The sequence below is a fragment of the Tachypleus tridentatus genome, chromosome 8 (genome assembly GCF_004210375.1).
Source record: "Tachypleus tridentatus isolate NWPU-2018 chromosome 8, ASM421037v1, whole genome shotgun sequence".
NCBI lineage: Eukaryota > Metazoa > Arthropoda > Merostomata > Xiphosura > Limulidae > Tachypleus > Tachypleus tridentatus.
In genome coordinates, this window is record NC_134832.1 from 30,571,914 (window position 1) to 31,724,847 (window position 1,152,934).

General features: G+C 33.9%; 12 protein-coding genes, 7 long non-coding RNA genes and 4 other non-coding genes across 79 annotated transcripts; 7 read left to right on the forward strand and 16 right to left on the reverse strand.

Moving 5' to 3' along the window:
* Positions 1-13,780: 13,780 nt before the first annotated feature.
* On the reverse strand, positions 13,781-63,195 carry LOC143222087 (carboxy-terminal domain RNA polymerase II polypeptide A small phosphatase 1-like). 6 transcript variants are annotated; one of them, XR_013012000.1, is made up of 9 exons: positions 56,298-56,451; positions 46,746-46,873; positions 43,770-43,877; positions 42,590-42,646; positions 41,697-41,789; positions 40,501-40,599; positions 35,262-35,348; positions 24,739-25,012; positions 16,847-19,973 (listed from the first exon to the last, which is right to left on the reverse strand). XR_013012000.1 is itself a non-coding variant. In XM_076448012.1 (8 exons), exons 1-8 carry the CDS (start codon positions 56,374-56,376, stop codon positions 14,422-14,424), a joined length of 699 nt encoding a protein of 232 aa, XP_076304127.1. In that variant the 5' UTR covers positions 56,377-56,450; the 3' UTR covers positions 13,781-14,421. The 6 variants fall into 6 exon arrangements, 4 of the variants coding, with proteins under 4 accessions (XP_076304127.1, XP_076304125.1, XP_076304126.1 ...); XR_013011999.1 differs by lacking the exon at positions 24,739-25,012 and adding an exon at positions 20,713-21,122 and having other exon boundaries at positions 56,298-56,449; XM_076448012.1 differs by lacking the exons at positions 16,847-19,973; positions 24,739-25,012 and adding an exon at positions 13,781-14,469 and having other exon boundaries at positions 56,298-56,450.
* Positions 63,196-71,774: 8,579 nt separating this feature from the next.
* On the forward strand, positions 71,775-160,500 carry LOC143222088 (solute carrier family 15 member 1-like). Of its 5 annotated transcripts, XM_076448014.1 has the most exons (23): positions 71,856-71,874; positions 74,915-74,987; positions 79,675-79,821; positions 82,789-82,814; positions 86,952-87,039; positions 89,734-89,875; positions 92,953-93,036; positions 96,046-96,145; positions 96,753-96,843; positions 99,129-99,209; positions 100,056-100,138; positions 100,873-100,956; positions 103,431-103,520; positions 105,198-105,242; positions 107,313-107,434; positions 108,896-108,977; positions 114,427-114,540; positions 115,733-115,900; positions 116,796-117,010; positions 118,595-118,730; positions 120,120-120,254; positions 135,871-135,978; positions 137,956-141,328. In XM_076448014.1, the coding sequence occupies exons 3-23, from the start codon at positions 79,776-79,778 to the stop codon at positions 138,142-138,144; spliced, it is 2,229 nt and encodes a 742-aa protein (XP_076304129.1). In that variant the 5' UTR covers positions 71,856-71,874; positions 74,915-74,987; positions 79,675-79,775; the 3' UTR covers positions 138,145-141,328. The 5 variants fall into 5 exon arrangements, with proteins under 5 accessions (XP_076304132.1, XP_076304128.1, XP_076304133.1 ...); XM_076448017.1 differs by lacking the exons at positions 74,915-74,987; positions 137,956-141,328 and adding an exon at positions 160,328-160,500 and having other exon boundaries at positions 71,775-71,874; XM_076448013.1 differs by lacking the exon at positions 74,915-74,987 and having other exon boundaries at positions 71,775-71,874.
* Positions 160,501-280,859: 120,359 nt separating this feature from the next.
* LOC143222090 (uncharacterized) lies at positions 280,860-380,816 on the reverse strand. 5 transcript variants are annotated; one of them, XM_076448022.1, is made up of 5 exons: positions 380,669-380,816; positions 372,804-372,894; positions 323,770-324,214; positions 300,491-302,918; positions 280,860-285,945 (listed from the first exon to the last, which is right to left on the reverse strand). In XM_076448022.1, exon 4 carries the CDS (start codon positions 302,685-302,687, stop codon positions 300,510-300,512), a length of 2,178 nt encoding a protein of 725 aa, XP_076304137.1. In that variant the 5' UTR covers positions 302,688-302,918; positions 323,770-324,214; positions 372,804-372,894; positions 380,669-380,816; the 3' UTR covers positions 280,860-285,945; positions 300,491-300,509. The 5 variants fall into 5 exon arrangements, with proteins under 5 accessions (XP_076304137.1, XP_076304134.1, XP_076304135.1 ...); XM_076448019.1 differs by lacking the exon at positions 380,669-380,816 and adding an exon at positions 373,105-373,261; XM_076448020.1 differs by lacking the exon at positions 380,669-380,816 and adding an exon at positions 373,093-373,251.
* TRNAK-UUU (transfer RNA lysine (anticodon UUU)) lies at positions 282,717-282,789 on the reverse strand. Its single transcript has one exon. It is a non-coding gene; the product is annotated as a tRNA-Lys (tRNA).
* Positions 380,817-392,111: 11,295 nt separating the features above from the next.
* Positions 392,112-392,184, forward strand: TRNAR-CCG (transfer RNA arginine (anticodon CCG)). Its single transcript has one exon. It is a non-coding gene; the product is annotated as a tRNA-Arg (tRNA).
* A 28,658-nt stretch (positions 392,185-420,842) lies between these two features.
* LOC143222093 (uncharacterized) lies at positions 420,843-481,403 on the forward strand. 12 transcript variants are annotated; one of them, XR_013012024.1, is made up of 6 exons: positions 420,843-421,184; positions 429,545-430,152; positions 445,585-446,787; positions 447,947-455,547; positions 462,639-478,805; positions 481,065-481,403. XR_013012024.1 is itself a non-coding variant. In XM_076448029.1 (6 exons), the coding sequence occupies exons 4-5, from the start codon at positions 455,526-455,528 to the stop codon at positions 462,866-462,868; spliced, it is 252 nt and encodes an 83-aa protein (XP_076304144.1). In that variant the 5' UTR covers positions 420,843-421,184; positions 429,545-430,152; positions 445,585-446,787; positions 447,947-455,525; the 3' UTR covers positions 462,869-462,915; positions 468,173-471,483. The 12 variants fall into 12 exon arrangements, 2 of the variants coding, with proteins under 2 accessions (XP_076304144.1, XP_076304145.1); XR_013012022.1 differs by having other exon boundaries at positions 462,639-477,057; positions 478,555-481,403; XR_013012019.1 differs by lacking the exon at positions 481,065-481,403 and having other exon boundaries at positions 462,639-468,470; positions 469,328-471,483.
* Positions 481,404-486,034: 4,631 nt separating this feature from the next.
* LOC143222091 (uncharacterized) lies at positions 486,035-587,568 on the reverse strand. 18 transcript variants are annotated; one of them, XM_076448025.1, is made up of 7 exons: positions 587,394-587,568; positions 578,863-579,089; positions 572,954-573,076; positions 566,290-566,320; positions 537,859-537,913; positions 536,977-537,186; positions 524,417-526,380 (listed from the first exon to the last, which is right to left on the reverse strand). In XM_076448025.1, the coding sequence occupies exons 5-7, from the start codon at positions 537,866-537,868 to the stop codon at positions 526,133-526,135; spliced, it is 468 nt and encodes a 155-aa protein (XP_076304140.1). In that variant the 5' UTR covers positions 537,869-537,913; positions 566,290-566,320; positions 572,954-573,076; positions 578,863-579,089; positions 587,394-587,568; the 3' UTR covers positions 524,417-526,132. The 18 variants fall into 18 exon arrangements, 3 of the variants coding, with proteins under 3 accessions (XP_076304142.1, XP_076304141.1, XP_076304140.1); XM_076448027.1 differs by lacking the exons at positions 524,417-526,380; positions 536,977-537,186; positions 537,859-537,913 and adding exons at positions 486,035-490,054; positions 491,302-491,436 and having other exon boundaries at positions 587,394-587,566; XR_013012002.1 differs by lacking the exons at positions 524,417-526,380; positions 536,977-537,186; positions 537,859-537,913; positions 572,954-573,076 and adding exons at positions 550,884-556,438; positions 557,493-557,610; positions 559,903-560,222.
* On the reverse strand, positions 496,783-521,381 carry LOC143222094 (uncharacterized). Its single transcript, XR_013012027.1, has 2 exons — positions 513,908-521,381; positions 496,783-512,274 (listed from the first exon to the last, which is right to left on the reverse strand). It is a non-coding gene; the product is annotated as an uncharacterized LOC143222094 (long non-coding RNA).
* Positions 542,024-548,335, reverse strand: LOC143222092 (uncharacterized). The gene is made up of 2 exons (XR_013012016.1): positions 543,991-548,335; positions 542,024-542,631 (listed from the first exon to the last, which is right to left on the reverse strand). It is a non-coding gene; the product is annotated as an uncharacterized LOC143222092 (long non-coding RNA).
* A 10,743-nt stretch (positions 587,569-598,311) lies between the features above and the next one.
* Positions 598,312-913,210, forward strand: LOC143222095 (tensin-3-like). Of its 10 annotated transcripts, none has more exons than XM_076448032.1 (35): positions 598,313-598,432; positions 731,651-731,762; positions 745,058-745,095; positions 830,721-830,759; positions 848,911-848,952; positions 849,475-849,518; positions 850,220-850,281; positions 851,744-851,841; positions 856,742-856,792; positions 858,264-858,386; positions 863,001-863,065; positions 868,130-868,213; positions 868,745-868,857; positions 869,025-869,085; positions 870,396-870,598; positions 872,601-872,666; positions 873,051-873,161; positions 876,510-876,542; positions 879,616-879,858; positions 881,199-881,751; positions 882,608-882,833; positions 882,997-883,172; positions 883,896-884,308; positions 891,657-891,799; positions 892,969-893,110; positions 894,903-894,954; positions 896,354-896,508; positions 896,997-897,083; positions 897,894-898,019; positions 899,779-899,871; positions 901,527-901,604; positions 904,660-904,737; positions 905,966-906,134; positions 908,232-908,342; positions 909,207-913,210. In XM_076448032.1, exons 1-35 carry the CDS (start codon positions 598,340-598,342, stop codon positions 909,367-909,369), a joined length of 4,446 nt encoding a protein of 1,481 aa, XP_076304147.1. In that variant the 5' UTR covers positions 598,313-598,339; the 3' UTR covers positions 909,370-913,210. The 10 variants fall into 10 exon arrangements, with proteins under 10 accessions (XP_076304150.1, XP_076304147.1, XP_076304148.1 ...); XM_076448033.1 differs by having other exon boundaries at positions 598,314-598,432; positions 879,628-879,858; XM_076448034.1 differs by lacking the exon at positions 598,313-598,432 and adding an exon at positions 638,328-638,402.
* LOC143222097 (uncharacterized) lies at positions 819,945-837,853 on the reverse strand. The gene is made up of 2 exons (XR_013012028.1): positions 831,971-837,853; positions 819,945-822,024 (listed from the first exon to the last, which is right to left on the reverse strand). It is a non-coding gene; the product is annotated as an uncharacterized LOC143222097 (long non-coding RNA).
* Positions 913,211-926,388: 13,178 nt separating the features above from the next.
* On the forward strand, positions 926,389-947,958 carry LOC143222098 (ras-related protein Rab-5C-like). Of its 2 annotated transcripts, none has more exons than XM_076448043.1 (6): positions 926,389-926,739; positions 936,605-936,772; positions 938,110-938,261; positions 940,168-940,290; positions 945,634-945,727; positions 946,996-947,958. In XM_076448043.1, exons 2-6 carry the CDS (start codon positions 936,610-936,612, stop codon positions 947,106-947,108), a joined length of 645 nt encoding a protein of 214 aa, XP_076304158.1. In that variant the 5' UTR covers positions 926,389-926,739; positions 936,605-936,609; the 3' UTR covers positions 947,109-947,958. The 2 variants fall into 2 exon arrangements, with proteins under 2 accessions (XP_076304158.1, XP_076304159.1); XM_076448044.1 differs by lacking the exon at positions 926,389-926,739 and adding an exon at positions 927,044-927,065.
* A 6,206-nt stretch (positions 947,959-954,164) lies between these two features.
* On the reverse strand, positions 954,165-954,235 carry TRNAG-GCC (transfer RNA glycine (anticodon GCC)). The gene has a single exon. It is a non-coding gene; the product is annotated as a tRNA-Gly (tRNA).
* A 701-nt stretch (positions 954,236-954,936) lies between these two features.
* LOC143222101 (uncharacterized) lies at positions 954,937-1,004,069 on the reverse strand. The gene is made up of 2 exons (XR_013012035.1): positions 1,001,959-1,004,069; positions 954,937-955,286 (listed from the first exon to the last, which is right to left on the reverse strand). It is a non-coding gene; the product is annotated as an uncharacterized LOC143222101 (long non-coding RNA).
* Positions 957,016-961,363, reverse strand: LOC143222099 (uncharacterized). 5 transcript variants are annotated; one of them, XR_013012031.1, is made up of 5 exons: positions 961,349-961,363; positions 960,340-960,395; positions 960,198-960,224; positions 957,669-957,751; positions 957,016-957,324 (listed from the first exon to the last, which is right to left on the reverse strand). It is a non-coding gene; the product is annotated as an uncharacterized LOC143222099 (long non-coding RNA). The 5 variants fall into 5 exon arrangements; XR_013012033.1 differs by lacking the exon at positions 961,349-961,363 and adding an exon at positions 960,855-960,869; XR_013012030.1 differs by lacking the exon at positions 961,349-961,363 and adding an exon at positions 960,846-960,860.
* Positions 983,710-994,962, reverse strand: LOC143222100 (uncharacterized). The gene is made up of 2 exons (XR_013012034.1): positions 993,768-994,962; positions 983,710-984,045 (listed from the first exon to the last, which is right to left on the reverse strand). It is a non-coding gene; the product is annotated as an uncharacterized LOC143222100 (long non-coding RNA).
* TRNAG-GCC (transfer RNA glycine (anticodon GCC)) lies at positions 1,000,847-1,000,917 on the reverse strand. Its single transcript has one exon. It is a non-coding gene; the product is annotated as a tRNA-Gly (tRNA).
* A 1,727-nt stretch (positions 1,004,070-1,005,796) lies between the features above and the next one.
* Positions 1,005,797-1,006,441, reverse strand: LOC143223886 (zinc finger protein 862-like). The gene has a single exon (XM_076452361.1). It carries the CDS (start codon positions 1,006,439-1,006,441, stop codon positions 1,005,797-1,005,799), a length of 645 nt encoding a protein of 214 aa, XP_076308476.1.
* Positions 1,006,442-1,009,681: 3,240 nt separating this feature from the next.
* Positions 1,009,682-1,030,644, reverse strand: LOC143222102 (CD151 antigen-like). Its single transcript, XM_076448045.1, has 8 exons — positions 1,030,488-1,030,644; positions 1,024,124-1,024,197; positions 1,022,332-1,022,523; positions 1,021,685-1,021,759; positions 1,018,199-1,018,294; positions 1,016,402-1,016,563; positions 1,015,353-1,015,436; positions 1,009,682-1,013,156 (listed from the first exon to the last, which is right to left on the reverse strand). Exons 2-8 carry the CDS (start codon positions 1,024,187-1,024,189, stop codon positions 1,013,106-1,013,108), a joined length of 726 nt encoding a protein of 241 aa, XP_076304160.1. The 5' UTR covers positions 1,024,190-1,024,197; positions 1,030,488-1,030,644; the 3' UTR covers positions 1,009,682-1,013,105.
* A 38,561-nt stretch (positions 1,030,645-1,069,205) lies between these two features.
* Positions 1,069,206-1,090,759, reverse strand: LOC143223887 (DNA damage-regulated autophagy modulator protein 1-like). Its single transcript, XM_076452363.1, has 6 exons — positions 1,090,392-1,090,759; positions 1,085,038-1,085,105; positions 1,083,314-1,083,456; positions 1,081,729-1,081,923; positions 1,077,241-1,077,354; positions 1,069,206-1,071,610 (listed from the first exon to the last, which is right to left on the reverse strand). The coding sequence occupies exons 1-6, from the start codon at positions 1,090,523-1,090,525 to the stop codon at positions 1,071,413-1,071,415; spliced, it is 852 nt and encodes a 283-aa protein (XP_076308478.1). The 5' UTR covers positions 1,090,526-1,090,759; the 3' UTR covers positions 1,069,206-1,071,412.
* A 20,950-nt stretch (positions 1,090,760-1,111,709) lies between these two features.
* LOC143222104 (zinc finger protein 862-like) lies at positions 1,111,710-1,113,891 on the forward strand. The gene is made up of 2 exons (XM_076448049.1): positions 1,111,710-1,111,993; positions 1,112,210-1,113,891. Exon 2 carries the CDS (start codon positions 1,112,297-1,112,299, stop codon positions 1,113,125-1,113,127), a length of 831 nt encoding a protein of 276 aa, XP_076304164.1. The 5' UTR covers positions 1,111,710-1,111,993; positions 1,112,210-1,112,296; the 3' UTR covers positions 1,113,128-1,113,891.
* Positions 1,113,892-1,120,794: 6,903 nt separating this feature from the next.
* Positions 1,120,795-1,127,977, forward strand: LOC143222103 (uncharacterized). 2 transcript variants are annotated; one of them, XM_076448048.1, is made up of 4 exons: positions 1,120,795-1,122,409; positions 1,125,066-1,125,122; positions 1,125,810-1,125,913; positions 1,127,273-1,127,977. In XM_076448048.1, exons 1-4 carry the CDS (start codon positions 1,121,375-1,121,377, stop codon positions 1,127,298-1,127,300), a joined length of 1,224 nt encoding a protein of 407 aa, XP_076304163.1. In that variant the 5' UTR covers positions 1,120,795-1,121,374; the 3' UTR covers positions 1,127,301-1,127,977. The 2 variants fall into 2 exon arrangements, with proteins under 2 accessions (XP_076304163.1, XP_076304162.1); XM_076448047.1 differs by having other exon boundaries at positions 1,120,801-1,122,409; positions 1,125,810-1,125,899.
* Positions 1,127,978-1,134,536: 6,559 nt separating this feature from the next.
* LOC143224123 (uncharacterized) lies at positions 1,134,537-1,150,008 on the reverse strand. The gene is made up of 3 exons (XR_013013224.1): positions 1,149,078-1,150,008; positions 1,135,850-1,135,939; positions 1,134,537-1,135,088 (listed from the first exon to the last, which is right to left on the reverse strand). It is a non-coding gene; the product is annotated as an uncharacterized LOC143224123 (long non-coding RNA).
* Between the last annotated feature and the right edge of the window lie 2,926 nt (positions 1,150,009-1,152,934).

Consider the following 1,152,934-nt stretch of genomic DNA (forward strand, 5'->3'; position numbering starts at 1 on the left):
TTTCGTACTTGCATTCCTGAACCCTTCGTAATTTGAAAAATAAAATATGATTTTTTTTCAAATTCAAAACATAAATAGATATTTTATTAGTGCACAAAATGAACCATGCATCAGTTGCACACAATATCACTGTGTTCAAAGAAGAAAACAAAAAAACACATTAATTTCACATAAAAACAAAAACATAACTCAATGAATATTTACTGCAAATCAATGTGACTTTTGTTGTTGCCTTTCAGAGACAAGTTCAGAAATGCGTGGCTTCACTTTAGTAAGTGCCACTCTCATATCGTTTTCGCAACAAAGTCTGTTCCTTTTCTTCGTTTTTATGTCTACCATCCTCGAAAAGGATTGCTCGCAAAGAAACGTTGTAACAAACGGCATGAGTATCTCAAGGGCTTTCTCAGCAATAAGAGGGTACGTTACGATTTGGTGACATCAAAACGTTGAGAGCGTTGTTGTTCTGAAAAGTTGCTGTTGAACCTGGCTCTGTTAAAGTTCAATGATTTTGTCGAGGTATTCATCATTGACATCTGTTGTCGCAATACTAAACGTGAACGGCTGTCTCACCCATACTGGATATGGGGAAGTTTTGTTTTATTTTGTTTTTGAATTTCGCACAAAGCTACTCGAGAGCTATCTGTGCTAGCCGTCCCTAAGTTAACAGTGTAAGACTAGAGGGAAGGTAGCTAGTCATCATCACCCACCGCCAACTCTTGGGCTACTCTTTCACCAACGAATAGTGGGATTGATCAACACATTATAACGACCCCACGGCTGAAAGGGCGAGCATGTTTGGCGCAACGGGGATGCAAACCCGCAAGCCTCAGATTACGAGTCGCACGCCTTAACACGCTTGGCCATGCCGGGCCCGATGGGGAAGTATCCGTCGAGAGACTTTGCGAGCTCATCTAAGTGCATAGCAATTGCTTGCTTCAGTTCCCCGGGCACAGAGATGTCTCCGATCTCAGACACATCTTCGATCTTACTTACACAGTCGTCCAGCAGGGGGAAGGTTTGCGAAGTTATCATTCTCTGTTCGTCGTTTCCATGACAGTAGCTTTTTTTGAAAAGCCTTCAGGTTTTCTTTCACTTCGATGATGTTGACTCCACCGCCCTGCATCTGCTGATTGAGAGCATTGAAGATATCGGCTACGTACGCCAAAGTGAGAATGAACTCAGATTTTTCGAAGCAATCTGCATGACAATGTTGGTGCTCTCGTAAAAACAGGGCTAGTTCCACATACATAGCAAAAACACGATTCAGCACCTTTCCCCGGGATAACCAACGAACGTTAGAATGGTACAGAAGTACCTCGAATTCAGAGCCCATTTCATTACACAGCTCTTTGAAGATGCGGTGCTTCAGGGCACTATTTCGCACAAAGTTCACACATTCCACTACAATTTTTAATACTTCTGCCAGTTTTGAAGGCAAGGTTTTTGTTGCCAACGCATGCCTGTGCAGAACACAGTGCGTTACAATGATGTGAGGTACATCGGCTTTCACCAGTGCACCAAAACCAGAGTTTCGTACCAGAATGACTGGAGCTCCGTCCGAACAAACTGCAGAAACCATATCCTACGAAAGATCGTAGTCTCCGAAGAAGACATTCACAAGTTTCTTCACGTCGGCTGCCTTAGTTGTTGTTGTGAGAGGCTTACAAAATAAAAAAATCTTCTTTTATCTCGTCGTTCTTCACATATCGCACGAATAAAATAAGTTGGCTTAAATGGTACAGAAGTACCTCGAATTCAGAGCTCATTTCATTACCATCTGCCTCTGATGGTGTCATTTGAAAGAGGAATTTGGGATAACTTATTTTCAGCAGCTTTTCCCAGCATTATATTCCCCATCTTCAACGCAGCTGGTTTTACGAGTGCTTCACCAATGGTGTGTGGTTTGCCCTGCTTTGCGATCAAGTACGCAACTTCGTACGATGCTGTGAGGATCGGTTTGTCGATGGGTACAAAGCCGAGAACAGGCAAAGTGGCCTTTTCATCGAACCTGGCTCTCTTTACCTTGAATTCAGCAAGCGTTGTGCTCTTGTATTTCCCATCTCCATGCAGCTTTAGGGAGTGTTCTCTTAGTTTTGCCGGTGCTAGACTAGAATTGCTCAACTTTCCATTGCAAATCATGCATTGAGGACGCTGACTCCCATCATTTTCCCTTATACACGTGAATCCATATTCGTCCGACCACTTTCTGTTTTTGCTCGACATAGTTAGTATGAAGGGATTGAAAGATTAGGAAAAAAATCACAAATAACGCACGATTACTTGTTACAAGTCGACAGCTAAGCGCACGAAGTTCCCTGCAGCACAGATATTAAGGCTAAGTGATTTGACGTGATCAGCCGCAGCTAATGATGGCCAAGTGGAGCATGACATCACGAATCATACGAGTAGGGTGAACGGAACGGACACACACACAGTGTGTGTGTCTTGAACTCTGCCGAACTCCTGAGACTGACTCACCGAACCCCTGGGGTTCGACTGAACTCAGGTTAAGAACCACTGGTCTAATGACTTTGTAGCTCACATGGTTAATAAGTCTTGTGCTGGGCAGAGATTTCAAAAGATGTTTGGAAGGACAGGTTTATGCCACACAAAATTTTTACTAAAGTAAGTGTACCTAGATTCGAAAAGGTTGGGAAGCACTGCCCTAATATATTAAATTAGTGCAAAAAATAATAATGCCAAAAATAAAAGGTACATTGTATTTTGGTGTGTTTTTTTGTTACTGGAACAACAGTCTACTTATTAAATATTAAAGTGTTTCAGCAGTACTGTTTCAGTGAAGACTTTAAACTGGGATAAATAATATATTTATACCATAATAACAACTTGTTTTTTTATTTTAATGTACAATATAGTTTAAAATATGTAAAATAGCTCTCGGCTATATGAGCTTAACTGGTCATCATATGCTGGTTGGATGATGCTTGTGTCCCGTCCATCACGGGTATTGAAACTCGATTCTTATCGTTGTAAGCCTGCAGACGTACCGGTGAGCCACTGGTGGGCGTTATCAAATGTTAAGTTTTCATCTAGAAATAGACTGACCGCTATAGTGAAGGTGGACTAAAATTTCTTACATTAATTATTATCTACCAAAATCTGTAAAGTTGTTAATCCGTTGTGCATTAAACTTACATTGTTTTAAAAGTTCTTAATATAAATTTATAAACGAGGCAGGTTACATAAGCTAGCTGTCTCTAATATGTGAAATTCAAAAAAAGAAGGAAATTATCTAGTGAATACCAACAAGGCATTTTAGTATTTGGTAACGCCAGTGAGTTTTATTTTTGCAAGAAGTACACATTTTTGCAGAAGACAGTCCAATACTGGAGATTAAGCCTAGGAATAGTGCACTTTAGAACTGTTTCTCGACAGATACTATGTGCATGATGAACATAGTCCTAAATACCTCTCTCCTATAAATATATATTTAAGAAATATAAATCAAGCTGGCCACCATGCACTAGATGCTTAAAACTAGTTTTATTTTATTGTACCTTTCTTTATTTTTATTTATTTATTTATTTATTTTTATTTTATTTATTTTTTTAATTACAAAAAAGATTATATACAAGTGAAGAAAAAAAACACAAGAAAACGAATAGAAATATTGAAAAAAAACTTTAAATAATACTCTGGCCCAAAGTTCTACCCAATAACACACTCCAAAGAGTAGACGACATTAAAGTTAGGGATGGAGGAAGAGGTCTCGTGCACCTGACCCTCCTGGGTATTCAAAAATTAACATACCCAAATACTAATACAGAAGAAGCGAAGCGATGACAGCCTTAATGACCCTGGCAGTTGACAGGACTAAATCACAACTAACTAACTGGTAGCATTGCAAAACGACCTAATGATCCAGTAGGGTAGGCGATCTAAAAATTCTCTCTCTCAAAAAGGCCAAGCTATTTGTCCACTTTAAGTTAGCGAATTGTTGTTACTTATGTAGCAAATTAACTTTATTTGGTGAACAGAAGTGCATAATAACCGAAAAAGACATATTTATGTGGAATGTAGTTAATCTTATGAAACCCAATAGACGATGGCAGTATATAAGTCCATCACTCAGTCATTTACAATGATAACTAGTTTCCGCCCTTCTTCCAATCCACAGAAATATCCTTATTTTCTATTTCAATATGGTCAGCTCTATTGTTTCATCCAAGAGACCTACAATGGAAATGACCTTTCAATGGATTAGATAAGTGGGCTTGAAATTCAAACCAAAAAATATTTACATATGCATTCATATGGAAACTAGTGTTAAGATATAACTGTTCTCCAACCCTATGATGACTAGCTGCCTTCCCTCTAGTCTTACACTGCTAAATTAGGGACAGCTAGCACAGATAGCCCTCGAGTAGCTTTGTGCGAAATTCCAAAACAAACAAACAAACAAACAAACCCTATGAGTATCACAATGATAATAGACTTGCTTCAACTCTTCATAAGTAAGAGATTTATAGTTTGGTGCTGTACTTAAGAAGTTAATAATTTCTCCTATACTGCTGCATCATTATTTGCTCTAACTAAAGCCAAAATACATTTCAGGTGCATGATAATGGTGACCATGAATTTAAGTCATTCAAGTATTTTTGTTTGGTAGAAGTTTCAGTACTGGCTTATCTGAGAAAAAAAAGACTTCTCTGTTTCTGTTGGATACTGACTTCAGAGATAATCTAATTGATTAAAGTCATGGAGTATAATATTGGGAAATGTTAGAGTCAAATATAATACTGGGAAATGCTAGAGTCAAATATAATACTGGGAAATGCTAGAGTCAAATATAATATTGGGAAATGTTAGAGTTAAACCACGAAGGAGAAAAGTTTATGTAAACTGTTCAAGATTGATTTATTCACCAACTGATCAAGGAACCTACTAGAAATGATGTTATTATAGATACTTATTTTTAACAGAAATGGTTGAGAGGATGGAAGTTGAGGAACACCTAGGTACAACTGATCATTGCTGTGTTAGGTATGATGTTTTGTTGCATATAGAAATCAGGAATAACGACGTTTTTATTACAAATTTTGAAGGAATGCAACAAGAATTATCTGTTATGAACTGGGCAGCTGAGTTATTTAAAAGCACTGAGCAAGTGTGGAAGAAAAAGTTACAAAAACATTTTTCACTATTCAAAACAAATATATTCTGTGCAGAAAAAAAAAGATAGCTCCAAGTAAAAAACATGTTGAGGGTATCGGTATTAGCACTTTAATTAAAGTACAGAACAATGTTTCGACCTTCTTAGGTCATCTTCAAGTTTACAAAGAGACCTGAAAATGAACTAGAAAGATCGAAACGTTATTCTGTACTTTATTTAAATTAAAGTTTAATACCCATATCAGCCGTCTTGAAAATACAGTTTTACTTCAAGTTTTTTGTGTGTTTTTTGTCATCACGGAAAGTTGAACAAGCAATTGCATAAATTCTGAGCTTATCAAAACAAAATTGAGAAGTTTAAAAATGGTAAGGTTCCTGGGCCAGATAAGGCTTCACCGAGTGTTTTAAATAGAGGTCAAGGATTGAATATATGAGCCACTTGCCACAATTTTTTGTAAGTCCTTGAATAGTGGATAAGTACCAACAGATTGGAGATTAGCTAATTTCACTCTTATTTTAAAGGGAGGTAATATAAGTTATTCCAGTAATAATATGTTTATTAGTCTTACATGGGTTATGGGAAATGTTTTGGAAAATCTAATAAAAGATACTTTGCAACGTTATTTAACAAAGTTTAGAATTCTATCGGCTAGTCAACATCGATACAGTAAGGAAAAATTTTATCTTACAAATTTTTTGACATACTTTGAAAAATGTTACTGCATGTGAATATGATGGTGAGGGTATGGATTTGGTATATCTGGATTTTCAGAAAGCATTTGATAAAGTGACACATAAGAGACTTTTAAAGAAACTTATCGCTATAACTGTGGAGGATAAATTAACTAATTGGATAAAAAAGCAGGTTTACGGGAGAAAGCAGAGAGTTGTTATAAATGGAGTTCAATCATACTGGATTAATGTTGCAAGAGGTGTACCTCATGGCCCAGTCTTAGGTCCATAGCTTTTTGTTATCTACATTATTAACATAGATGAAGAAATAGTCAATAAATACTATTTATTTGATAGGGTTTAGATTATTTAGTGATTTGAGAACTAAATGGTAGATAGGTTTTAATTATGATAAATGTAATATATTGCAAGTTGGTTATTATAATTTGAATTATAAGTATAATTTGGTTGGGAATAGCCTTAAGTGTGTCATGAAAGAAATGGATCTTGGTGCAATCGTTAATCTGTTCTTGAAGCCATCCTAGCAGCATGGTGTTGCTAGTAGTAGGGCATATAGGATTTTAGGTTTAATCTACAGAAATACTTAATACAAGTCCAAAGGGGTTATAATTTCATTGTGTAGGCCATTGGTTAGGTTACATTTTGAGTACTGTATTCACTCTTGGGCTCCTTATCTTAGGAAAGACATTGATTTGTTGGAAGTTATTCCGAGAAGGGTTACTGCAGTGATGTCTGGGATGGAAGGTTTGTCATATAAGGAGAAATTAATATCCTAAATTTTTTTCTTAAAAAAAAGAAGAGTTAGAGGGAATCTGATTGAAGCGTTTAAGGTTGTAAAAGAAATTAATAATGTTATGTTTCAACACTTCTTATATTTAAAACGAGAATTATAGAACTATGAGCAGAAATATAGATTTAGACAAACTAGAAACCGTCTTCAGCTAAGAAAACTTTATTTTTCAAACAGGGAGGTTGGCCAATGGAATAGGTTACTTTCGGATGTTGAGGAGGCAATAAATTTGAGTGAGTTTTGAAGAAATCTTGATAGATATATTAATGATAAGGACTGCCTTTAATTTTTTAATAATTATAATCTGGCTTAGAGAATAGGATAGCCGACATGGACCAACAGGTCTCTTGTTGTCTCTAAGTATTATATTATGTTATGGTTCTTTTGAGTGTGTGTGTGTATGTATGTATTTTCTTACAGCAAAGCCACATCGGGCTATCAGCAGAGTCCACCGAGGGGAATCAAACTCCCTGATTTTAGCGTTGTAAATCTGTAGACTTACTGCTATACTAGCAGGGGGCTGTTCTTTTGATCTAGTTACTTATCGATTCATATCCTTCACTTACTGACATGTTGATTATTTACAATATTGGCTGTAATGGCCACATCTCTCACAGTGTCTTATTTCTAGTATTCACGAGGAATAATTCTTATTCTATAAAGGCTTTAATCTACTTTTTTGTAATTTGCCTTTTAAAGTGAAATTTATTGACTTATTTTATTTCCTTTATTATCTATAACTAAATATCTAGCTAGTTCTCTCAATTTTCCTGGACTATCAGAAGAGAGAATTGTGTCTAAATACTACTGCATCAGATGATCCTGTAATTTCCACATGGTACTTTTAGTTATTTATTACTGACTTTAATAGACTCAAGTTCCACTTCGAACTGGAGATCTTCCTTTAAAATGTACTTCTGCTTTACTTCAATCTAATTCTCACATCTTCATCCGTTATACATCTATAAGATGACCACATGCCCATAAAGCCACCAGTTCAGTAGGAGCATCCTCGTAAGATAATTTGGAAAACCTTGAAAGATTTCAAGAAATTCAGTTAATAATTCTTCTTTTTTCTATATCCTAATCCAGAAATTTGCTTTGGGTACTTTCTTTATGTATGCCACTCTGTAACTATAGGATAACAGTTGTTATTGTTATGAGTTATGTCATTAAAGCTGGCCCTTTTAAATGAGCTGCACGATCAATAGCTTGTTGTTCATTATTCCATGTACTCATTTTGAAAATTATTCTGAATTGAGCCTGTAATGTTTTCCATGGTACTTTTCCATCATAGTCCTTGCAGTGTTGTTTACCCGTAGTTTGGAACTGCATTTGGTGGTGACATAGATAGATTAGTCCTGATGAAACAGTTGTCAGTTGGAAATCAAATAAATTACTCTAGTCAATATCTTATAGCAGGTGGTGTTCATATTGGATTTCTTGGGCGTATGCAGAAAGAGGTTGTATGTCTCGTTTAAGGCTTGCATTTAGCAATTTTCCAGTTTTATTCAGTCACTTATGTTCTTTACAGCTTCAGTAATTTCTTTTAGTACTCCTACGAGTTTGTTATTACAGTCTTTCTGTACTTTATTGACATGTCGTTACAGATTTGCAATACTTCTTCCATTTTATTGTGCTAATCTTTTTCTACATCACAAACTGCTTCGTTGTTTTTGTCACCAATCAGATTGTTTTGTTAGTAATTCTTCTTTAAACATCATGTTTCTTTCTTTCAATTCCTGTTTTAAATCCTCGTCTCATCTTTAACTTTTTATAAATTTATTTTGATATTTTATTATTCTTCTGTTTCTTTCTTGATTTGTTTTTACTTTTAAGTAAATTTCTTCTGTCGTTTTTAATATTTTACCACTTTCTTCTTGACCTTTATTTTTAATTCTCTTTCTCATCTTCTAATTTTCGTTTTGTCCCTTTTTATTTTTATTGTAATATTTTTACCCTCTTTTAACTGTGTTAACTGCTTCCGTCTTCTTCGTAATAGAGTTGCCATGCTAAAATTTAACCAAAGTAAACCCCCTTCTAACATAAGTGTTGTGACATTTTTAAACTTTGTTTGTGTTCTTTTGGATTAATTTTTCAAAATAATGCAATTCCAGACTACTCATCAGTCGAATTATTTTTTCTTATATAATGTTTACTACAGTCTATTTTCAATTTAACACAAATTGTAAGCCTACGTTCACAAACAACCTCTCAGCAGAAATGCCTTGCTAATTGTACCTACCCTAATTTACTGAATAAATGATTTTGGTTTGTTTTGAATTTCGCGCAAAGCTACACGAGGGCTATCTGCGCTAGCCGTCCCTAATTTAGCAGTATAAGACTAATAGGGAAGAGGGAAGGCAGCTAGTAATCATCACCCACCGCCAACTCTTGGGCTATTCTTTTACCAACGAATAGTGGGGATTGACTGCAACATTATAACACCCCATGCCTGAAAGGGCGAACATGTTTGGTACGACGGAGATTTGAACCCGCGCCCCTCGGATTACGAGTCGAGTGTTTTAACCACCTGGCCATGGCAGGCCCTCTATAAATGAATGACAGTAAAGTTGTTAATCGTCACTATCTAACAAAGAAATGAAACACTTCCTCCAGCAAATAACTAACTCGTGACATTTAAAACATAGCTTAGAAAAAATATATGTTCTGTAATGACAAGAAATAAGAATATCTTATTTTTCTGTTCAGTGACAGCATTTTTATTACTGTTTAACGAACACTTGGGTTTATAATTAGTAATTCTGTTTCTTAATGGTTAAGAATATTGCATCGACATCATATTTAACAATACAAACAGAGTTTTACTCGTCAACTTTTATTAATTATGGATAATAAAAATACTGACTCCGTGCCTATATTTTTTCTTATTCATAAACAACAAGCAAAGTTTAAATAGAAAAAAATAAAAAATGGATTCTAGACCAACTTTTGGAAACCATATAAAAACTTAAGATAGCAGAAAACATAAGCCAATAATCACTTTCATAATGTACGGACTAATATTTAATCCATACAGATATGTACGTTTCAGTACTACGAGAATTCTTATTAATAATTTTACTAAGTGGTTTTTGTTGTTTTCTTTACTGATAAATCGAAAGTTACATTTGTAATCCAACCATCGTGAATGTCAAAACCCACATTTTTAGCGTGATATGTCCCTAAGTAATATGTATCTTACATTTATTATGGAATTATGAAGGTACGTTAAGTAAGTAATGATTTCATTTAGTTTTTTTAAAGGCTTGAGTGATTTCAGATTCCCAAGTGGGTAAAATATTTATTTAAAACTATGGTCTTTAGGCATAAAATAATTTACATAATAAACACCAACTTAACAAACAAACAAAAAGAGTTTAAACTATTCATTATGTCAGTTAATTGCCAGCTTAGAATATATTCCCTCTTTAAATATATTGTTCAGTAATATTTTTGTCCTAGAGGGTAGACAATTGGAACATCTAAATTCGAAGTTGTTTCTTTTTTTTTTTGCTACCTTCTTAACACCAAAATACTGTAAATGTTCAAAATATGTATTAAAATCTATTGCAAGCCTATGTGGAAAGGTAAAACAAGAACCATACTAATCTTTCTGTGGGAATATATGAATAAATGAATATATATATATTTTTATTTTTGTAGAAGTTTGAAGAAATAAGAGCATTGGTATTAGCTCTAAATACAAATTCTAATGGATGAAGCAAGTGTAATGAAGTAAAACTATAATATTTGTTGTCACAGTTATCGAAACATTTATCTAATTGATTGAAGTTTTACTTACTAATTTTGTGCAGATAGAATATTGTGAATGTTTACGTTAATATTTTTCCAAAGCTATTGCTAAATCAAGCATAATACTGAAACAGCAAATGTAATTTTATTTTTCTAGCAGAGGTTAATAGTCTTTGGAATGGGTTACCTTCATATGTGATGAAAACAGTAAATAGTTTGATGGTACGAGCTGGCTTTCAGTTTATATATATATGTATGTGACTTCATTTTAATATGTATATGTATTAGAATATTCGAATTCTTCCTTTTCTTATCAAACTCTCCTTTATTTAACTGGTTTCGTAGCGTCATTTGCTACTCTTCAATATAAGAACTAGAAAACAACCAGACACTTTTTGACAATTAATAAATTTAAATGAAATATAGAATTTTTAATTTTAGTAAAATCTATTTTTTTTAAAAACTCAGGTTACAGAAAAGTTCTCTTATTACTAACGTTTTAAATCAAAACTTATTTAATAAGTCTTTAAGTTAACAATCGACATTAAAATAGTTTTAACGTTAAATTTAAAAGTACTATAGTACATTATCGAAATTACTGATACTTTTTGATTGATAAAGTTGTAGATAAGTTAAGGAATAGTTCGAAAATTGTAAAATAATTTGGGTGAAACGACGACTTCTAAATTTAAATAAGTTACTAACTTTTAAAAAATCCAAATTAAAGAATGAAAAAGGTACTGTACTATAAAGGTAAAGTGTTTCTTTTTTCTAATTTCGCGAAAAGCTACACGAGGACTGTCTGCCCTAGCGGTCTCTAATTTACTAACGAATAGTGTGATTGACCGTAACTTTATAACGTCCCCACCGCTAAAAGGGCGAGTATGATTGGTGTGACGAGGATTCGAGCCCACGACACTGAGACTACGAGTCAACCAACCCTAATATTGAAGTGGTAGACTACAAGGAAGATAGCAAGTCAACATCACCCACCGCCAACACGTTGGTTGCTATCATCGAATAGTACGAATTCGATTCATTTACCCACCCAAAATGCAGATGGCGAGTGTTTTTATTTTCCCATAAAGAGGAACGAAACAAGATCCTCAGTTCTACACGCTAACCACTAGGATGCACGTAGCCTTTAGCGCAGAGAATTGTACATGAAAAGTTTTTGTTAAATATTGTATATAATCGATAGAAAACAACAGTTTTTAAACATAGTTGACAAACTATAAAACAGAAAGATATAAGACATTTATTAAATTGCTTTTTATCTATATACTACAATCCGAACTTTTTTGTTCGTTTGACAACGTATTGTAAGTTCGTGTATAAATTACGTGTCATCAAGCCACGTACCATACACGGTGGTACTGTTATTATAAGCGCTAAGAACGGTTTTATTCTTTTTGCAAAAGCAATTCTTCAATACATTGTACCTATCGATCTTTTCCGAAACTATATGTAGCCTTAATAGTCTATTTAAAACTTAATAGCATATAAAATAGTGTTGAAATACAATTTCAAAACATTTTATCTTTACACTACAACAGAAAGGCTTTTGTGTAAAAAAAAAAATTAAAAAAATAAGATAATTATTCAGTAGAATCCAAACGCGAACGTTTGGTATTTATATAACATCCATTCTAATGTCAGTCAGTATTTATGACTTTCTATATGCTATTTTATATTTATGTGCGTTTGTTACAACAGAAACATGGTAAAGGACTGTGTTGTCACTTTGGAAAAATACGTTTTTGTGACAACTTGTATTAGCTTGGTTTGCTGAGAAATTGTACTAATGAAAAACATCACGACGGATGTTGTTCTAAACAATGAACTTCAAAAACCTTTTCATGCCGAAGTAAAGACTTCCGTATTCACACCAACAGTTACTGTTATAAAAGTATCTTTGTTTCGTTGAGAAATAGTTTTACAATAATGTAAAGTTTAGAGCCAGACAGATATTCATACAGTTGTGTAGGCTAGCTTCTAAACAACAATGTTTACATAGTCTTAAAGGAGTATCAGGTGATGGTACATAAAAAATTGATGTGTTAATGTTCTAATAAAAGGTTCACTATCTTTTCTGTAGCATAAGAGGCCCGGCGTTGCCAGGTGGTAATTAAATGTTATTATTTAATTTCTATAGTGGTTGTTGGTTTGTAGAAAGCATTGCAATACAAAAAGCAAACGACCTTATAACATCAAATTGTTGTTTTCCTTTAATTGGACTCTTAACGTGTTCTCTTTACAGCTTGTTGAAAAGCGTTACGTAACAGGGTCACTGGTTCCAATCCCCGACCCACAAAATGTGTTCGCCCATTAAAGCATGAGGTGTTATATATGCCAGGGTCAATCCCACTGTTCTTCGGTAAAATATCAACCCACAAGTTGGCAGTGATGACTAGCTGCCTTTTCTCTCTTGTTTTACTAAATTAGGGACAGCTAGCGCAGATAACCCTCGTGTAGCTTTGCGCGAAATTCAAACCAAGGATCATGCAGAAGGATGTTACACTTTAAAATTTAATTCGTAAAACTTTTTCGTGGCCTGGAGACTTTAACATGTTCTTAATCAAGTCGTTTGTTGTTTTTTCAGTAATCAAAGTAAGGTATTCATTTGTTTGTTGATATAAACGTTACTGAATAATGAATTATTAATAATGTAAATGAGATTTTTCATATTCATCTAGATATAGTTTTAGCAATAACTGACAACACTAATATTTTTTTAATCAACTGAACATTATAATCACAAAGTTTTATTTAATTCTCAGACTGGTGACACGGTAAGAAAATACGTCATTGTTAATAAACGTAATACAAATGAGACAGAGCAGTACATGACATAACAGATTTAGCGTACTCAAGTGTGAGAATTTTGAGGTTCGTGGTTTGCATCCTGTTGTCGAGAAAATGCACTCGCACATTGAGGCCAAGGCTGCGTTATAAGGATAATAGTCAAATCAAATTATTTAGCCAGACAAGGTTTGAAGTGAGGGTGGTTGAATCGCTGCTAATTGTTTCAAAATTAAGAACGACTGTGCAGGCAGATATTCATTTTGTAAGTTTGCGTGAAGTGTTTGAAAAAGTGTTTGGATATCTTATTTTCAATGCTCTTTTAAGAACAAGTATACATGATATTCTCTTAACAACTAGGTTAGCTGCATATTTTGATTTCCCTCCTTTCTATTGATTTGTTCACTGCGCCTCAAAATCAGGTGTGTAGAAGCAGCATTTCAAGTCTAGTTTTGTCTCTCTCTCATAAATTGATGCCAAAGAGGATTTTCTGTCAGTGCCATAACTCATCAGGTTGGAAAATGAAAGATGAAGACTCTGTGAAAGTTGTTTGTAACTTTTAATAAAATATTAAGCTGTATATTACAGTTTAAAAACTGAAAGCCAGTGAACTATCGAAAACCAATACTTACAAAAACCTGTCTGCAGGTGATATTTTTCCGCTCAAAATCAGTAATTACAGGATTTTGGTAGTTACTATAGCTGAAACAATTATAAATTGGTAATGTGGTTTGAAGGGTGCTGAAAGCGAACCGTGAATTCACGTGAGGAGCACTTAATTTTTAAATATATTTTAATCGCATTCTTTTTTTTTTTTGTTTTACGAAGTAGGCTTCCTTCCTATAAACCAAATAACAAATCGATCAAAGGATAGTGATAATCAACGGAACACGTTTATGAAGGCTGTTGTGATGAAGTTATATAGTATAATTTATATTCAAGATAACTGACTGGGCAATTCTGTGGCTAATCACAATACCAGCATCTTTTCTCTTTCTTTCTTTACAATAGCAAGAATCAACTAATTTTTTGGATATATTTTATTTATAACAGTACCTTAAGAACACTAAATTTGAAGAACAGAATGAAAACTAAAACTAACACTTTAAACTATTTCAAATCCAATTCAAACCGTGGTAGTAATTCAGGCTTAAAATCTTTCAAGCCTCAAAGAGAGCTTAGGGCCTGAAAAACAGCCTGTGATAATCAGAAACTTTCGTCTCCTCACCTGTACTATTCGCAAACAGTCAATAACTTTTAGAAGTTGATCCAACTTTTCTTGTCATTGTCTGCAACTTTGTGAGAACAAGACATCAGTAAATTAATAACTTCAGACAACATCAGTGCAGTTCTCTGTTTAATGGTTTTTGTTACACTAGTTTTGAGGAAATACTAGAATACACTCCCTTACATAAAGATAGCAATGGTACAAAATTCCTAAAGTTGTATTTCATTTTTATTTTCAAAAATCAAAACAATTTTCAATGAAAATGGAAAGCACGTATCTTACTAGTAGTAATACTGAAAATAACTTCTAAAATTAAGCGGATTCAATCGTTGTTGGTGACAGTACTTCAAAAGATTGATAACTGATTAGGCTTACATTTAGCGTCTAACTAATGCACTTTGTAGATTTCGTCACGACAGTCATTTGAAAAATAGAACGGTTAACTGTTACTTTATGGAAGTGACTGTGCTTGTTATGAGTAATAATTAAATAAAAGATTGTCAGTGTTCCTCTAAGCGTACGTTAAGTATACATTCGATAAAGCCATTTAGGAAAATGTTACAACCTATAGTTACGGTAGAATATCAACTTGACAATGTAACGCTGATGTTGACCAAAACAAGTAAAATCTGATCACATGACAGTACACATTTATAAATATTCAGTAAAATGTAAAGAATGTTACAGTATGAAGCTAATATTTAACAAGAAAATAAAACCTAAAAATGTTTCGTAAAATCGCGATGTTCTGGTTAGTAAATTAAAACCTTCTAGTACTTCCAAAGCTTGTAAAATTTATGCAAGTTTTAAGTTTAAAATGTAATTAGTCCTACGTGAAAGATATGGAATGTTCATGTCATAAACAATGTCTGTGATGTATTCCAACAAAGGTGCTAACAGTATTGAAGAACGAATAATAGCCAAGTATCTTTGAATATTCAAATACAACAAAAGCAACATAAAATTTATACCCATCTCCAGAAATAAACACAAAAATAGCAGAAAAACAAACTAGCGTTCCATGTAATACAAAAAATGTTGACCATTTTCGCACACATGCAGAAATATATATATTTCTTGGAAATAAAATTGAAACCATAAAACTCATGAATAAACCCACACTTCTACCAGTTACAACTGTTCGGTATATTTTGCAAAAAAAACCTATGGACTTTCATAGTTTTGGAAAATATAACTACTGAATAACAAAAAAAAAAAAAAAATTGTAACAGACCGAAACTACTTTAGAATACCTGTTGCACGTAAAAAAAAAAAAATCACGTATCTTTAGATACAGCGATAAGATTCATTTACTCGTTCATTCAGTATGCACAAGATGAAAATCAAAAGATTTTAGTATTTGAAATACTGAATACTTTTCATTATCAGATCTTTAATAAAACACGGAACTATTCTCTAAGGGCAGGAATACGTTTATCGCATAATATTGCAACACTGCACCAGAAAAACTTTGTCCTGTATTTGACTATATTTATATTTGAGCAGAATGCTTTTGATGATATGCAATTGTCAAATATTTAGCAATGAAGAACTTCCATCTAAATGACTTAAATAATTGAACAATTAAACGCCAATAGCGACTACTTAAAATCTTACTGTGAAAAACGTAATTTAAAAAATTGAAATTAACAATATCAAGGCACTGCCCTACAACAAGTATATACATGTTTGATATATCAACTCTTCCCAAGAAAATAATTCAATCCAAATCACTGTCAGTTTACGACTTCTGTTCATTCCCTCTTTTTATGTAATTTTAAGATTAAGGTCTCAAAACTAAACGTGTTTTACTTTATTCCATCAACCCTCACCATACTGCTGTTTTCTTTTACATGTAAAATGTTGATACTCAGCATGAAAAAAGAAAACGTCTTTTTAAGTTCAATGTCTGCCTATAAATATACAAATGTAATACAAAAAACATTCATTTATACTTAAAAATTCCCAATACGTTAGCAACATATTTCAATTTCATAATCAAACCACAAGAAAAAGCAGAACTAGGTGTAAACATCACTTATGTACAATTTCGTGTTTATACAATATTTAAAACAAATATTTTATAGTCCAGTGGGTCATTCTCAGTAGTTTTAATAAAAGTAGAAAGATTCATATAAATGATAAATGAAAAAAAGAAATAATAAAACTAAGGATGGAGAACAAAATTATTTGCATATAAGTTGTGTTTCCTCAAAAACATCCCAGAGCTACAAAGAAGCTGATCAAATTCATATTTGTACTAATTTCAATTCCAACTACAAACATAAATTCAGATCTTATCCAGATAAATTTCATTGTATTCTTTATTCTCCCAGCAATTGTTATTGTTGTCTCAGCTGCACTTTTCTCAAACACCAAAATTCATGTTTCAATTTACTTCCAAAATTTAAAATATTACAATACAATTTCAAATATCATAGCAATTTTATTGTTACATGCAAGGTCTTTATTTTAGATACAGAAGTATATACAAGTACTTTCAACATTAATTTTTTTCATGTATTAAATTTCAATGTAGTATTTCCTAAAACCCAAGTTGTGTCTGTTGAAAAACAAAATTTAACTCAAATCTCTGTATTACAAATACTTTATACAAAATGGTGTGAAATGTTAAGGCATATTTTGAACACACACACATATTTCTAACCATAGAAAAATCCAATCCGTTAAACATTACAACAAACAACACAGATTTAAGTAAGCTTATGAATCATTTTGAATGATTTCTATGTTTTAATATATTATTTACACCTCTGTCCATAGCTTGAAAATGTTCAGTTTGTGGCAAACTGATTGTATCATGTTAAGTCCTGAACAAAAAAATTCAATATAAAAAAACATTAACTGGTGATTGAAGTTTCAAGAGATTGTGAAAGTTTTTGGTTTGTTTTTTTGTAAACAATCTCTTTAAAAATTACTACAATTCCATGATTTTACCAAGTTTAGGAATAATAAATTAAATTATTTTTACCCATTTAACAAAAAAAAACAAACAAACCTGGAATTCCCAACCATTACAAAATAAATTACATATTTAAAATGGTGACACTGATTAGGGTACTTAAATATTAGTCACTATTTATACTTGAAACTCACATGTATAATGTTGAAATTTGGATATGTAAAATGTACAATTTATCTTTGCCATGTTAAAAGATCAGATTTCCAGAAGACTTTATTGTGTGTTTTAAGAATTGATTTTAAAATAAGATTTTTCTTATCAGAATTTAACCTGATTCAATTTATCAAACAATACTGTATATTTACCAACAAAGTAAATGTACCTTGTTTAATGATATACAATGATTTAATGAAGAATACAAACATCCAAGAACATATTTTTACCACTCTAGTGGGTATGAGCTGTAGAAGAAAACTGTAAAAATGTACTTTCAATAAAATTCAAAACAAATATACCTTTAATTATGTAAAGATTACTAATGTATTCATCCACTCATGTTTCTTACAATTTGGGAGTGCCTAATAAAAAGGTTACAATGTTAAACATTAATCCCAATTTAAGTATGACTTTTCTTTAAAGATTTACTTCACAGAAAACAGAAATGATCAACTGTTCATCACAGTCTGTGATGAGAGAGAATTTCTAAGGGTCACTTTTTTGCAAAAATTCTGCCCAAACTCAGGATAGATTTCCATTTAATAGGTGTCAAAAAACTTTTTTCTTAATATAAATGCAAGATATCTCACTTTATAATATATAGAGAAAAAAAATAAGTGTAATTTAATGGTTATTTTAATTTTTAACGGTTTATAATTAAAAAATGTAGAAACTGTCAATTATTAACTTCAAATAAAAGTAACAGAAGACGATGGTACATCTTTATATAAAAATTAATAAGATCTACCAGTAATTCAAATATCTTTAAAAGAAAAACCTTTTTCTTTCACTTAAGAAAATGTCCAGTTTGGTTGGTTGTGGAGAAAATAACAGAAGGCTTTTAATAAAATACAGTACACAAGTTTTATGAGCAATTTCTAAAATAACAAAAGCCCAATAAAATCTATACCATTATAAAGGTTGCTTTGTTATATTTACTACGTAAATAATTAACATGTATCTTTTGACCACAGAACCAAACAATACATCAGAGGATTCTAAATGAATCGTACATCAAAATATCATGACTATGATATGGGGGCAAATCTACAAGTTTTCAAGTTCATGTTGAATTCACAAAAAAATGGAGACTGAAAGAAACAAGTTTATAACAACTTCAAAATTTTAATATAAATTTTCAGCATGTGACTATATTTTCCTGCTATCTTGTATAAAGTAAAACACTTGGTTCTAAAGAACAAGAAAAGGTGGGAGACTGGAGGGTAAATATTTATTTCTAATTTGTTTATGCAACTTATATTGCATTTGCATGTACCATAAAATTAGAGGTTTCCAAGCTATGGCCAGATAAGTAGAAGTTGAATGTGTGTGTGTATATATATATATATACACACACACACACACACACAGATATACAAAATCAACTTTCCCAACACTTAGAGATCTATTAGCATCTCTAGGCAATAAAAATTCTGAAGGCTTTATAGCTTCAAGGTCAAAAACGTTTATAATAACCACACCCTTATTATTTACAAGGTATAAGCAGTTTTAAGATGTACCTTTGTCTCTTGTAGCTTTTTAAGTGATGTACTGGTAAGTTAGGAAAGCTTGGCCTAGTAAAACAGTTATAGTACATGTAAAAAACACATGATGAACTATCTCATGTTTTTCGAGGACCACATTAACTTTTCCACGTCTACACGGTGCAAAAGTTTCCAGATAATCCTGAAAGTTAGAGAACTATGTAATTTTCACTCACTAAAACTTCCACCTTCTACAAATGTTCACACATATATATCCAGCATATTAATTAACATAATAGTTGTTGCTAGGAGACAGAAGTCTAGTAGTAGTCAAACAGTTATTATCTGTTAACCTACATGGGCTCATCAGTGCTCCAGTGAATTCTCTCAATGGTGTTAGCTTTATGATTGTTCTGTTCTTCAAAGTAACAATTTCTACATCATAGAGTAGATCAACGTAGGAACACTCAAAATTCTATAAAGATGGTTCACCTTCCAATAACAGACTGGAGATGGCTCATCTTTGAATGAAACATCAATGGTGAAAAACACTTCCACTGTAAATGACGAACTCTTTCATTTTCATCTTGCAATGCAACTTGGCAATCTTTGCAAAATATGCAACTCTAAAGGGAAGCCTACATGCTGTAAGTAGACAGGATGTTTTTGATATGATCAATAGTTTTAATATTTCTGTTATCTATGATCAAGACCCACAGACTGGTACTTCATTTAACAAATGATACCAAAAATATTTATTTCTGCTCTCACAGATAATTACTGACGAAGAGGAATAAATTTACTCCTCTTTGATATTAAACACAGATACTTATCCAAATAAACAAAAAGAACTCCTTTTAACCTGGCCTTTAGGTGGCTGTATAATTAAACATCCGGTATAGCAGTTAATGTTGTCATTGGCCATCTTTCCATACTTGCAATAAGGTTCTGAAACAGGAAGGCATGTTGGCATGACAAAACATTCAAAAAACACATATGTATGCTATTATTGCACCAGCAAGTAAAGAGAAATTAAAAACGTGTAGATGCTGACAACAGTCACAAGACAGTTACACAAAACCTTAACATCAACATGTTGTAACATCATATTATTGTTTCACATTTCCCTCCAACAAGTCCAGTTACAAGTTAAATAATCATCTCCCTTAACAACATGAGATCTCTTACATCAAGAGACATATAATCAGGTAAAAACAAGTTAAACAAATGTAGCTCATGCTGTCTCTACAAAAGTCATAAATCATGCAATGGTTTGGTATAACAAAATAAAAGACAAATATCTCTCTTGATTCACTGCAGTAAAGCAGTTCATGAAATTATGAATTGTGATTTTAACAAAGTATGACAGAGTTTATATAAAAACAAAATTCTAACATCAAAGATCAACCAATATTTTGTGCATGCACTATCATCTTAATTTGAAAAAGTCAGTGCAATGCCAAAGTTCTTCACAGATTTGTAAGTTATTGAAGAAGGTTAAAATCATAAGCCCAACATCAAGGACATTTGTACTTGACAATCTCTTTCAAACACAATGAAACATCTACCCTTTTAAAAACTTTCTCCCAACCTATATGTATATATAGACAGACACACAAACAGTAAACAGGTTTCAATGCAAACCCCAGTTTAGTCATACTTAATGCACGTAAGTTAAGAAACTTACAAGGTAAAGAAATACAAATTACACGTGGTATTGGCAATACACAGATAGATATTCAGCTGTTGTCATGGCAACATGTCTCCTCGCTCTCTCTCTCTCTCTTACTTTCTGATTTAGCTGCCTGACCTGATCCACAAAACAGTGTTTTCATACTAAATCTGCTAATGTAGACATCAAGAACTTAAAACAAGTGACTTCATCTACTAAGATCGAGCAGTGCCATTGAGCTGTTTCTGAGAATATATGGAAGGTCCATTAAGAATCTGAGAGGATTGTGGATGCATTCCTACTGTGTGGTTCATATTACATTTCAAGGAATACACACTGTCCATTTGACTCAATCGTTCCAGAGTAGGTACCAAGTCACGGAGTTCGGTGTCAGACATATCATCAAACCATGAAGAGATCGGCACCTGGATTACAAATAATTCAGTAACTGTGATAAGTCTGCTTTTATGTTTTTACAATGCTGCATCTGACCTACAATAAAATATCATTGCAAGACTACATAAAACATAATTTTCATATTGTTAAAATTTTTCACCATACCTCCTATTATTTTCCAACTGAACATAATATGGATCAATTTGACTTGGAAAAAAACGAATACAGTATTATACAATGGTCGTATCAAATACTTCTTTTCTCTCATATTGATGTATTTTCCAACCAAAGCTGAACCAATTCAACCATCAGTTTATGCTAATACTTACAACAAAACAGTTATTTTCTGAACATGTGTAATAAGATTTTATGACTGTAACTTGTCACACCCAATAAATACATACAGTATTTTAAATCATAATACTGAAAATGATCAACCGTTTGGAAAGAATCTGATCAGTTTAATTAGTAAATTAAAAAAACATGAGATATGCAAGTTCTTACACAAAATGACAGGAGCAAATGTGCAACACAAAAATGCAGTTGGTTCTAAATGCATAATACATATCGGTAGTTCAATCGTTTTCCTAACAGGCCTTATCAGGGTTGTGGATTTGTGCTATTTTTAGATCATGATGTAATGCAACAGTCTGCATGCACAAATAGAAACTGGAATCAACACTGGCAGAGCTACAAGGAATTTCATTTATAGATGTGCTTTTGGATTGTGATTAGTGAACATTGACTGAATATCAAGATAAACACATTCAGGTAATAAATTGACTCTTCAAAGCAATTTTAATCTTTTTTTTTTTCTTCCCTCCTCTTCCAAATGACATGGGGGAGATACAAAAACACAGTTGGGTTTCATAGTCCCTAATCAAATATTGTCTAAGAAAATTACAGATCAATTTATTGCCCATGTTTCTCTGTCAACTGGCCTTTTATCAATGAGGAATAAGATTTTCCTCATTTACCCTATACTGGGTAGGAATTAAAAGGTGAGTGTAGATGAACTAATGTATTTTTATTGTTCAGTGTTTTATAATATCAAATAACATCACAAGAATTACATTCATTCTTTCAAAAAAGGGGGTTTTGAATATACAATGCATTAGTATGTGAAATAAGTTCCGAAATTAACAGTGAGTTTGGGCCAAAAGGACGAAAATTCTATTATGGAACTGCTACAAATGCAAGCAATCACAATTCCATGTAATTCAGTTAATTATCCCTGTGTAATAAGTCTACAGATCAATTATTACTTGCTATGAGTCGATTTCGTATATGTGGATATATAATCACAATGAAAACAGACTACTTTTTTTCCATTGGGTATACGTTTTTAAAGTTACATAGGATGATGGAAAACTGAAAATAACTTGTGTGAATAAAAAAAAAAAAATTGATAAAGCCACCTTACCTTTCTAACACAATCGCGCAATTTCTTGTGACTGGGAGCCAACAACATTGCAACCAACTTTTCAGCTGAGTATTTGAATGTTGATTTATATTTTCATAACAAAATTTGGCCCTTGGAACATCCTCTTCCAACAATTTCATTCTCAAAAAAGGCCCTGCGTGTGCCATTCTGTCAGCCAAACAGCTGGTTTGTTTGCCCATACATTCTGGATCCACGTGAGCTCATTATAAATAGCACTCGCATCATCGTGCTGTGACGTCAGCAGAACCCTAACCGTGATAAGGCCTATTGCAATGCCCTTTATGTACTTTCTATTGTAACATAATTTTGGTAGCTGCTGACTTAAATTTTCATAGTTTAGAAACATGTCAACCATAAAACCCATCTAAATGTAATACAAGAAAATGGAATAAACACAATAAACAAAAAAAAAAAAAAGATTTTCTTATAATAAACACTTGGCTTCATTTACCAGTAAATTTGTAGTTTTTATTTGAAAATTCATAAAGTGGTAATCATAATACTTAAGAATTGACGTAATACCATCATGAGTTGTAAGTTATTTAAATTTCTATTGCTTTAAATAATAAAATATAGCATTCAATAGGATGTCTGATCACACCCAAATATTGTTTGATGTTTGTTTATTGGTTTGGACAAAATTGTTACCATAAACTTTTAACCCCAAAAGAAATACACGTTCTTTCCATCCCCAAAGTAAAGCTGTAGTTATAAGCTTTGTATATCATGCACAGATGTCTAGAAATGGACAAAACAACATTAGGGAACAGAAACGAACCTTCTGGTCCATCTATGTTGTTGTATTCACAAAATTAAACAAAATCCTTAAAAAAAAACAAAAAACTCATGGCCAGACGTTCTTCCTTAAACTTCCTTAAATTAACTGCATCTACCACATGCAAAGGTAACCTATTCCAGAGACCAACCATCCTGTTATAAAAATAAAGCTGTCTTAGCTGAAGGTTACTTCTTCCCTGCCAAAATTTATATTTGTTTTCCTTAGTCTTATCTTCACCATTAAATATGAAAGAAAAAGATACATCAACACTGTCAATTCCTTTATCAATTTTAAGCACATTGATCACATCCCCTCAAATTCTTCTTTTCTGAAGAGTAAACAAGTACAAGGATAACCTATCCTCATATGATAACCTTTCTATCTCAGGTATCATCACAGCAGTTTTCAATCCTTTCCAATAATGCCCATTCAATGTTCTCTCCGAGATAAGGGAATCAAGACTGAACACAATACTTCAAATGTGGCCTCTTTAGACTTGTATCCAATACTTCTGTAAATTTCTACCCTTCCCTACATCATTAGCTCCTACATGCACTACAAAGAGTATATTACTATTAGATATACATCTTTACTACATCACTTATTCTGTCAGTTATATCCTACATCCCTGATTCTGAATATAATAATCTCTTTTCCTCTATTTGCCAAACAGACTATCTTATCTACTTGTTATACTAAATAATCTCCAATACCAATAACATCCTTAAGTTTCCTGTTCCCATTCTCATCTGTCCCTTTTGTTATCCATTTTTGCTCAAGTTCATCATTTACACAAGTTAAAAGATGAAATATGATCCTCACCAGTCTGATCCTTTATAATTAAATCACTAGCCCTATTATTACTACTTTTGACCTCTTCAAAGTCATCTACAATTTTCAATCTCCTACGTCCTGCTGCAACTTCATACAGATTACCTTTCTTCTCTTCCATCACCTCCACCCATTTAAAACAGCTTTCAATTTCTCTTTCTATCTACAAACTCAATATACAAATTGTACAATCTCCTGAAATGTGCATGTCAGTCCCAAATAAAACCCACATTATCATCATTACTGTACATCCCTAAGAACTTTCCAGTCATATTAAGCCAAATCTGCATAAAAGTTTTATTATTTTCTTTTAATGTACACAAAAGATTACTCCATCATACAATAAGGACACAATAAAAATATGATCAGAAATTGCTACTTAAAACAAGTTCTTCTATGCCATTTTATTAAACTGTTGCACATAGAGCTTTCTTTAATTAAATTCTTTCACAATCAGAAGATAACTCATACCCATTATTAAGAAAGTAAATCTTTACACTTGCCTGCAAAATAATTATTAATTCTAAAATAGCAACATACTAAGTTTTAATCTTACTCCAAGTTACAAAATCAAAGTTAACATTTTTCTTACTTGAACATATATTTCTGATAGATACCTCTGTACACACACAAAGGTTCTTCTCGAGATCAAGAGTTCTGCCATTGAGATTTGCAAGCTACCAGGTTTAAGTAAGCTGATCTAATTTTGGTTGAAAACATGTGAATTTATGCTACTGCATTACAATGTCATCATGCAGTAGATCCCTCCACTAATAAGAGTAAAACACATCTCCATATGCAATGGTTCCCTCTATATTTGTGTTCTTGAATCCCCATTCTGTGATGGGGCAATGAATAAGTGTGTTCTGGAAAAGTGAGAGAACAGATGGGAATATGCACAGTGACTAGCAGAAACATATTTTCAGGTATGGAAAATATTAACTTCAAAAACAAATATTTAACTCTTAACACACAAAGTTAAAATCTCATGTTGAGATGGTGGAAGGACCAGTATGAAAATTACTTAGACTAGATCCCTTTATAAAGCATGTGGGGTATGACATCTCATGGAAGACTGTATCTTGTCTTATCCAGGGTATACTCTTTTATAAAGATGTGGGGTGACTTTCAATACACTCTGATGTCACCTCAGTTCCAATTTTCACCGTAGAGGGACTATTTGTTGTAGTATCAGTAGTTATGTCCCAACTGGTGAGAATTCTTCATGATCCAACAGCTGGGAACTAGCAAAAGGTAAGGGTCTCTCATGTTTCACTCAACAAAAGAAGAGAAATTGTGCAGACGAAACCTGGAGAATACACACAAATCTCCACTGATCTCTCTGTATAGAAAGGTCTCTTAAGAGTGTACAACAGGTGACTGCAAAACCCTATATTTAAAAGCTAGTAAGTGCTTGCTGGAAATGGAGGCAGAGACACTACTTCAGTACTACCTTTTTCAATGATAATCTATGGAACAAGTACAGATATAAAAAACATAACAACCCATCTCACTGTGGGAACTTGTAGAGCCAGGACAGATGATATGAGTACTTTCCCTTAGCCTGGCTCACTGCAGGATTTGTGGCAAATATACCCTGGGAGGCAACCTAGTTGCCTCAGGGAATGCTATAGTAATTGTGAGACAAAAAAATTTTTTTTCACTCACACTCCCATACAAAGAGGGTAGACTGAGAAGGGCCATAAGCAGAAGTCTAAAACCCTACACAGAAAAGAAAGCTAAGTGGAACAGAGTTGGTGACAAAAAAATGAGTTGTAGTCCACAGGCCAGCCTGAAGAAAAGCATCAAAAGTCAGTGAGCTAGAGGACATGGGAGGTGACAAGTCTGATTAAAAGAGGCACTACAGAGCTTACATTCATCCACGTCCAAAATAGTATAGATCAGATGAATGATCAGACAGATTCATCCTGAAGGGTAGAAGCAGAGAAAACCCAAGTATAAGAATGGGCTCTAAGAATGAAAGAATGGTGGTCAGAACCCCTTAAATAGGAATAAATGTGACAAACAATGAACAGCCCGATACCTAAATAAGCATAGAGATGTGATATATAGTAAAAAAAGGATAAGACTGAACAGAATAAAGGACAAAGTTTAGTGTGGTTGATGAGAATTTGGGAGAAAACCATGGTAAGGACATTCAAACAATGCCAACTACAAATAAAGAAGAAATGTGTGACCAGGGAGATGATACATTAAACAAGCTGTTTGAGGTTTAAGAGGGTCCTGGATAAGAGTATGAACTACAGTTAGATTTCAAATAGGCAAAAAGGAGAATGGTGGGTTCTGTTGATCAGAAAGGAACAGGGCATCAGGATAGAAAGAAGGTGGTAAAAGCAGCACTCAGTAATCCAAGATGGAAGAGACAGACAAGCAACATGAAAGAGAGGAGTGAATATATTATAAATCAGATTGATCAGAGGAAAAGTGGTGAAAAAGAGACCAACAGCAATAAGTATGTCATGTACTGTGGTACTCAAAGAGGAAGAAGGTTGACCAGAGTGGAACAATTGGGAGATAAACTACAATACGGAAAGACTCTGAGAGAGATGGACCAGACAAATCCTATAAATGAAGATGAAGGAATGTTTCTCCCTGATGTTGGATTGACATGTGAAATTTGATCAGTAAGGATGGTATATAAGGAAGGGAAAGGGAGAGACTTGGATGAAAGAAGATGGATTGTGGAAACCAAAGTTCAGATCATCAGTGAGAAGTTAAAAATAGGATTCTGCAAGGGGAATTTATATGCAAAAACGGCTCGTTTGGGCTGAGAAAACACTTTACATAGAAGAGCGAACAACGTTTCGACCTTCTTCGGTCATCGTCAGGTTCACAAAGAAAGAGGTAACTGACGGAAGCTGACCACATGTTTGAAAGGGGTTGTGTAACTGTGTGTCGAAATGTAGAGGCGGTATTAGATGTTTGAATATATAATATTTATTATATTAATATAGGTATAAAGGCGTTCCTTTATATTGGTTTATTTTGGGTTTAAGTTGTTGTATAAGTAAGGCTTCTTTAATTTTACGTTTGTTTATGTTTGTTTCTTTATTTAGTATTTGAGTGTTTTCTATGGTTATGTTGTGTTTATTTGACTTGCAGTGTTCGAAAGCGTGTGAAGGTGACTTTTATGTTCTTTGAATCTGGTTTCCATTTTCTACTTGTTTCTCAATATAGAAGTCGTGGCAGTTATCACATTGTATTTTATAAATAATGTTGGTGTGGTGTTTGTCAGTGTAGTTTTACATAGTATAGACCTCAGTTTTGTGCGGGTTTTGAATAAATTTGGTATTAATGGAATGTCATATTTTGTTACTAATTTTGCCAAATGTTGGTTATTTGTTTGCTGATGTCGGAATATATGGTATACAGCAGTATATGGTTTAGTGGTTTTTGATTCTTGAGCTGTATTTACTTTAGTTGGTTGATTTTGCTTTCTGTCTAGGTGTGCGCATTATAATGTTTTCTACGGTTTGTGGAGGAAACTTATTGATGTTGGTGAAGTATTGTTTTATTTTGTCTAATTCATCGTTAATTTTATCTGGTGAGCATAGTTTTATGGCTGTGTTTATTTGGTTTCTTAGTATGTTGAGTTTTTGTTTTATTTCATGTGCTGAGTCCCAAGGAATGTATAGTCCAGTATGGGTGATTTTTCGGTGGATTTCTGTTTGGAATTGTGTATCAGTTCTTGTAATTTTGAGGTTAAGAAATGATATTTGATTGTTTTCTTCCTGTTCACATGTGAAGTTGATGTTGGGATGTATAGAGTTAATGTGATTGAAAAAATTAAGTATGTGTTCTGTAGATTTGAATTCCATAACCGTGTCATCTACATATCTATACCAGTATAGTGGTGGATGTAATGCTGTGTTAATTGCTTGTGTTTCAACTTGTGTCATAAAATATTGGCTAGAACTGGTGATACTGGGTTGCCCATGCTTAGGCCGTTTGTTTGTATATAGTTTTGGTTGTTGAACATGAAGTTTGTCTTTATCGTGGTGAATTCTATGAGGGTTGCTAACTGGTTACTGGGAATTTCTATAGTTGGGTTAGGGTCTCGGATATAGAGTTCTAAGGCTATCTTGCAGGCTTCAGTGGTTGGAACTTCTGTAAAGAGGGATATAACATCGAAACTGGCCATTAAGGCTTTATGATTAAGTTGATTTAGATTAGACTTGAAATTAAAAGAGTCTTTGATAAATGAGCTGGCTGATGTTACATATTTGGAGAATGCCCATGCTATGTATTTACCAAGGTTGTAATTAAACGATTCATATGTGGACATTATTGGTCGTAATGGACAATCTGGTTTATGAGGTTTGGGGATGCGTATATTAGTGGTGTGCGTGAGTCGGTTTTACGTAGGTAGGAATAAAGTGTTTGTGAAATTGTGTTGGCTTTTTTCATTTGTAGTAGTAATTTGTTCAGTTGCGTCTCGTGTGTCTTTGTTGGATTTGTGTGTATTGGTTTAAATTTGTTAGGTGTCTGATAGGATGTTATTCATTTTCTGGATGTATTCATTCGTGTTCATTATGACTATAGCGTTACCTTTATCTGCTTTTAGAATTTTTATGTTTTTGTCTTGTTTTAGGTTGTTTATGCAATTAATGTCTATTTTTGTAAGGTTGTTCTTCAGTTTTCTGTTTTGTGAAATTATGTTGATGGTTTATACAACAACTTGTTTATACAACAACTTAAACCCAAAATAAACCAATATAAAGGAATGCCTTTATACCTATATTAATATAATAAATATTATATATTCAAACATCTAATACCGCCCTCTACATTTCGACACACAGTTACACAACCCCTTTCAAACATGTGGTCAGCTTCCGGTCAGTTACCTCTTTCTTTGTGAACCTGACGATGACCGAAGAAGGTAAACGTTGTTCGCTCTTCTATGTAAAGTGTTTTCTCAGCCCAAACGAGCCGTTTTGCATATAAATTTCTCAACAAGTGGGTTTCTCGTCATCACTGATTATTGTTTCATCAGCGGCGACTGTACGAGAAGTGTAAGTTTTGTGTTTTCTCAGTGTATTTGTACTTACCTGTTACCTGTTACCATTATGTCTGAACTAGCATACCGCATACACCACTATTAACAGTACACGCCACACGATCGTTAAGAAACTAAGGAATTTAAACCAACGAATTATTAATAGAAGAAATGACATTTATTTTATTCAACAATGTAGAAAAGAACAACTAACCCCTAATTTTGTAAAGGTAAAACTTTCAAAAAATTTTAATACATACACAAACATTATACAAAATTTACAGAAAAACTACTGAAAGCCATGTTGAACACAAAATACAAAGAACTACATGACTAACAAAAACAAAAATGAATCTAGACCATCAACTGGCATGCTGCATTAAACCAGAGATTTACGGACTTATACAACGAAACATAAACCAAATCAATACTAAAAACGACAGAGACAAAAAGATCTGCCACAACAAAAAACTAAAAAACTAAGATGCAAACAACAGAAAAGACACCAAAACGACAAACCGTTGACTAACCTCATAATTAACAGATCCGACTGTCAATTAAACACAGACGAGATACATCTACTTAACAAAGGACTCAACTTCGCTATAGCACCTAGGCACATTCCAACCATAGAAATCAAAACATGTTTAGAAGATCTAGCCAGGAGACTTGTGATACTTTCTACAGAGAACAAAAACAAGGAAACAACCAAAAACAACCAACAGAAAGAAGACAACTTAGATAATTTTATTGACATCCAACAGCCAACCTTCCCAGGTAAAATTACAAATTTATATTTTCCAGAAACACCTAAAACAACATCTTAAACGATTTTTTCAAAGAATTTTCTCACAAAACCATCAACATAATTTCACAAAACAGAAAACTGAAAAACAACCTTACAAAAATAGACATTAATTGCATAAAAAACCTAAAACAAGACAAAAACATAAAAATTCTAAAAGCAGATAAAGGTAACGCTATAGTCATAATGAACACGAATGAATACATCCAGAAAATGAATAACATCCTATCAGACACGAACAAATTTAAACCAATACACACAAATCCAACAAAGACACACGAGAGACTTAACTGAACAAATTACTACTACAAATGAAAAAAGCCAACACAATTTCACAAACACTTTATTCCTACCTACGTAAAACCGACTCACGCACACCACAAATATACGGCATCCCCAAACCTCATAAACCAGATTGTCCATTACGACCAATAATGTCCACATATGAATCGTTTAATTACAACCTTGGTAAATACATAGCATGGGCATTCTCCAAATATGTAACATCAGCCAGCTCATTTATCAAAGACTCTTTTAATTTCAAGTCTAATCTAAATCAACTTAATCATAAAGCCTTAATGGCCAGTTTCGATGTTATATCCCTCTTTACAGAAGTTCCAACCACTGAAGCCTGCAAGATAGCCTTAGAACTCTATATCCGAGACCCTAACCCAACTATAGAAATTCCCAGTAACCAGTTAGCAACCCTCATAGAATTCACCACGATAAAGACAAACTTCATGTTCAACAACCAAAACTATATACAAACAAACGGCCTAAGCATGGGCAACCCAGTATCACCAGTTCTAGCCAATATTTTCATGACACAAGTTGAAACACAAGCAATTAACACAGCATTACATCCACCACTATACTGGTATAGATATGTAGATGACACGGTTAGGGATTCAAATCTACAGAACACATACTTAATTTTTCAATCACATTAACTCTATACATCCCAACATCAACTTCACATGTGAACAGGAAGAAAACAATCAAATATAATTTCTTAACCTCAAAATTACAAGAACTGATACACAATTCCAAACAGAAATCCACCGAAAAATCACCCATACTGGACTATACATTCCTTGGGACTCAGCACATGAAATAAAACAAAACTCAACATACTAAGAAACCAAATAAACACAGCCATAAAACTATGCTCACCAGATAAAATTAACGATGAATTAGACAAAATAAAACAATACTTCACCAACATCAATAAGTTTCCTCCACAAACCGTAGAAAACATTATACGCACACACCTAGACAGAAAGCAAAATCAACCAACTAAAGTAAATACAGCTCAAGAATCAAAAAACCACGAAACCATATACTGCTGTATACCATATATTCCGACATCAGCAAACAAATAACCAACATTTGGCAAAAATTAGTAACAAAATATGACATTCCAATTAATACCAAATTTATTCAAAAACCAGGCACAAAACTAAGGTCTATACTGTGTAAAAACTACACTGACAAACACCACACCAACATTATTTATAAAATACAATGTGATAACTGCCACGACTTCTATATTGAGAAACAAGTAGAAAAATGGAAACCAGATTCAAAGAACATAAAAGTCACCTTCACACGTTTTCGAACACTGCAAGTCAAATAAACACAACATAACCATAGAAAACACTCAAATACTAAATAAAGAAACAAACATAAACAAACGTAAAATTAAAGAAGCCTTACTTATACAACAACTTAAACCCAAAATAAACCAATATAAAGGAACGCCTTTATACCTATATTAATATAATAAATATTATATATTCAAACATCTAATACCGCCCTCTACATTTCGACACACAGTTACACAACCCCTTTCAAACATGTGGTCAGCTTCCGGTCAGTTACCTCTTTCTTTGTGAACCTGACGATGACCGAAGAAGGTCGAGACGTTGTTCGCTCTTCTGTGTAAAGTGTTTTCTCAGCCCAAACGAGCCGTTTTTGCATATAAATTTCTCAACAAGTGGGTTTCTCGTCATCACTGATTATTCTGCAAGGGGAGTTCCAAATCCAAGAAATGATAAAAGGAGGACAGGCCTGATGACAAAGATGGCACCAGACCTGACTGAAGACATACATATTCATGGTTCAACGATGAAGTACAGGAAATAAAAGATAAGAAGACTATAATTAATTTGGGAAGGAATAAGTGGGAGTGAATCAATGGAGGGCATGTGCAAGGAGAGACCATTCCATGTGTAAGATATGGTCTTAATGAGAAGATAGCAAGTGACTAGATTAAGTGGACTTGTAACATGCATAATTATGAAACTCACTGAAATGGACACAAAGGAAAAGATCCAAAGCCAGGAAGCATAGAGATCTGAAGTGTGTCCCCCTTGCTGTTGACATGAGACAAGAAAGTGAATAATATGGAACATATTTGATACATAAGGAGGAGAAGGAATTATGAGAATGCTTGATGGATAGCAAGCAAGTGAAAAACATAAGTAGGGAATGCCCTTCCACAGAGAAGCATTTATAATAGGTAAATGTCTGGACTGAGAAAAGGTAAAGTGAACACCAGAATTGGAAGTGAATAGGTCCAGCTACCTATTTTCAAGACACGAAGGAGGGAGGTAGATTTGTCAGGTTGAGGAATCCTGAGAAAGTTCCACTGGTCATGCACTGTAGGTGATGTATTTTTACACAACCAAGTGGAAGGAGAGTTCAGAGAAGCTGTGTACCTCAAATATAGGAAGTAAATGTGAGGTGTGAAATATGGAAACAAGACAATAACCCTCTCTCTAAAGGCATTTTTTTCTGTATGTGTCACAGAGGTTTAAGACGTTACATTCAAAATAAATTAAGGTACCTTATTAACATGATATATAAATAAACATGGTATCAAAATGTGGCTAATAATCTAAATATAAGTTTTAAACTCTTAATTTTGTAAGTTAATATTTTTAAAAATCCCAAATTTTTTCTAGTATGAGAATTGTAACATTTGCTCTCTAGGTGTCCTCTATTTTCTAATTTATTCAGCTCCCCTCCAAAAAGTTTGAAATTCAATTATTACTAATTTTAATTTTGTAATCATTCAGGTAAAGCATAATTTTTCATAGCCTTTTGTCTGTTTTGGTTACAGACTCAAACTAGAAAATCAGATCCCTCCTACCACACCCTTCACATTCAGTTTTTCAATAATTGCTAAGTTCTCACCAGTGTTTAAAACTATATTATTTACAATCAATAGAAAGCCATTAAGTAAAAAACGTACAGTAAGAAGATACTTTAAAAAATTATAACTCAAAACGTAGGTTGAACACCATCCTGATTTTTTTTTGTAGATCATATTCAGAGATGTAAAATATATGGTAAAAATCTGGCCTGAAGTAGGGCTATTTTTAGCTAAATCATAAGTTGCATGCAACTAAATTTTTTTACAGGAGATCTAATAAACTTTTATTTACAACAATTGCTGACTTATCAACTGATATGTTATAGGAAATTTGAAAACAAAATTCAGCTTTGTATCATATTAAGTCTAAGAGCTATAGCTTATTAAATAAACCAATGTTTTTTACGATTTTGGATTTTCAGGTGATTTTACAGCCTCACTATGAAAATCCTAAAAGAGATAAACTTGGTTTGAGACCATTTTTGAATTCTGTGAGATTAATTCAGGCAGTGTAGCAAATTTCAGCCTTCTACCACCATTACTCTTGCAGCTTTAAGCAGCTAAAGTTGCCTGAAAATTAATTTGTCAAAAATAAAAATAAAAAAAATTAAATTTTACAGGGCTGTACATCAGAAACTATTAGAGATATTGATCTAATCTTTGGCAATTTTTCATTATATGGGTAGATGAGCACATGTGAATTTTTTCAAGGCATTCTGAGGGGGTGATCTGGAAAATTTTTCAAAATCTGGATGATTTGACATGGAATGACCCAAGTAGGAGATAACAGAGCTCGAAATATATTTTTAGACCTAATTACAGCTTAGCTATGTGGGATTTATATAGTAATTTATAATTTCTTATTTCAAAATACACATAAAAACCTTAAAAAATTATTTTGTTTTACATCCTTCGTATGTAAAATTTCACAAGGCTTAGCAGCTGATGGCAAGTACAAAGTTCATAAGTAGAAAAGATGATTTTCTACATTTCTTTTTTTACTGTCCTATGTTTAAGAAGAAACAACTGAAATTTAAGAACTTATTTGTAAATAAATAAAAGTAATATATACATACACATGTAATATATTATTACCAAAATATGACTATTTTACAAAATGCTGGTCCTCTAGAACAAAGCTAAGAGGTCACTTACCAAAAGCCAATTTTATATTATCAGATATGGTGTTGAGAATGTATGTGTGTCATATCATTGCAACTTCTTTAATGTTAGTCATAATACACTGGTGAAATGTCATTAATTAAAAATTAATATATACATAGATGTCTAATGTTATGATATTGATGCTTAGACTAAACATTTGTGGTTTCATGTTATAACCTACAATCATTCTAGAATGAAAATATCATAATTTACATCTATTTTCTGATTTTTTTATGGTCATTACCAGTTTGTCAAATCAACCAAACCTACACAGAGATACAACAGTAAAAATAATAGACAGAATACAAAGATTTTATAAAGAAAAACAAAAGTTTAAGAATTATTTTGAGGTTAGATAGATTTTTGCATGTAAATTTTCACTATTTTTTGATGCATAAAAGTTTTTTAATCTCAAAATCCATATCACTTTACACACTGCACAGTTGACATTAAAAAAGAATGAGCAAATCATTGAATAAAACATCCATTTTGTGTGAAATTTACTGATAATCTGTGAAATCTTGTATACATTTTAAAAAGCTACATCATCACTGCTTTATGGTTACTTTGAAGGATACAGGCTGGGTGAATCCACTCACCTGTAGTAAGAGAATTAGTGTTCGGAGGAAAAAAAAAGCTATTTATTCTCTTGTGGAAAGATACTCACTTTGCTCATTACATTATTGTAGGGAGTGCAGGGTAAGATGATAATTAATTACATCAAATTGCTGTGCAATAATGAGACAAATTACTTTATGTAATGTTTCATTACAAAAAGCCCCCCCGCTAGTACAATGGTAAGTCTACAGATTTACAATGCTAAAATAAGGGGTTCGATTCCTCTCAGTGGGCTCAGCAGATAGCCCAATGTGGCTTTGCTATAAAAAAACACACAAATTCATTGCAAAAAAAATAACAATGAAAATTATTTTTGTAACAGTAAAAAAAGTCAGAGAAAGAGAAACTTACTGCATTATCTGGATGGAAAATGTATGAAGCTGGAGAGTTGTCAAGTATAACAACTCTGTGCAGTTCCCTTCCTAATCGTGCCAAGTCCTGAAATAAAAATTACATTGTACATTACAAAATCAGCTACATGCAAAAAAATTTCAAAATTATATATAAAATTACATCATAATACATGTAATATTTATATATAAAATTACATCATAATACATGTAATATTTATATATAAAATTACATCATAATACATGTAATATTTATATATAAAATTACATCATAATACATGTAATATTTATATATAAAATTACATCATAATACATGTAATATTTATATATAAAATTACATCATAATACATGTAATATTTATATATAAAATTACATCATAATACATGTAATATTTATATATAAAATTACATCATAATACATGTAATATTTATATATAAAATTACATCATAATACATGTAATATTTATATATAAAATTACATCATAATACATGTAATATTTATATTCTATACTTATTATTATTATTTTCCTGAATGCCACATACAAAAAACAGAAATGTTTAAGTTTTCAAAAATAAGATAAACCATCAATGAATTTTGTCACACAAACCTTTACTCAAATTTAAAATTTTCTAACGTTAAGTTCCAGGTGAAAAAAACAAAATCCTAGATTGTCTAAGAAACATAACTTTTTATAATAATTATATTACTAGAAATCTAAGTTAAACCTTTATGCACACATGTAAATGAGAAAGTACAATACACTTTTAATTTAAGAAAACACATTAGAAACAAGCATAAAGAATTATTTTGTTGTTTACTATTTCCCATTAAACTCATTTCATTTTAAACATTTATCTATAAAGAATCAAATGATTTTACCCAGTCCTGCAGAAGGCAAACATTTTCTACAATGAATACACCCACATGCGCACATGTAAATGAGAAAGTACAATACACTTTTAATTTAAGAAAACACATTAGAAACAAGCATAAAGAATTATTTTGTTGTTTACTATTTCCCATTAAACTCATTTCATTTTAAACATTTATCTATAAAGAATCAAATGATTTTACCCAGTCCTGCAGAAGGCAAACATTTTCTACAATGAATACACCCACAACAATGTATTCGAGGTGTGTACAAAGTTCATGAAAAAGGTTATTGTTCAATCATTTAATTTTGTTCATGAATTAACACTTACAACAATTACATTAAAAAGTAATAAATTTATACACCTTTGTGTAGAAATATAACATAAGAAATATCAATCATAAAAATCATTAAAAAAGACATCACTTAGTAATGTAAAACACTGAAGCTGATGGAACATTATTTTCATTTAGGTGTCAGGTTTGAAGAAACTTCTAAGTGATTGGAGAATAGCTAATGGTTCTAGTTTTTCATATCAGCTTCAAAGTTATAAACCTTAAAAGTTAAAAATATAAAACCTACATTACACAGCATTAAGTTGGTTTAAAAACTTTACTAAAATTTGTTTTTATTTAGTTTATACTGCACATGTACACAAAAACAATTTTTGCATTAAAAATTATCCTTTTAGTAACATGGTACTTAACCATCAAGCCACTGTTTCATTTCAATCACAATTAATTAGAAAACTCTGGCACAAACATTTAATGAATAAATGTTTTCTCAAAACTGATAATCATCAGGCAGACTCCCACAGTCAAGAAAATTTCATTAATATGCATAATAATTTTTTATCAAAATAATTAAGGAACATAAAACTTTAAAAGAATTACAACACAGATTAACAGTTTGAACAAACAAGAATTAGATAAAACCTAAGTGAAACACTGATTTAAACACAAAACGAAGACAAGACAGAATCCTAAACATTGTTTTATTTTTACAGGAAATGAAGATAACAAACAATAAACAAAGAGGGAATTCTAGACTCAATGCTGCTTTGTCCATGGAAAAAAGTAAATGCTGGTGTGTCTTAATCACTTCTTTCCCTTACTCCCTCAGTATTAAATGTCAGAGTTCTATCCTGGAGGATATTAAAAACAGACCAGAGTAGAGTAGCAATACAGCAAGGTTGCCAACAGCTAACACTTGATTAAACAACTAAATTTGTAAAAGCTATGCCAACATGTCACTGTCAGTCTCCATCACATATAAGTTTGTTGTCACACAAACACAATTAAAATATCAGGACCATGGCAATCTATTAGTTGTTTTTTTTAATTTGTGTTGAACTAACAATATCAAGACACATGATATTGTGTCTTTTAGCCAAGGAAAAATAACCCACAAGACACTTATTAACAGGAGTCCCAGTTTAGCAATTTTCAACCTTCTGTTGTTCAGACTATAGTAATCTTAAATATCGTCTATTTTCAGTGATTGTGTTTCACTGGACTGTAATTTCATATATGAAAATTCAAGACAATCCACTAAAAACATGTGATATACAACATCCCAATAATCACTGATTTTTTTTATTATTCTTTTTTACTTTGTATCAAAAGTATGAAAACTTCATTTGATAGAGAAAAACATACTTTTGAGTTCTTTTTCACATTAGGGAAAATGACAGATCTTTACAACTTACAATAAGGTGTACATATATATATATATATATATATATATATATATATATATCCCATATGCAAAATTATTCAATAAACACTGCTCACATTGAATGACAATTTTTGCATATGTCTACAGAAAAAGATGTGTAAGCTATTGGTGTAATATATTTACAACAACTTTGCCCAAGAGTAAAATTAGACAATTTTCAGTTTTTTGTCATTTCTATCAAAGACAACTGATTTAGAGCACCAAAACTATAGGTGAAATGACATACAAAGACACAAGTATTGGTTGGGCCAAGCAAACTAGATTAGCAGTTTCCAGCTAAATTTCAAAAGAATCATATGAGTGAACAGTTTTTGTTCATTATTTATTGCAAACTTTTCAGCACAAATTTATTAAATTTAACAAAATTACTCTAATTACAGAGCATTTAGTGTCACATAATATTAATTTAAATAATGAAGCTTGATACAGCTGTACCAACTGCATGGGAGTGATGACAAGAAACTGTTAATCTAGATTCAATGGCATTACTACACAAGAAGCTATTAATTCTGTTTTAGAAAAGAAAAACTACCTCACTATATATTATAAAGAATCTGATTAGTTCTGTAAAGTAAAGGTTTGTTCCCATAAAAGGGTTGTGACCCTAAAGTTAATGTTGGTTACTACCAAGTGTTATTTTATTATTTGGTGTGGTTCGTTGGTGTGTAATGACAAAAAAATCTTGATATCTAATCAAAAACACCTTAAGGTGTGAATAAAAAGGTGTGGTAAAAAGAATTCAGTGTACAACTCAAAGGAAAGAAGTCAAAATTATAGTTAGCTATACTGCATACATTTTACTCGCCATCATGTACAGAGTTGATAAAAAAAAGTAAAAAACTGTAAATCTCAATCCAAGTAGATTTTAATATTTAGTAATAAGCATAAAAATCACACTTCTTATCAGCACAACCTTACTCATGTTGGTATTTCCATACATAATCAAGTAAACAACAATTTTTAACATGCTGATATACATAAACTGCAGATATATATATAGAGAGAGATTAACATAAATTACATATGAAGCCACTGGACTAAATTATACTTTGTCTCATCTAGCTACAGTTACTCAATTCTTTATTCAGATCCTTTGAAAACAAATGTACCAATACTGATATGCCAAAATTAACAGCAAAGAGTACATTTCAGAATAGCATTTGTATATAAAATTGTATGTTTTAATAAGATATGCACACACCTCAGTCAAAATTCACAACCTGTTTACATAGTCACATTCAGAATTTATTTAAACAATTTTATTACTAAAGTATGTCAGTAATTTTGGCTATCATAGTTTATAATTCAAGTTTTTAAATTAAGTTTTTATTTCTTAATTTGCAAATGAAAAATTTACATACATTCTCACACTATACCACTCTTTGTGATATAGTTCATTTTTGCTGAGTATTCTATTTTACTGATATTCTTTCTTCTCTTCTATACATTTTAAACTGTCCAACTAATTAAAAACAAAAGTTATAGATAATAACAGAGCAGAGCACAAGATCTAAACCTCCTACCTTCTAGTTTGCTGAGATATGAATAAATTTGTCAAATGTACCAGTGAAGCTCCTTCCACCTTACCGTAGTTTTCAAAGATATTACCTAAACTACAGTCATATTTGATGGGCATACTTATAACCATTAGAAATGATATTTATTCCTTAATACAAATCTTATGACAATTTCTTTATGGTGGTCACAGCAAACAATTGGCTTTAGATTTCTCTGTCTATAAATGTTGTTGTTCAATTCTATGAAGTTAACAATCTCTTAAACTCATTTTTAACTTTGTTAAAAAGTCAGTTAACTGTCACTAATACTCCAGTACTAAGTATTTTTTGTGTTCTGAAATACACAGTTTATAAGAACACAAGTCACACGTGGAGCACTTGCTTCATAAATTACCTAGAGCTGTTTTATATTGCTTTTGAGGGCTGTTTAAAAAAATACAGGAAGTAAAACCATAAAATTAAAATAAAACAGATGTCAAAAGTCCAATATAGTTGAAACAGTGAAGATCAGACTGACTATCTAATATTCACAGAAAAATTTAAAAACAAAAAGTGTGGTTTATTTTATTTCATATTTTCCAACTTTTCCTTTTCAACTGGTGATTTCACTAAAATTAGTGAAAATAAAAGGTAAAGTTTCACTGAAAAAATATGCACTTACAAGGTTCTAAAGGTTACGCAAATGAAATATGAAAATTGCAAGACAAAAAGAAGTATTTTTATTTTTAATATTAAAATCACCAATCACTCAGATGGACACAGTAAGGGCTTCAGAAATTCAAGGGCAAATATTTGGTAGAAATACCATCAAAAATACAATTTTTAGTGCACGGCAGACTTGTAAAGTCTGCCCCAATGGAACAATATCATGTGTAGAGGGTTAAAATGTTTAAAGATTTAACCAACATATTTCTATTTAAATCCATTAGTAATAAAACCATCAAAGCACACTACTTTTTTAAAACATGTAACTATGCATTAAGTTTTCACCTTTGATGAAATCATACCCAACTTTCTGATAAACACTTTTTAAATTCTCTGAGCCAACTACTTCAGTGTATAAGTGATAGCTTTGTGAAAACTAAGCTTTTCATTTACTGCTAGAAAAAACTAACCTTTACATAATTGCTTCTATAGAAGACACAAGATTCCCTGAAAAGTCTTGCTCTGAAAACACCCCACTTATCCAGGAGGTCAGCTACAGGATCAGCATACTAAAAATTAAACATATTTTTAAAAACTGAAAACAAATAATAAACAGAATCTAGGCATACAACACCATCTAAGTAAGACTGCACAACACACCACTACATCACTTTAACAAAACTGAATTAGCTATCCTATATTAATAAGAATATAAAAAATAATTTTAGAAAGCACAATTACTAATAATTTAATATTTAAGAATTTTGTGTCTATTTTTATTGATCATATTTGAAAAGGAAGAATATTAAAAGCTTTGCTAAGTTTTTATTAACAGTTCATTTAGTAACAATCTTTTAGAGTAAAATAACATTTACTGTTAAAATATGTATGAAAAATTGTTCACAATTCATTTCAATGACAATTTCGAAATTTCGATTAAAGTAAAACTAAATGAAGAACAAAATGCACATTAAAAACAAACTACAAAAAATCAATTTGTAAACAATAGTATTATTAACCCTTTCATTGTTTCAAGTATCAAAGTTGATGCTTAGGTGGTTGAACTGAAGCATTTAAGTCTCACATACAATACTCAAAGCCATTATCTTAAAAATGGATTTTATGACATCAAGCATATCCTTTCAACTCTAACTCTTACTGGATGTACACAAAAAGTGTAACTTTCTCTTTTAACTATTATATAGACAAATATCATTCAATTGACAATGATGATGCAGTACTCTATAATATTGAGGAAATATGATAATAAATTATGATACTCTAGATGAAGCAAGAGTTGCAATATTACCTTAATACACTTGAGTGCCACATGTGATACTCGGATGTTGTAAACGTCACAGTCCTAAGTATACTCTAATTAATAAATCTATAAGACATTTTAGTCCAAATGATGTAAATGACATAACAGCACAAAAAGCATCGTAGGTTAGATAATTAATTCATGTCAAACAACTATTTATAGAACTTTACATCTACATTTACGGCATACACGTGGAAAGTGCTTTTTAACTATTAACTCAAATAATTTTGTTGTTTGTATATATGATTTATAAGACAGGTATTCTTTCTTCAATATTTCAGAATGATACACATCTCTCATACTAGAAACAAAGATAAAATTTTTCAAATTTTCTACAAAACCTACTTTGGCAAGACTGGCTGTAAATAAAACACACTCGTATAGTTCACCCATTTTCTTTAAGAATTCGTCAACAAATGGCCTCTTCAGTACATACACCTATACCAGAGAAAGAAAAAAACACTTAGCGAAAGATCTAATTATTTTAATGTGTAACAAATAATAAGAGATTACCAAAAAAACAGGTTAATGTGTTCAGCTTATCTGCATAAATTGAAACAACTAAACTAAATCAAAATGCTTTAAACTTTGTACACACTATAAAACTTCTATATGAAATAAAATGTTTTTAGCAACTGTAATCACTTTTAGCTTCTGAAATTCCTAAAGTTTATTGTTAAACACTGTTCTTAAAAACCAAAAATAAATATATCTCTCATTTACAGCTTTTCTTTTTCATAACTTATGCTAAAAACCCTTTTAAATATATTCACAAATTTATTTTAGAACAAAACCACATCTTTCTGTGTCCACTGTGGTCAACCAAACTTCATGTTTTAAAAGTTGTACTTCTGTAAACTTACTGATAAAACATTTGTTCCCTGGTGGTACTTCTTAATAAAACAGCTTTCATGTGAGTAACATCATAACAATGAAAATAAATGTTGAAAAAAATAAAATGGACAACAAATTTTATTTTAAATATGTAAACAGTTTCAACTTAATCCATATTTTTGCTTTTGTTTTCCCCCATATAACTGCTTTAAAACAAATCTAAATACCTTAATGGTCAATAACGATTTGTACCACAAACACTTTTTGAACCTTTAATCAAGCAACTAGTTAATCCTGCATTATCTTCTTATAGTTTATTATGCAAAAATTCAAAACTGACAAAAATTAATTTTTGTGTCTGTAATGCAATATAGATACTGAACAGTGTTACCAGAAATACTTACCTGGTGTACAATGCCATCTATTTCCACAGGAACTACAAAATCAGCATTACTGATAGGCTGAAAATTCAAGTTAACATTCAGATGTTACTTTCTTTTTTCCTTATTTAAAATAAGATAAATTAATAATATGGTTACAACTAAATTAATATTCATGTGAAGAACCTCTTATGTAAATTAAGGGAGGAAACATCAAGAAAAGACAATATAATATTCTTTGTATTTTACAAACATTTTCTATGGTGCTCACCAGTACAGCAGTTTAGTAAATCTTATCTGCTTGACATCTCACAAGGAGAATACTCAGTTAGAAGAGCAGGTGAATATTATAAACAAAATTATTATTAACCAAGGTCAGTAAAACACAACATAGAATCAACAAAAATCAAAGCTGCAGATGGAAATTGTTAAACAAATTACACAAAAATACTTGAGTCCTTTCCACAGACACATCTTGTAAATAAAACTTCTTACATTCTAAGAATGCACAACTATATGTACTATATATATATATTTTATGTTTAATTAGGTATTTAAAAACAAAATAAATTTGTGAAAGAATCTTCACATGTAATATGTAGCAAATGTAAACTCAAAAATAAAAGGTACCAACTTGATATAATTTTGAATTATAAACATACATTCATGTTTCACGTAATATTCATCAATCTAGAGGCTTTTCTAAATCCTTATAAAACTGTAGTATTTAGTTTTGGCCAATTCTGAGGTACTTAAGAGTAATTACCAAAAACTTATTTAATGTTAATACACAGAGAAATAAGATTTTTTGAAGCTTTACTATAACAAATCTTGTGTAGAATATTAAAACTAGGAGAATGTTTTATAGACTGTATCCTAAACTGCTATACAAACATATACAAAAGTTTAACTTCCCCAATTTAAATTTCCCAAGAAGTTATATCTTTCTACAGTACACTAAGAAACTTAACCTCAGTGACAATATTGAAATATTGAAAAAATAAATAAATAAAAATTATGTCAGAACCACTTGAATTATTTTGGATAAATGGAATAAAAAAGTTCATTGTTAACTCTGATCACTGGCTTCATTTGTCCAGAATTCTAGTTTGGGGAAGAAACTTCAAAATAATAACTGAAAAAAAAATGTTGCACAGAATTAATCTAGACCTGCTTTACCAATATTCACTATTTATACAATTACCTTGAAAGAGCTATGAACAAGGGTTTCATCCAAGTCTATGACCATGCACATCTTTTGAACATCCTGACTTTTTGCTGCAGGGAGGAGATAGGCACCAGGGATCTGAATCTGAAATTTTGAGTTTCAACATACTTTTATTTAACCACTTGTTTAATTATATAAGCAAAACTCCAAAATTCTCAAACACCAAGAAACACAAAAATGTAACTTAATAGAATTTCATCCAAACGTGAATACAACAATCATAATTCTAAAATACTGAGTTTACTGAAAAACAGGTTGCTAAATTTTGTCTTCATGATAAGACTTTTGTCTTCCAAAGGAACAGTTTGTTTCCTTTGCAGATGTTAAACTGGAAGGCCCCAATTTTTCAACAGTAAACTTATGCTGTATTTCTGTCTTTACAGAAACTATGATAGTTAATTTTAGTACCAAGTATTATAATTTCTTCTACGTTTATGAAATGGTTAAAAAAACAAAAACTCATTTTAGTCAATTTAAAAAGGAAAAAAATTTAATTTTAAACCAATCTAAGTTTAAACTTAAACCAGAAGAGAAGACTTCTGCACATTTATTTCAACTATTAGTACCATATTTCAGTCAACAGTAATAACTGACAGAGGGAACACCTAACAAGTTCTCATAAGTTTTTAACCCGTATTAATTGTAAAATAATTACATAAAATATGAAAGCAACCTCATTGCTTATGTATAAATAAGCCAGAATGATTTATAATGTAACAGTCTAATAATTAAGGCTGGGTGATTAACCCAATCAAAGTAATCAATAATCTATGAGAACTGACTACATTGCACTGTGACAGGTAAAATAGCTGATTCAATAAAATTAATGTCACAAAAATTAGCATTTCTCATTATTACTGTTTTTGGTTCTTCCCATTAAACAAGTAATTGAAATATTAGACATTATATTTCCAATGGCACAATTATGAGTGACAGTACAGTTGCATTTTGCTTACATGCAACTGATGAATGCGAGTATGTAGCTTCTTAGCCATTGGTTACATCACTAGCCACAGTGATGTCTGTCATTCGTATTTACTTCGTATGGCTAGCTAACAGTAAGCATGAAGTTAAAACAGGATTTTTTTTAACCTTTTATTTTCTGATTCTTGCACCATAACACCTCCAAAAAAAAAGAAAAGAAAATAACCTCAATGTTTCTGTACTTAACATACATGGTTTAAAAATAACATAATAGAATGCTAGTGCACAATATATATTTTTCAAAATTATTTTTCTTAATTTATTACAACATATTGAGAACCAATCAGTTAAAACATTGTTTATTTCTTAAAAACTATCAAAATAGCCAATGTTACATAGGGCAAGATTGTTTTAATGAAAAATGTTACAATAACTTAATATTCAATATTCTTTACATCCTCAAAACAAACTAGACTGTTGAATAACTAGCTCATTTAACCTTCTTTGTCAGAACTTACTGGGTATTGACTAATGATAACCTAACATTATTTAACATATTATGTTGTTAACCTCTTTTCATGAATAAAACTTTTATTCAGTTACTACTAGTTCAAGCTAGATATGAAACACTCAAAATGGAAAAGCCTGGCTGTCATCACCTGCCACTTAAGCACCACCTAGTTACCCTGGTATAGAAGAGTTCAAGTTGTTTGGTTTATTGATTCCTCATCATGCATGCAGGTTACAAAAAAGATATGGCAATACAAGTATCATATCATGAAGCTGTGATATGATTGTATCAATACATCATCTGATATGATTTACCTATCTTCACAAAATTGAACAGTGTCAGTAAACCTTTTAAATCTATTTGACAGAAAAAAATTAGAATTTCTAATAAAGTATTTTTACTAAAAATTAATGATTCAATACAGGAAAATGAGTATTGTCTACTACATGTTGTCTCTATTTCATCAAAAACATTACATGCAAAATAACATAACAAATTAACAATAACAAAATAGGTATCAACTTCTATTCCTATTTTACTTCTCTTGCCAGCTGCCATTTAGTTGATCAAAGCTAAAATTTGAAAAAGCATTGAAGTGTGAAGTACTTTAAAAAGACAATGTTAGTAATATAGATAATAAATTACACAAAAGACTGTAAAACTTTGTAACAAACAAAACTTCTGATATCTAGGTACGTGTTGTGTCGACTACTGTGATGAGATACACACCCCTAGTTTCTATAATTTCTTCCAGCCTGTACTATAAAGTGCAAAGAAGTTAAGCATTCTAATGTGTTCCTTCTAACTTTCTGTTAGTATTAAGAACTTCTTCCTTAAAAGCTTAGAATGTTTTTGTCATGTTTTTTTTTAAACTTCATAGACATTTGAAATATCTACCTTATGAATCCTTTTAACTTTGCAATAAGAATACCTAGTATTAACAAAAGGTTTCTTGCCAATAAAGTAAACATTACAGTTTCTTATTTTTTCTAAGAGCAATATAAACTTGCTTTAATAAAATTGTATATATCATGCACTGTGACAAAACTTCGGGCTAGGGTTCTTACATGAAATATAAAAATTATTTTAAACAAAGAACAAAATTTTGTCAGATTTAGTAGCATTGTGAAAATGTATAGGCAGAAACCTATACAATGGTATTAATTGTTTTTTCAGCTTGTTATAGGTTTTGTACCTCATAACATGTATGCTACACTTTCACGTGCAACACTTCAGGAGTCAAAAAGTAACCTTATCCTACACTATTGCACATTTATGATATATACCACATTAAATGAAAGGTAAATTAAAATTTTCTTTAAAAAATAGGAATATTAGTCCCACATGAAAATAACTAATTAGTTGAACATAATCAATTAATAAACCTGACAATTAAGCAATTAGCAAATTCCAATACTCATCACCCAACTTTACAAAATGATACAACTAGGAATTTTAATTAAATTCATATATTCTAAAAAACTTTCTTAAAAGTCAAATGAAATTCAAACATTTACCTTTGGAGAATATCTTCCATTTTCTTCGGCATAAATTGGAGGATTAGTCTGACCAGCATTTGCACCGAAACAACATAACAGGGTACTGAGGAAACCTTTATTTCGAGGTTTTTTTATCACAGGATAGGCTATACAAAAATAATATTTCTTTAACATTATAACTTACTAGTTATCACAAAAGCTCTACAAAACCACAACATAACCATAAAAAAAAAGGATACATGAATATATATAATAAAAAAGTAAGTACATGATTAATCACCTACAATTTTTAAAACAAAATATTTAAATAAAATCTTACTCATACATGCATTCAAGGATTAAAACTACTGCAGCAACTAGTTAGTTCCTAAGAGCCGTTTGTTTGTAAGTTACTTAAGTTTCATAACTAACGCATATACTCAAGCCAATTATGTAACGTTAAAAATAACTTAAGACCATATTTACAGAGAAAACAATAAACACAAGTGTTAAACATACAATACTTAGCAGCCGTAAACCTCTGTCTTTTATTTGACTAGTGTTGAAACTAGCTTTATTCCGTTAGCACTCTATAAGACTGAGTGAACATGCTGTTAACCATATTGTATGTTACACATACTCTGATTTATTATGCTACTCGTAATTCTCCAGGTCCTAGAAATAAATTAGTTTGGTTAAATCGTTTACCATGTACATGAACTGAGGAATCACTTTGGGCATAGTTATTAAAAGAAAAGAAAAATGTTTTAACCACACAGCACATATATATTAACAACCAAGACAGCTTGTAGTTTAGCTGTTCATTTGCACTCTAGCAAACAAACCTATACATAACAGGTGAAAGTTTTCACAAACATCTCTCAGCTCCCAAACATATTAAAAATATGACTATTATGTAACAAAACTTCTTTTGCATGAACAAGTTATCTGCCACTGCTTGGTTAAAGAGGAAATACAATACACACTTTAAATAAATGAAACCCCAGACAATTTTTTTGTAGAAATTAAAGCAATAAAATTCATTTTATCTACAAACTCATCTGGATGAAAATTCATTGAAATAGTTAAATTTCAATTCACTCCATAAACAAGTATATTGAGATTTAAGCAGCTTTATAAGTGTAATAAGCTTTAGTCTAATACAGTCAATACTGTAAAATAGTCATTGTTAATATTTAGAGATTTTAATGGTGGTTTTAACCGTGCACTTTTAATGACCACCATTTTGTTTCATCACAATTCCAACTCTTACCTTACATGATGATAACTACACAAACACACACACTGTAATAAACATCTAGACACTTATGTAATGCTAACAAAGTTATTAATTTACTTGCATACTTTTATGTACCAATATACTTCAGCTTTTTATGCAAATGGTGTTTCACTAACATAGTTATCTCATGCATTTCAGGACTACCACGAATATTTTGTTTTGTGTTGCTTATGAAGTAAACAGAATGGACAAGTTAAATCCCCAGCTACCTCTCATTTATTCACTATAAAAAAAAAACCCATAAATATCATTCACAATGTGGATGCACATCACACAAAAATGTTTTGATTCAAGACACCAAAGTTATTAGTTTTATTTTGCACCAAAATAATATCAATTCCACCACCTAACATACTAACATGTAATAAGTGTCGTAATTCAATGTTCCTTGTCACATGGAACTACAGTAAAGGATATAAAATTTTTATAATATACATGTGTTTTTAAATAACATTTCTAAGGCAAAGATGTTTTATTCCAAGAACACAAAAACTAATCTCATACACATAGGTTAATAAAGGAATTATTTATAAACCACAAATACAAATTACAGTTAAGGGCAAAATTCTTTATGCCTAATTCACCAGGATTCAAACAAAATTGTATGTTTAACAGAGCCTTTAAAATATGCATTAAAGAGCAACAACAATAAAGGAAACATAATCCTCCAACCAACAACATAAAGAGGCAAATAAAACATGAGTAAACAACCAGTACTAAGATAACAGAATATAGGTTGAATATGGTTGATTGATTGTTGATTGATTTAGTGTTTTATGGCACAAAGCAGCGAGGCTATCTGCGCCAGACATTCTGTAAAAATGTAAAAAAAAATAAATAAATGTAGTAATAGACATAAATGGAAATGAAGGTAAAACAAAAAAGTATAAAACCAATGTTGACACCTAGTCTACAATGTTAAGATAGAAGGCAGAGTATAAGAAGTTGTAAGGTATTTACTCTAGCAAAAAGGTAATGATCATAACCAGCCAGGAAGATTAACAGGTAAGTTCAAGAACCACCATCAATCACCTGAAGTTGGCCTTTCCAGTCCTGGTTATGTGTCATAGCAGCTATTATCAAAATGTAAAAGAATAAAAGTTTTAAAAGACACTCCGCAAAATCGTAATAATGAGTAGCCAAATGTCCAGTAAAAAGATAAAAGTCAAGTAAATGGAGTAAAATTTGTAAAAGTAATTGAAAATAAAAGCAAAACTGCAATTAAAACAGAAAATGGCGTAAAAACCAATGTTGACATCCAGTCAACAAAGTTGTAAAGAACTACCTGTAGCAGAATGGTAATGATCGTAACCCGCCAGGAAGACTAACAGGTAAGTATAAAAACCACTGCCAGTCACCTGAAGTTGGTCTTTCCAGTCCTGGTTCCGGGTTATGAGTCAATATGGCCAGTACTAAAAAGTTAAGTAGTAAAAGTGTGAAATGATATGCAGCAAAGTATAATAACAACTTCGCCAGGACGACTAACGAGTAGTTCAAGCGGATAGTTCAAACAGTAGCGTTAGTCACCTGAAGTTGGCCTTTCCAGTCCTGGTGTCGAAGTTATTTAATGTTCTGGCCATTGTCCAATGTCAAATTGAAGGAGAGAGATTAAAACTGTAAAAAAGGAACCACAATTAAAAAGGTGTAATGAATAAATATGCAACACTTAAATGAGATTAAAAAGATTAATGGTCATTAAAAAAATTAAAAACATTATCAAGGTGGACAGAGTCACCATCACCAATAACTCTGTCCAATGTTACAGATTGACCCTGGGAAAAAATATGTTTAAAATATTGCCGTCGTTGAGAATTGTAACGATGGCAAGAAAGTAAAATGTGGCTGATAGTGATTTGAGTGTTACACAAACTACACATTGGTGCATCAGTTCCAGATAAAAGAAAATGATGAGTTAAAAAACTGTGACCAATGCATAGCCTAGTGAGAACAACTTCCTCCTTCCGAACTTTACGGAAGCTAGATGGCCAAAGTCCAATTTTGGGTTTGATTTGAAAAAGTTTGTTGTCACGTTGCTCATTCCAAGTGGACTGCCAGCTGGCACGGAGCCGAGCCTTGAAGACAAGACCACAGTCCATGTACGGAATAGGCATAGGAGTGATGGTGCTGAAGCAGACATATTTAGCTGCCATGTCTGCAAGCTCGTTCCCGCGAATACCAACATGGCCTGGTATCCAGAAAAACTGGATTGAAGTAGCTGCTAATGAGAAATGGGCCAGTCGGTTTCGAATATCAGCGAGAATAGGATGTGAGCTAACGTGTAGCGATTCCAAGGCAAGTATAGAACTAAGCGAATCAGTATAAATAGTGCAGTTGGAGTACTGCTCAGCTGCAATATGATCCAGGGCAAGAGATATGGCATACAGTTCAGCAGTGAACACAGAAGCTGTAGAAGGGATTCTGCGCACAACTACTGACACATAGCAAACCATAGCAGAGCCCACTGAATTACCTGATTTGGAACCATCTGTATAAATGGGAACTGAATGATTGTTTGAAAGATATTCATTGAATAAAAGACGGTACTTCCAATCTGGAGTATCTGCCTTTTTTAGGTGACTGAAAGAAAGGTCACATTTAGGGGCTGTAATAAGCCATGGTAGGATGGGCCGACCTGTGGAATCTGCAATGTTATCCAAGGACAGACCCAATTCATCTAATTGCGCCCAGATGCGAAGGCCAAACGGAGCAATGACAGATCGTCTGTTCTGAAAAAGTACTGCCCACCGAGGAAGGAAAACACATTTCCAGGTGGGATGCTTTGGTAAGGAATGAAGTTTCGAAGTATATTGTAAAGATAGTTGCAAACGGCGAAGGTGTAGAGAAGGTTCATGAGATTCAATGAATATACTTTGAACTGGAGAGGTACGGAAAGCCTCAGTGCAGAGTCGAAGTCCTTGGTGATGAACGGGGTCCAGCATCTTTAAGGCAGAGCCATAGACCATTGACCCATAATCGAGTTTCGATCTAATAAGAGCACGATATACCTTTAACATTGAACAGCGATCTGCCCCCCAACTGGTAGAAGAGAGAACACGGAGGATGTTCAGTGCTCTTGTGCATTTGACCCAAGCTGCTTTAAGTGTGGTATAAAGGTCAGTTTACGATCAAAGATAAGCCCCAAGAACTTGGTCTCCGGGACCACTGGCAGCAAAACTTCACCGATATGAAGTTCAGGATCAGGGTGAATACCCCGTTGACGTCAAAAGTGCATGCATACAGTTTTGGACAGAGAGAAATTAAAGCCGTTCGCCAGAGACCACTTCCGTACACAATTGAGGCCGGTTTGTAGTTGCCACTCAATATATCTCATGTTTGATGACTGACATGAGATGTGAAAGTCGTCGACATACAGCCCATTCGCAACAGTGAGAGGGAGTTGTTCAGTGATGGCATTTATCTTTATACTGAAGAGTGTAACACTCAATACACAGCCTTGAGGGACTCCAAGTTCCTGTACAAAAGAACGGGAAAGTGTCGAACCCACATGAACTTGGAATCTCCTGTCCATTAAAAAATATTTAATAAACATGGGTAGATGGCCACGTAACCCATATATATGGAGGTCTCGCAAAACGCCATACCTCCATGTTGTGTCGTAAGCCTTCTCTATGTCAAAGAATATTGATACAAGATGTTGGCGGTTGAGAAAGGCTTCTCTGATAGATGTTTCAAGGCAATTAGGTGGTCTGTGGTGGAGTGCTGTCGACGGAACCCACACTGGGTGGGCGAGAGGAGGTTGTTTGATTCAAGGAACCAAACAAGACGAGCATTAACCATCCTTTCTAATGTCTTACAGAGACAGCTCGTCAAAGCAATTGGACGGTAGTTTGAAGGAATCTTGGGATCTTTCCCTGGCTTAGAGAAAGGTAAAATAATAGTCTGGCGCCAGGCATCAGGAAAAACATTCTCCTGCCAGATCCGGTTGAAAACAATCAGAAGGACATCAAGAGAAGCAGGAGATAGATGGTGCAGCATGTCATAATGAATATCATCAGGTCCAACAGACGTACTGGCAGACCGATGAAGGGCCATTTTTAGTTCCACCAGGGTAAAGGGACAATTATAGTCAAAGAAACAGTCAGTTCGAAAGGAAAGAGGTGATCGCTCTGCCCGAGTTTTGATGGCCAGGAAGGTGGAGGAACAAGCAGAAGTGCTAGATACCCAGCAAAAGCTTTCACCTAGAGTGTTAGCGATGTTCCGAACATCAGTCACCTCCTGACCATCAGAGAGTAAGATCGAGAGGGAGATAGAATTGTAGTGTCCATTAACCTTTCGAATCCTGTCCCATATGATCTTGGAACTGGTGGTAGAAGATATGCTGGTTGTGAACTTAATCCAAGATTCCTTCTGGCTGTGACGTCTTACCCACCTAGCATGTGCAAGGGCCCGTTGGAAAGCAACCCGGTTTGAAAGTGTGGGATATCTATGAAAAGTATCACAGGCCCGCTTTTGAGCCTTCCGTGCTAAGTGGCAAGCAGGATTCCACCATGGACGAGGATATTGTGGAAAACGTGTCAAGGTTTTAGGAATACACTGAGCAGCTGCATGTGTAATACAGTCAGTTACCGCTGCTACACAGTCGTCTATTGATGGCTGATTTACGATGGCAGGATCAAGTTCTGCGAGAGCAGTGAAAGTGGGCCAGTCTGCTTGATCCAGCTTCCACCGGGGCACGCAGGTAGGGTGGCATCTACGACGGCCAGTCTCTCTCAAAAGGATCGGAAAATGATCACTGCCTAGTGGATTACTGTCAACCCTCCATGAAAAATGGAAGAATAATGAAAAGGAGCAAACTGAGAGATCAATAGCGGTAAAGGACTGACTAGGTGCATGAAAGTAAGTGGAAGAACCAGTATTGAAAAGAGAAAGATTGTGATCAGAGAGCATCCGCTCTACAGATCGGCCCCTCCCATCAATAATAGCACTTCCCCAGAGGGGATGATTAAAATCCCCTAGGATTAGAAATGGAGATGGCAATTGTTCAACAAGAGCATCAAGATCTGATTGATCATATGTCTTTCCAGGGGACAGGTACAGAGAACAAACAGTGATGGTATGACCCAAGGAAACACGGATGGCTACAGCCTCCAAGGGTGTGTTGAGTGACGAAGACAGGGTGGGCACGTGTTGATCAACCAACAGTGCCACCCCTCCATGTACTCAACCATCACACAACCTGTCATTTCTGTACAGAGAAAACTGCCAAATGGAGACAGTATCAGCAGTTTTGAGAAATGTTTCTTGTAAAGAAAGACAAACAGGATGGTAGGAAGCAATCAGCGTTTTGATATCATCCAGATTAGAACGTAAACCTTGACAGTTCCATTGTATCAAGGTGGCCATTTTTAAGAACGGGTAGGTGAAGTGGCTGGAGAACCCTTCGGTTTACGACCACGTCTTTTTTCTTTACTGTCTTTAGTCGGAGGAGGTCTATCAACCTCCATGGATCCTGCTCTGGGTCGGGTGGGCAGGTTTTTGTTATTGGAAGGGGAATCCAGTGACTGAGGACGCGAACGAATAATTGTTTTGTCTCTTGTGGTGGGAGAAAAAGATGTATCAGAAGAAATGCCTGTATTTGAAACTGAAGGATGTGGATCTTGAGGTTTGTTGGAAGGTATGGGAGGAACAGAGATGGGTGTGGAAGTTGATTCATCAACCATTTTAACCACGGAGGTCAAAAGGCTTTTCATTTGTTTTGAAAACGATTCTCTTGGAGGCACAGAGAGATCTGTCTGCACTCCCACTGTAGTTGTGGAATGAAGTGCAGCAGCATATGTCCGAGATGGAGTTGTGGACAGCAATTTCCGAGCCTCAGGATAACTAATGTTATGTGTCGTTTTCAAACGCTGCACCTCTTTTTCCTCCAACCATTTTTGGCAAGAATGAAAGTAAGAGGGGTGAGAACCTTTGCAGTTTACGCAATGTGGGTTCATGTCACAGTTATAGGCATCGTGGTCCTTGCCTCCACAACGAGCACATGTCAGGGAACCACGACAGGATGTCTTTGAGTGGCCGAATCTCTGACATTGGAAACATCGAAGAGGGTTTGGTATGTATGGCGAACCCTGCAAATGAGATAACCTGCCTTGATGGTGGCAGGTGCACGTGGTGAAGTAAATGTTAAAACGAGGGTATTTGTTGGCAGTGTAACTCCATCTTTGCAGTGGAGATGCCTCACTGCAGAAACACCTTGAGTGGAGAGACCAGCGAGAATCTCTGACTCTGGAACGTTCTTCAAATCCTTTCAACAATAACTCCTCGTGAAGAATTCAAGGTAGCATGGGGTGTAACCTCAATAGGTATATCCCCAATTGCCTTTGAATTCAAGAGGAGTTCACTGTGTTGAGATGTGGATGTTTCAACCAATATGTCACCAGATCGAAGTTTCTTTACTGATTTTGGAGAGCCAGCAAGTCCCTCTAGTCCCTTTTGAATAAAAAAAGGGGACATTTGCCCTAAAGGTTTTCGAAAGAGAATGTAATATAAGAAAATGAGGTGCGTGTGTTACTGATGTTGAAGATTGCTGTTCTGAGTATTCAAGACGTGGTCGCTACCCATTGACTGTTTTTTTACAATTTTATTTAAATTTTTTAGAGGATCCATAGGAAAAAGAAAAAATTTTGGTACCCACTGACCCCACCCACCATGGAGCCCTACAAGGGGATGCACTACAAAGTCACGCAAGGACAATGCAGTAACGCCAGGGTTTCGTGAGCACTATACCCAAACACCAGCATCAGGCACAATGTCCACAACACCCATTGAGAACTTCCAACACTGGAACTTGGTTGACTCTAGCCCAAGTGGACCAGCCGATTGACCCAAGGGGGGCCACCCAAAGGCCGCCCGTCTACAGGAATTCGAGGCCAAAGTGGTGTGTTAGGGTTGGACCCCTCAACCACCAGGATCCTCTCCTCCCCTTCACGGGTCGCCACGCACGGCAAACACGTGGGTGGATGTTTAGATCCCAGAGAAGGTAACCAGATAGAACAGAACCTTCCCTGGGAGGTCCCCTCACCACGTACAGGAATCCACACCGAGGGGGTTGAATATGGACTTCAGTTCAAGTTTTTACACATAAACTACTTCACTTAATTATGTACATGTTGTAGTCAAGAGCATCAAATGTATATATAGCAGTGTGATTAAAGGTATTAATGATACACGTATTCACACAAGCAGTGCATTCACCTTAAAAATTCTAAAATACCTAACACATCCAAACAATAAGACAGCTTTATGTTACTTAAAGTACATAAATGTTTGAAATTGACACTATACATACTAAACTATTTTCAATGAGGGCCTACTGAAGATTTAATAATTTTTTCTGGATGAGACTCCACCCCCTATAAATTAATCATTTTTAATAATTTTTGCCACAATCTCTTTAGGATAAACTTACTGAGTACACAGAATTTGGTATTTATATTTAAAGGCTGTTTCATTCTGTTTCATTCCTCATTATTTTGTTTTCTCATGTTAACCCTAACTCAAATGATTAACAATCATCCTTTTTCCTTTTTTTACTAACTTAATACTTATTTCAAATCCTCTCCTATTCAAAATAATCTATCTTTTAATTCACTCTTCTTCACCTGTTAAATCTACTGTGTAGAGACAGCCACACTTTTTTTTTCTACGACAGACTGAATGAGCAGTTATACTACTGGTTGGACAAGAATCAATCTAAGAAGACTTTTGAAAAAACAAAAGCTATTATGACATGCACAACTTTTAAGTAAAAGATCCAGGTACAAAAATTCTGATTTTCAATCATGTCTGAGGCAGTTAAGCATCAAATTTTCTAACTATTTGCAGTAAGGTATCAGATAAGACAAAATTTAGAAAGTTAACTACAAACTACCTGAAAAGTAGCAATTAGGGCAAGAATTATCAAATATATACAATAAAAACTTTTACTGAATTGTAAACTGGACTACAATAAAATATTTCAGGGGGATAAAACATGGAACAAAGTGAGTACAATAAATTATTTTTCTAATTTTCATCTTTACTGCTAATGATTACTTTGACTGACTCATCCATTAACCGTTAATTAAATTATCAGAAAAACTCCTAATGTACTCTTAACTAAAAAAACTGATACTTATTACTTGTCTGCAATAACATGGATACCAAACAATAAGTGCATAGTTAAAACCTCTGTGAAAAACAAATTTATTCATTAACAGCAGTTTGTTAACAAAGGACTTTGAAATTATAACATAGTGTGCCACAACAATATACATTTAGGATACCAAACTAACTTGGACAAACTTGTAGGGAAATGGGTATAAAATCAGGGTCCACAGCTATGATGACCTGGTAAGTTCCGTTCCTCATCATATAATTTACTTAGTGTTAAGATAGTCTGTTTAAATTGTGTATACCTCACTGAAGACAGAAGGTGAATCAATATTAACACACAGAGAAGTGTAGACAGTAGTGTAGCACAAGGTTAGGCGTTACCTTACACAAAAGACCAATTGGAAAACTTCCAAAACTTTTTCTAGACATGTGGTTTTTACAGCTCACAACTATATTCTCTTTGTTGAATCTATGTTATAAATAACCACCAGTTTGTCAAAGACATGATTTTTTTTAAAGCTTTCTTATTATTCGAGAGTGAAGAAGAAATAGGCAAAATTTAACAAATGTCATAGTAACTCGCACTCTGTTTTTAATGTATCTTTGATATTATGTACTTGTATATGTAAATAACGAGGGTGTTTGGTGTCAACCCACTCATATTGCTTACCTTATCATGTATTTTCAATTGTTCATTATTATTTTTGACATACTTGTAGACTAGGTTTATAAATGAATTAAACTCAAACTAAAGATGTACAATTTCTGAAAGGCTTAAATTGTTTAACAGGATGACATTAATGTAAATGAATATATCACTATTTTCAATTACTGAGCAGAAACATGTTTTACTAACTAAAAATTATTATTTTGATATTACCACTATATTTGAAAAGCTCACAGTGCAATTGCATCACAGCTAAGTAAGAATTAGACAAGTATCCCAGAGATAAGGAAAGTAGGAAAGATTAAGTTCATTTTTGCCAACAAATAATTTATTTCTTTAAATCTAAAGGGCTTAATGTTTAGAAAATATAATTCATTAGCTGATAATTGTGGAAGAATATTTCTGAAATAAAAATTTAAGGGAATATTTTTTGGTTATTATATGAAAATCTGTTAAATTTCTCTCAAAAACTTTTAATGCACAAAGGCCATTTTTCCCAAAGTAAATAAATGATAAACTTATTTGTAACTTATGGTAATAAGTTCATTTATCCTGATATAATCCACCCTGTTTCTCTTAACTTCATCACTTACATCATCTATAAACACTTAACTAAGGAATCCTAGTCAACTCTACATATACAATATAGAAACTTCACATGCGTAGTGACAACAAAACTGACTGATTCACAGTTTCAGAAATAAAATCACTCAATTTGTCTCAAAGATCTTTTGTTACAAGTTCATTTCCAAAAAAAAAATAAAACAAATTTATTTCATACAATAAATATGCAATATGAACTATATACATCAAGATATTTTTTCAAAATAAATGTTTACATAACTTATAACAAATTTATAACTATTTGTCATGGACCTTGAATATCAGTTGAAAAAAAACTAGCTGTAAATAATCAAAATGAACACCTGTGTGGAAATTACTTAAGTTCCTTTGAAGATAAAGATGAAATGTCCAATAGTAAGTTACAAGATTTATTAATAACTTTTCATAGAAATACCTTGGTAACATGACCATTTTCAACAATTACACTTAACTTACAAGTTTATTTCTAAAACAAGACAAAATGAGGGTGTGTTATCTGTATATGATAACTAGATGTCACATGGCACTGATTCTAAGTACTAAGTTTGTAGGTAGGATGTTAAAAATACACACTTGAAGGTCAGCAAAATACACACACATACACTTCAACATAAAAACAGTTGGCACACCACTACTAAACACCAAGTTAGGGAGGAAATAAGAAAGAGGGTAAAAAATAATTATTCTACATGTAAGGTCACATTTATAAATGGTATTGTGAAGTGTTTATTAAAACCAAAACAATTTGAAAATATAATACAGTACATCTATGTAGATGTTTCTTTTTCACTATATTTCATTAACTTGAATCCTATATTTATTATGATACAGCATATTATATAATAATCACCTATTGAAACTATGGAAACTAACAAAGAACTTAGTTTTATATTTAAAAAACTTAATAATACAGTATTTTAAATATTTAACCATGAATGCATTCAAAAAATGATTGATATATTAATTTCATGTTTTTTTCAAAAAGCAAAATACTGTAAACTGCTCAGTTCTACACACAATGACAACAATTACAAATTTCAGTAGTTGTTTCATCAAATTCCAAGCAAAATGATAGCCACTTGAAAATCCATAACTTCCACAGTGTACATGACTTTAGCACCAATAGCCAAAGTTGAAAAATAAGGTTTTATGTAAGGGATGTGCATTTTTGGAAAAAATTCAAAAGACACAATACTAGAAAAATTCATTCTACACAAACTAAAAAAACTTTTCTTTGACAGTGAACACAATCAATATACCAGTAGCAGCTCAGTTTATGTAAGGGATGTGCATTTTCTATCATTTATTCTGTAAGATTTTGCAGCTAAGTATGCAGAACACCCCACACATAAACTAACAAATAAATCATGGTTTACATTAACGGTTCCATGAAATAAAATGTGTTTAACATCTTTACATATCTATAATGGTGGAAAAATGTATAACAAGCTCTAATCGTTTTGACATCTTTCTTCTGACTGATAGTGAATTTTGAAGCCATAATGAATACACGTGCAAATTTGTTTCTTGGGTGATTCAATACTGTCTAATTATTATATCAGAAGTTTTATAGACTGTCTAGGTATTGCATCACCCATCTTTAGAGGTTTTTACTGAAACTCAAATTAGAATAAATACCAAAAATTCCATTTCAGCCTAGCCACCATGCTAGTCAGATGGTTCCAGCTATTATATATCACTGATAAAGCACTGTCACTAATCTGATATCCACACAGCTAGTAATTTCTAAATGATTGTCCCTCAACTTTTCTGACTTAGAAATAGTAGACTTTATCTGCAGGTATGTACCCTACATTAATATAATCCCGAGCATACCAGACAATTACGACAACCAAAGACTGGTTGACTGTGTTGCATATGCTGACCTTGGAACTCAAACTCACCCTTGTGTGCAGCCTAAAAGCAGTGTCAGTCTTCATACAATGTTTTTTAGAAAAACAATGATCAATTCTTCATCACCAGTGATATTCAGTCCTTGAAATAACTTAACTTATCCACTTCAAAATCCATGCAGTTCACCAGATAATAGAGAAAATTAGGAATACCCTCACCCTTGGATTGGATGTTAGCTTATGTAATTCCTCTTTTCAAAGGTGGTAAAAACTGTCCTAATAATTCTAGATTCACTAGTTTTATTTCATGTAAGGGAAAAGTTTCAGAAAGTCTGTTAAAAGATGCTTTGCAAAGTTATTTTAAAAATTAGAAAATTTATTAGTCAACATGGTTTCAATAAGAGAAAATCTTGCCTTACACATCTTTTGACATTCTTTGAAATGGTTATTGTTTATGTAGATGATAGTAAGGGTGTGGATACATTTCACTAACAATGCAAAACAATATTTATAATAAAAGTAAAATAATACACAATGAATAGAAATAGTACAAAATGAACTGTTAGTGAAAGTTACAAATAAATAATATAGTAAACCTCACTTAGGTAGAGAGAACTATTACTTGTCAACTCAAAATACTGTAACATCACAAATTTGTTTGGAAAATTTGATTTCATTAAACTAAGTATAACATGCCCCTTTTTTTCCCCATTATCCTTAGAAGGGTGTTAAATAGGATGATTTTAATGGTGGATGGTATAAACCAGTCTAGCTCATAAATGGATGTATATACAGCTGCCACCATCATACCATCCACCACCCCTTGGCTATGAAAAAAAAGAAAGGGTTATTATTTTCATGTTCATAATTTTAATGACTTTGAAAATTTGTAAATTCCTTTGGAAAGTCCACATGAGCAGTCACTAGGCAAACTCATGTTGTAACATGAACAACAAATCTAAAACAGCAAAGGCAGAAACAAATATTACCATAGGCTTAGTTTTATCTTTGACTGATCTACCGTTAACAGATAACACTATGTAAAAATTTTTTTTATTTTTTCTTGTTCCTGGACAAAATTATTTCCCAATTGCTTATGCCTGAAGTAAATGGAAAAAACATATTTTACTCTCCAAACTTTGTTTCTGTGACCAGGAAGCATATAATGAAAACATGATGGGAGACTATATTTGGGAGCTGATACCTGAAAGTGATTTACATTACAGTCATAAATCTCAAAAACTACTCACTTCTAAACATTTTCTGTATAACTTTAGTATAAATACATGTAAATCTTGATTCAAATGTTGTTTTATTCAAACCTTATGTAAATGAAAATGTGCAAATTTGCCCATTTTTACATAGAAAATAAGTTACTTTCTCAATTTCATTTTTCAGGTCACAAAAGCAAAGTTTAAAGGAATAATGGCCATTTTCTGTACTTTTACAACATAAGCAATTAAGAAATAACACATACTATCTAGGAACAAAATTTGTGTTACATAGTATAATAGTACAGTGTAATTGATACACATTAGTCACAATGAGATTAAAAATTAATTTTATGCAAAAAAAATCACAATAATATACTTTAATATATCATATACCTACAAAACTTAAATATTTTTACACTCCATATAAAGTTTTACTGGAAAAAAACAAACAACTTTGTATGGCATCTAGAATTTATTTGTTTCATAACTTTTTAGGAAAAATGTTTCTTACAAGGTAATTGCAACATCAATAAAGAAATTTTTCAAACTAACAGTGAACTTTATCTCAGTGATATTTTGTGCTAGTCAGTAGTACCGTGTTTCTCCAATAATAAGCCCTACCCTTAAAATAAGCCCTAGTTAAGAGTGGCAGGAAGAGGAAAGAAATAAAAAAAATTAATTTATTAATTAGTTTAATAGTTAGTTAATTAGTTTGTTTAAGTATTAATCAGTTAGTTTAATAGTTTAATAATAGTTTATTTTAAATGGTTAGTTTAATAGTTTTACTTTGTAACTTCATTTTTTTAATATATCAAAATAAGACATCCCCCGAAAATAAGCCCTAGTGTCATATTTTGGAGTGAAAATTAATATAAGCCCTGTCTTATTTTCGGAGAAACACGGTAGCTCACACTGAATGGAAATGCTGCACAAACAAAACGAGCCTTGTTGGGTGGTCCCACCCACTGTAGATACCACCCTGCTCCTTAGCCCCTCTTCTGATTAAACAAAACTCATGAATCACTCTTACTATCTATTGTCAAAAGCTAGTGATATCTATATTTAACAAATCACTGTTCACATTATTCATAATTTTCCCACAGTACAACTGTAAGTTAATGTTTATGAAGATTAAAAAACTAGTTTAGTTATTCATGAAAATGTAACATTGTTAAATGTAGTATCAAGAAACTAATGCCCTAAACACATGGTATATTTAAGCCCTTCTTTAACTATCTCTTGTAACAAGCACATAGAGCCGGTCATAGAGAAAATAAATACTAAATCTTTTGTAAGAGCCACAAATAAAACGTGATATGTCTCCAGTGTACCTCATTTGTGAGGTAAAATACAACAAGGAAAAACAAACAATTAGTTTGCTATTAGTAGTAATGACGACAGTCTAAGTTATGCCAAATGTAAAACCATAACATGGCCATGAATGATGAACTGGAAACTACTACAGTTGAATAGCTAAATGCACAAACAGAAATCTGTACCTAATTTCACCCATACTAAACGTGTAAAACATGTCTTTAAAACTTTAGATATGAAATGCAATTTCAATGCATCATCTGTTTATCACTGACTGGCATGGTTATGGCAATAACCAATAAAGTGGAAAGTTAGGAAACAGCATATAAGCTTAAACAATACTTTCAAATTTTAAAGCCAAAACAAATTTATAAAACGGATTAAATCAAATTCTGTTGGACTATCTAACAACCAAGACAGTGGGTTGTAAACAAGAACACGGAGCCCCAGTTTATAAATCATGCAAAGAACGTTTAATAGTTCTGTATTGTGGCAAAAATGAAGGCATGCATAGGTTAAAAGCGTGTTGCAAAGCCAAGAAACCACATTCTTTCAACTATGCCAGAGGTTAAATTTGCCTTATTTTCTTCAACTTTTTTTTCTTAGAAAACAATACTTAGGAAGGTGAGTAGATTCCAGGTAAAAATGTTTTGGTTAGTTTCGACTTTTAAATTTTAGTTAGGTTAGTTTAGTTAGTTATCTAGAACCTTAGGTTTAGCCTGACCTAGTTTTGTTTTTACAATTTTGGGTATATTTCATTTTTATTATATTATTCTGTGATTATGTACATTATGCCTACTTTGTCAGAATCTAGTTATAACGATTTAACAAGTGATAATAAAATTATCTGAAAAACAAAGACTTGACAAAACGCAATCGGAGGTTAACCGTCTCTAGGCCTTATTTAAATCAATTTAAACTATACTACATTCTAGATACGCGTTAAGCCTAACTGGTTTAAATTTACTAGATAAACACCTTATTGTAGACAAACTGACCTCTTTCGGGTGGGAAAGTAGCAAGTTGTTCCTCTTCCCGATTAACTTGGGTAATAATGGACGTACTGTCCATTTAGTCTTTCGCTATCTGCGCCGTTGCGATGTATTTTCTAAATATCCAAATGTAAAAATGTAACGTATAAAAACAGTAAACTCGAAATTCCAGATGGACAAACGAACCCTAGATGCAAGTGTCCCATGTTAACAGCCATGCGTCGTACGTGTTAGTATACTAAAGATAATGGATTATACCTTTACCTAAACCGAAATATTTATAAAAAGTCAAAAAGCATAACTTCTTTCAAATTTATTCAAGCATAAAAATATTTTTAAAAAATATAAATACATTGAAGAAAACGATGGATGAATCCTATCTAATAATTACAAAATATAATACACGAGTTAAATAACTATAACTAATAAAAACGCATATGAACTGTAAGTATCTAGAATAACTTCGCAATTTAATAATAACTCCCTCAACCTTCCCTCCTGCCACCTGTGGCACAGCGACATATCAGTGGACTTATAATGCTAGAAACCAGGTTTCGATACCCTAGATATAACTTTTGCTTACCTACAAACAAATCTTTCCCACTAGTACCTCAGCGTAAAGTCTAAATGATTGTTAAAGCGATAAAACTGAGTTTAGATATTCGTGGTGATCACAACACAGATAAGCCTATTGTGTAACTATGAAATTAACACACACACACACACACATATATATATATATTTAGACTCAAAACTCTTATTCTCTAGATATTTAATAAGCCTTCTCTTAAGTTCCCTGCAACACCAATCAAAGAATCATAATCGAAAAAACAAATAATTTTGGGTTGTTTGGTTTGAATTTTATCCAAAGCTTTGTTTGTTTGTTTTTGGAATTTCGCACAAAGCTACTCGAGGGCTATCTGTGCTAGCCGTCCCTAATTTAGCAGTGTAAGACTAGAGGGAAGGCAGCTAGTCATCACCACCCACCGCCAACTCTTGGGCTACTCTTTTACCAACGAAAAGTGGGATTGACCGTAACATTATAACGCCCCCACGGCTGGGAGGGCGAGCATGTTTGGCGCGACTCGGGCGCGAATCCGCCACCCTCAGATTCCGAAGCGCACGCCTTAACGCGCTAGGCCAATTATCGAAAGCTACACCTGGGCTATCTGCGCTAGCTGTCCCTAAGTTAACAGTGTAAGACTAGAGGGAAGACAATTAGTCATAACCGCTCACCGCCAATTCTTGGGATATTCTTTTACCAACAAACAGTGAGATTGATCGTCCCGTTATAACGCCCCTGAAAGGGCGAGCATGTTTGGTGTGACGGGGATTCGAACTCGCGATCCTCGGATTACGAGTCGAGTGCCTTAACCATCTGGTCATGCCAGGCCTATTTTTAGTTGTCTAAGCCCATTTGGTATTGATGAACAGCTCGGCCTTTTCTACTTTTAAACTTTCTTTTATCGTTTGTAAAATTAAGTTATGTTTCCATTTATTAAACTTGTTCTGATTAATTTTAATATATTTTTTTTAATTTTATCAATAGTTTATAACCAATTTATTAAGCTGTGTTATACTGTCTGTTTGTTTGTTTTGAATTTCGCGTAAAGCTACTCGAGGGCTATCTGCGCTAGCCGTCCCTAATTTCGCAGTGTGAGACTAGAGGGAAGGCAGCTAGTCATCACTACCCATCGTCAACTCTGGGGCTACTATTTTACTAAAAAAATTGGGATTGACCGTAATGTTATAACGCCTCCACCGCTGAAAGGACGTGCATGTTTGGTGCGACGGGGATTCGAACCCGCGACCCTTAGATTACGAGTCGAATCCCTTAACCCATCTGGCCATGCTGGGCCGATTATATTGTCATTACTCAGTTATATAATTCTCTTGTTTACATTGTGGTTGCCCCCCTCAGTGACACAGTAGTATACCTGCAGACTCACACCGCTAAAATCGAGTTTCGATACCCGTGGTGGACAGGGCACTGATAGCCCATTGTGTAGCCTCGTGCTTAACTCTAAACAAACAAACAAATGTGTATTTATTTTCTGAAAGTCCTGGAGTAGCTTATCATCAACCAACATGATTTTTTCCGGGTTGAAAAGGATCGTTTGTTTGAAAGGGTCGCCAAAGATATGTATATATATATAAGAATACAGCTTTTATGGTGATTTATTTCCAACAGTCTAATTTACTTATATTACTATCTTCACATCTTTCCTTTTTCCATTTGATAATTTCTTTATGTGTAGTATCTTTAATTGCCAGAACAGTCTTTTTATCGTTTAACCATTGTGTTTCTCAATCGTATGATGTAAGCAGTCCTGGATTACTGAATAAGCAGACTATATCTTTGTTAGACTTCCTTACACTTCACTACATACTTTTTTCTCAATTTTGTTCTCTATTTATTACTTATCCTTACCTGAACCAGGTCTGCATTGATCAATATAAAATTTATTAAGCTGTTAGTCTGTTTTCAACACACGTTGTGTACTGTTCTGTAATTTAGTTATTTTAATTTCAGCATACATGTAAGTTTTGTTTTATCTCGAAAGATAAAAAAATATTTTTTGGTTTACTATTGTTTTTATTTTAAATTACATATATATGTGTGTATATATATATATACCACTTTTAATATCTTTTCAGTGCTTAAGTCCCATAAAGGATTTAATCTGGCCCTGGATGTAAGACAGCATTTCTCAACCCTTTCAATACCAGGGAACAACTTATTATCTCTCAGACCACTAAAATGCGAATACAACACAAAAACGTCACAAATTTCGGTTTTTCTTGATAGACCTACAAGGTGCTTATGACGGACTATCAAACACTGATGCAGGGCATAAAGCAATTTCTTGTTTTTCTTCATGATTACAAATATCCGGGTTTAGGACTAAACCAATATAAGCAAAACACAAAATACATAACGTTTCTTCCTTTTTCGCTGCAAGTCTAAAAGCAGTCTGTGTAGTATTTACCATAGATAAACACCTAAATATCTAAGCATTATTCTTACAATATCCACATACAACTGTTTTATTATTACGTTCGGTATATTGCGACTGAAAGAGTATCGTATTTTAACATTCAATAATTACCTCCAAATACATCTTTAGTGAGACATATTTAGGTAAGCCTTTATAACGTTTTTTAGGGTGTCCTAAATAAAATATGAATTATTGTAAACTGAATATAGAAAGAAATACGCTAATTCTTTGGCTTTGGTAATAGTTGCATATGTTAACGACTAGAAACTCACATCTCTTTAGTTCTGTATGTTCCCTCATGAAAAAGGGCGAACTCTTCTGAAAGGAGAAAACGAAAGCTTGTACAAATTGTCCTGTAATGAGTTTTTACTTCTGTATAAATGTTACTTGGAACAGATAATGACATATGACTGCTGTAAACTTTCGCCTTAAGAATTCACTCTCTAGTAGAACTGTATTAATTATTTATAGAGCTTTATTGATATGTCTCTGATAACTAGATATTTAATCAAAATACTACATACAGAATAATACCAAAACTTTTACTGAGTAGGTAAGTGTTAGTTGAAAAATGCACAATACTCACTATGTAATGGAACAGAAACACAGAGCTAATACCTGATAAAATGTTTTAAATATGTTAGACTGTCACTGTCTCTTCCAAGAGATCTTGAATCAGATCATTTAAAGGAAATCCAAGTTTCAGACTATATTGACAGTTTTATTACCAAGTTCCAGACTGCCCATTTGACTAAAGATAACAGGGGTCATGATGAGATGCATGTAAAGGAGGATCACCATTCTAACTCAACTCCTTATATATGCTTTCCGCTTCTCAGCATAATACCATATTATAATAAAAACTTATGTTTATGATCTGTAGAAGCAATCTAATACAATATTATTATTAACATGCTATAACTGGATCTACTGTAGAAAAGTAAAGGAGATCACATTAATTTATACACCTGTCTTTGCTGATATACAGAGGTAGTATGCATTTTGGTGATGGGTTTCATATTTGTATTTTTTGAATGGATGGTAAACAAAGTTGGAAGATGAAATATTATCAAAAAAAAGGCAGTAGAAAGGAAAACCTTCTTAAAATATGTTTGCTTTTTGCCTTTTTATTCCAGGTACAGTATTACCTATTGTGAAACACAATAGTTATCTTCATCAAGGTGAAAATGTACAACAAAATGTAGCCTGAGTGCTAATTTTTGACACAAGATTTTTCAGTAGTCTTATTTTCAAGAACTTCATAGAAGATTGATTTTCAACATTTTACAGTTGAAAAATAGTCACTTAAGAAAAACTGCCCCCCCCCAAAGTTGCCATTCAACATGAGGATGGATTAAGAATGATTACATAAATCTCACCACTGCTTATGAAATCCACTGATCCAGAGAGAGATCCTCTCCCAGTTGTTGCTACAATTTTACTTCACATCTACATCTCAACTAAAGCTGCTTTTTTTCCACTGTAAGTTTTACATTGTCTCAGAAAGTATCATTTCTTGATCATAAACTATAACATAGTTAAGTTACTCAGAGGGAACAAAGAAACATTAAAAAAACACTCTGCAATAAGATATCTCAGTTATGGCACCAAAATGGCGACTTCATAACATAATCTTTGATACTTGCAAAAAAAACAAATAAAATTGAAACCTATAAACAATCACTAAGTTTCATAACAATGGAAAGTTACAAAAGTTTGGTTTATTGAGAGATAAAAATGAATTAAAACAGTAAACAAAGGAAATAAATGTTCGTGTAAAAGAGAAAAAATCTTTTTTACAAAGAGAAGAAAATAAATGTGCTGAAGTCTTAATTTCTTATTAATCAATCTTAATGTATTTGTTTGTTTGAAGTTAAGCATAAAGCAACACAATGGGCTATCTGTGCTATGCCCACTATGGATATCAAAACCTAGTTTCTAGCATCGTAAATACACAGACGTACTGCTGTCCCACTGAGAGGACATATATGTTAGAATAATTTTATAGGTAGAACAAAGAAAAAGAATCAGACTTTTTTCACATCATTATGATGATCATAATACAGTATTCCACATTCCTTAATTACCTATATATATCTATATCTAATGAAAGATAAACTCTTAGGCCCCTACTAACAATAACTCATACTTCAGAAATGCAATGACAAAAGAGCTTGAAAAGCAAGTACAAGCTTTATGAAATGACCAGTTATACATAACCCTGGACCAAGGTAAGAATTTGTTCAATTTACATACACTTAACATAACTCAGTTATGGAACTGGCTCAGTTGGTTTGTATTACAGACTGTGATAACTGGATTTACTGTAGAAATGCTAAGGAGATCATATTAATTTACACCTGTATGCTTTTTGGTGATGGGTTTCATATTTATTTTTTGAATAGATGGTGAACAAAGATGGAAGCTGAAATATTAACAAAAGAAAGGTAATATAAAGGAAAACCTTCTTAATGTTCGTTTGCTTTTTGCCTTTTTTATTCTAGGAACAATATAACCTATTGTGAAACACAATAGTTATCTTCATCGAGGTGGAAAAGTACGACAAAATGTAATCTGAGTGCTATTCTTTTGGCACAAGGTTTTTCAGAACTTACATTTTTAAGAACTTCATAAATTATACTTATAGGAGAAGATTTTTTCAACATTTTCCAGTTGAAAAATTGACGCTTAAGGAAAGCCTGGCCTTTTAGAAAATCTTTCTCTCCAGTCACAGCAGCTACGATGTATACATATAATCATTTTGTGAACCGGAACACAGCCAATTTGGTAAACTCACAAATCGCATTGTAAATAAATATTGTTTATTTATTCAGTATATTTTGTTTGTTCTTTCTTTTATGTCCATATTTAATTTATTCTTTCCATAACGTTTATGCAATCTGCATTTGATGAATAATTTGAAATTTATTTGATCATATCATTTAATATTTTGATGTGGGTTTCTTTGCATTTTCATTTATACTGTTTTCTTACCGTCTTGTCATAATCACGTGATCCAGAAAACCATGAAAACTGTTCCTTTTAGTTATCTATAGCAGGTATTATTTACTCTGTTATAAAACATGTGTTAATGTCACACATCAGTATCAAAAAGCTGTACGACTGCAACATCCTTCGCTGCTCGAGTGGACGATGTCTGTATATTACAACTGATGCATGCCATTGGAAATTGATCAGTCACGTGGTAACGCTATTGCAAATAGAGTGTACGTAGTTTCTTGCGAAAACAGTCATCTTGAGAGGTGCAAAGCGGATAATTTACTCACTAAATGCGTTTATCTCAGTATGCAAATACAAACATTGTTTTCTTTTTTTTGCAATAAAGATTATTTTTACATTTCGTTAAACATTTTCAGTTTAATTAATTCTCACATAGCTTAAAACTCAGTAGAATTTCAAAATTCATACCACTCTACAACTCTATTTTGACAAAGTAAACTTATCTGATAATTGCGAGGAAATTATTTTATCTGAAAATGACATAATCTGAATTGCAACTTTGCTCTAGACTCTTTTAATGTCGTGCTTCTGTCCTCGTCATAAGATATTAGCCTCTTGTTGTGACACGTATTAACCAAACTATAGATATATTTTAAAGAAAACGTTGTATAATTAACTTTAATGTCGATCTCAAAATTTAGATTTTTGATTATAACGTCCTCAATTAAAATTATTTTACTTCACATCTCATTAAATGACAACAACATGAAATGTTTGGACAAACTTTTATTAACGCCATGTGTACGCTGAATAAGAAATATGAACACTTAAGCTTGGCCTGCTGGTTAAAGTACTCAACTCGCAACTTATGGGTTACAAGTTCGAATCCCATTACCGAACATTCTCACCCTTTCAGCTGTGGGAAGGTTATAATGGTATGATCAGTTCTATTTTTATTTGGTGAAAGAGTCGCCCAAGAGTTCTAAATTAGGAACAACTAGCACAGAAATCCCTTGAGAAGTTTTGTGTAACATTCTACAAAACAACAAAACATTGTATATTTTCATTAAATGGTACTTTAAAAGCATATAAAAGCATAGAGTTGTTTGTTTTGAATTTCGTGCAAAGCTACTCGAGCGATATCTTCGCTGGACGTCACTAATTTTGCAGTGTTAAACTAGAGGGAAGGCAGCTGGTCATCACCACCCACCGCCAACTCTTGAGCTACTCTTTTACCAACGAATTTTAAAACAATTAAGGTAGACATGTACACTTGATTGATTACACTGATAATGAAAGTTTTGTTTTGTTTTTCTCAAAATATTCTGTAACTAATTTTTAGACTTTGAGAAAAATATAGTCACATTATTTCTATCAGTAATCATATGTCACCCACGTCACCCTTGGACAATAAAAAAGTAAGTTAGGGGTGGGGTATCTATCAGGATTACACGATTTACCAATTGTTAATACTGTTGCTAACATCTGTAGTAGCACATACCAACTAAATACATGATTGTGGACAGATCTCTCCAATGCATACAGAAAGGGTATTAATGTATGTCATGCGTAATGCGTGTTCACACATTTTCAATTAGCATAGAACCTTGTTATGCTCTCCTTCTTTCAAATAATTATTACAGGAGATATTACGAAGCACTACTTGATGATTTTATGATCCTTTCCTATATTGTCTACTTTATTCAACCACTAGCTATATCCCTCATGCTCTAGAATAACACACGTAGCAGTTACGTAATTAAAGATAAGTCACTTATAATGTGGTGGGGAGCTAATGTAATTTGAAACAAATGGTAATCTTGTTCTACATATATATTGGAATATTTAAATTGAATTTCAAACAGTGCACTGAATTCGTAGACTATTTGCATAATATTCATCTATCTACCTCAGATGTTCTGACAGCTGTGTATTTCTTCTCACATATGGTGTGGAAAAAGTAAGTGTAGTGGCGTGGCGAGGCTCATCTGCTTCCACTTTGCTAACTCTAATAATGATCATTCCGGTAGGATCCTCAATGTCCATAATTATATGGTAGTACCAGGACTAACTCGAATTTAAAAACTTTATTAGTTGAAATAGCTTAGTCTACTTTTCCTGCATCATAAAATAGTGTGGATTAGCTATCCTAATTCTACATCGTAAAACACTACTTATGTATCTAGAGATAGTGTAAATCCATCTTCCATATATACATTTTTTTGCAAAAACCAACAAACAAAAACTGAAAATTTCGCTAGTAGGTACATCCCCAAAATCTGAATAACAGAATAAACACTAACAACAAATTAACGAGATGTGCCACTCCTTTTATCACCGTTTACTAGGATAAAGTTAGCATCAAATGTCTGTTTTTGTTTTTGAATTTAGCGCAAAGCTACACGAGGGCTATCTGCGCTAGCCGTCCCTAATTTAACAGTTTAAGCAATTAGTCATCACCATCCACCGCCAACTCTTGGTCTACTCTTTTATCAACGAATAGTGGGATTGACCATCACTATATAACGGATGAAAGGGTAAGCATGTTTTGTCTAACGAATATTCTAACCCGCAACTTTCAAATTGCATGTGTGTATGTGTGTTTTCTTATAACAAAACCACATCGGGCTATCTGCTGAGTCCACCGATTGGAATCGAACCCCTGATTTTAGCGTTGTAAATCCGTAGACTTACCACTGTACCAGCGGGGAACCAGATTGCGAGTCAAGCATCCTAAGCGCCTGGTCATGCCGTACCAAAAGTGATCTGTTAACCCACACCTGAAGCAGATGTTCCAGTTTACTTTTCCAAGAGACCTGTGAATGGGCAAGGCTACTTAGTGTTATTCAATTTTATTATATTTATGTATGTAGCATACTTGTGGTTGTGTATAGCGTTTGGTAGAACACAAGCTTTTGTTATGTATTCAACTTAGGACGTTGATCTGGTTACAACCGCTTCACCAAAACCTAAACATGATACAGGAGGATCCTTCTAACGTTTGTTTGAAAATATTACGAAACGTTTTTCCGGTGCTACACGTTTCCTGCCGGAAAAGTATCTGACGCTTGCGCAGTGAAATCCGTTTGCTCATCGACGACCTGTTACACACAATGTCGTCAGTGAAGAGGATAGAGAAAGACCTGCAAGAGTGTAAGTGAAGCATATGTTTCCATATTTATATTTAATTTACCCACATAAAGAGACATAAATATATATATATATCGAATTACGATCTCAAGTCGAAAATTCGGGAACAGATGTCCGTTTGTATCTCAGATCTTATACTTGCTGTAAATACAAGCGAGTACATCGATCGATGTGTTCGATTTCTTGATTCGACTTATGTTTTGTTTTCACTTATGTCGAAAGCAATACGTTTTGTTTGCGAATGTAGCATTACAATGAAAAATTCCAAAATAAAATAACTACTACTGGAAAAAACTGAAAAAAAAGATCGGGCTATTCTATCAGTGACAGCAGTGCTACTATTTTAAGCAGAATACTTTCACCTTAGAATCTGCGTAGCATAAAAAAGTACTTCAAAACACATAACATGCTGTATATGTATCATTGGACATGTTATTAATCATTAACTTTCGTTTTCATGAAAAAACTGTATCGCATTATTTATACAACTTGTGCATTTAACCCAGCTTGTAAAAATACAACGAAAGGTATATCGTGTCAAAGGTGTTTTTTTTTTATGTTTTATGAAGAAGGCATGTTATAAATAATTGTGGTAATAATTGACAGAATATCGATCTGTAACACTGTGGTAATAACAGTGTTAGTAGTGTCATGTGGTAATAACAGTGTTAGTAGTGTTATGTGGTAATAACGGACACGTTACTAGTGTCATATGATAATAACAGAAGCATATTAGTGTCATTTCGTACAGGAAGTAGCAGAAGAAAATCTCATCCATAAATATTTAGTAATCACTCATATGCAGACCAACAGAAGTGATCTGTGCTTATGATTAAATATTTTTACTTTTTTTTTGACGATATATTACAACACACCAATTTTATTATTTTACTTAAAGATGAGAGGTAAAAACGAAAAGGGCCTGGCATGGCCAGGTGGTTAAGGCATTCGAATCATAATTCGAGGGTCGCGTGTTCGAATCCCAATAACACCAAATATGCTCGCCCTTTCAGCCATAGGGGCGTTATAATGTGACGGTCAATTCCCATTATTCGTTGGTAAAAGAGTAGCTCAAGAGTTGGCGGTGGGTGGTGATGACTAGCTGCCTTCTCTCTAGTCTTACACTGCAAAATTAGGGACGGCTAGTAGAGATAGCCCTCGAGTAGCTTTGTGCGAAATTCAAAACAAACTAAACCAAAAATCGAAAAGTGAAAATAATTTGAAAAAGAAAGTTTTCAACATTTGTCTGCAAAACTTATAACAAGTAAATAGACTTAGTATTCCCATAGGCACTACCAGTGAAAGCTGTTTTACAGTACTTATATTTGTATGTAAACGAAAGTGTATGCCTACTTTCCTTATCTGTAAATATACACACACTTCTCTTGATTTTTATTTTTATTTTTTTGCAAACTAATGGTCGTAATGTATGAAAAACTTAGTTTTATTTCAAAATTTGAAAGTATTTATTTATGAACGTATTACTTATTTTCTCATTAATGCCAAAAGTTGTATTTTCGTGTCCTTCTCCGTGTAGTTTCAACAGCTGTAATATTAAATGGTAATGCACAGACCTAACAAAGTAATTTAGAAATATTTCTTTGAATGTTAGAAATTTACTTAGGCCTGTGCTCGCTGTGAACAAACGAGACAGCCTAGAGTGGCTTTGCGTTGAAACAAACAAACGTTTATGCTGAATATGCTTGAATAATTTAGTAATCGCTATTTGAAGATTACCAACATCACAGAAGTTTATTTTTTTAATGATATTTGGTTATTTTATTTTCTCTGATTGAGCTAACGTATTTGTAAATTAGTTTTTAGTAACGTTAATAGAAGAAGATACAATTCCTGGTAATTGGTTAGAAATTTGTAATGAAAGTCAGTATTCAAAAGACGCATCGTCAGAGGTCAATTATGCAACGCAAAACCAGGTTGGTGATAATATTACGTTAAAGGAATGTAGAAACAAGGTAAGATTCTCAGTAGTAAATACACGCATTGGTTGTTAGCTTTATAGAAAGAAAACTGAATGGTTACAATATTGTACATGTGATATTTAGTGTAAGGTCGACAGTTAGAAAAACAGTACTTATTTTATATACAACCTACCAGAGTTAACACTATATGTAGTATATCTATTTATCAATCGAATGTCTGTCGGTGTTTAGGTAAGAAAAGTTCATACACACCAGGTTAACGTAATATTATCACCAACCTGGTTTTACGTTGCATAATTGAACTCTGACGATGCGTGTTTTGAACACTGACTTTCATTACAAATTTATCTATTTATCAGTTAAGCTGTCTAGTCTATTTTAAATTTTGCGCAAAGCTACACGAGGGTTATCTGCCTTAGCCTTTCCTAATTTAGCAGTAACAGATTGCGGGAAGGCAGCCAGTCAAACCACCCGCCGCTTACTTTTGAGCAACTCTTTTTAGTTATGAATAGTGGGATTAATTGTAACATTAAAACGCCCCCACATGTATGTTCGGTGTGACGGAGATTTAAACCCGCTATCCGCAGATTGCAAGTCGAGCACCCTCTCGCCATCAAGCCGCGTTTGATGTTCATTGAATACTTGACCAATAAGACTGTTTATCGTGCTCCTAACTCTTCTGTGAATAGTAAAACATAATTCTAAAACTTTTGAATTACTGATTTCAAATTCCATTTTGTTTTAACAACAATTAAGTTAATTTGTTTGACATTAACTGAACTTAGGTGGTATAAGTTCAAAAAGTTTGAATTTACAATAAACAATCAATAAACCTAACTGATGAACTTACAACCCATGTGTTACAAAACAAATTAGTTCTCTGTGTGTAAAAAAAGTATATTATGAATGGGATTTAAAATTCGTGAAATAAGAATGTTTTAACATGAAAACAAAACTTGAACATTTATTCACCCAAAAATTAAAAACACTATTTATTTATGTCATTAATCAAAAGTATAAAAAGAAACTATTTGCATATGGTAAAATCTCCTCGACGTTTTCCTAATGTCAAAATGAATTGTGTTTTTTTGTATAATATTCAGGTAGTTGTATTGCTTCATGGAGGTTTGCTTCGTGGGTAGGACTAGCAATGATGAAAAACGCAACATTGAAGCAGTAAGTGTAGTGGTAATGTTAGAAAAAAAACACGAAAATAAGTGATAATACAGAAATATAACAACGTTCTGTTTTGGTGACATTGAGATGACTTCTTGTGAATTATTATTATGATATTAAACTATCATTATATATTTAAGTATACCTACTTGTTTAATCGATACAAAGTTCCCAGTTATCCATTTTAAATATTATAAAAGTAAACTGTCACCATACATATTGCAATACAAATTCACGTGTACTTAGTAGCAGCTGTTTTATCACAATGATACATCTTATTCGTACGTCGATAAGCAGATGTATATTGTATCTATTTTTGCAATGCAGGTGTTCTTTTGTGTTTTCTTTTATCAAAGAGAAATTACAGTTGGTTTACTTCATTCTATGAACCACTTCAATATTCTAACTCGAGGAAACTAAGAATTGGATTCTTAGATAACATGGAATTGGATTCGAAAATAATGCTTTCACTTTATGTTAATTTTTGTTAATTTATTAATTATCAATCATTCGTAGATCTTTATCAGAGAACAATAAACTTCAAACTACTTATGTTTTGATGTGATACATTATTTCAAAAACACGTTTTAATAAATTAACATTTTTAAGCATGGTTATTATTACTTACAGTTGTAATTTTATTCCGTGTGAAACTACATAACTTGATAATCTAGCTCCCTAACCTAGTTAGCAAATACGAAAGTTATTCATATAAATCAGCTCTCCATTTGGGTTATCTGTAAGATAAAAGGCTTAAAATGAAATGTTCTAGGTTCGATGTCCGTGCTGGGCACAGTGAACATTGTTCTCTCTGTAATGCTATACATAAATAAATATTTAACCCAAACTACGATATTTGAAATAATTTTACCAAAATACCATGCTTCCTATACTTTTGGTTTTTCTGAACTTCAAAAGTAAACAAAAGCAAGTTTAGTCCTTATCCAGTTCTCAGAGTGCTTTGTAGTAGTAACTTTAGTCCTTATCTAGTCTTCAGAGTGCATTGCAGTACTAACTTTAGTCCTTAAGTTGTCTTCAGAGTTCCTAACAGTGTTTCACAGAAAAGCTCAGTTTTACGTGTGTTATATTTTTCATTTCAAAATAACGGGTGTTTTTGGTTTTAATTTTAGGATTTGAAATTTGTTATTAACCTATACATTATCGACACATCCGTAGAGAAGTTCAACGTATTAAGTAATCTTATATTTCTACTTTTTGCAAAGTTCACTCTCTAGTGAGTTTATCAAACCATTATTTTTCAGCGGTAACTTTACGAGCTCACGAAGCTAAAATCCAGGGTTTAATTCTCCATAGTGAACAGAATGCAGATAGCTTATTACGTAGCTTTGCACTGGAACAAATAAAGAAAGCAAAATATTAAGCGAAATCACTATTTTTTGTTCAAAATACAGAAATAACCTAAAAAGTAAATAGTGAGGTTTATTGGCAAACTGATGGTATTTTTGCTTTTTTTGTGTCAATTGAACTTTATGATAAACATTGTAACAAGCAAAGTAAGAATTAATTAAAGTTATCTTATGGATAAAACAAGTAAAATATTTTCAAAACCTTTTTTAATTTCCAAGAAATACTACATTTTGTTAAATTTACCTTGCATTGTCAAGTGAATAAAATATATTACAACACAGCAACAGATACGTATGAAACAGTTCACTAACAATATATAAAAAAACTGATATGAATCTCGTTGTTAATTATAGTATTAAACTGTGAACTATCTGGAAGATAAAATTTATATGTAAATTCCATAGGCTTATGGCGTGATAAATTTACTTCAATTTTCACGGAAATTACAAAAATAATCTTAATAGAGAATTAAACTAAGTTAAATCAATAGGTAAGTGATACTTTTTTACGTTTTTTACAGTTTTAGTTGATTGAAATGGCAGTGAATCTGAGGGTAAAGCACAGATAGCCAAGTCACTGTACACTCAACAGCATGACACGATATGGCCAGGCGGTTAGGGCGCTCGTAATATGAGTCGCGGGTTCGATTCCCCGTCACACCAAACGTGCTCGCCCTTTCAGCCGTAGGACTGTTATAATGTGACTGTCAATCCCATTATTAAGTGGTAAAAGAGTAGCCCAAGAGTTGGCGGTGGATGGTGATGACTAGCTGCCTTCCCTCTAGTCTTACACTACTAAATTAGGGACGGCTAGCGCAGATAGCCCTCGAGTAGCTTTGCGTGAAATTCTAAAACAAACAAACCCTTAACAAGTATATATCAGTAAAAGTTGAAATTTAATAGTGGAACTGTTTTTGAATTTGTTTAAAATACGTATAGGTTGAATAAACTGAAGTTGGACACATCTCGGAATTCCCACATAATTATCCTTTTAACTACATCAGTTTTATATGAACAGAGCAGTGTGTCTTAAAAATAATAAAAAATATCGTTTGTATAGTCTTAAACACACTATATTTTCACATCACAAATCCGCTAACCCCTTATGATATTGAAAAAAACCGTTAATTATATTACAAACCAATTTCTAGTGAGAATATTTGTATTACATAAAAATTTAATAAAAAGGGAAAATATAACAGAAAATTTACCTTCATTGCCATGTGTAATATTTTTGTCAATGAATACACACAGAAGTCTACGAAATACTGAGTCGTTATTATATCGCGTTGGTACAGTGTTTTCCTGAGGGTGTAATACGTAAGTTTAGCGTTTATCGAGTATTTATTTTTAGAAGATATCAGCATTATGTTTGATTTTCTCATTACAAACCCAGAGATGATCTAATGCGGTTGTTATCAAATTCTAATTTTAATAATAATGAAATTCAACGGGTGAAGCTTTCTTCTCCTTTTACAAACATACTAATTTAACACAACCTGGGATTAAGTACTATTCTACAAGAATAATAATATATTACAAGTGTTGAACTTCGTAAGCTATTTATGAATCGAGTCATGTTGGATATAAAATTCATGGTTTGATAGACACGATAGATTAATGACCCTTTTTTGTTCTCTGAGTTTTTAAATTCTGTATTTTATATTATACATTTGTACTCTACAACCACATTTAGTTCTACCACATTATCACTAGAGGGATCTATTAAAGGATATGACATAACATGCTCATTTTTGTTCCACTCTTTACCAACATTATAACGTTCTCACGTCTGAAAAGGTGAACACGTTTAGTTAAATGACCTGGCATGGCCACGCGTTGAGGCGTGCGACTCGTAATCTGAGGGTCGCGGGTTCGCATCCCCGTCGCGCCAAACATGCTCGCCCTTTCAGCCGTGGGGGCGTTATAAAGTGACGATCAATTCCCACTATTCGTTGGTAAAAGAGCAGCCCAAGAGTTGGCAATGGGTGGTGATGACTAGCTGCCTTCACTCTTGTCTTACACTGCTAAATTAGGGACGGCTAGCACAGATAGCCCTCGAGTAGCTTTGTGCGAAATTCAAAAAAACAAACAAACATTTAGTTAGAAGATTCGATTCTGCGACTTGCAGTTTCAGAGCCGAATGCTCCAACCCTCAGGGCATACGAGGTCCAAATTTCTATTACAAAAATATTTGTGCAATTACAGAAATAGAAATTAATTATATAAAGCAGTTTTGGTTTGGTTTTCGCTGAATTAAAGGGTTCGTAAAGGATATATCTGAAAGGTAAAAACATACATATTATGACATATAATTAACCTTTTATCACACATGGTAAACATCGGGTACCCAAACCAGTGGAAAGAATGAATCGTTGAATCCTATTACAACGCCGTTTGAACTAATAAGAAATATGCATTATGACTAAGAGCATTTAATCTTCATCTTCTGATTATTTTAGATTCATACCAATCTTCTGATTATTTCATATAAAATTGCTTGTTTGTTTTGAATTTCGCGCAAAGCTACACAAGGGCTATCTGCGCTAGCCGTCTCCAATTTAGTAATGTAAAACTAGAAGGAAGGCAACTAGTCATCACCACCCACCGCTAACTATTGGACTACGTTTTACCAACGAATAGTGGAATTGAGCGTCACATTATAATGACCCCACGGCTGAAAGGGCGTTCATGTTTGGCGCAACAGGGATTCGAACCCGCGATCCTCGGATTACAAATCGAGTGCCTTAACCACCTGGCCATGCCGGGCCCACAAGATAAAAACAAACAAAGATTATAACTGGACAGTAAATTTTTATTCTAGTTATCTTGCACTACACGAAGCACAAACATATACTATGAAAAAAAATGTTTATGCAATTATAATCATCGTTTTTCTTTATTGAGCAATAATAAAGGAATATTTGTTTGTCTTACAGTAAACAAGGGTTACAGATACACCATGGATACTTTGGTTTCATGATAATAGATAAGTGCTTTAATCTAATCTGTGTAGCTTAGTATTTGTTTTATGGAATTCAGCTGGGATTTCAGGTAAGCTAAGATTATACTAATAGAAACGCTGATTAAATTACCCAACCTCTACGTTTGCTGTGGATATAAAAAAAAAAAAAACACTCCTGGTGGTAGCAATTGGTATTTGTTTCCATTCGTTCGTAATCAGTTACAGTCGTGTGTTTTCAACTCGAGAAGAGACACTAAATAATGACGTAAATAGTTCTATTTTATGTGTGGTGAGACTGTGCTTTAATGTCATTGTAAGCTAATACGATCTGATTACGTTTTTGTTTTTGTATTAGAACACCACACTTGTTTGTTCTACCAGTTGCAGTTTCCACCGTTCACTGACAAATTGAGCTGTTCTTTGAATAGGATTATTACTCCGGACTCTGAAGTAGAAATGGAGATTTTAAAATCGTCAGGGAACACGGACAATCTCACTGAAGGTATGCTTGTTTCACGTGTTTTCACGTCTCCATGAACAAATTTCCAAGTTCAGGAATTGCTAACCTAAGCTGCTTTTATTTAAAGTTCGTTTTTAGCATTATAAATAAGTTAGCTAACTTATAACTTCGTATTTTTATGAATGTATGTTTATGAAAAACAACTTAGATTAATGCTTATTTACTTTAACAGGTGAATGAGTGATTAAATTAGTTTAAATAATTAAAGTGTTACTAAATATACCCTGCTGGATTGAAATCATAAAACACTCACATTTGATAAACGAACAGTTACTTGAGGTTACATTAAAATAAACAAGGATTCTATTACGAAACTATTTTTGATAACACTAAAGAATTTTGCTTTCAAGTTTATGGACTTCATTCACGTAACATAACTTTCCTTTATTGTTATGCAACAATTGCGGTAACATATATCTTTACAGAGCATGTAATAATCTAGTATTGTTTTCAATTAATGTTTAACAATATAATTTACTTAAATGTTTAGAAGTATTTAACAGTAAGTATTATAAAATGTTACTCAAATTAAACAAATACAGTGATATTAAAGAAGTTTTACATACAGGGGGTGAACAGAAAAGAGCGCCCTCTCTATGAAAATGTTGTTAATTTGTTATATCTTTTATTAGATAACAGAAAAGCATGTTAAACTCTATGTTTTTAGAAGGCACTCGACGAGTTCTGTTCAAACGCAATCTCAAATCCTAATTTTAACATGGTTTTCATAAATACCTGAACGTTTCATGATTTTAGTTACATTTTCTTATAAAATGTGTTGTGAACCTGCTGTAGTTTGTTAGATTTTCTTAATCCGGTTAGCTTACAAAGTGATCAAATAAGTTTCTCTGCAACTAAGTCGTTGAAAGATATCTTAGATATAAGAGAATCAACGTTATGGAATGGCCAGGTCGATCACCTGATATCAATCCGACTGAAAATTTATGGACTGAATTAAACCGATTAACGAAAGATCGCAAGATCGAAAGATGAAATTTTTGAAGTGCTCAAAGCAGAATGGCAGTCAATTACTCAGGAACATCTGTACAAACTCACTGTCACGTCGATACGAAGCAGTACTGATATCCAAGGGTATGCCGACTAAATATTAATTTGCAAAACTGGTTCGTGTTATTTTGAATTTCATTTTTATGTTCGATTACGTTCGAGTATTGAAGCAATTGAGAAATAATTGTGAAGATAATACCGTGTGATCACAATTTTATATTTTTCATTGAATTCGAAAATTATTGAACAAAAGATGAAACACTTAATCTTTCCGAACGTAATCTAAGTGATCCGAGAGAAACGACTATAATTTCCAGTGTCCTTTATTGATGCACAAGTGCTTCTATAGATGATAGCAATATCTTCAACTAAATGTAAAGTTAATGAAAAAACACCGATAACAACTAGATCTATAAAGTTTACCTGTGACTATTAATAATAAAAAAACTAAGTATGTAATAACGTCGATAATAGACAATCGCTGTGTGAAAATATTAGTTATCTTAGTTGGAAAATGATGAGAATGGAAATGTACGGAAATCGCATCCAAATACTGTGAACATCACACTATAATGTTCACACAGTAGAAGAACATAAAATCTGTGCATTGATAAGATTACCTTGTATTTCAAAGTTTTTGAGTAAATTCAAGATGTAAATGTGAAAAGATTCGGAGCTTATTTTCCCTGATAAAGAACGCATCTTTAAGTTAGTAGATCTTAACCGTACTTGTTATTACTGTTGCTTTAAACAATGAAATATTAAGAATAGCTCAATATTAAATAAATAAATCATTACACGCGCAAGTATTTCGGGGAAGAGGACTTAAAACGTCTTAATTGAGTAAATCCTGAGTATATGATTCTGACGTCAAGAAATCTCCTGGAATCCAGCAAGTATTTGATTCGGGTGACACAAATATCCTGGAATTTAGCCAATATTCGATATAGCTAAAGATACAAATATCCTGGGATCCAGCTAATATCCGGTTTAGCTAGAAATACAAATCTTCTTGAATCCAGCCAATATTTGATTTAGCTAGAGATACGATTCTCGTGGTATCCAGTCAGTATCTGATTTGGCTAGAGAAACAAATCTCCTAGAATTCAGTCAGTATCTGATTTAGTTAGAGATACAAATCTCTTGGAATCCAGCCAATATTGAATTCTTATTTTATTTGTATCTATGCATAGATTTTGAAAACATAAAACAGTCCTTGCAGCCAAACTATATGTACAAAACGTTCATTACAAACGTCTTTATATACAGGTTTCTGAACTAAGTTGAAATAAATTAACAATGGTTTAAAGTGATAGTTCAACACTTGAGGTGACCTAGCAACTGAGAATAACGTATCACACGGAGATGTAATTAAAATATATTAAATGCTGTTGGCCAGAAATTTAGATTCCAAGTAAAAACTTAAACGATAAAGTTTTCAGAATGTATTCCAAAATGGTTATATGTTCTTCTTATGTGGACATTACGTTTTGGAACCATTTTGTCTGAAATTTAACGTTTTGGTCAATTACGATTTCTAAATTAAACGTTTACATGAAATCGGTTTTATCATATGATTGTTTTTCATACTACACAGATTATATTTAAAATAAAAACAAATATCGCGTACGTTTGATAAAGTTAGATATCTAGTAAATGACATTCGTCATTACAGTTATTAATACAAACTGAATTTTTTGTTTATTTTTACTTCCAAATGTTTTATTTGTTTCTACATTAGAGCAGAGGGCGTTAGTTACCATCGTTGCTGATGGTGATATGAAATATAGCGTGGATTTAATTAAAAATTATATGTTGCTTTGAAAGATGAGTAATATATCTTTAAAGTATTGGTAGAATGATTGTTCAATGTTTTATGTTACATTTATTTATGATCGTTAAATCACTTAAGTTAAATTAATGATTTATCTACATTTTCAGCTTCGAACCTCATTGATAACAAAGCGGTGAGTCATGTTTTTATAATTCTGTTATTGATTGAACATATTTCATGATAAGCCGTCTTTAATATTAACTTTCTGTTAAAATACTTATAAAACAGTTCAAGAGAAAGTTCGATGCAATAAATTATTTATTGAATTAGTTTTAGTATGTAAGTGTTTATCATATGAATACGGTGGGGATAACTATCTTTTTATTACGTTTTTAGTGGATATGTCTATTTTCATTTTTCAAAGCTTCCATAAGAGGACATGAAATGGGCTTTTAAAGATAAACATGTCCTAAATATCATTTATTGAACCACTTTATTTTTGTATAATAAAAACTACAAGTTCAGATGAACTAAATTTGTAGTCAGGATTTTTTTTTATTTCATGTTTTGTTATCGAGAAAATAACTCGATAACTGAGCACAAAACTTCAAAATAGGCTGTCTATGCTATATCCACCACGGATATCGAAACCCGGATTCTAGCGTCGTAAGTCCACAGACATACTCGTATTGCTCTTCCACTGGGGAGCCAGACGTGCTTTAATCACGTGTTAAAAGAAAATCAGGAGAGGGGTTTATAAGCCCTACTGTAGTGTAAAGTTATGTCAGTGATGCAAAGTATCTTCTATTAGCAGAATCGCCGCCTTACGTCAGTTACGAGAAGTATCTTCTATTAGCAGAAACACCGTCTTACGTCAGTTACGCGAAGTATTTTCTCTTAGCAGAAACGCCGCCGTAAGTCAGCGACATGAAGTATTTTCTATTAGCAGAAACGCAAGATCATGGTGTTTTGTTTTGGTTTTTTCGGTTTTTTCTGGGAGGGTGTTCTCCTAATATCTTTTCATTGGATCTTACCTTTAAACTTGGTAAACATACCGCTGTGCCACTGGGAAGCATTGAATCATTAGAAATATTTAGTTTACCTATTATGTCTACATTTTTAAATTTTTACTTTTTTTAAATAAAAGTTTTTTATACCTCGTTATCTGTCTTTAAAATAACATAAAACTCTATTTAAAAACTCACAACAGTAAAAATTATTATGAGAACCAAATGAGAGAATGAACATTAACCGCTGTTATGTTCAATACATGCTCTTTCTTCATCCAATAACGGAACGCATTTAAGTGGTAGTCGCATTGCTTGTGTAAAGCTTTCGTGAAAACAGAAACATACAGTTTGTGTAGTTTTTTATACTGGTCACTCTTGAAAATGATGCCTAGAAAAACAACACAAATGGAGAGAAATGGTGTAAGGGGCCATCATTTAATAAATAAGTTTCTATAAGAGAAAATTAGAGGAATGTTGAATCGTTTGAGGACTTTTCAACTCCAGTGTTTGTAATCTTGACTGAATAACTTTCCAACTCCAGTGTTTGTAATCTTGACTGAATAACTTTCCAACTCCAGTGTTTATAATCTTGACTGAATAACTTTCCAACTCCAGTGTTTGTAATCTTGACTGAATAACTTTTCAACTCCAGTGTTTGTAATCTTGACTGAATAACTTTCCAACTCCAGTGTTTGTAATCTTGACTGAATAACTTTCCAACTCCAGTGTTTGTAATCTTGACTGAATAACTTTCCAACTCCAGTGTTTATAATCTTGACTGAATAACTTTCCAACTCCAGTGTTTGTAATCTTGACTGAATAACTTTCCAACTCCAGTGTTTGTAATCTTGACTGAATAACTTTCCAACTCCAGTGTTTGTAATCTTGACTGAATAACTTTCCAACTCCAGTGTTTATAATCTTGACTGAATAACTTTCCAACTCCAGTGTTTGTAATCTTGACTGAATAACTTTTCAACTCCAGTGTTTGTAATCTTGACTGAATAACTTTCCAACTCCAGTGTTTGTAATCTTGACTGAATAACTTTTCAACTCCAGTGTTTGTAATCTTGACTGAATAACTTTTCAACTCCAGTGTTTGTAATCTTGACTGAATAACTTTTCAACTCCAGTGTTTGTAATCTTGACTGAATAACTTTTCAACTCCAGTGTTTGTAATCTTGACTGAATAACTTTTCAACTCCAGTGTTTATAATCTTGACTGAATAACTTTCCAACTCCAGTGTTTGTAATCTTGACTGAATAACTTTCCAACTCCAGTGTTTGTAATCTTGACTGAATAACTTTCCAACTCCAGTGTTTGTAATCTTGACTGAATAACTTTTCAACTCCAGTGTTTGTAATCTTGACTGAATAACTTTTCAACTCCAGTGTTTGTAATCTTGACTGAATAACTTTTCAACTCCAGTGTTTGTAATCTTGACTGAATAACTTTTCAACTCCAGTGTTTGTAATCTTGACTGAATAACTTTCCAACTCCAGTGTTTATAATCTTGACTGAATAACTTTCCAACTCCAGTGTTTATAATCTTGACTGAATAACTTTTCAACTCCAGTGTTTGTAATCTTGACTAAATAACTTTCCAACTCCAGTGTTTGTAATCTTGACCGAATAACTTTTCAACTCCAGTGTTTGTAATCTTGACTGAATAACTTTTCAACTCCAGTGTTTGTAATCTTGACTGAATAACTTTCCAACTCCAGTGTTTGTAATCTTGACTGAATAACTTTCCAACTCCAGTGTTTGTAATCTTGACTGAATAACTTTTCAACTCCAGTGTTTATAATCTTGACTGAATAACTTTTCAACTCCAGTGTTTGTAATCTTGACTGAATAACTTTTCAACTCCAGTGTTTGTAATCTTGACTGAATAACTTTCCAACTCCAGTGTTTATAATCTTGACTGAATAACTTTCCAACTCCAGTGTTTGTAATCTTGACTGAATAACTTTTCAACTCCAGTGTTTGTAATCTTGACTGAATAACTTTTCAACTCCAGTGTTTGTAATCTTGACTGAATAACTCCAGTGTTTGTAATCTTGACTGAATAACTTTTCAACTCCAGTGTTTGTAATCTTGACTGAATAACTTTCAACTCAGTGTTTGTAATCTTGACTGAATAACTTTTCAACTCCAGTGTTTGTAATCTTGACTGAATAACTTTTCAACTCCAGTGTTTGTAATCTTGACTGAATAACTTTTCAACTCCAGTGTTTGTAATCTTGACTGAATAACTTTTCAACTCCAGTGTTTGTAATCTTGACTGAATAACTTTTCAACTCCAGTGTTTGTAATCTTGACTGAATAACTTTCCAGTGTTTATAATCTTGACTGAATAACTTTCCAACTCCAGTGTTTGTAATCTTGACTGAATAACTTTTCAACTCCAGTGTTTGTAATCTTGACTGAATAACTTTTCAACTCCAGTGTTTGTAATCTTGTCTAAATAACCTCTTCCTTTTTTTTTTTTTTTCAAGATGATAAAATAATATTGAAACTAGGTAATATATACACATTCTAATCTTTTCTTGTAAAAGCAACTCATATATTGTTATAAGCCCGAAAATTATATGATAAAACAGTCTCGCTAATTTGAAAATATTTTTATGAATGATGAGCGAGGCACAATTTTTCATCTACAAAATCTAATTAATAGCTTGTTATAATCACATCTTCTCAATTGGTTTAATATAACAATTCGAATTAAATGGTGCAAACCAGTGTTTCATGAGCATCGATTGTGTGAAACAAACTACATTAGTTTCACTGATTCTCCTACTGATATCGTACTAGTTTCCTATTAACTGCACTACACTTCTAGATTCTTAACTGTAATAGCATATAAACAGCCAAATTAAAAATTAGAAAAAATATAGCTCACAAAACGATCCCTTTTTGGAGCAGAAAATTTCTTAAACAATCATAACGCACAAATAAAACTGCATTAAATTTTCATTCACTAAACATTTTGTATAGTTTTCTTCTCTAAGGATTATGGTATGCGAAGCTAATGGAAAAATGCGTTATCTGGTTGGATAGAGAATGACCAGATGAATCGACATCGTGAGGTTCCATTCGTTTTTAACATAACGTACTGAAACACTATAATGGAGTCAACATTTCTTAATTGTTTTTCACCTTTTCCATGTGGACGTTTAAACAACCATTAAATTTATCATGCGTTTTTTGTCAGTATCTACAGTATGTTTTAAGAAAACTTTATGATTTTATTTGACAAACATTATCCATATGGTAAAATTTAGAGCCTTAATACATGTTGATTTCTTTTATCAAAAAGGAAGATCAGGAGAAAAAATATCCCAAGTCGGTCGTTTTTATCGTTGGAAACGAGTTCTGTGAGAGATTCTGTTACTATGGAATGAAAGGTAATAATATCATTATATATTAACAAACGTTTATGGAACATTTTGACGTTAACCTACATCCCAGTTCAATAGGCCCGGCATGGCCTAGCGCGTAAGGCGTGCGACTCGTAATTCGAGGGTCGCGGGTTCGCGCCCGCGTCGCGCTAAACATGCTCGCCCTCCCAGCCGTGTGGGTGTATAATGTTACGGTCAATCCCACTATTCGTTGGTAAAGAGTAGCCCAAGAGTTGGCGGTGGGTGGTGATGACTAGCTGCCTTCCCTCTAGTCTTACACTGCTAAATTAGGGACGGCTAGCACAGATAGCCCTCGAGTAGCTTTGTGCGAAATCAACAAACAAACAAACAAAACCCAGTTCAAAAATATTATACACAAATTATGTGCAAAATAGGGTTCGTTTGGTTTGCTTTGAATTTCGCGCAAAGCTACACGAGAGCTATCTGCGTTAGCCGTCCCTAATTGAGCAATGTAGGACTAGAGAGAAGGCAACTAGTCATCACCACTTACCGCCAACACGAATATATATTATAAAGATAAAATATTCAAATCATAAACCAAAATACATTGACATGAATTTTTAATACGCTGCACATTTTTTTTTAAAAAAAAGGGGATCATAGGGTACAAGTTGCAACGTAGGATTATAAAATGTATTCTTGGTTTTGGAGGTGACTGCGGAAATACGACCCACATTGTGGTAGGGATACACTGTCTATCAGTCTTAACCTATAATTCTCTAGTATCACATAAGAAAATTAGAAATTAGGAGAGCAAGATGTGGGTGCTCAAGCCCATAACGTCCCACATCTATATCACTCTTCACTGCCTGCAGACAGTTGTGGTAAGGTGACAGCTCTCCCAAGTTAGAATAAAAAAAAATGAAAAACAAGAGATAAAAATAAATAAATAAAAATGAAAATTAGGTATTACCATATGGGGGAAGTAATATAAAACTCACCTCTTGAAGTTAGCTCCATTGTGGCTTTATACAGTGTTATCTGAGTTTTCACTTTGAAGTACCTCAGAGAAATTGTTTCCAAAGGAAAGGCGTCTGTTGTGGACTGGCTACGAAATTTTTAAAGACTCACAAGGAAAAGTGAATCCGCTTACAAAACAACTGTGCCTATACAAGAACACGTGAATAAGGTGTAATACAAGCACATGACCATTGTATTACACCTTATTCACGTGTTCTTGTATAATTTTTGCGTTAAGAAACAAAACATAGATTTGACAAGATCGTTCTGTATGTCATATTACAGGGAAGGTAGCTAGTAATTACCACTCACCGCCAACTCTTGAGCTACTCTTTTACCAACGAATAATGGGATTGGCCATCACATTATAACGCCCCCACGGCTGAAAGAGTGAGCATGTTTAGTGTGACGAGAATTTAAACCCACGACCCTTGAATTACGAGTCGAGAGCTCTAACTACCTAGGCATGAAAAATTGGTGGATACACAGAACCGCATACATGTGGGATGACAATATTAATGCCACACATATTCTACAACCATTTATGCTTCATTATGAAGTCGCAGTTTGTTCAGTATTAAGCATGATGTGTGATAACATCCGTCTTTACCATGCTAAACTAATTTATGTATTCCTTTAAAAACCAAAAGAAGAGAGTGACCAAACGGAGTGTCCTCCTGCACACTTAGTGAACTTTATTCCCGTCGACTATGTTTTTTTTGTTTTTTTTAAAATTAAACAAGAAACTCCGTACGTTAAAGATACCATAGAAACAGTTTTTATTCAAAGTAGTATTCGAGGGTACAATAGTATTTTATCAACATTAATGTCAAGTTCTTCTTTGTGCTTATGGTAAATATATTACATACTGTAGTGTAATGTGTGTGTGGTAACTATACCAAAGCGAAATGTTTTTATAGTAACTGTACTTCATAGTGAAATGAAATGTATTTATGGTAACTCTATTCCATAATGAAGTGAAAATACACTTATGGTAACTATATTCTACACTGAAATGAAATATGTTTAGGGTAACTAACTCCATACTGAAATGAAATGTATTTATTGTAACTGTATTCCATACTGTAGTGAAACGTGTTTATGGTAACTATGTTTCATACGGAGTGAAATGTGTTTTTATTTTAGCTATATTCTGTATTGAAATAAAATGTGTTTATGGTAACTATGTTTCATACCGAAGTGAAACGTGTTTATGGTAACTATGTTTCATACCGAAGTGAAACGTGTTTATGGTAACTGTGTTTAATACTGAAGTGAAATTCCATGAATTGTATAGATGTAAATTCGTTTCTGACAAATATTTATTTACAATCATAGGCTGAATGACCAATCATTTGTGTCTCAGGTCACTTGATGAACCAGCACGAGCTAGATTTTCGTGAACTTGAAATGAGGGGGTGGAGTGTGTGTTTTCCTTATAGCAAAGCCACATCGGGCTATCTGCTGAGCCCACCGAGGGGAGTCGAACCCCTGATTTTAACGTTGTAAATCCGTAGACTTACCGCTGTACTAGTGGGGGGCGGGGTGGAGTGACCGAGAATGTTTTATAATAGTGGTTTTGTCTTGTCACAGATGCATTATTATAGTGTCCAGTGTGCAATGTATTTCAGTTTTGATGTAGCCACTGCTAGAATAATTTTATATTAGCTTAAGTTGCTGGTAGTCTGTTTTGAACTTGACAACTTACTTTTATTTCAGCTGTGTTAACCTTGTACTTGACAATGGTTCTTCTTTATGACGAAGACACGGCCACCATGATCTACCACACCTTCTCAATGGGTTGTTACTTCACACCTCTCTTCGGTGCCATGTTGGCAGATTCTTTTCTAGGGAAGTTCAAGTGCGTATTTGTGTTGAAACTCAGTTATTAATTACTTCTACATCTGTCATTGAATTAATTAAACATCCTTATAAATTATCTATACACCAAATAGTTTATAAATCCGTATCCTTATTAACTGTATCCCTAATTCCACGAGTCACGCACAAACAAATTAAACAAAACATACGATCAATATTGCAGTCAAACCCCTTAATTATTGCACGTGTTTCCTACGTATTTTTTAAACAAAATGAGTCTCTGTAGTTAATGTGTTTTTGTCATGTTTTGTACACTGAGTAAGAACAAAATGTTATTGAATGTGACACAATATGAGTAAGTCAGGGGTAAGGAACCATGAGTAAACAATTCGCAAGTCAAGGTTGGAAGTATACGATCTAATAACATTCAGAAATATAGAAAATATATTAAAGAATTTAAAATGCTAATAGTCTTTTACACCAGACTTCATATACAATCACATTTTTCTGTCAAACAACAAGATATAATTTTCAGGAAATTTTCAATTCTAGGAATTCGTATGCAGGTGAGGGTTAGGTGTCATAGTTATCTGCCCACAATAAAAAAGCATGCGTTAATTCATCTACGTTTTGTTTGTTCTTATTTGATCAAACCGAACGATCAGTATTGAGTCACAAGACCTTATCGACTTCAAGAAATCAATATTGGTCCCAATTACACCATTTTGTAACCAGCAGACATCATTGGGTCCACAATTCTTGTCTGAAACCGAAAACTTCTATTGGCCAAGGAACTCTTGTCCAACTCATAGAGTCTGTGTTACACAAATATACGTCTTTCGAGATAAGGTCGACGCTCGATCTGTAGTTTATAACCATTTTTGAAGTTTTACACTTGGCTTTTCCAACCGATAAGGCCTAGCAAAAGAAAATCTTTTAATCACGTGCATATGAAACTTCACGTGTATAACTTATTGGTTAACAACGACCTCGTCAAAATACCCTTTGCTATTCTTAGTTACCTGATAGGCCCGAGTTTTGTGATTTTTTTTTCTGTGTCACAATCATTTCTTCTGCCTCGATTTGATATACGCAGTTTATACACAATTAAGAAATATATTTTTGAAAGTGGAATGGAAAAAAAAAATCTTTGTACGTTGTATCGCTGGTGAGAAGTAACTGGAAATTAGGAGAGAAGTTGAATTTGTTTATCTGTCTGCTAGTGCATTCGGCTAGGTAGGTCGATACTCCACCCTGTAATAATCTTAAGTCTCACGTGGTTCATGAAAACTGGAATTTAAATTTTATTTCCTGGTTCTCACGTTATCCTGTCAATAGTATTGTTATGGAAGAAGGTCATCTGCAGAAGAAAGGCAGAGGACTTAAGTAATGAACAAAAGATAACTCTCCGTTAGAGAGTATATGATTTAAATATTTTATTTTTAATAATTCTACTCTCACGTATAAACATTAATTATTGCTAATTATCATTTTCTAAATAAAGAACTCTAAATAATAATCAAAATCTGGCATTTTACCGGAATGTACGAAATATTTTAAATATGATATTTTGAGATATACTGACTTCTCAGAGGTAATGTATTTCCGAGTTTGAGTATTTTGAGTTCTGTATTTTAATAACTGGAGACATTAGATAAAAGAACACAGCAAGGAAATAAAAGGTTTAGTTTTTTACTGAATCTGGACAAGATATGCAACAACACAAACTTGTTTAGAGATGTTGCACTGAACTGAGAACTTTTGGACTTCTTTCTTTATAGAATGTTGAGAAAGATTGTTGAATGAAAAACGTTGCCACTTAATAAAAAGTTTAATTGGGTTAGCTCTTCCAGAGTGTATCAACACCCACCTCATGTGGTCATTTATATTAATAGAAGTATGGAAAACAGAATATTGAATACTTATAGATTTGTCTGAAGTAGCAAGAAAAAATATTAGGTCCTGCTTAAAGTATTTGACTAGTAGCACCAACCATATGATGACCTGTTAATAACAAATGGAATAATATATAACGATGCAACTGGTTCAAGCACGAATCAATCGGCACACTGGAGATTAACACATATGTGAACGCGTGCAAGTGCAAAACAACTCGAACAATTAAACGTTGACAATTCATAGCGAAAACAGCTAGAAATATATCGTTGTTTTCCACGTGAGAACATTAATGATATTCACAGGATAAAATAATTGAGTACTACACCTTCATAAATGAACCTGTAGTTACTTTGTTACATTTTAATATTTCTTTTTTAGAATTATTATTTTACCTTCAAGGTTTTAGCCTTTTCAGGGTGGCTTTTAGGAAGTAACTATACCGAATAAAGTCGAGTTTTTTAATTGTTCTAATTCGTTTCACAAACATTTTAAAGAAAACGTTCAATTTTATTTGTTTTGTTTTGAATTTCTCGCAAAGCTACACGAGAGCTATCTGCGCTAGCCGTCCCTAATTTAGCAGTATAAGACTAAAGGGAAAGCAGCTAGTGACCACCACCCATCACCAACTCTTGGGCTACTTTTTTACCAACGAATAGTGGGGTTGACCGTAACTTTATAACGCCCCCACAGCTGAAAGGGTGAGCATGTTTGGTGACGGGGATTCTCGGATTACAAGTCGAATCGTTCATTTTTGACAGTTTAAAATAAGCAATGGAATAATTAACACCTGCTGTACTAAGGCACTTTTTGTTAACAACTTAGCTTTATATCTTTTAAATAATATATATTCCTATTTTCATGACCCATGAGGTCGTTATAAAGTTACGATAATTTTTTTTATTTTTTGGTAAACGACTAGCCCAAAAGTTGATGATGGATGGTGATGACTAGTTACCTTCCCTCTAGTGTGTCAGTGCTAAATTATGGACTGCTGTCACAGATAGATCTCATGTACCTTTGCGCGAAATTCACATCAAACCAAACTTATTTTCATTGTCGTAATTTTGTTACATTATACCACTTAAACTTGATTTTGAACTATCTTAGAAATTAATAATGTGAAAGAAATATCGATCACCAAGATAACAGTACTAGCTTCAAGAATCGATAATTTTAACCTCTGTTCAAATGTAATCATTCTTTTACATTTTGTTTCAGAACTATCTTTTATGTCTCAATAGTCTACGTAATGGGAAACATCATTCTATCTTCAGCATCTATACCCAACTTCCTTCCAATGACGTAAGTTATTTATCTAGTTACGGATGATTAGGTAGTAATTCTAACACAAATGTTTAATTCAGTTGCCTTACATGCTATAAAGTTCGTAATTCTTCCAGTTATTACAACAGGTTCTCTTCTTCAACCGGAGATGCCTCGGTGGCAGGGATCGAACATAAAAATTCACCACTGGTACATTGAGATGTAACAACTACGGCTTACACTTTCTAAATCAGACAAAAATTGGCCGACTTATGAATGGCCACGTCATCAACAGAAACCTCATAGTTAAGTATAGTCCTTCTTGTCGTGTAACCAACAGCCTGCTACGTGATCCCACTTCCTCTTCTTCGCTCGCCATTGCATCTTCAGCAGGTAGCTAGCTACAAGCCTCGCTGACCATGAGTGGAAATTTGCTACTCTTCGACATAATCAATGTTGATTATTCCCTCGATTATCAGCAGCAATGCAAAATTTCGAGATGTTTGACTTGCAACCTCTACAACCTTTGTGGATACGGTTCAGACGGTGGTCCGACATGGCTAGGTGGTTAGCACACTTCACTCATAATCTGAGGGTCGTGGGTTCGAATCCGCGTCACACAAAACATGGTCACCCTTTTAGTCGTTGGGACGTTATAACGTTACTGTCAATCCTACTATTCGTTGGTAAAAGAGTAGCCAAAGAGTTGGTGCTGGGTGGTGATGAATAGGTGCCTACACTCTAGTCTTACACTGCTAAGTTAGGAACGACTAGCGCAGATAACCCTCGTGCAGCTTTGCGCGAAATTCTAAACAAACAAAATTCTCGAGGTAAACCCATCAATCAAGCCCAAAGGTGAAGTAACGATACTGAAAATTTGGTTTGGTGATACTAAAACAGTAGTGATAGAAATAATAACCTTCTGTCAGATCAAATGATGAAGAAAAAAAGAGGTAATCAATTCATGTGAAGTAACCGCTACTAATGAGGTGCCGTGACCACTCCGAAACCCCATGGCTCTTTAACTGCTAATAACTCCAGAATGAAACAAGTTATCATTATTTGGATTGCATATTTCAATAAAGCAGATTCTGGACTTTTCAATAAGCAATTACCTACATTTATTGTTCTTTTCCCTGCCGCCCAAAACACTGCTTTGTCTCCGATTGAGGAAGGAATCCTGTATTAAAAAGGGTTTTCGAATTATTCTATTTTGTATGATACCAATGATACCTAAAGTAAAGGTTAAATTACTTTATGTTCAATTATATTAACAGCTTCATCAAATAATCATTCACAGAAGATGCCTAACACCAAAAAATAGAACAATGATAACAGACAGTAGTGTTTTCTTAAAATACCGAATTTGTTTTCAATAAATAAAAATGTGAATTTTCTTTTGCAAATATTTAGTCAGTATTTCATTTAATATCATTATTGCACGTGATATTACTTTTTAAAGCCAAAATAGAGTTAACAATGATTAGCTTTAGAGTTCCAGCAGTTGCTGTATATATATATATATACAGAAAAAGTTCTAACTGAAGAAAAAGTTAGGACACCCCCACATTTATTCCCACTTAAAATGGTTCAACTCACACACAGGTGTATCACACCAGGTGCACATGATTAGAAGATCGTTACTCAGCATTTTGAATGGGGCTTGCCCTATTTAAACCTCAGACATTTAGTTTGGTGTGCTCCTGACTGTTGAAGTGAGAGTGAGCACCATGGTGAGAGCAAAAGAGCTGTCTGAGGCCTTCAGAGAAAAAAATTGCAGCAGCTTATGAGTCTGGTAATGGATTTAAAAAGATCCCAAAAGATTTTGAAATCAGCCATTCCACTGTCCGGAAAATAATCAACAAGTGGAGGGCTTTCAAAACAACTGTCAACATGCCCAGGTCTGGTCGTCCAAGCTAGTTCACCCCGAAAGCAGACCGCAAGATGCTAAAAGAGGCCTCCAAATACCCTAACATGTCATCACGGGACCTACAGCAGGCTCTGGCTATTGTTGGTGTGAAAGTGCATGCCTCTACAATCAGAAAGAGACTGCACAAGTTTAACTTGCATAGGAGGTGTGCAAGAAGGAAACCTTTGCTCTCCAAGAGAAACATCAAGGCTGGACTGAAGTTTGTCAGAGAGAATGTAGACAAAGACCAGGACTTCTGAAATAATGTTTTTGGACAGATGAGTCCAAAATTGAATTATTTGGACACCAGAACAGAGGACATGTTTAGCGTAAACCAAATACAGCATTTCAGGAAAAGATCCTCATACCAACTGTGAAGAATGGAGGTGGAAGTGTCATGGTTTGGGGCTGCTTTACTGCAGCAGGACCTGGACAGCTTAAAATCATAGAATCCATCATGAATTCTACTGTGTATCAGAGGGTGCTTGAGGATCACGTGAGACCATCTGTACGAAAATTAAAGCTGAAGCGGAACTGGACCCTGCAACACGACAATGACCCAAAACATACCAGTAAATCTACCAAGGACTGGCTGAAAACTAAGAAATGAAGAGTTCTGGAATGGCCGAGTCAAAGCCCAGATCTTAATCCGATTGAGATGCTGTGGGGTGACTTGAAACAGGCTGTACATGCAAGAAACCCCTCAAACATCTCATAGCTGAAAAAATTTTGCATTGAGGAGTGGGGCAAACTTTCTTCAGACCGATGTCAGAGACTGGTAGATGGCTACAAAAAGCGTCTCACTGCAGTTATTTCAGGGGGTAACACTGGCTATTAGGGGGTAGAGTGTCCTAACTTTTTCCTCAGTTAAAATATGCATTTTTGTTGAATTACATTTACAGAAGATCTTGAAAAGTCTTTTCTTCAGTTTTAATTGTTTAGTTGTATTCCTATAATATCTCAGTATTGTTAAAATTGAGATTTAATATCTATATATCCAAAAATGTTACAAAAATACACAGGCTTTCATAGGGTGTTTTAACTTTTTCACATGACTGTGTGTATATATATACACACACACATAAATCTTAGCTTCGTGTATGTCTCATTCATTTGAGTAATACCACATACGTTTTCAGAGTTATGTCAATGATTGGCCTAACACTTATTGCCATTGGTACTGGTGGTATAAAGCCTTGTGTGTCTGCTTTTGGAGGAGATCAGTTCGGGCCTGGTCAAGTAAGTTTCAAAACTTGGTATAATTCATTAATAAAAAATGTGAAATTATTTGCCTGGTTTTAAAGAGATTTATAAGAGTAGCTTTAGTTAAATGTGCTTAAAGTTAGGGAGAGTTAATTCATAAGTATTACGGATTTTAGTTTTGAAGAAATTAGGAAACTGTGGTTAACTTCATTTGAGTAATGAAATAAAATAAAGCTAATTAAATTACTAATATTTTGTAAACAGTTAAAAGTAACGCTTCTTGTGGTTTTATTAACTAAAGTTCATCGAAATTAATTGATAAATTAGGATAGTATTTAATTATACTAGTCTTTTAATAATTCTTCATTTAGAAATAGTAATGCAATCTCTTTAGAAATACGTGCTTTGACTAACCCAAAAACCATTTATGCAACGTAAACTATGCCAACTTGTTGAACTATAATGTTCATCGCTTTTAATTAAGATATTACTCGTTATTACGTTTTTAGTGTGTATAATATGTCACAAGAATGCTACAATTAAAAACAAATCTGGTTCTATCATGAATTATATTACATGTAGTGTTAGTATTATCAATTAGAAATATACAACTGTGTTTTTGTTTTCATTTTTCTGTAACTAGAAACGACAGTTGCAGAGTTTTTTCTCTCTCTTCTATCTCTCTATAAATGCGGGAAGTCTTCTTTCCACCTTTCTTACCCCTATATTTAGAGGTAAGTAGTACGTAAGCCAGATAAAGCATGAATATATTTTTATGTAATATTTTACACTGTAATTCACAGTATAATGACAACAGCTCCACCTGCTCAAACTACCGTTGTTTTAACTGGATTTTCTATGCGATTTTTCATTACGTTTTTTTCTCGTGTAGTTTAGATGTTATTTAGGTTCTGTAGCTATTTTCTGTGAATCCTAAATTGGAAACTATTTTTAAGATGTTCACTGGTAATTTCTTGAGCAACACCTAACAGAACACGTGAATTAAACGTTCAAATCAGATACCCTTAAAGTTCAAGCGCATTCTTTGCTAACTTAGAAATAGAGGAAGGACAAAGACTTACCAGCAGTACTGGCCACCTATTGTGCAGATACTCTTAACTAAACAGAAGGATTGATTGTCCCAATTATAGCGCTCCCACAGCTGAATGTTTTCAACAGTACATTGTGGCTCAAACCTTGGACCTATCGACTTGCAGCCCAGCACGCGAACCAGTGTTTCATGTCTGGACTTGCATGATGTTAAACTTGATTTACGCCAATTTTCAAGGCCGTGTACCGTACAAGTTATAACTATTAAAGCTAAAATAATGCAATATATTTTACTGGCAAGAGATTTGCTGCCAGACACGACCCATACATTTTATATTAACCTGCAAAATGACGTTAAAGATCTCAAGGCAACCATTAAAAAATAAACAAATTTAACTCTTTCAAATTCCTTTTCTTATGTTATTGTCCGAGTGTGTACGCTAGACTGAAGCAATAAGTACTAAGTATTGAAAGACACTCTACATTAACACTAAGTATTGAAAGACATTCTACATGAGTATTAAGTACTGAAAGACATTCTACATGAATACTTTATCACTGATAAGCGCACTGCATGAAGTACTCCTTAAAAAATAAAATTTTTAGAACCAAAACACTCGTCCTCAAAAGTTCACCTTTATACTAACATGGGAATAACAGTTTAGATGTATGTCGTATTAGAAACAAATTTTAGGCCCGGCATGGCCAGGTGGATAAGGCATTCGACTCGTAATCTGAGGATCGCGGATTCGAATCCCCGCCACACCAAACATGCTCGCCCTTTCAGCTGTTGGGGGCGTTATAATTCCACTATTCGGTAAAAGAATAGCCCAAGTGTTGGCGGTGGGTGGTGATGACTAGCTGCCTTCCTTCTAGTCTTACGCTGTTAAATTAGGGATAGCTAGCCCAGATAGCTTTCGTGTAGCTTTGCGTAAAATTCAAAACAAACCAAATAAGTTTTTAAGAAACAACGTCTTTAAGTAATGCATAGGTAAAATTGTTCTACTATCTTAAACATGTGAACACTTCTTGTTTGTCAAGCAGTTTTTAAACATTTTACATACACGCATATTTTAGCATAGTTATGGATATATTGACAATGAAGAGTTTGGAACGTGGCTAAGCATAGCTAAACATAACTCTGGGCTGTTATCCTTTTGTGTCACATGTGCTTTCTCGTGGGGATTTAAAGTTTCTTGTAACATGCATAGTTAGAATACAACGTCGAGATGTTGACAGCTATCTTCGCCATTGAATACCTTTATTTAAAACATATGTTCTCTCTTTTATTTTTGGAATGATCGATAGCGACTATTTTAACACATATGCAATTATAAAGACGTCCCTATTATATTCAGTATAAAGTACACCGTTTCCTTTAATTCTTTCTCGTTTGATAAGAATGACTTTGTAGTTTTTTTAACTTCGCGCAAAGCTACACTAGCGCTCCTGCGCTAGCAGACTCTGATTTAGTAGAGTTAGACTAGGGGAAGGGAAATAAGTCATTACCACCCACTGTCAACTGTTATTCCACTCTTTTACCAAAATCGAATAATTATATTAACCGTCATGTTATAACGCCCGCACGGCTGAAATGGCGAGCATGTTTGGTGTGTCGGGGATTCGAACTCGCGACCTTGAGAATGCAGCGTTCTAACCATTTGGCTATACGAGACCGTAGTAGTTTTGAAAGAGAGATTAATATCTTAGTCTTCCCATTTGTCAGATATTATATTACACATGTACAAAATGATACAGATAAAGTATTCACACCCTGTATACAACTTATTTCCACGTTGGTGGATTTTTTTATTCAAGGTATCTTTCACCATCACTTATTTTTTGATAATTTCTTTTTCAGAAATTATTCGATTAATGATACCTCTTTTGTATTTCAGGCATGGCACTTTAGTACAATTTTACTGCACACATGCTGGTAAAATTATTATGCATTATTTCTTTCCTTTAGCGGACATACATTGTTTTGGTAACAATACCTGTTATCCACTTGCGTTTGGGGTTCCTTCAATTCTCATGATAATCGCATTAGGTAAGTTGGTTTTAATTTTTACATATTTCCACTATTTGGATGTTATGAGTACAGTAAAGTCTCTAACTGATCAAATATACTTCAGAAACTACGTAATAGAGTATTTACAAGAAGTGGTACTTATATAAATGTCATGCTGGTGTAACTTTATCTTCCAGGAGCTACCATATAGCTCTGTCACTCAAAACTTGATAGAGCTTAATAAACAGTTTTTAATGGACAGCCATTTTTGCCCAATTTTAGATTTAAAAAATTAGTGATTAATAGCTCGTTTACAGAGATTGGTGATTTTGAGCTTCTGATGTATATATAAATATTTTATAAATGTTTTAAATAAAATATGTAACTTTTACAAAATTCTATGTTGAAATAAATCTTGTAATATTATTTTTAGTGAGACATATTTTGTGCGATTTTAAGGGACGTTGAATACGTATGTTTGTAGGATTTTTCAAAACATGATAACCGATGTTATTCTAAAAAAGATATTTTGAATAAACATCTTATGAACAGGCCTTTGGTTGTTATCAGATAAAATTATATTAAATTTAGACAACAAATGGACGTAAATGCTTTGAAAACACTTCGGTGTTGTTAAATAAGGATATTTTTAAATTTTACTAAATAACATCTATAATTGATTTCAATCGTACTGTAATAATTGTTGAACATCCAGCACAAGCTGACCTACAAAAGCGCCATCTACTAATTGGTTTAGTTGTTTTTTTTATCGAAATATTGCTTGGATTTTAACATTTAAAAACATGTATAAAAGTAAAGATTTTGTTTTTATCAAAATGTAAGCATATTACGCTTTACGAGTCTTAATATATATTTCTTTTGTAGCTCTGTTTTTGTGTGGAAAACCATTTTACAACATTATCCCGCCGCAAGGAAACATTGTACTCAGAGTTTTGCAATGTATATTTGTAAGTATAATCTTTGCTTATGCATAGTTTGTGTTGTATACTGTCGCACTGACGAAATGTAGGTTGAGGTATGCATCAGATATTATTGAAGGCACAGATCTACAATAAACTCAACTTAAACAGAAATTCAATAACTTTTCATTTTGTTTAATGTACGTAAGTTCGTTTGTTGTTTTAATTTCGCGCAAAGCTACACGAGGGCCATCTGTTCTAGCCGTCCCTAATTTTGCAGTGTAAGACTAGAAGGAAGGCAGCTAGTCATCACCACCCTCCGCCAACTCTTGTGCTACTTTTTTTACCAAAGAATATTGGGATTGACCGTCACATTATAACGCCACCATGGCTGAAAGGGCGAGCATGTTTGATGTGACGGGGATTTGAACCCGCGTGACCCTCGGGTGTCTTAACCACCTGGCCGTGCCGGGCCGCATGCGTAAGTGACCGCATGAACAATTCTAACAGGAAGCAAAAATTCAAGAAGATTTTTAAGGATTAGCAACAGTTTACAATCGTGTCTTAGATACTAAAATATCTTAAAACACGGGCTTAAGTTTCGTATTCAAACTAAGTATACGTTGAAACATTAAGAAACGTAACCATATAATATGTGTTTCTGTTACAAGTTCTGAACACAGGTGTGCACTTTTGGAATTAAACTAGCTTTTAACTTAAGTATTTAGATTACATAATTGTTCCACGACTGGTATTTTACGCAGTTTTATAATTATTTATAGTACGCACTCAAAAGAAAAGTAAGGATCACGAAGAACGAAAACAGAAGAGAACATTGGTTGGACTATGCTGACGACAAGTATGACGTAAGAATAACAAAAAATACATCCTAATAACTAGATGTACTTCTGCAGTGTCCCCGACAGTGTTCTGTTTGAAGAGTAAATGAAACCAAAATTAAGAGAAATAAATGATTTTAGTCCTTGCTTTTGAAATTCATATGTCATGCTGTGTTTAACCTACAGAGTGCATAATACTTCTCGTGCTTCGTGGCATGCGCACGCTTTACTGACCTCACAAGAGTATAAATTGGAATGTTAAATGTCCATAATGTGATATCATTTTAGTGTCGACTGGCTGACTAACACACAACACATTACCGTATTATGATCAATATAATGAAATATTCAATGAAAATATTGACGTAGAAACGTAAAGTTCTAGTTTGATAAAACGAGATCAGGAAGGACAAGTTTAGTTACAAAACTATCTGAAGTGTCTATACTTATTTAATATATGCATGGGCTTGTTTGTTTTCTGATGATTTAGTAAATACGGGGAAGGTATTAGCATACTAATTAAGTGTTTCTGGTGACTAAGTAAATATATGTTTTACATGTTCATTAAGTATTATTTAGCTGTGCGTTAGATATAAAGAAGGTATGAATTCATAATAAAGTTAATTTGTCAGCGTTAATGTACTTTGACATATCTAGTAGTTGTTATTCAGTTTCTTAAAAGGAATATCGGATATATTTACATAATGATATAACAAACATGTGTAAAAAAGAAAACCATATTTACTGAGTGTCATTTATAGAAAGGTGTTCACGATATATGGTAATGATACGGGAAATGAACGAAAAGATCCTGCAGCTCCTTCGATTGTATTCTGTGTGATGACTTTGCCTCAGGCACTTCTTCCATCATCGATTGTATTCTGTGTGATGGCTTTACCTCAGACACTTCTTCCATCATCGATTGTGTTTTGTGTGATGGCTTTGCCTCAGCAACTTCTTTCACCACCGATTGTGTTTTGTGTGATAGCTTTGCCTCAGCCACTTCTTCCATCATCGATTGTATTTTGTGTGATGGCCTTGTCTCAGCCCCCTTTTCTACCTCCAATTGTGTTTTGTGTGATAATTTTGTCTTAGCCCCTTCTTCCACCATTATGTTTTATGTGATAGTTTTGAACTATTTCTCTGGAGTGCAATTTTCACTGTAAAGGGTTCTCATAAAATACATATTTGTCAAGATTGTTCTACTATTCTTTACGCCCTTCCAAAAAAAACACCAATCACATGTTGATGATAACTTTTGGTGGTTCTGTTGAGTAACTCATCATAATATGACACAGAGGAACAAGTTACATATGTGCACTAAGAAAAACACAATGGCGACACGAAACAGGAGAATGGAAAACTTTACAGTGAAATGGACGACACTAAGTCACTTGTTTATGCTCGATGATACACAAGAACCTACGGATAAGATACATTGATTTTTTTTTCAACAAAAAGCTTACATTTAACTAAAAATATTCGTGTGACTAGAAAGGTACTAAAATAAAACTAATTACAAATTAGAAATTAGTAAGAAAAACTAATGTAACATCACTGCTATTCAATAATATTTATTGACTTGTCCACAGAAGAATGCTTATTAAGAAAACTTAATAACTGCACAGAAGCAGAAGCATTTACTAATATATAATTTACCTGGTAAAATTTAAATTTTATAGTACGTGAGTGAATAGAAGCTAGAGACTCTTAACTAGCTGTCGCCTCGTTATCATAGAAAATCACACGTGCAATAATTCTTCAGCACAATGAAGGTAGCTACTGATTATTTGTACATCTTACAAATTTTTGTTCCATATTCTCCAAAGAGAAAATCGAAAATAGGATATAAGATGTTTTGTTTCAAGGACTATACCCACTGCTGAGTATTTTATTATCGCCTGTTGAAGGTTCCTCAGCACTGAAACGGCAAGTTATAAAAGTAAGGTTAGGCTTCTTATAACGGCGATTTGTAGTTTTTTCAAAGCTCTTTTCAATCACCAATAAAGTAACCTAAACTAATTTAGCTATTTGAATAATGTTAAAGCTCATGCCTAAATCACCATTCGACATTATATATCAGCCCAAGTATTTAATGATTAAATACGTATGTGGCAGGTTTTTCCATATTCATCAAGCGCAGTCTACAGCAATAGGTATGGCCAATCAAAAACATTAGGCTTTCACGTCACAGATTCTCCTTTTGATTTTATGTTTGGTGAAATTGGAAGAAAAATCTGTAAAATTTATATTTAACAATTAAATACTTGGCCTGATATATAATGTCGAATATTGATTGAGGCACGAGTTTTAACATTCTTTAAATACCCAAATTATCTTAAATTGCTTTGAAAAAATTTTTAAACCTCACTCATGTTAAAAAGCCTGTAATAATAATAATAATAAACTTATTCGTTGTTTTACTCCAGATCAAATATAATATTTGGTTTAGAGAAGACAACTGATTACATAAAGTTACTTTGTCATAAATATTTCAACAGTTGAAGCTGATAGAAGAGATAAAAGTTGTGCTCTATATTTTGAGGCTTTATATTCCGCTACCTGTGTTTTGGGCACTTTTTGATCAACAGGTAAGTGCGTGATTAAAACTTATATTTCTTGTTCAATGTTTGCATACTTAATTTAAAAACTTAAGCCTCCTTATGATATTTTTAGCTTATCAATTTTTACGTTCCGTTGTATCATATTAAAGAAAAACAACAAAAATGTTCTTGAACCCATAAGTCTTATTTCTTGAGATTTCTTTTGCTTGACATAGGTATTCAACTTCTCAGATAGGTGTTATCGAAATATTCATAGTTTGTTTTTTTCGCTCTATCTTGACTTAGATTGCCTCTCACCTCTGTGTTATTTAGGCTTACTGATATCCGACAGAGGAATTTAAAAGTATCCGCAAAACTGATTTTTCTTCAGAAATGTTATTAAGAAAATAACTTGAATGCAAACAGCAAAGAAAAAACTCAATAAACTTGACCAAATAGAACGAAATTTTTATAACAACGAGGTAACATCAGGTCATTGTTGTTTTTCCAAATTATTCTTAATTCAATTTCGGCTCAAAATTAAAAGTGTGTAAAAAATAACATTTAAGATTTATATTTTTTCTCACAAAAGTTACTGCCCAATATGTTTTTTGTTCAATATCAGAACTCAAAAGTTGAGCTAGACAGGTAGAAGATTCTATGAAACTCTATTTATATATAGAATATACTTTAAAAGTTACGATTTAAATTCCAAGAAACCATTGATATATTGGAAATTCGTAGGCCTAAAATTTGTTATAAAAACAAGTATTATACTGCAGGTGTTATTTTTCCCTTGACATTGTAAATCTTAATGCTTTAAATACTGCATATATAAATAGCGTTTCGTAGAACATTTGTTTCTCATCACCCACTTCTACTAATGTCTTCTGGTATTGAGGTAAAAGCTTATTAGATAGCAGATCTGAATTACTACTCTTAAGGTTATTTGATATGCATTAATTCGCTGACTTTCGGCGTTTAAGCCGTAACTTTTAAAACAAAGTATTTTTATGGTCATCCTTTTTATTTGCTAACTTACAGTTATGAGTTGACTGCTGGGATTAAAAAGCGTCTTCCTTTAAAAACATCGGCACGAGATAAAAGAAAAATTCTAATTCACATTCGCACAGGAAAAAGAGCAGGATATTTTAATTTGATGCGACAGTTCAGGACAAAACGTTAAACAGGCAGTTAGGCAGAACCCAACGCAACTTACGTCACCGTTTATTCTACGTAATATTCATAAGGAAAAAAATGCCTAATAGAAACCATTTTTTATTAATTATGATCATTTTTATTTTTGGTGATATTTATTCCGTTATTTTTTAATTTTATATTTTACAGTATCAATTTAGTCAGCTAAACTATGAACAAAATAATGTATGCACAAAGTATATCGTTGATAATTAAAAGAAATGCCCTATTATGTAAAATTGAAAACTTGTTCATTGTCGAGTATACAGAGTATTGTACTTATATATCTGACAATAAATAGTTTAAGAAAAAAAAAAAAGAGAAGTGCTTAGTTCGTACTCGATTTTCAAAATTTCTTCTTTTATATATTTAGCAAAAACGAAAAGTTTGATTTACATAATTTTGTTTAAAATTACCCGCAGGACGTAAAATTATATGAATGGTAATAAGGTACAGGTTATTTGAATAATAATTTGTTTATTGTTTATTTATTTAGTATTTGAATACAAATTTGTCATTAACTTTCAGGGCTCAAGGTGGACATTACAAGCTACTCGTATGAATGGTACACTGGTAAGTTCTGTACATAAATGTAAATATACTACTATTAGCAAATTATAAAACCAAAATATCGAGATTAATTTTACCAAGCAAACTCTACATATATATTATTTAGCCTAACTGACCCCTGAAAAGCAGTCCTAAACTTGAGTTTTCCGAGGCAAGTTGGTTAAAATTAACTTCCTAATTCTGTTACGTTTTAATTTCGTTTCTCCATGTTATTCTGCATTTCAATAAGACATTTAAAAGTAATTGTTTTTGTAATTTCGCGCAAAGCTACACGAGGGTTATCTGCGCTCGCCGTCCCTAATTTAGCAGTGTAAGACTAGAGGGAAGGCAGCTAGTCATCACCACCCACCGCCAACTCTTGGGCTACTCTTTTACCAACGAATAATGGGATTGACCGTCATATTATAATGCCCCCACGGCTGAAAGAGCCAGCATGTTTGATGTGACGGGGACTCGAAGCCGCGACCCTCGGATTAGGGGCCGAGTGCCTTATCCACCTGGCCATGCCGGGCACTTAAGAGTAATTACTTATTGTATTTGTGTGCAAGTTAATAGAAAGTTAGTGAATGTAGTGACGAATAACTTAGTGCATAATTTGGTTTGAATAACGAAACAACATTATATCTGTGTGGTCAGAATGATATTTTCTATCATTAACATTTGGTCTTCAAAAGGTTTTTTTTTAGTAAGCATTTGCAATAGTAGGGTATTTGAGGGAGACAATGAATTTTGTGACATCATTGATGACAAGATATCTTTAAAATGGCACTCTTAATTCATTGCAATGATTTTTCAAAGATGATGCAGCATGTTATGCAAACCAGCCAGCTATCTTGATTGACTTCGTGATGGTGCCATCTGTTAGGTACATATATACCAAAACTGACCGTCCCCTAGTGATAGAACAAGTACATACATGGTACAACCAAGTAGAAAATTTAATTAGATTATTCATGATCATAACAAATGAGCGATGTAAAAAGATATTATGACTTGTAACATTCATCACTAACATTTAGTGATTTTTAACTAATAATGTACCAGATATTTTCATTAGCCATATAATTTTCATACATCAAGAAAATAAAAACCCTACTAAGAAAAGAGCTAAAAGAAGTCCATTAATGGTAACTTAAACCATAAACAGCTGTAATAGAATATATTTTGTTGCTTTGACACAATATCATAGTACTTTATAGACAAAACAGTACCCTCTAAAGATAAATCATGAAATAATCAGATTGTCTATGGTCAAGCCAACACTAACTCATTTTATTTCAATACATAATGAGTAAGAAAAACTTTTCCATGGTTGTTTGTTGATTTTATTTTTCAAAGTCACATCTTCACATCAAGGCATCGTCCTTTTATAACGGTCATTCCGTTTTCTTTTGACACATGTCAGTTTCAATAAAAATTACTTTTGACTAACTAAAATATAAAAGAAAAACAAACTGGATTTACAAAGCGTATTTTATCCCACGATAGAGATTCAGTAATCCTAAAGTGTACATGTTTTTGCTTATTAATGGCATCCAAATTTATTAATCAATAAAAATATACATTCATCTTATTTTTGGCCGAGTGACAGTGTGGATAATTTCTAACCAATTTCTAATCCTGTTTGAAGATAGCTTTTTAACTGCAGTGATTATTATTAATCCATGAGACCTAGTTGTTTGGTTGTTATGGTACTGTATTTAAGAAAACCGAAATTTATTCTAAAATACAGTAATTATGTTTGACATTATCACTATGATACCTTAAGCCCATAGAAAGAACATGTGTTACCATAAAAATACATTACAAAAAGTGTGATATAACTCAAATAATCTTGATTATTAGAACATCAACGCCTTTTCTGTTAGAAACATAATTCTAAGTGTGAAGTAACCAGGCCTTTTCGAAACATCAGAAAGCAACAGCTTATTCTAATGAAAAGTATATTTCAAGTGTATTGTTTGTTATTAAGAACAAAGCTATGCAATCGAAACCTGATTTTTTATCATCGTAAGCCTGTAGACAGTACATTTAATAGCTTTATAAATTTGGTTCTTTTGTTTATATTTACAGGGAAATTATTCAATTAAACCTGATCAGATGCAGGTTATTAACCCTCTCCTGATTGTTGTCTTCATTCCTCTGTTCGAGTACATCATTTATCCTATACTGGCAAAATGTAACTGCTTAACTAGGTAAGAACTCACTCTCATTAGCTTTGGTATTTAGCAGTAAGAACCCATAGAACACGTAACAGTAGTCAACTAAAAGTTGTTATTGTCCATAAGCTTATTTATTATTACGCTTAAACTAGAATGAATTATCGGAATATGGGGTTACGGTCTACACTAGTTTTATAAATATTGCAGTATAAGATAATGGAAAAGTCATTCTCGTATTATTAACGTAACCCGTTTTAAAAATGTTCGTGATTAAAGAAACGCATTTGTCACAATTAACCATTAATTTATCAACTCAGGACTCATATCTATAGTTTACTCAGCACTGACGTTATTAAAATTTTGTATTATGGATATTAGTTCTATACTAATTGCTTTTGTCAAATTGTTGTTTGTTTGTTGTTGATAAGCGTAAAGCTACAGATGGGCTATCGTATTTGACTTTTAGCGTTGTAAACCCTCATACTGAACGCTCAGCCAGATGAAGGCTTGTCTACCTAATGGTTGAAATTAGTTATGGTAATCAAAACTGTCGAAAGAGGGCGCTGTATTACTACCTTGAAAACTAGTTTTATAAGATATATATATATATAAAGCAAGTATTTATGTATGAGTGTGTGTGAATGTCATTGATATTTAATTACATTTTCGGAAATTTAAGTTTTTTCATAAGTAACAAAACTTTATGTAATTTCATAGTATTCACATATCAAACCTAGAGCATCCTGTTAAAAAGAAAAGAAAATATGTAGTATTGTACGATAAATTACAATAATATAAGCATTGTTTTAGTATTTCCATTATCGTATTTGTTATGCAATTTTATTTTTTTTATCCTACGTAATAGCGTTAGAGAGAATGAATACTTTAATATGCAGATAAGTTAAATAGTAAATAACTGAGTTAATGGAGAGGAGACAAGTCGAAATATTGTACTTCTGTATTGTTTTATTGTCAAGCGTCGTTTATACCTAGTTATAATATAACCAACTGATAAGTATTTATACCTAGTTATAATATAACCAACTGATAAGTATTTATGGCCAGGTGATTAAGGCGCTCGACCCATAATCCGATAGTCTTGGATTCGAATTCCCGTCATACCAAACATGATCGCCCTTTCAGCCGTGGCAGCGTTATAATATTACGACCAATTCCACTATTCGTTGGTAAAATAGTAGCCCAAGAGTTGGCGGTGGGTGGTGATGACTAGTTGCTTTTCCTCTAGTCTCACACTGCTAAATTAGGAACGTCTAGTTCAGATAGCCCTCGTGTAGCTTTACGCGAAATTTAAAAACAAACATTTAACCACGCTACATTGTAATTGATGGATTAAATCTATAACTACTGTTTTTGGTATGTAGCTTCTAAAATTAACAAAATTCCACATCTGGGCATTAAATATTGTTCATTATTACATGGATATTACTACATGAATTGAACTTGTTTCTGTTTCATTTTTTTTTATAATTCCAGGTCTCTCCAGAGAATCACTGCAGGTGGTCTTCTAGCCGCTTCTTCTTTTTTCATTGCTGGCTTTCTACAAATAAAAATTGAGGTATTGAGTTTAACTTCTCGACTTTTTGTTTTGTTAATTTCTCAAAAACTTTATATATAATAAAGCGAAGGAGCGAACAACGTTTCGACCTTCTTCGGTCATCGTCAGGTTCACGTAGAAGGAAAGAGGTAACTGACCGGAAGCTAACACCACTATTAACAGTACACGCTCATACGATCGTTAAGAAACTGAGAAATTTAAACCAAAGAATTATCAATAGAAGAAATGATATCTATTTCATTCAACAATGTAGAAAGGAACAACTAATCCTCATAAACCAGATTGTCAATTACGACCAATAATGTCTACATATGAATCGTTTAATTACAATCTTGGTAAATACATAGCATGGACATTCTTTAAATAAGTAACATCAGCCAGCTTATTCATCAAGACTCTTTTAATTTCAAGTCTTAATCTTAATCAACTTAATCATAAAGCCGTAATGGCCAGTTTCGATGTTATATCCCTCTTTACAGAAGTTCCAACCGCTGAAGCCTGCAAAATAGCCTTAGAACTCTATATCCGAGACCCTAACCCATCTATAGGCTTTCCCAGCAACCCTCATACAATTCACCACGATGAAGACAAACTTCATGTTCCACAACCGCAACTATATACAAACAAATGGCCTAAGCATGGGCAACCCAGTATCACCAGTTCTAGCCAATATTTTTATGACACAAGTTGAAACACAAGCAATTAACACAGCATTACATCCATCACTATACTGGTACAGATATGTAGACGACACGGTTGCGGAAGTCACATCTACAAAACACACACTTATTTTTTCATTCACATTAACTCTATACATCCCAACATCAACTTCACATGTGAACAAGAAGAAAGCAATCAAATATTATTTCCTTAACCTCAAAATTACAAGAACCGATGCACAATTTAAAACAGAAATCCACCGAAAAATCACCCACACTGGACTATACATTCCTTGGGACTCAGCACATGAAACAAAACAAAAACTCAACATACTAAGAAACCAAATAAACACAGCCATAAAACTATGCTCACTAGATAAAATTAACGATGAATTAGACAAAATAAAACAATACTTCATCAACATCAATAGGTTTCCTCCACAAACCGTAGAAAACATTATACGCACACACCTAGACAGAAAGCAAAATCAACCAACAAAAGTAAATATATCTCATGAATCAAAAAATCACGAAACCATATACTGCTGTATACCGTATATTCCTGACATCAGCAAACAAATAACCAACATTTGGAACAAACTAGTAACAAAATATGACATTCCAGTTAACACCAAATTTATTCAAAAATCAGGCACAAAACTGAGGTCTATACTATGTAAAAACTACACTGACAAACACCACACCAACATTATTTACAAAATACAATGTGATAACAGCCACCACTTCTATATTGGAGAAACAAGTAGAAAAAGGTAAACCAGATTCAAAGAACATAAAAAGTCACCTTCACACGTTTTCGAACACTGCAAGTCAAATAAACACAACATATCCATAGAAAACACTCAAATACTAAATAAAGAAACAAACATAAACAAACGCAAAATTAAAGAAGCCTTACTCATACAACAACTTAAACCCAAAATAAACCAATATAAAGGAATGCCTTTATATCTATATTGAAAATAATATAATAAATAGTAATAAAATAGCTAATATAAAATTATATATTCAAACATCTAAGCACGCCCTCTACATTTCTACACTCAATTACACAACCGCCTTGAAATATGTGGTCAGCTATTGGTTAGTTACCTCTTTCTTTCTTTGTGAACCTGACGATGACCGAAAAAGGTCGAAACGTTGTTCGCTCCTCTACGTAAAAATTTTCTCAACCCAAACAAGCCGTTTTTACATATATATTGTCCTCTAGTGCAGGGGTTCCCAACCTTTTGGCACTTCATCTTGGATATCATCTGGGATGCTGGATGCATCAAGTTCAATACAAAATGGGTTCCTTACCAGGGCCTCCTGTTTCTGTGATAGCTCAGGGAAGTAACGCTCGACTTCCTTTTCTAGAGACTGAAGATGTTCGGTAATCTCATCCTTGAGGAACTGATCCAGTTGGATCTGAGACTCATCCGTCACTCCACAAAGTTTTTCAAACATAGCGATGTTTCCAAGATTGGTTTTCCGACGCCAGTTCTGCAGTTTGGAAACAAAGGCCCGAAGACTATCTTGAAAAAGGAGAACATGTGTTTCCCTTCCTTGAAGCTTCAAATTGAGCTTGTTCAGCTGGTCAAAAATGTCGGCTAGGTACGCAACCCTTTTATTCCATGCTTTATCTTCGAAGTGAGCTACAAGATCTTTCCTTTCTTGAGTCTCCAGGAATAGCTTTATTTCATCTTTCATTTCAAAGACACGATTAATAACGTTTCATTTCGACAACCAACGTACTGCTGTGTAGAAGAGAAGGACTTTGTGGTCAGCATTCATGTCTTTGCATAGTTTTTTGAGTAGGCGAGTGTTGAGTGCTTGAGTCTTCACATAAGTTACAATTTTGATTACAGATTCAAGCACTTCCTGCAGAGAAGCAGGGAGAGTCTTATTGGCGAGAGCATATCGGTGAATCATGCAGTGGATGCCCTTTGCTTGAGGTGCTAGCTTTTCACTCTCGACTGGAATCCTGATTTCGATCCCAGCATAGCCGGTGCCCCATCCGTACAAACCCCACACACGTTTTCCCATTGAAGATCTTCATCTTGAAAAAAAGTTGAAACTTTTTCCATGACATCATCAGCTTTTGTTGTGGTTTCAAGTGCACTGCAGAATAAGAATTCGTCTTTGAATTAATGTATCTCACGAGGACAAGCAACTGAGAACATGAACTTACATCTGTTGACATGTCGAGCTGAAAGGAGAACAAAGGGGAACCCTTGATTTCAGTCGAAACCTGTTCCTTCACATCCATAGACATTTTAGAAATGCGCCTCTGTATAGTATTATTTGACAGGGATACTTGCTGCATCTTTTTTGCACTGGCTTCTCCAAGAATAAGATTTACTGCTTTCATCATGCAAGGTTTAAGAAGTGTTTCTCCAATCGTGTGAGGCTTTTTTTGTTTAGCAATTTCGAATGTAATCTCATATGAAGCTTCCACTACGGCTGCACTCTGCTGCTGAAACGACCCACTTCTATCGATTCTTTGGCTTTTAAGACACCGTTCATGCCGTTTGAAGAAATCCAAACCCTTCTTTGCGTGTTCTGGATGTTTTGTCTCGAGATGGCGCTTGAGTTTTGATGGTTTAATTGACTCTGCACTCAGGACAGCATGGCACAAAACACACTGTGGTTTCTTGATGCCGTCGTTGGCGAGCACAGTGGTAAAGCCAATGTTGAGGTAGCATTCTGAGTATCTGCGCCGTTTAGCCATGGACACAACTCACCTCTACTGCTTAGTTATCTCCTTATTAAAATAAAATAAAAATGTTGAATAATGAACGCTTTGGCAACTGTAGATCTTACACTGACTACTTGTGGGGGGTGCAGGTAGAGTAATGATGGGGTAAGTATTGGGAGGGAAGGGAGCGTGGCCAGTCGCGCGATTCGTCATCCACCAATCAGCAACGGACATGCGACTCACGTGTCGACAGCGAGCACACACACACTTAATCACAGCTAAACAGACACACAAGCATACGTACATGCGCATGCACTCACATACTCGCATGCACTCACATACATACAGTTGCAGACACATACACATTCACAGGCACATTCATCACATACACATATACAATATCACCTAATGACATTGAACTAACGTAGCACACGTTTTGCTTTGCACCGAAAGAAAAAAAATGTAAGAGCATGAAAATGTAATTGATGAAATAAAATTAATGTTATCCCAAGCTACTTCTAACAAGGCTAAGCGACTCCTTGCCAAGGCTTTGTGACCCCTAGGGGGGTCGCGACCCACCGGTTGAGAACCCCTGCTCCAGTGGGTATTTGTAAAAGTAAGAGGCAGTAAACTTTTAGGGAACATCAGGGGTCAAACAAAAGAGTTATGAAGGTTTCTAAGTTATATTTGTTAAAATTAAGCCCTAAGAGCTGAATATAATTGCCTTACAACTTATATTTTAGTAAGATATTTTAGCGGCCTAAAAAGTTATCAGACGGGGACATGAGCGCTCGTGTTTTGCTGAAGGGAGCGCTGCGGGAAAAACTGGTCTAATTTTTGATATTATATTAATATGTTTTTTAGTCTTTAACGCCATGGAACTTGAATAAAGTTGATAATCATGAGTAATTTTTCGACATTTAGTGTTCAATTATTTATTGTCTTTCAAAATAAGTTGCGTGAAACATTAGTTAAAAAGAAAAATCCTTTATGAATGCTAAAACACTATATCGAAAATAAGGCCAATTGTGGAGAAGACAATAAAAACGTGCCCTATTCTATCCGTACACATTATCATGAGAGATAAGCCTACTTTATGAATATTATAAAAATACCGTAGGCTTATATCTCGATATAATTTGCATTTATTGTTCTTTAAGTACAAGTGTTATTTGTGATCATTTGAATTATTTTTCAAATTATATATTGGAACTTTCTCAGTTAAGCGTCAGCTGGTCCACATTTGGTACCGATTAATTGTTACTCCTGGATTTTATAGGAAGTCACTGAGTTTCTATAATAGTCTGGCCTAGTCCAAAAAGAAAGATGTGTTGCATAAACAAGGTTGCAAATATAATATATCTTGAATAACCTGGTAGATCAAATCATTGCAGAGAAGAAGAAAGCTATTGATCAAAATACTTAATGATCTGTGTTGTAGAAAGATGTGCGAAATGTAATATTGTACATTAATGGTAGTGGGTTAAGTGCTATTCGTGGAAGCAAACTTCTTGAACACTTTATGAGTTATGTTGAAATTCTTGGAGGGAAGAGGCTGAAACCCCGTAACACTCCTCTCAGCTACGTTTTTTAAAGGTTCTTAGCCTTTTGAAGAGTTTAGAATGAAATTTTCTTTGAATAGAATACGCAGGAAATCACTTATAAGTAAAAAGGGGACTGTGGACCACAAACGGACTAGTTTAAGACCAATAACTCTCCTCTTTAGTTTTCATCCTTCCCAGATAAAAAACATTTATTCAACAATGATGATATTTGGTTGAAAGGGAAGACACTAAATGAAGAGTTAAAAAAGCGTTGTTTGTATCAACTTGATCCTCCGGTGGTCTGCAGTTAATTGAATGTTGTTTGGTCAACCTAGTGATTGCCGTTTTTTAGATGTAAGCACAAGTTGATCTTTACAAGATGACTGATTTTTAGTTGGAAATTAGGGAAGATTAAAAGAGGAGAGTTACTGGTCTTAAACTGTTCCACACTCAATTCTCGTGTTTTGTTTTCGAAGTAACACTTTTTTTTTACATATAGGTGTTTCTTCCTTGTATTTTCGTAGTAATAATGATGTATTTACCTACAGAGTTCACTTCCTCTAACTCCAGCTGCAGGGTTCAGTCAGTTCGGAGTCATCAATACACTGCCTTGTCATCTTAACCTTATTGGTCCTAGAAATATCACATTGGAGCCTGGTGAGGTAGGATAAAATATTTCTACAATAATGGCTACATTTTAATATGTAGAAATTACTTATTCCATTTTATTGTTTATGTGGAACCTAAACCGTTGAAAATAATGACTGGATTTATGTTTCTTACGTTTTCTACTTTATATCATTATGAAGATGTTCCTCATCACCATAGTTTACGAACAAAGACAAAAAACATTCTCACATATTAACTTATATAGTGTCTGTCTTTGCAGATTTCTTTACGCATGTAATAAGTGTTTATGCTTTTCTTTAAAAGTTAGCTGCTCGTAAAAGTGTTGTGTAAAAACTTCAGATGTGTATTGTATCACTTAAGCTTTAGCGCCACCTACAATAATTTTATGTTATATAATTTAAACATTTATTTCTTCATGACGAAAATCTCAGTATGCACATTCAGTAATTACTTTAGGCAAACTTGACTTTAATAAACTCTGAGTTAAACATGACTGTATTATACCTTAGTTAGGTTTGAATGTAAAAAATTGACGTTTTGACTACTTTCTAATAAAAAATTGAAAATAGACATTTCATATTTCAATTATTTTCTGAACTAAATAAAAACCCTCGAAATTCTAAAATGGAGTTTGTGAAATATTTAGACAAGAACAAGGAACACATGTGTTCGTAATCAAAATATTTGGTCTAATTTAATTAAATAATCTGAAAAATAGTCGAAACCAATTCGTAAAATTATAAAGTGGGAATACTTGTTTTTCTAACACACCCAGGTAACTAGAAAAATCCACAATGAATTATAAATACTGAAATGATAGGTATAACTATCGACTCACATGTGGTCTTACTAACAGCGCGTTCTCATTACAGGTTCATGTTTTACACTTGTGGTCTTACTTACACGTTCTCATTATTGGTTCATGTTTTACACAAGTGATCTTACTGACACACCACGTTCTCGTTACATGAAAATGTTTTACACAAGTGACCTTACTGACACGCCAGATTCTCATTACACATTCACGTTTTACACATGTGGTTTTACTGACACACCATGTTCTCACTACACGCTCATGTTTTACACACGTGGTCTTACTGACATACCACGTTCTCACTACAGGTTAATGTTTTATACATGTGGTCTCATTGATACGATGTGTTCTCGTTACAGGTCTATGTTTTACACATGTGGTCTTACTGACACATCATGTTTTCATTACAGGTTCATGTCTCAGAAAACGTGAAGGCCAACAAAACATACAAAATCTCCTTCGCTGCGGATGGGTGTGATAACTTTACCAGAGCGGAGGATTACAATGTAACATTGGCTAGTGGAAAGATACAAACGATGATGGCCACCTCAAATTCCAAAAATATTGTTCTTAAAAATGTAAGCTGAGACTTTAAGTCTTGAAAAAAAATTATGGCAGTTTTGGTTATATTAGACCTAGAACATTTTTATAATAGAACAAATTCTGATTTTATAACATTGAAAAAGAAATTCTAATTAGAACACACACTTTTCTTCCAGTGGCTTAGCTTATTAGGCTAGACAATGGATATCGATGCTCATGAAGGTCATAGCACAGATAACCCATTGTGTAGCTGTGTGCTTAATAACAAAATAATAACACACTTGAAATATACTTTTCATTAGCATAAGCTATTTCGTTCTAATGTTTAGATAAGGTCTGGTTACGTCATACTTAGAATTCTGTTTGTAACAGAAAAAAGTTTCGATGTTCCAATACTCAAGAATATTTGAGTTATATAACACTTAATGTAATGTATTCTTATGCTAACACATGTTCTTTCTATAAGCCTATGGTATCCTAATGATGATGTCAAACATAATTACTGTATTTTAGTATAAGTTTTGATTCTCTTAAATATATTACCATAACGTTAACGCCAGTCCTGTTTTCTACAGCTTTAATTGTAACATTCCAAAATCTCAGATTATGAATATCATAACGGTTTTTTTTAAGAATGAATTTCGAGTTTTTAAATTATATTCTAAATGTTCATATTGTATCGATCATTTTCAATATTTCCTTGTACATAGTATCTTTGGTTTGGTTTAATTCAAGAGTTTTGTTTCCTGAACTGTGAAGCCAAATGTATTACTGTTTTTTAACTGCTGTTATGAATGATGAATATTTTGAGCAAACTTGTAGATTCTACAGATAATAACAAATGCGCGTTAAGTTTAGTTGTTTCTGCTAAATCTTCATTAAACAAATTCGTTTGTTTAATTTCATAACTATTCTCTAACCTTTCTATAGCTCGAAGATCCCCTGAGAACATCTAAAACTGGCACTGCTAATGTACAGTTTTTCTTGATATTGCACAAAAACCTAAAACAACAACCAAAAGTGAATTTCACTCTAATAATCAAGGGAAAGGAAAACACGTACTTTGTTCCACTTGATTTTGAAAAGTTCTCAACTAAAGGGTTGACCATCGGAAGTATGGCTTCGAAGAATATCATACCCGGAGAGTAAGTATGTAATTAAACACAGAATCTTTATGGGTTTTGGTGAGAGACGTAACAAATCATCTGTGATAAAAAAAATCAAAATATATTCTGATAATTCTCTTTCTAGAGCAGCAACATCAACTTAACAGAACCTGGCCAATGTGTATCAGTTTGTAAGTGTATCACAGTTTATTTTGTTTACCTCGACCACAGGCTTTGACTGCTATTGACACTCTCTGAGCTATAGCCAAATGAGATGAGATTGTCTAATAGTCAATGTACTTCTCGGTTACAAACTCAGCTATAGTGAGTTTCTTGTTTAGGCACTAATCTTGTAGAAATAGCAAGGAAAACGTATAAAGGGGCCTGGAAATCAGGACAGTACTTCATGTCTCACAATACTATTGGTTCCTAAGTATCGGCCATCTTTGAATTTTAAAGCTGTGTTGTTATGGTATAATTCTCCATTGATAAAACTATACAGTGAAACGTAAGTATAACTTTTAAATTTATGTTGTTATATCAAAGCATCATTTAAAAAAAAACAACAACCTCAGCTTTGTTATAGAGTTAAAAGAATAAATTTATTTATAAGTAGGATTTCATTTACTGTACAATAGAAATGTTGTGTATTTTATAAAAATATTTACCTTGTTATACCAATAAAAATATTTACCTTGTAGTACCATTATTATGTCAAATGCGCATCATTTCATTTAAAGAGTAACATATAGTTATCCGTAAGTTTATATTTAACAGTAATTTTGTACTTTCGTTGTAATAAGAATTTGTCTTTGTGAAAGGTTTAAGTTTGACTTACATTAAATGCATTATTTAAGACCGCCCCGACCGCGAAAAACCAACCAGAATTTAGGAGAAAAACTGATTGGTGGTGCCAGACTATGTAACCAGTACTATAATTTTAAAACCTTCTTCTAATGGGAAAAATATACTTATCAGTGACATCCGTAAAACGCCTTACCAGATCATAAACACAGAAAGATGCTGCCAACCTTTGTATTTATGATTGAATAAAGCAAATCATATTAATTGGAAGTGAAGAAATGATGCTGAAAGTGGAGAAGGAAGAGTAACAAGAAGAACATGTGACCTGAGAGGTCAAAATGTAACTAGGTTAGAAGAGGATAAGGTGTGTGATACTGATTTTGAAGAAGATGGAAACGTTGAACGCTCTCCAACCATAACTACTATACGCAGTTGTATCTTTCTTCATATTTCATGGATTTCAAGTCTGAAAAAAGATTATGAATAGTAGAGCCAAGTAGTTTATATATACCAATCAGTGACTCCTGAGACGTATTTCAAAATTTTGGCGCTACGCTTAAAAGGGTTGTTTTTCGTGACCAGTGGTCTTTAAAACATGCATCATGGATATGACACTCAATATCTTTATATAATACTCTACTGCTCTGCAAAAAGGTATAACCTTAATGATCCGATTATATCCACTATTCTTAAGGCTAACTAAATCTTAACTTATTTCCTACTTTTTTCGAAAAAAGTTGTTAATGAAAACTTTTACGACATGTTTTTGGTTTTCTTAGTTTGGAATAACTTTCGGGTTTTTTTTATTACAATGTTTAGATATAACTTGTATCTACCAGTTGCCAATAGCACGTGGAAAGGGAATCTCATCCACCCTGACGCAAAGATTGGAACGTTTTATGTCAGAAATGGGGGGAGTTACATCTTAACACTTGTTCCCATGAACCACACTGAGGTAAGATTTACATCATAGTATCTGTTCCCATGCATGGAACAAAAGTTACATCTTAACACTTGTTCCCATGAACCACACTGAGGTAAGATTTACATCATAGTATCTGTTACATCTTAACACTTGTTCCCATGAACCACACTGAGGTAAGATTTACATCATAGTATCTGTTGCATGGAACAAAAGTTACATCTTAACACTTGTTTCCATGAACCACACTGAGGTAAGATTTACATCATAGTATCTGTTGCATGGAACAAAAGTTACATCTTAACACTTGCTCCCGTCAACCAGAACGAAGTAAAGTTTGTATCACAGCACCTACTATTCAACAAAGAGGTTACATCTTAACACTTTCCCTTACTAACAAAACTGAGTTAAGAATTGCACCATAACACCTGGTGACAATAATATATTTAAATGTTTTTACTTATTTTGGTAAAAGTAAGACATATCACAAATAAACTGAATATGGATACAAGTTAAAGTGATATGGATACAACAAGTTAAACTGAATACAACAAGTTAAGGTGAAACCGCAATAAAAAGTGACAAAGTAATATTTGTTTAATTAGGAAATAAGATGGTACATAGGAAATCATGTATTAACATTATCAGCTACAGTTGCAAAATGCCTTCAAAGAAAGAAAAATATCGCTGGAATGATAAAGATTTTACTTCATTTTGCATAAAACTCACCAACTTTTATTTCATTATGTAAGTGTTTTGTGGATTGATGTACACCATTTTGTACTGAAGGCTTGAAAAAAGCGGTCATTGTAAGCACTTGTAATTCATAACAACGAGCATGCGTTCGTAATCTGTCCTCTATACTCTAATATACACATATAGTGAAATTCGATAATTACTTCCAAATGAAGCTAAATAAATAAACAAAATCATGAGGAAGGACTGCGTTAGAAACAGCAAATCTCAACCTCTGAATAATTATAACTATAAATTTTCAGGTTAATGTGTTTTGTTTATGGTTTGAAAATTTATGGTTATAATATAACATATATATATATATATACTTCATTAACAGAAATTGAGATAAATGTATTTAGATAGATTTGTACATTATTAGATACTGGTACTATTCTGTAGGATTGCTTACCTGTGATTAACCATATTTTCTGTTCATTATAAATGTAGTTATATTCCCTCGTTTCATCCAGACAGATGGTGTTCAAAAATATAACATTCTTGGGCAATAAAAACATTGTGGTTGCGGAATTCTTTTATTGTTATGTTTACATATTTATCTCCTAGGTGGCGATTCAAACTGCACATGCGTAGAAACTTTTATCTAGTTTATTATGCTAAAGAATTGTGTTAAGATTGTTCAAATTAATTTTCTTCTCTTGTTTATTTATTCTTCTTTTAACTTAGAAGCTGGGATTGCATATGTACACCATCATTCAACCTAATGAGATTTCGATGTTTTTGCAAATCCCGCAATACATGGTTATAACAGCAGGAGAAATCATGTTTTCAGTTACTGGTCTTGAATTCTCCTATTCTCAGGTAAGTACCACATTCTTGAAATTCCAAATGGATCAGAACTTTTTATAAAGCAACTGTAGAATTTGACGTTTGAATTGTATCACTAATCGTATATACTTGTATGAGGAACGTCATAAAGGGGGGGTCAGAATTTTCTTTTACAAATATGCCCGGCGTGGTTAGGGCGCTCGACACGTAAGGTCGCGGGTTTGAGTCCCTATCACACCAAAAACGCTTGTCCTTTAGCTGTGGGGTCGTTATAATGTACTATTAGTCCCACTATTCGTTGGCCAGAGAGTTGGTGGTGATGACTAGCTGCCTTCACTCTAATCTTACACTGCTAAATTAGGAACGGCTAGTGCCGATAGCCCTCGTGTAGGTTTGCGCGAAATTAAAAAAACAAACAAACTTTTATAAATTATAATGTTGATACATGCACATATATCCGCTGTTTGAAGATGTCATATTGTGATATTAAAATAGCAGTTTACGTACATCTTGTCGTTAAGCAATAGCAATTTAGAAAGTCGTATATTAAGACCTTTCTTCGACTTACATAGTGCCCTAACCACCAGTTACTGTCACGTTTTTTGTTTTGTTTTCCATTTTCTCCCACAAAGGGTCTGCGTGGTAAACATTCCAAACAACTGATGTTCTTAATGTAACTGTATGCAGTTAGATTTGTAACAACACACCTGAAGCATGAGAAACGATGAAGAAAATGTATCGAAGATTGGGATTATGTTGAGAATCTATTTTGCATTGTCCATATCCTCATTAGGTTCTGGATCTAGTCTAATATGTGTTGTGAGTGTATGTGTGTGAAATTGCGTGACTGAGATGCAAAAATAGCGCTATTAAATCTCTCACCACTTCCTATAAAAGAAAGAAACTAAAAATATCTCCTACGAATTTAATGAAGTAAAAAGAAAGTGACATACAAGCTAAGTTTTGATTTTACAATATACTTATTTTATTTTCTATGTTTGATTCCTGTTCCCTCGTTGACTGGAATCTACAAAGATAGGAGAAAAAACAGCGAACTTCTAATTTAACAACCTCATTACTTAGAAACCAAAACTAGAGCAAAAACCTAATTGAGTTTCAATTAAACTTTATAGAGTTAAAAAATCACGTAAAACCTCAAGCTCCTGGGGTAGGTACGGACTAGATATTCTAATAAACCTCTGAAATGACATACAGAATACCAAAATTTGCATCTGGCCTCACAAAGCAAGTGAGCATGTTATATATTTCTACGGATAGGAAAACGAATTCTATATAATAAAAACGTAAGGCATATCTCACCTTCTCCTTTTAAGATGTAGTATTATAACATATTAAATTTTCAACAATACACTATTAGAAAATAATCCTTTATTTAATGAAAATCAATCCCCTTAGGAGACAGTAATCTAATAAACTACGCAAAAAAATACGATAAAAGCAAACATAAACCTTTAACTGTGAAAAACTACTTTTTACGTTATATTAAGTTGTTTTACAAAGAAACATTAAAAAAATTTAACAATGAATTAGTTTATCCCCTTTAGAAGGGGGTTACACTATGCAGATAAACAGAGAAACCATCGATACAAAATTCTTAAACTCAAATCTTACAGAACTTCAAAAAGATGTATAACTTAGAAGGCAATACGAAGCTACTTGCCTAAATGAGTTCCAAAAACAAGTTCTCTAATATAATTTTGGATTTTCAATGCGCTGTGATTGGAAGACACTCTTTGACTCTCATAAGAGCTTTCCGAGTTCGTACCAGGTTCTCTTGAATGTGACGCAATTCTTTCTCCAAATGCATGTAATGGATCTTTCTGCTCCAACAAATGGTCTCTTTTATGGTTATATAAAGTCCAAGTATCTATTCACAGGGCCATCTCTTTTTAACATCATTATCTTCTAGCGTGAGAGTCATTTTTTAAACCTCAAGGGTTTTATGGGGAGTATTATCTTCTCCACCCTTGTTTCCAAAGGTGCTGAAGAGACTGCTATTAGTAATGTTTAAGTGGTACCCTGGCACATGTGGTGGAGGTCGCTCTTTCTTCATATAATGCGTAGTGATTGTTGAAAGAGAAAAACAAAGAGTATTTTGTACAGTTACTCTTTCAGTCTTGGACAAACGAATTGGAAGAATAGACAAACTTTCCCATTTTGTGAATCATTACTGGTGGTCAAGTTGTAGGAAGGTATCGCTTGGATTCGCAATTAGATTGACTCACCAAAGGAAAGCACACACATCATAAAGACTATTTTTTCAACAAAACATCCTTTTATGGAGCACAGATACATACATCTGTTGCCTTGATGTTGGACTTTTCGAACCTTTTAGGTATAGTCTGCACCTTCACTCCATGGGATTTGCAAACTGTAGATCATGAATTTATCTGAACTCACAATCCCATTTTAGCAGTGATTGTGATATGTCTTTGCAACACAGAAAACACAGGTAACTTCATCTGACAAAGTTAAAGTATGAAGATAGCCAAAAGGGTTAAGAACTTGATCTTAAATAGGGAAGGTCAGAGTTGAAAATTCAAGTTAAAATGAACTCTGATTAGTCATAGTAACCCAGTCTACACGCTTATGAGTGCTCATGTTTACATTGCATCTAGAACATGTTTCTTACTACCCGTGGACCATACTCAATGCAGGCATCCCCTTGACCTAAACCTCAGCTCTAACACTGTAAAGAGCATGACAACAGTCTGCAGCTAGTCTGTAACATTTTCTCCACTTCCATCTTGTTGAACCAACATAATTCAATCCAGCTGGAAAGAAACTGGAGGACAAGAGTGCTCACACTGGTGGTTAATATGGATCAACAACCATTCAAGTGTTGCCTTGATTTCTTCAGCCACAGAAATTCATTAGCACCTACATCTCTCTCCCATGTGACGTTCGTCAACTACAAGTTCAGCACAATGGAAAACAGGTACACTTCACACACAGGTTTAACTTCCAGCACTTCATACGCAATTTGTATTTACATGCATTCTATCTGGCCGTGTTAAGAATATATTTAAAAAACTGTATTCTTTAAAAAAGCTTTAATCTGCATGATAAAAAATATTTCACTTAATAAATAAAACACTGGATACACCAAGTTTATATCTGTTATGTTTAGTGATGCTGTTTATAAATCTTATATTGCACAGATAATTTAACGCCAGTCACACACACTTCATTTTGGCCTGACTGAAATGCTACAAGCCACACTTGTAAAACCCAGACCATACATTTTCCTGCAAGTATGGCATGAGTTACTTTCACCACTCTCTGTAAAAATCCACTACCTGTGCAATGTTTCATCAGCAACAACAAAAGATTCGCGTGCCTGTATTTAAAAACAAAGTTTCGTTATTTCTTCAAATAATGCTTGACAAGCCAGTGGCTACAGTGAACTTCACACCTCAAACTTCATACCTAATCAAATTTTCTTATTCACATTTGGAATCTTACATAGATACATATACATTTCCAATTCCAACATCCACACATAAACATATTCATTTAGTAGTTTTCAAAAAATCATGATGTCAGGCATGTGCATCATCACAATGCAGTCACTGTAAATTTTATAACCTGATCTTGTCATGGTCCTTCTAATGGAAGGCGTTCTGCGATCGATATTGGCTTCTCCAGTCAACAAACTCACTGTTGAGATCAAATTTTAGAGTTTAGCCAAACCAAAAATAGTTCTTGACATGTGGATATAGTGCCGGATACCCTATTGTGCTGATTCACTCTTAAGAAGTAAAACTAATTAAAATGTTTGAAAAATAGGTAGATGATTTTTTTTTGAAACCGTTCAAAGCATTTGCTACTAATATGTTTAGTCGAACATAAACAATATTGGTCATTCCCTTGTACTTAGAGTCCAGTTTACCAAGCATGTCAATAAATTGTTTATTACCAATTAATTACAAAAACGAAATTTTTTCAATCACTTTCTAAATTAACTGATAGATGGCAGGACGCGTAATAAGGGATAATTGTTAACTGTAACGTGTTTTTTTCTATAAAGATGAATTTTTCAAGAATTTCATGTTGAAGTAAATACCATCATATAAAGAGTCAAGTGTCTTTTAAAATAATCCACATATAATTCAGTCTTTGATATACGATTAAATAAAACATAGGTAGTTAGAGTCCAATTTGCCAAGCGTGTCGATAAAGTGTTTATTACTAATTAATTGCAAAAAAATTTGTTCAATTACTTTTCAAATTAACTGATAGACGGCAGGATGTGTGATAAGCAGTACTTGCTAGCTCTAACGTGTGTTTTTTTCTATAAACATGAAATTTTCTAGAATTTCCTGTTGAAGTAAATGTCATTATATAAAGATTCAACTGTCTTTTAAAATAATCCACAGATAATTAATTCCTTGATATAAGATTAAATAAGAATTTTGCAAAGCATTTAAAGTTGTTTGGAATCTATAACTTAAAAGAGAAAGTGATATTTCAATAACTAATACAAATAAAAAGACAGACATTCATGTTTTAATTTTAATCGCATTTGAAAATATAAAACAATTATGTGCAGAATTAAAATAATGCTATTTTATACTTACTATTTGTTTGTTTTGTGCAAAGCTACACAATAGGCTACTTGGATATTTTCGTCAAAAATCTGTAATTCTACCGTTGACTCACCATAGGATTTTTAATGATCAAAGGCATACTGGCCCGGCATGGCACTCGATGGTTAAGGCACTCGACTCACAATCTGAGGGTCGTGTGTTCGAATCTCCGTCACACCAAACATGTTCGTCCTTTCAGCCGTTGGGGTGTTATAATGTTACGATAAATCCCATTATTCGTTGGTAAAATAGTAGCCCAAGAGTTGGCGGTGGGTAGTGACGACTAGCTGCTTCCCTTTAGTCTTACACTGCTAAATCAGGGTTGGCTAGCGCAGATAGCCCTCAAGTAGCTTTGCGCGAAATTCAAACCAAACCAAAGGCATACTCACTTAGTACGCTGTTTCGTCAAAAGAAGATACTGTTCTACATTACTGTTGTCTATTTGATCCTGAAATGATTAGTTATTAACACCTCTAGTATAAACTTAACAACTTAAGAATCCAGCAACTGTTTGTCACCAAGTAAACAGATTAAACTGTCAGCAAAGAAAAAAAAACTTAAGTTACTGAAACATTACTGAAATAATTAAAGATGTGCTCAGTTAATCGAGTAAATATATTTACACAACTTCAGGGATTAGAGATAACAGTTCAGCTTAATTTAGGTTTATAAACATTTTAAGTAGTCGAGACAATAACAGAATGGTGACTACAGATTAGACAAGTTGTATGCAAAGCGTCAAAATCACCTTTAAAAAAGGCATCTCTTTCTTGGATAGATAAAACTCAAAGTGGAAATGACGCCTTGGGCGCTGTAGTCGATTAATATACAATGTTTCATGAAGCAAAACCATTCAGTAGAGAGTAAAGTATTTTTGAAAAAAAGTAGGGAGTTAAACACCAAATTTTTGCGTTGTTAGTCTATAGATTTAATTTTGACCGACCTGGGGAGGAAGGCCTACAGAGTAATAAACAGGCAGTTAGAAGTTCTTGGTTAATATGTCTCAGTTTAAGTATAAACATACCACGATGCTAAAAATGTACTGTTATTTCCCTACACAGATCACTTATGTAAATAGGGTTAAGGAAACATTGGAACCGTTTCAGTAGTGGAGACAGTTCTGCACCAATACAGCTTAAAATTACAAACTTCAAATTGTTCAAAAAATATTAATTTTTTATAAATCTAGCATTTCAGTTTGTATAAGCTCTATATTTAAGAAAATAAATTGAACCAAGAGTTTGTAATAAGATTTTAAACTCGAATCTGAATACGAAAATGGATGCACCACCAGGTACTAACTTCAAAACAAATCTGCATTACTCTACATTCCAAACAACATAAGAAAATTTCAAAGTTACCTGACGCAGTAGAAAACAATTCTAACAGTCTGGAAGCTGCAGCCTTCATTCTGTTTTTGTTTAACGACAACTTAAATTTGATAGTTCTTCCATTGTAACTTACAAAACAAAGGTAAGGATTACACATTAATCAACATCGTTTTTAACAAAATGTTCCGTAGACCTAAATATAGTTTTGTACTTCCTAAACTAAAAACAATAGTAGCAAATAATTTGTTAGGGACAATTATTTGTTTGTTAAACCCGCTTCAACCATTGCACGGAATCAAACCTGAATTATTTCGCTGTAAGTCCAATGAACTACAGGTGTGTGCTGTTAAACTTAAAATTTATGATGTCAAGTCTGACTAATAAATGGATAGTGTTTTCTCTATAGTGGATAACCATCTACACAAGTCTAAATGGTAAAAAAGGTAACATATATAAGTCTGTACATCTAAACTTATCTTATATCAATCACACTATTCGTTGGTAAAAGAGCAGCTCAAGAGTTGGCGGTGGGTGGTGATGACTAGCTGCTTTCCCTCTAGTCTTACACTGCTAAATTAGGGATGGCTAGCGCAGATAGCCCTTGTGTAGCTTTGCGCGAAATTAAAAAAAATCCAAGCATACCATGATAAAATCTTCGCTAGAGTTTTTATTACTTTAAAATTAATAATAAATTGTAAATATGTGCAGAGCAACGTTAATAATCATAAATATTTAGTTTAAGACCACTAGTTTCATTAGAAATGTGCACTAAAATATCCTAAGATTTCATTTAATTGTTAGTTTTATACATCAACTTTCGGACGACTTACACCTCAAAAGGATTAAACTTCTAGGAATCACGTCAACATTTTAAACTAGATATGAATAAAATGAAAAATGTTTTAGCAATCACTTTTATCTTCTTTATGAACTACTAATTGCATTTGGAAAATGTAAATTATATCTTCCATGTTTATGAAAATCGGTATACGCTTCATTATTTAAGGTTCGTAAATAAGCACCATTATCAGAAGAACACATAGATTCAATGAGACTTGATACAAAATGATGAAAACTTGAGCACTTTAGAAAAGTGGGCCTTTTTTCTTCAGGAGTAAACTGGTAATGGTGGTGTAATCGAATGAGCGATATATAAAGTAAGTTGAGTGACATCTTCCGGGAAGTGATTGGTATATTTTTTTTAATTTCCGGTACGATGTAGCCAGCGACGACAGTGCTATATAAAATGGTGTCAGGAATATTTTGCTTTAGAAATGATTAAAACAAAATAAATAAAATTATACTTGAGTATTTAAGTAAAATAAAGGCGACATCTAGAGACTAATTGAAAAAGAGGTGTTAAGATAGTTAATTTATACAAACAGGTGTGAAAAATTAAGAGTTTACACTACATAAAAGAAACGATCAAACAATAAGGATTATTTTTCTGACAGAGATGAAACCAGTTATTTGAGACAACTGGTTCCAAGATCTGGATTGATTCCACAAAGTTGAATAGTGTTTAGTTTAGCGATCCAGTAAGCTTCTTTTATCTTTCTATTAGCATTATTTCGTTATTATTTGGCTTTATGAGCTGAATTTCTATTTTTTTAGATTCAATTATATTTCGTAGTAGAAAGGTTAACATTTTTATAACACAGTAATTTAGTACTTGAAAACCAAACATTTAATTAACTCAAGCATATGCTACCCGTTTCCAGTCAAGCGAATCCATTAATATTGGTTAATTAACTTAAATTTATTGGATTTTCCCTCAATGGTTAGATTCTTAAATATTATATTTAATTAATAAAGTATGGTTGTATTTCCCCTTTCAAAGTTAAAGCAACTCTACACTATCATAGTTTTGGCCAAAATGTTTGCATGCTGTTCTATATTGATGTTACTGTCTACATACATGGAGTAGTTATTGAGTAAATGCCTGAATAGTAACATAGAATGTAGTGTATGATCGAATTGTCTCTCTGGTCTGTATAAACTATTTTGAGAGTCTTCTTGTCAAAACAAACATACACAACTATTTTGTATAAAAGGGTGTGCTTTTAGTATAATCTTTTTCAAAACAGATCAGCACTTTGTTCAAACAGTTTCTTGATACTTGATGCAGTGTTATGCCTCGTCACATGCTAGAAGTCTTAGGATATCAAATTGTTCGTCTGTCCATAAAATTGTATGAAACAGATGCACATTACTAGAATTGTATGGTACCCCCACTGTATTGTATCTAGAATCCTGAAACGTCACCGGACTACAGGAAATTCTGAACAAGGAGTGTCTACTGGCAGTCCCTGAGAAACTGCTGTTTGAGATGACCATGTTTTGATCAGGTTAACACGGCAAGGCCAAAAGAAGTTTTACAACACCTTACAAGAGGAATGGTATGAATACATTCATTTTAGGGTATTCAGTAGAACAATGAACAGAAGACTGACCATAAAGGGTTAGTTATTTTTCAAGACGGACTGTCTACATACTAATATTAACCAAAATTTACCACCGTCACCGTATTATTGAGTCAAGACAACCTTCCAACTTGCAGTTAGAACAATGTTGACATGTCATCTTCTCAGATGAGTCTTGTTTCCAGCTTGTTAGAGCTGATGGTAAAAATTTGTGTTTGTCGTTTGCCTGGAGAACAACTGGGATAATACTGTCTTTTCCCTGAGGTGGGACACAGAAGAGATGTACATATTTGAGCAGCTGTACATCATGGTGGAAGAACTGCTCTTCGTATCCTTCTGGGACACATCAGTGATGCTACCAACGGGCATCACATGAAAATGATATTTCTGCCATATGCTAAGGTAGGGTTTGGTAATTATTCTGTATACCAGAGTGATAATGTCATTGTCAACAGTACAGATATTTTATAAAATATCTCAACCAGAAGGATGAAACAAGATTGTCATGGCCAGAAATGTCTCCAAATCGTAATCTCATTGAGAACTGTTGGACAGAAGTAAGCCAGAAGATTGCTAACCAGGACCTTAAACAAGCTACTGTAGTTGAGTTGCAGGTGAGAAGTTGGGATGAAATCACAATGTATTACATCAATAGCCTTATCGACAACATGCCACGTCGCTTTATGGAGTTTATTAACGTACAAGGAGGACTAACCAAGTACTGAATGTTTAATATGAACTGATATAAGGTTACAGACAATATGTATAATAATTTGATGTTATATTTTGGTATGGTTTTGTTGTAATAGATGAAGTGCTGAATTACACATTTTTCTACAGAGGTCTTATATGAAATTCTTTGCTGCTCTAATAAATCGTTCATATCTATAGGATCTATCTCATTATACAAATGAACACGTTCGACCCGGAATGCCCATCCTTTCTGCGTGGGAGTGGTATAATGTGACCATCAATCCAACTGTTCGTTTGTAAAAGAGAAGCCCAAGAGTCGACTGTAGATGGTTTAGACTATCTACCTTCCCTTTAGTCTATTACTTCAAAATTTGGCGCGGCTAACGCAGATTTCCATAGAGTAGCTTTGCCCAAAATTCAGCACGGAAATGGACAGTGGTGAATTTTATGAATAACATACGCTGTTTTTCTTTTTTTGTTAATATTAGACTTTTGATCTGTTCAAAGAAACTCTTCGTTTGTAAAGAACTGGTTTTAGTATTATAAACAACTGGTTTAGAATAACTAAATAAATAATTTAACTTAACTCTCAAAGTTGTCTTGTAAAAAATACCTTAACAAAGAAAAATCGCATTCGGGCTGCGGACTAGAAGATTGAAAATACGGGCCACGACGCAGCTAAATATAGTCCTTTGTTTGATTCCAAGTTCAAACAATTCCTAGCGTCTATGGATACTGCAGCTCAAAAATAGATATGGCTATGCTTTAACCTTAAAGGTCTTTGACTTTCTTAAATTTTAACACATGGGTTCATAGGCTCATAATGTGTTATTCACGTTCAAAATACCAGTAGCTATTTTATAGATGAAAATAACGTTAATATGATAACTCGATGGACTTGGCATGACGTTTCGATCCTAACGAGAATTCTGAAACCGTACATGTTCCAGTAAGGAAAACATTATAATTCCGTTTATTTTTAGAAACGACTTAAGTTCCACAACAAAACCTTTTACTAAACAACGTTTCCGGTAACATCTTGTCATATAAATGTCCCAAAATAATTTAAGGTAAGGAAAACATAACTCCATTTATACTTAAAATACATATTTTAGTTCCAGAACAAAACCTTTCACTAACCAACCTTTCGGGCTACGTCTCCTAATATAAGTACACCAAAATGTTAAGTCTATCATGATGGTCAATGGTTGCCAGGGTAATCGATTCCTTTCAGCAACTACAGATTTCTTAATTAAATTTTAACTTACGGCATTAGTTTAGTAGCTGTTTAACATGTCAAACAAAGATGCATCATCCGAGTTTAAAATACTATAACAATATAACTTGTGACATAAATGTATGCGTTTTAGGTTGTACGTTTATTTGTTTTGAGTGTGTCTGAGTGTTTTTCTTATAGTAAAGCCACATCGAGCTAACTGCCGTGTCTATAAGAGAAATCAAAACCCCAGTTTTAACGAAGACTTACTGCTGTCCCATCGTGGTACTCAGATATAGATTTACTGTTAGTGACCTTAGATTTTTAGACACAATTTTGTAAAATACTTATACACTAAACTGCATGTGAATCCGCATTACAAAATTTAGTAAAAATCCCATCAATATTGCGATTAATTCCACCAGTTGCTGCTAGGTCTATTGAGAATATAAGTGATTTCACCCGATGTTTTGGCCAGTTCTTTACTGTAAGTGTTGTAACAGACAAAAACATAAGATTGTTTAATACTAGAAAAGATTTGCAAAACATTTCCAGTCAAGTTAGGATCTTTATTGCAACAGTACGTCTTTAAATACACAATTTCTAGAGTAACACAAAAGAATTATAGTTCCAGACACCGAAATCTGAGTTCACTTGTCTTAGGCCAAACTTCAGTTAATCCTACATGAAGTGCAGCCTGTATCCGATAAAGATAAATTAGCACTGTAACAGTACCGAATTTAATATTGTAAATACATAAAATTATAATGTTACAAGTGTCTCCTGAACCGATTATAGTACTGTGGTAACTATTCTAATTAATGAAAGTTGTGTCTGAAGCATTTGTAGACTGTGTATATCTGAAAGAGTGTCGCGCATGTTTTGTTAACATTAAAATACTAAAATTGAAGAATTATCGGTTTGCCTTGCACATGTAAATTAGCTTATTTCATTGCTATTTGTATTTTATATGCGTAAAACGGAGATACCTGTTCTTTGTCCAGGTTATGAACTGAAAAAAATGTTAAGTGAACGTTATGATAAATAACAAAAAGAATTATAACTTTCATACAATTTGCTTATAACACATTATTACAGTATTAATTAGTACCTCATCAAAATGTTTGTATAAGAATTAAGAGCTCAGTATGTATATACTTAAAACATGGTATACATTGTATGATGGTCAGGGTGACTTTGTAAGAAGAGGTAGCGGATCTGTAGTGGAGGTTGATGTGGTTTTTATTACCCGCTTTCAACATTTAGCTGTTAATGTCCTTCCACGCTGTTTCAAGAGGTTAATTAATTGACAGTCATTGGCAGCATAAGTCTCTTATGGGCCGAAGTTGAAAGATTAAGGGACAAAGTAGAAAGTGGATATAATTAAAAAAACGGCTCTTTATATCAGTCTTATTTTAGCCTTTGGAGCTAAAACTACAGCTGAATGTATGTATTATTGCAATAATGGTGACCATTTTTTCATTGTATTCCTTCATAAAAAGTGCTACCATGCTCTCTGAGATACATAAGACATTTCTGTGCCCTCCCCCGCGCGCACACACACACATTGTTTGTATGTTGTATTATAGAAAATTTAATAGTTTTATTTTGCCTTCAGTGTAAGGACGTGGCGTCATTTATATATATAGTTAGTGTTAAATTAGGTCAAACATAGTAACTGCTCAATAACGTCAATGATGGGAACAGAAGGGTTCTGAGCCCATACAAAAACTTTCCTTATTCCAAACTATCATTCCACAAAGATTGGATGAGATTGGCCAAACGACGTAGGAGTAGTTAGATAATGGACAGACAAACAGACAGACTCAAATATATTATTGTTTTGCGTAGGAGTACAATAAAATTTCGTGGTGATAGTTCTCTGAAAGGTTGCAGTTCAAATTTACCATTATCACAACACATTCTATAGACCTTCCAACATCATTTGCATATTTATAACCATGATTTAGATCATAATCATAAGCTGTTTCGAAATACATTCTAGTTTTAGTAGCAGCAACGCTTCTTTGAACTTGCTATTCCTTATCTTGTTTTCCTCTTTGGCTCTTTTTCTTGTCATTCTGCCACGATTTCCTTCTTGTGTGGCAACAATGTCATCAGGTATCTGTTGTGCTCTTCTTTTCGCTGTTATTTCACTATCTCTAGCTTGTCTTGTAGAAGTTTCATCAAGTGTCTCTTGTGTTTTTCTTTTAGCTATCCTTTCACTATCTCTAGCTTGTCTTGTAGAAGTTTCATCAGGTGTCTCTTGTGCTCTTCTTCTAGCTATCCTTTCACTAACTCTAGCTTGTCTTGTAGAAGTTTCTTTTGCCATTTCTCGCGATTTCTTTTATTCCATCATCTGGGCTATTTGTAATTTCCTGAATACAATTACTTCAAAATTCGTTTGGACATCTTGACACATTTAGGTAGGGATGCAGTTTGTGTGTGTATCTTACAAAGTTGACTATTTTGGAAACCAAAAAGTAACGCTACTTATATATACACAGATATATCATTTACCTACATCTAATATAGAGGCGGGAAGCAACGTGCGATATCTTTCAGGTAAGGTTTGTTTGTTTTTTTTTGTGAATTTCGCGCAAAGCTACTCGAGAGCTATCTGTGCTAGCCGTCCCTAATTTTGCAGTGTAAGACTAGAGGGAAGGCAGCTAGTCATCACCACCCACCGCCAACTCTTGGGCTACTCTTTTACCAACGAATAGTAGGATTGACCGTCATATTATAACGCCCCCACGGCTGGGAGGGCGAGCATGTTTGGCGCAACGCGGGCGCAAACCCGCGACCCTCGGATTACGAGTCGCACGCCTTACGCGCTTGGCCATGCCGTGCCTTTCAGGTAAGGATGAAAGACTGTGGAACTAAAGGTATATGTATTCTCAAGACTGCTGGTATGGATATTAAAACTAATTAAAATAAAGTAAATAAAATACAGAACAACGTTTCGACATTCTTAATATTCAGATTAACAAATCGAGTTTGCAGCTGACTGTTGCCGCGCACATGTCTTAGGGACGAGAGTGCAAACGGGTACAGAATTATAAGAGGTGTTGAAGTTAGATGTGAGGATATGAATTAGTATAGGTATAAAGGTATATAGGTTTAATTTTGGTTTGAGCTGTTGTATAAGTCGAGCTTCTTGATTTTGCATTTAATCCGTGATGAGGAGAAAACCCACTTGTAGAGAAAATTATATATGTAAAAATGGCTGGTATGGATAGAGAAAGCACTATGTAAAGGAGCGAACAATGTTTCAACCTTCTTCGGTCATAGTTTATATTTGTTCCCCTACTTAGTACCTTGGTGTGTTCTATGGTTATGTTGTGTTCATTTTATTTGCAGTGTTCTGTACTTTATTTTAATTAAAGTTTTAATAACCATACCAGCCGTCTTGTGAATACATTCTTATTTCAAGTGGGTTTCTTTTCATCTCGAATTAAAGGTATAAAGTCATGTGAAAAAGTTAGGACACCCTATGAAAGCCTGTGTATTTTTGTATCATTTTTGGATATATGGATATTTAATCTCAATTTCAACAATACTGAGAGATTATAGGAATGTAACTAAACAATTAAAACTGAAGAAAAGACTTTTCAAGATCTTCTGTAAATGTAATTTTACAAAAATGCATATTCTAACTGAGGAAAAAGTTAGGACACCACCACATTTATTCCCGCTCAAAATGGTTCAACTCACACACAGGTGTATCACACCAGGTGCACATGGTTAGAAGATCGTTACTCAGCATTTTTAATGGGGCTTGCCCTATTTAAAGTCAGACATTTAGTTTGGTGTGCTCACTTCAAAAGAAGTGAGAGTGAGCACCATGGTGAGAGCAAAAGAGCTGTCTGAGGCCTTCAGAAAGAAAATTGTAGCAGCTTATGAGTCTGCACAATAATGTATGGTGGTGTCACTTAGCTTTAGTAAATACACTAATACTCAAGTGTGGTCATGCATGAGATACTCGTAATCTAACTTGAAATTTACAGAGTTCTCGAAAAGTGTCCTGCAAAACATTTTGTATACATTGTTATTTGTTTATATAATCTGTAACCAAAACATAAAAAGGTTCATCCTATGGAAACGAATAATAAAACACTGGAATATTATACTCCTCTGCATTTTCTTCCTTTTATTAATTTCTTCTATCGGTTTCGTGAGTTCAAAGGTTAATTTTTACGTTACAGTTTTACAGAAACTTTTACTGTCCGTTTTGTAATTCTTGGTAGCAGAGTATACGGTTTCACTATTCCAACTGACTTTATACGACAAAACAAAAACATCGAGTGAACCTTAAAACTAAAGTATTGAGAGTGAGGCTCAAAACTAAAACATCAAAGGGTGAACTTTAAAACTAAAACGTTGAGAATGAAGCTCAAAGCTAAAACTGCCACTCATAGTAAAATTCAAAATTATGAAAAAATATAAATAAAATAAATTCATTATTGTGCTAGTAACACACACACATACACACTAGGTAATAAAACTTAAACATTACAATATTTGTAAAGAAATGGATGATGGATATTAATCTGTGTGGTACTGATGTGCTAATGAATCTATTTCATTCGTATTTGTTTTGATAGATATTGTAATTTTGAATGCTGTTTGAGGGAAAGTTCTAGTTTTGAGCTTTTCTTTTGATATTTTTTGTTTTGTTTTCACCTTTACTCTATGATGCTAAACTTACCACATATATACTTTTGATGTAACTTATAATACTGGGCTTAGAAACGTTTTGTATTAAGTTATCTTTGATAAGAGGAAATGTGAAACTATAAAACTAATTAGCAGTGCATAGGAGTTTGTCAAATCTTTCTAGCCTTGGGGACTTCCGAACTTAACATACATAAACAAATGTTTGATATGCATATACGCAGGGGGAGGTTAAGGGGGATCGGTCGAACATTCTATTTTTGCGATGTAAAAAAAAAAGCTTATGTGATTATATATATATATATATATATATATATATAGCAAAGCTACTTGTCCATAGCCCACATTGTTCTGATGAAGCACCAACATTTTATGGCCTGAAATAGTGGCATTCCCCCTTTCCCAGACCCCAGTAACACTAGCATGCTTTGATCTCACAAACTAGAACCCTACCCCTTCAAACATTCAGGGTACTGGCCTGTTTAAAATGTACTTCGACGATTTGTTGGATGATGCCAAGACATGAATCAAGAACATAAAATGAAGACATTTTAAGATGGAGAACATCTGACATTAGCTATGTGTAACACCAAATGACCCTGAATAACACCCACATGTGTATATGTGAATGCCTTGTTATATTAGTGTTATTATTAGTTGTAATATTTTGACAAAACCAAATTCTCATACTCTCGTTCATAGGCTCCATCATCCATGAAATCTGTGTTACAGGCTGCATGGCTTTTAACCGTGGCTTTTGGAAACCTGATTGTAGTAATCGTTGCTAAACTACAGCTGTTCCACCGACAGGTAAGTTTTGCAGAAATTCCTTTATTTTTTATTATTATTGCCAGTGTTACTATTATGATTTATCTCGGACGAATCACCAATTTATTACGTTATCTACTCCAATGTCAAATAGCCAAGGAGTCAGTTAAATTGTAATTTGTATTTAGAAGTTGGTTAAATGTCTATGTGCATCAAATTTATGATACTTACCAAAAAGATTGATATACACACAATTTTCTTTTTTAACACAAGTACATTTTAATATACAAACAATAATACAATTTACAGTAATGGTTACTACAAATAATAATTTCTATACAAAAGTTTTACAAAATTACGAACGTTATTGAGTCTTCTATGTGGTCCAGAACTTCACTGATATCCTATCAAGGGTTCACAATGATCGGATTAATTACGAGTTAATATATTGGTACACTTTTCTTAAGGGGAGCCAACTAACTCTTCGCTAATCCCATGCGAATTTTTCACAGTTGAAGTTATATAATGCCTTCGTAAAAAACCTAATGTCCGATGATAATCTGCTAAAGTTAAATGGTTTGTAATGCTCGAAATCTAGAAATGCTCCTGGTCAAATACCTGTAATTTCCCTATTAATAACGCTTATCATAGTTATAGCTTCCGAGGTTTATAGTATACCAACTATAGGAAACCAATTATATATACTGTTTCTCGCGTTTTGCAATGACTACTTTTATAATTCTTAGGCGAGATTCTAGAGAACAAAACTGGCAACCACTAATATTTATATAAACACATAATACATTGTTGATTGTTATACTCGAGAATCTTCTACAACTTTAATGAATAGGCGGGACATGGCCAGGTGGTTAAGGCATTCGACTTTAATCTGAGGGTCGCGAGTTCGAATCCCCATCATACCGAACATAGTTGCCCTTTCAGCCATGGGGGTGTTATAATTTAACGGTAAATCCCACTATTCATTAGTAAAAGAGTAGCCCAAGAGTTGGCAATGGGTGGTGATGACTAGCTGCTTTTCCTCTAATCTTACATTGTTAAATTAGGGACGGCTAGCGCAGATATTCCTCATGTAGCTTTTCGCTGAATTCAAAACAAACAAACAAATAATAATTAGGAATTTTCGCAACATGCATTAATACATTTAAGAGTATAAGTTACATGTATTTCTAAATATATATTTAGCTGAAACGAACAAGAATAGTAAACTAAATATACAATTGCAAACCTGTCACGCTAGGTGTTCAATCAGTTTTTTCTAAGTTATTAAATTGTATATACAAGAAAAACATACAATCACAAGTTTTTATATCATTTTGGTAAATTTTCATTACATTAAATGTAATATAATATATCCTTGCTGTTTAATACGTCACAAACTTTTGCACTGTCTAGTTTATGGTTGCGTGCAGAAGAGATGTTAAGCTATCCATTCTGTTAATCAAAGGGTTTGTGATTGACAAGCTGTTAATAGCCTGGCATGGCTAGGTGGTTAAGACACTGGACTCGTAATTCGAGGGTACGAAAATTGTTTAAAAAGACTGACAATCTATTCTATAAAAGATGCTATCATATATAATTTTGGTAGGTTGGTTGGTTGTCTTTAATTTCGCGTAAAGCTATACAAGGGTTATTTATGTTAACCTCCCCTAATTTAGTATAAGACTAGAGGGAAGACAGTTAGTCATCACCACCCACTACCAACTTTTGGACAATACTTTATCAACAAATAGTGGGATTGATCGTGACGTTATAACGACCTCCATGGCTGAAAGAACACGTTTGGTTGGACCATATGTAAGTTAAACGTTTCTTTAGAAAATCTCAACATTATCTGAATATTTAATCACATTGAGTAGTGAAATAAAAACAACATCTTAACTGAGTAGCACAAGATATTAACAACATATTAACTGAGTAGCACAAGATATTACCAACATCTTAACTAAGTGGCACAAGATATTAACAGTGATGCTTAATAAATATTCTCTTTTTTTTCAGTCGCATGAATTTTTAATGTTCGCTAGTTTAATGGTAGCAGTCATGTTGTTATTCGCGGTCATGGCGTATTTCTACAAGTACGTGCATCAGCCACAGAGAGAGATCAACGTTATCGACAAAAGTAACACAGAAATAACATCCAGAGAAAACGTTTTTACAAATGAAGCATTTGGTGACGATAAGTTGTGATGACGTCATTGTTCTCGTGGAAAATACAACAACCTGTATCTTCGAGACATATGCCTAATTATTTCCGTCAGAATCGAACTGTGTATCTGGAATTTATTGGAATGCAAACTAGTACTGTCTACAAAAAAATAATTCCATTTTCTGTTTTTGTTCTTTTTCATAGTACTCGTTTAAATTGTTTTTTCCAAGCGCGTAAAGGCGTGCGACTCGTAATCCGAGGGTCGCGGGTTCGCGCCCGCGTCGCGCTAAATATGCTCGCCCTCTCAGCCGTGGGGGTGTATAATGTGACGGTCAATCCCACTATTCGTTGGTAAAAGAGTAGCCCAAGAGTTGGCGGTGGGTGGTGATGACTAGCTGCCTTCCCTCTAGTCTTACACTGCTAAATTAGGGACGGCTAGCACAGATAGCCCTCGAGTAGCTTTGTGCGAAATTCCAAAACAAACAAACAAAACAAATTGTTTCTTTAAATTTTAGTGAAGCAATGAACTTTCGCGGACATCAATTGTAGCAAAGGAAACGTATTAATGGATGGTTTATATATATATACATATTATTATTTATCTTTTATTGCACAAATACTTGAAATTATCGTAATACTAAAGGTAAGCCTTTTAAAAAACCAGATTAATTCATTAAGTGTTAAAATATCCTTTTGTACGTACATCAATTTAATTGGACACGTGCTTGCAATGGTTGTGTTAAAGGTTGTAAGTTTTGTCGAAACGAAAAGATCTGAACAAATATAAATCTTTTGAAGATACTGAGATGTGAAATAAAAAATATAACGTGTTATTAGCTCTTAGATTGTGATAAGTTATAATTGTAGGTAGTAAAAAAATGGCTACCTTATATAACTTTATCTTTTCTGAGTTCTTTACTATAAGAAATTATATTCGTGACATAAATGAAAATTCCTACTCTTTCTTTAACTTCTATTTGAGAAGCTATAATGTATGCTTTTTTTCTTATAGCCAAGTCACATCTGGCTATCTGCTGTGTCCTCCGAGGGGAATCGAATCCCTGATTTTAGGGTTGTAAATCCACAGACTTACCGCTGTTTCAGCGGGGGCAAGTTATAATGTCAACCATAATTAAGCTACATACTACATAGCAAGGTTGTTTTAAATGTCTAGATATGGGATGAATAATTCATTATCTGGTTGGAAATGTGTGAGACCAAACTTGTAAATTCTGTTGTCTGTGATATATGATTAATGAGCAAAAGATCTAATATTTTCTAGATATTTTTATGTGTGTGTGATTATTTGTGTAAATTTTCTTGCCCTTCTGTGTCTCTTAACGAAGCTAATTCTATATACTTTAGGGCCGAGCTTAGCCCAGTAGTTAGCTTGCTAGAGTGTGAATCTTAGGTTCGTGTTTCGAGTCCCGTTAATAAAGAAAAAATCGAACTTCGCATGTTGGGGCCTTTTTTGCATTAAAACAGTTACTTTCAAAGTCAATTTTTCGTACTGACAAGAATATCCGAGGAGTTTATGCTGGGTAATGTTGAATATATAGCTGCCTTCCCTCTATTTTGTCGCTTCTAAAATTAGGGAGGGCGAATGCAGATAACCTTCCTGTAATTTCTGCGAAACCTAACAAAGAATAGCTATTTACTTCCCTTGAGTATGAATAGTCAGAATCTAAGTAGTGTATCGATAAAAAAATAAACAGGAGGGATACGCGAAATATCTTGACCATACTTTAGCACTTAACACTACTGAAGACGTTTCGTTATAATTATTTTAACAGTGTTTTTTGCAGTTAAGCACAAAGCTACACAATGGGCTGTCTGTGCTCTGCCCACCACGCGTGGTGAAACTCAATTTCTAGAGTTATAAGTCCGTAGAATTACCTCTGACAAATGTAGAATACCTGGGGTGTGCTAAATAAAAGTTGAATATTATACCCATGATTACACACAATAAATAACAAGTGCCATCTGGTAGTACAGGAACAAGATATTTAATTTTAAACCTTCATGCTGAAATTATTTAGTATCTCTTTAGTTGACAAGCTAACCGTTATGCTGCGGAACATTTCAGTACGAAAATATTTAATAAGATAAAAAAAAATACGAACTTATGTGAACTCCAAATTTATCAGCAGTTCGAGCTCAATGATTAGCAAATTATAGAAACAGCATTGTATTTATGCTTTAATGTTTCGAAGTTGTAGAATTAGTACAATCCATACTATAGCCCGAAATTTAACCTTTGTTAAAGAAAAGCGAGTCGGAAAATGTTGTAAATCAAATATGATGACTTAAGAGGCTACATTTATAGATGGCGCCTCTAGTTGGACTCAGACGAATCTTTTGTATTGAATTATTGGTTTCTACTTTTTGTGCGTTTATTCAAGCAGCCAAACGAAGATGTATTTAATTATATAAGTTGTAGAATTAGTACAATCCATACTATAGCCCGAAATTTAACCTTTGTTAAAGAAAAGCGAGTCGGAAAATGTTGTAAATCAAATATGATGACTTAAGAGGCTACATTTATAGATGGCGCTCCCTGACGATCCTTGTATCCTTGAAAATTACTAATTTATCATGTTTGTTTTGTTCGTTTTTTTTTTTCGTAATTATTTTTAAAACAGTTGAAAGATAATATTTTTCTATTTCTAATATAGTGAGGAAACGTATGAAGTAATTTAACATGTATATTTTGGTATTTACCAAAAATAAAAGATAAATATACAACGGAATAGATACGAAATCCTATAACATAGATGTTTTATATGAGCGTTAATAATGAAAATATAAGATTCCACGTACGTTATTAAATGTGGTAAATACATGAAGCGATTATCTTCTGAGTTAAGACAAATAACTGTTTTACCAAATTTTGTATTTTCTGAAATATGTGTTTAAATATTGTCACCAGTTTCCCTTCTGTGAATTTCATTAAAAGCTATATCATTATCACAAAAACAAGATTCCTACATTTCGTGAATAGTCGGGAAATTTCAATAACTGTTCGGAATTTCTATACTTCGTGAACTGTCGGGAAGTTTCGTAACTCTCTGAAAAGGTCTGTAGATTATATATTGCTTAGTTTGGACTCAGACGAATCTTTTGTATTGAATTATTGGTTTCTACTTTTTGTGCGTTTATTCAAGCAGCCAAACTAAGATGTATTTAATTATATCACTGTAAATAAAAAGACAAAGCAAGTAAAAACGAAGTCTTGTGTGTTATAATACATTCCTGTAGAAATAGCTCTTATCCACCCTAAATTGGCGGAATCCTATCTTGTGCAGTTATCCAACGTCATATAAATATAAAATTTAAGCTCTTTCATAACCCACGAGTTAAACGGGTATTGTGTGAATTTCAGTCCATAAATATCATAAAATAATTAATTCACCGAAAACCAAGTGTCATAAATTAATTGTAATTTTTACTAATAGTAGAATATAAAGTAAAAATATACGATTATACATTTCTAAAAACTTGTAAATGGTCCTTCATGAGGTGAAGTCGTGCATCATAGAAATGTCACATTCCTGATTCAGAAATAATTTTGTAAGTTGCTTGGGTTACTAGAAAACTAACAGTGAATGTATAAATAAAAACTAGGCAGTAATGACTGAAAAATAATATAATTAATAAATCAAAGGCAGTTTCTACATATTGGGATCCCTGATAAACCTTCTAGCTCCAAAGAGAACACATCGACTACATTTTGAAATATAAATTAATAAAGGTACTATGTATTTGGCTTAAAATGTTCAAGAACCATTGTTTTGCAACTCATAACTGAACATGCTCGCCCTTTCAGCCGTAAAGAGGGGGACGTTAAGGCACTATAATATGTCGATCAATCCCACTATTCGTTGGTCCCACTAAAGAGTAGCCCAAGAGTTGGCGGTGGGTGATGATGACTAGATGCTTTGTTAGTTTGTTTGTTTTGGAATTTCGCACAAAGCTACTCGAGGGCTATCTGTGCTAGCCGTCCCTAATTTAGCAGTGTAAGACTAGAGGGAAGGCAGCTAGTCATCACCACCCACCGCCAACTCTTGGGCTACTCTTTTACCAACGAATAGTGGGATTGACCGTCACATTATACGCCCCCACGGCTGGGAGGGCGAGCATGTTTAGCGCGACGCGGGCGCGAACCCGCGACCCTCGGATTACGAGTCGCACGCCTTACGCGCTTGGCCATGCCGGGCCGACTAGATGCTTTCTCTCTAGTCTCACACTGCTAAGTTAGGGACGGTTAGCGCAGATAGCCCTAGAGTAGCTTTACGCGAAATTCAAACCAAACAAACTAAGTTTATGAGATTTAAATTCGATACGACTTCAATTCTAAAATAACACACTTCTTCCGATACGTTTCCTGGTGGCTCGGTGGTCAGTGAAGGGCTTATAATGATAAAAGTTGAATTTCGATGGCCGCATGGGCAGAACACAGATAGCCCATCGTATAGCTTTGCGCTTAACAACAAACAAACAAATCTTTCGACACAAATTTTAAATTGATTATAGGTCTTCATAAACTACCATAAATTTTAAGCTATCATACAATAGTTAAAGCAAAGGTTACATCTACCACGCAGCGCACGCTACTTATTGGTGATAAAAAAAATAGCTGAAAACCAGCACTTATCCCAAACTTAAAATTGGAGGGTATAAGCGATTGGGTGGGAGTTGGAGTCAGCTGTTGGACTCCTCCCAAGTCTGCCATACGAATTCCACACCATCAGACTTTGCCCAAAGCATGTTTTCCTGCCTATGCTCTCTGCAAAATGTATGCAAATATTTATAAGTGGTTCCTAAATGTAGTGAACTTTTTAAAAATCGATTGCTGCTGAACAACAAAGTTAGCGACTTTAAATTATCAACCATTAAAATTGTTTCCTACACTGTCTTGAATACAACCGGTCTTGCGTGGATGTTACTGTTCTAAAAAGAGGCTTAATTAAAGATAATTCCTGTCTCTTTGCACAACATACATTTCAAACACGTAGCTGAAATATCCAAACTATTTATATGGTTAGAAAATAGATATTTAAATATCTTCGTTTGTGTATTTTTATTCACGCACACAAAAAAAGAGACAGTTCTCGATATGTCTGGCAATGACTCAATAAAGTAAAAAGATGGTTAATTACATGGATTATTCTGTGGTTATTAACACACTTAGAGAGAAACGACACGGTTCCTGATGTGTGGCAATAACTCAGTAAAATATAACAATGGTTTATTATATAGATTATTTTGTGGTTATTAACACACTTAAGAGAGAAACGACTCAGATCCTGATGTGTGGCAATAACTCGATAAAGTAAAAAGATGGTTAATTACATGGATTATTTTGTGGTTATTAACACACTTAGAGAGAAACGACACGGTTCCTATGTGTGACGATAACTCAGTAAAGATGTTATATATATATATGAACCAATGTGCTCAGAATGGTTATATTTTTTCGTAAAATATTTCGACGTAAAGCGAATAACGTAATGTAGGCAAAGATAAAACGTGATTAGTTCTGCCTGAATATTCATCAAATATTAATCATTCGCATTGACGGAACTCGGAAAAATCTTAAATTTAGAACGTTTAAAATTCACTTTTAAACTACGAATAAACTTCGTATCATTCCATTATTTCAAAATCTTTCTCCAGCAAGTAACATGTTTGAAATTTCTCTAAATGTAAATTGTGTCCAACATTTAATTAACTTGGTCGCATATAAAGAAAACATTATGAGAACGCTAAAAAACAACTTTACTTAGAAGACCGAGAAGCATTTTAAAAAATGAAGAAGTGGCTTGAGGAAGGAAGCGATCACCAAAACTACACAGTCAGCTGTTGTAATGTTTTCCCGCGTTTATCAGCATCAATCATTTTAAGGTAAGTAATCATTTTATTGACGCATGCGTGATTAAGCATACAGAATGTAATTAGATATGTTGCTTAAATATACTTGATATATTTCTTAATTTTTTTAAATATGAGTTGTTTTATAAATAATAATACATGATTAGCTGTACATCTATTCTGCGTGTTGCGCATGCGTGTGTGTGTTGAACAAGTTAAACGAGATATTTTCTTTCCTCGTTTGTTGATTGACAACATAAAACACAAAGGATGTTTCATTAGGAATTACCTCAAGAGAACAGGTACTTACCATCTTACCAAGAAAACATATTCTACATCAAATATTTTGTCTGTTGTCGTCATGTAAATTGCACTGTTCCACATTTGTTTATAAAACTAAGAATGTAGGATACAACTGGTATGTCTAATACAACTAGAATTCATGATACAACTAGAGTTCAGGATAAAGCTCCTGTCAGATAAAACTATAATGTACCACACAACTGTAATTCAGGATATAACTAGACGATACCACTACAATATCATATATAACTAGAGTTTACGATGTAGCTCGAGTTCCTTGGGGTACAGCTAACAGTAAACCAGATCTCCTATTAACATTAGTAAAACAAGGATATTAGTTGGCTAAAGTATGATGTGGATTTTTTTTCTCTTCCGTTAAATACATACATTGTTCTTGTAACAAAAATGTTTCCTTCAATCATAACTAAGACGGCCTAAAAATAGCCGGTATTTAATTATTTCGAATCCCACTAATAAGCATGCTGACCATTCAAGCCGTGGGGACGTTATACGCCATAGTCAATCCCACTATTTTATTACAGTAGCTCAAGAGTTGGCGATGGGTGTCATTGACTAGTTGTTTTTCCTGTAGTTAATTACTGCTAAATTATGGACAGATAGTGGTTTTAGTAATGTTTGAATACGGGGTATAAAACATATCATTTTGGTATAATTGTTATAATGATCTACAAGAGCAGAAATTATGTATAAAAATACTTCTCTATGGCAAAAACAGTAATAAAAATACTCTTTTATTTAATGACGTAATATGAAAATAAGAAATCATTTGATGACTCAAACTAATATGATTTATTAAATTGGTAATATGGTTCAAGATATTCATAAGTTTTTGATATCCTTCAGATCAGAGGTGCCAACATTTTTTTTACCAACTAAAAACAAGTTTTTTCTTATAAGTTTCTTATAAATTATTAACTTTTTGTAATCCATTTCAGCTGTATTGTAAAGCAACAATATACTTCTGTAATTATATTTTAAAATACACAATTATTTTAAACCGTCTCACGGATCAGCTGAAATCTCTATAGACCAGCACTGGCGATTTTGGTTTGTTTTTTACTCAATGTATAATTGACATTTTTATTGCATCGAATATAAGATACCCAATATTTTGTTGAAACCAATGAGTTGAGTACCTAAATAAAGGTTTTATCAGTTTAGGTATTAAGAATAGTTAAATTAAATTGCTAGACTAGTTTTAGTGACGGCATCTATTGGAATGTTGTAAAACTAGTACAAAGGGTCTATGAGTATAGCAGAAATGGCGGATTTTTATCATATGGCTTAACTAGTATTCTTTCTAATTTAGTAGTACTTCCAGGTTGACTTTTTCTTAGTGATCATGTGACTTATAAAATTATTTGATTATATTTCTCCCAAACAGTTCTATGTTTAATTAACACAGTATGTTTATAAGAGAATATTCCATAGAACATTTTTCTACCAGTGAGAATAGAAAATAAAAAGATGAACTTTGTGTAGCATACAAATATTTATAACACAAACAGACTATATATACGCCTTACAACATCATGGAATGATACCTGCAATAAACTCTTACAATATGTTTTCATATTTGCGTAACAGATGGCAGCATGCTTATTTTTTGAAATATTGACAGTATGTACAATTTTCTCTAGGTAGAAAAAACATATTTCCTTAAAGACAAATTGAAGTATTAGATATTATCTCAAATGTAGACTGATTGAGATATACATATATATCATCCGGGGTGCTATTGTCTACGTATGGTGGACAGAGGGCTTGTTTGTTTTTTTAATTCTGCGCAAAACTACACAAGAGCTATCTGGGTCAGTCGTCCCTAATTTTGCAGTGTAAGATTAGAGGTAAGGCAGCTACTCATCACCACTCACCGTTAACTCTGGGGCTACTCTTTTACAAACGAATAGAAGGATTGACCGTCACATTATAACGCCCCCACGGCTGAAAGGATGAGCATGTTTGATATGACGGGGATTTGAACTCACGACCCTCAGGGTAACGAGTCAAGCCCCCTAACCACTTGACCACGTCAGGTCAAGGACAGAAGGCACACAAAACAGTAATATAATATATGACAGTATGATGATATATGTTGTGACTAAACTTTCAAATTACTTGTTAATTTTAGAATTTCGTGTTAAGAAGACTGGGATTCTATTCGTGATCAACGAACTTTAACTTCAAACATGCAGGGAAAAACTTTAGTTCAACAGTTGTTGGAAACAGAAACGTAAAATAATTCGTATTTACCACTTTTTTTTTTAATGCACATTTCTTTCGTCACAAACATTGGTAGCCGTATATTGTTTTACCTAAACAATAGTAATAACAATAATGATTTTTTTCTTCATAAAAATTATTTACTGGCTCGCTCCTTGTGAGAATAATAATTTGGGGCCCACAAGAGTAGACGGCATCACGTGCTAACTAACGGTTTATCAAGCAACGAGACAAGAAAAACGATGGTAGGAAGCGATAAAAACATTCGCGGTATCCTCTAGGCTTGGCTAGTTCATCCGGGCTCTTTGAACTGCCTTAATATTTATCTCGTCAGATTATTTTCTGGGGTCATTCGATTAACTCACGATTAACATATATATATGTATGAACATTGTCAAACTTTAACCATCCACAAGATCGTAACTAACTTCTCAGCATGAGTTAAGATTGGAACATTGTTTTCGAGAAAAATCGAAGTAAAGTTATACACTGATAATACGAAACATTTTTGTTTGACAACACAGGAGCTTGAAAACGTTTATTCAATTAAACCATTGTGATAAAGACGACAGGTTTTACATGCATCTTAAAGTTTGTAAATACGGGCGTGTTATGTAAGATACGTGTGTTTGGAGTTACGTTTCTGCTAGGACAGAGGTCTGCAACCTATGGCTCTTTAACCCTCTAGCTGTCCAACTACTGAAAAAGGGGCTACGTGCATTGCAGCTTTGAATATCTGGGATTTATACCGAATAAGAAAGGAAAAAAAAGAAAGCTGTTATTGTTATTTAAATTGCCGACCACTGCGGTAGGAAAACAAATTTTTTTAAACATGGTTAACATATTTTATCTTTCTTCAATTAGATATCCAACGAGAAATGTACTGTTATCATTAAATACATATATGTATTATATTTAAATAATCGTAGCTTTACCATCATAAACAGTTGGCTGTGGCATAGTTAGGTTTTAGTGCATACAGGCCCGGCATGGCCAGATGAGTTATGGGGTTCAACTCGTAATCCGAGGGTCGCGCGTTCGAATCGTCGCACCACCAAACATGCTCGTCCTTTCAGCTGTGGGGGCGTTATAAAGTCACGGTCAATCCCACTATTCGTTGGTAAAAGAGTAGCCCAAGTGTTGATGGTGGGTGGTGATGACTAGTTTCCTTCCCTCTAGACTTAGAGTGCTAAATTAGGGATGGCTAGCGCAGATAGCCCTCATGTACCTTTGCGCGAAATTCAAAAATAGACATAGTGCATACAAATTATTTCTCTAAATTCAGAATAGCATTTATTGGTAATATCATCGTGGGTAAAATATGTGAAAACAAAAAACACTTGTGCGATGGTGTTTACCTATATCCTGTTCTCTCAATAAATGATAAGAGTTTTATTTTATCCCAAAGAAAAGTATAGTCAAATTTATAATTTTACAGGTACGATTACTGGAAACATTGGCGATTTAAAAAATGGATGCATGCCAATTCAGTATATTTAACTGTAAATCTCGAACCTAACTGAAAAGAAAAATTAATTTTAATGAAAAAATTATTTATGTTTGATAAAGCTATTAAGGTTGTGTGTGTGTGTCTCCGTTCATAATTTTGAACGGCTGACGAGTTTGTTTTTGTTTGTCTTTGAATTTCGCGCAAAGTTACTCAAGGGTTGTCTGCGCTAGCCGTCCTAAATTGAGCGTTGTAAGACTAGAGAGAAGGCAGCTAATCATCACAACTCACCGCCAACTCTTTTACCAACGAATACTGTGATTCACTGACACTTTATAACACCCCCACGGCTGAAAGAGCGATCATGTTTGGTGACGGGGATCCGAACCCACGACCCCCAGATTACGTATGAGTCGAGCACCCTAATCACCAGGTCATGCTAGTACATTCAATAAAGATATAGGCATATTTATGCTATAAAATGTTTCATGATGAGCGTATTTTACGTTATCAATGTAGGTTACGGTTTTATTCTCCCACCCAGATATACGATAGCCATCTGTTTAAAAGTGTTCGCAAAGTGTCAACAGGTAATTTCCTGAGGAACAGTTTAATTCCCTAGAATCACGAATGAAAGCCTATATGACTCTCAACAATTCTTTGAGGATACGTTTCCAATTAGGCTTAACTCAGCAGTATTTGATCACGTCCATCTTAATTAAGGTCCATGATAAATTTGAAAACCATACAAATTGCATCTGGAAAAGTTGATTAATAGCTCGAGACAGGTTTGCATATTGATAAAATATGTCGATAAAGCCATAAAAAAAAACAATCGTAAGACATAAACAATTCAGGGTAAAAATTGTAGAGTTATTACAAAACAATAATTGTGATTTCGCGGACGTTACATTTATTAATTATGCCCCTTTTTTATTATATGTTTCACGGACAGTCTGAATTAATAATCGATTTCATTTGCAGGTGAATTGCCAATTTCACCTGATGAAGATGAACCCTGCTAGAAAAGAAATCCTAATATTACTTTCTAGCACGAATAATGAAACCAAAACTCCAAACGCGTGCAGCAGCATTGTATATTCTGCTACGCAACACCTTTATACAAAGCCTAACTTTTGGCGGGTCACGATTCTTTTAATAACCATCTGCCCAACGTTTTTTATCATCTGATTGAAATAGTTATCGGGCAAACATCCCCCAACCCAAAATCAAGTTTTGTTATTTAACCGTGACTTCAAGTAGCTTCAATTATATGGTTAGAACTACCATTCTATAACAATGCCCACTGCTCAGATTTAGTGAACTACTGCAACATATCTATGAACATAGGTCAACAACACTCCACGAAACAAAGTAACTCCAAAATAAAGATGGCCTTTTTTGTCTGAATACTCACTACTGAGAATTTTGTATTGTTACTTTTCTCTCGTGCAACATATAGCAGTCAAGATTAGACTTCAAACTCGGAAAGTTAAGTGATGTTACTGTGGAAAAAAAATTAAACATGATTTATTATCTCATCGCTTCACATCTTGGTAATACACCTCCTTTCCTTTCGAGAGTACTCCAGCACGATTGTAACCATAATTTATTTGTTATTTATTTAAGCATTGTAATAAAGCTTTAATTGGGTAAATATAAATACATATCTATATTCATACTGATTTATCTCTCTCCACATGTGTACCAATTTAATGGGAACACTTCGAGCACTGAGGTAATAAAAAGTTACAAACTGTCGTGAATACAAGAGATAGAGAGAAATCAGTACAACGGAAACATTTGAAGAGTTTAGATAATACAAGGCTAGAGAATTGGTGTTAACTACAAGAGGAAGAGAGAAATCAGTTTAATGGAAATGTTTGAAGAGTTGAGATAATACAAGGCTAGAGAAATGGTACTACTATAAGAGGTAGGGAGAAATCAGTTTAATGGAAACATTTGAAGAGTTGAGGAAAAACAAGGCTTGAGAATTGGTGTGATTACAAGAGGTAGGGAGAAATCAGTTTACTGGAAACATTTGAAGAGTTGAAATAATACAAGGCTAGATAATTGGTGTGACTGCAAGAGGAAGAGAGAAATCAGTTTAATGGAAACATTTAAATAGTTGACATAACACAAAGCTTGAGAATTGGTGTGATTACAAGAGGTAGGGAGAAATCTGTTTACTGGAAACATTTGAAGAGTTGAGATAATACAAGACTAGATAATTGGTGTGATAACAAGAGGAAGAGAGAAATCAGTTTAATGAAAACATCTGACGAGTTGAGATAATACAAGGCTAGATAATTGGTGTGATTACAAGAGGAAGAGAGAAATAAGTTTAATGAAAACATCTGAAGATTTGAGATAATATAAGGCTAGATAATTGGTGTGAGTACAAGAGTTTAATGTAGTAATGTTTGTATTAATTTTGAAGTCAGATAGAAAGAATATTGTTTGTTTGTTTTTCGCCCTGAAATCTAATAAAAATTACAATTATGTTACTGAATAAAACTCCTGCGGGTTATAACTAAGTAAAGGAATATCAGATTGTGTACTTGGATAAATTGTGTATTATTAATTGAAAGGACTGAGTTTGTGTTTAGAGGCTGAAAGTGAAGAAAACAGACAGCTTTTGAGATTATAATGAGTTAATAATAATTGTGAAAATTACCGAAATGAAAAACAGTAATCATATCTTCTTACTGAAATAAAAATATTCTAAAGTTATAAACACATTTTCTTTTAATATTGACTCGTAAGACTACAGAAGGCCCGACATGGCCAAGTGGTTAGGATACTCGACTCGTAATCTGAGGGCTGCAGGTTCGAATACCCGTTATACAAAACATGATCGGCTTTCCAGCCGTGGGAGCGTTATAATGTTACAATCAATCCCACTATTCGTTAGTAAAAGAGTAGCGCAAGAGTTGGCGGTGGGTGGTGATGACTAGCTACCTTCCCTCTAATCTTACACTGCTAAATTAGGGTCAGCTAGCACAGATAGCTCTCGTGTAGCTTTGCGCGAAATTCAAACAAAATATTATTTTTAAGTAAAGCCAACCCCCTCGCGGCTTGGCTGTAAGCTTGAGTGGTTAAAAAAGTGAAAACCTGTGGTTAACTGGACACGGCACAAATAGCCCATTGCTCAGTTTTTGCACTTTGCAACAAGCCAACAAAATAATCAGTTGAAAAAAAGAAACAAAAGTAATAATGTATTCGTTTTGGTCACAACCTTAGTTAACACGGGTAAAGTGATATAACTTTAGTAAAACAGAAACCTAAACCTAAAAGGTAGTTTATCATTATCCAAAGCTACTGACTTGTTCATTGAACTGTTTATAAAATCCATCAGCAATGACGAATTGACAACTTTCTCGCCAACACCTGTTTGTAATTAAACACCTGCACCCTGCACTTAATTACGGACAGGAATCAGCTCACGCCTATAAAACCTTCACTACAAAATCCTTGAATCACGCATGTTCAATTACTAACGTACATGTTTTCCGACTTTTCACACTGTACAAAATTCTCCCTCCATTCGAAAAAGGGAGAAAAATGCTTTTCTCAGATAACGTTATTATTATTAAGAACATTTTTTTATGGTTTTTGATCAAGTTTTGCATAACATGAAAAGTTTTATTCACTGAGTTTGAAACACTGTCCATAAATCAAAATTATTTTTTCTTTGTTTCTTACTCCCGGAAAAAAATAAGTGAATCTCCAAATTTAATATTTTTAGGTTATTTTATTACTAGTGTTATCACAGTTGCAGGATAGAATAGAACACGTAACAGCATATAGTTGTGTGCGCGTGTTCCTTATAGTAAAGCCACATCAGGCTGTCTACTGAGTCCACCGAAAGGAATCGAACCCCTAATTTTAGCGTTATAAATCCGTAGCGGGGAACGTATAATTGTGTATTTATTGTTTGTCTTATTGTTTTAATTTTGCATAAAACTGTTAGAGGGCATCTGCTATTGCTTTTTATAATTTAAAAGTGGTAGATTAGAAGAAAGGCAGCTAGTCAACACCGTCCACTGACAATACTTGACCAATGAAACTCTGTTTATCGTAATCCACACTAACGCTATCAGTGAGCTATATATAAAAGATATAACGTTGAAAAATCGTTCGTCACTGTCATTCCTCGATCATGCTGATCAAACGTCATTTAAAGCCTGAAGAAGGATAGCCAACTATTCGAAAGTGCTCGAGTTTTGGGACCTTTGAAACATTCCAATTTCTGAAAGTGATCCCGTGTGTTTGCTTCTTAACCAGATATTCTTAATCCTAATATTACAAAAGTTAACATACAATCCTTTTTTACAACTTATCCGTATAATAATTTAAATCAAGTATCAATATTTCAAACTCGATAAACATTAAAATTTCACTATCCCGAATGACACAGCAGTAAGAGACCTCACCATGATAGAAATGTCATATGATGGCATTACATCTAATGGATCTATATTCAATAAACGGTACATAGGTAGTAGGTTGTTTCTTAAAACTCGCAGGACAAAAACTGTGAATTTGTGACATTGTTCTGACACCTTGACATCAGGCCTATGCTATACATCTATAGTTTGTGTAAAATGTAACTCTTACTAACTCTTCTGCTGTTGGAATTTACACTGATAACGCACATTTTGACATTAAGCCTATGCTATACATCTATAGTTTTTGTGAAATGTAAATCTTAGTAATATACCGTATTTACGCCTTGTAAAACGCTACTGCGTAGAAGACGCACCCTAATTTTAGAAAGACAATTCCAAGAAAAAATAATTTGACTCAGTAACTAACACCTTGATGTAACCTTGACTTTTTTCAACCTACTGAGTGAATACAGTCAAATACATTATATTCTTCACGATATATCAACAATATTAGTTAAATTGAATGTTTTATACTATTGAAAATATTTGTAATTGTTTCTTTGTTTTGTCTTGAATTTCGCGCAAAACTACTCGAGGGCTATCTGCGCTAGCTGTCCCTAATTTAGTAGTGTAAGACTAGAGAAAAGGCAGCTAGTCATCAACACCCACCGCTAACTTTTGGGCTAGTCTTTTACCAACGAATAGTGGGATTGACCATCACATTATAACGCCCCCACGGCTGAAAGAGCGAGCATGTTTGGTGTGACGGGAATTCAAACTCGCAACCCTTGGATTACGAGTCAAGTGATTTAACCACCTGGCCATTCCGGGCCTAAACAATAACAAAAAACAAGTGAAATTCATCGTAAATAATACAAGAAATATTGTTGGTTAAACCATTAGTGGATATTGGCTGAAAACCTGAGGCACTCTACAAGCTAAATAAATTCTAATAAACCCACATAATTAACATAATCACGAAATTATCTCACACACAAGTCTCAACCACTGCCAGCATTATCTCAATATAGAAATAAAATGTTAAGGTTTAATGCTCAAGACCATCTTTAAATAAGTGCCACTGCTTACAATGAAACGTTGAATGAGCATGCTTTTCTGTTATACCACCGCAACTGTTACTGCTAAGCCTAACGTTTAAGAACAAATTATATTATTTTTATCACTACTTTGGTTTCCCAATAAAATTATAAACTTTAACTATATAAAAGTTAGAAATAGAACTTTATTAGAAGTGCCAATAATTAGTATTTCATGTAGACGTAGACTGAACAATAGAAGATACTTAGCCTGAGTTATATTATAACCTATCTATAACGATGGGCTAAATTTAAAGCAATGGATCAAAGTGCATGTAAATGTAAAGTTCATCCTTAAGACATGAAAGACAAGAATCAATTTTTAGATTGTATTTATTTAATAAAACAATATATTTAGCCTGTTTTACGATATACATTAGTGTGAAAACTAAATAATGATAAAAACAACTGTTTTTTTTTTAAACATTAGGCTTAACAGTAACAATTACGGAGGTATGATAGAAATGTACCTTTTGATATTCATTTTCTAAGCCTATATCCATACTCTGGCATGCATTGTTTGACATATCGAAAATTTTTTGATATAAAAATACGATACAAAATATGAAGATATCATTTGCATTTGAGATTAACATCTTTTGTTGTTTGATCTGAATTAAACAAATTTTGGAATTTCTAACTGGTTAGAATAATAAAAGAGGTAGAATGAATAACTCACCCTTGAAATGAAACAAAGTAAAATCTTATTGTTACATTATCGTATGGATTTATCTTATATAAAGGCTTGAGTTATGTAGATAAAGTTTAAGAGAAATTAAACCATTGAGACTACATCTTATTTTCAAAAACATCAATATTACGACAGTTTTCTTTATTTGATTGTATTTAAGCACGAAGATACACAATGGGCTATCTGTAATGTCCCCACCACAGGTATCTAAATCCGGTTTTCAGCGTTATAAGTGTACAGATCTACTGCTTTGTCATGGTGGGGCTATTTAAATAACATCAAAAAATCACAACAAATTCTGAAAAGAATACCACAACAAAAATTGTCGGCGCTTTATGACTGTTTATATATATTTCATCAAAATACCTAAATATTGTTACCAAAGTACAGGGTTTTTGTTCACTTTATAGCAAGTTATTTTTTAACGATTTCGAATTTTTTAACACTTTCTTATCTTTATATTTTCAACATCCATGATAAATTCTTATTTATATCAAAGAAATAGTACACATCTTTAATGTTTGTAAAATAGTTAATTATTGATGAACGCAATTAAATTCTATTACCAATCATATTTCAATTTAAATCGATCTCAAGATATGTCTTTTCAAAGTTTGAATACTTCAAATGGACAAACATTCCAAATTCGTTTTTTGTGTCTCGTCGTCCACACCGCAAAGCACAATTCTGCCCTGGGCGAAATATAAACTTGTGAACTCCTTTATTTACCATTGCTTTTAAGACGATGCCATAAAAAAAAACATATTTAAAATAAAAACTCGTTTGTAATAAAGGATAGTAAATTGTACTTCCTTTTATTTCTTAGCATAATAAACATTATAAGTGAAATAAAAATACATAAAGGTACCAATAATGAAAAAAATGACATACTGTTTTCAAAAATTTTATCAATATGCAAAGAAATGGGGTTTGACTTCCCAACCAATTATGACCTTCCTAATGTCATTTTATAACACTGTGTCAAGTTTGGTGCCGAATGGTCGAAAAATGTGGAAATGTATAACGAACAGGTACAAAAAATTAGATATACAACTGTATATTGTTTTCCAGGGCGTTCGTTTTATTTTATACACTCACTTGTAAAGACATGGCGAGGAAGTGGTTAGGGCATTCGACTCGTAATCTAAGGGTTCCGTCACACCAAACATGCTGACCCTTTCAGCCGTGGGGGCGTTACAAAATTACAATCAATCCCACTATTCGTTGGTAAAAGAGTAGCCTAAGAATTGGCAGTGAGTGGTGATGACTAGCTGCCTTCCCTCGAGTCTTACACTGCTACATTAGGGACGGCAAGCGCAGATAGCCCTCGTGTAGCTTTACAGAAAAGTCAACTAGAAAGAAATAAACATATACACTTACTTTACTTTATTTTGCAGGTTTTACTTGCAAAACGTGATGAGCACTAGTCAATTTCCCCTTTTGACCATTAAATAAAACGGCCCACTTTCACCAGATGTCAAGCATTATTTCACAACTTTCTGGAAAGTGTATACAAACTACCATATCTCGCCCAGTGGCACATCGACAAGTCTACTGGTTTACAACGCTATAAATTTTGTGCTTAATTACAGACAAATAAAACTACCACATTTCCAACAGTTTCACACATGCATCCCTCCAATAAATTTGTTTTATTTGTTTGTTTTGAATTTCACGCAAAGCTACTCAAGATCTATTTGCGCTAGCCATCCATAATTTAGTAGTGTAAGACTAGAGGGAAGGCAGCTAGTCATCACCACCCACCGCTAACTCTTGGGCTACTCTTTAACCAACGAATAGTGGGATTGACTGTAACTTTCTAACGCTCCCACGGCTGAATGGGAGAGGATGTTCGGTGCGACGGGGATTCGAACCCGCGACCCTCAGATTAAAAGTCGAACGCCTTAACCCACCTGGCCATGCCGGGCCCTCTCCAATAAATATAAGACGAAATGTATATTAATGGTGAAATATGATAGAAATTCATTCGATATTTATTTCCTCTCTTTAATCCAACTGAATCGACCATATAATGTGATTAGGCTTGAACTGTTGAATTTTGCGCCAAGCTACGCGAGGGTTCTTATGGCTAGCCGTCCCTAATTTAAAAGTGATAGAATATGGAGGGGGGGGAGAGCAACTAGAAAATACGACCAACCAACATATTTTAGACTACACTAATCGAATAGTGAGATTGATGGTTATATTGTAACCTAGCTGTAGGGCTGAAAGGGCGAATATGTTTAGGGGGAAAGGGCTTCGAACCCACGATCCTCAGATGTAGACAAGAATGATCAGATAAAAAGCACTAGATGTAAAAGGTATAATTTTACTGTTTTGGTGCTCAAGCATAAAGCTGCACAAATAGGCTATCCGTGCTGTGCCCGGTGCGGGTAAGGAACCCCGAATTCAAACACTATAAGCCTTCAGAGTTACCGTTAAGACACCCAGTGAAGGGGGTAGTGGGGAGTGTAATGCGCACATTCAGTAATTGCGCATTGAGAACCCTAAAAGTCAGGCTTATGTACGTTGGAGAGAGTTTATGATTATTAATTTAATCGAAATTGCAGTTTTTCACCGATCGTTTAATGGAATTTATTATCCATTATAATAAAATGTGTGTCATTTTATACTATCGCAAGATTAACAAAATCCGTGCAAGAAATTTAGTTGAAAAACGTATTACGTAGTATAAATACCAGTTGTGTGTGCCCAATGAAACTTTACACATATTCTGTATACAAATCTAGCTTTATCCTCTTAAAGATGTTGAATTTTTAAATAAAATTTATTTACGTAAATATACTTCATTATCTTGACGTTTAACCTAAAAAATACAAAGAAACAAGAATGTGTGTGGGTGTAAATGAATGACATATTATTCAAGTGTTAACATTTTCAAAATGTTTTATTCCGTTTTATCATAAATAATTCATTTTGCGTTTTATAACATTTTAACATTTTCTGGTTAGACTAGATACCTTAACTGCTGTAATATAGACTTAAAAATATAATAATTTACAGTATAACCTACTCATTACATTCGCTATATAATTTTTATTCTTCCTGGTCACTGTTCTTCTGTTTTCTCGCAAGCGATAATATGTTATTCCAAATAAGGTCTGTTTTTACCTGGCAACGCCCCCTATACCTTGCAACACCTTAGCAGCTTAACAAATGGAACACTTAAACAAAAACAAGAGGGAGGCAGGTAGACTGTAATAAAGAGTAATAATAGACAATTTTTGACACTTCATTATTGTCAAAATGGATAGGTCTCGGGGGTGGCAGAAACATAGTTATTAAACCTACTCACAATCGCTGACATTCAGCAAGTTTATCTGTTGTGCTTTGTTTGAAAGCCTGTTTCCCAATTTCACCGGGTGTTTAACTGGTGTTTTAACGTAATGTAAGTCTAGTAAAATGAAGATCCTTCTGAAGTTCCAGTTTAAAGTACTGGCGAGATACTGCCATCATTTAATTGCAATTTGTTTCAATGTTCACACAGAAAATAGTTCTGTAATTTAAAAGTTGAATGAATCTAAATTAAAAAAAAATATATATGTTGATTCCACAAAAATAAATAAAAAAATACAGAGACATGTTCGTTACTGATGTACTGTATAAACGTATTAGACCCATATATTCTGGCTGTGTTCCATTAGGTCAATGGTGTCGAACATGGTTCCTTATAACTAGAAACTGGTAGCTTTTTAACTCTGTTTCTTTTAAGAACTTGATAAGAATGGATATACAATTAAAAATGGTTTGGAGTTCTCTAATCTTCCAAACAATTTAACATTTGGTGAATAAGTTTATTGTGTAAGTTTTTTTTGCGAAAGGATAAACAAGTCTGTTTTCATTGAGTTATTAAACTTTGCTATAAGGAAATACTGACAACAATATTTACGATCAAACTGATGTTTCTTGTGGCTCAAAATCAGCACTTTAATTTATTATGGTATCATGAGAAGCACCCCCCGCTAGTACAGCGGTAAGTCTAGGGATTTATAACGCTAAAATCAGGGGTTCGATTCCCCTCGGTGGGCTCAGTAGATAGCCCGATATGGCTTTTCTATACGAACTCCCCCCCCCACACACACACACTATCATGAGAAACAATAGTTAAGTATTTGAACAAAATGTTTCAAACTTGTATTACGTGTGTGGTTGATTTGTGTCATTTTTAGGTTTTGGTTTGTTTTTAATTTCACGTAAAGCTACACGAGGGCGATCTGCGCTAGCCATCCACAATTTAGCAGTGTGAGACTAGAGGGAAGGCAGCTATTCATCACCACTCACCGCCAACTCTTGGGCTACTCTTTTATCAATGAATAGTGGGATTAACCGTCACATTATAACACCCCCCACGGCTGAAGGAGCGAGCATGTTTGATGTGACAGGGATTTGAATCTGCGACTCTCGAATTATAATTCGAGTGACTTAACCACTTGGCCATTCCAGGTCATGGCCATCAGTCATAGATGGGGTGTATTCAGTTTTATCTGTCGATCTTGAAATCAAATAATAACAGGATGGTGGTTTATAAATTGAAGATATTATACATATATATATATCGAGTGTATGTGCATTTGTTATTACAAAGCCATATCGGGCTATCTGTTGTGTCCACAGAGGGGAATCGAACCCCTGATTTTAGCGTATTAAATCCGGAGACTTATCGCTGTCCCAGTAGGGGACATCATATATCCATGAATTTCAGTGTGAAAAAAAATTATAAAGCAACTACATCCCATGAAACTGGTGTTTGTTTGTTTCTTAAATAGAAAATAAGAAAAAACTGCATGAGAATCTTGGTTGTTATTCATGAATCAAAAACACGGTAGGAGTTATGGATTAAAAATCAAAATTCGGTAAAGTATTGGAAACCAATAAGCCTAAATTTTTATAAAAATTAAATTAACCACAGGTGTTTTTTGTTGTTTTTTTTTACATTTGTCTTAATTTAGAAAAAACAACAACAAAATCTACAGTTAACTTTATATGTTTAAGGATTTTCGGCCTTATTGGTTTCCAATGCTTCGTTGGTTCCGGTGTTTAAGCCATAACTTTTAAAGTATTATACTGCATCTATAAATAGTATTTCGTAGGGTTTTTTTTTCTTTCATCTCCTTGCTCAACTGATTACTTCTGATAGCGAATTGAAAACTTCTTGCCAGCAACTTATGGTAGACAAAAGAGAGAGATACCTCAAGTGGTTTTCACACATCTCTGATTTTGAACAGTGGTGAACAAATTGAGAAGAATGTGAAACATGAACATGCCATATACCATCGTATACAGGATTGTATAGTAATCATTACAGTTTTATATTTGTTAAGTATAAAGGCAATTACACAAATATGTTATTTTTGTAATGCCTATCATTTTGCCAGTGACTCTGACTCACTTTTATTTATTGTTATAGAAAACAGAAACCGGGAAAAATGTTTTACGAAGAAATGGTTTTCACCTGTTCCCGCTCTACATCATTTAAAAATGTTTTATAATTTTATGCACACCCCTCCTCAAGTGACGTACGACGTTCCAAAGTTGTCAATCTACAAAAGTCTCTATTCATGAATAAGGATAGCTATGTTTTGAGAACTGTCTTCAATAATATTTAGAAATTAAAGCCAGTGGTTCTTAACCTGGGGGTTGTGACCCCCTGGGAGGTCGTTTGAAGTTTCTAGGGGGATCACGAAAGGTTTGGGAATTATTAGGGAAATCATAGAGCAGTTTGTAGTTTTGTGACAAGTGCTTGTAACTCCCCACCAATGAGAAACACGCTGAAGTGCGGCAGTTGAACCGCGTCGAGATGCTTGTTGCGCAACCACCTGTCTAATTTTAAGTAAAAATGTTCATATATTACAACGTTTTGAATTGCCTAAATTTTTAAACTATATAATATTAATACATCGAACTTAAAATTTAAATATCAAAGTTTCCATCGTATTCAGTATCTTTTCTCATTATATATATATTATATCAACCCTCACACTGAGTGAATAAGCAGGTTTTGTATGATGTTCAGTAATTCCATGGATTTTGAATTTGTTTAGCACTTGCAGCATTTCTCAAGGTCATTTATTTTTAACATTTTCAATAAACTAGGATCTTTATATAGTTTTGTTTTATTCTACCTTTAGGCAAAGTTCACCATTACAAAAATTATTATAGGGGACACGGTGATACTCTGGAGAGTCTCAGGGGGTAAGACGATGAAAAAAGTTAAGAACCACCGAAAACCATCTTCAAATTTCAGTGTATCACTTTAAAGTTTGCAGTTGAGAATGAAAACAAAATGTTTTGATGATAAAGAACAGACTTAATAAACTTCAAGGTTCTTACCATGTTTATCGATATGTTTGCTCTCGTTTGGAGTAGTATATAAAACAACGTCTAACGCCGCCTGTTGGTAAGTCTTTAAACATTTACTGCAATCTCTATCCAAATATGAAATTATATGTATTTCCAACAAGGAGGAAGACGTAAAATCAAAGAAACTTTGGCCATCAAGAAACAAACTAAAACTAAATTATAATTTATCATCAATTGAAATTGTTTTAAAAATTGGTGTTAAAAACGTTATAAACGTAATTGTGATGTGGAAACACATAAATAAGATTCTAAAAATGACAGTTCATCAGTTTAATCTATTTCACACCAAAATAGTTGTTGTTTATAAATATTGGCCCAACAACTACAATGCTTATTGTATCCCAACCGGCCTGATTAGCCCTGGTATTTGGCGAAAGGCCTCGTCGGCACTGAAGATAATATATTTGACATATTGTTATATATATTTTTGGCCTGGAATGGCCAGGTGATTAAGACACTCGACTCATAATCCGCGAGTTCGAATTTCCGTCGTATCAAACATGCTCACCCTTTCACCCGTGGGGAGTTATAATGTAACGGTCAATCCCAACGTTAATTAGTAAAAGAGTAGACCAAGAGTTGGCGGTAAGCGGTAATTACTAGCTGCCTTCCCTCTAGTCTTACATTACTGGATTAGGGACGGTTAGCGCAGATAGCCCTCGTGTAGCTTTGTGCAAAATTCAAAACAAAGAAATTTATATTTTTGTCTTCCTTCACTCATTAGTGCTTCCAATTTATCAATAGCATTTTTATTCAGATAAATGTTAGTTATACTGGTATTTGTTCATAAGTTTAAAATCGTTCATGCCATGAAAAGCACGAACGACGCCTGCAAGAAAAATGGTGGAATAAAATATTCATTTAATCTCTTTGTAATGGCTAATATTTATACCACGGAGCAGTATTTGGCTTTCTATATCCATGATGAGCATAACACAGCGAATTATGTAGCTGTGCGTTCAACTACAAACAGACAGTTACATAATGTAAACGATGCACAGAAAACGAAATATATTTCATTGTCATAAAGATCTACCTCATGAATAACACAATTCTCAAAACCCAGTATAATGTGATATATTATCCCGTTTAGTTAATAAGTAAACACAATATCCTGTAAATAAAACGATTATCAAAAATTCATTGGCTGAAAATGAGTTAAATTTTTAGTTTAAAATACGGAAAAAATAAATGTACTGAAGCCAGATAGAATTTTCAGTGTATCTCCTTGTTTAGGCTTGGCATGGCCAGGTGGGTTAAGACGTTCAGATTACGATCTGAAGGTCGCGGGTTCAAATCCACGTCGCACCAAACATGTTATACCTTTCAGCCGTGGGGGCGTTATAAAGTAATGGTCAATCCCACTATTTGTTGGTAAAAGAGTAGCTCAAGAGTTGGCGGTGGGTGGTGATGACTAGCTGCCTTCCCTCTAGTCGTACACTGCTGAATTAGGGAAGGCTAGTGCAGATAGCCCTCGCGTAGCTTTGCGCGAAATTCAAAGACTAACACACAATCTCCTTGTTGTCTTAGGAACATTGACGCCAGCTCTGTTCCCACTTCTCTAGTTTTTCTCAACTTTGACGTCAGCCAAAAAGCAAAAGAAAAACGTGTACGTCTGTGAAATAAAAGTACGTGGTGTTTTTTTCTTTCTTTCTATTAAAGTTGTATGTATCTGGAATGACTAGGACGTCAGCTGCACATTGTTAAAAAAAAAAGGAGTATAACATTATTTAGTGTTAATATTACTTCTTAAGCTGTTTATCATATATTTGTTTGTTTTTTTTCTTATCACAACTTTGCTTACGTCTGGAGGCTTGTCGGCTAAAATTCTCGTTACGGTATCCGGAGTGCGAAAAGCAAGGATAACCAGTTTTTGTTTTTATCTTTACACTTGTAAATAAACATCACATCTGAAATTCAAAGTCAGGTAATCAGAAGAAAAAACAGCACATAATTTAAAATGTTGCTTGTACAACTTCAAAATGTTTATGTTACATCTGAACTCAAAATACATAAGTCTTCAATTTCAACAATTTCACTTCTCGGTTTACGAGGACAATGCTCTGAATATTTCGAGTTCAGGTTAGGTGGGCGTGATTACATCTCGTCAATGTCATGCTCAAACCTAAGCGTAATGTTAAAATCTAATCCTATTTTTGTTTTCAGCGGTAGAACCTGCGAACACACTAGTTAAGAGTTATACACGATTTGAGCCACTAAGATCACAGCTGTAACTATAGTATAATATGACAAGATCATGTCGCGTGTGTTCTACCAAGTGATTTGTAAAGAATGGCGTAGTTTAACTTGGAAGGTTAGAGCTCACTAGGAGGCTTTCACTTTAGTGTGTTTGTGTGTGTTTTCCTTATAGCAAAGCCACATCGGGCTATCTCCTGAGTCTACCGAGAAGAATCGAACCCCTTATTTTAGCGTTATAAATCCGTAGACTTACCGGTGTACCAGCGGTGGACTTTACAGTTTATAAAAGTAACGAAAAGTAAGGCGATCATAACTAAGCATTCATACAACCACTTTTTGTTGGTAAAAGAGTAACCCAAGAGTTAACTAAATTAGGGACGACTAGTGCAGAAAACCCTCGTGTAGCTTTACGCGAAATTCAAAACTAATAATAAAAAATAACTGTCACGAGTAAGTCATTTCTTCTGGACTTTCATAAATGGTTTCGGATTAATTTGATAATCTACGATTTACTTAAACAAAGCTTTTAAAATTCGGGTACGAAAAAACAACAAAATTATTCTTGCAGTGACAACTTTTCTTTCCAGCGGTGGGGGTTAATTATTTAGCTTTTAGTTTGTTCAACTAGCAATTCAAACAAAATTTACATGAATATTCATTTATCTATCTGTTTATATACAGTTAGTAAAAGTAATTCAATGATCCAAGAAAATAGAAAAGGTTGGTGTACTTACCCGACATGGGCAGGTGGTTAAGACACTTGATTCGTAATCTGAGTGTCGCGGGTTTGTATCCCCGTTATACCAAACATGCTCGCCGTTTCAGCCATAGGGGTGTTATAATGTGACAATCAATCCCACTATTCGTTGGTAAAATAGTAGCCCCTTAATTAGCAGTGTAAGACTAAAGGGAAGGTAGCCAACTCTTGGGCTACCTTCCCTTTAGTCTTACACTGCTAAATTAGGGGACAGCTAACGCAATAGCCCTCGTATAGCTTGGCGCAAAATTCAAAATATAAACAAACAAACAGATGTACAATGGAAGTATTTGTAAGAATGAAGTCAGCGATAAGTCTTTGAATTTACAACGCCAGACTCAGGTGTTCATTTCTCCTCGGTGGACACAGCAGATAGTCTCGAGGTGACTTTTCTATACGATAACACACACATTAAGTCTGCTTCTTTTGTGAAAATCATTTTGAGCGAAATTTGCGTATTTTTTATATTTCTAATTTGTTCTCATCTTCGTCATAACTTGTTCCTTCAATATCCATGTCAGCTTTTCTTTATATTTAACCAATCCTTAATCTGTCAGAAATGTCCCCTAGTGGCTCGGCGGTAACTCTAAGAACTTATGACTCTAGAAATCGAATTTCAATATCCCCTGTTGACAGAGCACAGATAATCCATTATGTTTTGTTTTGGTTTTTGAATTTCTCACAAAGCTACTCGAGGGCTATGTGTGCAAGCCGTCCCTAATTTAGCAGTGTGAGACTAGAGGGAAGGCAGCTAGTCATCACCACCCACCGCCAACTCTTGGGCTACTCTTTACTAACGAATAGTGGGATTGACCATCACACCTTAACCCGGCTAAAAGGACAAGCATGTTTGGTGCGATAGGGAGTCGAGAGTGCCTTAACCATCTAGCTATGCCGGGCTCAGCGTTTAAGTAATCGTCAAAATAAGTGGAAATACAACTCTTAAAAACATGGTATGGTTTGTAAAAAATTAAAAAAGTAAAGAAAGAAGATCGAATAACTAAAAAAAGAAGATGGAAACAAAATGGGTTGAACAGAGGTGGTCATCTGTTTTAAAAACTCGCATAATGTACATTAGTATGTTGTCTGTTAGGCACTAGACAATAAAATGACGTCACATAAGGATGCTCATCCTTAGAATTTGTACTGTCGTAACGTCAGTAAAATATGCACATCATGTGAATCACGAGAAAAATTATACAGTTTTGTTGGTTACAACACGGAATGAGATATGAACTTCAAAAGTAAGAATTAATTTTTTTTTTACTCTTAATTTTAGTTTTAAATTTCTCTTGAAACAAAGTACTTTTGGGGACGATGCGGAAGTACATATAGCCTATAGGTAGCCTAACATATCATACAATAAAAAACAAAAGGTATATAAATCCATTCCAAATATAATAAAAGAGAGAACTTACCATGACTATATTTCCAACAAGATGTTTTTGTGTTACTAAGCGCAAAGCTACATGATGGATTGGGCCCGGCATGGCCAAGCGTGCTAAGGCGTGCGACTCGTAATCTGAGGGTCGTGGGTTCGCATCCCCGTCGCGCCAAACATGCTTGCCCTTTCAGTCGTGGGGGCGTTATAATGTCACGGTCAATCCCACTATTCGTTCGTAAAGAGTAGACCAAAAGTTGGCGGTGGGTTGTGATGACTATTGCCTTCCTTCTAGCCTTACATTGCTAAATTAGAGATGGTTATTGCAGATAGCCCTCATGTAGCTTTGCGCAAAATTAAAAAACAAAAACAAAATGGAATTATGATACTTTTATTTCAAATTATAAAGTTTTAGGTTATTTCTATATCACAAACGTTTTTGTTTTTGAATATCGTTCTAAATTAAATTTTTGTTTGTCTCTTTGTCGTTAAGTACAAACCTAAACAATGATTTAACTATGCTCTGCCAAGAGAGATTTGGGAAATATACCTTCAGCGTTACAAGTTCTTAAACTTGTCGCTGAGCCACCAGGGGGCCTATTAATTGAAAAAGAATCTAAAAACCTTTTTTCAAATACGTCTACATGTAGGGTGTTATTACATGTTTTTTTTTTTGCCTTTAAGGTAGAGAGATTATGACACGCTTTTGAATATATATATATAACACATACCGTAAAATACACGTGTCGATTCTTTGTGCAGGCTGTACAAACACGAGTCAGTGTTTGCCAATAATTTTACTCGAGTGCTTCAATAAAAAAAATAACTTTAATAAATGACAATAATAACAGATATAAGTCACTAAGATATATCAAATTACGCAGTTATTTCGATGATGAGTGTCGCAAAAATTATGCGATATGCGTAACTGTGAAGTTCAAAAGAAGTTACAACAAAACTATATGAACTTAACTGCTATAAACAGATTATTAATGTAACTGTGAAAATATGATTTTTTTATTCACTCTGAGAGGTTACTACAGAGGTCGTTTCATACAACTATCATATGTGTTAGTAAAGTAGGTCTAAACATCAATATGTCCATTATTAAAAAGTAAACTAGTATTACAGTAAAAAATACAAAATAACTATTGCTTTAACGGATATTTGTATTTATAATAAAAATTTTCTTCAAAAATTAATCATTAAACCCGAAAAAGTTATTTTTTTGTAAGTAAAGCCGCATTGTACTGTGTGTTTGCTTTGTAGAATCGACACTCGGATTTTAGCCTTATAGGTCCGTAAACTTACAGCTGTCCCACTGTGAGATCTGGCAGTAAAATAAAAATACAAAACTTTCATTAGTTTGTAAGTTTAGACTTAAAGAAAAAAAGTGGTAATGAAACTATAAAGTTTGATGAAAGTTAAAAATATAAATAAATCATTGCAATAGTATTTCTTTTCATTGTAGTTTATAGATTTAACAAGGTGCTCGTAACCTCAAAATGGACCGAGAATATTAGCAACTGATTTCATTGATCTAGGCTGCTACATGTTACGCTTCGTTGCCGTTTTGATATACGATAGCAGAACTGTAGATCACTATGAACCGATCATAAATGTAAAAAATAATCGAAGTAAAAGGTCGTGTACTTTCGTAAAGTAGTCGCTTCTTCGGCTCATGAGGTCGGTGCTTTTTTAGCACTCTTCAGTATTTGATGTTAAATAAAAATATTACTGATAAGAAAACCAATTTATTGTGACCGTTGATGTTGTTTGTAATTAAACACAATGCTGCACAAAGAGCTATCTTTGCTATACCCACCACGGGTATTGAAACCCAGTTTTTAGCGTTGTAAGTTTACAGACACACTACTGTGGCACTGAAAGGGGGATTATTGTAACCGTTATCATTAGTGAGGAGAACACTGAGCCATAAGTAAGAAAATGACAATTCGAACACAACTGGTATGAATTCGCTGAGAGATCAAATCTCAATTAACTTTGGCTTTTCAACTACGATACTGTCGCACTGATAGCTAGTATTAGAAACGGTTTCGTGACTCAAAAAAATTTAAGATCAGCCACAGGAGATTTCTAAAAAAGTCAACAGTGTGTTAGTGTGAGTCAGTTTACACTATAATGTGAGGAATTTGAAAGGCACGCTATCACCAAACGTGAACTCGTTCTAAACGACGGCAGTACAACAGAAAGTTAGCAATTCTAGCTATGCAAACTTATAACAAGTTTCGTGTTTTAGTGAAAAACACCAAACAAAACAAAATATTCAACAGTATTGTTTAATATTATATATCCCAGAGTTCAAATGTATTAACAATAACAATGCCCCTCACGCGATTCCAGTGCTATGCGATATCCCTGTAGCTTCGTGGTGAATTACAAAGAAAGATAAAATAATCAACACCGTTCCCGATAATGTATAAATTAATGTGCATCTTCAGAAAATTTAGGCTTCGAGTATATTTCTTTCTCTGTATACATTTCCCTTTTACTAAAATATTAGAGCCGCGCGTTATGCACTTTTCGTTATTGTCCAGCCCTACAAAATTCTGTAATATATCTTGCCAGCAACATACTCACACAGAAATAATAATAAAAAATATCGATTCTGACTGCCGCTCAGCCACTTCAAACTAACTGCTCCTACAATCAACCGACTGGTGTATTTCCTGTGATCTAAGAGTGTAACTAGAAGTATGAGATTCGGCATAATATTCTACTTCTATTCATTTATTGATATTAGTCCTTGCTAATAAGGGCGAATAAGGCTATCCATAATTTAGAAAAGTAACTAAAGGGGTGAGAGAGAGCAATTAGTAAGGAGCACTCATCGCTTTAACAGCTACTCCTAGTCATTGGGAAAGGGGGGGAGGTGATGGTTATGGTGTACTCACAGCTAAAAGTGTAGAATTTGTTCGACGGTATATTTCAGTCCGAAGAAGGAGTAAGTTTCGAAACTTGTAAGTTAATTTATGATCCCTCATCCTGCCCAGTATCATTTGGTTTGAATTTCGCGAAAAGCTACACGAGGACTATCTGTACTAGCCCTCCATAATTTAACACTGTAAGACAAGAAGGAAGGCAAGCTAATCATCACCTCTCACCGCCAACTCTTGACCTATTATTTTATCAGCAAATAGTGAGATTTACCGTCACATAGCGCCCCCACAACTGAAAGGGCGAGCATATTTGGTGTGACGGGTTTCAAACCCGCGACCCTCAGATTACGAGTCGAGAATGAAAGTGTAATGTATTCTGACTTTAATTCTTTCCATGTCTTGACAAGATATAATAATATTAATAAGTGAAGAAAACATCAAGCATAGGTGGTTAGGGCGCTCGACTCACAATCTGAGGGTTGCAGGTTTTAAACCCATCACACCAAACATGCTCGCCCTTTCAGTTGTGAGGACGCTATGTGACGGTAAATCTCATTATTTGCTGATAAAATAGTAAGTCAAGAGTTGGCGGTGAGCGGTGATGATTAGCTTGCCTTCCTTCTTGTCTTACATTGTTAAATTAAGGATTGCGAGCGCAGATAGCCCTCGTGTAGCTTTGAGCGAAATTCAGAAAAAAACAAAAACAAAACATTGCAGTAAATAATTAATAACATTAAATGTATCAGCTACAAAGAAGTAGATAAATCATTCACACAGACATTTCCAACCGTAGTATACTTTTTTTTTTTTTTTTTACAAAAAAGGCCTAAAATAGTTAGTGCTGTATTAATTTCAAATAAACACTTTATCATGCTACATGACAGAGTAGGCTCACGTGACGTAATCGAATTTTTTCCAGTTTTAAATTCTCAGTAACTGACAAAAGAGTTCCCGGGATTTTCTTCTTCGGGAAGAACTTAATAACTCTAGATTAGTCATAATGTTTGTCATGCCTCAGTTATGACGAAAGAGTCACGCGTTACGTTCTAATGAATTCTTGGTTTTATGGTTTTTCTACGGCTAAATAAACGAGGCTTTGCGAGACTGAGGGAGAGAATATTTTCCCTAATAAGGCAGTTAAAGTTAAGAGTAACAATTAGCAATACAGAAAGTCAAGTTCCAAAACACGTATATCAATTAAATAATAAAAGTAGATTTGGTTGTACGTACAGTAATGTGCAAAAGTGTTAGGGCAAGAGAATATTTTGCCATTCTATCCGTTTCATGAGGTTAATTCTTCTATGTCATTACAGAATGTAAATTTCAATACAATGGAAATGCTTTTCTGACAGTTGATTGAGCTAGGCTAAGAATACTTATAGTTCTTTAGAATTTCCATACACTTGTACTAAGGGAATGTCATAAAGTTTCTGCTTGAATGCACACACTGATGAAAGTAATGGTTTGAAATAACTGTCATGGTACCTCATGCAGTGCATTAACTATATAGAAATAAACTAGTATATGGTAGCGGTATACGCTCGAAAAAAAAATCAATTTAATAGCACTCCACAAATAAAACTGAAAACAAACAGTGTTTAACACTGTATATTACCACGATAAAAAAAAACGTAGAGAATTATCAGTAGAGCAGAGTGACAGCATTAAAGCTTTACCTGATGTCGGTTGGACTCCAACAAATTGCTGCAGACATGAAATGCTTCCCAAATACAGTCAAGTAGAGCCAGGTAAATTTGAAAATAGGAAAGGAAGATGCAAAATACATAAACTTAATGATACTGATGTTAAGTATCTTCGTTTATGTAGCCTTCAGGACAGAAGGAAAACTGTCACTGATCTCAAGCATAAGATAATGACCATATACCAAATTACAAAAAGTGTCCACACCTACAGTATCAAGAAGACTCAACAAGAATGGAATATTTGGTCGGATAGCAGTTAAAAAAAACAACAAACCTTTATTTCAATCTCCAAATGTTGTCAAGAGACTGAAAGTTTCCAAAAAAAGTACAAAAACTGAACTGTTGATAATTGTAAAAGAGTATTATGGAAGAACGAGACCACATTTGAAATATTTGGTTCAAATCGTAACCTGTACATTCGGCGGAAGAAAGGTAAAAGATATTAACCTTAATACGTATACCTACCATGAAGCATGGGGGAGCAGTGTGATTGTTTGGGAGTGTTTTCTTGTTGAGGAGGCAGGGATATTTGCGAAAAAGATGAAATAATGGACAAGCGCAAGTACCACCAGATACTGATTCGTCATGGTATATCGAGTGGTTTATGTATTATTGGTAAATATGTCTGCTACCAAGATGATAATAACCCCAAAACTCATCCATCCTATGTAAAGTTACATAGCTAAGAAAGAAGTTGCTGGAGTCATTCAAATGATGCAATGGCCTCCACAGAGCCCAAACTCAACCCATTTGAACAGTCTTGGATTTGATACATCAAAAACTTGGTAAATCTAAAGTTGCTTCTAAAGAAACTTTATAGGAGTGTATTATAGACATTTGGAGTAAAATCCCAAAGGACACTTTGATTAAATATGTTATAACGATACATGAAAGACTCTCTGCAGTTATTAAAGCACATTGGGGACACAAAGTATTAACTGCTTGTTAAACTTAAGCACTTCCATATAATCCCGTATTGCAGCTTATACCATATCAGCGTTTTTTGTTTAATTTGTTTTTGATTCGGCTTGTTGTTGAATTAAAACAAACTAATAAGGTAGTTAAGGCATTCGACTCGTAATATGAGGGTTGCAGATTCCATTCCCTGTCACACTAAACATACTCGCCCTTTCAGCCGTGGGGACATTATAATGTAACGGTCAATCCCACTATTCATTGGCAAAAGAGTAGCCCAAGAATTGGCGGTGAATGATGTCTAGTTGCCTTCCATCCAGTCTTACACTACTAAATTATGGACGGCTAGCGCAGAAAGCCCTCGTGTAGCTTTGCGTGAAATTCAAAAAACAAACAAAAGCAAAACAAACAGCTATAACTGATGTTCCTAATTAAACGCGACTTAACTTCAGTTTAGAAAATTGCAAGTACTAAGATAGGTCCAGATAAATGTGTTCGTAATTTAATTTGTTTAAGCTTGTTGAATACTTAAGTAGAAGGTTATTCCAGTGGCTTTGCGGTAAGTCAGTGGAAATATAACGTTAAAATCGGGATTTAATACCGATGTTTGGCACAGCACAAATAGCCCTTTGTGTAGTTTTGTGACCCACAAAATAACAAAATTATGTTAATTAGTACAGGTACTTGACAAAAACGTAGTAATAACTACATAATGGCCCGGCATGGCAAGGTGGTTGGAGCACTCGACTCGTAACCGGAGAGTCGCAGGTTCGAATCCCCGTCCGATCAAACATGCTCCCCTTTCATCCGGGGGGGGTATAATAATGTGTGGTCAATCCAACTATTCGTTAGTAAAAGAGTAAACTAATAGTTGACGGTGGGTGGTGATGACTAATTACCTTCCTTCTAGTGTTCCACTGCTAAATTAGGGACGGCTAGCACAGCTAGCCATCGTGTAACTTTGTGCAAAGTTCAAAACAAAAAACATTTATTAAAAAACGGCTATAGATGGCACTGCCAATTTATACACGTGAACATGAAAGATCCAGATTAAAGTTGAGATATTATAAAACATTGGCCTTGATTAATTTTAATCTTCAAAAGTGGCATTAGAGTTAAACTCTAGTTTTTTTATTATTTGACTTGGATGTTTAGTAATTACTTGTTTTTACTAATCCATAAAACATGACAATCTGAAACTGGGCTGAGCAGAAAAAAAAACTTTCTGCAACTTTTTAAGGTAATAAAACTCTACAGTTGTACGTAAAATGCTAAACTATGGTTCAGTTATACGTTTTTTCATGTTCAGCCAGTCGTAAAAACGTTATTGTTAGCGAAAACCAAGAGAAAGTTCAGGCAATTGTTTGAACTAAAATAACCATGCACCTGAGTTTATAACAATGAAGTATAAATGTTGCGATAACCCTGGTATTCACTGTTGACATAAACGTACTAAAATTTTCTGCTTATAATGTAAGCCTTGCTTCGCCTTTTCTACGTCCTACCGTCTCAGTAATTTCTTTCCACTTTTTTTGTAATGTTTAAAGATGTTTTGTATGCGTGAATACTGTTGGTTAACTTTCCAAAAAAACACAAAGTTTGAACGGAGTTTCTCAATCAGATAGGTAGCTGTTTTTTCTCGAACTTGTTGTCAAGTCTGGCTCCTCTTTATTTTCCGCTATTCTGTTAAATCTTTTGCACTGTCATAAACCGGCTATCAATTTTTTTTTTCTCTTTCCACATCTCCGTTTCCCAATGGGCAATAGAAACGATATATTCGAGGGCGCATTTTTTACTGTAACAGTAATTAACTCAAAGACTTGTAATTAACGCGAATGATTAAATAATGGCCGTGAGAAGTAAACGACCTTATAACACCGAAATGTTGTATTTATCTATTTTGATAAAACGCTTAGATATATATGTAACAAAAATTGTTTTAAAATTTAACCAACGTTTCTCCTTTACAGCTTTATCAGCTTTAATACACATAACTTTCTGTTGTTTTACACTTTTATGTAATTGGATTCTCAACGTTTTACTTAGTTGTGGAGCTTTGTACTCTCACTTTCGGTTTGTGTTTTAGTGAACGTTTATAAAAAAAAAAGGCTATAAATAGCGAAACATTGAGTCTCTGGAAAAATTTTAAAAAACATCATTTTGTTGTTATAAGTTCATTTATTTCTAGTATTAATATGTCTTATATACACGAACATCTATTACAGAAATTAATTAATGTATTTTTAGTATTATTACTTCAACTAAATAATACTTCCAAGAATGTTGACATAAAATGAATTTAGCTGTCACCTAAGGTGAGTCCGTAGTATGTACTTGAGTCGTTCCAAGAACTATGCAGGTTTGTTTTTTTAAATAAAGAAATAATATCGAATATTGTGAACGAACAATAAAAGTATTTTAAAATTAACAATAAAGAGGTATTTGTTAAGAGCAAAAACCCCCAAAACGACGTTTTTTTTGTTACAACGAAAGGTAATATACTTGTAATTGGTTACAGACGGCTAGTTTCGTTAACGGTTGCCATCAACTGATGGTTATTGTGTTAACGAAACTAGTCATTGTAACTAATAATAGATACATTATTTTTTATTGTGCCACGTTCTCATAGTCTTACTAAGGAATTATGAGATGTTTGTTGTTGTCAATGAAAGTGTTTATAAATCCCATTAGAAACGTACAAATAACAATCATAATTTGTGTATTTTGTTCTTTCCAGCGAATGTTTGTTTGTTTATTTGTTTGTTTTTAATATTTTGCACAAAGCTACACGATGGCTATATGCGCAAGCCGTCCCTAATTTAGCAATGTAAGACTATAAGGAAGGCAGCTAGTTATCGCCACTCACCGTCAACTCTTGAGCTACTTTTTTACCAACGAATAACGGGATTGACCGTCATGTTATAATGCTTCCACAGCTGAAAGGCCGATCATATTTGGTGTTACCGTTATAAGTCCACAGGGTAGGATCACAAGTGAAATAAATTGATATCACCCAACTTCATTCTGTGTTTGTATCTTAAAATAGGTTTATTAAGCACAAAGCTACACAACAGGGTAACAATGCTCTGTCCAGCACTGGTATCGAAACCTGGTTTCTAGTGTTTTATGTCCGCAGACATACAGCTGTGCCACTAGAAAAGGGGGTCTTGAAATAGAAATATAACTAAAGGATATTGAAACAGCACTAATTGAAGTTAACAACTGGTAAGACTAAAGCGATTCTTATTGAATTCGTCATGATTTAATGAACATTTTACACTTAAACGTTGTATCTAAGTATATTTGTTATACATATATTGATCAAATAGTTTTGTTTTTATTCAATTTTCTAAACACTTTCTGTTGCGGTTTAAATCCCGAAAGCTATCGAAATACCAGAAAAAACAATAGGCCGAAAAGTCAGCAAAGGTCAACAATGGCGATTTTCAAACAATAATCGATGTTGTGTAATCAGTGTCATCTTAGTGTAAAAGCTCGAAGAATATTAATTCTAAACACGCAACGCTTCTTGGAATCGATGTTTGGAATCGAAACACCCAAAGTTGTAGCACGAAGTGACTTTTATAAGAGCAACGTGTTTTAGTTAGTGACTTCTGCGCTACTGAATTCTATGTTAAAGATCCTGTCACTCTATCACGTTTAATTTAAATGTCAGGTGGCTCTGTGGCTTCCAATCACCTAGTGGACTGATTGCAAAGCGGACTTTAAGTCGCCATCCATAACCCTTGTAACACTTGATAGAATATTGACATTAGAACTTGACATTGTTAGTTTTCACGTCATGGCTTACTGACTTGCAAACTTATTACCTATACAGATGCAGTGTCTATTGATGTACGTAAGGTCATGCTAGCGTAACCGTAATTAAAACTGTAATCTTATCAATAAAAAAAAAACAACAAAAATAAAGGAAATAACTGTATAGAATACTAATGATTCTATTGTACATATTACGTAAATTTAATTACTTTTTACGGGCTTGGTCCAATCGCTTTCACAACATTAGCTGTGTTATGTTGTTTTAGAGTTAATATTGAAATTGTTTCATTTTTTAAAAAGCCACAATTTCCATTATTCGCTTATTATTAAGACTAACACTACTTAAAATTCTTACATTTCAAACATTGCTCTAATTCAAATCTCTATCTCGTATAATATTCTGTAGTATATATGTGTACGCTATAGTCTTATACGATTTTTGAACACAATATACGTTGTGAAAGGGATGGACAATTCACTTCATGAGTTACGTGCCGTGAGTGTTTTAGAAGGCTGACAATCAGTTTCTTTGTTTGTTTATTTAAAATTAACACAAATTTACAGAATGGGCTATCCGTGCTCTGCCCAGCATGGGTATAGGATAGCATTCACGGACAAGCCTCTATTAAAATAACTGTCATAGAAGGAAGAAGAAGTCAAAGTACACTGACCCTCTTGGGTCTAAACATGACCTACATTCCAGTAATGTTGAGGTTTTCAATATCCTCAATGGCCACGTGTTGTATTAGCGCAAAAATTACACAATGGGCTGTCTGCTCTCTGGCGATCGCGAAGAATCAAACACCAGGTTTTAGCTTTGAAAGTCCATAAACTTATCAAGGACTAACTGACTTATAACTCTGAGTCATTAAACTATGACCCTTTTCAAGTGGATCATGTAATCCACTAACTGGATATTTCTAGTTGTAAAATTATAAAATAAACAGTTTACAGCACAACCTTTTACTACATTGACTTTTCAACATTAGGTTATGAAAGTGTGTGCTCAATATCATACGTCCACCCCCCAGTAGCACAGCAGCGGTATGTCTTCGGATTTGCATCGCTAGAAACCGGGTTTTGATACTTGTGGTGATCAGAGCGCAGATAATCCTCTGTGCTGCTTTGTGCTTAACGTAAAACAAACAAACAATATTATATATGTGTTTTTTCAAACGAGATTAAGATATGTGAATGTATTTGGTGCCAATAAATAAGACATAAGTTACCTCCACAGTAACAAACAGGAAGTTAAATTACCTCCACAGTAACAAACAGAACGTTAAGTTACCTCCATAATAACATAATAACTGGAAGATGAAGAAAAAGGACGATGATGGCCGTTTGGAAAATAAATAAATAAACAACAGTTCGAAGATAACAACTCTTTTGTTTTTCTTTTGCAAAAAAGAGGAATAGTGAATAACAAAATCAAATTGGTACAAGGAGTTGTATTAATATTGGACCAAAAAGTACAAATGTTCAATTATAACCAGATTGCTCCATAAGGTTGAAGCTGGACTTTATGTCTGAGTGTCACAAAAATACATTTCATTACATGTACAACTGAATTTATCGGCGTTGTGTTTTCTGGTTGCACAAGTCAGAGAAAAGTTAAAAGTCGTTCTTTACTTTAGTTTTATATGTGAATGTCGAGTCAGCAGTTTCCAAAAGTTCACCAACCTTATCATAAATGCTTGACAGAAATTGGAATTTTCAACCTGGAAGTTACATTATGGACACCTGGGCTAAATGGTTGGGTTAAAGACTCCCAGGATTCAGGCGTATCGATCTGCATCATTTTTTAACTATTGACCAGAGAAAACTGCAATCAACGAAAATTACCCTCCGCCACTAAAGCCTTGCCCGGCCCTATGAACTGAAGAATGGGACTGACAGTAATTGTAATTGGCACTTCTATAACGCGCCCACGACTCAAAGTTCATAATTTATCACAAATTGAACTCCGTATTAATTTATTCAAATCTCACCGACCCGGTCTTGTCAGGTGGCTGAAACGCTCGACTCGCAATCTTCGGGACGCATTTTCAGCTGCGTGGAAATTACAATGTCGCGGTCAATCCACCCATTCGTTGGTAAAAGAGTATCCCAACAGTTGGTGATGACTAGCTGCCTTCCCTCTAACCTTTCACTGCTAACTCAGGGACGGCTAGGGCAGATAGCCTTCATGTAGCTTTGAGCGAAATTTTAAAAAGAAAAAAAAGAAAAACCAAATTTCGTCACTATAACGACTATACCTCGCCGGCTTTATCACTGACAGACCGAAGAAATGACAGATACAATCATATTTTGCGTCAACTAGACGTTTGTAACACACACCTAAGATAATGATTTGATGCGGTTACAAAATGAACTTCAACAATTCTGAGTAGGGGTAGTTGTAGAAGAGTTGTATTGTTTCTTGTTCGGACGATTATCTCATACATATCTGTTAGTTTTTCAAACTCTGAATTAGCTTGCCTATTGGCTGTCGAGAAGTTGCAAATAAAACAGTAGTTTCATAATTTTTCCATTAAGTTTTAAAAATATAGTCTTGCTCGAAACGAAATCTCAAGCTTACCAACTGCGCCACCAGGGGCAGTATCACCTACACCTAATTTGCAAGAAAACGAAAATAAAATACAGATGATTTCGCTTCTATCATTGAAGATAATTTCATCAATTTTATTACTTTCGGAACCATTTAGTATTAGAAAAACCTTTTGACACACTGTGTTTTTCATTCCGTAAATTTTGATTAATAAAAAACAAAACAGATATGGATTTGTCAGTATTTTTTGCTATAATTTTACCCCCTACTAAACGAAAATTAAAATGCATTATATTCATATTAAGGCTTAAAACTATCGACGACTAACATGATAGGTCATACATTAGGACTGGATTTATCTCCTGTGGGAACATACACCTCACATCAACAGATCAGGTTACTTAAGTAATTGAACGTACATAATTATATTAAATGACATCACATTTGTCGACGATAGTTTCATTTGTACTTATTTGTTTTACTCTAATTTAGCTGTTTCAACGTATGTGGCATATGATAAAGATAATTTGGCAGATTTACATACGACACGTAATTAAGAGTTTTCAGGTGTACACATTTAGATTGTATGCATTATTTAATATGTCTAGGCATAAGGCTTATATTTATGTGATATTCTGTTACCTAATGTGTAGTTTTAGTTGACTGATGTGAAATTATAATTATATAATATGCGGTAAAAAACTAGTAATTTTTGTCGTCCTAAAAACAAAAATAAACAAGTTACAATTCTATCAGACTGGCGAGGAAACATGAGCTCTTCACTTAGCTGTAGATGGAGACTCTAATTAAGAACATTATCAGGAGATTTTTAGAATCAATCACAGCATGCAACATATCTCTTACCACATCCCGCTGACATGTTTGCCTAGCCTCTTGCTTGTTTGTGTTGATATGTGCATATAGCAGCCAAATTTCAAATTGTTGATTTTGCAGTCTCAAAGAAATTTAGAATACGCTCCATTAGAGGGCGCAACAACGTTAGGATGTTTTCTTCTTTTTTAAATCTTAAAATAACTCCAGTTTTAAAAAACTTACTGTCAAACATTATCCCATGTTGATTGATGATTATAGTTCTACATACTAATTAAAGCTAGTACAATAAACTATAGTCCAGCTAAGACTAAACAGTACACGGAAGCTAGAATAAAGAATCATTAATTATGTATTCCATTCCTTCAACGTTTTCAGAAAGATTTTTGTTTCTAGAATTCTGAGTTCAAACATCTACAAGCATCCACTGTTGTAAACTCTGATGTTACGTTTGTTTTCCGCCCGAAGGATAGTCGTACAGTCAGCTATATTAAAATCACTTTCAAACTTTAAATTTACTGTATCAAAAATGACGTCATCAAGTGAAAAAACAAACTTAACGAATAGTGCGATTTTCCCATACTAGAATTTAGATTTCCAACAGCTTATACTCCACCCACCTCCCACCCAAGCGGTCCCTCTCGTGACCCATCACAAGCTACCTCATCACTGTAGAGGTATATACCAATCCAGCTGGCCTGCCGGGTTAATAAACTATTGCGAGCCACGATTTGATATCATGACAGTAAAAAGAAGTTGGTGAAATCCCTGTAACCACCGCCCATATGGCCTAGAGGTTTACTCACTCAATGTATTAACCTAATGTTAAGACAAGTTGGAAATTAGTTTTTCTTTTGCTTGAACTTTTATTTGTTAAACATTTTTCACTATCACATTTTTCTTTTTTCTAATGACTCATGAATAAAATAGAAACGAACTTTCTACAAGATATGAGCATACCTTGCTTTTATCGAAAATTCACGGTAACATTCTAATTATGTGAATAGGTGAAATGGGGGATAATATCAAGTCAAACAATTGCACACATACAGCTAATCTGTAAAAACTATAAAATTACCTGAGATAAACGTGTGCAATGAAGGTGCAATCTCTTATTATTGAGAATTAACATACAATTAAAATTCCTATTTTTTTCATTCATAAACTATTTTTCAGTTATACGTTGTTACTATTGAAGAATGAATGTCTTACCGTTCTAGTAATGGTTGTAATATTTGACGAATATTACAACCGCGAGCAGCAAATATCTTTTATTCTGCTGCATCAGAATTCCAGAGCTGTCAAAGTTACGCCCAGCTGTGACTGACAAGACCAATTAATTTATACCATCACTAACATCGATGTCCAAAATGAATGGACTTTCTTACCCAGAATAAATAAGCACTGGATCAACAAACAAACCACACGTTTAGTAGATGAATTGTTTGGTCAGTATGTTCAGTCCATTTAAGACATGTACCAATCTTACTCACAGTAGACATGACATAGTTTTGTTGGAGAAGTTAGCCATAAAGGGTTGATAATTAATATGATGAACTGCTTAGAAAGCTACAGGCTTCTCTTCTAGTTACAAGCTAGGGTTAGTCCTAAGCTAATGCAATGTTTTCAGGTTCTATCAACATTACATTCCAGAAGAATGTGATCAAAGTAACTTAACATGTGTTACTTATAACTCCACACATCCTGGACTTTCCTTTCTAATTCGCTAGAACACCATTTTTGAGCTCTTAGAAACAGACTGAAATATGTAATCAATCACCAAGATATAAAAAAAATACTGTAATATTTTTCTCAGTCTAATTTCTCAATGTAATCCACACTTTAAAATTGAATGACACATTTTGCAGGCTAAATATCTTAATTGAACTCATACAAACCATTTTAAGCTGTAAAGCAGTCTTCGGTTTACTTCTACTGTCCAGTTTGACATGCCAGTAGCAAGAAAGTAGCTTTTATTTTTTGAAAAAAAAAAGACTACCTTTCCAATGGATTCACATATTTATTATCTAAAACAAAGAAAATGCTTTAACAAGTTCGACCATGTGCATCTGCCTAAAATCAAGAGCCAAATGATGTGGTATTTTATCAATCACTATCTCTATTGAAAATCCAGGTGCGACCATATTCTTCCGTCCTGCAACATGTTTTAATATCACCATGGGAAACATCTTTAGCGCACCATGGAAACCTATGTGGTAACTCTTTATTTGGAAGGACATAATTTTTATTTATATAGTGAAAGTAACTGTTGTTTATCTAATTGAGAGATTAATTCTATTGACATATTATAAAATTCCACAAGTTTCTAAGTTCCAATCACTGATATTAATCTAGCTTGTTTACGTAGTTCTTGACCATCGACTTCAAGTGTTATGACAAAATAGTGCATCTCCTCATCTTCGCAGTTCAAATAAAGTAGTACATACTTTACATCTGGTTTCAACAGCTTCTTTACTTTACTGAGAACTATTCTAACAGCAAATAAACAATAAAGAAATAAGCCAGTGTTCAAAACAATAACTCTGCAGTTGACAGTAACTGGATTTCAATCTAAAACAGTGGATTTCATGCGTTGCTTCTATCATTACAGCAACCAGTGGCAGTGCACTACACTGGCTCTATGCAGTGTTACAAAAATCACATGTGCTTACAAAATACTAAAACGTTTACTTACATAAGAGTGAATCTGAATACATGTGCATTAATTTGTTTTTAAACACCAGCATTGGGCTCTAGTAAATAATACTAATAAACACATTCATAAGCAAAGTGAAAATGCCATTAAAGACACAAATTTATCTTAAAACCTGGAGGTCCCTGAATTTGTATAACTATAAGTTTCTCATACTTCTTTTTTTTTTTTTAACAAAACACTGTGTAACAATAATATAATGTCACCTGGAAGCTCTGCTCAGCCTCAAGTGTTTAAACGTACTTTGATTCTTCAATAGTCCATTTTTATACCTATGACAGTTTTAAGCTGTGTCATTGGTCACTGTTTTCTCATTGACATGTCTGCCACTCCATCTGACAATAGCACTCCTTAAGCCATCATCTGGTCATTCGCAACTTCACCCAGTGATGGAGTTTGGGTATGCTAATTGGTTATTACCCTAAAGTCCTTATATAGACTGCATTATTTGGCTTCAAGGTGACTAGATGGTTCTTTACAATAATTATTAAGTCTAATAATCATCTTCTTCCACAAGATTGGACTAAATTTACAAACCTGCTGAAAATTAACCATGAAGGTCGATATCTGTGACTCAACTTCCTTGTCACGAAACTAAATTGAAAACATGGACATACTGCTTTTAACATACAGACCCACTAGAGTGAACAACATCCTCAGTTACTGGTCCCATCTCAGATACTAGTTTCATCTATCCACATTTTCTCCTTCATCATCAAGGAAAAATACTTACTCCATTTTAATTAAATATAGATTGGAGTGATGTGAAAACATTTGGTTCAAGTTCACTTAACCTCTGTATAAACAAATTTTTGATTCCATCACCAAAATGTTTACTTTGTAATTTTTAAGTATACAGATTTCCAACTAGTAATCTGTAACATTCTCATAAACATATATACTGCTGGCCAAAATATTAAGGCCAATGAACACAAAGAAAAAATATGCATTTTGCGTTCTTAGATTCAACCACTTATTTGAGTAGAGCTTCAAAAGATGAAAATAAGACAAGGGAAATTAAAAATAAAAAAACTTTTAGCATTTAATAGGAAAAATGTGAACACTATGAAATTAGCCTAAATACTAGCTGGTCAAAATTTTAAGACCATACTGAAACGAAGCGTTAATCGGTAAACACGTAACGAAATTTAGTCATTTGTGTTCAAGCATTAGCGTTCTCAACATCTCCCACTGACATCTCCTGTGTTACATTGGGTACAAACATGGCAATGGCTAGAAAGTTGACAGAGTTTCAACGTGACAGAATTGTTTAGCTGCAAAAGCAAGGTCTCTCTCAACGTGCCATCGATGATGAGATTGGGCGTAGTAAAACCGTTGTTGGATATTTCTTAAAAGATCCTGAGGGATACGGAACGAGAATTTCAAGTAGTCGACCCAAGAAAATTTCGCCAACGTTGAGCAGGAGGATTCGACGGGTTATCCAGCAGGACACCAGCCTATCATCGAACCAAAGTAAGGCCCTTACGAACGCAGAATGCAGCTCAAGAACAATAAGACGGCATCTACGAGAGAAAGGCTTTAAAAACCGTAAATGTCTTTATAGGCCACGCCTCCTTCCACACCACAAAACAGCTCGGTTAAACTTTGCCGAAAAGCACCAAACATGGAACGTAGAAAAGTGGAGGAAGGTTTTGTTCTCTGATGAGAAAAAATTTAACCTGGATGGTCCAGATGGCTTCCAACGTTACTGGAACGATCAGAATATCCCACCGGAGACATTTTCTACTTGACACAGTGGAGGAGGTTCCATCATTATCTGGGGTGCTTTCTCCTTCCATGGAACAATGGAGCTTCAGGTTATACAGGGGGTTTCAAACAACAGCTGGCTACATTGGCATGTTGGAAAGAGCATCCTTATTGACTGAAGGGCCTCGCTTGTGTGAAAATGACTGAATCTTTCAGCAGGACAACGCTGCAATCCACAATGCCCGCAGGACAAAGGACTTTTTCATGGCGAACAACGTTATTCTTTTGGACCATCCAGTGTGTTCGCCCGAACTGAACCCCATTGAAAATGCTTGGGAGTGGATGGTAAGGGAAGTCTGTAGAAATGGACGTCAATTCCAAACAGTGCATGATCTTCGTGAAGCCATCTTCACCACTTGAAATAACATTCCAGCCAGCCTTCTGCAAACGCTTATATCGACCATGCTAAAAGCAAATGTTTGCAGTTATTCGCAATGACAGCCGTGCAACTCACTACTGAAACTTCTTATTGGGCATTTCCTACCCTGTTTAGGACTTATTTTTGGTATGGTCTTAAACTTTTGACCAGCAAGTATTTAGGTTAATTTCATAACGTTCACATTTTCCCTATTAAATGATAAAAAGTTTTTTATTTTTATTTTCCCTTTTCTTATTTTCATCTTTCAAAGCTGTACTCAAATAAGTGGTTGAGTCTAACAATGCAAAATGGCTTCTATTTGACACTGATGTGTCACATTTTGATTGGTTGTTAATGACCAGTTACAGTGTAAACTATTAAAACAGGGTAACTATGCTCTGTTTGGTTTTTGTACAAGATAAAGGGATGTCCTTTCCATATTATTTGGCTTTTATAACTTTTTTCCTCATTGTTTTACAGTTATTTCTGATATACACTGAGGAAAAAGTTATAAAAGCCAAATAATATGGAAAGGACATCCCTTTATCTTGTACAAAAACCAAACAGAGCATAGTTACCCTGTTTTAATAGTTTACACTGTAACTGGTCATTAACAACCAATCAAAATGTGACACATCAGTGTCAAATAGAAGCCATTTTACTTTGTCTTATAGTTGTTACTATTATCGTAGTTTTGGTCCAGTAATAACTTTTAAGGAAGAAATTTCGCATAACAAACTTGTAGAAATTGAAAGCTTAGCTGATGAAAACTTTACGTACAGCAAGTTAAGGCAGAATTTCGAGGTTTAATTGGTGCTATGTTGAAAACTCGAAAGACGCTATATCAAATAAGTGCTCTTGATGGTAGACGCAGTGAAGGTAAAAAGTTCAAATCTTTCAAAAATGATATTAAGTAATTGAGGGCATCTCTTTACGAGATAGACAATGGTAATGTTTTACAAATGAATTTGCGGTATAAACAGATGTGAGACAAACATTAACATAAAATAATATCAATAAACGTTTAGTTGATGAAATACGTTTACAACTAATGACAGAAATGGACATTGGACTACAAACAGTGGAATAAATAAACTTGTAGACACATGCTTTTTATAGATGAATCCAAGTTCGAATTGTTAAGCAAAATTCAATAATAATTTCTTTGGTATCAGAGAGGTGAATGGTATAACAGTCTACGTACAACACGTACAATTAACCTTAGTTTGTAAATGCATCTCGGACAATAATGTTAATGACTTACACAAAATTAAAGCCAATCTGACTTCTGACAAGTACAAACTGATTCTGATTCATCATTCTATTCTTTCTTGAACACGACATATCTGGCCTGGGATTTATTTACCAGCATAACAATGACCTCAGCAAATGTAAAAGACATTATCAAATATAAAATCGACATAAAAGAGGCTGGTAAAAAGAAACCAAAAAGCTCATAACTGTGGCTTGGTCAACACAAACCCTGATGTAAATGAGCATTATTGAAGTAGTGTGACCTTATGCAAAGGTTGAGGATGTCAAAAGGTGACCAAAATTTGGCCTAATTATAAGGAGTAATATAAATTACTAGGAATATACCACAATGATACATCGAAAAACGGGATGACATAAAAACAAAAGATAACGATATGTACAAAGCAAAGAACTCACCAACAATGAACTACTGTGATGTTCAATGTAACCATTTTGTGTTATGATTTTTCATACCATTACTTATTTTATCAGCTAGTGACTATTTCTCGTCATCACGAGTGATACAGGTTTTTCTGGCGAACATCATCTGAGGTACATATTAAACCTTGTCAGAGCCACTGACGACCAGCACTAGACTTCATTTGGTCTAAATGGCAAACATCGTGCGGCCGACAAAAATGCACTATTAATCTCAGAATGTCCTAATGATTTACTACTCTGGTGATGCATCCTCCTTCCATCATACGATATGTAGAAAATAACTGATAAAGGTTCAGTTGATTTAGAAGTACTGGTTTACTATAACGACTCTAATCTCCTGGTTATAATGTATCATGCAGATTGTTGACGTAATTGTGCACCACTACAGACAAGAATTACTGATCCTGGAATAGCATCCCTCTATACTTGTACACGTTATCAGATCCCAATTCCTCTTCAGTCACATTGTGTGTTCTGCATGTTCTCGGAAATGAATTTTCCGTGAACTGTATGTAACAAGTTTAAACACTAGAGTACAAATAGAACAAGAAAGGATATTTGGTCTAACCTTCTACAATAACAAAATTCATAGTTCAAGATCAAAATATTTTCATAGTTTTAGTGTATCGTGTTCAAGCATACTGATTTTTAACAAGCATTTCACGAAAAGAGGGAAAGTTTTATGGTGAATAAACCAAATTGAAATTAATCATATTAAAACAACTTGTCACATGTTTAACACAACAAGTTCCTTTTGAAACAACAGTAACGTTATGGACTTACAACGCTAAAATTTAGGGTTCGATTCTCCGCAGTAGAAACAGCAGCTAGCTGAGCATAGTTTTGCTCTGAAGGAAACAAACAAATCCATACAATAAGTAGTAAAAAGGTTTAGTTTGCAATTCATTGTCTAAATTATTCACTAATAGTTAACTTCTACCACTTTCATATGTATTGCTGATGGAACGTGAGGAATAATGACTGCAGAGGAATAGGACAAAATTAATATTGTGAAATCTGTGTAGCTCGACATTTGATAAACCTAATTATGCCAGAATCCATACTCATTTCATATCCAATGGAAAGTCACTTTTCTCTTTGGTTTTTCTTTCTAACCAATACAAACGAGCTGTTGAGTTCTCCCTATTGTATTTAACCTGTTTGAATGTATTCTGTTAATAATGTCATGAATTAAATTAAGAAAATGTGTGAAAACATTAAAAACTGTATATTCTAATTGTATAAGTGTAAAATGCAGGTATCTTTTAATTACTACAGTTTAATACTTTAGCCTGTGGCATTCTCACGTAAAGTTAAACTAACAGACTAGTCACTAAGGTCACAAGTACAGATGTGCTGAGAAATTGTACGTATAACACGAATAAACCAAACCTTCGGAATAAAAAAACATATTTGTTAGTTCCAATAATAAAATAGAACTATTAATTGTTTGATTGATTGTTTTGTATTTCGCGCAAAGCTACACGAGGGTTGTCTGCGCTCGCTGTCCTCTAATTCAGCAGTGCAAGACTAGAGGGAACGTAGCTAGTCATAACCACCTACCACCAGCTCTTAATCTACTCTTTTACCGAAGAATAATGGGATTAACCGTCACATTATAACATACCCACAGCTGAAAGGGCGAGCGTGTTTAGTGTGATGGGGATTCGAACCCGGAATTAAAACGAACCAGGAATATCCATACAAGACCATTGATGGACTCTTATGATAATATTGTTTGGGCTGTATGACTATATTTTAGCGCAAATTCTGAATAAGACTAATTTTACTTAGGACTATAGGGAATCCTAAGTCTAAAACTTTACAGAATGCTAAGTCATGCACGTCATTAGATCAGTCTCATTGACAAAAAAGAGAAAGAGCAGACAGAGATAGTCAATGTATCCAAGAACAGCTCAATAACTTCGACCAAAACATAGCCTAGAAGAGAAAAGTACGTATGTTCATGGATTGATCTCCTATAGTTATTACAACTCAAGATTGGACACATTCTGTTTACTTAGAAAGCATAACTAAACCCAGTTATCTGTAATCTTTCACTATATTTTACTTGAATAAAGATATATTTGTTTCATGGAAAGTTTTTAGTTATAACATGTGACTACTTGCTTACTTTCAGATAGAAATAATAGCCAAATAGCACGTAACTATAAATATTTAGCAGATGCACAATGAAAGAATATTACTAGCATAAAGTAGTAGGTTTGTATTCAACCTTATGTTAGTAATGTGATTTCATTGTGCATTTAGTTAAATATATACATAGAGCTATGCAGAGAAACTTATGCCTTAGAAGAATATCTCTTTCACAGGAAAGAAAACTCTGGGAACAAAAACCAAGTCCATAACTTTCTCTGAAGTCGATTTTTTATTTAGTTAAACATTTACGTCGAATTTAAAATAACTTACGTTCTCCCATAAAGGACCACATGGTTAAGAACAAATTGATAAAGCTAACTACAAGTAAAACCGTCGTCTTATGTTGTTTGGTTCATTACAACCGTGACTTCGTGAAACGTTTGCATGACCTTCTCCAAAAACATCAATATACTTCAAAATTATAATATGATCTTATATTTTGTTATTAACCAATAAGGAAATATTTATAACTGAGAAGAAAAGAGAGGACGTAAATCGACTCATTATATGAGGGTTGCAGGTTCGAATCCCCGTCGCACCATACATGCTCGTCCTTTCAGCCGTAGGGCGTTATAATTTGACGGTCAATTCTACTATTCGTTGGCGGTGGGTGGTGATTACCAGCGGCCTTCCCTCTTGTCTTATACTGCTAAATTATGGACGGCTAGCGCAGATAGCTCTTATGCAGCTTTTCGAAAAATTCCAAAAAAATCAAACCTTTTTCAAAAAATCGCCCTCAGCGTTTTAGCAATTAAGTTCAAACTCTATTCTTCAATAGCAGTAGTGCGATAATTGGCAGTGGGTGCTGTTGGCGAGCTAACTTGTCTATCCTTCCAAAATTGTGCAAATTTGCAATAGTATCTCAAACAATATAATACTTTCTTTAGATGCCATTAAGAGGAAGTCTATTTAAATGCTTATCAGATTTATAACAAGACAACTCAAACTACGCACTATTTTTTACTTAACTCATCGAATTCGGTATTAATTATTTATTAAGGAAATAAAAATAAAAATCCATTTAATTGTTTTAAAAAGTAAGCTGAACCTACATTAACTTACGAAAGCGCTGTAATCGCTACTCATTTATATAAACTCTGCAAAAAATAACCCTTCTTACTGTATATAAATAACAGTAAAAAGGTTTGCAGTGTTTTTATTTCGTTATGAAAACGCGTGTGATGAAATTAAGGATTTGTCCTCAATGTTTTTGTTGTTGTTCTTGGTGTGATTTGCTTAGAATTTCGCGTAAAGCTACACGAGAGCTATCTGCTAAAGGGAAGGCAGCTAGTCATCACCACCCACCGCCAACTTTTGGGCTACTCTTTTACCAATGAATAGTGGGATTGATCGTAACATTATAACGCCCCCACGGCTGTAAGGGCGAGCATGTTTGGTGCGACGGAGGATCGAACCCGCGACCATCAGATAACGAGCCGAGTGCCTTAACCACCTGGCCATGCCAGGCCCTCTGATGATATTCTTTAAAGATACGAGCTTTACTGTCGAATATTTAGCAATGTTAAATATGTAAGGGTAGAACAGAATTTTAAGACCATAAAGGGAAGGAGTTGTTATTACAATGAATTATTTCCAGCCAATTTTCTGTAAGTAGTTATACGACGAGAATATAAAACCCATAAATGTTTTTGTTGTATTTCTTGGAAAAATTATTGAGGCCAGCAGGCTTTCCAAGAGGGTGTTAAAATTAAAATAACGACACACTGCAGGAGGTCTATATAACCCTAGACAACGACACACTACAGGAGGTCTATATAACCCTAGACCACCTTGTGAGAAAAATTAATTTTATTGTCCCACCATGAAATATTCCTCCACCACCCACACCCTATGCTTTCGAGATACACTGTAGTGATATGATCAGTTACTCTGTGTTCACTCTACACTATTAAATATAGAACAAGTAGCAGAATTACTGTCTAGTTTTCAAGGGATGATGAACCATACAGTTGGCAATGTAAAAGTCAATCTATTCACGTAACGCTGAACCATACAGTTGGTTGTGTAAAAGACAATCTATTCACGTAGTGCTCTCTTTTAGATAGATGAAACTTTCAGTTGCTTCAAAATTTCTTCTAAACTCGTATTTTTTTTCTTTCTTTCATCTTCCATTCTAGAAAGATTAGATAGAATTGTCTTATATTGCTCACGTGGCGTTCATGAGCACATCCAACTGCTACAAGAAAGAAAACACCAATTTCACAAAAATACTCACTGGGGTAAAACTGACAATAACTATAATATTACTCAAACCATATCAAATTCACGCTCATAAAATTCAGCAAGTAACTAACCCTAAAACACAGCCTGGTAATGAAATAAGGCAACATTGATAAAGCCAGTTAAACTGTTGATAAAGAAAATATCACCAGGAAGAGAATCTAGAGAAAAAAAAATCTTTATACGCCCCACCGCGGCTGAATTTGTTGCATAAGAGAAACTTATGTTTAGCTTCTTAATGAAAAAAAAAAGTATGAAAATAAGTTCTTGATTACATAACCCTGTTTTGTTTTTGCATTACGTCTTATTTGGTTTAACTTTTCAATAATTTCAATGCTGTATTGATGACTCCGTGCGATATTATGAAGTTATATTTCAGTTTTCTTGTATATTGACTTATGTTATTTTATTTTAAAAATAAATAGCTTCTTTAATTTATCGTTTACTTATACTCATAACGTTTGATTTATAGTTTACTTAGAAACTATAAAACATGCCTTCTTTCTATAAAGCACCACTCTTATCATCTAATTGCTCGGACTTTATACATTTATATAATAATCAGATAAGTACGCCACCGAACATTTTACTTAGGTTTGCATTTAAATCTATCAGATTTCAATTGGTTATAAAGATTCTCGTCAATTTCTTAAAACCTTAAATATTCCTTCTACAAGAAGTATCTAGGCGCATTTTCGACTTGCGACATAGCTTACCCCCCTCGCCCTTGACTGTGTGTATAAAAGTACGATACCTATATAAGATTGTAATAACAAGAAAATCACAAATTAATTGACAAATTTACGGTAACGTTTGAGCACTCTGCGTGTAATCCTGTATCGGACAACACATGTGAGGTTTAAGTCACTCGCCGTGAGTTCTTTGAAAGAAGCAAAACACTACAACTCTACTTACCCTCTAAGAAATCTCAGCACCATTTACCTTAGTGTAAGCTACATAGTCAATGAACCTGTTTTTGATTAGTTTGATTTGTTGTGGATTTCGTAGAAAGCTATTCGAGGGCTATCTGCGCTAGCTGTCCTTAATTTGGTAGTGATAGACTAGATGGCTAGTCAACGCCATCCACCGCCAACAATGGGATACTATTTTACCAACAAATAGTGGGATTAACAGATTGTTATAACGACCCCACCGCTTAAAGGGAAAGCACGTTCGGTTACGGCTATTCGAACCCACGATTACCAGATTGGATATCAAAATGTTTTTTGATTAATATTTCTTTTACTTACGTGAATTTTTATAAAAATATCTTGTCATAGCCACTTTCTTATTGCATTAGATTATCTGCTTATGACAGATGTGCCATCTTGTTTTGTGAGTTGAATAATCTAATTAACACAGATACTATTAGCTGTGACAGAAGTGCAAATTTGTTTTGTTGGTTGAACAGTCTAGTTAAGATAAATACTGCTCTGATGTAACAGATGTGATAACTTGTTTTATTGGTTGAACTGTCCAGTTAACACAGATACTGATCGGTTGTGTTTCGTTTCACGTCCCCAGAGTTTATGCAAACAGTGATGTTTAGATTATCGAATTATGCGACGTCTTAGAATTATAAAAAAAAAATGTAAGTCGCTTACAGTTAAAACATTTTATTTTATTACGTCTTTTCAATGGATGTTTTTAAATGCTCAATTTTGTCCTTTCGTGCCTGACCAACAATTTCATCAAACTGGGAGGAGTGCTTAGTTGCGTAATGTCGCTTAATATTGTACTCTTTCATGACTGCAATTGTAGTTTGACAGACGAGGCAGACAACACCTTGATTATGTGGGACAACAAGATATTTTGTGCACCATTCACTGTTGAATAACCTTCCCTCATCATCAATTTTTCGTTTCTTAACTGCTGACATTTTACTAGCCCTGAAATCAAAACAAAAATTATTCTCACGAAAATAGCAAAGTAGAAAAAAACATAGAATTTATTTACACATGGAACCTCTTATGGACAGAAACACGTGTTTCTAAATTGGCATCCCGATCATAGCCTTCCGGTACTTAAATTAATTGAGAATAGCAAAATACAGTGTGACCTCGCCTATTCGCGGTTCGCCATTCGCGGCCCCGCATATTCGCGGGTTATGCGCGAACTGCGTTTTGTAGGTCACAGAGACTGAAAGGGCTTTTCGAGGAGATTTCTGTTGTATTTACTCAATCAAGCCGTTTTTATCAATTGTCGTCTTCACCAAACAAGATTGGACTGCTATTGGCTGACTGCCTCAGCTTCCCTAACAACGCAAACGGCAAAGCACAGCCCGGTAACGCACGGTACAATTTAGTGAAATACATAACAGTATGCAATATTGCTACATTATTACTGCATCAATGAGTATAAGTATCATTAGTGTTTGGGAAGCATTTCATATAGTATATAATCGCATACATATACGTTTTAAAACTGCGTCCAATATTCGCGGTTTTCGCTATTCGCGGAGGGTAAAGAACGTAACCCCGCGAATAACGAGGTCACACTGTACATAGAATCAGATGCATCTGAAAGCAAAAATTTTAATAAATTCAGTAAAGTCACAACAATATGCTAAATAATAATCAATTTACTTTCAATCTCTTGTAGTAACTGTAAAAGGTAATAAAATATTCACCAATAATGAATGACGGACAGCAGAGGTTAGGGAAAATTGTCGCCAGCGGGCGAAGGCGAGGTTCAGGACATGACGTTGAGTCGTAGACAATAGTGCTAGTGCACGTCACCTATTCATGCCCTAAGGAGGCCGACCAATCGAATTCGGCCTGCTCCTCTCTAGCAAAGATAATTTTAGAAGTTTGTCGAGTCGAAGCCTGGGAATCCCGTAGGATCGATGCTTTTAAAAATATTCCATTTGCGTTGGATTACAGATCAGGCCACATGGTTAGATTACAACAACTAGGGCCACACTAAATGGCTTGGCGGGCCGGGTTGTGGCCCGCGGGCCGCCTGTTGCACACCCCTGATTTAAAGTCATTTATTAAAAATAACCTTAGTAAACGCACTAACCAGCAGTCTTGTGTTTGTTTCTTTTAACTATCCTAAATTTAACTCAATTAGAAATTTCTGCTCAGAGGGCATGCTTTTCTTTTAAAGTTATCGGATTTTGCACCTTTTTGGCGTATCCAGGGTCATATAAGTTTGTTTTTTAACTTCTTATAAAGGGTCAGCAACAGAGGCGTCGCTAGATACTTAAAACTTTGGGGTCGGGAATTTTCGGCGTTTCAGTATGACAACGATTAAGATGTTCTATTCTGATTTGTTTCAAACAGAATTGGGACATGAGTCTCGTACTTCAGTGTCTGGCGAAGCTATTGGTCAGCAGTGACCTTATACCACATGGAAAAGGAGAGAATTTATTATCACATAAGGCAGGTAAAACTTCTAAGCCACTTACATGACTTTTGACGGTTAGAAATGTGTAGGAGTATTGTTTTTTGAAAGACAAATATTGCACAAACTATACAAGTAAAGATATAGTTTGAGTCCATTGATTCCACTTTGTGTTCAGATCTTTAAAAGTCAAACCTGTTTTGTATTTGTGGCATAAATTTATTATTTAACTTGTAAATTGTTGGTCCTTCATTAGATTATTTATATAAAAATCCGTGGCCCGGCATGGTCAGGTGATTAGGGAACGCTCGACTCGCAACCTGAGGGTCGCGGGTTCCAATCTCCGTTCCACCAAACATGCTAGCTCGTTCAGCCGTGGGGGTGATATATTGTAGCGGTCAAACCCACTAGTCGTCGGTAAAAGAGTAACCCAAAAGTTGACGGTAGGTAATGATGACTAGCTGCTTTTCCTCTTGTCTTTCTCTGCTAATTGAGGGATGACTAGCACAGATAGAACTCGTGTAGCTTTACGCGAAATTCCACATCAAACAAAAGCAGTCAGAACCCATAGCTGGGATACTGTTGTTCTTGTCCGAGTAACTGAACACCGAATATATTTTGTATAATGCAACAAATAATTTTATATCAAGGAAAAAATAACACAAAATTACCACAGGTAAAAGTATTCTTTACTATACAATTTATGTTGTACGTTAAGTTTTACAAATTTACCAAATAATGTACATCCACACATCAAATTTATCTAGCTTTATAGACTAAGTTTATTATTAACACTACGGAAAAAATAAATTGCAAAATGTATTAGAATGAAAACGAAGTAATGCGAGTTTATTTGATCTTTAAAACACACAACAGTTTCGAAAGGAATATAATATACACAAATTTAAAATTATAAATATGGATAAATGCACATTAAATCCAAAATCATGTTTCTATGAGCTAGATGTTGACTGTTTTCATTTAAGTCAACGGCAATTCCAATTTAGTGCAATCATTCTTTTCTACTCATTAATATTCTAAGAAAAAATGATTTGATCGCTTTATAGATTTAGCGAATAGCTCGGAAGAATTTCATGCCCAAATGTCAAAATAAATATACATAAAAAATATACATTTAAGAAAATAACATTTTCCATATTTTAGGCTAATTTTCCTTTTCCTTAACTAACACTTAAGATAAAATGTAAGTCAGAGCATTTTTTGGAGTGACCATATGCGCAAGAGTATTAGCAACTCCACTAGTGGCAACAGAATAATATGTTTACGGAATTACAACGCTAAAAACAGGGTTCCTATACCCGTAGTGAGAAGAGAAAGGATAGATTTTCGAGTAGTTTTGTGCTTAACTACAAACAAATAAACACATATTTAAGAAACCAGTATTTCAAAAAATAACTGACTGAAACAACAGCAACGGTTAACGTTGTATTCTAAAAATTATTGAAAAAATCAACAATAATCGTTAAATTACCATTTTAAACATTCTTGAATGAAACAACGGTAACGGTTAAAAGTGTATTCTAAAGAACATTCAAAGAAACAAGAATAATGGTTAAACTAGCACTCCAAACAATATTCAAAGAAACAACAGTAATGGTTAAAGATTTATTCTAAAGATTATTGAAAGCAACAACAATAACGATGAAATTAGCATTCTAAACACTGTTCAATGAAACAGCAGTCAAGATTAATGTTGTATTCTAAATATCATTTAAACAAACAACAATAATGGATAAATTAGCACCTAAACATTATTCAATAAAACAAGGGGAGCGGATAAATTACTATTGTAAAGATCATTAAAGGAAACAATAATAATGGTTAAGTTAGCATTCTAAACATTGTTCAATGAAAGAACAGTATCGGTTAAAGTTTTATCCTAAAGATCATTAAAATAAACAACAATAATGGTTAAATTAACATTCTCAACATTTTTTAGTGAAACAACAGTAACGGTTAAAGTTGTAGTTTAAAGATCGTTGAAAGAATCACCTATAACTGTTAAATTAGCATTCTAATCATTGTTCAATGAAAGAACGGTGAAGGTTAAATTGCATCCTAAATATCATTGACAGACAAAAAAATAATGGTTAAAGTAGCATTATGAACAGTATTCAATGAAACAACCGTAAAGATAAAGTTGTATTTCAAAGATCATTAAAAGAAACAACATCAATGGTTAAATTAGCATTCTAAACATTGTTCAATAAAATAAAGTAACGTTTAAAGATGTGTTCTAAAGATCATTAAAAGAAACAAAAATAATAGTGAAATTAGCATTCTTAAGGTTTTTCAATGAAACAACAGTCAAGGTTAAAGTTACCTTCTATATATCATTGAAATAAACAACAATTATAGTTTAATTAGCATTCTAAATATTGTTCTATAAAATAACAGTTTAGGCTATAGTTGTGTCCCAAATATCATTGAAAGAAACAACAATAATCTTTAAATTACCATTCTCAACTTTTCCAATGAAACAACAGTAACGGTTAAAGTTGTAATTTAAAGATTATTTAAAAAATCAACCAAAACGTTAAACTTGATATTCTAAACATTGTTCAATGAAACAACTGTAACTGTTAATGTTGTATCCTAAAGACCGTTGAAAGAAACAACAATAGTAGTTAAATTAGCATTCTAAACATTGTTCAGTGAAAGAACTGTAAAGCTAATGTTTTATTTTAAATATCATTGAAAGAAACAATAATAATGGTTAAATTAGATTTCTAAACATTATTTAGTTTTATTATAACGATCATTGAAAGACACAAAAATAATGATAAAATAGCATACTAAACATTTTTCAAAAGAAACAACAGTCAAGGCTAAAGTTGTATTCTAAATATTATTCAAAGAAACAACAATAATGGATACATTAGCATTCTAAGCATTGTTCAATAACACAACGGAAACGGATAAATTATTATTGTAATGATCAGTGAAAAAAACAACAATAATGGTTAAATTAGCTTTCTAAACATTGTTAAATGACTTACCCAGAAAGAATAAATTTGTATTCTAAAAATCATTGAGAGAAACAACAATAATGGTTATATTAGCCTTCTAATTATTGTTCCATAAAATAGCAGTCGAGGCTAAAGTCGTATTCTAAAGATCGTTGAAAGAAATAACAATAACTGTTAAATTAGCATTCTAAACATTGTTCAATGAAAGGACGGTAATGGATAAAGATGAATCCTAAAGATTTTTGAAATAGACAACAATAATGGTTACATTTGCTTTCCATAAATTGAACAATGAAACAATAGCCAAGGTTAAAGTTGTATACTAAAGATCACTGAAACAACAACAATGGATAAATTAGCATTTAAATTATTGTTCAATAAAACAACAGTCAAAGTTAAAGTAGTATTCTAAAAGTCATTTAAAGAAACAACAACAATGGTTAAATTAGGTTCCTAAACACTGTTTAATGAAACAACAGAAAGAGTTAAAGTAGTATTTTAAGGATTATCGAAAGAAACAACAATAATGGTTAATATAGCACTTTGAACATTTTTCAATGAGACAACAGTAACGGTTAACGTTGTCTAAAGATCATTGAACGAATCACGAATAACGGTAAAATTAGCATTTTAAACATTTTTCAGTGAAACAACTCTTATGTTTAAAACTGTATTCCAAAAATAATTAAAAGAAACAACAATAATGGTTAAGTTAGCATTTTAAACATTGTTCAGTGAAACAACAGTAATGGATAAAGTTTTATTCCAAAGATCATTGAAAGAAACAAAAATAATTATTAAATTACTATTCTAAACATTGTTCAATGAAACATTAGTAAAGGTTAAAGTTGTATACTAAAAATCACTAAGAAAATCAACAATAACGCTTAAATTAGCATTCTGAATATTGTTTACTGAAACATCAGCAGTGGTTAAAGTTCTATCCCAAACATACGTGGAAGAAACTGCAGTAATTGTTAAATTAGCATTACAATCATTTTTCAATAAAGGAATGGTAACGGTAAAAGATGTATCCTAAAGATCACTGAAACAACAAACAATAATGGTTAATTAGCATTCTATACCTTGTTCAATGAAATATCAGTAACTTTAAAGTGATATTCTAAAGATCATTGAAAGACAAAATAATGGTTAAATTAGCATTTTAAACATTGTTCAATGAAACAACAGAATAGTTAAAGTTGTATTCTAAAGATCGTTAAAAGGAAAAACAATAATGGTTACATCAACGTACTAAGCTTTTTTCAATAAAAGAACAGTAACGGATAAAGTTGTCTCCTTAAGATCATTGACAAAAACAACAATAATGGTTAACTAAGCATTCTAAACATTGTTGAATAAAACAACGGTAACGGTAAAAGTTATATTAGGAAGCTCATTGAGAGAAACAACAATAATGAATAAATTAGCATTCCAAACATTGTTCAATCAAACTACCGTAAAGGATAAAGCTTTGTTCTAAAGGACATTGATAAAAAACCAAAATAATGGTTAAATAAGCATTCTAAGCGTTGTTCAATGAAAAAATGGTAACGGTTAAATTTGTTTTCTGAAGACCATTGAAAGAAAAAAGCAATAATGGTGAAATTAGCATTACTAAGATTTTTCAATGAAACAACAGTCAAGGGTGAAGTTATCTTCTTAAGATCATCGATAGAAGCAACAAGAATGGTTAAATTAGCATTCTAAACCTTGTTCAATAAAACAACGGTAACGGTTAAAATTGTTATCTAAAGATCATTGAGAAAATCAACAATAGTGCTTAAATTACATTCTAAATATTGTTTAGTGAAACAACAGCAATGGTTAAAGATGCATTCCAAAGATAAGTGTAGAAAACTACAGTAATTGTTAAATTAGCATTCTAAACATTGTTCAATGAAAGAATGATAATGGTTAAAGTTGTATCCTAAAGATCATTGAAACAAAAAACAATAAAGATTTAATTAGCATTCTAAACATTGTTTAGTGAAGAAACAGTAACGGTTAACGTTCTAGTCTGAGAGTAATTGAAAGAAACAATAATAATGGTTAAATTAGCATTTCAAACATTATTCAATAAAACAACAGTTACAGTTATAATTGTATTCTAAAAATCATTGAAAGAAAATTTAATGATTAAATTGCTATTCTAAAGATTATTGAAAGAAAAACAATAATGGTTAAATTATTATTATAAGTATTCTTCAATGAAACAACAGTAATTGTTACATTTCTATTCTAAAGATCGTAGAAAGAAACAACAATAATGGTTAAATTAGCATTCTAAATGTTGTTTAGTGAAAGAACGACAAGGGTTAAAGTTTTATCCTGAAGATCGTTGAAAGAAACGAAAATAATGCTTAAATTAGCCTTCAGAGCGTTGTTCAACGAAATAACAGTAAATGTTAAATTTGTATTCTAAGGAATTTTGAAAGAAACAATAATAATGGTTAAATTAGCATTCTAAACATTTTTCAATCAAACAACAGAACGGTTAAAGTTGTATTCTAAAGATCACTGAAAGACACAATATTAATGATTAACTTAGCATTCTAAATATTGTTTAGTGAAACAACAGTCAAGATTAAAGTTGTATTTTAAGAATCATTGAAACAAACAACAATAATGAATAAATTAGCATTCTAAACCTTGTTCCCTGAAAGAACAGTAACGGTTAAAGTTTTATTCTAAAGAACATTGAAAGAAACAACAATAATACTTAAATTAGCATTCTAAAATTTTCAAAGAAACAACGATAACAGTTAAATTTCTTTCCTAAAGATCATTGAAAGAAACAACAATAATGGTTAAATCAGCATGATAAGCATTCTTCAATGTAAGAACGGTAACGGATAATGTTGTTTCCTGAAGATAACAGAAAGAAACATCAATAATGGTTACATTAGCATTTTAAACATTGTTCAAAAAGACAATAGTAACGGTTAAAGTTGTACTTTAAAGATCATTGGAAAAACAACAGTAATGGTTAAATAAGCATTCTAATCCGTGATGACGAGAAAATCAACTTGAAGGAAAATATTTATATACACTGCTGGCCAAAATCTTGAGGCCGATAAACATAAGGAAAAAATATGCATTTCGCGTTGTTAGACTCAACTACTTATTTGGGTACAGCTTCGAAAGATGAAAATAAGAAAAGGGAAAATAAAAATTACTTTTTTTAGCATTTGAAAGGGAAAATGTGAACACTATGAAACTAACCTAAATATTTGCTAGTCAAATGTTTAAGACCATATCAAAAAAAAAGTTCTAAACAGGGTATGAAATGCCCAACAAGATATCTAAGTAGTGAGTTATACGCCCGTCATTGCGAATAAAATTCGCTTTGGCATTGTCAATATAAGCGCTTGCAGAAGGCTAGCTAGAATATTATTCCAAGTGGTGAATATGGCTTCACAAAGATCATGCACTGTTTGGAATTGACGTCCATTTCTACAGACTTCCATTGCCATCCTCCACAAACATTTTCAATGGGGTTCAGTTCGGGCGAACACGCTGGATGGTCCAAGAATCACTTTGTTCGCCATGAAAAAGTCCTTTGCCCTGCGGGCATTGTGGATTGCAGCGTTGTCCTGCTGAAAGATCCAGTCATTTCCTCACAAGCAAGGGCCTTCAGGCAATGAGGATGCTTTCTCCAACATGCCAATGTAGCCAACTACTGTCTGTTTAACGCCTCTGTATAACCTGAAGCTCCATTGTTCTATGGATCATGATGGAACCTCATTCACTGTGTCGTGTAGAAAATGTCTCCGGTGGGATATCCTTATCGTGCCAGAAACGCTGGAAGCCATCTGGACCATCCAGGTTACATTTTTTCACATCAGAAAACAAAACCTTCTTCCACTTTTTTACGTCCCATGTTTGGTGCTTCCATGGTGTTCACATTTTCCCTAATACATGCTAAAAAAAGTTTGTTTTTTATATTTTCCATTTTCTTACTTTTATCTTTCGAAGCTCTACTCAAATAAGTGGTTGTGTCTAACAACGCAAAATGCATATTTTTACTTTATGTTCATTGGCCTTAAGATTTATGGCGAGCAGTGTATGTAAAACCGGCTGGTATGAATAGATAAAAGCCATATGTAGAGGAGCGAACAACGTTTCGACCTTCTTCGGTCATCGTCAGGTTCACATAGAAAAAAAGAGGTAACTGACCAATAGCTGACCACATGTTTGAAGGCTGTTGTATAATTGAGCGTATAAATGTAGAGGGCGTGATTAGATGTTTTATTACATATCAATATATGTATAAAGGTGTTCCTTTCTATTGGTTTATTTTGGTTTTGAGTTATTGTATAAGTAAGATGTCTCTAATTTTGTGTTTGGGTGTTTTCTACGGTTATGTTGTGTTTATTTGACTTGCACTGTTCGAAAACATGTGAAGATTACTTTTTGTGTTCTTTGAATCTGGATTCCATTTTTCTACTTGTTTCTCCAATATAGAAGTCGTGGCAGTTATCACATTGTATTTTATAAATGGTGTTATGTTTGTGTAAGGTCTATAGTATAGACCTTAGTTTTGTACCGATTTTTTGAATAAATTTGGTATTAACTGGAATGTCATATTTTGTTACTAATTTTTGCCAAATGTTGGTTATTTGTTTGCTGATGTCAGGAATATATGGTATGCAGCAGTATATGGTTTCGTGATTTTTTTTAAATCGTGAGATATATTTACTTTTGTTAGTTGATTTTTCTTTTTGTCTAGGCATATGCGTATAATGTTTTCTACGGTTTGTGGAGGAAACTTATTGCTGTTGATGAAGTATTACTTTATTTTATCTAATTCATCGTTAATTTTATCTGGTGAGCATAGTTTTATGGCTGTGTTTATTTGGTTTCTTAGTATGTTGAGTTTTTGTTTTGTTTCATGTGTTGATTCCCAAGGAATATATAGTCCAGTACGAGTGTTTCTTCGGTAGATTTCTGTTTTAAATTGTGTATCGATTTTTTGAGGTAAGAAATGATATTTGATTGCTTTCTTCCTGTTCACATGTGAAGTTAATATTGGGATGTATAGCGTTAATGTGATTGAAAAAATTAAGTGTGTGTTCTGTAGATGGGAATCCCGCAACCTTGTCGTCTACATATCTGTACCAGTATAGTGGTGGATGTAATGCTGTGTTAATTGCTTGTGTCATAAAAATATTCGTTAGAACTGGTGATACTGGATTGCCCATGCTTAGGCCATTTGTTTCTATATACAGTCATGTGAAAAAGTTAGAACACCCTATGAAAGCCTGTGTACGTTTGTAACATTTCTGGATATATAAATATTTAATCTCAATTTCAACAATACTGAGAGATTATAGAAATATAACTAAACAAAAGTGTTTTCTTCAGTTTTAATTGTTTAGTTATATTCCTATAATCTCTCAGTATTGTTAAAATTGAGATTAAATATATATATATATCCAAAAATTTTACAAACGTACACAGGCTTTCATAGGGTGTCCTAACTTTTTCACATGACTGTAGTTGTGGTTGTTGAACATGAAGTTTGTCTTCCTCGTGGTGAATTCTATGACGGTTGCTAATTGGTTGTTGGGAATGTCTATTGCTGGGTTAGGGTCTCGGATATAGAGTTATAAAGCTATCTTGTAGGTTTCAGTGGTTGAGACTTCTGTAAAGAGGGATATAACATTAAACTGGCCATTAAGGCTTTATGATTAAATTGATTAAGTATAGATTTGAAATTAAAAGAGTCTTTGATGAATGAGCTGGCTGATGTCACATATTTGTAGAATGCCCAAGCGATGTATTTACCAAGATTGTAATTAAACGATTCATATGTGGATATTATTGGTCGTAGTGAACAATCTGGTTTATGAGGTTTGGGGATGCCGTATATTTGTGGTGTGAGTGAGTCGATCTTGCGTAGGTAGGAATAAAGTGTTTTTGAAATTGTGTTGGCATTTTTTCATTTTTAGTAGTATTTTGTTTAGTTGCATTTCGTGTGTCTTTGTTGGATTTGTGTGTATTGGTTTAAATTTGTTTGTGTTTGATAGGACGTTTTTAATTTTTTGGATGTATTCATTCGTGTTCATTATGAATATTGCTTTTTCTTTATCTGCTTTTAGAATTTTCATGTTTTTGTCTTGTTTTAGGTTTTTAATGGAATTAGATGTCTCTTTTTGTAAGGTTGTTTCTTAGTTTTCTATTTTGTGAAATTATGTTGAAGGTTTTGTGAAAAAATTCTTTGAAAAAATCGTTTAAGATGTTGTGTTTAGGTGTTTCTGAAAATTATACAACAGCCTTCAAACATGTGGTCAGCTATCGGTCAGTTTCCTCTTTCTTTCTTTGTGAACCTGACAATGACCGATGAAGGTCGAAACGTTGTTTGTTCCTCTACATAAAGTTTTCTCTATCCATACCAGCTGTTTTTACATATATATTTTTCTCTGCAAGTGGGTTTTCTGATCATCACGGATTATATTTTCGTCACGGAGATTGTACAAGAAGTGTACGTCTTTGTGTTTTCTTTATGTATTTGTAACTATTATGTCTGAACTAACAAACATTACACCACTATTAACAGTACATGCTCATACGATCGTTAAGAAACTAAGAAATTTAAACCAAAGAATTATCAATAGAAGAAATGACATCTATTTCATTCGATAATGTAGAAAGGAACAACTAATCCCTAATTTTGTAAAGGTAAAACTATAAAAAAAAATTTAATAAATACACAAACATTATCCAAAATTTACAGAAAAAAACTACTTAAAGCCATGTTGAACACGAAATACAAAGAACTACATGATTTACAGAAACAAAAAAGAACCCAGACAATCAACTTGTATGCTGCATTAAACCAGAGATTTACGGACTTATACAACGAAACATAAACCATATCAACACTAGGAATGACAGAGACAAAAAGATCTGCCACAACAAAAAACTGGAAAAACTAAGATGCAAACAACAGGAAAGACATCACGACAAACCGTTGACTAACCTCATAATTAATAGATCCGACCGACAATTAAACACAGACGAGATACATCTACTTAGCACTTAGCAAAAGACTCAACTTCGCAATAGCATCTTAGTACATTCCAACCTTAGAGACTAAAACAAGACTTAACATTAAAACAAGGCTAGAAGACCTAGCCAGAAGACTTGTGATACTTTCCACAGAAAACAAAACAAGAAAACAACCGAAAACAACCAACAGAAAAACAACTTCGACAATTCTATTGATATTCAACAGCCAAACTTTTCAGAAAAAATTAAAAATTTACATTTTCCAGAAACACCTAAAAACAGCATCCTAAACGATTTTTTCCAGGAATTTTTGCACAAAACCATCAACATAATTTCACAAAACAAAAAACTTAAAAACAACCTTATAAAAACAGACATTTAAAACCTGAAACAAGACAAAAACATTAAAATTCTGAAAGCAGATAAAGTAAACAGTGTGTGTGTTTACATTCAGCAAAGCCACCTCGGTCTATCTACTGAATCCATTGAGGGGAATCGAACCGCTAGTGTTAGAGTTGTAAATGCGCAGGCTTACCGTTGTACCAGCGGCGTGCTCCTAAAGCATTGTTTTGTCTTGTTTTTGGAATTTCATGCAAAGCTCCTTGATGGCTATCTGCGATAGCCGTCCATAATTTAGCAGTGTAAGACTAGAGGGAAGGAAGCTAGTCATCACCACCCACCGCCAACTCTTGGGCTACTCTTTTACCAACGAATAGTGGGATTGACCGTCACATTATAACGCCCACACGGCTGAAAGGACGAACATGTGTGATGCGACGGGGATGTGAACCCGCGACCCTGAAATTACGAGTTGCACGCCTCAACCCACCTGGTCATGCCGGACCCCTAAAGAAAACGCTATAGTTATAATGAACATAAATGAACACATCCAAAAAAATGAAGAACATCCTATCACACACAAACAAATTTAAACCAATACACACAAATCCAACAAAGACACAAGAAACGCAACTAAACAAATTACTACTAAAGATGAAAAAAGCCAACACCATTTCAAAAACACTTTATTCCTTCCTACGCAAGACAGACTCACGCACACCACAAATATACGGCATCCCCAAACCTCATAAACCAAATTGTCCATTACGACTAATATTGTGCACATATGAATCGTTTAATTACAATCTTGGTAAATACATAGCATGGGCATTCTCCAAATATGTAAAAACAGCCAGCTCATTCATCAAAGACTCTTTTAATTTCAAATCTAAAGTTAATCAATTTAATCATAAAGCCTTAATGGCCAGTTTCTATGTCATATCCCTCTTTACAGAAGTCCCAACCGCCGAAGCCTGCAAGATAGCCTTAGAACTCCATATCCTAGACCCTAACCCATCAATAGACATTCCCAGCAACCAATTAGCAACCCTCATAGAATTAACCACGATGAAGACAAACTTCATGTTCAACAACCACAACTATATACAAACAAATGATCTAAGCATGGGCAATCCAGTTTCACCAGTTCTTGTCAGTTTTTTTATGACACAAGCAATTAACACAGCATTACATCCACCACAATATTGGTACAGATATGTAGATGACACGATTGCGGAATTCCCATTTACAGAACACATACTTAATTGTTTTAAATCGCATTAACTCTGTACAACTCAACATTAACTTCACATGTGAACAGGAAGAAAGCAATCAAATATCATTTCTTAACCTCAAAATTACAAAAACCGATATGCAATTTAAAACAGAAATCTATCGAAAAATCACACATACTTGACTATACATTCCTTGGGACTTAACACATGAAACAAAACAAAAACTCAACATACTAAGAAACCAAATAAACATAGCCATAAAATTATGTCCACCAGATAAAATTAACGACGAATTAGATAAAATAAAATAATACTTCATCAACATCAATAAGTTTCCTCCACAAAACGTAGAAAACATTATACGCATATGCCTAGACAAAAAGCAAAATCAATTAACAAAAGTAAATATATCTCACGATTTAAAAAAATTACGAAACCATATACTGCTGCATACCATATATTCTCGACATCAGCAGAAAAATAACCAACATTTGGGAAAAACTAGTAACAAAATATGACATTCCAGTTAATACCAAATTTATTCAAAACAAAGGCACAAAACTAAGGTCTATACTATGCAAAACCTACACTGACAAACACCACACAACATTATTTATAAAATACAATGTAATAACTGCCACGACTTCTATATTAGAGAAACAAGTAGACAAATGGAAACCAGATTCAAAGAACATAGAAAGTCACCTTCACACGTTTTCGAACACTGCAAGTCAAATAAACACAACATAACCATAGAAAACACTCAAATACTAAATAAAGAAACAAACATAAACAAACACAAAATTAAAGACACCTTACTTATACAATAACTCATGACCAAAATAAACCAATACAAAGGAACACCTTTATACCTATATTAATATGTAATCAAACATCTAAGCTCGCCCTCTACATTCCTACACTAAATTACACAACCGCCTTCAAACACGTGGTCAGCTATCGGTCAGCTACCTCTTTTTCTCTTTGTGAACCTGACGATGACCGAAGAAGGTCAAAACGTTGTTCGCTCCTCTACATAACGCTTTCTCTATCCATACCAGCCATTTTTAAATAAACAAGCATTCCAAACATTGTCAATAAAACCTAAGTAACGGTTAAAGTTGTATTCTAGAGATCGTAGAAAGAAACAAGAATAATTGGTAAATTAGCATTCTAAACATTGTTCAATGAAACAACACAAATGTTTAAAGTTCTATTCTAAAGATCATTGAAAGAAACAACGATAACAGTTAAATTTGCATTCTCTACTTCGTTGAAAGAAACAACAATAATTTTTAAATCAGCATGCTAAGCATTCTTTAATGTAAGAACAGTAACGGTTATAGTTTCTCTAGAAGATCATTGAATGAAACAGCTATAATGGTTAAATTAACATAATAAATTTTTTCAAAGAAACAACAGTAATAGTTATATTTCTGTTCTAAAGATTATTGAGAGAAACAAGAATAATGGTTAAATCAGCATGCTAAGCATTCTTTAATGTAAGAACAGTAACGGTTAAAGTTGTACTCTAAAGATCATTGAACGAAACAACAGTAATGGTTAAATAAGCATTTTAAATATTGTTTAATGAAACAACAACAATGGTTAAAGTTGCATCCCAAACATAATTGGAAGAAACTACAGTAATTGTAAAATTATCATTCTAAACATTTTTCAATAAAAGAAAGGTAGCGGTTAAGGTTATATTCTAAAAATCATTGAAAGAAACAACAATAAAAGTTAAATTAGCATTTTAAGCATTGTTCCATGAAACAGCAGTAACGGTTAATGTTGTGTTCTAACGACCATTGAAAGAAACAATAATATTGGTTAAATTAGCATTGCTGTTGTTCAAAGCAACAATCTCATTAGTTGCATTTTTATCCTAAAGATGATTAAAAGAAACAACAAAAATGAATACATTAGCATTGCAAACATTGTTCAATAAAACGACCATAAAGGATAAAGTTGTGTTCTAAAGAACTTTGAAAGAAACAACAATAATATTTAAATAAGCATTCTAAAATTTTTCAGAGAAACAACAGTAATAGTTATATTTCTGTTCTAAAGATCATTGAAAGAAACAACGATAATGGTTAAATTAGCATGCCAAGCATTTTTAATGTAAAAACAGTAATGCTTAAAGTTGTACTCTAAAGATCATTGAACAAAACAATAGTAATGTTTATATTAGCATTCTAAACATTGGTGAATGAATTAACAGAAACAGTTAAATTTCTACAGAAAAGATATTTGAAAAAACACAATAATTGTTAAGTTAGTATTCTATATGTTGTTCAATGAAACAACGGTAGTGGTTATGTTGTATTCTAAAGACAGTTTAAAGAAACAACAATAATAGTTAAATTAGCATTCTAAACATTAATCAATGAAAGAACGGCAACGGTTAAAGTTGAAGTCTAAAGATCACTGAGAAAATCAACAATAGTACTTAAATTAACATTTTAAATATTGTTTAATGAAACAAAAGGAATGTTTAAAGTTGTATCCCAAAGACAATTGGAAGAAACTATAGTAATTGTTAAATTAGCATTTTAAACATTGTTCAATGAAAGAATGGTAACGGTTAAATTTGTATTCTCAAGATCGTTGAAAGAAACAGCAACAATGGTTAAATCAATGTGCTAATCATTCTTCACTGAAAAAACAGTAACGGTTAAAGTTGTCTCCTTAAGATCATTGAAAGAAACAATAATAATGATTAAATGAACATTCTTAACATTGTTCAATGACACAACGGTAAGGGTTTAAGTTGTGTTCTAAAATTCATTGAAGAAAATCAACAATAATGGTTAAATTAGTATTCTAAACATTGTTCAATGAAAAAACATTAATGATTAAGTAACATTACTGAGTGAAATTACAGTAACGTTTAAATTCAACTTTAAAAATGATTGAATAAAACAGTGATGATTAATGTAACATCCTTAAGATTATTGAAAGAAACAACAATAATGGTTAAAGTGGTATTCTAAAGATTATTGAATGAAAATACTTTAATGGTCAAAATACTGTTCTATCTAATAGTATCAATTGTATAGCAGTATAAAGAATAGTAACGATTAAGTACCGTTTGAAAGATTGCTCCTTAAGTGGTAATCTAACCGAAGATATGAGTACCTTTGAAGAAGTTGTATTAACTACAATATGTATTGGACCAAAGCAACCAAGACAAGAGAAATGACTAAAGTTCAAGTAAGAGTATGTTTGTTCGAGATATATAAGTAGGGGAGTGAATTTTCGTAAAGTATAAAAATAAGGAACAATTATTGGAGAAAACCGAACCAGGTGAATGACTAAAAGAGGAAGACATAAACAAGGAAGAGATTTGATGTTTAAAGATAGAGAAATATTGAAGGAGAAATATGAATAAGAAGATGAACAAGGGATACAATCAAGGAAAGGGATTGGTAGAACATCTAAATATAGGGAACAACTGAAGGAAGAGCAGCCAAGCAAGAGCAGGAACTGAAGTGTGGAATTCACGTAGAGATCTAAACAATGGGAATGATTAAGGGAGAGAACTCACGTAGAGATCTAAACAAGGGGAATGATTTAAGGAGAGAATCCACGTAGAGGTCTAAACAAGAGGAATGATTTAAGGACAGAATATACGTGGAGCTCTAAGAAAGAGGAATGATTTAAGGACAGAATATACGTAGAGATCTAAGCAAGAGTAATGATTTCAGGAGAGAATTCACGTAGAGATCTAAGCAAGGGAAATGATTTAAGGAGAGAATTCACGTGGAGATCTAAGCAAGAGGAATGATTTAAGGAGATAATTCCCGTAGAGATCTAAAAAAGAGAAATGATTTGAGGAGAGAATTCACGTGGAGATCTAAGCAAGAGGAATGATTTAAAGAGGTATCTAAACACATGATGCAGTGAATCAGAAGGGGTGTTCCGTTGCCTTGTCGTGTGCTGATTTTGCGAGAAAGGTGTCAATCTTACACAAAAAAAATTGGTTTCATCATCTGCTCCCCCTGCTCACGTGCTAAGGTACAGAAGCAGGAGTTACTGAAAACTCTTGTTTTATAACACTGGACAATCCCCATATCAATCACCTAAGAAACTAATTTCATCTGACTCCACAATTACCAGCAAGCAGCTGCTTATAAGAATGTTGTTTGACTGGCTTCGCACGCATCCCAGAAGCTATTTTAAAGCTGTATAATTACCGTGGTGTGACATGGCCAATTACATCCATGTCTACCCGTCATTCGTACGGCTACTGGCATCGTGATTGGCCCAACCCACCGTCCTACGCCCACGTCATTCCTCGTGCTGGCTTCAAACAAACCCGGTCGGTCCTGCGTGGGACCGCACGTAATCATCTGTAATAGGCGTGGATCATCTTCTGGACGGCGCATTGCGTTTTATGCAAGGTATTATCTGTTCACTGCGAAGTCTGCTTGAAAAGTTGTGAGCCTTTTATGCTTAACCTACAGTGACCTGCTTTCATGTCTGAACATTAGAAGAGCCTCGGTAGCATGTTGTTACGGCGACAGCAAGTGTCTATCTAAGCCCTACTCGTTCGTAAGCTAAATGTTTGCGGTGGGTATGATAATTTTACAATTTGTTGGCGAGACGGGTAAGGGGGGCATCCAAAAAGTACACTACAAATTATTCCGCAGAGAATACAACAGTAAACGAAATGTTTTTAAAATTGAATACAACTGTAAGGTTTAAAAACGAAGAATGAATCGTTGGGATAAAGAAATAGATTGTAATCTTAAAATTATATAACATTTCACAAAACATTGGCCTCATGTACGTTTTTTTTGTATCCTTGCAAAATACCCATTTTTTATTGTGTGAAATTTAAAATGTGGGTATTATTATATATGTATTTAAAACTTTGTAAAACGAGAACTGAGGTTGTAATCTCTCCATTATAGTTGTTATTAGGGAAATGATAACACGAGTCTCACATGCAATTTAAATTTCATGTTTTTTTCGATGTTTGATTTATTTGAAAGTTATTGTAAATTTCAACTTCACAAACAAAACTTTAAATTTCTTAAGACCACAAAAAATGCAACTAGTAATTTGTTTTTCTAAGCCATCTACTAAAATGACGTTCCTTACAGTCTCCTTCAGAGACAACGATAAGTCTCCAGATTTACAACTCTAAACTCAATGGGTTCGATTCCCCTCGGTAGAGACAACAGGTAGTCCGATGTGGCTTTGCTATAAAAAACACAAAAAGTTCCTTGCAATATTTCTGTTAAGCAGTTTGTTATACCTTTCGGTGATAAATAAAAGTCATATGCAAAAATGTATCTCAGAATGGCTGTTGGGGGCATTATAATGTGACGGTTAATCCCACTTAGTAGTCTAAGAGTTGGTGGTGGATGATGATGACTAGCTGCCTTTTCTCTTGTCTTACACTGCTAAATTAGCTTTGCGCGAAATAAAAAAAACAACAGACATGAACCTTTCTTATTGTTTTATTACACATTTCATGATACCGTTAAATAGATTAATGTACAATAGAACTTTTATGTTAATGTGTTATGATTATTTCTCATATAGAATTAATAATTCCTTTAACCTATGAAATTTCTCGTCCATACTTAAGTTACATTGTTTTGACATCTTGTTTACACTTCGTGGCTCCTGCTCTACGTATTGTTAAGCGTACAACTGATTTGCCATCTGACTTAAACTTTAAGTAGAGCGGTATATATAAGGAAAACAAATTACAGAAGCAATGTTATTTGCGAAATTGTGACAGTTTTTTGTAATTCATATTTGTTGTCTTTATGTTTGATAAGATAAGCTTAAGTTTTCGTTTCAGAATGTTTTTTTTAAAGATATATTCAAGATAATTATTTGTTTGTGGCAAAGCAATTAAGACTATTTATTATCTTCCATAAATTTAAACTGTCGACTACAAGAAAAATCACTAACTATCAGCACCCTACACCAACTCTTGCGCTACATTCTACCAGAGAATGGTGGAACTGACCATCATATCATTACGCCCCCATGGCTCAAAAAGAGAGAAAATGCTAAGTAACAGGTGTCAATAACCTCTCAAATTGCGAGTCAAGCATCCTAGTCATTAGACAATACCAATTTTATAAAAATATCATATTACAAAATAAAAGTCTCCCTGTGGGACAGCGACAAGTCCCCGAAATTACAGCACTAAACTCCGGGCTCCATTTTCCATGACATAGTTCTAAGCCAACCAAACTATGTCCAAAAAAAGCAAGATAAACTAAACAAAACTAGAAATTGTTGAACAAATAGATTCTAGAACACTTACAGTTACAGGGTAGACACTAGAGGTCTCTGACAAGTTGTACAAAATAATTTAAATAGAGTATATTTTTTATTTCAGTTTAGACAATCCAGGAAGAAAATGGAAAATACAGTCATATTATACGAAATTATTTTTTGCTTTGTTTTGAATTTCGCCTAAAGCCACACGAGAGCTATCTGCACTAGCTGTTCCTAAGTTAGCAGTGTAAGACTAGAGGGAAGGCAGCCATCGCCAACTCCTAGGCTACTCTTTTACCAATGTATAGTGAGACTGAGAGTGACTTTATAACGATCCCACAGTTAAAAGGACGACCATGTTTGATGTGATGGGGATTACAACTCGCGACCCTCAGATTACAAGTAAAGCGCCCTAACCACCTGGCCATGATGAACTTCGAAGTGTTTAATAAGAGCATTTAACTGAAATAAAGTCCCTGCTAGTACAGCGGTCAGGATACGAGTTCACAACACTAAAATCATGGGTTCGATTCCCCTTGGTAGACTCGGCATATAGCCCGATGTGGCTTTGTTATAAGAAAAACACACAAACTGAAATAAAAAGTTTTGTAATAATTAAAAGTAATATTGTATAACACAACATATTTCATCTTAGGAAACAAAAGATCGTTAAATACTATTAATTCATTTTACTGTCTTTTAGGATGATATATTGCATGTTGCTCTCACTTGTAGACAACAAGTAATCATAAATATAAAATGAGATCTGAGAATTTTGGGATTTGTGTAGATGACGTCAAACCCACATAATAGGCGAAATCGTTTATCTGCTGTCTTGGTGTATAACAACTTTTATTAATTCTAAAACACTCGATTTTCTTTATCTTCAAATTGGACTGATTTCTGTTAAAATTAAAATGAGACCGAGGCCGACATTGAGACTCACAGGTATAGTCTATTATAATACGTATGGTAGTACGAATGGTCCATATGTGCAATAACACACTGTTAACAGCATATAAACAAAGCTTTATAAGTACTTTAACGTACACTGTTGAGTAGTAACCAAACTAATTGTAGGGTAACAAGTAATCAAAGCAAGTAAGAAAGTTGGTAGAGTCAAAACTGAAATTTCATAAAACTACAAATTTGTCGTTTTGACTGACTGACTAACGTTGTTTGTTGGAAAGATATAGCTCTTTCTTGTCTTCACCTTATTCAAATCTAAAGGAACATGTCTGAATTATGCTACCTTGGCCAAACGTACTTTTCTTAGTTTTATTTATAGCCTTAGTAATAACATGTGATAACAATAACTATTTTGGAGCGCTACTAAGGAGCTAACAATACACTACCAGTCATGTTCTTTTATGGTGAACACTCTTTGTAAGCTGCAAAGTGATAATCCGCCCTTATATAACTTGCGGATACACGATTGCTTATTCACACGTGCTACATGATCAGTCTGCAGCTGTATCAGCAAGATAAATGGACTATGTTAATTTTCTAGATCTAGGTTCTAACTATGATTTAACATTTGAAAGCTAAGTTTTCAGTTCTATACACCTCATTCCAGGGTTCTGTAGTGGACAAAGTAATTTTATCATTGCATTTAATACTTAAGACATGAGTTTCTCACATGAGGACAAACCCTATCAATGCCAATAACATGGCTATGCTTCAGAGCTCTGGACTGAAAATAAGAATGACAAGTTGTATTATTTATCTTTTGAAAACAAAGTGTGACCAAGTAGCATCTGAGGATGCACGATTTCCAAAACGTACCTTTCAAGAAAACAAAACGAGAAAAAAGGAGAAGGTGTTATGCTGATAACTTTGGAACGTCGTTGTCCCAGTGGAATAGAAATAAGGTTAGAAACAGTAAAGATGAATATGAAAACCAAGACTTAACCGTTAATCCAGCCAAAGAAAAGAATATCATCCTGACTAGATTAAAGAAAAACTATTACAAAGATTTCAGCAAAAGCCAGGAAAAATAGCTCTAAGAAAAGTTACGAAAAAAATAGGCTTAAAAAAGTAAAAAGATAGACCTAGATTCCATAACTCTCAAGACTTAGCACCAAAACAAAGCTATGAGACAAGTTTGAAAAAATTTAAATACAAAATTAGAAAGTGGAATGGGAGCACCAAAAAGTAAGGAAACAAGGTTAGAATGGACGAGATGCAACCTCAAAGAAGTTTGTGTACTCATGATTTCACCCATTCCTACTTCGTGTTTTACTTTCAACTTTGATAGAATTTACAGTCATGTGAAAAAGTTAGAACACCCTATGAAAGCCTATGTATTTTTGTAACATTTTTGGATATATAGATATTTAATCTCAATTTCAACAATACTGAGAGATTATAGGAATATAACTAACAATTAAAACTGAAGAAAAGGCTTTTCAAGAACTTCTGTAAAAGTAATTCTACAAAAATGCATATTCTAACTGAGGAAAAAGTTAGGACACACTACCCCCTAATAGCTAGTGTTACCCCCTTTGGCTGAAATAACTGCAGTGAGACGCTTCTTGTAGCCATCTACCAGTCTCTGACATCGGTCTGAAGAAAGTTTGCCCCACTCCTCAATGCAAAATTTTTTCAGCTATGAGATGTTTGAGGGGTTTCTTGCATGTACAGCCCGTTTCAAGTTACCCCACAACATCTCAATGGGATTAAGATCTGGGCTTTGACTCGGCCATTTCAGGACTCTCCATTTCTTAGTTTTCAGCCAGTCCTTGGTGGATTTACTGGTATGTTTTGGGTCATTGTCGTGTTGCAGGGTCCAGTTCTGCTTCAGCTTTCATTTTCGTACAGATGGTCTCACATGATCCTCAAGCACCCTCTGATACACAGTAGAATTCATGGTGGATTCTATGATTGTGAGCTGTCCAGGTCATGCTGCAGCAAAGCAACCCCAAACCATGACACTTCCACCTCCATGCTTCACATTTGGTATGAGGATCTTTTCCTGGAATGCTGTATTTGGTTTACGCTAAACATGTCTTCTGTTCTGGTGTCCAAATAATTCAATTTTGGGCTCATCTGTCCAAAGAACATTATTCCAGAAGTCCTGGTCTTTGTCTACATTCTCTCTGGCAAGCTTTAGTCTGGCCTTGATGTTTCTCTTAAAAAGCAAAGGTTTCCTCCTTGCACACCTCCGACGCAAGTTAAAACTTGTGCAGTCTCTTTCTGATTGTAGAGGCATGCAATTTCACATCAACAGTAGCCAGAGCCTGCTGTAGGTCCCGTGATTACATGTTAGGGTGCTTGGAGACCTCATTTAGCTTCTTGCGGTCTGCTCTCGGGGTGAACTTCCTTGGACGACCAGACCTGGGCATGTTGGCAGTTGTTTAAAAACCCTCCACTTGTTAACTATTTTCCGGACAGTGGAATGGCTAATTTCCAACTCTTTTGGGATATTTTTCAATCCCTTACCAGACTCATAAGCTGCTACAATTTTCTTTCTGAAGGCCTCAGACAGCTCTTTTGCTCTCACCATGATGCTCACTCTCACTTCAACAGTCAGGAGCACACCAAACTAAATGTCTGAGGTTTAAATAGGGCAAGCCCCATTCAAAATGCTGAGTAACGATCTTCTAATCATGTGCACCTGGTGTGATACACCTGTGTGTGAGTTGAGCCATTTTAAGTGGGAATAAAGGTGGAGGTGTCCTAACTTTTTCCTCAGTTAGAATATGCATTTTTGTAGTTTACATTTACAGAAGATATTGAAAAGTGTTTTTTTCAGTTTTAATTGTTTAGTTATATTCCTATAATATCTCAGTATTGTAAAAATTGAGATTAAATATCTATCTATCCAAAAATGTTACAAAAATACACAGGCTTTCATATGGTGTCCTAACTTTTTCACATGACTGTAGATTTGAAATGAATTTTATCAGTAGCTAATTCTTTCTAAATCATAAAAAATAATATTTGAACAGGTTTTGTCGAGTGCATTCTTAAATCATGTAATTTTATATTTTTTTATGTTATCTAATAAAAATAAAACAAATTGACAGTATATCCAAGGGAGTCAGGTTTATTTCCACTCCATGTATAAATCACAACACACATCAATACAAAGGACATCAATACAAAGTTTGTTTGTTTGTTTGTTTGAAATCAAGCACAAAGCTGCACAATGGGCTAACGTGGTCTGCCCACCACGAATATCGAAACTCGGTTTCTGGCTGTGTAAGTCCGTGGACATTCCGCTGTGTCATTTGGGAAAAGGCATGACCGAAGTAACACGAATTTCGATTAAGCATGAAATTGTACAAAAAATATTTGCAATTTGTTTTTTATACATAAAAGCAAGAAAAAATAAGTTTCTTTAACTGTAAACATTTTTAAATGTCTTGTTTGTTACGTTTTGATTACTCCCAGCGTTGAATGTATGCTGTATCTTTTCTATATTGATTTTTTTCAGGTAAAGATGGAAACGTTATAATTAATTTTGAGACCGATTCACTGATTTTACACTGATATGTGATTTACATATTCTACTCTTCCTCCAGTTTCATTTCAGCAGGAGGTCAGGTATCTTTTTTTTCCTCTTATAAATTAAGTACTGATTATTACTGTAAACATTTCCACTTTGTTAGCTGAATTTAAATTAATAAAAAGGATTGTTTTAATTTTTAGTCCTAGTGTCGTATTCCATAGTTACAAGTTATCTTCCCTAGTGAAGCTAACGCCATGCCAGGGTTCGACATAATGAACAAAACTATGCCTGCAGAAGCCAAAGTTATCATATAATATAGGATCATCAATGTTTTCCCCAGTAGCACAGTGGTATGTCTGCTGACGTACAACCCTCGAAACTGAGCTTCGATACTTGTGGTGATCAGAGCACAAATAGCCCATTGTGTAGCTTTGCGTTTAGCTTCAAACAAACAAGTATGATTAATTGTTCTTCAAACTGTGTTTTTCTCACATGGTGTATTTTCTTATTCTGACTTTTTGTTTATTTGAATACCAAACGACTAATTTGGAAATAATGAGAGCCTAGAACTAAAGATAAATGAGTATGATTGTTCTACATGATGGTTAGAGACAAGAAATTAATTACTTTGAAAAATTCTTAGAAAAATTAAATATATTTAAATGTTTCCCGGTCGCTGTATGGTCATGCTTTTTGACTGCCCCTCTTATTGAGACACATCTTACTCTTTGCCCCCCTCCCTTCTCTGTGGTAACAGCAATTCTGCAGACTTGTAACGTTAAAATCTGTCTTTGGATATCCGTGGTGAGCACAACACAGATAGCTCACTGTATAGCTTTATGCTTAACTACAAATAAACAAACTAAATAAAAACAAATATTTCTCTTCCCATATTTACGTCTGTGCCTTATTTTTAAATGTTTGTTTTTTATGTTTTCATTTTCATCCTAATAAAAGTATCTTCAAAATGTAATCAAAGATGAAAAGATGGTGTAATTATATCCTCTTTCTAGAATGAATTAGTATTTAACAAATGACGGGTTATTTTTATGAGTAGAAACAAGACAAACAGTCTCTTATGTTGTACAACATGATACGACATTTAAATAAAACTGTTTCTTTATTTACTTTTTTTTTTTAATGGGCCCTTACAAATTCTTTTGGACGGCGTTCCAAATTGCTAAGATAGATCCTCATCCCATACAATTCAATGGCAATTTGTGTATTAGGATCACAACCCTCAGAAACCCTTTCAAGATCCACTTGACTGAATTTTGTAGGTGAAATATTGTCAGAACGCGACCATAATTGAAAGCTACACCAAAAGTGACAAAGAATCGCTGTGCAGTTAACTATGTAATCTGATGGTCGTGAGTTCGAATCCCCGATCCACTCGTGGAAGCGTTGTAAAGTTACAATCAATCCCACTTTTCGTTGGTAAAAGGAGTAGCCCAAGAGTTGGTTGTGATGACTAGCTGCCTTCTGTTATAGCCTTTCACTGCTGAATGAGAGACGGCTAGCGTATATAGCCCTCGTATAGCTTTGTGCGAAATTCAAGACAAATCAAACTCGTTAACCATGAATTACGAACCGATGTCTTCTTTTGTCATATAGTAGATAATTAGCCCTAATTTTCTTTGTCTTGAAACTTTCATGCTTAGTTTGTAATTCCAGTGTTATACTGTTTTATGTCAATAAATTTTAGGATTAAAGAAAACTCAAACTAATTATATAACTTTGTCTTATTTGTTTGTTTTAGAACAAAGCCCCACTGAGTTATCTGCTTTGTTCACAGCAGAGAATCAAATACCAATTTAAGCGATGTAAAACCGCGCTGTCCCGTTGGGTGACATAATAGGGCAAAAGATTATGAATTTCTGTTAAGCCTAAAACTATTTGTTAGGCTTAATACGATTAATGATACTAGTGTTTCTAAACACTTAAGAAGAATAAAACAAGATAAAAAGACAATACGGACCAACCTCCATTAATAGTTATAACTTGAACTTTTTTCCAAAGTTTTACAATTCAAAATCTGAAGTGGATTTGTTTTTCAGATGCCGAAACAAGTGCAGTCATAATAGTGAAGAATAATAGTGTGTTTATTAAAATAAGATATCAGTTAAAACATCAGTGGGCTATCTATGCACTGCCAACCACCGATATCGAAAGTCGATTTTTTTTACGTTATAAGTCCACACATGGGCTTGCCACAGTCAATGGGAAGTTGACACATCGAACTACATGGCCAGTGGAAATTTTCACCAAGAATACCGTGTTCGATGCAAAATTAAAGTTTATTTTGGATGAAAATTTAAACTGTAGTATATACATCAGAAAACATAAATGAAGACTTGATATTTTAAATAAGAAGTAAAAATCTGAAAGGATTGTAGGCAAAATAACTTATAAATTTACTACTTTTACAGAAATACTTTTGACAAAGAAAGATACAGCGAAGCGTTAGACTAAAAATGGGCTCACTATTAAATATTTGTATATCTTAACATTTGAGGGTGTTATAAGCAAGAGTTACAAATGCCAAGATTTGGGATGTACGATGCATAAGTTTCAGAAAGTGTGTGTAGATTTCCAAGAGATCACAAACAATGTGTATTAATTGTGGAGATAGTTTCAGCAAGAATTATAACTTATGTCAGATTTAAATTTGTTCTTCTGTTTCAGAGCACTATGGGAATCGAACTCCGAATTTTGGCATTGTGAGTTTGTAAACCTATTGCTTTTCATTGGGAAACATTCAATATAAAAAGGAAAAAGCCAAATTGAGAGGCCCGTCAACGATCAGGGATAATTTAATGGTAAGGAACCCACTTTTCCAAAAATAAAGTTTGAAGACGGCTTGAATGGATAATGAAAGGAGTTATATTATAAAAGTATAATTATAATAAAGTTTCTTCCACTTTTCATTCTTATGCTTAAGTGTTACCCCAGCCAAAAGATACTTTAAAATATATTGTTTTATAGACTTCAAATGACTTAAAATAGCATAAACTTATATTTATTATCTATAAACGCTGATTAAATTACGAGATACGAAATCAAAGAAAGTGATATTATGAAATTTTTTTGCGACTCAGATTGTGATTAAATTACATCATCAATTAACATATCAAAAAGTCATAAAATGTGAATAAATTATTTAGAAAAAAAACAGTCAGAATTTTTACAGGATGTGTAAGTTCTGTATGTTGGCAAGCTGGTTTATTAGACTAAATGACGAATTAAAGTATTATACCAATAACGATAAATCTCATTTAATTTAGTTAGTAAAAAAGACAATTTTCGAGTCAACAGTTAACTCTATACAGGAATGATGGAGGTTGTGCGTGTGTTTTTTTTATAGCAAAGCCATATCAGGCTATCTGCTGAGTCCACTGATGATGGAGATTATCGAAAACATGCATTAGGTTTAGCAACATTCATTAAATATGACATTAATACTAATTCGCTAATTATTTTTTAATACTACTGAAATAATTGACACTGATATTTATTTCAATTATACCCTACAAATTACAATAAAGTTTACCGAAAAGGTCGTCCTGATTAAATTAAAGTTATTTTCCACAAAATCCATATATTAAACATACGGCCTTTGGCTGAATGAAAACTCATGTGAATCGCGTTAGTTTGTCGAACATAATTGAAAAATATAATATAATTATTTGGAGTCACAAATAGATAAATTTTAAGAAAAACTTATACATTTTTTTTATATTACAGTTTAAATCTGGATATTTTCCTGTTTGTCGTACAACAACTTTAGTCGTCATAATTCAAAAACCTAATGAAGGTTAAATTATTGACCTCTGGTAAGCACAAGATGTTTAACTAACACTTTTGAAGAAAGTATTATTAATTGTTATAAAGACAATAACACGTTGAATAATTATCATAAACATTTTACAGGTGCGTTTGTTTTTAAATAGTGAAACAAAGGTGGCATAATAGAATAATATATATTAATTTATTCACGGCATTTAATTACTACAGAATTTAATCAGATAAATAAATAACTTTATTCTATAGAGGTTTGGTTTTGAATTTCTCGCAAACCTACACGATGGCTATCTGCGTTAGCCGTCCCTAATTTAGCACTGTAAAATGAGAGGGAAGGCAGCTAGTCATCACCACCACCCACTGCCAACTTTTGGGCTACCAATGAATAGTGGGATTGACCATCATATTATAATGCCCCACGGTTGAAAGAGCGAGCATGTTTGGTGTGAGGGGGATTCGAACACGCGACCCTCAAATTTCAAGTTGAGTGCCTTAACCACTTGGCCATGCCGGGCCTTTCAAGAGTGGAAGAACAAGCTTCTATATCCTTGGAGTTAAGATTTCCTCGGGGCACTGTTTGTTTTTATTCTATTTGCTAATGGTATTCCATGAGCAATGTTAAACATGTTAATACATTCCAATAATCACATTGAACTGCATATTATACTTCAGTATTTGTTCATGTTATGATCAATAACATCAAGTAATTTTCATATATTTACAAATATGCAAGTTATTCTTAACCCTAAAAAAATTTGCTGTTTATCATATAAATTTTTTGTTTTGTACTTAAGCACCAACCTAAGAGAGGGTTATTTGTACTCTGCCCACCAGGGGTATCGAAACCCAGCTCTTAAGAGTGTAAGTCCGCAGACATTTCACTTTGCCATTGGTAGGAGAGGATTCGTAGAAATAACGTTATAAAAAGATAAAATATTGACATTAAAACAGTTAATTCTGTTACATATTCAGAACTTTGACTGAAAATTAAACAAGCGAGAATTCTTTAATCTACATGAAAAATAGATAAATTAGAAAAAAATTATTAAAGTATCTCAAAACGTAAATATTATAGTAGCGAAAGAATATTAAAGATATAAGAAGTACAATGGAATATCTTATTCTGAAGACGTATATAGTCGTTCTAGTGGCACAGAGGAATGTCAGCGGACTCACACCGTTAAAACCGGGTTTCGATACCGGTGGTGGGCGATCACAGTTAGCCCGTTGTGTAGCTTTGTACTTAATTCTAAACAAACAAACGTATATAGTCCCTCATTTAGGTGTGTGGTTTTACAACAAAGCCATATCGGGCTATCTGTTTGGTTCACCGAGTGAAATCGAACCCCTGTTTTTAGCATTGTAAATCCGAAGACTTACCGCTGTCCCATCGGCGGACAGCGCTTCTTTCATGTATCAACTTTCTAACGGTACTATTCACTATCTAATAGAGATTTGATGATCTGTAGTTTCAAAACATGACACGTTTCCCAATTTACTTTTTGAATAAACTTTTATCTGTTCTTACTGAGACAGCCATCACTATCTTTATTAACGCGAGATGGATAGTTTGGCATCATTGGTTATTGTCTATATGGAATATACTGTAAACTTTGAAAGGTGTTTGTTAACTGTGGTTATTTATCTCTTTAACTATGAGAAATTTACTCCAGATGTTCAAAGCTCCCTGAAAATGATTTATAGCGAACTTGTCTACTCTGCCTTTCAAAATGAGAAGTAATTTTACTGAAAGTTTATAACGTTGGGCATGACACATTGGACCGTCCCAGATGCCTCTGCGTTATTTCAATAGTTTTTTTTTCGCTGTCTCTTTAAGTCACGTTCTTCATGAAGTTGACGTTAAGTCATTACCACAAAATAGGGTTCGCAGGTATTTTTTAATTGCTAGTTATTTTTACTACATTGTTACGTTTCTAGCCAAGAATTGACTCAGAGAGTGTGTGTGTTTTTTCTACTGTTAATTTTTAAAAGCCCCTTCCTAATCTGCATTCAAACTCAGTGCAGAAACAGTGTTATCTATATTGTGGGATTCAACTTAACTCGATTTCGCTTTCGGTACCACAGAAGTTTCAATTGATAGGGCGTTCCTTTTCGGCGACAAATTAAATTTCTAGTGACTTGCGATACAGTAGATTTATTTCGTTTTTCTAAACATATGAAACACTCTATTTTCCATACTAATTGGATTGGTTTTCTCTATCTCTTTTTTTTTTTCAGTATAGCTTATTTTGATATTGGAAAGTACTTAGCATTATTTGATCATTTGATGGCATATTATGTTCGTAACTAATATTCAAATAAAGGTGCTAGACCATAGGCAAAATAGATAAATGTTGAACAATTTAAAATTTTCCATACGAATTATATAGATAATAATACTCAATGTCACAAATTAACCAGTTTTCAAAAGTGTAAAAATTGTTTTTGCGTACTATTAAAAGCTATGATAATTATATATATATGTTTTTTTTTTTTTACTGTGTAAGTGTTTTTTCTCATAGCAAAGCCTCATCAGGCTATCTGCTGAGTCCACCGAGGGGAATCACAGCCCTGATTTTAGCATTGTAAATCTGAAGACTTACCGCTATCCCAGAGGGTGACATATTTTTATTGTCTAAAAACGTAAAGGTTAGGTTTCTATATATGAAATTAAATACGACGATAATTCTGTTTATGTCATCAAAACGCCTATAACTTTGTTTATTTTTTTATTCTTAGATTCATCGAGTAGATTTATTCATCAAAAGTAACAGTCAAGTTCATATTTCGTTACTTCAGTATGAAGAACAAGTTTTTACTGAACAAATATTCAGATGATTTTCAAAGCCCAGTACAATTACTGAAATAGTTTTTGTAAAAAGATGTTTGATTTGTATCAAGAATTTAACTAATTTTATGTTTATGTTTCCTAAATACATCTTTTTTTTATACCCACACAACTATTACTGTTAAGCCTAACAGTTAAGGACCAGTTATAATATTTATTTATCACTAGTTTGTTTTTACACAGAACTAAATGTTAAAACAGGTTAAGTGCATTGTTTTATTAAACAAATACAATCTAAATATAATTTATTGTTTCTACTTGTTTTAAGAGTTAACTTAGTTAAATTAGTTTAATTTCAGCCTATAACGCTATGTAACAACATTTTTACTTTTTCTTGTTCCTGGGAAGAAAGTGTTATTTCCCAATTGCTTACGCCTAAAGTATATGGAAAAAAACTATTTTTCTCTAAGAACTTTGCTTTTGTGACCTGGGTAATGAAATTTTCAAATTTATCCATTTTCCAGAACATTCCAAGTAGATTCAGTGCTGAGTAGCTGATAGAAAATTTTCTCAAACTTACGAGAATTTTCTAGAATGTTATAGAACTCATCAAGATGGACTCTACTTCTGCCACAATGTTTCCGATCTGTGCGAGGCAATTGGAATTATCTGTAACCCGAACGAGTGGCGCCTCTTTATTGATAGCTCATCCAAAAGCCTCAAAGCCGTGCTGCTCCATAACGGGAATAAGTATCCGTCTCTTCCCCTGGCTCATTCGGTGCACCTCAGAAAGGAATACAACGACGTCAAGACCTTGCTAGAAGCCTTGAAGTATGATGAGAATGGTTGAGAGGTTATCGGAAGCTTCAAAATGGTGGCATTCCTGATGGGTCTCCAAGGAAGCTTTACCAAATTTCCCTGTAATCTTTGCCTTTGAGACAGCAGGGACACCGCAGCGCACTAAAACAGGAAGCACTGGACACAATGGACCGAGTTCTCTGTGAAGAGGCACAATGTAAAGTGTGAGCCATTAGCGGACCTCCAGAAGGTGTTGTTCCCACCATTGCACATAAAATTGGGTCTTATGAAACAAATTGTCACAGCTCTTGATAAGACGTCTGCAGCCTTCAAGTAACTTCGAGACTTCTTCTCTAAGCTGTCTGGGGCAAAGGTCAAAGCTGGTGTCTTCGTTGGACCACAAATAAAGAAGATCCTGGAGTGCACAGAATTCCCCAGCAAGCTCAGTATGAAGGAAAAAAGCTTTGGACAGCTTTGTCGCAGTGGTTCGGCTTCTTGGGCAATCAGAAGGCCAAAAGTTATGTGGAACTTGTTATGGCTTTGGTGTAGAACTATGGCAAAATAAGCTGCAGGATGTTCCTGAAAATCCACATCCTTAACACTCATCTTGATAAATTTAGCGAGAACATGGGAGCATACTCAGAGAAGTAAGACAAGCGCTTCCACCAAGATTTACTGAACTTTGGAAGCTGCTACCCAGAAATGTATAGTGAAAACATTACGAAAGACTATATTTGGGGCCTGATATGTGAAAGTGATTTACATTACCGTCGCAAATCTCAAAAAACTACTCACTTCTAAACATTTTTGTATACCTTTAGTATAAATACATGTAAATCTTGATTCATATGTTGTTTTATTCAGACCTTATGTAAATCAAAATGTGCAAATTTGCCTGTGTTTAGTAGAAAATAGGTTAATTTCATTATCCAGGTCACAAAAGCAAAGTTTGAAGGGAATAATGGCCATTTTCTGTACTTTTACAACATAACCAATTAAGAAGTAACATATACTATCCAGGAACAAAATTTGTGTTACATATTATAATCATAGGTAGATTACAATAGAAATCAGTCTAGATACATTGTATTATTAACATTACATATACTTCTAGAACTGGTTATTGTCGCTTCTTGTAAAGATTTATATAATTAGAGATAGGCTTTGTTATTTTATCGTAAAGACAAACTAGTGATAAAAATACAACGACTAACACAACCGGTTCTTAAACATTAGGCTTAAGAGTAACATTTGCGAGGATGTAAGGGAAAAATAACAAAATAACAAATCTTTTACAAATTATCTTAAGAATATGAGTCAATTTTTGCCAAAACTAAAACAACATCCAAAAACACCCCCTCTCGTCTCTTGGCTTTATTCACAAAGTAACTGAGCAAACTTGTCTTTTTAAATTTATCTCCAGACAAATATAATAATAGTTCTGTATTATCACTTGAATGATTTAGCACTATTTAGATTGCGCATTGATAATAAAAGAAAATTATTTATGTAAATCAGAAATAGACGTATATATCTAATAATGAGCATGAGTTATTCTAAATAATGTTAAAACCATTTTACTTATTATAATCCAACTATATTGCTTATAACGGTTGTTTTGGTTGGTTTGGGGCTTTATGGCGCAAAGCAAATAGCTTGTCTGCCCCAACAATCTTTAAAACGGCATAAACAAGTACAATTTTAGAAAAAGTGAAACAATGTCCATGAAGCAGTTGAAATATTAAGTAAAATTAAAAAGGTCAATAGCCAGCGAAAAGCTACAAAAACAATCAAGTTGGATGGTGTCATAATCGCCAATAACACCGTCCAACGCTGGCTCGGCATGGCCAAGCATGTTAAGGCGTGCGACTCGTGATCTGAGGGTCGCGGGTTCGCGCCCGAGTCGCGCCAAACATGCTCGCCCTCACAGCCGTGTGGGCGTTATAATGTGACGGTCAATCCCACTTTTCGTTTGTAAAAGAGTAGCCCAAGAGTTGGCGGTGGGTGGTGATGACTAGCTGCCTTCCCTCTAATCTTACATTGTTAAATTAGGGACGGCTAGCACAGATAGCCCTCGAGTAGCTTTGTGCGAAATTCCAAAACAAACAAACTTAAATCAAACGAAAAGGGGGCTTGATTACGTTATTCAATTGGTAATCATATACCCTAATTTGTGAAGAACTGTATATCGTGGAGGAATCAAAATATTAATGTTCTTTGAAAATCTGTTTGATTTACGTAAGGATCTTTTAAATAGATTAATATCCCATAATCTAGTGTATATCCTAAAATAAAAATTAAAAACCTCCACACACACACTGATACTGCTCGATTGTTTGTTTGTTTTTTTTAATTTCGCGCAAAGCTACTGAAGGGCTATCTGCGCTAGTCGTCCCTAATTTAGCAGCGTTAGACAAGAGGGAAGGCAGCTAGTCATCACCACCCACCGCCAACTCTTGGCCTACTCTTTTACCAACGAATAGTGGGAATGACCGTAACATTATAATGCTCCTACGGCTGAAAGGGCAAGCATGTTTGGTGGGACCGGGAATACTGCTGGAACATGTTCTATTGTTGCGTTTTTTATTTTTACAATACTTGGTGAAACTAATACGAAGTACAGTCAATGTACCATTACAAGTTAATTAATTTCTTCAATAACGTTTCTTACAGCCTACGTTCACCAGTAGACCTAACTTCATAAATAATGTTTCAATGGAAAAATTTAAACTAAATTATTAATAAACGTAGGATTTCTTCCCTATTCATTCAGGAACATGCCCACTGACTGATTCACTTTTTAACTGAATATATTTAATTCACTGATAGATATTGTGCTGAGCTCATTAAATGAATGACTGACTCACTATGTCTGGCATTTATATACAATCTAATTTTCTATATAATACAAGGAGCTTGAAAATTCTAGAAGACCTAATTTTCATGAAAGTTCTAGGTGTTTTATCATAATCATGTTATGTGTTTGTGTGTGTTTTTCTTATAGCAAAGCCACATAGGGCTATCTGCTCAGCCCACCGGGGAATCGAACCCCTGATTTTAGCGTTGTAAATCCGGAGACATACCGCTATACTAGCGGGGGGCGTCATGTTATGACAAGCTCGCTCTAGCAAATAAACATCTAAATTAAAAAATTAGGATACACGGTAAAACCACCTATCTATTGATAAAAGCTCCACTTCTGAACAACAACAATTAAAAAGGAAAACGATAAAAATCATACTTAAATTGAAATTAAATTATAAACATTAAAATAATATAATCAAAATTAATGTTACTTTAAAATATTCTAAAAGTATTACCTATTAATTAACACCAAGTTCATAATTACACTGATATGTTGGAAAGCCCAAAGACGGCCCGGCATGGCCAGGTGGTTAGGGCGCTAGACTCGTAATCGGAGGGTCAGTAGTTCGAATCCCCGTCATTACACCACGTTATAACGTGATAATCAATCCCACTATTCGTTCGTAAAAGAATAACCAAAGAGTCGGTGGTGGGTGGTGACAACTAGCTACCTTCTGTCTAATTTGACACTACTAAATTAGGGACGGCTAGTGCAGATAACCCTCGAGTAGCTTTGCTCGAAATTCAAAAACAAACAAAGCGCATATCTTTCAATTGACGTAGAACTATGTATGGCCAGGTAAGTAATCACGTAATTTTTTAAAATCTAAATACTTTAAAATAAGTTTTTGCTTCATTTAAAACTTTCACTTTTAAAAAGCAGTGATATTGCTGACATCTGTTACTTTATTCTAGAATTAAGATTAATTCCTAATTGATAATCAACATAAATTCGACTAAATAGAGTAAAATTCTCATTACATTCCAAGACATGTCTAATTTTAATGGTCTGGAATATCGCCGTTTTATGCAAATGCTTACGGTGGGGCTTTAGATGCTTTAGTTGGTTTTTACAAATATTGATAGCAGAGTAAGGTAGTTCGGCTTGCAAGCTGAGTGTCGTGGGTTCGAATCTCCTTCAAACCAAACATAATTCAGTGGTATTCGGTTGGTTTGTTTTGAATTTCGCGCAAAGCTGCACGAGGACTATCTGTGCTAGCCGTCCCTAATTTAGCAGTGTAACACTAGAGGGAAGGTAGCTACTCATCACCACCCACCGTCAACTGTTTGGCATCACTTTTGCCAACGAATAGTGGGATTGACCGTAACTTTACAATGCCCCCACAGCTGAAACGACGAGCATATTTGGTGTGGCGGGGATGCGAAACCAGGATCCTCGGATTAGGAGTCGAGTGCCTTATCCACTTGGCCATGCTGGGCTAATTCAGTGGTAAATTAGATTTATGAAAAATAATTGTTAATGGTAAGAAATAATATATTATAGGCCTATATATTTAATAATGTTTTTGAGGTCACTCAATGCTGTTTTCAAGGTTACGTCTTTCACCAACTTCGTAAATAAGTATCATAAACCCAGAAAGGCTAATTGGAAAAAGCTTAGCCAATAATAGATGAAACACATTAAAACAAAAATTATCACAGTCATGTAGTATATATAATAGCTACAGAAAAAAATGCATCTTTTCCATACATATGGAGATGTGCTATACAAGATAGAAATCCGACCGTAGTAAAGATTATTACACAAACCATGGTTTGTGGTGTGTGGTTAGAAACTTTCATAAGCTTATAATTTCCTCTTGAATCCCTAAACTCTTAAAAAGGTATCAAAATACAAGTACCCTACATGAAATATCACACAGCAATAATGCTTTAGCTAATTCCAAATGATCTAACTAAACACACACCATTCAGTTGGATAACAGTTTAACGTGGTTCTAATTAATGGATAATCTCCTTAAAATGACTAGACTGCTGTCACATTGTAAGCAGAACGATTTTTAGATGAATGTCATCTTTCACATCAGATTATTGGAAATGTATGTCAGCGGCTGCGTACTACAGACTCATTTATGAATAAACTTCAGAAAAGTTGTTCACGAGGAGCAACCATTGTTGACAATGAAGCCAACTTACTCTAATTTGTCACATTTCGGTAGTACTTTGAATACAGCTATTAGCTGTTTATCACCATTTATTAATACTATTAACTACTACATCACCTGCATTTATGCCTATAACAATTATTGTTACAGAGCAGTTTTAGTAGTTTTTGATATGAGATGTTTTCTCCGCTGTTATCCATGTAAATGAAATGTTTGGATCTATTGTACATGATAACAGAAATTTCGTAAAACATGACCCCGAAGTTGTCATTGCATGACCTAAATGGTGAGATCACAGGATACAATTACTTACTCATTACTACTAACAATTGTTTTCTATAGCTCTCCTTATCTGAATTACTTATGTATCATTAGACTTGTAAGTCCTGTCTGGTACACATTTCGTATTCTGAAACAAAACACATTTATTTGACATTTTCATGAGTTGCCTTTTCATGCACACATATTCCCCACCACATATATGGATAAGTCATCACCCTAACTCCGTTCAGTGCAGTAATTCAAAGTCCTTTCTTTATTTTACAGTGTTGCTACTGTTAATTTTTGATAGGAGGGAAATAGGCATTACTAGTACTGGCATCTGATTAATGACCGAAGTTCTGTCTTGTTTCAAAATGACTTATAATATCTAGCAATCATACTAGTGAATCTCTGTCTTAATTCAGAATCGCTTGTAATAATCAACGTAATTTCTTAGAATATAGATATTTCGATAGGAAAATTATCTATCATAAAGTAAGCGTGGCTATCTATCCAGCCTGAAACATTAGAAGACACTTTTACCTGTCTCAATATGTTAAAATAAACGATCGATTAGATGGAAGTGAATTATTTTATAAAGTTATTGATCATTGCGAGAATAATTAAAAATGTGAACATGTGCATCTACTTTAGGAGGTCTATTACCCCTTGGGACAGCAGCAAGTTTAAAGACGTACAATTGACTTTCGATCCTCCGCAGTGGTCCCAGCAGACAACTTAATATGGCTTCTTTCTAAAACAAACACACAAACAAATCCTATATGAAGTATCCATCTTGCTATGTGTTTTATTTTGTATCTAATCGAACTGACATCAAACATCCTGGAAGTTTTCTAACAAAGGTCTTCAGAAAAACTCTTGGTGTTCAAATGCAAAACAAAATGACACTATCTAATGGACAGATTAAACTGTTTGAAGTAAAACAGTCTTATCTAACATGGGCAAGGGAGTACAGACCGAAAAATATGATCAAAGGGTTCGTTATTTTACAGATCTAATTTGAAATTCCGTCGTTGATTTTACTTTGATCGTGGGCGATCTTTTCGTCCAGTTGGTGGCACCTTAAGTGCATTTAAAAATCTCCCTAGTAATCATTATTTGGGCGTTTCTCAAGGTGATACTACATAACTACTACATATAATACATACATACGCATCATTTACAATTTCAGTTGCGACTGTAATTGAGCCCTCTGGAAGCATTTTATTCTGTTTTTAAAACAAAAAAACATTTTTAACTTCCGCGACGAAAGTTATAAGTGTTGCAACAATCAGATATAATCAAATAAAAATATTTTATTTTGATATTGCATGTTTCATCCATGTATTACTAGTCGTATTTATGTTGTTTGTCATCGTTCGTGTATTTCGGTTGTATTCTCAGTGGTTTGGTCATTGCGAAGCTGAAAGATCTCTAAGGTTTGCAAAGCTACACAATGGGTGACCTATGATGTATCTGCCACTAACATCGAAATCCTATTGTCAACTTTGTAAGCCTTTCGACTTACAGTTGAGTTTGTATGCCTGTGTGTGTGTGAGGGGGGACGACCTCTGATTATTAGATAAGTTTTCTGTGATTTACGATATTTTATTTTAAATTACGACACTCGACTCTTAATCTGAGGGTCGCGGGTTCAAATCCTCGTCACACTAAACATTCTTGCCTTTTCAGCCGTGAGGCTGTTATAAACTGACAGTCAATCCCACTATTCGTTGGTAAAATAGTAGCCCAAGAGTTGGTGGAAGGTGGTGATGACTAGCTGACTTCCCTCTAGTTTTACACTAAGGACAGCTAGCGCAGATAGCCCTCGTGTAGTTTTGCGCAAAAAAATTCAAAAAACAAGTAATATTCCCAATTTGTAAAATTTTCAAAATTATGGAAAATCCGTTATTATGGAGTTTAAATTCGCAGACCTGTGTGATCAGACTAAGAAAATCGTCTATATCAAAGTATGTTTGTTTTATAACAAATTCACATTAGGATATCTGCTTTGTCCACCACGTGGAAACAAACTCTGGATGATAGCGTTATAAGTTTGTAAAATTATCTCTGTCTCATCGGGGGAGGGAGCATCGAAATTTGTCGAGTATTGATTTCAATTACGTATTCTAAAGATGGCTGGTACGGCTGCTTCGACCTTTTTAGATCATCTTCAGATTAACTCTCTCTTTGTTAACCTGAAGATGATCTAAGAAGATCGAAACGTTGTCTTGTACTTTATTTTAATTAAAGTGTTTATATCCATACCAGCCATCTTGAGAATACATTTTTTCGTGGATATATGATTTCAATTTTATTATTACTATACACATTTTTAGCAGCTTGTTTCAGATTAGATGTAATTTAAATTGTTTGACAGTGAACAAGAATTTGGTTAAAGTTATTGTAATCTTATTATTACTTAATAAGAAAGCTGGTACAAGCTATCTGGTCAGTCTACTGTATATTAGGCTACAGAATCCATAAGAAATACTATATTATGAACTTACAATATAAAGTTGCCTATTAGGATAGTTTGTAAAAAATGGAGCCTGATGGTTAGAAAGTTCAACTAGCAATCTGAGAGTCGAACGCTTGTCCTGAGTGGTTGCCAACTGGGCCAGTCACACGGTATAAACATTATTGACTTACAAACGTGCCAGCCTTCATCAGACTAGTTGAGGTTAAGGTCGTTATTGAGAAGAATAAAAGGACAGTGAAACGGAGAGTGTTTGTTTGTAGTCTGATTTTAGGTATAAAATTGAAACAAAATATCGAGTACTCTGCGAAGTACACTGGTGGTCAAAATCTTAAGGTCAATGAACTTAAAAAAAAATATGCATTTTGCGTGGATAGACTTAAACACTTATTTGAGTAGAGCTTCGAAAGATTAAAATAAAAATAAAAAACTTTTTTAGCATTTAATAGGGAAAATGTGAACACTATGAAATTAGCCTAAATGCTTGTTGGTCAAAAGTTTAAGACCATACCAAAAATAAGTCCTAAACAGGGTAGGAAATGCCCAACAAGAGATCTCAGTGGTGAGTTACACGGCCGTCATTGCGAATAACTGCAAACATTCGTTTTGGAATGGTCGATATAAGCGTTTGCAGAAGGCTGGCTGGAATGTTATTTCAAGAGTGAAGTTGGCTTCACGAAGATCATGCACTGTTTGGAATTGACGTCCATTTCTATATACGTCCCTTGCTATCCACCCCCAAACATTTTCAATGGGGTTCAGTTCGGGCGAACACGCTAGATGGTCCAAAAGAATCACACTGTTCGCCATGAAAAAGTCCTTTGTCCTGCGGGCATTGTGGATTGCAGTGTTGTTCTGCTGAAAGATCCAATCATTTCCTCACAAGCGAGGGCTTTCAGTCAATAAAGATGCTCTCTCCAACATGCCAATGTGGTCAGCTGCTATTTAACACTCCTGTATAACCTAAAGCTCCATTGTTCCATGGAAAGAGAAAGCAAACCCAGATCATGATGGAACCTCATCCACTGTGTCGTGTAGAAAATGTCTCCGGTGGGATATTCTGATCGTTCCAGTAACGTTGGAAGCCATCTGGACCATCCAGGTTAAATTTTTTCACATCAGAGAACAAAACCTTCGTCCACTTTTCTATGTTTCATGTTTGGTGCTTCTCAGCAAAGGTTAACGAGCTGTTTCGTGGTGTGGAAGGAGGCGTGGCCTTTGAAGACATTTACGGATTTTAAAGCCTTTCTCTCGTAGATGCCGTCTTATTGTTCTTGAGCTGCATTCTGCGTTTGTAAGGGTCTTAATCTGGTTCGACGATCGGTTGGTGTCTTGCTGGACAACCTGTCGAATCCTCCTGCTCAACGCCGGCGAAATTTTCTTGGGCCGACCAATTCAAATTTTCGTTTCGTATCTCTCAGGGTCTTTTAAGAAATTTGCAACAGCAGTTTTACTACGCCCAATCTCAAGAGCGATGGCACGTTGAGAAAGACCTTGCTTTTGCAGCTCAACAATTCTTCCACGTTCAAACTGTGTCAACTTTTTAGCCTTTGCCATGTTTTTACCCAATGTAACACAGGAGATGTCAGTGGGAGATGTTGACAACGCTAATGCTTGAACACAAATGACTAAATTTCGTTACGTGTTCACCAATTAACGCTTCGTTTCAGTATGGTCTTAAACTTTTGACCAGCTAGTATTTAGGCTAATTTCATAGTGTTCACATTTTTCCCATTAAATGCTAAAAAACTTTTTTATTTTTATTTTCCCTTTTCTTGTTTTCATCTTTCGAAGCTGTACCCAAATAAGTGGTTGAGTCTAACAATGCAAAATGCATATTTTGGCCAGCAGTGTATATTCCCAAAAAAAAACTAACTGACATCGTTAGCAGAGAATTATCGTTTTCCATTTGTAATGATGGATGTTTGTTTTTAGACTTCTTAGATCTACGTAAAGCTAGCAATATAACGGGGATAATTCAGATAATAAAAAAAATCAGTGCCCACAGTAGCAAACTGCGAGACAAGATTGCTCTTATTGCTAGTATACGATAAAAGGTGTAATATTTAAAAGAAATAGAACATCTTACCATTACATTAAACTTTCGTCTAGGAATGATACGTAACTTATGTCTATTTAACATGTTAACGTTATTACAAATATAACTGTTCTCATCAGTACATGTAATCCAGTGAAACCTAACTTACAAAATAGTTTTTGTTCTTTTTAAGAAAGTGGATTCAGTTTCGTAATTATTCTTTTCACTGCCTAAAATCTATAACCTTCCAGTAAGTTCATTTAAAATACATGGTCGTGGGGGTTTCAATCTTCTGATCAATAGTCTCCCCCCTTACAGTGGATTTGCTTGTATTATGCTCGAAATCACAGGTCACAGAGTAATATGTTTTAAAGTTTTAAAATGTGCATTAGTGTGGTAATTAAATAGCTATTACTAAAAATAAAAGGTGTGGTAAACAGCATATATATATATTATGCCTTCAAATATGGAAAATTGAAACAGCACATATACTATACTTCCAACTCCAATTGAGGTACACAGCATAAATGTATTGTATCTCCAATTCTGGCTGTAATAAACAGCAATGTACAATATCTTCAACTCTGGATAAGTGTAAACACACAAATATTTTTTATGACATCAATCAAATATTAATTAACAAACACAGTATCTTGACAATCCTTTAACTTATTTATTGAATTTTATTTCCCTTCGAAACTATTTGTAATTCAGCAAGGCATATAAATTCTGTATATTACATGAAAAATGTCTTGCCTTGTTTACCGATTCAAATTTGTTATTAAGCTTTATTGATTGCGTAATAAATTTGTATATTCCTATAACTTACATATGCCTTCCATCGCGTATATTTAATAACGTAATGTGTTATCTTATCATTAGACAGACGTAATAAATATTCTATTAATTTTAGTCAAACAACTTTATTGAAAAGCTAAACTATCTTTGATTTCCGGAAACGTTTAAACACTACTTTATGTGTTTTTATTATTATTTTTATTGTTGTTGTTTTTAACAAGTTTAATCTTGTCGCACTGCACAGAGTCCCCGTCTGTGTCTTTTTCTTTTTATTCAACATTTTGCGATATTCAAAATCATAAATTATTTATTTAGAACACGTTTAGCTTTGAAAAGCCCCTAGAAGACGAATACTATTGCTGTTGCTGAAAAAAAATCGTTTCTGAAACTATTTCTCCTATAAAAGTGATATAAATTTATAACATCATATTGTGATGCAGATTTTACAAAAGAAAATATGTTAACAGAACAAAACTTAAACAAACAACAGCGAAAAGACATGTATTTCTAGTTCTTTAAAATTTTAACTTCATTTTCCTCATGAATATGTCCCTATGCTTGGTTTTATTTTGGTTATTTTTAATTTCGTGCAAAGCCACACGAAAGCTATCTGCGCTAGCTGTCCCTAAATTAGGAGGGTAAGACTAGAGGGAAGGCAATTAATCATCACCACCTACCGCTAACTCTTGGGCTACTCTTTTACCAACGAATAATGGGTCGACCGTTACATTATAATGCCCCCGTGGCTGAAAGGGCAAGCATGTTTGATGTGACGGGTTTCAAACCCGCGACCCTCAGATTGTGAGTCGAGCGCCCTAATCACCTATGCTTGATGTTTTTTCACTTATTAATATTATTATATCTTGTCAAGACATGACAGGAATGTAAAGTCAGAATACATGAAACTGAGAACGAAAGTTAACATTCTTACATTTTCATTCTCGACTCGTAATCTGAGGGTTGCGGGTTTGAAACCCGTCACACCAAACATGCTCACTCTTTCTGCCGTGGGGGCGTTATAATTTGATGGTCAATCCCATTATTCGTTGGTAAAAGAGTAGCCCAAGAGTTGGCGGCGGGTGGTGATGACTAGCTGCCTTCCCTTTAGTCTTGCACTGCTAAATTAGGGACGGCTAGCACAGATAGCACTCGTGTGGCTTTGAACGAAATTCAAAAGAAACAAACAAACATTTGCCTCCTTGCGGTTCATCAGTATATTTTTAGGTTTGCTACGCTAAAAAACGGTTTTCCGTACTAATAGTGAAGAAAACACAGATAGCTCATTGTAGAGCTTTTTTTTATCAACAAACTGATAACAACAAAATGTTATTGTACTGTTGTATATTGCTTGGACATTTCCTCACTATAATGTAGATCCTAGTTACACCAGTGTAATTAGAAAAAAGGAAAAACGAACAAACTTCTAAGCAGAAAAAGTTTTAAATAACCTGTAAGCAGAACAAAACACAGTAAATATTGACATACTCAGTACTGGTGAGGGTTTTCTATATATATATATATTCATTTATAATTTAATTAAATTTAAAAAAGACTGTTTCATTGTGTTACAGTTGTTCATAATAATTTTAACTTCTGAGTATACATTTATTACATTCTTATAAACAAATTTCCAAAGGTCGTAACTCTGAGCCAATTCTTTTTCTTAAGTAAATATTAAACATAGCAAGAGATATTGTGAAGATTATAGTAGTCTGATTTTGTACTTATTTATATTCCCTTGGGTGGAGCAAATCATTTTAAGTGATGAAAAGCTACTTGTACAATAACCTAGTATGAGCTGGGAGTTTTCTCCCTTGTATTTATCATTTAGAATAGTCATTGATGTAGGTTATATAAAGATGGTAGGATATAGCATTTGAAACCTAGTCTGGATTTAAACTGTTTTAGGACGTTATTATTTGATTGGTTCCTGTCGTGTATGAAAACTATATTTCTCTAACAAACAAAAAAAACTCTAGACGGTTTTGTTTATTGCCATAAAAATTGTTTGTGAACAGAAATTTTTGCTTCTCTGATCACTTGCGTATTTCTGTTTCTTTTTTGTCCACATTTGGACAGCATATCTGGCAGGTACTGTGTTGATAATATTTATAATCAACTAACTGTAAGACATCATTTTACCCCTAACGCACATTGCCCCCCGCTAGTACAGCGGTAAGTCTACGGACTTACAACGCTAAAATCAGGAGTTCGATTCCCCTCGGTGGGCTCAGCAGACAGTCCGATGTGGCTTTGCTATAAGAAAAACACACTAACGCACATTATTCAAAGAATCTGTGGTAGTTATTAAGCCTTAAATATATCATAGAATGCTAAGTCAAATTCACAAATATTTCTTGATTTAACTAGTCTGTGTTAAAGGTTATCTCTGATAGTTCTTCTAATTCTCAGGAAAAAACTTAGTGTCTTATATTTGAAATATAGCTTTTGCATATCGGAACGCTTGCCAAAATTATGAAAGTATTCTGTGTTTTTATCTTCATGCATTATAATATGATTCAACGGCCTAAAATAAAATTTCGGGGAGGAGAGTAATTTAACATATTCCTTGCTTTTGTTTACAAGTAAAACACAAACACTAATGTATTTGCTCCTCCTCAGTTTATACCAGCAGTTTATACCGCTCCAAACGTGTATTGAGCAGAGTACAGATATCCCCTTGTGTGGTTATGTGCTTCACTATAAGGCCCAGCATGGCCAGGTGGTTAAGGCATTCGACTGGTAATCCGAGGGTCGCAGATTTGAATCCCCGTCGCACCAAACATGCTCGCCCTTTAAGAGTTGGCGGTGGATGGTGATGATAGTTGCCTTTCCTCTAGTCTTACACTGTACATTAGGGAAGGCTAGTGCAGATAGCCCTTGAGTACCTTTGCGCGAAATTCAAAAACAAGCAAGCTTCACTATAAAAAACAAAAGAAAACAACGCATTTGTCTGTAATGTAGAAAAAATTATTAACTTTTAATATCTGTATCGATCAAAATTATGTAGCAGTAATGATTACTGAAAACAATTGAGCTGTTTGGTGTAATCGCAATACCAAATTAGGCTTTATAAAGGCTTCAAACACATGTTAATGTTTGGTTTTTGAACGTGATGAAATGGCTTTTAGTTATGCGTAATCAAAAATCAATTATTGTAACGTTTTGGCAATGAATGACTTTCATGGTATAAAGAGAAGCCACAATAAGTAGAGTTTATGTCAAAGCGCGGCCTATCGTTTGACAAGTGTAGGCTAATTAACTTTGGTGAAAGTTACGGATGGTTTCTCTGGTTTGAAGTTCACGACTCCCCTGAGCTACGGCTTCTTCAGTTTAATTAACAGAAAGCTAGCATGCCAGCTGAGCTATGCATATTAATTCATTCCTGAGACCCAGAGGGGGCGCTTATTTTACTAGCAATGACTGCGCCCCCAAGCGGAGTGGGTGGACAAAAGGCGGTTCCAAATATCACGCACACCGAACCTATTGTGAGACTGGCTACTGCTTTAGTCGTTTTCTATGAATATTAATCGTAAAATCTGTAGTTAATTGATTGCCTTGAGCGATGGTCCTTATTAATGAGACGGATCGCAAAGCTACTGAGATTAAACACATTAGAATTCCTAGAAAGCGCTATGAAAAGAATTCCCCCAACTGTTCGCTCTAGCTTTGTTTTACAAATCCATAAATAAAACATGGAACATAATTTTCCAAGGGCTGTAATTTTTATGGTGTCATGCAAAGTTTCTAATATGTTTCTAACAATTTTGGTTTACATAGTTCTCTCTTGTATGCCATCCTATTGTTGATACTGTAGATAAGCACTCATTATTTTGGATTTCAGTTTGCTTCAGTGAAATCGGAATTTTTTAAAAAAAACAGCAAAAACAAACATCTTACAAATAACTAAGTGTTAAAAAGAGATAAATTGGAAGAGAATTGTACAAAGTGATAAAGGTCACAATCTCATAACCATATGATAACATATTTTGCATTATTAGAAGACCTCCGAGCATCACTCACTTTTATAATAAAAAAAGAGACTAAAAATATTATTCAAGTTTTCAAATAAATAACGAAAACCAAAGTGAACTGACGTTACGTTTTTTATACTTCTATTTTATCTATTTATATAGGTTATATCATTATTCACAGCTTAGATATAATCGTATGTTATATAAATTTGTACTTTAAAACCGGAAGCCACAGAAGACTACCTACTCTCACACTTACTAATTAATATCAACCACTTACTTTCACTCTTATAAATTGGTATTAGCACATTTATTTTACATTTTTTTTTTTGTACGAAGGGGTATCAATGTGTAAAATAGCACGTGACTTGTTTGCCTTCTCTACATTCAGATAAATAAGTGTAGTTGAGAGTATCTTCGTAGTTCATGTGCACTGTTTAATGTATCTCGTTACCCCTCGAATGTAGAAATGACGCATCCAGCAGCTCCGCAAGAAAACTCAATAGGTAAAAACACAGTCGTAGGATCAGCAGATGAACAACTGATACCTAATGTAAAGAACTGTGATGGGATGTCATGATTTAGGCCGAATTACTGTATCTGAGAACTTACTCTAGGATGTGATGGTATGGGCTGAGATAAGTGTATTGGAGGACTTACTCTAGGATGTCATCGTTTGTGTTGAAGCACTGTATTTGAGAACTTCCTCTAGAATGTCTCCAGACCTGGATATCAGTAGATCAAAATATGTCTTTAATTAAAACTTTCCAAAAAGCGTGGCGATTTTTTTAATCTACAAACTAGTGTTATTTTAATACAATAACGATCCTTGTCACAGGACACATATTGCCCATTTGGTTTAATATAACTAAAACGTTATTGCCAACAACTCATATAGCACAACTAGAGGAGTCGTTCGTCCTCAACTTTTTATCCGTCATCAAATAACCGAGTTATATATACAATGAAGGAACAAGAACTGCACTACATACTTTTCTCAACGGAGCTGAGAGCGTGGCTTGTAGAATATGAGAAATTATTCAAGCCAAGGGCGTTTCTACACCGTACTAGGATGGTGCTGAGCTGGAACCACTATAACACTAATAGTCCGAATATTTTACAAATTACTGTGTGAACGTGTACTTCCGTACCTATGATTATATATAAAATTGTACGTACACTTTGTGGCTAATTATGAATATGTATACACAAGTATATACGTACTGGATGGTGTATTAAGGTTATATTATAGGTTAAGGCTAGAAATGATGCATTATTAATGACGCAGGTATAAATGGTATTCACGATTTTCTATAAATTGGACATTAGTTTAGACATATATTAATATAAAATAAAAAACAAAATTTATTAAACTTTTTAAGTAGAAACGTATTAATAAATCAGTTTAAGTACCTAGATTTTGTTAGTTATGAATCAAGATTATTCTACTTCACTAATGTTAATTTAATAAACGTGGTACATTTTTCATCAGGATAAATTTATATGAAGGATCTTCAATGAGGTGTAAATAACATAAAACTTTTGTTAGTTTTTGAAGTAAACACAAATTATTATAGATGTTAATGGATAAAACAACAGACAGGGCATCGCGGGGTGGTTAAGGCGCTCGACTCGTAATCTGGGGTGCTCGAATTCCAATCCCTGTCGCACCAAACATGCTCGCCCTTTCAGCCGTGGGGGAATTATATTGTAACAGATAATCCCACTATTCGTTGGTAAAAAAGTAGTCCAAGAGCTGGCGGTGGGTGATGATCACGAGATAGTTGTCTTCCCTCTAGTCTTACACTGGTAAAATAAGGACAGCTAACGCAAATAGCCCTCGTGTAGCTTTGCGCGAAATCCAAAGACAAACAAATAATAAAAACACATATGATTATTGAATTTTTTTTTGTAGTCAAAGCGTTTTTCTAACGTTACTTTCCCCCACTAGGACAGTATTATATATATATATATATATAAACTTAAAACGTTAAAATCCGGGGTTCAATTTTCCACGCTGGACATTGCAGATAGCCCAGTGTGGTTATTCATTCCAATAATACTTGAGTTTTTTATTTAATCATATTTTTAACAACTTGAGTAAGACGCAAGCAATAAAAGAAAAGAAAATCAAATAATAAATATTAGTCGCGTTGGTAACGTCGTACTTAGTTACTTTACAAATGTATACCACTTGTCTAAGGATAAAAATTCACTCTGAGACAATAACATAAAAAATAGCGTGCTTGTAACAACAACTTGTTCTATCGACACATTGTTTATTTTAAGTATGTTATATGGTCCTATTGTATGGTAAAGAAGATGATTTGTACACATTATCTCGTTCAACAATAACTCTTTCTTCGAAGAACATCCTAGTTGATTAAGACCCGGAACCAAATATGTCTCTCGATAATTAAAAAAAAACAATGACCACTTAAACAGCGACAGCCTGTGGTAACGAGCTGCCCCTGACCTTTAAAAAGTATTAAAGGATGCATGAGAACAGGTGTTAAATCTTTGTGTAGAAAATAAAGTCACACAAGAGAAGCAAAATAAGAGAATCGACAAGTCAGTGACCCATGTCCAGCGTTTGGATGACATAAACGTGCATTCAGTGTTCAGTTAGGTTCTTCTTTGTAAACATGATAATAACAAGCGCCGAAAACAGGAGTAGTTCTGAACTATTATTTATAATTAACCTGTTGTTCTATACGTCGTTATCTATGTTCATATACGTTAGATCTCTCATTCAATTGTCTCCTTTCAATACCACGCCATTCGAGGAGAGGCAATTACAACTAACATTTTGGACACAAATGATCCAAACATTCTAATTTAAACTAAAATAGAATGCATCCTAGTGAATACAATACGGTAAACGTATTTAACTAAAATATATTTTAGGGGTAGTTCCTATACAGAGCAGTTCGAAATAACAACATTAGGGTTGAAATTATGCAACACATTAGGTGTTATTTGAATAGTTTTGTTAACGTCATCTGGAGTTCGTCGGCCTAAAATATTTGAGTTAAACCTTAAACTATATTTATATATATATATTGAGTCAGTTTATAAAATCATATTCTGTATTGCTAGGATCGTGAGCAAAATATAAGTACTAGCAAAGTACCTTGACAGCTTATTTGTTCTTTATTTGGTCACTCAAAAATTAGATATCAGTTGTGAAATGACTTTTTATTCTAGAAATTCCCGCAATTTCTCACGGAAATGAACACCCTCTATTGTGATGTTTTACATGACGTAATTATAGTTCAATATTCATAAAAACTGAGGATTGTTCATCGGTCAAGTAATTAGGGCGCTCGACTCCTACTCTGAGGGTGGTGGGTTCGAATCCCCGTCACACCAGCTATGCTTGCCCTTTCAGCCGCAAATAGGTTATAAAGTAACGGTTAATCTCTCTATTCATTGATAAAAGAATAGCCCAAGAATTGACGGTGGGTGGTGATGACTGTCTCTCTTCCCTAACTTAGCAGTATTCCTATGAAAGGGACGGCTATCGTAGATAGCCCTCGTGTAGTTGCGCGCGAAATTAAAAAAACAACAACATTGTTCCTCATTTAACTTTTAACATCCGTTATAAATCTAAGCACCGCTTTTCATTAAAGATGCGATATCTACTATATCATCCATAATTGAATACGAAACTACTACCAACTGATATCATTAAGAATGGTTACAGTGTCGAATGGAAAGTAGGTTCATGATGGAACTTAATTATCTTGCGTGAAATTAAAAATGACATTTGTTATCCAAAATTAACTTTACATTGTGAAACCTACTATTTGAACACGAAAGAAATCTTTAAAATCCCTTTGTATTTTGAGAGTTTATTATAATAAAGCTGCTTTTATTTATTATCTGTAAAACCGTATATTACCCACCAATAAAATCTGTAGGATAATTAAATATTCTTCGTTACTGAATAGGTACTGTCTTCTGGAAAACTGTGAACTTCAATACACGTATGCATTAATAATTGGAAATTTTAACATTATTTCACAGGAAAAGTACAAATTAACGTTGTTGAAAAGGGTTTCCAGTTGGTAAACTTAGGGTGTTATTTCTAAAATGAAATTCGAATAAAAGTGAGTATTATTATACTTTGCTGCCCTCATATGGTACTTTGTAGAACTAACATTTTTATTTGTAAACCGTGAAAAGTTTAGGTAGTGGATGTGGCTGCTATCAGCTTATTTTTTGTTCAATTTTCATTGTGTTTTAATGAAAAACTCAAACATTATACGCATCTTTGGCACCAAATACATAAACAAACAACTGCTTCTTTTTAACAACAATATAATTTAAACTGCATTATTGTATCAACTGTCGTTCTATTTAAATCTTTTATTTCAATATACCTGATCTTATAAAGTTTGGTTTGTTTTGAAATTCGTGCAAAGCTACTCGAGTGCTATCTGCGTTAGTCGTCCTTAATTTAGCAGTGTAAGACTAGAGGGAAGGCAGCTAGTCATCACCATCCACCGCCAACTCTTAACAACGAAAAGTGTGATTGACCGTTACGTATTAACGCCTCCACGGCTGAAAGGACGAGCATGTTTGGTGTAACGGGAATTTAAACTCGCGATCCTTGGAGTAAGAGTCGAATGCCTTAACCACCTGGCCATGCCGGGCCTATCTTATAAAGAAACTGACAAACATGCTTAGACTTACACTTTAGTTGATTGAAATTGTAATAAGTAATATTCAGTTATAGAAAATTTTAATAAGATATGCTATAAAAAGTTATGCCCTTTACTGGCTCAGTAGCAAATCGAAAAACTTATAACGCTAACAACATGGTTTCGATACCCGTAATGTATGTTTATGCTTCGTAATGTGTTTTATATAGTCTAGTACATGTTTATATATGTTTCCCTGATTCTTTAAAACTAAGTTAATTTATTGCACCAGAATTAGATTTTTATCACATGGTATGCGATATGAAACAGTTAGTAGTAGCTGATATTATTTACTTACTGAAATAAAAGGTTAGCCACTCACAAAAATACTGCTAAGACACATTCTGAAACCACGTACTTTCACAAAATTAGAATTTCTGATATAAGTAAACGCGTTTGATACACTGGTCACTATACAGAATGATGTACGCCTTATCTCATTATTTTAATTACAAATGTATTTTACTTTAATTTATTTTCATTAACACGTTTTACAGTTTAAATACTTATAACATTGAAAGAGTTACATTGTATTATCGTCTTCAATTAGTTAAAGCATGAAGAGCCCAAATAGAAGTTTCAATTACGCAACATAATTTATGACATATATTATGTAGGTATAAACAGCTATGTTGATCTTAAGATGCAGTCCAATGCGAAACGATAAACAAAGTGATGCGTTATTTTCTTTATATTACTTCAGTGAAAGTTGGTGACCTGGGTGAGGGGTAGGGCTCTCGTCTCAACCAGGTGTAAAATAATTTTGCTTAACAAGAGATACCAGCTGACCCAGACGACTTTTGATTTTGCTTAACAAGAGATACCAGCTGACCCAGACGACTTTTGATTGAAGTCACAAGAGGAAAAATTTGAAATTGATTTTTCAGTATAGCTTCTTCAGCTTGGCAAAACTTTGATTTTCCTCACGAAAACAAAAAACAATTATAAGATTATTATTTCTTCTTTAACCACAATAATCTACAATAAATATCAAGAACAGACTTATAAATCCGTACTTTAATGTATTTTTGTGTACAGCAGAAAACAAAAACACTGATGCCTTAATCATTTTAATACCCTGGCCCAGCATGACCAGGTGGTTAAGGCGTTCGCTCGCAATCTGAGAGTCACGGATTCGAATCCCCGTCGCATCAAACATGCTCGCCCTTTCAGCCGTGGGAGGCGTTATAATTTGACGATCAATCCCACTAATCGTTAGTAAAAGGGTAGCCAAAGAGTTGGCGGTGGGTGGTGATTCCCTCTATAGGGACGGCTAGTGCAGATAGTCCTTGAGTAGCTTTGCGAGATATTCAAAAACAAACAAAGTTTCAATACCCTATAAACATGAATATAAAGTATACGTAATTTAAATTTTTTAAAAGTTAGATTATTAAATTATTTTGTCTAAAGTTATTTGCAATGGTTACTAAAAGTTTAATCATCGCAGGTTTAACGTCTTATCTGAAAGTTATGGTGTTTTAGCCTAACGAATTTTTGGAAAAAAAGTTATCTTTGGTCTAGTAATTTGTTTATGTTTTAAACCAATGATTTTCTACCGTCAGTAAAACTCAGTCTATGAAACCATCTGAAGAAGTTGTTTTAGCTCAAGGTTTTGTTTTAATTTTTGCCCAGGAACTGAAGCTCGTTAACATTGAGTTGTTATTTTTTTATGCGTGTTTCAGATCCGTTACCAAAGCAACAGCTTTGATCCTCGAGATGTTAACAACCTCTTCACCTCATCTCTGAGCTACATTAGAGGTCACTGATGCAGATCAAGGTGTACTTTATGGGAGATCTTTTGAAGGTTGGTTAATACACGTTTAATGTTGCACCCACAGAAGCACGCTCTTGTCAAACATCGTAATTAGTTTAAGTTTCTTTTTCTCTCTTTTTTTCTAGAAGCTATGCAGGTGTTTTGACCGGGAACCGAACCGTGACTACTGGAAGTGATAGGTCAAACGATAAAACGATGTTTTAGCCCGGATCTGCCCCCAGGCATTTCGAAAGCTATTAACTGCTGCGTGATAAAACCCCTAAACTGGACATAGATCTGGGACCTCTTACAAACCGCCCTCAACTTTGTTCTCTCTCTTGTCACTTCTAGCTTCTATTCTTCGCCACTATAATTCTACGCTTGCTTTTCCAGTAATGTGCCGCCCACAAAATATACACAAGTTATATTCTGTAATAATACGTTGTATGTTGTTTAAATACGCCTACATATTCGTCATATAACAAAATACTAAATTTCAAGTTAGTGCGTGTGTTTATTTTATGAAATTTAAACAAATAGATAACACCGGTTGCAAATAGGAAGAAAAAAAAGAATTTGACAAGTATTTATCGGATGTGTTTTTCTTATAGTAAAACCAAATCGGGCTACCTGGCGAGTCCACCGAGGGGAATCGAACCTCCTGATTTTAACGTTGTAAATCCCTAGACTTACCGCTGTACTAGTGAGGGACTGTCATTAGTTGACTCGAATGTTCTAATATTACCTTACTGTAGTAAAGATTTTGATCGTCCATTGATTTGGAATTTGTACTTCTTTCAAAACTTTTGTTCATCAAAATTAATTTCCTTACGCTTTGTCCAAAGTTATTTACAATGGTCACTAAAAGTTTAATCATCGCAGGTTTAACGTCTTATCTGAAAGTTATGGTGTTTTAGCCTAACGAATCACCTGAAGCTTGTCCCCCCTCCTCGATTGCTGTTTCTTAACGCTCAAATTATTAATGGGAAGCACTAGGTTTGTTGAATATTATTTTATATTATCGAAAGGCTCATGTTGTGTTTTTAGTCATATACATTCTGTTATTCTTACGAAAAAAATTCAAATATGGCGTTTAAGAATAATATAAAAGCGTCCAGTGATTTGGAATTTCTACTTCCTTTGAAACGCAATTTTTGTTCATCAAAATTAATTTTCTTACGCTGTAATATTTATAAAATCAAGAAATTAATCGAAAGACTACATTAACCAGTCAAGTTTCAAGTATGTGAACAAGGATGTCAACAGGAATGTTCCCAGGGTGAATAAAAAAATTCATATACATATGCTGATTGGATAAAGAATGTTTATCATTTTGTCCAGGGAAAAGTGCCCCTTTTGCCGCTCCCTGTGGAAGTCCCTGTGCTTAGTTAAACATCAGAACATATTTGAATTTAAATGGGGACATTAATGATTGGACACCTTATCTCCTATTTTAACCGTGATAATTCAAACTGTGGCTTTTCAAGACAGCTATATATCTTATTTTCGTCATTCAATGGTTGAAGCACTCGACTCGTAATTCGAGGGTCGCGGGTTCGAGTCTCGGTCGCACCAAACATGCTCGCACTTTCAGCCGTGGGGTCGTTATATAGTGACGGTCAATTCCACTATCCTTTCATAAAATAGTAGCCCAAAAGTTGGCGGAGGGTCGTGATGACTAGCTGCCTTCCCTCTTGTCTTACACTGCAAAATTAGGGACGGCTAGCGCAAATAGCCCTCGAGTAGCTCTGCGCGAAATTCAAAAATAAACAAACAATCGTCATTTAATAAGGCGGTGCTTCGCTACCGGGTCAAAGTTGGAGACATGTGCCCTTAGCAACTTGTCCCCCCCTCGATTGCTGTTTCTTAACGCTCAATTATTAATGGAAAGCACTGAGTTTGTTGAATATTCTTTATATTATCGAAAGGCTAATGTTGTGTTTTTAGTCATATACATTCTATTATTCTTATGCTAAAAAATTCAAATATGGCGTTTAAGAATAACATAAAAGCGTAAATTCACTTCATTCATTTAACACTATTTTTTGGTGATAAAATATTCTGACAGAACTTACAGAAAACAAACAATTAATAATGTTCGTCTACTCGATGATATTATTATTATTATCTTTTCCTTTTATTACTACGATTTATCTTAAATTTATTTCATAGTATAGTGTTTCCTAAATTATCTTTAGATTTGTTTGTTTCATGAACAGACTTTTAAACTTGTTTTGAGTTTCGCGCAAAGCAAGACTCGGGCAATCTACGTTGTCCGTCCCTAATTTAGCGTTGTAAGATTAAACAGAAGGCAGCTAGTCATCACCACCCATCGTCAACCCTTTTGCTACTCTTTTACGAACGAATAGTTGGATTGACCGTAACATTATAACGCCCCCACGGCTGAAAGGGCGAGCAAGTTTTATGTGACGGGGATCTGAATCCGAGACCCTCAGATTACGAGTCGAGCGCCTTAACCACTTGGCCATGCCGGACCGATTTTAAACTTAATTTAAACCTTAGAAAACTCCAAGATGTACGTTCACATCTCGTTGTTCTTTTTTAAAACAAAGCCACCGCGAGAATCGAGCCCCAGGTCTTAAAGTCGTAATTCCGTAGACTTACCGCTGTCCCATCTGGGAAGGGGGAATAGTTTCTATCGAATAAACTCGTTACAGAATAATTTGGGTTACATCTGGTCAGTTTGGTCAGAACTGTTATGTGAACCTGGTGGGTGCAGTTTTTACGACACGTACGTACATAATTTTAGTGAGTCTAATCAGTGTCTGTGGGTGTCTTGCATCTAAGATGCAAAATATACTAAAGAAACTTTAATCGAATTTCATTTTATCAAAACTGTGCTCAAATGAATAGGTAATATAGTTTGGGTACAAAACAACAACAACAAAAAAACTTTCTCATAATTGTGTCGCTCTATTATCAGCCAGCTGGCTAGCCGCCAAATCGAATTCTCACATGCAACACTCGATGCCAATAAATACTTCACAGGCGCACGAGAGAACGCATTCGGCTGGCGGAATACCGAAAACAACCACGCTAATGAGCGCATGTATTGGTTGATTGACACACCAATATCAAGTCTCTGCGAATAAGTGGAAAGGGGGGGGGACAAGTTGGGGGTACATCTTAAGCCGAAGAACAATGAAGAATGGTACTTAGCTGAACGTCTAACGACGGGGTTTTAAACCCGACTTCATTACTTGTACGCCAAACTACCGCCTCTAGATAACAGGTTAGGTCCTTGCAGGGTCGTGGGGGTGGGAGACCAGCGCTTCCAGCGGCGTCGGCTAGCAACTTGTTCTTGGACCTGCTATTATTCTAATGATAGACTAAAACCTTACACATGTAGCGCCACCGTTCGGATACTTTTAATGACAGCCCTGCCCTTATCAACTATTATTCCATTCTTCCCCCGCAGCTCACAAAGTTGCTAGTGGCTTTACTTCTGGTTCTAATGTTAATATCGTTTATGACTGGGGTTAGTAAAAAAAAATTCCAGGTAGGTCTAACAGGTATGTCGGGAAGGTTATCTAGCTAGCTGACTCGTTGCTTCTGTATTGGCCGAAGGTAACGTAACGCGTGAGGAAAATACTGATGCTAGAGAGAAACAAAATCATGCTGGCTGACGTAGTTATTATAAAATAATAATTGATTCGAGGTGTGTGCATTTCTGAAGAATCGTTACGTTGGTAGCCAGAAAGAACCCACAACAACAACTCTAACAGGCAGGAACAGGGACACTGAACATGTGGATTAAATAAATGAGCATGAATCACGTTACTTTGTTTTATTTTTAATTTTTATCTGTTTGTAATTATGAAAATTTACTTCGTCCAATTTTGTTCTAAGTACTTCCTTTGTTCATTCGTTGAACGTTTGTCTGTTAAAGTTTCAGTACTAGACCGATATAAATTACTTACCAAATTCTACATGTTGAGAAAATACGTGAAAAAAAATGAAAAAACGAAGCAGAGATAAATGAAATAGAAAAGTATTTTAACACATAAATATACAATGCAGATACACTTCTGAATCAGGTAGTTTAGAGGGGGAACTCCTCTCTGGTTCAACGTTAAGCTTGAAGACTTATAACGTTAAAATGGGGAACTCCACCCATGCGGTGGGGATAATACTGGTAGCCCATTTTGTAGCTTTGTGTTTAACAAATAAATAAAGAAAATACATACATACGTACAATATATACATATATATATATATATATATACACACACACGCTTTTGTAATAATGATTACAATTGTACGAAAATATATTTTCCTTAAACTACATTTAAGATTAATCGAGGGGAGGATTCATAGACATTCATCCAGTTTAAAATATTTGATGGTTTTGCATTCTGGAATATTTCAAGATGTCTGATTCTGGTTTTCGTTATTGACAAACTTGTTTGTTTGATAAGAGACCTATGCCCATCACGTATACTTTCTCATACATTCTGTTTGCATGATTAATTTGCAAACAAATGTATGTTCCACAACTAATATTATTCGGTACTTATTTTAAGACTTCTCATGAAAGCGGTTTTCTATGTATGATTTGATAGGTTATTGTTACTGTTCAGTATGATCAGATGTTGTCCCTCAAGATAGGATAATTATTTCTGAGGATTATTCCAGAATCAACTCATAGATGTATTCTAGGAAAGCCAGCAATAATGTTCCAAATTTAGTCATTTGAGGATTCAACTGCTGTTTTATTTTCAATCTATCTTACGTTTAATGCTATCAAGATGTAACCAATCACTGTTTTATACGTTTTCCATAACATTCTAGCTGTGGCTCACATTTCGTGCAGCGCCCTCTGTATACACAGTTTATGTCGTTTGTATCGGGAAAAAAAATTATAGTTGGATGTTTAGAAGTATAAAAGAGTCACCAATTTTATATAAACATCTACCTTAAGGTGTATTATTTGCTAATGATGTAGACAAAGGTTATATACACATATGATTCAAAATATTAGTATTTGTTTACGAAATTTTCAGTGGAAAAAATAAAATTCGCAGTAACTGTACAGTGATTAGTATATATCTTTCTTTGAATTATACATTCTTTCCTAGCTAAAAAGTTTTACCCATGTTAGGAAGTTTGTGTTCCACAAAACGCCATTAATAATTCTTGTTTGACGTAATTATTGTTCCTAAGAAATAAGAGAAGTCCGAAAGTTAGGGTAAACGTTTGTAAGTAACTAGATAAATACAAACATTTTGTTTGTGTGTTGAATTTCCCACAAAGCTGCCTGTGTGTTACTTGTGCTAGCCGTCCCTAATTTCGAAAGGACACAGAGAAAACAGTTAGTCAACAACGCCCACCACCAACTCTTGAACTACTCTTTATTAAGGAATAGTGAAATTATCTGCACCATTACAACGCCCCTTGGCTGAACGGGCGAGCATTTTCGATGACAGATTTCAGTTTTGCGATATTAGATCATGCCAAGCAGCATGTAATCTGTTATTTTTTTAATTATAGGACTAATTAGCAAAGGTTAAGAGCTTGGTTAAATCATTTTATAATCTTTATAATAAATTTCTCTAGGATGTATTCACCACAATATTATCTAAGCCTGAACATATCAAAGAACTAACTTATACTACTATCATTTCACGCAGAATATTTCTCACATAGCTTTCATAAAAAAAATACTTAAATCCCCCTTTAAAAGCGCTATTATTATTATAAATGCTGTTTCAATTTACGTAGTTTGAGAAAACAAGGTATACATATCAAACTACTCTCTACATATAAAGCAAACCTTGATTGACTAACAATATTTATTCATCATCGTCTGGTTGATAAAAGCTAACATCTGTCAGTCGCTTGGTCTTTACGAGGGTTTTGTTACACAATTGGGAGAGTTATGGTTATGTTCAGGTGTTATTTAGTCTCTGTCTTACTATCAAATACATAGTGGGCATAAAAGCACATGTTAACATCCATAACAAAATATTTCAATATGACTCAAGCGTAAAATTCCAGATGGGCTGGAAGACGTTGACCTTGGTGATTTCTTAGCAAGGCACAAAAAACATATATATATATATATATATATGTCTTGGCTTTTGGGGAATCCTTGTAAACTGCGTGTGGATCGTGAGGTTTTTTTCTTTTCTAGAAGCTCTCATAAGTTTGATTATACTCAAACTTTCGACCTTGATCTTTGAAGTGTATTCATCAAAAATAATCACGTCTTGCCGCTAGAGTGCTCCGTCGATGGACAAAGGTGCATTGAAATTCCTAAATACTGTTTGAGATATACGGTTCAAACACCCTCTTTACAAACACAAAGGATTGCGAAACCCTCTTCTATAATTACGAACGGCTTTTAATCTCTTTCCTAACGAGTTTGTAGCTTGGATGATCATAGTAGATAAAATATGTTTATAACTAAATTGATTTTAAAAGACTGATGAAAGACTTAATCGCAACTATCTGTAACGAAACTCGTCTTGCATCTTGGTTTTTCGTGTGATTAACGTAAAAGCCACCCTTTGTGACTAAACACACTTGTTACATGTTAATCGTGTTCGTTTACCATTGGCTGGCATGACCTGATGGTTAGCGCATTCGATTCGCAATCCGAGGGTCGTTCTTTCATCAGTATGGGGGAGGTGGATTTAATGTGATGGTTAATAGCAATATTCGTTGGTAAAAGAGTATATCAAGAGTTGGCGGTGGGTGGTTGTAGTCTATCGCTGCTAAATTAGGGACAATATTGTAACTCTGTGCGAACTTCAAAACAGAATTGTTTGTTTCTGTTTCGTTTGTTCCTGCTGCATTATTTCTGACGAACGCAAACACTTAGCTGTTGCTTACTGTACTATGTTCAAAATGACTTACAAATTTCAGAAAGTGTTGAATAGTATTGAAATATTAACATTTTTATTTGTCACACATCTTCGCGCCAATGTTTAATTGGTAGAGAAGATTGTTTGTTTGTTTTGTTTAAATGATTCAAACACGTTTGTAAAGTTACACTGTGATATTAATTATATTAGGGAAGCCCAATTACAAAACATGTGCAAATGAGTTTCAACACTATTAGAAAGTACATTCATAACATGGTCAAAAACAGCAGTCATCTAAATGGTTTGTTTGTTTTTGAATTTAGTGCAAAGCTACTTGAGGGCTATCTGCGCTAGCCATCCCTAATTTAGCAGTGTAAGACTAGAGGGAAGGCAGCTAGTCATCACAACCCACTGCTAACTCTTGGGCTACTCTTTTACCAACGAATAGTGGGACTGACCGTGACTTTGTAACGCCCCCACAGCTGAAAGGACGAGCATGTTTGGTGTGACAGGATTTCGAACCCACGACCCTCGGATTACGAGTCGAGTGCTTTAACCTCCTGGCCAAGTTGGACCCATCTAGACAGAAGCCACTCCTTACATCAGTAATTATCGTACGTCTCGACAAGAGTGGACATCTTGTACTATCACACCATCCTACCTCTTGTAATACTATATTTTTTTTCATATTTTGATGACGCCATATTTGACCGTTTTGTGGCCAGGAACGCATCTTGGTACGGTAACCAACTTTCCATGAACTCTTTGAGCCATCTTCAAACAATAAGAAAGAAATTCGACTTGGCCTGGTCTCCTTTGAATTTCGCGCATAGCTACATAAAAGATAACCCTAATTTATCAGTGAAAAGGAGGATAAAGGGGAGGAAACTATTAATCTTCCCACTCCGCCAATTCTTAGGCTACTCTTTTACCAAAAAAATAGAAGGATTGATTTTAACATTATACTACCCCACGGTTAAAAAGGTGATCATACTGGGTGGGATGGGGGATTTGATCTCACGACTTTCAAACTATGAGTGCAGCACCCTGATCACTTGGCAATGTCGGACTTTATAGATAAAAAAAAAGTTTCTTTATTCTTGCATGTTGGTGGGGGAAGGGGATGTGTTTTGATATCGCGAAAATAACAGTTTAAAAGCTACTACGGGGGATACTATTTCGGGGATATCTAAAGAGCATTGATGTATTTGACTGACGTCAAATACCAAATAGAAATACGACTAAGGCCGACTTAAAATTAATTATAGTGCTTTCATCTTTACACTGAAAAATTGCAAAACAAGTTCCAGATCTGAGATCCAAGGATATTCGGCAAAAATTAAGCAGTGCCTCACTCCATGCCTTACACTACACTAAAAATACACCAGTTTTCTTCCTCAAACGAAAAAGCATCTTCATTTCAAATTGTCGTGCAAAAATAAATGCTTACAGGTTCTTATTTAAATACATTATCTTTCCTAATATTCTTACAGAAAATAAAAAAAAACATTTTCAAGTTTTCGCTTCACATATTTCTTCACTACCAATTTTATTGTAGAAAAAAAAACACTTATACAGTTTAGAGATTTTCGGTGAACTGAATTCCCTACAAATATCACACCGATAGGTCCGCTAATAACAGTAGATTCGACCAGGAAATTTGTGAAGTATTCAGTACTAAAAAACTTGTGTTTTCTTGTGTGTAAAATAATGAGAATGGATAATATTTGAATGAAACAAATATAAAACCAGTTGTAACATATAAACTTGCACAAACAGGATCATAGGTGATATTTCATGAGATAGTTTAAACCCACAGATTCCATGTTTTCAAGGTTCGTATTCACAGAACTAAAACACCATGATCTTAAATCATGGCGATTACCTTAAGAATTCTAAGAAAGGACACTTGAATTTAGTACTTAAAGTCATTTTATTTGTTCAGTGACAGTATCACCTCAGGATCTTTTTTTCTCACAACGTTTCTTGGATGTGACCTATAAACACCTTTAATTTAATCAACAAAGGATATTACAGTTCATGATCTTTCCAGTGCAGATTAACTGTGGTGCTGCAATATTCCTTTAAAAGAATATAAACATTTTCTACTACAGAGAACAAAGAAACTAGAATAAATTAACCTTGTTGGTTTCCTGGAAGTCTTGGGTATTCTATAACAGTTGCAAGACTTTATAGGTCGAAACCGAATTCGTACTTTAGCAGAAAAATAACAAGAAGAGTTCTCATGTCAGGAACAAGGCAGAAGAATCGCTGGCCCATCAATAAAAGAGAGAGTGATTATGGTTGGAATTCTACCTTAAATATTGAAAATCCATGTTTAAATTCAAAATTGAAATAATTATAATCGGTCAAAGATTCCACTGAGCACATAGATTAACCAAAGTCATGACATAGTTACAACCAAAACCTATGGCATTACGTGTTGGACAAACCAAATATGTACTAGATGCAACCTCACTTTCTAGAACATATCTATAGATCCTGAAAACTTTTTGATCCCCAGACTTCCCTGGGTTTTCACTTAACCAACTAGCAGCCTTGTTAAGTGCCATTTGTTGTCTCTTTCAGGCAATGGTATACACTACACTATCTAAACCTGACCTGACTTCCTAAAACATGTCCAGAGAACCTGCAAACTTTTGATTCCAAGACTTTCCTGGGTTTTTACTTAACCAACATGAAGTAGTCAACAGAAATTAATATAGCAATGAGCTCTCACAGTATTTGGGAATAGGCCATCAATATTCAAACTAAATAATCCTCTTTACAGTTTACTCTGTCTCAGCATTCACATCAGTGCTGAACATCTGGTCTTATTTGCATTCAGAAGAACTATATTCAAATATTAGAACAAGTTCAGGTTATATCTTTGTGCCTTCTAGTCTTTGTAATGCGTAAAACATGGAGTGTTTTTATTGCATCCCATTTTCAAACAATAGCTTAGCATTGTTGAAGTATTGTGCCTTATGGGTTAATAACAAGTGCAATGGCGTTTCCTGTATTCATTTGTAACAGCTTGTACAGGTATCAAAGATTACCCGCACATTCCTCTAACACACTCCTCTACTACTACTGGTTGGGTTTCACCTTGGTAAATAGCAAGGAGCATCCACTATGGGTCAGGGTCCTTCAGCTGTTCATTTCTGAGCTTCTGAAACTTTAACTTCAACATACATCCACCAACTTCATGTTTGCACCTTCTATGGCTGAATATTCATGGTTTCAGTTTTCACACGGTATCCGCAAATGGAAGAGGTCTAACAGTATGGTGAAATAGTCTATCTATTTTACCACGTTGTCTCACCAGGCAATAAACTCTGACAAAATCATATTTTCGACATTTTTATCCAATGTATTAATATCATCTCTGTAATTTTGAAGTTTACTAACCACTTTAGCAAAACATGGACCCTCCATACATGTAGTGGGTATAGTGTTTTATAAATACAACCTCTGTAAGCATCTCTTTCTTTATAATACGGTACCTGCATTAGAAAGGTGTTTGGTTTGAAATCCGTACAAAACTACACGATAGCTACCTACGCTAGCTGTTCCTAATTTAGCATTGAAAGGCTAGAGGGAAGACAACTAGTCATCACCATCTACACCCAACTCTTGAGTTATTCTCTTAACAACAAGTAATAGATTGACCATCAAATTGTTATGTCTCCACAGCTGCAAGGGTAAGCATGCTTGATGGAACGGATATTCGAACCCGCGATCCTCATCACACCATGCCAGGCCACAGAAGTCGTAAGTATACATGATTACGTATTCTACTATATCCTGCAACTAGGATAACACTGCTATGTCTCCATTCGTGCTAGCATTATCTCACAGTCTTGGCATGGTTTGATAAACACTGAAACATCAACTAAATCAGCCGTTAAGAATCAGAAGTCTTAATCACATGCATAAATTCTACCAAAGTGCTTTTACGCTTTTATGAGAGTCGATAATGATATTGCTATCTGTGAGAAGTTCGCCACAGACTTTGGCGATATAACAAAAATAACTGAGGAAAATGCGAACTTTTCACTTCATCATGGACCAAAGCTAATCTTTCACTTCAGCTACCTTAACATTGTCTATCAAGACCCTATATCTCCCCATAACATGACCGGGAAACTCTACGTCTGTGCTAATGAGCAAACATTTTATTGGTTTTCGTTTCAAGTCTGCTCTTGATATGCACTGGAACACCAACTTCAAGTTCTGAGATGCTGACTCAAACATGCAGCCAGACATCAAAACACTGGTAATGTAGACCAGCCGTATCTTCTATTTTGGGCCTTTAAATGAAAGCTCCATTTTTACATAGACCGAATGACAGGATGGAATTCATATAACTTGTCTTTCCCCTGTTTTATCATCCAGCACCACTTGTCAGTGTATGGATACCAGACTCAATGTGTTAAACAAATGGGAGTTTTCTAACAAATTCAAACATTCATCTGTTTATAATGAAAGAAAGTCTTCAATTCTAATTGCGGCACTTGCCAGTCTAAGGTCAACATTGAATCTGGTTACACTTTTCTTCTTCCTTATAATCACTACTGGAGATGACAAAGCATCTCTGAAGATTATTGCATTAGTCACCTGGCAGCATCTGATTTATTCCAGCATTAGCGAGCCCCCTAATACTCCAAGGAAGTTAATGCAAAAAATATTTTGTAGTGTACTTTTACTGTGTCCATACGATGCTGAATCGCCATTTTTCAACCAAATCAGCCATCTTGGTGGTCCTACAAGTGCAGTGGCATATTCTTCTAACATATTACTGAGTTGCTTTTGTTGCCTTTGGCCTGAGTTGTCAACACAATTTTCAAACAACAACCTAAAGTGTATCGATAGCCTCATATTTATTTTCAGCCAAGGTGTTATTGACAGAATCAGTTACTTCCGTTTTTCTCCATATGCCTATGACCATTCCAGTGTCCAGCTGGAAATCTTATTTTTCATACTTCTTCCTTTGTTGGGCATATGACTGTTCAAACTATTCCTGCTGCTTTCTGGGCAGAAAACAATTCATTTCAAATATGGCTTCTAAAACAATATTAAATAGCACCTCATCTCGATTAAACCTAAGAACATCATCTGTGTATATGGAACTACTGTATACACTCATCCACAAATTCTTAACATATAAATTTTGCTTCAAGTTTCTGTTGTGGCAGAATTGGTTACTTGAATACGTCCCTACACATATAATTAATCTGTGGTATTATTTAGCTTATAGATTATACGATAAGCCAGCAATATCCTAACAACGTTTATAAATGATTGTTGAAAATTTTCTTAGAAAGAAGCTACTTAAAACCTTCATAGAAAGACAAATTAAACTTTCTTTAATATATATTTTTAATAGAACTTTTTGCTCTTTCTTTCTTGCCTTTATTTTATTTGTGAGGTCAGTGTTAACACAAGGTATATACTATAATAACTACAATCATGTTTTCGTTTCGGATAATTATTTTTTGTCTCATGATATATATTCAGTGGTGTGAACAAATAAATATCAGTACATCATTAATAACTTATAATAAATCTGATCTTGCTATTAACGAGTTCTAAATGATTTATTAGCATGATGAACAATTTTTACGTAATGACGTTTCACCTACTTTGAGCGTGGCCTATCAAATCTAGAAAATTATGTTTTAACATACAAACGATACAAAGACTACAGGCGTATGTACGAAATCATTAATAATAGCATGAAAAAAAAAATCCTGTTTCAATAGAACAGCCTATTAATGCCACATATTTTACTCTAATTATAGTTCCTAATTTGGCGTTCCAAGAGCAGTTGTATGGAAGATAAGCGAAGACTCTCTTATAATCGTGACCCATCTCAATTGCGACCTTTCGAACCATATGTATTATGAAACGTGTCTTCATAAGCTTTTGTTAGCTGCTTTACAAACTACCAGATGCCTTCTACAGAAAACGTGATCTCAATGTTGCTTTTCTCTTTACATAACTGTTATTCAGGTTTAAAGATGTATTTTGACGTCATTCTCAAATCATGCATTCCACAAAAAAAACAAGACTATATTAGGTTTCAGGATAGAAAATAAAGATAAGTTTGCATCCATTACAGGTTACTGCAAAATTGTCATGACCATTTAAATACCGAACAACGAACTTGTTAGATTGTTAATAAACAACGAAAAAAGTTCATTTAGTATTTATTGTTCTACTCGAAATAAACAAATTTTCAAGAAAAAGTATTCTATTATTAGTTAGGCCTAGCACTTTCCGATTATTTCTAGTTTTACGCTTGATTTAAGAACTTTACCTTATAATTCTGTTCAGTTAATTCATCTATACTAGTTTCAAATGTACAGGCCTGATAGGGCCAGGTAGTTAGGACACTCGAATCGCAATCTGAGAGTGGCGAGTTCACCTCCTCATCACACCAAACATGCTCGTCCTTTCAACATTGAAAGCAATATAATGTGATAGTCAATCCCATCATTCATTGGTAAAAGAGTAGCCCGAGTTGGTGGTGGGTGACAATGAATAGCTGCCTTCCTTCCAGTCGTACGTTGCTAAATTAGGAGCGGCTAGTGGAGATAGCCCTTGTGTCGCCTTCCGTGAAATTCAAAACAAACAAAAAAAATCATTTAAGGTTTCTTTGTTTAGTGAAACTACTAAAGATAACGTTAAAAATTCCAACATGTTTGGGCTAGTGCTCAGAAATGCTCCACTCGTGATCAGTGAGTCGCAGATTCTTAACCTGAAAATGATCTAGGAAGGTCGAAACGTTGTTCTCTCATTATCAGTCCATACCAGCCGTTCTGAGGTATAAAACTGGTTCACTTTCTAAACAATACAGTGTTCATGCCCACAAGATGTAAGAGCGTAGCCGCCACAATATTTTGTCTATTCCAATTAAGGTCCCTCATGAGGAAGAGCCGGACGTCGCCCCTCGAATGCAATTTACCTTTGAAACATTTTATTCATATTATATTCTAGTTTGTGTTTTTTAATTAAATCATGCTGAGCCTAATTTCAAAGTGATATTCTAGACTGTTGGCAGCTGGTCAACATCACCATTGCCATCTCTTGGGCATCTCTTTTACCAACGGGTATAGGCCCGGCATGGCCAGGTGGTTTAAAGACTCTACTCTTAATCTGAGTGTCGCGGGTTTGAATCACCGTCACACAAAACAGGATCGCCCTTTCTGCTACGGGGGCTTTATAATGTCACGGTCAACCCCACTATTCGTTGGTAAACGACTAGCCCAAGAGTTGGCGGTGGGTGGTGATGACTAGTTGCCTTTCCTCTTGTCTTGCACTGCTAAATTAGGGACGGCTAGCGCAGATAGCCCTGGAATAACTTTGCGCAAAATTCATAAACAAACAAATCAATGGGTATAGGGGAGTTGATCTTCTACTTATGACAGTTCAATGGCTCAAAGGACGAACGTTTTCAATGAGGTATTTTGATCCCACGATTTGCAGTTAAAAACACGATAAGTTTAGAGATTTATGCTTAAAACGTTTTAAGACTTAAAAGCATACTTTGGTATTACTATGCGTTTGTAATATCCAGTAGTTTATATTTAGCTCAAATATTATTCTGTATCTACCCCGTGTCTAGTATTTACTTATTGCTTTAATTTTCTAATATGTTTTGAATGTATTATATATTTGTTTGTTTGTTTTCGAATTTCGCGCAAAGCTACTCGAGGGCTATTTGCGCTAGCCGTCCACAATCTAGCAGTGTAAGATCAGAGGGAAGGCAGCTAGTCATCACCACCCACCGCCAACGCCTGTGCTACTCTTTTCCAACGAATAGTGGGATTGACCGTCACAGTATAACGCCCCCACGACTGAAATGGCGAGCATGTTTGGTGCGACGGGGATTTGAACCCACGACATTCAGAATACGAGTCGAACGCCTTAACCCACCTGGCCATGCCGAGCCGTATTATATATATCCCAATGATGAATTATACAGCTATCTATCAATGTTTTGCTGTAACTTATAATAAAGTATAACTTCTATAAATCAATTCATTTGATTTTGTCGTTTCACTTTGCCATGTTTTTAACGAGCAGTTTACTTGTTTCGCACAGCAAGGGATTAGGATATTTTAAAAGCACGATTTAGCATTGTTCTTGTGTTACATATAACGCTACAAAGTTGTTAAAAGAAAGGCGAGATTTAGGCATATCTAAATGATGAATTTGTATCCTGTTTATAGTTGTTTATAGCAAAATCTTTGTTGACAATGAAAGGTTTAGAAAACTTAAGTCAGCGATATCAGAGCTTTCGTTAAAGTGTTTAAGGTTCAAGTACTGTGTTCATCCATTAATTTATGTTAAAGTTTTTAAGGGGCACTTAATTTCGTCTATTGTTTACATTATAAATGCTGTAGTTAAGTTGTAATTTAAACTGCGTTATCTTTAACTTAAAGAGACAAAAGAAAAATCTTTGTATAGGACGTTAAAGTCACTCACCAGAACGCAATGTATCTAGTACTTAAACTAAAATCAGATTTAATGGATATTTTGAACCAGTACAAAACATATCTAGACGATTAGTTTGCAATAAAAGAAACATTTATAGGAGTTGCGGTTGTAACATGAAGAGAAAGCGGCGTTTCTGAATTGTCTTTTTACAGAGTTCTCTTGGTTCTAAAAACAGTGTTATATCCACAGAAGATTTAAGTCTATATTTTCTGTATTTCTTTTTATCTTGTCAGGCTTCAGTCAGTTAAGTCCGTAAAAATGTATCTTAACTTCTTCATTCCAATAACTTTAAGATTTCGACGTATTATGATTTGGTGTTAACTGCCGAAGAGCTGAGACTCCGCAAAGCATAAAATTGGCTTCATAAAGTATTATTAATTACAGTGGGTTCCTGATACTGCAAAAGAACCATGCTAACTACAAAACTTACAAATAGATCCAACAACTGTCACAATGAAAAATCTTAATGCTGTCAATGAGTAACCACCACTACGTTCTCTGTGTAAGGAAGAGCAACATTAATTTTACCATTACATCCATTCACACAATGAAGAATCTCATGTTTAATAATATAGACCATCGTCACATCTCAAACAAGGAACACTTGTATATAAGATTTTGTATCATTCCTTTTATCAGAGAACTCTTGTATATGAGATGTTACATCATTTGTTTTACCAGAGACCTTTTGTATATAAGATATCACATCATTCGTTTTATCAGAAAACTCTTGTACATGAGATGTTGCATCAATCGTGCAAAAAAAAAATTGTATGTCTCACAGTCTCACAGTTTTGTAAAAAACAAATTTAAAAATAATTTATGGCATCACAAACACGTTTTACAATTCTAATAAAAAAAAACTTCAGATTAGATGTCGACATTGCGAGAATACAATTTCAACACATCAAGCCAATAATTTGTTTTCATGAAACTACCACGATTTACCTCACAGGATTTATTATAATTAAAAGTTTAAAGTGAAAGTCAAGAATAACAGATAATAATAAATTAACAACTCTATCAACCATAGCCAGTATCTGAATGATAAGGATATTTCTTTAATAGCAATGATTTAGGCTCTGCTTACACATAAACTGAGTAAACAAGTGTTATGGTGCTAATTAGCTTAGAAGGCTGTAATTACTATCAATTTGATTCATGTATTTTCATAAATTAGATTTAGTGTACTTAACTAATAACACACATTTATTTATAACACCTTTTTTGTCATTGTTTTAATTTGAATTAACCTTACAACTCGTGAACCAGCAAGCTAGATCTCTTGTTTCCAGAACAAATTTGTTTGTTTGCTGAGTTTTACACAGAGCTATCCGAAAACAATCTGCTGCTAGTCTTCCATAATTTTGAAATAATAGACTAGAAAGACACGTAGTCAACACTATCTACCACTAACACTTAGACTGCTTTTTACCAACGAAAAGTGGTATTAAATGTCGCATTATAGCGACTAACCAGCTGAAAGGGCGAGTCTTTTCCGTGACGGAATTCGAAGCAGTGGCCCGTAAATTGTGAGTCGAGCATCCTAACCACCAGGTTTACACAAAAGGTCAAGTAACAATAACATCAGTGTGAGAATGCTACATCAGTAATTCGAAAAATATAAGACTGAAAGTGTGTAAAAACATTTAGGAAGAAAAATATTAAAAACATTAACAAAGCTTACAAGTTGTTTTTGCCACTTACTAGTTTCAAAATATTTTCTAAACAGTCGAGAAAAAGATGGTAAAGGAAAGCAACTACATTACCACAGCATTTTTATACAAAACTGTAAAGTCAAAAGTATGTAAAATGTCACCTACAAGTAGTTATTCACATTATTTCCCAATCATTAAATGTTTGAAATTCATATTGCTAAACGATCAGACGAGATTTAATCCTTTTGTTGGCCAGTGAATCAAAGACTTGAACCATGATGCAACATTACATGTTTACTTTTATAAAGGTGCGAACGTTACATTCAAAACATTACAAACCACTGCTTGGGAGAGATAATCAACTTAAAAGGCTGAAACTGTATCAGGCTTTAATCAATGGAACAAAGTGGGAGCATTTTACTGAAACACTTACGTGTATGGAAAGGTAGAAAATTAAGTTAGTAATAAAACATACACACGAGAAAAGAATTTGTTCACAATTTAATGTTGGCATATAATGAAAGTACTTTTAAAGCTGAGTTGGATGGACACCACTTCAGTGCATAGCTGGCTAGGATATTTATCTTATGATCAAGATGTCTCGCAAGAGGATTTAGGAAGAAAGCATCGAATCACTAACAAATATCGAAATTGTATAATATTCTGTTAGTAAAATTAATGAAATCCAATCAGTACTTGGTTGGTAAATGCTGGGTAATAGGGCCCAAAAGGCTACAGAGATAAGCTAGTGACCAAAGTTAATAATTTCGTGGTAGCTACAAATTTTCACTCATGGTTGTTCTTTGACTGTAACTTCAGTGGCTACTAGATGAGACAATCCCTCTATAACTAGCAGGTCTTTAAGTGAATAACACCCGCACGTTATATAATAATAAACTAGACCACATAGCAACAACTTTATACAATAGCTAAAAGAAGGCTACTCTTAATCAGAGTCCATAAGAAGTCTGCAATACGACTGTCAGGAGTTGGCAGAGATGAAAGGTCCCCCACAGACATAGACCAAGTCTCAGCTCTGGAGTAAGTTGTATGTTTGTTATTTAAACATAAAAGTTGTGAATAAGCTTAGAAGTAAATAGAATACGCCTGAATAAATACTCTATGGTCTATAAATGCATGAAACCTCTGCTTCAATTCCTTGTTCTAGCATAACTTTGCTCAAGTTGGTGATCTGTGTGAAAATGCCATTAACTGAACTTCTGGTATTTGAAATAAATACTACTTGTAACATGATTTGTCTTCATGATAGTTTCTACTACATTACAGGAGAAGTCAAATTCTAACTATTTCGAGACAACCAATGACAGTTTGTTCAATGGCAGAGAAAAGAACAATTTCATGGTCAAGATTTACAATATGTATTCAGAGGACACAAATACAAAGGTGTATTTCACATAATGGTGTCAGAAGTCTAAGCAAAATTGATGATATCCTAGCTTCTGATTGGCACAATCTGATTTTTATCCACAACAGTATTCAATAAAATAAGAAAGCTTTTGTGCAGAAATTCATCTTTTTTTGCAAGAAGTTTGTTTCAGACAACTAAAAATATGAAGAAACAATAATGGAGGAAATAAATAATCAATTCACCACTCAGACGTACTAATCTCCTCCTCTGTGGTGTGTTTGTCGGTTTATAATACTAAAAAATATGTTTTCACTACCTGTGGTGGGCACCGCACAGATAACTCATTATTTAGCTTTGTGTTTAACCACAAACCAAAATAGCAATGACAAACCGGCTTGTACAAAGTTTTGGTATAAATATTTTTAAGGTTATGTGCTTATGTGAAAACGGGGAAGTGAAAAAGTAACAGACCATCTTCTCTGGATTAATGGATGCAATACATAATAATTAGAACAATATTTTACAGTTATAAATTGATAAACTCACTATCATATAAAAAGAATGTATAATGGTCTGTTTGAGATAAGTATGAAATACGAGTGTATTATACAATTGTAGTTTGCTATGACACCACTTTGCTACGACCATGCTAAACTTTCACTTCAATTTCTCCTCTTGTATCCACTGACTTTATTTAGATTGTACTTATTCTTATTGGGGATGACACATAAAAACACATACATAAAAGTTTTATGTTTATTACTAAAATCAATATCTCATAGATTTAGTTCTGGGTTTTGTTTCTTACTGGAAGCATTTTACTTTCTTTCTTCACCATTTATTGGTCTCCTTATTCTTTCATATTCCTTCCTCAAACCTACACTGACCGATTACCTTTTTCATCTTGCAAACCTGTTTTTCTCTATATCAATATATAATACCTCATAATCATAGGATGTCCCACAATCCACAACAAATAAACTAGAAAGATGGCCACTCACTCCGTTCGTTTTCTAATTATTTAGAGTACTGTAATTCCCTAATCCCTGAGAAGCTGACCAAAAACTGGATGCTTTCTCAACCTCAGCCAATGTTCCTTATATCAAACATCATAACATCTATTTAACCTGGAATATATTTCTTTCTAATCTCATTGTTAACTCAGACTCCAATATTCTAGAGTATTGTTTAAGTTTTCTTTGGTTTAGTTCACCACTCACAGTCTCTTGTGAAAACCTTATAATTTCACTATCCTTAAACTTATCATATCAGAGTTCACAGCCTTTGTCTAGATATTTTATAAGTTCCAGTTTTATAGACAAACACACATATATATTTATTACTTCAAAACAGAAAATGTTCACAGTCTTATATCTATATAATCCACACTCAAAACCTTCTGTCTTATCTATTCCACCTTTATTGTACAGGGCTAGAACTAGTAATTTCACAAATTTCTACTCTTTATTTATTTGGATAATTAGACATTTATACACAACACCAGTTTTAATCCTAGCTGAATGAATGTTAAGTCTCGTATTTATATATAGTGTGTATTAGTATCAGTGCAAAGTAACAGCTGACATTGATAACTGAAGAACGAAATTGTATATGCATTTCAATGGCCACTCATTGGTTTATAACATACCACAGAAGTAAACTTTTCGAGTAATATACTCCATTGTAGCAGTTTTCAGTCTTCACTCTGTCCAACTAGATTGAAGTATTATTGTCTGTTCCCATAATGAATGCTTCACATAAGAGAAAGGGTTTTAGTTTTGCAAACCCCCTCACACACACACATACACGATAGCCAAGCACTCTAATCCACGGTATCTAAAGCTTTCTCACCTGCTAATAATGTTTTTGCATAATTACGCTATTGAATGTTCCACAATCTTTACATATTTTGAATGCTACTTTCCTAACTCTCTGAAATAAGTTTGTGAGCTTAACTCATACTTCTCCAAAAATAGCTGATTTAACTGCATAATACTTTAAGTTATCTACACTACAATTATTATTACACACTGCTGTTACCTTTCTAAGTAATCCAGAAATCAACTTACTCACCATATCCTGTGACTACTATTCCTTTTCTCTCACTATTCTATTCAAATTACAATAAATAGTTCTGTATTGTTTTCACAAAATTTAGCAAATAATAGAAGAGTACCTAATTCATGCATACTTGTCCTATCACCAGAATTATCCTGTCGTCCTATCATCATCAATTCTAATTCTCTCTGTTTAGTCCTCAGTGGTACAGAAGCATGTCTACGGGTCTTACGACGTTTCGATACTCATGTTTGGCAGGGCACGAATATCCCATTGTATCGCTTTGTGTTTAACTCCAAACAAACTCTCTACTTAGGCTTAGGCCCGACATGGCTAAGATGTTAAGACACTCGACTCGTAATCCGTCGGTCTCGGGTTCGAATTCCCGTCACACCAAACATATTTGCCCTTTCAGTTGTGGGGTTTTATAATGTTACGGTTAATCCCACTATTAGTTGTTAAAAGTGTAGCCCAAGAGTTGGCGGTAGATGCTGATGACTAGTTATTTTCCCCTATTATTACACTGCTAAATTAGGGACAGTTAACGCAAATAACCCTCGTGTAGCTCTGCGCGAAATTAAAAACAAACAAACAAATAGTTAGACTTACTTTCCAGCCTTAACCATTTTTGGTCAGCTTTTATTTCCAAGCATCTATTATCAACTTATAGTGCCAAGCACTTATTTTTAGCTTCTAAGCATTTCCTTCCTAAATGTTTCTTAGTAAGCTACAATAATAACTTTCGCATACACTGCTTGCAGTTCCTCTATTTCCTCTGAGCTTAAGACTAGGAAAAAATCCTTTATCGTGACTTCCGTCTCAGTTGAAACTTCACTTATCTCACCTCTATTTTCTTTCAGTTACTACTACATATTACATCCAATCCTCTACACTTATTTACCTATTGACTCTCTGTCAGTGATTACCAGTTCTCATTCACACTAATGTTGTATTTCTACGCCTAAACAATGAATCACACAATAAGAATTAATAAAACCACTGTCAAAACCAAAATGGGAAAGAATAATAATAATAAAAACTTATTCTGTTTAATAACTGTATTACTTCATCCGATTGACTTTCTATCTCGGCCATTGTTATTGTGATTGTTTCACTTTAAATAGCTCTTTCATTGTTGGATTTATATTTCTAACAAATCAATGAACCCCTTTCTGGAACCACTTTCTTGTAGATCACTTTGATACCTATATCTAACAATCATTCTATGTTCCGCTTCCCTTTCTTATTTCCATCAATTTTATTGAAGCTGCACTTATGCCTATAGAAAATGTGCCCATACCAAAGTAGGCATGACATTTTTCTGTCTATTACTATAATCAACAAAACATAGATTTAGAACTAGATGTTATTTTCTAACAGCAGTATTTGACTGATATTCTCCACCCCAATGGTTTTCCATTATTTCTCTTCTTTTGTTGAGCTCCTGTCTTTTATATATATTTCTCAAATCCACTCTGAACAGGCTCCTTCCTTTTCTCGCCTTACACACCTGTTTTATCATGTATCGTATTATAACGTCATAGAGGTTGTGTAATCTCTACTGGATGAACTGTAAAGGTGAGCGCTTATTTCAGTTATTATCAGTTGACTTTGACTGATGTAATCCTGTAGTCTCTTTAAGGTTTACCATAAATTTGACTCTTTCTTACTACTCTCAAATGCAACCAGTGTTCCCAATACTTAACTTTACAGCTTTTATATTTTCTCTAGTAAAGTGCTGTACTAATGAAAACATGAACGTTCTGCTGCATCCACTGTTATTTGTGACTCCTGTATGTATGTAACATGTGCATTTCCGTAATTATTTCATATTTTTGGGTATGTGTCAAAGTTGACAAAGGTTAACATTACTTGTTTTATACGTGACATTTCTAAGTAACATTGCTTGTGAATAAACATTTCTAACTAGCAGTATTTTGAAAAGTAAAGGTTGTGACACATCTCAAAATATAACATAAAAATGAAATTACCGTGGGCTATATACAGAATGAAAACAAATAACCGGGTAAGGTTAAAATTAAAACTATATCTATATGATTTCCTATGCTATGTTGCAGCTAAAAATTAAACGGGTGGTAGTGTCGTCAATGTGATGTGAAGTGTTTAAAACCGAAATTAAAGGAACCAAATATAACATTCAACTGTTGTTTTAACTTGAATAAAAGCAAGTATAAATGTATTTAACCACATAGAATATTAATGTATTTAGTGCCTTGGCCAGAATAAACTTGAATAGAAAAGAACAAACACCTCTATCTTCGTATTGTATCTTCTGCGCTAAAGAACGAATGTGACTCTGTGATTAAAGGACTGACATCAAACTGATAACCAAGAACAATGACGAAACGAATAATTTGTACATAGTTCATTAATATATATATATAAATAATATGATTTCATGTTGATTATAAAACTAGCCTTGACCTGTTCCATATCATTATACAAAACTAAGGAATATGTTTAAGAAAACAGTAATTCTATTAAGACTAAACAAAAAACAAAAAAGATCAGCTTTCTGGTTACAACGGCTCAACGTAAGAGCTCATGTAATTACAAAAATAGTTTAATATGTTGTAAACAAGTCAGAAGAGATATTCTTAAAATGTTCCTGAGAACAAGTCAGAAGTAAATGTCTAAAAACAACTAATATCTAAATCTAAACGAATAGAAGGGTAAGTGTTATATTACACACATCACAACTGTATTTCGTTTTTTCTTTCATTTCGTGCCAAGCAATATCATAAGTAATTTTCACTTATTGTGAGGAACTTACTGCAACTGTAAAGTGCATAAAACAAAAAAAAAATTAACTTAAGTGTTGACATTATATAATAACCATTCAAAAAGCCTTTACATAATAAGTGTAGGTAATATAAAAGTTAAATATATGAAGAGTAAAACTGTAATATTACTTATCCTTGAGATCTTCCAGCGTCATGTACTTATTACCATCGTAGGATGTTTAAACAAGTCTTTTCAAGATCAGTCTTAATGTCAGACATTTCCTCTTGTGTGAAATTTAACGTAATTTTCAACTAGTTTAATATTTTACATGTTGGCACTGAACCCTCTCTTTGTATCATTGTGGCTCAGGCTTCGTTCCACTGTACTGGTAGGCCTAATAACGTCACAAGAGTGCCTGTTGAAGTTATGGCCTAAATTTTTTGTGATTTCTACATTGGCGTACTTGGTAGCTGTTTAAGAGTACAAACTGAAGGAGTTATGGACAATGTGGTAATGGTTCCATTAACTCTGTTATATCATGTTTCATTGTCGGGCATTAAGGCTTAGTGAGACGTGATGCTTACTTAGTCTTGTGGTAAAACAAAAGGCAGCATGATCTATGCCATACATGACTTGTAAACACCTTGGTCCAGCCACACGTAGTTTTCCGTGCAACCGTCAAATTGTGCAGTCTCTCTGAAACTTGATGGATACAATATGTGTTCAGCTCCCTCTCACCTAGTTCCCCGATGTCTGTGGAATGGTTCCAGTCCGTTTTTACACAGGTGGTGAGTTTTAGCGAAAACGACCGCCGAAAGTGCCTGGTTATTCCCTAATGAATTGAAAGAATACCTATAATGGTGATTTTAAAATTAAATATATGGGCGACCACTAAATGTATGATATTCAGACATAGCAAAGTAATATTAGTTACCTATAATTGCTGCTCTAGCAAATTTTGAAGGTAGGCAACTAATGGCTTTAGACAAATGACTGTAAAAGCAATAGTAGCGAGATTGTGAAAACGTAAAGTAATGACGTAAGTAAATGCTGGACGTGATGGTTGGTAAGAACTGACTAAAAATATGTTTTTTATTGTGGTTCTATTATTAATGAAAGTGTGTTCACCAGTGTCGTACAAATTATAAACATTGATAATTGTTTATTTGTTTGTTTGTTAGAGCAAAACCACACTGCTGTATCCACTGCAGGGAATCTAACTGACCGCTGTTTCATCCGGGGAATTTATGATTATGCTTTTTAGTCTGTGTAAAGTTTTTCTTTGATAGATTGTTTGTTTAGGCACAGCATTCATGATGAAACTTTGTAGAATGGGCGGCAACTGCCTGTTGTGGAGACACAAGTGTAGAGGACAACGTTTCAAAAGTCTTCCGGCGTTATTCTGAAGACGAAAGGCGGAAGACTTTCGAAACGTCGCCCTCTACACTTGTGTCTCCACAGCAGGCAGTTGCTGTCCATTCTGCAAAGTTTCATCTGTGTTAAGTTATCGATGATTTGAAATAATGTAAATTAATCGTTGGATTAAATAAACGTATACCACTAGGATCAAAAGCTCGAAACCTATAAAAGACATAAGGAAATCATCATCTTCATTGAAGAATATTAATTCCCTCATTAGTATCAGGTGTCTTACCTCCATTCTAAACTATAGTTTTTAATATCAGGTGTCTTACCTCCATTCTAAACTATAGTTTTTCATATCAGGTGTCTTACCTCCATTCTAAACTATAGTTTTTAATATCAGGTGTCTTACCTCCATTCTAAACTATAGTTTTTAATATCAGGTGTCTTACCTCCATTCTAAACTATAGTTTTTAATATCAGGTGTCTTACCTCCATTTTAAACTATAGTTTTTAATATCAGGTGTCTTACCTCCATTCTAAACTATAGTTTTTAATATCAGGTGTCTTACCTCCATTCTAAACTATAGTTTTTAATATCAGGTGTCTTATCTCCATTCTAAACTATAGTTTTTAATATCAGGTGTCTTACCTCCATTCTAAACTATAGTTTTTAATATCAGGTGTCTTATCTCCATTCTAAACTATAGTTTTAATATCAGGTGTCTTACCTCCATTCTAAACTATAGTTTTAATATCAGGTGTCTTACCTCCATTCTAAACTATAGTTTTTCATATCAGGTGTCTTACCTCCATTCTAAACTATAGTTTTTAATATCAGGTGTCTTACCTCCATTCTAAACTATAGTTTTAATATCAGGTGTCTTACCTCCATTCTAAACTATAGTTTTTCATATCAGGTGTCTTACCTCCATTCTAAACTATAGTTTTTTAATATCAGGTGTCTTACCTCCATTCTAAACTATAGTTTTTCATATCAGGTGTCTTACCTCCATTCTAAACTATAGTTTTTAATATCAGGTGTCTTACCTCCATTCTAAACTATAGTTTTAATATCAGGTGTCTTACCTCCATTCTAAACTATAGTTTTCATATCAGGTGTCTTACCTCCATTCTAAACTATAGTTTTTTAATATCAGGTGTCTTACCTCCATTCTAAACTATAGTTTTCATATCAGGTGTCTTACCTCCATTCTAAACTATAGTTTTTTTAATATCAGGTGTCTTACCTCCATTCTAAACTATAGTTTTAATATCAGGTGTCTTACCTCCATTCTAAACTATAGTTTTTAATATCAGGTGTCTTACCTCCATTCTAAACTATAGTTTTTAATATCAGGTGTCTTATCTCCATTCTAAACTATAGTTTTTAATATCAGGTGTCTTACCTCCATTCTAAACTATAGTTTTTAATATCAGGTGTCTTATCTCCATTCTAAACTATAGTTTTTAATATCAGGTGTCTTACCTCCATTCTAAACTATAGTTTTAATATCAGGTGTCTTACCTCCATTCTAAACTATAGTTTTTCATATCAGGTGTCTTACCTCCATTCTAAACTATAGTTTTTAATATCAGGTGTCTTATCTCCATTCTAAACTATAGTTTTTAATATCAGGTGTCTTACCTCCATTCTAAACTATAGTTTTTCATATCAGGTGTCTTACCTCCATTCTAAACTATAGTTTTTAATATCAGGTGTCTTACCTCCATTCTAAACTATAGTTTTTCATATCAGGTGTCTTACCTCCATTCTAAACTATAGTTTTTAATATCAGGTGTCTTACCTCCATTCTAAACTATAGTTTTTAATATCAGGTGTCTTACCTCCATTCTAAACTATAGTTTTTCATATCAGGTGTCTTACCTCCATTCTAAACTATAGTTTTAATATCAGGTGTCTTACCTCCATTCTAAACTATAGTTTTTAATATCAGGTGTCTTACCTCCATTCTAAACTATAGTTTTTCATATCAGGTGTCTTACCTCCATTCTAAACTATAGTTTTTAATATCAGGTGTCTTACCTCCATTCTAAACTATAGTTTTTAATATCAGGTGTCTTACCTCCATTCTAAACTATAGTTTTAATATCAGGTGTCTTACCTCCATTCTAAACTATAGTTTTTAATATCAGGTGTCTTACCTCCATTCTAAACTATAGTTTTTAATATCAGGTGTCTTACCTCCATTCTAAACTATAGTTTTTACTCTTTAATTCGAAGCAAACCCTTTTTTTCTCTAATTCTCTTCATGATAGCAATATCCTAGTTCTTTATCATTCCTATACTGATTTTTTGATATGTAAAATCTCTATTTATAAATGCAAAGCTCAACTTCAACAAGAGAAACATTTTATTACTGTTTTAAACTATTATGTTTTTAATATTTTAGTTTAGATGTTTGTTTAATAGAGGAAGGTTGTGATTACGTCATGAATACGTACCATCCAGACGATTTCTGCAGTAAATAGGAAAATAGTAATGATACATATGCTAGAATAAGTTTGCCACTGAGACAGTGAAATATTAAGTCAATTAAGGGAGGAAATTCTGCAAATTACTTATACCAGTAGGTCATGTGTACTTTATGTTTCGGTGTTTTTGTTGAAAAGTTGTTTGTGAAGTTATATCTACCAGATGTAACCTGAAGTAAACTTTATTGAAGGAAAAAATTAATTCGTTATCATTATGTGGACTGGAATAGGTTAACATTTTAAACAAATAATCGAAAATAAACCACCCAATGATAGGACTCGTTTACAACATTAGCATTATTTAGTAAACTTGTGAAGAATAACTTCCTTTAAACACTTAGTATCGTAACAATATAGCGCATGTGACAGAAATCAATGAATAAATACAAAATTTTACGTTGTAATAAATTAAAACTTAGGCTTAAAAAGTTGCAGATGTGAACAATGAGGGTTAATAAGCATTTATATACTTATATGACACTTGCTGTATATCTGTGAACTTTTTAAATTTCACTGTTTCCTTGGTTGAATACGTCAGAGCTTGTTTATAATGAGAAAGAAAATGGGAAAACTTCTGACAAATTATATAACTTAAAGTAATAATGATAAGACCCTGAGTATTTTGGTTGCATGAGTTCATTAAACCTCGTAACTAAAAGATTAAATCAGGTTTAAAAGGATTAACAAAAACAACAACAAATACTTACACATAGATTTTTTCTCTTGTATTCTAAAAAGAGAGTAACAAACTTTCTTAGAAAAAAAAATGTTAATTTTGCCTTGAGCGCAGGTGCTGAATACAAATGTTTCCATCACAATCAGCGTGAGCATACAGTATTCTTAACTCACAATAACAACTTTTTTTTTTTCACCAACAAAGTTTGCTAATTGTTTATGAAAATAGTTTTGAGTTTTAAATTAGAAAACAAAAATGCCTAAACATCGGTTATGCCAAAGTGGCGCTGCTCTTCCCTTGGATGCAGAAATATGTGTTGTCGTTTTTTTAAAGTTCAAACCAATCAAGTTAGGGATTGTTTTTCTGAGTTTGTTAAATAAACGTTTAGTAATTTTGTTTAATAATAAGGAACGTGTAAGTGTGTTTGAACAAATAATTCAGCAATATGATGTTTGAACAGAAGTAGTTTTGTTTTCACAGATAAAACTAGTGCTAATCGCAAGAAGAAATTTTTGGTTATTTTTCCATTATGGACAAAAGACACACATTTTCATCTCTTAAGTACCAAATATAACTTTTACCAGGCTAAGCTGTATAAATAAGAAAGCACATCCTAATATGTTATCCACATTAATGCTAACGCTAAAATGAAAAAAAAAAAAATTGAAACAAAGTAATAGCAAATATATCAATAGATTAATCCATTAAGAGTAAACACACACACATATTTATATATTGGTATACATAAATATACATATCATTGATTCTTTAAGGGTTGGTTTGTTTTGAAGTTCACACAGAGCTACTCAAGAGCTATCCTCGCAACCTATGACAGACCAGAAGGAAGGAAGCTGATACACACCACCCGCCACCAGCTAGGCTACTCTTTGACCAACGAATAGTAGGATTGACCGTTACATTATACCGTTCTCACGACTAAAAGAGCGCATATGTTTGGTGGCAGGAATTGGAACCCTCGACTCTCAGATTGCAAGTAGAACACCTTAGCCACTAGGGATTCACAAACGCAGACAGACAGCAAGTTGACTCCATTAAAGATAAACTTATTCAGTAAAAATTAATTTCAATTTGTTAGCACATCGTAAGACGGATTATGTACTCATGAATAACAGACAATCACAAATTTTCTCTAAATCATATTAATAAAAGTGATTAATGTTTTTAATGTGAAGAAAAGAAGCTAAATCTTTCGTTTGATGTAAATTAGATTACTTACTAGTATAATCCAGAGTATTTAATTGAAAAAAAAGAGGGTTTGTTACCAATATTCGTAAAAAGATACACAAGGGCTATCTGCGCTATCAGTTTTTAATTTTGAACTGATTGACTGGAATTACGACACCAGCACCCGCCACCAACTTTTGAGCTCCTTTAATCGAACAATAAGATTTGACCGTCACTCTGAAAAACACATTTACAGCCCCCTGGTGAGAACCTTGAACTCTCGAGCCCGTAGTCCACTAACAACTAGGCTACATTCAGTTTTGATAAATGATGAAAAATGGACAGAGAGAGTTTTAAATGGCCCGAAGTGAGAAAGCTATGACCACCCTCTCGAACAAGAAGGTTAAAAAATACGATTCTTCAAGTCGCAGCTCACGAAAAGCTCGCGCAGACATCAATACTAGAAGAAGTATAGGAGCAGATTTAATGTTTCTTGGCACATTGATTTGCTACTGAATCTAGCAATAATATTTTCGAATAACCAACTTGGCCATACTTTATCCCGATACAGAATAATGTTGCTAGGATTTGTAGAGGTTATGAAATGACTACAAAAAAGTCCTGATCTAAATCATCAGAACACGTCAAGAGCATCCTTGAAGGTAGATATCAAAGTTTAACCCACCACTCCAAAGACTTAACGTTGCACTTACCGACTGACCAGAAGTGCATTCCTCACCTGTGTGTAAATACTGAATCAAGACCAGGGAGAAGCCATAGCTATAACTGAGTTTATTTTCTGTTTTTGTCGGATGAGTAGCTTTAAGTTGTGAAAGGAATATAAGTAAAGAAGATTAACTAACTGTATTCAGTAAATACACTTCAAGTTCTGGTCTTTCACAAACTGCAGTCACTAATACAGTTTAAGTTCTGGCCCTTCACTAATTGTATTCAGTAAATACATTTCAATTTCTGGTCTTTCACTAACTGTATTCAGTAAATTCACTTTAAGATTTGGTCTTTTACAAAGTGTATTCAATAAATACGCTTTAAGTTTTGGTCTTTCTCTAGCTGTATTCAGTAAATTCACTTCAAGTTCTGGTCTTTCACTAACTGTATTTAGTAAATACACTTTAGGTTCTGGTCTTTCACTAGCTGTATTCAATAAATACACCAAGTTCTTGTCCTTCACTAACTATATTCAGTAAATACACCAAGTTCTTGTCCTTCACTAACTATATTCAGTAAATACACCAAGTTCTTGCCCTTCACTAACTATATTCAGTAAATACACCAAGTTCTTGTCCTTTACTAACTATATTCAGTAAATACACCAAGTTCTTGTCCTTCAATAACTATATTCAGTAAATATACTAAGTTCTGGTCCTTCACTAACTGTATTCAGTAAATATACTATATGGCCAATACATATTAAGGGATTATTCTTCCCCTCTCTTCCATGTATTAAGTAAAAATTAAATGCAACAGGGCACAGTGTTTTCTTTGTTTATATTTAAGTACAAAGTTACTTAATGGGCTGTCTGTACTATGCCCGCCACAGGTATTTTTAGACTGTGGCTGGATGTCAACTAGTCAAGTACTATACCCGTACGTTCTCATATATTCCTTCAGTTTGAATTTCAACTAAAGCTGCATGAGTGTTACTTTGCCAGCTGTCCCTAATTTTGTAGTGATAGACAAGATGGTATGGTTTTGGTTTTTGAAATTCGCGCAAAGCTACACGTGGGCTATCTGCGCTAGCCGTCCCTAGTTTAGCAGTATAAGACTAGAGAGAAGGCAGCTAGTCATCACCACCCACTGCCAACTCTTGGGCTACTCTTTTAGTAACGAATAGCGATATTGATTGCATCTTTATAATGCCCCCATGGCTGAGAGGGCGAGCATGTTTGGTGTGATGGAGACTCGAACCTGCGACCCTGAGATTACGAGTCGAGCGCCCTAACCACCTGGCCATAGAGGGCCGAAACTAGAGGCAGCTTATAAACGCCATCCACAGCCCACTTTTTAGCCACTCTTTTACTAACAAATAGTGAGATTGACAGTTACACTATAACACCCCCCCCCGAGACAGAAAAGGTGAGCACTTTTGATGAGAGAGATTCGAATCCCTGTCTCTGAGATTGCTGGCCGAGCGCCGTAACCACCAAGTCATGTCAGGTCACGTTCCTTTAGATATCGTTTGATCATATTTCTGTAATTTGTGGATTTAGTATATGTTATTTTTGTTTGACTACAAGTATTTCTGGTATAAAACATGTGTGGCATGATATGCCATTCAAGAGTCTTGAATGTGTTTCATTACTGTTTATTTGCACACATACACAGAAGCTACAACATAATGAATCCTAATAAACTACAATGATCCCACAGGTTACAGAGGTTGTTATTTGAAAACAGTTAAATAAACACATTTAGTAGGAAATTTAGATCATTCAAAATTGCAATGCAAAGTTTTTTTCTGAATTCATTCTGTCCAAATTTAAATCAGTGTAATATGTTTAGTAATGTGACAAAATGCTACCAAATATATTTCGTTATCTTTCAAATAAGGAGTTTGATTCGCATCCCAATAGGATTCTATTTCTTTACCCTTATAAAACATATAGGGAGCTCAAGTCGTAAATGTCATAGCTAAAGAAGGAATCTGGTAATCACTTTAACGTGAACTAAGAGGAATTTTCTGAAGTAACCGATATTTACTTTATTATGTCGAGTTATTAGTAAGTTAAAAAGGAGTGAATGATCCCACTAGTAGTACAACATTCAGCTTTTGGAATAATTCACCCTAATTAAGATAATTCCAGGCCTAATAAAGTTTGTTGAATAATATGAGATTTTAAGATGGACAGTCTTTCTCCATCCCAAGTAGTTCTCACCTAGCGCCCCCTGATTCGTGTGTTTTGCGTTCTTCCAAGGACAATCGGCAAAGCAACTGTAGTTTTTTTTTGTTTTTTTTTTATTTTTGCATGCAGTTGAACCTGCTACATTACACCGGAAATTTATTACACTAATATGATGATAATGGAGAAAATGCGCATACTACTAAGTAGGGATTATCAGTGATGTCGAGAAAACCCACTTGTAGAGAAATATATATGCAAAAACGGCTCGTTTGGGTTTTTTTTGTTTTTTTTTGTGAACCTGACGATGACCGCTCTTCTACGTAAAATATTTTCTCAACCCAAACGAGCCGTTTTTGCATATATAAGTAGGGATTATGTTCAGAACTGACATCTGGTTGCATGCTAGCCAATACCCTTAGAGCCTTTAATGTGCGTTTTATCTTTGTAATCTCACGTGTGATTGGTGTAAAAGGAGGGGGAGGGGAGGCGTTAAATTCTGGCCTTATTTCGTTCACATCTACATTTGTTTTTTGTTGTTTTTTCTTTTTACGTGACACACAGTCGTGTTAATAATTAATGATTTGTTCTCATTACGATAATGTACACTCTCATCATATCGATAAATTATTTCCTGCTAGTGGTTGACTTATTGTTAGAATTACCAAGAACCACTTAACAAGGAAATATTTTGCATTGACGTCAGAGTGACGTATTAACACAGACTCGAGCATGGGCGAGTTTGTCGGAATCTGTTACACAACTTCGGTAATAAAACAAGGTAGCATCCAACATGAATATATAACTGTCAACCAGAATTGTCAATTATTAACACGAAAAATCTTTATTTTCCTAGAATCCTTTCATCATTTGGTTCTTTGAAAAAAACACTTAAATATCTTTACAAAATTCTGGTTAATTAATTTTGGATTCATAGTTATATTCTGGATAATTAATCTTGAAATAAGGATTTTTCACATGAATGGAGGATTATATGATCAGTGTACCAAGTATAGGTGATCTGACATGAATTCAGGTTTTTACACATCACCAGGTTCTACTGGTATTTTATTTAAATATGTAATTATTTCTGCTTTTAAATACGTTATTTTTTTCGACTTGAAGTGTTGATATAAACAGTTGACTAAACCTGTCAACATAAAAATTGTTCAGAATGTACAAAACTGACGATTAGGTTCGTTTATTTGTTTTCAACCACATCCCCATTAAACTAACTGCTGAACTCACCGCGGTGAATCAAACCTGGGATCTTAGCGTTGTACGTTTGTAGACTTACCACTGTCCCTGACGATCAAGTATATAAAACAGTTTGTTTGTTTGTTTTAGAATTTGTGTAAGGCTATAAGAGGCCTATCTTTGCTAGCTGTCCCTAATTTAACAGTGTAAGACTAGAGGGAAGGCAGTAAGTCATCACCACCCACCGCCAACTCTTGGGCTACTCTTTTACCAGCGAGCATGTTTGGTGTGACGGGAATTCGAACCCGCTACCCTCCAATTACGAGTTGAGAACCTGAACCACCTTACCATGTCGGACATGTACGTAGGTAAGTAACTCTATAGCCAAGTGGAAATACATATATACATAAAAAATGCTATTATATGATAAATTCACATACATAGACACACACATACACACACATAGATTATTAGTTCCTGTATCTGTTATAGGAATGTTAAATATAAATTGCTGCCGCTAATGCTGTTCTATTCTATCTGAGCTCTCACTTTACTCGCTTTCTGTGAGAGTGAAGTTTTTTTTATATTATATTATTATTCTAAAGCTTTATTGGACCTGTTACTACCGCTAATGCTGTTCTATCCTATCCTGTGTCATCACTTCACTTGGTTTCTATGAAGATGAAGTTTTTATTATATAATATTGTTATTCTGAGGCCTTATCAGTGAGCATCTTTTGCCTGCTGTTTGTTTATGCTTTCCTCAAAGTTAACTTTGGGTTTTCATTTTTGTTTCCAAGCTAGAGAATACGTCTTTCTTAAAATGACCTGCCAATAAATTCCAGCCGACTAATTGGGTATATAAAGCTAACTTTGTGTTTGTTTGTTTGCACCTTTAAAGCATATGTCCCTTCCGCATTTCTTGATCAACCAGCACCAAACTTGATAGAGTGATATAGGACGCGTTCTACTCACCCCCTCTCTAATTTCCTATTGATAAAATTTTTGAAAACAATATGTCCTCCCCCGATATTGTTACTTTTATGTAGTTTTATTGCACTTTTGATATTTATTATGTTAAAAACAAATAGAATCACTATGTTCTCTCATTTGTTATAAACGAGCTAGTTGGGTGTATATTTTCAACAGGATTGCCCAGCTTGGCCAGGTGGTTAAGGCACTCGACTCGTACTTTGAGGGTCGAGAATCGAATCCCAATCACACCAAATATGCTCGCCCTTTCAGCTGTGGGGGCGTTATAATATGACGGTCAATCCCACTATCCGTTGGTAAAAGAGTAGCCCAAGAGTTGGGCGGGTAGTGATAATTAGCAGCCTTTCCTCTAGTCTTACAGTGCTAAATTATGGACGGCTAGCGCAGATAGCCCTCGTGTAGTTTTGCGGGAAATTGAAACCCAAAAATCAAACTAAATATTTTCAACTCTTAAGTTTCACTTTTAATTTTCCATTTAGTCCTTTTAATCCATTCTGATATCACTATGTAACAAAATTTTTACTTGTTCTTCTTCCTGGGCAGAAAGTGTTATTTCCCAATTGCTTATGCCTAAAGTAAATGGAAAAGACCCATTTTTCTCTTCAAGCTTTGCTTTTGTGACCTGGGTAACAAAATTTTCAAATTTATCCATTTTCCAGAACATTCCAGGTAGCTTCAGTGCTGAGTAGCTGATAGAGAATTTTCAAGAACTTTCTAGAATGTTGTAGAACTTACGAGAATTTTCAAGAGTCTTTCAGAATTTTCTAGAATTTCCATTGTGACATATTTACAGGGGCTCACCACTTCAGTTTAGTTCTAGCTGCCTAAGTGAACACATAGACCTATCTAATTTTATCAGAGACGGCATCAAAAAGCTGCAAGCATTCTCCAGACGCATTCTGCTATGTACATGGCCAATTTATCAAGACAAGAGCTAAAAAGTACTCTGTGACAGAATCTGCTAAAATGTGTGAGGCCTACAAGGCATTATTCAGCATGCCTGTCAGGGATCAAGACCTGGGCACCTTATTTTACCTGTGAGCACTGTAACAAAACTCTAGAAGGTAAGACGGACAATTTTTGTTTTCTTGAATAGTAAGATTTTATATTATATAAATTTTAGGTCTTTTAAAATTTAAATATCTTTTAATTATTTTTTTAAAATTTCCAATAGTATACACAAATATCACATATAAAATATTTTGCATGAACCTCTTACACATTAGTTGTGGATGAAATAAATCTATTATTCATAATAATAATTTTATTTTGCTCTTTTGCGGGATGGTACAGAGGGGAAAAGAGAGACATGAAGTTCGCTATTCCAAGAATTTGGCGTGAACCCACTGACCACTCGAGCAATCGCTACTTCCACATGGTGGACCCTTCTAAACGTCGGGTTGACAAGAATGCATCTGCTATCATGTATCCAGACCATCCATCATCCATCGCCCCAGCGCCACACTGCCCTGAGCTCCCTGTATCCACTCCGCCAGAGAGAAAGTAGCCATATCGAAAAACTACTCACTTCTAAACATTTTTGTTTATTTTTTATATCTTTAGTATAAATACATGTACATCTTGATTCATATATTGTTTTATTCAGACCTTATGTAAATGCAAACGTGTAAATTTGCCCGTTTTTACATAGAAAATAGGTTAATTTCTGAATTTCGTTGTCCAGGTCACAAAAGCAAAGTTTTTCTGTACTTTTACAACATAAGAAATTAAGAAATAACACATACTATCCAGGAACAAAACTTGTGCTACATAGTGAATTTAATGTAGTACGTCATTGATTTAGTATTGTACATAATAAAGATTTGTCTGTTTTAAGTAAAACATCTCATTTAAACGCTTCAGTTCGTTTATGCCAACTAAATCCTTAAATGTTCAATTACTTGTATTTGTATAACAGCAACTTGTGTAAATATTTATATCTAGGAATGCCACAGTAGCGAAAAAAGACAGGCATATTTTGGGTATTGTAAGAAATGATTTATTCTAAGTAAGAAAAAAATCAACTCATGGAGAAAACAGTCACAGTTGAGCCAACATATAGATGCTGACGCAAGCAGTTTTACGGCTCGTTTAAAATATTCGAGCAGATTACGATTTGGTAGCCGTACGCTGTGGCTGTAAGAAACTACGTGTTAAACTTTGGACACAATTATCTTAGTTTCATGGCGTTACACAGTCGACCAGTTTGCTGCAATGCCATTAAGACACTAACTAAAGATTGCCAACATAGAAGCTGCGAAAGCACGCCATGGCTAAACTCAATCTACACTACAGGAAACTGAACTCTTTCTTTCCATATACGATTGCTTTCTTAATTTGTTTTTTTTTTGTGCGTCATCTAACAGGGTTTCAATTTGTTTGCTTTTTGAATATCACGCAAAGCTACGCGAGAGCTATCTACGCTAGCCGTCCCTAATTTAGCAGTGTAAAACTGGAAAAAAGCCAACTAATAATCACCACCCACCGACAACTTTTTTCCAACGAATAGTGGGATTGACCTTAACTTTATAAGTTGGTAAGAGAGTAGCCCAAGAGTTGGCGGTGGGTGGTGATTACTAGCTGCCTTCCCTTCAACACTGTTAAATTAGTGAGGGTTAGCGCATATAGCCCTCGTATAGCTTTGCACAAAATTCAAAAACCAAACCATAAATCGTACGCATGTAAGTGCCAGTATAAAGTTGATTAAAATTTATTTCTGGTTTCAGCTTGTTTTTGTGCATTATATGAGCATTTTTTGTGAAAAAGTTTCGATTCATAGTCAATATTGTTGTTAGTATACGACAGAGCTGACAAATAAAACACAAACATCTTGTGAGTGCTGTTCACAAAATAAGCAAGCATGATAATATTTAGTATCAATGTTTCTTGGGAACATTTAAAGCACTTCAATATTTGTTTGTTTTTTTCATTTTGGGCAAAGCCACACATGGGCTACCCTAGTGCAAGACTAGAGAGAAGCAGCTAGTCATCATCACCCACCGCCAACTCTTGGGATACTCTTTTACCAACGAATAGTGGGATTGATTGACCGTCATATTATAACGCCCCCACAGCTGAAAGGGCGAGCATATTTGGTGTGACGTGGGTTCGATCCTTCGAACCTCACATTACGAGTCGAGCGCCCTAACCACCTCGCCATACCAAGCCTCCTCTTCAATAATGATAGTTACTAACCGCTTATATAATGGTACTTATTAATTAAATAATATTTAATAAAATTACAAATTACGGTTAGTTTACTCTGTTTAATTTTTTAGTTTTGTATTGCCTTTAGTAGTTTAAACCTGATTTGGGTTTTTATTTGATATTTTTTCTATGTTGTTCCTATAAATTAATTATTTGAACGAACCTATTGAGCTTATGTGAACTTTATGATTTGAACTGATGTAAGTTCAAACTGGTGTCTACTACAAATACACAGTGTGATGTTTTTATATACGGGCGTGGGCCCGTATAACATGTTAGTTAGAGAAATACACTGTAAACATCTAAATTCGTATATATTTAATTAATATTAAAATCGTGCGAAAGTTTAGAAATATCTTGAGAAATACTGTTCTATTCCTAGAAGCGTGTTTTCTGTTTCATGTTTAACTTCACCTTAACTTCAATGAAGGTGAAGGTCCATTTAACTTTAACTCCATCGATCTTGATCCTATTCAGTTCTGCGATTTCTAAATCGAGTTTCCCCCTGGTGGCACAGCAGTATGTCTGCAGATTTACAACTTTAGAAACCGGATTTCGATACCCGTGGTGGGCAGAGTCCAGATAGCGAATCGTATGGTTTTTGCGCTTAATTACAAACAATCCCAAGTTTTCGTCTTTTGTTTCCAGACTGCTGAAGATATTTTTATCGTTATGTTTGTCTCGTCAATAAAATCTAGCTGACCATAGGCATGTTTTAATCTAGCTGACCTCTAGGCATGTTTTCAAGTTTAAATGTCTAAACGAAGTTTTGCTTTAATCAATTTCACCCCTTTTTTTTTTAGTTCTGTTGATTTACTCTGCATTTTCGTATCATATGCGACAGATATTCCATGAAAGAAAGAAAAAAGACAGAGATCCGCACTTTTTTTTTTTTTTTACATATATAAAGTTGGTACATCTAGGGTACTTCCATTCGATTTCTTGTTGCCAACCAAACACTCGAATATTCGGTTACATGCAGACTTCTACTGGTAACATTTACAAATATTTTTATACAGATACATCACATGTAGAAAGGTTTTGTTGTTTGTTTGTTTTTTTGTAAATTTGTACACACGAGTTATTGTGAATGTTTTAGACGTGAGGAGACAGCTTGTCGGAAATACGTAACATCCGTTTTTTAAGTACGGCAATTTTACGAGTTTCGTGTTTGATTATTATTCGTATGTCGTGAACATCAAGCATTTCAAAAAAAGTACAACACGCTGTAGTATTTTCGAAATTTTTATTCACATTATTATTATTATTATTATTATAGCTTTCTTAAATAAAGGACAAAATACATATATAAAATATAGGGATACTCATGAATATTCTACTTTACTAAAATAACTCAAGCCAGTTGTAATCACGCCTCGTTAAAACTAAGAGCAGAGAGACAAGAAACATTACAAAGTATAGTTCATATATAACATTATTGGGTATCGATTTACAATTGTTTTCAAGTTCAACGACATCACATTTAGCAAGAGAGGGAGCTTTCATCACAGTGATACTCCACCTATCGGGATAAACAGACAATAAACCAACAGGTGGAAAATGGGCACTCGATCACAGGCTTCGTTATCTTATGTCATATGACAGGTGGGGTTCTACCCCCTATCTTACTTCACTTTACACATGTACACTGAACTAAGATATTTCAGTTGAGCAATTCGTGAATAAGTGGGAAATATCAAACAAAACATAAGTCGTGAAAACCAGTATATAAAATTTAGAATTTCCACATATACATGACAAAAAGAAAAAAAATATACATATATATACATGCTAAACCTACAGTTACAATGATTCAAAACGATAGTTTATAGAAAGCCGGGGAGTCTTTGAAATTCAGAATTCAACATGTATATTTATTTCGGATCAGGCTACATATAATATTGCCATTATCCTCATAAATCTATTACAACTTATACGCGCAAAAACGTTATATGGACAGAAACCAGAAATAGAACTGACGAATCAATTCAGAAACAAGTAACACTAAAGTCAATTCAAAGATCAAAGATGAGAACGCCTTCTCCAAAAAACGTGCAACATTATTTAAAACATTATGAAGACCTTATATTCACAAGCAGTCATCATACAAACCATATCATCGCTCTTCCTATACAGCTGTATGTAAAGATAATTGATAGAAAAGTTTGGTTGGTCTCATTAGAAGATGTTACAATAACCAAAGCTTACTTACTAGAAGCTTTGTATCCAATAATCTCAAAATGTGAACAAGGAGGGATGATGGGAAATGTTTTTCCAGAGCAAACCATTATTAAATAATTGTTTAATACTCCTAGAAACAGTAGTTTTCAGTATTTACATAAATAGCTAAAATCATTTTGACACGTTTCGAAATGTTGTATTCGATCAAAAACACTCACAACCACTAAAAAAAAAAAAAACGTTTTTTTCAGAAACCATGAAATAGGGCTGATAACAAGATCTAATTGAGCAAATGACAAATATGCTTGTATAAATTATTTTGTTAATATCGTAGTTTTTTGTAACTCGTCACATTAAACAAAGAATGGCAAAATCTAAAACCTACCAAATGAATTAAACTATCGTGTTTGCAAAAATATCGATAGAAAGACACAACTGAAAATCCAGAATGAGTAAATTTTCTCAGATACGCAATAGTCATAAGTAGAAGGAAATACATATTTATAATTTTGTATGTTGTGTATGCTTTTATTATTTAATTTGAGGAAAATAGAGCCATGTCATTCTCTCTACCTACCATTGTGTGGGTGTTCGTATATAAACACATACACAATTACCTAAATATTCACAAAACATTTATTATTTGCAGTTAATGCACAAAGCTGTACAGTGAGCTATCTCTGCTCTTTCCACCATGGATATTGAAACCCGATTTCTGGCGTTGCAAACCCGCAGACTTATCACTGTGCCGCTGGGGCCAAGTAGTGTGTGTTTGTGTTTTTCTTATAGCAAAGCCACAAAGGGCTATCTGCTCAGCCCACCGAGGGGAATCAAACCCCTGATTTTAGCGTTGTAAATCCGGAGACATACCGCTGTACTAGCGGGGGGGCTAAAACATAACCTCGCCCGAACAGGGACTCGAACGCTGGACCGTTAGGTTAAAAGCCTAACGCTCTACCGACTGAGTTATCCGGGCCTACCAAGTAGAGAGAATTAAATGTTGGCGATGTAAGAAAGTCAAGATAATTATGGTGACAACGCCAGCATGCTTAAAAGAAGCACTTTTCTACAACTTCATATTTATTCCCCCTTCCCCACGTTTCGCTGGTTCACGAAGCAAGGAATGTCATTAGTTCTAAATTATTGTATTAATATTAACATTTCAGATTTTTATTTCGCCGAAAATCTAGCCAAGTTGTCTATAAAATATTATTGTTTTTAATTTCACGCAAAGCTACACGACGACTATCTACGCTAGTCGTCCCTAATTTACTAGTGTAAGACTAGATGGAAGGCAGCTCATCACCACCCACCACAACTCTTGGACTATCTCCTTTACCCAGGAATAATGGGATTGACCGTAACATTATAACGCCTTCACGGCTGAAAGGGCAAACATGTTTGGTGCGACCGGGATTCGAACCCAATAAAATATGAAAATAAATAAATTTATTTAGTTCGGACATAACGAGTTAATTTTTATAACATATTTCTTGTACTGAATGCTCTTACGAATACGATGCATTGCTCAGTTTTAAAACGTACATTTTATAAGCAGAGTATCAAATACTTTCCACCTACAACATAACTGTGTGAAAATCTTTAGATCGTTAACGTTGCTCTAGTTAATATTGCTACTGCGATCTGTTGAGAAGTCCACAAGAGTTGAAACACGGAACTATAATTTTTTATTCACTCCTGGAACTATAATAAATAATGTCGCACCGACTGTGTTGGTGTTAACAGTAAAATTAGCAAAAATTGAGTGATTATCTAACATTTTCAATATATTGAAATCTCTGCTTCAGACAAAAGGGCAAATATAACAAATTAAAACACGAATGTGAATAAATGCGCTCTAAAAATTATTTACAGGAAATAAAGTTTTTCTTTTACCAACGAATAGTGGGATTGACCGAACATTATAACGCCCCTACGGCTGAAAAGGCGAGAATGTTTGGTGCCACCGAGATTCGAATCCGCGACCCTCAGATTACGAGCCGAACGCCTTAACCCACCTGGCCATATCGGGCCGTGGAAATAAGAAGTTGAATATTTCCTGTAATTTATTTCCATAGAACATAGGCTAAATGTGGAAGGTTTTAGACTCATTAGAGGCTACAAGATACTTATCTACAAAGTCAAAATTCCAATTTCTCTTTCTTTCTCACGACGCTAAAACTCAAGTTAAATTCCCCGCGTTAAACAAAATGCGAACAGTCCATTGTGTAGCTTTGCCCTGCGAAAACAACTAGTACCACTGTTTGGTCCTCCCGGTGGTTTAGCAATAAATTTACGGAATTACAAGCCTAAAATCCGAGGTTCGATTCTCCAAGGTGGACAAAATGCAAGTATCGTTGCACTAAAACAACAACAACTCTCTTTTGTTCCATTTTTTCTTTATTCATCGTTAGCAAACACAACGTATAAATTAGAAAGAAATAGGCTTAAGAAACATTTGGTTTTGAGGCTTTAACATTTCAAATTTGATGCACTAAGATCACATCCTTACATTGAAATGACAGTAAAATGATGTTTGAAAATGAGCATTCAATTTCCCTTTACCGTTGACAATAAACTTCAACTGTACAGAAATTGAGCATAATTTATCACCTTTAGTATCTTACAATCCCTCACTGGGAAAAAAATACGAATATACAGATAAAGTAAAAATAAATTTATACCGCACTACAACAATGAGTTTGGCACACACACACACAAAAAATTCTTTTACAGCTTTACCACAACAAAAACAGCCTGTAAAACGTGTTGTGAGAAAAATCACAAATTAAAACTTAAAACAACTGAGCAAATTATGATCAAAGATGTATATTAAACAATATTGTGTTTGCTGTTAAAGGAAAAATCAGTTTATTTGAACCAGGAATGGTCAAAACTTTCTAACGGTTGTAATACCATTGACCAGAAAAAACGTCCCAAATGTTGAAGTGAAGTTAGAGCATTTAAAAGTTATTACGATTTAAGAGAAACAATTATTAATGACAACTTGTATTTTTATAACATTCCTTGCATGTGTGGAAATTCCAAAGAAACTTCGCGTTAGGTGTCACAAGTGATAACGAATAAATAACAGGCAAATCTTGGCTTAGCGTGTCATTTGCGCCACCGCGTGTCACTAGTTGTCCATTTCTAATTTAAAAGCATGTGCATCTAACATATATATACAGACATATTTGTTATGCCATTATAAAGTCATATTCTGCCCAAACACATCTAATTATAATCTGAAGTTTATAATTTTTTACATCTTAAAAGAAGCAAAATTTCCTTTGGAAATTACGCATACAGTTAGTGTAACGTGTTACATTTTCTACAACTGTAAACAGTCAAATGTTTTGTGTTTAAAGCTAATGATATACCAGAGTATCACATGGTTTTATAAATAATATTAAGAAAATAAATAGTGCAAACGTCAAACACTGTGATAAAATTCAAATACCGTACAGGCTTCGACAGTATTATTGTTATTATTAAGTTTTCAATGTTATTTTTTACACGTTTTGCTTAAAACAATGCTCAAGTATAGAGAAACATATATTCCAATTGAAAGTATGGAGTTCAGATTACAAACCCTAACTAGAGGAATGTTACAGGAAAATTTTTGGAGTTTCTCTCGAGTAATTTGAAAAACCTAACACAACTGATTCTGGTTGTTTTAGGTTAAATGAAAAATTAAAAATACAGATAGGTGGACAGTTTACTATTATTATTATTATGCTACATGATACGCACACACTTAATTATTTTCGGTTACAAAAAAAAATCCAGATAAATAAATTGTTGAAATTAGCTTTGTTGTTAGTTTTAATGAAAAGGGTGATCAAAGTTAATTAAACATTACACGCAAAATGGCAAAAAGATTGGCTAATCTGTAGTACATGTTTCACTGTTACCAAAACTACAAGCCAACGTAATGCTAACCAGCGATTTCTTTACTCGTTGTTTTACACAATTTTCGTTATCGTCTATCTCATGTAAGGATAAAGGAGAGAGAGATGGGGAAAAAAAAAGTAGCCAATACACCGGAAATCACGTGATAGGTGACACCCTTCCTAGGAAGTGACGAATGATGCACATCCAGTGGTATCTTTTCATCAGCAATTTAATGTACCTAAGAAAAAACGATAAAAATCAATTAACATAACAGTAATCACAAATATTACCATTATACAGAAAACTGAACATTAAAAATACATGAAGGGCGTAAAGTAATAAACATGTGATAACAGCAGGGATTCGAGCATGAAAGTTTATCATGGTTCATCAGAATTTTAGAATATTAGAACCAATGTACATTATGCTTTCGTATTGCATGTATTCAGCAACACGTGGAGGGACCAGGTTTAGGTTACTTTTAATTTTCATTGAAAAGTCCAGATGTTGAGAATAAACAACTTTTGCAATACATTTTCAGAACGATGTTAAAAAGCAACCTCTCCTTTATAGAATGGAGTGAGTTGAAAAAACAGAATTAGTTTGTGTCATGCGGACACCTTCTTGGAAAGTCGAATTTATTTTACAAACGCAAAAAAATAGCGTTTTAATTTATCTATTAATAAATATCTATAAGTATTAAAGAAGCTGTCCCAGCATGGCCAGGTGGTTATCCGAGAGTCGCGGGTTAAGGTCCCCGTCACACCAAACATGCTCGCCCTTTCAACCGTGGGGGCATAATAATGTGCGATCAATCCCACTATTCGTTGGTAAAAGAGTAGCTCAAGAGTTGGCAGTGAGTGGTGATGACTAGCTGCCTTCCCTCTGGTCTTACACTGCTAAATTAGGGACGGCTAGCACAGATAGCCCTCGAGTAGCTTTGTGTGAAATTCAAGAAACAAAGAAGATTATTCGTAGAGTAATGACAAACAGAAGTATAGAATATAAAAGGTAGTTAAATAGTAATATTGCTGTTTATTGTTTGTCACACAATAACAGAACGCTCCAATCTTCATTGGAATTAGATTCGTGTATTGGACCAAGAAAGGTCAGATTTGCTGTAGACATCCTTGTTACGTTATTGTTACATTACTCATAATACGTTACATTTTGTCCACTGTCCGCAGTTTTAATTAATATACCCTCTTCGCGTCACATCCAATTAATAGGGTAATATTAATATTTCCACTGGCGTCACTTATGTATGATCGCGCTATTACTACGTGTTCACGATACAGTTTCGCTTACCAGTCATACACACACACACATACAAAACCCTTTTAAGAGAGACTTACGTTTGTATCTCGAATTCACTTAGTTTAGCACTGTTTGGCCTGTACGATTCTAATTTATGAAGTTTAGTTGAAAGAGGTACTTGGTTCATCATGTATTATGTAATTGTCTAGTTTGTTCATCAGTTCATTTCTATTCATATTTTCCTTATCGTATTGAAGCGAGTTATTCAAGAGTCTATCTGATAGAGTTAGCGTGTTTAAATAGTTACGAGTTTGTTGATCATGGGAATTACAAGTTTTTGTTGAAATATAGTTTTTGATACATTTATCCGCCTTCCAAGATTCTGTTTGGTGTGTTTTCGAATTTCACGCAAAGCTACACAAAGGCTATCTGCGCTAGCCATCCTTAATTTAGCAGTGAGTGACTAAAGGGAAGAGAGCTAGTCAACACCGCCCATCGCCAACTCTTGGGCTACTCTTTTACCGCCAAATGATGGAATTAAAATAACGCTCCCCCATCTGAAAGGGCGAGCCAAACGCCCTAACCACCTGGCTATACCTCCAAAATACGAAACTTTCTAGAATTATTCAATAGTATTTGATAGAAGTTTCAGTATGTGTCAGTTTATATCTGACGAATCGCTGGTCCGATTGTCACAAACCTTAACGAGTGCTTGAGGAGTGGCATGACATGGGTGATCTGCCCCCTTCTCACATGTCACCTCAGAGGTAGCCATGTCTACTCTGTGCACTGAACAGGCATGCCCGGGTTATTCAATAATTCAAAATGTTTTAGTTCTAAAACCTAGAAGAATACGTGTTCGTGTGACACACAGTTTTAAACTGTTTTATTTCTGTTGTTCGACACATTTCAATGACAAGTAATTATACTGCATAATTTAAAATGAATTTTGGAATATTAGAAATAGCCGTTGGTTTGTTTTTTATTTCACATTTTAGTGCAAAGCTACACAAAGCGCTATCAACGAAAAGCCTTCTTTAATTTTAAACTGATCGAGTGAAGGCAGACAGTCAACCCACGCACCGTCAACCCTTGTACTCCTCTTATTTGAACAAGTAGCGAGATTTTACTCTAATTGTTACACCGATGACCGCAATGCGCGGAACGCGTTCTTTTTTTTTTTTTTTCGGTAACGGGACGCAAGCCATATATCCGACAAGTTGCGTTTTATTCTTAATATTTGTGCTTCTTGATATGTTAACTACATACTAAAATATACAACCTCTTTCTCAATTACCATTTCAAGAAACGTTCCTACAGATGAAAGTAAACGAATCTTTTAATTTTCCATAAATTAATGATAGTACACATATTTCAATATTTGCATTAAAATCATAATGTCATATAATATAGATACAAAGGGTACGTAATTATGTACTACAAGAGAAGATAGAACATTACAGAGCATTCTGTTCAGTACCACAGATATAACTAAGCTCTTTGTACGTATAAACGTTTTTCATTATATACATATAAGCCGGTTTAAGGTTTTCACCCTGGAAAGCGAATACATAACGATTTTTTACGTACTGACGTCATTGCGACAAGATTATCTTCTTGGCACGACTCTGATGTCACATTTGCTATAGCAACGATAACGTTACCATAGAAACCTTATACAATTTCTAGCAAATAGAAAAAAAACTGCACGATTTTTTTGTGAAATGAAATTTTTGTACTATTTAAACCAAATTTGAACTGTATAAACGTATAGCAACGCATTACTAATAATTTAATAGTTTGCTTTTTAAGATAACGAAAAGCGCACACACATATATACTAACTTTTCAATGGCAGGAAAAAATAGGCAGGTGGATGGATGGAATTTCGTTCCTAATTTGTTATACTTGATTTATTTTGAAAACGAAAATTAAAAAAAACGAAAGAAATTTAAAGAGCATGATTAATTACTGAAACTAGTATTTTCAACGTTATCGACTCATTAGGTACATATTGGTTATGAGTTAAGTGGTCAGGGTACTTTAGGTTGAGGTATGGTCGTCCTTAATTTTGAACCACTGACCAAGAGAGAGAGAGAGAGAAGTCAACAGTCAAGTTACATCTTCCTCTGCAAGAACTGTGCTAGGCTTTGAATTGAATAACGGGGTTCACCATGTCTCTTTCTAAAGTACCCATAGTTGAAAATGCCGAGTTTGTTCAAACGCCATCGCGGTGAAAACCGTCGACCTTCCGATCCACAGACCGGCACGCAAACTACTAGGCCATCTCCGGGTAAGAAATTAAAGGATGCATTTTGTATGTGTATTGAACCACATCGGAAAAATAATACTTAACCTTAGACAGAAGAGTAAAAAAACATGTATATTTATTCAGCAATGCAAGTATTTCTTGTGTTTAGGAATTATCAAGTCTATTTCATTATGATAGAAGTAATATTTTTAAAAACTTTACTATGAGCAGAAATAATGCAATTTGCACAAAATGAAGGAAGAGATACGGTAGAAGTAATATTTTATAGGTTTGAAGTTCTTACACTAAATGGGACTGGATTTCGAATCTGTGGTAATTACACAACGTTAAACATAAAAATAATGTTTTATGATGAGTATGGCTTGCGTTTTGTTAGATGTGCTTCCGGAGAAAAACTAGAACAACATACTAAGAACCCACGAGTGAAAACAAAAAAGGCTGCGCTACTTTTATTGTCCACCACACTACATATGCCGACAAGGCATTTCGCCCAATACCAGGGTTCATAAGGAAGGATCAGATACGAGACACATAATGTACATATTTGAAATTTGTTGATTTAAGCCAAATACAAAATCCATTCTCGAAAGAACAGAAATCACAGACGTCCGTACAAAAGTGCAAGCTATCAATCAGAACAAGGATACTGGTGACAAAGTGTTTTACACTGTCTGATTTGTTTGTTTGTTTTTGAATTTCACGCGAAGCTACACGAGGGCTATCTGTGCTAGCCATCCATAATTTAGCAGTGTAAGACTAGAGGGAAGGCAGCTAGTCATCACCATCTACCGCCAACTCTTGGGCTACTCTTTTACCATTATAACGCCCCCACGGCTGAGAGGGGGAGCATGTTTGGCGCGACTGGGATGCGAACCCGCAACCCTCAGATTACAAGTCGAGCGCCCTAACCGCCTAGACACGTCACTGTCTGAAGATTTCCATACTTAGAACACAACTGCTTATCTGCATTTTACACACTTCTCTTTAAAACCTTTCTTACTTCACTAACTATAGTGATGATTTATTGACATAAAGGTATAGGTTACAAAATGGCTCTGCGTTATGCTGCTCTTTACATATCTAGTGCATGAATTCACCTACGAGTTTTACCGACATAATTAACATAATGGGGAAAACTGTTCACTGTTAAAACAAACAAAACAGGAGATACATTGTGTATCTACAGTTATTGCTGCTCTTTTGCAACTGTTCTGATATTATTTTTTATAACATGCGCAAAATTACGCATGGCTATCTGTGCGTAGTGGTCCCTAAGTTCGAATTGACAGACTAGAGAGAAAACAGTCAAGAGCACCCGCTGCAAACTCTTAGGCTACTCTTCTCCTCTCTAACAGTGAGTTTTGACAGTCACCCTTATAGCGCACCCGCGGCTTCAGAGTGCCAAGCGTGTTTTTTGTGGGAATGGAGCACGAGCTGTAAATCCTCGAATTCACAGTTTAGGCACGTTAACAAATGAGTCACAACCAGCCCATTGCATTCTTAGACTCAAATAAACCAAAAGTAACAGCAGAAACAGATCTACCAAGACGTTTAGTGATAAGATTACATAAGTAAACCATTTTATCAGAGACAACAAAAACGTATCACAGCATCAATACAATGGAAATAAAATTTTTATGTATATAAAAAAAAGTCTTGCAACTAAATTGTTCTTGAGATTTCCTGGAGCAATGAAATAATCGAAAACTAGACCCGAACCTAGGACAGTACAAAGCCCTGGTAAGCAGTGTAAAAAGAGCTACGTTAAGCCAAGTTTTCTAAATTAAAGTTCCAAATTAATAATTTATATGTACGATAAAAATCTCTACACTTATTACGTGACTAAAATTCTGATTACTCAGGCGATTTCCACATCTAAGTAAAAAAAAATACAAAAACTTTTGTTTTATATGTTTTAGACGTGGTGAAACTTGAAATCACGTGTTATATAATTACCGTGGTTTATTTCTATTGACCTGGTAGCAGCAGGACAAAAGAAAAAAAACGAAGGCCTTAAGGAAAGCTATGTCTAATAAATAAAGAAAGGAAAGACTAAACACGAGCTCTTGTTGATTAGCAAAGACATTTCTCTGTTATCCACAGATCATTTACCCAGTTTCGGTTGGTTGCTGAAGCGCAAATTTGCGCAATGGGCTATCTGCGCTTGTTCACCCTAGAAATCAAATCCCGAATATTTTTGCGTTACCTGCCCCTGTGTATATTCAGTACGGTCTCCACTGCGTTTCAGCTATAACCCTGAGATCTTGTCGCGCTAAACTTTCGGGTTCCATTCATGCAGTGGGCACAACACAGATAGCCCTTGTGCAACTTCGCGATTAACAACAAACCATTCCCGTAAGAGCGATTAGTGATGTAAAATAAACTTTAGAAGTCTCTAACATATAAAAACACCACGTGAGAGGCGTTAATAAAAACAGATAAACCAAATTAAAACACGTGACTCTTTCAAACCGAGTGAATAACTTGTTGACACGCTAAACATTGCAGAAAAATACACACAGCTGTGACTCTGTGTACAACAATAATGGGATGTTCTAGAATTCTACCAGTTCAGCTCTACATTTTCTGAGAGAAACTTCAAAGAACTTAAACGAACCCAGCTATGTTATTTTTATTTTTATGTTATTCAGTATTTTTTAAACTACAAATATTACTTTCATAAATTCCTACTTATTCAGATATATTTCGAAATATAACTCTTGGCATAAGTCTTCACAAGCGTTCCTCTCAAATTAGGAACGCACACATAAAATTCAATGGTCTGTTTAGTACAATAAGTAACCAGAGGTTAAACAGTTTTACAAACATCATCTTAATACATATGTCTTCTCAAACAGCGCTCCAACGCATCACCGGGTAATAACAACTTAAATCTTGGTAACCACCGTCTTAGCTCATTGCATAGCAGCAAATAAGACTAACAGGTGGTGAAGTACACGCGACGTGGTTATAGTGTACAGCAGGGGCGTAGATTTTTTACACCCGATAGGGGGGGGAAGAGATATTTTTGCAACCATTTATGTGGACTGTTCAATTTGCAAATTAATAATTTCTGATTACGTGAATCTGAAAACTGTAAACATGCAGTCACAGAGTAATCTTGTTGCCACGATACTTGCATGTATACTTAGGCCTACTGACTGATACTCACGAACTATCGCTTAGATCGAAAAGCTTAGAAGCACGCCTATATTAAAGATGTACATTTCGGCTACTGAAAAAGCCTACATCTAGGCTTAATTATGTAATTTGATTGGTAAAAACACGAGAATCACAAGAACAAACATACAATTTGTAGGCCTGTGATGCAATAAAACAATTCAACAGACCAAACTGTGGGGGGGATGATTGTGTGCACCATACCCCCCCACCTAAAATGAAGAGGGATGTATACCCATCGCCCCAGGATCTATGCCCCTGGTGTACAGTGAGGCGATGGTCATTGTTACTTCAAAATGAGTGCTTTTTAAAGTGTGGTGTGTGGCCTGCTGGTGGTCCACGAAGATCCTCGAGGTGGTTCCAAGTATTCCAAAATTCAAGCCATTGACGCGCAACGCCAAAGCCGAGGCTTCACGAGAGAGCAGAAAAGGTGGATTGGGCCAAGTAGGCGTTTTGCGAACAAAAGGGTTTAAAAACCACTGTTCTGGGTACACAGAAGTTGACAGAATATCAGATAAAGATCCAAAAATGGACGAATAAATAGACGGGTACCTGAGTGTAGTGCCATGTTAGTTAACAGTTGGTGAAGACGCAAATAGACGATTAATTATTGATGACGAGAAATCCACTTGAGGTAAAAATGTGTCTCATGACGGCTGGTATGGGTATAACACTTCTACTAAAAAAGCAGAGAACAAAATGTCGACCTTCTTAGGCCACCTTCAGGTTAACAAGAAGAGATTTTTCGCAAACTCTATCTTTGTTAACCTGGAGATGACCTAAGACGATCGAAACGTTGTCTTCTGGTTTATTAATAAAAGTATTTAATACCCATACCAGCAGTCCTGAGATACAAATAGACGATTAAACAGGTATAAAAAAAATAAACGAACTTGCGACGATAGAAAACAACTATTATGAAAACTTAGAAGCATAAAAAAAACATCGGATGAATAAAAAAAAGCGATTTTACGAATAGACGGGTGCACAAAATGACAAAATTGCAGTAAGTTGTTAGATCGACAGAGGGGAAATAATCGTTTGTATAGTTCTGAGTTAATAAGAAATCAGACAAGGTAAGTCGTTAATACGTTTAGTGTAGGCTTGTACCTTGATAATAAGATGGTAAGATATAAAGATAAATAAATACAAAATATAAAAAAAAGTCTAGAGAGTACATAAAAGTTAAAAAATAAGCAAATATATGTAATTTAACAGACAAAAGAAAAAATATGTATACTGGTACATTTCTAGAACGATACAAACGAAGCCTAATAGCTGATAACGACACCTGCTTGTTTTAGGCCTAACATTAGTTAAGCCTTTATTAAGTACTACCTATATTCCATGAATAGATAAATTGTTTTAGTTTAGTTAGGATTAAAGTTTACCGTACTTAATGCTACCAATAAACTTATTATGTTGTTCTAGAACCCAACGTTTGTTGTTGTTTTTTTTGGGGGGATAACTTTGATAAGCTTTTAATATGTTGCGACTAAAATGTATTTATTCATGATGACGAGAATTCCGCTTGAAGTAAAAAAAGGTCGAAATGTTGTTCTATATTTTATTTTAATTAAACTTTTAACACTCATATAAAGCATATTTACATTCATCGTTTGTTTACATCCATTAAAATAAAGTGCGTGCGTAATTTCAGGACAGATAGGAAACTGAATAACATTATAATAGACGTGTATGCATACAAATTCAGTTTTATCCCTTTTTTATATTAAAATTTATCAGAAAAAAAACTTCAGTAATTAAAATATTTTCGTTCCTTCTTCGGTGGTAATTCTGGATTTTTGAGGACGGGTTGAACCAAGTACTACCATTAAACACACATAATATGCATAAGTTATAACTGCAAACAATAGTACGTGTACAAGGAAAATATAGGTAATTTACATAAATAACGAGAGGTTGTGTGATAATCCAACATTCTTGCATGTCCGGGGATCGAACCCGGTATCTCTTGTCCGTCAAGCAACCATAATTAAACAGGCGGAAACCTGAGTGAACAATATTAAACGTTTTTTGAAGGTGTGCGACAGGGCTCGAGGTAGCTGTAATATAACGAGTGATTTTTTCCTGCAAGTCATTGTATGTAACATACGAGCTGACAATATTTACTCATTACTACGCTGGCCATAGAATGATTACTAGTTGAGACTGAATTAAACCTTTATAATGCTAGGTTCGTGTGGTTATTTATTTTCATTTCTTTTACCTTTTCCAATGAAGATTCAAGCACCTACTTAATGACGGTTTCGCACGCAAGGATACAACTACAGTCGTTTATATTTAAACGTTCATCTCGTTCGGTTAGGGCTAACACCATCTTATCCCGAATAGCTAACAGATATTCACACAGCGTTAAAAGGTCGCGGGTTCGAATCCCCGTCACACCAAACATGCTCGCCCTTTCAACCGTGAGAGCGTTATAATGTTACGTGCGATCCCACTATTCATTGGTGAAAGAGTAGCCCAAGAGTTGGCGGTGGGTGGTGATGACTAGCTACCTTCCATCTCGTTTTACACTGCTATATTAGGGACGGCTAGCGCAGATAGCCTTAGTGTAGCTTTGCGCAAAATTCAAAAACAAACAAAACAGCATTAATGTAATCGTAACTAATCTAAAGCACAGTTATAGCTGAAAGCCGTAAATTAATGCCTAAAACACAAGCTGAATTAAAACATGACATTCTATTAGAGAAATTATTACTGAATTAGGTATGAATTATCTATAAGAAAGCATCAGAACCGCCATTTTAACATAAACAACTATCGTTCATTGAAGTGTACAGAGAAATCGAACGCACTGAAATGATACCACGAAATTTTTACTGTAGATGAAACTGTAAAAGATGTGTAGTGTAAAAATATAACCGGTTAACTTTGTTCCCAACACTAGTACTAAGAAGTTATTGTTTTAAAACCTCCTTTTACTATTTCTGCTCAATTCACCTAACACTTCAAGCATACTGGTAGTATTTACATTTTTATTATTGTTATTATTTTACATTTTAGTAAGTAGAATAACAGTACTGCCTTCACACAGTTTTATACTGATCTTAGAAGAGGTTTAATGTAGAATACACCAGCTTTATACTAATCTTAGAACGGTATTAAAGTAGAATACACTAGCTTTATATTAATCTGCTGAGAAAGCAGTAAGTCTACGGATGTATAACGCTAAAACCACAGATTCGATTCCTCTTGGTGGACACAGCAGATAGCCCTATGTGGCTTTGCTACATGAAAAAAACAATTTATATCAATCTTAGAACTGTCTCAAGGTAAAAAATACTAGCTTTATATTAACCTTAGAATAACATAAAACTAGTATTTTTCACCATAAATGTAATCTTAGATGAAGCTTAATGTTAAAAAATACTAGCTTTATATTAGTCTTTGAACACGCTCAAGGTAGAAAATACTAGCTTTATGTTTAATCACTAACATGAAACAAACGTAGGACTCGGAAATCCAGAAAGTCACACTTCTGGATATTATTATGTTATTTATTCAAATAGCTAAGAAACAGAGCAGCGAAAAAACCTAGAGACAGAATGGAGATTGTACATCGTGTGACTCACAGTTACTAGAAGATGAGCGAGCTAAACCTCTTATTGTAAATTTGTTGTTGTTTTTGTTAGGATATTTTCATGGTTGTACTATCTTCACAATGCAGTGTCAAATGTCAAAGTTAAAAAGAGTAAAATCGTCTTTTGTATCCTAAATGAAATATTAGAGTAACGAAGTACTGGCTTGAGATTTTGTATGAGTGAAGAGATTCGAAATAATATTCATAACTGAACAAATCAAATCGAAAATGACAAGAAAGCGGGCCGAGCTTGTAATGGAGCTTTCGATATACAGTAGTTCCCCACATAAAAGCATTGCTATAATAAAGAAAGTTAAAGATTCTGCTTGGCTATCGACAAAGTTATATCGTGTTTCCACAGCATTACTTAAACAATACACGTAGATAGAAATGAATATATCGTCATTAAATAATTTTATTTTGAGCTACTAATGAAATAATATATTGAAGCAAAGATGAAACCGATTAATTCATAGAACTCAACATTTTTTTATAGTTTCTCTCTCTCTTGGGATTTGGGTGATCTTATGTACCCTGAAGAGTCAGGTATGCTTTATTTATGGTTTATTTTGTTTGTTTTCTTAATATCGCGCAAAGTTATATGCGGGCTCTCTGCGCTAGCCGTCCCTAATTTACCAGTGTAAGACTAGAGGGAAAGCAGCTAGTCATCAACACCCACTGCCATCTTGTTTTCTTAGAGCAAAGCCACATCGGGCCATCTGCTGAGTTTACCGAGGGGAATCGAACCCCTGATTTTAGCGTTCTAAATCCGTAGACTTACCGCTGTGCCAGCGGGGGACGCCGCCAACGTTTGGGCTACTCTTTTACCAACGAATAATAGGATTGATCGCACATTGTAATGCCCCCCACGGCTGAAAGGGCGAGCATGTTTGGTGTGACGGGGATTCGAACTTTTTTTTTTTATGGAAGTATAATATACCACAGCAGACTTTACGTTTAACATTAAGTCATCCGATACATTCTTTGGGTCAGTTAATGTATCAGCTTTATATTTAAATCCATAATTAAAGTGAATTTTTAGAATTGAGAGGGGCTGTTAACGTTACATGATTTATTGAAATAATGAAATTAAATATTAAAAAACAATACAAAAAACATGTTGACAGTGACATGGTATTACGTCAGTAAAATTCAACGCGCACAAGAAGTTAAAAAAAAAGTAGAAATATTCTTTGACATCTCTACTAACTTTGTGCGAAGAATTTGGAAGGGGTTCACTGGTTCTTTGGCCTTCCCGAACCGGCCTCCCTTCCCTATTCTTAGTCACCAGCTAACACTGAAAGTTTTTCCAACAAAAATTTTGGGCACCTTCCATACAGAGATTTGGCAAAAGCTCAAACCTTTGCAAATGGAGCTCGAAAAACAAGTTTTCTTTTGAGCTTCAACAGCCAAAGGGCACGGAGGACAGACGTTTCTGGCACCCCAAACTTCCTGAAGAACCGTGTTATGGTAGCTGTTCATTGCTTGGATTTCGTGTCTCTACTCGGGAAAAAGAGGCCGCTGGTTTTAAAACACCCACGCCGGGACTGTCGTGTAAACGATCCAGCGACAAGAAAGTAAGAACAACCACTGATTAACTGCGAAGATCGACACAAGGAAGCATGTTGGATCACGACTGAATAGTCTCTTTCGTGGGCGACAGAATACCAAGCTTCGTTAGCTAGAGTTGGTTCCATATCAAGGAGCAGATAAGCTAGGAGAGACTGCTCTCATTAAATACATCACATTACTCCTGAAGGATTTACTTAAATAACTTTCGTTTATTATAGTTTTAGTGTTCCAGAAATCTGCTGATAAGAATTATTTGCTAAACCGACTTTAAAAGTACTTGTAATAAGTCGACACGTATCCCATGATGCAACGTTAGAGACGCGCGAACGATATGTTGATAATTTGGATAGTGAAAATATTACGAGAGAATTTAATACTTTTGTCACTAATTATAAGTGACGATTTTGTCATTTTCTGGCCAAGTTATTAATTGCAAACAAACAAACAAAACAAAAACGAATGTGGCGTAACAAAACTAAACTTAGTTATAGCATGTGTCATTTATACATGAAAGATTAAAAAAAGTTCGTAAGGCCAAGCGTGAAGAAACAGAAAGGATAAAATGTAAAGAATTTCATGTTATACAGTCTCGTGGAACGTCAGTCGATAAAAATAAATTTTTCTTGTATAAGGCTATGGAACACTACACTCATATACAAAGGGGGTGAATACGTCAAATTGGAAAGATTTTGCATTGCATAATAAAATCAGCAAGCCACGGGACACGTCACCGCCAACATAAAATCGTAGTGAAATGGAATGTATCAGTACATTTTGACATTGTTTATCGCTTCTGGAACAAGTATGTGAAGCGGTCCTTTTCGACGGAGTTATTCACACAGTTAAGATAATAAATTAGATATTACAACTTACAAAGAAGGCATAACAGTCAATTCACTAGACGAAGTGTGTATGGATTTCTGTGGAATCTTAAAATGGGCACTAAAAAAACCGTTGTCCTCGCACACTACATGGCTTATGGAAAGCAAACAGGTAATGAGTGCTTTGAACATGATAACCTTACGACGGAACTTTTGAAAATGGGAACTACGCTGAAGGTCAAGGTGCAAGGTTGTCAAGTACAGCATGAATGAACGTGGGGGGATGGGCTGTAACGACGTCAGCACGATCTAAAACTATTTTAATATAAAAATATAACGATCAGTTCCACTCTGTTAAAGATAATGAGGTGTTGTATATCATATCGCTAATTAGAATCAAGTTTTCATAGTACGATAACACACTTTCAAACCATGTATTCAATAATGAACTAAAATTACCTCCAAGCTATGAAGTCCACCACCCACTTTACACTGATAACACACCTCCACCTTAACCAAAAAAGATTATAAGATCATCTTTTCACCTACCTCTGGAATGTGTGCAACTACAAATAAATAAAGTATTTTGACTTTTAGAACAAGATTGTGGTCTTCACTTTTTCCTACGATATTTTTTGTTTGTTAAAGTCTATAACAATTTCCATAAACACACGTAAAAAGCAAATGTTCTACCAATAACCAAAAAGAGTGGTAATTGATACACAATTTTGAATTATCCCATTTCCACTTGGATTGCTCCAATAAATTTGAATTGCGACAAAATCAAAACATCAAAATTGTATTATGAGAAATCATCGTATTATGGGAAAGAAAGGAAAGTGGTACAGGGGATGCTATCAGGTTACAATAGAAAAGAAAGTCATTATTACCATAAAAACGTGTAACATAACAATAACCGTTCTTTCCTAACATATAAACTAAATGTACTTCCGCAAGATTCACGAAAGTATTTCGTATCAAGACCAAATGAAAACAACATTAAGAGTAACGAATATATATTTTTATTTGTTACTTTTGAAGTCTACAGACTGCATAATTCTTCTCGTGATTCATGGCATGCGCACGTTTTACTATCGTCACGACAGAAGAGAACACGCTACTGTAGAGTGGTGAGAGTGGTTAATACGGTTGGGAGAGGAAGAGATTAAACATATACAAAAGTACTAATTTATTCACTTCTTCGACCCCTCCCCTTCAAACTGTCAATAAATACGATATTCAATACGGCTTCATTCTAAAAAAAAAAAAAAAACTAAATCGAAATATTTTAATATAAACAGAATTGTCTCCTAAAGCACTCGTCAAAATATACATACCAAAAATTGTGTTCGAGGGCTATTAAGTGTTTGTTTTCAATTTCGTGCAAAGCTACACGAGAGCTATTTGTGCTAGCCATCCATAATTTAGCAGTGTGAGACTAGAGAGAAGACAACTAATCATCACCATTCACTGCCAGCTCTTGGGCTATTCTTTTGCCAATGAATAGTGGGATTGACCGTCACATTAGAATACCCCACGGCTGAAATGGCTAGCATGTTTGATGTGACTGAGAATCGAACCCGCGACTCATATTACGAGCTCTCTAACCGCTTGGCCATACAGTGCCATGCTGTTGAGTGTACGGTAATTTGGGCACATCCAAATCTTGGGCATTCCAGTATATTTGCCTAAAGTGAATCACGAAAATGCTTAAATGCTATTAAAATTTAACGCCAACTATCTATGATGGTACAAAGAAGGACGTTAAATGGCACTGAAACAAGTATCGATCACCAATGATAAGCATGATATAGATTTATGTATACTATTAATTTTATATCAGCTACTCAAAACAACAGTTTAAACATTGATTTGATACGTTTTTAGTTTTTTAACTAAAAAAGTAAAGCTATGTTCGAATTTAACAATATGAAATTAAATATCAAGGATATCAACGTTACCATGGAGTACACCTTTCTCCTAGTAATTAATTCAACAGCAAAAATACAATATCAAACAATAATATAGATATACCTTAAAAGTTTATTTATATTTGTATTCATAATTACACTTACCTACTAATAAAATTTAAAGTCATTCTTTTCCGGGGGACCCACTTGAGGGCGTTGCAGGACTCTTAACACTCAAGGCACTCATCTTCTGTGTAGGCGAAGACGGCTCAAACTCTTCTTTCCCTGGTGGTAAACTAATTACTTTTTCTCGCGGCGATTTTTCACGAGGAGATTCACTGACATCTTCGAAACTGGAGCTACTGTCTGGGAGTTCGTAGCGCGCATGCGTTCTCATGTGGCGCGTAATCATGTCCCTTCGACAGGCAGCATAGGGACACTGTGGACACTTGTACGGTTTCTCTCCGGTATGGGTGCGTTGGTGTGTACTCAGATGGTCACTTCGGCTAAAGACTTGACCACAGACTCTACAAGTGTACGGTTTCACTCCTGTATGCAAACGCATGTGACGAGTAAGCATGTCGCTTCGCGCGAAACACCGCTTGCACACTTCGCACGCGTAAGTCTTCGCGGTCGCATCACTCTGTCGACTTCGATGTCTTGATGCCATATGCTTGGCTAGTCTGTCATGCAACGAAAACATCTGTCCACAGATAGGACACACGTACGCAACCTCGGAACCAGTGGCTCCTTCTACCTCTAAATTATATCTCACTATGGGGTTATCTCTTCTTAACATCGTACTTTCTGTAATAACCGAAGATGGATGTGTGCTGAAATATCCCGTGTCCGACTTTGGAGTTAAAAACTCTCGTGTTGTTAGTCCAGTGCTAACTGGACGAGCAAGGTCAAACAAAGAAAACGAATGATCTTTAGTAAAATTGCCAGGAGACACACTCACGCATTGTGCCGTAACGGTATCTGATATGACACTCACGGGTGCCGCCATAACACGCCTTGAGCTGTGTGTTTTCATTGACAAGTCTAATGGCGAGTCCTGAGGGGTTGACTGTTCTGATTCCAAACTCCCTCCTTTCTGAACGCTTGGTATCCTTAAGGGTTTCGGAACGAGACGTCCATGTCGTATAACAGTTCCATGTAGTGCTTCTTGAAGTTGCGGCTGCGGCGTCACCACCGTTTGTTGCGGTTCTGAGCTTCCTTCCAGCCATTTCTGGATATCGCTGTCCGAGTGGCTCCGCTGACGGTAAAGTTCAGGTACGAATTTTTGCTGGAAAAACGTTTCGTAGCCAGGCGTAAATGGTGACACAGGGGTCAAAGGTGAAATGGGAGAACTTGGCATCATTTTCATTGTTTCAAATAGTGCTTTAGGGTGGCCAATTTCTTCCCAGGACGCGCCCAGCGACAAAGTGTGACCAAACCTACCACTAGCACGTCCAGCCAATGTCCTACAGTGATGACAATTGCAAATTGGAAACGTGGGTATAGGATTTTCGACTAACGGTTCCTTCGGCCGCATGGAAGCATTCCCGAAATCAAGCGGGCTTTGCGACATAGTGATGGGGGTGGGGTGGTGTAGATACGGTGAAATAAATTGTTTGTCTTCATGAATTAAAGCAGACAGTGCGTCACCAAGAAATGGATCGTCACTTCCTTCTCCATCGGGACCTGGACTTGGAGGAAGTTCTTGCTCCGTGGAATGGGACTCGCTGTCCTCTCGACTTCCCCCTGAAGTCGGGGGTGTATAGAATGATGATTTCTCCCAATTCTTTCCTCCAAGATCCGATTCTTCCGAAATACGCTGAAAACTTGGTTTTTTACCAGAGTCATGACAATGTGAGCTATCCACAGGACTTGAAATATCTGAAAAGGCCGGAGTTGGAACACGAAATAAGGGTGATCGCGGTGACCTCTGGCGAGAATGAGCTTCTAGTGATGTCGATTCGAGTAGGTGTTTAGTTGTTGGAGGCATTTCACCTACTACTGGGTTTTTATCTTCAGATGAGGCTTCTTTTATCTCTTCAAGGTCGAGTTTCGCTTGTACAGTTACGCTGATATCAGAATCGATAGAAAGCTGTTTCTGAGGCGTTTTGGGAACTTTAATATGTCTAACAGGTACAGCACCAGGTTTGTCCAGATGCGATTCCTCTTCTTCAATGGTTCCTTCTTGCTTACTTAAAGTTACCTCTTCAGGAACACCTTCAGTACCCCTTTTCTCAATCTGAGTAGCGAGTTTATCCACAACGGCACTCAAGCGTTTCCTTTTGCGAGTGTTTGCAACATCCACCAACTTCTTACCATCTTTTTCAGTACCACTGGTCATTGTTAGGCTTTGTTCAGCCATACTATACCCGGACTCAGGTCATTATCCATGCAGAGGCTGACCAAGTGACGAAAATAATTGGACGACTCAGGTCTAAACTTCAAGTGATTTCTCAGATCGAAAATTTCCCTCTTCCGTCGTAACCAGTCTATAATTCTGTAGCACAAGTGAGCTAAGAAAAGAACCTGCCAAGATCTTGTTTCCTAAGGAAAAGTTTACGTCTACAAGTTCTTCTGAGGACTTGGTTTTAATCTGAAAATGCATTACAAAATAAATTTATATCATGCAGAGAATAACACAAAAAGTATGAATGATAAATATGTTAACACATATGAACATCATAATTTTAACTGCTGCTGCTACGCTGTGAAATCTGTAGGTCACGAGTTCGAATTCCCGTCACACCGAGCATGCTTGCCCTTTCAGCCCTGGAAAGCGTTATAATGTGACGATAAATCCCACTATTCGTTGATAAAAGAGTAGCCCAAAAGTTGGCGGTGGGTGGTAATCGCTAGTTGCTTTCCTTCTAGTCTTGCACTGCTAAGTTATGGACGGCTAGCGCAGATAGTTTTCGTGTAGCATTGCGCGAAATTCAAAATCAAACAAACGCTATGAAAACTGTCCATATTCTATAAACGCGTCTCAATATTCTCGGAATAAATGTTTGATGGTAAGTTTTTCTTAACTATTTCGCCTCATAGTTCACTTGTTCGTCGATTAATATCCCCCAAGTGGCTCAGCAGTAAGCTTTAATGGTTAAAATGCTAAATTCAGGGTTCGATCCCTGTAAGCGTACAACTGAAGTGGCTCATTGTACAGCTTTTCACTTAAATAAACAAATTAATTAAATAAAAAGCTGTCTCCACGCTTCTTTATAGATTCCCTGGAAAGACAACGGGAAGTCTATGGCTTAAAAATGCTAAAATTAGAGGTTCAATTCTCTGCAATGGACACAGTAAATAACCAAAAGTAGTTTTGCTCTAAAATAATCAAACCCTCCCTTTTACAGACCAGCCTTAAATTTGGGTGTAAAATTAAAAGTGATGAATTAACAAAGTGTATAAATTCCAGAGTGGGTTAAAATATGTATGTAACAATTCAGTTGAAAATATAAATATTGATATGTATGAATAAATCGCGATTTCTATCACTTTGGGAGTTTAATAAACGTGTAGATTTTGCAGTCGTCGTTGTTGCTATGACTTCGAACAGTAATTTCGCAGCTAAAGCATTTGTTTGGAAGTTTGAAAATATTAGGTATTTTTACGTTCACTCAGGGTACACATTAGCCTATTTGGGCGAATGTCTAAAGTTACTGTGCCTTTGGATATTTACCTCAATAATGTAACTTCGTGAATCTCTGAAGGTACAGAATTTCGTGAAATGGTTAATAAATTGCTAGCTCGCCAGTTTCTAAAGTAATAACCAATAACAACGACTGCAAAATCAACACGTTTATTAAACTCCCAAGTGATAGAAATCGCGGTTTTTAAAAATATTCTCATGTGCAAAGCAGACAAATGTATTTTTATTTCGAGGCCATAAGTGAGCGACACATTTTAGGCCTAACTTAGGTAACTTCACTGTTCTTATATGTCACAAATGCAAGAGGTTCGACAATGACAAAAGAAAAAGGTTTGAAACAAAAATCACTGACAGATTTACTCGAATATTCATTATCATCTGTGAAAATATGTCTAAACATATTTCTTTTATAAGAACTCTTCACATGAACAGTCTGTAGCGAACAACAGACGTCTTTAGCCCTAACATATATCAACACAGACAAGATGTCTCGTCTGCTGTATTCAATCAGGCTTACTCTTGCATCGTTGTTTTACAGCAATAAACAACACACCATTACCAGCCTAAGCGGAGATGTGTGGAAATACCATAAGTAATAAATTTATAACCTTATTTCTCTTTCGGAATTTCAACATGTTCTTAACGGGAGTAATGGTCGCCGTTTATAGCTTTGTACATATGAGGTTTAGGAACATATGGCAGGCATTTTAAATGCAATGTTTCTAAGACTCATTTTTCTTCACTTCTAACAATGGTTCGCCATAATTTTTTAGTTGAAGACACATTTGCTATGTCCAGAAAATTTGTCGAAGCAAATTATTATTTTTTTGTATGTAATTTGTTATAGCTGACTATATACAATGTTTTACACCCTCAGTTTCATATCTTATGACTGATTACATAAATTGCTTCCTCGAAAATTACCTACCCTGGCAATAAACCACTCTTTAATATATTTCATCACTTTCTACTCTTTTGTTTTGTTGTTGTTTGTTTTCAACTGATGTTTTCCTTTCTATCCTTTTTTAAATTTTCATTAGCAATAAATTTAAGTTTATTCTATTAAATTAAACAAATCAATAAAACGTAACAAATATCCCGCGAGTCATGAACGTTGGCGTCAGGAGCTAATTTCAGAGTCTCACATGCGCGCGAATATTGGAAAACCAGGGCGTCTGCTATACTTGCGCACGTACAACTAAAGATCTCTTTTCAAATGATGTCGTATATACATGCCAGAGCTTTACACTGTTGCGCCAGTTGCACTACAGTATTAGTAAATGCTCGTATTCTTGTAGTGGGCTTTTCACAAACCAATGCCAAATAGTTGTTTTATTATATTTGTTTATTACCACTCTACCCTAATCTAATCATCAACATTTTCTAGCGCACCTAAGACAACGATATCTGCGTGTAATTCACGGTAGAAAATGTCCCGAGAACAAGCGGTCGTTCAACGAATACTGGCCGTGGCTCTCACCCTTATAATTTAAAACGTGGTATTAAACAGTTCACACAAAATATTTTAATACGAATATTTCAAGCGGTAAATAAGCTACAGAATAACTTTGATATGTACTGCCTCATAGAGTGCATAATTGGAATAGTAATTGTTCCAGCTGGCTCTATACAGTTATCCAAATTTCCTAAGTATCGTGTGCAAGTCACATGACTTTAATATCTTCTAATAAGATATTAAATAATAGAAAAAAAAAACTTTAAAAAATAACATGAGTAGTTCACATACAAGAATTTCTTACAAATTTCGTTACTAGTGGTTACAAAAACAAAAATTAAACCTCCCAAAAAGTTTATTGAAACATATAATATTAAATTCACAGCATTTGGGAGAATCTGCGATAAAAGCGCAATCTACATTCATGTGAAACAAACAGCGTTCTATAGTAAACATGCTACCTACCTGCTTCTGTACGTGAAACCTTCGTATCGAAGTTACGATCACTAACTACCACGTGCTGTCTGTCTTCTGTGTCCCCCACCTTCTCTCAGAGAAGTGAGAATCTCTCAGCGTGGTCTCTTGAAGCCACTGACGGCCGCCTCCACCGCCGCAAACGGAGGCTTCCCTTCCCTCCCTCTTCCCCCCACTCAACCCGGGCACCAACCTACCTGAGCAACGGGTGGTTGGCTCCCTACTACCCCGTCCTACAGCTCGTGTTGAGTCTCCTCCCCTTCCCTATACATTGATGAGAGACATGTTGGTGCTCTCACGCGACTCTCCCTGGACTGCGATGAGCTAAAGTAATGTGTTCGTCTTGCTGGTTATTAACAACGCTAGTTTCCAGAAAGAGGTACCACAATTAACCAATTTGAACATTTTCTTTATTGCAACCGGCTAAAAAAAAAACTGCCGGATGCTTCGCTCTTCAAGTGTACGAGCAGGGTCCCGTGTCTCACAAACTATAAAATAATATAAACTAACACAAAAAATGACAGTAACAAAATATTAAAAGTTCCAGTTATCATTAACATGCGAAATAAACAAAAACCACCTCCGTAGTAATGCGTGTAACGACTAAACAATGGCGAGAACTTTGACACCAACTAAGGGTTTTTCCTTTAAAATAAAACGTGTCGCCATCCGATGACGTGGATTTAAAATTCACATGCTCTCCAAAAGTATATTTAAGCCTTTTTTTACATTGGAATAAAAGAAAACAAAAATGAAAGAAACGCAACAAATCCTTCTTCTAGATAACTGACCCAGTGACGTCTATTTGCAATAGAACAGTCCACTCGCTATAAATTCAGAGTCGTTTTGTACACTTGTCTACTTTATATATATCCCCCACACACACAAAGTTACAATAGACACAGCAGAATTAATATCTTAATATCTTTAATGGCAGGGGGAGGGGTCGCTATGGCCCAACCTTTGTGTCATAAGCACCTGCCTTTATGTACACAATTCACATCTGTTATCTTCTATACTGGATTTTAGCATTTAAATTTATAGCCCTGATTTAATGATTCTATGAACCATCCAATAAAAGTCACACATACACAAAATATGCATCTCAATATTGCAATTTCATAATATCAGCAATTTATTTACCATACAGATATTTCACAACTTTATTTTTAATTATTTTCATTTAAGCTTTCCATAACTGATAAAATACTTGTTTATCTAATAATTGGTTATTACCAATTGAATATCTAATTATTCAGTGAATAATATATAATATACTTGTAAATATACATATTATATGCGTTTTTATTACACTGACAACATGCATATGCACGTTGACAGGAAACTATGTAAAATTATTGTGTTAATAAAAACCCAAAATGTGTGTGGAATTGCATAAAAATATGAGGCAGAAGTTAATTATGTAATTTTACTATCACTTTACATGGCTCCAATCTGTGATACATGACTCTTTCGTATTATGTAAGCTGCGATAGATGGCGCTGGTAACTACATAGGCGTACTTTCGAAGTTTTTTTTATATATACTATTTTTTGTGAAATTTGTTGTTATAAAATTAAAAAAAAAATTAGGCAAAATTTCTCACATCCGAATAGAAACAAATCAAATTATTCGTCAAAGGAATATACAAATTTTATACATTTTTTAAATTTAGATTGTTATCAAAATTTAAAAAAAAAATTAAGTCTTAGGATTTACAAGGCTAAAATCGGGGTTCGATTACCCTCGGTGGACACAGCAGATAGTCCGATGACTTTGTTATAAAACAAACACGCAAGTTGTTGATAAAAGTACTATTTGGACATCTTATCTGTAAAATAAGTTTTAAGGCACTTGGAGAATTTTTGTTTATTTATTAGAATGCCTAGATGATAGCGAACGCAGGCGTTGAATTCGTGCGTTCATCATTCGCTTCCCGTTGTCACGAGCCTTCCAGTGCTACAACGGTAAGCCTGCGCGATTACAACGCTAAAAAGAGGATTTAGATACCCGTTGTAGGCATTGTGAAGCTTTGTGCTTAATTACAAATAAACAAATAACTCCTTTGGGAAAAAGGGTGTGCTATAAGACTAATTGTCAAATTCCACTATTTGGTCACACAATAGCAGCCGAAGAGTTGGCGATAGATGTTGTTGAGCCCAGCCTTCTTCCGCTTACTGTATCAGTTCAACATTATGGAAGGCGATGCACATATAGCCTCTTCTGTAGCTATTTTCGAAACTTCCAAAACATCGATGCAATCAAATAATAATACAGCACCGTTTCAGACAACGAAAATACCATTCTCACACATAAAAGACAGTCCTCGAAGTCCCACACCCAAAATTACCAGTCATCATCCACACTCTACAGGAACAACAATTTAGTTACTACAACAGATCCCCGGGGTGATAAGTAAACATTGCCTCCTGATACTGGAATTCCGTTCCTCCCATAATAAAACCTAAAGTGTCTAGATTAAAAATTATATCAGTTAGGCAAATAAAAATATGGCACAGCGGTATCTCTGCGGACTTAAAACGCTAGAAATAGAGTTTCGATACTCGTGGTAGGCAGAGCACAAATAGCCCATTGTGTAGTTTTATGCTTAACAAAACACAATGAAACAGTATAATTCACACACCCACTCACCTCCACCTCCCCAAAAAAATTATAGACGTTGCATTGTACGTAGCGTGTCGAGCTACGGACTGAACAGTCTACGGTTCGACACAATACGTCACTGAATAGTCTCCGCACTTTCAACTGAGTGCGTAATAGAAGTTATATCAGTTCCTCCGTTCCGACTCAAAGAGGCGGCAGGTTCTTCTTGTTGATTCCTTCTTTATGGTCAGTGATTAAACATGAGAGACGATTATACTTAAATCCAACGTGTTCTATCCTTACGACTGTGTGGACACTACTTTCATAGATATTTCTCTTATTGAAGCTATTTCCTGCTTTTTACGTTGTAGTTTGTATAGTAATTTCATAATTCTTTTATATGCCAAGGTTGAACAATCGATTTAAAATATCGTCAGAGATAAAGATATATATACTGCTTTTACATAATTTCAACTTTCGATAGTAATATTAAAATAATCAAAACTGTATATACATATTAAAGTCTGTATAAATGTATATTTCAGCCAGTAACTTGCCAATGCAAGTCCTCAATTCCACAGCGTATGTATTGAACAAAAACGTTATCACTTAGAAATTATACAAAACCAAAAGTTTATGTGCACTTATTTGGGTGCAAAGCTACAAAATAGGCTATTTGCATTCTATCCACCGAAGGGAATCAAACCTCGGATTTTAACGTTGAAAGCATATTACTTACCACTGACCGCCTGAGGGAGTGGTTTGTTTTGTTTTCAATTTCGCGCAAAGCTACTCGAGGACTATCTGCGCTAGCCGTCCCTCATTTTGCAGTGTAAGACTAGATGGAAGGCATCTAGTCATCGCCATCTCTTGAGCTACTCTTTTACCAACGAATAGTGGGATTGACTGTAACATTATAATGCCCCCACGGCTGAAAATGCGAGCATGTTTGGTGTGACGGGGATTCGAACCCGTGACCCTCAAATTACGAGTCGAGCGCCTTAACCACCTGGCCATGCCGGGCCTCATAAGAAAAGTACATACCTCCTAAGGCCCGGCATGGCCAAGTGTGTTAAGGTGTAATCCGGGTTCAAATCCCGGTCGCACCAAACATGCTCCCCCTTTCAGCCATGGGGGCGTTATAATGTTACGGTCAATCCCACTATTCGTTGGTAAAAGAGTAGCCCAAGAGTTGGCGGTGGGTGGTGATGACTAGCTGCTTTCCCTCGAGTAGCTTTGCACGAAATTCAATACAAAAAAACTTGTCCCCCCGTGGGACAATGGTGAGTTTACGGACTTGCAACACTAAAATCCGGCTAAATAACAAACAACAGTAAACTAGTTAAGATAACATCGTTGGAAATTCTACTTGATTATTAACTTTAGGAAGTTATAATTAAGTAAACAGACACAAACAAGAAGAAATGCAGATATATTGCATATACAAAATAAAATAATATTATATTGCTTAATCGGACGAAACAAAATGAAGTCTATTTTTTAGATCTGTTTTTCTTTAACTTTGACACGAAAGCAATTATGGTATGGTACAATGGTACCAATTTGATAACATACAAAATACGTGTACGCTAACCAGCCATTTATTTGTATACTAAAATTGACTGATAATATCTTTTGTCAGGTACTTAAATGAGCAAAGATCTTTCAGAAGAGCGTGTTGGTAAATGATCACTTACCAGACGACATCCCTTTGATAAGTTATTCAAATCATAAGTTTGTAATCAAAAGCTGCAACATATAAATTTGACAGATAAACAAAAATACTTCTGCTACTAAGAAAATGTGTTCGTCAGTGGCTGCTGACTTAACCAAGTCAGTGCAGCCTATGTACCAGTTGAATGATTTTTTTCCACGTGGACTGGATTTAAACAACAACATCAAACATTATATTTACAGTTATATATATATATATATATATAATTCTAGCTACCAACCAGTCCAGGCAAAATATTTTTCTACCAAGTAACGAGGTACTAATGGTTTTACTCATGCTTATAATGAAAATTGAATAACAGAAAGGTTGGTTTTAGCTTGCTGCAGTGATATGGTTGATACATGATAGTAGTGACAACTAAAGCTATGGGCATTCAGATATTCAGCTTCTAGTTAAATAGTTATCAGTAGGGTAATGAAAACAGAAGCGATTTAGACTAACAACATAGTTAAACCAGGTTCTAAAGCTTGTGCACATATTCCTGAGTTAGGAGCTTGTATAACAAAATTTGTCTTGTGACTTTAACAAAAAATTCAGTGAACTGAATTAAGGCGTTTGCTGATATGTTAGTATAAACAGATGGCCAACTGGCTGAGATAATAGTAACATATAATTGCATATACATAAGTGGTGCAAACCAGGAAAGCAACTACTTTCCTGTGCGTTTCCTTACAGTATCAGGGATGTTGCTGTTGAAATCGACCAACTGTTGTACGATGGATGTCTTGATGTCGTTCATTTCGTTGCAAGGAAATAAATATCTGAATACAGTAGATGTTCTAATTAGTTTAGTATGCTAGACCTGGATTCTGACAACTGGAAAGTTAAAGTATACAATAAAATTAGACCAAAGTACACTGGACTGTTTTCAGCAACTGGGAAAAATGGTACTAATTCAGTACCACATTACCTGGTCTGTACAGGACATATCAGCAATTGGGAAAGACTGTACTAATTCAGTATCACATTACTTGGTCTGTACAGGACACACCAGCAATTGGGAAAGACTGTTCTAATTCAGTACCACATCACTTGGTCTGTATAGTATATATCAGCAATTGGGAAAGACTGTACTAATTCAGTACCACATTACTTGGTCTGTACAGGACATATCAGCAATTGGGAAAGACTGTACTAATTCAGTACCACATTACTTGGTCTGTACAGGACACACCACCAATTGAGAAAGACTGTACTAATTCAGAACCACATCACTTGGTCTGTATAGAACACACCAGCAATTGGGAAAGACTGTACTAATTCAGTACCATATCACTTGGTCTGTACAGGACACACCAACAATTGGGAAAGACTGTACAAATTCAGAACCACATCACTTGGTCTGTATAGTACATATCAGCAATTGCGAAAGACTGTACTATTTCAGTATCACATTACTTGGTCTGTACAGGACATATCAGTAATTGGGAAAGACTGTACTAATTCAGTACCACATTACTTGGACTGTACAGGACACACCAACAATTAGGAAAGACTGTACTAATTCAGTACCACATGACTTGGTCTGTACAGGACACACCAACAATTGGGAAAGACTGTACTAATTCAGTACCATATCACTTGGTCTGTACAGGACACACCAACAATTGGGAAAGACTGTACTAATTCAGAACCACATCACTTGGTCTGTATAGTGCATATCAGCAATTGCGAAAGACTGTACTAATTCAGAACCACATCACTTGGTCTGTATAGGACACACCACCAATTGGGAAAGACTGTACTAATTCAGAACCACATCACTTGGTTTGTATAGACACACCAGCAATTGGGAAAGACTGTACTAATTCAGAACCACATTACTTGGTCTGTACAGGACACACCAGCAATTGGGAAAGACTGTACTAATTCAGAACCACATCACTTGGTCTGTACAGGACACACCAGCAATTGGGAAAGACTGTTCTAATTCAGTACCACATCACTTGGTCTGTATAGTATATATCAGCAATTGGGAAAGACTGTACTAATTCAGTACCACATTACTTGGTCTGTACAGGACACACCACCAATTGAGAAAGACTGTACTAATTCAGAACCACATCACTTGGTCTGTATAGAACACACCAGCAATTTGGAAAGACTGTACTAATTCAGTACCATATCACTTGGTCTGTACAGGACACACCAACAATTGGGAAAGACTGTACTAATTCAGAACCACATCACTTGGTCTGTATAGTACATATCAGCAATTGCGAAAGACTGTACTAATTCAGTACCACATCACTTGGTCTGTATAGGACACACCAGCAATTGGGAAAGACTGTACTAATTCAGTACCACATTACTTGGTCTGTACAGGACACACCAACAATTTGGAAAGACTGTACTAATTCAGAACCACATCACTTGGTCTGTATAGTACATATCAGCAATTGCGAAAGACTGTACTAATTCAGAACCACATCACTTGGTCTGTATAGGACACACCACCAATTGGGAAAGACTGTACTAATGCAGAACCACATCACTTGGTCTGTATAGAACACACCAGCAATTGGGAAAGACTGTACTAATTCAGAACCACATTACTTGGTCTGTACAGGACACACCAGCAATTGGGAAAGACTGTTCTAATTCAGTACCACATCACTTGGTCTGTATAGTATATATCAGCAATTGGGAAAGACTGTACTAATTCAGTACCACATTACTTGGTCTGTACAGGACATATCAGCAATTGGGAAAGACTGTACTAATTCAGTACCACATTACTTGGTCTGTACAGGACACACCACCAATTGAGAAAGACTGTACTAATTCAGAACCACATCACTTGGTCTGTATAGAACACACCAGCAATTGGGAAAGACTGTACTAATTCAGTACCATATCACTTGGTCTGTACAGGACACACCAACAATTGGGAAAGACTGTACAAATTCAGAACCACATCACTTGGTCTGTATAGTACATATCAGCAATTGCGAAAGACTGTACTAATTCAGTATCACATTACTTGGTCTGTACAGGACATATCAGTAATTGGGAAAGACTGTACTAATTCAGTACCACATTACTTGGACTGTACAGGACACACCAACAATTAGGGAAAGACTGTACTAATTCAGTACCACATGACTTGGTCTGTACAGGACACACCAACAATTGGGAAAGACTGTACTAATTCAGTACCATATCACTTGGTCTGTACAGGACACACCAACAATTGGGAAAGACTGTACTAATTCAGAACCACATCACTTGGTCTGTATAGTGCATATCAGCAATTGCGAAAGACTGTACTAATTCAGAACCACATCACTTGGTCTGTATAGGGACACACCACCAATTGGGAAAGACTGTACTAATTCAGAACCACATCACTTGGTTTGTATAGACACACCAGCAATTGGGAAAGACTGTACTAATTCAGAACCACATTACTTGGTCTGTACAGGACACACCAGCAATTGGGAAAGACTGTACTAATTCAGAACCACATCACTTGGTCTGTATAGTACATATCAGCAATTGCGAAAGACTGTACTAATTCAGAACCACATCACTTGGTCTGTATAGGACACACCACCAATTGGGAAAGACTGTACTAATTCAGAACCACATCACTTGGTTTGTATAGACACACCAGCAATTGGGAAAGACTGTACTAATTCAGAACCACATTACTTGGTCTGTACAGGACACACCAGCAATTGGGAAAGACTGTACTAATTCAGAACCACATCACTTGGTCTGTACAGGACACACCAGCAATTGGGAAAGACTGTTCTAATTCAGTACCACATCACTTGGTCTGTATAGTATATATCAGCAATTGGGAAAGACTGTACTAATTCAGTACCACATTACTTGGTCTGTACAGGACACACCACCAATTGAGAAAGACTGTACTAATTCAGAACCACATCACTTGGTCTGTATAGAACACACCAGCAATTTGGAAAGACTGTACTAATTCAGTACCATATCACTTGGTCTGTACAGGACACACCAACAATTGGGAAAGACTGTACTAATTCAGAACCACATCACTTGGTCTGTATAGTACATATCAGCAATTGCGAAAGACTGTACTAATTCAGTACCACATCACTTGGTCTGTATAGGACACACCAGCAATTGGGAAAGACTGTACTAATTCAGAACCACATTACTTGGTCTGTACAGGACACACCAACAATTGGGAAAGACTGTACTAATTCAGTACCATATCACTTGGTCTGTACAGGACACACCAACAATTGGGAAAGACTGTACTAATTCAGAACCACATCACTTGGTCTGTATAGTACATATCAGCAATTGCGAAAGACTGTACTAATTCAGAACCACATCATTTGGTCTGTATAGGACACACCACCAATTGGGAAAGACTGTACTAATTCAGAACCACATCACTTGGTCTGTATAGAACACATCAGCAATTGGGAAAGACTGTACTAATTCAGAACCACATTACTTGGTCTGTACAGGACACACCAGCAATTGGGAAAGACTGTTCTAATTCAGTACCACATCACTTGGTCTGTATAGTATATATCAGCAATTGGGAAAGACTGTACTAATTCAGTACCATATCACTTGGTCTGTACAGGACACACCAACAATTGGGAAAGACTACTAATTCAGAACCACAACACTTGGTCTGTATAGTACATATCAGCAATTGCGAAAGACTGTACTAATTCAGTATCACATTACTTGGTCTGTACAGGACATATCAGTAATTGGGAAAGACTGTACTAATTCAGTACCACATTACTTGGACTGTACAGGACACACCAACAATTGGGAAAGACTGTACTAATTCAGTACCACATGACTTGGTCTGTACAGGACACACCAACAATTGGGAAAGACTGTACTAATTCAGTACCATATCACTTGGTCTGTACAGGACACACCAACAATTGGGAAAGACTGTACTAATTCAGAACCACATCACTTGGTCTGTATAGTACATATCAGCAATTGCGAAAGACTGTACTAATTCAGAACCACATCACTTGGTCTGTATAGGACACATCACCAATTGGGAAAGACTGTACTAATTCAGAACCACATCACTTGGTCTGTATAGAACACACCAGCAATTGGGAAAGACTGTACTAATTCAGAACCACATTACTTGGTCTGTACAGGACACACCAGCAATTGGGAAAGACTGTTCTAATTCAGTACCACATCATTTGGTCTGTACAGGACACACCAGCAATTGGGAAAGACTGTTCTAATTCAGTACCACATCACTTGGTCTGTATAGTATATATCAGCAATTGGGAAAGACTGTACTAATTCAGTACCACATCACTTGGTCTGTACAGGACACACCAGCAATTGGGAAAGACTGTTCTAATTCAGTACCACATCACTTGGTCTGTATAGTATATATCAGCAATTGGGAAAGACTGTACTAATTCAGTACCACATTACTTGGTCTGTACAGGACATATCAGCAATTGGGAAAGACTGTACTAATTCAGTACCACATCACTTGGTCTGTATAGAACACACCAGCAATTGGGAAAGACTGTACTAATTCAGAACCACATTACTTGGTCTGTACAGGACACACCAGCAATTGGGAAAGACTGTACTTATTCAGAACCACATCACTTGGTCTGTACAGGACACACCAGCAATTGGGAAAGACTGTTCTAATTCAGTACCACATCACTTGGTCTGTACAGGACACACCAGCAATTGGGAAAGACTGTTCTAATTCAGTACCACATCACTTGGTCTGTATAGTATATATCAGCAATTGGGAAAGACTGTACTAATTCAGTACCACATTACTTGGTCTGTACAGGACATATCAGCAATTGGGAAAGACTGTACTAATTCAGTACCACATCACTTGGTCTGTATAGAACACACCAGCAATTGGGAAAGACTGTACTAATTCAGAATTACATTACTTGGTCTGTACAGGACACACCAGCAATTGGGAAAGACTGTACTTATTCAGAACCACATCACTTGGTCTGTACAGGACACACCAGCAATTGGGAAAGACTGTTCTAATTCAGTACCACATCACTTGGTCTGTATAGTATATATCAGCAATTGGGAAAGACTGTACTAATTCAGTACCACATTACTTGGTCTGTACAGGACATCTGCAATTTTCAAGAGTCGAGCAGTGGTTTCATTTGGAAGACTACAACGGGAGAAACGCGTCATGCGTGTAGATAAAATTTCATTTTCTGGTTACACATTTCAGGCCATCACTGAAAACATGAATGTGTTATTGCAGAGATTTGAAATTGAATATCATTGAAGTATGCGTTAATGGACACTAAAGTAGAGTTTAAGAATTACATGTTACATACTCGATAGTGCTGGTTTATCAAGTGATCCTGCATCCTAGAAAGGGATATAACTCCAATCTATCATTCAATTCACTACTTGTCACTGGGTTATTCTACTTATTTTAAAAATTCATACATTATATACGAGTGAAAAACACCGATTTTGGTGGGGGAATGAGAAAAATCACTACAACAGCTCATCACGTGGTAAGGAAGTGAGTAATATTACCATACCAACTCTTTAGCTGGTGGAATAGTGAGTAATATTACCATAGCACATCATTATCTGGTGTAGAAGTAAATAATATTGTCACACCAGCTCTTTGATTCACTCACTTTAAGTTTGTACGACTGGAGTTACTGTTTCAAAATACCCCGCTGGTTCAGCGGTAAATCTACACTCTTACAACGCTAAACTCAGGGGTTCGATTCCCCTCGGTGGACTCAATAGATAGCCTGATGTGGCTTTGCTATAAGAAAACACATCCACACTTTTCTAAATAAGCCAGTGATAATAGAAAGCCTGATAGCACATTGTGATAAAATTATTCATATCCGCTGGGTTTTATTATTTAAATAACATTTTAGTGTCTTTATCAAAAAGCAAGTAACATGTCACTTAAAAACAACTCACTTGAATATAAATATGTCTCTCTCGAAAGTATGTGTAAACAAAGTGTGAAAAAGAAATCCGCCAAATGACTGATGGTTTTACCAGTTATGAATATAAATAGTGTTTCTGTACGACAGTAATAAGTGAAAGTATATACACTGTATGTATACACTCCATGTAATAAAAGTTCCTTGGAAACCGAAGAAATCCCATCAGTGCGTCTAATGACCATTCCTACCGACTGATTTATATTTAGATAGCACTGGAGCTATGAACTCTATGCATTTTAAAGGAAAACTGACTTCTTGATATACCATGAGTCATTCCAAGTTTATTAAATTATATTTGACAGGTCCAAATGCAAAAGCCAGGAAAGAGTTATAAGAACAAAGTTCTCTCAATGCCATAGATCATTTTTCTTTAAAACATCGCAAAAAATAACTTTACCCAAAAACTGAAAATAAAGCAAACAATATTATAATATATATTTTATTGTGTTCTCTCCTGCACGCATAAAAAATAGCCATATGAATGCTTTTTGTTACTCCTTTTTTGTTTAAAATATTTTCAATATTAATAGTGTACGTGAGAAATAGTTATATTTAATTAATTAATTTTATTCGGAAAGTAACGACTTATGTGAAGATGTCTGAAAACAAAAGGCTTTCAGTCGGTCAATAATACACAAAGTAATGTGTTCAACAGAACAGGAAATACGTCATGAAGCACGTGTTAGTCTTATCACGTAATTCCGTTACAGAAAAGTGGTATTCGTTAACATTTTATGAAGTTTTGTTGGCTTAAGTAATATAAATATTAGTTATTCATTTAATATTGTAAGTTTATAGTTTAAACGTAATCGTACTCAATGCATTTTAGATGACATTAGAGATTAATTATTGAAACATATACATCACATAATTATTAAATATTCGACTATTTATGGGTCAGTGAGTTATGTCTAATTGTCATAACCATTAAAATTTTAACTGTAAAAACTTAATGGAAATATATTTCACAGGTAAAAGCATATTTTTCGTCTCTTCCATTAAACGCACAAACAACGAAACTGTTTCACCCGAGTGCAAAGAAGTAAATTAGACTTACATTCAGTATTTTGATTATTAAAGATTTCCAAACATAGTGTCAAAACAGGAAACGTGTAGATAGCAGTATCCCCATATCTTACACGAAACTCGTGCACGCGTGCACTGACGCTACATAACTATAGTAACGAACCGCCAATGCTTGACGAGTCCAAAATCTCGAAAACTCATGAGTGTGAAAGAAAAATTTCACAGCTCACTTGTAGACCTATTATAAAAAACACATTGATGTCCACATAAAAACTGTCCAATTAACGACAGAGTTAACCTAAGGTGCTGGGCAATTTCACTCATCAGCGAATACGTTAAGCTAAACGTTAATAAGTCACAACATGCTATGCTCCAAGATTTCAAATTACCATGTTTTTAATATAAAATAATGCCCGAGAAAGATAATTATTTCTCTTAACTTCTTTTTCTGTTTTGCCAAACAGTTCATTAAAGTAGTCAAATTATGTGAAGTTTGGTTACTAGTTACGGATTAATAAATTAATAAAATACAATTAGGTGAAGCAAGAATTTACAGACAGTTCAATTGTTATTTGAATCATATTAACAACAAAGCTCAAATTGAAGTACATTTTAGGAACATAAGTATTAAGACAAATACAGGAAGTAATCAGTTTTATTAACAATATATACCAAGGTTCCAACTTATGGAGTATAAGTGTTGTTTGTTTTTCAATTTCGCGCAATGCTACTCGAGGGCTGTCTGCGCTAGCCGTTCCTAATTTAGCAGTGTAAGACCAGAGGGAAGGCAACTAGTCATCACCACCCACCGCCAACTCTTGGGCTACTCTTTTACCAACGAATAGTGAGATTGACCTTCACATTATAACGCCCCCCCCGGCTGAAAGGGCGAGTATGTTTGGTGCGACGGGGATACGAACCCGTGACCCTCAGATTACGAGTCGCACGCTTTAACCCACCTGGCCATGCCGGGCCAGGAGTATAAGTGTCATTAATGTATATTGGTTAGATGCTGGATCTTATTGAATCAACTTGTTTTAAAGAGTTAAGTTTAGCAATAATAGGTAGTCAATATAAGTAAGCCAGCATTAATAAGAATCACTGCATCACTGGCCACAGTCGACAGAGATGTTAAGGGAATGGGGGAGTTATGCTATTCCGAAGACGATAGACGGTGCAGTGCAAAGTTTTCTGATGTCGCGTAATCGATTAAGAAACTAGTGTACACGGCGTCTAAGAATATTCCAAACTTGTACGTGGTTTGAACCAGAAAAATTCAATGGTCTGTCTACGTCTCGATCAAACAAGTTTTTCTACAGTTGTGGAATAGTTAAAAGACATCTTAGAAATATGAGTATTGATGTTATTGAATAACCAAATCAATCACCTTATATCAATCTGATTAAATATTTATGGCCGAGTTAAACCGATCAACGAAAGATCGCAAGCCCAACACGGAAGATGAAATTTTTGAAATGCTCAAAGACGAATGGCAGTCAATTTCGTATGAATATCTGCACAAACTCATTGACAGCATGTCATGTCTATATGGAGCGTTACAGAAATCCAAGGGAATGTCGACTAAATATTAAGTTCTGAAACTGTTTGTGTTGAGTTTCATTTTTTATGTTCGATTATTGCAGAGAAACTTGTTTGAGCATTCTGTAAGCTAATTGGAATAAGACTGTCTAATTTAAAGGTCCGTTACCTGAGAAGAGTGTAAACATATTACAACTACGTCCCGGATGCACCAACATCAGCTTCCAGTTGTTCGCATATCCAACATTTGAACAGATTTCACAGTCTCCACGTCTAACAAAGCATTATATTCTATCCGATATCCGAAGGTAATAATGGCACGTAGTTACAGATGTGTTATAATAAGGAATATGAAATTTCATAACAAACATTCACATCTGGATTGGTTTGTTTTGAATGTCGCGCAAAGCTACATTTAGCAGTGTAATAAGACTAGAGGGAAGGCAGCTAGTCATCACCATCCACCGCCAACTCTTGGGCTGCTTTTTTACCAACGAATAGCGAGATTGACCGTCAAATTATAACGTACCCACAGCTGAAAGGGCGAGCATGTTTGGTTAGACGGAGATTCAAACCCGCGACCCTCGGATTACGAGTCGAGTGCCTTGACCACCTGGACATGCTGAACGCTGATCAACAGTGTAACTTTCTGGACTGTGTTAAATTACTGGCCTCCTTATTTCTTTTAACACTTCTTTAACCTTTCAAGTTGCTCTGGGACCTATTAGGCCCCACTTTTCGTAGGAGTGTTAAGTGCATTATACGCGGACAAGTTAATCCTGTACTACTAGGATATTCCAAGTTTACAGAGGTGTAGGATACAAATTAAAACTGGGACGAGGGGCAAAGTTCATTTGAATGAGCGAATCACCCATTATCAGGGGATCCAGGGTTCACATTAGGGCTCTGGAAACTCTTGAGTTATGAATTAAACTTTGTGTTCTCCTGCTTTTTTCCTACTCTTGAAAACTGGGAAATTACTGGAAAAAAAAACTATAAAAGAGGGGGGCAGGTCCCCGCACTTCCTAAACCAGTGTTTAGTCCTTAATCTGGCCAATGACCTTCCTGGATCATCGTGCTTGTCATCAAGAGAAACATATCAAAGAGTGAATATAATCAGAAACCATCTGAAGAAAGGTGTTACTAACGAATAAATATAGGCTTAGAAATAAAATTAAACTATAAAAACTGATGCGAATTTGGAATGCTTTGCTCTGATACCGAAAATATTAGAACACTAATTTACGCAACCGATGAAACATAGATGAAGATAGTTTCACTAGTATTCATAATAAGTAGCCCTCCAGTAGCTCAGCAGTAAAGTTTCAAAATTCAGGTTCCAATACATTACACATGGCCTATTGTGTAGCATTATGCTTAACAACAAACAACCAAATAAAACATAAGTGATTCATTGCGATACTAAAATGCTTTATGTCTGAATCAAAAGGTTAACGGAATTCAGTTAAATATTAGGATAAAAAAATAAACAGTACGTTAATCTAATTCATTGGATGAAAACACTTGCTGTACTCTGACTATATCTCAAGAAGACGGAACTGTTTTACAGTGAACCCCATAATTTTGATAGACTTACGTATTATTTCAGTTATAATCGGAAAAAGCGAACAAAAAAGAGCTTGCTACAATAATGATATCGTTCCAAACACGTTTATATCTATCATGCAAATTATTGTTTAAATCCGTGTTTTTTTACTCGCATCATAATTAACGTTTAAAGCTAATTAAAGTAGAATGAAATACTATAATTTTATATATGACTGGTTTATTCAAATGAGACGCTAAAGAAATCGTCCTTAATTAATAATACTGTACGTGTGTGTTATTTTTACAGCAAAGACACATTGAGCTATCTGTTGTGTCCACCACGGGGAATCGAACCTCGGATTGCAGCATTACAAGTCTATAAACGTACCGCTGACCCAACCCCACCGAGACATCACAAAGGATTAAAAACTTACGTTAGTTATGATTGGAAAATGCAGCTCCGATGTTGTTCGAAAACAAAAAGTGAGTTATATTCGTGAATTGCCTCGTGCTATATTTTGTATTTATGGCTACGATACTAAGACTGTGTCATTATCCCTAATTTGGAACGACTGACCAGAGGACAAACAGCTTACTACCCACTGTCCACACTGAGGGATTGACTAACAATTTTATAATGCACCGACAGTGGTGTGAATATTTGTGGTATAATAACGATTCGAACCCAGCTCTGAAATGCACAGTTCTACTCACGCCCTCACAGAAACAAAGTCTGTCCACAAACTATAGTGCGGGAATAGCAATATCTATCCCCATGAAAATTTATTTGTTAATTAGCTCATAACTACTCAACTGACTATCAGATTTTTATCCATAAGGAAACCACTTTCTAGTAAGTTTGTTTTGAATTTTGCGCAAAGCTACACGAGCACTATTTGCGCTAGCTGATCCTAATTTAGCAGTGTAAAACAAGAGAGAAGGCAAGAAGTCATCACCATCCACCGCCAACTCTTAGGCTACCCTCTTACCAACAAATAGTTAGATTGACCGTAACATAATAACGCCCCCACGACTGAAAGGGCAAGCATGTTTGGTGCGACGGAAATTGAAACCCGCGCACCTCAGATTGCGAGTCGGGCACCCTCACCACCTAATAGTAGAGGTATCTATGGAGGTAGGACCCATATAGCAGTGAGGAAACACAATTCACCAGTTTCAACTTACGTTTGTAAGCTTCATAGCAAATAATATTTTCAGCGATTTTTGAGCATCACTGACGGCTATCCGCAATTCTCTCCAAACTAGGAAATTAACTGTCACTCTTATAACGCACCAACAGCCTAAAGCGCGAGAAACATTTTGTGGCACTGCACAGATTAGAAATCGGCTAGCCATTTTCAAATCCAAAATACTAACACAGGGCCAATCCACACCCTCTTTCAGCGTCTTTAATGTTGTTAAGCCTATATGGTTGGTTATTCGTATTTCATCAACTCATATTTCCCAATGGTAACACGTAATCTCTATATTTCGTGTATGTTAAACCAATGATCCCGACCTCAGTCAGTGACTTAGGGTACACACAACTTAGGGATATAATTTTGATACAACTGCCTTAGATAGTGCCATCCTCCCCCCTACAGTAGCACAGGGGAATTTCTGCGGACTTACAATGCTAGAAACAGGGGTTTCAATACCTATGATGAGAAGAGTACAGATAGCCAGCCCACTGTGTAGCCTTGTGCCTAATTACAGACGAATAAACCTTATGCTAAAATAACGAATAATCTGAAACACTTTTTTATTTCTATTATTATTTTAATGCTATGCTGCTATTGAGAACGAGATTGTGTACGCCAGTTGCTAGCAAACGCGTAGAAATCCAAGAATAATTTCTTCCATAATTCTGTTCTTCCAGAATACGAACATGGCGGTCTGTTTTTCTTAATAATTTAGCAGTGTAAGACTAGAGAGAAGGCAGCTAGTCATCATAACCCACCGCCAACTCTTGGGCTACTCCTTTACCAAGATAATGGGATTGACACTATAACGCTCCCACGGTTGAAAAGGCGAGCATAAACGTTTGGTGTGAAGGGTATTCGAACCCGTAACCCTTAGATTGCGAGTCCAGCGCCCTAACCACCTGGCCATGCAGGGCCCGTTTTAAATAATTATTTAATTACACTTTTCTTTAAATAACGATTCACGTGTTTTGTTCTTTTCCTTTCTTGAAAAGTAAATTTTAGGTATTTTAGTCATAAACACATTTTTATTACTCAACAATAAAGGTCTTATTTAAAATGTTAATTTAATTAAACATGTTTGAAAACGTTGGGAGTATTTTTACAAATTAATATTTGATAAATATAAAAGACGTGTTTACAGAGACGTTGCATTTGACACTGCTCGCGACCTTATCTCAATTCGTATTCGCGGAAGTAGATTACACTGGTTATACGTATTAATCCTTTGATCATTTTCTACACTTACCTGTTAGCCAACGTTCCGAACTTCTGCGAACAGATAAAGTAGCTCGCAGTTTATCTGCATCAGTGCTCCTCTGGATGTGGGATCCAGCTTAACCCTACCTTAACGTGACACCCGCTGTGAGCACGATGCGATGTTCTAGAACCTGTTGCTCGGCGACTGTTCTTTATAGTAAGACGGCCTCCTACGCTCAACTTGCGGGAAGCGTTTCACTAGCAATTGACGAAGAAGTACCGTATCTAACAGCGCTTGTCGTAGTAGCTACAACGAACAACAGCACCAAGACGATCAGCTGGGCTCAGCATCAGTAGTTCCCGGTTTATCCTCCCACAGATGAAAGTCACGTGGCCGGATACCAAGCCGCTCGGTATGCGACATGAAAAGTGTTTATTCACTAATCAATTTCAAAGTGTTCGAACTTGTTTGTAGACTTCCCGACACTGACAATCTACAATAAATAAATAAAAATAGCAAAACATGGTTTTACTGCTACTTTCTTCACTTTTATGTATTGTTATTACAAACAACACCTAGAGATTACTGATGTAAAAGGGTGTGGTAAAAAGAAATAGCTTTGAGATTTCGAATCATAGCTTGTGCTCAATTGTCTATAGAAACTAACGATAACAACATAACCAGTCACGGCCCTGAAAACAGTAACAACTCTATAGCTCAGCCAATCATAGTCCTGAAAAAGTCCCAACTCTAAAACTTAGCTATCTAAATAATAGTAATGAAGTCAAGAACGTAATATTCCTCTACAGGCACATGTAAATGTGGTTTAGCATACTGATAATAATAACAACCACGTAATATGTCTAAGTCAATTCTGGCTGTCGGAGACTATTCTCCGAAACATTGTTTTGTTACTTTGAGGGCCCGGCATGGCCAGGTGGTTAAGGCACTCGACTCGTAATCTGAGGGCTGCAGTTTCGAATCCCTGTCGCACCAAACATGCTCTCCCTTTCAGCCTTTGGGTCGTTATAATGTTATGGTCAGTCCCACTGTTCGTTGGTAAAAGAATAGCCTAAGAGTTGGCGGCGAGCGGTGATGACTAGCTGCTTTCCCTCTATTCTTGCACTGCTAAATTAGATAGCCCTCGAATAGCGAAATTCAAAACAAACAAAGTCTATGAGGAAACCTTAATTCCATGTAAAGTAAACGAAACAAACATTTAGAACTGTTGCCTACCTCTAGGTCTTCCCATTATCTCAAGTCTATGTCAACTCGAATAAATTAAAAGTTAACCAGAAGATTAGGACATACAAATCACAAATGAACGAATGATAAAACAATAGTTTGTGTTGTTACTAAAGGTGATTCGCTGGGGATGACCAGGGGGCTAGCTAGTTAGTTCAATTGGTAGAAAATTCGCCTCGGTGCGAGATGCGAGGAAATGCACCGTATCCCAACTCTAAAATTGCGAGAGGAGGGGAAGTTAATTCTTAATTTTAAAAATAAATAATATGGTAGCATACGCTAACGCAGATGGTACATTCCTACACTTACATACCAACTATGCCAGCAAATAACGTACACAAAGCCAAATATTTGTTTGTTTTTGAATTTCGCGCAAACCTACAAGAGAGCTATTTGCGCTAGCCGACCCTAAATTAACTGTGTAAGACTAGAGGGAAGGCAGCTAGTCACCACCACCCACAGCCAGCTCTTGGGCTATTCTTTTACCAACAAATGGTGATTGAACGTCACTTATGACACTCCCACGACTGAGAGGGCGAGCATGTTTGGTGTGACGGGGATTCAAACCTGGGACCCTCGGTTTACGAGTCAAGCGCCTTAACCACCTCGCCATGTCGGGCCTAAAATTGAAATAACTGGTAAACACAGATCTCGATTGATATATGTAATTAGTAGAGTATGAAGCAATACCCTGAAATATACAGTTATAAACCTAACTTCACAATAACGCAAATTTGCTAAAAATATAGACAAAACAACTCTTCACAAACCTAAACTCAATCTCACTATTTTTGGTAAAAGTGTAGCTCAAGAGTTGGCGGTGGGTGATGATGACTAGCTTGCCTTCCCTCTTGTCTTACACTGCTAAATTAGGGACGGCTAGCGCAGATAGCCCTCGTGTGAAATTCAAAAACAAACAATTAAAACCCAATTTGACTTACGTGTTCGATTTGTGTTTATTAATTTGGTAATCAATGATTTGATAGATGATAATTATGAATATTTTTATATACAGTATGTATATACTTAACTTTTGTTTTGATCGGTATGAATTTCCAAAATAATTCCATAATTACAAATCATGTCGTATACCACGTTTTGTGGTGCGTCAATTCAATTAATAACCTGATTCGTGAAATGTTAAGTTTCCCATACGCATTCAATCAGTAATCGTGTGGCTTTATGAGGAACAAGTTTCATATAAAGGATCTGCACTTCAATCCTAACCCTAGCTTTGTTCTTTCCACCTGGCAATGCTTCGTAGGCACGTGTCGTCGTAGTTAAATACTCACAAAACAAACTCCATTATCGAAACAGTTTTACACGCCCATGCAAAATATCGATATACACATTTAATTAAAGTCTCCGAGATGCTAAAATTTTATTGTGTCTTAGAAAAGGGCCCTCCCATACCGCTGACGTTTTACTCGTTACATTTTCGTGGTGCATATTTACTAATAAATGTTTTCATCCAATTTACGGATCATTATTTCCGGAAGATAAAAAAAAAAAAAAAACAACCTACGTATTTGTAATATTAAGTAAGAACACTTTATATCCGAGCTTGGAAAATTAGCTGAGCGCAAGTGTTAAATATAAACACGTGGTGGATGTTGACAGTTTCCAAAGTAATTTCTGAACAGTCCGGAAATCACGTGACTAATTCTTTCTGTAGCTGCGCAAAAACAAAGATCATTGTGCACGTGTTGTCACGAGGAGAGCACGTGTTTTGTTAGCTATTTCTGTTTTGTACATCCATTAAGCCTCCAAATACGCTTTGTCAATACAACAAAGTTTGTTTCAATAACAGAATATGAAAAAAAACAAGATCACAACGCTGTTTCTGACCATCGTTTTTACAAAAGGAAATTTGTACGTACAGATTAGATTGAAAAATATAAGGCAACTTCTGCATGCGTAGTATATTTTGTATTTTAATATCACAACTTTGTCTCTGATTATCGTTTTTACAAATGAAAACTTATGTAATTTTACAGTAAAAGTATAGAATCTGTTACGTATTATAACTCATCTCGGACAAGTCTACGATTTATCACGTTACGTATTACGATTTCAAATAGCTGGAAAATTTTAATTAGAATTTAGAAGTTAATTGAATCTCGATAGATATGAAATTTATATTTCCTGACAAGATTAATACACACAGTTCTCTTTCTTAAGATAAATATATTTTAATATACAAACAACAACACAATTTATAATACCAGTTATTACAAATAATGATTTAACAAACAACAACACAATTTATAATACCAGTTATTACAAATAACGATTTATATACAAAAGTTTTCAAATATACAAACAATACCGAGTCTTCTATCTGATCTGGAACTGAATATTTCATCAACAATTCACGAAGAACGAATTATTTCTATGTTGATATCGTTACAATTCGCTTAATGGCTAGTCTAACGCTGTTTACAAGCCTACTTTTTTCCGACAAAGATGAATGATGTCTTCGTAGAAATACTAACATCCGAAGTTAATTCACTGAAATTAAATGGTTTGTAGCGTTCGAAATCTATAAATATTCCCTGTCAAATATCTGTAGTTTTCCTATTAATAAGCGTCCAATCACAGCAATATCTTTCGGGGTTTATAGTGTACTAATTGTAACAAACCAACACTAAATAAAATTCTCTCTCCGCATTGCGTTGGTTGTCTCTTACAAGCTTTAAATTCAGTTGGCAACAATGTAAAACATTGTTCATTCTTACGCTCAAGAATCTTCTACAAATATAGAGAACAGGGGGGGGGGGGCTTTCGTAATACACATTTAACAATATAAGTTACATGAATTTCTAAATATATGTTAAACTGAAGCAAACATAGATATTAAAATAAACATATAATATTAAATCAGTTCCAAATCACAACATTGCCTCTGATTATGGTATTCAGAGATGGAAACTTGTACATACATATTAAAGTAAAAAGGTATATAACCACAACGTTTTCATGAATTTTCTATTGTGCATATTAACATTGTAAGTATAAATCACAACATTATCTTTGATAATGTTTACAGACAGAAGCTTATACATGTGTAACAAACCACAATTTCCGTGTTCCGAAAACGTTATTGTTGTATTTCCAACCCGCTATAATAATGAAATGCTTATATAATAAATATTCTCCACATTCACTGGCCAGCATCAAGTTGTAATTACAATGTATACAATGACAATAAAATATATTTTTAAGTTGAATCTTTCATATTTCCCAATCTTAATATGGAGGAGAGGCCATTTTTCTTCATAGTGTATCTTTCTCGAATATATGTACATGTACGTGTGTGTGTGTGTGTGTGTGAAAACTGCACGCGTTATTATAAGAAACAAATATCCATGATCTTTTAAAAAAATAAGCAGGATGTTATCTACTCATTAATTAATTGGAATTTGTTTATAATCAAAAGTACGTAAATCTCTTAATAACAGCCAGTTTACCTTATCTATATAATGTAAAAATAGTACTGTATGAAGTAATCAATCTTAGCACTGTATCGAACTGGCGAGGCTTCCGTAGATGTGATAAAACAGTTAAAAGCTTCCAAAATCCTAGATTAACTTCTCCAGTGTTAATTAAAATACAAAGAATTTATCCTGGTCAGAACATGATTTTATAGTATGGTGTTTGCCTGGTTACAACAGTATAGAAGAATACGGTTGAAATGGGAAATGTGACTGTTCCTTACGGATGTATACGTTGCGGTAGTATTTTGGCCTTGCTGTAAAAGTGCGAAAAGACATGTCTTGACTCATTAAATTAGTGTTTATTTGTGGTAAAAAAAGAGGCTCTGTTTGCAAACCCTGAGTTTCACCTCCCTGTAAATTTTGTTTGTTTGTTTTTGAATTTCGCACAAAGCTACTCGAGGGCTAGCCGTCCCTAATTTAGCAGTGTAAGACAAGAAGGAAGGCAGCTATTTATCACCACCCACTGCCAATTCTTGGGCTACTCTTTTACCAACGAACAGTGGGGTTGACCGTAACATTATAACGCCCCACGGCTGAAAGGGCGAGCATATTTGGCGCGACGGGGATGCGAACCCGCGACCCTCAGATTACGAGTCGCACGCCATGCCGGGCCAACCCTGTAAATAGTTCTACCTCTGGGGGGTAGAACCACAGCCATTTTCATCATGGCTATTTCAGGGGATCAGAGGTAAGAATATTGTTATATTTGTATATATACAACGCTGAAGTGCAGATGATTTGTTCGATTGTAGTTAATCACAAAACTGCACAAGGGATTATCTGTGCTATGCCTACCACGGGTATCGAAACCTGGATTTTGGTGTATTAATCCACAAACGTATCGCTGTGTGAAGTTGGAGGGGGCACAATATGGAAAAAGATGTTCGTGAATACTGGTATTGTTTCTTCTAGTTCATGATTCATCGAAATCAGAGAGTTAATGTCAGCTGGAATACAAGCATTGAAAACACTTAGCTTATTTCTACGAGCTTAGAAAAACTAGGCTCTAATGCTGGGTCGTTTTACAGAACATTCTATTTCACAAGAAACAACAGTTGTATCTAACATCGTAGTTGCTGTGTCAGTTTGAAGGTTACACTTAGAGCAGGTTACTGCCGAAATGAGGTTATTACAATAAACAAGAGCAGCATTACATTCAATTAGGGCAAATTTGACACACAAAACTATCAATCGCTGGATGTTTATTCCTCCAAAGAGATCTGTTTGCTTCTAGATTGCAACAGAAAATGAAATACGATAGACATATACAAAAAGTATGTGGTGGGCTATCTAGTTAGACGAGTCGTATACATGGTATCACGTTACGTTGGCCGACTTCAGACTTTTCTCGCCTCTTCTCAGATTCCATGCTGTCTTCAAGGTTCTCACACAATAAAAACGTTTGGCAGGTGTCAGTAAGGTAAAAACATGAAATACTTTTTATCTAACTAATAAATCAGTGAAACTACAACCCCAGATTATATAAAAAAAACAAACTCGCAGTAAAACAGAAATACCGTTCCTTTGAGAAGAAACTCAAAAATGTGAATCAATGTGAGACAATGTCTTGACATTACGACATTCCAGGCTGCCATTAGTATGTGTGGTATTGCATACATTGAAAAGTAGGTTAGGTTTGTTTTGAATTTTGCGCAAAGCTACACGAGGGCTATCTGCGCTAACCGTCCCTAATTTGCAGTGTAAGACAAGAGGGAAGGTAGCTAGTCATCATAACCCACCGCCAACTCTTGGGCTACTCTTTTACCAACGAATAGTGGGATTGACCGTTACATTATAACGCCCACATGGCTGAAAGGGCTAGCATGTTTGGTGCGGCTAGGATTCAAACCCGCGGCCCTCGGATTACGAGTAGAGTTCCTTAACCCCCTGGTCTTGCTATACCAAAGGAGGTTAGGTATTGAAATCGTAGTAAAACTTTCCTAAGTTCTACTTGCTGCCTTAATTCGCATGTAATGTGTAAACTTTTATTTCATTGGAGTCAGTTAGCTACGGTAAAATTATTAATAAAAAATAAATAACGGCACTTGTACACTTATAAAATAATAATAAAAAAAGCTCGAACAACATTGATTGTCGCACAGCACAATCGAATTTAAAGGATAGCATAAGACCAAAAACTTAACGGCAGATGTGCCCTTATAAAATAACAAAAAACGCATATAAAACGTGAATTATTGCATATTAAAAGATTTATTAAAAGACAGCATAAGTCCAAAAACTAAACGATAAATGTCCCTTATAAAATAATAGTAAAAAAAAAAAAAAACGCATATAAATCGTTGATTGTTGCACAGTTCAATCAGGTTTGGCCCGGCATGACCAGGTGGTTAAGCCACTCGACTGATAATCTGAGGGTCGCGGGTTCGAATCCCCGTTATACCAAACATGCTCGCCCTTTAAGCCGTTGGGGCGTTATAATGTGACGATCAATCTCACTATTCTTTGGTAAAAGAGTAGCCCAAGAGTTGGCGGCAAGTGGTGCTGACTAGCTGCCTTCCCTCTAGTCTTATACTGCTGAATTAGGGACGGCTAGCGCAGATAGCCCTCGAATAGCTTTGCGCGAAATTCAAAACAAACCAAACAATCAGGTTTATTAAAAAGTCGTTTTAGGCCTTTGCTCTCAATCAATAAACCTGATTTTATTGTACAACAATCCCCGTTGTATGCGAGTTGTTGTTTTTTATTACATTAACAGACAATATGAGTCGCTGCTGAAGAACATCGATAGAATAAGAAAAAAAGTTTCTTCAGATAGTTCAGTTTATCGAAGTGATTGCACAGAATGATTACACAGTTCGAAGACCGAGAAAAAGAAAGCAAACTAAAAGTTGCTTCAATGCACGCACACACCATATGAACTGACATCTACTTTTGAGACATCTGAATGTCCTGTTACCATGGGTACGATAAACAAACTGGCCATAATTAGCTCATTAGTTGTCAAAAGTCACGAAAGTATTAGTGCCGGCATGATTTTTTTTTTCTTTTAACTACATATGATCTGCAAAATGGCAAAACGCATGGTAAAGCTATATTAAATACGTCACGTTCCGTTACTTTGAACGCACACTCGGTGACCGCTTACTTCGTGCACGATAGGAGGTCGGTAACTGGTCACGCGCTTGCATGATCTTATTATCAGGTAGATAAGTTGCGTGCATGCGCGTATCATCTCAGTAATCTGTTTCCCGCGATTACTCGTGGGAGAGTGTGTCCATCACGAGCAGAATAAACTTGCTATAGCATATGATACTGACATACATACGTATATATAAAACCGGTACAACAACACAGGTAAAACTTGAATCATGAATTAATAATATTATAATTATCTTTCAAATGCAAGTATTGAACGCCATCAATTGAAAAAACAAAATCCCCACAACAGCGTGTACTGTTCTTTGAATACAGTTTATAATATAAAAACAAAACCCACACAACAGCGTGTACTGTTCTTTGAATACAGTTTATAATATAAAAACAAAACCCACACAACAGCGTGTACTGTTCTTTGAATACAGTTTATAATATAAAAACAAAACCCACACAACAGCGTGTACTGTTCTTTGAATACAGTTTATAATTTAAAAACAAAACCCGCACAACAGGGTGTACTGTTCTTTGAATACAGTTTATAATTTAAAAACAAAACCCGCACAACAGGGTGTACTGTTCTTTGAATACAGTTTATAATTTAAAAACAAAACCCACACAACAGCGTGTACTGTTCTTTGAATACAGTTTATAATTTAAAAACAAAACCCACACAACAGCGTGTACTGTTCTTTGAATACAGTTTATAATTTAAAACAAAACCCCACAACAGCGTGTACTGTTCTTTGAATACAGTTTATAATTTAAAAACAAAACCCACACAACAGCGTGTACTGTTCTTTGAATACAGTTTATAATTTAAAAACAAAACCCACACAACAGCGTGTACTGTTCTTTGAATACAGTTTATAATATAAAAACAAAACCCACACAACAGCGTGTACTGTTCTTTGAATACAGTTTATAATTTAAAAAACAAACCCACACAACAGCGTGTACTGTTCTTTGAATACAGTTTATAATATAAAAACAAAACCCCCACAACAGCGTGTACTGTTCTTTGAATACAGTTTATAATATAAAAACAAAACCCCACAACAGCGTGTACTGTTCTTTGAATACAGTTTATAATTTAAAAACAAAACCCCACAACAGCGTGTACTGTTCTTTGAATACAGTTTATAATTTAAAAACAAAACCCCCACAACAGCGTGTACTGTTCTTTGAATACAGTTTATAATTTAAAACAAAACCCCACAACAGCGTGTACTGTTCTTTGAATACAGTTTATAATTTAAAACAAAACCCCACAACAGCGTGTACTGTTCTTTGAATACAGTTTATAATTTAAAACAAAACCCACACAACAGCGTGTACTGTTCTTTGAATACAGTTTATAATATAAAACAAAACCCACACAACAGCGTGTACTGTTCTTTGAATACAGTTTATAATTTAAAACAAAACCCACACAACAGCGTGTACTGTTCTTTGAATACAGTTTATAATTTAAAACAAAACCCACACAACAGCGTGTACTGTTCTTTGAATACAGTTTATAATATAAAAACAAAACCCCCACAACAGCGTGTACTGTTCTTTGAATACAGTTTATAATATAAAAAACAAAACCCCCACAACGGGATGTACTGTTCTTTGAATACAGTTTATAATTTAAAAACAAAACCCCCACAACAGCGTGTACTGTTCTTTGAATACAGTTTATAATTTAAAAACAAAACCCCCACAACAGCGTGTACTGTTCTTTGAATACAGTTTATAATATAAAAACAAAACCCCCACAACAGCGTGTACTGTTCTTTGAATACAGTTTATAATATAAAAACAAAACCCACACAACAGCGTGTACTGTTCGTTGAATACAGTTTATAATATAAAAAACAAAACCCCCACAACAGCGTGTACTGTTCTTTGAATACAGTTTATAATTTAAAAACAAAACCCCCACAACAGCGTGTACTGTTCTTTGAATACAGTTTATAATTTAAAAACAAAACCCACACAACAGCGTATACTGTTCTTTGAATACAGTTTATAATATAAAAAACAAAACCCCCACAACAGCGTGTACTGTTCTTTGAATACAGTTTATAATATAAAAAACAAAACCCCACAACAGCGTGTACTGTTCTTTGAATACAGTTTATAATATAAAAACAAAACCCACACAACAGCGTGTACTGTTCGTTGAATACAGTTTATAATATAAAAAACAAAACCCACACAACAGCGTGTACTGTTGGTTGAATACAGTTTATAATATAAAAAACAAAACCCCCACAACAGCGTGTACTGTTCTTTGAATACAGTTTATAATTTAAAACAAAACCCCACAACAGCGTGTACTGTTCTTTGAATACAGTTTATAATTTAAAACAAAACCCACACAACAGCGTATACTGTTCTTTGAATACAGTTTATAATATAAAAAACAAAACCCCCACAACAGCGTGTACTGTTCTTTGAATACAGTTTATAATATAAAAACAAAACCCCCACAACAGCGTGTACTGTTCTTTGAATACAGTTTATAATTTAAAAACAAAACCCACACAACAGCGTATACTGTTCTTTGAATACAGTTTATAATTTAAAAACAAACACCCCACAACAGCGTATACTGTTCTTTGAATACAGTTTATAATTTAAAAACAAAACCCCCACAACAGCGTGTACTGTTCTTTGAATACAGATTATAATATAAAAACAAAACCCACACAACAGCGTGTACTGTTCTTTGAATACAGTTTATAATTTAAAAACAAAACCCCCACAACAGCGTGTACTGTTCTTTGAATACAGTTTATAATATAAAATCAAAACCCACACAACAGCGTGTACTGTTCTTTGAATACAGTTTATAATTCAAAAACAAAACCCCCACAACAGCGTGTACTGTTCATTTTCGTGGGCCACAATCTCAATTCCACTTGAAGAACTTGTAAAGCTATGAAACTTTATGGGGAAGAGATGAGTGTTAGCTAACTGTTTGTGAGGTGAGCGTCCTTCCTGCCATGACCCGACCTGGCCAGGTAGTTAAGGCGCTCGACTCGTAATCTGAAGGTCGCGGGTTCATCTCCAGTCACACCAAACATGCTCGCCCTTTCAGTCGTGGGGGCATTATAATGTTACAGTCAATCCCACTATTCGTTGGTAAAAGAGTATCCTAAAAGCTGGTGGTGGGTGGTGATGACTAGCCGCCTTCCCCCTAGTCTTATACTGCTAAATCAGGGACGGCTAGCACAGATAGCCCTCAAGTAGCTTTGCGAGAAATTAAAAAAAAAACACACAATAAACCTACTTGCCATCCCCCCAACCCCATTCTGACGTCCATGTAATAAAATAATCTTATTTCCTAGAAAACATAAAAAGAATAATTTCCAATTTTTTAAACCTAAACGGTTTTCTCAATGAAAAATAAAGTTTGTGTGTATAAAGTTGAAAATCGATTCCTTGAGATTTGTTAAGATAGTGAGATTAATATTGTAAACTCCTTCAAAATCTTTTCATTTGTTTGTTTGTTAAGTAAATATTTGTTTTTAAAACTATCATAATATTAGTTAGGCTTACTCAGATTATGGTTTAGTAGTAAGCGTAAAGGTTTATCATGCTGAAATTCGGGATTCATTCTCAGTGGAGGGTACATAACAGACAGTCTATTCTGAAGTTTTTCTCCCGAAACAAAAATCGAGTTCTGGCTAATTAACTAACTAAATACAAGGGGTTGTTAGAACTACCTCGAGCTTGCAACACATCGAGCACCGAACTTTTACGTGCGAAACAAGCTATGCTTGTGTTTTCTTATATCAAAGCCACATCGGGTTATCTGCTTAGCTTACCGAGGAGAACCGAACCTCTGATTTTAGCGTTGTAAATCCGTAGACTTACAGCTGTACTATCGGGGTCTAAAGAAGCTGGCAATAATGTTTCTTGGATACGTAAACTTCTCGCACTTTACGTGGTGTCACGAACTCTCCTTCATTATCAACTACAAAACTGTCAATGTTGTCGATGAGTTAACTTGACTTACAATTACAAAGTCTCTAAAGGATATGACGCATTCAGTGCATCAGCTATGTAACGGATTTATTGTTGTACTTATTTTTTTAGTGCCTACGATTGTTTCTGTATAGTTTTCTTTTCTTTTTTCTTTTTTGCATCTGAGGTATTTTTTTGACTGTGTATTACGCAAGTCCTGCCTGTTCTTGAAACTTAAGAATTCTTAAGAGTGAGAAGCAACAATATTTGTTTACGAATAGACGCTAGAATATTGTCGAAAATTCTAGAAACTCGTGTGATTGGTAGGTATATAAAAACCAACTCGCGAGACAAATATTATCATCAGTCAATTACAGTCAGTGAGCTTTAGGCCTAGGGAGCTATAATTGTGATTAACGCCTATTAATCGGAAATCTATAGAATTTGACCACGAACGTTTATAGATTTTGAACATTAAAAACTGTTCAACTTCAGTGAATTACTTCACACGCTATTATGTCTTCGAGAACATTAAATATCTTCGCTGGAATAAGTCAGCTTGCATCTGGTGTGAGGTTAGATTTGGCGAGGTGTAACAAAAGCAACTTAGAATTAATTTGCTCATTGTAGACCTGGATCGCTGATAAAATTCGGTTCTTGATCGGATATAAAATTTAGTATTGTCTGTATATAAACCATCATTTGTAATAACTATTAGTAATAACCGTCATTATAAATTGTATTCCTTGTTTGTTTGTATATATAAAAATATATTTATCTTAAAGAATAAACTTGTACCAATCTTGTTGGTAAATAACATAAACCAGAAATTTTAATGTATGTAACAATAAATTGGAAACACAATACGCAACAGTTTCAACATAGGTTATTAGAATTGTTTCACGATTATCTACTCTACAATACTTCTGTATATCATACGATATCCTACACAATTTTAATCTTAAAACTGTGGGAATATATAAAAATCATCGGTACGAACCACTTATGTGCTAACGTGTCGGTTTTATTCTGGTAAAGCGTAATTTTACTGATTATAAAAAACACAACAAAGTCAGCACTATAAATTAAAGAAAGCAGTTCCTGTGACTATTATAATTCTAAAAGATTCAATTTGTTAGAAAAATTAAACAAGTTATAAGTTTTACTTACTCGTGTAGTGCAATGTATGCCAGATAAATTAATTATCAGAAATAATTTCTGAATTTTCGACGTTATAAATTACTTCCATTCACCAACGCCTCATTTTCAGTCGCGGCATAACGGCTCAAAGAATGGCTTTAAATTTTCCAACTACAAACGTTTAGCTCATATCTCCGTCACCTCGTAACCGGTTTGAGATCTAATTACAGTTTTGAATTCAGGAGGTTAAACCCTTTCGATTTATGGATTTGATCACGCCCAAGGTCTCATAGATTAATTTACTCTAATCCTGTATAAAAAATTTCGAGTGTTGCAGCTTTTAAAAGGTGCCTTCTCGTTTATACATATAATATGCATTCTCCACACCGCTTTTTTCCGTTCTTTGCACTTATTTTTTCACTGTTTTAGTGTTTGACGTTGGAATGAAACACAGAAACCCATAAAACGATACTTCCCACGTAAGCAAAAATATATGTAACAAAACAAATTTTACGTGAAGAAGGACAGATGCCAAGGAATTTCATTACGCATTTAAAAGATACCTGCATGCAAGTATATACTTTCTACGTATTTACACGACACACGGGTTCAGCACCAATTTTAGTGAGAAATAAACTAACAGAGCAAGACATAACTGAAGTAATATCTCAATATAATTAAACCAGCTTATGCCTTAAATTATAATATTAATGTGACAAATTACAGAGTTAATTGTGCGTATTCACGACAGTGGAAATGACTGTACGTACTCATACGAGAGCAAGACGTATCAGTTTATTTAAAGAAGTCTGGTTTGAATTTTGTGCAAAGCTACACGCGGGCTATCTGCGCTAGCCGTGCCTAATTTAGCAGTATAAGACTAGTGGAAAGGCAGCTAGCTAGTGATCACCACCTACCACCAACTCTTGGGCTACTCTTCTACCAACGAATAGTGGAATTGACCATCACATTATAACGCCCCCTCGGCTGAAAAGGCGTGCATGTTTGGTGTGACGGGGATTCGAACCCGCGACCCTCGGATTACGAGTCGAGTGCCTTAACCACCTGGTCATACCGGGTCTGTACGGAAGTTAATACCATAGATGATTAACCTTGCATTTTGTGTTGGTTAATAATTACTCAATTCTAATCTTTTTTTCTTCTCCTATGATAAAAGTGGGACAGCGACTAGTCTGAGGACTTCCAACGCTAAAAACTGGGTTTCGATAGCCCCTAATGGGCAGACTACAGATAGCCCATTATGTAGCTTTATGCTTTAAGTTCAAACAAACAAGCAAACCAGTAATAAAGGCAAAATATTGATTAAACGAGGGTGTAAACATTTATTAAGTGATCTTACGATACTCCATCTATCGTACTCTTTAGATTTAATTTATTGCAAACTAACTAAACAAAAACAAAATGAACAAAGAAAAAATCTAATTAAGAATTCTTCTTTTTTCCTTCTAAACCCCACTGAAAACTTACATTAAACAAATTGAAAACCATTACAACTTGCTAAACAGACAATAAAAAAACTCGTATCTGTGGCAGATCTCCTGAAGACACATGCAAGGTTTCTTTTCTTTCGTTCGTTTTTTTGTTATTTTAATTTCTTGCAGCATGCTGTTTGCTCAGTTTAAGTTTCACCTTTTCTCAGCTTGGACGGACGACGCCCTGATTACTTGAAAGAACTACCTGTTAGCTTTCAGAAAGGATCAATCGCCATCTACAGGGCTTCCATTTCGTGCGTGTTTGTCGGTGTTTCGCCTATCAAACAGTGAGGCGTTTATCTTTGCTACTAATACTAAGGGCGTACCTATGTTCCTGAAAATAAACGCATTTAAACCACTGCATACGAGTACAGGTGTTGAGACGTTTCTGCCACGCCAATCAGATACATTCTCACTCATTTTTTGTTTATACGTAAATAAACGACAGAAGAAGAAAGAAAGATACGAAAAGAAAATTTTGTAAACTATCAATCAGTAAGGGTTGTAAAATTACTGTTACGCGTATTTAAATAACTTGTCTTCTGAATGCAACTTCTGTTAGTGTTCTTATGTATTTTATACAATCACGTAAGGAACCAACCCCCTTCTCTCTAACTTTTGTTGTCCATGCCACCTTTAATAAATATGATTTTGCTCACTCTCCCACCCACCCACTCCTTTTTTTTTTTAAAGTGTTTTATTTGAATTTCGCGCAAGAGGGCTATCTGCGCTAGCCGTCCCTAATTTAGCAGTGTAAGACTAGAGGGAAGGCAGCTAGTCATTACCACTTACCGCCAACTCTTGGGCTACTCTTATCAACTAATAGTGGGATTAACCGTAACATTATAACGCCACCATGGCTGAAAGGGTGAGCATGTTTGGTGCGACGGGGATTCGAAATCGCATCCCTCAGATTATGAGTCGAGCGCCCTAACGAAAGATCGAGTTAAGTGACGAGATGTAACACAGGGACACACATTAAAATGCCATGTGTGTTATAGTAATTACTTATTACTTTTTTATTAATAGCAAATATATTAAAACGCTTAATTTTGCATTGCTACATTACTGACTCTACCCCAACCGCTCGTGTCCCCAAGAGAGTATTTGCACGCACGCACACACACAAACCCCAATGGGCGTGCAACACATTTTGAGAAGCACTAACAGAGGTATTTTTAACACTTTAAACTACTTAGAGCAATTGCCTTAAAGGATTCGTCCATACTTATCAGCCACAATTACCGAAATATTTTATTTTTCTGTATTACTTTCGGAGTTCGCAACATGAAGGGCTCATATATAATTAAAACGTATGGAAAGGTGAAGCCCTAAAAGGATTTAGTATGCGACTTAAAGGAATGAAGACAGAATTAGCAGCCAAACTGTTGGATACACTTATGACATTGATAAGAATTTTACAGCAAATTACTTAGTTAGGCTGCGTATTTTATTTTACCTTCTATGATGACTCAAATTGAACAAAAAACATAACCTAGCTAAACAATGAATGAATATTTGCTCTAAATGTTTATTAATGACAAAAGTGTAGCTACCAGCTCGGACGCTAATTTTCTTTCATTCCTTTAAGCCAATTGTTGAAACCGAACACTACTTTTTTTTTTTTTTTACATCTAAGATATTTTTGATTAGATATCCTGTCTATGTCAATGCACACCAAATAAGAAAGTGATACTTAGTAGTAACAAACATAAGTTTAGGATCAAAATCCTATCACTCAGAACAGACGTATATTTTAAGTAATCTAGTTAATTCTGTAAAGTAAATGGTTGTAGTTTCCCCTCTAAAACTGTGTTAACTTCATTTACAGTAACGCCATGGAATCTAGATTAACAGTATCTTGCCATCACCCGCATGCACTCACTACAGCCGCATCAAGCATTATTGTATATATTAATTGCTTCAGCTAATGCCACATGACACTAAACGCTCTTTAATTAAGATAATTTCATTTAGCAATTTTCTGCAGAAAAATTAACACTGAATAACCAATAACAACGGTCCACAAGTACGATTCTTTTGAAAACTTGAGTTAGAAACTGCTAATCTAATTTGCTTGGCCTGACCAATACTTATGTATCTGCACGTCCTTTCACCTTGCAACGTTGTTGTGGTAAGTCAGACATTTTTATCGGAATGACAAAAAAAAAAAAACGGTTATTAGTTAGACTGATAACTCATGTGACTTTTGCGCAAGTGTGCGCAAAATTTTTTGTTAAATCTGACAAGTTTTCGTTAAATAACTGCACGTGGGGCTTATATTTACACCAAATGAGGCTCTTACTCGTAAGTGGTAAATATGTGCCATTGTTCCAAATTTGTAAAAAATCCATAAAAGTTAAGTATGCCTTTCTAACAAATAAAGTTTTCGTACTTTGGTGCAAAGCAAAAAAGGGAAAAACTTAATCAAAATTAAAGATGTTACATCTCTGACATTTCTTAATGAATTGCCTTGATATTTGCTATATGAAGTAACAGTCCAGTAGAAAACATCCACGGGCAGTATATGATAGTTTGGATTACCACATGTCGAGCTACACAAGATGAAAATTCGATAAACTATAACCCCTGTCAATAACACTCAGTGTATCCTGCAGGTCCTTTTTTCGGTCCAAGACAATTACCGCGCGTCTTGATGTGTGCGTTATTAACGTGGCATAACTGTGACGTTGTCATGGAGACAGTAAGCTATCTGTGACTGTGGACTTGTATTGTGACGGAGAACCTCGATAGCGAAATATTGTACTTGTGATGTGCTAGAGGTTTTAGAACTGTGACGGTGTTTGTTTTCAAATATACACGTAAAGCTACTCAAAAGCTATCTGCTCTAGCGGTGCCTAATTTTGAACTGACATATTAAAGAAAAGCAGCTAGTTAACACAGTCAACATATAGACTACTCTTTATCAATGAATAATAATTATAACGCCCCCACAGCTAAAGGGCCGAGGACAAGTGTGGAACTTACCAAACATTTGTCCATAATTTTCGATTCCTCTTTATAGATGTTAATATTTTGTATTTTTTTTTATTTGTTCTTTCTTTCCTTGCTGGAAACGAAGTATGAACTTTATTTCATTAGAGATGTATGACGTGTAGTAGTGGGTGTGTCCTGTTTTCAGCCGCCGTTTCAAACGCTTCGTGCATCAGCTCATAGTGATCTATAGTGTAACACTTCATTTACTTATATGTTCTCATAGTTTAAATGCATATTAAATTTATATATGATTAAAAGTTACCCGTTTCTACCGATATTTAGATTATTTCCTACCGTTGACTAATGTTTACACCTATGTCAACATGTTTACTGTTTGTTGAATTTCCACTCAAAGCTACAGGAAAGTTACCTGTGCCAGTCATGCAGTTCAGTTCGAAGTGATAATACCAGAGAAATAGGCAGCTGGTGAACGCCACCTACCGAAAACTCTTGGGTGACACCAATCAAAACAAATTATTAGTTATCACTCTCATAACGACGCATTTACAAGTCCAGAGTGTGGAGTACGAATTTTCTTTTCTGTGGGACACCAACCATGGAACCACAGCTCCGTCGACTGACGTGGTAACCATTGGGCTGCACTCGACCCATAGTAGTAAGTAGTGGGGAGATTTGGCATAAGTTTTTCTTAAATAACACGTACATATAGTTTCTATTCTCTACCTTATAATTGAATGGTATCCTCTGATAAGTCATTGGTAAGTTAATGAATTTACAACGCCAAAAAACGGCGAGTTCGATTCTCAGCGGTGGATACAGTGTAGATAATCCATTTGTACAGCTCTGCACTAAGAAGGCAACAACAACAAGGAAATACTTTAGTGTGTCTGTTCCATGTCAGTAACTCACTTGTTTTTAAGTAAAATTTTACTTTGTTTGTTCGTAACCGCAAAACTACACAGCGGGTCACCTATTCTGTACCCATCACGGATATAGAACCCATGTTTCTTTGCACTACAAGCTTTCAGAATTCCCGCTGAACCACTGAGGAGCCGTAATATTGACAGGGATAAAAACAAAATAAAAAAATCAAGTGAAAATTCTCAATAATCACAGCACTTGAAATTATTTTGGCAGTGTTAGAGTAAATTAATCTACGATACCTTTTTTACCCTTTTTATTAGGTATATTTTTGAACGCCAGCAACACCAAGCGTGAGGTGTGCGTATACTCGATTCAATTTTATCACTCATCAAGACCTCTACCAGCTTAACCTCAAATTAAAACCATTTTAGGCAGGATTACAGTAAATTAATCTACGATACTTTGGGTGTGGTAAAATACATCAATCGAAAGGGGTTGACCTCTTGAGTTCAAAACTGTAATTAGATCTCAAATCGGTCAAGAGATGACAGAGCTGTGAGCTAAAACTTTATACTCGAAAAAAACAACTCAAAAGACATTCTATGAGCCGCTATGACGCGGCTAAAAACTAAAGTACAGTTACACGAGTATCAAAAAAGAAACTAGACTAAGAGATTACAACACATTTATCTTATGAAACAATAATTCGAAACTGTATTCGAGTTGGGAGTAGACTTCTATAGTAACGACCAATACGCGAATATCAGAATATAACTGTCAATATTAATTTTAACTAAGCCTAACAGCTTATTTATTTTTGAAATGATATGGTAATGGTAAATGAATAAAACAACTATAAATAACAATATCATTAGTTTACTTTTAAAAACACATAAAAACGCTTAATTTCAGTCACGATCATACTTTAAAAAATCTTAACGAAAATAAAACTATTTTTTTTCTCAAACTGTATTGTAAAAAATTAAACCTCGTTTCTAATATCTGTAAGTTACCGTTATAAAATAAAAGTGCCTTTAAAGCCTTATGACCAATAAGGTTCTACCCGAATGCGGACGATTTTAAGGTATTGTTCAACCATGACATTCAGTTACTTCCACGTATGAAGAATCACTTACACGAATAATTCTCTGAAAAGTAAGTATTTACAACTTTTTTAATGTATTATTTCCAACACTAATTTAACCTTACTGGAGTTTACTTTAGTGTTGGGTCTTTAACTATCCTCTACCAGCAATCAGTTACCCGCAACATATATCACACGTCATCCAATGACTATAGGTCAAACTTCTCAATTCTGTCTTTTCGCTAATGATCATAGCTTTCGTGACATCGGACATCTTTCTGGTTTTGCTTCTGAAATTTACGGACGATTCTAAGCATTATTAATTTACACCACTTTTTTTTTTTTTTATTTCAGATGTCAACATGTTACTTTGACAACAGCTGGAATAACCATACACAACAAAGCTGTTGTTGTTGTTGTTGTTGTTTTTGGAATTTCCCACAAAGCTACTCGAGGGCTATCTGTGCTAGCCGTCCCTAATTTAGCAGTGTAAGACAGCTAGTCATCACCACCCACCGCCAACTCTTGGGCTACTCTTTTACCAACGAATAGTGGGATTGACCGTCACATTATAACGCCCCCACGGCTGGGAGGACGAGCATGTTTGGCACGACTCGGGCGCGAACCCGCGACCCTCAGATTACGAAGCGCACGCCTTAACGCGCTCGGCCATGCCGGGCCCTCACAACAAAGCTAAGAATTTCTTTTTTATATACTGCTAATTTTCAATCATAAATAATTTTGACATTTACGAAATTTCGTATCCTTAGATTGCAAGTAAATACACTTTGTTAACAATAAAACCCACTAAAAACACACACACATTAAGCGATCTAATTTAAGAGCAGGAAGATAGAGATAGAAGTAAATTAAATATGATGCGATTTCCAACATCAATTAAGGACAGGAGAAGGAATGTCAAAGTACAGGAAGGAAGACCTAAAACTCGTTGTTTAACACGGAATATACAATATCAACCCCAACTCTAATTTTTCACATTCACTAATGACTCTGTGAATGACAAACTGATGCTTGTTTAGGTACGAGATTCGGTTGTGGGTGGTAGCATCTTCACGTGACACTAGCACGTGCAAAGACTCGCGGGTACTGCTTCTATATTGCGATATTTTCATTCTCCTCTACCAGCATTAAATGAAAAGGGTAAACAAAAGGCTCGCCTGTTACAGTTCCAAAAATAGAATTTTGGTCTCTACCTTAACAAAATCCCACACACATTACTTTACCAAGATAATGAGTTCGTTGTTAATGAAAACAATTCATCGAGGGAAAAAAAAACAACAAAAAACTATTTTTCCCATCACGCGCCTACGTAAGTGTAGGAATGGCTTCCGGTATTCCATTCCGTCTAAAATTACAAATGTTTTAATCAATCTGAAAAGATGGTTCGGACTAAAGACCTCAGCGTTCAAATACGCGGAAGCACATTTCCAATGAAGATATCGTAGAAAGTAATAAACATTCATTAACGATTTATATTAATAAACATCTGACGCAAAATACGGCAACATTTGTACAGTGGTGGATACAGGATTATTTGGTGGTGGTGGGGAAGGGGGGTGATCGACTAAGTAACAGTTAACCCGACCCCAAGTAAAACTTTTCCTTGTTACTGCAACATATATTTCATGGAATTAATTTAGAAACAAAGACAATAAACATATATGACTATAAACTCTCATTTATTGATTTATTCTAAAATATCAAGTTACAAGTAATCGTACAGCACTATACTGAATCACACAACATAGTGCATGTGGCAATGAACTTTCATATATTCCTAAATAACATGTTACAAGTAAACATACAGCAATATAATTGCTGGTAATCTGAGGGTCGCGGGTTCGAATCCCTGTCACACCAAACATGTTCGTCCTTTCAGCTGTGGGGACGTTATAATGTCACGGTCAAGCCCACTATTCGTTGATAAAAGAGTAGCCCAAGAGTTGGTGGAGGGCGGTGATAACTAGCAAAATTAGGAACGGCTAGTGCAGATAGTCCTCATGTAGCTTTGCGCGAAATTCAAAACAAAACAAACCAATTATGAAGAATATTTAACCATTTTGTTCTTAAAGTAATTTTTAGAGCTACAAAACAAACCACTTACGTTTTTATTGCCATATTTTACAATGATATTTTTTTATGTGTGTGTTTTTTGTAGCATCAGTGATTGGTAAATTTTTCGCTGAAATTTTCTTTTAAAATGAACCTTTTGAATTTTGAAAATGTTTTAAAAACTCACTACCCTATGTTAGGGGCAACAAACCTAATCAGAAAATGCCTAGGGAAACAATGTTCAAACCACTAGGGAACTGACAACATTAACCGAGCAATGTTGCCCTGGGGTTAACGTATCGATTAAGATTATTAAGTAAGTGAGAAATTTTTGACAGGACTAGCGAGCGGACCCTGTATTATAAATATCCAAACAATGTTCGAAGTACTCTATTTCACACTATTGAAAAAAACAACAACAAACTATAACTTGTGAGCAATGTTTTTATGGCAGGCCCATTGTCAGCATATATAACGATTAAACATTATTTGTCAGCTTAACTTGGTTCTCAGCGAAACGGTTGTTGGTCAAGCACTCCATGACATCAAAAGCGACTCGGCCATCATTATGTCTGCCTCTCATTTACCAAATATGTTCGCCATTTCAGTCGTAGGGACGTTACAATGTTACGATTAATTCCACTATTTAGTTGTAAAATAGTAGTAAAAAGAGTCGGCGGTAGGAGGTGATGACCAGCTATCTTCCCTCTCGTATTTCCCTTCAAAATTAGGGGCAGCGAGCACAGATAGCCCTCATGTAGCTTTATCCGAAATTCTTAACAAAATCCAAACTGTCACATCCAGATCAGCTTGTTGAGTCCTGGTATTGGGCGAAAGGCCTCCTCGTCAGCACTGAATGTTGTATGGTTGACATACTGTTACAGTAATTTTTACTTTAACTCAAATGTTCTCGTGGTCATCTGTTGCTCTAAAGACAAAATAAGATGTTAAATTTGAAAAAGGTAACTAGTTTAAAGTTTTCTTCTAAGAAAACTATAAACCTAACACAACTACTGCTACCTAAAAGAACAAAGAATTCGCAAAATAAAAAAAAAAAAAAACAACTTACCAGACAGATCAAGAAATTGATTTTTTTCCATCTTTCTCACAAGGGTGAAACTTGTAGAGTGCTTTCGATCTTAACGAACACTTTGAATAAATGCAACATTTCCACACCTACACATTCTTTCATTTACATTTTTATCTTGTTTGCGTCATTCATTTATAAGAAAATTATCATGTTTATTTTGTCTGCGTAAATCAGCAAATGCTGTTGGTTTCTCGAAACGAGCCCGTGTTTTTTCCAGGAAAATTCAGGTCCAGCACGCATTTGTTTGTCTATTTGTTGAATTTCTCACAAAGCTACTCGAGGGCTACTACCTCTGTTAGTTGCTTCTACTTTTGAAGATATAGACTACAGGGAAGGCGACTAGTCAATAACCCCCACCGCCAACCCTTAGGCTACTCTTTTACCAACATAAAATTAGGTTGACCGTGAAATTATAACGCCCCCATGGCTGAAAGGACTAGGGCGGTCGGTGAAAAAAATTCGACCCATAATAGGTTGCGAGTCGAGTGCCCTAACAACCAGGTACCGCGAGATTATATATTCAAATATTCCATATTTTACTAAAATAACATTGTTCAACCTTTCAGTCTGTACCTTTTAGAATTGTCACTTAATATGAAACAGCTTATACATGTACAATCATATCCAAAGTAAAAAATGCTAATAACTATGTGCTATTGCTAAATAAAACTTATGGTGCAAGCAAAAAATTCGAAATTTTCTCAGTACAACTCCCCCCCTCCAATAACCGTTGGCTGAAGGTTTATATCAGTAAAAATCGGGTTTCGACAACCGCAGCAGACGTAGCTTTCTGGTTAACAACAAACAAACAATAATTAAAAAGTTTATGTACTCAAAATATATATTTATGTAAATAACAAAAACTGTTAAGAATAATTGGGCCAATTTCAACCAAATTTCGTATTTAAAAACTATGGACCATGACTAATGTCCTAAGGAGTCAAACTTGAAATTAACTATTTATATTTTGTAAAGCCTGTTGGTTAATTACTCCTAGCCAATTGAGTCTATCTCTAACAGTCCTGTGAGATTGACGCCTTTGGCAGTGTTGAATATTCTAAAGAAATTCAAGGTCAAATCACGGAAGTTGCTGGACTGTTTCTCAAACAACGATGTTTTTCTCATGATCAGTGAGACGTGGGGTGAGGGTGGGATCATCCCAAAATCTTTTTTTTTTTTTGGTAGATGGAGAGCAAACTGCAAATATTTATGAAAAAGCTTTGTTATAATTTTGAAATTTTGACATAAAAGTTTATTTTCAACTTATTACTTTGAAATGTATGATTGCTATTAAACTTCCAATTTTAAATTATGCTTAAACATTCCATGTTACTTAACAGGTATTTCAGCTCATATACCAGGCTCGCGGAAATATGTGAGCTGAGCTCCTTTTTGAATCACAATTAATATGAAAGGTAAATAAAAAATTCAAGTTTTCCAATTATTTGCCGTGTATAAAATGAGCGTCCACTGGATTAAAATGTCAGCTTAATGTTCATGGTGAGTAAATACATTTAAGAATTTAAATTTTGATTTTAATGATAGGTTTGAGTCAGGGATTAAAGAAATTTCGAATCAACAAGGATTAAAGAGTAACTGTGCTGGAGAATCAGTAATCGTACAAGCCAGTATTGACAATGTTAGTTTTTGTGGCTTGCGATTGTGTGATTGTGGCGCGTGTGGCTGTGTTGCGGGCAGTGAAATTAGCAGTGTTAGGGTGATATTGGATGCTATAGAGTTTGGTTGCGTTGCGCATGTTGAAGCTTAGTGTTTCTTTTCACTTTAATGTTTTAGAAGTATCTTTGAAAATTTTGTGAAGGAAGATGGCGTTATCAAATTGTAAGAAGCGAAAGTATGAAGATGAAAACAGAAATTTTAAGCCTGAGTAGGAGGAAAATTTTTCATTCACCGTTAAAGGAGGTAAACCTTTGTGTGTTATCTACAATTTGTTACTCAGTCATTACAAAGCCAGTAACTTGAAACGCCACTATGAAACAAATCACAAAAACGTTTCGTCTAATTATCCACCTGAGTCATAATTACGGAAAAACAAATTAGCTGTGTTAAAATTATCACTAAATAGCCAGCAGATACTGTTGGAAACATTCAGTAAGGAAGTTGATAGAACGACTGAAGCTAGTTTTGTTATATCATGGAATATTGCTCGTGTTAAACGTCCATATTCTGATGATGAATTTATCAAGAAAAACATAACTTAAGTTGTAGTGTTAGATCCAAATAACACAAAACTTCAGCGACTAATAGCACAAACACCAGCTTCACGCGCTATTACAGAGAGACGTATCTCCCAGATAAGTGCTAATGTTGCAGGCAAAATGCAAAATGATTTAAAGAATTCCCTTGCATTCAGCTTAGCCCTTGACGAATCTACAGACATACAAGACCAACCACAATCGACGATATCTGTTCGTTATGTTTCCTCTGAAGTAACTGTGAAAGAAGAGATGTTGGACCTAATGGCACTGAAAAAACAACTCGTGGCGTTTATATTAAAAATGCGCTTGACAGGGCCTTAACATATGCTGATATTCCACTGAATAAACTCGTCAATGTTGCAACAGATGGAGCGCCTGCAATGGTGGGAAAAAATGCAGGATTAATTGCACTTATGAAAAGTGATCCCAGCTTTCCAGAGTTTCAACCTTTTCATTGCATTATTTCTCGTGAACACCTGGAAGTCAGATACTTCAAGTATGAAAACGTTATGATTTTTTTTCTTGAAATTATCAATTTCATACGCTTAGATGGGAAGACCCACCGACAGTTAAAACATTTTATTGAAGAACTGGATCTTGAAGATAAACCCAGTAATGTCTCTTTCTACTGCATTGTAAGGTGGCTGTCAAACAGCAATGTCTTAAATAGGTTTGTGGATCTGTTGGAGACTATTAATACTTTTCTTGAAGAAAAGAAAAGATTCTACCCTCAACTGGGAAATGATGAATGGATGCAAGAACAAACGTTCCTTACTGATATAATGAATCATCTACAAACTCTCAACTTGGCACGCCAGGGAAAGGATAAGATTGCTTCTGATCTTACTCAGTTTATTCTGAAAGCTGAAAATTGTCTACGACTTTTTCATAGAGACATTTTGTCAAGAAAGTTCAGTTACTTTCCAAATCTCAAGAGGGGAGTAAATACATTCCCTGATATTAAAATAAAAGACCACAAACTGGAAGAATACAAATATAAATTACAAGAACTGCTTGATAATTTCCTATACAGGTTTGAGGACTTGCAGAAGCTGAAGCCCTGTTTCGCCTTTCTTGTAAATCTATTCACGGTTGATGTGATCAATGATGGTTGTCCAATTCTCAAACCTCTGGTTACAGAATCATCTGCTGTGGAAATGGAACTAATAGAACTACAGGAGGTCCTGGGTCTAAAGATGATCCATAAATCCCATTCTAAAATTGAGTTCTGGAAGCTTCCAGAAATAAAATATCCTGAACTGAAGAAAACCAGTGTGGGACTCATCTCAATTTTCAGCACAACATACTGCTGTGAATCATTGTACTCCGTAATAAAGTTTGTGAAGTCGAAGCATCGTACAATCCTTACAAATCAACACCTGATGGAGCTAATTCGTACAGCCCTGAGAACATATCAGCCGGGATTTCAACGACTCGCAACCAAGATAAAAATTCAAAAGACCTCTACTAGCAGTAAATAGCCTAATAATTATATCAATGTCTGTTTGCCATAAAAATATTACGATAAGACTAAAACTTTGTAAGGAGGTATCTGATTAAAATATCTCTAATGTTATTGTGTTATATATTTTCCTCTTTGTTTTCACAAGATATTTACTTAGACAAATAAATGCCATTGAAAATATCTGTTTTTACCCATTTTATTTTTGGCAGACTCATTTAATGTTAATGAAATGCAAAGTTGCATATTTTTCTTAAATGTTTCCGTAGTTCATTACCGAATAAAATATAGTTAAAACAGTAATCGTCGAGGATTTAGAAAACATTTGGTATATATATGTGTACTTTATGATTATTGAAACTAATACAAATTAACAGTTTAAAAACTACATACATGAATAAATATTATTACGTCCATGTATTTCTTAATATTTATATAAAATTTATGTAACACAATGTGCATGTAACAATCAAAACGTGTGTGTAATATTTGTTCATCTCTTGTGGCTCTCAAACATCTGAAGTTTATCATACGTGGCTCTTACGTTAAGCAAGTTTGGACACTCCTGTAATATATACCATACTTTTTGGATTAAAGTGACACCTAACACTTCCTGTCAGAAATTAACAATAAATGCAAACAAAAGAACAAACAACAAAAACTAAACAGCCAAATCTACAAAACATCCACTGATATCAACAAATATAATCTTATTTCATCCTACAGATGGATGCTTGAAACAATTTTTCTTTCAAAAATTAAAAGAAATTAAAAAGTAAACACTGTATTAAAATAAAAATAGAAATCATAGTACAAGACGAAATAATAAAGTCCATATTAGAGTGAACGTATTCTAAGAACTTACGAGCGGAAACACAAATATATGACAACCACGCTACACCTTCTTCCAGCGCTTACTTGAAAAAAAAAAAAAAGGCAGAAATCGAAATTCAATATACCAAGAACGGAATACGAATGGTCAAATAATATGAAATAACAGTATATTAGACAGGCTTTATTTTCAAGTGAATTATCTCTGGAAAAAGCAAGTAACATCATTTAATAGTCTCGCGATTGGAGTCTGTGGTTTTGTCCGTGCCGCCCTTTTCCCTAAACACTCGAGGCTGTTGAGCTCAGCCTAACTACCGTCCTACGCGGAACGCTGGGTAATGACAAACTGGTTTCTTATCTGGAAAATCATTAAACGGGGAATCTTAAGTTTGTGAAGCAGGGAAAAATCGTCTGATAAACGTCATTTTACTGCACGCTGTCTATCCTAGGTCTCATCAGAAACCTTATTAACAAGATGACTTCACGGAGAGAGTGTAGAGGGGAGGTTTAGGGTTATGACGACTAGCCTTAGAGTTTGAGAAAGGAAAGGAGATGTGAGAAGGTCAAAGTATTTATGCGCGGAACGTGACCCCCAGTTCTATTCGCCTTAAAGTGCATATATCGAGCTTGTGTTGGTGGACCCTCAATCACAAAATTCTGAAAGTTAGTTGTGATAGTTAACTAAGAGAAACAGTTTTCGCTCTCCACTCAACCAGGAATAGAGAGGCTCAACTTGACCCAAATTATGTACAGATTGCACTCGCAGGTCTTTATTATGAGGCTGTTATCAAATCGTGATGCGTGCGAACGTACATCGCTAAATTAAGTATTAGTTTGTCGTTCGTGAAAGGCTTAAGTATCACCATTAATTATTACACCCCAACGAGAAACGTCAGGAAAGAGAAATATATACAAATGCGGTAAAAATTCTAACAATTACTTAATTACAGTATCTGAAACAAAAATTTCTATACGCGTATTATTAGCCTAATTTTAAAGAAGATCGTCAAGCCTGACAGAAGTTTATACTGACTTCTAATGCCAGTAAGTATAAATCACGTTATAGAGAAACTCTTGGTATTTATTTATTGACAAGTGATCGTAGCTTTTGCTCTAACCAAACTTGTGAGTTCTGTTGGCCCAACAAATCACCGAAGTTCCTAAGACCAACTGTCTCGCTAACTTCACAAAACGCAATTTGTTTTTTTGTTTTTTATTATTTTGCTTATAATGAGGAATCGCTTGAGAATAATAGAACGGTATGATGAGAACGCGAATATATATATATAAGAGAGAGGGGTATTGAGCATCTTCTAGTATTAACAATATATTAATCGTCATGAAAAATAAAATCAGATTGCATATTTAATCTTAATATTAACTGTTCAGTTGGTTACTTATGCACAAAGCTACTCAACAGGTTGCATCTATCACAAGGTATTGAAGCCTAATTTTCAGCGTTATAAACCTTCAGACTTATAGCTGAGCCAGTGATGGTTAAACATACAATGAAGTTTAAAATAATTTGCTTATGAGAGTTGAAAAAGTAGTTTTTGTGAGTAATCACATAAAAAATTATAAGAGTTCATTTATCAGTCCACTTATGCAACACAAGGTGTTCTCTACATTCTTAAAAGAAGGGCGCAGCTAAAACTGATTTATGGAAAAGACATTTTGTGTTCTTAGATGAAGGGCGTAGCTTGAATTGATACATGAAAAGATATTCTGCATATTCGTAGAAGGGCGTAACTAAAACTGATCTATGAAATGATATTCCGTATTCTTAGACGAAGGGCGTAGCTAAAATTGATCTATGAATTTGTGCTTCATTCGCTTTTATTCAATCTCGTGAAGGTAAGTAGCCAAAATGGAATTGCCTATAAATGTAACGCATAAAAGACAAAAATCTCATTAATAGTATATATCGAAAACAATAAACGTTAAACCACTCTATTTAGTGTTTTTGTTTTTTTTTACTTTCGCGCAAAGCTACACGAGGGCTATCTGCGCTAGCCGTCCATAATTTAATAATATAAAACTAGAGGAAAAACGACTAGCCATCACCACCCACCATCAACTCTCGAGTTATTCTTCCATAAAAGAATAGTGGGATTGATCATACAATATAACGTCCCCCACGGCTGATAGGGCGAGCATCTTTGGGGTGACGGATATTTGAACCCTCGACCCTCTGATTACGAGTCCAGCGCCCTAACCGCCTGACCAGGCCGGGCCCCATAAACTCCAATAAACTGCATAATGTTAACAAATGTTAACATTAATAATACACAAATGTTAACAAAATGATCCGTATGAATTTAGGTTTATACAAAATGTCTTAACGACATAATATACTACTACTAGAAACAGATTTGGTGTTTGTTGCCAAGCGGAAATTTTCACAGTGGGCTGTCTCTGGTATGTCCACAACGGGTATTGAAACCTTTTAGCGTCATAAGCCCTTAAGACTGATCGTAGAGTCACTCAGGGGCTAGAAACAGCTTTTGATTATTTTTTTTTTTAATAGACGCTATTACCCTCAAAACGTAATTACTAAAGGTCTTAAGGCTGTGAAGGTTGGAAATCTCAGAAATGTCAACTTTCTTATTACCCGTTAAGTTCAAACGTTAAGTTAAATATATTTGATAACAGTTTAAATAAATTATACGGAAACATATATATATATTTGAATCTAAACTGATCTTATTTCGTAAACAATCTAGCTCTAAGGAAAAAAAAAAGATGAAGGAGGAATTTATTTTTTGTAAACAAGGTAAATGCGTCGGGAAGGTTACATTAACGAAGAAACGTATTCGTTGTTCTACTAGTGACTTAATCTTTCATATAATTCTAGACACAAGTACAATTCAAACAGTTTTATACGTATTTAATAAAGATGTGATACGTAATGTGATGTTCATTGTATCTATAAGTACCTATGCACTTGCACACGTAAGATTACGAAGTCCAAAGATTATCCCTTTTCGATTATATAAAGATTTTCACGAGTGTATTAATTAAATAAACAATTCTATACTCGAAGAAAGCTTTTGTTATGGACTCATAAGAAAAAATATAAAAATTAAGTGTTGTGAATACATTTTTATTCAATGTTCTTTGCTTCCCCCGTGGATTACAACACTATGAATCGGGTTTCGACACCTGTGGTTGGCAAGACTACAGATAGCCCACTGTGTAGTTTTGTGCTCAATTACAAACAAAAAACAAATCAATGTTTTTAAAGCCTATAAGCATCTTGCTTGCTTGTTTGTTTTGTTGTTAAACGCAAAGCTAAACAGTGAGCTATGTGTTATGTACCCACCACAGGTGTCGAAACTCAGATTTTAGCGATAAGTCTCTAAGCAGATTATTAAATTTTAGAGAAAGTGTGATTTCAGCAAGTTCTATAATTCTGAAAGGTAACCACATTAAGGGGACTATATAACTTAGCTGTTAACTAATTGCTTTTATTGCTACCTACAACTCTGATTTTATTTTATTTCTATGTTTTATTTCAATAATTTCATATTTTTCATTCTTTCACCGATATACCTAAAAGAGTGACAATTACACCACGAAACCGATTTCGAACAGTTATGCCTCAAATGTGCCACTAACGTCACGAAACCGATTTATAGTAGTTTTACCTGAAAAATGACAATTACGTCAAGAAACCGGTTTCTAGTAGCCAAGTCTCAAGAGTGACAAATGAGTCGCGAAACTGGTTTTTAATAGTGTAAAATTTTGTTAAGACACTTTGAATAAAGTCGAATTCATACGAAAACATAATATACTTAAATCGCCTACATTATGGACGGGTCAGTCTCTAACTGAAAACAATATATTATACTTCCATTCATTATGGATATTTTTTTCTGTTGGTTTCACGTTCTATTCCAAATTTTTCGTAAGCCAAAATTCATTTATTTGTACAGCATATGACACTAAATTTCTATAGTAAACATACTTCATATCTTTCCTTTATATTATTAATAACAAATACGAAAACGATTTTTTATTTATTTATTTTTTTATTTTAACACTACCCTCTATTTTATAAGAATTAACGGAATACAACGTTTCAAACAGGAACCCGCATCAAATTATGTTTTAATGGTTTGAAGATAAGACAAATGTACACATGCAAACAGCTTTACTCACCGATTAATCCAAATATACCATCGTCAATAACATTAATGCAAGATGTAAATCTAGAAAAGTACAAAATAATTTTAAAAATTCTAAAGTGCTTAAAGTTGTTCAATTAGAGAAAATTACTACTTTATTTAGAATATATATTTCGTTAGTTTTTTTAGGAAATACTTTATTAAGTATTGAGTAAGGCTTTAAAAAATACAACGTTTTAACACTAATCCTGAAACATGTTATCAAATGAATTTATATGAACATTCTCTTATCCTAAATGTTCATCTCTGTACTTTCAATCCTAGCTACACGAGGTCACTTCTTGTCTTGTTACTATGGCAACCATATGACGCAAGAAAGACAATGTTGCTAATAGCAACTACAAGACAACCGTCGATGGATAGACACATTATTCAATGTCAAGGTTTCGATGCCTATTACAAGTCTAAATCCAAGTAGCTTAAACGGCGATAATACGTGTTCCTTTCTCAAAATAGTCTGAATTTTCACAAAACTCAGATAACTTTATGTTTATATCAGGTAACTGTCAAAGTGGCAGTAGTACAATTTGAACTACCCTATTTGGAAGTAATATCCTACGTTCGATTTTTCATTTTTCATCCTAACCAAGATATGATAAGGAATGATAACGAAACAGATCAGTTTATATGTATATATTGCTACAGTATACCATAAACATTTAGACTGTAATAACGTTTTTCTAGAAAAGATAACTGTTAACTACTTAAGATGCTCCACGTTGTTAGTTCTTTAATAAACACACTACTAAGTAGATACTAACACATATTAATATTGCCCATATATCACAATAAAAGCGCTAAACTCTTTCAAATTCCATAAAAAATAGCCTACGTACTTCTATTTTTTAAATCTAACGTACAATTGCGCGTGTAAAGAACTCTGATTCACTTGATAAATCTGTTTAGCATTCCATAATGATTCTTCATTTCAATGGCATTATACCAAATTAAAAAAAAACCTTAAATTTTTAAAAGTTCACATTTTTTTCAGGTCACTTATCGTTCATTATGAAAAGTTATTTAGCTATTATAAACAAGTTTTGACGTTTAAAAACTAAGATATCCAACATGTGGTGAATGCAGATACTTTGGATCTAATTTGGAATAGATAAAACATTTATCAAGAAAGGCAAATTATGAATTGAAACATTATGCAATTTCCTAAAATAGTTTTAATCGAACGTAATTTGGCATTTTAGATTTCAAAAAAAAAAAGATTAAAACTGATTGCATCTTTCTTGTAATAATTTAACACATACATCATTTTCTTCATTCCAACAGTGTCACCTGGTGGGACAGTGGTAAATTAATGGCCTTATAATGCCAAAAACCGAGGTTCGATTTCCCGCAATGGACGCAGCAGATAATCCACTGTGGTTTTGCTTTAAAAATCAAATCATTCCCACGAGATTAAAGCATATACAAGGTTATATTTAAACTTTGAATTTTTCACAAAACTACGCTATATAAAAATAAACCTTGTACGAATTATTTACAACAAATTTTCTACATTACTGTACTGTAAAAATCATCAGTATAAGAAGTAATATAACAAAGAAATATTGTCCGTTTTTTAATCATTCATTCCTTCTGCAACGTTGACAGAACAGGTATGCAGCAACGCAGTCCCTCAGTGGTTCAGGCATTGGCTTACCACTGTGAACTGTGGAACATCTGGTTCCTGTACCTTTGCACCGGAGACTATTTCTCCATTGCCGTTTTTGCAATGAACAGTAATAATTCTTTCCTATGGAAAGGTGACTGCATGACATACAAATATACATGCTCTTTTCCTCCAGCTCCCTAGTAGCACCGCGGAAAGTCTGTAGGATTACAACTTTTAAAACCAAGCTTCGATACCCGTAGTAGGTGTAACTCAGATAGCCATCGTGGTGATCAGTTGAAAAACAGTCACTGTTGGTTGCACATCTACATTCACGATCTCCATATGGTTGTAACCATAGAAAGTATAAATACATCCTTGTAGATACATTAATACAGAGTAGTTACAAGATTCTGGCACGATACAAAACATTCCCATTTTTCTTTCATTGTTTGGTAATGTAAAACTGTTCGACCGTTTAAACAATCTTGGGATTCTTGGGATTAATTCCTCCACTACATAAGACTACGAACATCTGATTATTAGTAAGTTAAGTCACTAAAGGGATTATTAGCGAATTAATTCACTAGTGGTATATCAAATGCGAGTTGCGTATATGGCTTCCAATAAGCCCAATGTGTGGGTCCTCTAGTTTGTGATGTATAACCATAATCTGTTCTGTGATTTACAGTGCTTGTTAAAAAAAAAAAAAAATCCAACGTTTCCAGACTATCCAGACCATTTAATATATGCAATACACATTTCTTTTCTTTGTAACATGTTTACTGCTTAACTATAAAGAATATGTAAAGTTAGGCCTAGGCTAAAGTTAGAACCTAGTATTTGGTGCAGTCAAGTATTAATGTTTGCAGCGACACACACATAAAAAAAACTATGGAAAGTAAAAGTACTCCCTACTCCATAAACATACATAAATCGGTGAGCGATGGTCAAGTCGGTTCCTAAACACAACAGCTTATCAGAGGTTATCTGTTTATACTGAATTCGACAACAGTTGCATGTAACAAATAGTTCAATAACCATCCATAATTAGCAGAAAACGGTATCAAGTATTTAAAAAAAGGATTTATACTTCTTTCGATTTTATAACCAAGACATATCTCCACACACCTAGTCAATTTACTGCATTTTGCATACTTTATCACTTCATCTATCAATAAGAGCAAAACCTATAAAAAGTAATAAAAACTGAAAGCAACAAGCAAAAAAAAAAAAAAGCGACAATCATGAAACATATAATAGTAAGAAACAACATATAAAGGTCCGGCATGGCCAGGTGGTTAAAGCACTCGATTCATATTCTGAGGGTCGCGGGTTCGAATCCCCCTCCCACCAAACATGCTCGTTCTTTCAGTCGTGGAGCATTACGATGTTAGGTCTATCCCACTATTCGTTGATAAAAGAGCAGCCCAAGAGTTAGCGGTGGATGGTAACTTTCATACACCGGTGAGGATATGCAACCTCATTTCCTCGCCAACTGCATAGGGGAAAAAAATGTTAATAGAGTGTTCAAACATACAATGTTTCACACCTTTAAACTGTTTGCAGCAAGTGGAACGAAAGTGGCTATTCAAACAACTAATGTGCTAATCATGGTTACGGTCAACTGGTTAAGTTGAGGCCATGGATGCACTATTAGGGTGACAGTCATATTCAGCTATTCTGTGATGCAAGAGCAGCCCACAAATTGGCGATGGGTACTGCTTATCTGCTGTATTGTGTGTAGGCTTTCAGCTGGAAATATGAAAGGGCTAGTACAGGTAGTTGTTAAGTAACTTTAAAATGAATATTCGTTTCTGAACAACCATATAAATGATTATACACTGGGTAAACAATAGGTACACTGAAGTCCTCCGAGTAAGTCTTAAGAATCTCAAAAGCATGGTACGTTCAATAAACGTTTAGCAAAAAATCAAATAAAAACGAATATCAGAAGCAGTGGAAACGTAAGTGAAATGATACACTTGGATGTTACAAGAAGAGCCAGCTAAAACGTTCGTCATATGTAACTAAGAGCATGAAATAAAGATGCGTACAACAATGGAGAGAAATGACACATTATATTGTTACATCAGAACAAAAACTACACGATCCTGGGTTAGGTACTTCAACAATCATTTCTGTTCTGCATATCCAAGAGACTCCCAGCTCACACGGATTTGTACAAATTTCCCACACCTCAATCCCGCACCCAAGTAGAGCAGTAAAGTTAGGTGCACGGTCAATCAAGCATTAGTCTCCTAGAGAATAACAACTGCGATGTGTAATTTTTGTTTAAAGACAAACAATAAATAATAACAAAAGTTAACATACTTTCACATTCTATCTACGAGAAGGTAACTAAATCCAGAACATCTGCACAGAAATTTAAAGAAAAAATGAATATATTTAAATAAGAATATAATATTTTTTAGTTATGGTTAAATATAATAGTTTCCTATGTTTAACACATGAAATAGTGTTAATATGAAATGTAACAAGGAAGCTTTATCTTTCATATATTAACAGGATGAATAAAGGAGCTTACAGGTCCTTATCCAATAGTTTCCATAACGATATAAGATATAATTCATTGTCTATCGTTTCGAGGTTTTATGATTTTAGGTCAGAAATGGTCAACTTTCAACATAGATCTTTTTTTTTTTTAATGTTCCTATCGTGTTAAATTCTATTTAAATTTTAGTTTCATTACCCAGTTAAAAATAAAAATTCACAGGCAGAATTTTTCATTTCTAGTTTACGCTTCTATAGAGAGTTAACGAATCCACATAAAGTTCACAAATATGCAACCTTTTAAAGGCTCTCTTATCCCGATTGATACTGCAATTCGCTTGTAAAAAACCTCAACTTCCGTATCAGGTTCTGTTTGGTTTGCATTGAATTTCGAGCAAAGCTACATGAGGGCTATCTGCACGATCCCTTCGTGATTTAGCAGTGTAAGACTAGAGAAAAGGCACCTAGTCATCACCGCCCATCGCAAACTCTTTTACACGAATAGTGGAACTGACCATCACATTATAACGCTCCCACGGCTGAAAGGGCGAACATGTTTGGTGTGGCATGGATTCGAACCCGCAACCCTAGGATTACGAGTCGAGCGCCTTAACCACTTGGTTATGCCGGGCCGTACGGTAACGTATTAAGCACAACGCGAGTAGGTGGTAACCAAGGTATCACATACGTCACAACACCAGCAATATTCATTGCCAGAAATATATTGCTGATATAGAGTTTTTACGGTGTTCTTACTTCACCGAGATAGCATGAGAGATTAATGCGGAATAACAAAGAACATTCATCTGCTGTTACATTTTTAAATCATTAACCAAAAAACGTTACAGGCGTTTGTATTTGAACTCCTAACTCTGGAAGGGTTAACAATCATAAGCGGTGTTTGTTTTTATCTCAATCCATCTTTAGCCAAGAAAAGGTTATATTAAAGTAATAGACTGTATCCATCAGTGTATCATAGCGTGACTTAAAACATCAAACTTTAATAGTAAAATAATGTATCCGCCAACAAATCATAACGTGATTTAATAGATCAAAATTTAATAGCAGACTATGTCTGCCAACAAATCGTAATACGACTTAGTACAAAGTTGAACATTACACTATGCCCTTTAATAAATAATAATATTATTTAGTACATCAAAGTGTAATAGTAGACTCTGTCTGCCAACAAATCATAATATGATTTAATACATCAAAGTTGAATAGTAGACGATCATCAACAACAAATACAAACGTATTGTAATACATTAAATTTTAAGAGCAGAATGGTTTGGTTTGTATGGAATTTTGCGCAAAGCTATACGAGGGCTATCTGCGATAACCATCCCTACTTTTGCAGGGATAAAATACAAAAAAATGAAATAAATTTTAACTTCAAGGTCCAGTTAAAGCACTCGACTCGTAATACGAGGGTCGCGGATTCGAATCCCCGTCACACCACACATGTTCGCCCTTTCAGCCATGGGGGCATTATAATGTTACTGTCAATCCCACTATTTGTTGGTAAAAGAGTAACCCAAGAGTTGACAAGCTGCCTTCCCTCCACCAGTCTTGCACTGCTAAATTAGGGTGTGTGTGTGTGTGTTTTTCGTATAGCAAAGCCACAACGAGCTATCTGCTCAGCCCACAGCGGGGAATCGAACCCCTGATTTTAGCGTTGTAAATCCGGAGACATACCGCTGTACTAGCGGGGGGACTAAATTTGGGACTCCTAGTTCAGATAGCCCACGTGTAGCTTTGCGCAAATTTCAAAAACAAACAAACAAACAAACCAAAACTGAATAAAATACAACTTAATTTTAGTCCAATTTAGTATGGACGTATAAATCTATATAATAAAATGTTCCTGATATTTTATATTTTCATGGATCTTACTTTTATTATTTACTATCTCATTGAACAGTTCAATTAAGTTTCATTATCCTAGTGTACACGAAAAGAATGTTAATATTTTTAAGTTGTTCCAATGCTGCGTCTTCACGTATATGGTAAATGTCGCTAACTACATCAGCTCTTCACAATAATGCTTTTATATTATTTCCCATGTTAATTGACTTGAAAGCGTTTTCCAATAGATTGTCAGTTAGCACGACAGGAACTGTTAAATAGGCTTAGCAAAAAACAAGGTTAGGCCAACTCATGTTTCGATGCCTCTTTCACAACTACTAATATATGCAGAAAAGAACAAACTTCTAGCAGCCATGCGAGAAAATCCGCTGTCACAACAGACTCGTTTATATAGTCAACAGTTCGCTTTAATTATCGAGAAATAGCGTAGCTAGAGATAATCCGCGTACAACAAATGTCGCTCCAATTTCTCAGGTAGTTCAAGTCGACCGATTAAAGTAGCAGCCATTTTCTGTAGCTGTCTCATCCTTGCAGTGTTCACGTTATTCAAACACAACGCAACATTCAAGGTATGTGAAAATACTTTGTTAGAGGTGTGTACGTGGAGGTACGCGACAAGATGATGTTAGCCTATGATATGAAGACGGAACTGATAGAAATGCAGGCAACATCTCCCACGCTCGAAGGTCCCTCCCTCTGAGGAACAAAGAGCTCCCTAAAGTGGACGGTGTATTTGAGTGTATGAGAAGGGGATACAGACAATGTTCGTGCAGCGGATGGTGCGAATGCGATCGTCTGGTTTCACTTGTACTGAAATCTACTTGGATTCTTTTGTTGTAATCAGAAGTTAGCTTTACGTTATCAAATCGGCTTGTCTTAGATTTAGGTACTCGACCAGTCTTAAGTGATATGCATTTAAAGGTGGTGTGTGGGACAAAGCCATCTTTCACAGGTACTCATCTGACTAATATAGTTATTTTTCTACTTAGGGTTTCTTCTATTTCTATGTACATATATGTATATAGATATAATTTAGCTCAAAAACACGGCGAAACAAAAACAATTATATTTCGTAGGTAGAACCTAGGGTACATTTTATAATTCCAAATTGTGGTTTGTACCCTGCGACCATTTCAGTTAATGCAACGTTTTTGTTTGATTTGTTTTTGAGTTAAAATAACAAATTATACAATTAGAGGTTTGGATTTGCTGTGTTTAACGCACTCCTTATGATTTTACTTATTAAATTAAAATGCAATTATTTTCACTAATATTCTATATATATTCTTTATTAAACGAGTATACCTTACAGAGACTGTTATTAGATTATTTCAAAGTTTACTGTTCAAGTATGTTACCGAGGGTCGCGGGTTCGAATCCCCGTCACATCAAACATGCTACTCTTTTACCAACGAACAGTGGGGCTGACCGTTACATTAACACGCCCCTGGCGATGGGTGGTGATAACTAGCTGTCTTCCCTCTAGTCTTAAACTGCTAAATTAGGGGCGGCTAGCGCAGATAGCCCTCGTGTAGCTTTGCACGAAATTCAAACCAAACCAATGAAGTATGTTAAGTGTACAAATAAATATCACCGGGAAACGATCGTAATACTAACTGGAATACTGTTTGAAAATGTTAAATGATGTATCTGTCTGTTTGTTTATTTCACCTTAAAGTCGCAATCTCCCCACAGCAAGGAATCTAACCCGGATTTTAGCCTGAGTCTACGTAAACTTTACTGCTGATCTTCAAGTTGGCAGTTTTCGCGCAACTTTAAAACACACGTTACAAGTTCAAATGTGATTGTCGCAAATCACAGATATTATCCTCATATACATGTAAAACTTAGTCTAGTACTTAATTTAGCATACCTTGGTCAGACGTTAAAATTCACGTGTTATATTATCTCAGCTTCCAAAATCAGGCATGAACATTTACACTTGTCAATATGTTGGTATCTATAATACATTATTGTGCTTCCCCCTCAAATAAGTTTGGTTCTCCAACAATTTCAACTCTTTGCTTCCGACTCCAAATTAGAAGATTCAAGCCTCTCCTCTCTAATCCATTTTCTAATATCATCAAATCAAATGAATCTGGCTACCTCATTTCTCTCTTCTTTAGATTTTACCCACGAGAATTTCAAATATCACTAGATATAGGTTCAAGAAAATCAGTTGTTTTGGTTGTACTGTTAATAAATAGATCATTTGGCATTTCAAAGTTGCGATTGAGCCAAGCCTAATATGTAGAAAGTTTCATTTACAAATTTTAGGGAAGTGACGATAAACACACTAGAGCAATAGGTTTATGTATACAATATTACAGAATAAGTTACGAACGTTTAAGTAAACACCTTGGTCTGTAAGCAGTAGCGTAACTGCAAAAGATGCCCCCCTCAACCTATAAAAAGTGATTAAACTCCCGAAGTTCATTCCCCTTGTCGGTAATTCTTTGTTTGCTAGGCCCTTGTGACTCGAGTTCCCTCGCAATTGCAGGAAATACGGGGCCATACTTAAGTCACTACTTGCAAGTGTGTTGTCTACTGATTAGACAAACCACCAATCAGGATGTTAAACTGATTTACAGCAATATATGCACGTGAAGTCTTTGTTTTATTTCCTAGGTTGTATGCTTTACTTCGTCAAGTTCCTCGATTAACAACGAACAGCTCTGGCTCTTGAATAAAACAGCACTACGAATATTACTGGAGAAATATCTGTTCCTTCAAATCTTTCACCATACTGATTAGTTAGTTATTTGTTTGTTTTTTAACGCGACGTCACTTTATACGACGCACGATTCAAATGACCAGGTTAGTGATCCCAAGGTTCAAGCAAAATAACCTTTCTTAACAAAATTGAACAAAGGGAGGGGAGGCAGTCAACAACAACACCTCCCTCCTACATGGTTATCCTTAACCAAATACAGTCATGTGAAAAGTTAGGACACCCTATAAAAGCCTGTGTATTTGTGTAACATTTAATCTCAATTTTAACAATACTGAGAGATTATAGGAATATAACTAAACAATTAAAACTGAAGAAAAGACTAAGATCTTCTGTAAATGTAATTCTACAAAAATGCATATTCTAACTGAGGTAAAAGTTAGGACACTCTACCCCCTAATAGCTAGTGTTACCCCCTTTGGCTGAAATAACTGCAGTGAGACGCTTCTTGTAGCCATCTACCAGTCTCTGACATCGGTCTGAAGAAAGTTTGCCCCACTCCTCAATGCAGAATTCTTTCAGCTGTGAGATGTTTAAGAGGTATCTTGCATGTACAGCCCGTTTCAAGTTACCCCACAACATCTCAATGGGATTAAGATCTGGGCTTTGACTCGGCCATTTCAGGACTCTCCATTTCTTAGTTTTCAGCCAGTCCTTGGTGGATTTACTGGTATGTTTTGGGTCATTGTCGTGTTGCAGGGTCCAGTTCTGCTTCAGCTTTAATTTTCTTACAGATGGTCTCACATGATCCTCAAGCACCCTCTGATACACAGCAGAATTCATGGTGGATTCTATGGTTGTGAGCTGTCCAGGTCCTGCTGCAGCAAAGCAGCCCCAAATCATGACACTTCCACCTCCATGCTTCACAGTTGGTATGAGGTTCTTTTCCTGGAATGCTGTATTTGGTTTACGCCAAACATGTCCTCTGTTCTGGTGTCCAAATAATTCAATTTTGGACTCATCTGTCCAAAAAGCATTATTCCAGAAATCCTGGTCTTTGTCTACATTCTCTCTGGCAAACTTCAGTCCGGCCTTGATTTTCTCTTAGTGAGCAAAGAATTACATAAAATCTTGAAAAATCTTTTCTTCAGTTTCAATTGTTTCGTTATATTCCTATAATCTCTCAGTATTGTTAAAATTGAGATTAAATATCTATATATCCAAAAATGTTACAAAAATACACAGGCTTTCATAGGTTGTCCTATGTAATGGGATTGACTGTCGCTCTTATAAAGTGCCCATAGATAAACGTACGGAATGTTCAACATTGTGTCATATACTGGATATTACGAATTTTGTTTGTTTAGAATTAAGTACAAAGCTACACAATGGGCTATCTGCGCTAGCCGTTCCTAATTTAGCAGTGTAAGACTGGAGGGAAGTCAGCTAGTCATCACCATCCACCGCCAACTCTTGGGTTACTCTTTTACCAACGAATAGTTGGATTGACCGTAACATTATAACGCCCCCACGGCTGAAATGGCGAGCATGTTCGGTGTAACGGAAATTCGAACTCGTGACCCTCGGATTAAGAGTCGAGTGCCTTAACCACCTGACCATGCCGGGCCAAATTAAAGGCAAGTAAAGGTATCTAAATTGGCTAAAATTTTTTGATTAAATGTAAAGGAACATTCTAATAACATTTATACCGATTCGGTTTTATGAACGAGATAGTATACTGCAAGCAAGATTTGTACACTAATGTGGGAAAGAAATACAACGATCTAGGTGAGAAAGGGTACACGGGGGGCGGGGAGTCCACACTATGTACTCCTAACAAAAACTCACCATTCTTATCAAAACAGGATGAGGGGATGAAGCAAGATGGAAAACAGTTTTGAAAACATTATTTTTTTAATTTAGCTGCACAACAGATAGACTCACTGTAGATACGTCCACCCCTCTTTAACCACTCCATCCTCCCGAAAAGAAAAACAACTTAATTTAGAGCTACCACTTGCTTCTTTTTTTTTTTTTATCTGCGATCTCTTTGTTCCTGCTAGGCCCGGCATGGCCAAGCGCGTAAGGCGTGCGACTCGTAATCCGAGGGTCGCGGGTTCGCGCCCGCGTCGCGCTAAACATACTCGCCCTCCCAGCCGTGGGGGCGTATAATGTGACGGTCAATCCCACTATTCGTTGGTAAAAGAGTAGCCCAAGAGTTGGCGGTGGGTGGTGATGACTAGCTGCCTTCCCTCTAATCTTACACTGCTAAATTAGGGACGGCTAGCACAGATAGCCCTCGAGTAGCTTTGTGCGAAATTCCAAAAAAAACAAACAAAAACAATTGTTCCTGCTAATGCAAGACTCGTTTTCGTTAAGTTAAACGGAGGTACTGGCAGAAACATTGTAACGAGAACCCTAATTTAGGAATTAAAGACTAGAGAGAAGGCCAACTCTTGGGTTATTCTTTTACTAACGAATAGTGGGATTGGTCATCACATTATAACGTCCCCACGTTTGAAAGATCGAGCATAATTGGAGTTAATTCGAACCCGCCGCCCTCAGATTATGAGTCGGCCGTCCTAACCACACTATGTGACTTTTGTCGAATTCTACACACTGGAAGATCGTCGTCATATAATTAGTAATAATACTGATGAACCGAGTCCGTTTCTCGACATTCTCATTAACTGCAAAACTCATGACCTTTTATATTCTTTGTGCTTGGAAGGGCGGTCAAATACGGGAACGTAACGACTAAAAGGACTTAATGGTCTAAATCATGGTTTTTCAAACGTTATCATCGTGTACAAGCACTTCAACACAGGATGACGCAAGAAGTACCGAAACAAGAAAGAAAAGAAAGTATGATGAAAGTTTTATTGTTTGTGGTTTTACATGGACAGGTAATGAAGATGGACCTAGTGGGTTGTGTGTTAAATGTGGAGTAATGTTAAGTAACAGTAGTTTACATCCAGCAAAATTAAAACGGCATCTAGAAACGAATACTCCCAATTAAAGAATTCAACTTCCGAGTATTTCAAAAGAAAGTGTTTGCAATTTAATGCAAGGAAAGCTACATTTCGTTCGTTTGTCCATCAGGACAACAAAGATGCTCTTATCGATTCATATCGTGTTAGTTACCGTATTGTAACAGTAGGCAAAGCTTATACAAGTGCAGAAGATTTTATAAAACCATGCGCAAAAGATTTGGTAGAGTGCACGACTGATGAGAAATTTCTTATAAACATCAACTCTGTGCTCTTTTCTGACAACTCGGTTTCTTGAAGAATCAAGGATATGTCAGCAAATTGCTTAACGGAGTTAATAAGGCGAGTCCAACTTTTTTTCGCTTCAGATGGATGAATCAGCAGATATCGCAGGTTATGCGATGTTGCTCGTGTTTGTTCGCTATATTCACAAAGCTAGTTTTGAAAAAGACATGCTAATTTGCAAACCTTTGCCTACTCAAACAACATGCGAAGAAATATTTAAACTGATCGATTTATTTATGGAAGAACATGAAATACAATGGCAACTTTGCTCAAGTATTTGCACTGATAGGGCCACAGGTATGATTGAAAACTTTTCAGGCTCAGTGGCACGTATAAAAAAGAAAAATCCTGACATCGAGAGTATCCACTGCTGTCTTAATCGTCATAAACTTGCAATGAAAAGAATGCTAGAAGACGTAAATGAGATATTGGGTGATGTCATTAAAATAGTTAATTTTATAAAAACAAGACCACTCGATGCGATCTTTGTGAGGATATGGGATGTTTGCATAAACATTTGCTGCTTCATACTGAAGTCCGATAGCTTTCTCGGGGTAAAGTGCTTGCTCTGATTTACAAACTGCGTGAGGAGATAGGTTTCTTTTTATCTGAATGCCATTTTGAATTTGCATACAAATTAAGGGACAAATGCTGGATAGAGTTGGTGGCTTACCTTTTTGAAATATCTGCCTATCTAAATGAAGTGAATGTTACAATGCAGAGTACCAGGGTAACATACTTTAAAGCTCAGAGTAAAATTGAAGCGCTTCAATGTACAGTAAGCTAAGACTTTGGGATGAATGCATACTTATGGAATAATTTGATTGCTTCGAAAATATGTGGTTTTTCTTACTTAAGAATAAAACTTCCTCAAGTGAAGATGCAAAAGTTTCAGTCTTGCAGCATATATCTATTTGTGTACAACTATTAGGGAGTACTTCCCTCCTCATTTAGAAAAATTACTGTGAATTCAAAATCTCTTTGTTGACTCCACAAATACCAACGATTTTCCTTTGAAAGAGAAAGAACAGCTTATAGAAATTTCAACTAATTACACCGTAAAAATAAAATTTCAGCTGGAAGAAATTACACAAACATTGGATTCAAATGGCCATGTAATATCCCGAAATAAGTAACAACAGAGCTTTAAAAAATTTGATGCGTTTTCCAACAACATATCTTTGTGAGCAAATATTTTTACTGAATACAGCTACAAAGACTAAATTTAGAAACAGGCTAACTATTGAAAATGATTTGCGCTTATAGGTAACCATCATAACTCCAAATATTGAACTACTTTGTGAACAAAATCAAGCCCATCCGAGCCACTAATAAATAAGTACACTGTACTTTTAAGTATATAAATTTTGCGAGCAGAAATTTTTGAACAAGTATAAATTTGTCTTTAAATATTGATATTTGTTTATAAATTTATATTCTAACAGCTTGAAGTAAACTTTATCTGGTGCTAGTGGCTGATTGATTGTATTTTTAGTGTATTTTTTTTATTATTATTAAGGCTCCGAAATGTTTTTTCTTTCTGATATGAAGGTTCGCAGGTCTAAAACGTTTTTACTTTAAAATATTTTCTTTTACTTAGATTATTTATGAGATTAATATTTTTATCATATATTGTTAAAATATTTCTTATATCTTTATCTCTCTTTACGTGTGTGTGTGTGTGTGTGTTTTGTTTTTTTACTTTTCCAACAATATTGTTCGAAGCGTTTCTTGCATACATAGAACGTAGTACAACTGTGTTATGTGCTTCTGAGATTACATTTTTTTTCTAGCAGGATTTAAGTCCGAAACGTCAACATTACCATTCATCGTACGTTGCGTCAATTTTTAGTGGCCAGGCACGATCAGGTGGTTAAGGCACTCGATTCGTAATCTGAGGGTTGCGGGGTCCAATCCCCGTCGCACCAAACATGCTCGCCCTTTCAGCCGGGCGTTATAATGTGACGGTCAATCCAACTGTTCGTTGGTAAAAGAGTAGCCCAAGAGTTGGCGGTGGGTGGTGATGACTAGCTGCTTTTCCTCTAGCCTTACACTACTAAATTAAGTACGGCTAGCGCAGATAGCCCTCGTGTAACTTTACGCGAAATTCAAAACAAACAAAAAAAAACATTTTTAATTAAAACACCAACTCTATTTTATTTCTTGGTATTCTGTCATTAAATTGATTGACTCGTCTTAATACACTGTATTCTAAACCATCTTAAAGAAGAAAATAGGTACCTATACACAACATGAAATACATACAGAAATAACGCCATTGTGCTATATATAATGGAAAGAAGACTGAACTATTACACCCTTTGTGTGTGTATAAACAACACCGCTGCAGTGATTCAGTGTGATAAACACAGTCAACATTTCCTAATACTCTCAGTTTAACACTTAAAACAGCGGGAATGTTGTAGAAAGCAGCATCAATTGATGGTGGCCGCCGTGTGAGGGTTAAAAACCTTCGAGCTGTACAGTTTATCGCAACTAAAGATTTATATGAATTGTAGCAAAGTCTATGAAATGGACGTCTTTTCCTTCGTAATTTTCTGGATGTACTTGTGGTTCAGCAATAAGTACAGGTTATTAATACTTTTACCTAACGTTGGAAGAATCTTGGTCTATTTTTAACCCTTTTAACTGCAGACAATTTGATAAAGCTGCACGACAAATAGACTCATTGTAGATATGTCCAACCCTCTTTAACCACCCCCATCCCCCCAAGAAAACTTAATTTAAAGCAACCACTTGCTTCATTTTTTTGTTGATCTGCGACCTCTTCGTTCCTGCTAATGCAAAACTTGTTTTCGTCAAGTTGAACGAAGGTACTAGCAGAAACATTGTAACGAAAACCAACTATTCAGTGCATACGTCGAAGATGAACCATAACTTCGTAAGCCACTTACTCCACATTTGGAGTTTAGAATAGATAGCTCCAGCTCATTTCCTACAGCCACTTCTCTGTCCTTTGGCAATTTAACCATAAGGTGATACAGTACTATTAGGATTGTCTTGTCCACTAGTATTTTGTTTAGCCTGTGTCATAAGGTTTGTTTGGTTATGTCTGGCGTATTACTTGGTTTGTTTTGAATTTCGCGCAAAGCTACTCGAGGGCTATCTGCGCTAGCCGTCCCTAATTTAGCAGTGTAAGACTAGAGATTGAAACCCGCGACCCTCAGATTACGAATCGAGTGCCTTAATCACCTAGACATGCCTGGCCAAATAAAAGTAAATACACTAATAACACCTTAAATATTTTACTTTAATTTAAAACAACTTATTTGTAAAACTAATGCTCATGCTTATTGAACAACATTGTGTAATACTTCACTGAGTGATGAAATAAATTAATTCAAAAGAAAAACTTATGGTAGTTATAACATCAGTAACCTTACATGCTATGAACTCCAAAATATTTATGGATGTGTAATACAGAAATAATGTTATGTTTTCCATTCACAGTTAAATCTGAATTACGAAACTGCTAAGGTTCTACAACTTTATTAACAGTACAAAACAACTGATGAACAAAAAATAGTTTCACATTCTATGAACAGTAAGATCTTATTATGATTTGTGCAATCAAATCAAATATTTTTTTCCGAGATTCATGGCTTGTCGAACTAATATGTATGCAAGATGAATTAATATGTAAAAAGAAAACTGAAGACGGTTGTTTGAAACTAACATATCTAAAAAATAATTGAAACAACATAAAAATATAATAAAAGTTACAAAACAATTTCAGTGAAGTATAACAAAGGGTCTTTGGACCTTCCTCTGTATTTTACTTTATGCACCTATTTTAGAAAGGCAGGTAACATCATGAAGCAAAGATGGCGCTGTACATGCATTACCACCACTAATACACACACGCATATTTGCAAATACGTAAAGAGATGCATATCCAATTAGCAACAGGAAATTATAAGAGTTGTGTCAAAAGGTACGAATGTATTTAGTTACTTTCAAATCTGACTCTAGTTTAGAAATAAAACAAGGCATTTTTAATAGATTGTTTTGGCAGAGTATTCATAATGAAACTTTGTAGAATGAACGGCAACTGCGGAAAACTTTCGAAACGTCGTCTTCCACACTTGTGTTTCCACAACAGGCAGTTGTCGTCCATTCTACAACGTTTCATCGAAACAACACATTCTCAGTTTATCGCACTAACTAATTAGCCTACTGTTGACTAGTAGCATTCTCCCAATCTGCATAATATTAATACCCTGATGATTGGAAGGAAGGAAATAGTTTTATTAAATTTATCCCGACTATCTTTTGAAGTTTATAATTGAAGTTATGCATTTTTTCGTTCGTACAGAAGTCCTCTGAACACTCACATTTAAACGTCTGCAGCAAATCTATTATTATATAATAATACTTGACTTCCGACGTCATAAATATCCGAAATAACAATCAGGTTGAATAGAAAAAATTAAAATGTGATAAGATTTACATCATTGTGAATGTTTACATAAAATATTAATCAATTTGAGAATATAGATTGTTTGTTTCAGAACAAAACCATATTAGTCTATTTACTATGTCCAATCAGGGTAATCGAACCCCGGATTTTAGCGTTGCAAGCCCGTAAACTCACTGCTGTCCCACCGGGAAACAAGTATATGCTTTTCTTACGAGGCCCGGCATGGCCAGGTGGTTAAGGCACTCGACTCGTAATCTAAGGGTCACGGGTTCCAATCCCCGTCACACTAAACATGCTCGCCTTTTCAGCCGTAGGGGCGTTATAATGTGACGGTAAATCCCACTATTCGTTGGTAAAATAGTAGCCCAAAAGTTGGCGGTGGATGGTAACGACTAGCTGCCTTCCCTCCAAGTCTTACACTGCGAAATTTGAAACGGCTAGCGCAGATAGCCCTCGTGTAGCTTTGCGAGAAATTCAAACCAAATCAAAATAAATACACAAACAAAACATTTTCTTACATTAAGATATCTGGATTAATAACAATCATTCCCTTGTGATACACATTTGTGTCTTACGGTCGTTAGTAACATTTCGTAATATTAAATGTGTGAACATGTCACGTTTCTATATTTTAATTCTTTTTTTTTCCTTTTGTACATATTACACAATTGTAAATCGGCGAAATATTAATTCTTAGCGTATAACTTCATGAAATGCTTCTTTCTGTATCCATGCGCAACCCTGAATTAGAATAGCACAATTTTCTTTTCTTTTTTTCACTTTCGCGAAAAGCTAGAGAATTTGGCTAGCGTGTCAACAAAACAAACGCGAGATTTGATGACGTCAAACGGCATCCCTGTACGACCTAACGTCACTCTGGCTGGCACGCGCGTCAGCCAGGCTTGCGCGCTCTCACATTCACACATACTGCATATCTCTGTTCCAAAACTGTAGTTGTAGTAACTGTGTGTGTTTGTGTGTGTTTTCTTTTAGCAAAGCCACAAAGGCTATCTGCTCAGCCCACCGAGGGGAATCGAACCCCTGATTTTAGCGTTGTAAATCCGGAGACATACCGTTGTACTAGCGGGGGGCTGTAGTAACTAAAGAATAATGTTACACGGATCGAAAGTTTAGCTTCCTAAGCCTTGCAACAGCAAACAACCACAACAAAAAGGAGCTTACGCCTTTTAATAAAATCAATAAACCTTAGAAATGATATGGAATCGCTTTTTATTAGAGCGAAACCATGTACTTATTTAAAATTCTGCATAGTGTTGAGAAAACTTACTACTTTTAATCGCTTTTAAAATTAAACAAATTTCTTTAAAAATGCACAACTACAAAGCATAATATAGATTTCTGTTCACTGTATATTATATATACATGTATGACAATATCCCAAACGCTGCAGTTAATAAGTCTTGAGGCCAGCGTACGATCTAATTTCTAAGGTGTTTCACCTGACAACTGACTAAAGCCACTAGATTCCACCTACCTGGGCGGCGAGCGATACCGTAGGCGGCAACGTGTTTCTTCCAATCACGTGGAATGCTGCTTCATTTTTGAACGTCTTTAATTTCTTTACGCTGTAACGAAATTTCTAATAATATATCATACGTATCAAAACACACTACGTTATATTGAAATCTATTGATATTATCTTTATAAAGTATATTACTAACATAGGTTAAACCCTTTCATTTTGCTGGACTTAGCACAGCCTAAACTAGATCACGTGCTAAGGGAAGACTCGTGAGAAACAAACACAGCCCTATTATACTTACACTGATTCTTACCTTATCAAGAAATCCGTTGCGGAGGTTCATCCATATTCGTCGTTTCGCTGTATCAATTTTTTTTTTTTTTTTTTTGAAATTCAGCACCCCACCCACGCGAACATCGCCATCTTAGACTACCAACAGCATGACTTCCTGTTACAAAAATCGGATTTCTCGTTGCGCCACCTCTCGTTTGAAAAACCAAAACTACACACCACGTGAGCGCTCGCGACGGCAGTGAGCGTGAAGAACATGAGAAACGGGTGAAATATGCTTAGATCGTCAATCGGAAAGTTAGTTATTTTCTGATGGGTGAACATCAAAAACTTTACCATTTTCATAACGTTTCTTATGTTGCACGAAACTTCGAAAATGTTCAAAAACAGTTCTTTTTTCGTTTTATTTATCACCTGACAACCACTACCACTGTTCAGTTGCTGCTGTAACTATTTCGTCTTGGAATTAGTACTACTGTTTTGATCGGATATAAGTTGGCACAGGCACCATTTTGAGAGCAAAAATTGTTTTACTAATTTTGAGTCTAAATTATAAAGTAAATATTTATTCTTCTGTTTAGGGCTTTCCTAAACATTTACAACGTGGCTAATCTAATAAAAATACTGAAGTCGAAATGTACAAAAATCCAACTGTACAACTCTTAAAGAATAAAATCAAAGATAATCACAGATGACTGAATAAATTTTCATTTGAACGAGTATTTACTAACCAGATATTTTTCTTATGAAAATCGAGTTACATGCGTTGTGCCAAAAAAAGAAGTTTTTCTTCGCTACAGACGAGAGAATAATTTAACAACGATTTAGCTGACTTGTCTTTGCTCCTGAGTTTGTGGGGAAGAGGTTAAACACAACCAGTTAAAACATGTAAATCTTCATTCATTTTTTTTTATTTAACATTGATGAGAAAATATAGATTGTATATCAGGTTGTGCATCGTTTTTTATTTTGTTGTTGTTGTTTTTTTAAGTCTTGACGCTACTGTTACCTACTTTTCAGACCTGCATGTCGCGTGCTGTCTTGTTCGCGTGCAGGTATTGTGAAACTTATCAACTGTGCAGCATACACTATTTTATCCGGTTCACTACAGCGTAAGGATAGAATAACTTAATGGCATTAGTACCGATTTTAGTCACCTGTCACTAATTTGTATATATACAGCAAGCATTGTCACAGGATATATAAAACGTGGTGTATGATAAACAACAAGTTACACAAATAGATAAACTGGGCTCGTTCACGCTATTTGTACATTTTATTCAGGGCTCAAAGGAAATGCCTTCACATCTATTTTCGTCTTACGAGCGCAAAGATTTAAAACTGTTTCTACAAGACGTCCAAGAAATCTGAATTTAGAGCCTTTGTACAAAGACTTGGAATGCACAGGATATTTATATAAGAGCATTGTCTTCATTTGTACTGCTATACAGAAATAATTACATAATGTACATACAGCCTTATTTATTGCTACTAAATTGCCCAAAAGACATGCTTAAATCAGGTTTATCTTTTCATAATTTTATTGTAAAGTTTTCAAAAGTCTTGTGTGTCTTTAGACTTTAGTTTCATATTAAAACTGACACTTCATGTCATATAACTTGTGTCTTAGTTAAGAATGATTCCGACTTAGGCTTATAATTAGTTTGTTGTCCTTTAGCAACCGGAAAGATGACAGAACAGACATCAAATCCATAAGTGATGTCTGAGTGGTTGAATTGTAGGTTAACCAGTTCTGTTTGAGACACAAAAAGAGAGAGAATTATATTCTGACAGTCCCTCAGTGGCACAGTTGTATGCCTGCGGACTTACAACTCTAGAATCCGGATTTCGATACCCGTAATGGACAGAGCACAAATAAACCAGTGTTGCTTTGTGCTTCACTCCAAACAAACAAATTGAAATTCAGAAAACTGTAGTTTGATTTAATACATTCTTATTTCGATTATTGACTTCTCTTACCTGTAAGATGTCATACGTAAGGAAATGTCTAATTTTTGTGGAGATAGCTTACCTTTGTAAAACTCTTCAAACAACTTTATCTTTGATGGAAAAAATCTTTGATACCATTAAACATGTCAACAAAGCTCATCTTGATTAGTGAACTGTGACATCAATTACTCCTGGTTTTGTCCCAGTCTCGAGCTGATTTACCCTCTTGAGATGTGACGACAGCCCGAAAACTCTCAGATGATAAGAACAGAAACCAGCCAGTCTTGATAATAACCTCAGTAATGTTGTACGAAAATATAAAAATTTTCTATTCATTAAATTGTCTTAGCCTTTACTAAATCTCTGTGTGTTGTGGATATTTATAACTTTCTGTTGGACGTTAGTGTATCTGAATACACACTCAGGTGTAACAGAAATTGTCCAGGAAGGGCTAGTAACGCAATTGTTTGTTTGTTTTGAATTTCGCGTAAAACTACACTAGGGCTATCTGCGCTAGCTGTCCCTAATTAGCAATGTAAGGTTACTCTTTTACCAATTAATAGTGGGATTGACTTTCACATTATAACGTCTCCAGACTGAAAGAACGAGCATGTTTGGGGTGATGGAAATTCGATCCCGCGTCTCTACCCACCTGGCTATACCGGGCCGAGTAACACAATTACAGATCAAGGATGAAGGAATAAGAGGAATGCATTATCAAGGCCTTGTATGACCTTTTACAGACTGAAGCTGTTAGGTGAGTAGAGACGTTACTGTTCCTACCTAAACAGTTTGGTTTGGTTTGTTTTGTTTTGAATTTCGCGCAAAGCTACTCGAGGGCTGTTTGCGCTAGCCGTTCTTAACTTAGCAGTGTACGACTAAAGGGAAGGCAGCTAGTCATCACCACCCACCAACTGTTGGGATCCTTTTTTACCAACGAATTGTGGGATTTACCGTAACATTATGACGTCCCCACAGTTGAAAGGGCAAGCATGTTTGGTGTGACGGGGATTCGAACCCGCGACCCTCAGATTACGAGACAATTGCCTTAACCACCTGGCCATGCCGAGCCCCACCTAAATGGTATTGTCTAAATGCCATCACAGGTTGCTGGGTTTTTTTCAATAAATTTATATCTTACTACTGGCAGATGAACTTGAACTAGAAAAGCTCCTCAAAAGAGAATACTTACACATGCAAAGTCCTTTGTAAATTATATATGTCACGTATTACAATTTATTTTGGACGAGTCTCCGATTTATTTTTACGTATGTTAACGTGTTACTATTTTAAATAACTGGAAGTTTAAATTTCAATCTAGAAGTTGATTAAATGTTAATATGTATTAACTTTATGGTATTTGTCCACAAGATTGTAGCACACAATTTCTTTCTTTAACACAAATATATCTTAATATATAAATAAAAAAGAATACGATTTGTAATAACGGTTACTACTGATAGTTATTACAAAGGACGAGCAAGTTAATACTGTCACACCTCGCTTGAGCTAGCAAGCTTGATTGGTTTCCAACCGCTGACTTTTACCGATGATGCTATTTAATGTTCTCGTAGAAATTCTAATTTCCGAAATAATTCATTGAAGTTGAACCGTATGTAATATTCAAAACGTATAAACGTTCGTGGTCAAATTCTATAGTTTTCCGATTGATAGGCGTTAATCACAATTATAGTTTCTTGGGCATGATTGGATCTGACGAATAATAATCTTTTTCTGTCTCTCGCTAGCAGGTTTTCATACAAATCACACGAGTTTCTCGACGTTTCAATAATATTCTCGGCATTAATTCCTTCAGTGATGATCAATCTTAGACAATCAAAAAGCATAACAACGTTTTGGTTCACAGATTTTCAAGGGTGTCATCTCACCATTCACAACAGACTAGTCAACTACATGGAAATACTGATGGGCCCTTCCTAGTATCTGTACAGATCTGTCCAATAACTCAATGTCCATCCAAAACCAAGCCACTGATCGCTACAAAAAGGAATATTGAAGGCAAAACTTCTAGCAATACCAGAATAATGAAAGCTTCAGTATCTGAAATCTACACCAAAAACATCAACTAATGGAGATGGGCTTTGTTTCAAACGATAAGTAAGAAGCTGAAAATATTATAATTTAGAAAGAACCTTATTCTTAACTTTTGCCATTTGTACCATGTAACTGTGCATGTTGTAAGTTACCTAGTATTTATCTGGGTACAAAATTAGCGCATTCGTGCATCTTGTGGTGCCAATAAAAATTCAGTTAAATATTCTTTCTCATTACCAACTTATATTCACACTACCATTGAATGAAATTGCAGCATAACCTAGAGCAATATCTTGGCTACTGCACTGCATTTTTAGTCTAGTAAAAGAAAAGATAATAATTTATTCCCTCAAGTACGCAGCCCTTAACACCATTAAGCTTCTTCCACAGACAGTCATGGATAATCAGCGTGTGTTGACCACAGTCAATTCACTACATAGACCACAATATTCTTTACTACCAATATTACAGCTCAGGTAAAATAACTGGTTGCGTAGCGGACCTTGCACTTTGGAGCATCAGATCAGATACACATCAACCAGATAGCAAATATCAGCTGCCAATTGTTGGCTGAAGTGTGTTTAGGTATTAGAAGTGTCGAAGATACATTGTTCACCAAACTATCATCAGCTAAACAGTCCAGTGTATTACTAGTAGCACACTTGGCCACTAAATAACAGCTTATCAGGTTTCTGCCACACTTGTTGATTTTCAGCTGAGAAGTAATGTCACCTGTGAATATGATCCATCGATAACCACTGACAACAGTTATAGTTTATTATAAACGAATTGTACTAACTGCGTATGCTAAGAGTCCAGAGAAATTGTGCTGGGGCAAACAAATGGTTATTACAAGATGATTAGGGAAGACTAATTCAGTTATGGAGACTTTTGATATGGATGCGGTATCTATCTTATGTGAGGTAAAAACAAAACTGCTCTTTTAATTAGTAATGACAGAAATCAAGTCCATGTTTATATACCACACAGCAGCAAAGCTGAAAAGAGATTCCGACGATTGAATTTGGCGTCAGACGTGTATATCATTAAGATTGCTAAATACATCAACTTGATTAAAGAACATAAAATAAAATTACCCCTCTTCTGTCGCGCCATCTGTTGTTAGTTTGAACATCTGTTCAAGATTTGTGTCAAGTAGATGTTTCTTCTATTTTAAATTTGAAATTTAAAAACAAAATTCCCTTTCATTGATGTTAAATTATCTATTTCTATAACAAATTACTAAAAATGTGTTATATTTATTTTCTGATATAATTAACATTTTTCGTCATGATTTATAATGGACGTTGTGAAGTGACACCATCTCTAATTTGTCCACGTGGTCACTGAGTTTCAATTATAACTGCATCAGCACGGCTAGAGTGATGGAAAAATTATTGTGTCTGTATTATTCTCAGGTAAGTATGAAGTTTGTGAAACCGAATATTCTGAGACCACGCACATCCAGTGTGAACGAATTAAACTATCCCAAATAAAATGGAAGCTCCGACCACAGTTGTTTAATGACTACATTAAAAGATAATATTAGAATATTTTACTAACTTAGTAGTGTAAGACTAGAGGCAAAGCAGCTAATCATCACCACCCACTGCCAACTTTTGAGCTACTCTTTTACCAACGAGTAATGGGATTGATCGTCACATCATAACGTCCCCCACGGCTGAAAGGGCAAGCATGTTTGATGCAACTGGGATTCGAACTCGTGACCCTTAGATTACGAGTCGAACACCTTAACCCACCTGGCCATGCCGGGCCTAACAGTAGTTAGTGGGTTAACTCTTTATGTCAGCCGGCAGGGTACTCTCTGGGCCTGCAAGACGTCCCTGGTTTATTCCCAAGCACAAGAGATACAATTGTGATAAAAATGCCCATAAAAATTGACATTCAATTTTTGCCTGAGATAAGGCGAAAATGCGGACCTTGTTTCTGAAATAGGAAATGCGGTAATCTGGGTTGTTAAAAGTTGCTTACATCACTTGTCACAAAGTTGACCCTTTAACTTAATTAGTTTGAATTCATGTGCAGGTGTTAAGAAAATGGGATTAAACAGTGAAGTCACCAAAATTGTTCTGACTAGAATGATTTTTGAACAAGATAATCTTCGAGACTTGCCAAGACTTTCCAGAATGTGAGATCATCCATGTTATGAGACCAGTCTCGTTCTGTAAAAAAGAGAAACCAAGGTTTCCAGCATCTCTGTCTGTGCATAAGTTGAGCACGCTTAATGTCATTAAAAACATTCACAGACTTTATTTAGTGCATTGACCACATACAGAAACGGACACATACGCACTCTTTCTTACTATGAATGGTCATTCCAGTACAGGATTTAGCATAGTTCACAACCACGTGCATTCCTTTTATCTAAAACGTCTAATTCAATTTTTAATCACTTTACTCAAAATATATATTTATTTCCTGTGTTATAAAAAATTAAAATCGTAATATTTGCGTATTACGTGTAAAAATACTCTTTCGCAATTTTATTTTGTATTTCAGACTTTCAAATGCGTAATTTCCTACGTTTTTCCTAAGTACAAATATCATAAGATCTTTCTGATTATTTTTATATGTACAGTCTCCTTACTTGTTTCCTGTAAAGTCACTGAACTTTGTTTTCGATAGGACTCGTTTATTAAATATCTTATTTCATCCACAATTAAGATGTTTGATAGGAAACTAGCTAGAGTAAGATATAGTCATAGGATAGTTATTTTGACGAGGGGTGGGAAGGAATATGATATTGTCACAGTTACGGTAAAACCACTGTTGCTGGAAACCGGCATGTTATCGTCGTCAATTAAATACCGATTTTCAAAAATGTTAATATATCTAAAGAGTCTTAAAGAGAAAGGCAAAATTCTTAGAAATCAACATGCTTTGTAGAGCATTTCGATGGCAACTTTACGTTTAGATTTGGAGAAATGTTTACCCTTCGAAGTTTCGGTGCAGGTAGCTGTTATTAATTTAGAAGCTATGATACACACTGCACCTCTATGCCATGCCTTGACTTGTTATTAAACATTGCTTTAGAAGTTATCTACTCCTCAGAAGAATTACAATGCGGTGCATTGTTGTTGGATTTCCAATCCATTATGCAGGTCTTGGTGTGTGACTGGTCTGATAATCCTATGAGAAGATATTGATGTCATAAACTCCCTTTAGATCGTACTAATCAAAGTAACTCTATCAAAGGAATGCATTAACTTTGTGCCTAGTAATAAATTAGAATCATTAGCACTTTTGAATGCTTACAGTTTCTACCTATCTTGTGTTGTTTTTTTTTCAGGTACTGTGATTATTTAACTACATTTTTTTTTAAATGTAAAGTGTTTTTGCTCAGTATTCACTATGTTTGGACTCTTTTGATTTTCGATTTTGCTAGTTGTGATATAGTTTACAAAAGAAACCACTTCAACATCCTGTGGATGCGAAAATTTGTTTACGTGCATACACATGTTCATAACCAGAATACTCGACTTCATCTGTGAAAGAAGTTTGGACAGGAAAATTCCAGAAACAAATTAACATCACAGAATTAAACCACAAAGCTGCCTTACCTTTAGCTGATTCTCTCAAAGTAGAAATCATACAAATGGGTGTTGATTTTGTCTTCTACGGGATCGTCGCCTCATACAGTATCATCCAAACAAAAAGTGAAATAATCCTTAAAAACGGTTTGCCGAGCAGACGAAAAATATGGTCTATACAGGATGCGCGAAAAGTCTGGAACAATGGACGACTTGCAGTTTTTCCTACCTTTTAGACACGTGACTGCTTATGGCACTGTTAAAGCACGAAAATGTCGAGTTAATCTTGCTGTTAACCCGAGCTTGTTTCGAATTACAAGGATAGCTCGTGGAAAATCTTCTGCAAAAATATTTTTAAGTGCCTATCGTTACAGACTTTTCGGAAATTCTGCATTAATACAAACAAGTACTTAATGTTTGTATTTTACCGAAAGCTCAGATGAACTGTAGGTATGAAGTTGAAATGACTTTCCGTTGTCTATTTATAAGTTAAATATTTAATGTAAATAATTTTTTCAATAGGAGTTACGCAACACCCACCCGCTGGTACAGCGGTAAGTCTACGGATTTACAACGCTAAAATCAGCGGTTAGAATCTCCTTGATGGGCTCAGCAGATAGCTTCATGTGGCTTCGCTATAAGAAAAACACACACAGAAATTACGAAAGAAAAGAGGGGGGACGAACAAATTAGAACAAATTAGAGTTGAATGTTTTTATTTATACATTAAAAAAATGAGTGCTATGTTTAGTTTACATTAAAATCTCACTCACCGGAAACTTGATAAATAAGAATTGTTAAAAAAAAGCTGTCATTATGACAAATGAAGTAGATAGCTGTTTCAAAGCGTATAATTGTTTATCTGAGTTAGTCCCATAACAATACTGGTTATAGAAGAACATCTTTGACAGACCAACAGATGGTATTTCAATAACTATAGACAGCTTGTTTCATAACATATTCTCCTCATTGCGTATGGGTAACAAAAGGCACCCCAAAAAATACCAAAAAGAGTCAAGTATATTCTCTCACCCAGTACAGCCAAGCTCTCCCTATCTTCGTACTTTATTTTACATAGGAGTTCAGGGAAATAAACGGGTTAGGCTTGGGAATGTGGTGATAATTTCACGGGGACAGGCGTGGGAGCTGTGGTCGAGGGTATATCGCATAAGTCTGATCTTGCACACCTGACATAATCATTATGTAAGAAAGTTTTGTTCCGGAAATCTATGGATTTCCGTTTGGTGTTTGATTTGACGCAGGTTCTTGTAGGTTTTAGGTGTTATTGAGCAGGTTTTCCGATGGGAGTGTGATTACTGAGACGACAATGGTAAGAAAAGAAAGTGAGGGATATACTGAGCCAGCCGTGAGTTAGCTGCAGACGACACGTTCTCACGGCACCCACGTGAAACACCCCACTTGGAGAGAGAGACAGGTATGTTTGAAAGACACCTTTTGCACAACAGATCATTGACTGGAATGGTCGTCTATTATTACAACCACGGACTAGTCAGTATGTTTGTTTGTTTGTTTTTTGAAATTCGCACAAAGCCACTCAAGGGCTATCTGTGCTAGCCGTCCCTAATTTAGCAGTGTAAGACTAGAGGGAAGGCAGCTAGTCATCACCACCCACCGCCAATTCTTGAGCTACTCTTTTACCAACTAATAGTGGGATTGATCGTCACATTATAACGCCCCCACGGCTGAAAGGGCGAGCATGTGTGGCGCGACGGGGATGCGAACCCGCGATCCTCAGATTACGAGTCGCACGCCTTAACACGCTTGGCCATGCCGGGCCTGACTAGTCATTATACTCGATTCTCTCACCCTGTTTGCCACTATCTTTTTTTTTTTATCTATTTCACTGCCTATTCTAAATATAATTATGATGTGTCTAAATCTCGAAAAACTAGCAAGAACAGTAAATAAAAACAAACACACTAAGGTGAGAAATCTACAACAAACAAAAATATTCAAATTAAAAATGGCCCGGCATGGCCAGGTGGTTAAGGCACTCGACTCGTAATCTGACGGTAGGGGGTTCGAATCCTCGCCACACCAAACATGCTCGCCCTTTTAGCTCTGGAGAACGTTATAATGTGATGGTCAATCCCACTATTCATTGGCAAAAGAGTAGCCCAAGAGTTGGCGGTGGGTGGTAATGACTAGCTGCCTTCCCTCTAGTCTTAAACATCTGAATTAGGGACGGCCAAAGCAGATAGCGCTCGAGTAGCTTTACGCAAAATTCAAAAACAAACAAACAACCATTAAAAGTATAACGTGCAAATGGTATTCAAATTATTTTTTTATAAGTTTCGCTTATAACTGTAGTTCTGTACTTAATTTAATCTTATGGTATTTTTTAAACATATCTTTCTAAAATATTTATGCAAAGTGGACCAGTGGTTTTCTTAGTTATGGAATCCGTAATAAGATATGCGTCACAGGCATAAAAAATATGAACTGGAATTTACGATCTGAACGATGGGATTTTGTGCTCACGTGGGACAAAATGCCAGATTAGAGACTCCTAGCGCTCAGTTTATTCTTGAGTATGAACCGCTGACCAGAATAAAGACAACCACCCAACAGCACTCAGCTTCACAAAGGGGTTTATCTAGGTCTTTGAACGAATAATGGATTCACTGTCACTTTTATACCATGTTCACACTGAAACTGCAGAATACGTTCAGTGACATCACGTAGCTATACCTAAACCTATTGATCTGCAGCCCGCCACGTGACGACTAATCACAAAAGCACTGTTGATATTGCTATTTCTCCCATTCATTATTTCTGGTGTTTCATGAATATTTTACGTTATATAATTATGAATTTCACTCAATTATTTTGGTCAGTTGTTTACAGTTAATATTATGGGGTGTTTTGTTTCGAATCTCGCGCAAAGCTGCACGAGGGCTATGTATACTAGCCGTCCCTAATTTAGCATTGGTAATCTAGAGGGAAGGCAACCAATCAACGGCACCCACTACCACAACTTGAGCTACTATTTTACCAATGAATTGTGTGACTGAGTGTCACATTATAATGCCCCCACGGCTGAAAGGGCGAATGTATTTGGTGTAACAAGGATTCGAATCAGCGACCCACAGATTGCGATTCAAGCCTCCTAACCGTCAGGTCATGCCAGGATATTATGACAAAAAAAACATAAAATTACTCAATATGGTGTAATATGTCGACCTACCGGAAGTGAATTATGTGTAAAACGATTGGTAATTTGAAGGTTGAATTTACTTCTTGGTGAGGTATGTTTAAAACACTATTATTATTATTACCAGTTTAGAAAGTGGTTATTCAGATGTTGTGCAAAACCATTACACGAACAGCAACCTTTCTACAGATTCGTTTTGTAGCAACAACTAAATAATAGAATTGAATTTAATATTTTATTGAACATTTTTACATTTTTTTCAATTTTTTTCCTGCATATGTTGGTTACATTTACAATATAAATAACAAAAATAAACATCTAAACAGATTAGGTAGCAGACTAATAATCTGGACACCTTGTGCTTTACTGAGAAGCAATAATTACTATGTGCTGCACCAGGAAAATATTTCCACTGTTACCAAAAGACGATGCTTTATTTAATGCCGTGTTAACAAATAAACAAATTGAGAAGAAAGAGGTGAAAATTCTGAAAGGAGGGGTGAGAAAATATCGACATATTTACTGTCATGCCTTCCCAAAACTTGTATGAATCAACGACGGATCCCTCATCGTAAAAGAAAGAGAGAAAGAACTTCCTGGCTGTTTATCTGCAACGTCCATAAGTCCCCCTGTCCTGACTTTGGCCTCCCACCCGGAAACGAAAGTTGGCAACCATTTAGAAGAACATTAATAACCTGGAATTCCCTGAGCAAACTTTTCAGACTTCGAAGCCTATGCAACGTTAAATGCGATGGTTCTTTTAAGGGCCATTTTAACTATAAAAACACCCCAACATTTTTGTCATGGGAAACCAAACATTTAAGTTTGTCAAGATACACTGGCAATATTTCTAAATACAAATTCTTAGAAAATAGTGTACGGGACTAACATTTCAATAAGTATTGTTAAATAGCTGTGAAAGTTTGGCAAGAAAAACGTTCAACTAAAATTCAGGAACATCATTGAATTAGGCCTAGCGTTAGAACTGAACTGTATATATTTCAATCCTAAAATTTCTACAAAAAATAAATTTGCTTTATTTTCCAAGTCTGCACTGTTATTCTCCATCGGCTTAGTTAACCACCTTATGGAGTATATAATGACCAACATGGTTACGAAGCTTTAATTAAGGAAATAAAAAAAATGTACTGTTTGTTACAAATGAACGTTTCAACATTAACCCTAAAAAAATGGTCTAACGGACTATATATTCTGGGGGATTTCATTATGCAGTTCTCTCTTTTCTTTTTTAGACAATTTTATTCATATTATTATAAAAACAACCAATTAGAAAAATAATTAAATATGGTTGTTATGGTTTCTTTAGAGTGTCGTCTGAGGTCTCTAAAATGTTCAAAAAGGGTTTTTTCCTAGGCTTGTAGGATACACTTGCTTTTCTGGTAGTTATTGCAATGTATACACAATCGATAATTAGCACTGACTGTTAAAATTAGGATATGGTATAAGAGACCTTGTTTGAGGTAGGTGAGTTTTCCTTGCTATTTAAATTGTTGAATCAGCAACATGCTCCAGAAGACATGGTAACCAAATCAGAAAAGTGAATTCTCAAAATGTTTGGTAAGTAACAGAGACAGTACAATCCTAACACCTAATGAACGACACGCGAAAATTAGTTACTAAAATATTGTAATGTCATATTCTTAGAAAGATTGTAACATGTACAGATTTAAACAGTGCAAATATGCCATTAACTTTATAGAACTGTTTGTTTTTTGTTATGCACAAATCTACACAAAGAGCTATCTGTGTTCTGCTCTCCACAGGTATCAAAACCTGGGTTTTTAGTAATATACATCCACAGACATACCACAGTGCTACTAGGGAGCCCAAGGTTTTTTTCGTTCCATTGCTTGCGTGCTTGTTAATGTATTTCCACTCTTCAAATCGAATTATAAAAGTTGTTTTTATGATATCACACTAGCCATGTTTGGAATCTTTATTGATTGAGGTGGGAATGTATCTATAATTTTGCACATAGACTTTCTTTTCAATCCTAAACGTTTTTAATTTCTAATGTAATGACTTGACAAATAATTGGTGCAAGAGTCACAATATAAAGAAATTGTCCAGAAAAGGGACAGAAGGCAGCCTGAATGGGTCACGTATTTTAAATAATCTACAGTTAAACAACAGTATAATGTCTGCCAGTCAGTCAGTAGACACTAATGTGACATCACGTAAGGGCCCCTTAACGTTGCCGTTTGTACAGTAAAACGTGCGCATGCCATGAATCACGAGAAGAATTATACATCCTGCAGACTACAGCAAAGCATGAAGTATAAACTTAAAAACAAACACGAAATAAAAATATTTGTTATTCTTAAGTTTGATTTTATTTACTCTTGAAACAGAAGAATTTCAAAAACCGTGCAGAAGTACGTGTGGTTTAGTTTTTTATAAATAATTTCACCTGTTGTCAAACTAAGTAGTTTTATAATGTGCAGCTCTTTAAATTCCTGTACTTATCAAAACACGTTTGATTTTTGTGACATACGTGACATTAACAATTAATTCATATTTAAGGGGTCTGTAACTGGAATGATTGCAAATTCCTTGTCAGCTATTTCGGTTTTATTTGAACGTACATTAATTTAACTCTAGGTTTCCTTTTAGAACACTTTAAAAACCTTTCATCTTTCAAAGTCCCCTCGCTTTCTCATCATTAACAACACTGATTTTGTGATGCATCATCGATTTAATGGAGTCAACCTGCACCTTCACCACAAACAAAAATACAAGTTTTATTAAATAAAGAACATTTGTGTAATTTTATACTTTCTACAAATATTTTAATTTACTTATAGATTAGGCCATGCTGCGTCAATAAGTTAGTAACACTGAGCACCACAGTTGTAAGAAGCATATTAAATACACAGTTTAAAAATAATTTACAAAACTAAGTTAAAAACATAATATTGCAATTTGTCTTATTATAAACACGGTGTTGTTATAAGCTATATTTTTAAAGTTGTAATTTGCTTGTTTGTGGAAAAAATGCAGTCTTAATGAACCAGAAAACCTGGAAAACATCTAGGACAAAGCTTAGATTACAAATACGAAATAATGTACAGAGAGCTCTTTCAACAGTTTTCATTATAGTAGAGAGAATCTATCAGTGTATTAAATATCATGGTTATTGAATTACTTTGTGCAGGTGAACTGATTTGATCTTGTGTTATTTCTAGTACTATTAAAAAAAGGTTGAATGTTATTTGTAGCATAAGCCTACAAACCACAATTTACAAGTATTTAAAGTTGTAGACACTTTAGAAAACAAAATAAATTAATCATTGATTGTTAACTAGACTAGAATTTGAGTTATTTTCAACTGATAATCCAAAAGAACCTTCCAACAAAATAACAATCAATGCAAAGTGATTTATAATTTATTAGCAGTAAATTTTATAAGTTTGTTTGTTTTGAGTTTTTACTTCAGAAACTTTTATTATGTAGCTTTTACCTAGGACCTGTATAAAAATTCAAATGTGTAATTCCAGCACGACTGGGTGATGGTTACGTTCCAGTCATGTTCTTGCTGCAGCATTAACATGTGTGAAAAGTCGAGTGATTTTGTATAACAAAATTCAACGTCTGAAGGTAAGAGGTTTGTGAGAAGAGACTGCGTGGAAAGAGTCCTCATCAGCAAACTCAGAGAAAAACTTTCAAGCAAAAATTATAAGCATTATTTTGGTTTCAAGGAGATTTCATCTCTAATTGGGGTTGTATCTGTGACAACATGGTTGTTGATAATCACAACAACATGGATGTTGGAGCCGAAGAAAAATCCACCAGTATGGCTATTTTGATTGACAATGGTCCTGGGCACCCTGCAGTATGGATCACAACAATATGGATGTTGGAGCCAAAGAAGAATCCACCAATATGGCTACTTTGGTTGACATTGTTCCTTGGTATCCTGCAGTATGGATCACAACAGTATGGATGTTGGAGCCAAAGAAAAATCCACCAGTATGGCTATTTTGGTTGACATTGTTCATAGGTATCCTCCAGGATAGACAATGACCATCAAGGTTCAATAGAAGTTCTGAATGACAGCTCCTTTGTCACAGATACTTCAAGATATCATGGAATAACCACCATGGTTCAACATTAAACAAAATTCTTTATGCCTTTAACTACTACTGCAACATGATACACCAATTAAAAGATTTGAAGCTATTTTAAATATGTGTTTTTATGTCACAAAGAACAGCATTACTGATATCCTGTTATGACACATTAACATCAGACCCGACTTACAAGCCTGGCATGGCAAGGTGGGTTAAGGCACTCGACTCGTAATCTGAGGGTCGCGGTTTCGAATCCCCATCGCACAAAACATGCTCGCCCTTTCAGCCGTGGGATGAATTATAATGTGTCGGTCAATCCCACTATTTGTTGGTAAATAGTAGCCCATGAGTTGGCGGTGGGTGGTGATGACTAGTTGCCTTCTCTCTAGTCTTGTTACACTGCTGAATTAGAGACGGCTAGCGCAGATAACCCTCGTGTAGCGCGAAATTCCAAAATAAATAACCCGAATTACATTTCAGCAAATGCTGCACAAATATGAGAACTGGTGACAGAAAATGACTGCAATAGCTTCAGCTAGCTTAAACAAACAAATCGTGAGCTCAATCTGGTGACACAGCTGACTAGATGAACAGTTAGATGACTATGAACTAAGTAATACATAGTATTTGGTAGTAACAATACGTATACATTAGTTTGAGTTTCTAATGTATACCAGAGGAACCAGTTTTGCATTAATCGTACAATTTATCTGAAGAATGTACTGGCAGTATTGTGAAACTCATGAAATATATGTACATCTAGAACAGATGAGGTCATCAGGTAAAATACAAAATGAATGATTTCAACTTTTATTGGCAGTTGGGAATTCTGATGCACCAAAACATTAAAATGATTTTGCATTTCTTTCTTTCCAAGCACTCGAGTTACATTTTGTGGCGTTAGTAAATATTTGTGTTATTTCATTGTGCTAAATCATAACTGTGCATCTGGTACGTCTACATTACCCATCTTGGAAGGCAGTAGAGAAACTGTGCTCTAACACAACATGAGATAATTATATGGATATTTATGTGAAATAGTTGTTTGTTTCTGTTCTTATATGATGTAAACTCTCATATCCATAGGTGGCAGTATTAGCAGGGCAAATATAGAAATTCGAGCTAGTTGCTATCTCTCACCATCCTTAATGTTTCTATGACATGGCAAAGTATTCTTTGGGGATATGTAATATTGAGCTAGATACCATTGACCTTTTAAAAGAAGCTGCGCTTTGCTTACTTTGGTTGGCATATGACCAGTTGCAGTTCTTTTTCTGGATGGTTCTGGTGCCAAAATCGATTCATTTTACTTTGTTGTCAGTGTCATTATATGTAAAGTGTATACCTGTCTTTGAAATTCTAAATTCCAATCTAAACACACCTTTATATAAATATACTCTGTACTGTAAAAGGCTTTACTAGGCCTTTACAAAAACAAGCAATTTTCAGTGTACCAGGAATGCATTTTGATTTAGTACAACTTTATGTTAACTGTAGTTGTCATGACATTTGCTGATTTGCATCGATTTGGATAATATTTTACTTTTTTCAGCAGGCATGTTTATGATGTAAATAAACATATTATTAAACACTGGTCGCTTCTATAAATTAGTTAACTTAATTTTAGTAACCAACGTAAGGAAAAAAATAGCAGATGTCATATTTGTTCCCAAACATTTTGTCCTATGTCGAGATTAATTTAAAACTGTTCTGATCAAGATGAAATGTTTTTTACTCAATGTCAGTGAGTACTTAGTTTGTTTGAGTGTCAGCAACTCTGAACGAGCCCCTGTACCTCATAGCTATGAAATTTGTGCTGATAGAAGAGAATCTTCTTGAACTATAATCACTGAGTACCAATAAGAACTATACATTTATGGTCAATGCAATTGAATCTGATGATATCCTGCTATAAGTAGTAACCAGAAATGTAAATTGTAATGTACCAGTACCAAACCTAAAGCTGGCTCATCTGACTCCTGTTTATTCCAAGAATGATACTTCAGTTAAGAAAACATAATGTTACGTTGAAGAAGGTGATACCTATTGGTCGTCTAAGAGAGACGTTATAATGGGTCTTCAAGAGATTCACGACATCTCATTGCCATATAAGATTTTCCCAGCGATATCAAAGCGTAGGAAGAAAATGAGAAGTAAGGATACCCTAAGAGAGTGCTACCATTACACTGGTATTAAAGCTATACCTGAGTTATATCACAGTAGAAAGCTTGTTCTACCTCTCTTAGAATCACTTTATCGAAACATACAGAACTTGAGCTTGGCTCTGGTACAGCAGAACTTCTAGTATTGCTAGGAAATGGAACCAATAAAAACACCATTGATTATTTGTTAATATTTTGTCGAGTCCCAAGGTGAGCATCTATAATGACTTAGCTAAACTGCAGTGATTACAGAGAACCTCAACAGACTCTCACCATCCCTCTAATTATTCAGGTCGAGCAAGGTTTGTCGGCATAGGTATGGAATTTTAATCTGACTTTACGTGAATTTTATTTAGTTCTTATTAAGCGTTTCGCATTTTATTTTGGTTTTCTCAATTTTTAATTTGAATTACAAGGCTAAACTTAGGCATTGGACCCTAGTTTAAGTGGAATTTCTTCTCATTTTAAGCACTTGTATTGTGCTTTTTTCTTGTCATTTACTTTCTTATGGGCGATATTATCGACCATATGGTCAGTCAATCATATTTCCGTCCTTTCCCCTCTGGAGTGTGAGTCATGCCCAAGTGAAGGAGTGACACAGAAGTTTGTGAAAGTTAATATAAGCATGAACTTCTCTCCTCTTGAATACGTAAAATAAGAACCTATTCACAGATAGATAATTTAGAATTATTGTTTGCTGTATTAGAACTTTGGTATGACTAGAAAGTATGGTACATGTACAATCCTTTTCTGCCTTTATGGGCCCGGCATGGCCAGGTGGTGAAGGTACTCGACTCGTAATTCGAGGGTCGCTGGTTTGAATCCCTATCCCACCAAACATGTTCGCCATTTCAGCCGAGGGGGCGTTATAATGTGACGGTCAATCCCACTATTTGTTGGTAAAAGAGTAGCCCAAGAGTTGGCGGTAGGTGGTGATGACTAACTGCCTTCTCTTTAGTCTTACACTGCTAAATTAGGGACGGCTAGCGCAGATAGCCCTCGCGTAGCTTTCCGCGAAATTCAAAACGAACTAAGCCTTACTGAATAGATTTTGTTAAAGTTTGCTGTTTGGAAATTTACGTGTACATAATACAACTCATATTTCTTGTCAATAAAAGCCCTAAAAACATTTTTATACAGAGAGCATATTTAAAATAGGAGATGTTGAACTAAAAGTCATTAATATAAAATAAAATTAATAATAATTACTTTGTTCATTGTAATAAGAATTTACGCTGTCCTCACGTGACGTTGATTTGTCCGTGTCGTAAAAATATAAATGAAAAACAGCATAACAAATAATTAAACATATATATTATAGTAATTCATGAAGCTTTACACGAGGGAACCGCGCGCCATAAAATGCTTACGTAGTATTCTGAAACATCACCTGGAAATATAGTAATTAATAATTATGTAACACTTTCTAAAGGAGAGATTATGATTCTCAATGTTAAAAAAGTGAAAAATGTGCATGGTGAATGGTCGGTAAAGAATTAATCTGGGTTGTTTACTTTGATCAGGGTTATTGTTTGTAATGCCAGTCTTCTCTCTCTCTCAGAATAATTCTATCGTTATTTTTCATTTTACCAGCCGCTATAGTTTCTGTGGAATTCTGCGAGGCATACAAAAGGACCTTGACTTGTAAAAAGCTGTTCTGTTGATATCAATCGAAGTACATACGACAAGAGTACATCAATAACACCATTATAATAAATTAAAATGTTGAGTTATAAATCTTATCTGTTCTGCAGGTTTCCTATTTTGTTAATAACCTTGTAAATAAATCTCTTTCAAATTATTTGTGATCTTGAAGTAAAACATTAGGCCTGGACAGTGTTAGCTGAATATGTGCTTTACGTTGTTCTTCGTTGTAAGCATAAACAGGCATGTTTTTGAAAGGAGTACTGTTATATATCGTAACAACTTGTACAAGAAAAAGAAGAATACACGGTAATAAAACAGCACAGAAATAGTAAAAATTAGAATAAAACATGCGATATATTTCACTATATTAATAGATCATATAAAGTTTGAACACTATTGCTCCTGTGGCCTAATGGATAAGGCGTTGGCCTCCGGAGCCAAAGATTGTGGGTTCAAGTCCCACCAGGGGCGAATTGATATTTCATAATTCTTTTTATAATTAGTTTGGTGAATCTGTGAAAATTCTGAGCAAGATACCTTTGCAGATTCATATGTTTGATGTACTACTGGCAGAACAGAAAATTTTTTTGCCATATGTTAGGATCAGTGCGTAAAAAGAGTCATAATTGAGTAGCTTACCAATAACGCCGTAACTATGAAAAAGAGACATAGCTGAAAAAATAATTTAATTTATTATGGAGCTTCTTTATTACGAGTATGGTAAACAATAAATACTACGTTTTGATAGGCACAGAGATGAAACCATATATTTGTCTCTCAATTACGTTTACTTCTAAATTCTAATAGGAAGCGATGGAAAGACAATACTTACTATTACAATTTTTTATTCATAATTTGTTATACTGTAACTACCAACTTACATTGCTATTTCTAACTCGCTGGCTACATTAATTTTAAGTTACAGTGACTAGTGATGAATATTTAGGTAAAATACTGCAAATCAAATAAACACAACATAACCATTGAAAACCCCCAAGTACTAAATAAAGAAATAAACATAAACGTAAAATTAAAGAAGCCTTACTTATACAAAATAAACCAATACGAAGGAACACCTTCATACCCATATTAATAAATATAATCAAACATCTAAGCACGCCCTCTACATTCTACATCAGTCACACCACCCCATTTAAACATGTGGTCAGCTATCGGTCGGTTACCTCTTTCTTTCTTTGTGAACCTGACGATGACGGAAGAAGGTCGAAAGGTTGTTCGCTCCTCTGGATAAAAAATTTTCTCAACCCAAACCAGCCGTTTTTACATATATATTTTTCTTTATAAGTGTTTTTCTTCATCACTGAAAATACGTCTGTTTTTAAAGAATCTTCTAAAATTTAAAATTTTATAAAGAATATTTTGTCTGAAATTAATGCGTATGTGATAGCATAACGTTCCCTCTGAAAGTTTTCATTTTACACTAGCAGATAAATTGGTTGGTGAAAAATCAGGAATACGTATATTAGAACACAATTTATAATAGAAAGGAATCGCACATATGCTGCAATTGTCATTAGTCATAAATAAAAACAATGATAGGCAGAAATTATCTTTTCGTTTCTTGTTTTATCAGTTTTAGAATAAAGTGCCACTATTTTGATAACTTTTGTTAACAGTTCTTAACCGATCATTGCATCAACCTAAAGTATATTTAGCTAACGAGTATTACCTTTTAACTTGACCATTAACTTCCAAACGTTAACACTAGATGGCACTACATAAACAGTATTTATTATAAATCTTAATAATAATAATGGATATTAACAAAAATTATTTAATAATAATTTCTTTAAGAAGTTAGGAAATTATACCAAATTTGAAAACAAACAATCTCTATTCACCGTTAAACTACGTATTTTAATTTTGCAAAACTCTTGAGTACCTAATAAATGACGACAAATCCACCACTGTAACAAACTAACCAATCTCCTCTAGTCTCACGTCAAATCGTTTCTAGACATTTTGTTTTTCGGTACACCATGCCCATCTCATGAGGTGAAACACTATCCAAAGAAACAATAATATAAACGCTTAAACTAAAAAAAACAAAACCAAAAAGTCGAACAACATAGGAGTATTTTATCACAGATACAGAAATATACAAGATAACAATTAACAAGCTTTCATTGGTCCAAGGGTAGCTCTGATGACTTATAACCCTAAAAACCAGGTTAAGACACCCTTGGTAGGCACAGCTCATGTAGCCCGTTGTGTAGATTTGCGTTTAACAAGAAACAAACTGAAAAAAAATTAAAACAAAAATAAGGTGCAATTGAAACACATGTATTTGATAACCAATTATATTTCCATTTAATATAACTGCAGGGGTAACGAATGAGAGCGGTTCACCAATATACAATTACATATATATTGATCTAACGACTGTGACAAGCCATCAGAGCTCTAACGTTCTTTTGTGGTTTTTTCCAACGCGTTACCTGACAAACTAACGATAACAGTTTTCAATCACATGATGTCCTTGCCTTGGTTCAATACTTTATGACCCTGTTAGGTAATAACCTAAATGGCTATAACGCATTTATCCATTTTTACAATTATTGCTAGGCCTCGTATTTTTAAGTGTTATCATTATTTTATATATGCTTGAAACTATAAGATCTATATGGCAATTTTATTGCCGATTTCGACAACACATTGAGTCAATACATCTCGACCCTATTTAGAGAGCCATAACGTGAGGATCCAAAACGTTTAGTCAGTACTTTATGACCTTGTATATGGGAACCAATAAGGCCATGGCACGTTAGTCCAACATTTAGCAGTCATTCATACTACGCGTTATGCCAATATGGCCTACCGTAAACGTAAATCGTCACGCAATTTCGTTCAGTAAATATTATGCATAATTAGGGTTCAATAACATTCTACAGCCTATGTTTACTGGTAAGCCTTATTTTATAAATTTTGTTTCAATAGAAATTCTGAAGCTTATAACAAATTACGAGTCGCACGCCTTAACACGCTTGGCCATGGCGAGCCAAAAAGCAGTGACTGTAATTTTCATGAACTTATTGATTTTGCAAATATAAGATGGTTAAATAGAGGAAAAGTCTTGGAACGAGTTACTTCTTTATTTCTTCAAATAAGAGTATCTTTTGGAAAAAGGTAATATTGAAAATTTCCCTGAACTTGAAATTCTGTCATGGCAGTGTGATTTGCACTTTCTGTGCGACATGATGGTTCACTTGAATAATCTGAATACGAAGCTTTAGGAAAGAGGTAAAATAATAAGTGAGCAATCACGGTCTATTCATGAATTTCAATTAAAGCTAAACCTCCTTGCGGAACAATTACAAAAGAATGATTTGACACATTTTGCAAAGTTGAATAGTTTTCACGAAACTTGTTGATGAAAACCCCCATCAATTTTCACATTGAAAGTTAGTTGAAATGCAATTATTTTGATTAAATTAACACTTTTCCTTTTATTACTAGTGTGGCCACCGTTTTTTCTTTAGCCACAGTTGTGGCCACTGTGAAAAATAAATGGTTCTTTTATTAGTTATTCTGTGACCTTAATGGATTGTACTTTCATCATCAACTACTGAGCTTCCTTTAAGAAAGCACATCTAAGTTGGTTTCCCCTGATCTGCATATCCTCGTCTGTTATAAATTGTTCATATTTCAACGAATCCATCATTTCATGAGGAGTAACTGGGTAAGCTAATTTGCCAAACAATTAACCTTCTGCCAGTTCATCTCATTAGGTCTCTTCTTTCTTCTACACCCTGTTCCAAATCTTTACTCCGGACACTTCTTTTTTAGTGTGACTCTTCAAATCTACTTATAGTTGCTACAATTTTCAACTATCAGGCTACTTAGTCCCCTTTGCACCAAACATGCTCGCCATTTCAGCCGTGGGGACGTTATAATGTTACGGTCAGTCCAACTATTCGTTGGTAAAAGAGTAGCCCAAGAGTTGGCGGTGTGCTGTGAGTTCTAGCTGCCTTCCCTCTGCAAAATTAGGGACGGCTAGCGCAGATAGCCCTCGAATAGCTTTGCTCAAAATAAAAAAAAAAAAAGGCTACTTAGTGCAGTCGAAGCTGGTCCTTCTAGATGGGTAACAAGACAAATATCTTGTTGTTCACCGTTCCACCCATTAATACTGAAAACATTTTCTGTCTGAGCCTGGTGTGTCTTCCATGGTACCTTAACTCCAAATCTGCTTATAGTTGCTACAATTTTCAGTTGTAATGCTACTTAATGTTGTCGAAGCTGGTTCTTTTAGATAGGCAGCAAGACAGATGTCTTGTTGTTCACCATTCTACCCATTCATACTGTAAACGATTTCTAACTGAGCCTGGTTTGACTTCCATTGTACCTTTCTATCATAGTCCATTGGTTTCTCCAATTACTGGCCAGCTAAACTAGGAAACTGGGTTTGGTTAATGTTATGGATGGAGCAATATTGTTATATTCTTTCTGGTGATCTTCTACTTTTCTATCTCTTCCTTCTTTACAGTTTCTGTTTTCATACGTTTCATTTTTTATATCCTTCCCGATCTTCTCTCAAAATTTTATCTTCTCAAATAATACATCTTTCTAGTTCTTTCACCTAGTGCTTGTCATCTTCAATAGTTAAAGCTTAGAGAAAATTCTATTTTATTTTTTACCCAAATAGTACTTCACTTCTAACATAAATATCGTAGCATTGTGTTTTCATTGACGGGTTATTTTAACGTACCAGTTGAAAATAACTCAACATCCAAGTTACGATAATAACTTATTTTCTCTTTTTATGTATCTACGAACCTGACTGCTTGTCTTTGCCATAAATGTCCGTGTTCTTACGTTATAAATTTTAAAACAAAGTAGCCACGATAGCTAACACATTTACTGGATGGATCTATATCTTGATATTGTTCTTTTAATAATATCATTGTCTATTTTTCAATTTCACTTTCTAATTAACTTAGAAATTTCAGTTTCTTCACGCTTTACAATATGTCATATTTATAATATACACTTGTCCTAGATATTTCTAGGATTTTTTTTATCTTAGTGACAAGCTTTTGTTTGTTTTGGAATTTCGCACAAAGCTACTCGAGGGCTATCTGTGCTAGCCGTCCCTAATTTAGCAGAGTAAGACTAGTGGGAAGGCAGCTAGTCATCACCACCCTCCGCCAACTCTTGGGCTACTCTTTTACCAACGAATAGTGGGATTGACCGGAACATTATACACCCCCACGGCTGGGAAGGCAAGCATGTTTAGCGCGACGCGGGCGCAAACCCGCTTATTAAGTTGCGCTTATTAAGTCGCATTAATTCTTGAACTCATTGCAGCCAACAATACCAGCATATAACTATTAAAAATATAATTCAACTGTGAAGACATCTGAACAATCATAATATGCAAATAAATATATACCTACTTAAAATCACATAATAATGTAACTATTTACAGTAAACCTAATGCTAGCTATACTGTTTACTTCAACTACTACCTTACGTACCCAGTTTGCCCCTGAAGAAGAAAGGTCCACCTTTCGAAAGCGCTCGGGTTATAGGATTTCTATTTCATTTTGACGTACCATATTTGTTACTCAACCAGCCAGTAATTTCATAGCCACCTGCCAATAATTATACACCGTTTCTTGGGAATATTATCATTCTGGTAACAACAGCTTGTTGACTGGGCAGTGTAAACAACACATTTCATGTGTGGCATCCATCACTGTACCTTTTGATGTTTGCATGTGTTGGTAGTTTCCTTTGAAGTATTACTTGCGTATAACAAACTTATGAATATCTTCCTCCGCGTATATTCTTGCAATCTACTTCTCTCTTGTCTTACTTTACTGGCATTAAACTGTATAACTACATTACTGTAAAGTATTAAAACAGTGTCAATATCAGATGTCCCGAGAGTTGATATACTGACTATGTTCGATAATGTTGTTCGGGTCTAAAACTTAATGAGACTATTATAATCCTACTGTTTGTAACAGTATACATCATCCTTTGTGAGTGGACTCACTGTACACTAAGTGTTGTTTTCCTCTAATCGAATCTTTAAAAACTACAAATTCTTTCTTTAAAAATACACAACTGAAGAATGATTATGATAATGTGGCATAAATATGTCAAGAAACTTATTATTTATGCATTACTGAAAGCATTTCTTTACGAAGAAAAGCTTATAGTGGTTTACTGATTCCCTCATTTGTTTAAGAATATTCAGTCACTAGTTATAATTGTTGAAATACCTAACTTTAAGGTTTGTAAAACCTTTTACTTTGCAAATATTGAAATCATCAGAAGAGTGAAGAGTAACTACCATAAGTGTTTCGATATCCAAGAGCAGAAAAACCTGAGATGAAAGATCGGGATGTTAAACTTTGTCGTAGGGATCTACGAAATATAATACCATTAGATTTCTCTTTCCTACACTCCCTTCCCTGCCAATAATCCTTTATGGTTCCATATTTCCAATCCATACAAATACTTCAGCTGCCAATAATTTGGCCATTTCAAGACTTCCAGTCACGATTGTTTCACCTGTAATCCTTATGGTGATAAAAACCACAACAGTCCTATTTTAATGCTGTGTTTACATGTCATCTGCCAGGGTTCATGTAATATTTTTTACAAACTATACCCAAGGTGAAACGAAGTACAGAATCTCAAGATATTAAGAGCGATCTAACATCTAAACAAAACGTTTAATCAACCGTTTTATGCCTTACATTCTCTCAAGAGAAAAGTCACATTGTTCCATTCCAACAAGTGTCCTTTTCTTCTTACGTATATGTGTTTATCTGTTTGTATGCATGACTCCAGAAAAGTTAGGTCAAAAATAGCAAGCACAAAAATGCAAGACAATCATATGGCCAGCAAAACCCATGGAAGTCGACAGGTCCACAAAAGGCAAAGATAAGATAAATAAATCTAAAGATAAACATTCTAATGTCTCCCCTTTTAAAGGTTCTCAGACTTCTAGGTAGAAATGACTAATATTTTTCAATTGAACTATTGAAGATTTTGTTTGATTCTTACCGCATTGTATGTTTCATTTTATAAGAGAACTTTCTGAAACCTACTGATGTCGTCACCATTATGCACTTTTTCTTTGACACCTAAAAGTTACATGAGAATGTCTTCCACAAAAGAATAGTATTGATAATTATACATGTATCTTCAACTCACTTTGCCATTAATGTCTCCATCTGCCAGTCTGGAGTTCACTGAAAAAATTGATCAAGTAAACATTAGTGATCTTGTTGATCATTTCCTGTCTTTCTTCCAAATCTCTTCAGACATAAGTTGACAAGATAATGATACATGCAGTAGATCCATGGAATATCTGCTCCTGTATCATAATTTTCATTTACTGAGCTCAAGAAGTCCTATCTATGTACGTGTTACAAATCAGATGTAACTTTTATTGCTATAGCTTTGTTCAACTTCGGTACTGGGCAGTAATCCTTGTGTCAGTGATCCTCATTGTTCTGAGAGAGACTGGCTACACTCAATGCCACAGTGGAAGCTAACAGAGGCTGACTGATCTTCCTTCATCGCACTCTCAGTACTTGATATTCCCATCATCAATACATTATTTGTTAATGAATGTAAAGAAGCTCAAAGAGCACAAAAGAGATCCTGGATTATTTTCCACAGATACTTTACTATAAACAAGATGATCACTTTTCTAAGACTCAGTCTCAAGTCTATAGGCCAAGTGGCAAAGTATTAACAGATCACATTTATTTGCCGAATTTCTTCAAACACTAGTCCTGAGTTAATCTGAAATATAATTTAGAAAACTGTTATGGAATATAACTCCTTCACTTTTCAATCTTGCTGCTTATTAGAAAAGTAATTAATATATAGGAAATTACCAACAGCTTTTCTCATAATATAAACACCTCCATCTATTCCTCTGCATTCTTGGCCTATAAGATATAGGACTAACAAATTTCTTTTTGCTTTATCTAATTGTATGCTATATTACAATAGACCATTCGTTCTGGTGAAACATGAAATACCTCTGCATTGACCTTGCAATACATCCATCATGTAAATTGACATTCTTTAAGATATTCTGTGCCATTTGTCCACTGTTCCTTTAGGTCTTCTTACCCAAAGCTAGCAGGAGTAAACATTGTATGTGTTATGGTTACAGGATATTCTCATTTCATTTCTTACAAACCATGGAAGAATCGCAAGATCCATTTCAATTTTAGACCTATAGCTTTGACTAGTTGTCTGTGTAAGACTTCACACACGGTGGTTAGTGGCCATCTTGTTATGTTACTTGAATAATTCAATCTCATATTTATCACTCACTGTTAATTTTATAGGCATAGATCTTCTGCACACTATTTGATTCCATTTAGAAAATAAATCAAGGAAGTATTTTTGAAGACAGATAATTGTTGTTTTTATTTATTTTTGATCTTCCAAATCTCTAAAATGCTACATGAAAGTTTAATATTTTTACAGAAAGTATATTTTTGTGAATTGTTGGTCATTCACTATTTTAAAGCCCTAACTTGTTTACAGACAAGTTTACTTATACAATGTGATGCCAAAATTGTACAGTGTTGGAGTATTCCAAAAGACATGAATTGAGTATTACAACGTTTAATATTAAAATGATGTTTTTCCTAATCTACTGAAGAAGCATTCCATAAAAAAATCAGCTTAAAGTACCATATAGATGTCTCGTATCCTCCCAAGCTGCATGTTTAAAACTTGTGGAACTGGTTCGTTCTTTTCTTTATTGTGTGATGAAGACAGCAAACTTCATAAAGGTTTGGATTCAGACCAGTCTGGTGCATACTTCACAAAGTATTTAAAGTATTGAAAATTGGAACAATTTTGGAAATAGCACAAATTTTGTTGGTTCACGTTTTGTAATTACCATACATCGGATCTATAAATGTTGCTCTCCCAGTTAAAACATATGACAGTTTTGACAACAACATTACATTTTGTGAAGGCCTAAGTGCAATACCTCATAGGCTCTTAGGTTTCGTAAAAATAATGCGATATCCAGTTCAGATAATGACAACAATTTGATGCGTTCATTCAAAACGTTACTTACATGCTATATTTACTAGTAGGCCTAATTTTACAAACACGCTTACTTCAAATAAATTCTTTCTTCTGTTAAACGTTCGATAACAAACATACATACTAAACCAATCGCAGACAAATAAATGCAATAACTGTCACTGTCCATCTTATTAACCGACACTAAACTAAATAACTCTTACCTTACGCCGTTAATGATCAACTATTTTTACACACTCTCGAATTTAATATTGTAACTTGTTTCCTATTTACTACAGGAAGCTACTGGATGTCGCTTCATGATGACGTAACGATAAGCTTCCTCTAGTGAACAAGCATCTAAATTGAGATATCAAAAAGCAATTTTCTTTTGGTTTTGACAATTTGATATATTGATTACAAAGTTCTCAATTTAATATTTTTAACAATAAAAAGTGAAACTGCTTTGGTTTAATGTTGAAGCTCCTTTTTTGTGTTATTCTACTACCTCAGTTATGACAGCTTTAAACTAACATGAACTTGTAAAAAATGATTAGTATCTCTGTTTGTGTATTTTTGTCCTTTCCTTCCCTTTTTTATAATATATTATTTGTATTATAATTTCTTTTACAAATCCAGAAGACTTATAAACGTTGATGAAGAACTATTTTGTAATATTTTAATAATAATAAAACAGTTAAAACAGTTCAACAATTATTTATATGCAAAAACGGCTCGTTTGGGTTGATAAAATATTTTACATAGAAGAGCGAACAACGTTTCGACCTTCTTTACTGATTATTAGTTCAACAATTAATTAAAACTATGAAACATGGTTTTATTTTTCCTAGTGTGAAATTGATGATAAATTATTCATCTGTAAAAATATTTGCACAGTTGAAAACTCTCATATGTAAGTAAGTTCGAGTGGACATATATTTTAAAATACATATTTAAAATTATAAAATTTCATTACAGAGTTGATAAACAAATATATTTACTAGACTATTCTGCAAGTTTGGGATCATTTGTTACTAGACTTGTATATACGAAGTGTGAAAGGCATCGTGTATTAAAAAAAATTAAATTAAAATGCAATTGTACATTTACAAAAAAAAAAATCCTTAGGAAAAGATTTGCTTATAAACGCCGACTTTTACTTTTCTTGAGAATATCAAGATTAGAACTGCAACTTGGCCCCCTATAATTTCGGAAAATCTTAAAGCAGGATATTCCCCCCTTCCCCGAGATGAAATATGTGAAACTATAGTAACAACTAAGGCAGTATTTAAATTTTCACCATCTCTATATCACTGGGCACATTTCGCAACAAAATAATGATATGAATACTGCATTTTTCTAGAGGTAGGCAAACTTCCCCATTTTCCACGTACTGTTCCCCCACGGATGATCTGTTCGTTTTATTACCTAAGATATTTACAGGTATTATATATATATAAACTAGAATTCATTTATAATTTATAAAAATATATATACCGTTTCTCACTAATAAATCACTACAGTTTTATTGTTTAAACATTAACAGTAAAATTTAAGTGTGTTGAAAACTTAAGTACATACAATTTTTCAGGGGTAGTAAAATAATTTCCAATACATAATTCTGAAAAACAAATACTGACAGTTTAAGATTATTCTTAAGGTGCTGATGAGCAAACGTGCAGACAAGAAACTTAACTTAATATTTTAATTTGCTTATTTAAAGGGATATAGGGGCGTCACCAATAACACCGCTGTTATCAAATTCGGAGCATAACTATTTACATTCGTAACTGACTGAGCGATTTAACTTAAGGTTTAACACAGCATATGAGATATTAACAGTATCCACTTCTAGCTTATATAATTCATATCATATAGATATATTTACCTTTGGAATGGAGTTTAAACTAACTCCGAATGATTCTATTGTTTATCTCTCTTAAAAAAAAAAAAAAAAACTCCAACAAGGGGGAAAATGATAACGATCTTGAGGCTTGCTTTAACAAACGACAAAAGTAGAGAACAATAGTTCAATTTAGCTTCCAAACAAAACTACTGTTGAAATCAGAAACACAATGAGGCCAATATGTAATTTTTAGCACAATTACATTAAGGCCTGTTTCCAACAACTCCTCCCCATTAACCCTTCCTTGTTTGTCGCACATGATGTTTTCGCTTCGCTAGTTGCACGAAATAGCTGTAGGCGTAGGGAGGCAAGGAGGTTATAGGCGTTACAGGTGCGGTTATAAATATCCTTCCCACGCATAAGACGCTCGGTTCGTGTGCCTGTGGTTATCGTTTAGCCTCAGTATAAATTGTTCTTCTCGTAAAATGAGGGCATTTTTCAGGTTATGTAATGAAGAGTAGACACAGCCCGCAGCTGGAATAGATGATCATTCTCGCGTATCAACTCTTAGCTTTATATCTGTGTGTTGACCCACAGAGGTCACTACTGTACTCCAACTGGATTTATATTGTTCATTACAGCACAAGAGGGGGGTTGTAGCGCGTGACTGGCTTCCAACCAGTAGCAAAATCGAGTTGCTATTGAAAGCAACGTTTCTATAGCATTGTAGAATAAACACGTGCGCAGGGCATCAGGATCAACAAACCCATTAGATATAAAACGTAATTTTCGCATACTTGCAGTGAACTAACTTTTTTTTTTTTACAAGTATAATCTTTAGGGCAAACTAATAGGCATTATTTTATCTTGGATGAAAACACGTGCTAATAATAAGTGACGTGAAAGAAAAACTTCAACTTGTAAGAAGGAAATGTTTTTTGTTGTGTTTTTTTTCAATTTAACAAGAGCCTTTCCAAGGCATTCTTTACTTTCTATGTTTTGTACATACAATAGAAAATTTATGCACTGCGGTGAATATCATGTCGAATTATGTTTATATATATAGACATATAGATGTTATCTAGAGTAATGGGCGTGGGTACTTTAGATTCTAATGATGTTAGTCATTAATTTATGGTCATTATTGTTAATCGTGACATGAAAGCAGGCAAAGGGGTTAAGGTTTAGTAACATACGTGTAATAAAAAATTAATAAAATTGTAAGGCAATTGAGTTAGCATATCAATAAAAACATTATAAGAAGGAAGTTTAATAACAACTTTTATAATACAAGTATCTTCATTTCTTTTAATTTAAAAAATTCAGTTACAATCCTCAGTATAGAAATCACTATTTAATTTAATTTAGGTAAATATTTTTTTTTATCCAATCTTCAATATATTTGATTTAATTTCGAACCTTAAAAAAAAAGAAGTAAATTTTAAATGAAATTTGTAATAAATCGTCACAACATGCACATAAGTAATTGTGTACTGTCCTACTACAAAATAGATGCGGCATAGACGGATTGCTAGGGTGCCCGCCCTTTTAGCCGTGTGGGCGTTATTATGTTACGGTCAACCCCACTATTCGTTGGTAAAAGAGTAGCCCAAGAGTTGGTGGTGGGTGGTGATGACTAGCTAGCTGTTTTCCCTTTGGTCTTTGCTAAATTAGGAGCGACTAGCTCAAATAGTAATCGTGTAGCTTTGCGCGAAATTCAAAAAAACAAAGAAACTGTAAAATAGTCTGCGTTGATTACAAAGACTAATGATAACCAGTGCAACTAAAATTAGTTTAACGTGATTGTTGCAGAGTAAAATAAGTAATACTTTACCTCTGAAACTAAGTCATTAATAGCAAAATATCTGTATATCTGTATACAAAATATTTGTATGTTTCGAGATTACAAAAAAAAAAAAAGACTTTAAACACGCTTTACAGGAAATATTTAAAAATTTGCAAATGATTATTCATCGGGCACAGTTTGAAATTGGAATATTCATCCAGGACGGGATATTATTCCATTATGGGCTAAATAGACTTTACTAAAATTCAAATGTAGTTATCACTTTGTAAATAATAGTCAGAGAGAGGGCAGTCAGTCAGCAGCACCTGCCGCCACAAGGGTTTTGTCCGGCTCTTGGAACTAGTTATTTTACAATAATCGAGACAGAAATTTGGGAATTGATACTCGGGTGTTTGGAGGTCAATCAGTTTTCCTTCACCTTTCTCATGGAATAAGGAAATTGTAACGCGAGGAAAAAAATATATACACTTAATATATACGTACATGCAAATATATACTTATGTACATCCATACACACACACACACACACATAAATACACAGCTGGAACATGCAAGATGATCCTGGGGGTGAAGGTGTAAGAGATCGACTTGGAAATCAGAATACGGTAGTCAGTGATTTAAATGAGATCGAATAAATGAGATTGGTTGTTTTCTTTTATAATGCGTTCATAAATGAAAATTCAATCGTGTTTTGAATCTAGGATCTGTACCCCAGTGGCGGATTTAAGGTGGGCCCAGTGACTAATAATTTTTGTGCGCCCTACATCCAATGTAACTTTACATAGAATAAAATTATCAATGGCCCCTGGAATTGAGCCCCCTCTAACCCCCACCTAAATACGCCACTGCTGCAATCTGTTACGTTAACTACACAGTTACATTCAGATCTTTAGTAAAACTAATGTTATACTATGGACTAAATAGTACAGGGTGGAACAGCGGTAAGTCTTCGGATTTACAATGTTAAAATCAAGGGTTAGATTTCTCTCGGTGGATACAGCAGTTAGGCCGATATGGCTTTCCTATAAAAAACATACACCCACACAACACTAGACTTGGCTATGTTGTAATTTCAGAAGGTGATCAACGTTAAGATCGAAGGGTGCAACAATGTAGGCCTAGAAAGTTCTAAAATTTTTGACGTCAGATTTTCTAAAAAAAATCGATGAAAAGATTATAAGAAGATGAAATTGTTTTCTAGTTAGCGGTGAATTAGTCAGAGTGTTTTTATTTCAGTTAGCAGTAAATTAATCATTGTTTTGATTTCGGTTATTGGATCAATCAGCAATGAAATTGTACAAGTTAGTTTATTTTAACGTTGATTTAGTTAGCGTTACTATAAACATGGCCTACAAGTTACCACAGCTTTGAAACTTGTCCAAATGCTAAATGAGATATAGTAAATTCTCTACATAATGAAAAGGTGTTAGAGGTAATGAGTCATTCTATATGGGGCCCAGCATGGCCAAGGGGATAGGGCGCTTTACTCACAATCTGAATGTCGCGGTTCGAATCCAAAACGTACCAAACAAGCTCGCCTTTTCAGCCATGGGGGCGTTATAATGTGATATTCAATTCCATTATTCGTTGGTAAAAGAGCAACTCAAGAGTTGGCGGTGGATAATGATCACTAGTCTTACACTGCTAGCACAGATAGCCCTCATGTAGCTTTTTGCGAAGTTCAAAAATAAACAAACAAACATTCCATATTATTCCTTTTCTTAATCATTTGGCTAGCATGGTGGCTAAGGCTTTCAACTCGCAATCTCCGAATATGCTCGTCCTTTCAGCCGTGGGGGCATTATTATAACTGGCCAATTCCACTATTCGTTGATAAAAGAGTAGCCCAAGAGTTGGAAGTGAGTGGTGTTAACTAGCTGCATTCCATTTACTCTATCATTGCTAAATTAGGAATGGCTAGCGCAGATGGCGAACGTGTAGATTCAAACTAAATTATTTGGTGAAAATAAAAAATAAAACTGTCGACTCTGTACCTTATGAGTATAGTTGACAAAAACCGATAAATTCAGTATTTACGACCATCAACATGTGATTACTAGGAAAATTGCAACCCTGTCTATCTACGAATGAAAGTAACTGCATTTCCTTGATTGATAAAAGTTTGTTTTCACCGTAGCCAAAAGCTAAAAAAGTGAAGTAATACAAAATACAAAAACAAAGAAAAAGGACGAGTAACAAGTTACTTTAGTGATACAAGGTTAAAAGGTTAATATACTTCCTTTGTAAGGAAATAAATAATACACAATATTAAATATATTATCATTATATTAACTAGCGGTGACGTACTTATATGAATGTAACACATTCATAACATACTTTCTTGGCACGTGAGGCCAGTAACTTCTAAAGTGACAAAATGGCCAGGTCACCAACGTTCACAGATTCAATCTTCAGGTTTGCTTTATAATGAGCATGGTAAAGAGAAACATTACAATACCTTGTCATTACACGACTTTTCGTGCTGATTACATCTTCCCCCAACACCACAAATCTTTTGTGTCTCGGTGAGCCTGCAGCAAATGAGCTTAGCTTAAAACTGTGTACTGAATAGATTGTGGAAGGCATTTTTTAAAATACCTCTTATATTGCCTTCCGTTAACCGTAGGATCTCTTATTAGGAACAGCGTGGACAAAACCAATCTTTTATGCATGCTTTAAATGCACTTCGTGCACTAAATCATCTCGTGACAAATATGAACTTAAAAACAGCAGCCAGTAACCACGAATGAAATATTCTAGCGTATAAACGTTAGTGTCAAAACAATTCAGTGTTTCTAACTTTAACTATACTTCTTCCTGTTTCCAATGGCAGTTGTATAATTCTTATTGTAGCACTACTGTAAAGATAACTGAGTTATTGTTAGCTGCGTCTTAGCAGTTAATAGAATGGCTCCAGGTTTGTTTATTGCTTTTGCTTTTTCCAAGTACAAACTTTCGGCTATTAGCACCTTCATCTTTTGACCGATTTGAAATCTATTTACAGTTTTAGTAATACTTGGTCAAACCCTTTCGATTAATGTATTTTACCAAGCCTAAATTCTTTACTCTAATCCTTTACTTTAAGTTTACTTTAATCCTGCCTAAAATAATTTCAATTTGAGGGTAGACTGATTAGAGTTCCTGGTGAGTAATAAATTGGGTATACGAGCGCTTCACGCTTGGTATTGTTGGCGCACAGAAATATATATAATCACAAGAAAAAAAAAGTCTAATAGATTGACTTACTCTAATCCTGCCTAATACCATGGAAGTATTATAATATCACGGGCAATTCTAATACTCGTTGGTTAAAAAAAAAGTAGTCCAAGAAATGGCGGTAGATGGTCTATCAGTGATACATTAGGAATGGTTAGCACAGATAGTCCCTGAGTAGCTTTGCAGAAGTTCCAAACAAAGGAAACTCTCTTCCATAGCTCTTTGCATATATCAATTGGTATTATCCTAAATGCACTGTTGTAATAGTTTTCTGCATTATCAAACGTTACTGTCAGCCAAACAAAGAGCTTGTTTGTTTCGATGTTTAGCACAAACCTGCACAATAAACTATCTGTGCTATGCCTACCACGGGTATCGAAACTCTGTTTCTAGCAGTGTGAGTCCGCATACATACCGCTGTGTCACTGGGGGCAGCAAAGAGTGGGTGCTCCGAACTGGATACTTTCCTTCTAATCTGTCAATTCAAAATTAGGAACAGCTACACACAAATAGTATCCTCTCTAGCTTTTTGAACAAACAATCACAAACAAAAATATCAAGGAAACGTTTAGAAGAGATTTTGTATCAACCGTAAAAATGTTTGTTTGACATGAGAGACGCTTAACTTCCTAATTACTAAGTCTCAAGTATCCCAGATAAACATAGAAGTCGCTTAACGTAGCAAAATCTATTTAGGGGTGGTATTCATAAACGCTGATCTGAGTATATACTAGGACTTCTTAAACAAACCTAAATTCTAAAAACATAACCGAATTTTGACACATTAAAATTCGAAATATAGAATAGTAGATTTAATGTTACGAGTATAACATATACAGCAGATGTCAAAGAAGTTCATTCCTATAGTAACCTTCTTTAATACATCGTCTCCCACATTTGAATGATAATACGAATCTTTAGTTCAAATAAATGATTAGCTTAATTAGGAGTTAAAACACATGTAACAGTAAAATATGATTTTATTGCTCGTGTTATAACATGAAGGTCTTCAGAACCCATGATTTATAACTATGTTTGATTTCAGTTTTTAGCTCAGTTTCAGCTCCGTATTATATGAAGTTTAGTTAACTTTAGTAAAAAACCAAGGAACAAACTGTCAAAATACGTTTTTTCTTCCTCTTCTGTCTCACGTTTTATTCTAGAAGAAAAACTGGCTAACAAGTGCGTACATGACCCCTGATCTCGAAATTCCCTTAAGAACACAAGAAGTCAGGAAGTTGTAAAGTTTAAGATGATCTTGAGAGGTGTTAAAGTTATGTTGGCTTTTGATTAAGAAACTTTCGATGATTCTACTTTTTATGTGGTTATCCGTTTTTTACATAATTCTTGTTCATTTCCAATTAGTTTGATGGCCAGAATCTTTCAGATGAAGAAAAATTGCGTTGTTTTGGTTTCCACGTTTTATATTTTCTTTTGTGTTCAGAAATTCTCGTGTCAACGCTTCTTAACCCAAGTGGCACAGCAGAATGCCTGCAGACTTGCAACGTAAAAACCAGGCTTCGTTACCTGTGGTGGGCAGAGCATATATATCCTATTGTGTAGCTTTGTGGTTAAATTCAAATAAACACCAATTCTTCTGGTTTCAACTACATAACTTTTCTCATAGGATTGGCATGATATACTATAAACGCCTTGTTTTTTATCTTGGGGTGTTTTTCTGTTTGAAGTTAGGTTATTTTTAACGGTGTTCGGATATTTCCATCTGATTCTAAGATTATTTTTCCTTAATTCAAGGGGTTAATTCTTAAGTTACAAAATGACAAGTATTCACAAGTTCTTATTTCTTATATCTAAACGTAGCAAATCCTGTAATTTGGAGTTTGTGTTATTTTAATTTAAACTATTAATTTAATCAAAATAAGTTAACTTATGTATAAAGGAATTTTTAACGTAATGTTTTGTGTAACTCATATTTTTCATATTTATTTCTCTCATGTTAAAGTTGGTATTGTATCTTGTGTTTGACTAATATTTTAAAAGCGGCATTTTGACTCCATTAAAATCGGTAACTACTGCAGAAATAGCGATTCGTAGATTAAAAAAAAATAACGTAGACACTAATTCCCGCCTAATTTGTTAACTTTTTAACACTCCTTAGTTGTGAGCTTCAAACTACAAACTTCACATTTTTGACGATCCCTATTCTTCTTTTTAAATTAACACTTTTTAATTATTTTCTTTCAATAACTGAAACCCGGGTTTTAGCAGTATAAGTCCGCGGACATACCAAAATACTATTGGGGGATAGGGGTCAGTTGTATTTGATTAATATTCTTAAAAAAGGTATTTTCCTTGTGATCGTAAGATTCAGAAATAATGTTTGTATTCGTAATGTTGGAATATTTTAGTATCAAAACACGGATGGTGATTAAACCTGCTCTCACTGATTCTCACATTTGGTGATATTTTTTGGTTTTACCCCTTGACTTATCTTAATGTTTTCCTCGTTTGGTAACTTTGAAGAGCAGCTTGGAAATAAAGTTTAGATACACGTTGTTTTTAATCTGTATTTATTTTTCAAACATTTGTTTTTCATGAGATACACAATTTCTACTGATATTATAAAGTAACATTTGCTTTGAATGTAGAACTTAAAAATCTCAAAGTAAAACATAACCCATGGCACTACAAATTCTATCCAAAAGTGTTTTTCATAAGATACGCTTTTTATGATACATACATTTGTTTGTTTGTTTTTTAATTTTGTGTAAAACTACACAAAGGCTTTCTGCACTAGCCGTCCCTAATTTTGTAGTGTAAGACTATAGGGAAGACAGCTAGCCATCAACACCCACTGCAAACTCTTGGCTACTCTTTTACCAAGGAACAGTGGGATTAATCGTAACATTATAACGCCCCTACGGCTGAAAGGGCGAGCATGTTTGGTGATTCGAACCTGCGACCCTCGAATTACGAGTGAAACGCCTTAACATACTTGGCCATGCCAGACCCATGAAGTTTATTGTATACGCTTTACAACTGAGATGAAATATTTTCTACACTTTTTTTTTAATGCTTTTATTGTAAATTCTGATGAAGTGGGCCCGGCATAGCTAGGTGGTTACGGCGCTCGACTCCCAATCTAAGAGGCACGGTTCGAATCTCCATCGCACCAAACATGATTGCCATTTCATTCGTGGGGGCATTATAATGTGACGATCATTCCCACTATACGTTGGTGAAAGAGTATCCCAAGAGTTGGCGGTGGGTGGTGATGACTAGCTCCCTTCCCATTGGTCTTGCACTGCAAAATTAGGGACGGCTAGAGGAGATAGCCCTCGTATAGCTTTGCACGAAATTCAAAAACCAAACAAAAACAATCCTTCTAGTCTTACACTGATAAATTAGGAACGTAATGACGAAAAATCCACCTGAAGTAAAAGCGTATTCTCAAGAAGATGAGTGTGGGTATTATTAAAACTATAATTAAAATAAATTCAAAATAGCAAACTGATAAAGGGTTGCCATCTATCGGTAGTTCTTTAAAATGGGTAGAGTTGGGATTTTATAGAGACACTTAGATATTTAAGTATGCTTAAAATACTAATTTATGCTGTTTCGTTTTTACCATTTATAAAATGTTGAATTAATACAGCTCGTTAAAATTGCTTATATTCGCAAAACACATTTAAATATTAATCAGCGTTGAATAAAATTAAGAATTTGAAATGATTCTCATGACAAACAGATCGACGATATCTTGTGAAACAATAGGTTAAGTAAACTTAAGTTAATAGATTTATTTCACAAATTATGCAATGTTATATATATATATTGATCTGCAAGTATATAGCCACTTGCTACTGATTTTATTTTGGCAAATTCTGATAGACTAAATGAAACAGCATGTTTTTAACTACACCTACAGTCATGTGAAAAAGTTAGGACACCCAATGAAAGCCTGTGTACGTTTGTAACATTTTCAGATATATAGATATTTAATCTCAATTTTAACAATACTGAGAGATTATAGGAATATAACTAAACAATTAAAACTGAAGAAAAGACTTTTCAAGATCTTCTGTAAATGTAATTCTATAAAAATGCATATTCTAACTGAGGAAAAAGTTAGGGCACCCTACCCCCTAATAGTTAGTGTTACCCCCTTTGATTGAAATAACTACAGTGAGACGCTTCTTGTAGCCATATACCAGTCTCTGACATCGGTCTGAAGAAGTTTGCCCCACTCCTCAATGGAGAATTTTTTCAGCTGTGAGATGTTTGAGGGGTTTCTTGCATGTACAGCCTGTTTCAAGTCACCCCACAGCATCTCAATGGGATTAAGATCTGGGCTTTGACTCGACCATTCCAGAACTCTCCATTTCTTAGTTTTCAGCCAGTACTTGGTGTATTTACTGGTATGTTTTGGGTCATTGTTGTGTTGCAGGGTCCAGTTCCGATTCAGCTTTAATTTTCGTGCAGATAGTCTCACATGATCTTCAAGCACCCTCTGATACACAGTAGAATTCATGGTGGATTCTATGAATGTGAACTGTCCAGGTCCTGCTGCAGCAAGGCAGCCCCAATCCATGACACTTGTACCTCCATTCTTCACAGTTGGTATGAGGTTCTTTTCCTGGAATGCTGTATTTGGTTTACGCCAAACATGTCCTCTGTTCTGGTGTCCAAATAATTCAATTCTGGACTAATCTGTCCAAAGAACATTATTCCAGAAATCCTGGTCTTTGTCTACATTCTCTCTGGCAAACTTCAGTCTGGCCTTGATGTTTCTTTTGGAGAGCAAAGGTTTCCTACTTGCACACATCCTATGTAAGTTAAACTTGTGCAGTCTCTTTCTGATTGTAGACACATGCACTTTCACATCAACAGTAGCCAGAGCCTGCTGTAGGTCCCGTGATGACATGTTAGGGTGTTTGGAGACCTCTTTTAGCATCTTACGGTCCGCTCTCGGGGTGAACTTGCTTGGGCGATCAGACCTGGGCATGTTGGCAGTTGTTTTGAAAGCCCTCCACTTGTTGACTATTTTCCGGACAGTGGAAAGGCTGATTTTAAAATCTTTTGGGATATTTTTAAATCCCTTACCAGACTCATAAGCTGCTATAAGTTTTTTCTGAAGGCCTCAGACAGCTCTTTTGCTCTCATCATGGTGCTCACTCTCACTTCAACAGTCAGGAGCACACCAAACTAAATGTCTGGGGTTTAAATAGGGCAAGTCTCATTCAAAATGCTGAGTAACGATCTTCTAATCATGTGCACCTGGTGTGATACATCAGTGTGTGAGTTGAGCTATTTTAAGTGGGAATAAATGTGGGGGTGTCCTAACTTTTCCTCAGTTAGAATATGCATTTTTGTAGAATTACATTTACAGAAGATCTTGAAAAGCCTTTTCTTCAGTTTTAATTGTTTAGTTACATTCCTATAATCTCTCAGTATTGTTAAAATTGAGATTACATATCTATATATCCAAAAATGTTACAAAAATACAGTCTTTCATAAGGTGTCCTAACTTTTTCACATGACTGTAAGTGGTGTAATTTGTTAGACAAAATTAGTTTTCTCGAATCATAATTCAAGTACTGAAATATAGGAAATGAGCCCTCTTTGTAAATTATCAGTCAGTTTTGCCTGTGTAATAGATAAACTATACTTCTATAGGAAAAATATCCATTGCCAATCAGATGAGCCAAAAATGGTGAATTGGAAAAATATACGTTAAGAAGGGATTCACATTGCCTGCAAATGCTCAAGTGATGTTTAGTTGTATACTATGGCCCAATCTCAGTTAATTATAACCATGTAATGCAGTTATGTTTCCAAGAAACGAAATGCATTGTTTCTTGCCCAGAAAAGATGCACCACTAGCTTAATCAGTTGTTTGTTTGAAATGTGATGTAGTTCCAGTCCCATTTTACAATTATGGATATTAAGTTGTTAAATTTCCTTGTGGAGGTAGCTGTAGCTACAGACGTAGATAATATATTGGCATACTGTTTTATGTTGCTGTTATTGTCTACATGCATGAAGTAGTTATCGAGTAAATTCTCGAGTAATAACAGAGAAGGTAGCGTATGATTGGACTAACATGTAAGAATTGTAATTCTGGCCTGTATAAGTTGATTTAGGTATTTGTTTATCAGGAAACACATACATATATGTTTTGTGTGATAGAGTGTGTTTTTGATGTACTACTTCGAAACAGATTAATGCTTTGTTTGGACAATTTCTTGGTACTTGATGTACCTCTGACCTCGTCACGTGCCAGAAGTAATAGAACATCAAATTTTTCGACTGTCCATTGCCAGAACAGTTGGGTGCTCCCAGTATGCTGTATCCAGAATTTTCAAATGTTGTTGAACTACAGAAAATTTTGTTCCAAGTAAATATATTAATGGATGCAAAACATTATTGTCTGAGACAGCTGTGTTTTGATCAGGTTAATACATCAAGGTCGAGAGAGATCTTACAACACCTTACAACAAGAATGACATGAACACATTCATCGTTCCAGGGTATCCAGAAGACAAGTAAATGAGAGACTGACCAAACAAAGTTCTTATATAAAATGGGTTATTTGCATAACCAATGATAACCAGAATTCATCACCATAATTATGTTGCTCGAGTAAGATAGCATGCCAACTTACAGTTAAGACAATGATAACATGTCATATTTTCAAATGAGTCCTGTTTATACTTCTTAAAACTAATGGTATGATTCGTGTTTATTGTTTGCTTGAAGAACAGATAAGGGAAGATTATCTTTCCTACAGGAGGGGGTGCAGTACATGTTTGGGCAGGTATTCATCATGGTGGAAAACTGCTCTTCATATTATACAGAAAAACGTCAATGGCGCCTCCTACAAGCATCACATGGAGACGATATACTGGGACAAGATTTGGTAATAACTTTTGTTACAGGATAGCAATGCCATTGTCCACAATGTACGTATTTTATAGAATTATTTTAACTAAGAAAACGTTACAAGATTGCCAAGGACAGTAAAGTCTCCAGATTGTAATCCCATTGAAAACTGGTTGGCAGATCTGAGTCGGAAAATTGCTAATCAGTACTCTAAACCATCTACTGCAGCTGAGTTGCAGTACAAATTGAGGGTAGATAAAGTTGCAGTACCTTTTAGAAAAGGCAATACAGGCTATAACATATGTGCTTGCAAAGTTTGTTAATCTCAACAAGACAAACAGGAACAAACTTTTACATATAAAGTTGCACACCAGCAGCTAAGAAAGGCTGCCATATTGTAGGAAAGATGTTAAGACAGTATAAGGAACAAACTTGTGAGTATGGATACCAGGTATAACTTTGGTAAGTCAGAAACACATGGAAAAATTTGATTCTTGTTGTTTAGGTTTTAAATTAAACTATGGCAACTTATTCCATCAAACTGTGAACAAGGTATGTATGTACATCATGTGTGGTCACAAGATAAGACAATAAGTTACTGATAAACCTGTTGTGCTCTCATTAGACAAGGAATAAGAAGTTTGGACAAACAGTTTAAAAGGTAACAGCACTGATTTGTATAATCATCTACTGTGGATAGACGAAAGTCTATATGCATTGAAAGGCATCCTTTGGTACAAAACACTAGATCTGGCTTCTGATATTGGCAAGTGGAACTTGACAATGTAAGTATACTAGGTATACCTAAGACTGCTTTCAGATTTAAGGACTGCACGAATTCTTTGTCATACTGTTCAGTGTAATGCTCCTGCAACTTTTGAGTGGTTGATGGAATTTACACTGACATAAATGCAAAGAGAAAGATTTATCACCTGTGTAGATGACATTCCTTAGTTTCACATTTAAACTAACAGCTTAGAATATGAAAATTGTATTGTAGTGCACCAAGGGCACAGACTTGAAATGGAAACCAGAAGTGTGTGTACTTATATGGATGTATAGTTTATCAGCAACATAGCTGGTAAAAATGAAGTGTTCGCTAATCCTGCAAAACGTGTATCATTCAAAGACCATTTCTTACTTTCTAAAAAACAATACATTCACAGCTTTCTAGGTTTTGAGTCATAAAATCGATGGTTCATACCTGTTGTTTTTCAAAACTAGCTACACCATTGTATGTACAAACTAAAGTTGATACCAACTTTTTGTAGATATATGAATGTTAAGATATATTCTTGTCACATAAATGAACATTGGTCGATGTGCCAATGTTGGCTTATCCTCAGTGAGATTACAGATACGAGTAGCAGTGAAGTGGTATGGTTTTGCCATAGGTACATGACGTCGTAAAGCACATAGTTATGTATGCCAGCTATATACTGAGTGCTCCTCAATGCTGACACAGTACAAATAAGAAAGAACTGCTTGGAGTTGTAGTATTGTCAAACATTACTACTGCCACTTTTTGGCAAAAGTTTTCTATTTGAGTAAATCATGCATCGCTGAAATGTTATTGTTTATAAAGAGAGTCTATATATTCTCCTATTATTTTATGTTAGGTTCTTCTAGTTTCTCCAATGTATATATATGATGGCAGATGTTATATATAAGTTGGTAAATAACATTGGAGACAAGACATCAGCTTACATGTAACATCTGTCATCTGTTAAATATTATGATTTATCTCAAACGAGCCCCCATTTTATTATGTTACGTATTATGATCTCAAATAGCCTGAAATTGAGTTAAATTGTAATTTAAATTTAGACACTAACTAAATGTAGGGATGTATCAAACTTATGATTATAAAATTATATTTTATGTGGAAGTATAAATGTTATCTGTTTTTTTGGTAAAGGCTCAACACAATCAACAATCACATGTTATTTCGAAGTTGGAATAGGTTTCAAAGGAGAAACAGGAGTTTTCTGGTTATGTTTTCCGACCAACTGACAGGCACTGCAAATTTACAAAACTGAAAATCAATTAGCCTAATTTTTGGCCAAAAGAAATGTCTAATAATTTTGTCACATGTCTTGTTCACATCTCAATTACTTCCCATGCAGAGTTCATGGGCAACTTCAATATTTTAGGACAATATACTTCAGAAACAACAATTTGGTAAACTATAGCTCAATCCTCTGAAGCAGGCATACCTGATGTCTTCATTTCTTCACAACCACACCATTTCAAAAATAACAATTTGAAACTATCTCCAATTCATCTTTTTGGAGTACATATTTAAATAATGAAGATATCTGCAGATAGGATAGAAGAACGTACTGACTCTCTTTATAAACAACAACATAAAAAAGTGGAGTTTCAAATTATTTTTAACCCTATCTGCATATGGGATAACCATGTTGCAAGACTACAACTTGCAAGAAAACACTAATGGATTATCATACTAACCTGTGAAATCAGGTCTATTAATTGAATATTCAGATCTTGAACATTATGAAGTAACTAATGTAATGACAGTAGTTGTGATGTCAAACCATAAATGAAATGACAAATTTATGTTTGAATAAACGTTTCAAATGACCAATAAGAAACCTTTAAAAGAACAGCTAAAGGAACCAAACAAAGAATGCTCACCACGTGCCAAGTAGAAATAGAAAGGCACCACTTGTCCATCACAAACTGGAAAATGTAATATTAATACGTGTGCCATCATTATGAACCATTAAGACACAATAGGCATTCTGTGATGTAATTAGTATTCCTTAGAGCTAGAGTGTACCAGGGATTTTTACAATCTATTTCCAATGTGTAGAAGTGTTGTTTTTTTTGGTTTTTTTTTGTGGCTGGCTGCATTCACACGAAATGTTGAGTATTGATGTAAACTCTATTCTCAGTGTAGATTCTAGAAGAAAGACCAGCTGTGTCAGTGAAAAGCTGGAGAAAGAGTGGTGTGTTTTCACAGTAAGAGAACTATCCTTGCCATGCCTGGTCTCCTGTTCCGATGATCAGTCAATATACCAACTATGACTGTTTAATTATTGTGGTTGGGATACTAATTTAACTGAAAAAGCAATGAATCAAAGAATGTAACACTTTTCGTTTTTCTTGACAGATAGAAGCGTAATATATCGTGATTATTATTTAGTTAAGATAGTTAATTGATTGACAAATCAGTAACTGAAAGGATGTTCTGACCCTTATTTTTCAGTCTATCAAGTAAAGTTCGGTGACAAAACGTTGGTGTGATATGTTTTGATAATTGTTCACTTTTTGTAGTTTAACTGTAGCTGAATTTCTGCAGAGCAGACCTAAAAACTCATTTGATATAAAGTTAGAATAGTTGTAATTATTAGATGAAAATACTAGGGAGTAGTTACAATTGGATTCATTGGATAAGCAGAATTTTTGGCAAATAAGTTGAAATGACTTTATAGTACTTACTTTCCAAGCTCTGAGTATACGTTTTATGCTAAATATTGGTGAACCTATGCCTATGGAAACTTCCTGGATGAACCCATGACCTTGTGCTTGAGCTGTCGTGATGATGTTGTGCCTCGATGCCAGAACGTTCCTGGTGATCTTCCTGAAATGCATAGAAAATTAATATTATATTATATTATATTATATTATATTATATTATATTATATTATATTATATTATATTATATTATATTATATTATATATGTATTGTATTTGGGGTTGCCAACACTAAATGTAATCTAGTGTGGTATTTATAGCAGAATAGTCCATTTTGCATCTTTTTATCAGTGATTAGCTTACTCTTTTGACATTGGTAACATATGAGTAATTCCAATTAAATAGATTATACCTTAGTGGGCTCTTCAAAAACACACAGATTAATTAACTGTACTAATTAATTATTGCCTAGTCTCCTTGTTCTTATAGCGGGAAAGATATATTTCAGGCTTTTATTCAAACTGAAATATTCAAATAAATGTTTGTTGTTTTTGAATTTCGCACAAAGCTACTCGAGGGCTATCTGTGCTAGCCGTCCCTAATTTAGCAGTGTAAGACTAGAGGGAAGTCAGCTAGTCATCACCACCCACCGCCAACTCTTGGGCTACTCTTTTACCAACGAATAGTGGAATTGACCGTCACATTATAACGCCCCCACGGCTGAAAGGACGAGCATGTTTAGCGCGACTGGGATGCGAACCTGCGACCCTCGGATTACGAATCGCACGCCTAACGCGCTCGGCCATGCCGGGCACAATTCAAGTAAAAAAGATCATTGGTAACGGGTATTTTTATACGTTATGTGACATATAATTTACAATATCAAATCATTATATGGTCACTTAGGCTTTCGAAGTGAAAAACATAGTATACCAGTAGTTATAATTCAGAAATAAGTTTGGTTGGTATACCCTTTGTGTGTATTGCCTAAATGTTTTGTCCCGATGTTATTTATTATTCAGGCAATCATTATTGCGTTATGATTTCCATGTATCGTATGTTGATTTTGATTTATTGTATTTAGATATTTGAGTTAAAAATATACTTATTTATTGCAGATTATATTTTATTTTATTTTATAACTGGCTGCTGGGGATTTCTGTGTTAACCCTTCATGTATATGATTAGTTTTCTTGGTGTCCTGTGTTTCACTTGATGAAAATATCACCATGACTTACAATTTATAATTAATTTTATAATTCAGTCATTAACATTAATTTTAAAGTTTGAGATAAGTAAAGAAAATACGATAGCTGAAATAGTCGCGAACTTTACCTATCTATTAATAGCTTCAAAGATATTTTTATGTTGTTGTTGTTTTGAATTAAGAACAAAGCTACTAAATGGGCTATCTGTGCTCTGGCCACCACGGGTATTGAAACCCGGTTTTTAGCGTTATAAGTCCGCAGACATACCGCTGAGACACTGGGGGGCATTTATGTGTTATAATTCTGAATCTTCATGCAGTATCTACATGTAGTTAATGACATCCATATTGATAGGATATCTCGAGATAATAAAAGTGCATTAATACTTTTACATAAGTAAATGTTATATATTACAACCTTCATACGTGTGTCTTATGTTATATGAATATATTATATATTTATGAATTTTTGTAATACTAAATTATGTAATCTGAACCTATTTTTTGTACGTTTCACATAACACGTGGTTGAGAAAGCCATTAATGTGACTTGGTCCTATCTGCTTGTGTTCTTCTTTTCTTTTTCATTGAATAATATATGTTCTGCTGATGTGCAAGGTCATAACAACGAGAACTAGCTGTAATGGATAACTTAAACGTTTCTTCCAAACTAGAGATTGTTAGAGCTAGACAGACTTGCACAGGAATTTCAAGATGGAACAACTGAGAGAACGTAAAAGTGACTGCTCTGTGCAAGGAAAAGCATATACACACATTGTGTTTGTGTTAATAATAAAGCACACAAATTCTGCATTTCACTTTGTACATAGTCTCATCATTCCATTTAAATTTAACACTCAGTTAATGAGAGGTTTAGTATTACTTTAATCATGATCGTTATCTTGATAAATCTTCGGCTATTAAAAAGACCTACACAATAACTCGAAAATTAACTCAGTTTTTCCTGAATATATCACAGAGTGGAGAAATAGGAGAAAATTTTGGTGTTGTGACTGGAAAGTAATATATTACAGAGTTTGCTATATCTGCTGAAGTGGGCACTGCTCTTTACTGTTACTCTTGGGCAACAAAGTTAAAGGCTTCATAGTTATATAAATGACATTTTTCGCAACTAGGACTTGAAACTGAGATGAATAGTCGGCCACTGTTACGAGAGGAAGAAGTGTTTGGCCTAGAAGAAGCTTCCTCCTGGACATGTGACTTTTGTCAATACCATGTAAAGATCCATGACTTCTATCTCTTTGCAGCCAACAACTCAATAAAAAAAGTTACCACTATATGATCTGTATCTCAGAACGGCTGATATACTTATTAACACTTTTATTGATAAGCAGAAAACTACATTCGACCTTCCTAGGTCATCTTCAGGTTAACCCTTCTGAGATGCAATTTTATTTCAAGTGGGTTTCTCCTCATCAATAATCACTATATGGTTTGCTCAGAACAATTCTCTGTGCTTTTCCTTTGATGATTGACCTAAATACGAGAAAAACATATGAATAGTACTTATCAATTTTAGTTGAATCAAAATAGAGATTTGTTGTTTGAGAAAATAACGTCCAGCCTAGTTTTTTTTTTAAGTGTCCCCAGATGTAGCCTTGAAAATATAATCTTTGTATTTTGATTCAGTTTGGTTTCTGCACTTTTTGACGATGTTTTAAATTAATAATTTTTAGTTATTTTGTTTTGTATATGCTATTTTGTAATTTTCATAAGTTTTTTTGTAGTTATTATTTTTCATATTCGATAATAAAAATTAACCTAGGGGATTTTACCTGTAATAAAACAGAGAAAATGGTCGAAATTTACTTTAGAAAGTGCTTTGAAAAGTTTTAGTTTAAGGAGTTGTTTGAGAGATAAGTTTATTTTGTTCACGTTATTTAGGTATACAGCTACATTTCAAGTTTCGAATATAATCTTAGCAATATTGGGCCTATAATTTATTAAGACTATACTGTTATGAGTATTAGGCCTACTGCTGGTGATACGAAACATTTCAAAGTTTAATTCATGGTTTATGTATGTAAGAAAAGTCGATTAAGTAATACTTCATGGTAAGTATTATTAATACTATTACACAACCTAAATGTTATGAAAATACATCTATATAAAACTCTAGATTAACGATAATTTGAAACTGAATCAATGAAAACTGTAAAACTTGTGTTTAAAGTGGATTTAGTCTTTAGTGCCTAACCCTAAAGTTCACTGTTTTAATTTACTAAGTCACTAAAACCGAGTGCAAACAGTTTTCAAAGCTTGCTACTAATAGTAGTGCTTTCTTTACCCTAAGTTGTAAGTTGTAATAAACTACAAAGTGAGATCATAAATTTTACGATGGTTTGTACTACACTTATATGTTGTTTATATACATATGTAAATAAAATGGAAGCCTAGTGAAGGCTAAGTTAAAAAAGTAATTGTGTATACTATCAAGGAGTTACCATAAAATGAGTTGTAACTTAAAACTTCAAATTAACAATACACTATAGTTATATAAAAATTTAAAACATAAAGCTTTTCATCTAACAACATTCCAAAGTGTAATTTCCACACAATATTCTATTAGTGTGTCCAATTAATTAGTGATGCTAGTGTCATAGTGACATGAAAATGGATTTTAATTTAAACTAAAATGACTATTTTTGTAACCCAAAATTGGGCACATTTAAAAAAATTACACCTGTACATACCATAATTCCAGATGTAGGCATTACTGGAAAAATGTGATGAAAATTTATCAATTGTTTTTCTCTCTTCTCAGTGTCACATTTAAAAAATGACAGTCTCTTTAACTAAGTATTCTACCTCATGAAATCATTTTTGGTTTGTGTTTTGAATTTTCAAAGAAATCATAATACCAAGAATAATTTTTATGCTTTGTTTTCTGCACTTCCTGCATAGATCAAATTTCAAGCTTATTAACTTATATAAGTATCATAATGCTTGCTAAACTCACTTTAAAAACATAAAACTCACTTTAATTATATCAAATAGCTTGAGACTGTCAAGAAATCTGTAGCAAATTAAAAAAGACAAATGGACAAAAACAGCAAATACACGGATGTAATTTATTTGTGTAAAAATAAGTATTTTCTGTACTGAAGACATTACAAAGGTTTTGATAAGTACGTTGTTAATAATGTGCTTTTGGGTGTGTCAGGAAGAAGTTTGTAACACTCTGGAAGTCACGAAGTACTTTAAACAACTTATATTGTAGCTCTTAAGGATAATAAATTACCTGCAGTACCAAATATTTTTTTTTTCCTTCAGGAATCTGAACTTTTACGTATTTTCATTTGAAAATGAATTGGAATTGATAGATCAAAGTTAAAGGGTGAATATAAAGTGTAATAGTTTACAGTTGTTTATACACATAATATGTTAGTTACTTGAACTTTGACTATTTGCAATGTGTTATGTCAACCAATTTATTATTTCCTGGTAAAATATTTTATTATAATTGCATCTGTGTGTAACTGAAAAATATGACCAGTAATATGCATGCAATTGTTTATCAGTTATTTACATTAAAAGGAAATGGTTGACATGTTCAAGGTGGTACATGCAATTTTAATACCAAACCTAAAAGCTTTTTCCAGTTTTAAATTTTCATAAATGAATTATATTTTGTGGTTTTAGTACAAAGATGATTTACACTTATGTTGTAGTTGCAGTGACATTTGATAAAGATATTTTAAAATAGTTAATTTTTTAATACCAATAAATTGATTTTATACACTTTTATGTAAGATGCCTAAGACATTTTACTATTTAAAAGACTAAGTAGCCAGACTTGTGATAAATAAATGTAAGTTTGACAGTTGGGCTATTTGTAACAGCAAGAAGCTAACATGTAAGTTATTTATATTGTAATGCTTGTACAATAAAGTTACAAATTTATTTAATAATCCATGCAATTATTTTGTTATGTACCTAAGTACATTAATAATATTATGTATGTTTTTAAGTTATTAATGCACTTTATTTTTTATTTTGTAGTATTACAAAGAGCATTTGTTCAACAATCACATAATACATTTGTATTTGATCTGCTATGTGTAATTGCTTCATCCTTTGGGAGTTAACCTGTTCTCAGAATTTTGTTATATTTTAAACCATCTTTTATAGTTTTTGGTATGTTTCAACCAATTTTTTTTTGTTAGGATTTTTCTTGCATCTATATCAAGTCATCTCTCTTTAAGAATATATATACAACTTTATTCAAATACTCAGATTATGACCCCAACACTTTGTATTGTAAGCTTTCAAAGTTATATCTACATATACTAAAATGCAAGTTTGATAATCCTCCACATTGCTTTTAACATAATTAGCATTTCCATTAACCCTCATACACACGGTGGGGGTCAAAAATGGGCCCACTTGTGTTTAAGTTGTTATAGAAATATCAAAGGTGTGACTTTCGGGCCTAAAAATGTACCTAATTTAATCTATACTAATACGTTTAACATGTATTTTATGCAAATGGGGTATTACACCCCTTGTCTAATGTTGAAATTCATGTTTTCCACATTGGGGGTCATTTTTGACCCCCGTTTAAAAAACTCAATTACATTTCTGGTAAACAACCAAATAATATATTGATATGAAATTTTGTGTTATAGAACATTCTAGAACACTCTATAAATGTTCTCGAGCATTCTAGAATATTCATATCTACGTTGCATAGAGAGCCCTCAATCGATGATGAATCAGGAAAACCTGAAATAATATCATACTATAACTCCATCAAAGGAGGAGTCGATACACTAGACCAAATAGTTAGATTATTTTCCACAAAAAGAAAGACCAGAAGGTGGCCATTGGCACTATTTTATAACATTCTTGATGCTGCCGCATACAATGCTTACCTTCTCTATTGCCAGTGCCATCCAGAATTCGCATCAAAGTACCAAAAAAGAGCAAGACGTGAATTTCTGAAGTTGCTTACTGATGAATTACTGCCTGAAGAAGATACAAATGAAGTAATCCCTCCAAAAAGACAAAAAGTTGCTGAAGAGAACGTTAGGAAATGGTGTCAAATATGCGCACGTGATTCAAGGAAAATAACTTCTTCAAAGTGTATCAAATGTAGTAAAATGGCTTGCAATGACCATAAAGTTACCCAGAGTGTATGCATAAATTGTATAGAATAAATATTTTGTCCAAATTTATACTTTGCTTATATGAAAATAAATTTTTTTAAAATATTTTTGGTGGGGGTCATTTTTGACCCCCAGTGTGGGCAACGTAATTTGTTCGAGTATGTGTACTAGGGTTAAACCAATAACTAGGAATCAAAGACTCTTTCAAAAGCTAGTTGACTGATATAGACAAAGTTGATTGCACTACACTTACCTAAGTGTATTTCTACATGAAAGAAGATAGCCTTGTACTATAATATTTTGGATTGATTAATGTTAATTTAATTCTTGTTGTTACATTAAAAGAAAATGACAGTCTCTTTATCTAAGAATTATACCTCATGAAATAATTTTTGGTTTGTTTTTTTATTTTCAACAAAACCTTTATAATAACACCAAAAACAATTTCTTTATAACTATTTGCAATGTGTTATGTCAACCAGTTTATTATTTTCTGGTAGAATATTTTATCATAACTGCATTCGTACATAATTGAAAAATATGACTAGTAATATACGTGCAATTGTTTATCAGTTATTTACATTAAAAGAGAAAGGTTGACATGTTCAAAGAGGCATACATAATTTTAAAAACTAGACTAAAAGCACTTGTGTACCATTTACTTATTGTAATGTAGAAAATGTTTTTAAACACTGCAACTCAAATAAATACATAACCATAGAAAACACCCAGATACTAAGTAGTGAAACAAGTATAAACAGATGCAAAATGAAAGAAGTTCTACTTATCAACAACTCAAACCAAACTTAAACCACTATAAAGGAATGCTGCTGCATTTCCTTATTTAACCTTCAAAAAACACAAAGGATAATATGATGAAGGTATTAATGTTGACTGTAGTGTTTTAGGATTGATGTGCTAATGTCTTGTAAAATTTAAAGTTAGATAAATTTTCAGAGTAATGTACATATCAGGTATGGTAAGGCAGTTAAGGCACTTGACTTGTAATCTGAGTATTGCAGGTTCAAATTCCCATCACACCAAACACACCCTTTTAGCTGTGGGAGCATTATAATGTGATGGTCAATCCCACTGTTCCTTGGTAAAAGAGTAGCCAAGAGTTTGCAGTGGGTGTTGATGGCTAGCTGTCTTCCCTATAGTCTTACACTGCAAAATTAGGGACGGCTAGTGCAGAAAGCCTTTGTGTAATTTTACACAAAATTAAAAAACAAACAAACAGATTATGTATCATAAAAAGCGTATCTTATGAAAAACACTTTTGGATAGAATTTGTAGTGCCATGGGTTATGTTTTACTTTGAGATTTTTAAGTTCTACATTCAAAGCAAATGTTACTTTATAATATCAGTAGAAATTGTGCATCTCATGAAAAACAAATGTTTGAAAAGTAAATAAGATTAAAAACAACGTGTATCTAAACTTTCATAAAATTGTGTCCAGAGAGCAGCAACATGTAGTTAAATTCATGTGCATTCTGAAGAAGTAAAAAAATTACTAACAACAGATGCATTATGGCACTGAACTGTTTCTCCACTGGTGGCCATAAACAAATGATATTAAAGTGTTTGTTTATATGAAACTGTGGCAGAACTATAGGACAAATTATAGTAATCAACATTCACTTAGTTGGAGATCAAATCCATATCATGAACATAGTTATATATGGAATTTATGTCTTTTACATTAATAAAACCAAAGTAAATGGATGTTTCTTCTCCATTAATTCATGTATGTTCATCAATTTATTAAAAAAAAAGGTATAAACAAATATCAAGAAATGGCTGTTTTGTTGTATGTGGTATTGGTAAAATAATTGGCCATTGAGACTGGCAGCAGTTTTTCTTAGCCAAAAGACTGTTAATAGAGCATAACATACAGAGGGGCTGTTTGGTTCTTCATAGCTATTGTTGCACTGAAAAAATTTAAACCCACTTCCTTTTTTTTTTTTAAATAATTCAGGAATTTAAATTTTAAAGCCTGCATTTATACAGAATGATGTGTTATATACATACATGAAATTGTGATAAGATTAAAAAAATAATTGCACTAAATTTCTAAAATGCCGATGTAACGAGATCTACTAGTTTAAGTTCTCACAATTTTTTTCTTAATTTTTTTTATATATACATATATATAAGATGCAATGTGAAAAATGTTCCACTACTCCAAACCTTGACAATTCCTGGGTGCCATGTTACCATGGCAACTAAAATTTCATCATAGCATCTAATATTTTCTCCCATTTTATTTATGTGTAAGGATGTGCTACATAGAACTTGAATCAAGAACAGTTCTGGATTCTTGTAAGTCCTAAACTATTTTCACATTCTTTGAAATCATACTTTGTTTCTGGGATTTTAGTGGCAGATTCAGCACTCGTGTTTTTCTTCTTTCTCTCAATTCAATCAATCAGTGCACATGTTCAGACTGAGATAGGATCAAAGGTATTTAGTTTAGGCAGTATTATCAAGTGGTCGTTGATAGCATGTGATTGTTAGCATGCGCTTGTTGCTAGGAAAGTAAATAATTATAGCTCCCAATTTCTAGTGTAAACAGTAGAATTATGCTAGACACATGAAAAGGCCTTTGCTTATCATGTAAAGTTTTTGTAGTGATAAGTAGATTAGACCTGTTCTGAAACAATCTGCTTGGCCTATCCTTATAACAATGGTTATTTTTATTTACTTTCAATCATTGCAAGAATCTACCTCAGTTATAGCAATTTAGTCTTCTATTTTAATAACTTAACATATTGATGCCTAACTTTAATATATGTTAAATAATAGACAACATTAATTAATCCAAAATATTATGACACAAGACTGTCTTCTTTCATGTAAAAAATACTAAAAATATGGTTACAGTGCTACACGGCTAATTTCTAAAATGTTTGTGCATGTCATACTATCACCTTACAAAATATATTACAGCAGCTAGTTTGAAGAAGTTAACATTGTTAAATTGTTAATGCAATAAAACTAAATTATTTATATGAAGTAATTTATTTGGACATTCAACATTTTTTAATGCACAAGCTTTTGACTCGTTACCTGAGCTAACTACAGTATGCGACATTTAGTTAACAATAGAATCTAAGTAAATTATATAAATTGACTTCCTAGTTTTATTCTTATTGATTCCCTAAGGGTTTTCAAATCTTGTAAGATAGTTATAATTATAAAAAATTTCATTTTGTAAAATAATCTTATTCTACTTTGCCTTTAGATTACTTAAAAATATACAGAAGACTAGATTTTTTACTTTGACTAAGTAAACAATAATAAATCTCAAGATGTAACAAACTGCAAAACCTTACACTGCTGCATACCATATATTCCTGATATCAGTAAAAAAGATAACCAACATTTGGAAATAACTTGTAACAAAACACAACATTCCAGAAAACACCAAATTTATCCAAAAACCAGGTACAAAACTAAAGTTTGTACGATGTAAAAACTACACTGACAAACATAACATCAACATTATTTATAAAAAATACAGTGCAACAACTCTCATGACTTCTATATTGAAGAAACAAGTAGAAAAATGGAACCCAGATTCAAAGAACAACAAAAAAAAACATTTTCACATGTTTTTGCACACTGCAAATCAAATAAACACAACATAACCAGAGAAAACACCCAGATACTAAGTAGGGAAACAAATATGAACAAATGGAAAATCAAAGCAGTCCTTATACAACAACTAAAACCAAAGTTAAACCAATATAAAAGAACACTTTTATATCTATACTAAACAATAGTCTATCATCTAACTGCAATGCTCCAAACAGTCCCGTACCCATTTACGCTCTCGTCCCTAAGACGCAACCCAGCAACGGTCAGTTGCAAACTACCTTTGTTAACCTGAAGATGACCTAAGAAGGTTAAAAACATTGTTCTCTATTGTAATGTAAGTTTTAATACCCACACCAGCCATTCTAAGATGCATTTTTACTTCAAGTGGGTTTCTTGTCGTCATGAAATGAGCTGTGAGTTTTCATTTCTTTTGGTTGGTTACAGAACTTTTGAGGAACATTATTACTGATACAATATTTCAATACTGTTGTAAACACATTTATGAATATTTTAGAATGATATTTAATTGTCTGGAATGACACATCATTGGAAAAGGGTTAAAATCTTTCATTGTTTCTAAATATTTGAGATATACAGTATTATATACACCATTGTGTGTGTGTTCATGATGTTGTATGTTGGATACTCTAGGCAACATTTTATCAAGAAGTGGTTACAAAAGTTGAAATTTATTCATTATATAGTTATGTTTGAGGTTTTGCTACCTGTTGAAGTAAAAAAAAAGCTTTTTAATTTCTAATTTTCAGAAAACAACCGAGACTAGACTTACTGTTAGTGAATTGGGATAACATGCTAAAAGGCTGGTTGGTGTAAGAAATCAAAAGATTGCTTCTAATTAATGATAGATGATTCCTAACAAGAAAAAAATGTATAATGGGGAAATGCAAATCTAATTGACTAATGAACAAGGTTGAAAAAGATCATGAAATTGAAAGTAACTGGATAGAAACAGATGATGAGTTATACTTGTTAACAAGCTCATTAATTGTTTACATGTAATTCATTGATTAGTACAGTGCTCTGGCAACATGGGACACAGTTTTCAGTTAATTTTGTTTTAGTTTCATTTTAAGGAAATTTTCAAATTACCTTTACATATTTTGGAATTACCCTCACACATTTAAAAAAAACGTTTTAATGAACAAAATGGTTTGTAATAAAATTTCTTCTAAAAGATAATCTGATCATTTTCTGCTTGGCAAATCTTGACAAAACTGATGTCGGCTAGAATGACCATCCACTCGCCATTTTGTTTCTTTTTAAAAATAGAGAGTAATACATTGGTGATTATGTGTGAATGAAATAGTGTATGTTTCACTGTTGTTGTTAATGGTAATATTTTTAGTTGAAGTCTATCACAGTTGCAATTAGAGAAGTGAAGTAACCATTTAGCCAATTTATGTATGTTTGAATAAGATAAACATGAAAGTAGTGTTTGATAATTAAGGACTTCAATTATCAGAATATTTTTGTATTTGCCTTATATGCAATCTAAACTTAAGGTTATATAATTTGACAACAATTTGATGTGGGGAACATATAAACAACAAAAAATAGCTCATATTTGCAAATGTTGCAATTAAAAAACACATCATATATGTATCTGTTAAAAACTGATTTTAAACAAAGAACCAAACATTAACAAGGTGTCTTTAATAAGCTTTATTTTTTTTTATCTTCACAGATTTAACTAGGCCAAGCAATGACCAGGTGGTTGGAGTGCTCAACTTGCAATCTACTGGTCATGGGTTCAAATCCCCATCTCAACAAACCTTTCAGCTGTGGGAATGTTATAATGTGATGGTCAGTGAAATTATTCATTGGTAAAGGGTAGTTCAAGAGTTGGTGATGGGTAGTGAGGACTAGCTATCCTTCCAGTATTTCATTGCTAAATTAGGCATGGCTGCTGCAGATAGCCCTTGTCTAGCTTTACTCAAAATTTATAGCAAACCAAACTAGTTCAGACTTAATATTTTCACGTCTGTTCTCTTAGGTTTACAGTTTTATTCTGGAACAACATTCATTCAACAATGTGAAAATGCAGTCTTTTATGCTCTTATGATTCCATAGTTTAGGCACACAATGTTAAGGTAAATTGCACGTGTTCCTCAATTACCTAGTTACCAGACAGAAAGGGTATAATCATCATAATAGATGAATCGGGAACTAAGTGATAAGAGAGGTGTATGCTTGTTGCAACTGTAGCCAGAAATATATAGTAAATATAAAGGCTGGATGGTTAAAATTTGTATTGGTTTTTGATATCTTAGTGCCAACCCTAAGATGATACAAGTAAGTCTTTTTTGTTTATTTTTAATGAAAGGGATACTTCAAGAATAAAGGAATAATATAAATACGTATATTCAGTAATTTCTCCACTAGTTACCAAGCATTACAGAGCTATTTTTGTATTACTACAAGTAATTATCTTAAAGCATACACATTTTGTTGTTCCAAATGTTGCCTGTTTATTTGAATTGTAGTATTTATTTTTAATGAATGAATTGAACATGCTATATAGATTTTTCTTATACTGTTGGACAAGTTGTTATTCAAAGTTTTTTGCCAAATATAGTTTTCTTTAATTTATTTTTGTTTTTGAAACCTTTAGCAGCAGTTGTTTTGGTTGTGCTAGTGACTAGTTTAATGAAAAGTTAAATTCATTGTTTGTTTGTTTTTTGTAATCTAACTATTGCTTTTATTAGGAAATTTGAAGTGTTGAGACTGATTTTTTCATTTCATCTTGAAGCTTTTTTTCTTTATAAAATGAGAGTTAAATAATATTGCTGTTTTCTACTTTTGAATATGTGTAAAATATGCACTCCACCTTTGTTCATCAAACTTGATATTAATTCAAGAAGAGGACTGAAAAGCTAGCTTCAATAAAGAAATAGAATGTAAGAGATCACTGTGAATGAAATCTGTTTTTGATTAAAATACTTTTTAGTTTCTATGACATCAGTTGTTCTAAAAGAAATTATGCTTAAATAACTTGAATATTATATACTTTAAGATCAACATAGTTAAAGCTTGGGTTCTTTATATTTTTTTCTTTAAGAAGAAGCATATATAATGTTATGCAATATTTTGTTTCTCATTTTTACTTTATATACATTTTATCACTGTTCAGAATTTTGATTCAAATGTGATTGTTGTTGTTGCAATAATTCTTTCAGAAATTGGAAAATTTTTCTATTTAGAAGTTTTTCAAATTAGCAAGCCATATAAATATTGAATCAATACTGCAGGGCATGTATATAACAATGTTATTTGTAATAATGTTTTAATCCGAAAAACCATTTTTGGTTTAGATTATTCACGTATCAAACAAGAAAAAGTGGCTGTATTTTGTTTCTAATTGTAATTGTCTGTAATAACGATAAATGTAATAAGTGTTGTTGTTGTTTTTCATATATATTTCAGCATTTTGAGAGTCTTGGCTTGTGAGTACATTTGTAAATATTTTATTAAATAAACAATTATTATATGATATGCACAAACATTATATGGCAGTTTTATCCTACATACACACACACACACACGTTTTCAGCCATTTTCAATGCTTTTACCTCCCATGGCTTTATTAGCATTATTAAACTTTGCTGTTCTTGTTGTGTGGAAATTTTCATGTATTTTTCTATTTCTTACATTTTGTCACATTATAAGGAAAAAGAATGTTTAGAAATTCTCTTGGGTACTTAATCACCAGTCTTTACAATTTGATTGTACCGCAAAAGTGGCTGGTGTCTTAACTAGCTAATATCCATAGTGAAACATAGTAAAATAATAAATTAAAATAGGTAGTATATTAGCTGTGAAGTACATAATGTTACAAAAGTGTTGGTTACTGACATTACAGTTACTTGTATTACAACATCTTCCCATGACTTTGATTTAACTTTGTTTATCTTTCATTGTCATTATATGTAGTTCTATTAATGCTGTAGTTGTTACTTTATTTTTATCTTTGTTTTAGAATAGATTACCAGTGCTTATTCTGTAATTCTATCTCAAGTCTGTAAAGTTTCTAAGCTCAAGAAAACAAAACATTGTGAGTTGCCATAATGAAATAATTTTCTTGTAACAAAGATCTTTTTTTATTATTCAAAGTTTCTAAAACAAATAAATAGATACAGTGGATGACACTAAGTTATCATGTGTATCATAAAATACTAAACTTCCAACCTTACACAATTCATAACTACAAAAAATACATATGGTTACTCAACACTTTGTCTTTGAACTTGTAGGGATGGATTGGTACAAATTGTTAACTTTTTTTTTTTTTACATGGAGTAAGTCACTTCCAGTCATTATTGATCAGCATCATCATTAAAACTGGAGCTTGGATAAAAAATACTTTTTTCTTTGGTTCCCAACAGAAATAAGTGTATTCCTATTGTGGTATTTTGGGTGATGCTGTCTTTAGCTGCCCTCTCTGTCCTAAGACACTAAATAAATAACTGATCATTCCATAAAAATATCCAAAAGATATGATAGGTATTCTATCTTCATCACATTCTTGTTACTCGTGTTCTACTTGCATGTATTATATGACCAAATTTATTCCTATGATTTGTACTATGTTTGATCTTCATGGCCACAACTCATTTGTTAATGTTATGTATGAACTAGTAACAGCAAATATTAATTCTATAAAAATCAAAACTATGAGAAAAAACTTATTCCAGTTTTTGTTCACATTACATTTCCTTAATGAGTAAATGTGATAATTTATATATGTAATTTAACATTTGAGTCATAAATGGTGGTATCTAGAAGGTTAGGAGATATACCTTAGTAATTTTCCTTTCATCAATTATTGAGGAAATGGGGTTTGTTGTAAAGTTGTTTTGTTTTTTTTAAAGCATATGATAATATCATTTGTACTTCAATCTGGTGCTGGTAAACATGGTGCTATTTGTAATATTTAATCTGGATAGATGTGAAATATTTTGTTGCTATCTGAATGTTAACACTTACAATTCAACCTTCAGATGAACACTTTAAGAGGATTCAGTTTTTAGATATTCCACATAACCTATGGATCATTTTAGAAACCAATAAAAGAGTGAACTAATATCAGTAAACTATGTGATGCATTTAACAAATCATTTCTGTGAAGTGCAATTATGTATTATCACTTGCAAACAGAGACAGCATGACTCAAGGCATGGCACATGCATTTACTCGGAATAGTACGTTCTTGAGGGCACAACTGTGTAGAATTCATATAATGACTGAAGAGGCAGAAACATCACAGTAATCCTGTTCACAATATAGGGCTCTTGTAGGAAAACTATGAGGTATTAATGGGTGAACTATCAACCTTTCTTGACATTGTGCAACTGTTTTTAGCTAAGTACAGTAAGCTAAGTGTAGTAATCTACATGTAAAAATTAACAAATTTATACAAATAAATGATACAAAAATTGTCCTGATTGACTAGTCTTAACTTTGAAACATCTGTCACAAGTATGCTCAAAGACTGCACCCTCTCTTTCATACAGGCATTGAACTTTTAAAGTACACTCTTGTTAAAACTCATGTATTTCTCTCTTAAATATATCAAGAGGCAAATAGTAACAAATAAAAACTGAAGGAAGGTGGCTATAAATAATTTGTTGTATTTGCAAAGAAACATGTCCTCTAAAGCATTTTTTAGTCATGGGGAACTACATGTATCTGTACATTTTCTTTGGTGGTGATCTTGTGTTCCCCAACACAAAAGTAGTTGCATTAAGTGCAAGAACTGAGTAATGTAGTTTTCCCTGTTGAGTTCTCCAAGAACACTTTCTTCATTGTTATTTTGCCACTTGCACTATAGGGGGCAGACCAAAACATTTTTCACTTTTGACCATATCAGCTAAAAACAGAGCAACAAAAAAGAAAATTATAGTGTGAAAACATAGTGAGCTTGCTCCAATGTACATTCCAGAATACATAATTTTATTTTTAAACAGGCCCTCTCAAAAAATTAGAGAAGCCAGGTGTCATTTTTATTTCTTAAGGCTCCAATTTTCAAAAGACATAAAAAAATGGTTATATGAAAATAAGATAATTATTTTCCCCAAAGAAAAGTGAAACATAATTTGAGTTGATTTTTTTTTGTTCAAGATGTATTTTTGATATTATATAATATTTAATAAATGCTTGTACTAGCATTTTTCTATGCATAAAAATAAGTTGTGAAACTTAACAAATGGAAAAAGAATAAATGTTTAGGTTTGGGGTCTGGTCCAAATAGCCCAGTGAAAGGAAATAGACATTTTATTTTATATATATTTTTTAAATGTTATCCAACATTTATGGATAACCAAAAATTTCATTAATTCATAGACCTTATTTCTATTTATTCTGATGTTTTAATATTTTCATTCTTGTTGTACTTTTAATTTTCTTTTTATTGCAGTATTAACTTCTCTCTAAGTCACCTTAGTTTCTGATATGGTACTTTTCCTCCATCACATGATTAACTATTGTTCATTGCCACCCCCTGTATGCAAACTTTTTCTTTATACATATCACAAGTCCTTTTGCCCCTTAGTGGAATCAAGTATTTCCAGTGTGTCCCCTATAAAGCAGCACACATCACATCCCCTACAATAAGAGCACAGTACACTCATGATGCATGTGACTCCCTCTATGTTCCTCTGCTGAACTAACACTTCTCATTTGATAGTGTTTGAGTTTGAAGGTGCTCTTTTATTTGTTTATTGCTCCATGTGTGACATTGTTTTCCTCATAAAGTGGTTATTCTTCAATTTGATTTATCACTTAAGTTCCTTTATTTTTGCACTTTAGTGTGGTTAAACCTTTCTGTGCAATGCATTCCAAAGTTGGTCTTACCAAGGGGGATAACATCAATGACTAGTATTTTTCTTTGGCCTCAGGTTTGCTTCTTTATGTTGGGAGATGTGATTGAATGCTACATGGTCCAACCTTTATCCAGACTTTGTCAAGGGTCCTAATGTAACTTCTGAGCCTTTGCTGACTTGCATGGTCTTTGATCATCTTTTTCTGCCTCCAAAGTTTTCTGATCATTCTCGTTCCCAACCTGGAAAGTTTCCTAGGCCTGATTTGGTCTTCATGCATTTTATGACTCTGGTTTGTGTTGTTTTATCCCTGTCACCTATTTCTTTTTCACCTTGCTCTACCTTATTACATGAACAATCTTCCCAATCTTTTGTTTTTACTCCCTCTCCTGATATTTAGCTGCATTGACTTTGCAGTTACATGAAAGGATTGGCATGTCATGTCCTCCCAAAGTCTTTTGATTATTTTACCCCTTCATTACATCATGCTGTCTATTCAGTTTTTGATTCACAATTGTTAGGTTACTTGTTACCAATTTGGAGGGTAGTTTCCAAATCGTATGTCTATATTCACAAATCCAATATCCTTATTCACTTTTTATTTTTACCAACTTCTTATGGTATCCTTCTTGCATGTACTTCCATCTGAGGCTCTCCACAGAAATTTTCTGGGGTTTCTGGAGATGCCCTTATCCTTTCTCCTTCACTTCAGCCTACATTTTATCCTCAGCTCTGGTGTCTACTAAGTGGTTTCTTTATTGTTGAAACCTTATAGGTTGTGATGCCTTATTGACTTGGATCCATTCACCCTTGACTTCTCCTAGGGATTTCATAAAATATTGATAATCTCCCAAGATTATCAAGCCTCAGGTGACATTGGCTCACCATCGTTTCATCCAGATATTGTAGCTAATTTGTTTCCATCAGAGCCTCATATTTCTCTGATTCCCATTTCTTTCCTCACTTCTGGTTTCTCCTTTCCCTTCAGATCCTGTGAACTACTAGCATCTGTAACATACAGTTCAGGTATTGCTCTTGCAATGGACAATCGAACCTATTCCTCATCCTTCAAAGGGTTTTATCTCCACCTTTTTCTTTGTTCCCAAGAACATTGGGGAATTGGCAGCTAGTAATTGATTTATCTCACTTCAACTGCTTCATTTAACTATCCCAGTTAAACAAGGAGGCTTTACTCATTCTGAATAGGCATTTTCATGTAGGTTGAAAATAACAGCAAGGTGTCTTCAACATTTACTTGCACATAATGATACTACCTTCTCTGTAGTTTGTCCATCTACAATCTTGGGCCCTTCCCTTCAGACTTTCCTCAGCCCCTTAAATGTTCTGTTGAAGTATCTAAGCTTTTTCATTGGTCTCTTTGTGGTCAGGGACTGCAATTTCATTATTACATGGATGGGTAATATTCTGGCTCATTCTGAACCAGAGTTGGCCAATCCTACTTGGTACATACTTTCTGAGGCAGCTCTTGTGGATTGATGGGTCAGATTGGAGAATTCCTTCATCTTATCCATTTAATATATGGTCTATTTTGGGATCTTTTTTCTTTCTTTTTTTTTAACACCAATATTGGTTGAGCACTGCCTTCTCCTTTATGATTTAATTCAATGGTGCTGTTGGTTTACCATGCCCTTTTGGTTTTATCACTTACTGCTCATTAGGTTTTACTGTTTTTTGGGATGTTGCCTTCCATAACATCATTAGACCCTCTCAGTCATGCTCACGTCAAATCCATTATACTGCTCTTTCCTAATCTTGTGAGTAGAGGGAAGTACGATATTGGTAATTATAATTTTCCTATACTGAAAATATATTTCCATTGGGTACTTCCCTCTTCTCACACTTCTTACCTTTTCTTCCCATACACTTTTAGTGCTTCTGTTTTCTGCCAAACTGTAAAGTGATAGTTCAGTAGAGGCACCTAGAGGAAGTTGCACAGACAGACCACTTAAATGTACTATGCTCCAATTGCTGGAGAGGTGATGCATGATGATTTACACAAGACACATATTGAAAAACTTGATCCATGCGTAAAGAAAAGGTTTGCAGCGATGAACGAGAATAGCTAATCTCGTAAGCGGAGAGAGAGTAACAACTGTAAATACATTTTCAAGGTGGGAAAATTATAACTTTTATTTCAGCACAAGATATGTTGAATGATGTTGATTAGAATTATGATGAAGATTATTTTTTTTTAACTTGCATAGGTGAATGTTGATTTTGTGTTTTTGCCAAGGATAAGTTCTTGTCAAGGATAAATGTTAATTTTGTATATAGGCCTGTACATTTATGATTAATATTCCTGTGAAATATAAACATGTTTACACCAATTTAATTTACCTCATAAGTAATTTATCTTTGATGAATGACTACTATTGGTGGGAATATTTCTTTTCTTAGTAATGTTATTACATAATGTGTTGTTCTTTCACGTGTGAAATTATCTTAGTTGTATGATCTCTCATGAATAAAGATATTAAAAAAAACTCCTAATTTGAATTTGCTTATGTCATTTAAGTTGAATTTAAGCAAACTGATAAAGACATTTTAATGTAAAGTAGGACATTTTTATGGTACAAAATATGAAAAGTTGTAGCTATTGCATTATTAATTTCAAGATACAAACTGACATCTGAGAAAGGCATTGGAGTCATGCAACTAATGTGTTGTCTCTTAAGTTGCATATAGTTTTACTGTATGTGACTGATTTTTTTTTTTGTATTATTGTTTGTATAGGTATTTTTAAGAAATAAATTTACACATTTTGCTACCTTCAGGAAAGATACTGAGATAAGAACTTACTTGAAAAGTTTTACTTGTATTACAATTCTCTTTTACTGCAAATGTACTTAATAATATGCCTCAGTATAAGAATGTACCCTTAAATAAAACTGTGTACTTTAATAAAATTAAATTACTTTTATGGATTATTACTTAATCACAACTATTATTTGACTTGAGAACTGTGGAATTATCAATTCAAGTAGGAAATAAATAGAACAATAATTATTATCTGCTTTGAACCATTTTTTGAGTGAATTGTAATAAATATTTTTATCAGTACATGTTTAAATGAGTTGTTTTTTTATCATTCTTGTAAGACATGAAATATATTGTGGTGAATAACTGTTACACTTTTAACTGAAAACAATTTAATCCTTGAGTTGTTGTTATAAATTTATTTGCTAATCTTTTGTAAAAATTAACTAAATTCAAACATATCTTGGTTCAGTTTACTTGTAGTGTTTCAAACTGATGCACTAATCAGCCATTTATAAAATTGGTAGGATTAATATCTAAACATAATATATTAATCCCATAGTTGGGGATGTATGATGATAGATTGGTATTTTGAGAGTTTAGGTTTATCCAAGTTTAGATATTCAGGAATTCAAATTTGGTGTCCAATAGTATATTTGTGACACTGGAAATATATTACATTCAGTTTCTGTACTACAGAGGTACTTTGTATGAAAAATGTGTTTCCAAACTATTGTAAGTCTAAGAAAAGGAAAAAAAACAAAACAACTGAAATGTTAATATATGTACATATGTGTTTAATATTGTCTGGCTTGTGTTATTCTTTGATCTGTAGTTGACTAGTTACCAGTGTGATAATTATACAAAGTATTAATTAACTTACCAACATTTTAAAAGCCACTGCCAGTTTTGAAAAACTAATCAATTCACTATTGTATTGATGAACTATCAATTATTTAAATTATTTTTGTCTTTCTAAATTAAGAATTGCAAGGGCTAGTAATGTACAAAGTAAATTATGAAAAAAACTAACTTGTTCATTACATGTTGGGCCTGCAACTTTCAAACTAAAATTTTTATTTTATTTTGTTTTTATTTGTTATTTTGCTATTCTTGATTAGTGGCTATCAAATATGAAAACATAAAAGATTGCAGCATTATTATGTGAATGTGTTTTATACATTGTCTTGTACAAATCAATTGTTCAAGCCATTTGGTTATTTGTGGAACACACACGAAAAAGAAATAAGTTGAACAGGTTTAATCTTTGCTTCAAAAGAAAGCAAAATGTTAATAATGTTTTCAAATGAACACTTCTATTTTATTACAGCAATAAACATTTTTTAAGGAGAGCTTTAACAGTTATGTATTTTTTCTGTGTTAATAATTTACTATGTGAAATTAAGATTGTGTAATGTTCAAAACAATAGTCTTTCTATATTGTAGTTGTCTTATTCTTTATATTTAGGCTTTTATGGAAAAAAGGCAAAGTATAAAAGAACAGGAAAAGTCGAGCGTGTTTTTTGTAATATCTGTGGAAAACAATATTCATCAAAAAAGTCATTGTCAGCACATAGACATTACCAACACAGGAGTCATCGTAACTTCTCATGTCAGTACTGTGGAAAGGTTTACACAAGAAGAACAACACTACAGTATCATCTTCTCATTCATAATTAATCTTTACAGTATTTCTATCAGTGGAAGCTACTTTTTTTGTTTTTACTCTTATGTACCACATGAAACTCAACCAAACTAATTTACAACTAACTTTGTGTTGTTGCATTTGTACTTTTGTTTTCTTCTAAGAATTAAAAATCGTTCTTACTGAAAGAGCATCACTGTAATATTAATTCACAACTAAGTTCATTTTCCTCACCAATTTTTCATTATTATGGAAAATCTTTTTTTAAGAGATTTTTAGTATTCATGATTGAGTTTTGAGAACTTTGTCGAGGTATTTTTAAACTTAATTATGTACCAAGTAAATATAATAATATTCAATTAATTTTAATGCCATTGCTTTAATTGACTGTTTATATACATTGTTAAAATATTGATGTTATTGTTATACTTGAGTAAATTTGCAATTTGTGAAACTTGATGTTTAATACATTTTGGTAATCTTGTTACTGCATACATGTAACATCATTGGTAGCAAGAGTTGCTATATAAAACTCTAACAATCTATTTTGACTTGATATTTTTGTTTACTTGAGAAACAGCGACTTCTTTTGCTATTAGAATATTACTTGATATACAATCCTATTGATGCCAAATATTTTTGTATGCTTTGCTTTAGTGTGTCAGTCTGTTTAAAATTGAAAATCTTAATTGATGCGTATTACCAATATTGTAGCATACATGTGTCATTTTTGAGAATTTGGTGATAAAACACAAAATACAAACACAATATCTAATCATATACAAACACAATATCTAATCAAATTTGGTTGTCAAAGTGAGTAAATGATAAGCTTTTCATATAAACACACATATATTTATGTGCTTTCTGTTTCCAGGTCAGAAAGTTTGGATAACACCTAAATCTACAGGCCAGCTTTCATGTTCTTCAGATTTAGATCGATTTTGTACAGTCTGTCAGCAGCTGTTTTCAAACAAATATAATTTCAAGCGACACCAGCTAAAACATCAACCATTTCGAAAAAAATTCAGTTGTTCTTACTGTTTCAAACAATTTAGTTGGCCAGGTGATGTCAAAGCTCATATAAAGGTCTATCATCACAATGCTTCATAAGCAAATCTCACAATGATTCCATCTCTCATTTACCAGTCATCTTTAGGTTAATGTGTGTAGACTTGAAAGGAAGTCCATGATTTCAAAACTGTTAATTGTATGTATTTTGAAATTTTAGAAACAAGATTCTGTTAATGAATAAATGATAATTTACTTTTTAGTTTGTTTTTGTTAATCATTCTCTTAGTGTTATAATTTTTAGGAATTGTTTTTCTGAGGCTGTTGAGAGACCACACAAACATTTGTACCTCAAAGTTGACAAAGACTATACATTTTGTACTAAGATTGTTGTGTTCTGTTTAGCACACCATAATGACTATTTGGAAGAGGAATAGTTTTCAATCATTGGTGGTGTTTTTTGATTTATTTTGTAAATAAACCTTTTTTTTTGCTAATCTACATTGCAGGAATGTATTTACATGTGTAGGTAGGTTGTCTACAATATTATTTGTGAATTAAAAGATACCTCATTTATGTAGGTTTGTAGCTTTTTTCCTCAAGTTTTATGTTACTCCTTCTGTTCTATGATTAATGCAAGACTTACTGTTGTTTTGTGTAGTGTTATTCTGTTGGCCAAGACATATTAATATATCCAGATATTTTCTCTAACCTATAAATATGAAACAGTTTAAAGAAACTTGAAATTTTATTCAATTGATTATTTATTTGATAAAGTATAATTAGTGATCTATTGATTTATTATATTTATTATTCATGCCTTATTTCCATGTACTTATTTTGTATTTAAAAAAAATAATAAAAATGGTTAGCTTTCGTACAGTTTGTTTTCCATTATATATTTGTTTTGTGTTTTTTAGTTTTAATTTTTATTCTTGTTTCAAATCTACTCTCTCTCATTGATTCCTGTCATTTTACAAATCATATGTGAACTTTATGTTCTCTCATCTCATATCTGGTTCAATGGTCATTTGCTATTTACCCCTGATGAAGGAAAGTTCCATTTTTTGAAAGCCTCTAGCTTTACGGTCTTTACTTTCTCTCCATTTTTTTTTTTTTTTTGTCGATCTTGCATGCTTTTGAATATCATGACATAAATGTAAGAAAATTCATATTCTCTAAGTTTCATTGCAGGCTTTTCATAGATTTTTTTTATTGATGCTAGTTTCTTATCCAGATTTCTGGAACTTGTTATTGGTGGATACATGTTTTATTTTCATGAAGAACCCCAAACTAATTGTTGTATTTCAAAGACTTGTTTACTCTCTCTCTATTTTTTTTTTTTTTGTCGATCTTGCATGCTTTTGAATATCATGACATAAATGTAAGAAAATTCATATTCTCTAAGGAAGTAACATTTCTTTCATTGCAGGCTTTTCATAGATTTTTTTTTATTGATGCTAGTTTCTTATCCAGATTTCTGGAACTTGTTATTGGTGGATACATGTTTTATTTTCATGAAGAACCCCAAACTAATTGTTGTATTTCAAAGACTTGTTTGCAAATGTTGCTGTAATTTTTATCATTGTTTTAAAATATATAGTTTTGTGTACGAGTTAGTTTGTACATTACTGTTTTTCCTTACAGCTGAGTAAATACATTTAAAGTACACTTTAAAGTAAATTTAAAGAGGAAAAACAGTAGATGTAGTTGTTTCTCATCCATTAATTGTTATGAATATAGAAAATGTTAAGTTTATGATTTTGTTGGACTTTAGGAGGAAGATTCAGATGTAACACTTGCCATGCAGTGTTTGCCTTTTCTTCTGGATTGAGTCGTCACAAGAAATTTAAACATGGCGCTGCAGTCATCCAAATCTGTCCTATTTGTGGCAGAGGGTTTCAGCGACCTGATAATCTCATGTCACATAAAAAATACCAGCATGGAATCACTGAAGCTAATTTTAATAGGGCTTAATTGTATAAAACATTTGCTGTTAAATGATCCAGTAAATAATTTTCAAGAATAATAAGTGATTTTTGTCATGTTTGTATTTTCATTGCTTGTTTGTCACAAGTGATTGTCTTGCACCATCATTATGTAAAATAAGATTTAATTACATTAGTCTTACGTTTTGGCATAAGTCAAGGTTTCCAACTCGGAGAAGAGCTGAAATTAAAGATAGCCTTTTAATCTATTAAAAATATTTAGTGAAAAATGCTCATGAGCATGTACACATTTGATTGAATTAAAAAGAGTTGTTGTTAAACTTTACTGGTTAAAATAATACGTTGGTAATAATTTTATGCTTATTGTCAGGGAGCATATTTTGATTCCTGAAGGAACCATCATGGGAAAATGTTTGTTCTTTAGATCAATCATATGAACATGGGTGTTATAGTTTTTTATTGTTTCACTTGTCACATGCATGGCATGCATTAGTACTAATTTAGTAAACAATTACCAGAAGTATAACCACATTGTAGGATGTTTTGAAGAGTATTTTATTGATTGAGAAATCTCTCTTTTTTTTTTCTGAAATAATATTCGTCTTAGGGGGACTGAAATGAATTACAGTTTGATCTTCAAAGTACCATGAAAGAAAATGCATTCTCCGTATTTATAGGTCCACTTTAGAATATACAGCACGTATATTCTAAAACCATTGCGTCTTGTCATTGGGTTGTATTTTCCTATGAGTATTCTACTACAAGTACCTAAATTAGGTTCAAAAAAAGACAGTTATATTGCACCAGGATAAAAATGTTAGTATTTTATTAAAAAAAACAAAAATTAAAATATACAAATCCAAATCTGTTTTTCTGTGAACGTTTGGATTGTTTTACAAAAGAATGAGCAATGCAAAGAGAGATAATCTTGTTCCAAGAAGTTTGCTTCATGTTGGTTGCCATTTTGTGCTTTGCATGAACCCAATTGAATCTGTTTTTTCATGCATGCCAGACAAGAATCCTGTTAACTGCATTAAAGGGTTAATTAATCCTCTAGCAATTCTGAGTTAGATATATTATAATAACTCATCCTGTCTCAGGTGTGTGTGTGTGTAAATAACTTCTCTTCTTATGTATTTAATCATACTAGATTATGTGGTGATAGCTGTAACAATGTTTAGCATATCTAAGGAAAATTAAGGATGGAAGTTATAAGTTTTGTTCCTCTATATAAATATTAAAGAGAGTTAGGAATATTACGGGAACTCCATTTTTCTTAACTTTTTTTAGATTTTCTAACAGTGTTATTACAAATTTTGATCAAGATGTAATGGTTTTTTTCAAACAAGACCCAAAATTTAAGCATTTTCAAACAGTTATGGAGAACAATAGTGAACTGTTTGTAAGTAATATTATAAAAGTGTGATAAGTTGTTGCATTAGCATTTATGCACTTTTTATTTGTATTTTACCTCAAAATAACTCTTTTGGATACATCATACTTTATGAAAATTTATAGGATGAGTATGTATTATATTTTTTTTCTAATAAACAAAAACAAGCCCAAACAAAAATAAAAAACAATGCACAAGTTATAAGGATCCCCAGAGTACAGGCTGTAATGTGAGATATAAAATGTGCCCTAGGTTTTGGAGGTGCCTGAAGAAGTTGGACCTACATTGTGGTGGGGATACACCATTTTTCAATCATAACCTCTATTCACCAATCTCACATGAAGAAATTCATAAATAATAATAATCAAATAAGTAACTATTAAAATAATCAAAAATAGAAATTAGTAAAGCAAAATGTGGGTGCTCAAATTACAACATCTCACATCTATTTCATCCTTCATTGTTTGTAGACAGTTGTGGGAAGGTGACTGCTCTCCAAAGTAAGGAAGGAAAAAAAAGTAAAAGCAGAAAAAATTCTTTTTCTTCTTTCAACATCTTGTAGCCCAACTCAAACAGTTTTTATTGGCACATTAGTAGACTTCTATGTGTGCATCATCAGTGACTCTTTGCATGTCTGACCAATATTTAATATCAGTCCACATTCATTGCCATGTGTTCACAATTAAAGTAGTATTGGCATCCATTACCCTGCTCTTTAGCATTATGATGTTTGCTATAGGTGTGAGAGAGACTATGACCTTAACAAACATACCACCAAGAAAGAAGTCTAGTAGAATGATGTTCAGCAAATGCAGCGGCCAGGGAATTTTTTTTCTCACCCCAACCAATAAAATGGCAACTATGAAAGAAGAGGCTTGATGCATGGTTTAAAACCATGCAGATTTAAACAGTTGATAATCCAACTCAAATGTTTTTTATTGATGTATTTTTTTATTTAATTATTACATTTCACAAAAGGAAAGATAAATTTGAACCATTTTATATATATGTATATGTAAGTATATATATGTATTGCATTTACACCATAAAGAATAACTTGTTAATGCAGTTAACATAGCCATTTTTTTAACCATTCGTTCAGTTTACAAAAATTGTTATTAACATGGTGTAAAACTTACTTTTGGATGTGGAGTAGAAAAGGGACTTAGGAAACCTGCTTGTAGTTCCAGTCTTATGACAAAATACAGAAAACAATAATTGTTAAATTTGAGCATCTGTAAGTTATTTGCTCAAGTGCATGTAATAATAATTGTTAATATCACTCATTTTAATTTCTGATCTTTCATAATTCTTCCAAAGAAGCATCTTTTCTGAGAAATTTCTTCAAATACCTGGAAATGAAGAATTATTTTCAGAATATTGAATACTATTTGAAAAAGTTAATTACTGCTCTTGATTGCATGCATGTATAGCAGTTCTCACATGTAGAGAGGAAGTATCTTAAATAGTAGTTGAAAAGAAAAGATAAATAGACAAAGAAAATCTTGTGTATTTAAAGTTTTTAAATAAAATAACCAAACTTTAAGTTGGAGATATTTTTACGTGGCTGTTGGAGCTCGTTGATTCTTTTAAGCTGAGAATTTTTGAAAATAGTTCTTTATTACTCTAATGATGGTGTCTATAAGCACCTCTTTAATCAAACATTTGTGCAATTTGTTAATATCCTTGTAAGAGAGATATTCTGTTTCCAAAACTACTGTGCTGGGTGTATTTGCTATTTAGGTTTTAGCACCTACATTGAATGTTTTATTTGTTTGTTTTTTGTTATTAAGTCCAGCCACTTCCTACTGCTACTGGGATTAAACGTGTTGCAAACATAACCTGAAAAGTCATATCCTGACATTTACTGAGAAAACATTGTAAAACAAAAGCTTTTGAGATATTTTATATTTTCTGCCACTAAAATCTGTTGGAGATAATATGTTATAGTGTATGGTGCACATATAACAGAGTATACTCTGAGTATATCGTATGTTATGTATTCACTAAATGCTACAACTCACACTTGGTAGGTAAAAGCACTCATTGTTCATGTTTTTTTTCTTTGTGTTTGTGTGCGTATACTGCATTTTATCTCTCTTTTTTTTTTTTTTTCATTCCCTGATGGAACAGTGATGAGTTTATGGATTTACAGTACTGAAATTTGTGGTTTGATTCTCCAAGGTGAGCACACAAATATCTTCAGGTGGCTTTACTCTAAGGAAAGCAAAGCAAACTATCTTCATACCTTGAGAAAAAATATTCAAATATGATTCAAGAATTTGCTCATTGTGACCATAATGTTATACATGTAGTGGATTAAATATATGGCGTAGGTGGTGTGGTTGTACAGAAAAATAATATAATGAAGTTAGTTGGAAGGAAGGTGATTTTAAAACACTGTTAGATTATACAAAGATATAATTGTTATCAACAAATACCACTTTTGAAAGTGCAAACTTTAAAAGTATTATTTTGGTCTTATTAAATGTGATGAAAAGTTTATTCCCAAGAAATATTTTCTGTGGTTAAAAGATGTGAAAGTCTTAGGCTTGGTGAACCCAAGTAAAACAGGTTTGTTTGTTTTTCCAAGTTTTTGTATTTGTTATGAATAAAGGAAGCTGTTTGGATTTCTTACACACATAACCCATTTTTGTATTTTGAGGCCTAAATACTTAAATTTTTTGTTGTTAAACATTTAATAGGTTTTGCTTGTTTTTTTTGTAACAAGTAGAACATGTGTACACATACAAACATAGTTCATGCTTAATATATATGTGTTAACATGAGTAAGAACATTTGTTTAGCGACACTTATGCACATACAAAGTTAATATTTCAAAAATAGGTTTGTAAGTTACTGTATAGGTACACTTTTCTGTAATGATTTAAGTTCCTTCCTTTTAACCAAAGAAATGAATGTACTATGACAAAGTGCTGCCTTATATTCATCAGCAATTCCTGTAACTATTATAATATTCTCTTCTGTGTTTCTAAGAATATGAACAACCCATCATTTTCAAAATTCTACTCTTTTTGCCTGCTGTAACTTTGAATGTTTCCTGAGCCGATTGAATGATTCAATACTTATTTATAGAAAAGAACTACATGTGCCTGCTGTGTTCAGCTGGATTTAACTTCTCTTCGGGTTTACAACGACACATGAAGTTTCAACATGGCCCTGTGCAGTTTCTGAACTGTTCTTTGTGTGGCAAACCATTCCAACGATCAGATAATCTCAAAAGACATTTGTCTCTGCAGCATGGGGTATCTCCTGCTAAGAGCAGAAGAGGGAGAAAACCAATCTTATCAAATAGATGAATATTCCATTTTACATGTACATATCAAAATATGTTTGCTTTGTTGTTAATATAAATGGCACATTTTCTAAGTTTATAATTAAAGACCCGACTGATAATTTTTTGCTTTTGGTTTTTTGTTAACCATGAGCTGCTTTTCTTAAATGCAGTATTAAAAGCTTAAATTATTTTTTTAAATATTAACAAAATACAGGATGTATAACTGTAACAGAACAGCACTTTTTTGAAACACATTTTGAAATTTGATGTGATTTTTCTGGTAGGACCTCATGTTTTAATGCTCTAAAGCTTAAACTACTGTGACGATTACCACAGTAAAGTTAAGTGGCTCCTTAGCCTGGTAAACAGTAACTTATTACAAGACATTCTTTGTATTACGCTGTTACTTCAGCATTGTATCCCAAAAAAATATTGCACTGCATGTGAATTTTGTGGTATAGTTTCAGAATACATCTTTCATTAAATGAAAGTGTTGTTCTTTTGTTATAAGGATTGAAATATAATTTTGTTATGCAAGCTTTTAAGCTTCCTGTAAAGGGAAACAAACTTTGTTTTCACAACACTGTATTTGTTTATCAATAAAAATGTTCTGTTTATCACTCTGTTGTTGAAAGGAAGATGAGTTTATTTAAAAGAACATAGTATAGAGTCATGTGGATAGCTTATTACCAGATTACTGTACCAGCACTTGAACTTTCCTTGAAATGCATCTTTTGTAATTATATCTGATTCTGAGAAGTAAACTAAACATTGTATGAAGTGTTTTAAAGATGATTTTTCCATTTAAATTTTTTAGCTTTGCAAAATTTTATTACACTTGTAAAAGAAGTATCAGTTTTAAAGGAATAATTAAAAGAAAAAAAGGGAACCTTCATTGTTGTACTCTGTTGCTCACAAATTATGTGAATTTTAAACACATTCAGTCATGGTACTACATTTTCAAAACTAATTTTGTGGTTCATGTCAAGCATTAAAACACTTGTTACAACTGAAACTTGTTAAGTCTTGTGGTTGAATATCCCAGTTGTGCTTAAAAGTTGCAAGAATGCATTATAAAATTATGTAGTATAAAGAACTTGTGCAGGTCAATATTTGGACAAAGATGCATTCATTTGTTACTTGTTCAGTTTTTTCTTATGACTGTATTAGTCATTTTTGTGTTATTTTTCATTTTAGGAAGGAAAAAAAGATTTGTGGTACTAACAAATGGCCATTTTCAGTGTTCATGGTGTAACATTGTGATTACGAGAAAAAATCACCTATATCGCCATCAGCGTCACTACTGTAAAAATAAACCAGCTAGAAAAGACTTTATGTGTGACTCGTGTGGTGCTTGTTGTCAAGATGATATGCAGTTGAAAAATCATCAACCAGTCTGTTTCATGAGGACTTCTTTAATGTATAGTCTTCACTAATCAGTGATTCAAAGGCAAATATTGATAGAAGTTTCTGGATGAAACCACCTTAATATTGGTGAATTATTAATATTTGAAAAAGTAAAGAAAATATAAAAGATTTTAAAGAGTAGGAAAAGTTATAAATATATTTTTAACTATTCTGGATTTAGTTCTATTGAAACTGTAGGTTTTCCACCTAACAGAGAAAACTTTGTATTTCATTGCTTGTTGCAATTGTTTTTAGGTACTTTTATATATTTAATGATTTAATTCTCAGTGTCCATAATTTAAATTTTCAGTGTCATTAACACTGTTATAATAGAATGATTAGTTTGCAGTGTTAGCAAAGAGATATTGTTATATATATTTATAGACAGATAAGTACTACGCTTGTAACAACAGGAAATATTTGGTTCCACATAAAGGTTTTAAAAGATGATTTGTTTGAGTTTCTTTTGGATTACTTCTGCCATTCATTAGGTGGACAACATATCAGTCTGTGTACTGAAGCTTTTCTCAGACATATTGACTAGATCCTTGTCTGTCTCATAAACCCAGACATTTGTCATCCATAATATTTCTTAAAAGAATGTTTTGTAAATTTTGAACTTGTAATTTTATAATTAAATTACATTGAACTTTTCAAAATTCTGAGGTATGCCACACTGAAGTTTGGGGAATATATAGGTTCAAAAAGAAATTTATTTTTTAGATCAAGGATGGCCAATTTCTTTTTGCACATGGGCAAGTTTTTTACCAAGGCTACAAGTATATGACCATGTAGACTATGTTCAGAATAGTTGTTTAAATTGTATCTTCTACTCTTTGCTGTATATCCTTAGTTAGTAATGTTGTTTTGAACAAATAACTGAATTGTCATTTGAAGAAAGTTCTCAGAACTGTTGCAGGGCTGGACTAGTTTGCTTGGTTTTATTTTCTTTTTGTTTTCTTAGTTTAGCCAAAGTAAAATATCATTAAACAAATGGGCTACATTTAGTACCTTTGCAGACCTGATCGAGCCTGCAACTGCTAGTTGACCATTTGTTTCAGATGGTCATTGTGTTGTATTACATCAGTAGTTGAAGAAATCAGAACCATTATACAAAGAATCACATGTAGATTTCATACTTTAGGTATAGAAACATTTCTGTTTGATGGTAAAGTTGCATAAATGTGTGTGAATTGATATATACATAAATACACATGTGTGTAGCCTTCATAATGTTACCTGTAAAGAAGCACTTAGTTTTACTTCCTTTTTCTGTAATTGCTTATCAGGATAGTAAGAATCTGTAATTATTATTAATCTGTCAGTTAGTTATTTGAAAAGCAGTATTAAAAGATGTATTTATGTTTTCTTTGTGTTCTATTGCTTATCAATAAAAAAGCTGCAATTGTCTTTTTATTGTGTGTTTTTCTTTTTTCATGACTAGGTCATTAAAGTCTCATTACTAACTCAAAGATTATTTTTGTTACAGATTTTCAACACATGCATACAGTGTACTTGCATGATAAAATAAACTAAAGTGTGCAAAAATGTTTTTTTTGGTGGTGGTGTGGTGGTGTTTTTAATTATTTCTTGTTGGAAACTTTCATAATTTTTAGTTATTTGTTCTCATGCTACTTATGAGTTAACAGGAACAAAGTTTCATTGTACATTTTACTTTATATATTATTTATAGTTATTTATGCATCATATTTTCTCTCGTACTTTTTATTGCAACATTTTTATTTTCACATTCTAGGAAAAAAGGAACAAAGGTTTATAGTATTACCTAATGGACACTTTCAGTGTTGCTGGTGTGGTATCGTGATTACAAGAAAAACTCACCTCTATCGACATCAGCGACACTCCTGTAAAAAAAAACCATTTCGGAAAGAATTTACTTGTGAGATGTGTTGTGCTTATTTTCATAGTAATATTGAATTATATAATCACCACTTGGAATGTTTTGTGAGAAATTCCTTGATGTATAAGTTTACATAATTTGTTAATAAATAAACAAATTTTATTCAAATTTAAATTAACTAAGTGAAATGGAAAGAGAAAGAAAATCGGAAGATGATGATGGCCTAAATATCTTTATGAAATTTGTTTGTGTTATATAAACTTACAGTAGAGTTCATAAGAGGGTTGGGATGATAAACATTATTATTAGCTTTTAGACAACATGAATCATCAGATATTTTCATAAGTGTAAATTCTCTAAATACAGCTAATTTTGGAACTAAAAAGTGCTTTAATGTTTTCATGTTATCTGTGTGGTTTTAAACCATTGTAAAAATTATTGAAGAAAATGTAAGGTTGAACTGTTTTTTAAGTGTTAGTATGGAAAGATGTAAATGTGTGTGTGCATCTTGCTACAAGTTTAAGAACACTTTTAAAAACAAGAGATCATCAAAATTGATAATGTTATGGTTATGACCAGTCAAAATTCCACTGCTATGAAATAAATTTCACTCTCTTCAGTTTATTTTTATGCCAATTCACTATCTGATTAGTAGTGTGGTTTGAAATGCAAGTATTTGACCATACGGTAGAGGTAAATGTGCACATTTATAGGTAATGATATTTTACATCGATATGATATATGATCAGTGTGAATTAAAAGGAAACCATAGCAGTGATATTGCATGCAAAAAATCAGTGTTGACAAGGTGATGCATTATACTGGACAATTATTGCAAATGAAATGTTTTAATGGTATTTTTAATATCTGGGGTCACTGGCCAAAGTGTAATGCCTCTTACAAGACTGTCCCTGACATGCTCAGTGGGACTGAAGCCTTAGAAAAACAAAAATCACTTCATTTAATAAGTTTCTTGCTGATTCAGAGAATTTGTCAGCCTGTTTAATACAATAGGAATGTCTCTCGTTAGGCTGAAATTAAGGCCAATTTGTCAGTTAGTGAAAGTGAGTTTTCTTGGGGTCACCCCCCCCACACACACACCAATTTTTGGTTTAAGATCTACACCACCTCAAATGACTCTAAGTCCCATATCGACCATTGATTTTGTGATGCATATTCCAATACAATAAATCCAGGAAAGACTGTAGTGAAAAGCTAGTGAAGAATATAGCTTCTGCTGCTTCTCTCCCTTCCAATGCTTGACAACACAAAATTATTTATGTACTTCCTCCTGGTAACAATATTGTTCAAATACCTGAAGCTGATTCCAGTATGCAACACTTGTGGCTTCATCAAGTTATATGGCAAATTTGGACTTTTCTGGATACATGTTTTCAACTGAATTCTTATGCTAACAGAGATTACATGTTTGTGCATACCTCAAGTTACCTCTCTCCATGCATGATCACACTTACTTGAATATGAAGAATTAATGTCTCTCCTACATTGTGTAGCTTCATGCTTTTCCTAGTCAAATAACATGTTTCCAAAGAAGCTTTCAAGACCTATGGAACAGTGACCTGCTTTTCAAACAAGATATTTTGCCCTTTCAGTTGTTTCATTTGTCATTTGAAGAACTTGATTGTTTTTTCACCCTGTTGCTAAGAATATTTGGTTTTCATATGCCTTTTAACTTCATTTGGCTTCATACTGTATTGGTTAAAATCAGCAAAAACAAAAGGGATACTTTGTAAATGTAAATAATTTTCCTGGTACTGATGCACATTAGTTTTTAGTTTGATGTTCAGTTTACCAGTAGAAGCAGTATAAACAGAAACTGATGAAATACTTGATCCATCAGAGCCATTAGTTTGTTGTTCTTTATAATTGTTTAACAGTTTCTTGTGTCTGTTTGCTTTTAGTATCACCTGAGAAACAAGAGTTCATTTTTTAATGTTACGTAAAACTCACTTATCCATGTTTTTAATGAACTAGTAAATATACACTAATGTCCGAAACTTGAAACTAACAAGCTGAATGGTGAGTAGAAAAAGTCTTGTGATTTAAGTCATCTTTATATTTTAAATGTGGTTTTTCAGGTATAATTTGTATTATTTTATTGCCATAGTTGTATCCTGCAAGTTACTTACCATGGATGTAGAGGTTGGCAAATTGAGTATTGAATTCTATATGAAATGTATCGGTCTGTTACCTGGCTATAGGGTAAAGCATGGCTCACCAATAAAAATAATGTTGCTTCATGTATTATTATACTCTGAATGTTTTTTTGTCATTCACCATTGCTGGTGCTACGTTTTATGCCTTGTTACGAATAACTGGCTTCCATTTGTTTGATTGTTTTTCCATAGGAGCAAAACATAGTAAATGTTTTTTTTCCAGGGTCTGACTTTTGCTCATGAACAGTTTGTAATACAGTGAACTGTGTGATTCACTTCAGTACAATACTAAGACTTGATTGTGTGAGACTGCTTTGGAATATAGGATGTCCAAAAAGTCAAACCATATATACCTCCACAAATTTTACACAATGTGTTCCATGTGTTGTCCTTGTAATTCAAAGCATGTTTGGAGATGGTACTTTCATTCTCCTTTTGACACTGAAAAACATTCAAGTCATTGTTAGTGATCCAACATTCATTGTTTCAGATGTTTACTATCCCTGATCTCTTTATACACACATGCTTTGAGCAGTCCTTAGAAATATCTATGGAAGTCAAGTCTAGAAATCTTGGGACCCATTTATGGACACCATATCTGCTAATTCTTTACCCTAAGAAGGTGTAATTCAACCAAGCTGTGACTTCCAAGCTGCAAATTAATTATGGTTCCAGACTTTTGTGAACAACCTGTGGTATAGGTTGAATTACCAGTAATTTGGTTTCAAATCACACAACTCGTTAACAAATGACTGATTTACATAATAAACTGAGATTGATCAGCATGTTTTTTAGCAGTTGTTTTTGCTATAATATTACAATTTCTAATGTTTCTTTAACCATTTCGGTGCAGTTAGCGACCACAGTTGACTTGAAGGCTCAGCGAGGCAGGCGACCTTCCTTTATTCCTGTTATTCTTATGTATTGAATTTAACATATATAGTATTGGGTACAATCACTGTATATTTCAGGGACTTTTGTTGAGTTATTGCTGAGATATCATGCTTTTAGTACTAATACTGTAATTAGTTGAAGTATCAAACATATATTTCAGCGCCATGCCAAACATTAAAAGTTTTTATTCAGTGCCGAAATGGTTAATTGTTTTTATGTCATTATATTTAATGATTTGTGATAAACTGATTTTGATATCTTAGTTGATACAGATGAATTATGTTCCTGTGTTCTTTAGGGTTAATTACTGTCTATAAAAGCACTGATTTGTTATAAATGCATGTGAAGCAACTGTAAAAGCTTGAAAAATTGTTAAACTGGTATAACTTACCAGTATGATGTACTCTGTATATATTAATTTATTAAATTGGTTAATTTTTTTGCAAAGAACTTGTGTATTTTTCTCTGAGAGTTATATATATTTGCAAAATCCAATAACATACATTTGCAAAGAATATCTGTATCAGTAATAATTCAAGTACAATGACTTCTGAAACAAAGCAAATATTTCTTTTAAACTTTATTGATGTTTTGAAATAACCCAATTCATTGTTATGTGATTAGTATATGAAACATTACTTATAACATTTATTGATTCATTGTTTCTTAGGCAAAGTAATTATGAAATTTGTTATAGGCTACTTAGAATTCTGGTGTTAATTGGGAACAGCTTATTACAAAGTTTGACAGTTTTGTCTCTAACTTATTAGCTATATTACCAACATTGTCTTATTTATGTACTTCATACTTTTTGGTGGTTTTTCAAATTCTCAAGTTTGATCAAAGAAATGGCAGCTTCCAAAGAAGTAATATAAAAATATCTCTGTATTAATTTTTTAGCAAAAATTAGAAATTCTAATTTTATCCTGTACAAAAGGATTACAGTGTTTACTGAAAGCTTGCCAGATGTTTGAAGATACATAAATGATATTGTATGGGATGATTTATTGGTACAATTGTATCACTGTATCACAACACCTTTTAAAATTTTATTTACCAGAATAAAATAGGCTTTTAAATTTTTTTTACAGCATGCTTGTACCTAACTCTTCAAAACAATTCTCAACATTTGGGCCTTAATACATGTATCTTACATTCAATAAATATAGGAGACTAAGTGCTCTTTGATCTGTGCTAAAGCCACAAAATATTTGCTAGGCTTTTGACTTTAACACTCACATATGTTTTAATAGTTATTAACTCATTGCACTGAAATTCAGCAACTTGCTCAAACATATGTTCCAATTTCAAATAAAAGTACATTTCTTTTCTGTGCATCTGGTTTTATGTCAGCTATACAGCTGGAAATTTAGTATGACTTGAAGTATGACTGGCTGTGTTTACTTCATATAAATACCAAGGTGTTTTAAGGTAAATGTGGATTATTCATAGGCATTCTGATCCACTGTCTATAACAACCTGGGTATTTGTTTTATTAATATCTCAGAATTTATAGTTGAGATTAGAAGAGTATAAGATGATGACAAATAGTTAAAAAAACAGTGATTTATAAATAATGAAAAGTAAGTGAAGCTGGATTTAATAAGTGTATGTATGTATGTTTCTTTGTTGAACACTTCTATCATATATGTAACATCTTTTAATTCATATGTGATAAATGTTATTTGTTTGTGATGTATTAATGATGTTTCTTTTCCTTTGTTGCTCCAGATTTAGTCCCCTGGTGGGACAGTGGTAAGTCCACTGATTTAACAGTGCTAAAATCCATGGCTTTATTTATATATAGGTGATAACCTAATGTGAGTTTGTTCTAAAACAAACCAAAACTCTATATTTACATTTCCCGTGTTTTAATTTTTCCCAGTCTTCTTAAATGTCTATAAATTATTATTTAAGGGAAAAATTTCCTGAACTATGGTTTGTGTTTTTATAAAGACAAGCTCACAATATAACACTCCATGTAGCACTTGTTTTACATAAAATGTAATGATTTGGATAATATTTCCTCATAGTTCTTTTAAATAAACATTTATTACAATATTTTAGATATTAAAATTATAAAATAAGTGCTGATATACTTCAATTTTATTAACAGTTTAAAAGTGTGATTTATATAATTATGAATTTTTTTTATTCTTATACTTTTGAAAATATATTGATGCTATTTAAGGGTTTAATGCAAGTTAATTTTAGTTCTGTTAATAGTATTGTTTTTGATAACTGATTATTTTATCTTTACAGAAAAGAAATATCGGTGTGAAATCTGTTTTACCTGTTTTACTCTTCAACCAGCACTTAGTAGACATCGTCGGTTCAAACACACAGATATTCCGTATCTCCTTTGTAATATTTGTGGTAAAGGTTTCAGGCGTCCTGATACTCTTCAGAAACATAAAAAGCAAAAACATAACATTTTATGACACCTGAACTGTTTTGTGGTAGGTCAGTGATAAATTTATGGACATATAATGCTAATATCCAGTCTTTGATACCTTGCAGTGGACAGAGTGCAAACAGCTCATTGTGTTGTATAGTTTGGTACTAAGCAAAAGAACACCTGAGTGTGATCAACAGTAAATAGATAAAGAAGAAAATCTGATGTTTTCAAAGTTGGTACTAACACGAACATTCTTGATGATGAGAAACCCACTTGAAATAAAAATGTATCTCAGAATGGCTGGTGTAGGTATTAACACTTTTATTGAAAAGAAGAGAACAATGTTAATCATTCAGGTTAACAAAGAGTTTGCAACTGTTCCAAACTCTCTCCTTGTTAACCTGAAGATAGCCTAGGAAGGTCAAAATGTTGTTCTCTGCTTATCAATAAAAGTGTTTATACCTACACCAGCCATTCTGAGATACGCTAACATGAACACTGAAGTAAATAATTACTAAACTGTACTTTTATGCTTTAAATGTGAAATATTATATTAAATACTTTTTATTATATGTGTGATGAAATTATTCTTGAAAAAAAAGTTATTTAGGACATAAACACTTCAGTCATTATATCTGTTTGCACATAACTTAATTAACCATTCTTGATTTTAATATTTAAAGCTGTAGCTATAAATACTGTAAACAATCTTGTCACATGATACTGTCAGGCAGGAATAGGTTGATAATAATCAGTTAGGAATTAAGAACAGTGTGTCTGTTAAAAATCTGATTTATTTATAATGTCCTATTATAACTTACATTGCATTTATTATAGTATCCATGTTAGAACTGTCCAGTTAAGTCAATATAATTAATTAGTGTCATGGAATATAAGTTACTTAAAGTGAATATTGTGATGTAAATAAATAACTAATTAATAATGATATATTTTATTATCTTTTTTAGTTATTACAACTATTGAAGTCTCATGTAATAATAATTAGTTAAGTATGACTATTATAAAATTCCACAAATCACTCCTCCAATCTTCATTATTACTGAAACTTCATATTGTACATTGTTTAAGAATATAGGTGTGTGTTTGTGTGTACGTATTTGGGCTTCATGTTTTTGACAAAATGTTTCAATTGTTATTTGCAAAAAGAAAAAAAAAAGATCACAACTATCATTTTGTTGTTTTCAAAATCATATACAAAGTGTGAATATTTCTCTGACATCTTATAAGATCTAGTGTAAAGGTATATAGCTAGTTTTGTGTATTTCATAACAAATAAAGGATCTTTAATTGTTCATTGAAGAAAAGTATGCATAATATTTGTTTTTATTAGTTTCACATTTTGTTTGTACTTTGACATTCTAAAGAAAATGCATGGTAATCAGAAACCTTATTGAATATTTGCTATACATAGTAATGTTCAAATTGTAAACTGTTTAATAAGTTGATTACTGCTATTTCATATAAATCCAAACTCTGCATAATTTATGCTATGTAATGAAGTGTTTCACTTTTCCATAAGCATTACATATTGGGAAATATTTTGTATTACATAATACTATTGTGAAATATTTTGTATTACATAATACTATTGTGAAATATTTTGTATTACATAATACTATTGTGAAATATTTTGTATTACATAATACTATTGTGAAATATTTTGTATTACATAATACTATTGTGAAATATTTTGTATTACATAATACTATTGTGAAATATTTTGTATTTTCATTAGACACTTCCACAACAGACACAAAATTTCTTTTGCTTTATGGAATCTGCAACAGGCCATTTAAATGCTTGCATCATTGGGTTAGCCACCACATAAATAATTGATAGGTTTATTAAAAATTCTAGACTTCTAATCATTAATAAATAGTTTCAAAACAGATTTAGCATTTTCTTTTTATGTAGAGAAATAAACTTTTTTGTATGAGATTATGGCTCAAAACTGAATGGAATATAATAGGTAATAATAGTAAATGTAGAGCATATTGGGGTAAGAGATGTAAACAGGTGAATATTTTTTATTCCTGAATCTCTGTTCCTTAAAATTATCAAATATGTGTTTAAACTACAAGATGTTACTATTGAATAAATAAATGTTTATGTACAGAAATAGACCATTAAAGAGATAAAACAGTTGGGTATACTTTTTACTCTGTGAAAATATAGACTATTTGATGAAATCTCCTTGCGCAAGTTGTGAGGTGTGGTGAAATTGATAAATCTTTGGTAATGTTTATGTAAATGATAGGCCTATATGTTGAAAGTTGCACATACGTACTTTCTTCTCTGGACAACATGGGTTTTTGTGTGTTATACATAAGTGAAGCATAATGTTTTGTAATAATTTTGTTTTTCTGGTATTGTAGAATTTCTTTCAAAATAGTAGCATTATGAAAATTATTTCTTTAGATATTACAAAACACATTATTTAAAAAACATGAGCTAGAATGTATCAGACATATTTTTTTTATTTAAAACTTGATTGTTTTATTATGATAAGAAGGATTAGAATAAAACATTTTGGAAGATAGAGCTGACATTAGAAACTTATTTTCACCAACAAAGGTAACCTCAAGCAGGAAGTTGTAAAGTTGATGGTGTTTATAAAAAAACTGTTAATTAATTACTTATATATATATTAGTTTAATCTTTTACCACTCGTTTGGGGCCCAGCATGGCCAAGCGTGTTAAGGCGTGTGACTCGTAATCTGAGGGTCGCGGGTTCGCATCCCTGTCGCGCCAAACATGCTCGCCCTTTCTGCCGTAGGGGCGTTATAATGTTACGATCAATCCCACTATTTGTTGGTAAAAGAGTAGCCCAAGAGTTGGTGGTGATGACTAGCTGCCTTGCCTCTAGTCTTACACTGCTAAATTAGAGACGGCTAGCACAGATAGCCCTCGATTAGCTTTGTGCAAAATTCAAAAAACAAACAAACAAATCATGTTGATGTGATATGTATATTTGGTGTGGTTCAAGTGGCTTTGCATCTTGCTTGTTTCTGTATATGATGCATGAAAAATAATATTACTTTATATGCAGTATTTTGGTTTGTTATAGCCCATTGGTCACTGACTTCCAGTGTTGCTAAGAAATGCAGAACAAATTCCACACATGGGTTGAATCCGTCTCCATCATTGCTGAATGAAAAGTGGCGTTAAAACACAAGCTCTTTATGTAGTGTTTTGTCTAACATCAGAATTTTTCCAAGTGACATTTCTCCAAACAAAATGTGTCGTGTATCACAACTTAATCTGCTTTTAATTAGGAACTTTGTTAGTTCATCTAATACATAGGTATTGTCACAACATGTTTTTAATTCTTAGTGTAACACATACTTATTTGCAGTTTCTCTAGTTTTCTGTGAAGAATCTCTGCCATTTGTACCTCATTTTGTCCAGTATTGCAGTACATTTTTCGAATTTATCAGTTCTTGTGGAATTCAGAAGTATTATGCCCAGTGCTTTTAATTTATTATGTGTTTATGTATATTTCTATCATATTATTACAATTCAGTTACTGTTATAATAGTGTAGAAATTAATATTACTTGTACCCAAGGTTCACCAGACTTTAACATCTCACACACCTGATTTTGTTGAATTTCTCTAAAATCAATAGCGACACATATAAGTAGATCTCAATTGCTGCCACTTGTTCTTGTTTATGATATGATAATAAGAAAAGCATTTCTGCCTCCACTGGGTGAAAGGCCTTGTCAGAATTGGATGTGGTAGATATAGAGTGGTCAGTATGTTGTTATGCATTCTCTTATTTTCACTCGTATGTTCTTTGTACCAGCCATAAGGTGGTGGACATTAAAGTACTTCTACAAGTTGTGTAGTGTATGGTATAATTAATGTGTTCAACATTCAAGTCTTTTGAGCTTCACAAATCTGCCAACAGGAATAACTATTAGAAAACTAACTTTACAACTACTACAGGAATTTCTCTTATTAGAGACAATTATTCTAAGAATTATTCTCACATTGATGTGAGATAATATAGTTCCTATTGATGAAGCAGTTCATTTATTATCTTGCTGATGTGATGAACGTCACAGTGATGCCTTTGTTATTAACTTAAAAATGTATATATATATATAGATGTGCACTTTGTATGGGTTGCTTGTAAAGAGTTATATGACATTTTGTGTGTTTGAGTCACATGTATGTAAAATATTTAGGGTTACAGAAGGAACATTTATACAGAAGACACTAACATTAAACTTAAATTTAAAGAGTACTATGCGCAATGTATGCACTTCCTAATGCAAATATTTCTTCACAAAAAATAGAAATTGTAAAAGGTAGTGAAGTGTTCTTAAAATATTTGTGTGAAAAGGTTGTGTGAAATGAACATTGAAAGAAAGATTGAATTATCACAAATGGCTAAACTATATAAATATTTAGTATGTTTATAAAAGTAATTTTAGATGTCAGTTGTGTCGTAAGTGATTAAAAGAAAAATTTGTATTGAAAAGATTGTTTTTAAGTTGACTTTATTGTAAAAGGCTGACCTCTAGTGGTAATTATGGTATATTTTATAGGGTATGTTACTGTATCTTGAGTAAATTTCTAGAAATATCAACTCATAACAACAAAAGAAATTTCGTATTAATGACTTTGAGTCTTAATTTGAATTTATCATATTTTTCAAGTATTAGAGAACAAGATGTTATGAGTTACAAAGTATAGAATTTTTAATACCAAATTATTTTTTGAACATCACAATATTTTTCATTAGTATTATTACTTTGTTAAAATGTAAAGGACAAAGTGTAAACAGGGGCTTAACTACAAAATATGTCCTTCCTGTATCATAAAAAAAACATAATTGAATTCCCCACATTCATAATCCTTGTCAGCTGTTCTTAACTTTATGAAGCCTTTTGCTTCCTCATGGTAAATGTGGGAGTTTATTCATGTACCGTCAAGTGCAAGTTAGATAAGAACTTTCCCTAAATTTTACTGTTTATGTACATAGTATAGTAAAATTATATACAGTATGTGTAATCCAATAGGAAGTTTAACCACCTTTGAGACACCTTACACCTCTTCTGTATAGTTCAGCTCTTTTACCCCTTGTAATGTACTTTTTTTTAAGTGTATTATGTTACTGTTAATAATATCAATTTGAATAGCTTTCTTTTAAAGGTGTTATAGTTTTGTGTTCATTTGTATACATTTTATCCAGTTGAACTTAAAAAAAAAAAAGACTTCGGCTTACAAGCATTTTTTTTCTAATTGTTAATTTCACACAGTTTTTTTAGTGTTATTTGCAGGTGACAAATTTACATTAGTTAAGTAAACAAAAATAGTTTTATGATATGTGTATTTGTTGTGTTTTCATCCTAAGGTTCACCTTTATGTTTATAACCTGTGTAGTGGGTTTTTAAGAATGTTATGAGTAAAGGTATTTAAATTGCAAATTATAAGGTTATTAGTTACATCTAGATTACTTTTTCCTGGCCATAAGTCTTCAGAAACAATGTCACAGTAATTATTTTTTTTCTTCTTCTTTTGGTAATGCTTTTCACTTTTACATAAATTGTTTGGAGAATAAAATTTTGCACAAAAAGTATAGTTTTATCATGTAGATGGCCTTCCAAAATTTTAAGATAATCTGGACATAGTTACTGATTCTGTGTAATTGTAAAGTATCTTTGATTTCTTTTTTGGTGCATTCTATGATATATCAACCAATGTATATATATTTATTGAGTGGTAAAAAGAGTTTTATCTGCATACAATGTAATAATTTAAATTGGGTTTTATACCTCATTTTCTTTATGTATGTATTTTATTCTTGTTGCAACTGTTATTATATGTGGTTGAACTTTAATTTTTTTGGAAAATAGGAAAATATGTGTGTGTCAATTAAAGACTTTCTTAAGCATTTCTCTTGCAATATGATCTAATCCAGAAATGATCCAATAACATGAAGTCAAGAAGCAGGTGTATAAAACAAACCAGTCAAAATAGTAATGATTGAAGTAGTATATATTGCAAAAATCACATGCAATTGCAAAATAACTGCTTGAATTATTTGAAAAGTTTTCTCCTACTTATGTTTAGGAATAAAAGCTTGATCAGAAATGAACATTAAGATTTTAATTTTTATTGTTATTATTGCTGCTAATATATATACATGTCTAGGTTGTATTACATTGTTTATTGGTTCATAAATGTTTTTTGAATTATGGGCATGCTGGTTAGGGACCCTAATGTGGTCACCCTTATGGATGTTTGGGTTTTATAATGTTTTCTTCAATTCCACTGTTTATTGGTAAATAGTAGCCCAAGAGTTGATGGTGGATAGTGTTGGCTAGCTGACTTCTCTCTTGCCTATTGCTTCCAAATTAGAGATGGCTAAACAGATAGTTCTTGAGTATTTATGCACACAGATCAAAAAAACTAAACCCATCTTTGTAACTGTTTTAGTGTGTTATGGTACAAAAATATACCTCGCTGATATTGACCATACCTGGTAATATGTAAAGAATTTAAAGCCAAAATAATATCTGTGATATTTCTGTAATAAAAACTGTGTTAATAAAATAAGTAAGAAGAGAAATTGCCAGTATGATGTATGGTCAGGACAGTTCTTTGGATACCATCTCAAAGTTCCAATTTATTATGTTGGTGTAAAATAAAATGCTTTTATTTATTTATTATTATGCTGTTTCCTTCTTGTCTTACAAATTTAATCCTATATACTATTTATATTTCTTTGTTCATTTTGTTTTTGTGTTGACATTTTTTCTTCTTGAACTGAAAGATGTTTTGATAAGTCCAAAAGTAGCAAAATGCATGAACATTTTATTGTTGAAATCGTAAACATATTACTGTAATGTAGTTACTTTATTATTGTAGTTGTAATAAAATTTGAAGAAATGGTTGTTTTCATTCTCAAAATGAGCGTGGAAATCTGTTTTTATACATGTGAGCACTAGTCTATCATAGCATTTGTAATAGTTTATTGTACATGTTTTTGTGAATATTTAAGAATTTGAAAATGGTAATCAAAGGATGTATTGACAGCTTGTGTCAGGAAAGATGTGTAAACTTGTTTCAGTTATCTTTAGTTTCTGTTTGATAAAACATTTTTTTTTTTTTTTTACAGAGAAAAGATATCAGTGTGAAATATGTCTCGCCTATTTCACACTTCAACCAGCTCTTAGCAGACATCGTCGTTTCAAACATACAAACATCCCTTACTTTGTGTGTGATATTTGTGGCAAAGCTTTCAGACGTCCCGATGCTCTGAAGAATCATAAGAAAGTAAAACATCACATTTTTATGAGTTCTGTACTCAGTCAGCAGCAAATAGAAGGGAATGAATCTTTTGTGTAACCAGATTTGACATTCAAACTACAGTAATAAGACTTTGAATGTTTGATGTTAGTGCATTTCTAGTCATACAGTTGTAAGCACAGTGAGTAACAAGAGATGTATATGTTTCTAGTATAATGTTTTAAAAATTAAAAAATCACCTCTGTATATCAAATGTCATAAGTTTGGTTTTTGTATCCATAATAGGTTATAAAAAATATTTAATCAGCACATGTCACTCACTACATTTCTAACGTATGGTTAATTAGGTTGTCGAAACTTGTATGTTTTTAACATAATATTTTCTTTCATCACTTCCTTAAGGTATATGACAAGTCTTGTGAACCCTTTTTTTCATATTTGAATCACAAGATTTCTCTCCATCATTAGGAAGTTTTCACTGGTATAAGCATCTTCCTCACTGTGTGTGAGATTTTATATCTAATTGTCAGTGATTTGTACAAATTACATTGCTTAAACTATAGAGTCGAAAGTATTTATAGTATTTTTTTCTCACACAATTATATGTATTGTTTCAAGCCTTGGTTTTGTAGTTGACCATTTTCTGCATTGCATTACTATTTTATTCCTGGTTTTAGAATGTAAGAATCAATGTTACTCAAGAACTGAATGTGGCAAATCATATTGTCCTTGGCTACTTAAACAACAAAGGAACAGTAAAGGGAATGAACTTTATCTGCAAATGGTGAATCATTCCAAACTTTTTAAATTCAAGATTGAATTAATTAAAGATGTGTAAAATGTTGCTTTAATGAATATAGAAACTCTGAGTGGGGGATTTTTATAGTGTTTCTTGTAATTTTAATTTCAGTATTAGGATAGAATAGGGAAAACTGAGTGAATAGAATGTGGTATAAAAATAAAGGTTTCACCAAAAAATAATTTAACAAGTTAAGTTTTGATATGGTAGTAAAATATGTATAGTGAAAAATAAGTGTATATACATTGTTCTTAGCATAAAGTAAATGCATGCATGACAGAAGTGTACAACCCTACAATAAATGTGTCAGTTTTCTTAACTAGGACAAGGATAAATTAAACTGTTACCATTAACAAGACAAAAAAAAGTTATACTTTGTGACCTGTCACAGGGGAACACAGCTTTGGCCACATTTGTCACTTCTTTTGGTTCCTAAGAAATTTACTTCAGAGACCTCATTTTCATGTACTTGTTCAATCTGTCCAAGATAAAAGTTTCAATCGTCAAATGTTACCAACAGGCAAACATTCATCTTTACCTATTTTTATACATCTAATCCCTCTCTTAAAATTTCTGTTTACCGTTTCTTTTTCACATCATCAGGGTCATCGCCATCACATTTTCTAGCTATAAATGTGAGGCATGTCAGGTTATTTTAAATAATGACCTTATACTTCTTGGCAGGACTTGCTTTTTCTTGTTGTATTTCTACTTCACAAGTATTGCTCTTGTACACTTCTAATGAACCTGATAAGCCATTGTTGGTACAGCTTTAAATCAAAATGTTATCATAATATGAAAAAAGCAGTATATCCATTTCACCTTAATATACAGGTGGAGTATGAGTTATGATTAAGAACACTAGAATTATTTCAACCCATTTCAGGACATCGTGGAGAAAAAAAATTATGTAGTACTAGAAACCTAACATGTCAACTTTGCAAGAAATATTTTGTTAAATGATTACAAAGCTGTTATCGTTGATTAATACTCTTAAAGATATTAAAGAGTTATTACCCTTCAACAAAATTTGACAAATTTATAAATGAAATATAACTATTCCACCTTTAAATATTCCTTTAATTCCACCTTGCCCTATCTTAAATGTAGACCAATTAAATACCTTATTTCAAACTACATATTATTATGTATCTTCTGACATACCTTATGCTGCATATTTCAGTGCAGCTTAAAATGGAAGTGGCATCAGCTAATATTGTTTATTGTGATTGAATGCGGTCATGTGGTACAGCATCACGATCATGTGACACCATAAAGCTGTAAGACTTGCAACCAGCTCACCCCAAACATTTTGTTGTGGCTCACATACTTCATTTAAAGCTAGTTATTCTTTTTCTTTACATTCATAACTTGTTTTTATACCCCAGTGAGAAACTGCTTCTTTATTTCTGCTTTCATCAGTCTTAAAATATTTTAATTGTTCTTTCACATTAATTGCTTTGCCTTAGTTTCTTTTTTATCCTGCCACATTTAGTTTCTAATTTTGAAACACTGTTAGGAGTAAAGAAGTTTCTGTTGTTGTATTGTACTCATCAGTAAAGGTTATGGATCCTATATCTCAAGGAGTTTTATATTCTTGTTTAAAAGTAGTTTGGAGACCAGGAACTTTTAATAAAATTTGAAATAAGTATGCTGTTATAGATGTTGGTATTAGTGGTAAGTTTCATTAGATATTTATGATACTTTTCTTTGTGTCCTATTCCAGTCTCATTTTCTTCATATGTTGATACTGATGGACCTTCTTTAACCAAAACTTCCCTCACTGTTTATTTAAACACATCCATATCTTTAGTTGAGGTAATGGTAGAAGTTCTAACACTTTACACAAGAAACTAACTGCCAGACAGAATTTTTTAATCTGATTTCTGAATCATGTTTTATGCATATCTGTTGGCAGCCCTGAAAAGACCAGCTATGTGTTATCCATAACTGTGAACAGACTGTCTGGATTGGAGTGAGTGAGTGGTTTCTGCATGGATTTTTTATTGGCTTTTTGTCATTATTAATCAAAGGAAAATTATATGTGAGCTATTTATTCTTTACAATCCTGGTTCAACCTTTCGTTCATGTGTTCATGTCATTCAGTGCCATTTAACTTGCCCTTTTTAATTTGTTTGTATCTTTGGAACCTGAAAGGTCTAATAAGGTAAAGGAATTCATAGGTAAATGTAGGTCCTTTTTATTTGATGCATAAAAGATTTAATTTTTTCTCACTTTATGTGGCTTAAGGTCTTTCTGTAACTGTGCTTAACAATATGTTAACTGCAGACATTGAAATAGTATGGTGAGTATATCATATTTTTGTTCTTTTTTGTGTGTGTGATTATTTTCTGTATTGTGTGATTGGTTTTGACAATGTTCCACTCTGTTACAAATCCTGGGATGCCTTCATGTTTGGTATAGAATATAATCTTGCACATGCTTCATATAAATTCTGTTCTCTTCTAAAGTGTGGAGCAATCCAAAAAAGCGATTCTTGTGAAGATTCCACTGATGACAAATGTATGTCCAGGTCCCTGTTTATATCATTTCTTATGTCCTTCCCTGCTCAAAAGTATATACTGTAGTTTACTTGCTTCTGCACTTATTGATTTGTGGATATTAACTACTGGTAACCCATATCTGTAAGCTATAAATTTTAAAATAAAGTTCAAACAGTTAATAGTTACTCAGTTCTTAGTGAACACATTTCTCCTCCTCCATGTCTTGCTTGTTCAATAATGCTGAATGAAATGTTCATTTTTTTTTCTGAGCATGCTTAAATACATTTTTCAGTTCATGTTGATAGAGGGGTATCTGATACTTCTTCTAAATTTTCATGATGGATTGTGGATCTGGACTTTTTGTTTTACATCTTCTTACTGACTCCAAAACAAAACTGTTTGCTCTACACTTGGGGGCTATTGATGAGTTACAAAGTTTGTAATCAAATTGTAATGTTCAGTTCAGAGGTATAACCAGAGAGTTCAGAGTGTATAGTGTTCACTAGCAACTTTGCTTGTAGTTTGTATCTTGAAAATAAACTATTGCTAGTGGAGATAGCCCTCAATATGTCAGTCCTCATGTGGCTTTGCACAAAATTTAACAAACACACCTAACTTTTCAAGCATAAGAAGAGCTCACTAGCCACATTACTAAGTGATTATATATATATATATATATATCTCTTGAAGTGGCTGGAAAGAAAGGCTTTGATCTGTTTTACAGTGTATTCTTTTTATGTTTTGAAATTGTAGGTGTACACATAGTAAATAAATTACAAATTTTATAAAGTAGTTACATTGTGTTAGTGTCTTTGAAACAACAAAAAAAAAAAATTTAACATCAGACTATAGATACACGTGAAAAGATAAGTCTTTAAAAGTTATATAGTTTTATGGTAATAAATTTGTAGGGCTTGGCTTTAGAATATATGTATACTTTTTGATACTACAAATAAACTTGGCTTAAAGGTTGATTATTTTACTAAAAAACAACGCTATTTATTCATCATTAAAATTCAAATATGTACAGTAATTACAGAAGATAATGGATATGTGTGTTTTTAATAACTTTCTATTTGTATTTCATCTGACTTGCTATTTATAAGTTTATAATTAATATTCTTTGATTTTTGTAGCCATATCAAACATGTTCAACTTGTATTGTGGTATTTGTGTGAAATAAAATTGTTTTTAGTAAATATTCATCCTTTTCTAAACAAGATATGTTTTTATAGTATTTGTTGTGAAAGGAGTGTTTTAATAATTAACATTTTCTCTGCATTATTTACATCGTACTACACTGTATATTATGAGCATTTACTTCTACACTAGAATTATGTAATATTGAGTGAAATGCAAAAGATAATTCACAGTTTTATTATTGTTATTCCTCTATACTAAACGTTTGTGAAATTAAGTGTTGCTACTTCTCTTTGGGTTTCACTTTAGTTTTTTGACCAATTTAATACCATCAGTGGTGACAACGCTTAACACACTTTAATGGTTAACGTAGAGAGAGATAATTCCTACCAGTATTGTGAATCATATTTAGTTTAACATGTTTCATAAACATACACTTATACATGCTTCTTCTCCGTAAGTTGAAAGTTGGAGTTATGAAATCAAGAACTTATGAACTTTACCAACTATGAAATCAAAATCTCAGCACAGGTATTCCAATGAAGAATTAATATTTATTTTTAAACAATATGTAATTCACAAAAGAAAAAAGTGAACCCACATGAAATAACTAGATTTATGGTATGTTGGACAGTGTCTTGAGATGTTATAATTGTGCGTGTGAAATGATTTTTTCTCTCTCTCCCATGTTTCACTGCAACCAACCATTGCTTTGTTCATAATGTCATAATTATAGCTTATGAAGATTAGAATTGATTGATGTTGACACTAAGTTACTTGTACAGTGTAGTTGGAAATCTTTGTAGACTCCTTATAATTCAGTGTAATAATTAAGTGGTCCTTAAGTTTCTGTGTAGCAGTAGTAGAATACATAGTAAAATGTCTAAGTTGGTAATAATAATTACTTCAGATTTTTGTTCCTATAAATAATTACAGTTGTTTTAATTTTTTATGTTGCAGAAAAGAAGTTCCAGTGTATGATTTGTGAAACCAAATTTACTTCATCTTCCACTTTAAACAGACACCAAAGGTTTAAACACTGGGAAAGAAGAATTTGGACATGTGTTTTGTGTGGGAAGACTTACACCCATCCAGAAAGCTTATCACAACATCGACGGATGTACCACAAGATTTTTTCCAGACATGTAGAAAGTTAACACAAAAACAAGTTACCTGTTAGCTGCATGTAGTATCTAAATTTTGCTTTTTATTTGAAAAAAGAAGTTGTTAATTAAGTAACAACAATTAAACTAAAAAGGTTATTGAAATATTCTTTAGATTACAAATCTTAGTTAATATAATTTATTAAACTAAAGGTATTCCTAGACATTTTGACTGCCTCAAGGCACACCTAAAACAACACAGGATAAATTTTTCAAAGCTCGTTTTCATTAGAAAAATGTAACTGTATTTTTCACTGTGAAATTATGAAAATGTGTTATTGATGTTAGCTACAATGAAAATTTGGAAGGCTTATAGCACTAAAATACAGGTCTCAATACCTGCTATGTTAAGACCACAAATAGCCTATGTGTATAGTTTAGGGTTTAACAAAACATTCTTGTAAATAATAAAGCTTTTATTTCTTACACTTCAAGTAGCATCTTATTAGCTAACAAGTTCAACTGAACTGAAAAATACAATGACATTAATTGTTGAAGTAAAGACAACATTATAATAAACTAATTGCTAGTTTAATACAGTAGTTAAAATTGTGTAGAACAATACAACAAATAGTTTTATTTCTGAATTTATTGTTATCCAGTTGAAATTACTGAATGTTCCACTTCACAGTATGTTCTGTCTTTTAATTAAAAATCAATTTGTTTACTTTTATACGATTAATAATAATAAATGAAACTTTTGCTGTAAGGTATACTTTGACTTCTTGTGTTCATAGCTTTGGAATGGTCTCTCAATTCATGTAAGGTGTTCATATGATGGTCGATGAGATTATTATACACGTAAATGTTTAACAGCTACATTGCAAAATAAATAGTTAATATTAAAGGTTGATAAAGTTATTTTTGTATAATATTCTTAAGAATTATTTATTTATGGGTTACATTTTATTTGTTTCAGCTTCTTACCATTTGTTTAATTTTCATTTTACAGTTAAAAGGTTCCAGTGTTTGTTATGTGAAACCAGGTTCACTTCATCTTATGCTTTAAATAGACACCAAAAGTTTAAACACTGGGAACGAAGAACATGGACTTGTGGCTTGTGTGGAAGAGTATACACCCACCCAGAAAGTTTATCTCAACATCGTCGGATGTTCCATAAGATTTTTTCACGAAATGCTGAAAGTTAGAAATTAAAGGATGAAAGAAGTTGCCACAAGCTGATGTTCTGTCCATATAGATTGTTTAGATAAGTAAAAAAAAATTGAAACATTTACAAGCCATGAAACAAGAATAATTGTATGTATTTTGAAGGTTTCATTAGTAATGGGAGGCTATATACATTTCATTTCTCTGACATCTATGTTGATCCTCACAAACAAATTATATAAATATTTAGCACATTTTCGTTTCAGAATTTTTGTTTGTTAAATTTATTTTATTGTCTGTTTTTGTAGTTCAATCATCTGGGTTATAAATTAAAGTTTAAAAGCCATATCCAAAAATGTACTTTGCACATTGAACAATATTTTCCTATTGCATTTTATAATTCTTTTTTTTTCTTAAATTAGATTTTTTCATCCATCCACCAAATTCAGACTATGTGATATTTTTACTAGTAGTTAATTAAATTTTTCAAATAAGCTTATTCTGTAGTATTTTCAAAATTTCCAGATAATATTGCTTTGATGTTTATTACTACTTGTGTTTTTATTCACTTGGAGATTAAAAATGTGTATTAAAATGTTATCAATGTTGTTCTTCCACACATATGCTCGAAGAATGATGCTTATGCCATGAAAATTGTTAAAATATAGTTTGTTAAAAACCTTTTATGGATCATAACTGCCTATCACTGTTTTAACACAAGAATAAGAAGTAAGTCAAGCTAACAGAGTTGCTAATAGTAGTGTATGTACATTAACTGAAAGACGTGGGGTGGAGAAGAGGTAAGATACCCTGTGTGTGAGAGGTCTGTTTTAAATCATGCACATTATTTTATTTGGAATTACACACACATGTACTGAGCCTGTCTCATTAGGGTCATTCCATGCCAACTCACCTAAGGCTTTCCTGTTCATGTCATAGATTTTCTTGAAAACATTGAAGCAAAAACCTCATTTTTATTTATTCAACCATGCAGTACAGCTTTACAGTTTTGCAGCTGAATAAGTCAAAATGAAGTTTTTTTCAAGAAAATCTATGGCATGAACTTGGGAATGTTCTTTTCTTCTTGGTGAGTTTGCATGGAATGACCCATTAGTGAGACTTAATAATTTACATTAATGGATATCTGCATTTGACCCAATTATGTTTTGGATCTTGTATATGTTCTTATAGTTAATGCTCAAGAGTTTGTATACATTTGTATCTATGCTAGTGTCACTGAGATATATTAATGTAACTATTCACTTACAGTATCTAAATACTGACTGCTAAATGTAATGGCAGAATGTCTCACCATGTAATCAGAGTACAGAGTTTGCTAAAATGGAAATAATTATTTAAAAACAGTTGTTATTTACCTTTAATATTTGAAATATTTTCATCATATATTTTAATACAGGATGCTATTTTTTACTGCTAGCTTTTACTCAGGAAATAAAAATATATGTAAAACAATTGTATTTCCAAATTATTTACTCTGACCTAGAACATGATTTCAGCATTTTATTCATAAATATTCAGTATTTGTGTTCTGTTTTAGGTATCTGTACTTTTAATGTCAGTTTCTTTATTGTGTATTCTGAAATAATTCTTTATGATGTACATAAATAAACTAGCAGTTTTTATTAACAGTGATATGATATGCATAAAAGAAATATACAGTTAATATACAGATTTTTGACTAGGATAATTAAATCTGAGACATGGTAATCTTATCCTTTTAACATATCTGATGGGTTCTATATTTTTAGGGAAAGGCATGTGATCAGAGAAATTACTTTGGGAAGCAATTGAGATGACCCTTCTTTTTCTTTGTGATCATTTTGTACAGTTTTATTTCTAAGAAAGCTTACCTTTGAACTTGTTTCAGTTGCAACGCAACAATAAGCCTGGCAGTGTATCACAGTGAAAGTAATTCATTTAGGCTGAATTTAATAAATACCACAAGATGGTGTCCTTGGAGTTGTTTAACAAACTAACCATGTTGTATGTGTTGATTTTAAATGTATCTAGGTGCAAGTACATCTTAAAATACCTATGCTATTCTACACATTTTGCAGCTTTATGTGTGTATGTGTGGTTATTCAACTGATAAAGTTAAAAGCTCAATGAGACAGTGGATGATAAATTATTTTGAACTAAGTGACCCTTTTTAAGTAATGCAATAAATCTACACAGTTACTTTAATTTGGGTTTTATAATTTCCAAATTGGTTAGGTAATTGCAGTTTTTAAAGGAAAACTGTATGTTTTATACCAAGGTTGGCTTCTTTGATTTTGCTGAAGCAATATGATCAACTTGTGTGTGGATTATTGGTCTGTCCAGCCCAATTCAAACACTGGAGTTAAGAACAGCAGGTAGCTTATATTCTTCATTGTTCAGACTGTAGTTGCATTATTTTTAAATGATATTTTGTAGAATGTTTTTCAAAGCTTAACAACTAGCTGCTCCTTGTTGCCAAACTTTCTCATTAAGGGCATGCAACACTGGAAGAATATATCTAAGCTGTTTTTATCCCTTGAAGAATACCTATTTGTCTTCCAGTTAAATGTATAATTTAACATCATTATTTAAAAAAGTATTTGATGATGAAGCTTTGAACTTTTGGAATTTCTTTTTGATTTACCGTTATGAAAGCTAACAATAAGTTTAAAAGTTGAATTACATATAATGAAATTTGATTCTTTGAATCTGTTCAATGGCTTTGGTACTAGAACTCTGTTTCAGAGTGTCTGACGTTTTGCTTTTTTTTTTCTGTTTAATATTTCCTTGCTACTACTTTGTGTTTAATAACTACATGCTCAGTATCTGCTGTTACACTCAGCACTTAATAAATGTGGGAAGTGTTGTTGATGGCTTTTTATTCACTTCAAAATTGAAATGCTTAACAAGTAATTCTGTTTTCTTCTTCATGAATATTGTTTGCTTTTAAAGCCTGTGAAGACTGCTTTGGTACAAAACTGTTTTCATAGTTTTTGCTTCCAATTGATAAAGGATAAAAATATCGTAAAATTTCTGATGTATTGGAATGGATAAACCATTTGCATGCTGAAGCTCCAGTATCATCTGTCAGTGTATGTTTGATAGTCCATATTGGTCAGTGGTCATTTCAAGAAAGCCCCTTCTGCAATGATGAAACATCCACAGTTGTTGACACACATTAAAATTACCATTGCATGCACAAAAAATTAATTATTATTTGCTCCTTCTATTGCCATAAGTCAATACTATACTATAATGTGCTATATTGCAATATATAACCAACAGTTCTAGTACCAGAGGTTTTGTATGTTCATAAACAGAAAACATTGAAATTATTTCCTTTATAGTTAACTTCAATAAATATTATATTCTTGGAGTTTTAACAGAAATTTGTTTAAAAAATATAATCCAACTGTGTTAAGGTAAGTCATCTGTAAGTTTCAGAACATTGACTTTATATTTAGACTTTGTCATGCCAGCTGACTTAAAGTAAGTACTCTCTTGGTACTTGTGCAAAATACTTGCATGTAAAAAGTTTTGAAATTTACACATTGAATTAACACTCCTTCGAAAAGTGGGGCCTAATAGGCCCCAGAGCAACTTGAAAGGTTATTAATATTAGGCTAATAATTTTGTATTTAAATGAAATTGCCATTTCATTTAATGAAATGAAATCAAATGAAATGGAAATTTCATTTAAATACAAATGTATTAGCCTAATATTAATAACCTTACAAGTTGCTCTGGGGCCTATTAGGCCCCACTTTTCGTAGGAGTGTTAAAGTATGTAGTTCAAGAGATACTTTAAACTACAAAAGTAAGTGCCATTCATTAGCTTATTTCATTCATTGAAATATTCTGTAAAATCATCATATCAGTTGAAATGAAATATTTTCTTCTTGGGTTTTTATAAAAAGTTTTATTGTTAGTTAATTTTCTTTCACATTATTGAACTGCTGTTTAGTCATCTAATTATTTGTAGTTATTACATGGCTGACACTATACAAGTACTTAAAAAAAAGATTGCTGAACCAGAAACTGTTATATGTTGAAGCATAAATAAACCATGTATGGCTCTATTGTTAATGTTTTTTTATGTTATTTTATTTCTTGTTAAGATTGAAATTCTGCTTTATTGTTTGAGTTTTCAAGAACAAAATCATTTCTGAACCAAATGTCACTACTGCTCAGTTTAGTTCACACTGTTGGAGCTACGCTTTTAATTTCCAGTTGTCTAGATGAACACAAGATGCACTGTAGATATGAGGTTATGTATTTTAAACAATTACTGTTTTATCTTTATTCATGCTTATTGGAAAGTTAATTTATTTTAGGTTATTTATATATTTTCATTCAGTAGTAACAGTGAGATTAAGTACAGAATTAAAGCTTGAGGACAGGTTGAACAAGTAGTGGAAGCTATTTTATTACAAACGTACAGTGTTTCATTGAGCTTTTTATTATGTTTCTTTTAAAACGATACCTTTAATTTGAGAAATGAATTAAACTAACTAAAGCCTTAATGGCTAGCTTTAATGTTGTGACACTTTTCACTGACATTCCCCCCAGAGAAGCTTGTAACATTGCACTTTACGTCTATTGCAATGATCCCAATTCTTAACCTCTGTAGATTTTTGTTTCCCTCTTAAAGTTCACAACAACAAAAAACAACTTCCATTAAATCAGATAGATGATTTAAGCATGGGCAGCTCTGTTTTACCTGTTTGTGTCAACATATTTTTGACCAAGATTGAAGTGCAGTCCTTACAATTTGCACTTTATCCTCCCCTGTACTGTTACAAATATGTTGTGACACTTTTGCTGGTGTCTCTTCTAATGAACACGTGCACATTTCCTTTGAACACATAAACTCCATTTGTTTGAACATTTGCTTCTTCATCAAACACAAAAATAACAAGTAGTTTGTTTTCTTGACCTCAATATTATTAGATCCAACACAGGTCAAAACCTACAATCATAAAAAAAAAGCCACTTACACAGGCCTTTACTTCCTCTGGAATTCTGCCTATGAATTCAAACATAAAAAATCAATGTACTAAAAATCCCTATGAATACAGATTCAATCAAGACTTGTTCAACTGACTATATAGATGAATCAAGCAATTTTATAAAACCAGCCTTCATTTGCATCAACTACTGTCAAACATATTTTTATACAACCACAAGAACAAAAATTTCAGAACTTAGTTAAACAAAACTGACACAAATACACCAAACACAACACAACATTACACTCTAGGTTATTCAAATTTGGAGAAAACATGTCATTAAACATAAAATTTCTGTTGATTTCAAGTTCACAAAAACATGACCCTAAACTAAAGTCATTACTAAATAAATACTTATGTAGAATCTCACAATACCAACAGCATTTGTAAAATAATGACTAATAACTCTTTAGAATGCTACATCAGAGAAACTAGAGGAAAATTGGAAACCATATTCCACCAACCATAATTAGAAAAATCCTGCAATGTTTGCCACTATTGCAACTGAAAAAAAACAAAACACAAAGTAATCAATAAAATAATGATCTAATATTAAGTAAAGTACCAAACATTAACAAATACAAAATAAAGGAAGGTATCTTAATTGAACAAAACATTCTTTCTCTGTTAATGTCCAGGGTTACCAAGATAATTGTATTAAGCTGTTAAGCCATCTCCAGTCATGTGATCTCTCTGTTCTATACTGTATATATTCCTGTGTTTATATGAACTACTTGTATCTGTTGATGACATGAGCTTATTGAAGTGATGCATACTTGTAATAAAGTTTCCTTCACTACCTGTTCAAACCATCTCCAAACTTTGTTTCCTAAAAAGTGGATTCTTTGTCATTACATTTTAGTAGAGAATTATTTTCTTTAAGTACCATGTGGCTATTAATAAAGTGGAATATTGCGAGTTGAACAGACTCGAATTTCAAACTTTTGATGTAGATAACAGAAACAGTTCTTTTGTATGGCCTGCCTACTTGATTTCTATTCTATTATCATGGCTGACACTGACACTTTGGAGGAGCAGGGATCTTTAACTATGCTTTTAGAGTAGATGTTTGAATAAGGAAGTTTCATAGTTATTTATGTTGGTTAAATTGGAGAAAAACTTCCTTTTTTAATTGAAAATTGTAAGCTATGCTGCATCTATCTTGTTTGTAGTTATACATTTATTTAAAACACTGTTTATCATATTGCCACTATTGTGAGTACAGTTTATTTCTAATATTAAAGTATGGAGTATCTGTAAGGTGCCATCATTTTGGAATAGTGTGTAACCACTCATCAACAGCTAATGACCATATTGTTTGACCAAGCAAGCAGTATATGTTCCAGGTATAGAGGTGGAATGGTTTTCAAACCAGTTTCTGCAGTTTCAACAAATTATGTCTTCATATAGATTAGATAACTTTAATTTGAGCATTATGATGAGTTTAAAAGTTAGTTTTTCTAATAGTATTTTCTTTGTTTTTACAGCACTCATTTTCATGCAATGATAAGAAGTATGAGAAATTGCCTTGTATCTGCTAATATGTGTCTTCTGTATTTATGTGTTATTTAGTTTTTATGTATTGTTTGCACATAGACTGGAATTAGAGGAATCAAACAAAGACACTGAAATAATGGATTTCAAATACTAATTTGTCCATCTAATGGAATGAGGTGAGCATCAGCAGTCCTTGTGGAAACAGAGGCCATTAGCTTGTTGTGCATCTTTAGCCAAGAAACAAAAACAAACAATTTAAATTAATATATTACAATTGCTGATTAAGTGAACTAATTTGCAAATTATACTTTGAAGTTTAACAGCACTTACAAAGTGCATATAAAGCATTTGAATGACATCCATATAAAGATGAGATAGATAGTAGTTTTGATTGGATTTTTGGATATTTTTGAATCAGATAGTACATGTGCAACATAGTTATGAAATATGTGCCACATATGTGAACTGCCTTTTCATTATACTATAATGTTAAACTAGCTACTTTGTCATTGTTTTGTTGAAAAAATAAGAATTTAGATTTAAAGACAATATACAGCTCCACATAAGTAGCCATTATAGGCCCTTTAAGGCGATGTGGCACATGGTGGTGTGACAATGTTTCACCCACCTGATCATCCTCTGAGATCATTATTTGGATTGTGCTTGCCCTTATTGTTTCTACTGCCTCTGGGGCAACACAAAAAATAGATGTGATGTTTACTTATGTACATATTGTTTGTGTGTTATGACAACTAGGACTCCTACTGTTTAAGTTCTTTCTGTTTTAGGATTTTATGCAGATCAGTTTGGACAAAAATATCTGCAGAAATTGTTTTTGCAGATTATCTCAGGCAAATATGTTTTGAAGGATGGATGGCATCTGAGTTATCTTGGACAAATCACAGGAGTTAATACTGAAAAACATACTACTGTCCTTAGAAGCTAGTAGAAAGTACCAGTAGACTAGATGGCATGATGCCTGTTACACTGGAAGAATATTGTATCAATCTGAAAAAAGAGATGCCTGAAAAGTATCTTCTTGTAGTATCTAGACACCAAAATATCTAAGTAATTGAACAATACTGATGTTTAGGTATATAATATGTTTATATATATAAGAAAAGAATGGGAAAAAGAAATATGTCGAAACAGTTTTTATATTTTAGCCAAAAAAAGAACTGAAACAGTTTGGTATAATGAGGTAACCTTAGAAGCAACAACACATTATACTACTTTGATTGTCAGAATTAAAAAAAAATTAAAAGTTTCATAATAGCTGAAAAAATAAAATGTATTTGTTTTTTCTCAAACTGTTTGTATTTTATATTAATATATGATGTGAGAATCTACAGTTCATCTGCATCCTTCATCTCCCCATTACAGATCTTATGATGCTGCTGGTGTCTTGATGTAGGTACAAAGTATGATATTTGTCGAAAACAAAATGGTTGTGTATTGATGGTGTTATGTATAACAAAATATGGTTTCAGTTTCAAGTGTAAATTAATTAATTTATGTTTTAGTGTGAACAAAAAAATTTTTTATGCTTTGTACACAAGCCTAAAAGTGTTAATGAAAGACTATTTCCCCATTAGTAATACAGTTTCCTAGCTGAACTTGTGTATGTGTGAAACAAATTGTATAATCATGTGTGTATCCAGATTGTTATCATTAAACACACAGTTGATAATGCCCAGTAGACTTCCTCTGTCAAAAACATTCGTACCTTTAATAATGATCTAATACAATTAAAGTTAAGGATTTTTTTACATCCTTAAAGGCTCTAGTTACTAATAGTTTTAATAGGACATAATATTCTTGTTATAATGCTAAAATTTAGATTTATTAAAACAAAAAGGATTTGGAAAATGGTTTCTTATAATTTAAAATAATGTTGTGATCTACTGTTAAGTATTTGTGATTCTTAAAAATCACATAAGTTGGCTAGTGCATTAATTTGATCTCAGAACTAAAATATTTATAAAAGTACTTAAATTGAAATGATGGCTAAATCAAAAGGTTTATGGGTTTATGTTCATAAACATTAATATATCCTATACATAAAACATGTTACAAAAGATTGGGATAATGTTGTTTGGCTATAAAACAAACCATATTTTTAGACTTTTTGGGCAGGTAAAAAATATATTCTTATTTTGTAATAACTAAAAGTTTATTTATTCAGTTTATTTGAATGAATGTTTTACTTGAATTGCCAGTATGATCAATATTTTTACAAAGTCAGTTGTTTCTCAGTTGCTAAGAACTTGAGCTACAAACTGCATGTAGAAAAAAGAATAAAAGATATCATTTTCCTCTGTTAGTAAAAGGTGTCACTATGTCTTTTAATGTGAATTTTGTTTTATAACTTTGAATCTATAATACTTTTTGATGTATAATTTAAAATAAATATGTATATTTAGGGTTACAGCACAATATATGTAGCAGTCTCCTGTATTGCTATAACTATACTTTGGTACTTTCAAGTTGTGTATGTTGTAGTTACTAAATTCATTAATGATGATGAACAAAAGATTTATATTTATCCTCCTTGTCTACTCATAGGATACAAGTTCATTTGTCACCTTTGTAATGAAGAGTTCGCTTGGGCTTCAGGACTGAATAGACATAAACGAACTGTTCATGGAAAGAAGCAGGTGTTTGAATGTTCGCTCTGTGGAAAAATCTATCATCATCCAGAAAGTTATTCCAAGCATAGACGAACAGTGCATCAAATATTTGGACACCACCTTCGCACAAATTATTTCTAGATTACCAAAATTGTGTTGTTTGAAATATTGATTATTCTTGTAAATGTAAGCTTCAAAATGACTATTAATAAAAGTTTTCCAAAGATCAGTCAATGACTTGGGTCAAATTACATCTGTTGCCTTTACATCTCAGTTAACCCACTCCAGTTTTTCATGGTTAAATGATGCTAGAGAACTTAGTTGTGTTTTTCTTAATGTGTTATGATAAGAATTCATTAATTTCAGTTCTATGCTCAGTAATATATATATTATTTATTTATTTATTTATACCATTAATTCCAGTGGTTATAATTTAAGCTAGCAGTTCAGAAATAATGTCATAAATGTTCAACTCTCAAAGTTTTTCAAACGAATAAAATGTTATGTTTCTTATATTTTTGCCATTAACTGAATAGTATTAGTAAGTTTTATCATTATATTTAAAGTTATTTATATATGTTTTCTTTTTATTTCCAAAACCTTTTTATTATAATTTTTAGTCAAATCATCCCCTTGTGTATCAGTGGTAAGTTGATGGACTTAGTTACAGTCTGGGGCTCAATTCTCCATGGCCTAGAGAATATATAGATATCCTCTTTCATAGCTTTGTACTAAAACAAACAGAAACCTAATGACTGCAATAAACTGTTAGTTGATAGTGTTTTTTTTTACAATACTGCACTTCAAGAAATATTTTTTTTTTTACCTAATACCTGTCATATGTTTAAGTATAATACACAATAAATAATATCGAGTACAACATCCAAGTGCAAATTAATATTGTAAATATTATAAAACATTGCACATATTTTATATTTATTGTTTTGCATTTTATGAAAAAAACTAAAAATTGTTTATTAAATAAATTTGATGTGTTTATATTCTGCAAATTAAAGTTATTTCTTATTTAAAGAATTTCAATGTGTGTAAGGTTATTCAACAAAACTGTTTCATTACACAGGAAAGAATACAGCTGAAATTTGTTCCTCTGTACAAAAATTAAATATCTGAATGTAATCATTTAATGCAGCAATGAGACATAGCCTTGAAAATCTTATCTAATGGTTTTAAAACATTAAAAATATTTTATCTTATAATGTTAAATTTTTGATTTACTGATTTACATCCTGTTGTGAAAAAAAAATCATTTCTGATTGGGGGATCATAGGTGCATAGTGTAAGAGTGATAGTCAGAGGTTACTATTTTATTACAGTAGCCCAAATCTTGGCCAGCTCCTCCGTCTGTTAGGTTTTTTTCTCACTTCAAAATAATAGATAATTAGAGCAGGAAGCTTTTGTGTGGACACCTGAAACAAGTATTTATTGAAATTTTTGTCTTTAAGTGTACTTTAAAAAAAGTGTGTGTTACTCATCTGAAACTAAAATTAAATTACAGCAGAATCCAACATTGAAGAAGTAATGTAGTTAGCTCTAAAGACCTGAAATTAGAGTTTAAAACAGTACTTGTCAACCTTTCTTTGATTAAAATACCTCTACATATAATCTAGAATTTCCACAGCATTCTTAACATTTTATGACCCAGTTGACAGTGGCATAGCATATTTTACCAAAATTACACAACACTTCTGTTTAGAAACCCAAGTTTTAGAAAGTAAGACTTTATTTGAACAATTACTTATTCTTAAGATTTACTTACATTTTGAAATTAGCACTTATTAGTGTAGGTGTGATTTTATTAGTTTAAAATTACATGTTACAATGTATTCAGCTACTTGACACAAAAACAAATGCTGTATGAAATCCATAGTAGATTTTATCCATAGTAAGTAAATACTTACCATTTCATCAACTGTTATATTATGTGGCTTAGTGTATGTAAAACCAGAAGAGTGACATATGTGTATTAAGGTCCTTTCATTTCTGAATCAGAACGTTTTTCTGCTTCCTGAGGTTTTGATTTGAGCGTGTAGTAAAAATGATGAACCCAGAATGGAGGAAGTAGCTTTTTTTTTTCACTTTCTTTGGCTCCCATGTTAATCATGCATTACTAGTATGTATGTAACTGAGGTACTTTTTCTGTTCAACATTTTAAAGCAAAATGTATTTCCTAAGCAGCAGTTCATTAAAACTACACTGTTTGATACTTTTTAAAAGTTAATTATTTGTAAATCATTAAATCTGAAGATGTAGTTTTATTGTTGAGAAGCCATTGTTTTGTAGGCATGGATATTGGTGGAGCTTGGAGATTCTAAAATGAGTTTGTTCAGTGATTTCTTAAGAGTTTGTTAATTAGATGTGATTATGAAGGGTGAAAAACAAGACTCTTTATTACCTTTATATGATTATTTCTTCATCTATCCACAGGCAAACGAACGAGTTGCCCATTTTGTCAAACAGAATTTTCCTGTTCTTCAGCTATGAGGAGACATGTGAGAATCCTTCATGGAGAAAGAAGTATTTCTCGTTGTTTTCTTTGTGAAAAAGTCTACAGCCATCCAGAAAGTTTGACTAAGCACTTAAGAATGTCACATGGTGTCTACCATGGTGGACAGCGTCATCAAGTGGACCCAAGTAGAATTGTATAACTGAAGAGTTCTTTGTTTTTCTTACATCATGTGAAAGTAAATGTGTGTAATGATTAGTAAAGCCAGAAAGTTGTAACTAGGATTTATATGCCAAGTAAAAAGATATAATTGCTTATTACATGAACTTTATCTCTCTTTCTCATTATATATATATATTTGTATAAAGCTCACAACAGAGATTTCTGGTTGTATTTGTGATGTAATTAAGTCCTGTTGATTTTGACTAACAGAATCCAGTTTCTCTGTAAACTTTGGGTCAGAATGTTTTTTGTGTATACTAAAAAACTTAGTTCACTTTATAGTCTCTCCAGTGGTGGTTGTCAAAAAGACAGAAGGAATGTCAAGGCTATGTGAACATTGGACAGCTGAAATGCAGTGACGTACATCAATACATTTCCTTTACAACAGATCTGAATTCTTGATACTGGCAAATGGAACTGGCTGCTGAAAGTAGACATAAAAGTTATTTCAGTTCTTAAGAAGAATATATAAGTTCTGTATTGGATCATTTGATGGAACTGGAAGGGTAGCAGTGGGATAGATGTTTGAAGCATTAGTAATGGCATATCCTTATTAAATTGTTCATCCTGTGTATAAATGGTAGTGTAGATGGCACAGTTGTATTACAGGTGCAAGAGAGAGAGAGGAGTACACAATTGCATATTCCACTTAACCCTGAGTTCACCTGAATGCTGATACTGTATGGTATAAATATGTTACATGTTACCTTTACTTCTTGTAGGGCAGGAGTTTGTCATTCAAATGGACCATGTATCAGTGAAATGGTAAATGAATGTAAAACCCAGGAATTATGACTGCACACTGGCTAACCAGTTCTTGAAATTAGTGATAGCAAAGCCTTCTGAAGAGCAATAGCATTTTGATAAATGTCAAATGTGATGGCAAAAGAAATGTTATAAGAAGAAAAAAAACCTCATAGAAAGTTTCACTTTTATATGCAGCATATAAACACTCTCAGTTGGCATTTCTTTTTAATATTCATTTTACGCATACATTGCTTGATAAAAGGAAAAAATAAAAAGTGGGTAGATAAAATTATGAACAGTTTCCACTTGTAAGCTCAAATGTGTATTTTGATATTTCATGTGGAGAGCAATGAAAATACTGATAATTTTCTGTTAAGCAACTTTTACACTGTATTATTTTGAATTGCATTTAGATTTATTAATTAGAACTAACACACACAATGCCAAACTGTGTAGTTTCAGTAGCAGAGGAAATATACATACAAAGGAGTTACTAATTTTAAATACTTTTTCAACAAGAAAGTAGAAAATAGTCACGTTTTACACTATTTGAGGAATAAATAATATTGATATTTGCTAACTTTAAATAATATAGCTCTCCAGTTCTTGTTTTCTTTTTGACTTTCTGCTAAATTTGAATTACCATATGGGCAGAATGTGACAAAAGTTTATGCCTTGGGTTTACATAGGAAAACTGAATATAGTTTTTTGATTTAAACAAACACACTTAATAAGACTTAATGTAAGTTTTTTGTTGTTTTTTTACTGTGGTAAAAAATGTACTGTGTTCATTTATTAAGAGTGTCCTTAAGTAGAAGTCTCTACAGTATGAGGTGTTGTCTTGATTAATGCACTTATGCTAGTTTGTTTTTTCTTCTCTTTTTCCATGGAATTTTGTGTCCTAATTTTAGGGACTACACCAGTAGACTAGAATATTACCACTTTCTTGTACAACATATGTTGTTTTAGTACCACAGAGTCAGTGAGGGGTTATGTTGCCAACTTTTAAAATTACAAAACCTTCATGGAGAAAAGAATTGTATACTGCTTGTAAAGTAATTGGTTTAATTTCAGCATCTGAAATACACTGCCTTTAAACAGTTTTACCCTTAACCCTTCCTTTCCCACTGAATCAATGATCAGTCTTTCTGACAACCAGATGATAGTAAATGTTAACATTAGATAGGAGAAACTGATGGCTGATGTTTGTCACCAGATTCTGAAAACTACATGTATTATTTTTCCATAACAAAGCTATGTGAATTGCACATTCATTAATGCTTAGAACAAATGTGCTCTGACATCATATTGGCATGTGCATTCACCATAAAGGATAAAAAATGGCATTAGTGCTACATATTCAAATTACCTTTTTCAAGAATGTTTAAGCCTACACTGCTAACTGAACTGACTTATTTAGAGTTTGTAGTCCTGGCTTGTTCACAGAGCAGTCTTTCCCATGCACTTAACAAGTGCATCAGCTATTGCTGTACAGACAAAGAAAACTTCTGTGAAACACTCATCAGACCTAAAGACTGCAATCACATTCATAGATAATACATTCTTCAAGTATATCTTATCAACTGTTCATCTGGATTGGAAAAATTTGTGTTCAAATGCATATTTTTGATTCATCTTTTCTAAGAAATGTTTAAATAAAAATCATGTTATTGAGATCAATGCATTTTAGCTCCTTGGTGATCACTTTTTTTTTTATCAGAACTGATGAATCTCTGAATGCATTAGAATTTTTCCTTTGTTTTACAGTTTGGATCTGGCACCCAGATGTTGGCAAGTTCAGCTACCCCATGAGAACAGATTTGAGACTGGTTTTAGCAGGAGACATGGTTTGTGTAAAAGTTTTGAGTCATGCCATTCAACCTGTGTAAAATGCTCAAAAACATACTGAAGTTAATGGACCTTATACTGAAAGGGGTTAAAAAGGGAGAAATGCTTGGTATAAAATCATAGAAAATGAAAATGGTATTCCAGTGGCTTAAACAGGCTTTAAACTAAAAAGAGATTTCTTGCTCATGTGGATGGAATTGTAATTTCTTGGTCACATTGTCCAAAGATGAAGTCTCTATGGGCCTTAATAAGTTAGCCACAGTAAAATATTGGCTTCAACCTGTAGTCAACTTCATCAACATAGCTGAACCATTGTCTACTATCACTAAATTTCAGATGTTCTTTGGAAGGAGTTAGAAGTTTGAGCAAGCACTTCATTCCCTAAAGGTTGCTTCATTGGATGTTGCAGTTGGAGGAAGTTTTTCTATTGATTAATACATTGGCACAGTTAATTAATGAATTATTGATGGAGCACTTTAGATATCTATTTGAAACAGAGAGCCAATTTTAATGAAAAGCACTTGTTTCCTGAACTGTGTTAAGTATGGTGAAAATATGCATTTCATCTTCTCACCCCAGTATGTTAGTTTGGCAGAACAGGTAATACAGATTGTCAAGCAGACACTTGCTAAGTTTGTTAATTCTACCAAGATGAATTGGGTTGAGCACTTGATAATCATGAAGAAAATATTACACAGAGCAACTGAGCAAATATCTCCAAGCTATTAGCATAATGTATGGCACTATGATAAGACATCTCCCAATGTCCATGGGAATATGTGGAGTGGTTTAATCAACAAAACTGGAAAAAGACTTCTTGTAAGCAGACCAAATATTATTAAAGGTGGTAAAGAAATTGATACACCAGAGTGAAAAGTCTTTGTTATAATGCATGCCAGTAGCAAAAAAGCAACTTGTGGTGTGGCAGATTGGTTCATTAACATCCAAGATACAGCATAAATTAGATATGGTAATGCATATGGAACACGTTAATAAGCTGCACACATATACATGTCACAGATAAACCTCTTATGCACTGGCTTGAACATGGGTTTGAAGTTGTAAGTGATAAGACAACGACCTTTCAACTCATACTAATTCAGATAATGAGGAATAAAGAGCTATAAGCACTTAGCTGGCTGCCTGTAATGAGTTCAATAAGGAGTATGTGAAGTTACCAGCAAAAGACATTTTTGACAGTTTGGCCTGGCCATCTAAACTGACCTCTTGATCAGCATGGTGAGATTAAATGATTGTGACAGAAGAGACAGTTATTTGAAAGGATATTGACTAAAACAGCACAGGTACCTGCTTTCATAGTGTTCAAGTGGTAGTGTAAGGAACAACTCATGCACTGCATTCTGTGATTACTATTCACTCATGTGACAGCTGGAACACTTAGTGCAAGCAACCAATGATTGAAAGGGTGTAGCAACCCATACCTTTCAAGCTCTTCAGTTGTATTGTGAAGAAACATCATTGATGGTTACCACTCAGTTACTCCAGTGAGAATGGTTTCTTGATCATAAGATTAATAGGACTGAAAGGACTTAGACACCCTTCCTTTCTGGATAATAAAGAAATCTGATCTAGTGAGATATCAATTAAATATTGAATGGTACCAACTCAGTTGTGAAACTAAAACAACTGGAATGAATGGATTTAAGACCTAGTACATCCCTAGACATATGCCCAGCAACAGTCACTTACAAACTCTCTCTTTGTTAATCTGAAGATGACTTGAATGTTGTTCTCTGCTTCATTAGTAAAAGTGTTGATACCCATAACAGACATTCCAAGATACATTTTTTACTTCAAGTGGGTTTCTCGTCATCACAAACTACCACCATATACTTTAAGAACCTAGTCTGATCTGAATAATAGGATTGGGCTACTATCAAGTGTCACTTTCTGACTTGGTGTGTACTGTATAAAGTCATGATATCTAACCAAAATCATCTTGAATGTCAAAAAAAAGTGTGCAGCTATATAAGGATAGGAATAAAAATTAGTGGTCAAATTAGTAGCTACATTTTATAAGTAATTTAAATGCATTTTGTTTTTCTAAATCTTTTGACTGTATTATCCTTTTTCAATGTCTCAAGTTTTAAAAATCAAATTTATAACCACCCCATACCCAACAGATCTTAGTTTTTTTATTCATTCAAAATAGAAGATTATACACCATCTAGACACTGTTCTTACAATCTGCCATACATCAACTTCTGTCTTCTGATCTAATTAGCATAACACTAGTAACAAAGTATGTACAACTAAAAATTTTCAGTGTGTTCAATGCAATTTCACATGCCACATAGGGGACCACTACAGCTTGTTTGGTTTTAACAGTCATAGATGTGGCCCTGTCCAGCCATAACAAAAATGCTGTTACATAACCAAGACAAAAAGTCAGTTCCCAAGGTTAAATTTAATTCTATTACAGTTTCATCATAAAATCTCTTAAGAAACGTGACTTATAATAAACAAGTTTATATTTATCTACTGATGAACACTTCTGGCTGCTCTAAAACATGTATAGCTAAATATGAGATGAACTGTGCTGCAGTGTCAGCCATTGGTTAAGCTTTGGTCAACATTAGCAAGTAATTAGATGATTACTAGTAAAGTCTCTGGAAGAGGACTTGTTATATCCAGGGACATTTTGTAGTGGAAAACTTACAAGGGGTTTCCTTGATATGCATGGAAAGCTTTTTCTTTGAGTATCACACACACACATATATACATAGAAGCATTAACATTGCATCTCATAAACATCACTTCCATTCACTGGTTGGAGTGAGACAAATAACATAGTGCCTGGCATCATCCAAAACATCTCCTGTCTCAAAACAAAAAAAGAACCATGTTTACATGGTTTGTAGCACAATATAAAACACCATATTACACAAACAACTATTTGCACAAACTGCAGAGGAATTACATTCTCATCTCTAAATATGGTGCTTTATCTTGCTGTACAACAAACAGAAGTCACCTCTCCATACTGATTTGATACTTGTATTGCTTAGCCATTGGCAAAACCCTTACTGCTTGTGGAGTTTGTTGCTATTGCTGCTTCATTAGCTTCCACATCTGCATTGTCATGCTGATATTGAACAAAGTTATGCTTTTTAACCCACTGAGCATTAATTCACCATGTAGGTCAACTGCCTTCAGCAGTTGAATGTGAGTGTGCTGTATGTGGAGCATGGCTTGCAAATATCCCACATCAGCTGTAGTCAGTAGGTTAATTAAAATGTAGCAATTCAATAATAAAATATACTTTTGAATTTTAGCCATTTCATGTAAAGGTTATTTCCAATGGTTACATATCATATGTGATGACAAGTAACTTGTCCATGCTGGCTTGACATCTCTTACAGTAGATTCATCCAAAAGATAGCAAGGTCAGAGATTATGACTCGGAAAGCACTGATACTAAACTAGAGTTATTAATGATTCATCCCAAGTAGAATCACTCAAAGCATTTTTACCTAATGTAGGATGAAATAAGCTGACCACCACAATTATGGATACAATAAAACTACTGTGCCTCCTCATGTTAGTGCCAGAGAAAATCAATCCAGGTTTGAATAGTTCAACCCAGTAAAGGTAGCTGTCATTACCTATCATTATCTTATAGCGATAAAGCATAGATAAATTCTTAAAGACAGTGTACAATGTTTGAAAAAAAAATGTATAAATAGATGCATATTTGTACTCCAATGATACGTTACAGAAAAGTTTGGGTTCATGATACTTATATAAGACACATGAAAGACCTTCTGCAGCTACTATACATACTCATTTCTCAGGATGCTGGTGACATTGCAGCCTGGAGCATATCACATGACCCGTTAACAACAGCATCCAGACTACAAGCTGTTTTAAATCAATTAGTTATATGGTGTAACAACTGGAGAGGTCTTCTGAACTCAATCAAAACACAGGCACTAGCATTTTACAGAAAAATGGGAAGACAGTACAAGAAAATTCAAAATCACATTATCCAACACTCCAGACATTTTTAAGACTAAATTCACAGTTATTATAGACCACTTACTATAGCAACACCCTCAAAAAGACAAGTACCAGGTTGGCATTCTTTCATCAATTTGGGAGTGTAAAGAAAGGTGCAATAGCCACTCCATCGTTAAAATCTACAAAGCTTGCATCGGACCTCTTTGTGAATATGGATGCCCGATTACATGTAACAAGCTAAACACAATATATAAAAAGATCCAACAGCATCCTGCCTCCCCAAATGCACAACAGAAATCTATGACAATAACCTCACCAATGACTGCATCCACACACTAGCCCAAAAATATTACAGAAAAACAGAAACCAACAAATACCTTTCCTATTCTAACAGCCACACCCTCAACACAGAAAACAGATGCCTCTCCATTCAACAGTGTACAACATTCATGTGCTAACCAATTCTTTTATTCCTTTCTAGCCTCACTTTTCAGGCATGGGTTAGGTACATTATTCAGTGTCTGATCTGTGAAAGCAGATTTTTCTCTAGGCACTCTAGTTTCCTCTGCAATAAAATTTCACAGGGCATAAGATATTCTATCCCAGCCTCCCTGAAAAGGGCCATTAATCTACTAAGTCCATAAGACCAACCACTGACTAACTAGTAACAATTTATCATCAAAATTCCACAAAATCTCCTCAACTTTAATAAAAAATTTTCTATTCAGTCTCTCAAAACTGCTTTCACTCCATCTGCATCTCCTTGCTCCTTCCATGATAACAATTGCTTTATTCACATGTTTCACACAAAGTGTAAAATGACAATCTCTCTTTGGCTTTCACAGTGCTTGTGTCAGTATCTTCCTTAACTCTGCATGGCCATCAAAATCTCTCTCTAATATAAGCTCAGTGGCTCCATACAAATTTGTTTGGCATTTAATCTCTGAACAGGCAGGGTGAAGAGAAACAAAAATTTCTAACCACCTCAGATTGTCTTTCAGGCCTTAGAAATTAATTCCAATACCTGAACATTTTGTAAACCTAAGTTCTTGCCACAAATTTTGATTTTTTTTTAACCTCAAATGATGATTCCACATATGATGAATTAAATAAATAATGTCACAAATGAAAAGAAATGCCAAATTATTTTAAAAATACTCAATCAGTTGGCAAAAGTAATTATATTGTTGACATAATGAACAAAAACATCACTAATAAGTGAACATTTGTCAGTGAATCAGAATTATATTCTTTAACACATCGGTTTGACACCTTATTTTCAGGTAAATAATGCAAATACGTCACAAACTCAAAACCTACTTGGTAATTAATTTCATGCATGAGCTCATGTGGAAAAAAGCAATCAAATTAAAATAATAATTTAAGATTCGCATTTATTTGCAATTATAATATTCTTACAGACATCAATATAATATTTATCGTCAATAAAGAAAAGCTCATTTTTATATAATAAAAATGTTAAAGGTAGATTGTAGCATTCTTATCTTTTGCTCGATAAATCTAATAAATAAAAATGAATTTACACTGTTTGTTCAAATTACAGACTTTTTGAGATTATTACTGGTTAACTAAAAACTAGGAACACCACAAACCATGTCAAAGTTCTTAAAATATAATACACAGAATATCTACTAGTAACATGGTTTAAAAATCCTACATAAATTTTTAGCATCACACAAAGACAACTAATTGATCTGTCAACATACTTAAAATAGAATGTACTTGCTGCATGAAAATTTTGGTGTAGTACATACAACAGTTTCAACAGATAAACTACTACATAAGATGTGATGAACTTTTATAATTTATATTATTTTCTGGAAACCATATATGTATACATATAAGGCACATAAAAGATCATTTTTGATGCAACAGTCTGAGTCCTAAATATTAAGACCATGAATCCAAACCTAATGCATCAGCTCCCTATTCCACACTGGATGATGGACACAGATGTGTCGCCGTAAGTTTGATTTTCTGGTGAAGCCTTTTCCACAGACATGACAACAATGATTTTCTTTATTTCGATGTTGAAAGAAGTGATGATTCTGTAAAGTGTTGGATGTGTTAAATAGTTTAGAACACTCTGGACACTGGAAACGACGTCCCACAGAAGTTTCAACCCACATCATTTTCCACTGATAGCGTGGACCTATAAACACATCAGTAGAAAAATTATATTTACTTTTGAAAAAGTTTAAGTTGTACATGATTCACAGAATAATAAGCCTATGTCTGATACTGCCTCACTAAATTAGTCTCCTTCAGTAGTATGAACGTATTATTTTAAACAGAATATTAATATGTAATAGAGTTCAAAAAACTTAACATCTTTTAAATGGTGGAGATACAAGGACACAAGTGTTAGTAAGAAGACTAAAATATCTGTAATAATACTGATAATAGTAATAATAATAATAGGTGTTTACAGCACCTACGATGTATTTTGAAGATCACAAGAATGACAAACACTTAATACACTTCTTCCTCCATTCCTCTATCTATGAAATGAGCACATGAGGATGTGTATTTACAGTTGTTTGCATCTGCTGCAAATTAGAATGAAATAGTTTAATGCAAAAATTACACTTTCAGAGATATTAACTGCCAAAAATACATTAAAAGTCTATGTTCTTTTACACTTTCAGAGATATTAACTACCAAAAATACATTAAAAGTCTATGTTCTTTTACACTTTCAGAGATATTAACTACCAAAAATACATTAAAAGTCTATGTTCTTTTACACTTTCAGAGAGATTACCTGCCAATAATACATTATAAATCTATGCTATTTTACACTTGCACTGATAATGTTTGTCATTCATATATTGATATCCAATACAATATCTCATAACCTGACTTATGTTCTTACTAAACAAGCTTTTTTTTAATTAGTTCTAAAAGTTTAAGTGCAGAAATTGATTCTCATGTATATCTCTAAGCTTCAGAACAGACTATTAACCCACAAAAACTACCTTAAATAAATATATGTTAATCATCACATGCACAGGAAATATGCACTTCACTGCTATATCATATCTGAAATGAACTTAAATTAGTGCTTGTATTTTTCAATGTGTTTTGTAACTCCTTACAATGTGCTATTACAAAACATTTTTCTTTTAAAAATCAGTTGTCATAAATTAGGCACAGAATTCTTTATCATAGTTAAGATGCCCAAGTTCTAGTCCACAAAACATTACAAGACTAACATATTTTTTGTTTATACCTAGTAGTTAAGACATTTTAATTCAAAAGGCCAGGTTTTAATCCAGAAAACCACACAAGTCTAGCACATTTTTGTGTTTTTATTTTTATACCTGGTAGTCACAGAAATGTTCTTTCATGTTTGATTTTCGAGTGAAGGCCTTCCCACAGAACTGACAACTGTACTTGCCCTTGTTCTGGTGTTGATAAAAGTGATGGCTCTGTAAGGCGCTGGATGAATTAAACAATTTTTTACAATCTGGACACTGATATTTATGTCCATATGGCGTCATAACCTTCATCATCTTCCAACGATATCGTGAACCTATAATCAATGATACAAGATTGTATTACTGATTGTTATATTCTTAATACCTGTAGTAATAACCACACCTTATTTGCAATAACCACAGGTAGTTTGTTTGTTTTTCTATCTCATACTTACACACAATAATCTTTTGTAAATATAAACACAGACTATAAAATGGAATTTTGAAACAAAACTTTTTGTGATGATGTATACATATCACGTGAAATACAAGATCTTTGTACAAGTGTGCTAGCATCATAAAGTATAATCTAGACATTTCTGTATATATATAACAAGAGATTCATGTAGAAAGTTAAACAAGTTATGAAACATTGAAATCTGTTATGCTTTCCTGGGTCAATAGCAGCAGATTGTACATTCATTTCAAAAGTATCAAATAATGCCAATGTATAATTTCCTTCATTTAATTCAATTTTTCTGCCACAGTTACAATAATTTGTTGCTGGAAATATTTTACACTTACTTGTACACCAATATCAACTAGTGAAACATTTCTACCAACATTGCTTTACTGTTCCATTGCTAATATATTCCCTTTGGTGTCCTTGCAGTGTATTTTTATTTGTAGTATTGGATTCATTATTCAATATCACTTTAATATGAAGACATTCTTGCCTTTGACCTTGACATAAAAACTGTAAATAGTTATATTGTGATTGGGAAATAAGAGCTACAGGATGAGGTAGATGCAAGTTAAAACAAGATAACAGATTATATGGCTTGTTGGCCACTTTGTGTACATAAACAACTGTACACTCTGACTTGAAACAAAATAGGTATCAAACTTATACATTTCCAAATTGTAGCACCACTCATCCCAAATTGTGCATCACAAACACTCACATCAAACCAAGAAACCTCACCCCAAGACAAGATTCAAGAAAACCCATCACAAAATGTGCCTCAAGAAGACTCACATTAAAACATGAACTTAGAAAGTATGCTCAGAAACATGCATCAAGAGATATTATAAGATCTGCAGCAGAAACTGTCATCATAAAACACAACCTTTCACCGAAAAACTTTCATAAAAATGCATTAAAATATATCAAGAAGTTCTAGATGTATTACAGTATTTTCATTTAATCCAGTTACTTTATGATTCATCATTATTCTTGCCAAGCTTAGCTAAGAAAGCAGTTGACATAGAAGATTAAATTGAATATTATTACAGCTCAATTTTCTTATGATAGGAGCTTTATTATTATTTTTTGTTCTTATTTATAGATATAGGAGCTTGGAGAATTTCTTCCAAATATCAACCAATTTACTAAGAGTTCCAGATGTTAATACATATTATAGAAACTATAAAAAAAATAAAAGTTGTAATAAGTTATCATGCATTGTGACTCTTAAGAAAATAAGTAAATAAATTAAATTTATTAAAATCATTTCACAAACTGAGAATGTCATGTGATTAATTTAATTTGTCACTCTTGTGCAATTCAGTGAGGTGAAATCCAGGAGTATAAAGAGTGAAAACTTAACTTATTAAGACTAGTTATTCCAGATCTGCTAGAAGAGCAGCCAGCTAGTTTGTTCTATGCTACTACAAATTTCGTTTCAACATACTGACCACTGTTAAATGAAGACATCCAATCACAACAAAGGGCTTGTCTTGCAATGAGTCATTATAACTATTACTTCAAATGAGTTTCGTGTAGGCCATTTTTGTGAAGAACAGTGTAGGAACGCCTCTTACTTAAAAAATTAGGGAAAGAAAAGTCTAAATCTGCCATGAAATCCATTAAGGCAATCAACTACACATGAAATGAAATAGACAAAAATACTTTTTGAAACTTCTTACATACATGGAATATAGTCAGACATCATAAAGGGTAGGTAGTGTGAGCTACACATTAAAAAATTAATTGTGCTTTATGTAAATGACTTTCATAAACTAATAAAGACAAGTGATAGTGCAGAGGCAAACTATGGTACCATAGCTAACATGTTTAACAATTATACTTAAGGTTCAATATGTAGACTTACGGAAGATTATGTCACCACCTTTTATTTGTCATAATATTTTAAATAACGTAAAGCTAAAGGGTACAACATTCAGAAAAATGAATCCTTTAATATTTTTCACGTACAGGATTTATGACAGCAACAGAATAAAAAACAACAACCCATGACAACTTGAAACAGAATACCAACTTACAAAATGAAGGTTACAAAAAAGGAACACACCAATAAAGTCAGTGTTATAAGGCTTAAAAGACATACACACATATATATATGTCCTGGTACCATTAAAAACACAATAGACAAGTACTGGAAGCTGGAAAGGCTCAAAAGCCAAAGTTCTTTCTGTTAGAACTACATCTTGAAATCAATGGCTGTTTCAATGAGAATTACAAGAAAATGGAACTGTGACAATCACATTATACAATACATATATTTGTCAACTTCCCTAACACTACTCCAACAGTGTTAATTTTTTGATCTATTACTTACAAAATCTCTTGGAAGCTGGCATCTACATACACTGGAAGGTCTATGAAAAGTTTGTTAAATTGTGTAGTCTAACACTAACCTTGTCATTTTTTCACATGGTTTGATATAATGAATATTGCAATATTGGGCAACAATGAATAACCACAAATTTAAGAATGAAGTAGTTTCAAGAGCTGTAAAAGGACCTGGGATATCTTTCTTACAATGTGAAATTAACCTCAATACATATCAATGTTCACCAGTATAGTTATATGCAACATATTTATTCATCAATAAGTGACAAGCATTTAATATTTTCCCCTTTTGTAATCACACACAAACTTAATAAAAAGAAAAAGGTTTTTTAAAGTTATACACACTTGTGTAAAAAATTGTAGCCACAGGTTCAAACTTCAGTCCAAGCACAACACAGCCACAAGCTTTTAACAACGTATTTATTAATACAGAATAACTTCTCTGACTTCTTCATACAAATAATGAGCATGTATTAAGCAGTTTTGGAATTATGTAGTAAATAACCCAAATGCATTTTGTTTGTAACCAAGAATTCTTTATATGCAAACATTTAATCTTTTATGTCTAGCATTTATTACAATCCTAAAACATGTACACATACATTCTTCAATACATAGTAACAAAAGTATTTAAGAAATTTCAGTTAATACACATGTATTACTATGAGACTGGAAACTATTGATATAAATTTTCAACCTAAACTTGTGTCTGTCTATTTTAAACCTCATCTAACTAAACTGTAAGAAAATTGCAGGGAATATATTATGAGACAGCAATCCAAAAGTAAAATCTTCAGCTGAGCCTGAGTCAATAAATCATTCAAACTGATATTATTTAAAGTGTTGGTAAAGCCTCTTACAGATTACAGACAAGAGGAGATCCTCAACAGCCATGGCACTCAAAATTCTTTTAGGCAGAATTAGATTAACTTAATCTATGAGACCTCATTACTTTCCCTTTTTATTAGTTATACTTTTATGTACCAGCAACATCAACTGTGAGGTGCATATATATCTGATTCCATTTTATTACTCATTAAAATCTCTACCAACCCACCTTCAAATTAAAATTATTTTAGGCAGGATTAGAGTAAATTAATCTGCGAGACCTTGGTCATAATCAAATACACCAATGAAATGGGGTTAACCCCCCAAATCAAAAAATGTAATCAGATCTCCAACTGGTCAAAGTTTGTGCTTAAGAAAAACAAACAAACTTAGATCCCTTCTTTAAGATGCTTTGCTGTGGCTGAAAAGAAAATCACATTACCTGTGCATGCAAGTAATGTGACATATACATATATATAAAGGAAGACTGCAAGCTGCAAAAATTCACTTACAGTATATATATATATATATTAGTAAATTTAACTAGCTGCTTTAATTTTTTTGTCTTCTTCCACTCAGCTTCATAATTTAAACTTGGAATGCTCAGTTCTCTATGATACTGACAAGCATGATCTATCTTTATAATTAAATATACTTTGGTAATATTAAGTTACAACACAATGAAAGTCAGTAGACTCCGACTTCTTCAGCTTTTTATTAATAAACTGTCTTACCACCTAGCAGCAGCTTTCTGTTATTGATAATTGAGCAATATATTTCAGGTATACATGTTTTTTAGATAATCAACCTAAATGCAGTATTATTTTTAGCAAAAAAAGGTGTAATTTCCCATGTATTTTCTCTTTTTTAAAGAAACAAACACTTACTTATTTCAATAAAATTTGTTTACATACTTTAAATTACTATATTTAACTTTTAAAGTCATATTGTTTAAAATAATCTAAATACAAAAGTGTCTCAGAGAACATAATTGTCTTGGTTCTTTAGGTCTATTTAGAACTTCATATGAATCACACAATATACAGTAACCAGTACAATCTAGAATATTAATATTTTTTTATCAAAATGTATTTACTACTATTTATGAAAACAATAATGTTTCCAGTAATTAATACTAGGTAAAATTATATTCTTAAAACTGAGAACAAGGAACAAGCATTAAACTCAGAAATAAGAATTTTAAAAACTAACAAACTGTGCACTAGGTTTTAATATAAAACTATGAAAACTGTAGGTTTTTATACATTCTACATATCATCTTATGTCTCTTCAGGTCAAAAGACTTTTTGAATGCCCTTTGGCAGCCACAACAAACATGTTTCTTTTCAGATTTATGCATATAGTGATGATGGTTCCTTAGAGAATCCCTGCTTCGATAACTTCTACCACACAAATTACACTGGAAATCTGTTGTATCAGCTATGTATACAAGATTGGATAAGTTCATCCACTCCTCACTACATTTATCTTGTTCACCAAAATAACCTAGGGAGTAAATTAATACAATTGTACAGTCAAAATGTGATAACATAAGGAAGTTTACAAAAATGGTGACCCTGTTAAGCTTGGGTGCCATTTTAAATTTAATTATGAGCAAATTCACAGCTACATGGTGGAAAATGTGAGTCAATTCTACAGAAATCTGAAATTTTATTACATACCTGTTTGGCATAGGGATTGTAAAACAACTGAATTAATACACTAAAACATATTGTAGCTGAATTATGTGAACTCAGGTTAACTCTGAGGTACTGTTATATACAGTTCAATAATTTAAAAGTATAAGTTTCATGTAAAATATTACAGAAATTCCATCTATTTTCAACTTATAAAATCCATATTTAGAAAATTAAGAATTTAAAACTCTTGCTTTAATTTGTTAGAAACTGAACAGAAACTACTTTAAATAAGTAGACACAAACTAAATCATTCTAACTCTGTAACTCAGTATAAGTTTTATTTTTTATGAAATACACTCCAATTCCATATGTATAAAATCCACACAAATCCATTTCCATCAAATTTTGATTTGGTTTTATTAAACTTCATACCAGATAAGTATATTACAGTAATACAAGTATATGAAAATATTGTAATGTTTTATTTATACAGATTTCTTTTGCTGTAACTTATCTTATTTTTCTGGACACTATTTCAACTTCATCCTATTAATACATTGTTATACAGAACTGAATCATCAATATAAAAAATGTAGCATTCAAATTATATTAACAGGAATTGCCTTTCAAAATTATGACCATTAGCTTTGAAATCAGTGTGTAAAACCCAACTGAGAAGAAACTTTCAGCACAACTGCAGAGGAGGTTTTTTTTCTTACATCTTTGGTACTGTATAATTATTTTAAACACTTCTACTTTGGTACTGTATTTTGACTATTATTTTAAGCACTGTTTCTTTGAATTACCAAAAAACTTTTCTTTCAATAACACATAACAAATAGGTAAGAAAAAAAAACAACAAAAAAACAGAGGAACTGAAAGTTCAATAAAGTACTACAAACAAGACTTAAATCAAATGTATAACAATAACTATTTTAACATTATTTGTAATAGTTTAAAAAAATAAAATATTGTAAATCAATTACAACACCCATAAAAGAAACATCAAATTAATATTTAATATCTCATCTACTTTCTTGCATAATTTGTTTGTTGCTGAGCACAAAATTACACACAATGGGCTATCTGTGCTGCACCTACCACAGGTATTAAAATGTAGTTTTAAGCATTATATGTTTACAATCTTACTGCTAAGCCACTCAAAGACCTATATTCTGTAACAAATCTGTTAATATATTTGTTTCTGAAAACAAATTGTGTTGTGACACATACATACGATAATTTAATATAATGCATAACCCCATTACTGTAAATGCAAATATACAGAAATTCCAAGAAATAAATGTAAATGATTTCTTTCTGATTTAGTAGATGTCTGGTAAATGCTTCAATTTCTAACAATTACAAGAACACACAACGTGTTTTTAATTCCTGTCTCTACAAGATATTGTATTGGAACCATCATATAAATACCTATTTATTATACAAGCTGATATTCTATTGTAACAATACACACAAATTATTCATCAAAAATGTTTAATGAGTTTCTTGGAACTAAAAGAAATTCTGTTCCTCCCTAAGTTTAACAACTATATATTTGGTTCATAGCAAAAGTTCCAACCAATAAACAGTGAAACTAGTAGATGTGAGGTTGAAACTATGTCATAGCCCTTTAAAGGATGGAGTGATGCTTTTTTCAATGGTGTACAGCCAAAAAGCACAGCATTTTGAAAAAAGGAACTCTTTAAAATTTTCCATGAAAGAGAGAAACCTTTACAGCATTTATATCAACAACAGAATACAAAAACCACAATCCAGGCCAATCTAAAGTAAAATTCCAGCCAACAAAATAAAAACTCCCACCACTGAATAAATTCAATATGTGACAAACATTTAATATTTTCCTATTTTTATAAACACATTCTTAGTAAAAAAAAAAGCTTTTTCAAACTTATGGACATTTGTATGAAAAATTACAACCTCAGGTTAACCAGTCTTCAAGCCAAGCTCAACAATGTGGTACAAAACCCAAAATTATTTTCTTTTGTAAGCAACAATTTAACAAAATCCATAAAAATTTTATATCTCCAAAAATTTGCATATATAAATTTCACCAAATGATAATAGTAGTGTTTAGGAACATTCAATTAATACACACTTATTATGAGACTAAAAATTACTGATACATATTTTAAACCTAACTTATGTTTATTTTAAACTTAATCTAACTTAAATGGCAAGAAAATTACAAGGAATATACTACAAGACAGCAATCTAAAAGTAAAATCTTCAGTTAAGTATAAGTCAATAAATCATTTAAACTGAAATTGCTTATAGTGTTGATAAGGCCAATTACAGATTGATAAAAGTAAAATTACATTACCTATATCTGCAAGTAATGCAACATAAAAGTGTATATATATATATATACACACACACATACATACATCAGGAAAATGCAAGCTACAAAACTACCTCATACAAAGTCTGTATTATGAAACTGAATTAGGAGCTTTAATTGCTTCATAATTTAAAATTGGAATGCTAGGTTCTCTGTGATACTGACAAACATGATATACCTTTACAATTAAAAGTAGTTAGGTAATATTAAGTTACAAGACACAATGAAAGTCAATAGACTCTGAATTCTTCAACATTTTATTGATAAATTGTCTTTTTCAACTAGTAGCAGCTTTCTGTTACTGATTATCCTACCTAAAATTATATTCTTAAAATGTATAACAAGGGGCAAATATTAGCAATAAATTAAAAAAGAATTTTTATGCAGAAAACAACAATTAACTAGGTTTTTATATGAAACTATGATAACTGTAAGTTTCTGTACATTTTGCATATCATCTTATGCTTCCACAAATCAAAACACTTTTTGAATGCACTTTGGCAGCCACAAAAAGCATGCGGCTTCACAGGTTTATGCATATAGTTCCTGATGATGGTTCCTTAAAGAATCTCTGCTTCAATAACTTCTACTACACAAATTACACTGGAAATCTGTTGCATCAGTTACATATACAAGATTGGATAAGTTCATCCACTCCTCACTACATCTACCTTGTTGGCCAAAACAACCTATGGAGTAAATTAATACAATTGTACACAAAGTGTTATAAAATAATGAAGTTTAAAAAATGGTGTCCTTGTCATGTTTGGGTGCCATTTTCAATTTAATTAATTGTAAATTCACAGCTACATGGTGGAAAAGTTGAGTTATTTCTACAGAAATCTGAAATTTGATTACATAATACCTGTTAGGCAAATGTGAACTCAGGTTAATGCTGAAGTACTGTTACATGCAGTTTATTAATTTAAAAGCATAAGTTTTGTATAAAATATTACAGAAATTCCATCTTTTTTCAACTTATAAAATCCATATTTAGAAAATTAAGAATTTAGAACTCTTCCTTTAATTTGTTAGAAACTGAACAGAAACTACTTTAAATAAGTAGATACAAACTAAATCATTCTAACTCTGTAACTCAGTCTAAGTTTTATTTTTTATGAAATATATTCTAATTCCACATATATAAAATCCAAACAAACCCATTTTCATCAAATTTTGATTTGGTTTTATTAACTTCATACCAGATAAGTATATTACAGTAATACAAGTATATGAAAATATTGTAATGTTTTATTTATACAGATTTCTTTTGCTGTAACTTATCCTATTTTTCTGGACACTATTTCAACTTCATCCTATTAACACATTGTTATACAGAACTGAATCATCAATATAAAAATGTAGCATTCAAATTATATTAACAGGAATTGCCTTTCAAAATTATGACCATTAGCTTTGAAATTAGTGTGTAAAACCCAATTGAGAAGAAACTTCCAGCATAACTGCAGAGGAGGTTTTTTTTCTTACATCTTTGGTACTGTATAATTATTTTAAACACTTCTACTTTGAAACTGTATTTTGACTATTATTTTAAGCACTTCTTCTTTGAATATTGCAAAATATTACTTATTCAACTAGTTGCCAGTTGACATAACATTAAGAAGGACTGAATTATAAGATGAATTATACATATTTCTAATCCTAGCTGGCAAATTACCGAAAAACCTTTCTTTCAATAATACATAACAAATAGGTAAGGAAAAAAAAAAAAAAGGAACTAACTGAAAGTTCAGTAAAGTACTACAAACAAGACTTTAATCAAATGTATAACAATAACTATTTTAACATTATTTGTAATAGTTTAAAAAAATAAAATATTGTAAATCATTTACAACACCCATAAAAGAAACATCAAATTAATATTTAATGTCTCATCCACTTTCTTGCATAATTTGTTTGTTGCTGAGCACAAAATTACACACAATGGGCTGGCTATTTGTGCTGCAATAACCACAGGTATTAAAACTTAGTTTTAAGCATTATATGTCTTCAGTCTTACTGCTAAGCCACTTGAGGACTTATATTCTGTAACAAATCTATTAATATATATGTTTCTGAAAACAAGGTATGTAGTGACACATACATACGACAATTTAATATAATGCATAACCCCATTACTGTAAATGCAAATATACAGAAATTCCAAGAAATAAATGTAAATGATTTCTTCCTGACTTAGAAGAAGTGTGGTAAATGTTTGGATTTATATCAATTACAAGAAACATGCACACCATATTTTTTAACTCCTGTTTATATAATTTAAGATACTGTATTTGAACTATCATAATCTTTTTAACATATAAACACCTATTTATCATACAAGATGATATTCTATCATAACAATAAGAGAAATTATTAATAAAAAATGTCTAACAGTTTCCATGGCAACTCAAAAAATATATATTCCTCACTGAGGCCTAATCTTATGGCACCTTTTGAATCAATAAAGCTGTTAAATCGAAATGAACTATTACACTGGAACTACAAGGAATAATGTTAAATCTTAAATAAAGTTAAATTTACCAAAAAAATAAAATAGTGTTGTTAGAAAAATAAGTAACAAAATTATGAGGAGGATAAATAAGTTAGTTGAGATATCTTATTTATATTTCACTTTCATAATCTCAATAAATTCTTGGCAAGTTTCATATCAGTCACAGAATTCCACACTTTCTCTCATTTCAAGCCAACTAAACACAGGTATGTCTTCTTAAGATTGATCTTCGAGTAAAAATCTTCCCACATGTCTGACAGCTGTATCTCCCTTTATCAGTATGTTTAAAAAAGAAGTGGTTCCTTAGAGTGTTATTTGAGTTGTAAAGCCTACCACAGTCTGGACACTGAAACTTCTGTCCAAGTGGAGTCATAGTACACATCTTCTTCCACTTGTAGCGATTACCTAAGCATCACAAGAAACAGTTGTCAGCAAGGTGAGCTTCGTATAAAACCAAACAACTGGCAGTGGTGTCATTTAAAATAACTTTGCACCAATGATGTGTCTTATAAGAATGAGATGAAAGCAGCAAAGTACATCATAAATATTGATAACAGTGATTAGCTGTAAAGGCAGTATGACAACAAAACACACTCAAACTGTCTTAATACATCTTTTATTAAACTCTTGTTTATGCAATAAAATTACACTTAATTTTCCATCAAGTTAAAATAAAAAAAACAAAAAACACACGTTTTTAAATAACCTGTTGATTTTATACTAATATTTGTGTCAGTATAAACAGAATAAACACAAGATTGGAATACCTACAATACAGAGGAATAAAATGTGTAGCTTTTACAAGGTCCAGAAAACAATAATCAAGTCAAACACAGCAAACATTTTCATATTAGCCAGTTTAACCTCAAATATCATGTTTTATTCTATCTCATCAGTGGCAGACTGGCTCATTGGGAAAACGACAAACTTTCCAATGGGCTAGTTAAGAATAATAAATATCACAGTAAGTAACAGCAAAGTTTTCTTACATCAAATGTTCAAGGTAATTTTAGAGATAAGTTTTTAATACTTCTATTAAACTCAGAATTCTACTTGCTGTTCAGTCTTGGCAAATGATAGATAACTAACTTTCCATAGAGAGTCAAGAGGCTTAAAAACCTGGAATTTATATTTTTAACTGAATACTTTATGGGGGATAATTATTTTCTAGAAAGCTTTTAACAGTTATAACAAAGCACTTAAAAGAAGAGTATTACAAAAAACTTTAATTTTGAAATCATCATAGAAAGACTATGCAGAACAGATTAGCATAAAAATATGGTATCAACGTTGCTAATGTATAAAAGCTGATCTGGGAGATGTAATTTTACACCTTTAAATCTAATTACTCTAAGAGTTGTATCCCTCCCACACAAATATCTGAAGCCAGCCCACCATTGTATTATCTAAAAACAGAAAACTATCCTTTGCCCTTTTATTTTTATAAGAAAGAAGCACTGTAAGTGTACACAACAAACAGTGTATAAACAAGTCACCTGAAAGCAAATATTTTACTTGGCTACTGAACCAGAATTAAAGTTTAATATCTGGCACTAATTTGCAACTCTTCCAGTGTCTCTTCAACTCAAAGATTTTTTTGAATGCCTTTTCACAACCGAAACATTTATGTTGTCTTGTAGCTCTGTGCATGTAGTTACGATGTACTCTCAGAGAATCGGCTGTACGAAAATAGTTTCCACACAAGTTACAGAGATAGTCAGTTATTTGAAGAGGAAATCCATGTTTTGATGCAACCTTCCACCTGTCACTAACTTGTTGAATAGCATAACCTAAAGAAATTCATTTCATATAAGTTAGTTTTTCAAAAATAATTAACACTTTTCCTGTTCAGGTTAGCCATGCATTTACAAAGTAATATTTTCACATATAACTACAAAAAAAAAGCAAAACAAAAAAACAAACTAGTCCTAACACAATGCAATATTGTAGTCATAGACCTATATTTATGTCTAACCTAATGACTAATCCTTCACACTTTTAACAATTTCTTATGTGCACACTTAATAACATCCATTCTGTTGACACCACACACTTCAATAAAATTTTGCACCTGGTTTCTTCATTTTTATTAACTCTTATATCAAGTCTGGTAAATTACAAACTAAGTTTAATTCATTCTTGCCTTTAAAGTTTTCAGAAACATAATTATTAAATAACTGTGATACATATTTGAAATAGAGAATTAATATGATATTCATCAGTATTAATTTGTAAACAGCTTGGAACTGATAACTCCATAAAACAATAAACGGAAAATGAGGCATACAGAATTTAAAATGTTTGTTGAATCAAAAGGACCAATGAAATGAGTGTGTTAAGTTCTACATACGAGTTCAAAACTGGTTCAAATGGTTTTCAGCTTCAAATTTTTCACACTAGTAGTCACGATTAAAGTGATTTAGAATAGGGTGGGGACACAATGGTGTTTAGGGTGTATAAAGGCATTGATATGTTCTCGATTACTAGCTTTCACACTAGTAGTCAGGATTAAAGTGGTTTAGAATAGTGTGGGGACACAATGGTGTTTATAGTGTATAAAGGTATTGATATGTTCTCGATTATAACCAAAAAGACATGCGAGTAATTACTTAATTTTTGCTGGTATGACATACTAATTTTGTTGTTCTTACCAGAATGCATATTGACATATACTATCCTACTTCAGCCACTTTTGATATTCTGTGAATGTAGCAGTTGCCTCATTTTTTATATTTGTTCAAAACAACTCAGTGTTGATAACATCCTGTGACTAGGGCTAATACCCTACAGTTAAGTATTCAGTGTGGTAACATCACATATGCCTATGCTTTCATTGTTTCATTTTCTTGCCATAAACCATGGAAAAGAATCTCTCAAAATATGATTTGGATACTGGACAATTTTGAGACAAATTTGCCAATACAAAAATTAAATAAAAGAGATGGAAAATTCTAAAGTTAAATCTTACTGCCACATGAGCAAAACAATTACCATCAAAAGGTTTATATCAAACTAAATCAAAGACAAAGTTACAACACCCAAAAGTGTACCTTCAACATGCAGAATAATCTGTTTTATTACTAAAAAGAAATAATTTGACAGTTACAAATACTGACCTAGTTGTGTACATTTATGATGCAAGTACAAAGTATTTTCCATTGATAAACCACAAATCAAGTATTATTTGTCTTCTGTAAATTAGAAACGTCTTAGGCACATCCCAATAAAATACTGCAAAGCTTTTATAAAAAACAAAAAACTGATTTTTAACCCTAAAATTACTGTTAAGAGATCCAATATGAACTCTATCAGTTTTAAGACACATTTTTCTTAACTATTTATGCATTAAATTGTTCATTGTTCCAAAACTTCAGTGGTAACATGCAACTTAATAACACACAAGTCACAACACAATTTAAACAAAAATATAATCAGATATTGTAATTAGTACTGCTATATACTACTGGGGGTTTCCTATGTATTGAATACTTAAAATGAATGATTTTAATCAGACTTTCTGGTTAGTTCTTTACAGTGAAAAGTGTAAAGGAAATATTACATGACTCAATATTATGTAGTACTTAGACACAAATTGACAGCAATCAAGTTGGTAACTTTAAGGTTAAAAACTGATTCATGAATTACAACAAGATTAGCATCCGAAGAACCATACTTAAAAGAGCAACAGTGCACATCAGTACAAGCCTGTTCCCTTTTTCCCATTGGTTAAATTTTCAAGTTTGGGTAAAGCTATTCAAATTTTTGCCAATTTTTTTCATGGACTAAATTTTAACTACAGGTAATACTAATTACTAATACTCTTTAATAAATTGTTTAAAGAGTAAAAGTTTCATTTTTAACTCAATATGTAGTAGCATTTCTTCATAACATATTAATTAAAAGTTGTAAATTGCTATAATCAAAACTACATGTCCTCTTAGTGTTTATCATACACACATGCACATATAAAAAAACTTTACACTCAGACAAATAAAATAATTGTTTGTTCCAGTTATGTAGCCAATTTTAAGGGAAGGTCCAAATAATAAAAAGTTAAAATTCATCTAAATTATTAATAAAATAGTCATTAAAACATTTTAAATAAAATGTGATGGTGTTCATATATATATTTTTTCTATTAAATAATATGAAATGAGTTTATTACAAATAAAAGCTGCAAAATAATATGTGATCAATATGCCTAGATTTTTCTTTAGAGGGGTCAAGCCCCCTTGGCTACACTTCTAGTTCATTTGTATCATAGATGTTAAGCTTTAACTCACAGTCATACAGAAATGTACAGATTGTTCTCTAATTCATTTATTTATTTAAAATAAGAACCCAAACATGTACAACTAGTGTATGATGTGCAACTTATTAGAACACAGTTTTATTTCGAGCTGTACACGTAAGTCGGTGTTTTCCTAATTCCTGGTTTCTCTTAAAGGTTTTCCCACATATCTCACACTTCCGTCCTTTCACCATCTTATGCATGTAAAAGTAGTGTGCTCTTAAAGAATTTGCTGTTGGAGACACTTTGTGACACAATGGACAACAGTAGGCAGTTCCCCATCTGGTCTGTACTGTCATTTCCTTCCATTTTATACGCAGGCCTAAGTAAGAAAATTTACTTTCATTTTAAAAAAATTACCATGTTCGTCATAATGTCTTATAGTAAACAAACTGTGCTTGAAAGTAGTATATAACAATGTTGTTGTTTTTTATACAATAAACAGTTTATATGTTTGTACTATTAATGTAGAGAAAACTGCTGTCCCATAAAGTGTTTCACACTTTCATGATGATAGCCAGAATTTGAAAGCACAAAGGTCATTGACTTTAAAGCCATGAGTGCAACACTACTGATGTGATTAATCAATTATAAACTTACTCAATGACCCCTAGTTCTCCAGTGTTTTACACTTACCTGTGTAACAGACACTAATCCCCAAAATGCTTGAAATCACTAGATAATTTTAAAACATTTCCCATAATTCCTCAAATAAATACCTTCCTAAGCCTTGCACTCATAGCTTTAAGTAACCATGTGTGTGATTAAAACATTGTAATGAATAGATAAGCATTTTTAACTATTCATTCTTAATTATCCCCAAACCTGTTTGTTGTCATAAATACAAATTAATACATTATTTCAACTACTTCATTTCATTCTACTGCTGACAGTAATTCTACTTAACACTTGAATTACTCTACACACAATATTTCAAAGATCAAATTTTAGTAGTTAAATTAAATACAGATCAGGAATAAGTAAAAAAAACCATAAACAACTGATGATTTAAGATCAGAAGAAACTTAAAATTTTTTATCTGTAAATTTTTTTCTTACAGCAAATAATTCTCAAGAGAAAAACCACACACACATATACAAAGCTTGACACTCATAGCGTTTATTGATAAAATTAAAAACAATTAACAGAATTGTTTTTGCAACCCAAAATCTTTCAGAACTGTGTTTATATATACAACTGAAATAATTATTCTAGGACTACTCTTCTGTTTTATTACTAAAAACATATACATGTGTCATGACAAATAAAAAGAAATTCCCAGAATTTGACACTGGTTACAACCAGCATATTTAAATAAGAATGACATGAACATCAAATACCATCTGAGTTTAGATTGAAAGTCATTAATTTGTATGTGATACTGTAACCCTTGTGAAAAGGTTTAAAACATTTGGTTTGAATTTTTATTTGTTTTTTTGTAGTTTTTTGTTTTTTTAATTGTAAATATGTATAGGACATTTGATCCCTTACAACAACTAAAAATGTTGAATTTGATGAATGAATGAAAAAAATACAATATTGGGCTTAAGATTAAGGAAGGCTAATTTGAAAAAATGAGCAGATTGATGTATCAGTGTAATTTTGACAATAATATGTATTTCTGGTAGATAGACTCATTCAATAATTAGGTCTATACAGTAATACTGATGGTGCACAAGGTTTGGATCTTGTGATTTTCTCACAACACTGACTTCTACTTCTTTTTTTTTTCTTCCAGTTACTATTGTAATTCCATTTAATGAAAGATTTATTTTAAGAGCTGGAAAGCTTGGAGATCAATAGAACCTTACATTTTAACTGGGTACTTCATCATTTAAATTTCTTTTTACGTTAATCCATATCATGTGTAAATGCCACCGAAATATTTATTTTAACAAAGCTTTCCTTTTAAAGCAACTGTCTATTTAGGAAAGCAGAATAAAATAGTACTGCACATTATACACTAGTAATTAATGTTGATGCATATACATTAAATGTTTTATGAGTAACTATTAACACATGAAAACTGAAATAGTTTCCAATGTTGGTCACAAAATTACATAGTAATTACAATTGGTCAAAATAACTGTCTACTCTTACAAAAGAGAATTTGCAATTATTATATATAATACATATATAAATTATTGTACACAAAAAAGCTAATAATATGAATTTAACATAACAACTACTTCCTGTTTAACCAATTTTTGGCAAGTAAAATACATGTACTTTCAAAAACACAAACTGCATTTAAAGAAAACCCAAAATCTACATGTTATAACTGAAGATATTTCGATAGTCATAATAAAAAATACTTTGAAGATTTCATGTACAAAATCTAAACATAAAACACATGATTCATTTATGTACATCTAAATTTTTATGCCCATCAGAAGCAAGCGTGCATATGGTTTTGGTGTTTTTACTTCCACACTTGACGAACACTATATTGTATGTTTATTTAATACATACAGATAATACTGATTTGAGGTATTTGATATGTATTTTTATAACTGTATTAATGCTAAATGAACATTATTGTTGCTTTGTTGTTGCACTGTGTAAACCAACAATAAGAGGTGTACTCTACAGGGGGGGCACAAAACATTTATTGAAAGGGGAGACGTGTCACTGAAGTTAAGAGTGCAGTAATGACAAATGAAACATTTTAATATATTTCTTATCAATAAAAGTAATGCATAATTACTTCAACACATACAGAATTTTAGTGTATTACATGCATTACATCCCATTACTTAATTCACTCTTATTAAAAGAAAAAAGGAAGAAGGGTGGACAAGAATCCATATTTATTAAAAAGGACAGTGAAAAACAAATGTTTGGGACATGCTGGTGTAAGCAATAATTTAGCATAATATGCTAGTACATTAACAACTCTGTTAATTGTATACTGAAACCACAAATACTGTCTGAAGATATCAAATATTTAAAGGACAACCATTTCAAACCTGTCTTCTAAATATTCTTTAGTCTCAGTCAGTTAATATGTTTGAATCTGATGAGGTTGACAAAATGTCAAATATAGTGGTAGGTCTAGTTAAACTTAACATTCTTAATTACTGCATCTGTATGGAGTTGAGTATCTCATATTAAAACAATTTCAGAGTTTCACCACATCTTACAACCCACATTACAACACCAAGTCATGACCTATCTGACAACTTTATATCTTGACAACAAACTTGCAACATACTCTCCACTGGAGAAGGCTCCATGATGATGATGATGTCATGTTCAAGGCATACCATTCATTCTCTGCTTTCTTTCCATAACCTATTTCACATATAAAGCCAACAGTTTTCCACTGCCTACTTCAATAAAACAATTACACAGAAATCCACTGGTGCTGTATTTTGGTAATTTAATTCATATGACTTTTTATGGGATAACACAATTACCTATTTCGTATTTATCTGTTTGAGGTTAAACATGACAATCGTGGTGAACCCATGTCCTATTAGACTTGTTTCCAGATGGAGATCCTTGTTGATTATATTCCATACTGTTTCCTAGAGGATATGGGAATGGATTTTGCCACTGACTTTTGTCATTTATTACAAGACATTCTGTTTACTGAGGCTGAGATATGACTTGCTGCAGATCTTTTTCTCCAAGATAATCTATGTACCTTTAATTTCCAGTGCTATTATACCCAAAGGATATCCTTGTCTTTGAAATTATAAGCCTTCAACTGAATATTTTACATTACAAAGCAGTAAATTTCTTTTTTTGTGACATCACACTACCAATGAAATGCCAAAGAATGACAAAAGAGCTGATATAGCTTGGGAGGTTTTCACAAGACTTTTAGATCTGTATGTTCAATTATAACATACTCAACCTTGTATATACCAGTAAGTATAAAACTGATTTTCATACACCCTTATAATTAATTCATACTAAGAAGATGTAGTTTGAGAAAACTTTACCATTACAATGCAATAAAAATTGAAAAACAAGTCATACTTAATTATTTTGCTAATTTATATTTGTGGCAAAACTATTGAGGTCATCTTTTGCCACCACTAATTTTTAACATCTGACCAGATAGAAAGCAGTTAATCAGTAGCACCTAATCACTCATACTTAGAGAGTGATTGTTACTCCTATAATATTCATAGTACCACACAGATTTCGAATTGAACCAGTAGCTCCAAAATTCAGAGGCCTAACCTGTAACCCACAGTAATTTAGTTTTTACACTACTTAACTTTTAAAACTGATATCTATACCAGTGTAAGCTAAAACTTCTAGCTTTCATCAGAAATTTTCAAGTTAGATTACAACAATAAAAACGTTTATTTAGTCTGTCCATAAAGATACACATAAAGAAATTACTTCTGTACAAAGGATCTTGTACTAGTTGTCAAACTAGATTGTTAGACTAGGTGCTTAAATAAAACTACAATACATTTTTAGAGTAAACATTTCAAATTATTCACATAAAATGTGGTTGGTGTAGACTGAACCTATACTTCAGTATATCAAACACAAACTGCAGAACATTTAAACTGAGTATTAAAAAAAGGCAAATTCTCAACTTTATTATAGTTAATAATAATTAATTAATAATGAAAACAACTCATAAAACATCACTATGAAGCCCAGTTCACATTACATGATTTGAAAATCACCTGAAAATAAATCCGGCAATGAGCTTATAAAACAAGGATATTTCGGTTTCTGTGTCATCAGGTTATGTAAATTAAAATACGAAAACAGTATTAGTGTAGCACAAATTTATTATTATTGATATTAGTAATAGCAGCTGTGAACAAAATATGTTCAAACCTCAAAATAATTTCAATGATGCTGTCAGTGCAAAATATTCCTTTGTAACACTCTTTCTCCGTAGAAGAAAAACGTGTGTGTAAGAGCTAGGTATCAGGCCAAAATTTCTAACAGTCTTAGGAAAAATATTTAAAACCAATCATTAAATAAAAGATACTAACTGGTCAGTAACCTTTCCTATTAAAAGGGTAAAATAATTTGTGGTGAAATTAGTGTCGTATTTAAAACCCATTTACATCTAAGCCTACAAAACCTAAACAAACTGTGTATGTTACTGTATTCCTTATTTGTTTACACTTTTTGTTTACACTTTTCAAACATAAATGGAAAAAGATAATAGGAATAATGAAGCAGAAATGTTTCTAAAATAATTCCAGATAAGTAATGTCATGAGAATAACATGTATTAAATTACAGAGAGAAAATGTTTAATTTCCCCCTTATGTTTAACAAAGACAAATTTTAGTTACAAAACCAAATAGCTATTTTTCAAAAGCTTAACAAAATTGTATTTTTCTTTAAAAAATTATAAGTTTTGTACAGTATGTTCTTAATTATCTAATGATGATTAGAAACCCTAATTATTTTGAACTTTTCCTAGTCTGATATGTATGTGTTTTTTTTTTGTCCATATCCTAAATATTCCTAGACAGAAAGGTACAACAAAAAGAACAAAAACATATAACGAATTCTAACCTGAATGTCTTACAACAGCGTTTTAAATATAACTTATTATTGATGCAGTAACAATTATACAAGGTTGACACTGTCAGGCTACCTCAGCCTGCAGCATAGTTTAGCAAACTTTTCCAGGGGTATGAAGTCACAGTCTAATCGAAAAGATAGATTTATTAAACTACTATATTCAATAGTAAAATAAATATATAATTGCACGAGAAATAAACACTTGAAAAAAACTATTCAAAAGAGAAAGTTTATACTGTTGTAACTAATAGCTTACAAGTATTAGCAGGATTTCTATATAGCTATACCTATCATCATATAGAAAACTGGAAGAAAAAATAGTTTGCCATGGGTAAGGCCATATAAATTATCTTCTGCAGCAAACTTGAAAATATCTATACTTATTGATACTCCTATTAGAAAACTGAAGTATACACATGTGTGTTTCAGAAGGAATGGTGGAATGAGACAAACTTTATAATTAATGGAAAAGTTCTCTCACAGATACAGTAAATTGCTGGATTAAGAAAAGAAAATTTGCCAAGAAATATATCATAAAAATATTAATTAGAAGGTTTACTGCCAACCAAGAGAGACAAACAAATACTGATGGCTACAAAAAAAAAGGAAGCCTCTGAAAAAAAAAGTGAAATAATTACAGAAATTTACTTGTATTGAAATAGAATACAAAAATTAATTATAATTAATTAATCATTAGTGAATACTGTAAAGTCTCAATATACTTAAGACACCAAGTGGATTTTAATTCTTATGAAATATCTGTGTGTATACATTAGAAGGGCATCTTAATTGAGAAAAATCAACTGATAGGTTATTTTCTGAAGGTTTTTGAATTATGACATGTACAGTAAAATAGAACATTAATGTAATGAAAGCTTTCTGATTTTTAATACTGAAACAGAACAAAAAAACAAACAAAATCATTCATAATGTTATGAAAGAACAAAAACATGTATTTTACTTATATAATAATACTTGCTGATTTTGAACCACAGGAGTTCATAATATAATGTCTTTTCAAGGAGGAATTCCTGGTGAACACTCTTTCACAAAATTTACAAATATATGTTTTGTGACTTTTATGTTTGAAGAAGTGATGGTTTTTAAGGGAATTCAGTGATCGAAAGATTTTGTCACACAGTGGGCAAGGATAACTTCTTCCAAGAGGGATGATGACGTCTATCTTACTCGTAGGTCTCCATTTACCTATAAATCAACAATCCAGACAGTATGAAAATTTTATTTTCAAAACAAAAAAGTATGTTTTCATTAAATTATTAAGCTCAAAAATGTGTATATTTAAAAAAATTATGCAATGGCTTTAGCCTTTGCTCCTAGCTTTGATATTTAACCTTTATATTATTCCCTATAGTCACAAGAGAAAGCTTATTACAAAACAATACATTTTTCTCTTGATAAAAAATCTACATTACATTATACTATCCGTTATTCCAAAGTGTACAAAGATAGTATAAAAGCTATGTCACACACATGCAAATACTTTAGACAAATCCTTTATGTATACACATAAGATTTACTGTATGTAAACTTTGTATGACATATTCAACCTTTCAGCTCCAGTCTAGAGAATATGATGAATTAAAAAAATAGCTCATTTCAAGAATCATTAATAATTATACACAAGAAACAAACATCCATTCATATTAAATATTATAGATTTTGCCTAACATATGAAAATACAACACTTTCAAATGGCTTTCACTTTACAATACTTTTTGGGCATTGGAAAAGTATTCTTAGGAAACATTATACTGTCCTTGTCTTCCATTGAGAGTCTGCAGACCATAAGAACTAAAGAATTAAAACACACCAGACAAACAGAATTTGAAAATTCTGCCCATGTTTAAATATACCAACAGGTGAAACATTCTACAAATAACATTCTAACCTTTCTTACTCTCAAATGTAAAAATAACATCACTGAAACAGAAGAGGTGGCAATAATATTATATACATATATATATATATTGTCACAATCTGTGGACATGGATTTAAGCTTAATTGAAAGCAAGTGACTGTGAAGCTACTACACTGATAATGGTGTTTTAAATATAATTTAATACTGATGCCGTAACAACTATATAATTGTACAAACATAGCATGGTACTTCAATTTTATTCTGAAAAAAAATGTTACTATAAAGTTTCAGGTAATTTCTAGGTTTGTTATACTTGATATTTCCAGTTGAAATCTGCATGTAGAAAGTGTTATAAATATTATACATGCCTAAAATTCCAAATGTTCAGAATTCAAAAAACAGTGTTCAAATGCAATATTCAAGATATACAGTAAGGTATATCATTAAAAAAATCACTGACCATATTTTCTACTTCATTTTGTTATCTGTCAACTTCATATTTTTTCACACTTCTTCAAACACCTCCTTCATTCATAATTTAATTCAAACTTTGCCTGTGCAAGGTGACTGAGAACAGTGATTGACTTGTGAAAGTCCCCAAGATGAGTTTTACAAAGAACAAACAAAGGTGAAAATCAAAAGAAAGGCATATTTCTACAAAGAAGTACTTAATTACTTTACTTCAGTTGTATTCACACAAAGTTCAAAATTAGAAGTTAGGGTTCTCAAATTCACAAGAGGTGATTAATTATTATGTTAAAATATCCAACTTAAGTAGGATAAAAGGAAAGTTAATTGTCACAGAACATGTTAAGTTTGAGTTAAGAGGACCTGTATAAAAGTTGGAAAATGTGAGATATGATATAATGACATGAAAAACTCCATCTGAAACAAAATATTCTTGTAATACAGATTCGAGATAAGGTTACAATCATACAGGATGATGCTGTATAAAATTACCTAATTCTGATGAGGAATGAAAACTGTCAATAGACATTTGGTGTAAATATGGTTGAATCAGGAATTCAACCATAAATAATTTTGTAGGTGCTTTATGTAAATCTTCTCCACAGAGATATCGTTCAACCATAAGATAAAACTGATCCAGTTAAAGAGCAGTCCCTGAGTTAGTTGCAAATGCAATCAATCATACAAACGAGGATCTTGTTGAAGCCACTTTCTAAAGGAAATCATCATCTTCAAAACTGTTAGATAAAAAAAGGGCTAGAAAATACAGGAGAATAATAAACAAATTGAAGATAGAAGAAAAAAAAGGATAAAAAAGAAAATCAGGTTACCAATATTTCCTTTATATCATGAATCACACAGAATGAAGGGAGAAAAGGAACAATGTTGTTATATATATTTTTTTATCTACCAGTAAATTTGGCTCATAATTATTTCTGAAAGTAACAAAACTCCAGGTAGTAGAGATGTGGAAAAAAGCATTAAAGTGACTAATAATTTAGACCCAAGAACATTATGATGAAGAAGTCCTATAAAAACCAATTAAAATCTTTTAACAGGAAATCATCAGAAAAAAATCTCTCTTTTACCATATCTAAATTATCAAAATTTACACATATAAAAAAAGGTAAGGATAAACAAAACTGACAGCAAGTTTAAGAATGAACAGATATCTGAGAGAATTTGGTCTAAATGTAAACTAAGTCATATATGTAAGAAAACAGTACAGTATATACTACATTTTGTTTCTCTACACTTTTATTTCTGCATATTATATTTTGCATAGACTTTTCATTAGCTCAGCACAGTAACATTTGAATCTTTTTTTCATCAATTTTTTCTAACACTTAAGTTACTCCTTTCAACATTAAAGCAAGTTACACTAAATGCTTTACTTTTTATACATACTATATCAAGAAATAGAAAACTTTACTATATATATTGTTTGTTCTCTTTTAAACACGTTTTAACTGAACAACTTATGCACCAAACACTTTTGGGTCCTTGACTTTGGTGTATACACTGTTTAAATGGCCCTAAAATAATACTAGTATTTCAATAAATTGCACTAATCCATAACTTTTGGTGTAGTCCAATTTTAATGTAGTATCAGACAAAAAAAAAGAAAAAAAAGTTACTCAATATGATGTGATGTGACAGCATACAAACAAGCTGGAAGTTTAAGATAACAAGCTTATTTATAGTTTCATTTTTAAGTCTACTTATCAATTAAATTAGAATGTTGATTTAAATACTAAAACCTTCTTTACCATTAAAAACTGTAAGTTAGTTGATAAGTTGTAAGTTAGTTGTTTTTAAATAAAGATGTTATATTTTATTGGAGCACATACCATAAGTGATATATCATAAATGAGACAAAATGAAGCTTGTGTCTCAACATAGGATGTTTCCTTCTTAATCCTCAAGTTTAAGATGGAATCATAATTTACCTGTGGATACAATCAATGTGTTTATAAATGTGCTGTTAAGTTCATATACCAGTTTTAACTATGTACTAAAACTTGTTCTGCCTGCTCCAAAATGGGTATCTTTTACAGTAAAAATAAAATGAGAAGAATTGCTTAAGGTTCATTAAAACTATAAGAATTATCAATCTTAATGTACATGAATGTGGGTGTGGTACTTGCATGAAAATTTAAGTTCTGAATGAAATAATAGACAATTTCATTCCAAAGTAATGAAATATTATTACTGAAAATACGTGATAAACCATTTATGGTATGTGCTCTAATAAAATATAACATCTTTATTTAAAAACACCAAAAGAATGGAGACACAATGAAGCCTGTGTTTCAACATAGGATGTTTCCTTCTTAATCTTCAAGTTTAAGATGGAATCATAATTTATCTGTGAATGCAATCAATGTGTTTACAAAAGTGCTGTTAAGTTCATATACCAGTTTTAACTATGTAGTAAAAATCATGCAAAACAAAATAATGGTGATACATGACAAGTACTAAAATTAAACACTCCTTTCAAGAAACTAGTAAAATTCTGAATATTTCTATATTTAAAACATATGTACAAACATTTACTAAATATAAGTTTGAACTCTAAAATAAGTTTTCAATTAGTGTACCATACTGGTCATTACCTGGCCAAACAATAATGTAAGTACTTTAATCTTAAGCATGGAGTAAGACCTAGTTATTACACATAATGTTGATAAACTTTTATGGGAACGTTTTATGAGGTTTTATAAAATAAGAATATATTTTTAAAGTTTCACACAAAGGGTGTAACAAACAAATCAGTTGAGTACATCTTACATGACACATGATTTAGAGTTATAATCCTTTAAAAAAATAGTTACAAGCTTTATAGTTCAATAGTTTCTTTATATAAAAAGTTTCAGACTAGTTTTTAATATTAATATGTTTAAATTGGTTTCATGATATATGAATATTTGACACACTTCAGAAAATAAAGGTAGGAGTATGTATTAACTGTAATATTAAATAACAAAATGTCAAAAATATGGCAGAAGAATAGATCATTTTTCTAAAGCCACTGTTTACAAGATTGTTCGTGCTGGTTACGTTCTTGTGATCGTTTAAATCCTTTTCCACATTTGCTACATTTCTGAGTCTTCTGCCAAATATGCATGTACATATGATGCATCCTTAGAGAGTTTGGTGAAGAGAAAGTTCTCAGGCATATACTACAAAGCCAGCGTTGACCAGAGCTTGTGTACACTGCCATGGATGACCACTTCAGTCTTTTACCTAAAAACATTGGTGACAATTTAATCAAAAATAACAATAACCAAAGAAAATTTAAAATTTCAGGAGGACATACAAATAAATTATCCATCAAGAATTAAAGACACTAATATGACTGTATTCTTATTCATAGACAACTATATAAAACAAATACAGCTGCTTTTCAACTATATCAAGTTGAATTTTTCCTATGTAGGAATTGCTCTACACAAGTTAATCTAAAATAATTTTTAAAATATCTTATGTTTTGTGCATGCACCAAACAAAATAATATTTATATATACATATCAGAAGTTTAAGCTTTAAAAGACAAACCTGCCATGTTTCAACTTATATTTCCACCAGATTTGTAGAAGTCCATTTTATATATTTACTAAGATTAATATTAAGGATTTATTAACAGAAAGTTTGAACTTATTTAGAAATTTTATTTAAACTTCATCCAATTCACAAAGATACTCCATGTTAATCACATAGTTAATGAAAACAAATCATTGCACAGTTATCCTGGTAAAAATGTTAACTAACACTTCATGTCCAAGGTAATTAATTTCCATTTTACCTACATGTTGTTATAATCTTCAAGAAAAAATTTATTAATATTTTTAGAGTTAGTTGTATCTCAGTCTCTAAAAGTGTAGGCTTTTATTGCATCTTTAAAAAATGCAATAAAAACACATCTTACACTAATATAGCTTCTGTTTTGTGTTACCTGATAACCTATTTTTCATTTACAATAAGACTAATGCAAAAACATAGAAACTAAACAAAAATAAAAGCATATCAACAAATACTTTTCTGAAAATATATTTTAGGTATTCAATACAAAAAAAAATATTTCATATGACAGCAATACATTTTTTGTAATACACAGAGCATTCCCATAAAATCTAAGTAATTAAACTTAAATCTCATGAAAAGGTCTCAGCAACCAAACATAAATCCTACACCACAGTTTCTTTCATTCACTCATTCATAAAACAAACAGGTTGATATAGAGGAAAGAATGCCCTATCAAGGAATATACAAGCACTGATTTTTGTTTACCTAGATGCTGAATGAAACATTCCAAAAATGTGTCATCAATTAAAACCAATGATAAAGTTAAACAAAGCTATAATAATAATAATGTATATGATCTCATTTTAACAAGTTTATTATTTTTAAAAATATTAAATCTTGAAATAGAGAGATAAAATAACTTAACATTATAAATGTAGAATTGAGACACAAGAAACTATACTAGCTTTCAGTGTTAATATCTTTTCTCAACAACAACAATATGCATTTTTTATTTATTTCAGCAAATCTTTAACTTATAAACCATGCTTTGGGTATTTCAAGCTATATTTATACATGCAAAATGACTATAAAACTTATAAAAAACTATGGGGCCATAGTGCATAAAATTACAGACGGTTTAGTATTTAATGAAGTAAAATATTGTTTAAATGTTAGTAATGCTGTGAAATATACTTAGCAAACAACAGTTTTCCTCTTGCAATAACTCTAACCATTCAGCCTACTTGTATGGTGCAGAAACCTCTCAAAGATACTAAAAATATGAAGCAAGTGCTAATAACACAGACAAACAAAAATTATGTTAAACATATTTGAAATACAAAGATTTGTTTTAATATTCGAACAACAATTAACACTGTGTTATTTTACCACACAAAATTCTGATGAGATATTTAAATCAAAAGTAGGTTCAACAAATAAAAATGAAAGTTGTATTATACTAAAATCATACACAAAATACAGTTATTCTAAAGACTCGTGGCTTTAGACTTCAGTGATTATCACTTCCAAAAAACACAAGCCAGATTACCACAATACACTCCAAGATTCATGAGCTCATTTGAGTGGATGGATCAACAAATCAAATCTCCATAATGATTTCACTGCAAATACACAGAAACTACATGTAATGTATGTAATTGAACAGTATGAACTGGAAAGTCTGCAATAAAAATAAAAGGTGAAGACAATAACTAAATAATGCCAAGTGGCATCAATCTTGTTGACTTTTGTATGCCTCTGAAAAGATTTTTAAAACTAAATTTATAACTAAACAAACTTTAAATTATTAGTATTCATATTTTAATTTCTCTATATCAATATTATTTCAGGTGCATCCAATCTTCCATTTACAACCATCTGTTTAAGCTCTGAAGGCTGCTTCACATTGAACATCTTGTTTATATGATGACCCATGCCTAAATATTTCATTACACTCATTAAACACAACACTTTATTCTCCTGAAGAAGTACAGTGAAAGAAGTACATTTTATAAACACTATATCTTCATAGTTAGAATGAACTTAGGATCAGAAAATTAACATAAGATTACAAAAAATAAATTTATAAGAAACTGTTACATAAAGCAAATCAAAATTAAATCAAAAAGCAATATGAAAATACAAATGTAAATAAACTGAAATAACTGATGTTACTGCATTTCTGGGAGATGTTAACATACCTTATAAATCATAGTCTCACAATAAATATTGAAGTCAAATAAAATTATTTAGAAATTTAGATTTAAACACATCATAAGTATATTTTTGAGTGAGCTGAAAGGGCTGATGTAAAAGAATAAATTGCACCATCTGATATCAAGCCTATCTACTTCTGTCAAAAATTTTATCTTGGAGCTTAGAATGTTTGTTTTTGAATTTTATGTAGAGCTACACAAGGAATATCTGCTCTAGCTATCCCTAATTTAGCGGTGTAAGACTAAAGGGAAAACAGTTAGTCGTCACCACCCACTACCAACTTTTGGTATACTCTTTTACCAACAAATAGTGGGATTGACTGTCATATTATGATTCCCTCCATGACTGAAAGAGCAAGCATGTTTGTTGTGATAGAGATTTGAAAATATGATCTTTAGATTGCAAGTTGAGCATCCTAACCACCTGCTGTGCTACTTAAGAATGTGATGGCTAAAATATATTACAGGAAAATAGAAATAATGCACCATATTTTTAATACCATGCAATGCAAATGTTAAAATATGCAATTATGTACTTTATAAAATCAAGTGCACTGTACCAGATGCTTTGTACTGAATTTCACACAAAATAACTAAAAGGTTATATCTGCACTGAAGTTAGTTGTGACAGACCACAGGGAAGACAACTAATCAACACCACCCACTGCCAACTCTTGGGCTACTCTTTTACTAATAAACGATGGAAGTGACCATCTTGTTATAACACCCTCACAGCAAAAAGGGCAAATATGTTTGGTAACAGAGATTCTGACCCATGATCATAGATTTCAGGTCAAGTTCCCTAACCACCAGACCATGCCAAGTCTTGCACTAGACAAGAGAAACATAAACACACCATATTATAAATACAATGAAATAGCTTTGCATACTTAGCAATAATATTAACATACAATATATTACTCTAGAACAAGTTTATTAAAATTATACTCAGTTTCACGTGAACAGCACATTGCTTCATGCTTCATCACACAAGCAAGTAATAAAAATAAAAGAACATTCAAATAATGATCACTATGACAACATATTAGACAGTGATTGGAACTAGACTCATTTCAGTCCTGAGAAATACAACAAAACTTAAAGTTTCACCCATTTCTTGATGCATTCATCACAGACTGAATGATAATATAAAAATGTCGACATTGTACAAGTATCTAACAAAGTCTTTTCACCACTTATATATTAATTTAATAATCTTTACACTGCCCAGTGACACACAGATATGTCTGTGGACTTATAAAGCAAGAATCTGGGTTTGATACCTGTGGTGGGCAGAGCACAAACAGCCCATTATGTAGCTTTGTGCTTAATTATAAACAAACAAACAATAATCTTTACAACATATTCTGCTGTGAATAACAAAGAGACAAACAAAATCAAATGAAACATGCAAACTATGGCAAGGTAAGATGGCATCTCTTATTTTGAATTTTAACAATACCATTTTATTACTGCAGGTCACTGACAGACTTAATAAAATTTAGTAACAATAAATCTTGTCCATCAGATCAGGGGAGCAATTAACTTTACTCTACCCCACATCACCTGGACATAAAAAAAATCACAACTTATATTTTCATGGCATCAGCTCGTTCTGTGTAGGGTTTAAATTTTCCATGTGCTAGATGTACTCTTGATCCTTGGAAAATATTTTAATGTTATCCTGAGACCCCACACATCATCTTTAAAATGTATTCAACATAAAGCTCTTTTAGAACAGATGTGTGTACTTGCGTATATGAAAAAACGTACACATTAGAAAGGATATTTCATATTTAGTAATTTCCACACAAATGCTTTGAAATTCCTTTTCACTAATCACCTGAAAAAAAAAATCCAAAAATGGGTGTAAGACAGTTATGTTGAGATAATTAAAAGCACTATAAACACGTATCCGTTCTAAAGAAAAAATTTTTTCAACAGATCTCTTCACTGATACTGTGTTAATAATTCGGTATTGGTCCTCTGTTGGGATAATAAGCATTACAATACCTGTACTTTCCACAGTGGAAACAAATGATTGTCCATTTTCTCTGCTTATACAAGATTACATAAAAATTTCTCAGCTCTGGCATACCATATCCTCTTATCTGTATTGACAGTTATACTTTACTTTGAAACAAAGATTTATGTATTTACACTTAGTAATAATGGTTTTCTTAACTCTTTAAACCAAAAATTTTTCATACATTATTCTGGAATTATTTCCATACTTTATAAAAATTCAGTGCTTTTTTAAGTTTATAGAGAATAATACAGTTTTGATTACTTCAAACATAAAGACTAAGGCATTAATATTCTCAATTTATGATATTTGAAAAAAACAAGAAAACAAAGACAAATGAAAAGATTATAAAAGCTATTGAAATAATAGCTTTACAAGATGCACACTGATACCAATAAATAAGTCTTGTTTATTAATATTACACATACAAACACAATTGTTTTTTCATCATGTACAATGCTACTATAATAACACAAAGATTTGTCTTTAACTGAAATATTATACAACTGCCTGTTAAAGCATCAGAAATACTTCATCATAAAATCTGATTTTTCTTGATGAGAAACCTACTTTAAATAAAAATTTATCTCAGAATGGCTGGTACAGGTATTAACACTTTTACTAATAAGCAGAGGACAACGTTTTGACTTTCCTAGGTCATCCTCAGGTTAACAAAGAGAGAGTTTGCAACTGAACATTGCCCAGCACATCTTAGGAATGAGAGTATAAATGGGTACAGGACTGTAGGGGGTATTGCAGTTGGATGTTAGGTTATTAATTAGTATACGTTATTCGGTGTAAAAGCCTTGTAATGTTCACTAAAGTCTACCAATTTCAGTGATTTTCACTTAATATATTAAAAATCAATAGTGTGTAAACCATAACAAGTACAAATGGTTACAACATTGGTCATAAGGACCTATACAATGTTCAAATAGTTAATTAACTGAAATATTGTATGTACATATATATAAAAGACATATGAAAAATAATTTTTCAAATAAAAAAATCATGATAAAGTAAGTAAAATGTTTCCTTTTGAAATGTTTTTAATAAGAAATGTGTCTAATAAACAAAGATTAACCAGGAAAATCATAAAATCTGAAGGCACCATTCTTTATAAAAGATTACGGACAAAATGTAAGTAACACACATCTACTTACTCAGCAGGCAGAAAAAAAACCCAAAAAACATACAGACTGCCATCAGTAACTATGCAGTTAGATCAAATGATTTTTTGTTAATCATCCCAGAATAACTACATTTAAAAATATTCATTCCCCCATTCGAAGTTAATCTGACTTGAAAATGAGCCAAATGAGAAATCATTGAGGTGTTTTTCTTTTTCATCCAATTCTTTTAGGAAGACCTATTAACTTTTAAAAATTATAATGTGGAATTAGCTGTAAGGTTGTAAAAAATATACTTATGCAAAATGAACCATCATAAAGTAGCTTAACATACGCTAATTTCATAGTCATTCTGTTGTGTACAGTTATTTTAAAATGTAATTTTTATAATATCTGAAGAACTAAACAGGAAAAGAATCTTTAAATTCTTCTTTAATTCAAATTTTGTATGTACAGTTTCTGATATACAAAGAATATATAAGAAATTCTTTACATTTTTTTTCAAACAAAAACTTAATGACAAAGTAAGTAGATTCTCTTTTGAAAGTTTTATCAATAAAAACGAAACTCACTAATAAACAAAGCATAACAAAAGAACATTTTTGGAACTAAAAATAAACGTTTAATGAAAAGATAAGTTCATGTCAGAATCTGAAAAACCTTTCAGGTAGAACTACGAAAACAATTTTGCGTATGTCTTCTGAGATGAATAAGACGTTTAAATCCTTTTCCACAATGAAAACATATAAGGACTTGTTGGCTCTTATGTTGAAAGAAATGATGATTTTTAAGTGTGTTTGTGGAGCGGAACAACTTTTTACATTCTGGACATTGATACTGTATCCCACTATTGGTTGTAACAGCCATATTCTGCCAGGAAATTCTAGGTCCACCACTCCAATGAAACCTTGATACACCTAATAAGTATGTATATCAGAATTAATACTTGAAATTTGTAACAAGAATTAATCAGTACTACTTTAATGGGAAAAAGGAAATTCATAAAAACTTTTATTACAAAAACTTCTATCTATTCCACATTTCTAAAACTTTATAAACAAGTTTATACTAAAATAAATTAAAACCCTCTATTGACACTTCTAGATATGTACATGTAAAATTATGCTTTTCTTACATAGTGGAAAGGAAATGGATAAATGTACAGAAACTTGGAATATACAATATAATAAATTTGCAAGCTGAATACATGTACAAAAATACAGAATGTATAATACACCATGACAGCCAAATACTAAAATGTACAAATAGTTAACACATGTAGTATTTTACAACTATTAAGTTCAGTTACATAATTTTTTTTTCAATAATTGAAATAAAAATGTACAATATAGTTGTACAACTTTACTGAAAGAAGGTACTGTTAATATAAGTTAATACAAGTGAAATAATATCATTTACGTAAAAAACACTCATCTTAATGACAACATGCAATTGCTAAAAGCACTTATTCTATTGATAAAGGGCAACTGTTCAAAACACTTTTCTTACTGATGAAGGGCAATTGTTCAAAATACTTATCTTACTGATGAAGGGCAAATGTTCAAAACACTTATCTTATTGTTAAAGGGCAAATGTTCAAAACACTTATCTTATTGTTAAAGAGCAAATGTTCAAAACATTTATGTTATTAATGAAGGGCAACTGTCCAAAACATTTATGTTATTAATGAAGGGCAATTATTCAAAACACTTATCTTATTGATGAAGGACAATTCTTCAAAATACTTATTGATGAAGACAATTCTTCAAAATACTTATCTTACTAATGAAGGGCAACTGTTCAAAACATTTATGTTATTAATGAAGGGCAATTGCTCAAAACACTTATTGTTGAAGGGCAATTGTTCAAAACACTTATATTATTGATGAAGGGCAATTGTTCGAAATATTTATGTTATTGAAGAAGGGCAATTGTTCAAAACACTTATCTTATTGTTGAATGGCAATTGTTCAAAACACTTATCTTGTTGATGAAGGGCATTTGCCCAACAGAAGTTATTATTTTAGTGATATTATTCCACTTAATTTTGTATAATAGCAATATGTACTGTTATTTCTAAAGTGAGGAAAACAACAACAAAACATTCCATCTCAGTCTTTCATTTGAGCTTTGTGACACTATACATTTTATCTATGAAATCATTAATTTTGATTTCAGTTAATCAAATGTATGAGACTTCAATTAATTACAATGTTCAAATACTTCATCTCCATCAATCTTAATTTATTTACTGGACACAAAAAATGCTTCAAGTCTGGATTACACCGACATAATCAGAAGAATATTTTTAACAAACATTGTGCTGACAAAACAAATATGACACTGAAACTTACAGAAAAAGCATTTTTAATCAAGCAATAAGAAACCCTCACACACAGTGAAGAATATAATACAGTCAGTTATGAAGGCCCATGATAACTTTTCTTTTTCTGGTAGTACTAAAAATTGATTATGTTACTCTTTATGTATTTAAGAAAACTGTAGGCAACACCAAGTTTATATAAGCAAATAACTGGAATATACTTCTGTGAAACCTTTCTGAATTACATCGTATCCATCCACATTGATATCTTACTCAAAATAGATATCTGTTTGATCTTCACTACTAGTATCAACTTCAGAATAAAAACTGATAAACTAATTATCAGTTAATTACACTAAACATGGTTGTTAGGTAACTTAACATAAATTGTGCTGTACACAGTTATTCAACTTCTAGCTTAAAAGTTTCACAATGTACTCAATTTTATTAGATGTCTTTCCAATGGGTCTCCAAATGTGTTCTGTTTCACAAATAAATAAAACCAAAATTAAGAATAACAAACATTTATATTGTTTGCTTTTAAAGTTCATATGCCATGCTGCATTGTAGCTTACAGAATCTACAGTTCTTCTCATGATTCATGGCATGCTCACATTCAGCTAGTACAAATTATAACATTAAGCATCCCTTATGTGATGTCATTTTAATTTTAATTGTGTGAATGGTTAAAAAATGCAGCCTTCAGCCTCCTTCCAGAGAAATTAAAGCATAACATTAAATTCTTTTCTGTGTGAATCCAAAAGCTCTTCAAATTTTCTTTTATTTAATTATTCTGAATATTCTATTCTTTTTGTTTTGCATTATTACTTAAGCAATAAAACAGAAAATACATCCATACTTCTTATAAATATATTGTCAACTTCAACAAACTTGATAAAAACATCAGTCACTTTAACAGAAACAAATGTAGGGGTTGTAAAAAAAACACTGTACTAATTGATTTCAATAATTATAATTAATCTTATAATCAATTTTTATCCTAACAAGCCTTTCTAAACTATTTTATATTTACCTTCATAATAGCTCAAAATAAGAATTTTTTAAAAAGATTTCACTACTTTTTAAATTAATCCTCATCTTAAATAATTTCAGAATTTCTTTTAGATTTAATTGTTAAATGCAATATCCTAAAGAGACAAATGCAGGGCACATAATAAGTTTTCTAATAATAATTCTGATTTTACTGCTCTTAACATGTCTAATAAATGAGTAAGAATCTATAAAAATTCTTTCTAAACACTTTCATAAGTCAAATACATTAATCTTTCCAAGTTAAATAAAACTTTAGATTGAAATAAATATTTAAGTAGATTCAATGAATGTATACTTATATTTTTTCTTTTTTTCTTCCGTAAGTATGAGTACACTGTTCAGTATATTCTATACAAACATGCATTTAAATACAATGTTTCATGTTTATTTCACTGAGTATTGACTGAAGATAATATCTTATGATTAGAGAAAAATAAGCACCAATTATAAACGATAGCAATTCTGTGCATGTCGTTTCAGATGAATAAGACGTTTGAATTCTTTCCCACAATGAAAACATTTTTGAACAACTGGACTCTTATGCTGAAAGAAATAGTGATTCCTAACAGTATTGGTTGAACGAAACAGCTTTCTACATTCTGGGCACTTATACTGTACTCCATTTTCTGTGGTGATGGCTACATTTTGCCAAGACATTCTTGGACCCCCAGTCCAATGAAACCTTGTCAGACCTGATGATAAAACAATATTTTATTAAATTATTAATATTTATGAATTATACTCACACCAATATAAAACTATTTTTGTACAAAACATTTCATAGATATACAAAACTATCTGAAGGTCTCAATTGTGAACATCAATTGAAACAAAATAATACATGATTTAAAATCCAATAAAGTTATTACAACATGTAATAAGAAATGTCCATGGAAAAGGTTTCCATAACTGATACACTGGAATGTAGCCATAATGGGTAAAACATTTTTTAATGTAAAATCTACATACATTCAGGTCATCCTGTTTAACATTCAAATTTTGCATTCAACCAAACTGCCCTCAAAATTAGAAAAAATATACAAAATATTAACTGATTTTACTGTTTAAAAAATATCTTTTTGGTTTTGCTTATTGGTGTATTTTCAAAATAAAACTATAAATCTAATCTTCTTTTCTCAATTTAATCTTGTACATCTAAATAGTAACTTACAAAACTGATACAATTCTATTCCAAATTTATATTGATTATGGTACTACTTAGGTGGCAAATTATCACCTAATTATTATTGTTTTGCACAGTCAAAATGCAATATTTCTTATATTCTTGTTTTTTGTTTGATAGTAATTGTTTCCTTTACTGCAGCTGGAAACAACAATGGAAACTGAATGAATAACGTTTACTCTATCTTCCATATGAGATACACAGGATAAGAAAGATCAAGTGTCTAACACATTTGTATATGCATTTTGTCACAAATGTGTGTTACAAATGAATCTTTCAAGCATACCTCATAGTGGTTTGGTTTGTTTTGAAATTTGTGCAAAGCTACACGAGGGTTATTTGCACCAGCTGTCCCTCATTTAGCTACTCTTTTACCAATGAACAGAGAGAATGACCATCACATTATAACTCCCCTACAGCTAAAATGGCAAGCATGTTTGGTGTGATGAGGATTTGAACCCGCGACCTTCAGATTACAAGACGAGTGCCTTAACCACCTAACCATGCTGGGCCCACCTCATAGTGGAGTAACATAAAATGTAAATATGCTTTAATCAGGCGGACATTTTTAAGCAGGAGCTCATGCTGTACAGAAGCAGCACAATATTAATATACTCATTTTCAAAATAAATGTCACGTTCATGAACAGACATGCATATGGAATGTCAGTAACCTATAAATTTGATGCAATATCTTTGAAACACTTTGTTAAATAAAAGTTTAAACTTTCCAGATTTTAATAGCTATATTTTTAAAAATTAAGCCCCATGGCATTTAAAATTAAGTTTACTGTTGCAAATATAAACTAAATTTTTGGGGGAGGTTGAACAATTAAGGTAGAGTAAATAATGCAAAATTGAGAATTTTAATATATATTTTTTATTAATAATTAAATATTTTGCACAAAACTGAACATAAAAACATGTTTTAACTTTAGTCAAAAAAGAAGAAAAAATAAATAAAAGAAAATACAGCATGATCAGCCAACAAATGTAATTTTGAGAATAATTACCATATTGCTCCTAATCAATGTCCCCTCTTTGATTATCACCAACCCTTTCTGGTGCTTTTCATGAAGATTACATTGTGTTAGAGAAATAGTAATCCAATATTTAATCAACTTTTATTCTTGTAATTTTGAGTTGAAAAAAAAACTTATTAGCACTAAAATCAACAAATCACATGTTAAAAACAGAATCCAGAACTGCATAAATATTATAATAAGAACTATCATTATTTGCAATTTGTAATTAGAGGCAATACAGTATCAATGTGTAGAAAGTAAATTACAATGGTTTTGTGTACTCTGTTTAATAATTCAAATTTTAGCTTTCATTTTAAGAAAATGAGCTAGAAACATTTCTGTAAACATTTAAAAACTTTATTATTCTAAACATGAATGACTTAAATGCATTTGTAACAGTAAGTACAGAGTAGTTTTACACATGTATATAATAAATCTTAAATACTGTTATTGCATGCTTTTAGCATAAAAACTTTTCCAAGATAATGACTGCTTATCCATTTCAACAATACCTGTATTACAAAGTGTATTATTGTCCAGCTATGCCTAACACTTTAGTTTACTTTAACTATTAGTGTTGTAGTCAGTGTATGTACGAGTCGACTATTTCATACACAGTAGCTATCAATAAGAATGGTTGATCTGATAATACTTGACACAAAAGTTCTCACATTGTAGTGGTTTGACTTTAGCAACTCTTGCTGTACATGGTTCTAATATTATTACTAAAAGAGAAATAGCATGCTTCATGCTACAGGACAATTTAATAGTTCTGAAGGATGTGAAAAATATATTTAAGATCCATCGCATGTGTAAATATTCAAGTACCTCTTGCAGTGAAAATGTATAAACATGGCTGTACATACATATGTACACGGATGTTTCTATATCTAAATAAAACATGTACAAAAAAACTATAATAAACTCAATTTTTTTGCCATTTGTACTTCAAATTACAGTGCTATGTCTGACAGTTTGTAATGGAATGTCCAGCAAAAAAAATAAATAAAAAATTAACAGCATGTTTTTTAAAACTTAAGTTTTTTTTACAAAAACTTTAAAGTATTGTACAATCTAAAACATTTTTTGAGGTTTGCCAAAAATATATTAATTGTGATTTAAAAACAAGACTTTTTACTGACATGCTTTTCTATTACATAGACCATTAATTGTGGGTTCAATAAAACAAAACCAATTTACATTAAATTGAGACTTAATTTAATAAAACAAGTGAAATATTTTTAATTTCCAACATTTATCATAAAGCTAACAATTACACCACTTCAACATTAAGTATGTGTATTCATTAACCTATAAAAATAGAAAACATATCAACAAAAATTCAACTTTTTCATAACATTAAATAGGATGGGAAAAACTTTACTATAGAAAATTTTGTTACACACAAATCAGTAGAAAAAGATTTAAGTTTGTACACTTAATCTCATTTGGTGTACAGATTTCTTACATTTTTACATTTTAAAATATGTACATTGAATATATTTTAAAGGTGAAAATGAGAAAACTCAGTTTCAAAGATAAAATCAGTATAAAACAAAAAAATGAGCTGATAATTTTTCTTATGTGTATAAGAAATACATAAAAAAGTGTGTGTCTTTGACATACAACATCTGTGTATATGCATAACAAAAGAAGTTGGCTTGTTTTCAGTCAGTGCCTGCAAAACACTTCAAACCTATTAATGAATGTGACCATCACTAACACAAATTGATTAATTTATAATTTTCCTACACTGAAAATATATTTCTGATAGCTACTTTTCTCTACTTACAAGAGCAGCTATTCTCATTTGTTGCTGCCTTCTGTATGTAAACATTTCTATTATGCATGTCATAAGCCCTATACATCCCCTATTGGAATCGAATAATTCCAATGTATCTCTCATGCAAATCATCTTGCATCGTTCTTCCAATAATAGGAACATAGGACTCTAATGTGAAAAATGTGATTCTCTTTATGTTCCTCTACAAAAACATAGCAAATGACAGAGGCACCAAAAATGGGTGGAGAGGAAGGTTGGGAAAAGAGAAAAGAGGAAAGCACCTATTAGAAATATAATTTTAGTATAAAAAAAACTATAAATTTCCATATGGTACTTCTCTACATTCAAAAAATTAGCTAAAATCTCACATTCTTTCAGATAAAGGATTGTTGCAAGGACTTACTCCTCAAAAACATTTAAAAGATACCTCCATAGATGAGACAGTCAGATTGAGGGTAGGATCATACTGTCTTCACCTTAATCCCAAGAACTGGAGAATAAAGAACCACTCTGATTCTTGAGTATGACATAGGATTAGCTCTGAGCTATAGATCCAAGAATGTGACATCCAGTATCCAAAGAAAGTTTGTCCCATGCAATGAACTCCCCTGACTGTGAAACAAGTCAGAAACATCCAAAAGGCAATAACATCCACTCAATAAATGAATGAAAGAAAGGCAAGGTTGGAACCAGAACAATCCTATGTATTTCTCCTGTGACCCACAACACTAAAGGATAAATCATGGGAAAAAGATAGACAACCCAAAACCTGTGTAAGAATGTATGTTGATTGGTTCACCCTAAAGTTAGAATCAGCCTGCTGTCTACTGATATAAACAAGAGAGTATGATGAGGGTTCTCAATCGAAGGGGCGAACTGTATTTTGGTGTCTCACTCTGTTGTATGGTTCACTGCAGATTGAAGGATAAAACATCACCTACACTGGGATAAAATTAACAATCTACTCTAAAATGAATGGTTATAGCCATTTTATGTGTAACCCATCCAGCACAATGCTTCCATGGTTAATCACCCTAGAAGCTTGTAACTGGTAAGGACTCTACTGTACTAGAAGAAGAGGGGGGGAGATTGAGAATGTGTTACAGAGCCCAGAGAAATGTTGACACCTGAGATTGTGGAATGAGTGATCACAAAATCCTGTTTTGAAAAGTAGACCATATCGGCTTATTTACTAGAGGCATGGCAGGGATGGAAAGCTATCCCCTTCTGCTTTACCCATGAAGTCCATGGTTGGTATGGTCTGGAATGGGCCAGTTTATGAAACAAATATTACAAGCTTATTCACCCCATCCCAAAGGTAAGCATGAGAACCCATGAAAATGAAATCACTGGTCAACATGTTGTACAGTGTGGATTTAGTGTTAAGGAATATGCAGTCAGGCACTACTCATTACAAAGCAGGATCCATGTATTGAAAGTTATGACTAATGGGTCCTTAAATAAAAAGAAGGAAATAATGAAGACATATCGATTGTCAGAGTTGCACTGAAGTCTATGATGCAGCCACAGGTGGAAGGCAAAAACCCAAGAAGCAGAAATCACAATATGAGGTAAATAATGGGAGATGAATGTGTTAGGGTTGGTCCATATGCTCAATAGTAGAATTTTCTCCAAAGGCCTATGAATTCAAAAAGTGAGGAAAACACTGAGGTGTCAGATTTCATAAGAGGTAACAAAGAATAAAGTACAGTTGGAAGGGGACAAGGTGGAATAAGTCAACTTAATCAAACAACAAACCCAACTGGTGAAGAAAAGGAAACAAGAACTATGAAATGAAGCCACATGCGAAATATAACAACAAAGGGAAGGTATAGGGCATAGAAGTTTATACAGGTCAGGACAGAGACAGAGATGAGAAGTAGAGCAGAGGGAAAAGATATCTCCAAAAAGGAGGTGTTACTCTCATGAGCCACAAAGAATGTTTTGGGAAGGAAAGAACAATTTAGATAAAGGAAAAACACAGATAAGGTTGTGAAGTGTGCATGTAATATTGTTGTCATACAAGTCTGATCATTGATGCTCACAGACTAAAATGAGAAGAAATTATGCTTTACGGGACAGGTGAAATAAAGAACACGAAAAAATAGGTTTGAATGAAAGTAAATTAATGGAATGGAGGTCCATATCCCATTCCAGAAGAGCAAATAAATGAATCTGGAAGGAATGGATTGACATGTTAAGTAAAAATGAGAGAAAATCAATGTGGTAAAATGAAAGGTATCAGATAAAATTAACCAATAACCTAAAGTTGAGAAGAGTGAAGACCTCCCAGTCTGACAGCTGCTTTATAAATGCAGAGACACCAGCAACAGTAGAACAAGCAGTAGAAAATCCCTCTGTGCCCATGTGCAAAATACCTTCCATTTGCACTGATACACTTCCTTGGAGAAAACATAAATGGATTGAGCCAAATTAAAAGATACACAATGGGAGAAACCAGATCACCTCACCAAGTACTGGACAAAAGGCAAGTGTGAAGACAGAGGACATGAAGTGTGGGATGCAGAACTGCTGAATGGGGCTGACAAAGGATCTTGGGTAATAAAGAAGGTGGTATAGGAGGGAATAATTGTAGTTGGAGAAAATGAGGAAACCATCGTTGAGCTGGCCAGCAAAAAGAAATCAAAAGGACCCAGCATGGATAAAGGAAAAGCAAATGGATGGGCAAATAAACATGTAGGAATTTGTGTGACCACTGATGGCTGAAAGCATTTTTGATCCAAGCTTGAGGGGAGGCTCTTGGGAGCCAAAAGAAATGTAAATGGTGACTGAGGATAGTAGCAAATACCTCAACATGAGGAAACTCCCTACAGATTGCAAAACACCTGAAAACAAAAGAATTGAGGTACCATTCCATTAAAGGATAGAAGAGATGACTTGCAGTGAGATTGAAAGCACCCAAGACGTGATATTCAATAAAATAAATGTGTTGCTCATTGGGTCCAATAGACGAAATCCAATGTATGAAAACAGAGGTATTTCAACCTGATGCCTCTTTGGTGATTGATGTAAACCACCTCCATCTAATTGTCATAATGGATCATTATCAGACAATGACCAGTAATGGGAAAAAAAACAACAAACTCTAAGACACTGATACTAAAAGACCATTTGTCAACATAACAACGATCCATCCTGGTAACTGACCCACACACACCAGCCCTAAAGGGATGCATCCATAAAGAGGTGTAAATCCAGGTGAAGGAGGAAGTGATACATCTTCCAATGTGCGAGTCTTGTCCAACCACCACAGGAGATTAGTTATAAGAAAAGGAGGAATGGTAATGGGAGAATCCAAGGAATCCCACAAAAGTTTCCACTGATCTTGCAGAGTCTGCTGAAGGAAGCACATGTATGCATGGCAAAAGGAGATTAGAAGTGTCACAGAAGACTACATCACCAAAAACAACAGAATCTCACATGCAGAAAGTGAGGGAGCAGAAAAAATGTGGGGAAAATACAGTTCCATGAAATGAAGTCAAAGAGGAAAAGGTTGGGTCTAACTGAGGTGAGTTTTGCACAAGGTATTGGGAAAGACACTTCCAATTTGTTCAAGCAGCTTACCTGAGCAGCTTCAAGAAGAAGTTGACATACTCCTGTACAGAATGGGCCAGAAGTAGCCAGTTGTCCATGTAAAAATGAAAATGCAGCCCTACAGTATGATGATGAAAATCAAAAGCTCTCACCACTCAAAAAATCATTAAAAGCTGAAGCAAGCCTGAATGAAAGGGTGAGAAATTTGTACATTACTTCTTGATGGAAGAACCACAAATACAGATGGGATTATGCAGAATATAAATGTCCTTCTTGGTCATCCATAGTCCCAAAAAAATACCCACTGAAGAGTGAGGTAGGATGCCATGGTGAAAGGTGGGAAGTGAAAAAAAAACAATTGAGACAGGATAGATTAATGACAGGCCTCCAGTCCTCATTCTTTGGAGGAACCACAAACAGCCAAGAATAAAACCCCATCAAATGATATGGAAAAAGTTCAACAGTTTATTTGGTAAGGAGGTCTTGTAACATTTTTGCTAGATGCTGACAAGTTAAGGAATCCCAATGAGAAGGGAAGGAAACAGCTGCCGAGAAGAAAGTAGGTGGGGCAAGAAATGGAATTTTGAGTTCCACTGACAAAACCTGAAGATACCAAACATCAGTAGCAAGCAAAAGGAAACCACTGCTGAATGAAGGATGCAAGCTGAGCTCCCATCAGGCCTTAAACTGCCAGACAGTCACCAGAACTGTTAGTGGCATATCTTGCATCATCAAAAGAAACTACAGCACTGTGAAAAGGATGGACAGTAAGAGGAAACTGAAATTGGTGCCATACTCAGCTCAGTCTGAAATAAACAGACTACCATATGTTGCAGAACAGATGCCACCCAAAATTCCGAGGACTCCAGGAATGTATCAAAGATAAAATGTCTTAAAAATGGAGTCATATGCAAATCCCAGAGATAAAGAGTAGGTAAGATAGCTTCATGACCTAAAAGATCTCAACAACAGCTAAACCAAGTTTGCAAAGCCAGAGCTGAAAACAGTAAATGAGCCAACATGGAGATAAGGAGGGAGAGAATGTCCCTCGAAATCCCTCAGTATTTTTGTGAAAAACTTCAGGCAGGAAATGAATTGTGGAAAGTCACTGCAAAAGAGTTATGAGGGTAAGATGGAGATAGAAAAATTAGTCATGTGTGAGATCAACAGGAGATTCAAGACCCACTTCTTAAACAGGTAAAATAGCACCAGTTGTTCATTAATATATGAATAGTCAGCAGCCCTATGATATGCAAGGGCAGACTGAAACTAAACCTGCAGGAGGCAAGGCATACTAACACCATCACCCAACTGGGAGGCAGAATGTTCAGAATGATCTCTAGATGTCAAAGGGAAAGGAAAAAACCAATTAAGGTTAGGATGTATACTCCTGCAAGAATGACAAAATTGAATCATAAGATATAGTCACAATGGGTATAGCTTCACATACCTGAGAAATGAAACGTGAAAAAAAATGTACAAGTCAAACAGAATCCTTAGGAAGGGTATGTGAAGGCACTGCAAATTAGGGAAGTGAAAACAGATGATCAAAGTCCTTGTCGGTCTGCACAGGTTCCATATGTTCAGAAAGAAGTGGGGCAACATCTGGAGGTATAAGTTGACCAATATAAAGTTCAATCTTCCTTTTAAAATACAAAGATAAACCTCCCAATTGGTTGCAAGCACCCAAAGCTTGTGGTGAAGTGTAAATCAAATGTGAGACACCTGAAGTTGTGACATTAACTTCCAAATTCATGTTGTATCAGTGTCAAAACAAATGTTTGAAGAAATAAATGTGCCCAGAATAAAGGTACTTGAACTTGAGTGCTTTAAAAAAAAAGTTTATTAAAATTAAACCACTTTGAAAACAAATTCAGTCCAAAATACTAATCAAGTGTGAATAAAAAAACAGAGATCCAAGTGTACGCACTGCCAAATGAGAAGTCATTGTTTGGTAGAGGTGCACAAAGGGAGTCACATGAGAACACATGATTTGATCAGCATACAATTTGTCATTGTTTGGTAGAGGTGGTGCACAAAGGGAGTCACATGCACTGCCAAATGAGAAGTCATTGTTTGGTAGAGGTGCACAAAGGGAGTCACATGCACCGCGTCAGCATACAATTTGTGTAGAGGTGCACAAAGGGAGTCACATGCACAGCGTCAGCATACAATTTGTGTAGAGGTGCACAAAGGGAGTCACATGCACCGCGTCAGCATACAATTTGTGTAGAGGTGCACAAAGGGAGTCACATGCACCGCGTCAGCATACAATTTGTGTAGAGGTGCACAAAGGGAGTCACATGCACCGCGTCAGCATACAATTTGTGGAGAAGTAACACATGATTTGCATGAAAGTCACATGGAAATAACTTGATTCCAATAGGGGGATTCAAAAAGCTTGTGGAATGCATAATAAAAAGGTTTGTATATACAGAGCAGCAACAAAAAGGAATACTTAATATTTGAGAAAAGGGATCAACCTTATCAGAAATATACCTACAACAACTTACAGTTATTACAAACATTCTCTTTTACAATACAATTTATGTATATTACAGAAGTTAAAATGAAGTAATTATATCACACACACACAAAGTATTGTAATTACCACTGAATACTTTATTGTTTTAAACTCTAAGGTAATGAAAATGCAAATAGTATCATCTCAATAAGACAGGCAGTATCTAGAGAATGCTAACCCTAAATTTAACCACTGAAAGTATCTTTAATCAGGGAAGTAACACAGAGTACAAAAACGTCTTTTATTTGATAACATTAATATGACTTGCAGCTACCCTAGCTACATGTATTATATTATACAGTGCAACAACTGTCTTCAGTGTCATTCATTACTGATGCTATAATGAAATGTCATAATAATATAGTTAGGTGGATGAACTGTAAACACACACAAATATAACCTACAATAAAAACATGCACTGGACATTCTTTATAGTGCAACAGAATTGAGTAATATCCAGAAACTCTAACAGAGCTATAAAAAGTGAATTTTATTTTGACAAAGGTATTTCAAAAAAAAAAAATTTAAATACATCATATAACTCATTTTTTCCTTTCTCTTTGTTCAAGATGCACTTTCTTCTGCTTATATGTGCGTGTAAAAGACATATATACAAAAAACAAGACTACAAAAGTAGTCACAGGAAGGAAAATACATTTGAAAATATCTCTCAAGAGCTGATATGGGTATTAAAACTTTTATTAAAATAAAGTGGAGAGCAACATTTTGACTTTCTTAGATCATCTTCAAGTTAACAAGTTAATATCTTCATGTTTTTAGTGAACCTGAAGATGACCTAAGAAGGTCAAAACATTGTTTTCTACTTTATTTTAATAAAAGTTTCAATACCGATACCAGCCATCTTGAGATACATTTTTTACTTCAAGTGGGTTTCACATCATCATGAATTTGAAAATATTGTATCTACAGGTATTACCACACATTTCCATAATTTAGCCATTTCATATGAACTGAAGTATAAAATAATACTTTAATATTACTATAGTTCTGTAAATTAAAAAAAAAGTTTCTTCAAGAATAAAACTGATTTTATATTTAACTTGCTATTCTTAATTACACCATATAACACTAAAACTACTATAATTTAACTCATTGTTAACAGTGATTAAATTCTGTCATGTTCACAATACTTATTTTTTTATTTTATTAATCTCTTATCCCTAAACAACACAAAAATAACATCACGTTTGCCCTTTACAATGAATCATGTGGTTCCTAAGGTAGCAGTTCCATTTGAAACCTTTTCCACACAAGTGACATCTAAATCTTGTTGGTGTTCGATGCTCTTTTAGGTGATGACATCTCAAAGAATTCGTGTTGTGAAATGTTTTTCGGCATGATGGGCACATGTACTCTCGTCCAGCACCTGTTGTTATAGCCATGGCTTTCCACTGGTAACGGTATGACCCTGGAAGGAAGTGATTATAGACTGTATATTTTGTTACATCTTTGTTAATGAGATGAAAGACTTAACAGTCACGTAATGCTATACATCCTCAAGTGAAGGTTATTTTTATTTTCTTTCAACATTTTTGGTCCTGAAATCCAGCAGCAAAACTTTTTCACTGGGTGAATCTTCTGTAAAGTATGATATTCATTTGTAAGTTATACAGTTCAGCTCCAAATAAGATTATACCTCATTCATTCAATTTAATGATATCTTTAAATTACTGATTACAGTACTTTTGTTATATGCATGTTTTCCAAATAAGTGTTCTGATTATGACATTTACAGCCAGTAAGGACCATCAAAGAACCTTAAAACAAAAGGACCATGAATAATGATCAATACTTTATTAATAACCTTGCTTTTAAAATGCTAAACAGATGTTCAAACTGTTCAATATTTACATTTCTAAACAAAACCATTTACTAAAATATTCTGGCAGATTTTACCCTTTTTTAATAAACTCTCCGAATCTTACAGCCTAAAGAGTGGCGCTTCATGTCACCACTCCTAACAAAACCTCTACCACAGTAGTTACAATAGTGACGGTTTTGTTTCCTATGTTTATAGTAATGATGCATTCTCAAACTATCAGAAGATGAATAACTGTTCAAACATGATGGACAGAGGTACCTATAACCATGTGGTGTCTTTATCATCATTCTGTCCCATTCCAACTTCTCTGGACCTGAAACATAAAACATAAAGATATCACAGCACCATGTTTCCATCTTTTTAAATGCATAATTACACTTTACAAATGAAATTATCTCATGAAATATTTAAGTTTTAAATTACCATACAATTTACATCTACTATACGACTAACAACAAAAAAACAACTTCCAAATGTTTGCACTTACAAAATTCAGAAAAATTCAAAGACTGAATTCATTTTTGGCTTTTTTTATTAAATTGGACAATAATTTTGTTTCCCATATTATATTTTCCTAAAGTTTCCAGTATCTTACTTTACAATATCACACACCAGACATTGTTTCACAACTAATTGTATACTCTTAATACTTTGTTATAAAACAACTTTAGGAAGGTTTACACTCATTAGCAAGATGAGTTAAATGCACAATGACATTTTATCTAAATTCTTTATAACTATGACAAATGTGCTACGTACACTTTTAATAAGTGAAGGAAAAGAGGTATATAATTATATAACCAATGTAATATTTTAAATGCATGCCAGTTCTGATGCCTTAGATCCATATGTTTCAAAATTTGAAAATGTATGCCATGTAAACTTCAAATGGTTAATATCACAATTCATAAATACACTATTCTTCTATGTTTGTAAATGCCAGTATAAAAAACAGTTGTAGTCGATTCATTTTAAAGTAAGAGATACAAACAAGGAAACATATTTTATATAATTATTATTCTTTAAAAGATTTCATCAGGTACTTAAAAGAAAGTGAATAATCAAATGACAGTATAACAACAACAACCAAAAATCATAAAAATATTCTAAGCAAATAAACATATAAACAGGAATACCCTGAACTTTCTCCCTTAATCTGTTACAAAATCTGTTGATAGTTAATACCTGAGGTGTCCTTGGATGGGATAAGTGTTACCTATGAATACATATATATAATTTTATATTCTTTCTTATTTGGCACAAAAATTAAATTTTATTATAAATTATAAAATAAAAAAGGCATTATTTACTGTTAATCACTGATTAATTCATAACTCATGGGAAAATGAGCTCTTTGAAACATATGGTGATATTGTGCACTTTAAAAACTAGAGCAAACAATCAAATTTCCTTAAAACTGTTATAAATGTACAAAACACATGGCTTATCTCTTCACCAACTGAAAAGAGAAGTAACGATCCATTGATTATTCCATGTGTTTCTTATCGATGTCATGAATTTGCATTTATCATGTTTTATGAGGAAGTAAAAATTTAGGTTTAACTTGCTTGAAGTCACTTCCTCAGAAACAATGTACAACACTGCAGGAAACATTGTTAACATTTCTTATACACTTGCAAAATACTGGTACATTTGACCAATAGTCAAATGATGGATTTTAGAAAGTAAAAGTCACCTTAGCAAAGCACTCAATACCTGTCAACATTCAGTAAATCAACATGATGCTTATAGTACAGCAAATTTCACAGCTCATTTTGATTGAAACATGTCAAATCATTTATATGCAAAAACGGCTCGTTTGGGTTGAGAAAATATTTTACATCGAAGAGCGAACAACATTTCGACCTTCTTCGAACCTGACGATGACCGAAGAAGGTCAAAATGTTGTTCGCTCTTCTATGTAAAATATTTTCTCAACCCAAACGAGCCGTTTTTGCATATAAATTTCTCAACAAGTGGGTTTCTCGACATCACTGATGTCAAATCATGTTTCAAACATTTCACCATGTGGCTGTTTTCTTCATGGAAGAAAATTACATCAAATTATAGTCACACACCAAAATAAATAGTTTTGGAGAGAATTTTACTGCAGGATACGCTACTGCAAAAAAAAAAAAAGACAAATGTTATTAAGGGCATTTTAGGTTTTTTTTTGTTTTCATTTCATACACAATATTAGAAAAATAATTTTCTATTGAAGAAATATAAAAAAATAAAATGAAAAAACTTAAAAGTTACATGAAGTATTCATAAACTAAGTGACTCAATTTCAATTTGTTTGTTTACTGATATCATGCTTTATAAAATAATCATAGCAATTGGTACATACAAGCAAGGTAGCTACAACATATAAGAATCCTCCATGTAACTAAAAAATTCATAATCCATTGGACAACAAATGCTATGTTCAGACCTTTAACAGATAGCTTTCAATTCTGAAAAAAATAGAAAGATGCACAAAAGAGCCAAATTAAGGATAATATTAATCAATATAGCAATCTTTGAACAAAGTACTATGTGATCTTGGTTTTGATTTGTTTTGAATTTCACACAAAGCTACACCAGGGCTATCTGCACTAGCCATCCGTAATTTAGCAGTGTAAGGCTAGAGGGAAGACAGCTAGTCGTCACCACCCACTGCCAACTCTTAGGCCACTCTTTTACTACCGAATAGTGGGACTGACTGTCACATTAAAGCACACCCACAGCTGAAAGGGCGAGCATGCTTGGTATGACAGTGATTCAAACCTGTGACCCTCGGATCACAAGTTGAGTGCCTTATCCACCTGGCCTTACCAGGCCAGTACCATACACAACCTCACATTTGTACACAACCATTACAAAATTAAAACCTTAGCTGTTGAAAAATTGAATTTCAATAAATAAATCAAGAAACCAGATGCAAACTTAATGTTTATGGAACAAATATAATTCTTCTGGAACTGGAACAGATTTGATTTCTAAAGAAGTAACAAAAGAAAATCCAGACCCTGATTCCAACTCCAGTAAGAACAGTTATATTTTAAATATCTGTATTATTGAATTAAAGTTCAGGCTAAACTGTATTAAAGTTCAATAAATTCACTTGCTTCTTATGTCTCTATAGTTATGTAACATAATATAGGCCTATAACACAAAAGATAAACATAAAACTTAGTTAATTACAGTTGGTATTATTAGTTGTTTTTATTTAAATATTCTCTTATACATAATAAAATCAACTCTTAGGAAATCATTTGGTGTGACAAGGATTTGAACCCACAGCCTTCTGACTGTGAGTTGGTCACCCTTACCACAAGGCTATACATACAGATCTCTATAATGAATCACCATTACATGAACTTTACCTTACTTTTCACATTCATCCATTCATCAAAACTACATGCAAGTAATTATAGTGGTGGATCCTTTATTTTCACAGGGAGTAAATGTCATTTTCACTAAGTAATGGTTGTCTCTAGTGTCACCTTTTAATTTTTTAATCAGTTTCATAGAATAAAAACAAACAAAAGTCCATCCCAGTGGCACAGCAGTATGTCTGCAGATGTATACTGCTAGAAACCAGGTTTCAATACCATTAGTAAGCAGAACATAGATAACCCTTTGTGTAACTTTGTGCATAATAACAAAATAAACACACAAAAACTTCAATTAGCCATAACAATAAACTTACCATCTCCACAACTCAACAGATGCCAACATATTCAGTAGTATTTCAGAATCACAGTACAAATATTACAAAAAGTGCAATAAAAACAAGTGATTGTTTTAAAGAGAAGATCAGAAAAGAATTTTGTCTCTTTCATGGCATTTACTGTTACAAAATATATTCTGTTGATTTTTTTACATAAATAAAACTAAAGGTTAAGAGAGTACAAACAGCTTGATCATTATTATTAGTTGGTTCTCAAAGTCTCTTACTCTGAACATTCAACCATAAAATGATCTTTCATGTATAATGTGTGTACACCAAGCATATAAACATATCATATTTGTTCTACTGTGATTTGGTTATTAATAAAGCTAAACATAAATGTTTGCTGCAAAACTGATGGTCTCTTGTTCATTGCCATTCTCAAGTTTACATCAAGAAACAGATATAAAGACTACCTATTGTACACTTCCATTAGTATCCACCATTCAAGTATCATTAATTCTTGTTCATTTTTAGAAACAAATGTTTTAAAACTGACTAGAATCATTATAATTCAAGCAATGATTTACACCAGATATTAGATTGTATGTTATGTGATTTATAAATAATTTTTAAACTTAAATACAAGTGTCAATTCATATGAGGTTTATTATTACCAAGTGATTAAAAAATTATTATATTCTTATTATGATTATTGTATCATTTTTGAAGAAAAGAAAACATTTGCAAAACCACACTAGTCACAAATTTGAACAATTTCTGTGTAGTTTATTTGCCAAAAACATTTTACACAACAAGCAATAGCTCCACCTAGACAACTTAAAACATTACATAAAACATTTCTTATTCTCAAATTATTAAAACTTTTTTGTTTCTCTAATAATTGCAAGAGTAACCTACAAGCATGGTTTACATAAAAACACAAATGAAGCCATGGAACTATTAAATAATGCATTTTTGTACATGTTATACAGATGTTTAACCATAAAATCAACAATAGTTTATCTTCCAAATATAAACTATTTACCACACAGGTTTTATACATTCTATAACCATCCTCGTGTGAACATATTTTCTTCACAAACCAATCCTTCTCTTTCACAAATTTTTTTTTGTTCTGTGAACTGTGGCTCGGTGCCGTATAGCACTAACTTTCCAGTGAAAGATTTTGTTGCAAATGTCACACTGGTATTCTGGAAGAACTCCACCATGCAATGTCATGTGTCTGTTACGGTACCAACCTGTAGTAAAATACTTATAACAAATGTGACACTGATACCCTTTTCTGGCAGACCAAGACCGATGTGTGGATGCCAAAGAGCTGTTGTTGGCACTCTTCACCACTCCACTCGAATCTAAAGCCAACAAAAGAATAGCTTATAGGAAGGTAACCAAGTTTAAAATTTTCAAATAACAAAACCATATGAACAGTAAGTTAATTTGCAAGTTCTTTAATCAGAAACATGTACATACAATGTTTATATTTCTATCCTGTAAATGACACCATTTAAATATATACTTTTTGTGTAAAATGTACATCACTGTTCTACAGTTATGAAAAAATATTACATACAATACTGTACATAATTTGTGTGTGACTTATTTTCTGTTTGACATTCCAATTAATATACACTTGAAATTTGATACAGTTTTCACAACAAGTGCACTGTCTTCAGTACTTTTATTCACTGCTGTTATTTTGGTAACATCTCTCCCACTTTTCTTTTTTTCATTGTTCCTCACAAAATTCTGATGAACATGTATCAGCCTCTCTCCTGTACGTTTTTTTCAGAACAAGAATAAGTCAACAAAAATATGTAAGAAATAACTTAAAATAATGTGCATTTATTATGTTACTATGTGTAACAACCCTACAATAAATATATTTGAAGAACAAATGATAAAATTAACAACAAAAAAATATTCACTGTGTATGTCTCTAAAAAGTATATATAAACTTCATAAATATTGTAAACAGATTTAACACACACACATCCCAATTAAAATCATGCAAAATCTTAAACATTTCTTTTGAAAATCAAAAAACACCTTCTAAAGGTATTTTATTTAAAATATACAAACTTATTGTACTAAATACAAAAGTCCAGAATTACAATTTATCAAAATTTCATGCAAAGTTATCCCTAGGCAAAACTGTGACCTGCATGACCTGTCCCTGTAAAATTGACAAGAACTACTAATTACAATGACAAGTTTTAGCACCCCTTATGTCCCAAAATGATTAAAATTTTTGCCATTAGGTAACATCACAGCAATTTTAGCATTTTTTTAAATTGCTCAGAAAATTAAAGAGTTGTACTTTTAGTTTACTGTGAAAGAGGATAAATATTTACTGAATATCCTAACCACAGATCCATACAATATTTTAAATGATGCTGCATTGCTATTTGTATTGTGCACGTTGAAGGTTTTATATCAAGTGTAGATAAAGTAACCCATAAATGAAACTCTTTTAACAATAGAAATAGCAGATTAATGAAAAGTAAACACTATAGGTTCATAAATAAATAAATTTAGCATATTTTGATAAATAAATTTCTTTTGGTGATTGAATGCTCTTGAAGGCTATTAGTATTTAAAACTATTTTGATCAAAAACCATTAAAAAGGGATTAATGTGTAATAAAAGTCTATCATTCTATGCAAACAACAAGTCAATGATGAAACTAATCGTAGTCTCAAATGAAATTTTACCTGTCTGTACTTTAAGAACCCTTTGTATCTCATTCATTGCAGCTTAAAATCATATTGAAATTACTGTATTCTAAGATCCAGATCAAATGAATTTAATGAAGATAAATAACTATCTCTTTACTTGGAGTATATAAGTTAGGAACAGTGCCTCATTTGTGATATGAGAAAGTTTTTATGTATCCCAAAGTGTAGTTTAAAGGTCACAGGCACTGATACACAAACTACTATATTTAAAACAGCATGAAAAGTACTCATATCAGTTCTGAAACTGAGCCAACAAGAATAAACATAAGTATATGACAAAACACAGCAAATGGCATCACTAATTAATTCCAGTAAATAAAAAATAAGATAGAAAAATGTGATAAGATTTCAACAAAGAACATGAAACACATAAAACAATAGCATTTAACTAACACATAAACTGAGTTTTCTACTTGAAACATTATATTACAGACCATAAAAACTAAGAAATTTTAATATATAATCTGAACAGAGTAATATTCATAAACTTGTTTTGTATTAATATCACACTTATCTGCAACATTTTTACCACAAAAATCATATAGTAAGCAATTTAAGATCTGAGCAGTAGATAAAATAAAGAAAACCATCTTTAAAATATGAAACACATTTTTAAGTATGAAGAGAAATATGAACATTCCTTCTTTGAGTAGAATGCATAAAACATTATACACGAATTTTAAGTTTAATGAAAGTGATAAAAGTAATATAGCAATGATAAAATTAACATTCCACATGAAAAACTGTGAAATGCCCATCAATGTATAACTACCCCATATTAGGTAGGAAACAAAATCTGGTTAATATCACTTGATCGTATGTTACTGAAGGCATCTCATGCAAAGCTGAATAATGTTTTGGATATAAATAATTACCTTAATGCATCTTAATTTTTGAAGCACTTTAATATTTTCAATATTTACTTAAAGCATAAACTTTGGTGTAGGATAAGCTTTGTACAGGGCATTAAAATGAAAACTGTACAAATAAGAAAGTTACTACTATAAGTTTATTTTAAAAAATACTATATGACAATGTTCTCTTTACATTGTGCAATTTGTTCCACAATATTATTTTGCATTTATTCATTACTTTGCTCTGCCAAGTTTTTCTGTCTCTTTTGTTTAAAATGGTGCATGAATTTTTTTTTTTGTAATGTGATGTATTGAAGTATGTTTTGCATATAAATTTTGCTTCTGCTCAGTAGTGTGAGAAACTAAGTGGAATAAAACAAAATGGGATATAAAAGAGGGTTAATTGAGGTAGAAACAGTGGCAGCAGAATAATAAATAAAAGGACAGTTATGAAACAGCAGAACATGCAGTGAGTAACCAGAATAAAACTAACTGGCTTTCAATTTTTCTAATTCTTAATTTCTATTATTTTAATAGAACTTATAACTTTTACAACAAGGAAAAATATTTTTGAAACATGTACAATGTTTCATTCACTGGTGAAAACATTCTTCAGAATGTTTGCACAAGTGACCGAGACTGTTCCTATTTTTATAATATTTTTCTTTACTGTAACAAATGGAACTTGCAATAAAATAATACACATAACTAGTGAGTAAACTCAAAACATTACTACCAATTCTTAATTTCTGTCATCACCATTGTAAAAGTTTCAATTATAAATAAATAATAAACTTCTCTTAAAAATTGAACATTTATGCAATATCAAACATGAAACAGTAAGAAAAAACCACAAGTGAAAAGAAGGAAGGAAAAATCAATGAGAGATAAAACAAATTTTAATTTGAGTTAAGCAAGATGAACAAGGAAAATGACTACATTTTGAATAAACAAGGAACTTTAAAAACAGCATGACTAGAGCTGACTAGCATAAAATATTATTGCATAGAAAGTTACTGTGAAACAAATTTTCAGAAAACATTGAAAACAATTTTTAAAAAGGCATTTATACAATAGTTGATAAATACAAACACACAGTTCACAATTTTACAAATTTTTTCAACCAAAGAAAATACTTATAATAATAGTAATTATTTTAATGACAATGATTATGCTTTTTTAAAACTCTCTTTCACTGCAGAATGCTATTATATTGCCATCATCTAGTTCCTTAATACAACAGGTTATCTTCTGCTGAATGAAAACACTCAAGATTTATGGTAAAGTTAGAACAAACAGATATCAATAGTTGTCAGGGTTAATAATCTGTACATTTATCTAAGTTCAATTAACAATTAATCAAAACATCAGTAAATAACTATATAAACTACCAATCATGACAAAAATTAAAAATACAGTTTTTATATATTAAAATATCTTTACCTTGTAAGAAGTATTCCCCAAAGTTGGCCTAATCGAGAGGCCAAAATAAAAAATGATTAAACATTTCAAGATATTTTCCTCATTAGAAATATAATATTGAAAAATAAAACTGAACATTTTTAAGAGAGTACAATCTTATTATGAGAATTTAAGACATTATTATAATTGCTTCTCTTTTCAAATATACATTTCAGCATAGTCAAAGATTACAAAAGAAGGTAGATTTTCATTAAAATGGGTCAAACCAAATAGTAGTCTGAAATAGATAACTAATCCTTTCAACTAATTTTTTTTCTCATAAGTAATTACTGAAGACACCAATAACCTAGTACTGGAATATGTGATAATTTGTATTTTATCAGATCGATATTTTTATGCCTTATGGAGACAGCTCTTTATTTCTACCAATCAAATCTTTAGTCAACATTAAAACCAACAGTTTAAAAAAACACAAAAAATCCCACATCCAACTGAAATGATGTTTATAAACTAACAAACACTTCACAAAATGTCCTATTTAAGTCCATAAAACCTGTATTTGATATATGAGTATTACTTCAAACAATGGAAGAAATTAGATTTTTTATAAAAAGCAAACTTACAAAATCACAAATGATATGTATTCAGAAATGACAAATTCACACAGTGAACACAACAAGATATTTCATTACCCTAAATATTAATAGAAGATAAATAGCTTTAACAGTCTCATGAACAACTTCATCTTGCATGCCATGCTCTGTGGTGAACGCAACTTGTTCTCCAAGCAAAGACTTTATTACAGATATCACATCTATACTCAGGTGTAACACTGATATGCAGTGTCATGTGTTCTTTTAAATCTGAGCACTTAGTAAACTGTTCATAACATACGTGACACTGGGCACTTTTCACAGCTGGCCGACCTCTTACCAAAGTAGGAGGCGTCCTATGTGTACCTAAAATAAAAGTAAAATCATATATCTACAATGGAAATTTTTGTTAAATGCTTTAGTAGTGCTGAATAGAACAATTTCTTTCAAACTAAATGAATTAGTGATGCTAGAAGGTTTTTATGTTAACATTTCTTTGTTTTCACATGCAAATAATACAGTTATGCAAGAAGCAGTATATGTATTTACTCTATATCAACTTAAAAATACATAGTAATGTTCATTTTTCCAGATATTACAAATCATATCTTAAATATTCATCTTAGAACACAATCCACACATGAAATCATATTTCAGCCACAAAACCTAGTTATTTGGTTTATAAGCAAACCAAACTAGTTTAAAATAACTGAAACTTGGATAATCATTGGAAAATCCTAGAAAGTATTGTAGAGAATGCAACTGAGAATTATAATTCACAAATTAAAGAGCAGTATTATAACATTATTGCTTTAAAATTTTCAGGATGTATGAGATATAATATCAAAATAAATTGAACTTTCCAGAACAATCAGTATTTACCTTAGTAAATAAAATACAGAGCACTGTTAGAGACATTAGTACATAAAAGATTAAATCAATGTATCCATAAATTGTACTAGGTACCTTACCAATGGTTGAACTTCATAATGACTGATGAAATTCTGTGATTTTGAAGCATATAAGCTCGTGTTTGCTAACATCTTGCTTTATGCACTTGTCTTCATAACCATATATTTATGTGAATTTAGAATATGTAGAAGAAGATTAGTGTACTTCCATATTACTCATTATGATCCTGTGTTTATTTGCCTTTATTTATCCACTTTACATAATTCTTAGGGTTCATCAAAACCCAATGAAATATACTTGCCTTTCAAAGTCTGTTTTTTCTACACTTAGACAGACAAAAAAAAAAAATCCAAGTGTAACTTAACATTAGTTGCAAACTACAAATAACATACAGTACAAAGTTTAAAAAACAAAACAAAAAGCAATACTTATGTTTATACGTTATCACACTAGTTTTAGTGTCCTTAAACTTCTGTGAAGAATTTACTGAAAGTTGCCAATTATAATCAGTCATTAAATATCAATTAGACTAAATCATTTTTGTTTAGTATGATTTTGTTAATGATAAATTTGTTCATCTTTCATTTTATAAATCAATCTATTTAATATTTAAACATCAAAATATCACAAAAACAATGTAATATAAGTAATATGTCATATATTTACATCATGTTATACAATACTGATATAGTCGATAAAAATGTAAAACATCATACACAAAGTGAAAACAGTTAAAGTACCTGGTTTTGCTAGGGATATTACATTAATACTTTGCAAGTTGACTATGTCTGTGTATTTTAAACCTATTGTAGAAAAGAGATGCACCAAAATTCTTTTTGAAGATTTTGTTTTCCCAAGAAACCTATAGATGTCATCAATTTTATTGTATAATAAAAATATTTGCTGCAAGTAAAGAATTATTTATTCACTTCTTAACACTTTATCATTGCACTGAGTATTTCACATCATATATTCCTATCACAATTTATCAGTTTTGCAAATTTTTTTATCTCTGCAATGCCTCCTCATAATAGATAATGCAAGTTGTTTTCTCTATAGTGCCAATATGAAAAGGTTCTTGCCATTACTGACCCTAAATCAACCAACATAAAATCAGTCACAACAAAAGTATGGACTCTGCAGGTTGAGATGAACAACTCTGAGTGACTGTCCTTGTACCACACTGATGCTCACAGAACAACTAAATCAAACTGAGAACTAAAGCTGCCCGAATTGAAATGGCAAGTCAGGTGCCATATTTTGACACATTTTTTACCATTTTCTTCTTTTACAACAGTATTTGACAGCACACTTCCACATACTGTTCAGTTAGTGAGTGATATTTTGAAAAAAAAACTTTTCTATTCACCTTCAGGAATCAGAATTATGAAGATTAAGGGCAATAATTGATCAAAAGTTTTTGAGTCAAACTTAAAAAAAAATACACAGGTACAAACCCTCAGAATCCCTTTTGTACGAGTGAAAAGTTACATATCCCTAGGTTCTTCCCTTTTGCAGCTATGGCTATTACACACACACTACCCTTTTATTATTATAGATAAGTCTCAAACTAACATTTATCATTGCTTCATTTCTAAAATGAACAAAAATTTTAAAAATATACTAAGTTATGTAATTTATCAATATGCAAATTATTTATCAGAATTCACAGCAGTTTTATTTCTAAAAACTTCAACAAGTTTGAACCACTAAATGTGTTTAATTTTCAAACCAATTTCACTTTTTCAAAATTATGTCTTGATTTGTCCATACACTTAGTTATAAATACAACATTGAAACAAAATCAATGGCTTTGGTTAATTACAATGAATAATGTGTTAGTAAATAAGAATTTTGTGGCTATTTATACCCAGCAATGTTCAACTTTTATTTTTATAGAATAAATTAAGTATACATTTATTGGTTCATCTATTACGAGATATTTCTTACAAATATGAACCATAGTTTTAATGCAACATATTCTTGCTAAACAATTAAAATATATTACACAAAATGTGGAAGTGTCGTAAATATTCAAAGATCAAATCACACTTGACTAACAATTACTTTGTTGACCACTTTTATTGAAAATGTAGTTACAGTACGTCTCAATAAATATACACGTTAAAAGGTTAAACTACAGAACCATGAGTTCACTTAATGGAATGATGGTTTTTGTGAACGGCAATCCTGTGACGAATCAAATTAGTTTTCCAGCTAAATGCTCTGTGACAAATGTCGCATCGATATTCTGGACGGGTACCATAGTGCAGTGCTATGTGTCTGTTACAGTACCAGCGAGTTGTGAAGAATTTGTTGCATATATGGCAGTGAACACCCTTTTTTGAAGAGGCTGGAAAGCTGCAAGTTGTCAGATGGATTTTAGCTTGACTGTGATTGAAGTCTTGTGAATCTGAAAGCAATGAAAATGCATGTATGAGTTCGGATAAATGTCTTTGTTATTACATATTAAGTTCAGAATGAGATTGTATGGTCTCCACATAGTGCATGAATATTTCTATTTTGTACAAAAGAAGCTAGAAATGTATCCTAAACTGCTATCCTAAACTTTAATAACATCAAAATAATGGGTATGTTACACTACGCAATTATAAGAAAAAGTTTGCTTTAATTGTGTCGTTGATACTTTGTACTTAGTTGTATTGAATCTTAGTTTGCTTTAATATTTACCATCAATAATTTTAAAGCCTTAACAATAAAATTCCGTTTCTTGCACTGATCATAAAATATCTTTATTAGAATATTTTCAAGTACAAAAACCTGTAAAAAACAAAAAATTCCACACAGAATTAAATAATGCATAAAACATTCTACAAATTATTCATATAACACTCTGCTTTATGAACAGTTGCTTGATGGCGAATCACATTAACTTTCCAATGGAACACTTTATTGCAAATGTTACATCTATATTCTGGTCGCAACCCACCATGCACTGCTATATGTCTGTTACGATACCAGCGTGTTGTGAACATTTTGCCACAAATATGACACTGGAATCCCTTCCTTCGAATTTTAGGAAAAGTGAAATCAGCTGACTGGCTTATAGGTAGTCCTTCTGCATCTGCCAATTTACATGATGCAAACAAATAGTTTTAGTGAATTAAATGGATTGTGGTTTTCAAACATTTATTTATAGAACAGTATAATTCTTGTTTGTAAACCTTGTACATGCTAATGTTTATATCAAAAATACTAAAACACATATTCATAATTCATATGGAACAGTAATATACATTGCAAAAAGGTTTTATACAAATGTAAATAATAATTCTTTTCAGAAAAATAATACACTTTCACAAAGCACAAGCATCACATTATATATTTGTATCTAGTTTGATTTTTACATGTTTCAGTAATCCAAAAAACATTTAATCTGGCTAGTATATTTCCCTTTAGAATAACTGGTACATCTATACGCTTTTGTAAACAAATTTGTGCAAGCAGTATAATGTTCTTCTGCTCTATCCTTTGAATACCATCTAGTTTTCAAAACCAAAACTTTATTAACGAATGCAATTTCCACTACTGGATGTAAAAATTAAATAAATAATAATATTTTTCATTATTAGCATTCTCATATATGTAGCAAATGTGTTCGGAATTCATCTGTTAATGTGAAATTACAGAAATGCATCTCTATGTCACACAAGTATATATAAGTAAATATACACATAAACACCCAATCACCAGAAAAAATGTTAAAACATCCAACTTTTACAAAGAATGTGTCTTTGTGTAACTTAATTATAAAGCAATATAAAACAGCAAAAAAAGTATTTCAGAGTAAATAAAAAAAATAGTATTATATCAATAATCTACAAAATTCCATAAAGTTAATCATATTATTCCTTAATTTCAAAAGAATTACACAACAAAAACAATTATTTTTTATGAATATCAAATTACTTTGAAGTAGTAAAAAAAGTGAATTTTACTCAATTTCTTTCAATAATATTGTGATAAATTTAGAGATCTCTTTCTGTATTGATTACAAAATTTACATATTACCTTTATTTTGATCAATCTAAATTGAAATAAAACCAAAAATATTCAGCTTTGGCTTTTATTCTATCTAATCAAAAATTCACATGTAGGATTCTTATGGTGGTTTAAAATGTTATTACAATATTCAGGTACATATGCTCAATACAGATTTAATTATGAAAATGTATTCTGTCAAAGTAAGATTTATGAACGTTAACACTAATGCCACAACTTTTTTTTTTCTAATGGAAACTAAACAGAAACAACTGTATTCTACTGTAAACAGTTTCTTCCTGATTCAAGTTCCTTATCACTTTTTGTAAATGAAATGGACTTCACAAAAACCATCTATATAAATAAACATCAACAAGCATATATCTGTTTCATACAAATTTCTGCATTTCTTGACTAATCAGCATCAAACTAGAGACAGTGATCTCATATCCAATTTCAGAAAAACTACCAAATAAGCACAACTTGGAAAAGTAATACAGGATTACATATAATATCAGATTGTCTTTCTTTTCAGTATAGGTACCCTTATGCATTTTTATTTCACTTTTAATCTTTATTATGTTAAGAAAGAAAAAAAAAGCAGTGTTTCCTATCCACACTTTTATTTCATGCACCCAAAGAACAGGTACTCTAAGATAATTACCAATAATTTTGAAATAATTCATTTTACAAAAAACAAAAGAAAATACTTCAAGTATTGAACATTGCAATATATCTGTTTCATACAAATTTCTGCATTTCTTGACTAATCAGCATCAAACTAGAGACAGTGATCTCATATCCAATTTCAGAAAAACTACCAAATAAGCACAACTTGGAAAAGTAATACAGGATTACATATAATATCAGATTGTCTTTCTTTTCAGTATAGGTACCCTTATGCATTTTTATTTCACTTTTAATCTTTATTATGTTAAGAAAGAAAAAAAAAGCAGTGTTTCCTATCCACACTTTTATTTCATGCACCCAAAGAACAGGTACTCTAAGATAATTACCAATAATTTTGAAATAATTCATTTTACAAAAAACAAAAGAAAATACTTCAAGTATTGAACATTGCAATCTCGGGGGCATTCAATATTTGACAAAAATAATTTGAGGCATTGTTTTATAGTAATTCACGACAAGAATGTATATTTAGGTACACCAAAAATAAACTGTTCAATTTATACTTCGAACTAACTTATTTCTCCTAAAGGTATTCCACATAAAGAAGTTATTCTTGAATAAATTTTATAAATGCTTAACATGATAAATTTAAAGCAGTTTAATTTGAGGACCAGTTCAAACATTATGACTTCTGTGTAGCTAATTAATTTTATGATACGTATACAAGGACGAGTATGCCTTGAATTGTAGATGGTCATATGAAGCGCATTGTTAAATCTCTTCTTACAAACCAACAGAACAAATATGTGTTTGTTACTTGTTATCTTCTATGCAATGTCAGTTGCTTTCTTAACTATATATATACATATTTAAGTGTTTAATATCAATTGAATATCAAAGTGCAATCTAAGTTTCATATTTAAAACAAAAAACAGAACTAATAAATTTGATAAAATCTTAAAAAAAGGAAGTTTTTAGCATTAAATTTATCCACACTTACAACAGCTTTCACAAATAAACATTTGCCTAAACCCAAACACTATAGCAGTGGTTCTCAAATGGTGTGCTATGAAGCTGTTCTATATGTGTTGCAAAATTTTGTAAATGTATGGCATTAAGTACGGTTTTTCATGACCACGTAAAATAATAAAGTTCATTTAGGCAAATGTGACCTTATTATTCTAGCACATGGTATTAAAGTACAGTAAATGGGAATTCCTGTATGCATGGTGACACTCGCATGTCCTCTTTTCAAGTGCGAGGTCACACGAGTGTGCCACAAAGTTAATATTATTTTCCTAGTGTGCCATGAGCACGAAACATTTGGAACTCACTACACTACAGAATAAGACATTATTTCTATCTAATGTTTCTTAGTTTCAATTAAAAGGAGTCATAAATGAAATGTGTTAAGATATGTTTGAGTTAATACATTAGGGAAATATTCTACTAGTACGTAATCATAAATTTCAACAGAAATCCATTTTTATTTTCTCACCTCTTAGAAATGTGAAGTTAAAATCTTTATATTATACTACAATGGAAAAAGATAAACTGTACATCATAATGCTTCTGATTTGAGGCTTCTCAAAGACAACAGTAAGTTTGTACAGTAACAGACTATTTCTTTGTTGGTAAATTACAAAAACTATGCTCATCTTCTAAAATTTTGCAACTAATATAACCTGTGGTTTTTTATTTATTAAATTTCTGTACCTGATAATTTCTATTTGGTTATGAAATTTGTGTTTTTCCAATGTTGAAAAAGCTTACTAGAAACATGACATTATAATTATGAGTTAATCCTTCCACAGAAATATCTCGAAATGGTTAGTAACACAACTTCAAAATAATTATTTCTTATGTATCTCAGACGTTTCAGCACATGCCTTTTATTAATACATCCATCGTGTCATATGAGTATAAACACTGTCTGATGTTAAATTAGAATAACTGAAAAGAATACACAAGTACAACATAGTTTTATGATGACATAATTATAAAAATTGAACAAGGATACGAGTTTCATATAACATAAAATTAGACTCAAATACAGAATTATGGTGTTTTAATAAACTTTCCAAAACTGTTAACAAAAGCCTATCATTACATGTAACTTCACGAAAATTAAAGAAACTTGTAATGTATAGAATTTATTTGCACAGAGTAAAATCTCAGCAACACACACAAGAATGACATGATTATAGAAGTATGTAATGTAGCATAAATTCTGCCAATATGTTTCACAATATCTATGTATGTACTTGCCATTGAAACAGAAAAATACTCATCTATCAAAATATAATACCTGACATCTTAATATCAACTCACAGAGACATGCAATAGTAATTTCATTTTAAAACATGGAAAAAACAGATTATGAATGCAGGTATATTTCCAAGTGTGTGTTTGATAGTCAATAATAGTTTCCCAAATTAGGGGAGATGAAACTTTTTCTGGAGTAAAGAGCTGCCAAAAAATGGGCTGAAAATAAACCAATAAAAGTTGCACTGAATTAATTAAATGATACACTATGTTAAAAGGAGAGATTATTGTTTTTACTATAGGGCTGTCTTTCAATCATCATGTTAAAGCAATGAAGGGGTAGATTTTAAAATCATATTTTAAGGCATTTTTATTAATTTGCCATTAAGGGAGACTCAAACCAAAATAGTTTGGGAACCAATGGTCTATAATATAACCTTTTAATGTTATATGCTAACTTGGGAACTAGGAACAAACGAGTATACTCTAAAAAACATTCAAAGTTGAATGTAAATAAATGTTAATACATTAAACAGCCACTGTAGGAACAAAACTGTTTGACATTAATTTACATTAAGGGTCCACATACGATTGGTGGTGCCATTAGTTGCATTAGTTGTTACAAATTGATATGATGTGAGGTACAGGCAATGCACTCTTGATGTTTCTCATGTTCATTCCATTGAACAGATTGTTACATGATAATTCATCCATCAATCACCAAAGTTGACATATAAATATATTATTGGATTTTTTTTAATAAACATATATAGCTTTACATAATTATTCCAAATGTAATTAACACAGAAAATATAATCTGACAAATAAATACATTCACATACATTAATCTTGAGAACTATGACAACATGATGTGGTTATATGCAATGTACTATAATTGTCACAGCATCTCATCTAACAACTATTCTGAACACGTAAAAATTCTCATATAACCATAAACCTAATTTATAAAAAAAAATTTAATCACAATTTTCTATATTATAATGCATCAAAGGTTCTTTTTATGTGAATTTACCTCCGAGTTTTGGCAAGGTAACCTGCATTAATTTATCCTCATATTATGTAATGTACTATAAACTGAAAGAAAGACTACCTTGTTCTCGAATGTAGCTGACTTCTTTACTTCTTACTACACTCATTTAAGCCTCATACTTTTACAATTTTAAATGGAGATTAGAATGAACCATTGATTGTAATGATATGGATTTCATAAGTACCCTGAGGAACTGGTATTTTCTATACTAGTATCAATGAAACTGCCAAAAATTTATATTATCATGATCCTAACAAAAAAATAAAAAAAGACACAACACACTGATTATCATACAAAAAAATTAATGAACAATAAACACAATGAAAGTATAAAGTTCTGAAATGGTATTCTTTAATAAAGACAGGTCACATTAATTCCTAAATCTTTTCACTCCATTAACAGTTAATACATATTTGATTTTATATGTCCATATCACTTCTTGGACTTAAAGTAAATGTTTTTAAATCTTCTTGCAACACTTTCAGATATTTCCTTCTTCAATACTTTGCTATAATAAACAGCTGCATTGGTGTTTCCATGTTTGGCTGCATACTGAGCAATCAGAAAACGTTCTTCGTTACTATACGAGTTATAGGAGCGACGACGACGACCCGCAGATGTGGCAAGTACCATTCCCTCACCATCTTCAGGAACAACTTTAGAGTCTTGTACAAGGTGAATAACTTTAGGTGTTTCTGAAAGAAAAGACATATGTAATGAGGGTAGCTATTCAAAATAGATTAATACATTAAGTTATGCAAATGCATAGAATCTATTTATGCAAAAATGCAACTACAATAAAGATATGTTTTGAAAATAATAATTGTAACATCTTTCCACTTTAACATATTTCTTTGTAACAATAAAATTAATTTTTTTGCATTCTCAAGAAGTAGCTGTATGTTAAAATAACTTGCTTTTACTGTTTACCCGCTATTGTTTCATATTTAACACGTATCAAAACATATGTACCTGTATGTGTGTGAGAAAAAATATTTGTTTATTTACCTACATCATACATACAAACACACAGGAAGAAATATAAGGGAATTTTGAAATTTTCCATTACCACAAGGTAAATTTTAATATTTATTGTCCTTCTTCAGCAAATAATAATTTCTATAACTGTAAATTTCTTAATATAAAATACAGAAAATAACCAAACAGTTTTTTGGTGGACAAACCACTATAAACATTACATAAAATAAACCTAACTTACATCAACTGGCCAGGATAAACTGCAAGTGAAAGTAACTACACACACAAATATGATAAAATTAGAAACATATTAAATTTGTAAACCACAAATTGTTCAAGAGTAAACTACTAAAACCATACATGTAAAAAACAACATTTATTTCAAAATGTTTTATTTATAAAACATTACACCATATATGAATTTGTTATTGTACTGTACTATCAACAAGAAAATTTGCTGTTCTTATAAACTTTGTATGTTTTGACACTATCATTCAGATACCTTATTCACACGCATATCCATAATGTCATACAATAAAATATTTGGAATTCAGATTTGCAAAAAATAACTATGAATTGTTATTATTTTTTATATATTTTAGCAATAATTTAAAGCATTATAACTACTGAATATATTTTCTATTGTGTAAAATTGGTTTTTAACACAAAGATAGGCCATGTTTTTTTCTTATTTGTGTATCATTTTTATAGTAAAAAAAAGAATTAGATATAGGTGTTTGTATGTATGTGTATACACACACACACACTCACCCTAAATTTGAAGTGATAGACTACACAGAAAACAGCTATTCAACACCACCTGCTGCCAACTCTTGGGACAATCCAATTCAATAGGAGAATTAACCACCACATTATAATGCTTTTACAGCTAAAAATGTAAAAACTTTTAGTGAGTGAACTCAACCATTCAGATTGTAAGTTGAGCATCCAAACTACCAGGTGGTGCCTGATGCCACATCACTTATACAGTCAACTTAATAATGTCTTTATTAATTTCAGATGTGTAAAAAGCTAATTAATTAGAAACTTCAATGGCCTGCTTAACTTGTAAATACCCAGATAACAAAATACACTTTATTTCCACTTATCAAGATACACAAAAGCTGCTTAAAAAATGAAAATTATAAATTCTTTACTAAACAGATTAATTGTTCTGACAGAGTAATTTTAACGTCACACAAGGAGAACAGTGAACTATTCAAAACAGCTTAAATTTTGGGACTCCTTTAAAAACCATCACAACCTTTGTGTGTGATCCTGTGTGCTAACTTCTTATTCAGGAAAAATGAGATATATGTACATATTCTATAGTATGATTTATCTGGTGAATAAGAATATGTGTAAACAAATGGCAAACCGAGCTTTTATAAGACATCAGCATGTACAGAGGATTTTGCTATGATATCACCCACTCATTTGACTACAGTTTATTTGCCATTGCAATTCAAGTGACACGACTAGAGCAAATACAATGAATATCTCAAAAACTGAAATATAATAATGCATTATATCTACAAATGATATGGAAAAATATCTTAGAAATCATAACGCTTATATAAGAAATTTGATTAGTACAACTATTACCAAACCCCCAGTTTTTAACTTCTCATTTACTTTTGAATCTACTTCTGGGAAAATAAACCCTCCCCATAAATAATTCTTGAGGAAAGGGATACAAATAAAACATGATCAAAAATTTCTTATCAATAATTACTAACTGAACATATCAGTTTGTGCCTTCTTCAAGAAATAAAAACCATGTTGTTGTATATCTCTCAACATAGCTGATTATCACTCACTTGAAGTCAGTAACTGCAGCATCGAGTATATACTTAAATTTTGCATAGACGATGTGAGGCAAAAAGTACAGGTATCAGTAACAAAGGCTTAAATATATAACCTCCAATTTAGTAACAAATTGAAGTAGGCATTTAAAATAATCTAGAAGAAAGTAGGAAACATAATAATGCAGAGTAAAATATAGAGTGTCTTTTAAGAGGTTAAATAAAAATAAATAAGTTTCTTCAGTAAGTTTACAGTGTATATTTCAGAAGGATATATTTCACTTTATCTTATTTGGTTGTTACAATATTATGTAGTATTCATACTTCTAGTTCTTGTACAAAGTACAATGGAGAAGTAATTTATTTTCATCTTTTGAACAAAAGTATAAAATATGTTTTAATGTTTATAATTTAAGAACCCATAGCTACAGCATTTCATATGAAACTTCTCGTAAAACTAATAATGACTGATTGATGTGCATTTTGTAGGAATACTTTGAGGAGGGCTTAAGGTACAGATTTTTAAACCTTCTTGTTACACTTTCATCAATAACATTTCCACAATTCATGTAAAGTAGGTTGCTGACTTGGATTATCACATTCAGCTGCATATTGACCAATCTGATATCACTCTTCTGTACTGTAAGTGTTGTAAAACTGGTGATGCTTGCTTGTTGTGTTATTTATTTTAACAATGAATGAACCTTTATCAACTTCAAAGTCATTATTATAATACGTTACGCAAACCTTGTAGAGAAATGCATCCAAGTGCTTCTGAAAGACAATTTCGGAATTTTAGTATTTATTTTTAAATACCAAAATCAGTTACTTAGAAATATAATTGTTTTACATTCAGTCATAAAATATAAAAAGTATCCATTCACTCAGTCAAAACTGAGGTTCAAGGTCTACATATTTTAATGAAAAAAATATATTTCAATTAAAATACAGATCATTAATGCCACAGAACAAAACAACACAGAGAGCACAATGTCCTTTATTCTGCCCCAGAGAAAAAAAAAATGCATCTAAAAAGGTTTCTTGATATGTGAAAATCACAATTATCTGTTTACTAACATGAACACACTGTAAGTTTCAAAGATAAATATTAAAGGCTATACTGATCTCAAGTGAGCCCCCATCACATGCTCAGACAAAAATAAATTACAAATATATCTAACATTTCACACATTTCTGTTCATGTATAAAACATGGTTCACAAACATCCATTGTTTCTAAAAGCACAGCTAATTAAACATGAGCTAAATCATTTTTCTGCACGTTGTTAAATAAGTAGTTAAGACTAAACATAATGTTCTAAATAACACACTACTCCTTCAACAAAATACACCTTCATACTGAAAAATAATTCATACCTTTTGACAATGAGCTGGTAATTTATCACTTTCCTGGACATCTATACCATACTTCCTGATGTTAAATTCTTTCCTTTAAACATTGTACTTAAATGTGTAGTTCAACAATACAACAACCATAGTTAATAATTCATGGATAAGTAGGCTGTAAACAAACTTGTCATCTACATTTAACAAATGCCACCAGGGAGTAAAGCAGATGACTATGTGCATGTGTTTCACTTAGAGTAAATCCACAATGGGTTATCTGTTGTGTCCACTACAGAGAATCAAACCCCAGATTTTAGCACTGCAAGTCCACAAACTTACTGCTGTCCCACCTAGGAACATAGATGAGCATCATACAAGAAAATTAATTACTATACAAATAGCTGTTGCCCCAAAGAAAGAGCAGACTGTGTGTTGCCACAAGTAAAACTCAAGGAAAATAAAAAACATACTCAGTATATCAAATATATTAAGGAATTGTGTTTCTGCTGATATTAGCAATTTGATTTTTATAAAAAAATGCCTCTAATACTATTCTGGTTCTCAATATATTAGATGTAACATTTACCATTCCTGGTCTGGACACAAGATGCATATTATTTGGATACCAATTTGTGGGACTAAACCTTGCTAATGTTTTGATAGTTTTATTGGATGCTTTATCTGCACAAGTAAACAAAATTCACTTGTTGATTTCAGATGGCGCACTAAAACATACTATGAACACTGCATCATTCCTCGATACAAGCAGAATGTCACAAGCTACACCATGTATATGCAAGAATATACTGATATGCGACTGTTTACAAAATGGAGGTTCAGTGCCAATGTTGAGGTAATCATAAACTTTGCAGAAGCTACATCACATTGTTTTCCCATGAAACCACAAGTTACTTCTCACACCGCTTTACAGTTACAAGAGTATTCAAACTTTGCAAGTAGCTATCTTGAAAGCTGAGTTTCATTAGTAATTGTTCAATAACCTGTTGCGAGATTATAATAGATGGGAAAAGCTAACACCTTTCTAAACTGAAAATCTGCATTTCCAATAATACTCACCTCCGCTGACAACGTAGCTATTTTTTGACACTGACTTTGATTACCTAAGCATTAGTCTCACATGCTCCAGTCTTGTATACCCCACTTAGAAACTCTTGGCAATATCTAGTCTACAAATGTCTTCACCTTTGTCAAGGTGCCCCCTAGCCTGGTACTGTATATGAGCACCTCACTTAGAAAATATAAACTTTTTTTTTTGAGACTCACACCAGCTCTTAGTGAGGAGACAGGGCAGGAGAGTATCGGAAGAGGTAAGTATTACTGAAAATACATTTTCATTTTAGGGAAATGTTAACGTCCAAAACATACTTACCATCTGCTGACAACATAGCTAGAATTTCACAATAAGAGGTGGAGGGGCCAATGCAGGAATGATACATACAGAAAAGTCTGAATAAAACAGTATTGTATTAAGACAAAAGTGGTACACAATTGGGGAAACCACATCCAGAACAGGTATGCTCTTCACCTAGAACTGAGTTCTTTTTTCAAGGATGGAATAGTACATGACTAATCATTATAGACTAACCTCAACCAGATAGCCAAGGTCCCAGAAGTCTGTGTTGGAACTAAGGGATCTTAGTCCCTACATCCCAAGTTGGTGACTAAGGCTATTGGACCATAATGTCACAGATATACATACTTTTGATTGGACCCAAACCTATAGCCAGAAAATGATACATTTCACACCACTATGATAACAACTATCTCCTGAAGAAATCCAAAAGGCAACACCCCAGGTATGGAATGACAAAATCATGTGTGCCTTACTCAAGGTTTTTAATTGAGCACACACTCCATGTTTTCTCCATAATTCCAGGGGCAAGCAGAATATTCCTTGTCAACTTGGTTGGGACCATGTTGCAATTGGAAAGCTTTGTAACTAAATTTTTTTATTGGAGGTCAAATATCACCACCAAGAACTTGTGACTTAAAAAAAAAAAAAAGTATACTGAAAGTGAATTATGAGAACCTACTGTATGTGACAATGGGAAGCTTGCTTTTCAACAAATATAAATAGACTTTCTCTTGTTTGTTAAACATAGATACAGAATAATTTTACATTGCTGCTACATTTTTAAACATAGGAATGTTTCTTGTTTAAAGCATAAAAAAACACATACATAAAATAACGTACAAGTACAATTTAAATTTAAGAACACATATGTAATCTAAAAGTACTTACAACACATTGAGTTAAACACTAAATAGTATTATTTTGTATATGAAATGGCATGGAACCAGATAGAGCTTATTTAATTACAATCACTAACATCATAACAATTTTTTTTTTTTAAGTGACATATCGCATAGATTTCTCACTTCATGATATAACTGCTTTGCAAGCCTTCCTTCTGTTCTGGAGATATGTTTTATTACTAATTTATCAGTGAATATCCAATGACATATATTGCCACTGTACATTATATTAAATTATAATGTATTATTAAAATTGTATTACACATATGCCTTAAGTAAAAAGGAAACATCTTTCTGTGTATGTTAAGTAAATCAAGTTGAACAATCTTCTGTTATACATTTAATAACTATAGCTAAACAGAATTTAAATTCACATGCTATCTTAATAAGCACCAAAATAAAAGAATATTCTGTACAGATTTTTCTTTGCAAGTGGCTTTAAAAATCAGACAATCAGAATTTTACATATATAACAATTCTTTTATTCAACTGTACAAAAAACTTACAATATCAAATAACAATGGAATACCCAAGTCTCTCAGTTTAGTTTACAATGAACCTGAATATACTGAAAATAATTAAAATCAAGTATAAATTTTAATGCAAGTTTCAAATGCTGAATGTTAGTAAAATATTGTAATTCAATGAGTTAAGTATACAACAGATATGTCAAAAGAAATATAAAAAATAAATATTTGTAGTTTAATGTAATTTTATTAATCATAAATATTATACCAACAGGTTAATGATATATTCTGCATTTCTCGATACTTTAAATATTAATAGGCTAGAAATAATACAAACATTACCTTTTACTGCATTGCTGAGTAAAATTTTACATATTATGATCTTTGATAATGTTAAATTAAACAACCTTATTACAAGTGTATGTCAATAAAGCTAGCATGAAATCATGATTTGTGATTCAAAATTGTATACTGTAACTTTTAAGTTTCTAATTTCAAAAATAAATAATTAAAAATGCTCAGTCTTTATTTTTCTTTGTCATGTGGGATGTGTTTGACATTTGATTTCTTCCACTTCAGAATTTTCTAACTTCTAACATAATTTGTTGAAGTATCCTACCAATTAGAATCACAAACATGAAAATACAAGGAATAATCTAAAATTATAACTTCCAACCTCCATAACTGGCTAAAATATAAATAAATCTGTGAAACTTGAGAAAATGTTAAGTAACTTGGAAATTTCTGATCTATTTTACAGTCAGTGTGGAAGAAATTATGGTATTCTTTCTTTGATTTCATATTTTTCAGCTATTTCACTGGTCATTGAAATTTCTCCACAGCTAGTGTTAGGGTAGAGATAAGAAAATACAAAACATAAAGTACAAGTGTTTTTACTTATGGTATTCTAAAGGTTATTTATGCAAATAAAATAATGATAACTGTAAGATGAAAATGAATATTTTTATTCTTAGCATAAAACTCAACTTTCAGTCAGACTGACTCAGTGAAGGTTTACAAATTTACAGACAAATCTTTAGTAGAATGACTTTAATGTTTACTAGAAGCTTGCCATATTTCATGACGGTACACAAAATAAATTCAGAGCTATGACACATACAATTTCACAGTTCCACAGTTAGTGAAACTGACCATCTGTTTTTACACAGTTAAGTATTGTATCTTTGAGACAAATTTGTTATTACTCCTATATATATATTTATATCTACAGTAAATATAGACTAAATTACATTTACATAAAGAAGGTTGCTTATATTAAAATGATTTCAAATATACAAATCATTAAGTTTCACAGCAACCACAGCTGATGTAAAGTCACAGTGGAACAGCATGTATCAGAACTAAATTCTGACATTATTTGGTATTTTGAAGCAATGTGACACCCCTGAAAAGTGATCATTTTTGAAAAGGGTATGTAACAGTCCTTTCCAACATAAAATATTCAGATCATAAAAAAGTGTCCATGTGGATATCTCTTATACTTCAAATATTTAAACTAGAACCATCTAGAAAGAGACCTGTAACAAGGTGTTTCCAGCTGTTTTAACCCTTTCACAATAAGTAGGTAAATGTGTTAGTGTAATGACATTTTAAATAGATATATTCAAAATTTAATCAAACTACATTTGGAATATTACAAGTCCTTTGTATGCAAAAAAAAAATCAAAATATTTAAGTATTTTACTCAAAAATTCCTGTGAAAGCATGCAGCCATAGTGTTGACTCTTCCAAATACAAACTGGTTTTCATGTTAAGATTAAAAATACTTTTCTTCTTTTGAAAATTTTCAAATTTCAAATCTTTAAAACCTCCTAAATAAATATTAAATGCTTATTTTCATTTTATCTTTTATTTTCTCTACCCTAACTCTCTATGGGTTCAGTTGATTGATTGACCTTTTAATCACCATAAATATTAAGAAATAACTCTGAATTACTCTTTATGTTTCTTTCTAGAGTGACTGTAAATTGTAACATGTAAATACAATTGTTCATCCTAAATAGTTTAACCAAAGTGTGGCATCTGGTTATGGGTAGGAATTCACACACACACAACTGTTAGAAGCAAAAGTCATTCACATGCTCCAAGCAACAATAGACAGTATATTCAAAAAGGTTTCCATTTGAAATGAGGTGAAAAGGGTATACGTTCATAGAGGTGAAGTTTCTATTCATACCTCCTTTTCAACCATTGCATACCTTACCTCAAGCAGCTGATGAATAAAATATGTATTCATGCTATTCCATATGAAGATGTACTGTTCAAGTAATTGGACATACAGCTCAGATTTTTATACATCTGGGGTATTGAAAGAGTACAGAGGAGGTACCATAACCCTACAATAGCTTAATCATGGAAAGTAGGTTTTGGTGTGCTTTGAAATAATAGCTTCAAAAAAAGTACTTTACAATGGAAACTACACTGGAGGACTATGATCAAGGTGCATGGTCATGAGATAGCACTTTCAATCATGGCAAGATGGACTATAACAAGATGGTAAAGCTACAATGTTGTGTACTTTGAATAAATAATGACTGATTGTTATATAATTATTTTGATACTTGAAAAAATATGGAAGTTTTTATAAACATCTTCATAGTTTTAATGGCTTTTATAACAACTACAGAATTATATTACATAGTTGGAAGTGCTCCTCTTTAAAGTATCCTAAAATTTAAAATTTGCAGTGTCACAATTACTGAACATTACTAAAATTATTATTTTTTAAATAAGCAATCAATCTAGACATTAGAAAACAATGTAACTCATCTGGTTCATTAAACTTGAAAATCTAGTAATCAATAATAAACAGGAGAACTTAAGCATATTACAAATCACATAATTAACCAGCTGTACCTAGATTTATTCCAAATCGAATAGGGATAACTTAAAAGGTACCTGTATGTCTACTAGTTGTTTTAGTAAACAAAAAAATTTATGGCTTCTTTTATCAAAAGGGCTCATACATCAAAATAAAAACATTTAGAAAAGTTACAATAACATTAACTGTACTTGGACGTAATCCTGCTATTAAAACATAAAACTAAGCAAAGTAAATGTGAGATACAAATAAGTAAGAATGGATCTGCAAAAGTTAAAACAAAGTTTCACTTATTTTTTTAGTGTTTGTTGTTATAGAATAAAACAACAAAGATAATTTTTAAGTAAATAAATCATGATCATGTTCAACATTTATAAGAAACAAAACCTCCTTTTTGTTAGTTTTCAAAGTCTGGTTACATAGTATTCATATGTAATTAACTTTAAATATTTTTAACCTCAAAACTATATGCATACAAAAGAAATCATGTCTTACCTGTTGAAAATTGGTGTTCTTTACAATGAAATCATGGGCAGCATGATACAACTTACCTGGGACATTTTAAGGCTAACTTGACGCTTAGCACTGAATTACTGTTGGCCAAACTTCACGAAGTATTACTTGATTAACTCTTGACACAAGTTCCAGTTTCAAAAGTAAGATGTACATGTACACCTTTCAGTTGTAAATATTTTATGTGAAGTATCATTTCATTGTTAGAATACGTATATATGTTTTAAGCTGTTTATGTTCTATTGTAGATACATCTTATATTTCAGATATATGTAACACTGTTATGAAACTAACAATTTTGAGGTTAAATACACTTACATTCAAAGTCCTGGATGAGAATGTTTGTTTTCTGAAAAAATAAAATGTAAGGACTATTATTAAACATGAAAGTTAACATGCATTTAACAGTAAAAAGCACCTTTCAGTATACACGGAACAGAAGGAAAGTAAATTACAAATTCACTAACTGATAATAACATTGCAAGCATATATCTCATATTTTAAGTTATTTTTAAAACAATCTAACATTTAATATACAATATAAGAACATATAAATTTAAATCTTGCACAGTAGAAGTTTACCATTAACTCTTAAGTGTCTGGGTACATCTATTTGGCACATCAAGGTATGGTTTACCTTGATGCAAAAAAAACTTATTGAGCGAAACAGTTTAAAACCCAAGATGATTTCTACATATTACATAACCTGTGCAAACTATCTTATTTTTATATGTGATATTTATATACATTCACAGCATAAGTATAAACCTTGCCTTACTGCTCCAATCTTTACATCAAATTATATTATTCCAAGAGCAATTTAAGTCTTGTGTTTCTCTCCACCTAAATCAGTGAAACCCTTCCTCCAATGCCAGATCTGTATACAAATTCCCTGTTATTACTTCCTATTAACTTTTCAAGATGATACATAGTAGAATACCCCAAACTGGCTATTTTGGGGAGGAGCAGGAGAGTGTGAAATGGCAAGCATTATTACATTATTTCTGTAAATTCATAGCTTTAAAACATCAAAATGATTTTATGGCAATATTCTTTGATGAATTTAGGCAGAGTATTCATGATGAGTAAACTGAAATATGTGGCAACTACCTGTCGAAATAATCACAAGTACAGTGGATGAAATCTGTAAAGTTTTCCATCTTCAGGTCAGTCAGTGTATGCAAGATGTTGCTGGTTTTTATAGAATCCTTTACAGCAGTATGTTTTTAAAGAAAAAATTATTACATTTGAATTACTTTTACACCTTCTTATCTTCTTGTAAACCTTTTAATGTTGTTTTTATTTTATAAAACTGCAATTATTTTGCTTTGGAAAACATCAGTGTTTTCAAAAGTTACTTTTGACAATACCAAAATTAAAAGCAAGACAACATTTTTATACACTGCTAATCAAAATAATGTATTATTTAATGTGTAATAACACTGAAATCTATTTGATATTCATTAATACAGAGTTTACAGTTCTTTATGGTGGCTTTCTTTGCTCAGTTAGGTTGATAAGGTGTAATGTAAATGTAAATGTGATTTAGGAAGCAAATTAAAAGTAAAAATTTCCTACCTCAATTTTTTCTATGAAAAACATTTAGTTTTTCTATCACACTGCAGCACCATAATTCCATACAAAATATAATGATAAAGCAATCTATTTACGAGATTAAAAAAAAGAAAACCGCAGTGAAGGTTGTTCAAGAATGTCTTTTATTCTGAAAACACATCATCAAACTAAGATTTCATTATTTTGTTCCAATCTACATGCAATTCTCCAATGAATAAAAATCATAGTTAGTTATCTAGTAAAAAAAGTATTTCATTATGTATTTAGAAATCTAGCCTACAACTTCTTGAAGCTGAGATATATGCAATTATATCACAGTATGACAACAGAGGTTCAGAACAGTAATTAGCTAAAGGTGATAAAAGTTAATATTTTCCTACATTGAAAATTGGTTTGGTTTATTAAATTTCGTGCAAAGCTACACAAGGGCTATCTGTGCTAGCCGTCCCTAAATTAGCAGTGTAAGACTAGAGGGAAGGCAGCTAGTCATCACCATCCACAGCCAACTCTTGGGCTTCTCGTTTACCAATGAATAGTGGGATTGACCATCACATTATAATGCCCTCATGGCTAAAAGGGCAAGCACGTTTGGTGTGACAGGGATTCGAACCTGTGCTGCAACCCTCAGATTACAACTCAAGTGGCATAACCACCTGGCCATGCCAAACCTTACTAAAAATGTATCTCCAATAATACTTAGCTCTACTCACAGTTTAACTTTATACTGACAAGAGTTTCTCTTCTCTGCGCATCTCAACATTAGCATGTACTTCACCTCACTTGATAAGCCTTTATACCTCACTATATTACCCATACCAATTTAAATCTTGTGATTCTCTCCACCTACTTTAATGCACCTCTATATTACATTCATATAGAAGCTTCCACTTGTTACTTCCTATTCACTTTTCAAGACGATCCACATTAGCAGACCCAAAACAGGCCATGGGATGACTGGGAGAGTAGGTAAGTATTGTCAGAAATGCATTTACAGTATTAAAAAAAAAATACCTTCTTATACGTATCTCCTCTCACACTTTCGGTAGAATCCAATACTGACAAGGTGGAGGGACCAGTGAGGGCAAAGTCCACAAACACAGTGTCTGCATAGAAAAGAGGAGTTCAAAAGTGAGGTATAGGAATAGTAAACTTGTGAGGTCTGCACTACTTCTGGAACAGATATGCTCCTCACCCTGACAACATGAAATCTAAGTCCTGGGTGTTACTGACCAATTGGTCATAAAGATGAAATCCTTATGTCACCAGAAGTACATAAATTGCCCTAACCAAGCAAACAGGGTCTCATGTTCCCTCACTGGAAGGACAGGGCTGAAGACCCAAATTGAGATTCAAGGAGCACTTTGTATTTGGTCTGATTTAGTAATGCAGTATTACTTGAATCCACCCTGAAAGTTGCATGCTGAGCCACTGGAATTATGAAGAGTAGGCAAGCAACAAAAAGGTATACAATCCCTCAAACCACCCTGAAGAAGTGCAAAATGCAACACATCAAACTTGGAATTACATGACATACCATGCCTCACTCAGTCTGAAGAAACACAAATTATTCATCCTGGAATTACAAACTGAAATCCTAACTCCTCATCTTGGGAGGCAAAGCAATACATCCTGCCCCCAAAATTATGTAGATGATGTGGAGCAAAGTCCAATCAATGGCACAGTAGTTGACACTCTGCATATAGAATCATGAGGAGTTGAGGACCCTTCTTCATAATAATCTAAATCAGAAGTATCTAAACCTTTTTGGACAAAAGCCAGAAGGTAGATCTTTTTGGGCTTTGCTAAAATTGATCAGAATGCAACATCACTAATTTATTTCTCATAAGAGCAGATATTGAAAATATTTAAGATGCAAAATCATCTTTTTTAACATTAGTGAAAAGCATGAAACTGGTGTTTTTCTGACAAAATTACACTTAATTGAGGTTCAAAGTTAGTGCTCCATATCATCAGAAGTGATTGCAAATGCTCATCAGATAAGGTTGATCAATAACTAGATTTCACATACTTCATCTTTGAAAATGTCTCTTCACAGAAATCGGTATTGCCAAGAACAGAAATGAATCCATGAACAAAGTTTTTAAATGAAAATACTGATCACTTGGAAGGCATTTAATTAATAAGTTTAGTTGCAGCTCTATCAATTTCCCTTCTTCATATTTGTCCTTCAACACGTCATTGAATTGCATGCACTTCAATTTGAACTTCAAGTGGCAATAACACAATCAAATGGGTTTTGGAAGATCCTTATATCTGTTGCACTTATAATTGTTGCATCAAGATCAGAAAAACACATCTTGGGCTATAGTTTAAGGTCAGAAATGATATCTTGTGCAAACCTGCATGGGAATGAGGATCCTGCTTCTTACTTGAACTTTCCACAAAATGGAAAGTGTGTGAAGCAACTCCTCATCACATACGACTCAAGAAGAATTAGTTTTTGCTTAAATGCTTTCATCTCAGTGTACATATTGTAGATAAGCACAATTTCACCTTATAATCTAAGACTGAATTCATTCAAGTACATGGTCAAGTCTACAGAAAAACTAATTTCCAAAGCCATTCTTTGTTTGTAAGTTACGATTGAGGGTGGTTCTTTTCACTTAAACATGACATTCAGAGTTAACTTTTCTCTTCTTCCCTTGTCCTGATATAGTAACCAGGAATAGCTATGAACTCGAACATAAAGTAAAGAACAGCATTCACTGACACATACTGAGATACACAGGTCAGGCGTGGGAAGAAACGTGCTGTTTTAGGGCACTGGGATAAATAAATGAGATAACACAATATTAAGTAATATGATGTTTTTAGCAAATAGAAAAGTGCATCCCACCTGGATTGAATTTTGCTCAATTACATTTTATTTTTATTTCATTAAAAATGAAAATGATAATGAAATCATTATATCATTTTATTACTTTAATGAACTGTTGGCAAAGCTATATCACAACTAGATTGGCTTTTGCTCAATTACATTTTACTTTTTGTTTTTATAATATTAACAAATTATATTATTGCTTTAATAAACTATTGGCAGGCCAGATAAACCAAAGACATGGGCTGCATCTAAATGAAGAGAATGACCAAAAAGAAGGGCCACACTCAACTCAATCACATAACAAAGAGTCATCTCTGAGCCAGAATTGCAAATTCAAGCATCACTCAGGAAGGAATAAACCTATGCCCACCACTCCAGCAACTGTAAGTGGTAGCTTCTCTCATGAGGAAATTGGAAGGGGAGATACTTGCATTGTGAAGTCTGGGAAAACAGTGTTCCAGACTGAGTGGAATAAATGAATTATATTTTCCTATTTTCAAAAGCAAACCCACCCACATTTATTCAGTCTAAGGATCACTGAAATTCCCTTAAGCTTCACTCATGATAGTCCATAAATGGCAGTCTAGTAGCACATTTGTCTTGAAAGTACACAAGGTGGTCTTATGGAACACTGTATTTCAACAAAGCTGGCTGCTACCAGGAAATTTGTTTTTAAATGGTCAGCTAGTAGGTAGTGCAGATTTGGAAATAAGCATAACTGACAAGGCAAAATCTGTCACAGAATTGGATCCAACTGAAAATCATGAAAGGGTCCTTGAAAACAAAAAGATCATAAAAAAAAAGGAAGTCACCTTATTTGTAAACCAGCCAAAGTCAAAGTGGCACGGCATAAGTCACATTACACCTAAAGATCCTAATGCAAAAACAAATAGTGATCCAAAATGTTTCAGTGCATGCAAAATAACATAAAAGAGTCCAAATGATAATCCAGATCTAAGCATTCATAAAATGAGAAATGAAGGCAAGATAAGAGAAAAAATCCTTTTCCCCTTCTCTAGCTGCTGAAGTTATGGACGAAAGGACCAATCAGGATACAACAGAACACAAATGAAATGGTAGAGTTCCATGAACTTCAATTACAAACACATCTAAAAGTTTGTATGCCAACAACAGAAGAAAAAAAAAGAGTTTTAAGCAAAGACTGATATAGGGAATATGTCACCAAAATTTCAAAGGGTGGATCAGATATAGCATGAAGAACCCAAGATATCCTAAACTGAAGCCTGGAAAGGATACTGAAGGTAAGAGGCACAATGACAGAAGTACAGGAGTTAAGCATTGCAGTGAGTGGATAAACCTTCAGCCTAAGGCATCCCAAGACAAAAAAAAACAAAAAAAGCTAGTGGTTTACACATCCATACCATGGAAGAACTCTGATGGGAGAAGATAACTTATCAATCACTAATTTCACAATGTTGGAACATGACAAGCAAGGAGAACAATATAATGACTGATGGCCCAAAAGAGAATATATATTTGAAAATAAAGAAACCTGGACTGGGTGTCCTATGCTCAGAAATGTGGGAGACCAGAGAGGAATTGTCCAGATGAAGAATTACCACCTTCCCTTGCAACAATTCAAGAGACAAAGACATAGCTCATTGAACTGATAGAAGCTCTAAAAGACTGATATAGAAAAGATTGCTTTTATGTCCAGATGACTGATTCTATATCCCTTTCACAAGTTCCCCATCCATGAAGCAAAATATCTATGAAAAGCTGTATCTTTGGGTGTAGGCAAAAGAGAGACCCCTACAGTCTGTTGTCCCTGTTCAACCACCAGCCAAAAAGACTAAACAGGCAAGGAGCTGATAGGATCACCAAGAAATCCAGTGCATTCATGCAAATTTTATATTGGTCCCATAACAACCATTGAACAAAACAATCCTGTGCATTCATGCATAAGTTCCATCAGCCCTGTGGCAAACAATGAAGGGAATACATATGGGCCCAAAGGAATGAGTGATTCTATATATACCCATATCCCCGAAAAGATAGAATCAGCATACACAGAGAAGAAAAAACAACTGTATTAATAGAACAGACTATTTCCTAATCAGAAGGCATAGAGGAGAAGGTTGTGCATGAGTAAGACATAAATTGCAAAATACTCTTAAACAGATGAAGTACTGTGTGAGAGTAAGAACAGTTTCTTCATTTTGATTAGAATCCCAGCTTTAGCAGTTTCAGATAAAAGAACTCCAGTGTAAAGATCTAGCAAATGTTGGTAAGGAGTGAGAAGAAGCCAGTCTTCCACATAATGGTAAGTGTGAATGCTCAATGAATGGTGATGTGAAAAGGAACTGACTATGCAGTAGAAGACATACGGGACAGATGCAAGGCCAAAAGTTACAGTCCAAAACTGAAAACTCCTGCCTCTCATGCACAAAATGAAGATAACAAAGTGAGTGAAGATTCCATGATCATAATATGAAGGTAGGCAAAGTGTCACCAAAGGAAAAGAAACAAGTTCATGGTAAGCCAAATAGACTGGAGAAAATGACTGAGAAAAGAAAGGCTCATAACAAGTTGCCAATCACTCACCTTCTTTTGTACTACAAACAAACAGGAATAAAAACCCTCAAGAGAGTAGTCAATCCATTCTACAACAACTTTGTGCTGAAGATCCTTGTTGGCTTGTACTCGACGGCTGGATGTAGGACAATCCTTGAAAAGGGAAAAAGACAATTAATATGGTTGGTTGAATGGCAATTTGTGGCACAAAATAACTGAGCTATCTACAACAAACAACCAGTAAAAATCATAAAAAGTAAAATTCTATAAAATATAAAAAAGTTAAACCTAAATGTGCAAAAAATCTGAAGGAAGATTTATATGAACTAAAAAAAGGCCTATAACACACAAATATTTAAAAATACAATTAAATTAGACAGTGCTACTATCATCAATGACATTGTAAAATGTCAGGGTGAAACCCTTAGAAAATATGTCTAAAATGATACCACTTCTAAGAGTCATAACAACAGTACAACAGTAATATGTGGGCAACTGTGAGTGTCAAAATAGCTACACATTGGTGGGTCAATACCAGATAAATGAAACTGAGGAGTTAAAAACTCTGACAAATGCTTAGCCTAGCCAAGACAACTTCCTTCTTCTTATCCTTATTGAAAAAGATGGACAGGGATTTAGACCATATGTGGGGCAAGCACAGCTGTGACGACATCAGAGCAGACGGACTTAGCTGCAGTGTCAGCAAGCTCATTCCCATGAATACTGACACGACTAAGTATACTAAAAAATGGATAGTAATAAAAGAGGAAGAAAAATGGACTAGTCATTGTTGCATATCAATGAGAACAAGTTGAGAACTAACAGTAAGCAATGTTAGGAACAGCAGAAAGATAAGATAACCTGTGTAAATAGCACAGTTGGTGTACTACATAGCTTTTACATGATCCAGGGCAACAGAAGTGGCACATAACTCAATAGTGAACACAAAAATTGTAGAGGGAATACTATTGGCAACCACTGAACTATAACAAACCATGGTAGTGCCCTCAGAGTCACCTGATTTTGGACCATCTACATGCATAGAAGGATGGTTCAAAAGATTTTCAGCAAACAAAAGAGTTGGGAGTATCCACCTTCTGCAGATGACTCAAGAAAAGCTCACATTTGAATATTGTAATGAAATTGATAAAACGAGCTGATCATTTTGTACAACAACTTCATCCAATATCAGACCCAATTCAACTTGGCTGCACCTGGATATGAAGGCCAAATGTAGAAATGGCAGACCATCTATTCCAAAAGTGCATAACCCACTGAGGAAGAAAAACACAACTCCAGGTCAGATACTATAGTAAGGATTGAAGCTTGGTAGCACACTACAGAGAAAGTTGCAAATAACAGAGGTAAAGAAGGAGTTCATGGGATTCAGTGCAGAAACACTAGACTGGAGAAATGCAAAAAGACTCCGTGCACAGCCAAAGCCCCATATGGTGAATGGGGTCCAGCATCTTGAAAGCTGAGGTCATGTTATAAAAATAGATACATAGTCCAACTGGGACTGAATGAGGGAACAATAGATCTTGAGCATAGAGAAAGCAAATGAAGGCAGTCTGAAACCACATCTCTTTAAGTTTCATGTTTGACAACCTACATATGATGTGGAAGTCATTGACATAGAAGCTGTTTACAACAGTAGGAGGAAGCTGTGAAGTAACAGCATTGATTCTCACACTAAAAAGCATGACTCACTGAGGGGCTCCTGTGTGAGAGAGCAGGAAAAGGTTGAAACCATATGGACTTAGAACTGTCAATCAATTAAAAAATTAAAGATTAAAAGGGTCAAATGGCCACACAACCCATATGAATGAAGATCTCTCAAAATTATCTATATCTGTGTAGTGCCATAAGCCTTGTCAACATCAAACAAAACAGAAACAAGATGTTCTCTCTTCATGAAGTCTTCCATGATCAATGTTTCAAGATGAATTGATCATCCATAGTGGAGTACTGTTGACAGAACCCATATTGGGTTGACGAGAGGAGGTTATTTAATTCAAGGAACCAAATAATATGAGCATTAACCAAGCTCTCAAAAACCTTACAGAAACAGCTAGTCAAAGCAATTGAGCAATAAGTAAAAATAATCTTGAAATGCTTTTCAGACTTAGGAAAAGGTAAGACAACAGACTCAAGCCAAACATCAAGAAAACATTCTCTTGCCAGATCTGGTTATGGACAACCAGAAGAAAAGACAGAAGACAGATGAAGTAGCATCTCATGCTGAATATCATCAGGTCCAACTGATGTACTGCCAGACTTATGAAGAACAAATGGGAGTTCCACCAGTGTAATGGGGAGATTATAGTCATAGAGATAATCAGCCCAAATGGAAAAAGACAGAAGATGGAAAGCATTCCTACCACTGACCTTCTGAATTTTGTTCCTTATGACTTTGGAACTGGTTAAGTATAGATGCTACTTATAAATGTAATCAAAGATTCATTTTAGCTTCAATGTCTGATCTTATGAGCATGTGCCCACTGGAAAGCACTGCAATTTGAAGGAGTGGGATCTCTGTGAAAAGTATCCCTGGTCCATTTCTCAGCCTTCCATGCTTCCTGGACAAGGGTACCATAGGAAATATGTTGAAATTTGAGGTATAGAATGAATGACTGCAATCAGTTACTGCTTCACATGATATAGATAGTAGAATAATGGCAGTAGGATTGAGTTTAAAGAGAGAGGTGAGAAAGAGCCAATCAGCCTGGTCCTAATTCCACCACAGTGAATATCCCTCAAAACTATAGAAACTGATCCCTACCCTATCGGTTACAGTCAATTTTCCAAGAGAAATGACATGTAAGAGAAAGAAAGAGAACAATAGTAGAAAATGATTAACTAGATGCATGAAAATATGTAAAAGAACCAGCACTAAAGAGAGACAGGCTATGACTTGACAGCCTGTGCTCCATGGAACAACTTCTCCTATCAAGGTTAGCTCCACCCCAAAGGGACATGTGTACATTAGTATCCCAAGGTGAAAAGTGAGATAGCAATTGTTGTACAACAGCATCAGTCTGACTGATCTTAAGTCTCTCCTGGAGACAGGTAAAGAGAAGAAACAGTGATGATACAACAGAAGGAGATACAAATGGCTATGGCCTTCAAGGGTGTACCAAATGTCACTAATAAGATAGCATGTGCTGATTGACCAGCAGTGCCACCCAACCATCACACAACCTGTCATTCAGGCTGCCAAAAGGTGACAGTATCACGAGGTTTCAGGAAAGCTTCCAGGAAAAAGACAAATGAGATGATAAGAATCAACCAAAGCCTTAATGTCATGTACATTAGAATGAAAACCTCTACAGTTCCACTGCATAAATGTAACCATTTTTACTTAGGTGAAGAATATCTCTGTGGAGAACCCTTTTGTTCACAACAACTCCTTTTTCTTTATTGGAAGAAAGTCTGTCGACCTCCATTGTACCAAGTGGGCAGATCTCTGTCAGTAGAAGTAGAATCCACTGACTGCAGGTGTGAATCAATAACCATTCTGTATTTCTGGGCTGAAAAGGACGGACCCAAGTAGTTCCCAGAAACCCATACCAAAGAAGATGGACCTAGGTCATCACTGGAAGTAATAGTGGGGACAGAAACAGGAGCTGACATTGACTTGTCAACTTGTTTATCCAAGGGCTAAAGATTCTTCACATGGTGTGAAAAAAAGACTCTGACAAAGACATGGAAAGATCCATCTGCACATTCACTATAGCAGTGGAGCACAGTACAGCAGCATATGTATGAGATGGAGCAGGGAACAATAACTCCTTCAGGATGTAGTCATTTATCAATGAGTTGTGTTTATACTATTTTATTTTTGGATAGGGGAATCCAGAATAAAAGGAGAATGATTCAATTCCCACTGACCCCATTCATCATGGAGTCCCATGAGGGGATGCATTAAAATGCTAAACAAGGACACTGCAGCAACATCAGGGCTTCATGACTACTATATCCAAATACCAGCATCAGATACAATGTACAGAACACCTGCTGAGAACATCCAACACTGATTCTCAGTTAAACCTAGCCCAAAAGGACCAGTTAATTGACTCTGGGAGGACAAACCAAGATCACACTTCTACAGAAATTCTAGGCCAAAGTGCTGTGTTGCAATGCACCAGACACCACTCATGGCAAACACGAGTGAATTTTCAAATCCAAGAGAAGTTAAACTTAAAATACAGAACCATTCTGAAGAAGTCCCCTCACCATGTACAGGAATCCACTTCAAGGAGACAATGAGTATGAGAAAGAACTGAGGAGGAGACATGAAATAAAAAAAAAATTCTCTCATAAGGACCTAAAAGACCCACTGAATGGTGGTGAACATCTCCTATACAGACATGAACCAAATAAACTGAACCACACAAGATCTGTCCCGATAAGGAAGTTACCAATGTTACTATCAGCATTTTGGATGAGCACAAGATGCCTGTTGATAAGGGCATAATCTTCTTTATGTTCAGATAAAACATGAAGCTGATGCTAAAGATCTGGAAATTCAAATGAGATATATATGAAACTGTCCAGTAGAAGACCATGAGAAGCAAGAGGCCAATGTTGAAAGAGAAGAGTGGAGACAAACCACATCCAAAGATTTGAGGGAGTCTGGAATACCTACAAAAATTGAATACTTGAAAAAAGGAACTTCTCTGAAACCCTAAGGGCCAAAGAATGAAGTCAAACACCCTCAACACAAGAGACCAAGGAGAGGGCAAAAGCTAAGGCAGAGATATCCTTTAGTTTCAGAAGACTGGAGTCATTTCATGACTTATACTGTGAAAAACTAAATACGAGTCTTCCACATAACAGAAAGCTAAGGCATGCTGATCTGAAAAATGGGGAAAACAAGACATGGCAAAACCCTTTCTCTTGTAATCAGCAAATCTCCTAGCATCCACATTGATGTTTGGCAAAGGTAAAGAGATTTAGTAATCAGCTAAATGACTTTCTGACAAAGAAGGAAGAGAGCTATAAGACACAAGAGAAACTTAAGACATTACCAACTTGATGTACTAGTTGTAAAAATGGTGCAGAAGACAGGATGTTTATCAAAAGTTTGTGATTAGTTGTCTGAGCAAAAGAAGGAGGTTGAAGAGAGTCCAAGTTCTCACCAGTCTGCCCCTAATCCCCTGCAAACTCAGCCTCTGAACAGACAGAGGAAGAAACATCAGATCTCACATAAGACTCAGCCTCCCTATCTGTGAGGGACTGGACATCCTCCACAAAAATGGGCCTCCTCCCCCAACATCTGGGCATTGCTAGACTCGTGAGATGATGGATTAGAAACTCTCATCAGGATAAAGGCAAAGTGTGAGTGGATGTAAGTATTTTTTAAAATTATACTTTTAATAAAGTTTACAAGGTTCCAGTTGGTGCTATTTTGTTCAATGCAATTTTGACTTTACTCCTATGGATCTACAAATGCAGTATTAGACTCGGAAAAAAACATTAGGAAATTCCCAAGCACTATGTATTTTTTTGGTTCAGACCATGTTTAAATTAATCCAAAATTAATACTTGGTATTGTTTTCTGCACTTTTATATATAAAATTAAGTAAATAAACCTTTTTATTGAATAAATTTTGACACTGAAGATATTTTTTAACTGTATGAAAGAAAAACAAGAAATATATTTTCTATAAATTTTTCAATTTTATGGCTTGATTTCGCTACTAGGAAATAAGTGTACTTCAATGGGTACCAGAGTTAAAATTTCACTTTTATGTGTTAAAAACATAAAAGATACAATATATAGAATTTAATGCATATTATGAGGTAGGTTCAATATTTTATTATAACACTGAGTTTCAAAAGAAAAACTAATGCACATTTAGGGTTTTAATGTTCATATTTGACAGAATAAATCTATACATTTTCAGAATCAAAATGAATTACAAATTGATACTTGCCTATTAACATAAAAACATTTTGTATTTTATATAAACTGTAGATATAAGTTTTCTTGATATTTTCTTTCCATCACCATATGATGTAATTCACCATACTTTCAAATAGGAGAACACACATTCACCAACTAAGTTACTCCTTCAGCCAATCACCATTTCCAATGTAGTGTACAGATTTATTACAGTGCTGACTTTTTCCAAAAATCCTGGATCTCTAGTTCATTTGAGACCTAAAATTAGATACAGAAAGTTAACATGTATAGCAACAGATGTGACTACTTCAATTCAATTATGAATATAAACAAATTACATTCAAATACATAGACTTATCTTTTTTGTGTGTGCAAACAGCTAACATCTCAGCATCCAAACAAACAAAAAAAGAGAAAGAATACGGAGGTTCCTGTAAACTGAAGAAAGTATCCTTTTCAACTGAAACAGTGGAAATGTAGATGAAGAAAAAAATCACATGAAATAAGGTATTTTCTTTTGAGTTAACTAATTTTTTTGGAAAGATAGAAAAGTCTTCAAAACACAAGAACAAAATTTTGTCTTACTATTTAAAGTTAAAAATATATTGATAAGTCATTTAAAAATCCGATACAAAGACAAACCCAACAAAAAGAATATCATTATAAAGGAAAAATAGGAAACTATAATCTGAGAACTATGAAAGTTCTGAGGTTAGAGCTTCATATTTTTGCTATGACTGGTACTTTTTGAATCTACACATTTTCTTAATACATTAAATTAACATTCAATTAGTCTACTGGGCAAACCTAATTTATGGGTCCTTGATAACTCATAAAATCTTTGGCAGCACTATCAAAACTAAGTTACTTATATATTCTATTCATAATGGACACATTTCTTAAGTTGCATAAATGTATCAATAGTTTTGTAGTCAGTGGTGGTTAGATTTTTAGCTATATTAATGCACCTCTTGAATGAGCAAGCCTTTGTTTAAGTAATATTTTATTTACTACTACAATTAGATTACTTTTATCTACATTTAAATATAACACATTATTACATATGGGATTGATGAGTGACATTTCTGAATTTCAACTACAATAATGGAGTCAAGTAGTTTCCACACTGATTCAAATAGCAGCAACTATAATACTGGAATGACTTTTCATCATTGTATTGTGTAACTGGAAGCTTGTCTATATATTTCAATCTCATAAAAATCTGAAGAATTATTTTTTTATTCTGTTAAAGCCTTCTTTTGAACAGCTAAATAATATGTTTCTTTACAATTAATATGAATACAAAAATAACTTTGCTAGGCATTAACCTTAAATAAAGATATCTGGATTTAAGAGAACATTTCTACCAAATTAATTATCAACCAGTGGTTTAAGATGTAAGGATGAATTTTAGTAATATATCAAATGTTTTACTTCAACAAATAAAATACATGCAATCTTTGAATTTTATGGTCCTACTTGCAAAACATTTATAAAAACAATCAACCATAACAGTCTTTTACTGAAGAAGAAAAACATGCACAAAATAAAAATAAATTCACACTAAAATTCAAATGTAGATGGGATAAGTTGTAAAATAATCAAAAGAACACACCAAATAAACAATTTCCAAAGAATAACCTAATTTACTGAGCTTACCAGATCCAATCATCAGGGGTACACTCATGCAGCATGACACAGTTTAAATAAGCCAAAATGCAAGATGTATCATATACAATGCCAACAACTAAAAATTTTAAAACACATTATGAATAAAATGAAAAACAACACATAAATTATTGTTGTCATAGTTATTATTTTTAACAATAGCCAACCTGTTTTGAAAGGTTTCATAAATTGAATGGAGGTAGCCTGTCAAATAATACTATAACTGTTTTATGATTATGTTCTGATAAAGGTCAACAAGAGATACAACTTAAATTTAGTGCTCTGAAGTTCATCATGAGAAGTATTTAAATGTTTGAGAAGTATGATCTAATGAAACATTTTCACAATACAAAGAGTATAATGATATTTTCTGCCCTTCTTTCCAAACTAAACACTTTGGATTATGCCTTTAATCATAACTAAAGGTTTTCAATAATTACCTATTTTTGGTCCCAAACTTGCTAAATAAGGTACCACTCTTTCTGCTACATAAAACCACTACTGGTCACAGTGACCAATTACTAATTATTTTACTAGTTACCATACAAAATGAAACACTCATTGTCTAACATCTACTACACTGATAAACATATGAATATTTGCACAAGAAAAAATTCAGACATGGAAATCCTTTAATTAATTTAAGTCTGTTGTACATAAAATATCTGATATTGTATTACAGATTTGCCTGTAAATTTCCAAAGCTTTTTCTGGGTCAGAGTGATTGAAAAGTGGTATTCAAGCTGAGAATAAAAATACTTCTTTTCATCATATAATTTGCATAACTTCAAAAACCACCTAAATTATAATATGTAAATATCAGAAACTCTTTTCACATATGTTTCCTATTAATTTTTAGATTTTATGGCTGTAATCCTGAAAAGCAATAAATAATAGAATAACTACTTCCTGTGCAGCTAACCTAAGCATTATATGATTGGTGCATGTAACTCATCATAGAGTGCTAAAGTTTGCAAAATTTAAAAAAAATTAATATGCTAATTTTATGTGTTAAAAGATATATCACAATAAATAAAATACAAACAACAAAACAAAAATGTTTTTTTACTGAATGCTCAGTTTTTTTACACCTTCAAGTAAAGATTTGTGATGAAAGAATGATGGGCTTTTCTAATAGATTTTACAAAAGTTAAGATTTTCTATTGTTGAAAATAGGTTTTCAATAGATAATCTCCTCCTGCCATATCTGGTTTTCCTAACACAGAACTGCCCTCTACATGTGACATGTGAACTTTTTTGTGTATCATTATTCTCACATTTTTCCACATGATACTGCTGAATTGTTGCAAGCAAATGAGCATACAACTCTTCACTGACAGGTGGAACCTTCCATGGTTCATGTAATTGGCTAGGAACTGGTGAATGGCAAGGACTTCCATGCTCTATCTGAAGAAAATAAGGGGAATGAAAGTGGAGTGAAGAATCCAGAAGAGCACATCACCATAACACAGTGGAGCTAGGGACCATGAAAACCTTACTTTTAAAACAGACCAGCACTGTTTATATCCTGTTAAGTGTCATCAACCAGTAATCTACTTCAACTTTGTAATTCTGGACCCTTGAGTAATTAATAACTTGTTCTTCAAAGTGTGCTATGTCATACACTATTTTCATGTTCAGCGACCTTTTCCATTTTTTGCTATACCTTAAAAATATTGTTGCTCAATTTTTATCAACATGCTTTTTTTTTCATTTTCTCTGTACTGATGACATCTTTGTGATGCTGTTTGAAGTGTTTCATATTGCCACTTCCCACCATATAAGATATAGTTTTATGTTTTCAAAATTCTTGTACGCTGAAAACAAAACTTAAACATCTCATTATTCCCAGCTTCTAAATACTTGAAAATTCCAGTTATTGCAGGTCTGTTTTGACTAAGAAATGTCATAATAGAGCTCTAGTTCATCTAGTAACCATAGTTTGTGAATTGCAACTGTAAAAATCTTTGCATTATACTGAATTTATAACCAATTTGCTAATTTAAATATGATTTATTATGCTTGTAAAAGAAATGATCTTTAGATATAACATGGCTAGTATATAATGCTCAAATTAAAATGCATTTCTTTTCACTTAAAACTATTACTCACCCTTTGGTTGTCCCTTGATGCCAGAGGCATTATCTTGTTTCTTTTTATTTGACAACTGTTTTAGAAACTTCTAAATATCCATTATTCAATAGAACACTCACAGTCACTGGTATCTAAAAACAAGTTATTCACTTTGCATCTGGGTGAAAATTGCATATTTGTGCAAGCGCATTTAGGTGATCAAAATGTCATCACATAAGCATTTCTGATCCTACTGTCATTTTGAATGTTTAGCTTTTCTTGTGTGGAAACAATACTAATAGTACATATGCAGTTAAAAAGACAACTTTATAGAGCATATTTGTGTCATTATTCTGAGATTTTTGGTAGATTGGATTCCATTTCTCTTGATTTTTAAACCTTTATTTCTCAGGTGAACATTGATTTTTTCCAAAAGAAACATTGCAACTGGATTCAATTGGAATTCACTCTATTAAAAATTCTAGGTAGCAAAAATGAAAATCAGGTGGTACCTCTGCCACTTATTAATGTGTATTTTCTTCCCTAATAAAGGTAGGTAGGTATTTCATGTTTACTGACACAAAGCTACTAGGCTATCTGTGCCAAACAAGATGTAGTATACTATAATACGGTATGTGGAAATGAAGATAAAAATATGTAAAATTAAGAGCTGCCAGGAAGACTGAAACATTAAGTTCAAACTTGCATTGGCTAATGTCAAGGGCAAACCTACCTTAAATAAATGTTTAAAATGGCGTCATTGTTCTTGGTTATAAAGAAGGCATGATAATAAAATATGTACGATTGTGACCTGAGTGTCACACAGACCACACATTGGTGCATCAGTACCATATAAAGGAAGTGGTGGTTTAAAAAATGGTGACCACTGCATACCCTAGCTAAAACAACTTTGCCCGTTTGATCTTTACAGTACCAGATAGCCAAAGAGCTTGATTTGAAAGAGCTTATTAACAGTAAGCAAAATTTCAAAGCTGGAATTAGGCTTTGGAAACATGCCAGCAGCAAGGTTTTTGCTGAAGACTATGAAATGGTTGAGCTTTTATGTATTCTCTTCTGTTTTTATAAGACAGCAATATTCCTGACCCTAGAGTTTCTACTTTAAGTGTTGTAACTGATGTAAATCATGTAGATATTGATCCTTTTATAAAGACAGAAAGACAGATTAAAATATATACATAGCAATAAAATAAGAACTTTTCCATGGTATCAAAGTTAAAAATCAGGTATGTACAACACTATTTCAAAGACAAAAGATAGAAGGAGAGTGCTTAAAGATTGGAAAGTTGTTACTGTTATCCCTGTTTATAAAGGGAGAGATAAGAATTGCCTTGAAAATTAATGGCCAGTTCATCTTAAACTGTATAGTGGATAAAATTCTAGTCTGAAAGAAAGTAGCCTTACAAGATCTTTCAGTGAAAAAAATATATAACACAGAAAAAGCTAATACAGATTCACCAAAACAGTATGTTGTCTTAGTAATTTATCTTTTCCAATAATGTTTCTTTTTTTGGATGGGTAACAAACAAGGGGGTGTGAACTTGATGTACTTAAGTTTTCAGAAAAAACATTTGATAAGGTGCAATATAATAAATTAGCTAAAAGAAATAACATCAGTATGGAGTTGGAAAAGATGAGCTAATTAGAATGTAGGGTGGTTAAATGGTTGAAAGCAAAAGTTTCATATCAATGGCATCCTATGAAATCGGACCCTTTTTACCAATGGAGTGCCTTAAAATCCCATCCAAAAACTAAAGACATCTCAGAACTCTACACTGTATGCTAAATGTAAATATAACTGCAACTCTGTCAAATTGCATTTTTCTAATCTAAGTCATTTGGACTAGACATTTATTACTTGTTTTTTTTTATCTATGTCATAAATGATGAAGAGTATTCTAGATGTTTCATGAAATTAGGTATAAAACCAAATGAATTTGCAATTGTTTTATCTTCTTGTCAAGTTAATGGTGGTGACAAGCTAACAAAGGTGCAATTTACTTTTGTGATCATTACATGAATTTTGTATATTAGAAATGCAATTAAAACTTTGTAGCTCAAGTTAAGATTTTATTTTAAAATGCAATGAAAAAAAAAAAATTTTTTTGATGTCACAGCAATAAAATAGATCAGTCTGAAATCCAATGGGATAGAATCATGGATGTCCCAGATACTTTCTAGTCATTCAATTTTTTGCTTCTGAAGGAAAATTCTGGATATATAGTATATGCCTAGACATCCACTAACACAAACATTGGAGTGCACTTTTGGCCTTCTCATCTGAGAAAGGGTATTCAGTTATTGGAAAAGGTTCAAAGGAAGGCTACTAAGTGAAACTCTGGGGACAGAAAAATTATCCTATGGAAATGTGTTCAGATCTTTTAAATTATCTTGGGAAAAGTGTGATAATAGGTGACCTGATAGAAATTTAAAAGATATAAATCTATCACTTCTTTGCACTGTATGCTGAGAACAAGATAAGAGGACATTGCTTTTTGAAAGACACACTTAGCACTTGAAGTATAAATTAAACTGGACCTCCCTTGAATTTTGACTTCAAAAACAATTTTTAGTATGCTAAGTTTATTTATTTATTTGTTATACCTGCTGTTGTGCGGCTATATAGTGTGAAGAATTAAATAGGGGCCAATGACGCTTTTTTCCATTTCACCTATTTAATGTATTGGTTTTTCTCATAGTGACTAAAAAGCATGTTCATCCAACAATATGTTTGAGACTTAGCAGTTATATTTTTTTTGTTTGAGACTTAGCAGTTAGTTCTATTTTTTTTATCAGGGTCACTGGTTAATGGAATAAACTACTATAAACAGTAGCAAAGGCCAACACTTCACAGGGATTTAAAAGGAGATTCAACAACTCCCAGAAAAGATATAGATAGGTTTAAATTTTAATATGTTTACTTTACTCAAAGTGTATTGTTCATATGTTATTTAAAATTCCTTTAAATAGTCATTCAAAATAAAATATTAGGATACCTAATGATAAATGCACACACACATAATTGTGTTACTGTATTAAATGTTCAGCTACTTTTCTATTTGACCAACTTTATATAACACATTTCGTTAGTGCCATAAAATGCAACTGAATTTTGTTTCATAAACTAATATTGGTATGTATGAGATACTTACAACAATAATATTTTCAATTTATGTACAGGAATTTCCAATTCACAGACCAGATCATCAAAGCACATATTAAGAGGACACTAATACTTAGTGTAGATCTTTGTGACAAGTTAGAAACGATTTGAAAAAAAGTACAGATCTCCATTTGCCAAATTTTGGCCAATAGTGCCTGGTGTTCAGAGAAAAACATAACTAATATCCATCATATATGAAACCCAAGAGTCCTAAAACATGTAGCTCCATTGCCAATATCTACTCAGTTATAAGCATCTTCAAGAACAAATAACCTAACAGTGCTTTGACTGATTGTTTATTGTAAAGCACAAAGTTACACAATGAATTATGTGTGCTCTACCCAATTTTCAGCATTACAAGTCAACCATCTCATCACTAAACCACTGCTGAGCACTGCTCAGTGCTACAGCTGGTTTTCAAACAAGACCCAAAATTCAAGCATTTTCAAATAGTTCACTATTTATTTTTAGGATAATTAAAAGTTCAATACTATAATTACAGAAGTTGAAGGAATGCAACTGAGTTATCATAAGTTGGATTACAAATTTAATAGGAACACACTTAGCTGAAGAGGATATTGTAATTTTGGTGGAAAAAAAATTAGTAAAGCCATTGAGATGGTGCTTTGTTATTAGTAATAAATCTCATAGAATTCTACGGTGTATTTATAACTACACTGATTAGAAATTTTAAAAAATGTAATTATACCTCCATACAATTCACCAGTTAGGATGGATAAACTAAAAAAAATGAGCTAGCTAACAACACCCACAACAAACTCTTAAGCTATCCTTATTGAAAGGTGGGATTTGACCATCAATTGCTCTTATAATGAACCACTTCTCCCTTTATGTACTAGAATTTTTTTTTTCTATGGCAAATGTACACAAACCACAGCTTTAAATCTACAGTACAATCTTAACTGAAAATACTGTGCACAGTTTTGTTTCGATATATAAAAAGTGATCAGGGAAACTATGGTAATAACTTGGCTGGAAAATTAAAGGATGCCTTGAGAAAGGAAAGGTAAAGAACGATTTTAGTAAATTTAAAATTTGCAGGAGTATCAAGGTGTTTGAAAACAGTCTCTTATTTCTTCATTATTGTAGGTTTCTTCAAAAGATAACATTAACAGGGCAAAAGTTTGAAAGGACCTAAGTTGAACTTGAAGACTTGGAAGGTATATGCTAAGATCCAGTTTACTGTTTAGGGCAATTTTGTTTTTGTAACGCTAAGAAACAGTTATATGCTTATGAAATAAATTGATGTTACTATTAATGTTATTCGGTGTAAGCGGCACTGAACACCAGTAATTTAAATTTAAAGAGGATTTTAATATTATAAGAGTAATTACCGATTTCCTCAAAAATAAAAGCTTGGTTTAAATCCTTACTTTGCACATGGGGGTGTGCGCGAAATTTGCACAGCAAGAATAGCTTTCAAAAGTTAAACTTGTACTAAAAGTTCAAAAGTTATATACCAAATGATGGCTTGTTCAAGTCTGTAAATAATTTATTTATGTATTAAAACAATGATAATACAGAAATATAATAACAAATACTGAACCTCACGAATATGATACAAACTAGACTTAATATGAATACTATCACATAAAAAAGTTAAATTAATTTCAACTTACATCGCTAATGTCATTTTTAAATTGTTCGATTAGAAGCAATATCAGCACAATTGATGTTACGTTTGTAATTCTCTCACTATAAAACAATATATAAATTTAGGCCTAAAAAAACGCGTATAATACTTTTATGCATTCTTCACCGACAGATCGCGCTACACCTTTCATAATACGCGGGTTGTTTAATGCTGCACAACAAGTAAAACTACATAAATTGTTTTTAATTGCTGTGTAAATAATTTATCGCGGAACTTACTTTTTGGTGCAGAAAAAATTAATGAAATTAACAATACTAGCTTGATGTAATCAGACATTTAATAAGAACCATACCCATTCACACACACATGTTTAAAATGTTTTAGAATTTCGTCTATTATAGTTCGGTGTAAAAGCCTTTTTTCAAGTTGGAGAAGCATGACTACCGTATCTAAGTGTTAATTATAACGTTGAAAAAAAATTCTAGGCTTTTGATCAATACCTAATGACAAAAAAATAATTATTATCACGCTTCGCCAGCTTGAAAAAGGTGTTCACATCATAAAAAGTATTGGTGTAACAAATGGCTTGTATAAATAACGTTCCTACCACTATTGTTTTTTAGCTGACATCAGTATCTACGAGCTGCGCGAGAGGCGTTGTCGACAATGAATGCGGTGAGCTTAATGTGGTTATAATACTATTTTTCTCCAATTCTTAAAAATCTCCAATGAATTAGGTATATAATTCAATATTAATTAATATAGTAGGTCTAATACTAATGTCTGATCACAAATAAATTAGTTATAATAATGCTGCGAAAACTTAAAAAGGTGTTCGCGTCATGACTGTAAATGTAACAAAAATGGTTTATATATATAATATTCCATACACTGCTGTGTTTGTAAGTTACTGTGTTGTACGTATCAGGAAGTAAGTAACAAACAATTTATTGAGAGTTGCTGAAAGAGAAATTTGAAAGTATGTGCTTCCACAAGAGTAAACCATAGACAGCAAATGGCGGATGTAAGTGTCGAAGAAAGACTCCATTAAGTTATAGCACTGCTTTAGGTAGATATGTTTTTAATGTCTCCACCTCCACAGGATTGCTCCAGAAATGAATCCCTTGTCTTAGTTCCGTCATTAACCATGTGATCAGTCATATGATCACTCAGCTCTCTTGATTGAATTCTCGTTATAGTGTAGTGGACTGCTACACTTTTGCATTACAAAATTAAATAAAAACATAATTCAGAAATTTTCTATTCACGTCGAGTTAAGGTCCTCATCAGTTTTCAGTCTCGATTTATGGGGGAAGTCAGGTACAGTTTTGACCACTTTCCTCTTTTTTCTTTTTTGTTGCCGCTTTGGTTGTAGTGTTTTTTTTATAAATTTGCCACCCTACACAACTGCCTACTCTACCTACGTGTAAATGCGACCGTATGTCAAAGAAATAAAATCTTTATTTACGTTGTCTGTGTTTGGTGTTTCATTCAACATTTACAAACTTTCTAGATAATTAGCCTCAGGTTTAAATATTCTCTGCTGTTACAGCAATAACAAAGAACATAAACCAAGACAGAGAAGGATGGAACTTTAAAGTTTATCATAGACACATCCTAATATATAATATTATAATAATATCAGTGATTAATCTCCATCAATACATAAATTCAAAGAGAGATTAACTTCTACCTGATGAAAGTAATTTGCGCCTCGTGGTTTTGTTTTGATTTTTATTTTCGCGCAAAGCTATACGAGGGCTATCTGTGATAGCCGTCCCTAATTTAGCAGTGTAAGACTAGAGGGAAGGCAGCTAGTCATTATCACCCACAGCTATCTCTTGGGCTACTTTTTATCAACAAATGGTGGAATTGACTGTAACATTATATCACCCTCAAGGCTGAAAGGGCGAGCATGTTTAGTGCCACGGAGATACGAACCCGCGACCCTCAAATTACGAGTCGAGCGCCTTAACCACCTGGCTTACTACTGAACCGCTTTATTTTGCAATAACTAGAACTGGTATGCTCTCATAAAAATAAATTCATCACATTTTATAAAACATTTCATATCTTTATGTTTGTTTGTTTTGGAATTTCGGACAAAGCTACTCAAGAGCTATCTGTGCTAGTCGTCCCTAATTTAGCAGTGTAAGACTAGAGGGAAGCCAGCTACTCATCACCACCCACCGCCAACTCTTGGGCTACTCTTTTACCAACGAATAGTGGGATTTACCGTAACATTATACACCCCCACGGCTGGGAGGGCGAGCATGTTTAGCGCGACGCGGGCGCGAACCAGCGACCCTCGGATTACGAGTCGCATGCCAGGCCATTTTATATCTACAAAATCTTCATGTATGGCGAAATTTACAGTTTCTTTTTATTATAACCGTTTTAATAACGTCTTTCTAAAGTCTTTAAAAGTTGGTTTTCTCACATAATTTTAAGAAACAGAAATTAATTTGTGAAAGCTTTTTTTGTTGGGTATTTGATATTTTTACAGTTATTTAAACACGACACAAATAATGTACGTAATATTTTTAAGGATATATATATGGTCTTCACTTGCAAAGCGGGAACAAACATTTAGGTACTAAGTATTATAATAACGTGATACAAATACCCGTTTGCGAGGGAATAAAGTGAAAACAGAAAGTAAAGTATAGACTTGATCACTTATTTGAAACAAGAAAAATATCCTTGTTATGCACATGCTAAAGATTCTTGGGATGTACCTTAACAAGGTCCGGCTTCTAAGCTTGAGTATAGTTTACTAAATGGTGCATCTGGGAGAAAGGGAATAAACTTGGAATAGAACTCAATGGATTGTGGGATACCACACTAAGACTTTTATCTGAATTACTAGTATAGGCTAGATCATTCTATGTCAATAATCCTTCCCAATTTACATATTCAAGGAAAGATTAACTTTCAGTTCATAGTACTCTTTTTACAAATTTTTGTACCATCATTTACTTTATTTGGTATGACCTATACACTAGGAAAACAATGGCAAAGAGCATGCCCAAACAAATATAAGTCGTGCATTTTCTACCTTCTTATTTTAATGTATAAATTTCAAATATTTATTCTAAACGTATGCAATTTTCACATAAAATGTATTCCGGAAAACTTCATGTTGAATTCATTTTCTTTGCTTTTTTTCTTTTGCATTTTGTTGAGATAACATTAGTTGATATGAGTAAACTTGATATTTTGTTGAGATAACATTAGTTGATATGAGTAAACTTGATATTTTGTTGAGATAACATTAGTTGATATGAGTAAACTTGATATTTTGTTGAGATAACATTAGTTGATATGAGTAAACTTGATATTTTGTTGAGATAACATTAGTTGATATGAGTAACCTTGATATTTTGTTGAGATAACATTAGTTGATATGAGTAAACTTGATATTTTGTTGAGATAACATTAGTTGATATGAGTAAACTTGATATTTCTAATAAAGTAAGATGTTAAATTTATATATTTTGGAATAGATATTTTTAAAATAAACATTCATATACTGAATTTTAAATTAATTGGTTAAAGTGAAACAAAGGGGAACAAAAACAATTAGTTAATTCAGGAATCTTCTGAAAGACAGCCGTCCAGTATCTAGAAGCAGATATTGGACATTGCAATTCTTTTCTTTATTTCTGTGTCACTCTTTGCATTTGATGTTATAGTATATCCAGGATATTTAAAGCTTTCGACTTGTTTTATTCTCACGTCCTTGCCAGTTATGCTACATGTGGGTGTAATTGATTGTTTTGAGATAACCATGCACTCTGTTTTCTTTGCGTTTAACTGCAAGCCTTACTCTCGTCTACTGTTGTTGTGAGGAAAGTCTGTAGATTTCGTTCGGATTCCGCAATGAGGACTGTGTCATCAGCGTAGCGCAAGTTGTTGATATTGCATCCGCCTACTTTGACTCCCTGATGTTCATTGATGTTTCGTATGATTATTTCGCTGTATAAGTTAAAAAGATCTGGTGAAAATACACATCCCTGCCTCACCCCTGTTTCAATTGATCTATATTCACTTAATTCATTTTCAATTTTGATAACTGCCATTTGCTGCCAGTAAAGGTTTCTAAGGATTCTTAGATCTTTAGCATCGATATTCAGGTCTGACAACATGTCGAATAGGTCACCATGTCTCACTTAACATTTGGGTACTTTAGTTAAATTCAGTATTACTTCCTAATTTATCCTGCTTATCTTCCCATTATAAAATGGATCTACCTAATGCTTTTCTTAAGGAAATCACTTTGACGTGAAAATACCAAACCACCAGCCAAGACTTAGTTCAATTTCATATTACCCTTTTCTCTTGACTGACGCATTATAATCTGTTGTTTGTCATTTGCGTGCCATGTAAGCTTTCACTGTGAAATCAATATTGTTCATGTCGTTGGTGTTATAATAAAGTAGAAGACTCCTGATGAGGAAAAATCCATGTTAGCAACCGAACATGTCTAGACCAGAAGGAAACTGGTCATCGCCATATGCAATCTGCTTTGAGAAACAGTAAGCAAAATGTTAAATGAATGGTGAGATGTACAACTGTTTTGACAGCCCGGCCAGTTCCATGACTTCAGAGCCTTACAGATCAGTGCCAGCACAAAATGTTTGTTTTTCACAGAAAAAAACGACAACTAGCAGTCACAGTTCGTTATTACATTATTATCCTCCCCTGTGTAATGGAAGTCTTGCCAATCAAATTCTAAGTGTATGTGTTGTGTGTATATAAAAAAAAAATGTGGTAAATAAGTTGTCTGTTTTAACAGTGCATTGAGGTTATATATATGTTAGAACCCAGTTTACTATCTGTATGCAGTGCTAATGTGCAGTGGCGTATATAGGTAGGGGCTAAAGAGGGCTCAGCCTCAGAGCCCTTGGTCTTAATGAGGGCCCATTGATAATTTTATTCTATATAAAATTACATGGGATTTAGAAACAATAAAAATTATTAGCTTCTGGGTCCACACAACCTTAAATCCGCAACTGTTAATGTATGTTGAGTCAACGTGTAGTCAAGAACTTTGTATGTAACGTGCAAGTGCACTTCTTCTGCTTGGAACCGTTTTTCAAGTTAAAAAAAACAAACGAATTCACAAGATGGTGTGTAAGTACTCTTAACCTAAACAAAACTGTTGATCTAAGGCATTGTATAAACACCATGTGATTAAAAATCATATTACCATAAGCTTGTTTTTCAATACATTAAACTAATACTTTATAGCCCCAACAGCCACTATAGTTGTCCACCACTGTGTCTGTCCACAAGTTCACATGCATAATAGTTACATATAGATTCACTCTCACGGTAGCACGTCATAATTGGTGATACACAAGGGTAACCGTTGTTTGAAATAGAGAAAGTGAAATTCCCTGAAATATTTAATTTGTAACCGCAAAATATAAACTTTTGTGTACTTATCTAGAACACAGTTGCTCAAAAGCAAAAGATCGAAAAGGTACTCACCGCAACAACAGATGGTTCTCATGACATCTTCTCTTGTGCCCAGGCTATATGCGCAGGCTGCAACATTTTGTTTCCAACCTTTAACATCTCAAATGTAAAGGGAAACTGGGATAAGACAGCTAGCACTTTAATTCTGAACACGGTTTTTACCATTTAGGGTGAATCTTGTGGAAAAAACAAGGTTATAAAATAAACTTTATCGTGAATGTTTTTACTAGTTAAATAAAATTAAACTGGGCGTAGATCTTTTCTAACTATTGGATAAATACACTTTTTAGAGTTAAGAGTTGTTTGACCTATTAGGTTGAACTAAACAGATCTAACTCATAACAACTCGAATTTAAAGAAATGCTGTGTTTTAATAATTTAAATTATTACTTGAATTTTTCGTACAGTATCAGGATGTCTGTGCAACATATGCAATTTTTTTCATTATGTAAATCAATGGCGCAAAAGAACGCTGGTGCTAGTTTAGGGTAATTCCATACTTTGCGGCAGATATCTTATCCTAAACCACTCGCCGTAAAGCAATTTCACATTATTAAAAAAAAAAAAATTCAGTGAAATTGAGCTGTTTCTTTCACAGCATAGTAGGCTATCTATAATCTCTCATTGCTTAAACTCAACATAATGAATTTTCCAGAAACAGTTTTTGCGGTTTTGACTTTCTTCTTTCAATACTTCTTGTAGAGCCCCCCGCTAATACAGAGGTATTTGTTCTTGAATTTCGCGCAAAGCTATTCGAGGGCTATCTGCGCTAGCCGTTTCTAATTTTGCAGTGTAAGACTAGAGGGAAGGCAGCTACTCATCACCACCCACCGTTAACTCTCGGGCTACTCTTTTACCAACGAATAATGGGATTGACCGTCACATTATAACGCCCCCACGGCTGAAAGGGCGAGCATGTTTGGTGCGACGGGGATGCGAACCCACGACCCTCAGATTACGAGTCGCAAGCCTTAACCCTTCTGGCCATGCCGGGTCAGTACAGCGGTAAGTCTACGGATTTATTACACTAAAATCAGGGGTTCAATTCATCTCGGTGGGCTCAGCAGATAGCTCGATGTGGCTTTGCTATAAGAAAACAAATAAACAAACAAATACTTCTTGTAGCAATAACAACTTCTATATTATTATAACTAGATTTGTTACGTATATATCGATACATACTTGTCTTTAAAAGATTTTGGTATTATGCTCGTGATACTTAAAATGCTCATGAATACTAATTATCAAACGATTTTGCGAATTATCTAAGAAGAGGACTACCTTATAAGTACAAGAATCAGTGAAGCATTGAGTTAGGTTTTATTTAGTATGGTGCTAGTCAAAGCGAAACATTAAGATCAATGTTGTATATTTCGTATATTCAGTTACTTGATCAATTTACAGCGATATTTTACTGATAAGTTTATTTATACATTAGTTGTAGTACAATTAGCAAGAAAGTTTCAGTTAAAATGAAAACATATTGGTTAACTCAGGACTACAAGTACAACTGTTGATAAGTGACAGCATTAGCAGCCTGTAACCAAAATGAAGGGAAAAATTAAATTAATTTGTCATACTTACGTGGGTTGAACCTTCCATTATTTTCATCAAATCACTCGCCCATCAAAAAAACAACAAGGTTACAATAGTATTATCAACACTTTCAGAGCTTCATTGTAACTACCTTTAATACTGTTTTACCTTACTTCATTTATTTTGTGTTTATCTGTTGCAATGGCAGGTATTTTACCTTTATAATGTCTCCCGCTGATACAGCAGGAAGTCTACGGATTTGCAACACTAAAATCGGTGGATTCGATTCCCCTCGGCGGACACAGCAGATAGCCCGTTGTGGCTTTGTTATAAGAAAAACACACAAATATACTCCCTATGTATTATATGTACTGCTTGGTTATAAATGTTCTGGTTCATATTATATGTCACGCTATTGTCTCCCGCAAATGTGATAAGACAGTTGATTTCATGTATTTTTTTGTAATTATTGTATTTAAATGGTTAACACTATTATTGTTATGTATAGTTTTGAAACACTAGCGAATTTAAGGTTGTGTAGATCCAGGGGCTAATTAATGTATGTGGGTCCTACATTTAATGTAATTTTACATATAATAAAATTATCAATGGGACCCTATTAACACCATGGGCCCTGGGGCTGAGCCCACCTAGCCCCTACGTAAATGCGCCATTACTTTGAAACATTAAATCTTGTGGTGTGAAAATAATTTATTAATTTTTCAAGTTTAATGATAACTTATAATTAATGGCCTTTTTTAATTCATTTTCAGCTAGTATTTCTAAGTATAGAAGGGAGTATTTCATTTCTGTGTGTAAAGTATATATCATCATGTAACTAAAATATTTTATTTATGACAATAGATATAAACATATGAAATTTTAATGAAGACCAGTTAATTGAGCTAAATAGTCAATATTGTAAAAGAGAGAAGAGTTATGATCATCAAGTTATAGTTTACTTAACTTTTGTTATGTCATGTGTTAAATTTGGTCTTTGGTGTTAGTCTCCATAACAGGATTTGTGTCTTATCTCATGGGGTGGTTAGGTTAAGCTCATACATCACTGTCACATGATATGAAGATATCATCGAAATATTTGAAATCTTCCTAATGCTCTTGATTGTAGGTGTAGTTATAACACATTTTCCTGAGATAGTTTCTAGCACGATCGAAAAGAAAACCTGGGGAGTAATCTATGTGTGAAAGATTTACCAAGATTCTATAATGTGTGAAAATATAAAAAGAATGAACTGGTGTGTTGGAAAACGAACACTATGTTTACTTATTTGCAAACAAAAATAAATGGTATTATGCATACTTTAACAGACACTTCCACAGATCCAGTTAACAGTGGATCTAGTCAAACTAAATACTAGGATCAAAAGTTTAACTGAGAGAGAATGAATGCTTCGATCTTGGAAGAAAGCTCGCATTCTTTTTCTTGCAAAGGCATCACAGAGTGAGTGGTCACTCTCTCACACCATTCGGTCACTGCAACATACAGACATATTTCATTCGACCAAGAAAAAACGTTACACCCGTTAATCCTTACAACATTTAAGTGAACTATGCTGAATCTTTCCCTTAGGCATAGTATATATTATCTATTATAGAGACAAAATGACACAAAGACATCTATAAGAAGGCAAATTTCATGTTTTTCTACACGGCGTGTTTATGATTAAACAGCAAATAAATTAAGCTAATCAAACTTTTTATATCAGTAAAATTAGGTAGAAAACATACGATATGCTTACATATCACACGTTTACTTTAGCTTTTTTATGTCATTTTTATTTTAATTAAATCTACAATCCACTTTAATTCATATTTAACATTATTTTAAACTCTGACAGATACTACCAGTTAATACAGTTTGCTTTCATTAAATCTCAATTGTTTTTGCATTTTACTTCTTTGTCTGTGAATAAAGCTTATATTTGTTTTTATTTTACAGCTCAATTAAATGTCGTTAATTTCTTATAACAACTTGTTAAATCAAGCTTTAATTCACTTGGCAGCTAAATAGTCGAATCTTTAGTTCTTGTGATAACTAGTTGAATGTGGGTGTCTATATTCTGCGCCCAGAAAACCCACAAGCGCATCGTAAAACACTTACACTTGTCTTTAGTATTCTTAGTTTGAAAATAGAAACAAATTTCCACAGATAATATCGGGTGTCATTAATAAAATAGCCGACTCTGTGGCCGAAAAGAGAATAAACATGATCAGTGTAGAATCTCATTTATTTTTATTTACATAATTAAACATTGATTGTTATTAAAATTTCAGTGTTATCTAATGTGTTACTTTTGTTGTTGTCATTCTGTAAGAGGTTTCACAAAGAAATAATAATTTCACTCTTCCTAAATGCTCAGATTCTTCACTTTTCGTTTCAGTTTAGTTAAAATAACACCACTAGAAAGCAGCACTTTACTAACACCTGTTAAAAGCTACGATAGATATTTAGACAAAATTGCTTGTAAACACAGAAATTTCCATAATAAGTAATATTATAATTATTATAATAATGATGACATTCTAACATCCTTATTCATTAACAAAAATAACTATAATCAAACAATATTCCATCTTTTAGGCACTATTTGACTGGTGTTTTCTGATTTTGATAATGTTAAAATATTGGACACGATCCTCGCACTTGGTACAATGTAGATATCTCATTGTGTTATAGCTTTGTGTTTAAAAACTAACAACAACGAAAAAGCATCAAAGTAAGGTCTAGTAATAAACACTTTCTACTGAAAAGGTATGTTTGGCACTTCGCCAAATGCTGTGAATTTAAGATTTTAAATATATATGTATTTACACTCGACAATAGAAATCTTGAAAAGGAACGATATGGAAATTAATTTCTTAGTACGTGGTTATAATTTATGAGATATTATTTGTCCAAAGTGCGTATATTTTCAGATTTGCATTAAAATTAAATAAACATTGTATATAAATTTAGTTGCATTAACTTTATCGGTTAAACTGTATATGCAAACAGACAGAATGGAACATTCTGTCGAACCGAAAATAAGGTAAACAAGCACATTGAAAATTATAAATGACTTCACTATTGGTGGCTATTTCTACACATAAAAAAAAGCTCCTCGTTGTGGCTTCTTAATTATGTCATTTGTTTTGTACTATTTTGTCGTGAATTCGTATATGTGTGCATGCCTCGGTCTTAGCAGTTCTGTTTTCTCTCCTGTACGTCTTTGCGTCTGCTAAAGGAGATTTGACATGGGCTCAGCCAATGACAGCTCGAAGCCCGTGCCACTACCAGCGTAAAACAAGCTTACACGTTGTCTCTTCCGTATATCCGTTGGATACGCCGTTTATCTTTTGGATATAAGTGACTGTGTGTGTAGAGGATTTTGTCAGTAGCGTTGGGAGGGAAAGCTTACATTTTCACCGAAATAAAACAACAACAACAAAAAAAAAACAATTGCTATTAGTTCGGTTGTTTTTCTTTAATTCGATGTGATTTATTTTTATATGTGAATACAAAAATGCCGTAAAGTAAAAAACTTATTTCGCAATTCAACAGTTTTGCTGTAATTCGAGTGATAATGGACAATGCAATGCTTCTCAGTGTCTTTTAATTCGCTTTTCACCTCAGGCAATTCAGTCAGCGTTTTAATATTCTATTTATAGACATAAAAATATCCACGGAGAAGAAATTTGAAAGAAGTACAGTTGTCTACCGTGAATTTTGTTTCATTTCTCAATAGCTTGGAGCTCTAAGTTCAGTAATTAACTACCAAATTTTACTAATCAGGCCGGACCGAATGATTGAACTTATTTCTTACAAGAATCGTTTTGTTGAGAAATAGAACGCCACCAGTCTGTCTGTAAAGGAAGTGACAAAACTATTTTCCAGTGGCTGTAAGACCAATACTGTTTATTATATTGAATGTCTGGAAGTGAACTAAGCAAATGAAAGGAGCAAGAGAAAGAATTTTCAGTCAACGTCGTTGGAGTTTGTCTGATTTTTGGAGAAAACGAGGAAGAAGCGATAAAAGTGTTAAGGTTGGTGTTTACCAAACAAACTTCTTATGACATCTTACTTTTAAATTTCAACAGAAAGTTTCTTTTAAAAAATACTACTATATCTACATATTATTATATAAGAGTTTGTGGTTTAATATTAAATTTTGAATAACAATTAGTTATTTTGTTTATATTTGCGTTTACATATTTGTGAGTTAAAGACTTATTTTCTTTTTCATCGATTCATAACCCCCTAGTTAAGTACTTTACGTATATCAAGCCTTACGCCCTGAAAGACAGCTAAGAAATAGTTACATATACTGAACTAACAAACATTACTGCTATTATTTATTATACTTCCAACAGGCTAGTAGAGTAAATCTTTCATAAGTTGTTATATCAAAAGCTTGTGTACTACCGAAATACAAATACAACATTCATAGTTTATCTAACCTTGTAAAGATGCTAATCTCGCGAACACAAATGAGTCATTATAGCTGGGTCTGATATATTTAGAGAAGATTACTCAACAACACTATAATATATAGAGAGACATTTACTCGACAATGCTGTATTATAATATATATAGAGACATTTACTCAACAATGCTGTATTATAATATATAGAGAGACATTTACTCGACAATGCTGTATTATAATATATAGAGAGACATTTACTCAACAATGCTGTATTATAATATATAGAGAGACATTTACTCGACAATGCTGTATTATAATATATAGAGAGACATTTACTCGACAATGCTGTATTATAATATATAGAGAGACATTTACTCAACAATGCTGTATTATAATATATAGAGAGACATTTACTCAACAATGCTGTATTATAATATATAGAGAGACATTTACTCGACAATGCTGTATTATAATATATAGAGAGACATTTACTCAACAATGCTGTATTATGATATATATAGAGATATTTACTCAAGATGCCTCAGTAAGCACCATTCATCGTATATGTAAATTTGCAAAGATGCTAATCTCAATAACATAAATGAGTCACTAGATGTATGGTATTATTTATTTATTTGTTGAAGTAATATTTATTATACGCACTTTATAAACTTTAAGTGCAGTATTTCGTTATCTTCTAGAAATTTCATTTACCGACATGTGTTATTATATACACATCTACAAATTCGGATGTTTTATTTCCTAGGAAATTCACTTATCAATATCTATCAACTATTATTTTGAGACCTTACAAATTTCAGGCGCTTTTTTTGTTTTATTGAAACTTATTTGTTAATACATACATTTCTTTTAGAACACCAGAACGGTCGTAATTTTTAAGAATATTTTATTTACTTTTGTTATGTTAAGACTACACGACGAGAAGTGTAAATTCTTAAACTATATATACGTCAACACAATCCTTTCATTTTGTAAAGATCGATACACGATTTTTAATACGTCTCAAGAGAAAAGATAATTCAGCTTTGAGCGACAAATAATTTCTATGTTTGAAATCATTCGATAAGTTAATGTATCTCAGATCTTAGGTTCTTCTAGCCATCATGTCGCATATGAAGCTCCTGTAATGCAATATCCGTTCTTAATATTGAGGTTTCGAGTTTTGTTATTATGCGATAGGATAAAAAAATCATTAAGTTAAAATATATCGCGTAGAAACCTTTACCGGTTTCCATCTTTAAATCAAAAACTATTTTGATACATTTATAAGACGATGGCTTTTGGGTACAATTTTTCCTAGTTTTGTTTTGCCACCAAGTCGACATTGTAAATCAGAAATTCTTGTTTCAAATAAGCTGATACTAAGATACTTTTCTAACGGTCGTAGATAAGATAATGTAACTTTGTCCTTTACCTGAAAGTGCTTTGGAAAATGCTTACTCTGTTTTGCATTTCTATTGTGTAATTAAGATACCTTTTACACTCCACAAGAGCTTTGCCGTTCACCTAAAAGCGCTTACTCTGCTTAGCTCTTCTATTGTGTAATTAAGATACCTTTTACACTTCACCAAGGCTCCACGTATTGCAGTTACAAACGAAAACATACGTTTTCTCATACCTTTTATGTATTCGTAATGTATGGTGTGTGAGTTTTTACTGAGTTTTCCTGACTTTAGAACATTGAAAAAGCGTATATGTATGAAAATATACATATATATTTCGAGCTGCTTAATTAAACATCAAATAATCATTTTGTGTTTCAAAGTTGCAACAAAATTTGTAAGCAAATTAGGGAAAACTCTCACAATAATAGTTCTGCATATGTGATTCTGAAAACTTAACGCCCTGCAACCACGTGAAGTTTCCAGGTATGTATTGATATATATTAGAGACACAATTGAACAGCATAAAAATGACGTACAAATTGTCAGTTATGAGCTGTTTTAGTTCTTATAAAATTCCAACTTAGCACCAACAGAGTACTTTTCTATCAACGTTTTAATGACTAATGGTTGATCCCACTGGGTCGATACCTTCAAACAACGGCTTCTCAAAACAACTGTAAATATACGTAAAAACTGTGCTTAACCATATTTTAATATGCTGAGACGTTTACTCAACAGTGCTATAATATAGATAGATACATTTACTCAAGAATACGAGAATATAGAGACGTTTGCTCAACAATGCTATAATATATATATATATATAGAAAAAGAGAGAGAGACATTTATTCAACAACAGTATAATACATAAAGACATTTACTCAACATTACTATAATATATAGAGAGACATTTACTTAACAATACTATAATATATAGAAAGACATAAAAACGCAACAAAACAAAACAGGATTCAGATAATGTCATAAAAATAAGATACTATCTGAGGATTCAAAACAGGATTCAGGTAATGTTCTGTAAAATGACGGACTATCTAGAGTCAACTAATAAATAAAACAAGAATAATAACATGAAGACTATCTTATACATTGAACAGTACATCATATGAACGAGTTGTTGATTTTTCCAGTGCATAACGTTGCCATTAATCTTAGAGTTTGTGAAATGTTATCAGATTGATAAACTCCAAGAGGTGTATTTTTGTAAAACTTAGTGCTCTAGAAATGTGTACAGTTTCAAATTGGTGAATGGTTTGCATCTCAGTAAAAATAGAGCTTCTATAAAGGCTATCTTCAAATTATAATTTGTATCACTTTATCTTTCGTGTTAAAATTTGAATTTATGTAAAGGGGATTCTCAGAAATGTTACTTCATTTATTATGCAATGGTTAAGGCACTCGACTCGTAATCTGAGGGCCGCGGGTTCGAATCCCCGTCACACCAAACAGGTTTCGCCCTTTCAACCGTGGGGCGTTATTATGTAACGGCCAATCCCACTATTCGTCGGTAAAAGAGTATTCCAAGAGTTGACGGTGGGTGGTGATGATTAGTTGCCTACCCTCTAGTCTTACACTGCAAAATTAGGAACGGCTAGCGCAGATAGCCCTCGTGTAGCTTTGCGCGAAATTCAAAAACAAACAAACTAACTAAGAAATATAAGTTCAATTTTTCCATTTACCGACAACGTGCGAAAAACATAGTTCTTTATACGTCTTTAACTAAATAATAATTGTTATCATGAGGGAATCGTAATACCGAATGTATTAATGTAATATCTAATATATTCACTTTACAATGATTAATATATAGTAAAATGTAACTATTTGTGACCAAAATTAATCAAATATATACTTATAGAGAACAAAATATAATTACTGTGTATCAGTTATAAAAACTGAGTTAGTCGCTACGTTTCATATTCTTCTTAATTTATTCACCAAAAATTAGAAACTTGTAAAAACCAGCATTACACATATAGCTCTCGCTCTCTTTTGTCTACCATAAGTTGCTGGCAAGAAGTTTTCAATTCGCTATCAGAAGTAATCAGTTGAACTAGGTGATGAAAGAAAAAAAAAACCCACGAAATACTATTTATAGATGCAGTATAATACTTTAAAAGTTATGGCTTAAACACCGGAACCAACGAAGCATTGGAAACCAATAAGGCCGAAAATTCTTAAACATATAAAGTTAACTGTTGATGTTGTTTTCTAAATTAAGAGAAATGTTTAAAAAAAAACACCCGTGGTTAATTTAATTTTTATAAAAATTTAGGCTTATTGGTTTCCAATACTTCAACGAATTTTGATTTTTAATTCATAACTCGTACCGTGTTTTTGATTCATGAATAACAACCAAGATTCTCATGCAGTTTTTTCTTATTTTCTACTTAAGAAACAAACAAACACCAGTTTCATGGGATGTAGTTGCTTTTTTTTTCACACTGAAATTCATGGATATATGATGTCCCCTACTAGGACAGCGATAAGTCTCCGGATTTAATACGCTAAAATCAGGGGTTCGATTCCCCTCTATGGACACAACAGATAGCCCGATATGGCTTTGTAATAACAAATGCACACACTCTCGATATATATATATATATATGTATAATATCTTCAATTTATAAACCACCATCCTGACCATCCTGTTATTATTTGATTTCAAGATCGACAGATAAAACTGAATACACCCATCTGTGACTGATGGCCATGACCTGGCATGGCCAAGTGGTTAAGTCACTCGACTCGTAATTCGAGGGTCGCAGGTTCGAATCCCCGTCGCATCAAACATGCTCGCCCTTTCAGCCGTGGGGGTGTTTTAATGTTACAGTCAATCCCCCTATTCGTTGGTAAAAGAGTATCTCAAGAGTTGGCGGTGGGTGATGATGCCTAGCTGCCTCCACTCTAGTCTTACATTGCTAAATTATGAACGGCTAACGCAGATGGCCATATGTACTTGTACGTTGTAATTTCGAAAAAAAACAAACATTAAAAATAAAATATTTGCATGTATTTTCATTTAGTTATTTTTCCTTGCAGTACTCATTCGATACCTAAAACCGATCTTGCTTTAATTAGAACCACTTCAGTAAGGTGAATAACTTCGAAGGAGCTAGTTATGAATTTTAGACTCTTATCTTGCATGAACGTAAAAGCACAAATAATTACTACAAATAGATTATTAAGACAAGTCTAGAATTCTGTTTTAATCGAAATAATTATGCTGACGATGTATAAATAAAAAAGCTTAAAAGCGATTTTTGGGGTTGAATCCACAGGTAGCTCAGCAACTTGGTTTGAATTTCGCGCAAAGCTAGTCAAGGACTATATGCGCTAGCCGTCCCTAATTTAGTAGTGTAAGACTAAAGGGAAGACAGTCATCACCAATCACCGCCAATTCTTGTGCTACTCTTTTAACAACAAAATTTGGGACTGACCTATCACATTATAACGCCCCCACGGCTGAAAGGGCGAGTATATTTGGGGAACAGGGATTCGAACCTGCGAACCTCATCTCGCGAGTCAAGGGCCCTAACCATTTGGCCTGCCCGACACCGTACTAAGTCTGATGAATTATAACGCTAAATTTCGGGTATCGATACCTGCTGTACACAGAGCACGGATAGTCCATTGTGTGGTTTTGTGCTTAGCAACAAAGAATCGAACAAACAAAACATTCGAACTTTGTGAAAAAAAACAAAAACAACATCGTTGGAGTGTGGTAGTAATCAATATTTATTGGATGAAAATCGTATTAAAACGTATGGGGGAAACAAATACAGTTTAGACAGATGTCATATTTAAAATTTCTATATCTCAACTAGGGAAATATTGTACATCACCAGATGCTCTTAATTTATTTTTTGTGGAAACGATTTGGCTGCAAGGGAAAATCCAGTTACTGTTAAGTAGACAAAAACATGTCAATTAACTCCCATAACAAAATCCATATCACCAGCTGAGGTTTAAGGTTGTTATTAGCTCGTCGTGGACTCTAGTATGAAACACTAATCAATGCAGCTAACGAGTCTTTTAGATGATGAAATGACATAGACTAGGTTTGTTCGAGCTCCATTTTTCAGCTCTTTCACTTTAAAAATAATCGCGCGCTGTCTAATTTTTTATTGACTCAAACCTGTATTTTCATTTATGTTTTAAATGACTTAAGAATATTGTCAAGTTACGTCATATTTCAATGGAAACTTTAAGAAAAAGCCATTGCTGAGCTGAGTGAAAAAACTAACAGGACACAACTAGTCTTAGGAAACTGTAAGACTAATGGACTATAACTCGCCTTTAGAAAACGGAAAGCAAACAAACCACAACTATTGTTCAGAAACTGAACAGCTAACAGACCACAACTAGTCTTGGGAAACTGAAAGGCTGACGGACTATATATAATTATTCTTTGTAAATTGCAATTCAAATAGATCACAACTAGTCTTTCGAAAATAGAATAACAAAAGACCACAGTTAGCCTTTAAAAGATGGAAATAAAATAGTCATAATCAGCCTTTAGAAACTGAACAGATCACAGATAGTCTAGGTAAACTGGAAATCTAACAGACTAAATCTACTTTGTGGAAATTGGAAACTAACAGAGAACAATTAGTCTTAAGAAACTGAAAAACTACTCCATCACAATGAGATTTTCGAAACTGAACAGCTAACAAATCACAATTAATCTTGGGAAACTGTAAAGCTAAGATATATTTATTTTTGGAAACTGGAAAGCCAACAAACCATAATTAGTCTTTGAAAAATAAAAAGCCAATAGATTGCAACTAATCTTCAGAAATGAAAGAGTGAAAAAACATTTACAACCTCTATTTTAATGTATTCCCTAAAACCACAATATACGACATTAACATAATTATAGCAACAAATCTATAAAGTGGTTAGCCACATAAAGTGAGTGTGTACATTTGTCGATATTCAACTTCTAACGTTAGGATCTACTACTTGACTGGAGCCAATGAAGAATGATGAAATCGATAACCTAATATTGTTCGTTATGAATGAGGAAAATGCATAACGAAAGTAGTGTTTACATTTATTTCTTCAGTGGGCTGTGAAACATGTTTTAATATACAAATAAAACCCCCTCGTTGACCTCTCCAACAGGCTAGTCATCAGGAATGTGAAAATCATAACATTTATTTGTTTTTACCTCCAATTATGATGTAGTCCATGCTAGCGCCCTCTTCTGTGCTGCTGATTATATATTACATTTTCTGTTTTCCCAGAGCAAGTTATTATCGGTTTGGTCAAGTGGAAAGGATTCCCTGGGTAGCCGCATCAATATTAGAACCAGCGTATAGTGAGTACAGTAGTGGTTGTCGACTCACTGGCGCCTTGCTACATCTTGAAAATGAAATGGATGCTGAAAAATTAGACAACAAGCGAAAAATAATGTTTAGCTTTCAAAATGACATATAGGGGAATGTAAAGAAAATATTTCTGTAAGAGAAGACAAGTATTGACATAGACCTACGTATGATGTGCTGGAGACGTTTGAGTAAACTTACAAATTAGTGTATTATCATTTGTCGCTTTCTAACTATATGATTAGTTTGCTTCACTATATTAGTTTGTACTACATGATGTCGCTTCCTGAGCATGTGGTTAGTTTACTTCACCATATTAGTTTATACTGCATGATGTCGCTTTTTGTATATATGGCTAGCTTACTTCACTATATTAGTTTATACTGCACGATGTCGCTTTCTAAATGTATGGTTAGTTTGATTAACTGTATTAGTTTATATTACACAATTCTGTTTTCTGAATCTTGAGTTAGTATCCTTCACCAAGTTTGTTTTAACGCTGTTTATTGCTATTGTACCCAAGTAATATTTAGCTAGTAATTGATAGATACTGAACCCTGTCTGTGTAGTCTATAGTAGTCAGTGTAGATACTGAACTGTGTCTGTGTATGTACCGAACTGTGTCTGTGTAATCTATAGTAGTCTGTGTAGATAGAGAACTGTGTAGTCTATGTAGATACCGATTTGTGTCTGTGTAGTCTGTGTAGATAGAGAACTGTGTAGTCTATGTAGATACCGAACTGTGTAGTCTATGTAGATACCGAACTGTGTCTGTGTAGTCTGTGTAGATACAGAACTGTGTCTGTGTAGTGTATAGTAGTCTGTGTAGATACTGAACTGTGTCACTGTAGATACAGAACTGTGTCCGTGTACTTTATAGTAGTCAGTGTAGATACTGAACTGTGTCACTGTAGATACAGAACTGTGTCCGTGTACTTTATAGTAGTCAGTGTAGATACAGAACTGTGTCTGTGTAGTCTGTGTAGATACAGAACTGTGTCTGTGTACTCTATAGTGTGTGTAATTGTGTGCAAAATAGTGTATTAACTACACTAAAAAACTACACCAGTTTCAAATATTTTTAAAAAACAACTAAATAAAGAAACTATTGATTTTTTTCACTTTATCTGTGATTTAATTTGCTAAAAATATACTTAATTTAGAATTTTGAGAGAAAATCACCTTCCATTGGTTCAACGATATGTCAGAAGACTTATAATTCTAATAAACTTGGTTTCGATGCGTGTGGTGGGCACAGCACGAATTGTCTATAATAAGAACAAACAAATAACAAATAGAGAAAATAAGTGATTAAGTTCGCTAGGTTGTTTATTTTGTCGAATCAAAATTCAAAATGGTGTAACTTTGTCACACGTGGTTGTTTTTAGTTTCTCTACAAGTCATCGTTGACAAATATTTATACTTTCACATTCTGAGCTTTATAAACAAGTACAGTATACAGGTATGCAAGGGATTCTTTTGGTGTTTTTTAAATTCGTTTAGTAGAACTAATACACTGTTATGTTGCCATTAAAGTATGAAAACAGAGAAATTAATCATCCTTTGTTAGAACCAAAATTTAATCTTCGAATGGTGCTGGCTATATTTCACGACAAAAAGTGCGAAAGTTCTCAGCTGTTCATCAAATACTGTGGAGCACACATTAAACAGATACAAGGAAATCTAGTCCTATAACTAGGGGGCTCAATACACAAAGATTATATATCGAGAAAAAAAGAAAAATTGTAAGAAGCCTCGCTGTCCCCCGTTGGAACAGCGGTAATTATATGAATTTACAATGCTAAAATTAGTTAAGGCAAGATGGTTAAGGCACTAGATTCGTAGTCCGAGGGTTGCGGGTCCGAATCCCCGTCACACCACACATGCTCGCCTTTTCAGCCGTTGAGACGTTATAATGTGACAGTCAATCCCACTATTCGTTGGTAAAGAGTAGCCTAAGAGGTAGTGATGATTAGCTGCCTTCCCTCTAGTATTACAGTGCTAAATTAGGAACGGCTAGCGCAGATAACCCTTGTCGACTGACACAGGTCCATAGACCACCAATTAGGAACTGCTGCGTGAAGTATAGTCTGTAAGTCCTCATGTTAAACACATCTTTTTGAGAAACTCAGATGTAAATAGTTTGTAAAGGTCCTTAATTTATGTTTAATTTTAATACAGTATCAACAACCATGTATGTGAACACATCATTATGAACGAATAACTAATCCAGCTAATTAATTCGGAATTATTTCTCATTTATGAACATTTATCAAGAACACTCGAGTTTATTACCTATAAAGTGAAATGTAATACACCTAATTTGTTTAACAAATTAATTTAAAAATACAGAATTTGAATAAGGTTTATATTGACCAGCATGTAACATGGACTGCAAATGTCACTATAGTGATTTAAGCCTAATAGATAGGTGTCATTGTTTTTCAAAGCTTGTAACGTAGGTAAATTAATACGTAAATAATAAAACGCACTGTATTTAACATAGAAATCAATACAAGTATATTGTTTTAGAGATACGCATACTTGTTACATTACTATTTTAAACGAACAGTAATGTTTTGAGATTTCTACTAGATGGCGCAGTGTTCTCTTCTGATAAGTTTATTAAATAGGTTTGTTTGTTTTTCACTTAATAGTTGTAAGTACATGTTTTATTTGTGGTTTAAGCTCGAAGCTACACAATGGGCTATCTGTGCTCTGCCCGTGAGTATCGAAACCCAATCCTTAGCTTTATGAGTCTGCAGACATATCGCTGTGCCACTAGCAGCAAGATGTTAGTTTGTTTGTGAATTTCGCGCAAAACAACGCTAGAGCTACCTGCGCTAGCTGTTCTAATTTAGCAGTGTAAGACTAGAGGGAAGGCAGCTAGTCATCACCACCCACCGCCAACTCTTGGGCTACTCCTTTAGCAAAAAATAGTGGGATTAACCGTCATATTATAACGCTTCCATGGCTGAAAAGGCGAGCATGTTTGGTGTGACTGAGATGCGAAAACCGCGACCCTCGGATTATGAGTCGAGTGCCTTAAACACTTGGCCATGAGCAAGATGTTACTTGCTTAAATTTGTTTGTTCTTAATTCAGTCTAAAGTTACACAATGGGTTGTCTTTGTTGGGCCCACCATGAGTATCGAAACCTCGTTTTTACAGTTGTAAAGTCCGCATACCTGCCGTTATACCACTAGGAGACATTTACTCGCATAAATGGAGGCAGGGTAAAAAAATAATTAAATATATGCAAAAGAAATTTATTTTACTTCTCAAAAAGTTTACAAAGCATTTGTTTAATATTTATTTAAAAACAAATTAAATAACTTCTAGCAACGTTTCGATGTAGTTTTAACTCTCTGAATTTTTTTCTAATTATTTAATTTATACAAAGAGAAGAAAATATAAGAATCGTGCTTTAAGGGATTCACAAATATTAATCAAAATGTCTGCAATTACTAAAATGGTGTTGTTTTTATTTAATGTTGGAGATACTGTCTTTATCCATAATTTGCGTGGTCCTTCACTAAGTCAGAAGTAGGTTTAAAACGCTAAAATCCAAGGTCCGATTCTCAGTGATGAACAAAGTGCCGTTAGCTTATTGTGTGGTTTCAGCATTAGAAGTGTGTTCCAAAAGTTAATTTGTTTGAATCGTTCTAAACGGAAGTAGACAGTATTCAATAATGTTTATATTTGTAGACGGTAACGCGATGTACGTTGAGCTAGGATAAGTGTCCCTTACTGAAGTGACGGAATAGTTTCACACATGTGGATTCCAAATAAGTAAAAATTATCACTTTTAACACTAGTGAGCCTTATTCAACACATGGTCAAAACAACCACATCAAAGATTCAGCCACGGTCGTCTCTATTTCAGAATTGCTGACCAAAAGGTGGGAAACCAGTTAGCAGCGACTGCAACCTAAACTACAACCCTTTACCGAATAGCGAGATTGGTTTTCACTTTTACAATGTGTACGTAATTGAAAGTGCGGAGCGTGTTGAGCACCATGTGACCTATTCGAACCTTAGATCTTCTAGTCTATATCTTACGCTAACAATAACCACATCTGCTCACCTAATTTTGTATGAAGATGGTCAGTAAGCATTTGTACTGTCAATTTTCTATTCATATTGTTATTTACTTAGAATGCTATTTAATATGCATATATATGTTATTGGGTTTTTCTGCAATTTAATATATATATATATGCTGTTGGGATTTATAGCGCGAAGATACACTTTGAGTGTTGTTTTTTGTTTTTTGCGCTCTGTCTATCACGAGAAAACAAACCCCAGATTTTAACATTGTAATTCACGAACTTTACATATGGCTCACTGGGGGATAAATATACGTATGTTGTTGTTGTTGTTTTGAATTAAGCACAAAGCTACACAATGGGCTGTTTGTGCTCTGCCCATCACGGGTATCGAAACCCGGTTTTTAGCGATGTAAGTCCGTAGACATAACGCTGAGCCACTGTGGGGGCAATATACGTATGTAATTCAAAAGGAAGGAAATTATTATTTGGTACTTTCTTTTGAATTATATACATATCAGTAAACTCTTTTGGGGTCTGGCATGGTTAGGTCAGGTAGGTAAGACCTTGATTCGTAATCTTTGGGTGGCGGGTTCGAATGCCCGTCACACCAAACATGCCCGTCCTTTCAGCTGTGGGGGCATTATAATGTGACTGTGAATCCTACTATTCGTTGGTGAAAGAGTAGTCCAAGAGTTGGCGGTGGGTGGTGATTACTAGCTGCCTTCCATCTAGTCTTGCAATGCTAAATTAGAAACGGCTGGCGCATATAGCCCTCGTGTAGCTTTGCGCAAAATTGAAAACAAAGAAACAAAATTCTTTTCGGAAAATGTTGAAAACAGTTACATCAGAAAGGTTTACCACAACTTTTATGCAAAACGAGTTTCTAGTAAATGTTATTAAATGTTTATTTTTAAGCCTGTTTAGATATAACAGCAACATATATTCAAATTACGCATTGAAAGAAAGCGTGTTGAAGCAATAGTATTTGTTCGAACCTGTTCAAAAGAAAAACATAATTTTTCTTTCATAAATATTTAGCTCGTTTTTGTGTACGATATTTTTTATGTTTAACAAACTTAGGTTTGCATGTTTTAGAACTTCTGCCCAAAGTTGCACAAAGGTTAACTGCCCATAGACGTCTCTACTACACTTGAGCAAAGACAAATAGTTGACAAAAATCACTGCCAGTTCTCATCTAAACAAATAGTGGGATCTAACTATCACTCTTATGTCTCTCAAGAACGATTCTCGTTTCTGTAACCAGGAGACAAAAACCATGAATCCTCTTATCACAGCCCAGTTATATTTGAGGGTATACCTTGATTAAAGTCACACAAACACATTGCCATTTACTTTTATAATTTGTGTTCCCCAAATAAGTTTCATAATTTGTGTATTCCACAAATAACTTTCACTTCTTTATTTCAAGTCGTTACAGTGTTACCGTAGGTTTAGAGTCCTTCCACGTACTCACTTTAAAGCCTGTATAATATTACAGCTGTAACATTGACGTTTATTGAGTTAAATAACGCGGTCTTCTAGGAGAATCTTACTTAATTTAATTACTAATTTGTAGCCTGTTTGATTGAACATTTTGTAAATGAAGATAGGGCTTGTACACTTACAAATATTGAAATAACTCCAGTTAATAATTCAGTTTTCGAGTGTTGAAAAGCTTTACTGTGTCTTCGTTAATATTGTGTGATATTACTGATTACTTATCAAAGTCAATACGCAGTTGAATGTAATGATAAGAACGAATTTAAAGGTATAAGTGGTGATTTGTTTGTTTAGAATTAAGCACATAGCTACACAATGGGCTATCTGTGCTCTGCCCACCACGAGTATCGAAACCCGGTTTCTAGTGTTGTAAGCCCATAGACATGCCGCTGTGCTACTGATTTTAGCTGTGTGAGTCCACAGACATATAGCTGTGCCACTGGAGGGCAATATAAATATATATAAGTGGTGAACTGAAGAGTTTGTTTGTTTTGAATTTCACGCAAAGCTACATGAGGGCTATCTGCGTTAACCGTCCCTAATTTAAGAGTGTAAGACTAGAGGAAAGGTAGCTACTTATCACCACCCACCGCCATCTCTTGGACTAATCTTTTATCAACGAATCGATCGCCACATTATAATGCTTCCACAGTTGAAAGGGCGAGCATGTTTGATGTGACGAGAATTCGAACCTGCGACCCTCAGATTACGAATCCAGCACCCTAACTACCTGGCCATGGTGGGACTGAACTGAAGAGACCGCATACAACGGAAAAACACGTGTTTACTTCTCGTGCCCCTCGCAGGTACAGCGGTAAGTCTACGGATTTGCAACGTTAACGTCAGGAGCTCGATTCCCCTCTGTGGACTCAGCAGATAGCCCGATGTAGTTTTGCTATAAGAAAACAAACACAAGGTTAACATGCACACGTATTAATTAAAAACGACAAAGTAAATTAAAATAAATATATATATAAACTAAAAGTAAATTACCATCAAACTAAATTTAATGACTGAGTTTGGGAAAACAAAATGGAGCACGTATAGACTTATCGACTGACTCAGAGACGAAAACATTACACCCAGTGACTTTACTAGTCAATATTAGCAAAAACCTGCACAAGAAGACAAGTATTAATCAACCATGATGCTACGACTTCATGGCTTAATTAATTACGTTCAGATAAAGTGTTACTAACATTATCTCTCCATTCGTCTGTAACAATTATAAAGATAGTATTTCGAAAAATTTAGAACTGCTATTTTCCTGTTCTTTATAACAGGTATCTAGTATCTACGTCAGACAACATATTACTGTTAAGGATCATTTCGGGAAATACTGTTTTAGTAAAATAAATTTTCATTTTAAAATTATTATCGATTTTATTGTGATGTAATTTCGCACAACAAACATCGAAAAAATAAACTATAAAAATATATCCATAATATTAATTACAGTCATATTTGTGTTTAAATGAAAAAGACGAAGAGTCCTCATCATCTGAAAAAAAGAAAATAATATTTGCCATTTCTCAGAGTAGTGAAAGCACAAAGAGTTTCACTTCGAGAAATGGCAAATATTATTTTCTTTTGTTCAGACATGAGGACTCTTCGTCTTTTTAGCATGGCCAAGCGTGTTAAGGCGTGCGACTCGTAATCTGAGAGTCGCGGGTTCGCATTCCCGTCGCGCCAAACATGCTCGCCCTCCCAGCTGTGGGGGCGTTATAATGTTACGGTCAATCCCACTATTCAGTGGTACAAGAGTAGCCCAAGAGTTGGCGGTGGGTGGTGATGACTAGCTGCCTTCCCTGTAGTCTTACGCTACTAAATTAGGGACGGGTAGCACAGATAGCCCTCGAGTAGCTTTGTGCGAAATTCAAAAAACAAACAAACAAACTATCCCAAATGTGAAAATGTCACTATTAGATTACTAAAACAGTATTTGTGCGAAATTACATCACAATAAAATCGATAATAATTTCTGACAGTCGGTTAATAGAGTGTTAGTGTTTTGTTTGAAGAGATACCTATATACCGAAACTAAGGTAACAAATAGTTCTTTATTTTTCGAAATACTAGCTTCAAATATACAGACGAATGGAAAGATGTGTTGTAATCTTATAGAGTGAACAATTAATTCTCGATTTAGTCGTGCATATGGTTGATTGACATCTTCTTATGGACCCTTAACGTACTGTCGTGACGTCAGTCAAATATACTTGGTGTTTGTTTACGAACAGAAATTACTCGAGATTAGAGTTTGTAAAACTTTAGTTTTATAATGTTTGTTTTCCGAAGCAATAATAAACTCTGTTTTACTTTCCTAATTTAAATGTTCATAACAGTCTTTGTAATTAAACTACATCATGTATATTTTGGTTAGACACGTGTCTAAGTAAATATGTGTATGTTTCCTTACTGACTTAAGTCTTCGGTTTTCTTATAACTTTAACAGTTTTCTTCTTATAACGTAAAATTGCAAAAACTAAAACCCTACAGCTATTTTTATACAACTCAAGCGAAAACTTTTGCGAAATGTACACTCATCAGTGTGGTTAGTGGTTAACAAAAGATTAGGTGTAATTAATGTATATTTTCTATTTTTTGACCTGTCACACGTGTCATAGGATAACCAGGAGAGAAATAACTTATCATTTACCAATGTGTTCAGCCACTCTTTACCCAAATCAACATCTACAACCCATTAAAATCTCAATTAAAATACGTAACCAAGTTACGTGCTTTCATCTGTTCGAAGTGTTTCCTTTCGTCCTTGTGCGCATGCTCGCCACTTTATTATATTCTGATACAGAAATATGTACCACACGAGAAATTCATCTTTAATTTCGCGGCGTTAACATGGTAATTACGAGCAGGTGGTTCATCGTTGATAGTAATGTGAATGAAAAAAGAGTGCAGTGTTTTGTAAATTGTATAACTTAATAAGCAATTTAAACCGTATGCACAAGCTGAGTCACTCTTTAGTGGATAAATAAAGCCTTTGATATAGACGACTTTTTTGTTTGAATACTGTAATATATTAAAATAAAGGAAAGTTTGTAATCCGCAGATGAGCTCGGGTATTTAACAATATAAGAATCTTGTAGCCTAACTGGACCTAATTTTAGGGCTTACAAAAACTGAATGATTCAGTATTCAAACTTCCTACTGCGGGTTATTAATCATTTTCCTTTTGTGTGTGTGTTTTATTATTACAAAGCCACATCTGGCTATCTGCTATATACATCGAAGGGAATCAAATTCCTGATTTTAGCGTTGTAAATCCGAAGACTTACCGCAGTCTCATCGGGGAACCATTTTCCTTTTACGAACCATATTGGTTAAAGTTAACTTGTTACATTATTTTAACAAATTTTATCTCAATACATCAAGCTTGATTTAAATACTTCCCTTGGTGTTTATTGTTTTTTTTTTATGCTTTATTTTTAGAAGGAGTGGCTCAAAATCACAATTTGTGGAGATCACTTCAAAGCCAATGAAAACTAGTTTGTTTTTAAAGGAAATTCCCCTCGGTGGACACAAGAAAACATATTAAAGAAAATCCTACCTGACCACTGTCCAAAATTTTTGTATTCTGTAACTTACGAATATCAAAATTACCTAGTTTTTGCAACAGGTGCATAGCACAGATAGCCCATCATTTAGTTTTGTGAACAATAAACAGACGAACGATGGATATTTCGAAGTTTTAATAAGTAAATCTTCCTTGTTTGTGTTTGCGCACAAATATAAAAATAGATCATCCGTGTTCTGCCCACAACGGTATTGAAATCTGGTGTATGGCATTAAGCATGACAATCACAGCTTATAACACAGCTTTAACATGCCAGGTTGAGAAATGTTGTTTTACTGGATATTTTTTTCAATCCTATTTTACTGTTTTCTGAGTTTTGTTAAAGATCTAAGAGACATCTAAATGGTTTTTATGGTAAATATGATTTGCACACCATTAAAATGCACAATTTTATATACTGTATGTTTCTAACAAAGTTTAGTTTTTAATTAACTGCTTAAACATTTCTAGGCATATTCAATAAATGCCAACATTTAAGCCTAGACCTTGGAATTTAAATTATTTTTGCTCTACTAACTCTAGCAAAGTCAGTGCAGTTTAGAACGGAAGTTGTAATTAAAATTATTTTAAACCTAATGAAATATTTTAATAATTCAACTTAAAATTATTTTCTCTTTTTATGATAACTAAATATTATATATGATTGATATATAAATATATATAACTTCTTGAATTACAAATATTGTTTTAAATTTTTTGTGTCTCCAGGTCACTGAAAAGGCAAACCATAATTTAAATTTAAAGCCACATACCCCAGTTATGCAGCAGTAAACCCAAGGGCGTATAACACTAAAATAGAGATTCGATACCAGTGGTAGGAAAAACACCAACAGCAAATTGTGTAACTTTCCACTTAACAACAAACAAAAAAAACACAATCAAAATTACACGACGGGTTGTCTGCGATGCCCGAATTTTAAAGTGATTGTTTTTTCCAGTTTACGGCTGAACCACAGGAACAGAGATATGATTGTGAAATCTTCATAACAGTTCATGGTTTCCAAGGTAATCAAACCTATTTCAGGTAGTAAGTTAAACCATGAAGGGAACACAATAAAAGAAATCGGTTATGCGAAATGTGCTTTACTTATATTAATGTGCTTGTTTTTCATTCGCTTGTTTGTTTTGAATTTCGCGCAAAACTACTCAAGGGCTATCCGCGCTAGCCGTCCCCAATTTTGCAGTGTAAGACTTGAGGGAAGCAGTTTGTTAATTGATGAGCAATGTTGCTGAAATTATAAATGTTTAAAAATAAGCCAAAATAATATACGTTAAAATATTGGTTATTGTGTGGTAATTACAAAAATTTGTATGTTCATATTTGTAAAGTTATGTTCGAATGTTTTCCGCTGATACAGCTGTAAGTCTACGGATTTACAACGCTAGAATAAGGGGGGTTTCGATTCTCCTCGGTGGACTCAGCAGATAGCCCGATGTGGCTTTGTTATAAAAACACGCACACACATATATATTCGAATTGCCAGAATATTATCCCTCTAGTGCAACAGAGGAAAGTCTGAAAGTTTAAAACACTACAAAACGGTTTTTCAATACCTGTGGTGGGCACAGCAGAGAACCCCCATTCTGTAGCTATGTGCATAACTGCTAACAAAAATAAATCCAAGCCAAAATATTAAGAAGCACTACATGAACTGGAGTCACAGCTGAAAGGGACACACCCACTTTAAGGTTGAAACATGTCAAAACCATCACGTGCTGCAACGTTATTCTACTTATTCATGTATTTCATTCCTGCTTCCTAATTTTTGTATTTAAACATTTTTACGTTTGTTACATGGCTTTTAGTTTTTTAATAGTACACTGACTAAGCTCTGTGTATGTTATCCTCTCGACATTTCCTGACTTTTGCTGATATCTTTGCTACAGTTTATCTTCCACTTAACCAGAGTGACATCATTTTTCTTTAGCTGTATTAATGGATAAAACTTGCTTGACATATCCCAGATTAGTCTTTATAACCCTATCTGTATTCTTGCAGCTATGCTCTCTTCGCTTGGTCAAAATATTTTCTCCTTTTCTCTCGATTTAACTCCTTGAAGGCATATTTCCAAACTTGCTCTGTTTCGAGTACAACCTCAGATGTAAATAAAACAACTTATCGTTCTTGCTTTCAGTCCCAAAAGCCAAAACAAAGCCACGTTAGGCTTCATTTGATATTCCATCTTTTGTCTCTCTGTAAGCATGTACTTATTGCTACAATAAAATTCATTTTGCTGGAGTTCCTTACAGTTCAATTCTATCACTTCTTCTATACATATTTTGTGTTGTTGCTATGTATAAACCGATGTATCCTATTGAATTGTACCAATACACTGATGATGATGCTCTAACTGTAAGAAGGTACTTATTACTATAACAGAGTTCTTTAAGCTGCGGTAAACACTTTTTTTAGCCGGCATCTTTCTTACTCTTAGCACCACAAAAACAACAGTGACACTATTTAGTCCTAGCAAAGAAAGTTTGGCTCATGTTGCAACACTTTGTTATATAAACTTCGCGTCATCAACGTCCCCAGTCGTCTTTCAGCAATGTAAGTTATCTAAATGTCATCTCCGGTAACTTGGAAAGCCCAGAAGACGGATCTGTCACAAAGTCACTCAACATCACAGTCTCTTACGATGCCTAATAGGAACCTTGTGGGGCTCAACTCCACCACTTTTTTATTCCCTCATAATTTTGCTGTCCAACCATGAATTCTTACTTCACCTACCTCTTACATCGCTTGTTTTCTGGTGCAACCCTCCGATAGTCCACCAGCCCTTCAGACTAGAAATATCTTTCAATGTCTAACTCACTTCATGAGTTCTGATATTAAACGAAAAGCCTCTCGGACAGTGACTATGGGAAGACTAAAGATAAGATTATAATGCTGATTTTACACACTTCTGTAAATATTTGTAATTATTTGATTTTATAAAGAAGTATAATTATTTTAGCCACTTTTTAATTACTTGTGGAAAATCCTACTTATAATTTTGGGATACCCTCTGTGTACATCTATAATACGAGGGCACATATATACAGCAACATTATTATGCACAGAGGCATCGTTATATAAAAATTTATAATTACGTCACGTTTGCTACTATTGTCATGAAAGAGAACCAGGATGGAATCTACTCTCGATCTCACAATTCGTGGTGAGACGGAAAAACCTAGACCTCACATAAAGTGAATGTTTAGCTAGAAAGTTTGGAAAGTATTCCTTAGGTGCTCTAGATGGAAAGTGGCGTCAAAGGGACGTTAACGTTGTTAACGGTGTATCCGCTTTAAGTCCATTAGTATGCTAGAAACGATTTATAAATTTTAGTATCAGATGGGAAACTTTCGATTCAGTTAATAACAAGAAAAAAATGAAGTTGAGTTTAAGTAGGAATAACGCATGTTTAAATAATCTATAAAAGTTCGGCACGTTTTCATAAAATAGTGAAAAAAGGGCATTAATGTATTTTGTATTTTCGAAGCGGCTGTCCTCAATAGGGGGCGTTGTAATTCGAGATAAATGTAAATGGTTTTTCAATTATATTTATTTTTTGCATGTCTGTGTATTTTCGGACACAAATTAGACCAAACTGTGTTTTAAACTCCAATAAGTTTTGTTTGTTTGTTTGATATTAAGCACAAAGCTACACAGTGGGCTATCTGTGCTCTGCCCACCACGAGTATCGAAACCCGGTTTCTAGCGTTGTAAGCCCATAGACATGCCGCTGTGCTACTGGGAGAAATTCTCATATGAACCACATTTTAAAGATTATCACACGGCAAACTCTTTTTGTAATTGGAATATTTCAAACTAGACGGCCGTTTTCGTGCAAGTGAGCAAAACGGCTAAACCATAGATCCCTTAAGGTTGAAGAACAGCCGTCCCCAGTTTTAAATGACTAATTAGAAGGCTGCAAGCCATAAGCACACTCCGCCACAAGGGCCTTGTGGCCCTTGTAAAGTACGTTGCAAATATTTCATTTCTTCTAATAATTCATTAATTTGTTTACACCAGAAAGTTCCATTTTACACATCCAGCTACTCCAACTTGATTGGCATTTCTCAGCATATTCCTTTTGATTTTCTTTTGCCAGTTGCAGTAGTTACTACTTCAAGCTAAAAATAATAAAATATGGTAAAAACTATTTGTTTTGTTTGTTTTTTTAAATTTCGATCACGAGTCGAGTGCCATAACCACGTGGTCATGCCGGGCCAGATTTGTTTTGAATTTGATACAACGCTACTCGAGGGTCATCTGTGTTAGTCATCCCTATTATACTCAATAAAGAAGAATTTCATTCATTGGAATAGTTTTTCATTGCCTCTTTAGATAAACTTACTTGATGTCTTGTCTTAGGGAAATATTCCGTAGCTTTGAAATATATATATATGATTTAAAATACAACATTTTCAGGAATGAAAAGAATTTATACCAATTTTCAGACATGTTGTTTAGTTCGAAGTTTTGTGGACTTCCCATTTGGTTTTGTTGTTCATCTTCGAAAGGAGCTTTATCTGTTCATTTACCTGGCCCCCCATGGAAAATCTGGAATTCGGTTCCATGCGAGTGAAACAGTAAATAGTCAAGGTGACTTTGCTCTAAAAATAACTAACCAAATAAACAATTTACCTGAAACCATGAATTACTGTTCATACCAATTTATTCGCTCTATACTGACGTACACAAATACATCATAATATTCTCTATATGCTGAGGAACTCGTATTTTGTCCAAGCTATGAATTTAAAAAATATTGGGTTAGATGCTGTGATAAATAACACAAAAAATTCTTACTTTCACACAGTTTATTTATACTTAACGTGCTATTATAGTATTCATTATTACCTCACCAGACGTTTTATACCCGATGAAAAATTCAATATGTATATAATTAAAACATGATATACATTGTGCAATAGTAAGGGTTATTTTGCAGGAAGAGGTAGCGGAAAAGGAAGTGGTTTCCTATAGACAGAGGTATTAAGGTAGCAGTCTTCTCTGTGAACAAGGACATTCAAACAGAATAAGTTTCTGATTTCTAATTTCAAGCTGAGCTGTGAATATGACGTTGCTGTGTATGTAGTTGAGGTGAAAGAGTTTGTTTGTTTGTTTTTAATTTCGCGCACAGCTACACGAGGGCTATCAGCGCTAGCCGTCCCTAATTTAGCAGTGCAAGACTAGAGGGAAGGCAGCTAGTCATCACCACCCACCGTCAACTCTTGGGCTACTCTTTTACCAAAAAAAAATGGGATTGACCGTCACATTATAACGCCCTCACAGCTGAACGGACGAGTATGTTTGGCGCGACGGGGATGCGAACCCGAGACCCTCAGATTACGAGTCGCACGCCTTGACACGCTTGGCCATGCCGGGCCAGTTTCTGACTTCATTTCTTTTACGATAATAAACTGGTTTCATCTAGACTACTTTCGCTATATTCTCCTATTTTTACATGCTAACTGCCAAATCCTAAATCCTCCTGTTATTGCTGGACTTACTTTAGAAGTGTTGGCTAACAAAAATACGCCTCAGGATCGTGGGCTGTTACAGTTATAAAAAATATCGGGTGAGTTTGGAAACTAATTGAAAAACACTTCACGTGTTTTTAGCCTAACTTAAAAACTTCTGTGTTGACTACTAACTTCATTTAAAAATCATATCACTTGTATGAAGACTAAATGGAAATGTATCAATCGTTTTTCTAGGTTGGAAAAAGAGAAAAACAAAACAATTTTGATTCAACACCCTGTCTGCAAGTCAGGTCAAAGCTCTCATGTACTCTTTTTAAAATATTATGAACAGAGTTTCGGTTTATTTTGAATTTCGTGCAAAGCGACACGAGAGCTATCTGCTCTAGCAGTCCCTAATGTAGAAGTGTAAGAGTAGAGGAAAGGCAGCTATTTATCGCCATCATCTATTTTCAGTTCTTGGGCTAGTCTTTTACCGAAGAATAGTGGGATTTACCCTAATATTTTAACATCCCCACAGCTAAAATGGAGAGCACGTTCGGTGACTTTGAATAGAGATTTAAACTCCTTGTGATATCGGAAATCTGAGTTTCTCACCACTGTGGCCGAATTCGATTACTCCCAAGCCACGAGGAAGTAAAAACTGTACTCTCGTCCAAAATCCCCCACAAAATTCTTAGAGGAAGCATGTGATAAGCCATACAAGATTTGCTTCGTCGATTCTATAAAGCTGGTTTCTCCGCGATTTTCGAAAATTCTTTTGATGGAGATGGCCTGGAAAGACCGAACAAAATGTTCTTGCTCTAAGTTGACTAACATTGGTACCTGCCTGAACTTGAAAAAAATATTTTATTTTTTATAAACGAAATTCAAGCTGGTTAGTCCTTATTCTCCACATATTTGTAGCCAAACATTAATAAGAAGCCAGTCCTTTTACCATGAATGTCTGTATGTGCTGGAAGTTACTCGAAGGTTTAGTATCTTAGATCTTGCCTTAGGTCACTGGAAGTTGAACTGGATGAAGTGAGCAGGGTCAAAACTGCTTTTAGTACTCGAGATGGGTTGTTTGAGTTCAGAGTCATGCTTTTCGGGCTGTATAATGCTTCAGCAGTCTGTGAAAGATAATACTCTGCAATGAGGGAGATGTCTATTACGTTTAGGTCATTTCTTGGTGTTTGGTCAAATGTTCAACTCTGCTGTAACAAGCCTATGTATTGTGTTTTATAGCAGATATAAACAGAAGAATTGCCCGGAAACTGTGTACGTATTTGAACTTCAGTAGCTCTATTTTGTCATATTGTGGTTGGAAAAGGTACCTCGATGGATCCTGCAAAAATTCCACATGCTCGATATTGGCCCTGAGTCATGACAAGATGTGAGATTCGAAATTTCCTTGAGCCACGTCCTATTACAGATAGTTTGTAGCCAATTCCTTTGAAAATAACATCTCCTATGTCTACCTTCACTATAGCCACATCCCACTTCTACTGGTTAGAAGAGTGTAAATAGATATTCCTCACCCTGAAGGAGCTTTATTGGAAGTCCATGCTGGCGTATCTAAGATATGATTATGAGTTCCTTTTGAACAGAGATGTTAGTAATATCATTTAGACTCATGCTGTCACAGGTGAAAGATGGGGTAGAGTGAATTATCACATACGCAAGCTGTGCACTCGCTCCCCAAAAATATCAAATGCTGATACTTCACTACAAAGAAAGACATGCTTGTAATTTTAGTATTCATGAAGTACTTCCAACACTACTTATATGCCACGAAGTTCACTCACACGGTGGATCATGTGTCACTGAAATATTTCAAGAAATTTAAAAATATGGAAGAAATGTTTGCATGTTTGGAATTAAGCACATGGCTACACAAGGGGCTATCTGTGTTCTATCCACCATGGGTATTGAAACCCGATTTGCAACGGTGTAGTCCGGCATGGCCAGGTGGTTAAGGTACTCGACTCTTAATCCGAGGGTCGCGGGTTCGAATCCCTGTCACACCAAACATGCTCGCACTTTCAGCCGAAGGGGTGTTATAATGTGACGGTAAATTCCACTATTCGTGTGGTAATAGAGTATCCCAAGAGTTGGCGGTGAGTGGTGATGACTAGCTGCCTTCTCTTACACTGCTAAAATTGGAATGGCTAGCGCAGATAGCTCTCGTGTAGCTTTGCGCGGAATTCAAAACACGCCCCTTATTACATCAAAGAGGGTACTGGGTTATGGTATCTACGCCTGAAAGTCTAACCTCTTGTTTTACTCCTTTGTGAACGTGGTAGTCGGTTTTTGGTATTGAAAGGTAGATTTACAATGTATCTTTGTTAAGAACTTTAACTTTAAGATGTTAATTTCTTAAATACTTTTTTGCTTAATACGTATTACCGCTGATGTTAAACGGACAAGTCTTACTTATTGTTATTGACTATTTTTGTAGATACTTTAATTTAGTGTAAGATCACCTCCCCTCCTCTTCAGCTTTGTAAGGTGCTTACGTAGTGTATTGTAATTTGTACAGTTTTGAGCGTTGTGCGGCAAATGATTTATCAGGTAGGTGTTAGATACTTAGTTTCACTTTTTTCCTGCTACACAAGTAACGTTTAATTTGGCTTTTCGTTATAGTTCTAGTGTTAAGGGAGGTTGAATAAACCTGAAAAGGGGAGAGAGAGAATAGTTTGGGTGCGTATTACCTTATCAACTACTCTCGTTAAAAAAGTAAAATTTTCAAATTATGTTGTTTTTATCACTTCTTTCCAGATGAACATAGAAATGTAAATTACTAACTTTAACATTTTTTATGTAGGTAACAGAAGTCTAGATGATGGCCGAAGAAGTAAAAACAACATTATTTTTAAGTGGGGCTCGGCATGAATCGTAATATAATAAGGTGCTGAAACGAAATAAATCTTTATATCTTATTTAAAAGACGACAAGCTTAATAAATTAAACAAAACTGTTTAAACTGTTGGAGTACTTAGTGTAAAAAAACGAAGTTTACTCTATAAATTAGGATAGAATACACATCTTGTACTTCAATGAAGGCATGTTTGTTTCCTACGGTAAATTACACTTATTATATTTTTTATTTAAAGTAACACTATCATGATATATTGGTGTTTTCCTGTATTTCTTGGCTTTCGTAAAGTAAGCATACGAAAATACGTGGCTCGACATGGCCAGGGGGTTAGGGCGCTCGACTAGTAATCTGAGGGTCGCAGGTTCGAGCTCCGTCACGCCAAACATGCTCGTCCTTTCAGCTTTATTAGTGACTGTCAATACCACTATTCGTTAGTAAAAGAGTAGCCCAAGAGTTGGCGGTAGGTGATGATGATTAGCTGCTCCATCTAGTCTTACTCTGCTATATTAGGGACGGTTAGCACAGATAACCCAAGTGTAGCTTTGCGCGAAATTCAAAACCAAATTATTGAATTGAGTTATTCCTGTTGATGAAACAAGTGACAGTGGTGAATGTACTGTTCCAAGATCTCCACTACTCATTGACCAGATGATCCAAGAAAAAACAATCAATGTTTTCTTCTGTCAGAAACTTTGACGTTTATTGGCATATCTCCGACGATGTTCGATTTAAATTCGATACTGATTTACACACCGTTTACATAGATTCCACTACAAGTTTCAAGATAGGTTACATATTTTCGAGTTTCTTTTAATTATTCATTATCTTCCATTAAGTAGTTTGCAATACCTTTCTGTCGTATTTACATTATTTTATTGTTACCTTAAGAGTCCGAGCTACTCGTAAACCTACTTTAAACGTGTTACTGTTCTCTACTCGCTTCAAGCGAGCAGGATTTTAAAGTACAGTTGTGACATCTACTCACGTTAGAGTTTTTTAGCTGCGTTGTTCCACGGAGAAAGAAGATCTAGTGTGTGGTATTTGGCTCCTCTACTTAAGATTTAAATTGTTTTAAACTACGTTAGTGAAATTTAAGTGAGGTCTTGGATTTCATATAGTGTTTATATAGATAAAAGTAACGTGACATTTTGACTTAACTCGGTGAATGTTTTCATTCAATGTTTTCTTTTAACTTTTTCTCACTTAGTGTAACTCAAAAAGAAGAACTTAAAGTCTTATTTTGTTCCTATCAGTCACATAAATAAAGTCACTTGACAAACAGTTTATTGCATCACTGTGTAGATCATTTTCAAGATTGCCATTAAATGTTTATACTCTGTATAAAGTTGTGTATTGGCACTTTCCTCTGTGAATTAACTGTTGCAATTTGTGGGGAAATATACACCAAGTTCGAAATCGAAGAACCTCCAGGTATCAGGGAGCCTAACTTTTCTATGTTTTTGGTTATCCGCGGGATTGGATCAGATGCTTGGTTTAGTTTATGAAGATTAAAAAACCCACTATGTTAGGAAATTATGTGGCCCCCTTTCGTCTCCCTCGTGGAACAAAATAGGCTTAAAGGTGTGAGAATGAGAGTCATCCACCCTCTCCGATGGCTCAGCGGAAATGAACGCTAAAAATCGGGTTTCGTTACCGGCACTGAACAAAGCACTGACAGTCCATGACGTTGTTTCGTGCTTTACAACGAAGAAAGAAACGTAAGAATAAAAATAAAATTAAAAAAATTAAAATAAAGGAAAATCCTACGTTCACGCATGCACCTTTCTGTATATGTAAGTAGATATGCTCAAGTGTACATGTACACACGAAAAATTAAACAAAAACTTACGTTCAGACGAACAGAAAAGGCAAAGACGCACGTAGGTCGAATGAGCCAATGCTACCACTTTAGATCTGGGAAAAACCAAAAGTACCAGAGAAAACCCTGTTGGAAGATAATGACTTAGAGTTCAGATGTGATTAGTGGTAGTGTCTGCGTTCTCAAGGTATGAGTTCCATCTTTGTAGGAAGTTTAGTGGATGTGTTCTCAAGATGTTGGTAGACTCTGTGTAGGACGACTGTATCTCAGAACGGCTGGTATGGGTATTTACACTTTTATTAATAAAGCAGAAAACAACTTTTTGGACTTCCTAGATCATCTTCAGATTGTGTGTTCTCAAGATGTTGGTAGAGTCCGTGTAGGAGGTCCAGTAAGTGTGTTCTCAAGATGTTTGTAGAGCCTGTATAGGAAGTCTAGTGGGTGTGTTTTCAAGATGTTGGTAGAGTTCGTGTAGGAGGTCCAGTAAGTGTGTTCTCAAGATGTTGGAAGAGTCTGTATAGTGGATGTGTTCTCAAAACGTTGGAAGTCCAGTAAGTGTGTAGGAAGTCAAGATGTTGGAAGAGTCTGTATAGGAAGTCCAGTAAGTGTGTTCTCAAGATGTTGGTAGAGTCCGTGCAGGAATTCTAGTGAATGCGTTTTCGAGATGTGTTCTAAAGACGTAAGTTCATATTTTGCTGGCTTCAGTTGTGTGCATATGTTGGTTTGGATCTCCTTGCATATGAATGTTATTGTTTGAGTTTGGTAACTGTAAGTGACAGTGTTCTCAGTAGACTTGGATACGTCATGGGCTGTTGTCTGGGTCTGCTGGTTTGTTGTTGGATTTTGGTTTCGATGAAGTTTTAGATGTAGCTTTGGAGAGGTGATTATTGTTGAGTAAGAAATGAAAGTTATATTTCTCGATATGTCTGTTTTATTTCGCTGGAATCTTTTTTTTTTCCACTCCACAGTAGAAATACTCGAAGAGTTAATCACATTAATGTATCTGATATCGTATGGGAGATAACTACAATTTTAACGATGGTGGTCATCTTTACAGTTGTTCGGGTCGTAATCCTGTGTTGGTTGACATCTGGTTTCATTTCAAACAACGTTTTCGCTGTCACAAAACAGCTTAGCCAATTGGTTAGCTATTGAACGAAAACGCTCCTGGGAGTAACTTGTGGTAAATAAGAGATTTGTTTGTTTATAATTAAGCACAAAGCTATACAATGGACTATCTTTGCTCTGCTCACAAGGGGTGTCGAAATCCTGTTTCCAGCGTTGTAAGTCTGCAGACATACCATTATGCCACTGGGATCGGCCAGTAGTAGACAAATCAGAAATACTTTTTTATACACCTCTTGTTAGAAGTCCATAATAGAAAAACTAGAAGAAAAATAAAACAAATTGTAGTCGAGTATTATTTCAACCATTTTTTATAAATCTAAATATCCTGATTTGGCACTAGTTTTCTCGGTTATCGTTAATTGTTTGTTTGTTTTTTTAATTTCGCGCAAAGTTACATGAGAACAATCTGTACGAGTCGTCCCCAATTTAGTAATGTAAGACTAGAGGGAAGGCAGGTAGTCATCACCACCCACCGCCAACTCTTGAGCCACTCTTTTATAAACAAAATAGTGAGATTGACCGTCACATTATAACACTCCCACGGCTAAAAGGGCGAGCATGTTTGGTGCGATGGGGATTCCAACCCGCAACCCTCAGATTAGGAGTCAAGTGCCTTAACCACCTGCTCATGCCGGGCCTAATGTTATTGTTGATTAAAGAAAAAATGGCGAGTGATTTTACATAAGTTGTCACGACTTAAAATGGCTTTAAATTCAAAACCTGAAAAATTATAAATGAAGTACCTTCTTATTTGGTTAAAATTAAACGTTACGATGAATGGTTTTATTTCCGTAGCAACTGGATTTATTTTGCTTGTTTTGAATTTCGCGCAAATCTACTCAAGGGCTATCTACGTTAGCTCTCCCTAATTTTGCTGTGTAAAACTAGAGGGAAGGCAGCTAGTCATCACCACCCACAGCCAATTCTTGTACCATGGAATAGTGGTATTGATCGTGACATTATAACGCCCCCGCGGCTGAAAGGGAGAAAGTGTTTGGTAGGAAAGGGATTCGAACCCACAGCCCTCAGATTATAAGTCCCACGCCTTAACCCACCTGGCCATGCCGGGCCAGTAACTTTATCCCTCCATTATTGAAGATTTATTTATAATGATGTACAATGTTGGAATTCGAGTTGGCTAGCTAGTGGATAGTTGAAAGTGCTGTTAATGTGCATTGTTTAGCTAAACGATTTTTTTAATGTAAAAAAAATGATTTGTCTTAGGCTACAACAATTCACACATTTGCTAAAAGTTTTTGAATATATACAGATATTTGAAACATTTCGCGCTTCGTATTTGGTGCAAATGCTTTTATATGTTAAAGTGTGTATGTATCTTTAAGTACAAATTATTAGTTCCCCGATAGGATAGCGGTAAGTCTTCCAATTTATGACACTAAACTCAGGGGTTCGATTCCTATTGGTGAACACAGCAGATAGTCCGATGTGGCTTTGCTATACGAAACACACACAAATTATTAACATTAATTTTAACGATAACTTTTACATATTGCAATAGATTACCGATAGATGGCAATATTAAACAATTATAAGCTTCCCCTTTTCTTTGTTTTTTAACAATATTTACTTCTTGTATGATACAAATATTAAAGAAACAACTTCCACAATTAAAGAAGCCTCAATAAATCAATGACACCAAGATTTCAAGAAGGAAGGTGCAAGTTTCACATATTTTAGTAGTATCACTCATTCAACAAATTAAATCTTCTGAAATTATTCGTAAGTCCGCCGCTGGTACAGCGGTAAGTCTAGGAATATAAGCGCTAAAACCAGGCGTTTGATTCCTCTCGGTGGACTCAGCAGATAGCCCGATTTGGCTTTGCTATAAGAAAACACACACAAGTTATTCATAAACATATTTTCACATAATTTTATTGCCTCTGAACAGGTGTGTAATAACCTGAGGAGCAGTTTCAAAAGAAAATCAATGTGCTTACTAGCTTTACATTTAAAAAAAATAAGCGTGAAATATTAAATTTGTATTTCTATGAATACTATGTAAAAATCTGGTATTAGAAAGTTTGGTTTGCTTTGAATTTCACGCAAAGCTACACGAGTGCTATCTACACTAGCCGTCTCTAATTTAGCATTGTAAGACTAGAGAGAAGGCAGCTAGTCATCACCACCAAGCACCAATTCTTGTGCTACTCTTTTTACCAATGAATTGTGGAATTAACCTTACCATTATAACGCCCTCACTGAAAGGGCGGGCATGTTTGGTGTGACGCGACCCTCGGATTACGAGTCGAGTGCCTTAACTACTTGGCCATGCCGTGGTATTAGAAGGTATATTTACTGCTTTATAGGCATAAGTTACTCAGATATCATGGCACAGAATTTTTAGTTGAACATTTGTTCATTACATTGAAATACAAACTGAAAATATGATTGTTCAAACCTAATGGTTTATGGCTTTGTTATTTTGTATAATGAAATCGTTACATTAGCTCGTCAAATAGTTTTAACACTCCTACGAAAAAAATATTTACATCCACTAAAGTGATTTTGGGGCCTATCAGGTCCCATATATTTTTCCAATACAAACACAGTGATTTAGCAACATTCATTACAAACAACTTTAGAATGGCTCTGACAAACATTTTTTTTACAATTTGAGCAAACAATTTTCGACTGTCTATCTTTTGATCTGCCGCACAAATGGCATCGTCCTCTTTTTGCCCTCTTTGCAGGCGGTTCACATGAGGTTGTTTTGTCATTATCTTTGCAGTAAATTTCTTTGATTTCAAGCACCAATTGCCGTATAAATTCTCTTCTGGCTCTTGATTTATGTTGACGAAGAAATTCTGGATGTTTTGTCGAGTATAGAACGAAAGCATTGTACGCAGCAAGATCTAGAATGTTATAGAATATGCAGACTGACCAGCGCTTTGATCGCCTCTTTGTTGTATAATATCTCACCAGTTGATCGAGAGTGTCGACACCTGCCTTCGTTGCATTGTAAAGATTGACTATTTCGGGCTTTCCATTCTCTTCTACTTCACCAGACTGATGCTGAGAACTCAGTAGTAGCACATATTTTCCTGGTTTGTCTGAGTGCCTGAGAAGAGTGATGTCGTCATGGTAGAAAAACTTTGGTGATAACTCTCTAGATTTTGCATTTATTTCAGGAGGCAGGAAGGTTCTTGATTTCCGTATGGTTCCAACAAGTCCTGTTCTTTTTGTTCGTAGGTACTTGGCAAGTGTCATTGTTGTGAAGAAATTATCTGTCGTTATTGTCCTTCCTTTTCCAAGAAATGGCTGACTCAGTTCTCTGACTATTCTTTCTCCTTGATTTGTTTCTGTCGTATTTTCAACCTTTCCAGTATAAATTTGAGCGTTGAAGAGGTAACTTGTCTTTGCATCTGTTAGGCACCAAATCTTTATTCCGTATTTGCCTGGCTTTGTCGGAATGTATGTTCTGAAGCCAAGTCTTCCTTTGAAGTTACATAGTTGTTCATCCACTGTAAGGTATTCGCTTGGGTTGTAACTGTTTTTGCAATTTTCAATGAAAAAATTCCAGACTCCAGAGATGGCGGCATCTTTGATTTCTCTATTTCTTTGAGAGTGGATGTCAAATCTGATTTTTGAGCACATTTTTTTGAATTTGTCTTGTGTAATCAGTTTTCGCAAAATGGCAAACCGAATTCGGTTGAAAACATTTCGTCTATCGATGCATTTTTGATTTGCTTATTCCAAGGAAAAGATTAGCTGCGATCCATTTCCAGAGGTCTTCTTCAAAAATTGGTTCTTTCATGACGGTGTTTGTTGAGTGAATGATCTGTTCCATCATATTATCAGAAATGAAAATTTTGAATGTTTCGAATGGTGTAGAGACTCTTGGAGCAGCTTGCCTTGTAATGCCTGGGTTCCCATTGAATATATTGAGAGCTGCGGTTCTCCTGTTGATCCTTGAAGGTGTTGTTGAATAACTAAAATTCTTATCTTTGGACAAAAGTTCGTTCACTGGCATCGTAGTAAGATCTTCTTGATTACTTTCTTCACTTTCAGAAGGGTACGGCGCGATTTGTTCATCATTTTCGGCTTCAGAAAGATCATCATCACAACTTTCAGAGTAGTCTTCGACATTATCATGTTCACTTTCATCGTCGGATGGTTTTGTCAGTAAATGTACAGCTTCATCAAGAGATATCATTTTTGACACGGTTTGAAGATTTCAGCTCCTGTATATAAAGGATTTGTGGATTCTTCTAGAATATTCTAGAAGCTTCAAAAATATTCTAGATTATTCTAAATACTTCTGTAAAGTTTCTAGAATGTTCTAGAATAGGCGTGGGCAAACTAGGCAATAATCAGGACCGTCTAAAATTATTGTTGGAGTAGAGTTATTATCCTAAATATCCATCTTTTGAAAAGAAGTTGTAAAATTAATATATTTTTACTATAATTTGCTTTTTTTCAGTTGCCCAGGCCTGTTCTAGAATTATTCAGGAAATAAATAAAGTCATTTTTATGTTTTTTGATCTGGGGCCTAATAGGCCCCAAAATACCCTTAGTGGATGTTTTAAAAAAATTTTAAATATTATTTCGCAAATGTCTGAAAAGTCAAAATATTATTGCTCCTTAAAATATAAAGGGATAGGGTCAGTTAATGGCAATTTTATTTAAATACAAAATTATTAGCCTAATATTAATAACCTTTCAAGTTGCTCTGGGGTCTATTAGGCCCCAATTTTCGTAGGAGTGTTAAAGAAACCGAATAAAAATTAAATTTTTTCCTAAGAACACTTGAAGAGGTTTATAGTAAATCCTTGTCAACGTATCAGTACACCTTTTAACACCAAGTGACAATGAAGTTATTGATGATACCAAAATTATAAAAGACACAAAAGCTTAGTGAATAGTATCTTTTTTCATCAACAGTCTAGCTCGTTATTCTAATGATTAGATTGTACAGCCCTCCCATCCGCCATTTTCGTTTTTTCAGTTTTTTTTTTTTTTTTTCGTTTAAAGCTAAGTAAATGTCTTATGCGCATAGCAGTTTCTAATAATGAACCAACAGACTAGAAAGCAGCGTATATTGACAAAACTTATATGATCGAATAATGGAAAGGAAGTTAACCATCAGTCTTATAAAGCACCCATGGTTCCCAGGTGCATAGCACATTTTTGTCGTAATGGGCAGCAAACGAAGTATCCTTGGCTTCAGAGTGTAGCCATATTAACTATTCCGCGGCTCTATACCTTAGAAAACAAATCCTGTTTAACAACTTTCACATCTTTTCTTGTTTTCCGATTTTACAATCCTGATGAATGACCTATCATTCGTTATTATTCCTATCAGGCGGAATTAAGTATGTGCTCTAACTTTGAAAATAGATCTTTAAAAGAATCTGATCGGGCGTCTTATAAATCACTTTGCATCCCTTCAAGTTACTGTGTGTCTTACATTTTCTTTTTGTAGTATTTTCATTAATGACAAAGGATTGTACGCTAGCTGACGGCTATAAATAATTTACATATTAGAAGAGTTTATCACACAGGCTCTCCAATTGTGAAGCCCCCCACCCCGTTCTAGTGGCAAAGCAACATGTCTGCGAACTTACAAAGCTATAATATGGTGTTCGATATCCGTGGTTGGCAGAGCACAGATAGTCAATTGTGCAGCTTTGTGTTTAAGTTCAAACAAACACAAAAAGAACTGTGAAGTCTCGTCTCAGCACGTTGTTTAGTACGTAGTCCAGATGATGATGTTTCATCCCTCATTCTACACTTTTACAACAACAAACATTTGTATGTCATACTTTATTAATTATTGTACATTGCTTTTTAAATTACGGTTATCCCATTTTAACAAGTTGTTCTTGTTGTTTGTAATTAAGCATAAAGCTACAAAATGGGCTATCTGTGCACTGCCCACCACGGGTATAGAAACACGGTTTCTAGCAGTGTAAGTCTGCTGTGCTACTGGGGGAACTTAACCACAGGTACCCAATAAAAAGATGATAATTTTAGTACTATTACTTCCTGCACTATTTTACGCGTTGCGTTTACCATTAATGTTCCCAGTTAATTCCATATTACATTTTGGTCATGACTGTTGCCATCATAAAATAAATAAGATTCTTTGCTGCACTTTATGAAGTGCAGCATATTTGTTGAATCTTCACACATTTTTTCTCCCGGATAATTAATACAAGCATAAATGTATAATTGTAATTTCAATCGCTCACAGCACCCAAGTTCTGGCATGGCATGGTGGTTTGGGCGTTCGACTCGTAATCTGAGGGTCGCAGGTTCAAATCCCCGTCATACCAAATATGCTTGTCCTTTCAGCTGTGGGAGCATTATAATGCGACAGTCAATCCCACTAGTCGTTGGTAAAAGAGTAGCTCAAGAATTGGTGGTTGGTGGTGATGACTAGCTGCCTTCCTTCTAGTCTTACATCACTCAATTAGGGACGGCTAGCACACAAAGACCTGATGTAGCTTTGCACGAAATTCAAAAGCAAACAAACAAATACAGTATCCAAAAAAGTGAAAGTTTTTAAGTGTAATTCTTGTACATGAAAATGTCAATGTGAAGAGAATGACGTTTCTTTGAAATCTGATTGAATGTCAATTTATGACTTACAGCTCACTGGCAGAGTTTGCTTTTTTTTGCAGGTCCTTTACTGTTTCCTTTGATTGGTTTGTGCTATTTGTAACAAGTATGTCGTCAACATATGTTTATGGTATATTCCAGATCCTTCCTGTGTACTGGCTAGATCAACTAGCTATGTATACATTGAAGAGGACAGGAATCAGCTGGGGTCATTGTGGAAAGTCAAGTCTAATTTCAAAATTTGTTTTCTGATGGTCAAATTTCAACTGACAACGGATGGTGTCCACCATAACCAATATCCATTATATACGAATGTTCAAGACTTTCAAAACCTTTAGCTTCGTTGTTAAAATATCAATGTTCAGTCAATATTAGGCATCTCCAAGATCAAATAGACAAACAGCACATTGATGTGATATTTGCCCACTCTTCTAGATGATAAGCGTGGCCTCTTCCACATTTTAGGTTGTTTATATTTCATGTCTTAGTTCTAGATCTCGTGCAAGGCTTTTTGCTGTTACCTTTTTCACGATCTTGAACCAAAAACAATTGAGAAATATATGTTTAAGTGGGTATCATATATTCAAAAGTATTCATTAATCTCTTAGACTTTTAGAGAAGGCCCAGCATGGCCAGGTGGTTAAGGGACTCGATTCGTCATCTGAGGATTGCGAGTTTGAATCCCGTCACACCAAACATGCTCGCCATTTCAGTCGTGGGGCGTTATAAAGTGACGGTCAATCCCACTATATGTTGGTGAAAGAGTAGCCCAAGAGTTGGTGGTGGGTGGTGATGACTAGCTGCCTTCCCTCTAGTCTTACACTGCTAAATTAGGGACAGCTAACGCCGATAGCTCTCGTGTACCTTTACGCGAAATTCAAAACATACAAACATCCTTTTAGTGAAACAAAGAAGTGTTTATTCAATTTCATTTCGAGACGAACTAATCTATTCAACATAAAGGTGTCGTACAAACAGACTTCACAACACTCACTTATGTCGCACAGACAACATCCATTTATTCAAAATTAAGGTATCAAGCATACAAGTTACATAACACCCATTTATTCAAGATTAAGGTGTTAAGCATATAAGTTAGACAATGCCTATTTATTCAAGATTAAGGTGTCCAACAGACAAATTAGTTAACATACATTTATTCAAGGTTAAGGTGTCAAACAGTCAAGTTAGATAACATTCGCTTCTTCAAGATTAAGATATCAAACAGACAAATTAGATAACACACATTTATTCAAGATTAAAGTTTCAAACAGTCAAGTTAGATAACACCCGCTTATTCAGTATTAAGGCGTCCAACAGTCAACTTAGATAAGATACATCTATTCAAGATTAAGATATTAAACAGACAAACTAGATAACACATAGTTATTCAAGATTAAGGTGTCAACCAGACAAATTAGATAACACACATGTATTTAAGATTAAGGTGTCAAACAGACAAGTTAAATAACACCCGCTTATTCAAGATTAAGATATCGAACAGACAAATTAGATAACACACATTTATTCAGTATTAAGGCGTCCAACAGTCAACTTAGACAAGACACATTTATTCAAGATTAAGATGTCAAACAGACTAGTTAGATAACACCCATTTATTCAAGATTAAGGTGTCAAACAAACAAGTTAGATAACACCCATTTATTCAAGATTAAGGTGTCAAACAAACAAGTTAGATAACACCCGCTTATTCAATATTAAGGTGTCAAACAGACTAGTTTGGTAACACCCTCTTATTCGAGATTAAGGTGTCAAACAGACAAGTTAGATAACACCCTCTTATTCGAGATAAGGTGTCACACAGGTAAACTAGACAATATCCACTAATTCCAGATTAACGTGTCGCACAAGCAAGTTAGGAAACGCCCACTTATTCCAGATTAAATGTTGTACACATAAACTAGACAATACGCTCTTATTTGGGATTGAGGTGTTAGAAAGGCAACCTAGACAACACCCAGTTATTCAAGATTGAGGTGTCGCACAGACAAGCTAGATAACACCACTTTGAATGTATCCTTCCCTAATGACGTCTTTATTAAATTTATGTTGAGCTTTGAAAACAAATTGAATTTGGATTTTATTAAAACCACAACCTGTAGATATATTTCATTTTATCTTATTCAAGCAAAAGATACAAATTTCCAATAAATGTTAGTTTTGCTTAACAATAGAAAGTCAGGATCTACAAAGTTGATCATGTTCCTGTCAGGCACGGAAACATGATTGAAATACGTTTTAAGACCACCAATAAAACGAAAATTAAAATCGTGAGGTTGTATGGTAACATTTCCGACGAGATACAGAGTGACTTTTGGGCGTGTCACATGAACTTTGTATTGTATTTCCGCCTTGGACAACCAGTTTAAACAATGAGGGTTGCAACCTTATGTTATTTCTTCAGCTATAAATTACGTAACAACAAGCCAAAGCATGAAACACTTGTTATTCATATTACGTTTGTTCGGAAAGAAACCTATATACAGGTATCACAAAGCTCTTAAGTTCGTACTTATCTTTTCACAGAAAGTTTTTATGGACATTGGTTAATTTTCTCAGTGTAATCTTGTCTTTAACACAAAATCTAGATGCGTGCTTTGCTTTCCACCTTTGTTTTTTTAAACATTTAACAGTTTTCTCAACGTAATCTTGTCTGTATTACGAAGCTTAAGTTTGTACTTGGCTTTCCATCGTAGGTTTATATGAACGTCGGTTTCTTCTCTCAATGTATTCCTGTCTATACCACAAAGTTTAAATTTGTGCTTTGAGCTCAGCATGGCCAGGTGGGTAGGGGATGCTCGACTCGTAATCTGAAGGTCGCGGATTCGAATCCCCGTCACACGAAATACGCCCGCCCTTTCAGCCGTGGATGCGTTATATTGTGACAATCAATCCCATGGTGGTGATGACAAGTAGCCTTCCCTCTAGTGTTACACTGCTAAATGAGGAACAGTTCACGCAGACAGTTCTCGTGTAGTTTTACACGAAAATCAAGAAAACAAACAAACAAGCTTGTGTTTAGTTTTCCACAGTAGTTTTTTTATGGATTTTGTTTAGTTCTCTCAATCTAATCTTGTTTGTTCCTTTGTGATGTTTACAAAACCACTCACTATTTTATACCCTGGCATTTAGCACGCTAGGAATTAAAAACATTATCAGAATTTTTTTTCTGTGTTCATATGTTTAATAGTATTTCGAACTGTCTTGAAACGATTTTGCCCATTTCATTCAACTCCAGCCAACTAAGTAGCTCCTTCTTTAACTTTTAGTGTGTACAAACTCACTGAAATACATGATTAAATACTTACCTCTTAATCTTATTTCTTAGCTTTCATCATAGTGACCTAATTAGAATGCTATTGGACTAGTAAATTAGGTATTGCCCAGACAACCGTTACAAAGTGAGACCACCCTGTAAGTTTTAATTATATGTACTGAGCCGAAAAGAATTAGACAAATGAATACGAGGAAACAATATATGTTAATCGAACGAAGAAGGAAACGTGAGAGTTTTTTTTTTTTTTTTTTTTTACTAAAACACTGTATGGACTTTGTCATTTTGAACTGTCTCGCTTCCCAGCGGTTCTTTCAATCATGCACACATGCTATTTACACTCTACAGACACTTTATGCTATTTTTGAAAGTATTACACAATAAAATATTTTTTGAAGAAAACCAAAGATCACCGCTTAATCCCTGAACCTCAACAATGTGACATTGGTAGTTCTTCTACCGATGTCTAAGTATAAAGATTCGAATTAATTCATATTATCTGAATTGAACGAATGCAAATGGTTGAGCCTGTGATTTTTTTCAAACGCAAATTGTAAATGATAGTTTCTATTTACGACCAGCAACTGTCATTGTAACAATTAAAAATACAGAGAGAAACTGAACCAAGTGTTACTCTAACAATTAAAGATACTCGGAGAAACTGAACCAAGTGTTACTCTGACAATTAAAAATACAGAGATAAACTGAACCGAGTGTTACTGTAACAATTAAAGTTATACAGAGAGACTGAACTAAGTGTTACTGTAAACAATTAAAGATACGCGGAGAAACTGAACCAAGTGTTACTGTAACAATTAAAGATGTTTGTTTTCGTTTTGTTTTTTGAATTTCGCGCAAAGCTACTCGAGGGCTATCTGCGCTAGCCGTCCCTAATTTAGCAGTGTAAGACTAGAGAGAAGGCAGCTAGTCATCACCACCCACTGCCAACTCTTGGACTACTCTTTTACCAACGAATAGTTGGATTCACCGTCACTTTATAATGCCCCCACGGCTGAAAGGACGGGCATGTTTGGCGCGACTGAAATTCGAACCCGCGATCCTCGGATTATAAGCCGAACGCCTTAACATGCTTGGCCATGCCGGGCCTCAATTAAAGATACACAGAGAAACAAACCCAAGTGTTACTATAACAAAGTTAAACAAAGATACAGACCTAAGTGTTAGTATAACAAAGATACACAGAGAAACTCAACTAAGTTGAAATGTTTTATAACAATGTTTCTGATCTAAATACATATATATGACAGCTGAAAATACATTGGTATCGGTCGTTTATAAACCTCGTACTATCTGATTCTCTCTGTTACTAACAAAGAACAAAGTGGAGACACTCAGTAAAAGGGAAAACAAGCATTCCACTGTTCTATCTTAGCAAAACCCTAACGTAAGGCCAGTGTTTAATTGTAGGTGTATTTAGCTATACCTGCTGCGTGTTTCTTCCGTGAAGCGAGAAGTTGCCACTGTTCTATCACGCGTCTCTTGGGAGTTATTTAAGTGTTCAACTGCGAGCACGAGTAGCAAGGGTCCGTGTGTCTTATGTTTAACGGTTATTCATTTACTTTGGCAGCTTGTTTACTGTTCGGATCTCAACCAATAAATCAGTTGTTGCCGGTTCTTTCCGCCGGTGGTTTTCGTTAGGGAGGGGTACCCGTCACTCTCTGCTTCCAACGTGAGGGATTTGAATGTGTTGAGTGTCACACGGTCCAGACGAACCTGCTGCGAGCAGCTCTCCAACATGGTGTTATAAACATTCTGCGACATTTACATATTCGCTCCCATTTAGCTTTTCTTAGCTGGTTATCCAATAGTATGGACTGAAAAGGCTTATAGTGAAGTGACTCTTGCTTGAGTGCTATGTCTTACACTGCTATTTTTAATAAAGCCAATAAATTAGTTCTCTCACTGAATCAAACAAGCAATTCGTGTCTGCTTTTCTTCTCATATTTTATCAACGTCCTTATGAAATCACGGGCTTTAAATATCCAAAATAGCTGAAGATGGTCTACATCGATGACACAGAGAGGGAAACGTTTAGAACTGTGATGTTCACTTAATTTTGTGATATAACTTAGTTGAATGTATTATGTTTTGCCAATATAAAGGACTGGGGGATTATCTCACTACAGAATGTCAGGTTTACGCAACCTTTTGGGGGGGCATAAGTAATATATTTCAGTGGCGTGTAAGAAACGGTCCTTGGCATAGGCTGCTTTCTACGTGGTTGAACGACTTAGTTATATGGTTTCTCGTCGAGCAGCAAACGCTGTAGGCAGTGCTGAGAGTGACTTATGTTAAATGCTGATAAGTAGAGGACCTACATTGTCCTTGTCGTTGAGGTGGAACGGGCAGTTGGATGTCTGTTGTTTAAACGGTTTCCACGAATTGGCACCGTCTTGGACGAAGAATGTGCTGAATGAAACGCGTTCTTGGTAAAAGTGTGCGTTCACGAAATAATGCTCAGTTATTGCTGGTGTTCAAGCGGTAAGGACGCCAAACGACGATCTCGGTGTTACGTGAGTATCCCCTCACATTCTCCACTTTGTCAGTTAACGAAGCGCACACGCTAGTTACAAAACAACGTAAAATTATAGTTTCTAAAATAAAGCACGTGAGCTTACCACAGCAAAACGATGCCCCAAACGCCCCGCATTTGCGCTTATTATTAATCAAGTATATAGATTATACTTCAAAATAGAATATCAAAACGTGAAATTCTAGTGTTAGTTTGTACATAATATATATGACAAATGTGACGCTAAAAAAATGCGACAGCTAGTTAATCTTAAATAATTTTTGATATCGTTTTCTTAGAACAATACAGTAAGGACCAATAAAAAAATTATTAAATATGTTTATAAATAAGTGTCGGCGGTAAGGTTGTAGCGATCGGATGTTTGTCGTTGTTGCGGGTGTTATAGTTGATTGGTTTGTTTTGAATTTTGCTCAAAGCTACACGAGGGTTATTTGCGCTAGCCATCCCTAATTTAGCAATGTAAGTCTAGAGAGATGGCAGTTAGTCATCACCATCCACAGCCAACTCTTGAACTACTCTTTTACCAATGAATAGTGGAAGTAACCGTCACATTATAACACCCTACCGCTGAAAAAGCGAGCATGTTTGGTGTGACGGAGACTCGAACCAGTGACCCTCGGATTACGAGTCGCGTGCCTTTGTCACTTGGCCATGCCTGGTCGTTATAGTGCATTAGCTATTCGATAACTTAACCCTAATTATTCAGTATTAGTTAACTTTTTTTATAACCAAACGCTAATTAATAACTAATTTTCATCATAAATTTTGGTTGCTACCGTGTTGTAGCCTTCGGGGAAGTCGTGAAAAGAACAATTTCGGCGTTGGTAAATAATTAGTAGCTAATTGAAAGAAACGTTACTAATTAATAATTCGACTTCTTTACCGTATGGGTTACAAATCATGACAACCATAAATATATTTTAACAAGACATTTCAGAAGGTAGGAGAAACATTAGTTTGTTTCGTAATTAAAATAAGTGTTGAAAAATGATCGATGGTGACTTTATTCTATTCCACGGTGATAGAGAAGAGGAAATATTCCGAACTGCATTCTTGATAACGAGAAACCCACTTGAAATAAAAATGTATTTCAGAATGGCTGGTATGGGTATTAACAGTTTTATTTATAAGGAGAGAATAACGTTTAGACCTTCCTAGATCATCTTCTGAGATACATTCCGAACTACAGTTTTGTTGAACAGTTGGTGTTAATGGTCCACCTTGTTTTTTTCATAACTTTTTTATAGCAGCATAGAATATAGTTTCGTATTGTTTGTGGCTAATAACAGTTACACAGTACATTAATGTGTTATCCTTATTTGGTGTGGAAACTGTTCATCATTGATAGTTAATAATAACACTACTTGTGAAAAAACGGGCACCTTCTTAAGAAGTTTTCTCATGAATTAAGGAAAGTAAAACTAATCTACGCTTTAAATGTTATACGACAGAATCATAGGGCATTCTGTGAAACTACGTCGTGTATGATAAACGAACTTAATGAAATAACATGAGAAATGCCAGTATCAGAATGAAACTTCTACCAGGACTAAAATTAGTAATTGAACGATTTCTGAAAGCATTGTTTCTTACAAGGCTTAACGCATAATAGTCTCTTAACTTCAAACTGATAAAACACAAATAAAATAACTAACTAGTCAACAGCCCTCAATGTTAACTACTGGACTACTCTTGTCTGACTATGGTAAGTCTGTGGTTTATAACTCTAAAAATCAGGTATTAATACCTATTCTACATTTCTGATTAACAAGAAACAGGGACGAACAAGCTTGTGTAACCGAATAATCCCCCCAGCGCTACGTCGAAAAGCTTACGGAGTTATAATGTTAAAATACAGAGTTCGACTCCATGCGGTGGCCACAGTAAATAGTCCAATACGGCTTTGCTCTAAAACAAACAAACTGATCGAAGTGCGGAGCGTGCTTTTGTGGCAACGAGTACGGTAACAACTAGACCACGCGTTAGCTTCGTTTAACTGAGATGTTTAATACATTAGCTGCCCATGGATTACAATATACATGTTCTGTACTGTTAACCATCATCCAGCTGAGAGTTTGCTCTTTATTTGTCGGGTTGACACTAGATAAAGAACACTATAAATAATATGTTACAGCTAAGCGGTGCCGTCAGAAAGCTAAAGAAAAGAAATGTTTAGTATTTATTATTTGTTTTATAGGTCCCGTTTTATCACGATAACTAAAAACTAGATTATGCTTCTGGTTGCATTCGTTTACAAGAAACTAATTTACTACACTTTTGCAGAAAATCGCGAAGTTCCGTGTCTCAAACAACAGTTAAAATTAATCAGGTGTCTTTGTGCTATTTTTTAATCATCTTGTAGGAAATGTTTTCCAGTGGCTCTTGAAGGCTTGTAATGCTAAAATTCGGAGCTCATTTCCTTTAGGGGGTTTGTTTGAAGTGAAGCACAAAGCAACACAATGCGCTCTGCTCTTCATGGGTATCGAAAACCATATTTTAGCGTTGAAGTCTGTAGACATACCGCTATGCTTTAGTGAGTTCATAGCCACTAGTCTCCTTGTACAGCTTTGCACTTAAAACGAATCATATTTAGGTGCACGGCACGGCCGAGTGGTTAGTAGTACTTGACTAGCAATCTGAGAGTCCCAGGCTCTAATCTCCGTCATATCAAACCTGCTGGCCCTTTCAGCCGTGGGGATATTATAATGTATCAGTCAATTCAACTATTTGTTGATAAAAAAAATACCCCAAGAATTGGCCATGGGTGGTGACGACTAGCTGCCTTTTCTTTAGTCTTTCACTGCTAAATTAGGGGCGGCTAGCGTAGATAGCCCTCGTGTAGCTTGGGCCAAAGTTTAAAACAAACAAACATTATCTTAAAATATGTCTATATTGGTGTCTTTTGTGACATTATATAGTTTATGCGTTATATAAAATATTTGTTTATTTGATATAGAACCAAGTCTTTACTTACGTCTCTAAAAATAATCATTAATTAGAAATACCCAACAAATTATTGCAAATCACTGTTTAAGCTCTACAGATATCAATAATTCACAAAGAATAGTAAATTAATGTATATTTATATATCAAACTAAAATACACGCGTACGAAGTTTCATTGCTCGTAATAAAGTTATGCTTCAAAAAAAGTATTCTACAGCGAAAACTCCCGCTAGGGTTCCGCACTTTTTTTTGAAGACTTGTTTCGATCTGACAAGTAGTTTGTACTATCATAAATATGTCTATTTAGAAGTCTTCTAGTAGGCTCGCTTCTTTATTTTGTCTAGTGTGCATTCACGTTGTTTGTGAACCTAATGATGTAGTTATAGATTATGTTTCAGTCACGATATCGAATTTATGAACATAGTAATAAAGAATGTTTCAATAACAAGAACCTTGCGAGAATTGTAACTCCTTCCTCTGAGTGCGTCAACTGTGGAATAAACTCGTAGTGTCCTTCTTAAATACCTTGATTCTCGAACGAGTTAGTTCAGCAGCTTTATAACTACATATACACTTGTGTTGGTTAGTCCGACCATAAGAATAAAAGATTTCTTTTCTGCTATTTCCTATTTGTGTTGTAACTTAAACGTCTTCTTGTGATGAACCGTGATCTCAAACTGTATCGCTACAGGTTTTGAACCAGCTTCAACAATGTGTTTTTTCCTCACTAATTATCGACGCGTGTTCATCTTAATTTATAAGAATGAAAGGTTACAGCTGTGCTTCGCACACAAAATATCTGATCAGATATTTTAATGGCGCTTCATATATTTTTAACCTACAGGTAATTACGTTCTAGAAGATTGTTTGTTTTTGAATTTCGCACAAAGCTACACGAGAACTATCTGCGCTAGCCGTCCCTAATTTAGCAATGTAAGACTAGTGGGATTGACCGTCTCATTATAAACCCCCACGGCTTAAAGGGCGAGCCTGTTTGATGTGACGGGGATTTGTACCCGCAACTCTCATATTACGACATTCTAGAATAATCAGCAAAGATTATCTTTTGAATGGTGTAGTAAAGAAAGTAACATTGAATTAGAAGAGGAAAAAAAAAAGTCATTTTTTTCCACTTTCTTCAGAAAGGTATGTAAGTAAGTTGCTTCCTGTCATGTTCTTTACGTAACTAAAGCGCAATAGAATACGAGAAAATAAAAAGAAAAGTTAAGATTTTATAAAATAAACATTGGACAAATACAACCAATCTTTTGCGGATAATGTTGTTTACTTGTGGAATCATGATGGTGTTCTGAATTGGTTGTTATCTTTTAGACATGAAGAATAAAAGTTATAAAGAGTCAACACCTTATCAACAATTATACTTTTATCATCAGTAATGATTACACCATTCTTAAGAGAAAATAAAACAAAAAACCAGAATATTCTCGCGTTTTAGAATCACCGAAAGATGTTACGGTACAAGAGTTATTTATTTAAAAACGTACTCTGGTAGATTTGTTTGTTCAAAGTTAAGTATAAACTAAACGATGGGCTATGTGTACACCATGGGTATCGAAACCCGACTACTAACAGTATAAGTCCACAAACATGCCGTTTTGCCACTGGGGGGGGGCTACTTTTGTGAGGAAAGACAGAAAATAAGTCTCGAAGTTGTGGCTTCACGTGCGTCATAACGAATAGCACACGTAAATAATGTTTCACTGAGTTCCACATGATAAAATATAGTCACTAAAACATTAAGTTAGTTTCATTGTGACTGGCATGAATGAACATAATCACTGCGGATGTGTTATAGCGCTTCATGTGTTAACTTAATCAACATTTTATTGTCCTTAACATTAGTCTATATGATAACTGCGACATTTTACAAACATTTCTGTACTCTTGACCAATTTTCAAAGAAACAGAGCAGGCTAACCCAGAGAATTAAAAAGCACTTCATTTGAAAATGCGTAACGGATTAATAGCCTTTTGCTCCAGATTTTAAAGGCAGTCCCTCGAGTTGTTTGACACTCTGTGGGAAATGATATTTTTTGTTTGTTTGTTTTTTTTAATTTCGCGCAAAGCTACACGACGGCTATCTGCGCTAGCTATTCCTAATTTAGCAGTTTAAGACTAGAGGGAAGACAGCTAGTCATCACCACCCGCCTCCAATGCTTGGCTACTCTTTTACCAACGAATAGTGGAATTGACCGTAACATAATAACACTCCCACGGCTGAAAGGGCAAGCACATTTGGTGTTACGAGAATTCGAACCCGCAACCTTCAGATTACGAGTCGAGTGCATTATCCACCTGGCCATGCCGGGCGAGGGAGATGATATACTTTAAGATTTTACACCTAGCACCTGATAAGTATTTGTTTGCGGGTGGAAATATATCCATTAAGCTGCCCAAAGTATGATTATATCATATTTACGTATTTTGGCAAAAGTATGAGAAGTGAATATCAAAATACATTTAATCTCTTTAATTTTTTTCTGCTTGTGTGTATATATATATATATATATACACATTTATGTTTGTTTGTTTGTTTTAGCGCATAACTACATAATACGATGCCTGCATTTTTGCCAATGCGAGAAATCGAATCCCGGATTTTTGTATCAACATCTAGCTTGGAAAGTAACATATTTAAAAAACACAACAATAACAAAAACTGAGAATCTGACAAATTCACGTCAGACAAGACTCTATATTTCCTTTCTTCAAAAACCGCGATAGAATATTAAAAAAAACAAGTGTCCATGATTCATATCAGCAACGGAAGGAAATCAAATGTGGTAATAATTCGGTAGCCCAAACCTCAGCACGTGGAATGAAATATCTACCGAACTACATCTCTTGCTACATGCAAACACAGAGAACTTTATAAACTCTGATAACAACAGTTTTATTGTCTTGAACATTTTACACGTTCCACTGTAATCCTTGCACGCTAAATCCCAAATTAGTATCAATTTTTCTCTATCAGGTGCAGATTTCCATAAAACGTTAGATATACACAAGTGAGTCATTTTTCATTGAAATCCGGCCTCATTTTATTATGCTTAAAATGTTGACAGTCACTGGCTGTAGATTTATTTAGACCAATCGCGACGTCAGAAGCTTATCAATCGTTCTAGAATCCAAAAATAATAATACAAACTGTTCGTTATGGTAAACGAAATAATAATTTGATCTAAATAAGATGTATTTTTCCCATTTGAAAAAAAAACAAACAAACAATCTAATCGATAGAAAAAAATGATTATTTTTGAAATCTGCGCAGCTGAATTACGTAAAGTCCGTTATTAAAACCAACATTTTTATAAGTTTAATTTCTGTGTTAGTTTTATATACTGTCGTGTAATATATATTTTTTATTAAATGAGTTATAACGATTCCCCTGTTGTTGTTTAAATTCCTTTTTTTTTGAAACTCAAATAGTTGGCGAAAATAAAACGTTTTGAGAATTAAAGTCAACGGTCACTTTGCAGAAACATGAATTTTAATTTATTTACAATCTTGATGAGGAATCCCCATAACAGAAATATTTTAACTACAATAAAGTAACACAGTAAAAGATAGTACTTAAAAAACAATGTGTATGTACAAAATGAAATAATATATAATACACACATATATATTGTCCTAGCGTGTTAAGGCGTGCGACTTGTAATCTGAGGGTCGCGGGTTCGCATCCCCGTCGCGCCAAACATGCTCGCCCTTTCAGCCGTGGGGGCGTTATAATGTTACGGTTAAACCCACTATTCGTTGATGAAAGAGTAGCCCAAGAGTTGGCTGTGGGTGGTGATGACTAGCTGCCTTCCCTCTAGTCTTACACTACTAAATTAGGGACGGCTAGCACAGATAGCCCTCGAGTAGCTTTGTGCGAAATTCAAAAAACCAAAAAAACAAACACACATATATATAAATATGTAATGTGTGTATCAGTACAACAAGTTCTAGACAAAATATCTTCTTGCTCTCTCTCCCTTTCTTTACTCTTTTCTCTTTTTTTCTTCTGGTCAGGTGATTAGGAAGCTCGACTCGCAATCTGACAGTCGCTGGCTCGAATCTTGTCACACCAAACATGTTCAGCCGAGAAGGCGTTATAATATGCCGGTAAGTCTCACCTTTCGTTGGTAAAAAAGTATTCCAAATGTTGGCGTTGGGTAATGATAACTAGTTTCCCTCTTGTTCTAAATTAGGTATGGCTAGAGCAGATAGCTCTCATATTTTGGAAAAAATATATAGCTTGGTGTTTGAATTGGTTGTTGTTAAGCGCAAAGTTACATAAAAGGCTGTCTGCCTTCTGCCCACCACCGGTATCAAAGTCCGCTTTGTAGCGTCATTAACCTACAGATCTCCCGCTCAGCTACTGGAGGGAAAAAATATTAAAGTGTATTCTGTACACGTTTATCGTTTAGTAAAGTTAAAGTCTGATTTCAAAGATTCTCCGAGGAGTACTTGCTATAATGTGAAAGTGCCTTCTTGATACTGTAGAATGTATGGCTGAGGACAGATTAAATCCAAGTTATAATAAGTTCCTGTGAAATACGTATTAAAGTTCGCAATAAAATAGAAAAACAAGAAACACCACACTTGAAGCTTTCATGTGAACCCAGTTGTATTATGTTTATTTCTTTTTAAGTACGAAGCTATACAACTGACCATCTGAGTCCTCCTATTAGTATCGAACCCCGATTTTTAACGTTATAACCAGTCAAACTTTACTACTGATCCAGCGGAGTGACACTGCTCGTGTAAGTCAATATAGGCTTTGTTGACGAATGTTATATAGAAATGTTACAATGATGTTTTATAGATTTAGGGAGAATGTATGGAATAGTGAAGTTTTAACTGATCTCATGAAGACAAGTGCGGACTTTCTCATTCTACACATTCATACAGAGAGTTTGTTTGAAGTTAAGTATAGAGCTGCACAATGGGATATCTATACTCTGCCCATCATGGCTATCGAAACCCGATTTCAGGGTTGTAAATCTGCAGACACACCCTTGTGCTACAGGGAAACCAAACAGAGAGAGAGAGAGACATTTATTGCCCACAGCTTAATCATCTCATAAATATATATAGACGTTCAAATTATGCGAGGAAACTGTTTAGTAATCTACATAAGTTATCATGTTTTGTTTTTGTAACTTCGTTTATTTCTGTTATTGGTATTAAGTTTTGAAACTATCTTGCATGAAAGATGGCGAGCTATTGCTCCAGTAACCAAAACTTTCATATTTCATTAAAAGAACTGTGGAATATCGTATAAAATAAAACGTGCCTGGTGAGTTACAGCGTCCTGAATTTATTCTACTCATCGCAAATGAATACAAAATTTGTAACCTTTTTCGTCTATCCAGAAAATTTAATATTCCTCGAACCTTTACGTCTTTATTTATCTTGCGCATATTATAAAAAAAAAAAAAACACAAAAAACTTGTGAACTAAAGCGATGAAGTAACAACATAAATATCTAAAGAAAGAACTTCTTTATTTTTAGGGGTTAAAAAGAAATGTATTTTCTCTAATCAACTAGACAGACAGCTCATGCCATTAGTTAACGTCTGCAGATCTAATCATCTTTCTAACACGGACTTTTCAAAACCATCGTGGTTGGTTGTTCAACTCATTAAAAAAGGAATTATTTAAAAAAAAATAGTAAATATGCGAACCCTGGGAAAATAAGAAGCATTTACAAATATGTACAGGAAGTGTTTTTTTAATGGATAAAAGTTGTGTAGTGTGTTTGTTTTGAATTTTCGCGCAAAGCTACTCGAGGGCTATCTGCGCTAGCCTTCTCTAATTTAGCAGTGTAAGACTAGAGGAAAGACAGCTAGTCATCATCACTTACCGCCAACTCTTGGACTATTCTTTTAATAATGGGATTAACAATCACTTTACAACTTCCTTGTGGCTGAAATGGCGAGCATATTTGGTGTGACGGGGATTCGAACCCTCGACCCTGGGATTACGAGTCTAGTGCCTCAACCACATGGCCATGCGGTGTAATAATCACACCGCATCTCAATAGTACAATATTTCTCTACGACATAATAAAAGCATGTGTACGTTTTAATTCTTTCTAATTGACCGTGTCAACAATTGTGAAAAAAGAAATAGTTAATGCACGTGACATCCTGGCGAAGAACACGTCGTGATCGGAAAACAATTCATTGTTTGAATATAATTGAATACCCTTGAACGAATTTTGTGTGGTAATTGATTTTATTCTTTGTTTTTATCTGATTGTTACAACGCAACTTCTCTTGCCCATAACGCACGCGATTGTCTTCTGAACTATTCTTGTTTTACGTGCACGCAAGTATTATAATTACTTGTATTTCTTCTTGAGGTCATATCCTCGTTGTTAAATAATAGTATGAAATATTAACGTCAGTGTGTATATGAAGTGAATCTTTTTTTCTTTTTTTAGTTATTTAAGTAACTTGCTGAATTACCCGTCCCCTGGACCGAAGTCATGTAAATTCGTGATTAATAAAAGGTTATCTTAGGGCATGAAAAGTTGCTTCCTTTATATGTGGTGCATAAAAGGCAAAAATGCCTTTATAAAATTTATAAAATCTGTAACACACAAGAAATAAAACCACAAGCTTACACGTATTTCCGTATGAACCTCACAAACATTCACGCCAAATTTGGTGAAGGTCCATTAACAGGGAGCGAAGTCATGGTAAAAAGAACCCGAAAACACCAAAACACCAATAAGGAAAACTGAAAATTTGTATGAATCTCCCCTTGGACCCAATGAACTTCCATACTCAATTTTATGAAGGTCCATCTATAAGAAGCAAAGTAATTGTAATCAAAAAATAAAAAAAGCTGCAATATACAAAACTGAAAAGTAATGCGTCACGCCGCGTGGGCCTAATGAGCCTCCATACCAATTATAATGAGGATCTATCCACACGCAGCGAAATACTAACATGGACAAACAAAAAACAGTACGATTATATTTATGTCGATTTTCTTTGTTTTCCGTAATGACTGTGATGTTTAATGTTATCGTTCAAGTGAACTACTTAATAGTTGCTCAGACAAGGAATAATATTTCCATCTCTGTACTGTTTTCGAAATTCTTTTGAGGCTAATTTTTAAGAATTACTCGATTTGAAGTCGATCCCACATATTTAACTGTTAAAAACGTCTCTATAAATAACATTAAACATAGACGGCGTATGCTTGAGACTTAAGAGTCTTCTGCCTTTTTCTGATGCGTTTGGTTTGAGTTTCACACGAAGCTACACGAGGGCTATGTGCGCTAGCCGTCCCTAATTTAGCAGTGTAAGACTAGAAGGAAGGCACCCACCGTCAATTCTTGGGCTACTATTTTACCAACGAATAGTGGGATTGACCGTCACATTATAACGCCCCTATGGCTGAAAGGACGAACACGTTTTGTGTGACGGGGATTCGAACCCACGACCCTCAGATTACGAGTCGAGTGCCTTAACCACCTGGCCATGCCGGGCCAACAGAAATATTAATTTGTTTTTCAACATGAGATCTAAAAATAAAGGATGAAATGAACTAATAGTATGAATGTGACTTAACGTGTAGCGTGTCTGGACTCAGAAGGAAGCACGTGATTCGTGATTAGCGACCCGTTGCTGAAAAAAACAAAAAACAATTACTGTTTGGGATTATGGGTGGGCTATAAGAGTGGCAGTCAATTCCTGCTACTTGACCAAACAAGAGTGATCTAAGCGTTGTTAGTAGTTCTAAATTAAAGCTTCAACAGACACATACCCGCTTCTAGGTTTGTGCAGAGCTTTGAAACAAAACAAAATACAAAACTGTAAAGTAAAAAAATGTTATCTAAGACTTAAAACGTCTTGAAAAAATATTCAGTAACTGAAGACCTAAGACGCGGTACTAACTAATGCATGTTTTAGTAAGAAAAACAACAGAAAACGTTAAAGTATATATCATTCTCTTTGGTTGAAAGTATCTTCTTCAGTATGAAATAAACTGTTCTGTGTTTTCTTCATTTGTTGCATAGTAACTAAAATAATACAGCAAATATTTAGTAAGGTATTCTGCACGATAAGACAGTCGGAAAATTTTAGTATTAGCATAAAGTGGAATAAATCACTGTTGCAAAATTTTAGTGTTAACATTTTTTAAAGTCAACAATACGGTTGCGAGTTAGTGCTGGTGTTTGAGCAAGAACCTTGCCAGAGTTTGCCATAAATATGCACATAGTTAAGGAACATTGTTAAAAGATATTTATTACTAATCTCTATTTACTTTTAGTTTTTGATATTTAAATCCCGTTTATACTTATTTTTTATCGTTATTTTGAAAACGAATCGTTTCTGACTGTTTCAATAGTGTTCAAAGATAAATAAAAACGTTTGCCCATTTTTATTTTTTTATGTTTACGTAAACAAAACGAAAAAAAGATACAGTAGTTCAAAGTTCTGCCGCTTTGCAAGCAAGACTTTTATATTCATGTAACTTCGAGCTACCCACTCTGACAGCTTCTCGCACGTGACATGATAATTCTTTGTACACTTACTACATCTCTGTAGGTTTGATTGAATGGGCCAATCCCCTGAACGCTCTGATAGAGAAAAACTATGAATTTTACATCAGTGGAAATGTGACCTCCTCACCTTTATTGCAAAGCATCATGGGAAACTCCAGAGTTCACGGGCTAGGTTTGATATCATTCACGTTAAAATTAGTTAACATAGGAGTCAGCAAGTCCCATAATTCCTTTACCCCCCATAGCCATTAAAGATAATACAGGTCGACGTCTTGTTTGGTGTCATGACCTCTAGGTGACAGTGTTATCAACTGGGCTCCCACTTGAAGACCTGTTAGTTTAACTTAGCGCTCCTCATGTAATTTATCTTTGTCGGTGTTCCTACAATGATCAAGATTTACAGTTTATTCGTCAGTTTTGATCTCTAAACTTAAAAATAACAACAACAACAAAATACTGTTCGTTGGTAAAAGAGTAGCCTCAGAGTTGACAGTGGGTGGTAATGACTAGCTGCCTTTCCTCTAAAGTTACATTGCTAAACTAGGGACGGCTAGCGCAGACAGCCCTCCCGTAGCTTTGCGCGAAATTCAAACCAAACCAATCTATTTCTAAATATTGCATTAATACATGTTATATGTTTGTGAATTCGTTTTCCTGTCTGCAAACTCCTTCACATCTTTGGATCTAACAGGACCAAATTATATCAGACAAACTAAAAGTAGCCTCGAGGAACGTGATGTCGTTATTTATGAAATAAATACTTATGGAAAAAGTTAAATTTTTTTAAGAACTCCTGATCGTGAGATAATGCAAGGTTGTTACCTAGAATTTCATAAAATGTAGTGATATTTGTTTGTTTGTTGGAAATTAAGCACAAAACTACACAGTTGGCTATCTGTGCTCTGCCCACCACAGGTATCAATACCCCGATTCTAGCGTTGTAAGTTCGCTGTGCAACTGGGGCTTGTAGTGATATAATTCTTGGTTGTGAGATAACACAGCAATATAACTGTAGATTGTGAGATAGCGTAATAGTAGTTGATGACAAACACTAGCCGATTCAGGTTGATGCTGGAGTGCACCACATGTTTTTTCTTTAATAATTTTGCGTTCTTACGCTCCAAAGTACGTCCCTTTTAACAACAAATAGTGTAATAAAATATTTTATTTCTTGTCTCTCCTAGCTACAGGTCAGTAATTTATAATATTATACTAAGTTTGATGTATCATCTGGCTGTATCAATATAAATAATGTATGCTGAAATTATTGGCAGCCAGCCAGACGATTGTAACCCCCCCCCCTTTTCAAAATCCTAGATCCGTTATCGATGTCAAGGAACCTACTTTTTAAAAAATAAAATTTGATAAACAGCTTGATTTGGTAATGAAAGAAAATTTGTCACAAATGTGAATAGTTTGGACATGTTTATATCATCATCAGATACAAGTAGTGTTAAAACAAAGGATTGTGAGATAGTGCAGTGAGGATTGTGATATAACGTTATAATATAACTAGATTGTGATATAACGTTATGATGTAACTGGATTATGATATAACATTATGATACAACAGGATTGTGACATATTGTTATGATATAACGGGATTGTGGGATAATATGATGACACACCTACGGTTTCTGAGATATGTAGTGATGCGACTGCGGGTTTTCAGAAAATATAAGATATAAATAGCTGTGTTGTGAAACAATGTGGAGACATTGAATAACAACATTATTTAGTGATATAACTTAAGATTGTGTGATATATAGAGAGATAGCTCCAGACTGTAAGATAAGATGCTGATATAACAACGAATAGTTAAATAAATAATGTAGCGATACGATTTTGGTTGGGAGAGTACGCTATTATACAAATTTATTTGGTGTATTAACATTCACAGCTTAAGTCACTGTTCACCTTCCAGTGTGTGGAATTTTGATTTTTTATATTTATTTTCTTCATTCTAAAGTGCCTGTTGTGATAGAAATCACAGTAGTGTAGCGTGATGTTGTAGTCCCTGGAGCAATTTCAGTTTGTGTCTTGAATGTAAAAATACCTTGGCCGAAATCGTGCGAATTTATATTTGTGGATATTGAGATATAAGCCAAACTGGAAATTCTAGTTTCTAGAACACGTGATCTTGCTAGAATTTTAGTCACATTTTTATTATATATTTAAATATATATTTTTTGCCAATACATTATTTCTTCTTTATGAAACGTAGAATTACACGCAAGAATTATGGGGAAGTTTCACATCATCACTTCGAAACACGTTGAGAAAAAAATCTCTTATAAAAAACATTAATTTAGACATACCTTTTAGTTAAAAAAAGTTTTTAAAATAGAAAGATTTCATATCACTATGGGTTTGTTTTTTGTTTGTTTTTGAATTTCTCGCAAAGCTACACGAGTAGTGTAGCTACTTACACTTTTATGAGTGTAAGCTAGTCATCACCACCCACCGCCAACTCTTGGGCTACTCTTTTACCAACGAATAGTGGGATTGACTGTAACATTATAACGTCCCCACGGCTAAGAGGGCGAGCATGTTTGGTGTGACGGGGATTCGAACCCGCGACCCTCGGATTACAAGTCGACTGCCCTAACCACTTGGCCATGCCGGGCCATTTCCATGGGTCCAACGTGATCAAGCAGCTAGCTCGCTTGGACTGTGAATTCGTAGGTTTATGGTCAATTCACACTATTTGGTCATACAAAGAGTACCATAAAGGTTGGCGGTGGGTGCTCTTGGCTAGTTTCCTTCCCTCTAAAGAAAATATAGCAATGCTCTATAAGAACATTCTGAAACTTTAAAAGAAACAAAGAATTCCAACAAAATTATAGAATGTTCTTTTTCTTGGGAAGACTGGTGATGCAAACTGAACGGTTAGAACAGCGAACTACTGTTGTTACTCACCCCACAGATAAATATCTTAATAATTAAGTATTGAACAAATAACATCTGATAAGTATACAGATAGATTAGCCTAAATTATTATGGTGCCGATTTATATTTTATTTCTTTAGTATGCTGGAAAACCAGATCGTTTAATATATGTTATAATTGGCCTATCAGTTGGTGTATTGACAGTTAGACTGATGTTTAATATGTTGGGAAATTAAATTGTTTTAAAATACTAATATAGTCTTTCACCTATAATTAGTTTTTAAGCGAAAAGCCACAGTGGGTTATATTTTATGTCCACGAAAATAATCAAACTCTGGATGGATTGTAGTGTTGCTAGCCTATAGACTTACCGCTGTAGTTCGGGTAACATTATGTGTTCACAGATTCATAATATTGTTTGACGTACTGATATATCATACTAGAAGTAATTCTGTTATTTATTAATCTGACTGGTTTATTGTAAGAATACAATTAGACTAGTTTTGGGTCACGTGAGTGTATTGACAGAAGAAAAATCTGTACCTTGTAGTATTGAGCGTGTGTGTTTTTTTCTTATAGCAAAGCCACATCACGCTATCTGCTGAGTCCACCAAGGGGAATCGAACCCCTGATTTTAATGTTGTAAATCCGTAGACTCACCGCTGTACCAGCGGGGGAACTGTAGTGTTGAAAGACACCGTTACTTTGTTGACAGAACAATGTTGTTCTGATTACAGGTTTCATCAGATTATTTCTTTTAGTATTAACAGGTAGACGTTTCCTTTTGATATATTAACAGACCCTGACTGCTTTAAATTATTCGTATAATCAGACTAGTCTATGATAAAATGATAAAATTAATCTATTCTTGAAGACGCCATGGTAGAAAAATACTAACCGTAAGAGTATAACAAAGCCATACTTTTCTTTAATCAGTGAAGTAAAAAAATAAAGTGTAACTTTGAAACGAAATCATAGTTTGGATGTAGTTTATAGAAACTTATATAAACTCACTTTTATGTCTTTCAGTATTTTTTACAACTCTATATAAAGTCTTAAACTGTTAGAATAAAATTTTGGAAGAAGTTTAAATTAAATAATTATTGTGAAAAATTCCTAAAATGTGAACGCTTTAAAATGCAGTTTTAAATATAATGCACGTATTTCTATTATCTACTCTTTGCTTGTTTTTGAAATTCGCGCAAAACTGTACTAGGGTTACCTGCGCTAGCCATCCCTAGCTTAGTAGTGTAAGACTAGAGGGAAGGCAGCTAGTCTTCACCACCCACAGCCAACTCTGGGACTTCTCTTTTACCAACGGATAGTGGGATTGAATGTCACATTGTAACGCTCCCACGGCTGAAAGGGCAAGCATGTTTGGTCTGACGAGGATTCGAACCCACGACCTTCAGATTACCAGTCGGGTACCTTAACCACCTGATGATGCTGGGCCTACTCTTTTTGTACTTATGTGTCTAAGTAATTTTCCCCTCCAGTTCGTTAAAAAAGGATTTCTGCACAAAATAGAAATTCTACGAAAGCTTCCTTACGAATATGATCGTTTTTGTGCATTTTGTAGGTACATCTATCCACGCGCTTGTGTTTTTCAACGTAAAAGTCACGTGATATTTTATTAGCGGTAATAACAAACGCTTAAAAAAAGAGATTATAACCCCTTTCTATGTCCATAAAATCCTTAACACTCTCATTTTAAACAGAGAAGGGCATAAATTTGTATTAATGCAAAGAACGGCTATAAAAAGTTCAATTTTATAGCCTATTTAACCTTAAAACTCTCATTTCTAAATTTATGTCACGTGAAATTGTACGAGTGGTAACAACATCAGTAAAGAATGAATATTACAGGTTCTATAATATACTACGTATAACCCTTAAGATTCTCATTTTAAGCAAAGATGTCACGTGATATTTATGAATATTATAACATTTTTTTTCTAAAATCTTTAACACTTGTACTAATACTATTTACAGTCTCGTAGATATCAATGTTTCTATACAGCTGTAAACTATCGTTTATGGTTAGGCTCTCTCTCTCTCTTTTCGTTATGTGGGTAATTGTTTGTATATCCGAGAGGGTGAGGTTCCATTAGGGTTAGGTTTTGTTTGTTTGAATTTCACGCAAAGCTACACGAGGGCTATCTGCGCTAGCCGTTCATAATTTAGCAGCGTAAGACTACAGGGAAGGCAGCTAGTCATCACCACCCACCGCCAACTCTTGGGCTACTCTCTTACCAGCGAATAGTGGGATTGATTGTCACATTATAACGTCCCCACGACTGAAAGGGCGAGCATGTTTGGTGTGACGGGGATTCGAACCCGCGATCCTTGGATTACGAATAGAGTGCCTTAACCACCTGGCCATGCCGGGCCTCCTCAGAGATGAAGCCAATAGAATAATATTTCAAACTCAATTCTCAGTACACGTTTTATAGTAAGAAATTACACCACACAAGCTCAATGTCTGCTTTAACATTAGTTTACCCAAGTCATTGAATGTTGAAGCCAGACAGCCTGATGTGTTAAAATAGTAAATAGATCTGGGTAGATCCTAATGTACCTTTCTTAATAATGGAGAACCATACTCTAGTGGTTGAAAACGATTGATTGTAAAATTATTATTGTCTCTATGATTTGTGTTATCACATTTTATATCGTATGGTTTTATACTTGTCTGATTCTAACTACTAGTTTATGATATAACTCAGTGAGTCTTTTTGTTGTTGGTGGTTTGGAATTAAGCACAAAGCTACACAATGGGCTATCTGTGCTCTGCCCACCGGTATCGAAGCTCAGTTTTTAGCGGAGTGAGCCCGCAAACATACTGCTGTACCACTTGGGGGTAACTCATTGATAGAAGCTGACGTAAATGGAAGATATAAACACTAAAACGTAAACTTTTTCAACCGAATAAAAAAACATATTTCGAAATTGACGGTCACAGTAAAGCACCAATGTTATCACTCATGACCATGTTTTGAGATACTATTCAAGTACAAGCGTTCACCATGCGAAAGTTTTATCCAAATGATTTGTTTTAAGTATATGCTGTATTAAACCGTTACTATATTTGTTCAAATATTTAATAAAAGGAGTGGTGGGGTAATGATGCATTGGAAGTTCAGTTTGTGTTTGTTTTTCTAAATGATTTTTAAGCAAAGCCAAACTTAAACAGTTAAAAAAACTTCACTCTGTAACTTTATATAATTTCAATAGTTTTATATGGAATAGGAATTATATTGACTATCAAAAAATACCCACGATCCACTGCGTCGTTCGTGATTCACAGGGGCAACAATAAACCAAAAAAACTCTTCCATTATCCCCGTTATCACCATAACTACCCCAAAGAGGGTTAGAACCCGAAAACAAACTCTGTGGTATCTGAGCATACGTATCGTGTTTGGTACCACTAGCTGGTGACGCCCCCGGAATGTCTAGGGTGGCAAAGATCATAAATTCTTATGACAGATTCGCATTTAGCTATTCTAAAAACTCATTCCTATCATGCCTAGATGACCTCCAGACGGCGTTGTAGCTCACATTGGGCTAATAAACACCATGTCCGTCTGTCATGTTTGTTCCTGCTATCCTAAAAACTGTTGAGACAAGTTTATGGGTAAATACCCCCTAGTGGCACAGCGGTGTCTGCGGACTTACAATGCTAAAATCCGGGTTTCGATACCCCTGGTGGGCAGAGCACAAATACCCCATTTTGAAATTTTATGCTTAATTAATAACAAACAAACACACAACGTGAATTAATATTGGGTAAATACATTTTTTTTTCTTATATTTTGTTCAGGACGCTCAACTCGAAACTCGAAAGTCAACATGCATGCAAACAGACTTTCTTATATTTAATAGGATTTGTGTGTGTGTGTGAGAGTGAGAAAAACAGTATTATTTGTAAGTATTTTTTTCTTACTGGTAAGTAAAGTACTTCAAGCGGATCCTGTTTCCATTCTTTAGTAAGTCGTAAACTAACAGCAATATATGCCATGAAAATATAAAGATACGGTTAAAATCACTGTAAAAAAAGAGAAACAAACACAATCAAGGTGTGAACGTTTCAGCCGAAACGTTGGTCAGATTATTATTTTTTCTTTGTCTTTATCTTTCTATTTTAACTATTTTCACATACTGCATTTGTGTATTCTATCAAAACTGGTTTTAATTATTTTATTTTAAAAGGGAGAGATTTTTAAACATGAGGGAATTTTCATGTGTCATGGCACTTGGAATCTTGTTAGCCTCTATTGAAGTTAATTAATCCATGATACCTTTTACTTTCTTTTCGATTAGCTATATTTTTGTTCGTCCTGCAATACTAAACGTGGACCGAACTTGATTCAGTTTTTATTATTCATCAGTATCTCTGCCAGCCTATTACCCTCAAATTGAAATGTCCCCATGTCACAGCGTCACGTTTGCGATTTGCATGCTAGAAATTGGGTTTCGATACCCGTGGTGGGCAGAGCACATGTAGTTTATTGCACAGCTTTGTGCTTAATAACAAACAACAAACTGAATTTCCTTTATGAAGGATGAGAGTAAATTAATTTGTGAGAACTTGGGCGTGGTCACATACATCAATCAAAAGCGTTTGACCTCCTGAATCTAAAACTGTAATTCGTTCTCGAATCGGTCAAAAGATGGCAGAGGTTGTATTTGAAAAACTCCAAACCATTCAATGAGCCGTTATGCCGCGACTAAAAAATTTTTTCAGTACTAAAAGTTAACCGTTATCAATTTAATAGAGTTGTTTTGCTAAATGTTCCAATTTTTATAACTATGAATGCACATATTATCTAGTCTATTTCTGAGAAATTGACCACTAAACAAAAACGTTAGAATTTTTTTTAGTTCATTTTAATTAAGTTGATCGTTATTTTTGATTTCTCAATAATATCTAGTCGCATGTGGATCAGATTAAAATACACTATCTCATCTAAATCTTACATTTTTACAAGGGACATAAGCCATGTTGATGTAATAATATTATTCTTTGGCTCAGACCATGCGAGGTTATTAAAAAGTGTAAATGGAAAATGTGCTGCAGTTTGTTAAAAAAAAAGTACAAATGGAGAATGTACTTATATAGAACAATGCGAAGTAACTAAGAAGTTTATTTTTTTAATATCGCGCAAAGCTACACGAGAGCTGTTTGCGCTAGCCGTCCATAATTTAGCAGCGTAAGACTAGATGGAAGGCAGCTTGTCATCATCACCTACAGCCAACTCTTGGGCTACTGTTTTACCAACGAATAGTGATATTGATCGTAACATTATAACGCCCCCACAGCTGAAAGAGCGAGCATGTTTGGTGCGACAGGAATTGAAACCCGCGACCCTCAGTTTACGAGTCGAGCACCTTAACCACCTGGTCATGTCGGGCCTATTAAAAAGTACAAATGTAACTATAATGAATATAATTTGAAGTTCTGAAGTTATTTGTTGTAGATAAATGTTTTAATAAGGGGGCTAATGTTTACCTTTACTCCACTCATCACAAGATCTAGACATACAAATATATTTTTTATTTTTTTGTCACGGGTCACGAATTTCTTTTAGGAATCAATTTTCTTGTCACTAGTGTAGCTTCCAAAATAGTTAAACGTAAATGTTCAATAGAACTACAAGAAGAAAATCAAAATCGTTACCATTCAACGAAAGCCGAATTCTGAATTCATTAGGACTGATGAAACGAAATTCTAATACGACGTTTCATTGATTTTGTAAAACCGAATTTAAAGTAAAAACACGATAAAATCTTTAACTTGTGTGTTCCTATGTTGTTAACAAATTCCAATAATAAGTTCTTAGAGACTACAATTGAATCTGGATCCTCGAAAGAACATATTTACTTATTTTTAACAACATCAATGTTATTATCTGTATAGAAACTTCACCGCAAAGTCGAAATCCTTTACTAACATTCTTGCTTTTAGAATATTCAGCATGTGTACGTATTTTGTTTCTATATAAGGTTAATAAAACATTGTGGAATTACATTTTGTGTGATGCGACATTAAATATTAGCAGCCTTAGATGGCGCCACATCTCATGTATATAAAGTAGAAGAAACTATATTTTTAACGAGATAGACGTTCTGAACACGTAGAATTAAATTATTAGAATTATCTGTAATCGTTTATTTATTCCACGGACGACAATAGGAAGTGTTGAGAAACTTTTGAGAACAAATTATTGAAATTCTCTTCGATTTTCGAGCTACGAAATTCTAATGTCTGCTTTTAACAATTTTATCTACTTGTTTTTCACTATAATCAATAAACCCTTAAAAAAGTGATACAGTTGACTGCGTTTCCTTTACGTTTCAATGATATTCACGTTATCAATTTATATTTTGTAACATATAATTTGCATACACATAAAAAATCGAGTTTTGTGAAAGCTGATATTAATGTTGGTAGATTCAGCGACCGATATACATTTACGAAATAACATCTGAAGTGAACTAACTCGAAAATCAATAGAGCTATAAACTATGGTTAGTTTTGTTGTGTGTGTTTACGAGATATATACGGTGAGCCCTCCTCATAAAAAGTGTTTATTTGAGATTAAGCGCAAAGCTACACAATGGGCTATCTGTGCTGTGCTCACGACACGTATCGAAACCCCGTTTCTAGCGTTGTAAGTCCGTAGACATACCATTGTGCCGCTGAAGGAAAGAGACATAAGCTTCTGAACTAGTGAGTGTCTGTCTATTACAGTGTTTCTCAGCCGGATTTGCCAGACAACCTCGGCGTCTGGGGTTTGGTTGACCCGCATTATCTCTAGAAAGACGATAAAACACCGCAAATTTATTTATTTCAACAAAACGTTGGCTTAAGCCAGACAACTCGCGAGCCACCATTTGAAAAAAAAAAGGTCTAATACTAGGCTCATGTGCGTGTGTGTGTTTCTTTCAGAGCAAAGCCACATTGAGCTATCTGCAATGTCTATCGCGATGAGTCAAACCTCGGATTTTAGCACTGTAAGCTTTCATACTTACAGCTGTACCATGGGAAGACCTAATGCTAGGCACTCATGGGCATCTCGGTGAAATCGTCTAAACTTTAACCATGCAAACAACAAACTTGAAGGTGAATCTGTTTGAAATATTCATCATAGTGTCAATTTGTAACACTGTTTTTATACTAAATATGTTACACAGGCCATCAAGTTGCATGGACTGAAACTTGTTCTCCATTTCGAAGATTCTAAAAGGTTTGGTTTGTTTTTTTAATTTCGCTCAAAGCTACACTAGGGCTATTTGCGCTAGTCGTCTCTAATTTAGTAGTGTAAGACTAGAGGGAAAGCAGCTAGTCATCACCACCAACCGCCACCTCTTGGGCTTCTCTTTTGTCAACGAATAGTGAGATTGATCGTCACATTATAACGCCCCCACGGTTGAAAGGGCGAGCATGTTTGGTGTGACGGGAACTTGAACCCGTGACCCTCAGATTACAAGTCGAGTGCATTAATCACCTGACCAAATTTGTAGTCAGAGTCCCTGCAGTTAACAGCCTTACCCGTAGCTGTTTCTCTTGAAACACAAATATGCATTTAGAAACGATAGGCCTATAGAGAGATTATATATCTGTATAATAATACGGTCTTGTTTATGTAATTACATGTCTTGTACGAATGGTTCACATTCCCATGTGGTGGCACTGAGTTACCACTGAAATATGCAATACAATATTCCATCATGATGTAATTATACTGTAATTGTATAGAATTTCAAACAAAGACACATGCCTGGCTTATCACGTCATCATACTGCGTAAAAAAATTAGGGGTTGTTAAATATTAAGAGACATCACCGCGAATAGGAAGTCTTCATTATTCGGTATTTTTCAAAGTTAAACACATTAAAATAATAAAAAGAAAATGAAGTGTTTTGTTAACATCGTGACCTGATAATGTATTAATAATTGGCTATTATTATTACATCTGAAAGAAACACACAATTTTCAAACCGATTTGAGTTACAGAGACAGTTTGGTTTGTTTGAAATTCGCCCAAAACTATACGACGGCTATCTGCGCTAGCCATCCCTAATTTAGTACTGAAAAACTATAAAGAAGACAGCTAGTCATCACCACCCACCGCCAACTATTGGTTACTCTTTTACCAAAGAATAGCGGGATTTACCGACACTGTATAACGCCCCTCAAGTTGAAAAGGTAAACATTTTTGGTGGGACATGGATTCGTGACCAGGATATTGCTAATTGAGCGTCCTAATCACCTGGCCTTGTCAGGCCTTTATTAGGACAGGCCAATGTTCCAAACATTTTCTGCCAGAATGTGCGACGTTTCGTGAATAATAATAATTGGTTTGGTTTTGAATTTCGCGCAAAGCTACACGAGGGCTTTATGCGCAAGCTGTCCCTAATTTGACACTGTAAGACTGGAGGGAAGGCATCTAGTCATCACAATCAACTCTTGGGCTACTCTTTTACCAATGAATAACGGGATTGAACGGCACATTATAACGCCTCTACGGGTGAAGGGTGAGCATATTTGGTATGACGGAGATCCGAACCCGCAACCCTCGGATTATGAGTCGTGTGCCTTAACCACCTGGCCATACTGGGATAATAATAATAATAATATTATGAGAATTTTGACATAATGTCTTAAATGATTATAAAGCTTTAATTATCAGTAACAAGAGCATAGGAATAATTACAAGTATATATCAAAATGTTATCAGCGTGTATCCCTAATATAAGTCTATACACATACTACTGTTTGTGTAATATAACATCCTAAATGAACGTTAGGTCGATATATGCAATTGCTTTTACTTACAGCTTTTGGAATATCAGGCTATAACCCTAGTTATCTTGTTAAAAGAAACGTTTTGGGATCAGTTCGATTTGAGTAATACTTAAACATTTAACTTGTAATTAAACTTTAAAGTAATGAATGATTATTTTCGTTCATTTGTCATATGTTATTTTTATGCAGTTATGACAGAAAGTGTTCGTACCCCTGCGTCGTGAGTAGTTTTTTCCTCATAACTTAAAAGGTATCATGATTAGGATAATGAAAGTAAACTATATTATAAATATTGCACTAACACACATCTACATAAATTTTTATGTAAATTGAACGACAAATAAACTGTTTATAAACAAATAACCAAACATAGGAGGGGCAGAAAGTGTTCGTGCGTCTACTTTAATGGTCAGTTGTATAGCCTTTCAGGTGAATTACTTGGCGCAGTCTCTCCTCATAGCCCTCCATGACCGTTTGACAGTACTCGACTGGTATTTTCTTCCATTCTTCTTTACAGAAGGCCTCCAACTCTTGCAAGTTTTTCGGATGACGCTGATGAACCCTGGTCTTCAATCCATGCCAAACGTTTTCAATTTGGTTGAGATCGGGTAACTGCGATGGCCATTCCGGAACGCTTATGTGGTTCAACCGTGATTGCACATATTTCGATGTATACTTAGGGTCATCGTCGTGCTGGAAGATCCAACGACGCCCAAGCTGCAAGTTCCGAGCATCATTCTTGATATAAGTGCCTAATATGTCAACGTACTCTTCTTTTTTCATGATTCCGTTGACGCGGTGAAGGCTGCCTATACAAGAAGAGCTGAAGGAACCCCATAGCATGATCGAGCCACCTCCGTGTTTAACTGTAGGGACGGTGTTTATTGGAAGATTTTGTTCCCTCTTCTTACGGAAAATATTGCGAACATCGTTGTGGCCGAAAAGCTCGATTTTAGTCTCGTCTGACCAAAGAATACTCTTCCAATTGGTAAAGGGTTTTTCTACATACTTTCTTGCATATCTCAATCGTGCTTCTAAATGAACAGGCTTTAAATATGGATCTCTACGAGGACGGCATGTTTTGAACCCAGAAGAGCGTAACATGTTCGTAACTGTAAAGGTGCTTACTTTAACCCCAGTTTCCCTTACCAGTTTCTGTATGTCATTACGTGTTAAACGAGGGTTCCTACTAACTTCTCTGAAAATCTTCCTCTTGGTTTTCTTTGGAATTTTAGTGGGACGTACGGAACGAGGGAGGTTAGCAGTTGATCCTGTAAGCTTAAACTTGGCAATTATGCTTTAAACAATAGATTTCGGCACATTAATTTGTGTAGCAATACCGAAAAGAGACACACAAGACTTGTATTTTACAATAATTCGGTTTTTTAAATCTCTGAACAGTTGTTTCCTGTTCGCCATGATGACCAAGCAGATAATGACGGAGACGGCGCTAAATTGCCGGATGTACATTTTTTGCTGGCTAAATTCCAATAATTATGAACCCAGTGTCTAGTTCTGGAATGGTATGATGTAATTTATTCGCCAAACTAAAAGGTTTTACAGGAATATCAGTTTTTTCACACGTTCTGAATTGTACGAACACTTTCTGCTCCTCCTATTTTTGGTTATTTGTTTATAAACAGTTTACTTTTCATTTAATTTACATAAAAATTTACGTAGATGTGTGCTAGTATAATATTTATAATATAGTTTACGTCTATTTGCCTAATCGTGATACTTTTTAAGTTATGAACAAAAAACTACTCGGGACACAGGGGTACGAATACTTTCTGTCGTAACTGTATATTATTTAAGTGTACTTAACAGGTAAGACAGAGATTAAACTACTCGGGACACAGGGGTACGAACACTTTCTGTCGTAACTGTATATTATTTAAGTGTACTTAACAGGTAAGACAGAGATTGTGTTATATTTATAGGTTATTAAAGAACTCGAAAACGATATTTAACCCTATGGGTACGTTACGTACCTACAGCTTTTGCGTTAGTTATTTTGTTTTTTGGGTGTCGTTTTTTTTTACCAACACGGGAACATTTGGGTCACATTTTTTATATAATAATTAATTAAGAATTAATTTTTGCTTTCGTACGTAGATATAATATGTAAAATAATAATGATAAAAATTCAACATGATGTGGTCTCATGGGAATAAATGTTAACAAAATAAATTCGTTATGTGTTCGTGAGTTTGTAATTCTTTGAAAATGTTTAAAACAATAGTGCAAAAATACAATTAAACTAAATTAACATAACAGAGATTTTCATTATTTCCTGCTATTTTTTGTAATTAAGAAATAAATGATCGAACTTTCAGAACAAAGATCTACGAATCTGAGCAAAATCTATATATTTTATGAGACCAGCAACACTAATTTCCAAGAGGTTCCAAAATGGCATCTATTCAACCTGTTTTATTCGACTGCGATAATGAAGTAATATCGACTGTACATCAATATTAATAACGACTTGGTCGGCTTAGTTTATGACAGAAAACTGATACTGAATATTATGTTAGATCTTGATAAGAAGTAAAACAAATTTAGTACCATGATATATTAATAACTCTTCACAGTCGTAAACATTGCCATAAAAAATTTCAAAATCCTATATAAAGGTACGGATTAGTCATTTTTATTCGCAATCGAAAGGTTAGTTATTGTTCAAAAACCTGTTTGTGTCTCATCTTTGGGCTTGACCTGTCCTGACGGATAGGTCTAACACGGCTTGATGATTAGGTTACTTGACTCGCAACCTGCAGGCCGTGGGTTCGAATCCTCGTCAGATGAAACATTCTTGCTCTTTCAGTCGTGAGAATATTATAATATGACGGCCAATCCTACTAATTATTGGTAAATGAGTAGCCCACGAGTTTGCGGTGGCTGATTTGAATGGTTACTTTCTCTCTACTTTGTCACTGCTATGCTGGGCCAAGCCAGGCCCAGTTCTCGTGTAGTTTTGAGCAAAATTCAAAGCAAACAAAAGAAAAAAAAATGACATCTCGTCTTTGTCCTTTTGAAGACGACAAATTACCCAATATCTTCTTCAACTAGTTTGTCACTGTTAAATTATGGATGAATAACGCAGATTTGTGAAGATGACCTGAGAAGGTAAAGACATTATTCTGTAATTTATTTTAATTAAGGTTTTAATACCCATACCAGCCATCTTATGAATTCATAACGCGGATTTCGCTCGTGTAGCTTTGCACAAAATTTAAAACAAGACAAAAAGAAAATAAATAAAAAGTAAACCTCGTCTTTTTTAGCAATTTACCCACTTCAATAACATGCAGCAATAGACAGACATGCTGTCCAAGAGAAATGTTTCACTGTCCCACATGCAGCACTGAAACCAAAAATAAACATTTATACCACACACAGACAGGTTAACTTTTAACATCAACAAAGAGATAGTTTAAAAAAGACGTCCCCTTCAAAGCTATTTGTAGTATATACACATATCATCCGATGAAACATCTGTTAGTTTACGGACCTACCGCTATAAAAAGTGAATTCAATTTTCTCCCGATGGACACAGCAAATAGTCTAATGTGTGTGTGTTTTCTTATAACAAAGCCACGTCGAGCTATCTGCTGAGTCCACGGAGGGGAATCGAACCGCTGATTTTAGCGTTGTAAATCCGTAGACTTACTGCTGTACCAGCGGAGGACAGTCCAATGTGTTTTTACTTTAAAGACAAACAAACAGTACGAACACACACACACACACTTGTCGGTGTTAGTCAATAATCTTAACTATACATTCAACATGAATGATCAATAGAATGCTGATTTATCGAAATTAGTTCAAAGTTTATTTATGAATAAGGCATCTGCTGTTATCAAACAGTTTTTATATTTTAGAAACCATCACATTTAGAGTAATTTATATTTTTGCAATCCATGGGCCTTATTTAAATTCGTTTATTTCAGAGCATAGCCACTTTGGGCGATTTCTTTTGCCCACCGCATGGAGCCGAGCACGGAAATTTGGGGTTATGAGTCCGTAGACTTAATACTGCCCTACTGGGGGGAATGTGTATTAAAAGTTAAACTTTTAAGTGACAATGGCTCTAACGTAGTTTTAAGAAAATAAAATGTTTTAAATATTATGTTTAAATGGACATACTAGTATGTTATAACAATATGGTGTACGTGTTAAAACTTTTATTTCTTAGGTATAATGAAATTTGATTTAGAAATAAATAATTATTAGTGCAGCATAATACGTAGTTTTTTTTTGTATCGATATTTATTCTGAAACGTTTACTATGTTGGACTAACTATACAAGGTCTGCATCAGTGTCCCCGGTCACGGAGCTTTGTTTGACGTTGGTATTTATTCTGAAACGTTTCTTAAATTGGACTAATTGTATAAATTCTACATCAATTATCCCTGTTGGATCAGCAGTAATTTTCAACAACTCTAAAATTCAGGGTTATAGGTCTAGCAGTTGGATAATATGCACAAGTACAGGTTATAATCAGTTTTACCTAACTGATGATGCCACAATGATGGCCGATCCAGACGGAGCAGTACTTTCATGACTGTTTGGCGTCACAACTGTTATGACTCAGATAGTACTGTCATATCCGTGGTTATCTCTCGCCAGCAGATTTTGAGTACACGAACACTCATAAATCATAACGATTTATTCTTAATAGTTGCAAGCCGCCCCCTTCTCCCCCACCCCGCCTCCAACAGTGAAACAACGATAAGGAGTGTATCTCGAAACGACTGGTATGGGTATTAACACTTTTATTGATAAGCAGAGAGCAAAACTTTTTGTTAACCTGAAGATGACCTGGGAAGGCCGAACGTTGTTCTCTGCTTATCAATAAAAGTGTTAATACCCATACCAGCCGTTCTGAGATACATTTTTATTTCAAGTGGGTTTCTCGTCGTCAAGAGATAAGGACTTAACAACAACAAACAAACAAACAGTTGCTATTTTGAACACACACAACAATGCGGTCATCTTGTATGGTGTTTTCCTACCTTACACAGTCCTGGGTTTAGTGGAATTATTGTATGTGACGTTTTATCAACGATATAAATACAACACAAGTGACTTATTATTCATCTTGTATACTTGAAAGTTATTGTTATTGTGGTTTTACGTGTATTTGTTCGTTTGGAATGTATTTCCCAGCCTGTGATCTGTTACGATGTATGGATTGTACCTGCTATCAGCCGGACAAATGAACTGCAGTATGCGGGCTCGGCATGGCCAGGTAGTTAGAGCGCTCGACTCGTAATGTGAGGGTCGTGGGTTCTAATCCCCGTCGCACCAAACATGCTTGCCCTTTCAGCCGTGCGAGTGTCAAGATGCAAAAGTCAATCCCACTATTCGTTGGTAAAAGAATACCCCGAGAGTTGGCGGTGGGTGGTGATGACTAGCTACCTTTCATCAAGTCTTACACTGCTAAATTAGGGACGGCTAGCACAGATAGCCTTCGTGTAGCTTTGCGCAAAATTTAAAAACAAAACAACGACTGAAGTGTGCGACGTGTGTTTTTTTAAATTCGCACAAAGCTACTCGAGAGCTATCTGTGCTAGCCGTCCCTAATTTAGCAGTGTAAGACTAGAGGGAAGGCAGCTACTCTTTTACCAACGAATAGTGGGTTTGACCGTTACATTGTAACGCCCCCACGGCTGAAAGGGCGAGCATGTTTGGCGCGACGGCGATGCGAACCCGCGACCCTCAGCCTTAACACGCTTGGCCATGCCAGGCCCTGCGACGTGTCAGGAAAGGTTGACAAACAACTAGGTCTGGATCACGTATTTTGGCAAACCAAAAGCGAATAACGGCAAAATTCGAAAAGACTGAACTACATTTAAACTAGAATAAAAAACAAAAACAAAACCATTTGAATTACATTTCTAAAAAAAAAACCGATTCTGTCGAGTCCACATATATATGATATTTTGCGACTTTGATATTAGTAGCGAAAAGTTATCCTGGTAAGAAACGTGATCAGCATCTAACTGTCTGTGAATTTTTAGAACATAAGTTTAAAACGTGTTTAATCAGGAATTATCTCAGAGTTTAAATTTGAAGTGTTTCTATATATATATATTTATACACATCTATATTTTCACAATGTTTCAAACTGTTTGGTATTTACCTTAAATCCTGCGAAGCATGACACTTGACCTAATTCCAGATATGTTGTCTGCCTATTAGTTAGTTCGTATAAACAAATATATATTTGATTTAAAATAAGTCAATAGACTTAGTTGACTTTGCTTATACATTTCCAGAAAAAGAAGAAACCGTTTTATTTTCATTGGTTGTAAAAATCACTTAGAAACCTTCATACGAGTTAATTATCTCCACTCTGCATCTTTATCATACAACATACATCAGTTTTTAAACTTTTAAACATTTTAAATAAAAATCTCACACGGGTATTGAAAAATATCCAACTTATAGGGTTGCTGACAATTAATTATACTGAAAAGCATTGTTCTGGTTTCTTTTCGAAACGTTTCATTTTTCTGCGAAGCATTCAGCCAGAAAGTCAAAAGGAATTTAAAAATCAAGATTTTCTTATGTATAGGATTTTTTATTAGAATTTTTAAATACATATTACACTTTATGACGGTCAGACTTTGATTTCTGCACAAAAACAACTGGAAACATTGACATAATAATACTTTATTACATCTCATTACTTCCTTTGAGACAATTACACAGACTGAAGATAATATGTAACAACAACAAAGAACATATAATACACAACAAACTCTTATGGGACAGGTGGAGTAATTAGATTTTATAATATATAGTTCATAACAGCGGTCCCTAGCTGGAGTTATAAACTGTAATAATATATAGGTCATAAGAGCAAGCCCTAGTTGGAGTCATGAGATGTAATAATATATTGGTCACAACAGCTGTTCCTAGTTCAAGTGATTGAATGTAATCAAACAATGGACAAAATTTCCTCGTGTATTATATAATGCAGTAAATTTGATCATAATGGATAAAGAGTTCTGATTAGTCATTTTAAAAATGGCACAAACGCTTTTGTAAGTGTAGAGGAATGAAATATAGGGAACTTATGTGTATTTAACAAAAGCGCAATCCAACAGAACTTTAAACGAAGGAAACCAACCCAAAGTTCCTGTCACCAATACTGAAGAAGTTTGATGAGAATGAAGAGTAAGTTAAAAGTTGTGTTTAAATTAGGGACAACGTTATCCTCTCTAAGTTCGTTGTCCCTCTAAAAACTTGGATTTACACTTACATCTGCTTATCCGCCTTTTTTATAAAGCCAAACGTATTTCCAATGGGATTTTTTTAAAACAACGGAAAGATAAAGGCATTATTATTCGTTTGGAATTAAGTACAAAGTTACAAGATGAGTTAATTGTGCTTTGTTTACCACGGGTATCGAAACATGGTTTCTAACGTCTTAAATCTGCAGACATATACAGTCGAACAAAAGACAAACTACGTCTAGTATCATGAGTAAGTTTCGGATCAGCTATGCTCATGACGGTCCTCAACGAACGTCCACTCATGTGTAGTGATATCAGTTTTAAATTATTTCACCATATTTAATAACATCATATGGATATTGTAAAAGATCCAGTTAACATTACTCTCCCTCGACTCACTCAGTATCAACAACATACAAAATTAATGGTACAATTCATATTAGTGTATTAATGTCATATGTGGCATGTCGGGTGTTTTTACTAACGCTAGATATACACTGTTATACACAGGAACTATTTTATAAGTTTACAAAATTAATTTTATAAAAACATAAATATTAAGTTATATAAATACTAAATGGCACAAGGGATTTGTTTCCGATGATGAATTAAAATTCGTAACGTACTTCTTAAAAGCCTTCATAAATTCCCAGCCCAGGGGAAAACACAAATATTAAATAATTTCTGTGCAGTGAGAAGATAAGAAAGGCCTAAAAGCATAAACTTAATATCTAATTAGTATCATAAAGCTAAGTGGGAATATATATAAAAGTTACATTTTTTAACAAGTGCAAAAAAAACGATTTAATTTGATTTATTCTGAAATTGTAAAATAACTTTTTTTTACGAATAAGTTCGCTGCAATATTAAAAATATCATTTTCAGAAAATCTAAAACCATTACGAATTCCAGTGCTTTTATTTGTAATAAATAAAAGGATGTTTTAGTTATCTATCTGGGGTGTATTTTTTAGAACATTTCTTAACGTGCCTAAAACTTTGTAACAAACCGGAATCTTAGAATACCCCTTTATGAAACACATTAAAGTATTTTGGCGAAATTTTGAGAATATTGCCCTTATTAACAATAACTTTTGAGTAATTATACAGTTGTAGTCTGTTCAATAACTGTACAACTGTAACCTGTTCACTAATTATACATTATAAACCATCAAGCTTACTGCGAAAGTTAGGAGGTTCGTACCTTCTATCCGAGAAGTTATGCAGTTTGAGTGAGATCATCACGAAAGTTAGGAGGTTCGTACCTTCTATCCGAGAAGTTATGCAGTTTGAGTGAGATCATCACGAAAGTTAGGAGGTTCGTACCTTCTGTCCGAGAAGTTGTACAGTTGAAGTAGGATCATCACGAAACTTAGGAGGATCGTACCTTCTATCCGAGAAGTTGTACAGTTTGAGTGAGATCATCACGAAAGTTAGGAGGTTCGTACCTTCTATTCGAGAAGTTGTACAGTTGGAGTGGGATCACCACGAAAGTTAGGAGGTTCGTACCTTCTATCCGAGAAGTTGTACAGTTGAAGTGGGATCATCACGAAAGTTAGGAGGATCGTACCTTCTATCCGAGAAGTTGTACAGTTTGAGTGAGATCATCACGAAAGTTAGGAGGTTCGTACCTTCTATCCGAAAAGTTGTACAGTTGAAGTGGGATCATCACGAAACTTAGGAGATTCGTACTTTCTATCCGAGAAGTTGTACAGTTGGAGTGGGATCACCACGAAAGTTAGGAGGTTCGTACCTTCTATCCGAAAAGTTGTACAGTTGAAGTGGGATCATCACGAAAGTTAGGAGGATCGTACCTTCTATCCGAGAAGTTGTACAGTTGGAGTGGGATCACCACGAAAGTTAGGAGGTTCGTACCTTCTATCCGAGAAGTTGTACAGTTGAAGTGGGATCATCACGAAACTTAGGAGGTTCGTACTTTCTATCCGAGAAGTTGTACAGTTGAAGTGGGATCATCACGAAACTTAGGAGATTCGTACTTTCTATCCGAGAAGTTGTACAGTTGGAGTGGGATCACCACGAAAGTTAGGAGGTTCGTACCTTCTATCCGAGAAGTTGTATAGTTGAAGTGGGATCGTCACTGATTGAAACTGATTGAAGATTCTTAATCTCTTAATTCTGTGCTCCAGGAACTCAACTCGTTTTTTTTCACGAAAAAAAAAAACTTTATTTAATTTGAGAAAATCGAAGCCAGTTGAACTTTATGAAGGCTAAAATGAGTGTTAACTAATATGTCCCGAAATACAAATCGTCTAAGGAAAGACATTTTCTTCGCCAGGAAACAACATATCAAACACTTGTTCTTGTGACAACTGTGTTTATGTTTTACAGTGTATCTCTTTAGGTATCAGCCGTCGGTTTTCGTGCTTGTTTTTTATCTGTGCTACATATTAAGCTCAATATAAAAAACTATCCCCGTTTTATATGAATATTGAAACACTTAAAAATTTAATGTGAAATATTTTAACACGTTTTCTTAAATTATTCTTACTAGTTACCCCACTACTCACTAGTTAGGTTCTTTGTTCAACATGTATCCAGGGAAAACAAAATGTCTGAGTGCTTCTATGTCACAAGGAACGCATTAAATGAGACCTACATGAGAAATGTTGAAAGAAAAGTTATCGCATCCAAATTTCAAGTTATAAATATGTGTCTTTAAGTGCTAAAAGTTTGGAACTTATCTTTATATGAAGTGTAGGTGTAACCTTTACCTACTTTAATCTAATACTTTATGTCGAAAATTAGTGTTTTTCTTCTTGTATGCAAGCTGCAAAAACAGAAGTTCTAAGAGGCTTAAAACGGTAAAGAACATTAGACGCAGCTACCACATGGAATATATAAATAAAAATGTTGAATTCGATACGCCCAACCACATGAACCATTAAACCACGATGCTGCCGACAAAGGCATAAGTGCCATTACTCCTTAGTGGAGTTTTATTTATTGACCACAACAGAAAAGTACAGAAGGTAATGGGGAAGGAAAAGCTTCTTTATGTTTAGATGGGAGGTTCGCCCTCTCATTTGCAACCCTAATTGATTCTCAGGCGCTCCCTATAAAACAGAGTTTTTTACTAATATTTTCACTACTGACAAGACACGTTCACCGTTTATTAACCAATATTATCTTAATGTACTTAAACCGTTTTGAGACTGTCTCGAACAATTCTTCAAAGAAAATTATACTAACTGTATAATTATCGAATACTAGAGTTCAGACGATTTTGTTTAATAAACAGAATACGTTTTAATCATTTATGGAAAAATTAATTTTTATTGTTTTTCGCATTATATTTTTTTCATTGCGGTGCAAAAAGCATTCAAATCTACAGGTGCTGATGTTTGAATGGTTCGATTATTGAATTATTAAAGAAGTAAAAACACGTATTTGACTGGTGTCAGAGGAAAGATGAATTAAAACTTAGTAACTTGTTATATAAACCGGTTTGTAACAAAAACCTTGCGTTATATAAAAGAGTGAATATTGTTTTCAAAATCTATGTAGCTGAATTATGGAAAACCCGATATTAAAACCAAAACGATTTTTATGAAGTTTAAATTTGCAGACCTATGTTATTAGAAACCTACTAATTAGATACATATAAATCATGATAAAGCTTTGATAATTTTGTTTCTAAACTCGAGCTCTGATTAATTTATTCTCAATTGTAATTACGGATTACTGTGATAAGTGAAATAACTTACAATTTGTTGTCCAGTTGGCTGATTGTCGTGAAAGAGTGGACTGAATGTCAGCACGTGCATATGAAATCGAATTTTGTATCTAATATGCGACAATATTTTTTTTCCCTATACAAGGATTAAAAAAGTGAAATTCCTTGATGATAAATAAAAATATGTAAACACGTAGCCAAGAAAACGGCGGATAACGCACTCGACTAACGATCTAAATGTTGCTGGTTCGAAACTTGTCTATCGACATGCTCGCCCTTTCAGCCAAGGGAACGTGACCGCCAGTTCCATCATTAGTTAGTAAAAGCAGTATCCCAGTTAGCAGTGAGCGGTGTGGACTAGCTGCCTTCCATCTAGTCTATCAGTCGTAAATTCGATGCGGTTTGCAAAGATAGCGCTCGTGTAGCTTTGTGCGAAAAAATCAACCACAAGAGAAGTTTCATTCGATAATAAAAAATTGTGACGTGATTGTTTATGTTTCTCAACCTTACAAATGACGCTTTAAAAATGTGACAATTGGTCTTGACTATATATCAAAGGTTCGAGACATCATGCCATTGCGGACACGTTATAAAAGTAGCAGTTAATCTCTTTAGTTTGACGATTCCTTTTCTAAAGGATGCTCTCTCCTTAGGAATCTCTGGTCTGGTCTTTAGGTTACTTGGACGTTGGATTCCAAACAGACTTAAAAATTCCAATTTCTTAAACTTGAGAAAAACTGAAGTGAAATTAAGTAATCAACACCCACCTTCAATGAAAACATATCTTTCACGCTAACGAATGATAATATTCTTAGAAACTCATCAACAATGATTTTTAAACTTGAGTGACTAAAATAATTGGTATCAACTTATTTTCTTTCCATAAGATATATTTTCCCATACACTACTCGTAGATTCTATTGAACCTATTTTGCAACTTCTCATGAAAATCACTGACATATTAGAAAGGATGAAAGTAAGTTCTACGCGAGCATCTCAACCGTCGTTTTTACAAATGTTTTGTAAAGACTAGTTTTGTATGAGCGTTCTATCAACAACCTATGCAATCAGAATTTTATTTACGTGTTACAACAACGACTTTAGTAATGCAACATTTTGTGTAAGTGTTAGAACAACAACTTTAGTAATATAGTAGTTTGTGTAAGTGTTACAACAACGAATTTAGTAATGCAATATTTTATGTAAGTGTTAGAACAACAACTTTAGTAATACAGTATTTTGTGTAAGTGTTACAACAACAACTTTATATAATTTAGTGCTTATATAAGTGTTTCGGTAATAACATTTTGCAATATTATTGAAGATAATCTTTAACAAATAGTTTCTTAGTATCACAACTGTGTATAAATCAGGAGTGAATTATTTTATAATTAAAGTTTAAGCCCTCCGGTGTGAAAGAATTACAACACTAAAATCAAGGGTTCGATACTCCTGAGTGAACACAACAGATAGCTCATTGTGGCTTTGCCATAAGAAAACACACAAACATTGAAGTTTAAAAGCTATTATATTACAAAGTTATAAGAATTCACTTGTGTAAATCCGAATTAACACTACGAGGACTACATTAAAAAGAAAATACTAGAAGAAAAAATAAACATAGAACAATTTAAGACGGTGTAAAACTTATGAGATCAGCAAAATAATAGTGAAGAAAAGATCTTAAATATACACATTACAAATAATTAAATACACGCATCAGAAATACTTAAATACACATATCATAAATCATTATATATACACATTACAAATACTTAAGCATACACATTACAAATCATTAAATATACGCATTACAAATACTTAAGTATACACATTATAAATCATTAAATATACGAATTACAAATACTAAAATATACACATTACAAATCATTAAATATATACATTACAAATAATTAAATTTACACATTACAAATCATTAAATATACACATTACAAATCATTAAATATATACATTACAAATAATTAAATATGCACATTACAAATCATTAAATATGCACATTACAAATCATTAAATATACACATTATAAATACTTCAATATACACATTACAAATCATTAAATATGCACATTACAAATCGTTAAATATATACATTACAAATAATTAAATATGCACATTACAAATCATTAAATATGCACATTACAAATCATTAAATATACACATTACAAATACTTAAATATACACATTACAAATCATTAAATATACACATTACAAATACTTAAATATACATAACACAAATCATTAAATATGCACGTTACAAATCATTAAATATACGCATTACAAATCATTAAATATACGCATTACAAATACTTAAATATACACATTACAAATCATTAAATATACATATTACAAATACTTAAATACACATTACAAATAATTAAATATACACATTACAAATTATATCACAAATCATTAAATATACACATTACAAATACTTAAATATACATATCAAAAATCATTAAATATACATATTAAATATCATTAGATATACACATTACAAATCATTAAATATGTACATTAAAAATACTTAAATATACACATTACAAATCCTTAAATATACATAACACAAATCATTAAATATACGCATTACAAATCATTAAATATACATATTACAAGTCATTAAATATACAAATTACAAATCATTAAATATACACGTTACAAATACTTGAATATGCGCATTACAAATCATTATATATACGCATGACAAATACTTAAATATACATATCACAAATCATTAAATATACATATTAAATATCATTAGATATACACATTACAAATCATTAAATATGTACATTAAAAATACTTAAATATACACATTACAAATCCTTAAATATACATAACACAAATCATTAAACATACGCATTACAAATCATTAAATATACATATTACAAATACTTAAATACACATTACAAATAATTTAATATACATATTACAAATACTCAAATACACATAACACAAATCATTAAATATACATATTACAAATACTTAAATACACATTACAAATCATTTAATATACATATTACAAATACTTAAATACACATATCACAAATCATTAAATATACACATTACAAATACTTAAATATACACATTACAAATCATTAAATATATACATTACAAATCATTAAATATATACATTACAAATAATTAAATATGCACATTACAAATAATTAAATATGCACATTACAAATAATTAAATATACACATTACAAATACTAAAATATACATATCTCAAATCATTAAATATACACATATGACAAATCATTAAATATACGCATTACAAATCATTAAATATACGCATTACAAGTCATTAAATATACAAATTACAAATCATTAAATATACACGTTACAAATACTTGAATATGCGCATTACAAATCATTATATATACGCATGACAAATACTTAAATATACATATCACAAATCATTAAATATACACATTACAACTCATTAAATATACGCATTACAAATCATTAAATATACACATTACAAATACTTAAGTATACACATTGCAAATCATTAAATATACACATTACAAATACTTAAATATACACATTGCAAATAGTTAAATATACATATCACAAATAATTATATATACACATTATAAGTCCTCAAATTAATATACTCTTCAAAAAAAGAAACGCAAAAGGGGTATTGTTTTTATTTTAAAGAGAAATATATGTAATAACATTACAAGCTCAGAGTATGTGATGTTACACGTGTTAAGGCACTTATTGTCAGACCAAAATGACAATAAAAGTTGTGCACTTTGAAAACGGAGGAAAACATCGGATTTTTCGCCAAAATGCATTTGTTTCTAATAAATTTGTTTGAGAGATCTGCATGTTCTGCAAGTGCAACATGTGCAAAATCCCTATAAAAGTGACGGGTTCTCGGTTTCCATAGCTCCGTGTTAAGCCACCGACACGCAATACAGTTACGCTAAGACTGACTGAAGCACAACGCAACAACGCCATTGGTCGCTTGGAAGCAGGCTAATCTCGATCTCTTGTTGCCAGAGCTGTGAATGTCCACCAAAGCACCATCACAAGGCTATAGAATCGTCACCAACAACATGGATCAACTCGTGACGATCTGGCAGACCTCGTGTGACCACGCCCGCACAAGGTCGCTACATCCGGTTACGTCACCTTCGAGATATGACCATTACTGCGACGTCTACTGCCTCAACCATACCAGGGCATTTCCGATCAGACCGTACGCAACCGTCTACGAGATTCTTAAGCCCCATGTGCAACGCATCATGGTGAACATCAACGACGTTTATCAACATGACAACGCCCGTCCTCACACAGCCCGACTCACCACTGTCTTCTTGAGACACCACAACATCAACGTTCTTTGGGACGAGTTGGACCGACGTCTGCGACGGCGACAACCTCAACTGCAGATTCTACCTCAGCTTGCAGCAGCTTTGCAGGCTGAGTGGACAGCCATTCCACAGGATGTGATTCATCATCTCATCGCTTCCATGGGCAGGAGATGCCAAGCAGTTATTGATGCACACGGGGGGCATACTCGTTATTGATGTTGAGTGACGTTAAACTTCAACTAGTGGGCGTGGACTTCGCCTTTGCAGACTTTGGATGTTCAGCAGTGAACGTGCAAAGTTTTACACATGTCATACAGAACTACCCGGAATAAACTTGTTAACAATTTGTCTCAAATTTTGCCTTTTGCGTTTCTTTTTTTGAAGAGTATATTTTATGTATAGTATAGTTACGTACGGGCATTGAATAACTTTTACCACACATACATCAATAACAGTGTGCTCTCATAACCTATAGACACTATTTTATCCGTGAGAGAAAAACCAAAACACCATACCCAGCGTTGAAAACAACAAAAGAGATTTTTATTACTTTATAATCAATGTTGGAAACAACAAAAGTGGGTATTATTACGCCATAATCAGCGTTCAAAACAATAAAACGAGTATTACTACGTCATAATCTGTGTTGAAAACAACAAAAGTGGGTATTATTACGTCATAATCAGCGTTAAAAAACAACAAAAGGGAGAATTATTACGCCATAATCAGCAGTGAGAAAAATAAAAAGGGAGTATTATTATGTCATAATAAGCGTTGAGAAGTTCTAGTATCAAAATTTATATAATTTTGTTTTTTAATTCACATTACTTTCACCGTTAGAATTTAACTCTGATCACGTGCCTTTTGGACTCCGGTGGTAAAAACCGATTGGTCGCTTTAAAAGCTTTGTTGTAGTCTGAAACATAGAAAAATAGAAGAAAAAGTGAATTACGCAGGAAAAGGGGTATACAATGTATTTTTCAGATTGTAGTGCAACAGTCTCCCACCCCACACCATCCCACGGAAAACAAACAACAATTCAGTCTAAAGTCGACAAGTTAGTAAACAAACTGAGGATCAGCGCTACATAGCAATGTAGGTTTCAAGATGTCAGTATTTGTTTGTTTGTTCTTAAGCACAAAGCTACACAATTAGACTGTTTGTGCCCATCACGGATATCGAAACCCGATTTTTAGCGCAATTAGCCTTCAAACTTACCGCTGAGCATCAGTAGTAGCGATAGTAATAATCACAGTTGAATACTTAAGATGCTAGTAGTAGTGGTAGTAATAATAACACTTGAATACTTAAGATGCCAGTAGTAGTGGTAGTAATAATAACAGTTGAATACTTAAGATGCCAGTAGTAGTGGTGGTAATAATAACAGTTGAATACTTAAGATGCCAGTAGTAGTGGTAGTAATAATAACAGTTGAATACTTAAGATGCCAGTACTAGTGGTGGTAATAATCACAGTTGAATACTTAAGATGCTAGTAGTAGTGGTAGTAATAATAACACCTGAATACTTAAGACGCCAGTAGTAGTGGTAGTAATAATAACAGCCGAATACTTAAGACGCCAGCAGTAGTGGTGGCAATAATAACAGCCGAATACTTAAGACGCCAGCAGCAGTGGCAGTAATAACAACAGTTGAATACCTAAGACGCCAGCACCAGTGGTGGTAATAATAACAGCTGAACACCTAAGTTGCCAGTAGTAGTGGCAGTAATAATAACGGCCGAACACTTAAGACGTCAGTAGTAGTGGTGGCAATAATAACAGCCGAATACCTAAGACGCCAGTAGTAGTGGTGGTAATAATAACAGTTGAATACTTAAGATGCCAGTAGTAGTGGTGGTAATAATAACAGTTGAATACTTAAGATGCCAGTGGTAGTGGTGGTAATAATAACAGTTGAATACTTAAGTTGCCAGTAGTAGTGGTGGTAATAATAACAGTTGAATACTTAAGATGCCAGTAGTAGTGGTAGTAATAATAACAGTTGAATACTTAAGATGCCAGTACTAGTGGTGGTAATAATAACAGTTGAATACTTAAGATGCCAGTATAGTGGTGGTAATAATAACAGTTGAATACTTAAGATGCCAGTAGTAGTGGTGGTAATAATAACAGTTGAATACTTAAGATGCCAGTGGTAGTGGTGGTAATAATAACAGTTGAATACTTAAATTGCCAGTATAGTGGTGGTAATAATAACAGTTGAATACTTAAGATGCCAAAAAAGAAAGTGTAATCTTAGATTATCCAAAGTTGCACGTCATCTTTATTGAACTTTGAGATGTATAACGAATAGTTCCCCGCTGCTACAGTGGTAAGTTTACGGATTTACAATGCTAAATCAGGGTTTCGATTCCCCTCGGTGGACTACGCAGATAGCCCGATGCGGTTTTGCTATAAAAAAACACACGCACACACATAAAGAGTAGTAGAACTAATACAACAAACATCGAAACAAAGAAAGAAAGATAATGATGACAACCACTAGTTTGAGAGTATGATAAAAGAAATCCAGATGGAAGCAGAAACCAACTAATCTTCTGTAAGTGCTCCAATTACTCAAAAGGCATCTACTTTCAGGAAGAGACTTGCGTATTCAGTCGTAAATCATATTTACACAAACATTGGCCCTGTACAGCGACGGAAAAGGTGTGTCAAATCTGGCATAACAATAAACCATTACCCACCATGTTGCCGTTCAAGATCTCAGTGTATGTCAACCACATCGTACTGAATGAAAACAAATCTCTCGCATAACCGCTAGTTGGTCCATTAGTACACTATATAAAGAAGTGGTCTTTCAAAACAGGAAATCGTGCATCGTCTGCTCTTTGAAGTGCGATGAACTTGACAAACTTGACAGAGGTCGCTGTGTTAGGACCATATTCAAGTCTTTACTGGATGCGATGGTAAAGTTAACGTAATCGATTCTATATGCTGCATCAATACATACATGCTCGAAAAGACAATGTTTAAAGTATGCGAATTTATCTCGAGGAATCCAATGTTACTGGTAGGATAACTTTGAGTGACCGTACTATACAAACATAATCGTTGAAGTCGCATTTAATTTAATTAAAGGTCAACGTGAGTCGGATGTTAGTGTCTTTACCGCTTCTGTACTAGGCCTATTAACTATAAGCACTGTACGTGTAATCACCCACCCCATAAGAGTCTCACACGAAGCAATAGCAACGACTTTTACACAGGAATCTTTAGATATTTCCTCTGGAATTGCGAAACTCGAAAATATACATAGAAAATCAACGATTTAACTCAATTTGAGCCACTAAAATGTTAAGGAAGTTTAAAACAAGTAGACGGACGAATTCTATTGGATACGTCAACAATGGTCACTCCCAAGTCCAAGAACCCAGACGAGATCAGAGCATGTTCAGACATCAGTCTACCAAATAAAGACAATAAAAGGAAACGACTTTATTTCTCCAGTCACTAACATCATAATACAACGAGTTCTAGTCTTTTCTAAAGTTGCCATGGAAGCAGGATATTACCAATTAAAAGAAGTACCAATGTTTCGGGTATATTACAACGTTGCCTATTCACATAGATCTCACAAGATTACTTTCTGTCCCTAATGTATGGTTTCTGTTTTGGCGTGAGCATCTTGGTCAATACGACGACTGAAACGCTCGTTCGAACGAGGAATATGAAAGTTTAAAGATCTCAGCCTGTACGCGCCTGATGCATATTTCGAAGGAAGAAGAAATTTATCCCCGCAATGCGTACGAAATAAAAAATTACCAGATCTTTGAAATTACTGTAGACGTTTCAAATCAGAGTTACAACCACCAAACATCCCCAGTGTGGACTACAAAAAAAAACAAAAAAACTTGACAGTAGACAGTATAACATAAAAAGGACACATATCAATTATAAGTATGGTTCACAAGTGATAGTATAGTATTATATTTTGAGCTTAATTTCCCATAAAATAGCATATTAAACAGCACTAACTCAATTGTAGTAGTACATATTAAACGGAAATGCCGTATCAGTGTTTGATGACGCCCTGCGTGCGTGTGTGTGTTTTTCTTATAGCAAAGCCACATCAGGCTATCTGCTGAGCTCACCGAGGGGAGTCGAACCCCTGATTTTAGCGTTTTAAATCCGTAGACTTACCGCTTTACTAGCAGGGGGCAGGCGCACCTGCGAACACACTGTTTACACTATACACGGTAAGATCTAAGAGACATCGCAAAGCATTCGTGTGAACTTTACCACTAACACTTCGACGCATACAGTACAATCAGCTTAATAAGGTCACCAATGTGAATAATATGGACAGATTAGCAAGATCTTCAATATATATATATATTAGTGAAATTAAATAATTACATCTAAATGAAGCCAAAGAAGTAAACAAAATCATGAGGAAATACTGCGTTAAAAAGAACAAATCTCAACTTCTGATTAATTATGTTATAACCATAAATTTTAAGCCATAAACAAAACACGTTTAAATTAAACAAAATACGCTGCATATTTTTAAAAAGATCCTGGGATTATAAAATTATCCTAGGTTTTGGAGATGACCGCGATGTAGGACCCATATTGCGGTGGGGATACATCGTCTATCCGTTTTAACCTCCAATTTGTTAGTCTTATATAAGAAGATTAGAAATTTAGAAGAGCGAGATGTGGGTGCTCAAGCCTACAACGTCCCACATCTATATCACCCTTCACTGCTACAAACAATTGTAGGAAGGTGACAGCTCTCCCAAGTTAAAATAAGAATTAGAAAAAGGTAAACATAAAAAAATGAAAAGTAAATAAATAGAATAAAATAAACATAAAGAAAATAAGGTATTGATATCTGGTGTTCTATTACTAAAAACTTAGGAACAACTGTACAAAGATGGTTATTAGTTGTCGACGAGCTACCTTCCATTTCTATTACTTAAAACTTAGGAACAACTATACAAAGATGGTTATTAGTTGTTGACGAGCTACCTTCCATCTGTTCTATTACTTAAAACTTAGGAACAACTATACAAAGATGGTTATTAGTTGTTGACGAGCTACCTTCCATCTGTTTTATTATTAAACATTTAAGGACAGTTATACCGGATGATACTTACGCAGCTTTTTATGAAAACAAAATCTGAAGCATTGTTTGTTTATGAATTTCGCACAAAACTACTCGAGGGCTATCTATGCTAGCCGTCCCTAATTTAGCAGTGTAAGACTAGAGGGAAGGCAGCTAGTCATCACCACTCACCGCCAACTCTTGGGCTACTCTTGTACCAACGAATAGTGGGATTGAACGTCACATTATAACGCCCCCACGGCTGGGAGGGCGAGCATGTTTGGCGCGACGCGGATGCGAACCCGCGACCCTCAGATTACGAGTCGCACTCCTTAACACGCTTGGCCATGCCGGGCCAAATCTGAAGCAAACAAAGAAACATTTTTAATGTATTTCCACATAAAGTTTGTTTGTTCTTAAGTAACTAAATGTGAACGAAAAATCTCTTCCCTCTTCACACCGTAAGCTATTTTATTAAGTTTGTTGAATCTTATGGAATAATTCATAAAGACCTCGAATATCATGTCGGTATATCACTTTAACTTAGGTTAGTTTCTCTTATAATGCACTTGTTATTAAGATTCTGCACTATGAATGTTAACTAACCTTAATCTATAGTTTACATTTCGTTGATTAATGTACATGTACATTTCCGTCTAATGTAGCCGACTTATCGTGCTATTGATTGGAGGTGCGTAAAGACACCGCCGTGAGGTGCTCATTAGTTTACGCATATAGAACGATTGGATCACGCGCACAAGTGATGAACTATTAAACAGAAACGAGCGGCGACACTTAGACGCAAAGCTCACAGGCACAGTAGATTCGTGTTGCTAAAATTCAAATGGACCATGTGTACTTACTTAATGGTGAACCTACTACTCAGAACTACATATTACTTTTATTTTTTCTTTCTTTGATTTCTTTGTGAAAATGGACGGATGAGTTGGCAAATTGGAATCTCTTAATCTGCGTGAAATCTACTCTTTGTGATTAAATATTCACCCAATTTCTTTTATACTTTAGAGAAAATATGACAAATCACCCCATGCAAATAAATCGCCATCTACCGTCTTGGTGTTTTATTTCTTTGATTTTTAAATATATTTTAAATTACCACTACCAACTATTTTGTTCCCATGGACATTTTAAGGATTCAGTAGTTTGCCACCAATGGATTAATATTAATTTCCAATTAAAACAAGCTAAGTATTTAGAGCAGAAAAAAAAATTAATCTAACAATTATTGTTTTTTTTTTTTTTGGGAGGGGTTTGTTGTTTCTTACAGTTCTACTTACAAGGACGGGCCCGGGTACGAATCCCTACCCCACCAAAAATGTTCCTTCTTTACAGACGTGAGGATGTTATACTGTGACGGTCAATCCCAACAGTTGGCGGTGGGTGGTGATGACTAGCTGCCTTTCCTCTATTCTTACACTATTAAATTAGGAACGGCTAGAACAGATAGCCCTGGTGTAGCTTTACGCGAAATTAAGAAACAAACAAACTTGTTTAATGATTTGTACAAGGATATATAATAAATAGGGCTAGCAATAATGCAGTTTCTGTTTTACGTGTGGTGGCTAAAATGTAGGGAAAGGTGTTTGAGAGAAGCAAATTAATAAATACAAAGGGTTGGTAACGGTATTTAAAGATAAAGGATATAATTTTTTAAGGAATATTGGCTGGAATTACGTGTGGGGACTAAATTATGAGTAGGTCACTGGGACTAAATGCTAGACTTAGATCAGTAAGTCTGGTTGTACTTGTGAAATCGGTTCAGCGGTTCAAAAAGCGTTATGTAACGTATGGTTTACATTTAAATAGGGAAAGTGCTGGCTTGTTTGCTGAGGCTATTAATTCAGTTGTAAGGGAAGTTTTAAAGTAGGACTACAGAGTGGTAGGACCAGGAAAAACTAAAAGCAAAAACAATAAATGGCAGAGAAAGGTTTAGTACAGGAAATTAACATAAAAGTAGTTTTGAGGATGGGCTCAAATGTTATTATATGGGAATGCTAGAAGCATATAAAATAAACTAGATGACTTTGGAGTATTAGTAGAAATGGAGTATTTTAATGTAATAGAAATAACTAAATCATATTTAAACATAGATAGTTTTGAGAACAGAATTTTCTTTGAAATACAGGATTATAGGTTATTTAATAGGGAGAGAGTATTAAAGAGGGTGAAAAAGTGGCTCTATATGCAAAATGTGAGTTACGTCCTGTTGAAGTTGAGGGTATCAAAGATAACAGCAAGGAGATTGAATCCATTTAGGTTTCTAATAGTGGATATAAGGGGAAAAGGCGGGAGTTTGTTACAGACCACTAAATGATACTGATGAAATTATTAAGAAACTTTACAACGAGATTAAAATTTCAGCTGCAAATGAAGTTATAATTACGGGTGATTTTAATTTAAAACATGTAGGTTGGAAAATACAAGAGTCAAACCATGAGGGAGAAGAAGTTTTGGAAACTGTTCAAGATGGCTTTATTCATCAATTGGTGCCATATTAGATTTATTGTTAACTTGAAATATAGAAATGATTAAAAGGGTTGACATTAAAGAAAATCTAGGTACATGTGGTCATTACTTCATCAGGTTCGATGTTTTGCTACATATGGAGATAAGAAATAACGATATTTTGGTTATATATTACAAAAAAAGCAAACTTTAAAGGGATGCAACCAGAATTATCTGTTGTGAATTGAGCAGCTGAGTTATGTGGAGACACTGATAAATGTGGCGAATATTCAAAAATATTTTTTTTAAATATTCAAAGTAAAAACATTCCTTTTAGAAAGAAAAGGAAAGCTGCAAGTAAAGAAACCAGTTTAAGAGATAAAATTAAAGAAAAGCATGATAAATTTAAGAATTTTAAACTGTGTAGTATGACAGAAGACTTAAAAGATTATAGAATATCAAGAAAGCTGGTGAAACAGGAGATTAGGACATTAAAAAGGATGCACGAGAAAAAGTTGGCTGAAAATATACAAACTGACAGTAAGGATTTCTTTATATATATTAAAGTTAAACAAAATGTTTAAATGGATGGACCCTTGACGGATAATAAAGGAAGACTGGTGTCTGATGGTGACTGGTTTATTAATTTTTTCTTTCATTTTTACTAATAGAGATTTAAGTAATTTGGTTTGTTTTCAGTTTTGCGCTAGCCGTCCCTATTCAGCAGTGTAAGACTAGAGGGAAGGCAACTAGTCATCACCAACTACCGCCAACTTTTTTACCAAATAATAGTGGGACTAACCGTCATATTATAATGCTCCCCCGGCTTAAATGGCGAGATTTAAGTAGTATTTCACATCCTGAACAGTTGATAAATGGAAACAAGATCAAACAAGAAAACTAAATTAATTCTAAACCTGTTAAGATAAAACAGGGAATTTAAAAAAAAAACACCGACAAGGTTCCTGAGCCAGATGCCCCCCGCTAGTACAGCGGTATGTCCACGGATTTACAAAGCTAAAATCAGGGGTTCGATTCCCCTCGGTGGGCTCAGCAGATAGCCCGATGTGGCTTTGCTATAAGAAAAAAAAAAACCTGAGCCAGATAATATTTCCCTAAAGGTTGTGAACTAGGCTATAAATTTGATATATGATCCACTTACCACTATTCTTTGTCAATCCTTGAATAGTAAGCAGGTACCAAAGGACTGAATATCAATTAATGTAATTCCGCTTTTCAAGAGAGGTGATAAGTATTGTCATAATAATTATAGACCCATTAGTATTACATACGTTGTGGGAAACGTTTTGGAAATTCCATTAAAAGATGCTTTGCAAAGTCATTTAACAAAGTTTAAAATTTTATTTTATTGAATAGTGGGCATGCTTTCACTACAGGAAAACATTTCCTTTAAACTCTTTTGAAATCCTTTGAAAATATTACTGCATATGTAGATGAGGGTAAGGGTATAGAACTGATGTATTGAGATTTTCAGAAAGCGTTTCACAAGATGTCACATTAAAGGCTTGTAAAACAAATTATCTCAGTAGGTGTGCGAGATAAGTAGGAAAATTGGATAATAGAGTGACTGGATGGAAGAAAACTGAGGGTTGTTACAAATGGAGTTTAGTCAAACTAGATTAATGTTAGAAGTGGAGTATCTCAAGGTTCAGTCTTAGGACCTTTGCTTTCTTAGATTTACATCAGTGACATAGGTGAAGAAATGTCAATAAATTACTTAGTTTGCAGATTATATTAAGGTTTTGGGTGTTGCTAGCTGTGAAGAGGATGCTGCTGATTTACGAAAGGATTTATATTATTTATTGTGTTGAACAAATAAATAGCAGATGGGTTTTAATTATAATAAATGCAAGATTATGCATTAAGTTATCAATATTTTATTTATAAGTACAATGTGGATGGGAGTAACGTTAACAGTTATTAAGGAAGGGGATCTTGGTTTAATAGTTGATCAGTTTTTTAAGCCATCCAAGCAGTTTGCTGTTGCTAATGGTAGGGCAAATAGATTTTAGGTTATATCAACAAAAGTACTGAATACAAGTCTAAAAAGTTATAATTTCATTGTACATATCAATGGTTAGTCCATATTTGGATAATTGTGTTGAGTCTTGGGCTCCTTACCTTAGGGCCCGGCATGGCCAAGAGTGTTAAAGCGTTCGACTCTTAATCCGATAGTCGCGGGTTCGAATCCCGGTGGCACCAAACATGCTCGCCCTTTCAGCCGTGGGGGTGTTATAATGTAACGGTGAATCCCACTATTCGGTGGTAAAAGAGTAGCCCAAGAGTTGGCGGTGGGTGGTGATGACTAGCTGCCTTCCCTCTAGTCTTACACTGCTAAATTAGGGACGGTCAGCGCAGATAGCCCTCGAGTAGCTTTGCGCGAATTTCAAAAAACAACAAAAACAACCTTACCTTAGAAAATAAATTGAATTATCGGAAAAGGCTCAGTGAAGGGTTACTAGAATGGTGCCTGGGTTGTCATATGAGGAAAGGATGAAATCTTTCAAACTGATTTTTTTAAGAAGAATTAGAGGGTATCCGACTTAGATGTTTAAGATTGTAAAGAGAACTGATAGAGCTGATACATCATCGTTTTTGTTTTGTTTTGTATTCAGCAATGAAAATAGTAGGATTAAGGAACACAAATATAAATTTTAGCGCGGTAGGAGTCATCTCCAGCTAAGACAGTTTTATTTTTTCTAACAGGGTGGTTGATCTTTGGACTGGGTTGCTTTCAGATGTTGTAGAGGCCGTAAAGTTGAACGAATTTAATAAAAGACTTGATAAGTATGGGAATGATAAGTGCTGCCGTTAACGGTTTTTTGTTGTTGTTTTTAAAGTTATTTTATGTTTATATGTGTGGAACAGACCAGATGGGCTCGCGTTATGTTACTTAATGTTTTGTCCTTGTTCCTGTATTCTAATGTTTTGTATTTGTTCCTACATATGTACGTGTTCCCCCCCCCTCTCCAGTGGCACAGCGATATGTCTGCAGACTTTCAATGCTAAGAACCGGGTTTCAATGTCCGTAGTAGGCAGGGAAAAGATAGTCCATTGTACTGCTTTGGACTTAACTCAAACAAGAAAACCTTCCTACTTTGTGTAACGTTTTGTCCTTGTTCCTGTCTTGTATAATGTTTAGTGCTTGTTCCTACTTTATTTAACGTTTTGTCCTTGTTCCTGTCTTGTATAATGTTTAGTACTTGTTCCTACTTTGTGTAACGTTTTATCCTTGTTCCTGTCTTGTATAATGTTTAGTACTTGTTCCTACTTTGTGTAACGTTTTGTCCTTGTTCCTGTCTTGTATAATGTTTAGTAGTTGTTCCTACTTTATGTGACGTTTTGTCCTATTCCTACCTTGTATAATGTTTAGTACTTGTTCTAACCTTGTTTAACGTTTTGTCCTTGTTCCTGTCTTGTTTAATATTTTGTATTTGTTCCTACTTTCTATAATGCAAAGCACTTGTTTGTACCTTATTTAATACTTTAAGAAATAGGTTAATAATCTAAACGAAACCTTATCGAAATTCGTTAACCAATAAAACGGTCAAGTAACGTGTTAGTTTGTGTCTAACAAAAAACAATCAATAAATTTCCGGATAGACAAGCGATTTATCTGCACGTGAAATTTATAAATAAAATAAGAACAACAGCAGAAGGATACGTAGAGATAAATAAATAAATAAAAACACATTTACCACTCGATAACAATAGTATGGCAAAAGTAACAAAAGAAACAACAAACAAAGAGAAATGAAGCAAAACCAAAACCTTTCAAGTAAAAGACTTCATATACATATACGTAGAAAAGGTATGCAATGTATATATACATATATATTCCTGAAACGTATGTAATATATACATATATATTCCTGAAAAGTATGTAATATATACATATATACTCCTGAAAAGTATGTAATATATATATATATATATACACCTAAAAATTATGTAATTTATATATAGCAAGAAAAAGTAAAAAATTGAGTTATTTTCATCATGATCTCACATTTTCTGTTGTTTTTTCAGTGTATGTGAGCATTTTACAGTGATGTTTTACTGAAGATAAAAAGGGTGGAAGGGAAGTACGGGAATGGTGAGATAATTTCACTGTACCGTCTATTTAATGTTATTTCTGCTCCTTGGATGACTTACTGGATGAAAAACGACAACTGTCATATATATGTCTCAACCATTCCGTAACTACAGTTGGTCGACTTTATCCGTTCTTACTGACGGCTAAGATGACTCGGAAATTATGAACTTTCTTCAACATCAATTCCAGATAACTGCCACGTTTTACACTTTATCAAAAAATATATATAAAAAAATAACAAGAGATCGCAGAAGGTCCTTATTAGTACATTTATACAGACACATAAAGAATGTATCCAAACGCCTCTTCCCATTTCAACCTACACTTATTTTTCACAAAGTTATTTGTACTTTTTTTATGGAAATAAAAATAAGAGTATTCACATATGAAAAAAAGCCACCGATGCGGAAAATAATCATCTGCGTGGTAGTTGAAAGGACTGTGTTATCATCAGTAAACAAAAGTCATACATGAAGAAAGATTGTGGAGTTTCGTTAACATTGACTTAGTTGAGTCTAATACACATCTTAGCAAGGAGGAATCCCTCCCCATGAGATTCAGGGCAATTTCCTGATAGGCTGATGCATTTGGTGAATTGTTAGTTTTAATTGCTTGGTATTATGCGGGATATGATATTACTGTGGCTGGTCCTTTACTGTCAAGTCGCCCTTGTATGCTGGAATCGCTCGTGCAGGACGGTTTACATTTTTTGTTTCGATAAAAAAAGTTAAGAAGTTTGATTTTGATTTGTGGGGGAGGGGGGTATATTTCTTCAGGTAAACGTTTAAAGTTAAAAGTTTATGATTTCGCTGTATTGAAACATTTTAACCGTAAAGAAATAAAACGTATTAAGCTGGGTATTGGGCTATCTGCTTTGTCCATCACGGGGAATCGAACCCCGACATTTTTACATTGTAATTCCGTAAGTTACCGATTATCTACATGGGGTGGAAGCTTACAGTACTTCAATTCTTCCATTTCTAAGATCACTCGTTTAGTTCCTTAAATTGATTTATTTTCTCGTGATGAATTAACAAGCAACCATTCTATGGAGACTAAAATTATGGATTGATTTCGGATGAACGGTGCTATAACGTAAAGTCTGCAACAACATTAAAAGAAATTATACGCTTGTCTTGGGCTCATTGCGGATTCCTGACCAATCTCTGGTAACACTAACAACACGATAAATGTCTGTCAGACTCGCTTAATGTGTTGGTTGGTTGTAGAAGGTCACGTGACCCGTGTCATCATGAGAAGGTCCAAGTGGAATTGTTACGACAAACTATAACGCTCTCTGGTTGCACTATTAAGAAACGCCACGTCTTTTGATGACAATATTAATTATCACGACTTTCACCGACATTATAAGAAGTCCATTTGATCCCATCCCATAAAATCAAAGACGACTCGACCTTCCTGCAACTCATGAAGTGAGTCAAGCGGACTTACTATTCAAAAACTACAGTCAATGTTTACATAAATATCTTTTAACTCTTGTTGCACCATTGAGAAACAGTTAATTATATCCTTTAATAGTATAATAATAGATAATAACAATAATTATAGAGATGAAGCACAGTACTTATATCAACGCCATAAGCTACATAATTTTTCTCAAATGTGCTCGCCCTTTCAACCGTGGGGGCGTTATAATGTCACAATCAATCCCACTATTCGTTAGTAAAAAAGTGGCCCAAGAGTTGGCGGTGGGTGGTGATGACTAGCTGCCTTCCGTCTAGTCTTACACTACTAATTAAGGACGGATAACGCAGATAGCCCTTGTGTAGCTTTGCGCGAAATTCAAAAACAAACAAACAGAGAAAAATAATTTTTCTAGCTTAACTATTTTTTGTAAAGTTAGAGATCATGTGTATAATAAGAGGATGTACAACCACAGCGATAAAATTTCTTAAACGTTCGGATTTTAACTGATTGACTCGTGTTTAACTGGTGGATATTATAAACACCGTTCGAGAATTCACGTTTTTTTGTGTTTTTTTCGGTTTTTTCCCTCCTAAACATTTAGTATATAATACAGGTTGTTTTAAGGCACGTTATGATGGTGGCATCACCGTTACTGAAACGTTTAGATGATTGATGCTAAGCCCAAAGCTATATAACAGAATAGGTCTCGCAACCCGAATTTTAGCATCTTAAGCCTGCTGAGCCACTGGAGACGTGGCAAAAAATAAGTGATTCGTGTTTTAAATAACATATATTTCGGTTTGTTTGTTTTTTTAACTTCGCGCAAAGCTACACGAAGGTAATCTGCGCTAGCCGTCCCTAATTTTGTAGTGTAAGACTAGAGGGAAAGCAGTTAATCATCACCACCCACCTCCAAATCTTGGGCTACTCTTTTACTAACGAATAGTGGATTGACCGGAACATTATAACGATCCCAAGACTGAAAAGGCAAACATATTTGATGTAACGGGGATTCAAACCAGTGATCTTCAGATTAGGAGTTGAATGACCTAACCACCTGGCCATGCCGAGCCACTTAGTTTAACATACTTTCTGAAAGCTAACAAACACAAAAAACACCAATATATCACTATAGTGTTGTATAATAAGTGTAATTTACCACAGGAAACAGACATGTACAGGTTATTTTATATAAGAAGGGAACCAAAGAAACTCTTTATCTACACAATATGTGAATTTAACATAATTTATAGAGTAAATTTCGTTTTTTACAATAAGTACTCCAATAACGCGTGGTATGGTCAAGTGGTTAAACTTCACGACTTGTAATTTGAGGGTCCTGAGTTCTAATCCCGTCGCACCAAATACGCTTGTCCTTTGATCCGTGGGGGCTTTATAGTGTTACCGTAAATCTCACTATTCGTTGGTAAAAGAGTAGCCCAAGAGTTGGCGGTGGGGGGTGATGACTAGCTGCCTACCCTCTAGTCTTACACTAGAGACCTAGTGTTGCTTTGCGCGAAATTCAAACTCCAGTAACTTGAACAGTTTCTTTTAAAAATTAAGCTTGTTGTCTGTTAAATGAGCTTTAAGGATTTTTTTTTGAGCAGGTTATCGAAATATTCAAATCCATATTAAAATGTTATTTATGATATTTCACGAGTACGTAATTGTTTCAACATATAAAAGAACAGATTGAAATGTATAAAATGTATGAAAATAGTTTTAGGAAATAAAATGAGCGGCATTCATTTGATTAACTGTAAATTAATTGAATCATATTTTTTATATATAATCATGCAACAGTTGTGCTATTTTTAACACCTAAACAAAGGACAGCGTTAAAACAGAAAACATGGCCGTAAAACCAAAAACGTTGCACACATAAAAAGCAGACCGATAAAGTTTGTTTGTTTGTTTTTCAATTTCGCACAAAGCTACACGAGAGATTTTTGCGCTATCTGTTCCTAATTTAGTAGTGTAAGACTAAAGGGAAGGCAACTAGCTAGTCATCACTATCCACTGCCAACTCTTGGGCTACTCTTTTACCAACGAATAGTGGGATTGACCGTTGGATTCAAGCCACAAACAGGTTAACAGTTGTTAAAGCTGTTATAGTCTCTTGATTATCATGAACACAAAACTTCATAATTTATTTTGTTTGGTTATAATTAAACACAAAGTTACACAATAACTTTCTGTGCTTTGCTCATCATGGGTATTGAAGCCCAGTTTCTAGCACTGTAAGTCCGCATACATACCGCTGTGCCACTTGGGGAGGGAGGAGTAACAACATAGAAGTCCAGTTAAATGTAGATTTCGCTACGTGTTCGTTTACCGCTATGTCAGCGGTAAGTTTACGGACATAGAACTCTAAAATCTGAGATTCGATTCCTTGCAGTGCATAGAATGCAAAGAGCGAAGTGTGTAGAACCATATAGTGTTCTCCTCGGTGGACTCAGCAGATAGCCCGATGTGGCTTTGCAATAAGAAAACATATACACCCCTTATAGCGAAATAACATCATGTGTTCACTTGCCCTAAAAGTTATATATGTAATATTTAACTAATTCTTGGGAATCTAACTTTTAATAAATAAAATAACTTTATTCTTACCGTTTGTTTTGTTTCTGTTGTAGACGTTTTCTTTGTTTACTATCTAAACGGCACTGTTGTGGAATTTGCACGTGATTTCACTTGGATAATCGTTTATTTTTATATAATTTTTTTTCTCGCATTCGGTAAAAGGTAAATTAGAAATATTCAATTATCTTCTTTCTTCTGTCGTTTTTTTTAAAAATTTAGTTCTGTGACAAGAATGTTATTATGATGTAACTCCTATGTTGTTTGAACTAAAATAACGAGTTTTCCAATTCAAGTTTTTGTCTTGGAAGCGACCTTATTGAAATCACAATAAAGGCTTAGTGTTAAAGTACACTCGAATGTTACTGTAAAATGTAAAGAATCAGAAAATACCCATAGCTTGAATGAACAATAAAAAATTATGTTATCAAACACACCAAGCCCACGTGACTTTTGAAATTATTTTCACATTTTATCGGTTTTTACTGTCCTGATTAATATGTCTGTTAAACAGATTTGAATAGCAAAGCAAACAGATAAAACAAGCTTTTTGCTAAGTATCCGTAGCTATAACATCTTTAATAAGTAGTACACCAACAGATGGCAGCAGCAACGACGTTTTTTTATGAATCAACACCATCCCTATTCAGTGAATAATACGTTATTTTTAAACACGTTTACAAGACTTGATCAAATGAAATTTCTGACTGTTTTGTAACATGTAAAGAGGAAGGGCCTAGAGACGTTTTACAAGTCTTTTCTGTCACATACTTTTAATATTGAAGTTTCTCGTTTAACGGGAAAACGTATACACAATAAAAATATTAACCTCTAAATTCCTGTTTCGCAACATTTAATTTCTCTAAAAGTCTTTTGTTTGTCTTATAAACTAGAGAAACTGCATATCTCACAAAACCTATAAACAAAAAGGAAGTCTAGGAAACAGTTTTTCGCGTGTCTACGACAGTATACTTGTGTAAAATCACCGTTTTTTCTTGAGTTAGGTGTCTAATCAAACAACAGAAATCACGTTTTTTCATATCATACAAATACACTTTTCTGCTTGGTTTGGTTTGAATTTCGCGTAAAGCAACACGAGGACTATCTGCGCTAGCCGTCTCTAATTTAGTAGTGTAAGACTAGAGGGAAAAAAGCGAGTCACCGCCACCCACCGCTAACTCTTGGGCTACTCTTTTGCCAACGAATAGTGGGATTGACCGTCATATTATAACGCCCCCACGACTGAAAGGGCGAGCAAGTTTGGTGCGATGGGGATTTTCTGCTTGGTATCGCTACAATAATGGTGATATCAAACAATATTTAGATGTTGTAGATTTAGATAATTTACTTCAGATAATTAGTATTCAACACATTTTATATTTTGAGAAATGAGGGCCAGAATTGCTTTTGTCACGTAAAACATTATGATATCACAGAAAATTCACGTCTGAGCCACAAAACTTTTAAAACAACGCTTCTTGAATGATATTGTTATAGCAACAAAAGACATGTTACACCTATAATCTTCAGCTGCTTAAGTAAGAATTGATTTTGTGTGTAGCAGGTTTTTATATCTGTGAATGACTAAGATTCTTTCCAAGAGGTGTCTGTGACTTGTTGGCGATAAATTTCAACAAAAAACAAACAGCATACAGTCCACTTGTTTTAAAATAATATCTATATTAAAACAAGTCAAACGTACATACAAATGTTCGTTGCACTGTTGGTTATCATAGCTGCATCCAGATCTATAAGTAATTGTATATTTTTCGGCATAGTCCACACAGGCTGATTCAGGTACGTTAGAACACAATTTTCAAGATAAATCATTTCTTCTCTACTCTGTTATTGTAATATGTGAAACTTTCACTTCAAAATTTGCCACTGTAGGTTTCTTCTGGGGATAAATTAGAAAAGGCTAGCGCAGATAGTCTCGAGTAACTTTGCGCAAAATTCAAAACCACCAAAGGAATAAATCATCAGAGTTACCGCTGCGCTACCAATAAAGGCCATTGTAAAATTCGATATACAATTATTTATATTCTATGTGTGTGATTAAAACTACACTTTAGTCATTACACCAGGTAGTTTATCAACTCCACATCCTTCTAGCTGTTTTTTTTTTATCTTTTGTCAATAAAACAAATTCAGCGCATATCTATATTTGTATCAGAAAACAACTATAAAATATTTCGTGCCACTAAACAAAAGCTGAAACATTTCATCAACTCTTACCCGTTTCATCAGTTCGTATCAGTCAAGTGCTAACAGGTAAAACGTGTTATGTCGGAACATGTTACAAACATCTTTTTCATCGGTTCACGATAGTTAGCTATTCAGAGTAATTCAGGTGAAACTTGTCAAGTGTGTAGATGTAGTAATTCATAAAATGTGAACACACAGGCATGAGCTTGTGTGCGGTGTAAGTATTTCCTTAGTCTCAAAACGTATAATTATAACGCTAGATTGACGGGCTTGTTAAAGACCTATAAAAAATCAGTTGAATGAAATAATATATTGAGTAATTCAATTTCCAAACTGAAAAATAATAATATAAGAAACTCGGAAATAAAAGAACAATTACTTCTTTCTTTATGTTGGCGACATATCTCGGTCACTCTTCTAAGACGTTCAAAATGATATATTAATAAGAATGCTTGTTACTCTCTAATTCCCTACTTCGTAAACATATGGCGATATAGAATTTTAATCAGCAATAAAACGAAGATAGCGCCATCTGTGTAATTTAAAGAAAGGTAAGTATAAATAATTAATCAAATAAATAATCGTTCTAAGAATGTTAGATGTTACCTTTGTAAGTCACATTTTGTGCAATTTCAGCTTAAACCATTTGTTTAAATTAATTACTATGTGTTCATCGATTAGTACAGTGTTGTAATGAATGTATAGACGGATTAATAGTATCTATTTTATTGCTCAAATAAACAACAAAAATAAATTTCCCTCTCTTTTAACAGTAATGGTGCGGAGAAATTCTGAATATTACAAAAAGGTTTCACTTAAAAGCGTTGAAAGTAAATACAACCAATAAAGACAAAATAAAATCACAAACTTTTGTGTTTTTTAGTGCTTGGATCTAACTAACCATCTATGTGTTTAAAAATGTACAGTACATGGAATATGTACCTACGTATGTTTGTTTCTTTGTTTTAAAAAATTACAATTTTAAAATTATAACTTTGTTATCTTTGTTTTGAAATGTTTAAATTACTTGTACCTGTCCTGCATTTTCTCACACCGGGCATGTTGACCACTGTGTGCATGCATAATCGGGGGTAGCCTTGTGTATAAAATGCCGGAATCTCAATTCATAGGTCATCGCTTCGGTTTTGTTGACGCAAAAATCACGTTCCGCTCTTTGTAGCCGTGCTTATAGTGTAACTTCTTGCACAAACTTAAAATAAAATGAAACATTTTCCCCTGTTTTCTTGAGGCTTCCATAACATTACGATGATTATTTATAACATAGCCAATTTATCGGGCACGTCATGGCCAGGTGGTTAAGACACTTACCTCATAATCCGAGGCAGCGGGTTCGAATCCCATTCATACCAAACATGATCACCCTTTCAGCCGCGATAACGTTATAATGTGACGGTCAATTCCATTATTCGTTGATAAAAAAGTAGCCCAAGAGTTGGCGGTGGGTGGAGATGACTAGCTGTCTTCCCTCTAGTCTTACACTGCTAAATTAGGGACGGCTAGTGCAGATAGCCCTCGTGTAACTTTGCTTGAAATTCAAAAACAAACCAAACCATTTCATTGCATTGAAGCGGACAACGAATCTGTGACGGTTGATTTATTGATATCATTCGTTTGTTTGTAGTTAGCCACAAACCAACACAATGGGTTATCTGTGCTGTGCGGGCTCAAATCTTTGTCCCACCAATCACCCTTGCCCTTTCAGCCATGGTGCGTTATAATTTATAACCAATCCCACTATTCGTTCGTAAAGACTTGTCCAAGAGTCAGCAGCTGGTAGTGATGACTCTGTCTTTTCTCTATCTTTCACTGCTAAGTTACAGACAGCTAATACTTATAGCCCTCGTACAGCTTTGCGCGAAATTCAAAACAAACAGTCGTACGATATTCATCATCTAGCATTTCTTAGGGTGTTATTAAATCGGTTGTAAGTTAGGTTCGATCATGTGTTTAAACAGGGCAAATTCAATGTGCTCTAAATACAAACTTTCGAACGTATTAACCGATATTTTACTTTACGACGTGTAATGTGTTTATAGCCCGATATTCCGAAAGGTCTAAGACCAAAGTTAAACATAAAAACAGTTACACATGTAGGTTGTATGTTACACATCTAGACCTAATATTCAATGGCGTTATAATATTACAAAAACATTAGTATGTGTATAATGTTATATTCGGAACATAAGCCGATAACATTTTAAAGTATATTTGTAATAATGCCATAGAGCTAGCCCCCGCTAGTACAGCAGATTTACAACGCTACAATCAGGGGTTCACTTCCCCTCGATGGGCTCAGCAGAAAGCCCGATGTGGCTTTGTTATAAGAAAACACACACAAACACTATAGAGCTATATAATTTGTTACCCAAAATTAAAGCTTTCTAAGCTTTTGAAAATTATGTTAAAACTCTAATAATTATTACACTTTTTTATTATTATTGTGATAATTAAATCAAGAGGAAAAACATGGAATAACAATAAGAAAAATAAAGTAGTAGTGACGAAAAATTTTTCGAAATATCAGTTTGTTGTCTCCTATTGTGGCACTTACAACAATAGCGCAGTTACACTTCTATATTTTTTCTCAATACTTGTTTGTTTGTTTTGGAATTTCGCACAAAGTTTGTTTTGGAATTTAGCAGTGTAAGACTAGAGGGAAGGAAGCTAGTCATCACCACCCACCGCCAACTCTTGGGCTACTCTTTTACCAACGAATAGTGGGATTGACCGTCACATTATAACGCCCCCACGGCTGGGAGGGCGAGCATGTTTGGCACGACTCGGGTGCGAACCCGCGACCCTCAGATTACGAAGCGCACGCCTTAATGCGCTAGGCTATGCCAGGCTTTTTTTAATACAAAACAACTGTGTCCCTAGATAATATTACACTCTAATGGTCCACAAACAACAAAACTCTTAATTCTACGAACAATAACAACTACACAGTCGGATTGTAAAGTAATACAAAAATGTCTGTTTCTACGTTTTCTTTTCTTGGGACACTCTTCCCAAAACAGATGTGGTATTCAAAGTTGTTCTTATTTTAGTTTTTTCTTGGTGAAGTTATACAAATTCTGTTTCAAAAGTTTTGTATCGTAAAAAGAGCTATATTCTTTGGTGGTCTTTCCGTACACTTTATTACAGAATTTGTTTGTTTTCTTCTTTGTAAAACACAAAAAGATGTCAAATCATATATGATATATAACTTTACGACTGTGCATTTCACATAATTGTTTACACAGGTAGTAAAACAAGGACAAAAATATTGGACAAGAAAAAGTAAAATAATAAAAGGTCGTGTTTAAAATAGAAATATTTATCTTGGTGTTTATGGACACTCCCTGGTTTGGTTTGTTTTGCATTTCGCGCAAAGCTATACGAGGGTTATTTGCGCTAGCCGTCTCTAATTTAGCAGTGTAAGATTAGAGGGAAGGCAGCTAGTCATCACCACCCACCGCCAACTTCTGGGGAACTCTTTTACCAACGAATAGTGGGATTGACCGTAAAATTATAACACCGGCACGGCTGAAAGGGTGAGCATGTTTGGTGTGACGGGGATTCGAACCCTCGACCCTGATTACGAGTCGAAGACTCCCTGTCTAGATGGATTTGTTTGATATATCCAGTGAATGTTTCGTGTATAAACGAAGCTACATCAAAAATATAAAGATACTTTTGTCTAGACTCAAAGGACTGTGTTATCAAATAAGTTCAGCGCCAAAATTCATAACTGCAAAATGTTTCTAATGTCCATTTTGTTTTTTCTTACTATAACAGAATGTATGAACTTGTTCCTGTTCACACACACACTCTCCTGAAAAAATATCGAATAAAAACGATTTCGAAAACATGCGCTAAAAATTACGGAGGTACAAATGTTGTGCGATACAATGAACTGAAAATATACTTTTCTAACTATAAGTGTCTGTGTATGTTTTCATACAGCAAAGCCACCTCACCTATGTGCGAGACTATGGAGAGGAATTGAACCCCTAATTTTAGTATTGTAAATCCGTAGATTTACCGCTGTACTAGCGAGGGGCTGTAGAGAGTGAGATGCACAAGAGTTATGTTAAATCACAACGCTTCTACGGCTGAAAGGGCAAACTCACGAGCCTCGGATTACGAGTTGAACGCCTTAATCACTTGGCCATACTGGGCCTAATTATAAATGCAGTATCATCAACCTTACTAATTAACAAAAATCTTTAAATATTGTTGAGTGTCATGTCGGGCATTGGTGCTCACTTTAATACTGTTATAGATTGTTCTATTGTTTGACAGGTTTTTTTTAGATTATTTACTAAAATTAATTACAATTAAAGTCGAGTTAATTTATTTCTTCAATAAACATTTTCTGCAAGCACATTCGCCTGTAGGCTGAATTTCAACAAATGAACCTTTCGAAACGAACACAGAAACTAAGGTAGGCCTAACTTACTTAGCGTACGTAGATCGATAAACAAAACACGCTAACTCGCCGAGTAACTGAAAGCAAAAGAGACGCGATAACTCATTTCTAATATTGGAAATCATTTTCTGACTTTGAATTCAATCAAACGTTACGGATTACTCAAATTTATGCCTCACGCTTGCTTCTACATACCAGACAAATATTTATTTTCGACATATATTGCATCCTCATCATGTTCACCTCCCTCTATCAAATAGTTCAAATATGGCTGAAGCTGATAATATGATTATGTTGACATATTTAACTGTTTATTCTTACTTTGAATCGACAGAATCCCACTTATTCTCTTCTTAAAACTCAAGCTTGCTTAAATTTGTTGTTACTTCGTTTGGCTTACTTCCAATTTCTACAACGTGTAGCCAGAGTAATTAGTTTTTAATATTACTCTACTCAGGATGAAGTCTCCATGGGCTAGCTTCATCGGTTCATTCACATCAATGAGAACCAAGAGATGATGGATGGCAAGGACCAAGAGTTAGACAAAACCTATTACTCATGTATCAATCATATTGTCATTGTAATCATTTTACATCTTTTCTTATCTCTGTACTGAAGTTAACTTTTAATTAGTAGGCGCTGAACTTTCCGATTGCAAAGGTCAGCCGAGGAGTCGTAGTGAGGAGTAACCAGTAGTTTTACCCGGACCTCTTCACAGTTGCCCTCAAGCCAAATGAGGTCAACTGCTTGTCTGTCTTCTTAGTGTTTGTGAGAATATGGTTTAAACAATGATTTATACAGAGAAAATGTATTAAGGTGTTGCGTTTCGTTATTAGTATTAACTACCCCCTCCCACAGTGGCATAGCGGTATGTCTGCGCACTTACAATGCCAGAAACAGAGTTTTGATATCTGCGGTGGGCAGAGCACAGATAGCCCTTTGTATAGCTTTTTGCTTAATTTCAAACAAAAGTGTTAATTCCAAAAGAAATTTAAACATTCTCTAAATTAAATATTTATTTCAATCTTGTCCACAGCCAGCCAGACTTTAGACAAAGTATAATAAAAGAAAACATGAGAAAATTTCCTTTTCAGTTCTAATACATTAAAAATGACATTAATTTCGATCGATGTCAAGAGAGTTACAGTAAAAACTGCTTCTGTGACACTGTACCCTCAACTCTTATACGACTTAGCATTGATAACTAATAAAGAACACACAGAGATGGTTTCATTTCTCGAAACTGATTCGTGAACGCGCTAATTCTGTACAAGATTTCCAACAGAACTGGTCTCTCGTAATCATCTCGCGCCTCTGCTATCACCACACGTAGTGAAACTGGACATACAATCTCATCAAGTTTTAGCTAAAGGCATCACAGATTTATTTCCTTAGCAGTTTTTGTTTTTTGTCTTAAATACATCATTACTGGTCTCTCTTCACGCAGAAACATCGACATAAGAGGAGATTAAATTAAATAATAAATGACTAAGTTTTCGGCCGTAATTCCAATAATATATTCGAACTTTGTCAGCTTAAAATTGTCAGGCTAGCCTTAAAGAAAAATTATAAGCAAAAAATGCAAAACAATCTTTAAAATAAAAGTACAATACTAATAATTAAAGAAAGGTTAATGACATTCGATACACTAATTATTATAACCAATAATGTGAATGAAAACAATAATGATATAGATGTTATAATGTAACATCTGGTTTAACTTGATAATTATTAAGCAAAACGAAGGGGAAAAACGTAAGAAGACAAAATGTTTATTTATTGTTCTCTCGAATTTACTTCCTCAGCTTTTAAAGCATTGTTTGCGATTTTATTATGTAACTTTTGTCTTAAATACATCACTATTGGTCTTTATTCACACAAAAACATAAGAGATAGTTAAATTAAATAACGTTGCTTGTAAGGAACCCTGTGGCGTAATCTAAACGTGCTGAACATCTGGGACGCATAACTCTTTTGCATTTTATTCATAAATGTCAGCAAAATGTAGTTAACATGCAGGATCGAGGGTTCGAATCCCCGTCATGCTCGCGCTTTTAGTCGTGATGACGTTATAATGTGACGGACAATCCCACTATTCGTCAGTAAAAGAGTGACCCAAGAGTTGGCGGTGAGTGGTGATGACTAGCTGCCTTCCCTCTAATCTTACACTGCTAAATTAGAGACAGTTAGCGCGGATAGCCCTCGTGTAGCTTTGCGCGAAATTCAAAACCAAACAAACAAACAAACTTTCGAAATGCTTTCAATCTGTTTAAACACGAGCCCGACATGGCCAGGTGGTTAAGGCATTCAACTCGTAATCCAAGGGTCACGGTTTCGAATCCCAGTCGCACCAAACATACTCGCCCTTTCAGTTGTGGGGTCGTTATAATGTGCGGAGAATACCACTATTCGTCAGTAACAGTGAAGCCCAAGAGTTGGCGGTGGGTGGTGATGACTAGCTGCCTTTCCTTTAGTCTTACACTGCTAAATTAGAAACGGCTAGCGCAGATAGCCCTCGTGTAGCTTTGCGCGGAATTCAGAACAAACAAACAGTCAGTGTGAGTTCTTTCTCCTTACTTATTAGTATAGTTGATTTATGAATTAACAAAGTGAAATATATTTAACATGTGTGTATCTTAAGATTAGAACACTTGTTTGGTGTAGTAATGGGTGTAAAAAACGTAAGAAAAATATAAAGTGTATGTTCACCGTTCTCACAAGTGTTGTTGCTCGTTTTATTTTTAAATTTGTACTACCTTTGGTGGACATAAAGGTAAAAATGTAGGAAGTTTACGCCTTGTAAAGTTCTTTAAACGCATATATATATATATATACTTTGTATAATGTTTAACTTGGCGCAAAGTTTTTTTACGGGTTTCGAGAAGATGAGCTCTTTTATCTTTGAAGTTCCAATGTAGGAGGCGACTAAAATCTCGTAAAATTCACATTCGATACGAGAAAAATTTAAGAAAATCGCAAACAGTTGTGGCCAGTTTCGCTGTTTCTCGTTTACCCACTGAATTTTTTTCTTGGAGAGATTAATGCTCACAAGGGTGCGCCTAAAACTGATGTTCAGCGTGGGTATAGATAGTCCGATGGGTCATTGCCGCCTTCAATGTAAAGCAATGGAACGATTTCATAATACTCTTCTATTTAACATGGTGAATTTAAGGCACATCTAATAATATGCAGTAGGTTTTTGTCACTCCTTGTCGATAGAACCTGTAATACTTTGTTGTGAGTAACGCTTAAGTTATAAGATGATCAGATAACATTGAAATTATTTGCTGTTGGTCAGAATATTTGAAGACAGGTGAGTTTGGCGTGTTTCTTTCTTCTTGAGAAACTAGCCAAAAATTTATACTTCTATGAATGAAAAAACGGTTGTTTTGTATGTAAATTAATCTAGGCCTAAATCTAATGTTTTTTAATCTGTGTAGTTTGGGATATTTACTTTACTTTTGGTAGTCAATTCTAATATTTTTCATGTTAACAACTCAGAAACTCAAATAATAGTACTTATCTTTTGCAAGTAACTGTATAGGCCGTGTTTGACTATATATACCTGCGTGTATACAAACATGGTATACTTCTGAGGTGCATATTTATTTTAATACTTCTGATTGGATGTTAAAATACACTGTCTTTAGTACTAAACCAAAATATGAAATTACTTTATAATTTTGTTTTGAGTAGGGGATTACACTATTAATGTCTTATAGTCGTTCTTTTAATCGATACAGTGTGAGTGTGTTTTCATACAGCAAAGCCACATCGGGCTATCTGGTGAGCCCTAAGTGGGGAATTGAACCCTGGACTCTAGGGTTGTAATTCCGTAGACTTACCGCTGTACTAGCGGGGTCGTACAATATGAGAACAAACGTTTCTTAAATATTTCTTTACTGCCATCTGAACCATCTGGATATCACTTACACTTATTTTGTTTTTAAGATTTCTGTCTCAAGTTTAGCTTCCATAAACTTTCCAGGTATATGTTACAACTACTTTTTATGTGTTTGTTTGTTTTTTTATTTCGTGCAAAGCTACATGAGGGCTATCTGCGCTAGCCGTCCCTCATTTAGCAATGTAAGACTAGAGAGAAGGCAAACTAACTAAACACACTTTTCTTACGTTTTTACGCATAAAGATTAGAAGACATTTTACATCATGTATCTCAGAACAGCTGGTATGGGTATTAACACTTTTATTGATAAGCAGAGAACAACGTTTCGACCTTCCTAGGTTAACTCAGCCATTCTGAGATACATTTTTATTTCAAGTGGGTTTCTCGTCATCAGCTATGTACTTTTGCTGTTAGCGATATTGTTGGCCTTAATTCCAATTATATTTCATGAACTTTAGTCAGCTTAGGATAGTTAGGTTAGCCCTAAAGAAAAACTTATAAGCAAAAATGCAAAACAATTTTATAATAAAAGTAAAATACTAACAATTAAAGAATGATTGATGACATTCGATTCACTAATTAGTATAACTAGTAACGTGAATGAAAGCATCAATGATATATATGTTATAACGTAACATTAGGTTTAACTTATGGCCTGGCATGGCCAAGTGCGTAAGGCATGTGACTCGTAATCCGAGGGTCGCGAGTTCGCGCCCGCGTCGCGCTAAACATGCTCGCCCTCCCAGCCGTGGGGGCGTTATAATGTGACGGTCAATCCCACTTTTCGTTGGTAAAAGAGTAGCCCAAGAGTTGGCGGTGGGTGGTGATGACTAGCTGCCTTCCCTCTAGTCTTACACTGCTAAATTAGGGACGGCTAGCACAGATAGCCCTCGAGTAGCTTTGTGCGAAATTCCAAAACAAACAAACAAACAAGGTTTAACTTCTTGATTAGTTCTTAACTAGATTTAAACGTATGACTAGATTCTATTGGCAGTTTTTTCTTCTTTGTCCTAGAATTACACATGTGTACGTATATGCTTCACTGTCTTTATTGGTCTGATTTTAGATTAAATTACGGATAAGAAATAATAAAACAGTAAATATAGTGTAGGTTAAATGAAGAAGACGAAGAGTCCTCATCATCTGAAAAAAAAAATAATAATATTTGCCATTTCTCGAACTGAAACACAAAGAGACTTAGCTTTACACACGTACTTTCTGCTGTTACATAGGGCTCGGCATCGCCAAGCGTGTTAAGACGTGCGACTCGTAATCTGAGAGTCGCGAGTTCGCATCCCCGTCGCGCCAAACATGCTCACCCTTTCAGCCATGGGGGCGTTATAATGTGACGTTCAATCCCACTATTCGTTGGTAAAAGAGTAGACCAAGAGTTGGGTGGTGATGATTAGCTGCCTTCCCTCTAGTCTTACACTACTAAATTAGGGACGGCTAGCACAGATAGCCCTTGTGTAGCTTTGTGCGAAATTCAAAAAACAAACAAATCTGCTGTTACGTAGTATTTCACGATGATTGTGTAAATTTCGAGCATTTATTGGACACTTTTCTTTCTTTCGCATTTAGATTTGTAGGTTTGTTTGTCTTTTTAATTTCGCGCAAAACTACACGAGGGCTATGTGCGCTAGCCATTCCCTAATTTAGCAGTGTAAAACTAGAGAGAAGGCAGCTAGTCATTACTACCCACTGCCAACTCTTTTACCAATGAATAGTGGGATTAACCGTACATTATAAAGCCCCGACGTATGAAAGGACAAGCATGTTTGATGTGACGAGGATTCGAACCTGCGACCCTCAGATTACGGGTCGAGTGGTTTAACCACAAAAGTGAGACCGGCAGAAATATTTCGAACTTAACATTTGCCGAAAGCTAAGAGTTTACGAGCGATTTCTTTGTAAATCCTTTCACATTTGACTTCTTGTGGTGTTTTCATCAGACTGAAATGTTTATTAATTTACAATAATTCACAATATGTACAATAGAACCTCAAAAACATTGTCAATAGGTTTTAGAAATCTAACTTTCGCATTGCTAACCTTTTATTCTTTCAACTTCCATACCTGTACAAGCACTTGTTCTGATTCAAATAAGCTAGATGGGGAAACCTATTGGCAAAACGTTTGTAATTATCAGTAGCTCTTAGACTGAGATGCACGGAATGGGGTTAGGATTACAACAATTATTTTAGTTTGTTTTGAATGTCATGCAAAGTTGCTCACGGACTACCTGCTCTAACTGCCCCTCACTTAATAGTGATAAACTAGTGGCAAGCTAGTCAACACCACCTACCACCAACTCTTGGGTTACCCCTTTTATCAATGAAAAGTAGGACCGATCGTAACATTATAACTACCCAGCGGCTGAATTAACACACCTGTTCAGTAAGGAGAATTCGAACTCACAACATTCACTATTAAAAAATGACACTGCTGTTTACTTATCTATTTAATTACAGCGTGGATAGCGGGTTAGAATCCACATCGCGCCAAACATGTTCGCCCAACTATTCGTTGGTAAAAGAGTAGCTCCAAAGTTGGCGGTGGGTGATGATGTATAGCTGACTTCCCTCTAGTCTTACACTGTTAAATTAGGGACGGCTAGCGCCGATATTTCTCGTGTAGGTTTACACAATATTCAAAACAAATAAAACCAAGACATTTAATAACAGTGGCACATTGATTTTTAGAGGTTATGTTTGGAGAAGGGCGGACTCCAGTACCACAGACAAGAGAAAGGGGTACAAAGTGAAACCAACTGGTGTATACAGCTCAAGTGTGGAAAGGTTCCATTGTACAATTGTTGTCTTCTGCACTAATTAAGTTTTTTAAAGGATAAAACATTTAGACTTGGAGAATCGCTTTGTCTTCCTATAGACTTGTTCTAAGAGAATAATGAATATAAATAGATAACGTGAATGTCACTAAATTTTTTTGTGTAGCTGATATAGAACGTTTGGAGAACTGAAATTCTAAAGATATTCTGTAATCTATACAATTATCTCTATTTGGTATGTGGACTGTATTAAAGTTTCACGATACTCCCTTTTATTTAACTGCAAATTCAAATGAGCATTTAGATTTTAATTCAGTACAACGTAGGGGGCGCGTGTGGGGAACAGGTACTAGATTTAACAGGTGGGGAGTGTGTTTGCTTCTGTTTACGACTGACCTTATTCAAAGTAGCGCTTGTTTGATCTGTTACGACGTCAGGGTTGAACGTAAAAAGCTAAATTACGAGATGGCTTTCCATTTTCGTCAAAACGTGAATAGCGTTCAAAATACGTTGCTAATCTGTGGCCTTACATTCAGACACGTTCGTGCATCTAGTGACGTAATAATAAGCAGCTAGCGACCTCTGCCTTTTTAAGGTAAGATTTTTCAGTATACACGTGAGCAGATGTAGACTATACTAACTACCGATTCTCCCCCGCCCACACGGCGCGTGGGCGAGGTGAAACTTGGATAATGTGGGGTACTACCCTGAAGGAAGTTTTGGTCATGTATGTCAGGTTCTCCAAAAATATTGACGCTTACTGTTTAATGGTATCAAATGATGATAGGTGATTAAACGAATGTGCTCTTAACGTATCAATTCTAACCATTTCAGAGACGTGAAGACTTTAATAGAAATTTGGATAAACTGGGTTTTGATGTATTCCAGTTTTTATTAAATAATAATTATCACTCTTTGACGTTCAAGCCAGAGCCAATTAATGTCTCAAAATAGAGTAAAATATACTGATGATAAAATATGACAAGGTTGAGTAGAATTACGATCACGTGTTCTGTATGAAGTGCTTTGTTCTAAATAAAACGTACGTTTTGTTAAAAAAGTCTAGCAAAAAATACTAGTTTCGTTTAAGCAAACAGTCCCATTTTTATCGGTAGTATTTCTTGATTGCTTACACACGACACTAATACTGACTAAGGTTTAATTTAATACGTTGGTTAATTAATGGCAGTATAATTATTTGCAAGTCATTTAAGAAAAAATAACTTTCGCAAGTATTTATTAAGCCAGTTAAAAGAAAACGTGAGACGGGGCGGGCCCGCATTGGAATGGTAAGGAAAACGGATACCCTAAAGCTGCCCCCATTCTGCCCAAGAATAATGAATCCTTACATGTGTAGATCAGAATATTGTTTGTACAAACTTCTAACAGCGATAATCACGGATCCATCGCACAATCTACACCAGTTAACAATAGTTAATATCACGTATGTAAAAACACCAATAAAGGCACTGTTGACAACTGTTACGCCCGATTTCTTATAACTAAGATGTCTTCGTAAGACCACAGACTTCAGAAACGTCGTTCTCTGTACTTGTCTTTTTACAGCAGGTAGTTGTCGTTCATTCCAGTAAACCCATCAATAATCCTGTTTATTAGAACTGTTCTCTCAGATCTAAACAAGTGAGAAATGATCACGTTTTTTTTCATAAACAGAACTAGAATGTTACCATTGAATAAGTTAAGTCATACATTTGAACTTTTATCAAAAAATACGAATTTTAATAGAAACTTGCGCAATTTCATGTGCGTAGAAAATATGTAACGAACTTAGTTTTATGTGTCAAGTAATTAAGTAGTAAAGTAATTTTATGTATCAATTAAATAAATGAGTAACTTAATTTGACATGTAAAGTAATTAAATAAGCAACATAATTTTTGGGTAAAATAAGTAGGTGAATGAAAGCAGGTGAGTAATGTAATTTTACATGTAAGGTAATTAAGTGAGTAACATTTTTATGTGTGAAGTCAGTAGGCGAATAAAGTAGTTTTATGTGTGAAGTCAGTGGGTGAGAATAATTTTATGTCTAATTAAAACGGTTGTGCGTAAGATAACGTAATATTTGATATTAACCAAAAAGAGCACCCATATATGCTTTTATTTGCATCTATTTCACACAGGAAGTTTGCAAATAGAGTAAATCCGATATAAATGGTGTTTTTCTACAGCTGTGTAAGTCCGACTTGATACCTCTTTTACCTTAATTTCTTAACTGTAAATTCTACCCTAGTGTTTTGTTTTCTACTCTATTCTCTGATGTAAAATAAGTCCCTTGTGAAGAAATGTGCACCTTTCGAAAGCGCTTAGTTTAGTTACAGGACTTTGATTTTTTTTCTGGTTTTTTGACCTAAGGTTTGCTGATGAACCTTGAATAGAAGAAATTGCAACCCGCAATAGTCCAATCAAATGATGCATTAGACCTCTACGTCACAGATTATACTTTTGGTAAACAGAAAATAAATTTGTAATATACATACTTATTTATATACGAGTACATTTTAATGAAGTTAAATAGTAAAATAAGTAAAATCATAATGAAGGACTGCGTTAAAAACAGGAAATCTAAACCTCTGACTAGTTATATAATTTATTTTAACTCAAAAACCAGCAGAAACAAAAACAAATTAAACAAAAAACGCTGCTTGTACCCTTGGATCTCTTCAGTTTATGCAGTGCTTTTTTGTTTAATTTATTTTTGTTTCGGCTTGATTTTGAGTCATAACAAACACATATTTATATATACCTGATATATATACACTCATAAGTACATTTAAAAAAGGAATAATTCTACACGTTCATTGTAACGTACTCTACTTTATTTTCAATGGGTAATAAAAGGAATAAATTGGCTAAACAATTTTATGGGTAACAGCGGTACGAAAGAACGTCCAAAACCACACCAGGATAGTAAATAAAACTTTATCGCTTCTTCAGAATTCATGAGTTGGTACGTAGAGGCTCGAAAACGATATCGAATTACAGGAACAGCGTTTTCTGTGTGTATTCAGTTCAACTGGTAAATCTTATCGAGACTAAAAGCACTTAAGTAAAAGATTGCAAAGAAACAACAAAGATATTTAATAAAAGATTTTGCCTGCAGAATCATAAGTAGATAGCAAAGGAATAAATCGGCATTTCTGTATTCACTTCCTCGATCTTTGAACATGAGCCATTTTTGTTGTACAGCTCAATACATCCTTTTAAATAAAAGCTTTAACAAACATTGGTAGCTCCGTGATGTCGAGAAACCCACTTGTTGAGAAATTTATATGCAAAAACGGCTCGTTTGGGTTGAGAAAATATTTTACATAGAAGAGCGAACAGTATTGGTAGCCAGTATTGATGCTTCAGGTAAGTTTGTTTGTTTACGATTTCACACAAAGCGCACGAAGACTATCTTCGCTAGCCATCCCTAATTTAGCAGTGAAAGACTAGAGGGAAGGCAGCTAGTCATCACCCCCCCTTCCAACCCTCGGGCTAGTCTTTTACCAATGAATAGTAGGATTGACCATTGTATTATAACGCCCCCGCGGCTGAAAAAGCAAACCTGCTTGATGTGGCGGAGATTCGAACCCGCGACCCTCATAATGGGAGTCGAGCGCTTGCGATGCTGGGCCACTTTTGACAAGAAAGGCTAATTGCCAATATTGATTATGACCGAGGTTCGTTGTTCTCGTGAGCACTTAGTGACAGAATTATAAAGAATTAAATATAGGACCTGGCATGTCTGTCTAGTGTGAAAAAGGTGCATCTAATGTTATAAATATAATAGCGGAAGAAGAAATAAAGTCATTAGTGACACATGTGTAAACCATTTAGTAAAGTTAACATGTGAGAATGCTGTTTTTTGTACCGTACATACAGAAAATATTCACACAAAAAATACCTTATAAAAACAGCCTGATGGTTACAGTGCTCGAGACAAAAACCTGAGGACAGCCTGTTCTAATCCTCCTCACCGAACATGCCCGCCTTTCAGCTGCGGGCGCGTTATAACACAACAGTCAATCCCACTTTATGTTGCTAAACGAATAACCCAAGAGTTGACGGTCGGATGTATTGACTAGCTGCCTTCATTCTAGTCTATCACAACTATTCGTGAAAAATATGTTCAGGTTATGATTGTACCTTATGCTTATAGAGGGAAGTGAATGTTGAAACTGTTTACGAACTTAAAGAGTTTTTACACTTCTCTTTGTCAGTGTATATTTGTAAAGGACATTATATTATATATATTTTAATAATATAAAACATTTATAGATTATATGTATTGTGATGCTTTGTGTAAGCTTATTAAAGTTTGTAGTAACTAGTGTCGTGACTTTGATTGCTGTCTTCCTTGAAACTCATTGTTGGATATTAGTGGGCCTAAGTATCACGGACTAGTTCTGTAGAAAAAGCAGCCATGTTTTTCATTGTTGTTACAATCTCATTTTGTATTTTTCTATCAAGTAAACTTCATATCTTTTTCACACCAAACAAGTGCTGTAACAACTGAACAAAAGGGTTATCCCACCAGTGCAGTGGTTCTCAAAGTTTGGTTTGAAAGTGTCCTCCAGATGGTCCGAATGCCACGGCCGAAACCATACAAGAGACCAGAACAGGTGGGACAGGACCTAGAGATGGTCCACAGGGTCTTTACCTGGCCGAAGTTGTTGGTGGACAAAAACGTTGTAGAACCACTTTACTAACCCTTGCTAGCAAGAACTCAAACTACCATTTCATGATGGACCACATGCATATACAGATACGACCTGGTTAAAAGCAGCTATATTTCATTGATTCTAATGGTTATTTTTGTTCGTTTTGTGCGTTTGAGGCACAAACCAACACTAGGTGTTATACTATCAAACGCGGTTGTTTTGTGTTATAACCTCACATGGTTATTATTGTACTAAAATAGAGTCAGTTTGCTGCTTACAGTTGTAATACAAGTCTTGCTTACTCTGATATAAAATAGTTGTTCTTTCTTTACAGTTATTACACCAAGCATTAAAACTCGCAGAAATATAATTAATGATAAACCATAGTTATTAATTGCGAGAACTTACAAGTACCGTAGTTACGTAAGATTTAGAAGAAGCTACGTTATTATGTCGCAGTCAATCCCGCTGTTCGTTGGTAAAAGATAAACCTAACATTTGGCGGTGGGTGATTATGACTAGCTGCCTTCTCTCTAGTATTTCATTGCTAACTTAGGGACGGCTAGCGCAGGTAAACCTCTTGTAGCTTTGCTCGAAGTTCAAATAAAACCAACAGTGGAAATAATAATTCAAGTTCTCTTCAATGTATCAGCCCAAAGTCAATGTCATGTGATATCATTTCCAGGCGGTGCATGAACAAAATTCGAACATCTCTGAAACCTTGTAGTCGAATGACGTCACATGACATTGACTTTGTGCTGATACATTGAAGAGAACTTGAATTATTATTTCCACTGTTGTTTCTCTAATGAATTAGTTCTTTTGGCCTACTTCCAGACGAATATAACTTAGTATAAAACACTTCTACTTGCTTCAGTTGTCGACTCATCTGAACAAGCAACTCATTAAAAACACTTGGGCGTGATAGACCGTTTGTTTTTCTCTCTTCTTAAATGAACAGCTTATTACGTACTAACTTGTTACTTCCTAGACCTTTGCCAGAGATAGAAGAGTAGTGTAATAATACACTCTAACCGATAACTTAATTCTCGAATCGCTGTAAAAAGTTGAATCGAGACAAAACCAACAGTTTTCACTTCTTATTTTGTATACCTTAATAACCATTATCAAGGACGTTTCGCTGTGAATCCAATTACTGCCGCAGGGGGGTGCTCCGTAATTGGTGCTGAATAACCCTTATACGAACAACCACGTGCTAGTTAAAACAGGTTCCCATCCGGTAATGTTTGTTGCTGTGTAAGTTTTGTTAGAAAGCCTGCAGTTGGCCGTGAGAGACACTGAGGTAAAAGGTTTGGAAACCAACCGCGCATCCTCAGCTTCTACATCGACACTTCAAAAAAAAAAAAAATCTGTTATTAATAAAATATTGTTTTGTTAAAAAGTGAATTAAACGATGTAGACTCGCGATACGAATAGTCGCCATTTACCTGCTGTCGAAATGGTAAGTGTATGTGTATATATATATATATATGCTCAACTTGTATGTAGTCAAGTTTTACTTTTATGAATAAAACTGTACGAAATGGTAAATGTATGCACAGCACGTTTGCACTCTTAATTTTGAGTGTAAAACTACAGCAAAAGTCAGTATATTTATACATTCTTATTATTGTGTGTAAAACTACAGCAAAAGTCAGAATGTTTATGTATTCTTATTCTTGTGTGTAAAACTACAGCAAAAGTCAGTATGTTTATATATTCTTATTCCTGTGTGTAAAACTACAGCAAAAGTCAGTATGTTTATACTTTATAATTCTTGTGTGTAAAACTACAGCAAAAGTCAGAATGTTTATGTATTCTTATTCTTGTATGTGTATTCTTGTGTGTAAACTACAGCAAAAGTCAGTAGTCTACAGCAAAGTCAGTATGTTTATACATTCTTAGTAGTCAGTATGTTTATACTTTATTATTCTTTGTGTAAACTTACAGCAAAGGTCATTATATTTATACTCTTATTCTTGTGTGTAAAACTACAGCAAAAGTCAGAATGTTTATGTATTCTTATTCTTGTGTGTAAAACTACAGCAAAAGTCAGTATGTTTATATATTCTTATTCCTGTGTGTAAAACTACAGCAAAAGTCAGTATGTTTATACTTTATAATTCTTGAGTGTAAAATTACAGCAAAGGTCATTATGTTTATACTCTTATTCTTGTGTGTAAAACTACAGCAAAAGTCAGTATGTTTATACTTTATTATTCTTGTGTGTAAAATTACAGCAAAGGTCATTATGTTTATACTCTTATTCTTGTGTGCAAAACTACAGCAAAAGTCAGAATGTTTATGTATTCTTATTCTTGTGTGTAAAACTACAGCAAAAGTCAGTATGTTTATATATTCTTATTCCTGTGTGTAAAACTACAGCAAAATTCAGTATGTTTATGAAGTCTTATTATTGTGTGTAAAACTATAGGAAATGTTAAGTATATGCTGAATATATTTATATTCTTACTTCGTTTTTTAACTTTATGGATACGAGTTAAACTCTATTTCCTCTAAACTTTTGTATGTGTAAACTTACAGATATTTGACCTTAACTTTATTTACATAAACAAAAGTACGGTTTATGTTAATTAAACAAACAGTATATCCACAAGAGTCTTGTAGATACTAAGTCTGCAGTTACCCTTCTCCGTGTCTATATTAATTAAACGAAACACTTTAAGTGTGAAAAGAAGATTCGGCCAAAATAGATTTGAGTTTGCGACTTAAAGGAATGGGCCCGACATGCCCAGGTAGTTAAGGCGCTCGACTCGTATTCTGAGGGTCGCGGGTTCGAATCCCAGTCACACCAAATATGCTCGCCCTTTCAACCGTGGGAGCGTTATAATGTAACGTTCAATCCCACTATTCGTTGGTAAAAAAGTAGCCCAAGGGCTGGAGGGTGGTGGTGATGACTAGTTGCCTTCCCTCTCGTCTTAAAGTAAAATGAAAACACCTCATATAATACTCCTATATCCAAAGCCAAATAATTAAACTCAGCTTACATTTAGGAATAACAGTCTAAAATTTTTTTTTTACAAGCAAGGTAACTGCGATTGCAAAAAACAACAACAACATGTAATGGTGTTTAAAACTATTACTAGGTTGAATATCTTTTCTTGACATATTTGTTTTGGGGGAAGAGTGGTGCAGTGTAACTGAAAATGTCTGGTTTGATTATTCAGTTACAAGGAAGAGAAATTAGCACCAAACGACTACAGTAATGTTATATTTGCTGTAACATGTTACATATCAAATCCTAAGTGATTCACAAAAGAGCAAAAATTTGTGTTGTGTCCTATAGAATTGCCAATTATAGTTATTAAAATACTCACGATAGAAGTACTGTTATAGTGATCAACTTCGTTAAAAACTGATGATAAAAGTACTGTTATAGTTATCAGCTTTGTTAAAAACTGATGACAAAAGTACTGTTATAGTGCTCAGCTTTGTTAAATTTGCTATATGCTGATATTTGATGAGTGAGTATTCTTTGTAAAGTCAGTCCACGTTTCTGTACACGTTTGTAATGTTTTTCTGATGTTGATTGGTCTAATTTCTCATTGATAGGACCGGCTTGGCCAAGTGGTTAAGGCACTCGACTCGTAATCTGAGGGTCACGGGTTTGCATCCCCGTCGCGCCAAACATGCTCGTCCTTTCAGCCGTGGGGACGTTATAATGTGCTGTCAATCCCACTATTCGTTGGTAAAAGAGTAGCCCAAGAGTTGGCGGTGAGTGGTGATGACTACCTGCCTTCTATCTAGTCTTACACTGCTAAATTAGGGACGGCTAGCGCAGATAGCCCTCGAGTAGCTTTTCGCGAAATTCAAAACAAAACAAACCGCACGCTGAATCCTTTCTGGCCGTAACTTTTTCACGCTTAAGGTGTTTTGATTATATACGGTGAATTTTTGTCAATACACACCAACAAAACACAAATATATGTGGTAGCTTTCTCTCACAAACAGTGTTAACAAGTTTCTTTATAGTCCCGCCACAGAATGTCAATAATACACAGTGCGTCCTGCAGGTCGTTTTGGCTGCGCGACACATCACTGTTGGTATTGATTGTGGAAACGGGATATTCCCAATGTTTTGTAGGCGCTATTTATATTAATTGAACATCGGGCTATCTATTGTGTCCACCGAAAGCTGACATGGAAGTAAATTATGTTTTATTGAGACCAGTTTTAAATAACTGTTAGTTGTTATTATTATTTAATTACACAGCTTAATTACTACTAATTATGTCATATTCGGTCTCCATTATGTTTGACACGAGTCCCTGAATCCGAAGTAATCTGAATTAAGTTTTTTTATTATTTATTATTATCAATGCATATATTTTAATGCAGTATCTAAATTGTTGAAATGTTATAGGTGTTCCATGTGGTTTTCTAGGGCTTAAAGCACAAGTTCGCCTTTGTTGTCCGGATTGATCACTAATTTATCGTAATTAATTTGTCAGCAATGTGTCAGGTGGCTTCAACAGCAGGACTGCTTCAAAATTGTCTTACATAAGAACTCACACATTGATGTATTCCCTGGCCATTAAATAAGTGTCAGTTTCTTCTACATTACAAGAGTTGTTAGGGGTGGTTTTGTGCTCCCCAGTGGCTCAGCGGTATGTGTGCGGTCTACAACGCTAAAATCCGGGTTTCGATACCCGTGGTGGGCCGACCACAGATAGCCCGTTGTGTAGCTTTGTGCTTAATTCAAAAAACAACAACATCGGTGGTTTCGAACAGTCCAATAGAACGAAATATTTGAACGTTTCTTCTCAACGTCGAATGCTCAGAACAGTAAGAATTTAAACGATTTCTTGGGAGTTGTAGACACCTAAAATAATAATTTAGGTTAATTATTTTTCTTTTTTGTTTTCCTGTCGTTATGGCTTCCAATCATTCTTGTCAAGGTTAAATGCTCCCTTCGTGGCTAAATAGAGAGGCTTAAACCTTGTAACACTAAAATCCTGGTTTACACATCCGTAGTAGTTTCAGTGTAGATAGCCTTTTGTGAAGTTCCGGACTTAATAACAAACAAGGAAAACAATTAAATGTTAAGGATTTCGTTTAGCTTAGCACCGCTCCCCGCTTGTACAGCGGTACGTCTACGGATTTGCAACGTTAAAATCAGGGGTTTGATTTCCCTCGGTGGGCTCAGCAGATAGTTTGATGTAGTTTTGCTGCAACGAAACACACACACACAGCTTAATACCGGTAATAGTGTTGAACTTTTATAATCCAACAATGGCTGGATACTGGTTATAGTGTTGAAGTAATATAACCCAACAAAGGCTGGATACCGGTAATGGTGTTGAAGTAATATAATCCAACATGGGTGGATACCGGAAATAGTGTTGAAGTAATATAACCTAACATGGTTGGATACTGGTAATGGTGTTGCAGTAATATAACCCAAAAATGTCGGTAAATGTTATTTGTAGTGAGTTACGATAGAAATTATAAATTAATATAATTCGATAACTTTATTTCTATACATTATTCTGTGTGTAAAACTTGCACTGCATTTGTAAATGATGTTCCTTAATATTTGTTTTTCATTCTTTACTTTTTTAGCCGCGGCAGAGCGGCTCATAAAACGGCTCTGAGTTGGTTTTTGTTTTGTTTCTCAAGTATAAACTTTTAGCTCATAGCTCTGTCATATCTTGATCGATTTGGGATCTAATTACAGTTTGTAGATTAATGCATTTGACTACGCCCCAGGTCTCATAGATTAATTTATTGTAATCCTGCCAAAACGAATTTCAAGTGCCGCGGCTATTGAGGATTCCCACTTTTTGTTTTTTGGTGTATTTTTCCGACATTCCGAATTGCCATAATGTTGAGTCTCTTGTTATTATAATCTTCATGTTTTAAGGAGTTAAATATTTTTACCAAATTAATTTTAACAAGACTCTGGCAATAGGCTTTATTATTATATTTACATGTGATGGACATTTTTCAAGCACATAAAACTCGGGCGCTTCATTAAATGTAAAATAATACACGTATTGAACGCAGGGCTGACAAGTGGGGGAGACAGTTGCTCCAAAACCCGGCACTGAGATATTCGAAAGCTCCCTAGAAATGGATACTGCTTAATAAGCTAAAATGGCTACTGTTTTTACGTAGATTCATGAAGAAATCTTTCTTCTAAATCTCGTTTATGAAAAATCGACAAAAGTTAATAAATAGAATGAAGAGGAGGCGAGGATATTAACGACCCTAGGACATAGGATGTTTTTCGACGCCACTGACTGAGCGAATATATTGGTTTATGGGTTCTGAAAATTAGACCTGCTTTACTTTTAGGTTATCCAAAATAAAAACAGTAAACAATATCTCATCTCTTATCTAAGCTACACATTTTTGTTTCTCTTTGGTTGGTTATTAAGCGCAAAATTACACAGACAAATTACCATGTCTACCGCAAGTATCTAAACTCAATTTTTAGTGTTATAAGCTTTCGAACATACCGCTGAGCCACCAGGGGATGCGTTACGTAAAACATATATAAGTATATCAGGCTTTCTGCTGTGTCAAAGCCCTGATTTTACGGATGTAAATCCGTAGGTTTGTGTTCCATTGGAGGACTATATATGTACAACAATAGTTAAATGATTTCGGTCAGTTACCCATTTTTACAATGGATAATGTCAGGGTTAACTAGACAGTCTTCAATTCCCTTACAATAGGATTTTAGTATTTCCTGGAGTTCTCAGGCTTTACTAATAGATATGAAAGCCCGAGAGCTACAGAAAACATGACAGTATTATCTGAACCACTTAGTTGTAAAATCAACTTTCTTAACTGTGTTTTTTCTTCTTTTTCTACCATGTGATTGTATGACAATCAATAAGCAATGAAACACTTGTCTCGAACATAATAGTGCTTGTGAAGCGACTAGTAGGATATATCTGCACTCCTCATCAAAGTTCAAAGGTCCCTTCATAGTACATTAGAGGTCTGAGTACTGTACCTAATAAGCTCTTCTCATACCCTCAGTTACTCCTATAGCTGTTAGAAGAGGGAGGGGTGCCCCTTGAAAAAAACATTAGTATGCATTCACTTTTTTGTAACTGTAAACTTTTCCCTCAACTCTGAAGCTAGCAGGAACAAATTTGGTATGTGGGCTAGGGATGGCATGGGTGATTATGTGTCTTATCTGTATTGTGCGTCTTATCTACTAAATGGGTACCAAGGGGTTCTAAAACGCGCTCGGAGCTCATAGGAACAAAAAAACAATAAAAAAAACCGCACACAACGCGAATTGACTTCTTTGTTTGTTTTGAATTTCGCACAAAGCTACACAAGGGCTAATTTGGCATGGCAGTTCTTGGGGTATTATTTTTATCAACGAATAGTGGAAGTGACCGTACATTATAACGACCCCATGGTGTGTTTGGTGGAACGAGGACTGAGCCCGCGATTCACTGATAGCGAGTGAAGCACCCCTAACCATTTGGCCATGCCTGGTACATGAATTAATATAGGACGAATATTACAAAACAATCAATTGTGGTGGTGACTGTTGTAATTGTATCAAACGTATCTACTATTTCTTTTCTTCGCCAAAAAAATTATATTTCAGTGAAGAAGCTATTAAATAAAAGCATAATATATTCCTTGATTGGCTATCCTACTCGCGGTACCGAATTCGCGGTTCAACATGATCAGGTGGTTAAGGCACTCGACTCGTAATCTGAGGGTCGCGGGTTCAAATCTCTGTCACACAAAACATGCTCGCCCCTTTAGCCGTGAGGGCATTATAATGTTACGGTCAATCCCACTATTCATTGGTAGAAAAGTAGTCCAAGAGTTGGCGGTGGGTGGTAATGACTAGCTGCGTTCCCTACAGTGTTACACTGCAAAATTAGGGATGGATAGCGTAAATTGCCCTCTTGTAGCTTTGCGCGAATTAAAAAAACAAACCAGCAAACTCTCTAGTCTTAAACTGCTAAATTAGGGACGGCTAGCGCAGATAGCTCTCGTGTAGCTTTGCGCGAAATTACAAAACAAACAAACAATTCGCGGCTCATCACTGCTGTTTGGAAAAGCGAAGCGAATAAATAGCATAGGTCTCACAAAATGATGGAATGTAATCAATTTGTTTTGTTTAGTACGCTACTCACTCGTAACGACCTAAAATAACTTTAATGATTGGATAACATGTGATATATTGCTGTATCAATTAGATGTCCATTATTATCCAGCGGACTAACTGGTTATTTATTTACGTGTTAATTTCTTTTCTTCATCAAAACACGTGTGTGTGGAAAAGACGATTTTCAATTTTTATAGTCGCCATGTCAAGACATTCACTATAATAGCACTATGAGCAGGTCTTCAATACACCTGTTTTTTTCATTAAAATCTTAAGTTTTGTCATGTTCTACTTTGAACATGCATGTTTTGCATGCTTAATTCTGCTTTGTTTTAGTACGAGCGACACTGATGTATGAAGCTTATTGTCAAAAATAATCTGTTACAATGCTTACAATACTCGAACATGTAAATGTATTTCATTACTTTTTTTTCCATTATCTTGAATCTCTTCAAATCAAGAGGGCGTGTTTGAATAAGCAGTTTACCTTGAACTTCACAAAAGTATTTTAGGCCTAACTGTAAGGGGTGAATATGAAAAAGAAAACAGAAATAATGTAGCTCTGCCTTTTGAATGTGTGATCTTTGGGAAACATTAGTTTAGCATTAAAGTTTGTTTGTAATTATTCTAATAATTAAAGATAATGGAAAGTATCAAAACAGAAATCACCACCAGTGCTCTTCTTACCAGATATTTGTTGTTGTTGTTTCTGAACTGTTTGATAATCTGTCGTTTTGAACATCACAGCTTTTTTTTTTTCCGATTCGTTTGTAACACTAAATAAGAGACCCGGAATGGCATGTGGTTAGAGCGCTCGATTCGTAATCTGAGGGTCGCGAGATCGAATCCCCGTCATACCAAAATGCTCGTCCGTTCAGCCGTTGAGGCGTTATAAAGTGACTATTAATCCCATTATTCGTTGGTAAAAGAGTAACCCAAGAGTGAGCGGTAGGTGGTGAAGACTAGCTGCTTTCCTTCTAGTCTTACATTACTAAATTAAGGACGGCTAGCGCAGTTAGTCCTCGTGTAGCTTTATGCGAAATTAAAAAAACAACAACAATTAAACGCTAAGTAAACATCGTCGTTGAGAAAATGTACAGTTTGGGACTTCAGACCACGTTTGTCTTTGCTAAAAATATACATTTGTATTTTTGTTCGAACTTTATCGAGCGTTCGTAATCATTCTCTAAATGCATTTAACTGTAAATCGTTTTCCTTTGGAGTCAGAAATCTCACAAAAAAGTATATAGGTTTTAATAGGTGGAATAATAAACACACTTTTATTTTTTCAAAGTCCATTCTTTTGTAAAAGTTCAAACAGCTTTGGTCCATTTTTATTCTAACCTTGCTTTCTAAATATTTTAATGACAACGTTTGTAGCTGACAAAGCCTTGTGTATCTCAAGACGGCTGCTATGGATATTAAACCTAAAATATTGTGCACGTTTATAATGTCGTCCCTAAGACACGTGCCCGGCAACGAGCAGTTGCAAACTCTCTCTTTGTTAACTTGACGATGACCTGAGAAGGTCGAAACGTTGTTCTCTACTTTATTTTAATAAAAGTTTTAGTTCTCACACCAGCAGTCTTGAGATATATTTTTATTTCAAGTGGGTTTCTCGTCATCACAAAACTCTTGTGTAATTCATTTGGAGAAAACCTGTACTTGGAGTGGGATTTCTCCACTCCAGACACCAACAAGTTTTCATTGTGAAATTTGTGTTGTCCTTATGGTTGGCTATTTTTTCTCGCAAACAGGACAGACTTCCATAATTTTTCTCGAACATACAATATGAGGACTCTCCCCTCCCCCTTCGAGCTAGAAGCCTTTCCGTTACTGTCATAAAAGAAGAATTATTGAGAAGCACCGAAAAGGTACATTCCATGCTCTCATCTCTTTCTCGAGATCAGTACAAACATTTGACGTTCTACCTGTTACACATAGTAAAATGGAATTGCCCTGGTCTACAGAATGTGGCTTCCTTTTTTTTTTTAGCTCAACTGCTCTTACAACCTGTTTGTAAGAATGTTTAACTGTTTCAAATGACAATTAGTAAAGTTTTTTTTTTTAATTCTGCTCTTTTCCTTTCCTTAACGTCATGCATAATTCTCCTTGTCCTTAAAACGCTGAAACCGGGTTTCGATTCCCCTGATGGGCATATCACCGATAGCTCACGGTGTAGCTTTGTGCTTAATTACAAACAGACAAAGTCGTCTTAAACTAGCTCTCCAGTGGCACAGCAGTAATGCTGGGAGCTTGTAACACTAAAAGCCAAGTTTCGATACCCGAGATGTAGCAATGTGCTTAACTACAAAGAAACAAGCTTCCACATGGGGTGGTCTTCCTTCATGTTAATGAGAAAAGTGTCGAGATCCTGACTTGAAGTGGAGAAGTTCACTTGTTTAACTTTCTAATGTACTGTTGGACTTTCTACTCTTATTTAGTGGTAATAAGATACTATATGAACAACTCCACCTTATTGAGTGGGCCAGATTTTATTACTTATTTATTCATTTCGTTTGTTGACAGAGAAGAAGTGCCAACAAACCTAAAGAGAGTTTTTACCTATTCGATCGAGAAGGAACAAACCAGCACAGTAAACCTGTTTACGTTATTATGTGACTCGAGCTCCACCCTGGTGTCAAACGTTTAAGAACTAAGCCGAGATATGCAGCTCGTTTCTTCCTATCTAGGAGTGGAAACGTACGACACCAACTTGCATGATTAGCGTATGAGGAAGATATTAGCATTTTGTTTATGTGTCCTAAAGATACGCCTACATTCAGAGTCGAGGTCCAACTCTGCAGCGTGAAACAGACCCTGCGTTGGAGTATAAAATTATTGTGGTCTAATATAAATGTAATTTGTATGCAATACACGCATTGTTTATTCGCTTGTTTGCCAAAATGTTCCACCCTCATCCACCTCCACTGTGTTTCTCATATCTCTGGCTGCGCCTATGTTGACGGATTTAAATGACTCGAGTGTTATACGAATACTGACTTGTTGATATTCATTTGTTCCCCGGTGGGATGGCAGTAAGTCTACGGACTTATGACTCTAACATCCGGGGTTCGATTACCCGCGATAGACACAGAAGATAGCCAAATGTGACTTTGCTCTCAAACAAATATGTTTGTTTGTTTGTGAATTTCGCGCAAAGCTACACGAAGGCTATCTGAGCTAGCCGTTCCTACTTTAGCAGTGTGAGACTAGAGGGAAGGCAATCATCAACCACCGCCAGCTCTTGGGCTACTCTTTTATCAACGAATAGTGGGATTGACCATAACATTATAACGCTCCCATGGCTGAAAGGGCAAGCACGTTTGGTGTGGTGGGGTTTCGAACCTGCGACCCTCAGATTACGGCCTTGACCACCTGACCATACCGGACCTCTCAAACAAATAAGCAAATTTAGTTGTTCGCACTATTACTGAAGTTACTGTATTGCCAGAATTATTCTGAATTTTGTCACTTATATATTTGTACTTAAAAAGTTCAGCTAATACCTTAAAGCATCTTTTTAAGGCTCGATGAGATTTGGCTGTAACTTTATTCATCCCAAAAATGACTCTAATTAAATACATTTGAAGTTTATATTCTATGTTAAAGTTTCACAACCCAACTTATAATAGATCATAAGGTGAAATTGCGTAATGTGTGAAACAACGTAAGGAGATAACAACGACTATTAAACTAGCCCCCTACTGGCACAGCGGCATGTCTGCGAACTCACACCGCTATAAACCAAGTTTTGATGCCCGTGATGGGCAGAACACTGATAGCCCATTGTGTAGCTTTGTGCATAATTCCAAACAAACAAACAAACAAAACTTATTACATTAATAGAAAAAATATTGATATGTAACCGTTGCATGTACAAATATCTTAATGCGATAGAAATTTACTTTGTAAAAGTAGTTCCCAAATTTCTATCTATCTGTCGTTGTTATTAATGCATCTAAGAATGAGACAGGTTTTTTTCATGTGGTAATGCATGAATTTTTCATTGTTGGAATTAATGCAGCTGAGAATCAAACGAATTTCTATCGCGTGATAATACGTGAATTTTTATTGTTGATATTAATGCAGCTGGGAAGCAGGCGGGACGAGTTTCTATTAAGTGATTATGCGTAATTTTTTATTCTTGGTGTTAATGCAGCTAAGAATCAGGCGGGCTTCTATCACATGCAGATGATACCTATAATTTGAACAAATATTATGATTTTTAACTTTGAATCTAGGATGTGAGCTAAGATCTTCCTGAAACACGATTCACGTCGGCCACAACCAATGAATATTTCTGAAAAGAAAAACAAAAACTGACGTAAGTACGATATTTACAAATCAAATGTAAGCTCGTGCCTTATTCATCTGGTGATTAAATATAGCTTTAACTAGATTAGTTAAAGCAGTGTAGAAATGTCAAGCATTCGTTGTTCTGTCTATTAGATATATATTTCCTCCCAAGTGGCACAACGGTATATCTGCAGACTAACAACGCTAGAATCTGGGTTTCGATACCCGTGATGGGCAGTGCACAGATAGTCCGTTGTGTAGCTTTATGCGTAAACTTAAAGCTCGGCATGACCAGGTAGTTCCCTCTTTCAACCATGGGGGTGTTATAAATGGCATTCAATTCCAAAGAGTAGTCCGAGAGTTGGCGGTGGGTGGTGATGACTAGCTACCTTCTCTCTACTATTATACTGCTAAATTAGGGACGGCTAGCGCAGATATTTCTCGAGTAGCTTTGCGTGAAATAAATAAAAAACAATAAACATGTATATTATATATATGAATATATACATATCTAATTATTATGTGTTATAATTGTTGTAACTGTTCTAAGTGTAATCTTACACCTCCGGGTGCAGTTAAAAACAACCAGATTGTTTATGTGCTCCTTGAGACCCAGCAGGTTGTTTATAACCGTGTTTGGAAACAAAGACCTTGGAAGAAACCTGTTCTGTTGAGTGGTCGACTACTGGAATGTAGCATCATAGATGTTGTTATAAGTTTCTTCATCCTGATTCGTCGTTGTGGAAGTAAAATGTTTGATCGATTTTTCGATTCATTCCATGCGAATATCTATCCGGGGATTTTATTCAGTGATATAAACAAATTTCGAAAAAGGTTTGAATAAAAACGAGGTTTGATATAAAGTGGTAAACAAACAACATAAAAAAAGGTTCGAAACAAAACTGATAAATCTATATGTTAAAAAATTCCTAGTTACTGAGATAAATAGAAATGTTCTGAATATGTATAGATGTATGTAGATAAACAAAGGCATTGTTTAGCTGTATGTGCATCAATTATGTACATTGTTTAGCTGTATGTACACCAGTTATGCACATTGTTTAGCTGTATGTGCACCAGTTATACACGTTGTTTAGTTGTGTGTACATCATTATGCACATTGTTTAGCTGTATGTGCCTCAGTTATGTACATTGTTTTGCTGCATGTGCATGAGTTATGTACATTGTTTTGCTGCATGTGCATGAGTTATATTCATTGTTTATCTGTATGTGCGTACATATACGTATAATAAAATAATGAAATGAAAGCTAACATTTTGAGGCTCCAATCTACATTGCTTTGAGAGCCCTCAATATAACGTTCTAAGCTTATTCAAGTGCTTGCCGAATTGTGTATATAGCACTTAAAGTTATCAAATTGGTAGTTAAAAATTTCTTTAACATTGTTTATCAAACTTAAGGCACTCAATAACACGAAATCTAAATGTTCACGAAACGCTTTTTTGTTTTTCTCTACGTTACCTGTACTAATATGATTTATAGTATTATTAAAGTAAGTTATTTTATTTTTAATGGAATGATGTCTCACTTGCAAAACTCAGAAATGAAATTTCTTTTCTTCTGTATTTGAGACGTGAAGAAGTTCATATTGGATGAACCAACTAACCACCTGTGTTAATTCGCAGGAAAAATTATGGTCGCAAAACTGTTTGAGTAGTGAATATGGGCCCTTCAGTTTTTAACGGAAACGTCAACCCTTTTAACACTCAACCACTGAAAGTGTATGTTTGTTCTTTGAGACGTTAGAAGTGTTGTTGATGTATTTTTAATTTATTCTGAATATTAAAGAAAACTGATTTTTTTTTTCAAGATTTAAAATTTGCTAAACTTGAGAACAAGTGCCATTGAAGACTGTGTTAGGTCTGTAATTGGAACACTAACTTCGTTTGGATGTGAAAAAGAACTGAAACCCAAATGATATTAAAAAAATATATATATATATATATATGCTAGGCCTAAGAACGAGTGCTGTTGAATAATATGTTAGGCTTGAAGTTGAGGCACTAACTATATAACGAGTTAACTCTTTAAGTCAGTTGGTAAAACATGTTTTCTTTTTAGTTATTACTTGCGATGACATCTCGTGGAATATCCCCAAAAATGCACCAAATTAAAAACTCCACAGTTTTAACTTTGGCAGTATTTTTTGCTTGCAACAAGGAAGAACTACGATAGCCAGTCAGAGTCGTATGAAAAAATAAGTTTCCTAACACCAGTTAGTATGGATTAACACTTTAATCTGGAGTCGGTGTGTAGCAGTGCTGTTTTTATTTTAACCTCATGGACAAAGAATCGTATTTATAAAAGTGGTGGTAACAAAATTCCTTAAGGTATCAACCCCATCGCTGAATTATCCATATCATTAGATTAAGTATTTACATGTTAGAGAAGCTATCACAAACTCGAGCACAAATTCACTTAAGGGGATGGATTAACTAAATAACATTAATTTTACCAAATATATAATAACTATCAGAGACCATCACAACATTTGCTCTCTATTTAGCATCTTTACTGCAATAGTACTTATTTCAACATAGGATTTCTAAAATAATGCAAAATATTTCTGATTGTAGACACTGAAATTTATAAGTCCATTTGTCTTAAGCCTAAAATTAGTTAAGTCTTTATTATGTAAAATTACATACGGACTTTTTTCAACGTTAAAATTTACTATCTTACCAAAGCCTTTTTAAAATGTTGCCCTATGAAAACTCCAGTAAGAAGGCCGAAAACTCGCAACTAACAGCATTTTAAGGTAGAACAAACTCCATGTGTAATTCTACTTATTAATTCACTTACCTTATGAATCTTAACAACAAGTAAGCCTTTTACTAGATACAACCTGTTTTCGATAGAGATAGCACTGTAACTTGTGTACGTTTGTTGCTTTAGTTTATCAATGGCTAAACGTTACCATAATTAATACTATAAGTAAATTAACTTGTAATGTTAGACACTTTTAAGTATTTTAATAAGCTTTTAATATTGTCGTTCAAAATGTCTAATAGAGTATATTTACGTCCACTCTTTGTTCACATTCGCTGAAACGAAGTGTGCATGCACATTCAGATAGCAAGGTGCAAGTGTATTTTCATAGCAAATTCTGAGTATTAGTAAAATAGATACATATGAAACTGTCTGACGTACTTCAGTTTTCTTTGTTTTGTTGAAGATATTACCTTTTAAAATATGTCAAGAATGTTTTAAAATGTTCCATGAAAGTAGTGAATATTAAAAAAGTTGCTGTTAATTTTGAAAAGAGCATTAAACTACTTCACACCAGTGTGGGTAGGTGGGTGTGTTTTCTTACAGCAAAGCCACATCGGGCTATCTGTACCGAGGGGAATCGAATTCCTGATTTTATCATTGTAACTCCGTAGACTTACCGCTGTACTAGAGGTAAAAAATGTTTGTTTTGTTTTGAATTTCGCACAAAGCTACTCGAGGGCTATCTGCGCTAGCCGTCCCTAATTTAGCAGTGTGAGACTAGAGGGAAAGCAGCTATTCATCATCACCCACCGCCAGCTCTTGAATAGTGGGATTGACCGTCATATTATAACGTCCCCACTGCTGAAAGGGCGAGCACGTTTTGTGCGACGGGGATGCGAATCCGTGACCCTCAGATTACGAGTCGCACCCTTTAACCCACCTGGCCATGCCGGGCAGAGGTAAGAAATGCCCTACAAGTATAAGTTATCGGTATTTTGAATATATGAATTACAAGTTTTATTTGCGATTTTCAGATTCAGCGATTTAGTCTACACCCCTTTGAAGAAAGAAAATGGTGATTTCTGATAAAATAGGTGTCTGAAGAGGTCTTAGAGGAAGAAAATGTAAAAATATCAACGCTGTGCGTTTAAAGTAAGGGAGGCGTTTCCCTGTAGCTCCGCCTAGAGCTGCTCGTAAAGTTTTTCTTTTCATATGTAAATAGGTTAGCAGCAGGTTCGCTGTTAACACCACTCAGTGAAAGATATAGCAGATGTAAGGCCTTGCTGTACTGCTACATTAAACAGGCTTTTAATCTTATACGATGAATCTATCTCATGGTTTAAAGTGCAGAACGATGGGTAAGAGACACCAACCTCACATCCATGGGACGTTTTCAAAGATGACTTTACATCTTTCTGGCTTAACAATGAAATTGTCTTACATATCTACACCACTTTGTGTAACATACCAACCAGAGAATAGTGGCCTCAAAAACTGTTATTATGTGAACTTATTTTCTGAGTTAGCAAAGCATGGTTATGATTAATTATACTTATCATAATACTTTGTTATTAGATCTATTATAATCTGCATCAAGTATTTTATGCTTTTTCAAGAGGAAAAATATACTATAGTATTTCAACCGCAACAAAGAGAGTTGTGATTAAGACACTATATGTAAAAGCCGTTTGTCATAACACTAATTGTTATGGTGTGAAAGTGTTTTTGGCCGATGAGACATGATTAAAATTAATTAAAGTTGTCATAGCACAAAAGCATTAGGTCCATCATGATTGCTAACATAGTTTTATTTATTTATTCTCTTAAGTATTTTCAAGAATTAAAAGAGTTTATAATAACAGTAGTCCAATCATTATTATACACTTGTCACAACAAAGGGAGTCGTGGAACGAAAAGCTTTAAATCAGATCTCTACAGTTACATGTAAAACTAATGATTATTTGCCTGTGTATCCGTAGTAGCGCACAGAGCTACTGACTCTAACATCATTCTTAATTTTCCAATAAAGAGAGAGGTGTTAACACATTAGCAGTTGCATAATAATTAAAAACATTTGGTATCAATAACATGTTAGAAACTTTTGCACTTCAACAGACACAGTCTTAGATCATTAGGCTCATGTCATCATAAATTACAAAGCTTACGTACAGTTGTAAACGAAACTTTATGGCTTTCGCATACGAAAAGTGTGTGAGAGGTCGCATACTAGGTATGACGTCAGGGTTAGAAGAAACGACATCTAACGAGTAAACTACGTGAAAAGTAAACATAAGCTCTTGAAGTTTAATCAGGTAACTGAGGTTAATTAGGCGTATGTGAACCGAAAGGACAGAGACAAATAAGCTAATATAAATATAGTTGCTGTGGATTTCAAGCCTTTCTTGTATCCATGGAAACTTTTTAAGAACTATATTCACTACATATCTAAACAAATCTATTCTAATTTAAGCAAAAACAAGCCTGGCATCAGCTTAGGTTGTCCTCAGTTTGATCTGGTTTCCAAATAAGGCAGTACTACAGGGGTTAAGACAAGAGAGCGTAGGATGCAAGGCAGAACAAGGCTAAAGTCACTGAACAAGTCTTACGTGTTGAGTTGTCGCTCAGGCCAAGGATATTAAAAAAGTTGACATCTTGTGAGACTCATTAGCTTCATCTTTGAAGGTAAATAAAAAAACGTTTGGACGATAGAAATGATGCTTCCAAAAACTTGGAGGATATTATATTAATAATGATATCTGATATTTCAAGATTGTAACAAAGGTAAAGGCGACAATATTCAGAATAGTCGCAGAAAAAAAAATATCCCATACTCTCTGTAAGAAAGTTTGATGTTTGTCTAAAAACAAAACAAAAATTCATAAAAATGCAAAGAGTGCTGTTTCTTTGTAAACATGGGGGTCTATACTTGTATATGACATGACGAAACTCTACGGATATGAGAGCCGGGCGTTGCTTATTATGGCTATTATTGCTTTGACTGTGAATTCAAGGTTCGAATTTCATGCCCATTATTGAAAATCACGCTCCACGTGTTAAGTGTTAACGTCTATACTTCCGTTACAACGATTTATCCAAAGACAAAAGTTAAGCTTCAAAAGGCATTGTGTAGAAAATAATTCGAATATACTATCTATGGTGACCTGACAATATTACAATACATTTAGTTAGTTATCACTATTAGATTCCATCTAGGAACACAGGGCCGCAATCGCTTGCGGATTCTTCAACAAGTATTTAAGTGAGCAGGTTGTTAGCCCCACTGCACCGAGCCGTCCCTAATTTAGCAGTGTAAGACTAGAGGGAAGGCAGCTAGTCATCACCACCCACCGCCAACTCTAGGGCTACTCTTTTACCAATGAATAGTGGGATTGACCGTCACATTATAACGCCCCCACGGCTGGGAGGGTGAGCATGTTTGGCGCGACGTGGGCACGAACCCACGACCCTCGGATTACGCGCTTGGCCATGCCAGGTCACAATACATTTATACTATGTGTAATTATCTCATTTGTGATAAAAACCTAAATTCTAATAAAATTCTTGTCTGGACGATTTATATCTGTGTTGTGTTGGTCAAACACAAATGTTATATCTTACTATAGCATCATTATTTTGTTACTCTGTCCTTATCTTCGTTTATGTTATTTTACCAGTTTTATTATAAGATAACGTGGTATGTTATCCTGCGTGCGTTTAACAAAGCATTTATACATGTCTAACTTGGTATATTGTTTTATGTTTGCTTAACAATGGACTTACATATCTTTAACTAGGTATGTTATCCAGTGTTTGCTTGATAAAGTAAGTTTTGCTGAATATGCTTTTTGGCCCCAGTAGATGTTATATATATTTACGTGATCAGTCATGTTACACGTATTTCATGAAGTGTTGCAACCGTTTATACAAGTAGGCGAGGTAAAGCGAGACATTATAATACAAAATAGTTAACTGTGTATGTTAACATTTCTCCACTTCATTCTTTTATTTAAAGTTTTGTACGATACAATCCATAGAGAGCCCAACGTTTACACTGCCTCATTTCCTACATTTTAAAGCATTGTTTATAATTAGAAAACAATAAGGGTTTATTTCTGTCATTCATGACCGTTACGCGCGTAATAAATGAGCCCGTATCTTAAGTTAGTTGATAAGCGAAATTACGTACTAGTTTTTCTGTCGAGTGTTTACAACTTATGTATTGAGTAATTCTTTCAAAACAAGGGTTAAACATGTAGGCGTCACCCACACCAGAGCACCACTTCCGCATTATTGCTTCCCACGAGCTCAGCTGTAAGTTTGCGGAGTAAAACGCTAGCAACTGGGTTTCGATACCCGTAGTAAACACATTGCAGATAGCCAATTGTGTAGCTTTGCGTTTATTAATAAACAAACACAAGCATTCAAAAGTAAAATAAAAACACTTTGTATAATACTCCTATATTCAAAGTCAAATAATTAAACTCAGCTTACATTTAGGAATAACAGTCTAAATTTTTTTTTTACAAGCAAGGTAACTGTAATTGCAAAAAACAACAACAACATGTAATGGTGTTTAAAACTATTACTAGGTTGAATATCTCTTTCTTGACATATTTGTTTTGGGGGAAGAGTGGTGCAGTGTAACTGAAAATGTCTGGTTTGATTATTCAGTTACAAGGAAGAGAAATTAGCACCAAACGACTACAGTAATGTTATATTTGCTGCAACATGTTACATATCAAACCCTAAGTGATCCACAAAAGAGCAAAAATTTGTGTCGTGTCCTATAGAAGTGCCAATTATATTTGTTAAAATACTCACGATAAAACTACTGATGATAAAAGTACTGTTTTAGTGCTCTACTTCGTTAAATATGCTACATGCTAATATGAGATGAGTGAGTATTTCTTTGTAAAGTCAGTCCACGTTTCTGTACAATGTTTTTCTGATGTTGATTGATCTAATTTCTCATTGATAGGACCGGCATGGCCAGGTGGTTAAGGCACTCGACTCGTAATCTATGGGTCACGGGTTTGAAACCCCGTCACACCAAGCATGTTCACCCTTTCAGTCGTGGGGGTGTAATAATGTGACACAAATTTCGCACAAAGCTACACGAGGGCTATCTGCGCTATCCGTCCTTAATTTAGCAGTATAAGACTAGAGGGAAGCAGCTAGTCATCACCACTCACTGCCAAATCTTGGACTACTCTTTTATCAATAAATAGTGGAATTGACCGTCACATTATAACATCCCCAGGGCTGAAAGGGCGAGCCAGCCTTAACCACCTGGCCATGCCGGATCGAACTCCAACTGAACTAATAACAAAGAAACACACATATTATGCACGACTCTATGACTTGCTAACTTAAGTTTTAACCGCATGAAAACTCAAAGTTATCATTCTATTACAAACTGACAAACTTCTAAAGCTCCTTGAACTACAGTTAGCACACACACACATGTGAATAAATCGTATTTAGCTTTAAATATACCAGAGCTTAGTCGATGAAAACCATTTTCTTAAGCTAACAGTAGCTCTCATATTGATAAATACTCATATGTGCAGTGTGTGTGTATTTTTCGAGCAAGGCCACAATGTTTTAATGAAAGTTAAATTATTATGCAATGCAATGCGACTTTGCATTAGTGCGCAAACTATACTTTTCATGTTGTATTTTATATTAATTGATGTCTTATTGCCTGTGTTTTAATATATATAATTTAGTACACCATGTGTTAGTGACACATTTAATAATATGTGAATGGTAACTTAAGTCTTCAGACCTTTTAAACTCCCTCTACATTCTTTATTTGTGACAATTATTATTCAGGTTTTTTTCTTCCAACAGTTTTAAATACGCTTAAAATAGTAAGTGAAGCATTGTCTATTTTGATGGTAACTATTTTTTATCCTTTTAACAGCACCCCCAGTTATGCCTTATTTATAGATCTTTTCTGTATATTTTTAGCCCGGTGAAATAGAATCTCAAAGTCATACTTTCAAGACCAAGGTGTACCGTCGACCACGTCCCTGCGACTTGTGTAGACAACCCATACACGACGAAGGTAGTTGTTGTAGGGGTAAGTTTCAAAACGTCGCCAAAATAACAGGTCGCCATTAAAAACGTGTATAAGCTTTGCAGTATACTTGTCTGAGAACGTGTGACCTCTGGTGTCTGCTAATTTCTGGAAATATGTATAGATGTCTTGTTGGTTGCTTGCTTTTTTTGTTGTTGTTTTTTAAGGAACGGCTGAACTGTAAAAATGGCAAAAAGATAGCAAGATTATAGCATACCTCAGAACGTTGGCTTCTTAATTTACATTCTTACTGGTCACGATTCCGCATAGTTAATCCCTGTGTACTGAGAAAATAAGCATATTTCTCATAACTTGTAACGGTCGGACGTGAGTCTTGAATTTGAAAATTTTGAAGCTTGCAACTTACCCAAGGAAAAACAATTTTAAATAGTGAATATAAACCGTGATTTTAAATAAATATATATGTATATATACTTGCACTTTAGTTATATAATCTGCTCTGTTAGATATACGTGTAAGTAAAAACGAAAATAAATCTTAAAGCTGTAACTGGGAAACAACAATCAAAATACTATCTTGGCGGCCTCTGTTGTTAAATTTTGTAATTACAGTGAAATAAAATAAAACTGTGAAGTAAGCGAGACAGAAGTAATTTTTTTTTATAATTGTGCAATTTATTTTGTATTTTAAAGTATTTTCTAATGTTGTACAATTGTCCCCCTGTTGCACAGCGGTAAGTATATGGACTTACAAGGCTAAATATCGAGGTTCGATTTCCAGAGGAGGGACATGAACCTGATACAGTGAAGGTGCTTAACAAACTACATATTGCAAGTTATCACTCAGTTCTTTAGCTTGTTTGTTTGTTACAGAGAAGCCACACTGAGTTACCTGTTATGTAAGTCCTCAGATTTACAACACTAAAATCAGGACTTCGATTCCCCTTGATGGATACATCATATAGCTCGATGTGGCTTTGCTATGAAACAAAACACACACACGTCAGGTTCAAAAATATAATTATATTAATTAAGACAAGTAGCATGAATTACTCACTCTCCGCTACAGGTTTCACAAAAGCCCCAAATACCGATAAAACTTCTCCATTATCACAGTTACTTCTTTAACTATTTACAGGGTGTTTGTACCCCCTCCCACCCAAAACAAAGTCAGGTACCACGCGATCTTAGAGGAACAGGCATGTTTTAGGTCATGTGATCTCACAGAATCGGGTACTCTTTTGGGTCCCTTATCTGAGAGAATCTGGTATAATTCTGGTCATGACCTGAGAGGACCAGGTCCGCTTTTTGGTCACGTGATCTAGAAGGATCAGGTACACCCTGAACCTCTAATTCCATCTTCGATTTTTGGATTAATTCTTGAATTTCGTAGATAAAACCCACGTTACTTATCGGACATATTTCGCTTCGATTGCTAGGAAATTCTATTTTACTTTATGCAACCACTGCCTACGCGCTACAGTTGTACGTTTGCACATTTGAGTGTCTCTTTTTTCAAAGCCACGTCCATGAAAATACAGCGTAGAATTTCTTCTTGCTATTCGGTAAATATTTCACCTTCACGTTCGTTTTCACATAAACAGTTCCGTAGGTACCGATAGAAAAGCATATAGCATTAATCATAGTTTTACACATTAAAAAAACAAACAACCCTTTTAAAATAAAATTAACACTATATCTAACTACCGATGAGCAGTAGATGGACGTCAGTTGGTAACATAACGATTCACTAGACTGGTGGCGAGAGGTAGTTATTTCTACTTCCATTATCTATTATAAAGTTTTTTAGAGTTTTTAGTGGTGCATTTTTGGTTGTTTCTGGAAAAAATCTCTTGATCTGTTTTGAAAATTTGCTTAATTATGTAGGAAGGTCGTGTAGCTAAGAGCTCTGTATACTTTAGTAATTATTAAATTTTTGCTTATCCTTATCTCGTGTATGGGTAATTTCGTTACACTTTTCCGTGCTGGGCAGGCTTATTGTATCACCGGACGTCTGTATGTTTTATAGATTTTCAGTATAGTTTCAGTTGTTGCGCCTCTATTGTTCCCAGTGAGTCCCTTGTGAAAATTTTGTTTCCAGTTTCCTTAACATGTTTAGTCCAGTTTATTTAGGCATGGCCAAGAGGTTAGGGATCGAATCCCTATCCCACCAAATATGCACGCTCTTTCAACCGTGGAGGTGTTATAAAATTTGGTTAATTCCACTATATGTGAGTCGTGGATTCGACTCTCCGTCACTCTAAACATGCTCACCCTTTCAGCCGTGGGGGCATGCTAATGTGACGGTCAATCCCATTATTCTTTGGTAAAAGAGTAGCCCAAGAGTTGGCGGTGGGTGGCGATGACTAGCTGTCTTTCCTCCAGTCTTACACTGCTAAATTAAGGGCAACTAGAAAAGATAACCTTTGTGTAGTTTTGTGTGAAATTAAAAAACAAGACAAATCAGTTTAGCTTAGAATAGTGGGTTAGACCCTAGAGTTTGGTTGACATGGCTACCTGAGGAAGCGTTCTACAGAGATGTAAAACTTTGAGGTTTGTTTGCTCTTGGTTTTTTATTTTGTGAATAATGTGATCTGCATTCTGGGGACATTTATCTTAATATTCCATTTGTTACAGTAGTTCTATATTTCATTTAATGATGGTTGTAAGTTATTTGCTGCTATGTTCAAGCATAGAAGCTCTTCCAGAAATTTGGATCTTACAGAAGCATTTCACTTGCGTTCATGATGAATAGAATACTGCTATCGCCCCTTGCAAGACATCTACCTCCGGGGTAAAACATTCCGAGAAAGTGGCCGACACATTTATTCCAGTTTCCTGTTGTCTAGAAAGGTGGAGAGCCGGTGAATAGCTCTTTGCGGTCGTTTCATTTTGGAGATTTAGCATTTTAATACGTCTCGCCATAAGGTGTCGAATACTTTCCCAACGTCGATAAAGCAGGCGACAGCGTATTCATTTCGGTTAAAACTGTCTACTCTGGTTTCTGTGAATTTCACCAGATGGTCTGTGGTTTGTCTTTTTCCTTTCCTAAATCGGTTTTGTATTTCAGGTAATTTTTATGTTAGTTCGAGATAAGCCAGAAGTCTAGAACTGAAGTTTTTTTTCTAGTAGTTTGCCAATATACCTGTTTTGTTTTTGGTTTTTTTTCTGAATATTCCTGTTTGTTGTGTGATTGTATATAATGTGTTATTGTATTTTATTCTGGGATGTGCATGTTTTCAAGGTGTTTTCTGAATATTTCTGTTTGTTGTGTGTTTGTGTTGCTGATGTATTATTGTATTTTAGTTTGAGATGTACATGTTTGTGGATTTTGTTAAGACAGACTAGAAGTTTTTGGGTTTGTGTGTGTATTAAATTTTGAACAGTATTTATACCAATCGGCTTTTAGTTTTTTTTAAATTTCTTTCTTACAATGTTTGACACAGTTTCAAATACAGTGCCCCTCTGGTAAAGGGAAATGGGTCAAAAACACATATTCCAATGTCAGATTCTGGCTATGCAACCTCGAACTTCATTTAGCGTCGTTTAGCTCAGCTTAGTAGGTGGTTACGCCATTACATAAGGGTAGTACGGGAAAACTAACCCGAGTACGCCTGCGAAGCTTGATCCTGTTAGTTCTGAAACTTTGGGAGGGGTTAACACGTACATTATATCTATATTTTATCGATTATTCTAAATCCTTTGACAAAGTGAGACATGGTAACCTATTCGACATGTTGTCAGACCTGAACATCGATGCTAAAGATCTAAGAATCCTTAGAAACCTTTACTGGCAGCAAATGGCAGCTATCAAAATTGAAAATGAATTGAGTGAATATAGATCAATTGAAAGAGGGGTGAGGCAGGGATGTGTATTTTCACCAGATCTTTTTAACTTATACAGCGAAATAATCATACGAAACATCAATGAACATCAGGGAGTCAAAGTAGGCGGATGCAATATCAACAACTTGCGCTGCGCTGATGGCACAGTCCTCATTGCGGACTCCGAACGAAGTCTACAGACTCTCCTCACAACAACAGTAGACGAGAGTGAAGAAAAAGGCTTGCAGTTTAATGCAAAGAAAACAGAGTGCATGGTTATCTCAAAACAATCAATTACACCCACATGTAGCATAACCGGCAAGGACGTGAGAATAAAACAAGTCGAAAGCTTCAAATATCTTCAAATATCTATAACATCAAATGCAAAGAGTGACACAGAAATAAAGAAAAGAATTGCAATGTCCAAGGATACTTTCAATAAAATGAAGTCCATATTCACAAACAGGAACATAACAAATGTCACTAAAATTAACACCTTGAAATCATATGTATGGTCTGTTCTCTTATATGGCTGTGAGAAGTGGACACTGAACAAAGATACAGAGAAGAGATTAGAAGCTGCTGAAATGTGGTTCCTTAGAAGGATGCTAAAAATATCATGGACTGAAAGAAAAGCAAATGTGGAAATCATGGAACTGGCAGGATACAAAAGGTCCCTCATGAAAACTATAAGAAAGAGACAAATGGAATTTCTAGGACACATCTGTAGGAAGAATGGGATAGAGAAACAGATGCTATGTGGAAAAATAGAAGGGAGGAAAAGCAGAGGGTGTCAAAGAACTAAATATATCGACAGCCTCAATAACTATGTCACCAAGAACTCAATGAGCAACATCGAGTTGATAAGGAGGATTGACAACAGAGAAGTCTGGCATGCCATGGTCGTCGATGTCTGCCGCAGATTTGACACATGAAGAAGAAGAAGAAGAACACGTACAAAGGTAAAGATTGCGTCCCCGAGAATGACCAGAAATACAATATTCGGCACAAAAGTTTAGGTTCAGCGACCTCAAAGACCTACTCTCAAACACCTACCATGTCTGGGTGGCCTTGATAACTGTTATAACTCAACTAAGGCTGTCTTACTCTCAAACCGTAGACATGTGACTGTTTGCTTTGAGCTTTGCGCAATTTTACTTTATTTATTTCTTACTATTATAACTGGCCCGGCATGGCTAGGCAGTTAAGGCACTCGAGGGTCGCGGGTTCGAATCTCCCTGTCACACCAAACATGCTCGCCCTTTCAGCCGTAGGGGCGTTATAACGTGACGGTCAATCCCACAATTCGTTGGTAAAAGAGTAGCCCAAGAGTTAGCGGTGGGTAGTGCTGACTAGCTGCCTTCCTCTAGTCTTACACTGTTAAATTAGGGACGCCTAGAGCAGATAGTCCGCGTGTATTTTGCGCGAAATTAAAAAACAACAACAAGAAGAATGAGTTACCTGTTGTTTCTTTGCTCTTATTTATATGTATTGCAACTAAGCAACACGAAAATCCAATTATATTTACTATTTGACACTATTCGAAAACCACCATAATTTTTCTCCATAACAATTTTATGTTTACAAAATAAAAGTATCCGTCATCAGTGACGGCAATAGTTTGAGTTAATCTATGAATTTAAATTATTTCATGAATTTTAATAAGGTTAATTGTGTTGCACTCTTGGTTTCACCCAAAGCCAAAACTCTGAGCTATTTATCTTTCTCACCACAAAAAGTGTTAAATATTCCAATCACGTTAAAAGCCGCCCAGCAATAACATATGGTAAATCTGTATTTTATTATTTAATTTACGTCATATTTTGAAATATAAATGATGTGTGGTTCATTCATAACAATTTAATGTAGAATAATCTGCTTGTTAAATACAACATTATTGATACTAATTCTCTCGGCATTTCAAAAGTGAATGTCAAGCTTTGTTTGTTTGTTTCTGAATTTCTGAGCGAGCCGTCCCTAATCTTGCAGTATAAGACTAGAGAGCAGGCAGGTAATCATCACCACCCACCGTTAACTCTTGAGCTATTCTTTTACCAACGAATAGTGGGATTGATCGTCATAATATAACGCTCCCACGGCTGAAAGGATGAGCATGTTTGGTGTGACGAGAATTCGAACCCGCGACCCTAAGATTACGACTCGAATGTCTTAACCACCTGACCATGCCGGGGAGTTAAGTTTGGCCTGCTTGTACAGCTTTTCAAACGGGAGACAGAGAAACGATGAACAGACACTACGGTTCCAAATATATACAAAAAATGTTTCACGTATTGTTTTTCTTTAATACAATATGTACCATTGCATCCATTTGTTTCATTCCTTTAAAATAAGTTATGAAAAAGTTGTGCGCTTAATTTATTCGTGTAACGCCCCAGTAGAAAGCGACGACTTAGAACTTGTACACATTCAAATCCACGTTTTGTCGTGTTCTCACGACATATCTGGTAGAGCTGGCTTAGCTGTAGTTTCAACTTGTCGCCGTCCACCTGTAAGGGCAAAAGGTAAGTTTTAAAGATTTCTATTTTCTACACTTTTACCTTCCTTAATAGATAATGTTCAACGATTAGTATTAAATCTAAATGAAATACTGAACAACCTGAATAGCTCTAGTAGTGTGATAATATCAAGTGGAACATAAAAGAATAAACAGCGTGACAAATAAATATAACTGGTTAAAGGAAACACGAAGCTTCTTCTGTTAGAGAGTTACCTTCGGTTCTCCTGGATTGGTGAAATCTGATAAACCTATGGCTGCAGTTACTGACTGATCATAGTGTGATGAAACCTAATAAACCTACAGATACAGTCGCTGGCTGATGACCTTATAGTGAAACCTGGTCAACCTACAAGATACAATCACTGGTTCATCACAGTAGAGTGAAACCTGATAAACCTTCTAGCTGCAGTCGCTGGCTGATCACAATATGGTGAAACCTGATAAACTTACAAGCTGTAGTCACTGGTTGCTCAAAGTATGATGAAACCTGATAAGCCTACAAGATGCAATCGCTGGCTGACCACAATATTCTGAAACCTGGTAAACTTACAAGTTGTAGTCACTGGCTGATCACAATATGGTGAAACCTGATAAACCTACAAGCTGCAGTCACTGGCTGCTCACAATCTTGTAAAAATATTAAGATTAATATTAGTGACAAAAATAAATAATTAATAGATGGTTGATTCCATTCTTCAGAACCATTCATTCAAAAACCAGCGCGTGCCTTTCTCTACAAACGTACTAGAAAAGTCATAAACAAATATAAATATCTTGCAAACCAAAACGAAACTTAGTTATAACGTATTTTATTAGGAGTCCATTCTCACAAATGCATACAAAATTCACTTTTACTTCTCAGAATCTTTGTGGGAAAACACCCACCTAGAACATTAATAATAAAAAAGAAACAGGTTTTGAAACTGGGTGTCCCTGTCACTAACTTACTCTGCCTTCTTTTATTGCGTATATGATAACATAAATATGCAAATAAAATAATTTAAATGCATTTAATATGTAATTCATGCGTTTTAAGCGTGATAAAACTTCTGCAATCACAACAGCAACTGAAAGCGCCATCTAGCGACCATAAGTTTTGGATACAACAACAACAAAGATGACGTTCATTTCCTTCAGAAAACTTAATTTTGTTCCCTGGCCTCCACCTCCTACACCTACAATACCTTAAGCTAAAAATATTTGTTTTGTTTGTTTAGAATTAAGCACAAGGCTACACACTGGGCTACCTGTGCTCTGCCCACCACGGGTATCGAAACCAGTTTTTAGAGGTGTGAATCCACGTACATACCGCTGTGCCACTAGGTGCTGCTAGAAAAATATTATTATTACAATATATTTTACTTATAGACTCGTCTTCCTGTGCCAGAAACTTTATTTAACGTTTTTTTTAACTGTAAACGTAAATAATTAATACCCGTTGAGACAAAATAAATACTAGGAGTGAGAATTTGTTTGTTTGTAATTAAGCACAAAGCTACATAATGGGCTATCTGTGGTCTACCCATCACAGGTATGGAAACCAGGTTTCTAGCGTTGTAATTTGGCGTATATACTACTGTGTCACTGGGGGGACAGAAGTGAGAAGACATTGAGGCTGTTATCAATTTCTTTAAGTTTTATACTATTTAAGTTTTATACTAGCTTCTTGTTGATGTTATTGCTGCTGTTTCTAAGCATAAAACTACATGATGGGATATCCCTACTGTGCCTACCATGGGTATCGAAACCCAGTTTTTAGCGTTATAAGCCCTCATACTTACCGCTGAGACGCCGGATAGCTTACAAGTTGTTAATGTCTTTCATTTATTAAAATGTCCCCTGCTGGTGCAGCAGAAAGTCTACGGATTTACAACGCTACAATCAGGGGCTCGATTCCCCTCGGTGAACTCAGTAGATAGCCCAATGTGATTTTGCCACAAGAAAAACACACACATTTATTAAAATTACTAATGTATTTTAGTTTATTGTTATAAAGTTTAAGTTGATTCTACAAATTTAAAAGCCATGTTGTGGTTATTGTTTCACATCGTTACATATTGTTATATTTTACGTCTTCTATAACTGTTTGTTGACTTTATCCACACCAGGCTGGTCACACGAACTTAAAAATGTTACAGAAATACGTTTGTTTGTTTTTTTTGTTTTTTGGAAATTCGCACAAAGCTACTCGAGGGCTATCTGTGCTAGCCGTCCCTAATTTAGCAGTGTAAGACTAGAGGGAAGGCAGCTAGTCATCACCACCCACCGCCAACTCTTGGGCTACTCTTTTACCAACGAATAGTGGGATTGACCGTAACATTATACGCCCCCACGGCTGGGAGGGCGAGCATGTTTAGCGCGACGCGGGCGCGAACCCGCGACCCTCGGATTACGAGTCGCATGCCTTACGCGCTTGGCCATGCCAGGCCCCACAGAAATACGTAATATCTTCGCTGTTCACTTTTTATCTTCATTATCACCAAAGGATGTAGGCTCCGAATGGCCAGGTGGTTAGGGCGTCACACCAAACATGTTCGCCCTTTGCACCATGTGAGCGCTATAAAGTAACATTCAATCCCACTATTTGTTGGTAAAAGAGTAGCCCAAGAGTTGGCGGTGGGTGGTGATGACTAGCTGACTTTCCTCTAGTCTTTCATTGCTAAATTAGGGACAGCTAACGCAGACATCCTTGTTGTAGCTTTGCGCAAAATTCAAAACAAACAAACAATCCCAAAGGATGTAAATGACGTTTGCACATCTGACTGTATAAGTTGGCCCCAAAGAGACTGTGAAATGAGATGATGTATGGTACACTGAAATTAATCCAGCTTTTAATCAGTTTAATCAGAGTGTTTTAACTGGTTCTAAGAACTCTGATATCAAATATATTGGTAGTAACTCGTATTACTTACAGATAGCTTATACAATCATCAGCTGTAGCTTCCTTGACAGGAATGGGTTAAAGTTAACCCTATTCTTGTTCTATGTGTCACACGTCTGGATATCTAATGTGATACAAATCTACCTTTATTTGATAATCAGTTGATGCTAGTGAACGTGGCAATAGGAACCGGTTGTTTGAGCTCAACTATGAAATAGGAAGAGAGCTTCATGTGAGCATCACATGTGACCATCAAAGTGCACGTGAATGACGTGTTAACTTACTTTCACTCGAGAGAAAATGCAAACCTATGATTTTTAGCTGCCACAACTCTCTACTCCATTTTCTTTCAATAATACTGCTTCACTAACACATATTTGCTCCCCAATAGCACAGTGGTATGTCTGCGGACTCCCACCGCTAAAAACCTGGTTTCGATACCCGTGGTTGGCAGATCACAGATAGCTCATTGTATAGCTTGTGCTTAATTTTAAACAAACAAACAAACACTATCTACTTGGGTAAGTAGTGAAGTAAGGGTATCCGTAAAACCCTAACATAGAAAAGGGTTAAAGTTAACTTTCTTTAACTAAACGGGGCGTAGGACCTGGTCCTGAAGTCGGGGCTCAATGACACAAGTGGGTGATAATGGACGTAATGCCATTTCATTGTAAATTAACCCCTGACTTGTACCAGTTATACCGTTTGGTGGACTGAAATAATTGGGGCAAAATGCTTTGTTTAAAAATATAATGGCAGTTCTAAGCTCACCACCTCCCCACTACAGATCCAAAGGAATGAACACTGGACCACTTTACCAAGAATGACTAAGTCCGTGTGAATAGATCCGTGTGACTTCACATATAAGGAAGACTCTGTATAAACTGATAGATTAATTTTTGTATACGCTAATGGTATTTTAGTGTAAAAATTGGCAAGTTTGGTTTGTTTTGAGTTTCACTCAAAACTACTTGAGAGCTGTCTATAATATCCGTGCCAAATTTAGTAACACTCACCCACCGCCAACCATTGGACTACAGTTTTACCAACAAATAGTGAAATTGCCTGTAATATTATAACGACCATAATACGTACCATAATAGGTTTAGTCTATGGTATTAAATAGGGAATAAGTACAATTGTGAATAGTTTCTTAGAGTCAGTGTCGCGTGACCTGGACTAATTATTCACATTTCCGAGCTATCTTGCACAGTATGAAAGTTAGGTACTGCTGGACAAATAGAGGCACGCTTTTCTTCACGAAAAAAAAACATTATATATATCTACTTTATGTAATCGACTTAACTTGCATGCATAATATACAGACTGAAATACCCAGATGCACTCTTATGACGTCATCATTTTAAGCACCTGCAACGGTGTGTTTTTTATCATTGTCTGGAATGCGCAGGTGAAGGCGCACTGTTGCTTTACTTCTGACGTCACGTGCGAAGGTGAAAGTCACATCTGTTCCTTGATGCTGAGAAATTAATTAGTTACGTCAGTGAAAGATAAAATGAATTTGGATTAGATATAATGCTATTGTTGTAGCCTAGAATAAACTGCCGATTCTGTATTATTAAAAGATCCATCGATATCATCCATTATTGTGCCTGTTTCAATACTTGTTTTCTCTGTTTAGAGTATAACACGCCACCTAGGATGTACGTGTACCCTAACTGTAGTAATTGTTTTATATACTTTTCTCTTTATAAATTAACGATATTTTTTTTACACTCTCTGTCGTTTATTCGGCAAATAATTCTATATCTTTTACTCTAAGTTTTTTTTTTCTTTACTATACATATTAAATTAACACCGATGCTTATTATATCTCACAAAAGCAGTTGACAAAGGCACCATGAGCTAGGCCCAGCATGGCCAAGTAGTTAAGGCGCTTGACTTCTACTCTGAGAATTGCGGGTTCGAATACTTGCCACACCAAACATGCTCACCCTATCAGCTGTGGGGTCATTATAATGTGACTGTAAATCCTAATATTTACAGGTAAAAGAGTAGCCCAAGAATTGGCGGAAGTGTGTGATGACAATCTGTATTCTCTCAAGTCTTACACTGCTAATTTAAGGACTGCTAGCGCAATAGCCCTATGTAGCCTTGCGCGAAATTCCAAAAATAAACAAACAGCACGAAATATTTGAAAAATTTCATATTTAATTTAAACTTTTTCATCAGTTTTTATATTAGAATAAATAATAGTAAATTAACTTATAACAAAATTAACCAGGTTTTTCATTAAATTCCATTTTAATGTAGTGGGATGTTTAGAAACAATGTAGTAATGTAGCAGGATGTTTAGAAACAACCTCTGAATGGTTGATAAGCAGAGTAAAGAATAAATTTAAATAATAACATTAGATTCTTGCTCACATACCATTCCGGATTTATAACGCTAAAATCAGGGGCTCGTTTCCCCTCGGTGGACTCAGCAGGTAGCCCAATGTGGCTTTGTTGCAAGAAAGAAACACACACACACACATGTACCGTTCAGATGATACTTGCTAGTTAATAGGCTTAAAATACACTCTCTGTCTAAATAACCTCGTAATTGCGCATTTATACACAATTAGAAAGTATTGCATAAACTGTACATTTAAATTGAAAGGATGTTAAAAGCACACTAGATTTTGTGTTCAAATAAAGGTTATACAGAGAGCCTCAAAGCTGATAATAATAAATATATATATATAATTGTTTCAATCCCCACGTTACAGTAACGTTTGTCTGTAAGTAAAATATTAATTCAGTTATTATTAGTTGTTACAAAATGATTTATACTTTCTACCGCTGCAAACTTCAAAGACAGTTTACTTGAAGAGATAACAAGTTATTGTACCAGGTCAAGCTTATGTTTATCTCAGTTAACATTTCACACGTGAACATTTCGTGTCTGAAATAGCTAATGTAAACAAATTTATTTTCATTCTCTGTACTTTTTAAGGTTAACAATTTTAAACAGTTTTTGACTATAAATAGTATTTATAAAAACATTTTCCAGTGATAAAGCGGGAGGTTTTTAAAAGTGTCTTGTTTTCAAACACTTATATTTAAATGTAACTTATATTTTTGCTGGAACGTTTCATCAGCACAGATTTTGGTGCAACAGCATACTTTAAATAAAATGACCACAGCATCTAGAAAGAAAAAAACACTTAAAGGCTAACACTAACCACAGAAACTAGCAAAAAAAAAACACTTTACGTGCTAACACTAACCACAGCTACTGGAAAAAATAATTACGTGCTAATACTAACCACAGAAACTAGAAAAAAAACACTTTACGTGCTGACAGTAAACCACAGGAACTAGAAAAATTACGTGCTAATAGTGAATCACAGAAACTACAAAAATACCTTCAGTGCTAGCACTAACCAAAGAAACTATATAAATACACTACGTGCTGATAGTAAACTACATAAACTAGAAAACTACATGCTGATAGTAAACCACAAAGTCTAGAAAAACTGCGTTTTGACATTGAACTACAGAAACTAAAAAAACTGAGAATAAATCACAGAAACTAGAAAAACACTACAATGTTGGCAGCGAACTATAGAAACAAGAAGGCGCTAAGTGCTAACAGTTCCGTGGTTCTAAGGAAGTTACGAAATATATATAAAGAATTTTGTTTACTTATTTTGTGAATTATTGAATGAGTAAAAACTTACAGAAAAAAATAAACTTTTGAGTTGTTGTTTTTTTTTCGGAAAATTAAATTGTTTCAACTATATTAAATTTTGTAACTATAACCTAAATATATATAAATTAGACGGGAACTCCTCTAGTAAAAAATTGATTTTATTCTCTGGAGGCAAAAGTCTATAATCAATATCAAAATAGATTAAATAATGCCTGGCTATCGCACGGAAAATTTGGCAAATTTCCAACAGCTTTAAGTGGAAGTGTCTGGTTCCAGGCTATTTTCTCTAGGAGAACTAGTTTTTGGATCACGATCACGTTAGATTTTTCTGTTGTATTTATTTTCGAGCTGTTTTTGGAGGTGATGTTGTCTGTTAACGATTTTTCACTGAATCACTATGAAATAAGTTTCTTTCGAATTCAACATGTTTGTAAATATTTTTTTTTTCTCTTTCAGTTTGCAAATATGCCTGCCACAAAGAATGTGAAGGAAGGGTAAGCATTTTATTTCTAAAATTACAGAAATAAGTCTGGGCATATTTAGTTCACTTTTTTTTTTAAATTCATGACTGTTATGGGTTTCTTCGTTATCTAAACAAATTATATGTGTTTGATACGTGAGTTTTAGGAAATGTAACGTTTAGACTAAAACTCATTGAAATCTACTAAACTGTTTCTACGTTCTTCAACAAAAATTTGTTCTCTTTGTGACAAATTGTATGTATCTATATATGTCAATGCCGCATTAAAGCACTGCTAGGCTCTGGGCGAAGTATATTATTGTCTCCTTTACTTACCATTGCTTTTAAGAAAATAACATAATTTGATTGACTAAATTTATTACTGAAAAAAATTAAAAAGGTTTGTTTGCTTTTAATTTCACGCAAAGTTGCACGAGGACTATATGCGCAGCCGTCCCTAATTTTGCAGTGAATAGTGGGATTGACTGTGACATTATAACGCTCCCACGGCTGAAAGAACGGGCATGTTTGGTGTGATGGGGATTTGAACCCACGACTCTCAAGTTACGAGGCAAGCACCCTAACCACCTGGCCATGCCGGCCCCGAAATTAAAAAGGAAAAAAAAATTAGAAACTTTTTTTATGTTCCATGGGCATCTTACGGTGGTGGGCCCTAAGCAAAAAAATCTACGTTCAGAGAGAATTTGTTTATTTTGTCTAAGAATAAGCAAATTGCTTTCAACTCTTTTCTGGATACAAAATATGAAACTTGCATTCCTAATAACTTTTTAGCTTAATAGACTGGTGAAATGTACTTCAAACAATTACCAGCTTGTTATGTTGCAAGTTGAAACACACACAAAAGTTCGATAATTTTTAACGCATACTTAATATCAACAAACAAACACAAACCTGCGTCTTATTCTACGTATTCGTAAGTATCTGATCGTTCTTCACTGTACGTACCTGTTTATTTCGCCGTTTTTAGTTTTGTAATTAACATAATTCGCGAGCAGAGAATACCAGTGTAAAACTAATACAAACGTATCAGTACGTACTAGTGTAGAAGTTTACACAGTTTGATCGTTTTGTTAGGACGTCTCCCTTATCAACACATACATTTCTTCAACATATTTTCAGTATATCAGGTGACTGCTTGAATCCTATAGATATAGAGATGAAGTCAACATAGCATCTGAAAGATAAGGATAAGAATTACTGACTTTGTATGTAATAGTAGATACCCATAGGTAAGAACAACTGACTTTGGATGTAACAGCAGATACCCGTAGGTAAGAACTACTGACTTTGGATGTAATAGTAGATACCCATAGGTAAGAACTACTGACTTTGTATGTAATAGCAGATACCCATCTGGTAAGAACTACTGACTTTGTATGTAATAGCAGATACCCATCTGGTAAGAACTACTGACTTTGGATGTAATATTAGATACCCATGTGGTAAGAACTATTGACTTTGTATGTAATAGCAGATGCCCATAGGTAAGAACTACTGACTTTGGATGTAATAGTAGATACCCATCTGGTAAAAACTGCTGACTTTGGATGTAACAGCAGATACCCATAGGTAAGAACTACTGACTTTGGATGTAATAGTAGATACCCATGTGGTAAGAATTATTGACTTTGTATGTAATAGTAGATACCCATCTGGTAAGAACTACTGACTTTGGATGTAATAGCAGATACCCATCTGGTAAGATCTACTGACTTTGGATGTAATAACAGATACTCATCTTGTAAGAATGTTGCCATCAAAGGCCATTCCTTTGAACTATTGTTCAAATATATCTATCATCAGTCTTACCTTTGTCAAACTAATCGAAGCAAGAGACGATTGGGGAAGTTCGAAAAGTGCATCAGGTGTCAGACTATATTCCAGATGACCGTATTTTTGACAGTTCAAACACTGATGGGAATGTTCTATTAGTGCAAATTTCTGGAAATGATGTATTGATAAGATGAATATTGTTGTAGCAGGATTTTGTTTTTTTATATACCTTTAGAACATAGAATAACACCTAGAATGCATCTAATTATTGTTTTAGATCGTATCATCTCTCAATGATGTATTTTCACCTTGTGAGACAAAGGTTCTTACAAAATGGTAATATAAAAATTCGCAGAGCTCGTACTCTTCGAAACTGCTTCGAAGATCATAACAACAACTCTAGTCAGCCATTTTCCTTGTCAATATAATCTCAGCTCGAATCAGCTTCTTTGGAATGAACTAGAAAGTCAGACTTAACACCACTATAATTCTCTGATACTACAGTCTAGTAACATCTATAAACCATGTTTACCAACACAGTTTACCAACATCTGTGATCCATATGAAGACCATAGTCTATCAGTATCTGCTAACTATAATAAAACCACAGTCTACCAACATCTGTTAACCATATGAAGACCATAATCTACCAACATCTGTGAGTCATTTGAAGACCACAGTCTACCAACATCTGTGAACCATCTCGCCTCTCAACAAACTAGCTACAAATAAATTTTTATGCACCACCATTACGATCAGTCTGTGCCTGGTCGAGCAGAGGTTATTATAGGGATGAGAGGTGGTCTACAGGTCATAAGATGACTAGTCAATGTAGCTCTTGTTGGTTATTAATAAATGAATGCTTCGCTGATTTTAATAATTATGGGTTGTTGATATTTTAGATCTGGATTCTTATGTTAATAGTTGGTTCGACTATTTGTATTATAAAGTGCCTAGAGCTAAAAGTATGAAGCATGTTTAACAATATATCACACATTGGAACCTTGGACCTTCCATTCTACAGCTCGGCACGCTAACCACTAAGCCATGTGGCTAAATTTTATATTTGGTACTTACGATCTGAAAGACATCTAAGTCAACAAATAGGTGAAACTGTCAGGTCAGAAACTCCAGTTTAGAACTATTGAAGATAGAAAGATCAGTTATCTAGCAGCACCTAACGCCTACATGGTTGATCTTATCAAAGTAATAGGATTAACTGTTTCCTTTATAATACTCCTACAGATAAAAGTGTGGAATATATTCAGCAACATATCCAAGACTTAAATCTTGGACCTTTCAAATCACAGCTTGGGACGCTTACCACCAACCACGCCCGTTTACTTAGATAAAATTAGGTACTCTTTTAAAATATTTTCGTTTCCTGGTACCTCTTATAATACCTACAAGTTAATTGAATAAAGTTTACTTGCTGTCTCCCTTCCTTTTTTCTGCCCAATTTTCTAAAACAATAGTGTTACGATATAATGTTATTTGATGCATTTAATTTAAGCTTATTAACAAGCTGAATAAATAAGTTTGAGTTTAGCAAAGGACTTTAATGGGAAATTTAACATCATGTCAAATACTTGGATATACCAGCAATGTTTTGTATGTTTTTTCTTATAGAAAAGCCACATCGGGCTATCTGCTCAATATATACCAGCAAAACAAAGTCCACTAGAAATAATAAATAGTAAAAGTTAACTATCTGTCTTGTACAGTGTGTTTGTTTGTTTGGTTTGATTTTTTTTTATTTCGCGCAAAGCTACACGAGGACTAGCTGCGCTAGCCGTCCCTAATTTAGCAGTGTAAGACTAGAGGGAAGGCAGCTAGTCATCACCATCCACCGCCAACTCTTGAGCTACTCTTTTACCAACGAATAGTGGGATTGGCCGACACATTATAACGCACCCATGGCTGAAAGGACGAGCATGTCGTCCATTTCTGTGTTCAGTTTCTATTGATACGTCACTGTTGTACACTACATTATTGTGAGCTTCCATACTGTAGACAGTCCAGGGTCAGTGCACATAAGAGGCTTAGCTTCCCTAAATAAATCGTCACCCCACAGTGCAAAAATGGTATACTGTATATGTGGACAGAAAGAAACATACAGACAGTTTGGTTTATTTAGAATTAGGGGCAAAGCTATATAATGGGCTATATATGCTCTGCCCACCACAGGTATCGAAACGCGGTTTCTAGCGGTGTGAGTCTGCAGACATTTCGCTGTGCCATTGGGAGGCAACATGCAGACAAATCCAAAGAGAGTGTATGTGAGTTTCTGAGAAAGTTTGTTTATTCATTTAGGAGCAAAGTCCGGCATAGCCAGGTGGTTAAGACGCTTTACTGGTAATCCGAGGGTTGTGGATCCGAATCCTCGTTACACCAAACATGCTCGCCCTTTCAGCCGTATGGCGTTATACAGTAACGGTCAATCCCGCTTCTCACTGGTAAAAGAGTGGCCCACAAGTTTGTGGTGAGTGGTGATGACTAGTTACCTTCCCTCTAGTCTTACACTACTAAATTAGGGACGGCTAGCGCAACTATCCCTCGTATAGCTTTGTGCGAAATTCAAAAACTAAACAAACAAACAAACAAAACATTTAGAAGCACAGTATGATTCTTCCCAATTGTGCAACCACCACACATAACAGAATAGCCTACCCAAACAAACTACACTGTTGGTGTTTATATTAAAAGCTGTTCATAAGTTCAAATCAAATTTAGGGTTACAACAGTAGTTTTGTAACTGTAGAGACAATCATATTCCAAAGCCCCCCAGTGGCAAAGAGTTCATTGCAATTATCAAAAGCGCTCATTTCCGTGGCGACGTTTTCTTGTGCTGAGTAAAATGACAAAAACTGTGACACCCAAAAAACAATTCTAGCGAATATAATGAACTTGATGCACCATCGTTATGAGTCGTAAGGCTGAACTGTATATTCTGTCTTATATTTTTAAAGGCCTTTTTGTCGAATTTTATATTCAGCGCCACGCTGTGTTTGAAAAGCATCGTATTAATATAAAATAAAAACTACGAGTATTCAATGCGCATTTTCAAGCCTCTATTATTAAATAAATCACTGCTTCCTTGGTTTCAGTTAACTGACAGTTTATTTGCTTGTATTAATATAAATAAATCCTCTTAAAGAAACAAAGGAGACTTCATGTTCGCTGTTATAAACATATACCTGAACAGTTTACTTCTCTATTGGAGTTTCTTTTCATGTGAGGTATTAGCACTGATGTGATGTCATCTTCTTCTTAAATTGCAAGAACATTCATTCGCAATAAAGTCAGGGGCAAGAAAAGGAATTTTACTTTCCAGATAATACTAGAGAATATTTCTTATATTATCCAACGTTTCGTCATTGCGGCTCTGTTAGGGGTACAAGAACCAGCTGTTAACACAAGAACCCTTTCTCCAGATAATAATAATAATTTTCTTGCAGTTAATGTTTCGCCAATGCGGCTTCATCACACTTGACTGAAATAAAGTTTGTTTGTTTTTTTTATAGTACCATCTGGAGAAATAGTTCCGGTACCAACCGCCCTTGATGAAACCGCAATGGCGAAACATTGTTCGAAATAAAACGTTTTTCATTTACCATCTCCAGCAAAAGGTTTCTGTTTTGTATTCATATTTTATAACCAAATTGTCTGAGTCAATCCAGTATGCACTACAAGTTTTGGAAAAAAATTAGTGATTTTCTATGTGCATACGTAGGCTTATACATAGGTGATTAAAATGAGATCATTTTAGGGTTCCGTAGGATCACTTCCCCCAATTTTTACTACAAATAATTACTATTGAATAAACATATTCTGGGTTAATTCGTGAATGTTTTCGTGAAAATTGAAAGAAACGTCGAAAAGATGGTGTTTCTTCACATTGAAGTTGCTTACTTTAACTGAAACGGATTCACTCCCTGTTTCTCACATTCGGTAGAAGGAAGTTTTCCCTTGCCCTACTCGGAGTCACTATTTTAAGATTGCGAAGTCTCTATAGTTTCTGTTTATTTGCTTTTTTGCATTTTTTGCCTTAGTTTTTTTGTTTTTCCCTCGCGAATCCTCCCCTGAGATCGCCTACTGGTGGACGTAGAAGGTGTTCGCTAAAGATTGTGATTTCCACAAAAGGCATACTAATCCAGTCTCCAATTTCCAGTTAGTAGAGTATTTCACGATTCTCAGTGAAGTTCATAAGGCTACTAATTTTTACTGACGGACGAACAGTTTGTTGTTGTTGTTGTTTTTAAAAGAGCAATTTAACGTGAATTTCACATCGTCGGCCTGGCATGGCCAAGCGCGTAAGGCGTGCGACTCGTAATCCGAGGGTCGCGGGTTCGCGCCCGCGTCGCGCTCAACATGCTCGCCCTCCCAGCCGTGGGGGCGTATAATGTGACGGTCAATCCCACTATTCGTTGGTAAAAGAGTAGCCCAAGAGTTGGCGGTGGGTGGTGATGACTAGCTGCCTTCCCTCTAGTCTTACACTGCTAAATTAGGGACGGCTAGTACAGATAGCCCTTGAGTAGCTTTGTGCGAAATTCCAAAACAAACAAACAAACAAATTTCACATCGTGAGCTGTGTACGTAATGGACATGGCCTAGTGGCAGTGTTGGCTGTGGATTATGGATCCGAGACTCGTTTTAGATTAACTCTGCACAAGCTACGAAATTTTAGCTATGAGTGCATTGTACAAGTGGCAGTCAATGTGGTTATTTAGTATCAATAGTGAAGGGGGAGTAGCTGCTCTCCCTATGGTTAATAGTTAAAATGGCGCATGGCTGCGACTGAATCCTAGGGCTATGTGATTTGATGGTATGGCTCATGAACATAAGATAAAAGTTAAAATTAAAGTACAATCTCTTACGAGATATTTATCACTGAACTCACAACAAAATTAATAGATTAAGAAATTATCACTTTTTGTAACGTCCATATACAATTAATTGTTTCGAACTCCATATTTTGATTGGCCTACACTTTCCAGACGCACGAGGACTAATCGTATAAACCCTACAATAATAAATCGTGGTGCGAATTCATTTAAATAGTTACATAATTTAGTAAATGCCTTTATAAAACGTGAATATTAACTACCTAATATACAGACATATCTGTTCCGAATCAAAATAAACGTAATTTTTAACTTACGTTTCGGTGGTTTTTAGTACTAACCCTGATAAATTCGTGTTGGGGAACTTAGAGTTCAAATTTTGAAGCATGACGATGAGATTTTTTTTCTTTTTAATTGAAGTTTTCATAATTTCAACGGGGAAACTGTCGTAGTATGGCTATCAATCAGCTTAATCAGGTGTAGTCAGAGGTTTCAAATAATAGAGTAAGAAATATTACTTTCTGTTAACTGGTATTTCCTATATCTTATTTTTCTTCATCTATCTGTAAAGTTTTAATTATTTGACTTGTTTAAAATTAGCACCAATCACCACTCCTGGTTCTTAGGAGATCGCGGGGTCGACACATTCTAGACCTTTCAGCCCTGGGGACGTTATAAAGTGTCGGTCAATTCCACTATTCGTGGGTAAAAGAGTAGCTCAACAGTTGGCGACAAATAATATTGACTAGTTGCCTTCTCTCAAGTCAATCACTTCAAAATTACAGGGGCCTGGCATGGCCTAGCGCGTTAAGGCGTGCGCTTCGTAATCTGAGGGTCGCGGGTTCGCGCCCGAGTCGCGCCAAACATGCTCGTCCTCCCAGCCGTGGGGGCGTTATAATGTGACGGTCAATCCCACTTTTCGTTGGTAAAAGAGTAGCCCAAGAGTTGGCGGTGGGTGGTGATGACTAGCTGCCTTCCCTCTAGTCTTACACTGCTAAATTAGGGACGGCTAGCACAGATAGTTCTCGAGTAGCTTTGTGCGAAATTCCAAAACAAAAATACGGACGACCAGCGCAGCTTGCTCTAAGGTAGTTTTGCAAGAAATTCAACAAACGATGAAAAAGACTCGACTCACAATCTGAGGGTCGCGGATTCCAATCCCTGTCACACCAAACATGTTCGCCCTTTCAGTCGTGGGGGGGTTATAATGTGACGGTCAATCCCGCAACTCATTGGTAAAAGAGTAGCTCAAGAGTTGGCGGTATGTTGTTATGGCTAGCTGCTTCCATTTAGTCTTACTCTCCAAAATTAGGGACGGCCAGTGCAGATAGCTCTCGTGAATTTTTGCTCCAAATAAATAAACAATCAGTCAAAAAGGCTGGTTACGTTAGTTAACTTACATATAATGATATTATACGTAACTTGTGATAAAAATGTGTCCCTGTTATTTGTTTATACACGATATTTTAATTTTTGGCTCGTGTTCAAAAGCAACACTGCGAGATTATATCTTATTTTTGCACGCGCGTACTCCTTGAATAGACAAAAGTAAACGGTAAAGTCATGTCTTTAACGTTTCCACCTAATGACTAGTATACCTACTCAAATATCAAACCTTTTTTTTTTTGTCGTGAATGTTTGCCTTTCGATTTTCTTCGAAATAGTTCACATTGACTAGAACAATCCATATTTTTTTTAAATAAAGCACGAGACGTACACCAGACCCACATTAACATCCACGCTAATCTTCGCTTCTATTTTGAACATTATGCATCAAGTGTATACAATTATCACCCTGGTTTGGCAAACTAATTGTGGCCTATTTTATCTCTCGAAAGCCTCAGAAGTCTTGGTCACCTAGTGGACAGATTCGTCATTTTCTGATTTGACTGTAGCTTTGGATAAGCATATCCGTCCGCTGGCACGAAATATTTAGTTACAGAGTCGTCAAACGTCACAAAAGAAACTTACAATAACGTGTTTTTAATGGTAGTAGTGGTTGCAAGATGTTTAATCTAGCTTTCTGTTAATAGGTTGTTGTTGTTGTTTTTTAAAGTGCGATCTCTACTACGCTATGACGCTTAGTAACAGAGGTTTTAGACACAATTTCTAAATCTGGATTATACTTAGCACTTATTCAACTGTATTTGCTTGTTTGCTACGCGTATATATATATATATATATACATGCGCGTAGGCAGGAGCGTGAATGGTAAGATCGCACCCACCCTAATTTGCACCCATATATGCATAACATATTTAAAAACCTGCAACTACATATTATAACATGATTAAAAGATATAAAAATGCCCTCAGCTAACATCAAAAAACACCTTTTACAGCAAGAATGGAATATTGGGGGGGGGCATTTTATTTATAGATTTCTGCATACACCTTTCCTTGTATTTATAACTCGCAAAAACAGATTAACAAAATTTTGATCTTTAAGTTTCCTCTATCTCACTTAATTATTATTAATATATTCAGTGAGTGTCTTGGAAAGCTGCTGTTAACTTCCTAACTCACGTTCAAAATAATTCCGTACTCTTCAGTTAATTTTATCTGCCTGAAAGTACGTGCATATCACTGATAGCTTGACATCTTAAGTGCTGGGTTTCTAAAATCACACAGCTGTTCACTGGTAGAAATAATATATAATAATTAACTGTTGTAATAAGTGCATTTAGTTCATGTCGAAGCTTTCTTGTAATAAATTATTGATTATTTTGGAAGGAAAAAAACATACAGATTTATAATTACAAACATTTAAGTATGGTTTTTAGCATATTGTTTTCGGTTGTTATCTGAAATCATATAATAACTTACTATACGGAAGGAAGACAAACCAGAGTCAAGCTCGAATAACTTGAACCTATTGTTTGTAACACGTTAAGTTTAAGTCTTTATGTAGGTATAGCCAGGTGGTTAAAACACTCGACTCGTAATCCGAGGGTCGTGGGTTCGAATTATCGTCACACTAAACATGCTCGCCCTTTCAGCCCTGAAGGGCGTTCTAATGTTACGGTCAATCCCATTATTCGTGGGTAAAAGAGCAGCCCAAGAGCTGAAGGTAGATAGTGATGACTATCTGCATTCCCTCTAGTCTTACAGTGCAAAATTAGGGACGGCTAGCGCAGATAGCCCTCGTGTAGCTTTGCGCGAAAGTCAAAACAAACCAAAACCTTATGTTGATTACTTAACATCACAGAACTGTTGAGCAGAGAAACGGGAAATACAAAAGTCAGGTTAAGTATTAAATTTTTAACGCGTTAACTTTAAGTCCTTATATTGTTTATCTTATACTACAGAACTGTTGAGAAGAAAAACGTGAATTACAAAATCAGGTTAAGTATTAGGTTTCTTAAGGTGTTGATTTCAAGTCTTTGTGAACCTTATCTGACATACATAATTATTTAGAAACAGGAAATATAAAAACACGCTAGGCTACTTTAATATTTTTAATTCGTTTCTACTTTAGGGTCCTTGTTATAGTTACTTGACATTGTATTATTTGTTTACTGGTTTCTTTACAATATTTTATGAGATTTAGTAGCAAATTTAGTTTTTGTGGACGTTTTCTTTTCTTAGAAAGGAAAGATTGTTCCCGGTTGTACATGGAGTATAACTTCGTACTTTTTTCTATAATTAGCTTCATATGTTTACTGTAAAATTATAAACGAGATTTCTACTCGTTGGTAATCGCAACACATTTTTATAAATATTTTTTTATGATGAAGATAACATTAAACTGCAGCCCCCTCCTCTTTAAATACCGGATTACAGATTTAAAATTGGACGTGTGTAATGTATAGAATTTCATACCTATTTCTGGTCTGCCGAAAGCCATTACCCAAGAGGCTTTTCATTAGGTACCAGTGTACCAGGTCGTACACGATGACAGACATTTCATGCACAGTACAAAAAAGAATCAACACCATAACATTTTCTTTCCACAACATTTCAACGCTTTGTTTAGACCTAAAACATTATAGTGTGGCGTTTGCTTTGTGCAATTAATACATTAGTAAGAAGTTTGGTTTGTAGCTGAGTACAAAGCTATAGAATAGGTTATCCGTTCTCTGCCCACCACGGGTATAGAAACCCAGTTTCTAGGGTTGTAACTCTACAGACATGCCGCTGCGTTACTGGGGAGACTTAAAAAGTCAACATACACTCTACAAATTAAACAGAATACATTCCATATATATGTATATACTGTTCCTTTAGGTTGGTGTATTTTTGTGTATTAGATTTCTTGATGGTTAAATTTTCAAAATGAGAAAAGTCAAATTGAAAATGTACAAATCCAAATTATGACATCGCTACTAGAATATACACTGCAGGAATCTTTTTTAGTCATCACTACCCACCGTCATCAGTTCGGTTACTCTTTTACCAACAAATAGTGGGATTGACGGTCACATTATAACGCCTCCACGGCTGAAAGGGCTAGCACCTTGATGTGATGAGGATTCGAATCCGCGACCCTCAGATTACGAGTCAAGCGCCGTAACCATTTGGTCAAACAGTATGTGAACATCTTCAACATGGTTCTTGGATTACAGACACTTATTTATGTTAATTAATTCAAGCACGTATTCATTTTCATATGATGGCTGATAATGGCTAAATACAACAGTCGAGCAAAGAGTGGACACGGGTAGTTTGTAATGAAGGTCTGGGTGTGGCCTAGTGATTACCATGTTCATCTGCGGCTCGGAAGGCTTAATGCTAGAGATCCGCGATATGACGCTTTAACACACAATGCACTTTCAATTGTAGGAAGGAGTATATTAGCTGTAACAGTCAATACTGCTTTTGGGTTGAAAGTAAACGCAAAGCTGGAAGATGCTTTGACTTGGTTCCCTTCTCTCTCTGATCAACAGTTACCAAAGTAAGAATGATTATGGCTAAACCTTGGGGCCGGCTCGGCATGGCCAGGTGGTCAAGACACTCGACTCATGATCCGAGCGTCGTGAGTTCGAATTCCCATCACACCAAACATGCTCGCCCTTTCAATGGTGTGGTTGTTATAATGTGACAGTCAATCCCACTATTCGTGAGTGAAAGAGTAACTCAAGAGTTGACGGTTAGTGGTGATGACTAGCTGCCTTTCCTCTAGTCTTACACTGCAAAACTAGAGACGGCTAGCACAGATAGCTCTCGTGTAGCTTTGCGCGAAATTCAAAACAAACCAAACCAAACCTTGGAGCCTTTGTTCTAAGCCTTCAACCCTTATGTCACATAAGGTGACGTTCATGTTGAAAAATACGAAATATATATTTTTATTATGCCTGGCATGGCCATGTGGTTAAGGCACTCAACTCGTAATCTGAGGGTCCTGCGTTCGAATCCCCGTCACACCAAACGTGCTCGCTCTTTCAGCCGTGGGGGCGTTATAATGTGATGTCAATCCCATTATTCGTGGTAAAAGATTAGCTCAAGACTTGACGATGGATGATGATGACTAGCTGCCTTTCCTTTAGTCTGAAAAATTAGAGACGGCTAGCGCAGATAGCCCTCGTGTAGCTGTCCGAGAAATTCTAAACAAACCAAACCTTGGGGCCTCTGTCCTAACCCTTTAACCTTTATGTCGCATAAGGTGACGTTTACGTTGAAAAATACGAAATTAATATTTTTATTTCAGTTGTCCTCTTCAGAGGGTTTGATAAAACCTGCTTGTGAATTTTGTTTTTTGTTGAGAAATAACACACCCTATAAAGGAAAAAAACAGTTATATAGTTGTTTTTTAACTCGAAATTGGTGAGACGTTCTTAAAATAAACACAAGAAATTATATTCACTGTGTCAGCAGGTCGTAAATATCACCTTTAGTCAGGAAGAGGGGAAAAGAGGGGGTAGACTAGTGTATTGTTACTGTAGAAAGAAATGGCAATGTTGTTTTTTCTATCCCCTCCCAGAAAAAAAAATCTAGTTTTCTGCGTTTAAGACACTTGTAACAACGAGTCAATTGTGTAAAGTACTCTATAAAAAAAACACACATGATGTTCCTGTTTTACTCAAGGCAAAATCGAGAGTGTAATTTCGTTTTATATAAAAGCACCCAAAAAGAATCTTGGATAAAGTATACACCTTGGTATTTGGCCTTAAAAGGATTAGGAGAATAAATGTCTTTTGCCTCAGAATGATCATTAAAATTTATAGTTATTTAATATTCCCCACAAAAAGTTAACACGTAGTTTTAATAGAGTACAAATTAAAACTGCTTTGAGTGGTTAGATTTAAATAAACATAAATAATACTCATAGGTAAACAACGCAAATATAGGCAAACACGTGACCTTTAAACACTCAATGACAAGTTCTGTTACAAGTTATTAGGTTGTTGAATTTATTCCTCCAAATCTTATTTTCGGGGTCTCTCGGCAGGCTTACAACTCTAGAAACCGGTGGTGGTCAATGCACACATAGCCCAATGTATAAATTTGTGTTTAACTTTTAACTAGCTAAACAAACATATTCTGTTTAAAAGTGCTCTTCATTCTAAGCAGCTCGTCTTAATTCCACCACAGCCACCTACAATATGGTGTAGACGTGTTTTTTTACAGTTACTTACCTTCTAAAGACCCACATTCATTCTCGCGCTTGAGAGTTCGTTTTTAACGTATTTATCACAGTGCAAAGTTTCAAGCGCATTTCTTTGCATTTAATTATTGTTATATGTTCTTGACTACATACTGTGTCCACAACGAGAAATCGAACTTAGGATTTTAGCGTCGAAAGTCTGTAAACACACCGTTGTTCTACCGAGAGACTTGTATTTAACGTATTTATTGCTTTTGTTTGTGGCCCGGCATGGCCAAGTTTGTTAAGGCGTTCTACTTGTGATCTGCGGGTTCGAATCCTGGTCGCACTAAACATGCGCGCCCTTTCAGCCGTGGGGGCGTTATAATGTGACGGTCAATCCCACTATTCGTTGGTAAAAGAGTAGTCCAAGAGCTGGTGGTGGATGGTGATGACTAGCTGCCTTTCCTCTGGTCTTACACTGGTAAATTAGGAACGGCTAGTGCAGATAGCCCTCGAGGAGCTTTGCGCGAAATTAAATAAAAAACACAATGCTTTTGTTTGTTTGTTTAGAATTAATCACAAAGCTACACAATGGGATATCTGTGTCCTGCCCACCACGGGTATCGAAATCAGGTTTTTCGCAGTGTGAGTCTGCAGACATACCCCTGTGCCACTGGGGGGCGTATTTATTGCAGTATCATCTCGTTGTCTGACCTGATCCACTTGTGTAAATGTAAACTTATCAATACATATGTCGAAAAACACAAAACCTTAGTTTATTTGTTGCTGTTTTTTACAAGCAGATATGAAAAACAAATTCACAGCTATTGTATAAGAAAGGGATGAGAAGGGCAAAGAGAATCCTCAGTAGCCACGACTGTGACTAGATCCACAAACGGTCGAGAGATGGAGCTACGAACTAAACGTTTGTGCTTGAAAAAACAACAACTCAGAGTTATTCTATGAACCATTATGTCACGACTAAAAACTGAGACCAATTCTATGGGTGTCTGTGCTGTCCGGTAAATATGTTGGAACAAATTATTAACATTAAGTTACTTATTTACAAAATAGTTATTCTTCTCTATTTTACTTTTGTGAATGATTTAACACTGTTGTTTTTTTTCTATTCGGATTATTTCAACTCAACCTGTAGCTGTAAATCCGTGCTAGGACTATTTTTTCGGTCGTGTGTCACCTTATTGTTTTCACAAGGACATGAAGGTTTCGTGGATGTTCTTTGTTCACACGTTTAATTCCATGAGTCAGATATGTCTGCGAACTGCAAGCGTCATTGTATGTAACTTGTCTACCTTTTGCGATAGTTTTGGTTTTGTTAAAACAGTGGAGTTAAAAGAGCACAAGGTGAAACAAGATCAAACTTTGGTTGGTTTAAGTGGTAGTAGTTTTCTCTCTCTCTTTCATTTTTCCCTTCTGAATTACATTTACATTAACTTAGACACATTGTAGACATGTTGCAACGAGATCTTCTGCTGTTCAAATCCAGTCTGGAGATAAGTAAATCTGGCAAGTTCTTTTGTGTAAAGACGTGAGGGTTGAGCTATTTTAATTTTAGTTTTGTTTGGATAGAGACCAGGATCTTCGCTAACAGTTTTGGTGTCTTCAAACTTCGTTAACCCACTGTACGCGTAAAATTTCATTTTTCACATTCGGCAGATACGAGAAGCTACTGATTTGTTTTTCATAAGACTGGACAACTGAAAACATTCGAAAAATCTAAACATAAAAAGTGAAAAATTAGACGAAAATTCGTCTACTTAAGAGAAAGAAAAAGAGAGAAACATTGTCTCAGGAGATTGGGCAACTAATAGCATTCGAAAAATTTAAGCATGAAAACTGAAAAAGTAGACGAAACGTCGTCTACATAAGAGAGAAAGAAACATAACGCTGTCTCAGGAGATAACGTGAGATTGGGTAGTGACATAAAGAAAACCACCAAAACACCCATGACGGTCAGCTAGTCTCAGCTATTTGTTTTTCTTCACTCTCGTCTTTCGGTTCTGTCCAAATCAAGATCACGCCTCGAGTATACAACACATGTATGTGGAAATACGACAATTGTCTGACGAATTCAGTCATAAGCCTTTATACTGCGACCTCCTTCTATTTTCGGGTATAGTGGACCTTGAGACGTTAAAGCTTATGAGAAGAAATAGCAAGACAATGACCTTCTCTGTTGAAACTTCATTTGTAAACCGTTAGCCGTTGTAGGGTTAATCCTGTCTAGAATGGTCGAGTATTTTGAGTCGATTTTGTTAAGACGATGGTTTTAGCGTTTGATTTACCTTTTGAGCTAAATAACTTTACAAGGTTAAAATTTTGAACACCATCTCCCTGGATTACATGACGTTACTTTTGTGGAATAACTACTAGTAGAACTCCTGTGGATTTGAAGTTACAGTGTTGTTGATATTAATCTATAACTAATAAGTTCGAGAGTCCTCGTGCCTAAAATAATATAAAGTAACACTGAGAAGATTACAGCTCACAGATGATATCCAAACACGAGAAGAGCAAAGAATACTAACATAACAATGGATTACAATATGGAAAAATAATCTGAAGTATGAGAGACAAACACATTTATAGAAAGTTGTTAGAAAAAAATGATTATTACTATTTTGCTGTGAATTTCTCTTTATTAGGAAAGATTCCCATGTTGTGGTCTTGCTGAAAACGTCATCTAGTACTTGGACTTTCAGATGGAATACTAAGTAATTCTGAAAATATTATCTAGTATTGGGACTTTCAGATGGAATGCTGAGTAATTCTGAAAACGTCATCTAGTATTTGGACTTTCAGGTGGAATTCTGAGTAATTCTGAAAACATCATCTAGTACTTGAACTTTCAAGTGGAATACTGAGTAATTCTGAAAACATCATCTAGTATTTAGACTTTCAGATGGAATACTGAGTAATTCTGAAAACGTCATTTAGTACTTGGACTTTCACATGAAATACTGAGTAATTCTGAAAAAAAAACCATCTAGTATTTAGACTTTCTCATGAAATACTGAGTAATTCCGAAAACGTCATCTAGTAAATACTTGGACTTTTAGGCGGAATACTGAGTAATTCTACGGATGTGAGCTTCAGAACTGGAAGCTACAACTCTATACCAGTGACTAGGTAAGACTGTTCTTATGTTTAAATTTGTTGTGACTTCTCGCCGCGACTCTAACGGATCTTCTAGAACGAAGAGTGTAAGTCAGTACACAATGTTATTTTGGATTTGTTATTTAAAAACCCTTAGAACTAATTATTGGTTACTATCAGTGAATCGTTATAAAAAATATTTTGTTTATAGAATTATATTTATATATGTAGAAGGTTAATAGATTTATTCACCAAATTACTCGTGAAATTGCCAAATTTTCAGCTGAGACAAATTTTATAATGGTTAAGTGGCTTAGATTATTGACATAAAATATTGGTCCAATTCAGATATCATTCTGATATTTTAAAGGAGATGCAAACATAAGAACAAAAATGTTAGTTTACCAGTTCTTAGTTGGCTTAAAATTTTACCCCTTTCTAGAGGTACCACGTAGGTTGACTGAATATGCTTTTATGTTGGTTTTTTTTGTTATTTTAATCATTATTTTGAATGAATAAAATCCCAAAAGCATTCGTATTAACATTATTTAAGCTCAAGTAAACCGATACTGAAAATCGGATATGAGAGAATTATTAACCAGTTCTTGGTATTCGAAGAAGTTTATTTGTTTGCAGCTAAGCACAAAGCTACACAAGGGGATATCTGTGCTGTGCCAGTAAAGAGCATCGAAACTTATTTTTCTAGCATTATAAATTCGCAGACTTACCACTTTGTAACCTGATGGGACAACAATAACTCTACGAATTCACAATGCTAAAATCCGGGGTTCCATTCCAAGCTGTGAACACAGCAGGTAGCTCAACGTGACTTTAACAAACAAACGAACCTGTCACTTAAGTGTGTATTTGGAGAAATTATATATATTTCTTTATTACACAATTAGATAATGTTAAGTATTGAGTGTTTCTGTGCGTCTGTGTAAATAACGTGGTTTCTTAAATTATTTGTTAAATTGAGATCCAAAATCAGGGATAACACAAAGTACCACCATAGGCTTAATAATCCTTTTCAAAAAGCGACACCAACGTGTAACTAAGTCCTGCGTGTGGTTTTCACACTTATTAAGTCATTTTAAATGGTGTATACAATGAAATGTATTAACCGTACTACTTAAATGAAATCCGTCAAACAGAAGTAACTGAAAATCTAAGATTACATTTTTTGTACAGCTCCATTAAAAACAAAACCCTCTACGTTTTTCTGTTTTATAATTAGGATAATTTGAGCGAATTCTGCAGCTTTTGTCTTGACGTTTTCAGAGAGAAAACTATGATTAATGAACTCTGAGTACATGACTGAAAGTTTTCTAGAAACTGTTCTATTTATATATTCTATGTAGTTATTCTTTTGTTGGGAAAACCTTATGCTATTGATAAAATATAAATCCTATCATATCATGAGTAAAACATTTAATACGATCCAATCTCAAAATGGTAATACTATACTTTAAATATCTAAAAACAAACAAACTCGAAATGTGTTTATTTTAAACTAATAGTATGTTAGCTGCAAATTTTATAAGTTTATGATAATAACCTTAAAACCAAGAAATATTAAGTTAGCGTCAAGATTACGACCCTGGCGTTTTAATACCAAGTTACATACTAGCTTCGTGATAACAAAACCTGGTGTTTTAATACCAAGTTACACACTAGCTTCACTGTTACCAAACCTGGTGTTTTTATACCAAGTTACACACTAGCTTCACTGTTACCAAACCTGGTGTTTTTATACCAAGTTACATACCAGCTTCACTATTACCAAACCTGGTGTTTTAATTCCAAGTTACATACTAGCTTCATGACAACCAAACCTGGTGTTTTTATACCACGTTACATACTAGCTTCACTGTTACCAAACCTGGTGTTTTTATACCAAGTTACACACTAGCTTCACTGTTACCAAACCTGGTGTTTTTATACCAAGTTACATACTAGGTTCACTGTTACCAAACCTGGTGTTTTTATACCAAGTTACATACCAGCTTCACTATTACCAAACATGATGTTTTAATACCAAGTTACATAGTAACTTCATGATTACCAAACCTGATGTTTTAATAATAAGTTACTTACTAGTTCACTATTACCAAATCTGGTGTTTCAATAACAAGTTAAATTCTAGCTTTACGATTACCAAACCTGGTGTTTTTATACCACGTTACATACTAGCTTCATGATAACCAAACCTTGTGTTTTAATACCAAGTTACATACTAGCTTCATGATAAACAAACCTGATGTTTTAATACCAAGTTACATACTAGGTTCACTGTTACCAAACCTGGTGTTTTTATACCAAGTTACATACCAGCTTCACTATTACCAAACATGATGTTTTAATACCAAGTTACATAGTAACTTCATGATAACCAAACCTGATGTTTTAATAATAAGTTACTTACTAGTGCACTATTACCAAATCTGGTGTTTCAATAACAAGTTAAATTCTAGCTTTACGATTACCAAACCTGGTGTTTTAATAACTAGTTACATTCTAGCTTCACTATTATCAAACCTAGTGTTTTTGTTATTAAAAGTTGTTTATTAGATTACTGAATTATGAAAATGGATAATTTTTTACATAATTCATATTGTACAAGAACGACAGAAGAAACAGAGATACAGTAGTTTAGAAAGCCTCACTTTTGTATCTAGGGCGGAAATAAGTGGTCGTCAAGGGCGTTGATAAAATATAAAAAGCTTTTTTCACTCATCTTGTGAAACTCTAAAATAACCAAATATAATTCTCCATAACTAAAAAAATGGAATGGTTCCTATTACTTTTAAAAGAACAATAATAATATACCGTATTTGCTAATTTATACACTGTTAAGGTTTGTTTGTTCGTTTGTAGTTAAGCGCAAAACTATACAATAAGCTATCCGCGTTGTGCCAACCACGTGTATCGAAACTCAACTCCTAGCGTTACAAGTCAGCAGACTTACAACTATGCCACTGAGGAATGGATGCTGTTAAAGAGTTATTTATGTCACTGCAGTTAGGGCTGTATCTGTTAATAATCTGTAATAATTTTTAATGAAATAATAGTTTGCTAGTAACTGTTGTCGTTGATAGGTGACGCCAGCAGCCAATAACAAGATTAATATTTCTTTAGAATTAAGGAAAATTTGTTTGTGTTTCTGTTTGTAATTAAACACAAAGTTACATAATGGGTTAGCTGCGCTCTGCCCTTACGGGTCTCGAAACCCAACTTGTAGCGTTGTAAGTCTGCAGATATACCGTTGTGCCGCTAGAGGGCAATTCAGAGGAACCTTAATTTACCCCGACCTCATTAAATTGAATTGAGATATATTAAACACCGATGCTGACGTTGTACAGTCGTGTATTACGAAATCAGATACCGATGGTTCAGCGGTAAATCTGAGGGCTTACTATGTTAAAAATCGGGTTTCGATAGGTAGATCAGAGTCAGTTCATTGTGTACCTTTGTATTTAGCAAATTTATGATATGATAACTTCCGATATCAGTGTCGCGTATAGAGGAACAAGTCTACAAAGAAAGACACTAACAGCCCTGTTGATAAATATTAATATTTTCACAAGTGAAAAGTATTGATGGTTATAGCAAAGTTTATTGTACAAATAAAGAAATATTATTAAAACCAGACCATAAACAACAAGGTTTAAGTGCATCCTATTTTCGTCTCTAAGTTACGCATTTTCCTGTTATCTACATATTTACAGTCTAACTGTTGCTTCAGTAACAAACAAACAACATCGAATAATTTCATTCCCTGAATCACTACACCTTTGGTACTAACACGTTATTTCTCATTAGTTGTGGGTGACCGAATTATAGTCATTCTTTTTAAAGCATGTCTCTTTGATTTCTTCACAATGATAAATCACAACAGAATAAGACAATGGGAGAATTACCAGTGTCTCTCACTGCTTTCATATCTAATCAATGTTATGAACTCGAGCGTGTCAGAGACAAAAAATAAATAATATTCTTACGACAGGATAGTGGGTGTTTTTTCTTATAGCAAAGCCAGCCGCATCAGGATATCTGCCGAGTCCACCAAGAGGAATTAAACCGCTTCTTTTAGCGTTGTAAATCCGTAGACTTACCGCTGTACTAGTGGTGGACACGACAAGATAAAGTGAATATATAATCTTCACTAGAAATTTGTTAACTATTACAGTTGTGGTTGCCCCCGGTGAGATCGGCGGCTTGTTTATTTGTTTTTTTAATTTCGCGCATAGCTACTCGAGGGCTATCTGCACTAGCCGTCTCTAATTTAGCAGTGAAAGACTAGAGGGAAGGTAGCTAGTCATCACTACCTACCGCCAACTCTTGAGCTAATCTTTTACCAACGAATAGTGGGATTGGCCATCACATTATAACGCCCCCACCGCTGAAAGGGCGGGCATGTTTGGTGTAATGGGAATTCGAACTCGCGACCCGAGATCAGCGGTAAGTCCGCGGGCATACAACGATAAAATCCGGGGTTCGATTCTTCGAGGTTGTCACAGCAAAGAAGCTCAAAGTAGTTTCGTTCCAAACAAATAGTTGGGATTTCAGGAATAGCTTTTTTTTTTTTTTGCACAGCGATTTCTAATTAATTCAAATGTCCTATGAATTGTGCACATATGCTTATGTGTTGATCATCTTCTTCCTCATAAAAACTCGTTATAAATTGGATGTATTTGCTTTGAGGAAATAGTCATCATCTTGTCGTCCATGAAGGCTGGTTAACGACAGTAAAACAGAAGTAAAGGATGTACATGTTACGAGTGTAAGTCGCTCTTTCTGGTGACGTATGACTAATTGTGATTGATGCATTTTTATAGTATAGGGGAAGTTTGGATCTTAAGTACCAATTAAAGTTCGTTTTATACAATTGGTTTTGTTTGTTTTGAATTTTGCACAAAGTTACACGAGGGCTATCTACACTAGTTGTCCCTAATTTAGCAGTTTAAGAATAGAGGGAAGGCAGCTAGTCATCACCACCAATCGCCAGCTCTTGGGCTATTCTTTTACTGACGAATAGTAGGATTAACTGTAATATTATAATTCTCCCACGAATGAAAGGGCGAATATGTTTGATGTAACAGGGATTCAAACCCGCGATTCTCGGATTACTCAACGACAGTAAAATTCATTGTTTCTTTATTTTTTTTAAACCAGCTTTATCAGCGAAAGCTTCAATAATTCCTTGAGAAGCAAATACTTTTATTAGTAGATCAAGATTGTCCTAAGGGTACGTTAAGTATATTGTTTATTTGTAATTAAGCAGAAAACTACACGATGAGCTACCACAGGTAAGGTATCGAAACCCGGATTCTAGCGTTATAAGTCCATAGATATACCTTTATGAGCACGGCATGGTTAGGTGGTTAAGGCGCTGAACTCGTAATCCGACGGTCGCGGGTTCGAATCCCCGTCACACCAAACATGCTCGCCCTATCAGCCTTGGGGAGTTATAATGTGACGGTCAATCCCACTATTCGTTGGTAAAAGAGTAGCCCAAGAGTTGGCGGTGGGTGGTAATGACTAGCTCCCTTCCCTCTAGTCTCACATTGCAAAATTAGGTACGGCTAGCGCAGATAGCTCTCGTGTAGCTTTGCGCGAAAATTCAAAACAAAACCCAAACCAGACACAATAATAACAGACCACAAGGGGAGATATTAAGAGCGGAACTAAAAATAATGCAATAGTTCTTCGTAAAAGTCTAAGAACGGAAAATCTGCCAAAAAGATAAAAGAATTACTCGAATTATTGAAAGCTGTACTGTTAAAGTGCACCGAACTTTGGATCCATGAAAATCACGCCCCCCCTCAGTGGGTCATCAGTAAGTCAGCAGGCTTTCGATACCCCTGAAGGAGAGAGAGCACAGATAAATAAATCATTGTGTAGTTATGCGCGTGATCCTATCCTTGTTTTGTGTATCACACGTGATTGGCAGAACACAATGCTAAACCGTCTGGGTATCATATGTTGTACAAAGCTACATTTATTTGATAGCCCAAGAGCTAGCGGTGGGTGGTGATGACTAGCTGCCTTCCCTCTAGTCTCACATTGCAAAATTAGGGACGGCTAGCGCAGATAGCCCTTGAGTAGCTTGCGCAAAATTCAAAATAAACAAACATACCGTTGTGTCACTAGGGGATGTTAAATATATAAATTTGACTTATATACTTAAACAATACCTAGTAAAGTGTGTGTATATCAGTATACGTAGTAGTATCTATATAAATAATTACGCTTGTGCTTGTCTCTTCGGAACTTTTCTCGCATATTCATCGATCAAACACTACACATCTCATGTTGTTAGAAAGACCTTTGTCCGAGGAGTCCAGGTTACATATTGGCTTTTCCTTTAAGAATCACCTTATGTACTTCTTGCTTAGTTAAACTTTTTAATGTAACGAGTATGCTGCATGATGTTGTTATCAAGTGATGACTAGCTTCGATTTCAACTTTAGTTCTTTCATTTGAAAAGTGTTTTACCATAAACAACCCTTAACTCGCGTTTTATTTCCTAAAATGCAAAAATTTACCTTGCACTAAATACAGTTGCTATGGGTTTTCTCGACTTATTTAGCTCTAAAACACGTATGCTCGGTTTGTTCTTCAAAACCATATGTTTGTCACTTTGTAAACACGAATTCAGACTTTTTTGCATATTCAGCTAAATTTCCCTTCGCTATAACTTTACATTAACTTTACTTTACAATAATTTAGCTTCGATTTGTTTTATAAACAGCTATATCCACCTTTTAAATACGTTTTCTTCTTCTTTACTACTGGTTTTATTCTGCGTTTTTGTGAGTTTCTTTGTATCAACTCGTAAAACTGTCACGCATTCAACTCTTTTAACTGTTTTGTACTTTGCACACCATTACATGTACAATTACTATATTTTACTGTTTACTGTACACATAATTTCATTAAATAAAATTACGTCTACGTAAGTTTGTTTGTCTTACCGCGTACAATTTTAAAATAGACCAAATTTTATCAACCTAACACACAATTCCTGCAAAAAAACATAGATTCAATCGCGTAAGCGAAAATGATAGAATAACTAGAAATTGAAGCGAAGAATATGAAAACGGCCACAGAAATTTTACGGGTCGCGGCCAGTGAATGAATTCTGCTTTCCGAGAAAAATCTTGAAGTCTCTTCTTAATCTCTGTAACCAATATTAAGTTATGAACATTTAATTTTGTACCACAGAGGCTGTAGAAGCTGTAACTCTTATTCACGTAATATATGTTTGTAGTAAGACTATATAAGGATCGCTAGAAAGAATCTTTCAATTTTGTGATTTGTTATGGATTGATATTTCAAAGAAATTTTATAAAAACAAAAACAATTTAACTCGCCCTCTATAGTTTTGAAAAGTTTACAAGTTTAACTTGAAATAATATTATTCAAATAAATTTTCTCGTAACCAAGCGCTCATCGGCAAATATTTCATTTGATAAACTGTTATTGGAACTTAAAATGTTATGTTTTGTTAAGAATACGTTTTCAGCTGTATTCCATAGACATACGTTTGGGAAAAAATCGTTTATTCAAGAAGAATTCAAGCCTAAGTTACAGCACGAAGCTTGCGGAACTCGTTCGCCATCTTGTGTCAACTGGCATAAGTAATATTTTGTCATGATCATTAACTAAGCCTAAATAACTCTTATAAGATGTGTTGATAGTCATTATGATCCTTTATCCCACCTTTCAGTTATCAGACATTGTGATTTGTGTTTTTTTCTGTACAGTGCCGGTTTAATTGCAATATGAAGTACAAACAGGAGAACCGGTAACTGAAGCCATCATTTAAAGTTTGTGTTAACTTGTCCATGTAATACCAAAAAGTGGTATAAAATGGTGAATGTTGCACTCTTATTTTCTGCATGCGCGCATGTGGAAACAACATTATTTTTTTGTGTTTTCAGGCTATAGAACAATATGTTCAGATACTTACCTATAAAATGTTATATATCACCAAATATTTAAACATATATGTAACAATATTGTTCACCCTGTTTACACGGCTGCGAGGCTTAACGTATTTAATATGATAAAATAAATCTGCTACATTGTTTGTTTAAATCTGTTTAAGCCTATTAACCAGCATGTTTTCCTGTATACGAAATTTCTGCTCATAATTTGCCTCTGTGGGGATTTGAGAGGCATAAAGGCTATTTTCTAAAGAGAATGTCCCCGGGTGAGACAGCGGTTAGTTTATTAGCATACAACGATAAAGTCCGGGTTTGATTCCTAGCGGTGGGCACAGTAACAAATAAACCAATGCGGCTTTGCTCTAAAACAAAGAAACAAATGTAATGGGAAATCACTTACATAGCTTATATCATCTCCAGGTTGGATTAAAATGTGGCTTTAGGCCTGAATAATTTTTTTGTTTTGTTTTGTTTTTGCAATTTTGTGCAAAGCTACACGAGGGCAATCTGCGCTAGCCATCCTTAATTTAGCAGTGTGAGACCAGAGGTTAGGCACCTAGTCATCACCACCCACCGCTAACTCTTGGACTACTCTTTTACCAACGAATAGTGGGATTGATTGTCACATTATAACACTCCCACGGCTGAAATGGAGAACATGTTTGGTGTGACAGGGATTCGAACCTGCGACCCTCAGATCACGAGTCGAGCGCCTTAACTACCTGGTCATGTTGGGCCTAGGCCTGAATGTAGATAACAATATTTCGTCAGGTATAAGTATCAATCATCTACATTCCACACTTATAATGTTGAGCGTGAACACAATGTTATAATTGTTATTGCTGTGTTTTATACCGTGCTGTTATGGTTGTGTTTTATACTTTATTGTTATGACTGTGTTTTACACCCTGTTGTTATAACTGTATTTTACACCCTATTATTATACTTTTGTTTTATACCCTATCGTTATGGTTGGGTTTTATATCTTATTACTATGGTTGGTTTTTAGCCCTCATCGTTATCGTTGGGTTTTGATACCCTATTGTTATGGTTGTGTCTTGTACCCTATCTTTATGGTTGTGTTTTGTGTAATATCGTTATTGTTGAGTTTTGTTCTTTGTTGCTAGGTTTGTGTTTTATACCAACTTTCCATGTGAAACAACTTAACGAAAGAGTTGTACTCCACCACGCCGCTTAAAATATCATTAAATATTGTCCAATCCTAAACGATTATTGAGTGACCTGTGTGGAAATTTGTTTTCAACGTTACTCACATGAAGGTCATCAACTAACATTTTAACACCTCATGGCATATTTCTGATACAAATAAGAAATATATTTAATGATTAAAAGCATAGGTGGCGTTGCAGTTCTGGAATTGAAAGATCAAGTTCATTTAACGAAGCTTTCTTTGATATAAGGGACGGACAATGTACTGACGCTGGAGGATCGCTTTAGTTTCCTCATTGTGGATAAAGTTACAAATCAACGCACATATATAGTTTTAATAATATTGACTGAGCTACAGCATATCGTTTTTATTATATATAGTTTTAATAATATTGACTGAGCTACAGCATATCGTTTTTATTATATATAGTTTTAACAATATTGACTGAGCTACAGCATATCGTTTTATTATATATAGTTTTAACAATATTGACTGAGCTACAGCATATCGTTTTTATTATATATAGTTTTAATAATATTGACTGAGCTACAGCATATCGTTTTTATTATATATAGTTTTAACAATATTGACTGAGCTAGCATATCGTTTTTATTATATATATCAATATTGACTGAGCTACAGCATATTATTATATATAGTTTTAACAATATTGACTGAGCTACAGCATATCGTTTTTATTATATATAGTTTTAACAATATTGACTGAGCTACAGCATATCGTTTTTATTATATATAGTTTTAACAATATTGACTGAGCTACAGCATATCGTTTTTATTATATATAGTTTTAACAATATTGACTGAGCTACAGCATATCGTTTTATTATATATAGTTTTAACAATATTGACTGAGCTACAGCATATCGTTTTTATTATATATAGTTTTAACAATATTGACTGAGCTACAGCATATCGTTTTTATTATATATAGTTTTAACAATATTGACTGAGCTACAGCATATCGTTTTTATTATATATAGTTTTAATAATATTGACTGAGCTACAGCATATCGTTTTTTATTATATATAGTTTTAACAATATTGACTGAGCTACAGCATATCGTTTTTATTATATATAGTTTTAACAATATTGACTGAGCTACAGCATATCGTTTTTATTATATATAGTTTTAACAATATTGACTGAGCTACAGCATATCGTTTTTATTATATATAGTTTTAACAATATTGACTGAGCTACAGCATATCGTTTTTATTATATATAGTTTTAACAATATTGACTGAGCTACAGCATATCGTTTTTATTATATATAGTTTTAACAATATTGACTGAGCTACAGCATATCGTTTTATTATTTATTATATATAGTTTTAACAATATTGACTGAGCTACAGCATATCGTTTTATTATATATAGTTTTAACAATATTGACTGAGCTACAGCATATCGTTTTTATTATATATAGTTTTAACAATATTGACTGAGCTACAGCATATCGTTTTTATTATATATAGTTTTAACAATATTGACTGAGCTACAGCATATCGTTTTTTATTATATATAGTTTTAACAATATTGACTGAGCTACAGCATATCGTTTTTTATTATATATAGTTTTAACAATATTGACTGAGCTACAGCATATCGTTTTTATTATATATAGTTTTAACAATATTGACTGAGCTACAGCATATCGTTTTTATTATATATAGTTTTAACAATATTGACTGAGCTACAGCATATCGTTTTTATTATATATAGTTTTAACAATATTGACTGAGCTACAGCATATCGTTTTTATTATATATAGTTTTAACAATATTGACTGAGCTACAGCATATCGTTTTTATTATATATAGTTTTAACAATATTGACTGAGCTACAGCATATCGTTTTTATTATATATAGTTTTAACAATATTGACTGAGCTACAGCATATCGTTTTTATTATATATAGTTTTAACAATATTGACTGAGCTACAGCATATCGTTTTTATTATATATAGTTTTAACAATATTGACTGAGCTACAGCATATCGTTTTTATTATATATAGTTTTAACAATATTGACTGAGCTACAGCATATCGTTTTTTATTATATATAGTTTTAACAATATTGACTGAGCTACAGCATATCGTTTTTATTATATATAGTTTTAACAATATTGACTGAGCTACAGCATATCGTTTTTATTATATATAGTTTTAACAATATTGACTGAGCTACAGCATATCGTTTTTATTATATATAGTTTTAACAATATTGACTGAGCTACAGCATATCGTTTTTATTATATATAGTTTTAACAATATTGACTGAGCTACAGCATATCGTTTTATTATATATAGTTTTAACAATATTGACTGAGCTACAGCATATCGTTTTTATTATATATAGTTTTAACAATATTGACTGAGCTACAGCATATCGTTTTTTATATATAGTTTTAACAATATTGACTGAGCTACAGCATATCGTTTTTATTATATATAGTTTTAACAATATTGACTGAGCTACAGCATATCGTTTTATTATATATAGTTTTAACAATATTGACTGAGCTACAGCATATCGTTTTTTATTATATATAGTTTTAACAATATTGACTGAGCTACAGCATATCGTTTTTTATTATATATAGTTTTAACAATATTGACTGAGCTACAGCATATCGTTTTTATTATATATAGTTTTAACAATATTGACTGAGCTACAGCATATCGTTTTTATTATATATAGTTTTAACAATATTGACTGAGCTACAGCATATCGTTTTTATTATATATAGTTTTAACAATATTGACTGAGCTACAGCATATCAGCATATCATATCGTTTTTATTATATATAGTTTTAACAATATTGACTGAGCTACAGCATATCGTTTTTATTATATATAGTTTTAACAATATTGACTGAGCTACAGCATATCGTTTTTATTATATATAGTTTTAACAATATTGACTGAGCTACAGCATATCGTTTTTTATTATATATAGTTTTAACAATATTGACTGAGCTACAGCATATCGTTTTTATTATATATAGTTTTAACAATATTGACTGAGCTACAGCATATCGTTTTTATTATATATAGTTTTAACAATATTGACTGAGCTACAGCATATCGTTTTTATTATATATAGTTTTAACAATATTGACTGAGCTACAGCATATCGTTTTTTAATATATAACAATATTGACTGAGCTACAGCATATCGTTTTTATTATATATAGTTTTAACAATATTGACTGAGCTACAGCATATCGTTTTTATTATATATAGTTTTAACAATATTGACTGAGCTACAGCATATCGTTTTTTATTATATATAGTTTTAACAATATTGACTGAGCTACAGCATATCGTTTTTATTATATATAGTTTTAACAATATTGACTGAGCTACAGCATATCGTTTTTATTATATATAGTTTTAACAATATTGACTGAGCTACAGCATATCGTTTTTATTATATATAGTTTTAACAATATTGACTGAGCTACAGCATATCGTTTTTATTATATATAGTTTTAACAATATTGACTGAGCTACAGCATATCGTTTTTATTATATATAGTTTTAACAATATTGACTGAGCTACAGCATATCGTTTTTATTATATATAGTTTTAACAATATTGACTGAGCTACAGCATATCGTTTTTATTATATATAGTTTTAACAATACTGACTGAGCTACAGCATATCGTTTTTATTATATATAGTTTTAACAATACTGACTGAGCTACAGCATATCGTTTTTATTATATATAGTTTTAACAATACTGACTGAGCTACAGCATATCGTTTTTATTATATATAGTTTTAACAATACTGACTGAGCTACAGCATATCGTTTTTATTATATATAGTTTTAACAATATTGACTTATCGTTTTATTATATATAGCATACGCTACAGCATATTTTTATTATATATAGTTTTAACAATATTGACTGAGCTACAGCATATCGTTTTATTATATATAGTTTTAACAATATTGACTGAGCTACAGCATATCGTTTTTATTATATATAGTTTTAACAATATTGACTGAGCTACAGCATATCGTTTTATTATATATAGTTTTAACAATATTGACTGAGCTACAGCATATCGTTTTTATTATATATAGTTTTAACAATATTGACTGAGCTACAGCATATCGTTTTTATTATATATAGTTTTAACAATATTGACTGAGCTACAGCATATCGTTTTTATTATATATAGTTTTAACAATATTGACTGAGCTACAGCATATCGTTTTTTATTATATATAGTTTTAACAATATTGACTGAGCTACAGCATATCGTTTTTATTATATATAGTTTTAACAATATTGACTGAGCTACAGCATATCGTTTTTATTATATATATCGACTGAGCTACAGCATTTTATTATTATATATAGTTTTAACAATATTGACTGAGCTACAGCATATCGTTTTTATTATATATAGTTTTAACAATATTGACTGAGCTACAGCATATCGTTTTATTATATATAGTTTTAACAATATTGACTGAGCTACAGCATATCGTTTTATTATATATAGTTTTAACAATATTGACTGAGCTACAGCATATCGTTTTATTATATATAGTTTTAACAATATTGACTGAGCTACAGCATATCGTTTTTTATTATATATAGTTTTAACAATATTGACTGAGCTACAGCATATCGTTTTATTATATATAGTTTTAACAATATTGACTGAGCTACAGCATATCGTTTTTATTATATATAGTTTTAACAATATTGACTGAGCTACAGCATATCGTTTTATTATATATTTTTAACAATATTGATGAGCTAGTTTTAACAATATTGACTGAGCTACAGCATATCGTTTTTTTTTATTATATATAGTTTTAACAATATTGACTGAGCTACAGCATATCGTTTTTATTATATATAGTTTTAACAATATTGACTGAGCTACAGCATATCGTTTTTTTATTATATATAGTTTTAACAATATTGACTGAGCTACAGCATATCGTTTTTTATTATATATAGTTTTAACAATATTGACTGAGCTACAGCATATCGTTTTTTATTATATATAGTTTTAACAATATTGACTGAGCTACAGCATATCGTTTTATTATATATAGTTTTAACAATATTGACTGAGCTACAGCATATCGTTTTATTATATATAGTTTTAACAATATTGACTGAGCTACAGCATATCGTTTTTATTATATATAGTTTTAACAATATTGACTGAGCTACAGCTGAGCTACAGCATATCGTTTTATTATATATAGTTTTAACAATATTGACTGAGCTACAGCATATCGCATATCGTTTTTATTATATATAGTTTTAACAATATTGACTGAGCTACAGCATATCGTTTTTATTATATATAGTTTTAACAATATTGACTGAGCTACAGCATATCGTTTTATTATATATAGTTTTAACAATATTGACTGAGCTACAGCATATCGTTTTTATTATATATAGTTTTAACAATATTGACTGAGCTACAGCATATCGTTTTTTATTATATATAGTTTTAACAATATTGACTGAGCTACAGCATATCGTTTTTATTATATATAGTTTTAACAATATTGACTGAGCTACAGCATATCGTTTTATTATATATAGTTTTACAGCAACAATATTGACTGAGCTACAGCATATCGTTTTATTATATATAGTTTTAACAATATTGACTGAGCTACAGCATATCGTTTTTATTATATATAGTTTTAACAATATTGACTGAGCTACAGCATATCGTTTTATTATATATAGTTTTAACAATATTGACTGAGCTACAGCATATCGTTTTATTATATATAGTTTTAACAATATTGACTGAGCTACAGCATATCGTTTTTTATTATATATAGTTTTAACAATATTGACTGAGCTACAGCATATCGCTACAGCATTTTTATTATATATAGTTTTAACAATATTGACTGAGCTACAGCATATCGTTTTTATTATATATAGTTTTAACAATATTGACTGAGCTACAGCATATCGTTATTATATATAGTTTTATAGAGCTACAGCATATCGTTTTTATCGTTTTTATATATAGTTTTAACAATATTGACTGAGCTACAGCATATCGTTTTTTATTATATATAGTTTTAACAATATTGACTGAGCTACAGCATATCGTTTTATTATATATAGTTTTAACAATATTGACTGAGCTACGTTTTTATTATATATAGTTTTAACATACTCTACAGCATATTTTTATTATATATAGTTTTAACAATATTGACTGAGCTACAGCATATCGTTTTTATTATATATAGTTTTAACAATATTGACTGAGCTACAGCATATCGTTTTTATTATATATAGTTTTAACAATATTGACTGAGCTACAGCATATCGTTTTTATTATATATAGTTTTAACAATATTGACTGAGCTACAGCATATCGTTTTTTTATATATAGTTTAACAATATTGACTGAGCTACAGCATATCGTTTTTATTATATATAGTTTTAACAATATTGACTGAGCTACAGCATATCGTTTTTATTATATATAGTTTTAACAATATTGACTGAGCTACAGCATATCGTTTTATTATATATAGTTTTAACAATATTGACTGAGCTACAGCATATCGTTTTTATTATATATAGTTTTAACAATATTGACTGAGCTACAGCATATCGTTTTTATTATATATAGTTTTAACAATATTGACTGAGCTACAGCATATCGTTTTTATTATATATAGTTTTAACAATATTGACTGAGCTACAGCATATCGTTTTTTATTATATATAGTTTTAACAATATTGACTGAGCTACAGCATATCGTTTTTATTATATATAGTTTTAACAATATTGACTGAGCTACAGCATATCGTTTTTATTATATATAGTTTTAACAATATTGACTGAGCTACAGCATATCGTTTTTATTATATATAGTTTTAACAATATTGACTGAGCTACAGCATATCGTTTTTTATTATATATAGTTTTAACAATATGACGCTACAGCATATTTTTATTATATAGTTTTAACAATATTGACTGAGCTACAGCATATCGTTTTTTTATTATATATAGTTTTAACAATATTGACTGAGCTACAGCATATCGTTTTATTATATATAGTTTTAACAATATTGACTGAGCTACAGCATATCGTTTTTATTATATATAGTTTTAACAATATTGACTGAGCTACAGCATATCGTTTTATTATATATAGTTTTAACAATATTGACTGAGCTACAGCATATCGTTTTTTATTATATATAGTTTTAACAATATTGACTGAGCTACAGCATATCGTTTTTATTATATATAGTTTTAACAATATTGACTGAGCTACAGCATATCGTTTTTATTATATATAGTTTTAACAATATTGACTGAGCTACAGCATATCGTTTTTATTATATATAGTTTTAACAATATTGACTGAGCTACAGCATATTTTTATTATATATAGTTTTAACAATATTGACTGAGCTACAGCATATCGTTTTTTTATTATATATAGTTTTAACAATATTGACTGAGCTACAGCATATCGTTTTTTATTATATATAGTTTTAACAATATTGACTGAGCTACAGCATATCGTTTTTTATTATATATAGTTTTAACAATATTGACTGAGCTACAGCATATCGTTTTTTATTATATTGTTTTAACAATATTGAGCTACAGCATATCGTTTTTATTATATATAGTTTTAACAATATTGACTGAGCTACAGCATATCGTTTTTTATTATATATAGTTTTAACAATATTGACTGAGCTACAGCATATCGTTTTTATTATATATAGTTTTAACAATATTGACTGAGCTACAGCATATCGTTTTTATTATATATAGTTTTAACAATATTGACTGAGCTACAGCATATCGTTTTTATTATATATAGTTTTACAGCATATCGTTTTTATTATATATAGTTTTAACAATGACTGAGCTACAGCATATCGTTTTTATTATATATAGTTTTAACAATATTGACTGAGCTACAGCATATCGTTTTTTATTATATATAGTTTTAACAATATTGACTGAGCTACAGCATATCGTTTTTATTATATATAGTTTTAACAATATTGACTGAGCTACAGCATATCGTTTTATTATATATAGTTTTAACAATATTGACTGAGCTACAGCATATCGTTTTTATTATATATAGTTTTAACAATATTGACTGAGCTACAGCATATCGTTTTTATTATATATAGTTTTAACAATATTGACTGAGCTACAGCATATCGTTTTATTATATATAGTTTTAACAATATTGACTGAGCATATCAGCATATCGCATATCGTTTTTATTATATATAGTTTTAACAATATTGACTGAGCTACAGCATATCGTTTTTATTATATATAGTTTTAACAATATTGACTGAGCTACAGCATATCGTTTTTATTATATATAGTTTTAACAATATTGACTGAGCTACAGCATATCGTTTTTATTATATATAGTTTTAACAATATTGACTGAGCTACAGCATATCGTTTTTATTATATATAGTTTTAACAATATTGACTGAGCTACAGCATATCGTTTTTTATTATATATAGTTTTAACAATATTGACTGAGCTACAGCATATCGTTTTTTATTATATATAGTTTTAACAATATTGACTGAGCTACAGCATATCGTTTTATTATATATAGTTTTAACAATATTGACTGAGCTACAGCATATCGTTTTATTATATATAGTTTTAACAATATTACTGAGCTACAGCATATCGTTTTTATTATATATAGTTTAACAATATTGACTGAGCTACAGCATATCGTTTTTTATTATATATAGTTTTAACAATATTGACTGAGCTACAGCATATCGTTTTTATTATATATAGTTTTAACAATATTGACTGAGCTACAGCATATCGTTTTTATTATATATAGTTTTAACAATATTGACTGAGCTACAGTTTTAACATATCTACAGCATTTTTTATTATATATAGTTTTAACAATATTGACTGAGCTACAGCATATCGTTTTTATTATATATAGTTTTAACAATATTGACTGAGCTACAGCATATCGTTTTATTATATATAGTTTTAACAATATTGACTGAGCTACAGCATATCGTTTTTATTATATATAGTTTTAACAATATTGACTGAGCTACAGCATATCGTTTTTATTATATATAGTTTTAACAATATTGACTGAGCTACAGCATATCGTTTTTATTATATATAGTTTTAACAATATTGACTGAGCTACAGCATATCGTTTTTTTATTATATATATTGACTGAGCTACAGCATATCGTTTTTATTATATATAGTTTTAACAATATTGACTGAGCTACAGCATATCGTTTTTATTATATATAGTTTTAACAATATTGACTGAGCTACAGCATATCGTTTTTATTATATATAGTTTTAACAATATTGACTGAGCTACAGCATATCGTTTTTATTATATATAGTTTTAACAATATTGACTGAGCTACAGCATATCGTTTTTTTTATTATATATAGTTTTAACAATATTGACTGAGCTACAGCATATCGTTTTTTATTATATATAGTTTTAACAATATTGACTGAGCTACAGCATATCGTTTTATTATATATAGTTTTAACAATATTGACTGAGCTACAGCATATCGTTTTTTATTATATATAGTTTTAACAATATTGACTGAGCTACAGCATATCGTTTTATTATATATAGTTTTAATAATATTGACTGAGCTACAGCATATCGTTTTTTATTATATATAGTTTTAACAATATTGACTGAGCTACAGCATATCGTTTTTATTATATATAGTTTTAACAATATTGACTGAGCTACAGCATATCGTTTTTTTATTATATATAGTTTTAACAATATTGACTGAGCTACAGCATATCGTTTTTATTATATATAGTTTTAACAATATTGACTGAGCTACAGCATATCGTTTTTATTATATATAGTTTTAACAATATTGACTGAGCTACAGCATATCGTTTTTATTATATATAGTTTTAACAATATTGACTGAGCTACAGCATATCGTTTTTATTATATATAGTTTTAACGTTTTATTATATATGACTGAGCTACAGCATATCGTTTTATTATATATAGTTTTAACAATATGACTGAGCTAGCCAGCATATCGTTTTTATTATATATAGTTTTAACAATATTGACTGAGCTACAGCATATCGTTTTTATTATATATAGTTTTAACAATATTGACTGAGCTACAGCATATCGTTTTATTATATATAGTTTTAACAATATTGACTGAGCTACAGCATATCGTTTTATAGTTTTAACAATATGAGCTACAACATATCGTTTTTTGTTATTATATATAGTTTTAACAATATTGACTGAGCTACAGCATATCGTTTTTATTATATATAGTTTTAACAATATTGACTGAGCTACAGCATATCGTTTTATTATATATAGTTTTAACAATATTGACTGAGCTACAGCATATCGTTTTTATTATATATAGTTTTAACAATATTGACTGAGCTACAGCATATCGTTTTTATTATATATAGTTTTAACAATATTGACTGAGCTACAGCATATCGTTTTATTATATATAGTTTTAACAATATTGACTGAGCTACAGCATATCGTTTTTTTATTATATATAGTTTTAACAATATTGACTGAGCTACAGCATATCGTTTTTTATATATATAGTTTTAACAATATTGACTGAGCTACAGCATATCGTTTTTATTATATATAGTTTTAACAATATTGACTGAGCTACAGCATATCGTTTTATTATATATAGTTTTAACAATATTGACTGAGCTACAGCATATCGTTTTATTATATATAGTTTTAACAATATTGACTGAGGCTACAGCATATCGTTTTATTATATATAGTTTAACAATATTGACTGAGCTACAGCATATCGTTTTTATTATATATAGTTTTAACAATATGACTGAGCTACAACATATCGTTTTTATTATATATAGTTTTTAACAATATTGACTGAGCTACAGCATATCGTTTTTTATTATATACTCGTTTTAACAATATTGACTGACTCTACAGATATCGTTTTATTATATATAGTTTTAACAATATTGACTGAGCTACAGCATATCGTTTTATTATATATAGTTTTAACAATATTGACTGAGCTACAGCATATCGTTTTATTATATATAGTTTTAATAATATTGACTGAGCTACAGCATATCGTTTTTATTATATATAGTTTTAACAATATTGACTGAGCTACAGCATATCGTTTTTATTATATATAGTTTTAATAATATTGACTGAGCTACAGCATATCGTTTTTATTATATATAGTTTTAACAATATTGACTGAGCTACAGCATATCGTTTTTTATTATATATAGTTTTAACAATATTGACTGAGCTACAGCATATCGTTTTATTATATATAGTTTTAACAATATTGACTGAGCTACAGCATATCGACTGAGCTACAGCATATTTTTATTATATATAGTTTTAACAATATTGACTGAGCATATCGTTTTATTATATATAGTTTTAACATATGACTGAGCTACAGCATATCGTTTTATTATATATAGTTTTAACAATATTGACTGAGCTACAGCATATCGTTTTTATTATATATAGTTTTAACAATATTGACTGAGCTACAGCATATCGTTTTTATTATATATAGTTTTAACAATATTGACTGAGCTACAGCATATCGTTTTTATTATATATAGTTTTAACAATATTGACTGAGCTACAGCATATCGTTTTATTATATATAGTTTTAACAATATTGACTGAGCTACAGCATATCGTTTTTATTATATATAGTTTTTATTACTGATACAGCATATCGTTTTTATTATATATAGTTTTAACAATATTGACTGAGCTACAGCATATCGTTTTTTATTATATATAGTTTTAACAATATTGACTGAGCTACAGCATATCGTTTTTTTATTATATATAGTTTTAACAATATTGACTGAGCTACAGCATATCGTTTTATTATATATAGTTTTAACAATATTGACTCGCATATTTTTTATTATATATAGTTTTAACAATATTGACTGAGCTACAGCATATCGTTTTTTATTATATATAGTTTTAACAATATTGACTGAGCTACAGCATATCGTTTTTATTATATATAGTTTTAACAATATTGACTGAGCTACAGCATATCGTTTTATTATATATAGTTTTAACAATATTGACTGAGCTACAGCATATCGTTTTTTTATTATATATAGTTTTAACAATATTGACTGAGCTACAGCATATCGTTTTATTATATATAGTTTTAACAATATTGACTGAGCTACAGCATATCGTTTTTTATTATATATAGTTTTAACAATATGACTGAGCTACAGCATATCGTTTTTTTATTATATATAGTTTTAACAATATTGACTGAGCTACAGCATATCGTTTTTTATTTTTATTATATATAGTTTTAACAATATTGACTGAGCTACAGCATATCGTTTTTTATTATATATAGTTTTAACAATATTGACTGAGCTACAGCATATCGTTTTTATTATATATAGTTTTAACAATATTGACTGAGCTACAGCATATCGTTTTTTTTATTATATATAGTTTTAACAATATTGACTGAGCTATCAGCATATCGCTACAGCATATCGTTTTTATTATATATAGTTTAACAATATTGACTGAGCTACAGCATATCGTTTTATTATATATTTTAACAATATTGACTGAGCTACAGCATATCGTTTTATTATATATAGTTTTAACAATATGACTGACTGAGCTATCGTTTTATTATATATAGCATATCAGCATATCGTTTTATTATATATAGTTTTAACAATATTGACTGAGCTACAGCATATCGTTTTTATTATATATAGTTTTAACAATACTGACTGAGCTACAGCATATCGTTTTATATATATAGTTTTAACAATATTGACTGAGCTACAGCATATCGTTTTATTATATATAGTTTTAACAATATTGACTGAGCTACAGCATATCGTTTTTTATTATATATAGTTTTAACAATATTGACTGAGCTACAGCATATCGTTTTTATTATATATAGTTTTAACAATATTGACTGAGCTACAGCATATCGTTTTATTATATATAGTTTTAACAATATTGACTGAGCTACAGCATATCGTTTTATTATATATAGTTTTAACAATATTGACTGAGCTACAGCATATCGTTTTTATTATATATAGTTTTAACAATATTGACTGAGCTAACGTTTTTATTATTATATTGACAATATTGACTGAGCTACAGCATATCGTTTTTATTATATATAGTTTTAACAATATTGACTGAGCTACAGCATATCGTTTTATTATATATAGTTTTAACAATATTGACTGAGCTACAGCATATCGTTTTATTATATATAGTTTTAACAATATTGACTGAGCTACAGCATATCGTTTTTATTATATATAGTTTTAACAATATTGACTGAGCTACAGCATATCGTTTTTATTATATATAGTTTTAACAATATTGACTGAGCTACAGCATATCGTCGTTTTATTATATATAGTTTTAACAATATTGACTGAGCTACAGCATATCGTTTTTTATTATATATAGTTTTAACAATATTGACTGAGCTACAGCATATCGTTTTAACAATTTTTTTATTATATATAGTTTTAACAATATTGACTGAGCTACAGCATATCGTTTTTTTTATTATATATAGTTTTAACAATATTGACTGAGCTACAGCATATCGTTTTATTATATATAGTTTTAACAATATTGACTGAGCTACAGCATATCGTTTTTATTATATATAGTTTTAACAATATTGACTGAGCTACAGCATATCGTTTTTATTATATATAGTTTAATAATATTGACTGAGCTACAGCATATCGTTTTATTATATATAGTTTTAATAATATTGACTGAGCTACAGCATATCGTTTTATTATATATAGTTTTAACAATATTGACTGAGCTACAGCATATTTTTTTATTATATATAGTTTTAACAATATTGACTGAGCTACAGCATATCGTTTTTTTATTATATAGTTTTAATAATATTGACTGAGCTACAGCATATCGTTTTTATTATATATAGTTTTACAATATTGACTGAGCTACAGCATATCGTTTTTATTACATATAGTTTTAACAATATTGACTGAGCTACAGCATATCGTTTTATTATATATAGTTTTAACAATATTGACTGAGCTACAGCATATCGTTTTTATTATATATAGTTTTAATAATATTGACTGAGCTACAGCATATCGTTTTTATTATATATAGTTTTAATAATATTGACTGAGCTACAGCATATCGTTTTATATATATATATAGTTTTAACAATATTGACTGAGCTACAGCATATCGTTTTATTATATATAGTTTTAACAATATTGACTGAGCTACAGCATATCGTTTTTTTATTATATATAGTTTTAATAATATTGACTGAGCTACAGCATATCGTTTTTATTATATATAGTTTTAACAATATTGACTGAGCTACAGCATATCGTTTTTATTACATATAGTTTTAACAATATTGACTGAGCTACAGCATATCGTTTTATTATATATAGTTTTAACAATATTGACTGAGCTACAGCATATCGTTTTATTATATATAGTTTTAACAATATTGACTGAGCTACAGCATATCGTTTTTATTATATATAGTTTTAATAATATTGACTGAGCTACAGCATATCGTTTTTATTATATATAGTTTTAACAATATTGACTGAGCTACAGCATATCGTTTTTTTATTATATATAGTTTTAACAATATTGACTGAGCTACAGCATATCGTTTTTATTATATATAGTTTTAACAATATTGACTGAGCTACAGCATATCGTTTTATTATATATAGTTTTAACAATATTGACTGAGCTACAGCATATCGTTTTTATTATATATAGTTTTAACAATATTGACTGAGCTACAGCATATCGTTTTTATTATATATAGTTTTAACAATATTGACTGAGCTGCATATCGTTTTATTATATATAGTTTTAACAATATTGACTGAGCTACATATCGTTTTATTATATATAGTTTTAACAATATTGACTGAGCTACAGCATATCGTTTTTATTATATATAGTTTTAACAATATTGACTGAGCTACAGCATATCGTTTTTTATTATATATAGTTTTAACAATATTGACTGAGCTACAGCATATCGTTTTATTATATATAGTTTTAACAATATTGACTGAGCTACAGCATATCGTTTTTATTATATATAGTTTTAACAATATTGACTGAGCTACAGCATATCGTTTTTTATTATATATAGTTTTAACAATATTGACTGAGCTACAGCATATCGTTTTATTATATATAGTTTTAACAATATTGACTGAGCTACAGCATATCGTTTTTTTATTATATATAGTTTTAACAATATTGATATACAGCATATCGTTTTATTATATATAGTTTTAATAATATTGACTGAGCTACAGCATATCGTTTTTTTATTATATATAGTTTTTAACAATATTGACTGAGCTACAGCATATCGTTTTTATTATATATAGTTTTAACAATATTGACTGAGCTGTTATATCGTTTTTATTATATATAGTTTTAACAATATTGACTGAGCTACAGCATATCGTTTTTTATTATATATAGTTTTAACAATATTGACTGAGCTACAGCATATCGTTTTTATTATATATAGTTTTAACAATATTGACTGAGCTACAGCATATCGTTTTTATTATATATAGTTTTAACAATATTGACTGAGCTACAGCATATCGTTTTTATTATATATAGTTTTAACAATATTGACTGAGCTACAGCATATCGTTTTTATTATATATAGTTTTAACAATATTGACTGAGCTACAGCATATCGTTTTATTATATATAGTTTTAACAATATTGACTGAGCTACAGCATATCGTTTTTATTATATATAGTTTTAACAATATTGACTGAGCTACAGCATATCGTTTTAACAATATTGACTGAGCTACAGCATATCGTTTTTATTATATATAGTTTTAACAATATTGACTGAGCTACAGCATATCGTTTTATTATATATAGTTTTAACAATATTGACTGAGCTACAGCATATCGTTTTTTATTATATATAGTTTTAACAATATTGACTGAGCTACAGCATATCGTTTTTTATTATATATAGTTTTAACAATATTGACTGAGCTACAGCATATCGTTTTTATTATATATAGTTTTAACAATATTGACTGAGCTACAGCATATCGTTTTTATTATATATAGTTTTAACAATATTGACTGAGCTACAGCATATCGTTTTTTTATTATATATAGTTTTAACAATATTGACTGAGCTACAGCATATCGTTTTTTATTATATATAGTTTTAACAATATTGACTGAGCTACAGCATATCGTTTTTTATTATATATAGTTTTAACAATATTGACTGAGCTACAGCATATCGTATTTTAGTTTTTATATATAGTTTTAACAATATTGACTGAGCTACAGCATATCGTTTTTATTATATATAGTTTTAACAATATTGACTGAGCTACAGCATATCGTTTTATTATATATAGTTTTAACAATATTGACTGAGCTACAGCATATCGTTTTTTTATTATATATAGTTTTAACAATATTGACTGAGCTACAGCATATCGTTTTTATTATATATAGTTTTAACAATATTGACTGAGCTACAGCATATCGTTTTTTATTATATATAGTTTTAACAATATTGACTGAGCTACAGCATATCGTTTTAACAATTTTATTATATATAGTTTTAACAATATTGACTGAGCTACAGCATATCGTTTTTATTATATATAGTTTTAACAATATTGACTGAGCTACAGCATATCGTTTTTTTATTATATATAGTTTTAACAATATTGACTGAGCATATCGTTTTATTATTATATAGCATTGACTCGCATATCGTTTTATTATATATAGTTTTAACAATATTGACTGAGCTACAGCATATCGTTTTTTTATTATATATAGTTTTAACAATATTGACTGAGCTACAGCATATCAGCATATCGTTTTATTATATATAGTTTTAACAATATTTTAATCGTTTTTATTATATTGACTGAGCTACAGCATATCGTTTTTATTATATATAGTTTTAACAATATTGACTGAGCTACAGCATATCGTTTTTATTATATATAGTTTTAACAATATTGACTGAGCTACAGCATATCGTTTTTATTATATATAGTTTTAACAATATTGACTGAGCTACAGCATATCGTTTTTATTATATATAGTTTTAACAATATTGACTGAGCTACAGCATATCGTTTTTATTATATATAGTTTTAACAATATTGACTGAGCTACAGCATATCGTTTTTATTATATATAGTTTTAACAATATTGACTGAGCTACAGCATATCGTTTTTATTATATATAGTTTTAACAATATTGACTGAGCTACAGCATATCGTTTTATTATATATAGTTTTAACAATATTGACTGAGCTACAGTTTTAACATATCGCATATTTTATTATATATAGTTTTAACAATATTGACTGAGCTACAGCATATCGTTTTATTATATATAGTTTTAACAATATTGACTGAGCTACAGCATATCGTTTTTATTATATATAGTTTTAACAATATTGACTGAGCTACAGCATATCGTTTTTATTATATATAGTTTTAACAATATTGACTGAGCTACAGCATATCGTTTTTATTATATATAGTTTTAACAATATTGACTGAGCTACAGCATATCGTTTTTTTATTATATATAGTTTTAACAATATTGACTGAGCTACAGCATATCGTTTTATTATATATAGTTTTAACAATATTGACTGAGCTACAGCATATCGTTTTTATTATATATAGTTTTAACAATATTGACTGAGCTACAGCATATCGTTTTTATTATATATAGTTTTAACAATATTGACTGAGCTACAGCATATCGTTTTTATTATATATAGTTTTAACAATATTGACTGAGCTACAGCATATCGTTTTTATTATATATAGTTTTAACAATATTGACTGAGCTACAGCATATCGTTTTTATTATATATAGTTTTAACAATATTGACTATCAGCATATCGTTTTTATTATATATAGTTTTAACAATATTGACTGAGCTACAGCATATCGTTTTTTTATTATATATAGTTTTAACAATATTGACTGAGCTACAGCATATCGTTTTATTATATATAGTTTTAACAATAGCATATCGTTTTAACAATATTGACTGAGCTACAGCATATTTTTATTATATATAGTTTTAACAATATTGACTGAGCTACAGCATATCGTTTTATTATATATAGTTTTAACAATATTGACTGAGCTACAGCATATCGTTTTTATTATATATAGTTTTAACAATATTGACTGAGCTACAGCATATCGTTTTTATTATATATAGTTTTAACAATATTGACTGAGCTACAGCATATCGTTTTATTATATATAGTTTTAACAATATTGACTGAGCTACAGCATATCGTTTTATTATATATAGTTTTAACAATATTGACTGAGCTACAGCATATCGTTTTATTATATATAGTTTTAACAATATTGACTGAGCTACAGCATATCGTTTTTATTATATATAGTTTTAACAATATTGACTGAGCTACAGCATATCGTTTTTTATTATATATAGTTTTAACAATATTGACTGAGCTACAGCATATCGTTTTTATTATATATAGTTTTAACAATATTGACTGAGCTACAGCATATCGTTTTTTTATTATATATAGTTTTAACAATATTGACTGAGCTACAGCATATCGTTTTTTATTATATATAGTTTTAACAATATTGACTGAGCTACAGCATATCGTTTTTATTATATATAGTTTTAACAATATTGACTGAGCTACAGCATATCGTTTTTATTATATATAGTTTTAACAATATTGACTGAGCTACAGCATATCGTTTTTATTATATATAGTTTTAACAATATTGACTGAGCTACAGCATATCGTTTTTATTATATATAGTTTTAACAATATTGACTGAGCTACAGCATATCGTTTTTATTATATATAGTTTTAACAATATTGACTGAGCTACAGCATATCGTTTTATTATATATAGTTTTAACAATATTGACTGAGCTAGCATATCGTTTTTTTATTATATATAGTTTTAACAATATTGACTGAGCTACAGCATATCGTTTTTATTATATATAGTTTTAACAATATTGACTGAGCTACAGCATATCGTTTTATTATATATAGTTTTAACAATATTGACTGAGCTACAGCATATCGTTTTTATTATATATAGTTTTAACAATATTGACTGAGCTAGCATATCGTTTTATTATATATAGTTTTAACAATATTGACTGAGCTACAGCATATCGTTTTATTATATATAGTTTTAACAATATTGACTGAGCTACAGCATATCGTTTTTATTATATATAGTTTTAACAATATTGACTGAGCTACAGCATATCGTTTTTATTATATATAGTTTTAACAATATTGACTGAGCTACAGCATATCGTTTTTATTATATATAGTTTTAACAATATTGACTGAGCTACAGCATATTTTTATTATATATAGTTTTAACAATATTGACTGAGCTACAGCATATCGTTTTATTATATATAGTTTTAACAATATTGACTGAGCTACAGCATATCGTTTTTATTATATATAGTTTTAACAATATTGACTGAGCTACAGCATATCGTTTTTTATTATATATAGTTTTAACAATATTGACTGAGCTACAGCATATCGTTTTTTTATTATATATAGTTTTAACAATATTGACTGAGCTACAGCATATCGTTTTTATTATATATAGTTTTAACAATATTGACTGAGCTACAGCATATCGTTTTTATTATATATAGTTTTAACAATATTGACTGAGCTACAGCATATCGTTTTTATTATATATAGTTTTAACAATATTGACTGAGCTACAGCATATCGTTTTTATTATATATAGTTTTAACAATATTGACTGAGCTACAGCATATCGTTTTTATTATATATAGTTTTAACAATATTGACTGAGCTACAGCATATCGTTTTATTATATATAGTTTTAACAATATTGACTGAGCTACAGCATATCGTTTTTATTATATATAGTTTTAACAATATTGACTGAGCTACAGCATATCGTTTTATTATATATAGTTTTAACAATATTGACTGAGCTATAGCATATCAGCATATCGTTTTTTATTATATATAGTTTTTATTATATATAGTTTTAACAATATTGACTGAGCTACAGCATATCGTTTTTATTATATATAGTTTTAACAATATTGACTGAGCTACAGCATATCGTTTTTATTATATATAGTTTTAACAATATTGACTGAGCTACAGCATATCGCATATCGTTTTTATTATATATAGTTTTAACAATATTGACTGAGCTACAGCATATTTTTATTATATATAGTTTTAACAATATTGACTGAGCTACAGCATATCGTTTTTATTATATATAGTTTTAACAATATTGACTGAGCTACAGCATATCGTTTTTTATTATATATAGTTTTAACAATATTGACTGAGCTACAGCATATCGTTTTTATTATATATAGTTTTAACAATATTGACTGAGCTACAGCATATCGTTTTATTATATATAGTTTTAACAATATTGACTGAGCTACAGCATATCGTTTTTATTATATATAGTTTTAACAATATTGACTGAGAGCATATCGTTTTATTATATATAGTTTTAACAATATTGACTGAGCTACAGCATATCGTTTTTATTATATATAGTTTTAACAATATTGACTGAGCTACAGCATATCGTTTTATTATATATAGTTTTAACAATATTGACTGAGCTACAGCATATCGTTTTTATTATATATAGTTTTAACAATATTGACTGAGCTACAGCATATCGTTTTATTATATATAGTTTTAACAATATTGACTGAGCTACAGCATATCGTTTTTATTATATATAGTTTTAACAATATTGATATACGCATATCGTTTTTTATTATATATAGTTTTAACAATATTGACTGAGCTACAGCATATCGTTTTTATTATATATAGTTTTAACAATATTGACTGAGCTACAGCATATCGTTTTTATTATATATAGTTTTAACAATATTGACTGAGCTACAGCATATCGTTTTTATTATATATAGTTTTAACAATATTGACTGAGCTACAGCATATCGTTTTTTTTATTATATATAGTTTTAACAATATTGACTGAGCTACAGCATATCGTTTTTATTATATATAGTTTTAACAATATTGACTGAGCTACAGCATATCGTTTTTTATTATATATAGTTTTAACAATATTGACTGAGCTACAGCATATCGTTTTTATTATATATAGTTTTAACAATATTGACTGAGCTACAGCATATCGTTTTATTATATATAGTTTTAACAATATTGACTGAGCTACAGCATATCGTTTTTTATTATATATAGTTTTAACAATATTGACTGAGCTACAGCATATCGTTTTATTATATATAGTTTTAACAATATTGACTGAGCTACAGCATATTTTTATTATATATAGTTTTAACAATATTGACTGAGCTACAGCATATCGTTTTTTTATTATATATAGTTTTAACAATATTGACTGAGCTACAGCATATCGTTTTTATTATATATAGTTTTAACAATATTGACTGAGCTACAGCATATCGTTTTTATTATATATAGTTTTAACAATATTGACTGAGCTACAGCATATCGTTTTTATTATATATAGTTTTAACAATATTGACTGAGCTACAGCATATCGCATATTTTTATTATATATAGTTTTAACAATATTGACTGAGCTACAGCATATCGTTTTTTATTATATATAGTTTTAACAATATTGACTGAGCTACAGCATATCGTTTTTATTATATATAGTTTTAACAATATTGACTGAGCTACAGCATATCGTTTTTTATTATATATAGTTTTAACAATATTGACTGAGCTACAGCATATCGTTTTTATTATATATAGTTTTAACAATATTTGAGCTACAGCATATTATATATAGTTTTAACAATATTGACTGAGCTACAGCATATCGTTTTTATTATATATAGTTTTAACAATATTGACTGAGCTACAGCATATCGTTTTTATTATATATAGTTTTAACAATATTGACTGAGCTACAGCATATCGTTTTTTATTATATATAGTTTTTATTGACTGATATAGTTTTATTATATATAGTTTTAACAATATTGACTGAGCTACAGCATATCGTTTTAACAATATTGACTGAGCTACAGCATATTTTATTATATATAGTTTTAACAATATTGACTGAGCTACAGCATATCGTTTTTATTATATATAGTTTTAACAATATTGACTGAGCTACAGCATATCGTTTTTATTATATATAGTTTTAACAATATTGACTGAGCTTATCGTTTTATTATATATAGTTTTAACAATATTGACTGAGCTACAGCATATCGTTTTATTATATATAGTTTTAACAATATTGACTGAGCTACAGCATATCGTTTTTATTATATATAGTTTTAACAATATTGACTGAGCTACAGCATATCGTTTTTTTTATTATATATAGTTTTAACAATATTGACTGAGCTACAGCATATCGTTTTTATTATATATAGTTTTAACAATATTGACTGAGCTACAGCATATCGACTGAGCTACAGCATATTTTTATTATATATAGTTTTAACAATATTGACTGAGCTACAGCATATCGTTTTTATTATATATAGTTTTAACAATATTGACTGAGCTACAGCATATCGTTTTATTATATATAGTTTTAACAATATTGACTGAGCTACAGCATATCGCTACAGCATATTTTTATTATATATAGTTTTAACAATATTGACTGAGCTACAGCATATCGTTTTTATTATATATAGTTTTAACAATATTGACTGAGCTACAGCATATCGTTTTTTATTATATATAGTTTTAACAATATTGACTGAGCTACAGCATATCGTTTTTATTATATATAGTTTTAACAATATTGACTGAGCTACAGCATATCGTTTTATTATATATAGTTTTAACAATATTGACTGAGCTACAGCATATCGTTTTATTATATATAGTTTTAACAATATTGACTGAGCTACAGCATATCGTTTTTATTATATATAGTTTTAACAATATTGACTGAGCTACAGCATATCGTTTTTTTATTATATATAGTTTTAACAATATTGACTGAGCTACAGCATATCGTTTTTTTATTATATATAGTTTTAACAATATTGACTGAGCTACAGCATATCGTTTTTTATTATATATAGTTTTAACAATATTGACTGAGCTACAGCATATCGTTTTTATTATATATAGTTTTAACAATATTGACTGAGCTACAGCATATCGTTTTTATTATATATAGTTTTAACAATATTGACTGAGCTACAGCATATCGTTTTTATTATATATAGTTTTAACAATATTGACTGAGCTACAGCATATCGTTTTTATTATATATAGTTTTAACAATATTGACTGAGCTACAGCATATCGTTTTTATTATATATAGTTTTAACAATATTGACTGAGCTACAGCATATCGTTTTAACAATATTGACTGAGCTTTTTTATTATATATAGTTTTAACAATATTGACTGAGCTACAGCATATCGTTTTTTATTATATATAGTTTTAACAATATTGACTGAGCTACAGCATATCGTTTTAACAATATTTTTATTATATATAGTTTTAACAATATTGACTGAGCTACAGCATATCGTTTTTATTATATATAGTTTTAACAATATTGACTGAGCTACAGCATATCGTTTTTATTATATATAGTTTTAACAATATTGACTGAGCTACAGCATATCGTTTTTATTATATATAGTTTTAACAATATTGACTGAGCTACAGCATATCGTTTTTTATTATATATAGTTTTAACAATATTGACTGAGCTACAGCATATCGTTTTATTATATATAGTTTTAACAATATTGACTGAGCTACAGCATATCGTTTTTTATTATATATAGTTTTAACAATATTGACTGAGCTACAGCATATCGTTTTTTTATTATATATAGTTTTAACAATATTGACTGAGCTACAGCATATCGTTTTATTATATATAGTTTTAACAATATTGACTGAGCTACAGCATATCGTTTTTATTATATATAGTTTTAACAATATTGACTGAGCTACAGCATATCGTTTTTTTATTATATATAGTTTTAACAATATTGACTGAGCTACAGCATATCGTTTTTATTATATATAGTTTTAACAATATTGACTGAGCTACAGCATATCGTTTTTATTATATATAGTTTTAACAATATTGACTGAGCTACAGCATATCGTTTTTTATTATATATAGTTTTAACAATATTGACTGAGCTACAGCATATCGTTTTTATTATATATAGTTTTTATTATATATAGTAGTTTTAACAATATTGACTGAGCTACAGCATATCGTTTTTTATTATATATAGTTTTAACAATATTGACTGAGCTACAGCATATCGTTTTTATTATATATAGTTTTAACAATATTGACTGAGCTACAGCATATCGTTTTTATTATATATAGTTTTAACAATATTGACTGAGCTACAGCATATCGTTTTTATTATATATAGTTTTAACAATATTGACTGAGCTACAGCATATCGTTTTTATTATATATAGTTTTAACAATATTGACTGAGCTACAGCATATCGTTTTTATTATATATAGTTTTAACAATATTGACTGAGCTACAGCATATCGTTTTATTATATATAGTTTTAACAATATTGACTGAGCTACAGCATATCGTTTTTATTATATATAGTTTTAACAATATTGACTGAGCTACAGCATATCGTTTTTTATTATATATAGTTTTAACAATATTGACTGAGCTACAGCATATCGTTTTTTATTATATATAGTTTTAACAATATTGACTGAGCTACAGCATATCGTTTTTATTATATATAGTTTTAACAATATTGACTGAGCTACAGCATATCGTTTTTATTATATATAGTTTTAACAATATTGACTGAGCTACAGCATATCGTTTTTATTATATATAGTTTTAACAATATTGACTGAGCTACAGCATATCGTTTTTATTATATATAGTTTTAACAATATTGACTGAGCTACAGCATATCGTTTTTATTATATATAGTTTTAACAATATTGACTGAGCTACAGCATATCGTTTTTATTATATATAGTTTTAACAATATTGACTGAGCTACAGCATATCGTTTTTATTATATATAGTTTTAACAATATTGACTGAGCTACAGCATATCGTTTTTATTATATATAGTTTTAACAATATTGACTGAGCTACAGCATATCGTTTTTATTATATATAGTTTTTATATATAGTTTTTTTAACATATAACAATATTGACTGAGAGCATATCGTTTTATTATATATAGCAATATTGACTGAGCTACGCATATCGTTTTTATTATATATAGTTTTAACAATATTGACTGAGCTACAGCATATCGTTTTTATTATATATAGTTTTAACAATATTGACTGAGCTACAGCATATCGTTTTTATTTTTTATTATATATAGTTTTAATAATATTGACTGAGCTACAGCATATCGTTTTTATTATATATAGTTTTAACAATATTGACTGAGCTACAGCATATCGTTTTTATTATATATAGTTTTAATAATATTGACTGAGCTACAGCATATCGTTTTTATTATATATAGTTTTAACAATATTGATAGCTTGACTAGTTTTAACAATATTGACTGAGCTACAGCATATCGTTTTTATTATATATAGTTTTAATAATATTGACTGAGCTACAGCATCGTTTTTATTATATATATCGCATATTTTTATTATATATAGTTTTAACAATATTGACTGAGCTACAGCATATCGTTTTTATTATATATAGTTTTAACAATATTAACTGAGCTACAGCATATCGTTTTTATTCCCTAAAAAAGGCAGTTGTTTCTTATTTACCAGTAGTTAACAAAAGCCGCCGTTAAGCCTAAAAAGCCGAATCAAACTGCCTGAAACATTCTTGTGGCCCTGGACTGAAAGTCCGTGCTAACCCAGATATCCTAGATAACATAGACAATGCAGACTGTGTTTTCTCCTGATACATACTTCTTGCCTACTTACGTTTTCCTTCTTCATCTTGGCTTGTCCACTTTAGAACCGATTCCTGAAGCTGTGAGATGACTGGCGCTTTCCAGCTCAGTCTTACTCCATTTTCCCAATCATAGAATTAATTAGAATGAAGACATTTCCGGAGTTCTTTAAAAAGGTTTTCAGATCCTGTCTTCTTGGAATAGTGGATAACAGGAGAATTGGTATATTTCCATTGTATAATGCTGGAAACTAAAGCAATCCGAGAAAGCAGCGTTGCATGGTTAATATGGAAACAAGAAGACCTCTTCCAGATTCACACGTTGCAGAAACAGATAAAATTACGTGCGTCAGAATCAGAAATAACTGATTCCTAACCGTCTTTGACTCTGGATCTGATAAACCTAAGCAATCAGTTGCTAAATTCGATCTCAAGCAGGAGCGACTTCTGCATAATCTAAGTGGCTTGATGAGCAACGTTTCTCACCGTCAGTACGAGGATTTGCACTGAATTAAAAAATAATAATAAACGAAAAATCATTTCCTTTTGCGTTTGGTATGCTTTGGGCTATCTTTTATGTCCACCGTGGAGGACTGAGTCCTGGATTTTAGTGTTGTAAGTCAGTAAACTTACCGTTGTCCCACCGGGGGATTTTTCACTTGTACATACTTTCACCTGTACTTTATAGTATCTTTAACTTTTCTATCCTCAATATACGCTAACTTTAAAATGATAATTCGTTGTGAGCGGTCGAACAGCATTTTAATTTTCACATCTGCTTGGCTGCTTCAATCGAATTAGTAATATTTAACCATTATTTAAATACTATAATTGTTTTTGTAAATTGTAACATGATTGTGCTTCTGAAAGTAACTGAGTGAATGAATGTGTGAACTAGCGAATATGTATATTTAAGCTAGACTCATACATGGTCTGGTGGTTAGGGAGCTAAGTTCGTGATCTCTGTGTGTCACGGTTTCGAATTTCATCACTGAATATGTTCGCCCTTTCAGTCAGAGAGAGGAGTGTTACAATGTGATGATCATTTCCACTATTAGTTGGAAGAAAAAAAGTCGCCCAAGATCTGGCGATGAATGGAGTTGGCTGCCTTCCCTATAGTCTACACTTTTTAAAGTTAAGGACGACTAACACAGATAGCCCAAATGATTTTTCAAGACACTAACTGGAGATTTGGAGCACTGTCAAAGAGAATCGAGGCACGGGCCCCACATGCCAGCGCCTAGCGACGACTTTCAAATTGCACATTTTACCTCAGACTGGTAGCTTTAGAAATAGTGTATGATTAACTTTGATTCAATGTTTACATGATGACAACATGCCATGTAACAAACACCCAACAGATTTTCGACATCAATACTTACTTCACAATAACAGCAAAAAAACAGAAGTTCTGACTCACCCGCTATATACAGTATGGAACACAGAAGTCACGTGACCAAAATGTCGCTTAACGGCTTAGTAAAATGTATTTTGACATTCAAGTGTGACAGCTAGAGTGGAACTGTTTGGCTTAGTTAAGATGACTTTCTTTGATTTTGCGTTTGTTGAGGTTTGGTTCTTTGTTTAAAATTACAGTGCTTTCACTGAGACCACTACATCTCCTGAAATTCTGCTCTCGAAACCGCAAATGCAAAAGCTAAAAAAGAAAACACGCTTTGCTTTTTAAAGACCTTGGGTGTGTCATGAGAGTGACGCTAAAATCCCTTTGTTTAATCTGATAAAATTAGTCGAAAAGTTCGCGTTGCACAGTGAGTGACTAGCCTTCTTTCTAGTCGTCTATTATCATTAAGTACAGTAATACTTAATAGTAGGAATCGACATGAAACAAAATGGCGGCTATAAATATCACTCGTTTAAACTCACATTTTAAATGTCCAAATATTAACAATGACTACTGCATAGGATTGACTAAGCGAAACTAATGCTTATTGTACTTATAAAGTGTTTGCTTCAGATTTGGCCCAGCATGGCCAGGTGGGTTAAGGCATGCGACTCGTAATCTGGGGGTCGCGGGTTCGTATCCCTGTCGCACCAAACATGCTTGCCTTTTCAGCCGTAGGGGCGTTATAATGTGACGGTCAATCTCACTATTCGTTGGTAAAATAGTAGCCCAAGAGTTGGCGGTGGGTGACTATAACTAGCTGCCTTTCCTCTAGTCTTACACTGCTAAATTAGGGACTGCTAGTGCAGATAGTCCTCGAGTAGCTTTGCGCGAAATTCAAAAACAAAAAAAAACTTATAAAGCCGCCTACCGCTATGTGTGTTTATGTAATGAATCAAAATTTCATTATTTCAATAAATTTTCATCTAAGTAAGTAAGTAAGTGATTTTTCCAGACAGTTACACAGAAAAAAGGAGAATCTTATTGTACTAATTCTTTCACAGAACTCTTCTGTCTGGGGTCCCAGTGATTACTTTATTATAGCGAGAAGGGTACTGCCATATATGTATAAATCAAATGATGCTCTTCTTTGGACAAATAATTAGATTTAAGAGTAACTTAGTAGACATCCTAATGAGTAATGAAATCGGATCGGGTATACGCGTGCCTTCGTTTTACTGGTGCACAAATATATAGCTAATTGAAAGAAGGGAAATAAGTGTAATAAAAGCTTTTTTTATATAAAAACAAGTAGAGCTCAATAAATACGTAATCTAGGTAGTTGTAGTAATATAAAAAATAATACTACAAAACATATTAAAACAAGAAAGTCAATAAGTACTAAAACCGGTATACTTAAAATTTAAAAAAATTATCCCTTATTTGGCCAGTACAAAAATAACTACAGTGATTTTCCAAATATTTGATGTAAAATGCTAAGTATAAAATAATTCGGTTTTTGTCGTTTTGATTTCCTGATTTCAACACTTTTTATAGCATTTAATCTTTTTATATTACTATAACTATCTAGGTTCCATATATACTCTTCAAAAAAGAAACGCAAAAGGGATATTGTTTTTATTTTAAAGAGAAATATATGTAATAACGTTACAAGCTCAGAGTATGTGATGTTACACGTATTAAGGCACTGATTGTCAGACCAAAATGACAGTAAAAGTTGTGCACTTTGAAAACGGAGGAAAACATCGGATTTTTCGCCAAAACGCATTCGTGTCCAATAAATTTGTTTGAGAGATCTGCATGTTCTGCAAGTGCAACATGTGCAAAATCCCTATAAAAGTGACGGGTTCTCGGTTTCAAGAGCTCAGTATTAAACCACCGACACGCAATACAGTTACGCCAAGACTGACTGAAACAGAACGCGACCAATGGCGTTGTTGCCACCTTGTAATGGTGCTTGGGTGGACATTCACAGCTCTGGAATCGTTACCAACAACATGGATCAACTCGTGACCGTCCACGATCTGGCAGACCTCGTGTGACCACGCCCGCACAGGATCGCTACATCCGGTTACGTCACCTTCTGGATAGGACCACCACTGCGACGTCTACTGCCTCAACCATACCAGGGCTGCGTAGGATTTCCGATCAGACCGTACGCAACCGTCTACGACATGCAGGAATCCGACCTCGACGTCCAGTCAGAGGCGTCATCCTCACCCAGCAACATCGTCAAGCACGGCTGCAGTGGACTCGGGCACATCGGGTAGGGCCACGATGGAGGCATGTTTGGTTCAGCGATGAATCACGTTTTATGCTTCGTAGGCAGGATGGAAGGACCCGTGTTTACCGTCGCCGAGGTGAACGTTTTGCAGCAAACTGTGTGCAGGAAGTTGACAGATTTGGTGGTGGCAGCGTCATGATGTGGGCTGCCATCGCCTACAATGCCAGAACAGACCTTTTGCACATTCGAGGGAATCTTACGGCTCAACGATACGTCGACGAGATTCTTAGGCCCCATGTGCAACCCATCATGGTGAACGCCAACGACGTTTTTCAACATGACAATGCCCATCCTCACAGAACCAAACTCACCACTGTCTTCTTGAGACACCACAACATCAACGTTCTTTTCTGGTCCTCCAGACCACCAGATTTAAACCCTATCGAACATCTTTGGAACGAGTTGGACCGACGACTGCGACGGCGACAACCTCAACCGCAGACTCTACCTCAGCTTGCAGCAGCTTTGCAGGCTGAGTGGACAGCCTTTCCACACGATGTGATTCGTCATCTCATCGCTTCCATGGGCAGGAGATGCCAAGCTCACGGGGGGCATACTCGTTATTGACGTTGAGTGACGTTAAACTTCAACTAGTGAGCGTGGACTTCGCCTTTGCAGACTTTGGATGTTCTGCAATGAACGTGAAAAGTTTCACACATGTCATACATAAGTACCCGGAATAAACTTGTTAACAATTTGTCTCAAATTTTGCCTTTTGCGTTTCTTTTTTTGAAGAGTATATATCGATACCCACTGGTCTTTATAATTTTTTTAAAATTGTATTATACTTGCTTCAAAGTTAGTGACTGCTGGCGCTGATAACCCTGCTGTTACTTCGCATGAACTCCAACAAAACAAAGTAATGTATTTGTATCTGTGGTTTATTAAACTGGTATGAAAAATCAATATTAATTTTCAACTTAATTGTAGGATTTTGGTTTTAAAGAAATAATTTTGATTATATGTCTTACTATCAATCTTTAGAAGTTTGTATATTTTACTATTTTGGCAAAATGTAATGATTATAAGGGAATATTTGTATTATTAATGATTTTTTTTAATTATACAATATTATTTTTGAATAGTTTCTAGTTTATCCTTGAAGAAAATAAATCTGCCTTTTGAAAGCGCTAGGGTTATAGGGTTTCGTATTTTTGTATAATTTGTTTTGAATTTCGCGCAAAGCTACACAAAAGATATATGCGCTAGCCCTCCTTAATTTAGCAGTGTAAGACTAAAGGGAAGGCAGCTCGTCACCACCACTCACCTCCAACTTTTGGGCTACTCTTTTACCAACGAATAGTGGAATTGCCCGCCACATTATAGCGCCCCCACGACCGACTGGGTGAAAATGTTTGGTGTAACGGAGATTCGAACCTACAACCCTCATATTGCGAGTCGAGTGCCTCAACCACCTGGCCATACCGGGCCTCCTTCAACAAAATTGATTCTCCAGTGGCATAGCGGTAAGTCTGAAGAGTTTTAGCGTTAAAACTGTGACACCTGTGGTAGACATAGCATAAAAAGTCTATTTCGTAGCTTTGTGTTTAACCACAAACGTAAGTTTGATTATTTTATTGATAAAAGCAAGACCAAATATTATTTTATCCTTTCAGAACAAACGGGACCGGCATGGTCAGGTGGTTAAGGCACTAGACTCGTAATTCGAGGGGCGCGGGTTCGAATCCCCGTTACATCAAATATGCTCGCCCTTTCAGCCGTGGGGGCGATATAATATGACAGTTAATCCTACTATTCGTTAGTAAAAGAGTAGCCCAACAGTTGGCGGTGGGTAGTGATGACTAGTTGCCATCCCTCTAGTCTCACACTGCGAAATTATGGACGGCTAGCGCAGATAGCTCTCGAGTAGCTTTGCGCGAAATTCAAAACAAACCAGAAAAGACGAAAATTGTAATTTTTGGATCTATTTAAGAGAGTTAGCTAACCCTCTTTTTTGCGCAACGTTATTAATGCAAATTAGCATAATAATAATGAAGTTGATTATTTATCATAGTCTAGAATAGAGAAAATTCGACATTGATAACTTGAGAGAAAAATGTATTTGTGAATGAATTGTTTTTTAGTTAAACGCCCTGTGAGTAAGTGGTAAGATTGTAGAGTTACACTATTAAAACACTAGGTTTGATTCTTGGTGATGGAGAGAGTGTAGATAGCTTATTTTGTGCAGCTTTGTTCTAAAACAACAACTGTTTAATTGCTTGATTACAGCAAGTTTTATAAAAATAATGCAGTTATAAGAAAAATATCTCAAAGTCATTTTATCTCATATAACACCAATACCAATTTTTATGTGGTTTGTTTTTATCTTCCTTCAACTATATGTCTGTGTTTTAGAATATTTAACCTCGTCCTCAGTCGTTAAACCACAAATGCCTATGTAATTAAAAAAATAATTGAGTAATTACGTGCGTAGGAAGCTATTTTTACTTCATTAAACTGTGCAAGACACGAAATTAGGAGGAGGGAAGTATAGATGACGTTATCATATGTGTAAGGGATGATTGGCTGTAGACAGTACTATGCACTGCAGACGGAAAGGTATTTGGAGAATAGTTTTGTTATCCCTCAGGTTCCCCATCTTAGGGCTCGGCATGGCCAGATGGTTAGGACACTCGACTCGTAATCAACAAAAGCTTTACAAAGTGGCGAGACAATCAGATCCCTAAATCCTGGACACTAAACAGACACCACACCCAGCTATCAGGAGATAATCTGTTCTCTAAACCGTATTACCAACGAATAGTGGGATTGGTCATCACATTATAACGTCCCAACGGCTGAAAGGGCGAGCATGTTTGGTGTGACAGGGATTTGAACCCGCGACCCTCGGATTACAAGTAGAGAGCCTTAACCACCTGGCCATGCCGGGCCGATTCGGATGGAATAAAAAAGTTGGTACTGGGAAAGAAACGAATCACTTAATTTAAATTACATAGATCATAAGTGCACTGTTCATACCATGTGAGTCTGTGGTTGACTGCTCAAGTACGTAAAATCACTGATGGCCAAAAACATTTCATGAACCTACGACTAATGTGGTAACAAATCATACGAGAGTTAAAGGTCGAATGTAGTGCAGAAGAGTTTCATAAGACGCACGAGGGACCTATCAAGCAGTCTGGCCAAGCCAGCGTTCAACACAGATGTCATTTGATACCGTTTGAATCCAAATTGTTCTAAACTCTATTTAAATCAAGCGTCGATGAATTGGTACTTTGTTAGTGTAAATTAAGCTATAAAAGTTTTATGTGGAAAGAGAGGGGAAAATATACTGTTCTGGTGTCTTTTGTAGTTTTCTGTTAGGCCCAGCAGGGCATATCAAAATACATTACAATCATAATGTGAAAATGAAAGTAAGATAAATAAAATATTGAATTGGGACAAAATGCGAAGTTTTTCTTCGGTGATCTCTGGGTGGATGATGATTCCTATAGTAGACTTCGCTATTCTTTAGTGAAGAAAAGTAAATCTCGAAGAGGTCACTAAATAATTCATGCGCTCTGTATGAATAGACTACGAGAAAAAATAATATGCTCCGTTGCGAAACATTTTTTTTAAATTGTGGTATTTTGTTTCTGAATGCATCAAGTTTGTAAAGGGAATGCTGTATGTTTAAAGTAATTCAAACAATTAAATGACCTGCGTAATCTGATCACGTATGAGAATAGGTACGTGGAGCTCTGAACAAATTTTATGGCCATGCGGGGCGTCTCAATGGCTACGAGGTTAAACATAGTCCACGATACGTGATACCCACCAAACAGCTTTAGTGCAAAAACTTATTTTATACGAATAGTCTGATTAAAATGACAAACCGATCGACTTATAAAGACGTAATTGTAATTGTCACGTGTAAGTTTTGCTCTTTCATAGTTTGTAAGTTTGTCATATTTCTAAGAAAAAACACGTGTTAATATCCAACGGCACATTGAAGTCTGCCTTATTTTTAAAAAAAAAAAGAGCAACAGACGCCCCTCTTTCAACAATGGTATACGCGTCTGTACCAACAGCTGCTCCACTAAGGAAAACGTGCCAACTCTGTATTCCTTTGCCATATAAAGAACCTATTCTATTTTTAACTGTAGCAGATTCATCTCTGTTACATACGAGGCCAACTATCGTCATCTCGCGCTTCCTTTCGATCTGATTCTGTTCGCATTTTCCAACAGCTCCGGATTCCTGAGGTGTCCACTCGTCTTGGTCAAAAAGTCCAGGACATTAATGTGAGAACATACTAGTATTTAACAAAAGAGAAGCAAGTGACCCGAACAGCGTCACCTTTTCTTGGTTATCACTCATTCTTTGGTTTTCTGTCAGCATCGTTTCGTAGGAGGAGCCAGCTTCTCTTTTTGTGGTGGTTTTATGTAGGAACTTGTTAAGTGTTGCAAGGTATCCAATTACACAGAGCAGAGTTTAGTATCCATTTTAATAAGAAACAATCAAAACGCCAATCTCAGCTCAACACATTTTGAGGCGGTTTTTCATGACCAGGTGGGCTATTATTGATCTTTTTTTTACTGCAAGTTTTTTACTCGATTTTCGTGATAACCAAAGTTTAATATTTTGTTTAAAGAGTTGATCACGTTGGAGTGTTTAACCTATTACTACATTTTTGTTCTTAAAACTTGGTTTTACAATAGCTGTTAAATTACAAAATTTGTGTATTTACAATAATGTTTGTTTGTTTGTTTTTGAATTTCGCACAAAGCTACTCGAGGGCTATCTGTGCTAGCCGTCCCTAATTTAGCAGTGTAAGACTAGAGGGAAGGCAGCTAATCATCACCACCCACCGCCAACTCTTGGGCTACTCTTTTACCAACGAATGGTGGGATTGACCATCACATTATACACCCCCACGGCTGGGAGGGCGAGCATGTTTAGCGCGACGCGGGCGCGAACCCGCGACCCTCAGATTACGAGTCGCACGCCTTACGCGCTTGGCCATGCCAGGCCCATTTACAATAATACACCGCTCTTTAATTTAACAAGTCCTAATGGAAAACGAGTAAGTAAATGGAACGCTTTTAATAATACTTTAATATTAACAAGCTACGAAACCTAGATATTCTTAACGTCGAATACTAAACAGCCTATTATATATCGTTTACAACAAATATCAAAACAGTTTATTAGATATTTTTTAACGCCAAATATCAAACAACGTATTAGGTATTTTTAACGTGAAATATCAAACAGCTTGTTATATATCGTTTACAACAAAGCTCTGAACAATTTATCACATGTCATTAACGACAAATGTCAGAACAGTTTTTAGGTATTATTAACGTCCAAATTACTTCAAACAAATACAGCTGAGGATAAAATCCTACCCATGATAAACCTTTGAAACTTGCTTGGAATTCAAGCGACTGTTTCTTTCCTTGTGTAAAGAAATTCTCGGTTTTAATACTGAAAGATTCAACTTACAACCAAAACCAACTGTGGCAGATTTTTAGTACCTCAGAACTAGAATGATTTTGTTACGTTTTAAAAGCACTCACAAAAAGCCCTGATGTTTAATGTTTAGCACAAAAATTGTACAAGTTCGTTATCAATAGATTTTCATAAGTTATCAAAATTTATATAGATACAAATGTGATAAAAACTACCCGAAACTATCTGCTTTTTATTACAATGACAAGTGAAGCTAGAGTGGTAACTCTTTCGACCCTTGCTAGAATATCTTTGACCAAAATACCCGTCGCACCAAACATGCTCGCCCTTTCAGCCGTGGAGACATTATAATGTCAATCATGTTTGGTGTGATGGGGATTCGAATCCGCTACAATCAGATTATGAGTCGATTGCCCTAAACACCTGGCCTTACCGGCCCTAATAAGAGTTGTGATACCAAGAAATATTTCATTTCAGGTTTATTATGCCTGGTGATTAAATGGGTTAACTTAACACGTTTCTACAAATGTTACTATTTCTAACAAGGCAGCCAGCCACATGTCACAATTTTCATTACACTAGAGCATTTTTGCCTTAAATGTGCGGTGGAGTATACATATGAAAAAAACAGTCTCCCTGTGGGACGACAGTAGATTTACGCACTTATAACGCTAAGAGCCAGTGTTCGATTCTGATATAACAAAGTAATTTATAAAAAAATAATAATTCGGAGCTTCGAGATTTTTTAATCTCGTATGTAACATAATTAGTAACGTTTCATAAGCTCTCATATGGAAATAAAATATCTGCGTCTCATAAATACGTTTGTAGTTGTGTCATAACTTGTCGTGTGATAAGTATATTTAGTTACCTGCAATACAAAGAAGAAAGTGTGTTTGTTATAGTTCTGTATTATCCTTGGCGTGTTAATGTATAAAGATATGACGGTAAAAATTATACAGTTATCTTAAAGCACGAGTTTTACAGAAAGGTTTTATTAATCCACAGCTGTGTAGAAGTCTTGCTTCGTTGTAAGAATCAGTTATTATCTTTTGATTAGTGTTTCAAAAACCTATAACAGGTCCTCTTATTATACTTGATTTTACCAAAACAGAATTACAGTAATATAATCTTTTTCTCGTCTACAGACTTCAAAAGGTTAAGACAGTTTTATCAAAAATCAACGTCACAATATGAACTTGGGATAAACTTAAGAACATTAACAATTCGAAAGTGTTTACCCAGCCACACCTTTCTTGTTTTGTTTTTATGTTTTCTAACTGATAATAATTCCATTCAAAATGTATTATAGCCAATAATAATGATCGTTGAGCTTTGCTTAGTGACAAAACAGGAATATAGGTTTGTTTGGTTTTTGAATTTCGCGCAAAGCTACACAAGGGCTATCTGCGCTAACAGTCTCTAATTTAGCAGTGTAAGACTAAATGGAAGACACTCACCGCCAACTCTTTCACCAACGAATAATGGGATTGACCGTAACGTAATAACGCCCCCACGGTTGAAAGGTCGAGCATGTTTGGTGTGATGAGGATTCAATTCTGCGACTCTCAAATTACGAGGCGAGCGCCCTAACCACCTGGCCATGTCGTGTCTAAGAAGAATGTAGGTACTGCCTAATTAAACGACATATTACATCTCTTACCTTTATTACTAGTATTTACGTTATTTATTAAGAGATCGTGTGGATTTCTATCGATAGATTTATCTTTAGGTTTTTAAGTACCGATGTTTTAATTATTTGTTTTTTGTTTTCAATTTCTCTCAAAGCTACTTGACGTCTATCTGTATTAGTTGTCCCTAACTTAGAAGTGATAGACTATAAAGTGAAAGTAGCTAGTTAACAACGCCTACAGCAAACTCTTTCGGCTACTCTAATCGAATTGTGGGGCTGATCGACAAATATTCGGTGACGGGATTCGAACCTATGACTTTGCAGATTGCAAGTCAAAAACCCTAACCATCGCCCTGCCATGCCTAACAGCAATGTGTAAAATTATACTAACTACCGATACATTAACTTTCAAAACTGTAACAAATTTGCTTTGTCCTCTTTTTCTAACTCATTGAGAGAACATAAAAGAAACATGAAGTCCATAATTATGGCTGTGCTTTATAGTTATGGACTTAAAGTAGATTATGTTATTGTTGTTACTCGTTTCTTTTTCTTTTTTTGTAACATTCACTTCACCGACAGCGTTTCCGGTAGGGATGCTCTTATACATGTCATAAGCTGGAAGTATTGACATGGTTACGTGTCTCACTCCCTCTCCGGGCTAAAACCACATGTATAGGTACGTAGATAGAGATGGTGTCCAAAGTTATTTTTAACGTATACATGAAGCAGCAAAGTAGAAGTTTGGTTGGCCTTTTGCGATATTATGCCCTACATTTCTGAAGGCCTTCGCACAGTCTCCAAAAATAAACACGCCAGGAAAATGTCACAGAAATTGAATGGAATAAGGGGCTGAAAGAATGACGTCATTGAAAACCGCCGCGAACAGGAAGGATGGTTTGTAGATTTCCAGAAAACTGAATACGTGCGGAAATGTAGAAGAATTATGTCTTTTACGCGCGGCGACTTATTTTTTCCTTTGCCTTTATTATCTAACTATTGTATTAGTTTAATAGCAGTCATTTATATACAATTTCGGTTTTATTGTACTGGTTATACAGATCAGTGCTTCCCAAACTGTGTGCTCCGAAATTTTTGTAATTGTTACGTGTTTTTTTTATTTTTAATTGTTTTAAAAACCTAGAACAGGTCCTCCTATTATAATTGATTTTATCAAAACAAAATTACAGTAATGAATCTTTCTCTCGTCAGCCCCCGCTAGTACAGCGGTAAGTTTACGGATTTGCAAGGCTAAAATCAGGGGTACGATTCCCCTCGGTGGGCTCAGCAGATAGCAGATGTGGCTTTGCTATAAGAAAACACACATTTCTCTCGTCTACAGACTTCAAAAGGTTAAGACAGTTTTACTTAAAAATCAACGTCACAATATGAACTTGGGATAAACTTAAGAACATTAACAGTTCGAAAGTGTTTACCCAGCCACACCTTTCTTGTTTTGTTTTTATGTTTTCTAACTGATAATAATTCCATTTAAAATGTGTTATAGTCAATAATAATGATCGTTGAGCTTTGTCTGTGCTTTTTGGCGAAACAAGAATATAGGTTTGTTTCGTTTTTGAATTTCGCGCAAATCTACACAAGGGCTATCTGCGCTAGTCGTCCCTAATTTAACAGTATAAGACTAGATGGAAGGCAGCTAGTCATCACCACCCACCGCCAACTCTTGGGCTACTCTTTCACCAACGAATAGTTGGATTGATCGTACATTATAACGCCCCCACGGCTGATTCGAATTCTCATCATACCAAACGACCCTCAAATTACGAGTCTAATGCCTCAACCATCTGGCCATGCCGGGCCGTTGCAATTATTAAGTAATTTTTATTTAATAATGCAATTATATTACCAATTTAATAAATTTACAAAATTTCAAATTTGATTTTTTTTTCTTGCTACCCTGCATAACAGTAATTTCTGGGTATCTTAGTTGGCCCAGTAAGGTCAGGTGGTTAAGGGCGCTCGACTCGCACTAAGAGCGTCGCAGGTTCGAATTTCTATTCCACCAAACATGCTCCCTACTTTTAGACGTGGGAGCGTTATAAAGTAAAGGTCAATTCCACTAGTCTTTGGTAAAAGAGTAGCCCAAGAGTTTGGAGGTGGGTGATGATGACTAACTGCCTTCCTTCCCTCTTGTCTTACACTGATAACTTAAGGACGGCTAGTGCAGCTAACCCTCCTGTAGCTTTGCGCGAAATTCGAAACAAACCACATTGCTTGGGGGGTGCCATACGGAACTTATACATATGTCGCAAAAAAGTGGGAACATTACAGGTGTGCCACGAGCTGAAAGAATTTGTGAGGCACTGATATAAGTATGTGAGACTCGTTTGCCAGCTTTTAGCGACCCTTCTGGTCTGTTTCCATTATCTCCTGCAATGTCAGCTTTAAGTAATTACTTTAAGTTGTTATTACCCCTAGTGGACCAGTTATAAAAACCTTTTGTTGATTTAATTTCATTGTATAATATTCTATCATTAGTGGTAAGTAGCTCCTCAAATTGGTCGCAAACATATCATAACTTATAACAATGTATAATGTTGCCCCCCGCTAGTACAGCGGTATATCTCCGGATTTACAACGCTAAAATCAGGGGTTCGATTACCCTTGGTGGGCTGAGAAATTGTCCTCCAGATTGGGGGTTGTGCAGTAGGCTAACAACCTACTCACTTAAAAACCAACCTGTTACAGAAACCGCAGCGTATGCGGCCCTATGTTCTTTAAGGAATTTAGTGGCATTATTATGTATATAACGTTAAGTCATAAATATTTATTTCATCTGCTACAAATTTCACATTTCTAAACCATTAGAAGTTTATACGATAACAGATGAAATAAAATAGATGTGGCTGTAGAGATTCAAAAATTTTTCTTAATAAAATAGTCAAATAAATTTAACCTTTTTTTACAAAAATTGAAGTAAAAGTTGCTTTTAAGATAGTATAGTAGATTTACTTACATTTTATTCTGCCCCCCTCTCAAGGGCGCAGCTGTATCTTTGAAGACTAATAACATTAAAAATCGAGTTTTGATACTCAGGGTGAGCACAGCACAGATAGCCCATTGTGTAGTTTTGTGATTAATAACAAACAAAATCATTAAACTTAACTAAAGAAACAGAGAAAGAGAGAAAATGGTCAACTTTAAAGCTTGGAATGAAAAGTCGTAGCTTAGTGGTTAGAATCGTCAGACTGCAAACCAGAGGGATCTTTGTTCGCGCCTCGTTTCTGTAAATTTCCGAAACAAACAATCAAAAGCCCAAAAGTCGTACTTTATATTTTAGAAACAAAATGTCCGCGATTCGCAGTTTAACCAGATTTCCACATGGTTTTTGTTTACCATTAGGCTTAGAGTTTATGCATTCTGTAATTTCGAATCACTAAAATAAAGTACTATTTACATGTTAAAAAAACAAAACTCAACTGAATCTGTATTTTATCACAGATATTTTTGTCACCGGAGTTTATATGACACAAAGCAACCCGATTCCGGATGTGGTTGCTCCGCCAAAGCAACCCGTATGTTGGATGTGCTTGAGTTGCGATACGGACGCTGTAACAACGAGCTACCATCGCGGATTTGTTACGTGAAACCAATGTTAACATCTGTTTAAAGCACATGTGCATTATACGATCCTTAAGGAACGTTTGCAACACACATACTAATTTATTTAGAAATTTGAAACTGCTTTTCAGGGATGGTACATAGATAAGCGAATTTTATGTTTTAAGCTGAATATTCATAAAGTATTCAAAACTTGAATGAATTTACAATTGTTAATAGAGAGGTTTCGTGTGTTCATTTCTTTGCGCGGAGTGTCTTTTCTTATAGCAGAGTCCACAGAGGGGAATCGAACCCCCTGATTTTAGCGTTGTAAATCCGTAGACTTATCGCTGTACTAGCGGGTGACTCTTTGCGTGGAAAGCCTTCGCTTATTTTGTAAAATGTTTAATACTAAGCGCTTTAAAATCGTTCGCCTGGAAGATTACGGACTTCTAACGTTAACATCCAGGATTCGATTCACTCCGGTGAATACAGTAGATGGCCTAATGGAGCTTTGCTCTAAAAGAAACTAGTGAATAAACTAATTAAGTATTTTATTTTCCAAAGTCTATCAAGTTATGTTATTTTTTGTTAGGATATTGTGAGTTTGATTTCTCTGGAATTTCGTGCAAAGCTAAACGAGGGTTATCTGTGCTAATTTAGCAGTATAAGACCAGAAGAAAGGCAGCTAGTCATCACAACCCACCGCCAACTTTTGGGCTACTCTTTTACCGACGAATAATGGGATTGACCGTCACTTTATAACGCCCTCAAAATTGAGAAGGCGAGCATATTTGGTGTGACGAGGATTCGAACCTGCGACCGTCAGATTACGAGTCGAGTGCCCCCAACCAGAGAATAATTTTAATGGGCGTCTGATACTTGTTTTCAAGATAACCCCATTATATGACTAATATCAAAGTTAAAAATATGTGTAAAAGTAGTAAATTATAGAAAAATTACTACTTCTTTCAAAAGGACGAAGTAAGAGTATATTATTTATATATAGATATTGTTTTTATAGCTGGTAGAATGTAATAAAGGACGAAAATTTAAATTTCCCTGTCTTTGGCGCCCCTGGTGGTTCAGGGCAGGCGAGAGAATTTATAATGCTAAAAAAATTGGGCTTCGTTATTCTCAGTGGACAGGACAGTTGACCACTGTTTAATTTTGAGCTTAACAATAAAATAAACGTTTTTTGATTTGACCTCCTCAAATAGTATGGTCTCCATTCTTTTGAAAGGAATAGTCATTCCCTGGTTAAAAGGTACATAACTGTTTATTACAATAGCATTTGATTTGTAGATAGTGTTACCTTTTAGGAGATAAATTCATTTTAATGGTTACAAAACACGAGAAATTATTAGGGTTTTAAATCTGCTTTGTAACAAATATTCCAACTTTATAGATTTTATGGTTGAGTATTAATATACAATCCTTAAAAGGCCACTAGCATTTCATGTTTACTTCATAAACTATAAATAGTAACTTTAAATGTAATTATACAGTATTTAGTACACGCTCCCATTGACACATCTCTTGATTTATACCAACTAGAATGGATTTCACCGAAGTACCGTGAACTGTTCAGCACGATGCAAAAAAAAAATGGGACTAGCTATTATCATATTTTTAGGGGCAATTGTGGGTACTCTTTGAACTGAGAGCCTGCTAAACAAACTGTATCCTATTGATTGTAGAGGTTGTATTCTGCACTTGTTAATAACCTTGTGACACAATTCTGCATGTCGAACTGGGTTGTCCGATTTACTAGTATTTTTATACAGTGATGTTCTCCAGGGTTCCAAACTAAGATCTACTTCAGTCCATATTAGGTTCTAAACTAAGACCTACTTCAGTCCATATTAGGTTCCAAACTAAGACTTACTTCAGTCCATATTAGGTTCCAAACTAAAACCTACTTCAGTTCATATGATGTTCTATTATCTAGAAAGTAGTTTTACAATATAAGGATTCAACCAGCATTTTTGAAGATGACCCGGTACCTCAACGCCAAAGGAGGAATGCAGTTTATGTCTACGCCTTCAGAAAATATTATATTACTTGCGCGAACGGGCTTCTGAGTGGAGTTTCCGTTTTACTTGAATCAAATGTAAATATATTGTACTCTCCAACGGCCAGTCTGACCGCGACCGAATTTGTTTAATTATTCACACATCTAGTCATTCAGAGAGAGTCTTCCAATTATTTATTTTATTTTATTTTACTTATAGATGACGCTGTAACGAGTCTTACCTGGCATACTTATATCATTGGCCTCATTGCTCGATGTCACTGATGCACCATCTACACCTTACCGAGTGGGCCAGATTTTATTATTTATTCATTCATTTCGTTTGTTCAAGGAGAAGAAGTACAAACATTCCTAAAGAGTATACTGTTGTTGTTGTTTTAACAGCAAACAAATAAAGAAGAAACACTTAAATGCGTGGTTTCTTCACAGATACCAAGCAGCGCTGATGTGTTAGCACTTGGCTTAGCTATATTTTATTTCATTTTTAAGTGATCTCATAAAAAGTTTTTGAAGTTAGACACAAGGCTACACGATGAGTTATCTGTGCAATGTCCACCACGGATATCGAGATCCAGTTTCTAGGATTGTGAGTCCGCATACATACCATTTTGCCACTGGAGAGGGTGTGCGGAAGTTGTTTGAAGTTAAAGACAAAGCTACACGATGGGCTATTTGTGTTCTGCCCGCCACGGGTATTAAAACCCGGTTTCTAGCGTTGTAAGTCTGTAAACATACCGCTGAGCCACTGTAGGGGAAGCTCATAAGGAAAGAGAAGAAAATATTTATTTTTAAGTAAACATGAGTACACACTAATTATACACTTTTATGAATTAAACACAATTTACTTCAGTTGTTGAAAAGTATATTTTATTTCATTACTTATTGTATAAGTTTAGATTTGAAGAAAAAAAAACATATAAGATAAACATTTTGATTTACTCTCTTGTTAAGACACTCGACTCATAATCTGAGGTTCGCGGGCTCGAAACCCCACCACACCAAACATACTCGTCATTTCATCCGTGGGGGCGTTATAATGTGAAGCTCAGTCCCACTGTTCGTTGGTAAAAGAGTAGCCCAACAGTTGGCGATGGATGGTGATGACAAGCTGCCTTCCCTCTTGCCTTACAATGCAAAATTAGGTACGGCTAGCGCAGATAGCCCTCGTGTAGCTTTGCGCGAAAATACATTTGGTTTGTTTTGAATTTCGCAAAAGAGCTAAACATAACGGCTTTCTGCACCAGCCGTCCTTAATTTAGCAGTGACAGACTAGAGGGAAGACAACTAGTCATTATCACCCACCGCCAACTCTTGAGCTACTCTTTTATCAACGAATAGTGGGATTGACCGTCACATAATAACATGAACACAACTGAAAGGGGCAAACATATTGGTAACGAGATTTTGTCAAATGCAATTAAACTACCGGGCCATCCCGGAAAATACAAATAATGTATATCTATTTGTACATACGCAGTGCGCCTTTTACGTATACAATACACCCGCACTTTAGTTTTATCCCAAGTTAAAATTTCAAACCGAAACTGAGACTGTTTCGATTTATTTTTATTTCTGTTTCGGCTTGTTTTTTTATTATAACGAACTAATATATATATATATAAGCTAATAAATCAGAATATTAAAATGTTAGGAAATAAAAAATGTTGTATGGCGTTGCCTATAATCACCTATAATGTTCGGAGGCTTTGTTCCTGCTATTCCCTTTGTTTCATAAGGCCTCACAGTCCATACTACAGCCAAATAATCATGTTGGTATTGTGTTCAATGTCAGGTAACACAGCAGCAAATGATATCGTTTTCAATTATTTGAAAAAAGTACAGATGAAATAACTGACAACAGAAATGGCTTTTGAAGTTCACATCTTATGGAATACTCTTGTAACGTGTTCTATTGTTGCTCTTGTTCTTTTGGGTTATTTGACAAAAAAAATGCTAAATCCAGTCTATGTAACACTTGTTACAGACTACATTTATTTGTAGGTTTAACAGGAATACAACTTTGCTATATAATATTTAGCAGAGTCTTCGAAAACCAATGTACACCTAACTTATTCACAAATAAATTTACTTGCAGAATTTTAATCACAGATGCACTATCCCTCACTGTCTAACTGAATCAATACTCACTATTTCTCGTATTGATATCGTACTCGTTTATTCGTTACTACACTAATTTTACAGATTATAATGCCATCATAATTACGTAATGATGATCCACCTGTGACACAAAAATCATCTAAACTAAAACACATAAAATGTAGCTTACAACAATATATAACAGATCTGTAAATAATTCGACGAATTACATCTACTAGAGCATCATAATTTAAGACTTGTATATTTCTTTCGCAAAATTTGGTATTTTCGTTTACATGCTTCTAATTTTTTGTAGTGCAAAATTATACAACTGGCTCTCCGCATTCTGTCCATTGAGGAGGAATCGAACCCCGATATTTAGCACTGCAAGTCCTTAAACTTACCGTTGGCTTAATGTCTGACTCGCTTATACGCTTTTCTAATTTTGTTTCTTTGTTTTGAATTTCGCGCAAAGCTACACGAGGATTATCTGCGCTAGCCGTCCCTAATTTAGCAGTACACGACTAGAAGTAAGGCAGCTAGTCATCACCACCCACAGCCAACTCTTTGGCAACTCTTTTACCAACGAATAGTCGGATTGACCGTAACATTATAACGCCCCCACGGTTGAAAGGGCGAACATGTTTGGTGTGACGGGGATTCGAACCCGCGGCCCGCAGATTACAAGTCGAATGCCTTAAACACCTGGCCATGTCGGGCCCGTTTGTAATTTTACTGTAATTTTATCTTAACTGTTTAACGCATGATTCTATGAAGGAAGTGACGAAACTAGTGCTAATTTCCTTAATCTTATTGTATATTTCAGATGAATAGGTCAGTGTGAGTGAAGGAAACACAACATAATTAAACATCTGTATAAATTATAATTAAGATCTGAATTAAATCTCAGTCTTTCATAATTTGACAACATTGTAATAGAAACAACAATAGAAAATTGTTTATTTCAAAGCAAAACAACATGGGAATATGTGCTTTGTAAATCGCGTGGAATCGAAACCCAGATTTTAGCGTCGTAACTTCTTAACCTCACCGTTATCCAAACGGAGGACAAAAAACAGACAAAGTTATTTACATCACAGCAATTTTTCTTGAGAGATTTTTTAGCATAAACTAGAGAAACTTGGGTAAAAATTCTGACAACAATAAAACTATGTTTTATCTTTTTATCCTGTTTGAAATAATAAGCAGCCGAAGATACGAAATTAATTTGATGTTTCCTCTTTTGTGTTAGCGTGTTACCTCTTGTCTTGAGAGACCAATTCTGACGCCAACAATTAATTATATTATCTGTTTATATTCAACGAACACTCGAAGAAGTCAAATTATCACTTCGTTTATTTATAAATGTATCTAATCTTTGCTTTTATTTAGAGCGTATGACGCAAACACATACTCTTGTGTTTGGAGACTTTTAATTATAGCCCTCTGCCGACTTGTTTAAGTCGAGATAAAACGACTCCAAGGGGAATCTGCGCAGTTCGAACGTTTCATTCAGCGAAATTTCAGCCCTGTCCCTCGTGATAATTAATCTTAAACCAGGAACTTGTTGAACAACACACATACTTTTTTAGACAACAGACAGGGCGCGTTTACGGCCCGTATAACCTCCATTTGATTTTGATTTGATACAAGGCCTGCTTAATCACTCATACGATTAGTAATATTGCCTTGTTCTGTGTGTTGGTGGGCGAGTCGTTCATGTGGACCCCATAAAGCGAAGAATAATGTATCTGCTATACGTAGAACTTGGTGACAAATGAGGTGTGTAAATCATGGACATGATAATAATGATAAACCAAGTACTTATACGTTATAGTGGAATTCCAGGAGAATCTTAAAAAACAAGTTCTTATCTTTAATAAAGAACGTACAAAGTAAATGAAACGTTCCCTTGGTTTTAGAAAGGTGAAAAGTGGTTTCCTTTATAAATTTGCACACTTTTATAAATTATTTTTTTGTAAAATCAATGAATACGGAATATTTAATTTTCAATTTATCTTTAAATCCGTTAAAAATAATTATATTCGACTCTTAAGTGTAAAAATAATATCTTTTGTCTTTTTCTAGTAAATAAAAACAAACAAACAGAACTTCTTTTGTTTTGAGTGTCGATAATTATTTACGCTAGCCATCCATAGTTGTTGTTGTTTTGAATTAAGCACAAAGCTGCACAATGGGCTATCTGTGCTCTACCCACCACGCGTATCGAAACCTGGTTTTTAGCGTTGTAAGTCCGCAGACATACCACTGAGCCGCTGGGGGCCCCATCCATAGTTAAGCAGTGATAGACAACAGGGAAAATAGTTAGTCAACACTACCCCCCGCCAACTCTTGGGCTACTCTTTATCACCGATTTCCATCTCACCAAACATGCTCGCTCTTGCGACCGTGGGGGCGTTATAATGTGTGGTCAATCCCACTATTCATTGGTGGTGGGTGGTGATGACTAACTGCCTCCCCTCTAGTCTTTCACTGCCAAATTAGGAACAGCTTGCATAGATAATCCTCGTGTAGCTTCGAGCAATTTTCTAAACAAACCAAACACCTTGGAAATACTTTCCTTTACTGTCGATCCAGTGCATGCTGCATCGTTTCCCAGCAACGCGATATCCACTGTTGCGGGGTTCTGAGAAGGTTTCTTTTGGAATAAAGCACAAAGCTAAACAATGGGCTATATGTGCTCTGCCTACAACAGGTATCGAAACCCAATTTCTTACGGTATAAGTCCGCAGAAATACCTTCTGCGAAGGACAAATATATCAAGTTTATATCATACAGTTCTACATATTTTACACAGTTGAGTAGATCAAATACAGACATAAGTCCATAAAATTACACAGAGAACTTGACACTAGGTTTTATGGTTAGATGATTCTCTTTTGTAATGACAACCTTCACTTTGCGGCTTCGTTTTGTATTGACTTGTTGTGTGGTTTCATAACAGATGCTGTTTGCTCTATTTTCTTTTGCTTAACATCATTTAACAACCTTTTAATACAAATATCCTTCCTCAAAAAAAAAAAAAAAAAAAACGCCTGTAACGAAAAACCTTCAGTCTTTGGTTTAAAATATATTATGTAATAATTAGAACTCCTTGGTGGACCACACACAAATGCAAACACGTTGCCCTTGGGGTCACAACTTGCAACTGTGATAAAACGCCATTTTATTAACAGCACTAAATGATTACTTAGAAACAATAAGACATGCATACACACAAATATACTAGAACTGTCCTTCATTTATAGTTCACTTATTTGAATTTTATTTAAAACATCTAAAGTTGGTTGTATTATAGACTTATGTACAGATTTTTTTAAATGATTGTTTAACCAACAATGTTATCATTTCTCGAAAGATAGATTATCGTTCCTCGAGTCTCAATTTATGTCCCTTGACTAGTCAGCTTGAAGTTTACGGAACTATAACCCTAAAATCCGGGGTTTAATTTCCTACGGTGGTCACAGAAGAGGGCCCAGTGTGGCTCTGCTTTTAACGAACAAAAAATCTCACTTTGTTTAACCAAAATTAAACATTTTACCAAAATATTCTGGAATTATACAAATTAATGGTAACAAAGGAAATAGCGTTTTGAGCTACAAATATCTCTCACAAGTTATTAATCTAAAGGTTAGATGTGTTGTGTATAGATGTAAGTGTTAAAAATTAAAACTTATAATTTAAATAAGATACCCTGCTAAAAAAGTTTAAAACAGGAGATACTATGTTAACGATTCCATTGTAATTATATATATATATATATAGAGAGAGAGAGAAAGAGACAGAAAATATATATATTTCAGTTAAGCCAAAAAACCAACACTTTATTTGTATTTGTCACTCGGCATTTAAAACAAAGAAAGCGGGAAAGGTGATAAGATGTGTTACATTTCTTAATTACGTGAAAAACTTGTGCACTATGATATACAAGATTTGTTGTTTTCGAATAGTTAAACAAATTACGTTAAAAGCTTTTTTAATCTTCTGACTATTTGGTATGTTTTAGAGATAGCCGCGTAAAGCCACAAGATGGATTTCTGCAATAATTTAAAACTAATATACTAAAGGAAAGACGGTCTAGTCAGTGACACCTGTCGCCAACTTTCTGGCTATTCAGATCGAACAGTGGGATTTGACCTTCACACCTATAACGCACCAAGGCCAAACGTGTGGAGGGTAATTTTGCAGCAACATAATGTGAGCCATTAATTCTCATATTTACCGTTTTCTACCCTGGGAGGGTCATTAAATTAAAAACTGAAATTAATCTAAATTTTTCATAAAATAGTCATAACAGAGAATCAAATCAAGTGTAATATCGTTTACAGAAGTTTTATGTTATATTAAATGGTCAAAAAGAGTTTGTTATATATAAAAACTGAAAAATAATATGTGATCAATATGCCTAGATTTTTGGGAGGGATCCTCCACCTTGACTAAGCCTCTGCTGAGATACACTGTTTTTCATCAATTTAATTTGCTCACATCTTTTTTTTTTTGAAGGGGGGGGGAGAGGACAAGAAACTGGCTTCGTAAGGTTAAATGCTTATATTGTATAGTTCGAAATAAGCAAGCTATAAAAAAACAAAATTATTTCCTACTATAACATCAGTGAAAATCGTAGCTGTATTACAAACCATAACAAAATTGTTCTGAGTGATCAGTTCAACCTACGGTTCTAACCCTTTAGTTGTTTTACAGAAGGTTGGGAATTACTTATTCCACTTATTGCTAATATTTACTGAAATATAAAAAAAAGAAAGAGAAAGAAGTTAGGTTCATCATAATTATGTGGATACTGTTTAACTGGTCTTATTACTGAGAGAAGCACGTTTAATACAGAGAATCCTCTGTGTACGGTTTGGTGATCACGTGCTACTGACTTCTTGTAAGGGGGAAATTTACGCGCTTGTTAGTGTCCACTCGGAGGTTGAGCATGTTAGAGGCACGTGCACTTTTCCCCTTCTTCAGTATGGAATAGGACCCTATGGAAGACGGATATTTGGGCGTGTTAGTTAGGAAAAAACAACAACAGAAAAACAGGAGGCTGCTAATATCACTTAAGCTTAGTACAGTTTGTGGCGACAAGTAAAATAGATGACTATGAAGCTGGCTTATTCAGATATCGTCGTTTGCTGTGGTTACGAATTTGTTGAACGAATGTTTGAAACAGCGATGGTGAGGTGTGGTCATTTTGAATAAGTCTTAAAATGAAATTATCATCTTTGAAAAAGAACGACGTTAATAAGATGACATGTGAACAACTAAAGAAACAAGTCTGACTTGTTTGCTTTTAAAATCTCGTGTGTCGAATTCAATCTGTACAGTTTGATCCGTTTGGCCTCGTAACTAGAAATCAGTGCTCTATAGCAATACCTCTCTCTCTAATATTGTCCACTGCATATCGCTGTTAGAAATTTTTAAAGCGTGTGAGCCATACTTAGAAACATTACTAGTTAGTAAATAACCAGTCACTAATAATATGAACCAAATGTTTTGCAATTTAAATTCAAAGATCATTTGAATGGTTACTTGTGGAATATTTGCAAAAGTTTCTCATCAGTGTTGACTATTTTATCCTGTCGGAAAAAACAACAACAACCAAATGAATGATTTCTGCACCGATATTGAAACATCTGCTTGTGAAGCTGTGTTATCGAAATTGTTGGTACGTTTGCCTTGTCGGCAACAGGAAATAGTGTTGCTTACCCCGCTGTAGGAAGCTATGACACCTACATACTAAGTTCACTGGATACGTTTCAAGTTCCTTAATATGGAGGAAAAGATATGACATTTTGATGTCATGGTGGATAATGTATTCCGTGTGGCTGAAACACGTGATTCTTACATCCCGTGACTGCTTATGTGGATTACGTATGTTGTAAGTTTAACACATCTGGACCGTTTATCAACAACATAGACGTCGAAACAATCGGAGGAGACCAAAGCTTCCTTTGAGGATTTTCAGATAATCCCGCCTTTTACCCTTACAGTTTTCCATTCTAGAAGAACACCCATTGAATAACTGTGTCAATTGTAATACATTGTTTGTTGTTAGTGCTGTGGTTCTGTATGGGTAAAACAGGTGTTAGACACTTCGAAACAGTTACTGTCTACAAGTCGTTAATCAAAGGAAAGAAAGGCGCATTACAGTGAGAAGAGAGCATTGATTGACAAGTGGCATGATCTATAGTCCTTTCCTTCCTTCCCAGGAGGACCGTCCTTTAAGTCTACAATCATGAAACAAAAGTGGTTAACCCATAACCTCAAAAACCAGCTAGTAAAAGAACGGTTTCTTATATTGAGCAGTTTTAGTTGAAGCTGGAAATCTAGACGGTTCTGTGATTACGAAAACACCAAGAATGCGAAGTTCCTGAAGATGTTACAGACCAAACAGATAGAAAGATAGCGTCATCGGTTTCTTTCTGTTTGTAATAGAAAGTCAGATATTAATAATTGTTACGTGTTTTTGTATAACTCAGTTTGGGTATTTAATTTGTTTCACGTGGATTATCTAAGGAACCACATGTGCAGTAATATACTTGCATTCTTCTTTAATGGAAAAGTTGGATAAGGTTTAACAAATATTTTGCGTAATTTGATATTGAAAAACCAATTGTTAAACATGGAGAGTCAGATTTCAATGGAAGAGGTTGAAATACGAAGAACAACCTTAGCTGCACAGCTGCAGATGTAGTTACAACACTGACGAAAAACACTTATATCGTTTTGTATGTCCAAATATTTAACAGTTTCTCATTGCTGTAGAACATTGGCAACTTCACATTTTAATTTGCCAAATTCGTGTAACCATATATTCACAAAACCGTCGATAAGTTTGGTAATATAGACAACATCGGGAGATATTTAATGAAACTAAATTAGGAGATAACTAGTTGCTGGAGAGTTACCTGGTCTTTAAACATGTTGTGGGGTTGTTTTGGAAGAAAGAAGAAAACAATGGTATCTTCTCAAACGATGCGGAGTCCTTCTCCAAATTGTCGGTGTTCCTGCCACGAAAAGGTACGTGTGTGAGAGAAGAGGAACAAAAGAATATGTGACAGTGAAATAAGCTATCAAGTAATAAATAGATGGATTTACATGAAATCAGTGATAATATATACAGGTTAAATATTTTACCATTCAATATATATATGTACTAGCAGATAGCCGCAAACCATCTGCAGACAAATTAATATCTTTATTTCGGCAGTTTTTCTTTAGATACAAAATTTAAAGAATAATACGAAATAATTCTAATCGCAGATACCTAAATATATAAGTTCACTTGTTTTAGGCCTAGCATTAGTTAAGCCTTTATTAAGTACGACCTATATTCGATAAATAAAGATCACGCTCCAACATGCGTCTGTTTTTGCTTTGCTTCAGTTACTTAATACTGTCAATAGATAAGTTGATAATGTTGTTATACGACCTAACTTTAGATCTTTCTGGAAATTTTAATGAGTTTTTAATGTGTTGTTTTATAAAACGTCTGCTAAAGTATATTTACGTCTGTCTTATGTTTATGTCTGTTGAACTGAAATGTTCACGTATTTTTAGGACAGATAAAAACTGAGTATTATATTATTATTAAATCCTTTATTTGGTTATTTTACATTGTTAATACAAAAATAAAATTAATTTGAAACTGCCTCCTACTTTAGGGCTTATTTCCCTTTGCTGTGGAAGGTCTCGGTATAACTACATAGAAAAGTAGGTATTTTGTGCATGGCCAGACAGTTAAAAGTGGTCGACTTGTAATCTGAGGGTCACAGGTTCGAATCCCCGTCACATCAAACATATTCGCTCTTTCAGCCGTGGGGCCGTTATAATGTGACAGTCAGGCTCTTCATTCGTAGGTAAAAGAGTAACCCAAGAGTTGGAAGTAGGTGGTGATGACTAGCTGCCTTCCCTCTAGTCTTACACTGCTAAACTAGGGACTGCTAGCGCAGATAGCCCCTCGTATAGGTATAGGTATTAACACTTTTATTGATAAGCAGAGAACAACATTTCGACCTTTAGGGTAACCTGAGTCGAAATGTTGTTCTCTGCTTATCAATAAAAGTGTTAATACCCATACTATCCGTTCTGAGATACATTTTTATTTCAAGTGGGTTTCTCGACATCAAGAGCTCTTCGTGTAGCTTTGCGCGAAATTCAAAAACAAACAAACAATTTCGTGCACTAAAAAAACAACAGCAAAATGACAAACTTGATACAATTAAGCCTGCTTCTGAAATAAATACTTACCAATAGATAATGTTTAAAGTGAATTGGTAATTACTTAATTTTTTATAAAAGTAAAGATGTTTCTTTCACTAAATTATTATGCGATTGTAGATTATACTGTTTACTATTTCTGTAATTTATTGAGTTTAGGCGTAATTATTTCTTTCTATTCAATGTTATTTACCATAATTATTTATCTATTTATCTCCAATTATTTATCCATATCTTGTTTTGAATTCAAATTAATAAAGTAATTTTAAGGCTATTTTTAATAGTTTGGGTTTATTAATTGCACGTATGTATTGCGGAAGTGTATAATTATAATAGATTTTTTTCAAATGTATAAGTAATTACAAATCATCAGGAACAATGCGTGGTCGAAGTTGACCTGATTTAGTAAAAATTGCTAGTTTTAAACAACAGGAGCGGTGTTACTCTTCTCGATAAAGGAAATGGGGTGCAAGGGCTAAAAAAGAGGCTAACGCACATTTGAGGGCAGCTTCAGCCACAACAAGCCCCCTATACCCTAACAAGCAGGTTAAACATTGAATATTTTGAATATATTTAGGAACCATCGCCTAGTCACTCAGAGGCTCTCGCTCCATCGAGAAAGTGATTTCTAAGTTGTGCACATCACAATCAGTTGTCCTGAAGATAATTTACTACGTATAAATCACGAGTGCGCGAGTTCACTGCAGAACTTTCAGCTGGGCCAAACTTTAAGACACAAAAGATTTTCTGTAATACCATTTATATATTTGGTATAATATTATAAAGTCACTCTTTTGAAACACAAACCACCAAACCGAGAGGAATGTGAAAACACACCTGCAGTTTTACGTGTGAATTATTTTTATCACTAATTTCAGGCTTGTTGGTTTCTAATGCTTTTATATTATCATACTGCTTATATAAATAACATTTCACAATATCTTTTGCCCCTAATCACCCGACTATTTGGCGAGTTCTGATATTACACAAGAAGACTGTTAGACAGCGACTTGTGGGAAACAAAAAGATAGATTTGAAATACTATTTTTGATACCTTTGATTTTGAATCCAAAATGAAGCACTTAAGAATGATGTGAAAGAAAAAAAAAAACATTAGCAGTTTAAGTGATTTTATCATAACTATCAAATTTATTCGTTTTTACTGTTTCGATCGCTTTCAGCGTTTAAACTAACGAGAAATATTCAAAACTGTCATAACAACTTACAATTAACTTAAGTATGTAAAATAATAATTTAAGCTGCAGAAAAATCGACAGTATATCGAAAAAACAATTTTTCTAAAACTTTTAAAGCGTTGTATGTAACATAAAATCTGAAGTTTTACATTATCATTCACTTTGACAACTTCACGACTAGTAGATATGGCGTCTATAGAAAATTAGTATGGTGTTAAAACCCCTTCAGTTTCAATTGGCAAGAGCATTTTCGGTTACTTATCCCAGATTCCAGAAATAAAATTAGAGTGGCATGAACAATGATGCATTGTTATTGTTACCCTAACCCTTTCTTTTGGCTAACTTTGTGTACAATTATGTGAAGATCGAGTAATTAAAATATAAACTACAATACTGTACTAATAGGCTTTTTACTGCGTTACAAATTGTTTTTAATAATTGTAAACATAACGTTTTGACGCGATGTTGTATACGTACTACCTTTTATTTATTTATTAAGAGTACTGTAGATTGTTATATTTATTCATTTTACAGTTTATAATACAAAATAGAGATTAAGTAAAAAAATTCAAATGTTTAGAATTTTGTCAGTACGTGAGACGACTTACACGCGTGAAAACCTTCGTTTATCGAAGAGTTGGTTGACATTAATAAAGGAAGTAGAAGGAAAAGTAGGTTAAAACAGAAACAAGTTATCCTCTTGAACTTCAAACCAGTCCCTCGATGGGTCAGAGTGCCGGAGATGAGTTTACAGGATTACAGCATTAAAATCCGGTGTTCGATTCCTGTGGCGAATAGATCGCGGATAGTCCACTGTGTACATTTGCGTCAACACAAACCCAAATACCACAGTGACGACATCAAAAACGCCTAACTCTAGCTAGGAATTACTTCATCCATTTCAGAAGCATCTATACAAATTTTAAGTTTTCCATTCTTTATGTAAACATGTTTACTGATGAACATAAAACACAAAAGAACTTATTACTGGTCCTAAGTGACACTAAAATTAATAATAGGCCGACTGATCCTGTTTAACAACAAGTGTCACAATCAATTATTCCACGTGTTTTGTCTCCTGACGGATAACGAAAAATGTACGCCTGTATTCCCAAACATTATCCGCGTACAATATCAGTAACGCTTACAAAAAAATAGCCATGTCATTAGTTTTTGTGTTTAACCAATTATAATTATCTTACGCTGTAATAATAAATTCCCAGACTAGCATGCTTGGTATCACCCTTATGTTCTCCGCGGGTCGTCCACATGTTAGACCCACAAAAAAAGAAATTTCCAATCCTTCTGGTTAAGATAACAAGTCGAGAAGGGCTTAGTCAATCTATACATTTACCGTTACTTTCAATCAGAAAACATCTAGTTTGTTGTCCTGCTTTTTGATTAATCATTTGACTTCTTTTTTTTTTTCTAATTTTGTAGAGTATATAACATCCTGTATATGATCTGTTGCAGATTCATAATGAGCTACGTGTAACCAGTCCGCATTAGAGCTAACAGTTTTAATTTGTGGTTAGTTTTCACAATCGTATACCTCACTTTAACTTTTCCTTTCACCTGTAAAGTCATCTTTGTTTGTTTCAGAAATTTGTACAAAGCTATATGGACATAAATCTGGTTAACTAGAAAGGGAAAACTAATTAACAGCACTCACCATCAACGTCTAACCTGCTCTTATCTCACGAAATAGTGAGGTTTGATTATCTCACTAATGCCCACCAGTGAAATATCTGTGGACTTACAACGCTATAAACAAAGTGTTGATACTCATGGTGAACAGAACACAGATAGCCCATTGTGTAGCTTTGCGCTTATTTACAAACAAACCATCACTCATATACTGTACAAACACCTCTAAAGGGCGGAGCGTACTTTTGCGGTAATGGACTGTGAACAATAAACCATCGGATTCACAGTCTGATCACGTTAACCATTGGGCCACGCACAGCCCAGATGAAAGGAACTAGATGCTTTTTAGAGTCAACGTCTGTTTCAGTGAAAGTATAGGACATTATATAAAAATGATTTGGTCCCTATAATTCAGAAAAAAAATTACTGTGACCCCTTCTTTGTACAGCTGCTAAATATCTACACAATTTCGCTTCTACCACTTATCTTATTCGTATAGAACAGTTTTACAACAATACACAGATACGCGTATTTGAATAAACTTTTTCTGTTTTACTCGGAAATAATCCATTTAGTTAATACCGAAACGTTTAAGATACTATCACTGTTACTCCTGCGACAGTGTGGTTTTGGTTTTCTTTATATTTTTTTGCACACGTTTCTTTGATAGTTAGCAGATGGGCAAAATATTAACGAGGTATAGGGGGTTTCCATTCCGACAAGACGAGGGGAGTTTGTCATCTTTCGTAAGTTCTTTCTCGCTTTCTTTCGTACAAGTAAGGTCGAACACTTTGTTGGAAAGATTCACCAAGCCCTAATGTTGTATATTTTACACGTAAAATGTGTGTAGAATGCAGAAGAGGCTGTAAAAAAATATAAATATACAATAGGTGCAAAACTACTTCCGTCCTTTCTATTGAAACAAAACTGGCAATTTCGCACTTTTATTAAAACTCTCATAATATTTTTTTATAGCTAGGGTCCAGAAAAAGTAGATTATTCGGCGCCTGTCTGATGAAAGTGGATTTTCTCTTGGTTCTTGTCCTCCACTAAACCACACACATAAAAATGTATAACATTGGATCTCTTTATCCCAGCCATCCCGTGATCCTGTCAATAAGGTCCTTGTTATTTGTTGGAATATGTCGCCAGCTCTACGACTACAGTCTTCATCTTGTCACCTTTGTCTACTGTCAACTCACTGTTTTCATTTTTTATTTTTGTGCAAGGTTTATTCTCTTGTAGCTTCGATCAGCCTCCTAGTGATACAGCGTCATGTTTGCGGACTTACAACGCCAGAAACCTTGTTTCAATACCCGTGGTGGCCAGAGAACAGATAAATAAATAAATAAACAAAGCTTTATAATTAACATTTTAAATTCTGTAAAGTTTCAACAAATTCAAATTTAGCGGTATCAGTTAGAAACCTTCCTTAAACGATACAAAAGAGCTTACTTTTGGTAAACATAACTAACAGGTGAGGGGAGGAAAGGGGACATTCCCCAATACCCCAGCTGGGGAAGAGTCAGTGAATTTTCCTTTAAAAATTAAATCGCCAACGTATTTAAAAAGATTTCTTCATATTTCTCTCTCTCTAAACTACACCCCTGCCACGTTAGTTTGCGTTATTTAAAAAGAAAAGTAAAGCATATTGAAACGAAATTAGAAAAATGAAAAGATAGAACCATAACTTGTGTGCATTGGGGGCGGGTCATCATAATGAATTTGAATAAAGGTAAAAGTAGGCTGTTTCATTATTTTCGTCTATTAAGGTATAAGAACCACGATCCAGCAACTGGCCTTGCACAGGGTGTACGTATTTGGATTTAGAACTTCAGTTCTACCCCTTACTAGATTATCTATTGCAAGCACCATGGCGCAGATATCCTTCGAGTAGCTTTGCGCAAAATTCAAAACAAACCAAATCAAGCACACTAGTTTTGCACCCTCACTCTTCATGTTTGTTTGTTTTGGAATTTCGCACAAAGCTACTCGAGGGCTATCTGTGCTAGCCGTCCCTAATTTAGCAGTGTAAGACTAGAGGGAAGGCAGCTAGTCATCACCACCCACCGCCAACTCTTGGGCTACTCTATTACCAACGAATAGTGCACTCTTCATGAATAGCCCTCAGTGCTATTTGAGTGCTATCATGTAATTATTTGCAATAAAAATTACACCTTCTATTTTTATAATTGGAATAACTTTTTTTAATGTGTCTTGTCAAAGCACAAGCTTGTTATTAGTAGTTGATACAATTCATATATATATATATATATCTTGTGTGTGGATTAATGAAAGATAAATGTGCACAGAAAATAATTTATCTTTCATATTCAATTAATATTGGAATTGTGTCATGATGATGATGAATTAATGCAAGCATATTTTACTATGACCCTGACCAATATGAATATTTGCCATTCTATAACCTCCTCAGACGTAGTTTTAATAATTCAGTAGAATAAACAATACAAATGTATTTTAACGATCAAGTTACCAGGAAGCCACATGGGGTGCCCAAATGGGAGAGCAGTAAGTCTACGATTCTACAACATTAAAGATTGGTTGTTTTTTTGGATTCCTCGCGAAGCTACTCAAGGGTCACCTGCGCTAGCCGTCCCTAATTTAGAAGTGGTAGACTAGAGGGAAGGCAGTTTGTTAACACCGCCAATTCTTAGGCTACACTTTTATCTACGAATAGTGGGATTGATGGTTACATTATAACGCCTTTAAGGCCGAAAAGGCTAACATGTTCGGTGATGGGGACCCGCGACTCGCACGTTGCAAGTCGAGCGTCCTAACCATGAAGCTAGGGCCAGAGTACACTTCAATGAACTCATATTATGAAAGTTACGAATATTTTAAGTGGTTGCGCTATATGTGACCACAAGAAAATTGAAGTGTACAAGCCTGTTACAGGAAATTATTCCAGATTTAATACATAGTTCAGTGTTTTATTATTAATCAGAATTTCGTTTACTGAATTTAACAAATGCGTTTCTCCCCTGTAATTGTGTAAAGGTGATTTTACGCATTGTGTGTTTTGTTCCAATTAACAATATCTACATTTATCGTTTTTTGTTTTGTTTTTTGGTAGCTAGGTCTTAATCGTATATAAATATGATTTTCATGTTTGTAACACAGACGACGGTAATTCGTTATCTAACATAATACCAATAACTGAAAACGGCCCGGCATGGCCAGGTGGTCAAGGCATCGATTCGTAATCTGAAGGTCGTAGGTTCGAATCCCCGTTACACCAAACATGCCCACCCTTTCAGCTGTAGGGGCGTTATAATGTGACGACCAATCCCACTATTCGTTGGTAAAAGAGTAGTGCAAGAGTTGGGGTGGTTGGTGATGACTAGCTGCCTTTCCTCTAGTCTTACACTGCTAAATTAGTTGTGGCTAGCACAGATAGTCCTCGTGTAGCTTTGCGCGAAATCAAAACAAACCAAACCGACAACTGAAAGCATGGAGATTCATATGTTAATCTAGAAAGCTCTCTCAGGGAACAACACTAAATTAGCTGGTAAAAAAAGTAATAATTGAGGTTATATAAATTTATGACAAAATAATTTAAAATAATTAATCATTTGAAGAGAAACCATAATCAAGTATGACCGTATATCAAATATATATAATTTACAATATACACCAGACTGGGTAAAGATAACTTAAAAAAAACTAAACTGAAATAATAATGGCCACTATGATCTACCTTTTGTGGTTTTGTTTTTGAAGAAAAAGTAAAATACGTATTTAAAAAATGTTACCATAATTTAATCGTATTTTGGTTTAAATGTGCATCCACGTCTTTTCCGGTTCGTAGCTCCATGTTCTTTAGCGATTAAAAGTAATTAGGGGGCTCGACTCGTAATCTGAGGGTAGCGGGTTCGAATCTCTGTCACACCAAACGTACTCGCCCTTTCAGTCGTGGGGGCGTTAAAATTACGGTCAATCTCACTATTCGTTTATATATAATTAAGGTTGATGGTGGGTAGTGATGACTAGCTAGCTGCCTTCTCTCTAGTTTTACACTGCTAAATTAGGGACGGCTAGCGCAGATAGCCCTCGAGTAGGTTTGCGCGAAATTCAAAACATACAGACATGATACATAATATACTTATTATACATTTCCAGAGACATACGCTCTGCATATATATATATATATATATATACAGCGTATGTTCGTTCTAGTTGTTTTTCTAACTCTGAAGTGTTGATTTCACTGTTTATTTTATTTAATGTTTCACATAAGTTTGTTTATAAAGTGGAATAATTCCTTAGTAATGATTTGCGAAGCCTGTGCATTTTTTCTTTTGTGTTTAATACAAAGAGCAGTGTGAGATACACCGAAAGTTCTTGTACGAAACTTATTAACAGAAGATGAAAGTAACTAATGAAAACGACGGGAAGTTTCTTAAAATAAAACCTTGTTAAAGAGGTTATGGGCGTCTTTTTGTTTGTTTTTTTGTAAGGGCTGTAAATTCCTCATATGTTCTATACAATCCATCTGTTTGTCTGTTTCTATATTTGAGTGTCTGAAAGAGATAGGGGAGAGGAATGAATGTGGTTTCGTATTTAAGTTTTGGTTTCTTTTTCTGAGCTAACGTAACATTGTTTGTTGTTATTTTCAGGTGATAGCGTCATGTGAGTCTTCTGTCAATTACGAACTGGTAAGTGCCATATGATTTATAGCATCACGCGAGTTAATTTATCCATTGAGTTTGAACAGGAATTTGATGAGCTGAATGTATTAGAAGTTTTGTTTTCTTTTTTAGGATTTAATCTGGAAACTTTTGTTCATATGCTTTTAGATACTTTCTCATTTCACTAATATTCTTAAACTATTATTATTAAAGAGCGACGTGTTTAGGATTTCATCAATCATCTTTCGGCAACACCTTAAACAACATGATTCAAATCTTAAACGTTTGTATTGTTTATGTTCAAATATTATTGAATCATAATCGTTAGAAACTGATAACTCTTCTATGGCTAAACATACATGCCGCGTGATCTATTTCATCCATTAGCTGACGTCATACGTGTTAGGCGTTGAGATAAATATTAACTACAATAATGAAATATCGGCATGACATTCTTGTCTGTAACGAAGCGTTTATTCGATTGCGACTTTTGGCATTGAAGAACTGTCTCCTACTGGTTGATAACAAAAGGCTTGGTTGAAAATTTAATCGGATGATATGACCTTCTAAGCAAGATCTCGTTATTGGTGCAGTCGCTTTAACCAAGGTCAAACCATAGGGGTCAGTGAGTGATTTAGTTTTTGACATCCAGCACAAGTTATAGACTACACTGCTAAGTTTGTTTGTTTTTCAAAGCTACAAGTGGGCTATCTGCACTAGCCGTCCTTAATTTAGCAGTGTAAGAATAGAGGAAAGGCAGCTAGTCATCACCACTCACCGCCAACTCTTGGGTTACTCTCTTACCAACGAACAGTAGGATTGACCGTCACATTATAACGCCCCCACTGCTGAAAGGGGAGCATGTTTGGTGTGATGGTGATTCGAACCTGTGACCATAAGACTGCGAGTCGAGCGCCCTAACCACCTGGCCATGTTTAACCACACTGCTAGGTAAGAAGCATAAGCCACACTTTTTCAATAAGATATTAGTATATAGTCTAGAAAACTAGCTTCGTCATGTTAATATATCCTCTGTAACACTACAAAGGTTTTTCTTGAAAAGAATTTGCTCTCACAGCTCAAATGATACCTGGTTGTCAGGTTTATTGAGGACACACGTGATTTGGAAACAGATCAGCCTGAAATGACTTTCAGATTGAGTTTTTCTCTTTTTAACCCTTTCCATGTTCTAGGTTATTTAATATTATTTTTATGGATACTCTTACTTCGCTACTTACCCAAGGAGGTATTAGTGAAGCATATCCTTCCAGTATTAGTGAAAGAAAGTAGAATAGAGGGTTTTAGAAACTCAAAATCCTGGGTTTATATTTTCTCTCAAGTGAAAGTAAGTTAACCCTCATCATCAGCGTGCACTCTGAAGGTCACATGTAATGCTCATATTAAGCTTTCTTCCAATGTCATAGTTAGACCCAAACAACCAGTTCCTGTTGCCACGTTCACAAGCATCAACTGGTTATCAAATAAACGTAGCTTTGTACCACGTACGATACCCAGACAGTTTAGAAATCACGTGTGATACATAGAACAAGGATAGGATTAAGCGCATAGCTACACGATGATTTATCTATCTGTGCTCTCTCTCCTTCATGGGTATCGAATGCCTGCTGACTTACTGATGACCCACTGGGGGGCGTTATTTTCAGGGATCTCAAAGTTCGGTGCACTTTAAAAGTACAGCTTTCAATAATTAGAATAATTTTTTTATCTTTTTGGCAGATTTCCGTTCTTAGACTTTTACGAAGAACTATTGCATTATTTTTATTTCCACATTTGATATCTCCTTTTGTGATCTGTTAATATTGTGTCTGGTTTGGGTTTTGTTTTGACTTTTCGCGCAAAGCTACACGAGGGCTATCTGCGCTAGCCGTCCCTAACTTAGCAGTATAAGGCTGCTAGTCATCATCACCCATCGCCAACTCTTGGGCTACTCTTATACCAAAGAATAGTGGGAGTGGTCATCACATTATAACGCTCCCACAGCTGAAAGGGCGACGATGTTTGGTGTGACGGGGATTCGAACCGTCAACCCTTGGATTACGAGTCGAGTGCCTTAACCACCTGGCCATGCAGGTCCTTATTTTTGTCTTTAAATTTATTCATTTTTCATCAACGTAAACTAAGTGGCATGAAGAAATAAAGTTGCTCTGTATTTTATTTTCTCATGTAATTTTGTTTGAAATCATTTTTAAAAAATTATATTGGTATTTATATACATTGATATTTTGATCCAATAGTGTTATTTTTTTATATGCGTAGGTTTACTTAGCTGATCTACACTGTCTTGTTATTTCACACTACTAAATAGTAATAAGAAAATTCGCTTTTTTACACAATAAGTTAATGATAAACTTATGGACAGTTTTATCTCAGTTGAAATCCTAGAAGTGCTAGAATGGTGCCATCTGAACACCAAGAGTTAATCTATAGCATAATAAGAGAACTCCGGAGGAACTTTAGTGAATTAAAACTACAAAGAAGTTACGAAAAATAATTTGCGTTTCATAATGGCATCGTTTTCATTCAGAGATTTAGCTGCAACACTCAACTATTTATAGCGGTGGTGTTGTCCATTAGTCTATATCATTCTTTTTTTTTTTTTTTGTAGTCTATACCATGCTGAGATGTTTAATGCTCTAAGCCTGAAGTGATTAACAAGTATTTATATTTGTTGGGCTGGTTCTGTTTTGTTTTTCTAACAGTTTTCAACCAGCGTTTTATGACGTAGAAACCAAGCCTCATTCAACATTCAAAGTTTATATATATTGATTATTATTTCACACCACAGTGTTTCTAAATCGCTTTTTAAGTCTGGTCGTCCATCTTGCTTTGTTTGTCTTCATTGCAACTTTTTTTCTTACAGGCATAGTTGACTCTGCATCCATTATATGCGTGTGTGTAATGCGCCCTTCTAAATCTTTGATAATTAGGCTTAGCACATACGTCAGGTCCATGTGTGTAAATCTAGACAGACTGGCGTTTAAAGTGTCACAGTATCAGCCAAATTTTATGTTCAGTCCCAAGTCGTAGAAAAAGAAAAATCACGCAAAACAAGATAAAAAAGAAAAGCGCACGCACACACAAATGCCCTCGTAAGAAGGATGCAAGGGTCACTTACTGATGCTTTGAGACCACGATACGTTTAATGAATACCATATGGGACTGACGAATTTGATGTGCCAGAGGGCGGACATGGAACCACCGTTTGTTCATTTTGACTTTGTAGTTAGTGCTTGGGTGATTTATGAAACGAATTTTTTGTTTGTATTTCGCAAATATGTGAAGAGAAACAAAAGAACTTGTTAACTTGGTTTGTTTTGGTTAAAGCAGTCGACTCGCAATCCGAGGTTCGAGGGTTCAAATCCCCGTCACACCAAACATGTTCGCCCTTTCATCTGTGGGGGCATTATAATGTTACGGTCAATCCCACCACTCGTGGGTAAAAAGAGTAGCCCAAGAGTTGACGGTGGGTAGTAATGACTAGCTAGCTGCCTTTCTTCTAGTCTTACACTGCTAAATTAGGGACAGCTAGCGCAGATAGCCCTTGTGTACCTTTTCGCGAAATTCAGAACAAACCAAACTATTTTTTTTGGAATAGTTTTGGAAACATCAAATCCCCTCCCCCCCAAAAAAAAACGATACTGGAAGACGTTCACAAAAATCAATGCCAATTTGTCAAACACACACTTTAAATTGGTTTTCAAACTTTCCAGTGCCTTTCTGTGTTCCACAAACGTCACAGTACTTATAACCTGAGCTCGTTTCCTAGTACATTTGTGTGTTGGGCTTCTAGCTTCGAAATCAAACTCAGTTTTTCTGTTGAATTTATATTTTTGAAATGTATGTTTGTTTGTAGGTAAGCACAAAACTACACAACGAGCTACCTGTGCTCTCTCCACGACGGATATTAACACCGTTGTGCCACTGGATGTGTGTGTTGGTGGAGGGGATCTTTCTGAAATAAATATTTATATAAATACTAAACTTAACATGCATAGTTTCTTAAACCTTGTTTTGATTTCAGAAATTCTGTGGTTATTTGCTTATAATTAATTTGAAATTTGTCAAGTGAAACAGTTTTGCCATAAGAGTTTTTTTTTCTTGCATAATATTTATTACATTATTCTACAGGCGCATTTCGTTACGTTATAATTAATTTGTCTTATTTCTTATAACTGTGTGATAAATATGATCGACAGGTAACGTTTTTGTACTTATTTTACTTGCCCATAATATTTCTTTTGAACAAGAACACTATAGAAATAGAGAATGCTGCAGATAATAAAAAAAAGCAACCTAAATAAGTGTAAGTGAACGACAGTAAGTAATGAGCTACTCTTTTAACGTTCCTAATCATACTGTCCAACTACTTCCGGCTAGATGAGTTAGGCTACTGTTTCCTTTAACGTTCCTAATCATACTGTCCAACTACTTCCGGCTAGATGAGTTAGGCTACTGTTTCCTTTAACGTTCCTAATCATACTGTCCAACTACTTCCGACTAGATGAGTTAGGCTACTGTTTCCTTTAACGTTCCTAATCATACTATCCAACTACTTCCGGCTAGGTGAGTTAGGCTACTGTTTCCTTTAATGTTCCTAATCACACTCTCCACCTACTTCCGGCTAAGTACTGTTTCAGTGTAATCAAAATTTAGAGAGTATAACTCTAGCAGGAAACTAAAAGGTACAAGTGTGTACAAAACATTAGTCTAATACTGAAAGAAAACACAGATTAATCTAAAATCGTGATTTGGTGAGATAAAATTGCCTATTCGAAATCCTGCAAAGAGTGACCACTAGCAATTTGACCTGTAAAATATACAACAAGTGACATGTTTGAATTTGAACTTTCGAGTATTTCCAATGCATTATAAACTTATGATTTCTTAATACATCTCTGAGTCATATGTCAAATCTCAAATTAAAACCACTTGAAAGTCTACTACGTATGAGACTAATCTTATGATTGTTATAGCGAGTATAACGTTTCCAAGAACAATGTTTAGTTTTCTTTTCATTTATTGTGATCAGAAATAAGAATTAATGATTTTGTGATCTCAAAATCATATACCGATTATAATTTTCTTTTTCTGAATAAATGTGTTTCTAATGTCACGACTATTATTCGAGCGAGATTATATTAAACTTTGTAATATCAGAAACGGGATAGATATATAAATATAGCCTTCAATCACTTCATACTTATGTACACTTGGAAGCAAAATTATTCTAAAACAAGAAGGTGGCTATACATTTTTTTAAAAAAAAATCGACATCTCCTTGAATGATCATCTAATATTAAAGAAATCAAGTTGAGATTCTTCTGTCCAGCAGAGTTAATTTACGTACATAACAGAATAGGTCCAAGTTAAGATACTTTTGTCCAACGGAGTTAATTTATGTACATAATAGACCAGGCCCGAGTTTTCTTCATCCTTTTTTTCCTTAGTTACAAGCATTATACAGAAATAATTCTGATAAATAATGCTAAAAACGCAATTAACATAACATGCATACATAAGTAAATAAATAAGACGAAAAGGCAGTATGATTACATCTCACTCAATGATTGAGCCAAGAATTGTTACCGTGTCCAAAAAAGAATAAAATAAATATTAAGTTAAAAGGAAATTATCCTCCCATGACTATAATACCACGTTTATTTTCGGTAGTTTGATGTAAATTCATCCTACTGACCGAATATTTGTAGATAGATATTTGTTAAGACTTCCATTCATAATTCCTCTCATCACTATTAGGCTTAATACTTAAATAGGAAATAATTCTAAAAGATATAAAGCATGTACTTATTAGCATGTTATTAGAAATAAATTCAAGGCATAAATTGTGAGATGAGTTTCTTTTGTTCTCCAAGTAACTTTGAATTAAACGTTCTACTTATTAACACGGCATGTAAAGTAAGGGTTAATGTAATACGTTTTTATCTCTACGTCATATTTACCCTCCCTAGTGGGTCTACAACACCGAAATCCATGATTCGTTTTCTCACGGTGGAGAAAGTTCAAGTAGCCTACTCTGGAGTTTTGTGCTGAAAAACAACAAACTGTTTTGTATGATAATATGACTGACGCACTTTTGAAACGTGTTATTATGAATGCTATCTCGTCCACATAAGATATTCGCGAAACGTTTAGTTAACCGATTACTGTGTAGCTGTACAGGCTGCTGAGAGTTCAATGAAGTAAAAAAAAAAAGTTCATTCCGTTGAAAGACTGAATCAGTATTTTGCACATCGTATAAGCCTTCGTTTTATATCTGTTCATTTTCTGCCTGGTAATTAAAGTAACAACTTACTTCAGCACAACATAATGTTCAATTTGGTCGTGTGAACTTTTCATACATTTAACCAGGCAGCTCACTTTGTTCCAAATAAAGATAGTTGAAAACTATAATCAACTCGTCTTGAAAATATTATTGGTTTGTTGAAATTGAAAAACCATATCTACTTTCGCTGGGGGGAGGTTTATTGATAGGAGTATTGTGGTAATGTTCTTATAAAACTATCATAATTATCCTCGAAGGCAAGAATATTATTAACAAAAAATATTAGAGTATTTAGAATGAAACCGTTACACCAAGACGTGATAAAGCGCTCAGAGGACGATTAGGAAATCAAAGGAGCCTTATTATAATGTTTGTACCGACATTTTTTAGTTGTTAATGAGCTAAGCTAATATTAAAATAGTCAGTTACTGTTTAGGCTTAGCATTGAAGGATGAAACTAGGCAAATGTTTTATCTCTATTAGTTTACCGACTTTCGTAATACGGTGTGACTCAAGTTAAATATTTTGAGAGTAGTACCTTGTTTAAGTACCTGAAATTAAAAAGAGATGAAAATTCACCAAGTTGTAGAACTTGCAACTAATGAATTGTTACACCTTGATAATTTACATATATCAGATTAATCACAGAATTCTCATTTTTGATTTAGTATGTGAATTACCAGCTAAACAGAAGGTTTTTCTTATATACATATTCTTATATTTACTTTCTGTGTCAATGTAATTATTGATTTTAGAAGGGAAAAAACAGAAAAGTGAAAATCTAAAAAAAAACATTCATAAAAAAGTTAATTGGAAAACTCGTATATCGATTTTTTTATCGTGTCTTCCTCTATTTTAACTAAAACTCTTAACAAAATAACAAAAGAATTTAAGTCTAAACCTTTTTGCATACAAAACAACCTGGAGTATCCGTTCGTTGGACGGGTGAAATAAAAACTCGTATGTAATAAAGGATAGGAAAATTGTGATTCGTTTTTCTTACTATAATGAACATTAACTGTGAAATAAAAATACATAAAAGTTCCAATACTGAAAAGAAAGACATACTGTTTTCAAAAAATCTATCAATAGGAAATTGGATGAGGGTCCAACCCCCTCATTGACATTTCTCATGGAATCCTGTTTCACTGTGGCAAGTTTGGTGCTTATTGAACAAGAAATGTGGAAATTATAAAGGAACGGATACACACGCATATTGACGTTTATTTATAAACATTCTCACGCTTGTTCAAGAAAGCTATCTGAAAGAAAACCATGCATAAATGTTCCCGAAGTTCTATAAAAAAATTAAATTGTAAGCTGTTACACTAGAAATTCCGCATGGGGGCGATTTATACAAATGTGTAAGTGTGCTGTGAAGTAGATTTTTAATGCTGCTTTAGGCTTATCAAAACAAGTCATGAAAATTTAAAAAAAATAATAAATTATAATTTTCCTTTTCTGAAATAAGAGTACATTAACAGCTAACACAAAACCTCAGATTTTTACTCTGAATTTCAAAGCCATCCATTGAAAATTTTACTTACGAGGTTATTGAGTAAAGTTGGTTATTTTTTACACAGTTTACTTTCCCTCTATACAATCTTTTCAGGCATTAAAGCCACATACCATCTCATCACCAAACATTAGTTACTGTACGTATGTGTAAGTATGTGCACGCTATATTTAATATACATTAAAGCCACATACCATCTCATCACCAAACATTAGTTACTGTACGTATGTGTAAGTGCACGCTATATTTAATATACATTAAAGCCACATACCATCTCATCACCAAACATTAGTTACTGTACGTATGTGTAAGTAAGTGCACGCTATATTTAATATACATTAAAGCCACATAGCATCTCATCACCAAACATTAGTTACTGTACGTATGTGTAAGTAAGTGCACGCTATATTTAATATACATTAAAGCCACATAGCATCTCATCACCAAACATTAGTTACTGTACGTATGTGTAAGTATGTGCACGCTATATTTAAATACATTGAAGCCACATAGCATCTCATCACCAAACATTAGTTACTGTACGTATGTGTAAGTATGTGCACGCTATATTTAATATACATTAAAGCCACATACCATCTCATCACCAAACATTAGTTACTGTACGTATGTGTAAGTAAGTGCACGCTATATTTAATATACATTAAAGCCACATAGCATCTCATCACCAAACATTAGTTACTGTACGTATGTGTAAGTATGTGCACGCTATATTTAATATACATTAAAGCCACATAGCATCTCATCACCAAACATTAGTTACTGTACGTATGTGTAAGTATGTGCACGCTATATTTAATATACATTAAAGCCACATAGCATCTCATCACCAAACATTAGTTACTGTACGTATGTGTAAGTATGTGCACGCTATATTTAATATACATTAAAGCCACATACCATCTCATCACCAAACATTAGTTACTGTACGTATGTGTAAGTAAGTGCACGCTATATTTAATATACATTAAAGCCACATACCATCTCATCACCAAACATTAGTTACTGTACGTATGTGTAAGTAAGTGCACGCTATATTTAATATACATTAAAGCCACATAGCATCTCATCACCAAACATTAGTTACTGTACGTATGTGTAAGTAAGTGCACGCTATATTTAATATACATTAAAGCCACATAGCATCTCATCACCAAACATTAGTTACTGTACGTATGTGCAAGTATGTGCACGCTATATTTAATATACATTAAAGCCACATAGTATCTCATCACCAAACATTAGTTACTGTACGTATGTGTAAGTATGTGCACGCTATATTTAATATACATTAAAGCCACATAGCATCTCATCACCAAACATTAGTTACTGTACGTATGTGTAAGTAAGTGCACGCTATATTTAATATACATTAAAGCCACATAGCATCTCATCACCAAACATTAGTTACTGTACGTATGTGTAAGTATGTGCACGCTATATTTAATATACATTGAAGCCACATAGCATCTCATCACCAAACATTAGTTACTGTACGTATGTGTAAGTATGTGCACGCTATATTTAATATACATTGAAGCCACATAGCATCTCATCACCAAACATTAGTTACTGTACGTATGTGTAAGTATGTGCACGCTATATTTAATATACATTAAAGCCACATAGCATCTCATCACCAAACATTAGTTACTGTACGTATGTGTAAGTAAGTGCACGCTATATTTAATATACATTAAAGCCACATAGCATCTCATCACCAAACATTAGTTACTGTACGTATGTGCAAGTATGTGCACGCTATATTTAATATACATTAAAGCCACATAGTATCTCATCACCAAACATTAGTTACTGTACGTATGTGTAAGTATGTGCACGCTATATTTAATATACATTAAAGCCACATAGCATCTCATCACCAAACATTAGTTACTGTACGTATGTGTAAGTAAGTGCACGCTATATTTAATATACATTAAAGCCACATAGCATCTCATCACCAAACATTAGTTACTGTACGTATGTGTAAGTATGTGCACGCTATATTTAATATACATTGAAGCCACATAGCATCTCATCACCAAACATTAGTTACTGTACGTATGTGTAAGTATGTGCACGCTATATTTAATATACATTGAAGCCACATAGCATCTCATCACCAAACATTAGTTACTGTACGTATGTGTAAGTATGTGCACGCTATATTTAATATACATTAAAGCCACATAGCATCTCATCACCAAACATTAGTTACTGTACGTATGTGTAAGTAAGTGCACGCTATATTTAATATACATTAAAGCCACATAGCATCTCATCACCAAACATTAGTTACTGTACGTATGTGTAAGTATGTGCACGCTATATTTAATATACATTAAAGCCACATAGCATCTCATCACCAAACATTAGTTACTGTACGTATGTGTAATTATGTGCACGCTATATTTAATATACATTAAAGCCACATACCATCTCATCACCAAACATTAGTTACTGTACGTATGTGTAAGTATGTGCACGCTATATTTAATATACATTAAAGCCACATACCATCTCATCACCAAACATTAGTTACTGTACGTATGTGTAAGTAAGTGCACGCTATATTTAATATACATTAAAGCCACATACCATCTCATCACCAAACATTAGTTACTGTACGTATGTGTAAGTATGTGCACGCTATATTTAATATACATTAAAGCCACATACCATCTCATCACCAAACATTAGTTACTGTACGTATGTGTAAGTATGTGCACGCTATATTTAATATACATTAAAGCCACATACCATCTCATCACCAAACATTAGTTACTGTACGTATGTGTAAGTATGTGCACGCTATATTTAATATACATTAAAGCCACATAGCATCTCATCACCAAACATTAGTTACTGTACGTATGTGTAAGTATGTGCACGCTATATTTAATATACATTGAAGCCACATAGCATCTCATCACCAAACATTAGTTACTGTACGTATGTGTAAGTAAGTGCACGCTATATTTAATATACATTAAAGCCACATAGCATCTCATCACCAAACATTAGTTACTGTACGTATGTGTAAGTATGTGCACGCTATATTTAATATACATTAAAGCCACATACCATCTCATCACCAAACATTAGTTACTGTACGTATGTGTAAGTATGTGCACGCTATATTTAATATACATTACACTCGGTCAGTTTCATTGCACGAGTCTTGATTTACCCAACATATCAGGTTTCCGGACGTTAAATATCAATATCCTTCTCATGGAGAGCGCATTGCATACACAACTTCACGCTCTTACCAATTACGTTAGATAAACAAGAGAGGTACAAGAGTTGAAGAAAAATGTATTAATTTGCAAACTTGTAACCGAATTACTGAAGGGTTTGTTGTGTAAGGGGAAAAAAAAGTCAAAATCGTGCAAGTCAATAAACCATTTATTCTACCAACAGTAATACCAGCTGCAATATAATATTATTTAATATCTGAAAAAATATTTGTTTTTAACAAGTAAAGCTCCGATAGGTACAATGTAGATGATGGTGCAAAGAATTAAAATGTTTATTTTTAAAACAAGTTCTCATATTTCAGTGAACGATGATATACATCAACAGTAAATATAAAAATACAGTAATAATAAATTAATGGAAAATTCAAAATTATATCCATACTCTTTGAAACTCTACATTCCTTGAATGCTTCAGTGTAAAAAGAAGTCGGTTAAAAAGGAAGTCGCGTGCTATATATGAATTTATTACAGGGCCATCAATTTCACTCTGTAGTTAAAAAGGTTTTTATACACAAGTCTTATCCTATGCAAAATTGGTTAATGGGGCAAGATACATTTGTACTTTAACAAACACGAAGTGGTAATTTTCTTTCTAGTCAAAAGGATTAGTACCAAGGTTGAGACAAAATATAGTTGTACTTTCAAGACTTAAACCCTCACAAATTATAAAATAATTAGAAACTAAGTGCGAAGGATGATAAATATAGTTCTGATCTATGTGTTATATTTATACATCGATTCAATTTTTGTTTGTCCTTTCTACTTGGTCTCTCCATGGGTCAGTGGTAAGTTTCCGGACTTACACTATTTAAATACGAGGTTCGATCCTTGCAGCGGACAGAGCGCTGCAGACAGCCTGTTGCGTAGTTTAGCGGTACAACAACAACAGTTCCTCTGTTCGTATACCACAATCAATCTAGCGTCTGTAAATTGAACAGTTATTATTCGATCGCATAGTCGCGTTGTCTTGGCTTGTCTATGTGCCCCGTTGGAATGGCGGTAAGTTTATGAACTTACAACGCTAAGATCCGGGGTTTGATTTCCCATGATAGACGCAAAGGATAGCCCAATGTGGCTTTCTTTTAAAACAGCCTTTAAAACAGACAGACTTGTCTAGTTTGAAGTTTGTTTTCTGCTTTTACTGAAAATGCATTCAGCTAAGTATCTCAAACTTAGAAGACATGTTTATTATTAGACATTTGAACTCTGCCGGACGAATGGGGTGCTATAAATAATAGTTTCTTTTACAGTGACAACTGGGCCTTATTACTAAGTCACATGCTCCTTGTGTAAATCCCCGTCGCACCAAGTATGCTCGCCCTTTCAGCCGTGGAGGCGTTATAATGTGACGGTCAATCCCACTATTTGTTGGTAAAAGAGTAGCCCAAAAGTTGGCGATGGGTGGTGATGACAAGGTGCCTTCCCTCTAGTCTTACACTGCTAAATTAGGGACGGCTAGCGCAGATAGCTCTCATGTAGCTTTGAGCGAAATTCAAAACAAACCAAACCAAACCTTGCGTGAAACACTAAAACTGATGGGAGTGAGTATAGTCTTATAAAATAGAAAACAATATAAAGAGTGGGTAAAACAAACCTTCATGAAAGGTCTGAAACTTTCCCCTTTATAAAGCATGCTGCACAGTGACATATATATTTAATCGGGTCATTTCCAAAGTGTCATCTAATCAAACACTCTTAAATGTTTGGTATTTACGAATAACAAACCATTGTAATATTTTTCTTTTCTTTTGTGCATGTGCGGCATGATTGATTCATTGCGCTTAGCGGTCCTTAATTTCTTACAGAGAAGAGAGATAGTTGACAACACCCACCGCCACTTCTTGGCCTACTCCTATCTGACCGAATACTAGGATTCAACCGTCATTCTTATAGCGCACCTGCAGCCTTAATAAAACACAATGAACACTTGAAGTCATAGTTTAAGCACGCTAATTACTAGGCTACTATCTGTTCTACGCTAAAACAAAATCGCGTAATTAACTGCATTTCATTCTCAAAGGGAAAACGTTACGTAGGCTATTGTAAATTGCTCAAAGGCTTATTATTTCAAGAGAGTCCTTTACTAATATTTATATAGCCAATCGTTTTAAATTAATATATATTTTACCTTTAAACCGTGTTATGTTTAAATGTATGCATCTTAAATATAAGTAAAGCTAGAAGGAAAAAACTGATGAAATTTCATAAGTAATTACATGCCCAAAGTTAGTTCGTAAATTAGTAAGTTTATTGTAAGGTTTAAATATGTTACCCAAAGAAATATGTGAAAGAAAGTATTATGAACATTAAATCATGAACCATTAAGATTTATGCTATAAATGTTGTCTTCTAAGTGATTACCTCTTGGATATTTCATTGTAAATATAGTGTTAATAACATATGTATTTGGTCAAACTGCTTACTAGACATCTTTGCATTTTAAACGACTATTGAAAAAAAATCTGAAACATATGATCTTTCAACTGGGCCTTTACCGTAAATAAATAATTTTTGTTCAAATTAAATTTTATTTATCATAACTTCAGTAAGTATTTGACTCGGTCATTATTGGAACATAAATAAATAATATTCTAATAAACTTTATACGGTAGCTTTTATCGTTCCATGTACTGAAAACATTTCCACACAGAGATATTACAATACAGATATCAGTTCTGTCACCTCAAACACATTAGGTGAATGATACCTGCTCACTCACAAATGTCAGAAAATTATATAGGTACGTAAGTTAATATACCTGATTCTTTTTCAAAGAACACAACAGCAATGAATTTATTTAAAAATCACTAACATAATTAGCTAATATTACAAAATACATATGTTTAGAACATAACAGATAAAGAAGTGCACGTAAAAATACAGAGATGCCAACTATTTCAAATGACTGAGCGTAATGATTGTAAACAAAGCCCGTACAGATATCATACAACCACTGGATACAGTTTTGAGTCATCCATGTCTGTGGATCCATCTGTGGCTAAACTGTAAACACTGTTAGTATGTATGCTTGAAATCATTTTACGATCTTTACAACCCAACATTTGTACAATGGCTGTAGTTTTGGTTCTAGCACAGCCATATTTTTTCGCTACATCAGAGTCTGGGAACATTTTTCTGAATAGATGTCCTGCATGATCGGCTACAGCTAAGGGTAAATTACGAGCAATGACGAATTGCGTGAACACCACTTCTGCATTTATGGTTTCATATTCTGAATTCTTACTCATAAATGTCGTTATCTGCATCGTTTTTGTCTTCGCCTCAGCCTTTTACTGGTGAAATGCCGATTTTGTATGTCTGGAACAATAGTTTATCCCGCCATGCGCCACAGAAAAATCGATGTGACAAACTGTACAAAACGCATGACTGTCACTGACTTTTGATGCAATGACCGGATATTATGCACTATACTCTTTCCTAAATTCTTGATTCACAGTTGTAGTCCTTTTAGTCTTGCCAGAAACAAGACAATCTGGTGAACGAGGCCTCTTTTTTTTTTATCTTGTGAACGATCGCATTGGTGTTTCTATGCCGCTTAGAAAACGAGAAATACCCATCTACGCGAGCGCTGATTGGCTGACAAGCACTGATGACGTAACTATGGATTCCCCCACGTATCCAGTATGGTGAAGCACCCACTCAAATTGGCCTGGCATGGCCAAGCGCATAAGGCGTGCGACTCGTAATCCGAGGGTCGCGGGTTCGCGCCCGAGTCGCGCTAAACATGCTCGCCCTCCCAGCCGTGGGGGCGTATAATGTACGGTCAATCCCACTATTCGTTGGTAAAAGAGTAGCCCAAGAGTTGGCGGTGGGTGGTGATGACTAGCTGCCTTCCCTCTAGTCTTACACTGCTAAATTAGGGACGGCTAGCACAGATAGCCCTCGAGTAGCTTTGTGCGAAATTCCAAAAACAAACAAACCAAAAACAAACCCACTCAAATTATTGGTACAAATATTTTTTTTATTATTTCAAGCACAAACATTATTATTGCAAGTAGCCATTTGGACTATGTCTTTTATTTGTTATCAACATCTATTTGTTTCTCACTAGAAATTTTCTTTTCACCCCTTTCAAGCCCTGGGGGAACAATTTATCACTTTATTGTATAGGCCTATGTAATATATAATAATTTGGGAGTTGCAACAAGTCATAATATTTGTCTGTATAAGCGTATAGTCGTAATGTATACACCAAAATCGTAATGATTACGCTCAAATTGTAATGCTTGGCACCTCTAAAATACAGTAAAACCACCACTTCAATTCTCATTTTCCAAACGTCATTAGGGGAGGAACATGCCCTAAAACTTGCCTAGTAAGGCTTCACAAATAAGCTGTTAGTATATACATATCTATCATTAGCTGGAAAATGTTTATTGTCAAGATCTTGTTGGCTTAGTTTGGCTTTCTAACAAACTTGTTTTCGTTTTTGTTTTTTTTATAAAACGTATTGTCTTGCTTAAAGCATAGTGATCAGAAAAGTACACATTTGTATCTCAGCTGTAGATGGCATTTAGCCAAACGATTGTAATTTGTAAGAGTGTGTTAGGCTTAGACTGTCAGAAATGTATATAACTCTCTATCCTACATGTAGGTGGCACTTAGCCTAACATGTGTACTTTGTTATGCTTAAATTGTCAGAAATATATTTACAAATTTGTATTCTACCTTTAGTTGTCATTTAGCCTAGCGATTATACTTTAAGTTTATTAGGTTTAAGCTGTCAAAAGTATATATAATTTTGTATTCTACCTTCAGGTGTAATTTATCCTAGCGATTGCACTTTGTAGATTTTTTTTGGCTTAAACTGTCAGAAATAGTACTGATTAAAATTTACATCTAGGGTATCAAATACTCGGGGCTCCAGTGTGAGAGGGGACACAATCGTAGATCTTGAAGAGTATCAATGTATACGCCATAAATCTTAACTGCTACCGTCATTCGATTTATTTATCTTGGCTTTGGTTTTATATCTGTACTCATAATTAAGCAATAACGGTTTAGACTCAATTAATAAAAACTGAAGACTCGCATTCTGTTACTGATAGGTTAGGATCTAATTTTTGTTTAGAATTTCTCAATTTTATTGCATGTTAATTTTGTTTTCTCTTCAAAACTGTTATCAAAGTTTTATTTTTTCATGAAATGTTAGGTGTAATAATTCTGCATAAATTAAACATAATTACAACTATATATTCAAAATATGAGGGCTAAGTACTATTATTAAAAATATTTTATTACTTTAAAGTAAATATTTAGTAGAAATCGTCTTACATTTTATTTATATAATACACTTGGATTTTGGTTTGTTTTTAATACTGTTGTCAAAGTGGTTTGTTTAAATACTTTTCAGGTGAAATATTAATATAGTTAAAGATTCCACAACTTGCAGCTAGCGTACTGCTTAAGTCTCCAGTATAACATTATATTTTCATATGTTTACTTAAGTTCATACATATAGTCTAAAACGTCCGTACTCATGACAGTTCTATTGTGTATAATTGATTTTTTCAGATAATTAAAATATATTTATTGCGTGACTATACAGATTAAGAGAAAGTATGTATGATATATGTATGCAAGTTGATGGAACACAATTTGAATAGTTGTTAAAAAAAGGTTAACAATGAATTTTGTCTGTGAGGACAGACTTTTGAGATACTTTATGTTAGACTAAGCTAAAAGTAGAAAGATTTAGTCTTCTACTTTTAGGTCTAATGTATCTTCAAACGCTAAAAGTCAGGTTTCTATACTAATAACCAATTGTATAGCTTAACAATAAAGTTTCTTTACGTAACTCTTTACGAATTATATATTATGTAGTTCAGTAGTTATGGATTGGTGATTGTTATATTATTGCACCATGATACTAGAACTTTGTGAGTTTTTATGATTGTTTAGTTGATTATTTTCACAACACAATATCTAGTAGTGTGTTAAACGTTCTAGACCTCTTTCGAGATATAAATATGCGTTTTACGTAGATCTTGACTGCGTGATTGTGAGTTTAGCCACAAAGAGCGGATAGCGGCGATTTTTAAAGTGAAATTATTATAGATCGAATTGTAATAACAAAGTAGAGACAAATAATTTGTCTTGTCAGTTGTGTTATAAAATAAGTGAACTAGACTTTTGAAGAAAAAGAGACAATTATTTAAAGCTGTGGATACAACTTTGACAACCAATAATGTAACAAACATTTATATAGACGTTGAAATTGGTTTAATATATTATTTTGAAATAGATGTACTATGTACTGTTTGCTTATTGTTTAATTTATCCTCATCAAGTCACTAATACCTACTGTAAAGAATCCAGTCCGTACGTAAACCTAACAATAAAAAAAATGGTTTGTTATACGTACTTGATATTTCACTTGAAATAATCTTTTTTTCGTTATGTTTTATCTTTATTGTGAATAATTTCTTGAAAAATTCTAAAGATGGTGTAGTGGAGATGATTCAGTTGCACAATATTTATAAATCTTAGTCGTAATTGCAAAACCATTTTGGAATAGGTCTAATGGAGAGATTATATAAATTTTTCATGATAGATAAAGTGATCTAACACCAAATTAAAGTTAATATTGCATGTAATAATTTAAATTACATTTTCCCAGAAGAAAATCTTTACCGTGCAAATGGTAAGAGGAAAATGAAACCAATAACTTATTAAAATAATCCGCTTCTAAATTCCCTCCATTAACACGGCTGTCAGACTGAAGGCTTAAAACTATAAGGTGGCCACAGCATGGATAACCCGTTTTTGCATATATATTTCTCTACAAGTGGGTTTTCTCGACATCACTGAACCCGTTTTATAGTTTTGCGCTTAACAACAAACAAACTGACTGTAAATAATCATTGTAGTCCAGTCATTTGATTGAAAAATTATCATTTTCCTATCACAGCTTTATCTTTCTACATGAATGAGTTAATATTCCAATATTAACTTAAATCTTGTATTTTATTTATCATAAAAGTTTAAGGTGAAATGTTTTCATTGAAAAAGAATTGGGTTGCTATATTTGTTCGTTTTATTTATTTTTCTATTCAGCAAAGCCACGAAGGCTTGAGGCAGTCTCACACCCGGAGACCGGTTAGTAAATTTATATAACTCCATAGTTTAAAATGCCAACTATCATTCTTAATAAATACATTGAAGAGGTTCAGTTTTATTGGCTGGTTAACATTAGACTTGTTTAGTAAGAACTAGTCAGCTTTCCGTAACATTCGCTACATTTTCATTAAAGTGTACTTATAAACCAGTTGTCTAATTTACTCGTAGTATTAATTCATGAGTGTATGAATCAGCAGTATTATTAAAGTCTTGTATAGGGTAATAATCTTTCATTATTCACACAAAACGAACGGAAATGTAACGGTCACTAGAAAGAATGAAATTATTTTTGACAGTTATCAATGCATGAAATTGGCTGTAAGTAATAAAATGGTTGGAACAAAACCAGTTTTATCAACAACAAGAAACTGTGTTTATTAAAATTACAGCTGAAAGAAAAGACATAATTATGAAAATTTATTGTTAAAATACTACTTTACCTTTATTAATTTTAGAAGACAATGTTTACTCTATCTAGTTTTTTTCTTTTTCATTATTCAGAGAAGTCCTGGCACAAGATCGCTTGATTATCACAGAAGTCCAAGGTAAGGCTTAGAGAGAGACACCAATGAAAAATCACTAGACAGTTGAGTCACTAAGCCTAATTAACGGAAATGTAGATATTTGCAGGTCAACAATGTCGGCTTGAGAGAGGTTTTAATTCTCTCCCAGATTGATTAATTGTGCAAATGTGCGAAGATCAGAGATTTTACATTAATTAAACAGAAACATTTTATAGCAGTAAATAACCTGAGCGAAAATTCAAGTTTTGATACCGAAAAAGAGCAGAAAAAGTAATTTAATTTATTATAACCATATAAACAAATCATTTTATTAAAAACAAATTAACTACATACATATATATATATACTATTAAAAGACTGTGTTTAAAGATGAAAAATAGTGTATTTTACTAAGGAGATTTATAAAATTACCTGACCTATCAGAAACACATGTTTCGGTATAGTCGATATAATACGTGATGCTGGATACGTTATAATTTGACATGAAATATATTTTTGCATTTTTATTGCAAAGTTATGGTTAAACTATTAGTTCTTCTAAAATAATTCAGAAGTTTTAATGATATATTTAGCTGGTGTTGTTTTGTGTACGTGGAAGTTAACAGACACTTTGAATTGTGGGAAGTATGTAATGTGCTCTATAAATTAACGAATGAATAGAGTGTTAGCCACACGTATAATTTTAAGTGCCTTTGAATAAAAGACTATTTTCCTTCTGCCAGAGAAATGGAAAGACTATCCAGTTTTATGATGGACATAACGTACATTACAGAACGTATTATCGGTAAGTATAATGAAAGACGAAACATTTTCTTTTTAAAGTTGTTCATAGTGGAAGAAAACAACATAACTGAAAACCTACATTTGTCACCCATGTTTCTGTCATTTCGTAGCCTAATAATAAGAAAAAAATAAACTTGCTATACGTCGATCTAAGTAAGGTATGTTTCAGTGAATGTTGTCAAAGATCTATGTTCGAAAGTTGATTCATTAAGATAGATTCCGGAGAGAAGGGTGACCGATTTTATCACATATGCTATTTTGTGGATACGGCTATAATTTCCAAATAAAAGAAAAAAAAACCGTTAAAGATAATTTAGTATGCATCCTATTTGCAAAGATATTTTTGTTTTGTTTTCTTAAAAATTTTAGTGCGAAGTTACTTTAAAAGGTTATTTGCGCATAGCCATTCTTCATTTCGAAATCGTAGACTAGAATGAAGACAACTGGACAAAATGTGCCTTCCGTTGAATACTGGGCTACAGTTATATGTTCAAATAGTAAGGAACTGGCCATCACTTCTATAGCACACCCACGCCCCCAGAATGCAGAAGGCGTATTCGTAGATTCTCGGATTAATTGTCATTGATTACTGAACCATAGCGATTGGTGCGTAGGTGAAAAAAAAAAAAAAAAGTGATAAAACAGATTGACGTGCGTGTAATATTAGCCTTGGTTTAAAAGCCAAGTTTATTATTTTCAGTCTGGACATCACCTTATGGAACACATACGGGCTAAACGGCTAGAAACAGAGTTTCCAAGGTTCAGGCATACTAATGCCTAATTTATAATTGTTGAGAAGATGCATTTAAACCACTCGTCAATACCTAACACCTATATAATTTCTTTTAATTAATAGAAAAGCGAAGAAGACAAGAAGCAGTTGTAACATCCTTACATGTGGCACGATAACCACTTGACCATGTTCAACCTAATAATGTAATGCTAAGTTGTTTTCCATGTTTTCAATTAATATTTGTTATTAGTAATTATTATGTTATTATAGCAAAATGTTTTAGCATATCCAGCGGATCGGTAGTAAGTCTAAAGGTAAAAACTGAATTTCGATACTCGCGATAAGCACAGCACAAATAGCCCATTGCGTAGCTTTGTGCTTAAATACAAATAAAAAAGATACATAAAGAGCTAACTGTGTCATGTACATTGTAAAGAATCGAATCCCGTATTTTAACAATGTAATTCCATAAACTTATTGCTTCTCCATTGGGGACTTTTAGCAGAATAAATAATTTGTAATATGTAATATGCATAGATCAGGAAGCTAGCAGTCATAAATTGTAATTTTATTTTTATTCGGAACGTTTCATTTTAATGTGGATGTGCTTTAGCTACAAAACTGAACTTCTTAATAACATACAGATAGTATTTACTTGTACGATTTATTGTTATACTTGAGTTCGTTCAAGCATGTACTTAGTTTTAATTTTGTTACGATTTTCCAACAGTCCTGACTTTTCCTGAGTCTGGAACAGATGCTACGTACAGGAATAATTTAAAAGAAGTAACTCGAATGCTTCGAACAAAACATGGAAATAAGTATATGGTAAGTGAAACTCTTTTTTTGTTGCTGTTGATGTTTTTTTACTGTTTCAGAGCAAAGCCACATTGGACTGTCTACAGCGTCCAGCGCGAGAAATCGAACCCCGACTTTTAGCAGTGTAATTGGGTAAACTTACCGCTGTTCTGCCGGAGGACAGATAAGCCAATACAACTTGAAGTTGTGCTTTAAGTGTGATTTACTTATCTGTCGTTGTGTAATATAATCAAACAGATTTTAACCTCTTTTTCCTCTTTGAACAAAGTTAATGAAAAATAGTTTGATATTACTTTCTTAATATTGGTAATTCTGGTAATGTACAGATATTTCTTGATGCAAAAGACGTAGCCCAACAAAATCAATGATGGATAATTATGTATAATAAAATTATGCAATTCTTGGGGAGAAGAATCGAATAAAAAGGAATTACTGTGTAGTTGGATACAGCAATTCACGTTTAAAATACTCTACAATCTCCTTTTCCAAATTCTCAAATGAAATTTTACATAAAACCCGAAGTGGATACACATAGTTCGCTGACCGTAAGAGAAGGCGCCTGGTCCTTAACCACTTTTGATATAATACTTACTGTCCGTACCATTCTTAATAAAAAATAAATGTCACCAAAACATACTGTGTAAAAGTATAGGCCACTTAAGCCTAATAAAAAAAAAAGCAAAACACACACTCGTGTAAAGATGTAAAATCATATACATATGTTAGATTTATTTCAGCATTTTATGAAACTTCTTGTGTTTTCTCGATAACCATCGTAAATTTTATCCGAAACCGTTTTCATATACATTAGAAAAGCATTAAAATATCATTATAAAAATGTTTTTTTACAATTAAAACAAAAGGAAAGCTAAGTATCTCAAGTTAAAAGATGTTAAGTGTTAAAAATATTTAATTTAACTTGGCGAAAACATCTGCTCTTTATAATTATTTTATGCTCGACGTGCAATGTCACAGAGTTTATTTTTAATGTTATTTTATTTATATTTTTCATCTTCTATCTCGTATAATAATGTAGACGTATTCATGAACTTTAAAATTCACTTCCTGGCTCAGTTATGTTATTTTCTAATTTCTTCATATCATTAGTCACACGTTAGCTTGAAAACTTTCTAAATAATGTGTCTGCACTATTTTTATTACATTATAAAAGCTGTTCATTTTATATCAGGCTACAATCATTTTCTATCAACATCTTTTTACTCTCTTGAAAATTTACATTCGATAACGAACTTGTTTTAACGAAGAATAATCAGCGTTTGAAAATCCACAACGTGATTCTAATAAGCACGTTTTTTTTCTAAAAAAGAATTCAGCATTTGAGACACACAAAAATTCGCGACTATGCTGGTAGAGAAGAATAGTGACGTCATCTCGTAACTAATATGCTAGTTTATTACATTTGGATTGCTTTGCTTAGAGCTGTCTAGTTGGATTACTTACATTTATTTTGAATGGTAGCATTTCTACTATTGCTAACAATGTACACAACGCCAGTAAAGTGTGTTCATACTTTTAGATTACAAGCATAACATGATATGCTTGTAATTGTTACACTACACCTAAACGTAGAATTGTAGTGCGCCTGATTCAAATATTAAAATACAAATCTCAAAGAATAAAATGATGTCAAAGTGGGGTATTAGATATAAATACACTATTTCATGTATATTAACTACGATGTAGAAAATAACTAACGTAGTTACTGCCTGCCTTTAAAAAATATTTTATAATTAGTGAATTGAAAATATTTTGCAGTTTTATCACTATCAGGTTGGCCTGTGAAACAGTGATGAATCTGTGCTCGCTAAGTAAACTCCGAGAAATAAGTAGAATGGACACGAAGAAAAATATTTTTATACACTTAAGAATACACTAGGGGCACTTCCTTGATTATGCACGGTCACTTCTCCACCAAACCAAATCTTGATTAGGCTTAAGTTAATACTAATTAAACGAAATTTTTCGACAGTCCAAGAAACCTCATAATTGCGAAGTAAGATTGCAATACCACGCTGGGCACACTCATTCCACATAGGTGGGGCTGGATCTCAAGAAATTAACTGTACACTATGTAACTAACAATGCTATGAACTTTCTGAAATAGTTACAAAAAACAATATTCTTTAAGGGCGGTAACAGGCACTGAGGTAACTTGAAATAAGACCACGTGTCATGTGAAAAGTTACGCATATAAAGAACAAAATTAGATTTAAAATAAATAGTAAAGAAAGGATAAACCTATGTTATATTATTATACCACATTAGAATATCATTGTTATGCACATATCTATAATATACAGACCATATGTTTAGTTCCTTTAATGCCTTTGAAAAAATCCATACTTTTTTAAAGTAAGGTCAGTTTATACAATAACTTAGGTAAAACAATAAACCCAAAGTGGTTCTTTCTTATTAAGCGCAAACCTATACAATGGGCTATTTGTGTTCTACGTACCACGGGTATCGAAAGCTGGCAGTAGTAAAGTCTACAAACATGCCACTGCACTACTGGGGAGACATTGAGCAAACTATGTGTTTTCATATATAAAATATTACTAATAGCGTTATTTACAGTGTAGACGTACGATACAGAGTTAATATATACATGTGTGGCTTGTTTATTACATCATTTTGTATTAAAGTTTGAAAAATTATGTTCATATCTAGATGACTGTGCCGAAATGGCTTTTTTTTTTTACTTTTTAATTTAAATTAAAAAAATATATTAGACATTACCATTACAAAGCTATCATAAGAATACCCAATGTTAAACAGGATGAGGCAAATCCGCTAGTAATAGGTAGTTAATTATATTATTCCATGGCCTGCTAATACAGTGTTGTTATCCTTGTCTTTGAAGCAAATCCGCGCGTATTACTATGACGTTTAACTCCACGTGACTGTAGTTCGTGTGTTATTCTCTAACCCAGGGGGTAACTAAGTGTTCTTGCTCCAATCAGCTTAGTAAGCACTCCGGTATAAATATATATATATATATATAGAGAGAGTTGTTGATTTGAATTAAGTACAAAACTACACAATGGACTATCTGTGCTCTGCCCACCACGGGTATCGAAACCCGGTTTTTAGCGTTATATCCGCAGACATACCGCTGAGCCACTGGGGGGCTATATAGAGAGAGCTCATTGATGGATATAGCTGAATACAATTTTGTATAAACAAGATCAGGCTTATGTTTTAATGCCATTTTAAAAATCACTGCACCGTTTTTTTTTTCAAATCTCGTTTCCAAATTGTGCAAAATAAATCCTTTATAAAACACAACAACAAACTACTGGTGTATAATTTTTAATCTTTTTCTTTACAAGGTTGTCGTATTTCCCTCCATTTTTTATGTAGGCTGTGAGAGTGTTTACAGACAGCATATAGATATTTATACCACCTAGTATTCCAGTTTCCACTTTTAGGAAATCACTTATGCGAAAAAAATAAACAGTTACAAGGCCAAATGAAAAAGCTATCTTTTAACACTGATTTTTACTTCCCTCTTTAGGACCATGACCACGAATAAAATACTTATAGCATTTAGTGAAATTTCACTATCTCTTCATTTGGTCGCACAAAAGTGCAGACAGTCTTACATTAACTACATTTCTGTTGTAAAATGACACTTTTTCATTCGCGATTGTTACCAATCACGTATTTGAAATATAAAAACCTTTTTAATACACTAGTGATATCTAATTTTAAGCTATATATTAAGGTCTAGTGCAGGTAGAATTTTTTTTACAGTAGAAATTGAGTGGAGAGAGATACTTAGAACTATCGTACGATATAACAATCTATTTCTGTTAATAAGTCATTTTTATATCGATTTTTATCAAAATATCAGAACAAGCAGTCTATTAGTCTATCCTTAATTCATTTAATGTTCGCGTATTTGTACATGAATTTTGTGTTAGCAGTTCTTGGTACCCTGTAAGCTGTTGTGGTTACCGAATAAGCCCACAAATAACTGACATTATTATTATTTTAAAACTTGGTTGGATTTGTTTTTATCGCAAAGCTATACGAGAGTTATCTGCACTAGCCGTCCATAATTTAGCAGTGTAAGACTAGAGGAAAGACAGATAGTCATCACCACCCACCGCCAACTCTTGGGCTACTATTTTAGCCACAAATAACTGGATTGACAATCACATTATAACGCCCTTATGGCTGAAAGGGCGTGTATGTTTGGTGTGATGGGGATTCGAACCCGGGACCTTCAGCTTACGAGTGGAGTGCCTTAATCACAGGGCTATGCCGGACGAAATTTTGTTGGAACATTATGCTTTTCAACCAATCATATATACTGACCAATCGCTTACTTGCTGCCGTTCCCACGGTGATTATTCACAACTTGTAATGTTAAAATATAAAAAAATAATTGTATTTTGAACGCTTTGAGTCATTTGTTAGAGTTATAGGCGTATACTAAAAGATATTTTGCAAACAAAATTGTTATGACAATGCCTAGTAGACTATAAGACAACTAATTATGGTTATGGCCCGGCATGGCCAGGTGGGTTAAGGCCATAAGGTTAAGTAATCTGAGGGTCGCGGGTTCGTATCCCCGTCGCACCAAATATGTTCGCTTTTTCAGCTGTGAGGGCGTTATAATGTTACGGTCAATCCCACTATGCGTTGGTAAAAGAGTAGCCCCAAGAGCTGGCGGTGGGTGATGATGACTAGCTGCCTTCCAACTAGTCTTACACTGTTAAATTAGGGACGGCTAGCGCAAATAGCCCTCGAGTACCTTTGCGAGAAATTCTAAAACAAAACAAAATTATGGTTACTTATCTAAAGTAAACAGAACGATAAAATTGTATGGAAGAAGATATTTAATATTTGCTCGAAATGACGGGTTTTTTATTCAATATTTTAGGTTTTCAACCTGTCTGAGAAACGCCATGATCTATCGAAGTTAAATGAACAGGTACAAATATTTGGATATGTTTTTCTAAGTTACATTTTGGTCATGATTTTACGTTAATATGTTTTATCTCAATATTTATAACTCACTTTGTAGACAACATATAACAATATAAGCTTGTTTCAAAAGTAAATATTGTTTTCTTTTTTAAAACATTTTAACGATAACATTAGCGAAATTTCCAATGTTTCAATTTAAATGTTCGCTAGAAGGCGCTTGACGTTATTATTTCGAAAATTCATGAAAATAAACATTATAAATACATGTAATTAATGATGGAGTGGGGTGTGATCGAGAGAAGAATGTTGGAGTGAAGTTATTCAGTACGATTTAGTGGTTCTATAAATAGAAAACAAGTTAGTTAGCATTTGTTATCAAAGAAAGTTCTGTTAAGTGTGAATTAATCCTATAGTAGTTTCTGTTTATGTTAGGAATGCAGGTGAAACTGAAAGTGCCTGTAGCAAACATTTATTTAAGAAATTAATTAATTTATTATCGTTATATGGACTGGACTGGACACTATTTTTACCAAGTAATGTAAAAGAGCGTGTGTTACAATGGAAAATGTTGCAACATCAACCACCCACTGCTAACTGTTGGGTAGGGATATCAGATTGCCCAATTTTTAGCTAATTTTTTTCCTGACCTGAATGGTAATGGTAAAAGAATTACACTATCTAGGTTTTCTGTACCTTAGTGCAAGTTTTATATGTTCTATTTGTCATTCAATGCAACACATTTAGATTTTACTTGATGAATCATCTGACAAAATCAGATCACACAGTAGAGTGCTCCCTCCCTACTTTGTTTTATTCACCTAACCAACAGTTTATTATAGACTAAAATTCACAATTATATATGTTTCAGTCTATACAAAATAAAACGTCACCAAGCAGATTTGTATTTGTCTATAGTTTTGAAAACATTATGTAATAAACTTCAGATTATTTAGTAAATGGTAAAAGTGTGTTATTATAATTTAAACTATTGATAGAACTGAAATAGAAACCCTTATAACCTGAGTCCTTTTGAAAGGTGGACCTTTCTTCAGATTGTCCCTGAAGAAGAAAGTTCACCTTTTGAAAGCACTCAGATTATAAAGGTTTCTATTTCAGTTTTATCAAGACTTTTTGGACCAATGTGTTTTTAGCACATCATGAATAATTTAAACTATTTAAAAGATGTTACTCTATATGGAGGGGGGGAATGCCCCAGTTTTGGACTCTGGAAGTCTAGTAAACCTGATCTTGGACTACACTTTATTAATGAATAATGGGATTAACTATCACATTATAATGATTATGACGTATTTTCTAACCACTATGCCATGCAAGGCCAAAATGTTTGTTTGTTTTTATGACTTATAATGTGATAAAGTTTAAAAACAAGACATCACATAAGGAAGTGTAACAAGTTTGTGTTTAATTACTCAATGTCACAATATTTCTTAGCTGCTTCTTTTTTCCATTTTCAGGTACATGATTTTGGATGGCCTGCTCATTTAGCTCCACCCCTGGAGAAACTATGCAGTATTTGCAAATCATTGGATTCATGGCTGAATAGTGATCCTCAACATATAGGTGTCCTACATTCAAAAGTGAGTATATGCTTTTTGATTTTACAGTTGCAATTGTTCATTCATTAAATGAATCGTGTTACTGTTCACACAAGCTGGTAACGAGTTAAGTGCTAGTACTACCAGCATGTTGAACATAACTTCAAATTCATTTTACAACTATTCATTAAACCCCTAGTAGTTAGAGTTATGGAAGTTGAACTTAAAAGTATATTAAACTGTATTTTAGATTGAACTTAATACTAAGGGGAAAGAATAAGCATTACCATTCTGATGATGTGCAGAAGGTGTGAACATTTTGTTGATAGAAAAAAAAAAAAAGCTTAAAAAATGTTAAGACTTCTGAACCAGATTTTTCCCAAGGGCTTTGAAGGAGGATAAGGATTGGATATTGTAGTCACTTGTTATTATTTTTTTAATAAGTTCTTGGACAGTGGGCAGATGCCAGAGGAATGGAAAGTCACTAATATTACTTCTCTTTTCAAGGGAAAAAATAAAAACTATCCTGATAATTATTGGCCTTTTATTCTTACATCAGTGGTAGAAGAAGTTTTTTGAAATTCTAATAAAAATGTTTTATAAAGTTATTTAATTAAGTTTAAACTTTTGTTGGATAACCCTGACAGTATCCTAGAAGGAAAATATCTTGGTATTCTGATTGATCAGTCTCTTAATCCATCTAACCAGTGTGCTGTTGCTAGCAGTAGGTCAAAAAGGACTTTAGGTTGTACCTACAGAATTATTGAATGAAAGGTTAAAGACGTTATAATTTTGTTATGTAGGTCACTGGTTGGGCAGTGTTGGAAATATTGTGTCTAGTCTTGAGCTCCTTAACATATAAAAAAGGATATTGAATGTTGAAAAGGGTTCAGAGGAGGGCTAGTTGTAGAACACTTGGTGACAGAAAAGCTGTCATATGAGAACAGATTATGATCTCTGAAATTGTTTTCGTTTGAACAGGGAAGAGCTATATAGGATCTGGTTAAGGTGTTGAAGATAGATAATGGAATTGATAGTGTTGGTGCATTATTTTTATATTTTGTTTTAATGGTAGAGTGAGGGAATACAAATATAAATCAAGCAGGGTAGGAATCATCTTGAACTAAAACAGTTTAATTTTTATAAAAGCATAGTTGGCCTTCAAATATAGTGGAAGCAGTAAATTGAAAGGAGAGCTTTATATAAATTTTATTGACAAGGGGTGACTTTGAGTGTTTTCTAATAGTTTAGTGGACAAGACAGCCCTAGATGACAAAGAGACTCCTTGTTCCTTAAATGTTATTTTTTTAACATGCAAGTATTGATTTTCTTTAAACCACTAATTTTTACCTACGCATTTTATAAGAAATATTTTCATATGATAATTTAGTGGTATTGGTTATAAGCATGTCTATAACTCATTTGTAGTGATCATTCAGTAATGCAATGTCACCTCAGATGTATTAATAATAAAAAAAAATTGTCACAACCTTTTATGAGGAAGAATATTTGCACAGTGAAAAGAAGCAACATGAACTTGATACACATTATTCAAAGAAGAGATCCTCTCAGTGTTTCTCAGGTGTGGTAAGATTGACCATGCCATTCTTTGCAGAGACTTGTTATCAGGATGTGGGAGAAAGTGTGGGTGTAATTTATTTAATTGTCAAAACAAATCTTTGTTAAAGTGTCATATGAAAAATTAGCTAAGAAAATCACATTTGTAGAGGTTGGGGACAGATTGGTTTGTTGGATAAAAAGGAAGTTGGATGGGAGAAAACATAAAGATTGTTGTTAGTGGATTCCATTCAATCTGAATCATTATTATTAACAGAGTAACAAGGGGTTCAGTACTTGGACTTTCTTTATTTACATTAATGATATTGTTGGGACACAGTAAGTACTTCAGTAAAGTTACTTGTGATGTTAAACTCATGAGTGTTTCTAACTGTACTGAAATTGGTAAATGATTACAGAATGGCTTTAATTTGTTGGTAAGTTGGATAAGTATTTCAGGTACATGCCCTTTAAACTATAATATGCACAAGGTAATGTGTTCAGGTTACCATAATTTGCATTGTTTGTTTAATAAAGATAGAAACCAATCAGTGTGACTGATGAAGTGGACATTGTCACACAAGTGAATAAATCACTCAAACCATTGAAGCCATGCACTGTTTCTAGCGTGGAGTAATAATAAAAGGAAATATGTTATGAATTAAATCTTAGTTGTCTTAACCTGACTGACTTGGGAAAGAAAGAAACTGGATGAAAAGTAAAACAACACAAAAATAAATTTATTGATTTCTTTCTTAAACTTCTCTAAGGTGTTGCTGGCTTCTAGTTTTAATACTGAGAGTCAAAGTTCATTCAAATATTTATCACCTTTCAGATGTATACATACAACATAGAAGTTTACAGTTCCTTCACATCATTACTGATATCTACTGATAAGAAACATTTTACTGTCATAGAGTTTTAGTTAACTAAAAGATTTATAGTATAAGACATAATTGTATTTTAATACAAATATTTTTTGTAGTATCTAAATCTTTTTGCATTTGTTTTTTGTTAGTGATATTAGACATCAAAAAATGTGTACTGTTAAATATGTAGAAACATTTATTTTAAATTTATTGTTAGCAATAATAAAATAGTGATTTAATTCGTTTTTTAATTCTTGAATGTATAGTTGATCTTGTTTATGACTCATATATATGTTAATCTTTGAATACACTATGTAACAAAATTTTTCCTTTTTTTTGTTCCTGGGCAGAAAGTGTTATTTCCCAACTGCTTATGCCTGAAGTAAATGGAAAAACCTATTTTTCTTTTCAAACTTTACTTTTGTACCTGCGTAATGAAATTTTCAAGTTTACCCATTTTCCAGAACATTCCAGGTAGATTCACTGCTGAGTAGCTGAGAATTTTCTCAAACTTACAATAATTATCAAGAACTTTCTAGAATGTTGTAGAACTTACAAGAATTTTCAAGAATGAAAGTGTGCAAGTTACAAGCCAGAGGAATTGTTACTGACATTTTTCAAGCTTTTTCACTCGTTTAGATGGGCTCTGCTTCTGTCGCAATGTATTCGGTCTGTGTGAGGCAATTGGAATTGCCTGTAACCCGAACGAGTGGCATCTCTTCATTGATAGCTCATCCAGAAGCCTCAAAGCTGTGCTGCTCCATAACAGAAATAAGTATCTGTCTTTTCCCCTGACTTATTTTTGCACCTCAAAGAGGAATGCAACAGCATCAACACCTTGTTAGAAGCCTTGGAGTATGATTAGTATGGCTGGGAGGTTATTGATGTCTTCAAAATGGTGGCCTTCCTGATGGGTCTCCAAGGAGGCTTTAAAACGTTTCCTTGTTGTCTTTGCCTTTGGGACAGCAGGGATACCACAGTGCACTACAACAGGAAACACTGGCTACAACAGACCGAGTTTTCTGTGGGGAGACACAATGTCAAGTGTGAGCCACTAGTGGACCTCCAGAAGGTGTTGTTCCCACCATTACCCATAAAACTGGGTCTTATGAAACAATTTGTCACAGCTCTTGATAAGGAGTCTGCAACCTTCAAGTACTTTCAAGAATTCTTCCCTAAACTGTCTGAGGCAAAGGGTAAAGCTGGTGTCTTTGTTGGACCACAAATAAAGAAGATCCTGAAGTGCACAGAATTCCCCAAGAAACTTAGTAGGAATGAAAAACAGGCTTGGGGCAGCTTTGTCGCAGTGGTTTGGGGCTTCTTGAGCAATCACAAAGCCGAAAATTATGTAGGACTGTTTGAAGCTTTGGTGAAGAACTACGGTAAAATGGGCTGCAGGATGTCCCTGAAAGTCCATATCCTTGATGCTCATCTTGATAAATTCAAGGAGAACATGAGAGCATAATCAGAGGAGCAAGGAGAGCACTTCCACCAAGATATACTGGACTTTGAATGCTGCTACCAAGGAGTGTATAACGAAAACATGATTGGAGACTATATTTGGGGGCTGATAAGTGAAAGGGGTTTACATTACAGTCACAAATCTTGAAAAACTACTCACTTCTAAACATTTTTATTCATTTTTGTATAACTTTAGTATAAATACATGTAAATCTTGATTCATATGTTGTTTTATTCAGACCTTATGTAAATGAAAATATGCAAATTTGGGCATTTTTACATAGAAAATAGGTTAATTTCTAAATTTCATTATCCAGGTCACAAAAGCAAAGTTTGAAGGGAATAATGGCCTATTTCTGTACTTTTACAACATAAGCAATTAAGAAATAACACATACTATCCAGGAACAAAATTTGTGTTACATAGTGTTATATTTCATTTCAAAGATCTAAAAGTCTTTAATGTTCTTGTTCCAGAACATTTTTTGTTGTATACTAATATATAATGTTTGTTTTTTTTAAATGACAGGCTATAAATATAACTTAAAATGAACATAAAGCATATTTAAACAAAAAAAAAATCCTTTAAAGTTACATCTTATTAGATACAAATTATCCACTGCTGGTGCTTCAAAATTATATTTAATTTATAAAAGATAACAGACTAAAATTTATCTAAAGTTAAAGACATAATATTATTTTTGTTTTTTAAAACTACTTTTACTGTTTCATATTTAGAAAATTTAGAAAACCTTTTTTTTAATCTCTAGGGGGACAGAGGAAGAATGGGGGTAGTTGTGGCAGCATACATGCATTACAACAACATTTGTGCAAGGTATATTTTCTTTCTGTATCATTTGCTACAAATGTATCAGTACACCTTTTAAAACTAGAACAAATAATTTAACACTCCTACGAAAAGACATTTCTAGTCCTGATTTCTCCAAGCCCGTTCCCCTGGCTGTGGTTTCGCTAGATAGTAGATAGGGACAGTGGGAATCTCGTTAATCCATTCATTAATGGATTTAAATAGCAATTTCATTTAAATACAAAATTATTAGCCTAATATTAATAACCTTTCAAGTTGCTCTGGGGCCTATTAGGCCCCACTTTTCGTAGGAGTGTTAAAAATCAATTTTTTTTCAGTAAGTTATCATTAGATATTTTTTTTACAATTTTTTTAAGTGTTTGGGAACTTATTGAAGAATGAATGCTGTCCCAATTAAATGCTCCTCCGAGTTAAACATATTGTGGATTATTTAATATTGTGCCCAGAAAATATATGCGAGATTATTTATAGCTTGAAATAAACTAGAATGACATCTAGTATTGGTGATGTCACTGTAAAAAAATATATTGTTGAAATATTGTTCCTCAGGTAATAAAGATCTGCAATGTGGATGCCATGTAGGCTAGTCATTTGGAGTTCAATTTTAAATTAACGTATACAGTTGTAAGTGGAGTACACAAGTCACTAACTCAAGGAAGTTTACAGTTAGAATAATGAATTGACTCAGTGACCTATATCAAAAATCACGTCAAATTTTTAATACAGTATATTTAAATATTCATCTACTTTAATATCAACAAAAGGAACTTCATAAGCTTTCATATCAAAAGAATCAAAGGTTTTGTTAATTTAATCTTCAATAATATTCATCAAGTTACTTACTATAATCAAATTATCCATTAGAACATTATATGGAATGTGCTTAGACATACTTCCCTGTACGAGTTCTCCTTGACACCATACAATTTATATGAATTTTTGTAATTATGCTGTTCAACTAAGAGAAATAGCAATTACTTAGATTAGGGTTGAATAGCAGGTATTTTGGACTTGTTGAAGTACAGACATCTTCAAGGATGTTCTAGGCTTAGGTACAATTGGATTAGTTATCATCAGTAACAAGCAATGAACTTTCTGTCAGCAGGACCAGTTTAACTCTCAAAATATGGGCTCTTATAAAATTTGTTTTGTATTTTTGCAATTCTCCAAACAGCACACATCCAGTTTGAAATTAAATCTGTCACTTTATAGAATTACTTTTTATTTGCTCATCTCATTTCTTTGAACTAGAAACAAAACTAATTTAGTAATTGGTTATGATTGAAGACAGTAGATTGACATCATGTTTGCATTTATTACTTCCTGTCATCCTTCTAATAAAAGTTTAACTCAGAATCTCTTTATTTCTTTACTGATTAATTTTATAGAATTAATTTCCAACTATTAATTTTCTCATAGCTTTTTCTCTGCTATAGTTGCATCTGTTTCTCTGCAGATAAGATAAACAGTTGCTTCTCTATATTACTTAGATGGCATCTTAGTCTATACTTAACATATACATTTCCTTTCTTGGCCAAGTGTTGTTGCATAACTGCTCTTATGCATTCATTAAGTGTGCACAATATTCTTTCGCACAAAGGGCTATCTCAGTTGTTGACTACCCTCTAAGCATTGCTAAAAGAAATTTTAGTAATCAGCTATCTTTTCTCCCTCCAATCAATGTCTAAGGGCTTTCCTCAGTTTTATGATGTATTTTCAGAAGGGTTCGGAACCCTCCTTTGTGCCACTATGATTCATTTATTGGCATTTATCTTATCTTTCAATACCTAGCTACTTTACTGTTGGGACTTGTTAGAAAAGGATGTTTTACTGGAAGGAGTTTGTCTGCCACTTTCCTCTCTAAGAAAACTCCAACAAACCCATTTTCTATATAATTCTATCTTTAAGGGTTGGCTAGTTTCTCAAGAATCACAAGTTAATGTATCAAGGTTACCTTATCTTCCCTATCCACACATTTGTCTTGTCCTATCATTATCTTCTGGGATTTGTCTATCCTGGTTTCCCACTCTCCTTCTTTATCATTCCACCCTTTACCTTTCTCAAGGCATTTCTGTCCCTATCCTTGATTTACCTGCACTCATTTGGACAGATGTCAGCATTATTGGTGAGATGGAGAGGTTTTTGGTTCTGTGGGAGCCAGATTGCTCCACTTCTCAACCATACGACAGAACTTCACAACATATACATGAGTTCTGCAGGGTCTGACTGAAGGTTTCTTCCTTCATTTCTTGTTCCCATCCCTCTCTCCCTTTCTCAGATTTCTCTTTCTCCTTCTTTTGAACCTTCATCTTTTGGTTGTCTTGCTGAGGCCATTCAAAGTCTCTTACACATAAGAGCTATCAAGCAGGTGGTTTTCACTTACCCAGGTTTTTATTCCTGTCATTTTGAGGTCCTCAAAAAAGACTGGTGATTGGAGACCAATTATAAGTCTCTCCTGACTGAATTATTTTCTGTAGCCCTTGTGCTTCACTATCGTGTCCTATGTCTCACTTCAATAGATGTTTTCTTTGGGACTGTGGATGAAGAAATTTGGTGTGACAAATGCCTATCTTCACATTTCCATTGCTCTAGAGTTGCATCATTTTTTTTTATATTATTATTTATCCATGAGGGTCAAATATTCCAGTTCAGGGTACTGCTGCTGTTTGATCTCTCTTCAACTTCTTATGTATTTTGTTTAGTGGTTTATTCATCATCTTCTTTCACTGGGTCTTTGCACTCATCATTATATGGATGATTAGTTCCTGTTTACCTATTCCTGTTCACAACCAGTGAATTGCACACTTTTGCCTCTATAGGAAGCAGGATGAGTTTATTTTCTGATTAGGTTGGAGAAGTCCAGTCTCATTCCATTCAGTACCTAGACTGTATGAAGGTTTTCTTCAGTTCATACCTTATTTAGGCCAAGATTTCTTCTCTTCATCTGGGAATTTGGAAAAGGCAATCACAAAGGCTCTTTCCTTGCATTACTTCATAGTTCAAGAGGTTCTGTTTCTTTTGGGGATGTGGGCTTCTTTGGAATATCTCATACCAATATTGTCATTTATTTCACCGAGCAAAGTGGAAGCAAATCCAAATATCTGATTTTTTGTACTCTGAATCTTCTTTTCTCGGCCTGTATTAATTTGCTGTGTTCCTGGAGCCATGAATCTGATTGCACATTGTTTATCTCATCCAAGTCAAGCTCTCCCCATTGAGTGGTCCTTTCATCCACAGATTTTTTCCATGGCCAAGTTCTCAGTTGGGGATTCTATTTATTGATGTCTCTGGCACACACTGGAGCACCTAACATTCTCCTTTTGGTCTCCTGTTCCACATTCATAAGCTCTGGGTGTAGTCACATTAAGTCAGAATTGGATGGGTCTTCATACCTATGCTTAGCATTCAATTCTACTTCTTTCCAAAGTTCTGCCCTTCATCTAGACCACTCCTTGTCTGGTTGCTCTGTATTAGTCTACACAGCCTTGGGTCCATCTGCTCTGGTCTTTACTTGTGCAATGTCCCCTACAATTAGTACTGTCTCAGTCTCTCCTCCAGCAACCTAATATGCAATGTATTTAATTGTACAATGCTTTTTTGTTTAATACATTTAATGGAATTCCCATAATAATTAGTATATGGAATTAGTCCCATCTTCAGTCCAACAAATTTCCATTTAACATTTATTAATTCTGTGGCCTTGCATAATTTTCAACATCTTTCATCATTGTTATACATTTTTTACCACAGTATTAATTACTGAAGTTTTACAAGATAGTTGTGTGCTTGGCATTAGCAGTATGGACTAATGAAAACTAGTCTAAGACTATATGGTAAGTTTACAGTAGATAAAGTATATTTTTATTGTGACTTGGTGCTATAAAATGCCTGTTGACTGATAAAAGATGCTATATTATCAATATAATTAACATAAATATTTATAGCTTTAAATCATTAGCTGGTAAAAAAAATTAAAAGAAGAGAAAAATTGTATTTTTTTTTTTAATTAAATATTTATAAATGCATCAGTATGTTGTAACTGGTAGAGTAAAATATTTATAGTCTGGGGCTAGCTAGAACACTTTCTGGGCATGATACCTAGACTTATAAGTTTGTGATTTTGAAAGCTATGTTAATTTCTCCAAAAGGGGGTCAAAGACTGCTGCAGGATTCATTTCTTTTAACCACTCATACTACTATACAGTGATGTGTTGTCTGTCAGTTATCAGTAGATACTAAAATGATATTACATAAGGGATGCTTAACATTGGACTTTGTAATGTTATGAAGGCAGTAAAACTTACATATGCTATGAATCATGAGAATAATTTTGCACTCTGTGTGAGCTACAACACAGCTTGACATAGGAATTTTCAAAGCATGGAATAAAAATGTCTGTTACTTTTAATTTTGCTTTTATTTACTCTTGAAACAGAGTACTTTGGGACCCTGCAGAAGTATATTTAGTTTCTAACATTAAATACAATATACCATGAAAATAGTGAATAATGAAATGCATTTAAAGGCTTTCTATACAACATTAATTCTTTGTTCTGTAAAAACTGAAAAAACCCTTGTGCAATTAAGAAGGTTTTTCTACTATTACTTTACATGTACTTATAGTATACTTCACTTGGAAGGTAATTCAGAACATATGGTTTCATTTTCACCATAGCTGATCTAGTAGTGTATACACCTATGATAAATAAGTGACTGTCGATGAATGTAGCTTGAATTTAGACAGAGGTGTTTTAACTTCTACAGTTACGTTAATTACTTTAAAATTATCACATTTTTAAGTAAGATAAGTTTCTTTTCATGTATTAACCAAAAAAATTTATCAATTCTGCAAAACAAAATAACATCTGCTGTTGTTAATCTAAGTGTAAGCTACTTTAACTAGTTTTGGTTTTATATTTTTCTGTGATAAATTAGTATCAACAGTAAAATATTTTATTTCCTTATGATTTGTTGTGTTTTTTTTTATATTGTTAATAAATCATTGATGAAATAATTTTGGATGTTAGTAACTACAATATATGATTACTTCTGTGTGTTTTGTAATGGCAGTGCCGACCAGGCTTTGGATAGATTTGCTATGAAGCGATTTTATGATGACAAATTGTCAACAGGAATGCATCCTTCTCAAAGAAGGTGAGATTGTACAGAATCTTAGCACATAACATACACAGTATTACGCAGTCAAATATTTTATAAAAGGAAAGTTAATGCAAGAAAATTAGTAATTTTATTACTCATGTATCTAAAGCATATAAGATGTTAATAATATATTTTGACTTTATATATTCTGTTACAATAATTAAAAAAAAAGTGATTCCAAGCAAAAAAATTTGTCAAGACATGAAATTAAAATGTAAATATTTTTCTATTGTAGTTGGTTTCCATTGATGAATCCAGTTATTTGGGTATTTTGAAAAAAAAAAAAACCTAAGCTATTGAAAGAAAATAAATAGTAGTCAAATGATTATTTTCACTTTTTTTTTTTTTGTAATGATTTAGTTGATGATTAGTGAGTAAATATTTCCATAGGTATGGAATAAATCTGTACATTAATGGGAATAAAAACTTTAGATTAACAGAAGTAATAATTATTCCTCAGTAGATTTAAACTTTGTATACTACTAATGGTTATTGATATTAACAGTATTTTATCTCTGTTTACAGGTATGTGCATTACTTTGCTGGGTTGTTGTCTGGTGCAATAAAGATGAATAACAATTCTTTGTATCTCCACTATGTTATTATTCAAGGTGTTCCAAATTTTGATTTCAAAGGTGGTAAGTTCAAAGTTCATTTGTACATTATTTTATACAACAGATATGATAAAGTACTGTATTTATTCCATTATAAATATTACGGTAGACTTCATTTCAGTAAACATTAAACCCAGTGACTTATCTTGTAGTGTGTTTATTAATTAATTTATTTGTTGTTGTTAACATAGGATGTAAACCTTTCATTAAGATCTACCAGGGAATGCAACCTGTATACACCTCAGGAGTTTAGTAAGTTTGCATCATATCTTTCATTAATGATTTTTGTATAACTGCAATATCGCTAAAAAAGAAGTAAGATTCAGCTGTTATTATTGTTGTAATATATTTCAGATTTAATGTTCAGTAAACTCTGCAAAAGTTGAAGTGTAATTTAACAATATAGGTCAGAGGAAATGAATAACTGTAATATTTGGTCTTTCAGAAATCTTCCTCTTAAATGAGATAAGTTTCCCTTTTATTGTGTTAAGTACAACAGACTTTTCAAGTAATATATGTTTCTGGGGTTAGAGAAGCTAAGTTTTGAATGAAAAATATATAATGAACTCTTAAGAATCAGAACCACAGAATATTACAAAAAATAATAAAGTACTGTTTCACTAAATACTAGACTGATTTGTTTAGCATAGGTTTACTACAACAGACTTTATAGCATTGTAGCTCTTTGTATTATCTTTGTAGCTATGCATTTTTATTATTTCTATAATCATAGGTCTATTACAGGTACAAAGTTATAGTAGGGGTCTGTTTTCTAATTTGTATACTTTAGGTATATATAAACACAAAAAACACCTTCACACGTTTTTGAACACTGCATATCAAATAAATACAACATAACCATAGAAAACATCTAGATACTAAGTAGGGAAATAAATATAAACAAATGCAAAATCAAAAAGTCCTACTTATACAACAACTAAAACCAAAATTACACCAATATAAAGGAACACCTTTATACCTATACTAATTAATAATCCATTATCTAACTGCAATCCCCCCTACAAAACCATGCCTGTTTACATTCTCATGCCTAAGACATGTGCCCAGCAATGGTCAGTTGCAATCTTTCTCTTTGTTAACCTGAAGATGACCTAAGAAAGTCGAAATGTTGTTCTCTGCTTTAACATTAAGTGTTGATACCCATACCAGCTGTCCTGAGATGCCCCCTGCTAGTACAGCAGTAAGTCTACGGATTTGCAATGCTAAAATCAGGAGTTTGATTCCCCTTGGTGGGCTCAGCAGATAGCCTACTGTGGCTTTGCTAAAAGAAAACAAACCGTCCTGAGATACGGCTATACTCTTCACTTTGCTTTTGTTAAGCTTTTTAGTTTTGAGATTGTGGTTCCGTGGAGCAAAATTCAACAGTTAAGTCAAACTATTTTGGAATTAGAAGATGGCTCATAAAACACCACATTTCCTCCTTGAAGAATATGTATTTTATTTTAACGTCATTTTTTGAAGCCATTTACTTATAATTAGTTGAAAAAACATTTTAAATAATATGTAATTATGATAAGTGTAGACTCCTTTTTCTCCACCAGCACTGTCACAGACAGAGCCAAGCGTGTCATCATAACTCTTGACCCCAGCTTACCTTTAAGAGGAGACTTGCTTATAAAATGTTACCACAAGAAGCAACGTCCAATGGGGAGGTCAGTCATTTTCAAGGTTCAGTTTCACACATGTACGTTGAACAGTGATAGTCTGGTGTTTAGAAAGGATGATCTGGATGAAGCAAACACTGGTAGGTATACTTGCATAGTCTGGATAAATATTTCATGCATAACAACATGTAGAGATGAGGAGAAAATTCTGAAATTTATTTGACTTGCCACAATCTTTAAATGTTACATAAAATCTTGTATTTTGTTTTGTGTTTTATTCTTTTTACACACTTTATAACCAACATTTAACCATGAAAGTACCAATGCTATAAGTTTTGATAAAAGAAATGAATCTTCACAAAATTTGACACAATTTTAGTAAATACTACAAGTCTTTCATTCATAAAAAAGGCCCTGCATGGCCAGGTGGTTAAGGTGCTACACTTGTAATCTGAAATTTGCAGGTTTGAATCTCTGTCACACCAAACATGCTTGCCCTTTCAGCCATGGGGGCATTAAAAAGTTACGGTCAATCCTGCTATTCACTGGTAAAAGAGTAGCCCAAGAGTTGGTGGTGGTTGCTTTCCCTCTAGTTACACTGCTAATTTAGGGATGGCTAGTGCAGACAGATCTCATTTTTTAGTTTGTGCAAAATTCAAAAACAAACAAATATACATAGAAAATAATATTTTTACTAAATATTTTTCTGTAAATATATGGCATCAGAGTATAATTCATTTCTGTGACTAGTCCAACTGTAAGGTGATTTTCATGTTAAAAATAAAGATACTTCTTTCATCTTAGTTTTCATTCACATACCTACTAAAACCTAAATAAATATTTTCAGCAAATATTTATATTTTATTTTTTCTACTTTAACACTGCATGAACACAGTTGATTTGACCAGTGTTCTAACTAATGCAAAAATATGAAATAATTCTAAATAACAAAATTTGTCTTTCAGTTGGTCATAAATGATATAATAACAAATATGAGAGAGAATTAATGGTGGTTTATGATAGGAGAGCATGGAAAGTGGGTGTGATTTTTTGTTTATATCTTCAAAAGCAAAGAAAGAAAGAAGTATTGAAAGCTATAAGAATTAGTCTATATTCTAGTAATTAATATCTTTACTATAATGAGTAATTTATTGTATTCAGAACATCATATAAGAATGATGAGAAGGAAAAAAAATGGACAACTTTGAGCAGATAAATATCAGGTTACACATATAAGGGGAGCCTGAGGATTTATTTAAATATTTTATTTTGAAATGAAGATATGACGAATTATATTAAAAGTTGACCTATTAAACACATTTTGATGCCAAATATATTCACATACATTAATAGTAAAGTGGTTTAATTAAATTTCGATTGTAACTCTGGAATATCATATAAGACCATATAAAGTATTTCTGGATGACCTATAAAGGCAAAAGTATTACTCCTTTGAGATTAGGGATTTTGGGTAAAGTTTCTTAATGTGTTGATTAGGTTCATATAGAGCTGTTAGAATGTTGATTATTATTTGTTCAAACTGAAATTTAATTTTATATTTTGAGGTACTGTTGAAGAAACAAGTTATTTTGGTATCCTCTGTATGTATTTTTTATGTTTACATGTTCATATGTTTTATTTGTGGTTTATTTTTATCATAAAGTGAGGGCTGAAACTAGACTATCAGTTTGATAGTGGATGTCATACTTTCAAACACTGATAACAGATTCTCATGTTCTGAAAATTCTTACATATGGAATTATTTGAGATAATAATATTGCTGGACAAATTATTCCAAAAGATGCTATTAAATACTAAAGCACAGGAAATAAACAGCACAAGTTCATTCTCTAAACTAACTTTAAAAGGAAATTAGTTTTAATATAGCCAGTGTTAACAAAGAAAACCACAAGTAAAAGTGTTTGATTCTGTGTTCTCTAAATTGAGAGGTTTTTAACTTTCTAGTTCAAATTACCTTTAAGAAACGACATTCATATACAAAACTAATAAGTTTTGTTAGTTCTAGTAGTATCACAGCTATCTTATGATAAGTAATAGGTATAGGCTGCAGAAAGTTTTCTTTTGTAGTAATTTATGCTTAACAAATAACTAGCTCTATTAAACTTTTACACTGTACCTTAGATTCCAGATTTCCTGAAGAAGGACGAGTTGAGTTCCAATTTTCATACCATCCAGAAGAATTCAGAGGTGAGTTAAAAAAGTAAAAATGATAAGTCACTAATATTCAAAATTTCACCTTGTATAGTAACTTATTTCATGTACGTTGTATGATAAAAGGGCATGGATCTTCATATTTTGGTCCACATCTGTATTGGTGGTTAGTTTTTTACGTCATTAGAATGTACTGAAAAAAACACCAGCATGAATTGGTATTTGTAGGAGATTATTTGTGAAAATAGTAAGATTTTCTTATAATATTCACAATACACATTAAACACATAATAAAAATGCTCTGATCTTTGTTTAATTACATCAGCCTTAAATGCATTTTATTCCTGTAGTGTTATGGAATCTAATCGCATGCTTTCGTTTTTTGAGACAAAACATTTCTCTAACTTACTTTTTACTTAGGAAATGGATCAGTAAATGATGCTATGGTGCCAGTGGATACTACTGGGGATCCTATAGTCCGATGGGATTCTTATGAAGATTTCTACCTTGCTCCTAAAGATTCGTTAGATGGTAAGTTACTTATACTTAGTAATGGGTTATATTTGATGTAAAAGTGCACAAATTTGTAAATAAGTGAGAAAATTATAAAATTAATGGAACTAATGAGTTCTTTAATAAAAGCTGAAAATCAAGTTCCGATACCCATGGTGAGCAGAGCACAGATAGTCCATTGTGTTGTGCTTTACAACCAAACCAAATTTTGGTAGAGACAGAATTTTCATTGCATTAAGGGGATATATAATAGACTTAGATATTTCTAAATATTTTGAATTGTATTTAAAAAAAGAAAAAAGGTACTACACTTTATTATGAATTTATCAGATGTTATAAGGATATTTTATTATAGTTTTTAAATTTAATAAATTTTTATTTCAATCGATATACAGGCAAACCCTGCTATATGTACTTCATTCAATGTGAAATTCAGTTACTGTGATTTGGAAAACTGGGACCATTTCCTGTTTTACGTGTGTAATTATTCAGTTATAGTGAGATCTTTCTGCAAAACTCAAGTTACAAGTAGATCATGTGTATGGCTCTAAATAAAATATGCACAAATGACAGTCAGACTCAGTGTGTGTTTAGTCACCTCACCTTGGGACTCGGATGTGATAACAGTGTGTCTCTGACATACTGAATAATCTTGCCTGCTCTTATTTTATTTCTAATTTGTAAAATTATATTCCCTATTAAATATGGATAAAATAAAATGTGGAGAATCTGACAGTAATATCAAAAGGAAAAGCAAAGCAATTACTTTAGAAAAAAAACTTGAAGTTACTAAGCGACATGAAGACGCTTCCAGCAATGTGAAAATTGGGCACAATCTGGGTTACATGAGTCAACGGTATGCACAATTTTAAGTAAGAAGCACGAATATAAAGAACAAGATAAAGTTGCATCAGTTTTGATGTTATATCCCTCTTTACAGAAGTCCCAACTGCTGAAGCTTGCAAGACAGCTTTAGAACTCTATATCCAAGGCCCTAACCCATCAATAGACATTCCCAGCAACCAATTAGCAACCCTCATAGAATTCACTACAATGAAGACAAACTTCATGTTCAACAACCACAACTATATACAAACAAATGACCTAAGCATGGGCAATCCAGTATCACCAGTTCTAGCCAATATTTTTATGATACAAGTTGAAACACAAGCAATTAACACAGCATTACATCCACCACTATATTGGTACAGATATGTAGACAACACTGTTGCAGTATTCACATCTACAGAACACACACTTAATTTTTTCAATCACATTAACTCTGTACATCCCAACATCAACTTCACATGTGAACAAGAAGAAAGCAATCAAATATCATTTCTTAACCTCAAAATTACAAGAACTGACACAGAATTTAAAACAGAAATCTACCAAAACATACTGGACTATACATTCCTTGGGACTCAGCACATGAAAGAAAACAAAAACTCAACATACTAAGAAACCAAATAAACACAGCCATAAAACTATGCTCACCAGTTAAAATTAACAACGAATTAGACAAAATAAAACAATACTTCATCAACATCAATACGTTTGCTCCACAAACCATAGAAAACATAATATGCACACACCTAGACATAAAGCAAAATCAACTAACAAAAGTTAATATATCCCACGAATTAAAAATTCACGAGATCATATACTGCTGCATACCATATGTTCCCAACATCAGCAGAAAAATAACCAACATCTGGCATAAACTAGTAACAAAATATGACATTCCAGTTAATACCAAATTTATTGAAAAGCCAGGCACAAAACTGAGGTCTATTCTTTGTAAACACTATACTGACAAACATAGCACAAACATTATTTATAAAATACAATGTGATAACTGCCACGACTTCTATATTGGAGAAACAAGTAGAAAAATGGAAACCAGATTCACAGAACACAAAAAGTCACCTTCATATGTTTTCGAACACTGCAGATCAAATAAACACAACATAACCATAGAAAACACCCAAATACTAAATAAAGAAACAAACATAAATGCAAAATTAAGGAAGTTTTACTTATACAACGACTCGAGCCCATATAAACCACTACAAAGGAACAGCTTTATACCTATATTAATATATCCAACATCTAAGCATGCCCTCTACATTCCCAAACTCTATTACACAACCATCTTCAAACATGTGGTCAGCTATTTGTCAGTTACCTCTTTCTTTGTGAACCTGACGATGACTGAAGAAGGTCAAAACGTTGTTCTCTCCTCTTCGTAGAGCATTTTCTACCCATATCAGCCATTTATATATATATATATATATATATATAGAAGTCTATTAATGATTAAAATGGAGCAGCAACTTCATCTTTGGATTGAAGATTGTAACCAAAAGCAAATACCATTTGTGCTGATAGAAATGCTGCTGCAAAATTTCCAAACATTTTTCGAGAAATTGTTCAAGAAGGCATTTAGGTGAAAATTATCTTCTTTAACTCGATGAGAAACGTGCATTTGAAAAAGCAGAAGACAAAGAGGGTGAAACAGATGAAAATACAGCTAAAGAAATCACTATAAAAGAACTTGAAGAAGGATTTAAACTTGCTAAAACCATCAAGGATTTTTATCTAAATGTTAATCTTAACATGGAAAGAAGCATGGAAATACAAAGAAATTTGGAAGAAGTGATTGCTAGCTATAGGAAATTGTATAATGAGAAAAAAATCAAAGTCTGTGCAGTCAACTTTGGACAAATATTTCTCTAAGAAATGGTTTAGTTATGATGTAATTATAAAATAAATGAAAATATCATAATTATTTTTATTAACCTTCACAGTTTTGGCATTATATGCAGCTAAAAGTTGTTTTTAAAACACATTTTATAAGTCTTGATGGATGATCTGAAAGGACGAGGATTCATTGTAATTATTCCCATTGATTTTATTAACTGCTCAACACAAATTCGTCTTACACGAGTAAAAATTGGGACAGATTAATTGTTTAAAGTGGAGTTTACCTGTATATTAATATTTTAGTAATACTATTATACATCTATCTTAAAATAAAAAATATACAAAAGTTAAAGAAATTACTGGTTAAATTAGGTTTTTACTTTTTTTATTATAAACTTTTTTCAGGAACACTAGACTCATTAATCAGGGCAAAAGTAAATCTTAAACTTTAATAAAGAGAAATATCAAACTATAATTGTACTAAGGCTTTTAGCTCATCCATGTGATATATTTTGTATTTAATGTTTTACAACAACACAACTTAAAAATATGATAATCATATTTATTAATAGGTGTATTCACAGGGATTAAATAATCTTTTAAGTTCTTATGTTTGTTGTTAAACTGAAACGTACATCTTACTGTTTTCTTTTACTTCAGGTTTGGATACACTAGAAACTGAGCTGAGAAAAGGTAATATGTGAAACAATAGAAATTGCTTAATTTTATACTTGGGATTTTACTTTAGAAAACTATATTAAAGTACAGGTAGCATGAAATAAATAACTAGCTTCTGAAGTAACTGAAAACTAATCTCAGGTAGCTGTTATAAATGTAAATGTTTTCATTATCCTTTTAAGTGTCATATCTGGTGGCTTATAAAAAAAAAAAAAACATATCCATAACTAAACTAATGTCTCAGAATACAGACATCTGATCTGGTTTCTTAAACTTTACCAATACCTATGGGATTTTTTTTTCTTAAATCTGTTTCTTGATTGTCTTCCATTTCATAGAAATTAGATTAGATTATATATGAAATAACAATAACTATTGTTGGCTATTTTAAACACACTAAGAGGAAGTAAACCTCATCAAGGTGTTTATAAAATATTTTCTCATTGAAGCATGTTGTACATATTTAGCTTTTGTTTCAACACCACTACTATAACATTATTTCTTTAATGTAATGGGGTATTTTGGAAACACTCTGAACTGGATTATTTATTTCATTTAGGGTAGTCTTGAGATCCAAGAAGTATGAGTGTCTTAAATTAGTAAAGTGAAATAAACTTTCCTGTCAACTATGAGTAAAACAAAAGCTCAGCTTAAGAAGTTACATAAAGCATGTAATAAAAAATATGTGAAGTAGATCCTATAAAAAAACAACAACAACTGAACTAATGTATGTTTGGACTTGTGGATACTTATTTTCATTCATTGGCTCTGGTAGTATAATCACCTGAAAGTCATGTTTACAAAATGTATATTAGTCATTGTCTGGAAGATTTTCTGGCCAATTTTTCATCTTTGAATAATGCTCTAAGCCCCCGTGGACTTTGACCAAACAAAACAACAATGTTATGAATAGTTTTTGAAATAGATTTTGAAAGTATCATGAAACACATCTATTATTTTAAATTGATAAATGTATTGTCATATTTTCTTTGAATAATTACAATAAGATGCTTATTTACTTAATTGTACCACAGACAAAATTGTAATTTCTGTATGTAACCAATGGCAGGTGAAGTATAATGGAAAGACCAATCAAAACATTGTGCATACACATAGCAATGGGATTGCCAGAGTTTGTCATGAAAAAAAATCTGTGATGCAATGTGACACAAGATTGTTTCCAATAAATGTGATAATATTATAGTATTCTTATTTGTTCTAAATCTCTCCTATGGTGTGCGAAAGTAGAAATTGCTCCAGGTGAAACAGAAACACTTCATAAGGTGGAACAATATTTATGGGCTTTAGGCTAAAGGGTTACAGATGCAGGTGGTTGAATGGCCAATTGGGAACAAAAATGTTTCCATTCTATGGATACATGCATGCAGATATTGTACAAGACCAGTACAAGGACAGGTCACAATCCCAGCAGAATGACCATTATATTTGACTTTTGAGACAACAAAACAGATCTTCTACATCAACTCAACTGTCTTTGGATCTCTGTATGACCATAGGGATGTTGGTATCAGCTTCAATGATAAGCAGGAGGTTGCATGAAAAAGGGCTTAATGCAAGATGACCAATGGTGTGTATCCCCTAGACTCATAACACAGGAGTGTTTGAAGTATTGATGTGAACGTACCTCTTAGATGCCATGTTATTTTTACAGGTGAGTAAAGACTCGGCCGACAATGGGACTTATGGTATACATTCATCGGGAAGGAATATGAAACACACAACCAGCCCATGCTCTATTGGTGGTAGAGGTTTGATGAACTGATAAGTAGTTTTCATAGGTGGACATCTTTGTGTTTAAAATGGATACTATGACTAGCTAGAGATATAGGGATGAGATCTTGAATCCCAGTGTTAGACCACATGCAGTTACGAGGAAACATCCTTCTATTGAATGATAACGTTTGACCACAAAGGGCATGTGTTATAAGCTGTTATATGCAAAATCACACTATTATATATATGAACTAGCCAGCGTTTTTCTTGACCTCAGTCTCATAGAGCATGATTAGGATAGTCTAGAAAAACATGTTGTATTTCTCCAAAAATACCTAATGATTTGAAAACCACCCTGATACATCAGTGAGCTCTTTTTCAATCTTCTCAATAGATCATCTTTTAAACAGTAAGCAAAATTCCTGTGGGTCATATGGAGCTGTCAGGAAATACTAAGCCTACTATTGAATATCCCTTTCTTATTGTTTTCTATTCCTTATTTTCAGGGTTGTTTTGTTTTCCTTTTCTCTGTAGACACTTATTAATCATTAAATTTAACTGGTATTTGTCTTTTAGAAACTGTATCATGTAAATTTGGAGAACACATCTCCCACCCTTTTACCATTATTTTTATTTTAGTTTTTTCGTAACCTGTGAAAACCAGTATATAATTTCTGTTAGCCTTGAATACTTCATTTCAGATGGGTACTAAAGGTTAGCCTAAAGAAAACATTTTAACACTCATACACAGGAAATTAAATGCTTGTAATATGCATCATTAACCTGTAGTGCATGGATATAAAATTTTATTTAAGTTTTTGGTAACTGAAGGTATGTTGTTTGTTGAATTAAAATTTTCATTTAATAACAATAACTAATAAGTTGACTTTTGAATTATTCCACATTGTTTCATAGGTAAAGAAATGAGTATAAATATTGTAGCACAAAAGTGTATTTATTGTGGTTTTATGTTTAACATACTGTCTAATACTATAAAATTCATAGTACATATTCATAATTTTTCATGTGTTTCAACAAAGAGTTAATGCAATACCTTATTTGCTGCCACAGAGTTACATCAGTAGCAGGTGATAAATAAAGCTGCACTTTCTAAACCTGTACAGAGTTAATTTTTAAAAAAATGTTCATTTATAACCTTATTACTAAAGCTAAGAAACAAATCTCAATCATTGAGGTTTTGTATAATTTTCCTAATAACCTTTGTTCTAACTAAAATTTGGGCTTCAGTTAGCCAAAAGCCTAATCTCCAGCTAACCCTTGTAACATTGCCACTTATGCTGTGTTGCTGACACTAACACCTATAACCACAGACCTGTATGTTCACACTTGACAGTTCCTCACACAGAGGGCCCACTAGATGGCAGTCTCTATGCTATGATCAGTAAGAAGAAACCCCAAGTTGCTCCTGGTCAACCCCAAATGACTGATGAACTAAGTGATCTTGATGGACCTCATACAATCAGCATGGACTCTGGAATCTCATCTTCTTCAGGAATTCAAGGGCAAGCAACATTCAACTCTTTAGTGCCTGGCAAAACCAATGGAGTTAATGGCCCACCCTCACCTAATACTGTAGGTATGTAAATTGGCATGCTTGGGAAAAGACTTCTGCAAGGATAAGTCATAATAAATTTTACTTTGCATTAGCCAGTGAAATATTTGAACGTAAATTAAGCTTACTTTGAACTGTATAGTTTTCATGATTCATCCATACAGAAATCGTTTCTTTTTGTGAAAACTAAAAGAAAATGAAGAAACATTAATCTGTGATATAAAAAATATGTTTATACACATGAATGGAGGATTTCCTCTCAGTGGATCTTTTACAAAAAGTTTGAAAGTTTACTTCAAAGTTTAAAACAGCACAGTAATTTATTATACGCAGTTAAATAATTCCATAATCTTCAGAAGATCCTTTTTTTTCCTTATTTATATTTGATGACAGTACTGGAACATAAGGCAAACTTTTTCTTTCTTTGTTAACCTTACTTATTGTATGTAGTCTGTTATATTCTAAAATTTATAATGTATTGCAGTGTTTTTCTTATAAATCTTATTTTTAATATACAGTTGATAACTTCTATTGATAACTATATATTTTAAATAATTCAGTTTAAACATAAGATCTTCATTATATGAAGAGACCTAAATGGGCCTGTGAACAAACAATTTTTTCTGACAGTGGGTGACAAAATTCTGCATGTAGTGGTATTACAACTGAGAATGACTTCCTGTAAGCTGAAGTAACCAGAAGCCTATTCTTAAAACATTCAAACAGTCCACCTTTTCTACTTCTAAAGCAAATTGTATCGTGGAGAATTAAGATTTCCTGGGCACCAGTTAATTGTCCTGAAGATGTTGGAATTTTTTACACCAAAATATGCAGAGTTTTTAATCATATATTTTGTTTTTAACCTTATACAATAAATTATAGGACATTTTTAAACTTTGAAGTTCGTACTTATTTTATAGATTTTATTAATCGGTTGTAACATATATAGTAGTGTGTTGTTATATTCTTGTGTTCTAGAACTGAATTATCAAATAACATTTCTTCATGATGCCAACAAGAAACCATTAAATACAAAACAGAGTTGTTTTTCATCACACTCTGCACAAATATCACGATACTTTTAGTATGTGTAAATGCAATCATATAGAGCAGTAAAAGTGTAAATTGAAACATATTAGAATACTTGTGTTATTTTTTTGGATAAAATGCACTTTGCATTTAGCAACAGAACTTGACTTGGAATAACGTAACAGTTTATAGTGCACTTTAATAAATATCAAAATTAACAATTTGCAATACCACAATTAGCTAACTTTAAAGATTTTTTAACAAAACTCACTCAGCTTTGAGTTACTAGTTTATAAAACATGCCTAACATACTAGAATTTTGTTGTTTTTAACAGAGGTAGAAGTCCACTGGCAACCCACTGTAGAAGATAACCACAAAACTACATCAGAGACTCCCTCTGTTAGAGATGAACAAACAGAACTTGATCAACTGTTGGATGGCATGCTTCGAGAAATTCAAAGCATTCCTGATAGACCATTATCTAACTCTCCAATTAATGTGGTTACATCTTCCTCCATGCCAATTTACAAGACTTACTCTACTATTTCAACCTCTAAACCATCTCAGCATGTAAGTCCAAAACCCACACATCACACATTTGCACAGACATATTCACCCCCAAGTGGTATTATTAGTGTTAATGGAACAAAACAAATAGTAAGACAAGTGGATAGTTCAGCTAAGCCTGCATCTAAATGGACTCCTGAAGAGCTACCCAGTGGAACAGATGGATACAGTATGCCTCACCATGCAAGAAAATCTAGTGGCCCATTTTCTTATGGCATTATTTCAAGTAATACAGCAGTACCACGACGAAGGACTCTCTCTGAATCTCCCATCTTGCCAAGTAGTAGGCGTGACTTATTATCCAGTCCTGAACCCAGTGGGTAAGTTGTTGAAATAATAAGCATTGTTTTTTCTTATTAAAACAATAGACACTAAAGTCACTGTTGAACCAGACACACATTGTTCACTAAAGAATTCAAAGCAGTGTATTTAAATAAGAAAGTCATGAACTATAACTAAACTATAATTGTTTGAAAATTCTGATTTTAACTAACCAATAGTTTTTGATTTGTCATGAAATACAGCTCATTAAAACTTGATGAAACTGTTTCAAATTGCATATACAAATTCATGATACCTTTATTATGTTTGAAATATATTTCACTCCAATAATAAATAACAAAAATATTGAAAAACTTCACAGGTTTAGTATTCACATTGGTAATAATACCCTACATGGTATTGGAGTTTTGTCAAACTGGGCCAGGCTTAGAAAAATTCTCAGTTTATGAAAAATTTCAAATGATCATAAACATAAAATCTGTATATTAAGAAAATAAATGATTTTTAACTTGTTTTTTTGAATTCAGTTTCTGGTATTTTTGGCAAAAGAAAAAGCTTCATTTATTCATCCAAATACTATTTTCCTTCAGTTTATACTCCTTTCAAATAAGTTGATGGTCAAATAGCAGTAAGTTATTATCAAATAAAGCACACACCACATACTGGATATTAGAATTAAAGAATAATCACATTATGGTTATGTGAGCACACTTTAAATTTATTTTAGGAAAAACGGAGATGGTCTTCAAAATATTGAATTTTTTATCAAAATAAATTGACTACTTTGAATCTTTTCCATGAATAAGGATTCTTATAAAAGTATATGAGCTTATTAAATTATAAGCAAGACAACTGAGTCAGTTGAAAAATTTATTCAATTTGATTAACTAACAGATTCAAGATGTATGATGACAGTTCCCTGACATGGCTTCAGAAACAACAGTTGAAATTAAAGGCAAGAAGAGAAGGTCGTGGATGGGATGACACCCAGTTACAGTTAATCGATGAATTTCAGAATACCCATCCGAAGAAAAGTCTCTCATCCAATCCTGAGTTTTTGGATGAAGGAATGTTCACAACTGACTTGTCATCATCATCAAGAGAAAATTCACCTGCAAAGGTACTTTCCAACACTTAGATATTGCACCTTTGTTTCATAAACATTCATAAAAACCTTTGGAAAAACAGATGTTTGTATTGTGAACCTTTTGTGTATAATAAGTGTATCATGATTATCCTTGAACTAAAGAGGTATTATACAAATCATATGTATTTAAATGCAGAATTTTAGCTACACTATGCCACTCCATGTCCACACCATCAATGAACACACTAAAAGCCCATCACCATCATCAGGCTCATACACCACAGCTAAACCACCTATTGGTAGAGGAACAAGTGCTCCGTCTTCACCAATCATCCCCTCTCGTAGCAGTAGTCGTGATGTTACACGCAGCAGGTAATACTTTGTAGCAGCTTATTGTAATTTCAAAATCTTTCTGATATTCGTAATTACTATATATATTTGTTTTAATTAATTTTAACCTGTTTTAGTGTTATTTTAATTGTGCCAATCTAAGTCTTAGTTATGAATAAATATTTGCCGCTTTTCACAGAGTATACAAATGAAGAACAAATATAATGAATGTGTGTAAAGCTAAATGCACAATACTAGTAACTGCATAGGCTGAAAATAATACTGAATATAAAAGTTTTTTTAATTATCAAACGGGCATACTTTAAGTTTTGGAAGTAGATGTTGTACACTTGTAAAAAAGAAATCTGACATAGTTTTGGGAGGTTTATTTGTATTATTCAAGTGTAGATATATTGTTTATTTAAAACTTTTAAATTATAAAATTGTTGATGGGTCTTTAAAGTTTTCTGGTGCTGAAACTTGACCAAAACATTAGAAGACAACGAGATTAGTGTCCTAATAAATTTAAATTTATTTTTACCATATTATTAAATAATATCTGTTTTGCCAAAAGTATGTATCTTTATAAATATGTACTTGGATCAACTAATTTACTGTTTTTGCTTAAAGAAAAATAAAATATTTGTTTTTTATTAAACCTTTCCTCAGAACAGAAACAAAAAGGAAATAAAATTACATTTTAATCTATCAGAATTAAAATAACCAAAAAAGATTATTCCTAATCTATTCTACAACTAATCTTAGATATCAGCAGTGGCAAAGTAACAACAGACCCTTGGTAAGGCAGCGTTCTGACACATCTTATGACAGAGAGAAACCTATAGTTTCTGTCATTCATCAGCAAGAACAGGACCCAACAGTTGTAAATGATACTATGCCACAGCAAGTTGTTACTATTAGTACCACAACAACATATGGGACGATTTATCCTCACAGTGAACAGCAGTTGAATTTTCCTGACTTGAACTTCCAGCCAGGTAATTCACATACACTTCCTGCAGCAAAAACACCCCCATCTAGTGACAAGCAGATTTATAGCAATGAGCCCAAAACATCAAGTGATGAAGTTATAGATCCTGTTGATTTACTGGCTCTCTTGAGTGACATTCCTGGTGCTGAAACGGCCCAGAAGCCTCGTTCACCTGAGCCAACACCTGGTAAGTTCTAAGGAAAAATACTGCATTCATTTTGGGAAAAGAAACTTTTTAGATTTACTTATTTGTAAATAATCATCACTATATATGGTTCACGTGGGTGTTTAGAAATATGAAAAGTTCTGGATAATGCATAATTATAAAACAAGGTTGTACTTGCATCTTCCAAACCACCTCTTCAAAACTGGATGATGTTTTTTTGGTTTTTTTCACTACAACTACAGCTTTGAAACCTGAATCATGGAAGGAAATAAATCTTATGTAAGATTTTCTGACAAAGGTTCAGCAAGATATGTAAAAGGTGTATATGGGAGAATTATAGGTAAGTTGATGCATGCTCTGTATTGCATCAAGGACATTCAGAACTTTGAGTCATGTGGTTGTTTACACCAGGAAAGCAAAGCAACAAGAAAAGGCTTTTAGCATTTATGAAATAAATACCTGTTTTAAATTTGTCTTAATTACAAAATATTTAAAAGTCTTCATCTGAAAATTATTTAGAAATAGAAATTGATTAGCTGCTACTTTGTATCTTCCCAGATTTAGCTATTCTCATTCAGTGCCGCCCTCTGTATGCAAAAATATTTTCACATGTCATGAGCCTTGAGTTCCCATACACTCCCACAACTATGAACTTCAATTGCTTCTTGCATGTAAATCATCATGTGACAACCTTCAACCAATAAGAGTGCAACACACCCTCCTGATGCATGTGACTCCCTCTGTTTGATTCTACTGAACTTCCACTTCTCGTTTGACAATGCTTGTGTCAAGAATTATTTTTGTACTCTGCAATCTTGTTTGGTTTTTTTAAGCTTTATAAATTTTTGAAATTTTCTTTCATTGTTGTTTGAATTCTTTTATAGTTTATTTTGAAATGAAATTGTTATGTTCCTTCTTTCAAACATTCTCCAACTTATGGATAACTCACTTTTTTTTTCCTAGGTTTTCATTTATTTTAGCTAACACTTTTGTGTTTAGTTATTCATCTTTAACTGTGAAATACAAAGTCCATATTACCAGTTCAGAGGTAATACCATCTATCAGCACCCTAAAGCAGGTTGTACATGAGAAGTACTCAACTATGGAATTATTGATTCTTATTTAATGAGATTGATCTTTATATGAGTCTTTCTTTTTCTCCAATGTTGCCCATTTTCTTTCTTAACATGCTGAATATATTTGAAACATCTCCATCTGATTTTACCATGTCTTCTATACCCCTACTGCAGAATCAGTTAAGACTAATATGGCTTTTTGGACATGATTTCTCAGATGTATTCTATTTTGTCACTTTCTCCAGTTTCATATAATCCTCTTCCCTTCTTGTTATGTGATACCTCTCTACTTTCAGTATTTTGTGTTTTCTCCTTTACCAAATATTGGGGCTCATGCAGAGCATTTTGTATTTGCTTGAAGGTGCTAGCATTGATCACACACTAAGGGCTTCAGATCAGCTTGCTTTAATGTACCATCAGTCTGCATTTCTGTTTCTTGATTTTCCACATTTGAAATCACTACTACCTATGTGGGGGCAAACCCTGATCATTATATTCATTATCTTGTACTCAGTTTTCCCCTCATTTGTTGTACCCTATTCACTCTTCTATGGTACTTGTCCACCATTCACATCCTTTCTAAAGCACTCAAAAAACTCTCAGGATATTCTTTCCCTGATTATCTCCATGTTGGCACTTTTTGCTCTTTCCTTACACACATGATTTTTTTGTTTACCATGTACTTAGTTTTGTGACTTACAATGGCCTCTTTTTGGGGATATTCCTGAGCCTTTATAATTCTATGTGGAAAGTGTGAGACAGCAGTTGACCTGTTCAAAGTTGCTTTGTTGTTTGTCTAACTTTGAGACTAAACATCCCATATTACTATTTCCCATCCCACTCCTTTATCAATTCTTAATTATAAGGGTTTCATCATTCATCATATTATTTGACAAAGATGGACAAATTGCCAACAATACCAGTGACTACCCTGAGGTTTCTGGTTCACTGGGAGCTTGCTTGACTGATTTTGTTCTCCCACAGTGTAATTTTGCTACAGATCTTTGGGTTACTTCATTATTGTTCCAGGGACTTGCCATATACTTCCTTTTTCCCTCCTCCATTATCTTGAGTGCCCATATATTTTTTATTGCCTTAGGATCCTACCACCAGTCAGCATTTGGCCAAAGCAGTACAGAATATTTTGTTCCAGCATGTGAAGCTCAAAAACACCAGGGACTGGTGAACTGTGATTGATCTATTCCACCTTAGTCAGTTTTGATTCTGTCTTGTTCTTTTTTTACCCTCAGATGGGCTTTTTCTTTAGGTCTCTAGGTGATCAAAGTAGATGTCTTGAATGTTTATTTGCATATTTTAATATCTCTTCAATCAAGGCACTATCCTCAGTTTGTTCATCACAGGGTAGTGTATCAGTTTTGCACCCTACAATTTGGTCTTGCATTGGCCCCATATGTCTTTTGTTGAGTAGTCAAAGCTTTTGCCTGACATATGCGTGATCAAAGGTTGTGCTTACACTGTTACATGGATGACTAGCTTCTGTTAGCTTGTTTTAAATGGGTGTCTACTCATTACAACCATTTGCTTCTTTTGGAGGCAGTTTGTGTGGGTTGGATAATCAAGCTGGAGAAGTCATTCTTTCTTCCTCCCCAACATCTTGTCCATTTGTGTTCTTTTTCAACACTCCTCTCAGTTAGGTCCAACCTTTCTCCTCTTTGACTCCATTCAATGGAGTTATCAATTCTTCACAGTCATAACGATCCCCCTGTTACTGCTTGAAAGATACTGCTGCTTTTGGAGATGTGGTCTTCTATGGAACCCTTTACCCAGTTGGTTTGTATATGAGGTTTTTTCAGTACACTCTTCACAACCAATGGGACATTGCACAGGATCCTTTGGAGGCTTCCATTTTTCTTCCTCCTTCTCTTAACCACAATCTGCATTTGTGTTTGGACAAGACCCACACTATGGTTTCTGTTTCACCTCCAACTCCAATCTGCCCTACCATTACCTCTTCCTCTTACTCCATGTCTTTTTACATCATCTAGCCCTTCCTTCTTAGCTTTTATCCTGTCCATAGTGAGGAGATCCAGATCATCATTGTGAGTCACTTCATTTTTTTAGAGCATTCACCCTTCCCCTATGGATGTTTACCAACATAAGTGTGTGTGTGCCTGTCCCCCTGTGACACAGCAATATGTCTGCATCCTTAAAATGCAAGAAACTGTGTATTGATACCCATAGTGGGCAGAGCACAAATAGCCCATTATGTAGCTTTGTGTTTAATTTCAAATAAAACAAACATTTTCCACCATTGGTCTTTGGTTTGGGAGTTTTCACCTGCTCAACCCACTGTTTCTCTTCTTATGGATTTTCTCACTTGGCTGTTTGATCAGGGGACTTTTGCCTCTTCAAACATGGGTTACTGTACAGCTTATCCCACTCTTTTCATTTTTCCTGGTACCATAAAGTTTTTTTTAACTCTCCTCAGGATACATTGTCTTCATTAATATGCAAGTTATGGATTGTACTAACTCAGGGACTTCAGGGGAAAACTGAGGGAGATAGCTGCCCATCTCTGCCATTCCTTAAATTGAATAAATCAGGAGTGTTGTGCTTTTCAAAATAGGTTTTCTTGTTATCATCCCTTGCATTATCTCCAATGTTGTTATTCCTTCAGACTCTTCATTGCATTTTTTCCCCCTTTTTCTTCCAGTGAAGTATGGGGGTCCTTATCACCTAATTCCAAGCTGCTGAGGTGGTGGACCATAGAGGCATCCTCCTGAATGTGATCAATACATACAATGCAAACAATACTGAATCTACTGGTATTGATGAGGTGCTCTCCAATCTGATACTGCATCTTTGAACAGAGTTATTAGAGGGGATGTTGTAACTTTGGAGGCATCAAAATTGCAGTTCTCCCTTTTGATTGATATCTCTCATTCTATTCCCACATGGGTTTAGGTTCACAATGGCTGGGTGTTGAATTCAGATCTGGAACCATTAATATAAATCATCACTTAAGTATTACGGGTGTCTCTGTTCCCTCACTCAATTGAACTCCTGTTCACTTCTACCATGTTGTATGTCACAGTTATTGAACATGCAGGTTACCATAGTTCTTCCTCTTGTGCTATCCATCGAAGATATTCATTTACCTAGGATGTTACTTTACTGGGAGTGGTTTTTGTCTGATTGGATTTGAGTGGGATATTTCACAATTAAGGTCCATCTTTATTGTTCAGGTTGTCCAGATGTCAGGTTCCCAGATTGTTAATACACTTTATCACTTTTCCATCATATTCCCTATTCACAGATCAGTTAGTATCTTTCTCACACTTGAGATGAAAATGACATGATCCTTTTTTCTGACCTCACGTGGATGTCAGTTTCTGGTAGCTGAATATTGGATGCCATTATCTTGCCCATGTACAGTTCATTGTGCCCTAACCACTCTATGCTTGGGATTCATCTTTTTCTACTCTTACCTACATTACTATTTTCAAAGGGATTGAGGTTTTGATATCAAGTGGTTTGGTTCCCTCCCTCTTGAATGTGCTTTTTCCATTTTCAGCCCATGTTTGAATAACTTCTTTCCTTACTGAGTGTGGAATATACCTGTACAGAAGTGGTGCAGTCTCCCATGTAGGATCCTTTACTGCTAGAATATCTAATTTTCAGGTATTCTTTGTATGCTTTTGAAAGATGTTTCCTTTTTTCCCTCACACTGGTCCCTACACCTATTCAGTATCGAATTTGAGCTATATCTGTAAGAGAAGTTAGTGTAGTGTATTGGAAGTTATAATTTTTCTATATGAAAATATATTTCTAATAGGTACTTCTCTCACACTTCACAACCTTCCTCCCCACTGAAAACTAGTCTGTGTTTTTCTTATAGCAAAGACACATCAGGCTGTCTGCTGAGCCCACTGAGAGGAATCAAACCCCTGATTTTAGTATTGCAATTCCATACACTTACCAGTGTACTAGCAGGGGGACTGAAAACTAGTACTTCCATTTTCTACCAAAACTTGAAGTGATAGTTCAATAGAAGTCACATCTGTCAGGAGGGTGTGTTGCACTCCTACTGATGATTTACATGTGAAATGCAGTAAAACTACATTGACTGTAGAATACACGTGAGAACTCAAGGCTTGTGGCATGTGAAAAAATTTTTGTTTACTGAGGGAAGCACTGAACTAAAATAGCTATATCCATGGAGAAAGGTAAGTACCTATGGTAAATACATTATCAGTATAAGAAAATAATAACTTCAATAAGCACATCACAGCATGATTTAACAAATTTGAAACAACCATTGTTCATACCATCTAGAACAATTATAGACAACCAGTGTGTAAATTTTACAGTTTTTTCTTATGATGACATGACATCTGAGATTCATCTGTGTACTGTGAAGTTGAAAGTTTGCATTAATACTGGCTATATAAGGTTCTGTGGATCAGCTCCTGTGCTTACAAAACTTGGACAGTCTTCTACAAATTCATGCCACCAATTTTTTTATGCAACACTGCATCAACCTAGAAATTATTTTTTGGATTGCAAGGTCATAAGTCACAAGTAAGAATAATGTTAGGACAAGTACAATTGTTATATATTGAATAACTGTTAGTTGAGAAAGAACTCAAAATGAAAACTAATTCTATGATAAATTTGCAGCTACAAAGAGGAAGTTTCTGTCATAAATAAATGGTTTAAAATTCAACTGAAAACATTGTGTCAAGAAAACAGTTTGTTAAGTATTATCCTGCTTCCATTTTAACTTATTTTTGTGATTAAGGTATTTAGCTGTTGTGTAAGTGTAAAATGAAATGGTAGTGTTAAATGCTGTTTGATTGATAAGAAGAGCTGCCAGTTATATCTCATAGAATTGAAAGTAAGGTAAATTCTTTAATAAAGATAATTAAAATAACAAGCATACTGTGCAATTAATCAATCATCATAGATTATTTATGATCACCAGATGAAAAGAAAATTTTGCAAATAGTTAGAGCATACCATTTATTTAGAGTAAGATTTTAGTGTAGGTATAAAACTTGCAAAAGTTTTTGTAATAACAACATAATAAAAACAAATTAAATCCCCCCTTCCTGGATAGGGTGTAAGTTTACAAGTCAGCAAATAAGTGCATATCTCAATTGATTCATCGAAAGTTTTCTACAGTTTGATTTTTTGTTTTCCACTATACGCTCTTTACCACAGACATTTAAGCCAAACTTAAGTTTATGTTTTTTGAGGCAGTAATGAATCACATTTTGATGTTTCCAGTTGGTTTGGATCATGCTTAAGATGAGTGTAAACTATGTAATTTAGTACTGTATCTAACAGTAGACACTTGGAACTTTACTTTTCCAGTAATGTTTTATAAGTTGTTAATTGACTGTAGGAAATGTGCTAATTGGCAGTAAATTGATGAATCAGATGGAGAAGTGATTGGAGAGGAACATCAACATAAAAGAGGATTTTCCACAGAGAGAGCAAGGCAGTTGCTTAGATGTTTGGAAAGCACTTTAATGAAGTTGATACTGGCAGAAATGCAACTTGTGTAAAGACCTCTTAACTTACTCATCACAAAGAGCAAAGAATATGACAAAAATTGCAAATTACTTATTTGGACTTAGACCATTTTTGAGCCCCTAAAATGAGGCTGACAGTAATGGTTAATCCTGGTTTGGGCCTGGGCGGCTACAGAGCAGCTCAACTACAAAGGAATCTTCTGCATCAAAGAGTGCAACATTCATTTACATCATATTGTACACAAGAAACCAGAAATGTATAAATATATCTCCATTATAGCATAGAACTTAAACAGAAAATGACCTCGAAATAACTTTGTAACACTAGTGCAAGATAACTGTTGATAAAAATGAATCATTTCAACTTAATGTATTTGTGGTATATGCAGGCTGAAATAACATACAAATTAAAATGAGTAATTTTTAATTCAAAATAATTATGTTACATTTATAACCTATTAGTGAAAATTTGTTATTACAAAATGGCACATAAAAAGTACAGGAAACAGTTCAAAATGCAGTTCAAAACATTTAAAACCTCTAGACTTTCCCATTTCACATACCTCATGTCTGTGATGTCTATGGGGCATGTTGCATCAGAAGATGTCCAGTGTTTCTTCATCTAAATCATTCTCAGTCATGATAAATAAAATTCACACTGGATGTTACATGAAATACCACAATTTCAGCTGAGCTGCTGTATAAGTTTATTTAAAAAAAAACCTGTGTCATTTTAAGCAGGCAAAGTTTTAATTACTGTTGTGATAGAAAATTGTTTTTTCATGTTTTTTACAGGTTCTCCTTCAAAATTGGAAGAACTAGAACAGTCTCTTCAAGTTATGTCCATGCCCTCTCGCAGCCCAACCCAGAGCCCTCAGCCTCCACCTGTCCAGTGCTGTCAGACATTTATAACTTACCCCCAGTCTACTCCCAATAAGGTGCATTACAAGTTGTATATATGTATATGTATTTAGGTAATGTGGTCTAAAATAAAAGTATCAAGTAAGAACAATAATTGTCATGATAATTATTTCATTAATACTTTGGAAATTCAAGCTTGTATGTGAGAAACAAACTTTAAAAATAGTGTTAATTGTCAATCAAGAAATTCTATTTATTTTTAATGTGTCCAATTTGTGGACAAAATATATAAGCCTAACAGAAAGTTTTATAATTCTTATGAACTTACACAATTACTACATAATAAATCTCAAAAATTGCCCTGTCCCTTACTCAGATCATTGTAATATATACATCACAACATTTAACAGTGCATTAAGTGAACCATATTTTTCTAATTCCCATTTTTGGAATGCAAGAGATTCAATTTCCAGTTAAAAGAAGCTTAAATTAAACAAATTTGTATTTAATTTTATATTTACATTTTTATCCATTCAGTTGATTTAATTTGCAAATATTTTACTTAAGATATACAGAATTGGAATTATATCACATTTATGTATTTATGTAGTTCTTATATTGGGTTTTAATATTTATTGCTTGTGAAATTATGTGAGGAGTGGAAAGTGAAAGTACAAAAACTTTTTGTTTTCATACTTTAATGAAAGAGGAAAACCAAATTGTATCTTATTTATTTGTTATTGTTTGGGCTGTCTTGTAAACTTTGTGATACATGTGAACTTAAATGACTGCATGTCCTGAAGAGTATGCATTTTTTGTTCACCTATGTTCACACATTAGAAAAATTTAAGACTAATGTTTAATAATAATTAGGTAATTCATTTTGAAAATTAATACTAAATAAAACTACATTGCCTGATAGGTAAAAAAACAAACTATTTCATTTTAGGGTATGTATTTTGTATATAACTTAAACAAAATAAAATATATGATTTTGTTTCTCTTGAATAAAGTCAAATTATCTTGTACTTTTCACTGAATTAAATATCTATGAACCCAAATAATGAGTTAAGAGAAATAAGAAGGAAAGAAACAATTTACCAACAAAATTTCATATTTCTTATTTTCATAATGTGTGCATTACATCAAAACATAAATGAATAACTAATATTTAGTGAGCAGTTATTGGTTGAGAAATGAATCTAAAAGCCTAGTTTAACAATTAATAGAATATGGTTAATTGTAGGCTGAAAGTATTGTTGAAGGTCCTCCTACTTGGTCCCCCTCAGTGATTAGTTCAAGTCCCCCAGAAAGTCCTACAAAGATTGGAGATCGTCCAGCTACTCCATCTTTTCCTGTTGGAACCAGGACTCCTTATGCCAACCAAGGTTGGAACTCTTTATAAGTTTCATTAAAATACTAAAATATGTATAATTATTCCAGAATTAAAAGAAAATTAAAACATTTAATATTCATAGTAACTGTGTATAGATTTCTTATTGTAATGGTATGAAATGAAAGGGCTGCATTTTTGGTATATATATAAATATAAACATACATAACATTAAGACAAGACAAACTGAAAGATTACAAATTAAAATTAAATGAAATACATAAAAAAATATATATATATATATATATATAAAATTTTAGCTTTCATTTTTAACACTTAAGTGCTTTATCTGTGAAGATTGTGACAAGGGTAAAGGTTTTTAAAATTTTATTGAAATTTTTCAACTTTACTTGAGTAATTATATATTTAAAAAATGCTAGTCACTCCTACACAGAATAGAGCTCCAATACCTCATGCCACTAATAGTTTTGGGTATGCAGCATACCTTTATATACAACTCCAATTCCTGCATTTAAAAGCAAAACACATACTATGGCACTTTGTTTTTCACTAAGCAACTTTAAATTATACAACTTCACTGACAGGAAGGCAACACATCCTCTATGCATCCTTGAGCATGTTGTTTGTGCACAAATCTAATATTTTTCATCAGCACTGCAATGTTCAGTTGGGTTTCTTTTTCTTTTAAGAATTCTAAGTTTTACATCTATTATTTGCAACTTCTAGTTACAATTTGAAGTGTTATATTTTTTTAATTTCATTTTCTTGATTTTTCACATTTTTACATTTGATTTCAGTTGGAGCTTCTGATGAAAATTATTATCTTTTCTTATATTGCTTTTATTTATTCTCTTAATCAAGTTACAAGATTATGGAACACATGTTTCAGATTCTGTAGTATTGTTTCTTGGACAGAAATATTCATTACCCCATTGTTAGATTTGAGCATAAGCCAGTAATTAATCTGTTTCATTAATACAAAAATGAACAAGGCCTAAAAACCACAATCCATAACTTGGGTTTCATAAATCTTATTGGATAAAGCATCACATGTCTGTGAAGCCTCCAAAGGCCTAGACTCTCCTTTTACATGTAGAAAGGATAGTTAATGTTTACCTTATCTATCATTTAAAGAAGTTAAACTCACATAAACATATTCTTTGTATCATTTTATTAAGTACAGTTAATAGATTACTAATATTAACTTGTGATTCAAAAATTCCACTTCAACTTAATCTTTTGAATATTTGGTTCAGACACTTTTCTATATTTAATGCTATAAATTGTTAAATATCTTCCCCTTTCTTAATTTGTTTTCATGTACAATTTTGATTATATTCAGCAAACGTATTGTAATTTTTGTTCAGTATAATCCATTGAGCACAGGTTGAATTGTACTTCATACATGGGCCTGGCATGGCCAAGCGTGTTAAGGCGTGTGACTCGTAATCTGAGGGTCGCAGGTTCGCATCCCCGTCGCACCAAACATGCTCGCCCTTTCAGCCGTGGGGGCGTTATAATGTGAAGGTCAATCCCACTATTCGTTGGTAAAAGAGTAGCCCAAGAGTTGGCGGTGGGTGGTGATGACTAGCCTTCCCTCTAGTCTTACACTACTAAATTAGGGGACGGCTAGCACAGATTGCCCTCGAGTAGCTTTGTGCGAAATTCAAAAAAACAAACAAACTTCATACATGTAAAGTTAAGAGTTGTAATTATAAATGTAAACTACACTTAATAGTAGCAGTTGTAAAATTATGTATAATGTGGTTTAACATAACAGTTGATACAATAAATTAGTTGTTTGTTTTTTGTTTTTGTTGTTGCAGAATCTCCTTCACCAGTTGCAGGCCTTCCACCCAAAAGTCCAACTTTATCTCGGTAGGTTTCAAATTTCAAGGTTTTATCAAACCTTTGCATCATTTTGCTCTTAAACTTTATGCTTTGTGACAAACTTAAATAATTTTTTGTTAGTATACCACTATCGAATTATTGTGCTGGTTTTTTTCAAACTTCAGTTTCTCCTTTACTGAACAAAATTAACAACAGAATATTGTACCTGTTAACAGAAGCATTTCATTTATTTAGAAGTAACATATGTTGCTGTAAATGGCCAGGTAATCTATTCATCGAGTCTTGTATTATTTGACTATCACTGATGCACGTGAATAAATTATTATTATCACTTTTTGACTTAAAATTACAAATCACAAAAAAAAAATGTTTTACTTAAACAATTAATGTGTACAATTACTTTCCTACATTTTCTTTCATCTACTAACAAATCAACTGCTTAACCTCCCTCTGCTTGCATGTATTACCTTTTTAAGGCCCATCCTCCAAAGGGCAGGAGGAGCTCAGCCTGAATGTGCTTTCTTTAATCCCCTGAGGAGATGGTCCTCAGGTTCTGCTGTTAGTTACAGGTATGAATTTAAAATTGTTTAATAACTAACAATAATTTTATTGATCTTATATTTTTGGTTAACCCCCTAAACATTCTTCTGAATTGTCAAAACCTATTACAAGACTAATATTTAAACCCAGGATCTCCAAGTAATAGTTCAAGTGCTTTATCACAAAGGACACTTCCAGCCTGGTTAAAACCCTTTACCTATACTATCAGTATTGACTTTTATTGACTGAAGTGATGCATTGTTCACACTTACTGAGTAAATAAATTCTAGTCAACATTTAGTTGTAAGAATTTAAGTTCTGACAACATAGGGAGTTTTAAAGTTACAAATGGACAAGACATTTTCACAGATATTATTTGGAGCAAAGAAGTTTTAATTTTTTAGTCTAATGATTTCAGTTATCATAAATTATTATGAAAATTTGTAGAGAATGTAGAACTGTCATTTAGTTTGTCTCAAAGTCTTGAAATGTTAGTTTTGTTTTTGGTTTCCTATTAATTTTCATCAACCAGGTATGTTAGGAATTATTTACAAGTGTTTTTATTTATTTATTTTTCTTCTTAATTACCCAGCAGTAAGGCATGGTTACTTAATAAACAACACATATGTTAAATACATGTCAGAAGTTATATATTGGTTTGAACAACATACTAAATGTGCTTTTAAATTTTTAATATCCATTATCTTAAAATTTAGAGTATAAAATTTTAGAAGTTTTTATTTGGAATGTTTAGTCAGAATTTTGAAAATATAATTACAAAAGGATTAATTCCAAAGCCATGTTGTTATATCCTTCATAGTTTGTAATATAAAGATATATAGATATGTCCATTTTCTTACAATTTATACATTAAATGTTTTTCCAGCAAAGACAGAAGCCCTTCTCCTGCAACTTTTCAAACCCTACGACAAGACTTGGTTAATGTTCAGCCTGGCACTGGCCCTCACTCTGCTAATGGACAGAGTTCACCAACGGTGTATTTTGGGCAATCTCGTCGCTCCAGCATGCTCTCTCTCACAGGTGAATATCCAGCTGTAATCTCAGTATTGGAGAAAACAGTTAATTGAGATTGCTTTTTTTGTTTGTTTGTTTTAAGTATGTTTATGAGTAAGTTCAAAGATCAAATTTCAGTACTTTTATTGTTACTATTCTGTGGAATATGTATATATTTTGATGAAAAATTATTATATCTTACATAATGAAATATACAGTAAATAAATTAGTGTCTCTGAACAGCCTTTCTCTCATTTGCTATGTCTTATACAGTTGCTAAAGTTACTATATATGGAGATGGTTTCCCTCAGCAGTTAGCATTTTAAATCAGTTAGTAGAATCAATCCCATGGAGAGTACAAAGAAAATCAGTGTTTAGATTGGATATTTCAGCTTAGAATTTAATATTTTCATGTTTAGAAACTATACATTTTCTTTCAGTAAATAGTCAAAAGGTTAGTGAAGATTTCAAGTCATATAAAATATGTGCGTTAATTCATGTTTTGCTTTATCCAGAACCTTCAGAAGTTATTACTCACCATCCACTCTTTGTAAAGGATACGTCAAAATTTTGGTACAAACCAAACATCAGTAGAGAAGAAGGTAAGCGTCTTTCTTAAGAGACACACATCAATACATGTTTATCAAGGTGTAGAAATAATTCAAATAACATCATTTAATTTAGCTCAATTGTCAGAATAGATTTATGTAAATGAATATTGTTAAAAGGTTCATAAACTGTTTACTCTTCCTTTACGTTAATGCTGATGTTAATATTTAATTAAAGGTTAAAATATATATGAAAAGTATATTTATTGTTGACGTAAAATAAGATACTTCTGTAGGAAATTTTTATAACATAGAAAAAAGAATTCAAGCCAAATTATACCTACAGCACTTACTAGTCTGAAATATTATTTCCTTTTTTTTTAATATAAAGAAAATGTCTACACTACAGAACAATAGTTTAAAACATTATAATTTCTTATGGTAGCTAAATTTATTTACAATTTTCCTGACAACTTAAACTTACTTATATCATAATATTATGGTAAAAATATTATAATTTGTATGACTGACAAAATCTCATGCCCATAAAGAATTTTCATATCTTTTAATACAGACATTTAAATAATAAAAAATGAGATGTTAATTGTATTATAGCATGTTTCTTTCTATGTCATGTTTGATGCAATTACTAGTTACTATTATTAGTTAAGGTGCTGGAATAGAAAAACAACTTAAACACATAAGTTCTGAAAAATGCATGTACAGGTTCTGTTAGAGTGACTGTAAAATCTAAGTTTCAAATTCATTACTAGTACATGTTTTTGCTATGCAATCTATAACAATAGCTATAGGTACACTGAAATTTCAACGTGTTTACACTTATATGTATGTTTTTTTCTATAGCTATCAGCATACTGAAAGACAAGCCCCCTGGTACATTTGTGGTGAGAGACAGTAATTCTTTCCCTGGAGCCTTTGGTCTTGCTCTGAAAGTGGCAACACCCCCACCAAATGTTCAAAACAAATCAGGTATGTTCTTTGTACAGTCACATAAGTATGACTGTTTTTATTTTTTCTAACTGGGCCTCCAAACAAACCTTTAAAACCTGTTCCTCGGTAAGTTAATCAGTAAAACATGTATAATTGCTAAAAGAGTCAGTAATAGCCCATAAAATCATATTTTACTTATTATTTCAGGCTAATAAAAATGTATATTTCCAGAAATAGAATATTTTTCCCCCATTTAAAATATAAATTCCATTTCTTAGTTGTAGCTGTCATACATGTGCCCTAAAGTACTTATGAATAGCTTGTATTTTGGCCAATTTTAGCACGTAAATTGATGAATTTAGCCTTTACTTTTAAAGGTCAGCAGTAGCAGACACTGCTTAAAGGCCTGTCATGTTAAAGTAATGTCGATTTTAATGAAGTAAAACATCTTTTAATTTATTTAATTAAAATTTGAATATCAGGAACTACTTTATTTATTAAGCTGAAATTTTAGAAACACAACCTGAAAGATTAAAATAAAAGTAGCCCAATATTTTGACTGTCAAAGGAAACATTTTTTCAACATTCTGACTTTTCTACGTGTATTCCAGTATTTAGTGTGCCTGTTTGTTTACAACTCGTGCAAAACTACTCAAAGGCTATCTGCACTGGCTTTCCCTAAGTTTCAATGATAGACTAGAAGGAAAGCTGCTAGTCAGCATTATCCACCATCAACTTTTAGGCTATTTTTACCAACATATCATGGGATTAATTGTAACATTACAACTCCTTTATGTCTGAAAAGGCCAGCATATTCAGGGTTGGATTTTAATCCTGTAATCCAGAGAATGTGAGGCAGCACCCTAATCACTAGGCCAGTTATATTATGTGTGCTGTGCCATCTATTGGTTTGTCTTGAATAGGTATCACAGGTCAATATACCTGCATAAGAAGATGTTAGTATGGATCCCTATTTACCAAATGTGGTCTTATTCTAGAAGAGTATTTAGATTATAAATAAAGAATTACATATTTTCATTAGATGAGGTTTTATAAGATTAAATCAAGACTGAAGTAAGTCGATATGATTTTAGCCATGGCATAGTGGCTCATAAAATGGTTCTGAGTTTTTCAAGTACAAACTTTTAGTTCTCAGCTCTGTCATCTCTTGATCAATTTGTGATCTAATTATAGTCTTGGATTCAGGATGTCAAACCCTTTAGATATATTTGATCTTGCCCAAGGTCTCATAAGATTATCTTACTCTCTAATCCTGACTAAAAGAATTTCAAGTGCTGTGACTGTTGAGGATTTCCTCTTGGTAATAATGTAAATATACATGTACCAATTTTAATATCCTTTTAACAAGAAGTCTTTAGTAGTTGCACAATTTCAAATTACTTATTGACAATAATTAGCGAAAAAAAATCAATATTAATGTAATTACTTTGTATTCAGGCAGCTGTAAAGACAAGAGGAGAAACTAAATAATATCACACTGATCTTTTTTGTACATTTTGTAAAGTTTCTTAAAATTAAAGCTTAAAAGACCAAAAGTAGTGAGGTAATTCTAATTCAAGAAAATAAGTAATGAATAAATTATCATCACCATATGGGAACCAATCACAAGTTCATAAAATTTTCATAACTTGTTTTTACTTATTAAATATTTGAGTTTGTTTCTATATTATATAACTTGTGTTGAAAATATATAATCTTTGTTTGAAAGTTTAATTTATAGCTGATATGCTTTTGAAAAATTGGCATAAATTCCATGCATTGTTTTCCCAATTTATAGGGGACAACTCAAACGAATTGGTACGACACTTTCTGATAGAGCCAACATCTAAAGGTGTTAGACTGAAGGGCTGCCCTAATGAACCTGTCTTTGGTAAGTTTTTCAATAAGTTTAAATGTTAACAGTTGATACTCTATGTTTACTTAATATAGTATAGAGAACAAACATTTTTATCACATTATGTAAGTTGATGAGGAATGAATGGTAAGGTAGTGTTATGTCATGCTTGATTATTTTTGCATACTTTATTATGATGTAATATTACATTTATTATCAATTTACTTTTTACACTTCGTTATGTTAGACACTATACACAATTAAACTTTAAACTACAAAAAACTTATTTTATGGTAAAATCTTTAAGGAACCAAAGAAACTGGTAGCAGCAAACAGTGTATATCAGAGTGTACTTGCATAAAAGTTATATCTGTTGTAGGTTTTTATCTACAGGATGATGCATATAATGTGCACCATCATGACTTTTATTCTTAAGTTCTTCTATTGCATCTATTTAAAATGTGCATTGGTGATATCACAACACAGCTTAACATCACCATTTTTCTCAGATCATTTCTTAGAAAACACGTTTCTACTATCCCATCAATGAATAATAGACCAACAACATGTTATCCTACTAGACCATATCAAACCATACTGATGTCTGCATTTTGGACTTGGATTCCTGCTACCCAGGAAGCGATGTCAATAACCATAGTTGACTTGAAATATTTCCTCATTTGTCTAAAACATTATTTTGATGAAGTTTTCATCCATTTCTTCCATGTCATGAACCTTTCATTAAACTTCTCAATCTGATCTTGCTTATCTTCTGAAACATGTGCACCTTGTAAACATTGAAGTTGTTTTCATTAAGATCCTGGAGCATGCTTTTCTGGCTTATTCTTGCTTTTTGAGCAATTTGATGACTAAATGTTGTTGGGATTAGTTGTCTTATATTAACTTCTGTCATGCTGTGCTACTGTCTCATTTCAGAATTTCCACAAAAGCAAACACCTCCACATGATAATGCAAGGTTATAAAGGACATCCCAAAGAATTATTGTAAGAAAAGAAAAATAGATATATTACAGTTAATAAAACACAAACATCACTAAGAATGATCACAGTAAAGATTGGGTTTAAATACACCATGGTGTTGAGCAGTATTTGGAAATATGAATATTGAAGTATGGCTTTTAAATCAACCTGCATAATAATTACTTTCTTCTTAGGGGTTATAAGTAAGCCTTCTCACAATATTAGATCCCAAAATAAACTTACTTGATATTCTATTTTTTGTCCATCATCTTATCAGAAACACAAATTTGTTTTATTGATATAAAAAAAATTAAAAGTATTTCCAATTTTTATGTTTCATCATAATTGACTCTCTGAACTGGATTAATAATTTGCAACTGACTAAAACAAAACACTACAAAAAACAGGGTTAAACAAAGACTATTTATGTTACAATCTCACAACATTTTTCAGATAACATATTACATATCATAGAAGTTAGTTAGTCATGACTGATTAATTAATATAAAGACTTTCAATTAAAGTTTATTGGTAGTAACCCAGCTGAACAAACGATTTCTACTGTGACCAGAAGTCCTCGTGTAAAATAGTTTAGTGATAATACGTTTCATCACTTTTAATTTCTGCTGTAACAAGGATAATGTGAAGCTTTACAGAAATTATTTTCTTAGGTATTATTTTAAATACGATTTTTTTCTTCATTATTCCTAGGAAGTTTATCTGCTTTGGTATACCAGCATTCTATAACTCCTTTGGCACTTCCATGCAGACTCCTACTTCCAGAAGCAGGTAAATCAGATTTTAAAAAATCACTGGAATATCAAGGCATCTGTTGAATATGATTTGAAACTACAATATTTTATTGAGCAAATATAAAATATTATGTCTTTTCAGACAATACAAAGAGTAAAGGTTATAAGAAAGAACTACAATAGGAGTAAATGAGTCTTAGGACTTTTTATCCTTTTTAATTATATCAGTGACATAGATAAAGAAAGGGTTAGCAAATTACTCAAATATGATGATGATGTTAAGGTATCTGGTGTTGCTAGTTTGAAGAGGATGCAGATGCTTTACAAAAGGATTTAGATCATTTAGTGAGTTGGACAAGTAAATGGCAGATGGGTTTTAATTGTAATAAATGCAAAACAATTCATTGTGGGTTATCATAATTTGAATTATAAGTATATATTGGATAATATGTATGTTTTTCTTGGAGCAAAGCCATGTAAGGCTATCTGCTGTGTCCACTGAGGGGGATCAAACCCATGATATTAGCATTGTAAATTAAAAGACTTACCACTATCCCATTGGCAAGTATTTAGAATGGAAATAATCCTAATAGTTTCATGAAAGAAAGGGATCTTGGTGTAATGGGTAATCAGTCTCTTAGTGAAACTATGTTGACTGTCCAGTAAAAATATAAACTTTGTTAAATGGCTTTTTCAAACTTTCCCAAAATTTTGCCTCAACTGATGTAAAAATAATAGGCTTATACTTACTGGTTGGTAATACAGTGTTACTGGCAATTATTGGCTTTAGTGCTTTGTTATCCCAATGACTCTACAAAGTTAACTTAGAGTTACAAAATGCTTCAAGTAATTTAACGTAAAGTGATTTGGAGGCATACAAATGGAACTTTAAGCACCTTCATCATACCTTCTCAAATTCCACATGCTAGTTTGTTTACTTGTCCAAATAGATGTGGTTAATATGGCCACAGAACTGTGTCCCAGACTATCAAGTGCTGTCCTCTCACATTGTCATGGACTACATGAATTTCCAACAAAACATATGCATAAGATTTTTATATACAGATAGAGCAGGGTTCATTACAACAGGTGTTTGAGACTTGTTGGTGATAAGTTTCAACAATAAATAAACAGCATGCTGTTCACTTATTTTAAAATAAAAAAGCAAGTCAAGTGCAGAACTAAATGATCATGATATAATTAGTCACCACAGTTTTATCCTGAGCTATAAGTAAATGTTGTTTTTTTGTCAAAGTTCACATGGGCTGGTTCAGTTACTTTAGAACAGAATTGAAAAGATAAATTATTCTTCTGTACTCTTATTACAATACAATCTGCAGTAATTTCACTTTAAAAACAAAAGTGCCACAATGTGGTCTTTCCAGTTAAAATTACAAACAAACAATCTAGATCTATTTGACTGTATCTAATGGCTAACTTTGTCTGACTTGAACTACATTTAGATGCAACTGAGGCCTAGTACTTTCAACTTGCTACAAGGTATTAATACTCAAGAGAAACTTAAAGGATCTAGTAAAATGATGTGATAATACAACAATCACCAGTTTATATCAGCTTAAGTAAACAAAGTATGATTCTCACAGTTATGTAAAAAAGCTCGAGAAAATACTGCTTCTAAAAATAACTAAATTTAACACTTGCACTATTTACATTAAAAGAGTCACGTATATCTAACAATACGAGGTCTGTTCAAAAAAATACGCGGACTGGCATCATAAAACAAAATGTATTTTATTTAGAAGTTACAGGTCTGGGACCCCTTCAAAGTACTCTCCTCCCCAACGCACACACTTATCCCAACGGTGTTTCCACTTGTTGAAACAGTCCTGGTATGCTTCTTTTGTAATGTCCTCCAGCTCCTTCGTCACATTTGCCTTAATCTCGGGAATCATCTCAAATCTTCTTCCTTTCTAGGGTCTTTTGAGTTTGGGGAACAAGAAAAAATCGCAAGGAGCAAAATCAGGTGAGTAGGGGGGTGGGGAAGAACAGTGATCGAGTGTTTGGCCAAAAACTCACGAGTTCTGAGGCACAAATTTCACAGCAATGCGGTGCATCTTCAATTTTTCGGTCAAAATCTCGTAACAAGATCCAACTGATATCCCACACTCTTCAGCAAGCTCCCTGACAGTCAGACGTCGATTTGCCCGCACCAGGGTGTTGATTTTGTTGACGTGGAAGGACGTCCAGGACACTCATCATCTTCAATGGACTGTCGACCATCCTTAAAATGTTCATGCCACTTCAAACATGCCGTACACTTCATAGCAACATCACCGTAAGCTGTGTTAAGCATAGCAAAAGTTTCAGTCACAGATTTTCCAAGTTTAACACAAAATTTCACAGCAAGTCGTTGCTCCTTCAGGTCATTCATTCTGAAATCCGCCAAACGAAAAAATCGCACTTCACTTAAAACTGCATAGCTAATACACAAATGAAGATACCTGCAATCAGGAAATGGCGTCGTAATCAGCTGATCTGTGCAAACCTAGCGACACCAAGCGGATTCCCCTGGAACCAACTGGAGCCGTGCAATTCAAACAGTCCGCGTATTTTTTTAACAGACCTCGTATTCTAATTGTAATATTGCAATAAGAATTTCAAAATAGGCAAATTTTTTTAAATGAATCAGTATAGTGGCAAAAATTGGTGAAAATAAAAATTTCCCATGTCATCTTGTCAAAAAAATCTTTTGGTCAATCCCAGTTTCAGGTTACATACTCAGAATCATTTTCAATTTTATGTGTAAATAAAATAGTCCGAGAATTTTCAATAAAGTTATGAAATTTTTCCAGTGTTGAATATTGTTTTCTTTTCCACTATTATTTTTTTTAAATATTTTAGATTTTATTATATATATTCATTATTAACAACTCTCTCTGTGAACGTTTTAATTTAGACAAAAATTATGCTTTTTTTAAGGAAATGTATTTTTTTCAGTAATGTTTTACTAAAGACTTCTGGGTTCTCAAAATAACTACACGTATTTTTTCAAATATCTTATTAGACTCAGCAACATAAATATGTATCTTTACTGATTTTTTCATTAAGATATTCAAATATCTTGTACTTAGATCCTTGTGGAGAGACAGTGGATGTTGTCCCATCTGAAGAATCCAACAGTGCATCATCACCACTGGTTCAAGGTGCTGGTAAGTGCTACTTCTACAATGTATTTTTAAGCCACATGTGCACACACAGTGCTCCAAGTTTACACAAAAATCTGGGCATTTTAATTTGTATAAGTCTTCTGAAACCATTTTCTTTAAAAATCCTCTTAAGGAGTAATTTTCCATTCTTTGAGCAACACATATAAAATATGAATATATTTTGGTTTTCACCAAAATATTAAAACAGCTACAGAAATGTTCCCAGAGAGGGGCAAAGCAATGACAGAGACAGCCAAATCTTAAGAATAATAAATTTCTTGAAATTATAGTGTAGAAAGAAGATTGTTTACCCATAAGGTTGTGTTGCTAAGTAGCATAAAAGATGGCTGTAAAAAACAGTTTTTCTCTTCACTTTTGCTGTACGTTGTAGAGAGTATTGTAGTTGATTAGCTTTATTGCACCTTTTTGATTGTGCTTTGTTTTTGAGATGTATAACATTAGTTATATTTTTTGCCTTCGATTTTGAGAAATTGTTTGGCTGATACTGCCAGTTCTTCAGGGCTAAAAAAATAATAAAAGAAACTTCAAAATCGTGTGTTAATTTTCAAATGGTTGTATTGTTTAATTCTCCTCTTATAAAGGTTTATTGTTTAAATAATGGTAAGTTTGGTAAGTTATGCTGAACTAATATCATCATATCTTACTTAATGATGCACTAAGCTATAATCTGGTTAAGGCACTTGACTCGCAATCTGAGGGTTGCTAGTTTGTATCCCCGTCCCACAAAACTTGCTCCACCTTTCAGCGGTGGGGGCATTATAATGTGATGGTTAATCCCACAATTTGTTGGTAAAAGAATAGCTTAATAGTAGGTGATGGGTGGTGATTAGCTTCTTTCCTTCTAGGGGTGGCTAATACAGATATCCCTAATGTAGCTTTGTGAGAAATTAAAATCCAACTAAACAGATTCTTGTGAACAAAACATGGTCTGATTTATCTGATCTTAATACATTTCTTGATCTTTATAATATAGTTCACTATCCCAAACTAAGCGTATGAATGAAACTTAACATAAAAATGAAAGGTGTGTAACTTATGTTGTTAGTCTCAGTTTTGAAAGCTTGAATTTCAGTTCAGTTTATGCATGAGGAAAATTTGTTAGTGTGGTACAGGATTTGATGGGAATGAAATTTGAATTTTACTTCAGGATTTCTTTTAGTTAGCTTTTTTTGTTGTTACTTATTTGTAAGTTCAAAATTTTATATTTCAGCTTGCAATGTGCTATACCTCAGCACAGTAGACATGGAGTCACTGACTGGTCCACAAGCCATTCGAAAAGCCATTGCAGAAACATTAGCAGCAAAGCCTGCACCCACTCCAACTGTCGTACACTTCAAAGTTTCCACTCAGGGAATAACCCTTACTGATAGCAACAGAAAGTATGTATTTTGTGCTTCAAGTGAAATGTTTGAAATGTTAATTAAAGATTGGAAAGTTTTGTGTCTATTTATAAATAATATGTAATTTTATACCAGGTAAATAAATTGTCAGTTTTTTTTTTTACTGTCTGTTTCTGCTAAATTATTGTGAGCTTCAAAAAATTATTTTTGGTCAAGTTCTCCTTGTCTTATTTAATTGTCCAAACCAAGAATTTACTTCATCTAGAAATGTTTCCCATGCCATAGTAAATCTTTTATTTTTTTCTTTATCCATTCAGATGAGATATCTGTGTGTTTCTTTATAGACTAATGTGTTGATGTTTTTAATGTATCTTGATATATTGCATTCAATTATACAAATTTTGAATAAACTGGTTGATTACTAGATATACCTAACATCTTTCCAAAAGTATAAGATGCATTATATCAGGTCATCCCAAAAGTAATGTCCGAAAATTTAATACAGAAAGTACATCATCATTTCTGTCTTTGTAAAAGGCTTAAATGGCTAAAATATGTAGTAGTACATGTATAAAAATGTTCAGTCGCATAAAAAAAATTAACCCAACTCCACTTTTTCGGATCATTAATAAAATTAACCCTTATGAAGATGGATGTGTCTGAGGAGCACATAAGGCATGTAATGCTTTACAAGTTTAAAAAAGGTAATAGTGCAGCAGACACTACACAAAACATTCAAGGTGTTTGTGGTGCAGAGTCTCACAATGAAAGAAAATGTTGAAGGTGGTTTCAGAAGTTCAGATCAGGCGACTACAGCTTAAGTGATGTGCCACGTTCAGGTCGTCCTGTTGAGTTTAATGATGACTTGCTACTGGGTGCACTTGATGGAGATTATGCTGTAACAATTGAAGAACTAGCACAGAAGCTTAATTCAACCCATTCAATAGTTCACCGACATCTGTAATAGCTTGAAAAGGTGTCAAAACTTTGAAAATGGGTCCCCCATGATTTGACAGAAGCCAACCTTAGAGCAAAAATGGACATTTGCACTTCTATGCACTCCTGTGAATGTAACTCACCTTTTTTGGACAGGTTAGTGACTGGAGATGAAAAATGTATATATTATAAAAATGTCAAATGCTGCAAACAATGGCTCATTGCAGGTAAACTGCTAAAACTTAGCCCAAAATGGACCACTACCATAGGAAAGTCTTGTTAAGCATTTGGTGGGATATTGTTGGTGTGATCCACTTGGAGTTGCTCCCACTCACTGTAACAATTACATCAGACTTCTATTGTCAACAGTTAGAGCACTTGAATGTTGCACTGAAAGAAAAGAGGCCTGCTTTGATCAGTTGTAAAGGTGTTATGTTACACCAGGATAATGCACAGCCCCATACAGTAAGGATCACATCTGCAAAGATGAAGAGCTAAACTGGGAAAAACTTCCACATCCTCCTTATACTCCAGAGCTTGCCCCCATCTGATTATCATGTATTCTGAAGTTTGCAGAACTATCTTGATGGAAAAGAGCTTGGAACACATGAAAATATCAAAACTACCCTCTCTACATTCTTTTCCTCCAAACCCTAAGAATTTTATAGAAGTGGCATTAAGAAGCTTGTGAATCATTGGCAGGAAGTAATTAATAATAATGGAACATAAATTATTGATTAAATAGCATTAAAAGCATTTGAAATCCTTTCTCTTTTTTCTGAACCTAAAATCTGACATTACATAAGGGATGACCTGATAGTATATCATGAAAAGTTAGAAAATAATCAGTAGATTTTCAAAATATGAAAACAGTTGGTGAATGTTACATTCATTTTCTAATAAAAACCTGCTTAGGCACAGAAGGCCCTTAATTAATTCTAATAGATACAAACTGTAAATGTAAATAAATATAGCATGAAGATCCTTTATAGCTATGGAAAGTTAGAATGTGTAAGGAATATTTTAATATATTATTGATTCATTAATTGAGTGCTATCAGGTTTTAATCAACCAAATTATGTCTTAATTAAATATAAGTTCAAATACCTTAAAGTTACTGATCCTCAGTTTTCAGTTAGTTAAAAATCAAAATAATTAATTTTAAACTATTCAAACTGAAGATAACTATTTTGGTCTTAGGTTGTTCTTCAGAAGACATTACCCAGTGAACAATATAAGCCATTGTGGGGTTGACCCAGAAGATCGCCACTGGGAACAACAGAATAAAGAAGGGCAAACTGTAAATTCCAGGTAACAATAATATATATTGAGTCTAATGTCATTGATACACCAGTTCTCTGTCTACTCTTACGTTCAGTTGTCTAAAATAAAAGTTATAATAAAGAGCCTGAATTAAATATACCAGAGTGAATATTATATACAACTTAATTGCAGAAAATTAAACTCTAAACCTCTGTTGTTGGATAAGTTTAATGGCTGAGTACAGTTTTAAGAAAACTGATAAAATGAGTATTGAGTCAGTATATACATGTATGATGAATTATCTAATTTTGATTTATATTTATAATCTCTTAATACTATGCTAATATATGTAATTTTTAAAATCTTAAGTGATTCATTCCAGATATAAAAATTTACATATATTAACATATTAATTTGAACCATCACTGCTGAAGATGCACGTGTAGATATTTAGCTTTCACACATGTGTTCACAGTACACATGCATCATAAATAAAAGCTATGTACAGAGTACAAGTTTTAGAGTTGTTATTACTACTATTGTTTAAATTGTAAACATAATGATATTACACTAAACACTCATATTGACACAAGCCATAGATGGTGTCTAACATTTCAACAGTGAAGGTGTTGATGGCAATTTGACTTCAGGTAGCAACTATGATAAAAAGCATAAACTCAAAACAGAGTTTCTGTATATGTGTTTTTAGAGCAACTACATGATTGTAGAAACAATTAGTTATAAGGTGGAACGAGGTTACTGCATATTTATATGTAAAAACTTATAATCTAGAGCTAGTTGTGTTTTCTATTTGAAAGTAATTTAATGAGTCTTGATGCATATTTTCAAAAAGAAGAAAAAATATTATTAAAGTTGAAAAACACACCAGTTATAAACTGTCTAATATTTCAGCCGCTGTTTTGGTTTTGTGGCTAAAAAACCAGCCAGTAAGACAGACAACCAGTGCCATGTTTTTGCTGAAATGGAACCAGAACAGCCTGCATCAGCCATTGTCAACTTTGTGACTAAAGTAATGTTGTCAGCTACACAACAGACAAAGTCCAGCATGATTTAAGATTCAGAAGGAATGTTGAAAGCCAGCTTTAGAGGGTTAACTTTGAACTATACTTTTGTTGTACAGGGCACTGCTTTCTGAAACATGTTTTGACTGTGGTCTCTACATTGACTTCTTCTCATGTGCAGGTTAACTAGCTAGCTGTAAGTTTAAATAAGTCAAGTATGGTCAGTTCTTTGCCAAAACTGCAATGTGACAGTTTGGAGACTGGGTCAGAATTGGATCTAATTAATGTTGAAAAGAATAATATATCATGATAATTACTAAGTCATAATTCTTAATAACCCTAACTGTTAGTTTGAACTGCATTTCAGTTTAATGTTACATGACTTATACCTAGTTATTAAAGCTGACCTAGTTGTGTTATAAACAACTTCATATTTAGCTCTAGCTCAAACCTTTCTGGGTAATTCACACTGTTAACTAATATAATTCATTTTTTTAATGCTTTGGATTTTGCTACATCATAGCCAGCTATGACCTCTGCTTTTTAGTCATGGAAGAACTAGTTGTGTGAATCCTTCTGAAGTTACAGATATTGTCACAGGTTTGAAGACTGTAAGTACAAAAAGTTGACTAAAAGTGTTTAATTCATGAACTGATTTGAGGCAGCTATTGAATATCTAAATGTATCACAAAGATGTTCTAGCATATACTTATAAAATATAAACACTGCAAACAGTGTATTTTGCTAACACAAATAGCATATTAAAATACAGAGAGAGGGATATGCTGGAAAGTAAAGTGTAACAGAGAATATTTACAATTCCCACATTAACTCACAATATTGACACACATGCTTTCAATGTGAGACTAATGCCAGTTTCCACTTGCTTTTTTGTGTACCTGAGTTAAAACAAATACAGTAACAGACTGTATAGAATGTTATAGTAGTAAGTTTATTTTATTTGTTGCAGTGTTGTAAATATTATCTTCAGAAACACTTTCAAAATAGTTAATTGGTTAATTTTGTTCTAAGTCTTTAATTTTGGTTATCCAAAATTCTGCATGCTTAACATTGTTTCTTATAAAGTGTTGTAAAAATGTTTTCAAGCTTGCTTTGTGAATCACCAAGAAGTATCACAATATACCCAAAATGAACAACAAATTTATTGTTTAATGTTATTTACTTTTCTTGTACAATACACTAGCATGTGCTCATGATGCAACAGTTATATCTCATCATTAAGCTGGTAAGTGCATAAACCCGATCTATTGCTGAGAATTAGGTTAGAGCTTATCTAAAGGTACACTAGGAGCAGTATTACTAGAATTGTTGGCTTTATTGGTGTAGCTCTACAAGAATGGTTTATAGCATTTAGGATATGTTATTCATGCTTTAAATTGATTCATTCTGTAACCAACCACAAGAATACAATGTGCTTCTATTAGTAACATTTGGCTGACAAAACTAATACAGTCAGGTATCAAAAGTTTCGTAATATCAGAAAGTAACTGATCATTGTTAAGTTGAAGTTTTATGTAACTGACTTACTATAATCAAATATTTTTCTGTGTACTAAATATATTATGGTATATCTAGTTTTAAACAAATTAACAACCATAATTGATAAATTATAAAATGTGGTGTGCACAATTCTTTTTTATGTGTTATAAGATATCTACAGAGATGCCAACCATTACGATTTTGGTGTATACATTATGACTATACGCTCATACAGACAAATATTATGACTTGTTGCAACTCCCAAATTATTATATATTATATAGGCCTATACAATAAAGTGATAAATTGTTCCCCAAGGGCTTGAAAGGGGTGAAAAGAAAATTTCTAGTGAGAAACAAATAAATTTTGATAACAAATAAAAGACATAGTCCAAATGGCTACTTGCAATAATCATGTTTGTGTTTGAAATAATAAAAAATATTTGTATCTCCGACATCTACCAATAGTTTGAGTGTGGTGCTTCTCCATACTGGGTACGTGGGGTAATCCATAGTTACGTCATCAGTGCTTGTCAGCCAATCAGTGCTCGCGTAGATGGGTATTTCTCGTTTTCTAAGCAGCATAGAAACACCAATGCAATCGTTCACAAGATGGAAAAAAAGAGGCCTCATTCACCAGATTGTCTTGTTTCTGGCAAATCTAAAAGGACTAAAACTGTGAAAGGGCTCTGTCTACAATCATTACACTCAGTCATTTGAAATAGTTGGCATCTCTGTATCTAACTTTAATTGATATGTACATTATAAGTCTATCTCATTTTCAGTTGCTAAGTATTTTGTTTGTTCACATCAAGTTTAAAATTATGTGTAACTAATCTCAAAGTGTTAAACTAAATTTAGTGATATGAGTGATATGTATGTATTTTACTTATAATTGTGTGCATTCTCTAAAATGTTCTGACCTTTCATAAGACATTGTTAGAGTTTTTTGCATAGTCATAATTTAAATTTTGTTTATGTGTTTTGAAGCTGAATTAACTTAAAGGATTGTTATGATGATGAATTCGGTTACTGCAGTGATTATGGAAAATAAAACTCTTAAAATATTTTGCTAAGAACAATCATTAGATATTTATCTGGTATCTTGTTCTCAATGACTTGAAATATTCATGTTGCATTTTCTCTTGGTACAAAATTTCAAGATATTTATTTTAGGAAATTCCTTTTTTTTTCTTGTTATTATTATTAAAATCTTTATTCACCCTAAAGATAATATCTGAAGGATACAATAGCTTAAAGAGTTACCCTTTGAAAATAAAATATTTATTTGAGAATATCACATAGTGTAAAAAAAAAGCACCTTCCTTTCTTCTCCCCAAGAACGACCACTTAAGTTTACTTTGTAAAACATTATTTAGTCCTATAACACATTGAAATGTCACTAAACTATTTACATAATTATGTCACAACTTTTTCTGATACAAACATTGATTAGTTTACTTCAACTGTAACTTTGTATTAGAACCAAATAATTGTGATATAAGGCTAATAAGTTAACTGGTAAAAGAGCATTCAGAATTGGATGGAATTTTGGAAGGTTATTTTTGTATGTAACAAAATATATGTCTAGTATATGCTATAATGTAAGAAAATGATAAAATATATTATAATCTCAAGAGCCAACCCATAAACTATGAATGATCATTTTAAAATATATTTACAGGATAACATCTTTAAAGATGTTAAAAAAACTGTCAGTTTAAGTTGAACATTTGTTATCAATATCTTTAATTATTGAAAATGATTAAAAGAAATCGGATCTTTTATTTATGAAACAAATTTATTATTTTAAAATGATTTCTTTCTTAAATATGTATAGTCTTTCCAAGTCCATGTGCTTCCTTTATGCATAACTGTGGAATTAACAATGATTATTCAAGAGCTGAAGCTTACTTTTGTGCAAATCATTGTAGATATTGCTTGACTGCCATGTTGTGTTGTAACCACCTTTGTGTGTTCAAAGCAATGTAGATTACTGCTTGAGAGAGACCAAACAACATATTACACAGGTAACTTTTTTAACCTTATAGCCAAAAGTGGGATATTGTAAAAAGCAGAATAATACCTAATGGTTTAATGACTTACATTTTTATTTCTTTGTTTGCAATAAAAGTTAGTTTTGTGAAATATTACTTAAATTTGAATAGTACCAAATTTTCATAAACAATATTACCTACTTTTTATGTATAAGTCAAGGGATAATCGTGACTTTTTTTTTGTATTTTTGGGGAAATATGGGCAATTTTGGTGTTACATAATAACTTCATTTTGCTTGGTTTAAAAAGTTGCTTGAATGGTGAGGCCATAATCTTGTGCCAAGAAGCTTCGTAGTTTGTATAGATTTTGTTGCTTATTAATAAATTACAAAAAACTATTACTACTGTTTCTTTTTTTTTTCTTCTGTACTCTTTCCTCATATCAAGACATCACAACCACAAAAGAACCTTTAACATTCATGTACATATTATAAACAGCTGCCTGGAAATGTGTTGACTATGTAAAAAGTAAACTTTAAGAAATATATTTTTCTACTTTAGAATAAACATAAGATACAAAACCACTTCCTCCACTTACTTGTGTGTGAATTGCATTAAATCATTTGACTGAAATCTGCTATAATGCGTTCTTAAAACATTTATAGAAATCACTCAGTTTTAGAGTTATAGAATTTTATTAGAGATCACATATAGTATTTTAAATTTCCAATCAGATAATTGAAACTGAAAATTATAATTAAAAATATTATATAAACAAGTAAAATTACTGAAAGCAATTTAAAGGTTGTTGTTGTAAAGTACTTTTTAAGTTTAGTATTTTATTTACACTTCAGGGGAAAAAAGTGACACTGATAATGAAATTAGACAAAATATTTTTTTTAGAAATATTATGCAAACTGTTAAAACCAGAGTTGCAGTCAGTTCAAAAATACTTTGATAAGAAGTTAATCCCTCTGAGTAGAGCTGAGTATGACCCTAGTAGTAAGCATTCTGGACTGTTGGTCCACAATTATTGTCCTATCACCACAAAAAAAAGTTCTCTGTGCTTTCAGACCATGGATGTGATAGAAGGGTGATTATAAAATCCTACTAATCAGTCAAACATGAGTTAGTGGTGAGTGCTGTTGACTAGTTGCCTCCCTTCTGGTCTTTTCAGTTCAAAAGTAGGGGTGACTAGTGCAGATAACCATTAAGAAAACAAATTTCCCAAATACCAGGTAATCAGACTGCCCCTGAAGAAGAAAGGTCCACCTTTTGAAAGCACTCATTATAAGGGTTTCTATTTCAGTTTTATCAACATATTTGACCTACATGTTTTTAGCACATCATTAATGTACATCAGTTGTCACATCATTAGTGTATGTCAGTTGTACGTTTGTGGTACAGAATACAGTTTCAAAATATGTGTGTCACTGAATGGCTCTGATTCATAATATAAATTGAATTATTTTCTATACAATAAAAAATCCATATATTTTTCAAGTATTTTTATAACTAGTATGATCAACAAAAGGTATTAACCAAGATTACTATGAGTACTTTGATTATACATGCAAGCTAGAAGCCACCTTGACCAAAGGGGTTATATCAACTAAGATCCATCAACAAGTGATCATTTATTTATTTTATATATGTCTGTGTCTTTCTTTCTGTACTAACATACAAATACAGTGCAGAGAAACAAATTATTGGTATCTGACAAGACTGGAAAAAAATGAAATAAATTCTAACTCATCTCTATAGCTGGGTAAAGGTACTATACATGTAGTAACGTAAGTGATTTCCCTATGTAATTGTCAACCAAAATTTTCAATTTGAACAGCACTGTATTTACACAAAGGCCAGGTCAGAGGTCCATAGGGCTCAAGTATAGCAAATCCTAAATTTTGTATCAGAAAAAGGTAGCCAGATAGCAGTACCTACCACTAACACAGTCATGAAAAATAAATCTTGAAATGTAAGAGAAATAAACACACACATATATAATGTCTCATTATAGTACAGCACTAGCATTGTATGCTTGCCAAGAAAGCTTTCAAAATATGAAAGCTATGTTGACAAAAAATAATATATCAGTGTTACATCAAGTCTGTATTGATGTGTGAATGCAAAACATTGACAATAACAAAGGAAGTTGAGTGAAAACTTGAGGCAGTTAAAATGCAGCTATTGAAAAAAGCACTTTGAATAATGTGGACTAAGAAGAAAAGTTAGAACAAGCATTTTTTACATCTCGATGCACAACATCATCAAGAAAGTAAAAAAAAAAAGAAAAACTTGATTTCATAGGCTGTGTGATGAGGAAATGTTAAAAAAAATTGAGCCCAATAGGTTGTTGTTAGTTCTTTGTTAATTTTATGTAAAGCCTCATTGCTGGCAGTTAGCTATCCCTAATTCAGTAACAATAGACAACAGAGAAGACAACTAGTCAACACTGCCAGCTCTTGGGCTACTCTTTTTATAAATAAAAAGTGGATTGACTATCACATTATAACGTCCATAAGGTGAGCATGTTTGGTGTGATGAGGATTCAGATCCACTGATTGCAAGTCAAGCACCCTAAGCAAGATGGATGAAAACAGAAGCAGAGAAAGATAAAAAAATAAATAAACTTGACAAACTCACAGAAGGGCTAAGAACCATGGATGATAACACAGAATTGTTGATAAACACCAGAAACAAAGATGAATGAAAGCCATGATTGTCAGTGCTTGCACACAGGCACAATACTGGAGAAGTAGCATTATTATACAAAACTAGTTTCATTAATTTCACATCTCAAAAATAGTTCATCTTTAATTTTTCAAACTTGTTGTTGTAGCTTTTCATACTTTATTTTTTTCTATTATACATGATCAATAACATACATAACATGTAACATAAGCCCTATAGCAAAAAATAATGTGTGTGTGCGTTCTTCTCATAGCAAACTACATTAGGCTATCTGCTGTATCCACTGAGGGGAATTGACCCACTGATTCTAGCACTGTAAATCTGAAGAGTTACTGCTGTCCCAGGAAGACAATAATAATAATAATGGCAATAATAAATTGGGAATTGTTTCTTGTACTTAATAAAATATAAATTTTTGACTATTCACTTTATTCAATATTATAGCTAGAGATTAAGCAATGTGTACATCAGAGCCATATCCAAGGAGGCTTGACTCCCCTGAAAACCTAGTCATATTGATCACATTTTATGTTTTAGATTTTATGTATAATAAACTAATTTTGTATCATTTGATCACAAAACTGTATAAACTTTATTGAATCCAGATTGGCATTGTTTACATATGGTTGATGTATAGATGGTGTTTATTGGTTTACACTTTTTGTCTCTATCAGGATATTTGAGTATTTAAGAAGAAGTGTTTACATACTTTGCTTTTTGTATTCTTGTTTCAGATTCACTCTCTATTCTTCTGTCTTCTGGGAATGTATTAGGTTGTCCAAAAATAAATGACATTTTTTCAAAGTGTTGTAAAACATGCTTTAATCAAAGTAAGCACCATTTGCTTCAACACAATTTTGCCAACGTGCAACGATGCTGTTTATGCCCCTGCCGTAAAAATCAGAGTTTCTCTGGTCAATGAACTCTCTGAAAGCTTCTTCTGCAGCTGCCTGGTTTTGAAAGCATTTATTGTTCAAAAAGTTGTCAAAGTGCTTGGAAAAATGAAAATCTGTAGGGGAAAGGTCTGGGGAATAAGATGGGTGAGGCAGAACCTCGATTCCCAATTAATTCAATTTTTGAAGCATCATCCTTGAAAGGTCTCATAATGCCAATTTTGTTGATCTTCAGTCGGCTCATCTGGAACCCACTTATCCAACTTTTTCGTCTTTCCAATCACACTAAGGTGGTTGGCAATGCTTGATTTGCTTGTGTCTTGCTTTTCTGCAAGCTCACATACTATTGTGTTAGGGTCTGTCCCAACTGCTTCCCTTAATGTGTTTTAATCTAAGGATGGCTTCCTTCCACAACCTTCATGGTCTTCAACCTTTGGAACCAATGCTTAACTGTATGTTCAGTAAGAGAGCCATGGCCAAATGCCTGGTTAATGTTTCATGTAATTTCAGTAGCTTTTCGTCCAAGTTTGAAGTCATAAATAAAAGTCCTTCTTTTCCATGCTGCCTTGAGGGTTGCAAAACGTACTCTGAGTAGAGTTGAAACAGCAGACAATTAAGACACCTTGTAAGCAACAAACTTTGGATTAAACCAACCAACCAGCAATAGGTTACTCAATGTTCAGCTTCTAAATGTCATTATGAGAATTCCAATATTTATTTCTAGACAACCTTATACTTCCCAGGTATTTGATTTTCTTCACCTGCTTTGTCTCAATGTTATTAATATTGATATTTAATTGATGTGATGTTCTACTGACTAACATTACCTCTATTTCTCCTGTGCTGATTTTCATGTTGTACCTTTGACAGTTTCTGTTGAAGCTAGTTGTGTGGTCTTCTAGCTCTTCTTAGCTTGAAGGTATGAAACTTTGGTCACTAGCAAGAAGTAATTCGTTTAGGGCTTGTGGATTTGGATTTGCTTCTTTGGTGAGTTGGTCCATATAAATGATGAACAGAAGAGGAATAAGGCACAACCTCGACTTACTCAAGATAATAATTGGACTTAGTTAATAAGGCCATTTTTGGTTTTCACAGCACTTTTACTGACTGCATACATTACCCTTATGATGTCCAAGAGCTTACTTTTTACCCCACAGTCTTCAAGTTCTTTCCACAGTTTATTTTATATTTCTGTTGACATGATAGAATGTTTTTGTTTATCCATAAAGACAGTGTTCACTTTTTGTTGGAGTTCTAAGATATTATCACTAAGTTGCATTAATGCCACCTCTGACTTTCTTTAAACCAAATTGTGCCCCCAATTAGAATGATTGAGCCTTGTATCTTGTCCATTATTTTTGAATTTTTACATATATCTTACCCACATAACTAAGTTGGGAAATGCTTTTATAAAAGCTTGCATCTTATTATTTTTTCCTTTTTGCTAAATTGGTACCACCATAGCTCTTTGCCAGTCTTCTGGAACTTTTCTCTTTTTTTTTTTCAGTGTTTTATTAAGTATTTCTATGAACCAACTAACTTATCTCTTCACAACTCTCATTGTTTCTGATATTCTTCCATCAATTCTGACACCTTTGTTCATGGAACTAGTCTTTATTGTCCATCTTACTTCCTGCTCTAGTACTGGTGGTTCATCATGTTCTTTGTATTTGGAATTGAACAGAATTGATTTTCACTGTCTCTGTTTGATTTAAGAGTTCTTAAAAGTATTCTTACCATTTTACTTTGTTTTTGTTGAACAGTAGTTTATCATGTCTTTCATTTATGACTGATGCTAGGTTGAAGCTGTCATCACTCAGGTGCATGGCTTTAACACTGTGTTAAAATTCCCTACACAAATAACTTGAAAGTTCACAATATTTCTTTCAAGATTCTTCCTGATACTTCTTCACCACTATTTTGCTCTTTTTTTCTTGTTATTTTGTACTTTATGTAGTCCTCTTATTCCTTCAGTTTTAACTATACTTTGAAAAGTTTCTTTTTTTCATTTTTGCTTCTTCCATATTTTGTTTCAGCTCTTTTATTAACCACATCTTTATTAATTTCCCCAAACTGATTATTTCTGTGCAATTTTGAGCAGATTGCTGTTGTTTTGATGCTTTATTTAAAGTCATGGCAACTGGACAGTGTTCAGTATCCATATTTACTTTAGATATAGCTTTCAAGTCCCTGACATGCCTTCTCTGAGACAATTTTGTCAAAAGGTAGTTTATCTGTGAGACTTGGATAAAATTGCTTCATTCATATCTGACTTAGACAATGTTATTAAACAAGTATTAACAACAGTCCATGATCAGCCCATAGCTCCAGTATATGTCATCCATTATAGTTGCAATCTGTGGTTACATCACTGTGAAGGTCTGGATATATCTTACAAACTCCCATAACCATAAGGTCATCAATGTTGCTTATCATGTTGATGACATATGAGAGTTTTGTAAAACTCCTCTTTTTCCTCATAGCTACCATTACATGGTGTGTGAGTGTGTGTGTGCACTTAAATAATAGCTGTTAATTTATTTTATTTTCTTAATTGGACCACTGTGATACTTCCTCCCAAATATTCGGTATCTGAGATCAGTTTGACTGTTTGTGACTACTCAATTCATATGGCATTCATTGATGTACTCCAACTCTGCTCCATATTAGTTCATAATTCTGTCGTATTTCTTTCATATTATTCCTCTATTTCTGCAGTTCAGTATGCCTGTAGCTGTTATCATATGCCTAATCATGAATTACACAATCTGGCTTTTTGTCTGAGCCCTCACATCTTCTATGTTCCAACTTTTCCTGTTATTTTTACTCATAATTACTGGAACTTTGCCAGCATGTTCATCCTTTTAATCCATTAATTTGTATCTCCTTTGGTTATTTTAAGTAATTTGGATATCCACTATTAGCATACTAAGCCAGTAATAGCTTCACTAGATCCTCTTCAACCATTAGTATGTAAGGGTGACCCAGTTCAACCTTCAAGGCCATCATAGCTATCACATGTGATAAACTCATACCATATTCTCCCTGAAGTCAGCAATCCTTCATATTGCTTCGTTCCCATCTTCCACAAACCAGGATGATGAGTTACATATGGCAAACAAACATGGGGTAAAGACCATGACCCATGGACAGAGGTGCTAAGGGAACCAAGAGGTCCACTATTATGTTGAGTAGCTGAGGTCACACAGGGTTATATGACAACTGAGTGTTACTGGCTCATCACTCTGTGACTCTACTCCATCAAATTGAGGGAATCTTTGTGGATGGTTTCTGTCAAGAGTCAGAATCAATAAGAGTGACATCTAACATCTATCAGGATTGTCAGTGAAAGAGGTTCTGGCCCATTGTGAGTGTTCTAGACAGCAAAACCAAACAAATCATGTCTACAACGTTCATAGAAAATGCAAAAGAAAACCTGAACTGTTTCCTGAAATGTTTCAGGCAGTTTACTGCTTGGAATAAATGGACTCTGTATCAGGCTATACCACACCTGGACCTGAGCTTTGGTGTTCCAGCCCTTGATGTGAATGACCAACTGAAAGAAAGAGACCTTCATAAGTGAATTATATCACTGCTTTGACCTATAGAAGAATTGGATGATTTATCAGTTTATGTTTAATGTTAGAAAGAGGAAAAACTTCAAGAGACTGACTGTCTATACAGATGATTGGTTCCCTCTATCTAGTAAGGACTACCTACAAATGGTCTCAACAAATCAAGAGAGTATTTTAAAGATAAATTTATTGAGAAACTGTCCAATTAACTCACTTGAGAATAAGAGACATAATTCTTACAGAAAACATTCCTTTGTCTGTGATAATGTGCTTTGAAATCTTAATAGCAAATAGAATATTGGAAAAAAAAAGCCTGCAACAGTGGCTGCTAACAACACTGGTGACAAAAGGTGCAGAGCTCTCATTTCTACTACTGTGGTCTAAACCCACCAGTCAAAGGAGTACCAACCAATAACTTCCACAATCTAACAATTGAAACAATCACACTAGTTTCCAGTGAATGGACAGAGCTGCAGAAGCCCTCTCATTGAATATATGCCACCACCATAACTGTTCTTGAATATTTTCCACTGCAGTCATGATTTGTACTTTCATCTGAACTTGATTTGAGATGAAAAGAGTGAGGTACACACTTTCCTGAGGACAAATGGGGCACTAGCAGAGGATCTGCCCATATTTTGCTGCATTGCCAAGATGGCAAGATCACCAATTATAGCCAATAACACAGTAGTTCCCCACCAACCCACAACAGCATCATTTTGCTGAGTAGTAACGCAGACAGAGATGCTGGTACCATCCAATGGTTGGAGTTAATTGGTGCAAAACAACAGGGCTATCTGTGAAACATCCATAGGACCATTAGTTTTGGGATGACCAATAACAAGCCTTAACAAATACCCTACAAAGTAAAGGAGTCCAAGTTTAGGGACAACAGTAGACAACCTATACTAAAGAGTTTAATGGTCAGCTCTGCTCTGTCAGGACTGTGTGGGGTCTGGTATGTGAAAGAGCAAGAAGATGAATTCCTTTAAATGTTGAAAAGTTGGAACTGTAGTATAGTTTGCATTCTTCCAAGCCCTTTAGGTGAGGCCGCATCTGTGGCCATTGAGCATGGATTTTATTTAGGCAAATGGCGATAGAATAGATTTCAGTGGAGGGATACACCTCTGTCTCAGACTTGGAGATATTTTCCACAGAACAAAAGTTGTTGTTTCTGAAATTTGCTACAGAATAGACATCCTTAGGCTGGGCATACTGTGGTGTAAAAAACAACAGTGCCTCCATATGCACAAGTAGTATTCCTGTAATCTAATTCAGACAAGGTTTGATGCTTGAGAACCGTGGATATGGTTTTAGAAATTAGTAAGAGTTAAAGTGACCAACTCAGCAAAGTATAAACTTGCAATGTTTCTTTGCATCTAATTGGACACAAGTATGGTGAGTAAAGTGGAAGTGAACAATGATAATGGTATTGGTAGGTTCATATCTAGTATATCATGACCAAAGGGAAATAATTCCAATTCATGTGGGGACAGTAGATGAGAATTGTGTTAGCAGTCTAAACCCAATTAAGTTAGAGTAACTCAGTGACTGGTGAGGTGACTGCATAAATGTTCTTGTAGTACCAGATGGCCTCTTAGGCCAAACAATGGTAACTAGGCACCATATAGATGCAAGTGGCTCATGCCCAGAAAAGTAACTACTGCACTAGTTCCTCCAAATTATAGGGAAGCCATTAGTGATAAGGTAAAGTAGATGCTACAGGAGGGCAACATACAATGTTAGGAGAGTGATCAGTCTTCTCGAATGATAACACTATGTAACAAATTTTTTTCCTTTTCCTGGGCAGAAAGTATTATTTCCCAATTGCTTATGCCTAAAGTAAATGGAAAAGACCTATTTTTCTCTTCAAGCTTTGCTTTTATGACCTGGGTTATGAAATATTCAAATTTACCCATTTTCCAGAACATTCCAGGTAGATTCAGTGCTGAGTCGCTGATAGGGAATTTTCAAGAATTTTCCAGAATGTTGTAGAACTTTTCCTCTGGCTCATTTGGTGCACCTCAAAGAGGAATACAAGTATGATGAGTATGGCTGAGAGGATATCGGAGATTTCAAAATAGTAGCATTCCTGATGGGTCTCCAAGGAGGCTTTACCAAGTTTCCTTGTTATTTTTGCCTTTGGGGCAACATGGACACTGCAGTGCACTACAACAGGAAGCACTAGTCACAACGGACCGAGTTCTCTGTGGGAAGGCACAATGTCAACTGTGAGCCACGAATGGACCTCCAGAAGGTGTTGTTCCCACCATTACACATAAAACTGGGTCTTATGAAACAATTTGCCACAGCTCTTGATAAGGAGTCTGCAACCTTCAAGTACCTTCGACTTCTTCCTTAAGCTTGGATAAAATTGGCAAAGGTCAAAGCTGGTGTCTTAGTTGGACCACAAATAAAGAAAATTCTGGAGTGCACAGAATTCCCCAAGAAGCTCATTTGGAAAGAAAAAACTTGGGACAGCTTTGTCACAGTGGTTCAGGGCTTCTTGGGCAATTACAAGGCCGAAAATTATGTGTAACTGGTTGAGGCTCTGATGAAGAACCACGGCAAAATGGGCTGTAGGATGTCCCTGAAGTCTATATCCTTGATGCTCGTCTTGAAAGATTCAAGGAGAACATGGGACCATACTCAGAAGAGCAAGGCGAGCGCTTTCAACAAGATATACTGGACTTTGAACGCCGCTACCAAGGAGTGTATAACGAAAACATGATGAGAGACTACATTTGGGGACTGATACGTGAAAGTGATTTACCTTTCAGTCGCAAATCTCGAAAAACTACTCACTTCTAAACATTTTTGTAAATCTTGATTCATGTGTTGTTTTATTCAGACCTTATGTAATTGAAAATGTTCAAATTTGGGCGTTTTTACATAGAAAATAGGTTAATTTCTAAATTTCATTACCCAGATCACAAAAGCAAAGCTTGAAGGGAATAATAGCCATTTTCTGTACTTTTATAACATAAGCAATTAAGAAATAACACATACTATCCAGGAACAAAATTTGTGTTACATAGTGTAATTGACAAGAAGAAAAAGATGCTGTTCCTTGGCCATACAGACAAGAGATATGGAGATTCAGTGAACCCAGCTCAGATAGCCATGATGTTAGACTAATCAGATTTATGACAATAGAAGAGTTCCACGAGTATGTTTTTAGAAAAGAGGAAGGAGGAGTGTGACCATATTCTAAGTTCTGAAAATTGTTTTAATGAATGCTCCAGTGTTATTCCTGGTGATTAGTCAAAATAGTTTTGTTGCACTTACAATGTGCGATCACATATGCTAATCATGCTCTTATGGCTCATGAATACGTGTACAACACACTGAAGAAACAACTGCCTGCTGCGGTTATCTTCGTAAATACCTTTTGCAAATACTTACATGATTGAAAGTTCGCCATTACGCACTGGAAAACAATGGTGCAAGAATATGGTTTTTTACACAGTTCGTTACCTGAATCTGCATCACATAAACGCAGATTTACTATTTTGTCACACAATGAGACCCTGCCCATTCTGGAATGTCCTGACCCTGAATACTTTGTGCAAGAGAAAACCATCACTATATTGCCCATAGCTGCAACATAGTTAAAGTAGATGACTTCACTGAAGAATGGATTCCAAAACTGATGTTTCAAGAGCTATGTGATAATCAACTGAATGATCCTAACATAGTGTGGTCATTCTTTGAAGCAGGATGTGGAAAAGTCCACCTAAGCACTAGTGGAGGAGTGTAGCACAAATGCACATAACTTGCTGTACTTGTATGGACAATTATGAGTGCAAGAAGGTGTATTGTACAATTATGCTATCCTGAAAGGTGGATTGCATTAACAGTGCTACAACTAGTGGTTCGCATAACTCTGTAGCAAGAAATGCTTCAACAAGTCTGGAAGGCACTAAGGTATGGCATTCATTTGTGTTAGCATCCTTTAGCAATTATTCTCACAATGAATTAGTCAAGATGTAAAACTCTAATGTGAATGTTATATAGTTTATGTCATCTAAAAGTAAAACTGGTCAAAATATAATAAACTTTAACAGAGAACTGATGATACTCCTCTATAATGGATATGCCTGGACATCATCACTCCACTCCTGGAGACTGATTGGTATTAATTACCTCATAAAGTGTGCCGTAATATATTTGTTAACTAACATACTATTAGAGATAGTTGTAAACATGCTAGATGAAAACTGGATAGTATGCTTCAAACCATCATGGAACAGGTGTCTAATTTAAACAGCTAATTGTTCAAATATCTGTATAAGATGTTTGGTATGGTGAAGGTACATAACTGATAGTTTGGCAAAATGGGTAATGCAAGCTATCAAGCACGTACTTGCAAACTTTGTTGAGCCTGTTGGAACTAACTGGGACAAGCACTTTTCATGTGGTATGATAGCACAAAGTAAAAAAACAGGAATCAATGGACTGTTCATTGAATTTACTCATATTAATTCGGGAGATGTAATTCCCTATGGACTTTAAATATGGTCCCTTATCACAAGAGTTGCTGTCAAGAGTATGTAGAGTGACTAAGATCACCAACAGCTCATATCCCTGAGTTTGCATGACAGTAATTCAGGAACACAGCACAGCAGCAGCAAAAGTGCTGCGATCAGATGATGAAATATTAAGAGACAGACATTCCAATATGGTTGTAATATGTGCCACTAACATGAAAGCAATTGGGACTTGGATGTAATGATCTGTATTTGGTACTCCAGTGAGTTGGTTCCTTAATGTATGAGATATAGCAGACAAGAAGCGTACAAAAGAGTGAGGATCAAATTGATAAGTTGCATCTGTACATCGCAGGTGAATCCTTTATATGCTAGCTTGACCAAAAATCTCAAAAGGAAACCAACAAACTGGAGGAAGAAAAGGATGCTACCTCAAGTCATCAAGACCTGTCTTACAGTAAAGAAGCAGCAGACATCTATCTGGCAGTGTTTGAGAATTCAGGCGGCAAGCTGGAATTGAAAGTTGCTCCTTATCCCAACCAATGATCAAAATGTCAACATTGGTCTCCCAGTTGGTATGGATAGAACTGGTTTATCGGTCTTCATTATCAGACAGTTGAAATAATGCTGTCTGAAAACTGTAGCGACCTTTGCTTTCAGAGCTCCGAGTATTTAATGCGGAATACCGTGTAGGTATTATTCATCGCTCTTAAAAGCAAAAAGTATATAGTAATTGGGAAGTTGCCGAACAAAAGCATATGGTATGATTTATCAAGGAGTGCATTGTGGATCTAGGTTACAAATCTATTTTCAATCTCACCTTTAATGAAGAAGAAAGTAAATCTGTAACACACATAAATGTATATGTAATTGTTACTAAAAGTTAAAAGCTTAATAAAAAGCGAAAATTGTAAGGGACCTAACATAACACAGTCTCATGTTTGTGTTTTGAGAACAAATAGTATCGTCAGTCAAACAGCATAACTATAAGATTTCTTCGAACGTAAGTGAATGAGCACAGGGTAAAACAAGGCATAACAATAAAACTGAATTGAGGTAAAGTTGTAAAGTTATGAAACCTTGCATTATGCAGTCCTTAGTCCATTAAATAGGAATACTGTTTTTTTAAGTTCATAATAAAGATAATTAATTTCGTTTGTTGTACTTCGTTCAGTCTCTTTGTTTTATTTAATGCAATCTAAGTTAGCAAGCGTCCGTGATTCCATGTCTTGAGCGAAAATTCTATTTAGAGGAATAAAAGACATCTTAAAATGCTATACATACATTTAATCTTTAAATCATGAATTAGACGTTTGGTTTGTTTTGAATTTTACGCAAAGCTACACGAGGGCTATCTGTGTTAGATGCCCATAATTTAGTATAAGGCTAAAAGGAAGGCAGCTGGTCGTTACCATCCACTGCCAAATCTTTTTACCAATTGTCATTTTTTTAACGCTCCCCCACTAAAAGGTCAAGCATGTTTGGTGTGCCGGGGGTACGAAGTTGTGCCCTTCGAACTTTGAATCGAACGCCCTAACCATTTGGTCATGCCGGGCCACGAATAACAAATACTATGGAAATGCAAACATGCAGGCTTAGGCCTATGTACACCTTAAAAATAAGGACAGGGCGAAAAACCCATAATTCATATTAATGGATATCGTTAGAAGTACGAAATATGTATATCAACACAAAATATTTTTGAAAAACGTTATCTAGTAAATATACAAGTAACAAAGATGTATTACTAATCCAAAACTGTTTTGAAAAAGTCGCTTGTAACTAAATTTATTACGTTTATATTTTGAATAACTATTTAAATTAAATGCAGGTGCCGAAGCTATTTTAATTTTAGCGAATATTTTTGACATAACGCTATTTATTTGGGGTGTAGATAATTGCACGTCAATTTTATTTCTAAGATACGTCATGATATGTGGTTATCCTGAAAGTCATTGAAAAAATAGTTCTAAAAAGGATTACTATTTTAATATTAAATTATAAAGCTAATCCTTTCGATTTGAAATTTATCGTTGTATCTTTTTGTTACATCTCACGTGCTTCAGGTACCCTCACTACATGTAAATTTGTGCCTTACCGAAAGAATTTTAAGGGGCGGATAAGAGAAGCACTGAAAAGTAGTGAAGAGGCTTATTTTGAGGGTGTAAAACAAAAGTGGAAAAATTAGGCTTAACGCTAGAATTCCTTCATGTATATGTAATAAATTATATTTAAAACTAGGTCCTATACTACTACTAATACAAATCTAAAATAGGTAAGAATGATTTTATAATTAATTTATTAACAGTCAATGTTTCATCATTATCATATCACCATTGATTTGTAGTTAAGCGCTATTCGTAAGAGATTAGCGTTACGCTTCACAAAAACTAACCAGTAAAAGTAAAAAAGTGAGAGTTGTAAAAACATAATGTAACATAAATTTTTACATTGATATTTGGAAGTTATTGAATTACTAAAATCTTACGTAAATTAGGCTGGAACCTGGTTTAGTCTAGTTGAACTAGGTAGTCATTACTGACTTGTAGTCGTAAGTGGTAGCGCAGTAACGTAATACTGACAAGTGGAATTGAGTATTAAGTTAGTGTTAATTTCTAACTTATAGTACTGGTATTACTAGATACATTAATATTATTTATAACAGAATAGGAGACATATAAGTTTCAGAACTTTACTGCAAAATAAAATAGTTACACTATTCTTAAGTAAGTAAAATACATTGCTGTAATAACGATAATTTAAAACACAGAGTAACATATATATACATGCACATTGTACAACATAATGCCGTTAAAATATTTAATATTTGTTTTAAATTAATTAATAGAACAGTTCTGTTACTCTTTTATAGAACTGGAAGAAAGAACATGTAGCCCAAAGACATAAGATATACTGAGTTTCTTTATTTACAATAATTATGTATTTTTCAATAACTAGGTTTTTAAACAAGTAATAGGAGTTTCAATGGGAGCTAACTATTCTACTTGAATAGTAAATTTATATCTTAACTAATACAATAATAGATTTATTGAAAACTACCCAAACCTAGGTATTTTTACCTTGCAGATATATAGATGATTTAATTAGTATAAGTAATCACTATCTAGCAGAATTAGAAATTGAGAATACTTCAATATCTAATACATCACAATTACTCAGATATTGTAAATTTTGTAATAAAATACAATATTTTATCAGTGATGTTGAAATACTGATACAAAAATTAATAATTAATTGATTTAATAAAGAAACTTTAAATAAAATCATTAAACAGTGCTGTAACAAATATAATAATGTATTAAATAAATATAAAGAAATAAAAATTAGATAAATTTTACTGAAAATTTCTAATTATTTATTTATGAAGAAGGTCATGTAACAACTTGGCACTACTTTATGTGGGTGTACACCTTGCTGCACATTAAAGCTTGTTTAGAGCATGATAGTCATGGTAGACTTAAAGTTTGTGGTTGGGAGCTATACTAATTTATTTAGATAAGTGGATAGGACTTTTCATACAAGTATAATTTGTTTACTGGGCTACTAGTTAGTGCCTTTCTACCATAATAGGGACTGGAATGCTAACTTCAAAAGGTTTTTAACTTACCTCTAAATGGTAGTACCACATTTTTCTTACCTCATTTTTCAGTTTTTTTCTTTTTTACTTTGGAGAACAGTCACCTTCCCACAACTGTCTGCAGGCAGTGAAGGGTGATATAAATGTGGAACATTGTGGGTTTGAGTACCCACATCTCGCTCTCCTAATTTCTATATCTGCTGCTACTTATTTATTTCTTTATGTAAGACTAGTGAATGGAGGTTAAGACTGATAGATGGTGTATCCCTACTGCAATGTGGGTCCTACTTTCCCAGTCACCTCCAAAATCTAGGGTACATTTTATATCCCATATTATTAGTGCAGGATTTTTTGTTTATTATTTTTTAGTTTATTTGTGTTTTGGCTTGTTTTTATGTTATAACAAACTAATAAATATATATATATAAACACAGAGATAAAGTGGACCTGTTTTAGAAAAAGAAAACAATCTGTGTGCAAACATAAAAATAACAAGCAGCTTACATGAGTCCTGGTGCTGAGTACCAGAACTTATTATTTCAAGGTAATACTATTTCATCCCTTATAAACATTGGGAAACAAGGCTTAACTTTAAAATGTCAAATTGAATGCATAATTTATTGTTACTTACCTCAGGTTTATTTCAGATTAGTTTTTTAAGCCAACATCATGAATACAGGCTTTTTTTCTGTCCTAAAGATCTTCTGGTTTTTCTTTGTTCACAGTTTGTGAAAGTACAAAAATGTTTGAGTAATTGCTGTATGCTGACATGGTGAGGAAACACAAAACAAAATAACTTATGACATTTCAATATTCTTTCTATATGTATATTAAAATTTACTATTATATGTATTTTTTTTAATCCTTCATACATAATATAGGGGTTGGTTGCTTAAAAGACACCAGTTGTATGGTGTACAAAGCATTGAGTATGTACATATTGTACTTGTCTAATGTTCATCTATTATTGGTTTATAATTCCTGTTTGACTTTGTACTTTTAAAGTTTTTAAAGGAACGTCAAGTATATGTAAGAAAGCTATCTTCAAGGGCTAATAATAACATTGTTTACACTCGAATTATGATGCTATTTTAGCTTGCATAAAATACAGTAAAAACAGACTTTTAAATATCTCCACAACTTTTGCAGTATCTTAATTAGTATGTTGCAAAAGGTTTGGGTGTAGTATACCAAGCCATTTTTGTTGCAGATTGTTAAGATGATAATAATAATTACAAGTGGATTTTTGTTTCCTTGTAAATCTAGTGTGCATGCTTTTTTGTGTATTTTTATATTTGTGTAGCCTTAACAGTCAACAGTAAAGGTTTTAAAGTGTTGTTTGAAGAACTAAATCTCTACCATTTAAGGTGATTTTTGCCCAAATGTTCTGTTAGGTAGTAAGTGCCAGTACTAACTACTGTATAATATTATTGTTACTGACATAATGTAAAAATTACATTCATGGTTTAAGTTTCAAATAGTAGTAGTATTTGTTTAAATTAAATTACAAAGACTCTAGGTAGATGCTTCTATTTAAAAAACAAAGCAAAAAAAAACTATTTTCCCCTATGTTTACTATTGACATTGCTGCAGAGTTTCTGAGCTATGTTTTTGGTATGGGTATGGCCCAAAGTTTTAAGATTAATAGCATGTAAAGTAAAATAATATTAACTTTTGATCAAAGCAAGTCACCTAGCTGGAGAAATCTAACAAATCAACCTAGTAATGAATTTAGCTACTTAAGTATCCTTTTTGTTATATTAATATTTTTAGAGACCAAAATATATTATTAAATGTATATGTAAAAATGGCTCGTTTGGGTTGAGAAAATTTTTTACATAGAGGAGCGAACAATGTTTCAACCTTCTTCAGTCATCGTCAGGTTATTGCTGTCAACAGTTTAGGCCATGATTATAAAAAATATTTTGTAAGGGATAGCTAGCATTGGAAGATGTGGGTTAGCTCTAAATAAATATATATGGGTATACTTGTTTTGCCATTGTTTAGATGTTGGCTTTACATGTATATGTGAACACCCAATCATTGAACATTCCAAGTTAACATACTTTAACAGTCTTTGTCTCTTTTGTTACCATGTTGTTTACTGTAACCTTTTATAAAGTGACCTCTTCATTTGTAAAAGTTTACTTAATGTTCAAACTTTGACTATGTAACTTATCATAACTTGAATATATATGTTATTCAAACCATTGCTTACTATTATTAAGTGATTGAGAGCCAGGTAATGGTTAGAAAGGGTGCTGCTTTAAAAATGTTCAGTGGTAATTAAGTTAATGCTAATTATATGAACATGAAGACAAACTAATGTTATGTTCTGACCATAATTCTAAATTGCTACATGCACAGTTTCTATCATGCTGGATGTCACTGGATGTATATAGAAAAGAAGGTAGAGTCATTTAAGTATAGCTTATCACTGTGATACAATATGATCCACCACAAAGCTATTTGAAATATAACTCTGAATATACCAAGAGGAACATTACAAAATTTAGTAGGCTTTTAATTCTTTCCAGTCTGTTGTGTTCAAGAAATTAATTTTTTTATACAGTGTTTGATACAAAATTTCCTAAATTTTTAAAGCCTTCACTGAGTTACTCTGAATCAAAGGTAATTTTTATGCTAAGAATAAACTTACCTATTTTCCTATTACAATTTTTACATTTCATTTACTTATCTTCTAGAACCTCTTAAATAAATAGTTAATTTTCAGTTACACTTTATATAATTTTCTTTTATGTTCTTTTCTCAAACATTAAACATAGTGAAGTTATCAATGTACAGAGCAATTAAATTTAAAATTGTAACATAATTTTTTCTTTGTTTTAAGATGATTGTAGACTGCTTTTAACTTTTTCATATCTGCTCTCTTTTAATTTTGTGGTTTCACCACTTTACTGTTGGGCCTATAAGTATCTGTAAAAAGCAACAAACTTCTGTGAGAACCCATTTAGCTATTTCTGATAGAGCTTCGAATAAATAAATGATCAGATTACACCATACTGGCCATCCACACTGACTATCTCAGTTTGTGAAATTGTAAAGCTGTTTTAATTTAATTTGAACTTTGCTTTCTAATCTAATAAGACTAATATTTATATCTTACTAACTTTTGTTAAAAGGATCTTACAGTAAATAAAAATATTATTTAAAAACCACACTTTGTACTTGCACAAAAATGAGACAGTTTTTCTACTTGTAGATATTCATGGTAAGCTTTCTCAAGTCTATCAAATTTGAGTGTTCAGAAGAGAAAAAAAAATCACTTTTTAAAATGAAAAAATATATTAGTTACCAGAATAAAATATCTTAAATTCTGTAATTTTTCTTTTTAGAAATAAGCTATAAATAGGTTTAAAGCTTTCATTAGCTGTTCAGAACTCAACAAAAATTGTAGAGAGATATTCTATATTTTATATGTCCATCAGTAAGAAACAACTGCTTTATGTTAAGCAGAGTCCGTTTTTTCTATTAGTTATAATGTCTATAAGGCATGTAGAGATGAGGTAATTGTTTTGAAAGTCAAGACAGATGGCAGAGCTTTGCTTGGTTTTGCAGATTTATTAGTATCCTGACAAATTAATAGAAGTAAGAAGTTAAAACTTCACAGTCCTTCTTACAATGACATGTAGTTTGTATTTTTAATTTCTTGGGCACTGTGAAAGCCATATTAAAACAGGAGGTATGAAACCTTAAGAGTAGTGTTCACAGTGTGGACACAGAACATGGCACAAAAAAGTAAAAAATTGAAAATTTTTAAAATCTTTCCAAGTTAAGAAATGAAAACTTGGATAATATCATAATTTGAATTTTCAACATTTTCAGGACCTTGAAAATTATGAATACCAATAAAATGTATCATTGAAAAGGTTTATCTTTTTGTATTTATTATGAAAAAAAAATTAAAACCATAATAAAAATGTTTTATCATGGCTTGCATCTCTAATTGTGTCTTTTGTATTTTTACATATCACACTATTGAATTATATGCTCAGAAAAAAAGATATTTCAATACAGTACATTACCCCCACTCATAGCTATATTTATTTGGTGGTGCCCTTTTTGTGCAAAATTTTTTTGTATGCCACAAGCCTTGCACTCCTATGTACCCCATGATAATTGTGGTTCAACTGCATCTTGTGTGTAAATCACCATGCAACAAACCTCTACTAATAGGAGTGGGATGCACGACTCCTTCCATTTGATTCTTTTGAACTATATGTATCACTACAAATTTAGGCAAAAAGGAAGTGCTTGTTTTCAGTTGGGAAGAAGAGTAGTTATTGAAAAGACATCTTATTTATAGGAAAATGTATCTCTTAAACAACTTTTTATACTAGATCTAAGTCTTATACTAATAAAAATAGTAATGACAAATAAATAGGCTATTCTAGTAACTATTGACTAATAAGCATTGTTACTCTTTATGTGATGACGGCTTTTACTTGTAAGGGTTTTTGATGTAATAACATTCTTTTTAAACATTTATTTATGAACTATCCTCACCAAAACCGGTAACTCAGTAAAGAAAAGAAAGTCTGTGAATCATGGTGTTTTACTATTTACAGAATATTTTTTCTCAAGTAAGTTAAATATTCAAGTGTGTAACAAGTATAATTTTCTGCATGTAAATGGTCATTTGGGAAAATATGCACAGAATTATTTGAAAAAGGCAATATGATTATATCTTATGTAACCTTCCTGTGTGTCCTATAAATAAGTGAATTATTCATGTTATTACATATTTTCTGGGTTATCTGTTCTGCAGTTTTGGATAACAGAAATTGCATGACAACCTAATAATGTGAGGGTTTATAATATAATATGGGTGACCCTGCCCTGACAAACAGTTTCTGAATAATTAGAAAATGTTACATAGAACTCCTTTATTTCCCAAAATACATACTTGTATGAAAATGTAAAATGCAAAGAATATAACATACTGGTGCATGTTCATACACACTTTTGTAGTGCATGAAATTAGGGGTGAATTTCTGTATTGATAAGCTATTGGCCCAGCACTATTATAAGGCAAAATTTTATTATCAGCTCTCTGCTGTTTTTATTGTTTTAGCTGTTAATGTACACTTTTATTTTTCACATGATTGCCAAAATGGTCATTGTTACACAACTCTCCCCATTTCAGTATACCATTACGTAACCCCCAAGTCTTTGTGTTGTCAAGTGTTCTGAATACTACTATTCATAATAGTAGTTGAAATAGTAAACAGATGTTTATTAATTTCTTAAAATCATAAATGTTTGGATGTTAGTGTAAAGCAACTCTTCAGTAATAATTTATTATTTTATTCATTTTCACTTTGCTTCCAGTTAGATATATTTGTTTACAAAACATTTTAAACATGGCTGTGACTGATATAGCAGACAAGGTTCGAGGTTTCGTGATTATACTAGACTTGTGCCCTCTGTATTCTCTTCATGTTTTGAAGCAAAAGAACTGTTATTTTCCCTGAAGTGTCAGAATTTTTAGGCTGAATTTGTAATATAAATTCATTAATTTTGTGCTGAATATTTTTTGTGGGGGTTAATAATTGTTTATACATATAAAGTCTTTTACTTTCAACTAGTGAAAATTACATTGGTTTGTGTGGAAACTTTGAGAGCCAAGACTAGATTCCCTCCAGTTTCATGAAGTTGAGGTGAAAATGATATGATCCTCTTTCCAACCTCCAGATGGATGTTGGTATCTAGCAGCTGGATTTTGGATTATATTTGATTTACCGAGAGTATGATCTTCATCTTGCATTCGTATGGATGTTGGTTTCCAGCAACCTGGGTTTTAGATTTAGTTAATTTGTCATATGTGGTCTATTTTGTCCTAGCCACTCTATATCTAGGGGCACATCCTTTTAATTAGATCCAGTTTTATATTTTTGGAATTAGGTTCTGTAAGTATTGCTTGGTTTGGATCACTATTTGGTTATAGTTCTCTCCCATTTGGATTGGTTCCACTGTTTTTCAGCCTGTATATACAACATCTTTTTACAATGTGCAAAGTGTGTACCTTGTCCAGAAGTAATGAGGTTTCACATGTCAGATCTGGCAATATGACTGTGTAATCTTAGGTAAAATCATTCACACACTTTTGAAGGATGCTTCTTTCTCTTGCACTAGTCCTACCATCTATTCAGTGTGTAATTCTATATATTTATGTGAGAGGAGGTAATGTACCATGTTGAAAATTATTTTTTTTTATACTGAAAATATATTTTCATAAGGTACTTACCTCCTTTCACATTTCCTACCCTTTCTACCCACTGAAAACAAGTGCTTTTATTTCTTACAAAACTCAGTAACAGTTTAGTAAAATTAAGTAAAGGGAATCACAAGCACAAGAGAGTACGTCTCACTCGCACTGGCAGAGGGTTGTCACAGGATGATTTACGTGAAACACACATTGGAATCAGTCAATTCTAATTAAAGGGAGAAATAAAGCTTGTGGCATGCATTAAAAAGAATTGCATATAGAGGGAAGCATTGAATGAGACTAGCTATTTATGTGAGGAGGTAAATAATTACCTGGTGCAAATACATTTTCACTGTAGGAAAATAAAGCTTCTATTTGCTGTACATTTGTTATCAGTTTCCATAGCAATCTGATAACCATATTTTTGGAGTTCTGTTCAAAGGATGAAAGAGTTTTGTCATTTTTATAGACTAAAGGATTTAATAATTAGAGGAGCTTTAATTTTTACACCCATTGATTGGGATTTTATGCAGTCATAATAACTGAGTTTGAAGGTATGGTTATGAAAATTGGAGTGGACAAAACACCTAAGGAAGTGAATATTTCTGAATTAGATTTGATGTTTTGATAATTTGAAAATAAAAATACATTTTATTTAAAATATTAGTTTCCAACTTTTAGAAAGTCAATTTTGAAGACATTAGATCAGATTTAATATTAATGTATTAGAACAACCAAATAAAATATGAGGTAAATAACTTTGGGAAATTTGTAGAAATAACTTAACATTGAAATAGATTCATAATAAAAAGAAGCAGACAACAGGGAAAATTAAATCCAATTGAAATACTAAGGACATAAAGGGGAAAAAAATCAGTGATGAATACCTGAAATTTACAATTTTTAAGTTGACACATTAACATTTATTGGAAGGTTTACAGAATTATAAGATTTGACTTGGGATTTTGTTGAAATGGAAGTTAAGAGTTCCTATGAAAAACAGCAAGGATTTTTTTAAGTTATAAAGTTAACCAAAAACTTTAGAATGAGAATTGGATTCTTACAGGTTGCCTGATGGCATTGTTTCTTGTTTTTGAAAGCTGTAAAATGGTGAAGTATTTAAATTTTGCCTTATGTTGTTAGAAAACAAACAGTGATTAGCTAAAAATCAACATTGAAGTTAGAAGTTTCAAAATGGCTTTGTTTTGATTTTCTGTGGGACTATGAATGCTGCAGTGTTTATTATCAGAAATAACTGGAAAACTTAGACTATATTTCAGAACATACTGAATTCAAGCCATAATGAAGTTTTGCTTAATATTTAAAAAAGAAATGTGTAAACAAATGTTTCATATATAGGAGCTGGTCCTAAAACATGGGAACCAGATGTACTTCACTACTTTTTGAACTGGGAAATGTATATTTATTTACTTTCACAGCGAAGATTGCATGCTGCAGATCACACGTTATCTATAACAACATGATAGTATTGCCTGAACTGATTGCCTTTGGTACCATATGGGTCTAAACATTCACACTGGTTGGTTGAATTGAAACAAAGTGGAAAATTGGTAACATACTGTATAACCACGGCACTTCATTCTTGAAGAAAAACATGATGGAAGGCTGAATTTGCCATTAAAATCCTAGGAACAAAGATTTAGGACTTAAAGAATGCAGAAATAGTTCTGGACTTCCAAGAGTCCGGAACTGTTCTTGATTTAATATCTATTCAGCACAGTCCCATGCACAAATAAAATGAAAGAAAAATACTAGGTGCCACAAGGTAATTTTTAGTTGCAGTGGCTACTGAGATTTTCAAGGCCTGGTATGAAATAAAATAAAACTTTTTATTGCTATGATTTAAAATAATGAAGCAATTAAGTTCACATCATATTTGTAAACAAACGGGTTGTTTTTTTTTTTGTAGAAAAGAATTATACAAAAACTTAAATTAAAAGAATATGTAGTGTTTTTATTTAAACTGATTTCATTATCCAGACAGTGTGCTTAGATGATAAAACAGTAAAGTTTGAAGTTATTAAATGTGTGGAAGAATAATTCATATGTATGTTTTGTAATTTTGTTTTAATTCTGTGGTGAAATTTTGTTCTCTGAGTTGAAGCAAATTGGGTACTAAATGGTTAAATGAAAACATAGCAAGTAACATGACATTTTTATATATAAATGGAAAAGAAAAATATTTTCTTGAACATGTTTTAGGAAACATAATGTAAAAATGCATAAAAACAATGCAAAAATAATGTAAAAATGCTGTAAGATCAAAGTTTGCTAAAAGAAAAAAAATTATAGTCTCTATGGCAGGTCGAGGTGGAGCACAACGACCAAACGGAGCTGCACAGGGAAAAATATGTCAGTTCAAGCTAGTTCTTCTAGGAGAGTCAGCTGTAGGAAAATCGAGTTTAGTTTTGAGATTCGTTAAGGGACAGTTTCATGAATATCAAGAAAGTACAATTGGAGGCAAGTATTTCATTGTGTTTTTTTTTTTAAGAGCAAGTGATTATTTTAATTAGTGTTTCTTTCTAATCAGAGCAAAATAACTATCTGCTTAGATCAAAACAAAAAATCCATCTGATAATGAATGTAGCTAATTCAATATACATTTCACACATTTTTTGTCATTAAGATTAGAGTGTATTGTTTTATGAGATGGACATTCTTGGCATTAATGATACTGTCAGCTTTCTCAAGGCTTGGCCAGCTTGAGAGGTTTAGTTCATTTTTAAATTGATGTACTAATTTAACGGTGCGTGATGAAATAGAAAGAGTAAAAATCAGATACATTAAACATTCTAAGCAGTACTCTTAATGCAAGTAATAGTAAAGAAATAATAGTTTGTTGTTGTATACACGTTACAGACTTCTTTTCCTTATCACCAGAGGTGAAATTGAAAAGTGAAATTGTGACACAGAGGCCTAATGCAATCTTTGACTGGCTGTACCCTCTGCTATGGACTGCAGTTTTACCTATTTAAGGTTCAGCAGCACAGCAAACCAAAGAAATATCGTTAGGTTATCTCTTATAATGGTTCAGTGTATACCGTATCAGTGGGGCTTTGTGTTTATTTTGCTTCATATAGTAGCCTAAATTAATTAAGATATCATTCACATACTTAAAATAATTTAGGTTACAACATGTTAAAGTCCAATGGACTTGAAACCCCATAGTGTATTATTACTGTAACATACAGTAGTTTATTGTATTTTAGGTAAGAATATGTTTCTGTTTTTATATTTGTGTTAAACAATAAAAGCTCTTTCAGTTATCAAAAAAATATTTGCATGAATTTCATATTATACATGTGCTTATGATATGTAATTGTTTTGTTTCTAAATTCTTTTGTAACACGTCTATCTGTTTGGGATTACTACATGCAGGAATTTAATTTTAAGAGCTTAATAGAAATGATCAAAATGTGAGACATTCTTGATTTTGCAAAAAGATTTTACTTGTGAACAGTCTTGTTAAAAAATTTTTGACAGATATTTTTCAGGAAAGTACATTTAAAAAAAAAATTATTTAATTAGGAATAATACTAAACGTCTTTCAGAGATTCTGTATAAAGAAAAAATGTAAACTTTTTAGATGCTTTGTTTTTTTCTTGTGCTTTCGATGCAGATGACCTGTGTGTATGGTTACAGTTATGTATTGGATATCCCATTTGAATTATATACTATAAAATATTACTAGCTGGCCATGTAGGTTTTATTATTATTACTTTTATAGGAGCCTTCTGGAATGAAGTATTATGCATTTAATGTAAATGAATGTGTGTTTTGTTGTTTTTTTATTTCAGCTGCTTTCCTCACACAAACAGTATGTTTAGATGATACAACAGTAAAATTTGAAATTTGGGATACAGCGGGACAGGAACGTTATCATAGTCTGGCACCCATGTACTACAGAGGAGCTCAAGCAGCTATTGTGGTCTATGACATCACAAATCAGGTGTGAAGAAGGATTATTTATTTTACAGTAGTGTCAAAAAAAAATTGGGGCATAATATTTTGGCAACATCCAGCATGTCCAAGCAAATTTGTACATGGAACAGTTTCTGTTCATTTTATTGACCATAAAGTTTCCACAGTTGTATGTGAGCTCCATGACTGTTAGTGATGATCTAATTGAGCCCTAGTTAATAACTTCTTGTTGTAGTTGTTTTTAATTAGTAAAGCAGTCTTACTTTTTGTAATACTGGTTACTTCTGTAGTTTGTTATAAATAAGCAATATGTTAAGTTTGATCTGTGCTGTAGTTTGGTCAGAGAAGGTAAATATGAACAATAAATATCACTGTGGCTAGTTGTGTGACCAATGGCTACTAACCCATGCTGTGTCTGTCAGTAAAGAAGTGGTAGCCATGACTATTGTTAATATCTTATTTCATTTCTATATTAATATTTGCTGTGGGGAAGGGCTTATTCATCAGTAACATTATGTAGTTTTTTATTAACTTGGATTTTTCTCTTTTTAATCCATTAACAAAAACCTTTAATGCCAAGGGAGCTTTGATTGGAGAGGGAAAAAAAAAAAAAGAAGGTTCACACCTTTTCATCTGACAGTCCTGGTACAGAGCATATATTTAAAATTCTGAAATATATTATGGATAGTGTTACAGTTTACTACCTACCTTTTAAGATACTGCTTTTTAACTGTTTTTTTTTAAATATTTTTCTTCAAAGTACCACTGATATTAATACTATGCTATTATATCTTTAATCCTCATTAAAATCACATTTATAGTTGTAGTGTATTAGGCTCAGTTTTGGTACATATGTAACTGTCCAAGTGATATATGAATGTGTTTTTGTATTGCTGAGAATGTTTGTGTATATACCCACACCCATGTATATAAAATTTGCAAATCATTCATCAGGTAGAAAACAGTTTTGTAATAATTATAAAATACACTATAACACCAAGAAATGTCTTTAATTACAGATGTTTCAGAATTTCATCAAGTTCCATAATGAACATTAAAACCTCAAGAAGCTAATTCACAGTATCATAACTACAGAAGAAAAGTATAGAAAATAAATGAGTAATGTTGTGCAATCAGAAGCTAGAAAGAACAAAATTAAATGGTAATAATATAATGGAATGTACAAAACATGCGAGACCTACATATGTTTCATAACATTGTTAAGAGAAAACATTATAAAACAGGGCTTAAAGTATAATCACTGCATCTTTAAAATAATAATAACCAATCAAAAATTTTAGAATCTGAAATTGATTACATTATGACAACAAAGAGGAGTTGAAGTTATTATTTAGTTTATGGTTATCATTCAAAATGGAGAGTATTTATTTAATAAAAACATTCATAATGCATGGTTTTGAAGTCAATTTTAAAATATTCAAGAAGTATGGGGTTGTTATTTTCACTTTGTAACTGGGTGCAAGACTTGGGTAGATTAGTTAGCTCATGTCTTTTCATAGCTGAAATTCCCACATGCTCATTTGCATATATTTTTAGTTGGCATGTAGTATTGCATAAGCATTTAAGTAGCAAGTTACCACAAGTATATAAATATACTTAAGTTGCCAAAATAAAATTAAAAATACTTTTTTGCACATGTCTGAGGAGTGTCACCTGTAAACAACAAACTGAATTTTTTCTTCTGACCATCTTATATTATAGGATTATATTTGTTAAGAAACTATCATCCCTTGAGAATATAATTTTTAAAGTCTTGTTTCTAATGTGATTTTCTGTCTGTTCCTCTGACTTTATTAGTACCCTTTCATGACCTTGCAACATCTCATGTAAACACCTGGTAATGGAAAATATTATATTTTAGTATGTTATACATTATGCAGAATTTTAAACTTTTTACTCTATGTTTATTACAGGATACTTTTAGCAGAGCAAAGTCATGGGTGAAAGAACTCCAAAGACAAGCAAGTCCAAACATTGTGATTGCTTTAGCTGGAAACAAAGCTGACTTGGCAAACAAACGAGCTGTAGAATGTGAGGTTAGTCATTTTTCAGTTATTATATTATAACTTTGTGAAATAACATATTCTATTTAAAATATTGATTCTTCATGTGTGGTCATAATATGAAAACACTGAAAGGAAATTGAATTACAGTAAAAGAAAGATAATGTAGACAAAATTACAGCCACAGCTCAGTTACCAGTGTTGAAGTAACAGGTTATTAGCTGTGCTACATATAATTAAGAGAAACTTTCCATTTGTAAGGCTTGATGTAAAACATTTGACTTGATATACACAAGATCTAACCAGACAACTTGGAGGAAGAAATCAAGTGAAACTAACCCTCTCATGTCTCAAAGACCTCAATCTCGATAAGAGACGAGTTTAACTGGAGACCAAAAAGAAAAAATATCAGTACCACTTCATTGCCCACACATATCGTTCTTGATTACTTTGTTTAGACATATTCAGCCAATAAGAAGTTTTCTAATTTTAAGAAGAACAGCCTCACAACAGATTAAAAATCTTGCATTAGTTTTTAAAACTGCTTTGACAGCATTATGTATAATATTTATGTAAGTGCTCTCAAGGAGCTATAAAATATAATGAAAGTGGATATTACATTAGAAATGTTTGCTAAGTACAGGACTTTGTTGTCATGAACTAAAGATAATTGTATGTATCCACCAAATATTACAAAGAATTACTCATGTGGACATTGCTTTGAAAGAGGTCAGTAAAAGTGCAGGCTACTCTAACTCTGATGTGACATTATTTGAACCTCTAAATACTAGTTTAGTTGTAAGTATAGTGACACTAATATTATTATTATTAAGCTTGGGCCATAGTCTGTGTTGTCCAGAGTTTTTCTGATTTGTAAGTTCTGTGAATTTATTACTGTGAGTAATACTAAATCATTTAAGATTGACTGAAATTTGACAGCTGGTTTGTTGATGAGTTCCTACAGTTTAGGTATTTATACTGTTGAATTTCACAAAATTTCAGTTACCTTTTTAACCCTTTCATGATGAGTTGTGTCAAAAGCCATGTTGTTGTATTCATTGACTTGCATTCAAAATTTTATTGAACTAATATTTATGAATCTATGTCAGTAAGTTTGAAATCAAATGTTAGAATATAATTCAAATTTTAATATTATGCATGAGTTAATTAATTTAGAAGTAAATATTAAAAGAACACATTTAGATATATTTTTAGTAAGTCACAGTATGTTGAAAGCAGCACTGGTTCAAATTGGATATTTGTGATGTCATATACTAATGTGTAGTTTCATATGAATTAACTACTCAAATTATTAATTTTGATAAGCTAGAATATAAAATGAGAACCTCATATTTTTATTTTGCTGAGATATGGCTTATGTACTGAATCAAACACAGTGGCCCCATTCACCTTTTTCCATTTTTAGAAACAGTCCCTTATATACTCTTACTATAGTATATGACAAAGTCTCCCTAGTGGTTTTCTCAGCCTTTTTAAGCTGTGAAAAGGCTACCAAGTTCTTTTGATCTGAGATTTCAAAGAGGTAAGTTATGTTTTCAGTCTGAAATTTTCATACTTTTTTTAGACTGATATACAGCTTAGTCATTAAGCTTCATAAATTATAGTGGAATTCTGTGGTATCGGTGTAGTTGTTTATTATTTCTTTTTGGTTATTCAACTGTATATGTAAAACCTTAAAACAAATATTCTCCACGTGCAAGATGTTAAGAGACTTAGTAGCCTATGTCCAGCAACAACTTAATTCAAAGGTCATAGCTAGAAGAGATAATTGTTTGCTTTACTTATTTTAACACTCCTACGAAAAGACGTTTCTAGTCCTGATTTCTCCAAGCCCATTCCCCTGGCTGTGGTTTCGCTAGATAGTAGATAGGGACAGTGGGAATTTCATTAATCCATTCATTAATGGATTTAAATGGCAATTTAATTTAAATACAAAATTATTAGCCTAATATTAATAACCTTTCAAGTTGCTCTGGGGCCTGTTAGGCCCCACTTTTTGTAGGAGTGTTAAGAAAGGTTTTATAATTTATAAGTTAAATCTTACTATATAATACAAAATACTGGTACACTAAAACACAGCCAAGACTGTGTCAGTTTTTTGTTATTGGATAGGATAGCATTAGTACACATGCACCTCATCAATAATGGTGTCATTATTATGTGACAATCAATTCCACTATTCATTGGTAAAAGAGTAGCTTAAGAGTTAGTGGTGGATGGTGATGACTAGCTGCCTTCCCTCTGGTGTTACACTGCTAAATTAGAGATGGCTATCACAGATAGCCCATGTGTAACTTTGCAAAAAAATTCAAATAAACAACCAAACAATTTACCCAGAAACAAAGAAAAATGATGGTTATAGAACATTATATCTCATTTCACAGGAGTGTACATGTGATTTATGAAACATTAAAAAATGCTGTTAAGTAATGATAGATAAAAATCATTTTTAACAATACATTTTTACACACTTTTTATTTCTATATTGAAATAAAGATGTTTACTGGCAGAATGACAAACTATATAAAGTATTTCTCAAACTAATGTAGATAATTGGTATAAAAACTGTTAAGATGACTGCAAAATCATGTATATGTATGTTTGTCAAATTCCTATTTACAAATGATTACCAAATGTAATTATTATACCCAGAGAAGATTATTTTGAGTTTTCTTCAAGTACAAACTGTATACAAACATGTTTATTTAAAAAATTATTAGAATGAATTACATTGGCTTGCTTCTTAAAAGGGTCAAAGGTATGAACAAACCTTGATATCTAACAGATTTGAAATTGTCTGGTCTGTTATTCAGCCGATCCTGCTGATACAGCTGTAAGTCTATAAATTTAAAACTCTAAAATCAGTGGACTCAGCAGATAGCCTGATGTGGCTTTGCTGTAAGAAAACATGCGCGCGCGCACGCACACACAGTTATGTAACTACTGTTGTGCATAATGACATAACGAAAAAAGTTTGCTAGCCTGGTTACACATTTTGACCCTGTAGCAACACCATCTGTTTGGTCATAAAGACCGTTAAATTTGAGATGGTATTTCTTAGTTTAGTTATTCAATAACATAGATTTTGGTTTCACCTTTTGAAAAACCATTTCTGCTGCCATTTCAAAAGGAATAGTGGTGTCCAGGAACTTATTATTATAAAATGAACAAAACACTTCTTCATGAAATTCTAAATCTATCAGTTGCTTACAGGTCTCAAAACTTTTACTAGTCGTATGTTCATTTATTTAAGTACTTTAAGTTAAAAAAGAAACAACAGTAAACGTGGAAGTTTCTGGTTATGAGTGCTTATATTTGAAACTGTTAGTCTAATGGCACAGTTAGTTTTGTAAATCCATTACTTATGTATTCATCTATGTTCAAAATAACTATACCATTCTCTTTTGGCAATTTGTGTAACTGTTTCTTTAGTATTGCTTAAATGATTTCTTACTTATTTATCCTTTTGTACAAATTTAAATGAGTTTAAAGTTTATCTTACAATACTATCAAAGTTTCTTCTATTTTTCCCATAAAAAAGATTGTCGTTTAGTTTCCTCAAGAGTTTATTAAAATGAAAAATGTAGCTAAAGTAATAAAATATTTCTGGGGATTTGTTGTTCAGTACATTGTGTGCAACCTTTGTTAGCAAATCAGTCAGATAAGCATTATTTAACATGTTTATGTTAAGGGTAATTTTATTTGTGGGATATTTAAAACTTTAATCTTCTGGATAATACTTCTCTGATTGTGTGAGCTTATACTAAGGTGAGTTATGACTTTTAAACTCAGTTGGTCATCATTGAATGATTTAACACAATACCTTTCGTTCTTTTCAGATTATTTAATTTCTTTAAATAGTTAAGTCTGATTTGTCTTAATTTACAGGGAACAAAATCAAACTATATGAATGAGTCATGGAATTCTGTTTTAAGAGATCCCAAAATTCTATGTTTTATTCTGTATACTTTCATATTTTATTATTCAAAACTTTTTCTTGTTTTATAATAGCATCTTTCATTTTTGGTTCATTGTAAGTCTTAAATTGAAAACCATTGGTGCTGGTTTAATTTGTTTTCATTTCCTTTAAGAATTAAAAATGTAGTTTATTTTTTTCTGTTCTAAGATAGTTTTCTACAATTCTGTAATGTTTTAAAGTTATTGTTATCACATAGTTCAATTATAAATAGAAAAACACTCTCCTAATTTGTTCTGAATGTCATATATCAGCCAATTATAAAATTTACTTGTTTAATTTACTCATATTAATTACCATTACTTTATGTATTAATTCCTTTTGTAGTATCAAATTTAAAAATTGATGGCCAAAATATAGTTTTGCCAGATGGGTACACATCTGGTTGGTCAATGTGAAACCTAATTTAAATTTAATTTGTTTTCACTTAATTATTTTTAAAGGCCCTTTTAACATCATAATTTCAGAAATTGAGTAACGGTCACTAAACCTCTTTCTTCCAACTGAGACGGACTTTTTAGATGTAAACTTCAGACTACAGAATTGTCTTATGAAATAGAAAATTGCAGTATATTTTAAAAGTTGGTTTTCATACGTTATTACTCAGCATTTCTTAAAGTGTTTCTTGAATGCTGTATACATCCTCCTCAAGTGAGCTACAATGTTCAAAACCTAATTCTACATATTTTTCCCATTTGTAGGTAAAATCAGTCATGTTTTGAGAAATTAGAAGTAATTTCAACACAAATTGTTTTCAAATTTCAGTATGTGTAACTTTAAAATCAATATTGAGAATAGAAAGATTTTCATGAAACAGAATTAGCAAACTTTGGTGATGCTACATCGTTTATCGATGTGTTTGTTTTTAATTCGGTGGGACTGTGTTGGATTAACCATTTGTTGTTTAAAGCAGCGTATAAAAGAGCCTAATACTGATAATTCTTTGAACATCTACAGATACGTAAATGAAGAATGTGATTGGACTGTAGATGGAAAGAATATTTAAGTTACATGTAGTTCTTACAACAAACGAGATAAGAAACTGAGGTCAGAGTTGAACACATTCAATTTTAATATGCAAAATAATTACTGCAAGATTCTGAATGTTTTGTCATGTGTAGTTCAGAGTATCAGATGTACATCTGCTTAAACCTAACATATTTAGCTAAACCCATAAATAAAAGTACTTTCTTTTATGTGAATCAGAAAAGTTGTTATGGTGCTAACTGGTTAGTTTTAAGGAAAGTTTTATGTGTAGTTTTATTTTTAATGCATGATAATATGCTATAATAGGTTTAGATTCTTGTATTGGTTTATCTAGTATCTGATGTATTTCTGTAGTATTACATTTGAATAAAAATATAAATTTTATATTTCAGGATGCTCAAAGCTACTCGGAAGAAAATGGTCTTCTTTTTATGGAAACATCAGCTAAAACAGCCATGAATGTTAATGATATTTTTTTGGCAATAGGTTTGTATTATTTTATTGTCTCTGCTTGTTCTTTCTTGAAAGTTAGAAGTTTTCTTAGGAATCCATATCATGCATATCTTTTATATTTAATAAGCTTGAAATGTACAAATGAAATAATTTATGGAAATATTAAGTTAAAGTTGTAAATAAACTGAATTTTGAAAAAAGTTTTCAGTTAAGAAAATGTGTGTGTTTTACATTGAAATGTCGATATCTGTACACCAATATGGTTTTTGCTAATAAGAGTAAATATACATCTGTGCATATGCTATAGAAGTAAAACAGTATTTAGTTTCATTACTCTGTGTTTTTACACTTCTCATAGCTGCTAAAAATGCCTTGCAAACAAGCATTAGATTTAATCTCTATCTTGGTTGGTAGAACACTTGCTTGCAGTCTTTGGTTCAAATCCTGCTTGAAGAAAAAAAAATTAGATTATCATATTGTCATCTCATTCTTACATGAGAAATTTGATGTTGCAAAATATATTAATGTTAATTTAAATACACTTATCTTTGAATCTGTGTTTGATGTTGAATTCTTATATTCTAACAGTGAAGTTTTTGTGCAAGATGTTTTTTTCTCATTCACATGTATTTCATGAACACCATTTTAAAAATTGGGTGAGATTGGAATCTTGTGGCAGTAAAGGGTTACACAGAAGTTTTGTAACTCCCATTTATTGTATTTTTTTTCATATTGTTTTGAATGTTATAAAAGGTTTGTTCTCTTTGTCGCTCTATTGAGAAGTATCACTCCGTTTGTGATAGTGGCCAGCAATATATATTGTAACTTGGCAACAACCTGATTGATTATTCTTAGGCCAACAATGGTGTTTATATTGAATGCCCAATATTCATGTTGATTTGTTAGAAAGGTTTGCTAAATGTTTATTACTACCAAATACCTTTTATCCTTTGTATAAATGAAAGAACTGACCATTTATATCAGTGTTTAAAAGAGTTTTAAGTGGCAAATAAATGTTAATAAATATTCATTTGATATTTTAACATATATTACATACTTGACCTTAAAACACAAAGAAAACTAAACGTTTATTACTACCAAATACCTTTTATTCCTTATAATAGTCAAAAGAGTTAAATATGTATATAGTTTGTTATAACCAAAAACAAGCCAAAACAAAAATAAACAAACAAACAAATTCACTGATTGAAAGGATTCCAGGGTACAGGCTATAATGTGCAACATTAGTATTAATTTTCTCATTTAAATAAAACATATATATTTATTTGTTTGTCCTGTAGCAAAAAAACTTCCCAAGAATGATCAGTCAGCTGGGGGTGGAGCCAGTGGTCAAGGACGACGTGGTGTGGACTTAAGTGAGAATCAGAAGCCTGTTTCTGCTTGTTGCAAATGAGTGTAATTTTGTTGATTTGGCAGTTATTTGGACATTCTTTCTTCACAGCACTTAGTGCTAATGTGTACAACAGCTCCATGTTTATCATGTTATGTATATATAAATATATCCATTCTTTTCACTTGATGAGGTATAGTTCTTATAGAGAACTGTTCAAGGAGACCATTTTAATGTATTTTAAGTGGATAAAACCACAAGAATTATGTATGCTGTAAAACTACTTAGCAAATCTTTATGGAGTACTTGTTTCTTTAATAATTTTTTTTTTCTAATTAGGCAATTTATCAGTGTTTTGAAGTAAGTGAATATGTAATAGCTAAATTACAAATGTTCAGTTTAGTGTGAGTTTTACATCTTTCACTAAAAGAAAAATTTTAGTAACTTGTAATTTTGAACAAATTTCACTTTGAATATTTGTTAGATTGTTTCCCCATTCATTTATAAAAATAAAAGGACATTTATAATATAATTTTAAAGGTTTCCATTACTTTAGGAATTTTTTTCTAATAATGTTGAACATAAAAGGTAAGAATATTTTAAGATAACAATTGCCATAGTTTCTTTCAGTAAGTGTCAGTTTTTTTGTAATTTAAAGTACCTTTTATTTTAAAATTATTTAAGTGTCTTAGGGACATCTAAAAATAAAGTACAAGACTTTTGGTTGAACCACCCATCAGTCGTTTTTAACCATTTCAAAGCTCACTGTAGTTGCCATTCAAAGTTTAAGTATCATATGGCAAATGCTTTTGTCTATATTATGTTAATGTAAGATGTTTCAAGCTGTACATAAAAGTTTCATATATTGAATCAGTGAATAAATAAAGCCGGTGTATTTGTTTGTATGAACACACTCAGTGGTAGTTGTGAAATTGTAATAAGTGACAAGTGTAATATTTTAATTCGTGCAGAAGGAAATGGTAATTTTATTTTTCAATTCAAGAAAACATTTCTTGACATACCGGTGATGAAGCCATTTGCATCTCGAGATTTATTTTACATATCTGAGGGTCGCGGATTCGCATCCCCGTCGTACCAAACATGCTCGCCCTTTCAGCCGCGGGGGCGTTATAATGTGACGGTCAATCCCACTGTTCGTTGGTAAAAGAGTAGCCCAAAAGATGGCGGTGGGTGGTGATGACTACCTGCCTTCCCTCTAGTCTCACACTGCTAAATTAGGGACGGCTAGCACAGATAGCCCTCGAGTAGCTTTGTGCAAAATTCAGAAAACAAACAAAGCATCCCAACACACGATTTATATTCGTGTACTCAGACCTAAGTGTTTTCTGTTGTAATATTCTTTGTCAGTATAATAAGATTAGGTGTATCTGTGTCACGTGACTTCTGAACCGCTGGTCGCTGGTACTAAACGAATCGTCTCAGTTCCAAAGTTCGCACAAGGATGAAACATTTCACCTAACCTGTTAAGGAACCCGGGTATTTCACGAAAACTTTTTTACGGGAATTACTCAAAAGCAAACCCAGATTTGGCATTGATTTATATAGTTAATAAGTAGGCTTACTAACTAACAGTCGTAACGTGGTTAAAGAAATTAAATTAACATTATAACAACCCTGTAAGTGTAGGCCATAGATCCCAAGAGTTTGATAGCATTATTATATAGTTTAGTTGTATATTGTTATATGACTTAAAAAAACAATACTTTTTATAAACTGATTTTTATTTTAGGTAAAAAAATGATTAATTTTTTATAGCAGATACGATCTTTATTTATTTATATTTCTTACGTTTGTTTGTTTGAATTTCGTACAAAGCTACTCGAGGGCTATCTGTGCTAGCCGTCCCTAATTTAGCAGTGTAAGACTAGAGGGAAGGCAGCTAGTCATCACCACCCACCACCAACTCTTGGGCTACTCTTTTACCAACGAATAGTGGGATTGACCGTGACATTGTAACGTCCCCACGGCTGAAAGGGCGAGCATGTTTGGAGCGACGGGGATGCAAACCCGTGACCCTCAGATTACGAGTCGCACGCCTCAACACGCTTGGCCATGCTGGGCCTTTTTTCTTACGTATATTGTATGATGTGTTTCTACGATGTAATAGCCATAACTGTTGTGTGATTGGCTCGCTAACAAATGCAGTTTTGTTATCAGAAACAATCTAGTTGCTTTCTAACTCGATGACTGGACTAGGCTGTAATTATTTCTTGTAAAAGCGTAATTTGATGTATATTTTTGAGTCATTTTCGTTTTAATTATCTTGATAAACTTTATTTCGTTCAACAGCGGTAACTAAAGTTCCCACTTAATCCTGTTTAAAATGTCACGTAAAGCGCCAGTACTGAAAATATTTAAAACAAAGTTTGTTTTTACTCCCATATATAATTTTTCATCCTAATCTATTGCCCAGTGGTTAGGGCGTTCGACTTGCAATCTGAGGATAAGAGATTCAAGTCCCCGTCGCACCAAACATGCCCTTTTAGCCATGGGGTGTTATAATGTATCGGTTAATCCCACTATTCGTTGGTAGAAGAATAGCCCAACAGTTGGCGGTAGGTGGTGATGACTAGCTGCCTTCCCTCTAGTTTTTCACTGCTCAATTAGGGAAGGCGAGCGCAGATAGCCCAAGTGTAGCTTTGCTCGAAATTCAAAAATAAGAAACAAACAAACATAATCCATTGGCTCATTTAATTCAAGCAAGGTTGAGGAGAGGGGTCTGGCAGTTGGTATATTTGACTTGTGTAAGTACGATTGAGGCGTTTAAAACAAAGTGGTAGTTTGTATAATAATTCAGCTTCTTTTTTATTTATAATTGTGCACTGACTGTAGAAAAATTAAAATATCTTTATCTCTATTTATTCGCAAAATACGTCGTGTTTGAATTTCTTTCGAAATAAACTTGATATACAGGGATGAATAAAACAATACACGTAATTATAATTAATAATTTTTGCCACATTATATGTTTAACGCTACTCTCGGTTATTATTGAATTATAAGACTTGTAGGCCTACTGTAATATAAGATGGCTACCGCATTTTCATGGATTCATAAAGAAATTTCTTACCGAAATATTCGTTACGAAAAAAATCATCAGAAGTTAATAAATAAGATGAAAAATGGGCCTAATAATTTAATGCCTCTGGGGTCCGGTTATGGTTTTATTTCCCCTGTATGTCGTGGTTTTTCTGTTATGTTTTATTTGTAATAACAAGCGTGATTTTTTTTTATGCAGTAAGTCAATGATTTTTAACGAGTATAATTTAAGTTCTTTACTCGCTAATAGGCAAATATACAATACGTACATGTTAATTGAAAGTTGATTTTTGGATTTTTAGTCGCATTTAAAGTCAAGACAAATAACTGGCTACTTTTTCACGATTATAAGGATGTACTGAAAAGTTTTTAAAAATTATATAATAATTATTAACGTGCTATATACTCTTTATCAGCTCTGCTGTATTCTGACCTAAAAGTTGATGCCCTCTGCTAGTACAGCGGTAAGTTTCCGGATTTATAACGCTAAAATCAGGGGTTCGATTCCCCTCGGTGGGCTCAACAGATAGCCCGATGTGACTTTACAGACACAAAGTTCATTGTTGTAATTCCGACTCGATTGTACTTTACGTGTTCACGGTTTCACGTTTTTTTCAGAAAATTACTTTTTTTTTTTTCCTGACGTTTTATTTAACCATGCTTGCGTTTTCGCACTTAAGTGGGTCGTAATCGCATACACATTGCAAACAGCATGTTGCTCTGATGAGGTATGCACTGGAGCTTAAAATTGTTGTAGAGTTGTCAAGTAAGATACGATAAAGAAATTCAAAGTATGGGTTCGTTACTTTTCGAAGTTTGATTGAGTTCACTAAAATGGAGTCAATATACAAACTTTATAAAAACTGGTATCTTTAATGAATGAAAACAAAAAAGGATGTTTTTAGTGGGTGTATTCGATTGTTATAATGCCCTTGGCCAAATCAACTAACAAAAGTAAATATACCCCACGATTTAAAAAATCGCGAAACCATACATTCCCGACATCAGCAGAAAAAAATAAAAATAGGGAAAAACTAGTAATAAAATATAACATTCCAGTTAATACCAAATTTATTCAAAAACCAGGCACAAAACTAAGGTCTATACTGTGTAAAAACTACACTGACAAACACCACACCAACATTATTTATAAAATACAATGTGATAACTGCCACGACTTCTATATTGGAGAAAGAAGTAGAAAAATGGAAACCAGATTCAAAGAACACAAAAAATCACCCTCGCACGTTTTCAAACACTGCAAATTAAGTAAACACAACATAACCATAGAAAACAACCAAATACTAAATAAACAAACATGAATGCAAAATTAAAGGAGCCATACAACTTAAGTACAAGGTTTTGTAGTTTGTTATATCTTGGGATTTATTATTGTTTCTTGGTGTAGGTGTGCACGTATAATTTTTTTCATGTTTGTTGGAGGAAACGTGTTCATGTTGATGAAGTGTTGTTTTATTTTGTTGATTTGTCGGGTGACCATAGTTTGGTGACTGTTTATTTGGTTTCTTAATATGTTGGGTTTTTGTTTTCTTTTATATACTGAGTCCCAGCGAATGTATAATTTAGTATGGGTGATTTTTCTGTGGATTTCTGGTTTGAATTGGGTATCACTTCTAGTGATCTTGAGGTTAAGAAATGCTATTTGGTTAGTTTTTCAGGTTCACAGGTGAACTAAAATTTGGGATTATCGAGTTAACGTGATTGAAAGAACCTAAGTGTGTGTTTTGTAGATGTGAAACCAGGAATTGTATCGTCAATATATCTGTACTAGTTTAGTAATAAAAGAATAAGTCTTCACAAGTGAGTTAAGTGAAAAGTAAATCTTGCATACTTTAAATTGTTTCAAATCTTCCTCAAATGTGATACTTTAGCCAAAGTTACCCAACAAGGGAGATTCTAGCTTTTAATAAATGAAAAAAAAAAAAACTATGACGAGATGATAATAATGATGCACTTACCACACTTGTATGACGGGGAACCCCTCTTATGAAAACCCAACAAATTATATGAATTGCTATCATGAGTTATCTTTCGTGCACAATAACACGGTTAAGTGCCCGTTAGTGAACATACTAACCGATTAGTTAGTTAATATATATTATTGTTCTGTATCACACTGGCCTATTTGTATGTAGAGCCTGCGTGATGAGCAGATTACTCTTTCCGCACATGGTGAACATTTAACCTTATAAATTAACTGACATACGTAATTATGTATTAGCGCGTAATATGATATGATTGTTGATAATTTATTCTCACACTTAACACACCACACTTCCCCTACAACTTCTGTTTTCGTTCATTTCTTTATAGGTTGTAAATGTATGTTCTCGTTCAGGCTTTTATTAGGCCCTGCAACACTGGTTATACTATATAAAAAAAGTATTTTTTCTTATTCCTAGGCAGAATATGTTATTTCCCAATTGCTTATGCATAAAGTAAATAGAAAACTTACAATAATTTTCCAGAACTTTCCATAGTGATATATGTATACAAGAGCTCACCACTTCAGTTTAGTTCTAGCTACCTTAAGTGAACACGTAGACCTATCTGATTTTATCAGAGATGGCATCAAGAAGCTGCAAGCATTTTCCAGACGCATTCTGCTATGCATGTGGCCAATTTATCAAGATAAGAGCAAAAAAGTACTCTATGATAGCATCTGCTAAAATGTGTGAAACCTACAATGCATATTTTGGTATGATTGTCGGGGATAAAGACAAACCCTGGGCATCTCATTTTACCTGCGAGCACTGCAAGAAAACTCTAGAAGGTGAGACGGACAATTTTTGCTTGCTTGAATAGTAAGATTTTATATTATATAAATTTTAAACCTTTTAAATTTTAAATATCTATTGGACCTCCAGAAGGTGTTGTTCCCACCATTGCACATAATATTGGGTCTTATGAAACAATTTGTCACAGCTCTTGATAAGAAGTCTGCAGCCTTCAAGTACTTTTGACTTCTTCCCTAAGATGTCTGAGGCAAAGCTAGTTTCTTCGTTGGACCACAAATAAAGAAGATCCTGGAGTGCACAGAATTCCCCAAGAAGCTCAGTAGGAAGGAAAAAAGCTTGGGACAGCTTAGTTGCAGTGGTTTGGGGCTTCTTGGTCAACCACAAGGCCGAAAATTATGTGGAACTGGTTGAAGCTCTGGTGAAGAACTATGGCAAAATGGACTGCTGGATGTCCCTGAAAGTCCATATACTTGATGCTCATCTTGATAAATTCAAGGAAAACATGGGAACATACTCAGAGAAGTAAGGTGAGTACTTCTACCAAGATATACTGAACTTTGAACACCGCTACCAAGGAGCATATAACGAAAACATGATGGAAGACTATATTTGAGGGCTGATATGTGAAAGTGATTTACCTTACAGACGCAAATCTCGAAAAACTACTCACTTCTAAACATTTTTGTAAATCTTGGTTCATATGTTGTTTTATTCATACCTTATTATGTCAATGAAAATGTGCAAATTTGCCCGTTTTTACATAGAAAATAGGTCAATTTGTAAATTTCGTATTCCTAGTCACAAAAGCAAAGTTTGAAGGTAATAATGGCTATTTTCTGTACTTTTATAACATAAGTAATTAAAAAATAACACATACTATCCAGGAACAAAATTTATGTTACATAGCGTAATCAACACTATTATGAATAGTTTTTATATTTTCATGGTAAGTATGCTAAACGAGATATAAATTGGTGAAATTAAGATTTTTTAAAAGTTATCTACATATTTCTATGAACTTGTTTATTTCAGGTTTCATAGGTACGTGGCACCTTATAAACATATGTTGAAATGAGATGTAAAGTTAAAAAATATTAAATGACAAAACATGTTAATCAACCTAATTACAAGTGTTATAAAGTTTAAATAAATGTCATGTTTATAAACGTTTTCTGAGAAAAGTGCTCATAGAATTAACATGAATAAATAAAGTGTTATTTATTCCAACAGCCCTTATAAAGTAAACGTTGTTGGGAAACTAATTTTACTAATCAATTGAAATTATAAATGGAATTAAAAATGCATCGGCCGGGAATCGAACCCGGGCCGCCCGCGTGGCAGGCGAGCATTCTACCACTGAACCACCGATGCTGTCAAATATATTATTTACAAGTAATATAAAATATATAACAACATTTCCCTCTAATAAACTACCTACTATTTTATGCAAGTGTATTGCTAAGTATCCGTACTTTTCCATGCCAGTTTTCTCTCTACAAATGTGAACTCACCTTCGCTCTCTTTATTCCCTTGGTTTAATCATGCGTAATCTGTCCGAACGTTCATTTTTCTCGTTAAAAACCAAATACCGAAAGAGACATGAAAAATGTTGATGCCAAATTATAATTCGCAAGCAGGATATCCTACATTAAATTGTTAGGAATTATTCACATTTCAAAATGTGACGTAACTTTAAAAAAATGTAATTTCCCATGTGTTATTGGAGAAAAACTCTTAGAATGAGCTACACGCTCAACAACGTTGTGGGTGATTGTACGTAACTCAGAATGAAACACAAATGTATCTCATAACGGATGTTATGGGTATTAACACTTATTGATAAGGAGAGAACTACGTAACACAATTTACCTTTTTAAATACACGAAATAATTCAAAGCGATTGGTTAATTTAAACTCTTTTCCATCACTGGGGAGCAGTTATTTTTGCTTAACATTTGTTTTAACCTCTGAATATTAATTTATTTTTATTGTCGATCGGAATGTTCCATTTGTACTTCCAACAAATTTCAACTTGATGGATTAACTTATTTCAAGTATTCTTTACTCCAGACTCAACACAAAATGAGAGCGATTTATTGATAAGACCAGATTTTTGAAAATGATGTCAAGTCATGTAAAATCATTCTTAATTTTCAATAACGAAAAATTAATTCTGTTTATGAGTATTGGTTTAATACAATAATTTTTAAAGTAACACTCAATAGGTATTTGATTCACCATAATTCTTTGTAGGTCTGAACCACTTGAGACAACTATTTAAAAAAAAAAATTCATCACGACTTTCCAACAAATACCATTTCACCCTCAACGAGACAGATAGCAACACACTACATTGCATCTCTGACACGACCAAAGCTACTACTTTTCCAACATGCAATGGATGGGCAAAACTAGTTTGCACCTACAATCTTTTTTATATCTAATATATTGATACCTCAATTGGGGTTGAAGTTATCTATGCCAAGATAAAGTTGGGAGGTACTTCTTTCCACCTACTTTCTGGAATGAAATTTCCATTAACTTACTTATTGACTTCACCCAGATTAATTGTACAACTTCTGATGTTCTACTGACTAGCAAAATTTCCAGCCTTTCACTCATGTATCATTACAGTCACATACCATGTGTTACTAAGTGAATGGTAGTCTGAGTGAGAGTTGGCTGTTAAACCTGACAGACCAAACTAGTTAGAACAGCTGTATCCGTTTGTTTTTAGCCCTCCTGTGGCATTAAACAGAATGGTGTAAATACCAGTTGTTGCTGCCAAGAAACAATAAGCTGGTACGTCAATATTTGTACCTTTACACTCTCAAGTTTTTCGAAAAGCATGCTTTCGGAACTCTGGCGGTCATTGGTCAAACTTTAGTTGTCAGTGCAAACTTGAATTGTTTTGATGCAGTAGCAGCCACTGCTTTTTTTTTCTCATAACACAATTGTTAAGATTATCAGTGTGAAAGGGTGGCCTCTAATCCTCCTGAGGTCCAGATAATTTTTACCCATACAAGTATGATATTCTTATACCAAGTCAGCAGCAAAATTCCAGCTAGGTTATCATTATCACTACTGCATTTAGCCCTAGTTTCAATCACAGATTGAAATATCTACATGCATAGGAAATCCTGACCAGTCGAAGTCTACATGTTCCCCAGTAACAATCCCAGCTTGTTTTCAGTGGTTGTCAAACTGATGTAGAATCTGGAGATGAAATTTTTATGTTTTGGTTGGTAATTTTCAACTTACAAAATCAAAATCATTTTACACATTTCAGTGTAAGTTTAGAATAAGTTAACTACCTTGCTTTTTTCCATTTAATGAATTTTACAATAAAAGTGAATAGCATTTTTATATTACACATTTCTTCTAGGTTAATTACTACATAGTTAAGTAATTGCTAATCTTTTTCAAACAAAGGTTAAAGCATTGTAAAGATGTTAACACCCTTTTAATTCTAGCAAAGCATGATTACAATGAATTACTTGTCAATAGTATGAAGAACAAAATTTTAACACATATATCCAGTTCCTTAAGGATTTTCAAGAGTTAATGTGTAAAAAAACAATATTCCAACATCACCATGTTCATTACGTCCACAGTAAGACCTGTTTCACCAAATTCAAAGTCCTAAATTTTCACAAACTACTGTATAGAATCAATAAAATTCCAGTAATTTGATTTGTTGAGCACAAAGCTACACACTGGGCTATCTGTACTAAGTTTACCACAACAATGAACCCTAGTTTTTAGTGTTATACTGTCTTTGATAAGTCATATCACTCAGTCCATTTCTAAATTGTCAAAAGCTTTTGCACAATATTCAAGGATTTTATACACTAGGAACAGCAGAATTTGAATATTGGTAAACACAAACAATTCAATCATTTTTTCCAGAAGTCTCATTAATATACCATGTGATCATGTTTAGGTATTTGTATGTAATTCTAAGTCTAAATGTTTTAACACAAGACAGTTTTTCATTAACCTCTCAATGGTACTGACCTTTTTGTGCATTTTCTCCTCAAAATTAATTTTTAACCATGTGCATGTGCAGGTCAAAACATCATCAGCAAGTGATAACATTAGAAAACATATTACCTCCAACTCAAAATAATGCTATAAAAAATCAAACCAAGTTATGTGTCAAGACCCATGTATGTAACCAAGACAACTGTCTGGAGGGTCAGTTTATTATTACAAAAATGATTTCTCACCAAATACATTTACAACTTTTAAAAGTAAAATCCCTTTAATGAGTTGTAAAGGCATTTTATCACCATACAAGGATAACTGAAAATGAATAACACTAGTATGAAATAAGAGTTTGGTCTGGAATAGAACTCTTAACCAGTGCAGAATGTTGCAGTTCCATCAGAACCACGAATGTGGCCATCACTTCTTCCAACAACTGCACTAATACTTCCATCTTCAGGTCTTCCTTTAACCTTGAAAGACAAAAAAATTCTCTAATAGTACACAATAATGTCTTCAACCCAAAAAAATCAACAGAATGTACAGATTATCAAAAAGCTAGGTAACTTTGGAAATAAATACCAAGTGAAAGAACAAGTAGTACCTTTAAAATCACTTCAAAGACCATACTCCATGAAATCAAAAAATAAGTTTTAATGAGGAGTCATTCAATTATAAAAAAATATATACTGAAAAATAAGACGTTTTATCAACCTAAACAAAGGTATTCAGTTCTTTCCACAAAAGTGTCTGAAAGACATTAAAATATTAAGTTATAAAGTTCAGAGTACAGTTAAAAAGACTAGTTTTTACTTACAGAACGATTGTTGTAATCTACTTGGACCTTTCCCTCATCTTCCTCCTCTTTCGCTTCAACCTTCTCATACGTTTCTTACGCCACTGTAAGTTATTACATTCAAATAAAAACTTGATAACACTTAATGGAAACAATACAAAAACATTATGATATATATTAAAAAGTATGGTTTAAATCCATTGTGACAAACAGCTATCTAACATTAGCATCTTGGAAATATTAAATACTACTACAACAACCACTTAGTCCACACACATCAACTTTATGTATAAATTTAAGTAGAAAAGAAACCATTTTGGAATCAGTATTACCTTAATTATCACAAAATGTGATCCAATAATATATGATGAAAGTGATGGAATATATTTTAGAATGTCAATGAAAGTGTAGCCACAAAATGTTTATTAAACCCAGCCTATACCTTTAACACTGCAATTTCAATGAAAGATTTCCTATGCTATATAGAGTAACAAATATTCACAATTAAACTTTTTCTTTTGGTTAACCTACTTGTAATGTGCATCTCAAACAAAGAAGTTTATATACTGTTATAGAATTTTATATTTACAAGTGACACTTAAAGATAAAAATGAGGACAATGTTCCATTGCTTTTGTGGCATTAGTTATATTTCTTTCTCAAGCTCCACAGATGCATTTCACATCTAAACTTCCTAGTCATTGGACATTCCAAAATTTTAACAAGACATCTGCCAAAACTGTTACAGAATAAAAAGAAATGTATACTAAACTGTAGCCTGCCAGATTGGTTACCTCCACACTTATGGTTTTTTTTTTTAACGCACCTTTTAGGTAGTACTTCATTTTTAGCTGTGCCCTAGTGGCTCATAGAATGGTCCAGGTTTTCAAGTAAACTTTCAACTTATAACTCCATCTCTGGACTAATCTGAGATCTAATTATAGTTTTGAACTCAGGACCACCAAAACCCCTTTGATTGATGTATTTGACAATGCTTAAGTTAATTCACTCTAATCTTACCTAATAGAATTTCAATTTAAGGATATGTTGGTAGAGATCTTGACGGGCAATAAAAATAAAACGATGTACATGATAATTATTATTGCTAGCACACAAAATACAGCATATGAAAAAACATCACAGATTAATCCTACCTAAAAGAATTAAGTGCTGCAGTTATTTTTCCTTGTTTTTCATCCAACATAACACTAAATTTCTTGTGAAAAAACATACCAGGAATTCTCCAAGGTAAGTGTGCATCTAAAGCAAACCAGGCTTACCTTATATACACTATTTAACCCTTTAATTTTAATACTTCACTTTAAATAGGGTGGATTTATTTAGCAAAATAATTCCAAACAAATCAACATGAAGATACATGGATATTTTTCTGTTAATATTTTTACTTAAACTACAAATCTACCCTTTCATGTTAAGAGCCAATAAAGAAATTTTTTAGGTAATTCTCATAATTTGTCACCAACTATGCAAAATAAATAGAACGGATCACATTCAACAAGAAACTATTCTTTGAAAGACAAGATGATGTCTTGTTAACTGCTTAAAAAGAATAATTTTTTTTCATATTTACTATGCAATTGGAAATTGTGTTGAGCTGAATGCTCAACATTGTAAATAAATGCTCTATTCCAATAACAGAAAAAAAAGGAAGTAAAACTCTATTAAAAAAGTAATGAAAGAAATATAGAAATTTAAGAAAACAACAGTAATATGAACACCACTAGTTCAGTCTTGTGTAAATTATTTAAAAGATTTAATAATGGGCTGCAGTATAATCTAACTTATTTAAAATTAACTACCACTTAACCATTTCTTGGTAAACTTGTAATGAGAGATACAAGATTCTACATGGATAGAACATGTTATTGGTAACCAAGAAATCAAATCAGTCAATAAGAAAACACACTACATACATTTCTGTAATATACAAAATCAAGGTCAGAAACAGTGATATATTACCATACTTGTCCAAATACAGTTGACATTTCACTGCACTCCAAACACCTCTTAAAAAACTGACAGTGTTCTGAACGTAATATTTTCTAATTAAATGTAAAGTTACTTACAAATATTTCTATATCATGACTTAAAAGCGTGTTTGAGTGAAGCGAGTTAATATTTACTATTTTTTGATGACTGACATTGAACAGTATCCAGAAAATTTCAAAGTTGAAAAAAAACGATTTATTTTTACTTTTATTACTATAATACTAGTATTACAAATGTTTCAAACTTTACAAGCTACAACTTAAAACTAAAAGTTTATCTTATAAAAAGACTGCCGTTTTCCAAATCCACTCTTCTCCCAAATTTCCCAGCTTGAAGTAATACTTTTTGTTCATAAACTTATTTACTTAGCTATACATTAATAATAACGTAATTATCATTTCTCACTTACGTACATAACATTAATAAACGAAATGTACCATATAAAATCACCATATTTAAATTTGAAGTAGAGCATGCTTGAAAGTTAAAGTCGAATGGCAACTTATTAAGCCTTGAGAAATTTTATAAAACGTATACATACCTTCGCTCTCATTGTGAAAAGTGAAACCTGAAAAACAAAATAAATAAAATAATAAACACAAAATACTGTATTCAATATACTTTTAAGGATGTAAATTGATTTTATATTAATACGTTAGAGCCTCTCACAAACACTACCTTACCTAGGGTTCACCAGAAGAAAAGAGAGTAATTTCAAAAGTACGTGATCTTGCGAGAACTGCAAATGAAATATGACATTAGTGGAATTTTCGTATTTTACTAATAAAATAATTCCTTTTTTTAAAGTTAACGTGTAAATATTATTTCCCTAAAAAATATAATACTTGTAATTTGATTTTAAAAGTTTGATGTTTAGATAGCATTTGAAAGCTAATTACAGAACTTTTTTTTTTTTAAAGTAGAAACTAAATATTTAAACTACTGTTGTAATGTGTGCTATTGTTGTGCAAGGTTAAGAATATTTTGTAAAAATAATGCCAGTTTTAGTACACATTACGATAACGAATTTCTTTCTTTATTTTACAACGTTTGCTGTAGATTACGTTTACTTTTAAGCCTAACTTCATAAACTGTGTTTCTACACCAAAACAGAAATTAACATACGCCTAATTTACTAAAAAAACTATCAATTTATTTTTCAGTAATCGATCGATAACAAGTACGCTACCTAACTCACTGACTAATCGAATCACAAACAAATAAATGCAATACTGACAGCAAATTGAAAAACTCGATAATTAACTGATTCTGGATTTTATATTGCAATTTATATCCATATGCTTAATAAAATAACTGGATTATACAGAGGATTTAATTTTCGCAAAAGTTCTAAAGCTTTCGTCATGACGAAGTAGCATACTTCTAACATACAAACATCTAACTCAGAATATTAAAAAATATAGATTATAACATAAAAATATATATTTCAGTTGTACTTTGTACCAAAAACAATGTCAAAAATATTTAATAAAATTATGAGCTGGTAAATTATTTGAATTTGTATGACTGATAACACTATGTTATAATCAAACGAAATACTAAGCACACAGGCCCTTATACACAATTATGTATCATGTAGTATTATGCTCGTTTGAAAGTCATAGTGCCTTCTCTGCTTCTTTCGCACTAGTATTCCGTGTATAATTCACTTATAAATTTGTGTAGAGTTACCACAGTCATATACTGCTCTTCTAGTAAGTGTGGTCCTCATACTTCAAAATGTCCTCTCTTCCTTCTGTCAAAGTGGACTCAGGTTGGTTCAATTACTTTAGTATCATGCTTCGACAAAATAAATGATTCTTATTTTCTCCTTTTCTGTTGTTAGTGTTACTCTAACAAAAGTGTTAAGCCTATCACTTCTACCGCAGTTGTTTCGCGCCAAACTTTTTATTGGCAGTGACTTTTACACTCCTCTACTATTGCCTTTGTCTCTTTACTGTATTTCGCTGATCTCATACTATTTATATGTTTATTACTAAATCGTCTGCTTGCTATATTCTCAATATCAATGAGTTGCAAACACAACTTCCAATAACCGCTTGCTTTAACTCTCTTATAACAAAAACTAAACAATCGTACAATATTTATTCACGAAATGAACTAATTAATAATACCTACACTAAAAAGTCTTTTATATCATGACACATGGGAATATCATAATATGAGCAAACATCTTGTTAGGACAGTTACATTAATTGAATAGAGTAAGTCAAAGGTCTGCAAAGGCAAACTATTTCAGTGGTACAAATCATTTGTTATTGAATATATATTTACGTTTATTGTATTCAAACAACACACCAAAACACAAGATATTCTTTACTCAAAACAAACTATATTTATTAGATATAAATTTATCTCTACCATCAAAAATGTAATTTGTCAAAACTAAAGGGCAATCTTGTGCTTCACGCATGAAGCATATTTGTTATTGATATATTTTGTATTTTAATGCACGAAGTTTATAATAAAGACAGGGTTGTGTATTTAAAATAATTAAAAACAGTTAAGTGACCTACTTAAACTACTGATCTATAAGGTTAGAGTTCTGAACGAATCTGTAGGCCGCGTGGGGCGCCTCACTGATTGTGAGATTAAACCTAAGTGGATTAAACCTATTCCACAACACGTGATACCTATCAAACTTCTATAGTACAAAAGACATTTTGAGCCCAATAGTGTGATAAAAACAACAACATAATTAATTGATTGATCCTAACATAGACATAGACTTTGGCGACGTTTTCCAAATCCAGGTGGCCTGGTATGGCCAAGTAGTTATGGAGCTAGATTCGTAATCCGAAGGTCTCGGATTCGAATTCTCGTCGTCCTTTTAGCTAAGGAGGCGTGATAATGTGACGGTCAGTCCCACTATTCATTGGTGAAAGAATAGCGTAAGAGTTGGCGGTAGATGGTGATGAGTAGCTGCCTTCCATATAGTATTTCACTGCTAAATTAGGGATGGCTAGCATAGATATTCCTCGTGTAGTTTGTGCAAAATTAAAATCAAACAAACAAAACCCAGGTATCGAGAGTAAGTATTAAAACTCAACAGGGGTGACTGTACCTGTATTATAAGTGTCTATAAACAAATAAAAAAATTTACTCAAGACGTTTAACGTTTAACACAAAAACACTACTGTCTGAGATGGGATCTATTCCATAAATACTTTTTTCTCTGCAATGTATAGTATTATATATGCTTCTTTCTCTCTTTTTATATATATATATGGTGATGTCATCCGTATTTTCCTTTTCCTAATTTAATTTTTGCATGGCTTAAAGAAGATTCTTACATATGTATAAACGTTACTCTTTTAATAACATAGATACAGTTACGACAGAAAGTGTTTGTACTCCTGCGTCGTGAGTAGTTTTTTCCTCATAACTTAAAAGTATCACGATTAGGATAATGAAAGCATAGTGTATTATAAATATTATACCAACACATATCTATATCAATTTTTATGCAAATTGAACGACAAATAAACTGTTTATAAACGAATAACCAACATAGGAGAGGCAGAAAGTGTTCGTGCGTCTACTTTAATGGTCAGTTGTGTAGCCTTTCAGGTGAATTACTTGGCGCAATCTCTCCTCATCGCCCTCCATTCTTCTTTACAGAAGGCCTCCAACTCTTGCAAGCTTTTCGGATGACGCTGATGAACCAGGATTGCACATATTTTGATGTGTGCTTAGGGTCATTGTCATGCTGGAAGATTCAACGACTCCCAAGCCGCAAGTTTCGAGCATCATTCTTGATATAAGTGCCTAATATATCAACATACTCTTCTTTTTCGTGATTCCGTTGGCGTGGTGAAGGCTGCCTACACCAGAAGAGCTGATAAAACTCCATAGCATGATCAAGCCACCTCCGTGTTTAACTGTAGGAACGGTGTTCTTTAGAAGATTTCGTTCCCCCTTCTTACGGAAAATATTGCGAACATTACTGTGGCCGAAAAGCTCGATTTTAGTCTCGCCTGACCAAAGAATATTCTTCCAATAAGCAAAAGGTTTATCTACATGCTTTCTTGCATACCTCAATCATGCTTCTAAATGAACAAGCTTTAAATATGGAGTTCTACGAGGACGGCATGTTTTGAACCCAGAAGAGCGTAACATGTTCGTAACTGTAGTGATGCTTACTTCATATTTTTTGGATGCTTCAGTTGGCAATGATATTAATAAATATAAAAGAAAACATTAAAGCTGAATGTATGTATAAAATGAAGCTTTCTGATTAACATTGATCCCACCAAGTGAATCAACGGTAAAAATATAAATGCTTATTACTTTAAAAACTGAAGTAATAACAATACTTTAGCCTAAGTATAAACAAGGTCGTTTGTTTTTTTAAATTTCGCGCAAACCTACACGAGAGCTATCTACACTAGCCGTCCTTAATTTGGCAGTGTAAATCTAGAGAGAAGGCAACGAGTCATCACCGCCGATTCTTGAGCCTTTTACCAACGAATAGTGGGAGTAACCGTTACTTTATAATACCCCCACAACTGAGAGGACGAGCGTGTTTGGTGCGACGTGGATTGGAATCCGCGACTCTCGGATTGCGAGCCGAGCTCCCGAACCACCTATTCATGCCGAGCCACCTCTTGAGAGAATAACAATAATGAAGAATACAAATTTTGCTTGTATTGAAATATTTTAAAGGTAATTAGAACGTGTATTAAAAGCCTTATACCTTGTTTTAGGCAGATGTGTCTGTTTCGAGCTATTAGATATATTAATACGAAATACTGAAATATGTTTGTGTATATATATATATACGTCGTTAATAATTTTACTACACTTTTATATTCACTTATTTTGTTGTTAATTATACAGCAACGACTCACTGGAACGATTGTTCCAGTCCTGAACTTTAGTATTCTCTTGAGCGAACCTTCGTAGAAACATCATCTCACCACTGAAATTATGTCAGAGAAGGAATATTCATTGCCCTTTATTATGTACTACACTTTTTTTATAATGCACTAAGGTACATGTTGAGGGGTAAGTGCTTATTTCAAACGAAAGCCCTCAGTAACACAGTGATGCACTTATACTTCTAGATACCGGGTGGGCAGAGCATAAATAGCTCTTTGTGTAGCTTTGTGCACAATAACAAAACAAACATTTCAAACAAAAAAAGGTCACTGCAGAGATCGTATCTCGAACTTTAACGTTATATAGTCTAATGTTTAATGCTAAGCTACTGGTTGGAGGGGACAATATTGAGAAAGAAAATGAATAAAGACTACTTTTGTCATTTAATACTATTTGTATCTACTGATTTTTATGTTTAAATCTTTTACTTTTCATTTTGCATAGAAAGTTCACATATAATCAGACACAATATTCCAAAATCTGGTTTTAAAAAGAATACGCAAATCAGAAAGTTACGTGACAACCACGGTTGATATAAACTTGCCTCGAAACTGAATGTATCATAAATACATTTTGACATCGTTTGGCATTACATAATAATATGAACACTGATCGATTTTGGGAAAACTGTGTGACAACTTTTTCTGACACAAATTGTTCGTATTCTCAGATCATAAAGCTGTGTTTAGATTAGAAATTTAAAATTTCCATCGTGGGTATATTTCTTGTAGTTAATATTACTGGAAAAAAGAATATAAATGAACGTGCAGTACCTGGACCATCTAAAAGTAGATTTACAAGAAATCTTACACCAGTATGGAATTTTGTAGCATGTGAGAATCCAAGGGCAAAAATGTCCCTAATAAAAGCCATCTATGCGTGACAGTGCTCAACTTGACCAAGTGGGATTTTAACCTAGAAATGAGGTCAACATGATATATTTTCCCGAAGATAAGGCTTTCAGTCATACCTCCTATTCAATTATCATCTACCTTGAGCAGCTGGATGAAATGGGTATTCATGCTATTCTGTATGAAGACATACAGTCATGTGAAAAAGTTACACACCCTGTGAAAGCCTGGGTATTTTTATAACATTTTTGGATATATAGATATTTAATCTCAATGTTAACAATACTGAGAGATTATAGGTATATAACTTAACAATTAAAACTGAAGAAAAGACTTTTCAAGATCTGTAAATGTAATTCTACAAAAATGCATATTCTAACTGAGGAAAAGTTAGGACACCCTACCACCTAATAGCTAGTGTTACCCCATTTGGCTGAAAAAACTACAGTGAGATGCTTCTTGTAGCCATATACCAGTCTCTGACATCGGTCTGAAGAATGTTTGCCCCACTCCTCAATGCAGAATTCTTTCAGCTATGAGATGTTTGAGGGGTTTCTTGCATGTACAACCCGTTTCAAGTCACCCCACAGCAACTCAATGGGATTAAGATCTGGGCTTTGACTCGGCCATTCCAGAACTCTCCATTTCTTAGTTTTCAGCCAGCCCTTGGTGGATTTACTGGTATGTTTTGGGTCATTGTCGCGTTGCAGGGTCCAGTTCTGCTTCAGCTTTAATTTTCTTACAGATGGTCTCACATGATCCTCAAGCACCCTCTGATACACAGCAGAATTCATGGTGGATTCTATGGTTGTGAGCTGTCCAGGTCCTGCCACAGCAAAGCAGCCCCAAATCATGACACTTCCACCTCCATGCTTCACAGTTGGTGTGAGGTTCCTTTCCTGGAATGCTGTATTTGGTTTACACCAAACATGTCCTCTGTTCTGGTGTCCAAATAATTCAATTCTGGACTCATCTGTCCAAAGAACATTATTCCAGAAGTTCTGGTCTTTGTCTACATTCTCTCTGGCAAACTTCAGTCTGATCTTGATGCTTCTCTTAGAGAGCAAAGGTTTCTTACTTGCACACCTCCCATGCAAGTTAAACTTGTGCAGTCTCTTTCTGATTGTAGAGGCATGCACTTTCACATCAAAAGTAGCCATGATAGGGTGTTTGGAGACATTTTCAGCATCTTGCGGCCTGTTCTTGGGGTAAACTTGCTTGGACGACCAGAACTGGGCATGTTGACAGTTGTTTTGAAAGCCCTCCACGTGTTGACTATTTTCCGGAGAGTAGAATGGGTGATTTCAAAATCTTTTTAAATCCCTTACCAGACTCATAAGCTGCTGCAATTTTCTTTCTGAAGGCCTCAGACAGCTCTTTTGCTCTCACCATGGTTCTCACTGCCACTTCAACAGTCAGGAGCACACCAAACTAAATGTCTGAGGTTTAAACAGGGCAAGCCTCATTAAAAATGCTGAGTAACGATCTTCTAATCATGTGCACCTGGTGTGATACACCTGTGTGTGAGTTGAGCCATTTTAAGTGGGAATAATTGTAGGGGTGTCCTAACTTTTCCTCAGTTAGAATATGCATTTTTGTAGAATTACATTTACAGAAGATCGTGAAAAGTCTTTTCTTCAGTTTTAATTGTTTAGTTATATTCCTATAATCTCTCAGTATTGTTAACATTGAAATTAAATATATATATATATCCAAAAATGTTACAAAAATACACAGGCTTTCATTGGGTGTCCTAACGTTTTCACATGACTGTACAAGCCAACACACCGAGCACAGTGCCTATGGATTTCTATGTGATTGGACTGTTGAAATGGGCGCTGAGAAACCATTATCTTGGTATAATAGATAGATTTGGAAAGTATCAGAGAGAGAGATCGTATGCATTGACATTTATATCCTTACGTCAGGGAATTTTTCAATGGAAATCGCACTGCAGGGCTATTTTCAAGATGCACGGTCGTCAGATAAAGTATGTCTAGGTATGGCAACATGAACTTTAAAGATATGTCGAGACTTCTGTATGTTTCATAGAAATAGATTTTATTGGGTATTCACAGATCGTTGGGAGACAATATCTCGAAAAATAGCCACATCAGTCATGTAGACATTTAGATAAATTTAAATACTTCGTCTTTCTTACAATTTAATATATATACAAAAACTGATCGTTTGGGTTGAGAAAATATTTTACATAGAAGAGCGAACAACGTTTCGACCTTCTTCGGTCATCGTCAGGTTCACTAAGAAAGAGGTAACTGACCGAAGCTGACCACATGTTTGGAAGGGGTTGTGTAACTGAGTGTTGGAATGTCGAGGGCGCTGTTAGATGTTTGAATATATAATTTTATTTTATTATATTAATATAGGTATAAAGGCGTTCCTTTATATTGGTTTATTTTGGGTTTAAGTTGTTGTATAAGTAAGACTTCTTTAATTTTGCGTTTGTTTATGTTTGTTTCTCTATTTAGTATTTCAGTGTTTTTCATGCTTATGTTGTGTTTATTTGACTTGCAGTGTTCGAAAACGTGTGAAGGTGACTTTTTATGTTCTTTGAACCTGGTTTCCATTTTTCTACATGTTTCTCCAATATACTTGTTTCTCAAAGAAACAAATATTTCTCTACAAGTGGGTTTTCTCGACATCACTGATTTCTTACAGTTTGCTATTGGTGGATTGTTGATTCTCTCAGTCTTGTCACACTTTTATCAGTAGTCTTGTTTAAAGGACGTCCTCTGTGATCCAAAAGGCATTTGGTAGTGTTATTTTGGGCAAATAATTTCTCGTCGTATTTTTAAATATTTATCCAAATTTATTTACGTTATCATATATTGCAACAAGTGTTCGCTAGATGGCACTAAAATGTGTTTGTTTTGACCTCTATTGGATTTGTTCTAAGTTATATATCATAAACACTGGGAAAAAAGAATTCTTTATTGTCGTTTCATTGAAATAATACACACTTCTGGCCAAAATCTTAAGGCCAATGAACATAAAGAAAAAAATGCATTTTGCGTTGTTAGACTCAACCACTTATTTGAGTAGAGCTTCGAAAGATGAAAATAAGAAAAATAAAAATAAAAACCTTTTTTAGCATGTAATAGGGAAAATGTGAACACTATGAAATTAGTCTAAATACTAGCTGGTCAAAAGTTTAAGACTATACCAAAAAGAAGTCCTAAACAGGGTAGAAAATGCCCAACAAGTGGTCTCAGTAGTGAGTTGCACGGCCGTTATTGCGAATAACTACAAACATTCGCGTTGGTATGGTCGATATAAGCATTTGCAGAAGGTTGGCTGAAATGTTATTCCAAGTGGTGAATATGGCTTCACGAAGATCATGCACTGTTTGGAATTGACGTCCATTTCTAGAGACTTCCCTTGCCATCCAACCTCAAACATTTTCAGTGGGGTTCAGTTCGGGAGAACATACTGGATGGTCCAAAAGAATCACGTTATTCGCAATGAAAAGATCCTTTGTCCTGCGGGCATTGTGGATTGCAGCGTTGTTCTGCTGGAAAGATCCAGTCATTTCCACACAAGCGAGGGCCTTCAGTCAATAAGGATGCTCTCTCCAATATGCAAATGTAGCCAGCTGCTGTTTGACGCCCCTCCATAACCTGAAGCTCCATTGTTCCATGGAAGGAGAAAGCACCCCAGATCATGATGGAACCTCCTCCAGTGTGTCATGTAGAAAATGTCTCCAGTGGGATATCCTTATCGTGCCAGTGACATTGGAAGCCATCTGGACCATCCAGGTTAAATTTTTCTCATCAGAGAACAAAACCAATTTTCTACGTCCCTTGTTTGGTGCTTCTCAGCAAAGTTTAACCGAGATGTTTCGTGGTGTGGAAGGAGGCGTGGCCTTTGAAGACGTTTACGGTTTTTAAAGCCTTTCTATCGTAGATGCCGTCTTATTGTTCTTGAGCTGCATTCTGCGTCCGTAAGGGCCTTAACCTGGTTCGACGATCGGCTGGTGTCTTGTCGGACAACCCATCGAATCCTCTTGCTCACGCAGGCGAAATTGTCTTGGGCCGACCACTTGAAATTCTTGTTCCGTATCTCTCAGGATCTTTTAAGAAATTTGCAACAGCAGTTTTACTACGCCCAATCTCACCAGCGATGGCACGTTGAGAGAGACCTTGCTTTTGCAGCTCGACAATTCTGCCACGTTCAAACTGTCAACTTTTTAGCCTTTGTCATGTTTTTTACCCAATGTATCACGAGAGATGTCAGTGGGAGATGTTGACAACGTTAATGCTTGGACACATTTCCGATCGTATAATAATACCCTAAAATATAGAAGAGAATAGACTGATGAGTAATATTAGGCTAACGTTTGGTTTAGATCTAGGTGGGTATTAAAGTAACTTAGGTGGCGATAATATTCAAAGATGGTTTTTGTTTTCGAAATATTTTCATGGTGAGCGAAATCGAGAGTTTTAAAACTGCTTCATGTAATTTATGTATTTATTTGTTTTAAGACTTTTATGTCCCATGAAAAAGTACATAATTAAATTGCCTATGTTATATTAAAACGTTTCGCCGAGTCTGCATTTTTATCAATTTTTTTCATTGTAAATAACTGGCTATTCTATAGACTTTTAACATTTTGTGTGAAAGCTTTTAAATTTAGGTTAAATTTATGTTATTACAACTTGATTTTCTGTCATATTACGGTGAATGCTGTTTAATTTTCTAGTATTTTAAAAATAAAACATTTTTTGGGTATAGGTGGTTCTTGATGGTTGATGATATTTTTATGGTATGTTCAAATCTTCTTGGCAAGTTTGTTTGTTTTGGAATTTCGCACAAAGCAACTCGAGGGCTATCTGTGCTAGCCGTCCCTAATTTAGCAGTGTAAGACTAGAGGGAAGGCAGCTAGTCATCACCACCCACCGCCAACTCTTGGGCTACTCTTTTACCAACGTCCTCGCCCTTCGTTCAGTGAGTTTGTTTATTAAATTTCCCCCATCATCATAAAAGAAAAACAATCATACATTGTACTACCATAAAGTTTAGAAAAAATCCTAAATTACAATGAATTTTTCTTTTCTTACATTAAATTTTGTTTCTCAAAAAATCGTCTTCATTACTTTCTATAGATATGAGGTTAATGGCTTATTACTTTCTTAGCACACCATATAGTTTAATGGCATCATTTTGTATAACATGATGTTTTAAATTTTTAACAAAGTTTTAATGTGTTACCAAAAGATAGACAGTGGCTTTTATATATATATTAAATTACCTCTTCATCTTAAGGCTAGTAATAAACAATTTCTGATGGAAAGAAACCATAGTTTCAGTAACATACTCTTGTTGCCCAAATCTTTACCCATAACGTTCCAGCAGAAACTGTTGAACTAGACCCAAATTATCTGTTTCATGAAGCTGTCTTTCTCAAGTGGCTCTGTGATAAGTGGATGGTTACATAAATTCATCGGTATTTCACGTGTACCAAGACGTATTTTTCTAATTGCATAATATAACCTAGAAATTACGGTTTAAAGGTCGAAAGAAGATTATTTAAATATAATAATTAATTTGAGATGTCATCATTAGTTAAGACTAATGACAATACGGTTGGGAGAAATAAAGAAAAACATGTTTTACTTTTTAAAAAGTAATAATATAACTGACAAACTTCACGAAAACCTAATAAAAACATTGGATGGTTTTGAAACTCGACAAGAACTTCTAAACGTTTTCATCAAGATAAACGTGTGTATGAAGTAAAAGGTAAAGCGATGAAAAAAGTAGAATTCAAGACAGCTTTCGTAAACTTCGAAGTTTTACGTACGTATTTAAGACAACAATATCAGGTCATAGTTTTATCGCTAAGACACAGACAAACCAAAGCATTACCAAAATACAACTGGCTTTTATATACATTATTCCAAATATTATTCCAGAATGAATCCATAACTGTATTCCTGTTTTTCCAAATATGCAAAGAATTTGTTATAAATATAGTAATAAGTACATTTGAAAAATAATAATGAATTTTGCCGTTATAAATTACGGTAGTGATTTGAACGAGTGACTTCTAAATGAAAGTCGAGTGCCTTTTTAATTAATTTATTTATTTCGTCATATGTTGAGGACATGTGCATAAAACGGTACAAATAAAACAAATGAATATATTACAGTGATATAGATATTTACACCAAAACACTTTAGAAGCAAGAACAAAAACATAAAAATAATCTAAATACACACACTGAAGACTCTTAAGTGGTAAAGGTACACCATCACATCAAGTGATGTGGAATACTTTGAAACGCTTGCCTCAAATCCACTAGGTCGTCTACGACTATGCCGAGATCCTGGTGAATTTGAAGAACACTGTGACGAGTATAATCCTCATGAAAACGAGTTTTTCTTTGATCACAGTCCTGCATCATTCACTTCGATTATTAATTTTTACCGCACTGGAAAATTCCATTTGGTGGACGAACTTTGTGTGAGGGCGCTCACTGACGATTTTGATTACCGGATGTTAAAAGAAACTTGTATGGAGCCTTGCTGTATGAGCAAATACTATGAAAAAAATGAATCAATTTTTACTGACTTAGACGTTCAACGGTTTACTTTTAAAACAGAAGTTAAAACGTTTGAAGAAGAAAAGTATGCGCAATGAAAGCAGTTTATCTGGAACCTAATGGAAAGACCTGATACTTCAGTGGCTGCCAAAGTACGTTCATTTTTATTTATTCATGATATCACTACCAGATGAATACTGCATTCATTTTATTATCATTTTATCTTATATGAAGTCGTATAAATAAAGTACATTCATTACTAATTTGTTTGTTTCATTTGTCCCCCAATTACTTTCCCCCTTCCCACGTGGCACGTCCATAAGCTTGGGGACCTACAGCGCTAACTTTTAAGGTTTAATCCCTGAGAAGGAATTATCTAAGAATGTCCATTGTGCAGTTTTGTACTTAGTTAAAAGTAAACTATTTTCACATGCGTATGCATATTAATAACTTGAAAAAAAAATTTTGATTATATGTTAAACTTATGGCTTTATATATTGTAGAAAAGTACGTTCACCGTTTTGAATATCTTATCTCATGATGTTAGGACTATTCTCATGAGATTTGTTACTTCAGTATAAAATGATTCACAGTGACAAAAGACTTGGCATTAACTGAGCTCCTGTTACACTTTGTGGTTGAGAACTTTTCTAGACGTATTCGTTTGTTTTAGCGCGAGGCTACACAATGGGCTATCTGTATTTCGTATACTGATGAGAAATATCAGTATAATCCCTGTGATTATAGTCCCGGATTTTAGCATTCTAAGTCCAGAAGTATCGCTGACCTTCCCAATGTTAAAAGATCGATATAAGCACGCCTCAGGCCTTGATCGGACTTCTAGTACACTAAAATAACTTCGAAGCAGGTATAGTTGAATCTGCGAAAATAGATACATACATTATAGCCCCAGGGGGTATCGAAATCTTTAATTAATCAGGCCAAAGTCCAATAGCCTCCAAATATCCGTTTCTGTGCATATGTAAGTATTGGAAGTAAATGTTTAATGAGTAACAATGAATGGTTTTACATTCAGTCACTGTTCTCCTAACCCTTTTTAACCGAATTAATTTACAAAGTAAAAATCTCACGAATTTTCATGTTTTGTACAAAGCAAAACTTGCACGTTCCCTTACTGTAAAATCTGTATTTCAAGAAGCAGAAGAGCGTTACTGTTTATTTTGCTGGTTTTTCAAATTCAAACAAAATAACAAAATGGGTTCTGATCATCAGTTTTAGAAAGCACAAAACTCAGAAGGAATTGTTGTAGATGAACTATCGGGACATAGCACGAAACAGAAAGGACACCAAGTTAGTTACAAAATATATTATCATGCAACAATAACATGTTAGTTATCACCAGTAGATTCCATCAAGGAACATAAGGCCGCAATCGCTTGCGGATTCTTCAACAGATATTTAAGTGAGTAGGTTGTTAGCCCACTGCACCGAGCCGTCCCTAATGTAGTAGTGTAAGACTAGAGGGAAGGGAGCTAGCCATCACCACCCACCGCCAACTCTTGGGCTACTCTTTTACCAACGAATAGTGGGATTGACCGTAACATTATAACGCCCCCACGGCTGAAAGGGCGAGCATGTTTGGTGCGACGGGGATGCGAACCCGCGACCCTCAGATTACGAGTCACACGCTTGGCCATGCCATGCCCAACAATAACATGTGACATGGTAGAATTGTTACACGTCTTTAGTTTTCACCTAACAGTTCAGTGGGTGGGAGCCATGAGGGAAAAACTGGTGCTATGTCTACAGCGAGCTCTTCAAAGGGTCACCAGCTTTGGCAACATTATTTAATTTATCATACAATGATATACTATTCATTGGCAAATGAGTAGCTGATTGACCGTCACATTATAATGTCCCCACGATTGAAAGGGCAAGCTTGTTTGGTGGGACGGGGATTCAAACCCACGAACCCTCATGTCGGGTCCTTGAGGTTGTGTTTTGTGTTTTGTCCATCTTGAGGTCTGTATTTTGTGTTTGGTTCTTAAAATGAAAGGCATGCAAGGTACAGTTCAAATAGTTGAAACAGAGGATAGATGGAGCTCTCTAAATAAAATTATGGACCATCGTCCATCTATCATTTCTTCATCACTGCAAGGATGAGCTAAGCTAAAGGTATTTCTTACAAAAGTTAGTAAAACTTAATATTTGCATTTCCATGATTGTTATTTTACTTTTTTAAAGGATATCCATACCTATCTACAACTTGCCAAGGACAGGGGATGAATGAGTAAACTGAAAACATTATTGGATTTGGCACTTGATGTTTACCCTTAAAATAGATTTTTGATTGGTTGTCCATTGTTTTCATTCTATTCGGGTGCTACTGCTGCAATTATTCCTTATTTGTTATATTACAAAATGTACTTTTTATGATTTTTTTATAACGTATTTTTTATTAATTCTTACGTAACACAGGTTTGCGAATTAGAACTTTATAAAAGCTGTTTTCGTTTTAATAACGGATGTTTCGTAATTTAGCTATGCAGATTTCGAAAATAATATTCATTTTGTCTCTCATGTAAGAATTATTTACAAATCATAAAAGGAAAAACTCTTACTTGAATCAAATTATTATTTCGTTTACTCACAATGCACATTTTTTTATTATTATGTTTGGGCCACAGACCAATCGGCTACGCGAGCGTCTTATCGATTGCCAATATTTTGAGCGTTACAAAGTGTGACCCGATTTTAATGAAAGTAATTCACTTGTCTAAACATACATATGGCGTATTATGAAAAATCTGTACGCGACGAAGAAAATTGGTATCATTGTTGGATTCAGCGTACAAGAATTACTGTAAAACGTGAATATTTCAAGACAATAAAATCATCACAGGGCTGCGTAATTCGTGAATGTCTTAAACACATATACTTACATAAAGTGATAACAAGTATCGATTAGTGATTAGAATTTAACTTCTTCTTTAGATCATTGCCAGCTTTTCTGTATTCTTCATCCTGCGTATGTATGCTATCATCCATCACATATTTTAGGTACGATACCTTCCTTAAAGGAACAATATGATGAAGATGTCAATGAAGAAATTCCGCTACACAAAGAAAACAAAAAACTGGGTATGATTGAAATCACATGTGTGGTTTGGTTTAGTATAGAATATATCTTAAGATTATTTTCTGCACCAAACAAGGGGACGTTTTTAAAAAGTATACTAAACATCGTTGACCTCCTAGTTATTACCCCTTTCATCTTGTCTTCAATTCTTGTAGCTACAAATATTGTCCCTAAAGATTTTGAAAACATTCACGAAATTATCCTAATCTTCCGTGTGGCAAGGGTTATGAGAATTTTAAAACTGGCTCGACATTCAAGAGGTTTGCAAAGTTTGGGATATACAATGAAGAAAAGTATCCAAGAGTTCGGGTTGCTCATCTTATCCCTTGTAATTTCCATCGTGTTTTTTTCTAGTCTCGCTTATTTTGCAGAGAAAGACGAACCTGAAACACTTTACACCAGCATTCCCTCTGCCTTTTGGTGGACTTGTGTTACCATGACGACTGTTGGTTTTGGAGACATGGTTCCCATTACTTTACCTGGCAAAGTGATTGGGAGTGTCTGCTGTATTGCTGGTGTAGTGGTTGTTGGGATGCCTGTACCAATCATTGTCAACAACTTTGCAGAGTTTTACAAAAAACAGAAGATAGTCCAAAGAGCCCTGGTGAGAAAAAAAAACAATCGAAGAGGCCGAAAGAGCAAACACGTTACCGGCACCGTCTTCATGTTCTTCGCTCTCGTTTTCGTCACCAGGATTTTTGTTCCGCAAGATAAAATCCAGATTCACCAGCAAGGTGAGCTCTTTGTTTTGTTTTTCGTCATTTCACTCTTATCATGTAGTTGAGGTTTTGAAGGCGTAGACATTGCAGTAAATGTATATCAGCACATGCAGTGGAAAATTTTCTAGCAAGTAAATACAATAAGTCTAAGTTAAAATATGTATGGGAGGATTTTAACAAATAATATTACCAAAACACATAAAGCACTCAGTAACTAATCAATTCCAGATTATAATGACATTTACGTTTTTAATAATGTTTTTTTCGTCCATGCATAAAATAACTTAGATTTTTTTTCCAGTAGATTTGGCTAAATAAGATTCAAACGCATCTATAAAGGTATATAAAAACCTGATGTTTGATTCTAAAAATTTTATAACTCTCAACAGAGAAATCAATACTTTTTGATATTACGATCATGAAAGTTCAAATAAACTTGAAACAGATTTATACCATTTTATATTTCCACAGAAATACTAGATATGCAGTTCAAACCATCAAATAAACATGAACATCTCATATGTTACCTAAACTGTCGATAAAAACTAACACATACACTAAAGGCCGTGTTTGTTGTCAAACGCAAAGTTACAAATTGGGCTATTTTAACCTTCAAATTTACCGCTCAATGACCGAAGAGCCAGTAATGGAACTGTATGAAATCGATATCTGGGGAAAGGGCTCGATTTTGAATAATGTCCACTAAAAGAAAACCGTCCATGTCCTTGATTAGGCCTCTTTTCTTTACAAATACTGTATTTATATGCAGTACAAAGTAAGAAGAAGATTGATTTGATTGTAACGAGAGTATACTCTGACCTGTTCTGGTGGTTACAACGCTCGAACTTTCAGTCAAAGGAGGATATTATGATGTAATAGTCAATCCCAGTTTTCACTGGTAAGAATAGCCCAAGAGTAAGCAGTGGGTGTTGTTGACTAGCTGGTTTTCCTCTAGTCAGACACTACTAAATAAAGGATGGCTCTCGAATAGCTTTGCACGAAGTTCCAAAACTAAAATACTTTGACCTTTGTACCTACCCTCTTGATTCATAACTTACCTCTGGTTGCAATTCCACTAATAATCGTGAATCTTTTCGACAAAGTTTTGCGGTATGTCATGTAACTTTTGAAAATTTGTTTCACCAGTCTCCTAATACAAAATTACACCAAAGTTTTCATAGTTAACAGAGTGCACATACTCTTTGTAGGGTGTCGTGACGTACTGCATTTGTCTTGAATAGATATATTCATAGAGTCTTCAAGAACTAGATCTCTAATCCTGGATATTTCGTTGAAGCAACTTGTATAGTTTATTCATAGAGAGAGATCCTTTTGATTCTTTTGCCTACTGTTGCCTGGGTCATGTAGACAGCTTTTGTCATTGTCCTTTGTATTTGTGAATTGTTGCCTGTTAAAAGGCGCTACAATTTTCTTCTCATGTCTGAGGTATGAGAATCTCTTTCTCGTTAGTTCTAGACTGCCAAGTTGATCCATATTATTTTGTTTCATAATGCCATTAAATAGCGTACATTGCCCCAATCTGCACTTTGTCAACCACAAGCTATCAAACCCCAGAATATGGCTTTATAAGTCCAGGAACTTACTTCTGACGACACCATGGTTCCTTTCTTCGAAATTGTAAGCCCCCAGTCTATCATTTTAACATATTAATAATTTACATTCGAAAGAACTATTACTTATTGTTCTCAAAAGGAATCAGATTTAGAACAGCATCACACTACTACGTATTACCAAACAATGACAAATTATAGTTTCATATATACCATTCTATCGCAATTTTGTATCGGCTGTTTGTCATATGACTTGCTGATTTTCGTATCCAGCATCAGATACTTTATATATTATCGCTTAATTTTCAATCTTGAATATGCAGAGGTTGTAGAAGGCAAAGAGAAGAACAAAGAAGACAATATATGGAACAGGTACTCAGCTGTGAGAATTTGCTACTTTAAAACTTGTTTCATAAATTGTTGCATAAACTCTCTAATTATTAATGGAGTATGTTAGAGTATAGATTACCATACCATATGATTTTATCCTACTGTCTAACTCTCTAATTATTAATGGAGTATGTAAGAGTATAGATTACCATACCATATGATTTTATCCTACTGTCTAACTCTTTAATTATTAATGGAGTATGTAAGAGTATAGATTACCATACCTAATTACTCTCTACCTATTAATGGGTATGTTAAAGGATTACCATGCCATATGATTTGATACTGCTGTTTAACTCTCTAATTATCAAGTATATAGATTACCATACCATAATATTTTATCCTAATGATTAAGATAAGATTGAGAGACAAAAAAGACATTTAAGTATTCCAAAGAAAGTTTTGCCACAATACCAGTGTTATCTTCCCAAAAGCTCACCATCACTAGAAAAAATAGTGTAATAGGAGAGAAAGGCAAATCTATTTTTTCTTTATAAGGAAGTCATGAAATAACTGCGTAAAAGATGCTACACTTTTGATAAAGCGTTTTGATAAATTTCCATGTAGTGTAGCATCTTCGTTACTATCTTTATAGACAAGTTTTACTATCTGGTTTATCTTACGGCATTGAGATCTTTAACAGAATAACAACCATAAAGAGTTCAGGAATTTGACCATCCTACTAAAAGAGATATATAGTGAAGGGATTTTAACGTTTTGTCAACATGACGAGGGGCGTGATTATCATTTTGATGTGAGACCTTTTCATCACATGAAACATTACACCGTTTTTCATGCTGCTCTACCGTTTGTCAATATGTAATTGTGGATTATTGTTACAAATGTGTATTACTCTCCACATGCTGCTTTGTTTTATATCTACCATGTTGTTGTGAAATCCAAACCATTGTTGTGAATATTCCATTGATCCATTTTTCTCTATCCCATCAAACAAAATGTCTTTCATTCTTATTAGATAATTCGATATAGAATGCACCTGCTAAAATTACACGTTTCTAAGTTTGGTCATCTCGTTGTGTGTGTTTCAATGTCCATTAAAACCTTTCATCCTGTCACCTGTTGTTAGTGGTAGTTTTGTAGTGGCTATACACCCATTTGGATTACTTCGTACTAAATGTGTATCTTACTGTTGTCAATATTACCTTCATCCTTGTATTTCAGTGTGGATTAAACTATCAACAGTTCCACGAAAAGCTTGCTATTTCTCTGTGCCAACCACATTGTAATTATCCTGTTAAAGACCGCCCTTCAGTTCCTGTTAAAGTTTGTCTCTACTGTCTATTGGTTCGTTATCAAGTGAAACTATCTTTCCTTCTATTTTATAACACACTACAATAGTAATCTACTTTTTTTTTGTGAAATTATACAGGGTGTTCAGAAAGTCACTGTGCAGTTTTGAAAGCAGCGATAACACCATTCATTCAGTCTATTTCAAGCCAGCAGCTGATAGCGGTGTTTAGAAACAAAATAAGAAGGATCCAAGCCTGTATTGATGCCAACGGGGGGTCACTTTCAACATTGTTTGTAATTGTCATTCATATTTACCTCCTGTATTTTATATCGAAACATGTCTGTTAATAAATATATAAGTGCACAGTGGCTTTCCGAACACCCTGTATTTCTAATAAATATTGTGCTGTGTGTTATCGTTGTTTCTGTTTTGTCTCAGATATTTCTATAAATCTCTAAATTTTATGTAAATTTGTAACTCCCGCGTGAGCCCAGCATGGCCAGGTGGTTGAGGCACTCGACTCGTAATCTGAAGATCGTGGGTTCGAATCCCCATCACACCAAACATGCTCGCCCTTTCAGTCGTGGGGACGTTATAATTTGACGGTCAATCCCACTATTCGTTGGTAAAAGAGTAGTCGAAGAGTTGGCGGTGGGTGGTGATGACTAGCTGCCTTTTCTCTAGTCTTACACTGCTAAATTAGGGATGGCTAGCGCAGATAGCCCTCTTGTAGCTTTGCGCGAAATTCGAAACAAACCAAAGCTTCCGTGTGAGTTGACAACGATAACACATTTTTGGCTATTTCTGTTTTCAGATTTCATCATTATTACGTATATTATATATAGATAGTATATAAATATATTTAATACTTCCCATTTGTGTGACGTTTATGAATTATAATGAAGGTTCTGGTAAAACGAAACAACGGTGTTATCGTTTAGACGAAATCTGTGAAAAACAAAACAGTTTTGGTAACGTCGTACAGTGTTTTATAATTACATATTTGTTCATCTTCTTAGTAACCAGAACCTTCCATCAAATGAAGTCATCATCATGAAGGTGGATCCTACATTCTCGTCGACTGTCAAACTTCTTGTTGTTGTTTTTTTTACTTTAGATATGTGACAATTTGTCAAATGTATTTTGTAGTTATATTGAAACCAATGTTACAATTATGGACACGTCAAGTAACAAGGAAACATTAAATTCTCTAAAGAAATCAGATAAAAAGAATATTATTGTTTTAAAATTATGGACACGTCAAGTAACAAGGAAAGATTAAATTCTCTGAAGAAATCAGATAAAGAGAATATTATTGTTTTAAAATTACTCTTATACTTTTATGTAATAATTTGAATATTTTAAAATGCAAAGAATTATTTATTATTAAAATTGTGTAATGTACGTACAATAAAGAAATCAAATTTTGATGTTTTTGTGAATATTTATCACTTTTTAATCACGTTAAATCCAAGTTAAACAGTGCTACAAGTTATATGTCTCGTCTTTCAAACATTATGTACACTTACAAGCGTAATGACCGACAAGAGCCAGCTGAACTGTAGCGTGACCAAACGTTTTGTCTTTACTCCACTAACAAGTTAAAAGTTACCAAAAATGAATAACCCAACATCTTGTCCAGTAGCCGTAATAGACAATTTAGATAGATAGTTTGAGTTCAGTCGTAGTAAAGTGAGAAAGAACAATTAATTTCAGTATTTATTTTGTTGACCCAAACTCCGGAAGAACTTGGTACTTATCAGAATTATACGAAAAGCGCTCTCTGAGAGTACTACTAATCACCTGTAAGTTAGTCATTTCTTGGCCACTAGGTTATAAGAGAGAACACTTCTTAGCTACTACTTTACAAGACAGAACAATTGTTGGATACTAGGTTACAAAACAGAATACTTCTTGGCCATTAGGATACAAGACAGAACATTTTTTGGCCACTAGTTTACAAGATAGAAAATAGAATGGATATATACTTCCGAGTCTCATACCAGAAAACTTTTAAAATGGTGGTGGTGATGAAAGAGAACCTGGTATTGTTTTTTTTATAATTTAATACATGATTTACCATGTATGGCCTACAGAACGCTGTGAGGTTGGTAAAAGAAAGTGTCTATGATGTACTTTTTGATAGTCAGTATTCTTTAGGATGACATATACAGTTGTTAACAATAGCAGGATGAAGCTAGAAAGAAGAGGTAAGTTATTGGATTTTGCGCAAAGCTACTTGAGAGTTATCTGTACTAAATGTCTCTAATTTAGAAATGATAGACTAGAGGAAAGACACTCAGTAAACTTACCGCCAACACTTAGGCTTTTCTTCTATCAATGAATAGTGGAATTAAAAGGGTGAAAGGGCGAAATGTTTGATCATAGGGTTCGAACCCCTGACCTGCATATTGTGAGTGGAGACTCCTAACCATAACACCATGGCATGCTTAGAATAGTAAGGAAGGATACTTTGCCTCCTCTAAGTTTCATTAAAGCATAGGAACAGTTGGCTTTAGCTGCATTCAACCTCTCTTAGATTGGTGAGAACATTATCACTCTCATAGGTTGGATCATAGGTTATCATCCATTTAATGGATGGAACAAGTCAAAATGAACAAATCAACATCCAAACAGTTTGGCCTGAGACATATAATTATGCCATATCTCTAGAGGGAGAAGTCTCATCTGAAATAACTTTATCAGCAAAGGGAATTTCAGGAGTTTACGAAATACCGAGATAAGGTAAAAACACACAGAATGTTGTACAGATATCGATGTCTAAACCCAAACAAAATAGTGAAATGCACAGCTGAGAACTAATTCGCTTCCATTAATAACACAACCAATTTTCGTAATATCGTCCTTCCAGTAGCAGTATGATTGCAAATAAGAAGACGTGATCCCTGACAGTTTAAACATAAAGGTTTACAATTACTGCTATTGTAGTTATTACTTCTGTAGCAAACACAGGTTAAAGCTACGTAATATAAAGTATTCTAATGATCACATTAATGGTAGATTATTTGAAGTGGGTTTTTAAAAACCTGACTTAATGTCTTCAGAATAATAGGAAGAAAACAGACTGAGAATAATGGTGCTGGTTGGTGTGCATCAGTTTATCTAACACCCTGGTCCTGTGGCTTGGACCATATTGGACCTAAAAAACGAGCTTTGATGTTTCAATAACAACAATGTCTATTGATGACAGTTTTTCAACACATTTAAGGAGTTCCCATAAGTCCTATTGGATAAATAATGATATCATTTTACCCAATAAGGATTGAAGTTTTGTCCAACAAAGAAGAATAATCTGAAACTGTGAAACAGATCGTAAACAAGATAAGACAGTATTCATAAAAATGAGATATAATTTGGTGCCGACTGACTCACCCACCAAGGAGTCTTACAAGCTGACATGCTACACTGTCGTATTTAAAAAAATGCAGCAACATTGGGATACAATGATCTCTACACACAAACACAAATTCTAGACATAACGTCCTCAACATCCATCAAAGACATTTGACATTGACACTCAGTAGACCAACCAACTGATTTTTAGGAAGTCACTTCATAACTTTCCGTCTGAACGAATTAAAGTTTTAAGTGGTGTGTTGCAGTGACCCAGTTATCATTCTACTGTCAGGACCCTTTTAAGCTATATGTAATAAATAATTAACTCTAAATAATTTGCTTACTACGCTATTTGAGCTCTACTGGTAATAATTATGTAAAGAGTGAATAAAATTAAAATATCAGATATTTTTTTTTAATGACACTGATATAAGTGTAAGTGTTACCTCTAGAACAGTACAATACGTATGGCCTCAGTCGATGTTTTGTTGTCCCAAACCCACTGCTTAGATGGAATAACCAAACGAAAACGCTAGAAGGCTTGAGGAGATTGTCCTTACAAATGCACCCAAATTCAAATCATTTAACAAAAGTTTGTGACAGCTTCTTTAGTCGTGAATAGGGAAGTAGTATCAATATATATCATGTTCAGTGAATTAAGTACTACACATCTCAGCCAATGATGTTAGATAGTATCCTGACAGATAACAAGTACAACATAATCTTGTTCATCGTGTCAGCTTTCAAAGACAAGACCTGTTGGACAGCGTTTCATAATCCAGACAAACTGAGACCCCAGACATGCAGAAAATGTGAGGGAATAAGAAATGGGAGGAAAATCACTCTCAATCATGTCTCGGCCAGCTAGATGTCCAGATACAAACATTTTAAGAGGCTGTATAGGCTAATATGAAACTGGAAAGTTCAAGCAGCAACCTGAGAATTTAGCTGATTTATGTGGTATAACAGTTTGAAGTAACAATTAACAAAGATACATTAATAGACTTATGTTATCGTAAGAACAAAATGTACTGATAGGTTTAAAACAAATATAAAATTAGTACATTATAGAACGTATCTACTTTTTGTTTGTATTTATTGTAAGAGTGACAAGCTGCACATTTAAATGCAACTATTCGTTCTTTTTTACTCATCAGTGTGAATCACCTGCACGTTTCCAAATTATTTCCACTGTTGTATGTCTCATAAGCACTATAACAGTATACATAGTTATAAAATTCATTATTATCACTTCATGGATAGGTTTTAGCACATTTTTTTCTCAACATCATTAATATGGAATCTGCAAGTCAACTGCAAGAAAGAAAAAACGTTCTCACTACGTAAAACTACTTTAAAACATGAACTGCAACATATTTCTTAATATCCTCTTTTTTTGTCTTTGTTACAATCCACAGCCAAGAATTGACAAATCGTGAGACATATTTCAAATATGTATAATGTCTTTTTGGCTTCTGCTGGCTTTGTTTCATTGAGTCTCAGCTGCCAGCTGGTTAGCATAACGATGGAAATTGTAAAGAAGTTTATGCCAAAGCCCAGGGCTAGTTAGTTAAGCCGGATGGTTTCCTCTAGGGATCTCAACTCCTTGACTTCTGGGTAACAAGCATAACAGAGCGGAATTTTTCCCACGATCATACTCTCCAAACACCACCAACGTAGGAGTCTGAAATATGATAAAAACTATTGGTAATTTTCTAGAAGACTAACAATAAACACTAGACGTGTGTGTAGAGAGAGGGGGAGATAATCTTGATTTCCAGAAGACTAACAATAAACCTCAGACGTGTTCAACTTGAACCCGAAATAAAAAATAACTGTGTGAATAATGTATTAATTTATACACATTGACAAGTAGTTTCTGAGTAACAACAGGTCTATACAAATTGACAAATAAAGTTGTAATTTATAAGTAACAAAAGAAATTCATATCTCACGAAAATTTATTACACGTACCTATCCACGCAGTAATGAATGATGAGTCTACATAATATATTCATAAACAAAATACAATACTCACTTAGAATCTCAGGTTTAATTCAGTTTTCAATTCACACAATAAAAATAAATAAATGTTATGTTTCAAATTATTTTATTAAAGAGTTTATTTGTTTGAAGTGAAGATCAAAGTTCAATAAGATGTCTGTGTTTTGTTGTTGGTCCGCAGAGGTACCGCTGTGTCACCGATTCATAAAAAAGTACAAAATGTAAAGATCTATAATTTATTTTGACTTGCCAATGAGCGTATGTTACAGAGCACAAGCTATAACATCATATAGTATCAGGATCTACATCCACTTACCACAAATGGTGCATTTGCGGCAACAGCATCTACATTCCATTTACCAGAAATATTCCATTTGGGGCAACAGCACCTACGTCCACTTAGCAGAAACATTCCATTAGGAACAACAGGCTATACAACCACTTACTTCAAATATTTCATATGGAACAACATAATCTACATCCACTTACTACTTGGTAGATTTGGAATATGAACATAATATAATTCTTCCTAATAATTCAGACATGTTGTAAAGTTATAAATATATATAGAAGTTGATGGTTATTCAGGTTTAAGATAAAACCATTATAATATATTGTGTGTGTATTGGTACTCTTGTTTTTAAAACAAGTCCAAATGATTACCTCTCGATGTGGATTCCTTTACATGACGAGGGGACCTTGTAGGACCTTGAAGGGAATTAGAGGATTCTATTGGTTGAGAGGCGTCGGAGGTACCGAAACACACCACTTTGGCCGTAAAGTCCTGTAGCTGGGTGAACTTGTGATGCTTCTCCCTAAAGTCAGTCATGTGATCCTGTTGAGCAGAGGTAAACTGAGTACTGGTGTTGAACGTTCTCAACGGGTATTATGGGCAGTATGTCTGATGCTAGTGTTTGGGTATAACACTCACAAAACTATGGCACAGCTACACTGTCCTAGTTGGGTGATGTAGCGCGTCCGCTTGTTGGACTCCATGGAGGGTGGAGTCAATGGGTAATGAATTATTCTGTATTCCTTATGGATAATAAAAATAATGAACATCAAAATAAAATAAAATTCATTAGAAAACGATCAATCATAAGAACAAATGGCTCCCTTTTTCATTCAGGAGTAACCAAAGGGGCTGATTAGCTCTTCTGAGTTTGTCAAAAAGCTACAATATGAGGAGATCTCAGTTGAAATATCTTAAACACAAGATACCACACTCCTCATGAAATCGAAGTCCATTGGGAATATGCCTTTCAAGGTTACTCCCATGCTAATCTGAATTCCTCAAGAGGAGTGATCATGAAGAAAGATTTACTTAACATCCCTGAATCGGAGATCCTCGCTTGTTTCTCCAGCCAATGTGTTTCGGCTGTTCGACCTGTCTCCATTTGTAAAAATGGAACAATTTGGATTACAAACTTTCTGATGTTGCCGTTTAAATTGCTATGTCTGCCTGCCACTATCAAAGCAAATTATCTGTCACATGTTTCCAATGCTAAAGGTTCAGAGATTTTAAGAAATCTTGTTGTAACTCTTTGACAGGTGCTCGTTCTGGAGGCTAAGGCCACAACAGCTATGAGTGTCAATCGGACCTACATTGCTCTAACTGTAATGGTTTCCACCCTTCATGTTTTCGTCCTTGCCCTGAATTAGAAAAGGAAAAAGAGGTGTATTTTTGAAAACCATAAACAACATTTCTTATCCAGAGACACATAAACTGTTGATTCATCTTCCACCTCTGATGTATGCTGCTGTACTCCATTCTACTGGTACAGCGGAGGTACAGACAAATCTGTCTGATTCTATAATAAAGACTTTCTCTTATCATGTAAAGAGTCTTCTGCCCTCCAAGGATACACGTATTAATAAATCTACGTTTTCTCCTGTCTCTTTTGCAGCTTCGACCACTCTCCATCGGACCCCCCGAAGTGCAGGCCAGTCATTTGATGACGCACTCACTCATTGAATTCTAATTTCTCCAACATGGACCTGCCTCACTGTCCCGTAGCAGGGTCCTTGTGGGTTAATAGACCTCTTTCTATTAAACAAAAACTAAAAGACACTCCACACAGTTCTTCTACATAATAAAAATGGCTACCTTCGTACAGTGAACAGTCGAGGTTTCCATTTCAGTTTATATGACACTAAAGCCTCGATTTATTTCAATCGTCCTGTGTGTCTCTCCTCACAGAAACATTCCTTAGGCCTGTTGCTGCTGTAACCTTTCAGCGAATTTCCTTGTAAAGGAACGACAAATTGTGTGATGGATTAGTTCTGCTGGTTAACTAACTGCAACATAGCTGTTAAAGTTCTGGGAGTACCAACTGAAACATAGTTTTGTTTAAGTCCCAGAAGTACCAACTGAAGCATAATTGTTAATGCCCTAGGTACATTATGGCAGATTATTCAAATAGGCTGCACTAAAATAATAGGAAAAAACACTGGTAAGTCAGCTTATTGGTGATTTTTGTTTGGGACGTGTGAAACACATAAAACGTAATTTCCAATGAAAATAACGTAACTTTAGAAAAATGTTTACATATCTGACATTCTAGTAGTAAATGATTCCACAAGAGCAAAAAACATGGAATCAACATTTTTCACTCTTTCAGCATATTTCCTATTATTGTCGACAACTGGAGACGTTTTTGAAACTTCTATTGTTTTGTTGTGACGAATATGGGTTTTTAATTAAAACTACAAAATACACTTTTGATTTGAGGGATGTCACTGACTCTCCATCCGTTTTGTCAAGAGAAAGTACCAATCTTTAGTAACAAGATAAAGAAATGTTGTATTGTAAAACTGTACAAGTTTGGAATCAGGACAATAGAATATCGCTTCAGGAACCACAAAGAGATACAAATACAGGGAAGATTTATATTCAATGCAAATGATAATCAACAATGTTTGGCTTCATAAAAATATCGTTGATATACAATAAATCTTGAAATGAGGTATAGTTTTCTTCTAATGACGAATAACGTGTAGAAATTCAACTGAAGAGAATACTTAAGCAGAGGTTAGGACTATGAAGATGAGTTGTCTGGAAATGATAGAAGTCTAAAGATGGCAGTACTCCTCCACAGTGGACTGTTCCTGTTATTAACAATGTGAAAACAAACCATTCTTAATAGGCCTGCTTTACTCCCAAATAAAAAAAACAAAAAGATTGCCACATCAAATCTCTGAAACCTGTTACAAGAACTTTCACAGTTTTTGTAAGGTGCAGTATCAGAGGTACTTTTCAAAGAACCTCCTTCTTCGGTGATCACAGCAGTGAATCTGCAAATCTACTGGCTAAAGGCCGGATTTCGATATCCGTGATGGGCATTGTATAGATAGCCCTTTTTATATCTTTATGCTTAAGAACAATCAAAATAATTTGAAATCGTATGCAAAAATTAAAATTGCAGTGTAATATCATTGTGCTATTAGAAGTACGAATGGTAAGAACGCAATGACAGATCTCTTGAAATATCAAAATGAGGACAATTTAAGAAGATTGTATAGTTATATATAAAAAATATGAGTTATTGAATAATTTTCTCAAGCCTGAATAAACTTTAGGTAATCTGTAAAAATAAAGCACAACTAATAAAGTCCCTGTGACTGTCACTACGTTCGTTTAATCTTCTGTAGCTTTATGAAATTTATTTGGCTCTATATAATTTTAATTAAACTGACTGAATGTAGAAATAGGAGGATGGTTACAGTTTGCAGGTGTTATGACTGAAATGTTTATAAACTGCAGCCTTCCATATATAATATATCTTTAAATTTCATGACAAGGAAAAAACATTTTTCGACCCGGCATGGCTAAGTGGTTAAGGCACTCGATTCGTAATCCGAGGGTTGCAGGTTCGAATCCCCATCACGCCAAACATGCTTGCCCTTTCAGCCGTGAGGTGGTTGGTGATGACTAGCTGCCTTCCCTCCAGTCAAACACTGCAAAATTAGGGACGGCTAGCGAAGATAACGCTCGTGTAGCTTTGAGCGAAATTCAAAACAGACCAAACCTCTCCAGAATTTTACATCAGAGAAATCGAAAGAAAATTATAAATCAGATTCACTGAACATAATAATGAAAAACTCTCCCATGTTTTCCACCATTGTAACTCAAAATCCACAGTACATCCACAAAAAACAGCGTAATTTTAAACAAAGAACCAAATAACGATAAACAAAGAATGAAGGAAGCTATCTTAATTGAACAAAACAACCCCGCCCAAAAACCAACACCCAGGATACTAAGATACCTATACCATGTTGTGAAGCAATCTCCAGTCATGTGACCTCTTTATTCTTTAGTGTATATATTACTGTGTCACTGTAAACTACTTGTACCTGATAATGAAATAATCAGGTCGAAACGGTGTGCATTTATAATAAAGTTTTATTCGTTACTAAATCAAACTGTTTCCAGTTTATTCGAATATATCTTTATTCGAAGATCCCTGATGAACAAAATTCCACCTTATGAAATCATTTAGGCAACAGGGCTCCAAAGTTTTTAGTTTTTATTTTATTTATTTATGTTTTCTTAACATCATGAATGTATTCAGGTTTCTCCATAAATTTTTACTCTAATTGTCCTTGCAGTTAGCGAAATTTTTTGTTGTCCGTAAACGTGAGTTAATCCTTCTACTATAATTTCTTGGAATACAGCCTGTTCGAACAGGAAATACATAAGCTTCTGATAAATGCATAGAAAAGAATTTAGTTAACATTACCCACCGCTAACAAAAAAAAAGTAAAATTGACCGTCACATTAAAACGCTTCCACGGCTAAAAGATCGAATATGTTTGATGGCGGGATTCAAACCCACAATCAGTAGTAGTTCGTGAGTCGAACGCCAGGTGCCCCTAGGTAACAGAATACTGTGTTAGCGTTGAATAAACAATTTTGTTGTTTTAAATTAAACATTGGTTTACTTGCTTTACCCTACCATCCGTGTTTGATTTATTCTTCACTTAGATAGTTCTGTATGCACGATTTTAAGGCTTATCTGTAGCTAAGTGTCACATAAACATGATTCCGTGAGAAAGTCTAAAAAAAATTATGTACAATTGTTTGAAACTGTGACAGTTTTGTAAATGACTACCTGTTTCTATTTCCTACCTTGGAAGTTGCAATATTACCAATCATGTTGTTTAATATCATATAAAATAATAAACAGTACAAACTATCTTTACCGTCAGTCAAAATTATCAAACATTCCTTAAGCCTTCTCACAATTCCATTATAAAAAATATCATTTAAAAGTCAGTTTTGAAACAGTGATAAGTTAACATTACAGACTGTTTAGGTCTCTAAACATACATGTAGGTTCTACACATTACATCATATTGCTACATCTATATTATTATTACAACATTCAGTGTAAAGAACTTTATAACAGGATGAAATTACTGGTTTTATATATAAAGCACATAGCGAACTCAAATATTCTATTTGTAAAATACGCAAGATTTCAAATATTTTATGCATGAAACAAATAGAGAATTCAATATACATTTGTGAAAATAGTCGCATTATGTCTTCTTTTTTTTCTCAATATCACTCACATTTGATTAGGATATATGTATCTAACAGGCCCGCCATGACCAAGTGGGTAAGACACTCGATTCGTAATCTGAGGGTCGCGGATTCGAATCCCCGTCACACCAAACATGCTCGCCGTTTCAGCCGTGGAAGCGTTATAATGTGACGGTCACTCACACTATTTGTTGATAAAAGAGTAGCCCAAGAGTTGGCGGTGGGTGGTGATGACTAGCTGCCTTCCCTCTATTTTTGCACTGCTAAATTAGGGATGGCTAGCGCAGATAGCCCTCGAGTAGCTTTGCGCTAAATTTACAACAAACCAAAATATATCTAACAAGTATTCAATTACAGTACTGAACAAAAGCGTTGTCCCCCGCTGTTACAGTGGTAAGTCTACGAATTTACAATGCTAAAATCAGGGGTTCGATTCCCCTCGATGGACTCAACAGATAGTCCGACGTGGCTTTGCTATAAGAAAATACAAACACAAAAGTGTTAGGACAAGAAAATATTTTGTCATTCTTTCCATTTTGTGGGGCTAATTCTTCCATGTCACCACTTAAGAAAACTCAAATATTTTATACCTAAAACAACATGGTAATACTTTACTGTTGACAGCCGATGAACCAGTATGAGAATACTTGTCATTCTTTAGAATTTCCGTAAACTTGTACCAAGGACATATCATAAGGGTTTTGCTTGAATGAACATACTGATTAAATTTAAGGTCTGAAATAACTGTCATGGTGCCCAATGCAGTGTGTTAACTATATAGAAAGAAGCCATTAAGGAACTAACATATGGTATCGGTGTATGTTAGAAATCAATTTAATAACACTCCACAAGTAAACCTTCATACAGAGAGTGTTTAACACATTATATTAAGTTTTATTTGCATTGCCCAAAAAGCTTAGAGAATTGTCAGTAGAGCAGAGAGTTCGTACAAAAACTTTACGTTGTGCTGATTGGACTCTATAGCAAATTGATTCAGAATTGAAATGTTCTCCTAGAACTGTCAAGTACATCCTAGATCATGAGACTGAGACAGGTAAATTAGAAAATAGGAAAGGATGAAGAACACCTAAACTCAGTTATACTGATGTTAAGTATCTTTGTTTATGCAGCTTTAGGCCTGGCATGGCCTAGCGCGTTAAGGCGTGCGGTTCGTAATCTGAGGATCGCGGGTTCGCGCCCGAGTCGCGCCAAACATGCTCGCCCTCCCAGCCGTGGGGGCGTTATAATGTGACGGTCAATCCCACTTTTCGTTGGTAAAGAGTAGCCCAAGAGTTGGCGGTGGGTGGTGATGACTAGCTGCCTTCCCTCTAGTCTTACACTGCTAAATTAGGGACGGCTAGCACAGATAGCCCTCGAGTAGCTTTGTGGGAAATTCCAAAACAAACATTATGCAGCTTTCAGGACAGAAGGAACACAACATGAGATAAACAACCATGAACCAAATGACAGAAAAGTGTCCTGATATACAGTGTCAAGAAGACCCAATGAGAATGAAATACTTGGTTGAGAAGCAGTTAGAAAACCTTTACTTATATCTCCAATCATCATGAAGAGACTGAAATCTGCTAAAAAATACAAAAGCTGGACTGCTAATGATTGGTAAATGGCTTTATCAGTGGATAAGTCCAATTTTGAAATATTTGGTTCAAAATGTAAGTCGTACGTCCGACGGAGGAAAGGTGAAAGATACTTACCTCAGTGCATAGCACCAACCATGAAATATAGGTGGAGTCAGTGTAATGGTATGGAGGTGTTTTTCTGTTAATGCAACAGGAGATATTTGCAAAATAAATGGAATAATGAACCAGTACAGATACCATCAGATACTGATACGTCATGGTATATCCAGTGGTTTGTGTATTATTGGTTAAGGAGTCTACTACCTAGAAAATAACTACCCTCTTTCAAACATTAAGAAATAAACTGCTGGAGTAATTTTAATGATACAATGGCCCCCATAAAGACTCGATCTCAACCAGCTTGAGTAGATCTGGGACAAGAAGCTGCTGGAGATATTTAAATGATACAATGACTCCATAGAGTCCCGATCTCAACCAGCTTAAGTAGATCTGGAACATGATGGATCAAAAACTTGACATGTCAAAAATTACTTCTAAAGAAACTTTATGGAAGTGTATTACAGACATTTGAAGTAAATTCCCAAAGGACACTTTTATTAGATATGTTGCAACGATGGTTGAAAGACTATCTGCAGTTATTAAGCCAAAAGGAGGACACAAAATATTAGCTGTTTACTGAACTCAACACTTCCACTGAGTTTCTGTTGTACTATGTTTACTGAACTCAACACTTCCACTGAGTTTCTGTTGTACTATGTTTACTGAACTCAACACTTCCACTGAGTTTCTGTTGTACTATGTTTACTGAACTCAACACTTCCACTGAGTTTCTGTTGTACAATGTTTACCGAACTCAACACTTCCACTGAGTTTCTGTTAAACTATGTTTACTGAACTCAACACTTCCACTGAGTTTCCGTTGTACTAAATACGAAGATTAATAAAATTTTGGTGTTTCACCTGTGACTTACCTTCCAATGTTCTTTGACAGAAACCTAAAACCTAATCCTTGATTTTGTTCTTACAATTCTGCACAATACTGTATATCGGTAATACTTGGGTTTAAATAATTTGTCTAAAGGAAATAAATCTGTAATGCTGAATAAATAACTTGAATTTCACTGACTGATTACAACTTGTTAAACTTTTACACAAAAACAAAAACTTGTTTCCGTTAGTAAAATCCTATAGCTATACTTGTTAAGAAACCATTACAGCCAGTAAGTTGATAACTGTCAAACCTATTGGCATCATTGCGTATACAGGACTCAAGATGGTGCTAATCTAAACTGCTTAAATTACAAAAGATCTAAAGTTTTATAACAATGTGGTTAAAAACTAGTTATGATTACAAGTTGTGGTGTCGGAACATCTGTTTGGAACATAATTTGAGATAAATCATGTAAAAGAACTTGGAACTTATTGCAGCTTCAGTTAAGTATATGATGTAGTTGGTTAACTTATGTGTAGCAAAAGAAAATATACTATTTCAAGTAAAGATTAATAGTCATCTTGTCACTACTCTGACATCATTACTTGAACAGTAGATAACCTGGCATGTAAAGTTAAGTATATGATGTAGTTGGTTAACTTATGTGTAACAAAAGAAAATGTACTATTTCAAGTAAAGATTAATAGCCATCTTGTCACTACGCTGACATCATCACTTGAACAGTAGATAACCTGGCATGTAAAGCTGATAATTGAAATTAAGTACGTGTATAGGCAAATAATATGAACGTTCATATACGTTATAAACTGTCACAACTCCATTATAAAATAAGTTTCATTTTTCACTTAAATTTGTTATCAACAGAGCAAATATGTAGGAATATCGAGTCCTTTTGTTGTCCATTTTTAAATGAATTAATTTGAAGTAAGGATTATGTTTTGATACTGATCACTAACAACAACCCACATGGAGTAAAAATGTATCTCAATATAATTGGTATGGGTATTAAAACTTTAATTAAAATAAAATAAAATACCTTCTTCAGTCATATTCTGGTTATCAGGTCAAAACGTTGTTCTGTACTTTATTTTAATTACGTTTTAATACCTATACCAGTGTCTTGAGAATACAATAACAAAATAGCTGTCAGTATACGCTGAAAACTAAGATTCTGCTCTATCTAAGTGTTTAGTAGAGATTTTATAATAATATCTATTATCTTAGTTGTAAGTGAATCCGCATGAGTTAGTAGCCTCACGCTAAGAGGATAGAGAAAAACTAATACCATTAAAGTAACTTACATCGACCGTAATACTGGTTTCTTTGACATCAACGTCTGCGACCTTTCGTTTAATTTCTTATGGTATTTCTTGAGACTTCAGGTCGATGTGCCTCCAGAAGTCTGAAGTTGTGATATCTGAGGTTTGTTGACCACTGACACTTCCAGCTTGACATGGCCAACGTGTTAGAGAAGCACTTGCAAGCAACAATAGCAAAAAAAGCTGAGACATCATAATATTCTGTCAAACTGGTACTTAGAAGGAAATAGCGGCTAGATACAGTTCTAACTGAAAAAACAACAACTTTGCTCTAAACCACAATAAAATATCCAGTAAAAAACCTAAATGTACAGCAGGATAAATTTTTGTTTAATATGTACGCCATGGAAAATTAAATCTGGTAATAATGTCTTCTCTACTGTGAGTACATGATATGAAATAAAAGGATGAAACATTTGTTTTGAAACCTCGTTTATATAGCGCTACCAGTGCTGCAGCATCTACCTACACTCATGAAAAGCATGCCACCTTAGCCAATTGTGCTCACAAAATCAAGGATAAACAAAGGTGTAGAAACCTGTTTGACAAGATTTTAGCAGGTTCAAATCACACATGATCCATACCACCAGGTACCCAGCTCACGGTAACAACAATTAATCCAACGTTTGCGCTTGATGACTCAACGGTAAGCTTGAGGGCTCACTAATAATAACTAACACTAATCACTAACACTAATAATCGAGTTTCGATTCAAATGGTTGTAGCTCATTATGACTCTTTTTTTTTCATTTAACTCAAGTAAACGAAAGGATGCGTAATCACCTAAATCAAAAGATATTTATTAATCGGAAACATTTAGACAAAATACTCACAGGTCCCCTCGAGACAAAACCTCTACATGCAATACATCTATAGTCATAGCTTGAGGCCCTCTAATCAGTATGAAGCCCTGCAATTCAGCCCGGGAAGCCCATGCTTTAATTCGAGTTCATAAACTTTGTTTCAGTCGTTACAACAAGAATGTTAAGGCTATGATCACCAAGACGTTAGAACTTATAATACTGTACAATTTAGTTCCAACTTGTTTAAAGTAGCTTGACATAGACCGTCTCTAGACTTGAGCACTATTTTTTAAACTCTTTTGAAAAATTAATTATTTCAAGTTGCATTTTAATAATAATTTCATTTAACTTTCCTTCATTTTCTAGTTACTGAAATTTATTACATTGGTGTTTAAGAAATAGATTGCGACATGAGTTAATAATAGGTAGCGCTGCAATGCAGGTACATCACATACAAAAGGAAATTATTTTCCGTCGTCAATATTTTCACGTAAAGTAATTGTACGATAATTTTCTGTTAATTTCAGTTAATCACTATATATTTGTACGGTAGAAAATTGGCTGCTACAGTTGATGATATGATAATAATAAATACAAAATTTAAGAGCAAGCGTTGATAAAAGTAACAAATATTAACTTTCTTTCATGTACATACACAATATTAAGCATAAGTATTGAAAACGTTACTATCACTATCTCTTTTTATTTTATTTTTAATCAGGGTAAAGAATAGTGGTGAGTATCCACGCAGGAGATGGGGGTTCGATTCCCCGCCGGGGAGACGGGTGTACGTTTTACTTTTTCAATTAAATATACAATTTTCAATACTTTTTTGTCAATTACAAAATTTGACCTGCAGATTACAATGTTTTTGAAAAGTAAAAATAACTTTTAAAAGTAAATAAATTTATTTGGCGATGGGCAACATTAAAAGTGACTACATGTTTCAGTATCTCTTCGCCACCGCCACGAGAAATGACTCACACTTAGCAAAAGGAGCTTTGTAAGTGAATAATTTAACTCATTATGCGTTTAAGAGGTTTATATCGAAAATTAATATTGCACTCTATAATTGTGCATTATCACCTAGCAACCCGTCGCCTTATTTAACGATAAATTATAGAGTTCATGAAATAAAACTTCATTTTCGTGCTAACTTATTAAATATCCTAAACTTTACGACTTAAACGCCAAATACAATCGAAACATTGGAAAAATTATTGTAAGAAACAAAGTTAAATGTAAATGTTATATCTCACACTATGACTTAAAATCAGAGTCGTATAAAAATAACATTACAGATCTCTCTTTAGGCTCTTACAAATTATTGCCCAAGAAGATTTACGTTCAGTGTCAGGATTCATCTGTTAGGTTGGATTTTGAAAAGCATATATATCCTCTTTTTGCAACGTTATCTCACTCCAGTCTTTCAAAAGAAATGGCGAACCAGCAGAAAGTTTCCTCCCCTTTTCGGCCAAGAAAAGAGACTTCTAATTGATTATTGATTAATTATTTGGAATTAAGTACACAGCTACACAATGGGCTATTTGTGCTCTGCCCATCACTGGTATCGAAACCAAGTTTCTAGCGGTGGGAGTCCACAGACATACCATTGTGCCACTGGAGGGGGGGCTTCTTATAGAAGGGAAAATGTGTAACGTGTTATTAAGAGATGAACTGCATAAATGGGCAGCAACAGACAGTACATGAGAGAAAATAAAAATGTGTAATAGAATATCCGTGAAACAACTTAGTTACTTTAAATATACTGCTGAGTCATTATGTTGAATAATTATGTTGAGATAAATTAGTCATTGTTTCGGTACATATTTTGAAGGTTACCACGTGGTGAAAGTGGCTACCTTTGAGGACGAGCAAGTCGCCAATAGTTACACACTGAATTTCAAAAATACGAACGAAATAACTTGTATTAAACTGATAAAAGAAGTTTTATGACATGTGGAGAGGTATGATCACACAGCTCAGTAAAGTGCATGCCAAATCATTATGCAAGGTTTGTTCATACGAATATTTTGAAAAGTATATTTGTGATCTAGGTTAAATTTATGTAGATTAACTTCCATATTGTTATACACAAGCTGTACAATTGTCATCGAAATCTACTAACAAACAAGGTTTTCTAAAATGCCATGAGTTATACAGTGGAAAATAATTAAGCAAGTTCCTGGCAAATGACTGACTCTACAGCACAAAAATAACAGCCATTGGAGGTAATAATAAATAAAACTGATACAATTAATCTATATTAACCAAAGAAAACCCACAAACCGCTTAATACATAAGAATCAGAAGAGGATACCTCATTTATTGGTTGGTATAACAACCATTTTCTGACAAGACTTTGATGAACCTAACATCGACAGAGGTGGTCAGTTTTAAAATGTCTTTTACTTCATCATCCCTTGCAGATGATAGTGCAACATTTCAGAGATCATCCTTTGATGTAATCTTTCTTCCACCAGCATAAATCGTAAGTTTTATGATATGTCACAAGTTCTCTATGGGGTTTTAATCTAGAGAGGAAGCTGGCCATTCAGTAAGTTAGTTAGTTTTCAAGCATAATTTTGAAAGGTAACTCAATGTACCATGAGCAGCATGAGATGGGGCATTATATCTCATAAAAATGGCTTTTCTTTTGAATCCCATATACTTGGTCCTATAGCAAAGTTTTAAGTTGTCCTTAAAAAATGCAAAATAGGCTTCAGAAGTCACTTTTACATCATCAGGTACTCTAAATGGACCCCCAAGCTCAGTATCAATGATACCAGCCCAAAATATCACTCCTCCTTCTCTTCCTTGATGACGTCTCAGCCTTCCTCTGATCCACCCATCTGGTCAATCAAGAGTTGCATGACATTCATCTGTAAAAAAACTTCTTCAAAATTGGTTTTTAGATACTATCAGCTCATACGAGTCGTTGGATTTTGTACACAAAGCTTGTTTTGATCACAAGTTTTACCTTCCAGTCAGTTGGTGAGCTCTGATATTGAATGAAAAGAGTAAAAAAAAAATATTGGGTCTGACTACCACTCTTATAGAGCACTCACGCCACCAAAGTGTGGAGCACCTTATGAATGAAAACAAAAAAGGATGTTTTTAGTGGGTGTATTCGATTGTTATAATGTTCTTGGCCAAATCAACTGACAAAAGTAAATATACCCCACGATTTAAAAAATCGCGAAACCATACATTCCCGACATCAGCAGAAAAAATTAAAAATAGGGAAAAACTAGTAATAAAATATAACATTCCAGTTAATACCAAATTTATTCAAAAACTAGGCACAAAATTAAGGTCTATACTATGTAAAAACTACACTGACAAACACCACACCAACATTATTTATAAAATACAATGTGATAACTGCCACGACTTCTATATTGGAGAAAGAAGTAGAAAAATGGAAACCAGATTCAAAGAACACAAAAAGTCACCCTCGCACGTTTTCGAACACTGCAAATTAAGTAAACGCAACATAACTATAGAAAACAACCAAATACTAAATAAAGAAACAAACATGAATGCAAAATTAAAGGAGCCATACAACTTAAGTACAAGGTTTTGTAGTTTGTTATATCTTGGGATTTATTATTGTTTCTTGGTGCAGGTGTGCACGTATAATTTTTTCCATGTTTTTTGGAGGAAACGTGTTGATGTTGATGAAGTGTTGTTTTATTTTATGTACTGAGTCCCAGCGAATGTATAATTCAGTATGGGTGATTTTTCTGTGGATTTCTGTTTTGAATTGGGTATCACTTCTAGTGATCTTGAGGTTAAGAAATGCTATTTGGTTAGTTTTTTAGGTTCACAGGTGAACTAAAATTTGGGATTATCGAGTTAACGTGATTGAAAGAACCTAAGTGTGTGTTTTGTAGATGTGAAACCAGGAATTGTATCGTCAACATATCTGTACTAGTTTAGTAATAAAAGAATAAGTCTTCACAAGTGAGTTAAGTGAAAAGTAAATCTTGCATACTTTAAATTGTTTCAAATCTTCCTCAAATGTGATACTTTAGCCAAAGTTACCCAACAAGGGAGATTCTAGCTTTTAATAAATGAAAAAAAAAAAAAACTATGACGAGATGATAATAATGATGCACTTACCACACTTGTATGACGGGGAACCCCTGTCCACTTCTCTTACAATACAATGAAAACCCAACACATTATATGAATTGCTATCATGAGTTATCTTTCGTGCACAATAACACGGTTAAGTGCCCGTTAGTGAACATACTAACCGATTAGTTAGTTAATATATATTATTGTTCTGTATCACACTGGCCTATTTGTATGTAGAGCCTGCGTGATGAGCAGATTACTTTTTCTGCACATGGTGAACATTTAACCTTATAAATTAACTGACATACGTAATTATGTATTAGCGCGTAATATGATATGATTGTTGATAATTTATTCTCACACTTAACACTTCCCCTACAACTTCTGTTTTCGTTCATTTCTTTATACGTTGAAAATGTATGTTCTCGTTCAGGCATTTATCAGGCCCTGCAACACTGGTTATACTATATAAAAAAAAAGTATTTTTTCTTATTCCTAGGCAGAATATGTTATTACCCAATTGCTTATGCATAAAGTAAATAGAAAACTTACAATAATTTTCTAGAACTTTCCATAGTAATATATGTCTACAAGAGCTCACCACTTCAGTTTAGTTCTAGCTACCTTAAGTGAACACGTAGACCTATCTGATTTTATCAGAGATGGCATCAAGAAGCTGCAAGCATTTTCCAGACGCATTCTGCTATGCATGTGACCAATTTATCAAGATAAGAGCAAATAAGTACTCTATGACAGCATCTGCTAAAATGTGTGAAACCTACAATGCATATTTTGGTATGATTGTCGGGGATAAAGACAAACCCTGGGCATCTCATTTTACCTGCGAGCACTGCAAGAAAACTCTAGAAGGTGAGACGGACAATTTTTGCTTGCTTGAATAGTAAGATTTTATATTATATAAATTTTAAATATCTATTGGACCTCCAGAATGTGTTGTTCCCACCATTGCACATAATATTGGGTCTTATGAAACAATTTGTCACAGCTCTTGATAAGAAGTCTGCAGCCTTCAAGTACTTTTGACTTCTTCCCTAAGATGTCTGAGGCAAAGGTCAAAGCTGGTTTCTTCGTTGGACCACAAATAAAGAAGATCCTGGAGTGCACAGAATTCCCCAAGAAGCTCAGTAGGAAGGAAAAAAGCTTGGGACAGCTTAGTTGCAGTGGTTTGGGGCTTCTTGGTCAACCACAAGGCCGAAAATTATGTGGAACTGGTTGAAGCTCTGGTGAAGAACTATGGCAAAATGGACTGCTGGATGTCCCTGAAAGTCCATATCCTTGATGCTCATCTTGATAAATTCAAGGAAAACATAAGAACATACTCAGAGAAGCAAGGTGAGTACTTCTACCAAGATATACTGAACTTTGAACACCGCTACCAAGGAGCGTATAACGAAAACATGATGGAAGACTATATTTGAGGGCTGATATGTGAAAGTAATTTGCCTTATTGACGCAAATCTCGAAAAACTACTCACTTCTAAACATTTTTGTAAATCTTGGTTCATATGTTGTTTTATTCATACCTTATTATGTCAATGAAAATGTGCAAATTTGCCCGTTTTTATATAGAAAATAGGTCAATTTGTAAATTTCGTATTCCTAGTCACAAAAGCAAAGTTTGAAGGTAATAATGGCTATTTTCTGTACTTTTATAACATAAGTAATTAAAAAATAACACATACTATCCAGGAACAAAATTTGTGTTACATAGCGTAATCAACACTATTATGAATAGTTTTTATATTTTCATGGTAAGTATGCTAAACGAGATATAAATTGGTGAAATTAAGATTTTTTAAAAGTTATCTACATATTTCTATGAACTTGTTTATTTCAGGTTTCATAGGTACGTGGCACCTTATAAACATATGTTGAAATGAGATGTAAAGTTAAAAAATATTAAATGACAAAACATGTTAATCAACCTAATTACAAGTGTTATAAAGTTTAAATAAATGTCATGTTTATAAACATTTTCTGAGAAAAGTGCTCATAGAATTAACATGAATAAATAAAGTGTTATTGTACAAACGCACTAAAATGTTGCGAAGATAGTTTTCATCTTATTTAAACAAATCCAACAACCCTTATAAAGTAAACATTGTTGCGAAACTAATTTTACTAATCAATTGAAATTATAAATGGAATTAAAAATGCATCGGCCGGGAATCGAACCCGGGCCGCCCGCGTGGCAGGCGAGCATTCTACCACTGAACCACCGATGCTGTCAAATATAATTATTTACAAGTAATATAAAGTATATAACAACATTTCCCTTTAATAAACTACCTACTATTTTATTTTATGCAAGTGTATTGCTAAGTATCCGTACTTTTCCATGCCAGTTTTTCTCATTACAAATGTGAACTCACCTTCGCTCTCTTTATTCCCTTGGTTTAATCATGCGTAATCTGTCCGAACGTTCATTTTTCTCGTTAAAAATCAAATACCGAAAGAGATGAAAAATGTTGATGCCAAATTATAATTCGCAAGCAGGATATCCTACATTAAATTGTTAGGAATTATTCACGTTTCAAAATGTGACGTAACTTTAAAAAAATGTAATTTCCCATGTGTTATTGGAGAAAAACTCTTAGAATAAGCTACACGCTCAACAACGTTGTGGGTAATTGTACGTAACTCAGAATGAAACACAAATGTATCTCATAACGGATGTTATGGGTATTAACACTTATTGATGAGGAGAGAACAACGTAACACAATTTACCTTTTTAAATACACTAAATAATTCAAAGCGATTGTTAATTTAAACTCTTTTCCATCACTGGGGAGCAGTTATTTTTGCTTAACATTTGTTTTAACCTCTGAATATTAATTTATTTTTATTGTCGATCGGAATGTTCCATTTGTACTTCCAACAAATTTCAACTTGATGGATTAACTTATTTCAAGTATTCTTTACTCCAGACTCAACACAAAATGAGAGCGATTTATTGACAAGACCAGATTTTTGAAAATGATGTCAAGTCATGTAAAATCATTCTTAATTTTCAATAACGTATAATTAATTCTGTTTATGAGTATTGGTTTAATACAATAATTTTTAAAGTAACACTCAATAGGTATTTGATTCACCATAATTCTTTGTAGGTCTGAACCACTTGAGACAACTATTTGAAAAAAAATTCATCACGACTTTCCAACAAATACCATTTCACCCTCAACGAGACAGATAGCAACACACTACATTGCATCTCTGACACGACTTTTCCAATATGCAATGGATGGGCAAAACTAGTTTGCACCTACAATCTTTTTATATCTAATATATTGATACCTCAATTGGCGTTGAAGTTATCTATGCCAAGATAAAGTTGGGAGGTACTTCTTTCCACCTACTTTCTGAAATGAAAGTTCCATTAACTTCACCCAGATTAATTGTACAACTTCTGCTCTACTGACTAGCAAAATTTCCAGCCTTTCACTCATGTATCATTACAGTCACATACCATGTGTTACTAAGTGAATGGTAGTCTGGGAGAGAGTTGGCTGTTAAACCTGACAGACCAAACTAGTTAGAACAGCTGTATCCGTTTGTTTTTAGCCCTCCTGTGGCATTAAACAGAATGGTGTAAATACCAGTTGTTGCTGCCAAGAAACAATAAGCTGGTACGTCAATATTTGTACCTTTACACTCTATAGTTTTTCGAAAAGCATGCTTTCGGAACTCTGGTGGTCATTGGTCAAACTTTAGTTGTCAGTGCAAACTTGAATTGTTTTGATGCAGTAGTAGCCACTGCTTTTTTTTTTTTTTTTTTCTCATAACACAATTGTTAAGATTATCAGTGTGAAAGGGTGGCCTCTAATCCTCCTGAGGTCCAGATAATTTTTACCCATACAAATATGATATTCTTATACCAAGTCAGCAGCAAAATTCCAGCTAGGTTATCATTATCACTACTGCATTTAGCCCTAGTTTCAATCACAGACTGAAATATCTACATGCATAGGAAATCCTGACCAGTCAAAGTCTACATGTTCCCCAATAACAATCCCAGCTCGTTTTCAGTGGTTGGCAAACTGATGTAGAATCTGGAGATGAAACTTTTATCTTTTGGTTGGTGATTTTCAACTTACAAAATCAAAATCATTTTACACATTTCAGTGTAAGTTTAGAATAAGTTAACTACCTTGCTTTTTTCCATTTAATGAATTTTACAATAAAAGTGAATAGCATTTTTATATTACACATTTCTCGTAGGTTAATTACTACATAGTTAAGTAATTGCTAATCTTTTTCAAACAAAGGTTAAAGCATTGTAAAGATGTTAACACCCTTTTAATTCTAGCAAAGCATGATTACAATGAATTACTTGTCATTAGTATGAAGAACAAAATTTTAACACTTATATATCCAGTTCCTTGAGGATTTTCAAGAGTTAATGTGTAAAAAAACAATATTCCAACATCACCATGTTCATTACGTCCACAGTAAGACCTGTTTCACCAAATTCAAAGTCCTAAATTTTCACAAACTACTGTATAGAATCAATAAAATTCCAGTAATTTGATTTGTTGAGCACAAAGCTACACACTGGGCTATCTGTACTAAGTTTACCACAACAATGAACCCTAGTTTTTAGTGTTATACTGTCTTTGATAAGTCATATCACTCAGTCCATTTCTAAATTGTCAAAAGCTTTTGCACAATATTCAAGGATTTTATACACTAGGAACAGCAGAATTTGAATATTGGTAAACACAAACAATTCAATCATTTTTTCCAGAAGTCTCATTAATATACCATGTGATCATGTTTAGGTATTTGTATGTAATTCTAAGTCTAAATGTTTTAACACAAGACAGATTTTCATTAACCTCTCAATGGTACTGACCTTTTTGTGCATTTTCTCCTCAAAAATAATTTTTAACCATGTGCATGTGCAGGTCAAAACATCATCAGCAAGTGATAACATTAGAAAACATATTACCTCCAACTCAAAATAATGCTATAAAAAATCAAACCAAGTTATGTGTCAAGACCCATGTATGTAACCAAGACAACTGTCTGGAGGGTCAGTTTATTATTACAAAAATGATTTCTCACCAAATACATTTACAACTTTTAAAAGTAAAATCCCTTTAATGAGTTGTAAAGGCATTTTATCACCATACAAGGATGACTGAAAATGAAGAACACTAGTATGAAATAAAAGTGTGTAGTCGGGAATAGAACTCTTAACCAGTGCAGAATGTTGCAGTTCCATCAGAACCACGAATGTGGCCATCACTTCTTCCAACAACTGCACTAATGCTTCCATCTTCAGGTCTTCCTTTAACCTTGAAAGACAAAAAAATTCTCTAATAGTACACAATAATGTCTTCAACCCAAAAAAATTCTCTAATAGTACACAATAATGTCTTCAACCCAAAAAAATCAACAGAATGTACAGATTATAAAAAAGCTAGGTAACTTTGGAAATAAATACCAAGTGAAAGAACAAGTAGTACCTTTAAAATCACTTCAAAGACAATACTCCATGAAATCAAAAAATAAGTTTTAATGAGGAGTCATTCAATTATAAAAAAATATATACTGAAAAATAAGACGTTTTATCAACCTAAACAAAGGTATTCAGTTCTTTCCATAAAAGTGTCTGAAAGACATTAAAATATTAAGTTATAAAGTTCAGAGTACAGTTAAAAAGACTAGTTTTTACTTACAGAACAATTGTTGTAACAGGGCTTACCCTGGACTAAATTTTACTGTAGCCAGGCTATTAGCCAAATGCTTTTTTTGGTAGCAAATTTTAGCCAGTGTTTTAGCCAAATAGGTTTGATCTGTATCCAACCCTCCAGCCAGTCATATACAATAAGACAGTCAAAGAATAATTGACAACTAAGTTCTTATCATACATTTTATTTCAATGAATTTATCATTTATCAAATTTATTATAAAACAACAGTTTCACAGTTACAAAGTTCAATGTTTTTCACACACAAATCATTACAATAATGACATGGGAAGACGAGTCACTAAATTAAAAGTAACTGTTATTACATGCTGCTAAACAGGGGTCTCTCTACACCTGCAAACCAGGGAGAAGTTTTGCTCTAATTTTACAAAATTATGGAAAAGTTTACAGTCAATAGCTTTCTTTTCTTCTATAATATAATCTGTATAAGATGACTTTTCCTTGAGCTTACGAAGGGTGAGGTTTGGTCTGTTTTGGGAGACCACTTCTCCCAAGTCTCTCTAGTGAGAGCCCTGCTTAATAAATTATATATCATCACTCAAACATCACCAAACTAAACTTGACAAGTTTCAGTAACATTCATGCTGAAAATCTGAACACAAATTCATGACAAAATAAAAATATATATACATGCCTTGAAGCGTCATTTTGTTGTGCCTTACTACTCATTTTCAGTTACAACTGGTGCCTTTGTTTCAATGATTACATTAGAATACGTCTGTTCTTTTTTGTACTCATTGAATTCCTCAGACACGTTTTTATCAAATTACTAAAACCTCTCTCACAATCAGCTATTGAAACTGGAGCTACCAGCAGTCTCTCTGCCAGTTCTGCACTTGCAGGAAAGGACTCTCTGTATTTTACTGTAAAATTGCAGAAACTTTTAATGTCTGTTACAGACTTGCTTCCACTTTCAAAAGTAGATCTAGCAAATTTTGAAAATGATTTAAATTCTTGTTTTGTTCCCTTGTGGCCAAAGGTTGACAAATAATCATTGATTGTGTCAATGTCTGTGTCTTTGAGCAGTGGGTTGAAGAAATTTGTGAGGGAAGTCAAAATAGCTGCATCATCATTATCTGAAAACCTGTCATTCAGACTTCTTGTCATATTTTCTGTGAACTTATCACATATGTTTTCTGCCACAGACCTTTGAACTGCACTGTCTCTTATGGTATGCCCACCAAACTGAAAAGTGTACAGTCCATCTGAATCTAACTGAAGCTCAGTTGGCACCTCGTTCAGAAATTTTGACAGCATTTCACCAGATTTGTTTTGTTTCATTTCCTCCAGACACTCAATAGTTGAAGCAAGCAGTGGGTGAACTTCAGAGAAATTAAGATTTTTCCTCTGAAATGTTTTTGACAAAATGGCTAATGGCTTCAAACAATCAGCCAAGTAATGTGACATACAGAAATTTGAATGAAGTGATGGGTTTATACAAGCTAAGAGCTTTACCAGAGGTCTCTTCCATAAATACAGACACAAGGCTGGAGTAGTTGGAAAGCAGTGAATCTACTGCACCTTCAAAACTTAACCACCTGGTGTGAAAGATCTCTTTAAACCTCTTTTCTTCTGTATTAATAATGCTCTGCACTGCAGTCAAAGTTGCCATATTTTTTGTCGAGTACTTAAAAAACTTAAAGATGGAATTCATAATATCCTGGTACTTGACAAGATATGGTATGCTGTCAGCTCCTGTGGCACAACTCAAAGTTAGTTTGTGTGCGATACAGTGTGTGGCTAGGACACCTGGTACAAATTGCTTTAGTCTAGTAACTACCCCAGACTTTGACCCAACCATCACAGCAGCACCATCAGAGCTGACACTACATGAATTTTTCACTTCAATACCCTTCTCTGATAACATACTAATGACTTTTGTAAAAATGTTCTCAGCATTAGCTTTGTAAAGTTCACAGATTCCAAGGAAATAGGTCTGTGGTGTCACTGTACCGAACTGATCCATCTCTAGTACACAGATGTAGCTGACAAGGTTCTGCTTTACTGAAATGTCTGTATTTTCATCAATCATGATGCTGAATTTTCCATTTTTGGCTAGTTTGTTTTTTTAAATTTTCTCTCAACACTTCTGCCATACAATCTTGGAAGTCACTAATACTAGTGTTGTGTTCATAGGTAGTATGTTGGTCTACTACCAGATGCTGGAACTGTGTTGCACCCTGGAATTAAAACAAAAAAAATAAATACATAAATAAATAATTTGTGGGAGCAGTAACTCTAGAACATGAATACATAAATCTGTAACAAATTTCATCAAGAACAACGGAGAAATTCCACTTGTAAAACATTAGCTGATAATCCTTCGACAATTTAAGAACATAAAAACTGTATTATATACATAATAAATAATTTGTGAGATTAATAATTGTGAAACATGAATACGTAAATCAGTAACTATAACAAATTTTTCATTAAGAACAACAAATAAAATCCACTTGCAACAAGAACAGAAGGTATAAAGGCGTTCCTTTACATTGGTTTATTTTGGGTTTAAGTTGTTGTATAAGTAAGGCTTCTTTAATTTTGCGTTTGTTTATGTTTGTTTCTTTATTTAGTATTTGAGTGTTTTTCATGGTTATGTTGTGTTTATTTGACTTGCAGTGTTCGAAAACGTGTGAAGGTGACTTTTTATGTTCTTTGAGAAACAAGTATATTGGAGAAACAAGTAGAAAAATGGAAACCTATATTAATATAATAAAATAAAATTATATATTCAAACATCTAACACCGCCCTCTGGGCCTAGCGTGTTAAGGCGTGCGCTTCGTAATCTGAGGGTCGCTGGTTCGCGCCCGAGTCGCGCCAAACATGCTCGCCCTCCCAGCCGTGGGGGCGTTATAATGTTACGGTCAATTCCACTATTCGTTAGTAAAAGAGTAGCCCAAGAGTTGGCGGTGGGTGGTGATGACTAGCTGCCTTCCCTCTAGTTTTACACTGCTAAATTAGGAACGGCTAGTACAGATAGCCCTCGAGTAGCTTTGTGCAAAATTCCAAAACAAACAAACAAACAAACACCGCCCTCTACATTCCGACACTCAGTTACACAACCCCTTTCAAACATGTGGTTAGCTTCCGGTCAGTTACATCTTTCTTTGTGAACCTGACGATAACCGAAGAAGGTCGAAACGTTGTTCGCTCTTCTATGTAAAATAATTTCTCAACCCAAACGAGCTGTTTTTGCATATATATTTCTCTACAAGTGGGTTTTCTCGACATCACTGATTTCTTACAGTTTGCTATTGGTGGATTGTTGATTCTCTCAGTCTTGTCACACTTTTACCAGTAGTCTTGTTTAAAGGACGCCCTCCGTTTTCCAAAAGGCATTTGGTAGTGTTTCTCGTCGTATTTTTGAATATTTATCCAAATTTATTCACGTTATCATATATTGCAATAAGTGTTTGCTAGATAGCACTAAAAAATGTGTTTGTTTTGGCCTCTATCGGATTTGTTCTAAATTATATATCATAAACACTGGGAAAAAAGAATTCTTTATTGTTTCATTGAAATAATATACACTGCTGACCAAAATATTAAGGCCAATGAACATAAAGAAAAAATATGCATTTTGCGTTGTTAGACTCAACCACTTATTTGAGTAGAGCTTCGAAAGGTGAAAATAAGAAAAATAACAACCTTTTTTAGCATGTAATAGGGAAAATGTGAGCACTATGAAATTAGCCTAAATACTAGCTGGTCAAAAGTTTAAGACCATACCAAAAAGAAGTCCTAAACAGGGTAGAAAATGCCCAACAAGAGGTCTCAGTAGTGAGTTGCACGGCCGTTATTGCGAATAACTACAAACATTCGCGTTGGTATGGTCGATATAAGCATTTGCAGAAGGCTGGCTGGAATGTTATTTCAAGTGGTGAATACGGCTTCACGAAGATCATGTACTATTTGGAATTGACGTCCATTTCTAGAGACTTCCCTTGCCATCCAACCCCAAACATTTTCAGTGGGGTTCAGTTCGAGCGAACACGCTGGATGGTCCAAAAGAATCACGTTATTCGCAATGAAAACATCCTTTGTCCTGCGGGCATTGTGGATTGCATCGTTGTTCTGCTGGAAAGATCCAGTCATTTCCACACAAGCGAGGGCCTTCAGTCAATAAGGATGCTCTCTCCAATATGCAAATGTAGCCAGCTGCTGTTTGACGCCCCTCCATAACCTGAAGCTCCATTGTTCCATGGAAGGAGAAAGCACCCCAGATCATGATGGAACCTCCTCCAGTGTGTCATGTAGAAAATGTCTCCAGTGGGATATCCTTATCGTGCCAGTGACATTGGAAGCCATCTGGACCATCCAGGTTAAATTTTTCTCATCAGAGAACAAAACCACTTTTCTACGTCCCTTGTTTGGTGCTTCTCAGCAAAGTTTAACCGAGCTGTTTCGTGGTGTGGAAGGAGGCGTGGCCTTTGAAGACGTTTACGGTTTTTAAAGCCTTTCTATCGTAGATGCCGTCTCATTGTTCTTGAGCTGCATTCTGCGTCCGTAAGGGCCTTAATCTGATTCGACGATCGGCTGGTGTCTTGCCGGACAACCCATCGAATCTTCTTGCTCACGCCGGCGAAATTGTCTTGAGCCAACCACTTGAAATTCTCGTTCCGTATCTCTCAGGATCTTTAAAGAAATTTGCAACAGCAGTTTTACTATGCCCAATCTCACCAGCGATGGCACGTTGAGAGAGACCTTGCTTTTGCACCTCGACAATTCTGCCACATTCAAACTGTCAACGTTTTAGCCTTTGCCATGTTTTTACTCAATGTATCACGAGAGATGTCAGTGGAGATGTTGACAACGCTAATACTTGGATACAAATGACTAAATTTCGTTACGTGTTTATCGATTAACGCTTCGTTTCAGTATGGAATTTTTGACCAGCTGGTATATAGGCTAATTTCGTAGTGTTCACATTTTACTATTAAATGCTAAAAAGTTTCTTATTTTTATTTTCCCTTTTCTTATTTTCATCTTTCAAAGCTCTACTCAAATAAGTGGTTGAGCCTAACAACACAAAATGCATATTTGTTTTGTGTTCATTGGCCTTAAGATTTTGGCCAGCAGTGTGTGTATATATATATATATCACGTATAAATCCAGATTATGTAGCATTCATTTATCGAATGTATTTTGCACAGATATACAAAAAAAAAAAAAGACTTTTATGGCTTCATGCAAACCAAAAATAACCAAAAAAATCTGATGATATGAAAAAGAATGACAAATGTAAAATAATTGATTCAGACACGAATATTCCAACAATAGTTTTTAATTTCTCGAAAACCCACAACAATTAACACGTTCAACTACATTTTTAACCAAACCTATCTGTTGAACATAGTTATATCTTTACACTCCCTAAAGGTGCAGACTCATTTAATTAAACACTTCTTACTGTCTGGCAAAACATAATTAATTTTATTATAATGCAGTCACAACAAACATTTAGATATCCTGAATATTTTTTACGTACACATATTATAACTTTGAATAATAATGAATTCCTGTTTTTCAGAACTTGTAGTGCATGTTGAAAGGTTTTAGACATTTTTTTGATAAAAAACTATCTACTCTTCAGAAAATTGAAAAATAAATGTTTTACTTTAATTTACGCTTTGTCATTGTGGCTTTATTAGGGTTAATAGAAAAACTGTACTATACCTAATGACGCCACAATCTTTAATTAACTGGCGAAGCCCTGTTTTGATATGATAAAAATTAAGGTATATTAGAAATTTAAAGCTTATTATGAGACTACCTGACAAAATGTGCGCGTACTGTTATTAAATTTTATCAGCTGTTTATTTGTATATAGTGCGGTACATACTAAAATTGCAGTTGCGCATGATTTGTTCGCCTAAAAATCAATATGTTTTAAAGGCACATAAGGGTTAATAGTTTTGTCGAAGGATGGATGGAAATATTTTCCACGAGACATGAATACTAGAGTTTTATTAATTAATTAATTTAATTATTTTTTGTGCAAAGTGTATATTAGATGCACTATTCGAATGATATAGGTGACTAGTGTACTTTGTGTGCTCTCTAATTTTGTGTCTACAATATACAAAAATAATCTACAACGGTATTTTTGGTAATAAATGTTTTTGTTCTTACTACATATTTTACCGACTTTTAACGAAACGTAAAATTCTAGGATATCATTTTACAAGAAAACCTGAACTTTATGAATGTATAAATAAACAGCTAAATATTTGGAGTAGCAATTCTTATATTAGTTTTGTTTGGCCTAAGTAAGACTGAAAGAAATCTTCAGACGTGGTTTTAATTGGTTCAGAAGTAGTTACCGATATTTTTTAATACGTAAACACTTTTCGATTATACAAGTTTTTTTTTTTTTTTTTCGTAACTGAAGCGGTTTTCAATCGTTGGACAATGATGTTTCTCGGGCAAATTTATCTGGTGGTGCCCATCTTCTTTTCAGGCAGCTTGTCAACTTTTGAGCTACTCTTTTACAAACATCACTTTATAAACCTTACGCCTGAAAGGGTGAGCATGGTTGTCGAAGGGGATTTAAACCCGCGACCTTGATTTGAGTCACATCCTTTCTTATCTAACAAGTTAAGCTTGATTGTTTTTTATTTTTATTTTAGTATTTTCAACACGAACGCAGCATTTGGTCGAAATGAGAAGATACTTTAACCCTCGGACATAGCTATCCCTAATCTAGAACTACTGATCATAACAAAGGCAACCAGTCAAGAACCTATGCATCTGTTCTTAATAGAATGACGAGACTCATTGTCGCACTTATGTTGCTTCCATTACTGAACATACTAAGTGTGATCAACAAATATCGAAGCTCTAGACTTGGACTTTCCAATACGCACCCTAGAACGGATCACGTCCGACTTACTCAGTTTTGTAAATGAAATATGTTATTATAGCCTCTAACCACTTTAATAACTCTATTATGTGTTTTGTTTTATTTTAATTCTTTTAATAAAATATCGGATTAAAACCAGTGGATTTGTGGGATATCGATATCTCCTATCGAAGCTGTAAGAGTAAAAAATTGAGTCAATAAAGATACATTCTAAAGATGTAGATCATGATTTTTTTAAAAGTTTATAGAAATACTTCTTTAAAGAAAGCTAAGGATAATAAAATTTATACTTTTCACACGAAATCATTATTACAATTATAAATGTTATTAAGTGAAAACGACAATAACAAAAATTCGGACCACATCTAAGATGGCTACAAATCTAAAGTCATATTAAAGTGTTATTTTACACAAAAGCAATGTGCATATGTTTTAAACGACATTATTTTACAATAACACAAACACATTACATACTTATATTTACAGTCAATGTTTAAAGAACAAAATATCGCAAGCCTACTCTGTGTGGGTGGCTGCGAACATTAGTCAGTGTTCCAAACACTTCAAAAATATTGTTTTCCATTATTAAATATTAAATTTTGTAACGATGCTGACATTTAGCAACTTCTATATGATACTAAATATACGTAAGTATTCATACTTAGAGAAGAAAATGAGAAGTTGATCAAAGTTGTCATTGTAATTTGTAATACACGTGTCACATAAAACGCCTTATAAGACAACAATAAACATATTTAACCGTAAAGATAAATAAGCCATAACTTATTATAAAAGGGTTCAATGGAAAATTGAATAAAGGCTTAGAGGTAAATTCGGATGCATGGATCGAATACATATAACTTCTTTCCTTTACATTTTTGTACTTTTATTATATATATATATACGTTTTTACATGCATAAGGGTCTCCTTAATTAGGTTGGTTTTTAAGTCAGTGCCAGTGGATATTTAAGGCTACTTTGTTCCGTTTGTTTTAGACTGAATTTTAAAACCTATGAATTAACACATGTTAATTCGGATGTCTCTCGAATACAATTTGTTAGTTTTGATTCAAGTCGCTAGGTGATTTGCACTAATGACAGCAAAGGAATTGATTTCGTAAGCAGGTTGCAGGTGTTATGAGTTAAATTATTAAATAATTAAAATATAAATTAAAAATGATCATGGGAAGTTCTACGCATATTACTCTAGTAAACTATACACAAGGATTTATAATAGTTTACTATAATTTAATTTATAAAATTACTGACAATTAATTACCAAAATGTTTTTTAATATTTTCATAAATTGACACATAAGAGGTCACCTTGCTTATTTCATTGCGTATCTAATATAGTAGTAATAAATAAATATATATTTATTTAATGTGTAATTAAAAAATGTAATTCTGTAAGAATATTTTCATAACGTACTTCTTGAAATAAAAGTTCAAGCTCAAATTTATGTTAAAAATAAAAGTATTTTAAGTTTTTATCAGTATACAGGTGATTTCTGAGATGTATTCTTTTGTAGGGTTTCGGTTTAACTTTTAAAATGCAATCATGAGAAAATAATTTTTGAAGGCACTTTTGTATGTTTAGCCTCCAAAGGACTATTGGTGTTCTACACAATATTGTACAAAATAAGTTTAAATTAAATTAAATTATTTGACTGATATCCATGTATATTTTGATTATCTTACCAGTTCTTTAGTTTTGAAAAAAATCGATAAAAGTTTTGAAAAAGTTACAAAACATCAAAGGAGAAAGCTAAACCTTAATGCACAACTGTTATTAATGTATTCCAACGACACCAGGTGATACAAGTACAGTTTAGTCTCCAATCATCATGTAAAGAGCACAGGAAAGAACCATTCCAAGTATCTGGAAAACACGGAAAAACTTTTAAATAGCTTACATCTTCTGGTACATACCATACAGTGAATAGTATGTCCTTTAAACATAATATGCTAAGTAATTGGTAGAATAATATTTTAATGGTAAATTTTATTATTTAAAGAATATACAATAAAATAAAAATTTCAATAAATCAAACATTTTATAACATTTTCTAATATTTTTTAGCAATTTAAATATATGAAATTGTCATTGCTTACGTATAAAATGACTGTTGTCAACCCGTTTTATATAAGAGTATCTAAGGGCAAAACTTGTATAACCAATAACGTTAGATAATGTTCTTCTTTCTTTTGTTATTAAATCTCTAATGACCACATTAGATGCACAATGCACACCTTGTTTTGTGGAAGGTAATAATTGACTATTTTAACTAATTACGTACTTGTATCTTTAAAGCATTTTAAAAAAAGTGGAAATGTGTTCTATTTCAGGGGCTTGTTAATTCCCCTTTTCGGGCAGAAATCCTAAAACAAAATATCTCACGTACATTATCAGACAGCTTAAAGTTACCTACCATAACAAATTATGGTAATCGAGCCAGCTAACTCTGAATTATGAATTCTATCACATGATGGAGCATCTTCATAACAAGGTGATCTTAAACTGAAGTCTAACGTGTGGTAGTTTATAAAACATTGGAACTTTTACAAGTCTAATATTAAAGTAAATGTTATAAAGGAAAGAAAACAAACAAAAACATATTTCTGAAATAACTATTTCCATATAAACAATAAACATTAAAATAGATGGAAGTAAACACCAAAGTCATGTATCAATGGAATTTTATAGGGATACAGTTTCGATGATATATGACAATCATACACACACAAACACAATATCATAATAACGTGCTCTATACAAAAACAACAAAACAATATCATAACAACGTGTTCTATAGAAAAATAACAAAACAGAAAATCATAATAACGTGTTCTACACAAAAACAACAAAACAGAATATCATAACAACGTGCTGTATACAAAAACAACAATACAGAATATCATAACAACGTGCTATATAAAAAACAACAAAACAGAGTTTCATAACAATGTGCTCTATTCAAGAGAAACAAAACAGAATATCATAACAACGTATTCTATACTTTAAACCACCCTAATAAATTATGAGTAAAAGGAGGGAAGATGAAATATTCAACCTATACTTATGACATGTGTCAATAGAAGGCTGAAAGTGATAAACTCAGACATTGGGAATAATAAAAGCTGCATGCTTAATGAGAGATATGTAAGTCGATTCAGGTGATTGAAAACCTATACGCTCGCTCGCCGATGAAGATATAAATAAAAGATATACAGAGTGATTACAAAGAAAATCAGGTATTAAAAACAGTTGTATTATAAAAGAAGTTGTTCGTTCTAAGAAACTAAATTTCACATTCAGACTGTTTGAAGGCTGTCATAATATGTATTCTATACGCTTTCCTTCATTCTCAACCAACATATCAAGCATCTTTCTATCTAAACAGAGCTACTGCATACATCAAGTACTTTTTGCATGAAGCTTATTCGTTCTCGCATTATCCTACGCACATAACACACACACTACACTCATCTGGAGTCACGAATTTCGAACTGTTAAAAGACAGAAAAATAAAAAACATTCTACCCTGCAAGAATAACGATTTAGATATGATGTTGTAATATCTTGTACTATGTCTAGGCTTTCCTAAATACAATTTATTATTGAGTTTTTTCTCTTACTACGAGTAATTTGTGTTAAATAATTATTTTAATTTCGGCCCTCCAGTGTCACAGCGGCATGTCTTCGGATTTACAACGCTATAAACCGGGTTTAAATACCCCTGGTGACGCTATAAACCAGGTTTAGATACCCCCTGATGACGCTATAAACCGGATTTAGGTACCCCTGGTGACGCTATAAACCGGGTTTTGATACCCCTGGTGAGCACAACATAGATAGTTCACTGTACTGCTATGTACTTAACTTCAAACAAACAATGTTTTGATTACGGAATCTTCTTTGTAACCACCCAATATATTTTCGATACATTAAGATTTTTGAAACTTTACCTGATAATTCAAAACCTATTATTTAAATAACATAACAATGTTAAGTGTGGACCAGACAAATAATTAATGTTTTATTTTAGCGTATCAAAATCATAACAAAGTATCTTACCAAAACACATGCTATACCAACACCTACGCCTCCAATAACCATAGCATGATCCTTGACAAACGTCTTTGATTTTTCAAAACAGTCCTGACAACAGAGAAATATAAAACTTCAACGTTTAAATCTCTAAACTGTAAAACAAAACATTGACAATATTTTGTTTATTAGGTCATCTTCAGTTGACCTTACCGCTACTACCAGTTCATTTATTGTTGATTTATTTATACTCTTTTTGTTTTCCTAAACTCAGATAATTTTTTACACTCAGATATTAAAACTATTTATCCTAACTAATCCTAAATAGATCAACGTTAAAAACTGAGTTTCGATACCTGCAGTGTGCAGAGTACGGACAACCCAAGGAGTAAATTTCGCTTAACGATAAATAAAATGTCTAAACTGAATACTTGTATTTCTTCACGCTTTACTTGTGTTTTTCATCAGATATCTATTTAATTTTTATCATTAACTGATACTCATTTTTATTAAACACTGATATCATATTTTATTAAGAGTCCCCGTTGCACCAAACATGATAACCCATTCAGTCATGTGGTTGTTATAAAATTACGGTCAACCCCACTATTCGTTGGTGAAAGAGTAGTCCAAGAGTTGGCAGTGGTTGGTGATGACTTATTGCTTTCCATTTAGTCTTACAAGGCTAAATTAGAAATGGCTAGCACAAATAGCCATCTTGTAGCTTTGCGCGAAATTCAAACCGAACCTATTAATCCTATTACAGCCTCTCCTTGGTTTGGTTGGTTGGTTGGTTTGGTGATTTATGGCGCAAAGCCACTAGGTTATCTGCGCCTTCCTGGTTTGACCAACGTTATAAGATTTCTTACAAACAGTGCTATCTTTTTACTCTGTTGTAATCTTAAATAACTTCGGTTAATTAAACTTAATCATTCACCATTTTTGTATATTATGGTAGCAGAAAAAATTGCTATTTTACCTGTATGATTTTTTACGAGTATGTGTAAATTATTTAAAAAATCACAACATAAGACTCAATTGTTAAATAAATATCTATTAGAAAAACATATTATTACTATGCTCTTGTATGAGTTGTTGTCAGTAGGTGATTCCTGGCAATTTTTATCTTTCATGCAACAATACATTGGAACTTTTTTGTCCGCTTGAAAGGCTCGGTTCTTGCTCCAAATGGCATAAGGCATTGTTGAATCTTCAGTTTTCATTCCACAACATTTCAACTACAAGTTCAAAACAAAAAATTAATTACTTAATGGTCGACATCTGCATTTACATTTACCCCCTAAAATTCATAAGAATGACATATTAATATATCGTTAAAATTCGATTCCGTTCGACTTTAGCGAACGAGTTAGAAGATACTTAAAATTCCACCAGGCTCCAACATTTAAATACATATTTAAATTTAAAGAAATCGAGTAAATTAAATTATAGTAATTGAAAAAATTGTTATGAGTATACCATTTACAATAAAGCAATTGCTTGTGTCTTCGCAAAAAGATGAATTGCAAACTGATTTATTTTCAAACCAAGTTTTGAAACTAAAGACATTTTGTTTATTTAACTTGCAAAGTCGTGATGTCACCACTGGCGGGTTTAGTATCGCAATTTTTCAAATAATGTTTGTAAGCAGAAGAATAATCCGCTACACATCTTTAAGAATAATTATTTTTAGCAAAATCAAATTAATTCACTAACACCAAGATATAAGTTCCTTTAAACCAGAAAAGTCTTATAAATTGTCGTGATAAAAAAGACTGTTTAATTTAGGAAATTATTACTGAGTTTATTTTGTGAATGAATATTATTATTATAGTGCAGATAGCCCTTGTGTAGTTTTGCGCAAAGTTCAAAACAACAATCATTATTATAAGAGAGTTAAAAGCAGCCGATTATAAGAAGTGTGTATGTTTTTTCTTGGAGAAAAGCTACATCGGGCTATCTGCTGTGTCCACCGAGGAGGACCAAACCCCTGATTTCAGAGTTGTAAATCCGTAAACTTACCCCTGTCCCAGCGGGGGACTTATGGAAGTTAATCGACGCGATTAAAACCCCATAATTGAGAAACTGACAAAACAAAATGCTGTTTTAGCAAACTGGTAAATAAATTCATTGAAAAGGATGCGAATAACTCAGGAATCTAAACACAAAATGACAATAATCAGGCTAGGCGTGGCCAGGTGGTTAAGGCACTCGACTCGTAATCTGAGGGTCGCTGTTTCGAATCCCATCACACCAAACATGCTCGCCCTTTCAGCAGTGGGGGAGTTGTAATGCGACGATAAATTCTACTATTCGTTGGTAAAAGAGTAGTCCAAAAGTTGGCAGTTGGTGGTGATGACAAGTTGCATTTTCTCTAGTCTTACACTGCTAAATTAGAGACGGCTAGTGCAGATATCCCTCGTGTAGTTTTGTGCAAAATTCAAAACAAACAAACATTCAATACTTTCATCATAAATTATGAAAATCTTAAACCAGCGTTTTCCAAATTTTTGTCATCCACGCTCTCACTTCAATGAAATATGGTTTCTTGTTTGTTTTTGAATTTCGCGAAAAGCTACACCAGGGCTGTCTGCACTAGCTTTCCATAATTTAGCAGTGTAAGACAAGAAGAAGGGAATCTAGTCATCACCATCTACCACAAACTCTTGAGCTACTCTTCTACCAATAAATAGTGAGATTAATCGTCATTATAACACCTCTACGACTAAAAGGGCGAGCATGTTTGGTGTGACGGGATTTGAGCCCGCTGCCCTCAGATAAAGAGTTTCGAGACGAGTGCCTTAACCACATGCCTGGCGAGTACTTAATGACATTGGCAACATTGAAACTCCAAACTATTGATATTGTCTTACATTTTTCTGCACCTGGTCCCAAGCCTCTGTGACGGCCGTGTCGTTACCATAAAGTGGTATAGAGTTCAACATTTCCTTCTTCATTTTTTCATCAACCTAAAATAAAGACGATTGAAAAAATATATTTAAAAAACTAATCTATTTTTTGTATATACATTATAACATTGGAAATGAACTCATCGTTCGGTGAGAAAAATTATACGGAAAATATTACTCAGTGATGTCGAGAAAACCCACTTGTAGAGAACAATATATATGTAAAAACGGCTCGTTTGGGTTGAGAAAATTTTTTACGTAGAGGAGCGAACAATATTACTGTAATTTTAGTGATTACAAAAATCGTCTGCAAGTTTATAAAACACCAAAATACGTGTTGTGTTGTTTTAAAATTAATAAAAACCCTATAATCTGAGCGTTTTTCTTTTGGGACAAACTGACGAAGAAAGGTCCACCTTTCGAAAATGTTTGGGTTATAGGGTCTTTATTCATTTCCAACAAGTGTTCTTGAACCTAAGTGTTTTTCTAACATCAACAATATTGTCTTGTTTCGATACTGGGACGTAAAGACGAATATGGTTATTTTTATCTTTTAATAAATAATGAACTAAATCATTTTAAAGAGACTGAAAAGTTTGTATGAAGTTAGTTTATATTTTTCTTTGGAAATGTATTGCAGAACATAACAAGAATCTTTAATTATTACGATTCCTCATAATAGTACTTCAATAGTTTAAGTTTTAATGTAATTTATTTGTCACCAATAATTTACCTTGCAGCAACGTATTCTGCATTGACTGAAATATCTCTCGGTAAGTATTTTGAATATGACTCTTATGTACTATAGAAACTCATGATAGGAAATTGCACATCATTTAGTAAAGAAATTTTTTGCCACTGAGAAACTTTCAATACTGTCTGACTTTTGAACACTTGTAGACGATAATAAAATTATAATAATATTTAAAAGCAAAATCACGTAAAACATGAGCTCTTGCAAAGTTATTCAAATACTTATTAAAATACGAAGAAAAGGCTTAGTAACTGACAGTAGTCTACTAAATGGAGTTAGTTTTGCATTACAGTATTACATAACGTAGTCCTTTAATTTTCCATTTTTGTCGCTGTTAAAGCAAACAGAACACTGTTAAAAAGGTTCTTGAGAGGATAAGAAAGGTCTCTATGTAAAGTAAGTTTTACATCCTTAAATATGGTCTGAGATTCTGTAAAGTATAACTTAAAAGATGTCGAAAAGGCAATGAAAGAAACGTTTTAATAGCTAAATTAGGAAGTGCCGTAATTTCACAATATGCGTAATTACTTATCGTAAATATTTAATATAGTTTATATATGTCTTAAATTATACAAAAAAGATAAATGTTTATTAAAGATAATTATATTCATGCAGTAAATTTCAGCTTTTAAGAGCTAAACATGGTAAATCTCTTTACACTGCAGTAGAATATTGATAGTACAGGAATGTGGCATAGGCCTTATATAAGTAAACATATTGAACTCGTATTTACACGTTCAAATGTTTCTTTTAAATCTTACGTTCAGTGCTATTTGTCAAGTGTTTGGTAAAAGCAAAATGGTACTGATAAAGCGTATTGTTAATTTTCAATATCTGTAAAGAGCCTCATAATTTGTGAAAGATTGGTTGTATTGAAATTTAATAAGCGATTTCAATATTAATGAGAAGCAAAATTTAAGTATTAAAGTATCTAACATACTACGATCTAAATCTAACAGAATTGTGTGGATTAAATGTGACAAGAAGAATAATTAAAATAAATTATTATTTATCAGAGAAAAGTAAGAAAAGAATAAGGTATTCTAAGTAACATTAGAACCAATTTCGCTTAATGAATCAATTCTGATGTTCATTACGAATGATTAAATATGACGAAAATTGATTTAAAATGAAGATTTTACGTAGTAAGTTTTAAATACAAATTCTGCTTTTAAAATAACACAAATTTGTAATGTTTTCTTGCTTAAAATGGATTTTGTAGATCTGTATCTAAATCCAAAATTATCTTAACTATTCACCAAGCGTGAGTTAAACAGTTATCTGTGGGGTGGACTTCAACCAATAAAAAACAAATGAAACTATTATATAAACTTGCAGTTTAATTTATTTTGTACTTGTACCACTCTTGAATGAAAAAACTTTTCAGTTGTAATGAAGTTAGAAATTTATTTATAAATTAGTTATTGTTTACAACCAAGAATCACTGTTTCGGTTCAAGGGAAGTAAAATACGACATATTGTTTTTCTTATTTAAAAATAATTTGAGATATTTTATTATTTGTTAATACAAGAAGAAGAGCTAAAACGAACCCTTTCTAAAAGTATTTCTCATTTTAAGACCAGAGGTCGCGATAAACCAACTCAAATGTAGAAAAAAGGTGTCAGAGACGGAAAACGAATTGGAGACGCCAGACTACATAACCAATAATACAGTCTGAAAAAATCTTTTTTTTTCTGATTGAATAAGTATACTCATAAGAGTTTGTTTGTTTTTTGAATTTCGCACAAAGCTACTCGAGGGCTATCTGTGCTAGCCGTCCCTAATTTAGCAGTGTAAGACTAGAGGGAACGCAGCTAGTCATCACCACCCACCGCCAACTCTTGGGCTACTCTTTTACCAACGAATAGTGGGATTGACCGTCGCATTATAATGCCCCCACGGCTTAAAGGACGAGCATGTTTGGTGCGATTGGGATTCGAACCCGTGACTCTCAGATTACGAGTCGCACGCCTTAACGCGCTTGGCCATGCCGGGCCTACTCATAAGAGAAATCCGTAAAACGCCTTAACAGGAACATAAACATAGAAAGAAAGGAGACTGTGGTGTTTATAGATGCTGCTTACCTTTATATTCATGCTAGAATAAATAAAGTAATATTACTTGGAAGTGAAGAAATGATGCTGAAAGTGGAGAAGGAAGAGTAACAAGAAGAACATGTGACCTGAGAGGTCAAAATGTAACTAGGTTAGAAGAGGATAAGGTGTGTGATACTGATTCTGGAGAAGATGGAAACGTTGAACGCTCTCCAACCATAACTACTATACACAGTTGTATCTTTCTTCATATTTCATGGATTTCAAGTCTGAAAAAAGATTCTGAATAGTAGACTCAAATAGTACGTTTCTATCAGTCAGCGCCTTTGGAGGTCTTAAAGTTTCATTCAAGGTTCGAGAAGAGAATCAAATGTTTGTTTTGTTTCTCCAAAATTAATGATAAATGGATAAGTATAATTAATTGTAAAACGTGTTTACGACTGACGTTAGAATTTATTATGGAATACATTTCCATTTTTCATCTCTTAAAGTAATCGTGTGTTATAAGAGTTATCATCCTCAAATTTATTAAATTCATTCAAATATGAATACTGTTAAAACTATTCCGAAATATCCTTTGTTTTCTATTACTTTCAATGAGGGGATGCCAGAGAAAATTAAATCTTCAAATTTAAACTTACTTCATCTCTGAAGACGTAACCGAGGATTCCACCGACCAGCATAATGATGAAGATGATGAACATTAATATGAAAAACTAGACACAAAAGACACATTTTATTATTACCAACGTATTTTAACTTGAAACATATCGGTAAGTACTATGATAAAAAATACAGAAATAAATACAAATCAAAACTTTATCAATAGCACGTATCATCTCAGCAAGACATATTTATTCAGTTTCCAAAAGCGTATTTTTACGTTTTTAAGTCTTCTTACATAGATAATGTTTACATCTCTTGTATTATCTACTAAGCTTAACACTTTTATTGGATCATATATAAGTTTACTATATACGTCTTATATGCTGTACTTTAATGAAGTTATGATTTTTCTGCTATTTATACGTTGGATTAGGATAATATTTTCTAATTGACAACAGCATTCAGGTTTCTGTCTCTTACTAGAACTCCAATCTAATTGAAATATATATTTATAAAGGATTTCATTACTTATAGTTTTAATACGACACAAAAGTCCACTAATTCTTAATAATGAGTAAACATTTTACTATGACTTCAGTCCTCTTCTGAAATTTAAAATGATTTATTTATATCAGACTCCTATCGTTTTTCTTCTGAAAGTTCTTAATCAAATCAAGCATACCGTGAGGAGCATGCATTTAACTTCTTTGTAAGACCCCATACATCCGAGGAAAGATATGATGACCACAATAACTCCGGTGGCGATTAGAATCGCAGCTGAACTGACGTACATGTTACTGCCCATCAGCCGTTCCATGTAGGATTTGTCTGCGAGGATCCATACTCCCACAGAAAATACAACAATACCGCATATCTACAGAAAATTTTTGATATTTTTAAAGTTACGTGGATTTTTCACGAATCCACTAAATAAGATTTATAGGTGAATGAGGCAGAAAAAAATTAAACCAGGGTCGTAACAAATTTAATTTCTTATGTGGTTAATTAATTTATACTTAATTAATGCTCATAACATTCTGAGTGGTGGTCATGATGTATCGAGAGATCACCTAAATGGGCAGTCTGGCCATAACGATGTCAGCAAATATGTGGAAATTAATACCATTTTTCAATTAATGAATTTACAAAAAGAGTGAAGTAAGACTGTCCTCCCCTTCATCAAAACGCCCCACTTCCGTATATAATCAGTTACACCATTGTTTCGTATATTTGAATTATATATAACTATTGTTCACATGACCTCGTACTTAAACACACTGTCCGACGAGCGCAAATGTGCATTGTAAAAGTGCAACTTTAATTTTTTTTTGAATAACTAGATTTCAGTTATTCACTATGAAGTTTTTCTGATTATAAAATAGCGGGAATTTTCACAATGTTCAATTCAAACATGGAATAATTAAAGTACAGGAAAGATAGCTCACGTTTATAGATTCCTTAGAGCATACGACTGTTTCAGTTTATCTCACACTAATACCCATGTAAATATTTTATTAAGTCTTCGTATTTCATACTCCTTGGTAATGCGCATGGCGCACTGCCCTCCCAGTTCTTGCCAGGAGCATTAACATGATGATTCAAGTGGTTTAAATGGTTTGCTAATTTGCAGAACGTATTTTAAATTGCGTTAGTGATGTGTTAAGTGGTGCTCATTTTATCTCGTACTGAGGGTCCGTTTTATCCGACCTTAAAGGTAAAACGGTCCTCAACTAAAATTTTTCCAGCAGCTTTAAAAAGGATTATGCTTAACTTATTTTAACTAGAAATTATATGTGTAATAACAAAGGGTTCATTTTGAAACACATTTCATTTTATGATATTTATCTGAATTGGTGAAAACAGCAATCAACGTTATGGCGCCATCTTACCATACTTTTTTTTTGTCTTTCACCACATATTGTCATTATGTTTTTAGCTTCATTTTCAACTTAAAATAAATCAGTTTTGCATTTATTTAGGTTGGTTACGTGTAGAAAAGTATTTATAATCACCAACTAATGGGTTTAAATAACTTGATACAGATAGTATATTTTTGATATGGGACAAACAGACTAATGTTAAGCTATATTGAGTTAAATAGAGTATAACAAGATATTTAAATTATAAGATCATATCGAAGAGAAACAAGTTACAGAATATGCAGTTCTAACTATGTGAATTATTGTTTTATTGTCGGTGGTTTTAGCTGCCTTTTATTTCTTCTAAAGGGCATTATTGTTCGCTGTAAACATAATATGTACATTTATATTTTATAACAACAAAATATAGGTTTACATGATCTCTCACTTTGTTTAGGAAAAATGTTTATTATATTGTTGATCACTTTCGATCAATAAGGAATTATTAACAGCCAAATACGCTGTGAAAAACTATTATTAAATATCCCTGATTTTTATAACCTCCTTAATAAGGTCCGTAATAAAATATTAATTGATTATAGAAACCTTACTTACCAATATAATGAGATTGGCTACAAACATAGCGTACTTAATAATTTTGCCGCAGCCCTCCACCGTCATCTTGTATCCTAGAAAATATTTGTAAATATATTAAAGTTAATACAAAGTTATTCATTCAATAAATATTTCTCTAGTTAAATAAATATTTTCGTCATTAGGATATTAGGCTCAACTGAGTGACAGTAAACCAGCCACCAGTCTCTGTTGCTAGGCAACGTTTGTTGTTTATTTTTGATTGATGTCATATGGCCAGTGACGCAGTACTAAACGTGATTGTGCAGACTTCAATTTGCAAATAAATGTTTTAAAGGCAAACTGCTTGTTAATGATTATTTTATCAATTGTTTGTTGAATTTTGTGAGAGAGCTATTTGCGTTAATCGTCCCTAGTTTTCAAGTGAACAAGATGAAGGTTTGTTTGTTTGAATTTTGCGCAAAGGTACACGAGAACTGTCTACGCTAGCTCTCCCTGATTTAGCAGTGTAAGACTAAAGAGAAGGCAGCTAGTCAACATTACCCACCGCCAATTTTTGAGCTACTCTTTTATCAACGAAAAGTGCGATTAACCGTTACATTATAACGCACCTACGGCTGAAAGGGCGATCATGTTTGGTGTGACAAGGATACAAACCCGTGAACCTCAGGTTACGATTCAAGTGCTCTAACCAATTGGCCGTGCCGGGCCCAAGATGGAAGATAGCAGTAAAAACTCTCCACCTTTAACTCTTGTTTCTTTCCAACAGATAAAGTAGAATTGATCATATTATTATAACACCAACTCGACTGAAAGGTCGAGCATGTTCGGTGAAGGGGTTTAATTGGGCAACCCAAACCACCAGACTATTATCGACTGGAAACAAAAAACAAACTTATAACTATTTCATATCGCCATTAAATTTAAACTAACAAATTAAATACCTTCAGTGGTTATTTCTGTGAGGAACTTCATTTAAATCAATTGGCAGAATATTTTTCATTAAAATATTTTCAGTAGAGAATAAACTATAAAACCTAAAATGTACCTTTTAACCAGGGAGCGCTTTTATATCAAATACCGCATTTACAACAATACTTTCTAACTTTTAAAACACATTTACCCGTCGTCTGATACACAGGTTTTAAGATAGAGTTCCATTAAGAACTCTCCCGTTAATAATACATTTAACCAAAACTAATTTGTTCCTTTTACTTTTGAGCCACCTACTGCGTTACAATAATATATTTCTAATTGTATCACTCGTCTCGATTTTTCATAACTGCTAGTTATTTATTTCACACGCTAGTTATAATTAACCAAGACATTTTTGATTTGAAATATTCCTAATACTACATCAAGACATTTCTCTAATATACACTAATTTTGTAAATACCTATATCTAAGTTTTTTTTTTTTTTTTTTTGTAATAGAAAAATAGTACAACTGAAACGAAAACTTCGTAAAGTTGTTTATTGCATATTTTGTGTAGGGAAGCACATTACGCTATATATGTAAGATATAACGATATGTAAGCCTAATGAGCGTGTGTGTGTGTTTTCTTATCTGCTCAGTCCCCCGAGGCGAGACGAACCTCTGATTTTAGTATTATAAATCTGTAAACTTAGTAAGCTTAATGAAAAAAAACGATTAATACATACTACACGTTTGACACAGCTTTGGTATATAAAGAAGACAGACTAATGCTCTGTTGAAACATGCAATACGTATTAAAGTTTTTAATTATGCTTACAAATCATTGCGTCTTAAATATACAAATGGTTATTATATGTTTATAACTTAAGTTATGCTACATCGATCTGTATGTACTGTTTGAAGAGCATAAAAACAACTTTTGGTTGTATTGTTTACCTCGGAGCGCAGGTTAGCCACAGTTTGAAAATAACTTCTTTATAAAGGTAACATCCTAGACGCCCCGGCATGGCCAGGTAAGTTAAGGTGTTCGACTCTTAATCTGAGGGTCACAGGTTCGATTCCCTGTCACGCTAAATATGCTCGTCCTTTCAGCCATGGGGGCGTTATAATGTGACAGTCAATCCTACTATTCGTTGGACTAAGAGTTAGCGGTGAGTGATGATGACTAGCTGCATTCACTTTAGTCTTACACTGTAAAATTAGGGACGGCTAGCGCAGATAGCCCTCATGTAGCTTTAAGCGAAATGCAAAACAAACAAACAAACAAACTGAACCTTTTCTTGGACGGCGAATGTGTGAATGTCGATTCCCTGATATAGGTTATGTAATCAAAGTTACAGCAATCGTAATATTTCATGAAGTCAAACTCTTTGAGATATTTTAAATCAATGACATATATAATTAGATTCATCTGAATGTATAAGGGGTTACAATTACAGTTAAATTTGTGAAATTCCAAAGTCAGTCTGACTCAGGCTTTGACAAGTCAGAGTGTTTTTTCGTTTAAGAACAAAGCCGCAGTGGACTATCTGCTACGTCCATTGCAGGGAATCGAATCCTGGATCTTAGCATTGTCAGAGTGCAAAGTAATGCTTGTGTGAAGAATAAACATACTATTGTCTGTCGTTTACCTGGCTATTTGCATCAGAATAACCTGCAGAAACCCTTAAATCTATATCCAGTTTGTTTGCTTCATTACCCCTTTATGTTGCTCCTAGTATTTTTCCACTTTAACACGAGCCATTGCGAAATCAGCTATGAAGGGTAACATGATATCATATCTATAATAGCAACTGAAAGTCAGTACAAAGTCGGGGCATCTACATTTGGAACCCTACCCGTGCACATAGAATTCATTATCTCAAATATCAAATGTTTGACTTATGATTAGTTAATATAAAACAGTTTGCAAGTGGCACCAGCTGGTGGTCAACATTCACCTTATTGTATATTTTGATAGTTATACTCGTGTTCTGAACTTTGAACATTATCTAGTCACAAATTCCATAAAGCTCGGGTCAATTGATGAGTTTTAGCAATAAAAAGAGGCCTCTTGTGGATTATATAACATAGCTTTTAAACGATATTTTGATACGATTTTAGTCTGAGGTCTATGAAGATTTGATTGAAACACAAATGATGCAAAAAGATGCGCAAATAAAATTGTTTTTTTTAAGTTTAATATTTACCGCTATTTCCATCACTTAGGCCTTTTCTACACGTCAATATTACTTACGGTAGCTGTATTATTATACGAAATCAAGGTACCCTTACGCTATAAGTGCAAAATATTTATTTTAAAGACTGAGGACCAATTACGCGATTTTCGTATATTTACAGTATAATTTGTATGGAAGATTTAAAAGCAGCTAAACGCTTGTTTGAATAACTGCTTTTTTTTTTTTTTACAGTATATACCAAAAACTTTCTAAAAACCGGATAAATGACCTAAATTAACAGGCCCACGAATATTTACTCTGATTGGTTTGTTTGTTTGTTTTGAATTTCGCACAAAGTTATACGAAGGCTATCTGCGCTAGCCGTCCATAATTTAGCAGTGTAGGACTAGAGCCAGTCATCACCATCTACCGCCAACTCTTGAGCTATTCTTTTACCAACGAATAGTGGAATTGACTATAACATTATAACGTCCCCACCGCTGAAATGACGAGCATGTTTGGTGTGGCGAAAAAGCTTCAAGGACCCCAACCGGCCCGTGGCTTCCATTTTCAGAAACACTGTTTGGATAATGCAGTCAGATCCCATACATACAACGTCTCACTGGTCTTTATTATTGGTTGTGGAAAGGACTAAAGGAAAATTTGAAGGCCTAGCACAACCATACGGAAGGTATTTATTTTTTTCTAAACCATAGTGTGAAACTGTGTATCTATCGATTATTATATCGTATACTGTAATATTCCTTCGACCTGTGTACTGTCACTCTAGCGTAACTATAGCTACGGCATTAAACGAAACATTGTTAGGAACGTAATTCGTCTTCGTTGGTAAAACTCTAAAGCCGTTGTTGGTTCTGTTGTCTTGTCTGTTTCAAATCACCTTGTCATATGCCAAGACCTTCCGCCCCCTGGGTTTGTTTGTTTAGAATTAACAATATGTGTGTGTGTGTTCATATAGCAAAGCCACATCGGGTTATCTGCTGAGTCTACCAAAGGGAATCGAATCTTTGATTTTAGCGTTATAAATCCATAGACTTACCGCTGTACTAGTGGGGGACAGTTTAGAATTACGTACAAAGCTACACAATGGGGTATCTGTACTCTGCCCACAATGGGTATCAAAACCCGATTTTCAGCGGTCTGAGTCCGCAGACATATCGCTGTGCCAATGGAGACTCGTCACATAGGATGAGTATAACCTTCTAATAATCTTAATATTTTGGGAATTCCTTAAAGAAAAAGACCGAAATTGAAGGATTACAAACCACAATATTTCCAGCACACACTTCCTGTTTAGAAACAACTAGATATGCAAATTAACGAGTCTTGTTGGAAAGCATCCTCCTCAATATTCTTCTTTCAAAGTAAAATGTTTTGAATTTAACTGTGAAATAAATATATGAAAAATACACGCATAGAGTATCACACAAAATAGAACAGCCAATACACAATAATGTATACTTATAAATATATAGAGTCCATAATAAATTAATTAGTGGCTGTTTGTTGGTTTGTTTTGAATTTTGGAAAAAGCTACACAAGGGCTCTCTGGATTAACCGTCTGACAGTGTAAGACTAAAGGGAAAGCGCCTAGTCATCTTCACTCACCACCAGCTCTTGGGCTACAACGAAAAGTGCGATTGCCTGTCATATTATAATGCCCCCATGGCTGAAATGGCCACCATGTGAGGTATGATGGGGATTTGAGCTTGCGACTTTCAGATTACGAGTCAAGCGCTCTAACCACCTAACCATGCCGGGCCATCTTATCGTGACAACATATTCGAAACACGATATTAAGATCACACATATACACACAGAGAGGTAATACAGTTTTGTTAATCCTCGATTTCATGAAATATTCACCGAAATATGTATCTTTTCTATGGCGTAGTAACTCTCAAAATGTGGGTAAAAAAGCCCACATGTAATAAAAAATACTCTAGTATACAGAGCGAGACCATTATTACAGAGAAAAAATTATTATGCCTAGAAAAGCTACGTATAACTTAGAACGATAAGATATAATGTATAATGTATAAAGAAGCACAGTGTAAAGATGTGGAGAACACACGTTAAAAACATTCATAGAGCACACAGTAAAAACACTCATACAGCTCTCAGTAACAAGATGTACAGAACACATATAGTAAAAATATTCATAGAATACATAGTAGCAAGATGTACAGAACACACAGAGTAGAAACATTCATAGGACGCATAGTAACAAGATGAACAGAACACACACAGTAAAAACATTCATGGAATATATAGTAACAAGATGTACAAAACACACACAGCAACAAAATGTGCAGAACACACACAGTAACAAGTTGTACAGTAAACACAGAGTAAAAACATTCATACACCACACAGTGACAAGATGAATAGAACACACACAGTAACAAAATGTACAGAACACGCACACAGTAACAAGATGTTCAGTACACACACAGTAACAAGATGAATAGAACACACACAGTAACAAAATGTACAGAACACGCACACAGTAACAAGATGTTCAGAACACAAAGTAATGAGATGTACATAACTCACAATAAAAACCTACGTATAATACATAGTCCGAAGATATGTAGAATACGTTTAATACAAAAGTACAAAGAACACACAGTGGTAAAAGAACACAGACATGGTATGTGATAAAGTGTGTGGTGTACACAGAAACATGGAAACACAGTGGTAAAGTATATGGTATGCACAGAGACATAGAAGACATAGTGATAAATATGTGATATACACAGAAACATAGAAACACACAGTGGTAAGCACGTGATATACACAGAGCGAAAATATATTGTGAATATATTGAGAGTATATCGCGGGATACTATAAGTACTTAATACAGTGTAATCACAGGTTCTATAATAACGTGTTATTTTTTTTACTGACAGTCACTGATTTCGGTTTGGAATATTTTATTTTCGATGAACAATTCATCGTTATTTCAAACATTCCTAGCCGAGAACTAAATAAGTTTCGTAGAAAACAATCAGTTTTGTATTCTTCCAACGGAGTAACATAATATGAGAATCTTTGCGTTACTTATGTTTTTGCACACTGTTTTTGAGCGTTAAAACGAGTTACAGGAACATTGTATTACAAAGATAACATTTTTAAGTACCTTCTGTAAACATTTGTTTTAGAATTAATCAAATTTAACTTAAAAATGCAAAGAACTGTCTAGTGTTGATCTTTGTACAACATTTTTTTTCCTTTTAATACCGAATTGTTATCAAAACTTAACATACCTGTATGAGCTGTTAAACTTTTAGTTTTGAATGTTGAATGGTTGTATTTCAATGCCCCTAACTACTGGTCAGTTCAACGAGACTCACGCGCTATGCACGAACATCAAGGTACGACTTGAACAGCTGTAGGTTCCGTTCTAACGTTGATATCACGGCGCATACGCTGTTGCCACAAAATACACTGTGGTATTATTTATCTGTTGTTGCCAAAGCGACGATGTGTGAGGAAACTAAAACTACATTCAAGTCAATAAGAATACACATTACTTCTCACCATGCAACGTAAGAAGAGAAAAGTGGTGTTCAAGAAATATGCTGAAGATTGAAGGAGACTTTATTGTAGTTCTTGTATCCATATAGCTTGACCATCTTAACCAACTAATGAACAAGAAAGAAAATAAGTTTGCCATTTTTCTTATGACGTTAATTCCAATTTCTTGGCAATAAAAGTAGTTGTATTAGCATTGGTCATTTCACAGCAACGCCTGTTAAACACGTGTATAGTAAGTGAATCGTAGCTTTTCACCCAGACTTCCAAATTCATTCCACTCAAATGAAAGTATAAACAATGACTACATCAATGTTATCTCCCCCACCCCACTCCCTGCCCAGTGGTACAGCACTATGTCGGCAGACGTACAACCACGTTTCGATACCTGTGATGGGCAGAGCATAGACAGCCCATTGTTTGTATCTGTATAATTTACTACGAACGAACAAGAAATACATCAGTGTTGCGTTAGAAATACTTACAATAATAAAGAGTTACACGTGTACCAGCATTCTTGAATCCACACATTAATTAAGTCGAAAACAAACGAAACTTTCTAATCAGAACATGCTACCCACTTAGATAAAAAATGAACAAAGAAAAACGAATCTAGTAACAAGTATAGCTAATTAAACAAACTTCCTACGTTCCTGTTATACAGGTTAGAAGACATTGTTTTATGAACGATATCTTTGGCTGTAAGAATTGGTTTGTTTTAAATTTCGCACAAAGCAACTCGGGGCTATCTGCGATAGCCGTCCCTAATTTAGTAGTGTAAGACTAGAGGGAAGGCAGCTAGTCATCCCCCCACCGCCAACTCTTGCACTATTCTTTTACCAACGAATAGTGAGATTGACCGTAACGTTATAACGCCTCCACGGCTAAAAGACCGAGCATGTTTGGTGTGACGGGGATTCGAACCCGTGACCCTCAGATCACGAGTCATGCACCCTAACCACCTAGAAATGCCGGACCTTCCAGAAGAGAAGCTGATTTCTTAAGCGCATCTAACCATTACCTTACAAGATACAATCTTATCTCCAGATTCCTTCGCTAACCAAGGGCAAGGTCACAGGTCACCCTTCCTAAAACATTTTAAAAACCTGAGCCAAACGGTGTTTACACCCAGCCAAGAACTAGACATTCTAGAAATAGACACAACAAGTTTAATGACAAAGAGAAAGAAATTCGCTTATACACCTGAATCTATATTTTATCACAGTTAAATTTCTATTATACAGAATACACTCAAATCACTTAAAGTTTTCGACAAATTAGCTAGTTAATATCGTCATTATGAATCCATTTACTAGCCCTAATATAAAGAAAACAACGTAATATTTAATCATTTAGACAAAAGATTCAATTTCGAATAATCTGTTTGATTGAGTTCAAAGCTTGTTAGATGATTTGTATATTTCTCAAGAATTAATAAGCCTAAATTACAAGGCCCAGCAAGGTCAGGTGGTTAAGGCATTCTACTCCTAATCTGAAGGTCGCGGGTTCGAATCTCCGTCACACCAAACATGCTCACCATTTCAGCCGTGGGGTGTTATAACGTGACGATTAATCCCACTATTATTTGGTAAAAGAGTAGTCCAAGAGTTGATGGTGGGTGGTGATGACTAGCTGCCTTCCCTCTAGTCTTACACTGCTGAATTAGGGACGGCTAGCGCAGATAGCCCTCGTGTAACTTTGCTTTAAATTCAAAACAAACAAACCAAACCTAAATTACAGACATCTAAGAAATCTTAATTTGACACATTTAAATTGTTTAAAACATTTTTCAATCACAAAATTATTTATTTAACCATTTCACTGTTTCTTTCCTTGTAGTTAAGTGCGCTATCTGTGCTGTGGTCACTAATGGTGACGAAACCTGGTTACTAGCGTTATAAATCTGCAGCTTTACCTCAATTTCTTCGAGGGGCAATAATTAACAAGAATATTTTTATTGTTCCCTTGCTCCTGCACTATGGAAAATATTTTATTTGACGTTTAGACTAGTTTTATGTTTGTTTGTTTGAAGTTAAGCACAAAAACAACACAAAGGACTATCTGGGCTATGCTCACCACGGGCATTAAAACCCGGTTTCTAGCGTTGTAAGTCTGTAGACATACCGCTGTGACACTGTAGGTTTGGTTTCTTTTGAATTTCGCGCAAAGCTACAGGAGAGCTATCTGCGCTAGCCGTCCCTAATTCAGCAGTGTAAGACTAGAGGGAAGGTAGCTAGTCATCACAACCCACCGCCAACTCTTGGGCTACTCTTTTACCAACGAATAGTGGCTTTGCTATATGAATACACACACACACATACATAAGGTTCGTAACACATAAATAAACTATACCATTAGGTCAAGTGTTCCTTTTTGTTTCTTACATATACAGCAATGATATTAACCTGGTTATCTGGTCTTGCTATCACATGTATGAAGGTAATAAGAAAAGATTAGCCACTCTAACAGTACTCAGAGGTAATGATAAACAGATTCTGAGGTTTAACTCAAATAATTTAGGTAAAGCCGTGTCAGCGTTCTTGGACGTATAAGTAACCAATGAAACAATTAGTTGCGAGCCTAGTCATTCCAGAGCAGTCGGCCCGGCATGGGCAGATGGTTAGAGCACTCGACTCAAGGTAAAGCCGTGTCAGCGTTCTTGGACATATAAGTAACCAACGAAACAATTACTTGCGAGCCTAGTCATTCCAGAGCAGTCGGCCCGGCATGGGCAGATGGTTAGAGCACTCGACTCAAGACCCGGCATGGCCAGGTGGTTAAGGCATTCGACTCGTAATCCTTCACGCGAAATTCAAAACAAACCAAACAACTACACACTGAGACCAGTCCGGCATGGCCAGATGGGTAGGGGGAGTTCGATTGTCAATCTGAGGGTCACAGGTTCGAATCCCCGTCAAACCAAATATACTCTCTCCTTTCAGCCGTTGGGGCGTTATAATGTAACGGTCAATGCCGTTATTCGTTGGTAAAAGAGTAGCCCAAGAGTGGTGGGTGGTGCTAACTAGCTGCCTTCCCTCTAATCTTACACTACTAATTTAGGGACGGCTAGCGCAAATAGTCCTCGTGTCGCTTTACGAGAAATTCAAACCAAATCAAACCATTCTAGAGCCTCATCTAATGAAGAAATTAAAAATTTAATATCTCTGTTTCGGGAATATCTTGATGCCAGAAATGAGAGGAGTGGCTATATTAGTAGAGGTTTGTGTGTTAGTAGAAATTCATGACTGTTATGCATGTGACAGATTTAATGGTGTGACAGTTTTGGGATATGGAGATGCTGTGGGCTTATTTACACATCCCAAACACTTTTACCACTGAAAGCTTCGCATCAGACAAGCTAAACAGGTATCAACAAATAAGACTATGACTCATGTATTGATAGGAAAAGGATAAAAAGGACGGAGGAAAGGAGAGCCAAACAAACTCGAAAAGTTAGCATCACTTCAGATGTTCCATATCCAAACTCAAACATGCAACTCTCGACAAACCTGTCACTATTCAATGGAAGACTGTCAAAAATGTCATAGTAAAAACCAGCAGGAAAAATATGAGACACTGCTAGTGGAGTTTACCAATGTGCTGATCGAACAAGATGGCCACCTGAATACACCCAACTTCATGTATTCAAGTAACATAATATTATTGAATATCCTTTGCTGCAGATTTAATGAGTTGTCAAAGATACAATCAATATAAAAACAGAGTGTATATTGTAATAAGGTGTCACACAGACTTTAGTTTGTGTTTCCTAATCACTGGTAATAGGTAATAATAATGAAAAAAAAGTATTATGACAAAATTCATTGCTGGTTGCCAAATGAATATTTGAATCAATTTGAACAATCCCATTGATTGAGCAGCATACACCAAGCGTTCAACTAAACATTAAAAGCATTCCATAATATTATTTCAGTACTGGATTAGTCTTTACCGGTTTCATATTGCCGTTTAGCCCATGCACTGTGCCAACTGGAGGTTAAGGTACTCTACGCGCAATCCCCCTCAAGCAAACATGCTCGCCTGACATGCTTGCTGACTTTAACCAACTGATAAACTTATATGTATTACAGCAAAAACACAGTATGGTCTGGTTAGATGACGTGTTCGTGTTTGGCTGAATGTTTATTTTTCTGGATAGGTAATCAGGACGCTCTACTCGCAGTCTGTGGGTCACAGATTCGAATCTCCGCTGCACCAAATATGCTCGTCTTTTCAGCCTCGGGGGTATTACAAAGTAAGGGTCAATCCCACTATTCGTTGGTAAAGGAGTATCAGTGAGAGGTGATGACTAGCTGCCTTCTTCCTAGTCTTTCACTGCTAAATTAGGGACGGCTAGCGCAGCTTAGCCTTTGTGTGAAACTCAAAATCAAACAATTCAAGGAACATATCGTGCACACATGACATGAAGCCCAGAAAGGTTGTGCTTCGTGCTTAAGAATACCAAAGTACACTGACTTATTTGGGCATATTACAATGAGGTTGAGCATGTCTACAGACTCAATCAAAGTTTGTAGAAATTAAAGTATGAACCTAGCTTACACGGTTTTGTCTTACTGAGTTTCGCGTAAAGCAAGCCGAGGGCTACGTGTATTAGCCGTCCCTCATTTTGCAGTTATAAACCAGTGGGATGGCGTCTCGTTAACGCCACCCACTGTGACTTCTTGGACTACTCTTTATTGAAGAGACGTAGGATTGATCATCATAAATAACGTCCCACGGCTGAAAGAGTGAGTATGCTTAATGAGGGGATTTGACCAAACGATCCGTTAATTGTGTGCCCTAAAAATAAGGCCATACCAGGTTTCCAGCTTATATATAAAGTAAAGTTTGAAACAATCTTGGCTTAGCATCGTTGCCTGAAATAAAGGGAGATATTGGATATTTTAGATGGACTGACGACTGTGAAAAGGCGTTTCAGTTAATAAAGCGCCCTCTAGTCCCGTGTCATTGCTAAACTAACCCTTTACCTTACATTCTGAGGCGTTGGTGTCACAGATGCATGATAACTTGAAACATAAGCTTGCTTATGCTAGCTGGACACTGGGAAGAATTACTGCACCATTAAGAAAAACTTGAAATGAATTCACGTGGGAGAACTGAGGCTAACAAATAACTCAGATTGGCTTATATGATCACGTGTCTTATAATATACAATATACAATTATTTTTTGTTTATTTATACGTTTCCACCATTTTCATTTACAGTGAAAGTTGTATTTGTGTTTGCATCTAAATTGTTGTGCATTGATATTGGTGACATTACGGTAAAACAAACTGGTCAGTATGGTGGCTTTACCTGTTTGCTGATGGTGGTACCGGTCAGTAATGTGCAGAGGACATTCAAATGAAAGGGACTTATTGGCAAAAAGAAGCATTTTGTCAACACTATAAGATAAGCATATGTTGTTGGTTATTTATTATTGTGTTTTTTTCTTTCTGAGGGGGTGTTGTAGGAGAATACAGAAAACGTGGGTTTACTTCTAGTACCTTTTATGATCTAAAGTAAAACAATATAGTGCAATTTTTTTTTTAAATTCTGGAAGTCTTTGTGTACCCTTCATTTTAAAGCTAAATTCTTTACCCCCTATCAACTCGCAGCAAGCAATGTGTGGAATCAGATGTATTTTTTGTATTTGTTGAGAAATTTTTAAAGAAAAAAAAAAGGGCGCATTTGAGGTGTAAGAGCAGAAACGAAGGGCTTGAACCCACCCAAGCTATCCACCTGTATACGTCACTGCAGCTGGTTCAGCCACGCTGGTGAATGCTCAGTTACTTTCTGCTGCATTTGGTTGTTTTAAAGTAAAGACACACTGGGCTATCTGCTGTGTTACCGTGGAAAATTGAACTCCAGATTTTAGTGTTGTAAGTTTGTAAAGTTACTGGTGTCCCACCTGTGATCAATCTACATAGAATAAAATGCGATTGACAACATAACTAAATTAACCAGTAAAAGGTACAGATAACCATTTGTGAAACGTGACCAAGTAAGCCAGTAAGTGAAATGTGACTAAATAAATCGATATAAAGTACAGATGGTCACAAGTGAAGCATAACCAAACTAACCAGTAAAAGACACAGATGAAAAACATAACCGAACAAACTGAGGTACTCGTCCTTTGTCCGGGTTATGAACTTTAAAAAAAATGTATGGGTGGATGGTATGACGAATAACACAAAAATCGTAACTTTCACACAATTTGTTTATAATATATTATTACAGTATTCATTAATGCATTCTCAAAAGTTTTGTATATGTATATACTCAAAACATGGTAACATTGTGTGATGGTCATGGTGATTTTGTCTGAAGTGATATCGCCTAAAGTAGTGCCGATAGGAGTGCTTTCTGTAACCCATTTATAACACCTAACTCTTAATGTCTTTTTACAGTAGTTCATGTGATGATTTATTAATTGACGGTCCTTGGCTACATAAATGTATTACGGGCCGAAGTTTGAAACGGGTTTTCACAGATAAGTTGGAGTAGTTCATCAGTGGCGATCAGTTCGTTTTCATTCCATTCCTTCATAGAGAGCGCTAGTGTACTCTCTGAGATATATAAGATGTTTGTGTGCCCTTCTCCTACACCGTTTGTATGTTATTTTATAGAATTTGAAAAATGTTTTGTTTTGGTATGAGGAAGTGGCGCTATCTATGAATCTAGTTAACGTTAACTTACGTCAAAGATAATAAATGTTCAATAACAGCAATAATGGGATTGAAGGATTTTGTTAACCCCCACTAACATATCCCTTGTTTCAAACTATCATCCCACATAGTTTGGTTGAGATTAACTCAGCTACCTAGGAGTAGGCCCGGCATGGCCTAGCGCGTAAGGCGTGCGACTCGTAATCCGAGGGTCGCGGGTTCGCGCCCGCGTCGCGTTAAACATGCTCGCCCTCCCAGCCGTGGGGTGTATAATGTGACGGTCAATCCCACTATTCGTTGGTAAAAGAGTAGCCCAAGAGTTCGCGGTGGGTGGTGATGACTAGCTGCCTTCCCTCTAGTCTTACACTACTAAATTAGGGACGGCTAGCACAGATAGCCCTCGAGTTGCTTTGTGCGAAATTCCAAAACAAACAAAACATAATAAACAAACAAACAAACGAAATGATGTAATACCAATAGATGTTTGCACTGACAATGACGTATCTCCGAGGTCACTGTATGACGTCATAATGAGCATGCTCACTGAGCTGCTCAAAACCACTATTATTGTTTCGATATCAAGTATGGCCCGGCATGGCCAAGCGCGTTAAGGCGTGCGACTGGTAATCCGAGGGTCGCGGGTTCGCATTCACGTCGCGCAAACATGCTCGCCCTTTCAGCCGTGTGGGCGTTATAATGTTACGGTCAATCCCACTATTCGTTGGTAAAAGAGTAGCCCAAGAGTTGGCGGTGGGTGGTGATGACTAGCTTCCTTCCCTCTTGTCTTACACTGCTAAATTAGGGACGGCTATCGCAAATAGCCCCCGTGTAGCTTTGTGCGAAATTCAAAAACAAACAAACAAACGATATCAAGTTTTCTCATATGAAAAAAAACCTTTATTTTTGGTAGTTGTATTTAAATTTGTCTTCCAATCTGATAGTTACAAAGTAAAAACTATTACATAAAGCGTGATATTTGGTGTACACGATATTTTACTTTTTTTACTCTGCGAAATATATTGTTTATTAGTAGTTAAGCACAAAGCTCCACAATGAATTATCTTGGCGCTGTCAACCACGTATCGAAACTCGGATTCTAGCGTTGGAAGTCCGTGTGTGTGTGTGTTTTCTTATAACACCGAGGGGAATCGAATGTTTGTTTGTTTTTTTAAATTTGCGCAAAGCTACACGAGGGCTACTTGAGCTAGTCGTTCCTTATTTAGCAGTGTAAGACTCTTGGGCTACTTTTTTAGCAACGAATAGTGGGATTAACTGTCACATTATAACTCCACCACGGCTGAAAGGGCGAGCATTATTTGGTGTGATGGGAAGTCGAACCCGCAACTCTAGGATTACGAGTCGAGCGCCTTAACCACCTGGCTATACCGGACCAGGAATCGCATACAAGTCCGCAGACATACCGGTACACCACTGGGAGAGGGAGAGAAGAAAGCAGCGAAATGTATAATATGTTTACTGAATAAAAAATTTGGCAATCAAACAATTTCTATGACAACGAAATTTTCTTTTATTGCACATTTGAAAGTCAGAGAACGATAGGATCGATAGTTAATTAAAACTTACGTATTATTGTGTTTCTTGACGTTTGCTCGAAATAAAAGTTTATATATATAATTAATATATTGAAAATATTCAAATCATAGGCCTCAAGTCCTTAGAGAAAGTATATGTTTCATTCGAATAAAATTAAATAATATTAACTAGTAATAATTCATAATGTTTTGTAGCTTTGCTTAATATCTCAGCTGGGAAGTGAGGTTTCTGTAATTAAACATCAGCTGTGAAAGGGGTTTCCATCATTAAATGGTAGTTGTGAGGGGGTTCCGTAATTAAACTTCATATGTGAAGGGGGTTTCTGTCATTAAACATTAGCTGTGAATGGGTTTTTTCTCTCATTAAACCTCATCTGTGAAGGGAGATTTTCTGTCATTACTCTTGGGATATTCTCCTCACTTGGTAAAAATGATAAATGTCTTTAAATACAAAGGGATATTAATTCAATTTGGTTGTTAGGTATCTTGAAATATAATACGTTCGATTAGTTTATGGAAATCAATTTGAAGAATTTTAAAGATACGATCTCACACAAATATATTTGTTGCGAAGGCTTGACATGGACTGGTGGTTAGGGCGCCCGACTCGTAAACTGGGGGTTGCAGGAGCAAATCCCTTTACCGAACATGTTCATTTATCAACATTAGGAGCTTTATAAAGTGATGTCTCTTAACTGACAAAAGAGTAGCACAAAGGTTAGTGATGACTAGCTGCCTTCCCTCTAGTCTTACACTGCTAAATTAGGGACGACTAGCACAGATAGCCCTCGTGTAACTTACGCGAAATTCAAAAAAACCAAACCTAAACTTCTGTAATGCACGCCCTCCTGCTTCCCAGTGGCACAACAGTATGTCTGTGGACTTACAACACTAGAAAACTGCTTTCGATACCGATGGTGGGAAAAGCACAGATGACCCAACGTGTAGCTTTGTGTTTAACTTCTAACAAACATACAAATAAAAAACAGGTCATCATTTAATAAATGTGGTTTCTTGCCTGCCCCCATCTTATATTATTATTATTTTTAGATCAGTGAAGGAGTTAAATGACGAGATATAATACACGGATACACACTAAAATGCCATAGACGTTGTAGTAGATAATTTATGTTTCTATATGATAAAAATACATTAAAACGCCAAATTTTATATTATTGCACTATTGGCTCTACTCGAATTATTCGCGCCCCCGAAAATATAATTTGTTCTCCATAGGGGGGTGGGCATACCTTGAGAGATACTGCTTTAGTTTATTTCTCAATAAGGGACAGTTACACTGAACAACAAAGCTTTTTGCTTCTTGAAGACTATTAGATGTTCCGTATAGATTGTTGGCTGCTGATCACGAAAATCACATTCAAATTTGCCCATCGCGTACTGTTTCATCGAAATCTTCAGTTTTATTATGTTTTTTCTTATATTTGTGTCCAAAAATTTTCGTTTCTGTAAGAGACCTATGAACAATGTTTTGTGCTGTCTGGGCATGTCCAGGCATGAAATCAGGCCAGGCTGGAAGCTGTTCTGTGGAAGTATGCAGCCCGGAGCCAGAGCCAGCTTGACACTGTCTCAGCAGGCTATAAGAGTGGCTTGCATACACAGATGCTGCTCATTGGTTTACTATAGACCTTATGGTGCGTACGTATTGTTTCAGAATATAGCATTGCCTCAGTTGCACTGTAACAAGTACGTTAGATGTTATAGACGTTTTACAGGACGATTGGTGTCGGTCAATGTCGTAACAGCCGCGATACATTCTGCTATATTTGTGGCGAGTATACGCTTGTTCATCAGAGACGCTCAACGACTATTCTAGTGAAGAAAGCATATCATTCGTATTTCGGCTGTAAAATTGGTGATCAAGACCAGGAATGGGCGCTTCACATTTGTTGTGCGACATGTGCTGTCTGTCTGAGAGCTTGGCTCAGAAACACTCGAAAGACAATGCCGTTTGCTGTCTCGATGATATGGCGAGAACAGAAATACCATGTGACGGACTGTTACTTCTGTTTGACTAATGTGTCTGGTTTCTCTGCCAAAAACAAGAAGACAATTGAATACCCTAATCTGCCTTCAGCAATGATACCCGTGTCACATAACGACAGTTTTCCAATTTCGAAACCAACAGGGGAATGGACCTTAGACGAACCAGATGACGAAACAATGCAGGGAACTGGCAGTGACATTGATCCAGATTTTGAACCGTGCTCTTCAGTCGATCCACATCTCATAACACAGTCAAAATTAAACGATCTTGTCAGAGATTTGGGTTTGTCAAAAGCAAAAGCCGAATTGCTGGGTTCGAGACTGCAGGAATGGTGTTTGCTGTCACCAGGTACAAAAATTTCTGTTTTTCGAAGCCGCCAAGATGATATAACTAAATTCTTTGCACAAGTTGACAGTCTCTGTTTCTGTGTTGACATCGAAGGATTGTTCTCTGCTTTAGGTTGTGACCATGACCAGCAAGAATGGCGTCTCTTTTTTGATTCATCAATGTTAAGCCTCAAAGCTGTTCTGTTACACAATGACAACGTTCACAATTCAATACCTGTTGGCTGTGCAGCACACATGAAAGAAACCTACGAAAACATGGAAATGTTGCTGAAGCACATCAAGTACAGCAAGTACAACTGGAATATCTGTGGAGATCTGTAAGTCGTTGCTCTGTTACTGGGACTACAGCTCGGCTATACAAAGTATTGTTGTTTCATCTGTGAATGGGACAGTCGTGCCAAAGAGTCACATTGTTCTAGACAGAGCTGGCCACTCCGGAAAAAGTTCCGGGACAGAAAAAATGTGGCGCATGAACCGTTTGTCGACCCGGCAAAGATTTTTTTTGCCTTCTTTTCACATAAAATTGGGACTTATGAAGAATTTCGTGAAAGCAATGAACAAAGAAGGCGAAGGTTTTCGTTATTTAATACAGATGTTCTCAAGAATAACTGAGGCCAAGATCAAAGAGGGAATTTTGTTGGCCCTTAAATTAGACATGTTATGAGTGACAAGTGGTTTGAAGATCTGTTAGTTGGGCCGGAAAAGATTGCCTGGAAAGCCTTCAAAGACGTTGTTGACAATTTTCTTGGCAATTACAAAGCCCCACATTACATTCAGCTGGTAGACAAACGTCTCAAAGCATACAAAACATTGAAGTGCAACATGTCACTCAAGATTCATTTCCTCCACTCACATGCCTGGCATGGCCAAGCGCGTAAGGCATGCGACTCATAATCCGAGGGTCGCGGGTTCGCGCCCGCGTCGCGCTAAAACATGTTCGCCCTTTCAGCCGTGGGGACGTTACAATGTTCGGTCAATCCCACTATTCGTTAGTAAAAGATTAGCCCAAGAGTTGGCGGTGGGTGGTGATGACTAGCTGCCTTCCCTCTAGTCTTACACTGCTAAATTAGGGACGGCTAGCACAGATAGCCCTCGAGTAGCTTTGTGCGAAATTCCAAAACAAACAAACAAATCCTCCACTCACACTTGGACTTCTTCCCCGCAAATCTCGGTGCTGTCAGTGACGAACACGGTTAAAGGTTTCACTAGGACATTTCTATTATGGAAAAACGATATCAGGGCAACAGGAATCCTTGAATGCTTGCTGACTACCGTTGGAAACTGCAACGTGATGCACCGGACATTGAATACAAACGAAAATCAAGAACAAAACACTTTTAATTATGTTGAACGTAACAACGTATTAGAAACATAAACGCAAGTAAATACCTTATTGCCAGTAAACAGTTAACTGTCTATTTCTCAGAGTTCCTACGTGATGAAGCAAAACCAAAACTATATTTATGCATACCCACCAGGTACCTGTCACAATCAGCAAAAACTTTTCAGGAAGCAAAACTTTTCAAAAAAATTGTTGTGCAGTGATATTGCTGATAGTTACCAAGTAACTTTTTGTGAAATTCAACAAGAACAAACAAATAAACTTATTGTAACAACATACACCCCAGAACAGAGACATTGAAACTGCGATGATTAACCGTTAACTTAAACTAATATTTTGCAGTTTTGCTACATTTGAATATTGATTTCGACTTCCAGTTTTTTTTTATTACTAATTCGATATTTGCTGAATATTGCTGTAATCTGGTACGTGTTGCTAAGACGATTCCACAATATGACATTACATATTAACATGAATCGTAAGGCCTATATTACTGATTATTGCTCTGGTCTCGATGTGTCGCTAATGTATTATAATATGTTAACATGAATCAGGAAGTGTATATTACTGAATATTGTTCCATTTAGGTATATGTTTGGTAAGACGATGTCTTTAAACATTATTCTGTGTTAATATGTATAGTGTGACGTATTTCATTAAATATATGTAGGTTTATGTGCATTTTTAAGTCAATATTACTAAACATCTTTCTGTATATTACAAAGTTATATTAAAATATAGAGTCTTTATTTTATATTAAACACTGCCCATGTGTTGGCTCGGCATGGCCGCACTCGACTCGTAATGAAACAAAGCGTATTAATATGTGACGGTCAATATTAAAATGTAGTTGCCTTCCCTCTAGTCTTACATTGCTAAATTAGGGACGGCTAGCGCAGATGACCCTCGTGTAGCTTTACGCGAAATTCAAAATAAATTTATTCCCCAAGTTAAAGGAATCCGTCATATTTTGTAAACTGGTTTTAATTTTAAAACTTCTAAGTACATTACCCTAGAATCCGTGGACAACACTAAATAAATCCATTTGAAATGTATATCTTTATAGTACTCGTTACATTTCATTCTGTATTTAAAATTTAAAAAAAAAATCTTTGTTTTTTATAACATCTTTAAAACAACATTTTAACTAAATGTTGGTTTTCTACTATTGCCAAGCTAATATTTAATATTCAACATATTGACCACACCACGTGGTAAAAACGTCAGTGGAGTAATAAATTAAAAACAAAACAAATAACTACCAAAAATGTGTGTCTCAGAAACATTGAACTTGTATACTACTTACATGGTGACAAATTATTAATGTCAACAACGCGTTGTGTAGTGCTTACTAATTCTATGCTGACTTGATTAATGTATGAAAAAAACATTTCTCTTTTGAGTATTCATACAAGGACATTCAAGCTAATATTTTCACTTTATCACTATGACAACATATTTCGGGTTCTCTGACGTTGGTAGTTGGAAATGCGTAGCTACTTGAAATATTGGGAACTCGCGTCGCTCGTGTTGTCCCCTCCCCCTCACAGGATGGCTCAGCTGCAAGTCTAAGGGCGTACAACGCAAAAACCAAACAAACTGTGATACGATATTCACGGTGGGCAGAATACAGATAGCCCACCGTTCAGCATTGTGCTTAGGAAAACAAAACATATTGATAGCACATAAACATGAAGGTTTATTTTCATGTAAGATGGTGTATGTAGTTGAATCAAACTCGAACATTTTCACTTAATAAACGTTGAAATGACATGTCATCGTTTAATGTTACGTAATTGTTAGCCCAAACATTACGACTGAGAAAATAAAAAATAAACCAGTTATGTTGTTATCCTTATAAATAATAAATAGTCTATATTTCGTAAATAGCCAAAATCATGTAAATAATTGACTTTTATATTGAATTGTTTGTTTGTTTTCTTGAATTTCGCGCAAAGCTACACAAGGGCTATCTGCGCTAGCCGTCCCTAATTTAGCAGTATTTTAGCTAAATCAGGGACGGCTAGCGCAGATAGCCCTCATGTATTTTTGTGCGAAATTCAAAACAAAGGAACAAACAAAAAACAAGCTAATCAGAAGTTCTTGGATCAGTCACGTACAGCCTTAGTAACACTAATTAACAATAATAAAAATCCGACCAAATAAACAAAAGCAACTATAGAAAATTGTTTTACTTTAAACCACAATAAATAATCATCAAAAGCATTAACCAATAACTAGCTTTGGACAGAATGACATTGCAGCTGACTCTTTATCAGGAACTCCGACATTTTCATTACATAAAAGAAAAGAAACCAAAGTTTCCAGCATCTCTGTTCTTGCATATGTACACCATGCCATACTCTGCTATAAAATAATCGAAAATGTTACTGGTGTACTGCTTACTAACTGTGTATAATCGTTAAGAGCAGAGTTTAATGTTGTTCGTATCTTGTTTTTGTAGAATGTCTAACTAAAAACAGACAACACGTATTAAGATTTTCAAATAGAGGAAAGGCAGCTAGTCATCATTACCCACCGCCAACTCTTGGACTACTCTTTTACCAACGAATAATATAATTGATCGTCGCATTACAACACCCCCACTGCTGAAAGAGCGAGCATGTTTGGTGTGATGGGGATTCGAACCTGCGACCCTCAGATTACGAATCGAGTGCCTTAACCACCTGGCCACGCCTAGCCTGATTATTGTCATTTTGTGTATAGATTCCTGAGTTATTCGTTTCCTTTGCAATGAATTAATTTACCAGTTTGCTAAAACAGCATTTTGTTTTGTCAGTTTCTCAATTATGAGGTTTTAATCGCGTCGATTAACTTCCTATAAGTCCCCCGCTGGGACAGGGATAAGTCTACAGATTTACAACTTTGATTCGAACCCACGACCCTCAGTTTACGAGTCGAGTTCCTTAAGCACCTGGCCATGCCGGGCCTGTATGTGCTTGATAAACGCGTGTATAACAGATATGGAAACGAATGATTTTGTCTTTGGAAATTTGCAAAACACTTTATACAAGGTGTCTACCAGGTGTTCTGAAACTTTCCTATTACAGTAATACCTGTCTAAGGCCCGGCATGGCCAAGCGTGTTAAGGCGTGCGACTCGTAATCCGAGGGTCGCGGGTTCGCTTCCCCGTCGCGCAAAACATGCTCGCCCTTACAGCCGTGGGGGCGTTATAATGTGACGGTCAATCCCACTATTCGTTGGTAAAAGAGTAGCCCAAGAGTTGGCGGTGGGTGGTGATGACTAGCTGCCTTCCCTCTAGTCTTACACTGCTAAATTAGGGACGGCTAGCACAGAGAGCCCTCGAGTAGCTTTGTGCGAAATTCCAAAACAAACAAACTAAGCAGGAAACTGCATAAGGCGGAAACCTGTACAAGCCGGAAATATCAAAATTTTGTAGCATTATTTTAAGATTTTTCTTATAAAAGGCTCTCTATATGGCGGAGCCTGCGTTATGCGGACGGAAAACTATGTTTCACCTTCCTCATCTATCAACAAGTTGGATTAGAACCTGAGTAAGGCGGGAAAAATGTTTTTGATTAAATATTAATTTCTTATTTAATTAATATTTTTTAAATATTAATAATTTGTTTAAATATTATAAATTTTCCAACATTTTGTAACAGTAAGTATTGGTTATATATATTCTGTTCTTTTTTCTGCCGTCATTATTCCGGAGGTCATTATTCGAAGCCCCCCGCTAGTGCTGTGGTATGTCTCCGGATTTACAACGCTAAAATCAGGGGTTCGATTCCCCTCGGTGGGCTTAGCAGATAGCCCGCTGTGGCTTTGCTATATGAAAACACACATACGCTATTCGAAAGAACGTTTTGACTGCACTTTTGGTCGTAATTGTTGATGGAAAACTAGAGAAACCATGGGTAATAGGTAAAAGTGAAAATCCGCACTGTTTCAAAAATTTAAGGAAAAATCAACTTTCTGTGGAATGGAAAGCGAATAATAAAGCGTGGATGACAAGTGCGATAGTCGAGGAACCTTTGAACAAATTAAACAAAAGAATGGAACAAGAAAATAGGAATATTCTACTTTTCCTAGATGATGCAACTTGTCACCCAAAAGTTCAACTTTCAAATGTTAGTTTAGTCTTTCTACCTCCATGTACAACATCAGTTCTACAGCCACTAGATAATGGAATTATACAATGTATAAAATTGAAATAAAGAAAACTAATGCTTCAGAAAATTATTGCAAACATGGACGACTGTAAGAGAGCATCTGAAATGATCATGAAAATTGACGTGTTAGATGCAATTGCATTTTTAAGTCATTCAGTCAAATGCGTAATAAAGTGTTTTCTAAACTGTGGATTTTTTTTTGATAGTGAAGGGGATTATGGAGAAGTTCTTTGTTATGACGATTTTAGTGAAATCCAAACTCTGACTGAGAAGATTGATGTAGATGATTCTGTGGACGCGGAAAGTTTTGTGAACGTTGACAAGAATGTTTTAACAGAAACTGATGAAGTTGATTTAAATTCTATAATAGAATCACAAGATGGTAACAGTGTGAGTGATTCAGAAGATGAACAAAATGGAAATTCCTACTTCATCGCAAGTGTTAAGTTATATTAACGCTATCAAATTGTATGCAAAAATGAAGGGGAAAATGAACTTCATGAAAAGGCTGTAGAAATGGCGTTCTCTTTTAACTGTATGAGAAAGCCCATTAAAAAAACGAAACAGTTGAAATTGGACACTTTCTTCAAATAAATTTTGTATACTTATCTATATTTTGAATGTCTATTTTTGTTCTTATTCTAATAAATATAGCATAAACAGTATAATAACTTTATTCACAAACGTCTTACTTCCCTTGAGTCAAGCAAGTATAACGTTTATCTCAAAAATTATATATACTGAGAGGCATTAAAAACGCAACAACGTACATACAGTTAAAGAATTTGAATACGCGAGATTAAACATGAGTCTTGAATGTACATATTATGAAATCATCATATATTTGCACTACAAAGTATTCAAATTTGATTAGAAACTGCACATAAACAGTTTAATCAGGGTTTCAACGTACAGAATACTAATAACGGGTATGTCCTCCATTCGTCGCCAGAAAAGCCTGGATCCTGCGTGACATAGATGTCACCAGATTGTCAATCTGCCTCTTGGGGATGATGTCCCACTCAGCCAGAAGTGCTGCACGTAGTTCAGCAAGATAGCTAGGGACAGAATCCCGATGACGGATGCGCTGATCCAGAATGTCTCAGAGATGTTCGATGGGATTCAAATCGGGCGAATATGGAGGCCAGTCCAGAACATTCACATTGTTCTCATTCAAACAATTTGTTCACACCCTTGCCGTATGTGGACGTGCATGAAGGTGAACTCAAAGTGTGCCGAGACCTGGCTGGTGTCATTCCTGTCATTAACATCCCGACCCCCTGATCTCTGCTTTCTTGTGTCAGCCGTGGCAACTTTGTGGTGAAATTAAACTTTTAAAACCCTGCATTTTATAGGCTGAAGGAACGGTGTGTACTGCATACAAAAGTTTTTCCATACTCTTATATTATGTACAACAGCAAGAGATGGGTAAGTTTTGACCGGTTTAAATACTGATACGTGATCACGCTGATTAAAATAATCTGAACTACTGAACTGTTTTCAGAGAATACTCATGATTAAAACCCAGGCGTGTTTATACCATTATTGCTTAACCTGTATGAAACATTTCATTTTATTACTTGCTGCGTTTTTATTGCCGCTCAGTATATAATTTGGGGAATGCATGTTCACTGTCTAAGCCGGAAAAACCTGCTTAAGCCGGAAATTTTACTCGGTCCCGTGCAATTCCGCTTTGGACTGGTTTTATTGTAATTTGTTTCTAAATATAGCGAATTAAACGTCTAGCGTCTTTTAATCTATAAAATAAATTTGCACAAATATTTGTTCTATAAGATACAAGAAAAGGTAATATTTATATGTAATTTGAACTTATTAGAACTGGATGTCTGCTGACTTGCAACACTAGAAACCGGGTTTCGATCACCGTGGTGAGCAGATCACAGATAGCCCGTTGTGTAGGTTTGTGCTTAACACTTCAAACAAACAAAATACCTGGAATAAAAAACCTGTATCTCTGTGTTAGCCTAATAATTAAAAATTTCAATGGCGTAGTCAGGTTTTCCAATAAATTTGAAAGCGAACATTCATCTACATTTTTAATAAAATCAACATTAAAACAAATCAAATGTAACAATGTTTATAGAAGTTTATATATATATATATCAAATAACACGAAACAAGTTTATTATTGTATATAAAAACTGAAACTGATACGTGATTAATATGCCTGGATATTTCAGAGGGCCAGGGCCCCTTGGCTATGCCTTTTGTTGGTTATACTGATTTCGTAACGGCTTTGAACTGTAACTGATTAGTTAATGAAAGTTATCGTTGTTGGCTTTCAATAAGTATGTTTGTTTGTTTTTGTTGAGCGTAATGTTACACAATGAATTTTCTGTTCTCTGCTGACGGCGGGAACCGAAACATGATTTTTTTTTTATTTGTAAACCTTCAAACTGGCCATTAAGTCACCTTTCAAGCGTGGGGGCATTATTATGTTATAGTCAATCCCACTATTCGCTGGTAAAAGAGTAGCCCATGAGTTGGCGGTGGGTGGTGATGACTAGTCCTACACTGCTAAATTAGGGACGGCTAGCGCAGGTTTTAATTCCCATTCCACCAAACATGCACGCCCTTTTAACCGGGAGAGAGTTGTAATATTTCACTCAGTCCCACTACTTGTTAGTAAAAGAGTAGGTGAAGAGTTGGCAATGATGGTGATATCTTCCCTTTAGTCTTTTAGCGCTAAATTAGGGACGGTTATCGCAAGCGGTGCTTGTGTGTGCGCGAAATTCATAACAAACCACACCTTTCTTTGTTATCTTTTATTACTTACATGTCCATGTAAACTGTTGTAGTATATTAATTCGGACATCGTACCTTATTCTTAAATTTTATTTCATGTTCAGTTAGGGTCGGCATGGCTCGGTGGTTAAGACATTCGACTTATAATCTGAGGGTCGCTGATTAAAATCCCCGTCATACCAAAAATGCTTGTCATTTCAGCCATGGGGGTGTTATAATGTTACAGTAAATCCCACTATTCATTGGTAAGAGTTGGCGGTCGGTGGTGATGACTAGCTGCCTTCCCTCCAGTCTTACACTGATAAATTAGGGACAGCTAGCGCAGATAGCCCTCGTGTGGCTTTGCGCAAATTTCAGAAACAAACAAACAATCATTTTCAGTTATGTGCAGTAATAATATAATCATAGTTATTCTCTTTATAACACAAAATAAGCGATATAAAAATACAAAAAATATCCTGTCCAGTTTTAAAGTTAAGTATTAACACTAAATACTTAAACAAAGGTGTGTACACTGACAACAGAAGTTGGTGGCGCTTTAACATCTAATTGTTAGATTTACTAATGCTAATTATCTTCCTGCTCAAATATGCTGTTTAGACCAGTGCTTTTCAACTGGGTGAATGGTTAATAAGATCAGTATCATGATTTGTTTGTTTTGAATTTCGCGCAAAGCTACACAAGCACCGCTTGCGATAACCGTCCCTAATTTAGCGCTAAAAGACTAAAGGGAAGATATCACCATCATTGCCAACTCTTCACCTACTCTTTTACTAACAAGTAGTGGGACTGAGTGAAATATTACAACTCTCTCCCGGTTAAAAGGGCGTGCATGTTTGGTGGAATGGGAATTAAAACCTGCGACCCTCAGATTGTGAGTCGAGTACTCTACCTACTTGGTCATGTTTTCAGGTATGCAAGCTCATGAAATTATATAGGTGAAATTACAAGTTATTTTAATAGGGCTCTAATAGCTTATAAAGATGTAAATAAAACCAGAGGGCGTTATTTTGCTTTTTACATTTCTTAAATTTGTAAACGGAAATATTCTATACAGCAAGATTCAAGTGTAAAATAGACAAACTTGGAACTTGTTTCTCGAAAATTATTGACTATTAAGCATAGCTAGCTAGCGTGCACAATAAAATTAGGTGCTGTCACTCAGCTCTTAAAGCACACTCTTGTACAATTAGACGAATCAATTAAATGTCATTCGACTTTTTAAAAAGCGCCATCTGTGTATGCGACCCTTTTCTCACCTGTTCCATAATCAATGATGTCTTTGTGCTTTGAATCGTTAGAAGCCAAAAGCGCATGGGTAAATGCATTGTTCGATGTGATACATATTGCAGTGTAAGTTGCCATAGAAACAAAATATTTACGGTCTCTCGTAATTCGTGATGAAGTTTCTTTGTTTATTCCGGAACGGTGCTTTCTGAGTTGATACCAAATAAAGTGCAAAGCAGTTGACTAAAGTGTCGAGAAGTATAAGACATCGTCGACCAAAATTAAATTTGAAAAACGTGTTACGAGGATATAAAACATTAAAACAAGTTTATTGTTTGGCAATCAGAAATTATGCCGTAAACTATAAACTAGGTTCCGTAGGTAATTATACCAAGTTATGGATTAGTGATCAAAGTTTCGAAGCTTTTAGCACGATAGAATCCTGGGTGCTAATATTTTGTGATTCTCATTTTTTCTTGCTGCTTTATGATCTTACTTAAAACTTAAAGAGAGGAATAGTGATTAACTTGCTTTAAAATGTATTTAATAACAGCTGTGTGTCTATGGTACATCGTGTAAATGGTTTGGTTTGTTGTAAGTTTCACGCAAAGCTACACGAGGGCTATCTGCGCCAGCCGTCTCTAATTTAACAGTGAAAGACCAGAGGGAAAACAGTTAACCATCACCACTCACCGTCAACTCTTGGGCTACTCTTTAACCAACGCATAGTGGGATTGACCGTCATATTATAACGCCCCCACGTCTGAACGGGCGAGCATGTTTGATGTGACGAGGATTCGAACCCGCGATCCTCGGGTTACGTGTCGCACGCCTTAACACGCTTGGCCATGCCAAGCCCGTTACAAAGGTACACATACATACAGGGAGGGTCAGTGGCGTAAGTACGCCCTCGCAATTGCGGGGAAAGGACGAGCCAAAAGGAAGCTCCAAAGGGTCAGACAAACTTAAAAGGGAAATATATGTAGCGAGGGGTGAATCACTTTTTTGAACCACCTGGCCATGGTTATAGAAGAATATTATCATCTGTTGTTTCACTCGTAAACGTGTATACATTTATTTGTTTGTAAAGTTAAAAACAACTATTACGTTAATTTTAAAATAGATAAAAAATATTGTCAGAATATTTAAACGCCCTCTTACCATGGACGGTTTCGTAATTATTGCATAAAATGGATACGTCGCACCAAACATGCTCGCCCTTTCAGCCGTGGGAGCGTTATAATGTGACGATCATCCCCACTATTCGCTGGTAAAAGAGCAACTCAAGGGTTGACGGTGAGTAGTGTCTTCCTTCTAGTCTTACATTACTAAATTAGGGACGTCTAACGTCTAACAATGCTCTTGTGTAGCTTTGCACGAAATTTAAAAACAAACGAACAAAATGAATCCGTAAACAGCTAAAACTTCACACTTTAACGACAGCTGAATAACACTAGGGTAAAAACCATAATGTGAGGTGGAAAAATTGCTCTCTAATAAGAGAGGTATCTAGGACAACAGTGCTATAAAATAACGGGGAATATTACAGTTAAGATAATATCAATTAATATCAAACACTCAAACATTGGTTAGATGGTCATTAAAAATTATATTTGTAAGTGTAATTGTACCCTGGTAATACTACTGTAAGTCTACGGACTCACAACGCTAAAATTCGGGGTTTGATTCTCGCAGCGGACACCCCCACGTGGCTTTGCTCTAAATAAACAAACTGAAGTAATTTTAAAAGAATGAGACATATTTTATTGGGTAGCTTTGTGATTAATTTCAAATAGAACAAAGTTAAATATTGATTTTATGAGGCAGTTGCTCTTTGGTCAATGTAAAGTATAGTTTTTGATGAATTTATATTTTTTTTCTAACCGAAAAATGTCCTGTCGGTCGTTTATAGAGCCATCTATTGCAAAACGCCAGTATTGTTTCTGTCATTTTAAAATTTAAGAAATATATTTGTTGGTTACTTTACTGGAATCTTTGATTATTTCAAAATATCTCGATGTTTGTTGCTACATAGTAATATATTGTTTAATCACAGTTTCAGTTGTTATGTCTTAATTTGTCAACAATGTTTCAAACTCAGATGATACCAATATTTTTTTAAACAGAAACATATTTGTCTTGATTGGTTAGTAGCATTTGAAACATTTAGAAAATCCATAAAACTTTGTACGTTAGTATTGTGACAGATTTATTATTATATTTTTATATTAATCCCGATTATTGATCCAGATAAATATACATTTAGAAATATATGTAACTTATATTGTTAAATCTGTATTGCGAAATTCCCAACTGCTCTCTAAATTTGTAAAAGCTTCTCGAGTGTAAGAACCAACAATGTACTATGTGTATATGTAAATACTAGTGATTGCCAGTATTGCTGCCTTAGCCAAATTTATAGAACCTCGCCTAAAGTTTATAAACCGACGCGCCAAAAGACAATATATATTGTTGGTTGATACAGTTGGTATACTATAAATCTCAGAAGCTATAACTGTGCTGAACTTTTATTAATCGGGAAATTATAGATATATGGCCAGGAACGTTTATAGGTATCGAATATTACAAACCGTTAACTTCGGTGAATTAACTTCAGACATTAGTAATTCAACGAGGACATTAGATATCTTCGTCGGAGAAAAGTCAGCTTGTAAACGGCGTGAGATGAACCAAGAATAGAGAGCTAGCTAGTTACCCGTTAAGTGAAATGTACTCATATCAGTTCGAAAGTAATTTGCTCACCGTGAACGGTCGATAAAATATTCAGTTCCAGATCAGATACAAGACTCAATATTGTTTGTAACTTTGTGAAACTTTTGTATGTAAATCATTATATGTAATAACCGTTACTGTAAATTGTATTATTGTTTGTATATTAAAATATATTTATATTAAGAAAAAAATTTGTATATCAATCTTGTTGGCAGGCATCATAAATATGATACATATGTTCATTCAATTAACTTCTAAGTTTAATTTACAATTTAACTAAGTTTCAACCTATTGAAATTCGTAATACGTAATGTATTAAGCTGAAGGTTCATCCAAGGTAAATTACAGTACGTAACAGTACATGCTCTCAGATACTTTTACTTCTCCTTATAATAGTTATATGTTTGTTTGGTTTGGTTTGGATTTCGCGCAAAACGACTCGAGGTCTATTTGCGCTAGCCGTCCCTAATTTAACAGTGTAAGACTAGAGGGAAGGCAGCTAGTCATCACCACCCACTGCCAACTCTTGGGCTACTCGTTTACCAACGAATAGTGGAATTGACGTACTATGATAACGCACCCACGACTGAAAGGGCATGTTTGGTGAGACAGAGATTCGAACCCGCGATCCTCAGATTACGAGTCGAGTGCCTTAACTACCTGGCCATGCCGGGCCATATATATGATGAATCTAAGCACTGCCTTTCTGTACTTATAATTTATTGAATAGATGTTGATATAAAATTACGAACTGTTGTCTCAGAAGTAACTTTAGGAATTTATAGCTCTACATAATCGAGTTTTGATCACCCACGGTGGATGAAGTACAGACTGACCATTACAAAACTTTGTGCTTAATAATAAATGTCCTCTGGTAGGACAGCAGTAACTATATCGACTTAGAATGCTATAACCCAGGGTTCGTTTCCCCGCAGGAGAAAGAGTAAAATAGCTCAATGTGGATTTACTGTAATACAAGGTAATAATAAACAAACACGAAAGTGAAATTTCCCCTTGGTTGTTTAGAGGTAAGGTTAATTCATGACAGCCCTACAAATCATAGTTCGACACCCGCAGTGGACAAAGCGCACATGGCTCAACGTCCAACTTAGTGCACAACAGTAAAATAATAATACACAATTTTCATGAGATAGAACGTTTTGGAAATGTTGTTTTTTCAGTAACTTGTCTTATTCCATTGCGAATGGAGATTCACATTTGGTCTTCCTTGAGCTAAATATTTTAAGACTGATTCTTGAACTTTATAAAAGTAAACAAACAAAAATTATATTAGAATCGCAACATTTCTGTGTCCAAATGCAAAAAAAGGTAATTCATTTGAAAATATTTATAATAATTGAACTGGTAGAACTATAACATCGTTAGAATGACTTAAAATTGATTATTATTATGTGTTGTAAGACAATCGATACAGAACAGATTTACTTTCAAAATATCTGATGTTTCGTGTATCAGATACAAATATAGATATTTTACTGTTTCTTCTCAACTGTTATAAGCAATGAAATCCAAAAATATACTCACAAGTCAGTATTAAAACTAGTAACTACTCAATAAACTACGATATCAATAAACTGTTTCTCAATTTAATTTATCAATATTGCTAGTTCATGTTATGGACAAAAAAGGTTGTATACGAAATCGTAATATGTTTTGGAGTTGTTATGTGATATTAATTTATTGTAAAATACGTGAAAAGTAGCCACCAAGTGGCAAGAACATGTAAAAGTTAACACTAGTTTGAAATCATTGTTACCCAAAACCTCAAACTAATATTTTGAAACTTAATATTTTGATGCAGTTACATAAATTATTACTAAAATGTATCAGTAAAGATATATAGTTGTAGGTAACAGTTCATCAAATTCTACTTTATAAAATCATGTGCTATTATACAAGAGCACGTAAACTCAATCATTTTATAGTTTTAAGTGTAAATGGTTAGGTGCGTTCGATTCTCGATTTGAAGATAGCAGGTTCGAATCCTCTTCACCGAATAAGTTCGCCCTTTCAGCCATAGAGGCATTATAAAATCTAGATCAATCCCACTGTTCGTTGGCAAAAGAGTAGCCAAAGAGTTGGTAAAAGGTGGTGTTGAGTTCCTGCTTTCAGTCTAGCCTATCATTGCTAAATTAGGAACAGCTAGCGCAGATATCCCTCATGTAGCTTTGTGCAAAATTCAAAATAAGCAAACCCAATGTAAAAGTGAAAACAATCACAACGATTACAAAATTACACACAAGTTTTTTCGTTGCACGTTTTTCGTCCACAAGTTTTATCAAGATTGTTCTATATACTTAAGACAAGAGACACAACTATACTGCAAGGGTATCATTTTGTTCATTCACAAACGTTTCTTCTATAAGTTTGTTCAAAGATAAATGTATCCTTGTGAAAATTCCTACTTTTATTCAGTGAACAAAAACCAACTTCGAAAAGTGCATTGAATTGGTTTAATATTTTATTGAATATATATTACTAATACTGGCATCAAAGTTGAAAAAATGTAAGGTTATTTAAAAGAAATAGGGTTAACTCTTACAGTAGCTCGACAACAACAGGACCAAGGATTATATCCCTTTTTTTCAACTTAATGATTCCTCATTGAAGCCCAGCTTTTAGTTTTAGATAGTTAAAGGAGTAATTCTAAAAAAGAAAAATTGTTGAACTTATCTATGGATAATGTGTTTTTGGTATTTACTGCATTTGAGATATAAGGTAAACACTTCAGAACTAAGAGATAGTGACCCTCAGAGACAATATTATCTTGGTTAATTTTTTAAAAAATACCTTATATCATACTAGTTGGGGTACCAGTACCCTGGGCGGAAGTTGCATAAATTCATGATTAATAATAGATTATCTTATGACATGAAAAATTTTTTCTTTTATATATAATTAAAAAAACGTCCATAAAAACAGTAAAACAAAATGTAAAATCGTAAGTTTACATGTATCCCTTCACGGACCCAACAAACTTTCATACCAAATTTGGTGAAGATCCATCAATAGGGATGAAGTAATGGTTAAAAAACCCGTTAATCACTAAGAAAAACCGCAAAATGCAAAATTGAAAATTTATGTGTATTTGCCCATGGAACTAATAAACGTCCATACAAATTTTGGTGACGATCCAATCACACCCTGCGAAGTATTTACACGGACAAACAACAGATAGTACTATCACATTTATATAGATGGCGCCAGTGCATTAGATCCGCGTGTGACGTATACATGACATCATAACTGTATCCTGATAATGGAGAAAAATAAAGTTTTCCAAAACGGGAGACGGAGGCTAAACGGGAAAATGTGACCGTTATTGCAAGTCTGCATGCACAGAGGCTAAAATTTCGAGAAGTTGGAGGTTGGACATCACGTAACAATGTATTTTACCAGTATCATATAAAAAAAGAGTTCCATTATAATATGATATATATATATATATACACAATATAATAATTATTTTGATGTTATTTTGTGACGTTGAGAAACATGTTGGTGTTATCAAAACCTTTTATATTTAAAAAGTGTGAGAATGTTGATTATTTGTTGTTGTTTTTTGACAACAAAGCCAGAAAGACTACCTGCTGTGTCCATTGTGGATAATCGAACTGTGGACTTTAGTATTATAAGTCCAGTGTTTGTTTCTTTTTTCATCTCATGCACAGCTACATGAGGACAATCTGTGCTAGCAGTCCCTAATGTAAGACTAGAAAGAAGGCAGCTAGTCATCACCACCTATTGCTGACTTTTGGGCTACTTTTTTGTCAATAAATAGTGGGATTGACTGTCACATTATAACGCTCCCACGGCTGAAAGGACGAGTATGTTTGATGTGACGAGAATTCGAACCCGCGAATCTCAGATTCCGAGTAGAATGCCCTAACCACCTGGCCATGCTGGGCCATTAAGTCCATAGACTTACCACTGATCCACCAGGGGAAGTCACTTTGTTCATCTGCTTATTTGAATTTACTGAAAAACTAAAATTGGCTTTTACAAGAAGGCTGTAATTCACTAGATGCTTTGTTTCATGACACTTTAAATTTATGAAAATTGAAAACCTTATGCTAGGAGAGTTTTGAGAGCGTTAAATTGGTGGTTCCGTGTTTCTCACGGTATTGGTTGTACATTTCATCTGAAGTCGATAGCTCTCTCTACTAGGTTTTAGAATAATTCTGACAGCCAATTAAGTTTGCGGCCGTGACTTCTGTCGGTTTGACTTGCAAAACTTATCAAACGTCAACACGGCTACCACGCGATTTCTCTGAAAAGCTCGTGTAAAAAATCGGCATTTAACTACAATAAAAGCTGCCTATAGTACTGTGTTTTATACTGGTTGTTTCTAAGCAACGAATCCGCTTCTTCTACCGAAAAAAAAAAGGTTTGTTTGTTTTTTGGAATTTCGCGCAAAGCTACACAAAGGCTATTTGCGCTAACCGTCCCTAATTTAGCAGTGTAAGACTAGAGGAACGACAGCAAGTCATAATCACCTACCGCTAACTCTTGGGCTACCCTTTGACTAACGAATAGAGGGACTGACAGTCACATTATAATGCTCTCACAGCTAAAAGGCGAGTATGTTTGGTGTGACAGGAATTAGAACCTGCGGCTCTCAGATTACGAGTCGAGTGCTTTAGCCACTTGGCCATGTCAGGGCCACTACTGTGGAAACGAGCCATCTTTAACAGTAAGTATTGTCAGATGGTGAGGCCCGGCATGGCCAAGTGGCTAAGGTACTCGACTCGTATTTCGAGGATCGCAGGTTCGAATCCCCATCCCACCAAACATGCTTGCCCTTTCAGCCGTAGGAGCGTTACAATGTGACAGTCAATCCCACTATTCGTTGGTAAAAAGTAGCCCAAGAGTTGGCGGTGGGTGGCAATGACTAGCTGCGTCTCCTCTAGTCTCACATTGCTAAATTAGAGACGGCTAGGGCAGACATCCATCGTGTAGATTTGCGTGAAACTGAAAAAAAAAAAAATCAAAACGTATTTATTATTAACAGATATATGTCCTAATTAACTCGGAAATTATAAAATGTAAGAAAATAAAATATGTGAAATTTAAAGATAATAAATACAGTTTATATAAACTCAACGAATCAGTTCATGATCTGCTGCCCTATAAAATAATAAATTAATATGTTATTACCTTCAAAGCATTTTTATCAAGTTTTAGAGAAACTAACTTACCATGTTGTCTTACCATAAGTAAGAACACGTGTTAAACAATTTATATCCAATGGAAAAGTATTTACGTCTCATTGTTCTAAACTTATTTAATCGACTAATACATTTTTCTATATTCAACGTCACTGACATCTTAGATACTGTAAATAAAACATAAATAGCTAATACATTACGGGTTACTGGTGATTTTGTAATTCTGTAAACCGTTTTCTCTGTTAGATAACTGAAGGAAGTGCCCTTTTAGGTAAAAACTCTTTTTTTTTCATTTAATATCCTATGCATGGAGTGTATTATCTATGGTTACATCGTTTGACCGATTTCCAGTTTATTGCATAACCAAGATTCCTCGTGTGAAACAAAATCTACTTGTTTTACCATTTGAACATCCTTTTCTTATGTTTGGTTGGAAGTTAAGCACAAGGTTACATAATGAGCTATCTGTATTCTGTCCACCACAGGTATCGAAATCCAGTTTCTAGCGTTGTAAGTCTGTCCTACTGGGAGTTCTTTTTATGTTCTGTGAGGTCTTGTTAGGCTTAACCAATAAAGAAATAACGTATCCATTTGCTAGTTGTTCATGTGATCTAAATCACGAATTTACTCGTTGTAGTTTATTCTACCAGATAATGCCTGGTTAACCTGGTGAAGCATTGTAATCTTAGTCATTCTACTCTGTGTATCCGATAATAAATAAGTTTTAACTTTTATCACTGTTATTATCATCGAAGCTTAGATTAATGAACTAGCAGACTTAATAACCTATAGTAATTAAACAAGTATAAAAAAACTTTTAAATGCAAAATTATGAAGTAAGAATTGGAGAATCAAAAAGTAAGGAAATAAGGTAGAGACGATGCAGATGGCATTACAGTACTTGATGGTTTTTGACAAGTTACAAATTCAAAGATGGTGTGACCATCTTTCCGTCCATTCCTACTTTGTGTGCTTTTTGCAACTTGGTAATTGTTCAAACTAAATGAACAGTGTGTATAGCTAACTTTCTCTGTTGTACACCTTGTTCCAATAACCCAATAAAGATACATGTATGTAATCAAATCACGTGACTCTAACGAACTGATGACATCATAAGGGAGTGTTTAATGTCAGAAGTGAGACAGGAAACTTCACTAGTCACATTTTGCTTATGGGAAACATTATAGCTACTTAACTGGTGAAGAGTGTACTTGAAGAATAGTATGAAAGCTACTGTTTTTTTGAAACTTTAAAATTTTATGAGTATTTAAAAAGGATTAGCTACAGATAAAACTTGATTAAAATCTATAATTGGATCAAAACTCAACATAAAACACTAATTAAGAATTAGCGAAAAATAGACACACCCACTTTGAGGTTGCACCGTGTCAAAAATCACCTACCTTGTTTCGTTTATTTTTGGTGTTCATATTCCTACTTCCCAATATTCTTATTAAAACAAATTCTACATCTTGTCTTGTAGTTTATTTATTTTGTTTTGGTACTAAATCTCGAAAGTGACTGGGTCCTTGGCTTAGCCTTCTCGTAGCTTTTCTTAGAGCTAGCTCTCGATTTTTCTTGGCTTTTTCTGACATTTTTGCTATAGTTTTGCTTCTGTTTAAAGATGACAGTCTTTTGTTTGGCTGGTTGGCCCGGCATGGCCAAGCGTGTTAAGGCGTGCGACTCGTAATCCGAGGGTCGCGGGTTCGCATCCCCGTCGCGCCAAACATGCTCGCCCTTTCAGCCGTGGGGGCGTTATAATGTGACGGTCAATCTTACTATTCGTTGGTAAAAGAGTAGCCCAAGAATTAGCGGTGGGTGGTGATGACTAGCTGCCTTTCCTCTAGTCTTACACTGCTAAATTAGGGACGGATAGCACAGATAGCCCTCGAGTAGCTTTGTGCGAAATTCCAAAACAAACAAGCAAACAATTCTTTGGCTGGATTAATAATTAAGGTTTGTTTCACATATTTAACATTACTGTTTCTAATCTTATCTCTATTTTTGCAGTGATCTTCTATTTGCTGCTTCAAAGAATTTTCGTGGTTATAAAGATAAGGTCTTTTCCTTTTTCCTCGTTTTATTTCGTGGAAAGGCACAGTTTAAAAAATTGCACTGTTAAGTACAACTTTAAATATCAGTAGGCTACATTTAGCTTGAAAGGTAAATTATACAATTTATCATTCTTGTTTTTAGTCAGGAGCACTCTGGAAAAGCAGTGTAAGACTTCGGCAGCGGTAGCATTCGTCCTTATCTAGAAGATTCGCGTCTTAAGCACCATATGCAATAATAGAGTTGCTTTATCCAACACAGAACCTTCAAGTTAGTTTTATAGAAATAAAAACTTTACTTTCAAATGTTAGGTCATAGTTAGAACCTAGATATGGAAAAATCACGTCGTCCACGTTATTTATCTAGCTAATACAGCTAGAGGCTGATTATTCAGAGTATGCACACAAGCAATGGTGCATCCACATATGATATGAAGGCGAATTGGTAATTGGAAAATCGCAGAGTCTGTCATAATTATAGAATATGGCTACTAGTGTGCTGTTAACTCGTTAGTAGTATTACAAAATGGTTATTATTAAGTAAAACTAAGAAAAACGTTTTTAATGAAGGTAGCGTAATTCAGTCATGTATATTTAGATTTGCATAAGATAAAGACAGAGAAAGCTATGCCTTTTCAACAATGTTTGTCAGTCAGTCAGTCATGTCGTGACATTGACAAATTTGCAGTTTTGTGGATTTGTTTTCTACTCTAACGACTTTCTCAAGTGCGTTGATGACTCATTACTCTGCAGTTGTTTTATTTACTACTCGACAGTGCGTGTAAAGTGCTTATAAAGTTTTGTTTACATGCTCTTTGCAGTGTGTTTGATATTTGAATTGCACATCAGGCCTATTCATACTATAAGTACTACCCTATTTATGATAATTAATTATTCTAAGCCTGTGAAAAACGTGAATTGTGGGATACTTCATGCCCAAAATGGTCAACACATATCTCGCACAAGCACACAAACAAGTATTTGTGTGAAAACAATGGTTTAATACGATTTATCCTTTGAAAGTATACTTAAAACCAAACATAGAAATAATATAATTAAAAATATTGAGTATATATCTGTTAGTATCAACTGTTATTTCATTTTCTTCTCGGATCTAGTAAAGTAATGTTAATATATTATACCTTTCCAGAACAGAGAAATACAAGTTACTGTAACATTTATCACAAAACGGAAAAAATAATGACATAAATAAAATGATGTGAATTAGTTGTTATTCACACTTAACATGAGAACAAATATTGAAACTTAAAAAAAATATTTGTAGGTTTAGGTTTCATTGACTTTTAAATTATCTTAGCTGTAGTATATATAAATGTATTACATACAAATTATCAGTTTGTAAAACTGTAAGGTCTTACAACAAGGATATCAGCTTTATGCGAACACGTTGGTTGTTATTGTTACGTTACTTTTCTCGTCAACATTTGTAAGCCTAATACACTGCTAACAGAAATTTGTCGTGTATATGAAATCTCCAAAGTAAGTTAAGAACGACTCTAAGATGTCTTAGAGTAACGCCGAAAGCTTTGTTGAATCTTCTAGGTTACCGAACAAACGTGAGATATCTTATTTTCTACACACTAGTAATACTCGAAGCTATGTTGTATCTCCTCAACAAGTGAGGTATATTGAGTGTTTCAAAAATACTGTTATAACTTTTATCTTCTGGATAACAAAGAAATTCTAGAATACTATTAATTCTATGGTAATTAACATGGTGAAAGGTACTTGACATCTCCAAGGTAACATTGGCCTAGCATGCCCAGGTGGCTATGGCGCTCGACTCGCAATTTAAGGTCGCGGATTCGAATCCCGTCACACCAAACATGCTCGCCCTTTCAGCCGTGGGAGTGTTAGAATGTTACGGTCAATCACATTATTCATTAGTAACGGACTAGCCCAAGAATTGGCGGTGGATGGTGATGACTAGCTGCTAAATTAGGGACGGTTAGCGCAGACAGCCCTCGTGTAGTTTTGCGCGAAATTAAAAAACAAACAAACAAATAAACCAATATAACAAAATAATTAGCAAATAACTTACGTATCCTAAGCTACAAGTAGGTGGAATATCTTGTAAGTAACTAGACAATAATTTATTTATATCTTGGATGGTAGTGAAACTAACGGCGCTCTATGAGTGTGGCATACAATATACCTTGTAAATAACAGGAAGAAAAGTGTAACCATCTGTCTTCTAGGTTACACAATTGACGCGAAATATTACGTGTTCTTGAAATAATCATTGTTCATGAATGTATCATCCAACTGTACTGAACAAAATACTGGGCAACATGTCTTGTTTGTTTTGAATTTCGCGCAAAGACTAGAGGGAAGTCACCTAGTTATCACGAAATACTACCGACTCTTGAGCTACTATTTTATCAGCAAATAGTAGGATTGCCCGTAATATTATAACGTTCTCATAGCTGAAAGGACGAGCATATTTGATAGGAGGGGGTTTCGAACCTGTAACCTTAGGACTGCGAGTCGAGCACCCTAATCGCCTGACCATACCAGGCCACACCCGACAGTTTTAATTTTAAAATATTAACTCACACTAGCAGCCAAAACACATATATGTGATCATGTAACAGCTAAACCTTCGACATCTAATAGCTCAGTTATGTTGATGATTGAAAAAGTCACCAATGAAATTTTTCTTAACTTCGGTAAAGTATTTTCATTTTAAACAGTAAACATTTTATGCTGTTTCTATTCATAAAATTTTGAGTGAAATTGATTTCGAATATCTGAAGCTGGCACAACCTATTCTGCTTCATATCTTGAGGTTAAGGTTAATGTCGCTAAAGAAGCTTTATCTTCTACTCCATTTAAAAAAGTTATTCTAAAGAATAAAGCAAACCTATTGCGAATAATATATATATATGACATCAGAATGGTTTGTTAACGTTATATTAACTTATTATACAGTGGCATTTTGCTTGGTTTAAAATTTAAGGTACAGAATGAACATATAAGAAGGATTCAGTTTTAGAGAATTACACACTAATTTCTTTCAAGCCTAGCTAGTTATTTAATACTATAAGTAAATTAAGATTATAAGGAAGTTGAGTGTCTTACAGTAAAACGAATTTCGAGCTTCACTAGGTCTTTATAGTTCATGACGGTACGTCCAGTCGTGCGTTATCGTGAATCTTGAAAACAGTCCTACAGCATACTTTTCATTGAAAAGGACTCTATCTCAATGCTATTTTCCTTATACATTAGATGGATTATGGAATTATCCAATCGCACAGAAATCTAAAGCTGCCTCGTCTAGTGACCTGACTGAAATATCGTTATATATAATAGCATGAATACTTGTTTCATTCTCTACCTGCTTAAACATGTGGCTCTTGAACAGATATGTAAGGGAAGCAATGATTATCGTTTTCTTTTTTTCAGATATAGCTCTTTCTTCATTATGATATATACTGTTACCTGGGGCAAGTAGACGGCTTTTGTCCTGATTTCTATGTCCGTAGATTCGCACCTGTTACAAAATTCCGCACTTTGCTTACCACGCTTGAGTTATGACCTGTTACAGATATCTTTATAGGTGGCCCTGGTACCATACGTTATTTCATATTCCTCTAGTTTACGATGTCATTAAGAACAAGATATATTTCTGTTTTTAGAAATTCTCTACCTCCTGATCTTGGCACATTTTGATGAGCTGAGAGTAAAAAATATACGAACGTACCCGTCCAAAAACGAAACGTTTTCGTTGGCATTGTACTAATTACTTATCGCCGAACAATGTTAAAGTGTACAATTAGACATTATTTTGGGCCATTTACATTTTAAACACTACATTATTCATCCAGTATCTTGGATATTATAGAATAATAGCATTCTAACCACACTATGTTTGTAATATCTATTGCTGACAACGCATTTTGCTTAATCTACAGCTCATCAGGCAAGCTGGGATACAACAAACACAATAGTAGTCGGAACACAATTTGTACAAGTATTAGGAAAGAAATATCGCTAAATAAAAAACTATGTTGAGCTGGCTATCGAAATTGAAAGAAAAGAAACATACAAGACAGGGATCGAAGTGGAGCATCACTTGATTGGCTAATGATTATATAACAGACAAAGCTGTCTCGACTTTACATGGGAAATAAATCTCTACGTTAACAACTTTCCCACTTTGTATATTGACAGCTTGGTGTTTGAACAGAATCTCAGTTTTCATTATTATACCTTTCCTTTAGTTAATTTTAGAATTCTACTTTTATGACTACTTTACAATAGAGTAATATTTTACGACAGGGGATTCTGGTTATATTTCTTTTGCCAATGAGGTTATATGGGTTATTAGATTATAGTGTATTATAAAACTTCGTAACTTTTGCAAATAATAAAATAAGTAACACGATATCATAAAGTCTGTTTTATTTTGTCTAATGATGATAAAATTCTAGTTACAGCTAGAGCTAGGTAGGCGCTAAGTCTGTTAAAGAGGGATGATGATGAACGAAAATAAGAAATCTCGGTTTTGGCTGTTCGCCAATTTTCGAATTTAAGACGCTCTGGATAGCTGAAAAGCGACATATACACCACAGACAGAGCGATTGTACCAGGTATCTAGCTTCTGATGACGTGTATGTGTATTGATTTTTTTTACTTCCCATATTTCAGAATGCACTTTAGCTTTTTAAAGAAACACTGAATTTCGTTAAAAAAAACTAACTTCAAGGAGTAATAACATCCTTTACACTGGAATTAGGTTTTTGTCTTTTTGTTACATTTTGCATACAATAATAATAAAATAGATAGTCAAAAATCGTAAAACTTATAGTTTGTTCTATCAAATGGTGACATTATAGTTATTGCTAAAACTAAGTAGGCTCTAGATCTGTTGAAGAAAGATTATGATGAATAAAACTGAGAAATTTCTGTTTTGGCTATTATTATTATTCGCCAGTTTTTGAATTCGAAACGTTGTGGTTAACTGAAACGCGGCACATTCATTGGAGATATAATGACTGTACCAGGTAACTCTTTATATCTATATTATGATGACGTTTAGGGAATAAAATCCACATAACTTTTGTATTGCTTTAATACGGATATTCGTGCCATCCATATATAGAAACTCCTGGGGCATTCTCTGATACAACTTTCGTTATAATAGAAGTGTCGTTAAGTGCCTAAAAGATTCGAAGTTCAGGCCTATAGGCGTGGGAATTTTCGGCGTTTCACTATGATAACGATCTTTTTTTTTTTATTCTGAGTTTTCAAGATATCAGCCGAGGATTCGAAGCGCTGTCAAATATAACCAGGTCACGAGCCCTATGTGCCACTGCTTAGTAGCGTTTCTGTGGTATAGTAACAATTGTGATGGTGTGAATGCAATTTACAAGCTAAAATACTATACTCTTCTAATTCTTCAAATTGGACTGTATAAAGAATGTAGTGTTTGAAAAGGTACTAGACCTAATGTAGTTGTAATCTTTTATCGTCAGCTTGTAAAAGTCATACAAACCAAAACTGTTAAAACGTAGTTCTGATACATTTAATTATACTGCTACTTTATATGGGGTTGGAAAAATCTAAAATTATCCGGGATCAATCTCGAAAGACTTAATAAGACATAGCAAGTGCTTATGTACGGGTCCTGCGAACAGTAAGTGTACGATACACGAGTTGTCATCAGATGAGACCGGTATATCACATTTGTTATATTCTTTTATACAACTAGCGCCATCTACCAAAAAAGAGTGACAACAATTGTTTCAAGGGTTTCGTTATTCCACAAAATTCAAGTAGATAGAGACACTCTAAAAATTCCGTAGGCTTTCTCTGTTTTTAATAGGTGTTAAAGGTTTCGTTTGGTTTGAATTTCGCGCAAAGCTACTCGAGAGCTATCTGCGTTAGCCATCCCTAATTTAGCAGCGTAACACTAGAGGGAAGGCAGCTGATCATCACCACCCATCGCCAACTCTTGGGCTACTCTTTTACCAATGAATAGTGGGATTGACCGTCACATTATAACGCCCCCACGGCTGAAAGAGCGAGCATGTTCGGCGCGACGGGGATGCGAACCCGCGACCCTCAGATTACGAATCGCACGCCTAAACACGCTTGGCTCATTTGAAAGTAGCTGGAGTACCCGTCCAGTGGATGGAAGTTACGTAAATTCATGATTAATGAAAGGTTATTTTAGGACATAAAAAGTTGCTTTCCTTATATATAATTGTTAAAAATGCCTATAAAAACTGTAACACAAAATGTTAAACCGCATGTTTGCATATACCTCCTATTCAATTATCATCTACCTTTAAATAATTGTGAAAATAATTAAGGTAAACGTAAATTACGTAACCAGTGACCGATATAATGTACAGTCATGTGAAAAAGTTAGAACACCCTATGAAAGCCTGTGTATTTTTGTAACATTTCTGGATATATAATCTCAATTTCAACAACACTGAGAGACTATAGAAATATAACTAAACAATTAAAACTGAAGAAAACACTTTTCAAGATCTTCTGTAAATGTAAATCTACAAAAATGCATATTCTAACTGAGGAAAAAGTTAGGACATCCTACCCCCTAATAACTAGTGTTACCCTCTTTGGCTGAAATAACTGCAGTGGGACGCTTCTTGTAGCCATCTACCAGTCTCTGACATCGGTCTGAAGAATGTTTGCCCCACTCCTCAATGTAGAATTCTTTCAGCTGCGAGATGTTTGAGGGGTTTCTTGCATGTACAGCCCGTTTCAAGTCACCCCACAGCAACTCAATGGGATTAAGATCTTGGCTTTGACTCGGCCATTCCAGAACTCTCCATTTCTTAGTTTACAGCCAGTCCTTGGTGGATTTACTGGTATGTTTTGGGTCATTGTCGTGTTGCAGGGTCCAGTTCTGCTTCAGCTTTAATTTTCTTACAGATGGTCTCACATGATCCTCAAGCACCCTCTGATACACAGCAGAATTCATGGTGGATTCTATGGTTGTGAGCTGTCCAGGTCCTGCTGCAGCAAAGCAGCCCCAAATCGTGACACTTCCACCTCCATGCTTCACAGTTGGTGTGAGGTTCCTTTTTTGGAATGCTGTATTTGGTTTACACCAAACATGTCCTCTGTTCTGGTGTCCAAATAATTCAATTCTGGACTCATCTGTCCAAAGAACTTTATTCCAGAAGTCCTGGTCTTTGTCTACATTCTCTTTGGCAAACTTCAGTCTGGCCTTGATGTTTCTCTTAGAGAGCAAAGGTTTCCTCCTTGCACACCTCCCATGCAAGTTAAACTTGTGCAGTCTCTTTCTGATTGTAGAGGCATGCACTTTCACATCAACAGTAGCTAGCCAGAGCCTGCTGTAGGTTCCATGATGACATGTTAGGGTGCTTGGAGACCTCTTTTAAGATCTTGCGGTCAGCTCTCGGGGTGACTTTGCTTGGACGACCAGACCTGGGCATGTTGGCAGTTGTTTTGAAAGCCCTCCACGTGTTGACTATTTTCCGGACAGTGGAATGGCTGATTTCAAAATCTTTTTAAATCCCTTACCAGACTCATAAGCTGCTACAATTTTCTTTCTGAAGGCCTCAGACAGCTCTTTTGCTCTCACCATGGTGCTCACTCTCACTTCAACAGTCAGGAGCACACCAAATTAAATGTCCGAGGTTTAAATAGGGCAAGCCTCATTCAAAATGCTGAGTAACGATCTTCTAATCATATACACCTGGTGTGATATCCCTGTGTGTGAGTTGAGCCATTTTAAGTGGGAATAAATGTTGAGGTGTCCTAACATTTTCCTCACTTTTAATTGTTTAGTTATATTTCTATAATATTTCAGTATTTTAAGTATTGAGATTAAATATCCATATACCCAAAAATGATACAAAAATACACAGGCTTTGATAGGGTGCCCTAACTTTTTCACATGACTGTAGATCCAAAGAAACCTTCATACTAAATTTGGTGAAGATTTATCAACAACGGTCGAAACAGTGGTAAAAATATAACAGTACTTTCTTTCGTAAGTTCATGTAACAACTTTGCAGGGTGTGGATGAATGTTCACCAAAACTGGTATGGAGGTTCATTAGGTCTATGCCAAGGAGAAATACGAATTTTCAGTTTTGCGGTTTTTAGAGACGTTTTGTACCATTACTTCGCCCCCTGTTGATGGATTATCAAATGTGGCATGAAGATCTCTTTGGTTCATGCAAAGTTGAGATTTCACATGTTGTTGTTTTGCGATTTGTGTGGGCGTCTCTTTTGCATTTCATGATCTCAGAGAACCTTTCATTAATCATAAATTTACACAAGTTCCGTCCAGAAAACAAATACTCCACCTAGTGTAGACCAAATTTTCATGAAATAAACGCAGAATAGGAGGAGTGTAACTAAATGTAACTTGAATTTCAGTAGAGCTCAGGAATAAACTGTTTATTCTGTATTGAAAAATAAACAATCACACAAAGATAGAAATAGTGTTACTTAATATTAACTAGCATGAGGACAATGTTTGTGTATATCATACAAATCGATATTAACTAAATATACTACAGTAATCTTTGTAAGATATAACCTCTTAGTTATCAATTTAGAACAAAAAATGGTCCAATATTTCACCACAAAATTACAATATAACCGATCATAGGAACATCAAATTTGAAATTAAAATCAAATCCTGTTTCTCATCTTTAATTATAGGCGTGTTAAGCCTGATGATAAATTAAAGTGAAACAGTTAAGATACGTGATATTTTCATCGTTTTCTACTAGTATACAGCTCAGCAGGAAAAATAAAGTTAGTCTCAATCTTTGCTTTCTTTTATCAACCTAAGATTTCTGCGCTTTCTACAGAAATGCACTATTGCTGATAAGTTCAATGTGTTAGTATCACTAGTAAACTTTAACTTGTGTTTAACACTTAATACTTTATTTATTCTTTTTAATTTTCCACGAGAAAGCTTTCCAACACCACGCGGGAAAACAATATTTTATTTGAAGAATATAGTAAGAATAGTAAATGTTAGACATCAAATACAAAACAAACAAAAAAAAGGCTTGTGTTATTTGAAAAAGTTACTTCTTTGTATGACAGATATTGGGATAGAATTTGTTTCTGATACAACAGCAACCCACTAGGGGCACAGAGTTATGTCTGTGGACATGTAACGCTCAAAATCAGTTTCCTATACACGTGGTGGGCACATCATAGATAGCCTATTGTGTTGCTTTTGCTCAGATAAAAACAAGCACATAATACAGCAGTAATGCCTGAACCAATCAGCTGAACTAAAAATTATGTATATTGCAATAGTTTGTGTGTGTGTGTGTGTGTGTCGATTCTCTAAAAAAAAATATTATTGCCAATAATCAAATACGTTGCCCCTAATTAAGGGGTTCTAAATGTTCTTATGAAACAATTAAACTCCTTTCATTGGTGTAGTACTAAATTAGGAACTGAGGAATTCCCACGATCCCCTTCCCCACCCAACAGCGCAACTAATTAGTAAACTTGTTATTTAACGTGGCTATTGTTTACTAAACGTTACTAACACGTTAATGTTAACTGGCAATATACATTCATCCAGAGTGTTTAGTCGATGACAACAGAAAGTGTTCCATATTAGAGAAACGAATACATTCACATCGATCCACACTTAAATGTACTAGAAAGATATGCGGCAAATAATATACATTTGGAGTATGGTGGTGAAGCTTATCCCGCATCTGAAGTCAGGGTCAGCATCCCCTCAATACCCCACAGAACTGTACCAGTAATACCCCTTTTTTTCTTTAAGTTTTTAAAAGTTCAAAGTTTAAAACATATTTTTAAACACTGACTCTCACTACGCAATCTCGACTTATTCGTAATTTGTAAAAGTTGAAAAAAAAAAATACTATGGAGTTGTCAAGGTGAAATAAATTCATTTACCCTGGAAAAGAAATGGTTTTGGAATTTCGCACAAAGCTACTCGAAGGCTATCTGTGCTAGCCGTCCCTAATTTTGCAGTGTAAGACTAGAGGGAAGGCAGCTAGTCATCACCACCCACCGCCAACTCTTGAGCTACTCTTTTACCAACGAATCGTGGGATTGAGCGTCACATTATGACACCGTCACGGCTGAAAGTGCGAGCATGTTTGGTGTGATGGGGATTCGAAGCAACGACCCTCGGATTACGAGTCGAGTGTCTTAACCACCTGGCCATGCCGGGCGTAAATATAATGTTGAAAGACGGATATGCGACAGTCGCACGTAATATTTTGTTTTGATGAAAACCAGTTAAATTGCAATTGTAAACAATGTTGATAAAACTTATTCCATGGTAAGTTAATAACCCAATGAATTTAATAAACTATTAGCTGTTTAAGAAATAGTTGTATATGACATGATTTATTGTCTGAAAATACAACTTTGTTTCTTAATTTATCAGTCACGTTTTCGTAAAATCAGAGTGACCCTAAATTATCCATCTTTTATGCAAATAAACGAAACTAAAATATCTTCTGTTTGGCTTGAAGGAAGATATCAATAAACAATTAAAATCAGTCATTGGAAAATATATTTATGTGTGTTTATGAAACAGCATAGTGTAGTTTAACTTATCATAATAGCATGTGTACGTGCTGTTAAACCTGTTTGAAAAGCAAAGGACGGTTTTCGTCAGTTTGGTTGTTTGATGACTCATCGAAATGATGATCTAACGAATAAATCACGCACTGTAGGGTTATTTTCTGGAATTCCTGGATATACGTGAAGAAATAAAAGATGAAGTTAAAGGCCATTGTCCACTCTGCTGCAGAGCTAATAACCAATCCTACGAACCCCTGAAAAAAACAAAAAACTGTAGATAGAGCTTACTTAAATAATAGAACACTTGTGAGCTGATGAAGATATGATAATTATGCAAAATCAAACAGATTAAAATGATACATAATAATGTTCTCAAATGTGCTTTTAACAGCCAGAACGAAGTTGTGAAATACATGTTACTATAAATAAGATTTAGGAGTCATAAATCAAAAGTATCAAGAAAACTAAGATGCTGGATATAATAAACTGCTTAGTTTAAGATTTATTATTTAGTTTATTTCGTAATTTAATATTTAATTTATTTTTAATAGCAAGAGAGTTAAAGGTAATTACTTTAAAGGCGATAGTAATGACAAGTTTGGTTGCGTAACTCGGTAAGAGTTGTACGTTGTTTGTGTGATTTAATTGTAACTCCAATCTTTACTGTTTTTCTTGTTACCTTAAGTGAACATTGTTACGTTATAGCGTCGCTCGTGAAGTTTACAGAAAGTAGAGGCCTCAGTGAACAATAAATAAATATAGGTGACCAAGTGAGTATAATTCAAGTAAAGGCCACTCAGAAAAAGTTAAAATCCGTGAAGTCAGCCAATGTGTGAGTGATTAGCCGTAACGAGTGATATTTTAAAGTGAGTTTAATAATTTAATAAAGATAAAAATAATTTGTCTTGTCAAAGGGTGTTTTAAGGTAATTAATTCCACTGTGTGGACTTTGACAAAAAGGAATTTATTTGTTTTGAATTTCGCGCAAAGCCGTCCCTAATTTAGCAGTATAAGACTCGATGGTAGGCAGCTAGTCACAACCATCTACTGCCAACATTTGACTTTTACCAAAGAAAATAGGATTGACCGTAATTTTATAACGAACCTATGACTGAATAGGTGATCATGTTTGGTGTGATTAGGATTTGAATCGCAACTCTCAGATTACGAGCTGAGTGTCATAACCACTTGGCTATGCCAGATCTACGAAAAGGAGAAAATTATTTAAAGTTCAGGATACAACTATGGTAACCCACGGGGTTAAGTGATGCTAATGCGATAAACATATTGAAAAATAACTCATATTTTCAGTTGGATTCCAAAGTAATTGAATCATCCTAAATAAATTTTTGACAAGAGATTTACGCATTTAAAGTTATTAGATACAACTGTGACATCCTAAAGTGTAAATAATTTATGTACATACCTTTAAACTGTTTTAAATATATTATTTTAAAACAAGTGGGTTGTTTTAATTCATTTATTGTTCGAATTTATCGCCAACAGATCGCAGATACCTACTATAAAAGAACCCAAGCCCAACATACACATTTACATACACAAAACCTAACACTAGAAAATATTTTCTTCATTGAAATAAAATATTAATTTATTTATCTGTGTGATTCATGCTTTCGTTTTGTAATGCATTGTTTAACGAATAATTAGTTCCCCTGTGAATTAGCGGTATATTTACGGACTTCCAAAGATCACATCGCTACATCTTGTTCTTCAAAGGCTATATTCAGTACTAGAACCTCAAACCCGAACTATATAGACAAATACATATTTACATTAAGAAACTTCTTAAAGATCACTTAAGTTGTTTTTTTTATAAGTATCTTGTTTATTACACTCAATGCACAAAGTAAGCTTACCTTAACATAAGATTGTACAAGACGACAAATTTACTTAATGACCACCACACAAGGGGTTATATGTGTTCTTCCCCACCACAGGTATCGAAACTCGGTTTCTAGCATTGTAAGTCCGCAGACATACCACTGTGCCGCTAGAGAGCAATATATAAGTAAATATTACTGTATAAAAGGTGCGCTTGTTCAAAGAATACAAGATCTGGTGGGCAATTATGTAGTTTGGTTTGTTTTTGAATTTCAAGCAAGGCTACACGAGGGCTATAAGCGCTAGCTTTCCTTAACTTAGCAATGTAAGGCTAGAGGTAAGGCAGCTAGTTATTACCACTCACCGTCAACTGACCCCCCCCCCAGTGGCTCAGCGGTATATCTGCGGACTTACAACGCTAAAATTCCGGTTTCGATACCCGTGGTGGGCAGAGCACAGATAGCCCATTGTGTAGTTTTGTGCCTAATTCAAAACAACAATACCATCAACTTTTGGGCTCCTCTTTTAACAAAGAACAGTTAGGTTGACCGAAACATTATAATGCTCCAAGGGCTGAAAGGGCCAACACGATTGATGTGACGGAAATAAGAACTCGTTACACACAGATTGCGAGTCGAGTGCCATAACCTCCTGGCCATACCGGGCCAACTATACAGTTAAGTAGGTCAGTGTACTGACCTTTCTATCCAGAAATCATGGGTTTCAGTCACGGTCCTTGAGTCTTTTTTCACTTATCGGCTTTTTGATGTAAAAGTTCATATTTAAAAAAGTGTTTCATTGTTCTTAATGTTGTCTAAAACTCAAGTCTGTGGTATTAACTTGTTAAATAAACCTATTAATTTCCTAAATCATAACAAAGTATGGCGATCACGAGTAAAATTGATGGAAACGGCTTATTTGACTATACATATGCAAAATAGTTGTATGCAGGTCTTACACACGGGAAGCTTGGATGTATCGTTTGTTGAATTAATATTTATGTTAAAACAAAAGAAAACACTTAAGTTCTTGGTATCAGTTACATATATATTGTATGACCATTATCATGAACCACAGTAGTGGTTCATAATAGGTTGCACAGGAAATTGCTCAAAACTTTAATAGAACATTCGGGAAAAGCTACTCTAAAAAACAGACTTATTATTGAAGCAACAATCTAAACCTCCCTTTTCAAAGGTTAATCCCACCCAAGCATTGATAATGAGCAAATTCTATTCACTTGTTCATGTTATTACTATTATTGTTGTTCCACACACCTACAACAAAATCGGCTTGGTGTTTGGCATCAAAACCTAAACAGATATACTGTATGAAACACTGTGAACGTCCATGACCTGTATAAAAATTATTTTTCATTGAAAGTTAATTCACATGGTTATAAATACAAAATATATATGATACAGGTAGGAACAGCTGCTTTAGTGCGCCACCTGTATTAAACGCATCTTTACGCGAAACCTCAGACACAAAATGAAGTTTTATTTAAAACGATATTTTTGACGTATTTGTTTTGTCTTAAAATAAAACCTTTTTCTACTAGTAAAATGTTATATTCACTTACTGGACAGTGTGTCTTACTCAGGAATATATTTTCCCACTGCTGTGTATTAACAAAGTTAAAATTAAAGATAATTAAAAATCCCTTTTGTGACTTCACTATAATACAATTGCAAGTGATACCGATTGTAATGTGAGATTCCACAAGGACATTACAAAAACCCAGACAGTCGTTTTAAAATTAATTTTATCTCCTTACTTTTGTTGTGCTATAAAATTTTCTAAGTTCTGCACTTTCCGTCATCAAAACATCCAGTCTTTCCAGCGTGCACGATAGTTGAAAACCTTAACTCGTGAATTTTCTGATGCACTAACTGAAAACTGTCACGTGAATTGTTACTGTTCCATATCGTTAATCAAATCGGTCTTGTTTATCGTTACTCGAGTTTGCTGTCTCCATGCGAATTTCCGCGACTATATTTCAGCGAGTTTTTAACAGAAGGCAATTGCGATAGTACAATTTCCTAGTCAGACAATGGTGGCGATTTTTTTCAACTGTTTCTTATACGTAGTTGAAATAGTGAGTGCTTGTTCACTATCCATTACTACTGCATATAACACTATTTTATACAGTTATCGCTGTTTTTAAATAGTTGGTAGTGCTTGTAAATGTTGTCGATAATTGGCGAATTATGCTAAGTGTGTCGCTAGTGCATGTTGTGCATGCACGTCGTGTAGACTTAACAATTAAGCATGTTACTGGGTCTGTTTACATTGCATTAATCTGTGTCGAATTATCTCACAAGATTGTTTTGTTGCTGCTCATCTTTTGTCACACTACCCTGTGACATTGATGAAACCCTGATATTAAGTCTGTGATGATACAATCTTTGCTTTCAAAAACTTTACATTTTGTTTGCTGTAGTTCCATAGCAGTTTATGTATTTACTCTTTCTGGTATGTTTATTTATTTTGAATAAGTTCAATATGATGGTTGGGTGAGGAAAAAGCCAATGTAATAATAAACTGTTTCAAATCATGTAACATTCAACTAAACGCACTTGCGCAAAGATAGTTTTAAAAGAATACTTCATAAAGGATTTGGTTGGTTTATTTTGAATTTTCGCCCAAAGCTAATCGAGAGCTATCTGTACTAGGCGTCCCTAATGCAGCAGTGTAAGACTAGAGGGAAGGCAGCTTGTCATCACCACCCACCGCCAACTCTTGGGCTACCAACGAATAGTGGGAATGACCGTTACATTATAACGCCCCGCGGCTGCAAGGGCGAGCATGTTTGGTATGACGGAGATTCGAACCTGCGACCCAAAGATTACGAGTCGAGTGCTTTAACCACTTGGCCATGCCGGACCTCCCATAAAGGGACATAACAAAATTAAGAAACAAGATAAGTAAAACTGTTGATTTAAAATCGGAGTCGAAATAAGGACTTGTAGATTGGCAAAGTAATGTAACCACTATTTTCAGTCTCGTTTGCTTTTTTTTGTTGTTTAGAGTCGCTGTGTGGTTGAAACCATTATCTTTGCATGTCGATTCAACTTGTTTTTGTACTTTTTTGACGATCCCTTTCCACTCTTTTCAAAATTAACAATTTTACTAACCTGTGTGACCATTATATATACCATTTAACACTATGTATACTGTATGTCCATTATATAAACACTGTATAGAAAGAGAAAAAAAATGCTTCTATTACCAAAATAATGTATAAATATTATTAGTGACCCAAAATGACCACCGAATTGCAAACATATTGAACAAGATAGAAATGTGGTATTAAGTGTTCTAGGTGAAAGATGATGATGCTTGTTGTACACAATGATACAAAAATGTCAAACTGTCAAAGGCACTTAAACAGTAGTATCTTCTGAAGTTGTCTCTTATCACAGAAATTGTAAGGGAAACGGCTTAATCTCATTTCTACAAATAATTGTCATCTTGCACCAGGGAATTTTTGCAATTCAAAGGTTTGAGGGTTCGAATCCCCGCTCCACCAACCATGATCGCTCTTTCAATAGTGGGAAAGTTATAATGTAACGGGCAATCTCACTATTGGTTGATATAACATTAGCTTCAGAGTTGGTAATGAATAGCATTGACTAACTGCCTTCACTACAGTCTTTCACTGCTAAATTATGGATGGCTAGCGCAAATAGCCTTCATGTAACTTTGCGCGAAAATCGAAAACTAAACAAATGCAATCTTAGAAATTGTTATGTGGTAAGGTATAACAAGAATTTGTACTTTACAAATTACATGAATTACATTACTACGATTTTAGTAGTGAGAGTTATAAAAATTTTAAAACTATCATCCTTTTGTTTTATAAACATCTGCCGATTCTACAAGAAAGAAAGAAATATGTTAAATGTTGTACTTTTTTCTTCTAGTGGATGCTGTAATGCTGCTCACTTTACTTGGATACGAAGTTCCAGAATTTCTTATTTAGAACGTTTAATTATGTTTTTTATAACAGATAAACTGAGAGACAGGTTGATAAACATACCTTTTCACCCGGATGCTTCAATCGTTTCGTGTGACTGTAGTTTCCCGAATCGAATTCTGCACTAGATATTGGATAGAAAATCATCACTGAGACTTGGTTAAGGTCAATGAAACAGCGTTAGGTTTGGAAACCTTTATATATTTCATTTAGTTCAATTGTACTTGATTAACTATAGATATTATAGGTTTGATGTTCTTTGCAGCAGAAATTGTCTGAGTCTTGAATACCCAAAGCGTGAATTTATGTATGGTTTTGTTTGTGGCGCTAACTGGTAGATGGCGAAAGCATACTGGTTACGGATACTGAGATAACTACTACGTACATTGTAGTGAGATGTTATTTTAACATAGTCCTGAGGTTGTTATTATTCTGTTTTTATCAAAAGTTAAGGTTTCACTTTCAAATGAATATAATATGAATTTATTTCAATATATGCATATATATATATATATATGTAGCTGTTAAAATTTTCCTATAGTACTATCGAACTACCCTTACTAATAGCACATAAAATAAACTACGGGCTTAGCCCGATTTTCAAAAAACAGCCTCATTATCCTAAAACCCACTATCTTCTGATTATTTTTAAATAAAAACTTGGCTTTTCTCTGAACCACTTAAGTTTTTGTCCTGAAGAAATGACATTTTTGTTGGTAAAAAAATAAAACAAAAACACACACTGTATTGCTGGCCACCCCTTTAACAATACGTCGTTCCTAAATATTAATATTTGGTCATTTATTAATCTCCAACACACACAGTAAAAAAATAAATGTTTCATTTGAGGTATGTACGATCATTTTAACTATAAGTAGGATAGACTTAAACCAAGAAATTTCATCACATTAATTATACCAATTTGACAAAACTACTACGTCTGTCCTTTAATGCCTCACTTATTTTCAAGTCATAAATACCAAGTTTTTGTCCAAAACATCTTTCTATTGGTTAAGGTAAAGTGAGGCCTAGTGATTAGCATGTCACCCCGTAAACTGGAAAATCTAAGGTTCGAGAATGAACATGTCCCTCATTGTTGAAGTGATAAATGATCTCGTTATTCAGTTCAAAAACCTGGACAAAGTTCTTGTGGCCAGTTGGACTAGCTGACTGCCTCCCCTTAGGTTTGTAGTGGGACATTAAAGCTTTCGGTAATACGAGTATTTTAAAAATTTTCACTTACCCTGCAGTTTTACTTTTAGCATAAACAAGTGGTCCCCAAAAACCATTGAAGCTGCTTTGTTTTTATCGTCTTTTGTTTGTTCTCTATAACCTGCTCGCTCTTTCAAGGGCGTTATATGTAACGGTCAATCCCACTATTCGCTGGTAACGATTTGGCATTGAGTAGTATTGACTCGCTGTGCTCCCTATAATTTATTACTTTCAGTTCAATAATATAAAGATGACTGGCATAGACAGCCCTGGGTGAAATTCAATTAAGAAACTTATCGTTGTGTCACGCCTGGCGACGCTCATTTAAGAATCAAGTAATCTTTATTACATATTATATACAGGATAGCAGTCTAAAGAGATTCTGTAGCCAATGAGAGATACTGTTATTTAACACATTTCAATCTAACGTGTAAAAACGGATATACATCAAAGATAAATTTGCCTTTATCCTTATTAAAATAATAATAATAACTATTCAAAATCAAATTTATATATTTTTTAAAGTTTTCTCTGCTTCCGTCACTTAATATTGCATAGATAAAAAGAACTATTTTATTGTTGTTTCTTAGAGCATGCGCGATGTTGTCTTCTACACAAGCTAGTACGTTCTGTAGTTTACGTCACGATCTTTGAATTCTTGTCACGCCGAGAGCAAATATTAATAATTGTGTGGTTAAAGTCGGAGATAAAATAACGGAGGTTAACGGAAGCTAGGCTAGATATACGATATTAAACAACTTATAACTTAAAACGCAAATCTTTCCTTGGCCTACTAATTGTTACCATTGTTGAAGCTCAATTTATTATTTTCTCCTAGAACGCCTATATTTCCTATTTTTCTTTAATTATTTTTGTACATAACTGTGTCGTTAATAGTACATAAAAAAGTACAACAAACAGTGTAAAGTTTAAAGTATGGTTGAGTCGTTACTTGTATAACTTAATACAACTAAGTACAACAAACAGCGCGTACTTGAAAGTATAGTTGGGTTGTTAATAGTATAAGTAAATAAAACTAAGTACAACAAATATTATTTTTTGTTGTTGTTATTGTTGTTAAACAAAAATCTTTACAATGGCCCACCTGTGATGTGCCTACCTCTAGTATTGAAACCTGGATTTCATCGGTGTGAGCCCTTAAACTTACTGCTGAGCCACTGGGAAGTGGGGACATTCGAATATGTTTTTTCGTATAGCAAAGTCGCGTCGGGCTGTCTGCTGTGTCCACCAAGGGGAATCGGACCATTGATTTTAACGTTTTAAGTCTGTAGACTTGTGTGGACAACGACAAAAAATGTCACAAAAGCTTTCCCCTCTAAAGCCAGCCTCGTTACCTTAAAACACATGTATTACAAATAAGTGTAACTCGTAACAACTAACGCCTAACGTTTTCCAAAAGTGAAAACGTCTGTATTTGATTTAGTGTATTAGTGTATATAACGGATACCGGTTACTTACAGTTGCAGCAAATCAAACTCCTAGTGGCACAGATAGCCCTATTGTGTACCTTTGTGCTTACTTTCAAATAACCAAAAAAGGCAAAACGAAAAAAGCGAGTCTGTGAAAGATCACCACTGGAGAAAATGTAAAGACCATCAAATTTCGGTTTGAAATTCTTCAAAAGTGAATTAATGACAAGTGAACCTGAACAAGCAGTCGAGGAAACCAGTTGGTGTTATATACTAAAATATGTTCATAGGTCGTTGATTCATGGCTACACTACACTGTTCTGGACTGTATTCTTCATGACTTTTGATACTCCAACTTACTTGTTTGTTCACTAGAAGCAGTCGCTTTGTTTTACATGAGTAATGATTAGCTAATTGTTGAAAGTTCTTATGCAGTTTCAATGGACTTTTGCCTTTTTGGTCTGTTTTGGAAAGACAATGTTCAATTTCAGTTCGAATGTTGTCAAGATATATTGTCTACCATTAACCTCTTTCATCATTCGCAGAATTATGTTAGTACGGAAACTGTGTCATCGGAAAATACTATATAATCCTAGCCTTCAAAAGATTGCAAGATCACCAATTTAATGATTCCTATAGTTTTGTTGGGGCTTATAAATTTGCGATTAACCCTTAACATCAGTAAACAGCGATCTGAGTGTGATAAATAACCTATGGTGTTAAGAGAAAGTATAATTCACAACTGACTAAACTCTTTTCTTATCACCTCTGCGGTCATCCCTAATTTTGAAGTACGGGCCAAAGGGAAACTAGCCCTTCTATACGTTCTTAAGGTTACTTATTGTATGTAAAACAGATTAACACCCTAAACCGCAGGAACTATTTTGTGGTGCCACTCGAATTCGACCCTGTCACGCCAGCTCAGAAATCCAGACCTCTAGCATGGGGTCAAATCCGAGCTCATGAACTGGAAAAACAATCACTGACAACCATACATTATTTAATGTCTTTTATTTTCTTTAAATATTGAAATGGGATAACTGGTTGTACAAGATTAATGCGGAAAGTTTATTATCAAAGTTCATAAAAAGCAAATTAAACTGGTGTCGAATAACAGATACTAGGTGGTTTTTGTTGTTGTTTTATTTTTCCATTTTAGTGTAGAAATATGAACATGTGTGCTTACGTTGGATACTCATTATTGGCTGTTGTTAGCCTATGGTGTCCATAAAAGCTTAATTGTGGAAGATGTTCCTACAAAGCTATGTAGATTAGTACACTAGCTGGTTTCTACAGCGAACCCGCTGGTGCAGCGGTAAGTCTAGGGATTTACAACGCAAATATAAAAGGTTCGGTTCCCCTCGGTGAAGTCAGCAGATAGCCCCACGTGACTTTACTATAAGAAAACACACACACAGTTTCTATAGTTCTATTTACATGGCGGTGTTCTTGAAGGAATGACCAATAAAAATAACGCATGCTCTGTGAGAAAGATGATTATATTGATTTTTTATCTTTCCTAAGCTTTTCCAGATTTTCGTCAGAATTCTTCTCTAATCTAGAGAGGAGCGCTCTCTGGTGTCTTTATGCCATCATCTCACTGTTTTTATGTTAGATAAATATTACTTTTTTACGTCGTTTCGGGTTGTGTTTAGTTTCTTTCATTAAACGTATTTGTTCCCTAGTGGCTAAGTTGTACGTTTTAGGCACACAACGTTAGGATTAACATGGGATTTACTGTTTGAACAACTTTATAAAAATAAGTTATTTCTGATGTTATATTAAGAAGTAAACAATATCAGTGTTAGGCACATATGAATTATTTCGACGTTAAGAAAAAAGTTATATTTCAAATTGTGTTAAAATTGAACCTAAATCATAATTTTTTGTTTGTTTAACATTAGCCTCACAAAAGAGAAAGGATATTAATGATGAGAGATACAAGGCACAGTGTTGCAAAGGTCAGTCTAATTCGGCATATGGCCAGTCCATTGTCATTAGGATAAAGAAAATAGCTGACCAATGTCTGCAGAAAGGCATAGGTCATCCCCACAAAAAATAAGGCGTATGCTCCTATGTCATGAGCAAGCTTCAGTGATGACATCTAGAATATAATTAACTATAAATTAGTAAATATTAATCACAAAATTTATCATAATCGTGATAGTTATTACTAAGTGAAAAAAACGTGTCCCTCTGTTACACTAATGTCTCGGCCGTAACCGTACAATCGACAAGATCTTTGAAGACGTGCTACTTTAAGCATATTATTAGGTTTGAGGGTAGATTGGTATAGATTGTGATGAGTAATAAAATCGTATCGAGTGTACGCGCGCCTCACGCTTGGTATTACTAGCGCGCAAAAATAATAATCATTGACCAGCATTTCCCATTACGTTTGTTTAGTTGTCAAGGGGACACACTGACGCAACATTACCAAATTTTATCCAATCGGAATCCTCGGCTACAACTATATCATGTTTTACCCGCAGTACATTTCAATTTTGAAAATGCCCGAAATTAAAGTGCGCTTCTTCACCTTGGGGAGCTAACAGAGCCCAAACCAGGATGACACTCCAAAGAGATACCCCCAAATCTATAATAAAATTCATTGCCTTTACCACCATAGTTAGTCATCCGCAGCGTCATACAGTTGACCAACTAGGAACATGTATTCTAGAATCAGGTTTTCGCATTTTCAATCTGTAAGGGTTTATCAAGAAGGATATTTAAACATAATTTTAAACATATACAGATGTACAAATGCTAATCAGGAACTACTTAAAGGTGATGACCAAATCTGTATAAAAATGTTGTTTTCGTAAAATAATAAAAATAGAATAGTCATACACTATACATATATACTGTTACTAGTTTACAATTAATATTTCGAAAACATATTCATAACAAATTAATTCGATATAACTTTGATAAGAAATATTAACCATTATTTCCCGTCATATGATGGACATTCAGCTCGTCAGACATAAAGCTAATGTGAGGAGCAAGTAGAAAATTTTACAAAGCGTTAAAGGGTTAATCACACTTTATTAGTTTGTTTTTCGTTTAATTTCGCGCAAAGCTACACGAGGACTATCTGCGCTAGCCGTCCCTAATTTTGCAGTGTGAGACTAGAGGGAAGACAGTTAGTCATCACCACCCACCGCCAACTGTTGGGCTACTCTTTTATCAATGAAAAGTGGGATTGATCAAAACATTATAACGCCCCCAATGGTGATAGGACGAAGCAGGTTTGGTGTAACGGGGATTTGAACCCGCGACCCTCAGATTGCAAGTCGAGTGCCCCAACACCTGGCCGTGCCGAGCTATTCGATAATCGTTATTGGCACAACACAGATAGCCCAATGTGTAGGTTTGTGCTTAGCTAGACACAAAGAAACGGCTTCTGCAATAATATATTTGTAACGATTAATTATTTTCATTAGTCTAAAATATTAGCTAATACACATAACTAATTAAGATCTCTGACTTACTGGATAGACCGCAACCACAATCATTCCTCCAATAGCAACAATTCCACAGAAGAATGACGTACAATTAGCCACTTGAATTTTCCTAATATGGTTTTTGTTTAGCTTAGTTACCGATACGTAGCGAATCGTCATTGTTATTAAACCTGTAAATACATATGACTTTCTAAACAACTCTACAGAATGTATGCAATATTTGAGGAATTAGTATGTATACAGAAGGTTTTTCTGAGAAACGTATTCGAACTTTGAAAATATTACACCACCCTAAACAAAGAAATTATACCTTTTAATAACATAAGTACGTTATACAGTTCCGTGAAAATTATACCTTTTAATAATATAAATACGTTATACAGTTCCGTAAAAATTATACCTTTTAATAATATAAATACGTTATACAGTTCCGTTTTAAAGATAAAACGATAATGTTTCCTTTTTTTTTTTTATTTCTTCTCTACAAGCTATAAATGAATTAAACCCAAACTATTGCTATTATGTATTGTTATAAGGCAATTAGACTAAAGCATTTTGACACTTTGACATCTGACCATCAGATGGCAAAAGCTTATAACGTGTTATCATATTAAAAGGGACTCCTGGTGGTGGTGTAGTTTCGCAAATCTCAGTGTTTATTCATTCCCAATACAACATTAACTTATTTATTATATGACTATTATCTCAAACTTGATCTTCGTCCGTGGTTTACTTGTTGCTTCGTAATGTTATCTCAACCAGAGAACCACGGTATTCTTCAACCTCATTTGTTATCTCAACCAGAGAAACACAGTATTCTTCAACCTCATTTATTATCGAAATCAGAGAACCACAGTATTCTTCAACCTTATTTCTGAACCTTATCATCCACTTGAATGAATTTTAACTAACGGAAACTGGTCGTCTCACTCCAAGCTACGTCAGTATTTCCAGAATATTTCTAGCCACCCCCAAACATCTTACCCAAAACTTAGCTAACATGTCTTATAACGCTTTTACAGTAATTACAACTAATGCTGATGTATGTAAATAGAGGTCTTCCCTGACTCATTCGATGTTAATTTAACATGTCCATAAATCATGTCATCTCGAGGCAGTGTCATTTGTTTGGGATATCCGCATCTTCTGCTTCATTTAAAGTCGGTTCAAAGAGGAAATACCTAAGTTGGAGGGTATAAATGAAGAAAAGATAAAAAAATGACCAAAATATAGGTTCAAACTAATGACACTTCCAGCACTCATGAAACAATCTATCTTTCGTTAAAAAAAAACTAAGATCAGATTAATAACTGTATTAGAACCAAATCATGTTAACACTTAATTGTTGAAAATGACATTGTACTAATTCTTATAAACATTTATCCACTTTCTTTCTAAAGAATTCTCAGATTAGAAGTTTGGTTCTGAGAAAAATTCAAGAATAATTGAGTTCTTTGGACTTATCTTAACCAGGGGTGTATGTCAAAATGATGGTACCCCCACAACTCCGCCGTTCTGAAGTCAAAGGTTATTTAATATGATTTGTAATAATGTTGGAATAACATCTTATAATCAAGAGTCAATAAATCACACACTTTAAGTTAAGTTAACTAACAAAGTTTTTATTTTCGGTTTATTGTTTCTTTATTTCCAAGTTATAATTAAACTTATAATTAACATCGATAAAACGTTATTTGAAAACTGATATACTGATGTCGTGAAATCCGTTATTATGCATAACTATAACTTACCTAAACATCCTGAACAGAAGAGAAATATGCTAAATATTCCACTCTGTGGGGGGTCTGTTCCAGCTTCGCTGCGTAAGGTGAGAAATATTAAAAGGTTGACATGAAAAACTTATTATTAGATTCACCTGTATGGTAGGACACGTGGCGTGTACGTTAGAGGTATAATTACAGGACACAATTCACTTTTTTTCAGAAATAACACGTGAACTACCGAGGGTTAATCCCACTTTATAAGTTTATTTGTTTTAAATTTTGCGCACAGCTACAAAAAGGCTATCTGCATTTAGTAGTGAAGGGCTAGAAGGAATGTATCTGTTATCTAGTCATCACCACCAGCCGCCAACTCTTAGGCTAGTCTTTTACCAACGAATAGTGAGATTGACCATCACAGTATAACGCCCCCACCGCTGAAAGGACGAGCACGTTTCGTGTGACGGGGATTCGAACCCACGACCCTCAGATTAAGAGTCGAGCGTCCTAACCACTTGGCCATGCTGGGCTGTCATACTTTATAAGAATGTATTGTACGTATTAATATAGAATGGAGTGTGCCTGCATAATAATAATACGAAACCTGGCGCCACAAACTAGATATTTAGTTCTTATATATTTGTTTTATGGGAAATTCCATATTATTGAACGGTGAAATCCCGCCAATGTGGAACTCATGGCTAGATACATAAACCACAGCGCTTTCAAAGGAAAGACAATCGTAAAGGGAGTTTGCTAAACGATTTAGAGTGAACGGACGAAATATTTCAAAGACGATAACTTTCAATTTTATTCTTGGAAACGGCTGTTTTATGAAATGGCTATTCAGCCGGAAACACAGCCATAAACCGATCACGTCTCCTAATACTGCTTCAGTGGATTTTACGTTTATGGTCAGTAGAGTGAGTGTTCAGACTGGCCCTTGTCGTCTTTCTCAGAAGATGGTCACAATGGAAACTTCGGCGTTGGGTACTAGTGCATAATCATGGCCATCATACTGAAAACAGATAATACTGGAAAAAATTCTTGCAGTGTCAGTACGAGAGCTGGAATGTCGTTATCGTAACACGTGATAAACCCTTAATATACGTCCCTACAAGTAGCAGTACAACATCTGGAATATCTTTATCATAATGTGTAACCACCTCTCAGTACACCTATCTACAAATTTGGTTTACACCGAATTTACTACAACACATATGTATGAACAGTTCCAGTGAAAATGAACGTAAAAAAACTTATATTATTTTGATACATTTATAGATTAGAGATAAAAGGGTTTTATATCACTTTTTATAACAATGAATCCTCTGAATAATATCCTAATCGAACAAAGCTACATAACTAACTCTACTAGCTAAGCTGCATAGCAACTAACTGTACTAGCTAATCTACATAACAACTAACTATACTAGCTAATCTACGTAACAACTAACTGTACTAGCTAAGCTACATAACAACTAACTGTACTAGCTAATCTACACAACAACTAACTGTACTAAGCTACATAACAACTAACTGTACTAGCTAAACTACATAACAACTAACTGTACTAGCTAAGCTACATAACAACTAACTGTACTAAGCTACATAACAACTAACTGTACTAGCTAATCTACATGACAACTAACTGTACTAGCTAAGCTACATAACAACTAACTGTACTAGCTAAGCTACGTAACAACTAACTGTACTAGATAAGCTACGTAACAACTAACTGTACTAGCTAAGCTTCGTAACAACTAACTGTACTAGATAAGCTACGTAACAACTAACTGTACTAGCTAAGCTACGTAACAAATAACTGTACTAGCTAAGCTACATAACTATCTGTACTAGCTAAGCTACATAACTAACTGTGCTAGCTAAGCTACATAACTAACTGTGCTAGCTAAGCTACATAACAACTAACTGTACTAGCTAAGCTACATAACTAACTGTACTAGCTAAGCTACGTAACAACTAACTGTACTAGCTAAGCTACATAACAACTAACTGTACTAGCTAAGCTACATAACAACTAACTGTACTAGCTAAGCTACATAACAACTAACTGTACTAGCTAAGCTACATAACAACTAACTGTACTAGCTAAGCTACATAACAACTAACTGTACTAGCTAAGCTACATAACAACTAACTGTACTAGCTAAGCTACATAACAACTAACTGTACTAGCTAATCTACATAACAACTAACTGTACTAGCTAAGCTACATAACAACTAACTGTACTAGCTAAGCTACATAACAACTAACTGTACTAGCTAAGCTACATAACAACTAACTGTACTAGCTAAGCTACATAACAACTAACTGTACTAGCTAAGCTAACTAATAACAACTAACTGTAACTAGCTAAGCTACATAACAACTAACTGTACTAGCTAAGCTACATAACAACTAACTGTACTAGCTAAGCTACATAACAACTAACTGTACTAGCTAAGCTACATAACAACTAACTGTACTAGCTAAGCTACATAACAACTAACTGTACTAGCTACATAACAACTAACATAACAACTAACTGTACTAGCTAAGCTACATAACTATCTGTACTAGCTAAGCTACATAACAGACTGTGCTAGCTAAGCTACATAACAACTAACTGTACTAGCTAAGCTACATAACAACTAACTGTACTAGCTAAGCTACATAACAACTAACTGTACTAGCTAAGCTACATAACAACTAACTACTACTAGCTAATCTACATAACAACTAACTGTACTAGCTAAGCTACATAACAACTAACTGTACTAGCTAAGCTACATAACAACTAACTGTACTAGCTAATCTACATAACAACTAACTGTACTAGCTAAGCTACGTAACAACTAACTGTACTAGCTAAGCTACATAACAACTAACTGCTACTAAGACTGTGCTAGCTAAGCTACATAACAACTAACTGTACTAGCTAAGCTACATACATCTGTACTAGCTAACTACATAACTGTGCTAGCTAAGCTACATAACAACTAACTGTACTAGCTAAGCTACATAACAACTAACTGTAGCTAAGCTACATAACTAACTGTGCTAGCTAAGCTACATAACAACTAACTAACTGTACTAGCTAACCTACATAACTAAGCTACATAACAACTAACTGTACTAGCTAAGCTACATAACAACTAACTAACTAAGCTACATAACAACTAACTGTACTAGCTAAGCTACATAACAACTAACTGTACTAGCTAAGCTACATAACAACTAACTGTACTAGCTAAGCTACATAACAACTAAGCTACTAGCTAAGCTAACAACAACTAACTGCATAACAACTAGCTAAGCTGTAAGCTAACTACATAACAACTAACTGTACTAGATAAGCTACGTAACAACTAACTGTGCTAGCTAATCTACATAACAACTAACTGTACTAGATAAGCTACGTAACAACTAACTGTACTAGCTAAGCTACATAACTAACTGTACTAAACTACATAAGTAACTGTACTAGCTAGCTACATAACTAACTGTACTAAGCTACATAAGTAACTGTACTAGCTAAGCTACATAACAACTAACTGTACTAGCTAAGCTACATAAGAACTAACTGTAGTAGCTAAGCTACGTAACAACTAACTGTACTAGCGAAGCTACATAACAACTAACTGTACTAGCTAAGTTACATAACAACTAACTGTACTAGTTAATCTACATAACAACTAACTGTACTAAGCTACATAACTAACTGTACTAGCTAAGCTACATAACAACTAACTGTACTAGCTAAGCTACATAACAGCTAACTGTACTAGCTAACCTACATAACAACTAACTGTACTAGCCGTTCCTAATTTGAAGAGATAAAACTGTATGGAGGGCAGCTTTTCTGATCGAACAGTTGGATTTAACTGTCGCTGTTATAGTACACCCAGCACGTGCACAAGAGGACAAAAGAATGATACGAGCTCACCAATAACTCTAGGCATACGGATAATTTTAATACTGTTTAATTCTATGTATCATGTATGATCTATTCGAATGATTTATATGTATGTAACAAATATACGTATGACCTTCCTACACTCCCCACCCCTCATCGTCACCTGCTGTCAAATTAAAGTTTTCCTCGTAGGCCTGAGCAACGGATCCAAAGTGTGGAACGCGATTTATGTGGCAACAGCACTCGAACCCTGGATCCTCAGACTCCCACGTCCTCCGTGATAATGATTAGGTCATGCTTGGCTACTGATAAAGTTCGACAGAATATTAAGGTTCTTATAAAGTATAGCTGTCCATACTAACCTACTCTAATTTATTTTTCATAATACTAGAGGATAGGCAGCTAGTCAACAACACCCACCGCCAACTCTTGGTCCACTCTTTACCAACAAATAATGGGATTAACTATAACATTATAACTCCCCAACGGCTGAAAGAATAAGCATGTTTGGCGTTGGGTTTTGATCCCACGGTTCACAAATGTGAACCATCAGGACATATATTAACTCACTGACAGTTTGATTAGATATGCCTCATAACCTTGGTACTGTTTAACAACACAGTACACCCATGTAATAACTCGTAACTGGTGTCGATAACAAGTGTGAAAATCTACAAAACGTACTACACTCTTGCTATTACACGGTTGTACTAGAAAAAAGTTAAAAAGACAACTGAAAATAATTACTGTTTGTTTCAAAGAAACAGTAATTATGATGTGATTTAAACAAAACAACAGTACAGAATTCTATTCTTGGCTCATCGAATCTCGGCTACATATAAACAGTGGTATATAAACTACTACTAGAGGTCTTTTGCACTACAACTTGGTGCGCCCCCCGGTGGCACAGCGATATGTCTAGGAACTCAAACCGCTAAAAACCGAGTTTCGATACCCATAGTAGGCAGAGCACAGATTACCCTTTGTGTAGGTTTGTGCATAATACCAAAACAAACACACAAAACACAAGTGAAAGATCAGTGATCCCACATCTTATTAGTGGGTATATCACAGACTCAAGGTTATTCAACAGATCAGTTAAAAATTAATACACGACAACAGAGAAAAAACGACAAAAACAAATATTACAATGAAACAACAGCTGAGATAAATGTTTAAAATCAGATTATGTTAGAAAACAGTTACGCGGTTAAACAAATATTTAAGTCACTAGAATTCCCTGGAGTAAATCTCTCACCGTGTGTAACAGGTATGCACACACTTCACTACATAATACCTCCTTTTAAACGTAAAAAAAACACAAATTACAAATATGTTTAAAACAAACCTACTAAAAACGAAGAAACACGTAAAACTAGCTGTCGTTTCTTACGTATTTGATCTTTATATTACAGTTCTTATAAATTAATGTAGAAGATGTCATAACATTTCCTCCCAAATTACCTGATGAATGGCATGTAAGGCGTCACATCCCCACGAAGAACAGCAATGATGTAAGCGACAAGACATCCGCATGCTAGAAATATCCCTGTTAGGGCAGGTAGCCATCCTAACCTTGGGCATGTATTTAATGTCATGATTTAATGTGACGAAAAATATCACAAGCCTAACTTATATATAAATACGTTATTGAGAGGAGTATTCTAATATTATTTGAAATTACTTCAACTTGCTATACAAACATCTAATCTATATTTGAAGATTTTCAGTTAGAATTATATCAAACCCAATTATAGTTAGTAGGCTGAAACACGCACTTTTCTTCGACTTCAGTTAGAGGTTTGGAGGCCCTGATGTTGATAAAAAGATAATAGAGAGAAAGGTCGTCCAACCAAGGACAACAGCAGAACATGTGAGCTTGAAAATTATCATTCAAACAACTGATAAAGAGAATGGAAATCTGCAAAGTGTGGTGCAAAACTTATCATACACTTGGTATTACGTGGTTGTAGTGAAAAAAATTAGGAAGAGAAAGTAATTAAATTATTCTTTATTTCTAAGTAATGGGAATTATATGTATGTAAACACGGCTGCTATGAGTTGAGAAATTTGTTTATGTAGAGGAGCGAACAACGTTTCGACCTTCTTCGGTCATCGTCAGATTCACAAAGAAAAAAAGGTAACTGACCGATAGCTGACCACATGTTTGAAGTGGGTTGTGTAACTGGATGTAGGAACGTAGAGGGTGTGCTTAGATGTTTGATTATATTTATTAATATAGGTATAAAGGTGTTCCTTTGTATTGGTTTATTTTGGGCTTGAGTTGTTGTACAAGTAAGGCTTCTTTAATTTTGCGTTTGTTTCTTTATTTAATATTTTGGTGTTTTCTATGGTTATGTTTATTTGATTTGCAGTGTTCGATAACGTGTGAAGGTGACTTTTAGTGTTCTTTGAATCTGGTTTCCATTTTACTATTTGTTTCTCCAATATAGCGGTCGTGGCAGTTATCACATTGTATTTTGTAAATAATGTTGGTGTTGTGTTTGTCAGTGTAGCTTTTACATAGTACAGACCTTAGTTTTGTGCCTGGTTTTTGAATAAATTTGGTATTAACCGGAATGTCATATTTTGTTACTATTGTTTGCCAAATGTTGGTTATTTTCTGCTGATGTCGGAAATATATGGTATGCAGCAGTATATGGTTTCGCGATTTTTTAATTCGTGGGATATATTTACTTTTGTTAGCTGAGTTTGCTTTTTGTCTAGGTGTGTGCGTATAATGTTTTCTACGGTTTGTGGAAGAAACTTATTGATGTTGATGAAGTATTACTTTATTTTATCTAATTCGTAGTTAATTTTATCTGGTGAGCATAGTTTTATGGCTGTGTTTATTTGGTTTCTTAGTATGTTGAGTTTTTGTGTTGTTTCATGTGCTGAGTCCCAAGGAATGTATTGTCCAGTATGGATGATTTTTCGGTGGATTTCCGTTTTAAATTGTGTATCGGTTCTTGTGATTTTGAGGTTAAGAAATGATGTTTCATTGCTTTCTTCCTGTTCACATGTGAAGTTAATGTTGGTATGTATAATGTGATTGAAAAAATTAAGTGTGTGTTCTGTAGATGTGAATTCCGCAATCGTGTCGTCTACATATCTGTACCAGTATAGTGGTGGATGTAATGCTGTGTTAATTGCTTGTGTTTTAACTTGTGTCATGAAAATATTGGCTAGAACTGGTGATACTGGATTGCCCATGCTTTGGCCGTTTGTTTGTTGAACATGGTTTGGTTTATGGAATTTCGCACAAAGCTACTCGAGGGCTATCTGTGCTAGCCGTCCCTAATTTAGCAGTGTAAGACTAGAGGGAAGGCAGCTAGTCATCACCACCCACCGCCAACTCTTGGGCTACTCTTTTACCAATGAATAGTGGGATTGACCGTCACATTATAACGCCCCCACGGCTGGGAGGGCGAGTATGTTTGGCGCGAACCCGCGACCCTCAGATTACGAAGCGCACGCCTTAACGCGCTAGGCCTTGTTGAACATGAAGTTTGTCTTCATCGTGGTGAATTCTATGAGGGTTGCTGGGAATGTCTGTTATTGGGTTAGGGTCTCGGATATAGAGTTCTAAGGCTATCTTGCAGGCTTCAGCGGTTGGAACTTCTGTAAAGAGGGATATAACATCGAAACTAGCCATTAAGACTTTATGATTAAGTTGATTAAGATTAGACTTGAAATTAAAAGAGTCTTTGATCAATGAGCCGGCTGATGTTACATATTTGTAGAATGCCCATGCTATGTATTTACCAAGATTGTAATTAAACGATTCATATGTGGACACTATTTGTCGTAATGGACAATCTGGTTTGAGGTTTAGGGATGCCGTATATTTGTGGTGTATGTGAGTCGATCTTCCATAGGTAGGAATAGTGTTTTTGAAATTGTGTTGGCTTTTTTTCATTTTTAGTGGTATTTTGTTTAGTTGCGTTTCGTGTGTATTGGTTTAAATTGTTAAACATCTGATAGGATGTTCTTCATTTTGGATGTATTCACTCGTGTTCATTATTACACTGTATAAAATATGCATTACAATGCATAAAAGCATTTCCTTTATCTGCTTTTAGAATTTTTATATTTTTGTATTGTTTTAGGTTTTTAATGGAATTAATGTCTCTTTTGTAATATTATTTTTCAGTTTTCTGTTTTGTGAAATTATATTAATGGTTTTGTGAGAAAATTCTTTGAAAAAATCGTTTAAGATGTTTTTAGGTGTTTCTGAAAAATATTAATTTTTAATTTTCCGTGTCCATAAGTTTAGTGATTATTATATAACTTAAAGATGTAGTTATGTTAAAAAAACATTCCACGTGTTGTTTAAAATGCCATGTACTTACGTGCGTAAATTGTAACGTAATTATTTTAAAACTAATGTTTTTATTTCCTTGATTTAAACTACAGTTATAATCAAAACCAATGCTACGGTTAGTGGCGTAATTACAAAAAATGCTTCCTTTAAAAAAAAGTGATTGACCCCTGGCTACATATATTTCCCTTTTAAGTTTGTCTGACCCTTTGGAGCTTCCTTTTGGCTCGTCCTTTCCCCGCAATTGTAAGGGCGTACTTACGCCACTGACCCTCCCTGTATGTATGTGTAACTTTGTAACTTTAATGTCGTCTGTTAAAGAGATGATCAACAGAACGTTCTAAGTGTTGTTTAAAATGTAATATATTAACGTACTAGATGGAGTACTCGATCCCTAGACTAAAGTTATGTAACCTCATCAGTAATGAAAGATTATCTCATGATATTAAAAGTTACTTCCCTTACATGTAATTGTAAAAGCGCCCACAAAAACACAAAATGTGAAACCGCAAGTTTGCACGGACCCATCAAATCTTCATGTCTCGTTTGGTGAAGATCCATCAACATGGAGCGAAGTTGTGAAAAAGTAAAACGTGTAAAAACCGCAAAACATTTTTTCTCTTCATGTATTCAATGAAAGTCCTTACCAAACTTAACAAATATCCATCTAGAGGGGGCGAAGTGTAATATTAAACGTACATAAAAGACGCAAAACTGTAAAATTTGTATGTACCCCTTGCATGGACCTAATGAACCTCCATACCAGTTTTGGCAAAGATCTGTCCAAACTCTAAGTACTTACATTGACACACAACAGAGAGTACTGTTTTATACATACACACTATGTGGAGTACTTGTACCCTGCACGGAAGTTATGTAAGTTCGTGATTAATGGAAGGTTATCTAAGGGCATGAAAAGTTGCTTTCCTTGTATGTTATTGTTAGAAACACCTACAAAAATTGCAAAACACAAAATGTGAAACTGCAACTTTGCAAGTACCATTCGCGAGAGCCCAACAAACCTCCATGTCAAATTTGATTAAAATCTATTGACATAAAAAACGAGAAAATGTAAAAAAAAAAAAAAGCCCATTAAAATTTATATCATTCTCGTGTAGACCTAATGAAATTCTACACCAATTTTGGCGACGATTCATCCACAACCTGCGAAATAAATACATGGACACACAACAGAAAATAAATAATATTGTTTTTATATAGATTTAAAATGTGACATTTATCAGACTAATTAAGGGTTATAATTCTAAACAACGCTACAGATACGGATAAAAAAGATGCTCCACCCCTTCCTACGTTTATCCCCTTTGAGGGTAACTTTAAACTTTGTCAGGCCCCTCGAGTCTCTTTTAGCTCGTCCTTTCCCAACAATTAGAGGCATACTTTGTAATCAATTATTCAATTTACAATGTAATCAAAATTCCTGTTTCAAAGTAGTTCAGCCAGTTTTTAGTGTTCTGGAGTCAGATAATTAATCATACGTAAACATTTAAAGAATAAAGGTAAACCATATATTACTGGATTCAACTTCAAATAATAAGATTTTTTAAAATTTAGCTTTCTATACACAGATATTTTTAATCTAAGTTTCATTATCTTCTACATGTGTAAGTAAGTGGGCTTATAACGCCCAAAACCGGGTTTCAATATCGGTGCTCGGCACAGCACAGATAGTTTTACACTCAACAACAAACTAATACATCTTATCACATTATTTTAGTATTTGCTTCACTTCAGTGTGTGGACTTTTTTTTCTGCCATGATGGATTATTGCAGATATATCAGTGTTATAAGTTCTCAAGTTTCTATTATGCTTCAAAATTCCGACTTTTGTTGAATTTTTGTTTATTCAATGTATTGAAAGTTGTATTCTCAATGTGGGTATTGTCGAAAAGGTTTGGTTTACACTAACTGCGATTGTATTACGTTGCGACTTATGAATTCTGTTTTGACTTTATATTGTCTGAAACTTTTTCACGTAAAATTAGAGTAAATTAATCTATGAGACCTCTTTTCTTATTAGCTGTATTTTTGTTCGATTAGGATATTCGAGGTAAGCTATATAACTAACTGTACTAGCTAAGCTTCATAGATTAATTTACTCTACTCCTATACACAAACAATGTACAGTTTTATCTTTTCAAAATTAGGAACGGCTAGTACAGTTAGTTTACTGTATATTGTTTGTGTATAGGAGTACAGTAAATTAATCTGAGACCTATGACGTGGTCAGATACATTAATTGTAGGGTTTGACCTCTTGAAACAAAACTGCAAACAGATTTCAAATCGGTCAAGAGATGATGTACCTATCAGCTAAGAAAATTGTACTTGAAAACAAAAAACCAGAGCCGTTCAAAGAGCCTTATCAGCGGCTAAAAATGTTGAGTATGAACATAATCAGATATGAGTTTTTAACATGACGCTTATGTCGATTCATTCTATATTTTAAGTTTTCAGTGTAGACATGTAGATACAGTTCTTAGAAAAATCTTTAGATTTTAAACGTGACGGTTTCGTCTATGTTTCTAATGATACTACTGGTAATACAACCTAAAGAACAAGGTAGATGTGTTAGCTTATTACACCGAGTGATACCTTCTTGTTTATTTTCAGTATTATACTTAAAACAAAGCAAACGGTCCTAATATAAGCTACACAACATTGATATTACTTACGGCCATAGATGTATAAGAATTAATCAAACTTTTCAACCTTTGTACTTATAATTCTTAGGTTTAGGTAGTGACAACCGAGAAATTGTCTGCCTTATTACCAGTCTTTGGTCTATAGTATACACTTTGGCGCGAAATATACAGGTGTCAGTTAGGCCCTCTGAATAATTTCTATTCAACAAAAGAAATTTTAATTTCTTTTAGTCTAATATTTTATTTTCTTTATTGTTAACAATCAATACAATATTTTCTGTAAACTTTTGACATGTCTAGAGTGGTTACGTCTAAGATCTAAATAAGTATGGGAATGTGTCGGTTTATATAAAAAAAAAAGTTTCTAAGGAGCCATTGTCAGATATTTCAGTCACTATATCCTAATAACGTGTAGAAAGATAAGAATTTTTGACAGTGAATTTAATGTTTAAGTTTAGATTATTTAAAACTGGACTAAAATTAAATTAATTCAAATCTTCTTTCGGAATAATAAAATAATAATCAATGTATCTAAGCTGGTGTGGCATCACATGAGAACAAGACCTTTGACTCAATTATTTGACCATCACTGGTATATATATATTCTCTTCTAACAAAATCATTACCAAAATATTTATATTTAGGTGCCATTTTTGCACCTATAGCGGTTTATCATACCTGATGGTAGAAATAATTATTGCGCACAAAATTAGTCAATACTAATTTTACAGCTTCAATTAAAATTAAGTTAGTAATTCTGGTGCCCCATGCAGTTTACGGATTTACAATACAAAAATCAGGAGATCGAATCTCCTCGGTGGGCTCAACAGATAGCTTGGTGTGGCTTTGCTATGAGAAAAACACACAAATTAATAATTCTGGCACGCAAAAACTGTGGATAACATTTACAAAAGTAATTAATTTCCGCTATTATAATTCATGTTTAATATTAGTACATAAAAATACTACGTCTAGCGTAATTAAACTGCAGTTATGACCAGGTTTAATACAAAATTTAAATCACCCGCCATGTGACTGAACTTGCCGTGAATCAAACTCCTTAAGCTTGATTCTTCTGATAATATAACTTACATCTTGTTCCATGTGTGGATAGGCTTGCTGATAGAACAGTAAGGTAAAGACATTTCATTGATCGCAATGCTCAGAAATACAGTGGAGCACCATTAAGCCGCGGACCAGTAAACTGCGAAATCGCTTAAGCCGTTGTAGCAAGTCTTGTGAGTGAGGATTATCGCGGCTCACCGCTAATTTAAGAACGTGTAAAAATGCGTCTTACGAATTTAATCCTGGCTTTATAACTTCAAGGGGATATTTAAAATGGATTTGCTTTAATTTGGGAAATAAATAAAATATATTACAATAGAAATCGACCGTTAATCTACCTTATCCGCTCTCTATGTCAGCTTTATGAAGGCCGCCATTGTTACCGAATCATACGTCTCCATACATTAAAGTTAATCCGCGGTAAATCCGTGAAAAAAGTGATCAATAATTAAAGTATTATTTTTAATTCGATAATCCAATATAATGATCACGCAATGGCCTGGATGAGGCTCCTCGGCGGAGCTGTTGGCGACTTCGGCTTTTCAGTCACAAAGGCTTAAGCCGCGGACCACTTAAGCCGCGGTTAAGCAGGTTGACCCCCCAAATACCGCGGCTTAACGGCGCTCCACTGTTTTTAACACATTAGGACTGGAAACTTTGTGCACTACACCGTTATGTTATCTGTGTATTGGTTCGATTGTTTTTGTAATAATTTCACGCGTTTTTAAAACTGTGTTCGCCCAGTTCCTGCTGCTGAAAATAAACGAGTTAATATTACTCCATTAAATGGACATGGCACGAAAAGGGTATGTCCAGTAACACTAAGTACAGTGGGCAAGATTCAACATATTGTGGTTTATGTAACAACGTAGCAAGGGTTTTTACCTAGGATTCAGTAACAATGCAAACAAAAGAACAAAGTCCTGAGAAAGACCGAATCCCGAGGAGGAGGAACTATTTCCTTTATTGTTCAGATCCATTAAGAGCCTAATCTTCCTACGCCACCCGATGACTGGACATCGATCTGGAACGAAAATCTGTTGTTGTTTACTTCCGGACTTGTTTCTTTTTGAATGGTTACAACATTTGTAGTAAGGGTTAGTACAATATTACTTTCTCGATATGCATGTTTAGATTGTACCCTGTAATTTCCTCGATGATATGTGTCTTTTGGCCCTTCTATTTTCTACAGAATAACACTTATATTAACAATCATTTCATTGTCGTCTTTAACTCATATTAATAATCATATTATCGTCGTCTTTCTGCACTTTCGTTAACTAGTAACGCATTCATACCTCCAAAGATTTAATTTCAACCTTAAGTTTTGTAATTTCCTAACCAAAATTTTTTTTGTCTACTTATTAAGGATCTGATGCTTTGTTGGAACTTTTTTTGAAACAGATGATGGATCTCGAGATAAAAACTTTGTAAATTTTGGCAACATTTTGTTTTTTCTTTATAAAATCTCCAAAATTTATTTTTCTATTATTAATCAGGTTTCTCGTGATGTTGTGTCGTTCGTTTACTTGCTTCAAAAACTGTTAAACACGCATATCTAATTTAGTGTTTATCTCTTCATTTCGCGCACAGACCGATATGTTGGATCACATCTTGTACAATGTACATCTACAGCCTTAAGTGGCACCAATGTTGCTGTAGTTTATAGACAGCTAAATAAATTGAATCGGTTACTCTGTTAAAAATATAATGTTGAAAACTTACAATAATGTTTAACTCGGTTTGTTTTGCGCAAAGCTACACAAAGGGTTATTTGTGTTCCGACTACTAAGGGTATCGAAACCCGGTTTCTTACGTTGTAAGTCCGTAGACATACTGTTCTGCCACTAGAGAGCATCTGCTGTACTTAATAAGTTTCTTAAGCCATCTAAGCAGTCTGCTGTTGCTAGTAGCAGGATAAATAGGATTTCAATTTGCATTTACAGGAATATTGAATAAAAATCTAAATAGGTTATAATTTTCTTGTATAGGCTACATCAAAGTATTGTGTCTTGTCCTGGACTCCTTACCTTAAGTGTGGTTAGGGCGCTTGACTCGCAGTCTGAGGGTAACAGCTTCGAAACTCCGTCACACCAAACATACTTGCCCTTTCAGCCGTGGGAAGCTATAATGTCACGGTCAATTCCACTGTTTGTTGGTAAAAGAGTAGCCCAAGCATTGGCGGTGGGTGGTGATAACTATCAGTCTTCCATCTGGTTTTACATTGCTAAATTAAGGACGGCTATCGCAGATATCCTTTGTATAGCTTTGCGCAAAATTCGAAAACAAGCAAACCAACCTTACTTTAGGAGTCAGGAGACATACTACTGTGCAACTGGGTGGCTCAGTGTAATAACCTAAGATGCCAACTGTGTAATCTCGGTTATATTTCCAGTATTAATATAATTAGAAACGTAGACGAAACCATTATGTTTAAAACCTAAAAATATTTTTCTTGCGGTTCTGTATTTATATGTTAAAATGAACTGTATATTGTAAATGTTATGTCGACTAAACCGAAAGTTTGAGATACAGAATGAATCATTGTAGGTTTAATGTTAAAAATCCAAGTCAGAGTCCATTAGAATTCTATGAACACTTCCACAATTATATTTTAAGTATCCAAGGTATATTACGAGATTCGTTCTTTGTCTGTTTTTCATTTCGGTCATGTGATAACCAACAATAAAAGATTATTGTGTGAAAGCTCTTACGCAAAATTAATTTGAATTTTATGTAAATAACTTGTGAATTTCGTAAAGTATTCAGTTATGTTTAATTTTCGTGTTATATTTATGGATATTAAATATCACGTAATTATATACATTTGTTTTTCCTATAAGATCACGCTGTTTATGGATTTCAAATAATATAGAATTCGTTTATATCTTTGTTGAATTGTTTATAATAGGATTTATGTAATATACAGACATTTTGATTTTGTTAATAACTATAATGTATTGTGGTTAATTAGGCTGGTTAAAGAGTAGCGTAAATTGTGAAAGTGTTTTTAATCAAGTAAAGATATAAAGAAATACAGTAGATTTTTTTATCACATTAAACTTTCAACTTGTTTTGTACACACAAGGTAGCTTCAGTACCGTGAAATTTCAACATGCGTGCAAAACGAAACCTTGATGAATAATTATTGACCAATACAGGAACTGTTTGTATTAATATGAATTCCCGGTTTTAACCCGTTTCTCTTCTGTTGTCATCAGTTCCTATGGAAACAAATTATATTTGATAAGCTACGCGTTACACTAGAATTTTGAAAGTTTATAGGAATAGCATTGTTGTATGGTAATCTAACCCACTTACAGCGGTTTTTTTTTTTGTCAGAGAGTGCACACTGTGTGTGTTTTATTATAGCAAAGCTGTATCAAGTTATCTGCTGAATCCACTGAGTACACACTCAACAGAACTGTGTGTTAAAGGCATAAACTTGAAATTATTAGTTGAGATGATGTCTTATGGATAGGTTTATTAGTCAAGGAAGAATATTATAATAGTATTACAAATTCACGCATTAGACATAGAATTAAATAAACCAAACAAATCTTTACAGATATACGAGGTCTGTTCAAAAAATACGCGGACTGTTTGAATTGCGCGGCTCCAGTTGGTTCCAGGGGAATCCGCTTGGTGTCGCTAGGTTCGCACATATCAGCTGATTACGACACCATTTCCCGATTGCAGATATCTTCATTTGTGTATTAGCTACGCGGTTTTAAGTGAAGTGCGATTTTTTCCTTTGGCGGATTTCAGAATGAATGACCTGAAAGAGCAACGACTTGCTGTGAAATTTTGTGTTAAACTTGGAAAATCTGCGACTGAAACTTTTGCTATGCTTAACACAGCTTACGGTGATGTTGCTATGAAGCGTACGACATGTTTCAAGTGGCATGAACGTTTTAAAGATGATCGACAGTCCATTAAAGATGATGAACGTCCTGGACGTCCTTCCACGTCAACTGACGACCCACACGTCGACAAAATCAACACCCTGGTGCGGGCAAATCGACGTCTGACTGTCAGGGAGCTTGCTGAAAAGTGTGGGAATATCAGTTGGATCTTGTTACGAGATTTTGACCGAAAATTGAAGATGCACCGCGTTGCTGCGAAATTTGTGCCTCAGAACTCGTGAGTTTTTGGCCAAACACTCGATCACTGTTCTTCCCCTACTCACCTGAGCTTGCTCCTTGCGATTTTTTTCTTGTTCCCCAAACTCAAAAGACCCTTGAAAGGAAGAAGATTTGAGACGATTCCCGAGATTAAGGCAAATGCGACGAAGGAGCTGGAGGATATTACAAAAGAAGCGTACCAGGACTGTTTCAACAAGTGGAAACACCGTTGGGATAAGTGTGTGCGTTGGGGAGGAGAGTACTTTGAAGGGGTCCCAGACCTGTAACTTCTAAATAAAGTACATTTTGTTTTATGACGTCAGTCCGCGTATTTTTTGAACAGCCCTCGTACATAAAACTTTCCTAATATTTAGTTTCGGTTACTTTCAATAATATTTTTCTCTTGTTAAAGTGCCTCTAATAATCTTTAGTTACGGAACAAAGGTCGAAAAAAGATCTCCTAGTTGTTGTTTGTTAATTAGTACAAAGGGCTATCTGTACTTTGACCACCGCAGGTATCGAAATCCGGTTTCTAGCGTACTAAACCCGCAAACATACCAATCTATTGAGAGGTTTACCATCCGGAAGGAATGAATCTCTGATCTTTGACTTGCTTAAAAGAAGAAATAGTGAATCGGCGATATGGACGTTTAGTTAATATCTGTGCGTTGTTTAGAACATTAACATAAACAGAAGGGGACCTGTTTTATTTAAATGTTTACTAAAAACAAAAAGTATAACATACTGCTCTGCCAGTAGAGGGCTGGTATCATTAAGAGGGAGCTCGAGGTAGAAAGATCAATAGTTTCTCTAAAATATTGAAGTAATACCTCTCTGTCTGTTCTTTAAAATGGTGTCATGATAATGTAATACTGTTAAAAACCGACAACAGGTGGTAGAAGAAAATTAAAAAAACAGTTGTACCTGTAACTTGCTTCCAAATTATTTTTTATATCAGTCCTAATAACTAAGCTATAGATATTTATATTTTTTGTAGTCAAGTGTTCTTTACTTCTGTTTTTTTATATACGTTGTTTCTTATTATTCTAACACCTCTAATGCGTGAACGTTAGAGTTTATTTCAAAACCATTTGGTCATGAATAACACTGGGGAACACTTTTTCAGTAACTTTGAGTTGCATTGGATATTTTAACTGATTCCGAAGGAGTTTTAGGCGCTGATTTCAAATCTGAAATTAGTTTTTCTCTACAAGCTCTAGTTTGTATGCAATTTGAGGTTAATGAAATTGTACAAATGTGAACTTGCGTAAACCATGTATAAGCATTTTCACGTCCATATATATAGATAGCTTCTAATATTTTGATCATTCTTCTTTTGTTTCGGATCAAACATGGCTTCCAAAAATAGATATCATTGCAGAAACAAGCCTGATGCCTTCTGCTACATATGTGGATGCTACACACTCAATCGTCAGAGACGTAACATATCCTCGTTCGTCAAGCGTGCCTACAAGGCATATTTTGAAGTTCATCTTGGTGATCAAGACAAGCAATGGGCTCCTCATGTTGTGTGCCACAATTGTGAGGAAATGCTTCGAGACTGGACCAAAGGAAAAGGTCTGCCTTTTGGTGTTCCAATGATTTAGCGCGAACCCACCAACCATGTAACTGACTGTTATTTCTGCATGGTAAACACAACGGGTGTTGGGAAGAAAAACCGACATAAGATTACGTATCCGAACATTCCCTCAGCTATTCGGCCTGCTCCGCACTCTGAAGAAGTTCCTGTTCCAGTTTTCAAAGGCTTGCCTTCATTGGACGATAAAGACATTGGACATGATACAAGCAAACAAGACAGTTGTGACAGTGAATTGTCAGAAAAGTGTACACAATCGGAGAACTGTTCTTCAGACACTGAACCTTTCCCCGTCCCCAAGCCTCTTCCCCAGGCTGAACTGAATGATTTAGTGCGGGATTTAGGTCTTTCAAAGAAAGCAGCAGAGCTTTTGGCATCAAGATTACGAGGCAAAAATCTTGTTGATCACTCTGTTAAAGTATTATATTTCAGAAAGCGTGACCAGCTTTTAGTGATCTTCTTTTCAGAAGACAGTCAGTTTGTTTACTGCCATGACATCCAAGGGCTTCTTAAAGAACTGGGTGTACCTTACTATAGTCCTGCTGAATGGAGACTCTTTTAGACAGTTCAAAACGCAGTCTAAAGTGTGTTCTTTTACATAATGGGAATGTTTATGGAGCAGTACCTGTCGGTCACTCAGTGCATATGCGGGAAGACTATGATGATATGAGAATGGTCATGGACTTATTAAAATATCATGAGCACAATTGGATCATTTGTGTAGACTTAAAGATGGTCAACTTTCTTTTTGGACAACATAAAGGTGTCACCAAGTTTCCATGTTTCCTCTGTATGTGGGACAGCCGAGCACGAGACAGACATTAGGTCCAGAAGGACTGGCCTATTCGTGACACCCTTGTAACAGGCATGCCAAATATCATACAAGACCCAATTGTAAGCAGAGATAAGATCATCTTTCCTCCTCTTCACATCAAATTAGGTTTGATGAAGCAATTTGTCAAGGCACTGGAAACCGAAGGTGAATGTTTCCAACACATCATCACAGCTTTACCAGGGTTATCATTTGAGAAGATCAAAGCAGGCGTGTTTGATGGCCCACAGATTCGAACCCTAATTCGTGATGATCAGTTTGTTGCTAAGATGACCGCTTTAGAAAAGGCAGCATGGTTAACCTTTGTGGCAGTCATTCAGAACTTCCTTGGAAACAATAAGGCGGAGAACTACAGTGAACTTGTGAACAGAATGCTCCTCGCTTTTCGTGATCTCGGGTGCAACATGAGCATCAAGCTTCATTTTTTGAACAGCCACCTTGATAAGTTCCCTGACAACCTGGGGGCTGTGAGTGACGAACAAGGAGAACGATTCCACCAAGACCTAAAGGTCATGGAAGAACGCTACCAAGGGCGCTGGGACAAAAGTATGATGGCTTACTACTGCTGGAGCATTAAACGAGATTGTCCAGATGAAGTGTACAAACGCAAAAGTTACAAACGCAAATTCCTACCTGAATAAAATACACAAACAAATTGATAAGCTATTCCTATAATTTCCTATAATGACGAAAAATTAAAAAATAAATAAAAATGTCAATTTGCATAAAATCTGTAGCTTGCAGACAAAAACCGACTTCAGATTTGAAATCAACACACTCAAATTGACTATAGAAAGGTCTTTTTTTAAATGCAACAAAATGAGTGTTCCCCAGTGTAATCTGTCCCTAGACCTAACAGTAAACATTTAGTCATGCATAATCTGTCCCTAGACCTAACAGTAAACATTTAGTCATGCATAATCTGTCCCTAGACTTAACAGTAAACATTTAGTCATGAATAATCTGTCCCTAAACCTAAGAGTAAACGTTTTCAATATTCTTTTCTATTTCTTTTTAATTCTGGTTCTTCGTTTTGGTAGTTTTCGAAATTGAAAAGTACGTCAACATTATGACATTCTCTCTAAGTAAACTGGTGGAAAATGTTACTTAGGCACAAAAGTACAAATGACTTAATTAATAGAAACACATGCATTTAATATAAAACTGCTTTTAAGGCGTTCAGATTTAGTTGCTCTCAAAATAATTATCTAATTTTCTTAAATAATGTTCTAACTGTTTTTGATATTATACGACATAACAAAACGACCGAAAGACATAAAAGTGAGTTTATATAAGTTTCTATAAACTACATCCTACTATGATTTCGTTTCAAAGTTACACTTTATTTTTTTTACTTCACTGATTAAAGAAAAGTATGGCTTTGTTATACTCTTACGGTTAGTATTTTTCTATCATGGCCTGTTTGTTTTGAATTTTCACACAGAGCTACTCGAGGACTATCTGTGCTAACGGTTCCTAATTTAGCAGTGTAAGACTAGAGGGAAAGCAGCTAGTTATCACCACCCACCGCCAACTCTTGGGCTACTCTTTTACCAACGACTAGTGGGATTGACCATCACATTATAACGCCCCCACGGCTGGGAGGGTGAGCATGTTTAGCGCGACTCGGATGCGAACCCGCGACCCTCAGATTACGAGCGCATGCCTTAACGCGCTCGGCCATGCCGGGCCGCTATCATGGTATCTTCAAGAATAGATTAATTTTATCATTATATCTCAGACTAGTATGATTATGAAAATAAATTAAAGCAGTCAAGGTCTGTTAATATATCAAAAGGAAACATCTGCATGTTAATACTTAAATAAATAATCTGACATAATCCCTAATCAGAATAACATTGTTCTGTCAACAAATTAACGGTTTCTTTCAATACTACAAGGTACAGATTTTTCTTCTGTCAATACACTCACGTGACCCAAAACTAGTCTAATCGTATTCTTACAATAAACCAGTCAGATTAATAAATAACAGAATTACTTCTAGCATGATATATCAGTACGTCAAACAATATTATGAATCTGTGAACACATAATGTTACCCGAACTACAGCGGTAAGTCTACTGGCTTGCAATACTACAATCCATCTAGAGTTTGATTATTTCCGTGGACATAAAATATAACCCACTGTGGCTTTTCGCTTAAAACCTAATTATAGGTGAAAGACTATATTAGTATTTTAAAACAATTTAATTTCCCAACGTATTAAACATCAGTCTAATTGTCAATACACCAACTGATAGTCTGATTATAACATACATTAAACTATCTGATTTTTCAACATACTAAAGAAATAAAATATAAATCAGTACCATAATAATTTAAGCTCATCAATCTGCATACTTATCAGATATTATTCGTTCAGTACTTAATTATTAAGATATTTATCTGTGGGGTGTAGAGACTACAGTTGTTCGCTACTATAACCGTTTGGTTCACACCACTAGTCTTCTCAAGAAAAAAACATTTTATAATTTTGTAAAAAATTCCTTGTTTCTTTAATAAATTCAGAATGTTCACGTAAAGCATTGCTATGTATTCTTTAGAGGTAGCGAAACTAACCAAGAACACCCGCCGCCATCCTTTAGGGTACTCTTTGTACGACCGTATAGTGTGAATTGAGTATTGTTCTTATTTTATACCCAGGGCTCTAAAATATGGATCGAACAATAAACTCACAAATTGACAGTCCGAGCGAGCTTACTGTTTGATCACGTAAGACTCATGGAGATATGAAATCTCTCCATTTTAAAAATTAATTTTAATTAAAAGGTATATCTAAATTAATGTTTTTTATCACCGATTTTTTTCTTAACGTGTTTTGAAGACATGATGTAAAACTTCCCCACAATTCTTCCGATTCTAGGTTTCATAAAGAAGAAATAGTTGATATTGGCCGGAAATATATATATAATGTCACTAAAAACCTTGCAATATCACGTACTCTAGAATTTAGGATATTCAGCCTGGTACACTTGAATATGTCTTCCAAACTATCATTAAAAGTAAACATGTACTCTCCTGTTTCGTACAGGTAATGGCGTTTGTTGGAAATTTCATACCTTTTTCTTTTAATTGTGATATGGGATTATTGTTTACTCTCAAATGGACCTGCATGACCCTTAAGGGCACTCGACTCTGTTATCTGAGGGTCGCGCGTTCGAATCGTCGCACCACCAAACGTGGTCGCGCTCTCAGCCGTGAGGGCGTTATAATGTGAAGGTGAATCCCACTATTCGTTGGTAAAAAGGTAACCAAGTTGACGGTGGATTGTGATAACTAGCTGCCTTTCCTCTAGTCTGCTAAATTAAGGATGACTAGCGCAGATAGCCACTGTATAGCTTTGCGCGAACTTGGGAAAATAAACTATCTCAAGTGTTAGTTTTAGTTCAATGCTGTAGAAAATGGAGTCACGTTTTTGTTTTAGCATCGTGGGTATGGTTTAGTCTACCTTTCCAGATAAAAGTTAGAATGTTTATGCGTTTAAATCACAATCTTTATTCTCAAATAGCGCCGATAGCCCTCGTGTAGCTTTCTGCAAAATTCAAAACAAACAATTATTCTCAACTTGGAATACGTGTGCAAGTGTAATTCGAAAGGTAAGATGTTTCTCAAAAAGTGTTTTGGAAAAACCAAAAACGTCGAAAAAAATTGTAAAAATCAGATTGAAAATCCAAACTTATCAGAAGTAGTAATATAATGCCATGACTCTACTTTTACGACACTCCTTATGACAAGATAGTGTAATAATTCGTAGACATTTAGTCATCATGAAGTAATTTTTAACCAACTTATAATAACAATCAGTTGTAAATAAAAGAGTATTTTGTTTTGTTTCTAGCTAAGCATAAAATTACACAACGAGCAGTTAGTGCTGTGTCCACCAAGCTCGATTTTAGCGATATAAGTCCGTAGACTTATCATTGTGCCGCTAGAGGGCAAAATATAGGTGTGAAAAACAATCCTTACAAATTTTTTTTTAACCAAGTCCTGTTGTTGTTGTTTTTTGAATTAAGTACAAAGCTACACAAAAGGCTATCTGTGATTTGTCTACCATCGGTATCGAAACCCGATTTTTAGCATTGTAAATCCGCAGACTTACTGGGGACAACCATGTCCTGAAGTGGCATATTATTCCAAGGCAGTTACATAGATAATCATATATGCCGACGGAAACACATACCTGATCAATGAATAAAGACTACACTTGTCTATCATCTATTCAGCATCTGATTAAGTTTTTTAAATATTTGAACTGAGGAGAATAAAGCCAATTTTACGTTTCACAATTATTATTTTTATTCATTACGATCATGGTTTCATCAGTAAACATATTTTAATAATATTATACGACACTCGTCTTTGTACATTTTTCGTCCGTTTGTTATTCCACAGACTTGGGTTATTCCAAAAGACTTGGAGTCAGGCATGGCCAGGTGGTCAAGGCGATCGACTCGTAATCTGAGGGTCGCGGGTTCGAATCTCCGTTGCACCAAACATGCTCACCCTCTCAGCCGTGGGAGCTTTATAATGTACGTCCAATCCCACTCTTTGTTGATAAAAAAGTAGTACAAGAGTTGGCAGTGGGTGGTGATGACTAGCTGCCTTCCATCTAGTCTTACACTGCTAAATTAGGGACGGCTAGCGCAAATAGCCCTCATGTAGCTTTGCGTGAAATTAAAAAAACAAGCAATCCACCAGACATTGCTTGAAATTCAAAGCTAGGTCAATATCTGAGTTTTACTTCGGCTTGTTTTGCTTATTTATTTATTGCTATATATATATATTAAACACAGTTTGTTTGTTTGAAAAAAGCACAAAGCTACACAATATTGTGTCTGCACTCTGCCCGCCGCGGGTTTCGAAACCATCTTTCTAGGGTTGTAAGGCCACAGACCTGCCGCTGTACCACTGATGGGAATAAATACAGAAATACCCCTCGCGCCACAAAATACGTAATAGGAAGTAGATTGTATAATATGTTACTTAAGTCAACCTTGTTGATGTTTTTTTCATACATAGACACATACATACCTACATACATATGTATATACACTTATAATTTGTTCAAAAATCTAAATTTTTGAATTTTATAGTGTTTACTTCGTACAAGACTGCATAATGAATTATCTTCACGCTGTCTTTTGCACGAAGTCATACGCCGGATTATAGCTTTGTAGGTATTTAATCTTACCACTGATCCACTAGGGTTTCTACTTTAAAAATTAAAATTTATATATTTTTACTTGTGGTGCTCAAATATTTGATCATTTTTTACATTATTGTTAGTTTTTAGAAATTATGGAATAACTTGTATACCATAGGGAAAGAATGGCACTGTGAATAACTGTTAACAGGAATATTGATGTAAAATGTCATCCTTTAAACCTATGTATACCATCTCTCAAACCTATCTGTGAAATCCCTTAAAGCTTTCTATGCTATCCCTAAACCTATCTGTCATCTCTTAAACCTACCTATATCATCCCTTAAACCTATCTGTGAAATTCCCTGAACTTATAACCTATGAATGTCATCTCTAAACCTGTGTATGTCATTCCTAAACCCAGTCTCGAGGAATATTCCAATACAATTAATAGGCTAGACCTTTTTTTAATTTCTCTTAACATGTCCAGTGAAAGCGAAAATATCAGTTAATAAGCCTTTATGGTGTTTCGAAACACCCAACGAAGGATGTCTTCCAGCGAACAATAACAAATAAAGTATTTTTCCCGCTTTAGAAGTTTAAATTGTTTGGTTCTGATACATTCAAGCTCAAATTACTTTATACTAGTTGGTTCATTACTTATCTTTACTGGTGCCTAATAAGTTAGAACAAATGTCCAACGTTCCCAATAGTTCTACGACCAGCGTGACTTCATTTAATAGTAGCGCATGTTAAGCACTAATAATATATGACTGCGTTTCAGTATAAAGAAAAACTCACGCATTAGCTAAAGACCCATATTATTTCGTTCCATCTTCTACCTGTTGGTCGTAAATCATTCAAAACATCATATTAAAGTTTCGAGTTACTGCGATATTCATCAGTTACTGAGATTTGAGTCTAAATTTGGATTAAGAAATGGCCCAGGTTTTGTGATTTAGCAGGCCCTTAGGTGGCTCTTTAGAAAGTGTAAGAGCTTATAACGGCCACATTTAGCCTTCGATTGCAGATCGACCATTAGGCAGATTCACACTAAAGTAAGCAAAGTTTTTGCCACCTGGCGGTAGATACCACGCGCAGTATATCTTTAAACGGGTATCTTGCTATGTCATTTTGCCTAATTCACCGAGTTCTGGCATCGTTATAGATTCACAAGCGAATATGCTATACAAACTTTGTGTGTTTTTGGAAGTTTTAGTAACGAAATAAATTTGTAACGCGATTATCTGAGCACACGGAGTGTTAAATTGCGATGAGGTGGGGAAGGCAAAATAATTGTGTCAGATGCGTCAAGTACCAATAAAAGTTTAACCCGCTCTTACGTATGTATTAACGTGTTTTCCAGTGCTATAATACAACGCTAAAATTAGGGGTTCGAATCCCGTGGGTGGACTCAGCAGATAACCCAGTGTGGCTTTGCTATAAGAAAACATACACATACACTCTGCTATAAAAGTGTTAGTAACATTATTTGACGTTCATAGGAATACTGGGGCATAACCATACGGGAAATACACTACATGGCCAAAAGTATGTGGACACCCCTTCTAATTAGTGGGTTCGGCTAATTCAACCACACCCATTGTTAACAGGCGCATAAAGTCAAGCATACAACCATGCAAGCTCCCCCTCACTTTCGAACTGTCGTCTCTCACTGCTACATTACGTCTGTCCGACTACGACACCAGAAATTCGCACTCTAATAATCAAACGCAGACAACTAAGACAAATTCACTAGGCATCGCCCGACCCAACCATCAACACACAGATCAACAAAACAAATGCAAAAATTAAACAATTGAAAATAGCAAAAGAAATAAGTGGGCTTAGCTTTTGTAAAAACTAAGAATAACCCAAAATAATCTTGGAAAAAAATTTGAGAGCATTTCCTCCAACACATCACACACAACAACACAATCGCGAGAACGGACTCGGAGAAAACCGACCTACTAGTGACTATTACGAAACCTCCTTTAGTAACCTAAACTCTGCTGACTTTAACACACAACACTAACATGTTAACGACTGCACTTATACAAATCAACCTACCTTCACACCACAATTCCCTGGTAACATTCTAAATAGTTATTCCAGTTCAATTAATAGAAAAATCAACACCACTAAACTTAAAATTAACATCGAAAACTTGGAAAAACACTTCCCACAGACATAAGCAAATACCTAATATTATTCTTATCTGGGCTTTTGCTAGCTATTAGCTACATCGCCATTGGCGAAAAGAAACAGCCTGCAGCTAAAACATCTAGTGTTGGTTTCGCTACAGTGGCGAAAGATAATAATGTTTCGGTCTTGGATGGTTTTCCTTTATTTACTTTACTCAAGTTTCGGTCTTGAACAGCTTTCGTGGTTTTTATCGCCATCCACGCCATTAATGATGATAAATGACCAGAGGCGCCCCCCAGCGAGTTGAAGAAACAAGAAATGTCTTTAAAAACTACCACTTACTGTAATCTATATTTTCTTTATATATGTATTTTTATTATTTCAAGGATATGACAACTAACAAATTAAATTTTAAAAAAATTATTACTCAGCTGTGCTAATGATTTCTTTTATTTTCATTTCTTATGCTACATGTTTGATTCTGCCCATTGTACACAAACAGTAATCAGAGAAAACCTGACTTTTATCAAACCAACATATGGTCTGTATCAAAGTGGAAATCCCAAGTTTCGTTTGACATGTGTTTGAATTGAGATCATGACAACTCCTAGAGCAGATAAAAAGATGTCTAAACAGTTAGATATATCAAGTTTTTTCAAAAGAAGGTCGAAGCAACAATATCAACTGATGGTGGAAAATCCACTTCCAAAAGAAAAGACAGCTCTGAAGAAACTGAAGCTTGCAGCAATGATCAGACTATCGGTGTGAAAAAATATATACCCGCGATTTTCACAGAGTTGTTAAAGAAACTTGATTTCCACAGTTTCCTTGGCTGGAACATGTTTCCCAACAAAATACATTTTATTGCAAATTATGCAGGGACAACAAGAAGACAAATATTTTTATGCTACCACTGGGAAAACTGCTACTAAGCCTAAAAAAGACGACTTGGTGAAGTATGCACGGTCAGAAGATCATCGCAGTGCAGTAGCATCACAAGTTTTGAAAAAGGACATGTCAACTGCTGGTGTGAATGTGTATGTGGGGTGTAAAGGTGGCATTCAGACACAGATGGCCACATTACTTGTACAAACAAAGGAAGCCATTCCAACTGTGAAGTTTCATTCCCTCCTTTGACTACAAGTATTCAATGTAAGAATATTCTTCATTCTAGTATTAATAAGATACTTTCTGTTTTCTACAGTATTTTCTTAAAACAAAAGGCAATTTGACAATTTTCTAAAAGTGAAACATTTTGAAAATATCTATCAAAAATTAAGTAGCTAGCCAACTCTTCCAAATATCTTTGTTTATTACTTTAATTGGTGGTCTTATTTCAAAACGCAAGTTCTTATATATTTTTAACAGGGAGTGACCTCTCAAAAGAAACTACAGACTCAGTCACAACTTGGAAGAGAGAGCTTCGTATACATCCACAGCCAGTCTCTGGATGATATGCACATTGCCCTAAATTATATAGTTCAAGATGAAATGCAGGCAGACTTTCGGGCATCGCCTTTCCCATTTTTTGCTCTTGAAGCAGATGAAGTAACTGATGCAGGAAACATCTCTATACTGATAATTTATATCAGGAATCTTTCATCATTAGGTGAGGTTACAAGTCGATTCCTTGCTGAGCGTGAGCTGACCAACACTGCGGCTGATTCTATCTACAACACAATGCGCTCAGTCATGGCAGATCGAGGATTGTTTGATGTTGACTTGGTTGAACTTGCAACTGCTGTCATGGTGGGAATAAAAACAGATGTTGCTACAAAATTTAAGGAGAAATGCCCCTGGATAATAATAAGTCATTGTTTGGCACACAGGTTACAGTTGGCAGCTGAAAAGGCAGCAAATCAGGTGCCATACCATGTGAAGTACATTTCAGTTTTGAACCAGTTTACAAAAAGCCTGAAATATTCTCCCAAGTTGTGTCGGGTTCTGGAGGAGAGCAAAGCATTGCATGGAGAGAAAAGCAACAAAATCAAGCAAGTGTTCTTCACACGATGGCTCTCTTTTAATGATTCTGTCCAAGCACTAGTCAACTGTATTACATCTGTGATAAGCTGCCTGCAGGTCGTAGCAATGGAACGTGGTACTCCAGGCCGAGCCTTGCTACATGGTCTAGTCCAGCAAATGTCGTGTTACAGCTTTATCATTATGACACATTTTTTGGCTGATGCTGTTGGCATTCTTGGACTTTTGTCAAGATCTCTACAGAGAGCTGATTTACCTTATGATCAGTCTAAAGCAATTATTGATGTGTCAATTCTGTCAATTTAGTCGCTGGTACACATCCCTGGTCCTTACACACAGACTGCGCTGAAGGAACTTCCACAAGCTCCTGATACCAGTGGTTACACTTCTTACGGAGGCCATGACATCAAAGATATTGATAAACAACGCGAAAAGTACAGATCAGCTGCTGAATCATTTGTTGAAGAGGTGGTCACAAGACTACAAGTAACATTCCCAGACACAAACATCATGTCATTTTTTCAATATTTAGCCCATGTCACAGCAGAGCAGTATCTAATGAGGATGATCTGAAGAAACTCACCCAGCACTTCTCTCGTTTCGTCAGTGAGGATGAGACACTGATTGAATGGCTGTTACTAAGGAACATAATGGAACAGGATGCTCACAAAAACTGAAACATGAAGAGCTTTTACAAGGAATACATCCACCAGACCTGTCAAACTTTTCCAAATCTGTCTCAGCTTGCAGCAATTGGATTAATAGTTCCAGTTACATCTGTTGACTGTGAGTGGGGAATGTTACTGAACTTATCCATGGAGTCCAAACCTTTAGATCATTTTAACTTTGACTCTGCATTCAGATACTGGGTCACTCACAAAGGCAGACGTGGGTACCATTCCCTGTTGAAGAAATGTGTTTCGGAATCTCAGGTGTCAACTTCTACCATATCTTCTGTTGAGAATGATTTGGTTGAAGAGCTGCCATTGGATTTATCTACTTACTAGTCATGCTACCTTATTCTAGTTTTAAGCTTTTTTGTGTTTCTGTGTTATTTTGAAAAATGTATCTCTTTATTTTCCTCTTTATTATGTTTATTTTGTTATTTTGTTTTTTTTTTGTGGGGAAGATTGCTGGGGAATAAAAAAATAGTACAAAACTTAATGTCTTGTAGATTTTTCACATAATTACAACTATTTTTTACTGGATTGAATTAATGCATATTAAAAGTCACGCACCACACAGTTTTTGGTGACCTAAAATTGTGGCTAAACAACTGTCACTGTGGCTAAAAGAAAATTACTTTGTTTAGCCACAGTGGCTAAGAGAGTTATTTTTCTAGTGGAATCCCAGCTTATAAAAGGCTCCAATCTCCTATTACAACATCTCACAAACATCATGAATCTCTCACTAACAACAGGTTATTACCCCGACCCTAAGAAAAAAAGCTGTTATCACCACGATTCCAAAGAAACAAACAAACAGGACTAATCCTGAGAACTTCCTTCCCATCAGCCTGTTAAGTTGTCTTGGCAAACTGATGGAGAAAATAATATCAAATCGCCTCCTTCATTTCTGCGAAACAAATAACATCCTCCTTGAATCACAAAACGCTTCCAAAAAAAAATAGACAAACAATAGATAACCTCACACAACTCACTGAATCAGTTTACAAAACATTCAATAACAATCAGGTAACCATAAGCGTATTTTTAGATGTTAAAAAAGTATTGGACAGTGTCTGGCATAACGCCATCAAGTATAAATTAAACAACTTGAAAATAAATCAAACTATTATCTCATGGATATCAAACTTCCTAACAGATAGAACAGCTCAAGTAAGAGCCAACAAAACCATATCAAAATTTTTCAAAATCGCTGCAGGAATACCTCAACGATCCGTCCTCTCGCCACTCCTTTACATTATTGTCATTAGTGATATACCATTCCTTAGCCTGACTTACGATTCACAATATGCTGACGACACTGCCATATGGAGCATTTCTAGAAACCCGCTAATGGCCATGTCTCGCGTTCAGAAATCACTAAATACTGTCGTGAGCTGGAGTAACAGGTGGAGAGTGATTTTAAACTCCAAAGAAACACAAGCAATCACTTTTTACAGGAAATTAAAGAGACACAGAAAAATGCTAGAAAAAGTAAACATCTCACTCGGCAACTCACCTATTTTACATGAGCGAACACATCACATTTGACTCCAGATTAACGTGGAAAAAACATGTCAACAACACACTTTTATCTATCGAAAAACGCATTTTACATTTGTTGACCACAGCTAGCAAGCACTCAAGCTGCTCACCTGTAACTATCATTAAAATATACAAGGCATTATATGCGTCCGTTAATAGAACATGGATGTCAAGTCACATACAACATGCCTAACAATACACTACAGGAAATCCAAATACAACAAAATAAAATATTAAGAGCAGCAAATCGACTGCCATCATACACACCTGTTAACTATGTACACAAAATCAGTAATCTATCCACCCTTAGAAACAGGCTTACAGAAATATGATACAAATATTACTTTAAAGCAGAACATAGAAATGAACTAATTGCGTCATTATACAAATTAGCCAGAGCTCCTACAAAATACACTTCACCATGCAACATATTTCAACAGTCACAAATCACTCAATAAAACACATAATATAAATAAAGTATATATATGTTTATATATGTTGTTTTTTTTCTTTTTCAGTTCTGGGCACAGGACAGGTAGAATATTTGGCGCCTGTGGTGTAAAAGTAGATTTTCTCGGGGCACTCCCTTTTTCCCCACAACAAATTCTAAGGCACTTAGATTTATAGATCCCAGCTACTCCGTGGCTCTGATCATGGGATGTTCCACAGATTCTCGCGGAGTTTGTCTGCGGCTTGCTTCTTGGGCTCCGGACTTGTTCACTTCCTTTTTGCAGCCTTTGCCTCGCTAGGCATTTCCATAGGGCCCCATCTCACTTCATTGCCTCAAACAAACCAAATTAAAAATAGGAAAACCCCCACGCACAGATAAATGATCTTCCATGAGTGGGGATGAAGAGGAACTACAACGTTCCTGAACACCCCTGCTGGGGAGAGAACTCGTCAGGTTTCTCACTCCCTAAACTAAATCCCAGTAGTATGGGTTGTACTGAAGAGCTCAGTGAATTTCAATGTAGCAATGTCATAAGATGCCACCTTTCCAACAAGTCAGTTCGTCAAATTTCTACCTTTTTAGAGCTGCCTTTGTCAACTGTAAGTGCTGTTATTGTGAAATGGAAACGTCTAGAAGCAACAACAGCTCGGCCACGAAGCGGTAGGCCACACAAGTTCACAGAACGAGACTGCCGAGTGCTGAAGCGCGTGAAAACCGTCTGTCCACAATTGCAACATTCACTACCGAGTTCTACACTGTTTCTGGGAGCAACGTAAGCATAAGAACTGTTCGTCGGGAGCTTCATGAAATGGGTTTCCATGGCCAAGCAGCTGCACACAAGCCTAAGATTACCATGTACAATGCCAAGCTTCGCCTGGAGTGGTGTAAAGCACATCGCCATTGGACCCTGGAACAGTGTAAACGCGTTCTCTGGAACGATGAATCACGCTTCACTATCTGGTAGTCTGACGGGCAAATATGGGTTTGGCGGATGCCAGAAGAACGCTACCTGCCTGAATGCATAGTGCCAACTGTAAAGTTTTGTGGAGGAGGAATAATTGTCTGGTACTATTTTTCATGGTTTGGGCTCTTTAGTTCCAGTGAAGGGAAATCTTAATGCTACAGTATACAATAACATTACAGAAAATTGTGTGCTTCCAACTTTGCGGCAACAGTTTGGTGAAGGCCCTTTTTTGTTTCATCGTCACAATGCCCCCGAGCACAAAGCGAGGTCCATAAAGACATAATTTGCCAAGGTTGGTGTGGAAAAACATGACTGGTCTGTACAGATCCCTGACCTCAAACCCATTGAACATTTGTGGGATGAATTTGAATGCCGACTGCGAGCAAGGACTTCTCACCCAACATCAGTACCCGATCTCACTAATGCTCTTGTGGCTGAATAGGAGCGAATCCCCACATCCATGTTCCAAAATCTAGTGGAAAGACTTCCCACAAGAGTGAAAGCTGTTATAGCAGCAAAGGGGAGACCGACTACATATTAATGCCCACGGTTTGGAATGAGATGTCCAACAAGTACATATGGGTGTGATGGTCAGGTATCCACATGTAGTGCACCTGGACAAGCAGTTGAGTTTCTTTTTGCCTTAATTTATTCATTTAAAAAATAAACAACAATTAAAACTTGTTCATCTGTTTAATGATTTTAGAAACATTTTTAGTTCATTAAGTAGTAATATAATGTCATTAGAAAAGTTTTGTTTAGTTAATCTCATACATAAGATATTGAAATATTTTTCGTCGCGGCATAACGGCTGAAAGAATGGTTCTGGGTTGTGTTTTTTTTATTCAAGTACAAACTTTTAGCTCATAGCTCCATCTCGACTGATTTGAAATCTAGCTTCAATCTCAGCAAATGATGATTTCCTTTTGTTTTCGTTTTGAATTTAACACGAAGCTACATAAGGGCTATCTGCGCTAGCCATTTGAGGTTTAGCAGTGAAAGACCAGAGAAAAGGCAGCTAGTCATCACCATCCATCGCCAACTCTTGGGCCGCTGTTTTAGCAACGATTAATGGGATTGACTGAAGCATTATAATGCTGCCACAGCTAAAAGGACAAGCATGTTTACTGAGACGAGGATTCGAACCCGTGACCCGCAGGTTGAAAGTCAAGTGCCCAGACTACCTGAACATTCCAGACCCGCAACAAAATTATTTATTTTTTGGCCGTAAATACGTCCTACACTGTTACAGCAGTAAGTTTACGGATTTACAACGGTAAAGATCAGGGGTTCGAACCCCCTCGGTGAACTTAGCTGATAACCCGATGTGGCTTTGCTATAATAAAACACATAAGTATGTACCAAATAAATAAAATATGGATTTTTTTAACGATGTATAGTGTCTTATGAATAGTATTTGAAGGTAATATTTCTAAAAGTATGTAAAACTGTTAAGTTATATTGTTTAACTGAATTATAATACCACAATGTATATTAAAAAACGAACGAGAGAAAGGGTTTGTTGTTTTTTTATATTGGGTATATAAAAGAGCAAAAATCAGAGAGCATTTATCCCCATCTAGTGACATATTTTGTTAGTATAAAAATTTCTAATCGTATTTGAATTATGCTTTTCAAAATAATACAAACCAGCATCATTGTAATCTCGGGCTTTAAATCTCATATTCAGTCTAAATCACGTTATATTACCTTATGTAGTGAACAATGTTAATATTTAATTGAAAATATTTAAAAATATTTATTAAATTAAATATTATAGAGAAGTTTTATCGGTGTTCTATTTACGAACAAAGGCCCCGTATGGCCAGGTGGTTGAGGCACTCGATCGTAATCCAGGGTCGCGGGTTCGAATTCCCGTTCCACCAAACATGCTCGCCCTTCCAGCCGTGGGGGCATTATGATGTTGCGGTCAATCACACTATTCATTGGTAAAGGAGTAGCCCAAAAGTTGTGGGTGGGTGGTGACGACTAGCTGCCTTCCTTCTAATCTTACACTGTTAAATTAGGAACGGCTAGCGCAGATAGCCTCCGTGTAGCTTTGTGCGAAATTCAAAAACCAAACCAGGAAAAACCATTTACGAACAATAAATACATTATTTTGATGAAGATAAACATACGCCCAAGTCTTGATATGTTCTTCTTCTTCTCATGTTCTCAAGTTGTTGCTCTAAAAATCCGAACATTTAACTCGTCATTGTAGAATAGCTTTAACTTGATTTAACGACACAGTGACTGATTGATTCTCAGACGAAATAAATCATTCGTAGTTAATGGTAAGCTACGAGCTTACCTAAGTAACGCTATACAGAACCAAAATGTAATTCTGTTGCATGTCATTCCTTTCGATTTTATAACAGACGTTGTTATCTTATGAAATGTTGACTTTGGTATTTAAAACTGTTTTAACTTAGCCTGTCCAAATCCCCTGTATGAGGAAGTTTACAAAAAATTGTACTGATTCTTTATAATGCGCTTTTATTTTTGTTATCTGCGCTTCAGGGTAGTTAAAACGTACATGAAATGGTAGCCTGAAAATGGGAAAATCTCAATGATATTAGGGCTAACTTAGATATTCGAGAAGAAAACGGTAGCTATTCTTTAGATAAAGTTATGTGGTTTTTAAACCCAAAAAATTACTTCAGGAAGAGAAATAATGTCATATCCCAGACGTCGTAATTAAAGTATTTCATGACGTATAGATGATAAGAATCAATAGGTTCACCTACCGGTGAAGAAAGACATTCACATGTCTCGCGAAACATTACGCAACGTAATCAAGAAGAGTCTCCATCTTAAGAAGCGACAAAAGTGAGATATGTGTAAGTCTCTTCCACGACATATTTCCATTCAATCGTTGCGCACTTTAAAAACAAAATAATGAAACGGAACATATGGAAAGGTGAGATAAGATGGCTACATTAATGGTGATTATCCCGGCATGGCCAGGTAGTTAAGACGCTTGATTCGTAATCTGAGGTTCGTGGGTTCTAATCCCTATCACACTAAACATGTTCCCCTCTTCAGCCATGGGCGCGTTCAAATGTTATGGTTAATCTCACTATTTGTTGGTAAAATGGTTGACTGTGGGTGGCTGCCTTTGCTCTAGTCTTTCGCTCCTAAAATAGAGATGGCTAGTACAAATAACCCTCGTATAACATTTCACGAAAATTCAAAACACACAAACAAACAGTTTACTTCAATAAATAATTATAAACCAAATACAAAACTCTTGGGTGTCGTAAGTTTCTGAACTATAATTATATTCTTTTTGTGGAGTCTAAGAAAAATAAATATTTTTTTATTTAATGTAATTATTTTTTAAATAACTTTCAGACAAGAAAATGGAACCTCTTTTTTCTAGTTTGGCTTTATAAAGTGGGTACATTTTTTAATTTTCACGGAATGAGTCGCACACTGTTATTTTTTTTGCTTTTAGTCAAAGTATTTAGGTAAAGAAATCATTTTGATTTTGATTGTTGCAAATAATTAAGATTAATATGGTTGATTTAATCAAAACAACTCTGGATTTTGAAAGACAGTTTTATTCGGGTTCTATGGTTGTTGGTCATACAAAGCATATTTGCCCATCTTTTGTTAAGTGTTTGTTAGAGCCTCCTTTGATCTGAACAGTACTAAAATACGTTACAAAGAAAGATAATGCATGTTCATGGGTATATTTTTTGTATGATAATAAGATACCAATTTTGAAATAAATGATCATAATAATATTACCATAAAACAACATCTGTTTTCTTTTCTGGTCAGCTTTGTTTAAGCCTAAAGCGCTGTATACATTGTAGGCATTAAGCCTCACATTTCAGCGTAATAAGCCATCTTACATCTGAGCCACTGGATATATTGCTATTGTTAATACTTCTAATTATTATTTTTCATTTGGTTGTCTTAAATAAATAAAATAGCTGTTTATGGAAAAGTTCTACGTAATTTCAGCTTCATGCAGTAAGTATTTTAGTCCAACCTTAAATGAATTTTAAAATTAGTATATTTTCTTCAAATATGACGATTTAATATTTGCCTCACGTGCGATGGCTCGCGCGTGATGAACTAATATTTGCTTTATGTGAAAGGAGATAATATTAACCTCATGTGCGTAATTTAATACTTGCTTAACATGGAATGAGCTAATATTTGCTTCACGCGCGATAACCTAATATTAGCCTCATATACGACGTGCTAATGGTTGAATTCATAAACATACGATATATCTTTAGAGTGCCATTTCAACAAGGTTTTGTAATTAGATCGCCTAGAACTACTCTTTCTATAGATTGCTTGTTGTTCTTATCAATAGCATGTTTACTTAACTATTATCAAAGTTTCGCTAAAAGTGTTAGAACAGAACGTTCTACTGCGTTCCCTTAAGATAATTAATAACTGTCAATCATGTCCTTAAGCCTTTTGTTATTTTATTCGTTGTAAGCACTTTTACCCCGTGTTTCTTATGTACACATGTTAAGCTAACAATAAAATGTGCTAATATGTAAACAATGCTACGTGTAAACAATGTTGCGTGTAGTATAAAAAACGAAATAGATTGGGTTGTTCACAGCAAACTTCGTAACGCCCAAAATGGAGGTTTGTTTTCATTATAGCTTTCAATATATAGCGATTGGAAAACTGATGAATTTTGTGCATGAAAATCACGGTAGGGAACTTAATAAACGCCTTCGTTCAGTGACGATGTTTCACTGTTTTCTCTACTTATAACTTTTTTGGTATCAAATTACGGAGTTTGATCTACTTAACAATTCATCAGTTTTTATTTTCAAAATACTGTAAGACTTGTCTTCAGTGGAACAGCTGTTGTTGTTGTTTTTTTTTACTTTACTAACCATTAATTAATATTGGGCTTTCTCGGTTTATTACCGTTTCTATCATTCGCAGCTATGAGCTTGAGAACAGTAGTTTCTCCAAATATCTCGTCAGTTCTCAATGTGGATGAAGAAAAACTTTACAAACAGAGCGAAACTGTTAAGTCTATCCGCCCACTTTTCATCATGCAGTCTGTTTTGGGAATCCTGTCCCTAAAAGATTGGAAGGACCATTTTGTAGTTAATAGTAAATACGTAGTACTTTTGTCCAAAATATGGTCGTTGTTTTGTATGGGAATTATTTTGCTTGGAATCGTTGTAGCTAGTTTCCGATTTCGAATTACAGAAAATGCTCCAATTAGGCTTCAGAAAATCATAACAGCCGTAGAATTGCCTATCTTCATGTCTTTATGTTTGTTCTTTAGAATTATATACCGATACAAGGGCAAGAAAATCGTGTTGGCTGTCAAGACACTTTGTCACGTGGAAGATCAACTGTCCTCCTTCGACTGTAATCGTCTGATCGGTTCATTTACCCGATCAGTCGTGATAATAGTCCTTGCTGTTTGTATGGCTTGTGTTGCAATTATTCTGTATGCCACAACTTTATACTCAGTACATTGGTTAACCTTCAAGTCTGTTGCAGAATTTTGGAGTGATTTAACAAGCGTGATATTCTGTCTTAAGGAACTACCAAAAACATCAGCAGCCTTGGTTGGTTTCTTTATGTCTTTTATTATCTTTCTATGCGAAGGAACAATGGCCATGACAGAAGCAACATTAACAATAGTATCGATGATCCTCAACGAACAGTTGAAACAAGTAAAGAAACTTCTTGACCAACCAAGTCCATTTCCTTCTGAAAAAGTAGAGAAAATTATTCAAATTCACTGGTTGTTAGTCAAAGCAACTGATCAGTTAAACGACGGCCTGACGCTGGTCATCGTTGGGTTGTTTTGTCGCGGTTTGATGATCAGTTTTGGGCTGTTTTATGCCGTCCTGTTTACTGTTACACAGGAATCAGGAGTCGTGTACATCACACTTTATTGCTTTCTCATCATCCTGCGAATCTTAATATCGAGTTTCTTCGTTGCCGAAATATCAAGGAATGTAAGTTGTGAATAACTTTGTTTTGGTTAAGCCTCTTGTGGCCAACTTTTATAGAAAAACATCCATCAGTTTTTTATTGAATGTTTCATCTATTATCATATTTTATTAAAGGAATTAGCGTTAATATCATATACTTGGATTAACTATTATTTTTTTTCTTACCTGTTTTATTTCAACTGGTCACGACTACCGAACTAACTTTTAGCATTTTCTTGAATTGTTGTAATACCAATCCTGTTTGTATTTAAAAAAAACAACAACACAATCACCCTCAATTAACGAAACGTTTCTCTAAAACAGAACTACAAACAACTCTTTGAAAAACATTCAAATACAAATATTAATTATATAACTACAAAGAGGTAAATTTATTTTAAGTAAAATCAAACTAGTTAATGTAGTCCAGGGCCTGGCATGGCCAAGCGCGTAAGGCGTGCGACTCGTAATCCGAGGGTCGCGGGTTCGCGCCCGCGTCGCGCTAAAACATGCTCGCCCTCCCAGTCGTGGGGGCGTATAATGTGACGGTCAATCCCACTATTCGTTGGTAAAAGAGTAGCCCAAGAGTTGGCGGTGGGTGGTGATGACTAGCTGCCTTCCCTCTAGTCTTACACTGCGAAATTAGGGATAGCACAGATAGCCCTCGAGTAGCTTTATGCGAAATTTCAAAACAAACAAACAAATGTATTCCATTGAGTTTTAGGTTTAGGCTAACAATCTTGTCAGCACTGGATATAGCAGATATATTGGCTCGGCATGGCCAGGTGGGTTAAGGCGTGCGACTCGTAAGTTGAGGGTCGCGGATTCGCATCCCCGTCGCACCAAACATGCTCGCCTTTTCAGCTATGGGGGCGTTATAAGTGACGGTCAGTCCCACTACTCGTCGGTAAAAGAGTATCCGTAGAGTTGGCTGTGGGTGGTGATGACTAGCTGCCTTCCCTCTAGTCTTACTCTGCTAAATTAGGGACGGCTAGTGCAGATAGCCCTCGAGTAGCTTTGCGCGAAATTCAAAAAACAACAACAACAAACAAACAGCAGACATATTGCTATACACTTTTTTCACTCATAAACTCTTAGAAAGAACGAAATTTAAATCAGTAAGCTAAACCATTAAATTTATTTAGCGAAATAAGAAACAATAAAGTTTATTTTGTTTTTTAAAGATATCAAAGTTAGAAAATAGTTGTTTTTCTTCAATAAAGCTTGTTTCAATGCACGTCATCAATTTGTTTATTGATGTATATTGGTAAATTATTTTCGTTTTCTCTTGAATAACATTTGCAACTACACATTAAATTTTGTGTTTCTTTTAATAAAACGTGTAACTACAAGTTAACTCTTTTAGTTCTTTTTTCAGTATTTTTTTGCCATAGTTCTAATTTGGTTATCATAAATAACATTACTGTGAACACAGATATATATTTTGTACCATGTTGAAGTTACACTTTAATACTTAAATGAGATGTCAAGATTCTTATGAAGTGTCTTTCAAAAAAAAAAGAAATAAGTGCTATCTGTATTAACGGTACTTCAATTAATATACTGATATATTTATTTAGAAAAAACAGAGTGAATGTTTCGCATAAACGTGCTTCTCGCGAACTACATTTATCTATATATATATATAAGGTACAACAAACAGGTAGTACATGTGGTATGTTATAGATCTGTAGGTAATATTTTAATATATGGTATATAATATTCATTATCTTGACATTTTGGGTATTACAGATCTTGCACGTGATAATCTGAAACACATGCTGTAACTTTATTATTTAATTTCTCTGGTACGTATTGGAACATAAGAGACATCTTATTACCATAAATAAATGATATAATAGCACCATATTTATTAGTTTTCTTTAATTGGACACAACATTTTTTACAGCTTCTCCAAGTGCTTTCCATGAAATTTGAATGGCCCGGCATGGCCAGGTAGGTTACGTAAGGCGTTCGACTCGTAATCTAAGGGTCGCGGGTTCGAATCCCCTGTCACACCAAACGTGCTCGCCCTTTCAGCCGTGGGGGCGTTATAATGTTTCGGTCAATCCCACTATTCGTTGGTAAGAGAGTAGCCCAAAAGTTGGCTGTGGGTGGTGATGACTAGCTGCCTTCCCTCTAATCTTATACTGTAAAATTAGGGATGGCTAGCGCAGATAGCCCTCGTGTAGCTTTGCGTGAAGTTCAAACAAAAACAAATATGAACGTAGCATTTTTAATGCTGATCACGATATTTTCACCATATTGTCTAAATATTACATACGCTCTTCATACTGCATGCTGCTAAGCATTTTGTTTCTTATAACTCATATCCCGAAGACTGATTTTGTGTGTATATGTCAGTAAGAGTTTTAGAGCAATGTAAACATTTGTATCTCAAGAGCTATTAAAGATATTTATTTTAATTTCAGATTTTGTAAATATTATCCATATGTTAACACAGCTTTATTTTAAGCATTGAATTCAGGCTTCAATGACTAACGAGTAAAATAATGGATTACGTTTAAAACAGCATAACTTTTAATGATAATGTTTTATTACTGGAACTAAGTTAACTAAAGAAGTATGTTTACATGTGTTCTATATCATGAAAGAAAAGCGTTTATACTGACACTAATGTTGAACAACAGAAAATAACATCCTTTTTTTTTTATTACAGAGTCACTCACTAATACCACTTGTACATCACATTGTTTCCGAAGAAAACAGAAAAAAGGTATATCGGTTATATAGCTAGTTATAATAATATCTATATTTCTTGTTTTTCATTATCATATTATATAAGTTCTGTAGTCATGTAAGTTCTTAAACTGTGAAAAAAATCTATAACGAAAGTAAGAAACGGTATAAATATTTCAAACTACTGACGGTTTAACTGACGGTTTACATATTTTGTATTCTCCAAGAAACTAAAAAAAAACATTGGCGCTCATGGTCGTTCTTTGCACGCCTGATTGTTAGTTTGTTTGTAGAATACATTGTTTATAACAACTGTATTTGCAAAGCAAGTTATTGTTAGGAAATATTGTCGCGACGTAGCACAACATTTTGTACCTAAAATAAAATGTACTCTCATCTCTCTTTCTGACCTGACGAAAAGGGCATTTTGCCTTTTGATTGTTCAATTGCTTGACATTTATCACCTCCGTATTTACAGTTAAGAAGAGCATGTATTTATATTAGTTTATGTCAAACCATGGTAATAAGAAGTATTATCTCTGTGAATTATTCAACTGTGATAATATATATCCCAGCTAAATCAGAAACTCTCATTCTAAATCGTATTAACTACTGGATAAACGTTTTCATTTGATTAATTATTTCACTGTATTTCATATTAACATTTTACTAAGTACTTATTGTTTGCTTGTTGTTGTTTTGTGTTTTTTTTTTTTGTAACCAGGTGAATCAACTGATACGTCAGGCAAATAATTGTACAATTCAACTCACCGGAGGTGACTTTTTTGCTGTTACACGAGGTTCGATTGCTACTGTACGTATACTGTTGTAAGTTCGTATATTTGTGTGTGCTGTCACTAAAACCTGGTTTCCTTAATTTCACGAAATAGTTACTTACTTCTACATCAATGAGAATAGAAGTATAGTGTTTCTTACACGTTGTGCTTGTCTGTGGGCTATATCTAAAACCTGATGTTGAATATTTCATGAAATATACACTAATTCTACTTTAATTTCTATCCAAACGCCGACACCCATGTGTCACCCCACGGATGGCCATGAAAGTACATGCCAAGTTTAGTGACATTCGGTCCATTGATTGGTCCATTAATCTATTCTACATCTCGCTCATTGGTTCTTTAGCCTAATTATGCATTTTCATTGGTCACATTATTGTTTGTGTAGCTTAACAAACACTGACTTATATTTATCGGTTATTTTATTATATTACTTTTACGCCTCATTGTTCACTTTATTTTTTCAATGGTTGTTTTCAACATATTATTGCTATTGAATAATTTTTAGATTAACGATCTTGATAAACGTTAGATTGTCTGTAATAACTTCCTGCATCAGTGAAAAGGCCGCTCTCGTTTATTAAGAATAAAACTTAACAGCTAGATTAACACTTTTTGTTAGAACTGTATTATATTAGAAAAATTAAGTCCAATGATATTTCTAACGTGTCGCAAGCCAGAAAGAAAGGCTGCGTTATTTATTACTCGGTTATGTGAAGTTTGCTCTGTAGTATATGAAGATGGCTGAAATATTGTGTCATGTTTCAGTTAAATAAATGAAAACCAACAGCATTTAAGGGAAAAAAAATGCTTGTATACCAAATGTACATTCATAGAACAGAATGATTACAACCGAGACAATGTTAATATTGGTGTTAACATTAGCATGGTGGCTATGTTTTAAAAACCCAGTTTCTGACTGAGGACATTTTAATGTTACCAAAATGACAACGTTAAAAATATTAAGCCTTAAGCTTTGAGAACATATTAATGGCAGAAAGATGACTTCACGGAAATATTTAGCATTCTTCTCTGAGACCATATTAATGCAAACAAGGTAACTGCATTTACAGCTCTGGGGAGACGTATTAATGATGATAAGATGACTTCGTGAACATGTTAACATATCAGTGTTAACAATTGTTCTCACAAGACTTCATTAAAAACAAACAAACATACAAGATTCTCTCTTCAACCGATAAGACAGCGGTATTATTTTCAAGGTTGATTTATTACGGTATTTAATTTCAAATTTTGAGGACATACTGATATTACTGAATGTTCTAAAGAAAAAGCGCACTAAAAATGTAGACTCCACAATGCAGAATTTACGAATAATAAGTTTTCAGTGTTCTTACAAAAACTGTAATGTTTTTTCTATCTTTTTCAGTTTGTGGCTGTTACGGTATCCTACATGATAGTTTTGATACAATTTAACTAAACTCTACACTGAAACAAACAGACAAAAGCACGACATCTGGTGATGCCAAAGCTTCCCTTGCTGAAAATGCTGTTTCAAACTGATGTAATAGGTATAATCAGTTGGATATTACTAGCACTTTCTGACTGTTACATTGTTAAGGGTTTTGTAACATACAATGTCAATGTCAAGTTGTAAAGTAAGTAATTATTTTAAATGCCTTTAATTGCTGTTAGTGTCCTTGGGCTTATCTGTAATTATAGGGTAAGTATTTTCGGTATGTGTGAGTGTTTAAACAGTCAGAGATAGAATATTTAGCCCAGTGTTTAGTAAGAAAATAGTTATTTATTTTGGATTATAATTATCAAGACAAATGTATAAAATTCTGGCACCACATTATATAGTTTTCTCCTCTTTTAATTACGAGTTCAGTAGAGGACTATTTTATCGATGAAAGTGTATTCATAATTAATGTATTTCTAGTTGTATTGATGTCCAATTGTAAACACATTTTTACATGTACTGAATCTTTGGAAATCGTGTTATTAGAAGGCATCTTACTTGTGCTACAAGTGTAATAAAATTTCATGTATTGTAATCTGGACTTAACAATAACATCATGATGTAACACTGTTTTGCAATGCAAATAGAAAAATAAATTTTCACCCACTATTGTTGGCAGTATAAATCGTTCTTTCATTTTTCTTTCATCTACAAAAAATATCTTAGGAGTGATTATACTCAAGGTAACTATTTGAGGACATCGTATTTGTTGGAGCATTCTTTTTTATTTGTAAATGCAACATATTCCAGTCTTATGATGTGTAAGTTCATTACTTGAGACTTATAAACACAGATATATAAGCATACATATTTGTTTTGTGAAAAAGGTATAATGATGGATAAGAGCAAAGAACTCCTTAGCCTTCAGAGGAAGTGATAGTGGGTGCTCATCCAAAGAAGTGTCCTTAACAAGTTATTCTTAAATATCTGTCAGTAAAGTATAACACTGATTACCACTTTTATATTAAGAGAAACTGCAGCCGCCAACTAATAATAACTAACCGAGTAAAAAAACAAACTGACCATGTGGTTGTGTCTAAACTAACTGACGCCTTCAACAGAGATAAAATTAGATTATCTTCAACCATATCGTACGAAGAACATTACTAAATCTGTCACATGAAAACTAACCAGTTTAATAACTGCTTACCTCAAATACAAACAGTTAAAATAGTACATAGAGCACGAACTCTAAATTATTAAAAACTAAACAGAATGAAGAAGTTTGATTTCTTTCTATCTTCCTATCTGTATCGACAGAAGAGTAAAAAAATATAAAGAGATCACAACCGATTTGTACTTGGTACTACTTTTATTATTATAAAAGAAGAAGCTGTTAGAAATGGAGTAATTGTGTGGGGCATTTACTCACAGCGATTTGATTCCTTCAGAATGGTGAATAAAACCAACAGTGGATCTCAGCATTGCTGCTAGTCATTATCAGTCTATAATAGTGGATTTTCACCTTAATCAATTGATTTCTTCCAAGACTATATTACAACAGTTTACCATGCTCTTGTTTCCCAACATTTATTCAAAATGTAAGCGACGACTTTTTGGGGGAACATGCTTCGATCTGAAATGAGCATTATAAGGATCATCTAACATGTTTCTTTCACCACTGTAAACCCTTTTCAAAACGTAAGAACCAATCACAATCCACATTCTTCTTCAATCAATGAGCCACATCATCAAGCAAAATACTTTCCAGCTCATGGCAGACTAAGCCGGAATCTATTGTTGTTGCAGGATCGTGATATGGTGGCCAATAAACGCAGTAATGTCTTAAAAAGAAATATTTTACATATATAGTCATAGCTTCCATTAATCATATACTTAAATGACATACAAGTAGCTTTAACCCTTGATATGGAAAAAGAAAGTCTTTATTTAACATACAGTCTCCAAAGTTCACAGGCTAAATAAAGGCATCAAATGAAAGTAAAATAAAGATAAATACAAAATTAAACGTGAAATAATCAGCTCAAAATAAATATAAATAAAAAGAAAAGTGCATAAAGGACTTAGGTTTTGGAAAAAGTATACAATAGATTATGAATAAATAAAATCTAACACAGTTTAGTTTTAAGTTTACTTACTGATAAAGTATATTTTTATTACAGTTTACAGCTTTTACAGCAAGTAATGTTACTTTTTAGAGTACCATCGGCGACCTAAACGTCATACATGTTCCAAAAACTAATCGTAAGACCTATATTTATTTGTTTTGTTTTGAATTTCGCGCTAAGCTACTCGAGGGCTATCTGCGCTATCCGTTCCTAATTTAGTAGTGTAAGGCCAGAGGGAATGCATCACCACCCACTGCCAACTCTTGGGCTACTCTTTTACCAACTAATAGTAGGATTGACTGTAACATTATAACGCCCCCACGACTGAGAGGGCGAGCACGTTTGGTGCGATAAGTATTCGAACCCGCGACCCTCGGATTACGAGTCGAACGCCTTAACACGCTTGGCCATGCCGAACCAAATACCTATAAATTGTAATAAAATGTAAAACTTTCGCAATAAAATAATTTAGTAGTGTAAGTCTAGAGGAGGGCAACTAGTCATCACCACCCACCGCCAACACTTGGGCTACTCTTTTATTACCGAACAGTGGGATTGACCGTGACATTATAACGCCTCCCACGGCTGAAAGGGCGAGTATGTTTGGTGTGACGGAGATTCGAACCCGTGGCCCACAGATCATTTGTTTGTAATTAAACACAAACCTACGCAATGGTTTATCTGTGCCCTGGTCACCACGGGTATTGAAACCCGGATTATAGCGTTGTAATTCCGCAGACATACCACTTTGCCACTGAGGGACTTGTGGCTGCGAACCATGAATTCTTGGATTTACAGTTCGAGCACTCTAACCATTAAGCCATGCGTTAACTCAAAATGAACAGAATTAAATGGAATACTTGATAATTAGTTTAAAAAATATGGAAATAAGAAGAGAAACATAAAATATAATGGAATACGATACGTCCCTAATTTAGCAGCGTAACACTAGAGGGAAGGCAACTAGACATCTAAAATAATGAGTAATTACAACCAGTCTCTTCTAAATCTATGTGAATAGTTTTACATTTTATATCATTTTACAGCTTTTACTTTTGTACGTATTTGATTACGCCTTTAAAAATAAGTAGAAAAAGGGCTTATTTTAATACGTTTGTTTTTGGTTGTTTATTATATTAACTAACACGTATTAATATGTCGTGACAGTGAATTGGTTCTAAGTTAAATAAAGTTTTGTAATACTAAACTGTGATTTCCGAGTTTTGCTAAAATCTCTGTCTGGTACTTTCGACTTTGCTTTTTTTTGGTGTTGTTAAAAAGTTATTGATTTCTGTGTGTTTTGTGTCTAACCCAATTTTCACGAGGGGAGGCCCGGCATGGCCTAGCGCGTAAGGCGTGCGACTCGTAATCCGAGGGTCGCGGGTTCGCGCCCGCGTCGCGCTAAACATGCTCGCCCGCCCAGCCGTGGGGGTGTATATAGTGACGGTCAATCCCACTATTCGTTGGTAGTAGCCCAAGAGTTGGCGGTGGGTGTGATGACTAGCTGCTCTAGTCTTACACTGCTAAATTAAGGACGGCTAGCACAGATAGCCCTCGAGTAGCTTTGTGCGAAATTTCCAAACAAACAAAAAATTCACGAGGGATAATAATGTATGTAATACGATTGATTTCACTCCGAAAAAAGGGACTGCTATTTTCTATAAATAATTCATTTCTCTATTTTACTAACTGTAATTTTATGTATTGATATACTATTTTGTATTAAATTTCTTTCTTGTTTTTTTTTCTTTTTCGTATTTGTAATTTTTATTTTTAAACGTTTTTTATAGGGGTGAGTGTAAGTTAGATCGATTCCTTGAGTAATGCACAAATTATTCGACTTGTTTTAGCGAATTATTTAATACCATCGCATTTAATCTATCTTACATCATAAAAAATAGCCTTATTACAGCTTCTCAACAAATTCAGTATGTCATTAAAAGTCTAAATATCTTCTTAATGTTATCGTGATACATTTGACCAGAACTATTAATACATTTATATATATCAAAAACGTAACTTATGTACTATACAGACAAACCATGCTTTTTCTAGCTTCTTTCTTTACTAAAATGGAATATTAATTTCACAATAAAATTCATTTTCTAAGCTTTTCACGCATACAATTGTAGGTAGTTTTAACTACGGAACGTACGTAAGGGAAGAGGCTAAGATAGTTTCACCCTAGTTACCAATATTCTTGGTCATTCACCTATGGTATTACATGCACCCTTTCCCAGGATAGATTTTTGTAAAGTTATACATGCTACGTGAAAGAAGGAAACGATATTGTTTGATAGGCATAACCAATAACGTCGAAGCTGACGCTCCTGTTCATATTACTGTTTCCTCCAACTGAAACAAATTCTATATCTTCACCAACTCTCTGTCTGGGAGCTCTTGGTTCCATCTGTCATCAAAAACTAATATTCATCATGTTTATGAATTAAATAAAAAATGTATCGATTGTTTTACATTGTGTTTAAACTAATCATTTCCACATCTGAGTCAAACTCAGAAAATTCAATTCAGATTCACTCCATATAGATCAATCTTTTTGTTATTCTTTAGTAAAATGAAAAAAAAGGCTAAGATATGAATAGTTGTATATGTTAAATAATTTAATAGCAAACGATTATAACTTTCGAATTCTTTATTCGTAGAAACTTAAAGTGGAAATAACGTTCACTAAAGATACTAAAAATTCACCTATATGTTATATACGTTTTATTATTTATCTCTTTTTCAAAACAGTTTCATGAATTTAATCATACAGTAAAATTATAATTTTAAGAATGTTATTAATATTAATAAATACAGATTATTGAATATTTTGCTAATAAGTCATCTATATATGTTCAAAATTTTAAATCATATAAAGAAGTATGGTACAGCTATAGAAATGAAAACAGTTTTATTATATTCGATTAGAAAACGGGAATTTAAATATGGTATGCTTCGCGGGTTCGAATCCCTGTTGCACCAAACTCGCACATCCTTAGAGGCGTGGGGACGTCATAAGTGACGACTATTCCCACTATTCGTTGGTAAAAGAGTAGCCCAAACGTTGGCGGTGGGTGGTGATGACTAGCTGCCTTCCCTCTAGACTTACACTGCTAAATTATAGATAGCGAGCAGAGATAGCCCTCGTGTAGCTTTGCGTGAAATTCAAAAACAAAGAAACTAATAAATAAAAATAGAAAATGTTAAATCCATGTGTGGTCTGATATTTAAATGCTGCTTGCTTTGAATAACGTTTTATTTGTTCTCATAAGTATATAAACAACAACACTGAAATCTGTATTTTAAATTTTCCATTACCTGAAAAATATAGCTTACAACTTTGTACTTCATGTAATACTATTGGGGGCAACCACTTTTGCGATAATATTGTCCACCGGTGAGGCAACGGAATTTCTATGGACTTACAAAGCTAAAATCAAAGATCAGAACATATATAACCTATTACATAGCTTTGTACTTAACTTAAAGAGAAATAACCTTCTGAGATTTTCAAGGGTTAGAAGATTACATAACAATGTAATTCCAACCAAATTATATTCGCCATGTTAGTCTTATGACAACGATAATCATTTTCCGAGAGAAGAACACAAAAGAGAAAGGTGGCCCTTTCCAATAGCTGAATCTTTAACAAAACGTGGTTAATTTTGTTTGTTTGTTTTTGAATTTCGCACAAAGCTACTCGAGGGCTATCTGTGCTAGCCGTCCCTAAGGGCTATCTGTGCTAGCCGTCCCTAATTTAGCAGTGTAAGACTAGAGGGATTATAACGCCCCGACGGCTGAAAGGGCGAGCATGTTTGGCGCGACCGGGATGCGAACCCGTGACCCTCAGATTACGAGTCGCACGCTTGGCCATGCCGGGCCACAAGGTGGTTAATAAAACCATCATACAATTTTTAACGTTTGTTGTTGCATTAAAAAAAAAAGCAGTGTTTACCTAACGTATGCATAATAGTCATTCTATCAAATCTAAACTTGTCTTAATGTGACAGTAAGTCACAACCTTCCTTGGTAAAAGCGTAGCCTAAGAGTTGGCGGTGGGTGGTGTTGACTAACTAGCTTCATTCTAGTCTATCACATATAGATTACTGATAGATGGTGCAGATAATTCTGGAATAATTTTTAAAAATCTAATAACTGTTTGTTGTTGTTGTGTTTTATTTTAATAGCTTACCTTAATGATTCCAATACTAATATGTATATGATATATTGATCGAATAAATCTTATCTTTACTTTAGGTGACTTTTAGAGACATAAAGTTGAAAAACTAGTTCCCTTCTATGAAAATTTATACAAACAAAAGTGGGTAATTTCATTTTTCAGCCTTGTAAAAAGATTTGGAGTGGTTCTTAGCGAGCGAATGTTCTGTAGTCGTTAAGAGTAATGGGCTTTTCATATTCTAATCAAACGCGCCACTTAATTAAACTTCCCTTGGAAAATACACCTTTAACAACACAATCATTTACACCCCAGCATAACTGGTGCAGATAACAGGCAAAGTATGATAGACAAGTGCAGTCTAATTTTGTTTACGTAAGATAATAATTACTGTAATAATGTTTACCTTCTGTAAGTTGGTGATCAAGCCAACACATACATTTGTTATCTGAGGCTTAAAGATAAATATTGAAGTAAACTTATGTTAATATTGTTAAACAGAGTTTTGAACAAACTTTAAGTTTCTTTGTTTGTAGTTGTGTTTGGTTTGTTTTGAATTTCGAGCAAAGCTACACGAGGGCTATCTGCGCTAGCCGTCCCTAATTTAGTAATATAAAGCTAGAGGGAAGGTAGCTAGTTATCATCACTCACCGCCAACTCTTGGGTTACTCTTTCACCAACGAATAGTGGGATTGACCGAGGGTTACGGGTTGAAATCCCCGTCACACCAAACATGCTCGCCCTTTCAACCATAAGAGCGCTATAAGTTATTACTAGTTGCTTTTCATCTAGTCTTACACTGCTAAATTAGGGATGGCTAGCGCAGATAGCCCTCGTGTAGCTTTGCGCGAAATTCAAAACAAACTGTGTCTGTGAGGTCCGTTTCACTTGTCCTCACCAAGTCAGTAACTTAGTGGCCAACCCTACCACTGTTACGGGAAATACATTGAACTTTCTCGTTTTCTTCACAGTTTTTATAAAATATCATGTGTTTAACATTCATGAAATACAATTACGTTTTACACAAGCAACTAAAGAAAGAATAAAAGTACCATGGTCACTTACTTCAACTTATATTTGATCTCTGTATATCTAACAATATTTTGAAAATGGTTCGAAACTATATTTGCTTTAGCTAATCATTAATTTTAAAATAATTATAACTGCATTGAAATTTATCAGCACTTATCCCATGAAATTATAATAATTGTGGAACAATTCATTTCTGAACAGTTTATATGATCACATGATTATGAACACCAATGGTTCACAAGCATCAATTATAACACCAAACTGAAAAAAAAAAGATATATATAATATTACTTTTAAAGAAACTTCCTAATTTATTCATTATTGATTAAAAAATGAATTGTCGAATAAATGTCCACTTGTAGTTTTTATTCCAGGGATTTTGACATCAAAGCTACTTGAACTGCAGAAGAACAACCATATAAGTCACAACGACACCTAGAAACTGGAATGAGAAATTCATCTTGCTTTAGATGACATTGATGATTTGATCAACAAAAATAAATAATATTTTTGTTTCAATGGTGCTTGGATTTTCGGGTAGATTATGATCACTAGTTAACAAAATATTCGCACAAAGGTAAATTATTTTTTGAACCAAAAACTGAAGTTTCATTTGCAGACTACTGGGTGTGTGAAATATTTTATTCGGTAAATGCAAATTATATATACCTGTCTAAAACGAAAACCAATAAGGTAAGAATTATTCTAATATCTTTCTTTCTTTTTCTACAAAACATGGATTATTGGATCTTATATAATTATTATGTTGAAGTACTAAAGAATTCTTTAATTTAAATTATAATAACTGTTTCCTGATTTGTGAATTAATTTAGTACGTTCAATGTACGTATTTTTTAAATTTAAATGCAAATATTTGATGGTTAACACAAATTTTTATTATTTACTTCTTTTTACGAAAAGAATAAAAGAGATCCTTCGATAACCGCAGCTGTGATTAAATATGAAATTGGTCAAGAGATGAAACTACAAACTAAACGTTTGTACTTGAAAAAAAAAAAACAAACTCGGAGCCATTCTATGAGCCGTTATGCCGCGGCTAAAAACACAAATTTAAGGATACAAGTTAAATTAAATTAAGCTTATATATTTAGTATAACCATAAAAACACACTTTCATAAATTTCTATATTCAGTATTTATAACGCTAGAATTCGGGGCTTAGACTAGAAAACAACAAACTTACCGTAGCTACAAAAGGTCGGTTTATATTGAAAAATCCACAACCGCCAAAGCTGTAGGACTGACAAGATATCTGTTGTATAAGTCGTTTCACCTGAAAAAAGGAAGCTTATAATTTAAAAACGATCATATTTAATCTTCCTTATTAAATTTGAATCTGAAAATAAATATCTAATTACCTATAATAACAATATTCAACACTACTGCATTTTAAAATCAAACATTATTTTAGAATATTTTTATCATTTATTATAATGTCTACATCTACATGCAACACCAGAGTACATGTGGTATTGTTACGTCTTAAGCTATTGTCAACATTGTGTTTAAAATTTTTTGTTACTACTGTTTCCAAAGAAAATCTCCATACTTCAATAATTACAAATAATTATTTTATTACCAATTCACAGCTTTAAACAGAACATAGGTTCTCCATTAATACTGCAATATATTTTTAGGCCCTATCCTTACTAATTTATAGGATTATCTGTGCATATCTGTCCCTAATTTTGAAGTACTAAACTAGATAAAAAAGGCTTCTAGTCAACAAACCTTACCACCAACTCTTAATGTACTCTTATCTTATCAAATTTGGCCAATACTGATATAAACTTCAGAGACTATTCGTGAGGCTATAAGACATGAGCCATGAACCTTCAAATTATCAGTACAATCACGCAAATCCAACACTAAAATCAGGGGTTCAATTCCCCTCGGTGGACTCAACAGATAGGCCGATGTCGCTTTGCAATAAGAAAACACGCATACACACACACACACCACGCAAATCACGAGTCATCACACGACCTTTCTACTGAGAGTTTTAGATGTTCGATAAATAAAGTAATTATTTTACTCTATAGACACAGCAGGTCTCCATTATGCGTTGTGATACGTTTCTGAAAGGTAGATCGTACAACTGAAACAACCAACACAATCTGTACATGAATTACAAGGGTTTGCGTTCCCGAAGAATTTTAGTCCACTCTTGAATATTTTTATTAAAGGGTGTAACGTAGTTTGTTTTTAACCACAGTATACAAAAAGATCATGCGAACATAATATGTTTACATCATCCGCCATCTTGACAAAGCAACATTACTTTACTCACATATTGGTAGTACAGTACTGTACAGTAAATGGTGAACACTACGTCTGATAAAATAGTCCGGGTTTGATTGAAATAATAGGTTTGTCAATTGGTTGACGTTTCTTAGCGCAAATAAACTAGACTATCTGCACCGAATAACCGATAAAATTCGTAATGAAAAGTAAAATTTTATAAAATGGAAAAAATAAATCGATTTAAAAATTAAATACTGTGCAAAAAAAATGATAAAAGACCCGTAAAAAGGCCAGTGGCACTAAAATTTTAAAAACAGAATCAAGTTGGATAGTGTCCATTATCGCCAATTATAACTTCCAATGTTAGAACGAAACCCTTAGATTACAAGTGTCGAAAATGGTGCTATCGCCCAGAGTCGTAACGATGATAAAACATAGGCTATTGTGACTTAGAGTGTCACAAAAGCAACACATTGGTGGCTCAGTACGAGATAAAATAAAACAATGAGTTAAAAACTGTGACCAATGCGCAGCCTAGCGAGGACAAGTTCATACTTTCAATCCCTATTGAAACGAGATAGCCTAAAAGTAACAGAAGGTTTAAGTTGATTCCATGTTCTTAACTGTATGTAGTGTACAGTCGGTAACACCAAGTATCATTCCATGTTCTTAACTGTATGCAGTGTACAGTGAATCACACTAAGTGTCATTCCATGCTCCTAACTGTATGTAGTGTACAGTTGGTAACACCTAGTACTGATTTCATGCTCTTAACGGTATATATTGTACACTCATAACACCAGGTATTGATTGCTGTTCTTAACGGTATGTTCATCCCAAGTAAACTATCCACTGACGCACGGCCAGTTGCAGATTGTAGAACTGTAGTTCATATATGGGATAGACTCAGCCAGGGCAAAAGAAATGGCATACAACTTGGCAGTGAACACGAATTCTGGGGATCTTGTAAGTAACCATCAAGCAACAACGAATCATGGCAGAGCCCACAGAGTCACCTGATTATTAACAATCAGAATAAACTGGAACAGAAAAATGCTTCAAAAGGTGTTCAGCAATAATTCCGTTTGAGAGTATCCGCCTTCGGGAGACGACTCAAAAAAAGGTCATATCTGGGGTTGGTTGGTTTGGTGTTTTATGGCACAAAGCAGCTAGGCTATCTGCGCAAAATATCCGGTAAAAAGTTAATATTAAAGTATATTTAGTAAAATTCATAAAAGAAAATTAAGGTAAAACAAATCAAAGTTTAAAAAACATAAAACCAATGTTTACATCTAGTCTACAACGTTAAAAAAACTACAGTAATACAAGTTGTTGTTGTTTTGAATTAAGCACAAAGCTACACAATATGCTATCTGTGCTATGCCCACCAAGGGTATCGAAACCCGGTTTTAGCGTTGTAAGTCCGCAGACATACCGCTGAGCCACTGGGAGGCGTAATACCAGTTGTAAAAGACTTTCTGTAGCATCATTGTAATTATCATAACTCGACAGGAAAACTAACATATAAGTTCAGAAACCACCTTCAGTCACCTGAAGTTGGTCTTTTCAGTCCTAGTTTCGAGTTATTTAACGTTACGGCCATTTACTAATTTCAAATTAAACTAGATGGACTTTGATTCTTAAAAGGAGATCACATTGTAAAAGGTCTAATATATAAATTAAAAACTAAAATAGCATTAAAAAGATTAATGGCCTTTAACAAACTAAAAACATTTCCAAGGTGGACAGTGTCACCATTACCAATAACACTGTCTAACGTTATGGATAAACCATGTGACAGAACATGTTTAAAATGGTGCCGTCGTTGAGTCATAAAGACGGCAAGAAGTGAAAGGTGGCTTATTGTGACCTGAGTATTGCACAGACAACACATTGATGCATCAGTCCCAGATAAATGAAAACGATGAGTTAAAAAAACTTTGACAATTTCCTCCTTCCGATCCTTATGGAAGCAAGATGACCAAAGTTCAATAGAGGGTTTTATTTGGAAAAGCTTATTTTCACGTTGCTCACTCCAAGTCGGCTGCCAGCTGGCATGGAGCCAAGCCTTGAATACAGAACCATAGTTCATGTATGTAACAGGCACAGCGATGATAGCGCCAGAGCAGACAGACTTAGCTGCGGTGTCAGCGAGTTCGTTCCCGCGAATACCAATGTGGCCCGGTATCCAGAAAAACTTGATAGAAGTAGATGTTAAAAGGAAATGGGCCAGTCGGGTTTGAATATCGGCGAGAACAGTGTGTGAACTATTGTGAAGCGATTCCAGGACCAGTAGAGAACTAAGCCAGTCAGTATAAATAGTGCAGTTTGAGTACTGCTAAGCTTCTATGTGATCCAGAGCAAGAGAAATGGTGTACAGTTCAACAGTAAACACAGAAGCTGTAGAGGGGATTCTGTGCATAACCACCAAACCACAACAAACCATAGCAGAGCCCACACAGTCACCTGATTTCGAACCATCTGTATAAATAGGAATGGAAGGATGGTTCGAAAGATGTTCAGCAAATAGCAGACAGTATTTCCAATCGGGAGTGTCTACTTTTCTCAGATGACTTAAAGATAGGTCACATTTGGTGGCTGTAAAAAGCCATGGTGGGATGGGCTGACCAGTGGATACAACAATATTATCCAAGGACAGACTCAATTCATGCAACTGTACCTGAATATGAAGGCCAAAAGAAACAATGGCAGATCGTCTGTTCTGAAAAAAATATGGCCCATCGAGGAAGGAGAAACATAACCTCAGGTGGGATGCTTTAACAAGGAACGAATTTTCAAAGCATATAGTAAAGACAGTTACAAATGGCGGAGGTGCAAGGAAGGTTCATGAGACTCTATGTATAAGATCTGAACTGGAGAAGTGCAGAAAGCCCCAGTGCAAAGCCGAAGTCGTTGATGATGAATGGGGTCCAGCATTTTAAGACCGAGGTCCTGGCAGAGTCATAGACGAGTGATCCATAGTGGAGTTTCGATCGAATAAAAGCACGATATATCTTTAGCATAGAACATAGATCCACTCCCCAAGTGATGGAAGAGAGGACACGGAGGATGTTCAGTGCTTTTGTACATTTGACCTGTAGCTTCTTGATGTGTGGTATAAAGGTCAGCTTATGGTCAATGATAAGCCCCAAGAACTTTGTCTCAGGGACCACAGGCGGCACAACGGTTTTAAAGAGAGAGAAGTTAAAGTCATTTACTGTGGTCCACTACGGTAAACGATTGATGGGGGTCTGTAGCTGCCGCGCAGTATACCTCATGTTCGATGATTGGCATGAGACGTGAAAGTTGTTGACATAGAGCCAGTTTGCAACAGTAAGAGGGAGTCGTTCAGTGATGGCATTAATCTTTGCATTAAAAAATGTGACACTCAAAACACAGCCCTGTGGAACTCCATGTTCCTGTAGAAAGGAACAGGAAAGTGCCGAACCCACACAAACTTGGAATCTCCCGTCCATTAAATTATTTAAATAAAAATGGACAAATTGCCACATAACCCATATATATGGAAGTCTCGCAAAATGTCATACCTCCATGTTGTATCATAAGCCTTCTCAATGTCAAGGAATATTGATACAAGATGTTTGTTGTCGCTTGAAAAAGGCTTCTCTGATTGATGTTTCAAGTTGAATCAGGTGGTTGACGGGGGAGCGCTGTCGTCAGAACCCATACTGGGTGGGCGAGAGGAGGTTGTTTAATTCAAGGAACCAAAAAAAAGGAGCGTTAACCATTCTCTCTGAGGTCTTACAGAGACAGCTCGTCAAAGCAATTGGATGGTAGTTTGAAGGAATCTTGGTTTTCTTCCCAGGCTTAAAGAAAGGTAGAACAATAGCCTGGCACCAGGCATCAGGAAAAAACATTCTCCTGCTAGATATGGCTTAAAACAATCAGAAGAATAGCAAGAGAAGCAGAAGATAGATGATGCAGGATTTCCTAATGTACATCATCAGGTTCAGCCAATGTACTGCCAGACCAATGAAGGTCCAGTTTGAGTTCCACCAGTGTAAAAGGACGATTATGGTCATAAAGACAATCAGCTCGAAAGGAAAGAGGTGATTGCTCTTGCTCGAGTCTTGATGGCTAAGAAGGTGGAGGAAAATCAGAAGTGCTAGATACCTAGAGTATCGGCGATGCTCCGAGTATCAGCTACTTCCTGGCCATCAGAGAGCAAGATCGAGAGGGGGCAGAATTATATTGTCAACTGATCTCTTGAATCTTGTCCCATATGACTTTGAAACTGGTGGTAGAAGATATGCTGGTTGTGAATTTGATCCAAGATTCCTCCTGGCTTTGACATTTTATCCACTGAGTATGTGCACGAGCCTGCTAAAAAGCAATGCAGTGCGAGAGTGTGGGTTACCTACGAAAAGTATCCTACGCCCGTTTTTGAAACTTCCGTGCCATATGGCAGGCAGTATTCCACCAAGGACGAGAATTTCGTGGAAAACGTGTCGAGATTTTAGGAATACATTGAGCAGCTGCTTGTATAATACAGTCAGTTACTACTGCCACACAGTCGTCTATTGATGGCTTACAGGCGATAGCAGGATCAAGTTCTGCAAGAGCAGTGAAAAAAGACCCATTTGCCTGATCCAGCTTCCACTGGGGCACGCGGGTCGGGTGGCATCGACCATGGCCAATCTCTCTCAAAATTTAAGAAAAATGATCACTGCCTCATGCATTATTGTCAACCCTCCATGAAAAATAGGAGAATAGTGAAGGAGAGCAAATTGAGAGATCAATAGCTGTAAAGGACTGACTAAGTGCGTGAAAATAAGTAGAAGAGCCAGTATTGAAAAGAAAAAGGTTGTAATCAGAGAGCATATGCTCTACGAAGCGACCCCTCCTATCAATATCAGCACTTCCCCAATGTCCATTAAAGCCCCCCAGGATTAAAATGGGAGACGGCAACTGTTCAATGAGTGCATCAAGGTCTAATTGATTATAGGTCTCTCAAGGGGACAGGTAGAGAGAACAAATAGTGATGGTACGACCCAAGGAAACATGGATGGCTGCGGCCTCCAAGGATATGTTGAGTGGCAAAGACAGGGTGGGCACATGCTGATCAACCAACAGTGCCACCCCTCCATGCAATCGTTCATCACACAGACTGTCATTTTTGTACAAAGAAAACCGCCGGAAGGTGAATGATTTGGCAGGTTTCAGAAATGTTTCCTATAAGGAAAGACATACAGAATGGTTGGAAGTAATCAGTGTTTTGATGTCGTCCAGATTAGAATGTAAACCTCGACAGTTCCATTGTATCAAGGTGGCCATTTTTATTTATGTGTACGCAAATTGGGTGGAGAACTCTTTTGTTTACGACCACGACTTTTTTCTTTAATGTCTTTATTCGAGGAAGGTTTGTCGACTTCTATGGATCTTGCTCTGAGTTGATTGGGCAGGACTTTGCTGTTGGAAAAGGATTCCAGTTACTGAGGACGTGAACGAATGATCGTTTTGCATCTTGGAGTAGGAGAAGATGTACCCGAGAAAATGCCTGTACCCAGAACCAAAGGAAATGGGTCTTGGAACTTGCTGAAATTTACGTTAAGGACAGAAATGGGTGTTGAAGTTGATTCATCAACTTTTTTAACCATGGAGGTCAAAAGCCTTTTCATTTAGTTTGAGAACGATTCTTTTGGAGGCACAGAGAGATCTGTCTGCATTCCTATTATAGTAGTTGAACGAAGTGCAGCAGCATAATCTAAGATGAAGTGGTGGACAGCAACTTTCGAGCCACAGGGTGAGTAATGTTTTGAATCATTTTCAAACGATGAACCTCTTTTTCTTCCAGCCATTTAGGGCAAGAACGAAATTAGGACGGGTGAAAGCCATTGCAATTGACGCAATGAAGATCCACTTCCCACTCTTAGGCATCGTGGTCCTTGCCACCACAATGAGCACACGTCAGGGAATCACGTCATGATGTCTTCGAGTGACTGAACCACTGACACTTAAAACATCTAAGAGGGTTTGGAATGTATGGCCATACCCAGTAATTAAGATAACCTGCCTTAATGGTGGCAGGTGAACGTGGTGATATAAATTTCAGAATGAGAACACTGCTCGGCATCGTAATCCCATCTTTGCACTTCTCACTGCAGAAACTCCTTCGGTGGAGAAACCAGTGAGAATCTCCGACTCGGAGATGTTCCTCAATTTCTTCTCATACAATAATTCCTCGTGATGAATTCAAAGTAGAATGAGGTGTAACCTCAATATGTATGTACCCAATCGCCTTTGAATGCAAGAGGAGTTCACTGTGTTGAGATGTGGATGTTTCCACCAATATGTCACCAAATCGAAGCTTTTTACTGACTTTGAAGCACCAGCAAGGATCTCTAGTCCTTTCTGAATGAAAAAGGAGACATTTGACCTAAAGGTTTGTCTGAAAGGGAACTTAGTGTAAGAAAATGAGGCACAACAGATGTTATAAATGTTGAAGATTGCTGCTCAGAATCTTCAAGACGTTGTCGTTGACCTATAGACTGTTTTTTCACTATTTAATTTTTGGAGGATCCATAGAAAAGGAATATTTCAGTGCTCACTGACCCCACTCACCATGGAGCCCTACGGGATGATGCACTATAATGCCAAACAAGGGCATCGCAGCAACGCCAGGGTTTCATGAGCACTATACACAAACGTCAGCATCAGATACAATGCCCACAACACCTGTTGAAAACGTCTAACACTGGTACTTGGTAGACCTTAGCCCAAGTGGACCAGCTGATTGACCCAAGGGGCCACCCCAAGACCGCCCGTCTACAGGAAATAAAGGCCAAAATGGTGTGTTAGGATTGGACCCCTCAACCACCAGGATCCTTTCCTCCCCTTCACAGGTCACCAAGCACAGCAAACACGTGGGTGCATGTTCAGATCCCAGAGGAGGTAACCTGAAAGAACAGAACCTTCCCTGGAAGGTCCCCTCACCACATACAATAATCTTCACCGAGGGGAACATCTGAGAATGAAAAACAATGGTGGAATGGGCTAACCATTTGGAACAGTAACGTCATCCAGTACCAGATCAAATTCAACCAATCATGCTTAGACACGAAGACCAAAGGTATGAATGGCAAATGGCCTATTTCAAAGGCCATAACCCACCGAGAGGTGGGATGCTGTGTTAAAGATTGAAATTTGGTTGCATACTGCAGAGAAAATTGCAAATAACAGATGTGAAAATGGGGTTCATGGAACTTAGTGTACAAACTCTGGACTGGAGAAGTGTTGAAAGTCCCTGCACAAAGGTGAAGCCCCAGATGGTGAATGGGGTCCAGCATCTTCAAAGCTGAGGTCCTAGTAGAACCATAGTTCAGTGTTTATTGAATTAGAGTACAATAGATTTTGAGCATAGAATATTGATATTTTCCCAAGAGGTGGAAGAGAGGACATGGAAGATCTGGAGTGCTCTTGTGTACTTAATACGCTGCTGCTTTATATGAAAAACGAAAGTAAGCTTACAGTCACAGCTAAGCCTCAAGAACTTTACCTAAGAGACCACAGGAAGAAGAACATAACCTTGAGCTCAGATTAGGGTGAAGGCCTGTTGATGACAAAAGTGAATGCGAATGGTTTTGGAGAAAGAAAAGGTAAAACTGATTGGTGTGGTCCACTTCAAGAAACCATTGAGGGCAGTCTGAAGCTACTTTATAAATTTCATGTTCGATGACCTATATAAAATGTGGAAGTCGTTGACATAGAAGCCATGTGCAACAGTAGGAGGAAGTTGTCGAGTAATAGCAATGATTTTTTCACACTAAAAAGCGCGACACTCAAGTCACTGCTCTGAAGAATTCTAAGTTCCTTTGTGAAAACAGTAAAGGGTCGAACCCACACGGACTTGGAACCGTTGATCAGTTAGATGGGAAAGGGGAGGTTATTTGATTCAAGGAACCGAATAAGATGAGCATTAACCATCAACTCCAAGATATTACAGAGACATCTAGTCAAAGGAATTTGTGGATCATTACAAGGCTTAGAAAAAGAACAAGGAAAACATTCGCCTGCCAGACCCGGTTAAAGACAACTAGAAGAAGAGAAGCAGAAAATAGCAGGATACGCATCTCGTATTGAAAGTCATCAGGTACAATTAATATACTGCCAGACTGATGAAGAGTAAGCATGTTTCACCAGTGTAAAGGGCCGATTATAATAATAAAGACAATCGGCTCAAAAGGAGAAAGGTTATTGCTCTGCTTGAGATTTGATAGCCAAGAAAGTAGGGGAGGAAGCAGAATTGCTGGAAAGATGTGGAAAGCTATCGCCAAGAGTGTCAGCAAAGCTCTGTACACCAGTAACTTCCTGGCCATTGAAGAGCACGATGAAAAAGGGGATGGAAGCATACCTCCCACTGACATTCCTAATCTTGAACCCTATGACTTTGGAAGTGGTGGTAGAAAAGATGCTAGTTATAAACTTAATCCGAAATTCCTTCTGACCTGCTGAGCATTGGCAAAGACTCATTGAAAAACACTATAATTTGAAAGAGTGGAATATGTGCAGAAAGGTATATCGGGCTCATTTTTGAGCCTTCTGTGTCTGTTGGCTGGTTGGAGACTATTGTAGATGAGGATTATATGGGAAGCGTGTAAAGAGTTTAGGTATGGAATGAATAGCTGCTTGAACAATGCAGTTAGTTACTGGCTACATGCAGTACTTAATAGTTGATAGAAGAACAACAGTAAGATCGAGTCCCAAGAGAGATGTGACAAAGAGCTAGTCAGCCTGATCCAACTTCTACCATGATACTCGAATCAGGTGCCAGCGACCATGGCTAATCTCTCTCAAAACTATAGGGAAATGATCATGCCCCATGGGTTATAGTGAACTCTCCAAGAAAAACGAGAAAATGTGAAGAGATACATACAGATAGATCATTAAACAGTGAAACATTGGCTAGGTGCACTGAAATATATAAAAGAACTGGCATCAATATTAGCAGAGCCACCCAAGATGAAAAAGGAAGATGCTAACTGTTCTACGAAAGCATCACAGACTGATCATACGTCTCTCCAAGAGACAGGTAAAGAGAACTAACAGTGTCGGTACAACCCAATAACATATGGATAGCTATAAACTCCAAAGAGTGTCACAAACGAAGTGTACACGTGCTAATCAACCAGCAATACCATTCCACAATTAACTCATCCATCATAAAACCTGTCGTTCTGATATAAATAAAACTGCTAAAAGGTAATAGTATCAGCAGATTTTAGGAAAGTTTCCAGGAAGGAGAGACACACATTATGACAGAAATCAACCAAGGCCTTAATATCACCTAAATTAGAGAAAGCCTTGACTGTTCCACTGTATCAAAGTGGTAATTATTTATTAGGTGAAGAAGATATCGACGGAGAACCGTTCTTTTTACAACAAAGCCGTTTTTCTTTACTAGAAGAAAGTCTGTCGACCTCCATGGATCCCGCCCTGGGTCAAGTGAGCAGATCTCCATCAGATGAATTAAATTCTAGTGACTGTGGCCGTGAACGAATAAACAATCTGAATCTCGAGGCTACAGAAGATGGACCCACGAAATCAGCTGAAGCCTTGGCTGAAGGAAATGGACCTGGTCCATTGCTGGAAGTAACAGTGAGGTTAGAGATAAGAGTAGATATTGAGTTGTCAACTTGTTTAACCAGAAGAGTAAAATATTATTCACGTGGTGTGAAAAATACTCTGACAGGGGCACAAAAAGATCTGTCTGCACACCCACTATAGCACTGGAGCACAGTACAGTGGCATATGTTCAAGATGTAGCAGGGGACAATAACTTTCGAGCCTCAGACTTCGAAATGCTTTTGAAAGTTTTCAAGTGTTGTACCTCTTTCTCCTCTACCTACGTAAGAACGAAAATAAAATGGATGGGAACCATTACAACTAACATAATGAGAAGCTAGTTAACACCCGTAAGTATCCTGGTCTTTGCCAACATCAATGAACACTCATCACAGAAACACAAGGTGCCTTTGAATGACAAACCGTTGATGATTAAAACATCAGAAAGGTTTAGAAATACATGGCCTTACTTTGCAATTTAACTTGCCTTGACAGAAGCAGACAGACGTGGAGACGTAAACGTCAAAATAAGAGCATTGGTAGGCAGCATAATTCCACCTTTACAAGTAAAGATAAATCACACTGCAGAAACTCCTTGACAAAAGAAACCAGCGAAGATCTCTGACTCATGGATGTTTGTTCAAATCCGTCTCCACAGTAACTCCACAAGAGGAATTCAAAGTAGCACGGAGAGTACATCCCCATGGCCTGTGAATTCAGAAGGAGTTTGGCGTATGTTGGTATAGATATTTCCCAACATATTCCCAGAACGTAGCTTCTTGTACTTTAGAGAGCCGTCCAGCCCCTCTACTAATCCGATATAATAAAAAAGGAAACATTTATTCTAAAGGTTTTTCTGACAAGTAATGCAAAATACAAAATGAGGAACAGGATCAAGATGAGTTAGAGATTTGCTGGTCAAAATCTTCAAGACATGGGCTTCATCAACGAGCTGTGTTTTAACTATTGAGAGAGAATTATTTAATATTTAGTGACCCTACTCACCATGGAGTCTTATGAACAGATGCACCACAATGCCAAACAAGGACATAGCGGTAACGTCAGGGTTTCGTGAGCACCAACCAGCATCAGATACTTTATCCATAATGCCAGTTGAGAACGCCCAACACTGGTGCTCAGTTCACCCTACCCCTAGGACCAGTCTATTGACTCTGGGGGCCACTTAAAGACTACCATCTATAGGAATTCAAAGCCAAAATTGTGTGTTGCAGTGTCCCAGACATCACTCAACCACCAAGATCCTCTCCTTCATAATTCGCTACGTACGGCAAACATGTGGGTAGATGTTCAGATCCCGGATAAGATGGGAGGTCCATTACAACATGTACAAGTATCCACCTCGAGAGGTTGAATTGACAGACCACAAGTTATCTTATCTGTGGGAACGAAGCTTGTAACAAGAATTGAAAGCTAACAAAGGTATGCTTTGTCAGAGCAATGACAATACTATAATGAGTAATATATGTTAAATTTCATACTTATTCGAAGAGTGGCAAATAAATTAAAAAAGAGAGGATGCCTAGAGGAAAAAAAGGTCACATTTCTCCTTCTAGGGGAATATCTGTTTTGTTTTAATATTTGTTTATAACATTAAGAGATTAAAACCTATATATTACTAAAATGAGTTAGTAGCTACGATTTTATGCTATACTAATTGGTATAAGATAAAAAAAGTTTAATGAAATTTAGAACACAACTCACTAAACTCTTTGTGGCATGCGCGATAAAGGATAGAGGGTTAACACTTTAGTAATGAAACAATGTTGCCTTGTTTCAAAAATAATGTTAGTAATTAGTGATAATTACACATGGAAATGTAGTCGACGACGTTGTAACGCTCTAGTAACGAAACAAAGCATAATGATGGAATGCATTAATTCATATTGGGAGTTCGTGAAAGGCTTCATAAGCATTATACTGGTGAAACTTTTGTAGTTCTTCACTTTGCTTAAAGGAAAGTAATTAATGTCAATCAGTAGTTAACAGCCTTTCAAATATTTTTCCTGCTGGGACAAAATATAGAAAAATTAGTAAAAAAAAAACGGATATCCTGAAAAAATAATACAGAGGAAGTTGTGTTGGTATATCTGGAATTTCTCGCAAAGCTACACGAAAACTATCTGCCATAACTGTTCCTAATTTAGAAGTGATAGACAAGAGGAAAGGCAGCCAGTCAGCACTACCCACCCCCAGCAAATAGTGATATTGATTGTCATTTTATAACGCCCCCACGGATGACAGGAATTCGAGCTCGCGAATGCGAGTCAAGCCCACAATCACCAGACCCAAATGGCATCGTAAATAATTACAGTTTCGTTGTTATCGACTCACGACATTTTAACAAGCTTAATGTCATAATTTACCGTGCATTTTGGATAAAATAAGAGTCCTCAGGGCCCAAAGTTAGCCTTGGATCTTGGAACAATTTGCTATAAAAAGTGTAACGGTGAAATTCTTCACAAGAGGTGGCGGGTAATATCTCCCGGATTAATTTCACCACTGTTAACAACGACTTTACCGCCAATATTTTACTACTAATTAAAGTTATTCTATGCTACACGTACCTCTTTATTTGATCGGTCCACTGAATGCAGAAGTGGAATAATGGCGTTTATCTGAAAGATAATAAATTAGTAAAAAATAGTAAAATTGAAAATGTTTAGAACATATTTTATCTTACACTTCGCCAGTTTATGTTATTGCAAAGTTTGTAAATTTTATTCATAAAATGTTTCCTTGAATTAAAATTTGTACAAAAATAATTTTCAATTAAAACTATTCTAAGTGATTGAACCTTGTGGTTAATTATATATCGAAGAAACACAAACAACGGACGCAAAATGTCTTTAATTAATTTTTTCTATCATAACTTTCAAACTTTGGATTGCAGTAACTGTGTTACAATAATAAATTTTGTCAATACTCTTTACTTGCAAGAATGTTCATAAGCAAATGAAAAAAAAAAAAATCAGGTTATGAGTAAAGAAAGAATATATTGTAGAATCTTACCTTTTCGGGAACACTACTGAGGATTAGCGACGATATTAGAAATCCCACAAGAACAAAGAAGGACGAAACAAGCATACACACTATAGTACCTGTCTGAAATCCTTGGTGTAATAAATTATTCACAGAAGAAATGACTAAGAAGAAATTGCAACTAAGCTCCACATATCTCAGATATATGAAAAAAATTATCGGGGAAGAAAATGTTTTGGTCTGCTCGACGATTTCGTAAACCCGATCATGGTATCTCCGAAATCTTTTCCATTGTTCTTCATCCCAATCCTGTATATCTGGACTGTTTAATGTCACAACTATCCCTTGGAACGTCCCAGACAGCTGTAATATTAAAGTAATTACAGACAAATGGACAGCAGTGCTGGTAATATGAGACATGAAAGCAGAAAAAAGAACAAACATCCCAAGGATCATGTTCGATCTTTCTCCCAGCATTCTTCCGAAGCTTAGCTTTTCAACGACATCAGAAAAAAATGCCTGAAAGTTTTCTACGCTAACGTCATTTATGGACAAACAGGTAACCCACCAGAAGATAAAAGAAGTGATTTGGATCAGAAAGAAACCTACTGTAATAGTCAAGATTTTAGCATGAGAAGAATTGTCCTTTCCTGGTTGTATCAAATCCGGGAAATTCTTCTCAAGATAACAGAAGCAAGTTAGAATTTTCCGAAGATATTCAAGTCTCAGAAGAAACAACAACCTACTTACAAGACATGATGAAGAATACCAGATGAGCTCGAAGTAAACAGAGGCTGACTGCAGTGAAATAAAAATGGACTCGTAACGTCCTACAGATAGGACAACAACAGCAAAATTAACAATACCAGTAAATACTGAATAGAATGCCAAAGCTTTCGAATATTGTGACTTCCTATAAAGAAATTCTATCAATCGAGTGTGTGTGAACATGCCCGAAAAAATCAAGAGCTTTTCTGTTAATTGAAAAACAGAAGTGAAATGAGATGAGGAACAAAAATGGCCAACTTTTCCAGATGTGTTCACTTCGCTAGAGTAAGAGTTGTCTCTCCTATATAATACGTTAGAGTTCTCTTCATTGCCCAGGGTTAATTTTAATGTTTTGATCACACCGTTTCCTGGAGTTTTCAAGGTGTCGTTTTTGCTATTATTCATGATGATTTCATATTCATCCACAAAAATACTTGACACTAACTTTCACATATGATCTCAGGGACATCTGAAACCTTTTAAGTTATATATAAACCTTACAAAAACCAGTGGCATGTCCAAACTATAAGATTGAATATGTTTTTATTAAGGATATTTTACCTCAAAGCTACAAAATAGGCTATTTACGCTCTATCCACTACAGGGAATCAAAAAACTGATCCTCTGGTGGACTGTGATAGAACTAGAAAACCTTTTAACAGTTTTAAATTATTAAATCAAGATGGAAAATAGCTTAGTATACCAGAAAAATAAATGACTGTTTTTGCATATTGACAGAAATTAAATAATAGAAATATGGTTTTTATTACAGGTCTAATTCTACTTCACAACGTTTACCACTGAATTCGCATAAACTGAGTAATAAGAAAGCCTTATTATTCATACGTGTCGTTACACATAAACTATTAAAATAGAGAGCACGCCCAAACGTATGCTGCCGATACTGTTTTCAAAAGCTCATGAGTGACTGTAAAGGAAAATGTGTATTTAATTTTTATCTCAGTTGTGAAACACTTTCACTCACCGCTACCTAGTGTCACAAAATAAAACTACTAACGATAAATAAGAGGAATTCAGTCTGTTTAAAAATTAAAAAGTGAATTAAATTTCCTAAGTGAGAAACAAGTTCGTATATAATTTGTCTAAAGTGAATAATTTTTCATATAATGAAGTAAGTAAACGGCTCTACTAAAACATAACAAGTATCTTATGTTTGTAAAACATGTTGTAAGGTGATATAGCGTAAAATTAACTTATAATATTCTGTCATAGGATATATGGGCTCTGTGGGTATAAACGATCGTGACAAACGTGTAAATTTTGTAATGGTCAATGCTGACCTATTTAGAGCGGTTCAACTATGGTATCAGTGGCTCTTAATATTCTGTTAGTTTTACTCTCAGCCAGGTTCCACAGACATTAAAGGCAGATTGTTCAAAATTGTTTCAACAGTTCGAACGGTATATCACAACGGAAAAACTATGGCCTAACCTTTGGTTGTTTTTATGTCGCACAAAGCTACGCGAAGACTATCTGCACTAACCATCCCTAATTTAGCAGTGTAATACTAGATGGTGTGTTTTCTTAAGAAAAGCCACATTGGATTATCTGCTGAGTCCAACGAGGAGAACTGAACCCCTGATTTTAGCGTTGTAAATCCGTAGACCAGGGGTGTGCAACATTTTTCGTCGGTGGGCCATATAACCAACTTCATCAATCAAGCGGGGCCACTTAAAAAACAAGCTTATTCGTGTACATGCACAATAAATTAAAAAAAATTCTCAAAATGCAAGCAATAATATTTTATATTTTTGCATGAGTGATCATTTTAGTGCGACACTTGAAATTTAGAGTCCTTGCAGAGCTTGTCAATATCAGCTTTGACAGAAGTGGTTGCCACTCTTAACTGACTGGTCAAATGTTCATCAGTCAGCTGACTTCTACATTTGGTTTTGATGAGCTTCATTTTGGAGAAAAATTGCTCACAGCAGTAGATGCTACCAAAAAGGGAGGCAATTCTTTGTGCATGACGGGACAAATTGGGAAACTTTTCACGTACACAGAGTTTGTAAAAGTCTAGCAAACTGTTTTCAGAGAATTTCCTTTTAGTGTCCATGTCAGCCTGCAGTTCAATGAGTTCCATTTGGCAATCATCAGGACTGTCTTCCACTGCCAAATCAAAAGGTTGAGCGAACAATTTCAATCTAATTTCAGTTTGTCTGAAATCTGGAAATCTGTTTGCAAACTCATCACGCAGCTTTTGTACACTGGTTCCATATTTGTTGCAATCCAGATTAGGAAATTCCAGTTTCCTGGTTGCAAGACATGTAAAATGGGTCAATATGGCTCTTCTCAACTGAACCTGGAAAAGTTCCAATTTCTTCTCAAAAGCACAAATATGCTCAAACAACTTATTCACAAGTTGACTTTTCCCTTGTAGTTTTAAGTTTAAATCAGACAGATGCTGTGTAATGTCTGTGAGGAATGCTAAGTCATTCAGCCAGTTCTCATTGCTCAAGAAGTCCACATTCTGACGTTTGCTCTCCATGAAGAACTTAATCTCCTCTCGCAGATTCCAGAATCTCTTCAAAGTAGCAGCTCTACTAAGCCAACGTACAGCAGAGAAGTACAAAACATCTGAATACTCACTGTCCAGCTCATCTAAAAAAGTTTTAAATTGTCGATGATTTAATCCTCGTGTTCGAATATAATT

What these genes read in the sequence shown, in the direction of transcription:
- LOC143222104 (XM_076448049.1), top strand. Translation starts at nt 1,112,297, where the DNA reads ATGCACATTGCCCTAAATTATATAGTTCAAGATGAAATGCAGGCAGAC.
- LOC143222095 (XM_076448032.1), top strand. Translation starts at nt 598,340, where the DNA reads ATGAAAGGAGCAAGAGAAAGAATTTTCAGTCAACGTCGTTGGAGTTTG. An exon ending in CGAAGGTAGTTGTTGTAGGG is followed by an intron (nt 731,763 to 745,057) that starts GTAAGTTTCAAA and finishes TTTCTCTTTCAG; the next exon opens with TTTGCAAATATGCCTGCCAC. An exon ending in CCCTAATGAACCTGTCTTTG is followed by an intron (nt 899,872 to 901,526) that starts GTAAGTTTTTCA and finishes CATTATTCCTAG; the next exon opens with GAAGTTTATCTGCTTTGGTA.
- LOC143222087 (XM_076448009.1), bottom strand. Translation starts at nt 56,376, where the DNA reads ATGATGAGGAACGGAACTTACCAGGTCATCATAGCTGTGGACCCTGAT. An exon ending in ATGGAAGATATTCTCCAAAG is followed by an intron (nt 43,878 to 46,745) that starts GTAAATGTTTGA and finishes TCAAAATTTCAG; the next exon opens with ATTCAGATCCCTGGTGCCTA. An exon ending in TAGATGGCATTGTACACCAG is followed by an intron (nt 41,790 to 42,589) that starts GTAAGTATTTCT and finishes TCTCTGGTATAG; the next exon opens with GTGTATGTACTGAAGAGGCC.
- LOC143222088 (XM_076448013.1), top strand. Translation starts at nt 79,776, where the DNA reads ATGGAGATTTTAAAATCGTCAGGGAACACGGACAATCTCACTGAAG. An exon ending in TCTTTTCTAGGGAAGTTCAA is followed by an intron (nt 89,876 to 92,952) that starts GTGCGTATTTGT and finishes ATTTTGTTTCAG; the next exon opens with AACTATCTTTTATGTCTCAA. An exon ending in TCTTACCCCTATATTTAGAG is followed by an intron (nt 96,844 to 99,128) that starts GTAAGTAGTACG and finishes TCTTTCCTTTAG; the next exon opens with CGGACATACATTGTTTTGGT.
- LOC143223887 (XM_076452363.1), bottom strand. Translation starts at nt 1,090,525, where the DNA reads ATGACATTAAATACATGCCCAAGGTTAGGATGGCTACCTGCCCTAACA. An exon ending in CCTTACATGCCATTCATCAG is followed by an intron (nt 1,085,106 to 1,090,391) that starts GTAATTTGGGAG and finishes CACCTTACGCAG; the next exon opens with CGAAGCTGGAACAGACCCCC. An exon ending in TGAAGCATCCGGGTGAAAAG is followed by an intron (nt 1,071,611 to 1,077,240) that starts GTATGTTTATCA and finishes TGTTTTTTTCAG; the next exon opens with GGGTTCGTAGGATTGGTTAT.
- LOC143222098 (XM_076448043.1), top strand. Translation starts at nt 936,610, where the DNA reads ATGGCAGGTCGAGGTGGAGCACAACGACCAAACGGAGCTGCACAGGGA. An exon ending in TCAAGAAAGTACAATTGGAG is followed by an intron (nt 936,773 to 938,109) that starts GCAAGTATTTCA and finishes TTTTTATTTCAG; the next exon opens with CTGCTTTCCTCACACAAACA. An exon ending in AACGAGCTGTAGAATGTGAG is followed by an intron (nt 940,291 to 945,633) that starts GTTAGTCATTTT and finishes TTTATATTTCAG; the next exon opens with GATGCTCAAAGCTACTCGGA.
- LOC143222103 (XM_076448047.1), top strand. Translation starts at nt 1,121,375, where the DNA reads ATGAGCTTGAGAACAGTAGTTTCTCCAAATATCTCGTCAGTTCTCAAT. An exon ending in TTGCCGAAATATCAAGGAAT is followed by an intron (nt 1,122,410 to 1,125,065) that starts GTAAGTTGTGAA and finishes TTTTTATTACAG; the next exon opens with AGTCACTCACTAATACCACT. An exon ending in CACGAGGTTCGATTGCTACT is followed by an intron (nt 1,125,900 to 1,127,272) that starts GTACGTATACTG and finishes TATCTTTTTCAG; the next exon opens with TTTGTGGCTGTTACGGTATC.
- LOC143222102 (XM_076448045.1), bottom strand. Translation starts at nt 1,024,189, where the DNA reads ATGACGGTGGAGGGCTGCGGCAAAATTATTAAGTACGCTATGTTTGTA. An exon ending in GTTACGTCTTCAGAGATGAA is followed by an intron (nt 1,018,295 to 1,021,684) that starts GTAAGTTTAAAT and finishes TCTTTATTTTAG; the next exon opens with GTTGATGAAAAAATGAAGAA. An exon ending in ACAACTCATACAAGAGCATA is followed by an intron (nt 1,015,437 to 1,016,401) that starts GTAATAATATGT and finishes CTCTGTTGTCAG; the next exon opens with GACTGTTTTGAAAAATCAAA.
- LOC143222090 (XM_076448022.1), bottom strand. Translation starts at nt 302,687, where the DNA reads ATGGCTGAACAAAGCCTAACAATGACCAGTGGTACTGAAAAAGATGGT.
- LOC143222091 (XM_076448025.1), bottom strand. An exon ending in TAGGAACCACATGATTCATT is followed by an intron (nt 526,381 to 536,976) that starts GTAAAGGGCAAA and finishes TTTTATCATCAG; the next exon opens with GTCTGACAAGGTTTCATTGG.
- LOC143222093 (XM_076448029.1), top strand. Translation starts at nt 455,526, where the DNA reads ATGACACCTGAACTGTTTTGTG. An exon ending in GACACCTGAACTGTTTTGTG is followed by an intron (nt 455,548 to 462,638) that starts GTAGGTCAGTGA and finishes TTTTTTTTACAG; the next exon opens with AGAAAAGATATCAGTGTGAA.
- LOC143223886 (XM_076452361.1), bottom strand. Translation starts at nt 1,006,441, where the DNA reads ATGATTGATGAAAATACAGACATTTCAGTAAAGCAGAACCTTGTCAGC.